Source organism: Ornithodoros turicata, chromosome 3 (genome assembly GCF_037126465.1).
Source record: "Ornithodoros turicata isolate Travis chromosome 3, ASM3712646v1, whole genome shotgun sequence".
Classification (NCBI taxonomy): Eukaryota; Metazoa; Arthropoda; class Arachnida; order Ixodida; family Argasidae; genus Ornithodoros; species Ornithodoros turicata.
In genome coordinates, this window is record NC_088203.1 from 101162052 (window position 1) to 102076685 (window position 914634).

Consider the following 914634-nt stretch of genomic DNA (forward strand, 5'->3'; position numbering starts at 1 on the left):
GGAGAAAGGCCCCTTTGTACCTAACTAGTGCAAAACAAATTGTTAAAAAAAATCGTCTCTTTGCTATATAGATTATTTAATAGGAGCCATCCACAGGCAAAATTATTAAGGCGAGTAAAAACGCCAGGAATGGAACACAGCCGCTGAATAAAGTTTCAGCTCACTCACTGAACTATTACAATTTTAATGAGCTGCGCTAAGCTTCTGGACGAACAGTATACTAAGGGATTGAATTTGTACGTTTCAGCATCTTTCTTTACCGTGTAAACACCAGGAAGCTTAAGTGAGTCTCATTAAAAATACATTTTCTGCGCGCATACGCGATGCGCCCCATATTTTGCCTGTTACGTAGTCGAGTCCTCTGTCATCTTAAATCTGATAATATAAATGTTGGTATAATTTTTTTAATAAGTGCTGGGATGTTGGAAATGTTCTGTGTACTTGGCTCATGCACTCATATATACGACGGAGTGCTAAGTCTTTAGCCTTTACGAGTTCCTCAACCAGTAGAAAAATAAGGCCCATTTCTTATGAAAGCTGGTGCTACTTATTATATCGTAAGAAATTTTCAGCGATGCAGTTCATATTCTGCTTTTTTTTATCCAGGACTGAAGACAAGGTGGTGACCTCCCCTGTTTACTTCACAATGAAAAAGAGCAGAGCAGTGATGAAGTTCTTGTTTCTCCAGCGCAAGACAGCCAAAGTAATATATTCTACCATGGAGCAAAGTGTAGGTGGCAATTAAATGCCCCTCCTGTGGCACAGTGAAGAATTACGTCATCGCGTTGTTGCTTCTGAGACCATTCTGCAGAATTTTCGACGAAATTCTGTCGGGGTACAGTATCGACCCTTGCGGTGAAACTCCCCAATCAGGAGCATAAAATAAAGTTGCTGTTGTTGTTGTTCTGTCGCGAATTGTCACCATGAATGAAACAGATTCATTTATATGATCCTGAGCCAAAACAACGATTCAAAAAAAGAAAGCACGCAGGCTGTCCACGTCCGAAGAAGTTTCGGTTGCAGAAGTCAACATGCAAGGTGATTCTGTTTGTTTTCTGGGACAAAGACGGAGTTCTTCTGGCGGATTACCTGGGGAAAGGAGCACCAATCACTACAAGCTACTACGCACGTTACTTTTGGGAAATCGCAAGGACGCCTCAAAGCGGTGCGGGAGCCTTTCGTCGGGACAACGCTTCAGCTCACACCATCGTCATCACGCAGGAGAAGTGCTTTTTTACGCTTCACAGTGCTGAAACATCCGCCATATTCACCAGATTTAGCCCCGACGGACTACCATCTGTTACCAAATTTAAAAAACGGTACGGAATTTTCAACGATCGAAAATCCACATCTGTGGCAAGTGCGTGGTTTGCTGGCCAACCTTCTGGCTTCTTTTTTGCTTAAACAATCTACAGAAGAGATGTCCGAACAACAACAACAACAAATAAATTAATAATAATAATTTTTATTTTCTCACTCTATATACAATTGCAGACTACTGCAGGCCCGTCTAAGCCGAAAGGCTTGTGACACTGGGCCTGAGGCAGTCTAGCGACATTCACAGAATAATTCATGGACAGTTTAAACAGGCAGTAAAGAAAGCAATTCTGTTCATACACTACTGGCAATAATACAGCTTACGTAATTGCTTTTTCAGCCTGAACCTTGAATCGATTAGCAAAAATACTGGAGTGAGTTGGTTAAACAGACGTGGAACATAACACATTCTTCGGCAAAATCCGTATTTCGTAAAGGAAAAAGGTACAGTAAATTTAAAAGGTTGATTTCGTGTAGGGCGGGTAACCTCCGCTGAGAATTTGAAACGTGACAGCCAAAAGTGCTTAAGGACAGTGCAATATTTAAAAAGGTTAGCAAAAGAAGGGAACTGAATGGTAATGAATGGGGAAATTCCCCACATAAGGTGCTGCCCACTACCCCAAGGCACAATGGGCAGGATGAAATGTGTCCTGATGATGAGGCGATTAACGATGCTAAATGTCCGATGTCCGAAGTGTATCGAACTCTGCGGAGAACTTGAATACATTGTTTATCACAGCCTTGTCACTCTTTGCAGTCAATATAGAAAGCTAAAGACATATCAGCATCATGTCGTGGTAGCAATACGGAGTGCTTTCTGTAGTCGTTTTCTGTGCACGCGTCTGCGTGCACGTTTTTCCTTCTTATTTACGACTTGCGACTATAAATGTTGCGCTCTGACCACGCTACTTTCTAAAAGTATTTAACAGTATTGCGAGTTATTTTAAGACAGTAATTACTATAGGTTTTAGACTGCGATTATTACTTCGCTGGTTCATCCTTTCCATTCTGGCACAAAACGTTCATCACACGAGAGAAGTCCTGACGGCATAACGTCATTGTGAGCATTTCAAGAAAACGTAAAGATCGTTTCACCACACGGCAATAGTACTGTAGGCAGGCAGAACCCCCTTTACAAGTAACTTGGTCGCAACGCTTTGGATCGAGCTCTGATAGGTGAGCTTTCCCGAAACCTTTAAAAATGCATCAGTGCAAACATTAGTGACAGAGAATAGGACTGAAGTAACGATAAAACGATAACACCGCAATATGGCGCGCTGTCTGCGCTTATCGGTTACTTATAAATGTTACACAAAAACTTATCGACCGCACGATCAACGCGCTCATACGACATACATATTTGAAGCACATCTCCGTTTTCAGTTCCGGCTGCATCACTTACGTAGTAGATATTAGCGTTAAAGGAGTACAGAGGGCCATCCAAAAAAATGTCAGATTAAGACATCTGATGAAAGTGTGTGTGTCATTATACCGAATAGCGCGAAAGGTTTTGATGTGTGCAATTTGTTTCCCAGAAAAAAACTCACATAAACATAGCTCCGCGCCTTTACCCTTAACTCCAGCTATAACGAGGATGAGGAGGTATGATGGCACGTCACCGATGACGGCATAAGGAGACTCGTTCTGGTTTCCCGGTGAGTGGGGGTCAGCGCATTGTCCCTTTGCCGCCGTAAACCTGTTTTGCCTGTTTTCCCGGAGAATTGGGGATACCAAGAGCGGCCAAAGCATTACCGAGCAAGGTGAAAGGCTTTATCAGAACCCCGAACAGCCGAGTAGCAGACGACAGCGGAGTAGCAGACAACATTTCTCTAGGCCAATCAGCGAGCGTTCTCCTTATAGCGTCAGCGCGAGGTTCCAGGCAGATCACAGGCTGGTACTGCTCTTCACCACCGTTGCGCACGGTCGCTTTTTGCGGCGTATTTTAAATTCAATTTCTGCGATAATTATGACTCTGTGGTGTAAATTGCTTCGCATGGTGCATCTTACTGGCAAACTTAACAGTTTTATAGGAAGAAAACTGGGTGTTAAAAATGACTTCTGTGCTACTTTAAGCTAAGCCAACTCAACGCACAGCTGCACTGCGCCATTGTGGGTCGCGTGTACCCACCATACACGTACGCGCCTCACGTGCGCTGGCCATTCGTCCGATCGCTCGCTGAGATTAACGACATCCTCTGTTCAAGCTGACAGTTGTACTTTTTAATAATGGGAGCTCCGATGTTTTGTTGGTCTTTAGGTTAGCGCTTGGAGTGAGCTTTTAGTGTTGATGAAATGAGGGATATCGATTCGTATATATACTATATTGCGAAAGATGTAGCTGATGCGTTCAAAGAACTTCCCAGATCTTCCGTCCGGTTTGAACTATGTACTCTTGCCAATGTTTGTGGGGTTTTTTTTAAATTCGGCAATCAATTAATAAGTATTAATTATTGAATATGCGAGGCAGCGTTCGTTGCCCTGTGCTTCGAAACGAGGGAACACAAACTGCATTGTAAGATATTAGAATTCCTGACAAAAGTGCCCTTTAAGTTTCCATATTAGTGAAAATCTTCCACCATCTTCATCTCATTTTTCGTACACCTTATCTAAAGTCTGACGTCTCAAGTCGGTACAACAACAACAACAATAGATGATGACGATGAGATTGGGTCAAGCCATTACAGAATGAAGCATCTTGCATCAAGGATGTACTAACATTAACCCATGATCGTCACATGAGGTATATGACCCGCAAGAAGAAACTCTTCGATGAAAAACAAAAGCCTGAGCATGGAGAACGCAGAATTTCCGAGAGCACTTCACTCTTAGAAATGAACTTCACCGCATAGCACGCTCCTAGCCAACCATCATCTCGAATGATATCGTTATCTGCCGTGATTTGTTGCAAACGGGAGGCGTACGCCTTTTTGTGGCACTTATGCTGTTCATAATTGTCACAAAAAAGGCGTACGCCTCCCGTTTTCAACAAATCGCGGCAGATAACGATATCATTCGAGATGATGGTTGGCTAGGAGCGTGCTATGCGGTGAAGTTCGTTTCTAAGAGTGTTGTTCGAAGCGTAATAAAATACCCATGGCTGGGCCTATACATTTAAGAAACACTCTCGACTCGGGTTATCAATAACGGACGACACGAAACATTGTCGCATTCCGACAGCTCGAGCCAGAACAACAGCGATGTCGCCTAGGACACGTATACTCTCTGCCATTCCAGTATATGTGCAGGAAGCCTGCACGCGCAATTCCCCTGCGAGACATCCACGAGGCCTCACGTGCATCCCCAGCAGCCCATGATTGGTGGAGACTGCGTGATTTCGACACAGCCTCCGACACGAGAATGCTTTCCGTTAATTAGGCCCATAATTGCTCTTGCGGAGGACATCTTGGGAGAATGTCGTCTGCTTTCCTCTCTCCCGCCTTTTGTCGGTTAAGCGTATCTGCTTCGCCCGATGGCTGATGGCAGTTAAGCCTTAATCAGCCGCATTTATGCGCAACGAATAGGTGGGTTTACGTAATTCGCGGCACTGTAGGGTCACATTACGGACGGACATTTAAGCGGCGACTACTTCAGCAGGTCGACTGAGGAGAAATTAATTGGGAGTGTGCGATGACAGTAACATTCAACAAAATTTACCGGGGAACTTGGGTGAACAATAATTGATAGCGAATCAGCACATATCTTGTGCACCTGGGCGCCTGAACATTGGCAAGTGCGTTAAACACTTTTGTACGCGTCCGTGTGAGTGTCTTTGTCAGTGTTACGCAATCCGGGAAATGACAACCGTGTTTGAACGAAGGACGTGATACATTAAAGGACGTAATAGTGAGTTCTAGCATATACCGTACGTTATCGCCTTTGCGTACGCAAGGAATAGCGTTGGCGGTTCTGCGTATGCGCAACACTTAAACAGAGCTTTGCGCATTGCGCAGAACCACCACGCTAACCCTTCCGTATACGCAAAGGCGACAGTGTACGATATACTAAAATTGACTATTGTCTCGTACTGCAGCCGTTATCAGAGGCATGCTGAAGACTGGGAGGTGGTGGGTTCGGATCCTACCACCGGCTGTGCTCTCTGAGATTTTCCCTGGGTTTTCCGGAGACTTTCCAGACGAATGTCGGCACAGTTCCCCCTGAAGTCGGTTCAGGGCGCATACTAATTCCCCTGTCCCCCCACTCCTTCCTGCTGTCCTCTCTCCATCTGTCGACATCTGTACGCCGCTCATAACCACAGTTGCTTCGCGGCGATAACATAGAACAAAAAAAAGGAAAAACTGCAGCCGTTTCATAACGGTGAAAGATGAACGTACGTGCAAGCAGACCTAACAATCGCCCGCCTTAGCATGGACGCCATCAATTGAACCTCACAAGGGGTACACTTAATAAGATGCACTGTATGTCTGCACGCCTATATAACGCAACGCTTTACATTTTACCATTTACAAGAAGGACAAGCGTATACCTCTTAAATATTACATCGCAGCTAGCACATGTACCTGGAATCCGTAATACGACTCGCATAATAAACCCATCCACGCATATTTGAGTTTGCGCACAGAAATTTCCATAATGAACTTCTCATGCTATTTGTATCGTCATAATTTGCCATTCTTCCGTCGTTACAAGGCACCACCTTTTGTATTTCTTCTAGAGTGGACCGTGGGTCCACATATACTAAGCACCCCAATTTGCATAACGGTATTTTGCCTCAGGCCACACGGAGAAGGAACGCGACGTCTCGAGAAATTTTGCCTTTTTATCACCAGTGGTTGTATTTTGCGATGACGGCGATTATTAAGGTCTTACTGCGCTGCATAAAATTGTGGTTTGTTCTCATTTTGCGAGGGTGAATATGAATGTGTTGTATGTGAATAAGAATCCCAGGGTGATCTACTATATTAAAGCTGTGTCGTATTCCTTCGTTGAAAAAATGGTACCTGTTCCTGGATCATAATATTATGCTTGATGTGAAGGTCGATCTCGTTTTCTGAGCAGCTCCTAGTTTACTAATACCCTAGTCAGACAGCATTTCAAATGTCAATTGCGAGAAATGGCCTTCGGCCTCTCAAATGACCTTTGTTCGGGGGCAGGCGGGAAAGGAGTGCTCCTCAACTGACTGCCCTCACCGGCTCCCTTTTTCGGTTTCGTTTTCCCTGTCTGCTGTGGAAATTTGAAGTTGGTCTGTGCGCCACAAAGCAAGATGCAGAAGCCATATGCACTTCTCTAAATAGGATCTAAATACGTTCACACAGTTTCACTCCATTTTATAGGTTCTCCTACATTCAGCTGCGAAGGTAGCGAGGGTACAATGGCATAACACTGTTGTCGAGATTGCTCCTTTCTGTTCCTCAAATGTCGTTGGGGGCCTCCTTTCGCGTTGATGGTCATTTCTTAGAAAGGTCATTTGAGCTGCCGTCTGACACGGCTGTCAGAGGTCATTTTTTGCTAATGAAAATTCTCCGAAGTCCTTCGAGCATCCCGTCTGACAGGGGTATTAGAAGGTGCACTGATAAGAATGTCATTCTGACCGGTAGTCCTTATCATCAGCACAGATCACACGCAGAGCGAGCTATCAGAGCACAGATGTGCGTATAGTCTTGGTCTTCATAGTTAGGGACACCCACGGCACGTAACGATACAAACAATGCGTTCCCTTCATGTACTGCTTGCGACATACTTGTCTGGCGTACATACTTGTCTGGAATATCCAGACAGTGGCGGAGCTGTCCCCTATCGGCGGGCTGTGTCGCGCGCGACGGGACCGTACCAGGGCGTTGTTGTGCGAAACACAGCCTCCCCTCGGAGGCGATAATGGTATATAGGTCCTTCGCGCGCGACACCGCCGATAGGAGACCGCTCCACGGGCTGGATTGCAGACAAGTACGTCGCAAGCAGTACTTTATGCGTGTCCAGTGCCTCATGCTTCCAAGGGCTCGGGTATTCGCACCTCTTATTGTCCGAGGCTGCCCAGCATATATAGAGCTGGACACCCGGCACAAATCCGGAGTCTAATCACACCTCTCTTACAAGTCCGCTCAGTGACTTTAGGGCGGTAGCAATGTGGGGGTGGCAAACGTTGTTTCCAGCACCGTCTGTCGGAGATTTCCGTCAAAAGTCGTCAGTCCGTCGGAGATTTCCGCCCATTACGTCAAAAGAAACCCAGGTGGTCCAAATTATCCGCAGTCCTACCATGCGGCACGTGCAACATGTCGCCGCGCTGCACGGACAAACCTTACGTGTAACCATCTCAGTACCATTACCATTTTTATTCACTGGCTTTGAAACGAAATAATCCAGTCTTTGAAGACTGGCACTGCACCAAGGACCGAATGGGTTTCTCCTGGAATTTTATAAGTCCTTTTGGCCCATTTTAGGGAGGATTTTTGGCCCATTTGGTGACTCTCTGAATGAAATTGTAGAATCTAGTATCATGCCGGCTTCGTTAAAGCGTGGTCGCGTCGTCCTGCGAACTGAGGCAGGGAAAAATGGTCCTTCATATCCTGGACCATGAAGATGAGGCTATCTCTCGTTTGTGTTTTCTTCATTAGTTTTCACCTTCGTAGCGTCCCAGTGCCCTTCTTCTGTTTCTGTTACTGTCTTTTTTATTGTTTTCATATCGCATTAAACCCATTTCTCACTACATCACTCATCCTTCATATCAGTCATAAAAGTTTGCCCGTTACATAACGCTATTAAAGCAACTTGTTTTGTTCGGACTTGCTCGACGGATCGTTACAATTAAACTGTATGGGCGGCTTTACCGCTAGTCATTGCACAGAGCATTTGTTTTGTTTATTCCCAAGGTGATGACAGGTAATGGCGATGGTCTAAACCATAATTAATCATATCGTTGTTGTCGTTACTGCTAATCTCGTTCAATGCGTTCCACCCTTCTGGCAATAAATCAAATTGTTTTTGTTAAAAATATGCGCCGATCATTCAAACTTAGTGATAAACGAGGGGCAACTGCTCGAACTTTCTTTTCAGAAAGTACTGCAGTCGTTCCGTCATGTTTGTTTACTTTGTCGTTGTTGGAAGATTGTATGTAGTTAGTATGCCGTAAGCGGATATTCTCTTTCTCTTTACTTTTTCATTTTTGCGAAGGCTGACTAATAAAGTGATGCAAAGTTAGGGGTATTATACGGGGAGGCTTACACACCGATTACGCGGCTCCACTGCGCTTCTACTCGGTGCACGTGTTCACTGCAGTCTGCACCGTTCGAAATGTTGTCTCCGTTTGGCCAGAACCAAAGGGATGCATGCAAGACATGGGCTTCGCAGCCTGTGGACGTTTGTACACGGTTTTCCTTTGCAGACGTTCTGCTTGGCCGCTGTCAGGTCCCTGATGACATCTGGGGGCGTAATCGCTTCATCGTCGTTACGGTCGTTATACAAGCTAACGAGTGGCGGGAAATTCAAAAAGGTGGGCACGTGACACATTGTGCGTGACATGTACCACGGCCTTCACGTATCGTGCGAAGAGCGCCGTGCACGTGTTTTATCACGTGCCCACCTTTTAAATTTCCCGGGAGCCTTTCTGAATTTCCTGCCACTCGTTAGCTTGTAAGGACCGTAACGACGATGAAGCGATTAAGCCCCCAGCTCTGCTCGTCCTGTCCCACGCGGCGTTCAGTCCAAGAGTTCGGCCCTCCCGTAATATAGTTACTACACTCTAAGAAAAAAAGGGTGTGAACAGGTTTCATTAGGTTTCACAGGTGTGAACAGGTTTCATCAGACTCTATGTAGACCTACATGGAGTCTGATAAAGGGTGTAAAAGGGTATTAAAAGCAATTATCATATATATCAAAATTGCTACAAAAAGGCGTACGCCCCCCTCGCTCACCAAATCAGAAGCGGTAACCCTATCAATCGCAGGTAGCCGGTAGAACTTTGCAACCTTTTAGGCACAACAACTATTACCTCCTAAAAGGTGTAACTACTCCACCCTTTTTTTTTTTTTTTGAGAGTGTAGGGGACGTTCATATCTACAACGTCGACGGACGTTCTCTTCCTCTTAAAGGAACAGTGAGGTGACATTTATTGTTCATTGGTTGTTTATCGAAATTACTATATACCAAATCTTAAGGATGGAATTTTGGGTGTCATTAGCACATGCTATAGTATTGCCTCCCACAGCTCATAACGTTAGTTAGGGTTATTGAAGGTAGGGTTAGATAGGGTTAGTGAATAACGTTAATGACAATTTTAAAATCGCTCGAAATCCTGGCTGCCTCGTCTGTCAAGCTGTTCCCCAGGAGTCACCATGCAAATAAAAATATTTTTGCTCTACCGTGCGTTATAGCTATCTTATCTTATCTAATCTAATCTATCTAATCTAATTTAAAATAAACTGCGGGAGAAAGCAGCCGCTGACGGCCGGCACGATCCTCGCGTGACGGGGAGAATTCCCCCGATCTTTTTTCCTTGTTCTTTTGTTCCTTGTCTTTTTCGTCCGCGCTCACGTGCCGCTTATTTCTGCTTGAGCTGCGTCGCCATACGTCACTGGTCACGTGAGGGGAGTAGCCTACGTCACGATGTTCTCTCGTTCTGCGATGCGCTCTTTTCACGAGGAGGAGGATTTTTCAAAGGTGTGCAGAGTAGAGTCCTCGCGCTCGCTTTGTAAGTCAGCTACGCTCAGTGTACGTAGTGTACGTAGTGTTTCGCAGGAACACGTTTTATTCGTTGGAGAACACTCTGCACCGAAAACAAAGGAAAAAAAAATCTTTGGGATCAACATAGTGCTCCTTTAAGAATGGCTCCGCAGCTTGCAGACCACGCAAGCCGCAATGTTCAGCGCCAGCGACACTCCTGTTGTGATCGGCGTGCCTCGCTTAACGTTACCCCTTACGCCATCGCGATGGAGACGTGGCTTGTGTAGTATTAATTTTGAAACAAAATTCAACTATGTTACGTATACTATACACGTAATTATCACTCAGCTTGTGACGCATCTGTGTGACTTTAGAATACTCCTCTGCTCCTGCTGTTCATTTCCTGCGCGTACACTTCGTAATCAACTTCAAACTCTCTCAAGTATCTCTCAAGCATCGACGCATCTCTCGATCACGACTAACTAAATTATAGCGACCATGTGGTATGGATCCCTTCCCAGCCCCGCATTTGGAGGCAAGCGGTGGCGCTACCCATCGGCCCGGTTATTGTTTCCTCAATTTCTGCAGTACTCTCTACTCTAGGCTTACTTTAGTATTTTTGAACAAGCGGTGGATGTCCCACAAGAGATGTTTCCTTCTAGAGTTGATTATCATCATCATTTTACGCGTTTTCGTAGGAACTGTTGCTGTCGTTTGCTACGGTAATTATGCGTCCACTTCAGCGCGTTCAAAATTCAAATTTCCATCGTCCAATCATGATGCAGATCTCGCGGGCCGATGAGTAGTGCCCCTACCGGATCGTGCGGACGGGCTCCTCATTTGGGTTTGCCGATTATGACATGGTCGCTATAATCTAGTAGGTCGTGCTTTCGATTATCGGTCGAGCGCCTTGACCAATTCGAGACTTTCGAGCATTTGAGACGGTTTATGTCCCTAGGGCATCTTTACGTTTCTGTTGTGTTTGTCTCTTTGTTGCTTCCAGCCTTAGAACAACTAGTTTCCACCATGGTCATTTCATACATGCATCGCTTTCCACGCCGAACTTCACCGCATAAAACGCTCCTAGTCAACCATAATCTCGACTGATATCATTATCAGCCCTGATTTGTAGAAAACGGGAGGCGTACGCCTTTTTTGTGACAATTATGAACAGCATAAGTGTCACAAAAACGGGCGTACGCCCCCCTTTTTCAACAACGATATCATTCCAGATTATGGTTGGCTAAGAGCGTGCTATGTGGTGAAGTTCATTTTTAAGAGTGTTGGGAGGTGACGCGGGTTCGAATCCCCGCACCAGCTGTGCCGTCCGAGGTTTTCCATGGGTTTTCCGACAGACCTTCCAGACGAATGTCGGCACAGTTCCCCTTGAAGTCGGTCCAGGATGCACACTAACTCCCTTGTACCCACACTCCTTCCCGTTGTCCCCTTCCTATCTGTCCACGTCTGCACTAAGTTCATAGCCACAGTTGCTTCGCGGCGCTAAGACGGCAACTCTTTTTTTTCCTCATACATGGACTCCCAACAGTGGCAAACAACATTCGTGTCAAAGATGCTGTAAACTCGACTGGTATGTCCAACGTGCCAGCGACAAGCCTTGCGCGTCGTGCAGCGCGATTTCGTTGCCTACTGTTTGTCTAGACAGTCACGAGCCACTGATTTCCTTCAACGTCCTTTTGAAAGAGAGAGCTAATGCGAAGTGAAAATGCATGAATCGAAACCTTTCCCATCTCCCTATATGTGCTCCGAGCCTTTAAATGCAAGGTTGCTGCATTTGAATGGTTCCTTCGCACCCGATTCATCGGCCTTCCCACTTGCGACAGGCGGGAGACCCTCTTGTCTGAAAGCATTCCACGTGACGAGCTCTGTTTGTCGGAGTCTCCTGCTGAACTTTGGAGGGTTTTATTGGGGACGCTTGACTGAGTAGGAGGGATTGGCTGTGGATCTGATTGTGGCTACTATTGTGGTTGGTGCTGTTGGTATATGGCCAACTGGAATCGAGCCCGTTTTAATTGTGATTCTGGCTATTGGGAGTGGAATTGTATCGCATACTCTGTTGTAAACCGGCTACCAGTTCACAAAAGTTTGCAACTGGCCACCTATTCCCGGTGCATGCTCCAGAAGATAAGAGTTCAATGAAACATGTGTTGGTGAAATTTTGAAAAGACGAAGTGATGCTCCGATGTTTCTGTGTGCAACAAAGTTTTAATGCCATATAGAATAGAATGCGGAGTCACATAATTACAAAATGAGGATTTCTGAAACGCGTCAGTTCGTCTCTACAGACATGACACGCCGCAAAGTCCGTAAAGCGTTAATGAAAACCATTAGCTAACGAGGCCTCTTCACGGTTGATCTTGATAACGAGAACTACTGTTGTCAGGTGTTGAATTCAGATATGTCGCACAGATCATATTTATTGAATGTCGAAGCAAGGGTACATGACGCCGCACCACAGTGAAATTCCCAATCCAATCCATTTCACTCCGGGAGGCCTCTTCAGTTCTGGCCCAAGTAACTGGTTGCAAAGAACTGCTATCATCCAGAGTTGTACACGTTACTCGAAAAAAGTAATTGATTACAATTACTGTTACTACTGCGCGAAAAGTAATTCTTTACCGTTACAAATTACTTCATCAAAAATGTAATACGTTACCGATTAATAATGTAACGCGTTACTTTTCCCGTTACTTTTAAATTGTGGGCCATTGCAAAGCCAACAAGCTTGCAGTGAACGCAACCATGCAGCTCTTGTTGCAACTTCTAATATGAGACACCAACATACATGATAAGTGAAATTCACAAATACATTTGAAATCAACATACAAAACACATACACGCGTTTATTACAGATTTATATACAAATTTAAAACAACATCGAAACATTCGCTTCGTCTTGTTACTAATTGGGTATGTTCAGCCCGCACAATTTATCAATACAGTCACCTATTTTACCGTTGCCCCAGTAGGTCGCAGTTGTAAGGGATTATCATATTACTGTGTCGTGCATGGAACACGTGTGGCCTATATAGAGACGGCCGTAACAGTGACCTCTGCGTCATTACTTCAGTCGAACTCGTGGCAGAACAGAAGAACAGATTGGCTTGCTGAAAAGGGTTGCCATTGTTGACAGAAAGTTAAAAAAGTAATCGACTACTCTGTAATCGATTACCGAAAATTGGAATCAGATTACTTGGAAAATTACTTGCTCACAAAACTAATTGATTACGTTAAAAAATTACTGAAAAAAGTAATTGATTACAAGTAACGTGTTACGTACAACTCTGCTATCATCCCCCCGGTCGACGCGCATGCAAGCGAGCCGCACGTCGCGGTGACAGCGTCATTACGTTTGAACAACACCAGGGAGCCAGCTCTAGGGTAATCGTACAGCGATGGTGCAGCTGCACCAAGTAACGTGCTTTCAACCGCGACCGGCGTAACGAAGGCGCAGATTAGAAGCAGTGCCTGCGTCTCTATAGCCGCGTCCTCATACCAGACACACCCAAGATGATTGCCACGAGGGATTGGCCCACGAGCGCTGGCCAAGAATGTTGGCCCTGATAGGCACCAGCAACGAAACCTTCCACTGCCATGAATGTCCCAGCTGTGAGGACCAGTTCGACGTAGGAGACAACGGCAATAGGCCTAACACGGTACAGACTCGTTCCAAGGAACGCGGCGTTCCACAACTGGTTTGGAGACCGGTCTTCGCTGTCCGTGGGCCCGTGCACATAGGAAGGGGACGGTGTCCAATGGAAATGTCTGGGGGAAATACGTGTCTATAAGGAGCACTGCCAAAACTGCGGTGGGGCACATGACGTTCGTGGCGTCTCGCGGGTATCTTACTACATCGGTGAGGGATTGCACGAAGGGCATCGTGCGGAGCGTCCAGTGGGCTAGCGCCATTCCGACGCCGACGCTGATGAATCTGTCCAGTGTCGCAGACCTCTTCTTGGAGCCTTTCCTCTCGATTAAGTTCTCCATGATAACTGAGGGGGCGAAAAAGGACGCGAACATCTGAAGGGTGGCCCATATCGAATTTGGTAACTGCGAAAGGAAATCGTTCTGCATGACACTGGTTCTAGTATGGCGAAGTATGGTTCTACTATGGTAGGCATAGGTCTACGCCCTTGTTCTTCTTCTTCTTCGTCCTCTCAAAGGATGGCCGTGAAGTACATGAACGAACAAAATGAATGCAGGTGTCAACCGTCGTATGTATATGACGTATGTGCGTGCACACATCAGTATGTATGTATTTGGGAATGTGTGTTCGTCACCGAAAAGCGCCTCGGAAGAAGAATTCAGTGCAAATCACTCAGCAGAAGAGTGACTCAGGTGGTGGTGAAGGTGAAAGGGCTTGCCGTTGTCGACCTCACGTATGTGGGCAACGTCACGACTGACGCCCTGGGGGAATGTGCGTCCTGGGCCGACTTCTAAGGGAACTGTGCCGACATATGACTCAATCCAAATTCAAGCCCAAACCCTGACCATTAACTGGCCCTCAATCAAATTCAAATCAAACACACATCCAATTCGTGCGGATTTAAATCCGGGTTGGAATCAAATGCAGTCTTCCAAATTCGCAACAGTGCTTGTAAACACCCATGTAAACCGTTTAATTATAGAGATTCAATAAGACTTGCAGATGGAAGCGAAGGAATTCGTTAGCCGTGGTCCTGCCGTGTCACATGGTTAGCACGTGTCATATGGAGTAAATATTAAATAACAATGAAGTTTCTTAAGAAATCCAATCAGTATTCTCTTCCCACTGGTAAATAGTGGGGCAGGCCTTATTCTTAAATATTTTATGCTGCCGCTTGAACACGCAAACACCTCATTAGGTCCACGCAAAACACACGTGTCCAAAACATCAGTACTACTTATAGTGGCTTTGGTCCGTGTAATACTTTTGAAACCAGCGGCATGGCCGAGTGGGCTAAGGCGTCCGCTCGTTGGTGGTAACCAAGGTCGTGCTGAAGACTGGGAGGTGGCGGGTTCGAATCCTACCGCCGGCTGTGCTGTCTGAGGTTTTCCCTGGGTTTTCCGAAGACTTTCCAGACGAAGTCGGCACAGTTCCCCCTGAAGTCGGCCCAGGACGCATACTAACCCCCCTGTCCCCCACTCCTTCCTGCTATCCTCTCTCCGTCTGTCCACATCTGTACGTCGCTCATAGCCACAGTTGCTTCGCGGCGCTAACACCCAATCAAAAAAAAAAAAAACTTTTGAAACGTGGTCGACGAGCTCATCCTGCGTGTTTTCTTCGTTTTGAGAGCGCTTGCAGGGTGTGGACGCGTGTCCCGACTGGCTGTCAGGCTCTTTCGACAATCAACCTTACGACCACAAATGGCACTCCTTCGTGTATTCTCGTATCTCGTGTTCCTAAATTTCCTAAATTGTAAGGTGAAGCTGAAATGAAGCACCTTGTATGCGAATGCCGTGACTTATTCTAATCTTATTCTCATTAGCGTGGCGCGAGGGGCAGCTTTCACGCCACACCCTCAGGACTCATCGATATGGGCGGACGGGTAACACCCTTTGACGCATTTAATATCTCTATTCACGGGGAAGTCCCGGCACTTTATCTTAATACCACCTTTCTCCCATTACGGTGAATGCTGTACGCTGTAAAACAAAGAAGATTATGCGTGTATCTCTCGGGGGAGTAAAGAGATCACTTACACCCAATGCCCGTTAAATGGTGTTTCGACGTTCTGAATTATACGCGAAACATTATACACTGGATGAGATATGGAATTCAGTCAATATAGTCGTAAAGGGACCGAAGTTGCATGTCACGGTAAGTTACCCTCTAAAAGGAGAACCCCACAAACGTCATTTTCAAATCAATTTATTTATTTATTTTTATCTCAAGAACGTGAATATGAACAAAAGAAGAGATAACATGCATGCGCTTCTCTTTCTCGACTCAACTCTGTTAGAGACAATCCTATCATTTCACTCTAAAAACTGAGGTGGTGGTGGTGGTGGTGATGGCGATAGGGCTTGCCGTTGTCGGCCTCACGTATGTGGGCAACGTCACGACTGACGCCCTGGGGGAATGTGCGTCCTGGGCCGACTTCTAAGGGAACTGTGCCGACATATGTCTGAAAGCGTCTGAGGAAAACCCAGGAAAAACTGAACTTCACCGCATGGCACGCTCTGCGCCAACCATTGCCACGAATGATTGGGTTATCGCTTCTGATTCGAGGAGAGGTGGAGCCGTACGCCTTTTTGTGTGAATTATCATGTATCCCATTTTGACACAAGAAGACGTACGCCCCCCCCCCCCCCCTCTATCTTCGAATCAGAAGCAATTACCCTATCATTCGTGTCAATGGTTGGCGCAGAGCTTTCTATGCGATGGTTTGTGTGCTATACGTCAAGTTCTGTTTCTAGAGCGCAGCTGTATAAGTGTCACAAAAGACGTACACCTCTCGTTTTAACAAATTAGGGTAGGGAACGATGCCATTGAGGATGGTGGTTGGGTACACTGTTAAAACAGACCTTCACCACATAGCATGCTCCTGACCAACCATCATACCGAATGATATCATTCTGCGTCATGATTTGTTCAAAACAGGGGGGAGGCGCCTATCTGGGACAAGATAATCTGTCCCAGATAGGCGCCTCCAAGGCGCCAAATCAAGGGAGAGAACGTTGTCACTCGCGATGGTTGGCTAGGACCGTGCTATGCGGTGAAGTTCATTTCTAGGACGCACATTCCTCCAGGGCGTCAGTCGTGACGTTGCCCACCTCTGTGAGGCCGACCAAGGCGAGCCCTTTCTTCACCACCGTGACCACCATCATTCCTAGTAGTGCACAGAGTCCAGGCCAAACACAGCAAAGGACTTCCCACACTCTTAAAAATGAACTTCAACGCGTAGCGCCCTCACGCCACGTACGCCTTTTTGTGTCAGTTTGGATACATGATAATTAGGGCCCGGGTTTTTAGGCACTAACAGATAGCACTCTTCGTTGGATAAATCATTCGAGGCCAAGCAACCTTCAGAACCATATTGTTTTATCTCCCGATTGGAAGGAAGGTTGATACATAAAACGGTGCGCACCCCCTTTCTTAGCTTATCGGTAGACAGAGCGATATCATCCGCGATGATGATGGGCATACTGCGTGCTATGCGGTCAAGAGCGCCCCCTGTTAGTGCCTAAAAATCTGGGCCCTAATGATAATTGACACGAAAAAGGCGTAGGCCTCCCTCTCTCCTCGAATCAGAAGCGATAACACTATCATTCGTGGCACCTCAGAGCGTGCTATGCGGTGAAGTTCAGTTTTTAGAATGTAGACAACCATCATCTCGAATGATATCGTTGCTTGACCTGATTTGTTGAAAATGAGAGGCGTACTCCTTTTTGTGAAAATTATGAACAGTTACAGACAATTATGATTATGATGATGGTTGGCTAGACGCGTGTTATGCGGTGAAGTCCATTTCTAAGAGTGCACCCCCGACCTAAGAAGCGCGCTTACGCTTTCTACTGACCTTTTTACACTCTCAGAACAGAAAATGGGGGGAAATTTAAAAAGATGGGCACGGTGATAAAACACGTGTACGGCGCTCTTCGCGCGATACGTGAAGGCTGTGGTACACGTCACGCGCAATGTGTCACGTGCCCACCTTTTTGAATTTCCCGCTACTCGTTAGCTTGTAACGACGATGAAGCGATTAAGCCCCCAGGGCAGATAACGATATCATTCGAGATGATGGTTGGCTAGGAGCGTGTTATGCGGTGAAGTTCATTTTTAAGAGTCTAGCCACGAATGAAAGGATTGTCGCTTCTTATTCGACGAGAGAGGACACGTTCGACGACCTTATCGCGACAATTAACATAACTGCATGAGTGTCCCAAAAAGGCGTGCGCCTCCCATTTTTAACCAATCAGGGGGCAGAACGATATCATTCACGATGGTGGTTGGCTAAGAGCGCACTATGTGGTGAAGCTCTGTGTTTAGAGTGTAGGAGGACTTCCTATGGAGGTAACAATGTCAGCCTGAATGGCTGTTGGCGGCGGGTGGTGTTACGTAGCGAAGTTCTGTTTTAATAGTGTAGAGTCTAGCGATCAGTACGGTCGCCTGGCAACAGTCTCCACGATGATCGCCTGTCGTACGTGCTTATCACAACAGATAGATAGCGATAGCGATCACACAAAGATAGCGAAATTCACTTCAGCCACTTCACTTCAGCCTTCACTTGAGTTCGGAGTGTTGGACGGACTAGAGTCACTAAATAAGCTACGCCTAAATACGCCTAATACGCGTATACGCGTAGCTTATTTAGTGACTCTAGGACGGACAAACGAACATTTCCTTCCTTCCTTCTGTTTTCATGCACCTCGTGTACCAAGTACTGGCTTTGACTTTAAGCCTTCTTCTGAGCTTAATCGTTGCAGAAGGCTTCCTTTTATCTAAAATAGCACAGAGTTTCGTTACCGTTCGAACTCTGTATGGAGCTACGGCAACAACGAAGACTGTGAAGCACCGCATATTCGATACAGGCAAAAAGAAGGTCATCAGGATTTCCACACTTCACCTCTATAACTAAGTGTGCGTGATACCTGATAACACATTAAACCGTATACCCGGTATCGTGCTCTACTCAGTATCATGAAATAGTCGCTGTTGTGCCATAACACTCCACTCATAGTCATCATTATCATCACCACCAGCATCACCATCGCTGTCGTCACCACCACCGTGCCATGCAACCTGTAAATTGAGATGTCACATCTCACCGTACCAAGCGATCAACAAAAATAACGTATCCTCCTTCACACGCAATAATATAGCATACAATATATTCGTTATTTGCCATTCTCGGCTTTTTGCCTCACGTCTACCCCTCAGTTATGGTGGAAATAAAATTGCGTAAGTATAATTACATGTGGTCGAGCTTTCTTTTCGGAAACGACAACCACCTATACGTGCAAAAACAAAAAACAAAAAAAAAAGAGTACAAAATCACCCTCCGTCTACGTGTAGATATAAATCTCTCTCGTTCCAACCTTGTTTCAATCAGTGCAAAGCCACCCACCAACCAATCCTGGCTGCAGCATTGCTATACCCATTTGAAACCGCTAACTAATCCCAAGAGCCGTCCGTCAGGATAGCTTGAAGAAACGCAGAAGGGCCACTGGAGAAGAACAGGACACGGAACTCGTTTCTTATTACTATCATTGCCCTCCATGCCGAACTTAACTGCCTAACTGCCCAAGTTAGTGACGGAGCACAAGAAACAAAATGTCTCTGTTAGACTCGCAGTTCTCTTTCGTTCTGCCCATTTGGGGAAAAAGCTAGAAAATCTTCACAGACGCTGGGATTCCTTGTTGGCTGTGGTTGATACCAAGCTGACACGCAGGAAGTGCTGTCCAAGTATCGGAAATTGAACCGAGTTTGGTAAAAAAAACGTGATATGTTAGGAACTGTTTGGCAAAAAAAGTCAACGTCAACCTCCTGTGAGTGAATTTCTTCTTCTGAATGTGGGGAGGATTTGATTGGCTGCTGCGTGAGAGAGCGTAATTGGCGACGAAGTCAGAACAACGATAAAGTGGACACGCTGCGAGTTCATTCGTCACGACGTATAAAGACACAGCTTCTTGTAAAAATTGAAAGGCAGCTATTCTTTTTTTTTTCCTTTTTACCGTTTCTTTCTTTACGAGAGAAAAAGGCGTAAAAATAAATAAAATCACCGTTTCTTCTGCGGGGATTTAATCGTACGTAATTTCGGAGCACGTTGTTTGCGCGTTGATTCTGTTGATTTATGTCGCATCTCATTTCCTAGGCATGTCCCGCACAAAATCATCTCATGTTGCCGCCAGGGAGATGTCGAGGCGTGTTATTACGTTTTGTGGTACCCTCGTTACCGGGGTAATGATACTCGTCAATTAGGGTTTCATTATTCAATTAGGGAACCGCGCGATGAGGGTTCAGTAATTGAGCTCGTTAATAACTCTGCGATGAAACATGACTGGTAAGAGCTTGTCTCTCACACAAGCTTCATTTGTTTATGAGTCCTGCGAACAAGAACCACATGTACGCATGTTGTAATTGGATCAACTAGGTGTACTGATTATGAACAGTCAGGGATGGGCATAAATACATTTTTTGAGTATTTAAATATAAATACAAAATAATTTGTTGAAAGAGCTATTTAAATACTCTTCGTAGCTACCTTTCAATATGAATATTTAAATACCTTAACTGCTACCATAAATACTGTGAGGAGGATGTCATCTGGACTTCCAGAAATAACGATGATCATAACAAGGAATCAGCAAGGGACAATAGCATTTATTTGTTAGATTATCATGGCAACTTTAGTATTAGAAGTTTCTCGAAGACTGCATCTTTTAGACATATTCTGTTCTGCCGTACAATCAGATTCGCAAAGGAGAACAGCATCTCCACAGGTGCCGATGAACAAAGGCTTGTATTAAATTTGAAGAAGATGCTTCGTGCAACAAGGTAATCGGTTGCGACCATTGTACACAACATCAGCGAAAAACTCGCTTGTCTAAAATGGTTTGTCGCATGCATGCTAGCACAAACACCGCGCCCGGAACTCGCTCTACTTCCCGAAAGGTCAAATGCGTGGCAACTTTAGGACAAAGCTTTTATACAGAAGTATTTACAAGAATAAATACCCCAAAATTGATATTTAAATATAATTATAAATATATTTTTCGAGTCTGTATTTAAATACAAGATATAAATACATGTATTTATATTTTAAATAGCATTTTAATTACAATCTGTTTAGGTGACTTGGTGCACTGCTGCATACACTCTTAAAAATGAGGGGGGGGGGGGGTGTCGAGGTAGCTTGCCGTTGTTGGCCGCACTCAAGTGGGCATCGTCACGACTATAGCTCTTAAAAATGAACTTCACCGCATAGCACGCTCCTAGCCAATCATAAAGTCGAATGATATCGTTATCTGCCCTGATTTGTTGAAAACGGGAGGTGTACGCCTTTTTTGTGACAATTATGAACAGCATAAGTGTCACAAAAAAGGCGTACGCCTCCCGTTTTCGACAAATCAGGGCAGATAACGATATCATTCGAGTTTATGATTGGCTAGGAGCGTGCTATGCGGTGAAGTTCATTTTTAAGAGTGTAGGCGGCGCTGTTGTTTGCAGGCACCTTATTCAATAAAGTATTATTATTATTATTATTATTATGCCTCCCATCCCTGGACGTACATAATAGGATCCGCCTCCCGTTAACAACAAATCATGGAGCGAGAACGTTGTGATTGGGGATGATGATTGGCTAGTAGCGTGCTATATGTGGTGAAGATACGGACCTATCAGATACATCTATACAAAAGGTGTCACAGCCAACAAGTTAAAATCGCCGTTTGGAGCCGACACAGTCGGCGGGCTAGCTTGGTAGAGTTCATAGCTATGCCATACGACACACTGTTAAAACAGAACTTCACCACATAGCACGCACCCAGCCAACCATCATTCCGAGTAATATCATTCTGTGTCCTAATTTGTTCAAAACAGGGGGGAGGCGCTTATCTGGGACAAGATAATGTGTCCCAGATAGGCGCCTCCTCCCATTTTCAGCAAATCAATACGCAGAACGATATCATTCGGAATGATGGTTGGCTCTTAGCGTGCTATGTGGTGAAGTTCTGTTTTAACAGTGCAGTTAGCAGCTCACCTGCGAATCCTATTCAGCTGTCTAGAATTATTGAGCTGTAAACGGAATGAGCGCATGTCCTCCATACATGCTATAGATGAAAGCACATCGGATCATGTATATATAAAAAGCAAAGGGTGTCACCTGGAACACCTTCAACGAAACTACCGCATTCAGCTCTCTTCCCCGTAACATGTGTTGACCCCCGCCTCTCCATAATGCCTGGCCCCTATTCAAAGATCTAATACTGAGCCATCCTTTACTGCATTAACGGCCCCGTAAACGACTCAGGTAATAAACAATCACGGAGTGACGGCGGCTCGTAAACCAGGGAACAGCTCGTAAAATTTCGCCATCAATCCCCGGCTGTCGTTCCTAATGTCAACGGCGTTGAGGACCGTCAATACCCTTCCATGTGTAACGGCCTAAAACAAAATCCCGTCTTGATGTCCACGTTTGCGCCCAAAAAGCCTTGGGGGGGATACATAGTTAGAATAAAGGGGGCTGCTTTGTTACGAGGACGATAGAGATCGTATATGGCGCTCTCGTTTTCTGGGTGACGCAGATTCTTATATATGGACTTTTGTCCAGACGTAGCGGACGTAAATGTGTGTTATACTTCTGCATTGATACATTGGCAATAGTTGCGGAATGGGTCAAGGTTTTATGCCAAGGGAGCCCAGGAAGAGATTGGAAGAGGCAGGGCGAAAGCCATATTTGCGCATTGAGAAGCGTAGATATTGTTCCCCTTTAATGGTACTCAATCTAATTTAATAGTACACTCTAAGGGGAAAAGGAGTAAAACGGGGAGTAATTGCAGCTTCTACTCCCCTAGTCTGCCCCCCCCCCCAATTACTCCCCATTTTAGTCCCCTAACCCGACATTTAGTCCCGACATTTACTCCCCAGGACTGCAAATTGTCACTAAACTTCGCGAATGGTCTCCTGAATGCAACAGTCTACGTAAATATGTGCCCTTGGTCAATTTGAACGACATAAGGCTGTATAACTCAGACATCGCAGCAATTTTCCAGCCACACAGAGTAAGAAACAGCTAGCGCATCTTTCTTCGCAAATTGTGCCCTATGTATGGCGCAAGATTTTATATCACTCGATATATCACGGTTGACGGTTTGCTTCAAAGTATTTTCATGCATGCACACGAATTATGTACCTGGGACTCTTACAACAGCGCGTGAACTGCAGTCTCCACTCTGTGACATTCATTTACTCCCGTGCATTTACTCCCGAAAGGGACTATTTTTTGCGGCAATGCATTTAGTCCCCAAAAGGAGTAAAAGTATCCCTTTTTTTCTTAGCGTGTACATATCAGCGTAGCATTAATAAGGTTTCTTTGAGAGGCAGTTTTATGGAGTGAAACTCTCATATTGGAGAAAATTATGTTGGCCATAGTCACCTATCCGCCACTGCACCTCGACTAATCGTCGTCATCATGAATAAAATATTTAATATTTTTATGCAGTTTTAGTTCACTTAAAAGTATTTACTGATCAGGGGTATACGGTATATCCAATCACGTGTACCACTAACATAAAGGTAACGAAAAGAGAACTTTTCTCGTTACCATTTTATTCCACGTGTTATTTTTTTAAACTTTGTCACCTGACTAGTAAAAAGTTTAAAAAGAATCATTTTCAGCTAAATTCGCTTCCTGCCTGCGGTTCGACGTGCGCCCGCAGAAAAAAATTTAGGCCCTCACTTGACAACAAAAAAAAAGGACAAAAACTGGTTCAGTGGCTCTCAGTATTTTTGAGCGTGTCCTTGAATGCTCCTTTCCACGAAGGCTCTCAATCACACACAACTTTCAACGACCCGCTTTTCGATACAAATTTATCCCAGCAGTCACATCGCCACGTGTGACATTTCCGCGCCAATACAAAACACACATTGAATGACAGATGCAAATATGCGTAAGAGAGAGGCGTAAACAAATAAAATAGAACGACGGCAATAGCATTGCAATGGCGAGGACGTCAGCCATGTAAGCAATGGCAAAGCAAAGTGGCACGATTGAGTAGTATCTGCGCCCCGAGAGTGCAACTGGGTCATTTATATCGCCATGAGAGATTGCACATCAAATTGGATCAGAAGTAGGCCAATAAGTCAATCTCAGGCGGCTACATTATTGCGATGATGGATGGCTCAGCACCGAGATACGGGAATCGACGATTCATTTGAAATTCAGCTTCCAAGTTCTTATACTATGTGGAAACTATAGTGAACTAGACCGAGGGAATTCTTATTCTAGTGCACTGTGGTTTAAACTTAAGTGGGAAACATGCCGCCAACAAAATAAGGAAAGGCTGCTAATGGCGAAACCATATGACATCAAAACACATACTTGCATGTTTGACATTGGCAACATGTCCCCTATACGCTCATGAATGGTTGTGAAAAAAAATATGTATATATATATACAGGGTGTTTCAAAAAAACGTGTCATTCGGACTTGATAAAAAAACGGGGCGACGGAAAAATACGGGGTAAACGGCACTTGTGCGGCAACTGAATTTGCCATCTTGCAAAAATATTTTCATTTGATTTTAATTAACAGAAATAGAATTTCTTTAATTGAACTTCAAAATTTCCCAAGTCAACTTCACGTTTTTTTTTTTCGTTTTTTTTTTTACAGAATTAGAGAGCCCGTAGCGAACTTAGTCAGAACCACCAAGAAATCCGCTCGATATTGCATAGGGAACTGCCCCAAAAAAGTCCCGAAGTTGAGGCTTCAGAGTTTCGGGTATTCAACAGCGCACCAAATCAGTCGCAAAGATGCGCGGAGGGCAGGGCATGCTCCTGCCCCCATGAAGCTAGAACAGTTTATCGCCGGACCGGCGTGCAGCACAAGACGCGACGATAACAAGGCGGGTGACATTCCACCATACGTTGATAAGCGGCAAACAAAAATGAGTCAGCCTTTTTTTTTTCCCGCCCTGTTTTTTTCTTTTTTTTCGACCTTCTATCTTTCATTGGGGCAGGAGCATGTCGTCCTCTCCACGAATCTTTGCGTCTGATTTGATGCGCCGTTGAACACCCGAAACTTTGAAGCCTCAATTTCGGGACTTTTTTGGGGCAGTTCCATTTGCAATATCGAGCGGATTTCTTGGTGGACCTGACTAAGTTCGCTACGGGCTCTCTAATTCTGTAAAAAAAAGTTGGTTTTTTATAGCGAATAGCGATAAATATTTTATAAAATATATTTGAATAACATAAAGTTAATAAAAAATAAAAAAATATTTTATAAAAATAGCGAAAGTTGTTGTTGTTTGATGTTAATATTAGTTGAGAACAACAATAAACTACGCGGAACACATTTGACGTATACAACATGTGGTGTTTGTGACTATATGATTCGCGAGTAATGCACGTTTGATCAATATATGCACCTTTAAATGCCAGCCACTTGGTGAACAGAAAGAAGATATAACCCGATAACACTCGAGCGTATCAATAGCACTCCATTTCGCCACGAATTACAAATCCAAAAAAGTAGCACCCGCTTTTTTATTATTATTATTATTATTATCCTCCTAGCAAAGGCACTTAACCCAAAAAAGTCAGACCCACACTCTTAGAAAAAAGGATAGGGCAGTTACACTTTTTAGGAGGTAACAGTTGTCGCATATGTTGTGCCTGAAAGGTTGCAAAGTTTTACCTGCTACCTCACTCTAAAAACAGAACTTCACCGCATAGCACGTTGTCCGCCAACCATTTTCACGAATAATAGGGTTACCGCTTCTGATCCGGTGAGCGAGGGGGGGCGTCCGCCTTTTTGTAGCAATTTGGATATATGATAATTTCTTTTACCACCCTTTTACCACTCTTTTACACTTTTTATCAGACGCTATGTTGGCTTACACTCTAAAAACTGAACTTCACCGCATAGCACGCTCTGTGCCAACCATTGCCACGAATGATATGGTTATCATTTCTGATTCGAAGAGAGAGGGAGTTGTACGCCTTTTTGTGTCAATTTGGATATATGATAATTGACACAAAAAGGCGTACGCCTCACTCTCTCCTCGAATCAGAAACGATAACCCTATCATTCGTGGCAATGGTTGGCGCAGAGCGTGCTATGCGGTGAAGTTCAGTTTTTAGAGTGTACACTCTAAAAACAGCACTTCACCGCATAGCACGCTGTGCGCCAACCATTGCCACGAATGATAGGGTTATCATTTCTGATTCGAAGAGAGAGGTGGGCGCACGCCTTTTTGTGGCAATTTGGACATATGAAAATTGCCACAAAAAGGCGTACGCACCCTCTCTCTTCGAATCAGAAGCGATAACCCTATCATTCTTGGCAACGGTTGGCACACAACGTGTTATGCGGTGAAGTGCTGTTTTTAGAGTGCAGGTGGTAACTATAAAAGTTACCACCTACTCACGCCCTTTGTTTTTCCTTAGAGTGTAAGTGCATTGGGCAACGAGCGCATGTATGTTGCGGTCTATTGGACCACGTTGCATTTTAGTTCCTTTCAAATGCCGCAACCTAGCGGGGATCAAGCCTTTCGAAACTGTCAGTGTCACGTAGTCCCTTTAGAGTGCATGAGCACAGACACTTGATGTTTCTCTCAAAAACATGATATAGTCAACCGACACGATGAAACCTCGCTAGCGGTTTGTCCGATCCAACGTCAAACAGCACTCGATGAGGACCTTTGACGCTCGACTTGCACGCGCACTCTGCATACCACTACGAGAGCTTCGTTTTTGGGAAAAAGATGCTCGAAAGGCACTACTTGAGAGGACTTTGTTAACAACGGCCGCTTTTGCTAATGAGGATCGATGCGAATTCATGAATAGAAAAGGCGGTGCAGGATACAGGCCTGGGAGGCCCTTGGAGTTGAAGTGAGCATCTCTGCGGAGTTGAAAGGCATGGCTCATTAAGGTTCGTTTATGCGCAAGTTCGGTAAAAAAAAAACATTGGAGCGCTCGTGGTGAGGTATTGGAACCCGGTTGTTCGTCGCATAATCCATTCTGGATTGTGACTTTCATGCCTTGCTAAGGACACTATCGGGTCATGACTGGTTCATGATATGCTTGACAGGAGTAGAAGGGTGCTGTGCTGACTACACTCTAAAGACAGAACTTCACCGCATAGCACGCTGTGCGCCAACCATTGCCGCCAATGATACACTCTTAAAAATGAATTTCACCGCATAGCACGCTCTTAGCCAACCATTATCTCGAATGATATCGCTATGTGCCCTGATTTGTTCAAAGTGGTAGGCGTACGCCTTTTCTGTGACACTTATGTGGTTCATAATTGTCACAAAAATGGCGTACGCCTTCCGTTTTTAACAAATCAGGGCAGATAACGATATCATTCGAGATGATGGTTGGCTAGGAGCGTGCTATGCGGTGAAGTTCATTTTTAAGAGTGTAGGGTTGTCGCTTCGGATTCGAAGAGAGAGGTGGGCGTACGCCTTTTTGTGGCAATTTGGATATATGAAAATTGCCACAAAAGGGCGTACGCCCACCTCTCTCTTTCTCTTCGAATCAGAAGCGACAACCCTATCATTCGCGGCAGTGGTTGGCGCACAGCGTGCTATGCGGTGAAGTTCTGTTTTTAGAGTGTAGCTGGTGTATATATAGAGAGAGAGAGATACATGATGACGATGATGTGGGGATGACCTTCGCTCATTGAGCAGAATGTTACCCCATTGCTATTGGGAGAAAATGAGACGATGATGATGATGATGATGATGACGACGCTGCCGGGTTCTTAGAGGGAGTCGATCAGGCCGGTATAGTTTCAACGAATATGATAAAGGGTCGCAAGACGGACATCTGCTTTCGTCTGTCCCATGGTCTCAAAATGAGTCTGAGGTCAAGGGCTCGGCTGTTAATTCGCGCAAAGGGTGCGTAACTGCGAAGGACGATACCCGAAACAAGGAAGTTGTGTGTGTGTACTACTGTCACGTGGCATTACGTAAGTTTGGGAATGGCATGCATAGAGAAGCGTCATAACGGGGACTTGGATCAACAACAAGAGATAAATTAACGCTGATAAACGGGGACTTGGATTACTCATTCATTCGTTCGTTCATTCATTTCATATACTGATCAGTGTACTGTGAGGTAGTGAATCGCAAATGAAATGACAAACGTCCTCATTCATCGTCACTTCTTCTATTTTGTTGTTGCTGTAGTTCATTCGGCACTTACGACAGTCGGATGATGCGGTTGTTTATAGAAGAAATAGTTTAGATAATAAATCAATAATAAATGTTAAACAATAAGAAATAAAAGTCCCGGGGCACTTCCCTTAACATTTCCTCACCGGCTCGCGGTATTTTCTACCCTTCTAAGAAATAATAGTTTTTTTTTACTTTTTATTTTTTTTTAAGTTGATATGTTGCCGCCTTGCACCTCGAGGATTAGAAAGAATCACTTATATACAAGCTGTGCCGCAAACGCGATGGATGTTAAATATTGTACCGCGTGATATTCTTTTCTCGTGTGCCTCCAGCGGATGAAAATCGTACTAACAACTTAGCTGGCATCCCTGCTAGTGTCCTCTGTGAAATCCTCCTGGATACTTTGGTACTTGAACGAGTTCAAGTTGAAGTTCAAGAGCAAAGAGGCATACTTTTTTGACAAAGTACGATATTGTGGTTCTATGTGTCCATTCGGTCTTTATTTTTACGTGTACACGAGCAGCCTAGACCTTGGAAATGATGCACATGCAAGTCTTGAGATAGAAACCGAACAGAGAGTTATACACTACGATGGTAGAAAAGAATAATATTTAAGTAAGGAAAGGTTTAGAAGGATAAAGGATGTATGGATACGAGGGTTGACATCAAATGCTCCGCAAAGACTTTTAAAAAAAATCACATTATGATATTGGGATTCAAGAACTTTTAATAGCCTGTCAGATCCTAATGTGCTCCACGTCCAATGCTCCCAGCATGAAAATAAAATGCAGCGTTTCTTATTAAAGTCCACTTTCCCTTTTTGTACTGTTAGTTCTCGGAATGGCATTCTAATTAAAATGAATCAAACGCAAGCTTCGTTCCTGCCAAGGTGGAATAAAAATGTAAAGCAGTGAGGATTCCTAAAACTCCCAATGCATTGTGCACAATAGCTTCCATAATTCACATGTTGTTCAACATGTTAGCAAAGAATTTTAGCAAAGAATCTACGAACTGATCTACGATGTAGGAAAAACAATTAGGAACAGTGGAAGCAAAGTCTGTACACCTTTCAACTAATCAATTCCCTGTTTGCCATACTATCTCACATGGCCAGTGCGCAAGCTACCCGAACTGCTCTTTAAAAAATAATAATGAAAAAACGAAACTTTTTCCTTTGATATGGAAATGCTTATGTTGCTATCATATCCCCATATCCCACAAAGGAATTACACGAAACAAACACTTCATTTCTCTCCTAAGTGCAGCGCAGGATATTTGCGTAGCACTCTAATCAATCCGCCCAGTAATTTGTATCTTTTGAGCCGCCATCGAAATCTGCTGACTCGAAATTTCTCTCTCTTGCAAAGTACAAAAATTATAATTAGAATTACTCCGCTTTCGAAGGAAAGAAATCACGTACCTTCCACAACACGAAATTGTTAATCGCGTATTATGCGAGTTCTCCGCATATTTTAACACAAATATCCTTTCGTTTTTTGTGTGTGTTTTTTTATCTCTTTAAAACGTTCGCTCATGCGGGATTGCAGTGAATAAATTACCCTCTTATAAATATGCCTAACTTACTAGCGTAATTATTCTCTTTTCACTGCATTGCGTTTCTCCGCAGTATTTTGTATTAGTAATCGTTAAAACACTGTCATTACTCATCTTTTCGACGCCTTCGAGCAGTGGGAAACAAAACAAGAAAGCCACATAGCCACGAAAGTATGTAAAAAACAAATCCCGTTATGGCAGCCTGCATCTAATTGCACAGGATGAACCGTTAATTAGCTGAATTGTTCCGTTTGTAACCCTTATGCCCCCTCGACCTTATGTAGTGTGGTGCCCTCTGTGTTTGGGTGTTCATGGTTCAGATGACATAATGAAAGGAACCCTTTGGAAAACTCCATGTCACAGGCAAGGATGCATCCCCTCTTACGGACCAGAATTTGGGACAATCATCAATTAGTGCCACATGAGGTGTGTGCAACACGCGTTCCGGATTGCATTTTTTTTTTCTCTTTGGCATACATGGGCAGCAGATACAGATCGTTGTACAGAGGATAACAGAAAGGATTGTGGGGCAGGGGGTTAGTATGCGTCCAAGGCAGACTTCAGGGGGAACGGTGCCGACATTCGATTGGAAAGTCTTAGGAAAACCCAGGGAAAACCTCAGACTGCGCAGCCGGTGGTAGGATTCGAACCCACCACCTGCCAGTCTTCAGCACGACCTTGGCTACCACCAACGACCGGGACGCCTTTACCTCTCAACCATGTCGGTGGTGCCATATGTATGGGGCACATATACAACAACAACAACAACAACAAGAAATTATGACGATGAGATGAGTTGTGGGCAGATATTTGTGCTTCATAAGTATCAATGGACGTGCCTCTCGAGAGGGAGTTCACATTAAGCCTGTTGTGGCGTAAATATTGGCTTCATGTGCGTTTTGTGGAACAAAACGCACGTATCTAGTTTTTGTATACTAACTTGTTTTGTATTTAAGCCTGTACAGCAAGTAAACTTGTGTTAGTTGAGAGGCAGCAGTTCGTTTGTGCGCTTCCTTGTCCCTGTTCCTGGCTATTTAGTGATTCTATCCCTGCACTCTTAAAAATGAACTTCACCGCATAGCACGCTCCTAGCCAACCATTATCTCGAATGATATCGTTATCTTCTCTGATTTGTTGAAAACGGGAGGCGTACGCCTTTTTTGCGACAATTATGAACAGCATAAGTGTCACAAAAAAGGCGTACGCCCCCGTTCTCAACAAATCAGGGCAGATAACGATATCATTCGAGAAAATGGTTGGCTAGGAGCGTGCTCTGCGGTGAAGTTCATTTTTAAGAGTGTGGCTGCTAGTCCTTTTATCATTATGTTGTGAAACAAAGACAGAAGAGGGCTTCATCGCTGAACACGCTTATTGATAACTGCTATTCCCTACTGATACAAGGTATCGGTATACACCACGGTATCGAGGTACCTACAAGGAAGGAGGGGAGATATCGTTGAGGGAAGCGGGAGGGGCTCTACACTCTTAGAAATGAACTTCACCGCATAGCACGCTCCTAACCAACCATAATCTCGAATGATATCGTTATCTTCCCTGATTTGCTGAAAACGGGAGGCGTACGCCTTTTTTGTGACAATTATGAACAGCATAAGTGTCACAAAATAGGCTCCGCCCCACGTTTTCAACAAATCAGGGACGAGAACGTTGTCATTCGGAATGATGGTTGGCTAGGAGCGTGCTATGTGGTGAAACTCATTTTTAAGAGTGTACTCATATTGGCTAAAAAGTGGGTTGTGTCTGTTGTGATCTAGCCACACTCTAGAAACAGAACTTCACCGCAAAACACGCTACTGAGCAACCAGGGCAGTATTTAAATACATCGTAATTAAAATAGTGTTGAAAATATAAATACATATATTTATATTTTCTATTTAAATACAGACTCGAAAAATGTATTTATAATTATATTTAAAAACCAATTTCTTGGTATTTAATTTTGTAAATACTTTATAAATACTCCTAAATACGCAGGATACTGACTCATATCCTTACCCTACATTTGATCTGTCGGTAAGAAGGGCAAAGCAGAGTTTGGACAGCCGCGCATTATGCTGTGTTTTCGCAAGAACGCACATGCCAAAAAACATTTTATATGGAGAGTTTTTCACTGTTGTTGCGGAGAACAGTCGGGACTACCCGACTATACCTTGTTGTGCGAAGCATATTCCTCAAATTGAATACGAGCCTTTCTTCATCGGCACCTGTGGAGAGGTGTTTTAGTTCGCGAATCTGACTCGCCGAACAGAAGATACCTTGATGATACAGTCTTCGAGAAACTTGTAATATAAATCGCCATGATAATGTAACAAATAAATGCTAAGGCTCCTTGCTGATTTGCTGTTATGGTCATTATTTCTGTAATTCCAGATGACATTTTCGCGACAGTATTTATGGTAGTAGTGATGGTGTTTAAATACTGTATTTATATTTTGTGTTTAACTGCTGAAAATTATTTATGCTGAGTATTTAAATACATGTTTTGACGAAGTATTTTGTATTTATATTTAAATACGCGAAAAATGTATTTATGCCCATCCCTGAGCGATATCACTCTTTACTTTACTTTTTGCAGTTTACTTTTAGCAAGTTATGCGGAGAAGTTCGGTTTTGCTGCGGTAAGCAGCTCCATCATCACCACCCACCTCTGTTCTGTTGTTCTGCTCTGTTATATGTTTAGTTCTGTTCTGCTTTCTGTGTGTTTAGAGTGTATAGTGTGCCCGTGGTGAGCTTCATCATCATACTCTGCTACAGGGATGGGCATAAATACATTTTTTGAGTATTTAAATATAAATACAAAATACTTTGTTGACCGGGGTATTTAAATACTCTTCATAAATAGTTTTCAACATGAGTATTTAAATACAATATATAAATACTGTATTTAAATACCGTAACAACTACCATAAATACTGTGAGGAAGATGTCATCTGGAATTACAGAAGGAATTATGATCATAAGGACAAATCAGCAAGAAAGAATAGCATTTATTTGTTAGATTATCATGGCGATTTTAATATTAGAAATTTCTCGAAGACTGCTTCTTTTAGGCATCTTCTGTTCGGCCGTACAATCAGATTCGCAAAGGGGAACAGCATCTCCACAGGTGCCGATGAGCAAATGCTTGTATTAAATTTGACGAAGATGCTTCGTACAACAATGTAATCGGGTAGTCACGACCGTTGTCCGCAGCAACAGTGAAAAACTCGCCATCTAAAATGGTTTGTCGCATGCGCATGCTAGCGCAAACCCGGCATAATTGCGCCCCAAACTCGCCCTTCTTCCCGAAAGGTCAAATGCAGGGCAACTTTAAGATATGTGTCAGTATATTCTGTATTTAAGAGTATTTATAAAGTATTTACAAGAATAAATACCCGAAAATTGGTATTTAAATATAATTATAAATACATTTTTCAAGTCTGTATTTAAATACAAAATATAAATACATGTATTTATATTTTAAATAGTATTTTAATTACAATGTATTTAAATACTGCCCATCCCTGCTCTGCTAGCGCTATTGCTTCAAAAGCCGGTCAGCAAAGCTGCGTAACGAACCACACCGAAAAGCACCAGTGTTCTTTCTACGGAGCGCCGCTACTTTTTCCTTCTTCTTCTTCTTTTCTTAAAACGAAAGGTTATCTATTTCACTTTTGTCGTCTGCTACGTTGCAATCTGCTACGATTGCACGCGTCCGTCGATTTGTCAGACGCGTTTTCCATAAGGTGCAATAATGAAAACTCGACGCTTCTGAAATCATGGTTTTGGATCCCACAAAGTCGGTTTGAAAAACAACGAGTATAGTACCAGGGCACGTAATCTGAGACGCGCACGGAAAATATCTTCCGTGAGAATGCAGCCATACGGGCACCATTAACAACGCGCTGAGAAAGTTTATGAAAACACTCGTGCTCTTTGATCAAAACGCTAGCAGCGTACACTTTCTCTCCGCCTAATGAACGTAAACCAACCTCGACATGTTTGCTGAAGCAGGAACATGCGCGCAGAAAATTGTCTTCCAACGTTCAATTCCGAGGGGAAGGAAAAGTTAGTCGCGCTCTGTCGCGAATAGACGCAAGTTTTCTGCTCGGCTGACGCAAGCCCCCTCCCTCCCTCCCTCCCTCCCTCCTTCCCTTTCTGTCTCACTGCCCATCCTTTCTTTTCTTTCTTTTCACCTCCCACGCCATCCCACGCCTGCCCCAAATACGAAAGGTCGCCGTCTGTGTCTCAATGCTTTCTAAATGCTTATCGACTGCGTGGCTGCATGGACTGCACCAGCTCCGGTGGCGCAGCGGTAACGCGTGCGCTTGGAGACTGGGAGGTCCGCGGTTCGAATCCGCGGGCCGGCTGTGCCGTCTGGGGTTTTTCCTGGGTTTCCCTCAGATGTGTAATAGGCGTATGCCGGCACGAAGTCGGGCCATGGACGCAACTATCCTCCCCCCGAGCGGATTCCGCTCGGTCTTCCACTTCACCCTTTCCTCTCCTCCTCTCCACCACCTTTCCCTTCCCGAGAAACATGCCGCCTAATCAGGCAGGCAGACCTCTCGGGTTCCTCCCAACGACACTCCTCCTCCTCCTCTGCATGGACTGCATGGACATGTAGCCTAAAGATTGGGGTACAGTAATAATTAAGGCATCTGGAAAGATAGCTGCACCTTTGGGCAACACTTGGGACCGCACTTCTTCCCATGTGACAATTGTGAACAGCATAATTGCCAGAAAAAAAGGTGTACGCCTCCCGTTTTCAACGAATCAGAGCAGATAACGATATCATTCGAGATGATGGTTGGCGAGGAGTATGCTATGTGGTGAAGTTGATTTTTAATAGTGAACACATAAACACTTGCATACAGCGCGTTCTTAGAGGTACACTTTTAAAAACGAACTTCACCGCATAGCACGCTCCTAGCGAACCATCATCTCCAATCATATCGTTATCTGCACTGATTTGTTGAAAATTGTAGGTGTATACGCCTTTTTTGTGACAATTATGAACAGCATAAGCGTCACAAAAAGGCGTATACGCCTCCCGTTTTCAACAAATCAGGGCAGATGACGATGTCATTCGAGATGACAGTTGGCTAGGAGCGTGCTAAGCGGTCAAGTTCATTTCTAATAGTGTAGCCTTCGAAAAAAAAAATGCTTCCATTGTCTCAAGTATTCCCGAAAGGCCATGCTTTTCTTCCTTTTCTTTTTCTTCTTCCTCTTCTCTTTCTTCTTTTTTTTTTTTTTTGCGTCGCATTTGAGAGCATATTCCTAAACATGTAAGCCGATAATGTATGAACGGAACACAAACGGAAATCAGCAAGAAATAACATAATAAACTAAAACTAAAAGAAAAATATTAAGAACAACGAAAGAACATCGTAAACGGATGTCTTATTCCTAACCGTAGAATGATAGCTATACTGCTGTTCGACTATTCAAACTCACACGTCGTTGAACGAAAATCTCAACCAGTGAGAACGAAGGAAGGGCAGAATCAGTATTCGAACACGCATAACAATCTCTCCTGCTTGTTGTCCTACCTTTTCTCACAGGTTCACATCCTACGTGCAGCACCCTTGATTTTGTGTCATCTTAAGAATCCTTACCGAACCACCGAATGGCCAGAAAAGAAGGACATGGAGGAACGGAATGACATGGACTTCATGGAAAAATCGCCAATCAGCAAAGTGACCATTCATGGCTCCATGAGCAAGGCGTCAAAGAGAGCGAAGAAAAATAATATGCGGCCCGTCACACTTCTTCCTAAGAGCATGTTATACGGCAGCACCCATTCTCGAACTGCTAGCTGGACGGAGCCACATAACGTCCTGGAAGTATGACTGAGTAGCCGGCGTCAATGACAATTATATCTCTCGGCCGACACCCAGAAAGGCATGATTGATCGAATACTTGGCTAACTTCCGAGAAAAGATATCTGCATACAGCTTCACCGTAGTAATGGAATCTGCCTGCAATGGAAAGAGCTGGTTTCGGAGCGCCAACCTCGTCCTCTCATCTCATGGTGTATCCAGCTCATGTCACGTCGCCTACATGCGCCCTCTTTGAAATGAATTTAAAGCGGAATTCAGCCTCTAATTCCTGCAACACCGGTTGTTTGTACACTCTTAAAAATGAACTTCACCACATAGCACGCTCCTAGCCAACCATCACCCCGAATGACAACGTTCTCGCCCCTGATTTGTCGAAAACGGGAGGAGGAGCCTATTTTGTGCCGTGCATAATGGAACAAAATAGGCTCCTCCTCCCGTTTTCAACACATTAGGGGCGAGAACGTTGTCATTCGTGGTGATGGTTGGCTAGGAGCGTGCTATGTGGTGAAGTTCATTTCTAAGAGTGTAGAAGTCTCGTACAGTGTTATCGACCTATTGATCAGGTTAAACCCGGAGGGGGCGTTATCTTGATGGCGGAATGTCGAGCAAATCCACCTGAGAAAGGCTCACTTACTATGCAAAACAGGGAAGTTCTGTGGGAACCTGACCTGCAACGTGAGGCTTTTTCGTTCCAGCCACACTGGTGACGTCACCAGGACCCAGATCTTGAGCTCCCCTATATTCTGTAAGGCGCGTTATGACACTCTAAAAACATAGCTTCACCGCATAATCGTAATCGTAATCTTTATTTAGTCAGTATTGTAAAATGTACAGAAAGCGGGACTGTGAGGGCAAGCCCTGGCATAGCACGCTCCTAGCCAACGATCATCCCGAATGACAACGTTCTCTCCCTTGATTTGATGAAAACGGGGGGCGTACGCCATTTTTTGTGGCAATTATGAACTGCATAATGCCGCAATGGCGTACGTCCCTCGTTTTCAGCAATTCGGGAGAAAAACGATGTCACTCGAGATGATGGTTGGCTGGGAGCGTGCTAAGTGGTGAAGTTCATTTTTAATAGTGTATGTGTACCAGTGATTCGACATAAGCTTGCGCGTGAAGATCAGTCGCGACGTTTGTTTGAAATCGCGGCCACTAGACGAGTTCAGAAAATCCCAGAGTGCTTAGCGTCTGCTTTGAACTGTGGGAGTTTACTAATACGAAAGAAACGGGTGGCCTCCAAACTGTTCCGATTTCTTCCCTACCGGTCCATTGTCCACGACGTGTCAAGGAAAGCGAAAGCGAAATGTAAAGGATTATTATTCACGATTATTAGCAAACGCCCAGGATGCAATGCGTGCGCAGAGAGCACTGGGATTTTCTGAACTCTTCTATTACAACGCTTTTGACGTGTCTTCGTGTGACTGCGAGTTTGGAGCCTGCCAAATAACGAACGAAAGATAACGATTGCAGTGTGTGTTCAAAAGTGGGGCCCAGCGACGTCCATGGACTCGAGCACAGTGAAGAGGGAGACGATGTGCTCCTTCTCCTCCTCTCTTTGTAGCCGTCCGTATGGGGCTGCCGCTAAGATTTCCGTTCCGGACTACAGACGACTTTCAGATTACAAACATGTGACGTCACGAGAAGACCGGTTCGAGGTTATACTTTGCTGTGGTGGGCAAGAAGCGTGAAAATCGTGACGGCTGATAGGCTGATAAGGCTGATAGCGCCCACCAGCATGCTTTGTGCGGCGGCGTTACGTAATCAATGACGTAGGGGCGCAGGTCGTCTATATTGTTTTCTGTATAGTCGTTTCAATGATAGTTTCGGAGCTCTCGCATATTGTCACGGATGAAAACAGACGAGCGAGACGGCGAATAATCGGCGAACGCTTTATTCTAGCTGCTTAGCTGATTAATACTAGAGGAATAGCTCTTACACATAACTAAGGTAAAAGAATGCTCCGGCTGGGAGCTTACAAGCTTTTATACACAGCAGTGAACATTGTAGAAAGCGCGCGTCGGTGGAGAGGAGGAAATACAGAAGCCTCTCCAAGGTAGGTCGTCGGTCCGTCCTTGAGATTGATGCGAGCGAAGGAGCCCAAGCAGCACAATGTACTGAAAGTCGAGTGCAATAGGGGTGGACGGGTAGGTGGAAGGCCTTGAACAGGCTTGCGAAACCGAAGAACATTGATAAGACACATACCGTCCACCCCTATTGCACTCGACTTTCAGTACATTGTGCTGCTTGGGAGCGGATGCTTCCAGAAGGATCGCTTGCCATGTAGCGCGACGTGTCGCGGGCCACAGCCCGTCGTTTGACGCCTCGTTGCCTGTTGTTGTTGTTGCGTGGGTCGCCCCAAAGACGATACGTGGCAATAGCTATGGTCCTAGCGTATCATAACAGTTCGATATTGGCAAAGCTCCTTCTTTTTTTCTTTTTTGCACGTTACATGGCACCTACATCACTTCTGTAAAGCAGAACTCGTCCCTTTTTATAGGTCACTTGAGCGTTTCTCTCCACTTGAATACCTTTTCGTACGCATCTTACTATTCGTTCCTCTCTCTTCCTCGTTTCTCTACGTCACTCGTACTGACTGTCCTCAAAGACTGACTGACTGTCGTCTAGTGGCCCCCCTGGCTTCCCGCCAATTGACAACTGACATTCTCCCCCCATCTCTGCTTGCAAGAGTTGATCCAACGCTCGCTTTTCCAGATACCAGGAAACACCTCTCGTCAAGACGCTGCACTAATTCATCGGATGCGACTCGATGTGGCTTTTAGAGCTCAATGGAGTTACAGTTTGAGACAAGTTGACTCTCCCAGATGCGGTCACTGCGGTGATCTGGAAGATTTAGAGCACATCCTTCTCTATTGCCCGCACTACTAACCTTTACCTTTCAAAACCACACTTTGGGTATCTCTAAATCAGCTGGACTCTCGCCCTCTCACTATATTCATGGCCAAATCCAGTCCACCAATGCTCTGCCCTAAAGGCACTTTTAATGTTTTTAGTCACCATATGGGACTGCGGTCCTCACTGTGAGACTAGAGTCACTGCATAGGGGAGTAGGGTAGCGACACTGAGCCACGCCGGCGAGAGAATCCGCCATCTTGGGTCCGTCGCGGCTGCGTCGCCTAGCAACGGGACGCAAATCTCCCCCTTCTCCGCCGGAGAACAGCGCGCAGTCGAGCCAGCTCGCAACGCCCAACATGGACGGCGCCAGTGATTTCCCCAGAAATTCATTGCTGGAGGGGTGCCGAGCTTTCAAGGGGGGGGGGGGGGGGGGTTATGCTTGGTGAAGGTTCCGCTTACAGAATTTTTCTTCGACACGGAAACAATCGTGGCACAATGGTGACATATCTGCACAGCTTTCCCGTTTTATTTGTACATGTTAGAACACAGTACATTACAATACAGATTCATTATGAACGGCATTTCAACATTAAGATGCATAATGACATGACCGACAAAGAAAAAAGACTAGCACCTTGTCTCACGAAGCTCAATGAATATCTAGCAACCAACGGTGAAAACGTTAGACTAAAAAAGCAGAATGCCTCGCTTGATTGAGTTGGGCGCAAATGGTTCTTCATGATCCACTTTGAATTTGGGTGCGCGCATGCATTTTTGCTCGTACACGCGCGCAATATATGCATATGAAACAGCACTTTCAAATGATGTTAGAGAAATGCATGCTACGATCATCTGCATGGCTGTGGTCCTACAGCCCAAGTTTGACAGTAAATGATGTAATTCGCTGCGGCGGACTCACTACCAGCTAGAACGTGCTGGTGGCCGAGTTGGTTGGGGTCACCTGAGAAATTTCAGGGGGGGTGTTGCAAAACTGCAGGGAGGGTGTACACCCCCCCCCCCTGAGGGGGTTGTAGGGAAATCTCTGGACGGCGCGTTCTTGGAAGGAGAAATCACGTGACACGATCGGTCCAATCGCGGACACCGAACGACGGCTCCCGCGCGGAATACGAATGCGATACTCTGCACCCCTATTTAGTGACTCTATGTGAGTCGACTCATTATTCAATTTGACCACATTGTTGCCAGCAATGGGGTAGCGTGTTGCCCCGGGCGATGAAGCTCCCCCCGCATCATCATTGAAATAAAGTTGTTGTTTTTGTCCTCGAAGAAGTTCCACTCATAGGCTAACAAACAAAATCCGCTTTTAAAATCGTACGGTGCCTATTCTGGTGGCAAAAAAATATTTCAATGCGTTCCATGCTATAAACACATTTCGCAAGGGATGTATCCGACCCTTTGCGTGACCACCAAGAATAAGCGGACATCCCCTCTAGTGAAGAGGATGCATGACGTTCACAAAAATGCCAAGCTGTTTTGCTAGTGTCCAGTTCCCATTTGTGAGGCACACGTTACGGATCCGATAACAATCAGCTCGCAAACTGCGTTGGCCTTCAAAAACATGCGCAAGAGTGACAGGGGCAGAGCGTTCCTTTGAATGCGCTCAGGTAAAGTGAATACCTTGAACACTTGGAAGTTCATACAATGCACTTTTTACGTTGGGTGCATGCGGTCGCAGTGCCCGAAAGTAACATACTTCTAAGAAACAGAGAAAATGACAAATCAATTACCCTGGAAACCTTTTCAGTAACTTCACGCTACGTCCTTGTGCTGGGGTCCTAAAATGCTGGCTATCGCTGACTTTTCATGGACCACCGTTTCTCAGGTCCCAAAAATACCTGATAACGGTATGTGAATTAGAGCACTGCACGGGCCCGGGCCCCCGACCCGGCCCGGGCCCGACCCGGCCCGCGGGCCGGGCTGGGCTTGTTATTGGCTGTGTGCTCCGGGCCGGGCCGAGCCCGGGCCGACAAAATACGCCAGCACCACGGGCCGGGCCGGGCCCGGGCCGTTAAAATACGCCACCACCGCGGGCCGGGCCGGGCCCGGGCCGACAAATATGTTCCCGAGAGTCAGGCCCGGCCGGGCCACGCAGCTAATTCCACACATTGGAGATGCATTAGTTCATATCATCATGCGCTTGCGTCATTCCTGTGCATATTTTGCAAAGACAAGCAAAGGGTACTGCATTATGCATATGATTCGACCCTCTAGAACATTCTCCAAGCCACTTTACATTGTTCCTCACTCCTCACATATTTCACAATCACTTTGGCAAAGCTTGGTGAGAGGGATAGGGACTGGGAGAAGCAGTTTGTCGACAGCATGCTCTATCTCCGCAAAATCTTGACAGTGTAACGATAACGCCCCGTGCGTTCTGGATTTAATTTGGTCTCGTGCGGTTACGGTGTTAAACCGCCATCACTTGTATGTTTGTCTTCTCTCCTTATAAATTTGCTTATAAATTTGTTTGATAATCGCCAGAAACGCGTACGTCGCGGCCGGAAATACTAGGCCGGGATCTACTCGCCGGGTCACCGGGCCGGGCCGGGCCGGGCTCTATTTGCTTAGACGCCGGGCCGGGCCGGGCTCTAGTCACTGGGTCACCGGGCCGGGCCGGGCCGGGCCGCATAAAAATATGAAGGTCCGGGCCCGGGTCGGGCCGGGCCATTTTTCGATGCGCCCGGGCCGGGTCGGGCCCGGAAAAGTCGGCCCGTGCAGTGCTCTAATGTGAATCATAAATGAGATAAGTGGGCATGCTGTTCCCCGGCGTGATTTTGTTGTTTACACTTAACGGGGCTTACGACGTTCGTTGTAATGCGTTATTAAAAAAAAAAGAAGAAGAAACTTTAACCGGAACAGGAATTCCTAAACACGGTTCAAATCGAGAGCAACGGCGAAAGCAATGTAATTAAGTGTGTAGTAGTGTTTCTCATGACCACTAATGCACAACCTGTTTCCTTTCTTTCGCCCTGTCCACTTGTCACACAAGCACATACCCGTCACATGGCACACTTAGGAAAGGTCACGTGAAAATTTACTCCCAGGAAAAATGTTGGTTCGACAACGTGGCCAGAGCACCAGCCAATCAGAAACGACAAAGGGCATGTGGCGATGAGAAATCTTCGACACAGATTGCTGTCGAGTGACCCAAACAACGACGGCCGTTTGGTGGCGACACGTTGCGGAAATAGCTGCAGTTACCAGAATGCCACAAAGCGAACGCACCAAGATGAAGAGAGTGAGAAAGTAAGTGGTATTGTCCGAGGGTGGAAAATGCCCTTACAACGACACGTGTGCTGTTCATGGCAAGAAATACGGCTATTGGTGACGGGAAGCGGATGGCTATCGTTATTGTAAGACGTCGCCAACATTGGGAGGGCGGGTAAATATACTATACGTCTAAGTGACGTCAAGAAAGGGATCGACGTTAATGCGAGACCAGATTTCTCGGTCATTGGCAATTGATCTCGTTTATGGTGCTGTGTACGTTGACAAATACGAAGCAAATGTTTTGTAAACATACCACATTGCACTTTAACAGTGTGTTCTTCTTCGTCCTCTAGCTTCGGGTAATTTTGGAATTTAAATTTCATAATCCCTTCAACTACTCTGTTCTTCTTCTTCATTTCTCTTTCCACAGTCGACACTTTATTTAAATTTTTTCCGCTTAAAAAATTCATTCTGCAGGCATTTGAAATTAGTGTCAGCAGGCAACGCACATGTGCTAGGTACGTCCCATTGAAGGCTGTGGGAATGGGTCCAATGTCTAAATTGAACAGAATTTTTATTGGTCTCTCATCACAAATCGACCACATTTAGGTACCGTCTGTTGATCTCCCACTGTAGACTGGAGGATTGGCCAATATCGGTTGTGACTGCGTACTGAACCAAATATTCACCCAGTGAACCGCCAAAACGTATGATGATGTTTTCAGCTTTTGCTTTCGATGATTTGAAGAGTAGCACAGAGCCTGTTTCCATGTTCCTATGCCACTACTACATGTTTAACGAAACGAACCTTCAACAATAACGTCCCTCGAGCCTGCTTACTTCCACAAGAACGTTGAGTTTGAACGTCACAGACCTGTGTATTAATGTAGCTCTACATTTTAGATCCTCGAAATCTTGTAGATAAATTGGATCTGTCTGTCGGATATTATGTGTGTGTATTGTGGATGGCTTTCCAAGTTTCCGAAGAAAAACGCCCCAATTAGATTCGGCAATAAATTTTTCGCCTGTTCTTACATAAAGAGAACATCGTCTGTATATTTCTTGTGGTTCATAAGACACGATATACATCGAACAAGACGTCATTGCAATGCCTTTACGAGAGGAATCTGAGACGCGTGACGTTTACAGGTGGCTGCCCTGTTGATTCATTTCTCGTCGTATAACTGAACGCTATTTTATGTCGTCGTAAGTGGGCTTCACCTATCGCCGCTGAGATACTTGTAAAGCACGCTTTACAGGAAACGTACACGTCACACTCGTCTTTTGATAAACGCATTCCCCGCATGTTACTGAGCGCCTCTAATTAAAATACGCGACAGAAAAATAACGCATACAAATAACTAGAGGCGGGACGAATAAAAAAAAATTTCGAATCCTACACTCTTAAAAATGAACTTCACCGCATAGCGATCTCCTAGCCAACCATCATCGCGAATGATATCGTTATCTGCCCTGATTTGTTGAAAATGGGAGGCGTACGCCTTTTCTGTGACAATTATGAACAGCATAACTGTCACAAAAAAAGGCAAAAGGATATCATTCGAGAGGATGGTTGGCTATGAGCGTGCTATGCAGTGAAGTTCATTTTTAAGCGTGTAGTCCGAATCCGAATCAAAGGAAAGTTCTGCGAATCCACGAATCTTACGAATCTCGAATCTTTCGAATCCTTTCTTTAAAATGAGTTTAAAAAGCTAGGAGAAAAAAAATACTTCTAGTGAAAAGTGTTTTGATTTATTTAACGTTTACGTTGATTTATGACTGTATTTGATGAAAAACAAATTAAATAATGCCTCAGTTTCAGGAGAAAATATACCCCATATAGTCCTTCTTAAGCGTAATTTATTTAACATGTTGTTCATCGACTACACGAAATGCATACATTCTCGAATCTGAATTATTTCCATAAAACTAAGCAACAATCAAAAGCAAAACCCTACTTTTAAACCTGTAATGTAACAGTTCTTTCCTGAACTCTTTCAGTCGAGAGCAATGTAAACAAACAGAAAAACACCGGTCGGCCAATGAGGCTTTCGGCGGACTCCGAAGCCGCCAATTTGAAAAAGAAACAAACAAACGTGGTTGGTGGATTCGAAAGATTCGATTCGCCGTTTGGGGCACTGGGATTCGGATTCGCGAATCTCGAATCGCTGCCTATGATTCGTGGATTCGCGGATTCGGTTGGCACATCTCTAAATAACCCGATGACGTATGCTCTGTACCCGAAAGTCGAATTCAGACGTGGGAAACATCCGTTTATTATTGCAACCGTAACGTTAGAGAACGCACCACCCTCCATTTCCACTACCTAAAGGACCGTGCAGACGTTCGTGTTGCGATCTGTAAGCTCTATACTAGACGTTCCCACTGGAATTACTCCGTATGATTTATAATACATTCCGAGCGCCCGCCTGGTTTGCCTCGGTTCAATGCGGTTTGAAAATTCCGAATGGAACTCAATTTGATAGATAAGCTTTCATACAGGCGAGCGAGAACTGCAGACACGTAATCCAATTACCTTCCGTGCACTAAACCTTCTCCGCGACATCTCTTGATTTTCTTTTCATCCTGCCTCAATGTTTCACTTCTTTTCAACTTAAAGGGGCTATGCACTCTACCAAGCTAGCCCGCCGACTGTGTCGGCTCCAAATTTAACTTGTTGGCTGTGACACCTTTTGTATACACTCTTAAAAAATGAACTTCACCGCATAGCACGCTCCTAGCCAACCATCGTCTCGAATGATATCGTCATCTGCCCTGGTTTGTAGAAAACGGGAGGCGTACGCCTTTTTTGTGACACTTATGCTGTTCATAATTGTCACAAAAATGGCGTACGCCTCCTGTTTTCTACAAATCAGGGCAGGTAACGATATCATTCGAGACGATGGTTGGCTAGGAGCGTTCTATGCGGTGAAGTTCATTTCTAAGAGTGTAGATGAATCTGATAGGCCCGTATCTTCACCACATAATACACGCTCCTAGCCAACCATCATCCCGAATGACGACGTTCTCGCCCCTGATTTGTTGATAACGGGAGGCGGAGCCTGTTATATAGCCATTATGTACGGCATAATTGATACAAAATAGGCTCCGTCTCCCATTTTCAACAAATCAGGGGCGAGGACGTTGTCATTCGGGATGATGATTGGCTAGGAGCGTGCTGTGCGGTGAAGTTCTTTTTCCCCTAGAAGTCTGCCCAGGACGCACATTTCCCCAGGGCGTCAGTCGTGACGTTGCCCACATACGTGAGGCCGACAACGGCAAGCCCTTTCACCATCACCACCACCACCACCATCTTTTTGAAGAGTTTAGAACAGAACGTTATGTGTACCTCCGCGTTGGCGTCTGATTGGGTGCTACAGTTCTTGGAATGATGTAACAATGGATAGCGGTATCTGGATGGCGATATGTCTACTCGCCCGTATCCGAAAAAAGTGTTTGTATTAACGCTGCACACGTTATGAAGGAGAAGTATTGAACAATACATTTAAATAGAATTATAACAATATTACACCTATTGCATCCGTAACTAAATACTAAATAAATAGATAGGAGTTCTTACCCCCTGAGCGGACTGAGCCAAATGAAACTATAACCGTAGAAAAGTAATGCTAGTTATGAGCGGGTACACAGACATGGGCACGTGGAAATCAGACAATGACATCGTCGGTCGGCTTCAGAGAAACTGTGCAAACAAGACCTAGAGTACACAAAGCCTGGAGGTTAAAAGTCGTGAGTCGCCGTATATGTGTTATCAGGGGCGGATCCAGGATTTTTCTGAGAGGGGGTCCAGCCTTGGCCAGCATTGTAGACACACGATCTAGGCCAATTAAACACTATCACTCTTAAAAATGAACTTCGCCACATAGCCCGCTCCTCGCCAACCACCATCTCGAACGATATCGTTATCTGCTCTGATACGTTGAAAACGGGAGGCGTACACCTTTTTTGTGACAATTATGCTGTTCATAATTGTTACAAAAAAGGCGTACGACCCCCATTTTCAACAAGTCAGGGCAGATAATGATATCATTCGAGATTATGGTTGGCTAGGAAAGTGTTATGCGGTGAAGTTCATTTTTAGGAGTGTATGTGAAGACAGAAATTGAGGAGGGGGGCAGGACATCCTAACCCCCCTCTAGATCCGCCCCCTGTTTGTTATTTTGTGTGTGCGTGCTCCACAAGCCAGCTCAGAAGAACAGCGCGAAGACGACAAGGACAACAGTAAGAGACAACCCAGGTCAGTCTTGTTGGAATCCTAGGCATTCCCTTCTGTAAAATGCATGAACTCGGTTGCCTCTCTACCTGAAACAGATTTGGAGAAACTATACTTCTATTTTTTAATGCATTTGATAATACCAGTACTAATTACAGTTTCGTGATGTAATGCATTAGTCATTTCTTTTTCGTGCTTAGTAATGCATTACTAACGTTATTACTTTCACGAAGTAATTACATTACTTTGACATTAATTTTCCCCAGAAGTCCCTAACACACACTTAATGTGGTGTTTGAATCGTGTACGGTAAAGGGGTGTGGTTAGTGTTTAGTGGATCGTTGATAGTAATTAGAGTTCCTGCACAATCGAATGATTGATTGATTGATGAATGATTTCATCGATAGATGAGAAAAGTGTGCATAGTCTAAATGAGCAACCATAGATAAGATATATTGCAACGTACAAAGAGTCGGTGTTCAAACTTCAAAGACTCCATTTGGGCTTTGTCCTCCGTCTTGGTGACCTAGTTGCTGAAAAAGGTGACTGGGAAACCACCAAAGCCACCAAAGCCGACACAGCCACCAAAGAACGAACACAAACCACTGGGAAAAACCAGCTTGGGGATTTTCCTTATCTGTACCAGGCACAATTCGTAACTGTTGGCTTTAGAGAATGCTTGAATTTTCAGCCCCGTGAGCAATTAATGTGATTGTGCTTTACCCAGGCGAAATGCAAAGACGTTGAATTACTCATTGCTCCCCCGCAAGATGCAGTGCGTCACTCCCCATTTCGGACCCGAAAGCGGCACCGTTGTCATGACGACCACGAAAATCGGAGCTTTCGTGCAGGCGCGGTCTACCCCTCAAACTCGGCGCCTTGCACTGCCCTCCACCTCACCGGGATTTAGGCTGTATTACGTCCTGTCTGACAGGTGCGCTTTCCGTTTGCCAAGGCGGGTATGAAGTGGCAGCTCTTTGCCCGGAGGAAATATTTCAGTCGCTTACTGTATCTAGACGTTAGATAGTAAAAAAGCACAAACACGAAAGACGCTACCCTGATACGACACAATAGACCTCTACCTGTTTGTAAACAAATGACGTCATAGTGTTCGACAGCGCCACGAATTTGGTACAGTTGAACTACGTTCAAAGCTAGTGGCGAACAAGGTCGCGCCCGAAAGCCACGGTCGTGAGGGGATTACGATGGTCTCTGAAAGGGAGCGACCTTCGGTCCCAGTTTTCTTTCAATAGGAGGCAGCGAACAAATGCCCATTCGTGGGACCCAGCTCTCCCCTTCCGATCTGTTTCGGTGTCAGTCTGTCCACCAACGTCATGATAACGTTTCTCGTGTAGAGGTTCCGCAATTTCATTTTGGGTTTCACAGTTTAGAGGTCATGCTTGTTGATTTCTTCGGGCGGGTTAGTTGCTCATCGGAGTATTTGAATTCAGTAAGTTCTAGTTGAGGTGGGGGGAGGGGGGGGGGGCTTTCGGAAGGACGGTTTTACCAGTTCAATTTTTTTGAAGTTCATTATGCAAATATTGAGAATATGTTCCATACCTAGCCGTCTGATCAGAACTTATCGACAGACAACTCAGCTTCAATGCAGGCAAGCTACTGCTAAACTCTATGATAAAATGGCATCCGTGGAAGGCTCCGGCGATTGGATACCAGCCTTTGCACGACGCCCCCGCTTCGCGATGTAGTGCCTGCTCCCTCTCCCCCCAGTCCCCACTAGGGCGCGCCGCACTACATTCGCGCGCGCGGAGCGATTCTTGTGTGGGAGAGGGGTCAAGTGTATGACTTATGTTGTCACTGACTATAGAGACCTGGACGACTGGCATTCGCCAATGTGAGAGCCGGGTCATGTAGTTACGTTGGTTGCCGCTGCAAGCGTCACACAGCATTATTGGGGAGAGGGAATGACACTATCATCCTTACCACCTTCGTTCGTCTGCTACACAGGGTTACACAGGCTGTTGCTAAGCACGCGCTACCCTAGGAGAGTTGTATCAGCGCCTCTCCTTTCCGTAAGTTCGAGTCCCTAAAGAATTCACTCAGGGATTTTATTTCCAGAAACCCGCAGTACAGACGCAACATGATTCCGAAACTGATCGGTTTGCGCGGGTAATGGGACGCGACCGAGTTGCGCGCTTTCGGCCATATGTGGCGCTGAAGGACATGGTTCGGAGGCGCTCCGGAACGTCGTGATAGGCCCCTAGCGCAGAATACCTCACGCTTGGTGCTGCTCCGGTTGAAAAAAAAACAGTGGATCGACCTGTTACGGTTTCTAACTGCTGGCTTTAGACAGTGCCACAATATTCATTCCAAGTAATGAATAACTCGGTCAAAATGGAATGCATTACCATTACCGAAATGCAATGCGTTACGTTCCCAAACTGTGGGCCCCGAAGCGGCCCGCAAATTTTTGAAAAAAAGAAAAAGAGGTCAGACCGTCCGCGCTATTCTGCGTTACCAGGAAAACCCTGGCAGCAAATCCAGAAGTTTCTCATAAATGCGCTTGCATGTGGGGTACGCGACCTTTTCGATGCATCACCCAGCCTCGCTGTCACGCCTGCTTTCACTTGTGCACGATGGCCAAAATCTATGTCGTAAGGTCCAATCGCTCCCGTAAAAGGCCACAGCGTCTGCGTCTATCGGGGCATACATGGACGTCCCGCCTTCAGGGTGCACCACGCAGTGACGTCTTCTCGAACTAGAGCGGACGCCAAAAACATAAGAAAACCGTTTCGCGTGCGTTGTCGATGAGCGAAGCATGCAGTAGATAGCAGATCACGGCGCCGTATTTGCCCAGGATTAGACGTCCGTTCGTGCTTGTGATTTCAGAGCTTTCCGTCCAGCATCCAGCTGTTTAATAATGGAACGATTTCTGATCGTTGGAGTCAGAAAGCACAAGCGCAGCGTCAGGGACTGCGCTCCTGCCGGAAAACCAATGAGCGGCCTTGGAAACTTCGCCTGGGAGCGTATCGCGCTCGTGGCTCTGAAAGACCGTCCAACCGTCTACTAGACGCGCCGGAGTTCGAGGGACAGAGCACACTGAGCGCGTCCCAGAGGACTCTCTTTGAATATTACCGCCCTGCCTTTCAGGAAGCCATATTGCCTCGTTTTTGACGAATACAGTTCCTTTGCCCGTTCGACGCAATTTCGTGAAGGCATGCAGGAATACGTCCGAATAATAACATTGTAACCGCATCCGGCGCAGAACGATATGGGAGTTCAACCACATTGGGCGGATTATCAATACAAGCCTACAGTCAAGCCTATCCAATCCAAGTGTTTTGTTCGGCGCTTGTTTGCAGCCATGGCGCCCGTGGTTGCAGCCGAAACAGTTTGTACCACTGTGGCTTGTTCCAGTGTCTGTACACATGTTTTTGGTGACTTTGCTTTGACATCATAATCATTATTACCCCCCGTACACCGAGCACACTACGAAGTCCAGTCTCCTTTTCTGGTAAGTTCATAAACGCATTTCTGTGGTGTTTGTTGAAGACCTTGATGTGAATTCCAAAATCCCAACACGTGTTGTTTCATCGGGAATACAGCTGAAAGACAAGTATCATAGTTGCTATGTTATTTTTACTACACTTCGGGAAAAGGGCGCGCTCCAGACATATGCGTATTTAATGCAAATAATGTGAAAACGTCAAGATGACTAAGTATGTACGTAATATATATAAGCCCCGCAATTAGCATCAGTCCTCGCGATCTGTGTAGTACAAAAGCTATGTAACTAATTATATCTCATACTTCTGTTGATAAAACCTAATCACGGGCATGTTGGTACATACTTGCGAATAAGAGCGCAAAAAACACAAGACTGGGGGCGCAGAACAACACACATACAATGTCCGAATTCAGACAACTCAGGGTCACGTTGTTTAGGCCGTTCACATACTATGTGCACCTACAATAGTTTAATAAAGACTACAGGAAAAACTTATTTATACATGGTTTAGGTACGAGTATCCTATATCTCTTAGATACTTATGTTGACAACGAAGAATTAACTGTTTATAGTTGTGTACGTAGACAGCGCTGTCAATCCTTTGTCGTCGCATGTGCATCCATGCCGCATGCTGTCTGCTATTCTAATAAAAACTTGCATGTTATAGATCATAATGCCAGGACATAACCGAAATAAAGATGACGGCAACGTCGGTGGTGAGTCCATACTCGGTCCTGACCTTTGCAAACGAGGTGTGTTCATTTGTATTTCAAGATCAACGGCATATCTTACCGCAGGGTGGCAGAAAGAAGACATTACCAGTATCAACAAACGGAAGGTGTACGTGGGAAGAATTCCTCAAGGCACTCGCGAGGTAAATTTTATAGCGCATGTATATCTGCTTCTGCTCATTGGGCACGCATATTCTCTCCCCCTTTGTGTATATATATATATATATATATTTGTTATACCTCTGTGAAATAAACTGTTCTTTGCTGGTTGTGAGTCTTCTCCTTCGTCCCTGTGTACTCCCTCAATCTCAAGGAATGTCATCGTCTTGATACTAGATATCTCCGTAGCGCTCCGCAGTGTCCATCAATCCAGCCACTCCGTGCTTCCAACGCATGTTTTGCTTCCCTCCCTCTTTTCCTTCTCCTCTTGCAATCCCGCGCCCGCGTCAGTTAAAAATGTTACGCAGAGGTGCACGTGGACTTTGATGTGCGTCTGGTTTCCTTTCTAGGATGACATTCTGCAAGCATTTGAGAACTTCACTGTTGAGAAAGTGTACCTGCGTCCATTCACAACGCCGTTTGGGTAGGTTCTGTTAACTTACGCCCAGCTTTGCGTTTTGGTTTTCCGCGAATTTATTGCCTGAACGCTTGCAAAGCTTGACCGTTTGACATAACCGAAAGCCAATGACCGCATGTATTAGGCCTATGTGCTTTGCAATGTTTGCATGTAAAATTGAGGGGGAAGAACATTTTGAAAATTGTGAGAACTGGGGCCACTGTTTTTGCAGAGGAACGCAAGACGTAACTGCGTTTGCGTTGAGCATAGAAGGTCGCAGTCGACATTTTTCTTTCGTTTGCTCATAAAACCTGTTACCCTATTTTAGTCGTTGCAGGTACGATTTATTTTCCAAGCGAAACCGCAATGTTTTAAACATGTTACCGCGATACCGAACTGCCTACTTTTCAGTATCGAAATCTATGACGCTCCAGGGGAATGATATTAGTGGATGCTTGATTGTTGGCTGGATGCAGTGAGGGCTTTTGCGAACTCCTGTGTTGTCCTCATTGATCTGCAACTGCACCTGTAACCCAATCGACAATCACAAGCTGAAACCGTTTGGAAACTCAAGTGGTTGCATCTAAGCTGGCTTATCGCACAAATCCGAACCTAGACCAGCTCAGATGGACCCACCTGAAACCAGCTTTCATGAATCCAGCTGGAACCCTTTCAACTGGATATTATTCAGCTTAAACGAATTGTATGTACATGGAATCCTGTTCTGCTGGAACCCTTGCAACTGGATATTATCCAGCTTAAATAAAGTGCACATGGACTCCAGTTCTGCTGCTGGAACTATCTCAGCTGGTCACATTTCCTGCTTAGACCACCTCAGTTGGTCTCCCATGTTAAGCTGGAACCATTTGAAACCCACAAGAACCATTCAGAACCAGCACGATACCTAACTGGTCCCAGCTTGTGACTTTCAACTGGGAACCGTATCTCGGCAAAACTCACCCATGCCCAATGTGGCAAATGAGCCGAGCACAGAGTGAGTGAACATGGGTGAGCAAATGGAGATATGAGCATGAGTGAACAAACAGAGCTGCCGTGAGCGGTAACGAAAGGCTCCGAATTATTGCTGAAACTATGCAGATCAGTTTTGATGAGTACCACTAAGTGGATCCCCCTCTGGGAGGTGGAGTGAGTGAGCAAAAACCAGGAGCTGAGCTGAAGATAAGTCAGCAAGAGTGAGTAGGCATCGCAAGTGCTGGCCTCTGCTCGTAACAGCAAAGTAACCTTGAATTTCCAAGTTAATCGTCAATACGAGTATGCGAGTAAATAATATTAAGTCATCAGCTTGCATTACGTCACTGTGAAGAAAGACTGCGGGTGTGTGCACGAGTTTTTTTTCTTACGAGATGGTTAACTTTATGGTAGCGCAAGAGGCAAATTGATTACATTTTTGTTTGCTCTGTTACCTACATTTTAGGTTTGCTCACTTAATTTCAGGTACGCCTTTGTAGTGCTGGACAGTCTCGAAGCAGCCAGCCAGGCGGAACAAGAAGTCAACGGGGCTTCTATAAACGGATCGAGCGTTGTAGTTCGACCTGCTGCTGTCCGTACAGAAACGCGGTCGCCATCAGTAGCATCAGCAAGCGAAGGAGGCTGGGGTGAATCGATGCCGGAAGGAGGTACGCTGCAATCGGGTGCTGTGTAATCAGTACCATTATAAGCTTAATTTAATTTAATTTGACTTAATCTAACATCGGAGTGTCCCAACACCTCGTGACCGGTTTCAAACGAGTTGTCACGTGCATCTTGCTCATTGTTCAGTGATTATGAGGACATAAGCATATGTAATGAATACGCACTTTGAAGACAATTTTTCGTAAGCTTTTTTACTCACTCACAACAAGAGGGTCGAACCGAAACGTGTTTCGGTTTGGTTCGGGTTCGGGTTTGGTCATCATGCTCCGGTTCCGGTTCAGCTCCGGAGTTAACATATATCGGTTCGATTAACCAGGGGCTGCAAACAGATTCGGAACCAGTTCGAGCCTCTAATATGCTACAAGATTATGGATAGCTACTAAAAATGATACAAGATCTCTTAGTTACATTGTTTGTGCATTTATTTCTGTTTTTCGACCAACAGGACCCCCTTTCACCCCTTCCCCGAGCAATGTGCCGTCAATGTAGGCCGGGAAACCGCTTGAATCCCCCTCTCCCAGGATATGATTTAAATTGCCAAGAACAAAAAAATAGAATGATGTGCCTAGATTGTAACTGTTAACACGTCATCTGGAAGTGGAACATATTATTTTTTATGTAGCATCTTCACATGGCAAATGAACTAACCACTATTGCTGAAATGAACTTCCGACGCCCCATCGAAGTCTCAAGGCTTGCCTTCTTGGGCGTCACTAGGTTGATGTACTAATGTATCTATAGTTGGAGGGACTTCACTCACCGAAACTTGCATTCACCTCCGTGCGCTTCCTTTCGCCTTCTTTACGTCTGCGTTCCAACAGACTGGCACAACTTCGGGGCCAGTGTGTACACCTCTAAAATCGAAACTATAGAAGTATGCCACGCTGCAGCCGCCACTGCCTGTACCAGCTACGTTTTTAATGTTCCACATGATGTTGTTACAATGCACTGCTGCTGCAAACTTTCGATGGTAGGAATGACAAAACATCTTTCTTCTATAAGCGGCGGCGAGAGCACAACTTCCTTCACCCTTGGCCTTGTATGTCCTGCGGTACTGAATGGACCGCCAGGTCTCGAGTATTATGTCACATAAAATAGATGGCGCCACCAGACGATGGGATAGATAACGGGCGGCACACACCAACCCGAACTGGTAACCGAAGTTTTTGAATCAGTTCGGTTGCAGTTCAGCTCCAAGATGGCGATAGTAATTTCGGTTCAGTTTCAGCTAAAAATAACGGCTAATTCCTGTTTTCGGTTCTGGTTCGGTTCGACACTCTGCTCACAACAGAGCATTTAAAGCGCCGTAATTTCAGGCTACCAAAGTAACCGTTTGTGACGTCTGCTTTACAATGAATATGGGGGTTGTGTTGTCGTTTTCAGGGGACAGAAGTGGTGGAGGAAGCGGCAAAGAGCGGGAACTTTTTGTTGGCAATCTTCCAAGCAACGTCGAAGAGGTACGTCCGTGCTCTTAATTGCTTTGCTAAGTCGACAGTTTGCTTCTCCACAGCTAAACAGAACATGTTTACCTTGTTTGTCTCAGTAGTTCTTTCCGTCAGATGGACATACCATAGCATATTTTCATCCTCCAAGAGCCAAACAAGGTGCCTGTAAAGTATTCCAAGAGTGTGTAGGAGCAGTATTTTTCACCAGGTGTGGGCAGTCACATCTGCTGTGTCCTGTAAAAATGCTGAAAACACTGTTGCGAGTATGTGCAAAATATACAGAAAATGAATGTAGTATTCCATGCATGGTGTTTCGCCTAACGTGAAAACAAAAAAGGTCGTATTAAACAATCGACTTGTCTGAAGACTATGTGGTGAATGCCGTTTATCTCGGGAGAGATTTCACCGTGACTTCTGAGCACTTCTATCGAATTTAATTCTCAAGAAATTGAATTTTCTCAATTGATGTCCACGATTTGCAAAGTCAACCTCACGTTTTCATTTTTATGGAAACCAAAAGCGCACGTCAGATTTACCCCGTTGCATCGTAAAATACATTCCCTACTGCTTTGGTAATAGCTGGGGGGAAAAAAGAGTGAGAGAGAAACTTCGTTTCGAGGCGGACAATTTCGTGGCGGAGCTCAGTTCTCCATCAAATTAATGCGAGATGTGGACAAAGGAAAACAATCACCCGCCTCCTTCCTGTTTCCTTCTCGCTCTTTTTTCAGATAACGTTGCAACCATGCGGCTGTTATCAGTAAAAACTTGGAAATGGAAAAATGAAAGGGTAGGTACATGGCCTCCTCACATCGCTTCTTTCAGATATCTGAGCGCGGCCCGCAATTTGCGCATTTCACAATTTTTTTCTGGCTATTGCCGTTGTAGTAATGAATGTATTTTGCAACAAAATGTGGTAAATCCAGCATGCGCTTCCTTTTTCCGTAAAAAAAACAACAACAAAAACGCTGAGGTTGGTTTGTCAAATTTAGGAATTCAAGTGGGAAAATTCAATTTCTCGTGAATTTGATAAAAGTGCTCCGAAGTCGTGGCAAAATTTCTTCCCCGAGACAAATAGCGTTTAACCCGTAGTGTTCAGACAAGTAGATTATTTCAATGATTTTTTTTTTCTTTCACATTACATTGGGTGAAACTCCCTGTATGTAGCACTAATTATGCATGCACAATATGTAGTTATGCTATAATGTCAACATCTACAGTGAGAAACCAGTCGGTATTATCTCGAATGATAAGGCAACATGGACTATAATAATTTTTCGAACCCTCTTTCTCGAATATAATTTGGCACTCAGTCTCCCTCTTCACTGCTATAAGGGGAGGGGAAGGGGGGAATGATGTTCGGGTGAAGGAGTGGTTAGCCTGCTCTGGGTTGGCTGCCGGGTGCAGCAAGAGAGAGGGAAAAGGGAGAGGAGATGGAGGGGGGGTGCAATCCCTCTTGCTCTGGCATTGAGGTAGTCCAAGAGAACTATCCGCCCACAGAAAACGTGAGCATCCCTCACTGGCCTTCATTGTAATGCTCCCTGTACCACAGTAACCGCCAGGATGACTGGCAAAGTTACCCCCATTATCTTCACTATTATAAATTAACGTGGCGTTACAGTGATTTCTAAAGGAGACACGTTAAGGGTAAAGGTACAGTTGGGCTGATTGATATAGATCCATCAGGAAGATGACAGCCAGCGACTGTTTCATGTAGCAAATGTTTGAAAGTGTGACTGGTCCTGTGTTTTCTCATGTCCTGTGTCTTTGCTGCCTTCTCGAGATGGACCTTGAGGATAGATAGAGCCTGAAGTTTAGGGTTTTACCCGATTGTTCCCCGAATTTGCACCCCCTGAATGGAAGGTTGCCTCTTCAGGGTGAAACCAGATTTTTACCCGGCAAATTGCCCTCACTGGGACGTCTGTAGGAATGCACTAACTTACTTGTTTGGCAAAAAATTCAGTTACATCACCATTTGTACCAAACCTGTACAGTCAGTTTGAGTAACTGAGCCCGATTTCTCCCTGAATTTAGCGTGCTGGAAGTTTTTTCGCCCGAATCTGCATGAATTTAGTGCACATGTTTATTTACCCGATTTTTACTCCCCCGAATTTAGAAAAAAAATATTACCCGAAAACTTCAGGCTCTAAGGATAGACCCTTCAGTCTGTATCTAGACATGATGTTGCGGTCATGCAGGTCTTGTGTGTGCTTCTACTTCCATGATGGTGCTCACTCAAGCAAAATCCTCAGGTTTCGTAGCTACTGATATTTAGAACAGAGTCTGTTCTTCCCAATAGAGGGACAACACAGGACAGGTAAACAACGAGAATTGGCCGAGGCAGACCACAACTAGGGACAACTCAAAAGCCTCAAAGGCCTCAAATGCCTCAAAGTTTGTAACGAAGTTAACCTCAACTCGTTAAATAGAACAGAGTCTGTACAAACTATTGGTGGCTCCCAAAGCGGTGCTGCTGCTTCGATCTACCTTCAGCGGATAGTTAATTTTCAATTTTTTGACAGTGCAATGTAAAGGTGATGTTATTTAGCGTGATGGGGGCTAAATAACTGTCACATGGAAAAGGGACTTGCTTGAAGGTCGCTTTTGCTTTTTCTATTGTTCTGACAGGTTTCCTGAGGTAAGTATTTTGCCTTGCACTGTCCCTTTTGTATTCCCCACCCAGGTAGCTGTGTAGCTGTGTAAGAAGAGTGGCAAGTCTCGTTTCAGCAAGTTTGTGTATACAGTTTCGGAATACAACATTAATGTAAAAGGAAAGTCTAATATGAACTTGAAGATATGAAGATTGGAACGCAAAACGAGGAAAGATGTATCACGTGGATAACAGCAAAATGAGAGAAGGTACTGGAAGCGGCACTCTGTAAAGCCTAGTTAAAACGTACGTCAATGTAAGCCGTAGTTCCGCTTTAAAAGTACTCAGGCTGAGTCACATATGGGGGTGCCATTAAACCTAATGTATTCAATAACTGCTTTATGCGACAGTGCTTTTTTGCGTACTTGTTGGTTAACCTACTGTCTTTGCGTCCTGTCATATCTGCTACCATTTCGGTTGCGCACGGGTTGAGACTGTTAACCATGGGGTCAAGCACAAGGCTGGTTATCACCTTATCACATATCCCTTCAGTACAGCCGATCATTTCGCCTTTGAAAATGCGAGGTCACGGGAGAAGGGCAAGGTAGGTTGAGGTTCAGCAGGAACGCAAGGTCTGCCTTGAATTTCTTCCTCCCCGCAAAGAGCAGCCGATGAGGGCATAGCCTTCATAAACTGGGAAAAGGAGGAAGTCACAGGAAAGCATGTGGTGAAAGCACGTGATGCCAGCTTGTCGGCAAGCGAAAATAACCGGTTTCTGCCGTCAGTATGAAATAAAGGGCTAGGACTGTGCAGCTTTTGTAAGTTGCCTCTCGAGTAGTGCTTCTCATCCATCGGCTGGCAGGTGGGTGCGTATGTGCGATTTTCGGTTATGCTGTAGCGCCGCTTTGTACGTTCATCTTTTGCTTAGCTGCCAGGTAAGCTTTAATGGAGTTTTACTGTACTGCTCAACGTGACAAGCTCAACTTGAGTCTGCTGTGTGTGTGTGTCTCTGTCTGTGCCTGTGCCTGTGCCCACACTCAAGCTCGAGCTTGCACAAATATCAGTTTATCAGTTTTCTGCACTGTTCAGAGGAAGCTGTCGCTCAACTCCTAATCTGTTACACACAGTCTTTGTTGTCCTCAGGGTTGTAAACAAACTTTTTTTTTATTCTCCCCCTTTGCATGCTCAGCAAGACTTGGTCAGCCTGTTTGAAACGTTTGGTATCGAAAAGGTTGTGCTGAAGAAGGGTAACAAGTCAGGGAAAAGAAAGTAAGCATGACTTACTGCGTGCTTGTCACTGACATACGACGAGTAAGAAGCTGATTTGTTCCTTCTGCAGCTTCGCGTTTGTTACGATGAACGAAAAAAGTGGGGCGGTGGCTGCACTGGAACGATTAAAGAACGCGCAGCTTCGTGGTAGCAAAATCTCTCTCTCCTTCTGCAAAGAGCGATCAAGCAATGCTCCATCTGAAAACCACATGAATGAGTCTCTGAGTAAGTATGTTTTCCGTGTATTTTTTCCGTTGTCGCAAACTGTTGGATGTAACGATTAATAGCAGAGGCCAATGAGTCGCAGCACACAGTTGCATATTTGGAATGGCAGTTATTGAAAACTAACAAGTAGTGGCACATGAACCCTCTACTTCTGATTTCGGGTCAACGATGCCTCCTTTGCATTGCTCTTAGGACAGGAGTATAACATAGCGTACCGAAGGTGAATCTCTGTACGATGCGATACCTTTATCGCTCTTCAGTGCCCCCCTTACTTTACGCTCCACTCTTTGTGGAAAGTGTGGTGCGTGCGCCTTTTCGTGACAATTAACATAACTACACAAGTGTCACAAAAAGGTGTACACTTCCCATTTTCAACAAAACGGCAGAGAGAGCGCTGTCGTTCAGGATGATGGTTGGCTAGCCGCGTACTATACGGTGAAGTTCTGTTTGAAGAGTGTTGGCTTTTCACCAACACTCATTGAATGTGCTACTTCGGTGCTCCTTACAGTTCACATAGAAATGTGAATGGGAAACCATTGAGGTGGCGGCTAAACTTGCTGCTGTGAAATAGTTGCGTTGGTCCTCCAAACCTATGGTGGAGTTAGTCTTTTACTCGACGTAATCGAAATGCTGTAACGAGACTCAGTGTTACACTGTGAAGAGATTCATGCTCTTTTTTTTTTTTTTTTTTTGCAGTGTCAGAGGAAACGTCAGCCTCGTCGGATTCATCCTCTGCTGTTGAGTTCTATGTAGGCAACCTCCCTGATGATGTCACTGAGGTGGGTATTTATCAGAGTTGTACACGTTACTCATAAAAAGTAATTGATTACAATTACTGTTACTACTGCGCGAAAAGTAATTCTTTACCGTTACAAATTACTTCATCAAAAATGTAATACGTTACCGATTAAAAACGTAACGCGTTACCTTTTCCGTTACTTTTAAATTGTGGGCCATAGCTAAAGCCAACAAGCCTGCAGTGAATGCAACTATGCAGCTCTTGTTGCGAATTCTAAAATGACACACCAACATATATGGTAAGTGAAATTCACGAATACATTAGAAAGCAACATACAAAACACATACACACGTTACAGATTTGTTTGCTGAAAAGGGTTGCCATTGTTGAAAGAAGGTTAAAAAAGTAATTGAGAGTAATTAACTCAGTAATTGATTACCGAGAATTGTAATCAGATTACTTGGAAAATTACTTGCTCACAAAATTAATTGGTTGCGTTAAAAATTACTGAAAAAAGTAATTGATTACTTGTAACGCAATTACTAGTAATGCGTTACGTACAACTCTGGTATTTATTGATTTAGTTGAGTGTGCACCTCAAGGGTGCGGATGCATTAGACGAGGTGGGCAAGGGGGCACAGACAAAGACTGGTTGGATATTACAAGCAAGTTTAAACAACAAACTTTTTGCACCTCCTAAAGCACCGTGCCTCGTTTTCTACCCAGGAGGACGTTCGTCAACTTTTTGCCGATTTCAACGTGAGCTACGTGCAGATGAAGGCGAAGGTTGGCAGAGCGTGAGTAACTAAGCACAAAGAGTTGCATACGTGTGTAACTGGTATCAGAAGTCAGTTAAGCCGTCAGTGCGGGGACATAGACAAAGTACGAACATTCTCCCTTTGTCTATGTCCTTGCTCTGAGGGTTTTATCGATTTTAAATCAGTGTTAGCAATTTGTCCAAGTTTTAAAGGAGTACAGAAGGCTATAAAAAATTCAGATTAAGGTGCCTGTTGAAAGTTTGTGTGTCGTCTTAACTAATACTGTCGAACCCGTTTATTACGATCTTCGATAGAACGATAATTCCGATATTGCAATCGAATTGTTGGTTCCCGTCAGCTCTCCCGTTGAACTACATGTAAACAATACATCGATATAACGATCGCTGCGAAAGCGCTTGCTCGCATATAGCGATCGGAATTCTCCCGGTGGCCGGTAAAACGCGTGAAAATTGGAAAACAAGACTGCACCATTTCACTGAAAACAAATTACGTTGGCATTTTCAAGAGCCTTCGCCTCCGTGCCCGCTAAAGTGAGAACGCAGTGCGTTTATCCGTGCACGAGGAGGAGAAGGTATGATGCCATGTCACCGATGACGTTACAGGGGCAACTCATTCTGGTTCGGTCAGTGGTCAGGTTTGGGTTTGGTGATCAGTGGGGGTCAGCACCCTGTCCCCTTGCTGCCGTAAACCGGTTTTGCAAGTTCTCCTTGAGAATTGGGGATTGATGGAGTGGCCGAATCATGGCCGAGCCAGGAGCAATGCTTTTTCGGAACCCCGAACAGCCGAGTAGGACGACAGTGGAGTAAGAGACAACATTTCTGTAGACCAATCAGCGAGCGTATCCCCTGTATCGTCAGCACGAGGTCCCACGCAGATCAGCGGCTGGTGCTACTCTCCACCGTCGTTGCGCACGGTCGCTTTCTCAGCGTGCCTTAAATACAGCTTCCGCGATAATGATGACTCTATGGCGTGAACTAATTCTTACGGTGCATCTTACAGGCATGATTAGCAGTTTTAATACAAAGCAAACAGGGTGTTAAAAATGGTTTCAGTGCTGCTTTAACCCCCTTTCACTCGGTTGTATCTTTGGTGTCCACTTCAGTTTGATTGAGGATTCTTGTTTCTGGACCGGGTCTCGTTCGGGATTACGTTTGTCTCTGTTCACAGGTTTAGCTTTGTGGGAATCAAGGGTGTCCAGTCCCCAGAGAGCGTGATTTCAACTGTAGGCGCTCGGAAGGTGAACGGAAAGAAGGTGGTTGTGCGGCTGGCAGGCCCAACATCTGGAGGGGCTGGACATGGCACCAAAGGCAGTGGTGCAACCAGTGGAGGATCACTCGGGGGCGGGGACTCTTGGGATTCCCATCCTGCGACCACGTCGCCCTCTGGTGGCACGGAGAGCAGCCGGGCTGGGGCTTCAAACTCTTGGGGCGACGGCGCAGCCACGGACGGGCACAGTAGATCAGAGGGTGGAGTACGTGCTGCGGACGATGGCCCCCCACCTCTCGAACCCATTCCGGATGACCCCATCAACGAGAATGGTAATGATAGGCCTTCTGCCTACAGTGAACCCTCGTTATTACGACCACGGTCGTTCACGAAAATGTTGGTTGTAATGTTATTGAATTGAATGAATTGTCGTATTAACGGGGGAGATTTGCGGAGGTTTCACTGCGTTGTTCCCCGGGAGTATATGGTCGTAAAGCGCGTATGTCAGATTATCGGAGGTCATATTAATGAGGGTTCACTGTACATGCCTTGCTACTTAGGCAGCATTCTTCACACGGGGCAACTTTTTCAACTATGAGTAGAGCCTGAAGTTTTACGGTTTTACCCGATTCTTCCCCGAATTTGCACCCTGAATTGAAGGTTTCCTATTTAGGATGAAACCCGATTTTTACCTGGCAAACTGCCTTCACTGGGATGTCTGTAGGAAGGCACTAACTTAATTGTTTGGCAGCAAATGCAGTTACCAGCGGCATGGCCGAGTGGGCTAAGGCATCCGCTCGTTGGTGGTAACCAAGGTCGTGCTGAAGACTGGGAGGTGGTGGGTTCGAATCCTACCGCCGGCTGTGCTGTCTGAGGTTTTCCCTGGGTTTTCCAAAGACTTTCCAGACGAATGTCGGCACAGTTCCCCCTGAAGTCGTCCCAGGACGCATACTAACCCCCCTGTCCCCCACTCCTTCCTGCTATCCTCTCTCCGTGTGTCCACATCTGTACGTCGCTCATAGCCACAGTTGCTTCGCGGCGCTAACACCCAATCAAAAAAAAAAAAAAAGCAAATGCAGTTACATCACCGTTTGTACCAAACGACTACAGTTAGTTCGAGTAGCTGAGCCCGATTTCTCCCCGAATTTAGCATGCTGAAAGTTTTTCCACCCGAATTCGCACGAATTTAGTGCACACGTTTATTTACCCAATTTTTACCCCCTGAATTTCGAAAAAAATATTTCCCGAAAACTTCAGGCTCTAACTATAAGCAACTTTGGAGTTGCTGGCAGTCGACCGACACTGGCAACCTCCAGCAACGCGAGTGGCTCGTAATCGCTCCCCGACCGAAAACTTGAGAAGTTTCTCGTTCACCGGCCAGTGAGCGAGGGGTGTATACCATGTGACTCCCGGTGGCATGGCGGATTTCGTTCGTGAATTCACGGGTTCACATCCTGCAGGTCTGCAGCTGAGAAAACTTTTTTTTTTACTAACGTCACGAAAACATGTCAATTGCTGTTTTTGAAGGTACTAATGATCTATTCGCGCAAAAGAACTGACTCCGCCAGTTCGATTGGAACCCACATTCTCCGGTCACCGTAACGTTGCTTGTGGGTGGAGCTACCGAGTTTCTGCATGTGAACGCGGACTCAAAATTGTTCATGAGATGTTGGTTAGAGTTTCTCTTGGAGTTATTGGGAAAAGTTGCCCCGTGCGAACGCCGGCTTAGGAAACTGATGGGACCGCTAAATTCCACTGTCTCTTGCGCGTATATTCCACACTCTGGGAATACTATTACTAACAACTACCCTATACCAGCTTGCTTGCATTTCACTCCTGCGTTCTACGATTGCTTGCTGTAGGAACAGCTTATTAGGAAATAGGGGAACCTTCATTCACAGATGCCAGACTGTAAAGGACTGCCAATTGGATTGTTGTACTAGCTGAGTGGTGGCCAGAAAGCCCTGTACCATGTGCATCTGATAGACGGTTGGCAGTGCTGTTATCGAGGGGTTCTTCACACGCTTTGCTTAGTGGGAGCTGTGCACGCACATTACAGTCGCGGACTGATTTTTCGGACTTCCAGGAGCCACCAAATCAGTCTGAACCTTTAGTGAATGGTATAAATCCACTTTATTTCAAAAGCCTTCACTCAGAAATTTTAAAATGGATTAGAAAAGATATCTATATGTGTCTGCTTCACAGCGTAAACGTGCAGCAACATATCGCAGTAAATATCGACCGGTGGGGTACAATCCTTGTGTGTGTTCATCAGCATAGTCACCACATCAAGGATGACTAGAGCCTGAAGTTTTCGGGAAATATTTTTTTTCTAAATTCGGAGGGTAAAAATCGGGTAAATAAACGTGTGCACTAAATTTGTGCGAATTCGGGTGAAAAAACTTCTAGTACGCTAAATTTCGGGAGAAATCTGGCTCAGTTACTCAAACTAACTGTAGTGGTTTGGTACAAACGGTGATGTAACTGCATTTGCTGCCAAACAAGTAAGTTAGTGCATTCCTGCAGACATCCCAGTGAGGGGAACTTGCGGGGTAAAAATCGGGTTTCGCCCTAAAGAGCGAACCTTCAATGCGGGGTGCAAGTTTGGGGAAGAATTGAGTAAAACCCTAAAACTTCAGGCTCTAAGGATGACCACTGTGAACGGAGCTCCAACAGCAACCTTTGCAGTGCTGCCGGCATTTTTAACCTGCTTCATGCTGCTCTGTGCCAAAGACTACGGCGATGGATTTGGTGCTAATGCTGTGGAAGTGGCAGACGGCGATGTCATAGTAGTCTCGATTGTCAGTTACTTCACAACTTGAATGGTGACTGCATATTGCTGCAGACTAAGGAAAGAAAGTCATGGTGCAGTCTGTCCCGTGCTATCCTGCATCAGCTGACCACAGAGAAAGCATATATAGGGCATGTTGGCTGAAGTGCAACATGTTTTAGGGATGCCACAATGCAAAGGTCAAGGAACTGCGCATTACTCATTTCTTCCTTATGACCCGCTCTAACTGGACCTGGAATAAGGAGCGAGGCAGGTTAAAAGGGACCATGTCCCACTTTCCAAATATGGAAACCGGCAACTGCTGCACCAATAGAGATTGTGCCTGACAAGCAGAATCTCGGCCATACAAATCTCTCGGAACGCCGGGAAACACTTCATGTGGAAAAGAATTGAACCAAATATAAAAATTGAGGCAAGAAAATAGTCTGTGACCACGATGGGAATTGATGTTCTGAGGCAGGAACACATAGGTAAGGACAAATACATACAAAGATTCAAGTGCCTAAGCTGGCTCACAGCTGTCCTATAGTGTCATGCAGCTGGCTAACCTTTTCAGTGACGTCCTTCTTTCGTCAATAGTCTGTGACCGTTCATTTTCCGTTACTCTGGGTGAAGGAGCCGTGTCGTAGTGCTTTTACGTGCAACTGCTGACATTCGGCCCATCGTGCTGTCCACCCACTGGTCTCACGACTGCGCCGTAAAGCGAGCTTCACCTTAGGCACGCAGGCGTTAGGGGAAGCCGACTTGCGGAACGGTGACGCCTATTGTTGCCCGAAGTTGTCCTGACATGTCGTCTCCACGTGTTCGGGATATCGATGACCTGCCGTCTCCCAGCGCATTCGCTAAAGTATGAACTAATGAAGGCGATTGCGGTTCTTTTGTCCGTATATAGTGACGATATAGGGCTTCGGGAAACAGAAGCCGACGTTGCCAGGAGGTTACGGAGGACTGCCCGTCAAGGAGGCATCGACAAATTTTTCTGACCTACTAAGGCTTAATAAAGTTGACTTTCGCAGCAAAATTCGTGTTTTCGGACGGCTCGATTATTTGGACCTTTTCACGATCCCTGCAGAGTCCGAAAAATCTGACAGCGACTGTCTGTGCATCGTATCGCGTTGATAAATATGCTGCGGCATGCCACGTCACATAAGCGAAAGAAAAATTCATGACAGGAAACTTCATACTTTTTTTCTTGCCTCTATCTGCGCCATTTTACCTGTAACATACACTAGCGTTTCCTTTCTCACATTAGGTACTCATTCTGACACTGCAAATGGTGATGTGCAAACGAGGCAGCTATATGTTGACAACTTGAAGCCGGGAATCTGCAAAGTGAGTTTCTGCACCATTTCTTGCATCGCATATCCCATGGCTACCTTACCGGCCTTACTTTGAATTCTCATGTTCCTTGATTTTTCTGAATCCAGAACACCTCTTCCCTTCCCTGTGTCAGGTTTTTAAAATTGATGAACCTGGATTGGTCAGATAGGATTCATGTAGTTGAGTGATGAGATTTGTCATGATTTTTCCATGTAGTATTTTTGCACCATTTTGTTTCGAAACCTAGGCTGCTCTCAAAGCCATCTGTTGTGTGAAGGGCAAAACGACTCCGCTACATGTGAACAGAATGGCTGATGTTGATCAGTCACTCTCCTAGAAGCCTAAGGGCCTGTTTCACCAACACTGGTTAAGAGTTCGTCCGCAATCAAGCGTCCCCTAACTTGAAACTAGATATTCTTTCCCTAACGTTAGCTAGTGTTACTGAAATTTACCTTGTGTCACTAACTAGTGTTATTGAAAAAGATTTGACAGCTAGCTTAAAGTTTAAAGGATGCCTGAACTTGGTTTAAAGTTGATCCACGTTGGTGAAACTGGGCTCTAGTGACAGTGCTATGAAGCAGTGCTTTTTTAGGCATAGGATTCTGGTGCACACAGCATCAACATAGCAAAGCTGAAGACTTATTTGCAGGCTTGGCTCCATTCTGGTACAAAGAAAAGCTAACATTTCCTTCATGAGTATGTGTGCTTCCGTCTAGGAAGAAGTGGTGGACATGTTCAAGAAATTTGGTGTATCTGAGGTTTTCGTGAGGAGCCTAGCCAAGAAATCGTGAGTATAATCACATATACAATGTTGTGGCCTAATGCACGGTTGCCATCAAGTTTTCCTACCTCTACAAATTCATAAAAACCTAACTTCCTGAACGATAACTGTGTCAGTTAGATTACACATACCTCTACACAGCAAAGATTCATGTTATTTCTGTTATTGTTATTGTTTCCTGGTCCAGGTACCTCGTCAGGCTTTATGCCTTTTGTACCTGGCCCACATTTCTGCGGAAATGAAAAATGAAATAAATGAAAAATAAATGAAATGAAAGATGTTTTTGAAGTTAACGACATTGGCTGTAGTAAGTTACAGCATCTGAATGTCTGCAGTAGTCTTACGTGAATTACGCTGTCCTCATGCACTCTGAAATAACCATGTGCTTTATTGACAACGGATGACTCATCTCCTCTCTAGTTTGATTTACGAGGATCCTTCACTATTCGGACATATTTGGCGGGAGCAGCAACGTCGGGGATAAACGGGTTGACTGTAATTAAATTTTAGGTTGCAAAAGAGCAAATACAGTCAAGCCTCGATTTATGAATCCCCTCGTTTTATGAAAACGAGCATGGGGAACCAAATATTTTACATGAATTTTTCTTTCGTTTTATGAACCTCGATATTCGAATAATGAATGGAATTTCTGGGAACCAACTAGGAGTTGCCCAGCGTTTTTGCCCTCAATTTATGGACGGATCGTTCCGAGGTCAACGGAAACCTTCAAAGGGATAATTCCGTGGTCTTATGAATGATGCCTGAACGGACAAAACTTTTTCCAGGTATTGCACCCTCGGTTCTTAACCCCTGAAAACAAACTGGTTTTCCCGGGTCGCACAAGGGGTGACCAAGTGTTCCTGACCTCAATTGATGAATAAGTTGGTCGCTGACACCCAGAGATTAATAAACGGATGTTTAAAATCCCGGAGGAAATCCGAGGCCAGTCGAGTGCGAATGTGATGACATTCCTTCTTTCCAAGATTGACACAGCGGAAAGCATGCTCCAAAGCAAAATTAAACAATTTAGCACTGCATAATAAACAGAGTGTGAATGCGCTAACGTCCGTTCATTGTGAGATTGATACAGCAGAAGGCATGGTCAAAAGCAAAATTACACAATATATTGCATTATAAACATAATCCTAACTCGGAAATACTGTTCCATTTGCCCGATACTACTCACTTAACGAAATTTTCTATTTATGAATCCCTCGATTTATCAAAGATTTTTTGGGGAACTGATGGTTGACTGTATTTGCCTTTAGCTTGGAGCATGAAAGGCACCTCAAAAAAAACTTTTTTTTTTTTTTGTAATGTGTGATGGGATATACATAGAGCCTGAAGTTTTCGGGAAATACTTTATTCTAAATTCGGGGGTAAAAATCAGGTACATAAACACTTGCTTTAAATCAGTGGTTCTCAAACTTTTTTGGCCTGGGGAACCCTTTGGACCTAGCCAGAAGGACGAGGGAACCCCTGTTCCTAAACATGAGCAGTACATCAGATATCACGTACATCAGGCCTCCACGAAGAGGTCACGGAGCTTCTCGCTGGCACGTTCCAGGCCTACTCCTTTGCCTAGTAAGGGGTCTGTCAACGGGTCAAAGCGCCCATAAACAACGGAAAGAGGCCGCGAACGAACTCCGCAGCCGCGGTGTGCGTGCTTCTGGCCTGCCGAGCGAGCTTGGGCGGGGGAATTCAAGTTCTGTGAATGGATAGGGGCCGAGGCGGCAGCCTTCTCGCGGAACCCGGGAAGGCAGTTCGCGGAACCCCTGTGTTCCGCGGAACCCAGTTTGAGAACCACTGCTTTAAATTAATGTGAATTTGTGTGGAAAAACTTGGAGTACGCGATTATCGGGGGAGAAATCGGGCTCAGTTACTTAACCCTGACAGTACAGTAGAACCTCTTTATAGTGAAGTCGGTTGGACCAGTAACTTTGCTATATCAGTATCTTCACTACATCAGTAGTTCATGGCTGGGGTTTCAACAGATTGGGACTGCAGGTTTACTTTGCTATGACCATATCGTCACTGGGTCATTCCACGGGGAATGGTCCAAGGTTGTCAATCGACCATCACCAATATTTTAAAAAAAAATAGGGTGTGTGGGGGACACTGTCAGATTAATCGTACCGAATGTCCCAACTCGAAATATTGATTCCTTGTGTTTTTAGAGCACCTCAGAGTACCTCAGAGTTTGCGCCAGGCGAGAAAACCATACCACAGGTTTTCGTCCTCTTTTCGCGCGTGCTTGCTTTCATATGCGAACCAATGTGGTTTTATGTCATCCGAGGATTATGCAGCATAAGTTAAGCAGGGCATGCAAAATAAGTATCTCCCTCGCCCTCTAAAGTCGGGCCCAAATGTCGCCGTTTGTGCAACTTTTGTGATTTTATTCCGCGTTCCCTGCTTACCTTGTTGAAAAAGTAGGTACGGCTCCCTGTTTACTAGCACATGGGGAACGCTAACAAAAATTTTCGCATGTCTGTGATATACACTTGTTCTGTGAGAACCGTTGGAAGGTGACACACATCAAAACTTTGCATTTTACAGAAGGAGATTTTGTAATGTAGCAGACCACTTAAAAATCGCTGACCTACGTCATTCGATAGCACAATGCTTCAGCTACAACATATCAAAAATCTGGAGAATTACTTTTTGACAAACGCGAGAAATGAATTTTTTTCTCGGCCATGGTTTGCCTGGCATTGGGCGCAGAGAAGGCAACCTTTCAGGCACATTCTGGTCTGACGCGTCGTTAAGCAGAGACCCTTTAACAAGTTCGTTTTATATGCTTGATACTACTGTCTTCCTGGGTTTTTCGGTGGTCTGTCTTTTGCTTACACTTGTGACGTGTATACTTCCGCGTCACACTAAAAGAGGAAAAAAGTAAAACCACAAGGTGTCCTGCCCAAAACATGCCCTGTTGAAAATTAACGCTCAGCACCGCTATTGTTGTTCTTAGGCCCCTTGCATACCGGGAAAGATTTCCTCTCAGAAGAAAACGCGATTCTGCCCTCAGAAATTGGTTCGAAGTGGTGAAGCTTCCTTGTCTCAGGCAATGCAATGCAGCGGCTGTGTCTTTCGGCAAGGATGGTCCTTTCTGCTGCAACTTCGTCCTTTGATACCCACAGGCAATTTATGCTCAGCGCGTCCTTTGCCCACATATACAAGTCCCTTGGTGTTAGGATCTACCCCTCCTGTGGCCGCTGGAGACTGGCTTTGGCAGCGAGCCTTTTAACAGTTCCTCCTACTCCGTCGCATGGCCCCTTGCCGTGTGATGTTGCGCAGAAGTTCCAGCAATCGCTAAGCGAAAGGACCATCCTTGCCGAAAGACACAGCCGCTGCATTGCATTGCCTGGGACAAGGAAGTTTCACCACTTCGAACCAATTTCTGAGGGCAGAATCGCGTTTTCTTCTGAGAGGAAAGCTTTCCCGGTATGCAAGGGGCCTAAGGAGAACAATAGCTGTGCTGAACGTTAATGTTCAACAGGGCGTGTTTTGGGCGCGACACCTTGTGGTTTTACTTTTTTCCTCTTTTAGTGTGACGCGGAAGTATACACGTCACAAGTGTAAGCAAAAGACAGACCACCGAAAAACCCAGGAAGACAGTAGTATCAAGCATATAAAACGAACCTGTTAAAGGGTCTCTGCTTAACGACGCGTCAGACCAGAATGTGCCTGGAAGGGTGCCTTCTCTGCGCCCAATGCCAGGCAAACCATGGCCGAGAAAAAAATTCATTTCTCGCGTTTGTCAAAAAGTAATTCTCCAGATTTTTGATATGTTGTAGCTGAAGCATTGTGCTATCGAATGACGTAGGTCAGCGATTTTTAAGTGGTCTGCCACATTTCGAAATCTTCTTCTGTAAAATGCAAAGTCTTGATGTGTGTCACTTTCCAACGGTTCTCACAGAACAAGTTTATACCCCAGACATGCGAAAATTTTTGTTAGCGTTCCCCATGTGCTAGTAAACAGGGAGCCGTACCTACTTTTTCAACAAGGTAAGCAGGGAACGCGGAATAAAATCACAAAAGTTGCACAAACGGCGACATTCGGGCCCGACTTTAGAGGGCGAGGGAGAGAGTTATTTCGCATGCCTTGCTTAACTTATGCTGCATAATCCTCGGATGACATAAAAACCACATTAGTTCGTATATAGAAGCAAGCACGCGCGAAAAGAGGACAAAAACCTGTGGTATGGTTTTCTCGCCTGGCGCAAACTCTGAGGTGCTCTAAAAACACATGGAATCAATATTTCGAGTTGGGACATTCGGTACGATTAATCTGACAGTGTCCCCCACGCACCCTATTTTTTTAAAACATATCGGTGATGGTCGATTGACAACCTTGGACCATTCCCCGTGGAATGACCCCACTATATTACCTGTATAGAGGTTCCACTGTACTGGTTTGGTACAAACTGTGATGTTCATTGATGATGCTCATTCTCGCTTGTTGTGATATAAGATTATTGAGTATTTTTATTTATTTTTATTAGCTATCTTCAATTCGTGAAAAGATGCAAGGGGCAGCGTAAAGAATAGAAAAAGTATAGAGTAGAAAAGTGTAAGCCTCGGATCGTTTCTCACAGACGTCTGCACTGCAGTTCTGACTCGAAGATTGAAAACAGGCCCATCTTAAGAGAATTGATGACCTGTATACTCCAGATCAATGATAAAACATGGCCGAACACCACGGCTGCCCTATTCATGTCTTCTGCTCCATGGTGCACGAAACGTTGCACGAACGTCTGAGAAGGTGCAGCATTTTCGTGCTGCACCCCTGCAGCACTTTTTCCAACCGAATGATCGAGTGTAGTGCAAAGGATGCACCTCTGCTGAATCGAATGAGGGAACCTGCACTGTTTGCACCAGCTCACAAAGTGCAGCCCAGTTGAAGACAGCTATTGACTGCCAAGAATCATTTCTGGCCTGTGGCAATGAAACTTCCCATTCACCGTCTTAAAAAATAATATTGTAAAAATAACGTTGTAAACCGTAAAAAAAAAACAAATAAAATAACGTTGTAGTTGCTGCTGTTTTTTCCTGTGCATCAGGACTACACACTGCACTCATACTTTCTCTGTGAATACATATGCTAGGGCTTGTAATCCCGACTCCTACTCTTCCTGAGGATTCTTTTTCTTTTTTTTGCTGCTGCTGCTGTTGTTTTGAGCCCTTCTATGCTGCTTTAAAATTTGAACTTGTCTGAAGCAATAGAAATTGATCTGCAGCTGTAATGCTCTTCTTCTTGCTCTGAACTTTTGCCCTGCTTTACATGTGCGTCAGATTTGTACCAGTACTTGTTTATTACTGGCAGCTTTGCATTTGTGACGCTGCACAGTGAAGACCAGGTGCAGGATGCCATCATCGAAATGAATGGCAAGACTGGCTCCAATGGATGCCCAATAACCGTGAAGAGGAAGGTTCCCAAGCCTGCTGCGAAAGTGGTCTCTCTAAATGGTGAGCAATGTCTATCTACGGCATGACTGCTTTGTTTGGCAGAGCTTACTTTATCCGCTAGTTTACTTGAGATGCATGGCTGAATAAAAGTTCAAGGCACTAGCACAGGGTTTGTACAGGTCTTGAAAGTGCAGGTGTGGCTAGTTTAGCTGAAATCGACACCCTGCAAGTGACGCAGAGTTGTGAGGCCTTTTGCACAGAGGAGTGTGTGCTATGTTGGTGTTTGTTGTGATGACGAGACCCTGTTGGACACTTTCCATTCACGAAGGCTTGTGCACGGTGGTTGCGTCTTGCTTCAACTTTCAACGTGCCTTCGCCATTTGAAATTCCGGGGCTGAGGAAATGCTATGCGCAAAATTCCAGACTCCCTGTCTAAAACATAAACAGTACCGCTGTTCAGTCACGCCAGACCTAAGTAGTCCCCATTGAAAAAGGTGCTTGGTACATCAGAAAACGATAAGCAAAAGTGCTTTTTGGCGTACTTGTTTTCACGTTGTGCTGTCGTGCTCTCCATAGGTTTGGTTTGTAGTACTCGCATCATCAATAAAATCTAAAAATTCGCAAGCGGAACCCACATCGAGGACGTCGCCAGTTATCACATTGTAGCTTCGGTACAGCCGAGCATTCCCGCTTTCGAAGTGCAAGTTTTGACGAGGTCATGCTTGATCTGTGTGGCCTTCATAAACTGGGAAAAGGGGGAAGCCACATGAAAGCGCGCCGCACCAGAGGTGGGCGTTTGTCCTCACGAGCCTCGCCCTCACCTCAATTTTCTGGAAGAAAAGTTTTCCTCACCTCACCTCAAAATGTTTTGAAACTTTTTCCTCGCCTCACCTCAAAATATTTTTGAAAATTTTTGTCACTTCACCTCAGAGGAGTTTTTGAGACTTTTCCTCACCTCACCTCAAATATCATGAGGTGAGGGTGAGGAAACCCTCACCCTCGCACGCCCTCGTGAGGGTGCCCACCTCTGCGCTGCACCGACGTGTCGGCATGGGAAACCGTGGAAACGCGTCGCGAAAGGGTGCAGCGTGGGCAAGTGAAAATAGCAAATTCTGGCAATCAACATGAAATAAAGGGTTAGGACTTTGCAGGTTTCGTAAATTGCCTCTCGAAAACGTGTTCCTCATTGATCGGCGGGCAGGTGGGTGCGTACGTGCGATTTTCAGTTATTCTGTAGTACTGCTATGTACATACTTCCTTCACGTCACCGCTAGGTACACTTAAGGTAAAGTTCCCACCTGTTTAATGTGTCGAACATATTGGGATGCCTCCGTCAAAATTAAGTGAGCAGGTATGCCTGACGGTTATGTCATCCCCTGGGTAGTACTTACATTTGCAGAGCATCACTGACTAAGCCAAATTGGGCTTTAAGGCATTATCAAAACATCTTTGTATGTGGCAAGCAGCCAGTCATTATCAAAGTTTTGTCAGCCATGTTCTAAGTAGTTGTAACATTATATTTCTTTGAAAATTGGTAGAGTAACATTACGGTGCTCTCTAAGCTCCAGATGTAAGTTGTGTGGCTACAAGCAGGGTGTCGAACCGCAAAAAATATGGGTTCGGTTGTTTTGATTTCGTTCCGGTTCGGCCAGGCCAGAAATCGAACCGGTTCGCAAACCGGTTCGCAGCCCCGAACCGATTAGCGAACCGGTTCAACGCTTCCGTTATATATGTTCCATAAAACTGCTTTTATCAGGAAATGCGTGGCTAATAGCATACTGCTGTTGTCTGCATTGACGTCTCCAGCGGTGAGGTAGCCCTTTAGTGAGAGAAATGAGAAATGGATGAACACTTATTGCAACTAGAGTTCATGCTGTTGAAGCGGTGTAGTCCTGCTACTTTCTGTTCCCAAAATATCTTTTTTTCACACGCACAGTGCCAGCAAGATACACTTAAAGGAAGCCTAATAAGATGGACAGCGTAACATAGACAACAGTACTTGCCGGCACACTGCCTTCGCAGCGTGAATCGATCTGAAACCGTACTGAAGCATGTCGAAAATAAGCCTGCAAGCCTTACTCTGTCCGAGCTCACAGCAGTGTACTTGTTAATCCACAACACAACGGCAATGTGTCACGACGACACAACTGCGCTACCAATAAGCAGAACCACATTTACTTTTCAAAGCAAGACCAATCAAACAGGCACCGTTCTGCGTACGCTCCTTCTCCAGTTCTCATGTTTCTGACTTGTTTAATTTGTGCTGCTCACGTGTAAAGGGAAATCTTGGGCGCTTATTTGATCACATATTTGTCCTGTAGAGCTATATAACTGGCCTACTCCATTCGTGTTTCATTCGTCCGCGTGGCACCTGAAGAGTAGACGCCGCACCGCGTGCGTGGGGAGCTAGCCGCGGCACTCACAAGGACAACTGCGCTTCAACATGTTAAAAAGACGCTGAAAGTATACTTACTATACGTCGTCGTCTGACTGCTAGGTGAACATTTCTGAAATTTATGATATAGGCGCGTGATGATGATACCAATGTGTCTTCGTTCGGGGATAGAGAGGAACTCTTATGCTGACTTCTTTTATGTCCGAACCGTTTTGTTGCAAACCGGTTACCGCTATTATTTTTTACGGTTCTGCTCCGGTTCGGGTTCAACAGTGTCATGAAAATTTCGGTTCGGGTTCGGTTCCGGTAAAAATAACGGTTCGGGTACGGTTTTTGGTTCGGGTTCGGGTTCGGTTCGACACCCTGGCTACAAGCAAACTTCATTGTGCTGAAGAGTGTTATGAACAGGCACTCAACTATAGTGACTCAAACAGGCACTCAACCTTGAACCTTTCAAGTGTATATGAGTTACTCTCGCTTTCTCCCAGACATACCTCCTCTTCAACGAATTGTTGACAACAAGGAAGTTTTCGTTGCCAACCTCCCTGCTGATGTTGGCGAGGTAAGCTTGATGTGCTCTGTGCTCAGTTGCGGAAAGTTTGTCAGGACAACGTCATTACTCGGTTTCAACTTCCCTTAGGCAAAGTCTTGTTTCAAAATAATAAGAAGTAACCCTGAGAGTCTTACCCTTGTAATGTTCCATGTTACCCCCCCCCCCCCCCTCTTGCCCTTTCCAGGAGGACATGTTGCGACTGTTTGAAAAGTACGGAGTGCAGGAAATCCACCTGACCTCCAGTGGAGCCCAGCCGTAAGTGCAGCGTGACAATGCATCCTTGATCGCGGCCTGTGCATGTGCATAACCTTCTGTTTCAGGGAAGCACATGTGATACTGTCATCTGCAGAAAATGCTCAGAAAGCTGTGCAAGATCTGCACGGTGCATCAATGTGCGGCAAAAAGTTGCGCCTGGAGCTCATAGTAGAACAAAACAGCTGCCCTGCACAGAGGCCAGGTACTGTTTTTGGCGATTTTACACCATTTCCCATGATGCACCTTTCTCACAGGTATATACCGGTTTTTTCTCGAATCTAAGAGGGTCTCGAATATAAGACGACCCCCCCCCCCCCCCCCCGAGTTTTGGGTACACGAATTTGGAAAAAATGTAAACAGGGACTTGGAGGCAGTATAGCAGTTAGAATCAATGCACAATACCGTTTATTTATCGTCACTTTCTACGCTACTGTGTTCTTTGTTGTTAAATGCACACAGCTCATTGTCCTCCGTTTCGTCCAAAAAGTTTGACAAACATCGACAACGTTGTCAGACACGTAGCACCAAGTGTCCAAAATTCACTGCACTGGCACAATTCTTTATCTCTCCCTGTTGTTTTAGCCACCTTATAACACTTATTTCCGATATTTGAAACCGCCTTGCCACCGCTAATTATTGCTGTATTTATGAAAGTGTTAAATTTTTCATCAAAACGCCGGAGATGATTTAGTGTATTTTCTTCTGAAATCACATGCGCTTGTATAGTTAATAAGACCACAGAAATCTACTATCACAGAAGTGGCACATTATGGCCTATGTTGTTCACTTGCTCGTGTGAACATGTAACTGGTTTTCGTGGTCCAAATTTGAAAAAGAGCATTTCTTGAGAAAATCTCAGGACTTCCTCTAGCCCTGGTCTCTTGACCTGGTAGTGAGACTGAATCTGTAAGAGCTTTCTTTCATTTCCTGTTCCTTTTTAGCCCTGCTTCAAACACCGAACAAGCCAGTTGTGCTGTGCATTGCAAATTTTCCCTATAGCAGCAAAGAGGTGGGTTGGTCCTCAGACATCATGTCGTCACGCCTGCAAGGCTCGTTTAAAATTGATGAAATTGAGTTTTGGGCACATCTTTCATAGCACCACCTCTTGGAACTCCTGGAGAATTTTAGTCCTCGAGATATCCTCATCATGAAGGCTACTGCAGCTGATAGTTTGTGAGTACTGAATACTAGCATTGGATTTTGAGTATAATGTTTGTACATTGTCATTGTGTAGTTCAATAATTGCGATCCAATAGTTGTGGCAAGGTGGTGTTTCACATGCACTCATTGTGTACTACCACAAAACCCTCTTCGGATGATGCGTTGGGATTAACGTGTAGAAGCCTTTATTCCAATGGTTGACATGAAACATCATATTGATGGTGCAGCCAGAAGCACTAAGCCTAAATCAATACCAGATTTGGCAAAATTCAAGAGGCAAGATTGATTTCTTTTTAATCTGTGAAAGAACTGGAACACCTTGCTTCAACCAAAATCGTGTCAAGAGCATTAGTCAGATATGCGCACTTGATGCGTTGGGTTGCAATATAGCAACTATAGTGGTACAGCTACAGCGTAATACGTGGTGTAACAAAGCGACTCAAGGTCACCGTGAACTTTGTTATGTCGAGGTCCTAACGTGCAGTTGCGTTATACTGTACCAATTTTGTGCAGCACTCGAGCTTACGTGTCCGTTCCTAGCTGGGAACATGCCGAAGACGCGGTGTTGGAAGCACACAACACTTTTTACTACGGTCGTCTTATTGCTGTGATGCCAATGGGAGAAGGAACGGTACAAGAAATTGCATCTCTTTGTGAACCAGTGATGTCACAAGGTGAGTTACTTTTACAGCTTTTACAATTCCCACACTCAAATTAGGAGCCTTTTTTATTATTATTATTATTATTATTATTGTTCTTGTTGTTATACATAGCTCTATGAAATTGGCCTACACGTGGCCCAGGGGAGGGATTTTTGGTCTTGTATTAGTGGTGGCCATTGTGACATGGTGTACCATACTTAGAGCCTGAAGTTTTCGGGAAATATTTTTTTCAAAATTGGGGGGGTAAAAATTGGGTAAACAAACGTGTGCACTAAATTAATGCGAATTCGGGTGGAAAAACTTCCAGTACGCTAAATTCGGGGAGAAATCGGGCTCAGTTACTCAAACTAACTGTAGTTGTTTGGTACAAACGGTGATGTAACTGCATTTGCTGCCAAACAATTAAGTTAGTGCCTTCCTACAGATGTCCCAGTGAGGGCAGTTTGCCGGGTAAAAATCGGGTTTCACCCTAAATAGGAAACCTTCAATTCGGGATGCAAATTCGGGGAAACCGGAACGAGAAGCGGGTAACACCCTAAAACTTCAGGCTCTAACCATACTTAGTTGTTTGGGATGGCACTTAGCAGTGTGACCCAGTTTAGGAGAAATTCAGGACTGAAGAGACCAAATTTGTCGTTGCACACTGCAGTTGCCTTGAAGAGGAAAATATCATCCCTCTTTCTCCGCTAGATTCATCCCATGCGAAATCTTCATCAGTTCCATTTGTAGTAGTTCCAGCCTTGCTTTGTGGACTTTTGAAAAATTGGCTGACAATGATCTGATCTGTTAACGTCCTGCTGCAAACATTCTTCGAAGCACTCAAGTTTTGATGATTGAGCATGATGATCCCCTTGAAGGGTGCTGTGTACCATGTCTCTTTGCAGCAGTATTGATCACAAAGAAAATACGTGCCCCTACATTTTGTCCTGAAAAACAATGATTTAAGTAAGGAATTTGGTGAAAATGACATGCATGCCGCACATAAGCCACAGCTACGATCCCAGAAAGAATTATGTAACCAGGTGGTGGTACGGTGTCGTTATTAGGGAGTTTTATACACTTACATGATGGGCATTAGCGCAATGCCGCATGCCATGCCAGTCGTGCTACACGTCAGATTGGAATGACATTAAACACGATGATGATGATTTCGGTATGGGCCTCCCACTAGACACGAAAGAGATGGGGTACTTGAAGAGCGCATACATGTTCAAGGAGATCGAAAATACTATGCACAAAATCACACAAAATTGAGCAAACTGTCTTTATTTCGTGATCAGCGGTCTGTACTTTGTCAGAAAACTGTTGTCATCTCTCTTGTCAGGTGGCAGTACACGCAAAAGCAGATATGGCGTCTGTCGAAGTAGCCAGACGTGGTGTGTGCTATTGTGAGCGACGGCTGTTGTCAAATTGGTCTACGCTGGTCGCCCTTGCGTATTGTCAGTACAGAGAGCAAATGCCTCTCTGTTTGGCGTCATCATACACTTATTTGTATTTGACATTAGCAATCGTTATCAACGCAAGGCAAATTTTGCCCTAAATAATGCTTGTTTTTGTGTAATTTATAAAGGAATTGCAGTGTATGCAGTGAAGAGTGGCTTTATGAAAGTTTTAATCGGTCTTGTGTGCGGACAGTGGGAACGAGGGTACGTGTTTCGTGGACGAATGAGTGCTTTACGGCTCTGTGTTGCTTTTGCTGCCGACGAGAAACTGCGCGCGCATTTTGAACATGGGCAGAGATGCAACATACTAATTCACGAGTAATTCCACGTAATTCACAAGGAAACCACGAGTTGTCTTGCGATAGCTGTCTCTGTAACTAACTTCTTCTCTCTCTTTCCATTTCTTTCTCTCCAATCCTAACCTGTCAGGTGGACGTTCCACGGCTTCTGGCACTGGAGCAAAATGGGAAGTGTTTGGCGTTTGTGGTTTCACAATTGGTTCTTTATACTACAGGGCGGGGATCGGAACCATTTTTATTTATTTATTTATTTATTTATATTTTTCAGTTTGGTTTGGGTTCGGGTTCAGCTCCACAGCAGTGCAAAATATCGGTTCGAACCGGTTCTGGAAGGCGAATTTTGAGCAAATTGCCATGGGTTAAAAGCAAGCACGTCCTTACGATTCTCAAACAAAACAAATGTACTTTCGTTGTTGTTGTGGTTGCCGACACAGCAGTGGTTCACAGCAGCACTGCGTGTTACAGATCTGCATTGCAGGGGCAACGTTAAGGAAGCATTCTGAACTCTATATCTCTATGTTCACTCATCGTATACACCCTATTACATCCTGCTCAGGGACTGGCCGTTGTTTTCACAGCCCGAAATGAAGACCTGGGGCTGCTGGACTACAAAAATCGCGTTCAAGGAACCCTACAACTGCCGAGAGGACTACCTCAGAACTAACACAACTGAATTAACGCAATAGCTGCGAGGAGGAAATACCTCGCACATTTAGGTTGCAATTTTGTCTCGGTTCCAAATTTATTTGGCAGCCCGGTTGTGTGTAAATTATGGTTACAATCTCTCACAACTACACATTGCATCTGAACCGTTTTGCAAACCGGTAACCGCCTAAGTTAATTTTGGTCCAGTTCCGGTTCGATTCAACACGAGAAAAAAAAAATATTTTGGCTCGGCTCAGTTCTGGTTCAGCAAAAAAAAAAAAAAAATACTGGTTTTTAGTGGTTTTCAGTTTGGGTTCCGATCCCTGATACAGGGTGCTTTTTCCCCTCTACAGATTTTTTTTATAAAGCTATGAGAGCAGGATAGATCTCATATTTGCAGTTGACCCAAGCAGTACAACATCTTGGCCCAATATTGGCAATAGGGGGCCAATATTGGGTTGCGGGAATCCAATCCGTTGGGAGATCTGCGGATCTTCAATCTGCGGGAATGCCAGGCGACTCTACACGTAGTCATTGTCCCCTTTGCCGGCAAACCGCACCGATTTGGACACTTTGTCTTTCGATCTGATCATTTCGTGCTCTGGCGACGGGTTTCTCAGATCACTCAGTTCAACGTGTCATCTTGGAGTCAACAACAGCGTCTCGGCTGAAGAGACATGAAGTGCAATAGCCATGGACATTAACCTTCATCAACCTTCAAGCCAATTATCGATCAACGTGGAATAAACGTCCCTTGACCAGAAGTACAACATTTCCCAGTCAACAGTTTCAACGATTCTGAAGGCTGAAGTGAAACCGCGAACCTGCCTGTAATGGTACGAGCAAGAGAACCTGGAAGCGCATGTCGTTGATCAAATGTTCATCAACATCCACAGAGCAAGGGGAAAGACGAGGTTGCAAATTTTAAAGCAACACCGCTGCTCTTTAAAGTAACACTGCTCTACAGTTTTTCTAAGCAGCATCGTACATGGTCTGCCCAAGAAAGATGGTACGCTGGATTTCGCAGCAGTGACAGAGCAAGATGACACTGAATTTGCAGCTTAATAAGTAGAGCTTGAAGTTTTCGGGAACTATTTTTGTTCTAAATTTGGGGGTAAAAATCGGGTAAATATGTGCACTAAATTCGTGCGAATTCTTGTGAAAAAACTTCCAGTATGCTAAATTTGGGGAGAAATCTGGCTCAGTTATTCAAACTAATTGTAGTGGTTTGGTACAAACAGTGATGTAACAGCATTTGCTGCCAGACAAGTAAGTTAGTGCATTCCTACAGACATCCCAGTGAGAGGAATTTGCAAAGTAAAAATCTGGTGCCACCCTAAAGAGTCAACCTTCAATTTGGGATGCAAATTCGGGGAAGAATCGGGTAAAACTCTACAACTTCAGGCTCTGTTATAAGCTTATGCAGTAGCAATAGGACACAAGCTCAAACTCACAAGACATTGTTGGATGCTACGTGAGTAAACGGCGACATGTTTGACCGATGACGACCATTGTTCTTGAAGTTCAAATGGGAGAACTTGCTGATAATGACGCATCTGATGAAGATGAGAATGCATTTCGCGCAAATGATGTTTTGAAGGATTTCATAATGGAACAGTGCCTCTCCGCACAGTATATTACACAGCTCTATGCACTTGAGTGTGATACTGTTGTAGCTCAGAGACTATACCAGAAGCAGTCGAAACTCTGTTAAAAATAAAATATTGGTTTTTCCACCTCTTTCGTAGTCTCTCGCTCTCTTGCTCCACTCCGTGGATAATGTACTTAGAGTGACTTCAGTAGCTAAGTGCTCACTTATGTCAGCCCTTCTATAACACTCACGTTCACAATAACTGCAAACATCATTATACACTGGTTTCACCATACAAGATGACTAATAACCTATATATTTCATTTCATAACTTTCTAATTAGAGGAATTCTGGCAAAAGCAAGGGGGCAGAATGGGAGACAATCCTTGTTGAGAACCATTTCACGTTTCAGAAGTCCTGAAACAGCATTTGCATTGAAACGTTCATCGCTGAATTTTGCTACGGACTTGAGCTCAAACCGTGCTAACCATGAGCGATGGAGGTCATTGGAGTACATGGTGATGTGCTGGTCAGATCAACCGCTTTGTGTCCCAGATGAGCATCCCTTGGAAAGGTCATGCGCTCCCAAGGCACATGGTTTTGACTCATTTGCATAGCAAAATTCGGCAGTAGATATTTCACGGGGTGTGGTCGTCTCTGGATTTTTAAAAGATAGAATGGCTTTCAACGAGTAGTGTCTTACATTCTGCTATCTCTCTTTTTCCCAACGTCCCCTAATCAAAAAGTTAATTTATTAACTTTGAGGTGATTAGTCGTCTTGTAGTTACATACTCTCTTAAAGAAGATTTCTGCCTGCCCGTATAACTCTACATTTAAAAAAAAAGCATCTATGCTGCTCTCGTAGTTTAAAAAAAAAGTAATCTGTAAAGAATAAATGAAGCATCCTGAATATTCTGTCATTTGTGGGAATGATATCTCCCGAGCTCTAGTGAAACCCGTACTAATTGTTGTCTTCCTTCCTTCCTCTTTCCATGTAGGAAAGGGAATAGAGTACCCAAGCCAGAAATGAGGAACACAGGTGCGTACCCATGATTGCACGCTAATGAGGATTCACTTTTGTAATGCTTCCGTTGCTGTGGTTTCTGCGTGTACAATACCCGCCAACTCTCCCGTATTATCCGGGAGACTCCCGAGTTCCGTTCAATCTCCCGATTGTACGAACGTGCTCTCCAGTCTTCCGGAAAATTGGGGCTTGTGCTTTTCTTCTCCTATTTTCCTTTAAAAGCTGCGCGAATGCATTCCTGAAGAATTAGAGCGTCTGCACGTATTTAGCGGCATGACCAATCCGTGGCTGAACGTCGCGGCAGATCTCAGTTTCATTGTGTCCGTGTTTCTCGAGAAGACGTGCTATCGTCGGTCCGGTCTCGTACGATAGTTTCGTCTCCTCCGATGGCACTCTGCAAACAGAATACCTGCACGTGCTCCTCATACGTGCCAATTGGCTTTTCACGGGTTTTCTGGTTGAGCACAAACAGGCGCGGAGCATTTGCGACCGCGTGTGACAGCTGTTACGGAAGATGTTACGAAGCGAAGCTCCACTTTCATCATCGGTGAAATGTCTGCGGCCACGCAGAATGCAATATCGGAGAGCCTGATACGCAATTGTGGTTGACGGAAGCAACGATAGTGCGTCGCAGCCCCACCGGATAGTGGCTAGTTATGACGAAGAGGAATCGCAGTAGAGTGGCAACACTATTTCGAGTGCGCAAGATTAATGCCCCTCCCCCGCCCCCTTTCCCCTCTCGCTCGCGCCGTGGGCAATCTCCTGAAATTTGAGTTCGTCAGGTTGGCAGGTATGCATGTAGAGGTTGCAACACTGGAAAAATCTTTATGACCTCTGATGTTGGACGCCGTAAACTGTCTTGCGTTAGCCCCGTTGCCCTTACACCTCCGTTTTGTTGCAAAGGCCGTATGGCTGACCATCTGTAAAGGATTTCATGACCCAGTGCACTTAAGGCCGTAAGTGCACCCGTCTGACAGGGGCATTAGGCCGTATTTCGCTTACACCAATTTCTTAATGTCGTAATCAAAAAGGCTGTATACGTGCCCGTCTGCCAGAGGTATTAAAGGGAAACTTTGTTTACTTTTGTGAGAACGGTGGGTGTATGCTACAACAGAGGACACTTTTGTCAGTGCTTTCTTTCACTAGTGTGTTGTGGTTGCATGTTGCATGATACGAATTTTGTACCAGTATGTAAATTCCACACAGATTTTTGTCAGTTCCGGCAGGCGAATTTGGGGGATCACTTCTTGGCTTTCTCTTCTTTTTTTTTTTTTTTTCCAGATCTTGCATGTTTGCATCAGGAATTTTCTAGCTAGTGCTTTTTTTGGCCTGCTCTTGATACCACCAGACAGCGAGCTGCCCAACTATACATACGGTGGTATCATGACATCTGCACTGCATGGGTGGCGAAGGCCCACACGAAGCTCACATGGGTTAGCAGACGACGAAACTTGAACACGAGCGACCGCGATGCCCCTAGCATGATCCAAACGGCTAAAATCGCTAGATTCTTGGTAGTCATTGTTTCGGTTGCATGTTGTGTTGGTTGACTCTTTTTGCTACATGACTGCGGTGACAGAGCTGCATGCGGAAGGCAACTTAATTGCCTCACAACGGCCTCAGCTTCATGCGTGATACAGTCGGCAAAAACCAGTTCAATTAAAACATGCTCCCTTGTGCAAAATAGTCTGCAAAGAAATAAGATAAATTGGAGCGCTAGTACAGATGCCTAAGCGACAGTACACACACAGAAGGAAACCATAGTCAGTTTTGTCACTGAAATAATGGTCAGTTTGTTTTTCAATGCACACTTTAATTGCCGCTTACTACTGACATTTTTGCGCCATGATTGAAAGATTGATTATTAATGATTGATCATTAAAAAAAAGGAATAGGTACTACAACAGGTGTGGCAACCGCCGTTATTCTTAAAGGCACTGCAGGACGCTCTAGAATCTGTAGTCATAAGGATTCAAAGTTTCAGTTAGATACCAGTTGCTCATAAGACTTCACATCAGTAATCTCCTCACTATAAATTTGCTGAACTAACTGGTGTGCATGCATGTACATTTCTTATGCTTTGTTTTTGTGTGTGAAAGTATACTCACAAAGAGCACTCATTCTTTTAGGTGATGGCCGCTCAACACCAGCTTCCGACGGGGGTATGAGTGGCACGTATTGATAGGCTTATGAACATTGTCATGTATGAATGTTTATGTGGGTCTGCTTTTCTGTTTTCCGAACTTTCAAACTGGTCATGTTGCTGTGACTGGTTTCAAGTGATGTCAGCATACTTTCCACCATAAGTGAAGCCCGCAGATATTGTTAGTTCATTTTTGCATACTTTTTGTATAATCTAAAGCATTTGTTGCTGTCAAAACTTTGTGTACATGTAAGTTTGGAGAACTTGCCATGTTGCAGGAGCAAAGTGCCTGATCGTTTGCGTCTGAATGTATGAGAACATTGTCATTCCTTTTTATTAAGCCATCTGTTTGAAAGTTTTGTTGTGAAGCGGTGCACATAATTATATTGTTGAGGCAGCAGGAGAAAGTGGCATATCCTATTTCTCTCAAGAATGACGGGTGCAAACTTGCACTTCGATCACTTTCTTTCCGTTTTCAAGTGTCTGTGTAATGGGGTTTGAATACATGTGGGATATTCCTTTTTCTGAGAGAGCATTTGGCAGGTAATATCACGCCATTCTGCCCAAGGAATGTTTGGAATCTGTGTTCATGCTTAGAGGCTACCTGCACCAGTTAGTAAACATCAGTGTGTTTGTAATATGCATAAGGACAACAACAACAACAAAAAAAAAAGGAACTCTGCAAGATTAGAGTGAAGAATACACAGCTTTAGTTAATGGTGACACACAATTGAGATAAGGATAAGTTTGAGCAAATAACTTACCCTTTCCGGGTCTTGTGAAGACAATCTGTTATTTCTCGGTCCCTAGTTTGAAGACATTTGCAAAGACTCCTCTTGTTTCTAAACATTTTATTCCGAGATAGTACTGTGATGAGTTTGCTTAGAAAAGAATAAATAACGGTCGTATATGAAGTGCGCACATCTGTTTGTGAGGCACTCTCTTGTTGCCTATCCCACTCTGTAAAATACAAATTAGCCTCTGTGCTCTATGTATCTCTTATCATCACCATAAGAAGACTAGTAGCTGGTACTGCATCTGCAGTAACGTTTACTAGTAGTTGTTGGTCCCTGAAATGTTGCTTGTACCTCGTGGCACTTTTTTGCAGATAACAGCTCTCACGAATCGGTGAATTTGAAATCATTGAATTAGATACACCACTTGAGGAGCAAGTGAAGTGATAAATATCACGTGTCTCATTATATTTTTTGTCATTGATGAATGAATGAAAGTAGAAATTAAATGTTGAATTTTTTCGACAAAATGCTCTGTTATATCTGAAACATCTGGGTGTGTGCTGTTCGCAAACTAAGCTGGATAAACTATGCCTCCAAGTATCCTAGTGAAAACTTGTTGCAACTAACTTATTGCCAGTGGCTAATGACCTGGCCACTTACCATCCAGGGTAGCAAGAGTGCTGACTATGCAAATATAGGCAAATGTATATTATAATTTGTCTTTCCGCATGTGTTCAGCAACTGTAAAATTTACAACTCTATACCCTGACACTAATTTGCTGTACAATGGCTCACATATATAAAAATACAGTTGATATTATGTTTGCACTAGTGAAATATAGCTGTATCTGATGCACAGTGAAGGATTTCTATACACATACAGCTGCTAACAGCATAGCAAGTGGAACATGTTACAAGTATTTATCATTCAACACATAACATTTGACTGTACAAGTTTATCGTGTGCTTGCGCATACTCGGGTTACTACTTCCAGTTCTGACCAGTGTTGGCAGTATTTTTGAGCAGGATATCGGCACTTGTTAAGGCGAAGCTTGCTCAGGACGATGAGTCGCATGGTGGTTCACTGTGAAGTCACCTTCTAGGGTGCAGCACACAGTTTCCATGTTTTCGTTGATGCTGGTGCACATCATGCTTGCTAAGGAGGGCTCCCAGTAGCTTTTATGCTCATGATGCCGATAGATGCCTTTTAGGACCCCATCCTGGTGGTGTTGCTCGGTAATTGAATTGACGGACTGTCTGTCGCTGTTCTGTACTGCCCCGTATTATATTGGAAACTGGGACTGTAATGCCATATTGTTCAGGCAGCATTTTTGCAAGTGCAAGACATTAATTTTGATCCCTGATTTTGATACATGAAATGTGATCGTATCGGGAAGTTTTGTCACATGAAAAGGTGTGAGATATGATTGCTGCAGGTTTGTGTGCATGTAAAATGAAGCCTGCCGTTCACTATGCTGCTTTAATCCTGTTTGGTCCGTAATGTGCCATTTTACTACCATAGTAAGCTAGTGCAGTATCCAGCATCTCGAGCAGTATGTATTCTCTGCTTCATTCTTTGGCTGTTGGAAAGCTGCTTCGTCTGGCCCACTTTCTTGCCGTGCCCGCTGCCCTTCTATGTCGTGTCTGCGGTAACTCTATGCAGGTACGTTTGAGGTGTCGCTCAAGTCGCCTTCGACGGATAGCACAGTCACAATCACTGGTGTCACACGAGCGTCGACAGTTCAAGCGTGTGTGTCAGATCAGGTTGAGGTCCGAGGGCCCTGCTTTCTGCAAGTTCTTTGGTGGCGCGCGTTTTTTCCCACTGCCACAAATATACGTTGTGCACTGACGCCACACCACAGAACACTATTCCCAGTCCAATGACAATGCTGGTGATGATTGCGGGCAACTCGTGGAAGTGGATGAAGGTGAAAAGTATGACACCTGGCATCAGATGGAAGCAAAAGATTATGTTGGTAAGTGTGACTGGGGGTTGTACCGCGTAGGAGAGAGGCGGTATATGTACCTGTGAAAAAGATAGGGATGGAGAGGAAGAAGCCGGCGATGGCCAAGACCCGTGTATGAGAACTCCTTTTGATGAATTTGTTTGTTCTGAAAAGAATTAAAAACTTGAATTTTGTGTTGTCACTTCGAGAATGGGACAAGTCGCATTGCTTGACAGAATGGCGTAAATGCAGGCTAGCTGGTGGATAAATTCCATGATAGGCAAGCCTGAGCGATGGGCAAGACACGTAAACAAACACATTGCTTGATCACAGGTTTATGTTACGCGCGGAGTAAGACTGCGCGCTCCAGTGCGTTTAACGCGGATGAGTTCAGAGCGCTGTGTGCGGTGTTCACGTCCTTTGAAAATACTTGCAGAAATTTAAAACAAATTTCAATTCGCAAAAGTGCATTTCGTGCGGCGTTATTTTAAACTCCATCGTGTTTCGTAAAGTTTCAAGGTCTGTGATGTACCTCACTGTAATGTGGCAATGTTCAGGACCAAAAGTGAAGCAGACGCACGTCTGCTATCCTATCGTGTAACCGCCGCATGACGAAGTTTGGTTTGAACGCGTCCCGCAGGCTCTTCCTCACAACGAAAGGTGAGCCGTGTGAGTATGGTCTAATTTTACCATTACATAATGAAATTTTACGAACTAGCGAATCTAGAAACGTCAGTACACATTCACAATAGTGACGCCAGTTTTACGCTTGTGCTGGTGAAGGAACCGGCGTAATATTTCTGGATTGTAATGGCGGCATTTGTATGTGGAGACCCTTTCATTTGGTCGCTAAGCATTTCTAGATGTGCTCGAATTCTATTTTCGCTTCTCATCTATACACTTATTATCTGAAATCCACCAGTTGTTATCCGCTGTTGGCACGGCTTCGGTGCCTGAACGGTGACCGACGTGTGCAGAACACAACCTTCCCCTGCTTCGAAAATACTTTCTGTAGTCGAAAACAAGTTCGTTTGCAAAAGTGCATTCCGTACTGAGTTAAATTACAGCATGTTTATTCCGGTGATACACCTCAGAGCAATATAGTTAGTGCTAAAAAGTCGAGCAGACGTGCGTGTGTCTGCTACCAGCCGCACGCGAGGAAGTTTGAAGGTTTGAACGCGTCTCGCCAGTTCTTTCTCGCAACGACAGGCGAGTTGTATAACGTTTTGTTTGTTCACTGGAATTTTGCATTGCATAACGAAACTTTATGAACTAATCTATTCCAGCAACATAAGCACACATTTAAAATAGTGGACGACGGGTTGATACTGTCCTTGACGCGGACTTTGCTCGCCGAGACGTCAGTTCTATCTCTCGAACGTGATGGGTGACGCGGACCGAAGGTGACGCGGTTTCTTCTGGCTTTCGCGAGCTTCTGGGGGCAAAAAAAACTGCCCAAGTCGCGGAATCATGATTGATATGATGACTGTTCTCTGGCTATAACACGCAGACATGCACCTGATTTAACGCATAAAAAACGTTTTCGGAGTGGTTCGCCACGGGGTGGAGTGACGACTTTCGGAACAGTACTATATTTTGGTAGCCAGCGCCTAAAAACGTTTAGCTGCTTGCTACAAATGTTGTAACGGAAATCACACAGACGTTTAGTCTGTAGTAGCTAGCCGTATGTATACCTCTGTTCGCCGTTTGGCGTCTTGAGGAGCTTGATGGTGAAAAGAAATTGGATGCAGCAGACAAAAAGGCAGCACAGGTTGAGGGAAATGGTGAGCGTGCTCATGGCCACAGACACCTGGTACACTGTTTGGTACTCGTCCACTGTCACCACTGCCCGTCTTCGATTTTGCTGCTGCTGCTGTTGCTGCCATGACTCCCCACTGTTGCCATTAGCACCAGTGCCAGGTCCCATCTGTATTCAAAGAGCCTTTAATTTAAATAACTCGTGCAACCAAAACACTTTACTATTGCGGCATTCAGCGCGAAATATTGAACTTTGTACGGAGGTATCCAACCATAAAACATTGCGGCCAAAGCATCGCACGTGCGCGTGACGCGCTGATGTATGTGTTTGGCACGCGCATCTTGTTCGCATTGCTAGTGACCTGCTACAAGCTGTACCCAAGAAGGAAAGTGCGGACGGAACATCAGACGTGTCCTCTGCAGTTGAGCTGATGTTCGTGTCTTGTGGTGGTGAACATTGTACCAGAATCGAAAACGTCGTCTTTTGGGGTCGGACATGTGTTCAGCATCATTCTACACTCTAAAAACAGAGCAGAACACCGCATAGCACACTGTGCGCCAACCATTGCCACGAATGATAGGGCTATCACTTCCGATTTGAGGAGAGAAGGGGGTGTACGCCTTTGTGTGGCAATATGGGTATATCGTAATTGCCACCCTCTCTCCTCGAATCAAAAACGATAACCCTATCGTTCGCGGCAATGCTTGGCGCACTAGTGCTATGCGGTGAAGTTCTGTTTTTAGAGAGTACCGCATCAAAGGAGGAAGAAACGTGCTTTGCCCCCTTTTGAATAAGAACTCGTGTTCGAAGACATTGACGCTGACAGCGGCCCTCCTGCATTCCGTCACAGATTTACAATGGCAGATCCCCCACGAAGTCCCAAAACTTACCCACGGTTGAAGAGGGCCGACCCGTTGTAGAAAGAACAGGGCTAAAAATGCCATGAGAAGGGACAGGACACAGAGCAGGGCGAGGGATGCCAGAAGCTGGTAGACGGAAGCCGCTTCCCCGCTTGTGAACGCCTGGACAGTGCTGCTTCGGGAATTGCCCGTGGCGTCTAAGAAGCCCGCTCGACACGGAGAACCCGTCGAGGGTTTGGACAGAGAGCTGACGTTGAGCAAAGGCCTAGCGGATAGGCCCCCGTTCATCTTGTGCACGGGCGGCGTGGCCGATGCGGACGCCTCGAGGCTCACCGACGTCGACATGCTGGACTCATGGCGCGCCCAACACTTGAAAGGAAGTTATCCATTGATATATGAGGACGATGTCTCTTTGACGCGTTTGGATAATATGGCAGTGCCCACGGTGTGACCCCATCTACACTCTTAGAAATGAACTTCACCACAGGGCACGCTCCTAGCCAGCCATAATCTCGAATGATATCGTTATCTACACTCTTTAAAATGAACATTCACCGCATAGCACGCTCTTAGCCAAACATAATCTGGAATGACGTCGTTATCTGCCCTGATTTGTTGAAAACGGGAGGCGTACGCCTTTTCTGTGACAATTATGAACAGCACAAATGTCACAAAAAAGGCGTACGCCTCCCGTGTTCAACAAATCATCATTCAACAACGATATCATTCCAGATAATGGTGGGGTAAGAGCGTGCTATGTGGTGAAGTTCATTTTTAACAGTGTACCCTGATTTGTTGAAAACGGGAGGCGTACGCCTTTTCTGTGACAATTATGCACAGCATAAGTGTCACAAAAAAGGCGTACGCCTCCCGTTTCCAACGAATCAGGATAGATAACGATATCATTCGTAGATGATGGTTAGCTAGGACTGTGCTATGTGGTGAAGTTCATTTTTAAGAGTGTACCCGTGAACAAGAAGGAAATATACGTTTGTACAATCTAAGAGAGGGGAGGAGGAGGGAGATGGTCTGGAAGTTATTTGCAATGCTGGGCAGTATATTTCGAAGTTACAAAATCAAAATGGGGTAATGTCACGGGTACGTGTTTCATGTTGATCGGTTCACAAATAATATCATTCTTCAGTGCATTGCTGGAATGCTTTACAAAAACCTCGCAAGTAATACGTTTGAAGCATCTCTTTTACGTATCAAAAAAGGAAACTTTCACCATTTTTCCAGTCCCAGGCAACTGATTATGCAGAGTTCACAAGATATGCGGCGTTTATACCCTCCGTCTTCATAAATAATTTCTCACGATTAATTTGGAGAACTTACTTAAATGTGGTGCTCTCTTGGAACAACAAGCTGGTAGATGATGCGAGACGTGCGGACGATGGGGCCTCGTGGGTCGGAGATGCAACCGGAGAGACGCGGGCCTAAGGGCCACAGGCGGGCCCGACGGCCCGTCGGACCCCATCACTGGTCCACTTCACCAGCTGCACAAAAATGCTTTCATTGTAGCACACTGTATCTGCACTGAGATCGCATTCGAAATCATATGTGGCGAGTTCATCAATGCCGTGCGAACCTCTGTGTTGAACATGCTTGTACAAAACAGAGAGAGGGGGAAACGAAATTAGTCACTTCCAGTACATAAGTCAAACAATCATATCCATATCACTATACATATAGTTACTCATAGAGATATGCTCGTTTTACTTTTTAAAGTGTAAGTCTTTAATGCTCAGTTTTTTTTCTTTTTTTTTCTTCGTTGTTGTTGTTGTTATTGTGTTGTTTAAAACGATCCTTGTCGCTTTTTTTTTTATTTCCTGTAACCCACTCCTCCCATGTAACGCCCTCCCGAGGGACTCTTGGGAGTAAATAAATTGATTGATTGATTGATAAGTCAATGTCAGATAGTCGCCGTGTTGACCGTTCCCTTGAGAATTTTGCCCGGTACAGTGTCAGTATCTTACTGTCATTCAAGTTGGCTCACACAGCATCCATAGATCACCACGAGAAGTAAAGAAAGATAGCGATAAAAATGACATCTTTATCCAAGAATCAAAATAAATAATCCACGAAATGAAAGGAAAAGCTTATGGGAATGAAGGAAATAAGATGATGTTGATAATTCGTGTTTCTAGGTCGCGACACAATGATGATCATCAGCGACGCGACAACGTGGAAAAGGAAATCAGTCTGAGGAAAAAGGAAGTAAGGTCCAAACGGACGCCTTGGGATATGTCGTAGTCCTTGAACTGACTTCCATTGGCAAGCCGCGGCGTTGCTTTTTTTAGCTTTGTTGGTCTTATCCTGCTATAAGAACACTGCGCTATAATACTTTGCATCAACGTACTCATCTAAGGGGTTCCGGTTCTCCTGACCCTCCCCAATTTCTGTCGTCATTGAGTGCTCCCATGTGTCTGAGACAGTGTGTGTGGTATGCTGACCTATGCCGGATCCACCAACCGTCATAAAAAAATACTGGATCTTCTCTTGCTTGTGCATCGATGCGAATTCATCCATACAAAATACATACACAATACATCCATTTTCAAAACTATTCCACGAAATCGCGGCTGTCATCGGCGGGGTTCGCACCCGCAACGTCGAGACGGGTGAGCCACTGAGGAAAGTGACCCAAGAAAGCCGTAGTCTTTTATCAAAGCTTGCCGATTGCGGCTGACCTAAAATTAGTGTTGTTTTAAGCGTTACAGTTTTTTTTTAATAAAAGAAAGGCATTAGAGCAGCGTAGATGCCATTGTTGCTGGTGAGTTATATCGCCAGGTAGACACTCTGTCCGAAAGAGTATCCAACGACGAGTATCCAAAACTAGATGACTAATTACGTTAAATTCGTTAACTGTTGATCAACTAGTTTCTGGCTAACTAGTTAACTTTTAACTATCTTTTCAATTAGATGTTTTCTGGGACATGTGAGATAGCAGAATAGGAGCCAGTAATTATTTAAAGGCACCCTGTTTTTTTTTTTTAATCCTGAAACGTGCACGCACTTCGAGATATCCATCAAGAAATATTGCTATGCAAATGAACCGAAAAAGCGCGTCCTGAGCACAGGACAACTTCCATTCCATGTCGGAAGGTCACGTGCTTTGAAGCGATTGAGTTGATTGGAGTAGGCGCTTTTCTGCCGTACAAGTAAACCGCTTTTGCGGCCGAGACAAAGACGCCGATGCTGAGGTGCCGATGAAGCGTGTAGTTTCGATTTTATATATATATATATATAATTTTAAAAAAATTAAATATATATATATATATAATGCGACGGCTTTAAATAATGACTGGCTCTAATTCTGCTATCTCACGTTTATCTGAAAACGTTAATTAGAAAGTTAATTAGTGAATTTTAGGCAATTAGTCATCTAGTAGTTGCATATTTTCTCCGACAGAATGTCCGCTTCGCCGTAGAACTCGCCTGCAAAAACGGCATGTGTGCTGCTCTCATAGCTTTCTGTATAAAAAACCTTGTAACTGCTAAAAAAACTCGCACGCCGTGGATAGCACGCTCTGCGCTAACCATTGCCACGAATGATAGGGTTATCGCTTCTGAATCGAAGAGATAGGGGTGCGTACGCCTTTTTGTGCCAATTTGGATATATGATAAGACATGATAAGATAAGATATGATAAGATAATTTGGTGATATGATTGACACAAAAAGGCGGACGCCTCCCTTTCTCCTCGAATCAGAAGCGATAACCCTATCATTCGTGGCAATGGTTGGCGCAGTGCGTGCTATGCGGTGAAGTTCGGTTTTTAGAGTGTAAAATTGCGGTAAAACGGCCATGGGCGACGTCTGGTGGGAAATAACCCCCAATTTGTCGAGCCACAGTGATCTATGTTCCCGACTGGCTTGCTGCTCATGATGACTACGTAGCAGACTTCTTTTGTCTTAGCCCTGTTTTGCCCTGATTTGTTGAAAACGAGAGGCGTATACGCCTTTTTGTGACACTTATGCTGTTCATAATTGTCACAAAAAAGGCGTACGCCTCCCGTTTTCAACAAATCAGGGCAGATAACGATATCATTCGAGATGGTGGTTGGCTAGGAGCGTGCTATGCGGTGAAGTTCATCTCTAAGAGTGTAGGAGCTGGCGGGATCGAATGGCTCCCATCCTTTAGCCCGCGACTATGATGTAACCACCACCACCGAGAGGGTGCTGTCACGCCATTTGGGGTTCCCATCCTCGTGATTTCGTGGCTCGTAAAGAAATGTCGAGCCCATTCGGACGAGAAAGCTGTTTTGCATGTGGCGTTTACGATGCATGTGAAATGTGATGAACGCGCCGTGTATCCCTCCGTTGTGGGTCAACGGCTCAGCAGGAATGCCGACCGTCGTGGTAGAAGCCCGTCGGCCTTGCCTCACACACGCCGGCTGACACCAGGAAGACCTCACTGCGATCAGCGTACTTGTGTTCGACACGCCTTTCCCTCTATGTCTATGGTTACAAGGTGTTTTGTCGGTGGAATGAAAGGACGGGAGAGTCCCTTCGTTGCCTTCTTCTATACATTTTTTTTTCTTCTTCTTTTCGCACCATGTTACCTGGTGCTGCATGCTATAGTACTTCCTTATTTAAGCTTGTAGAGAAAATCGAATGGTAGTTCCTTTCGTCAGCGGAATACATCTGTACTGCTTGTTCGGGTGTTTAACTAGCCGGCTTTTGCTGATGTACCTACCGGGTGTCCCAACTGTAATCGGGAAAATTAAAAGCAAAGATGGAGAGCTCTACGCGAATGAAAACAACTGCACGTTGTCAGCAGCCGTGTGTCATAGACGCGTGTTCTTTTTTTTTTTTTTTTTTTCATTGTGCCTATTTAATAGTATGAGTCTAGTTAGCGAACGAAGTGTGTCCGGCAAGGTGCGCATTGTGGGCCCGTTCCTCTATTTTTTTATGTTTTTGCCTCCAAAAAGCTCGGGAATGACAGAAAAGGAATACCACGTGACAGCGCATGCATGACGTGCATGCGTGACAGCAATCGCACGCGCGGGCGCGTTGTTCCGTGGCACGTGCCCAGGCAGTGGCAAATCTTCCGTCCAAGTGCCCACTACGTCCATTCTCTCTTTTTTTTTTTTTTTTTCGGACGTATTGGGCAATTGGACGTTCTGGGCACCTGGACGAAATGAGGTAGCACAGTTCCCCCACCAGGTCGCCTGGCGTAGCGGTTAGGATGATCGCCTTCCACGCCGAGACTGGGAGGTCACGCGGGTTTCTGATCCCCGCACCGGCTGTGCTGTCTGAGGTTTTCCCTGGGTTTTCCGGCTGACTTCCCAGACGAATCTCGGTACAGTTACCCTGAAGTCGGCCCAGGACACATACTAACCCCACCTGTCCCACACTCCTACCTGCTGTCCTCTCTCCGTCTGCCCTCGTCTGCACACCGCTCATAGCCACAGTTGCTTCGCGGCGCTAACACGGAGCTAAAAAAAAGATAAAAATATGTTCCCCGACTTACATATCAAATTTCTTTATAGGTTTCTCACGAGCAATTAATGAAGGCCAGCTCTCCAAAACTGGCCTAATTACACGGATGTCAGGAAGAAATTAATGTCTCATTACTTATGAATGTTGACTGCGCAGCTCTACGCGATATAGCCGCCGAAGAAAGAGGCATGAACGGCGCAGGCGGAACGATTATCAACGATAATTGAGCACAATGCATGAAAGCGCAAGACGTCATCTTATAGCTGCATGAAACGAGATCACGTGATAATCATATGCTATACGTCGTATAGCAGTTAGCAGCATCCTGCGGTACAGCCTCTGAATTATCATTCGAGGAAATAATGAGAACTCAAAATGGTCGTTTTCAGCGATGAACGGTCTTAATTGTTGCCCTCTTTCACGTCTACCTGCAGGTATACGGCCTACTATCTCGTTTTGGATGAGCGAGGCGTATAAACGGGAAACAGAACGTATCATCCGCCAGAGTGAATCAGCAGTTTAGAAAACAAAAAAAGATTATTGTGTGCCATATAAGAGTCTCGAAGTATGCTTCGAAGTTTGTATATTTGTATACAATGTTTGCATGTAATATATGTTTGTATATGTTGTATACAATAAACAGACATACAAACGTACAATTCGAATGATACCGTTATCTGCCCTGATTTGTTGAAAACGGGAGGCGTCCGCCTTTTCTGTGACACTTATGCTGTTCATAAACGTGTCATAAAAAAAGGCGTACGCTCCCTGTTTTCAACAAATCAGGACGGATAACGATATCATTCGACATGATGGTTTGCTATGAGCGTGCTATGTGGTGAAATTCATTTTTAAGAATGCGGGCCTAAATCTCATAACCTGGTGGACTATCTGGGTTTTCTCTAGACTTCGCAAATTAAAGCCAGCAGAGGCTATACCCATCCAGAGGCCGGCCTATGAGCGCACGCTAATCCTGCCAGTATCAAATTCTTCCTCGCTCTTCTATACTCTTATCAGTTCGCTCCTACACGCATAGCACGCTGCTAGCCAACGATCATCTCGAATTATATCGTTATCTGCCCTGGGGGCTTAATCGCTTCATCGTCGTTACGGTCGTTACAAGCTAACGAGTGGCGGGAAATTCAAAAAGGTGGGCACGTGACACATTGCGCGTGACGTGTACCACGGCCTTCACGTATCGCGCAAACAGCGCCGTGCACGTGTTTTATCACGTGCCCACCTTTTTAAATTTCCCGCCACTCGTTAGCTTGTAACGACGATGAAGCGATTAAGCCCCCTGATTTGGTGTCACAAAAAAGGCGGACGCCTCCCGTTTTCAACAAATCAGGGCAGATAACGATATCATTCGAGATGATCGTTGGCTATAGGATCGTGCTATGTGGTGAAGTTCATTTCTAAGGGTGTATGCCTCGCGCATGACCTCAGTTGCTTCGCGGTGCTAACAGGGAATTAAAATAAGAAAAATGCTTTCCAGGATCAGATAAGATATGTGAACAAACTTCTGTAAAGCGAAGTGTGCTATCGTTTTCTGCGCCTCCACTGGTAATACAGAACGGACGTTGTTGAGCGCCTGCTGTACAACGTAGCGATATAGAGGGTAACGTCCTCGTCGTCAAACAGATTGGGCTACGCGGAACCTGAACATGGCTACCGAGAGGTACGGCGAGCGAACAGGCAGTCCAATTCCCCGGTCGAATGCGTGCGCACCAACCGTCACTTGCCAGAGCGCGTCTATACAAAGTACGGGAAACCGTTCCCGCTGCCTAAACAAGGCACGATTTTCATACAACACCCGTTGTTACGGGCGAGGACGACGACTTGATTGTGCACACTGACCTTTGTCCACGCCGTCCGGCAGGGTGTAAAAATATGTACAAGTAAACGCAGCAGAAAGGACGCAAACACAAGGGAGAAGTGACAGACAACAGAAACTGCGTCTGTTGTCTGCTGTTGTAAAATATGTTTGGTTCGCACACGAAACTTTGAAGCCCCAGTTTGTGTTTACTATACAGTATACGTGCAAGGTAACAATGGAATTGCATGCAGAACTTCATGCACCTTTTTGTTGATAATTTATAACATGTAGTAGGTGACCACGTCGCCATGCCATATCATAAGTTATTATTCGGGTGTTGTTTAATTGGCCCGTGTAAGCAACTAGGGTACTTTATGACACGGGTTCAGTAGGCCGATAATATCTTATGTCCAGCATTTCATTCCTGGAAAAACATGCTCTCAGGGGTGGCACTTTCCTCAGAGGGGTTTTGGGATATTTTCATGTCAGGAAGCCCACCACAAATCCCAATGCCGACAAAGGTAGCATTACAACTCGTACAAAATCACTAAATCTTCCCTGCAGTAACACTTTCTTCCTTTCTTTTGATTTTCATCAATACGTTGAATTTAAAGTGAAAATGTTAAAGTGAAGTGGCAAATCAAAAACATTTTAGAAAAGTACACTCGGCGCTCCAGACCACACTCTTACAAACGAACTTCACCGCAGAGCACGCTCCTAGCTAACAATCATCTCGAATGACATCGTTATCTGCCTTGATTTGCTGAAAAATGGAGGCGTACGCCTTTTTTTGTGACAATTATAAACAGCATAAGTGTCACAAAAAGGTGTACGCCTCCCGTTTTCAACAAATCAGGGCAGCTAATGATATCATTCGAAATGATGGTTGGCTAGGAGCGTGCTATGCGGTGAAGTTCATTTTTAAGAGTGCAGAACACATAGTTACTATAAGGGGGGGGGGGGGAGAGAGAAGAGCAAAACACGTCCAGTATATAGGTAGGAAGGCAGAGACAGTTCCGCAATAATCCCGATCCCGCCCACATTCAGAAATTCGGGGGTTGTCGAAACAGTTAACACAGCCCCCAGTCAAGCCCCAACGTCAGAGCAGCGAAAGCTGTGACCATTCCCATTGGTTCTCACAATCACGTGACCTCTCCCGCGCTGGCTCACTGGAGGAGACGGCCGCGCAGTGACGCAGTGAATCCAGAAGATGTGGGTTCGATCCCTACAGCTGGCTAACCTTTTCAGTGACTTTCATCTTTCGACGCAGTGAAGTCGGAGCCGGATGAGTTTCGGTATTCGCAAATCGCAATGCCCATATTCAACGCGTCTCTTGCTCCCTTTGCTGTAAAACGTATAATGCAAGTCCACATCGACGCAAATGACTGTCTTTTACATTTGGCGTTGCCGTATTGACATTGCTGCGTATAAACGCCCGCTTGCCTCGCTCTCCTCTACGTAGACTGGGTGTACTGCTTCCCCAACGAGCATATACGTCTAAGGCTTGTCCTTCGCTCAACTTCACCATCATTCCTTCAAACCACATATTACTCCACGGTTACTCTACTAGGGAAAACGTGCGGGCATACCTTTAATCGGAACTGGTCCCATACGCGTGCTCTGTATTTTCGCCTTATTAGGTGCTTCCGGGTGCGTGTGTTGTATGTTTTGACTAACCGCAACCGGGGCAACAGCGCCGGTCGATGGGGGCTGTCATCGGAACGGTTATTTTCAGCGATCACTCCTTCTAGGTAAATATTATTCGCGCGTTGTACGTACACAATGACCATATGGCACTAGCTGAAGGGTTTCTCGTTTGGGAAGCTAGTAACCACTGGGGGAGTTGGATGCTTCCATGTCAGATTTTTCTTTTTTAAAACTATGGCTCGCTTTGGCCCTGATAAAGGCCGGAATGCGGCTGGGAAAATAGTAAGCGACAAAGCCGCGAGATTAGAACACGTTTGCACAGAGTTATCGAAAGGAAAGGGTTATCGGTAGAGGTGTGCCCGGGTGCGGTTATCCGCGTTGCATCCTGGTTTGCGGATAGAAATATAATAATGTTTTGAAATCCACGCGGATAAAGTGCGGATAAAACCGCGCACGTCTGCGGTTCGCGCGGATATATCCGCATTTTATTGGCAAATAAGGATTAGTGTCTCCGTTGACCTCCCCCAGATGGAGCCATAATTGTCCCAAAGAATCCAAAATGGTGTCGCAGTGTGTCATCCTCTGCATTGCTGCCTTAAACAGCATTTTATTTTATTTATTTATTTATTTGTGACAATTGTTGATGACGCAATGTTTGTGTGTGGTTCGCATGCTGAAAAGTGAAAAAAATGTTTGCACCATAACATTTTCGTCGTGTGGATTTTATACAAATATAATGACCTCATATACGCGGTAGACTCAATATCCGCGGGGACGCGGTTACACCTATTTCAACTAGCGCGGTTGCGGATCTTTCGCGCGCGTCGATGTTATCCGCGCGGACCTCATAGTTATTATCATCGTTTTACGTATTTAGTTATTACAGTCAAACTCCTTTACAACGAAACTCAGGGGACAACAACAACAACAAAAAAAAAAAAATCGCAGTAAAGGTATTTTCGTTAAAAAGGATGTCCATTATTGGACCAATAGGGCTCCAGTGGGACCGCAAAAAAATTGCTGTAGTGGTATTTTCGTTAAAAAGGTGTTCGCTATAAAGGAGTTTGACTGTACTGAGTTTTAGTGCATCGTACGCTATCGCCTTTGCATACGTAAGTGGTAGCGTTGGTGGTTCTGCGCACGCGCAAAACATAAAAAGTGCTTCGCGCACTGCGCAGAATTACCACGCTATTACGCACGCTATTACGTACGCAAAAGGCGATAGCGTACGATGTTCCAAAACTGTCTATTTTCGAACCGCAAACCGATATGCTCTCGCTTGCTCCATAAATTAGAGAGTTTCGCGAAAGGTGTTCACGATAACGATGCAGAAAACAAGGTAAGCCAATCGGCTTTGTCCTTCAAAGTGACTGACATCACGTTGGTAATCTTTCATTTGACAGCGTCGTTTATCGTATCGTTTTCGTAGAGAGCATCCGATCTAGTAGGTAGTTTTAGTAGATCGGACGGTGTTCACGATAACGATATACCGAAAACATGACGAGCCAATCGCCCAGGTTCTTTGAAGCGGGTGACATTAAGATGGGGTAACCTCGCCAATAATGCTGGTGGTTACCGCGGTAGAGGGAACATCTCAATGAAGACTACTGAAGGATGCTCAGCTGTGGTGGGTAGTCCGCTTTGACTACCCATTCCCAGAGCAAGAGGGTTAGCACACCCCTCCCTCTCCTGTGCCACCATCATCTCTCCCTCTTTCACCCACCCCTCGTCTCCCTCCCCTGGGTGCACCGAGCCGCCACTATATTGCAGGCTGGCCGCACCTTCCCCCTACATCACCCCACCCCACCCCACCCCACCGGGTGACATCACATTGCTAAGCTTGAATTTGATAACTGCCTTTATCGCATCGTTTTCGTCGAGTCCTTTCGATGTACTATAACCCGCTATGAAGTTCCCCGTTTACTCTGCACACTGTGTTCCACGAAGAAAGAACGAAAAAATAAGACGCCGGAAAACCCATTAAGGTTGATAAAATGGAGAGAAAGTATATATGAGATCCAAGCCTGGCGAAAGTCAACCTCCGATGAGGCGAACATCTAGAATATCATAATGTCGTATACCCCATGTTTTTATGTATGTTTCCGCAACAGCACTTCCTCTTTCAGCATGCGGGTAGTACAAAGTTTCGCCATCGCCAGTCTATACTCTCCGAACTCCCCTCTTCGAGAAAAGATACGCTCTTATCGCAGCTCGCACTTCTTCGCGTCTGCCACACTCGTGAATGAAAACCCAGTTCTTGGTTTTTTCTTCATTCCATCTTGACTGCGTGTGCTTGTATTCCGGCTTCTGTCCACTCCCACTGGTGCTCCCCGAAACGTAAGAGTCCGAGGGTGTCGTGATGAAAACCAGGCGTGGGCGTTGACCCCAGCTGGCTTTTAGGCTGTCCCCCCCCCCCGCCATCTTCAGCCCCTCCTTAAATGGGGGTGAACCCCCCACCCTCGGTGCCGCGCTGTATATTATGCCGGCTCGTGCCTCGTCCGTCATCCTGAAATGTGCTCTCGTTCAAAATGTGGTGCGGCAACTGCAAGGTTTGGCTTTCGCGTAGGCGGCCGGCTGCATAGGCGTGGAGGGAGCTGATTGGAAAGCTGTTCTCTTTTATTCTGTTGTTTATGCGTTTGTTTGTATACCTGCGGGGACGGCGGGGCAATATTTCATGCGAGACATTCTGCGAATGGTTGAGCTCTCTTCCAGCTAACTCGTTCGCAATGATATTTTTCCTATTTACTGATTCCAGAGTTTCAGGATTGCACCAGGCTGAGATCGCCAGCCGTTTAGTTTAGTGGCAACAAGGTGACACGTCGTCATCTGCGTGAGACCTTAGTAAACCAGGTCACGTTTAAAAACCTCAGTTGCACAAAAAAAAAAAAAAGTTCATAGAACGATCATATGCTCCGTAGCTCACGATCTTCTGCTTCCTTTAACCAGGGACTGAAACCGAAACCAATATAGTTTCGGTTACGGTTACGGTTCAGAATTCTGAACGCGGTTTCTGTTACGGTTACGGGATTCGTTGTTTCGGGGTTCGGGAGTTTTCGGGAACCGGCGCGGTGCATACGGTCGATCGATCGATCGATCGGTGCGTGGTCCAGTGGCAAGGAACCGACCGGAGGCTCGCAAAAAGGAGTTTTCGGGAACTGACGGGGAAAAACCCCCGCGATACGTGTGGCGCCATCTCTCGTTAAGAATAGAAGGAAAACATTTTTCCGATGCACCGTAAATAAGCGTACTCTCATACGTATATTCGACCGATAAGATACTGTACAGTCTACGAAATGGGAACGTTTGAAAAGTTCTAAGTCACCACAGCTAGCCCGCCATACCACAGCGTCCCCACATGGGACGGCATTCCAAAATGGCGGCAGTGGTCTTTTCCGATATTTTTACGGCGAGTTTCTGACCGTCAATCTGACTAATAATAAACCAGAAATATCAACACACCGCGAGGTTTCCGAGGAACGACACTTTGTGAGGGACCATTATGTCATCCAAGGAATACTTGGCAGCTGCAAAGTAAATGGAATCCATAAGATGGTATGTTGTTACGTAAATTAATTCTGAATGAAAAAACACAGTACTACATCACTAATCCGAGTTGTAGAGCGATTCGCATCGAAAGTGTTCCTCGCGTTCACGCTTGAACCGATTCATATGAATCGGTAACCGAAATCACAGTTTTCGGTTCAGGTTACGGATTCGGTTAATTGCCGATGGTGAATTGCGGTTACGTCCCGGTTACGGGTCTTGAAAAAATTTGGGTTCCAAGCGGTTTTCGGTTCCGTTCCGCTTTCAGTCCCTGCCTGCAACCCTTGTGCAACAACAACAACAAATAAGTAATGATGATGTACTGATGTAGTGTTGTGCAACAGGATCCTTAACCCTCTGCTTTGCAGACGATTCTTAGAAGCATGAATTTACACCACCTGGAGAGACTATTACTTACTTGAAATGATTTATTTCACACGTAATACGAAATTTACTGACGTCGCATTGATTTATTAAAATTATTGAAACAGTTCATATCTGGCGATTTCCTGAATACATCTAGATTGTAGGACGTAGACTGAACATCATTGTGGAAAATGTAGCTTGATCTCCGGAGAATTCCGAAGGATTTCCTGCAAGGTCACTATATAGACAAAACGCCGTGTTGTAGGCTTCCTCGGAGTACAACTTGTAATGTGGCGAAGCCACCCCACTGACGCCGCTCCTATAGTTTAGCGTGATTATTTTTCTCGTAAAACTCGAGAACTCGTTGTGGCAGGTCGTATTTATGCCAATACACCCGCACTTACCTCAGCGTGCTGCGCCGCACGAAGCTTAGATGCGCATAAATATGCACTTACATGGTCTCTGTCCGTTGCGCTTGTGTATGGTATGTGTATACGTGAATATGTGTGGATATTCTGCGCAGTCCGCACAGTGTGCACCCTGACGCACGAGCTTGGTCTTTCTTGCGTTGATGCATTTGCCATTGTCTCTACAGGTGGTGGTGATGGGGCTTGCCGTTGTCGGCCTCACGTAGGTGGGCAACGTCACGACTGACGCCCTGGGGGAATATGCGTCCTGGGCCGACTTCTAAGGGAACTTCGCATATCGAGGTAAGGAAAAAACGTCCTGCCAATCATCATCCGAATCTCTCCAAAAACGAAAATTTCCTCTATTTCTTAAAGCGCACCAACGACACCCATTCCGCTATGCGCAGCATTGCCGACGAACAGATCGTCGAAGCACAAACAAACGAATAAACCGGAGCAACCATTTACCTCCCGGTAGACGTAGATGATGAGGAAGTCGCGAATTTGTTTCAATAATGTTGTCTTTCCACGCCCTCATCGTCCTGTTAAGACCGTGATCACCGGTTGCAAAGACAAAAATATGCTTATAGACAACGATACGGAGAACCATAAGTGAAGTATATATATAATATCTCCGTAATAGAGACTGCATTGTGCCAGGAAGTCGTTTGCGGCGTCCCCACCGTACAGACGTAATGCGGTGAGCCGGTCCGAGTTACTTCGTCGACGATCGAGCGCATTTTTGTTGAGTTCCGTGAATGCCGGCTGAATGGGAGGGAGAGCGTTCGTCCTAGGCACGGCCTTGAACCGTGTATGTTCTCGGAGAGACGTGTCGTGTCTTTCGTTGAGACCTCGCTTAATTCACTCGCTGCCGTAACTTTCCCTTTCCGCGGCACTAATTGCAGGGAAAATGCGCGATGTTCGTTTTTGTTTTCGCCACAATTGTGACCCATTTTGATGCTACTTCGTTGTGGCGCAAGTGGCTGAGTTGATACAGCATTCGTGACTATAACGCACATACAAACACGTCCGGGTTTAGAGAGCCCTTATCCCTTTCGCAACAGGGCAGGCTCCACTTTCAGATGTCATAAGCAGAATTCTTTGCAATTAAAGAACGACGATTTTGCGGTATTTTGACACCAGGGATTGTTCCAGCATTCGCTACACCCTCTAGCAGACCACTGTGGCGTCGCCCATTATCACAGTTGTCTCGCGGCGTAAAGCGAAGAATCATCCGTTAACATAAAGGTACATCCTTTTTGTTTCGTCAGGTGTCAGCATTCACTCTTAAAAAATGAACTTCACCGCATAGCACGCTCCTAGCCAACCATCATCTCAAATGATATCGTTATCTGCCCTGATTTGTTGAAAACGGGAGGCGTACGCCTTTTTGTGACAATTATGAACAGCATAAGTGTCACAAAAAAGGCGTACGCCTCCCGTTTTCGACAAATCAGGGCAGATAACGATATCATTTGAGATGATGATTGGCTAGGAGCGTGCTATGTGGTGAAGTTCATTTTTAAGAGTGTTGGTTCAGTCGTCTCGTTCACGAACGGGGTCTCGATTGCTTGCGCGAACACTGCACGTGACGTATGCGCCCTTCAAGTCTCACGCGAAGACCGCTGAGCACGTGCAGTATCACGTGCCGTTCTTGTCGAGTGATGTGAGCATGGCGTGGGAGCGCTGGAATCTTCGATGCGATTGATGCTTTCGGGTTCTTGTTGTATAGCGACTTTTTCTTCGTTTTTAGTCTTGCTGCTGAAACTGGGTTCTCGCACACATAAGAGAGAGAGAGAGAGAGTGGGTTGCTAATGCCATGGGGCGCACATGCCCTCTTTCTTTCTTGTGTAAAGGGCAACCTCCATGGAGCGAATTTTTGCAACGAAGTTCGCGCGGCAGAATGCCACGCGCGTTCCGCCGCCAGTTGTTCGCCGGCACCAGCTCCATGGAGCGAAAAACCAGCGGACGGCGTCGGGAAGTCATGCTATGATGTCACTGTTGCCAGGGTATAAGGTGAAAGCTTAGTGAAATCAGTTGCTCGAAAAAGTGCATTTAATGTCACAAATTTTGCAACTAAATCCAACAACTGTCTGAAAAGATGCGACCAGTAACGTACCGAAAGTCATATTCACTACTGCGAAAGGAAAACATGTTTCTTGGCAGAGAATGCCTCACGTTCTAACGATGCAGTTGGCGAAACAGCGAGCAGACGACAACATCCAGTTGCAAGAAGAGGACGATGACGATGATTCACGAGAGCAGACGACCACGTGCAGGCGATCTGGCGTAGATTCGTAGCGGAAGAGCACTTTGGTTGGTTCATCTGCAGTTGACGCTTCCGGAATCGCGGACGCTGGGCGAAAATATCTGGCATGGGCAGATCGACGGCGACGCTCACATTTTTGACGCCTCGCGCTGGGCGTCAGACGCTGAGCGAAGTTCGCAGCTTTTTCGCTGTGCATTCGCTCCGTGGAGGTTGCCCTTAACACTGCATTCTGTACGACCCCGCGAGACAAGATGCACATTCCTAGAATTGGTTCCGGTGCGCAAAACAGCTTTGTGACCTCGAACACCTCGATTAGTTTTCGTTACCTTTGATTGCGTGTCGCATAAGCTTTCACTTGCAAGGCCGCCCCATTCATAACAACCGATATGAACAGTGAAAACCTATGCCCTCGCGTACCTTCAATAATGGTCGTTGTAGACAATGCTGAACAACGCGTTTGAACGCGCGCCGTTCGCAGCCTTCGCCGCGCGCGCAGTGATTGCGCAACCTCCGTTCCGCTCCGAGAAGTTTTTGTTCGGCGTAAAAAAAAGTTATAAACGGGATAACAAAAGGCTGCTCTGTTCGCTCAACTAACTTACTTCTCGCGTCAAGGTAACTTGCCGGGCGCTGGCGAAATTATTTGCTTCCCTTCCAAGGTTTCTCACAGTTGTGGTTGTCAAGAAAGCTGTGGCTCGGAAAATGATACATCACGGGAATGCGTTCGAATGCGACGACCGGAGACAGCTCCGCGATGGTTAGCATCGCGCGTTTGCTCTTCCCTGAAATGGGAGAGATATGAACTGTTCGTATGGTTACTTTTTATTTTCTTTTTTTTTTACTCCGTGTTAGCACCGCGAAACAACTGTGGCTACGAGCGGCGTACAGATTTTGGACAGATGGAGAGGGGATACCAGGAAGGAGAGGGGGACACGGTGGTTAGTATGCGTCCTGGGCCGACTTCAGGGGGAACTGTGCGGATATTCGTCTGGAAAGTCTTCCGAAAACCCAGGGAAAACCTCAGACAGCACAGCCAGTGGTGGGATTCGAACCCAACGCCTCCCGTTCTTCAGCACGACCTTGGCTAACTACCACGAACGAACGGGACGTCTTGACCGGCTCAGCCATACTGCTTACTTTTTATTTCCATAATTCTTTATAAGTTTATTTGTCTCGTATTATATTGCGGAGTGACATCTCAGCGCTATAATTTGAAATGATGCAATTTTTCTTGCGAATAACTCGAAGCACAGTGCTCTGCTGTTCCGCTATGATGCCCACAGGCCTCTAAGTTCACTCCCAAGTTATAAAAAAAAAATAGAGGGGGGAAAAGGGATGCTGCTCCGGACAATCCATCTGAGCGCTTTTAATTTTTGATTAATTTATTTATTGCTGAGGCGATATAGACAACGAACGAGCCTTCTGTCCTTTCTCATTACGACGACGGCCCTTTTCTGTTGAAGAGCGCGGACTTCAGTTTCATCATCTAGCTGCAATTTGTGCGAAACAAGACCGCACAAGAAACACTATGTCGCACGTATAGAACTTGCGTAACTTCCCCTCGTACGCACGCGAAACGCAGCGCAGAAATTAAGGCAGGATCTCAAGAAACAATGCACTATACGTTTGCCTAACGGGACCTCCTCAGCAGTTGCAGCACCCGGGGCAAGGAAAGAAAGATGAACATTAGCGCCATCATACCCGGCGACTTGTAAGCACTCTTTTCTCTCTCTCCACTTATTCCTTACTTTATTACTGTTTTTCGGGGAAGGCCTTGAAGAATGGTTTTTCTTTTCTTTTTTTCTTTCCCCTACAACGGCGGGGTGTTCTCACCGGTGTTGCTCCCATCTCCCGTTTCCCGCTCTTTCATCTTCTCTTTTTTTCTTTCTTCGTCCTGTCACTTCCTCGGTGTGTCAACAGCACTGTACCTTTCTGGCGGGAACATCTTGCCGCCGTCTCTCCGCGGCTTTTGTGCGACGAATACCCCGGACGTTGCAGGTCACGCCTCTGTGTCTATGGGAATGTCCCAGGTTGCGGTGAAGTTCACTGTACGTGCCGGAAGCAGACACTGCGTATAGCTCGGAATATGTGGAGGCAATCCAATGAACGGCGAATTTATCGTTAAGCAATAGCTATAGTCTAATTATCAGGCACCCAACAGTTCGAGACGCAGGGTCAAGAATTCTGCGTGGTCTTAGAGTGATAACGCCACACTTTGTCAGTATTGTATTGCAGTGAGCTTGTAATGATATCACGACGCGCTTTGGTGTGAATACACCGTGAAACATCATGACATGGCATGCCCCAGGCAGCGGTTTACCCAGAATTTCGTCCTTGGGGGGGGGGGGGGGGGGGGGGCTCCGAAAGGGGGTGTATTTACGTGCTTTTGACGAAATATTGCGCAATCTCACAAAATTTTAGGGGGTCTTTACCAGATTTGGGGGGGGGGTTAGGGGGTGTAGGGGGAGGGGGCCTGGATGAATGACTGCCCTAGAGTCGACGGTGTACGTTCACTAGACCACGGACCCTAAGGATCCGTGGCTATACACATTATAGAGTATGGTTCCTTGACTCTCACTGTGGCGGACTGGTGCGCTTTAACCTCGGGGAAAGGAGGATGGGTTGTGACATGAAAGGGAAGGTATGGTAATAGAGAACGGCTGACGGGGCGTTATCCATTAGGGGACGACACTTGCCAGTCCTGAGCGTTCCGGATCAGGATACACCCAAGAGGGAGGCTCAAGAGAAGTTTTCGCCGACTGCTTGGGAACACGAGACTCAAGCACGAGAAACTGCCTCAACTGCGCACGTTGTTTCCACGTCCTACAAAGGGAATGCATTCGTGAACGACGAGCCTGACACCATTCTGGAAGAGGCAGATATCGCACGAACTTAACGCCTCTTTCGGCCTCGACCAAGGAGAGAAAGTAGGCTAATGGTCACCACAAGAAGCCAGTGAAATATGAATGTCACATACGTCCTCACGCGATTGTAAAAAAAAAAAAAGAGAAAAGTAACGAAGCACGATTGAATGTCATGTCCACCTGTATCTGTGGCGGTCGCCGCTGCGCCTTCTTTTTATGTAGTCCGTGCAGCATAAAATGGTGATATTTCTCGCGGTTGTGCGTGCGCGCGATCCCGGCATACTAAGTGAGTGGCCATGCTGTGATAATATCGCGTGTTCTTGCCGTGCTGCCGAGCACGTCGTCTGCCCCACAGAGCGCGGATCAGCGGTGGATCCCATGAGAAAGTCGGCCGCCAGAGAAGCCTATCAGGGAGATCTCTCTGTATAGGTTCATCGTGACCTTAAAGACCGCAGCTAACTTCGTATGAATGCGAGATGCTGGGAGCATATAGTGGTATGTCGAAGAACCCATGTGGTGTGAGTGAGGCAGTTTTTCGTCACTGGACGGAACTGCCACGGTATACAGCGCATACCCTCGCTGGTGGTATAGGGTTTATTCACGTGAGGTCGTCCGTAGGAGACCGCCACTGTCGCTAGCAGGCAGATGTGCTGCCATCGGCCGCCATGTTGTACACTCTTAAAAATGAACTTCACTGCATAGCACGCTCCTAGCCAATCATAATCTCGAACGATATGGTTATCTGCCTTGATTTGTTGAAAACCGGAGGCGTACGCCTTTTTTGTGACAATTATGAACAGCATAAGTGTCACAAAAAAAGGCGTACGCCTCCCGTTTTCCACAAATCAGGGCAGATAACGATGTCATTCGAGATGATGGTTGGCTAGGAGCGTGCTATGCGGTGAAGTTCATTTTGAAGAGTGTAGGTCCTATCCACGCCGTCACCCATATCGCACTCACCGCATATTTGGTGTTTCAAAGTTATTGTGCCGTATGATCTGTAGCATATCCAAGTAATTTCAATGTCTTCGGCGTTAATAGTCATCCAAAAAGCATATGGCAGCGAACGAATGCGGGAACATGACTTCGAGGGACCTGCAGTATGGCGGCGAGGTGACGTCAGTGAATAAACCCTATAGCTGTGCTAACAGCCTTGAGGTGCCGTGTTCGAATCCCTTCACCGGCTGAGGATTTGGATTTTGGATACTTTTGGATTTGGAACGCTTCGGCACAGACAGATGTCGGCACAGTACCCGAGCACCGTGTCACCAGCAATCCAGGCTCGCTCACCTCTCGTCTACCCGACGTTTCTCAATCCTTCCTGCTTCCCTCTATCCATCTGATCACGTCTGTATACGCCGCACGTATCCACAGTTGTGTCACTAAATAAAAAATGAAATAAAAGAGCCGAGATGACCAGTTGTGGGGTGTATGTAAACAAGGCCTGCTATACAGCAACGCGCTTTCTTTCATTTGAATTTTGCACCGTGACATTTACAATAGGTGGCGCTCGGCAAAACCTCGAGAAAATGATTTGTCTCCCAACGACAACACCTGTACGTTCCAGTGACTCAGACTGATGCTAATGAACATGCGATAACGTTACGTTTGGAGTGCAATTTGGTTCTTCTTCTTTTAGCGATGCGACTCCTTCCTGATCGTTTGGCCCCGATAAAAGTCAGCATTCGTTTGTTCGAGGTGAGTTGAGCAGCAACTATTACGTGGTCAGCCACTGTAACTTAATAGCTTCAGTCTCACGTGTAATCATGCACGATGGTCATTCGGAACTTAGGCTAAAGAGCGTATGGCAGAAAACAGAAGCACAATGTACGGAAAGAAAGGTCCAGCCCACGTGGGCAGCTCCATATACGCGTCTTATCAATGCACCGCGCAAAGAAGGCGTCAAGAGGTAATTCGTTTTCCATTTTTTAAACGTGGGACGTCATCAGTGAATAAACGTCAATGACGGCTGGGGTATTCGCACAGTTTTGGTCACCTTCAGAGCCGGTGTATAGCTCGAAATAAGGTGATCGAAATCCCCGCTGCAAAATAAACTACTGGAAATAAACGTTATTTGACCATAAAATGCACAGGCGCGCGCGAGAAACTGCCAACAGCGAACTTGAACTAACCTAATAATAAACTGACCAACATGGTGTTCCGTATGTGTCTGCCCTGCTAAGCCTAACGGCCGCTAAAATTTGAATTTCGTTCGCTAAAACGACTTGGACAGACATCGAAACTCCGTGAATTTGGGATGGCTAAATAGTGATACCGTGTTTTTAAGCACGGCCTACCATGTTACGAAGCAATGGAGCATTCTCCTTTATTTTCCTTGTTTCGAGAACGGGTATCTCTAGATCGGGGATTTCACGACCGGGGATTTCGCGACCGGGAATATCGAGGTTCTCCTATGTGGACCCACGATGCACACTATCTCCCTTCCCCGTCTCCCTCTCTCCTTCCTACTGTTCACTCTGTATCCGTCCACATCTTTGCGGCTCTCATAGCGATAGTTGCTTTGCAGCGCTAGCATCGAATCGAAAGAAAAGAAAAAAGTAGTGTGATGAAGGTACCGTGACTGAGACCCTGCCGGGTAAAACCTTTCCTGGCCTAGTCGGACTTTTTAGGTAAGCTTTCCTGAAGCATTACGTGCAGTTAGAACATCTCTTAATTCTATACGCGAGCACCGCGAGGCGACTAATGCCTTCGGGCGGCCGAGGTACACTCTTAAAAATGAACTTCACCGCATAGCACACTCCTAGCCAACCATCTTCTCGAATGATATCGTTATCTGTTGTTGAAAACGGGAGCAGACCGCCTTTTTTGTGACACTTATGCTGTTCGTAATTGTCAGAAAAAAGGCGTACGCCTCCCGTTGTCAACAAATCAGAGCAGATAAAGATATCATGCGACGTGATGGCTGGCTAGGAGCGTGCTATGCGGTGAAGTTCGTTTCTAAGAGTGTAGGGACAAACGGGCAGATGGAACGAAACAATGTGTAAGTCCGCACCTGGGCTTGAATACTCTTTCCCTCAACTTGAATTCACTTTTCATTGAATTCGGCTTGTGTTCAAATTTGCAATTCAACGCATCATTGACGAAGAGCATTACCTATGCTCCCCATATCGTCGAGTAATTAAGCTTTCTCGACATCCACAACGGTCCTGCTATCACAGCTGCACGTACGCGTACAGGTGGTGCCGGGCCAGGCATCTATATGGCATACGGACGTCAAAAGCAGCAGGCGAGCGTTTGTACGTGCGGTTCGTATTTAATCCGAACATGGACGAACGCTACGAAGCGGAAACCTATCGATGAGAATAAACGTGTCTTTCCAGAGAGAGTATTACGAAGGAACGTGCGCCAGCAATCGACCCCGGTTTCCGGCGTCTGGTCGGAAATCTGTCCCGTAACGAAGTATAGGTCGGGAGAGGGTATCGGTCTACCAGACCGTGCGAATGTGGGTTCGTGCAGCCGACTCTTTGTCAGGGACATTTGTTTCGTGGGTGCTTTTTTTTTCTTTCTCTCTCTCTCTCTCTTGCGTCTGCTTTTGTGAACATAATATTTGTGTCGTTGGGTGGGCAGTTTGGCGGTTGAGTGTGAATGTGTCTTTTTCAATATTGCGGGGAGAGCGCAGGAAGGAGGTTGTTATGTGTGAATAGTACCACGTGCTCGAGAGTGTCAGAGAGACTGGGATGAGAACATTATTTTTGAGCAAACCGAAGTCATGTATTTTTTTTTTTTTTCTTTCGAAGCAGAACCGTAAAGCGTGGGCAGTATGTAGCGTTGTCCTTTCTTCAATTATACTTTCTGCTTCTCTTTTAATACACTCTAAAAACTGAACTTGAAAAGCATAGCACGCTGTGCGCCAACCATTGTCACAAATGATAGGGTGGTCGCTTGTGATTCGAAGAGAGAGGGAGGCGTACGCCTTTTTGTGTCAGTTATTATGTATCCACATTGACACAAAAAGGCGTACGCCCCACTTTCTCTTCGAATCAGGAGCGATAACCCTATCATTCGTGGTACAGTCTTAAAAATGAACTTCACCACGTAGCACGCTCCTGGCCAACCATCATCCCGAATGACAACGTTCTCGCCCCCCGATTTGTTGAAAACGAGAGGCGGAGCCTATTTTGTGTCCATTATGTACGGCACAAAATAGGCTCCGCCTCTCGTTTTCAACAAATCAGGAGCGAGAACGTTGTCATTCGGGATGATGGTTGACCAGGAGCGTGCTATGTGGTGAAGTTCATTTTTAAGAGTGTAGTGGTTGGCGCACGGCGTGCTATGCGGTGAAGTTAATCATTTACAGTGTACACGATCTATTACGCCGAACACGAACGAGAAATGTTTCAGTTCCACACTCAACGTGGCCGTGTGGCTACAATATCGGCCTATTAGTGACTCCAAGGTCACGCCAAAGACTGGGACGTCTCGGGACCGCATCCCACCAGAAGGTTTCCCGTGGGTACTATTCCACGCGTGTACGCAGCTCACAGTACAGCCTTCGCCGCGCTAACGTGTTCTGCCCCTTTTCGGGCTTCGAAGAAGTACAAAATCGGCAGAGATGGCCGTCCAACGCCTTCTCCGTATGTGGTCCATTGTCTTTGCCCCGATATGCGCCGGTTCATTGAAGGAATACGCCTCAGCCGTACGCCCCGTCGGATGCAACCGTTCGCTCTATTTGCGGATGGGAGGATGGCATTTTCTTCGTTTGTCTTTGGAGGGAGGAGGCCGTACCTTATCCCGCCGTCTGAATGGAAGGAAGACGGACTGTCTCGTCGCCGGTCTAGACAATTTTTTCCGTCAAGGAAAAGGTCTCGGTGCAGCTGCCGCGCTGTATACGTGATGGAATGCGTACCCAATTCCTTATGCGAGAACTGGCTGCATGGTGAACGTGCGTGCTGGCGTGAAAATGGTTCGCTTTTGTGGGGGCGGAACCTAACTCGTTTAGAGGGCTCTCTTTGTCTTCACTTCGAGGGAACGAAGACAACAAATTTAAGCGGCTTTTGACTGTTAGAGACTTGTAGAGGGATACAAGTCCCCCATAGTAGAAGTACCCCCCTCGTGTGTTACGTGTGCCGGGTATTGGCGGCGAGACCCTCACTAGGGGCGCCACTGTGCCGTCTCTTGTACTCTAGTCTCTTGATGGGGATCCCCGTTTCGGTTTCGTTTCTGTTACTTACAGTAAAAACTGTCATATTGGAATAAAAATGCGATTTACTTGGAACACATATGTCGTTTTCTTCATGAATCACCAGGAAATATTAATGCTGGACAGCTCCTAACACGTGCAATGCCTTTATACGCAATGCAATGCGAGAATACTGCCCGGGGACATCCCCACGACAAGGTTCATTCAGTGAACACCAGGGGGGCGACTCCCAAACTTCTCGGCGCGAATACCGTCCATGTTTGTGGGTATACCGGGTATACCGTCCATACCTGCTGCGACTCATTCTCGTTGTATGATTGTTTTTTGTGTTTTTTTTGTTTTTTTTTTCGGGTGGAGAAGGCATGTCGTTCGTATTTTCGAAGATAATTAATTGCCCTGGCTCTGCTGTTGCCCGACTCTGACTTTTATTTAGTGAAAGTCGAAAAGGGGAAAATCTAGGATGCGGCCCGATGGAGGTAGGTCGAAGCAAACTGAGCCTCCAGTAGGGGGACCGACAATATTTCGAACAGACACTATACACTGCCAACGATAAGGGCAGTGTCTAGTATAAAGAACAGTCTTCGTTCGCAGTATCGGCAGCTCGAGATCTGAGGTGTTTTGTTCAGAGGTGCGCGTTCGACTCAATCTATTAGGACCATGTAATTCACTGTGCGCTACGTTAACGGGTGATTTTGGCTTTTGGCTGATAGTTATCGCGAAAGTGGCGGTGGGGTGGGGGTTCTCTTTCATTTTTTTTTTTTTTTTCATCTTTGAACGGGGGGGAGGGTCTGTTTATGGGAGTAGCCGAATTTGTCCTGTGACGAATCCAACCTTTCCCTAGTATTTTTCTTCATCAACATCAACATCGAGACCTGAGCCTTGTGCTCCAACTTGCCCTGCATTGCTAGGTTTACTCGGGGAGGGGATTCCTTCTCGAACATATATGACTGCTCAACATATATGACTACGCCGATGTATAGGTGACCCGTCCCGCATGCCTCTTGTCCCGCTGAAATCCTGCTCTACGGTTGAGTTGCACGCGTATGACATATACACCCTCCCGAATTTAACGAGTGTAAACGAGCAAAAACGCTGCAGAGCAGCTCTCCGGTCTCCCTGCAAATGGCTGTATACGCGATACACGCATCCCAAGCACGCACTCCGGACGACCAGTTCTTCATACCCCACTTGACCGTCGGGAGGTGCTTTTGCTGCTCAAATTGAGCGAGAGGAAAACTCGCTTTTCGTGCTGGACCACTGCAGTCTTTCGAGGCACTCGAGGGAACCCTCGAGGGCAGGACATTGCCGCCTCCTCTCTTTCTAATCATACCCTACTCATTTTGTTGGCCTTTCAAAAACTCCTTTCGGCGGAGGAAGCATTTCTTCGGGGCCGCTTGTATGATTTACGGAACGGCGGAAGCTGAGCTCGGCTCGGTTGTCAATCACGGGCTATGGCGCGGAAGGTGATTGCTCAATAGAGGGTTTGTTTTGGGAAGTTTGGTCGAGAGCGCATGCGCAAGAAGGCCGTCGTGCGTGCTGGGTTCCGAGTTCTTGGAGGCAGTTTTCTCGTGGTCGGCTTCGGAATCTCCGCGGGTGGTTATGTTTGTGAGGGTCGTTAGTGGTTGCTGTAAGTATAGTCTGACAGACCCTGTAAGTTACTTCCTAGCCCGTCGAAAGGGGGAAAAAAAACGACTTGAATTGAACTGGAGGTACAAAAAAAGAAAGAAAGAAAAGACATGGATTCCGGCTATAGTCCATAGCCCTTGTAGTTGCATTCTGTATGGCCATGAAGTAGAAAAAGAAAAACCAACAGAGTAGCCTTTATTTGTTCATTTACTGCAAAAGTATTTTTATTCGCTATGTATGAATTTTCGCGAATCGCATTTGGGAAGTTATTCGCGAGTATTTAATTTCGCGATTCCAGGTCTGTTTCCTTCCGCGGGATCAATGTCAAGCTGTGTTCGCGAGTGCAATTTTTCGCGATTTTTCAGCGGTCGCGAAATTCGCGAAAATTAATACAGCGCGAATAAAAATACGTTTGCAGTATTTGTATTTATGTTCTGGGCTCACACAGTGCTTGAACCTAAGCGGTCATGCGCATAATCGTACAATTTGTTAATATGAGCACAAATTAACAAATTGTAAAAATTAACACACAAATTGCACAAATTAAGTTAAAATTAACATAAATGGACGAAATCTGAACACACGTCAAGCGTCCTGGAACAGCTGGTCGCACCAGTGCGACCTACGTTTCCATTTTTTTTCTTTCTATTTCTATTCTATTCTATTCTGAACACAGATAGTCTAAAAACAGATCACAAACACATGTCTTAGAAGCTCTAGGAGATGAAGAGCAATGTCAAGCTGTCGACGAAAGCAATTCAAACTAAAGACCAAGACGGTTGAGAGCATTTATTTGATATACAGAAAAACTAGACTTTCGTGCAGTGGAATGCACCTGAAGAAGTGCTGCTACTGCACGAAAGTCTAGTTTTCTTTTATTATTATTAATAATAAATTCTCTCAACCGTCTTGTCTGTTATTTCCAAAACTGGAAAAGGTTGACATATATCAATGTACGGCGAACTGTAATTGTAAGAGGCATATTACTTAGATGTCTCGTATTCTAAATATTGGCATCTCTAACACTGCAAGGAGTCTTATAGTCATAATATAATCCTCGGAAAACTCTGTCGTGTGTTCTTCCTATAAAACGTTTCTCAACATTCTCGAGGATGTCGGTACTCGTCTTCGAAAGGAAATGAAAATTCCGACTTATACTCCTCACTAAGCACTGATAGAGGCGCATAATGAAAACAGGACCTCGGGTCAAGGATGTGACGTCATAGTCAAACGGAGCAGGGCACTTTTTTTTACAGACACTATAGGCTGTGGATGTACTGTGAATGTGACATCACTCTGATAATCATGTGACGTATGTAACGTGCGACTGCTACTTTCTCGCTATTGTCTCTTCGTTTTATTTTCTTAATTTCATTTTATTTATCTGGTATACTGGAGTAGCCGCCTCCCGACATGAGCGCAACATTCTCCGTTTTATTTTTCCTTACACCACTCCAACCAACCAACTAACCAACGAACCGAAAAGTCAGAAATCCAAGGGAAACAAAAAATACGACGTCTTGTGTACTTTATGGTTAACTGATTAGTACTTTGAGCACAAACGGTAATGAATTGATATTAGTGGTGGGACGAGTCCAGAATTAGTATCCGAATCCGAATACAAGGAAGGTTGCTTCGAATCCACGAACCTTCCGAATCCTTTCTTCAAAAAGGAGTTCAAAAGCCATGGAAAAACTCTTGCACTGAAGAGTGTTTTGAAGCAGAATTTGATATCTTTGTTTAATGAAAAACAAATATAAATAATAGCTCACATTCAGGAGAAAACATACACGTATATACTTCTTCCTATTAAGTGTAATTTATTTAACATGTTGTCCGTCGACTACAGGAAATACGTAAACTCTCGAATCTGAATTCCTTCCATAAAACGAAGAAGGAATCAAAGCGAAACCGTGTTACTTTTAAACGTGTCATATCGGACCTTTATGTTGCGGTTTTGGCGCGCCCCGGGGGCCGTCGGTCACACAGGCTTTCGGCGGACTCCGGAGTCCGCAATCAAGCGTGTTGTTTGGCGGAAACTTGTCCGCCATCACTCTTTCTCTCAAAGAGTAGAGCGCTCTAAAGAACACCTAGCTTTTTTTTTTTTTTTTCGAAAGACGGTAGTGAGCCAAGCACAAAACGATTCGCGTTGAATTCCTTCCATTTGTACTGCGATGGCAAGCTGTAGAAAGCTATGATCCGTGTCAACGACATCCTCTTTTAGTCTCTCCCTTCTGTCATCGCTTGCGAGACCCTCATAGATATTTATGCCACTCGGCGTGCGATGCTGAGCATAACGCCTACTTGAGAAGGGAGGATTTATTTGATACGCTCGTCGGGCCTGACATTTTTAGCGTGGTCTCGGTCGTCGAGAAATCGTCGTTGATTTTATTTGTTTGTATTTCGCCGTACGAGAGGTGTTGGGAGATGCGATGGCGGAGAGGCGGGAAGTAAGTGGCGCAGAAAATGTTTGCGTCCAATTTGTCACACCGCGGCGATGGTGGCTACCGCAGCCCAAAAGGGGATATATTACGTAGTATCGTTCCTACGATATAATCGTTCATAATTCGATTGTTGTTGTTGTTGTTGCCCGCGATTGCATATACAGGGTGTCCCAACTGTTATGCATCAGGATTGAAAAAAAAAAAAGAGGCGCACTATGTGAATTTGTAGGGTATCGACCCTGGCGATGAAACTCCCCACACTGTTAAAACAGAACTTCACCACATAGCACGCTCCTAACCAACCATCATACCGAATGATATCATTCTGTGTCATGATTTGTTCGAAACAGGGGGCAGGCGCCTATCTGGGACAAGATAATCTGTCCCAGATAGGCGCCTCCCGCCTGTTTTGAACATATCATGACACAGAATGATATCATTCGGTGTGATGGTTGGTTAGGAGCGTGCTATGTGGTGAAGTTCTGTTTTAACAGTGCAGTCATCATCGTCAAATTAAGTTGTTGAGCAAACTGAATGTTGGTAGCAGTCATGTAGTAAAATATTTTGTTAGGGTATATTGGAATGTGTGCAAGCAGCGAGAATCTGTCGAACAGACGATTTTACAAAGATGCGCGCGCCACCAAGTGCGCGGCGCAAAGCAGCATGGGAACTTTGAGCGACACTGTTCCGTCGTCTGCTTCAGTTATGGTTTAGCCCGGCTGCCGCTGTTGCTGTGTGCGGATGTTGTTGCTCTTCCTCTACCTCCGCCTCTGGCCGTCTCGTAATGCTTGAGGGCGCCATAAGTTCCCATGCGCCCTTGCATGCCACAGGTGGCGCTTGGCTTCCGCCTCGATGCCAAGACACAGAGGTAGCGCTTGCTTTTTCTAAACAGGTCCAATTCATCCACGGATAACACAAACGCACGGTAAACCTAAATAAATGTTGCTTTTCGTGCCGTCGGAACCAACATCAAAAAGATGAAATAGATAGAAAATACGATAAGAAAATGACCTTCTATGATTTTTGTTACTGCTTTCTCTCTCACTCGTAAGCCTGCTGCATTAAGGACCCCTGTCGCGTAACTGGCATCCATTTTCTCCCTCAGCATCATATCTCTGAAGATTACGCTGGGATGAAGTCGCTACAATGTATCAACCTTATCCACACATTTTTTTTTTTTTTTTTACTGAGTGGCGTCTTCCCGCACTATTCTATTGGCCTTCCTTTTTTTTTAATCGCCACCGTGAATAGGGCCACTCTTCATCGGGCCGTCAACTTTTCGGTCGGCGGGTATTCAGAAACTTGAACTGGCAGGCACGTCGTTTTCCGTCTGCTTCTCGTCTCGTTAAAGTTGGTTTGGGGTAGAGATGGGACGAATCCAGAATTTTGCGAATCCGAATCCGAATCCGAATCCAAGGAAGGTTCTGCGAATCCACGAATCTGACGAATCTTTCGAATCCTTTCTTTAAAAACAGTTTAAAAAGCTAAGAAAAAAAAACCTTCTCTGAAAAGTGTGTTGAAACAGAATATGATACATTTGTTTAATAAAAAAAAAAACAAAAAAAAACATAATAGTTCAGTTTCATGAGAAGATATACCCACACAGTTCATTTATTTAACACATTGTTCATCGACTACAAGAAAGGCATAAATTTTCGAGCCTGAATTATATCCGTAAAGCCAAAGCAACAAACAAAGGCAAAACCATAGTACTTTTAAACGTGTAATGTAACAGTTCCTGCCTGAACTATACCTTCAATACAGAGCAATGTAAACAAAGAAACAAGAAAACACCCGTCGGCCAATCAGGCTTTCGGCGGACTCTGGAGGCGCCAATTTTAAAAAAGAAAGGAACAAACGTGGTTGGTGGATTTGAAAGATTCGATTCGCCGTTTTGGGCACTACACTCTTAGAAATGAACTTCACTGCATAGCACGCTCCTAACCAACCATCATCTTGAATGATATCGTTATCTGCCCTGATTTGTTAAAAACGGGAGGCGTACGCCTTTTTTGTGACACTTATTCTGCTCACAATTGTCACAAAAAAGTTTTCAACAAATCCGATAACGATATCATTCGAGATGATAGTTGGCTAGGAGCGTGCTATGCGGTGAAGTTCATTTTTAAGACTGTAGGATTCGGATTCCCTAATCTCGAATCCTTGCCTAGGATTCGCGGATTCGGCTGGCACATTCCTACACTCTTAAAAATGAACTTCACCACATGGCACGCTCAAAGCCAACCATCATCCCGAGTGACATCGTTCTCTCACATGATTTGTGGAAAACGGTAGGCGTACGCGTTTTTGTGACAATTAACATTTCTGCATAAGTGTCACAAAAAGGCGTACGCCTCCCGTTTTCAACAAATCAAGTAAGGGAACGATATCACCCGGGATGATGGTTGGCTAGGAGCGTGCTGTGTGGTGAAGTTCATTTTTAAGAGTGTAGTTTGGTGCATTGGAAAGAGATTTTTTTTATTTATTTTACTTATTTTATTTATTTAAAGTAACCATTCGCGAGCAATGTGGGACTATAGAACACGTCTGTTCCGTGATTCCTCATTATGCTTCAGATCGCCGCGCGAGATACGCTGCCAATTATTTTAATCGGATTTTATGGTCGACTGTCCTTCTCCCGAGATATCTATACCGCCCTCGGCAGATTCCGTTCTTTGCTCCGTGGCACGTAATCTGACGCACAAACCGAAAGCACGTAACCGATGGAGGGCTCCAGTTTGTCCCTCAGTCAAACCGTAATGTGTGCCGCTGTTTCGTTGTTGGTAGGATAATTCTTGGCACATTGCACCGTTGGGCCCAGTCCATATCATGATGGTTTTCTTTCATGAGCTGTGCCAGATGCTTGATGCAAGGCGATCGAGTAAATGGGTTCCTTTTTTTTTTTCTCCCGCCATACGAAACCAAATAGAATGCTGCCTTTTGCTCAACTTACAGGCCACTTACGTCTGATTGAGAACAACGTAACAGCTTTATTTTTCATCTTCCAATTACTTTCAATCGTGTTCAAAACAGCTTGTGTCTGAAACACGACTTAGCTAGTTAAACACACCTGCGTGAGCTGAGTTTGCGCGAGTTTAGCGGGCTAGTCGATTGATTCTGGAAATTACTTGCAGTTTTATGCAACTCAGTTGTCTCGCGACGTAAACACCCAATTATTAAATTAATTAAATTAGTTTTATGCGAATGTAGAGTCACGTGCAGACGCTGAATTCAAAATTTTGGTCCAGCGGAACATCATACAGGGTGTTACCTTATAGATTCCTTTGGGACAAACAGCGAAATCGAATGCCGCTGTATATCCGGGTTCGGTTTCGCAGGTATGCGTGTCATTGCGCTGTGCGACTGAGACAAAGGCGATTGAAGGCTATTTTCAGATACAGTAAAACGTCACCAGCAAGTTTTGCCTCGAATAGGTGGCTCGAGTGCTTGGCAGAGCGGAAGCTGGAAGTTACTATACAGCAGCGTCGACACCACAGTGAAAGCGCTGGCTAAAAAAATCCGATTGTAAGTAATTGACTGCAATTTAATGTCACACCTTTGCATGGTTACTTCGAGCAAAGTAAGAAAGCATGTGAACGCGTTAGTCTAGCGTTGTTTTGACGAATTTCCTCACGGGTACAATAACGTTGGCGGCAGCAGGGTTTGGGAAAGTGCGCACGAAATGCAGCGCCATCATGGTAGCGTATAGTCTTTTAAAATACCAAGTGCAAAGCGATCTATTTGCCTTTCTTTGGGTTTTTCTTGTTTTTTCTTTTGTCTGTTCGGCTTATGCGACTCGTGAGCAAGGTCCCTGCTGAACACGCTCCACTAAGTGCACCCTCATTTAGGCGCAATTACAACAAAAACGCGCAATTTCCTTCTCGCACGCTGCAATTACGAAATGTAGCACGCGTCAGTGATCAACCTATACCTTCGGCTGCTCGTGGAGCCTGCGCTCAAGTCACCTCGAGTTGGCTCAAAAGCACTCACTTCAGACGAGTCTCCGCAGTGTGTGCGCTTTGTAACTCGTGACTACAAAGGTCGACACAATCCTCAGCATGTGTGTGTGTTGTCATGAAGTTAGAGAACTATACCTATATGGTGTCACCGTGCTCGACAAAAGGCCACACACACACAGCTTTGTAGTGCGCGTCGTCGTTAGAGCACCATTAAAAGATAGAGGGGCGCACTACAGTCACTATAAGCTTGGTAGTGAACATGAAAGAACTGATGCTCTGAGGCTTTGTCCCTTCTATGTTGTTCCTGCCTCAGAACATCAGTTCTTTCATGTTCATCAGTTGCCGCCTGCGTCGATCCCGCCGTATGAATGTGTGTATGAGTGAGCAAACAATGTAAGAGTGAAAGGAGGATGAGTGAGAGAGAGTGGCTGGTTTGTCCCTTCAGATGACGCACCCTAAAAGTCGCTGGGAAGGCGTGTTAGCTTAGCTCAATTGGTAGAGCCCTGGACCGGCAATCCTGAAGATGTGGGTTCAAGTCCTACAGCTGGCTAACCTTTTCAGTGACTTTCATCTTTCATCGTCAACTATGAGCATATTTATATGCACTTATATAGTGACTGTAGGGCGCACCAAACGTACGCTTAGATTTGATGAAGGTCATATGTCGTTCGACGAATAACGTTATTTGCCCATGACTGTTCGCTTACCGATATAGCAGAATGCTACTCGGGTGAGCGGTAAAAGGGATGGTGATTGACTGGATATCAGTAGCCATCGAGCAATTTGCTAGCACCGCGGTATAGTCGTGTGCCATTGTATGCGATCAATGTATAGCGTCAAACTTCTGCACAACGAAAAGTCTGGCATTCAACGTCAGGGCACCTGTAGAAGCGACCCTGATCGACGTCACCGATGCGACCGCTGAAGTAGTCGGCTTAGATGAGATGTACATGTGTCAGCACCAAGGCGGAAACCTCTTCCAAGTAACCGTCTTCAAGCCAGCTGCCCTGAGTCAGTCTTTTGCTCGGGGTGTCATTGTTGTTTGCGGCAAAGAGTCACCTCTGGTTGTCTTTAGGTCCCCGTCTCGTTCGGGTAGTTCGCACGCACTTACCAGGGTTCGTCCCGGATGAGTACCTGCTGCGCACCCTTGCTCCGTATGGAGAGGTTGTCAAATTGGAACGTGCATTCACGGTATAGACCAGACCCACTGTCAGAAACGGTAACCGCGTCGTACAAATTCATATGAAAGAAGAGAATCCCGTCCCCAATTTCCTGCGGGTCCTGGATCATCGCGATATGTGCGACTATACGCTGGTGTTCAGCGGGTATGCAGCAGATGCAAGAAATCAGGGAATTTCCGGTCTGACTGCAAAGAGCCTTTCTGTGATAGGCGCTCAGCATTTGGACACGAGACGTCTGAGTGCTAGTCTCGGTGTAAGAAATGCAAGAAGAACCACGCTATACGGCGGACTGCACTCGTCGGAAAACGTTTGCAGAAGCCGTCGTGATGCGGGGAACTTCCTCCAAGAGTCACGAAGACACAGTCACTCCTAAAAACGTGGAACATGCTAGCCAACAAGATGCTCCGGCATCGGACCCGTTTGATGAGACTGATATTGAAACCGAGCTAACCGAGACTCGGGCAATGACTGAGGATGGTTCGGAGTGCCAGTATGCTGACCTGGGTTGCGAGGGCATTCGGTCCGAGGCAGAAGGGTAATGCCGTCAGTACTGTATCTCCTGCGGATGCAGTGGAGCACCTTGAAGATGCCCAAGAGGAAGAATCGGCAACATTGACGGGCGAACGAGAGGGTAGAGAGCTCTTGACGATTCTTCAAAGACCCTCAGACCTGATGAAGACATGAGGAGTCATTCTGTGGTGCAGCAAATGGCGCGGTGTGTGTCGAAGGGGCCGAAACGCCTAGCGCTGCAGCGAAGTGGTGAAAGTACTGACATAAAACGACCTCTATCAACTCTATTGAGTGACAGCGAGTCATCTTTCACCTAGCATACTGGACCAGCGGCCAGTAAAAAAGACAAAAATGGTGACCCTCTCCACAAGCAGTGATGAACATTCAGCTTAAAAGTACAGGTTCCATTTTCTAGGTTCCATTTTCAGGTTTTTAAAACAGGGCTTGGTCCTTGTCTGGTCAGTGTCCAATAAATATCCAAAGTCACTTGCAGATTCATGCTAGTTAGTCGGGTGGTATGTGTGGGCATATTGACATTTCCACTTTATGTTGTATGACCAACTGTATAGGATGGGACAAGCGCAAGCTTGCCCACATGTGTCAAAAATACTACTGCTATGTCGCCCTAAAAATGAAAAGCAGTTTGATTTTTTTGTTCCTTCTTCTTCTTCTTTCCATCGTATCCTATCACACGTTTTCAGTTCCACTCGTTCTACACTCTTAGAAATGAACTTCAATGTATAGCACGCTCCTAGTCGACCATCATCTCGAATGATATCGTTATCTGCCCAGGGGGCTTAATCGCTCCATCGTCGTTACGGTCGTTACAATCTAACGAGTGGCGGAAGATTCAAAAAGGTGGGCACGTGACACATTGCGCGTGACGTGTACCACGGCCTTAACGTATCGCGCGAAGAGCGCCGTCCACGTGTTTTATCACGTGCTCACCTTTTTAAATTTCCCGCACGCCTTTTTGAATTTCCCGCCACCCGTTAGCTTGTAACGACCGTAACGACGATGAAGCGATTAAGCCCCCTGATTTGTTCAAAACGGGAGGCGTACGCCTTTTTTGTGACAATCACGAACATCATAAGTGTCACAAAAAAGGCATACACCTCCCGTTTCCAATAAATCAGGGCAGATAACGACATCATTCGAGACGATGGTTGGGTAGGAGCATGCTTTGCGGTGAAGTTCGGTACGGGGGTCGGTACCCCTCCCCCGCCCCGCCCCCTCATGTGGTGAAGTTCATTTTTAAGAGTGTAGCATATTCAGTGTTCCATATTCAATTTTTTTTTTTTTTTTTTTACAGAAAGTCATTGACCACATTTGTCAATAGAAGATTTCGGGCGAATAGATAACAGGATTCGAGCCCCCCCCCCCCCCCTTTCTTTGTTTGGTGTTTAATCCATATGCAGTCACGTAGTTTGAGATGTCCATCCACGGAGTTTTCCATGCAAATTAGCCGATACCGCAACCCATTTCAGCAAGGCACGCACTGCGATACACCAGTGCTACACCGACTATACTCCCTCACCGAGCTCCCCCAAGCAAAACAGAAACCTCATTTTTTCCAGCACTTTTTCTGGCTCACTTCCGCGTGAACAACGGCGTGGACTTTGACACCCCGTAAACAGCTTTCTTTTTTTTTTTTTTTCCTCGCCAAGAATAACATTCGAAGGAACTAAGACTTGAGATTTTTACACCGATACGAATTCGAGAAAAAGAAAAGGTAAATGAAATGGAAGCACTTTCTGAGGAGCAACCATCAACTATTTCTCCGGGCATGTGAAGAACAACCGGTTGGAACAGCCAACTCGCTGCATTCCAACGCGTACGCCGTTTGGGACGAGTGAAAACAGAGAAAAGAAGTCACGTTGGAATCGGAGCATCTCCTTTCCACCGTATCTCCCCTCCTTTCCTCATCTCCGGTTACTTATCGCAAAGTCCGTGTTGTTTGGTTTCCTCCGCTACATATGCGGCGGTGACAGTTGGACCTTGGTTTTATGCTTTTTTTATTTTTATTTTCAATTTTTAACCGCCTGGTTCTATCAGGTTGGTTTCTCGTCTGCTCGAGTTCGTTGTCTCTCAACTTGGCGTCGGCGCCGTTGTTTGACAGGTTTTGTGAATGATTTTACAACGCTGAGAGAGTCCAGTATGTATAATGTATGTGTGTACGTGGGTCCACGTTATCTAAAAGTCCTGCTGTTGCTGCCTTTTATTTATCTTTGTCAGTAGGGAATGGGAAATGTAGGCGCTCGAATATGCGTGTTCCTTCCTTATCAGTGGTTTGGCTGGCTGGCATGTTTTCTTTCTCTCTCGTTTTTTTTTTTCGTTTTTTTGCGTGCACATACACTTTTTTTTTTCGCTGAACGATGAGAGCCTGGGAAAACTGTGTTATCAGTGTTTTCGGTTTCCAGCGCTGCAAATCTTTATAATTCGTTGCAGACACGATGTTGGAAAAATAGAAGATGCTCGGAAAGAAACGTCGCTTCATTTGAGTGCAGTTGAACGTACAGGCGTTGTTGCTGTGCTTTCATCTTTTCTTTGAATAAACATATATTCCCACCCCGTCCTCCACGAACACAGAAAGAAAGAGAGAGAGAGAAGAAACGAGACGTTTGTTTAATTTGTACAAATCATTTCTGCCGCACGGCGAGACTGGGAGTTGACACGGGTTCGAACCCTGTCACCGGCTGTGCTGTCTGAGGTTTTCCATGGGTTTTCCGAAGGCTTTCCAGACGAATGTCGGCACAGTTCCCCCTGAAGTCGGCCTAGGACGCATACTAACCCCCCCGTCCCCCACTCCTTCCTGCTGTCCTCTCTCCATCTGTTCACGTCTGTACGCCGCTTATAGCCACAGTTGCTTCGCGGTGCTAACACTGAATTAAAAAAAGAAATCTGCCGCTCTAACTAACGTCATTTCATGAAATCACGTTCCAGAACTTTTCAATTCGTAGAGACAGAATGACGAAATGTACGCTTTCTGTGGACAGTGGACAACGTCCCTGGCCATGGGCCGTTAAAGTAGGCTGGCTTTGGCAAAAGCATGGAGATCAAACGGTCATAACTATGCGATAGTTTAATCTAGGAAAGAAACTGCACAAGGACGTCGTCTATGTAGAAGTCTTTCTGTTTAGCGAAGGGAGACATATCACTGAGAATAAAGTGGATTACGATAGAGGTCTGGGGAGCGACTGTCTACCTCTAGTCCGTCTAGAAAGAAATCTAGTCCGTCGTCTACATACGCCGTAGAAGATAAGGAGACACAACAGCGCGCCAGGAGAACTACTACAGCGCCATCATGGGGGGAGGGCTGACGTGGTGGTGGTGGTAATGACGGTGAAAATGCTCACCTTGTCGGCCTCACAGAGGTGGGAAACGTCACGACTAACGCCCCGGTGAATGTGCGTCCTGGGCCGACTTCTAAGGGAACTACGCCCACGTAGTGTCATGCGGCCAGTCTTATCTTAGCGGCCAATACGGAAGCAGAGTGAGTGTGATGGTTGGACTACATTATCTGGCGGAGGAGGGAGAGTGACGTCTTCGTGCCCAGCCATCCTATCTGCGGCGCAGTAATATTTTGAGAGCAGACGGACTAGACTTCTTTTCCTTCTCAAGTTGAACACGACTGTGGTGTCTACCCGCCTCCCCCGTGTGATCGGCGCTGCTTGTGGAGGGCATCACAGCTAGCCTCTAAAGTTATGGTTTCCACAGCCATTAGATGGCGCTACGTTACAAAGGCCACAAACTGTTCCGTGATTTGCAAAGCATAGGCTACGCCGCCGTACTCTGTTTTGAACGACTTAGGCCCGGTTTCACCAGCACCAAGGAATTATAAACCAAGATCAAGCGTCTCCTAAACTTGAAGTTAGCTGTCAATTCTTTCTCGAAAACTTTAGATGACGTAAAGTGAATTCCAGTAACGCTAGCCAACGTTAGAGAAAGAGGGTTGAGTCAAGTTAAGGGACGCTTGATCGCGGATCAACCCTTAACCGGTGTTGGTGAATCTAGCCTTTAGTGCGGCACCGACCCGAGAAGAATTGTCACGTGATGGGCGCGACGAGAAGTGTCATAACCATAACACCTACACAAGACTCAAAGCCGCTTACACAGCCCGTGCCTTTCATTCGTACAGTGAACTCCACGAGCACGCGCTGAAGAAAAAAAGGCGTCAAAAACGCGCAGGTTATTTAAGTTAGAGCCGAATAATAGTGACAAAGTCACGCCTTGTTCATTCTTTAGCAGTAGCCCATGTTGACTGCCGCCTTCTTTACGTCTCGTTCACGATTTCCTCATCTGCCTGTTCGTGCGGTCTCAGTGGCATAGCCTGCTCCATTCGTCCGTGCAGGAGCTATAGCGTGTGCGTATTCGCACGGGCTTCCGACTGCCACTAACAAGACGGAGATATGGGCTGTAGCGCCGACGATGAGACACATATTTTCTTTTAATTTGTACACGAGTCCGTCGACAAGGAAAACCAGAGTTACGATGAACTGATGCACTAATATAGGTAAGGTACGTGAACAGCAGTGAAAATTATGTGGTCTTCGTAAGCCCACACATGGTTGGCTAGCAGCGTGCTATGCGGTGAAGTTCATTTTTAAGAGTGCATATGGAGAGCAGCAGAACTTAGTGTCTGAATGGGGATGTACGCGACACGAGGGAATTTCCTACTGGTCGACTCACAGGACGTTCTCATAGGCGAAGGATGACGGAAAAGCACTTTCACTTGAGTGACTACGAACGACAGCGTTCTTTACGTGTGCATTTGCACTGTGTGGAGACAGTAATGTAAACGGCATCTTTTGAAGTGAAGACGGTCAGAGTAGCAAAAAGCTCTAGTGAAGCAGCCATCTTTATTAATTAAATGAATTAATTAGATCGGGGCCATTTTATAAACAGAACTTCACCGCATAGCACGCGGGGCGTACGCCCTTTTAGGTCAATTTGGATATATGATAAAAAAATGGTAATGGTACCGTGATGTTACACGTGATATATGATAATCGACACAAAATGGCGTACAACCCCTTCCTCTTTCTCTTCGAATCAGGAGCGATAACTCTTATCATTCGTGGCAATGGTTGGCGCAGGGCGTGCTATGCGGTAAAATAAAACATAAACATAGTATAGAACATAGTAAAGGACATAGTATACTAAAAACATAATATAGAACAAGATCCTGCGGCTGTGAAACAGTCTACTCACTATCAGTAGTCCGATGGCAAAACGCTGTGAAACGAATCGAGTGTCGGCTACCCATCGCTATATACGTGCATGCGAACGGCAAAATACGATATGCACGTATCCGAGACGCGCGTAGCTCTTTAAAAAAAAGTAGCAGCTGTAGCTGCTAAATAAAATCCAAATCACAAATCGCATTACCATCACAAACACCTGCACAAGGCAAACGTATGGGTCATACGGGGCACAACCGCGGTGTGACATTCCAGTATATCGAAGTTCCCTTACCAGTAACGGTCGTTTCCATCTTTGGTAACTCTTTTTCCTTCGCTGTCTTTTGCTCGCACGGCCAACCGTTCAACACTTCGTCTGTCCCTCGTTCGCCCATATTTCATGACACTAGTAGTTTATTCGTCTTGGGAGCGCGGCGTTTCAAAACCCCGTTTAACGAACAACCGTCCTTTCTTATTCGCTATACACGTCCTGTCACAAGAATCAATAGTGCACGAACATCAACTGGTACTCCCCTGCAACTTCCGAGCTATTCTCTTTAACTTTGACTGAACCGAATTCAAGCTTTCGTTTATTCGAACTCGCGTGTATGTATTCAAAGCAGACGACACTTGAAACGAACGTACCGGTCGTCCCGCCTCAGCCGTTTCTCAAACGTTCGTCTGCTTTCTTTCTTTTCTTCTTTTCTTTTTTTTTTTTCGCTCCCTTTCGAAATTTCTCCCCTCGCCTGAGGACGGACGGGAGCAAAGTCCCGCCAAAAAACTACGACCTTTGCTTACCTGAACATGAAATTCGAGGAGCCCAGCGCGTCCAAGGCGAGAGTGTATTAATCCAAAGGGGTAAATCCAAGGCTGCTTTTGCACGACCAAGGTGGCACAGACACGTGAGGTATGCACTGCTACACGAAAGCAAAAGGTAACGCGGGGTCAACGCGAGTTACTCCCGAGAGGCCGGCTAACACCTGGCAATGTACGGAGGGCTCGCTCGCCGTGCCTCGTTCTCAACGGCTGCCAACGGCTCCGCGAGTCGACCAGACAACGCATGCGCGCGTACTTTGGTACTGCCCAGTAAGCGTGGCGCCTTCTGTGAACCGGTCTGAAAGTCTCTGGAGGCAGTGCATGTATGGTTCTTTTTACGTTTTTGTGCAATATAGTATAATATTGGTCAATTGCTCCCGACATAGGAGGATTTATTTTTATTTTTTATATTTTTATTTAAAAACAAAACAAAACAATAATTGATCATAATACGTGGAGGAAAATGAACGCTGCTTTCTATTTTTTTTTAGTTTTGGCGCATGTACCGTTCGCTGTGGCCCTGCTGGACAGTGGAGTTTTTTTATTCTTATTTTTTCTAAATTATTTTTTCGTCTTCCTTTCCCCTGAGATACCTTGCGCGGGACGGGGCATGGGCGATGGGTTACTACTTCCTCTCTTTCTTTCCTATCATTCATTTTCTTCTTCAATCTTTAGTTTTTCATTGTAAATAAATAAATAAATAAATTGCTCCCGACAGAATAAAGTTGTAGAAAGGGCTGCGCCGGCATTGTTGTGCGCGTGATAGGAGCTAGGTCATTACCAGTACTTGGCTTTTGATATATGAATCATAATTCGTGGTTTTTCCTCACGAAACAGCTGTGACCACGAGCGACGCCACAGTGACCCTCCTGTGGCCAGGGGCGGATCTAGAGGGGGGTCAGGATGTCCTGACCCCATCCTCAATTTCTGTTTTCACATAGTGTTTAATTGACCTAGATCGTACATCTACCATGCTGGTATATGCTGGACCCCCCTCTCAGAAAAATCCTGGATCCGCCCCTGCCTGTGGCCACTCTCGAGGAAGATGACGTGCCTACACTCTTAAAAATGAAGTTCACCGCATAGCACGCTCCTAGCCAACCATATCTCGAATGATATTGTTATCTCCCTTGATTTGTTGAAAACGGGAGGCGTACGCCTTTATTGTGACACTTATGCTGTTCATAATTGTCACAGAAAAGGCGTACGCCTCCCGTTTTCAGCAAATCAGGGCAGATAACGATATCATTCGCAATGATGGTTGACTAGGAGCGTGCTATGCGGTGAAGTTCATTTTTAAGAGTGTATGTAACGTGCACACTCTAAAAACAGAACTCCACCTCATAGTACGCTGTGCGCCAACCATTGCCACGACTGATAGGGTTATCGCTCCTGACTGGAAGTGAGAGAAGGGGGCGTACGCCTTTTTGTGTCAGATTCGATATGTGATAATGGACACAAAGAGGCGTATACGCCCTTCTCTCTCTTCGAATCAGAAGCGATAATCCTATCATTCGTGCCAATGGTTGGCGCATAGCGTGCTATGCGGTGAAGTTCTGTTTCTAGAGTGCAGGAATCTTTCCAGAACCCCCCCCCCCTCCCCTCCCTCCCTTCCAAACCCGTTAGAAAGGCTGAAAAAGCCCGAAAAGCCAGCAGATACTGACGTCACCCCTGCTGTGGGATACTAACCCCCCCCCCTGTCCCCCACTCCTTCCTGCTGTCCTCTCTCCATATGTCCGCGTCTGTACGCCACTCATATCCACAGGTGCTTCGCGGCGCTAACGCGGAATTAAAAAAAAAAAAAAAATAATAAATAACCCTCCCCTGAGATCACAATCCTGCGCATATCCTTAGCAATATGCACCGTGCCTACCTAATGTGTACGTGCTGTTGCAGGCGTCCTCGGCTCGTTTCGGACGCGCATATTTCGTGTTGTTTATGTCCTTTTTTGTGTTGCTGATGTGAAGGGCGAGTCATTAGCGCCGATTTTAAGCCACGCATCCCAAATATGGCGTGCAGTACATATAGGCAACAGCCTCTTCTCCTTGAGTTTTTCCAGTGCAGTGAATATACAAATATTATATTCACTTCTGCCGTAGGTCAAGGACACGGCTGTAGTACCGTCATTGTGAAACTCCCACAAGAAATTTTGCTCTTCTGTCACATTTCACCAGAAAGCTATCGAACGATAAATTAAACATAACTCTTGTTCCGCTGATACACATTAGACATGTCACGAGTTTCTCATAATAATAATGTTTCAATGACACTACATAGCCACGTGGTATTTCCCCACACTGTATTTGGCTTGACCTGATGCTGAGAAACAAGATTATATCGATGCTGAGGGAAAGATTATATCGATTACATATTATGTCATTGTGCAACTGGAGCATATTGTAGCGAGAGAACACAATTATCATAAACATCGGGCAGTGGGGCCACAATGTTAAAGCTCAAACTGTGAGCTCACCTTTCAAGGAATCCGTCGTTTTCGTTTACCTGGCACCAGAATGGGCGTGGACTCACGCGCTGCAAAGTGCACATATGTTGCGCGTAAACAGGCGCTATCACATGACGGAGGGAACCCAGATGCTTGTTCAGCCGAAACAGTGCAGAGGTTCTCACCTGCACTTGTGGTGTGGATTACGTAACGGGATTCTGCTACATCACTATTCTTTCGGGCAACGTTTACGAGTATTCTCTCCACAGCGTGTATAGCAGTTTCGTAATGACCCGATTATACGCGCGGCTTATAATAATAAATTCACTTTGAGGCGTAAAATAGGCCTCAGACGAGGCTATCAATACAGAACGTACATACGATCGAATTTTGTCGATTATTTTCGGTCTTTTCGAAGTGATTTTCTTCTCGCTTCATTTGTTTTCCTTCGCCTTTCTCTGCCAGTTTCGTCTGTACTCAGAGCAGAGTTGTACGTAACGCGTTACTAGTAATTGCGTTACTAGTAATAAGTTACTTTTTCCAGTAATTTTTAACGTAATTAATTTTGTGAGCAAGTAATTTTTAACGTAATCAATTAATTTTGTGAGCAAGTAATTTTTAACGTAATCAATTAATTTTGTGAGCAAGTAATTTTCCAAGTAACCTGATTACAATTTTCGGTAATCGATTACTGAGTAATCGATTACTTTTTAACCTTCTTTCAACAATGGCAACCCTATTCAGCAAACAAATCTGTAATAAACGCTTGTATGTGTTTTATCTGTTGCTTTCAAATGTATTTGTGAATTTCACTTACCGTATATGTTGGTGTCTCATTTTAGAATTTGCAACAAGAGCTGCATAGTTGCATTCACTGCAGGCTTGTTGGCTTTGCTATGGCCCACAATTTAAAAGTAACGGAAAAAGCAACGCGTTACATTTTTAATCGGTAACGTATTACATTTTTGATGAAGTAATTTATAATGGTAAAGAATTACTTTTCGGGCAGTAGTAACAGTAATTATAATCCATTACTTTTTCCGAGTAACGTGTACAACTCTGACTCAGAGGGACGAGGGAAGGAAGGTCCACATTCTGTGCTGCACCACAACTGCGGTGCTCACCAATCCTTGTTGGTAGCCGTTGATCGAACTGCTATTCAAATAGACATTGTGGCTTTAGCCTTTATTTGCTTTGCACGTTGCTAGTGGGCATATTCCGGTATATCACCCAAAAACAGACTTCTCGTCTACATAGTTTTTGGTCGTATGCATCGTAGGCGCCGACTGCGGGGGGGGGGGGGGGGGGTCCTGAGCCCCCCGGAACTTTCACAGGGGGGAGGGGGCACGCCCCCTCCAGGAAGTCTACCCAGGTGACACTGAAGATGAAAGTTTTGAATGATATATCCTAAGAATCGTGTGTTTCATGCGAGTGATCATGAAAATCCTGTAAAAATTTGCCCCACAACGTCGCAACACGGAATTCCCGGAACCCTACCCGACCTCTGTGCATGAAAGGTTGGGGGACATGGTGCCCCCGCCCCCTCCGGCAGATGGTATGCATTGATTAGATTAGATTTGAAGGGAAAGATAATTGGTCATCAACGCTAGCGCCCTCACTGGTCAAAGCGCGCCGACATTTCAAAGTATAGTGCCTGCATCGCGAGGACGTCGAAAGTCCACATAGCCACGAAGGTGAGGGGCGGCTAACTAGGATTCGAATGCTTCGTTTCGGTATGCACAGTGTTTTTTTGTTTTTTTTTGTGTGTGTTTTTGTTTTTATCCGTCACAGATTAAGAAACATGAAAGCGTCGCGATCTCCGACTCCTTTGCTCCGTTGCGGGATTTTAGTGAAAGAAATGCCAAGTCTTTATCCATTTATTCGTGCCATTCATTAGTCATTTATTAATACCAAGAACTTTTAAGTCTCCGCTCGCCGCCTCCCATCGGCGGGTTTCACTGGCGGGCTCTGGCTCCTCCACGGTGCTGAGCCCCCCTCTTTCTGGATGCACTCCATCTTCTTTGTAGGTCACTTTCACACTCGCACGAGTCGAACTTTTTAATTAGGTGTTTTCGCGAAAATGCGAGACAGCAGAATAGACCAGTCCCTGTTTGTAAACAAATGACATCATAGTGTTCGACAGCGCCACCAATTTGGTAGAGTTGAACTACTCTCGAATCGAATGTAGGAGCGAACAAGGTCGCGCCCGAAAGCCACGACCTTGAGAGGATTACGATGGTCCCTGAAAGGAACGCGACCTGCGGTCCTACTTTTCTTTCAATAGGAGGCAGCGAACAAGTGCCCATTCGTGGCACCCAGTCCTCCCCTTCCGATTTGTTTGGGTTTCAGTCTGTCTACCAACGGCATGATGACGTTTTTCGACTAGAGGTCTATTGGAGACGACCATTATTTGAATCCACATCATTTCTCAAAAATTCTGAAACGAGCACGTACTTTGAGATATAAATCGCCAAACTTTGATATGCAAATGAGGCGCACCCAGAACGACGTACTTCTCGAGCGCAGAAACAACGTCACTTCGGCTCACCTGTGTCGGAACACGGTTTATCTGGCCAACAGATCAGCGTTGATTCTAATCGGCTCATGATCGCTACAAAACACGTGACCCTCGAACTCGAACGCCATTTCCCTCTTTTTGCAGGAGTGCGCAGGTAGGAAACTTTTGACTGGGAGGCGTCAAACGGCCAAGCAGAACGTGATGTCCTCCCGTCAGGGTGGGACCATCACCACTGAATGCCCTGTCTGGCTGAAGGGCTTGTTCTGAATAACATGCCTTTCTTACGAATAACAGATATGGACCGCTTTCGGTTTCGAATCTGTTTTGTAGCAGAAGTAACAGATGGCTGGACGTTGCAGTGCTATTTCGCCCATACAACAGCTATTTCGCCAATAGCTGTTGGATCCACTTGAGACATTACAGTTGCGTGTGCACATGCGCTGTGGATGTGTGGTTGAATACTCCCTTCCCTGGATTGCAGCGCCATAGATAGCGCTAAAGTTAGGTATAAGCGCCATGGGATGCTGCTCTTTTCGCCGCGCACATTATGCGCGGATGCTTTCATGAGACTAGTTCCGTTTCTTTTTCATTTCAGCTTTATGATTATTGTTTTTACGAATGCAATTACGAAATTTGGTCACTTAAGATCACTTTTTTTTTTGTTAGAATAACAATTGTGTTTAAATGAATGTAAAGTAACGGGAGGTACAGGAGGTTGGACAACACCGCCCGGGGTGTAATGTCTCCGCGCGTCTTCCAAAGCGATTCCAGACTAAAAAAGTCCATGCAATGCTCGCGGCGAAGCACAATGCTACCAACACCAGCTCCGGTGGCGCAGCGGTAACGCGTGCGCTTGGAGACTGGGAGGTCCGCGGTTCGAATCCGCGGGCCGGCTGTGCCGTCTGGGGTTTTTCCTGGGTTTCCCTCAGATGTGTAATAGGCGTATGCCGGCACAGTTCCCCTGAAGTCGGCCCATGGACGCAGCTATCCTCCCCCCGAGCGGATTCCGCTCTGTCTTCCACTTCACCCTTTCCTCCTGTCCACCATCTTTCCCTTCCCCCCTGCTACCAACGTACTGTCCTGCAACATGCTATCCCCTCCGAAACGGGCGATAGAACATCGCTACCGTGATAAAACAGAGAGCAGTCAGACTTTCAGGCCCATATGAGATGTCTCACCAGCAGCTGTACACATGCACACACACACATAGAAACAAACTATACTATGTGGAGAGGTTGCAACAGCAGAACGATAAGCAAACACTCTGCGCCACTGATTCTGAACTTGCACCGACAATTTATTTCATAGAGAATATACAGGGTGTTTGCTCTAACCTGCCCAGAAATTATATTTAACGCGAGCGGGAAAAGAAAAGCAAGTGGTACTTTTCTGCTACTTGAGTAAGAAACAGGTATTGCTTCACTAGTACCACCTGTTTCTCAGTCAAGTAGCTGAAAAGTAGCGCTCGTTTCACTTTTATCGCTCGCTTTAAAGTTAAAAGTTCTGGACACGTTAGAGCAAACACCCTGTATACGCATAAAGAGTAAAGAGGATCGGCAGGACGGCACCAGAGTGACTCTAGACAACGCCAGTTCGAGACGCCTTGGGAAGCTTTGGCGTCCTCCGTTGCTAAGTGACGGGAATAAGCATGACGTCAGCCTCGTGGCCAATCAACGGCTGCAGCTATTCCTTCTGGGAGACTGTCGTATTTTCTCCTTTGCATGGGTGCGCCATCTGTGCCTTGAAGCTGCACCGCTGCAGCACCACGCCGAAGTCCCGTGTTTCGTAATTGCTGCTTTAGATGGCAGCACCATTCTTCCATTTGCTCATTTTTTGCTGCATGCTGATCCTGGTGGTTTTGCCGGGTGCTGATCCGAGTCCCGGACTCCCGGGATGTGATTTATCCAGACCACCCCCCTACCCCCCTAACACCTCCCAAATGTTCAGTGACACCCCCTAACTTTTTCACCTGTGTACCTCCTACAGGGTGTGCCCTTGCGAGTTCAGCTTGAGGCCCATGTCGGTAATGATATGTTAAGCTGTAATGACGTAACTATAATAATGACCCCCCCCCCCAATGTTTTCTAACACCCCTCCATGCTTGAGACTCTGGATAAACCACTGCTCCCGGGAGCCAACTCTGACTTCCATCTCAGATTTACTGGTAGTATTGATGGGATAGCGGCATTCATTGTGTCCTTGGGCATTCTGAAAAAAAAAAAAAAATCGATACAGAGAGTCCTTGCAACAAGTAATGCCAGTAATAATGCGAATAACAATGTTTACGAACAGGGAAAGGTCTATTAGACCTCTCCCTGTTTGTAAACAAATGACGCCATTGTGTTCGACAGCACCACCAAATTGCGAAGGAGCAAAGAAGGTCGTGCCCGAAACCCACGGTCTCGAGGGGACTACGATGGTCTCTGTAATGCGTTTCTTACGTAGGGTGGCTCTGCTGGAGATCTTAGCGCACCTTGAAAATCTTATACGAAAGTGACGAAACTACGTTAAACAAGCATAGAAGGCACGTCTAACGTATGGTTTTACCGTGTAATGTGCCAGTGTGTGTTCAGCCTAGATGGGAAGGGGGTAATAGTAATGCTAGAGGGTGCTTGAGTCCGTCAGGGATTGCAACATGCTACAGGGATTGCAACATTGGGCAACACTCGCCTCCTGCAGGAAGAGCGGACCGTTAGGCAGAAGAATCAGCGGGGTAGAGGATGTCCGCTAGCGTGCCAGAGCTGGAGTGAGAGAGGTGGGCTTCGCGAGCAGAATCGTATGCTCGGCGTTCTCGCAGGATGTGTTGGACTGTTTCAGGTTGTTGACAGTGGCCGCAGCCGGCGTTACCCCTAGAGCTGATCTTGAATAGCTGGGAGTTAGTGAACGTATAGATCCAGTGCGTAGCCTATAGAGCATGGTCTGTGTACGCTTCGAGGGAGGTCCTTCATGGGAAAAAGGTTGGAATGATCGAGCATGATGTCTCGTATCCCAGGTTGGCGCAGTTCAACAAGGAGCTGAACGGCCATTTGCCTGTCGGTGACTTCCGGAGATGGTAAACGGACCTACACTCTTAAAAATGAACTTCACCGCATAGCACGCTCCTAGCCAACCATTATCTCGAATGATATCGTTATCTACCCTGATTTGTTGAAAACACAGGGCGTACGCCTTTTCTGTGATAATTATGAACAGCATAAGTGTCACAGAAATGGCGTACGCCCCCCATTTTCAACAAATCAGGGCAGATAACGATATCATTCGAGATAATGGTTGGCTAGGAGCGTGCTATGCGGTGAAGTTCATTTTTAAGAGTGTAGAAAACAACGGAGAGCGAACGGAAGCACCAATGAAACGCGACGCATGTCGGATTGAAGCGGCCGTGTGACATCCACGTTCGAGCCAGTGTAACTTTTTTTTCCTTTTATTATTATTATTTTTTGCAGCACAACAGCCAGAAGAATTCGCGAATACCACGCAAAATATTTCCTTTGGGAAGCGTGTACATTTCCGGAGAAAATTTGTTCACGAGAGCGCGCGCAACAGCGACGGCCTCAGCTCCTCGCGTGCTGTGACGTCAGATCATTGCGCGCTTTTATTGGCTGCCAAGAATGTCTGCTACGGCGAGGGAGCAAGGCGAACAAGCGACACAATAGAACCACAAAAAGAGGGAAAGAGAAAGGCTATTTGGCAGAAGATATGGCGTCGCAGACTGCACCATTGACGTGGTTGTGTGGTGTGGTTGTGCGATAAATGTGGTTCATTACATCATGCATCATTGTACTACACACTAGAGTATTGAGGAAAAAAATAATTATTTCTCTACGTGTCGTACTTACGCACGTATATAGCTCTGACATCAGAACCCCGACAGTTACCATTGGTAGCCGTTATCACGTGACCTCTCTTGCGCTTCGTCACTGGCTGAGGCGTCTGCCGTGATGTCACACGATTTCCGGGGATGGTTGCACAAATCATTTGAGGAGATCAATGAATGAGGAAGAACGCGTCGGATTAATCACGTTCCTTTTGTGTCGTTGTCAAAGTCTCAAAGTAACGTTGTCAAAGTAAAAGTAAAGTATCATTTCGCGAAGAGCAATATTTGCACTTTACTGTCCCTTCAACAATGCGTGACGACAAGAAATGCAACGTTATGCCACGGAATATAACACATGTAGGACGTATTAATCAGTCAAACAATCGAAAAGCCTCGACAACTACAAATTCCAATTTTTCTACGCAACCATGCTTCTCTGTGCACGCGCTGCTTTCGTCACTTTATCCCTCGGGAGGCTGCGTGAAGGTGGCTGTGACCTGAGAGGTGGCTGTGCGAATCTCGTGTACGTGCAACTTCACTGCTGAGCCGTTACGGCTCCCAAAGGAGTCACCGAACGTAAGGAGTTGAAAAATGACCCGAACGGCGACTGATAAGAGATTCGTCGAATGGAAGAGTGCGTTCCTCTTTTGGCCAAAAGAGGCGGAATACAAATGGCTGCTGACAACCGACAAATGGAATCTCACGACGTAGCGTTATATTGCCGTTTTCGCAAACACGGCTATACGCTGATGGATTGGCCGCGCCTTTTGTCGTCTACGGTGTCTTCTGTAGCCAGAAAGAGGCTGAAATTATTGCTTTCGGTTCGAGATTCGGATACGTGTTTCTGCAAAGCAAGTTTGTCTTTTCGATGGGCGCCGTTCTAATACTTCTTCTTCGAATATGAAAACGGTTGTTGAAACGCGTGCCATATGGTTGCCCTCTTTCACCGAACGCTTACGGTGGTTTGCACGAATGCGTTTCTGATGTCTTCTCAAGTTGTATTGCCCTGCGATCGTGGCTGTCTCTTTACAGTGGCCTACGCGTTTTTTTTTTTTTTGTGTGTGTGTGCTGTTATGCTATATTAGTAGAAGTGGTAGAAGCTTACTGTGCTAATTGCAGACAACAGTGTTGTCGGATGATACACGGGCAGTGAATACTTGCGGACATTTCAATAGCGGGTATTCTCGTGTTAATCATCCTCGCGTTTCCATCCAGCTGTCTGCCCATCGCTTTGTCGAAGGCGCTTTCTTTCGCCCCTCTTTCCCTTGTCACTCCGTGAGACAGAGAAAGTAGCGATCGGAATCGGAGCTCAACACGAACCGAAAACCGCTAAAAACCGATTTTTCTTTGTTTTTTGTTGAGCTGCGATTGAACCAAACCGAAATTACTTATTTTTCTACCGCTTATCCGAAGTGGAACCGAATCAAAATAAATCTGAAACCTTTCAGGTGAAATGTTTGCCTCTCGCAAGCCAGACCCCAGTGTTTCCATTGCAAACCTGGTGGCAGAGCTTCAATGATTCCACTAAGTTTTGAAAACCTTATTTCGAGAGAAATCGAGCGCTTTCACAATGTCACGAGCAGATACGCACATGAATGTGGTACTGACTTTCGTACCAGTTTTCTGGGGCATCTGGAACCGGCAGGTTAGAGATGGCAGTTCGTCGTGGTTTTGGTTTTTTTTTTTTTTGGGGGGGGGGGGGGCACCTCGAGTGAAAGGCTTTTGCTCTAATAAGTCATATTTACCGTTCATCAACTGTTGCCGTATAGTACTTCGGGCAATCACAAGATTCGCTTCTGAGCTCGCTTCCAAGTAAAATTGAACGTGCCATTTCCGCCAGGCATTAAAGTCTGCCCTTCACTTTTGTTCTGCAACTTCTATGCATAGGCTATCTACAACGCACTGATCGCTTTGCCGCTTGTCTGCACTCGTCAGCCAAATTTCTTCTCGCGGAGTATTATGAAATCACACTTCAGTAAGAGCAAGTTCTATTTTGTGTACTGGGGCAGCGCCCAGCCTGCTGGCCGGCATCAGCCCAATCTCATCATCGTATCTCTATTTGTGTGTGTGTGTTGTGTACTTAACCTGGCATAAATTACGTTTGCATTGCAATATCAGTAGGGACTATGAAATTTCCCGAACCCCCATACTTTTTTTCGATGGAAACTGTTCTTCCCGCAGAGAAACTAATATGCCACAAATTTTTCCGGACGAAATCGCTCCACTCTGCGAGGAGCGCGCGCTGGAAATGTCTCTTCCGCGTTCCTCCTCTCCCGCGCATATTTCCCTGCCGATGGTGTAACTGTACGGACCGCTCTTGGGTTCCCCGTTACGTCACCGGTGTTGCACAATGGCAAGTAATGCCGCGAGCTCGCGCTGTGGCTGCCGCCACTGCCGAAATCTGCCGATCGCGCGAAAGCTGCTGTCATGGAGATTTCCACTCCCGATGAACGCATACGCGGGATCCTACGGCGCATGCTCCTGGCGGGATTCCTCGGCTCGGCAACATGTCACGATGACGTGTAGCTGAGCCAGCCGTGGTCGCGTCAAGTTACCCGTTGTGTCTCCGCTCGGCAGCTCGTCACGGCGCGGCGCCAGCTGTCCTCCCTTCGCCGCTCCGTTTAAATTCGCTCCCGAGAAATCCGCTCGCGCGACGAAAGTAAAATTTCGGTTCTAGACTCAGAAAAATGTCTTCTTTCGAACGAAACGAAGAAAAAAATCGTTTCATAGTCCCTTTAAAGTTTTCAACTTCGATGAACTGGTTAAAACCTCAATTTTTTGTGCTTCTTGGTGTTCCTTCACGATTTTTTTGCGGACGATCTACCGAACAGATTTTTGTTTTGAAAACGGCTACGATATCAGGTGACCGAAAGGAACAGATGTTCTCATTGAGACAACTTCGTAGCTTTTATAATTAAAAAGTTAATTAACGATTTTTAGGTAATTAGTCATTCGACGGTGGAGCAACAGATGGCCAAGAACGTCCGCCAGCCCGCAGAGATGATAGAAGTGAAAACACGATGTCTATAGCCCTTATAGTTTTTTAAGAAAAATCTTAAATCTTAAGAAAAAAAAAAAGAAAGAAAGACACCCTGTATGATGACCGTAGTGATGGGTGACACTATCGAAACATTCGATACTACCGACAGTTTTTCACTATCGATTGCCCAACTATCGAGTGAACCGGAATTTCGTTAGTATAGCGATAGTTTTTCGGGCTATCGGTAGTATCCTATCGTGACATATAGCCGGTGCACTTCAAAGAGCTTTACGTCGCTTAAGTCAAGCCAATCCAGCACCCCTGAATTCGCGTTTCGCTCCTGCCTGCAAACTATCAATACTTTATTCACTCCGGATTTAAAATTTTAGCGTGTTTCTTCTGAAAACGAAACTTTCTGCGAAATTTGCGTTTCGCTCCCGTAAACTACCAGTAGTTTGCTCAATCCGAAATTAAATTTTAGCTTCGCTCCTACAAACTATCAATAATTTTTTTCACTCCGAATTTAAGATTTGAGCAGGTTTCTTTGAGAACGAAACTTTCTGAATTAACCAGCGGCATGGCCGAGTGGGCTAACGCGTCCGCTCGTTGGTGGTAACCAAGGTCGTGCTGAAGACTGGGAGGTGGTGGGTTCGAATCCTACCGCCGGCTGGGCTGTCTGAGGTTTTCCCTGGGTTTTCCGAAGACTTTCCAGACGAATGTCGGCACAGTTCCCCCTGAAGTCGGCCCAGGACGCATACTAACCCCCCTGTCCCCCACTCCTTCCTACTATCCTCTCTCCGTCTGTTCACATCTGTACGTCGCTCATAGCCATAGTTGCTTCGCGGCGCTAACACCCAATCAAAAAAAAAAAAAAAACTTTCTGAATTCGCGTTTCACTCCTGTAAATTATCCGTGGTTTATTCACCCCTAATTTATAATTTCAGCATGTTTCTCTTGAAAGTGAAACTTTCTGAATTCGCGTTTCGCTCCAGCAAACTATCAATAGTTCGCTCTCTGCGAATTAGAAATTTTGGCATATTTTATTTCAAAAACGAGAATTCGCTTTTGGCGCCTGCACTATCCATTGTTCGTTGAATACGAATTTCAAAATTTACTAATGTTTCCTTTCAAAACGAAACCGTCTGAGCTCGCGTGTCGCTCATGCAAGCTATCGATTAGTCGCTCGCAATTTGAAAGTTCAACATATTTCCATCGGGAACCTTCCCAATTCTCGTTTTTCGCATGCAGTTCGACGATCGCGTTTCGCTCGTAATTAATAATTACCCCTTGGGGAAAAAAAGAAATATGATCATGGAAAATAAAATATAACGTTCGTGAAATGTGAAACATCGTAGTATACATCTACATTACTTTAAAAGTTGGTATTTCTGAGGAGGAATCAATGGTCCTTAAATGTCACAAACCGGTATTACTGTGTGACAGTAACATATAAATACCTATAGTTTGACAGCTTATAATGCTGCTCTGAATATATTAACCACGCGCATAGCACACAACAATTTATGAAATCTCTTTTTCTGCTTGGTTTAAATTGAACAGAGGCTGCCGTCCGTTTTTCGGAACCCCTCTGTTTTATGTAACATATATATATATATATATATATATATATTTTTTTTTTTTACATGTTAACGGTGCGAAGCCATTTCAAAAATATCTACTGTGCAACTATAAATAAAAGTATTTCATTAGATTGATAATAGAACCGGGAGCAGTGGCTGCTACATTTTTGCAGCAAGCGGGTCCGGACTGCGTCCAGCTGACTATCGATAGCTGAAACAATCGATAGTTTTGAACAAGACTATCGATAGTCAAATGAGTAGTCATCTCAACCATCGGTAGTACTATCAATAGTGTTTGGATGACTGTCGCGCAACACGATGACCGTGATCGCTTAGACGCTGAACTTGATGGGAGATATGGCGGAAGGATAATGTCTTTATCGGCTCGCCGTTGTTGGCCACGTCACGACTACGGCCAAACGACTGTAGTGTGACGACTGGGGCGAGCGATCCACGAATCCTTATGTTGGATGTCCTTTGAATCCGAGTAGACGACCCAGATCCGCGGAATCGTCCATACATACAGACGTCTATGGATGTGGCGGAAATCAGGAAAGCTGAGGCTGGCACCAGAAACAGACAAAGACAAAACAAAACCCCCGACGCCTGATTTCAATCTGTCAATGTTCCTAACCGCTGGACGAGTTGAGTTGTGTTCGTCTGACCTCGACCATCCTGCGACCGCGAATCTTGCTTCACCAAGAGCACCTACATCGAAACATGAAATCTGATAAACTATGTTCTATGAAATGAAATTTCTATGCGAGGAAATAAAGTATCCTCACAAGTTTGACTCAATTCGCCATCCCATTCAAGCCGTGTAAATAGTATTTCCTTCGTAGCGTATTTCCTGATCTTTGCATTTGTCACGCTTCGGTGAAGCTACTCAGACGTTCTCCTGCGACCCATACCGAAACATGCGCCTCCGTTTGAAAAAGCATCAGAGAGAGCTCCTCTACACTGCTTGCACACGGGGCGAGCTATTTCGACATATATATATTTTCTGAGTACCGTTTCTCTTTATACGGGTACGGCTAGCCCTGTTTTTATATACACGTGTAACGACTTGAATCTACATGGGACAACTACGAACTATAAAGTAGGGAGTTGCACGACTGCCTACGCGATCGTAAATGCTTTACGATTTTGAATGGGACTTCAAAGGACGCCATTTCAAAGTTTTATTGAGACTGCGTTCCTGATGGGAGACAAGAGAGCAGCATTTTGGACAAGAAGCACACAACTCTCCATCGCCAGTTGTTGAAGGATGTAAAATATATGGAGATATACACGTTGATATGGGCGGTGATAGTGACAACGGTCAGTGTGATGTAGTTACTCACCTCCTAGGAGGACGTGAGTCAGGGTAGCTTGTATTGTATTGTTCAGTGTAGCCTGTGGGGCTGTTGTGCACTGAGATTGAGGTGGGCGGGGATCTTCTTTGAAGATCCTATAAACTAGCGTGACGTTTCGATGAGTTTTGAGTTTGAAGGGTCAACTGGCAATGGAATTCGTAAGAAACCAGTCCATGACGTGGTTCGTGTCTCTCTGTAACGCAGTGATTGCAGGTCTGAGGTGTACGTGGATTGACAACAACAGGCGTGTCATCTGCGTACTGGTAAATTAGTGTACCTTTCATTACCTGTCCTACACTACTCACATAAACATTAAAGTGAAATAATAATAATAATAATAAAAATAATAATAATAATAATAATAATAAAAGCTCATAGTGGACGCACGGGCTTTGGTTGGTGTGTGCACTAGCGGCTGTACAGAGCTTACAGTTGTTCGGTTATTCTTTTCTTTCTTTCTTTTTTTTTTGTCATTTGCATTAACTGTGAAATTATTATATCTTTATCTTCGCCTCCATAGCGCCCGTTAGAAAGAAAATCGGACGTTTTAGCTAAATTTAGGCAGTCCGTGTTATAGTATATATGAATGCGGATTATACACTGGAAATTACGACACGTATAGATGAATTTCTATCACACGTTTACCAACACGTAACCGCCTTCGTTTTCTTTTTATTTCTGCAACACACGATCCTACCTTGGACTCGATTAGCAAACCGCGCTACGTCTACAGACACTGTTGACATTTCTCCTTCCCTCGTTGGACCCTTTTATTCCCCTTTTGTCTTTTCTGAATTCAGTATATTCCCTTCCCGTATCCTTTACTCGGAAGGCACTTTGAACCTATCCCGCTTCCTTTTTCTCTTTCCACGCAGCAGTGTTACGTCGGAAGGCATTAGTAGGAGCATGCACGGAACTTTTACTCCGAGAGTTTCTGAATGACAAAGATAAATACTGTTTATGTGGCGCAGCTACGGAAATACGTTTTAGCGAACGCATACGAGTAGGGAAGGCACAGACAGATAGAAAGCGTTTGTTTTGCGAGCTCGGTTGTTTCGACTGAAAGTGAGCTTTTGATGTTGTTGTTGTTCTTTTTTTTTCTTCTTCTCTCTCTCTCTCTCTCTCTCTCTATTATGCTATATGTTGTGAAAGTGCGTGCGCGTCCGAGGCGGAATGCATAAGAAGGGATTATTTCATTATAAACAGGGGTTGATGGCCTTTCGAGGACGTGCCCAGGCCGGTGAAGACAAGAGTTGCCCGTAAATGAGAAAGTGAAGAGTGGGCAACGGGGGGGTTCAGTGTGAAATTATGTGTTTGCGGTTTACCGGTTGCGTAAGAATGTTATTCGTGAGTTTTAGTATATCGTACGCTGTCGCCTATGCGTACGTAAGGGATAGCGTGGTGGTTCTGCGCAATGCGCAAACCTCAGTTTAGATATTTCGCGTGCTTAGAACCACCAACGCTGTTATTTACGTACGCATAGGCGTTAGCTTGGGTTCCGGGCTTTCGGTTTCTATTTTAGGGTGGGTTTAGCGTATGTTTTTCGGTATTTATTTATTTTTCGTGAAATCGGCGTTTTTCGGTGATTTTTTTGGCGTGTACATGGTTTCCCCTACAGTTATCGGCGAATTGAGATACGCGGCGTAATTTCAAAACTGTGTGTCTCAGTGCAGTCTTAGAACCCATACAAAATCAGCAGAGCGATTGGGAAAGCAATTGGGAAAGCAGAGCTCTTCTTCTTGTTTAGTGTTATGAGAGGTTAGCCAGTACTTGGCTTGCTACTCTTTTAAGCTCATTGTAATAGATGCAGGCGTACTTGCCCAGATTCTTGTCTGCTGCACAAAATTTGACGTGCGCAGCGGTTAATCCCCGTAATCTTTCCCCAGACATTCATTTGTATTCGACGTTTTTCGGTTAAAACCGAATGAAGAAAAAGTTAACGGCGTGTGTTTTTCGGTTAGAACCGAAAACGCTGAACTCTAGCGATAGCGTACGATGCACTAAAAGTCTCTGCTGACTGTAGAAACATTCGCTGAGAAATCTCCCGGCGGTATATCACACTCTAAGAAAACAAGGAGTACTTTTACTCCCTTTGGGGACTAAATACATTGCCACAAAAAATAGTCCCTTTCGGGAGTAAATGCATGGGAGTAAATGATTGTCACAGAGTGGCGACTGCATTTCACCTCGCTGTTGTAAGAGTCCCACACAGTAAATTTTTTACGCCCTTCCCAGTGTGAAAAGGGTGTACTATGAGGACACACCCGAAATACACTTATACTACACTCAACTAAGCACCCGTGATGGCGTAAAAGGGGTGTAATGTACCAATACACCCCGATCACACTTATGTTACACACCATGCTAAATTTTGGAACACTCATATCAGTGCAACAGGGGTGTATGCCGCACAATGCTCAAAGCTCCTGTAGTTTTCTTTTTCATTGTGATAATCTTTGCAATATATATATATATATATATATATATATATAGATAGGGGAGAAAAGACACCAGAGACTGAAGTAGGGAGTAGGGGAAAGTTATTTATTAAGCTGGCATTTAAACTAAGGGTCTGGGGAAGTCTACGTTTCGGCGGAAGCTCCGCCTTCTTCGGGACTGAGAGGAAAATCTATGTACAAGGTCTTTTAAAAGGTTACAAAAGTGTCGTCACAGTTGGTACAATTCCACTGCGAGGCTATCGTCAGTGAGTCATGTTCTGGAAGATTCCGGAAGGTTCCTGGGTCATCGGCCGGGGAGATTACGTGTCAGAGCCTTGGGTCGCGCTCGTTGAAAACCTGTTGTCTGGGGTGTTCTTAGAGTCATTGTGTCCAGCTGTAAAGAAAAGAAGAAAAGAGGCAGCGGGCACTCCGAGGACATACAGAAAAAAAGTTATCCGGATATGCTTCTTACAGTTGATAGCACTCCTTTATCCTCATTTATTAGAGATTGGAATTTGTAGATCAAGTACGATTCGCGTTGCTCTCTGCAGCGATCGGATGTGAAATTTGACTCTAAAATAAAAAGTGCGACGTTATTAATGGAATGACCGGGTCGACTAAAATGGCGAGAAACCGGGAGGCTACCTTTTTTCGAAACATCTGATCGGTGGTTATTGAATCGAATCCTAAATGAATTTTTACTTTGACCTACATATTGCGCGGAGCATGTTGTAGATTGAATGATATAAATAATGTTACTGGAGTTACAGTCAAAGTCGCCATTGATTTTAAGGGAGAAGTCGGAGTTTGTACTCTTGACCGCTGCCGTGCTTTGCATTGATTTGCATATTTGGCATCTTTTACCATTGCATGGATGGCATCCCGCCGTAGGTGTTAATGGTTTGGGAACTTTGGAGTTGACTAGTCTATCTTGGAGGTTGCGGGCACGTCTGTAGGTAACTCGTGGCTTTTCGGCAAATATTTGTCGTGTCCGTTCAGATTGCAGAAGGATGCTATGGTGGCGGTGGAGGATACTGTTAATATTACCCGCGCCTGCACCAAAGGTAAGAACAAGGTTTACGCGGTCGCCCTTGGGTTCGTCGTTGCGTTTACCGAATAAGTTCCTCCGGTCTGTTTGTCGTGCTTTGGACAGGGCGTCTCTTACTAGACTGGGTGGAAAATTACGATTAACGAAGGTCTGCTCTAATTCCGCGAGGTTTTTGTTTAGAACATCGTCGTCCGAGCAGATCCTCCTGTATCGGAGTGCCTGGCTATAAGGAATGGCGAGTTTAGTATGGCGCGGGTGGCAACTGTTAAAGGAAAGGTACTGCTGAGCATGCTCAGCATGCTCAGCATGCTGAGCATGCTCAGCAGTACCTTTCCTTTAACAGTTGCCACCCGCGCCATACTAAACTCGCCATTCCTTATAGCCAGGCACTCCGATACAGGAGGATCTGCTCGGACGACGATGTTCTAAACAAAAACCTCGCGGAATTAGAGCAGACCTTCGTTAATCGTAATTTTCCACCCAGTCTAGTAAGAGACGCCCTGTCCAAAGCACGACAAACAGACCGGAGGAACTTATTCGGTAAACGCAACGACGAACCCAAGGGCGACCGCGTAAACCTTGTTCTTACCTTTGGTGCAGGCGCGGGTAATATTAACAGTATCCTCCACCGCCACCATAGCATCCTTCTGCAATCTGAACGGACACGACAAATATTTGCCGAAAAGCCACGAGTTACCTACAGACGTGCCCGCAACCTCCAAGATAGACTAGTCAACTCCAAAGTTCCCAAACCATTAACACCTACGGCGGGATGCCATCCATGCAATGGTAAAAGATGCCAAATATGCAAATCAATGCAAAGCACGGCAGCGGTCAAGAGTACAAACTCCGACTTCTCCCTTAAAATCAATGGCGACTTTGACTGTAACTCCAGTAACATTATTTATATCATTCAATCTACAACATGCTCCGCGCAATATGTAGGTCAAAGTAAAAATTCATTTAGGATTCGATTCAATAACCACCGATCAGATGTTTCGAAAAAAGGTAGCCTCCCGGTTTCTCGCCATTTTAGTCGACCCGGTCATTCCATTAATAACGTCGCACTTTTTATTTTAGAGTCAAATTTCACATCCGATCGCTGCAGAGAGCAACGCGAATCGTACTTGATCTACAAATTCCAATCTCTAATAAATGAGGATAAAGGAGTGCTATCAACTGTAAGAAGCATATCCGGATAACTTTTTTTCTGTATGTCCTCGGAGTGCCCGCTGCCTCTTTTCTTCTTTTCTTTACAGCTGGACACAATGACTCTAAGAACACCCCGGACAACAGGTTTTCAACGAGCGCGACCCAAGGCTCTGACACGTAATCTCCCCGGCCGATGACCCAGGAACCTTCCGGAATCTTCCAGAACATGACTCACTGACGATAGCCTCGCAGTGGAATTGTACCAACTGTGACGACACTTTTGTAACCTTTTAAAAGACCTTGTACATCGATTTTCCTCTCAGTCCCGAAGAAGGCGGAGCTTCCGCCGAAACGTAGACTTCCCCAGACCCTTAGTTTAAATGCCAGCTTAATAAATAACTTTCCCCTACTCCCTACTTCAGTCTCTGGTGTCTTTTCTCCCCTATCTATATTCAACATCCTGGTCGTTCGAACCTAAATTTTGTAGCGTATATATATATATATATATAACTTATGTGTGTGTATAGATAACTTGGTACATACAGATGGATGCGAGAAGATATAGATCATAAGTAACGGAGAGACTTGGGTAGCCGTTTAAGGATTAACAACAATTGCTACTTTTATTGCATTAACAAAATTAAATGGGAGTTATGGGAATTACTAGAAACACATTTACAGTCGTATTGCCAACTGTAGGACATCTGTAGTCAAAATTAGGGGTCGACGTTTTGGCAGTCAGCGCTGCCTTCAGCAGGACTAAACTTGAAAATTGGTGACAGGGGCTTGAGCCCCTGGCTGGAGGGTTTACTGGCGCGGGTGACACTGCAATTAAAATACATATGTGTATGTAAGTAAAGGGCTAATTACTGTGAGTGATTGTGAAATTAATATACGAAAAGAAAAGGTAGAACCAAAGATTACGAACAGTTAGGAAGAACAAGGGAAGTTCGACAGCAGCAGCAGCAGCAGCAGCAGCAGCAGCCTTCAACTGGGCTTGCAAATATCGAAGGCACGCTACTGTTGAAGTGTCGACTTGATTAAAGCGGAAGCACTTGGCCTAGCTAGCAAAGCCTTTCTAAGCTCTTCGAGTGCACAGCTAGCTAAACTCTAAAAGAGACCAGTTCCCGTGGCATAGGGGTTAAGATCGTCGCTTTCCACGCCGGTGACACGGGTTCGAATCCTGTCACCGTCTGGGTTTTCCGAAGACTTTCCCACCGAATGTTAGTTCCCCCGCAAGTCGGCCCAGGACGCACACTAACCCCCCTGTTCCTCACTCCTTCCTGCTGTCCTCTGTCCACGCCTGTACGCCACTCATGGCCACAGCTGCTTCGCGGCGCCAACACGGAAATAAAAAAGCTCTAAGAGTCATGTTCACACCTGCAAATGCATTCGTGCAACTAGTGTTCCGTGAATTTCGGGAGCAAGCCTTTTTTCGTTTTTGGGGTCAATACACCCAATAAACACCCTTCTTTTGGGTGTAACATGTGACACCCCTGTTACACCCATTATTGAGGTGTAACATTTACACCCATGAGGGTGTGAGTTATCTAACACTCATTTTACACTCATAGGGGCGTAAATAAATTTACTGTGAGGTACATAATTCGTGTGCATGCATGGAAATACTTTGAAGCAATCCGTCAACCGTGATATATCGAGTGATATAAAATCTTGCGCCATACATAGGGCACAATTTGCGAAGAAAGATGCGCTAACTGTTTCTTACTCTGTGTGGCTGGAAAATTGCTACGATGTCTGAGTTATACAGCCTTATGTCGTTCAAATTGACCAAGGGCACATATTTACGTAGACTGTTGCATTCAGGAGACCATTCGCGAAGTTTAGTGACAATTTGCAGTCCTGGGGAGTAAATGTCGGGACTAAATGTCGGGTTAGGGGACTAAAATGGGGAATAATTGCAGTCTAGGGGAGTAGAAGCTGCAATTACTCCCCGTTTTCCTCCTTTTTTTCTTAGAGTGCAGGGATGCGTAAATATATGACGTGCTCGATAGCGGCAGAATATGGGTGTGGATTTTCTCGAAATGGTTGTTGAATTAGATGGTCACAGGTGAATATTAACAGCTATTATTATTGTTATTCGTGGATTTATGTTGGCTGTTATGTTTGTCTGATTTATGTTGGATGGTTGGCTAGGAGCGTGCTATGTGGTGAAGTTCTGTTTTAACAGTGCAGAAACGCACTGACTCAACAGGCACTGACTTCCAACAAGTTTAACTTGACATCCAACACTTATTTATACACTCGATGAAGCTGCCATATCTAGCTTTCCTTCTCTATCAGGTCCACCTCATTTCCCGTCACTGCGATGGATTCCGTGCTTATGCAGCCGCTGTTACTTAATGCGTATGTCCCGTGTCTTTACATTTTTTAATTTGCTTTATGATTGTTACAGCTTATTGTGGCTCTGCCCCTCCCCCCTCTCCCCCGAAAGCCAGGATTATGCAAAGAAGTTAATCTCCAACTTTACCGTTATTCGCGAATGTACCACTGTTGTTATACCGTTAATTCTTCGACGCCACACTTTCTTAGAACTTGTCTTGTGCTCCATTACCCGTATAGTGGTGAAATTCACGTAACGATATTAATACAACTCCACTTACTATAGGCTTACAAGCAAGTAACTTTGCCACATTGTGACCAACATGTGACGCTCAGTGCAGTGACACTCAGTTTCCCAAACTGAAACCAATTGGTATTGTTCGATATTACGTTCGATACCCAATTTTATCTTTTTCATCACCCCTACACTCTTAGAAATGAACTTCACCACATAGCACGCTCCTAGCCAACTATCATCCCGAATGACAACGTTCTCGCCCCTGATTTGTTGAAAACGGGAGGAGGAGCCTATTTTGTGCCATTATGCACGGCACAAAATAGGCTCCTCCTCCCGGTTTCAACAAATCAGGGGCGAGAACGTTGTCATTCGGGATGATGGTTGGCTCGTGCTATGTGGTGAAGTTCATTTTTAAGAGTGTACCCGGGAACACCATTAAAACATTTCGTTGTGCGCGCACTCCTGTTGCTTCTACAGTAAGTCCGAAATGAAGAGAATGCGTTACTTCTATAGTGCGATTTTTGTTGTTGTTATTTTGTGTGTATGTGTACTTGACAAAGTTAATTGCCGCTCCATAGCTTCTAAGCCTATCTATATACCTTCACACGGCTCAGCTCGTAAAAGTAATCCTCATCTATGACGTCACAATGATGCACTGCGCACACATTTCGTATCGGCCCGTACAGTAGGTCCCAGGAATATAACTCGGGGAAGGAACGGGGCTGTTTCGAACCGAGCGCTCTAATTTGTCTCGGCGTTTTACGAGCGCGGACCTCCATGGCCGGGACCGTTCTTTCTCATCGGCGCCAATGTCCTCGCTTGTAAATCTTGTAAATCGGGCCGACTCATGATGGCGGGGGTGTACCGTCTAATGGAGCGTATTCGCCCCTCCGCTTGCTTTTTTTACAACCTCGCTCGCTTTATTCGCCTTCGTCTTTTCGTGCCGGCCTTTTTCTATTAAACCCCGCCAAGATTTGTTGTATAGGAAAAGGCGTTAGGAATTTAAGACGGAATAAAGGCTCTAATGAAAGGTCAGGTGTGAGGGGGCGAAGTTCTAAGAGTGCCGGTTAGGTAGGCGGGGGAAAGTAAATTGCAGAGGCTTAGTGAACAATTAAGACAAAAAAAAAAAAAAGATTGAATAACGGCAGTTTAAGCCTCACTTTGTCGGGTCTCACATCAATATTTTTACTTTTCAGTCGATCGATCAATCAGTCAATCCTCTCAACAGCATTGAAGCCTCATGAAACGTCATGAAAGGCGGCAGTTAAAGAAAAGTTACCCCCCATCTCGGCGGGGGCAGGTATATAATGGTGACGGGGGTGGCACTGAAAGAGCTCGGCGTTGTCGGCCTCACAGAGGCCTCGTGGCGGCATTCGAACCTGTATACCTCTCAGATTGAGGGCCAGGTTCGCGGACAATTACACGATGCCGACATCGCTCGCGTTCTCGTCCGCATACGACAGCCTCGTTAAGGAAGGCTCGGACACACGTACGTTCTGACCACATTCTCCTTCTTTCATGCACTATTATGCATTCACACATAGATGAACGAACTGCATGGCAGGCGTCATTTTTTTATAGTACCGTAAACTGGGTAATATTCGATCCAGTGGAAAATGCAAATACGTTGTTGTTGGAGGAAAATTTAATATAACGTGGTAATGCATACAAGTGTGAATAGGACAATTAGTACAGCAAACGTAGCTTTCTGCTGCCAGGTGAGCGCGAGCTCAAATGTTTAATGATTTTTTGTTGAAAAGTCAATGGCTTTTGGCATCAGAGCCATCAGAATTTCTCATGAATCGTGTGACGAATTTCTGATGAATTTATGTTTAAAATTGGCCGGTCTTTTCTGATGCATACTTGATGAGTGCGTTTCTCATTGGTTTATGATGCCTTACTGGTAAGTTTTCAATGCTTTCCTAATTACGAGCGTTACGTCTTTTCGTGCACTGATAACCGTGCGGAATATCCTGCAGCGCCACCATAAGGTATTCCGTACCAGACGGCAGGAAAAGATTCAGACGGTGTCGTTTGCTAGGTGCGCATTACGCCATTGCCGATGCTCCGCGCTGTAGGCCGCTGCCAATATTGCAGCATCGTATGTGTACTCAACATAACACGGGACGGAACTTGGACTCCGTGAACACTGTTTTCGCCTTTTCTTCCACTAGAATATCCCGTGTGGATGTCGCTCGTGTGAATACACGGATAGGGCAATCTTCCGATCCTTATCTTCCGGCGCTCGCACTCGTTTCATTGTAACTTCTTCCTTCTCGCCCCACAGCTGTGACGAACGTTCTTACGTGACTGTCGACGTTCGTGGACCCCCTAAAAGCTAGACACTTCGAGGTGGTGTCCGCGAGGAATACGGAACTTCAAAAATAATGTGATATCCACTTGGAGATGCCTTCCAAGAAGGAAACACACACACAAAAAAAAGTTTCGCAAAATTCGTTCGTGTTTCTTCATAAAACATCAAAAAGCACCGATTTCGAAATCAACTGCCAGCTTCCGGTTGAAACATCCCTTCCCTGCTTCGCCTCTTCCGGTGACGTAATTGGCATCGCCGGCGAGATTCCCAATCGATCAGCTGACGGCGTCGCCAGGCTAGTTGCGATCCGATACCATCGAAAAACATGAACGTAGATGTTTCCAGCGACTGTTCGGCAGCAGACTGCGAGTCGGAAGACCGCATTTTGTGACGGACAGCCTGCCTTCATAACCGACTCCAGTGACGTCGGTCCGCACATTGGCCGCGTTAAGTAGGCTCCCGGGCGCCCTTTCCTGGGGTTCTCAGGGGAGCGTACTATCGGTGTCTCCACTTAAACGGTGTTTGTGAGGCTCTACGGAAGCCGGGCGTCCCGCACGCGCGCCACTGCTCGAGTTTCGATCTGTCGTCTGCCTTCTGCAAAACAAGCCGGTCAAAGATCCCACCAAACGCCATCTCTATGACCAAACGGCGCATACACCGGAAAATGCGTCACAGGCCGGAAGTCGTACTGCTTTACCCTGGCATGAAACTATAGGGACGCCCAGGGTGCACCCGGGAACGCGCATCGGAAGTTGCTTTGGTGCTGTTAAGTTATCCCGGGAGAGAGGGAACGTTCCCGGAGCACCAACTTAACGTGCCCATTGTTGCCTGAATTCGGCCGGAAGCGCGCAGCTGGCTGCAAAATCCGGTTAAATTCATTTCCTATTGTTTCCGACTGTTCCAAACGAAATATATTTGAGGCACGCTCTATTCGGATCGAATTGGGCCTCTCGAAGATCTACACTTTTCAGAACGAAAACTTCATTTAATGATTGGGGTTATCGTCACCACGGGACACCCCATTGCACGTGCTAATTTGATGCGGATATAATGATGAGTTTCACAGTGAGGACCAAAGCCCAACAGAATCCAGGACGGTGGTCCAGGAGATGGTACAGAAACTTTTCAAATAATTGTGTGGGACCTGTGTACCTAAGTATAGTTGCGAACGCTTTAGCTCAAAATACACGTTCCCCAAGCTTTGTGATATGACCATATAGGCTGTGTGTAGCGAGGAAAGGGCACTCGAGACCTTGTTCGAGGAAAAAGTGCACCTGACTTCTCTTGCACCCCTTTAGACCTCAATCGCGTTACTTTCTTGAGTATTATAAAGCCGACTGTATATACAGGACAGCTTTCAAACATACAAGGATGCATCCTTAGTCACGTGTTATGACCGAAAATGAGTCTCCGAACAGGTTGAAATTGCATATTCGTTTTGCGTAGCGCCATAGTGCTGATACCGACGAGAGTTTCCCCTCCCCTGTGGATAGACCAAGTTCCCATCGGATACAACACTTCAGCGCCGCCGTCATTTTTCTTCCCCAGCAGCTGTTTTGTGGCAGACGGTAGTCGCTCTCGTCGCCCTGTGAATTACGGCAACCATTCCGTTTCTGGAAGACATGCATCCTGCGCATATCCACCGTTTAACAGGGAGAAACCGAGCCGACGAAATATATGGCCATCATCCATCCGATGTAAGAAGTGGCTCCCGGAAATGCAAACAGCCGTGGCCGCGCAGAGGGTGGTACGAACGCAGGAAGTGACGCTCTTTCGAGAAAGCAACTCCACAAATTGAAGCGCATCTTTTATGTTTATCGAAGGCGCAGTTTTGAAGTGGCGTTTTCTCCATTCTTACAACATAGTAGGTACGCAGCAACGAGGAACACTGGACGAAAGAACCTGGCAGGACGCCCTGGTTCCACCATTCCCTACCATTCTTTACTATGACACGAGACAACTTTGAGAAAATTGCACGTCACGGTTAAGCAATAACCGGTTATAGGCGAAAGACCCAAATTTTCTTGACATCTACCGCACATTTTCTTGAAGATATGCAAGTTCTAATGATAAGGGGCTAATGGACGGTGCGCTCACACACGCGTCTGCCCTGAGGAATAATAATAATAATAATAATAATAATTTGTGGTTTTACGTCGCGAGACAACTGTGATTATGAGCGACTCTACGTGGTCGGTCTGTGGATTAATTTTGTCCACCTGAGTGTTCTTTAACGTGAGCCGAAAGCTCAGCAAATTGCACACCGTATTTAACGTCCTTCGCGGGAGACAGCGTATGTCAAAGCAATTTAAGGCGCAACCGCATGAGGCGTTTTCCCAGCAGTGGGACATCGCGGAGACTATATGTACATAGATTGCGGCACGCGGAATTGTTCAGATTGCTCGCGCATTTCTGGTTGGTTTCTGAAACTCGCTCTTATCGCAGTGTTTCTTAACAAGGGAATGTATTTACATTGTTTGCAATGTAAATGAATATGCTAATTGGCCGGCAGGAGTGTTATTTTTCACAGAGAGGGCATGTTCTCTTCACCTATAATGTTCAGACATCTGCCAGTCTGGCCAATATGAATTCCTGCAGCAAGTCAAGGGGATAGAATACATAACATGACTCGCGCAGTCCGAGCATTTTATGTTTGGCTTGGCAGTCCATCTTTGCTTTTAGTCATTCAGTTTTGCGCAAAGAGACATGAGTTTGCATGGGGCACCTATTACCATTTTATTCTACATATTCTCTGTGAAAAATAACGCCCTAACCGGACATTTAGCGGCACATTGCAAACAATGTAAATGCACTTCCTCGTTAAACAACAACAACAAAAATATATAACAGCGAGTTTCAAAATTCAGTGGCAATTTAGCGCTATATGTGAGAGAAATGCTTTAGCATTAAGCGCCATTTCCGGTCCAACTCGACTTCCGGTTGTCCACTTCAGGTCTGACCTAACTTCCGGCTGTCCACCTCCGGTCTGTACTTGACTTCCGGTTGTCCACTTCTGGTCTAAGCCCGACTTCCGGTTGTCCACTTCTGGTCTAAGCCCGACTTCCGGTTGTCCGCTTCTGGTCTAAGCCCGACTTCCGGTTGTCCGCTTCTGGTCTGAGCCCGACTTCCGGTTGGCCACTTCTGGTCTAAGCCCGACTTCCGGTTGTCCGCTTCTGGTCTAAGCCCGACTTCCGGTTGGCCACTTCTGGTCTAAGCCCGACTTCCGGTTGTCCACCTCCGGTCTGTATTTGACTTCCGGTTGTCCACTTCTGGTCTAAGCCCGACTTCCGGTTGTCCACTTCTGGTCTAAGCCCGACTTCCGGTTGTCCACTTTCCGTCTATACTTGACTTCCGGTATCCACTTCCGGTCCAACTCGACTTCCGGCTGTCCACCTCCGGTCTGTACTTGACTTCCGGTTCGATACTTTCAATTACTATATGTAAGTATTTTAATTAGCCTCAATTACTTTCAATTACCTTTTAATTGCCGATGGCAACCGAGGTAATCTTGAGTTACATTCCCTTTTTGATGTCTATGATGCCCTTTTAATTTTAATTCCCTTTAATTACGTAGACTTTCTTTAACTCCTCTCAATTTCGCTTGAACTGACGTTAATTACCCTTAATTACGTTTTGTTACCTCCGGTAAGCTGCGGTGGCTTCGGTAATCTTTAAGTTCATTTAATCTTTCTCTTAATTACATATGTCTTACATTCATTACCTTTCAACTCCACTATTTTGATTTAATTAGCTTTAATTACTCTTACCACTTACTCTTAGTTACCTTCAACTACTTCAATGTCATAGCTTTTACCTTCATTTACATTTACCCTCTCATCTCCCCTTTACATCTCCACTTATACCTCTGCCTCGTGGGGCTTCACCATCCCATACACCACACAAACACACACACACACATACAGCTTTTTCCACTTTGAGACTCCTGATGCTAACGCATTAAAACCAAGAACCTAGGGTAATCTACGAAGCTTTTCCTTATCGTTGAGCAAGAGACGCTGATGATGGGCTAGGTGGTGTATAGCTGAACGTAATGGTAGCGCTACATCAGAGCAACCTCGACGCGAATATCCGCCTGGTACAGGACAAGCGTGGAGCCCCCCTCGCCCCCTTCCCCCTTTCCGGGGCCACGGTCTAAACAACGTTACAACAGTACTCCCGGAAAAGTATCTCTTGAGAGCTCTAAAAATTCCTTGGGACTTGCTTTATTGCCCAACTTACCTCCTGGAATCTGGCGCCCCGTCTGGGGAAGGTTCCAGGGGTGGATGTCTCTCTCCCCTCGTAACAGCTCCGCGCTACATAGACATGGACTCAGATGACTGGACGGGACAAGCACTTGTCCCGTCAAGTCCTCTGTGTTGATGTCTATATGAAGCGCTACCTTTATGTTCAGCTCTTTCTTATCGCTTCCTCTGTGTCTGAGGTCTGTGTGAGTGCACCGGAGCCAGCCTGGGTAGCTCGTACTCGGTAACGTGCTGGCTTGCTGACCTCAAGATCGCGGGTTCGATCCCGGCCGAGGGCGGTAGCAATATGGGGCAGGTAAACATTGCTTCCAGCAGTGGGTGTCGGAGGTTTCCAGCGCATGCCAGAAGAACCCCCAGGTGGTCGAAATTATCCACAGTCCTACCCTGTGGCACGTGCAATATGTCGCCAAACATCGCAGACAATCCTTCCGTGTAACATCACGGCACCATTATTATTATTATTATTATTATTATTATTATTATTATTATTATTATTTTTGAGTGCACCGTCAGGGCCTATTATTATCAGAACTTGCATATCTTGAAGGGAATGTGTGATAGATGTCAAGAAAATTTGGGTCTTTTACCTGTAACTGGTTATTGCTTAACCGTGACGTGGAATCTCCTCAAAGTTGTATTGTGTCATAGTAAAGAGTGGTAGTTATGAGTTAGCAGTTAGTTCTTTCGCCCCGTGTTCCTTGTTTCATATCTACTATGCCGCGCAAGTACCAACTTCCCTACATTTCCACCCAACTACTACTTCTTTTTTTTTTGTAACACCTCACTTTGGGCGCATTGGTACAGATCACGGCTCTCAAGGTCAGGGCACGACTCTCAAGGCTGTGGAGGGCTGAGCTGAAACACCAACCCTGGGTTCTTCAGTGCCGCCTGCACGACTTAGCCTGCGTTTTATGGGGCAAGCGGTATCGCAGTCATCCTACGTACAAGTTTGTCTGGAGTTTGATGCAGAAGACCATGAAAATGACGTGGATTTTGCTGCTTCGTAAGTGCAGACAACAGGTGATGAAACTTAATAGCGAGGAGGCGAGGTGTCCCGTCACGACGGTGGGAGACGTGCGGTTGGAGCGTGAAAAATGTGTGCAGGATCACTGAGACCCTAAATACACTCCGCACATGCGCAACAGTAAGAACCAGCTATTGGGTATTGCACATGAAGTGAGTGGTCGTCTTCCCGAACAGGAGCAACGTCGGTTTGTGTCGGCAGCGGTACACGTACTATTCGGGAGAAGTGAATTGCAGTCAGAGGGGAAGACTGTGACACGGGCCGTTAAAAAGCCTAGACGTAAGAACTTAAAATTACTACACGCATCCAAGCATCCTGAGAAGAGGGCTGTAACACAGGTCATTAAGGAGCTGAGAAGTAAGAACTTGAAATTACTACACGTCGACAAGACGGGCAATTTCTGTGTTTTAGACCAGGATTCCTTCGGGTATCGAGCTTTGGAAGCCGTGACAAAAAAACGGCAGAGAGGCCAGAAACAATAGGAGTGAAGTAATTAGAAAGTCTAGGGCGTGGGACCTGGGGGAAGTTGCGAAGGGTTTGACGAAGGACAGCAAGCTTTATATGGACTTCTCCTTCTCCCCGAAGACACACAAGGATGGCCAGCCATTTCGAGCAATAATTTGGGAAAAAAGAACGTGACAGGGAGAATTAAACAGGACCCTGCAAACCACGCTGTCGCTGCTCACTGTTGTCGACCCCTTGAGAGTTAGTAACTCTCAGGAAGTGGTGACCTTTTTAAAGGACCTGGTTCCGGGAGAGTGAGTTGACAAGCCCCTTAGATATATCGAACACTTCTCTACAGCCTTCCTTCAAAAATGATCTACGAGGTAGTGGACCAGGCCATCGATAACTTTGGGTTGACCAGGTCTCAGAGTGCTGTAGGATTGGAATTGATCAGTTTTTCTGGATGCTGTAAAAGTACTTGACAGCGACTTACATAGAGCACAACGGAAAAGTCTGGACACAGAAGCAGGGTGTCTGTATTGGGTCGATTGCCCCGGCGCTGAGTGCAGGGCCGGCGTCTACTTTTTGGTCGGGAGGGGGGGGGGGGTCACACTCCGAGATTTGCGCCCCCCCCTGCCCGTACCACACAACTTCTTTGACCGTGCGTTCCGTGGGCGCCCCGAAACGAAACACGGCACAACGGTATGAATGAAAAGCGTACCATACGGCATCCATGGGACCTTTTATATATTCTATTCTATTGAAAGGATAGGCTTGTACTCAATGCGTTAATATATGCCTCGCAAACACCACGTGCCAACGTGCAGAAGTAGGAGCAGCAGCACCTGACAGCGACAGGCAGACGCGAATTTGTCGTTGTGCAATGCCAGAGTGAAGAGTGCAGTCGTCCAGGCGCCGCCGAGACGCCTTCTGGTTGCGACGATGGTTGTATTCCGAAATAATAGCGGTGACCGCGGCGCAAGTGGCACGCAATAGCAAAACATTCTGGGAAGGTGGTACACGGGCGAAAACTTCAGGCCGCCATGTGGATGGAGAACGAAAATTTTTACTTCATGTGCCATATACGCACGTTGATTTATAGAACAGCGTGCATTTTATGATCCACTGTCATTGGTTTGTGTGACGCCAAACACCATGAACTCCCAGTCATCTGGCCACCATTTTTGCACCCCCTCGGCGGACGTGGTTTGTTAGCAATTGCCCCCCCCCCCCCGTAGACGCCGGCCCTAGCTAAGTGGCATTGTCTTAGCAAAAGTGGACAATAATCCGTTGACAGGATAGTACGTAACACTGAAGATGTCGTACGTAAGGGAAATATTTAGGTACGTTGATGACTTTTTGGTAGCGCATGACTAAAAGGCGGCAGTGAAATCTCAGCAGTTGATTGACGTCTTGAAAGAAGTGGTGCCTGATCTTCAATTTACTTCTGAAGACATGGAAGGAGCACGTCTGCAGTATCTGGACTTATGTATCGTCAGTAAGCCGAAAGGGAGACATCTCTGTTGGAAGTAAATGCAAAGTAGTGGTGTCCTTATGCTTATAGTAGCTTATGCTTAGTATAGTAGCTTATGTCCTTCAGCTCCAACACGTCCAAGACAGTCAAGAGGGGCATTGCCACCGGGGCGATTAGGTCTGCCCTAGAAAAGTGTTGCTGGCACTGTACGCAGGAGAGTTTTCGCATACAGACAGATAGACTTTTGACAGCCGGATATCACCAGGAGGTGATAAGGAGTGTCTGCGGAAAAGTGCTAAAGGAACTGTATGGCCAAGGGAGGCTCAAGACTGAAGAAGGCTACAAATGCGCCCTCGTAATTCCGTGTGTGCATGCACCATTCAATCGCACCATTTAAGATGACCAGCAAGTTCCACGTGAGGGTGGCGTGTGGAGGCAGAAATAAGTCTCCCGGGCTACCGCCCAAGATGAAACCGGAGCGGCACGTTGAGCAGTGTCTGTAAAATACGTTGACAAGTTTGTTGAGTGGGTTGGGTATACGAGATTCCGTTAACCTCAAGGAACATAAACAAAATTTAACGTGTTTTAATGGCAACAATAGGCCCCATGTAAAAGAATCTCCTCGCATTGCAGGGCTAGAGGGGAGACAGATAAGATTGGGCTCAGGCAAAAGAATTAAAAGAGAGGTGCATGAGTCATTCATGATTCAGCAAAAGGGAGGCTCGTGCGTCAGCATGGCATTTCTAGGCCTGAGCGATAAGGAAACGGATGTCATTTGTCAGCAAAGCTGCTGTCGAAAGTATGCGCTCAGTGTGAGCCGTCCTGGGTCTTCGTCCCTTCGTTAGACGCGCTTCTCTCAGTGCCGTATTCTCACTCAGCCCTGAAGAATCCCTGTGCTTCGAGGGACCCTTCTAGTAGCTTTCGCAATGCATTGGGCACGCGCTCGCTGCGCGTGCAGGAAGATAGTGAAAGAGTCCCTGGAAGACGCAAGGATCCCTCGTGGCTGAGCGAGAATGCAGCGGTCAGTATGGTCCTTCGTTGAGTGCGGTGCTGTTCGGCGTTCGTCATGTTCGGTGTTGAGTCAGGTACACGCGAAGGTGGTTCCAATCTCCAATCATCGTCGCTGGAATAAAGCGTCGTTGTCTTTGTGTGAATGCAACAGTACGTGTGTCAGCCGCAACGCCGCGAAGATAGCGTGGCAACCGACACCATGGGACTGTTCGCAGGAGATGCTCCTTACCAATGAACTTTCATGTACAGAGGAAGTGAGTTCGGTGTAGCCGGAACTTTGTTTTTTCACGGAGGCAACTGTTCTGAGGCTAGATCACTCAATCTGACCAACACAACAGGTAACGTCTAATCTAATCTAGTAAGGGATGCACGTTCGGTTCCTGTCGCCACCTGGCTTTTTCTGGTATATGTCGATCTTTGTTAGGGAGTGACTTTTTCGGGTTAAATCCGATTCCGCACGGTTATTGCCCCCCCCCCGAGCTGACCTCCAACCAACTCGGGTTAAACCCGATTTCTCGCCGAATTCCAGTCACTATGAAATCCTCAGGTGACGTTTCCACTGAAGACGAACAAAGGTCGCCACGTGTGACACGTGTAAGAATGAGTCACTTGCATTCCCAGCAGTACACCCATGTGTGTCAACATTGTCTATGCCTTCGGGGATTACCGCTGGTAGATCACGATCCCGCAAAAGAAAAAAAAACATTAGGAAAGGACTTAATACACAAGAGGAGAAACAAAAACACCCGGAGGCACAATTATCGCCCGACTTCTCCCCGAATTTCAGATTTAAAAATAGCGCCGATTTTTACCCCCCGAATCTCAGAAAGGCATTTAAGCCGCAAAACTCACTCCCTACTAATAATTGATAGAGAAGGCAGAGCAACGATCACCTTCGTTTGCGAGAAATATCGCCACAGGATCTTCCGAATGTGGCTGTTGATAAGTGATGCAGGTAGTTCGGCAACGCACGGGGTGGTCCAGTGTATAGTGGCGTCTTTGAGGCGGAGAAAGCCACACGCAGCTTATTATATTGGGAAGCACTTGAGTCTGCTGTTTCTCGAGGTGCTCTACGACGTTCCACTTGACGACGCTCATTGCCAACTTAAGCCGAACAAGATACAATGATTTGCATCGACGCGAACCTCCATTCAAAGTTTTACAGCAAAGAGAGTAACATAGGCGCCGAAAAGCCGTACACTGCACGCGTCCCCGCAAGTGAGGCAGCGCAGCTGAGGTCACGTGCTTACGACTACCAGTGGGAATGTCCGTAGCTCTCGCTCCTCTGACGTCAGAGCTTGACACGTACTTGTGTTCGAGAGTTTGTATATCTCGCCAAGTTCGGGAGGGGGGGAGGACACGTTGAAAAATAACTATATTTTCTTGAATACTTTGGTGGGCAGCGCATTGCGTACATGATGCAATTAACCACTTCTATCAAAGTGTCACAACCTCTCTAAATCAATATTTTTAAAGTTTGCTAATTAGGTATCTAATTAATTAGGCGCAGCGAAAATTAATAGAAACACCCAGATTGTTTGCGTAGAGCGCCCCGTCGTTATTATTATTATTTTTTATCTTCGTGCTTCAGTTGAGTCCTGTTTATTGTACATAACGGTATATGGAAGACAGAATTTTCCGTTGGCATTGAGAGTGAGACGTGGTTATTCGCTCCGAGATCGAACGGTGTCGGCGCGCTGCGGAGAAACGATGAACTACCGTAGTATGGATTAGAGCCCTGCACCATCCGTGGGTGGAAGCGGTATCCGCAATATACTTGCGGATTCGGATGAAAATTTATCACTTTCTGCGGCGTGCGGATCGGATGCGGATGCGAAGGCAGCGGATCGGTAGCGGATATACCGCATGCTGTAATTTTTCCACTAGCAATTTATTTGTATTGCGCGCCGACAGCGAGCGCATGCTCGGGTTCACCTTTGACCATGCACGGCCAAGACGGGAGAGGAGGTATTCTCGCGTCCACAAGAGCACCGGTGAGGTAGCGTTCCACGCGTTCCAGAAGTCTCTCCATATCGCGTTTGTTGAAAGGTTTACCTTTGCTTGTCGCCGTGAGTCCTTCCGTGACAGCATGGAGGCATCCGCAATTATACCAACATTCTTCCGGCGGTATTTACGCGTCCTTCGAAACTTGCGGATCAGATGCGGATATTGCGTTTTGCCCAGCGGATCGGATTCGGATGTAAACTGTTGTGTATGCAGCGGTGCGGATCGGATGCGGATGTAAACGGTTGTGTATGCAGCGGTGCGGATCGGATGCGGATAACGTGTGCGCGGATGCGGGTCGGATGCGGATGCCAAAAATCTCATCCGCGCAGGGCTGGATAGCTTCCTCGCGTCCTCTGCTTTCACACGTTTATTCCGCGTTCAGTGTGCAGTAAGCGGAGTACTGGGGAACGGAACAGTATCGTACTATCGCGCGCACAAGTGATCTTCCGGTGAATATAAGTACACGAGTTGTTAAGGGAAAATTTATTATGAACGAAATACACAAGCGGTCCTCAGCACACAGTAATTTGATGGCTGCACTAAAGGACTATCGGCACGCAAAACACAGGCACACTATGCAACTATATAACTACTATACAACTATACACACTATATACATCAGAAAAGAACCATCAACAGAACATACATCAGAAAAGAATCATCAACTTCGAACATCGGCCAGCGTGTCATGCACATTAGAAAGGTGACGCTGTCGCCCTCTATAGCTCGATATCGCAGCGAATAGCAACACGCAGTAGTTTAGCCAGTATCGCAAACATGAGGGGATGGGGGGAGGGGGGTCTGGATAATCACTGGAACACGCCACCCGGAAGGGATGAAAGGGCGTAATAACGTTTCTTGTCGAGATACCTCTTCGTGACAATCAAGGTCATTTAATACCAGACACTGTGTGCGGAAAATGACAGCAACAGAAAAGGCGCGCACGTTCATCCGATTAGCCTATACTGTCTTGTTCTTCACGAGAAAGAAATCGGCGTCGAAATAAGGTACACGGCCTCTGTGTTTTTGTTTCGCGTGTGTACGGAACACAATAGAAGGATAATACAAAGACGAAGAAGGAGCGATTGTGTTCGGGTTTGCGCAATCCCAAAACACACCCAAGTCGTTAAGGGCGATTCAACTTCGGGAGAGGTAAATAATGATGACGTAAGCGGGATATCGGAAGCTGTAATTTGGCTGGCTTGGGTTTCCCTTTGAAAGACGCTTCTTCCTCTGTCGGAACAAAAGGAACATGGTTCTTGATTGGGTTCTTTTACGCTATACAAGGTCTCCGTTCAACGAGAGCTCCAGGTACAGGAGGGATCGGGGTATTTCTGATACAGAAGAACCTGGTTGTTTGTCTTTATCGTGTGTGTAATTTCCTCGTGGTAAGCGAGTAAACCGACTGATAGTGTATCGGCTGTCTTATCACAAGGGTACGAACCTGTCGAGGATGCCAGTCACGGGGGGGCACGATACAAGTTGCTCAGATACATCATCGAGGAACTATGGGCTGAAATTTCAGAGAACCATCAAGTGGACAAAGTAAATTCACGGAGTTATCAGTGTGGCTCGTGATCATAGCTGATCATGTTCACGGCTCGCGACGTAAAATCATAAACTTAGGAATTATATATTCTTTTCTCGATCATTTGTTCTGTATTCCGGTTTTGAGTTTTTTTTTTCTCGAGGTTTTCTGTTCGTGTAGTGTTTATCATTGTTTGTTTGTGTCAGGGATGGGCATAAATATATTTTTTTAGTATTTAAGTATAAATACAAAATACTTTATTGAGAGGGGTATTTAAATACACTACATAAATGAGTATTTAAATACGAAATATAAATGCAGTATTTAAATACCGTAACTACTACCATAAATACTTTGAGGAAGATGGCATCCGGAATTACAGAAATAACGATGATCATAACAACAAATCAGCAAGGAACAATATAATTTATTTGTTAGATTACCATGGTGGTTTCAATATTAGAAATTTCTCGAAGACTGCATCTTTAGGCATCTTCTGTTCGGCCGTACAATCAGATTCGCAAACAGAATCTTCACAGGTGCCGATGAACAAATGGTTGTGTTAAATTTGACTAAAATGCTTCGTACAACAAGGTAATCGGGTAGTCGTGACTGTTGTCCGCAACAACAGTGAAAACCTAGGAACCTAAATTACTTGTCGCATGCACATGCTATAGAGCAAACACGGCATAATCGCGCCCCAAACTCACCCTTCTTCCCGAAAGGTCAGATGCAGGGCAACTTCAAGATATCAGTCGGTATACTCTGTATTTAGGAGTATTTATAAAGTATTTACAATAGCCGAAAATTGGTATTTAAATACAAAGTATAAATACGTGTATTTCTATTTTAAATAGTATTTTAATTACAATGTATTTAAATACTGCCCATCCCTGGTTTGTGTTCACGTTTATTTTCCCCAACACGAAGCGTATACATATAAGAATAGCCACTCCTGACCTGCTTCATGTGTTCTCTTCCTCAGTGTTTTTATTTTTAACAGCAGTAGCTGTTAACGGGAAGGTCTAGGGAATCACTGTGGCTGTAACCCCCTCCCCACTACACTTGTTCTCGCATCTTCTCTGTCTCCTTCTGTCTGTTGACTGTCGGTTTCGGTGATGCAAAACAAGTTACTATTAATCTAAAGCTGATAAAAGCAGTTTTAACATACTCAGAGATGGTTACGTTGTCCCGGAAAGTGTCCTGATTTTTCAGCGTTTCCTATCCCGATTTTTTCCCGATTTTAGTAATATTTTTGTCCCGCTAATACCAGCTCTACACGTCACCTCTCACACAGATCTCAAGGCACTCTAAAGGCACTCTAAAGTAGCTGTGCATATATCAGCAATAAAAGTGTCAACATCTATACACATCTACGCCGAAATTCGCGTTACACAAATCGTAACCGTCCTGTATTCTAATTTCCTGTATTCTAGTCTAATCTTTGATGTGAAGTTTCAACAACCAAACAGTCCTCCGGTATGTTCTCACTTTCGCGCGCGCTTCGCTTACAGCTTCCAAATACATGCAACGCAGCACGAGATAGAACTCCTTTAAGGTGAGGGCCTTTACGACTTTGAAGGACTCCCTACTGAAATGAGTTCGTACCGCCGACATACAGCACAGTTTCTCTCAGTAGCAGAGGGCTTAATCGCTTGCTAGCGTTACGAGCTCACGAGGGGCGGGGCACTCGTCGAGAAGGGCACGTGATAAAACACGTGCACGCGGCGCTCTTCGCGCGATACGTGAAGGGCATCACAGGCAGCACAATGTACTGAAGGTCGAGTGCAATAGGGGTGGACGGGTAGGTGGAAGGCCTTTTGAACAGACTGGTGAAACTAAAGAAAGTTGATAAGACACATACCGTCCACCCCCATTGCACTCGACTTTCAGTACATTTTGCTGCTTGGGGTGGTATACGTCACGCGCAATGTGTCAGGTGCCCATCTTTTTGAATTTCGCGCCACTTGTTCGTTCGTAACGACCGTAACGACCATGAAGCGATTAAGTACCCCCAGCGCACGTAAGCTGCCAATCATTGACGGCGTTCGAGGCTACTTCTTTTCGGTCGGAAAGGAGGTGGTCGATTTCGTCTTTCGAAAAGTATTCAAAGGGAGATTATCCGTTGCCGTGTGTCCGCGAGCACGAACTCATTTCGGAGAAGTGTCTTTCTCCCGAAAGGCATTTAGAGTGCCCGTTTGTCAGAGGCACAAGAAGCGTGCACAAACCGCGCGTCCCTTCCGCTCCGAAAGTGAAACCTCGACAAGGCCCACCTAATATCCCGCCCACTTTCTCCCGCTCGTAACAGTCTTCGATCGGTGTGACCTCATGACAGGGTCGCACCTGGCCACATTGGGCGACAGCTGGACTCTGATGACGCCGGTTCGCGACCGCGCCGCTCTTTCCCCGCGTGTCACACGCACTGACCCTAATTTTATAAGGTTTGCTCACCTTCTCCCGTTTGTCACGCGCCACTTTCCGTATGGCGTCATCCCGTTCCGCTATATACGACGGGATAGCACAGGGTTGTTGGAGTAACTTTCCAGGAATCGCTGAGTGTAGCGGTTGAGTCACGAACATGAGTTGGTATTTTAATTACGTAGGTGTGCGGACGTGGTCTTTTTCTTTTTTTTTGTATGCAGAGAGGGCGCGGTTGTTGGTTGTGAGGGATTTTGGCATCCGTTGAACTCTCTTTTGTGTATTGTCGGTTAGTTTTGCGTGTGTCATACGGGACGAGATTTTCAGGTGACTAAGGCAAGAAAGGAAACGTCATAAAATGAGTCAAGGGTGGCTGCTGGTCGACTGAAGTTCGTGTCTAGACTAGTACATAGAGTTCCTTTTGTTGATTTAGCCGCGCGAGTTCCCATGGTTTGATGTCTAATTCAGGGTGAGCCCAAATAATTTCCATTCTACCCGGCTTTTATAGTATGGAGAGCGACGACAACCAAGAACTATAAATGGCCAGTTGCGTTTCGCCAAGTATACTTGTATACGATTGCTAAAGTACAACAACAACAACTTTATTAGGTGATGATGCTAAAGTATGATTGCTAAAGTAAATTACAGTGGCGATTTGGCTTCCTTGGCAACTATAGTTCTAATTTCTAATAATTCCTTGAATATCATGGCTGTCTCGTTTTCCTCTCGTTTTCCTCTCGTCTACTTTTCCTCCAGCGCAGGTCGTTCAAATTCATATCCATAAGAGAAAAGGAAAACCTTCTTCTTGTAAGTGCTGCCACATCATTATAACATACTTTATTAATTGCTGAACAATGGGTGAAGATTTTGGGTCCCAGAGCCCGATCTAAAATTTGTCGCTATCCCCATAACGAACGTTAACCGCATCACTTCGCCCGTGATTCGCCACGATAACAAACAAACAACTTTATTACAAGATGGTGAATGGGGAGTTTCATCGCCAGGGGGCGATACTCTACCCCATTGCTGGTGGTGATGCCGGGAATGAAATAATGAGCCCCTTTACAATAAAGGATCGAAGTCCTATGGCATCCAGAAAGGTCAAGAGAGCTTTGAGGGCATGGCGTTGCTGGGCTGGATGTGGCCAGGGACAAGCAATTTTGAAGCCCCTTGCTCTTGCGCCATCCTACTTAAAACAGCTCTGGAGCGCGTGAGCTTTAAATAGAACAATAACGCTTGCTATGCCAGGAGCCGGGACACTCTTAATACGGAGTTCATATTCACGGAGGATGATACGGAGTTCACGGAGGATGATATTCATCTTGAAGCACGTCAGGAAAATCCCGAGAAACAGATAGTACATGCGGTGACAGGATGTGCTGTCTGAATGTTTTTCTTTGTTCTTTCGTTTCTCGTTTCACGCATGGAACTAGCGCCAAAGGTAACTGAACCTACACACACGGGCATCGCGGATACGAAAGGCATGTACGGAACGCACACTCAAATACACAACAAGACAACCCGAAGTTTCGCACAAGCCTAATCGCAATCTTTATGGTGTCCTGAAGCTCAGAATTGGACATTGGACGTATATACGTACAGGTTGGGACAAAAGTTTACGGAACACGCGAGCGGCGTACTTTTTCTTCGGTGCGACACCCTAGCGGCCGGCGGAAGCGGGCGAGTTCACTGCTTCGGAGGGGTGGAAGCGTGCGCTGTTACCGACACACAGTGGTAACTCCGGTGTCGCTTGGGGGCTTGGGTGTGTCTGGGAAGTGGAAGCTACCGCTGTGTGTCGCTCACAGCGCACCCGTCCACCCCTCCGAAACAGTGAACTCATCCACTTCCGGCGGCCGCTAGGGTGTCGCACCAAAGAAAAAGTACGCCGCTCGCGTGTTCCGTAAACTTTTGTCCCAACCTGTACCACAGCTGATGACGTGTCTGAACAAGAGCGGGTCGCTTCACGTGGGATGTGGAATCGAAGAACGCGATTACTTGAAGCCATTTTAGAACTATAATGGCTTCAGGTAACCAGTTCAACTTTGAACGCTGTGTGGTCTGCCCACCTAGCACACGTGCGCGATGTGGGAAAAGTTTCTTTCATTATAACAATGCGCGAGCGCTTGTCAAGCAGTGCCGTGCACAGAAATGTCAAGAAAAAGTGCATTATACTATTTCTCGATTGGAGTTCTGATACGGGAAACCACGAACGAAACAGCACTTTTCTTCTTTTTTTTTTTTTTAAACCGCAGGCCACTGGAGTGCTCTTAAAGCAGCTTTCGCATTTCCTCCTCCCTCTTTTTCTCTTTCATGTATTTCATTATTTCTTCTAAACGGAAAATTTAATGGACATGAAATACGATCTCGAAATGACACCGCTGCAAGTGACAGGTGGTTCAATGAGGAGAAATGGCCTCTCCCCCTTCGTCATTTTGCTGCGCTGGGTGTGGGGGGAGTCACTCTATGGGGGGTATCTGTGGGGGGTCTAAGGGGGCCAGGTGCTGGCTGGGGCACGCCCGAGTGCCGCTCATACTGATGCAGTCCTATGACGTGATGGTGCCGTTCTGGTAGCTGGGCTTGCGTGTTGATATATGGTTTCCAGATTTCTGATGCCGTTTAGTTTCCTTAGGTGTGGCTTAGTGGGATGGTTCCTGTTCATGTTTCCCGCCATTTTGTTGAGGGTGGGGTGGGGTGGGGGTAATTTGTGCCGGGTTGTGAGAGGTGGGACGGAGAAGAGCAGATGTGTTTGATTGTGATTACCAGAAAGAACGTGGTCGCGGGATATATATGGCGGTCTCCGTTATGTCTTCCTCAGTGGGGTGTGGGGGAGTTAGCGTTTTTTTAAAAGTTTCTGTTGTCTTCATTGTTGTGGCAGATGCTCTGTCTTTGTGCTGCGGGGACGTTTCGGCTGTGCCGGTTCCACCGCGCTCTTTCTGGGAACGGTATCTGGTTTGAGATCTCGCCGTTTTAGAGCGTTGATGCCAGCGAACTAGAGAACCTCTCCGGTCATGTCTTGTAGCGAATTTCATTGCCCGTTGTTTTGCAGAAACACTTACACTAGCTTTAGTGTGCGCAGCAGCAGCGTCAGCCGGGGTAAGCTATAACCGTAGTAGACGAAAAGAGCAGTTTCCCTCAAGTTCCCATGCCGCTTTGCGCAAGTTTCCCATGCATCTTTGTAAAATCGTCTATTTTGCCCAAACATCCATTATTCCCGTTCGTCATTAATATACTCGAGGCGCGTGTCTCTCTTCATCCCTTTTTAGCCTGCTCTCCCTCGTTATACTACCCTTGCAAAGTGCACAAACCTCTACCTGTAGTAGCAAAGCACACACACACACACACACACACAAAAAAAAAAACACGACGCATCTCTTAGCTTTCGACCATATATATGCTTGCTCCGAGAGTGATCTCGCCACCGGCCTCCACTCCGACGTGCCGGCTATATCTATGCGGCTGTCGAACTTCTGTGCATCCAATCTACGACTTCTCCAACCTATGAATATGCAGATTTCTTTCGGATTCTGCACTCCCGTGAATATCTCTCCTCTGGCGATACAAAGGCCGGCTTTCAGTCCCACAGCGCTGTCGGTTTGGAAAGCAGCCACGAGGAAAGGCCGGCAGAGAGGGAAAAGTGCATGCAGTTGTCGCCGTGGGAGCGCGCTGTTCCCGAAAGGCTCCCGAATTGCGTCTCACGTCTGCTGCTCCTCTCGTAGAAGCCATTGGACGAGGCGTGATTAGCATAATGCGAGACGGCTAACTAAGGTGCCGTTTGAAGTCGGGGCACGGTTTAAAAGCACGCTGGGCTCTGCATTTCCGATCATGAATCCATGTGTATTCCGTCTTTGCTTGCGGAGTATTCATATGCGGAAGTGCGCTGCTGGATGGAATGCACTGTAGTTACTGATTGAAGATCCCGAGTGGGTGCTGGATGGGAGGAGTTAGTCCTGGGTGATATTCAGGCGGACTACTCCAGCTCACAAACATAAAATTAAGGCTACGGTTAGGATAAATAACGTAATATAGGAATAAACGAAAAGGAGGAGGGGATATGTTTATTAAGAAAAAAAGAAAAGAAAGGAAAGGTTAGCCAGGCAAAGAGCCGGCTTGCTATTCCAAAAAAAAAAGAAAAAGGAAAGGGGAAAACGAGGGGGGATCTATTTATTTTATTTTTTATATATATGTATATATTTATACACATATATATTTATTTTATAGGTTTGTAAGTCAAACGTCGCCATCAGAGGTGGGCACCCTCGCGAGGGCTTGTGAGGGTGAGGGCTCCCTCACCCTCACCTCACCCTCACCTCACGGAATTTGAGGTGAGGTGAGGTGAGGAGCATCGTTTGGAGCAATGGTTGAGGTGAGGTGAGGTGAGGAAAAATCTTCCTAGAAGACGCTGAGGTGAGGTGAGGTGAGGGACATTTTCCTTGGGAAAGACTGAGGTGAGGTGAGGAAAATTTTCTGAAATAATTTTGAGGTGAGGTGAGGTGAGGGAAATTTTCTGAAAAACTTTTTGAGGTGAGGTGAGGTGAGGAAATTTTTTCTCCAGAAAGCCTGAGGTGAGGTGGGATGAGATACATTTTCTGAAAAATTTTTGAGGTGAGGTGAGGTGAGGGAAATTTTGTTAAAATTTTCTGAGGTGAGGATTCCTTTTTCATGTGAGGTGAGGACTTTTTTTCGTGTGTCGAGAGAAGAAAAGGGAAAATTTGTCCGAAAATTTTTAGGTGATATGAGGCAAGTTGGCAAAAGGTAGTTGTTAGGGCTGTCTTCTTTACTTTATTTGTTTTTTCAGTGACTGTTGTAAACCAAACGACTCGAGCCGTTGCACTTCACTATCAATAATCGCTGCTTATTGGCTGGTCCTGAGTCCTGACGATGGGTCTAGAGACTCTGGCTGCACATCTCACAAAAAGTAGGGGGCACGACATTGGGTGCGCTGATGACGTGACACTCATACGATTATGATTCACAAAGCTGCGCTTCGATTCGACCACCACTGTAGCGCTCAACCTATCGGATGCCATGCGAAGGCGGTGAACGAGACAATTAGCAATGCACCTGCCATCCCACTAGCTGATGGCGAGCGGCCATGATATAATGCGTAGGACATGATCTGTAAATAATTTTAGCTATCATCGCCATTCATCAGGTACTCACCGCAGTCGTGGCGCTTTCTGGCCTTTGTTGCGCTTGCGCCACAAACACGTACAGTCACAATCTACCGCTGAAGCAGAGAGTCGGGACCTGATGCTTTAGTCTCGATACTTGCTTTACGCTGCGTACTTTCGTCATTTAAAAAAGTGAGAAGCGTCGACCTTGAGCAGGGAGGGGCACCCTCCTAACTGCAAGTGAGGTGAGGGCGCCTTGAACCCCCTCACCTCACGGAATTTGAGGTGAGGTGAGGGAAAATTTTTTATGCAAGGCTGAGGTGAGGTGAGGTGAGGGAAATTCTCTGAAAAGGTTTTGAGGTGAGGTGAGGTGAGGAAAGATTGTTTCAGGAAAGGCTGAGGTGAGGTGAGGAAATTTTTCGGATAATGTTTTGAGGTGAGGTGAGGCGAGGAAAATTTTCTGAAAAATTATTTGAGGTGAGGGCAGGCGAGGAAAAATCTCTGAATTTTTTTTTGAGGTGAGGTGAGGGAACTTCTCCGAAAAGTAGTTGAGGTGAGGTGAGGACAAAGCTCCGTCCAGGAAAATTGAGGTGAGGGCAAAGACCGTGAGGAGTTTTGCCCACCTCTGGTCGCCATGCCAGTACTGGACAGCTGTTTCGGCCTTGTTGGGCCATCGTCAGCAGTACGCAGGCAGGCAACGTTTGAGCGGATGGCGTCAGAAGGTCACGTGGCACGTGATGCCTCCTGTCCCGAGATATATATATATATATATACGTGGGGGGAGGGAAGGTAGGGAGATCCAGCGTGACGATCGCGAAAGTTCTTGCTGTTTCTAGCGTCAATCGATCCAAGCAGCATTCTTGAATAGTTTTGAAATTATGAGGTTTTCAAACTACTTCCAATCTCGTGACGCGCGCATCGGCGGCAGTAGTTTGTCCAGAACCGCAAACTCAGGGGTGTTGCAAAAAAAAAAAAAAAAAAATTGGGGTGCAGTTACATTGTAACAATAGTATTGGTGTTGCCAAACATTTGGGGAGGGGGGGGGGGTATGGATAAACCACTGATCGTCGGTCATGACAGCCTATATATACATAATCGCATTTTTAAAATTCAAATATTCTAGAGTTTCAACTCTAATCCTGCTGTGTGCACAGGTATGTGCGTGTTGGCGCAACCGGAATCAACGAGAGGGGCTGTTCTTACCCCCCCCCCTCCCCATCTTGGAGGTCTGGCTACGCCACTGCCAGGGAGCAAGCAATTTTGAGAGAGGGAGAGAGAGAGGAGGTGAGAGTCCAGCTGACTATGAGACCCGGAGAGTGCGGTTCGTGAAGGGTTTCCGCATGCCACGAAACACCTGTCGTCAAGATGCTGCATTGATTCATTAGATGCGACTCGATGTGGCTTTAACAGCTCAGTGGCGTTACCGAAGTTGACTCTCCAAGATGCTGTCACTGCGGCGCCCTTGAAGATCTAGAGCACATTCTTCTCCACACTGTAAACTGGAAAACACCCTTATGGGTGTAAATGGCTTGTCCTATAACTGACACCTCTTTTTACACCGTACATGGTCTGGAACACCCTTTTTAGAGGGTGTATTCCGTGTAAATCACCCCTGGAAAGGGCGCTTTTCTTTGAAAATGCCCTCTTTTGCACCCTTTAAACACCCTTTTAGGAGGGTGTAAGATCGTTAAACACCCTCCTAAAAAGGTGTATAAAGGGTGCAAAAGACGGCATTTTCAAGGAAAAGCACCCTTTCAAAGGGCGTTTTACACGGGATACACCCTCTAAAAAGGGTGTTCCAGACCATACGGTGTAAAAAGAGGAGTCAATTATAGGACACGCGATTTACACCCATAAGGGTGTTTTTCAGTTTACAGTGCATTGCCCACACTACCACGCCCCAGTGTCTGACAGTCACCACCACCTTGAGGATGCTGTATGCACTCGAGGACGTCTACTGGTCACGTGACTGCTTCTCCGTTAACTATTCGTGCTCCTTCGTCGCAGGCAAAATATCCGCCGTGTGATTATACACCGTCGATAAAGAGGAGTCGCAATCGCCCCCGTAAAGCACCGGACATTCCACCCTCCTCCCATCATCCTTTCATTCCGGAACGCACACCAACTTTATACGCATCCGACCGAGTTGTGCTCTTCGCATGGAGAAACTTTCTACTCCACCCAACTCTCCACGAAGGATATTCCATATATAAGCTCGGTCCGGGGTCATGTACCCACAGCACAATTAGCGAGGCTCCCCGTGTCGTCGAGCAGCTCCGCTTTTTTCTCTCGTCCCTGTTAGCTCCGCTGTAGAGATCCTCGCGTTGCCAAGCGACTGGAAAACCGCTCTTCCGCTATGCAGCAATGCCCGGAATTTCTTCCTGGAGATAGCGAACATCGCGGAATCTCTATGTAGCTCCGAAAACACGCATTCGCTATGTGCGCTCCGAAATAGCCACTATACGCTACGCTAAGCTGCGCAGCCCTCGCTGTCTTTTTCATCTTCTTCCTTGGGAGGGACGGGCAGCAGGTCAGATGTTATGCAGTGTCTGCGGCGTTAGTGGACAGTGTTGGTTTGACCTGCAGGGATGACGCTTGTGTGTTCGCAAGTCTTTATAAAATGGAAAGAGTATTCTTGGTGCTGGACAGTGCTTTAAAGTGTGACCAGCGAGGGTTCGAATCCTACCACCGGCTGTGCTTGTCTGAGGTTTAATTTAGCGGAAGCGTGATGGTCATTTCCCGTCGATCAGCTGACTAAATTAAAAATTACCGGACGTTTTGGATGACAGACTCGCCGTTTCCAATGCGGTTGCCGTGCCGTGAAATCCGGAAGGAAAACAACTCCACGACTTCCGTGACGTCGTCGCTGAATGGCCTCCTCATTGGCAAACACGAATGTAGCTCTAATATATATTAGCACATAGCTCGCGTGGCTCAGTGGTTAGCGTGATGGACGGCCATGTCACGCTGATACCGGGAGGTACCCCGATTTTGAATCCCGGTGCCGGTTGTGTTATCGGGGGCTTTTCCTGGGTTTTCCTCGGTTTTCCTCAGACGCTTTCGGACGTATGTCGGCACAGTTCCCTTAGAAGTCGTCCCAGGTCCTACATTCCCCCAGCCCTCTCGCCAGCATCCACCAGCGCTGAAAGAGTTGACACGAGCTCAGCCCTAGTAAACGCAAATTTTTAGCGGTTTGGAGCACTGCGAGGAGGAAAATATTGCGCTGTTTTCTAGCGCTGTAATAGCAAATCGCTATATGTCGCAACAGGCCTTCACAACATGTATTTTCTATGCCACTGCTAGCAACAACAACGTACGGCAATGAAGCTTAGTTCATCAAAATGTTCAACGAACACCTTAGGTATGACACACACCGGGACGTTCCTAGTCGCCTGCAGACGGGGCGCCATTCTATCAAACGTCACGTGACAACCAGTTCGCCGTGGAAATATTATTACATAACATACGTCGCTTCATTACTACGATCACTTCCACTCCCCTTTCTTGAGTTCTCTTTCGATTATCTTTCAGTCGCCTCCAGAGTATCGCTCCAGCCACCCTCACCGATCAAAAATATATCTCTATGCAGTTTGACGCATTGTTAATGCACACACATTCGTCTTCGCTGGAACCGGTTCGACGGCGAGGGAGAAGAGTCTCCAAATTGCTCGCAATACGGCCACCATTGATCCGGTAAAAGGGTAAAGCCTTACTTCGACTGGAGCCTCGCAATACGCTCTTCGATTGAGCTATACAGTTTCTGAAAAGAAAATATAAGAAAGACGCTGCTGGAAACGATAAGAAAGAAGTAAAAATAAAAGTAATAGATTCGCCCTAGAGTAATTTTATTTTTCGCGACGCGCCTTCGCAGCAAATTCAATTTGCTCATAGCCGGCGACGTCTCGTCGCCTGGAGAAGCAACTGCACGTTATTTGCCCTGCTCCTTTTTATATATATGTTTTTTGTCACTACGATTTAACGTTTCATACGATTGTGAGCGGTTCCGTTGCGTCGCTGAAGGAAGGCGTATGAGATCGAGGTTATCTGCTATAGCCGCGCATTGGATGGGGGGGGGGGGGGGGATGTGATGTATTTATGAGATGTGTTGCGGCGATGTTGGTGAAGAATGTGATTTACGACAGGGAAAGATAGTGAGGTCAGATGTTACCCCATTTGAGTTGCCAACAAGCTCACAGTGAATAGCAGCAAAAGAAGGTTGGGGTTGGGAGCCCGAACGGTTGAGAGTTGTGGCGTTGGAGTGCGGTGACGTGCTGGGCCATGGGCTGATAGGTTTAGCTAGAAATGTAAAGACGTGGAAAGAAGACGTAATAAAAAGGAAATAAAAGTCGCTACCTGCCTACAGAAAAAAAAAAGTATCTCAAGTGGAGCCACATGGCTAGTTGTACGTTATTTATACTACGGTGAGGTGAGGTGTAGAATACGGTCTTCCTTCAAAATTTCTTCACAAAAATGTTTCCGGTGTCCAGGACTCTCATATGTTCGCCTTTTTTTTCGTCTAAACCGCCTTGCTCGCAACATGCTATGGACAGAATGAGAGTGATAGAGTGATGAGGTAGATGAGTGCTCTACAAGCATGTAGTCATTTTCGCGGAGAACCAGCTTGTTACACTTGGAAGGAGAGAGTTCCTCTGAAGGTGGTCGACGCGGCACATTAGTGTGTGTCTCCTTGCATTGCCACTAGCTCCGCTGAGTGGCGTTCTCTTGTGAGTTTCTTTGCGAATATTACGCGCGTTTTAGCTTGTCTGAAGCTTGTTTGGATAGTATAGTGTGACTTGTGTAGTGTAAGCATTTTGTGTATTCAATTTGTGCTATATTATACATTGAAATTGTATCAAACTTGTACTCCGCAACTTTACTTGGTCATATTAAATATCCTGAAAATGAAGAAGGGAGGACTGGCGAAGGAGTCGCTTCAAATGCCCCAATAAACGTTCTGTTTAAAAAAACGAAATAGCAACGATTCGTAGAGCGAGCAGTTTCGAAATTTAGAAGTGCTAATACCTTCCTGCGCCGTTAGGTTAGCCGTTACACCACTCCTTATACGTTTGTCCTTTTGAGCTGACTCTTGACTTCATATATCTTACACATTTATCTACTATCCATTTCTATATCTATTTCTTGACGAGCACGACGATAACGAATTTTAACGAACTTGAAGCTCCACGTTAAAAGCAATAGGAGCAGTCCGTTCCTTTGAGAGACATCCTGGCGATTGTGTGGGGGCAAGAATTAATAGAAAGACCAGCTTTATAATTAGTGCGTAAGAAACGTATACCGCCGCGGTCGTCCTGAAAATTAATTACGAACTTCATCGTCGCTTGTAAAGCGAAGTACTCGTGTAACGAACCAAAGCGTACCCAAAGGAAAAACACGGCACGGTTTTGTCGTCATTGTGGTGACCTCCTTTTCTTTGAGACAAAATTGAAATTGAAGTGTAAGTCTTTGTGTCAGTTCTCGCGGTTCCGAGTTCTCAGTTATAATGAGCGATCTGTTACCGCGCATGAACTATTTTCCTTTGTTTCAGGGTGGAATTGAGTTCTTATTTTGCGTCGTCTTAATTACATAATACTTGCTGGCACGGTGCGAGTCCCTCGTAGAAGAACCCAACCGTCGCACGTGCTAGAAGAGCGTGAAATGTCGGGATTGCGCAGGAGAACCGCAACAAAAGCTGTTTTTGCTCCTATATTGACCAGCTCCCGTGGCTCAGTGGTTAGCGTGCTGGCCATGTCACGTCGAGACTGGGAGGTACCCGGGTTCGAATCCCGTTGCCGGCTGTGCTGTCTGGGGTTTTTCCTGGGTTTTCCTCAGACGCTTTCAGACATATGTCGGCACAGTTCCCTTAGAAATCGGCCCAGGACGCACATTCCCCCAGGGCGTCAGTCGTGACGTTGCCCACATACGTGAGGCCGACAACGGCAAGCCCTATCGCCATCACCACCACCACCTGCTCCTATATTGGATTCTGGGATGCCAGCAGAAGGTACAACTGAAACTATCGGCAGTTAATTTGAAGACGTTCTCAGCTAAGGAGATATATATTTCCTTATACAGGGTGTTTTACGAAAAATGAGCGTAAAAAAAAGTTTTATCGCACCCTAAAATGACGGACTGCATAGTATTACCAGTGGATACTTATTACCAGTGGATTACCAGTGTGAGGATACTTTTTGTAATTGTACTTTTTGTAATTAATTAATTAATCAATTAAATAATTAGTTAATTAAGTGAAAATAATTAGTGAGTTTTTTAAATTATAAAGCGTAGAGCCAAAATGTGAATCAAAAAGTTGTAGCCTGCGATACAACGACACGAATCCCGTTGATCGCAACTTTGTATCCCTAACGGATTGCAAAAAACCGACACGGGACCTGTCGCGGACGCGTGAGGAGTCAATGTCAAGCCAAAATGTCAATGAGAACTACTGACTAGCTTTCGTTCGAAAACAGGACGCTCGAGAGCGCTGTGACCCCGCGGTCCTCGCGCGTCCGCGACAGGTCCCGCGTCAGCTTTTAGCAAAACCCGAAACGTAGTAGTCCTTGGAGCCGAAAAAAAAATATAAGAAGAAGAAATAGAAAAAGAATCCGTTAAAGGTACAAAGTTGCAATCAACGGGCTCCGTGTCGTTGTATATGGCCCGCTACAAGTTTGTCATTGACATTTTGCCTATATAATTCCTATAATAATAGTTAAGAAAAAGTGACCAATTAATTTCACTAATCAATTAATCAATTGCGAAACAAAAATAATTTGAGTATCCTCGCACCACTGGTAACACTATGCAGTTCGTCTTTTTGGTGCGCTCTTTATATAAACTTTCTTCTCATTTTTCGTGAAGCACCCTGTATGTGTGTACAGATGAGGGCTGATTGCGCCGTTGGAACTGTCTGCTATAGGGCCATCCGAGGGCTGTGTACACGTAGTACACGCTCAACGCACGATCCCCCCTGCCATAGTCGTGACGTCACCACCACCGCCACCATCACCGCCGCCGCCACACTCAGACGCTGTGAACCGCACGTTTATCTATTTATCTATTCTAGTCATTCTCTCGTGCTCATAACAAATTCTCTCCCGGGCCCAGTGTCACAAGCCACCTTGGCTTAGGCGGGTCTGTTATGTTTTGAGCGTTGATAGTTGCTGTTGTTGTTGTTGTTCTTCTTCTTCTTATTATTATTATTATTCAGACATTTGCGCCCTATTGGAATATGCGCGAAATTCTCACTATTACACTTCATTCTAACCCCATAGCTGAAAAAAAAAAAAGAGAAAAAAGGAACGGTTAAGATTGTGTAACGCGAATTTAAGCGGTAGCTGTTGTGTGTGGATGTTGGCACTTTTATTGCTGATATATGTATGCACAACTACTTGAGAGCGACGAGTGCTGCCTTGTGATCTGTGAAGTGAGTGGTGATGTGTATAGAGCTAGGATTACAGGGAACGCTGAAAAATCGGGACACCTTGCGGGACCTTTTATTAGCTTTAGATTATTTTACCTCGGTTTGCATCACCGACACCAAAACCGAGGTGATTTGGTATATGGATCGGTGATTTGACATATTTGGTAAAAAGTAAAAACGAAGAGAGAGAGAGAGAATAATATTTGCGTTTTCAAACGTAACGCGTTTGATCACTCGATACCGCACGAATGCTTCGAATGGCGAATCCCTTTGAAGTGTCTCTCGTGCGTTTTTCAGTAGTGGCGTTACGTTTACATTTACGTCATAGGAAGTCCGCGTTAAAATTTGTCCACGCGTATTTAGGAGAAGCGAAAGTTATGTCCTCGTTTCGAGCTAATTCGGTGAAATGTATTCCTCCGATATATATACAGGAAGGCTCCGATGTGGCGCCGCTTCCGTGATCTGGGTCGCCCGATTTATACTGTTTATTCAAGCCGAGTCCGAATGCGTCCGGCTCGCTACAGCTCTACGGGGTTACTTCGCGTCCAAAGTGCGGAAGTCATTTAGTATCACGTAATTATTGCGACGGCTGAGAGGGAGCCCCGAAAGCCACTAAAATTGCCGACCAGCGCTCTATGCAGCTCATTCATGTCATTTCAGTTCGACGTGTTCCCTTGGCTACAACTGTTTAAACGGAACTGCTCAAGAGTTACAGTCATTTTTCGAAACAGGTTTAATAGTGATTACTAACCTGCCTCAAATACTTCGCTACATCTTCATTTTTTTCTGCTGCCACCACCACCACCACCACCACCACCACCACCATCATCATCATCGTCGTCGTCGTCGTTATCATCACCATCCTCATCATCATCACCCTCATCATCACCAAATACTTTGCACTGTACTTCACTATCACGTTGTACCTGTCCTTGTCTGTTGTACCTTGTCTGAGCAGGTAGACCTCACTCCTCTTCCTTGTAATATCACACCACCACCACCAATCCGATCCACCAATCCGATCCACCAATCCGATCCACCAATCCGATCCACCAATCCGATCCACCAATCCGATCCACCAATCCGATCCACCAATCCAATCCACCAATCCAATCCACCAATCCAATCTACCAATCCAAGGCGGACTCGCACTGTTTCCCGTGACTGACATCTGTGGACGCTGCCGTGAGGGGGCTATCAAACTTTGAAATTTGTTGAAATTCATTTAAATTCATTAGTATGAAAGGTACGAAGAACTGAGACGGAATGGGTTGTGTGGGTCATGCATCACAAAGCTCAGCTCTACATAGTGGTACATAAAAACAGGGGTTGTATATTTGACTTTGCAGTAGGCCGTAAATTGTGCATGTATTGAAAAAACTCTGTTCAAGCCGGTGTTGGTCCTGGCTTGTTTGTGCGAAACGTGTAAACAAATATCCGGAATATCCCGATATCGTGGACTGTAGATATAAATGGGCTAGGCGTCCAGGAAGATGGGCTTATATCTTTTTGTTACTCACCTAATATAGGTCAACAATACAGATAAGTTGATCTATCCCAACAGTCTTCGCTAATTCAGTGGAGGATATTCCCTCCATATATAAAGGGAGGCTCCCAGGCGTCGGCGGTTCCGTCGTCTTGGTTGCCCAGTTTATGCAATTTACTCAAGTCCGAACGCCTTCTAATGCATCCGGCCCTCTGACTACACGTGGGTATTTTGCATAGCGTCCCAACTAGGGAAGTTATCAGAGGACTCCGAAAGGCAATGTAACTGCAGGCTGACGTCACATGCTGTTGAATTTAAATATTTAAACGGGATATATTCAAAAAGTCATTAGGTTATAATGATAATAATAACGTCAGTGCTCAATACTTCTGTTACACAGGCATCGCGCACTTAGGCATACAGTTACTTATACGAACTCATCTGACAACTGAAGGAGACAGGTTTGTGTGCCCGAGGCAACTTTTTATTGTCGGCGCTCTTTAAAAGTGTTGCAGTCACAATTCAAGAGCTACACTTGAACCATACAGTCCAGGAAGACCACACCTCACTTCCTGTATACGTCGAATAAATACGCAGCAGTCACTTAGCCGAGGAATTTGTGTCCGTAGCCGAGACCATGACCGTAACCGCCAAAGGCTCCATAGGCGCCGTGAGCTCCGTAGCCTCCGTAGCCTCCATAGGCCCCGTAGCCTCCGTAGCCTCCATAGGCTCCGTGGGCTCCGTGTCCGAGACCATAGCCGCCAAGTGCGAGACCGTGCCCGTAGCCGCCGTATCCGTGGCCATAGGCGACTGGGGCAGCGACGGCAACAGGCGCCACAGCAACTGGTGCGGCGACTGCCACCTTAGCGACACGTGGTGCGTACACATCGCTTCTAAAAGACAAAATGGTATAGCAATAGTCAGTGCGACACGAGATATGAGAGGAATACAATAGAGAGTATAATAAAATTTCGCAGGCTTCGAAGAAGGTTGTCCGTTCTGATGGCAGCCCAATAACACTAGCTCAGTGTGGTATATAGTTAGCGTGCTTAGAATACTAGGTAACATTAGAAGAACGATTTCTCGCGTGAAAGTTTCACAACAGGTAAGCTCCTCAATTCGTTCGATGCGTGATACATTGATGCTCAACGCCGAGTAGTATTGGGAATGGAATGAGGTAGTCAAGTGCTGAAGAGCAAAAATAAGCTGTTCTCTGTCGCCGAGGCAACATGACAGACGCAGCGCTCTTGAAATTATTATGAAATTACGTGTTAGCTGTACGACCGAATCAATCATTTTCATGGAATCTGGAGCCTCACACGAGGACAAGCAAGAACAGAAGATCAAGAAGCTCCCTGTTGTTCGCTGTTCTTGTCGTCTTCGTCTGTAGCTCCAGAATCGATGAAAATGACGGATCACCAACAGGTCCGTATGTCTTGCTTAGCAGAATCAATATCCGTTTGTAATGCGAATAATGCAGGTTATTAGTGTCCTAATTTCTCTGGTAGACACGAGCAAGTAAAAGAAAGGAAGAACCAGGCCAGTATGGTTCCTGTTCGGTAAACGCAGCACATAAGTCCTCCATCACCTGAATAATCACACAATTTCGACGGAATCAATGAAAACCTCACCTGTACGTCACAGCACTGGAGACGGTAGCTGGAACGACTGCCTTGGCGACAACTGGAACTGCGACGGCTGCGTGCCCGTAGCCGAGACCATGACCATGACCGTAGCCCAAGCCGTAGCCGGCTCCATAGCCGCGGCCGTAACCACCGTAGCCGAGACCATAGCCACCAGCGTAGCCACCAGCGTAGGCAGTGCAGACAGCGGCCAGAAGGACGGCAGCGGACAACTAGCAGTACGTAAAACATGTAACGATGTCACGCGTACTTTATAGCAAGGGAACGTAACTAAAGTAAGGGAACACGTAAACTCACGGTAAAGTCACGATAATTCGATAAATAGATCACTTACAAATAGCCATCGACTAGGGCGCAGTCCTAAACATCTTCTCTCCAGCGCGTACCCCTTCTTGCGTACTACCATTGTCATAATCACTCCCCCTTTACAAATGCCACGACACTGCCGACTAACGCGAAGCCAACTACGACAAGCGAGAACAACACCACACCACACTATACCGTACCGCCAACAGCGTACAGTTGTAGAGGTCGCATTGTGGCATTGTTCATCCTGTCCTTCATATTGGGCTACAGACATTCTTGTAGCAGAATGTTCAATGAGAATCTTTGTTTACCTATACTGCAGTGGCACGGAAATATGCTCGCCACATTACGCAGCACAGGAAAGATCCTCATCTCTGTACATGAGACGCATTGTAGAATTTATCGTCCAGCCGAACATCTGCAGCTTGGAGTCCAATAGAAAGCTCGAGTTCTCCTGCTGCTCCTGCTGCTGTAGTCTGCCTGTTTCGTCGTATGAAGCTCGGAGGCAGGGTGCTCCAACCACAAGCAGCTGCTTCTGATAACGAAGACACTGTGGTGTCCAGTGCGTCCTTCGGAGACAGGACAAATCGTGGACAAAATGGACCAAATTATCCGATTTGGAAACTGATGATATGTTAGAGGGTGAACCCCTCAGTAGAGCTGTTCTACCTCGTTCTTCCCTGAACATGGCTGCCAAAGTGGAAACTCTGGTCCGTGACGTGATCTCAGACGTCAGCCGTGACGTGAGGGGAGCGAGAACATCGACTATTCCTGTTCTCGAAAGCACGTGACCTGTACTCGCCGTGATGTCGCAGTCTGATGAGACATGGTACTAGCGGTGCCGGCTTTCTACCCGTTTTTACCCGTTTTTTTTTTTTCTTTTTTTTTTTGTAACACATGAAATACAGGGTGACATCTGCGAAAATAACCGTCTTCTACGTTAGAGGCGTCACTTGAGGTTTCCTTTTACTGCTATTGCAACAGGGGTTTCTCGTCCAGCGTGGCAGTCACTCGTACTTGAGCTTTAGTTGCAGGTTTGCCAGTGCGGATTCTTACGTATTTTGTACGAATGAACAGGCTTATTTACTCCAATCCCAATGCATTAACAATAATTTAATTGGTTTCATTCGAATCAATCTGGGCCGGGCAAGATGTTGTCACCTATAGTTTAAACTTGTTTAAACATGGACTATCTTGTGTGAATAGAACTAGTAATAAATAATCATGTCGCATTGCGCTTAAAATGCTACAGGGACCAGGCAGTATCGATACGACTTGCAGAATACCGGTGCATATTAACCACCAATGTCTAGCTCTCAAGATGCGTTGTAACAGAAACCTTGGCACAGACATGTAAAGTGACTAATTACGAGAAATCAACTACTGAAATTAACTACTTCCAGAATCACATTCCATATTATGTAATTGTAACTGTAATTGAACTACTTTTGCGCGTAATTTGTAATGCATTTGGAACTGCTTTGTACGCGACTTGGGATGCAACTTTATTTCGAATGTCCAATCACTTTCACAGTGTCTGCGACTTTTACTTTTTGAAGAAGACATTTCCCGCCATGGATGGCATAACTTAAAAAGGGCCACTTTTTACTATATAATATTCATATGCTTCTCCTGAGTATAATAAGCAGATCTTGCCAGCAATGCTAACATTGTAGAATTGTAAAATTGTAAGCACTGTAGCTGGCCTTTTTTTTTTCTCCTGTCTTTTGTCTACACCACTTGTCGTTTGCCTTTTGAATAAAGGACAATGAAGTTACACCAAAATATGTATTGAAATTAATGTAATTCCGCATCGTAACTGTAATTCCAATTGCGTCACAACTCTTACTTTGTAATTCTAACTTTGATGTAATCACTCTTTTGTGAGCATGGAGTTGTAATCGTAATTCAATTACTTTTGAAAATTAATATTTCCGTGTCTGAGGTGGCATAATATTAGAAGCAGAACAGATCAATATTCATTCGCCCCCAGCAACACAACTGGGAAAAATATAGCTTCGTGAAGGATAATTCAATCAGGTTCAATCGATTTTGTTTACCTCGCAGTGTACGGGAGGAGATAACAAAAATGCTCCCGGAAGTACCTCGACGACGGAAACTGCGCTCCCCTTCCAGCGTTTGCCTCAAAGATTCAGGGATGAGATCCATACTCATCGGCATCGACAACATTACAAGAGGTGAGCGGAACTAGCTTGCCAGTTTCGGTTTTATGGGATATCTGCGCAGTCGCTTGAAAGCCTCGTCGTTAATGCCTTCTCCCATCTAATGTGGCAGATGTACAGCTAAAAGTCACTACCTGTTGAAACACGTCGCCTACCCCCACTCTTTTCTTCCATCTGGATGTTGGGTCTCCCCTTCTTTTGTTTCGTTCGTGATGACAGCCCATTTGCTTCTGTTGGAGTTCATCGTTCATGCGTTATATATGCGACGTCTTCATGTCAACTTACACGGGCTTTTACTGCACAGTCTCTTTCAACGTCGCTGTCGTCAGAAGTTAGATAGAATACTACCTGGTAGTGAATGCCGCGCACTCAAAGCTTAGTCGGAGTGTGCTTTACCACTAACAGAGCTTCATTCAGTCATTCGTGCCACCATATAACGGCGCTCATGTTACTGCTAACATACGACAGGACAAACACAGAATTTAGGTTTAAGTATCTGCACGTGGAAAATGGTTCATGCATAAAATCGCAATCCGTGATAAAAGACTCGCACGCGAAGGAGCGCTAACGTCAAATGCTGCATGGCTTGAAGGATTGAGCTTAAATGGAACCTGCATACTATTGGAGGGAGTCCGTTAATTGCACTCGAACTTACCGTGTAGACGCTTGGGAACAATATAACGCACTTCTCTCCGTGGATCTAAAATATTGCCATTTAACATTTTTGTCAAGAAGTCGTAACCGTAATAAGTATTTCGAAGCATTTGAAATGGTGTTGCAAGACACCGATGCAAGCGGGGGCGGGTCCAGACCCTCGGTTTGCGGGGGGGGGGGGGGGGCGGAGCGCGTAGTGGTGGAGGGGAGAGAGGGGAATCCAATGTATAAACTGACGTTTCGCCCCCCACCCCTCTCTTGAAACTGTGTCCAAGTGAAATCAAGAGGTCTCAAGAATCACAGGTATGGGAGGGTAACTTGCACTGACTACGTTCTAATTTTACCAAATAATCTCGACGGAAACGTGATATACGAAAAGCGGTGGTTCAAGTGCCTTGGAACTAATGCGCGTGAATTTTCTCTTGTGAACGCAGATGAGTGTATACACATTATTTAAAAGCGCTAAAAACGCTTAGAAGACAGGAAAGATGAAAACTGGCACCACTACGAACGTGTTCGACACTGTACCAACAAGCCGAAAGAGGTGTGCTGAGTGTAATAGTTCTTTTCGGAGCAACCTTTTCGCGGGATATCTAAAGAACTTAGACGATACAGTACAGTGGTAAAGTAAAATTCTTGAAGTCAGATGGAACACTAGCTCGTCAAGATCAAGTAATTGACATTTAACTCTGCCAAAGCGTGGCGTCATTGTCGCCCAATTTTAATTGGATGATCTATCCGCTGAACATTTCAAGAAATTTTGTTTTCGAAAATTTCGGGAAATTCGGAAAATGGTTTGGATTCAGACACTGAACCCACACGTTTGGCGCCCAAACATCTCCCCGAAAATTTGCCTTTTAACCACGCTCGCTAACAGACACCCCTACTGTACGGACACCGCCACAAATACAACCACAACAGCCAATCGGACTACTTACAGCGTTCATGTTGTCGGTAGTGTTGCTTTATGGACGAAAATCCAAAGAACTGACAGTCCACCGTCCAGCGGTCAGCTTTTATAGAGGTGTGGCCAAACTTTCTCTCCTCACCGGCCTTCCGGGAAACAAAGGGGTCGTTTCGTGGTCTTCGTAGCGATAGTGTCGCCATTTACTCACTATATTGTTTCCCTTTGTTGCGAGTTGATCGGCCGATCTCCCAATCGACCTCGACGGTGTATATGCTCTTTTTCGGTCAAGAAAGAAAATCGTCGGGCGTTTTTCGCCAACGTCCCGAAGCCGCACGCTTTTCGCGTCACGGGTGTGTCTTTGCACGCATGAATTTTTGCAGTGATTTTTACGACGTGTTTTGAGGTAGTGTATGGCGTGCAGCGGTGGGGAGTACTTCATGTACCAAGTACTCAAGTATGACTTTAAGTGCATCTCTGAGCTTATACCCCTGTCACACGGGCATTTTCGATCCTGCTCGACCGAACCTGCTTGAACCCAATGCAGATCGGATGGTGCTACACGGCCGCTTCCAAGCAGGATCGAACTTTGATCCTGCTTGACTCAAGACAGTTCCCATAATACCCCTGTCACACGGGCATTTTCGATCCTGCTCGACCGAACCTGCTTGAACCCAATGCCGATCGGATGGTGCTACACGGACGCTTCCAAGCAGGATCGAACTTTGATCCTGCTTGACTCAAGACAGTTCCCATAATACCCCTGTCACACGGGCATTTTCGATCCTGCTCGACCGAACCTGCTTGAACCCAATGCCGATCGGATGGTGCTACACGGACGCTTCCAAGCAGGATCGAACTTTGATCCTGCTTGACTCAAGACAGTTCCCATAACAGGATTGAGAATTTCAAGACGGCTCGACGGCCGCCATTTGCATCCTCGACCCCGGTGAACTGTCATAACTTAAGACGGACATGCGCGCGAAGCTACAAATGATGCTTACATCGGTATACGATAAATTACCACTAATCTCGCTGTTATATAGGAAACGCGAAATTAATGAGTCCCGTTTATTCATTTGCACAAGTCAACCATTCAATGCGCATTGAAAGTGGCCGTGTAGCAGCGTCAAAACTCGAGCGTGCTCGGGAAGTTCGATGCAGATCGGATTCGAGAAGGATCGAAATGCCCGTGTGACAGGGGTATTACGTACCAGCTCGGGTGGCTCAGTGGTTAGCGTGCTGGCCATGTCACGTTGAGACTGGGAGGTACCCGGGATCGAATCCCGGTGTCGGCTGTGCCGTCTGGGAGATGTCCCGGGTTTTCCTCGGACGCTTTCGGACGTATGTCGGCATAGTTGCCTTAGAAGTCGGCCCAGGACGCACATTCCCCCAGGGCGTCAGTCGTGACGTTGCCCACCTCTGTGAGGCCGACAACGGCGACCCCTTTCTTTCCCATCCAGTACTTTCCCATCCAGTACTCAAGTACCCAACTTGACATGCAGAAAAAGAAACGGAAAGTATTAGTAAGTTTTGTGTCCAGAAGCAGTATTGTTGAACAATAAAGTGCACTCCTGTCTTTTTCATAATATACCAAGAGATGTACGGACGAATGAATCAGGAAATAATCTTTCCTTCTGCAAGTGCAGCACCCTCAGTTGCTCACCTATAGAAGTAGTAGTCGCCGGCAGTAAGCCTCCCGCTAAACTGTCAGTTGGTATGTCGGTATCCTTCGCGACCGCCAAGTGGGTAAAGTCCAACTTTTAGGGGCCTTATTTGTCTCTCGGATGAGTTTCAGTGAGTCGGTTTTAACTATTTTTTTTTCTCGGAGAACCTTTAAGTTTTACAACTGTAGCGCATTAAAAACGCAGCAGCGTTTTCTGGACATCCGTGCAACTGATTGATCCATCAGCAAACGTAACTATTTTCTCCGAGAACCGGGCTTCGTGCAAAGACCCCTCTAATGCACCTCTCATCCACAGTGCACTTCAGTCTCATCAGTGTCGTTCATCCTGGCCATACCTCACTTTGAACCCTTCAACTTTCTTCTTCCCCTTTGTTTTTTTTTCTATTTTTTATTTTTGGCTATAGTCGTGACGATGCTCACTCGTATGCGGCCAACAACGGCAAGCTATTTCGGCATCACTCCCTCATCTCTCTCTCTCTCTCTCAAGAACATTGGAGTTCGAAAGACTGAACCTGACACTTGAGGCATAGCTGTTTTTCAGGATATGAGAATGGTTCGTGTATTCCAGCGCGATGTTGAACAGAAGCTTCCTTTTACTTTAACTTTCTAACGTCCGGGTACGATTACCCGCGTCTGGTACGTCCCATTTAACCGCTACGCACCTGCACGAAATAGTACGAAACACTCATTGGCGAACGCGCATGTTCTGAGTATTATTTTGAAGAACTTTCGGGTAGCGGTCAGACGGGCGTTGTCCGCGACCCGCTGACTGAGATCTCCGCACCTGCCAATCCTTCCGTGATTAAGCAGAAAAATGACCTCGGCGGCGAACAATATGAGGTTCGTGGCCGTCTCGCACGCCTTCCGACTTTCTTCGCAGTATTGGCACATCGGGACTGAACTTGTTCAACTCATTGTAGAACCGTACTCGTGAAATCGGGGGCAGAGCGTTCAAGTGGTCTGAGTGATGCCACGACATCAAGCACACTCTACTGATCGTAAACACAGCAAAGAGTGTTGCGTAACTTAGAGGAGGACGATGGGCGACCATGCAGGTGCATGGGATTGCGATGAGCGCGCGGCTCCTGGCTCGAGTTGAGATTCTGGGCACTTCTTGATTAAAGCTTGTTGGGGTTAGTCATCTGGAGCCTCGGTCCGTCTGTCTCATTTACGTAACACATTTTGGTGCCGAAACCCGGGATTCGGACCGCGCTCCGGATGTCAAGCGAAGCACTCGACGGCCTACTGCGTACTCGGGCAGGAACCCGCGACGGGGTCACCCATGCCACCGAACATCTCGCCGTACTTCTGTCTCGACCGGTAAAAGTTAAGGCAGCAATTGAAGCACACCTCCGATGCCTGATTGCCGGGAAGGCAGCCCTTGCGAAGCTGGATGCCCAGGTCATGGGTTTGATAAGTGATGAGAGATTCGATGACGAACTGCAAGATATACTGGAGCCTCGGTCCGTCTGTCTCATTTACGTAATAAAGAGGTCTCCAAGGCTGACTCTCTTCTCCAATTTATTACAATCTGCGCTACATTGTGCTGGGCCGCAACAGTAGGTTACCTACCGACGTACCTACACGAACGCTTTCTGTTTAAGACAATTCTGGAAGTTCGAATCTCCATGCTGTCGTCTGTAGCCTTCATATCACGATCCTTTACAGCCAAGGTACGAAGTCATAACAATGATGTGGTGCAGTATATCAACTAAACGGCGCTTCAACCTAACCTTCCATAATTCTACAGTTTTGTTCCGAGAATCAGCCCTCGCTGGGTCAGTCATCAAGGTTGCGGGTTCGAGTCCGGCGGACGACACCAGCAATTTAGTGGCATGGCACAAATTGCCTATAGACACGTTGGCTATAACGGCGGAGAATGACCCACCTCGTCATCATCCCATTTAAGTGTGTGTGATGGTGACGTTCAAGACGGGGTGCTAATTGCAGGGCACATAAAAGGGTCCTCACTACCGTACAAAAAAAAAAGGAATTTTAGGAAAGAAAGCAAAGGGATTAAAGAAGAAAAAAGAACAGAGTAAAATCGCGCAGTACACAAAACACGCCTCTCGAGCCTCTCTCGCCGTAACCTTCCCGCTCAGATATCTTCCCGTCCAAATCCCAGGCTGCTCATCGCGTATAACTTATGCTCTACTCGGCGCTCTTAATTTCAAAGTCGACCACATACATGACGCGGACCCAGTGACACGGGCAGACTTTTCCTCACACTGAGTGAGCTCTCTCAGTCATCGCAGCGATTACCCACGGCTTCCTCCGAGAAAACGGGGCCAAGGCAACGCCGATCCGCCCATAACTTTCGCTCCTCACTGAACGAAGGAAGTCGGAGCGTGCACACACACACACACGCGGACAGTAAGCTCATTAGTACGTGCTCTTTCTCACAGTCCTTTGTTCACCGGAGATACTCAGTAATTGTTCCAACCGTCTCGGGAGCCCCTCATGTATCTACTTCGGCTTGGGGTTATTACTTTTCACGCGTATGCAAATTCTCGCTCTCTCTCTCTCTCTCGCGTTTTGTAGAACAGGGTGCGGCCCGTAAAATCGAGTGTGTGTGTGTGTGTAGGTACGGGTGTTATACATATAGCACGCACGTACTTGAAAACGCCGGAAGCGTTCGAGTGTTCTCGTTTGTCGACGGGCATACCAGATGTGTGGTAGTGGATTTTGGGGTTACTATCGAGCGAAATAAACCAAACAAGGGCCTATTTTGTTGCGAGTGTACGAAGTGGGCAGACGTACAGAGTAAATCATTTATTGCCTTTTTTCAGTAAATTGCTCGTCCTATGGACTTTTTTTTTTACACCACAATGCTGGGTGTCTTCCGAAACACCCTTTACTAATGTGTGTTCTAAAGAAAACTTTCTTGCGACTAAGAAACTCTTGCGATGTGTGTATTCCATTCAAAGCACTCTTGGGATGTAGTGTTTTGTGGAGAATAGTCCCACTGAAATAGTGTAGTGCTAGCTCACGCAGCAGAATGCCGAGCCATGCAGTTCGACGTTTTTGCTTATATGGCAAGCTCAACTCCGAAAAAGGCATGCTGCAGGCGAAGGTGCGATAGTCTCAACACAATGACTAGCTTCACGCACTTGGTTCGGCATTTTGCTAGAAATAGTGCACAAACTATTCCAGTCAATCATGGACGAGCCAGTGAATCACGTCTTTCCTTGAAAACACATGAGGGTTAGAAAGCTTTACGCAGCCTCAGTGCACAGATACGCTCGTCTTATTTGAAGTCTATACTGCACATCGGTTTCAGCTAGGTTAAAATGGTCAATTGTGTCACATTGACGCTACATAAAAGTGTCTACTCTCAATAACTGACGCTTTTTATTTTGTTCACATATCCCAAATTAAAACGCCGTTTTCAACACCCTATTATTTCAAGTTCATATGTGCTGTAAAATGGGTGTATAAGGCGTTCCAACATTACACCTCTAATGATCGACGCTGGAGTAATAGGTGGTGTGTTTTGATATTACACTTTTAGTACAACGCTGTTTTTACACCTTTTAACTTCAAGTTGCGTGATAAGAAAGTGTGTTACTGTAAAACTACATAATTTTTAAGTGGTTAAAGGTGCATAAGAAGTTACTGTGTTTTCAGTTCTGCGTGTTATTCCTGCACTGTGCTGTTTCACTGGGGCGTTTGTGATGACTCACACTTTTGAGTAAAGTGGACGAACGACTGGTACGTACGTGTTCGCGCAACATCCTCTACAGCCCTCCTTCCACCATATATACGTGCTTTCCGAACGATGGAGGGGGAATATGCGTCCTGGGCCGACTTCACACGGAGCTGTGGTGACATTTGCTTTGACATTCCACACTGGCATGACTGTCCCTCCCGTGCATCGCAATCACGCACGATGTCACGATGCCGTCCGCTAGACCGCGCGCTCCGCCGCTTCAATTTTCACGGACGATCACACGGAAGAGCGTAATTCTGAATGCGCTTTTTCTGCTGGCGCGTTTTTTTCGTGTTGTAAATGTTGGTTAGGGTTCGTTGTTCTAGGCGATGTTTTCACCTGGCCTGCCATTGCAGTTCCAGAACAACTATCGTAGCAAAGAATACGGTCGTCCCGAGGCACTGGCTGGACACCTAGTGACGACGTACTGACATTGCGTAAAGTACAGGCAGGTGTACGTAGATGTCCTACGCTATGTTTTGCGGAATGAAACCTTGTAGTGTTCGCGAAATAAAAAAGAAAAAAAAAAAGAAAAGAGCGGTGCGAACTGCATGTCCATATTCAGCATTGCGTTTGCGGTAACGTACGCTTCAAAATGGCCAGTTTTATTGACGTCGAAAAGCCCTCCAACGTCCTTGATGATGATGATGATGATGATGATGATAGGAGAAAAAAAATGAAGATGTGAGCCCGCTCATTGTGGGACAAGCTACAACGTCCTTGTGCTTGCCAGTACCTATGGATTTCCACGCTTCGCAGAACAAAATCTTGCACTTCGTGAGGATCATATCACAGAATCAGTAGCGATGATTTGGAGAACTTTTTTTTTTTTTTTGATTGGATCTTAGCGCCGCGAAGCAACTGTGGCTATGAGCGACGTACAGATGTGGACAGACGGAGAGAGGATAGCAGGAAGGAGTGGGGGACAGGGGGGTTAGTATGCGTCCTGGGCCGACTTCAGAGGGAACTGTGCCGACATTCGTCTGGAAAGTCTTCGGAAAACCCAGGGAAAACCTCAGACAGCACAGCCGGCGGTAGGATTCGAACCCACCACCTCCCAGTCTTCAGCACGACCTTGGTTACCACCAACGAGCGGACGCCTTAGCCCACTCGGCCATGCTGCTGGTATTTGGAGAACGTTGGGTAGACGAGTGGTAGACAGCGGCACAGTAAGTCTGCGTTCACTCGTGCAAACCCTCAGACCGGCTCCTGAGCTAGTGCGAGACGGTCAACCGTATAAATTCACGGCCGATAAGCAGGTAAGCACTGGCTGTGGTACCGTTGACGATAGCAATGATCATGTAATAAATATAAATTTAAATTTTATTTAAATGTGTTTTAAACTGTATATTTGTTAAAATCAGTTTGACTACTATAACGTTTTTATAAATCTATCAAAATTTAGACGGAAGTCTTTATGAAATTAAAGTTAATAGAAATTATTTTCCTTTGTTCTCCCTTGTCTTTCAGTTCAGTAGAAGGCGGGAATTCCGACGTTTAAACACCAATGACAAGAATGTAACATGTGTATACGTCGAACGTGTTCAGGCTGTGTAAACTCCGAATGTGTTTATATTCAGTCATTATTTATTTATTGTGGTACCAACATCGCCACCAGGCATTATGGTAGGTGTGTAGAAAGACAGACCTGGGTATCACAAGCATTCACCAACGAGACATACGACGTAAACGTATATTAGTAATGTTAGATCACTAGCGCACAGTTTAGCATAAAACAAGTATAGCATTTTGCTCAGAAACTACACAGGACTAGACAAGCTATTTCATATAGTCCACGATACGGGATATAGTCTACGAAAAAAGATATTTAAATACGTCGGTAGTTGAACTATGTTCAGAAATTTTCTTCACATGATCTCTCCTAGATGATACGTATGTAGGTGGAAATAAATATTTAGGATGATCTAAGGCAGTTTGAATGTGGTAAATGCTATATACAAATTTAGGTTGCAAGTTTCTTCTGCGTACAGACAACAAATCCCACCGCATGACTTTCATTTCAGAAACACTATCCACAAGCCCATATCGTGAACATACAAACGTAGCTGCATCGTTTTGAAGTTTCTCTATTTTACCAATACAAGTTAAATACTGAGTATCCCATAAAACGCGAGCGTGCTCAACAACAATAACAACAACAACAACAGATAAATTACTGATGGTGAATGGGGAAATTCGCCACATAAATGCGGCCCACTATACCCCTTAGACACAATGAGACGTGACACGATGGTGAGACGACGAACGGCGCTGAAGCGTACTCAACAACAACAACAACAACAATAAATGATGGAAAAGTAATGATGACGTGGGATATTTCCCCGTGGTAGCCACAAGACTCTACTCCACTTCAAAGAGGTTAATATGAGAGGATGAATTCATGGTGAGCGCGAAGCGAAGACACGTAGGAGTTTTGTTCATAGCAGGGATGGGCATAAAAACATTTTTTGAATATTTAAATATAAATACAAAATACTTTGTTGAAACGGGTATTTAAATACTCTTCATAAATACTTTTCAATATGAGTATTTAAATACAAAATATAAATACAGTATTTAAATACCGCAACTACTACCATAAATACTGTGAGGAAAATGTCATCTGGAACTACAGAAATAACGATGATCGTAACAACAAATCAGCAACGAACAATAGCATTTATTTGTTAGATTATCATGGCGATTTTAATATTAGAAGTTTCTCGAAGACTGCATCTTTTAGGCATCTTCTGTTCAGCCGTACAATCGGATTCGCAAAGAACAGCGTCTCCACAGGTGCCGATGCTTTTATTAAATTGCTTACAAATGCTTGTATTAAATGTTATATATTATAATATATTATGTACAAAATGTAAATTTGACGAAGATGCTTTGTACAACAGGGTAATTGGGTAGTCGCGACCGTTGTCCGCAAAGTGAGAAACTTGCCATATAAAATGGTTTGTCGCATGCGCTTGCTAGCGCAAACACGGCATAACTGCGCCCCAAACTCAGTCTCATTCCCGAAAGGTCAAATGCAACGCAACTTTAAGATACGAGTCAGTATATACTGTATTTAGGAGTATTTATAAAGTATTTACAAGAATAAATACCCGAAAATTGGTATTTAAATATAATTATAAATACATTTTTCGAGTCTGAATTTAAATACAAAATATAAATACATGTATTTATATTTGAAATAGTATTTTAATTACAATGTATTTAAATACTGCCCATCCCTGGTTCATAGTCTTTCGTGGAGGCCAGTAGCTTTCTTGTTTTTTAATAAACATATCCCCCCCCCCCCAGTAGCTTCCACGAAAGCGGAAAGGGAGCGAAGAGCCCAGCACTGATGCGCAGAGGAGCTCAGTGGGCCAAGTACTTTGGATAAGCTGAATGGTTTATGGTCAGTAGCTCAAGCTCGGCGTCGAAGCACCCGGCGTTCACACATGTACCGGTCGCAGTTCTCGATGATATTGGGAATAGCGTACTCAAGCATTGAATATACATGTACATACATAAAATACAATGTTTCCTAGACTGTTGAGGGCGGGGGAGTTTTTAAATTATCTAACTAATAACCGTAAAGTACGACTCGCCTATGATGGCCAGGAAAAAGCACTTACGCAAAATGTCGAGGTTCTAATGCGTTACGTGAACAATGGCTGCGCACACTTCATGTGTTTTAATTGGCCACTTTGTACGCAAAATTTATTTATTTATTTCACTATACTGTTTGCTCTGTCGAGCCTCAACAGGAGTGGGGGCAGATGCCCGAGTCAGGAAAAAGCAGAAACATGCACCACAAAAGAGCATTTCAAGTAATAGCAATTAACACGACAAAAAGAAAAAGAAAAGAAAAAGAAAACCAACAACCACGCAACACCAACTCCAACTCGTTTACCTATCATAATCGTCAAGGATATCACAGGGGAGACACCATAGATGATGTACCACGAAAGAGCATTTCAAAAACAGCAACAAAGATAAATAGTAATAAGCAAAGCAACAAAATTTCGTTTAGCATCAAGGTCCACTGGGATACCATCTTCACTTGTAAGGTGGGTGTCAAGCCAACTTGAAAACTCACTGTAGGATTTCAGATGACATATGTCAGCGGGCAATTCATTCCAATTTCAAACTGTTCTAGGTATAAAGGAGAACTTGAAGATATCGGTCCTACACTTTGGTTCCTTAAAGGTCACGGTGACGGTCACGAAGCACTAGATGGTCCTGCAAGTTGACGATGTTTTTCATTCTGCCTTGAATTTGAACATGAAATAATTATGTATTTTACTTCGTACGACGAAACAACGTCTCCCAAAATCTCACTACGCGAATCATAAATGCTACCAGCCAGCCTTATGTATACAATATTGGAAGGTATCAGCAAACGTTTCCCAGTTTCGGTTTAGCGTAAATGTAGGTGATGTCATCACGTGCAACGAGCTCTCGTCTCCTATAGCGACGGCATGGATATTTTCCCCGTCCGTGTGCGCTCTGCGTTGCAGGATCACCATCACTCTTAGAAATTATAGACGACCTTCTATTTAGTATTTACAAATATGTGACGTCACAAGAAGACCGGTTACAGGTTATATTTTACTGTCGTAGGCAAGGAGGCTAATAAGGCTGATAGGTACACACCAGCATGCTTTGCGCGGCGGCGTTACGTAACCGATTACGTAGCGGCTCAGGTCGTCTGTATCACAGGTGGAGCAACATTGTTTGCTAGGCGAGATCTAGATGTCGCCCGTTTTAACGTGATGTTTTTGAAAATTGGTATTACGTAACTTCCACATCACAAATAAAGACAATATTTTACGAAAACATAATGCAAGAGGTGGGGGCTTTATTGGCATTGACTGGATATAGACTCAGGAGTCGCAAGATTTAATCCGGAATGGCTCATGAAGGAAAAGTGTGTGTCGTTTTACGTAAATCTAGTATATGGATGTTCTGTCATCCATACTGCTCCGGCACCCGGCTGCTGCCGGAGCCATATATTCAAGGAAAAAGAGGCCGAGATACATATCTAACCAGCTCCATTCCTCAAGAGGGCGTGGAAACCCTTTGTTTATCTGAAGATACATAAAATTGGTTTCCGAATTTGTTTTCTTTTAAAAGGTTTTGGACGCACAAAAACCAATGAGTTTTCTTATTTTCCTTCGGTGTGACGGCAACGTACACGCATTGCAATTTTGCATATACCTGCATGCTGCGGACCGTTGTAGAAAGAGGACAACCTTTAGTTCACTCGCGTTTACTAGTATACGCAAACGGCGCAGAACGTTAGCTGGGAAGACTCCATAATGATACATATTTATAAATAATTTATTTTCAGTTTGGCACGTGCGCGGAGGCACCTTTGCAAAATCACACCAAAAACAGCATTCTGCTTCTCTTTCCTTCTCCTTGCATGACTCCTGTGAGCATTGGGGGCGTTGACACCGATGAAAGCTCGTGGTGGTAGACGTGAGCTTAGCTCATTAACAGCTGTAAGAGGAAGAAGGGGTCATAACGCGCAACGTTCGTGCTACGTTTTGCCATCTCATTCTGCTTTGAAACGGAACTGATGTTCGCTATGACAGCACCTGCAATTACCTTGAGTGACTGTTTAACCGTAGACCTTGCCGTAGGCACCGTAGCCGTGTCCGTAACCGTATCCAAGACCGTAGCCGAGACCGTAGCTGGCAACAGCTGGGGCAGCGACCTTAGCGACGGCTGGGGCGGCGAAACCGTAGCTGGCGACGGCTGGGGCAGCGTAGCCGTAGCCGGCAACGGCTGGGGCAGCGAAGCCATAGCTGGCGACGGCTGGGGCAGCGTGGACGGCAGCGACAGCTGGAATTATTGGGAAAACGGAAACGATAACGCATCATCATAACATCATAACAAAGACGCTGAAGGTGCTACAACTAGAATATTTGAGAATTTTGTAGAAATAAGTTTCTGAACTTGGAAAGCGGTCCTCAGAAGACGAATTCTGTTGTTAGGAACTGAGCAATTGGGTTTCAATGTCGTCGCGTTACCTATCTACCTGTTACCCGGAGGAGGAGGGGGTGGGGTAACGTTGGGGCGTCGAGCGGTCTGCCTGCCTACTTTGGCGGCACGTTGCTCGAAGAAAGAAGGGATAAAAGAGGGGCTACTGGGGGTGGAGAAGGTTCACACGCCTTGTCCTATAGTTCCCTGAACTACAGCCGCCCGTGAGGGCCCACGGCCTGTTACCGCGCACTAAAAACTATCTCATCAACTAGTAGTACGTGTAGGCGACGCAAGTCATGGACACCGCAACACGACAAACAGTGTTTGCTTTGTGGTCCCGTAATGTCTCTCATGGGCTCTAGAGAAATGCCTCAAGAGAGGCAATATTACCTGGGGCAGCGTGGACTGCAGCAACTGGGGCGGCAACAGCAGCGACTGGAGCGGCGTGAACAGCGGCTACTGGAGCGGCGTGAACAGCAGCGACTGGAGCAGCAACAGCCCTGGTGGCAACGACGGCTGGGCCGAAGCTGTCGCTACGGTAGGTGTAGGAACGGGCCACTGGGACAGCGGCGACCTTAGCGACAGCTGGGGCAGCGTGGAAAGCAGCGACTGGGGCAGCGTGGACGGCAGCGACTGGGGCGGCGTGGTAAGCAGCGACTGGGGCGGCGTGGTAAGCAGCAACTGGGGCAGCATGCACGGCAGCAACAGCTGGAGCAGCTACGGCAGCGTGGCCGTAGGTGACACCGACAGCGCCGGCCTGTGCGCCATAGGCGACGGCGAGGAGGACGAGGGCGGAGATCTGTAATAGGGAGAAAGAAGGATTCAGTTAAGGGATGAAATTGCCGTGTTTGGGAGACTCGATGGGAACGGGAGAAAGGGAGCTCAACGGGGAAGTGGTGTCGATGAACAGGTTTCATCATTGGGGAGTACTCTTTGGGCCAGTCGAACGTGGGTTCATGTATTTGGCAGTAGACAATACATGCGCTTCATGCACGTGGATATCCCAGCTGCCGGCAGTCCTCTCAATTAATAAAGAGATATTATCTGAGACGTTTACCCACACTCCGTTTTTGTGGATGCCTTTGGGGGCACTAGTACGCTCCGCAGCTTTTGCTCGTGTAGTATTGCTCATGTGTGTGTGCAGTGCTCAATATTTACTCGTATCCTCGTACTGAATTTTCCCGTTACAAGGTTCGTCAATGTAGCATAAGCTGAACAACAATTAACGAGCTAAACTATAAACTTTGGTTCTCTGCGTAACGCCCTTAGGTCTGCCAGAAAGCCCTTCACCTATACCCATGCGATGTGACTGCTTCCGTCTTGCCATCGCAAGAAATATACTCGTATAGACCGTGTGTGTGAATAAGGGAAAAATGGATGAACTACAGAAATTTGGAATGGACAAACCAGCCCGAGGAGCTGATGTGTACTCGTAATGGAGGAAAATCCTCGTTTAGCCTATATACGTAGTCTGAAAAAGTCAACCATTGACAAGCTTACTGCAAAACTAACATCAAAGTAGACGAAGTGAAGGGAAGTGTAGGAAAAAAAAAAAAGGAAACGCTAGTTTTCTCCTCCGTCCTGTGTGCACGGTCCCGCAAACCTGGACCACCATCTATCTCGACCACGACCTACTAGATTCATAGGGACACGTCATAATCGGCAAACCCAAATGAGGAGCCCGTCCGCACGATCCGCTAGGGGCGCTACTCATCGGCCCGCGAGATCTGCACCACGATTGGACGATGGAAATTTGAATTTTGAACCCGCAGAAGCGGACGCCCGATTACCGTAGCAGGCGACATCAACAGTTCCTACGAAAACGCCTAGAATGATGATGATAATCAGCTTTAGAAGGGAGCATCTCTCGTGGGACATTCACCGCTTGTACAAAAATAATAAGGTAAGTAAGGTAAAGTACACAGTACTGTAGAAATTGGGGAAGCAATAACCGGGCCGACGAATAGCGCCACCGCTAGCCTCCAAATGCGGCGCTGGGGAGGGGTTCGTATGACATGGTCGTGGTCTCGACCTAGCTTTAGGCCACTAGGCGTAACTTCGGCGCCAGGACACAAGGGCCTGCTCGGGACAGCGAACGTATGTACTAGGTCCATACTCACGGCGAACATTGTCGTTGGTTGAGAGTCTGCTGTGGAAATCCCGAGCAGTGAATGACAGGCCGAACGATGGGACGGCCGTTTTATACGTAGTCGAACGGGGTCAAACGAGGCGGTCGCCCTGGGCGAGGGACGGACAAGAGCGACGCTCTTTCCAGAGCGACCTTGCTTTCGCCTTCGCTATGATCGCCTTTCTATGAAGCTGTCCCTGGGCGAGATGGTCACTCGGTGGCGTTCGATTAACGTGCATTCATTTCCATCGATATTCGTCGCTCCTTGCGGCTCATGCAGACCGCAGTGATTGCTCTCGCTTGAAGCCTTTAATGTTTTCTGTCTCAATTCATAGCGTTTCGCTGTTCGTAGAAGTGTGATTTATATCGCCGGATTTGCTTTTTAGACGCACTGGGCGCCTGATGAGTTATAGAGCTGGGGGAATGTCTTAAGTCGTGGAAAACGACACCAAGAAGTCGCATACATATGGGGGTGACGCACGACTGATGCTTCCGGGGTTTAGGCGGAATCGCGGTAGCAGGAAGATGGAAATGGAGTGCTTCTTGAGTACGAAATAGATTCGCATGACGTGCTTTTTTTTTATTACTCTCGGCGTTTCTTTTTACGTTTATGTTCGATTGCAGTTTAATGGCATGAAAGCGTGTCGTTTTCATTTCGCCATTTCGCGACCGCGTTGAGAAACGAGGCCTTTTCCTCGTAAATGGTAGCATTGAAAATGAGGCACGTCTTGACACATTGATGGTATCGCTCTTGATTGGTTTTGATTATACATTTCTTTTTTTTTTGTAGTTGTTGCCGGGCTTGTCTGGACAGCTAGCCAATGTTGTGGCTTAATACAGTCCAGGGTCACTGCTTTTAACTGTTTGTGGCGATTTGTTCGGAGCATTTTGTTATTCTGGAGTACGTTTTGTCCTTTCACAAAAGTATCATTCGCATCGAACAAGTTGTAGCCTCCCGTTCATGTCAGTTATAATTGGGAGTAGATTTAAATGTAAGGCGAGTCGGGTTTAATTTTGTGGCGGCATACTGGGGTACTGCACGTGCCGCAGGCTAGGACTGGGGATAAACCTGGGGTTCTCCCTATCAAGTCTGATGTACGCAAACGGTTACTTAGGCGAACGTGATACTATACACGGTAGGTGTTCTTTCGAAAAAAAAAAAAAAGGACAAACAACAACAACACAACATCTTTATTTTGAGATAGTGAGTGGGGACTTTCATCGTCAGGGGCGATACCCATTGCTGGTGGCAATGTGGGGAATGAAATAATGAGCTCTTTCACAATAAGTATCGAAGTCATATCGTGTCCAAAAAGGTCACGTGACCTTTGAGGGCAGAGCATTGATGGGCTGGATGTGGCCAGGGTACAAGCAATTTTGATAGACAGATAGAGGCGAGAGCTGATTAAGAGACCCGGAGAATGCGGTTGATAGTACTAATGTACTACCAACGTGATACAAGGTAGTAGTGAGTTCGTTATCTAATGGACAGATGAGTGTTGAGGGGTGAAGACAATAAGATACTTTTTCTAGAATTTATTAAGTAAACTCGCTTACATCTGTTTGACACGCATATATTCATTTACATTATTGAGCTTAGTTGAACAGTGACGTGGCCAATATGTATAGGTCCTGTTATCCGTGCTATATCCGTCAGAGTGCCATATGAGCACGGGGGCGTTGATTGGTTCGCACGAAGGATGAGGGAGTTCGGAACTAAGTATTCGGCGACTGTTTTTATGAAGTTAGGCAACGAAGTATAGCTGCAATGGAAGCATTTTTTTTTTCTCTTCCAGACGGGTTTCTCGAAAATGGCAAGCAGCGGAAAAACAATTCAAGCTGTCTCGTTCAAACAGGCTGAGCTACAGCGACCAGTGGCATTCCTATATAGTCTAGCGTAATGTTTCGCAACACGTCTCTTTGGATCTGGGGTAAGCTGATGGGGCAAGATGAAGCGCGGGGCAAAATGCGACATTTTTTTTTTGCCGGACATTTGCTCTGCATTTTTGATTTTCTTGTTCTGTGTTTATTTTGGAACCGCTTACGTCCGTTCTGATTTACAGGCCAGAAGCTCTCGACCTCTGGGTATGTGCCTATGGGTAGCTTTTTTTCTTTTTTTGAAACGCACGAAAAATTCTATATTCAACTGAAAATTTCTGTCTCATCTTGCCCCACCTCACTATACACCCTGTCCTCATTGTTCTTAAAACTTTCGTTTTCTCGGGTTGTTCCTTGGTTGGCTTACCTGCGAGAAAAACAAAGGTTGTTTCGTCTTCAAAGTTTGTCGGAGGTACCCGGGTTCGAATCCCGGTGCCAGCTGTGCTGTCTGTGGGTTTTCCTCAGACGCTTTCAGACATATGTCGGCACAGTTCTCTTAGAAGTCGGCCCAGGACGCACAGTCCCCAAGGCGTCAGTCGTGGCGTTGCCCACGTATGTGAGGCCGACAACGGCGAGCCCTTTCACCATCATCACCACCACCACCACCACCACCACCACCACCGTTTCGTCTTCTTTTTTCACGTACATCAATCCTGTAATTCCAACGCCATTTCGGCCGTAAACCGCAGCCAGGCCTCGCAGGACGCCTATATGGTATGTCTGGTGGATGAAACACTTTCCATAAGCGATCGGCTGCCGTCAGAAATTTGTTCCCATCTGGTTTCAACAGCGTGGAGATAATACGGGGTCTCTGCAGGCGCACATGTCGTCATTCTGATGTGATCATTAATACGTTATGTTCGACTGAAGGCAGCTTGCACGCGCGAGATCCAGGAGAACCTTTTGCGGACCTAATATGGATCAGTAGTTATTTTATGAGTGGGCGAAAGCCGTAACAACCGCATCGAAATTAGCTCCATATCTAGTTGTGAAAAACGAGCAAGATGTTTGCTCGAAACCGTATAAAACAAAAACTCGTTATTGTAACGATAAAATAGAATACGTTCTACTAATCATCATCATCGCCATCCTCATCTTCATCATCATCATCATTGGCATCATCATTCCAGGAGTTTTCCACCAAAGTAACCGGTGCGAGTGATGTGGAGTTGCGGGCCTCACACTCAAAGTGAAGTCAAAATCTCGATTTTATTTTTTCTCAAAATCAAATCAAATCAATTCGTTCTTACCAGCGGCACGGTCGAGTTGGTAAAAGTGTCGTCCGTTCGTTGGTGTCAGTCAAGATCGTGCTGAAAACTGGAAGGTGGTGGGTTCGAATCTTACCACCAGCTGTGCTGTCTGCGGTTTCCCCACAGGTTTCCCGACAGACTTTCCAGATGAGTGTCGTCGGCACTGTTCCCCTTGAAGTCGGTCCAGGACGCATACTAACCCCCCACTCCTTTCTGCTGTCCTCTCTCCATCTGTCCACGTCTCTACGCCGCCTATAGCCACACTTGCCTCATCTCGGCACGAGAAAAGAATACGCTCTTTGGCTGGTCAGCTGCAGACGCGCCGTATACCATGCTCAAGTCACAGTTCTCTTCCCACATCTCCTCACCTAACAACAACAAAAAAAAAAAAAAAAGAAGAAAAGAAATCGAATATGGAACGCATTATTCCAGATTGTACGAAATTATAATGCACTGGTGTTATGGCTCAGTCGTGTCCGGGCCGTAGTGTTTTACATGAAATCTCTTTGTGTCTAGCCATCGTATTCGCGGCGCAGTAATATTTTGAGAGCTGACGGACTAGCTTTCTTCTCCTTCTTAGGTTGAACGCGACTATAGGCTTGGCACTGCTCGCGTGATTGAACATTAAAATGGTGCACGCGGACCATCAAAAGCTGTTCCAAGTTAAGAATCTTGCTTTGTTCTGTCTTGGTGTTGCTGTTGTTTTGGTATATTTGCAATATCAGTTTAAGTGCAATGCAAGAAGAAACCTTGAACGTTGTAGCTTATGCATTGAAAATACGCATCTTGCAGACAGATTTACAACACACTCATTTAAACCCCCGCACTATTCGCCTCCCAACAATAGTACATTTTCAAAGTGACCTCCGTTCGGCTTCCTGTTCTCAGCTCGACAGTAAGTCCACAAAACGAGGCGTGGAAATGATGAATGGCCTGGGAGGGTCTCACAAAAATTGTACAAGGTAGGCTGTACATATATGTATATGTTCTACACGTATGTCGTGTTGTGCCTTGACGGCCTTATGGTTGGCCAGCCTGTAGTTACATGCAATGTCTGCCGATTTCCGCTTGGTGTAGGCATCTCTCAGTTCAGAGAGCATTGTATGAAGTGGTTAAGAGACGCGTAAACACGCACATTAGAAGTGCGCGCGCACGATGCTAAAAACTATACGTTTTGTATTGCCAACTGTAGGATGGGACAGGATGGGGAACATTTTGTTTTTCGTTGCGTGTGTGATGTGCGTGTATGCCCCATCTTTTTCATTGTCATCCCACTCATATATTATCAAACATGCACTGAGGTACGGTGCCGCAATCGTTGCGGTGAATCACCTCATCCCGTCGTCATTCATGTAGTTCTTGTTGTTCGTTCAACGTGTCAGCATCCTTCTTCTGCTGCTGCTTGTGCTTGGTGTGGCACACAGGCAATAGGCCACGGATCAATGGGTGGATGTAAGACAGGATGAAGAAATGAGATTAAAGATTAAAAACGATGAGATGACGAGATGAACGATACGACAGCATGAACCTGCTGGCCGGCATCACTCCCATCTCATCATAGACTTTTTCTATCTTTTTTTTTTTTGTGTGTGTACATACCACCAGCTCCAGTAGATCATCCTAACATAGGACGATGACGACAACAACAACAACTACATGAATGACGATGTGATAAGATGGGATGAGATGATAACATACGACGCTAGCCGTTGCCATGACACTTACTCGATATACAGGGTTTTCTCTGTTTTATCGGCAACAATTTTTTTTAATACTATGAGAGTAGCATGGATGGCTGTTTTGCACTGAAGTTATACAGCAAGACGAACATCCTTTCGACGAGTGTACGAGATGACTATAATTACTTAACATTCATTAAATAATTTTTTTAGTTAGGGGCTTTCGTGCAAACGTTCGGTAGCAGGTAGACAGTCCTCATTGAGAGCCATTCTACTTTTTTTTTTAATCCTTAAACGAGCACGTCTATGTTGAAACAGCAATCGCCGAATTGTGCTATGCAAACGAGCCAAGCCTGAGACCGAGCAATTCAGGAGCGCATGACCTTCGAAGGTCGAAGGCTTATCTGGGTCGCAAAGAGGTTGATCCTGGCAGCAGATCAGCACCCACTCCAAGTGTATTCATCGCTCCAATCACGTGGCCCTCTGACGTAGAATGAGCGCCGTCCCAATACCACTCAGATACAGAAGGCCTACTTAATGCCACCACATAAAGTCAGAATTCGTCTGCTACAGCGATTCGCCATTCTGCCAATTCGAGAACTCGCAAATGATTGCAGCTATATTTATATCCATACAAAAGAAGTGAAACACACTTTCCGGAATATCAGTCTCGAGAAAAATATGGGACCGTTTTGCGCTCTGTTTCGTTTTCATATTTAGTATGCGGAGAGGTTCATTACTCGCAGACGACAGTGGCTTCCCACGCGGCTGACGGTGGCTCGTCTCCATGGCTACGACCGCTGGAAGCACTTTCGCGATTGGCTACAGCAGTTGAAAACACGATCCTTATTGGCTGACTCTTCGTTGTTACGTCACGGCGACGAGCAAGCAGGCTTTCTCTACCCAGCTGGTGTTGGCTGTCCTCCCTGCGCTCCTTATCCACGCGATATGGTTTTCGGTTCATTTGCATAGCGAAAAACTTTTTTATAGAAGATGTCCGCATGGCCGTATAATTCAACTGCAACGACGGCAACAACAACTACATAACGGCATCCATGCTGCTCTAATAGCTGTAAAAAAATCAGTTGCATAAACACCTTGCATATGCGCATAGAACACGCGTATATTTGAAATATGGCAGTCGTGGAAAATGCCAGACAGGACGATCGCGACGGGATTTGAACCACGCATTTCCTTGATTACCGGTAGAGCGCTTTGACCAACTCGACCACGCTGGCATCCGCTTCCCGGCGACATGGCTGGGAGCCTCATTTATCTGTTCCGGTGATTGCTCGAGCTGAATTGATTGGCTTGGTGGAAGAACTAATAAAATAGTGTAAAATAAATCATAAATTGAACCCTTCAAAATGCGTGTTGTAATCTGCAATGTTGTATAACACTTTGGCCATGCTGTCACATTTCGCACTTTTGTATGTTGACTTTTGCACTTAACGCCGTTCAAGGTCATGCATTCTGGTCGATGGGGCGACCGCTGTTGCCGTACGCGTGTGAAATATGAGCAGCCCAAGCTTGCGATTGTGAAACTTTCCGTAATGGTGTAATGCAGTGAAGACTAGGTATAGTATACTCATTAGTTCTCGGCTGTGGGCTCGAGTCGTACCCGAGCCCATGAGTACTGTACACAAAGCAGATCTTAGTTTACAACCATCAGTTTACAACCATAATGGAAAAAGAAGGACAATGAAGAATACGGTTTCTGCGGCGTTTTGTAGTGAAATCCGTTGCCACAGAACTGTAAACGAACGTGAGCATATTCTACGTATGAACCAATTGGAGGATGTGTGGAACGAAGTCGACCCCTCAGAGGCGAGTTGCTCTCCATGAGCTGCCTCCCTGAATCGCGAGTCAATCACTAAAAAAAAAAAAAAACTAACCAGGGAAACTGTACATCTAGTAGAGTATTTCGCAGCGTACCCAAGGAGCACCCCGACGTGCTCCTGCCGACACCTCTGACATTGGCCCACAACATACACTTTGCAACACCGTCCAGAGTTGGGCCGATGTCGGCTCAGAATATTGGCCCAGTGTCATTTCGACATGCTACCGATTTGTGACCGATGTTGCGCCAACATAATTTTGTATTTTTATTCGTGCGTTAATATATTCATTTGTTACGTGAACAACAAATCCTACTGAAGCTGCGCAGAACTAAGGCCTGCAAAATTGAACTTGTACTCCCCCAACGGGCGCATATACTTTCATTTTCAAGAATATGTGCTGTCAGAGATCAAAGAAAACGTATCGAAGGCTTTTGTTGGGTCCAGCTTCACCGGACTACTGGATTTCCCACTTTTCGATACCCTTATCATAGGCGCGGGGTGGTTCGATATATTGTCGAAAATCGCCTCAACGAATAACTACCGCTCCATAAGACCCCGAATTACAGGTTACAAATAACGCACGATTTTCTCCTGATAAACTCGCTCTTAATCTCACTCGAAAAAGTCGAGCCGAGCACAAAAGCCTATAGGCAACTTTTTATTTATTTATGTATTTGTCTTTTTGTTATTTCTTTTTTCTCTCTTATTTATGTTTTTTTTTGTTTAAGGAATAGCAAGCCGGCGTGCTGCATGGCTGACCTTTCCCCTATCTTTTTCTTTTCTTTCTGCTAATAAATCCCCCCCCCCCCCCTGGGCAACTTGAACTTTCTTGTTTCTTCAGCTTTCTTAGCGGTTAGGAGGACGCGGGTTCGAATCCTGTCACCAGCTGTGCTGTCCGGAGTTTTCCCTTGGTTTTCCGGCAGTCTTTCCAGACGAATGTCGGCGCAGTTCCTCCTGAAGTCGGCCCAGGACGCATACCAACCCCCCATGTCCCCCACTCCTTCCTGCTGTCCTCTCCCCATCTGTCCACGTCTGTACACCGCTCATAGCCACCGTTGCTTCGCCGCGCTAACACGAAATTTAAAAGAAAAAAAAATCTTACTTCGCAATCGAGCGTACTCAGCTTAACATGCACGTCGAACGGCCGAACCACATTTCGCGGCTATGTACGTGATTGTGGACCGCGCTCAAAGCCTGCGCGTTGGCACGCGCAGCCTGGAAAGCTTCCGCCACAACGGCCGTTGAGACATTTAATTTATTCGTTTCCTCCCTCAACAGGCTTGCATTGGGCGAATTCGTCGATACGATCTCGATACAACACGTTTCACACAAAAGGGTTCCTATCTGCAGGAAGTGAGCATCTCGAAAAAGACGCGTAGGAATATTTTGACAGGGTGTCGGCGAAGTGTGTGGGAAGGAGTAGAAGAATCGTAGAAAGAGGGGGGGGGGGGGGGACACAGAGCAAAGATTGACATCTGTGCATTTCTTGTGTGGGAAAGGGAGAAGGATCGTACAATCGAAAGAAAGCAATCGCTTTTGAGAATTAAGCGCAGGACGGACGAACTTGAATAGTTGCCGCATGTGTGTCACAATGTTTTGTACCCCAGTTTCACGGACTAATTTAGTGTCACTTTCAACGACACTTGCACTTAGCGTCATTCGAGAGCTGGCGAGAGCATACGGCAGGCATCGCTGTGGTACAAAAATATTGTGGCATACATTGTGGTAAAAATATTGAGAAAGGGCGAGGGGCCCCGATACCACAATATTTTTAAGTAAGTATTTTCAACAGCGTGTTTATTTGACTTTAGTACAGTGTGACATTGTGCCGAAAACAGGTGTCATTACTCTCGTCAACAGCCTGCGAAAACTTCGCGATCTCGGCGATCTGGCGGCGGCCATTTTTGTTGTGGCACATGTTTGAGGCCAATTTGTTTTATGTTGGAAGAAGATTTGCACAAACTGTTTCTGAATCAAAGAAAAACGTTATCAGGAGGGTATTGTGCCGCACACCTAAAAAAATTGCCGCCGTTTATTCTTGAGTTCAGTTTAGTTGAAAGAGAGAAGAAGAAAAAAAAAGATAAACTGGGAAAGAGACACTCATTACGAGAGCCGGCTACTCCGGATCACATAAAAAACAAAAATGGCTAACTACGATAGAAACAATGAATGACAGAGTGTCACGGAAACCTGGTGCGTTCCCGGGATGCTATACCACTGGGACCTACTCGCGATCGCACCAGGTGAAATATCCTCCGTCCTTAACCTCTGGATAAAGGTGAGACGAATTCACCGGCGAAAGTTTTCCGGCCGCACAGCGGACACTTAGCAACACCGTTCCGGACAAATAAATGAAGAAGAGTGGTCGGGCTGCCCTATGTCAATCGACACACGTCCCCATGCGCCACACAATGAGACAAAGGAGAGATGCTAGTAATGTTAACAGCAACTAATTTAATTAACGCAACAATGTCTATCTAGAATTACTAGAACACTATCAACAGCATGGTTAACATTTGTTCAAAGGGAGAACAGACAACGGTAACATCGAAATCACAGGTCGGTTAGAGTTCTGGTAGGTATAGGGAAGGAAATAGAATCAAAGTCTTAGCTGATTGATGATTGATGCTGGCAGTCTTCAGATGGTCCTCTTGGTGTGGCTGGTAGACAAAGTCCAAATCGATGATCACTGCACACACTTCACTTCACCAAACGATATTGACAAACCATCGCAGAGGGAATAACTGTTTTGAAATTGAATTTTGGGGAGCTGGTGCTGAGACGTCTGACTTCTGGTCACATGTTTACCGACTGCCCCGAAACAGGGGTCCTCAAGAGTTTTATTCGGTGTCGCATGGCTTTGACGTCTTTGTCAGTCACCGACGTCGCATACCTCTGGCGCCTAACACACACTTGCTACAATGCACTTTAATTGATCACAGAAGTGGAGGGACACAACTGGTAAACAACGGAGGAGGAGGAAACCCCTAAGGTCCACCGCAGACATTGACTCTTAACTATTTGCGGGTGTCCAAAGGGACGCCGCTACATGTGTTTTCCATACAGCTACGAGACTTCCGCAATCTCTTGTTACACAGGTAGAGGCCCATCTAAACCCTGTAATAGGTGGCGACGGCATAAGCCGTCAGTAACGGCTGGTACCAATTTACCCCGTCTACGTGCCTGCTTAAGTGCTTGTCCCGTCAAGACTGAGCGTAATACTTCTATTGTACACAACCCTTCACCGAGCAAACGGACCCATGTGTAGGCGACAATTTTAGCCACTTTGGCTCTGGCCACGCGGGACCGGCTCCCCGGGCGTCGTTAGAACATGACAGAAATGCCGCCGAAAAAGGACAAAATTGCCCGATTCCGCAACACCACCCCCTCTTTAAGAATATTGGTAATCTCCAATATTCAAGAACATAGGAAGAAGGGCATGTTTTGTCTGGCGTACGGGATACATTTAACTCTGATAACTCAACTACAGCACACTACAATATGCAGAAACAAAGTGATACACATATGGTTAATATACAGGAATATCGAAAGGTGCGCAGCACTCCACACAGATAACACCAATAGCGTAGGTTACAACATATCGTACCTACACTGTGATGCATTTACATATCATCGTTACATGGGTTATAACAGTACATATAACAGTAACATAACACAACCACCTAACAGGCATACTTTTTTTTTTTTTTTGACCATTTAGTCGAGGGGGGGGGGAATATATATTTATTGAAAGGAAAGGTCTGCCAGACCAAGGTCGGCATGCTATTCCATTAAAAAAAGAAAAAGAAAACGAAGAATAAATAGAAAGGAAAGGACGAAGAGGAAAAGGTGAGTCTCCGTAGTCGAGTCGGCTCATGTAGTCCGCTCCTACATTTTCCTGCCCCCTGATATGCTCGACCCGGAAGTCATACTCTTGAAGGGTCAGGGCCCAACGAAGAACTCTCATGTTGATAAACTTAGCCTCATTTAGGTATCTCAGAGGTTGATGGTCCGTTTGGAGTACAAAGTGAGTACCGTATAGGAACACATGAAATCTTTTTATTGCCCACACAATTGCAAGGCATTCCTTTTCGATAGCGGAATATGCTTGTTCTCGTGGGCATAATTTTCGGCTGGCGTACTCAATGGGGTGCAGTCCAGTTTCCCCTTCTTGCAAAAGCACAGCACCTAGTCCAACATCAGAGGCATCTGTTCTAAGTACGAAGGGCTTAGAGAAGTCGGGAGCCCTCAGGATGGGGGGTTCGGACAATGCGCGCTTAAGAGCGTCGAAGGCCGTTTGATGAGTCTCCGTCCACACGACTACATTAGCTGCTCTCTTCTTGGTAAGGTCGGTCAATGGTGCGGCGACCGCTGCGTAATTGGTAACATCTCATTACGGCCCGAGTCTCATTACGGCCGAAGTCTCATTACGGCCGAAAGTCTCATTACGGCCGAAAATCCTTTAATCCCCAAGTGTCTCGTTACGGCCAAAGTCTCAATACGGCCGAAGGTAGTCTCATTACGGCCGAAGATGTCTCATAACGGCCAAAAAGAAAAAAGAAGCATCCACCATAGTAGCTCTGTATATACTGTGTTTTATGCTTCCCAAAATGTGTCCGAGGCGGTGTGCCCCCACGGCTTGTGTCACACACAATGGTTCATGCACACAATATTGCGACAGTGGTTCATGCATCCCTCGTGAAAAATTTTTTTATTGTCATATGTGTCACACGATATTTGTATGTGTTACGCCATTTTCTCTCAGTATTCAAGCAACATCCTACTCGTTGGTTCTGTGAGCAAACTGTGTGTGTGTGTGTTCTGAAAAGTACTCCACAAGGGAGCCCACTGGGAGCTCCAGGAGTCACATGACCTATAACCATGATCTACTCCCCCACTAGCTGCCTTCTACAATTTACGTCCACCTGAAATTTACAAAAAAGTACATAAGCCACTGAACAAAATGACATATGCTCTTGTTTGATGATGACTATAAGACATATGCTGTCAAGCAGACTTTTTTTTTTCATATGTTCGAAACATATTCAAGAATTATGGACAACAATGACAATTACGTCATAATAATGCAGCTGCATAGCCAGGAAACTATTTCAGGAGGTGTTTTATGAGGCTTGACATGGGGTGGAGGAGTGCCCCTCGTCAGTGCTTTATCCAGACCCCCCCTAACTTTTTTGCCTGTGCACCTCCTACAGGGGGTGCCCTTGCGATTTCAGCTTCAGATACGTCTGTAATGATATGTTAAGCTGTAATGATGTAACTATTCCAACAATTTTTTCCAACACCCTTCTCGTGCTTGGGATTCTGGATAAACCACTACCCCTTGTTCATTTTTGTGGGGCACTACATTAGAGCTTATGCCACTGCACTGATGTCACAATGTTAAAAGTGTGTGCCACTCTGGGCATTCGGAATTCCTCTAAGCTACAATATGTAAATTCAGAATATCCGAAGGGTAAACATCAGATGTTACCTGCAGGCTTCATGCTGAAACGCGTGTACGCAAAACACTTCCGCCGTGGTGGGCGACGCCGTTAGTGTAATCATACACGCAAGACAATTGCGGGCACATGGAGTAGTGGCAGCAACCTGAAAACGATACATTTTCTTGTTACATATGAGCAATCAAAAATATACATTCCCACATGTTTCGTTTTGTCGTTTGTAGGAAGCGCTAGTAAGGGAACAGCACTTGGTTGGTCACATGCAAGCCACAATGCGAGAGGTGCCGATATTTCGATTACGCGATCAAAAATTAAACGTCTAGAACCATGCACACTTCCCCATGCAACTACTTCCCCAGCATCGTGAGACATGGACATGACACCCATGACATGACGCCATGTATTCACGTATAGTGTAATGATATGCAGGAATGAAAAAGATGCCAAAATACCTGTAATCCAGTGTCCCATAAGTTTGATTCGATTTTTTGGCAGCTACCATGAAGAGCAAATGCACGATTCACAAGTTTCGTTTCGCCATTTTCATTGTTGATTTCGCAAGCGTCGAGCAATCCCACGTGACCTCCTTTGGATCAGTGAAAAGTGAAAATTACTCGCGTCATGAACATATATGTTCATCTCAGCGTAAATCACGTTTTGCATGCTATAGAAGGAGGGGGGATCAATACTCTTCCTTTCGTGTTTTGATATCTTGTTGTTTTGCTACTCTCACTTCGGAGTTCGGATGGTGTCTAGCAACGTTGGGTACCTCGTTTCTTGTGTGTGTGAGCGAGTGGTTGCTGTTTACGATGTGTTCATATATCGCTTTGTAGTGCTGTAATGTGCAAATTAGCGGACTTTATAGCGGCTCTCTATTTTCCGTCGTTGTCTTTCGAGCAGCGCCTGTTGTTCCGGTAAAAATCGAGTTGAATGAATCGCCACAGCCCCAACGTAATCGCGCAGTGTTGACCAAGGCCAAGTCAAGCAGGAATTCTGGTGAGTAATGCTTTCGTAAATTGCCTGTCTTAGTAGTGTGCTGTCCACACATAGTTGGATTCTCATAAGAGTAATTTAAATTAATCAAAACAGCTGAAGTGCCTGTAATAGATGTAACTCGGTATCCGTTCGTAGGTTTGCGCCGTTTCTAGTTGGTTGCGCGTTTAGGAACAACAAATTTATTCGAAGACGATAAGATACCGATAATGCATCACCGTACAGCAGCATTTACTCGTATCATTGTGAGCCATATTTCATTTGTTAAAATTTGTCGTCGTATTTCTTCAAAAATAAAAGCGCAAGTCGGCGTACTTGAATTGATCTCCAAGAACTGCTTACGTCGAACGTCTGCAAATGTTGTACTTATGTGCCTTCGCGCACCATAGTAGGCACAAAGCATATCTGATTAGAATAAATACTTCAAGAGGAAGTCATTCAAATACATTGTTATTTATAGCTGGTTTTCCATTCCAGGCATGGTATGTGGCTGCACGAAGGATTCCGAAAAAGAAAAACAACAACATGGCTAATAGGATGTTGCTGCCCAGGGAGTCCTGGCGAAGAGGTGAGCTGTTAAGATCATCATAAGGTTCTGTTGTGAAGTGAGAAATTTTGTAGTAGTGCACGAATGTTAATTCGTGCACTACTTTTATAAAAAAGAAACCAGAAATGGAAAGTTATGCATGCATCATTTCATGAATTGTAATGTATTACTATTTGATATTCACATGTTTCCATTAAGGGAATGAACTACTGAACCTATATTCATATCATGGTCATGCTCTGTGTTTACCTGGAAGTCACATTTTTAAGGCTTGTCATTCTTTTGTCTAAATGAATATTTATGTTAACCTTGCATGAAATAGCAGACACGTATCAACACGTGTGCAGCTTGTGCACATTAAAACGAGCCATGTAGAGACAAATGCTTGTTGTTGTTGTTTTTTTTAATATTCTAGCCTATTCATGGTTGCTCATCGCTTCTTGCAGGTTTACTCATTCCAGAAGCAAGAATTGTATCATTGTAAGGCGAATGGAAATAAACTGACATCGACTGAGATAGGTGCTCTGTCATGGCCAATGACTGTAGGATGGCTCCAAAAGCGTCACAACAAAGCCAATATTCATCTAGCTCTCTACAAGTAGCTAACTCCACATAGTAGCCTGCTTCACAGCCTACACTACCTTGAGGGAGTACACATTACACAATATGTTGCATTGTGCTGTGGTATGATAACATACTGTTTGTCTCGCAATATGTGTATATAAATATGATAAGGGCCCTAAGGGCACAGTGCATGGCTTATACCCTGCTGAATATATATCCATACCTGGCTGCGACATTGCATATCAATGCAGGTTACAATACACATTTTGACATTTGGCCGTTATGAGACATCTTCGGCCGTAATGAGACTGCCTTCGGCCGTATTGAGACTTTGGCCGTAATGAGACACTTGGGGATTAAAGGATTATCGGCCGTATTGAGACTTTCGGCCGTATTGAGACATCGGCCGTAATGAGACTTCGGCCGTAATGAGATACAATCGCGTAATTCGCCATGAAGTCACGGTAGTAACCTGCGAGACCCAAAAAGGAGCGCACCTGCTTTTTAGTTTTTGGTCTCGGCGCGTCCTGGATCCTCTGTAGGATGGAGTGTTGTGGCGTCAGGATTCCTATTCCTATGTTGTGACCCAGGAAAGGAAGCTGGCGAAATCCAATCTCGCATTTTGTGGGTCTTATTGTCAGACCTGCTTTCTCGATTCGATGCAGTACCGTCTGCAAGATGGCAACGTGTTCTTCCCACGTCGTCGTAGCTATGAGCAAATCGTCATAGTAATGGTACACATTCGGGATGTCTTGCAGGATGTGGCGCATCAGCTTCGCAAATACTGCGGGAGCAGTCTTTATCCCGAACGGCATGTTCTTGAAATTATAGTGGCCATTTGCAGTCGAGAATGCGGTGAATTCCTTCGATTCCTCACTCAGAGGCACCTGCCAATAGCCTTTGGTCATGTCCATTTTGGAGAAGTACGTTTGTCTTCCTACTTCCGACAGCAAGGAGTCGGCTCTTGGGATGGGTTCAGCATCGGCTACTAAATGTCGATTAAGTTGTCTGAAGTCGATGCAGAGTCTGTTGGATCCATCCGGTTTCTTGACTATGATGGTAGGGGGGGGGGGAATATATATTTATTGAAAGGAAAGGTCTGCCAGACCAAGGTCGGCATGCTATTCCATTAAAAAAAATCAAAAGAAAACGAAGAATAAATAGAAAGAATATGATGGTAGGGGAGTTGTATGGAGACTTCGATTTTTCGATGATACCGAGTCGTAGCATCTCCTTTACTTCGTCTTCAATGGTCTGACGCACCGCGAATGGCAGGGGGTATTGTCTTACGTTAATAGGCCGGTTCGTGTTCAATTGGAGATGACATTCGATTTCCGTCGTTTTCCCCGGAACATCAGAAAACACCTTTTCATACCTATGTATCACGTCATGCAACGACTTTTTCTGCTCCTGACTTAGGGTCTGTGCAACTTGAATATCCTGGTGGGTTTCCTTGGGCTTGCAGTTGAACTCCGGAATGTCGACGTCGCCGCTGGAATCGTCGAGTTCCAGTACAGTCATGGCTACCGGCGTTGATGTCGATTCGGGAGCCGTCCTTCTCTCTTCGTACTTCTTGAGCAGGTTTATGTGGAAAAGTTTCTTCCTGTGGCCCAAATCGACGAGGTAGTCAACCGCTCCTCGTTTTTCAGCGATGGGAAAAGGCCCTTTCCATTGCATCGTGAGCTTGTTTGCCTCTGTCGGTAGCAAGAGGAGTACCTTATCTCCCTGTTTAAGCTGTCGATTCTGCGACCGTGCATTGAAGTATCGAGAGTATCGCTCGGAGGCTCGCTCGAGTTCTTCGCGCGCAATCTTGCACGTATCTTCTAGGCGGTTTCGCAGATCGAAAACGTACTGATATGTACTCTTTAGTTCAGGCTCAATTTCTTTTTCGACCCATAATTCTCGCAGGATAGCTAGGGGTCCTCTGACGTTGCGTCCATAGAGAAGCTCAAAAGGGGAGAAGCCTAAGCTCTCCTGTGGAACCTCCCTGTATGCAAAAAGTAAAGGGGAAAGATACCGATCCCAATCACGGGGTCTTTCGGCACACATTCTTTTCAGCATCGTTTTTAGTGTCCCGTTGAATTTTTCCACTAATCCGTTTGTCATCGGATGGTACGGTGTCGTCGTTAGCTGCCGTATTGACAATAGCCTGGCTACCTCTTTCATCAAGCCGGAGGTGAAATTAGTTCCGCGGTCGCTGAGGACTTCTTCGGGAATCCCTACTCGACTGAAGATGTTCACCAGCGCTTCGGCGACCCGTTCTGTTTCAATACTCGGCAATGCTACCGCATCAGGGAATCGCGTTGCGTAATCCATGAGGGTTAGGATGAATTTATTCCCACGTGACGACGGTGGTTGCAATGGACCGATTATATCGATGGCTACCCGTTTGAATGGCGTGTCTATCACGGGCATCTTCTGCAGTGGGGCCCTAGCTGTCTTACCCCTTGGAGTAGTGCGCTGACAAATATCACAGCTGGCTACGAAACGCCTGGTGTCGGCTTGAAGTCCTGGCCAGTAGAATTCGCTGAGAATTCGGTCCGCCGTCTTTCCGCTTCCGAGGTGTCCGGCCATCATTCCGCTATGAGCCAGTTCGAGCACTACCTGTCGGTGCTTTTTAGGTACCACGAGCTGCAGGATTTCTTCTCCGCCTTCATTACTCGTACATTTTCGGTAGAGTTTTTCGTCACCCAGCACGTAGCACGTGCTTCCGCTCCCCTTCTTTCTTCCTTTCTTCATTACGCCAACTTCCGCGAAACATTTTTGCAGGGGTTCGTTCTCTTTTTGATCCCGGACAAAATCTTCCGCATTGAATCCCTCTGCTAATTCGGGGACCTTCAGTCTGCGGAAAACCGTGTCCCTTTCCCTCGCTTGTTTTCTTGTGACGACAGCATGAGTTTCAAAACTACCATTTTCTTCGATCGAGCATTGCGAGTCATTTGCGTCGGCCTTTAGATCGGTGCGCTCGTCGTCACTGGTATGGCCAAGTTCGGTGGCAATGGGAGCAGCCCTGGGAATGGTTTCGATTTTCGCTGCCGGCTTCGTCACAACCGTGTCCCAATCGGGATCTGGATTTTCGGCGCTCCGTACCCCTTCAACGTTGCCTAGGACCAGGTCGTACATGGGGTTATCCATGCACCGGGCTTTAATTCGTCCCGTGAAATAGGGAGTTCGCACGAAAATGTCCGCTTCGGGGAGAATTTTCACGGTTTGGTCAATGAGGAATACCGGGTGTACGGCTCCTGTTAGCTCTTCGCTGCTCACCAAATCTTGTCTTACGATCACCGTGTTGCAGCCAGTGTCTCTGAGAACTTGGATAGTTCTTTCGCCGATTTTGCCTTCCGAGACTGGCAACTTGTTTACCCCATATGGGCCCTTACTTCCTGACACGGCCGTCTGTACCACCGGAATCTTCGTGCCGCCTTTTAATTCTACAAAACCTTTTTGTATGCACAAGGATACTGACTCCTGAGACAACCCCTTATCGGCTGATTTTGCCTCTTCATCGGCCCGAGCTCTGCAGTTCCAGGCGCTGTGTCCCATCCTACCGCATCGTTTGCACTTCGGTAATGGTGGTGGTCTCGCCGCGGCGCTTCTGCAATCTTGTGGTCGGTGTCCGATCCTGTTACAAATGTAGCATCGCGGTCGGTCCCTTTCGCTGAGGTCGCCTCGTTTATGACTGGGCTCATTCCTTCTCTCGACATTGTTCCTGCCTTCCTCTTTTCCTCCTCTTGATTTCTTTCCGAAATTCCTTAGGTTGTGAGCTTCTACGTACTGCTCTGCTCGCGTTACGAGTTCCTTCAAATCTTCTCCCTTTCGTTCGCGTATATAGACGGTTAACTTCTCTTCGCTGTGGGCGAGCAACTGCTCCTTTAGAAGTAATCGCTTCACTTCGTTGTAGTCCTTTTTAGTGCCGGAGAGTTCCATCCATCTCTCCCAATAATTTTCTAGGCGGGCGATATATTGGGATACTGTCTCGCCATCTTTCGGCGTAGCGTCACGGAATTTCTCGCGGAATCCGTCTTCGGTTAATCTAAACCGGTGCAGCAGGGCCTGTTTTATTTTGTCGTAGTCAACGCAGTCTGACGGAGACATTCTACCGTAGACCGCCAATGCCTCGCCTGTCAAACAGATACTAAGGGCACTTGCCCACTGGTCTCTGGCCCATTTTTGACCCTCGGCTACCTTTTCAAACCTAACAAGGTAAGCGTCTAAATCGTCTTTACGATCATCGAAGGGTGGCAACAATTTATGGGGACTCAGCCCATGAAACTTTATGGAATCCATGTGGGGGTTTTCCGTTCCTCCCCGATTACCATTTTCTGCCTTTAGTAGGAGTAGCTCCTTTTCCTTCTCAAGCTGCATCATTTTCCTCTCGAAATATTCCTTCGCGGCTTCGAGCTCTAATCGTCTCAACCTCTCTGTGGCTTCGGCTTCCTCCTTTCTTCTTTCGCGCTCGGCAGCTCGGTCCTCACGCGCTCTGTCGCGTTCTACTTTGACCCATTCCTGAAGCTCCTTTCCCTCAAAGCCTAGGTTTTTGCCCATAGCAATTAACTTTTCTGTTAGTTCCGTTTCCATTTTGAAACCTTATTCGTCTCGGACGTCAGCACCAACAAGTATACCAAGCACCTTTCCTCTCCGTCTCAGTATGTGTGTACAGCCCGTCCTGTCGCGGACGCCAGAAATTTTTATATGTCACGGAAACCTGGTGCGTTCCCGGGATGCTATACCACTGGGACCTACTCGCGATCGCACCAGGTGAAATATCCTCCGTCCTTAACCTCTGGATAAAGGGTGAGACGAATTCACCGGCGAAAGTTTTCCGGCCGCACAGCGGACACTTAGCAACACCGTTCCGGACAAATAAATGAAGAAGAGTGGTCGGGCTGCCCTATGTCAATCGACACACGTCCCCATGCGCCACACAATGAGACAAAGGAGAGATGCTAGTAATGTTAACAGCAACTAATTTAATTAACGCAACAATGTCTATCTAGAATTACTAGAACACTATCAACAGCATGGTTAACATTTGTTCAAAGGGTGAACAGACAACGGTAACATCGAAATCACAGGTCGGTTAGAGTTCTGGTAGGTATAGGGAAGGAAATAGAATCAAAGTCTTAGCTGATTGATGATTGATGCTGGCAGTCTTCAGATGGTCCTCTTGGTGTGGCTGGTAGACAAAGTCCAAATCGATGATCACTGCACACACTTCACTTCACCAAACGATATTGACAAACCATCGCAGAGGGAATAACTGTTTTGAAATTGAATTTTGGGGAGCTGGTGCTGAGACGTCTGACTTCTGGTCACATGTTTACCGACTGCCCCGAAACAGGGGTCCTCAAGAGTTTTATTCGGTGTCGCATGGCTTTGATGTCTTTGTCAGTCACCGACGTCCCATACCTCTGGCGCCTAACACACACTTGCTACAATGCACTTTAATTGATCACAGAAGTGGAGGGACACAACTGGTAAACAACGGAGGAGGGGGAAACCCCTAAGGTCCACCGCAGACATTGACTCTTAACTATTTGCGGGTGTCCAAAGGGACGCCGCTACATGTGTTTTCCATACAGCTACGAGACTTCCGCAATCTCTTGTTACACAGGTAGAGGCCCATCTAAACCCTGTAATAGGTGGCGACGGCATAAGCCGTCAGTAACGGCTGGTACCAATTTACCCCGTCTACGTGCCTGCTTAAGTGCTTGTCCCGTCAAGACTGAGCATAATACTTCTATTGTACACAACCCTTCACCGAGCAAACGGACCCATGTGTAGGCGACAATTTTAGCCACTTTGGCTCTGGCCACGCGGGTCCGGCTCCCCGGGCGTCGTTAGAACATGACAGAAATGCCGCCGAAAAAGGACAAAATTGCCCGATTCCGCGACACAGAGACACTCAGTCAGTCACTCACACTGTCAGTCACACTGTGTCCAGTAGCTTGGAGTCTGCGCAAAGTCGCACAAACGCCTGCATGGTGTGGAACTGATGGTCCGGTGACCAAGGGCCCAGAACCTTAACAACATCGGAGGGTCTGCCATCCAGCCGAGCTAAAGGAGCTTGTAGATACAGTACGTGCTGCTGATACCGTGGACAGGATAATAAGATGTGCTCCATGCCCTCAACAGTCCCACAGGTGTCACAGTTAAGTGAATCTGCCTTCCCAAGCTTGTGAAGAAGACGTCGGCTGTAGGGCACATTGAGGCGGAGCCGGTTATAAAGGGACGCAAACAGCCTAGGGAACGATGTCGGGAAAGTAGAGGTAAGCTCCGGGTCAACGTAGTGTAGCAGCGAGGCGCGAGCCCCGCCAGAGAGCCACTGTGCCTCAGCCAGTTGATGGCACAGGGCAGTCAACATGGCCCTAGCGTCGGACGTGCTGTAATAGAAGACCCTCTGTTTACAAACATGTGTGAAGTCACGAGAAGACTGGTTCGGGGTTATATTTTGCTGTGGTGGGCAAGGAGCGGCAAGAAGGCTGATAAAGCTGATAGTGCCCACCAGCAACCCCGGTATGAGTTGGCAGATACGCTACGAACTTGCGACATTAAGAGAGTTTTAGTAGATCGTGCGCTATCGCCTTTGCGTACGTAGGGGATAGCGTAGATGGTTCTGCACGGTACGCGAAGCTCTCTTTCTGTTGTGAGCGTGCGCAGAACCACCGACGCTATCCCTTACGTACGCAAGTGCCATAGCATACGATCCAATAAATCTCTCTACTCGCTGCGAGATCGACCTAGGGGGGGCGACACCGTCATATTTCTAATGTGGATAACACGCCTGCCGATCCGTAATTCCAGTGTATATTCGCCAGAAGATCACTTGTGCCGCGATGGTAAGATACTGTTCGGTTCCCCAATGCTCCACCTACTGCACTGCACGCGGAATAAACGTGGAAAAGCAGACGACGCGAGGAGGCTATCCACACTACGGTAGTTCATCGTTTCTCCGCAGCGCGCCGACACCGTTCGATCTGGGAGCGAATTGGCGAGTGTTAGTAGACCGCTCATGACGTCACCGTTAACTTACCGTGCCTATACCGGAACCAACGACAGAGAGCGTGGCTCAGAATCTTATCTGTTGATAGGGTGCAGTAGACGCGGTAGCCTACCGTGCTACCGGGAGCGATCTACTCATACCCGCTAATAATTCCTAGTTTACGTCGCGAAGTAACTATGTACTACTACTACTAGGCTTCTTTAACACGCTTTGAGTCCACAAGAAACATTGTTTTATGACGACGTGTCCGAGCAGCTTGTACCGCCCTGCCAAGTTTCTGGCGTCCCCAATAAATAGTGCGCTGAAGCTATACGGTCACAACAGTGGATGTGATGGTTCGAACCGGCAGTCTCGGGTTCAGATACCTAAGCAAGCGCTTACTGCGGGTGCTGAAGACTGGGAGGCGGTGGGTTCGAATCCTCCCACCGGCTCTGAGGTTTTCTTCTTTTTTTTTTCGGGATTTTTCGGCAGATTTTGCGAACGAATGTCGGCACAGTTCCCCCTGAAGTCGGCCCAGGACGCGTATAAACCCCGTCCCCCACTCTTTCCTGCTGTACGCCGCTCGTAGCCACAGTTGCTTCGCTGCGCTAATACGGGGGTAATTCCATTTTAAATCGATCAAGGTGCGTCGGTGACATTTTTTGATTTCAGTGAATAAAATACATGTTGGAAACGACCTTAAGTGAAGACGAAAGCAGGTGCTTTGAGCTGCCTACGATCAAGCAGTCCACAGATGGAGAGGGGATAAAGGCTGAGACACATGTACGACGAAATGTGCGACCCGTCGTGCGACGCGTCTCAGCGCAAAGCATCCTGGGACTGATTCTGGAGAAATAAGTCGTCGCAGCAGCGCTCTGCGACAAGTCGCAGCGCGACAAAACTGCTTGGATATCTCCGCTCCCGTCGGTGGGTTGTCGTGCGGATGTAGTGACGTCATGAACCAAGCAGCCAATGATGCTGCCTCTCTGGTAGATGCGATGGGTCCGAGAAAAAATGGCGGACAGTGTGTGTTCCGAATGCAAACAGTGGCTGATTTCGCCGTGTTTCGCCTTAAAAGACACGTGAAATAAGGAATGAATTGTTCTCGTTTACTGTGTTTTACGAGCGAGTGAGCACATTTGGTTATGTTAAATAAAGTGTAAGCGAGTGTATCTCTGGCCGCGCTGCTATAGCAACACGGCGGTCCAGAGCAACATGTCGTCAGGATGTCGCCGCCCATGTGTCTGCTGATGCAACACGCGACAACTCGTGACACGAAACTGTGCGACTCGTCGCACGACGGGTCGTGCATTTTGTTGTACATGTGTTTCGCCCTTAAGGCGGCTGCGTCTTTGCGACGGGATTTTCTTTCTCGCGACTTTGCAGCCTTCCTGACGCCACTTAATTCGCGTCACAACCCTCATAGCTGGTAGACATGAAGTCTGGTCACTCTAGTATACCTGTAGGGAGTGCAAACGATTACACTTTAAAGGGACGCTGAAGAAAAAAGCCAAAGTCAACAGATATGACAAAAATGGCACATTTTTTAGCGCTCCTACCTCCTTGACAGCACGTCGGATATCTCTAAATGAAGTATGTTTTTAATGTGCATTTTTTCCTCTGTCGTTCAATACATACAACATTTTTCTACCACGTTTCGTAGCCGCCGAAAGAGAGCAGAAAATTGCCGATGTTTGGTATGGCATACCGCAGCCGCTGCAATACTTATTCCGATAATTTTGCGGTTACTGAAAGGCCAAAGTACCCTCTAAATGCAGCTGCAAGAATGTGTTGCACTATTTTAGCAGCGAATTTTTCTCTGTTAGTGCCCAGGTCTGACCGTCTAGTGCCCAGGTCTGACCGTTGCGGCGTTGCATTCCGATTCCACTTTCGAGTGGCACGCCATCGCGCGTTTCCTATTTCACAGGGCCTTCGGCCTCCCTGATGCAGCACTGATTTCCGCGGCTGACACTTATTTGTGGACATGTCCACGTCGGCATTCTTATTTACGTACAACCCCTTTGTATGTCGTCGCGAGACCAACAGATGGCGTATGTTTATTATGTCGCAGCGACTGAGGATGGAGTACTGACTGGCGATATGTAGCTGAGTATAGCAATAACTTTTGCAACAGTTTTGTCAATACTGTACAAAGTGTGCATTTTTTTTTTAAACATTGGGAAGCGCTACCAAGTGGCTCATTGCTGGAGGTGCCGTCTTTATTTTGTCCCGGCTGCATTGCGTAGGTAGCATATGCGTCCCATGAGCGCCGGCATTATTTGGTGAATTAGACAGGATTTGGTCAATAAGAGGAAGGTGGCACCACGCCATACCAGGCGAACCCTTGCCGTTAGAATGCCTTCCTCTTTCTTTTTTATTTATTTTTTATTAATATGTGTCACAAATAGAGGTCACGATAATTTCCATCGCAGAAATGCTCAGGGGATGGATATGCTACCTGTGCAATGTAACGGGACTGTTTTATTTGTTACTTCTTTTTGCGGCTGTTATAAAGACAGCACCTCCAAGAATGAGCCATTTGGTAGCGCTTCCCAGCACAGAGTTTCAAAATAATGCACACCTTGTGCAGTACTGCTTTCGGGTACCTGCTTTCGTCTTCACTCAAGGTCGTTTGCAACATCTATTTTTTTCACTGAAATCAAAAGATGTCACCGGCGGATTTAAAATGAAATTACACACGAAATCATGATAAAATATTGCTGTGTCTTGTAGCTAGGTTCGTATAGGTTACATCCACGCAAGGCAAGCCGGGAGTGTTAACACCTATCTTACCCTTACTTGCAGCTAAAACACGAATATGCGTTCAAGCTACACTTTGTACGCTGTATCTTTCTGTTTCATATTATACTTTTTTTTTCGCTTTTGCTGAAATTCTCCAGAGGCGGCATGATATGCCAGTAAAGTAGATCCCCGATGAAGGTTATAAAACTCAAAGGGGCCTTTGGAGTCGTGTCTGTCTGTCCGTGTTCACTTTTTAGCACTCCTGCGTCACGATGCAATACACCAACAAGCCCGAAGACTTGTTGTTATGGTGCGCGCGCGTATTGATTACGAAATGATTGGTGTTCCCGAAGCATTCCTCTTATCCTTTGAACATCCCCTGTTCCCTCTTGTCGGGAAGAAACGCGTTAATTGATTCCGATATAGCAACCCGCAGCCTCGTGACATTTTCCTATTTTCGTACGTGACCTTTCTTAACTCCCACGGCGAATGTTTTCGCCCAGAGGGGTTTCTGCCACGAAATGTCGCGCGCGCTGCTGTTTCGCGGACTTAATTTCATTATCTCGCCTTTTCTTCTTCTTCTTTTCTGCTTTCTCGTTCTAATAATGGGGTAGAGCGGACTAATTGTTTACCGCGTAGCAGATTCCTATTGGAATGTCCCAGGCGGAGGGAAAGGGGTAAAAGGTCCAGCGACCTCAACAACACCGAATATCCTCTGGATGTACGAATGATGTTCTAACGAATTCGTGAGTCCGATGGATATCCGTCAGACATCCATCGGACGTACGAATCCGTTAGGACATTATTTGTACATTCAGAGGATATTTGGTGTTGGTGGGGGGAAAGAGAAAAGACGGGCGCGTCGAACGGAAGGTCGTTCGACTTAGTTGCTCTTCGCCTGCAAGCTTGCATCACGTATTTGCTGGTGGTCACTGCCATTTCAAAAGTCGTGAAGAGAAGAATTAGTTAATGTATGTGTGTGTAGTTCAGCAGTCTACATATCTTGCAAACTTTCAGAGATGAATTACAATACATCCAACAGGCAATGCCGTGCGGGCGGGGCTTCTTTTTTTTTTTCGTTTTGTTTTGTGTGTTTTCCTGGGTTTTCCGAAGACTTTCCAGTCGAAAGTTGGCACAGTTCGCCCTGAAGTCGGCCCAGGACGCATAGTAACCCCCCCCTGTCCTTCCTGCTGTTCTCTCTCCATCTGTCCACATCTGTACGCCGCTCATGGCCACAGTTGCTTCGTAGCGCTAGCAAAAAACAAAAACGAAAAAGTACAACCCCCCGTGGCTGCCCACATAGCGTTTCTGGTACACTCAGGTCCGGTTTCACCAACGCTGGTTAACTTTGAACTGAGATTAAGGGTGGCTAAAACTAACACTAAATTCTTGTTTACGAACGTTAGTTTGTGACTTGATGAATGTTTCAGTGACAATAACTCCCTTTAGTGAATCAGAGTTAAGCATTAAATTCAAGTTCGGGGACCGTTGATCTCGGTTATATGTTAATCGGCGTTGGCAAACCTGGCCTAACTGACTTAGGGAGCATGAATACAAGCTCCCTCTGTTTGTACAGAGGGAACTAGTATTGAGGCACCCAAGACTGACTGCGCTCGCATCACGCTTTTCTTATTTTGTTTTATCTGCTCTCCGATTTGCTGCTGCGCCAGATGCGTCAACCAATGGCGCGCCGAATAAAATGCCAGGAACCACGCAGCGACGTCGATGTCTGTGTAGTCTTGTCCCGTGTGTTGCTTCGTTGGAAACCACGCAGCGGCTTTGACAAAAGTTCCCTCATACAGCTCTCGCTGAAAAAAGGTTGGAAATAAAAAGCTTTGGAAGTCGAATCTTTAGTTTCGTATTCCGTGACAGTATGAAATAAATCGGTAGGCGCTACACTCTTAAAAATGAACTTCACCGCATAGCACGCTCCTAGCCAACCATCATCCCGAATGACAACGTTCTCGCCCCTGATTTGCTGAAAACGGGAGGAGGAGCCTATTTTGTGCCGTGCATAATGGCACAAAATAGGCTCCTCCTCCCGTTTCCAGCAAATCAGGGGCGAGAACGTTGTCATTCGGGATGATGGTTGGCTAGGAGCGTGCTATGCCGTGAAATTCATTTTTAAGAGTGTACGCCTACGCGCCGACAACTCTGAATAAAAACAAGCCTTTTGTTTGAGGCGAACATCACACAGGCCTTATTAGTTTTTGGATAAAACGTGTAGCCTATATTAAAAACGAATGTTTTCATTAACACGCGATGACGGAACGCTGACGAGACAGATACCACAAAACGCTGAATCATTCGAACTACTACACAAAGGTTGTGTATGCGTGCTGTTTCAGCTTTGCATCAACCCCGGAATTCCATCCCGGGATTAGTCGGGAAAAATCCCGAAATCGCGGGACTGTAGAAGTGGCCCGGGATTCCCAACCCTAGTTACGCACGCACGCACACGCCCGCCCGCGCGCACTTACTCACTCAACATACTAGCTTTTTAGGAACAACAACAACAACAACAACAGATAAATTGATGATGAATGGGGAAACATAGGAACATTATGCCATCCATGAGCTAAACGCACAGCAGCCCAGCATATGGCACGATTGCACAGTCACTCGAGCTGGCGGGTTCGATCCCAGCCGAGGATGGTAGCAAATCGCGGAAGGCAAACTAGTAAAAAAAGAAAAAGAAAAAAAAAACGCAAGTGTAAGGTGGACTCACATTAAGAAACGTTACCTAGTGACGCGGTTATCCGCAGTTTATTGGCGCTGGTTTCGAAACCTCGAGTTTCCATCTAAAAAATCAGGTGTCACGCGCTGTTATGTGCTCGGGTTCGTGGATGCAACCGCGCACACCTTTAGTATGGCCGACGATTATGCACTCATACAGGAAGCGGCACTGTGGCATATCAACTACCTAACGATCGAGATGTGGTCGAAAGGATCGGAATAAGTAAGCCACCTTCAATGTGAACCTACAGAATGAGTGAAAGTAACACAAGGTCTCCGGCATCTGTTCTTGTCTTAATATACCATAAGGGAGGGGCGCGTGTGTGACCCACTTCCTCTCTGTTGCCCATAAGTCATTTCACGTTTTTTACGGCAGTGACACGGCCGTGCCTGGAGGATTAGTGCATGGGCGGCCAATTAAGTTACCGTCGGACGATTTCTTGGTCCAAACGGCGCTAACGAAGTGCTCTACCTGCGCGCCGTCCAAGGATTGATCGAAGGACGGAATATTCGGGAGCTTCCGACAGAGCACGACGAGCGCTTAGGAGATGTTCGTGTAAAGAGGGGAATTAGGCTTTCCTCGGAGTTCTGCACTTCAGGCGTCTTTGTGACATCTTTGGATGGGAAAGCTGCCTTTTGAAGTCTGCACAGGCTAGCACGGACGCGTTTGTAGCACTGTTACTCTGGTGCCGGAAGATCTATAACGAATTGCTGCCCGGATTTCTATAAGCTGGCGTTCCGTATTTTGATGGTTTAGATCTTCCGTCAACCCCGCGTGTGAACGAGGCGGATGAACACGTAATTGGCACCCGGACAGCTGAGCGAATGGGCACATTGATACGGGCACAGTACACTGGGATGGAAAACAAAATAATTTATTCTGAGACAGAATATAACAAAGCACATACAGGCCCCAGTAAAGATGGCATGGGGTGCGTACGTGAAGTCTTGCGTTCTTTCGTGAGACTTGAACGATCAGGGCTCACACGCTCATGGCACAAACACTCTTGCGCTGAAAGGAAAGCAAAAATGTGCTTCAGCAACAGCTTGTCTTGTTTTAAAGAAAGATATGTACTGTAGAGGGAAATGTAGGATGACCCACAAGTAACTTTTAATCCTCGCTTTCAGAATCAAAACGAATAATGATAAAATTGGCAGCTGGGGGTTGAAACGTACGCTCTGCCCTAGGTTTCTAAAGAACTGGTTGATGTAATCGAGAGAAAATGGCTTTCAGCACCAAAACATTCAACATTCAAAACAATCCAAATTCAATTTCAACATTCAAAAGAAGATTGATATTATTATCTAGATGATGAATGACCCCCTCACGGCAAAGGCTTTGAGTTCGCCTGGTAAGACTGTGGCTATTAGAAATGTCATAAGTGACCGAAGAGCCCAGCGCCGATGTGCAGGGTTGCGCCAAGCACCAACATCCGATTTTTTGAACGCGTTCCGTCATTCAAATGATGGAACGCTGACGCCATGGAATCCCCTCGCGGAGTCGGGTAACTCATGCTCTACATTTTATATTTCATGGGTTTATCTCGTGGGTTCACCTCACGTGGTTTTGGTGGGCGAGATTATATGAATATACTCACATTTCACTCTGTGCACGCATACTTCTTAACCGTAGACCTTGGCGGCGCCGTAGCCAAGACCGTGGCCGTAGAGGCCGTGGCCGTAGCCGAGACCATAGCCGCCGTAGAGACCGTGGCCATATCCAGCATAGCCAAGTCCGGCAGCATAGCCAAGTCCGGCACCATAGCCATATCCAGCGTAGCCCAGACCATAGGCTGGGGCAGCGACCTTAGCGACAGCTGGGGCAGCCACGGCAACAGCCCTGTGTGCAACAACTGGGGCGCCGAAGGTATCCTGACGGTAGGTGTAGGAACGGGCAACTGGGACGGCAGCGACCTTAGCGACAGCTGGGGCAGCGGCGACGACAGCACCGTGGCCGTAGCCAAGACCGTAGCCATAACCAGCACCGTAACCATAGCCAAGGCCGTGCGCAACACCATAGCCGAGGCCGACACCGTGGGCGACGCCGTAGCCGAGACCACCGTAGCCGTAGCCGAGACCGCCGTAGACGGCTCCGGCGTACGCCGAGTAGGCGGTAGCCAGGAGGGTGACGAGGGTTAGCTGAAAACGGAAAAGTTAGTTCGTTTAAGCTTAATAGTAATGATTGGACAATCATAGATCGAGAAGTTACCCGTCAAAACGAACTCATTACGAGTTAAGTTACCGCGCGAAAAATGTAACTAAGTTAATAACGAAGTTCTTCAGCCTGAAATGTAACTCGCAGTTACGGAGTTACTTAAAAAAAGAACGAGTTACTTCGGACACAAAATGGCACTACACAGCTGCAGCGCGCGTGAGCAGTTCAGTTAGACATCGGCAATCCAGAAGATGTGGGTTCGAGTCCTACAGCTAGCTAACCTTTTCAGTGACTTTCATCTTTCATCGTTAGACATTGAGTTCCCTGCGGAAGAGTAGAACACGCCTAGATCATTTTCATTTATGTCCAACAACTCGAACGTTTTGCATCTTACTCCCTGTGGGCGCACAATGACTCAGCTTCATTTCAATGGCAGCGGTTCTTCCCGAATAGAATACTGTCATTGATTGAATATCACGTTTTATGGCATAGAATGCCATGGAAGAACCGGAGAGAAAGCAACAAAATATGTGGATGTGAGTGAAAAGCAAGGTAAAAATAACTTGGAACTTAAGTTACTTTGGCAAAGTTACCTGAAAAAGGAATGAGTTGCTCTGAAAGTTACCACGGCGGAAAAGTGCCGAGTTAAGTTACAAGTTACCAAAAAAAGGAACTTAGTTACAGTGACGAGTTACCTCGAACTATGTGGACAACATCGCAAGCCGGAACGTATTCACACCATAAAAAAAGCTACTATCGACAGACAGACTCGGTCTTTTTTGCCCTTCGTTATAACTACGGTTTCCCAGCTTATTTTTTGCCACATTCGGAGTGCGTTTTTCGGAGATTATTGTTTTGCTGAGGATTCAGTGTTTCGCCTCGTTTATTTTTCTCAACGGAGTTGACATCTGAAACTCGGAGAAAAAGGTGCGACTACCAAACGACATACTCGCAAAAAGAATGAGAAGCTGTCCAGCAAAAACGTGTCCTGTTATGCGGCAGAACATGCAGGCAACGGCATCTGCACCGCGATACCTGAACACCTCGAAATTTGAATATTATTTAATACAGGGCCGCTCTCGCTTGCGTCCATCTTGCTGTCTGTGTTGCAACACCTAACTGTGCTTTCCGGAAGACAGTTTGTATGTCACCTGTGCTTCCTTGTCCACTTTGAGGAGGAAGGACTCACAGAAAAAAGCGCACCGCTTGACGCTGCATGGTCGTTTTCCAAGTAAACATGTGAAATGGCCAAAATTACCTCAAAATGATCTCATGCACTCTAAATCGTTTCACACCTTTAAAGGTGTAAAATAGGTGTATTAACAAAGATCACACCCCTTTCACGCCCAACAACTTTGTTTTGGAAGTTCCTGAGGGTGTAACGATGGTGTAATACCCCCTCAGGTGAAATATGGTGATCAGTGTATCGCCTGGGTGTAGGAAGGGAGTGTGTTTATTTTCGTTCAGGTGAACAAAAGTAAATGTATACAACAACAAGGTACGGGAAGTTACATTATAAAAGTGCATGACGTGGATTTACAACACGTCTAGCATCTAGTAATGTATGCAGATTTGGAGGATCTATTGATATAGTGCCTAAATTTCTTAAAACACGTTGCTCCTCATTGCAAGACAAAACAAATACATGATAGTGCTCATCATACTCAACTGTCTGTAGTTAATGTTTGTATGAGAAAAATTGTGTCAGAGTTAATAATCGTGTTATCATTGTCAACTGCACTTTTCACATAGACTATAGATTCTGCGTGAATATCACGGTCATGAGTGCAACACTGAATTGCTTCTGGGGCATGTTGAAGTAGTATCTCCTTGGAACCATGAGTAGATGTGGCATTTCTGATGAAGGACTGGGACCACACGTACATTTGATAAAATTGATGTGTTCTTGCTAATGAAAGGGTTATGTTCTTAAAATGTAGAGTTTTTCTAGCAACATCTTCCCTTCGAAACGCATACACCATACAGCTAGGATTGGACCAAACATCCTGATGAGTCGCGGATAATGAATAATGTAATGCATTTTACAGGGGTTAGATATTTGTGGGTACAACACTGCAAAGCCTTGAAGAAACGAATAAATGCAACGTTCTAAGTCATGAACATGCATATCGGGGAGGTACCTGCTGAGGTCTACAATTTCACGAAAAGCTATTTACAGCTACCACGCCATACATGATTTTCTGTATGTCGGCTGTGCATGTTCACACACATATTAAATCACCTTGATGTACATACATATTTGGACCTCAATGTGATTATATGCAATGTGCTGGTAATTGTGAATACACAGTAACCCGCATATTGCCATGAGCCCAGCAGTTTTATTCGGCGTTACACCTGTCATAGTCGTTTGTGCATTAAGAACAAGATATGACGAGTAGTGCAACCTGAACTGGTAGCGCCGAGAACCTGAAAAAAATGTCTTCCGGTCGGGGCCTTCTTTTATTGACTGTGAGGGGAAGCACTGCACATGACGCAACAGCGCCTTTGACAATTATTTTCAGGAACAACATGCGCGCCTAAACAAGATATGAGCAGGTAACAACCCGAGATACAATCATCAGATATGATAACTCCCTTTACACCCCAGTTGCCACGAGGGTGTTGGAATACACCTTAAAAGGTGTGCGCCATGAACATTTTGATTTACACCCTTTAAGGTGTAAAACGGTTTAGAGTGTGTAGACTAGACTCACTGAACAGGGTAGCCCATTCAGTGACTCCAATGTCGAGGTTCCTCTGTTCAAATAGAGGTCCACCCACACTACACCGATGCTTCGTGCAGAGGACTTGGACAAAGAGAGCTTCCTTGTCGCTAGGGCTGGTGCCTCGCGATGCCGGGCATTCTCGATACAAAGGGAAACGGATTCTGCGAACCAGTTTATGCTTTTTTTTTTTTGACACCAGTCATTAAGCCATCTTTTTCTGAACTCTCGGGTATACTGGAACGCCCCTAAACGGAGTTTTTCGAAGACATCTGAACTTCTTTACGTTTTACCGGCGTAATTGCGTCGGATTTTTTCGGATGAATCCGAAAACTCGGAATCCTAGTTATCACCTTCAAGAAAATTGCGTTTACAACTCTCTGGTACGGACTAAAGTTACGTGAAAGCAACCTTGTGGTTTCACACATGGCATATCAATGTCAACAGGCTAAATCTTTTTTGCCGTGTGCGGAGCTCAAGATCGCGGGTTCGATCCCTGCCGAAGACGGTAGGAGTGTGAAGGAAGTAAACAGTGCTTCGAGCACCGTTTGTCGGAGATTTCCGGCGCACGTCCAAAGAACCCCAGGTAGTCCAAATTATCGGCTGTCCTGCCCTGCGGAACGTGTAGCATGTCGCCACACAAATAGTCTGACTCACTTTACGCGTAAATGTACTCGTAATTACTTTTTGCCGTGTTCCAACATTCAAACATTTCGCGCTACTCTAATGGCGTAATTTTTTTATAGCTACAAACCATCGTGAACATAGAAACTGACATGAACATGAACGTGCATGGTGTTAATGAGGCTGTGCGATAAATCCGAGCTAATATATCATTAACCGCTCAGTGTTTGCTTATCAGATCTTCTTAGAGAAAGTCGAATGCACCCAAATGTAGTTATCGAAGCGAAGAAATACACGAGCCTTACACCAGGAAGAAGAAAAAAAAAGTATGACTACACCTCGAAGCCGAAGTCCACACGAAAAGCATGCGCGTTTTATAATCCTTATTCGCAAATCTTATGACAGGAAAAAGCACTCACAGCGTTCATGTTGCCTGTGTAGCTGCTGTTCCGACTGGTAAGCCGATACTGAATTGTCTCCCTTATCTCAGCGTGCTTATATAGCGAAATGTCGGAGAAAGTTCCCTTTTGTTTGCCGCCCCGGCGGACAAAAAAGAAAATGGGTTGGCAACCCTCGCAATTCGTTAAACGGCCAGGGCGTTCCTTCGGTCGCAAGTTCCAGTTTAGGTACGAGTTGCGTCTGGGGCGGTTCCTCCGTAAAATTTGACCTGCATGATCGCGTTATACAGTATAGAAACAATACAGCCCTTGGCCCCCGGGCGTGTGTGAGGCAACTTATTAGATAAATCGCTCCAAATCTAAGGCGGCCTTGTCGGTCCTTTTCTTTTTTAGCCACCAAGGACGGTCGCGAATGCGAAGGACTTTGGGAACGGTTTGTTCTTCGTTAGCTTTCTCTCTACTCGTGGCGTTCCTTTGCGCCGGAAATTAGTCCTTTTGTGTGTGATAATGTCACGTACGATGCTGACGCTTCCGGAAGCGTCCGAAAGGTGGTGTACGGACAAAAATACGTAGTTTACCCGAAGCTGGGATAGGAATAGTACACTCTAAATCTTTTCACACCTTTAAATGTGTAACAACGTGCATGGCGCACGCCTTTTTAGGTGTAATTTTGGAAACATCATAATGGAGCACGGTTTCGCACAAATTGTCTTTACTCGAGTGTTGTCTGTCCTCCAAAAATTCAGTCTTGCAACATCTCAAGATTGTTCAACAGTATTGTAGACACTTGCGCTTGCTTGATTATCGATAGCGATGCATATATGCAATAGCTCGAACCTACGATATCCAAGACATAATGAAAGCAAGATTTGCACTGACACTTGATCTGTAGTAGTGCTTTCCAAATTTTGTAAAATATCATCCTGGAGATGCAATGTTACGCAACCAGGTTGAATGTTCATAGCGCACACCTTTAAAGGTGTGAAAAAGTTTACAGTGTAGGTGCCTGAAATACGCGTAACCGGAATACTTCGTTTTGAAACAGTGGGAAACATTAGAAAATAACTTTAATCGGATGTTGCAGCCGGCTGCGCGTTCTCGGCTGAATTCGGTAAAACAGTGTGCGAACCGGCGTCACTGGAGTCGGTCACGAAGGCAGGCTGTCCGTCACAAAATGCGGTCTTCCTGATTCACGATCTGCTGCCAAACAGTCGTTAGGAACATGTGCGTTCTTCCTTTCGTTGAGATCGGATCGCAACCAGCCTGGCGACGCCGTCAGCTGAGCGATTGGGAGTCTCGCCGGCAATGCCAATTACGTCACCGGAAGAGGCGAAGAAGAGAAGGGCCGTTTCAACCAGAAGCTGGCAGTTGGTTTCGAATTCCATGTTTTTGATGTTTTATGAAAAAAACGCGAACGAATTTTTCGAAACGTTTTGGTGTTTGCTTCTTGGAAGGCATGTCCAAATGGGGTGGGGAATATATATTTATTATAAAAAAGAAAGGAAAGGTGGATATCACGTTCACATTAAGAATTCCGGGTTCCTCGCGCACACCACCTTTAACGTCCTTTTCTTCTTCTTTTTTATTGTTTGGCGGCTTCTTGATAGACTGTGATATTGTCTCGTGTGGAATCGTGTCGATGCTGTAATGACGGAAAATTGCCCAAAGCAGGACCAATTGTATGGAAGTTTAACGGGAGCTCCACTACACTACAGTTCCCCCTGAAGTCGTCCCAGGACGCATACTAACAGCCCCCCGTCACTCACTCCTTCCTGCTGTCATCCCTCCATCTCTCCACGTCTGTTACGCCGCTCATGGCCCCAGTTGCTTCGCGGCGCTCACATGGAATTTCACAAAAAAAAGAGAGAAAAAGATATAGAAAAGAAATGTCGTTCTCGAACTCGAGTCCTGATTGCAAGCCGCATAGCATGCATAGATTGCAAGCATACATTGCTCATGTTGCTGTACAGCGTGTTTTCTTTTATCTGCAACAAATTTTCATAAAAAGGGGAGCTTAGGGCGGTTTTACTGTTGTCATTGGATTTCTCGACGGGGGTACTACTACACTCTTAAAAATGAACTTCACCGCATAGCACGCTCCTAGCCAACCATCATCCCGAATGATAACGTTCTCCTCCCTTATTTGCTGAAAACGGGAGGAGGAGCCTATTTTGTGCCGTGCATAATGGCTCAAAATAGGCTCCTCCTCCCGTTTTCAGCAAATCAGGGGCGAGAACGTTGTCATTCGGGATGATGGTTGGCTAGGAGCGTGCTATGCGGTAAAGTTCATTTTTAAGAGTGTAGGTCACCAATTTTTTTCTCAGTTAAGGGACTAATTAACGGATATATTTTACTTAACTTTTTCATTATTGGCTTCAGGGAGCACGTTGCAATTGCAATGTTAAAGCCTGATCACCACATGATCCGCTTGAACCACTGATGAGGCACTACAGTAATCTGAGCGCGTGCTATAGACCCAAGTATTTCACCTCGGCCGTCCGCTGGAAACAGAAAGTAATCGCCAAGAGAGCGACGGTGACGTCGATATCTCCGCCCTCACTTTAACGTCACAGAAAAACGTCATACGCGATGTTGGCAATCCCTTATCGCGGTATGTTTCACGATCTTTGTTGTCCTTTTTCCTTCCTTCGTTCTTTCATGTGTTCGCAGTCGTTTGCCGTATCAGTCATTTCATCCTGCACTCTTAAAAATGAACTTCACCGCATAGCACGCTCCTAGCCAGCCATCATCTCGAATGATATCGTTATCTGCCCTGATTTGTTGAAAACGGGAGGTGTACGCCTTTTCTGTGACACTTATGCTGTTCATAATTGTCACAGAAAAGGCGTACGCCTCCCGTTTTCAACAAATCAGGGCAGATAACGATATCATTCGAGATGATGGTTGATGGTTGGCTAGGAGCGTGCCATGCGGTGAAGTTCATTTTTAAGAGTGTGCCGAGCACGGCTCTTCCAGGGTACGATAAGCGCTGATATGTAGTGGTGAAGCGCAAAGCTCATGCAAGAAAAAAAGCAAACAAAACAAAGATCGTGAAACATTACGCTTCACTCTAAAAACGTAACATCACCGCATAGCACGCTATGTGCCAACCATTGCCACGAATGATATGGTTATCGCTTCTGATTCGAAGAGAGAGGTGGGCGTACGCCTTTTTGTGGCAATTTGGATAAATGAAAATTGCCACGAAAAGGCGTACGCCCCCCCCCCACTTTCTTCGTATCAGAAGCCACAACCCTATTATTCTTGGCAATGGTTGGAGCACAGCGTGCTATGTGGTGAAGTTACGTTTTTAGAGTGTTCTCTGTGACGCAGTGGGGGCGGAGATATGGACGTCACCGTCGCTCTTTTGGCGATCACGTATGTGGCGCCCGCTGCGATTACTTTCGTGCTTCGTCAGTGGTTCGAGCGCATCGTGTGAAGCTCAGACTTTCATATTACAATTGCAATGTGCTCCCTGAAGTCGATAATTAAATAGTTGAATCAAATATCTCTGTTAATTAGTCCCCTAATTGAGAATAAATGCGGCTTCCTGGTAGCAGCCCCGCGGCGCAGCGCAAAAGGACGCTCTTTCACTCCCTTATCCATCGATAAATTACGTCCTTACATTAATGAATTACACCAATGAAATATGCCCTTTTGCGCTTCGCCTCGACCAGCCGCGACAAAAATACGTAAACCGAAACCAATTAATTACTGCAACAAATGACCCGCTTCGATGGCAGATTTTTCTCTAAAAGGTGTCCACTGAAGGTCCCAAAAGGGGTAGTACACATTTTAATGCCGACAGCGCCCTGCTTTAGAAGATACTCTTTTTGACGAAACTCATTTGCATTTTTATTTTAATAATGAGCGCCTCCCACTCATTCACACGGTGTGCAGCTTGTAGGTGGTATCGGACAGATACTTGTAAAAAAGAAAGTTCGTGGATTGGTGCACCCGTTCGCGAATTATTTAGCCCGGGGATTTAACTGAAACACCCGGTATATTGCTCTCTGTTCATTCCCTTGCTTAGTTATTCACGAACCATGCCGACGTCATAACGTTGTTTTTACGAGAAAGATGACCGCCACAAATGTAGACGAGACGACGAGAAAAGAAAGCAAAATTTGGGGGACGTGGGTCCACGAAAGTCTGGTACGGTTCAGAGACTTCCATCTGTGACGATGCGTGAATGCCGGCATGTTAGCGCCATCTGCGCTGACTAATACAGTATTCCTCTACTGAATACTAATGCGGACTTATTCCGTTATTAGCATGGGGGATCGATGGCAGTGTGCTCGAAGAAACCTGCTTGTTAATTCCGGGGCGTGACACTGCGGGACCGTTACTACTGAAACGGTCCTACAGTAACTTTAATTACAAAAGTATGCAGATTTACAACGTGCCCTTAGATTTCCTTCAGTATACTCATAATTTTCCCGAAATGAATAAACTGCCGTGACTAAGGTGTCGCCTTAAGAAAATAAATCGCAGGTAAATTCTGTCGCCGTCCTCTCATGATAATGATCATTAGAGACTGAAGTTTTAGGGTTTGACCCGATTCTTCCTCGAATTTTCACCCCGAATTGAAAGCCGCCTCTTTAGGGCGAAACCCGGTTTTTACCCGGCAAATTACCCTTACACACTAACTTGTTTGGCAGCAAACCCAGTTACATCACTGTTTGTACCAAACCGGCACAGTTAGTTCGAGTAACTGAGCCCGATTTCTCCCCGAATTTAGCATACTGAAAGTTTTTCCACCCCAGTTCGCATGAATTTAGAGCACATGTTTATTTACCCGATTTTTACCCGCCGAATTTAGAAAAAAAATATTTCCCGAAAACTTGAGGCTCTGACGATCATGTATTTTGTACCCTGTCTACTGGTGTGGATGAAGGAAGACAGTGCAGATATTTGTAAGAAGCATCCTTGCGTCTTCTATTTAATAAGCTGAGTAAAGCATCCACAAGTTTCGTATGCCTCATGTTGATGTTTAAAACAATCATATTACAACTACTTCCGGCGTCTATCTAGCAGCCTGCGGAATATAAGTGAAAGTGAGCGACACTAAAGGTGTGTTGACATATCTAAGATGATTAGGGTTATCGAACATCAACTGCTAATACGATTCCTACTTTATCCATCGTTTGAGGGATCTTTGACGCATGTTTAGCTTTGACATTTTGTGTGGTACCCTGTTGTATCACGACCTATAGTATAGCTCGACAGTATAGGTCGTGTATATAGGTATAGGTCAACAGTATAAGTATAGGTCGTGTGTCGTACGCTTCGTTTCCACAACTGCGCTATAGAAGGCAGCTCTGCAATAGTGAGGAAAAAAAAAAAGGCCTCGTATGAGCTCGTACAACACTGCTTGCAGAAACATATTTACGCGATCGATGCAGACGGTAGAGCGGAACATCGCTACTATCATCTTTCGTGGTGTATTTAAATGCCTCGTTTCGTGCGTGCTCGCAAAAGATAAGTAAGGGCGATGACAGCAAAAATAAACATCGGAATATAGCGCGGAGAGAAACACCACGCTGCTGCGAGGTTTGAAACCGAGTGTCGATGTATCTTTTCTTTTTTCTTTTTTTTATCCTTGCGCAAGTTATTATGTATGTCTAACAATTATTATTAAAGCTTCCCTGCACGGCTTTGACGGTCTCTGTGTGAGTACATACAGGTGCATGGATGCCGAGACTGTGCGGGAGGCTGGTCGACATTGATGGCAGCCTCATTTTGTTTGTTTTTTTCCAAAATATTTTTTCTCTGGTCGCATACGAACGCTGGAAAGCCTCTTTGATGCTAGAGAGAGGACAGAAGCACAGAGCCACGTTACAGGAATGCAACAGAATGATACATAGGGTCTTTCAGTTAAATCCCCGGGTCAATCATCTTTTCTTTTGTCATCTTTTTCTTTAATCTGTCTCATCCTTCTTTCAGCGTTTGTTGGTCAATCCCTTACTTCCCAGTTCTTTTCTTTTTTATTGATTTTATTCTTCTTTCTTCATCTTCATTCTTCTTCTTTTCTTTTTTATTTATTTTATTCTTCTTTCTTCATCTTCATTCTTCTTCTTTTCTTTTTTATTTATTTTATTCTTCTTCCTTCATCTTCATTCTTCTTCTTTTCTTTTTTATTTATTTCATTCTTCTTTCGTCATCTTCATTCATTTTCTTTTTGTTGCGGAATAGCAAGCCGACGTCCCGTTTGGGTGACCTTTCCCCCGTTTTTTTTCCCTTTCGTCTAATAAATATATCCCCCCCGGGTCAACTTCGCGAACGGGTGCGCGAATCGAACAACTTCCCTTTTTTTACAAGCGTCTGTCTGATACTACCTACAAGCTGCGCACCGTGTGAACGAGTGGGAGGCGCTCATTATTTAAATAAAAATTCAAATGAGTTTCGTGAAAGACGTAACTTCTAAAGCAGGGCGCAGTCGGCATTAAAACGGGTGCTGCCCCTTTTGGGACCTTCAGTGGACACCTTTCGGAGAAAAATCGGGTAATTTGTTGCAGTAATTAATTGGTTTAGGTTTTCTTTATTTTGGTCGCTGTGAAGCGCAAAAGGACTCTCTTCCACTCCATCATCCACCGATGAATGACGTGTTCTTGAGCTTATTTGGAAACGGATATTAACGTTTATTAGACATGAAGGTCGGACTGGCGCGACCAGGCTGCTGGACGAATTTGCCATTATTACCCATCAGACGTCACGCGGAGCCGTTTTATCACAATTTCGCTTACATGTTAAAGTTATTAAGTATTCACTGTCACATTTGTAACCTGTTACGCTGGGTTTAAAAACAACAAGCTGTTGTCTACATAAACTGCACTTGTACCTGTACCTTTACGTACTGTACCTTTACGGTACCTTTAATTGTTTTAAGAGGCGATCACAGTCTGGACGGGTACTATGGTTGCTTATGGTACCGAAAATTGCGTGAGGTAGAACGCGTCTCTCTTACTCGCCATCGTGTCGTATATTTTGAAAACTTTCTGCGATACTATTTTTTGTTTGTGTTTTAGTGTTCTTTAAGATGCAGCGCTTCATTTTGTGATACTACATTGGTTTCAGACAGATATTATCCCGTTATTATAGCTTTGTAATATAAAGTAGTCAGCCTATACGGCTGATTACATGACACGTCTAGTACCATATCCCCAAACAGACTATCTAACAGAAATAACACATAGGTCGCCTTGAAAACATAAATAATTTATTTTCACGTTGTGTTCTATTCACGAGCACTTTCTCATGTAGAAAGTAATGGCAGATGATCCTTTGTTGATGCTCTGCTGGCCACAACATCTACACTGTAAAGACAAAATATATATTTGTTACGCCAGATATCAACTTGCAACTACACGTTTTGTGCAGGTGTAGAAAGGCATGGCAAACGTAGCACTTTGCAGATTTTACACCATTACGAATTCGTGGTCTCAACGCCGTGTACTGCACTCAGTAACCCATGTTGAATGGCCACACTAGAAATAAGTCGACGTGGCTATGTGAGTGTCGTTCTGGGACAATGATGGTGCACTGTAAAGGTACAACCATGTCGCCTTTCATGCAATGAAATAATTGGCAGCTGCACGTACCTTCCATTCTATTGACACACATATGCTTAGCCGTAGACCTTAGCGGCTCCATAGCCAAGACCATGGCCGTAGACACCGTGGCCGTAGCCGAGACCTTGACCGTAGCCAGCGTAGCCGAGACCGGCACCATAACCGAGACCGGCACCGTAACCGAGACCACCGTAGCCGAGTCCGACCTTAGCGACAGCTGGGGCAGCTACGACAGCCTTGTGCGCAACGGCAACTGGGGCAGCGGCGACGACGGCTCTGTGGCCATAGCCGAGACCAGCACCGTAGCCATAGCCAAGACCAGCGCCATAACCGTAGCCGAGACCAGCACCATAGCCGAGGCCGACCTTGGCGACAGCTGGGGCGGCAACAACTGGGGCAGCGGCGACGACGGCTCCGTGGCCGTAGCCGAGACCAGCTCCATAACCGTAGCCGAGGCCATAAGCTGGGGCAGCGACCTTAGCGACAGCAGGGGCAGCAACAACGGCCCTGTGGGCAACAGCAACTGGGGCAGCTGCGACGGCGACACCGTGTCCATAGCCGTAGCCGAGGCCAGCTCCGTATCCGTAGCCGGCACCATAGCCGAGACCGCCATAGACGGCGCCAGCGTAGGCGGAGTAGGCAGTAGCCAAAAGAGTGACGAGGGTGAGCTGCAGGGAAAACGTGATTTGGGATAAGCAAACATGAAAGAGTAAATAGGAAACAGTCAAGATGCCCGTCAACATGGCTGCAAATAAATAAACGGCCACTGAACTTCCTCGACATTGGGAGATAGTCTCTATGTTGCTCCTTGCGTACAATATTTTCTTTCTTCCAGCATACCGGAGCGTGGGTGTCGATGTCGAACACAAAAAGCAGTTACGAACCCACTCAGATTCGTCCAGTGACAAACTGACTTACTTAGAAGGAATTTCGTACGCAAAATGAATACCTCAAACTTGGAAAAATTTTGAAAGTGAAACTCATTCGGTCAAATGAAACACAGCGCGCTTTCTTTCAAGAGGCCCTCTATGCCGATAGCTCTTCCTCAACGTTTTCCGAAGGAGCCTAAAAGGGTCGTTCCGGAAAACCGCGGCCGACGAGTATCCATAGTGTCCACCTTTCCTTCTAAGACACACAGAAAACTCACTGCGTTCATGATGGTTGGTGTTCCGACGAAGAAGTCGATACTGGAAACTTCACCCCTCCCATCCAGCTTATATAGTTACGAAAAGCCCCAAGAAAAAGAAAAAAAAAATCCTTTCTTCTTTGTTCGCTCACATCACGAGCAAAAACGGAAAGGGTTTGGCAACTCTTCGGGCCCATTAACCGCTCAAGGCGAGACATTGTGGAGAGATCCAGTTGGGGCAACAGGTCAGCATGGGCGTTCTGTACTGCTTTGGTGTCTAGCCCTGGGCACATATCGTTCACTTGCTATTGCCTGTTATTAAACGCAGTTATGGTATAAGTGATAATAACCAGTATGTCAAGGGCACGTGATGTTTCGTCGCTTTGCATGTCGTTTTGCACGTTTTTGCGAACTAGTTTGGATAGCTAGATAGCAAGATAACTATAAAGAACGCGGATATTATTACTCTACCTCCTGCGCAGTGCGATAATATACTATTGATCTGCCGCCTTGGCTGAGAAATTCAGTGCCATATATTTGCCCACGACACTAATGCAATGGACAAGAATGCTATATGTGACTTGTCATACGCCATATTGGTGCAAAACTAATGTTGTAACTTTTTTGTCGAGGGCAGTGGAAACAAATATTTCGACATCGTTACTCCAAAAACTAAGTTGAATTCACATTCATTCGACCAAAGAAATCAAATAGATTTTCTGCTGCCCTAGAATGTTGTAAGTAGGTGTTGTTTTACTGATCATGTATCAGTCATTTGTTAAGCTAATCTCTCAAGTGCAACGCGGTACACTCTTAAAAATGAACTTCACCGCATAGCACGCTCCTAGCCAACCATAATCTCGAATGATATCGTTATCTGCCCTGATTTGTTGAAAACGGTAGGCGTACGCCTTTTTTGTGACAATTATGAACAGCATAAGTGTCACAAAAAAGGCGTACGCCTCCCGTTTTCAACAAATCAGGGCAGATAACGATATCATTCGAGATTATGGTTGGCTAGGAGCGTGCTATGCGGTGAAGTTCATTTTTAAGAGTGTAGGGTGCCATACTGCAGCAGTTAAACGGGCCCATATCATCATCATAATCGTCATCATCATCATCAACAACATATGCTTGTTATTGCTGTTAAGCTACGGAACAAAGTACGCAGCGTCACCTAATTCACATCTCAGTTGTTGTACATACCCATAGCGGATTTGAAGGGGGACTTCGCAGACCTGTTACAAACACATAAATGAACTTGGTGTATTATCGGAAGTCGACTAGATCGTCACCCTCTGAACATGTATACTTTTCTATCGCTTTAATGAAGTGGCTATCAGGTTTGATGATCAAAACACCTTTCAAGCGTCGTATCTGTCGTTGCGTGGTACTCGTTTTAAACATTGGCTCCGAAAGCGTCAGCACGTCTTGAAACACCTGGGAGATTTTATGAGAACCGGTAGTGTTACTGCCTCTAATGCACTACCTGTTTCTGGCGCATCGTCTACGTCGTAGAGATGCATTATGTACCAAAAAAGAAAGAAAAAAAAAAGAGGTGCAGCTCGCATGAGAGTGAACTTGAACATCATTCCGGCCTGCTGGAGGGTGTATTGATAATCTATTTACAGTTAGAGAGGTAACCCTGGTTATGAAGGCGTTGTTTTCCACTAGTCGCTGCCAGGGTGACTCTCTTCCCGCTTCGCAGACTGAAGCGGTGTTCAAGTTAACATTGACGCGAGCCGTACCATCATTTCTGTCGGCCGCCTGAGCGTTATTTGTTGTAACGAGGAGCATTCATAGCTCACTTGAAGGAGGGCCTCCACTGTTTGCATCTCCTTGTCTGTAAAAAAAAAACGTACGGCTAGCTATCGAAGATCGCTTCTGAAATATCCGATTGTTTCCTGCGAAACTCGGTCGCTGAGGCGACGTGGTGGCGACCTTGTGAGGCTAATAGCATTCCTCCGGATTTGGCTAACACGAAACCGTTTCCTGCACTAGGGGATTTGTTGACTGTCATGCATTCGTTCCGAAACATCTTCAAGCGCTTTTGAAGAAGTCTGCACCCTGTTGCAACCGAAGGTCCAAATGGTAGCGTGCAGGCAGGGAACCAGGCAGAAGAACGTCTCGGGTAACAAAACAACGTTTAATCACATGTTGAGGCAAAGATGACAGCAGAATGTGTCGGGTCCTCTGGATCCCGCGCTTAAATATCTTACAGTCCGGAAACTGATGTCACAGTAGCTGATTGTATACAAGTTTAGACGTCAGCTCCGGTCCAAATAGTGTCTGGGAATGGGGCCAAACTTTCGTTGTTTCGTGGCGTCGTGTCCTGAGTCTGTAGGTCACGATGCTACCCCGTTATTGTTGGAGCCTCCAAGGTCCGGCTGGCCGACGGGATGAATAGGTTGGTTATCCGCTCGTGACCCGCTTTCCCTAAATGTTGCGCTGCAGAATGTGGGAACGGGTTCACGTGGCATGGCGAAATCAAGCGAGTCGTAACAGCATCTCCGCCGCCGGGCTGGTCATCGCTAGAGGTGCAGTTCCTGTCGCTGCTCCGCTGAGTCGATGAGTAAGTTCTCTGGAGTATTCTGTTTCCTGCAGTGGCCTTGTCCAGCAGCTCGCACAAGCTGGCCATCTCCGATGAGTTATCTTTGCTGCGGCTGCCCTTCACTGTCTTTCAAACAAACACGAAGCAAACAAAAGGAAGTACAACGACAAGACAAACATTCATCAAAACATAACCCTAGCACAGACGAGTGCCGGTTCTTCCTGTCGTATACCAGACTTCATTGATATATGGCAGTACTCGCCCTATAAAACCCCGCAAATCCCAGAATCGTTAATGAGTCCCTTCAGTGGGATGTGCAGCCAAACTACAAAATGAAGCATGTTTCTCACACAGTTATTCATGCCATTCTGTCATATGCGAAAATTCATACGATTATATACATTTGCATATTTACAAATTTTGGAAGCATACAAGGACTCATCTGTGAAACTAAAACAGCGACTGAGCCCGTCTGCGTTTCCGTTTTCTCTTAGCTGTCCTATTTACTGGCAAGTGCTACATGACCTGACGTATATGTCAACGTCTTCCAAACATCCTGGCCAGTAATATCCTTGTGTCAGACGTAGCTTTGTCCTACGTACCCCAAGATGCCCTGCGTTAGGGCCACAGTGAGCTAAATGTAGCTGCTCAGCTCGATACTTTTGCGGGACAACCAGCTGGTCAATTGTCTTCCCCTTTCTGCCTTGAAAGCGCCTGTAGAGCAGGCCGGATTTTACGTAAAACGGAATGTTTTCCGCGGCTAACCCGTCGCTAGCGCCATTGCGCCAATTTTTGAGGGAGGGGTCACTCATCTGCTCTGATATCAACGATTCTCTATCTACACTGTGGAGACTAGAGACAACACCTTGATAAGTTGAGGAAGGTACAGTGTTCGCGCTCCGCCTTGCGTGTGTTGCGTCATTTCTTCTTTCACGAAGTAACGTCTGTTCAGTTTTCACCATATCCGTCGTGCCGCCGCTCGCGTCGTTCACGACACCCAACCTTTCTATATTTTGCGATGTCGCCAAGTCGCATGAAGCACGTTGATCATTGCGATATTTCGATATCGTCCTCCGTCGCCTCGGTTTCGAATGTTGTAGCGCCTCGCTCATCGCCTTCGAAAAACACTGCCCTCGTTTCCTTAATATTTGGTCTGACTTGTTAGAAAAGAGGTATCTGTAATGTTGCGGAAGGTTGACTGACACGACCGCTTCAGTGACTAGCTCGCCAAACGGGCCTTCTATCTTTACCTTTGCAAGAGGGAGTCGTACGCTGCGCTTTTCTGCCACTTGCTTTATGTTAGCGCTTCGGCCTGTGTAGTCCGCTGCCTTCACATAATCCGGATGGACCATGTCTACAGTCGCTGCAGAATCACGAAGGATCTCGCATGGCCGGCCGTTCACAATCATTCTTCGCACGTACGGTTCTAATAATTTCCCATCTTGGGCGCTACCACTGACATACGCAAACGCGACTTCGTTTGGACAATTGGCTGCATAATGACCCGGTTCGTTGCAGTCGTAGCACACCCTGGGTTTCCTAGCTTCAAATATCCTGTCACTTTCCGGCTTTGGTTTGTCTACATTTTCCCCTTTTTGGGTCGCTACGTCGAGGATGCTTTCCTCTTTGTTTAGCGTCCCCCGTGTCTCGTCTTTAAGCCGTTCCACTTTCTTGAAGTGTTCCCCTTTGTACTCCCTACCGTTTTTGGGTCGACTGCTTTGGTTCTCTCTTAAACCCCTTCTCGTCGTGTACTCTTCTGCCAGCTCTGCGGCTTTTTGAATATCAAGTTCCTCTAACCTATCCTGAATCCAGAACTTCGCTGGTTCAGAAAGACAACGAAAAAACTGCTCTAGCGCGACGCATTCTATGACCTTTCCGTGGTCCCCATAAGCCTCGGCGCTTTTCAGCCATTCCACTAGATTAGCTTTCATATTGTACGCAAACTCAGGGAAGGATTCGTTTACCTTTTTAGACGCGTTACGGAATCGTTGTCTGAAGGCCTCCGTTGATAACCGGTACTTTTTGAGGAGCGCGGTTTTCACTTTCTCATAGTCTTCCGCGTCCCGTTTGCTTAGTCGAGCAATAACATCGGCTGCCTCACACGGGAGGAGCGTTAACAACTTTTGCGACCAAGACTCGCGTGAAAATCCGACTTTTTCACATGTCCTCTCGAAATTTACGAGGAATAGACCTATATCCTCTCCTAACTTGAAAGGCTGCATGAGGTCTTTCATCTTGAATTTTTCTGCCCCTGTCTCACTAGACGGGGTGTGAACACGACTGGCACTCTCAGCTTCGAGTCTCTTCATTTCTAGCTCAAGCCTCTTTACTTCTAGTTCATGTGCCCTTTGTTTGTCTTCTGCCCTTTGTCTTTCTTCCCGTTCGTTTTTTTCTGCCCTTAGTCTCTCTTCCCGTTCGTTCTGTTCTGCCTCCCGTTCCCGCTCCCGCCTTTCCACAATCAACTCCCAACATTCTAGAAGCTCACTGTCCTCTGCATCTGTCTCACGGATGAGTTCTATAATATGGGGTTTTCTTTTTGCCTTTCCTACGCTTATGCCCATTTCCTCGCACATAGCTAACAGATCTGGCACTCGCAACTTGTTTAGATCCATCACGTTCATTGAGTCGGCTACACTCTGCACTGTATTGTTTTCCTCAAGTATCACTAAGCTTCAAAGGAATCAACAATCTCCAACCGCAGCTAAAATTCCACACAGTCCTATATAGCTAACAGTCTGGCAGACGAATGGAAAGAACCAAACACTCACCCAAACCAGAAGTCATGATCCGACGAAGTCGATCCGACCGCTGCCAACCAGTTGTTGCAACCGAAGGTCCAAATGGTAGCGTGCAGGCAGGGAACCAGGCAGAAGAACGTCTCGGGTAACAAAACAACGTTTAATCACATGTTGAGGCAAAGATGACAGCAGAATGTGTCGGGTCCTCTGGATCCCGCGCTTAAATATCTTACAGTCCGGAAACTGATGTCACAGTAGCTGATTGTATACAAGTTTAGACGTCAGCTCCGGTCCAAATAGTGTCTGGGAATGGGGCCAAACTTTCGTTGTTTCGTGGCGTCGTGTCCTGAGTCTGTAGGTCACGATGCTACCCCGTTATTGTTGGAGCCTCCAAGGTCCGGCTGGCCGACGGGATGAATAGGTTGGTTATCCGCTCGTGACCCGCTTTCCCTAAATGTTGCGCTGCAGAATGTGGGAACGGGTTCACGTGGCATGGCGAAATCAAGCGAGTCGTAACAACCCGCACTGTTCTGCAACAGTTCTCATTCCTGCTTTGCTCTCTTTATACCTTTGTATAAAGAGACCCTTTGTACCTCTACATATATACACTCTAAAAACACAGCTTCACAAAAGCACACAGCTTCAGCATAGCACGCTGTGCGCCAACCATTGCCACGAATGATAGGGTTATCGCTTCTGATTCGAGGAGAGATGGGCGAGTACGCCTTTTTGTGGCAATTTGGATATATGGTAATTGCCACAAAAAGGCGTACGCCTCCCTCTCTCCTTGAATGAAAATCGATAACCGTATCGTTCGCGGCAGTGATTGGCGCACTACGTGCTATGCGGTGAAGTTCTGTTTTTAGAGTGTACCTGTATATCTTTGATACTGCTCATTCGCCGTCGCTAAGGAAACAGCATGAATGTTTCAGCATTAAACTTGTTGCTGTATTACACAGAGAAGTGAACGCGCAAATGCTGGAACGCGTTCAGAAACCGCCGTCCAGGCATACGTATTAAGAAACTTTATTATGGTATATGCAATGAAAAACAGTGAAGAACAGTCAAAGCATGCATCCATTGGGGTGCCTTCAACTACTATAATGATAGCCCTGATGAAGAACGCGAAGATTACTGCTGTTCGTGCTTGTTTCATAATGAAAATCTTGCGGATCTCCGTGCATATGCATCCCAGCTTTAGCACGCCTTTTTGAACCTCTTAAGAACTTTTAAGAACTTAAGAACTTGATTGCGTTGCACTTTGTACTTTAGTGCTTAGTACTTTCTTCCGTCTTGTTGCTAAGTGGATGATGCCTTGCTGCTTCCTCTTCTCGATTAGCTTCCCTCTACCGCATGCCTTCTTACATCTAAGTGAAAACAAAAACTGCCAAAGACAAAGAACGGTAAGACTGTAAGGAAGCACACTACACTGATGTGACAGCAAATGATCGCATTGTCTGCATTGTGTTTAGTGAAGAACACTATCATCAGCAGAGTACTATAGAATCCGTGTACTGTTTAGATGCGACACCAAAATATGGCTGTCAACACGGTGGTATGTCTAGAGCGCCACAACGTAAAGGCCAGGAAATCTCATGACACGACAAGAGTCCATTCCTTGCTGCGTGACACTCGTATGTTGTTGAGTATAGCCGTGCAGAAAATGCTGATTGGAAGAAAATCATTGGAGTGATAATAATGTCGGATAGCTACATAAACTTCCGTCTCATGAACGAGAAAACTGAAAACGCTTATGACGTAAAGGAGAAGGTTCTAGAGTGCTTTTGCGTGGAACAGTTCCGTCCAGGAATACCCGCGAAGGTCAGGCGCTGGGTTCAAGATAGAAGAAACAGAGAAACAGTTGAAAGAGCAGCGGAGCCTGTGTGCAGAGAGGTGCATCGTGAGGGGGGATGGGGGGCGGGTATGTTTATTGAAAAAAAAAAAGCTTCTGGGGAAATCAGCACTGGAGCAGTCAGCACACGGACAATGAGCACATGAATACTGAGCACAACAGCAAGGGAGACTAATACTGAAGCGAATCCAGTCCCCATACTCTTGAATTATTTGCTTTAAGTACTCCAGTTCCTTGTTGGATTGTTCAGTTGATTTGCACGCAGATGCTATTATTTCACTAGACAGACAAGGACATCTCTCTCGGCACGTTAACAGCAAGATTCACTATGCATTGCCGTTCTATGCGTACGGCTTCATCAGGTTAACATAATTGATCTGTACACGTTTTCGTTTCCCCCCCAAATTGAACTGCGTAGTTGGTGTCTGAAATCTTATGTAAAACTTCCACAGAACTACAGGACCCTCCCAGTGATCCTGAAGTTTGTTTTGTCTAACGGTTTTCAAAATTAAAGGAGTTGGGACACTTTCATACATGTGTTTCCTTACATCATGGACGCGTTTTACTGCATGCCAGAATACCGAGGAAAAGCACAAACACAACCCTGGCCGAAGCGCAGACGTCACAGAGCTCGGAGCTGCGTCCATTCCCATTGGTAGCCGTAAGCACGTAACTTCTCGTGCGCTGCCTCACTGGCGGCGGCGAGGGCTGTGATGTCAGAGCCGTATCAGTTTCTGTGTTCGCGGTGCCCATTTTCTCCGCTTCTATTACTCTCTTCGCTGTGAAACTTTCACTGCGGGATCATGTCGGTGCAAAGAACCGCCTTTTACGTTTATCTGAGATAACTTTGTCTCCAGCACTGAATTGACGTTACTTGGTATCTTTGTCGTAACAACGCTTTCACCGTACTTGAGCTGTTTTCATATTCTCTCTGACAACATCTAGCATGAGTTTCATACGTTCAAATAAAACTAGCATGTATTGTATTACTGTCGATGCCTCGTCCGTTTCCTCCAATACCCCTCGTAACACTCTTGTTGGAGAGCGAAGGGCACGACCACACACTAACTCTGCCGCAGTAAAACCGTGTGTATTGTCATCAAGCAAGATAGCTACCTGAAGAAAACCTACACACACTGGCTTGACGTAACAATGAAACAAAATGTAATATGACGTTTCGATGCCTGTTCGGGCCTCATCATCAGAATGAAACAAGAAACGGTACGCCATCCGTGTTCTACTTATCGCTTAGTCATGACCTTGTTTCTGATGGTTCTGATGAGGATGCCCGAACAGGCATCGAAATGTTATATTACATTTTGTTTCATTGTTACGTCAAGCCAGTGTGTGTAAGTTTTCCTCATGATGTCCCCTGGCTTTTGGTGTATCTTCAAGATAGCTACCTTTGGAGGTAGCCTCTCCGCAGTAAAACCGGTGCTTTAGTGATAAGCAGTCCTCTATAAGCGAACAACGCAGCACGTAGGCACTTATCCCAATCCTTTCTGTGTAGGAAACACAAATTCCTCAGTGTGCGCTTTTAGTGTTTAGTGTTTAGCGTTCTTTTTGTTAGAATGGCACCATTCTACGTTATTAGGCTAAGGATGGTGGACAGAACTGTGGATCGCCTTAATACCATTTTTTTTAAAGGTGCCGGTCGACTCACTTGTGAAAACACTCTCTTGCACTTGTTTGATTACGTCTAATGTACTAGTAAATACACACGTGCTGAACAATGGGCCAGATATTGTATACGTAGCATTACATTTTCCCGTTTCTACACTCTTAAAAATGAACTTCACCACATAGCACGCCTTTAGCCAAACGTAATCTCGAATGATATCGTTATCTGCCCTGATTTGTTCAGAACGGGAGGCGTACGCCTTTTTTCTGACACTTATGCTGTTCATAATTGTCACAAAAAAGGCGTACGCCTCCCGTTTTCAACCAATCATATCAGATAACTATATCATTCGAGATTATGGTTGGCTAGGAGCCTGCTATGCGGTGAAGTTCATTTCTGAGAGTGTATATGCTTTTTTTTTGTCGTTTTTTTAGGACACGCTCCATGCCAACCATTTCGCCAGATGGTACAGTTATCGCTTCTGATTTGAGGAGAGAGCGAGCCTTACGCCTGTTTGTGCAAATTTGGAAAAACAATTGCCGCGGATGGGCGTTACTAGCATTTTCAACAAATCAGAAAAGGCACTGGTATCACTCTGAATGACGATTGATTATGAGCATGTTATGTGGTGAAGTTGTGCTTTTATCAGTCTCCTCTCCCTTCGTTATTTTAATACTTGACTTGCTTTCCCAAAGATGCCCAACCAACCAACATGCTCTGCACATTATTCAACCTCTCCTAGTATTTTCCTTCATCAACATCGACGTCTACATATTATTGCGCAAAAATGTAGAATGATTGACAGATAAGATAAGGTAATATGTAGCGGCGGTATATGCTTGACGAGAGAGCTGCCAGCCCCAAATACTGGTCACTTGTGCGACTCCACTCCGCCGCATGTTGAGTCGAAGAGCGAAGGTCATTTGCGAGAGGGAAAGGAGAAGTGGTTCACCAGGTACAATGCTCGCATTGAGTTTACAACTGAGAATTCTTGATTTCACAAGACCGCGTTTGCATGCGAAAGATCCCGTTGGCCCTTTCTCTCGCTGTTGTTGCGCTTTCGCTGCTTCACATGTGCTTGCGCACAAAGCATATACCTCGCGTGGGTGAAATACTAGTGCACTCGAAATTCTCACCCCCATTGTTTTCAACTCAGGAGCTAGCAAAAACCTCGCTTTGTGTATTGGGGGTGGGGGGGACATATGAAGGTTTATTAAAATAAATAGGAAGGGTCAGCCACATGAAAGCCGGCGTGCTATCAAAAAAAAAAAAAAATATATATATATATATAAATCACGGTCAAGTATGTTCATCTTAATCAAAGACTGTATTGGGTTATAGCAGATAATATGTCCCTTTGTGTTTTCATAATCTCATCATCGGTTTGAACTTTCTGTATTAAGTGCACTGGGGTAGCCAGTTTGACCTCGTCGAAACTAACATCCCCATTTTTTTCTTTATTCACATCACATCACATCAGATAATATGTCGAAGCCTGAGAGATATACAGGTCCAGTGGATGAAACAGCGCCAGAACATATCACACACAGACACACACACACACACACACACACACACACAGAGAACACAACAGCTGACTTCCAACTAGTTTAATAACAAGAAACAAGCCTGCTTAAATACTTTGCCCCGTCATGCAATCACAACATGTTTAAACACGAGCTCCCTATCGTTAACAAGACATACTTATCAAAGAAGACATATGCCTCATTTGATTACCACATACTAACGTCCAAATGTTTAATCTCTGAGAGCTACCGAAGCAGAGCTGATACGTTTATCAATGCCAGACTTTACAATCTGATACGCTTCGAAAATTTCCCTTTCATTCTTTTTTCCTGTAACGTCCTTGAATACTTGTCCTATCGGATCATGGTGTGCAACCACACCTAGCAACATGAAAAGCCAGGAGGGCCAGTGAGGGAGGTTGAATGCTCTCGTAACCTATGGTATTAACACATCTTTCCGTTTGCCACATGTATATTTTACCACAACAAAACGGAATTTTATAAACAACCATGACCTGGCAATCGACAAACTTTGTTCTATATGAACTGCCCTGTTCAGCTCGTTCAACAATAGCAATAAATAAGTAATGATGATGTAGTGGGATGTTTCGCCGCTGAGGCGGCACCCTATCCCATTGCTTGAGGGGGGAGAAGATGGTGAATGATGATGAATGTTCAGAGTTCACGCAGGAGCCCTGTTGCTGCTAAAAAAGGTGATGAGGGCTTGAAGAACTCGTAGCTGATGCGCTGGGTTGGCCGGAGGCCCAAGCAGTTGAGGAAGGGAAGCTGGTTCATTTTTCTTGCTAGTTCTAGGACATATCCAAGAAACTTTTATGGGCTGCGGTAACCACATGCGTGCTGAACTTCTTACCGACCTTCTTTATGTTGTGAGTAAGGCCATGCAGATACCGGTATCACAACTATACTTTCCCCTTGTCCTGTACCACTTGAGAGGTCCTACCTCTAACCTCGGACAACAAGGACTCACACGTTCCCCTGGAGTCGGCACAGTTCCCCTAGAAGTCGGCCCAGGACGCACATTTCCCCAGGGCGTCAGTCGTGACGTTGCCCACATACGTGAGGCCGACAACGGCAAGCCCTTTCACCATCACCACCACCACCAACACCGCTCAATCGTCGTCGTTGTGTTCAACATGTGGTGTGCGTGAAGATTCGGAACATATTCTTCTCGAATGTGTGCAGTTTCACACTGCTCGTTTGCAACTTCAGAGATCCCTGGACCGTCTTGCTAGCCGACCCTTTGACGTCGTGAAAGTGCTGGGCGAATGGCCTGCGATTCATCGTCAGGGTCCACGGCGCTCACTCCCACCACCTTCTTTAAGGGCATAGCAGAGCTCTCGTCTTTTTAGACGTCTATTTTCCTTTTTTTTCTCTCTCCTCTGCTAGATATTGTCCCGCGGTGCGCGTACTCACATCTCCATATTTTTCCTTCTACTACCATCATCATAATCGATTTTAGCGCATTTGTAGTTCCGTTTAACGCACGTGCGATGTTCCCATGCTCTATAATGTTTCTTCGAGGCTTGCACGCCTTGAGCAGACGCTCCCGTTTAATTTGAAACATGTATCCGAGCGTTATAAAAATAAATAATTTATTTTTGGATTCATTCGAATATCACACACGCATCATTGCGGCTCGATGAAATGGTGATGGTTCACGTTGCATTCTTCTCTCGATGTTCTGCTAATGAAACCGACAGACACGCGCTTCCACTGCAAAGAAAACACAAAGCGTACGGTATTTCATATTCAAGAACAGCACGTCTCACATTCGTCGTGAGACGAAAAAAACTGACTGCATTCACTTACGTCTCACTCTCGTCAAACGAACTTCTTAGCCGTAAACCTTAGCGCCGCCATAGCCGAGACCGTGGCCGTAGCCCAAACCATATCCGCCGTGGAGTCCGTGGCCGTAACCAGCGTATCCGAGACCGGCACCGTATCCGAGACCAGCGTATCCAACACCGACCTTGGCGACAGCTGGGGCAGCGGCGACGACGGCACCGTGGCCGTAGCCGAGTCCAGCGCCGTAGCCGAGTCCAGCGCCGTAGCCAAGTCCAGCGCCGTAGCCGAGTCCGGCGCCGTAGCCGTAGCCAACACCGTAAGCTGGGGCAGCAACTTTAGCGACAGCTGGGGCGGCTACAACAGCCTTGTGAGCAACTGGGGCGTAGGTGTCGTGGCGGTACGTGACGGCGCTGGAGACGTGGGCGACCTTGGCAACTGCTGGGGCAGCAGCGACAACGGCGCCGTGTCCGTAGCCGAGACCGTGGCCAGCACCATAGCCGAGGCCGACACCGTGAGCTACACCGTAGCCGAGACCAGCTCCATAACCAAGGCCAGCTCCATAGCCGAGACCAGCTCCATAGCCAAGGCCAGCGCCGTAGCCGCCGTAGACAGCGCCAGCGTAGGCAGAGTAGGCTGTAGCCAGAAGGGTGACGAGGGCGAGCTGTGTGTAAAACGTAAACTAAGTTAGTGAAATCTGAAGAAAAAAAAAAGCTTAAAAATTTTCCGTATGTTATGCGTTCTTGTTATTTCTAGTTATAGTTTAGTGTAGTAAGGCGTCCATAAATGTTGTGAAGCCGTATAGTAGCTGTGATAATCAATACTGGTTACAAAAGCATTGGAGCTCGCTCAACTCCCCCCAACTAGGAGGAAAGTCCCGTGGAAAATAAAGAAGGGTTTTTAGGGGGCCTACGAAAAGGATAGGCTAGAGGAAGCTGTCAAATCAGAGATAAGCAACATACGATGTCAACCACTTCAAAGAAATTAGGTTTATCCCGTTTTCGGAACCGTTATCGTAAACACCTTCCAATCTACTGAAACTCGTCGATGCTATACCGCAGAATCGGTGGGATATTTAATCTAATCTTGCTTAGGGGCTACATGCATTAAACGAGTAGAAGATGGAGTTCGCTGGCGTGAAGGCTGTTGTAAATACAACTAGCCAGCGACTAAACCTGCTATCGACTCAGTGATAGACAAATATAAATCTAGTAATCATCAAAAATTTTAAATAACTTGATACTTGAGATACAGGAAAATACATTAACGGGCACCGACGGAAGTAAGTCTTCAAACATCATCTTAAGTACAGTTTGGGAAACAATTGCTGCCGTGAAATCTATACCCTGTGGAGAGTAACCTTTTCTTCGCGCTTTCCATTCGTAACGGCTACGATGTTCCTTCTAGAACCCAGTCTAAGATACAGAGAACACTCACGGTGTTCATGTTGCTTTCCGACGGAGGAGTCGATACTGAATACTTCATCATTCCCGTCCAGCTTATATAGCACGACTAGACAACGAGACGAGAAAAAAAAAGAGAAAATTCCCACTGTCCACGGTGCGATAAACGAAAGGGTTCGGCAACTCTCTCTTTTTTTGGGCCCCCATTAACCTGTTCCAGCGGGTACGTTGTCGCGAAAGAGATCTCGTTACACCAATAGGTCAGTTTGGGCGTTTCGTTCTTGACCTGAGCTTTGTCCCTAAGCCCAGGGGGTGTAGCTTTCACCTGAAATTGGTTATGAGACAGATTCGTTCTGAAAAACGACGATTATGTGCACACGTGCGGTGAGATCGTTTTCCTCCGTTTCTTCTCTCTCTCTCTCTATCTCGAGGACGCTAAGTGCAGTTTGCGGCCTTGTCGGCCATCCGTAAATGCTGTTTTACGTTCAAGGGGTAAGGGGTTACGTAAATGGGGTAAAATACTGGAAATTCAAGAAAGGGCACTAGGAGGTTTGGCACGTGCACCGCAAATTTTAGTATCCTTTGAGTTCAACGGTACGCTCTCAGAAAAACCAGCGGCATTGCGGTAGCCAAGATCGTACTGAACACTGGGAGGTTGTGGGTTCGAATCCTACTACCGGCTGTGCTGTATGAGGTTTTCCGAAGACTTTCCAGACGAATGTCGGCACAGTTCCCCCTGAAGTCGGCCCAGGACGCATACTAACCTCCCTGTCGCCCATTCCTTCCTGCTGTCCTCTCTCCATCTGTCCACGTCTGTACGCCGCTCATAGCCACAGTTGCTTCGCGGCGCTAACACGTAATAATAATAATAATAATAATAATAATAATAAAACCACTCTACGAATAGAAGGGGTAATTTTAGTCCTTTTAAGGAGGAGATCCATTGCCACAATCATTATACGTAATCCCATTGGGGAGTAAATGATGCAAGTTTATGCCAAATTGCAGGAACTTTTTGCTGTGCTGGGAAGTAAAATTTGGGGTCAGGGACTTAAATGGGGCTATTTGCGATCTAAGGGACTAGAAGCTGCAATTACACCCCGATTTACCACTTTTTTTTCCCCTTCGAGTGTATGATTTCACAGAATTTAGAAACATATTCAAGTAAAGATTTCTGTTACATGCAGTCGCGATGTGCGAGTACTATGCTCGCATTTACGCTTTGGAAGCAACATAATACCTTTATTTTCTTGTGCTCACCAACAGGTTTCACATTGCTGATAATGCACACTGGTGAGGTATGAAGAGGTATGAAGCGCATAACACAAATGTTAACACAAGTATCAGGAGAATAGCTCATTACTAACAAGCTCTTTAGCACCGCTAAATGGGAGAAGTATACCAATATGAGATAAATTGCATCCGCGAGATGGAGCCATATCACTGAAAGTAAAAAGACAAACGAACATATTGTTTCTGGCCCTTCTGGGTGGGACACGGAAATTCACAGCAGCCAATAGATGCGGACAATCAATCCAACCACTGTGAAGAAAAACATGTCAGACATGTACCTATGCTATACTTCAATGTTGAAATTCCAAGCACACCAATAATTCAATCAATAACACTGTTAATTACTATGTTCATAGTTTAATCACATCACAAAACATGGTTTATATCAAACGACGTTTTAAAATTGGGCACATTGGTATATTATTCCTTGAAAAGCGATTAAACTGATTAAGCTAAAGTGCTGGGTAAATTGACTAAACAGAACGAAGCAGAAATGTGCTACAGTCAGCACAAGACACGCACCTTAGTGCGCCGGTTGTGTTGTCTTTGTTTTTAGTCCATTTACCCGGCACTGGAAGTATCTTTGTTTTTAAAAGGACTAGTTCACAGGTTACGGCTAATACTATCCACATCAACTGCTGTTACAACACCGTGTGCGCTTTACAAAGCTCCTGTCCACTATGCATAGTTTCAGTGAAGCGTAACAAACTATCCTGATTAGCCGTAACTATACCGGGTGTTTCATGTAAATCCCCGGGCTAAATAATTCGCGAACGGTTGCTCCAATCGACGAACTTCCTTTTTTACAAGTATCTCTCCGCGTGAATGAGTGGGAGACGCTCATTATTTAAATAAATTCAAATGCGTTTCGTAAAAAAATGCTTCGAAAGCAAGGCGCTGTCGGCATTAAAATGGGTATTACCCCTTTTCGCACCTTCAGTGGAGACCCTTTAGAGAAAAATCTGCCACCGAAGCGGGTCATTTGTTGCAGTAATTAATCGGTTTCGGTTTACATATCTTTTCGCGGCTGGTAGCGGTGAAGCGCAAAAGGACGTCATTCATTGGTGTAATTCATTTGTGAGGACATAATTCATTGGTGGATAAGGGAGTGAAAGAGCGTCTTTTTGCGCTTCAGCGCGGCCAGTCGCGACAAAGTTATGTAAGCCGAAACCAATTAATTACTTCAACAAATGACCAGCTTCGGTGGCATATTTTTTTTCTAAAAGGTGTCCCCCGAAGTTCCCAAAAGGGGTACTGCCCATTTTAATGCCGACGGCGCCCTGCTTTAGAAGGTCCGTTCTTTCACGAAACTCATTTGAATTTTTATTTAAATATTGAGCGCCTCCCACTCATTCACACGGTGTGCGGCTTGTAGGTGGTATCGGACAGAAACTTGTAAAAAAGAAAGTTCTTCAATTAGTGCAGCTGTTCGCGAATTAGTTAGCCCGGGAGTTTAACTGAAACACCCTGTATACGTATGTGCATGGGGTATGAGAACGGAGGTGAGAGCGCCTTATCTGATATTCTGAGAATCACGTATAGCTCTAAAAGTTGTTATACTTAATAGAAGGTGGAGCTATCAGAACGACATCATATCCCAGGATGCCGTGCACAGTACACTTTTTTACACTTTTTTGGTGTAAATGGCTTGTCCCATGGCGCACACCTTTTTGGTGTTGCCTTTACACTCAAATGATGGGTGTTTTCTAATGCACCCTTTAGTTAAGTGTATTCCTAATAAAACACTGTTATAATGGGTGTTTAAAAACAAAAACACCCTTAAAATGGGAGTATTCTATTGAAAACACCTTTTATGGTGGAATTATTTGCTAGCAAATATTCCCTCGCAAATAGTGTAATAGGAGCTTCCACGGCAGCATACCGACACCACTGGCCGAGACATACAGTTCGACGTTCTTGCTTCTATGGCAAGCAGCACCGCGAACGCGGTAGACTTCCAGCCGTGGTTCCATCGTTGAACCTAAACCGGAGTGCAATGCGTCGCAGGCATGCCTCGCTTGTTAGCAGCTTGTTAACACTGTGGGACCAACGTGAGTGCAGAGGCATAAAGAGACCTGGGGCACCCTCAGTAGCCTATATTGGCGTGTCGGATGCATCATATACTGAAATAAAATTTGTTGGGGCACGTTCGTTACATGTGTTGGGGCGGGAAACGTTTGTAACGGTGGCGGGAATGTGTTTTTGCAATCAACACCCACGTTTGCAACGAGTCAAAGGTATAAGCTAAATTTCTAACATCCCTCCCTGTCAATTATTGTGTTTTAACTCAGGTTATCGTCTATAATGTGATTACTTGCTGAGCGGAGCTGTGAAACCAGCATAATTTTTCTCTCACGAAATAAAACACCATTTTTAACACCATACTCCCAATTCAAATGGGTGTAAAAAAGGTGCATTCGACGGAAAACACCTGTTTCAACACCCCACTTTACACCCTTAATGATCCACATTGGATAAGACGTGGTGTATGTCGATATTACACCTTTAGCAATGCACTTTTTGCACTCTTTGTGGAATAAAAAAGGGTGTTTTTATAAGAATACACCTTGTTTGAGCAAATAAAGGTGTAAAATGATTTACTGTGTGCGCTGACGTGCCGTAAGAGGCTGTTTGATTATCCACTGTTGCACTGATGACGTTTCTCCACTTCATCCATGCATAAAATTAAACATTATGCGTTGTACGACAAGTAGCTCCCGACACTGGTGGCAGAACAATTTATGGCGTTCTCGTTTTAATTATCTCTATTTGTGTTTGTAGTTTATCTGCCCTATTATTAAGTACCCCATCAGAGAGGCCTTTAGGCTGCTCTTGGGTAATCTGGAAATGAATACGTAATGATATATCGAGGGACATCATGCGCACGCAACACATCGCGCCTGGCATGGTCCGGAAGCCCTTACAAACTGTACCGCAACCGAAACACATAAAGAAAACGTCCGGGAGGGAAGGCGTTAGAGAGTATTTTCGCAAATTCCACAGTGAGTACAACGACATCGACGTGACAATGAAGCCGACTCGTTTGTAACGTTCTTGTTGTGAACAATAGCCCCCAATTGAAAGAACAATATTCACACGGAATGACCGCTCCGAAAGGCAGGAAGTGTCCTTGTTCCTTTTTTTTTTCGTGTTAGCGCCGCGAAGCAACTGTGGCTACGAGCGGCGTACAGATGTGAACGGATGAGGAGAGGACAGCAGGAAGGAGTGGGGGACAGGGGGATTAGTATGCGTCCTGGGCCGACTTCAGGGGAACTGTGCCGACATTCATCTGGAAAGTCTTCGGAGAACCTTAGACAGCACAGCCGGTGGTAGAATTCGAACCCACCACCTCCCAGTCTTCAGCACGACCTTGGCTACCACCAAGGAGCGCTCGGCCATGCCGCTGGTGCTGTCCTTGTTCTGTATTCTGCCCTACTGTGCTGGTGTCCGCGCCCTGATTGGCGTCCCTGCAGGGTACGAGCTGGAGACCTCAACCTTTCGGTGGAGGCGGCACACATTCGTTCTGTCGTCGACGCTCGTACGACGCCGAAGCGTTTTAGTCTTCGGGGCTTCGAGACTTTCTTTTCGTCTCCATCTAGCTAGCTCTTCCTACATCAACAGCACACCCGGTTTCCTATACGTGTAAAGTAGCAATGAGTCCTGAAAGACCTGAAGACGTGGACAACACAGAAATAGAGAAGAGAAGGTTCAAACAGGGCTTGTCCTTTCCACTTCTACGTCCTCTATACGTCTACACCTTCGTGTTCTTGAAACTCGGGAGAATGCTGACCTCAACACCTGCTGACCTGACGGGTAGCAGTCTAGTTGAGCTAATTGAAATATACCTAGATCCTTTTATCGAAAGAGGGAAGAACGGCACAAAGAAATATGACGCCAGGACGGAGAGTCAAAAGGGAACAGACAACAGTGTCGGCTGTAGTCCTCCTTCTTTATACTTGTTATTTGTCTTTGATATGACACTTTACGCATGGAACAGAGCAGCAAAAGGCAAACGAGATGGAGGTGAAGCGGGCAACATTTTCTTGAGTCTGAGGAAAAAAAAAAACACAGGGACAACACAAGTGGTACAGCAACACAAGCTGTCATGAACTATCGTGAGTCTCTGTGTCCACTTCGATACTTGTGTTACTGTGCCACTCGTGCTGCCCCCGTATATTTTGTCCTCAGGCTGGAGGATTGATTGATTGATTGGTAAAAGGGAAAAAAATGGAGGTGTTAGCAAATTTTGCCCGCTTCCAATAACGCATGTGTAACTTTGCGTTCGAGAATAAAGAAGCCCTGTCTTCGAAGTAGTCGCGGTGTGTCATGTCTGAGTATATATTAGATCTCTCTGGCCCTCGCAGTTGCTGCTACTGTAGAGGAGTCGAGGCACCTCTCAAGCTGCGAAGCGTTTAGCCTCATCTCCCATCTTTTGATGGAATCAAGATAGATAGATGTATGTATGTAGGTATGTATGTTGTCTGAAGCCCCTCATTTCCTCCGACTTAACCGACGTTAGATATTTCCATAAATTTCTTGCCAGGCATAATCACAAATATAAATAATTTATTTCTTGAGTTCATTCAAGTGACACACACACACACGCACGCATCATTGAGGTGAAGATGGTTCACGTCGCGTTCTTTTCTTCATGCTGTGTTGATGAAGCCGAAAGATGCGCTCTCACACTGTGAAGGGAATGGAGAACATGTCATGAAAGCCTCTGGATGTTAAGGCTGTTAATGCTGAATGTTAACAATCATTGGTAATATCAAGAACGATTCAGCAAAGTAACTTACATCTCGCAATGTTCCAGCAAGCTTCTTAACCGTAGACCTTAGCGGCGCCGTAGCCGAGGCCGTGGCCGTAGACACCGTGACCGTAGCTAGCACCACCGTAAAGGCCGTGACCGTAACCGGCATAGCCAAGACCGGCGCCATAGCCGAGACCAACCTTAGCGACAGCTGGGGCAGCAGCGACAACGGCACCATGGCCGTAGCCGTAGCCGGCGCCGTAACCAAGACCAGCACCGTATCCGAGACCGTAGGCTGGGGCAGCAACCTTAGCGACAGCTGGGGCAGCAGCGACGACGGCACCGTGGCCGTAGCCGTAGCCGGCGCCGTAACCAAGACCAGCACCGTAAGCAAGACCAGCACCGTATCCAAGACCGTAGGCTGGGGCAGCAACCTTAGCGACAGCTGGGGCAGCTACGGCAACAGCCCTATGGGCAACGACTGGGGCGCCGTAGGAATCCTGACGGTAGGTGTAGGAGCGGGCAGCTGGTACAGCAGCAACCTTGGCAACAGCGGGGGCAGCGGCGACGACGGCACCGTGGCCATAGCCGAGGCCATGGCCAACACCGTAGCCGAGACCAACACCGTGACCTACGCCATAGCCGAGTCCAACAGCGTGGCCGGCTCCATAGCCGACACCGTAACCAACACCGTGGCCGTAGGCGAGACCTGCGCCGTAGCCGCCGTAGACAGCGCCAGCGTAGGCGGAATAGGCCGTTGCCAGGAGAGTGACGAGAGTGAGCTGCAGCAAAACCGAAAGAGGAGTCAAACGAGCAAGGAAAAAGAAAGTCATTACGATGCCGCAGGAATGGGAAACTGGAAGCTTGTAGATATAAAACGTATAATAACAATAAAAGTTGGCAGCCCAGGATTAGAAGATACCAACTATCTAGCAGGGTGTCAACAACACTACGACATCTTTACCAGCCCGTTTTGCTTCTAACTAGACTTATTATCCGTAGTATCCATAGTAGAAAATCCAGGCAAAGACACGCAGGACACTCACAGCGTTCATGGTGATTGCTGTTCCGAGGAAAGAGTCGGTACTGAATTTCTCACGACCCTCGTCCCGCTTATATAGAAAACGTCAAGTATTTTGCTTACACCGAACAAAACAGAAAGGGTTGGACACCCCTCACCTTTGGGCGCATTAACCGGTCAAGGCGTGACAGTCGCTTCGGGTGATCCAGTTTCAACACTAGGTCAACTATAGGGCGGATCACGCTCAAACTGAGATTGGTCTCTAGCCCAGGGCGCATTAATACGTTTCGCTTTCTATACAAGCCAGGGAGGGAAGGGGTGGCATAATCGACGATTACGCGTAGGGGGGTAACTAAAACGTTCTTTCTGTTTTTACGACGAAGGCCGAACGTGTTCCTCCGTGGTCCTTGTTTCTGGAAGTGTTCAAGGTAATTCGTGGAAGGAAATTAATTACAGTGATAGGAAACTCAAAGTAATTCATATGCGTGAGTCAGAGTACCAGATTATCTGCTCCTGCTTACTGAAGCCGCCTGTTGTAAGCGGCTGCAACCAGGTGCAGTTTCTCAGTACCTGGGTTCACTTTCGAGAGGGACGGCGAACAGCATACAGCCATATTCAAGAAAGAACAGAAAATATCGGAGTCGTACGGGTCGTAGTAGCTGGTGTTTCCCGTTTTCTCGTGATCTGTATGTTGCGTTTATTTATTTATTTATTGTTAGAAACCCAAAGGCCAGAAGGCATTACATGGGTGAAGGAAATAGTAAAGAAAATTATTACAACAATCACTGAACAATCAATGTGGCTGGGAGTCCAGACAGTCTAGACAAGCGTTCAAATTGTAAATACAAAATAAGAATATGATTATGTGCGCTGCGAAGTAAGGTGATGCGCAGCTGCCGATTTGAAAGATGAAGGATCATGGATGGATGCGATTCCTTCGGGCAATGAATTCCAAAGTTTGATGGCGCGCGGGTAGAAGGGAGTGAAGGAATGCGTTGGTCTGACAGAAAAATGGTTCGCGCTTGTAAGAATGGTTGACACGCCTGCTCGCGTAATCCGCTTGGAGAATGTAGGAGGTTAGAGGCACAGAAAAATGGAAAAGGTTGTGAAATAAATCTAGAGTTTGAATAGTTCGGCGATGCTCTAAAGGGTCGAGATTGAAAGTGCATTTCACACCGGTGACGCTAGGGGAAGTGGAGTAGTCATTGGCGATGAATCGAACTGCATGATTTTGGATGGATTCGATGGATCGAGACAGGTGAGGATGTCAGATACATGAGGCAAATTCCAGTTTGGGACGGATGAACGTTGTATACGCCAAACTTTTTTTTCCCAACTCCACATCCTAAGGATGAAATAAAATTGAATTGAATTGAAACAAAAAAAAGTTTCACTTGGGGCGGTGCATGACGAAGATTGCGTCTGAGATACCCTAGACATCGGTTCGATTCATTGATAACCTGGTTTATGTGGGCATGCCATTGGAGGGTTGACGGATCGTAATGTGAAGACCAAGGCACTTATGACATGAACTGTTGTGTATGGGTAGACGTCTTGATGTTTCCCAACGTGAAGGTATGTGCATTTAGATAGATTAAGTGGCAATGTGGCATCAGCCATATGGAGCACCAGGACTCTAAAGCTTGAAGGTCGTTCTGGAGAAGTGTTCGAGCAGCTGGATTGTTGATGTATCTGTAAATGACGCAGTCGTCGGCAAAGAGGCGAACAATGGAGCTGAGGCTATGTGAAATGTCATTAATGTATATGAGAAATAATAATAAAGGCCCCAGGATAGAGCCTTGGGGAACACCTGATTTAACGGGAGATAGAGAGGAGGAATAATTGTTAACATGTGTATATTGTATCCGTGACAGGAGATAGTTTGACAGCCACTGCGTTAGATTGTCCGGAAGATTTAGTTGAGATAGTTTAGCGAGCAGTCTGCTGTGAGGAACTTTATCGAATGCTTTTTTAAAGTCGAGAAAGATAACGTCACTGCTTATACCCTCATCAAGATGGAAATGAAGGTCGTGTACGAACGATGCAATCTGAGTGGTACACGAATAGCCGCGACGAAAACCGTGTTGGAAAGGGAAGAAAAAAGAGCGAGATTCTAGGAAATTTGTACGGTAATCCGTTCTAGGAAATCCGCAAATTTCGTTGGGCTCTTGTTTCTTTGCAGTATAAGGATGATCATCTTATAAGCAAGTTAAAGTCTTAAAAGTCTTTGTTTTCCCGCTCTATTGATTATTATTATTATTACTATTATAAAATTAGTCTTAGCGTTACCCTTTACCGAAAGACCCTTTTAGCCGACTTGCTGACCGAATTCCCTCTTACTTTCTACGTCCAAATCTCGTTTCTATTATCGTCTCATCATCTGCTAGCACTCAGAATGATATCGTTCTGTCTTGTTATAGTCTTTATAGTTTTTGTGTTGTTATAGCCTGTATATTCTCGTTATATAGTCTTGTTATAGCTTAAGATATTTCTTTTTTAGAGTGCACATCAATGTTTTGGCCGCGACTATTGTTTCATAGTCTGAGTCACCAGGCGAGGATGGAAAACGAATTTCAATAACATTAACGGTGTGTAATTGTGTATTGCCATCAAGCACGAAAACTGCCTACGAAGGTAGTCCCTTTTGCACACATACAATTAAAAGGCCGTTGTACACTCTCAGAACAGAACTTCACCCCATAGCGCATTGTGCGCCAACCACTGCCACGAATGATAGGGGTTACCGCTTCTGATTCGAAGAGCGAGAGGGCCGTACGCCCTTTTGTAGCAATTTGAATATATAACAATTGAGACAAAAAAGGCGTATGCCCCCCTCTCTCTCTCTTCAAGTCGTGGAACGTGAGGAAAGACAATGTGCAACTTTGCGGCGACGCAGAATCAAAAATAACAAAGACGGTTAAGGGCATCAACTGTTTACTATATATACACATTAAAAAGAAGACTTTCGTGCAGTAGGCTGCACTTCTTCAGGTAAATGAAGAAGTACCAGTATGTGTGAGCCGCATGCCTATTAGCGCAAAAGTGAAAACATTCTTCTTCCGTCTTCACACGGGGACGTTGCCGCTACGTGCATGGCTTCGTGACAGGGGCTTCTGGGTTCCCTGGAACAATTTCAACTGCCGTCTCTGCCCTGAGGAGGAAACAATAGAACATGCTTTTCTCGGCCGTAGGGATGCCATCTTCTTCTGGGATGTCCTCCAGCGCGCATTCAAGGAAGATATTTTCTTGTTTCCCCGTTCAATTCGCTATCTTCCTGTGCGGAGTGGTAGCGCACTGCCGTGGGATATTTTAATCCTATTGGGATTATATGCGTTGTGGGTCGCACGTAGGATATATGACGCCAATGAACCGCCTGTAGGATCGTGGCCAATATTTCGCCGAATGCTGTTTTCGCTGGGAGATTTTTTAATCTGCACGTCTTGTGAGGAGACATTCCAGAAGCGGCTGCACGTGATTGGCCTCCTTCGGGCGGGACCCGTTGACTACTGAGACATTTTTGTGTTCTTTTTCCCTTTGTATTGCTTGTTAGATGCCTGTTCGCAGAGTGTCACTGGAAACTATAGTGCTGTAATGTAGATAGTGTACATATCTATTGTTCTACACCGCATCGTGTATATACCATTGACATATTAAAATCAGTTTGATTGAAAAAAAAAAAAATCAGCTCCCGTGGCGTAGTGGTTAGGATGATCGCTTTCCACGCCGAGACTGGGACGGGTTTGAATCCTGTTACCGGCTGTGCTGTCTAAGGTTTTCTCTGGGTTTTCCGAAGACTTTCCAGACGAATGTCGGCACAGTTCCCCCTGAAGTCGGCCCAAGACGCATACTAATCCCCCTGTCCTTTGCTTTCTTCTTCTCCTTTTCTTCCCGTTTCTTTTTTATTTTTATTTTCTTCCCCTTTTCTCCTTCTTTCTTCCCCTTTTCTTTTCTTATTTTTCTTTCCTTCCCCTTCCCTTTTTGTTTGGAATAGCAAGCCGACCTTCGTCTGGCTGACCTTTCCTTTCTTTTTCTTAATAAACATATCCCCCCCCTGTCCCCCACTCGTTCCTGCTGTCATCTCTCCATCTGTCCGCGTCTGTATGCCGCAGATAGCCACAGTTGCTTCGCGGCGGTAACACAGAACTTTAAAAAAAATTATACCTGAAGAAGTGCAGCCTACTTAAGCTCTTCACCGTCTTTGTTAGTTTTGATTTTCTTCAAGTCAGAAGCGATAGCCCTTATCATTCGTGGGAGTGGTTCGCGCTTAACGTGCTATGCGGTGAAGCATTGTTCCGAGAGTATATTGCGAGCGCAATGCTCGTCCACATATAAAAAACAACAGTACGTTTATTAATGACCCCACAAGGAGCACTCGAAATGCACTTCTGACGTAAGAGCAATCTCGTCGCTTGATTATGACGGTGCGCAGGTACGGCTTTGGACGAAAGTTCACGGCACTGGCGTACTTGCTGGATATCAGAAGAGATCATTATTATTATGTGTAGTGTGTCTTCGGTGGGACAAAAAGCGTGGGCACACGTGGGACAGTCTGTGGAGGCCGATGGTCTGTAGCGATTCACAACACTGTTGGTTAGTAGCACACCCAGGCGAGTTCGGTGGAGGACTGTCTGTAAGCTTCGTGGTACGTTCCGTGGAGGCGTGAAGGCTAGGTCTGCGTCTATGAAGGTTAAGTAGTCTGACGAACGAAGATAGGATTTCCACAGTTTGACTGATAATAATGCAGTGCCCAAAGTACTCTACAGAACGATCAAGGCTTGAAAGCACGCTCGCTAAACTGGATGATCGACCTCTCTCTTTCGTGAAGATCATTGGACCCTGGCAAAATGAAACGGATCAGACGGCCGCATTAACAGCATTCTGCAACTATTTAAAATACTCCCGTATTAACACCCGTTACTAACACTTATGTATATTAAATCACAACAGTACCGGGATGCACCTCGCATCCCAAGTCATGTATATATTAATGTGTGTGTGTGTTGTCGCATGTGTCTTCTGTTCTGTATGTATATTTTATTCATGCGTTATTGAAACGATTTCAAGAAATAGAGCAGCAGACCCCTCATGGGTGTCACTCAGCTCCAATGTTTGTAAATAAACAGGTATTCTCTCTCTCTCTCTCTCTCTCAGGAGAGCTCAAGTAAGAAACGGGTGCTAACGTGGCTCAGAGGTTAGCGTGCTGGCCATCTCACGTCGAGACTGGGATGTACCAGGGTTCGAATCCAGGTACCGGCTGTGCTGTCTGGGGTTTTCCCTGAGTTTTTCCTCGGACGCTTTCAGACATATATGTCGGCACAGTTCCTTTAGAAGTATGCCCAGGGCGTTAGTCACTGACGTTGCCCACCTCTGTGAGGCCGACAATGACGAGCCACCAACAACGTTTGATCGGATATTTTGTTCATCCCCCAGTATACGCATGCCCTCTGCAGTTTGCTGCTAGGGTGTCGCTCGAAGGCTGTTTCCTTTTCTTTTTTCTTTCAGACAATACTTACTTACTTACTTTGTCCCAATCTGTACAATCGGTGCCGAAGAGGCTTATGGTCAATGACGGGGCGCGGGCGGAGGATGCTTGAAAATGGTGGGGCCAAGCCTGCTCTGAACTGGCGGCTCAGTGCGCCAACGGGGAGAGGGAAAGAAAAGGGGGAAATAGGGAGGAAAAAGAGAGGATGGTGCTATACACTCTAAGAAAAAAGGGTATGAAAAGGTGCACTCTTAAAAATGAACTTCACCGCATAGCACGCTCCTAGCCAACCATCATCTCGAATGATATCGTACGCCACCCGTTTTCAACAAATCAGGGCAGATAACGATATCATTTGAGATTATGGTTGGCTAGGAGTGTACTAGCCAGTGTGAACCGTCCGATAAAGGGTTGGTTCGGACATATAGCAGCGCGCTAATATAGCGCTATAATATAGTGGAAGTTCGGTGGTCGTATCCGGTGTCTCCCATCATGGCGCCTCCGTAGTTCGACATCAGCAGCGTATGATGCAGGACTGATGTGGCTAACCGACCTCGGTAGCTCAGTCGGTAACGCGTTGGCGTGAGCTCCAGGTCGGGGGTTCGATCCCGCGGCCGAGGACGGTAGCAATGTGGAGGAGGTAAACATTGCACCTTATCTCGGAGGTACCTATTATTGCTGATGTGACTGATTAGATGAGTATTGAAAACGAATTTCAATAAGATCAAAGGTCTATATTGTCTTAAAGCAGGAACTTATGGAAGTAGCCCCCCCCCCCCCTTTGCACAGATAAAAATATATTTAAAAGGACTGACCTATGAAAAGATCTCCCCGGAACAGCACCGCGAGCGGTACTGCTCCGACGACTTTGTATCGCCAACTGTAGGATGCGACAAGCGTTAGCTTGCCCACATCACGGTTGGACTCATTTGTGTGTTGGCATCGAGGCGGAAGACCAGTCACAGACCTTGGACTGAAAAGGTTTTATTCACAGTGATTACTTAAGTGTCACACATAAAAATCAATCGCCGACTATATACACGAGGGTGGCATGCCTATGCCTTCAAAACGACCTTTCCCCTTGTGTTCCGTTCCCTTTCTCGGTGCACGTTTGCAAGCACTGAAGTTATGCCATTCTTGCTAGAAAGTTGTTAACAGTTTCACCCGGGAGTTAGCAACCTCGACTATGTTGACACAAGTCCACGCAGACGAAAATGCTGTCTCACCCGTCATCAGCAACTGTCTTTCGAGGAACTGTTTCACCTCACTTTCAACACAGTCGACCAACATCATCACGGAGCACCACTGCCTTCCAAAGAGCTTGTTCTGCAATGGCTGTGAACAGAACCCGAAACTTGCCTTCTGTTGCACCGTACGATCTTGTCTGGAGCCCAGCAGGGAGCCGCAAGCGATATTTTCGAGATAGTATTGACCATACTCTGCGGGCCACAGGGCATTCACGGAAAACATGCACTGCGGATTCTTCTTTTCGGCATCGCACGCAGGTGGATGTTCGAGAGACTCCCGAACGGCTCAGCCGATCCCGCGTTGGTAGTGCATCCCAGGCAGTGCGCCATCGCAGATCTTGAACAGAACTTGGTAGCCATAGCGGCGCGACGGCGCCCCAGCGGTATCCGAGACGGGGTTCGTCTTGAATGTGGGCCATAACAAGCATCTCTGATATTTTTGTTGGAGGCGTTTCTTTGGCATCGACGCCTTCTAGTCCTTGTATTGTGGAGTAGTGACCGAGGATAACGGCGTAATGAGCAGCCAGAGTTTCCGCCTTAGAAGACATGTTCAATGAAGACCGAGGTAAGACAGCTCTGTCGAGGGGCCCCATCCAGTATGCCATTAGTCTTCCAGCCGGATGATCAGGTGCATCTGCTATACGCAACACCTGTCGCAGTGCTAGGGTTTTAGCCACTGTACCTATTTCGGGTAAATCCCATCCACCCCGCAAAGTTGGACAATGAAGATATTGGCGTGCGACGTAATGTGTCTTACCACTCCAGAAGAATTTGATGGCTACAGACTCATTGATGACTACAGACTCACGGCTACAGATAATGTTTATTATTAATTATCGTACAAGGAGCACTAAAAATGTGTTAACTGACCCCAGAGGAATGTCGGCGTTTGATTCTGATGGTGCGCAGGTACAATCGGTGCCGAAGACGTTCAGCACGGGGATGAGAGGATGTTTGAGAAAGGCGCAGTCAAGCCCGCTCTCAACTGGCGGCTCGGTGCGCCAAGGGAGAGGGGGAAAGAGATGACGGTGGTACAGGGACGGAGAATTGTGCAGTCCTTCTTGTATGTATGTATGTATGTATGTATGTATGTATGTATGCCTTATTCCATACAGAAAGTGAGGGTCAGGTGCTAAAGGGAAAGCAGACAGAAAGCAGGGGTAGATTGCGTCCCGTAATAGACGACATCAGAAAATGTAGCGCCGCTTTAAACTGTGAGAGCTTACTGATACGAAAGAAACGGGTGGCATCCAAACTGTTTCGATTCCTCCCCTACCGGTCCATTGTCCACGACGTGTCAAGGTCAGCGAAAGCAAAACGTGAACGATCATTTCCTTACCTTCTTTTTATTTCCCTCTATTTTGCATTTTATTTCCCTTATTTCCATTTATTTCCCTTCTTCTCAGCACGATACTCTATAGACCTCTACCCGAGAAACGTCATCATGACGTTGGTAGACAGACTGAAACCGAAACAAATCGGAAGGGGAGGGCTTCTTCCACTTATGAGCACTTGTTCGCTGCCTCCTATTTTGAAAGAAAAGTAGGACCGAAGGTCGCATCCCTTTCATGGACCATCGTTGTTCGCCCCTAGCTTCCAGTGTAGTACAACTCTACCAAATTGGTGGCACTGTAGAATACTATGACGTCATTTGTTCACAAACAGGGAGAGGCCTATCTACGTGACTGCCGTTCAATTTTCAGTTTTCTTTTTTTTTTCTTTTTTCTATATTCTCGTTTCTAGCGTCTAGCAGCTCGCTATAGTGGTACTCTACCGCGTGCAATCTCCCTGTCTTGTGTCCAGTGGGAGGCTAAAAGAAAGACTGGGTGAGAGAATAACAGGGCAAAGGCAAAGGATGGTTCATTCATATACACCGTCACAAGCGCTTCTGACCGTGTACGAATTATTTGGTCCTGAAGAAGGCGGAGCGTCCACCGCAGTTTTGACATGTTATGTATAAATATCGTATCAATTCTTTAATCAGTCTGTTTATTTTTTACTTTTCCTATCCTTACTGTCAGCGGCTCATGTAATATTGCGACAGTCATGTTGGTCCGTCCGTAACAGTTGTGGAGAGAGGAAGAGAAAGGCATCACAGTGGCAACCGTCGTGGCGGCGGTGGTGGTGGAGGCGTGCTATTTCCGAGCGATCTGCCTGCATGCCTGGTGGCATGTTGCTCGGGGGATCGTGCGTCCTGGGTCGACTTCACAGAGAACTCTACCGACATTTGTCTTAGAGTTTTTGAGAAAAATTCAGGGAAAACAGCACGGCCGGCGCCCGGATTCCAAACCGGGGCCACCCTCTCTGTCTCCCTCTTTCAGCTACCACGTTTAACCGCGTTTGGCGGAATGCCCAAAGATGCAGCCAATGAACACCGCACCCTTAGAAATGAGGTGGCGGCGGTGGTGGTGGTGGTGACGAACCGGCTTGCCGTTGTTGGCATCACATATGTGGGCTGCGTCACGACTGTAGCCTGGATGAGATGATATGGTGTGATAACAGATGAAGGAATGATGACGGCCGAAATTTAAGATTTAGGGCTGTCACTGCAAAGTTGCCGAGAAGTCCGAGCGGTACTTACCTTAGAAATGAACTTCACCACATAGCACGCTCCTGGCCAACCATCATCCCGAATGACAACGTTCTCGCCCCTGATTTGTTGAATACGGGAGGCGGAGCCTATTCTGTGCCGTGCATAATGAGCACAAAATAGGCTCCGCCTCCTGTTTTCAACAAATCAGGGGCGAGAACGTTGTCATTCGGGATGATGGTTGGCCAGGAGCGTGCTATGTGGTGAAGTTCATTTTTAAGAGTGCACGTAAAATTCCATTCCTGTCCATGTTCTTTAAAATTTACTCGAATACGAGTCGAAATATACGGAATCTTATACCGCCGCGAACGCCAATTCAAAGCCCATTTCTGCGAGTAGGGTTTGCCGTTCGACCTTAATCTTTCCATCACGCTAATAGAGACATCGACCAAGGCAAGTACCGACAGGCTACACAAAACGGTCGTTTACAGCGAACGGCATTGACCAGATGACTCTGCGTTATTTTTGCGAGATTTACTACTCATCCGACCGTGAGGGCTCCATCCGTCTCGCGCGCACAATCGTTATTAAAAGGTCCTCTATCTGAGGAACGTGCACGTTGCACCCTTCTGTGTGATTGTCCGACGCGTCCTGCCGGTGCATGACGCAAAGAGAGGCTGCATGAAAATATAAAGACGTGACCTCGTGGTCAATCGTAGTGCCCTTCACCTGGCGGTGGGTTCCCGTGGGTCCTTATCGCGGACGTGCTTCACTGTGCAGCGGGGGGTGACCGCCGCTGGCTATTACTGTAGCGGTTGCGCTGCAGTGTTGCAGTGTGTTGCGAGGCTTACGTGTGTTCTTGACGGAGTTGTTTTACTACGTCAGGTTTACGTTATTTCACGCTATGTAAGTTGTTATTTTGGGTTACCATAAGCCTCTTTCGTACCAGTACTTTTCTTTTTCGTTTTCAAAGGGTTCATGCGTGTGTGCACTCTTAAAAAAAATGAGAAAAGGGTGTACTTTAACTCCTTTCCTTGCCACATATGTATATCACTCCCTTTTTGGAGAGTACACTCTTAAAAATGAACTTCACCACATAGCACGCTCCTAGCCAAACATCATCTCAAATGATATCGTTATCTCCCTTGATTTGTTGAAAACGGGGGGCGTACGCCTTTTCTGTGACGCTTATGCTGTTCATAATTGTCACAAAAAAGGCGCACGCCCCCCGTTTTCAGCAAATCAGGGCAGATAACGATATCATTTGAGATGATGGTTGGCTAGGAGCGTGCTATGCGGTGAAGTTCATTTTTAAGAGTGTACGTTTAGTCTCAAAAAGGAGTCCCCTCACTGCCTTCAGACTCTTCAGAGAGTAATATTACTCTCCAGTATAGGGAGTTAAAGGGTCTGAAGGGAGTGAGGAGACTCCTTTTTTAGAGTAAACGTACTCTCCAAAAAGGGAGTGATATGTGGAAAGGAAAGGAGTTAAAGTACACCCATTTTTTTAAGAGTGTGTGGTGAGAGCGTACATAAAAAATAAGGTTTAGCTTGTCTGTGTGATTATGGTCAAGTGCCAGAGACTCATAAGCCTACAGCCAACTTCTTTCTTTTAGCAAAGGTAGTCAACCAAGGTTACGTTCGCGACCACAGGAGTCACAACGTACCGTCATGTCCACCAGCATGAGGCGGCGACCCTTACGAGGATCACCATTTGAGTTTCAGTCTGGGGCACCCGAACACCCTACATACATAGTCGCAGTCACATTGAGAGTTTTTGGTGAACCGTAAACGTTTTGCGTACACTATAAGATGTAGCGTTGTCACAAGGACGCGTTGCGAGAATACGCTGTTTTTCGGGACTCGAGCATCATTTCGACTTGTTTGAAGATAAACGTGGCAGCGTCTTGTCCCATCCTAGAACTGGGAATACAAATACAAAGGACAAACGTAACAGCAGCAGGCACAAAAACGGCTCGACGCGGGCGACGGCGCGAACTACATAATAAGATGAAATATTACTAACATAAATTCATACATCTCGTTTAGTGTTGTGTTGTCAGTTATTACAAGTCGCACTCTAAAAACATAACTTCACCGCATAGTACGCTTTGCACCAACCATTGCCACAAATGATAGCGCTTCTGATTCGAAAGGGAAAGCGGGGCGTACGCCTTTTTGTGTCAATTTGGATATATGATAGCTGACACAAAAAGGCGTACGCCTCCCTGTCTCTTCGAATCAGAAGCGATAACCCTATCATTCGTGCCAATGGTTGGCGCACAGCGTGCTATGCGGTAAAGTTCTGTTTTTAGACAGGTCTTGCTCATCGACCCATCTAGCACTTTGCTCTCCCCGATGAACTCATGCACCCACTTCTGTGTGGCCAACAACGGCGAGTCGATCCTGCCATTACATCCCCCCCCCCCCGTGTTTTTAGTGTGATTGTGACACTGCGACAGGTGACCGCTTGGTGACTCTTTGCGGTGGAAAGAGCTGGCGAACAGGAGCCCGGTACACTGAAATGCTGATCCGCTGACGTTGAATGCGAGGCATATTATCGTAGCACGATGCATTCCGATAGTAAAACCATGTACATTACAAGAACGATGGCGTACGATTAACTAAAACTCCGTATTCTCTCACTATTCACGTGCAGGGAATAATAATTGGGAGTAGAATTTACAATATATAGGTGCAGGGAACATGGTGATTGAATGATTAATTCTCAGCATTGATATTCTCATGAGTGAGCAGAACTACATTATATGTAGTTATAAAGATGGGCCCCTTTTACTACTACGGAGGTACCGTATGCCTTGTCGTGACGTATGGAACGCACCCAAGACGGTCATGACAGGAAGGGAACCTACACATGAAGACGGGACCATTTCCAAGCACTCCAACTCAAATATCCTGAGCACGTCACTACTTACGAACGGTCCACATGTTCTTTGACTGCCCACTTTATCCTAGCACAGTATTTTATTCAACGCATTTGCTTCTGTTTACTCGTCGCAACACACGTCAACGCCAGACTGACAACATGCCAATGCTCTCCGCGAAACCGTACCCACCCTGAGACGCACATAAGCTTCTTTTCGTACCGCACAACCTTCCCTTCTATCTCATTTCAACAGCTATTTCATATACTTGATCCTCTCTCACGGCCAGTTTAAATTCCCAACAAAGTGCCTCCCTTTTGTTCGCAATACTGGCGAGCGCCGATTAATCAAAATGAAGCGCCACGCCCACATTTTATAAAATGGCCGCCCCAACTTACCCTCTTTTTCATTGACTTAGTTTCGGTTTTGAGCGCCGCGCCCCTTCCGGTGACGCTTCCGTATTTGTTCTCCTCTATGCTAGATTAATTTCTTGCCTGTTAATTTTAGGTTGGGTCACGTACGTACATTCCGCACTTCCTCGACCGTGTTGTGTCTGTACGTGTCTTTGACTGATAATATCGTGCGAACCCATAATAATGGGGGCTTAACGGTGTATAGCGTATGATTTGAGCTTTTTTGTAACCTCCGTTGTACGCGTATATATCAGGATACAAATAATGATTTGACGCCGATGTATAGCTTCGGGCCGTTGGTTCTTGTTCGAGCTGGGTGTCATTAGAATACATTAATGAACGTTTCGTGCTGACGAACGTGCTGTTTGGAGGTTCTCTCTGTCCTGGACGTCCCGTTTCTGTCGATATTTTTCCAGCGCCGCCGCCGAGTGAATGCAGTATCTTCTCCTTGGTGGCGTCTCCTCCGGTATGTCAGTGCCAGCTGCTCCTTAGGTTGTGCTGTCTCAGGTTTTCTCTGATTTTTCCAGCTACCTTTCCAGAAAAGGTGTCGGCACAGTTTATTCCAGGACGCATACCATGCCCCCTTCAACTTTGCTCTCTCTCTCTCTTTTACGTAGCCACAATCGCTTCACAGTTGCTAACATGAAAACCTAAATCATAATTCGGGGCTTAACGCCGCGACGCAACAGTGGTCGGATCTGTGGATTTTGCCCACCTCAGAGTTCTTTAACGTGCGGCGAAGTCTGGACACACGGTATACCACATTTAACGTCTCTCGCGGAAGACGGCGTGTCTGAGCAACTTGTACCTTTCCAACAAGTTGCCATCGTCCACAGCCGGGTTTGAACCCGCGATCTGAGGATCAGCACGCCTGAGCCACCAAGGGCGGCTGAAAAAGTGAATAAAAGAAATCACAATGGAACTCCTACGGATGTTTATAAAGAGTATATTTATCGACCATCTTATTTATATTTCGATCATCTATAACTATGTTCATTTATATATAAAAATAACTTTACTTGAGCTTTGCAGGGCCATTTTCTTCCTTTTCCGATTTGGTCTTTGTAGAACTTGTGGTTTGGTATGTTCGTACTTGTAGTTCGCGTTGCTCGTTTCTTCGATTTTGTCTCCATCTCGACTGCTGCAATTCAAAGACACGCTCCGCGTTTATTGATCCTATTTATTTTTACACATATCTCGTTTTTGCCTGCTTTCACTATACGCGTGTTGCGCTTTCCGGTATACAATATAAGTTGTTGTCTAGCTCTTGGGGATAATTATATAGCGACACCACGATATGTTCTAAAGACGTGACTGGTTTTAAAGTAACGAGTGACAAAATTAATAAAAATCAGTGTACGAATCATTGAAAAGCTTAATATGAGCTAGTATATTAAAACTGAGGATGATGATTACAGTTTTCATGACGCATCGACAACTCAGGTCATGATGCGCCATCTGTTTGTATATTAAAACTGCGTGCATGATTGAGTCAGTTTTGGTTAATTTAATATACGTAATTTGTTTCTAGTCATTTTCTGTCACTTTCTTTGATGTTATGCACCCTAAGACGATCATGATTTTCCTTCCACAGGATATTTCGAGACGGGCTTTTTTCCGGTGTTCCAACTTCAGTGAGTACAAAACATATCCCCTTTGTAGATAATTTTAGTGTTATGAGTTCGAAATGAAAATGACCACGAAAATTGCTTCGGTTCTACCAGCTTCTCCATCGGTACGTGGATTAATTTTGCGTAGCTGAGGGTTCTCTAGTTCAGACTGTATAGTCTCAGCACTCTGCATCCCCTCGCGAAGGGCTTGTACCATGCAACCAAATTACCGGCGTTTTCAGCAGGGTTTGAACCCGCAAACTCACGGAAACGACACACTGAGAACTCCCCTAGTAACTTATGCACATAGGGGAGGATATAGGGCTGGTCATAGAGATCATGATGTCCTGTACAGCCTACCTGACAAAGCCAGTGTTACCTCTGTCTCAGGGCCCTTACACGGTACCTTGGTTACTAAGTTCTTGCTTTCTCAACCGGTGACGAGGATGCCCCTACTGTCGAATCCAGGCCCAGTCTAGGAAGGCCAGCTTTACCTCCCTGTCGGTGGCCCTGTACATGAATTCTGTGTCGCGTTCACGAATTCTGACTTGAAAAACAGGCAGAGGCGACGAGCAGGAGTTACAGCTCCCCAGGTTCCTTTCCTGCCTAGACGAACCTAAGCGAATTCGGTTCCCGACAACTCAAATGCATACAGCCGTATACAATGCTATCTTGCTTCGGAGTGAAGGAGACTTCATCTTAAGACTTGACTGGCGATGTATCGTTGAGTACCCTCTCTGAATTAGCCGGTCCCACGCTGAATGGAGATCACATTTCGAAATTTTGTGTTCTATACCGTCATCATCGATCATCATTGACTTCTCCAAGTGGGAGTCAGCGGGATTTTAACGGAGAGAGACTCGGTGCTTCATGACCATCGACTTTGGCCATCGACATTAGCGAACCGACTAATTTGCGGAGCCGCCACACCGGCAGCACTGCAAGCTGCTGTCACCTTCACCTCTCCTCACCTTCTAAAGAAGTAGCGCTGTGTTCGCAACCGTAGTGGGAAGCTACATTGGTGAAGGAAAATGAGGAACTCAATTTCGCTGTCTCGTCGTCACGTTTACTTCCATTCTATTTTTTTTATAAGGACAAGCGTTGCGTCAAACCGGAAGCAATTGGACTCGCGCGGGGTCGCCGCAAAGACAAAGAACGATTAATAGAGCCATTAGCGACGATTACGAGAACGGTGAACGCGGGGACTCCGATCTCATCTGCATCTTGTCAAGAGCTGTCCACCCGTACAACCGCTCTCTGCCGTAATCGCTTCTTAGGTGAGATGGCAAGATTGCGAGTCTCTTTTCTTCTTTGTGCGTGAGATGGTGCGAATGTAGTCGTAGCAAAGGCAAAAGACGGTGGCGATGGGAACGAGAAGGAAATTCTCTCGAGAAAATAATTAAACGTTCTCAGTTTGCATAATCCAACAACATGCACGAGGGCGCTGCGAAGCGAAGCTATCTGCCTGGACTTTCTTCACCTCTCCAAACTGGTTCAAAGGGAGAAGGTGTAATAGATTGAATAAGTGGCAGCACGTTTTTTTCTTTCTTCTTTTTTTAGGCGTGTGTCCATCTGAGGAAGTAGTCTGCCAACGAATGCGTTTATTATTTTTTGCGGGGCAAATTTCGACCCCAAGCATCCCGCTGAACTAAATATGAGAGCAGGAACTGTAATTCTAATGTGTGTTTTAGTTATAAATTTACATGTATACAGGTTTTTTTAATCTTTCATAGAGTTATAGAGTTTTTTTATGTTTCATAGGAGAGCAGCATAGCAGTCGTTTTTGTCAGCTGGGTTATACGACTAGGTGGGCATCCTCTCGAAGAAAGTGTGTAACTACGAAATGACGAATTACCTAAAATGTATTAATTAAGCATTCTGCTATCACGCTTTTGCACGAAATTTGCCAATTAAAGAGTTAATTAATGGAGTTTAGGTAATTAGTCATCTTGTATAGTTACATACACTCTTCGAGAGGATGTCCGCCTGGCCGCGAAAAACTGTAGCGCAAAAACTACACCTATGCCTCTCTCGTAGCTTTTTTAATAAAAATTATATAAAGGATAAAAAAACAAAAAACAAAAATTGCTTCGTATATGTGCTATCCAGTCACACGGAGTGTGTTCCTCTAGCATATGGAACGGCAAACTCCCAAGGAAGCTGGGCATATACCGTTCATTAGTTTATCCATAAACGTTTTTCATCTATAAAATTTACAGTTTTGAGTGTCATGGACTAGCCCACCTTTCTGTGCTGCAACTGTATACTTCCAGTTTTTCCTCCTGTCTTCAGTTAGCACGAATGGCGTTTTAGATGAAAACTCGCATGCCGGCCTCGGTGGATCACTCGGTAACAGTACTGATCCCAAGGTTGCGGGTTCGAACCCGGCCGAAGACAGCAGCAGTGTGGCGGCAAGCGTGCAAGCTAAACGCTTGAACACTTCGTGGGTTCTTAAATAAAGTGTGCTGGATGCTGAGGTTTCCACAGACGTTGAACCCTCAGGTGCGTAAGGCTAATCCAGACACCCCGACCACTGCGGCATCGCTGATGATCCTAGTTGTCTTGCGATGAAGTATCGTTATAACACTTGCTTTAGTGTGTGTTTTTTTGTTTTGTTTTTTCGCCGTTCATGTATTTCTACAATTCCTACGCCTTTTTGAACCAAATACGAGAGCGGCAGCTGACTGAGTGAACGACAACGACAACATATATATTGTGATGATGAAGTGGGGAGGTTTTCCATCCCACCAGTGGGGAGGCTGACTGAGTGAAATTCTTATACGTGTACCCAAGAATAGTAAAAGTACAAAATATTCTGTAGACTGCTATACGATGTGATGTGATGTGAAGATGATGTAAGAAAAAAATGGGGATTTAAGTCACGACAAAGTCAGACTGGCTACCCCAGACCACTTAGCCCCAGTTAGTTGAAATAAATAAAAACAAATAAAGGGAGGAAACCCAGTAGTTGGGGGGGGGGCGGGAGACAAACATCCTGAACTAGTGGGAACACTTGTCACAAACGAGGGACCAGAAAGTGTCACAAAATGTCAATCAGATGCGTTTCTTCAAGGAAACGTAGGAGCGCTTTCAATGCAGCCGCTTGATGCTTGAGTGACTGAAGGCCCAGGAGCTTTACAAGGCCAAACGGCCGGGCGTCCAGGCGAGGCAGACATGCTTCTAGTGCCCTGCGACCGTCGGCATACTTGGAGCACATGAGGAGGATGTGCTCTGTGTCCTCGACAACATCGCACTCACTGCAGTTTGGAGATGGTGGCTTGACCAGTTTGTAGAGCAACCGACCGCTGTACGGGACATTTAGCCGGAGCCTATGCATGAGACACGCTGCTTGTCGAGGAAACCACGGTGGTACTTGGAAGCGTAGCTCGGGGTCGACCCTGTACAACAGCGAAGATCGAGCAGATCCTGTCGGCCAAGAAGAGGTGCACATTTGTTGTCTCAGTTCACGTATCATCCTCTTTGCGTCCCCTATGGTGAAATAAATGGCCTTTATTTGTATGTGACCGCGTTGAAGTGCTCGGCGCGCAGCAGCATCCGCAGCCTCGTTAAAGGCTATGCCGCAGTGACCAGGAATCAATTGTAATATGCTATCATGCCCCTGTCTGACTGCAGCATCATATAGGTGCAGCACATCATGAACAATTAGGGCCAGGGACCTGTGATGAGCATAGAGGCCAATGACTCTAGGCCACATATCTTGAGTCACTGTACACAGACCAGTGAGAGCACGTCGGTTGAGGAATGATGAAGCTTAGATCCCGTGGAGCTCAGCTGCTGAAGCGTAGGTGGAGTGTGACAGCCGTGCTGATCTTTCGACACCCATCTCAGGAACCACGAACGCACACTACGAGCCGGATGTCGTTGTAGATGCATTGGTGAAAAGTTGAATTCTACTCGACGACCTCTCCATGACGTCTAGACTAAGCTGCCGGAGGACTTGAGTCGATACACGTTTCCGGCGTGGTAGACCTGGGATACTGACCCTCACTTCAGGTGGCTGCAGGGCCCACGTTGGAACAGCTGGGTACACGTGCTGCTTGTGCTTACGGAGAATCAACCGTTGTGCCTGGATAGCATGAGTGAACGCAGACCTGGAGCGTCGCAATAAGGCTCGAAGCAGAGGATGCCGATGATGACGCGTTGCCAGTCGAGAGAAGTGGCGAAACGACTTTTGCATCCTGAGAACAGGTACAGGTGGTTCCCGTGCCTCTGCCATGGCTACCGTGTTGGAAGTTGCTCGAGGAACGCCAAGACATAGCTTACTACTCTTTGCAAGAATGGTTTGTAGGGCTTGCTCTGTCGTGAGAGGGACGTTGTGAAGCACCGGTGTGTGGTACGCTAACAACTGGCGTATGAGGGAGCAGTGAACATCAAGAATTGCTTTCGTCGAGCTACCCCATCGGCAGTGGCATACGTTGAGTCTCAGTACGTTGAGTATGCTCTCCACGCTTGCCTTGAGACAATGCACCTCTGCCTCCCACGACAAACTCCGATCCAGAGTAACACCCAGAAATCTAGGATGAGGCACTCGGCGTATCTGGAAGCTGCCAATACGGAGTTGAAATTTCTTTAGATGCCGGCGCGTAAAGGGAAGCATCACAGTCTTCTCTGATGAGACGTCCATGCCCCTCTGCAGGAGGAAGGTTCCAACACAGTCCAGGGCACTCTGAAGGCGACGCTGCAGGGCTGGCCACTGCTTACCGGACGACCATATGCAGATGTCGTCCGACTGATGTCTGATAAAGACTGATGTACACGCCGCGAGGTAACAGGGTGGGCAGAGCAGCCAAAACAACATTAAAAATGGGTGGACTAAGGACGCCTCCCTGGGGCACACCAGCTGTTAGGTTGTGAGAGCTTGTGTCACATTCAGATGTCATCAAGAAAACAGACCTTCCTTTAAGATAATCAGCAATCCAGCGAAGGGCCCGCCCCATGATGCCCAGAATTCATTTGTCATGAAGGACATGGCTGTGGCTTGTTGTATCATAAGCCCTTTTTGTATCCAGAAAGACTGCAACAGCGAGTTCACCATTTGTCCGAGCTTCTTCGATGTGAGTGACCAGGTTTAGAATGCAGTCCATTGAGCAGCGCGCCTTTCTGAAACCTGCCATTTCCCAAGGAAGTAGACGACGAGATTCCACGAACCAGTCCACACGATTCAGAATAAGTCTCTCTGTAGCGGCACCACTACCGCCATCGACAGCGCACACGGAATCGCGGCGCGCGATTAAACGGCAGCTCAAGCAGTTTGGCTCTCGCTACCAACTAGAACGGTTGTTGTCCGTCGTTATTCTAGCTGAGCCAACATCTCCATGGTCTTGCAGAGGCAGCTTGTGCGGCTGATGGGCCGAAATGATGCAAACTTTCGAGGCGGTTTTCCCGGTTTCAGTACTGGTACAACCTGTGACATCTTCCATGATTCAGGGACAACACCGTTTCTCCAAGAACCGTTGATAAGGGCAAGGAGTACACAACGTGACGAGGGACCCAAAGACGCTATAGCCTTGTATGAGACCCCGTCAGGCCCAGGAGCGGATTGTTTCGCGGAAAGGCGGATGGCAGCTTCTAGCTCCTGAACGGTGAAATCTTTGTCCATGTGTGGGTCTTGAGCCCCACTATCAAAGACTATTGCTCCATACATGTCCTCTGCTGAGGATCTGTGGGTGGCAGTGGAGGGCGCCTCCGAGGGCTTCGATAGGAGCCTGCAAAAGTAATCCCCAATCAATATCTCCGATGTGGCTTGATGAACTGCGAGAGCTCGGAAGGGCTTCAGTTGTTCCGCTGGGGAACTTGAACTTTTTAAGAACAAGCCATATACGTCCTGTTGGCGTGTACGGCGATAACGATGAACAGAACGACCTCCATCTCTTCCGCGGCTCAATTGCTGGAGATGTCTCCGGATTAGCGATCGTAGCCTGCAGACTTCGCCATAGTCACCAAGACACGCAAACCTCCGAAATCTTCGCCTTATAGCCCGTACGTAACCTTTCAAACTCTGCATCCACATTAGTGTTCTTGACAAGACACGAGACCCTTTTGCCTGACGCCTGACTAACCTTTCCTTTCCCTTTCTTTTTTCAATAAACATATTCCGCCTCCCTTTTGCTCGCTACAGTCATGCCCGCTGACAGCGCGTTGTTAAATTCTTGTAATGTTGTGGCGTTTTGTACTAGCTGCTTTGTCCTATTCTGGAACACAGCCCAATCCATGACTTTTACTGTGCGAGAACCTGCCGCCGTACCAGTTAAAGAAATTAGCAAAGACACGTGATTACTTCCCATTGGGTCCAGGTCTGTCTTCCAAAGCAAACCGGAAGCAAGGCCCATCGAGCATATTGAAAGATCCAGACAGCTGGAGTATGAATGGCCTCGAAAATATGTTGATGAGCCGTCATTTAGGACCACAGCATTAAAATCCTCAATGCACTGGTAAAGCAAGCGTCCACGGTGATTTGTGTTCTGACTTCCCCAGCTACCACAGTGGGCATTGGAGTCACCGCATAGAATAAAACTTCTAGAAAGGCACTGGAAGAAATCGCTAACCACGTCCTCAGGGATGCGGACCGAGGGGGCGATATAAACACTAGATACAGCGAGCCTGCGTGAGTGCAGGAAGAGGCTACACACAACGTACTCAAAGTCCCCTTCAAGTGCACATGATGCTACTAGGAATGTCCTTTCTGACACACAGCATAGCACGGCTGACTCCTGTTGATCCAGTAAGAGTATATGTAACATAATTTGAAAGCCGGAAGTGACAATCCACACGGGGCTCTCTGAGGGCTAGCGCAGGAAAGTTATGCCGAAATACAAAATTACGGAAGTTCCCTAACTTGTTTCGTAGTTCATTGGTATTCCACTGAAATATGGTAGCGCTCCTGTATCTATCGGTCATTCCCAGACAGCGAAGTTACAACTATACCAAGCAACGGCTCCCATGTGAGGATTGCTTGAACTTCCGGAAGCTTAGCTGCTGCTGGTAATGCTCTCACAATTGACCGCAGAGCTAGAAGGACCAACGGGACGAGTGCCTCAATGCTGGCATTCACTTGCTTTTCAGGTCGTGAGCGAGACGAACTTTGCTTTTCATGTCCCGGCTGAAAATTGTTGCTCAACGTCACTGGCTCCACAAATGCTGGCGTCTCTAGAGGGCATTTGCAAGAAGGGGCATTTCGACCACAACTCTGAATCCCACAATCTCCAACCGGAGTACCGCACTCCCTTCATTTCACGAGAAAACCCCGTGCATATCCTGTATCACAAAATGCGCGATAATCACTTCAATCAAAGCTCCCCACTCTAACCTAATTATACTCGCGCACGTCCGACACAAACATCTATTCGGAACAGCGCTAACTGCTTTTACAACCTATTTCCCTGTCCTTGCGATAAACGGGGGGACGAGGTGTCAACGCAGCCTTCGCTCGGACGTAATACTCTCTGGGACGGACCACACCTTCTCGGTCAGCGAAAGCCGCCCCGACCCCATTCCCCGTGCACGAGAACCTCGTCTGATGCATGCTCCCTCCGATAACGGATCGGACACTTTCCTTTTTTCATTTCCAACTTCTCGGACAAAACCTTGATCCATTTGCGCGGAAGAGAGGTATGCTCCTTCAATTTTTAGTGTAGCCCACAGACATAATTTAGTCGCACGATACTTAGTGTATCGTTCGTCCCGTTATAAAAAGGAGGACAGTTGAGTGTCAAAACGACGACAGATGGTGAGAATTATGGCGGTGGGTTTTTGCCGCTTACGGGGGAATTCTTTGTTGGTTTGCTTCTGATGTCAGATCGGGTGGCACGAGATGCTGGTTGTAAGGTTATGTATCGCTCTTGGTCACCTGTGTTGTGGAATGCTCGTCCTAGATGTGGAAGGAATAAGAGAGAAAGAAGGGTGCGTTTAATAGCATCGCGTTGAGAGGGATAATTTTACAGGCAGAAATGAGCGTGTCCGTTTCTAATTATGACGACTCTTTGTTTGTTTATTTTCCTTGTGAGGCCGGGCTTAATTTTTTTGTGTCGTGTATGAGATATGACATTTCGTTTGAAACTCGCCATTTTGCTCCATATCTAGTACGCATATTCTTTTTTTACTCTTTCTCTTTGGGAGGGAAGACGGTGGGAAGCGTTCGACGTATCTCGCACACTGTTCGGCCAGACATTTATTTGTCAAGGGATGGACAGCATAGTACGAAGAAAATCTAGAAACATAGTAGTGGCAGCAGGCGCAATTTCGTTATGTCATGCCCTATTCATGACGTTTAACGTATTGCCAAATAAAGAAAGGTATTTGAATCATTATTAGAGTACCCCTAGATATTGCAAGGGATATCTGTGCTTTATGCAGATAATACAGAGTCATCATGTCGTTATCTACTCACTACGTATCTTTCGCAATCGAACTGAGTAAGCTTTGTCTTCCAGCATAGCTGATTTCCATTTTAAGTATTATCAAAGTCTGTCTACTTACCAATCATGCGTACACGTATCCCAGAGCAGCACAATGTACTGGAAGTCGAGTGCATTAGGGGTGGACGGTATGTGTCTTATCAATGTTCTCTAGTTTCATGAATCTGTACAAGGCCTTTCATCTACCCGTCCACCCCTATTGCACTCGACTTTCAGTGCATTTTGCTGCTTGGGTCGTGACTTACTGTGCCGACACTTTATGTATTATCACCCCGCAAGTCCAGAAAGCGAAGAGGGGACACGACAAACTGTCCGAAAATTCCTCATCGCTTCACTTGAATACGAGCGCACGAATGAAAAGAACCGAAAGAAAGGTATATGCGCAAAATAAAAGTATACGTTTTCCAAAACGGGGGTTCCTTTCTATAAACGTGTACCTGCTATTCCTTGTCCAATTCTTCGCATATTTCGGGGACAACGGAAACGAAGAGATGAAATAAGAAGTATGAAGGTTTTCCGATGGATTTTTACGCTCGCAAAACAATCTGCAGGATTTTGATGAGCGCATATTTTTGTTGGCCTTCTTTCGATATCAGGACATTCTTTTGGGACTATCATCATTTTCTTATCTCCCGCGTCTTGTGAATGGGATCTCGAGAGACCGGATCGTTAGGGTGGGCTAATGGTGGCGTCTTCTCATACAGGGGAATTCCTCCCTTTTGCAGCAAATTCTATGGCGCTGGATATTGAGCAAGAAATAAAGTCTCTCTGTATTTGAGGAAAGCGAGCAGCTTCTACGAAGTGCTGTGTTCAAACTGCACGTATGAGACGGAATGGGCTTGGAAATTCAGGGAACACGAATGAGAAAGAAGATTTTGTAAGCCCTAGCGAAGCACACGCGAGGAAGACTGGATTTTGTTTTTCGGCCGAGTTTAATTTTCATCCGTATACGCTTTTGTCTCCGTTTCCCGATGGTGGGCGGCGCCACGGAGCGTGGATAATACACAGGGAGTGACTTTTTCGGGTTAAAGCCGTTAATTCCCCCCCCCCCGCCCAACTGACCTCCGACCAATTCGGGTTAAACTCGATTTCTCCCTGAATTCCAGTCACTATGAAATCCTCAAGTGACGTTTCCACTGAAGACGAATAAATGGTCGCCACGTGTAACGCATGTAAGAATGGGTCACTTACGTTCCCCGCAATACACCCATGTGTGTCAACACCGTCTATGCATTCGGGGATTACCGCTGCAAGGTCACGATCCCGCACAAAAAGAAAAAAAAAACAGACTAGGAAATGACTTAATAGACAAGAGGAGAAGCAAAAACACCCGAAGGCACAATTACCGCCCGATTTCTCTCCGAATTACATATCTAAAAATAGCGCCCGGTTTTTGCCATCTCGAATCTGAGAAAGGCATTTAACCCGAAAAAGTCGCTCCATAATAATACAGCGTCGGCTGGTTGCTGGTGGCTCCAGGAACCGAACCTCATCACTAGCTCAGCTCTTTTAATTTTTTTCACGTGCGCACGCATACTTACACATATACAGTTGTATACATGCACGAGATGATGATGATGATGATGTGGCACGTGCCACGTTGATGCGCCTTCTTTTCTAGCATCTGTGGTATACTTTACGGTAATTTTATTCAGGTCTGCATACACATAAGTCTATCTTAGAGTATAGATGTCCGCTCAGATATTTCCCTTCCTTCTGCACATCACAGAATCTTGTACATGTGTGCATGCGTGTTTGTTCCGTTGCGTTTATTTTGAGTCACGGAGTCCCATCAAGAGATGGAGCAGCAGACCCCTGATGGGTGTCACCGAGCTCCAATATCTTCTGTAAATAAACAAGTCCCATTCCTCCCTTTTGATGACAGTACGAATCTTTACTGCTGGGTCATTTAACGAAATACAGGGTGCTCTTTTCCTTATCAGGTATAGATTTGACGTCCTGTGTGGAGAGGGGGATGTTTATTAAGAAAAAAAAAGGTAGGAAAGGTTAACCGGGCAAAGAGCTGGCTTGCTATTCAAAAAGAAAAAGGAAGGGAAAAGAAGAAAAACAAGGAAAGAAAGGAAAAGAATGAAAGAAGGAAGAAAAGAGACACTATAACAATGTCACATACAGTTCGTGAGCCCCGAACCTCTGAGGCTGTCGTCCTGTGGGAAAGAGCATGTAACTACATTACGAGTAATTACCTAAAATTCATCAATTAAATTTTTACTTCGATGTTTACGCGAAAAAGCGAGACAGCAGAATTGGAGGCGACGATTATTTGAATCCACCCTCTTTCTCAAAAGTCTCAAAAGTTTGGCGATTTAAGGTACGTGCTCATTGCAGGATTTTTGAGAAAGGGGATGGATTCAAATATATAATGGTCGCTTCCAAGTCTGCTGTCTCGCAGTTTCGCGAAAACGTCTAATTAAAAAGTTGGTTAATAAGTAATTGGTGGTCCACTACTTACATGCTCTTTCCCGCAGGACGTCCTCCCGGCCGCGTAACCCGCACGCAAAAATGGCATCCGAACTGCTCTCACAGTTTTATTTAAAACTCAGTAACGGATAAAAAATAAGTAAATTAAAATAAAGCTCCCTGTATTATAACCGTCCCCGTTATTTAATTGCCGAAGCAGAATGCCATCCTACTGCGCTCGAACAGGAAACGGCGCAACTGCGTAAAAAGATACAGTAAAAAATAAAAACAAAAACCTTAAACGAAGAAAAACGCCATAAATCTTTGAGCTCCACAACGCAATTAGCAAATGACCTTACTTTCCTCGGTGCTTCCACGACGCAGTTATACGTCGATCCCCGCGAGAGAGTGCCATGAAACAGCATTACATGAACGCAACATCTCCCCGAGTTGCTAATGGTCTTACTTTAGGCCCAGTATGTGTCCAGGCAACCATTCTGAGCGAGACGAGTAGCCTTCTCTCTCTTCTTTTTTTCTTTTGAGAGAATGCTTTCATTCCATAAAGTATCGAACGAGCGTTACGTTCTAATATCGCTGCACATCGACAGGACATCTCTCGAGTGCGTCTCCGCTAATGGCTGGCCGCTCTCCTCGTGGATGGGAGTTTCCTTCGCAGAATGGTCCCTTCCCAAAACTCAAAGCCCCCGTCGTATACAGGATGCTGCTTAAGTACACTTTTCATGGCGCGTATTATGCGACCGACTGCACTTCAAGCTGGATGCGAAAGACCAGTGATAAACGTTGGGACGCGTCCTTGATCGCATCGCGTTGGGAGGAGAGGCTTTAATGGATTTTTCTTTTTTTTTTTTTGAGACACATTACGTGTCTTATTTTATCTTCTACAAGCTTCGATGCGAAGTTTTTTAATTTTATTTTTTGGCTCAGTGTTTACACCGCAACTCTGAGTGTCGGTGGCGTGCAGATGTAAGAAGTACAGTAGAAACTAGTGGGATACGTAATGTTTATTTATTTCATATACTGCAGCCTCTGTGAGGCTATTGCAGGAGCAGGCATGCTTGGTTACAAAAGTTATTCGCAGGTAATTCCCTTATATCACCAGGTAACCTATTCCATTCATGAACCGTATGAGGAAAAAAAAAACTATATTTAAAAACATCTATACGTGAACGCATAGGAACAATGTTCAATGGGTGTGAATTCCGAAGACCAGACGGCCGTGCAAGCGTAAAGTAAAGTTCATGGATGCTATGGTTATGGCTATGGCTAATGTTCATGGATGTTCTATAGTATGCAGTGTTGGTCTGACGTTAGGGGGATCTGTGGTGTGATTTCTCTGAAAAATGGATCTGCGCTATCTGAGGTTTTCCTTGTCTTTCCCAGCACGGTCTCCAAGGAGGGGGGGGGGCATATATCGCCACAGTGCCCCCCCCCCTGAAGTAGGCACAGACCGCACACGTGCTAATGCTCCCCAACAGTGAATTTTCTTGCACTTCTTAGCGTGAACAAGGGACGTTTTTATTTCGTAGATTCAATTGAAAGGTGTGATAACTGTATCGGTATAAAGGCGTTGTAAGAAAACCCATATGAAGCAGCGTTTTAAAGAGAATACACCTCCGCGCAATGATGCTTTATATTTCAGACTCTTCTTTCTGTATGTCGTGAAATAACCTGCACCAAAAAGTTGTGTTCCTTAGGGTAAGAGATGTACACCCGAAATGTGTAAGAAAAGTATGTGCTGCACGTCTGCGAGCCCTTCCTGCTGTGTCCTCTCTCCATCTGTCCGTGTGCATGCACCGCTCATAGCCACACTTGCTTCGCGGTTTTAATACAAAGCAAATAAACAAAAAAATGTGTACTGAAGAAGCACACGGTGGAACCATGTGCCATGAGTTCCGAAGATGGCAAGCGTTGCTTTTGATGTTCAGTCAAAAAAAAGAAAAAAGAAAAAGAGGCAAGCGTTACTACGCTAATGTGCGTCGGCTGTGGATAAAATAGTGTGTTTTAGTATATGGGACGCTATCGCCTTTGCCTATGTAAGGGATAGCGTTGGTGGGTCTGCGCTCACGGAAGATACAAGCAGAGCTTTGCGTATTGCGCTAAACCACCACGATATCCCTTAAGTAACGCAAAGGCGGCAGCGTACGTTATACTAAAGCCTGATTGACACAACTGCGTTTACGGTTGCGTTTGCGTGTTACGTCCGCTGACAGCGAATCATTGCAACGGAACATTCTTCCGGATGGAACGAAGGAACACGCAAGACGCTGTACCCAGCCATAAACGCAATTAACGTTGTGCTAGTGTTTGCTTCTTTCTTTCTTTCCTTCTGTTTGTCTTTGTTTTTTCCTTTTTTTTTCTTTCCTTCATTTTTTTCGATTCCCCTTTCTTCTTTTTCGTTTCCCCGTTTTTTTCTTTTTTCTTTCCTTCCTGTTTTTTTCGATTCCCCCATCTTCTGTTTCCTTTTCCTTCCTTTCCTTTTTCGTTTCCTCCCTTTTTTTTTCGCAATAGCAAGCCGGCTCTTTGCCTGGCTTACCTTCCCTTTCTTTTTTTTCTTAATTAACATATACCCGCCCCCACGTAAACGCAGTAATGGGAATAGTGAGTTTTAGTATAATGTACCCCGTCGCCTTCGCGCGCGTAAAGAATAGCGTATTGGTTCTGCGCAATGCGCAAAGCTCTGCTTGTGTCTTGCGCGAGCGCAGAACCAACACTATCCCATACGTACGCAAAGGCGACACCGTACGATATACTAAAACTCACTAATCAGCTTTAAGATGTATCGACGAAAGTGCATACTCGTTTTTCTGAGTTTGGTGATTATACAGCAACAAACGTACCGGTAAGAAATGCTATATCTTGGAATCATTGCTCCTTAATAGACGTGGAAGATAAAGAAAAAAAAACATGCTGGAGTGGGAAGAGTATTCTTACCACTCTACTTATTAATATTCACTAACCCCCCCCTCCCCCCTAACAAATAAAAAGAAAACCGTACGGAATGACATTCGTTTTAAAACGGAATATACACCCTTCCAAATTACACGTAGAAAATTAAGGACTCGCGACTGGGTGTGATTTTCCATCGTCGCCAGACTCGCGGCTGCGCAGAGGCGTAACATCGACGCCCCGTCTTCCACAAGCGCCCAAATTACTGCGGCAATGCATACAGCAGCTTCCAACGTGGGCTTAATGTGTTACTATATACCAGACATAGATAGCAGCGGTGGCTGTCGCATTCTCGCTCTCCGTGGATACACAGTATACACGCTCCCACACGATAGGTGTGACCGCTAATGCCAACACCATGGCAAGGATGGAATAGCGAGCAGGATTAACGGAAGTCGAGCATGACGTGAATAGCGAAAAATGCCCTTATTTTGTTTGCTGATGGTTGTCCGTCATACGAAGGCACACACACATATAAAGAGACGACGATGAGACGGGGCTGATGCCGGCCGGCCAGCCATGCTGAGCGCTGCCCAGACTTGTACGTATTTGGAGTATTGTATTTAAAATACTGTATTTTAAATACAATTTGCGGTATTTTGGTACTCTACTCAATACTTTTTGTTTTGTGTATTTGTACTCTATTTAGAATACATGTTATGGTATTTTCTACTCAATACTCTAATTACATATTTTGGATCTCCCTCTCAAACTTTCTGTGTCACGTCTTTCCATTATCTTGCGTGTTCAGTGGAAATTTCCTGAGTCCCTCGGACTTGACCTGGACATTGGCCCTTCTTGGAAGTCTCCATATAGAGATCTTGCCCCGTATGTACTAATCCTTTGCGGATGAAGGTTCTATTATGTGTGCCCTCATGTGGTAACGCCGAATTCTGACCTCGCCGAGCAGGGACCTGCTAGAAGTTTGATTTGTTCTGGGTCACATATACTTAGTGGAGTTATATGATATCTCTTTGTCATCTTTTTGGGACTTCTGTTTAGATGACTCCTATCATACAGGGACGGCTTACATAGTACGCGGGTTTTAGGTTATTCATGTCACATAGCGGCGACTCGCTGCATTGGCCAGTGACTGGTGACTTTTTGAGTTCAAGGATAAATAGTATCTTAATTGTACTTCAAATACTTTTTGAAGTATTTCGTACTCTATCTTAATTACTTTAATTTTCATGTATTTATACTCTATCTTAATTACATTCTAACGTCAGTATTTCTTATCTTATCTTAAATACATTTTTGAGTATCTTGTACATGTCTGGCGCTGCCCTAGTGCTAATTGTATAGAGAACAAGAATTACAATTATGAAAGCTTTTCTCATTTTGTTCAAAATCAACGTGAATGACAGATGCGTTAATAGATGAACACTACTCTGTACTATGGAGTACTTAGAGTACATATTTACAGTATATTTAGAGTACATATTATAGAGTAGTGTTTAGATAAATCTAAATAGAAGTAAATTTAAATAGCGTGTAAAATGAAAGTTTGCTCGCACGTATTCAGGATGAAGAAAAAAGTGAGCATTGTGCCGTCATGCAACAAGAACGCAGGGTCTCACGTATGCCGCACGTATGTGGATCAGTGGTACGGTTTCAGAGCCTCTTTAACTTGCGCTAAAATCTAAGCACGGCACATGCCGTGTACGGGACGCGGTATATTTAAACGTGTCTCGTGGAAGGCGGCGTATTCAAAACAAACTTCTGTTCTGCTGTCAAGATTCGGGCGTCGTAGCCCCGGTTTGAACCTACACTCTTAAAAATGAACTTCACCTCATAGCACGCTCCTAGCCAACCATCATCTCGAATGATACCATTATCTGCCCTGATTTGTTGAAAACGGGAGGCGTACGCCTTTTTTGTGACAATTATGAACAGCATAAGTGTCACAAAAATGGCGTACGCCTCCCGTTTTCAACAAATCAGAGCAGATAACGGTGTCATTCGAGATGATGGTTGGCTAGGAGCGTGCTATGAGGTGAAGTTCATTTCTAAGAGTGTACCTCTGTAACAAATAACGTTATTTATAGATATCACATTTCTAAGCACATCTCACGCAACAAATGCAAAAAGGGACGAAATTGGTGACGAGGTATAGAAGGAGTTTTAAGTGGTAAGGAAGCTACGAGTAAAAATAATAATATTCAAACATACCGGACAGGGCTGTCCTCCTTGTAGCTTTTTATATTTGGTATCCTTTTTTTTTTTTATCCTCGCGTTTCTCTTTCTTCACAGCGCTTTCTTTCTTTTATTTTTTAAACAAACTTGTACCAATGTGTAACCAAATACGTGCTGGTAACCAGAACCTTGCCGGTCGTATAATGATAGAACTTAGATGATAAATTATAAAAAGGCGAATGAACATAAAAAAAAAAGGCTCGGGGCTTTATGGCTGTTACGTTTGTTTGTGCAGACGGATGGGCCTGTAAAACACTTCTCCTAGCGAGAGCCATTTTGTTCGACGAGAACAGAGAACAGAGAAAAGGCAAATCGGGGGCAATTTGTTACCGAAAATTCCTAGTGTTGCCCCGGAGTTCTTTATGTTGTAGTATGCCAGGTATGCGCGGTTCTGTATGATTACTTTCCTTGGAGCAGTTTTTTAAAGAGGTATTTTTCTGTTTGTTTTCTAGGGGAGAGTAGCGCGAAGAGAGAAACAGAATTTCTATTATCTTTCCTTATTTATGTATATACAGAGTCGCTGTAATATGTGGAAGTCGTGCTAAAAAAATTAAAAAAAAGATTTTCGCGCCTATTTGGAGCGCAAATAAATGGAACACCATGAATAAACGTTGTTGCAGATGGGGCTACACGTAAAAGCTGTTTTAGGCATTAAAAAAAACATTTTATTTTTATGTCGAAAAATACACGCAATAAAACTGGAGTATAGCTGCAGAATAAACGCGGCGGTGGTTCGGAAACAGCGCGCTTACTGCATTCATTGTAGATACGAGTGAATTTTTTTTCCGGTATCGTACACGGTCGATTGTTAATCTGTTTATATTTGTATATGTCGGTGTTGTATTTGCGTCCGATTTTAAGCATTGCAGCAGCCAACCTTGGGAGGAAGAGAGGGAGAGAGAGGAAAAAAAAAACAAAAAAAACAACGGCATTATGTAAATCGTAAGATGTAATACGTCCAAAAAGAAGTGAAGAAACATTCTTCCACGCATGCGTGATTTGCTATAAACATGTGTTTATTTGGCACTTTTGTACAATGATGACACAGCGAAAAAACTTTGCACATTTTTGTAATAAATATCGCAGATGGTGACGAGCTTTCGTTTCTTCAGCTCCTCGCTTAGTAGTGCTGGAAAGAGAATGTTGTACTCTATATTAAAATGAGAAGTATTTCTTCGTCTCCCGCAAGGTTATACTGCCGTGTCGAGCTGTGTTTCTAAAACAACTTAATGACTGACGGATGCTTCTAAACCTCGTTTTCATTCCGCTTTACTTTGACATGGTTGATAGTTCAAAGTCATCCCGTTCTTTGATACACGTCCCGAAAAGTGTTCAATATTTGTGATTCTTTAATAAGCGATTACCGATTACTTTAGTTCCTGTTCCTCTGTACTGAAGAATTCATAACTGAATAAATAGGTGAATACATTTGGAATTAAACAGAAGTGGCATATACGTTTCTCTAAAACAATTTCTCATGTAACAAAGCGCTAGTTTTCTTGAAAACGTGTCTTTTGTTCCGCTCTCACGTATAAAATCGTTCCAAAATATAGGTGAGGAGGAGGTAGGAATCCACTTGTGACTGTGCTATTAGCTTGTAAACACTTACATGACCAGAGTAGACAGCCTTGGCGACTCCACCATAGTGGGCGCCGTAGCTAGCACCGTAGCCGAGACCGTAACCAGCACCGTAGGCGACGCCGTGTCCGACAGCGACAGCTGGAGCCTGTATTCAGTGAGAGGGAGCGCGAAACCACAGGGAAGGAGAATTAGTTACGTTATTTCGTTCACTTTAATAATGCAAAAGGGGGCACAATTCATAACATGTCACACGAATAACATGCTCTATACTTTTATCGTTTTGAGTGTGCGCTGAGAAAAACATACTTACTTCGGTATATAATTTTATTATCAGTTATATCTCTTGTTATGATTATTGCAAGGAGTACGTTCACGGAGTGATGACCTGGACTTGTAAAAATGCACAGGCGCACACAAAACGCATTGAAGTTATAGATTATGCCGCTAGGCGGTGTCCTGTATTTGGAACTTATTCATAACCCCGCAGTTGATTTTGTATTGCTTTAATACCCGCGACACTTTCTTAATTTCTTTTTGTCTGACGCCACAAAAAGAACAATTTGACAGTTATTTTTATCTGAATTCCAAGTGCAGAGAACTCGACTACCGATAACTTAGGTTAGCTTACGTGAGCGGCAGCGTAGACTGGAGCAACAGAGTGAACAGTCTTAGTAGCACCAACAGCTCTGTAGCCAACACCGTGACCAACTGCAACAGCTGGGGCGGCGACGGCACCGTAGCCTCCGTAGCCATAGCCAAGACCATGACCAACAGCGACGGCTGGAGCGGCAACAGCAGCGCCGTGGCCAGCGAATCCATAACCAAGACCGTGACCGACTGCAACAGCTGGAGCAGCGACGGCACCATAGCCTCCGTAGCCATAGCCAAGACCATGACCGACAGCGAGAGCTGGAGCGGCAACAGCAGCGCCGTGGCCAGCGAAGCCATAGCCAAGACCGTGGCCGACAGCAACAGCTGGAGCAGCAACGGCAACACCACGGTGAGCGAGACCAACACCACCGAAGGCGAGACCACCGGCGGCTACGGCTGGAGCAGCAACGGCAACACCACGGTGAGCGAGACCAACACCACCGAAGGCGAGACCACCGGCGGCTACGGCTGGAGCAGCGGCGACGACGGCACCACCCCTACGGAGGGTTGGGCCGTGCTCAACGGCTGTGCTGTAGGTGGAGGAAGATGGAGCCAGAAGACCTGCGCTGGCGCCGTAGGCGACGGCAAGAAGAATGACGGCACGGAGCTACAAGGGAAAGAATTAACTCAATACCCACTATACATGCCTAGTAAATGCCAGTACAACATTGGAGCTACATTACAGTTAAGAGGAAAAAAAAAAACGACCGCTGAGGAGTATTGTGTTACTGGGACAGGGTGACAACGCTGAGAGTCTGCATGCTTTCTCGTTTGTCCCACGGAAAGATTTTCATTTCATTTCATTTAAGTACTATGCATGAAAAGACTGGAAAGCGTTGCTTAATTTCTGCCAGAGAAAAGTCCAGGAATACAGGAATACCCACGTGCTTCGAACGAATAAGTTCATTATTGTCCTCCACACTTGTCTCCAAACGACACGACGTCCCGCATTAATCTCGCACACGAACGATTCCGTCATCCGACTGAGTAACATTTATCTTGGAACCAATTTCTTTCTCCGCACCTTTTTTATCCCATCTCAAGTCGCGACCACGCTCACGCAAGTTCGTCTCACAACAAAAGCCCATCCTCTTTTCACCTGCCACTCGCTACATTACCCAGCATCGCTTAATCCTGTCCTTCCCGAAAGATAAACCTGACGATTCCGTCGATGCAATCCTTCATCACCATACCATTCCCTCCCTCCCTCCTTATCGTACCATCTTTTCTACATACTCACAGAGTTCATATTTGCTATGTGTGTGTTGAGCTCGCTGCGACTCAAGAAAGTGAAAATGACTATACCAGAGCACGCGACAGCTGTCCGCTTTTATACACGAGATCTGCGTTAGAGCTTGATCCCATTTCGAGGAAAAACTGTCCTCTCAACTCTATCTCATTCGTGTCGCCACTCTGAACGTTCCCTCACCAGCCCTCCCACTCTCCACCCAGCCTGCATTGATCTTGATTCTCAGCGATGTGCTCATTCGTAACGGTATAGTTATATGCCACGTGCAGAAAGTCCCGCGGCAGTGTGTACCTCAACTCTGACCGCACCGGTCATCGATGCAGGGAGCGTAGCACGCTTTTCTGCTTGTTTTAACGACTAAGTTGTTCTACTTCCTTTCCGAGTATGCTTTACGTAACAGGGGAGTGGTGGACGAAGCGAAAAGGAATGTTGGTGTGGGTTATCTACTTTCCCTTTCGTTTAGAGCTGACCTTGTTCAGGTGATTACCTGCGGTTCGTTTTGCGTTTATTATGTACTGGAAGTAGATTTTTTTTTTTTCTTGCGCTCAGGCTAGCCGCGAGGAAACGTGTTGCTGCTTCACTTAGACGCGTACTGCGTGTTTATATGCATTTTGCAAAGCACATTAAGTCGTTAGAAGCGTGCGAATGTTGCAAGGTATACGGCAGTTTTTTTAAGTTGAGGGCTGGTTCTGCGCTGCACGGGTGGGGTAAATAATACCCAACAGACATTCAATATGATTGCAATTCAGAGCCAGCCGCCGAATCGTTAAAACGAACACAGAAAATCGTTCTGGGGTGCATACTGTATTATTCGAGGGAAAGTAACTGTTGTGTGACTGAAACACAACACAAGCCTCAAGGTACCCAAGAACATGAACAATTAAAATATGGCAGCCGTCGAAAAAGCCAGATTCCCGCCTCTGTCTTGCTATTTCGACGACTGCCATATTCCAATACTACTGTTCCCTCACTTGAGGCTTAAAGCTAGTGGCAGAAGTCGGGGCCCGATGCCGTGCTTTCGCAAGGTATATCTGAGTTTTTTTTTAAGTTTTTTTTTTTAGTTTTCTGAAGGAAAGGGAGAGGGAGAAAAAAACGTAAATTCTCTTCGTTCACGTTGTTCGAGCGTTGTCCTGGCGGTTCAGTAGCGCAGCGGTGTAACATCAACTTTGTTGTTATGGGAAAATTTATTACGTACGTAATACACAAGCTGTACTCAACTAAGTCGATGGCAACAGGAAAATTTAAAGGCTATAATGACTATACACTACACGCAAAAAACACAGGCACTATACAGGATACAACTATGTACACTATGTACACTATATACATCTAAAATGCATTAGTCATATAGTCTGTAGGCTATTACCATATGTATATCTACCTAAGTCTGAAAGTATGAAGAAAAATAATTACACGATGTACACCGTGTACAATCGAGGCGGTACTCTCACGATTGATACGAGGCCGTACAATGTGCACAAACTGAGGTATATGCTCCCCATAGCGTATCGAACCGATGACGTCCGAGCACAAATAGCTCCCGCTGCAGGAAGTTCTTGAGGCAGCTTGTTGAAGTACTTCTTCAACCTGTATCATCTCTGAAAGACGGAGGAGGTTATGTAAAGGAAGGATTATGCAAAGATGTCCCTTAGGACAAATTAGGGCCCGGAATTCCGCATCCGCGGGTTGCTACAGCTGTCAGCAAATGGAGCCATGCAGTTGGTACCGATACCAAAGCAGGGGTGTCCAGTTTGTGTGATACACCCAAAACCGCTGCACCGGCATTGATACGGGTTCCACAGTTTATCCTGTCCACAGAACTGCCTGCTACTGCTTTATTTCTCTACTACTCCGTAGTAGGGCATTAGAGTAAGGAATCCCAGTATCACTTACCGAACAAATGACCCTCAACAGATACCGACTCACCGACACAGGGAGATGGCCGACGCAACGCTAATAGACACAAAAGCCGAGCATTCATCGCCCATTACACTATTCTGCATAACATTGAAAGGATCCCTTTCGAAGAAAAAAAAAAACCTTGGTAGAACTGCCTTGGCTTCTTTGTGGCATTCAGCGCGCGGAATCAACGGACACAACTTCTATGGTTGTGGCCATTGTTTCGTTTTGCTCTAAGGTTAAGCTCTCAATCACCGAATGATTCGGAAAAGGCTCCATTGTGTTCGACGGAAGGGACCTTGACGGCTGCATCAGATAGGATGACTCAATTCTCCATCTTTGAATGGCGAAGGACGATTTTGGGAAGGCGCTTGTTTTTTTTTTTTCATACTCTATTACCGACCCACTTGACGTGCAGACAGCTTTATCTTCGTCGATCGCTCTCGATAGGCTCTAAGAAACGTGTAAAGTGTAATTAGGTCAATTACTTGGGTTTTTACGGAAATATGTCAATAAAATATTCCAGAAACGTGTCAGACGGTGAGAGTAGAAGGTGTGTTCGAGATAAAAAACCGTAACGTGACTATACATCTGTGTATATAGCTGTGCCCTGAGTATGAGTACGTGCCCTGAAATTTGTATTACCAGCGGATACAGCAAACGTTCCTTAGTGGTAACAGGAAAGTCGTAGTGAAGACAATGGCTTCGTCCAATCCCTTCGCTAGGTGGGACTTTCCCTCCTGACTCCTCAGTTTTCCCCACAGATCCCAGCGGATACCTGTCTCCGATTCTTTTCTGCCGATCCCAGCATAAACAAAACCTGCTTCCATGTAACGAAGCTCGTAGCCTGGTACCCAGGAGCCTCGAGCGATGGAGCAAGACAAATGACAATTTCATTTGGGGATGTTGAATGGGGAGTTTCATCGCCAGGGTCGATACTCTACCCCATTACTGGTTGGAGCAAAACAGAGAGCAAGTTCACCAGCAAATCTCCCTACCACATGGACGACAGGATGACTGTCTCCCAAGCGAATGTGGCCAAGTGATGAATACAAATCAGTTGTATTCGTTTCGACCACGTGATGATGGTGGTGCCGGTACATTGCTTTCCGTGCTCTAACAGAGGGAGTGGTGTTTAGCGGTGGTACACTCGCAGCTTGCACGCGGTATTTGCCAATGTGGTATGACCTTTTTTGATGACAGTCAGCGGTTCGCTGGAATTACCGCTGCACTTTGGTAGCGTTTAGCAGAGAAAAGGAAAATTCAGGTGCGTACCACTGTAGTATTCGAACACCAATAGAGCTTACAGTTTTAATCGGTAGAATACTGTTGCGAATACAAAGAGGATGTTCTGTTTGTGGATAGAGACTGGCGGGGGGGGGGGGGATATGTTTAATAAGAAAAAAGAAAAGGAACGGTTAGCCAGGCAAAGAGCCTGCTTGCTATTAAAAAAAAAAAAAGAAAGGAAAAATACAAAACGGAAAAAGGAAAGACGAAAGGAAAGAAAGGAAGCAGAAAAGAGACACTATACCACCGTCACAACAGTTTGTGTGTCCTGAGGCTCTGAGAAAACTGAGGAGAGCGGTAGCGACAGCCCACTGGTTGAGGTGCAGGACGGAGCTTTGCATTACTTATTTAATAAGACGTATGCACAAAAAATAAATAAATACATAAACGATAAAGGTGGAATGACAAAAATAAAATAAAAAATACAATGAAAGGGGCAATAGTAAGGAAGAAGAAAGAATCAGGTGCGCCCGACAATAATTGGAGGATATATTTGAAGAAAATTGGTTTCACCACTGGCACACACTCGGTATACAACTGACAGTTATACAAATTCAGCTATGTAACAACCCAGCCTACGCTAACGAGGTGAATACGACAAAACTAAAGTCAGCCGTGCCGAAGTCAGGGGAAGTACGTTCGCGGTGTGTTTACCATTGTGATGTTTGTATTGATACACCCACAAACCAGATGGACGTGAAGAGTGCGCTTCCGCCGAACGGTCGCTATACAACAATCACAACACACATCTCACAGAGTTAAAAACTAAAACACGCAAGGATGGAGCGCAGTTCACAAGAAGCTCACAAAGTGAGATTGTCGAGACTGATCCTGTTTGGAACCCACACTCTACAATCGCTTCCCATCGACGTTCTCTTTGTCTCTCTGCCTTTCGATTACCATAGCGATTCGAGCGAGCACAAACACACCGTTCCATATATCTCTTTTGTTACCGTTTCTCACGCCGCTAACAACGCGAGCATGGAAATCTAACTACAACCGATGCATATCTCTCCCTACACACCAGCCTGCCAGGTGCAGTGATGAAACATCTGCGTAGGATAGCCAGTTCGTTCAATAGGAAACGGTCGGAGAGAACCGCGCCCTATCTGCAGTACGTATACTGACCCACAAAGTGGACGACGGTTTTACGTCCACGCTTTCTGTAGTCGGTGCAAGCATTACACGGCTGAGGTCGTTCTCTCGTCCATCTGGGTCGTCTTATCCACGGAAATCGGTGTGGCGAGCGAACTGGGATCGGCTAGTATAAGGCTTATCATGTCACCATTCCTTCAGATGGCAATGGACAGAGGTCAGCCTACGTGGCGGCTTCTCGGCAGAGCAAGCATCCAAGGGCGAAAACGGTACCCCGTCCAGGGTGACGCTGATATAAACCGGTTAAAAACAAAAGGTTGAAAAATAAATCTCTTAAAAATCCAACTTCCAAAATAAACTACATGTACATATCCGCGGCGTCAAAATAAACTCGGAAAAATACACTTTGCCAAATCAATCCTTTGAAATAAATCTATCGAAATCCACGCGCTCTGATTGGTGGACAGCGGAAACGTGCTACGTTCTCGTCGGAATATAAGTACGCTCTTCAATACTGGTACAGAGCATTCATTTGGGCACGATTATTTTGCTATACCGAAAGCGGGTTGTCTGCAAACCCTCCATGACTGTGCGTACGCATTTCTTTTTTTTTCTTCTCTCTTTGCACGAAATACCGTTGTGTGGTGTCGTCGTCCGGTTCCTCTTTATACTCGTTCGATAATGGATATCAACTCGGTGCCTGCGTAAAATTCACAGCGCAGCGTCTTCCTTTATGATGTGGCTGTGTTTCGGTGACATAACGGTTTATCCGGTGTGCTGTGACTGTGCATATCCATTGACCGCGTCCTTCGTATATTTGTGTTTCTTTTGCGCGGAATGGTTGCTACTCACTACGATCTCAATGAATAGCCTCGTTCACAGCTCAACGTAAGAACGTGTGTGTTATGACCACCGTGGTTTGACTGTATCCATACGCGTCGTCCTCAGCACTTTCAAACTGGATACTTGGATTTCCTCAGCAATTATTGGGAAAAACATGCTTAATTACGCTACATATATGAATAAAAAAACGTTGATATAGGGAGTTTCTCGAACAGAAGATAGTTTCGCCCATAAACTAACGTATACGGCGGAATCACCCTAAGCCTTACAACGATTTATTTTGACAGTGTGGATTTTCAATGCGTGGATTCTTAACTGATTTATTCCAGCGGATGGATGTTGACGCGTGGAATTTTAAGGGTAAATTTTTTAAGAGTTTATTTCAGCAAACACCCCTCCGTTTATCACGACGAATCCCGAGCTTGAACACAACAACGACAGGACCGTATAACGCATCACACGAGCTCAAACCAACAATTCAGCTCGTGCGCGCTACGTTACGTTACGTTCTGTTGTTGTTGTGCTCATGGATCTTGTCCAGCAGCTTACCGGTGTGTATGCTATTTTATCTAACCGCTACGCTGTATTGTCGTCCGAATGAATAAGACATCTTTTATTCGATTGGACAAGAGTATTTCGTAATGTTGCTTTTAACTGGGTGTGATCTATTTTATGTTTTCCCTCTCCTCAAAATCTTGTCACGTAGCGCTAATTTTGCTGCGAAGGACAGATCTTAACACGATGTGGGATAATGTCACAGAAAGCAGCTGGACAGTTTGCTCTAGGGGAATGTTATACGTTCGCAAACGTACTTCATACGACACACACACACACAAAGAAAAGCAGTAACGCCCCTTATGAATTCGAGATAGCTTTATAAACCCCACCACTATAATGATATGCGGGTTTCGAGACGCATGAGAATATCTTCCACATAAACAATGGTATATAAGCGTTACATTTGCTCAGAAAGCTAGGAAATGGCTTACCATGCACCGGGCGATGTATGTGCCATTATGTGCAACCCGTCTAAACTATATCCTTCACGCACATAATTCATAACAATCATTCATGTTGCAGCACGCAACAAAACATGGTACGGATTTGAAGAAATCTTGATACCTGGGTATCACACACATCCATCCACGCCCATATCGAGGCCTTTGCATACAGCCAAGTCTGTCAGCCCTTCTAATCAGACGGAGTTTCGGTCGGAGAGTGTGATGCACAAATCTCGTATCGATGATATATCAGCACGTACATTGTGCGAGGAAGTGATTGATTAGGCAATCTCTCTCTGCGTTCGAACCCAGTATCGATCCCCATTGCGTTCCTCTACAATGAGTGTAGCATGTGTATTAGAGGTGAACGAACTATACTGCAGATATCCAAAGTTTCAGACCGTGCACCAGACTTGTGCCCGTTACTCGAAAAAAGTAATTGATTACCGTTACCGTTACTTCTGTGGAAAAAGTAATTGATTACCATTACCAATTACTCGACTTCAAATGTAATTGAGTAACGAGTAGAAAAGTAACGCGTTACTTCGGTCGTTACTCTGCATTCATGCAAATTATAACCGTCTTCCTGTGCCTCAGAAAAAAAAAAAGGTTCAACAGCGGAACAGCTGAAATAACAAGACAAACAAAAACAAGTAGGACAAGGAGATCTGTACGCCCGGGAAGACGTTGACCCGATTGTGGAAGAACATTGCGTGGTACTTCCCCATGACTCACTAAACCTCCAAAGCTTCAGGTACCATCACACTGGTGTAGGAAGAGATTAGGGAGAGAGAGACTGAAATTCCAGAGCGTTATTACAATGACCTCCGCTTGCTATAGTAGAACGGCCCAACAAAGGCTGATGGCACCAGGGGCTTTTTTGGGGGGAGAACATCTGAAAGATAAGCTAATCTCTGCCGGAAAAGTAATCAATTACTGAGTAATCGATTACTCAGAAAAGTAATTGATTACTCGAAAAATTCCTTTGACAGTAAAGTAACTGATTACTCGCAAAATTACTCAAAAAGGTAATTGATTACAAGTAACGCAATTACTAGTAACGCGTTACGCACAAGTCTGCCGTGCACGCAAGTGTATCTTGGCATCGAATGCTATAGTGTCATGATGCACGGAATTTTGAAGATTCTGTTGGGAGGAAATTACGAAGGAAGAATGGACTTCAGTCGGATGGGTTCTCCGCGTGCATTCCTCTTTCTAAAAATTAAATAGGTGGCGTTTCTTCATGCTAAGCTTCGTTGGTGGGCTCGCTTCAGCCAGGGACCAAGCAATTTTGATAGGGAGAAGGGGCGAGAGTCCAGCTGACTAAGAGACCGGGAGAGTGCGGTTCGGGAAGGTTGGTAATGTGGGCAATGTAGAAGAATGTTCTCGAGATGCTCTAGAGCACCGCCGTCAAGCGGTGACGCCACGGAGCTATAAAAGCCACATCGAGTCGCATTCGGTGAATTAATGCAGCATCTTGACGAGAGGTGTTTCGTGGCGTGCGGAAAGCGAGCGTTGGACCAACTCTGCTCGGCATAGATGGGGGTAGAATGTCGGTTGTTCATTGGCGGGAAGCCAGCTCAAAGCTCTTTTGACCTTTTTGGACACATTAGGACTTCGATCCTCATTATGAAGGGGCTCATTATTTCTTTCCCCACAGCGTCACCAGCAATGGGGTAGAGTATCGCTCCCTTGCGATGAAAGTTGTTGTTGTTATACTAGGCTTCGTGAGTAGCAGTCCAGACGTAGAGTGTAAAATAATCGACGTTGCTTCTTGCGAACGTGCATTTTCACTCTTTCTGTTACGTCGGTTTCAAATTATGGAATCAACTCCCTGTCCATGTAAAAACCATTAAAAGTATCAAAGCGTTTAAAAATAGAGTACGGGAATACTTTACCACTGAGAGCTTGGTCTTTGTGCATGCAGAGTCAAAGGGAGATAGCAGGGTATAAGGATAACGAGATTAAAACTGGTACAATAACGCAGATTCGCAACAACCGCCTTGTAATTTAATGACGCGACGGTCATTATTATGATAGGTCAGTTAGGGTTGCTGTTGATGATACCTTTTGTGTGTATACGTGTTTTCTCTTATGAATATTTCCTTTTTATCCCTTACACAGGATGTTGTATGTTCTATGTGTTCCATGTAAAAATGAATTTTCTTTTTGGGACTGCATCTCGGGCTTGCCTAGCAGTCCCTATTTAACAGTTTATGTATATATTCCATGTAAGAAAAAATACAACAAACTTCCAAACTTCCAATTTTTCTCCGCTGGTAAGGGCTCCGAAAGCAAGCAATGAGTGCAGTATATAGTTCGCTACACTGCTCACAAATGACACAATTGACTGCAATTCTCGGAGATGAATCGTGTCGTTTTTTTACGGGTGTACGCCGAAACTAACTCGCCTTTTTCCTCATCCTTAGGACTGACTAGCGGCATATGCAGGAAGCAGCGCGGCTGAACTACATATTCCTGAGGTATCGTCCCCCCACTTCGATAATTATTTCGACTCTCCTTCGTTTAATTCGCAACATAATTTGCTCAACGGCACTTGCTGTGCCTTCCCTCCCATTTTTGAAATTACTGTGCTTTTCAAACACGCCACGCGGAGGCAGCACGCGCTGTTGTACGCGCGCACGTGTAAGTGGCGTGAGGACGACGGAGAAGGGGACCGAAATCGGTACCACCTGCCGTGAGCAATTTGATGGATGTTGAGGGTAGGGAGCGACGTGTCACTTTGAGCGACCTCACGGTGTGTGCTCAATTTGGACTGAGAAGAGACACTTAATACGGGCAGGCGGCCTGTCATTCACTGCCTGATTAAGTTGTGGGTGAAAGGCCAACAGGTACCGGAAGTGACCTATTGGGTGGTCCGCTGAGCGTCGTTGTGGAGCGTAGGCAACTGCTTTATATTTATGCTGGTAATTTGTCTGCTTGGACGATGTGGTGTGTTTTGAGTTTGTTTCAACTGAAGGGCGGTGCCCGTTGTAGCAGAACAGACATTATGACGCGTCGGAGGTGCTAGAGGTCCAGGTCCCGTTTGCATAAAGATTGAGTACAAGTCTCAGACTCAATCTCAATAGCCTCGGCAGTGCATTGAGCACGCGCTCGCTGCTCGTGCGGGAAGCGCTGCCGAAGCTGTCGCGACCACCGTGGTCGCGACTACGCTCTCCACCCGCACTCTCATTGGGTGGGAGAGGTCACGTGGAACGTCGTCCACCTAGGGAGGCGCTGCAAGCGTTTTCGCTATCTGTTTTCCTCTTCGCGTTTTTCTTCTTTTTGTCTTCTGCTAGGCTTAGAGTGTTGAATATAGGAAAGTTTCATAATACTGTAGGCAAGGAAGTATAAAGCTGGTGGAACTTCATTCAATTTTTAGTAGTTATGACGAGCCTTTTCAGAGCCCCTTTAAAGGAGCAAGGAAAGGACACTTCATTCGGAGCCTTTGAGGAGCTACTGCGCAAAATATTTTCGCTGAACAGTTGTCTTGCCACTGCGCCCCGCAATTTAATCCGCAAAAAGAAAGAAAGAAGAAGAAAAAATATTAAAGCCAATTATAGGCAGTGTGGCGTGAATCCCCGGAGGCCCGATCTGATCTCCTTGCGTAACGTAGTCATACCAGAGTGATACGATATTGATGTATTACCACGTTGTGTAACATTCAGGCTAGACTGAAAACACCCGCTATATCGTCACTTAACCAAAGCAAACAGCAACTTCCTGAGCTCATGATGCGCCTCGGTGTTGCAAGATCAATAAAGAGACAAGGGAAAACACGACTACAACATACACAAACCGAGAGAGCTTTCGATTACTCTCAAACGATTTCCATCGTTCCTTGTGATCAGCGTTTTGCGTTGTAGTCACTCTTCCACAACATACGACATGTAAGTGTCCCGCCTACCCCATTTGTCTACACGATGAACTGGACGCAATCTGGGTAGCTATCTCTTAGACGTTTAGAGTACATGTATATATGATTAGACCACGATCGTATTCGTGTATCAGAGTACATGTACAGAATACATGTCTAAAGCTAGGGTATACACGCTTCGAGAAAAATACACGCGCCGCACGTTTACGTATTTAGAGTGCGGGGCTTTCAACTGCACTATGTACCGGGCTCGAGGTGCAGCGCTGTAGGCATTCTCGCTACCATAAGTTCTTGAACAGGTTTTTGCTTACTCGTCCGTTCTCTCCCTTGTTCTTCTTGTTTTCGTGTTTGTTTGTGTGTATGTGGTTTAAACAGAGTTTTAGGATGGGAAGATGGCCTTTTAAACCTACCGTTAGTTACAGTATGTTCAAGTGCATAATGCGCGCGTAATCCCTTCCTACATCGGCGTACACTTAAACGATTCACACCCTATGTCAAGTAGTCATGGTCCATGGCGAGAGTAGAAAATAAAAGAGATGTTGAATCTTGGTTCGCCAACTGGGATTCCCGGCGATGATGAACTTGGAGAATCGTCGCTGCATATTCTTCGTCGTTCCCAGACCCGGTGGGTACCTACTCCCGTCTTCACTAATCTGGAGCCGAGACTGAAGTTCCCATGATGTACAAGGGATTTATCTACAAACTATGGTACCTGTGAAACTATAATACATAGGGACATGTCGTGACGGACAGACCTGTCCGTCTGTCCACGATGTCTGGGTCGGACCTCACTCTCCGGTCACTGCATTCCCTTAAACGGATGATATCTTGGGCCACAACCCCAATCTGGAATCACCAATCGGGCTGTCCATCAAGTCCAAACAGTTCTAGCCCGTAGTTGGAATGTTTGAGCCTTTGACAGCGGCGGCACCGCCTAATTCCCCGACCTCTGCTCCCGATTTACAACTAACGGTTCCGGCTGCAAAGCCGTGCACGTCCTAACTTTGAGCAGGGTGTCACTTACCTGGTCTATAGGGCAGGGCCCCGAGGGGTGATTGGGTTGTCTTCGAACCCTCTGGCGTCCACCAACGCCCACGCTGCAGTTCTAAACCCAGGGGGAATCGTCTCCACAGTAGCTGTCCAGCGACCTCTATAATCTATAAAGCGATAGTATAGAAATTGCGCGACGTCTTCTTCCGGACAACTTTTCAGGGAAATACCGTAAACACTTTTGGCAGCATGCTGAAAGGTACAGCCAGCATTTTTTTGTGTTACATATCCACCCTCGGGGATATGTATTTCATTTAATTGCCTAACCTATTGCTGTAATAAACATGTATGCGCGAAGCACGGCATAGGGCTCGTATGGCTTCATAAGACGGCAGTTCATGTTCCACAGCTTCTTAGTACTTCCGGAATCCGTATTATTCAAAACTTCGTGCACTTTGCATAAGGCACGCACCACGCAGAACCCTGAAACACTCTTAGGTCTGTCGCAAAATTCCGAAGCCCCCCGATGGAACTGTTTTTTTTTCTCTCTCTCTCTTTCTCAGGTCATACTCTTCCACCTATTCGTGCAATGTGCGCAAAGACATATCCGATATCCAACGCGAATCTTTCGCAACCTTTGATTTGCTCTGGGTTTGCTTGCATTCCGCTGATTGAGTGGTTCGTGTTTTAGCGACGTCAGGCTCATGCGTCTTTGGCGTTGCTTAGCGACCGGGGAAATATAAAGGGAAACGGAAACATCTGACGTAAATCATAAATGACTTTCGCAGCATAATCACATATAAGTTAATCTCATTTCCTTTTTTACAATTTCGAAGAAAAGGTGCGTGGGCCGTATTACTTCAAATCCTACGCTCGAAAGCATTACACGTAGATATTACGGATTACGTTATTCCATAGGATCACACACAAAATACAGGACGTCACAGAAGCCCACACATTTTCATTTACAGTGTGTTGCTAAAAAAACCCTGAAAAAAGGCACACGAAAGTTTCTTTCGCGGGCACATGTACATAATCGAAGTGTATTAACAGATTTCGAAAGCTCGACATCGTATATTCAATTTCATTTGAGACAGCTTTGTGCAGGACATTGAACCATTTGCTTTGTATTATTATGCACGAGTACTCTGGAAAGAAAGAACTTTATTTTGATAATGATCAGGTGTTGCATCGGAAAGGATCATTGTTTGTACCCTGCATCATTTCGACAGTATAACGTGCTTACTTTCGCCGAAGGAGAAAATACTGCTGCATCTGCAGTACAGTGTCCTTTGTGAAGGAATGCATTAGCTTGGCTTATGCTCATGCTTTGTGTGTCGGCCTACGCGGTATTGAGGTTAGCTGTTTCACTGTACATTATGCACCTTAATTCGAACGTCCATACATTAATGAACGCAATTTGTGCCTTTACCAACTTCGAGACCCTAATCAACGAAGTGCCCACATCTTGATCCAGCACGGTATAAAGTATGACTTGCGCTCGTCACCTTAACGACCTCCAACGAAACTATTGAGGCTTTCCACTGATGCGTCATCGTTTTTCCACAAACAAACGCACCTGACACATCATTGTTCGTCAGCACCGTTTCCTCTACCTTCGTGTCCCCTACCTGGTCATCGTTCCTCGCGCTAAGGTACGCCCTCTCTCTTCTTCTTCTTTTTCTCCATTTCTGTGGCGCCCATCAATTCCCCTTCTCTCCCTTTCCTCTTTAATCAGACGGATGGCGGGAGGAGAGATCTTGCTGTGTTTGTTAGTAGTCCCGCTGTGACTCAAATTTCCTGCTACCAGACTAAGTGATTCACAGTCGCCGACGTCCAGCAGACCTGTCCCCACTGATTAGCTTCCTCCTTTTTTTTCCCCCCGGTTGTAGCCCTATGCTCCTTTTCTTTTTCTCGCTCATTGTTCCGTCTGCATCCTGTCTTGGAGCGTGGAGGCTTCATGTGTGCTTGCGTGAGCACCATTTGTACAGTGCTTCGCAGACAAATTGCAGTACCGACTTCGGTTCATTTAGTTCTAACGATTACGAAGTATCGAGAACGTGTAAATTGTCAGCGTTCCATGAAAAACCAGGCAGCGTGATGCGACGGCCCCAGGCTTGTTGTATTCCCGGCAGGACTCTCTACTCACACAGGTTCGCTCACGTGACGACTTGACATATTAGACAAATTGGTGAGGTTTTCATGTGGGCATCGTCTCTTTGACCATACGAAGGCTCTCCATTGTATGCGACAGAGATGTCTCTTTTCACTGATGAGGGCTTGCGGTTTTGCTGCAGCTGTGCAGCACCGAGCTGCTATATTGGGATATCAAGCAGCCGTGTCTCTGTCGCTGACGGCTTATCAAACCTGGTGTCATAAGCCGTCACAGCTGGTGTGGTGTTACAGTATAGTATCCCATGCGCTTTACACGGCACCTTTTACAGCGGCAGTTGTCAGGAGATCGCCGGCCGTGTCTGTGGAACAAAAACCCCCTCGCCTCTCCGCGCCAGAGAGGAGGAATGCAGAGAGTGACACGTGCGCAGGTGTGGAAAGGGAAAACGTCGCCAGAGGGCGGCAGCTGCGTGCGGGGCAGGGGAATCAAAAGGAAGCACATATTAGGAAGTTTTACCATAGTTTTAGCCAATGCCTCCTGCATCTGTAATGCCTAGCAAGACGGTCGCTGCGTACTCCAGCGCCCCTTTCCTGTTCCTCCTCTCCCCCCCCCCCTTTATGCAGCGGTGGCGCTAGTTCCCGAGGGTCGCGAGAACTGTCGTCTGCTATCGGTCCGTCGTTTTTCGAATTGTTTCGAATGTTTTCGAAATTTTTCGAATTGAAGGGCTTCTTCTCGCAATGCGAGGATAAATTCTGCCTGGGAACGGCTGCTGCAGCTACAGCTGCTGCGTTTTTATCACTCGGTGCGTATGCGTATCCTAGGGATTTGGCGCCACCAGACGGAGGCCTTGCGTGCTGATGCGGACATACGCGGAGAACGGGGAGCCCGCTGACTTGACAGGCATAGAGATACAGGAGGCATTGTTTTAGCACATCGGAAGCGTTCCAGAAAAACAAACAAAAATTACATTGAAGCTTTCAAGTCAGAGATGAGCAACGTGGTGCCAGCCACTTCAAAGGCAACAGGTGCTTGGTGTACCTTGTGTTTTCAGAACCGTTATCGTAAAGACCTTCCAATCTGTTAAATCTCTTCCAATCCTTCTAATCATTGTAAACCACCGGCGCCGCAATAAGTAAACAAACGAGGGTGAGCTGTGTGACGCCACAAGGACACCGACGCTCCAAAAGTGCGTTTTTCGCATTGATTCCCTGACGCTTGTATCGTTACGATAATTACAACTTGAACGTGATGATCTGCAGAACTGTCTAAATGAGGGCAAACTACATACGGGAACCACAGAACACACTAAAAGGACAGCAGATCGAAAGAATATCTCCGAAGAGTCCCGTTAACCGCGAGACATAGCGGCAAGCTCTCCGCAGTGAGGACACGAAAAACGTGCTCTCTGCCGACGTCCTTCGAAGTCACCATTCGCGCCGTGACTTCATGTCGGGCGTCGACAAGTACCCGACGGCGACCTGACTACGTTTCGCGTTTGCTTGACGTGTCTACACCGAAATACCGAGACTATGTTATCGAGACGTGAGGTGCGGGCCCGGGCATGACCCGTCCCCGGAGCCCGTAATTTCTCTCGCCGACCCTGCGTGTATGCAGCGTTTGCTCGTGGGCATTCCAGCGGTTTGCATCCCGTGGACCTGCTCATCGCTCAGATGAGTCATCGCTTTCCGAAGTTAGTGACTCACTGCATGGCGATTGTATAATCGTCGTGGCATAACCTACGGGCTGCGGTATTTATGATGTAACAATGGGTTGTATAATGCAAATAGGATCTGTACAACGGACCTGTCATGCACCGGACGTTCGGCACAGTGGTAATCTATTTCTGCGACATGGAAGGTTTCGACGCATTATGCTAGCGAAGCAGTGGGCCATGGAGGTTACACATGGTCTGAACAGTGTTGTACCCGTTACCGAAATATGGCATCGCGGTACCGATACTCGTTACTCGAGTAAAAAGTATCGAAATGCCGAGATCAATACTTCTTTTTTAAGGCAACGGAGTACCGCTACCGTTACTAAAAACAGTAACGAGATACTTTACCCGATACTTTTAATGGAAATACGAAGATGCAACATCGAAATCTCGCTTACGTGAACACCCCATTTGTATAATAGCAAATTAGGAGAAGACAGCTTTGCAGCAAAAAGACAGCACATTTATTATATGGCTCGGACACTTTGCTTGACTTTTATGCTGGTTCTCAAAGCCTCATCCTGTCATACTAGCAGGCCGTAGTCCCTCCGGCAGCTGATGGAGGCCGATATGACAATTACGTTATAGCGTCAGTGTACGTCAGTGTCATATATACCGTGGAGTCCAATGACCGAGGAAACCTATCCGAAGTTAACAATAGCACAGTGTTTGTAAGCGTGATTCAGTGCGACGCAGCAGCTTAGCAGTGGAATGCAGAGCGCACTGTCAAGGACTTAACCTCTGTTCGTTGACCTTAACGTTTTTGTTGAGCCCAGCGTGGTTACGTATTTCCTGCAGGTTCGAAGAAAAAAACTGAACATGCGCTTTCTATAATTATCTTAACTGAGCACGTATGCGTGTCCACAGGCTTCTTGTCGAGTGCTAGGCGGACTAGTGGCAAGAAGAGTAAGAAATATGGTCGGTGAAGAAAGGGTGGGGCACTAAAAAAAGTATGGGTATCGGTGACGATACGGAGACCGCGTTACCATAAATTTGTAACGGAAATACTTTTCCGATAAAAGTATCGCGATCCGCACTTCGATACCGAAAAAAGTATCGATTACGGTGACGGCGTTACGTACAACACTGCCCAACACTGGATGTATTGAGCACCTGGGAGCTACTTTAACTATTTCAGAATCATTTTTCGTTTGTTCATAGTTTCTGCTGTCATCACACCATCACCCTACGATAAATTGACGAACGCTTTACTTAAATGTTAATTATACTGAGCTCCCAGAAGGCATCACCTACATCGACGCACACTCGCCACGCCCAACGCACGGGGACCTTTCTTGAAAATTTCTTGGAACAACACCCAGATAAGTATGCAGAACGGCTCCCATAAACATATCTTTTTCTTCTTCTTCTTTATTTATTTCTCCCGTGTTTTGATATCGGATCGGGCGCTTGGCATGCTAAGCGGAGTCGACGGTCTTGGAGGGCCATCTCGTGTGCCCGTGCATTGTCCCTCCTTGAGATTGATGCGAAAGCTTCAAAATCGGCCTTACAAAGTCAGTGCACGTTGGCCCGTTCGAACGTGATGCGCGTACACAATATCTGCTTATCGTGCCTTCCTGTCTAGTAGCGGGGACAACATTTAATTTTTCGGGATACTGGGATAGAACGCTGTGATTTGGAATTGGCATTTTTTCCGAGTGCTCCGCAGTATGATGGATGTATGCACATTGATACGCCCAAGAGGCACAGGTGTTATATTGGGTCGCCCGTTGAAAGCTACTCCTGAAATGAAAGTGGGGCCAACGAAATTTGCCGCAAACACTTTAGAGACCATTGAGTGTCTAACCTCTATGGTTGAACCATGAAGGGAATTGGACCTCAGGACGAGACCCGCCGATATTTCGAACAGAGGCTGTCACGAACAGAGACCATCACCATGTTTTTTTACTGCCATTTTTACCCGAGTTTTACAGCGGGAACGGTTTCGATTCGTGCTGGACTGTACCCTAGCTTTGACCACACTATGCGTTTATTGAAGACTGGGGGGGGGGGGGGGGACAAGGGACAATACTCGACCACATTAGGTTTCAGAAATATTGCTGCCTCTTGCTTATTTTTTCTTCCTCTTTCTCCATCTGAAACGCTGGCCGTCATCCACCAAGAGACATCTCTATGTTTCTAATTTCTTTTAATTTCTCCCTCTCTCCCTTCCCTCTCTATCCTTCCTCTTTTGCTCTACTTTCCCCTTTCACAAAGGAGTGACACTTGACACCTTGTCTGAGCAGGCAGACCTCACTCCTCTTTGAACATTGTACCACCACCACCACCTCTGAAACGAAGAACAGGGCCGGACCGTTATCTTCCTCATCTTTCGAGGATGACGATGAGTGTTCGCACACCTGACCACCGTCTCTTTAGAATGTTTTATTGACATAATTGCGGTCCAGAATAACTAATTGACATATAATTACACTTGATCCTTTCATAAAAATGTCAATAATACAGCGACAGCGATAATGTTGCTACCGTATGTACAAACTAATGAAGATGTATACAATCTACAATTCATATTTGCACATATCAGAGACAACATTGAAATGTGCTTCGCTCAGTAAAAATTACTTTCAGCCTTTTTTTTTTTCTTTTTTTTTTAATTGGAGACTTGGAGGATGCGACAGTGCACAGTGCTTGAACACATTCCGTTTAAGAAATTGTTCTGGGTATATACCCTACTTTTTTTTGTTGTTGTTGACTGATTAGATGAGCTATACTACTTGTATTATTGACTGAAAATTACTTCTGTGGAAGACTAGCGGATAGAACACTTTAATGTGTAAGACAAGAGAACCTGACATACAACAGAATGTCATTATGCGAGTGATTCACAACGCGTGTGCCTCGCCATTGCAGCAGTCTGGGGTTTTTCCTGGGTTTTCCTTAGACAGGGGGATGTCAGACATATGTCGGCACAGTTCCCTCAGAAGTCGGCCCAGGACGCACATTCCCTCAGGGCGTCAGTTGACGTTGCCCACCTCTGTGAGGCCAACAACGGCAAGCCTTTTCACCACCACCACCAGCAGCAGCTGCCGTGAACGGTGTGCAGGGTTACACGAGGTCTGTACTTGGACTGTACTCGAACAGAAGGCCTGGTCGTTACTCGTCGTGATGTATTCTTAGTAGTCCCTTTAATCACATCCCCGCTTTTATTAGCGATGGGAACGGCGCCTTCATCACCACTTCGGCACCTACTGGTAGCCGCAAGCTTTCTCCGTTTGAATGTTTGAAACCATGTGCGACGATGCGTTGAAGCAAATGACATCGTGACTTTGTGTATCACTGAGTGGTTAGCGTGCTGGCCATGTCAATCAATCAATCAAAATATTTTATTTGATATAACAAACACACAAAGTTAAATGTGGGAGTGCGAGGGCAGGCCTGTGGTCATGTCGCATCGTCATGGTCGTCGTCACGTGGTCATGTCACGTGGAGACTGTGCGGTACCCGGTTCGAATCCCGGTGCCGGCTGTGCTGTCTGGGGTTTTTCCTGGGTTGTCCTCAGACACCGCACGACATATGTTGGCACAGTTCCCTTAGAAGTCGGCCCAGGACGCACATTCCCCCAAAGCGTTAGTCGTGACGTTGCCCACGTGCGAGGCCGACAACGGCGAGCTCTTTCTGCATTATCAGCACCACCACCAGCGTGTATCACGTGATGCCAACAAGGCCACACCGACAGCGTTATCACGACCGCAGGAAAAGGAGGGCATCAACTAGGACTGGCCCTGAAGTGTGGTCCGCGGACCCACGGGGGGTACCCGAGAGTGTTCGTGGGGGTCCGCGACGATAGAGCCCTAAGACCGCCCTGGCGAGTGCGAGTGTTTCATGTGTGACACTGTGGAACTAGAAAAGGTAGAAACATACTGCCTTCTCATTTCCTGCATGGCGGTGTCTTGTTTGTTTGTTTTGCCTTTTCTTTCTTCACGGCCCTTATTTATGTCAACATGAATCGTACTTAACGGGGGTTCCTGGAATGGATTCTCCGTGGTCTTTGGGGGTCCGACACAACGACAAGTTTGGGAAACGCTAACTTAGGTGACGTTGGGTGTATGCTTCCTTTCTCTGCGTAGAATCAGCTGTGTCCATTCGCAGTGTCGTCCACTTTATGCATTCCCTTTGTATATGTGTTCCGATTGGGAAGTTTAAAAGTAAGCAGACTCTTCGGTCACGGCACTTCTGTTTGACAGTATGTCTTAGGGGGGTAAAGGGGTATACCTAAATCTTCATATGTATGCTCCTTACTTCACATGCTATGCTAATGTATGCTAATGTATGACACTTCTGTATGCTAATACACACATGTGTTTGACAACATGCGTAAAGGAACCAGTCCCCTATACACTTGATGACAATACACACTTCCGTATGTCTCCATAGGTGGTTTAACTTGTTGACAATACGCGCTTTTGCATACCCCGCAGAACAGCTCATCACCAAACACACTGCGCAACACATTCTATGATACGCCGCCATGAATTGTGACATTTCACACTGTCTTTTACACCCCCGCAGAAAAGCGCACGACGCAGGCGTTCAAAGCGCAAAAAGTTCAAAGCGGCAGTACCCAGATGTCCAATTTGCATTCATTCCCGAGCCCTACCACGCTCTCACCACCCCCTCTTCAACGCTAATCCACCCCTGACCTACAGTTGAGTAATAGACGGTCCGCTTATCCCTCCTAAACCAGAGCACATTTAGCGCGCTCCGTATCGGGTTACTACATCGTTCAGTGTCCGCTTCTTTTATTTTCATCGTTTGAGGGAACCTTGTGTGAGTGACCTCACGACCTTACAGTACTCTAATGCCTCTATCACACACCAGGGTTTATGAAGGGTAGTGGTGGCTCGGCGTCGCTGCCCTCCGGCGCCAACGCATTAAGCGCGTTTCACTGCGTCCTTTCACACTTAATTACAACGACGCCGATCTCAGTTCTATACAACAGATGCTCTCCAGTTCGGAGCCGATTCCTAAAACGCGGTCCTTTTGTGCCGAGTTGAGCGGTCGGGAAATTAAATTTTGAGGCCAATCCTCGGCTCTGGTGTTTGTTTCAAGCGGACTCCTAAGAGGGTTTCCGAAATTGCTTCCACGTTCGTGTGCACTGTTTCTATTGTTGTAGGGCGTGATCCTGTGTTGACGGAGCATTCGTTCAGTGACTTTAAAGGGTAACGTTGAGGCGGCCATGCTGTTGCTGCCTCTGGGTTTAGCGCTGTTTGTATCGTGACTTTGCTGTCAGGATGGACGTCTATTAGACGGTCATTTGCTTCGTTGGTGGTAGCCAAGGTCGTGCTGTGGACTGTGAGGTGGTGGGTTCGAATACTACCACCGACTGTGCTGTCGAGGTTCTCCCGGGGTTTTCCGAAAACTTTCCAGACGAATGTCGGCACAGTTCCTCCTGAAGTATGCCCAGGACGCATACTGACCCCCCTGTCCCCCGCTCCTTCCTGCTGTCCTCTCTCCATCTGTCCACATCTGTACGCCGCTCATAGCCACAGTTGCTTCGCGGCGCTACCACCGAATAGAATAAAATAATGACAGGGCGTGTAAACTGCTGGCCGTTCTGTCAAGGCCGCTGTGGGCAACCAAGTCTTCAGAGGGCACGTGCGTCTAACAACCAATAGGAATCGTCGATGCTATTGCTCATCTCATGTCGCGTCTGTCGAAGTGGCTGTGTGCTCAGAACTTTTATGCCTTAAACGACGTCACGTGATATGATAATTCATTTCCATTCAGTTACCCTGACAGGTAATTCACCACCTTTACCGAGGTGCCATATCCAAGCCGCTAGATTACACAAGCCCAAACTCAGAAGCCAAGCCAAGATCCAAGGCCCAAAACCGCATTACACATTAGTTTTCCCCCTCTCCAGTTACGCGCTCTGACAAAGACCTCCCCTCTTCCAAGCTGAGGGTCTGGATCCGCCACTGTGTGCCACGTGGCTCTTACCTCATTTGATAATTGAGTATTTCTCAGTGTCGTGATATCGGTGACAGTCCACTGCGTTGAAGCGTTAATTTAGTAATAAACGGTTAATTTTTCAAGATGCGCAGGGTATATAAGTCGGTGGAAAATGTGCATGCGGAGCAATGTGGCCGTCACCCTTAATCTGGAAAACCACATAAGAAATGTCACCCGCCGTAACTCCGTATAATACATAGAAAAAGAAATGACGCGCGCGTGCACACTGCGCGAAGACGCGTGTTAGGTAAATGTGGCTCCTTTCTAGAGCATGCATTTTGCACTCGATCTCCTTCAAGCGACCATCCCGGCAGATTTTTTCGGGTGTTTCATTCATTTCCAGACGTAGAATAAGAAACAACCTTTGTACACCCGCATTGAGTTTCTCAAAATGTGGCTATATTTGTGCGGAGCTGTAACGGGGAAAGTGCCTGAACCAGGCACTTTCCCCGCCAGGCACTTCGGGTAAAAACCGGCTGCTAGACGCAGTATCCCATCACAAAACCCTTCGTAGGAGGCTGAAAACAGTCAAGGCCGGTGCACCGCGTGTTGGGAGGAATCGCGGAATTCCTCCGCATCTATATATACTTACTACGGAACTTCTGGTTTACGTATCAGGACCTTCAGCGAAAAATATTCCAAGAAAAAACCGCGTCGACGTATACTAAGTGATTTTTTCGAGTAATTAATCTGTTTCGGTTTACATATTTCTTGTCTTACTGAAGTCTGCCTAGGATGCATAAAACCCTCCTGTCACCCCCTCTTTCCTGCTGTCCTCCCTCCATCCTTCCACATTTGTACGCTGCTCATAGTCACAGTTGCTTCGCGGTGCTAACACGGAATAATGAAAAAAAAAAACATTTTTTTGCGCGGTGCAGTGCACGAATGCGCTCTTTGGATCAGCTCTCTGGCTGTGAATTTCGTGTTCCTACGCCTAGTTCACGCACGGAAGCGAATATTGATTAGGAATATGAATTAGGAACAGCCGCAAGAGACGCTTTGGTATTTCTTCTCAAGGCGACTAGTAAACAGCACAGACGGTTCTGTCGTTCCGTAGGTGAGATAGCGTGCTCTTATCATGGATGATGACGAATGCGGTTGCTCAGTCGGTAACGTGCTCGCTTGCTGAGCTCAAGATCGCGGGTTCAAACCCTGCCGGGGGCGGTAGCTGCGTGGGGAAGGTAAACATTGCTTCCAGCACGTCGAAACAACCCCAGGTGGCCCAAATTATCCGCAGTCCTACCCTGCGGCACGCGCAACATGTCGCCGTTCTACAGGCAGACAATCCTTACGACGCCACCATTATTTAATGCGCCTCGAGCGCTGGGTACTACTAGTCGGGTAGAGACGGAGAAGGGACACCAAAGCGTCTCTTGCAGTCTAGCGGCTGTTCCTTATCTTCCGTCACCCCGTGTGCCAACCAGGCTGATGAACACGAAATTGGCAGCCGGATAGCTGATCCAAAGAGCGCATTGGTGCACTGCTCCGCGCGAGAAATATGTAAACCGAAACCGATTAATTTCTTTTTTAAAAAAATCACTAATTGTCGTACCGTTTGTCTTTTTTTCTTCGAATTTTTTTGCTGAAGGTCCCGATACGTAAAACAGTGGCTGCGAAAGCGGGCGAAGTCAAATTCAAAAGTTAGGATGTTTATTCAATTAGTGAGCGTATGCAAATGAGCCGCTCAATACTGAGTTGAGACCAAAACCATTACATTTGAGATCAAAAAATAAATAATTCAAATAGTAAGTTGGAAAAAATCACGCGACTGTCCATGGGCGTGTTTTTCTTTTCGACTTCCTAGGGTTCCGTCACAGCGGTGGGGAGTTGTTCGGACTAATAAATCAACTGGCAAGGTCAGCATGCATTCGCTTGTATTATTATTATTAGAAGCGACCTTAGACGGATTGAGTAGGTAGTTTACTGCCTAATTGGGTCGCCCGTTCAAGGTTCGACGTGCAGAAAAGACAAAACATCCTAGCAAATAATACAAAGGGAATGGCCGAATGCAAATTAAGGGTGTGCCAGTCAACGTTCGAGCTTATCGTTATGACTTCGTGCTCTGAGGTTTATAAAGAAGGGTGGGATACATTTTAAGGCACGGAGGGCTACTAAACAATTACGCGCTGCCTTTTAAGAAAGTTTCCTCCGGTGCAAGCCCGAAATGTCCTTGTGGCATAACAATGCCTCTGTCTATTTCCAATCATACGCTGATTGTGCAAACTCGCTCGCGGCCCTAGATAGTCACCTTTTTGGTTTATCTACGGTTTTGGGTACGCGGCACCTGCATCAAAGGCAGTTTGCGCTCCATGCCTTTTTCTAATTTTTCTTCCTGTCTTTCATTCTTTTTTTTTTGTCTGTGTGTGACGCTGTGACTCTGTGTGACTCTTCGTACCTGAGTGTTTGCACTAAAAGTGTCTACGTATGTTTCATGGGTTTTGAGTTGTTCACGTGGTATGGAGTAGCAGGCTTCCACGTCGCTCTTACCAAGTTCTCCGTGTTCTTCGTTTTTTTTTTTTTTTTCATTCACTCTCTCACTTTCTGTATGGTATACGGCATCGCCACCACCCACGCCGCTAATTGTTGTAGCTATCTAGTAATGTTTATTTGATTAGGTTAGGTCAGGCTATTGCAGCAGACGTTAACCTAACTCCACTTTGAGTCGGGTGCTCAAGACATAGGTCATGATCGAGATGCCGCTACTCCATTTCTAGAAATATGAGTTATTCTCGGTAATCTTAAAGGAACGGAAGCGTTGTATCACTTATTCAGACTTTGCGTATACGAAGAGGGGAGTCAAGTCCTGTAGATCACATAAACAAAATACAGAAGCCGACACTGAAGATTTTTGTTTAAGTTTAATTTGTACAAGCTTTCGCGTGGAGGTCCACGCTTCCTCAGGTACAAAGTGAAGTGGTGACACACATAAGTATATATAGTCTATACTATACTATATATACTTATGTGTGTCACCACTTGACTTTGTACCTGAGGAAGCGTGGACCTCCACGCGAAAGCTTGTACAAATTAAACTTAAACAAAAATCTTCAGTGTCGGCTTCTGTATTTTGTTTATTCAGACTTTGTGTCATTGGTTGTAAAGATCGCTTTTCCTCGTGGCTCTCGTGCCGCGCGCAGAGCACCCTTTACAGGACCGCTCTGGTACTGCTTTCTCTCTCGGCCATACTAGAGTCGCTGAATATAAGCTCATTGCGCGACCTTTCTGTACTTCAAATATGTATCGCTTTGTCGGTGTCGTACAGGTGCCGGTCGGGGACTGGGGCACGCTCATGAATATCTGATTCTACCATTTACTTTGAAACATTCGGCCGTAATGGGTGACGGGGCTATAGGATCTTTGTCGTTTGTTGTCAAGTTATTGCTCAACGGGATTACAGAACACGCCATTTGCTGTTTCTTTTTGCAACTAACATGCCTCTGGTGGCGTCAAGGCAAACCACGCCCCTCACACATGTTTCTCGCGTGTGTCGTGTTTGGAACAAACGTCGTCTCGCGAAGATAAACGAAGTCGTTGATTGACGAACGACACTCTCTTAGCAATTATGGTTCCTGTAGGGTGACGCGCAGTACCCTATTTCACGTTCTGGAGAAGGAAGGCGACGATTGTTTCTTGTGAACGCTGTCGAAAACTGTGAAATTCGTTGTGAAAACAGTACTCGATACTCCAAAGTACTCTTCTGAGATCTTGAATCTTTATGACATTCCTGTTCTTCTCGGCGACACTGTAGCTAATTCATTGAACCTGTGTTTAATTATTTATTCGGTTTATCATTACAGTTATGTGTACAGGATGTTTCATCTAAAGTGATAAATTCTAACTGCCGACGTACTCACCGGGACTTTCGACAATTACCTTCTGGAATCTTTTGCTGCCATGGAGGAAGGCTCCAAGGTGTCCAAGCGAACTTCATTGTTTTTTGTTTTTTGTTTTTTTACAGAAATATGAAATCCTCCACGGATAACCACAGTCCCAACAAAAACTGTGCACAGTACCGCAACAGAAATATTTTAAAAAAATTGTAAAAATTATGCTTTAGTCCCGCCTGCTTGATTGTCGCAAAGAAGCGCGCTCGAAACGTGCGTCTTAAGGAGGAAGCGTCCTCGCCTTCGTCTGTTTTGCCTTCTTTGTGATAAGACGGCTGTCACCAGCAGCCAAAGCAGGGGAAAGAAAGGTAAAACAAGAGGCGGTAACACTTCCTTCTCTCCCGGCACCTTCCGTGCGCTCTTCTTTGCGACAATCCAGCAGGCGGGGCTAAAGCGGAAATTTTACTTTTTTTTTCGACTTTTTCGTGTTGCAATACTGTTTATAGCTTTTGTTGGGTCTGGGATTATCCGTGGAGGATTTCATATTGCTGTAAAAAAAAAAGAGTGAGGTTCGCTTGACAATTTTCAAAGTTCAATTGAACAAAATAAATTTCCCTCAATTAAAAAAAATGCCCAAAGCCTTCCTAAATGGCGGCAAAAGTTTCCAGAAGGTAATTGCCGAAAGCCCCACAATCCTCCGGCGAGTACGCCGCCAGTTAGAATTTATCACTTTAGGTGAAACACCCTGTATATACAATATTATGATTGTTTTATGTCCGTGTCCGTCTGTGTCTTCTGTCCGTTCTATCATTTCAAGTGTGAGCCAACCTGCTCTACGTTTTCGAGCGCTTCTGTACGCCATTTCTCGAGAGAGAGAAGAAAAAAAAATCTCTACTTTGCATATATCCATCATCAACGATGCTAATGATCTCATGAACTCTCAACGCACCCATTCGACAGTGACGCTCAAAGCAGGTTTTTGCAAACCTTTTCCAACGACGAACACAGCAGCGTGGCCCACACAGCACACGCACGTCTAAAAATGGCGTCATCACCGCAGACACGACGGCGGAAAGAGTCACTCTGCTCTGACAGCTCCTCGCAGATTAGGTTGCATTCACCGCGACACCACCCCACTCCACTGCGCACGAACACGTAAGCAAATAGCCAAACCGAAACCGACATGCAACCCAGCCGCATCGCCACTGCCATCAGCGTCTTCGCTTCATCGTTAGCAGTGCCCTCTCCCGCCTTGTGCGGAGTCATACCGGAAATTGCGTGTCAGTTCCTGGGTGAGACATCGGTGCTTCCAGTTCCGAAGGAGCGGTAACCCGTTCCCACCGGAAAATAAAATGCAATCCGCGTGTGTTTATTGATTGCGGCGACTCAGTGGTGCCTGTTTCCGCATGCTACCTCCACTCCATTCCATAGACGCACGCCTCATTTGCAGACGACGGAGACAAATTAAACAGCTTCTCGGATTCTCCGTCGTTAGGCGCTACGATCGTCGGCTGTAATCGTCTTTATTCGATTTACGAGCGAGCTCCTCTTTTGTGCTTGAGTAGAGGGGAAACGACTTGGGCGAATTTTTTCTAGGAAAATGAGGGTAGTTTGTCTCCTTAAAAAAAGAAAAAAAAAGAATGCAGAAAAGAGGAACACGAAATGGTGGAGCCGCTGAAGAACTATGTTGAGAAGGCTTAGAACAAGGATTTGGGTGAATTTTGCGGGTTGGGTTGCGATGTGGCAATTTGAGCATGGTCATGCTCCAACCTCGTCATTGTCCTCCATTGGGCCAGCAATAAATCGATCAAGTAAGTGTCTATACTATACTCCGAGTAACTCCAGATTCTGCTATGTTTACTAACTGCTTCACCCTTGCCCTCTCCTCAATCACTCGTCTACTCACCTTCTTTCCTGGTAAGAGATAAGCATGATTAGAACCTATACCAGCATTGGACAAAACCCAGCCAAGCAGCACAATCGAGCATCATTTGATAGGATCGGGTCAGAAATGAACATATTCACAACGTACAAATAATGAAATTTTAATTTTTGTCATTATCCAAGCTAAAGCGCGCATCATAGGACCTCCGTCTGGTTGTTGACATCCATCGTTCTCTATCGAAGCCTATATTCTTATTAATTCACTTTGCAAGCTAATGCTAACGCGTATCAAATTTGTATTAGTAGTGTAGTCGTCTCTGTGCATATTTTATTATTTTTTTATGTACGTCCTCCAGTAGTGCTTATGGGGATTAAAATGGGACAAAATCCATCAATGGCATAATTCGTCAACACTAAGCTTGTTAATGAGAGCGATTAACGGGAGATTTCCTTAACATGAGGTAAACATATTTAAAATTCTGGGCGACCTGATGATAAACTTGGTGCAGGATTATTACGATTGGCAACAAGTGTTCGACGATTCCCTGCGTGCACCTCCAACAGCGGACCGTTTGATACTGCGTCGTATCGGTGGCAGTCTTAGTTCAGATTTGTTTGACAGTCGTCTTCGAAAAGTTCATTCGCTCATTAGAAACGACTATACTGAAAGACAGAATGCGGAGTTCTGGAGACTTTTGACAACAAACCCAGGCTGGATTAGCTTCCTCAACTGCAGTCTCTCATGACACAGATGCAGGTAGACGAAAGAGGTGTACATTTCTTCGACGGATTTGAAATACGTGGTGTGAGCAGGTTTCGTGACGGCCTGTTTAGACTGATAGCGGTTTGATTAACGAATTTCATGTTCGCAGTGAGCTTACACTTACATTTCGTATACAGGGCGTGCCACGTAAGACTGACCAGAATTTTATTAAATTCGCGATTTGATTTTCATGCTGAACAGTCGTTGAATGTAACTATTCCCGATGGGGCCAACTCAAAGGTGGTGGTGTGTCAGTAATTAGTGCAGCCGTTAACTAACTTCATAATTAATCTTCATAATGAGTTGACCGCGCAATTGCAAAGTTGTAGAGCACAGCCCTGAGGAGTCTAGTGTGCCAGAATCGAAACCGAAGCGCTCAATAGTACCTACTTCTCGAATGCAACTTTTGTATAATCAGATAGTGTGCGCGGATCTTGATATTTTCTCTAATTATAGACAATTTAGGTCTGTATGTGTATCGATTATTTGTTAATTCCACACACAGTATTGTATAACTTGCGCGAATTTTGGCCTTTGCCTATGTATCTGTATTTTGTAATTTTGACTGGTGCACTGCCTAGAAGGCCTCTGGCTGTTGGCAGGTACCGAACAAAAAATAAACTCACTTATCACTTTTCTGTGCCTTAGTAAAAAAAGAAAAAAGGAAAGAAAAAAAGAAACTCCAAAATGCACAATTTCCGAGAATTGCGCGAGTTCTGCGGCCGCTTTTTCCTATCGCTCTCTCGCTTTCACCCTTTCTCAACTGACATCAGGCTGTTCCTCAAAGCATCGGGTCAGTCTTACGTGACGCATTCTGCATACTGATTATCATTGTGCAGAATTTAAAAGGTTGTACTAACGACATTTCATAGTTGTTTCTTCTTCTTCCTCTAAGTCTCTCTTTAAATTTCACGTCAGCACCACGCTTGTGAGCGGTCCGTACATCTAAACAGATAAAAAGAAGATGCAGCGAAAAGGCGAGGTAGAAATTGTTCTTGTTGGTTGAAGAACATGTGATCACTTGAACAGCTGTTGATCATGACGCAACTGTGACATGCTCATGTTTTATCATCGGTTGAACGGAGTGGGTACCGCAAGGAGGATGCGCGGAAATCAGTCGGGACCTGCTCCAGCTGGCTGCACGTGGGCTGCAGTGCACGTACGCTTCAGAAGTTTCAATAATAAAATACCATCCATCTTAATCTTTATTTATTTTTAGGGCACCCGTGGACAGTCTGGTCTCAGTGCTACATTTTGCTTGAAGAAACTCAAGCGATAGACACTTTGCGACTTAAGTGCATGCGGTCATTCGTGCAAGTGTCGTGCGTTGCATATGTTTTTCCCTGTGACTCTCCGCGGTTGAGCTTCCTACTTCCTTTCATTCCGATTTTCTTCTTCTCATTGGCTAATCTAGTGTTGGGGGTGCTGTGGTAACCAGTCGGACCGTGTCGCGACCCACGTCCACGTCCCCAGGAAGGGAGTTGCCTCAGGACAGAAGCTGCCGATATTTCGAACAGACATTTCGACATTTCGAACTGTTCGAAATATCGGCGGCTTCTGTCCTGAGGCAACTCCCTTCCTACATTCTACCGGTTCGCTGGATTTCTACCCATCTACGTCCACGTCCCCATGTTTTTCTTGTTCCCACAATCCTCCTCGTCATCATCATCATCATTAGCGCCACGGGCACGACACAATAAAAGTGAATCCACTATCGAAAATGTCAGGAGCTAGTACATGTTGCGGACTAAAGCTGTAATGCTATTCCAACACCTGTTTTTCGGGCTTGGTCGACTACTAAACTTCTTGGATCATTTCATCCCTTCCTCCGGGCGCCACAAGCACCCCCTCTTCTTTTTAACCACCTGTTTATCTCACGCTTCCACTCCCCAACCCTCTTCGACAACAAAAAAAAAAAAGTCCTCGTATTTCCCGCCTTTACGACTAATATAAATAAATCCGCGTCTGTTCCATCTCGCTCCCGAAGCATGTGACCCCTGACCTACATAAATTTAAGAAATCAATCCCGCTCGAAGGCCGTACCAAAAATCAACAACACTCCCCTCGCTCGGAGAAAACATTCTGGGAGGGGGCATGAAGAAGAAGAAGAAGACGCAGCAGACGGGCGCGTCTGAGTGTCTTTCGTAACAGAAACTCGATTTCTGGGTAGCTTTCGAAGACGATCGGTCGAGTAAATGTTGCAGGCGTAGGCAAGCCTCCCTGTTCTGACGATGTTACTCTGTTTGGCAGCACGTGCAGCAGAATTGGGAAGAAGGATACTACGCGAAAGGTCGCAAAGGTGGATTTGGGAGAGCAGCATCGAGGTACGGGAGGAAGGAAGTACTAGAATATTGGCAGGAGAGGTTTCGGAATTGTTTCTGAAAGAGAGAGAGATGTGTCGCTGGCAAGCAGGGCTATAGTGTTCGATGGTTGCTTCCGAATTGTTTGTTTTGGACAGAGTAAGGGAAAGATCGCGTCGATACAGGTGCCCGGTTACTGTGTTCTGGAAAGGCGAAGATAGGTGGGTCGTGCGTTTCCTATAGCACGTATCTTGCGATACGGCTCTTTATCTGTTTGTGATCGCTAGTTCTTTCGAGCAGAGAATGCCTTTCTTTCTTTCTTTCTGTCTTTCTGTCTTTCTGTCTTTCTGTCTGTCTTTCTGTCTGTCTTTCTGTCTGTCTGTCTGTCTGTCTGTCTGTCTGTGTGTGTGTGTGTGTGTGTGTGTGTGTGTGTGTGTGTGTGTGTGTGTGTGTGTGTGTGTGTGTGTGTGTGTGTGTGTGTGTGTGTGTGTGTGTGTGTGTGTGTGTGTGTGTGTGTGTGTGTGTGTGTGTGTGTGTGTGTGTGTGTGTGTGTGTGTGTGTGTGTGTGTGTGTGTGTGTGTGTGTGTGTGTGTGTGTGTGTGTGTGTGTGTGTGTGTGTGTGTGTGTGTGTGTGTGTGTGTGTGTGTGTGTGTGTGTGTGTGTGTGTGTGTGTGTGTGTGTGTGTGTGTGTGTGTGTGTGTGTGTGTGTGTGTGTGTGTGTGTGTGTGTGTGTGTGTGTGTGTGTGTGTGTGTGTGTGTGTGTGTGTGTGTGTGTGTGTGTGTGTGTGTGTGTGTGTGTGTGTGTGTGTGTGTGTGTGTGTGTGTGTGTGTGTGTGTGTGTGTGTGTGTGTGTGTGTGTGTGTGTGTGTGTGTGTGTGTGTGTGTGTGTGTGTGTGTGTGTGTGTGTGTGTGTGTGTGTGTGTGTGTGTGTGTGTGTGTGTGTGTGTGTGTGTGTGTGTGTGTGTGTGTGTGTGTGTGTGTGTGTGTGTGTGTGTGTGTGTGTGTGTGTGTGTGTGTGTGTGTGTGTGTGTGTGTGTGTGTGTGTGTGTGTGTGTGTGTGTGTGTGTGTGTGTGTGTGTGTGTGTGTGTGTGTGTGTGTGTGTGTGTGTGTGTGTGTGTGTGTGTGTGTGTGTGTGTGTGTGTGTGTGTGTGTGTGTGTGTGTGTGTGTGTGTGTGTGTGTGTGTGTGTGTGTGTGTGTGTGTGTGTGTGTGTGTGTGTGTGTGTGTGTGTGTGTGTGTGTGTGTGTGTGTGTGTGTGTGTGTGTGTGTGTGTGTGTGTGTGTGTGTGTGTGTGTGTGTGTGTGTGTGTGTGTGTGTGTGTGTGTGTGTGTGTGTGTGTGTGTGTGTGTGTGTGTGTGTGTGTGTGTGTGTGTGTGTGTTGCTCTCAGTACGGGTAAGAAAAGCGTATGAACCAAACCCAAGTTTTCGTCACCACTTTCTTGTGTAATGGGCATCATGTAGACCGCTTCTCCTCGCAGCGCAGTAACCTTGTTGTGGAGACGCCCACCAGGCAGTACCTGTGTGTGATAGCCATACTCAACTATAGTTTGCACGAGTGTTTCAGTTCGGCCGCCCTGCGATAGCAAAACACAAGTGGGTGAGATGGCAAGCATTACTTGACTATTTAACGTATCCGCTTAACAGCAAAAGGGGAAAGGTGACTCAACAATGAAACCTGAATTCCATCAAGAAATGAACTTGTCGCGTATTTCTCGTGCGCTTTCCTCACCTGTACATTCGCACAAGCGTGATGTCGGGGCTGTCCGGTATTTCTAGAATTTTTGCGCATTTCACTCCTATTTCTTAGGGTTACTTCGACATGCATATCTAATTTCTCCCTTTAGTGAGATAAATTGGTCTCAAGGTAATCTTCTCACAGCTAGGCTATACACCCCTGTCTTCTTCACCAGCTGCCCTCGTGCACTGTAACCTAACAACGCCCGTGCTCCCCCACCTGAACGTAGAGAACTTGGCCTCATTTCCATGTATTAACAATGCAAGACATAGCACATCCTCCCTGCAGGCAAAGCGTGATCCATGTATCTCACTCACGCAACAGCGCACCGAGCTAGGCAGGTTTGCATCCATCCGGGCAAAGCGTCAACGTAAAACAGGCAGCAGGTGTGATTAGCCCGAGAAGAGTGCGGCACCCTAATTGGCGCTAATTAGCAGAAGGAGGCAGCTTTCAGCGCTGTCTCCACGGTGACGAATCGACTGGCTCGCGTGTCCACCGCGCGCCTACGGCTAATGGCAAGGACCATACGTCTCGTCACTCGCCGTTTCACTTTGCTTCCCACGCGCCCTCTGTCTTTTCTTGGCGGCGAAAGGAGACACAGGGTCGCTAAGCCCACTGTGCGGCAGGAACGGGCTGCGTCTGCTTCCAGAGCACCAGGGGGAGGGATAAGCTGTCGTCTGCTGGCTCAGCTGTCCCGTATCCTTCGTGCCGGATGCAGGGCTGGTCACGTGCTGAACGGCGTGGGTGTTAGTAAGGGCGAAAGTGATTGGGCTTAGTAGTCGCTTACTGAAGCGAATTTGCGAATGGCTGGGGTGAAATCATGCGTAACGGTATTTCCTTTCACATTTACAAGGGGAAGAACGGCAACAACGTAAATCGCGCCCTGTGATTGGCTCCATCAAATGAGACAATGCTATACGCTATGCGAGTAGGTCAACTATCTACGCAGCTCCGCAGTTTCCCTATTTCGTCGCGCCTGGGAAGCACGCTCATTGGTCCTGCTCGCGCCCCATTATTGCTGCCGTGCGAGTGGACAAATGCCTCGTCACGTGGTTTCTTCGTCAGTTGACCTCCTTTTCTGCGCAAAAACACCCCGTCATAGCGTATACTGTCTGCTTCGTCCGCGGCCCACTAGATTATAGCAATGCACTCACTCCCCGGCGCCGGTCAAGGACATATTTATTGACTATTTAATCCTCTTAATGCCTTGCGCGGTTACGTTAGAATTTCTATGCATGTTGGGAAGCATCTCAGGGGTTTCTGGCGAAATTTGTAAATTATAGTCATCGCAACGTTATGCCCTGTACGCAGTACCGCTTGCTGCAATATGTTGCGAATGCTTCTGCTCTTCTAAAATTCAAATTTCTATCACCATTCACGATGCGTGGTTTAATGTGTATCGCATCATAAGGACGGAACCCTAGTAGGAGATGTAATTTACCACATGGCTTGTATAATCAAGTAACCTGTTTCTTTGTCGTCTCTACGTCATCTACAACGTTGTACACATGTTGGACAAAAGTTTGCAGTACACGCTCCGGCGCATTCCTTCCTCAGGGGGACACACTCTCAGCGAATGAGGCCGTACGGACTTACAGACCCGTGCCTAGGTAACCCAGTCAATTGTTTGCAAGTCCGTACGGTATCATTCTCTGCTAGCGTGTCAGCCTGGGGAAGGAATGTGCCGGAGCGTGTACCTTTTGTACAGCGCTGTACAACGTAGCAATCTTCAACGTGAGTCACTTTTAGTGCCATGGGTCCTGGCATCGAGGCACAAGGTCCGAAAAGTCTGTATCCTGAAATGCGACTTTGACGAAACTCCACAAAAAACAAGCAGCCGAAGGACGAGGACGGAAGACAAGTAGGCACCACAACTGCTATACTTACTGCTGCCTACTTGTCTTCCGTCCTCGCCCTTTGGCTGCTTGTTTTTTGTGGAACCATGTCCCAACTACCCCGCACCGCCACCCTTTCGACGAAGCAACGCGCGGTATTCTAGACGTAGGATTTGCGTGGTCGACATTTAAGAAATTTAATGTAACGTTTTGCAGTTACGGATCATAGCGCCAAAACATCTGCAGAGCAAGCTTCGACGGCTACGGCTCCTAAACACACGACAACAACTTTAGTTTCTGATAATGATTGGGGAGTTTTAACGCCAGGGGCTATACTCTAAACCATTCCTGGTGGTAATATGGTGTAATTAAGTAACGAGTCGCCTCAAAGTGAGGACCGAAGTCCTACGGCGTCCAAAAAGGTCAGAAGAGCTTTTGATGGCAGAGCGTTGGTGGGCTGGATTTGGCGATGGACCAAGCAGTTTTGAGAGAGAGAGAGAGTCCAGCTGATTAAGAGACCCGGAGAGTGTGGTTCGGGAAGGTTGGGCAATGAAGGAGGATGTGCTTTAGATCTTCCAGATCACCTCAGTGACGGCACCTGCACTCTAAGAAAAAAAGGAGTAAAATGGGGAGTAATTGCAGCTTCTACTCCCCTAGTGTGCAATTACTCCCCATTTTAGTCCCCTGATCCAACATTTAGTCCCGACATTTACTCTCCAGGACTGCAAATTGTCACTAAACTTCGCTAATGGTCTCCTGAATGCGACAGTCTACGTAAATATGTGCCCTTGGTCAATTTGAACGACATAAGGCTGTATTACCCCGAGCAAGTAGCAATTTTTCAGCCACACAGAGTAAGAAACAGTTAGAGCATCTTTCTTCGCAAATTGTGCCCTAGTATGGCGCAAGATTTTATATCACTCGATATATCACGGTTGACGGTTTGCTTCAAAGTATTTTCATGCATGCGCACCAATTATGTACCTGGGACTCTTACAACAGCGCGTGAAATGCGGTCTTCACTCTGTGACATTCATTTACTCCCATGCATTTACTCTCGAAAGGGACTATTTTTTGTGGCAATGCAATTACTCCCCAAAAGGAGTAAAAGTACTCCTTTTTTTCTTAGAGTGTGGGAGAGTCAACTTGTCTCGAGCGGTAACGCCACTGAGCTGTAAAAGCTACATTGAGTCGCGCCCGGTAAATTAATGCAGCATCTTGACGAGAGGTGTTTCGTGGCATTAGGAAAGCGAGCGTTGCTTCAACTCTTCTAAGCAGAGATATGGGGGGGGGGGGGGGGGAGAATGTCATTCGTTCATTGGCGGGAAGACGGGGGTGCCACTAGACGTTGAATAACGGAAGGACGGTCCTCTGCACAGCATCGCAGTACTCGTCCGTCTCCGAGAAGAGAGAGCTGCTTCTGCGGCGCTGTCAGCCTGTTCGGTCCCCACGACACCACAATATAGGCTGGAACCCACAGGAGAACCAGCCTGTGCCCTGCTTCGTACAAAAGCTGGTAAGCCAATTAACACGTAGCCTCGTATGCCTGTGTTTTCAATAGCTTGCCGTGCAGATTTTGAGCCAGTGAATACCATTCTCGCGGGGTAAGATCAACAATGCGCTGCAGAAAGAATAGAATGGCATAAGTTCTGCATCTGTTGATGAGGTTGGATGCGAAAGGCGTCGACTTTGCACTACTCCTTCGGATGGTATTACGAATGCTGTGGCAGACTTACCATCACTCCTGCCTATCATCATCATCATCATCATCACACACGCGCGCACGAACGGACAGACAGAGGGAGGGTGAGAGATAGAGAGAGACAGAATGTTAGGACTAAGGAGAATCGCTGTCCACAGCTATCTCGAGCACATAAGCGTGAATGGCAGGTGCCTGGTCAAAAGTTATACACGTTCAGAGATAGGGATGACGACCATAAAGCCCTGGTCTCCCGCTCGTACACCCCGGACATACAGCCGCGCGGAACTTTCAGTGCCTTATGCTGCTATACAAAGACGCCGTTTTCAACGCATCAGAAACGCTCCTTCACAGCATCGCAGCAGCGCATCAATATCCGAATTAAAGTCAGCGCTCGTACTAAGCCTAATTCACGACGACGCGGCTTATAGGGCTAAAAATACAGCGCAAGGTAATCCGCAAGTTTAGTTCGGGCACTTTCTGGACGGACGGAGAAAGAGGGAAAGCTAAGTGGGCCCAAAACAAGTACCATCGTCGAGTCTGCTCATCCTAATTAATAGACGGCTCCTGGGGAATTAATGAGCGAGGAGCAGTCAATTACGTGTCCAAGATACGTGACGACTCCCACCTACTAAGGCTAAATAGTGGCAGCCTGTACGCTATATAGTTCGGTATAGGTCTGTCGCGTTTATGGTGAACTGTCATGACAGTGATGCGACGACGGAGGGACATGATGATGATGATAAAGCTCGTTATATTTTTCAACTAAAGCGTTATGGAATGCTGGAATTTCACGAATACTAGTTTCAATGATTGATTAATTCATTTGGGATGTCTGTAAAAAATCGTACAAAAGTCTGCATGACGTGAAATTGTTTGATTGAGTTCTATCGATCCAGGACCTCTGTCTAGTCGTGCTGGTTGGCTGGAAGTGCTGTCGATGTGAATAATCTGATATTTCACCCAACAATTAAAACTTCGATCTTTACGGCCGACCCGAACAAGCTATATGCGTGCGTCACGCATCGCAAACTTTGAAGGACTAGGATATATTGGATAGGTGGGCAACGTCCCTGGGGGAATGTGCGTTCTGGGCCCACTTCTCACAACAATACACGACCTGACATATGTCTGAAAGCCCCCGACTGTGGAAAACCCAGGAAAACCCCCAGACAGCACAGCCGGCACCGGGAATCGAACCTGTGTATCCTTCGAGATGGCATGGCCAGCATGCTAACAACTGAGCCACGTGAGCTGGTCAGTTTCTGTGTGATAGTTAGCAAGGCAGTCGAATGACGTTTATTGTTCACATGCAGCGACCGGCCCTTCATATATTAGGGCTACCTCCACAGGTAGTTCTCTTACTTGATGACAATACACGCCTTATCACCTTATGTTATTTTTATGTTGCTAACGTAACAAGCATCGCGCTTGTTCCATCCTACAGTTTGGAACAGAAACATGTGAAAAAGAAACCTTTCATGTGAACCTTTTTGGAATGGGGTAGGGTCCTGCACTCAACGCAGGGAAACATCCCACATCATCATCATCATCCATTTATCTATGTTGTTGTTGTTGTTGTTGGGTCCTTTGTGGACGAGTCTCTTGGAGGAAGGCTTGTCGACAGTCAGGATTGTCGACGAAGAGGGACTCGAGCGGCAGAGTGGTCAGGTGACCGGAATAGAACGGAAAAGGCCGAGACGATAGGCAGCATCGGGCAGTCTGGTGCTTCGCGCCGAGGGATAAGGAGCTGAGGACATTTGGGTCTTCTGGTTACCAACTGTATTCTCTTGAGTGGCGCAGTCGACAGGATGAATTCTGTGGCCTGGCATTCTGAAATCTCCCAAACTCCCTGGTTCCTGACTCCGATCCACGTTGGCATTCTTCGTGGGTGACTAGCCCCCCACACACATACACACCTTTCTTCGACGTTGTCGGCCGAGCCTCATAAGGATTCTCGTCTTCGCCCGGTGTCCCGATCGGGTGGTCTGCAGCGACAACTGTGCACCGACGGTGTGAGTGGTTTTCTCCCGGTTGGCCAGTATAGTTAGGACGCGTGAGATGGAAGAGTAGGACCCTTCGCGTTACGGGTCGGCTTCGATACCCGTTCCCCCTTTACATGCGGGAGGGCTACTTGAAAGCGACCAGGAGAACGTGCTGCCTGGTTTGGCACCACAGAACGACGCAACTAACAGCAGATATTAAGTTGAGAGCTGAAGTGTTGGATTGAGAAATTATGAGGCTGTAAACTGTGAGTTGACTAGGTTGAAATTGGAAGTAGCACGAGCTGGGAAGGTAACACAGAGGACGGGTGAAGAGGAGTGAGGCTCTGTGTCTCAGTGTGATTCGCAGATATGGTGAGGCTCAAGAGAGTTAGCGCCGCGAAGCAACTGTGGCCATGAGCGGCGTACAGACGTGGAGAGATGAACAGAAGACAGCAGGAAGGAGTGGGGGAAAGAGGGGGTTAGTATGCGTCCTGGGCCGACTTCAAGAGGAGTCTGCCGACATTCGCCTGGAAAGTCTTCGGGAAACCCAGGGAAAACCTCAGACAGCACAGCCGGTGACAGGATTCGAACCCACCACCTCCCAGTCTCGACGTGGAAAGCGATCACCCTAACCCACTATGCCACGGGAGCTGTTAGAGAAAGAGGTAGATCAGCGGGAAGTTAAGAGTCGTGCGACTTGGGGCGAGCCGATGCGGTGTCCGTCTAAAGCGACGAGGCGTACTTGGGAGCATCAAGAGAGAAGAGAAACGGAGTATGTAAATCGGGGAGTACAGAGAATTCGGTCGCTGTCGCTCAATTACCCTTGGAGGACGCAGGAACGAAAGCCGCGGGCTATGTCACTGATAGTTTGACATGTAAGGTTGAAGTAGATGAGTATTTCAGGGCAGTTTCTGCAGGCCGCGAGCAGGGACGACGGGCAGTCTCGTGCTGAGCGCCGAAGGACAATGAGCTGGGGACATTTGGGTCCTCTGGTTATTAAAACGGCCTGCTTTCAACCAGAGCTGTATTCTTTGACTTTGTGACTACCGCTCCTTGAGCTCGATGGAAGTTGCAGGTTTAAAGACGTGTACAAAGTGGCTAACAGTGCTGCAACATCAGACTGGTGTTGGGTACGGAGTACGTACATATGCGCAGCTCTCGTAAGCACTTGGGACAGAGGACATGGACGGCAGGGTATACTGCCTCGTTGCGGTTCTTCTGATCACGGACACCAGAAATCTCCACTTTTCATACATACATGAGATACATGACAGCTAATGTGCCTCCCCAGAGGGCGGTATTGGGCATATGTAAAGATTATGCTGAAAGGTTGATTAAAAAAATAAAAGACTACGACCTGTTACTCTGCATGCATGGGTTGTTAACAAATGGAGTCAGGTGCTCTCAAAATGAGACACGCGGTGTCCAGTTTGTGTGATACACTCAAATGCATCGCACCAGCTTTGATATGATATGACATGGCTAAAGATGAGAGGGAAATGCAATGGCATATAGTCATAGGGCTCTGTCGTGTATCCTTAAGGAAATGCACAAATGCTGCAGGGATAACTTAGTCCGCAGGGCTGCAAACCTGCGGGACCTGTGCCATGTGTGGTTCCGCGCATTTTCATTTTCTTATGTTTGTGTGAGTTTTTTGTTTTCTGTCCGGGTGGAGCTCTTTTTTTTCTTTTTTTGACGAGTAGCAAGACAAATATTGGCTGACCTCTCTCAACACCTAAAAAGACGATGATTTGCTCCAAAGCGGATAAAGTTTCCTGGACGCATACAAGATGTTTGAATTAAAATGCCCCCTGGCAGAATCTCGCTCTCGTGCATCCTGGGGAAGACACACACACACACACACTTGTATCACATGATTACCGAAGAACCCATAAAAAAAGCTCATATACACGCAGAAAAAGAAAGAAAAAAAAAAGAACGACAGAAAGTCGTATTCTTTTTCAAACGCATTTAGTTCAGAGGGTGAGTAGTGTATATTCATGAAAGTGGCCATCGCAGCACGATTCATGTATTATTGCGCAGTAAAACAGCGAAGTCGTTTCTCATCCCTACATGCATATGTACGAGCCGTTTAGAGCCCACATAAATCTCGTCAACGCTTCGAGCAAATGTGGAGGGTAGCGTAGAAGCACTCTTCTTCGTTTAGCAAGAAAGGGCTTCTAAGCAACTCTGCATTTCGCACGGTTAGTTTTTTTTCTCTCTTTTCTCCGTTCGTTGTACACGACTCGCCGTCTTTCGTTCGCGTGTAACGGAATTGTATGCACGCCGTAACTCGATGCGACGTTCAATCATCTTAAGAGATCCTCCACAAAAGCGCAGGAAATACGGAAGATACACGTAACGGAAATATCTGGACGTTTCGTGGGAGAAATGCGAGAAGTAGGCCACGGAGTATTATCGTAAGATTGGGACATGCGTCTTCCCAAGCAGCACAATGTACTGAAAGTCGAGTGCAATGGGGGTGGACGGTATGTGTCTTATCAGTGTTACTTAGTTTCGCGAGTCTATTCAAGGCCTTCCACCTACCCGTCCACCCCCATTGCACTCGACTTTTCAGTACACTGTGCTGCTTGGGTTGGATGCCACGTTCGACGACGTTTCCCAAGCAGCACAATGTACTGAAAGTCGAGTGCAATGGGGGTGGACGGTATGTATCTTATCAGGGTTACTTAGTTTCACGAGTCTATTCGAGGCCTTCCACCTACCCGTCCACCCCCATTGCACTCGACTTTTCAGTACACTGTGCTGCTTGGGTTGGATGCCACGTTCGACGACGTTTCCCAAGCAGCACAATGTACTGAAAGTCGAGTGCAATGGGGGTGGACGGTATGTATCTTATCAGGGTTACTTAGTTTCACGAGTCTATTCGAGGCCTGCCACCTACCCGTCCACCCCCATTGCACTCGACTTTTCAGTACACTGTGCTGCTTGGGTTGGATGCCACGTTCGACGACGTTTCCCAAGCAGCACAATGTACTGAAAGTCGAGTGCAATGGGGGTGGACGGGTAGGTGGAAGACCTTGAACAAACTCTTGAAACTAAAGAACATTGATATGACACATACCGTCCACCCCTATTGCACTCGACTTTCAGTACATTTTGCTGCTTGGGGTATTTTTTCCTCGGATGTGACGTCACCCGTGACTTTGCACTGCGGTAGAAAACGGAGCAGTCACTCACGTCAACCACACCTGGAGGTCGTCCTGATTGGTCGTCTTTGTATTTTTACGGTACCTTCACTGAGGTGCCCAAAGGGAAGATTGGCTCCATTTATTTTGTTTCCACACTGTTATAAGTACGCCTACACTGGCGCTATCCTATCGTATCGTACGTCAAGGGTATCAGGGCCCGATCGACGTGCATGTCTAACATAAAGTGACCATGCATATTCCCTCTGGCCCAAAAGGCGGGATATCCGTTGACGTGGTATCGATCAACAAATCAGTCCTCCTGTTTCGCCTACATCCAGCGTTGTTCTTTTATTCCATTATTTTCACTTTCTGATTTCTTACTTATTTCTTTCTTCCTCATTTTACGTGCTTTCATTTTAGTTCTCGTAGTTCTCGCCCCGAACTCGCTGGACTTGCCCTTCCACTTCGTCATTATCGTCAGCGCTGCGATGATGGATCATTTTACCGGTTCCCTGCTCATACCGACGCAGCTTCATGAGTAAAGCGTGCACAAGCCAGCCTTTGCTGACGACGAAGTATTCAGTCTGCGAACGGCTTGTTAGCCAACACGTTACAGAGATCCGTGGCCTAGATTGTGGGAAAACGTGCCGCCGCCATGTGCTAGTTGCAAGCTGTTGAGACACGTCTTTTGTTCCATTCGGGGTTCGTTACAGCCAAAAGCGGCACAAAACACCGTCCCACAAGCAGACTGGTGTGACAGCGGGACTACAGCTATGAAAGTGCGACTTATGCCGCCTAAATCGGAACGTCTCGTCCCTTTAGTAGAGTCACTAAATAAGCTGTTAAGTGACTCTACTTTGAGTTGAGTTGATCCCCAACTCAAAGTAGTGTCACTAAATACTCTACTCTACTGTACTTTAGTCTAACGCCATTTCGTAGAATGCCCTGTAGGTGCCAGTAGCGTCAGGTGGCCAGGGGACAGCGCAGAAGGCAAATGGCGCCGACTGCTTCTCGGTGGACGTCAATGGCAGTACGTACTTCGATGTCCGCGTTGCTTCGTGGCTTCAGTCAAATTGACTTAAATTTATTACTTCCGATTTGCTTAAATTTGTGCGTCGACTCCGGTAACGTAACGCTTACCTTTCCGACTGCGTCAGACGGTCGTATTTTCGCGTTTCTTCATCTTTTTTTATTATTTTAAATTTCCTTAAGCACCTAACATGCCACAGCTATTACGACATGTACATTATTCCCTGTTCAGATGCAGATCCATCACTTACACATGGCTATGTCCGACCCAGGTGTAGTGCTTCGACGAAAAAATCAATGAGGGAAGTGTGAGTGCGAAACAAAACACAAAAAAAAAAGAAAAAGAAAAATCAATAAAACCGCCAACGCGGACCTAATTTCACAGTTGCGGAACGATTGATCCAGGAACTCATAATTCTAGAAAAATACGAAAAACTGTCATTTAACGTGCTGCCGTACACAACAACAACAACAACTTTATTGCGAGATGATGAATGGGGAGTTTCATCGCCAGGGGCAATACTCTACCGCATTGGTGGTTGTGATGCGGGGAATGAAATAATAAGCCCCTTCACAATAAGGATACAGGGAGAGAGAGTTGTGTTTATATTAGGGAGATATCTGTTTATTTATGAACATTGGAGCTGGGTGACACCCATCAGGGGTCTGCTGCTCCATTTCTTGAAAGCGTTTCAGTTACGCACGAATAAAATAATAGACATACAAGACAGAAGACACATGCGACAACACAAACACAAAATACATATGTACATGACTTAGGATGTGAGGTACATCCCAGGGTTGATGTGATGACTTCATTTACATACGTGCTATATAGTAACGGGTGATGATATGGGAGTCTTTTAAATAGCTGCACAATGCTGCTAATGCGGTCGTCTGAATAAGGATCGAAGTCCTATGGCATCCAAGGTGAAGAGAGCTTTCGGGGCAGAGTGTTGGTGTTATGAACGTGGCAAAGGGACAAAGCAGTTTTGTGTGAGAGAGGGGGCGAAAGTCGTTAAGGGATGCGTAGAGTACGGTTCGTGAAGGTGTGGGCAATGGAATAGAATGTGCTCTAGATCTTCTGCAGCACCGCAGTGACAGCAATGGGGCAAGTGGACTTGCCTTAAGCGGTAACGCCACTGCGCTGTAAAAGCCATATCGAGGCGCATTCGATGAACTAATGCGTCATCTTGACGGTTGCCGTACACGGTTATGCGTTAGATACCCAACTTCACTCGCCATTGAGGGTAGTGCGGGGAATCTTTCTAGGATAGAACAGCATGCCTCTTAAATAGCCGCAAAGCTGCACAGAAATGTGCTCAGTGCTGCGTCAACAGTAAATGGTTCGTTATATAAGGCTGTGTCACTTTCATCGCACAGAGAAAAATGCTTACATAACCGGCATCAATCCACTCCTGCAGCCTGATTAGCTCACATCATTTTGTCCTCCAATTTGCCTGACATACAGTCACTACATAAGCCAATATGCATAGTGACTGTAGTCTGGCCAAGTTACGAGAGATAACAAATCGGACAGGGCGTACGGTAGTAGTGGTACAATGATCTACTTTCACGTACTGTGTGGCTTCAATGTCGCCCCATTGAATATGTTGTCCATCCACTGTGGTGTAATGCCTCCTAAAGAAGTACACTGCCCCTCTATTTGTTGCGCTGCTACAGTTTCATACTTGACCCAGCGGCGCAACTGTTCAAATATGTGTCGTCACATTTCGCTTGTCGACTAGAAATTCAGAAAAATTTTCTTGTCTCCCACTCTCTGTTTATCAACGTTTTGTATGCTCCCTATCCCTAGCCACAGTTGCTTCGTGACATCAAACACTAGCTGTGATGCGTTTGTCAGCGATCGAAACATTACGGTATTCGTGTGTTCGCACGAGCGATATTCCCCAGAATGTTCCACCGGAAGGCGAGAAAAGTGTCAAACTTCTGCAGCCACGTAAGCGAGAGGGCCCAACATCAGGGAATATCTTGCGGCGTATATCACCACGGCGTAGCAGACGACGAGTAAAAACGCGCTGTCGTCTGCAAACTGTGCGCTGCACAACTTCCTATATTTCGGCATCGTGCAAATGCTCAACATAACCCCCTGCGGAATTTCCGCCCCATGAACCCCTTTTTTTCTATATATTCAACTAGAGTTGAGTTGAGCTGATAAAAAAAAAAAGAAAAAAAAAGAGAAATAGGCACTCACTACGAGAGCCAGCTACTCCAGATCACTTAGGAAAACACAGATGGCTATCTACAATAAAACCAATGAGTGACAAAGATACTCAGCCAGTCACTCACACACACTGTCCACACACAGTATTCCACTAGAATATTCCAGTGGTTCCCAGCCCTTTGCGGTGTCGCGGTGAAAGAATAGGCTGACAGCGCCACAGAAGCAACTCTCTCATCCAGGAGTCGGACGAGTATTGCAATGCTGCGCAGAAGACCGTCCTTCCATTCTTCGACGTCTAGTGCCACCCCTGGCTTCCCGCCACAGAACAGATGACATTCTCCCACCATCTCTGCTTTTCTTCATTGTCCTTGTTTCCTTCGTCCTTGTCTTTCTTGTGCGCATTCCATAATGTCGCTTTCCCGATGCCACGAAGCACCTCTCGTCAAGACGCTGCATTAATTCATCGAATGCGACTTAATGTTTCTTTTACAGCTCAGCGGCGTTACCGCTTGAGACAAGTTGACTCCTCCCAGATTCTGTCACTGCGGTCACCTTGAAGATCTAAAGCACATCCTCCTTCATTGCCCAACCTTCCCGAACCAAACTTTCCGGGTCTATAAATCAGCTGGACTCTCGCAACCCCCCCCCCTCTCTCTCTCTCTCTCTCTCTCTCTCTCTCTCAAAATTGATCAGTCCCTGGCCACATCCAGCCCACCAACGCTCTGCCCTCAAAGCTCTTTTGACACTTCTGGACAACATAGGACTTCGATCCTTATTGTGAAGGGGCTTATTATTTCGTTCCCCACATCACAGCCAGCAGTGGGGTCCGTAGAGCATCGCTCCCTGGCGACGAAACTCCCCATTCCCTCATCTTAAAAATAAAGTTGTTGTTGTTGTCCAGCCCACCAACGCTCTGCCAGCACTCCTAAACTTTTCGTACACTGTAGGACTTGGGCCCTGACTGTGAGGTGACTGATTGTCATATTTCGCACGACATTACTACCTGCAATGGGGTAGAGCATCGCCCCCTGGCGATCAGACTCCCCTATCATCGTCATTAAAATTAAGTTGTTGTTTTTCCGTGAGGATGTCGTTTGTGTGAATATTCCTTTCTTTTAGAGATGGGACGAATCCAGAATTTTCCGAATCTGAATCCAAGGAAGGTTCTGCGATTCCACGAATCTTACGAATCTCGAATCTTTCGAATCCTTTCTTTGAAAAGAGTTTAAGAAGCCTGAAAAAAAATGGACTGAAAAGTGTTTTGATGCAGAATATGACACCTTTGTTTAATGAAAAACAAATTAAATAATAGTTCCGATTCAGGAGAAAGTATACCCATATAGTTCTTAGACTTAATTTAATTAAGACGTTGTTCATCGAGTACAAAAAATACATAAATTCTCGACTCTGAATTATTTCCATAAAACTAAGCCACAATCAAAAGCAAAAAAAAAGTTACTTTTAAACTTGTAATGTAGCAGTTCCTGTCTGAACTCTTTCAGTCCAGAGCAATGTTAAACAAACAAGCAAGATTAACACTCGTCGGCCAATGAGGCTTTCGGCTCAGACTCCGATGGCGCCAATTTTAAAAAGACACAAACAAACGTGGTTGGTGGATTCGAAAGATTCGATTCGCCATTTTGAGCACTTGGATTCGGATTCCCTAACCTCGAATCCCTGCCTATAGGATTCGTGGATTCGGTTGACACATCCCTAGTTTCTTTCTTTATGCTCGTTCCCATTACCATTAACATAGATTTCTTCCCACGTTATCAGGGCTGTAACATCTCCGCAACAACCAAAAAGACATTGGCACGTGCAAAAAAGGCACTATGGCGCAAACTAATTTTGAGCCGTAACGCGGAATCTGTTACTGCAAAACAAAAGACAAAGCTCGAGGCTTTTGGGTAGTATAGAACAGTGCAACTAGAACATCAGTCGAATTACTTCATCCCTCGAATTATAAGCATTACCGCCGAGTGTCTTAAATGATGTATTGTATCGAACCTAAGTTCTGCAATTCCCCTTTCCGCGCGAGGCATTGTGAGGCCATTAGTGGTTCTTCTAAATGGCAGTATTACCGGCGAAAGGACTTTTCACTATTACAGGAAGCGTTGTTAAACCGACTGGTTATGACGTCTGGTTAATGGTGCTTCAATCCAGCGCAACGTCGTTATTGCAGTTGCGGAACAAAGACACTCCAAGAGAACGAATAATGATGACGCTTTAAGACAGCTGCTCACTTTTTGTGCTTTCTTTCACCGCCAGGTAAGGTAACGAAGGCAGCTTTCTTTGTTTTCCTAGCATCGCGACGACTTTTGTTTTAATTCACCATTAGCGCTGCGAAGCAACTATACAGTCATCGGAGCTGCAGGGATGAAGAGAGGACAAGAGAAGTGAGAGGGAGTTTTGGGTGTGCCTTCCTGTTGATGTCAGAGAGAGCTGTGGCGACATCTGCAAAAAAAAAAAAAGAAAACCACAAGAAAAAAAAAAAAAAACACGAGGCAGGACAGTCGGGATTTCATGTCACTACCTCCTAGTCTTTAGCACGTCCTTTGGGCTACCACTAACAACTGCGCGTTGTTCCAACTCGGCGACTCCTGTAATTGTATCGGAATGCGAGGTGGACTGTCACAAAAAGCGTAGAACATTCCAGCCTCCGTATAGCCTGATAAACAAGATACTGCGTCTGTGCAGTGCTGGAGAAAAGTTTAGGGAACACGCTCCGGCGCATTCCTTCCTCAGAGTGACACGGCTAGCAGCGAATGAGACAGTACGGAGTTACAGACATGTGCCTTGGTAACTCAGTCACCTGTTTACAAGTCGGCACGGTACCATTTGCTAGCGTGTCACTCTGAGGGAGGAATGCGCCGGAGCGTGTTCCATGAACATTTGTCCAGCACTGTACATGTGTTGCCATATTATTACTACGCCTCGTACGGCCGATTATGCCGGCAACTTGGTCGCATGGTAAAAGTAGGACGAACACGTCATCTTCTGCGAGAACGCTCAGGTTGCTGAAAATAATCCGCAGACTGACCACCGTGGCTTATGATAACAGATGTTTTGAGACGTGAGACTGGATACGTGTTGTTCGTCAGCCGACGTGAGTGTCTGGCCCTTTCTTTTCACGACACACACCGGCTGCATTTGCTTCAGACATCCGATCAACTAAGCGGAGTCCCTGTCGAACATAATATGGCTGCGTTATTTCTTCGTGACCGATTTCACGAAATATGCGTGTCATTTTACCAGGGAATAGCTTACTCTCTCTCCATTATGCCGAACACATTTGTCTGTCGAAATGCTGTTGTACGCCAAGGTTTGTGAATTGCAAATTATTGGTTTGGTACACTTGAGTGAGATCAACAACGGCCAAGCCCATCTCGTCACCCCCACCACTACCTGTTGCAGATGGAGATGTGTTCCAACTGCGGATGGTCCCATGAAGCAGCTCACTGTCCTAATTATCAGCCCCTATGTATCATCTGCAAAGGTACGCACACCGCAACCTCCAGGGATTACCCGAAACTCAAAGTGCAAAGGCGCATCGCTAGAGAACGCTCCCGCTCAAACAGCAGCTTTAAGGAGGCCAGGGAAAAGGTCAGGAAAGCGGCGCGTCCCAGGCATCGCGCGAGTAAGTTGAACATAATTCCAAAGTCACCTCAGGCACCCAAAATCAGTGGAGTCCAACAACGGAACTGCGAGAGGCAAGGGAATGTGATTCTTTCGCCCTAACTCCTTTCTTGGACGCGAATAAAGCGTATGATTCTGTGACACACTCAGCATGTCTGCATGCCATCGCAGAGGATCCACGGACGCCGCTTGCGGTACCTCATATAGACTTCCTGTTAAAGAAAGCATTCGACGTCGCTATGGCCGGTCGTATAAGATCCAGGCGACCCTTTCAACGGGGAGTCCATCAAGGCAGTGTGCTCCCTCTAACTCTGTTCAATTTAATCATGGCTGGAATTCACAAAACTCTGCGACCACCTGAGAGTCTACGCGGACGATATCTGTGTCTGCATAATAAGGGGGGAATAAGGAAAGAATCCGTGACTCGACGGCAGTTGCTCTTGCTTCAGTCAGTGCAGCTTTGTCTATGGTTGGAACTAGCACCTGAGGAGTCCCAGTGCCTCGTTTGTATTTCGCGTGGGAACCATGTTGGAAAGGACTTCCCCGGGCTCAGTGTCAATGGCGTCCCTATCCCAAGATGCACAACAGCAACAACAACAACATGAATGACGATGCAAATCGTGTAGATACCTCGGCATAACAATCGACAGTGCATTACACTGGTTGAAGCAAGTCAGCGACATTGTCTCACGCGGAAGGAAAACCCTCAACCTTCTGAGGAGAATCGTTGGTAGGGCACGGGGTTGGAGCTCGCGCTTCATGCTAACAATGCACCGAGCCATTCTATCGTTCCTTTCTATTCCATTCGATATAGAGCCATCCCACTCATTCTATCGAAAATCGTCTATGTGACTCTGTATGTCGACCCGTCACCTACGCAGCAACAGGCTTTGGAGCGTCTCCGTCGAGCAGGTATTAGAACAGCCCTTGGGATCCCGAGCTTCGCTAGCAGAGTCAAGGGAGCAGCCTCTCTTCGTTCATTCGGAACGTACAGTACTGTTGCGGAAATATTTCTTTTCGTAGTTTTTAAAGGAACCGCGAGAAAGAGGAAGAGAACGAAAAAGACGATGACGTTTTGTGACGAACGAACATGGGTTTTGAGTGCCATTCGAGAATAGTTGGGTAGACGACATGTTGAATTAAAGGAGTGTGCTTGGACTTTATCATCCTTGCTTCTGCATATACGAAATACATCGGTGCTCGAGAGTCCACCCACGAGCACCGCAGTTCCGTAAGTCCCACCTCGAGTGACTTTCTATCGATCCACAACAGTACTTCTGCTAATAGATAAGATCGCTCTATCGGAGAACCGGGGTAGCTTCCTGACATATCTACAGGACAGCTTGGTCAACTGGCCGTATTGCACTGTGACCGTATCCTGCTCCACTCCTTACCCGGGTCAGTGTCAGTGGGCGGTGGTGATGGTGTTGTAGCTGCTTGCCGTAGTCGGCCTCGCAAGGCGGGCAACGTCACGGCTAACGCAGGTCCGTGAAAACAGGAGTGTAGGTTCGAATTTGCAGTGCAGTCCAGTCTGGGGTTAAGCGATGAGCGATAGAACACCAGAAAATGAAAGTAAAAATCACTGTGCTTGGCTAAGGTGTTCAAGAATACTCGGCGAAAGGCCCACTTGTGATGCGTCCTTGGAGGCGGTATATCAGCATGGTATCCCTCAGGAAGGAAGCCAGTTTTGACGCGCGATAACGTCCTTCTGCCGGCGTTCAGCCGCCAAAGATGACGTCATGTGCTTGCCAGCCGTCGCGGATGATGGTATCTAGAGGCTTACGTCTTTCCTGACTGATTGTAGAAGGATGTAGTCAATTGTGTCGAGGGATGTCGGACAGAAATGTCACTAAGTCTGGGTCAGTAGGTCCGTAATGACCGCCATGGCGCGAGCCAACCCGCGATCATCCGTCTTCATCCCTGGCCTAAAAAAAAGGCGATATCCAGCCCACTCGGAGACAAAGCTGCTGCGGATGACTCTGTTAGCAGCGTGTAATCCCAGCGCACGCTGATATTCACCGATGGCTCCGTTGATCACCGCTCCAGAAGTGCCACCTCTGCTTACAACGTTCCAAGCCTCAACATATGCTGGCAAGGGAAACCTCTGAGGTACTCCATCTCCTCCACGACTGTAGAATTCCTTGCAATACTGCATGCAGTCGCTGCCGTCCAAGTCAGGGTCATCAACAAAGCAGTCATCCTCACTGATTCTAGCAGGTTACGAACCCTACATGTGACAACATCCTGGCACGCTGCGTCAGAATACTGTGTGCCCAACTATAACCGTGTGGCGGTGAGATTTCACTGCAGTGGATCCCCTGGAATGTTGGGAAAAGCAGTAACGCTGGTGACTGGAGCCCACGTCTGCTGCAACCCATATCTGCCAATACCCGATGACAGTGACCGCCATATGCTCACAGACCTACTCCATGCAGAGCACTCTGCAATCCGTGATATCATGGTAAATCGTCGGTGAGAACTCCCAGTGTCTGGAATCCCACGGAAACTCCAAACAACGATCCACAGGCTCCGAAACGGGTCAGCTGTCACTAACTCGTTGCTCCTCAAAATTGACGCTGTGGATGCAATTGTGGATGCAATAGGAATTGCAAGCACTGTCATGAGCCCGAAACCATCGGGCACATCCTACTAAATTCGTACGACATCCTAAAGAATTGCCGCGCATACGAGGGGGTGGGCAAAAAATTCCTTGCAGACTGCAAGAACGATATTTTACGCCCCGTTTGACACCCCAGCGGCACCCCCTCTGCGAGACGCATGAGGGTCCCCTAAGATCCCATAAGAGGGTCCCCTGTTATAATATAAGACGCTTTATTTGGGTAGCGAGGTTGCCTTGGATGGCCTCTATATTCTATGACTCTAACAAAACTCGGGTTTCTTGTCGGACGACGCACAAAACCGCTGGGCCTGCCTACTTCACTCACCCACCTTCTGGTGATAATCATCTCGTTATCATCTCATCATCATCTTCAGCTACAGTCGTGACGACGTCCACAGCTGTGAGGCCAACAACTACAAGCTGTTACCACCACCACCTATTGGAGATGCATTCGATATAATTGTCCACGGTACTTGATTCGTGCTCGAAAAATCAGCTGTATCTTAAAGAGCGAAAAGAAAGAAAGAAAGAACAAGAACACACACGCACCCTGCCTCTGATGTACTTTTCTTTCCACACTTAAGCACCGAAGTAATACGGAGCACAATTTCTTGAGAAAACGTCTTACGAGAGCGGCGACCTCTCGAAGGCGACTCTCTAGGAAGACAATTCAATTTCTTTTCAAGGCTGTTCCTGCGTTGAAGCGGCCCCTTCAGGCTCTATGCCGTACTTGGGTTTGTGCTGCACTCACTCAGTCATGGAACTTCGCGAGGGACTAACGAGTCTGAAACGTCCTCCTTCTGCGTGTGTTCGGCTCTAAATTTGATTTGCACCCAACAGGAGACGCTCTAGTATCGCGTCGGGGGATGGCGGGGGACGTTCGGGTAAAGTGGGATCCGTGCGAGGGAGACTTCTTGAAGTAGGGGAAAGAGGGTCGGCAAGAAAATGTTGCCGTATGTAAGCACGCAGCGAGTCGCTTTATGTTGTTGGCTTCGGCAATAAAAGAAAGTTTGTGTTTAGAATGTGCAGACCAGTTCAAAACGTCGTTCGGTATGGCCACCACGTGCGCCTGGCTTCTTTGCTCTGTCTCCGCTTCAGATACTGTCATCCTTATGGGAGGAACGTGGCTCTGAAGAATGTTGCTGTATTTAGACGTTCATTCTGGCTCAAAAAGTTCCTGCGACACGAAATTTCAGCCGTACGTGATATCCTTATGACGTCAGTGCTACGTGAGATGACGTAAGAATGCCACGTGTTTCCTTTGTTCTGTGAACTTCCGAATCCGGACCAGCCGCGTGGTCGAGTAGATACAGGATGTGCTCGTTGATGGTTGTTCAAGCTCGTGCTTTCGAAATAGCCGAACCCAATCCCAGCACAGATCGGATCAGGGCTTTTCCTTGGGTTTTCGAGACAGATGTCGGCATAGTTCCTCCTGAAGTTGTCCCAGGACATGTACTGAGCCAGCTATCGCTTCCTCCTACTATTCCCCTCTCTCGGTCTCTTCCCGTCTGTACACCGCTCACAGCTACAGTTTCTTCGCGGTGCTAACATGGAATTTAAACTAGAGATGGGAAGAATCCAGGATTTCTCGAATCCGAAGGAAGGTTCTGCAAATCCACAAATCTTTCGAATCTCAAATCTTTCGAATCCTTTCTTCGAAAAAAAGTTTAATGGGATTCGGATTCACGAATCTCGAATTCGGTTGGCACATCCCTAATTTAAACCCTTTGAATTTTTTAATGTCTTTCAGAGCTCAGTGAAAACATTGCGGTATTACGAAACTCACGCTATATTCTAAGTAACATTTGTTTTAAAAAACACGAAGGTTGCACAAATCAGTAAGGAACCATTCCTTTCTCTTGTCTGCCTTCCGTTTCGGATCTCTTCGAAACTTTTCACGCCACCAAAAAAGAAGTCGTCTTCACTTCCCTCTTCGACCTATCCTTCTTTCTTGTCTCTGAAAATGACGAGGACGCTCCAGGAAGTGTCACAGGAGCAATTTCCCCTCCTGTGCCCCGTGATAGGGGTCGCTGCTCCAACAGCTATCAATTTTTGCCAAAGGTGTTTTCACGCCGTTTTAAAAAGGCTTCCAGACAGAGTGTGATGCATTGCCGTTTTCTCCTGTACGCCACCACGGTGTGAGCAGCGTTAGAGAGGAGCTTTAAGAGGAGCTTGCCACTTAATGGATACTTGACCGTTTGATTGAGCGTGTGAATTTTGATCTCAGTCACATGAAATACGTTTGACGTATTTAAAGAAGCGTGAAATACGGTTAACTCGCGAGTGTTGTTCGGCCGGTTCGGTCTGTACTGTATTGGTCAGAGGGCCGGTTCCAAAACCCAGTTCTCCGAATTTGGCGTTGCGCTATATACAGGGTGTTTCGCATAACGCGGTAAAAAATCGTATTAAAAATCTACTAGTCTGAATATTATGGGGCAACACTATTTATCTCGGGGGAGATTTTGCCATGACTTATGCTCGGCCGACAACTTGCGCTCCTCGAAACAGTGCTTTTCGCATTTTTTTCTCTTTAGCTATTACCAAAGTACTAGTAGGGAATACATTTTGCAATGCAATCCGGTAAATCCGACACGCACTTTCAGTTTTTTGTAATAAAAACAAACAAACAAAAACAAAAAACACACGCTAGGTTGATTTTGCAAACTTTGGAAATCAATTGGAATAAGCCAGTTTCTCGTGAATTAAATTGAATAAAATTGCTCAGAAGTAATGGCAAAATCTCGCCTGAGGTAAATGGCGTTGGCCCCATAATATTCACAAAAGTAGAGTTTTTTAAATGCCATTTTTTATCACGTGAGGTGAAACGCCATATGTAGATGGTTATTTTCTGTTTTCTTCTTTCATTAACGTAGAAAAATCACCTTTTCGGAAAGTCGAAGAAACATCATACTGTGAAACATTTCCCGATACAATGCCACCCACAGAAGATGGGCCAATTCTAAATCTTCTCCTGTAAAACTCCCCGCCTCCCCGTCCACAAATGTCCCACCCCTCGCCCAATTTCGTAACGAGTCTACACAACCCCAGCTACAAATTCGATTTACGCCCCCTCACGCGGCACATCCGGACACGTCAACGACGTTTGTGACCGATCCACTTCCTCCACTTTGTCCTCCCTCCCTTTTGTTTGGAAGTGGAAGATGCCGCGTAAGCTTAAGCAGGTTGAGTGCATTACGACAACCAGTATCCGATCTGTACTGTTGCAATAAGGCACTTTACGAGTAGATTTATCTTGAACGTTTTTCTGGGGTTCGTCAGCTACATGGGCTTTATGTGGCGTTGCTGAGTGCTTTGCAAAAGACCTTTAAGTGAAATGAGGCGAGGGAGTATAAATGGAGTTAATGTTGCGAATCAGTGGGATGGTTGATGGCCGCTGCTGAATGAAGCGGGTATACGTCGTTAAGGGTCTCGATACAGGAGGTCATTGTTCTGGAAGATGCGAGTGGACCAGATTAAATGATTGCAGTTGCGCAGAGTATCATGTCGTTCTTAAAAATGCCAGACGAAGACTAGGGGCCAAAAATTAGAATGTACGAAATGACCAACGTGGGTTTTCGGTAGGACCCCTAAAGTATAGATCGGAAGTTGTTCACGATAATCGTTCCGAAAATACGATAAGTCAATCGCCTTGATCCTGTAAACTGGTTAATGTCACGTTGTTGGTACGGCTTCCCTCGTTGTATCGTTGTCGTAGAATGCTTCCGAGGTCCCAAGACCCCATAATTTTCTGTCGTGCGCTCTATAGGCAGAGCGTCAATGACCTGAATCAAACCACACATCGCAGTGAATGCCGACCTCTCCACACCACACTGGCGTCACCAGTGTGCAGGTGTACAGTGCGCAGTTGGAGAGAACACAGTAGGAGGACTGACAGACACGGGACTTAGTTTGCGTCCTATGCCGGCTTCTGGGGGAAACGTGACATGTCCGTCTAGACAGCCTGCTAGAAAACATCTCGAAATAGCACAGTACGTGAAAGGATTCGAACCCACCCACCCCTAGTCTTTCCACCAACGAGCGGGTGTTGTATCCACTCTATCATGCCGTTGTGATATAACAGCAACAACAACAGCAGCTTTATTTTAGTGGTTACGACTGGGGCGGTGTGATATAGATGTAGGCAGGGTGTGGTGAAGGTTCGTGGTCCTACATCTGGAGTCCCGTTCCCTTTCTCGATTGCAGTTCTTCGATCTTCGTACCTGAGAGTTTTGAGGCCTAAATGGTGTTTACAAATTTATGATACTCGCCACCACGTTTGTTGACTATCACATATTACACATTTACCATCTAAAAAACCAAGTCGAAGAATCCTGCGTAAAAAGCTTACGTGAAAGTACAACAGGATTGACGCCCATAGGGCGTCCTGGTTTACTTCCCATGTCGATTCTTCAACGTTATAGAATAGAATAGAATAGAATACAAGTAGAAAGAAAAATATGGAAGCGTAGGTCGCGCTGCTGTGACCACCTGTTCCATGACGCTTGATGTGTGAAAGCACTGAATGATTGAAAAGATATGTCCTTGAGGTAGTTCGCCAGGGCACACAGCGCAGGTTGTTGGTGCTGCTTTGGCTAGCTCCCCAGTACCTTCTCAACACTAAAAGGTCGGTTGTCAAGTTTAGCAAGGGCGTTCTTCAGTGTTCGCCGACTAGAGTCGAAGCGTCGGCAAGTTACCAGCACGTGTTCCGTGTTCCCCACGGTTCCGCAAGTTGAACACTACGGCAATCCAACGACACCTATCTTATGAAGGAATGCTGCTGCGAACGGGACGTTGTGTTGCAGGCGATGGATGACGGACTCTAACAGCTTTGGCATCTTCTATGAGAGGCAGTAGGTGCAGTTGGGGTCGATTCGCTCTAGAAACGAGTGATGCGTGACGTCGCCTGTCCACATGGTTTTAGAGAGGCGATTACGTAAGGAGGCGAGCAAGTACTTCGCGTCCGATGCGTGAAGTAGATTTTATGAGTGGTTCTGTTACAGTGAGCAATTCGACCAGCCTCGTCCGCCTTCTCATTTCCACTGATATCGCAGTGCCCTGGGATCCACTGGATGATGATGTTGTCATTCTTTGTTTCTGCAGAATTGTATGCTGCGATAACACTGTAGACGACAGGGGCAAGTGGAGATTTCGTCGAACCTTGCATTGCTTAGAAGCCAGATTTTGAGACAGAGAAAATAACTCATGAAGTCGGGGTTTCTTTTGACGCTATGTGTAGAAGAGCTTCCTCGATGGCGTAGATCTCTGCATCAGTTGAGGAAGTCCTGTGAGACAGGTGGATCGCACGGTGCGTTCCCGAGAACGGAATGACGAATGCGCATGTCGACGACTCTTGTGATGTGGACGCAACTGTAAATATGTTCTGCAGTTCGGAGTACTGAGCAACCACATCCCCTGCGAGCTATATTACAACAGGCCCTGGAATGTCCTTCTCTAACTTTAGGCCTGGCACCTCTGGTGATATTGTAGGTAGTTTCAGCTTCCAGAAGGGAATGGGAGCTGTAGGCAGAGGCTTGAACCGGCGTATTTCGTGGAAGCAGGGCGCCTGAGCTTGGTGAATGCTCGACCTCGCTCGCTTACGGATCCAGCGGGTCAAGGGGTGTTCGACATGTCGAGACACCAAACGTGTATAATGCCTGAGCGATTCGGTCACTCGCAAAACAGATATAGATGGCTCTCTAGCTTCAGCAACAGCTGCGCGGTTTGAGGTTGCCCGCGGGACACCTATCGGCAGAGCTTAACACTTTTGGCTAGTCGGCACGTTGTAGGGAAGTCTCCGAAGTTGGACATACGCCATGAAGGACGGGTACGTGGTATGCAAGCATTTGCCGCACGAGAGAGGAATGAAGACCAAACATGGAGTGGCATCTCGTGCCCCATCGGCACCCCGAAAGATACCTTAAAACGTTGGTACGTGCGCCTACCCGTTGTTTTAGCTGTTTCACTTCGGCGTTCTGGGACAGAGAACGGTCGAGTACAACCCCCAGAAACCGGTGGTGGGAAACTCTTGCTAAGGCCTCCCCGTTCAGTTTCAGAGTGAAGCGGGGCAGAAGTTTACGGGTGAAAGGTCGGAAGACAGTCTTTTCTCTTGAGATGTCCATAATTCTTTGCGTTAGGTACATGAAAAGCTTATCGATAGCATCCTGGAGTCTTCGTTGGAGAACAGGCCACTGCTTACCGGAGGACCAAATGCAAATATCGTCGGCGTATATGCTCGATCATACTCCTCTCGGCAAAATGGCAAAGTTACCAGCCATTGCAACGTTGAAAATGAGAGGACTCAGAGCTCCACCCTGGGGGACACCGGCTGTTAAACCGTGACAGTCTGTATTGACGCTAGATGTTCGTGTGAAAACTGTTCTGTCTTGTATGTACTCACAGAGCCAATGCAGGCACCGGCCGCGAATTCCTATTACATACAAGTCATGCAGCAAATACCTGTGGCATACGGTATCACAGGCCCGCTTTATGTCCAGAAATACTGCAGCTGTAAGGTGACCACCTGATTTTTCTTCTTCAGTGAACGACACCAAGTCGATGATGCTGTCCATGTCATTCCGTCCCCTGTGCAGCCTGTGGGAGCAGTTTATGCCTCTCCAGGGACCATTGCAGGCGGTTCAGCACCATCCTTTCAACTATTTTGCACAGACAGCTCCTCAGACGGTCGGAATGATTCCAAATGTGATTCAACGTTATACTCCCAATCGAACTCACTCACGAAGTTGAAATAACATTTCGTTATCACTTTTGATCTTGTTGGTGCGACTTGATGAAGTGCAGCTTTCGCAGATCAGGCAGCGATGAAGACAAGTGGACAACCGTCCACTCTGCTAGGAGCCAGTATCCGCGCGAGGGCGCTAACATCATTTAGCGACGCCAAGAGGGACCCAGTCACTAATTCTCTGATCTTGTTAAGGCACGGGCCGATATTGAGAAGGGGCCCTCCGGCCTATTCGGTATCGTTCCCCTCAGCCCACCCGCACGCGACGACATGCCACGGGGCGTGTAAACATATGGGTCTCAAACCGAGAACGTTTCTATAGAATTCCAACGGCGATATGTTTGGGATGGAAATATTGTCTGCTCAGCGAGCTTCTCACTGCGGTCTACACGGTATTTCCATTATGTGTGTGAAGGAGTGAAAGGACTGGCAGCCACGAAGAGATGCAAGAGCAAAATAAATGAAAATCAAGAATGGTGAATGTAACCAATAAACAAACAGTTTCATAAATGATAACAACAACAACAACAAATAAATCCTAACTATGACATGGGGTGATTCACCATTAGAGAGCAGTACACTACACCATTACACGCAAAACGTTAGATGTGAGATATGAGAACGAAGTTATGTACAAGTACAATAATTGAGCTCTCCTCCGCTACGCCGCAAATGAGAGTTGTCTTTACAAGTACAGCAATATACGACCAGCCACACTTGGACATTCTGTACTTGTGCACGTATAGCCTGTCAATGACTAAACAGGTTTATTTGTTACACTTAGTTATTTTTACTTAACTCCTATAACGTGCGCACATACATAAAGCCAAAGACACTTTTTTTAATAGCAAGCCGGCGTGCTGCAAGGCTGACCCTTCCCCTTTTTCTTTCCTTTTTCTTCTTTCTTTTTGCCAATAAATCCCCCCCCCCGCCCAATCAAAGCTTTCATTTTCGTCCTCATTTAATAAACTACAATGGTCGAGAACTGCGAACGAATTTTTTTAGGTTACATATTTGCATACAAATCGCTAAACAACCTCCTGACCAGAACGCTACTCGTACCAGTCGTGTCTATATTTGTAATAAGGCCCACAATCCGCAGCATCAGAATAGCGATAGTATTTATGAATTGATAATGATAATTTATTACTTGAACAGGAACGCCGACCACCTCCTCACACAAGTGGCTTCCCGTACTGGACCTGGTTTCGGACAGAGTCACATTAGCAAAAAAGAATGAAAGAAAGAAACCGGTTAGTGTAAATATGCTCCCGCCGTCGAAAACTACGAAGAAATGTTCCCTGATGGTACGGTAGCTGGGCCGATGGGTACGTCTCCATCAAAAAGCGACGAGAAAAAGAAACACACACACTTCCTGTTTCGTGCTTCCCTATCTTCTAGTCGCTTTGTAATGGAGATGTCCTACGAGTATGCCGAAGAACTATTCGCATTCGAAGTACGTGATCATAAACCAATCGAATCACCTAATCAAATATCACAACATTCTGTTTATGCAGCTGTGTGTACCTAGTAAGGGGGGATGTATGATAAAGGTTATGCAGAGGTGTCGGTCACATCAAAATAGCGTCTCCTATACTCTGCATTGATGAGGCTTTATGGAATAGTAGTTATACAAATAACCAAGACACGGCGCTGCAAGCAGTGTTCACCTCCCCCTCATCGCTACCGTCCTCGACTCTATGATGCATCTACAGCTGGCATTATATTGTTATCATTAATCAAGCTGTCCTTTCATTGACTCGGTATTGCTTAGCGAAATGTCTGTAACAATTTAATTAATGTTGTAATGTCGTATTAATGTCGCAGTTTCTTAAAGCTTCCTATCGCTATACAACGCCCTAGGAAATGGTGTCCACATTGGGAGGAAACGCTAGAACACACATCCCGACGTTCTCTTAAAGTCGTACGATCTTTCGATTACGCTGTCATTGTTTAGGCAACTGCATGACGTTGTCTGCAATCCAAACCGACCGCACGTTGTCGTTCCAGTCGTGAACAAGTAACGGTGCTAACGAAGCGCAACGCGAAGTCCGATTTCAAACAACCATCACGGCAACACGGATGACGTGACTTTCTCTTCCGGCGGCCACCAGAGGACGCTGCCTCTGACGGGAGGGGCTCACATGACAGCCGCAGTCTTTCCACATCGTGAAAACGGTTCATTTAACGTTTCCCTGACGACGGTCGATAGGTACATAACCCCTTCGGTCGTAGAATGCAATTCGGTTAAATCTAAATCTCAGAAAGAGCTCACCTACACTTTCCGAACGTCACAACCTCATCGGCTCTCTTGCTGCATACTTCACCCCAACGCACAAATATCGTAGGAGAAGACAGCTTTACGTTAGCGCGGTGCTGGTGTTCATGGAGGCAGATGAGTACAAGTCGCCATTTTTCCATATGTTTCATCCTATTCCACATCCCATATCCCATTCTTCCTATCCCGTAAAAATGCCGCACTGAAATCAGGATCGAAGTAGAACTTGTCTGGATACATTGCGCTCCAAGTTTCATAGCGGATAGTGACCTACGAATCACATCCATGTCCGATCTAAACCGTAGTCGCCATAGCCTGAACTGCCGAGAGCGTTTAACGACTGGCTTAAACGGGGTGAGCTATCTACCGGAACAGTAAAAAGCACGCCACGTAAGTCACCGTCTTCTTAAAACAGTTTATTCGCCTTTTTATTCGCGCAGTAGAGAAAAGTTTATTTGCTGTAAACACTGGAAAACTCTGCCGGGAAAACGCCAGGCAACTCTGAGTCACAGTATGACGACTTCAGTCATTGGACGATGGTTCGCGATAAGCTTGGATCACCTGCTCCGAGGATTCGTGGTGGATGGACTATTCCATTTTCATTGAGGGTAGTTCTGCGGTGCGTTGTAATGAAATGTTTTATTGCATCGAGATACAGTTAGTACTCTTTTACACCTTTTCGCCGCTACTAGTTGCGCTGCTCAAGGCACGATAGAGGCCTAATCTATGCTACTAAGCACCCGACGAACTTTCAGAAACGTCTCGTCACTCGTTCGGGAATTCGGGACATTCGTTGAGGTATTTACACTTCTCAGAACCCTCAATTGTAGTGCGCGTGGGCTCACTGATTATAGCGTGCTGGTCGACGTACGTCAATGGCGGTTGTAGAAACGACGTCTGGAGCAGTGTCCTGAGAAGAAAGGCTTAATGGACCTGAGGGTTCGACTGATTTCCCGGGAGACCCGGGCGTCCTTAATTCGACTCTGCCGATCGGGTGCACTACCCTTCCTTAGGTGTGACGGGTGAAACGACGTTAGCTTCCGCACTCGCAGCACGCGCTTACGATTGACTGTGTAAACAAGGTGGAGCGACGTATGCGGTTTGTTCGCTACGTGAGTGTGCTTGTCTCGTGGCCGAAATGCTGTTCGAGAAATGAACGAAGGCAGAGGAAAAGAAAAAGTGATCCGACGTTGGAGAAGTATGAAGAAGTACGAAGCCAGGGAACGTAACGCAAACCGATGTACCATCGCTGATTTTTACTTTTTTTCGCACACGGCGAACATAATTATAGGGGCATTCGTTTTAATATTCGAGCTAACGGTTGACGAGAGAAGCTAATATGAGCGTTATGGACAGAGTTCGAACATGGATGCTGGTTAACCTGCCTTGTCACAAACAGGACATCTGTGTTACGTGATATTTCCAAATTTGCGGTTTCAGCACAAATTGCCCAGGTCTTGATATCGCTTAAAGACTAGAGCGAGCGCTTAATACATAGTTTTGAACGAAGGCCTTAATGGAATAGGTATCTTCTAGAAGCATCCTCAAATGTTATGTAGCGACGAGCTGCATAAATTGCGAAATGTCGCAAGGGGGCCAATTATATTAATCGATGAACCGTTTTGGGGTATCTGCGCGCCAAATTACCCTTAAGATGTTTCGAGCTACGACCGTTGGAACTCCCAAATTACCACCGAAACTGCTAAGACTGTTAAGGCGTGAGATGAATGGTTTTTAATGGCACAGGTGAAGCTATTCAGGTAAACACGCGAACGGGGTTTAAACGGAGCATGAAGCTCACATGAGCAAAGGGCGATGGACCAATAGCACGGCCCAGTGGATGCAGCCATCCGGTCATTCATGATTACTCCGGGGTCGTCATACTAAACACTTAGAGGTGACGGGACAGGATCCCACCATACACTCTTAAAAATGAACTTCACCTCATAGCACGCTCCCAACCAACCATCATCTCGAATGATATCGTTATCTGCCCTGATTTGTTGAAAACGGGAGGCGTACGGCTTTTTGTGACACATATGCTGTTCATAATTGTCACAGAAAAGGCGTATGCCTCAAGTTCATCAAATCAGGGCAGATAACGATATCACTCGAGATGATGGTTGGCTAGGAGCGTGCTATGAGGTGAAGTTCATTTTTAAGAGTGCAGGCTATCAGGGTTGTTTGGATTTAATCCACATGGAGTTTATCCGGTAGATTTTTTTGGATTTTATCCACACAATTTAATCCGGATTTTTTAGAGATTTCGTCCAGATGCGATGTGAAAGACAATCCTAATTGAACGTCACACAGAAAACTACCGCTTTATTTTACTGTAATGTTGGCTGGTTACAAAAGCACAGGTACGCGCAACATTAACTTCTAACTTTTTTAACTTTTTAACTTGACTTTCTGAACTTTTCGGATTTAACTTTTTAATCGCTTTCTTCTACTTCTTCCCATTTAGGGAGAGGCTTCTGCTTCCTGGAGGCATTGTAACTGAAGTACGACAGCTATTTGCGACAGGTGTTTCATGGTCATTCAGTGTTACTGGGACAGGCAGTTTCATAAACCGAAACTATGAGAGGTCACCCGAAATCAAGAAGAACAGCAAAACACATTTGTTTTTACTCTGTGTCACATTTCTAGGCTTGTCTATATTCTCATAAAATATCCGGGTTTTATCCAATGAAGCCCACTTTTTAAAAACATACGGATTTTTTTTTTTTTTCAACACTGCCGGCTATGCTGTATGTCTTAGGTTATCCCAGGAGTTTCTCGTCAGACTATCCAGACCGAGGTCGGCAAAGTTGCGTCTGGAAGTCGGCCCAGAACGCGCACTAACTTCCCCTGTTACCCGCTCTCTCTTCATTTGTTTACGTATTTACACAGTTCGCAGCCACTGCTTCTTCGACCCTGGTGTCACCAATACAGGGAATGACACCAACCTGGAATACCTGGAACACCGGGAACTATCGGAGAATGTCGGTGCAACTGGAAAAGTCAGGGGAGCTGCCGAAAAGCAGCTGAAGTCAGGGAAAATCGCAGACAAGTGCCATGACGATATGCAGCGAACGTAGCAGTTCGTCAGTACGACAAGCCCAGACGCAGAAAAGTAGAGCAGCCTTTTTAATAAGTAACATTTAACACAGAGAAAAGAAAATACGAGGGTTATAAGTGAGGCACAGTACGAGGTCTCTCTACTGCAGGAAAAAAAATGGCGAAAAGTGTATTCTGTTTATTTGAATTAAAAAAATGATCCGTATGATTCCATTATTCAATAAATGATCTGTTTTATGAGTGATCTGTATCAAAACAGAGGAGCAGACGCCAAGTTCCCTTTTGTTTGGGTCAGGGAATTCGCCTGACATAGTCAGTGAAAACTTGGAAGAGTCAGGGAATTTGAAGTCCACAGGTTGATAGACACCCTGCGATTTGAAGTCAGGCTTACTTAGAACCGCAATGGCAGCTGAATTATCATCCGAAGACGTTTCGAACGCACTATTTTTTGCTGCATCAACGTGTCTGTTTTTACATTCCTTCTTTGACTCAGTTTTATGCGCAATCTACACCGGACTCGCTAGAACATGTTCCTCGCAGCCTTCTTCAGACACGCTAAATTTAGCGGTCCAAACTCAGCGTCGTAAGGCAACATTGTGCTCAGACGAAAGCACGATAGCGCTCCGGAAGAATTCCATTTGCAAATGACCTCTCCTTTTTCGCTCCTATAGTATAGTAGAGCGCATCGCATTTTCTTTTACTTCTAGAATGAGAAAAATGAAGCCATTTAATTTCTTTCTCTTTCTCTCCTTGCTGTTATGTATGTATCCTTTCTCATTCATAGTTCATGCAGCATTTTCTTTTCCCATTGTCGCGGCCACGATGCGCGACATTAGCTTCCATATAGAACGAGAGCGAAGGAAAATACGTAAAAGAGAGGGAGTAATAGCTCAACTTAAAAAAGCAAAAGTCATCAAGAGCCAGTCAGATTGTTAAGGGCATGATGAAGGCAAAAAAAAGCTCAAGTAATATTATGTGTACATGGCAATGAATGTGATGTCATGAAAGCTAGGAGGCCTTCCTTCAATTAATGCTTGTAATCTCGCATCGAACCAACCAGTATATGGCTGTACCACCACTGTATATACAGTCAAACTCCTTTACAACGAAGCTCAGGGAACAGCAAAAAAAAAAAAAAAATCGCAGTAAAGGTATTTTTGTTAAAAAGAATGTCATTATTGCACCTATAGGCTCCAGCGGGACCGCAAAAAAAAATTGCTGTAGTGGTATTTTCGTTAAAAAGGTGTTCGCTATAAAGGAGTTTGACTGTAGTAGGTAAATAGCGCGATATTCAGTTCGGGATGTGCTTCGTGAAGCACACAAGCGAGATATCTACATAGTCACAAAACGGGTGCCTCGAAAGCAAAGCACTCGTCTGTCACGCTGCCTGTTGACCTTCATCTCGCCGATGACGTATCACATCCTTCGTCACATCGTGACGTCTGCACTTGTAATCTGTGACGTGAGCAGTAAAAAGGAAAGAAAGGCTTATCGCGGGCGTGGGGTTGGCACGTCCTGATGTGCTCTGCAGAAACGCCGGGCTGCAACGGAACAGTCTGTCCGAAGAAGTCGATGTAATTGAAAATTATTATGTTTCCTGTGGATGGATAGATGAGAATGTCCACCCCTGCTAGGACCCTAATCCGTGCCCGAGTATGAGCGAATAAATAAATAAATAAATAAACATATAGAAACCCGCGGAAGTGACGTCACGCATAGCCAGAACAAGCAAAGTCTGTCAGCAGAAAAGAGAGTTGCCTGCGTTAGTGTCCACCTGATAAGAAAGCGTCTTCGCCTATATTGAGGCAATATGATAAAGAGCAGAAATTACGTCATGAACGCAGAAGAAACACGGAAGGGGGAAAAAGAGGGGAAAAAAAGCAAAATAGAAAAAGGGGGAAGGTAAATTAGGTTTATGCTCAGCGATGCTTGTCACCCCATGCGATGAACAAGGTTATTTTGCAAATGTGTTAGCGCTCTATTGACAGCGATACATGAAAGAAAACGTGATTATGCGCCTGAAAAGAGGAGGGTTTCTTCTTATACGTGTAAGGGAAAGAAGGGAGATGAAGCGTGTTCATTATGGGCGGTTTGCTTCCAGCAAATATTGCGTTTCTTGCCGCTTAATGAACCGGCTGCGAGTGACGCGTGCCCGTCCGTAGCTGCTTTCGCCGCGTTGACGATGATTTTTCTCCGCAATTTGATAGCGGCGATATTTTTATTGGATCGCTAAACGTTGACACAACGGCGCTGAGTCCAATTTCCTGTTTGTATTGACTCGTTGTCGGATTCTGATAATTGAATTTGGGAAATGTGTTTGGACAGAATGAACCTTCCGTCATTTATTCTTCGGCACTGTCTAGGCTTGATTTTTCGGTGCCGATTTCTTGACACTTGTAGACGTCTACGGCAGTGTTTCGCGTAACTCGTAATACATCATTCGGATGAAACTGTTTGGTCATACTTGTTGGGGGAGAGGCACAATATCCACCAACGAGCAATTATCTTGGTGACTGGTGCAATTAGTTTCGCTTAATTTTAATTAGTAAGGATTTGAGACATATACCCAGGCAGACGAGCACGAGGAGGCTGATAACCAAGTGATTAAGTATGTTGCTGGATTCAGATTGAACCAGTTTCTTGCTTGCATCTGCAGATACGGCGTTGGGGCTATAGGATACAGAACCATGGTCGCCGATTAATGCTTGTCTGTAAATATGAAACTTTGAATTAACAATACACTCGCTTAATCTTGTTATGGCAAGCACGACCTCCCATCGGCGCATGCAAATGAATAGATACTTTCCCGTATTCCAAATAACACCCACATACAAGTACGTATATACCTACTTCCGTGCATTGTACATACCGTCATCCTTTCACCCATGCCGGCATAACATGTAAATACATTTTATGTATATATTTGCTTCCGGCAAACTCATTCAGAAAACGCATCATTCCCCGGCAGTATTTTTAGTGTTATTGCGGAGAACGTCCATTACAATCACTACCTCAATGCCATGGCACAGGACGCCGAGTGCAAGGCACGCGGACCGTACAATAAATTCGACTCACAAGCGCGCCAAGTACCCCCGATGTTAAAGCCAACGCCATCTAGCGAGTGCCTATATGACCGTTCGCTAACGATGCTTTCGCCCTAATATAGAGCTCCCTGTTAAACATTCCCAACGCCGTCCTCAAGCAGGAATGCCAATGACTCCATCGCATAGAGGGCCTGGATTTAGTGAAGTCCCGAGGAGCCAGCGACAGTTTTGCGCCTCGCAAACTCGTAAACTTTTCCCGGTACACTGAGCGAAATGAACTTGTTGGTCGTATTGGAAAGCGAACGTTGGTCGGGGGGAAAGAAAGGAAGCTTAATAAGTTTTAATTGAAGCCCCTCTCGGTGATGAAGGGGTAGTTAGGAATGTTTGTTTGATGACGGTGGTGGTGCTCGCTGTGTTAATGAAGTTGGCGATGAGTTGTGACACCTCCTGAAGTGACGTGCAATAAAGGAGTTGCGCTACCTCTTTTTTTTTGGGGGGGGGGAGTAATTTGAAGAGAGGGTAGTATAAGGAAGATGAAAGTGGTGGGTATTTAATTAAAGAAGAAAAAGTGGCATCCTATCCGACGGGGCATTCGAAAACGCATTTTTGACCAGCGGCCAAGTGGACAGCTTCAAGGTAATGCTGAAGGATGGGAGGATGGGAGGGGGTAGGGTCGAATGCCATCGCCGGCTGTACCGTTTGAGGTTTTCTCCTCTGGGTTTTCCGGCACACTATCCAGAAAGTCGTTGCCACAATTTCCCCTGGAGTCGGTTCGGGAAAGCTGAGCCTCTTTCTCCCCGCATTTCCTGCTTACCTGTCTCCATCTGTTCACGTTTGTGCACAGCTCATTAGTCACAGATGCCTCGCGGCGCTAACGCGACAATGGAGACAAAGTATTCGCGGAAATTAGCTTCGTGTTCATAACGTGTTTCCAGTTCACATTTTATAACTTCATAACTTTTTCAACGCTGGGGAGCCCCAGACATTGCTTCCAAGCTCTTGTCACGTGGCGATTACTACACCATACACCCCGTTCGTATTCAATAAGGGCCAGCTACATCTGGCCATAATATACACCAGTTAACAAACAATAGCTTATCGGCGAATCCCTAGCTTTTGCTGAATCAACTCATTGACTACGCAAGCTGTTACGAGAAATGCAATACACGAATACTGTTTTCATATTTGCCCCAGCAAAGGCAATGCACAAATAACCACTGTATTATAATACAGTATAATAATAGTACCGCATATTATTAGTATGGCAACCTTATAAATAACCATAACCCTACGTATTCCAGCGCACTCTGTAATCAACGGACATCACATAACGTTCATTTGTCGATCGATTCTACCTTTTTCTTCTTTTTATTCTTCTTCTTTTTTTTTTCTCACTTCCGAAAAGTGGACCATTTCTCAATGTCGATATCCGGAGGTGGTTTCTGAGAAGACATTCTTTACTCTTTGGTCTCCTGGCTATAGGTTCCCTCCAGGCGACATTTTGACTGTTGTCCTCCTCCCGATGTTTATTTTTCTTCCTTTTTAAGCACCCCTTTCTCTCTTGTTATTTTTCTAGGAGACAAGTGACAGCCACAAATCTATAGTGACCGCAGCCTGTCCAAGTGCGGTCGCTCTGGAGATCAATCTTCGCTGGGATTTCCAGCTCTTCGAATTTCATTTGAGTAACGCGCAGAAAGTCTTTAAAGTAAGTGTGAAACGGTGTAATATGTCACCTTTGCTGTTGTGGGAAGAGGTCAAAATTATTTACTTTTTTACTTTTTAGTGTGTGAACGGGTCATCGAAAGGGAGTGCGATGGATTAGGACGAGGACTTGTGGGTCGAGTTGCCCTCTGATTTTTTTTCTGTTCGTTCAGGTGCAGTCCTTGCAGGTGTAGAAAGCTTTAACTAATGCATATTTGTTTACAAACAAACATGATTGACAAACAAGCTGTGATTAGTTTACAAACGAACATGATTGACAAACAAGCTGTGATTAGTTTACAAACGAACATGATTGACAAACAACATGTGATTCGTTTACAAACAAGCATGATTGGCGAGCAAGCTGTGATTCGTTTACAAACAAGCATGATTGGCGAGCAAGCTGTGATTTGTTTGCAAACAAACATGATTGACAAACAAGCTGTGATTCGTTTACAAACAAGCAAGATTGGCGAGCAAGCTGTGATTTGTTTACAAACAAGCAAGATTGGCGAGCAAGCTGTGATTTGTTTACAACCAAACATGAATTCATACATGCGTTGGTCATTTGTTATCAGAAGTCGGAGACGCCTCATATTTCATAAATGTAATAATACATAGAGACCGTTGTAATCACTCGATACCCGTAGTAGCACCACGATAACATGTGCCTATTTAAAACAAAGTTACACATCCCCGTCGTCAGCGCCTTTTTGTTCAGGCATTGTTTTCTTTGGAAGATGCTGACGAAGAACACAAACTCCGTTGTGCTGTTGCTGCTGCTGCTGCTCGGTCATTGAATATGTTCTCACTTGTTATTCCACTACCGTTTTCGCAATATTTCACTCGATTAAATGAACGAAATAAGTCCGTCTTCATGGCGTACGTGAGCCAATAAAGAGACAATCAGGAAATATATAAACTGAACACAATGAAATTTCGGTCAGATATTCGTGGTTGTAGTGATCTGGTGGTACTCTAGTTTGTGTACCGTATGCGTTGACACAAGTTAGTTGCCGGCTACCCCCGTAAACTGGTAAAGAATGCGATGACTACAACGTTAATCTCCACAGCTATACGACGAATACTTATTTCCACATTCCATCTGTAAGAAAAAAAGAAGAAGAAAAGAAATTATCCATGTCAAACTCATTTTCAACAATCAACATCCATGTTTACTTAAGATCTTAACCACTTCCCTAGCCAGACACAACTTGGAAGCTGCCATTCCGCACAACTGTAAAATCACATCGGCGCAGATATGACAACTCCCAACCCTGTCGATAGATGGCGCGCGCATGGAAACCTCTGCTACCGCGGCGTTCGAAAAGTCGTCTGCGCGCAGGCGGGGGCGCTGCACGCGAACGCGCGCTCAAACTCGCTCGTGAACTCCGGTTCGGAACGGACGTTTTTGGATGCTCAGCTCGCGTGACTTGGGGGCGCGAGCCCCTACAGCAAACCTCGGATAGCAGAGACGACAACGTCGATACGTCGAAGCTGCGTCGGCAGTGCATGTTTGTGGTGTTTTCTCAGTGATAAGTGATTGCATCTTTGTGTGTGTGAGGAAGTGCATTGCGAACAACCAATGGGTGGCAAAGGAGAACGTATCGTCTGCTTCGCAGGACTTGTCGTTGCGATCGTCGCTTCGTGCTCAGGTAAGCGACCTTGAAGAGGCAGACGTCGCATTCACGTGTGGCCTCTATGTTGACGGTGTGCAGTGAAATGTGAAAGCTCTTTTTGGCTGATATTGGATCTGCAGTTTGCGCACTTTGTAAAGCGAAAGCGAAGCAGACGACGCGGTTTACCTCGCAGCGCGCCTTGGGATGCACTGTCCTGTGTTACGCTTTTCTGCACCGCTCTCATTTCCTTCGCTTGCTTGTGACATAAGTAGTGACGCAAGAATTGTCATAAAAAAAGGAGATTGGATTCTCTTTTTCGGCAATGCATAGAAGCATTCCCAGGGGTCGGCGGTTTCAAATTTGAATTCATCTGTCAGGACAGTTCGGATATAGTGCGCGCTGCAGATGTTCCCCCCCCCCCTTTTTTTTGAGTGTTGGAACTTGGCACGTGCGATGTTGTTCTCCACGTCCTCTCTTGAATTGACGTGGCTTTTGAGGGAAACTATTACAAGCAGAGTGGATAATATCCCATCGCCATCTTCAATGGCATTAAAAGGTACTCACTCTGCGCTACAAAGATTCACACACGCATGACCTCTGATGGCGGGGCGACATCACATATTCTTTTTGCTTGCCTGTCTTCACCATGTCATCTTCAAACGCCTTCTGTACATTTTAATGCGCGCGTTTTCTGGTCTGTATATCGGTACTTGCTTCCAAGGTCAGTAATATTAAACCTTATATAGCATGTGTGGTAATTATTTCATGATATGTTATCTTTTCAAAAACGGGCACATTCAGAGGACTATAACGTCAACCTTCGCGTGATAGGTGTCGTATTGTCTCGGAGCGTTGCATAACGCAATGGCCTACGATGCGCTGTATTGAACCTATGATTTCCTGCTGCTCCATAGCTTCGCCGGCAGTGCGCTGACTTTTAGCATTCTTCGCAGCCCGAAGACGCCGTCCAGCTGGTGCGGCTACGTACTCGACTGATTTCGAAGAGCAAAAAAGTTCTCCGCGTTGTCTGGGGGCTCGAATCTTACGTATTTGCGAGGCGTCTCGGTAGAATGCAGCGTGCCGCTTGCAACAATGTGAAGCATACACTCTATTTTGATAACTGCAGCAAAAGCGTTTGCAAATTGAGGACTTGGGGAATGAGACGAAGTAAATTATGCAGCCAGTCCGATTTAGTCGTCACTCATCTGCTCTTTTTTTTTTCTATCCATCATCATCATCATCACGAAATTATGACGATCATAGATATCCACGTGTGATGTGCGAGGAAGAGGGGCTGTAGGCTCAGAAGCGTGTCTCTATTGGTATTGGTGATGCCATTATTTGGGACATGACATGCTGCTTGGGCTGAATTCACGGGAAACTGTACAGACGTTTACATTAGAGCACCCGAGGAAGACCTAGGGAAAAGACTGGACGCACTCTGTGATTCGGACATGGGTCACCTCCCACTCTGAGGTCTACTGAGGTCTGCGCGTTTGAATCCCCGCACCGGCTTTGCTGTCAAATGTGTTCCCTCGATTTTCCGGCAGACTTTCCAGACCAATATCGGCGCAGTTCAGCATGAAGTCCGCCCAGGACGCATACTAAACCCCCTGTTCTCCTCACTCGTTCGTTTACGTGCTCTGAGAAGTTGCACCCGGTGCATTAATTACTCAATTAATCAATGCATTACTCAATTAATTACTCAGTGTATTAATTGCTTGCACTCAATGCATCGTCTTCTTTAGTATTCTGAATCGTGTCGGGTCACGAAATACCATAGATGGGTGATTTAACATCAGGACCATTCCTGCGCGATTTTCCTGAAAACAGCTCACATGCCCCAATACGTACGTAGACTTGGCTGTTTAAAAGATATCCACTTGGTCCCTGTCCGCATGGAGTTTTTTTCATTGCAGGCCTCTCAGTTAATTTTATATAAATTTCATGACATCGGAGAAAGTGCATTTTCCCTTTGAATTCGCTAACTATTTGCTCGGATCGCGGTGGGATTTGGACATCATATTTGATGTCATTTTAGTCAGCACGCGACGAGGCTATTTTAATCGTACAACTTTCGTTGTGGAAGTTGCTCCCCTTAACAGCCCCCACCAATGAGTCTCCTCTTGCCTGCTCTAAGTGCTTAACAGCAGAACGCGAACTTAACGTGTATCACTTTGAAGTATCACTTCTACGCATAAGAACAGAATAAGAAACAAAAAACGGTGATTCGGCACGCGATTTCACTTTGGATATTACCGAAAACGAAACGATATTTCATCTGTCTAAAACGTTTCTCCCTCCAGCAGTCCCGTATTAGATGCTCTAGATCAAAACCCCCTTTGTACCGTTAGTCCACGACGTGGTACATCTTTCATCTTCTAATTTATTAGACGTTCTTCCTCCTGGGAAGCTGAGGGGTATACGGTTCTCCTCATAGGCGATATCTTTCATCGTAGGCAACGTAGGAGGGAAGCATTTGTTAATTGAAATACGGCGATTTCCGCGTCTCTTACGTCATTTGACGAATTTAGAGTTTCGTATACCTATTCTTACGTGTAAGAAAAATTAAAACAACAATAAAGGCGCGAATGAAACTACTGTTTCAGTACGTGGTTTCTTGTCACTGGCGTGTAAGGATAATATATCGAAATTCGAGCGTCGCTGCTATATGATCACTGACGATAATGATTGGTTTTGGTACTAGCATCGTGCCTAATTAATTCGGAGTACATTTCCACGTAAGGTGAGTCAGCCTTATATATGCGTGGCGACACCAAGCAATAATAAGAATCATGAAACTTCGCGTTTGTGTAATTTAGCAATAGCAACGACAATTCGTAATCATTCGAGCGAATAAGTTGTTTTGACCGCCTGAGTGTTCTGTGTGTCCCTAATCAATTTGTACAGTGGCACGTAGCCGTGCCGTTGCTGGCACCCTCGGTTGGGTTCGAACTTGCAACCTTGGGATCAATAAACCGACAGATTAGCGATCCAATGGGCGGTCAGTAATTGCACGCTTGCTCGATCGGCACCTGTGTTATATTTCGTTTAAAAAACCTATACAGAACAGTAACTGTGGCGAGACTAAAAAGGAACAGCATGAAAGAAATGCGAGTTGAGAAGTATGTCGGGAACCGTTCCGGCACTAATACTTTGTGTCTACGCGGACGTCAGCATGCAGAAACGAGCTCTTCACACGCAACCTGTTTAAGAGGGATACGCAGTCAACCAGCACAACTAAGAGCTTTGCACATAAATATACGTGGCTACGGAGCAGTACCACGGCACTTGGCACAACCGTTTTGATTGATGCGTCGATTGCGAAATCCAAGGTCGACTCGGGTACTAATGGCACCGTAGGCTCTCCCGGTGTGTGCTGGAACAGCCATTTCAATTCTTGCAAGGTATTGTCTCTCTACCTTTCTTTTGTCACCTATCGGCGCATGATATGTGTTGTCACGTGGGGCTGTTGGAGACCTGCACTGTGTGGTACCTGTCGGAAACCGGTACTCTTGCCACCTAGAAATACCGGCGCTTAAATCGACCGTGGTTGTGGTGGTGGTGGTGGTTGGGGCTAATGGCAGGATCGGCTCGACGTTGTTGGCCACAAAGAAATGGGCGTCGTCATGACCATAGCAAAAAAGAAAGAAAAAAAAAGGCTGGTGGAGGATTAACGGCGGAGATGCGTAGAGGGTGCGTGAGTTCGTCGGGGAGTGCAAAGTGCAAATAGACCGTGGACCGCATGCATTGCCCCGTTGGGAAGTACTTTCATTGCGGCTACGTAAGAACGCGCCATTCAAGGACGCTTCACAGGCAAAACGTGCATTCCTCCTGATTCTGAAAGCAGCTGTCTGGATCCATGCGAACAAACAGAATAATGCTGTTCAGTGGTTCATGACGTTGCCTAGGAATGAGAAAGCGTGGTAGTTCGACAACTAATTGTTGTAAACCTAGTCACGCGACCTCATAATAATGTTGCCCATTACGAGTGACCAGGAGAATATTGTGATTTTTCCACAAGCGATTCCTTGAGTGTATGGCGGGTGTGTGGCATCCCCGCGGAACACTCTACAACGCAATACAAAACCCGAGTTGGTCGTGTTGTGCCGTATTTTCTGTGAGCCTATAGACTAAGGTTGTATTGGTATGGGATCTGCTTAGTTAAGTTTTGCATACAACATCTACACACCGTGCACAACTGTAATCTCACTGCCGCAGTTCGACTCCCAAATTTTTTCTTCCCAAGCTCGGGCTGTGTTCTCCGCGGACCTCGTTCACCAGCTGGCCTTCGTCTATGCCATCCTCGGCCCTTCTATCCACAGCATTCCCACCTCAAATTACCCGCGTGCCAAGCGCAAGGTCTGATTAATCGCTCGCTGAGGTTCCTGATATTCTCCGAGCTCTTAGCGAAGCTCAGCGTATATAGCACCGGAGAAACAGCTCTTCTGTTCGGGGACCTTCACTTAAGTTATACGTGGGCGGTATTAGAAATACGTCACGACAGAACAGCCTAATTTGCGAGTCAATAACAGAAGCCTTTTCTAATGGGACTGTCTTCGTGCCGACTTTGCCAATAATGGAATAACCGTGCGCATCGTTTCTTGCACGCAAATTACTGACTTCTCGCGGGGACTTTCGAACACTTTCTGCCTTCTTCTGGGAGGAGAGTCTGCAATCAGAAGACGTGTACGTACTTGTTACGAGAAGTATATTGAAATTGAGTTACCGCGAAGGCTCAGGTGTTGTAACAATGCCTTGCTTCGGCGTGTCCCGAGGCGATGCCAGTGAAGTTGGGGATCTTGTTGCATCGAGCGGCAAGATATTTCGCGGCAATACGGCTTGGTTGGATAAGTGACTGTGTAATCAGTGAATGAAATAAACTTTTGGTCGCGCTTTTTTTTTTTTTTTTTTACAAAGGCAAGAGTTAAATCTTGATTAGAGGACGATGAATTTGATGTCAAATTTGTTCTTTTTTCTCTTTTTAAGTTTGAAAATGGCGGCTCTAAACAGGCTGTAACAGAAGAACGAAGTGCTCGCAGAACTTACTCCTGGTTCCAAACTTCTGAGCAGTAATTGGGAGTAAAAACAGGAAAGACAATAACGAGGTGGCGTCATAATGACGTCATACTCTCGTTTATTGTAAAACAAAGTGTCAGGAAGGAAGCATGATTACTGAGGGACATACATTTTTAGATTACTTTTAGATTATCGTTGCATATTGCGGTTGTACTTCGATGCCCATTTTATTACGTTTGTTTCTTTCTGCAGGCACGCACGTGCTGTCGCTTAGTTCAGTCTGTCTGGTTACCACGACCTACTAGATTATAACGACCATGTCACAATCAGCAACCCCTATGAGGAGCCCGTCCGCACGATCCGCTAGGGGCGCTACTCATCGGCACGCCGCGATTGGACGATGGAAATTTGAATTCTGAACGCGCAGAAGCGTATGTACGACTACCGTAGCAGATGACAGCGATAGCTCCTATGAAAACGCGCAGAATGATGATGATAATCAACCTAAGAATGAAACATCTGTGGAACGTCCACCGCTTGTACAGAAATACTAAGGTAAGCTGAAGTATAAAGTGATGTAGAAGTTGACGAAGCAATAATTGGGACGATGACAAGCGCCACCGCTATCTTCCAAAAATGCGGCGCTTGAAAGGGGTGCCTACGACATGGTCGTTATAATCTAGTAGGTCGTGCTGGTTACATTGAAGGTACAGCTCCCGTCAACCTTAATAACAACACTGGAAAAAATTGTATCTCATTTGCGAGCGTGATAACAGCCACCCTGGGGGCACTGGGGGAATGTTAATTGAACAAAATCCTTGCGTTAAACTAACAATAATTTTGTTCAATTAAGATTTCCTCATGGCCACAAGGGTTGCTGTAATCGGTATTGAGACTCTTTTTTTTTTTTCAGTGTTATTATTAAGGTTGACGGGAGCTGTACGTTATAAAAAAAGTAAATCAATAAATGAAATCACGTTGTGAAAAAAATAAAGAAACAGCTAAAAGCAACTTGGCAAGGCTCATGTTTGCCAGACACATGAGACACCCTGTTGACAAAAAATAAACGCCGGACGCAATATGTTGTGTCAAGTTCCATCTCAGTTAATAATCAAGAAAACACGAGTGAATTCATTGAGTTATTGATAAATTCATTGATTTGGATAAATACAGCTAGATACCTTATTGATTTCCTTCGTATGCTCCGTGTATGTGCGTGTGTGTGTTCATCCGTGTTTCTCATCCAGAGTGCGGCATTCTACGTCCGTCGTCGCTGCCCTAGCGCTTTCCAAAATTCCATGTTCCTCGGAACCCCACACTATGTTAGCCACTAAACCAAAGCTACTGGGGAAAATAAATTTCCCGAAACGTCGCGCTCCAACACACCCACTTCCTGATGCGTTTCTCATGTATATACTTGAGAGTAACATGTAATTACCCTTAACTGGCAAGCACTGTAAGCTGTGTACTGAACACGCAACCGATATGTACACTGTATGGAATGAGCGTCGGAAGCTTTTCTTCACATGTGTTCGTCACGCAGCTTTCGGAGAAGGAAATTGCGTCACAAGTGGAAACGTTTTCGGAGGATTCCGTTTCGTGTTTTCTTGTTCCTTTTTTTTTTTTTTTTTCGTGGCCATCCCCGCCTGCTGTACGGAGCTTCCGGAGTTCACTGAAACCAAGTACGCAAGTTCATGAACAGACGCCCATAGAGTGTGCACGTTTTTTTGCAGGGAGTGACATAAGAAGTGTGGAGGGTGACCGGTAGAGGATCATTCACATACACACGTATCAAGTTATGTCCCTTTCTTCTGCGTGGTGTGTCATCGAAGGAGCTGTACGTTCAAATCCATGCATTGGGGAATATTTCGGCGCAACAAAGTGGCTATTTGTCGCTATTTTCCCTTTCTCGCTTTTTATTTTCTTTTGACTAGCCTAGCGTAATTGCTTTCGACGTTTGCGGTCTTTCGAGAATGCAATGCGATATATAAAGTGCATGCGGTATGCTTTACATTAGTAATCCGAGAAGTATGACTGTTGTGAGTCATTTGGGAGATAAAGGGAGACTGAGGCGGGCCCAGTCAGCACGCGTGAACTTCGGACAGCCTTTGCAAAACACTAACGCATTACAACCCTATACCTTCGCGGAATATGAGAATAAGCTTATAAGATGCACCCGTGAACGCTGGACAGCTTTTGCAAAACGCTAACGAAACAACAACTACAATGGCGATGGGACGAGGTGATTCAGACACTAACGAATTGAGAATAAGCTTACAAGATGTACCTTGATTACCATAAAACACTGGTAATTAGAGAACGCAACACACACACACACACACACACACACACACACACACACACACACACACACACACACACACACACACACACACACACACACACACACACACACACGCACACACACGCACACACATAAATGGAGGATTATGATGGGGGACCTATTGGCCGCCATTAAGAAGCGAACCCAACTTAGAAACACGAAGCGGAGCAATAGGCGGAGCTGCTCCTTGTATATCGGCTGCTAGCATCCCCCTTTTCTTGATGTACCCGTTATCGTCTTCGTCCCTTCATTCTTGCACGTGCCGAAACAGTCTTCAAAAGCGGACATCGTATTGCTTTGATAATCCCTCTACTCCACTTTATTTCATATTGCTCCTTTCGTCTGATACGCAGCAATTTTCCCCATTTCAACGAGAGGTTTTTATTTGTCTAGCTTCCAATACTCCACGCCGTCGACAAATAGATTGTATAAATAGATCAGGTTTGTACTGGGAGACTTATCAACTGGGGAACGTTTTCCTAACCTAAACGAAGAACGAAAAGGATTGAGTCTGCGCTGTCGCGTATGTGCTTTGAAAACACCGAGGGCTGTTGTTGTACCGAATGCTGAGATCGAATGTCACACACGCACTCAATATATCAGTCCTATTTTCGTCTCTGCAATACATGTTTGACTCAAACATCCATAGCAACCCTCTGTATACGAACTGTAAAGGAACTCGGATGAATGGCATGTGGAGCCTGCGTGTACTTCCTTTTGGAATCTGTCATCCCACACATACTGGTCACTAGAAAGATTTACCGAAACGTTGGATGTTCTTCAAGGTGCTCTTATGGTGCGTTCCGGGGAATGGATGCTGTAGCTTTTCATTTTATAGCAGGTGGTAACTTGCGCCACCCATAGGAGGTGGTTCGTCCTTCCCGTGTATCTGTAGGAATTATAATTGATTGCCAAATTTATTCTTACACTATACCAGCCTTTGGTGTTCTATATAATTTAGAACCCACTACGACGGAAGTTACTAGTTGGGGCAGCATCTTCACATTTTTCTTTTCAGAAGCAATTGACCGATCGACTCCGTCGTTCCAGAAACCAAGTGTTTCGCATGTAGTCTCTTACGCGATGTCTTTTTTTTTATTATTATTACTATTCCATTTCTGGTGTTACAGTAATGTGGACCAGCTGCTAAAGGCAGAAGCCTGACAAGGCAGCTGGACCGACACAAGCAAAAATGAATAAAACAAGTAACAATCAGTGACTACAGCAATATGCATTGCAGACAAGAGTATTACTGTTTCCTAACGATACATATATACATCACATACATGTTGACGGTTGGATACCCTTACATTTTGAGATGACGTGCTCCACAGTATGCCCACGCCTATCACACACCTTATCTATGACACTCCGTATATTTGTCCAGTTTGCATTCGAGTCGTGCGCATAATGCAGCTGCCGCACCCTTATAGTGACAGCTATAGGAAACTGAACTATAGAGTACGTTCCTCACGCGATTGATGGCGCAAATTCGGTCAGTACCTGGAGACAAGTTCGAAAGGAAGCTTACGTACTATTGTACGTATACTTGATTTATGCGTTTTTGTTTGTTTGTTTTTGTTTGTTTGCTGCAACATATTTGTTTTAAAAATGTATGAGAGCAGCATATATGCCGTCTTTGCACGTGAGTTATATATGGCATGGGGCTTAATTGCTTACACGCGTTACGAGCTAACGAGGGGCGGGGCACTTGTCGAGAAGGGCATGTAATATACGCGTGCACGGCGCTCTTCGCGCGATACGTGAAGGGCGCGGTATACATCACGCGCCATGTGCCACGTGCCCATATTTTTGAATTTCCCGCCCGCCTTTTTGAATTTCCCGTCACTGGTTAGCTTGTAACGACCGTAACGGCGATGAAGCGACTAAGCCCCCGGGTGGTTTCGGTTCCTACTCAGTTGCATAGCAAAATTCGGCAATGTATATGGGAGACGTACGCGCTGCAGTTTCAGCGTTTGTAAAAGCTATAGAATGGCTTTTAACGAGGACTGTCCAACACATTTCACTTTTGCTCGAAGGGGATGCCACGATATTCCACGGTTAAGAATTCCACTGTTTAAAATCCCAGATTTCTAAATTAAAGAATGGCGAAATGATAGTGTTGAATAATGCATATTATATTACTGACAAACCTCGGAGTTTTGCGTGATTTTGATGTCAGTAGAAATCATTGTCACGAATAAAAGCCAGTTTTTGGCGACCGTGTGGGGCTTAGCATGGCGGTCACATCAGAGCAGCAAAAATTATCAGATTTTGGTTAGGTTAGGTTAGTTTTTAGCGGTTAGGTTAGTTTAGGTGTTTTTTGACAGTTCATCACGCCGTTGGGGGGGCTGCCCATAGTAGCTACTCTAGCGCCATCTGGGATTTTGAGCATATGGGATTGTAAACGGTGGATTCTTAACGGTGGCATTTCGGGATACCCCCTGCTCGAAAGCCCCTTGTTAAAGAGTTCATTGATTTTGGGTAATTAGTCTATTTACATGTTCTCTTCGAGAGAATGCCCGTCTGGACGCGTATACGCCACCCGCAAAAACGATATCTATGCTGCTCTTATAGCTTTGATCTTCAGAGAACATGATCGCACCTTCCGGAGTTCCACAAATAAACGCTAATTAGACTGCGGCCCTCGCTACGTCCACGCTGTCTTTATTTTTGGAAGGTTATTCCAAACTCTTTCTTCTTCCTTTCCATAGCGTGCAATATGAGAAGCAAGTGATGAACAGACATAGCCGCTATGCGGTTATGACAACACTGTTGTTCGAGCGTGCGTATTTTAAACTTCCAGAACCTTATACTATAAATATGGAAAAATGGAATATGGAACAGTGTGGGTGGAGTTCAGAGGGGGGGGGGGGGGGAGGGGATATGAAAGTCTATTAAATGAAAACGGAAAGGTCAGCCAGACGAAGGTCGGCTTGCTATTCAAAAATAAGAAGGTAAAGTTTAAAAAGAAACTAAAGTAAAAACAGATAATGCACAGCCAAAGAGTCGGTTCACATGGCATTCAGGTAATCACAGGGTTCACAGGCAATCACAGGGTGTCCATAAGGCAGTAGGGCTAATCTTTCCCACACGGTGCCTAATAACGCACAGTAAGTGCCATGCGCACTTAAATGTTTTCATGAAAAAATAGGGGCGAGGGGGTATATTTGCGCACCAGCCTTGGATTTTTTTTTTCCCGGGCCGGACAATCGCTATGGTTCTGAGTGCTGGTTCCTACAGCGGAATAGTGTTCCTCCTCTCCTGTAATTTGTCATTTTTTTCTCTTTTTCTTTCCCGCGGACGAATTCCGTTGAACAGGATGGTCACCACATCCACGGTCATTAGAGAGATGCCGCGGCAAGTAGACCTTGTTTTCGGCTGAGCCATTAATTCGTTCTCATTATTGTAAAATCTGATAGATGAGACATGGAGAAAAAGAAGATAGATGGGTGTTCGTAACAGTCAGACTGAGGCAGGAAGCGTCCCTAGAATACCTGAATTTCTCAAAAGCCGCCTCAGCATTATAGGAATAAAGTGTTCCTTGTTGGGTTAATCCATCGTACATGCATGGAAGCATCCGGACGCACTGAAGCAGGCTCGTCACGTGCAATCTCATACCTGCTTTCACTCCTTCCTCGGTAAAAGTAAAGGGTTACGTCTGGCTTTGCATTCCAAGAGCAGCCCTCAATCCTTCTCCGTCGCTTCGGGCTTCTTCGCCTTCGTTCTTGTGAAAGTGATGCTTCTCCTTCTCGCTGCGGTTGATTCGATCGAACACGTACCGCGGAATGTATCTCTGTCATTGGTCCCGAGGAACATCTGTTCGGGAAGCCTCATTATACGTGCGAGATGACCGAGGGTTGGAATATTGGGGGCTGGATTGGGAAATAAAAATGGGGGTGATATCGACTCGTCACCGTACGAATTCCGCTACTCCCATCGATCCTTCTCACGTTACTAAAGTTGTACACATTACTCGAAAAAAGTAATTGATTACAATTACTGTTACTACTGCTCGAAAAGTAATTCTTTACCGTTACAAATTACTTCATCGGAAATGGAATACGTTACCGATTAAAAATGTAACGCGTCACTTTTCCCGTTACTTTTAAATTGTGGGCCATAGCAAAGCCAACAAGCCTGCAGTGTGCAAACATGCAGCTCTTGTTGCAAATTCTAATGAGACACCAACATACATGATAGGTGAAATTCACAAATACATTTGAAAACAACGCACAAAACACATACACGAGTTTACTACAGATTTATATACACATTTAAAACAACATCGAAACATCAGCTTCGTTTTGTTACGACTGTTATGTTCAGCCCGCACAATTTATCAATACAGTCACCTATTTTACTGTTGCCCCAGTAGGTCGCGGTTTTAAGGGATTATCATATTACTGTGGCGTGCATGGAACACGTGTGGACTAGAGATGACCATCACAGTGGCCTCTGCGTCATTGCTTCAGTCGAACTCGTGGTGGAACAGAAGAAGAGATTGGCTTGCTGAAAATGGTTGCCATTGTTGACAGAAGGTTAAAAAAGTAATCAATTACTCAGTAATTGATTACTGAAAATTTTAATAAGACTACTTGAAAAATTACTTGCTCACAAAATGAATTGATTACGTTAAAAAATTACTGAGAAGAGTAATTGATTACTAGTAACGCAATTACTAGTAACGCGTTACGTACAACTCTGCTTCAAAGCCACCCCCTCTCCCGTTGAGTATTACGTGTGATGTAACCATAGATTTTATTGAAATGCTTATACCAGTCATGGAGTTCGGGAATATGGGTTGAGTTGAGAGGCCGTAATCTGTAAGCAAGCATGTTTTCGCGACCAGCGATGTTCGAAATGATCCCCGTTCTTTCGTCTCCATTAGCCAACTTGCTATTTTCATTCCAAACTCTCATTTATTTTTAATTTCTCGTCCGCACAGTAGCATCAATTCCTGTCCTGTCGGAAGCGGACGTGTGACACCACCAAGACGTATAACAGACTGCTGTTTCAGAAGTACAAGTCATGGCGCCCCTCAGAAAACAAACAAAGCACACAACATTTCTGCACATTGGAAAGTAGCATTAGTGGCCCATATTCACCCAAGCCTCGCACACCCAATGAACAACAACGCCAAGACACTTCTACAGGTGTTCGCCACGCTGACAGCCCATGTAGCAACTTGAAGCAGGTGTGCGCTGCGAACGATGCATTGTCAAGTGCACGCCACGTTTTGCACTTCTCTCTATCTTTCCTGGCAACAGTGGACAAACGAGGGTGCGGTCACGCTTTCACACGCGTGCGAAGGTAAATACATAAACAGCAAACGGAGTTGACAAAATATGAAGCATATCCCCAGACAACACAGGCAGATGCCGGCATTTGAACCCCGCATCGGCTGCGCATGTGGCTTAATGAGAGACAAATTAAGTGGCAGCCTTCCGCATTCATAATCATTTCATGTATTGCTACTGTTGTATGCTCGCCCCTGGGTTTTCCTTTGACGCTCTAAGGTAATGAAGGTTATGAAGTCGGCGAATAGATATAATGGTCAGAGCAGCATGACGTGAAGTGCATCAAGTGCAGAGAACCATCAAGTGCAAACCATAATGCTCCAAACCATGAAGTGCAGAGACAATTCAATACCACACCGGACGTTGATCGTTTCTTTATGTGCGTGTGCGGAGCCAGAAGCAAATATCGTCCACACTCTCTCATGCACATGCGCCGCTCTAACCGATGTCTCACCACTCATACTTGCTCACATTACGAAAGGTCACGATAATGTGGAAAAGAATCGTTGCAGGCCAAGGTCTAGAACGCAGCTGTATTTCGATTGTTTGCACAACTTTGCTGCTTTGGTGGCGATGACGTCTGCAACCTGATGGAATGCAACGTGTTGAAGCTGCATTGGACGTGTCGATTGCGTAACGTTGTGCGAGCTCTCGCCTCCTTCGCAAAAATATGGTTAAATAGGTGAACGGGAATGCGATGAAACTCCCCATTAATCATCATTAAAATAAAGTTGTTGTTGTTGTTTGAGAATGCAAATGGGTGGGAGAAACGTATTTCAAAGTGTTGCAAGGAAACGTAGAATAATACGTATAATACGCAGAGCACGGAAGAAGTGGATAAACGAGTTTGTTCAACGCCCCCTTCATATATTTATACATGCGTGTGAAATTTATGTGTATACGTGAGATTCATGATCTGGATGAATGAAAGATGATATGTACAATGTTATACTAATGTGAGTTCCACTTAATGCACTGAGCAAAGTATTCTAATGGGCGGCTTTGCCTTACCTCCAAACCAGTTTCGTGGGTGCGTGAAGTCATCGTATAAATTATGCACTTTTAAGGTTGTTATTTGTACTCCTGCTCTGGAATCCGAGGAAGCGGGTTCAATGTACAATGGGCTATCGATTATTATCGTGTGTTGCGTGATGGGTGTGGTCTCTCCGCACCAGTATAGTGGATAGACTCAAAACATGTATTTGTCGTTGTTATTGTGCTTGTTGTTGTAGCCGCAAGCATCGTCCAAGTGCAAGCTGTTGGGATATTGACCGATATATTGACTGATTGGGCCACAACCGGGGCAGTTCAAATAAAAATAGTAATTTGGGATTTTATCATTGTTTGGCATGTGGCGGCTGTATTGTGTGTTGTGTCGTCCCGCGCCGAGTTCATAAGGAACTGTAGGAGCATCTGCCTGAAAGCGTCTGCGAAAATCTCAGGGAAAACATCAAAGGGGCACCAAAATGCAAAAACAACTTGCTCTCGATCAAATGAGAGTCCGTGTTTCAGTTAGTATAATGCAAACAAGATTAGTTCGCACCGCGCTACCGTTTAGTTGAAAAACGCAACGAAAACAGAGCAGTCTTTAACGGCAACGAATGGGATCACCAGGAGGCAAAAATTGGTGGCATGCGATGACAGAGCAGGAGAAGCGCGTACATACCTATTTATTTATTTATTTATTTATATACCTCAAATAGCCAAGAGGCATTACATGAGGGGGGTTAACAGACAAAAGAGGGAACAAATAGTAACAGAAACGAACATGAGACAAATAGCTCGCAAACAGTTAAGAAACAAACCATAACAAATACAACATTTCGCACTGCTTAATAAAATGTTCATGAGATGCTGAAGCTACAACATTCGCAGGGAGGGCATTCCACTCACGAATGGATGTTTGCATTCGGGAGTAATAAAAGTAATTAGTGTAACCAAAAGCTGCTTGCAGTTTACATAAATGATCAACTCGGCTTGAGGAGTGATGAGCCATTTGCAAATAATGAGACCCATGATGGAAAAGTTTATACATGAATGAGAGTCTTCGTATTTTTCTTCGATTTTCTAAGAGAGGGATGAGTTGCATTTTTTAAAATCTGTGATACTCTATCCCTGTCATAATTGTTATATATAAAAGGGACAGCTTTGTTCTGAATGTACTCGAGCTCATCAATGAGGTACTTCTATCGAGGTATCGTGGGCATGTGGATTTGGAATCCACGATCGTATAGTGTTCCGTATATGCGCGGTATCATTGCGCACTGCCGCATTTTTCGATACGGATTCACTGAACTGTAGCCCACAACAGTCCTCGCGAATGTTCCACTGACAACGTTTATCTTTACGTCCTTCGGGCACAGACGCCAGTCCGCTTCGCAATGCGCACAATGTTTTTCACCGGGACTGCTCCATGGCGTGGCACACGCGTGCACGCGCAGCATGGACTAAAAACGCCGATGCACGAGCTTAAGCGACGTTCACTGCTTAGCGCCGAAGCAAGAAAGAGTCCGGTAAAATTTCGATTGTAGCTCCGGAACGGAATCAAAGTTTTGAATTATGATGACAAGTACGAAGTTAACATGGTGTAACGTAATTTAAAATGAACTTGTTTTTGCGTTTTCGTGCCCCTTTAAGCCAGCACTACCGGCGGCGTTTTCCTAGAGCGTTGGATGATGTACACACACAGTCTATGCAAGTTCACGTGCATGCGGATAGAGTTCCCGTTCATAATGAGCAAACTCTGTGCCTGGGTACGCGAGTGCTTTGAATGGGGAGTAACTACGCATTACGAAACGGGTATTTATATATTTCTTTTCTTCGAATCGCTTTCGAAATGTTAGCGAACGTCGATAAATGACTGTGTTTCTTCCTTCCAAACGTGTGCACGGTAAGCCCTTTGAAAGCAATCTCATCGCGTGTGGGGTTCGTACTTCGAACAACACGTTGATCATTCGAACGTACCCTGTATACGAAAGAAAGCCCGTGACACGTTCACATTTATAATATATATATATATAATATATTTATGCATTTGTAGTATGGTGGCGCCCCTGGTGCCTTTGAACATTTGTTGTACGCTTACAAACGTCTAGGACAATATGAGCTTCAGTGCGCTTTGTCGTTTGATAGAGCCAACTTTTCCTTGATTTCGTTTGGTCAAAAAAGAAAAAAAAAAGAGTGTGTGGCGCTAATGAAGAGGGTCGGCTACTCCGGATCTCGTAATTGAAAGAGAAAGAGGAAATACAGGGTAGCTACCTATCAAAGTTTAACCCTGCACGGCGCGCCGTACTCACCAGTATTGCTCAATGCAGGTGGAAAATTCCTGTGTTGGTACGTTCCTCTAATTGGAACGTTTCGTTGTGGCAAATTTCAAACCGATTCCACGTCGCAATCTAAAGTTACAACCAAAAACTTCCAAATCCCTATGGGGAAAACAATCAAGATGGAAGCCATGTTGTACAAACTGTCAGAGGTAGCCACCTCGTATATCTGCATCATTTGGCATCCTGCCAAACGCGTTTAAATGCGCTATCTTAATTGGGTCGTTTTCCGGTCACGATCTTCGGGCACCCACACTCGTTTCAATGGCTTCTTTCAACTTCTCCTTCCTGTTTTCTCTTCTCTCACTCCTTCTACTTCTGTTCTTCTCTCTATGCACAACATCATGGACGGACCTACAAGGCCGACGCTAGTGGGCCCCACAAAGCTATCAAGGTAGCTATGAGATAGAAGTGAAACCGAACAGGAGATAGAAGTAAATGTACTTCTATCTCCAGTTCTCCTGTTCGCGTGGCTCATTGGTTAACGCGCTGGCCATGTCACATCAAGACTGGGAGGTACCCGCGTTCGAATGCCGGTGCCGGCTGTGCTGTCTGTGGTTTTTCCTGGGTTTTCCTCAGACACTTACAGACATATGTCGGCACAGTTCCCCTAGAAGTCGGCCTAGGACGCACATTCCCCGTCAGTCGTGACGTTGCCCACCTCTGTGAGGCCGACAACGGCGAGCCCTTTCACCATCACCATCACCACCACCACCACCAAGTGGATTTAAAGGTAGTCCATTGAATTCATGCCACATGCAGAGAGTGCGTGTTGTCATCAAATCGAACTAAATGCCAGATGTAGAGTAACACCAGTAGAGGTTGTATCCATCTCTCTGCTCAAAGTGTACAGCGATGAGGAGTATAGTCATGGGAGGACTCATTTCGTTGTATGGAGATCCGTGAATAGCCCGTGCCCAGGTTCAGGGCAATGCCTAGCGGTGATTTCGGTTCAAAAGGTGTTTTTTACTACTCATATACTCACACATTTGTTCCTTCTTTTGAAACGCACGTTGGGCATACGGATGACCCTGGGGTTGAGGCCAGGGTTTAAACGAACTCAGTCAGGCTATTATCCGATATCGGCTCGGATCTGTACACGGAATGGTCAGGAATAGGTCACGTTTTGATCAAAAGCTATTCAGGGGACAATACAGAGTTTGATCTGGGTTACGACACATCTAATCCAGATGTGATCAAATTTTGAATGAATCTGTGCCAAAATTTTATTGGGAGCCGATCAGTTTCTGATCAGTGATCTAAATCATGTTTTGATCAAAGGTTAGTCAGGAGGCGGTACAATTTTGATCCGGATTTGATAACATTTTGAATAAAGCTTTATCACAATTTTATCATATGCTGATCAGTGATCCTGCCCAATTTAGGAATCAAACCGGTTCAACCATCCGGGATCAGGACCGGATTCCAATTTGATTCCGGAATTTTCGTACGGGTTAATATGATATGGAGGGAATTTGGACTTTGCATGACGGGAATTTGGAGTTGAAATGAGCGCACTGCTGATGGGTGTGCCGATAATAGAGAGTTTTAGTACATCGTCCGCTATCGCCTTTGCGTACGGAAAGGATGGCGTTTGTGGTTCTGCGCACTGCGCGAAGCTCTCTGGACGTGCGCAGAACAATCAACGCTATCCCTTACGTACGCAAAGGCCATAGAGTACGACCTACTAAAACTCTCTATTGACATACAATAATACAATAGCTATCATGTGCGCGTAGTACAAACATCGCTCCGAAACTGTATAACATTAACTCTATAGTCATTGCAGAACGTTGTCAGGGTGCTCTAAAAGCTCGACAGCCTCGCGGAAGAAGCGTCCATCTTGTAATTACACGGAACGCGAAACACGCGCGTGTTATCTTCTCGCGTATCTCTCGTTTAATTCCAGCGTCGCCTCATATCTCACAGCAGCTGGATCTCTCCATGAGCCTCCCGGCTCCTCCGAAACATCCGCATTAAACTTTTCTCGCTTTTGAAAAGCCCACTTGACCCCTCGACTCATATGTGGCAAAACCACAAGGCGCCTTTTAACCCCAAACATTCGCGTAAAAAGGTGGGAAAATAAAGGAACCGGGATCTAACCGGGTGCGTTCCACGCAAAGCCCCCCCCCCCCCCCCCCGCACTTCTGCACTGATGCAGGGCAATAAGCCATTTGAATATGCAAACGACGGCCCGGGCCAACACTGCTCTTTAGCATATTTAAATTAAACGGCGCTGCCACGTATTCATATATGTATCATTCGAAGGATGACTTTTTTTTTTTTTTTTTTGTCACTGTGTTTATAGGCTACGATATCCGCAGAGAGAGCCACGAAGAAAAAGAAAGGAGAGTGCTTTTCTGTCAGTTATTTACGTTTCTGGAAGTTTCGCCTCCGTAAACACCACGTGCATATTTTTGAGCCAAATCGGGGTCACGATTTGCATAGGAATAGATAGAGGACATTCAGGCACGGTGTTGACACTGCTTCCTCGTTATCCCTCCTGTGGATAGAGGGCGGATGTAGTGTGTGGCCGTCGCAGAGTGTACTACTTCTGAGGGATATATTTGTAAATGGGCGAATCTTACGTTGCGCGTGGTCTTGGGCTTCACCAGGGTACGACTTTTCTTCTTTTGTAGCGCGCGTGCGGCCTTCAGCGTAAGCTTCGAGATGAGTCTCCACTATCATACAAATGCGTATGGCGTGTCGGCCGCGTCGTATAAGTCCCACGTGCCATAAGACTTGTGCAGGCGCACATAACCAACGCCACGTCGATACATAAAGCCTGCTCATTACCTCATCTCCCTTCTTCGCTACGTGGACATTAAGAGTCAGATTTTAGACGAGTTCAGAAAATCCCAGTACTCTTTGCGCGCGCATTGCATCCTGGGCGCTTGCTGAGCGGAGGAACGAAGAATAATCCTTCACATTTTGCTTTCGCTGACCTTGACACGGCGTGGACAATGGACCGGTAGGGGAGAAATCGGAACGGTTTGGAGGCCACCCGTTTCTTTCGTATTAGTAAACTCCCACAGTTCAAAGCGGCGCTAAGCACTGTGGGATTTTCTGAACTCGTCTATTCGGCCGCTACTGCCGATTCACCGTTCTGCGTTAGTATGGGGTTAGTATGCGTCCTGGGCCGACTTCAGGGGGAACTGTGTCGACATTCGTCGAGAAAGTCTTCGGAAAACCTCAGACAGCACAGCCGGTGACAGGATTCGAACCCACCACCTCTGGCTACCACCAACGAGCACGACGCCCTAACTGACTCGGCCATGCCGCTGGTCGGAGCTAACATGGAATATAAACAAATTGCAAAAATATAAAATTGGTATAAATTTCCTCCGAAATCGTTTGCATTTACTCCCGTGCTGTACGCTTACTATAGAAAGGAATATAGTTAAAAGTCGAACGTTGTTACACGTTACTCTTCTGTTACTAAAAGGTCGGATCATTGTATCTCGAAGAAGAAATAATTACCGTGGCACCTCCCCTTCCCGCGAAACGACCTTGACCCGAACCGACATCCCGGAGCACTCCATTCGTCCCAAGGAGGACAAATGTCTGGTCGTACAGAAATTGCACGGATATAAAACTTATAAGCCCCATCTCCAGAGACGAGAAACTGCCTCCAGCGGATCCGACTCATTTTCACGCTAGTTGAAGGTTTCCTTTGTGCGCTTTCTTTCCATCTCTTTCGGTGAAAAATGAGAGGAGATCTGGGCGAAACGTAATGATCTAATCCACGGAAGAAACATGTGGCGTAAGAGCCAAAGAAAAAGGGAAGACGTTATGCGTGAGTAGGGTTACAATGGTAGCGCGCGCGCAGCGATGATGATATTGCCATATCAGAGAGTACCCGCCATAAAGGTGCGATTTCAGTCCGCAAGGGGGCTTCCGTTTTTCTCCTCTCCTTCTCTTTCTCTTTTCTGTCGTTCCTGAGCGTAGTCCATATGGTAAGGTTTTATATAATCTATTTATCGTACGCTATTGCCATTGGGTGCGTAAGTGATAGCGTGAGCGCGCGTAGTTAGCGCGGTGCGCGAAGCTCTCTTTCTGTTATGGGCGTGCGCAGAACCATCAACGCTATCCCTTACGTACGCAAACGGGATAGCGTACGATGTGCTAATACTCTCTATTACTTCTTTGAAGCTATTAATGCTCAACTCAATGTTTTATGGATGATGTTTTCGTACACCTGCTAGCTTCCTCCGTGTCTGCTGATTATTGCTCATCCCAATTGTGGTATTGTTAAACTATCGCTGTTGGGTATAGTAGTTATTGGTTGCTAACATGATGAGATATTCGTACTGATTGCCATGCCCAGACCACGAGCTTATTAGCTTATACGGGCCGGCGTTGATCGGGATTATTGTACTTAATGAAATAAAATTTATAACAACAATAATAATAATAATAATTCGTGGTCTTAAGTCGCAAGACAGCTATGATTATGTGTGTGAAGCCAAGGTGCTGTGTACGTGGATTTTACTATCTGCCAAATTTAGGAATGTGGTTGCGTTGTGCACGTGGGATATGAGAGGAGTAAATGACGTCATTATCAGCGTGGCCACTCGCTAGATGCTGCGAACGAAACCCTGAGGAGGGGGAAGGTGAGAACTTCAATGACGTATGGGTCGTCTATAGCGAGCAAAAAGGCCGATGTAAGAATTTTAACACTTTTAGTATCAAAACAAATTTTTGTATAATTCATTTTACATTCAAGTACATGTCACATGAAGAGAACGCAAGTAACAAGTGTGATTTACATATACTGTATAATAAGTAATCTTCCCCATGACGTAAGTTTCGCGAATTTCGCGAATGCTGTTTTTCTGCGGAAGTAAGTGACAACCCCTAGAACTTCGTGGTGCAGGGTCAGCTTACCGCGAAATTAAGGTCTCGCGAAATCTTCTCCAAACGTGCCTCCACCCAAATTGGCGAATTATTATCACCGCGAAGTTAAGGTCTCGCCAAGTATTCTCCAAACGTGCCTCGACCCAAATTCGCGAATTATTATCACCGCGAAATTAAGGTCTCGCGAAATATTCTCCAAACGTGCCTCCACCCAAATTGGCGAATTATTATCACCGCGAAGTTAAGGTCTCGCGAAATATTCTCCAAACGTGCCTCCACCCAAATTCGCGAATTTTTATCACCGCGAAGTTAACCACTAATACGGTATGCCATTATTCATCACACCGAGATATTACGAAGACGTAGATTTGATTTGCGATTCCTATATATTCGAATCCCTAATGAGATTTTCCTGCGAATTAGGCAGCACATCGGTACGATGGTACTACTCGCGACGCGGTTGTCTGAAATTAGCGACCCGCTGTTTATTTCATCCTAAGTCTCCAGGTGTTGCAAAACCATTCGTTTCGAGTAATAAACATGTGCAGGGTATGTGATCTACCTGTAAACACAATGTTGACAAAACATTTCGGAGGGTAACCAAGGAAGCACGGGCTGCGGATTCGCTGATCGGCGATTTCAGAAAACCGTGTCATCATGTACTACATATTGATGGTGCTGGCCATGTCACGTCGAGACTGGGAGGTACCCGGGTTCGAATCCCGGTGCCGGCTGTGCTGTCTGGGGTTTTTCCTGGGTTTTCCTCAGACGCTTTCAGACATATGTCGGCACAGTTCCCTTAGAAGTCGGCCCAGGACGCACATTCCCCCAGGGCGTGAGTCGTGACGTTGCCCACATACGTGAGGCCGACAACGGCAAGCCCTATCACCATCACCACCACCACCTACATATTGATGACTCCTTTGTCGGGTGAATCGCACACCGATTCCATATTTCGTTATGCATACATGCAAGACCGTGTCGTTAATATCTTACCTGTCAATGTCAGTATTTTACCAGAAGCATCGATGAAACCTCCACTCGTTCCCTGTTACTGCAAGGTCATAGTAAAGCCTATGGCAGGATGCTGCGTCACCACCGTCTGCTACGGAATATCTTGGGGCTGTGTCGCAGGATATTCCCCTCGGTTAGCAGTGTCAACACCACCTAGACACAGAAAGCCCGCGCGCTCGTCGACTTGACGTAACAATTAAGAGTCAGCCAATCAGGATCGTGCTTTCAACTGCCGTAGCCAATCACGAACGTGCTTTCAGCGGTCGTGGCTATGGAGGACGACCACCAGCGTCGTCTGCGAGTTGTGATTGAACTTCCTCGCGTACTAAATGGGAAAACTTGGAAATAAAGCGCAAAACGGTCTCAATCTTTCTCAAAAGTGATTTTCTGGAAAGCGTCTTGCACTTTTTGTCTAAATATTTAGGTCTGCAGTTTCCAGGTGAGCTGCAATCATTTGCGGGTTCTTGAATTCGCAAAACGGCGAATCGCAGTAGCGGACGGATTCTGGCCTTATATGTCCACGTATAGGGAAGGGGGGAGAGGAGGCAGTGCGCAGGCTTTTACTATCTAGGTGGTGTTGGCAATGTACCTGAAGACAGGACGTTCAGCGCTCGTGATCACGTGACAGCAAGAAACTATGACGTTTTTCGCATCTTCTGGAGCATTCTGGAGAATGTTGCTCGGAGTCAAAAGGCGATACATACGTCCATTATGAGGTACAGAAATATAGGTTGTCAAAAGACAGTAACAACGAAACGAAAAATCATCGGGAAGAACTTTGCGCGAGGCAATATCCATTCACGTTCATCTTCTATCGTCGTATGGCACGTGCGAGCCAATTTAGCCGAGGTGTGTCGCTGTTTGGCGAGGACGTGACATGATTGGAGGTTGATGTGCTGCACTTTTTCGTGTCCCCAGCAATATAGCTAGAGAACGGCCTGTCTGCCACTATAGCGCAGAGGTGTCTCTGTTGACAGTAGCGTCCATTAGAGCGTATTGCGAATCTTGGTAAGCTCACCTCCCTCGGGAGTGCGAAATGGCTGGTGAGGGCAGTCACCTAGCATTTTTCGTCAGTCCCATTCACCGTGATCGTTGGAGTATACATATATGGGATTTCCGGTGTTTCTGCAGCAGCGTCTAGTCATATCGAGTGATTGTACATAGGTCAGAAATACTGATTTTTTCTTTAATGCGCTGTCGTTGTAAGGCAGGTTAATATACATCGAGGCGAGTTACTGTAAGCTTTCAAAAATCACGCTGCTAAAATCAATCTGCCATTTTAGTACTCTTGTCAAAAATCCTCGAAACCTTGTTTCTGCATACGCACTCAATGAAAGGATAGTTAAGGAGCAAGCGAATTGGTAATAAGTGCGCATGATGGCGAAGCCCCTAGATGAGGGACAAGGAGGGGCATACACATACACCATGTTTTCCTTCTTTCTTTTTTTTTATTCTGTGTTAAGGCCGCGAAGCAACTGTGACTGTGATCGGCGTACAGATGTGTGGAGAGAGTACAGCAGGAAGGAACGGGGGGCAGAGGGGTTAGTATGCGTACTGGGCCGACTTCAGGGGGAATTGTGCCGACATTCGTCTGGAAGAACCAGGGAAAACCTCAGACAGCACAGCCGGTGGTAGGATTCGAACCTGTCACCTCCCAGTCTTCAGCATGGCCTTGGCTACCAGCAACGCGCGGGATGTACTTGTCGCAGTATGGCCATCGTCGCTGTTGTGTAATAAACAACAACAACAACTCAAATCAGTCAACCAGTTGAAGCGAGATATATCCTCAAGAATGCAAATCAGGCCAAACACGCGAACTCCACCCGGCAACTGATAAAGTACGGAGCAACATCCACCAGTATAAACTCATACTAAATGCATCCCTACAGATTACTAACTCGTGTCGACGAGCTACCTGCACCAATCCTTTGAGTTGTCCATCCAATTTCACGGAGTGAACACTGCACATAATCTAATTTCAACGAGAGCAGCCAGCACGCATGCATCGAACAGTCTCCCGAGCCAATCACTCGCTAATATTCACACAAAGCCATATCACGCGTGGTATTCTCACGGGGTCGTCCGCTGCACACACCTGACCCCCCTGTACCAGATTAGTAACCACACGAGGGGAGAACTGCTAAGTTAATAACCCTGGCTTCGCGGACACCTTCCAGACGCTGCAGATTTACCGTCCATCCCCTGCGCAGTGCAAATACCTGAATGGCGGTGCGAAATTAGCTGAGGAAGCAAACTGGACCACTTACCACTCATATTAACGGGGCAGCCTCGACGAGAGGCACGTTTTAATAGATTCCACGACGTAGACTGTAGACATGTACCACTCGGCCGGCTCGTGGAAATGAAAGTTTGCGTTGGTCGTGTTTCTGGACAGGTGGCGCACGATACAACGTGTGGGTTGCTTTATGAATGAATTAATTGGCGGTTGAGGCGCCAACGGGTAAGTGCGAGTGTAAGTGTGTAAGCAGTAGTATGGCGTGTAATTAGTTTCTGCTCGTGAGTGGCGAGGAGGGCTAGTGTCGTGAATATCTACAGCGTGCACACTACGCGAAATGCCCTTTGCGTTGCACGTAAGCGCCTGTCCAACTCTCTGTAGAATATAAGCATTGTGTGCTTCTGTTCGTCCTCCCGAGGAAGCAGGCAATTAGACCGCTACCCGCAGCGTTACCTCTACCCCTCCACAAATCAACGAAAAACGGAGAAACAAAACATATCTTTGCAAAAACTCACCGAAGAACGCGAAATATGAGGAGTGGGAACAGAGGCATACGTTTTTACTTTTATTTAGTTATTTATTATTTTATTTTTTTGTGTGGGGTTGGGTATTAACGTTGGGTAGACCACCGATCTGCCTGCCCAGACTATATAGCCCAGCGGCACACGTAACTCGGTTGAGAGGTTGGAGGGAAGGGAAGGCTGGTGGAAGGTCGTTGCTGATTATGCTTTGGAGACGTCTGTACAAGACCCGCGCAGTTGAATCATTCTCTTTAGAGCGCGTTCCGAAAACCTCTTTAATGCCACACTTTAGATACCCACACGCTTCTTAGACAGTCATTCAAAGACCCACTTTTCAAGTTGCGTTCCTTTCAAACCCATTTGTACGTCTCCTTCTTGCTAAGTTACTACGCCTCTTATCCTCGCACTCACAAAACAGACACACGGCTCAACAGTTTGCTTTACTTTTATCATGGTTTTGCTAAACTTTTATCACGGTTAGTACGGACCGTGCTTTTATCAATAGCTGGTTCTCGAAGCCGTCTTCAGTGATCCTTACAGGCCATGATCTCTCCGGCAGCTGACAGAGGCCAGTGTGGCAATTACGTTAGTGTCAGGCCCATACATACCGTGGAGTCCGATGCCCAAGGAATCCTATCCGAAGTTAACAATGCCACACCATATGTGAGCGTGACTCAGTGGGACACGGCAGCTTATAGTGGAATCCAGAGCGCACTGTGAAAAACTTAACCTCTGTTCGCTAATCTCAGTTCTTCTCTTTAACACAGCGCGCGGTTATTTCCTCCAGTTTCAAAGAAAAACAGTGAACATGTGTTTCGTATAACTCCATAATTCCGGTTGCGGAGCACGTAGGTGTGTCCACAGGCTTCTTGTCGGTTGTTAGGAAGTCCATTGACAATGAATAAGAGTGAGAAATATGGTCGGTGAAGAAAAGGGGGGAGGCGCTAAAATGTATCGGTAACGATACAGAGATCGCGTTACCATAAATTTGTAACGGAAATACTTTTCTGGTACTGATTTTAAAACGTATCGCCGATACGCACTCCGATACCGAAAAAGTATCGATTACTGTAACGGCGATACGTACAACACTGCTATTGTTACACTGGCTGCCACACTCCGACGTCCTCCGTCGGTAATTCAGCGGCGCGGAAATTCAAACAGCGCATCGAAGGATGTCAACGATCCACGCACACCTGACTCACCACGCCGTTTTACTTGAGTGGTGGGGGTGGGGGTGTTTGCGTGCTATTTCCGAGCCTGCCGGTGTGGCGGACCGGTGTACGTCGAGGAAGATAAGTTCTAAAGCATGTAGGCTCTTTGTGTTTCACAAGGGTATGGACACATAAGAACGCGACGGAATAATAGATTCGATTACTTCACTTATTACTTTATTCTCGGTAATAGAGAGTTTTAGTACATCGTACGCTATCGGCTTTGCGTACGTAGGGGATAGCGTTGAGTGTTCTGCGCATGCCCATAACAGAAATGGAGCTTCGCGCATTGCGCAGAACCACCAACGCTTTCACAATCCCTTACGTACGCAGTGCTGTTAGCGTACGATGTACTAAAACTATCTAATGATATTGGTACTCGGCATTGATATGGGCCACCCCAACTTAGTTGTGGTCGTCAACGCTTGTGTGAACTTTCCGCTCTTTAGGGCGATTGCGAAATCTCAAGCTATAGCCGAGCTATAACCGAGCTATAGCCGACCCATAGCTGAGCAGTCCTTAGCTGGCACCGAACGCGCGTTCGTTTATTTCGAACGCCAATCCGTCGCGTCAGACAATCGATGCCGACGCTCTAGTTTGGATAGAAGAGAATGCACGAGGCAGTGACATGGCAGTCGAAGCTTGACTTGGAAAAACACGTAATCCATTCAGCCATCATCCGTAGAGGCGGGATCTTTTGTCGATCCCTTTTCGGATGGGTGTCAAATATAGATGCGTTCTGGTCGGCTGCACTTTTTCACACGGGCGCCCGGAGGGAACTGGAGCACTTGTCCGTGCGAGCAGCACGCAAAAAGGCATCCGCTTCTCAGTCGAGGAATATATCGAGAAGTACGCGTGGAAGATGGGTGTACAGCCACATGGATGTTGGCTATCCCTGAGCCTCGAAAACGATTTGGAAGGAAAGTTTCGGGTTTCATACCGACATCGGAGAGGAATACCAAGAGTTGTTTTCCTTCGTTTTCTCTGTCTCTCTCTGTCGTTAGGTATGTTTCTTTTTTTCTTTCTTTTGCTCTAATTTAGGGTGTGGAGGAGTGTTTTGTGAAGCTTGTCTAGCTCTGAATGGCGGTGAACTGTTTTCAAATTGTTCTAACGCTAGATCAAAAACCAGGGATCGTTTGCGTAAAAGTTAAGTACGAGTCTCTCATCCTCAGTAGCTTTGGCGTCGCTCCAGCACGAGCAGCGAGCGCGTGGTCAATGTACTACCAAGGCTACTGGTACTTAGCTTTGATGCAAACAGGCCCTGGAGTGTTTCAGTATAAGCATCTGTGGCATAGCAGTATTAGTAGATAAAAAAAGTTTTTCAGGATAATATCAATGTAGTCGCAGCGTTTGTCAGGCATAAACGGGAAGGCAACGTGGTCCCGCCGGGCGTTGACGAGACCGGTAGTGGTGAATGCAGTGGTCCTGCTGGCGTCCCAGTTTAGACAGACGAGATGTTAAGATGAAGGATCGAATCAGCAGGCGAGTTCAAGAAAGGCAAGACAAAGGTTTATTGGGGCTTCGGGTTGGGTAATGGACCGAATTAAGAGATCATGTTGATCCGTCGACGATGCCCAATGAACTCCACAGCATGCGTGGCGCGATGATGATAATGATGGGCCTGCTGAAGTGATGGTGATGACGCTGTCGCTCACACGTTCTGCGGAGGCGCAGGTAATTTTCTATCTGCAAAAATTTTTCGCCGAAAATTTCCGTCAATAATGTCTAATAATTCTTTCTGGATCTCGTTATGTCACCAGTCCAAGGACATGGGCGAAAAAAAAAAAAAAAACCTAATCGAAATACGGTTTAATGTGAGTTTCAATACGTACCCCTTTCTGAGGAACATTCGGACTTCGCAGCACCGTCGACGCAGAATGAGGCAATCATACCTTGTAAGGCCCATCCTCTGTCGTTACCAAGGTTAGGGGATCTTTAACGTGTAATTATAGAAATGTTTCCATCTGTCCTTTATTCATTAAGACGTCGAGGTCTCGTCGAGGCTCATCACGTAGCGACTCCCGTACAGAGGTATAAAGATCGGAGTAAGTCGTAGGGAGCAGATGTTACGTTGTCATAACTGGGACAACGCAGATGTCATCTGGGCTCCCGTGGAGACGAGACTACGGCCTAGGAATACGAAAGACCCGATAAACATCGGTGACTTATCTATATATTTATTTATGTTTTAAATACTTAAACGACTTTGCCGATGTACTGCTCTTCCTTATACCATTGTAAGTTCTCGAGCAAGGAACAAATGACAAGATGGCGTATATGCACTTCAGCTGGTGGATGAACTCCATAATATAAAAGCCTGAGACTGGGCACACAGAGGGACGACACGAACACACGACTCGAACCAGCAAAGTTTACTAATCAGAAGAACACCATGTGTACATATAATGACACAGCAAGGGAAAAAAGGGAAAGGAAGGTACCTTGTGACCTTTTTTTACATTTCTTTCCCTCTTTTCCCTTGCTGTGTCATTATATGTACATGATGTTCTGGGGATGAGTAAACTTTGCTGGTTTCAGTGTGTTGGCGTCGTGGAAGTATGGTAATGCAAGCTGTCGTATTTTCTTTTGGATGGATACCTGCCGGTGTAATCTTTGCGTATAGTAGATGGGCAAGAGTAAATATAGGCTACATGTCACTTCTAACTTTGTCTAGCGCTGTCTATCGTCCTTTACTGTGCATTTTTCTGAAAGCTCGAGTTCCTTGAAACCCGTCAATGAAACGGTATCGGTGGATGTAATGTTCGGTGTATGCTGCCTTTTAAATACGAATTAAATACAGAGAAGGTTGCAGCGTGTTTAGTGTGGCGTTGTAGTGCAATGTCCTCAACAACAACTTTATTTCGAGATGATGATAATAGTGCACGTGTTTTATAGTTCGGCTGTACAGTATAGCCTGCATGCTGGGGCAAGAGCCACTATTTTAAATTGTAAGCGCTTTCTCGTACACTAGTACATGTATTACATGGCATGTGTCCGCCTACCGATCTGGTAGGTACGGGTCCGAACTCGACCGAGGACAGGATCAACTTTGTGGCACGGTACAAGTTGCTTAAACACGAGCACTGTGTACTGTGTGCTGAGAGTCTAGCGCAGGTTAGACAAACTTCACATGCGCAAATGTAGTCCGTGGATGAGCCACTGTGTAGCCACCCATGATCACACCCTGGCAGCACAACGTCTTGGCCCAATATTGGACCGATACTGGCAATACTGGCCCAATATTGGACCGCTACTGGCAATACTGGCGCAATATTGGACCGATATTGGCAATATCTTGGCCCAATACTGGTCCAATATTGGGCCGGCATTGGCAATATTGGTTCAATATTGGGCCAAGATGTTGTGCTGCTTGGGCAGTTGTCATGCAACATACGGCCACGTATTATTATTGTTGTTAGTGTCTTTGAAAGGAACGTGAAACTTGTTTTGCTAAACGTGTCGCTGTCACAATGCATACAAAGGGTTCCACACAGAAGACACAGCTGCTAGAATAATAAAATAGGTAGATCATACAAAATGAAGACATACTACAAGACATACACTGCAAAGGTAGAAATGTTGCTGCTTTTTTCATTTTACTTTGAAGATAGAACAAAACAAAATCTATCTCATACAATTCACCAGGGTTCAAGTACACTTAAACTAGGATCTGTTTCTTTCTCTTTCTCTCTCTCTCTCTTTTTATTTCTTTTTTTTTTCCTTGCTGTGTTCATGACGCAGAAAACATAGCAGAGACTTTCTCTGGGCTCCGCAAACCACGTTCCTGAGCACCGCGAAGGAAAGGTTGTACACGAATGAAAACTTCCAGATCAGCTGAACAAAAAGACGTTCTGCGATCCTTGTTCCACTTTGAAAGCAGCGTCGTTTTTACTTTCTTCTTCTTCTTCTTCTTCCACTCCAAGAGAAACGTAAGTTTGTGGGGTCTATTTCCTGCTGACGATGGAGTTCTGCGATCTTCGTCACGCACAACAGGCCTGCCACAATCCCATGAGGTCACGCACGCTAAATGTGGGTCCCGCACTGATACGGTCAGCGAAGAATGGCAAGCATCGTTGCTATTGTGCTCTACCTCTATCCGTTTCTGTTCGCTTCCGTTGTGGTGGTGGTGATGGTGGTGGTGGTGGTAGTAGAATGTTCAAAGGAAGAGGAGCGACGTTGTGGTCGCTTTCTGCTAAGAAAGAACGGCCATACGTCTTGGATTGGATTGGCAAGGCGTAGCATTTTGTACCCGTGATCGCGAAATTGGTAACCAGCGAAAATGACATCCGCCGTCGAGTGACTGAGTGGAGAAGTAAGCTTCTGTTGCAACAAGATGGGTTGGTTAGCTTGATGAGTAATTCCTAACTAAAATGTTGCCATATGCTTTTCAACCGTAATTAGTTTTGTACGAAAATGTTGATATGGTGCTGTACATCCTCTTGTTCCTTCGTTTCCTTCGCTGTACCTTTGTCTCTTCCAATCCTTGGAATTTACCAGTCTGTAACCTTCCATTATGAACATTCGAAGGACGTGCGTATGAATTTGTTTAGACCTTTGAAAGTATAGATCGTGAAGCAACAGATCTATCTAAAAATTGATATCGACGTCTAGCACGCAACTCAAAACTAAGTGAACGAAGGACAAGCGATACCTTGATCTGCAGGCGCTTGCATCCTGGAACTATCATTTAGTTAGCACTGGCACATTGATCGATGCGCTCTGTCCGGTTCTAAAAGGCATTAAAGTTGTACTGCATGACATGCTCATGATATATTCAGCGAGGGATAAACTTTCCAAACGCTGATAGCGGCGGCCACCATTTGCAGCCATCCTGCCATTTGAAGACTTGATTTCCGGCATTGAATTCCTTATCGACTTGCGCAATCTCTCAAGGGGGATGACGAATAATGAAAGGGCCGTTGAACGTTGATAAAGCAGGCCCCCCCAATGTCATTCCGTGGTCCTTTGTCAAACGCCGCGTCGGAGATTGCCTTTCATGGGACCTGCCGAACGATACGGAAAGTTTGCGCGTATTCCCTTCTTTTCACCAGAGAATCTAGAGAAATTTCTGGTGTGCGCATCGCGGTCATTGCTTGAAAGCGATAACAAGTGCGGAAATAAAGATCTTTGACGGGTGGCCGTCAAGAAAAGGGGCACTTAAAAGGACTATGAAATTTCGCGTACATACTATTTTTTCTTCTTCTTCTTCTTGCCTAGAAACTCGCAGACCACAAATTTTTCCCAACGCGGTTGAAGTCGCCCCCACTCCTCGACGTTCCTGCTCAACTTGTGCTCAACTTCAACTCCTGTTCCTCCTCACACTTCTCGATGCGACACGCATTGTGCCTGGTGCCTCTGACACGCATTGTGCCTGGTGTCTCTTACGCTCAGTTTGTGCGAAGCATCAGGGATGACGCCGAAATAAGTAACTGAAAAATGAAACATTAAAAACAGATGTAAAAATCTACTTTTCAAAATAACTTTTCAAAAATAAACTCTGTCAGTACCTATGGTGGCAAAATATCCACGCGTAGAAATACACTTCATGAAATCAACTGTTCAAAATAAGTCTTTCAAAATAAGTCATCTCTGATTGGTGGACGGCCGAAGCTCCCTACATCCGCCTCGGAAAATGGTACGGCTGTCACACTTGGTGTGGGTCTTGTGGGCATTCGCCTGAGAACGTGACTACTTTGCTGTACCGAATGCGGTCGTCCATTTGTCTGTCGCAGCGAAGTTTGCACAGCGCCATTTCGGGCCCCAGCGGTCGCACGAATCCAAAAGTGGGGAGTTCCATCAGCGGATTCTGCGTGGCGTTTCAAGAGTCATGGCGCCAAAGAAAGCTTTGAAACCTGCAGGAAACCCACAGAAGAAGCGGTGCACCTTGCAAAGTGCGAACGACTCGAGAGCATGTATTTCAAAGTGCCGCGTCGTCTGCTGAAGTCCCGCGTGTTGCATATGTTGGGGCGCTGATGTTGCTGCTGGCTCGCGCCGCCTGACCCGGAGAAATATAGGTCTATAGCCTCCAATGAGAAGCCGCCGAAAGCACGTCTTCAGGTTTAGCCTCGTTCACAGCACAACCAGGCTCAAGGGTGCGTGTACCGTGGACGCTTGTTATTCCTGTATTCATACGCGTGTCATCTTCTGTACTTTTAAGCTGGAAATGTCAAATTTTCCAGCTCTTATTAGAAGGCATATCATTAATAATGGTAGAAATATTCATAAAAAAACGGCCGAATTGTGCGTTGTTTTAAAATAAAACGTTACGTAGTCCTTATGCTGGCACATTCCCTCCCGTGGCTTACCTATAATTTATCTTGGCAGTGTTTATTTTGAGGGCGTGCATTTTTCAGCGATTTATTTCGGAAAGTGGATGTCCACGGATGTATTATCAAGTGAGAATTTTGAACGTTTTATTTTTAAGCATTTATTTCCGCGTACACCCCTTGCAGAAACGAGCGTCGCCCAATCACTGGCGTACTATTTGGTGACGTCGTCATTGACGTAATCGGGCACTAAACTCCAGCCGCCGGTCGCCACGACGCGTCGCCGTGTATATCAGCATACAAAAACTTCGGTGATCCGTTTGAATTAATGTCAGTTTTTTTTCATTCCATCCAAGAGTCAGGAGCAAGAGAGAATTGACTGCTGCGGAGTATCTATGAAGTTGTTTTGTAAGAAAACCCATACATGTAAAAATAATCTAGAGCACTCTAACGCGAACAATGGTACCATTGTTCCCTGCGTCTCATGGTCTCATCCCCTTTAGCACAGAAGGCGTGAAACAGAAACAACGGCTCAAGGGCGAAATCCGGAAGATCAAATACACTGCACAATCAGCAGACGGCGCACAGCATAATTGAGTTCGTTCGTGAAAAATGTGCTGCTCTTTCATGGCATATATTTAAACGTGATTCAGGATCCCTCCGCCTAAAACGAAATAGGAGAAACAGGTGTTCGAGGAAGAAGACAAAGCCAGTCAAAAACTGGTACGAAATTACCTGACGGTTTCCTCGACAGGTGGCATTCTTTTTTTTTTTCTTTTCGTTTGAGGGGATTTATCCAACGTCAATACCATTACGCTATGTAGAATTCATTAGGATGAGAAATTCACGAGCTATATACGGTGTTTCCACATGACGTCAAACGAACGCGTTTGGCCGGCATGGTGGTCACTTTTTCGGCGCAGCTGCCGAGATTATTTAGCATCTGCTCGAAAACGAAGCCTTGAATGGTGTTTTGAAATCCGGTCGCGTCCGTACTTTTCTTTTATCCCAAAGACGCTATGTCAATGTCGTTCTCACATTTTCTTTTACGAAAACTATGGTTGTCGCATTGAAAAATAGCGCAGTTTGTCGTCTTTCAATGACGCTAGCACGAAAAGTGACGGGGGGAGGGGGGATATGTTTATTAGAATAAAAAAAAATAACAAAAAGAAAAGTGACCACCAGTGCGAGGAGCTTACGAGCATGCCACGTCACTGCCACGTCACAATGTGACGTAGATGAAAACTCCCTATAACTATGTGCATACGATTGCACGACTTGGGCTATGCACATATGAAGGGGGGTCCTCTATAGGTTTATGGAGGTGCACCAGCGATACTAACGTAGGCACCCTGAATGTGAATGTAAGTGTGATCGCGCCACGGACGCCGGAGACAATCCCCTCCTATAGTGTGAAGAAGTCTTGCTGCAGGATGGTGGTAACGCTGAGTCGCAATTTCCGTATCAGCAAGAGCACAGGGATGTTGCGCCGACGCTGTGCCACAGCTTTGCGACGTGCTGCCCACAGAACTTGGACCCCCCACACGCCGTTAGGAGTGCACTAATCCGGTGGCACGACTGTCGACGAAGGAAGGGCATCGGGCAAATGATGTTCGGATGCTGCCGGACTAATTTCCAAAAAATTCTTGCAATCCGAGAGTCAAGAAGCACGTGGCGGTTGGTCTCTACGTAATTACATTTTACATTTCACGCACGCGCGCGCGCGAGAGAGAAAAAAAGCGGGAGTGCATCTCTCAAGGACGATGATGAACTAAATCATAATCATCAATATCCAAATCATGACGGTCCACTTGCAGAGGGAGTTTAGCGTCAATAAAGAAAAGTTCAGAGTAGATTAACGTTGAATTGAAATGGCGCTCTGCCTACATGATGTCGGCAAAGTTGCTCGAGAGAAAAGACCGAACAGGACAAAAACTCGCGAACGAAAATCTAAAAAGTGTCTCATGTATGCGTACGTGCCCATCAGTATTCACATACAGAGAGAGAGAGAGAAAGGAACACAGGAAGAGAAGAAGACGTACATCAAAATAGCGCACACAGATCAATCACCAACTTGTGAACCAATATTCCCCCTTCGTCCGACAACGCATGTCTCATCACCAAAAACCCGCAGACAAATAATCTAAATAAATACCCCTTGATCACCAAGGCCATCGTAGCCATCCGTATTGATGCATACGCTGATTAAATGCCACTCAAAGCTTCACTCATACTTTTTTACACTCCACTTTTATGCGTTATATATTTCCATGCACGAATGGGATTCTTTTATATTTATATGCGCCCGCATCTTTCTTTATACGGTGTCATCTACCCAGCTTCGGGTTATCCATCGCGATCATCGCGAAACAAACTCCGTACTCGATGCACTCCATCAAAGATCTGTCTACGCACTGATGAACACACATATAGGGTGGCGAAGCTAGCCTGACGACATTTTGAAGGCAAAATACTACAGTGAATGTGTCAGGATGATGAGAGTCTCTTTTCTTTCTTTTCGTGGTATGGGACAAGTCGGGTGCATTCAGAGAGAACTTTACTCGTTTGTGGTGCGCGCTTGGGGCGCATGCGTGTACGTGATTTTCGTATTCTTTTTCTATTGCTGTCTTACCCCCACCGAAATGTGTGCTCATCTTCCTCTAAAGAGCAGAGAAGTCACAGATAGGAAATAGAAATCCCGCTTCATTCATCAAGCTCTATTCTTTTTGTTTTTCTTCATTAAAATAAACGGCGCTATATTCTAGGCCAATTGGGACACCTTATGAACGCACTAGCGACCTCCTGGGACGTTGCCCTATTTAATTTTGACTAAAAACTTTTTAATTACGAGAATTACTTACTTACTTACTTGATTAATTACTTTGTAATTGCGCACAGGCGCAATGAAAACTCCTATAGTACTTTTTCTGCGCTGACGCAGCCGTCGTTTTCGGAAAAAGGATCGAGCCAATACAACGCGAGGAAATGACCCCGGAAATAAAGAAAGATCTGGTGGTCATTCTTGTCGCCCCGCAGAAGATGGCTCCCTGTGGCGAGGAAAAGGTTGATTTTTTTATTTGCTGGGGACGAGGGGCGTAGGCTATTTTTTGTAACATTTTGAAACATTCTGACAAGGCGTACGCCTCCCGTTTTCGACAACCAGAAGACAGAAAGATAGCACTCTGAGTGCGGGTTGTTCATGTGGGAACTGGCTAACGTCACCATTATTACGTGAACTTATTACGGTGTGCAAAATGGACCAAGTGATTTCATCGCGAACGAATCCCTCGAGGGATCGTGCAGGTTTGAATCACGTTGCTTTATGGTAAAGGTATAGGGAATGCACGGTCACGAGACACGGTCTAAAACACACACAACATGCATAGGGCCAACCATGGATAGTTTATTTATTTCGTTCATACGTAACATGAACGCCGAGTGTCCGGCGAAAAGCAGCCTAGCTACTTGACTAAGGCCGGGCACCCGGTTGCAGTGCAGCAGTTGGAATAAGCTAAGAAAGAAAAACAGACAAACAGAAACAGAATGTTGTACACATCAAGTCATCCATAATACATTGGCGTCAACAACTTGAAAAACAAAAACTAAACGAAACAGGTCATGAAGAGCAACAAGTAACAACCAGTAACGATCGACTTGAGCGTGCTATTGATTTACACAGTGGGTTCAGTAATGACACAATGACATCAGTAATGACATAATGACACCGTGTACCACTTCTCATTTCACGAGAGAGCGAGGCGTACGCCTTTCTGTGACCACTAATACAAATGCAGAGAGTCACAAAAAGTCGTGCTCCTTCCATTTCCAACAGCCGAACGATGATTGGCAAGGAGCCTGTTATGCGGTGAAGTTTTTCTCTTTTTTTTATTCCGTGTTAGCGCCGCGAAGCAACTGTGGCTGTGAGCGCCGTACAGATGTGGACAGATGGAGAGACGACAGCAGGAAAGAGTGGGGGACAATGGGGTTAGTATGCGTCCTGGGCCGACTTCAGGGGGAACTGTGCGGACATTCGTCTGGAAAGTCTTCGGAAAACCCGGGGAAAACATCAGACAGCACAGCCGGTGGTAGGATTCGAACCCACAACCTCCCCGTCTTCAGCACGACCTTGGCTACCGCCCACGAGTGGGACGTCTTAACCCGCTCGGCCATTCTGCTGGTGGTGAAGTTTTGGAGTGCATACCTGTGAGGCTGACAACGGCGAGCCCTTTCACTATCACCACCATCACCATCTTAGAGTGTACATGTCGGTACAGTTCCCTTAGAAGTCGGCCCAGGACGCACATTCCCCAGGGCGTCAGTCGTGACGTTTCCCACACCTGTGAGGCCGTCCACGGCGAGCCTTTTCGCCACCACCACCACCACCACCACCACCTTAGAGTGCATACGGTGACGGCGTTCCACGCCGAGACTGGAGGGTGACCCGGGTTCGAATCCCTGCTCTGGCTGTGCTGTCTGGAGTTTTCCCTGGGTCTTCCTCGGACGCTTTAAGACAAATGTCGGCACCAGTTCCCTGTGAAGTCGACCCAGGACGCACATTCCCCTATTGCGATAGAGGTGACGTTGCCTGCCTCTGCGTGGCCGACTACGGCAAACAGTTCCATCACGACCATCACCACCACCACCACCACCACCACCTTAGAGTACCCCAATGTACGCTCACCATCGGAAGATGGCTCGCATGATGCAGGTCCGATAATCCGGCACATTTCACCCGAGTTGCGTTTATCTTCCACAACACCTGAAATCGTAACGCCACCTTCCAGACAGAAAATCCCTACGGAATCCGATTAAACCTTCTCGGGGATTCTTCCAGAAGCGACCGGTCCGTCGCATTTCTATGCAGGGCCAACATAATACGACACGTCTTTCCGGACAGCAAGGCTTTCACGCGTCTAGACGGGCATCGAATTGAAGTTTTAATTTACTCGAAAAGCCTCAGAAGAACTCGCTCGCACTGTGGCAAACATTGATCTATGCGCTGACCATTGGAGAGACGTGTCTGTGTGCGCTGGACGGGTATTAAAATGCGGCGTCCTATGCAAGCTTCCTGTGTGTTCGATATGATTTAATACGCATGATCGCGAGATGCTCACAGCGGGTTTGAAAGATGCGTGGGAAATTCGGGAAAATCTAACTCGGTCAAGGTTTCAAGATGGCCGCTAGAGGTGTTTGGCAAGTGGTTTCAGTGTTGCCAGAGACCAAAACTTCATCGCCGTTTACGCTGCTGTGTGACGGATGTGTTCCTGAGCTATACTTTCCCCACGTTTCCAGTTTAGTTTCCCCCATTTTTCAGTGGGTATTTCAGTGCATATACCCGAGTTTATTGGCCGTAATGGTTAGCCTCACTCGGAGTAAGTGATTTCGTTCTTTATCATTGTTTTTCCCTCGACATATCGAATACCGTGTGAACTCACTTTTGATTTTTCTACCGAGTGTTTAGCAGCTTAGCGTCTGTTAGTGACTTCAGCAATTCAGCAGGGTCATATCTATGCTAGTTGTATAAGGGCAGAGGGCAGTTGGTATAAGATATTACTTATCTAAAAGGAAGCTAGATATGACTGACGTTTTTTTTTTTTTTCCTTTCCTTGGTATTTAAAGCGGCAATGTTTGTCAATAAACTTCAGTTTCTAGTATCCGTGTTCGTGTGACCTTTCCATCCCTGGTCCTTGTCTGCTCTGTCACATAAACATTTCGACGGGATTAAACACGAAGAAGATCGATTATCCTGAAAATGTATTACGAACCGGTGGGGTTCGGACGTAGTCCAACTCAGCTGGTCCAGAGCTGGTTCACTAGGATGATTACTGAAGGGATTACAAATGTGAAAACTTGCATCTGTCTTTTATTCGGAACTCGTCAGTATAAAATATCGTAGAACGTGAAAAAACAATGTGCAAGTTTCCGGCGATAACAATTCACAAGTAAAGAGGAAACGGTTGAGAGCATTAAACAGTTTAATTTGCGAAAGAACGAGACTTTCGTGCAGCAGGCTGCACTTCTTCAGGTTTGAGGACCTGCTACAAATAGTCAAGAATATATCAAACCCAAGTACGAACGTGCTAGTGTGTGTGTGTTTATTCTCTTCTTTCTTCCTTTCCTTTCGTTTTGTTTCTTTTTGTTTCCTGTTTTCTTTCCCTTTCCTTTTTTTTGTTGCTTTTTGTTTTTCTTTCCTTCCTTTTTTTTAATTCCTCCGTGTTTCTTTTTTCTTTCCTTCCTTTGTTTCGATTCCCCCTTTTTCTTTTTCCTTCCGTTTCTTTTTGATTCCCCTTTTTGTTTTTTTCTTTCTCCTTCCTTTTCTTTTTCGTTTTCCCCTTTTGTCCTTTTTTTTCGGAATAGCAAGCCGGCTCTTTGCCTGGCTAACCTTTTCTTTCTTTTTTTTTCTTAATAAACATATTCCCCCCCCTCCCCCCAAGTCCGAACAAGTTCGGGCAGACATATAGATGACATAGCGCAACATATGAATGGACACCCGAACTTGTCTGCCCGAACTTGTCTAGCCACCTCCCTTGTATAGTACATTTATTTGTATTCTTCTCAACCCTCACCCTGTTCTCTTTTGCGACTTGGGTTTGATATATTCTTGACTATTTGTAGCAGGTCCTCAAACCTGAAGAAGTGCAGCCTATACTGCACGGAAGTCTCGTTTTTCGCAAATTAAACTGTTTAATGCTCTCCACCGTTTTCTCTTTTCTCGTCAGTATAATATAGTAGGTAAAACACATTGCCTTTCGCGCCGTGCAAGTATACCGTGCAATGATTTTTCGAAGCTAACGAACACTAGGATCTGCCTAGCTGGTCGCGTCGAAACCTCTTAAAATTGAAGAGACCTAAACCAGGCGCCGCTTCCTACTTTATGCATGGCCATCTCGGGGGAATACCTGGAAAGCTGGAACAAATGTGCGTCTGGCGGCGGACAAGGTCCTTGTTTTGCCGACGTTCCGGACGGGTTAAGTCACCTTCCACAGCGCTGTAGAAAACTGGTCCCGTTAAATATGCAGGCCTCGTTCGCGAAGACCAAGTCCCATTTAAACAGCTGCCTTTTGTTCTACGGATTGAGTGTATAGTAGGCACTTCTGAGAGAAGACGAAATGAGCTCCAACGTGCGTTCGGAGCTTACCGTATACTGGGCTGGTAGCACGGTTGTCTTCGTGTGCTTATTCGGCAGTGCCAAGGGCAGGTGCTAAGGCCTCGCAACATGTTTGTTAGTAAAGTTTTCCCCAGACGCTGCAAGACAAATGTCTGCATAGGTCCGTGTGAAGTCGGCCCAGGAGTAGCATTCCGCAACACCGGCAGGCAGATCTCTCGGCAATATATCACATTATCAATCTACCAACTAGTAGAGTGTGTGAGTGAGGACGAAGAAAACAATGTGGTTTCACCTTGGTATAGATCCACAAGACCTAATAGCGAGGTTTAGTACGCCGGAAGGTGTTCACGACAACGGTATCACGGTCACGGTAACGGTCTTTCCGTTTATTATTATTAGAGAGTTTTATTGCAGCGTACGCTATCGCCTTTGCGTACGTAAGGGATAGCGTGGTGGTTCTGCGCAATGTGCGAAGCTCTTTATGTTTCGCGAGTGCGCAGAACCACTCACGCTATCCCTTACGTAAGCAAAGGCGATAGCGTACGGTACGCTAAAACTCACTGTTATTACTACTTTTATTGTCGCCAGCCAACATCAACATCAACATCAACGATAAATGTCCCGAAGACAAACATCAATCGCTCTGTTCCATCCCTTTATTTTTTAAGGAAGAAAAACGATATGGTTCTTCGAGTGCACGTTCTATACGATGTGCCTATTCCCTGATGTTATCGTACAACAAACTCTGACACAAAAAAAAGCGAGTTAACGACTAATAATCTTCCAACGGAAAAGTGGAATGCAAGCTAGCTGGTTCAGACCCGTACAAGGTAATATTTTCTTGGGTTTGAGGGGGGAAAAATACATAAGACACGAGACTTCGTTTTCTGTTGTCTTGCGTCCCTCGTTTGCTTCAAGCTCAACGGAATGCTACCTGCTTCTCAAATAAGCTTTCACTGACACGCAACGCACGCAACAACCAAACGCAAAACACGAGCCACAGCCACACCGACAGCGACGACAATAACTCACACCTACTTTAGCGCAAAAATCATTCGCCGGACATGCGATCCACAATCACGTACACACATGTGCTAACTACTCACTGCACACACGTTTTTTTACTGGCGCCACACCCACCTTACAGTTCCCGTTCCGTGTACAGCTTGTTTTGTTTTCTTTCTCCAACTGGCCGATTCCCATCGGTAACGACATTTTTATTGAAACACAGCGTGGCGTGCCAAGCGGTCGTTCTTCGAACCTCGATGTCCTCCGCCGATGTAACAGGATCGTCACGAAATCCCTGCCCGAAAACGCTGCCCCGTATATTGACGCTGTCGACCGCTTTCCTCTCTGCTCCGTGTTTCACCCCTACCACGTCTAATCCTTCGTAATCGCTGTGGCTCGTTCAGCGCAGAAGGCACGCGGGACGCGCTCCGGGATAGGTTAACGCCTTTGCGTCAAGGCCGAAGAACTTTCGTTGTTTTATTTCGTGTATATAAATTGGAGCCTAGGGCACTTGAAAGGAGAGTGTTTGGTCGGAAGTTTCATAATGAAAACAGACGAGACTTGAAAAGACACTGGAAACGCGGGCTCGGGGTGTTTTCGCTAAGGATTTATACCTCAAATCCCTCGCCCTTTTAACCGTCCTTTCAGTATTGTCGCAACTTCCATAATGAAAACAGCCGAGAGCAGAGCCAAAATGAAGCGAAAACAAACGCAGTCTGGGGGTGTCTTCGTCTGGGATCCGTGACGTAGTAACTTCGCCAATCTTCCTGGCGGTTATACAGTATATAGTACAGGGAGAATCCCAATGGAGGCTGCTGAGGGAGGCTTACATGGTTTGTGTGGGGGGCTGCGTACTCCTTCCTCTCCTGTACCGCCATCACCTTTCCCATCCCCTCTCACCCTTCATTTTTCTCCTCTCCCTTGGTGCACCGAGAAGCCAGTTAAGCGCAGCCTGACCCCCACATCCTCCATCTTCTTTTTAACAGTTGAGAGAGGTAAGCCAATACTTGGCTTGCTACTTTTAAAAGAAGAATACTTCACCCCACATCCCTCAAACATCGTCTCTTCCGTTATGGGTACCATGCAACCAGCTCGCTTGCTGTATTTATTTATCTCTTTATTTATTTTATTTTCCTACAGCGTCAGAAGTGCTTGGTTGAGCTAGGTGATACCGCTAGCAATTTTCATTTTTGAGACCTACAGTCCACTGATTACAACCGTTGTTAATGTCTGTCTGTCTGTCTGTCTGTGCGTCTCTCTCTCTCTCTCTCTCTGCCATGGTATCAATGGTTCCCAGTGCTTCAGTGCTCCCTATATCACCTGAATTCTCGCTGTTCTTGATAACTAATAAGCTTTTTGGTGAGCTACTTCATGTCCCCTCTTCAACGTACAACATTCGACGACAACTCAACACGTTCCGTATATTCGACCAGGTGTAGGTACCAGGTGAAAATTCCCATAAAAAGGCAAGGTCCACTCTTCTGAAATACCCTTCCTGTAGCCTTCCGAAGTGTTCAGCTCAGTTTCGACGTTCCACGTTTGAGTCTCCAACAACACATTTTTGTTCGCGGTACACGCACCCGACGTTTAAGCTCCTGGGACATTGCGAGTAAAGTCAATTCAGTTCAACTCAATTTATTAAACGCTTGCCTTAAAACCACGTGACATCGTAATTGACAATCTAGTTATTGTTGCTTTAGCAATAACAAATTATACCGTATGCTATTTTGTTAGGTACTGCCCTTTCACAGCCTCTTATACAGAACGAGTTCACCACGTCGGTACTCGCATTGCAGCTCTCGCTACAGTGACCAGCATACAAGTGACTGCTACAGAAAGTAAGGATACAATGCAACAAATTTAATGGCTCTCTGTAACATTCGACGATCAAACATTGTGGACAACTTACAGACATCGTGGAATACCGCCGGATGAAAGCTAAAGTAACACGAGAACTTTCGCTCGCTTTCCGCATGCCACGAAACACCTCTCGTCAAGATGCTGCTTTAATCCACCGAATGCGCCTCGATGTGGCCTTTACAGCTCAGTGGCGTTACCGCTTGAGACAAGTTGACTCTCCACCTGCTGCCACTGTGGTGCTCTTGAGGATCTGGAGCACATTCTTCTTCATTGCCCTCACTACGAACCTTCCCGAACCACACTCTCCGAGTCTCTTCGTCAGCTGGACTCTCGCCCTTTCTCCCTATCGAAATTGCTTGGTCCCTGGCCCAATCCAGCCCAGCAACGCTCTGCGCTCAAAGCTCTTATGACATTTCTGGACACCATCGGACTTCGATCGTTATTGTGAAGGGGCTCGTTATTTTATTCCCCCCATTCCACCCAGCAATGGGGTAGAGTATCGCCTGTGGCGATGAAACTCCCCACTCTCCAAGGTCGAAAATAAAGTTGTTGTTGTTCGACGATCAAAGTATTTATAGAAAGTGTTTTTTTTTAATTTGGTGTTAGCGCCGCGAAGCGACTGTGGCTATGAGCGGCGTACAGACGTGGACAGATGGAGAGAGGACAGCAGGAAGGAGTGGGGGACAGGGGGGTCTGCAGAAAGTGAATAGCGTCTCTGAGGAACACGTCAAGTGTACCGGAGCACGAACGTCTCCGTTTTTCCTGCCCCCCCCTCTTTTCTCTCTCTCTCTCTCTCTCTTCCTTGACCGCAAATTGGAACAGTTCAAAGTGTCGTCATATCACAGCTATCGGATGTTGTTGTCGGTAACCCTTTTCAATATTGATTAATGATCCGTGTGGGAAAACATGACCCGCGTAACTTTATGAACTCAACATTATTGATCAGACGGCGGGAGAAGTTTCCCGCCATATATCACGCCAGGAAATTCGTGAGAAAAACACATTCTATAGCGTACGCAAGTATGTGTACCCACCTCAGTAACGTAGCTGTCCAGTGTCAAGATGAATTGTAATCCGAGTGAGTGTATGCTTGTAAGCGTAACAGGTTTTTATGCAACAGGTGCTTTTGAAGTTGGGCGACCTTCGAACGTTGAGCCATCAATTTGCAACTGCCGCGACAACGCGTCATATCGGGAACCCATGCGGTGTTGACAAGAAAACGCTAGCAGCCGGTGTATTCTCGAAAACTTCGAACAAGAAACACTGCACGAGTTTGAACTACAGAAACATGTGCAGTATTTAAAATCGATAGAACCCTCAGTGCGGGGACAAGTGCAAGGACGAACACAAAGAAGACGACTAGCACATGTTTCAGACAGAGACGTAACAACAACAGCTTTATTACAAGATGACAGAGACGTGTGCAGTATGTTTCTATATAGTTCTTGATGTTTCCTTAGGGCTGTAACATATAATAATGCGTTAATCTTGTCAATATGTAATCTACAACATCATATAGCTAGCAAAACACATCAGGTTCTATATTGGAATGTCCCAAGGACGCGAACAATATGCGGAGATCAGTCGCTACCCCATAACATCGCGAAGGTGTTGAATTATTATTTAAAGAAGGGAACTGATCTTGAATCCATGTCAGCTGTCGCACTACGGGCCATGTTTATGTTTTATTGGTTAATGATGTCTTTTTTTGTGTGTCTATGATGATGTCTAATTTTCTGTGATGTATATATATATATTCATCTAGTTTCGTTGTTTCATTGTAGTATTTTTCACGCTTAAGATTGATGATCACAATTAGTATAGCCTTGCTTGCTGTTGCTGCACTGAATCAGGGGGATGCGCCCTCGTCAAACAGCATGACGCTGTTTTTTGGCCACCCCTATGTAACTCTTACACTTGCATTGCAATAAAGCTAAATTGAATTGAATTGAAAATGTTCAATAATTTAGTGTGCGATGTGCACACATGGAAAGATGAAGAGAGGACAGTGTAGGAATGAGAGGGAGACAGGGGTACAGTATGCGCCCCCACAGATTTCAGAAGGAATGGTACACGGCATAAGCTGTTGGTGTGCACGAATCAAGATAAAGCTTACAGATTAGCAGCTGGTGACGAGATGCTAATCTACGACCTCCTTAACCCCTTTCTCACGCTCTTGGAGGAACCATCAACGAGGGAGGGGATGGTGTAACGGCTTCGTCACGCCAATAATCACTGACTAATGATAGTGAAGTGGAGCGATAGAGTAAAACAACCGAGTAAGCTCAGTGGTACCAATAAGTACCACCGTGGTGCTAATCACTGTTTGAAACTGAAATTCTTGATACTTTAAAGCTACCCCACTCGAGGTATGCCATCGGCTTTCAGTCAGTTCATTGTGTTGTGATACATTACGAGTGAGACATTCTTGCATACATTACGTGTGAGTGATACATTCTATAGAGCGAATGGCACGACAAAGGATATGATATCATGCGAATCAACGAAAGTGGTAACGGCTAAAACGCTCAGCGAATATTTCTGTCGACGAACAAGATCATGCATTACCATTATCTGATAGCAACTGCAATGTGTGTGATGGCAACTGTGTGTGTGTATGGGTTTTCAAGAAGACGTGCAATACTTGGAGATACAGCAGTGTGTATTCACGAATTAAACAAAGATTGAGAGAGAGAGAGAAAGAGAAAGCTCATTATGAGAATATGAGGATGATTGGGAGGATGATGAGGATTCTGCTCAATGAGTGGAAGTCACCCCCTTATCATCGTCATCATGTATCTAGCTCTCTTTCTTCCTCTTTCCTTCCGTAACGTGGAACCGCCGAGTGTGCAGTAGCGAAGCTAATTCCCCTTCATTACTTTTTTTAACATTCTCCAGCGACAGTTTGTGTCGCAGTATTTCAAGACGCCGAACATGAATTGAGGACACGCTAAAGGAATGTGTGGGATGCGTATGTGCAACTCTCCGTTAAGTAACAAACGTTCCGTTTACGTGTTTTCACACAAAAAAAACATCGTCGCACTACTTCGCACGTGCTACGATCGCGAGCAATGCAGCAATGTTATGGATATGGACACCTACGTGGGGATACCGTAACACGGGTTGAGAACACTGCACCTCGTATTTAACGTCTACCGCGGACGAGAACGTGCCTAAACAACTTGTACCATGCCACCGAGCTGCCCAGGCAACTCGCAATCCGCGTGCGAACCTGCAATCTTCCAATCAGCAAGCAGACAGGTTGCCGACTGAATCGACGAATCCGATACTTGTTATGATGTTTGTTTGTTTGTTCCTTTTTTTGTTTTTTTAGATAGCAAGCCGACCTCCATCTGGCTGACCTTTCCTTTATTTTTTTTTCTTAATAAGCATACCCCCCCCCCCGGAGAAATTGAACTCGTCTTCCGACTTGTTCTGCTACTGCTAACATAAATTCTAACCCCCTTCTCCCAAAAATACTTCGCCAAATTGAGTACACAATTTATCACTCGCCCCTTTTACATCTCGTCCCGCAATGATCATTGTTGCAAAGTTCACATTCTTTCCATGTAACACTAATTCTTACTTTCATTCTTTCTTCCCGCATACGGCAACTGAGTGGAACCACCTTCCACGTAACATAGTTCAGATAACTAACTCAGATTCATTTCGTAAAGCAGTTTTTCAGCTCCTGTTGTTATAACATTTTTCTTTGTTATAGTATTATTATTTCATACTATTTTTATATGTGTAGTTTTGTGTATTGTTTTGCCTCACTCCCCTCTGTAATGCAATTGCTCTTGAGGGTAATAAAAATGAAATGGAATGAATGAATGAAATGTGCTCTACTCGCATGTTCGCTATTCACTATTCACATGTTGACTAGAAGTCCACTCACCACAATTATCCACTATTCACAATTATCCCAACATCACGTACAGAGAACCCTAGAAGGTTGTATCCTTCCCTCAGCTCTGAACAAATTTCACAAGTACCGCCAACGCAGCATCCCTCGTGTCCGGTGCCCAAAGTCCCAACACGTTCACTATAACGAAGACCCTGCTGTCTGGTCGAGTAAGTGTAGCTTTCAGTGTAGCTCTTTGAGACATATGCCTAGTGCAGTGCATTATAATATGCTCACTATCCTCCACAGATGCACAAACAGAACAATTCGATGAGTCGGCTCTTCCAACTTTATGAAGCAAATGACGGCCATAATAAAACAGCTCCCTATAACGAGGTTGAGAAACCATCTCTCTAATCGCGTGTGTTTGCAATAATTCAGTCCAGCTGCTTTCGTAATAACATTTACGAAAAACGTGCTTTTTAAACCTCGATCGACATCGACAACGCCAAGCCGGGAACTTCCCTGCGGAGCAGCACACAATTACCGTGGGAACTGGTGCACTTCGTACATTTCCACGAAGATGAAGGAGCGTGGGTCGGTGGTTTTCTAAGATTGTACGTGTTATGTTTCTGAAGAACTGAAGGAGATGATGAAGGGCACATCTCTCGCAATGCCAGGTTTTCGGTGCGCACCGAAAACCTGAAATGCGCACCGCATTTGCATAAGACTTCGCTTGAGTCCTCAACTCAATCGCATAAGTTATCCGAAAACAGGAGGACCCCTTTAATATGCTAGCAACATGTTTGTGACTCATCTCCTAGGAAAGTTTGTCACAAGAAGTTAAAAAAAATCATGAACGGTACAAAAAACGTAATAAAAGCTGTTTCGGATCATAACGCCAGCACGGAGTGGAGGCCACACAACACGCGTACACCACGTGCGATGTAAGGGGACTTCACTCTACAACACGACCTACTTCTTCCCTTGTTTCTCACCAGGTGGCTCTCTCAATCACCCCGGATTCGCGCCAGGTGGCAGCGACACCTTTTTCTCGCCCCCTCCTCGATGGTGCCCCTCATCTCACGTCACCTAGCAGGCACCACTTGCCAGCGTATTTCAGTTCAAGATGCTTAAAATACCGCGCGCGCTGTTTGCGCACGAGGTCACGCCAACGGAGTGCAAGTATGTTTCGACGTCATCGAGGGGGAGTATGTTTGGAAACAGAAGCTGAAAGTGTACACCGAAAAGAGTGCCCTTCACAGCTTCTGTTTCTGTGCGTTGTATGATACAGTTATTGACAAAATTAAACGATCCACAGCCGACTTGAACTGGAATTTCTAGAGCATAGCTTTGTCTTTTTCACGTGGGCTTTTTTCACATAAGAGAGAGGAAGAAACATGGTTCGAAACAAGTAACTTCCAATTCATTTTCGAGGAATTATGGTTGAGGGTACTGGATACATTCTGCAACGCAGTACCAGCTCAGGCAAAGTAGCTGCAGCAGCGCGAACAGAATTGGATTGGATTGGATTGGATTGGAGAATATCTAATCTCACTGCAGCCTGGTTGCACGCTTTTAGCGTATTCTGATTATTTTTATTTCACTGTCTCTGCCGCGAAGCAACTGTAGCTATGAGTGGCGCACACACGTCGAGAGGGTAGCAGGAAGGAGTGGAGGACGGGGGGGGGGTAGTATGGGTCCTGGGCCGACTTCAGGGGGGAACCGGGCCGACATTCGTCTGCAAAGTCTGCAGGGAAACCCAGGGAGATCCTCAAATAGCACTTTTTTTAAAATCATTTTATTTCATACAGTTACAGTTGAAGACGTAGATGTCATTTACAATGCAAGATACGGTATGTGATTAAGACGATTAAGGATTAAGAGGGAGCTGGTGTGCTGTGAAAAAGGTGGCTAACATGATGCATTAGTAGCATGTGTGAACGAAATTCTACGTTATATGAATAATAAAAAAAAAAGTAGAAAACGAACTGCACGGGCTTAATTGGGTGCCACGCTAATCGAACGGCAGAATGAAACGTTGCATGAAGTCGTTCCGCCGTATCACTCGCATGACAACAAGCAATAAACATGAGATGGGGGTTGACATGGAACGCCGCGGAGTAAAAGCATAAAACTTCGTCGCTAATGACAGATTAACGAGCCCTTTCGACAGCGACCATCCGAGCGGTTCCACCAATTTGCCAAATGCACTTTGTACGAATCATGAAAGTCAGATTGTTACTAATAACTCTTCTCTCCTTTCTCCCGCATATTACCTTACTCTGCTCACATTCAGCATTCCCAACCCCGTGTTATTATCCTGAAACCGTCAGCTGGATGTCGTCATGTCGGAAGTGGCGGAGGCGATGGAAAAACATAAGCATCCCTCGTATTCGGTTAATTGCTTACGAAGACAGCAACATGACAGGTCAACGAGCGTCTCGGTAGTATAAGAGTAAGAGGACGATGTAATGAAAAGATAAGAAACGCAACCGAAGCGGTCTTATCTTCTAATTGTGCCTCGTCACATCACCGAGTGTTCGAGTTAGCGTGGAGCTTTAGTAGATGAAAGGGTGTTGACGGTAACGGTTCCGAAAACACGGTAAGCCAATGGCGCTCCTTCTTTCAACTGGCTGACGTCACGTTGCTGATGTCAGCACATGCTCATTTGATTTTTTCCTTTGTGGTATCGTTTTCGTAGAGTGCTTCTAATCTAGTAAAACTGCCTAGAATTTCGGCGACTTTACAATTCGGTCCGAACAGTCGCGTACAAAATTTCCGAGTAGGTAATTTTACGTACGGAATTAATTCAGAAGATTCAACAGCCGGTAAGAGAAAGATCTAATGCACTCAATTTACCTAACAAGCTATTTCATTTTACTTTTTAGTTCCGTTCAACAACACTCCGCCCTGTCACTTCCCCCATAGTCGTCGTCCTCATTATTATGCGTCATGTAATTAAATGAAAAGAACGAACGTGCCGTGCACTACGCATTTCTACATCCCCAGGGCACCGTAAATCATCCTAGTACATGACGCTTAATACATTCCAGCATGCAATAACATGGCATACAGCTTGTCCCAGAGCTACGAATTATAATCCTCGAGCAACAAGCGAAGAAAACAAAAGAACGCGAGCATCCGCCCAGCTCGCAAACATGTTCATCTCGGTCCCGGTTGGACGCCAATTCCCCAAAACGACGGGATTCATTCAAGTTATGCAGGTGTCTTTGCAAGTACAGTGTCTTTGCTGCTACCGCAAATCTACGCTCAAAAGTAGGCCGAGACAGAGGCTTATCCGGCGCGTGATAAAGTAGCTTTCGTGCTGTTTTTTTGAAGACCACGCTGCGGTTTTCGAAAAGCAGCGTGAAATTTACTACTCCCCCGAGACCAAGACAAGATGCATGGATGGGGGCCGAAATGTGCGCTCGATGGAAACCCAGTTTCAAGAACAGAGGAAGCAGTGTGTATAGCGGGGATCGGTTTATTGTGTGAACGGGTGGGAGCTCGATATTTTTCCATTAAAATAGATTGGTTAGGTGAGAACGAGTGCAGTATGTTTCGTACTTCTCTCTCCTGCGTATAATAGTTTCAGTTGAATGATGAGATTCTGCTGATGAGGCTCAGGTGGGAACAGATGTTCCTTTGTGTGGGATCTCTTATAGATGTGTGGAATCGTAGAATGAGTACCGGTGAGCTGTGTTTCGACGCCTTGTTTCTGGCGGTATCGAGAACAGTGGGGATTTGGGCGATTTGGTGACGCATATTTGAAATAATTATTTAGTGCGCTCGGCTAGTTCAAATCTTGCGAGGTTCATGACTTCCGTCCACTGACGTTCAAGCAGGTTGATGTGACGAGGAGGCAGAAGCTGTTTCCCATTCATCGTCGTCAGTGTATTTGTTGTTGGTGTTGGAAGGTGATGGGGTCGAATCAACCGTGTGGAATATCGTCTGAGGGTTTTCTTCGGGTTTTCCGACATTTTTTCAAGCCAGATGTCAGCAGGGTTCCCTCGGAGTAGACCTAATATACGTACTAGCCAATATGTTTCACACTCCACACTGCTGTGCTCTCTTCATCTGTTCGTGTTTGGACTTCGCTCATAGCCACAGTTGCTTCGCAGTGCTAGCACGGAATAAGAGAAAAAAAAAAAACGGCAAGAATTAAAGGAAAACATGAAAAAAATCCTCCTTATTAAAATAACGGACAGAAACGCTTCTTTGCGAAACTGGTAACCAGCTTTGACGATTTAAGTGTCTATTAGCGCGATTGACTCAGAAAGCAAGAACTGCTTGTTTCTCTATGAATTGAGGCGCACCTCTGTCTCTTACGCAATTCTCTCCAGCTCTCTTAGCACGCAACCACGCGTTTAGGACAATGTAATTCGCGTCCGCATCCTTGTGTGACAAGAAAAACCCTTAATCTCAATTAAGCGTACGCGATACCGCGTTGGATGTCACGCTGCTTCGACAATCTCCAAATCTCAGTCAGTACCCAACTCTAATTAAAGTCATTTTTTCTGCCCTCGAGTCCGAATTAGAGTGATACTACGCCAACTGCGAAGCCATAATTAGATTCGAAAAAGAAAGATAAACTAAGGCGAACTTCCGACTCGCAGCACGCGATCCGCGAACCGCATAAATCATTTCCCAACTACACGAATCCCCCCTTATACTGCCTTCTTCTCACCCAACCACCCCACGGCGTTTCACCTTGATCGAGCTTCCCTCCCTTACGTAATAAGACATTCTGTTGGCACTCTCCGCAAGGAAGGTCCGCAATTGCTAGTCTGTTTCTGTCACTGGCACGAATTATGGGCGCTGCCTTCGGTCCGGGAGACTCGTTTCAAATTTAGCTCGGACAACTTTAAATTCATTTTCCGAGCCCGGCTCTCTTTTTTTTTTTTAGTTCACCTGCTGAGAACCAGTACTCAGTGACATTGCCGCGGGCACCGGCCGCCGCTTTATTCATTCGCTCCGCTTCTTCAGAAGACTCGGCCGCCGCCTTCTCGCGGTCGATTTTCGTGCGATTTTTACTCGGCTGCGTTTGGTGACGTGGTGCGGGCAGCCGGGTTGTTCACACATTTTCTGGATGGCACATATGGCACACATGTCCGACTTAGGCTTCGTGCAAAAACAGAGTTACTGACACACACACACACACACATAAATGGGATGATAATGTGATGGGTCATTTTCCGCCGTTACTGACGCAGGTTATGTTGTCTATGCAAACTGGATTTATTCATTCCTTTCTTCAGCATTTCCAGAGCATTCAGGAAACAGTCCAGCGGAATAAGCTCTTTCAAGGTGATATTTAAGGCTCCAGAAGTTCAACGGTACATTGTAAAAGCATTATTGTGCGTGAACATTACTTGTCCAGTAGCGCTAGCAATAAGTATAATACTATAATATCACGTGATAACATTGAAGACAGTTAAAACTCGGGCAGTTTAGTACGTTATTAAGTATAATTTGACCAACGCAGTCGGAAATATAAACATTGTTTGTCTGTCTGCTACCTGTGTGTGTGTGCGTCGTCCTGTCGTATGTACCCAGCAAGGGGCCTTTATTGCTTTCAAAATAATATAATAAATCGCGAATATAATCGCAGGGCAACCGTTCGAAACAAATATGTCTAGGAGCTGTTTGACTAGCCTTAGCCCGTCAGCATTTGGTCCGATAATTGAACACGCTTATAAAGAATGACTACTTTAGGAAGCAGCCGTGGGAGGGGGGGGGGGGGGTACTTGAAGATGTGGTGTTCTCCTTTAAATGTCGTCTTTGGATATTTATGAATATGTCGGAAATGACAGTTATCGTGAAGAAGTACTTCACATAATCCCCTCCACACTCTAACAAAGCAGCCATTCACTCCGGCCGTAAAAGCCCGTACGGAACCTTTCTTCCCTCCGGGCTGTTGACCCACAATTCGCATGAACCTTTAAACACGTCACACATAACCCTTTAAATACCATGCCAATGATGAGGACGGTGCCCAGAAGAAGAACAGTCTCTGTTCGAAATATCGGCGGCTCCTGTCCTGAGGCAACTCCCTTCCTACATTCTACCGGTTCGCTGGATTTCTACCCATCTCAGAATTCAAGGGTTTTCAAGGGTGGCCCCAAATTCAAGGACTTCCAAGGCCTTGAAATATTAACTTTCATACTGAAGGGTTTTCAAGGGATTGAAGGCAAGGCCCTTTGCGAGCCCTGTGCCCCGGAATTTCAGACCGTGTGGATTCCAGTGATTTAGAACGTTGATTATAAATTACACCGCTCGTCCACTCGGGTAGTGGGCCGCACATCATGGGGGGATTTCCCCATTCACCATCGTAAAATTATCTGCGGTTATACGGCGAAAAAGTAATGCACCGCCTCGGTAAATTAGAGACGGCTGTACCTGCGGAGACAACTGACCACGAAGTGAACATCGGTGAGTGAAGTATCGCTTTAACCGGATCACTGGAAACGTACACAGCGTTAGTACGTACCAGAAATACGTTTGTACTTCAACCGCCTCCTCTACGCTCAAAACAATAGAGCAACACTTTTAATGTACCGCCAAATATTACCCAAAGCGATTCGATATCCTGTTGCATAAAAGGCTTTCACGCGAGCTGCAAAACAATAACGTTCTATTCTTGCCGGGACGCAATCTCTGCGAGGACCGAGACATCGTAAACTCGCTTATTTTATCGGCCCAGGGTTGCTCAAACGCTTAGCTGGGATGAGTTAAATTCAGCGTAGAACAACGCGAAAGAGCCTTATTTGCGCCTAGCAAATACGGAATTCCTTGCACTGACGCTTACTATTCTAACACCGCTCACCGATGACACAATATTGAAATTTCCCTTCTAATTTGGTTTGCAAATCCATGCAGATCCGTTGTTTGCGACGGAAGTAACATGTGTGCGGCATAGCCTGTACTGTACTAAATGAACGGAATACAAAAACAAGGTTGTAGCGACAATGGGGAATAATTGACGAAGTGAAAAAATACTTGGTTCCGTTCTGGTTCGAAGTATGCTATAAGTGGAAACACGCGAAAAGATAATTACCCATTTGTTATACGTACGTTTTTCTTTCTCTGTCCTTACAGTTTTATTAATGTATTACGTATGAGCTGTTCTTTTACGTTGTACCTTGATGTTCCTATACATTCCGTCCTGAAAAACAAAACAAAAAAACTCATAATCGTATAATTTCATTGTTACATTTATCGTCGTCCACTGACTATCTCTATTTAGCATCGTTCATCACCTCATCATCAGGACACATCACATCCTGCCCCATTGTGCCTTGGGGTAGTGGGCCGCACCTTGAGTGGCGAATTTCCCCATTCATTATCATTAACTTATTTGTTGTTGTTGTTTATCGTCGTCACGTAAACATGTGTTCTATACATACGACAAAGTTTGGTTCGCCATTGAAATGCACGCAAGAATTGGTTGCATTATGCAGGCAGGAGTTGCTTTACAGTCAAACTCCTTTATAGCGAACACTTTTTTAACGAAAATACCACTACAGCAAATTTTTTTGCGGTCCCGCTGGAGCCCTATAGGTCCAATAATGGACATCCTTTTTAACGAAAATACCTTTACTGCAATTTTTTTTTTGCTGTCCCCTGAGTTTCGTTGTAAAGGAGTTTGACTGTATATCCAAAGGCACAGTGTGCATCTCATACCTTTGGGCCTTGCCTAAAATGAGCGTATTGAAACACTAATATTTTAGCTACGCTTCGGTGTAAGATACACGATTTATTCTGAGAGCACGACCGGTCTCACTCACAGCCAGGGGCGGCGCGGAGGGGGGGGGGGGTTACTGGGGTTACTGTAGACCTCCTGAATTTGTGAAGGGGGCGCAAAATTCCCATGGAGGTGAAGCGTCATATCTCAGGTGCCGCATGCGAACAAAAATGCCATTCGCAACCCTTGCATGAATTTGGGGTGGCGGTGGGGGGGGGGGGGGCACGGAAGGGGGTACCAGGTGGGATCTGGATTCCCCCTGAACTCAGGACGTTGCGCCGGCCCTGCTCACAGCCTTTGTCCTCTTTCAACGTCACCGTGCACCGCCACAGTGTACATACATATTTAAAGTTCTTTTTCTTTTGTCAGTATGAAAGTTAAAGGGACGATTTGATAGATGTCGTTCATTGCAGAGTGTCATGGAAGTACGCATTATTGTGCCATGGATCGTAGGTGGCGAAGAAGAAACCCTCGAACAAACTGCAGCTCGGAGCTGCGACGTTAGAGAAGCGATAACCTCAGTCATTCTTATTGGCTCTCGTGAGCACGTGACCTTTCCCGCGGCTGCCCAACGCCAACGGGATTTTGTTGTTTCTGCTTAACGGAAGAGATGCTCGTGAATACACAAGTTCGGCAAGCGGGCGTTTTTTTTTTGTCACGATATAATTAAAAGCGACTCAATTACGTACCTGGATCTAAGAGTCGCCCAACATGGAAAAAAAAAAGTCGCTCCAGCACGGGAGCAGCAGTTTCGCTCCTGGTGTTGCCGTCCATATATTTGCCAAGCACTCAGCGAATCATGACAAGCCGGATCACTGAAACACCCCGGAGAGATGCAGAGTGCGATTGGCAGTGGCAGCCGATAAATCTGCCTCCCACGTGCCTCATTGCCTTTTTTTTAATCGTTCCACGTGCCTTTCCTGGGATATATTTTGATCCATCCGAATAAAAACAAGCACAACAAGCTGTTTTTGCCGCTGCCGTCTATGTTTAAGTCGCTCGCTCCGGGATGCGTGCCGGTCATTAATATTAATTGGACTTCAAAAATAGCGCCTGGTTCTTCCGCTAGATGGCCTACGAGTGTGGATTCTCGCAGAGCCGTGTATGCCAAAGGGAGTCTGGCCATTAATGGAACCTGCCTATACCTGGAGCTCTACCCACTTTTTGAGCTCTCTGGCCAATCATGAGGCAGAATACAGTTCGCTATTAAGCCCAGGCTATCCACTGGGTGCCGACATTTTCGGGAAACTGGATTGGATTGGATTGGGTTGAATAGGATATTCCCTGACGACCAAGCAATATAATGGATTTTCCGTCCACTTTTAACGGCGCCATCTGGATGGAGATGGGCATGTCGGGAAGGCGCAGAATAGCAGAAGCAGAAGTGTATGCTAGCAGAACTGATTGGCCGGTAGAACCGCTAGTTGTAACAGACTGCCGGTATTATACGTATTTTAACTATAATACATAACACGATTGAATCAAGATTTGGCAAAGGTGTGTACATGAATAAAGGTATGTCATATAATGCAAATTTTTGGCAATCAGTAGCGTTTTCCTTGCTATTTGCCTGTGGTTGCTGTCGTTACTAGGCCTAGCAAGGACGACGAAACATGTTATTTTCAGGTAAACATCGACACTGGAGCGTAATTTAAAGGTGAGTTGCAAGATAATTGCAACAGAATGTACACTTGCGGAATAAAATTGACGTCATTTGTGAAAAAAAAATGGTCATGAAATCCTCGCTTCGCCGTTCCAAGCTGCGCCGCCATTTTCGGGAAAATTTTGGTGTCATGGCGGGTCGCATAGAAAACAACAGCCAATGAAAAAACGCTCAATTTGATTGACAGGTCGAGCCTCTTTTTTAGGCTCCTCCGAATGGCCAGACTCCCTTTGGCATACACGGCACTGGATTCTCGCTCCATGTTCTCGTTACTTCTTTTACATTCTCCGCGTCATACTGTTTCATATCTCCTTTTGATGTATGCTGGTGTATTGTCACTTAATTTACCTTGGCCGGTAGCACATTCGACGCTTTGTGGCACCGCCCTCCTGCTTTTGTCGTTGCTAGCTTCGTTTCTGATCATGTCATCTCATACTATGGCCTTTGTTGCCTTTGTGCCATTAAACACATAATCAATCAATCAATCATCTCATACTGAGTTTACTTTCGGAGCAATTTTATAAGTTGTCTTTACACAACGCTCTTGCGTTTTCATTTTGCTTCGTCCGTTTTGTCCAACGCGAAAGAGCAGATGTCGTTGCAAAGCTCAGGAGACGGTGCAATGCGACTATATTGTTGAACGTAAAAGCGTCATGTATCTCCTATTCCTTACCCGAGGGATTGAATGAGCTTTTGACAGCGGTACGTGCACTTATCGACGGTTTTGAGGACGCAATGAATTACGTACACGAGAGTGCCCTTCGAAACATGGTTCGCTGCAATACTTATGCATTCCTCTTCTTTTGCGTCTTTTCGTTTTCCCCCTGTTATTTGAAAGGTGATGCACATTGTTGCTCGTATTTTTAACAGAACAGGAATGTTTGCGATTCCTGGGGATATGTTACTAGTTTTGCGGCGAAACCCGCACCGCCATTATTGACCCATAGGAAAGGTAATTAGGAGAGAAAAACACGCACTATATAGTGCAGTGGAGTAAGGAATGATATCAGATTTTACCGGTTGTTTATTGAATTCTAATTAGTTGTCCGAGTGATCCATATCCATATCCTTATCTTTCGCTTTCGTATTATTAATCCGCTTCTGTGTCTGGACCCAAACCAAACTTATAGAAAAACGCTGTCACAAGCTTTGCTACGATGCTCAGTGGCCACGTGCGAAATATTTCAATTAGAAAGCAATTGAACCTTTTTAACCAGCACTTTCGTTGCAGTGACGCTGCTCTCAGTAACTTTTGAGCAATCAAGTCACTGATTCAAGATAAAACATGCTGAGCACATTTTTACTTTTTTGACAGTTCTCAATGATCTTTATCTTGGTCGCATACCCTTATAATGTCTGTCAAGCTGTCATACAACAACAACAACAATAAAGGAAGCAGAAGTGATGATGACACGGGATGTCTACCCGTGGTAGCCACAGGACCCTACCCCACTTCACAGAGGTTAATATGAGAGGACGAATTAATGGTGAGCGCGAAAATGATGACAGGTCGGAGTTCTGTTTAGATCAAACTTTAAACTTTAGCTGTGTTTGAGACTTTGTGTTGTGTCGTCTGTTTTTCGTCTTTTTCCCAGTCTCGGGTTTTCGTCATGGATCTTAGCCACCAGCTCGCTTGCTTTTTAACCATTTTTTCTGTTTAGAGCTCTTCGAGGAGTCCAGTGACTTGCATGAAAGCAAAAAGGGAGCGATGATCCTGGCACTGATGCGCAGGGGAGCTCCATGGGCCAAGTACTTTGGACAAGCTGAATGGTCTATCGTCGAAACACCCGGCGTTCACACGTGTACCTGTCACAGTCCTCGATGATATGGACGATCGTAGCTGTGTGGCAAGCTGAGCACAGCGCCGTGTTACTGTAACCCGCCAGCTTAACTCGGAACACAGGGGTGAAGGCGACGTTTGAGTCGTAGACTCCGCAGAAGTGACGTAAAGCCGCGAGGGAAGCCACCTGGCATCTTAAATGATAATGACGGGCCCACTGCACGGAGGAGTGACCATTGAGTGATGTCATGGCGCCATTGCTGACGGGCCAAGGGTGATACCAACGCAGACAAGTAAGAACGTCTATCTCCGTTGGAGACGTTAATGGGTACGGCTCGTCTGCAGATACGGTGGGCCGCAGCAGTCGCCAAATCTGCCTCCCCGTTGCCCTGAATGCCAGTGTGGCCGGGGACCCACTGTAGGGTCAACCGGTGTCCCTGTTCCCCAAGAACCTTGAGCGCCGTCAGGATATTCACTAGCACCGGGGCCAAGGAGCCGCGGATGCCCATGCTTCCTACACATTGCAGGGCTGACTTTGAGTCAGTGTATACCACACAGGAGCGAGGAGCCACAGCGCACACCGGTAAAGTGACGAATCACATTCCCTCAAAAGCGCTGAGCCTTTGACATGATGAAGTCAATGTGTCTTCTCCACGAGAGGTCGCGGTCGAGGATAACAGCCAGGCTTGTGAAACTAGGCTTGTAGGAGGGGACAGTCGCCAATCCGAAGTTGGAACCTATACGCATCTCTCTTCGAGTGAAAGGAAGGACTGCACTTTTTTCGGTGCAGATGTATATCCCCGCGTTCAACAAGTTGTTGGTGGCGTCCAGTGCTCTTTGCAACCCATTTTGAATTGCCGGGCAGGACTTTCCGACAGTCCAAATGCACGCATGGTCCGCATATATGGAGAGAATTACCCTCCTCGGGAGACATTACTTGAGGCCAACCATGACAATATTATAGAATAAAGGGATACGTATAATGCTGATAGAAAAAATGGAAAACGAAGGGAAAAGGTAGGCACGATGGCTTGCTATTCCCAAAAGCAAACACAAACACCAGGTAGACATCGTGAAAACTTGGCTACGTAGAGAGGGCCAGAGACGAGGCATCCAGCCGGTCTCTTAACCTAAAAGGCTTTCATTGTGGTCTGCAATAGACTGCATGCAAAGAGCACTAGAACTTGTCTGTCGACATTTTGGAGATGCGTAAAGCTGATTTTGGCGAAGTGCCACTGGTCGTTTCCGTTTCGTTGTGATAATATTGTGAACATCATGTTGTACATTATGTGGTACCTTATGGGTGCACTAGCTGTTCTTGTAGCGTGGGTTTGGCCTCTTTTTTGTTCTTCTTTATTTGTTTTAGGGTATTCTATATGTGTGCGTCTATAGTTTTCGTGAAAGTCTCACTGTGAGGTGGTTCATTATTCCACTTCACCTCATTACCGCCAGCAATGGGCTAGAGTATCGCCCCCGGCCATGAAACTCCCCAATCATCATCATTACAATAAAGTTGTTGTTGTTTTTGTTTCCCTGAAAGCTTGTGGCGGCTTTCTGCGCATGTCCGGGGATCTGTTTCCCGCGTGCGCGGCTTCCAAATGAATGAGTAGATACCATAAATCAATCAACTGCTAGAGGGCCTCACGTGAACAGAATTTATATTTCTCAAAAGTAATTAACCTCGTGAGATTCTCGAATGCCTCTTGGCATTTTAAACGGGGTCACAGTGGTTTCTCTATCCCTTCCATACACACAGTCATATACGCATTAATATGTACAGGACGCAAATTGCATGCTCTTCGCTTGTCTAAAGAACCTTCTGAGGTGCATTTTGATGAGGGCTCGGAACCTGTTTCTTGATCTCACAGACGACACGTGTTTGCGTCCACGACGGGGGCTTTATAATTTATGCGGGTCTCAGGTAGAGGATCCGCGATCGAGAAACTCCGTCGCAGTAATAAAATGAATTGCCGATTAGGTGGTGCAAGTTTCATCGGGGCATTCGCGATCGATACGATCTCGTGAGAGCAGTTGCGCAAGTTTCAAAGAAATGACGAAGTTGGAAGTAGCATAGAGTGTAGTTGATACTGAGCGGTGTGCTATGGAGTCGGTGGCAAGTTGCTCAAACGAAAAGAAAAAAAAGAAAAGCGGGTGGGAGGTTTGTTAGATTGCAAAACTTATGTCTCAGTCTCTGGGGGCGCAGAAACAGGGAGTTCGTTACCACGTGGAGTAGAGTTGCGCAGTGGATAGGGAAAAGCCATACCCTTAGTTTGGAAAAGCCCGTCGAAGCGGTAATACGGAGCACACCATATGCGCGTCAAAGTTGTAAAGTACGTAAGTAGGAAGTATAGGTTGGTTTGGTTTGGTTTTAAGAAAAAATAAAACAAAATTGGTAGTAGGTGAGGATGGCGAAGTTTCAGGTGCCGCCGCGAAATCTGGCTTATAGCTTTGCGCGGGCTTGTATGTACGAATGTACCTTTATTTATTTATTTTTTCGCCAACATCAACATTAACATCGACTCATCAGTGATACAACATTAACTGCGTGTATGACTCAGTGCTGTGTGTTGCGCTGTGTCCTTTTCTGTCCCCGCACTGTCAAGGTTTTTACCGCTTTTAATTATCAACATCAACGAGTGTATACGATTCTTTCGTAGCAGTCAGCGACTTGTCTCTTAAACTCTGCGGTGTTAAGTAGATGATGGCGGGATCATTCTGTTCTGTCTCTGCACTATGGCTCCTTTTGCTTTCGGATCGAGTTACAGAGGAGAGAATTAGCCACACTGGCTTAGGCAGAGGGAGGTTTGGGGTGTTCAAACCCCTTTCCCCGGAAACCGTACTTTTGGTACTACTTTTGAGAAAGGGAAACGAGGGTGAAATCCTCTAAAGTTCCCATAGAAACCATCCCAAAATATTTTTTTTCCTTCCGATTACGCTGCTGATTATATAGTTCCTTACGTATGTTCGAATGTTACGTATGTTATGTTCGAATTCCTCGTTAGCACCGCGAAGCAGCTGTGACTATGACTCTCTGTGGTTCACACTTTCTCACTCTAAACTATACCCCGCGCTTTCAACTACACCATCATTCCACCATTCCACGTCTTACGGCCACGACGTCGACACTGGCAACGGAGAGCTTTAGTATAGCTGCTACATGACACACCGCGATACATAGAAATGCCGGTGGCGTCCTCCTACGCGATCGTAATTGTCCTCCTTTCCCGCCCGAGTCCTTGGCTTCGAATTAAGCGCAGGCAGGGAACAGAACGCCCGAGCGCATCATACATGCGTGACCCACCAACTCAGCGTGCTCGGCACGCGCTGCACTGCCAGGTATAAAGTTGGGGAAGAGGCTATAACGACGAGCCTGCTATTTGTGTGCCCCCTCACGGTCACCGTAACAGTTTTTGATGGTGGGGAAAAAGGGGGGAAACTTTGGCGAGTTCCTCGGCTCATTGTAATCAAGCTCATCACGCGCGGTTTTAGCTGCCCTTCTTTTTGCTGGGTCCGTTATTCCTACATGCATCCGATATCCGTAACTGCGTTACGCTCGTGACCTTGTACCTTTATTGTTAGGAACCACTCCCTTTTGTGTGGAAATGTGGTAATGAATGCTATCGTAATGGTCTGCGCAGAATTAGTGCTGGTTGTATTTAATTGCGCACTGACAGGTACGAGTGACTGTACCAGAGGAGGCAGCTTGCTCTGGATGAGGTGTTGTATCTGTACTATATACATTGTTCCCCGACAGCGTGTTAACCAGTCGTATTTTGTGTTTCTATTTTCGAAAGAAATTTGCGCAAACTTACAAAAAAGGCCCCAGTCCAGACAAACTAGGAATCCAGAACACTGGTGTGTTCCGCGCCAAAGAACGAACTATGGCCTACAGACGTTACATTATCAATTGCCTAGCGTACTAAACAAATACAATTTTACTGAAGAACGTGTACGTCGCGCACCTAAACGCGCTATGTTTCAGATGTTCTTATTAAATGAACAAAAATAAGACAAACGTACGTTTTGGTAAATAGCCCTCGATGATACGTAGGGCTGTGTGTATATCATGGTTGGTATATATCATGGTTCGTTCGTCTGTACATATTTTTTGTATAAATGCTATGTATAGTTCAATGTTAATCTATTTTATTTGTACCTTTGTTGTGGTAACTTAATTAATTGATATTTGTTTGATCACATGCAAGCTGTTGTTTTTGCTGCCAGAGTATATTGAAAGGCGAGGCTAGTCAAGCTGTTGCTACCAACAGCTTTTTCCTCGTCATTCATGTATCTGGTAAATAACAATTTCATGAAATAAACTCAAACTCAAACTCAAAAAAGAATTGTACTCGACTTTGCATGACGTTTCTATACGCTGCGTTTTTGTTTTCTTTTTATGCAGAAATTCATCGATTGCTTTATTTCTTTTTAGGTGAGGTCCAAGTTAATCTACTTGTTGATATTGGTTGCATCACGACCTGCACCTCGTATTCAGATTCATGCAACCGTATAATCAGGTATGTAGTAGGGTATTTATTTATGACACAACTTGTATAGAGATTCTAAACTAGTGAAGACTATAAAGGCGAAACAATATTGTTTACGCGACGTTAAATGCCCGCAATGACTATTTTTGTCCCACGTAAACTGAAGTCCACCCATAAATGTAGTAGCCAATAAGTTTTAGGGTGAAACACTAATAGTCGACATTCGAATTAAGCCATTCCTCAGGAACTATGTGGTATTGTGCTAGTTGCTTGCACACTTAGGGACTTTACATAGTCTGGAGGCTGTCAATAGAGCCCCCCTAGCTAAAAGTAGTTCCCGCAGTTAACACTGTGTGCCTTCTTTCATGATCATAGTCTTCGGGCTACAAAGAACTATCAATGTTATTATTGCTACTATACAGTATGAGCAGGAATTCGTTCGAACTGTAAATAGGGTGCGTTGCAGAATGAACGCGAAAGTGTCTCTTTTGCATTTGTTCGTCATGTTTCAAGCGAACCAACATGATCTGCACCTGCTTGCACTTCTGCAGAATAATACTGCACGTTCCACAGTGGTTTTCTTGGACTATCCGGGCATTTCGTCGCATGTTTACAACCTCTGCCCCCGACTATGAAGGTCTGTCTGTCCTTTTGAAACCGTTCACCCAACGTTCCTAGTCATTCGGTTGTCAATACTGTACCGACGCAATATGTCCACGTTTTTCTCTAGGTTTCTTCCTTATGGCAAATATCGGCCAACTCTCCTTTGTCATTTCGGAAGAAGTAGCCCTCTCAACAAACTCCCGACGGATTCCTCCGTTATGACAAATTCGCTCAACAGTTGGTTTTGCTAAGAGCACGGGTTTGCTTGTATTACCAACTTTCTGTTTCGATCAAAGCGCCGTGGTTCGTTCAGCAACAACTTCAAAGTTTACAAAGGATAGTCCACTCAGAGAGGATGTTCGCATTTTTGTTCTTCCCATATCTTTTGTTACTTTGCTTTATTCTTCTTCTTCTTCTTTTTTTTTTTTTCTTGCGTTCGAAGCTTTATTTTGCGGTGGTCGGAGCGTCAATATTTGGTGAGCTCTCCTCGCCGACCGCTCGTTTCCGCCGAATTTCGTTTAGTCCGGTGTGAGCGAACGAGCGCGCACAAAGAGAAAGTTATTTGCTTCGAAACTACATTCCGAAGGCTCGTACCTAAAATATCTCTGCTCTCGGCTTCCAAGTTGGAAGATAAGGGAAGGATTCGGAGAGATCCCATAGTATACAAGAAGAAGGAGGAGAACGGACGAAAGAAACATACTAGTAATTGCGTACCAGAAGGATTCTCTGTCCCAAGGGACATAGCTCTTTTAATGGACTAGAATAGTCTGTGTACTGCCGAAGTCGATTATTGTTTGCGGTTATAGTTATCCCCTTTGTGCGCTTGCGCAGTTTAAATAAAAATGTGTGCTTGAATAGATACTTGTTACGATTATAAGAACGTAAAAAGTTGCGAGGGTAGTACTCTTTTTCTTTCGCTGGTAGCGTAAGCGCAATGATTTTAACCAGAAAATCATAAACTGTGCTTATGACTTCGGTATGACTTCGTTTTTTCTTTGGATGTTCAAATATCTGGCCACCCTCCCATTTATCTCAAAACCACAAAACCTCCATAATAATAATAATAATAATAATAATAATAATAATAATAATAATAATCACATCTGTCTAAAACATTTAGCCTAAACATCCAATCAGTTCGTGCAACTGAGTTGTAAACAAGGAAGCGTGATATAACAACATGAGCGCTGGACACCTATCAGTTTCACAATTCGTTTATGACCAGCTCCCGTGGCGTAGTGGTTAGAGACTGGGAGACGACACGGGTTCGAATCCTGTCACCGGCTGTGCTGTCTGAGGTTTTCCCTGGGTTTTCTGAAGACTTTCCATACGAGTGTCGGCACAGTTTCCCCCGAAGTCTGCCCAGGACGGGTACTAACCCCCCAGTCCCCCACTCCTTCCTGCTGTCCTCTCTCCTTCTGTCCACGTCTGTACGCCTCTCATAGCCACAGTTGCTTCGCGGCGCTAACACGGAATACAAAAAATAATAAAAAACAAACAAAACAATTCGTTTATCTCTTCAGAAGCAAATCTAACACTTACTTCCCTGTTCTGTTTCATCGTCCTGTTATCTAACCCCATAAAAAGCAGCATTCGACGTTCAAAGTATAATATTACAGTGATTCTTCGGCAACCCCACCATTCCAATTAGCACACATTACATAACGTTTTGCTTTAGTATATAGGAGGAAGGCCCAGCTGGCGCATATATACAGCCTTAGCGAGAAAGAACTGAGTCCTTGAGAAAAATGCCTGGAAACAAGAGGATCCCTGGAAACATTCCAAGAGCAAGGTTTAAATTTAACTCCACTGTGGGCCCTGTGGGGAATACCCTTATGCCGTTCACCCGAAAGAATGCAGCTTGAGTTCGCTCAACCGCTTGGCTACGACATCGCACACATTTCACTCACATTCGGTTTTGTTTTCGTTCGTCTTGTTCGCCAGCTATACCAATACAATCAGCGCGAAAAGAGCAGGGCGATTATTAAATTTTGCCGATGCAGGTTGTCGCGCGGAACAAAGCCTTCAACACTTCCGTACGAAACGAACAAGGACATTTTGTTTTTCGTCACCGGTCGATTTCGTGTTGTGCCGTCACTCGGTGTACCATTTTGCGAGACGATGGACTCAATTTTTTAGATTTAAGTATTTACTTTTGTTTGTTTGTTCATTGTTGGAGGCACGTTATTGCCGAGCTATGTTTTCGGACTAGTGTTTTCTTTAAATATTTTTTGGGCAGCTCAAGGAAAGAAGTAGCTTTTAGCACATCGTGATGTCTGCAGAAGTAGTACTTTATTCCTGAGTGCTTCCCCACAAAGTTGTTCGCGACCTCGACAGCGTTCGAAAGTGCAATATTGGGATCAGTCAGCGGACAAACGGACATGCTACCGATTAATTCACCAATGGCCGTGAAAAGTGGGAGCGCCATGTATTATTATTATTATTATTATTATTATTATTATTATTATTATTATTATTATTATTATTATTATTATTATTATCATTATTTTGATTCCGTGTCAACGCCGCGAAGCAACTGTGGCTGAGCGCCTTGCAGCTGGTGGCTTTGTAGCCGGGTCATTCCAGCATCGAAATATGCAGCTGGGCGTTGTGAAACATTTGCTGCGTCTCATTGCTACCATTACGATTCGTTGTAGCTGCGCTTCATACAATAGACATCTCCCTGTTTACGAGCAAATGGCGTCAGATAGTACAACAGCGCCGCCATCTTAAGCAAAAAATCAATAAGACACAAGAAAGCCACGTGTAAATATAGCTTTCGATATGTAATGTTTGTAATGTAATGTAATGATATGTAATTGATATGTATATGTAACGTGACATGGATATGTAATGTAATGTTGTTGTTTATGTAATTCCTTACATATTAGTTGTACGGCCTTGTTCTGCTCCATTCTACCGTGGATCTATCTTTTCGGTAGCCCTTCCTGAAGATGACTACATGGCGCTTCCATCTTCATGAGCCTGAAAGGCAGGGGGGGGGGGGGGTGATGGCAGGATCGGCTCGCCGTTGTTGGCTACACAGAAGTGGGCGTCGTCAGGACTAAAGCCAAAAAAAGAAAACGAAGAAGGACGGACGGATGGAGGATAGAGAATGAAGGGTGGAGATGCGTAGAGGGTGCATGAGTTCGTCGGGGGGAGCAAAGTATTAGATGGGTCGTTGAGCAAGACCTGCCTTCTGCAGAAAGAGAATTAAGCGGAAAGGCAGGAATGGACCTCTCCCTGTTTGTAAACAAATGACGTCATAGTGTTCGACAGCGCCACCAATTTGGTAGACTTGAACTACGCTCGAAGCTAGGGGGCGAACAAGGTCGCGCCCGAAAGCCATAGTCTCGAAGGGATCATGATGGTCCCTAAAAGGGACGCGACCTTAGGTTACACTTTTCTCTAAGTAGGAGGCAGCGAACAAGTGCCCATTCGTGGAACCCATCCCTCCCCCTCCGACTTGCTTCGGTTTCAGTCTGTCTACCTACGTCGTGATGACGTTTCCGGGGTAGAGGTCTATTCTTCTCAAAGTGCACGTGGTGTCTCTATAAAAAGCACGCGCGAACTAAGCCGTACTAACAAACCACATTCCACAGGGGATTACGACATTGACTTTCGAGACGATGCAAGGACCCCTTGTGTGGAGCCGCCCTTTCTGTCCGCGGGGGTCTGGGAATGCGAATGAAAACTCGAAAGTGGCCTAAAAACGTGACTTAATTTGTGTGTGCCATTAATACGAAGAAGCCACCCGTGACCGAAGGAATACGGCTTTGTGAAACGGTGGTGTTCTCTAGAGTCACTAAATAAGGTACGCTTCAGAGTATCGACACTGAGTTCCAAGAGCGAGCCTGCGCCATCTTGTTTCCGCGACGCGCTCCCCACGCGCACGGTAGCGCACGATGCCATCTATCGTGCACGGGTGAAATGTTCCTTTCGTTTGCAAGCAGCAGCTGACGGCCTTGAGCTCACCGTGACATCCTCGGGACGCTCTGATTGGCAATACATGGATTATCGCGCAACAATCATACACACTTCTCTATGCCACAGCGAGCATTACGTTAACTGTCTTTGATCCTCAACTGGGATAATACCGGTGTGGTGCGGAAACAAGATGGCGCTCCTCCTCTCCCTTGGCCCTCAGTGTCGATACTCTGAAGCGAAGCTTATTTAGTGACTCTAGTGTTCTCCGCCCGCGCTGTTTCGGTTTCGCTATATCTGCCAACGTCATCATTACGTCACGGTGACGTTTCTTCGGTAGAGGATCTATTCTACTGGGAGTTACAAAGACCATTCGAGCTAGCTGCTCGAGCTGGAACGAAATGCTGCGGCCCGTTTGCTCCCCTGTGGGAGTAGGTATTCTTCTGCCTGCTTGTTTTATAGCGCAAGACATTCGTTCCTCTACCGCAGCTGCTTTGTATTGCGAGTAAACCACGCTCGTAAAAGCCTCACGAGACGAAATGAGTTAATAAACTCTTTCGCCACTGGTAGGTAGTTCACCTCCCTGCTCCTATAAAAAAACGCTGGCTACGTGCCTGTAATATAAGCAGGCATCAACCGGGCCGCCAGGTGACATTCACACTGTGCGAGGAAAGGAATTCCTCTGTTTATCTTTGTTCCGTGTTTGGGTCTTGTAAAGTCGCATACTAATAGTGCTCCGGAAGACATTGATCGGGTGGTATTGAGAAACCGCTGTTCTTCTTCCTAAATCCCCTGAGGCGGATTAAAACACAGTTGCTCTGTCGTCGCTTTTGTAAAGAATCCGAACAGAAGGGAAGCTGCTAGAACCACCAGCTGAATGTGTCTGAAAAAAGAAAAATCGAGGAAAATAAAACGCATTCGATCGTAAGTTTGCTGCTAACTTTCCGTGATTGACTTGGTTGTTTTTCGAAAATTACTGCGGATTAAAGTCAGTGTTTAAGGAGTTGCTCGATTTCCGGTTCAGATGTTTGGTTTAGAGATTCGATTAAGATGATAGCGATGATATTCGTTTTGTTTCTCTTGTTAAAGTTTGTCAAGATGCCGTTGATTTTAACTTCGAACTATGCTTAGCTTACGTACGATTAACCTAACAAATGCTGCCGACTTGGTAGCAAATTCGAAAACTACAGGTTTTCCCGGCGATTTTAATCCAAGTTCCAGGTAAATTAATCCATGCCCCATAAAGTTTGCATGGCACGTGGATTAATTTCGATGGCGCGTGGATTAAAATCACCAGGAAAACCTGTAGACTTCACCCAAAGTGCTATTGAAAGAAAGAAAACTGCACTTTTCAAATCAGAATGATAAAAATCCTCATCATCCCGCTTCGTGAACAACAAAAGAAGATCCTGCGGACTTTTTCCCATTCATTGCGAGCCACGAAAAACCTTACCTTAATGGCGAGGTCGTTTCGTTATTATTTTTATGTCACGCAGAAGCTACGGGTGAAAAACAGCCTCATATGTTGTATGCAGGAAGAATGAAAAGAAACGGGCGAAAATTGCCTGCGTCTGGCTCAGTAATTAGAAGGCTCTTTGAGTGGCGGGAGAAGAGATGAGGGACAACGAAGAAGGGACAAAAGGCAGGATTATCTTTGTTTCGGAACCGATACCCGTGTTCTGACGCTTTCATTGTGCACGTCACCGAGTGTTGTTTATGCACGTTATTCGTGTTTTCTTTTTAGAATTTGAAAATTTAAAATTAGAAAATGGGTTCGAGGTGACATCCTGGACTAAATCCAGGGTGTCTTCAAAGTCTTCTCTAGTTTACACAAGTGCGTTAACGTATTGTTGCCTGCTTACGAAATATTGTGTATCTATGTGACGGCGGCGTTACATAAAAATGTATTTTCTAATTTTGAGGAATATATCTTTCTGGCAGTGGAGTTTTGGAGGCAGTGGAGTGGAGCGGCTGCTTTGCCGATCTTGTGTAAGACAGGCCACCCTGTGGGACACTAGGTAGAAAGCGATGAAGTAGCGTTTTCATGATTAAACAGGACAAGGCGACGCGAGCACCACGCGACTGGCATGTTTGGATCTATCGCGCAAAGTGACAGAATCCTTATCTTTCCACCATGTGAATGACAGCGCTAGAGACATTAACTATGTCGTTTTGCGCTACGTGTGGCTTTAACACGAGCACATACCCACGAACACATACACGGACGTCCTGAAAGCCTTACATTAAAGCGTAGTAAGTGCCGTCTGCCAAATTACAACTCGACGGAACTACTTCTGTATCTGCCCAACAGCATTGAAGACCTGCCTCGACCACATGGCTTCTGTTAATTAAGTTTCGAGAACACGCATAGAGCGGTGCTCAAAATATGAAGCAAGTATGTGAGCGTGGTCACGTCATGGAACGTCGTACTGGGGAAAGGTTTGGAGTAGTTACATTCTCGTTATACAGTTCGTTACATTTTCTGCAGACGCGCTGCGCTTCGGCTGTTTAGTAATCGAGCGCTTAAATCGGTTATAGTCGTTTAAATTTGCTTGTTCACCGCTTTTACGATGATGGTGACCCACATCCAAATGCCTTGAAGACAAACAAGAAAGACTGATTCATGGATAAAAATACAATTGTGTCGAATGCCCTTTTTGTTTTTCGCCTAGTTGCCATATGAAAATGTTGTCATGGCAAACAACGGAACGTTTTTACACTAGAGGAGGCCTTCTGTTAAACTTTTTATTTCATTTCATTTATTAACTTGTTCAAAAACTTTAGGGAACTTTTTTTCTACCCGCCTCATGCGTGCCTCAGTGTGACGTTTCCTGTTTCACATGTTGAGAAATACATCTAGCCATGCCCGTCTGCGTTCCATTCAAACGTGGTTTTTATTTTATTTTTTTATTCTTCAAAGAATCAATGAAGTATAGAAAGACAACGACACGGACACCGGCCAACACTTTCCCTAAATCCCTCGTGACTAGAATAAAGAAACACACAGCAGTCTCGCACAAATAATGCTTCTAGAAGGTAATGCAATTCACGACTCAAGTTTCGATGTAGCAGATGCACACTCGATATGCTAACATGTAATACTGCATCGATACATGCAAAGTATTTCTTTCCTGGCGATATCCGGACATGTTTTAGCACTACTGCGACCATATCGCGCACCCGCATATGAGGCGCTGTTTGATGCATTCAACATTTTTGCATTCCTTCACCCGCTGAGCGTATACTTTATATGTCTTCTATAATCCTGGGGATGGAGTACGTGCCAAGGGTTATTCAATGGAGGAAGCTTGATCCGAGCGACGAAAGCCCTGCTTGAATGATAAGCGGAGAGCTCGATAATGGATTGCGGGGTGAAAGAGATTTTGCGGGGATAATCTGCTCTTGGAGATTCACGGCATTCGCCATGAAAATCACAGTCAATCTCGCAGAGAAAGCAAAGAAGGGGAATGATGTATTCTCAACTTGCTTCTCCTGCTGGCGTTAATTGTTTTTCGATTGCAGGTGCGCGCCAGGTTTTAGCTTTTTTCCCTCCCCCACTTCCTCTTTTTTAGTGTAATGTATGTTCCGTGGTCGTCACTGAAGTGATACGTACCCTGCATTCAATATTGGCTGAACAGTTTCAAGCTGACGTAGTGTCCTCTTGAACTAGGTTGATCGCAGGTCGACGATCATAACTAGGCGATTTTGCTATTTCCTTTGAACAGAAGCGTTATGGAAATGGTAGGAAGCCACTCTCCATGAAATCTGATGGAGTAAGGAATGAGACCTTGGACATCTTTCTTTACAACGCTTGGCTTTAAATTGTGATTGGAGCGAGTTACATAAAAAAAAAAAGTGCGGTAATACTTATCGTAACTTCTGCGTAGGAAGCTTAATTGATAGCCCCATGAGTCACTGCCGTGTATGTTCATGCGTAGTTCTATGGCTTGCTCTATGGAGCGCTTTCGCTGCACGCAATGTGAACTTATTTCTCAAAGGTCGCCAAACCTGCACTGGACAGCTGTTTCGGCCTTATTGAGCCTCGTCAGCAGTGCGCAGGTGGGTAACTGTTTGAATAGATGACGTCAGAAAGTCACGTGGAACGAGATGTCCTCCCGTAAGGGTGGGAACCTCACCAACTGAAAGCCGCAGTGCACAGTCAGTGAAGTATACAGGGTATTTCACCTCTAAAGTGATAAAAAATTCTAACTGGCGTCGGGGGATTGTGGGACTTTCGGCAATTACCTTCCGGATACTTTTTTTCACCATTGAGGAAGGCCTTGGACAATTTTTAATTGTGGGAAATTTATTTTTGTCAACTGAATTGAAAATTGCCAAGCGAACCTCACTTTTTTTTAAAACAGAAATATGAAGTCTTCCGCGGATAACCGCAGACCCAACAAACACTATGCACAGTATCGCAACAGAAATAGCAGAAAAAAATTTGTGAAAATTTCGCTTTAGCCGCGCCTGCTTGATTTTCCCAAAGAAGGGCGCGCAAAGTGTGCGCCTAGAGGAGGAAGTGTACCCGCCTTCATTTGTTTTGCCTTCTTTGTGATAAGAAGGTTGTTTTGTTTTGTTTGTGATAAGACTGTTGTCACTGGCATCAAGGTCAAAGCGGGAGGTAAAACAAGAGGCGGGAACACTTCCTCCGCTCCCCTCATCTTCCGTGCGCTCTTCTTTGCGACATTTGCGACATCAAGCATGCGGGGCTAAAGCGGAATTTTTACTAATTTTTTCGACTATTTCTGTAGCGATACTGTGCATAATTTTTGTTGGGTGTGTGGTTATCTGTGGAGGACTTCATATTTCTGTAAAAAAAAAAGAAAAAGAAAGTGAGGTTCGCTTGGTAATTTTCAAAGTTCAATTGAAAATAATAAATTTCTCGCAATTAAAAATTGTCCAAAGCCTTCCTAAATTGCTTGCAAAAGTTTCCAGAAGGTAATTGCCGAAAATCCCACAGACCTCCGGCGAGTACGTCGCCAGTTAGAATTTTTTTTACCATTTTAGGTGAAACACCCTGTATAAAGAAAGAACACGGAGCTCATTGGCTGCAACGTTCGCGTCTGTTGTAAGCTTTGCGCAACTGTGATTTCTACTCAGTTAAAGTGGTTCCACGAAAAAACCACGCAAGGCTTATTCTGGAAATCCCGAGCGCAAATCCCGTTCGTCAGTAATCCCGGCTTGGCAATCCTTCAAAGCGTGCTTTGCCTGCGCAGCAGTAGTGCCTCGTGGGGAAGCGTGACACGTGTAGCTTTAATAGGGCAATGGATGTTCTCCTTGGAGACCTTCAAAGTGTCAGCCGCTGTTCATCGCAAGCGACTTCCCTGTTTTCAGATGCTCGCTGAGCACTTGCTTGGCGTGATCTACTTAATGATGTACATGGTGACACGTTGTATTTAGAAGCAGGTTGTTATTTACACAAATAGAGCGGACGTCTTGGCAAATACTCTGCTCTTTTCTCGACTTTCTAAGAAGGCGGAGCCATGGTTGAAACGTCGACTTGATTTCCACAACGTTTTGTGTCTCCATAGCGTTGTCCCGTTAACTACTTCAAATAAATGAATAACTGTTGACTTCCCCGAAAATATCTACCGAGGTCGCAATCTTTGCATTATGGGCGAATGTCTGAATCCTCCCCTTTCTCCGCCTTCTCGATACTATGATATCTGGTAATATCTGGTGATATCTGATAACGACCATTTTCAACTCTTAAGGTTAGCATGCGTAACCGATGACTCAAACGGGTGCGACTCAAAATTGATTATGATAAAATAGATAAAAAGCAGGCGGCATATATTCACTTGTGACATATACTTATACATGTCATGCACTTTTTGTTCCTGAGACTCGGGTGTTTTTGTCATGAATATCAGACTGGTTATTTTCGTGAGCGGTGAAACGGTCAGTGGGCCCAACAACGGCTTGCGAAAATGGTAGGTTCTGATGTCATTCTTCGTGACCTGTGACTCTGCAATTGGGGTCATGTTCATATTGAAATTATCGAGGAATTTAATGAATTACTTATAGCATAATTACAAATGTCATGGCTGCCCGACTGTGACCAGGCTACTAGCCATTTCTGTTTTGTGACAACTAAAAAAAAAAGTTCGCGATTTGTGGGACTCCCTGTGCACGTTACACGTGTGTTTCATTGATGTATCGTACTACAGGGAGAATTTGTACCCACGCAGGTCCAATTTTCATCTGAATTATTCCTGTTGGATAACTGCCAAGAGTCGAGAAGACGCGGCTTCCGTGAACTCAAGTACTCGCGAACTGAAGTACACTTGCGATCCAGCCATGTGACGTCATCTCTAGGCTCTTGGTTCCGGTTTGGAGGTGTCAGCATAGCTGTGTAAAGGTTAATTCTGATATCCCTAGATGGATTTTCTGGTTAAATATAAGATAAGATGTCTGTGTTCAAATTCTCCTCATTGGTCTTCTATACTAAGGTGACACACGATTCAAGGGATGTGAAACTCGCCCTATAGTCGTAGTCATATATTACTTTGCCCGCGTGCTCCTCTCGAATGCCTTTCTCCCCTTCCTTCCGCCATGTCGGCTAGCCCTTGTTCCTTTGTACCTTCCTCCTCTCCTGACACTTCCCGAATTGCATACATTTTGATGCAATGAGGGTGCAACGAAATCGCACGTTTTGAAGCGCGCATTGTTTACGGAGGAACAAGTTTCCTGCTCTCGTACGTATTTACAGATAAGTCAGGACACATCGAAGAAGCATAATCCTCACAACCGGGATAACATATATGCGTAATTGGATTTAGTAGACCTCCCGTCAAAAGAGAGAGTTTACTCAATCCTCGCTTCGAAAACAGCGCAGGAGGTACGGTGCAACTTCGCGGGAGGACACACATTGGGAAATTTAAGGGAAGCAAGCCGTAAGAGGCATATAGCCGTACTTTTGTGCCATAATCCAGCGTGAGTCAGCCCGCCAGAGGGCTTCACTCTGGGGAGCTTTAGCTAGAAACGCACTTCCTCATTGTCTCGCTTTTATTGTGCGCGAAAACGTTTTATTCCTTTCTGTAAGTGGACTTTTGTAACGTGGAGCCGGTATTTTAAGTGGGTGTCTTGGCGAGTACCCTAATCCAAGCGGAACTAGGCTCTGTTTGCGGTGACACAAATTGAAAACAAGCTCCTGCCATAGCTTGATGTGTTTCCTGATTAAAGTGCCTGTGCGACGAAAAAAGAAAAAAATGAAAGGGGAAGCGGAATATAATGCCCATTAGGCTGTACGTGCCTGTCTGGACGAGAAAATGCGTTGGCACGGCAGACTCTTTCATAATGTGGAGTGCGGAGTGCAACAACCATGGATACCAACTATTAATTGCTTCTCGAAGTTAGGAGCCAACTATTACACGAATCTCGTTTTATAAAAAGGCACTTGCAACTACTTGTGGTTATTCCATCCCCAATTATAAACGAGACAGACGCGTTTCTAATGCAGTTTGCGGCGAGCCTGACAGACTCGTTGGACGCCGCTAGGTATCGCTGAAGTTCCTGGAAGGTAGGTAATAATATCTGCTCTTCGTTTCTTTTCTTTGCGTCTTTATCGTGACGTCATTATTCCTCTCACTGACATCACATTCACCATCCTCTTATTCTCCCGTCTCCTCGTCCGTTACACACTGGGTGCCATGTGACGAGATTACAACGTATAGCTTGCTGCAACGTTAACTTTAACGTAGCAACGGATGGCGGAGCAGTTGGAGATCCATCCTATCGGCACTAAGTAGAACGACGCTAAGTAGGGAGAGAGTGTTGTTTGCTATCCCACTCGTGCTTGGGGGTGTTTCTCCAGAAGCCTATTCCTCCCCCTCACGATAACACTCCACCGTGCCATTCGGAGCGGAGCCTCTGCTTTTCGACAAACACTCCCAAGCGCGAGTGGGATAGCCCGTAACGCTCTCTCCTTATAGCTCTACTTAACGCCGACAGGGTGGCTCTCGAACTGCTGCGCCAGCCGTCGCCGCGTTAAAGGTAACGTTGCAGCGAGCTGTACGTGAAAGAACCCTCATTCGAGTACAATTAAAGGGGTTGTGACACTTTGATATTTGTGGTTCATTATGCCATGTACGTACATGCTATTGTACTGCACGTCAGAGCATAGAGGAAATCAGAATTATGTTCCTGCGTGTTGTGCTTAGCGGGATATAAATGAAGGACTGACGTCAGAGGTGCAAGAGCTACGGTCATTTTCATTGGTAGTCGTAAACACGTGACATCTCCCGCGCTGCCTCACTATCGTTGACGCCTGTAGTGATGTCAAAGGCGGATCAATTTCTGTATTTATAGCGCTAGTTTTCTACGTCTCTAATTTTCTTTCACATTTATTTGGATTAACATGGGACGAAGTTTGGCAACCCTTTTAATGTACTGTGGTGTCGACCACATCATAGTCTCCTTGATTGTTACTATTAACTGTCTGAAATTTGTAACCCTGCATTGGAAGGACACTTGCAGTGAGCTCACATCACTGTTCATCATCGTTCGTACGCAACGCAGAAACCGACACCCGTACGTGATAATAACATGCACTTCGCGTCATTGCATTCTGTATCCCCCGTCATTGGAATTCCTCCGACAACCTCACATTCTTCGCTTGCATTACCCTTTCCTGCCCCTTCTCGCAAATGTCACTTTTCCCAGACGTCTTAACACCCTGGAAGTTACTCGAACTGTCACAAAGTATTACAGCTCCGCACCGAACCATTCAGTTGTGGCGTCCTGCATCAATACTTGGTCGTCGGTTCCCAACTGAACGTAAAATTCGTTTGTCAAACTTCGTCTTAGGCATCATTCCATGCGTGAGGAACCACTCATGTGTGTCTCGCTCACTGCGTATCGACCAAGACACAGAGCGTTCTCCAAAAAGCTCTCTCCCTGCTTTTAAGTGAACGTGTTCAGAAAAATGGGGAGGCCGTGCCGTTGGGAACGGGACGGGGGAAGAAAGGAAGAGGAATACCAAAGTTAATTAAACGAGACTCTTGCTAATTAATAGTCCGCCTCACGCCCATTGGCTATGAGGCAACTGTTGTGAAACTGTGTTTCTCACGCGTTGTATTATTTCGTCCTTTTATTTTTAGGGATACGAGATTGGAAAAAAATTCGAAGACTTCGAGAGGGAATTGAAAAGAAGGGGGACGTATTGGGTTGTCCTGCTCATCGATCTCAAAAATTGAAAATTGCCGCATTGATTTTTATTCTCCTTTTGTTTGGTGGTAATCAAAAAGTGTTAAAAAAAACGACGGGGCCGAGGGAAATAAAGCGAGATAAGGGAAAGTGGGAGACGTGAATAGGAAACTGATGCGAAAATAAGACGTATTAAATCACGATGGAAGGCTAGGTATAAAACAAGAAGTTGGGCGGGAAGAAATAGAGCGGATCAAATTAAGGAGAAGTGAGTTTGAAAGAATTTGGGAATGCGGCGTGATGAGCTTTTTTGCTTGTTCGCTCTTTGCTTGTTTACGAATAGTATATCTTGTTTGTACGTAGGGCTGTTTTGTGTCGGGTTCGGATCGAAATTTGATAACCACTGCGAAGAAATACGATGGAAATGAAACGGACACGAACTAGGTAAAAATGGGGAGGAATTTGGGAAATGAAAGTAATTTGGAGGGGATGTCGAAAGGAAAATCGGAAAAAGATGAATGGGGATGTGAAAGGGGAAACGCGGCATGTCGTTTGCTGGTGTGCGATTTTAGATTCCTCTTCTTCAAATTGGGAAGTCAACGAGGGAAAACGAAGGCACAGAAATGGGGAAGATAGCCTGGGTAGGTGGAATGGGTTGAAAGGGAATAATAGGGGAGGGAGATACATGAAACTGATACGGGACGGTTCGGAAGAATGGAAACAGTCAAGTGTGAGGAAAACGAATGAGGAAGTGATGACTGAAGAGGAAAGGAATATAACCGGACCAATATCGGGATAAAATGGGAGTATCTTCGACTTGAGTTTTCTGTCCTGTCGTTTTCATAGGCCCTGTCATGCTGAAGCCTGCTCAGTTTTGGCTGTCAGAGATTGATGATTAGAGAATCGTGCTTTGGCTCATTGAAAATATACCCATGCTCGCACATATCACGCTTTACCAGCTGTATGGCTGAGTGGACGAAAGCATCTGCTCGTTGCTGGTTACTCCAAGGTCGTGCTGTAGACAGAGAGGTGGTGCGTTCGAATCCTACCACCTGTGCTGCTGTGTGAGGTTTTCCCAGGTTTTTGCGTCAGATGGATGTCGACCCAGGACGCTCACTATCCTTTCTTTCTCCTCCCCTCCTTCCTGCTGTCCTCTCTCCATCTGCTCACGTCTGTACGCCGCGGTTGCTTTGCGGAGCTAACGCGGAATAAAAAAGAACATATCACGCTTATCGACTTGAAATAATTCCGCCGTTATAAAGAATGGCATGCAGTAAACGAGAATTTGTCGCAGCTTCTCTGCGCTTGAGCACTTCTTTCTGTGACGTGGGCAGTCACGTGGTTTTGAGAAGTGACGTGGGGAGCGCACATTACCTTGGCTCGTGTCATTGTATGTCCAACATTCTACAACGGCTTAAAGTGGTATGCAATCTGGAATGCATGATTTCTTAGTTATGTAGGGGTCCATCCGTGACCTCGGTTGACGTACATGACACATTTTATAACATAATTTGGCTCTGTAAAGAAAAAAAAAGAGTACTTGCACAACACAACACACGGATTGCTTCGTCACATGAAGCGACGGAAGCAACATACGCCATTTATTCCCACCCGCCATAATAAATGCCTAGAACACACAGCTTTTTCATAAACACCTCTAAACGAGACGGCAATACGAACCACGTAGCGTCGCTTTAACATAGTCGCTGCGCTGTTTGAACATCTTTCTTCCCGATAATTTTATTATTCCCGTGTAAAAAGCGTAGGAAGCTCGAAACTGAATTGGAGCAGTCCTGCTTACCATCTCGTTTTCTGACCAACGATGTCGTTGAACCTCATTTCTGTGTTCGACCTCTTCTCGCTTTGTAAGTTTCATCCGTCCTCGAGCCTTATGTTTGCGATATATTTAAGAGATAGCGGACGAACAGATACGCAAATGACAACAAGACGTGTTTTCGATCGTTAGTTCAATAATCCGATGGGAAGCATCCATAACTATGGCCTTATCAATGCGTAAGTACAAATAAATGGACCTGCACGTCGAATCATTCATTCAGCGAGACCATTTGTCAGTGTACATCCGGGTAGGTGGAACGCGATACTTTTTTTTAAAGGCAAAAGAGCACAGAGCAGCGGGTACATGCTGACATGCTGATCAGAAACTAATCTAAATGGAAGGGGAACAGAAAACGAGTTTTGTCTGTTGTTGGTCTTTTTTCTCCCCCTCTCTCTCTCTCTCACTCTCTTTGTCGAGCTTTTGATTGATTTGATTTCGTTTCATTGTAAGGAAAAATAAGGAAGGAGTTTTCGGCTTCGCTATATAGCGTGAGGTCAGCCTTTTGTGACGTAGCGCAGCGTAGCCAGTGGAGGAGAGCTCAGTTGGTGTACTTGCACATAACTTTGCCGGCGGTGCTGTCTGTGCTTTTTCCTGGGTTTTCCGCAGTCGCTTTCAGACATATGTCGGCACAGTTCCCTTAGAAGTCGGCCCAGGACGCACATTTCCCCAGGGCGTCAGTCGTGACGTTGCCCACCTCTGTGAGGCCGACAACGGCGACCCCTTTCACCACCACCACCCACCACCACCACCACATAACTTCATTCTCATATCTCACATCTAATGTTTCGCGTGTAATGGGGTAGTGTACTGCTCTCCAGTGGTGAATCATCCCCGGTCATACTCATGATTTATTTGGTGTTGTTGTTCTCAGCAACTCCACGTCACTTGCACCTGTTATATTGGTGACAAACTCTTGCAACGATGTTGATGATGATGGTGATGATTGCGACGAAAATGCGTTGTTATGGCGAGCTTACCATAGTGTTGTCACAAAACGCACACATAGTTCACAGAAAAAAAAAACACTAACACCCGAAGATTCAAAACTTTGTGTCTGCACCAATGTCTTAAAAAACATTTCACCACGGCGAAGAACGCCCGATGCACCGGGATTCCGGGGCCCGACTACGTTTGACACACTGGACGGACGGCCGTCCAGTACTGTCAGCTCTGATAGTAGAAGGGCGGCGAGCTTCGGTGTATCATCCAGAACACTACACGTGGGGCCTTTCGAATAGAATAGAACAGAAAGAGAAAGAAAAAATGGAAACATAGGTCGCACTGGTGCTTCCAGGACGCTTGACGTGTGAGAGCACTGAATGACGGGGCCTGTGTTTCTGGCCAAAGCATTTGTTTTTCAGTTACATTGATAAATTCGAACCCATGGTAGCCTATCTTGCGGGCCTAGATCTTGTTTGTTTGTTGTGTGTGCGTGTGTAGGGGGGGGTTCGCTGGGGGGTTGCAGAGTACGAACTCTATACACGGGAATGTTGTGGATTGTGGAGGCAACAAACATTGCATGAACCCGCTGGTCCGGCGACGCAAGCGAGATGGGTCTGCGTGGAAGCACACATCTGAAAATTGCGAAGAGGCGATTGCTTGTATACAGCACCGTCGCTGTGATACCATACCTTTACTCCCACCTCTCCAACACTTCGTATTTTACTCGGAGGGATAAATGCAGGCCTTATGCCAAGATCTCTCTCGCGGCGCTAAAGTCTTTATCAATTTCGCGCAATCCAGCGCTCGAAAACAATGACATTATCTTTCCATCTTTAAAGCCGAGCTCCGCCAAGTATTCATGAAAGCAGCACGTGAGAGAAGGCGCGCGCTCCTCGGAGACACCTTGGATTTATTTTGGAGAAGAGAGTTTACATAATCGGAACTGGATCGAGTGAAGCTCCGGAGCTCTTTGGGAGTCTTTTGAGTCGAGTTTTTCCTAGACAGTTCGTTTGAAATGTTGTCATTTCATGGATGTTATGGATACTGCTTACGCGGTCGCGAGAGTATCTCGACTAAGTGCGAAACCTGTATGATTGTATAAATAAGACCATGGTGCACTCACGTCAGTGGCGTGGTCGTCTTCCCCCTCGAAAAAAGTGACAAGGAAAAGCGTTGATGGAGTCACGCCTCACCTGGTGGCCAACAATGGCGAAAAACGATTATGGCTAATTCCTCCTAAAACAGCGGTACGCCACTGGAAATAGGAGACTCTTTTTTCGAATTATTTTCATTCTTGCCCCGATGATAATTATTCCGAGAATCTTCTACGAATTTTCTGTTTATATCTACGAGTTTCTGTTCATAATTTTTTATTCCGTCGTGGCAGCACCGTCGTCAACGGTGCTAGCGCACAAAGCGCGCGAGTAATGAGATTGATAAGTCCACCGCGAGCTCATTGCTCGATCGCTCATTGTTTGCTGCCGGCGTTGTCCGTGTAGCAAGACAATAGACCACTTCTTTCTCCGCTGTCCCTTTTGTTCGACCATCCGCCTGCAATTTTTAATCATCCACCATTCTGTCTTTTGATCGCACCGTGGATTCGTCTTCTACATCGGTCGTCTTCCACGCAGTCGTACCGTTCCTCTCGTTATCTCATCGTTTTTAATCTTTAATCTCATCCTTTCATCCTCTCTGGCTCACATCGGCTGTGTGCCACACCAAGTAGAAGCAGAAGAAGAGCAAGGAGCTCAGTTGAGCTTGGGCCTTCATCCCGTACGGTTGTCGTTATTGTGCAAGCTTCAGCCTCGCAACAGTGGCGACCCGAACGAGCCTCGCAAGACCGTGTTGGCACCACGAAGCAACAGAGGCTATACGGCACTGTGCGAGCGTGGACGTGGAGAGAGGAGGCGCTCATCAGGCCAGCTCTAGGCTAAGCAGTCTGAGCACATATCTTTGGGGTCTGCCGGAAGATTAAGCAAAAATCTAGCCACATCCCAGTTCTGGCGTGGCCTTTAGCCACCACCAACGCTCGGATGCTGCTTTTAATATTAGGGTGAATGAAGCGGGAGAAAGTGCGTTCCATTATGCCAATGCTGAGCTGAACAGAAACGTAATCGACGGGCAAAATATGAAAAGGCAAGCGAGCCATGGTCTTGGCGTGGACGGTATCATTTTCTCAAGCATGAGGAGCTGGTATAGGGACAGAGACACAAAAAACGGTTGTGTTTTCTGTGTCTAGCGGTCCCTACCACCTTCTCACGCCCAAGGAAACGGTACCGTCCTCTTTAAAGCGAGTTATCCGTCCTTCGCGTACTTCTGCGTACTTGGTAGCACTTCTCTCAGCTCGAAGAGAACTGCCCTCTTCCTCGAGTATCAGACAACGCTATAAACTTTATTTACTCGACAACCCGCTTACATTGTAGTACTATAATGCTTACTGTATTACACCGAGTGACCTATTGCATTTCAGTCCATGTCTGTAAGCGTGACATCTTCGTTACAAGTCCGTAAACATAACGTTTGGCGCGACGTCAGCATGTGTGACGAGAGCTACGTCTTCGTTCATGCGAGGAGGTCCATAAAATGAGCATGACCCCGGGGGTCACTCGCGGCGTTCACCCGTGACGGATCAATCACGCAGCTAATCCGGTCAAACGGTTCGAGAGCACGCACCGCAAATGGGCATGCATGTCGGCGGGGGATTGAAGAATGCCAAGACCGAAAAAAAACGGGCGATTTATAATTAACTTGAAAGCGTCGCTACTATACTGATAGCACAAAATATTCAGTCAGCTAGTGTTTGCGTGGAATATTTTACGTGCCAAAATGAAACTTGGGCGAAAACGAAATTGGTGATAACACTGTTCATTGAACTTTTAGACGAAGTCGTGGATTGATGTGAAGCGGTGTACGCTTATTTGACAGAACGTACCTGACTACTAGAATGTGTACTAGAGTACGCGTACTAAGCTGGAAAGTTCGTTGATTAAATCGCGTGAATGTGGTTACAATTGAAAAATACATGGAGGCGCAGTGAGGCTTGTATTGTGTTCATCTGTATGTGTGTTCCAGCCTCATAACAGTTACTTTCAATCATGTTGGTTAGAATTGGTACGGTGCACAGGACAGGAGTTTGAATACAAGCGTAAATTGACACATCATATCTTTCCCCTTTCCGCAGGAATTGGGAGCCACTGGTGTACATTTTAAAATGGTGTACAACGCAACAACAACAACAATAAATTGATGACGATGAGATGGGGTGTTTCACCACGGTGATGCGGTACCCCAAACCATTGCACGTGGAACATTATGATCTGATGTGTGATTTGAAGGTGATTTTAAGTGGTGTACAATGGTGGGGTGGAGTACATACTTGCCTATAGAAAAAAAATGCGAAATTTCTCTTTACTCTTGTACGCTTTGCACCCTCAATTTCATTGAATTTCACTGCCTAGACTCAGCTTTTGTGGAAATAACTCTGAAGAAATACGAAAGAACTTTTCATGACACCATTAACCCTAACTACACAGTAACTGTAACACAAGGTCTTTGTCAAAATGTAGCAAAGCTAGTGGTAGTTCTCCGTGTTACCGGCACTGGCATATCTCCAACAGTGATTGATAGTAGTCAGTGTTCTCCTCGCCACTTTATTGATCGAACAGCCCTGACACTGGAGTTCATTTATTTGTTCATGCGCCTCGTAATCATGGTCTTGTTTACCTGACAGTGAAGTTCCAAGCATTTGCTTCCCTTTTCCGTTTCTTCTTCTTTTTTTCGCTGTGTTCGTCGATATCTCTTCTGTCTTCGTGGCAACCCCTTCGTTTGCTTGTAGGGTACGAGGACACCAGGGGACGATACGAGGAAGAGCAAGCAAGATCAGCGCTTACCTATATATTTGTTTTCTAACAGCGAGGTTCGCAACTGAATTACGCCGCATAAAAATGTTCATGAGCTTAATTAATAAGACGTGTGTACATGTGAGCGTAGATAACTACAGGGTTCTTTTTTTTCCTGTCCTTTTTATATTTTTAAATACAATTTTATAAGAAATGTATTTTTATTAAGCAATATAAATTATTCATCTATGAAATTAAGGCTTATTATTAAGCTATATAAATGTTATAAAAAGCAATAAAAAAGCGAAGTTTGATATAAAGAAAAAGCTATGAGAGCAGCATAGATGACGTTTTGCAGTTAAGTTATATGGCCAGGCGAATACATTCTATGGGTGAGAGTATACAAGATGACTACATTCCACCTGAAATCCATTAATTAACTGTTTAATTAGGGAGTTCCGGGCAAAAGCGAGATAGCAGAATGGGAGACAGTCCTAGTTGAAAGCCATTCTATGTTTTTAAAATCCTGAAATGCACACGTGCGTTGAAATATCCATCGTCGAACTTCGCTATGCAAATGAGGCGAAACCAAAACCACGCGCCTGAGGAGCCCATGACGTTAGACAATAGGCGATTTCAGATATTGCCCTTGTGCTCCGCACGGGGGCCCTCCGTCGCCCAAGTCACGCGCATCACGCAATGCGTCGTGGGAAATGGTTTACATTCGTGCTTGCCTGCCTATTGCTCGAAGGAAGGAGGGAAAACCGAAACCGTTTGCGCTCTTCTTCTTCTGTCTGACTCATGAAAACTAAATCCCAAGGTGCAGTGGGCCATTCGCAACACGTCGCTCTCTGGCGGGCCATCCATGCAATTTCTGAAATCGTCTATTGAGGCTTATCTGAGTCGCAAAGCGGTTCACCTGGTGAGCAGACCAACACATACTCCAATCATCTGCATCGGTTCAAAGCATGTGGTCTCTTACGTGGAATGAGCGCTCTCCTCCCGGCGCTTCCGATCCGCGTGGTTTTGGTTTCGGTTCATTTGCAAAACAAAATTCGGCGATGGATATTTCAACGCACGTGCGCGTTCCAGAATTTTTTAAAAATGGAATGGCTTTCAACGAAGTGTGTCATACGTTCTGCTATGCCGCTTTTGCTCGAAATCCCCTAATCAAAGAGTTAATAAATGAATTTTAGGTAATTAATCATGTTGTAGTTTCATATTATCTTCGAGAGGATGTCTGCCTGGCCGTATATGGCTCAGCTATACAAAAACAACAGTATGCCGCTGTTATAGCTTTTGTTAAATAAAATATATGTAAAGCATATTTAAAAAAACGCCCTGTATATAACACCTATTTAGCTTGAAGTGATAAAGAACAGCTACAGAGAGCATGTGATTGGTGCATTGATCTTTCCCGACTGTACCAACTTAGGCCGTATGTTTATGTGATGTATCCGGGTGTAACGTACATATAAAATCAAAATGAACTTCACAATCATAGATCTACCAACGCCTGCGAGCAAAGCTTGAAATTGCATGAAAAATCTCATCGGGAAGCTACGCATATTTCACGCACAATTCGGCCACGTAAAGCCGAACTTACCAGCTGTCACGTCGCATACTAAAACCAAACTAAAGCTATTTAACTTTCTTCCATAATGAGACTGTTAAGTCCACTATCTATGCGAACGCACCTGCCTTCAAGGCGGTTACGTCACCGTAACCACCTTGATGTACCAGACCACACACACGCAGATCCTGACATCCTGTTTGTCGTCGAAACGTATAAACTACATTGCAAGCCGTTACAATAAAAACACGCGACGACGTCTTTGAACGTGAATGCAAAGGGGCATCTATTTCCGTCACCGACCCTCGCTCTAACCAGGAGAGGCGCGCAGACACTTCTACAAACCCGATGTCTTTCATAAGCCCCCGTGCGTGCATAGGTACAAAATAAAAAGCTGGAGGGTCAGTCATTTCCGCTCGGGCGCAATCTGCGCCGTATACTACAACTATCACGCTATACGGAAAAGGTGTACCGGGAATGAATCGACATGGCTCGAGGCGAGGATACGGGTCGTCGTCATCTAGGCTCGCTTCCTTCCGCGACGACGAGACGACGTAGAGATATGTATATGCTGGGGAAATGAGAGTTTCATTGCCATTTCATCTGTAACGTCTCGTCAGACTTTTCCAATTCTGGTTCGCCCACATTGTGGACGTTCCCGAGCTTTTAATGGCGGCAGAGAGGATGTCATTTAGGTTGGCGACAGTCGTGAAAGAGAAAGGAATCGGACGAATAATGCCGTGTGTTGTGTAGAGGCGTTGCGCCCAAATTTTGCCGCACCCGGGCCAGGCGCGACAGTAGCTCTCATAAGCTCATAAGCCGCATTGCGGAACAGCCGTTCTAGCACGAAAACCAAGGGGCATAGTATAGTTTGTGCAGGGTATAAGCAATGGGTGAATGCAAAGAATGTAGTTCAACGTACAATTTATTTCGAAAATTACATTAATTATGGGAAGTCGTCCCGTAATAGCGAGACAAGATCTAGTGTATTGAAAAGAACATGTTTATTCGGTGGCTGCCAATGAAGGATGGAGTGCTGCTCAGCATCTGATACGCATAGTGCGTGTCTAGACTTCATCCAGCCCAGTACACTTGGCTTTTCGCAACCACGTTTTCTCTATGGGAGTTCTCCTTAGGCCCATTAAGAAGTCCGCGAGACACGGACACAGAAAGACGATACACACTGTGTCTTTCTGTGTCCGTGTCTCTCGGTCTTCTTGATGGAGCCTGCACCCTATCCCTTGTCTCCTCCTTAGGCTCTTCCCGAACGACTGCTCCACGGAGTTTCAAAACTTGAATTTCACGAAATGTCCTTTCGCATCGCTATCACTACCTGTCGGTTTCTGTTAATCTCGTTGGTGTCGACAAGGAGGTGGCACTTGAGACAGTGTTCCAGGACATTTCCTGGAGAGTCCTTTAATCGAAATCCGTTCGTTGACGCACGTTGAAGTCAGTTTGGTTGCGGTATGTGAAGATACTGCAACAGATTCGTTTCATTCCCCGTAATAACAGTGAAGCCGATCACGCGTCGGACACTGAAGTTTTTTGCTCATTTAAATTGAAGGTGCGTAAGATGTCTCTGTTACTATCAGTATAGGACTCAACCTTTATTTCTCCTTATTTCCCAGAGTTTGTGCATTCGCGTTGCTTATTTAGTGTAAGGCTCTTGTTTTGTGCCTTATCACTTTAACGCACATCAAGATATAGATGTCAGGCAGAAAACCGAGGCAGGTGTAGCCAATGGAGGTAGCGTTTTTAATAGCAGCCGGAAAGGATGGAGGCCGAGACCAGAATGAATTGGGCGCGGTCTCGCGCGATGGTCAGAGCGATTGGGATGATTGCGATCGGTGATCTTCCTCACAATATGTATACATATAATTCCAAGGCTTAGGAGGGCGGTTGACCACGCGAATGAAATAAGCAGGAAAATTCAGAAGACGACAAAGAGCTTACAGGAAAACACAAAGGGGAGTTTATTAACACATATAGGGATAGGGGTCGACGTTTCGGCAGTCCCGTCGAAGGCAGCGCTGACTGCCGAAACGTCGAAATATTATTTATTGCTATTATTCGACTGCTTATCTATATATATATATATATATATATATATACATACATATATACATATACCGGGTGTTTCAGTTAAATCCCCGGGCTAAATAATTCGCGAACCGGTGCACCAAACGAATAACTTTCTTTTTTACAAGTATCTGTCCAATACCGCCTACAAGATGCGCACCGCGTGAATGAGCGGGAGGCGCTCATTATTGAAATAAAAATTCAAATGAGTTTCGTGAAAAAAGCTAACTTCTAAAGCGGGGCGCCGTCGGCATTAAAATGGGTACTACCCCTTTTGGGACCTTCAGTGGACACCTTTTAGAGAAAAATCTGCCACCGAAGCGGGTCATTTGTTGCAGTAATTAATTGGTTTCGGTTTACGTATTTTTGTCGCGGCTGGTCGCGGCGAAGCGCAAAAGGACGTAATTCATTGGTGGACATGGGAGTGAAAGAGAGTCATTTTTGCGCTTCACCGCGACCAGCCGCGACAGTGTCATCTACTTGTTTCTTTAATGGCTTTTTGCCCTGCATATATATATATATATCAACGCAAATATATATTTTTACACGCACGCTGTCATCTCGTATGAGCCATCACTACCAGCCACCTCACCGGACAACACCTCCTGGTTGGCCCACCCAGGCAGCTTCCACGTATAGCCATATTGCCAGACATCTTCCATATACTACACAACACAGCACCCAGAAGGAAAAAAAAAAGAACAAAAAGAGAAAAAGAAAACAGACATCCGTTAAACTGCCCCACTAACACGTGTCCACATTCTCTTCCCTCTCATCCGTTCCAGGATGCATGTACCATCAATCTGAGCCTCCTTCCTTTCCGTTTTTCCAACAGACCACCCTCAATTCTCCCTGGCAGCAGAAGTATTCCCTTCCGTGCGGCCATAAGACATGAAGGGGGAAAACGTTCGCGCCTCGAAATCTCCGGAAACCGATCTCCATAACTCGGCCTAGACTCGGCCGATATAGGATGATGCAGGCCTTCTTCCCTTTCTCTCAGTTTCCTCTCTCTTCCTTTTTCCCGCCCATCTTTCGGCCCCTTTTGTGTCGTCTCGAGGGCCCTTGAAAGCCGGGCCTGTTTCGTCTTGTTCCAGAAACACTCCCCACTCCAAGCGACTGTGTCGTTCGCCGTATTTTCAATCATGCTTCCGCAGCTTCTCAACTCTTTTACTGCGCATGTTGCGAAGTTTTGAAGGGAGAGGAGGAAATAGGAATGTGCGGAGAGAAAGGAGAGGAGTTTCAAGTGGGACGTTGCAGGAAGAATTCAATTCTGGCTCGGCGCTTCGAGTTTCAAGTGTTGTAAAACATTTATTTGCATTTTCTTCCTTCGCGAGCGTACTTGTGTGTTTATTTCTTTTTTTGTGTGTGTTGACTATGGTTTCGCGTTGGTGCCGAAATTCGATCGATATGTTAAGTGTTCCATGGCAACATTGGATGGTAGGGGAAATTGAAACAACGTGGCATAACATCGTCCCGTGAATGTTGGAAGCAAGCAATCTTGGAAGCAGGTCACACGTGCATGATGTAGGACATCGCTTTGTGTGACACCGTACGCTGCGTAACGCTGAACCTTATGCCTTTATACGCTGTGACATAACATATTTGTGTCGCCATTGGTTTATGCGCATCTGACGAACTCTCGAGGGATTGATGTGGCTTATTTTACGGACGGATAACTCAGTATCAGTTTCTTTTCTCGTTTATTCGTTCTGATCCTTCTCTATATGCGTGGCTTCTGTGCACCGTCATCAATGTGAGAAACGAATGTTTAATATTGAAAATCACACCCGAAAGAAAACGCAATTTTTATCTATTCATTTGCCCCCTTTATTTATTCATTTTATTTATTTATTTATTTATTTATTTTTTTAAAGCTGTGATCCACGTGTTGGGGAAGGTACGGTAATCGTGATAAAACCGTGGACCGACCATGTTGTTGGAAACATGGTTAACAGTTCCAAAACCCAATGTGAGCGGCTCAAAGCTACAGAAAACGGAAAAGAAAACCTTCTTTTGTAATTCAGCTCTCGCAAGTACCATTGTCTGTGTCGTTCTAGACGCAGCCAGTCAGAGAAAGACTGCCGCAGCCTGGGCTGTTGTCTGCTACTTTCGGCAGTTTTCGGCTACTTTCGGCAGCTTTCAACGCCCTGTTGCGTGAATAGTGGGACAACCGGCATACATAGTCCATGTGATGCACGGCTAGGTAGTGTTACGCCTTTCGTGGAAGAAACTATCGCTCTTCTGGTCGCGTGTCGCGGGAGCACTGATACCATTGTTTTTTCTTACTTTTTTTTATGTCACCTCTCACTGAACGGAACGCAATCCGTAAGCCTAGGGCCCTTGGGCTTCATTAATAAACACTGCATTGCAGGCGTCGGTGCAGATACGCGTGCGCTGCGAGGTTATTTATTAGTGTTACGTAAATCCTTGCCCGGGGTATTACCACAACAATTCATTACCACCGTGAAGATTAACTGGCACCGCACTCGCTGCAGGTATAGAACAGCAGACGACCTTTTAATCGTTTTGTTGTTGAACGTTGTTCGACAGGCGTGGTATTTAGAATTGCAAATGAAGTTATCTATTTTGTTCTCTTATCCGTACACAGATTAAGTGTACATTCGTCAGCGGCGCGTGCGATTTCTTTGTTTTACAAAGATTTGCATTCAACATTAGACACATTACGTTGTGCGAGGGAAACAGTTAGTTATTATGGCGTGCGTTGCACTTTATTATGTGCCACCGGTTCGGCCGAGACCGCTTTTGGGGAGCCCAACGAACCATGCAGCGAGGACCTTCACAAGACACACAGGACCTTCCACGGAGTATCGGACAAGAGCGGTAGTTCCCATATTCCTTTACTTCTGTGTTCGGTTCTGGCTTCTATATAGGCATAGTCCACGAAGCCCTCCGCAACGATTTAGAATCTCCAGCCGAGCGTTTACTCTGTTTTTTTTTTTTTTTTCGTTATGATCGTATCTGTCGAAAATTTCTTCTCAGGGCTTTGTCACGGAGTACAATTTGAATGAAAAAAATAAAAAATAAATAAAATGTCGCGGACAGACAAGAGAACACACGAGAAAGGAGACCGAGGCGTCACGTCATCAGGCTGTCACCCTCCGATGCTCTGTTTGAACTTCCGCGCTACTGACTCGGACAGACGGAAGACTTCATAGCAGTGTCAATAACAATGGATGCGAGGCGGAAGAAAAACTGTTGGGCGTCGCTTCTGGCTCAGCAGTGCACTCAATACGAAGCACTAGCTGATTCCTCTGGGTGGAAGGATCACGTAGTCTTATCTACTCAGTAAGCAGCAGCCGTTGAATCACGTTTCAATGGTTCTTAGCTTGAAACGCTCCCTGGTGGAGACTTTATAAAAACTGCTTCAGCGGTATCGTTCTTCTCTCGAAAAGACTTAGCTGTCCCGGGCTTTCGGTGGGGCTTTATCTGTTCCGTAGGTGATTTGGTTTTTAGTAAACGTGTTCCGTTGGGTAGGGCTCTGTGAAAGCGTGGATTTCTAGGGTCACGTGATCTGTCACGTGCCTCCGCCACGTGATCGCCAGACTATGTTTGCGGTACACTGAAATGGTGTTACCGCCACAGTAACTTGCTGAGCTCACGATCGCGGGTTCGATCCCGGCCAAGGGCGGTAGCAATCTGGGGGAGGTAAACATTGCTTTCAGCACCTCAAAAGAACCCCGGGTGGTCCAAATTATCCCTGCGTACCCTGTACCCAAAGTACCCTGCGGCACGTGCAAAATGTCGCCACACTGCGCAGACAAACCTTACGTGTAACATCGATTACCATTATTTTACCACAGTAACGATGAACAAAGTTAACAAAAGTTAAGCGGTTTCACAAGACATTAGAATTATGAAAATAAAAATCAATACATTCACTATCAAAAAGAGTTTCGAATAAAATTTATCGCCAGTATTCGCTCCGAGGTCGAACAGTGTCGGCGCGCTGCGGAGAAACGATGAACTACCGTAGTGTGGATAGCTTACTCGCGTCGTCTGCTTTTACGCGTTCGTTCCGCGTTCGGTGCAGTAGATGGAACATTGAGGAACCGAACAATATCGTACCATCACGGCACAAGTGATCTCCCGGTGAATATACACGAGGATTTCGGAAAAGAACCATCAACTCCGAACATCGGCCGGCGTGTTCTCCACACTAGAAAGGGTGACAGCGTCGCCCCCTATAGGTCGATCTCGCAGCGTTTAACCGCGTTTGCACGATTTCCAAAGAAGCATCCAATTTTCACTCTCTCACCCCTCTCATCATCATCCCCTCATCCTTTCCCAACGCGCAATAGGGCAGTGTACCGCCTCAGCGGCGGTGAATCGCCCACCTCATCATCATCCAATGTATGTGTGTGCGTGTGTGTCACCACCTGACCCTTATTTTTCTTTTTATTTGCAGGTAAGCCATGGTCGGGTTCGATGGCAGGTGCCGACGAGTCGTGGCTTCATGATGTCGAGCAGTTTGCGATTCAACGCAATGTTGTTCTAAAATCACCAAGACTGTGAGTACGTTACCATGGTACTGCACTCAGCTAACAGTACCTGAACCATGTTTCCAGTGAGCGCCTTCACCCGCGCGAACTGACCTTGACACTCGAGCATTCTAAACGCCTTTTGGGGAAAATGACTTCTGTCCGAAAGGAGCTTGTGTGCCCTGACACACGGTATCGGAGGAGCTCCTTTTGGATAGCGGTCTTTTGGGAAAAGGGAGATTCTCCATCTCCTATTCAGCCGAAAAAGAAAACGCGGCTTCGAACTCAGCGCCGCCCTGTGATTGGCAGCTTACGACTACTTCAAGCAAAAGCTTCTGGAGAGCTTTATTGTATTAATTGTTAAAACAGTTTCATGATATGACCAAACTAAAAGTCTATATCTAAGGTGCGTCAGTTCCACAACAGCAGCGTTAACCAAGAAATTGGAAGACCTTATCAGTGCTGCCACGTGATTTAGTTAATTGGTAGTGGCGGAGATTAGGTATTGGCACGTCGGAGTCGACAACATCAGGGAATATGTAAGAACTGCCTCGAGCATTTTTGGCATTTTTCGTTTGTTCACATAGCAAACAGTTAAAGGTTGCCACTTGTCCTGTGTTCTTTTGTGTCCCGTGCGTGTCTTCGTGACTCCTAAATCATGAATACGTGACAAGTGGCCCAATTGTCGCTTCATTGACGCAAGAGGTTCGCCGTGACATTGGTCGTCTTACCACATCACTCGGATGTTTCACACCAAACGCTCTGGGTTGCCCCCCTCCAAAAGAGTGCATATCAATCATGGCATTCATATCACATGATGCGTACGCATATCCACGTGGCAGTGGGGCAATAATTCGAAAAGAAGATCTGTCGCGAAAGTCCTTAATACCCCGCATCAACAGCGCATATCAAACAAAGACAACCCCTCCTTCCACCATTCTCCAACTGATACTTGCTTTCCACTCCGTCACATCTTCTTGCTCGATCTACACATTCCACCCTGTTCAAAGGGAAGATTACCTGGCGTTCTTTCACCATTTGTCACTGTAATACGACTGTGAAAGATGCAGCTCAACGCCGTAGGACCTTTCATCCTTCCAAAACAGCTCCGAAATTCATCTCTGACAGCAGCAACACACGACAACCGGTTCGCAAACCCTTGATAAGGGCGGGACACACCAGAAAGAATTTCTCTTCGCAGCCTTCTATTGTTTGAGCGTATACGTTGAGAACGGCGTCCCGCAGCGCGTTGTGTGTTTTACGCTCGGCTGTATCGCTGTGTCTGTGCTGTAGCACGCAGCGGCAACCACAGGAAAAACAAAGTTCGTTAGCGTACAGCTGCTATGCGTTGAGAGCTCGATGTGGCTGTTGTTTGCGGATAGTCTTTTTCGATGTCTCCATAAGGTTTGACATGCATTATGCGATAAGTGTGTTTAGTGCCAGGTGTGGGAGTCTTGGAATGTCTTCGCTGCTGATGTTGATGAGGTTGTGGAGGTTATCTGTTTTGAGGTTTTTTCTCGGTGTTCGGCGGTTCTGTCTGGGCGTGTACACGTTTTTTTTTTCTTCTTCATCTTGTTCTCTCTTTCTCTTAGTATATAACAAAATATCAACTGTTCGGCGAACACGTTGTTGTGAAACTGAACAGTCACATAAAATCGCTAAAATCGCTTCTACACTTTTCCAGCGTTTGGAAGATCATGGTTATTTTTACGCATTTCAACACGGATTTAGGAAGAGGTTGTTTTCGTGCGAGACGCAGCTGTTACGTTTTACCAAGGACCTTCACCTCGCTCACTGCATGCAGGTAGATGCAGTGTTTATCGATTTGTCAAAAGCATTCGACCGTGTTCCTCACAAAACGTTGCTTTATAAGCTATCGTTGTGCAGTGTTCATGCAAATCTTCTAACCTACGAATCCTACTCATTTCACTATACTATTCACTAGTGTGAATGGTTCGAATTCCACTTTATCTGATGTAAGGTCTGGCGTTCCCCAAGGCATATGGGACCTCTTTTGTTTTTAATGTACGTGAATGATTTACATACTGGTATGTTTTTCTCAGTACGATTGTATACGCAGACGCCTGTGTCATCTATCGAACTGTAAACACTCATGCTGATAGAGCAACCCTGAAATCCAGCCTTGACAAACTGCAAGCCTTCTGCGAAACGTGAATGATGACGCTGAACATCTTGAAATGAAAGTAGGTACCCTTTTCTCGGAGCCGCACACCTTATCCTTATTCGTACAAAATTGGCGACACTCCTCTCAGATCCGGCTCTGAGTACAAATACCTCAGGGTTTATCTTTCGCATGATTTGAATTGGGAAAACTCACATTCAAAACATAATATCTGGCGCTAATAAAATTCAAGGTTTTCTGACGCGTAATTTGAAGAGGTGTACACCCGAAGTTAAACACATAGCTTACGAAACCTTTGTTCGCGGTAAACTTGAATACGCCTCCGCGGTATGGAGCCCGTACCAAGTAACATACAATAATGATCTCGTAGCAGTCCAGAATAGGGCCGTAAGGTTCATAATTACTCTAATTACTCTAGAGTTGCTTTAATTACAGCCTTAAAACGGGACGTTGGTATCGCCCCCTCTTGTTAACGATGAAAGATGAAAGTCACTGAAAAGGTTAGCCAGCTGTAGGACTCGAAACCACATCTTGTGGATTACCGGTCCAGGGCTCTACCAATTGAGCTAAGCTAACACACCTCCCCAGCGACTTCCAAGGGTGCGTCATCTGAAGGGACAAACTAGCCACTCTCTCTCTCTCTCTCTCTCTCTCACACTCACTCACTCACTCACTCACTCATCATCCTCCTTTCGCTCTTGCATTTTTGCTCACTCATACACACATTCATACGACGGGATTGACGCAAGCGGCTGGTTTGTCCCTTCAGATGACGCACCTTTGGAAGTCGCTGAGAGAGGTGTGTTAGCTTAGCTCGATTGGTAGTGCCCTGGACCGGGTAATCCAGAAGATGTGGGTTCGAGTCCTACAGCTGGCTAACCTTTTCAGTGACTTTCATCTTTCATCGTTAATTTCTTAGGCAGATTGAGGCTTTGTATGTATTTGTCCTTTCTATGTTGTTCCAGCCTCAGAACGTCAGTTCTCTCATGCCCCTCTTGTTGTTCGCAGAAAAATATCACGGCTGTCTTTATTTCACTGGTTATATTATTCACAGCTTCCTTTCGCCGACTTTGATTTGTCCACTCCTCATCGTCGACTTACTCGCATTCAACAACCTCGTTATATCATCTGCAATAGAGCACGTACGTTGAGTTTTTTTTTTAAAGTGATTCATCCCATCAGCGATCTCCGAACGGAACACCTTACCTTAATCTCTCGTCACTTATCACCGACCTCGCTGAGTTTAAAAGAGGACTGTGCGACATACATTTATGCCACACGTTTGCCACATGTACGTCACGTTCCTGTGTATTTCGATCGTTTACTTTGTGTGCCTTTCATATGCTATCTATTGTTGTTTCAGTGACTGTTGTTATGCTATGATGCTATCATTTAGCCCCCCCCCCCCTTCTTATGTAATGCCCTTATGGGCCCTTAAGGGATAATAAATAAATAAATAAAAGCGCGATGTTGTTTCAGCGTGGGCATATGACGCTTTTTATGGCTAGTACGGAAGCATAAGATCAACAACGATATGAGGCCACGTGGACTCAATAATAAAGGGAAAGACACGTGCCAATCTCTCCATATCTCTTCCTCATCATATCGAGTCAGCTCCCAATTCACCTCAATTTCCAGAACGGCCAGGAAAACAATCACGTCTCATATCCAACACCTGACTTCTCCAGCTCAGCTCATATAATCCCCGTATATCAACACCGGCACCTTTCATTGCCTCTCTCTCCACTTATTACATCACTCCTTTCATCACCCAAAACTTCTTGTTTTCCTCGCACATGCGACGAAAAACAATCGTCAGTAGCAACAAACACTCTGTACGTAACCATGGCAACGAGGCAGCCTCTTCATCTATTCCCCAGAGCACCGCATCAGCGCAGGAGGATCCTTTCTTCCCAACCCAACTTCTCCGTATATCTATAATCCATTCTGAGCAATCGCGCTGCCCTCATCTCAAGTACGGGCATCAACTGGGATATGAGCATAGACGGCACTATAATTATTAGGTTTATGTGTTCCTTTCCTCGGTCCATCCGGCGGTGCTGGAACGAACTTCTTTCTTCCCGTCTTTCTTGCGCCACTTCAGCCGGAGCCCTTGTTAGATCCCGTTTGATTAGATCTTTCCCGACTTCGCCTTTCGTCGCTTTCCTCTTTTAGTTGTGTTTGTCCCCACCCCCACCCCCTCTTCGCCTTCTGTCGTTACTGGAAAATTGCGCTGATGTACGGCCGGGAACGTAGACAAAATGACGTTGCGAAAGGGAAAAGTGACGTGCGAGAAATTGACGGCGTTTACGGTGGTTGGTTCAGTTGGTGGTAAAACGTTTTGTAATTAGTGTTGATTGGTAGCCTGGTTAGCGGGTAAGGTGACGAGATGGTGTAAGAGAGAGTCAATGATGGATTATGGTGTGAACAGCGTTGGTGTTTAGTATTGCTAAACGACTGTCGACTGGTGCAGAGACGTGTAACTAATGGTGTAGGAAGTCGTTGCAAGACCGTGGTGCTCGACTGATCTGTAATGTGGCAGGTTAGTATTAATCTATCTAATCTATGATCTAATCTATCTATCTAATTTAGTAATCTGTACTGCGAGTGCTTCTTGTTTTCTGGTTTGCAAGAAGGAGCACTAAGTACGTAAAACAATGGTTGTGAAATTGATACGAAGTCTACAGCTATGAACAGAAACTATGGAATATTTTGCTCAAACTCATGCCGTTCACGTCGCGACGCTTAGAGTCGTGTGCGGTGGTCATATACAAGCAAGACTGACTTAACAGAAAAAAAACAACAGAAAATTGGATATCTACACCGGTTAATGTCCTCATTCAAATGTGTCGGCCACACAAAAATGGAGATTTAACACAACCGAAAACAGCTTGCACAGAACAATCTCCTATCACCTCTTACGAACACCCTAGAGGAAAAGAAACGCACGATTTAGTCCGCGCGCGCAGTACCGAGCTAAAATACGACACTCAATTCTACGTATCTGTCTTTCCCATGTTCGTATTTTGAACGACGACGCTAGCCGTTTGACAGTCCAAATTACGGGCCCTCTCTCGCTACTCTTAAACTCTGTTCCTTCGGAGAGCATCTATCACCCTAATTTTCCTCCTTCTTCCAACCCTTTCTTCCCTGCCTCGTTTTTCTTCCATTCTTCGATCACCTCTTTCTTTGGCATCTACTTCGTCATCCTTCCTCCTCCTTCTGGCCTGTGATTACTCCGAGCGCACTGAGCCACATGATTGACTTTGCCCCCCCCTACCGTCTTCCGAGCAAATGCGAACGACTTCATTTAATTAGTTTGGAGGATTGGGTCTGATCGGACGTCCGCTTTCCTTTTTGTCCCGTATTTTGATTCCCGATACTACATAGCTAGGACCGGGTCTCGCAATAAACACTCGCTGGAAAGAAATGTTTGTGCAAGCAGAAGTTATATATTCTCCGCTATAGTGGCTTCCTGATTGAGAGGGAAAGACTCTACGGTGTAAGGGTTTATACAGACCCAATTGGTTACCTAGTTGTCGGCTCTGTCTTGTTTCTCTTGGCCTCGACTGAGAGTATGTTTGGGATCTCCGTCCTGTGCGGTGGATCGGCAGCTTATTGGAGTCCACGTGGAGGTCTCCATGTTTTCTGTCCTGCGGGGCTTAATCTCGGCGACTTCGTGGACCCTGTGATAATATGGCGTTTATTTTTTTTAGTTCTTGAAGGGTATTGCGTATCTATACAGAGTGTGTCACCTAAAGTGATAAAAAAATGCTAACTGGCCAAGTACTCGACGGATGTGATGTGATGTGATCAAGAAAAAATGGGGATGTGAGTTTTGACGGAGTCGAACTGGCTACTCCAGTACGCTTACACACAGAAAGTACAGACAGATGATGAGAAAACGAAGAGATGATGAACAGAGATGATGATGATACGATGATGCTGATGCGTCAGTGGCACACCAGGTGTATCACAGCACAGGTTAATCTTTAGCCTGTGGCTTTATACAGAGGCGCGTGTACACTTGGATCCAAGGATTTGCATCTCGGGGGACTGGGAGGAGTTAACACCCATATTCGATAGCTTTCGACGAGTTGTAACATTTCGTGTGTGTGTGTGTGGGGGGGGGGGGTCCCTGTTCGGACCCTACGCGGTATCTGAGAGACTAGCTGGGGTTTATAGGAAGTTTTAGTTGCCTGTAATAAAGTAATAGAATCCTCGCCAGTAATGTTCAGCAGGAAGGGTCTGTCTCGATATCTACAACCAATCTTCATACCTGCACACTTTTAGGAACGTCAGGAAACGGAAGGGGCTATCATGTGTCCTTGTATTACGTCATCTCTTTGTACTCCTCAAAATTCCTTCCTTCCTTCCTTCCTTCATACATCTTTAGTCCTTCATCCTTCAGCCATTTTCAGTCCTTTGCACATCAGCTCGTCCACCGTTCTGGCCCGAACAGACTTCTGATGCCCAAATATATTAAACGACTGGAGAAACGAAACAGAAAAATAAAAACAATATGGTATTGAACTATTCAAGAATCGCAACGATTTGACATAAACCACCTCCTCCTGCCATTTATAGCATAACCTAGTTTTCACTCGATTCATAAATGCTCCCCAAAATCCTAGAATCCGCGCCACGCAGTCATGCTCCATCTCTAAAGAGAGAAAAAGAGAGTGTCAATTGCATGCGATGCTTACATTCGCCTTAATGTACACCCTACTAAAATATCTTTACACCCATAACACCCAGTGCCTCCTCAATTAATAAACTACATATATTTAGCTCTCTCGTTGTTTTCCTCCCTGGCACTCATTGCTCTGCCCGTTAGTTCTTTCTCTCTCTCTCTCTCTTTTAAACGAATCCTAATTTGTTCGCAGCGTCTCCAAGTGAGCGCTGCAGTCGTTAGCACATACGTACTCCACAAAGAAAAAAGGAAGTCCAAGTGAAGCGAGGCGTCTTTTCCCTTCTTCATCAGAGATTATCTTTTGTTTCTTCTTATCCGCTTATCAATCTGTCTTCCTTCAACTTATTTCCCGAACATCACTTATCATCCGCGCTTTAGCTCAAAAATCAAACCGTTGGAAGTCGTGTTTTGAAATTTCTTTTTCATCACCCTCTCCTCCGTCTATTTCTTCCAAGTACTTTTTCGAGCGTTCCAAGCTCAGTTCTAAAATAAAGCGATGCCGAGCGCCAAGGAAAAGCGATTAGGGAGCTTGGTAAGATAAAGCGCACTTCTGCAGAGATGAGAATTTGCAGCGCCGCGCGGTTCTTCGAGATAACAAGAGGAACGGGGGGGAGGGACGTTATGGCGGTCGTATAGTCTTGACGTCACACATTAAGACGCTAGGAGTGGAGCTGAGCAGAGTTTTAATAGTTCCCAGGTAGGTCCTCCAAATAACTGACCCGCTTTAATTTCTCCTCGCGTGCCTTGTATTTGTTCCAAGTGCTGGCGAGGCGGCCGTGCCCTAATGTCGTCGAGCGTCGTTGCAGTGATGCAATCATTAAGCGGGACTGTATTTTGGGACAAGCACTCAGTAGCACTTAGGTTTCGTTTCGTTATCATTTATTATGCATTACGGGATTAACAACAAAAATTTCAGGGTCGACTCTAGCCAGTAAAAAGTGAAGCAGCTCTACGAGTTCACTAATCGCCGCTCGTCCGCTGTGCAGCTTAAGACAAACATCCTGGCTGTATGCAGTGCGCATGCGCAGTCACTGCATCACGGATGACAGGGCGGGTGCTGCATTAGATTGCAGGAGGCGCACCAGCTAACTGTCCGTCACTCTCTCCGGCTCTCTCTCCTCTCTTCACCTGTTCACATCTGTACGCCGCAAACGGTCACAGTTGCTTCGCGGCGCTAGCATTCTTTATCAGTAACGCGTACAAATGCTATTATCTCCTGTCCAGCATCAGCATAATGAAAATGCTAGATGGAAATGCTGGATGCACCCTGTTAGGCTTCCTTGTGCATGCTCTTCGGAAGTGATCTTGGGGATCAGTGGGCTTGTGAGTAGTGGACTTGTTAAGAGTGCACTTGCGAGCAGCGAACTTGAGAAGTGGTCTCTTCACAACTGTTGTCGATCTACACGGCTGTCGATGTTCGTGTTATACGCTATAAAGCTATCGCTTTAAAAGTCAAATTCGCAGTAAAGAAACGCAAGGCGTATTCGCGATGCGAACGCTGGAGGCTTCTCGCATATATTCCAAGACGTACGTTTGCGCATATTGATTCGCAGCTTCGCACATTTTACATTGAACAGCACGTAAGGCATCGATTCCTTTCGACCAATCCAATCTCTACGGCGTGAACTGTGCGCCGAGGCGGCTGTGCAAACAACGCGCCGCTATTTACGCTTTCAATTGACGAACGCTGACAGAGCCCAGCTATGAATATAGACGACAGAAAAATTGCGTTGTGCCGCATGTGACGTCCTCGTGACGCTCCCACGTTCCGTTGGAAGACGACTGCGTTTGACTCACTAGTTGCCAAGCGGGACGGAAATAGATTGTTGTTCTCCCATCATAACTTTCTCTAATAGGCGACTAAATATTTTTAATCTGTCCTTCTTGCTCGAGGACAATGTCTCCGTTTTAATGGACCTGTTTACCTCTACGTGGCTCCTCGGGTTACTGCTTTCGTTGCTGCTTTTTTTTTTTTGTTCGTTCGTTCGTTTGTTGTTGTTGTTGTTCATGACATGCCTGGGCGTTTTAGCCCAACAATTAGGGGCGTTTTCAAGCGGTTTTTTTTTGTATTTCGGGGGCTTTCCTTTAGGCAAAAAATAAAAATAAATAAATATATAAAAGAGAGAGAGAGAGAAAGCAAGAGCTACACAAAGCGTATGTTGTCGAAGACACCTCTGTCATGGGTTCCTAAATTTCTCTGCAACTCTCCAGTTGACACCTTGAAGAAAAAAGATTGAAGTTAGCTACCAGCTCCCGTGGCATATAGTGGTTAGGATGATCGCTTTCTGCGGTGAGTCTGGGAGGTGACACGGGTTCGAATCCTGTCACCGGCTGTGCTGTCTGAGGTTTTCCCTGGGTTTTCCGAAGATTTTCCAGACGAATGTCGGCACAATTCCCCCTGAAGTCGGCCCAGGTCGCATACTAACCCCCCCTGTCCCCCACTCCTTCCTGCTGTCCTCTCTCCATCTGTCCACGTCTGTACGCCGCTCATAGCCACAGTTGCTTCGCGGCGCTAACACGGAGTTAAATAAATAAATAATAGTAAAATTAATTAGTCACAATGAAAAGAATATTTACGACAATGACAGACGACTGCTACCAACCCAAGCAGCAGGACGTCTTGGCCCACTTTGGTACCAATATTCGCACTACTGACCCAATGCCAAGATGTTGTGCTGCTTTGAAACCTCCTGGCTGGTTTCATTTGCCGTGGAGCGCTCCGTTTGTGTGTGTGTGTCTGTGTTCCTCTTTATATTTATAATCTTGGTGTATGTCAGCTGGGACACCTCGCATAGAGCACTACGTCTCGTGCTACAGGCTAGGGCTTGATTTTAGGGGCTAGCACGCCCCTACGGAAACGTGAGAAATTGACCCTGTCTTCAAATCCTGGCATTTATTTGATTCGAACACTTCGTATTGACGTATAATACCGAGATAATACATACATATAAAAACTGGTCCTGTCTCCCAGTTTACGTCATCAAATACTTGCGATGCGATACAAGAAGCAAATTCTAGTTGCGACTGCCTTCAATACCTGACCTGATATTGCTATTACACAATGTCGTGAGGCGTGTAACTAGAGCTATACTTGTCTGGGACAAGAATGGTACTGAACGCTCCATCATTCATCGCAAACACTCCCATTGCAACAGCGAACCCAGACGGACAACAATGAAAAAACTAATGGAAGTCCGTAACACGTGAACGACGTGACCCAATCAGAAGACGATCCGCTGGCAGGGACGAAATTGGAAGGAGTGGTTCTCATCTTTCCATAACTCTTTTCTCTTTGGGGCTCTGTACAGGAAGGAACTGCTGGGCATCGGTCCGTAAGCGCACAGTCTTACTGCCATCAGCGCTCGGAATGGTGGTCGTTGAGCTTTGAGTACGTGCCTTACGTTCGTCTGGTTTCGTTTCTTCTATTATGGCTCCAGAATCTCCGTCTGTTCCTTCATACGACCCTTGCATGCGTTCTGCTTCGGTGCACCGTGCGCGACGTGCGTTCTGGGATAACAGAAAGAAAAAAACATATTTGGTTTCGGTTTCGTTTTGTGCCGAAGAAGCAAAGGGCTTGTGAGGAAAGTACTTGGTATGAGAGTGACTTCTACAAGTTGTGCTCGTTCATATGAATATCGTTGATGTAGAGGGCATATATTCCTGAGTTTATGTCGCGGATTTATTCCTGTTTCATTCAAACGGGCTAAACATTATGGGAATGTTCACAAGTTTCACAAGTATGTAACGTTCACAAGTTTCTGTTAGGTTCCAGAGAACTCTTTCTTGAGGCAAAATGATGTGTATTGGAACGAAAATAAAATACAGCCGTTAAATTGACTCCTGTGGCGCTACTAGAGGATGTAAGATTGATAACTGGCCGAGGAAACAAAACTGTTTGTGTCCTAGTATGCCCAATGAGATATGTGCATGTTTCATGTAGTTATGCTGGACAGTAATATGAACAGTCTGTCAACAAAAACGTGTACAGCTCACATTTATTCCTCGCTGGCAGAGTGTTATACAATGCGTCATGATTTAACCGTGTGCACTTACGTGCAGTATCAACTCCATTTTCAGCAACAACAGTAACACAAATAAAAATTGAAGGACGATTAATGCAACTACTGCGGCGGAAGTGCGTTAGCATTCAGCCGACCCACCCACTTCCACTATCCACCCCTATCCACCCCTAACTATCACTAACTGTTACTAACTACACGGCCACAACAGCGGCGCAAGTTTTCTTCCACACCGGCGTCGTATTTTGAAAAGGTTCTTTCGCTCCTGCTCCGTCTCGTTCGCCCGCTTTCGGCGCCGAGCAGCGAGATCGCTGCCTGAAATTGTTCCTCGGTTTCGGCAGCTCGTCGCCTTCGCTCAGAATCCGTGTTCTTTTGGCGCCTACTGGGCCCGGCACTGGTACTCGGTTCATACTCCGTTGTGTACTTGAATTCAGTCCATACGCACCTTGCAAACCCCCAAGTTCAGACTCGCGCACGTGTCTGGCACGCCGCCAAGACCGCTGCCGCTCCGTGACCTACTTTTCCTTACTCTCAACTCTCCACTACCCTCTTCTCCTCTCTCACGCAGCGTACTTCCCTCTCCACGTTTTGACCACCGATCGACACCGACACTTTTCCTCCAAACGTCGCTTCTTATGCTAACGCATTAAGGCGGACTCACTTCTTACGAAGTCTATGGTAAAGTTTTGTTCGCAGGATTCTCGTAAACCTTGCTAAATTTCTACACGAAACAGGTACAGGCGTGTTCCCCTGGAGCTTATATAGGGAATGACATATTTTTTAAGCCCTGACGCGATCCACTGATTTTTGGCGAATTGGAGTTTGCCTCTATCTTTTTTTTTTTTTTTCAATATGTGGGAGTCTATGGGAGATGCAACAAAATCGCTTCTCTCGGCACGCCCGCCCGCGATATTTGAGCCAAAATGATGTCATTCCCTGCAGTAACAGTCGGGGAATTGATGGCAATCAACAAATCTGACCAGCTTACTGCAGTTTCTCAGGTCCCTGCGAATGAAAATAATGGCTTCGTCGTTTGCTACGATGCTCTGCGCGCTGGCGCCGATGACATTACTTCCTTAGAGCGCGACAGGAAAGAAAAGCGAAGGAAACAATTTTGCGACAATGCAAGCCAATACTCTCCGGAAGCGAACGTTAATTGGACTGTATGAGCCCTCCTTAATGATACAATGAGCGAGGAATAGATATCGGTATCAATTGATGTGCACTGTTTCTCCTTCTTCGCCGAACGTATACCTGAGCGCTTTCAATTACGCGCATGGAATAGTGACATACTAAGTATAGCGGTATTTCGAAACCACTCGCAGACTTCCAATATATGCCGGTGCGGTATGACAGGCAGAAGAAAGAGCCGTGCCGTGCTTCTCATTAGCGTAAAGTGCCATCCAGAAAAACACTACGCTGGAAATTCATAGAGCGCTGTATGGAAGAAAGAGAAACGTGGGTAAAAGCGATGGTGGCAGAGGCGGCGTGCCACACGTCCTGTCCTCTTTGCAGCGACCGCTCTTAATCCGGGGAATAAATCGTCTCCGCGCCTGCCATCTATTTCCTGCGGAACTCCTCACGCTTTCCACGTACTCAGCGAGCTTTTGTTTTGTACTCGTACGCGCCAGACGAGAATCCGCGCTAACACCTCCTGTACAGTCCGTGTGGTTAGCCCGCATAGACGCGCATTTGTCTGCCTTGCATCGTCTCGCTCGGTTGGTTTAGCGTGATTTTTCTCTTTTCCTCTTACGGTCTGGATATTGAGATACTCTCTAGCAAACAGCGCGGGCTATCGGAGAGAATGCTTTCCCCACTCGTTTGCTCGATGTGGAGTAGCTATATTGATAGATATGTTACAGTCAAAATCAGGCATTTCGTTACATGACTGAACGAATTCAGACATTTTATGCAATGCCGGGTTCAGTCATGCATTTAACGAAATGCTTTAAAAAAAGCCAGACATTTCGTTAAACGCCAAGAGAAGCGACCTCGGCATTTCGTCAATGCTTGTTCGCGTCGGGCATTTAGGGAAATACAGGAAGTGGGGGGGTATGTTTATTGAAAAAAGAAAGGGAGCAAAGGTTACTAAACGCGATAAAAACCCCTAGCGCGTGGGGACAACGAAAAGGACAAAGGACGGACAAACAACGCACTGTGCAAAGGTTACTCAGGCGAAGGCCGACGTGCTACCGGAATGTGCCGGTCGTGTTGCCGAACCAAGTAGACGTTTTTTCCCTTCTTTCCTTGTATGAAACGGAAAAGTGCACGCTGCGTGTACAGTATGGTTGGTCTTTATAGCACGAACAGCACTCAGTCCGTTGGCGGTCGTGGGACACTGTGAGGAAAGTGCGCCATCGCCGGCGTCTTAAGTGTACATGTTACAGGCAAAACGCCCCGAAAGCCAGACAGCCACAGTGACCTAACCTAACCTAACCTGTCACTAAACTAATCTAAGCCATCATAAACTAGGTTAGTTTAGAATATATAGGTTAAGTTTGGTTGGTGCGGCTGTGGCAGCTTGTATCGCCCCCAACTTCCTTTTGAAACGGATTTGGGGAGGCGAGGCAAGCTGCCACAGTCGCGCTAACCCAACCTAACCTAACCGATCACTAAACTAACCCATGACATCATAAGATAGGTTAGTTTAGAATTAGGTTAAGTTAGGTTGGTGCGGCTGTGACAGCTTACATCGTCCCCGAACTTCCGTTTGAAACGGATTTCGGGGAGGCGAGGCAAGCTGCCACAGTCGCGCTAACGGCTAACCTAACCGAACCGAACCGAACCTATCACTAAATTAACCTAAGACATCATAAACTTGGTTCGGTTAGTGATAAGTTAGGTTAGTTTGGTGCGGCTTTAACAGCTTGCCTCACCTCCCCACATCCGCTTCTATAATGGAGCAGAGTTGCGGAATAGTGACGCCTACCAAAACAATGCCCAAGCCGGCAATGGATCGGTGGCCATCCCGAAGTGTCATTTCGTTGTTGAACTGGCGATTATCTTGAGATTTGTTGTCTCAAGATATCTCTTGATATCTGATGATCTCTATCTGATTTTTTCTTGAGTTTGAGGGAAGATGCAGGACGAGAAGAACACACGACAGACTGTCACGTTATGTTCATCGAGTAAAAGCGCACACACATAATAATACTTTATTGAATAAGGTGGCTGGAAACAGCAGCGCCTATGCAGCAGTGCACCAAGTCACAATCTGAGGTAACAGAGGACCTCCTGTCTAAAATGACTATAAGATGAGTGAAAGAGGTCAACATGACCTGACGCACAATTATAAGACGTATGGGGTAATGATGAGATGGGCGACTCTACGACCGCTACGACAAGTAGTCTCTTTTATTTCACTCCAATATCACGCACGTCGTAATTATTCCATATGATCACTCTCATACTTTAGTACATTTGATGGCGCCTTCTGTTTCTTTCTCTCTATTCTTCTCTTTTTTCTTTCTTCCTTTCGTTTTGCGCACACCACTCGTTGAAAACAAATCCATATGATCCGTTCCTTTGCGATCCGGCTTCCAGGTTGATGGTGCCAATTACTATATGTTTTTTTTTTTTGTTTTTACTCACTCATTTGCATTCCGTTCCTTGTGTATAGCACTACCGAAGCATTTTGCAAGATGCCCTACGCGAACGCGCATTTAACGAAATGACTTGCCGAAGCCGGCATTTCATAAAATGCCTGCTTTTGCCTGTAACAGATATACAACTAGCGACATGGAGGAGTGTTTCCGATACCGGTACTGGGATCGAATCCCACCACACGCTGTGTGTTGAGGATTTCTCTAGACTTCCGGTGCACTTTCTCGACGAATCTCGACGAATTTCCCCTCGGAAGTTGGTCCATGAGGCATAACAACCCCCGGTGTCTCCAACGCCCTCCTTGCTGTCCCCTCTCCGTTTCTCCACTTCTGTACGCCGCTCACAGTCACAGCTGCTTCGCGGTGCTCAAACAGTATTAAGTTGTTATTTTTGAGAAAGGTTTATCCGCATTTCCTAGGTATATATATAAGACGTACCGCGGTGGCATTACTTTCTGCTCTCTCGCGGCTAACCTTTCCCTCCTTTCTTATAAACATATATTCCCCCTTTCTCTCTCTCGCTTAGAGATACAACATTAATTAAACGGGGAGCAAACGATAACCTCTTTTGACTGATTCCTCCCCTTGTAGATTTTCCAGTCATATCTACTGTGCTCACCGGGCAGAGTCTTGTCATCACTGTAGGGGTACATCCGTATAATTGCGTACATCTGTTTTTCTCCTACGAATGGTTTATAAAGCGAGCGCTATGAGTAGTGTTTTGTCTGCTTTGTGAAACGGAGTCCGTATAATGAGGCTGCTGAAGCGTTTACTTCAGTGCAGTGTGCACCATGATTCGCTTACACAATTGGCTGTCTTAGGAGACCCTTATCGTGTCTTCTATAGCATTGGCCGAGATTTCCCCGGTTTCAGGTAACAATTAGCGGTGAATACCTTGCTCTTAAAGCAGCATCGAAAATGGTGTTTGGTATCTCTTGCTTGAAGGTAAAGTTGAGCGGTTAGTCTGTGGAACGCGCCGCGTCGTACTATACAATGAACTCTATGATGGAATAATGAGGCGGGCTCCCGCTTAGTCTGAAAAAAATATTTACAGGCACAGTAAACGATTGACATGTACTATGCTCTGGACTGATTATTTGTAGGCACTTTTTTTCCATCATCATTACATGCATTATTATTAACACAAACGTTAGCTCTCCAGTTTAATTCAAAGGTATTAAGCTTATACTTTGCACGGCGTTTTGTTTCACTGCAGCAGTCTTTTTCTTTTTTTTTTCTTTTTTTAGAGGAGCTTCCCGTATTTGCAGCACAAACTGCAGTAAACGCTCCTCAGTGAATATCGCATTTTTCGATATTTTTTAGTTCCTGACGTTGGTTCTCCCACTCATCAGAGAAGCTCATCAGAGAAACAGATGCAGCTCCTCAGCACTTGAGAAAACAAGCTGGAAAACTTTCCCGATACCAAGGCTGCAGGTGCGATCCGTTCAGAAAACGCCAGTAATATGGTACCTTGGTACCTGTACAAAATACCTCTCGGTACTTGGTGCAGATTCTCTGTGGCATCTCTTAAATTCGACGTGCAGTGCACTATCCTTGCCCCAGTATCCGCTGCGCTTCTTTCTATCACCATCAATGTCCCCCTGAGTTCCATATGAAGTCGGCCCACGGTGCATAATACCCCCACGAGCAAAATACCGCCATATGGGCAGGCGTATCGCTCAACAATAAAAGGCTCCTAACCGACCAACCTTTGTAAAAGGATGCGTGACCTATCGCATCGTATCCTCAATATCGAGAACAAGATTTCGTAAACAACTCTGCTGAAACGTTGCCTCTCCCATGCAAGTTTAACGAACTTTTGCGAAACTCTCGAATTAGCGCCGCACTTTGTACAAAACACCTGGCAAGTTTGTGTGCAAAGATTACATAAGACATCGCAAAGTTCCTGAGAAAAAAAAAAGTAAAACGAAGTATTCCCGCATATATTTGGATAGTGGGCTGCGAGGCTCGTAAAGGGCTGTGCCTAAATCGTTTACAGCGTCGACGACAACGCTAATACTCATCACATATTAATATGCAACGCGTTGGTCCTAAATCGGTACTGGCACGGGAACCGTGCTCCGAACAAACTTGCTACTACGCTAACAACGTTTAGGACGAGGGAAAATGCTACAATTTGTCCTGGTTCGTAGCGCGTATATACGTCTTCGTTTCATTTTCTCGTTGCTGGTAGTGCGAGAATTATGGGATAAAAGGCTGGCGGGTGGATTAGCTTAGACTTGACCTGCGTTAAAGATGTTACTGCTGTATTCATTGTTCCTTTATTTGCGACACTGTTATCCTATGCAGCAACTGTGGCGTGGCGGTAAGCTGCCTGGGCCGACTTCGTAGGGAATCACGTCTGATATACTCCCACTTTAGCAGACCTTGAAGCTGCCATAACTTGGTGTGGCGGGAGAGGGGTGCTGTGTCCACTCAGTCACGCCAACAGTATAGGGGGAAGTTTAGATTTTTGGTAATGAACTATCATTATACATTGTTATGTGATTTTTGGTAATGAACTATCATTATACATTGTTATGTGACATGCAATCAAGTGCACGAGTTGCGACACATCATCATACGTATAAAGCCTTGTATCTTAGGGTTAAACACCGTAAAAATTCGTTTTTGCGCCTCGATTTGCATTTTCATCGCTTCGTGTAAAACGAGAAAAACCTGGAAAACCAATTTGCGACGGTGTAAATTAAGCAACAAATACTAATACTGGAGAACGCTAAACAGTGCACATTCAGCACAGCTGCTCGGCATCTCATGTTCATGTAGAATGCGAAAAGCGCTCTTTTTATTTTCCTACTGAAAATCTGCTTTTCCAACCGATATCGCCCGATTTGACAGCTCTTGAAACAAGACACGATTTTCGAAAACACAAAAACCCGAAGACACAATGGTCCACTTGCATTCCATATTAAAAGCTAAAAGATAGTTTCTGTTCGCACTTATCAGGAATCAAATTGTAGGATGCACCCAAACATAGTAGCGGAATACTGCTCTTGAATGCATGGCTAAATATACTGGATACTGGCGAAATATGGTTTTATACGGTCGTACAATCGAGAATAGAATATTTATTTCACGTGTTGATCAAATGCGCGTAACATGACCGAACGAGACATAATGTGTGCATAACATAACATAGCAATCGAGTAACCAATCCCCCGCAAAACACAGTTTCCCCCTGCATCTTTCGAAACACCTGCTTTTGGTCTGGCCACCATAGACGTAAACTTCAATCCAATCTCAACACGATTGCCATCGCCATCGCCGCCGCTTTCTGGAGGACAGTTTACTGGGGCGCAGCATCCGCGCGCAGCTTCTATAGGGAGTTTTCACAGGTTATAGGGAGTCACATTGTGACGTGGGGGGCCTCGGTGGCTCAGTCGGTAGCGTGTTCGCCTTCTGATCCCGAGATCGCGGGTTCGAACCCGGCCGAGGACGCCAGCAACTTGGTGGCAGGGTACAAGTTGCTTAGACACGCCGTCTTCCGCGAGGGATGAGCTTTCATCGCACGTTAAAGAACCCTCAGGTGGGCAAAAGCAATCCACAGACCGACCGCTGTGGCGTCGCTCATGATCTCAGTTGTCTCGCGACGTAAACACCCAATTATTAATACATTGTGACGTGGCGGTGACGTGGTATGCTCGTAAGCTCCTCCCACTGGTGGTCACTTTTCGTGCTAGCGGCATTGAAATATGACAAACTCCGCTATTTCTTAATGCGACAACCATAGTTTTCATAAAAGAAAACGTAAGAACGAAAATGACGAAGTGTATTCGGGATAAAAGAAGGGTGCGGACGCGACCGGCTTTCAAAACACCATTCGAGGCTTGGTTTTTGAGCCAATGCTAGATAATCTCGGCAGCTGCGCCGAAAAAGTGACCGCACCACCATGACAGTCAAACGCGTTCGTTTGACGTCATGTGAAAACACCCTATATAGTGCAAAAACCTGTGTCTCCTGGGCACAAGGAGAAGGACGACACTAATACAAGCCTAAAGTTGAGTCTTGTGTTAGTGTCGTCCTTCTGTTTCTGCGCTATGGAGCTTGTCCACCAGCTGGCCTGCACGTACGCCATCCGGGCGACGAATGGCGCAGGCAGTGCTATTTACACGGTAACGGGCCGCAGTGGGCCTTTGGGTTGCTTTTGCCTTATGTATAGTCGGTCATGGCTGTGTGTGAGCGAAAGAAGTATCTGCAAGTGTTACTCTAGCAGGACACAACTGAGTTCGCACTCGGAATCGAGTCCCGGAAAGGTGTTACTGCGACAACACCATTTCGCATGGAGGGAGTACCGACGTCGTTACCCAGCTTACGTCGAGGAAGCACATGAGGCACCTTGAATGCCAGGACAAACAGAAAGGAGCTAGGTCAGTTTCTCCACAAGCAAGACAACGACTGCGGCAACGAGAACGACTGCGGGAGATGGCCCGGTTGAGGGTCAACTGCTTCGTTTAAGTGCTCTGGGAAGTCCGGAGGGGCTTTCAATTTTTGAACTTCAGACGCATTTCCGAGGTAATGATTGGTATTGTACCCATAACGCGCAGTTGTGCTGAGTGCTGATCAGTTCAGGATCGTGAAGAAAACAAGAACACGGTTTCGTACCTCCCAGACTGATACAAGACTCTCGGGTATGCTCGTTTGACAACGTGTCAGGGAAGTGGACCTTATTGTCACAGCAAGACGCACTCAGAGGATTGTTTTGAAGAGAGCAAATTTTGCTGCTACAAAAAACTTTTGCAGTAACAAGTTGTGCCTGATAAACTGCTGTGGTTAAGCCTGCTGTTGTTGTATGTGTAAATACCCCCCCCCCTTTCCCGGTTTTGAAAATTACGTAATTCGGATTTCCACAACATGGCAGGTACGCAATACTGCTTACGCCCACTCTTTTCCATCTTACGAGCAAATTATATATAATGAGCGATACAACAGGATATTTACCTTGAAGACTAATTACACGAGCAATTCCGAGTAGCCTCGTGTCATTAAAGGTTACTTAAAGCCTCATTTTTCATGAGCGCGGTCATTATCGAGGAAAATCTGTCAACAGCACCCCCGATAACAATTAAGTCTCGAACAAATCTTCGTCTGAAAGGGTGTGCATGCCCGAATTAGAGCACTATACATGCAGGGTGATGAAGAAAAATACCTGGCATCATTGGTCGTGGACCCAAAAAGTATAAGGACCGGTTTAACCGAGGCTAGTTAACTATGAACCCAGATCAAGGGTTGCTAAAACTTGAAGTTAAAGGGACCATGAAATGATTTTCATGAATTCCGAGTATTCTGCTGGAAGCGGTTCTCATGATCCCTCACTATCACATACAGATCGACTTTTAACCGTATTTAGTGCACCGGGGGAGCAGTTACTAAACAGAAATAGCGGGGAGCGGCTGCCGGACATACGTCCCTTCGAAGAGGGCTTACGTCATCAACGTCCACTTCTCTCAGCCAGTTATGGACGACCAGGAGCACACACCCCGCGGTGACCTCGTGGGTGCATGGTTTCGGTTAGGACAACAACGACGTCGTATATCTGTCGAAATCAGTAGCAATATCGAAAGAAAGAACGAAAAAGATTGTCAGAGATGGAGGAAGAGATTATGCTACACTTACAGCGTCTAGGTATCGTTCCGTATGCAGCAGCTCTCAAAAGGCCACCGACAGAGACGTTTTCTAACGAATAAGAAGCTCACAGAGGAGAACGCGCTCCGGTAACCATGCTGACGATCAACGGCTATATTACACTTCTGGTAGGATTCTCTGTCAGCGATTAGATACGTTCTTAGCTTCAGGTCAAATTAAAACATATTTCACTGCGAAGTTTACAAGCTTGCTTGCAAATTTTGAAATTTGTTCGAAAAAGACCGTCCGCGAATCGGCAACATCCCCTGTGTATGACGTCACGGCCAGTTGGCTTCGCAGGAGGGTCGTAGCAGCCACCGTTCACGGCCGTGGTTAATATCGAATATTTTCGCTATTTGAACGCTTTTCAACTTCATATTTCACAGGGTGAATGCTTTAGTACAGAGGAACAAATTGAAAATGATCGTAGGCTTGTCAAATATCCTTTCATGGCCCCTTTAAATTTCAATTCTTTTTTTTACAAACGTTAGTTGGTGACGTAACGAATGGTTCAATAACAATAACTCCCTTTAGTGAGGCAGAGTTAAGTGCTAAATTCAAGTTAAGGGTCCGTTGATCTCAGTTCAAACGTTAATCGGTGTTGGTGAAACCTGCCTAAGATTTAATTTATTTGAATTGTAAGAAAAAATGCATCAACTGAAAATCAGTATTGCGTCAACTTACGCGTGCTCCTTCATGACTACAAACGCGCGTGTATCATTTTACAAGCAAGCATCTGAAGCTCTGTGGCGCCGCAGCAGTGCAACCGATAGTTTACCAAGCATTCCGCAAGCGTCCATGCTGTACGAACAGCAAAAATGACTGGCACAGTATTTTTACAAGCACATTTTTACGAGCTTGATAAAATTTAATAATCACTGTACTCCTACCGATGCGCTCGTTTCTCGTTTATCGCCATTTCTTTTTGGTCCCATAAAGTCTTCCGAATAAAATTTCCGCTCGATTTTTCTTCGTTTCCATCTCACTGACCTAGTAAGAAAACACCTCAGGAATGCGGAAGAAATAAAAAAAAACCTTTGTGTACGCAGTTTTTTACGAGCGTAATTTCGCCGAATTAATAGCACGGAACGACGTACGATTAAATACTCTCGGCACAGTAGAGTCCATTAGTTTTAGGAGAACGAGAGTACGTGTACAAATTTTATTTCTTTTCGCCGGAACCTGTCGGGCTTCTATCGGCATTCTAAGAAACCCGCATCAATAAAAGACTGGAAGGCATTATAGACTGTTTATATAAGTTTCCCCCTTTTATTTCTTCCGTTTGGAAATCGGGTCAAACGTTGGATAAGGCAGATCGCTCGGAAATAAAAAGCGGAGGGGATCAAGGGTGGAATATAGCGCTGTTGATCGCATAGGATAAGTTCCGCCGCGTACGTTGGTGGCGCCCGCATCGCTAAACCAGCTATCGGATTGGCTTCCAGGAGGACGTACTAAAAACCTGAGCCAAATTTGATATCCTGTGGGCGTCAGTTACCCCAGCTTACGAGATTTGCTTCTCAATGAGCCTAAATGATTGCAACACCGGCTGCGCGTGGGTCTTTACGCTTCGTCGTATACTGATAGAGTGGCTTCGGTAAAAGCTTGTTTCTAGGCTTTAAAACCAAGGCAGGTTCCTAGCAAGCCCCTCAGGACGATGACTGAAACTAAGCCGACGGAGAAAGGAAACGGCAGGGCAAATTGTGAAAGATGCTACAATTGTGAACCAATCATTTTCGTTCACGCGGCTTTACAGTTCACAACCGGTGCTGCTATTTCACTAAACTTTTTTTTTCGCGCACGACTCTTCGGAAATAAAACGACAACAAAAGCAGGTGGTAAGAAATGAAGTTCTGCATCACTTCATTAAGTAGCACTCGTGCTGCACCTGTAAAGCGTGCTTCCCCTTCCTACTCCCAAGCCTTGTGGATTTAAATGAAGCCCACTTCACAATTCAGATTCTAAACTTTTTTCTTTTCTTTTTTTTTTTATCACGCACATGTCTTGCCGAATCGTAGCGACCTCATTAGTAGGTATGGCATTTGATGCACCACTTCGTATGAACAAAGCTTACCACAGTAATCGCTTTAGAGCCAAAACTCCGCAAACACAGACTGTACTAGGGCACTAAAGTGAAACCACGAAAATAATAATAATAATAATTTTTTAATAATTGGGGGTTTACGTCGCGAGACAACTGAGATCATGAGCGACGCCACAGCGGTCGGTCTGTGGATTGCTTTTGCCCACCTGAGGGTTCTTTAACGTGCGATGAAAGCTCATCACACGGCACCCCTTATTTAACGTCCCTCGCGGAAGACGGCGTGTCTAAGCAACTTGTACCCTGCCACCAAGTTGCTGGCGTCCTCGGCCGGGTTCGAACCCGCGATCTCGGGATCAGAAGGCGAACACGCTACCGACTGAGCCACCGAGGCCGGTAAAAAAAAAAAAAATAATAATAATAATAATTGGGTGTTTACGTCGCGAGACAACTGAGATCATGAGCGACGCCACAGCGGTCGGTCTGTGGATTGCTTTTGCCCACCTGAGGGTTCTTTAACGTGCGATGAAAGCTCATCACACGGCACCCCGTATTTAACGTCCCTCGCGGAAGACGGCGTGTCTAAGCAACTTGTACCCTGCCACCAAGTTGCTGGTGTCCTCGGCCGGGTTCGAACGCGCGATCTCGGGATCAGAAGGCGAACACACTACCAACTGAGCCACCGAGGCCGGTGAAACCACGAAAATAAGCGTCTTTCGTTTCATTTCTATGGCGGGAAAGGGGATGTCATACAACTAGTAGCATCAACATTCACCAACCACTGTTCGCAAAATGTTGCTTTATCCCGAGCTCTGAGCGCATACAACACTGTGCATTGGGGTAAGTTGTGCAACATATAATGGGTCATATCGCGAACTTCATTAGCTGAATAGTAAACGTCACTGCCACGTGACTTCTGTGCGCCAATTAATGTTTTCACTTCTGCCCGACGTGGTGAGTGCACGCTGTTATGGAGTACTCCTATTTCAGTTTATGACTGTTTGTCTCGTACTTGTAGTGAAGTAGCGAGAATCAGTGCCACAATTTGTATTCCTGGGATCACAAACGTCACTGAAAAGGGTGATTGCGGCCGTAAAATTAAAGGACGCTCGCTCAGTTGTTCCGTGTCGTCAACGCTATGCTTTTTTTTTTTTTTTCAGCAGGAGTGTATGACTGTGTAAAGTGAATTACAAAGGAGTGTTAGCGTCAAGAATTGACATTTTAGAGTTGTTTGCACACTACACTATTGGAAATGTTATGAGTCACCCGGGAAACTTAAACCGCTTATCACAATGTTGGTGTATACCCAAGATGTCATTCGCTGCCTGCCACACCGGAAATAGCCTGAAAACGTCCTTCCGTGTCGGAACGTCGTATAGCAGACTCCGACTCGTCGACGCGGGACGTTGGAAACCTTCCGTAGTCGGTCTGCACCGAATATGCCGGACACTCGAAGCGTCAAATCACCGACACGAAAAATCGGCCACACCCGTGCCATCCCATCCGATAGAATACTTTCTTAATCAGGTAGAAACTCAATTAAATAATGAGCCTCCGTTCCGAAAACTGGGTTGAGCCCTCGATAAGATCGATAAGACGAAACCTAATAAGAGTAAGAGAAACAAGAACGGCGATGGTGGCACCGAAATGCACTTCCCCACACTCGGCAATTCGGTTCATATAAAAAAAAAAAAAAGGGAAGAAAAAAAAAAGGCTGTGGTCGGACCATCGCGGGGCTTTTTCTTCCCTGTCAATTATGCAGCGCCTTTCCCCGGGAGTCTATCTGTTATTTGTGGCCAAGTCTGTCAATATTTGAAGGCACGCAACCACGCCCCATGTTCCAGAGGAAACCCGTGGATGTGCGAGGCTCATATTCAACCAGCTCCCTAGTATAACGAAAGTGGAAGGAACACGTGGTTTGACTCCAACGGTGATATGTTCTGAAGGCAACGTGGAGAAGCTCCACGCATAAGCCCAGAAACTGCGCGTAAGTAAGGCCCGTATCTCCTATAGGTTATGCCGACGCTGAAAAGTATTGTTGTATTTTCCAACTGGTCCAGAGTACATAGGATCATAGTTTCCGTTACGGGAGTCTGTGCACGTGTTACACTGTTTTGCGCAATATCCCACAGTTGCCAGGTGCGATCGTTTATCTGCCGATATCAGCCGAACACGACAGGTATAGTGGACGATAAAGTACGACGAGTCCTATCTTGCCGCTCCCGTCAAGGTTAACGTTCAGCACTTTGCAGTTGCACTGTCCACACGTGCGATTTGATGCATTTTGGGTATCCTCATGGAAGGTCATGTCAGTGCGGCGTAATCGTATTCACGCGACAGGGAGCGAAACGCGCTTATCACGTATCATTCGTCAGCACTTCTCAAATCTCTACCTATCGTGACAAACTTCGTGAGCGCATACGTCGCCACGAAAACGAGAAGGCAACATGAAGTTACCGCATATGTAAACGCACTTTGGCAGAATGCCCAAAGATGGCAGCCAAATCTTTTTTTTTTCTTACTTTCTGTCAAAGGCCGATTACAGACTGAGAACCAGAAAAAAGCTCGGGGCTAAAAAAAGAAAGAAAAAAAAAAGAAAAACTGCGAAGCCCACTAACCTCACAAAATCCCTGTCATTACGCCATCATTCAACGCTCGTTAAATTCGACCAAACATTTTCTTCGAAAGGAGGCGGCTGACGTCGAAGCCGCTAAAACGCTTTCTGAGATACGGACGGGCTCGTCCTCAAAATAGAATTCACGCGCAAGAAGGAACCTGCCGTGAATGGAATGCCTCGCGGCGGTATAGCTCTCGTCTGTTTTCGGCTCCGAATCGTACCCGTAGAGTCGGGCAACAATAACAGTTCCTTCCGGCGCGCGATTGTATGTCCTGGCCCACTACCAGCGATATAAACCCAAGTTCAAGAGCCCGCAGTGGGTGGCTACAAGCTCTTTGTGTGCGTGGAGGAGTGCCAAGGAATTTGTAGGGGGCGCACGTGAAGCCGGGGTATCGGGTTTTGGCAAGCTTTGTTGGAGGTGTCAGTGGGATTCGGAGAAAAGGAAGTTGACGTAGTTCGTATCTTATCGTATAGCGGAATATCTGCTTTCGTAGAATAATGAAGTGAGAGCATGGGGAGCTTAAATTAGGTTTCGGAACGGATGAGTCTGTCAGCCGTGAATCACATTGTTGCAACAAATGCTTCTAAGAACGACACGTTCTCCTGGCGCTGTTACAGGAAGCGTTTTTACCCGCAATGAGACATCTTTCACTCATCCCCTGTGCTAATAAATAAGTGTTCCTTACCATGTTGACATTTCTGAAGAGGCGGAGGAAGAACTTCGATTGTTCCACTTAGCGCCGTTACGTTCGACTTGGGGAGGCGCTGTCCTCCAGGTCGTCCTCCAAGGGCCTCTTAACTGCTGTTTAGCGTTGTTTCCCTGACTCTCTAACTTCCTTAACACGCTCAAAATTTCTACTGCCTAAGTGCCCTTCTTCGAGTTGAGGAACGTCCTGAGGCGTCGTCTTAAACTACGCAACGTTATCGCGCTAGCGCAATTTTCCGACAACGCTGCGGAGTTTACTGCGCAGACATAGTAAGGTTGCTAAGAACCCGCATCCCTTTCCTTCTTTTCCTTCTCTCTCTCTCTCTTTCTTTCTTCTTAAATAACAACGTCCACCATGTTTGTCTAGCACCAAAAGCACTACTTCACCTCGACAGAGTTTACTCTTCGACGCTGACGCGTTCAATACGCAAAATGCATTAAACTATGAACCACTCTTGGGTCAGTGAACGCCTATAGCAATCAAGACCTGGCAGCTCTAATGCAATGCTTTCTTCGTCCCATGAAAATTCAACGGAGAAACCCAATCCAGATTGCTACTCGGGATAACTCTCGGGGAGTACTTGCTTTCGTCTTTTTCGTAAACCATGCACTCTGCATGCCCTTCCTCTTAGCGTGCATATTCCGAGTCTACGAGAGTATAGGTATACGTATGTCAGTATCTATCAACTCCGTGCAAATAAAAAGCACTCCGGTGTGGGAGCCGCGTCGAAGCGGTATAGGAGAAAAAAATAAAAATAAAAATAAAAAATACGCGTTCTGCCCCGTAACCTGCACGACCTATACATTATTCAGTCTCGTCTCGAGCAAGCCGCCCTATATGTCCTGCGCGCTGAGAAGATGCGATCCTAGAAATAATAAACAGTAGCAGTTCTGGTTGCATAATGGATCCGTGATATATAACGGCGTTTTTGCTTAGCTCGGCGTTTTCTTTACACTGCGTTCACGGAGACAGCGCCGGGTATATTTTGTGTTTCGTTGCGGTGTCGGATAGTGCAGGATATAAAGATTTCAAAGAAGCTTTAGATACGTAATACATGGATCGTGTATTGATGGCATAGTCGTGCATGCTGCTATTAAATTGACAAACCTCGCTCCTCAGTAGAGATTGACGTTTCGATTCGTACGAGCAAGAAGATGAAGAAAGTGTTTCATCTGCGAAATTCCTCTGCCGCTTATGGAAATACAAAGAAAGTTAATTTCGTCTGCATGGTGCTTGGGACAATGAGCTTACCGTATTTACAGTGCGCGATACGTCAGAGTGTCGAACCGAAACGTTTTTCGGTTTGTTTCGGGTTCGGCCATAAAGGTTCGGTTCGGGTTCAGCTCCGGAGTTCACATATATCGGTTCGATTAACCGGTTCAGAGGCTGTAAACAGGTTCGAACCGGTTCGAGGTTCTAATATGCTACAAAATTATAGGTAGCCACTAAAAATGATACAGAATCTCTTAGTTGCGTTTTTTATTCGTTTATTTCTGTTTTTCGACCAACCGGACCCCCTTTCTTCCCTTCCCCGAGCAACGTGCTGCCAATCTATGCAGGCGGACCGCTCGAATCCCCACATAACCCCCTACCACACACCAACCCCAACTAAACCGGTATCCCGAACCGGTAACCCGAACCGGTAACCCGAACCGGTAACCGAAGTTTTTATATCGGTTCGGTTCCGGTTCAGCTCCAAGATGGCGCTAGTAATTACGGTTCAGTTCCAGCTAAAAATTACGGTTCATTCCGGTTTCGGTTCCGGTTCGGCTCGACGCCCTGCTATACGTTGCCGGAACCTTGTTTCCGCGAGAGGATCGTCTACGTGGAGGTTCCTAATACGTGCAAGTTTGTTGCTGGTGGTTTCCACACGTTTGCTATTGCGCGTACTGATGTGGCACAATATTTTGAACATTGGTTCGCCGTGACTCGACGAGCGACCGAAGCCCCGAAAAAGGCAAAAATAAAAAAAGAGGGTGGAAAGAAAGAATAAGAGAAAGGGGAGATTTAAAAAAGAAAGGTTGAACTCACATGCCAACATTAGAGGCGGCCCAAAGTATCGCCCTCCAGTGTGCCGTGAAGCGTTCTTCGCTGAAGGTTTCAATTTCCATCCCGATTGAGTGCCTCATCCTTCAGCTATTAACCCTTCGCCCCCTTCCGACCGCAACCACTCAATCCACCCTTTCTTTTTCACGCATTCCATCTTACACCAACAATTGCCCTCGTCCATGAATATACAAGCCGGAACTGTCGTCGGTGCAAACATAACCCACTCCATCTTCTCAGCCTTGGATTGTCTTGGATAAGCGCCGATGTACCCTCCCATCACACGCACGCGCGTGTCGCCCAGCACCAGCCCTCACCCTCCTTCAAAGAATGAACGCACTCAATCCCAGCGTCGCCGACGCGTCCTTTCCACTGCTGCGCATCGGATGTGATCAATCACTCCGCATCGGGGCTTCGGATTCAGTCTCGGTGCAGATTTCTCTATAGGCAGCCATTTTTCACTCTCTCTCTCTCTCCGCTTGAAAAAAAGGAAGAAAAATACAGTGCCTGGGGAAACAACCGGAAACGCTCCCTGCCTCCAAGAGCGCGGCCGGAAGTGATATCATCGATTTCTGCGTTTGTTTGTTGCGCCGCGATTGTTTGTCGTCTGCTTGGCATTCCAAACATTGGATTTGCTCAAAGTGAAAGGAATGAAGTCTTTAAACGAGAAGGCCCATGAGTTGAAAAGAAAGTTGCCATATTGATTCGTCTGTCGTGTGTTAGCATCGATTGCGTCTGTTTTACGTTGGACGTGTTTTGTTTGCGCGAGCAACGCTAAAATGGCTGATTAAGTGGTTTGAGCGGGACATGGACCGTGTGTCGATGTGCTGTGAGCTGTTTACAACTTTCTGGTGCGTCGCTAATGTACTAATGGCACGCTAAATGGCACGTCTCACACACGCAACCAACATCCAACATTCTTTCCGACATAGCGCTTGCATATTGCTAACGAACAGTGCATAGTTGCACGTGTTGTCTCCTTCCGTCGTGATTAGCTCGAGCTAGCTGCTGCAGGCGTTCTGCTTTTTTATAACACCGAGTGGTGCGTTCTACTGCCTATTGTCTCGCTGCGTGCGGACTTTTTTTTCAAATTAACGCTTCGTTTGTGAGCACTCGTCGCCCGCAATGTAACAGCCTGAGTCGATGCCGACTGCTCGCCAGCGTGGTTACCAGATGGAGGTAACTCATTCGAAGGTCATCAATGGTACTAGTAGATCCTAGCCTTTACTATACTACTCCACTAATTACTATTCTACTCTTTCACCATATCGTGGCATTATATAGACTGAAGGCGAAGATTAACTGATCATACTTATCTTGGATATACAGGGTAGAGCCCTGCACGAGCCTAATTTTCAGGCCCGTGCCCGGCCCGGGCCCAGCCCGTACCCGACTGTTTCCATGCTCAGGCCCGGTCCCAGCCCGCCTCTGCTCTATGTGTTCTCGAGGCCCGGAGGCATATTTAGATTTACTAAAGAGCACAGCGCAGCGAGGAAAAGGACGCAGCTAATTGGTGGAGAGTGAGGAGGTACGCTCGAACGGAGCGGCTGTGTTACTACTCGTGTTACTGTGTTACTTACTGTGCAGGTAGGCCGCTCTATGCTTGGTGCTTGGGAAGGCAGCGCGCAGCGGAACGTGGGCGATATGTATGTACCCTGCAGTTCAAGAGAGACTCACCTCCGCTCTATTGCGCATGCACCGGTGTTAGTTCTCCTTTCTCGAACTTTCACGCGAACGAAATATGTCAGAACAACTATAACCTAACTGACATCGTGCCGGACTCTCAGCGCGCCCGCCACACCTAACGTCCCTAATGTGTGTGAGTCCACGTGTGAAATCTAGACCCATTACACGAAATAAGCATGATCACATATAAAAAAGGGATAGTTCTCAGATGAGTACCATGATGTCCCATACCCAACGGAACAAAAAAGTGACATGAAAATTCAGCTGTCCAGTCTCGTGAAATAGGTTCGCGCACATGCCCGACCATGGCCGGCGTTGTCAAACCCGTAATCCGGCCCAGGCCCGCGTAAAAAACGTAAAGCTTGGGCTTTCGGGTAAGCCCGGACCCGTGCAGTGCTCTAATACAGGGTCGTCATGTAAGGCTGATCATAATTTTTATACAGAAGCTACGAGAAGAGCATAGATGTTTTTTTTGTTTTTTTTTTTCAGTTGAGTTCTACGGCCAGACGGACATCCTCTCGAAGAAAGTGTTCAACTACAAGATGACTAATTACCTAAAATTCATTAAAGTTTTTAATTAGGGGATTTCGAGCAAAAGCGAGATGGCAGATTGAGAGACTATCCTAGTTGCGAGCCATTTCACGTTTAACAAATCCTGACATCCGCACGTGCGTTAAAATATCCATCCCCGAATTTCGATATGCAAATGAGCCGAAACCGCCGCGACCCAGAACGCGGGGAGTACAGCGCTCATATCACGTCAGAGGGCCACGTGATTTGGAGCGGTGGAGATAATTGGAGTAGGTGCCGCTCAGCTGGCCAGATAAACCGCTTTCCGGCCCAGATAAGCCTCCGTCGGCGCGGGTGACGCGCTCCTCAGGCGCGCCTTTTCGATTTCGGCTCATTTGCGTACAAAAATTCGGGAATGGATATTTTAGCGCGCGTGCGTGTTTCAGGATTTTTTTTAAAACGTGATATGGTGTTCAACGAGGGATAGTCTCTCACTCTGCTATCTCGCTTTTGCCCGAAATTCCCTAATTAAAAATTTAATCAATGAAATTCAGGTAATAAGTCCTCTGGTAGTTACATACCCTCTTCCAGAGGATGTTCGCATGACCGTAGAACTGAACTGCAAAAAAAACAAAACAAAAAAAAACATCTATGCTGCTCTCATAGCTTTTTTTCATAAAAATTCTGGTCCGTCTTACGTGACGCACCCGGTATATCCCAGCTCTCGTTTCTCGAATAGCGCCTCGCATGCGAAATAAAGCTAAGAAAGATGCAGATACGGCCAGAGAGTTTCGCCCATTTCTGCGTCACGCCTGAAAACAAACGCGACAGCGCAAATGCTGGGAGATATGGAGGAGAGGCTCTTTCGCAGCTCAGGCTCTGCATTTGAAATGTGTCGTTGATGTCCTCAAAACCACATCCTGCCAGTGGGAATAGCATTCAAAGAGAAGCGAGGAATTCGCGAAACGAACACCGTCCTGAAATTTTGATGCGGGTCACACCCGGCACTTCCTATTCGGCGATTCTTGCCTTTGGAAATATCGAGACGAGATAGGGAGAGAAACGGAACGCTCTCAACATGTGTGGATCGATGAGGCCGTGTTGTGTGGACTGCGTGCGAAATTCTTATTCACCAAGTAGGGGTGCCCGGAACGAAACGTTGCTTGCTATACGAAGCAATCTTGATGCATTATGGGAACGAAACCACTGCATTTTGATCTACTTACGCGTCTGTCATCGATGACGGGGATAGGATTCAGATGTATTTCCTCCTAAATGCCTTAGACAGAAAAAAAAAGGGGGGGGAAGTCACATTCGACGTCTAAGGTTTACGGACGTATATGAGCTTATCGAAAAAGAAGGTTAGTTGGCTGCATATTCTTACAGACATTGTGCCGAACGCACGGAAATGCTACAGGTGCGTTTATAGGATCATCGTTGAATAATTTTGAGCGTGATCCCATTAAGCCAGGGACGAGCCAATACTGTCTGCTCAGCCCTATTAAAGCTACCCATTCTGAATGGTAAGAGGCAGGTCATTAGGTAAATAGTACACACTGGAGCCCAGTAGTTAGTTAGTTAATAATTTAGTGAAATAAAGTAAACCTTGGAGCCGAGTAATCAATATAATACATGCTGGCATTTATGTACAATAAGGCTCAAGGAGGGGATACGCCGTACGCAAAGTAGTATTTTACGTTGAACTCGTGTTTTTCCTCCCGTATATACTACCCTTTCAATGGCAAAGAGCCTTTTGTACAGATGGAGAGGACCCAGTAGGAAGCAGCGGAAGACGTTAGCAAGCATCCTGGGCCGACTTCAGGGGGAACGGTGCCACTATAAGTCTCGAAAACATCAGACAGCACAGACTGTAATGACCTTTGATACCACCAGTCTTTATAATTACATTAGGACGTACCAGCACCAATTAGAGCATCAGTTCGACCAAGATCAATTCGGTAGGTGTGTTGGTAAGTTCTAAGGTGTCTCAATACTAGCTCCCTCTGCATAGGGTGAAGACAACCGCGGCGTCTGCTACGAATTTCCGCCATCTTTGCGCCCACGCTCAGCTCGCGATTCGCTCACAAAACTGTACCTATATGCTATGTACATTTTGGAATACGTGAGGCCGACAACGGCAAGCCCTTTCAACATCACCACCACCACCACCACCACATTTTGGAATTGAGTAAATACATAGCAAAGAAGGTTTAAAAAAGTGGGTGAAATCGGTACACAGCATTCATGCATGGTAAGCGTGGGAGTCAACATGGCGGCTTTGCGGCGTTCCCTTCTACAAAGGGGGTGACTCCACCCTATACAGAGAGGGAGCTAGTATTCATTCACCCTAGTAAACGGTATTGTACAACGTCCTCCGGTGGATCAGATGGAACTCTCTCTTCGCGGAGCTTTCTACTATATGTAGTACGCGCGTTTACACGGTACTGACTAAAGGAAGTTTCTTCCTCCCACACAAGACGCCACCTAACTCGCGCCGAACGGTATCTAAAAGCAAACCATGGGATCACGGGATTCGCCTGCACGAATTCCATGCAGTGGAGCGTTAAATTGCGATCCAATTCCCAGATTCTCGGAATCCCTCTTGGCACAAAAGCAGGACGGTGGGCATAGCTTTCTGTAATAAAGCTTATGCGGAAGCGCTGCTTTTTCGCTGATGCCTCGAAAGAAGCGATGAGGGAGTACATTACGCGTGTTCGACTGGACGCATTTCTGTGGAATAGGATAGGTGTTATTTCGGGATAATGGTCGAACCCATTTTGTATCGAAAGTAAAACTGCACGGGACAATTTCCCCTAAAATACAGTGCTTCGCAAGAAAATTTATTTCGCTGCCTTTCCGATTTGTGCGACAAGTTCGATTTGTACGAAAAAAAAAAAAAGAAAACAATTTTATTTTTTAAATTTCTACCATCAGCTATTTCAATGCGCGCCCACAACTTTGGAATCAGTCAGCCGTCATGCTACCAATAGATACTCCGACAGTCGTCCGTGCGTGCGGACGATGAGTTCTACGGCCAGACGGACATCCAGTGACGACTCAGACAGTCGTCCGCTTACATTAATAACCATATAATTAATTAAACCGGCAATTAATTAATAACCGCCAAATAACATTACGTTACAATGCTTACAGCATACTTGGGCGTATCCTCAGCACCGTATACTCAAAATACTATACTATACTCAAAAATAGTATGGCTGGACACAGAGAGGTCACGCTCGTTCCTCCGCCGGATAATGTAATGTAACACATCATACTCACTCTGCTTCCGTATTGGCTGTTAAGACAATACGCTGCGTGTTGGCGCTGCGGTGTTTCTCCTGGCACCAGAATGTGACATAGGAAAGAGGTAGCCTTGCTACCTCTTTCCTAATGCATTTTTTTCTTAATAAAGAGAAGGCGGACGGACGCACATTGTGAAATGTACTTCCTACTACCAGCCAATACTATCCATGTTTAAGTCTTTTTGTATCTTTTATCTTCTTCTCTATCTTTGTACCTTCTCTTGTAAGTCTTTTGTTTGTATCTTTTATCTTTTTGTATCTTTTTGATAACCAATGCCCGAGTATCTTAAATTTATCTTAAATACTTTTTGAAGTATTTCCTACTCTACTCTTATTACCTTTTCTTCGAAATTTTCTTGCTCTCGCATAAGTACATTCTTCCTTGAGTACTTAGTATCGTAATTTGAATACATATGTACAGTACATTGCACATGTCTGACCTACACTCAGAACAACACTTCACAAATTGTACGTCAAGTTCTATCCCCGCCATACCGTACCTCGCGGTAGGTGCTTTTTTTTAGTCACTTCGCGCGTCACTGCATCATCATAGAGGATCATTTATGTAAGGGCCTGCATCCTCATACGTGCTGGACATTAATTTAGTTAACAGACGATTTCGGATTCCACGCCGTAAATATGAAATACGAATTTGTCCCAGGCACAAGGACAACTTCCTTTCTGCACGCGGCTGACAAATAGCCGCCTGTGTTACGCTCACGCCCCGAGAGTTTTGTGCTGGAAGGGCCAAGGTCGCCGATTCGACCGGCCGCCATACGTGTAGTGGACGGCGTACCCAAGGGTGTTACGCTCCACCCTGGATACGATGGGGACCGGCAGGGTAGGGTACAGGTACGCTGTCTATATACGGGCGAGACTCCGCGTGGACTCTATGATGTATCTTTTGGTGCACGTGTAAGGTGGACGAGCGTTATCGCGCGTTCTTGGTGATGGATGAGAATAGGAGTTGTGAAATGATCGGATTGTGAATTATGGGATATTTTTTTGGACATGGCTCTGTGCGCGTTGCGGAACGTGACGCTTCTGTGTGATTGGCTACGCCATTCACTTCCCTTCTTTCTTTCTTTCTGTCCTTTGATTCGGTGTTAGCGCCGCGAAGCAACTGTGGCTATGAGCGGCGTACTGATGTGGACAGATGGAGAGAGGACAGCAGCCCAAGCAGCACAACATCCTGACCCAATATTGGACCAATATTGGTCCAATCTAGGGCCGACATTGCCAATATTGGTCCAATATTAAGCCAAGATGTTGTGCTGCTTGGATATGGGATAAGGGGGGGGGGGGTTAGTCTGCGTCCTGGGCCGACTTCAGGGGAAACTGTGCCGACATGCGTCTGGAAAGTCTTCGGAAAACCCAGAGAAAATCACAGACAGCACAGCCGGTGGTAGGATTCGAACCCACCACCTGCCAGTCTTCAGCTCGACCTCGGCTACCACCAACGAGCTGGACGCCTCAACTATGACCTCAACCTGCTCGGCCATGCCGCTGGTCTTCTTTTTTTGTTCGAATCTGGTTTTAGCGACTAAATTACTTTATCGCAGAGCATGTGATTTTGATTGTGATTATCCTCTACGTGAGGACAATGACTACAAACATCCTCTTGTTCTATCAACTCAAAATCTATTTAATGTCAGCGAATAGATATGGAAAGTCACGTTGACTCGCAGACAACAACCAGGAACGTAGTCATAATACATTGGAACTGGCAGTTTCTATTCTATTCTAAGAAGAATTGCTTCCGGTCTTACTTAAGCATCGCTGCCGTGCGTACAGCGATCTTCAGGCACATGGTTTTAAGCGCACGTTTTCTTGTTAAGGGGAAATGTATTTGACATACACGACGAGCACACACAAATTCCACGGTACTGCTTACATATAGACACGATCTACAATTTCTTAACAGTCACATGTAGCCTGCAAGAAATATCTCGACCTATTTTCAAGTGACTTAAAGGGACCGTTTTGAGGACTTAAGTTTGTTTCCTTTCTTGGATGGGAGTCAATGGTCTCAATCATTAAAGGGACAGTAAAGTGAAATAGAACCACCATGTTTCGAGATGCTACCATGTAGAACTTGGCTGTGTGATGACACACACACACAAGTCATCACCTCTCAGTTCTTCCTACTTCTAGAAACTGAAATGTGGTGACCTTCGATGTTCGCCGAGGACAAAGTGGGAGCCGGCCCCGAATTGGTGGACAGATATCACGTGATATTGAAGTACTACGTAACGCATTTGAGACAGGCTACTAATTACCATTAGACCAGTTTTGAAGAACTGCAACTCTTCAGGAGTTCGGTTTAAACCTTTAACGGTTGTAACTTGTGAGAAATATCTATGCGACGTGCGCCATCTGTTGGCCCTTCTCTCTCTGTGTCGTCTGCTCTGTACCGTCTGGAAAACCTCCGGTGTACGTTATAATGTTCCGGGATACACCAAACGTGCACCTCTGACGGCGAGACTGCACGCACACACGCGCACGCAACGACTGCCACGACCTAGCCTACTAGATGGTTCGCCTAGCTGCTCGCGTTTTCAATAGATAGCGCGCGAGCCGCCTCAGGGTTGGCGCCTCTGGAAGTTCGCAACCTCTGCTTGCTGCAGTAGTCTTTGAAATTCGACTGCAAAAAAAAAAAAAAACAAGCTGAATGTACAGCGGAGCTATTACGAAGCATACAAGTTACAAGCTTTCCGAAAAGCATACATTTTCTACAGGTTTGCCATTCGCTTTGCAGTTACTTTAAACACATCTAACACGTTGCCAAAACAGCAGTACCGCGTTATTTTACGCATGGCTGCCACTCAAATATAAAACAGAGCAGGACTCCTCTAAAAAAAAAAAAGAAAGAAAAGAAAGAAAAACCGAGCCTGTTCAATTTCGTCCTCGTATTGCAGATTCACAGTATTTATCCTCGCGTCGCATCTTAAACCCCATGCACACCACTCCCAACTAATTAACCAACACACCCCGCCATCTACAAACACGTATTTAAAAAAAGGGGGGATATCTGGCTCCCCTGCACCAGATTGCTAATTAAAAATTTACATCTCGTCTCGCTCTGCTGTCTCTACGTCACGGAGAATAGCAGCAGCTCCTCCCACCCAAATCAGGACAAAAGCATTGAAAAAAAGAAAAGAAAACGCCAGGTGGCTCTGATTCAGACAGGCCTGCTTGTGTGGCGAAACATGAGCTCATGACTCATATCCGTGGCGCCGAAAACTTTCCGTCCCCCCCCCCCCCCCCAAGACCACCACAAGAGAATTCACCCGTCTAAAAAAGATCCCTAAAGTCACCGCGCAGTGTCCTTCTCTGCGAGATATTTTTAAGTGTTTCTGGAAAGGAATACCTTGCGCAAAAAGGGCATGCACCGACGACGTTTCGAACGGCTGGATGTGTTATTTGACGAGTGAGTGGAGTTCTTCATAGGGCTGCTATGGAAGGGAAACTGTACGACTTCTGGGGTGACGTTTGGCTTCCCGCTTAAGTTTTTGAATTTTTATTTTGTCTTTGTGTTTTGTAGTGAAAAGGTTTCGGGGACCAACGTAGTATTTTTTACGCGAAGGAGTCGTGGATGTCGACAACTTTTTTGGTGTAAAGCCGAAACGTGACATTTACTTGGGAATGCTGGGAACTGTAGGGATTTCCTTCCCTCGTCATCCTTTCATGTGAACGTTTTTGGAATGGGGTAGGGTCCTGCACTCAACGCAGGGAAACATCCCACGTCATCATCATCACCATCCATTCATCTATGTTGTTTTTGTTGCGTGGGAATGCTGGGAAGTGTTACATTGTGAAAACGTGCTGAGTCATCCCTGCGTAACGACATTTAAAGGTCTCGTTCACTCGTAGAGCGTGGGACACGTGGAAGATTGGTTGAGATAGAATAAAAATATTAGGGAATGGTCAACAGAACCCTTAACAGGGATTTGAGATGCGGGAATCCAAATCCAAGTGCTCAAAACGGCGAATCGAGTCTTTCGAATCCACCAACCACGTTTGTTTGTTTCTTTTTAAATATTGGCGCCTCCGGAGTCCGCCGAAAGCCCGATTGGCCGGCGGTGTTTTCTTGTTTGTGTGTTTACATTGCTCTGGATTGAAAGCGTTCAGACAGAAACTCTTACATTACAAGTTTGAAACGTGGTTTTGCTTTCGATGATTTCTTAGTTTTATGGAAATAATTCAGACTCGAGAGTTTATGTATTTCCTGTATAGTCAATGAACCGCGTGTTAAATAAATTACATTTAAGAAGTATATATGGGTATGTTTTGAAAGTGAACTACTTTTTAATTTGTTTGGCATTAAACAAAGATTCGAGATTCGTAAGGTTCGTGAATTTGCAGAACCTTCCTTGGATTCGGGTTCGGATTCGGAAAATTCTGGATTCGTCCCATCTCTAAAAAATATGGAGACGGAACGTGGAAGAAACGTATTGATATCTGCCCTGCTTCATGGTGTTTGAAAGAAGAATTTCAAGCTGCGCCATGTTGAGGATGAAGCGGTTGGAACAGGAGGTCATAGAAATACTCGTTGCGGTATGTGTAAATTAATCCGAGGAATGTAGGAAAAGTAATCTTTCTGAATATTAACGCACGGCACCGAGCGTATAGACACCGCCTAAATTCAGTGTGACAGCTGATAAACTCGACAAAATAATGCTGACAATGCCGTCCCGTAATACCCACATATTGATGAAAGATGAAAGTCACTGAAAAGGTTAGCCAGCTGTAGGGATCGAACCCACATCTTCTGGATTCCGGTAATCCAGAAGATGTGGGTTCGATCCCTACAGCTGGCTAACCTTTTCAGTGACTTTCATCTTTCATCGTTGAATTCTTAGGCAATTTGAGGCTTTGTTTGTATCTGTCCCTTCTATGTGTTCCAGCCTCAGAACTTCAGTTTCTCTCTTGACCCACATATTGTCTCTAAAGCAAAAACCGCTTGCACAAGTTTGTGCGATACTGTATAGCCTACAGCTGGACGATACTGTACTGGTACTTACCCCCCCCCCCCCCCACACACACACATAAATGGGATGATAATGTGGTGGGTCATTCCCCGCCGTTATGGCGGTACACTTCCCCATTGCGCTCGTGGAAGGGATGAGAAAGTGATGATGATGGAAAGGTGTCCTATCAGAGTTCGTTGGTACTTACCAGTCCACAACTATACTTCGCAATAACCTAAATTGTTTCCATCAAAAAAGTGTACTTGCACTTGCATTTTGTGTGATGTGATGCGATGTGATAGAGGAAGAAAAAATTGAGACGTAAGTCATGACGAAAGTGTCTTTTTTTATTTGTCCAAAAGGCGCAAATTTGCCCACAGAACGATCCCATTACAGCACACTTATATAGTCGAAAGAAAGAGTAACATTAGAAGAGTACCGTTTAGGTCATCAGAGTCTTATCAGTTGATTGAGTGCGGTAGATACGATACTTGGCAAGCCACGTTATCAACGGTCTACGAACACTTACTAATAGAGAGTTTTAGCAGACCGTTGATAACGTGGCTTGCGTCGAACCGCATCAACCGGAACCAATCAGATTCTGAGTCACGCACCACTGCGATTGGTTCCGATAGGCACGATAACCTTATCAACGGCATACTAAGATAACCTTATCAACGGTATACTAAGTTTAGTATACCGTTGATAAGGTTATCGTGCCTATAGGAACCAATCGCAGTGGTGCGTGACTCAGAATCACTGATTGGTTGATACGGTTCGACGCAAGCCACGTCATCAACGGTCTGCTAAAACTCTCTATTAGTGAGTGTTAGTAAACTGTTGATAACGTGGCTTGCGAAGTACCGTATCTATTGCACCCAATCAACGGATAAGATTCTGAGTCATGCACGCTGACAATGGTTCCGGTACGTACGATAACTTCACGGTAACGGTGTCAACGGTCTGTGTGGTGTTCACGATAACGGTACAGATATCACCATAGGCCGATTCCTTTGGTGTGACTGACTCTACATTGCTTAGCTTGGACTCGACAGTGTCCTTTATCGTATCGTTTCCATCGAGTGTTCCCGTCGACCAAAATTCGCCGATAAATATGTCGATAAGCTCGCACGTGAATACGATCATTAAGAATCTTAAATTAAGTTAATCTTAAGTTAAGAAGGCTCGTATAGTTCTCTAGGGTTTTAAAGAATAAATTATAGGTGCGGTCCTAGAGGGATTAAGGAGATCGTCTATCAATAATACGTTCGCCCACTTTTAGAGTACTCGGGCGTTGTCTGGGGAAATTGTGGAGATTGTTTTACGGAGCAAATTCAAAAAAGTTCTAAGCAAGATTCGTTATGAACGGCTGTTCAAATATTCGGTCTAATTCATTGAAATCGATGCTGGGATGGGTTCCGTTTGAAAATCGTCGACCGCGAGCTAGTTTGAAATTCTTTTACGATGTTTCCTACGAGGTAAATGGAATCCCTAGAAATGGATACCTTTTAACTCCTATTTTCGTTTCCGATTGCGTTTATCGCGAATGCAAAATTGAGCGCTACCGTTTTCTGCACTGGAGTCTTCAAAAAATGTTTTCTTTCTCTCTCTCTCTCTTTTTCTTTTTTGTCCGATATCTATACCAGAGTGGAACCGTCTTCTTCGAGTGATATTTGTATTTCCGTGATCACTTATTGCCTCTCCTGGCGTGATCGCTGATTAGTTTGTAATCTTCGAGTGGTATTTCCTATTGTGCATATCCTATTTCTCTTATAACATATTTGTACAGTGTCCTATCTCCCCTACGTATAATGCCACTATCCTGGAGCTGTAGGGCTTCCTGAAATAAAACAACAAAAAAAATAAAAGAAAAATGAACCTGAAATCACGTACGTATTATGGAGAAGGAACAAAGGCTACGCCTTGCGCCAAGTCGTTCTTGAACGGCCTTATATCCCAGAAAATGTCCTCGTTAAATTGAATATAACCTTTCTGGTAGCCACGGTGCTCCCTAATTCTCCGCCATTACCTACGCGCAAAAGTTGAAACCTGGTGTTCGGACAAAGGCTAAAAAGAGCTCTCTGACCTAACCAAATTAATTGAGACACGAAACGATACAACTGCGCGAGGGAACGACCTCACCCCACGCGGGGCCATAAAACCCTTACGTGTTAGCCGTTTCAGTTGCATTTGCGCGTTATCTTCTTTGTCTTCTGTCGGAACGTGTGCTCTTAACTACCCGCCCATTAACCGTGCAATGAACGACGGCCGAACGGAACCAGTATCAAAATGCATACGTACGTGTCCCTGCAGAACAAGACATTCGCGCGCGAACACTGGATGGGCAAGAAGTTAGGCAGTTAGGCTTTGAAGAACGAAATGCAGATGGCGCTGGTTATGACCGCCTAAACGACTTAACGCCTTTTTGTGCTAATTCTGCGCAGTAAAGCGAGTGATGAAAAAAAAAAAAAAAAAACTAGTACGAATTAGCGACGATGGTGTTTAGCGATGGTTGCGGTGAGCGACACTCGGATGTCGTTATATTGTGCCCATATTCTGTATAAGAATTGGGTTAGTTGTCGTTCTGTGCATATGGTACCACGTGCACAGTAATTTTGTTATCGGCGCAGTTCGGCAAACGGAAACAACGCCACCGCACGTGAGACGATCAAAGCTCGGCTGGGATACGTTAAAGATTATTCACATGCTAGAGGTGGTACACCTGTTTAAATATCTGAAGGTTGTATCGAGGAAATCGAGGAATGTAGAAACTGATGAAAACTGCAGACAAGGATGAAACTGATGAAAAAAAGTGATAAAATGATAAATACACTAAAACTATAACAACTTTATTGCAATATGATGACTGGGAAGTTTCATCCCCAGGGGCGATGAGCTGAAACTACTGTTTATTAACATACAAGCTTTCTTGCAGTAGCCTGCATTTCATGCAGACTACTGCAAGAAAGCTTGTACGTTAATAAACAGTATAGCTTCAGTGTTTTTGTCATTCTATCATTTCTTCTGTTGTCAGAGCGAGTCGGATATGAGTGTTGTTATTTGTAACGTAATCCTTACACTGGCATGTACACCACAAAGGGTCAGATGTTTGTTCTGGTATTCGTACGCCGACAAATTTATATTCGTAACAGCAAACCGTTGTGTGATGATGTTTCATATACTACTGTCTGAAGAGATCATAGAAAAAAAAGAACTAGTATTATGGGAAAGGAAAGGAACACTACTATCGACTAAGAGAAAGTGTCATGAATAATGATGATGATGATTGCAGAAGAAGGACAAAAAACAGGTTCCCGGAAAGGAATCAGTAGCTAAGTAGTTGTGTGCCGCTGTTAAATTTTCACGATATCCGCTTCGGAGAAAAGGCTTTAGCTCGAGTGTTTCTCTCATGGCTTAACATAAATACAAAAGGAAGTACCACACCCGTTCATTTGTGAGTCGGGGGAACAATCCAGTAAAATACTTAACAGGAAGACAGCCCGGCCTTCAATTAAGAGGCGGTTCGCTTCTTACAATCAAGCGAAACGGAATCCTACAGTTGGCAATACGAAACGGAATCGAATTTGGTTTCATCACGGACAACACAACTTTCAACTGATGCGTTCTCTACGCTGTGAGAGTATCCGATAGTCATCCGTTAGAAGTTTAGAATATCGTCGGGATGGATGGTTGTGGTGAAGATACATCAAGAGTTTCTTTCGTCCAGTATCAGCTGTTGAGAGTGCGGGTTTCGAGATTAAGTAATTTAATTTGAATACATTTTCGTAATTGGAGAGACATTTACTTCTCCAGGCATTTGATTTTGACTTTAATAGCATTTAATATTACGTTTAGATGAATGGCAATTTCAAGAACCCCTCCTTTTTTTTTTCAACCACGGCTGTATAATACGAGTAGGCACATAAATAGCAAAACACGAAGTGTCCTATGTTACAGAAGCTCTTCTGATTAAACCAACAATCTAATGGTGATGTTTTCCTGAATGGAAGACGTAGAGATTTCGGAATCCGAGTGACGACCAAGCAACAACGTAAATATTGCACGGGAGCAACGAAAACGAGAAATCTCAGACTATTTGATTGGACTAAATTAGAAAAATGCAATTCAATTCGGTTGAATCTTTTTACTTCTCTCTCGAGTGGAAGAGTAGCTAAAATTCGAATGGGCTTGACTAGGCCACAAAATATAGGGAGACATGGGAAGGATGATCTCAGACAAAACGTTATCATCGAAGGGCTGTATGGAAAGCCACTATACCAGGCAACGACAAAATGGAGTACCCAAGTGCCTAACTAACGATAACTAAAGTATCAGTGCCTGAGCGCTCAAAGAAATAATGTTAGCGCAGGGGAAGAATAATAGGCTAGCCAGTCCACACGCGCACCTCATGGAAGCTCCGCGAGGTGGCACTAATGCAAGGCAACGCTCAGTCCCGCCACGCCGCGTGGAGGAGTTGCTAGGGTGGAACAGTTTGGATTAGGGAAGTTCCGGGAAATGAAAGTTAACTATAACGCCGATAACAGCCATGCACTGTACGAACAAAGGGAGGCGGGATATGTTTATTAAGAAGAAAGGAAAGCTCGGCCAGACGGAGGTTGGCTTGCTTTAAAAAAAAAGGAAATTGGGGAAGAAAAGAAAAGGAAAGAAAAGGAGAAAATAGGGAAAGAAAAGAAAAGGATCTTGACACATGGTGCTACTCGTAGGGACAATAGTTAGTAAAATAAAGGCAAAATGCAGAGGGGACAAGAAAGCGGGCAACTATGGAGTTCAGCGCCCTCTTTACGAAATTTTGTGAGGTCGAAACTCCATCGTCCTTAGCGGAGAGCTCCGGAGGATTGAAAACTATAAAAACAGACAGAGAACTGTTAGGCTTACTGCGAACGAAAGATATGGTACAGTCTGGTAGGAAGAATAGAATGGAGAGTAAACAGACAAGTGAAGAAAGCGAAACTAAGATAACCATCGGGTTCAACGGCCTTCTACCACATTTTAAGGTCAAAGCAGCATCGGTCTCTGGGGGCGACACTTGAAAACTCATCACGAAATGGAAAAGTGTTCCGCTTGTTCTTTACTTTAGTCTTATGTTGCCGCTTCCTTTTTCACGATCTTCGAAACATTGTTGGTACAAAAGACAAAGAGGTTTTGCACTCCCTTTAAAACTTCATCTACTTTGGGCTACGCGGAAAGTGCTGCAGTGTACCGGTAGTGTTGACGCATGACGCGGCTGCGACAAAAATGAAAGGGTTCAGAGCTGGAAAGTTGGTACCGCTTGGTTTTTTTGCCATAGTTTCTTACACCATGTGTGAAATAAAATTCAGTTCAAAGCTAGAGCCACAAAGTAGGAAAAAAAAAAAGAAAACACTGAGATGATTATTACTTTTTGTGAAAATCATTATCTAGTGACTTTGTGCTTTGTAACCACTTGTTATTTAACTAACATTGTGCTTAGAAACGTAAATGCGAAGTTATTCTGGAGAGGGTGATTGTGATGTGCAAAAGAATAAAATGGGGATATGAACAAGAGATAAACTGATGTTCTGAGGCTGGAACAACACAGAGGGGACAGATACTCCAGAAGAATCTCAATCTCAAGAATCTCAAGAAACTCAATCCAGAAGATGTGGGTTCGATCCCTACAGCTGGCAAACCTTTTCAGTGACTTTCATCTTTCATGGGGATATGAGTCACGACGAAGTCGAACTGGCTACCCCGGGACGCTTACACACAGAAAATACAAACAGATGAACGAGTTAAAGCGATGGAGTTCAACTTGTAGGTGAAAAGTTTCAACCAAGTGAATGTAAAATGTCGGAACCGCTGAGGGCACACAAGCACACATTCAGCAAGTCATACATAGAATGTCAATAAGCCCGGTTGTACGTAGAAAATCCTCAAGTACCCTGAGCGCCTTGTCGGACGACGGAGGACCTAACAGTTTCGCGATGTCGAATGCTCGTTAGTCCCACACGAGACAGGTTCGCCTCTAAAATCCTTCGAATAATTTCCGACACCTGAGAAGGATGTGTTCTACGTCCTCTACAACGCCACACTCACTGCAGTTCGGAGAATCTCGCTTTACCAAGCTTGAAGAGAAGACGTGCGCTGTACGGTATATTGGGCCGTCGCCTATGTAGTTATTCCTGCATCCCTCCACTTGTATTTTGTGGAAAGCATGATCTCTCGGTGTTGCACGACCCTAATTTCTGAGTTTTATTTTTTATTTAAATAATACTGACAGGCCGAAGCAGGGTGGTAACAGATAATAGAGAAAAATAACAGCACCAGGTTGTCTTTGCTTTTTGCGTTTTGCGTTCAGATCACCAGGTTAACGGCACCAGGTTTTCTTTTGCGTTTTGCTAAAAAGCAGTATAGGTCTTAAAGTGCAACATGCTTAACGCGCTCATATCGCTCTGTCAAATGGTGCACGAAGCCGAGAGCATCTCGCGTTCCTCTGACAAGAAGGAAAACGCATCCGATAGCTACAGGTGAGCACGAATAACATGGACTGTATCCGCATCCGCACGGTGCGTGCGTGAGTTTGTAAGATCCGCAACCGCCTCCACAATTGCGGTACTTTGGAATAGTGTATCCGCACATCCGCAAACATTATATTCGTAGGAGTGCTCGTACATGACAAAACGTTATTCGTTGAGTACTCTCACTTGTGGCTCCACCTTGAGGGGTTCGATAAATCCACTAATGCTTTACTTGCGGATAGTGACTGGATATCCGCGCGGATTTCAAACCAATCAATTTCCATCCCTCAAATATGGTCCGCTGATATAACTGCACCCGCCGCGCGTGCCTTTCCGGCATAGCTCACCATACAGTGGGATGAAGCCGGACGGAACAGTCGGCTGTCATGTCGGATGTTCTTCCCAGAACTTCCGGCAGATTCAGCATCGCGCATAGATTTCGACGCAGTTTCACTATTCTGCTGTCCTCTGTCCATCTGTTCTATACCGTTCAGAGCTACGGTTGCATCGTGGCGCCGACGCGGAATTAAATGAAAACACGCTGTCCAGAATCTCCCCGTTCCACTAAAACGCCTTGTTTATTCACGACGGCTGCAATGGGATCCTGTCGCATGTTTGCAAAATCAGAGCTGGCACGCGCGCGCTGTCGGACTCGGATCTCGCGTGCATACGAAATCGGTTTCAAAAGCGGTTCGTCCTTCCTCCAGTCGAGCCCATGCGTCGTGGCATTGATTCCCCCGCTACGTCGGTCAGTCAACACAGCGGTGATTATGGCGGAATTTGTCCATTGTCTGCACCGTGTCACGCGATGGTTGCTATCGATCTATTATAAGGGCATGAAAACTGAGTTGAAGCGCTTTGAAGGGCACGCTAGGGTTGAATTTCTATCAGGGTCAGCTGAATTATGGATGCGAGCCTTGTTTTCGGTGTGAGTTTTAAAGTGCGCTTCGCGTGCGACAGCGATCGTTTCAGGAAGTGTGTAATAATCGCCATTTGCTCTGATTCGAAGTTTATGAGAATAAATCTATTTTTTGGTGCCTCGTTTTTTTTTTCTTCTTCTTCTTTCCTCCTTTTTTTTTTTTTTTTTTCTCGTAGTCGCTGGTAGAGTTAGTGAAAAAATGGGGTAATGGAAAGAAGCGAGAAATAAGTTTCATGTTAGCACTGGATGCAACTATGGCTACGAGCGGTGCGGGGAGGACCGCACGAAAGAGAGCGAGCAAAAAAAAGGGGGGGGGAATTTATTGGTAGAAAAAAAAGTAAAAAAGAAAGTGGAAAGGTCAGCCACGCAGCACGCTGGCTTGCTATTCCCTAAAAAAAGAAAAAGAAAAGGAGACAAGGGAATTAGGATGCCTCCTGGACTGAGTTGAAGAGGAATTGTATTGACCTTTATCTCGACACTCTTGTGATGCGATGTGATGTGATGTGATAGAAGACCAAAAAAGCCATCTTTGGATCGCACAGTTGGTGGCGATATTCGGTATCTGCCAGTGTTCAGCAGGACCTTAGTGTCGCCAGCAACTAGTGAGCAGGGTTTTCACTCAGCCACGTCGCTTCTGATATGAATCCCACCTTGTAAGCGTTAGCCTCTCTTATTTGAATAGACCGCGATGTAAAGGACTCTCGACAGATGTTGGTATTTGCACTTCGTTTTGTAAAAATGAAACTCGAGCATCAATGATCTTATCTTATCGTCATCGGTTCTCGAATCCCTAAGTTTTCATCCACTCTGAGCCTATTTTTGTGACAGAGAACTGGGAAGAGGTCAGGTGAAGTTGGTGCTTCCTTCCTGAGACAGGGGTGACCTTTTTTTCAGTCTAACTTTTCTTTATTGCGGTACAGCTTTCTCGTGTGTTGACCTCAAACACCTCTCTAAAGTGTAATCATTTTCACTCAATTTCCGTCGTCGGCAGAACTGATTTAAACTCCATTAATATTGTAACTTTCGACAAGCCCGGTATTCATATAAATCCGCGCGGTCTGCCACACACATCATTGTGTCCTACTAAATTTGGAGCCCTGTCGTTATTCTGAAGCATATTGTTACAAAACATGTTAGTTTTAAAACTGTGTTACAAAACGTGAAACTCACTTCAGTTACGTTAATTTGATTCGAGAAGTGGGGGAAAGCTGTCAACGTGTGAACAGAGAAATAATGGATGAACTTGTTGTTTGGCGATCAATCGGTAAGTCAACAATATCAGTCAAATCTTGCTGCTATAATACCCTAGCTGTGTTATCCTTACCGTATTATAAACTACGACGAAATACACGGTGGACACGTCTTTAGCCTATATTTTCCGCATATTTTAACGCCCATAAGTTGACTATCATCGACCACCTCAGCTGACGAATGGCTCACTGTACGAACCAAACAATAGTGGCATCGGTCGATCTTCCGCGGTCATCACAGGACCAATAACACGAACATACTGGTCATTTCGCCTGCACAGAACGATCTTAAGATTGTCTCATCATTATTTATTTACGTTCAGTACGAGCGCAGATGTCATCAAATATCGGCTGTGGCGAGTCTCAATCCAGGCCTGCTATACGTGAATTCTTCATTACGAAGGGAAATCGCTCTACCGAGGAGACGTCTTTCCCTTTTTAAAACGCCACAATCTGTGGCTTTATTGGTTTGGGATTTATGGCCGCAAAGCAGCCCAAGTTTATGAGGGGCATCGGCGCTGCAGAGCAGCGACGGTGATTTGTTTTCATTTGAGGCTGTTTAGCGTGCAACTCCGCTGTCGTTCCGGCAAGACATATCCCATTCATTTATTGAGAGAGAAGGAAGGCGGTTTTATTAAAGGAATAAAAAAAATATGAAGACAAAGTAAGCCAGCCATCTGAGCAACATTAATGTTGGTTTTGTAAGATGTTCGCGAGATTTTGTGTCTAGTTTTGAAACATAATGCATAATGTATAAAACCCCGAGACTCGCCTGCTTCCTAGCCATTTTTTCATAGTTTTGAAAGTTCAGTCACCGACGGTTTATAGTCCTTTTTTTTACTTTGGGGTTAGCGCCACGAAGCAACTGTGGCTATGAGCGTGGAATGACTGGACGACAGGGGGATTTAGTATGAGAGAACTGACGTTCTGAGGCTTGAAGTTGTTCTGAGGCGGAGTTAGTATGCCGACGTTCGCCTGGAAAGTCTGCCGGAAAATCCAGGGAAAACCTCAGACAGCCCCGGTCGGTTGTAGGATTCAAACCCACCACCTCACAATCTTCAGCACGACCTTGGCCACCACCAACGAGCGCACGCCTTTACCAGCTCGGCCACGCCCCTGGTGACGGTTTATAACGAAGGTTACTGTAGGTAATGCGTGATCAGTGGCATTGTCGTTGGGCCGAGAGTTTGAAATTTCGATATTGATGATGCTGAATGTAATAGCTATAATAGGACACGTATTACATGTATTATTATGTGAGATCTTGATGTGTTAATTCCTAAGGGGGCTCATTATTTAATTCCCCACATCACCACTAGCAATGGGGTAGAGTATCCTGGCGATGAAACTCCCCATTCTTCGTTTCAATATAAAGTTGTTGTTGCTGCGCCTATATGAATTTCTTTCAGTGAAGAAAATAGAAAAGAACAGAAAAAAAATGTGGAGAAAGTTTGAAACTTGAACTGCCGAATTCACTGTGTCAAGATATCATTTCATCACTTCGTTACTATTTTATTCGTGTTTGCGATCTAGCCCTCTTCAACTCAAAGCATTCATCATTTCCGATGCTCTGCTCATGCGTTTCGCACGGTCCGTTCTTCATACGTCATATGTCCATTCATTGTAGCTTACGTAAACCTCTGCCAATGTACCACACACACAGCTCGTTACAACTTTACCGTCGAGTAATATTATGGATACAGGGTGTAGCCTCATTTGTAGAGCTCAGAGTAATTAAGTTTCGTTGTTATGCCTATTCGGTGGTGATAGGGGTGACTACGTTATTTGCCGAGCCCGGGAGGACGCAAAACTGTTCTCTCTCTGGTCAACTCCAAGTCTTTGCTCGGCAGGCAGTTATCCTACATAACCCTTTTACAAGCGCTGCTAAAAGACACACACTTCGACCTTGGTAACATACCCGCTGTATTGTCACTGCGCCTTTTATATAGAAGTAAAAGTTACACTGTTATCTCAGTTGCAGCGCCTCTAACTTTTTAGACTTACTGTTTTTTTTTAATCTTCAAGTGTTTTGGAGTAGCCGGCTCCTGTGCTTTGTAGGAGCCACAGTCTCCATATTTTTCTTTTTAATTCCTATCGCCAACTCCAACTCCTCAGTTGCTGTAGCCGCACACATAAAAGCAGCTACAGCAGCCACGCGAAAAAAAAAAGGGGGGGGCGTGACGTAAGGATTCGAGCAAAAGACTGGAAAGCGTTACATAATAGGACCCTGTAACATATAAAACCGTACGCAGATAGGAACGGGAAAAAGAGAAGGTGGAGAAGAAAAAAAAATGAGTGAGGGACATTTCTACATATGCTTCACCGTGAAACGAACACAAGTTCAGGCAGCCGAGACATTTAGAACCGTAACAAAACTGCTGCGCGGGGCGTTCGTGTGAGGTTTCCTCTGGAGACCTTATCTTGCTCGGAGCAGTGTCCTCCCGAACTACACGGCCCTGCGATAACTGGCTGACACCAATGGGCTAATTATTTAAGGGACGCTTGCCGTTCTCCGTAACGTATATGACGTTGGTACAGCCTACACCTGGGGGAGCTTGATAAGCGGTGTCGCCCTCTGGTGTATGTACCTGCTGTTCTGTACAACGGTTATGAAACAGTGGTAGATATATCTCTGTGAATGTATCTCGGGATGTTATGTTTGTTTCTAAAGCCCACGTTTTCGTGTTGCTGGTTAAGCGTTCCTTACGATTATATTTTGTGGTGTGTACTTTTTTTTTCTTGTTCTCTATGTACGTATATTCTTCTTCTTTTTTTTTTTTTTTGGTTAGGGATAGGGATACGGGTTGACGCAGACACTATTGTGGAACTAAACGAACGTAGAACGTGAAGTGCTGCTCCACGACGAAACGTGGATGTTTATTGCCGAGCATTTCGACGTACAGGGTGTGCCGCGAGGGGACGTTATTAAATTTCTAAAATAGGTTTTACTCAAAAAAAAATATGAGACAACTGGGAATACACTCATACAGACTTTTGCCACAGTTTGAGGCCGTTTACATTCGTGTCACGCATTAATTAAGCTAATTTGCATAAATAAATCGAAAAAAATTACCAAGCAAAGGCAGCATTTCTCTTCCTCAATTCGGAAGCCTATTGCTATAACACACTATTCCGATCAAAATCACAAGGTTTTTCACAGGATTTGGACAAAAATTTCACAGCCGAAAATCAGTCGCTGGGCGAAGCGCGCTCGCTGATATCAATGTTTGCGGAACCACGAAGAAAAGGTTGATTGATTGATTGATTTTTAAAAAAGAAAAAAAACGCCACAATCATACCTTTCGCCTTTGTCAACGTGTCTGTCATCAGACGCCAGCCACTGATAATGACGGGCTGCGCGACAAGGCTCTCGATCGGAACGAAACTGTGTCGCTCCTTTGTCCTTTCCACTTCGCCTCGATAAAGGCGCGGAGCGGAGAGTTCCGCAAACGCAAATTTCACCGGTCAATGCATCGCCCACAGCGACTGATTTTCGGCTGTCAAATATTTGTAGAAATCTTGCGAAAGAACACGTGATTTTGATTGGAGTGAGTGAGTGAGTGAAAAAGAAAAAAAAATGGAGAAAATTGGCACCACCAACGTGGAAGCCGGCTACTCCATACCACGTAGACAAATCAGAAAATATACCAATAGTCACACAAAGTCAGGGCAGTGAAAAAAAAAAAAAAAAAGGAAAAAGAACAGTTATGGAAACAGAGGCACAGAAGATTGGAGGCATTTTGATTGGAATAGTGCGTTACGGTCATAGGTTTCCCAACTGGGGAAGAAAAATGCTGCCTTTGATTGGCAATTTTTCGAGTTTAATTATGCAAATTAGCTTAATTGATGTTTGACGCGAATGCAAACGGCCTCAATCTGTGGCAAAAGTTTGAGTGTATTCCAAGTGCACTCTTAAAAATGAACTTCACCGCTTAGCACGCTCCTAGCCAACTCGAAGGATATCATTATCTGCCTGGATTTGTTGAAAACGGAAGGCGTGCGCCTTTTTTCTTTTTTTGTTATCACACTTATGCTGTTCATAATTGTCACAAAAAGGCGATAACGATATCAGATAACGATATCATTCAAAATGATGGTTGGCTAGGAGCGTGCTATGCGGTGAAGTTCATTTCTACGAGAGTAGTGTTATATTTTTTAAAAGTAAAACCTATTTTTCGCAATTTAACGACGTCCTCTCGTGGAACACCCTGTACGTACACTCTTTCTTTCTCTTAATAGAGAGTGTACCGTGCCTGCCGCACCGAATTAACGGGTAAGATTCTGAGCCATGCACCCTGCCATTGGTTCCGATAGGTACCATGACTTCACGATGACGTCATCAACGGTCTTCAAACACTCTCTAATATGAAGTTCCTCACATTTCCCGGTTTCATTGTTCTGTAGTCGTCATCTCCACTGTTCTCTATTCCCTTCTGGCGCACTTCTCTTCCTATTGTTCCTCCTTTCTCTCTGCTCTTCTTTCTTTCCTTCTCGCACCTCGCTTCCTTTCCTCTCCATACACTCATCTCTTCTCGCACCTCGCTTCCTTTCCTCTCCATACACTCATCTCTTCTCTTCTCACCCACCTCCCTCGCTTTACTTTCCATTTCCCTCCACTCCTCTCTTCCCTTTCACTCCTACGTGGCTGTCATCTTTCCACCATCCTCTAATCATAGAAGACAACGAAAGTAAAACGCGAGTTTCGAGTACCAAACTTATAATTTTTTCTCAATAGAAAGAAGACCTAGAAGCTATTCCTATACAAGATCATACTCGCGAAAGAAGTTTGGAAAGCGAATATCTTTCCATCGTTATAAGCTGAACACGCGAAAGAAGCAAAAAGGCTATCGGTTGGCGCAAAGATCGGAAAAAGGGTTTGCCGCTAGAAAATAGATGGACAGCAGCATTTACTTTGAGTGGCACATAGGGGAGACTTGAGACGTCGGCTGTAGGATGGGATTAGCTTCACTCAAGACACTCTCCCGTTCGTTTGATTAATCAGCGCGACTCATTTGCTAATTACTCTTCCCCGTACCCGCGCTTCGAGTCTAATTAGAGTAGCGCGCCTTTATGGACTCTTTTGTCTGTCTTAATGAATAGACTCCGTGTTGTGAGAGATGTGGCTTTTATGCGCCTAACTCTTCTCTGTCAATCGCGAGTGAATGTCTTCAGTACGAGGATGGATTATGTGCTTCGTGTTACGTTCCTCTTGAACGAGTTTCTACTGCAGGAGATATCGAGCTAGTGCCTTTTTTTTTCGGGAGCACCTTCGTGTGTACCCTGTCTACTGTCTTTCATGCGTTTTTTTTTTTTTTTTTTTTTTTCTGTCTGGCGTCACTGCATTATATGTGTGTCGAGAGGAAGATAAACAATGTGGGGCAACAGAAAAGTTGTCCAACTTCAGTTTTTCAACAAGTTGTTCAGTTGTTCAAGAAAGTTGTTCAACTTACAGAGAACAGGCGTCGTGTGTGAGTTATATATAGTTTAGTTGGGTTGATTAAGCGAGAAAAACGTTGAGAGCCTTCAGCACCCTTTTTTGTGTCAGGTAAGCAAAGGGTGCTGTCTCACTCTGGCTCTGACTGGTCTCACAGGGCAAGGTGCCATGCATGTCATTGTTCCTGTCTATCTATATGTTGAATGACCTTATTTCCGCAATAATCTGTGGAAGGAGCCGTAAAAACAACTCACCGTATTGACTTGACGGGCTCAAAGCTCTCAGAGCAAAATAATTAGCATTTGTGACAGTATGTACAAAAAACAAGAAAAAAAATCCTATAATGTAAATAGCTTTCCGAAATACAAACAACAGATCAACAGTACAGTTCATGCACATCTCTATGCCTTGCCTGGAACCGATCCAGCGCGCTATTAAATATTTCCATACTATAGATAGTACATACATATAGTCCATACTCCATACATTTCCATATATACTTAAGACTACTGTCCGTACCTAGGAAGAACTGTCATCAATGACTTGTCAGCCACCGCGCACTCAGCTTAAATATTGTCTAGACTAGCTGATAAACGAACATTAATCGCATCAAACCAGCCGCGCCGCATGCGATATAAACGACCATTTATATCGATACGGAACATTAGACGTTGCCCCTTTGCTGTTATAATTTGTTTTCGTCGTTCTTAGTCCTCTTCGTCATTGCCTGCCTCGCTCGCAGAACACAACGTGGCCTTGAACCATTTATACATCACGGAACATCCACACAAACACGCGCACACCAATTACAAGCGGACGATCTTGCGTTGTCCGTCTCATTGCTTACTTCTTGGGCGGATCGTGTTCGAGATATCTATCATGTAAGGGCCTTCATCGGTGGCTCCTACGTTTCATTTGTCACTCTGATGACAGTACGGGCTGATGATTCCATGTCGGGTGCTCTCTTCTCGTGATGCATGGCCATGTTATGGGTCTCCTACAGAAGGAAGGCTGCGTCCGTAGCTCTGCAGGTGAAGAATGGCCTACTTACTTTCGTGACATATTTGGGTCGTTGTATATCGCTTTTCTCTTTGTAGAGAATTATTGTACGTGTTTCCCTTTGCTCTTATATATATATATATATATAGCAAACTAGCTGGTCTCTACATAGCGCGAGACGTTACAAGATCCCCGCACCCCCTGAGGAGGATACACAATCCTAGGGATGTGCCAACCGTATCCGCGAATCATCGAACCCTAGGCCGGCATTCGAGATTCGGGAATCCGAATGCGAGTGCCCAAAAAGGGCGAATGGAATCTTTCGAATCCACCAATCACGTTTGTTTGTTTGTTTCCTTTTAAAATTGGCGGCTGCGGAGCCCTCCGAAAGCCTGATTGGGCGGCGGATGTTTTCTTGTTTATTTGTTTACATCGCTCTGGACTGAAAAAGTTCAGACAGGAACTCTCACATTACAAGTTTAAAAGCGGCATGGTTTGCTTTTGATTTTTTTTTAATCGTTTCTTAGTTTTATGGGAACAATTCAGACACGAGAATTTATGTATTTCCCGTAGTCGAAGAACAATATGTCGAATAAATAACAATTAAAGTAGCACAGAAGTCATTTTTAACACCCAGGTTCCTTCCTATAAAACTGTTAAGTAGGCCAGTAAGATGCACCATGCGAAGTAATTTACACCACAGAGTCATAATTATCGCAAAAATTGAATGTAAAATACGCCGCAAAAAGCGACCGTGCGCAACGGTGGTGAAGAGCAGTACCAGCCTGTGATCTGCCTGGAACCTCGCGCTGACGCTATAAGGAGAACGCTCGCTGATTGGTTAGAGAAATGTTGTCTGCTACTCCGCTGTCGTCTGCTACTCGGCTGTTCGGGGTTCTGATAAAGGCTTTCTCATTGCTCGGTAATGCTTGGGCCGCTCCTTCTATCCTCAAGTCTCCGGGAAAACTGGCAAAACAGGTTTACGGCGGCAAAGGGACAAGGCGCTGACCCCCACTGACCGGCAAACCGGAACGAGTCTCCTTATGCCGTCATCGGTGACGTGCCATCATACCTCCTTATCCTCGTTATAGCTGGAGTGGCGAGTTAAGGGTGAAGGCGCGGAGCTATGTTTATGTGAGTTTTTTTCTGGGAAACAAATTGCACACATCAAAACCTTTTGCGCTATTCGGTATAATGACACACACACTTTCATCAGATGTCTTAATCTGAAAATTTTTTGGATGGCCCTCTGTACTCCTTTAAGAAGAGTATACGCGTATGTTTTCTCCTGAAAGTGAAGTATTAAATTGCATTTGTTTTCATTTAACAAAGATATCGAGATTCTGCTTCAAAACATTTTTCCGTAGTAGTTCAGTAGTTTCAGTTCCCCTAGATTTCTGAACTATTTTTTTAAAGAAAGGATTCGAAAGATTCGAGATTCGTAAGATTCGTGGATTGGCAGAACCTGCCTTGGATTCGGATTCGGATTCGGAAAATGTTGGGTTCGTCCCATGTCTATATTCTTATATATCTTCTCTCTTCTTCTATCTTCTCTCTTCTCTCTATATATCTTCCATTCCATTCTCGGGTGCAAGGACGGATGTTTTGACTTCGAGTGGTGGTATTACAAGTGTTATGCAATATATTTCGAAGAACGTTATGTGTACATATTGACACTTCATCAAATGGATGCTCGAACCATATATCTTTCGAAAACTGTATAGTATAGCCACTAAGATCCGCAGTCATCCCTGATCTTCCTCGCGTACTATAGCTTTTGTGGTCTTGGTGGTCAGCTCTAGTCAGCTGGATAGTAACCATTTGCGAAACTGCGAGGGTACGGCTCGAGGAAAATCAAGGAATAAACAGCAGAACACGTCTATACGTATAACAATTTTGCAAAACGTACTTTTTCGTTATACAAGGAGTTTATGGAGGAGGAGTGATGTATATGGTATCGGCTCGACAACCGATCTGCTTAAGCTCTGTTTAGTACGCAGTGCCGCCTAAATGATGTTGAAGAACTTACAGTACAGTACAGTACAGTACAGAACAAGTGGGCGTATCCAGAGGCGTAATTGTGCAAGAACATACGGAGATACAAGACGTACAATAGCACAAAATGCGAAGCTTGGATTTATGTTATATTCGTAATCGTTATATTCCATACAATCATGGTCAGTATGTAATATACATTGTGTGATAATTTTCAAAACCATGCTGTTTTTTCGAAAGATGAAAAACGGATCGCAGTTAGCTCGCGAGGATAGTAGTAGCGTATGAGGCAATCAAAACATGCCACGAAACACCTCTCGTCAAGATGCTGCGTTAATTCATCGGGTGCGACTCGATGTGGCTTTTATAGCTCAGTGGCGTTACCGCTTTGAGACAAGTTGGCTTTCCTAGCTGCTGCCACTGTGGTGCTCTAGAAGATCTAGAGCACATTCTTCTTCATTGCGCACACTACCAACCTTCCCGAACCACACTCTCCGGGTCTCTTAATCAGCTGGACTCTCGCCCCATCTTTCTCTCTCAAAACTGCTTGGTCCCTGGCCGAATCCAGTCCAGCAACGCTCTGCCCTCAACGTTCTTTGGACCTTTTTGGACGCCATAGGACTTGGATCCTTATTGTGAAGGGGCTCATTATTTCATTCTCCACATCACCACCAGCAATGGTGTATAGAGTATCGTCCCTGGCAATGAAACTCCCAATTCATCATCTGGCAATAAAGTTGTTGTTGTTTCAAATGTAGATGAACGGCCACACTTAAGCCTCGATCGCAACGCTCTACTATATTGTTGAAAAAGCATCAGCAGATGGAGGTTGTTGTGAGTGTATATATATATATACTTGGTGAATGGGGTTCGGACGACCGCGAATATATGTAGCTGAAATGAAAATTGAAATATATATATATAAATATATAGAACAAATAGGTTAATATATCAGACGGCTACGAAGTTGAATAAAAGTGAAATAATAAGACTTGGACTACAGATTACAGGAACGTTAACAAAAACTAATTTATTTAATGGGCATTTTAACACATAGATTAAAAAAAGAATGGTCGACGTTTCGACAGTGGCACTGTCTTCGTCAGGACGAAGACAGTGCCACTGTCGAAACGTCGACCATTCTTTTTTTAATCTATGTGTTAAAATGCCCATTAAATAAATTAGTTTTTGTTAACGTTCCTGTAATCTGTAGTCCAAGTCTTATTATTTCACTTTTATATAAATATATATATATATAGCATGACGTAACTGGCAGGATTTCTAGCTGGATATAGGAGGTTGTTGATGCTTTTTCATAAGCTGTCATTCTTTAATTAGGACTTGCCTGTTGTTAGAACTAGCAAAGGTAGCTGTACATTTTTTTTTTTTTTCGTGTTAGCGCCGCTTAGTAACTGCGGCTGTGATCGGCGTAAAGACGTGGGCAGATGGAGTGCAGCTTATAAATAGTGTGGTATAGATTAACGCTACTGTCACATGCAACTATGAGCTTTCGTAAACATTTCGCTCTTGATCGGGTCTAACACTGCTTAAAATTAGCATCTGCAAAACAAATAAATAAGATAATACTTACTTTAAAGGCATTTTTATACAACTTCGCCGGAGCTAAATTTACTTCACAACTCTATGAAGCTTCTCTCTCTCTCTGTCTCTCTCTCTCTCACTCTCTATTCTGTTCCCGCCACGTCTGCCCAAGAAAGACATCAGCATCCCTTAGAGAAATCGTCCATCTGTTTTCTTCGACTCTCTATGACCATCGAGCGAGTTTGCCCTATTTTGCGTGGGAAATATCCCTGAGCTTTCCATGCGTGGTTGCTGTCAATATTTACGATAGCAGCGCCTTGCCTTTTGCTTTGCAAAGACGACGCTGCGGGAACGGCGGTCTTCCTAAGTGGTTTACCCAGACAGCCCCTGTCCTTATAGCGCGCATAGTCAACAAGAAGTTCCGCGTGCTTTCGCTATCCTATCCTGTTACGTCCTCGCTTGTTGTTTCCTCTTCAATCCTGCCGTCGGACGAGAAGTAGTTGGCATTGTTTTGTTGCAGTTAGCCAAGTTGGGAAGCTCGTTTCGATTTCTTGCTTGCCGTGGAGTTTGTTCTGAGTTGGGGTTTCTGGTTCCTGCTTGCATACACTGTTGTTGCATGGGAAGGAGTCAAAGGTGCAGCCTGCAGATCTGCTTGCGTGCACTGTCGCGTCTCTAGGGGGTCGTGCAGCGTTTTGTGGCGACGAGGGAGTTTTCTATGGGGGGGGGGGGGAATATACATTTATTAGAAGGGAAGGTTTTCTATGGTTAGCTTCAGTCTCGTGTGTAAGTTGGTTACACACAAAAAAACTAAGTTGCAGTTACAGTTAGCCTAAAAAATGGGTAACTAAGTTGCAGTTGCAGTTACTTTTTTAAGGATGTAATTATATACGGTTACCACCCTGAAGTAACCTAGTTACTTTACAGCCACATTTTTTAGGGAAAAGGCCAAAGTAGATGTAACTGTCAATCTTTGTCTTAGCACTTCTATTGTCCAATCATATAGTTATAACGTCACCTTGTGTTACAAATAGAAGATTTCCCTTGAACACGATGGGAGTTATTCTATAAGGCCATATCCTGGCTTCGTGTGAGATGACCATATTCGCGGTCCTCCTGGTTGGTACCCGAAGCCTCGACAAAACGCCGCCAGGGAACTGCCGCGCGAAAAATGCTGCAGTACCTTGTAAAAAAGTAACCATTAGTGTAGCCGGTTACTTCAAAAAGTAACTAGTTACCGTTACAAGTCACTTATAACTTAGTTACCTTAACTAACCCAAGACTCGTTTGCTTGTCTTTGTGGGCTGCATTACCGGGGAGTAGCCGTTGGATGCAGCAAAGCTGATGTGTAATGATGGGACTTGCAAACTTTGTTCCACGTATACCATACATCAATGTGAAAAAAAAAAGAAAGAAAAATAAACAAGCGACGTGATTAAGAGTCCACTTACTGAAACTTGATATATTATCGAAGGTTGGCTTCTCCGAACGCCAAGAACTCTTCGTGATTATTCGGGAACACTACACGCGAGAACACAGAAGCAAGCAAGCAAAGAAAAAAAGTCAAACAAAGAGGCGCCTGCGATTGTTTGAGTGAATCAAAATTGCCGATATCACCGATACTGTATGGTGTGAGCCGAAGGTGACCACCAGATGGCACAGCCCCCGAACTTTGTACTGAACGTATCATCGCCATTGTGTCGTGTGTCTAGTTGTTGTGTCCCGTTTTTTTCTTTTTTCTTGCCTTTTTTTTTCTCTCTCTGTGGCAACTTGCCGCCCGTCTCGGCAGGCAGACCGCCTTCTCTTTCTTATTTTTTTTTATTTCTTTAGATAAACGATACCCCCCACCCGCCATCACGCAGCAGCCAATTCCAACCGATGTAAAGTTACCCAGTAAAGTTACCCAGCCAAAACCAAGGTAAAGTTATGTAACTACTAATTGAATATTCTTATCGTGAATTAGTTTTCTTTTTTTTTCCCTTCTCACTTTTAACTCCTATTGCTCCCTGTCGTGTCCGTTCTGCGAATAGATATGTACCACACGATACCGCTCTACCATGTACCTCCTGACTGGTGCGCCAATACCGAGGTCCTGCAGATGTTCTTAGGCACGAAAAAAAAAATCTAATATTATGACTATTACACTACTACTATTTGTGACCGTGAGTTTACTCGAAACTTACGTAGTATATATATCGCACATTTTGGATTCATCGCACGTTATCTAGCATCAAATCTTTCCCTCTCTCACGTTGTCCACACGTCAATAACTTTACCTCTGTTTTGTTTCAGGTACGTTGGGAATCCTGTATACAAGACACACAGAAACTGGTGAGCGACGCTCCCAACGTTCTATCTTTCGTTTTTGTCACCCGAGCAGTTCTTAAAAACCGTCACATCGTCAACCACGCGTAGCAAAACTCCCCCTGGTGAAAAAAAAAGAAAAAAAGAAAAAAAACGCCACATGATTATCCTCCTGCAACACATTGAAGAAGAGAAGGGCAACGATTAATTTGGTCGGGTGGCTTTTCCACAGATCGCTCCCCATATCAGGCAAACATGGGACAGACAGTGCGGTGGGGGGACTTTTGTTTTATTACTTTCGGAAAGGACGACAGACCCTCGCTGGGGGAGGGGGTGGTACAGTTCATTAATTTTTATTTGTTTTTATTTTATTTTTTCCTACTCTCTGTGCCAGCGCGCACACTTTGCAGAACCCCTGAGGAGTAAGAAGCTAAAGAGTAGTTTGAGGGGTGCGTGGGTGAGGGACGTCATCTGTTCGCTACGTCCCGCGATGTGTGGGTGGACAAATAAGACACTGTGGGAAGGGGAGAGGGTTTTTTTTTTCTTTTGTTCGCGGTCATTTGTTTGGGTGCACGGCTGTTCTCGGTTGTCGGAGGCGCAGAGGGAGTTTGGGTTCAGCTCGAGAAGTGGTACCCCCGTGGAGAGTGTGAATCATATATGGGTAAAGACAAAAAAAGGGTGCATATGAAGAAGAGTGATGCGGGGATATTTTTGAAGCGCGGTCGGGCTAAAAGTGTGTTTGCGTTGGAGGAAGAGAAGAATGGGTGTAGAGTGGCGGGGGAAGGATGGACGTAATTGGCCGTATGTGCCGTGTTTGCTCGATTGAATGAATTGGTCCTCGTGTACTCTAGCGTTAGAGTATGTGTAAAGCACAGGGGTGGCATCCAATGTATTCCTCCGTAGACGAAAGCGTGCTGGGCGAACGCAATGCATCCTGGACAGGTCCTGGTCGCACGTCACAGCAAACGTCAAGGCGCACGTGACCTTAAAGATGGCGGCGCCCGTGATCGGTGGCCAAACCGTTCGTAAACAATGCGGTTGTTGTTTCTGGACGACGTTTTGGATGTTTTTCGATCACGGTAATTATTTTTATCCGATAATCTTGCAGTAAAACGCGCAGTTTTGCACCCAAAGCCTCGTATTGTTGACTTCCAAAGATGTGATGACGACTGCGCGTTAAGACTTACCGAGCCGATGCCAAACTAAGGAGAAATGGGCTACCATGTCGCGGAAGAAGGACCGCATAGTTTACGCTACCAAAATACGGTAATCTCTTGGTGTTATGACGGCGAAAATATGTCGGCAAGCGGCAAAACGACATATAAACAAAGTCACATGACCTGAAAATGACGTTGTCTATGACGTGCGACCAGGACAAGATGGCAGGTTTGCCAAAAGCACCCGCTTGAGGGTAGTTACAACAATGGCGGGTTTGTGTCACCCCTGTGGTGTAAAGGATACCAAATGGACTGATACATAACAGTAGCGTAGTGTAGTGGTTACTGTATGATGCGTGCCCTTTACGTCGCGAGACAACTATGATCATTAGCGACGCCGCACTTGCCCGAGCGTGGATTTATTTTGCCTGCCTGAGGGTGCTTTAGCGTCCGCCGAAATACCGCATCAGAGGGCACACCGTATTTAACGTCCCTCGCGGAAGACAGCGTGTCTCAGCAACTTGTACACTGCCGCCAGGTTGCTGGCGTCCTCTGCGGGGTTTGAGCCCGCAACCTTGGGCATGAGCAAGTATATACACCTCGTGTAACGGCAGAGATCGTACAGGGCCCTCGAAACCCTCGAAAATAATTGAACCTGAAAGTTCATATTTCAAGGCCTTGGAAGGCGTTGAATTTGGAGCCACTCTTGGAAACCCTTGAGTTCTGGGAGTATTTCTTCACAATCTGTGACGGCACAGCTGCAAGCATCCACTCCCTGTGGTTCCTAAACTTGCCGTCTCAAACAAATGTGTCCACCAATCATATATCTGACTGACCAAATGTAGACAGGCGTTGCTCCCCTCTGCTCACGCTAACAAGAACTCAGAGCGCGTCTAGTATACTTCCCAACAGCATTTCTTCTATAGCTGCATGTGTTATTCGTTTCTTTTTTCGTCTAGCAGCAGCTCTGCAGTCATGAATGTTTACCGAGTACCCCAACTTCCTGTGATTCTACAGCATTTCTTCTAGATGTCGTCAGGCAACAATTTGTACAAAAGCACGCACTGCGCTCGTCTGCAGTCGTGCGTCTCCTCATGCGTCCGTGTTCACCATAAGCTTTCTGTCCAATTCTATCTGGCCTTATCAATAGCCACTGACATTGCTGTGAAGTGCGCCCATGAAGTTAAAGTCACCTAATACGCCCAGAGAGCAGCATCATGACATACTCACAAAACCTCTTATTTTTTTATATCCATTGACCATTGGAACACCATTGTCCTCTGGGCAGATGTATGACGCATCGGCTCACGGTTAATGCACAAAAATATCGCCTGTTCACGAATACTCGAAGACCACTCGTTCTGCAGGGGGCTCTTGCGTCTTGCCGGTCAATAACTCACGTCGACCGGAAACTTATTACTCCCTGTTCGTTTCATTTCTTTCATCGATGTCGAATATCACAGTTGTGAAGCTGGGAAACCAACGACACAACTGGGAACGCGCTGGCACTCAATTTATATGTCATGATCCTATATTTGTCCAGACACCATTTCGAAGCCACGCCGTAATATTTCCACCAATATGTTCCTCATAACAGCATCGAGACCCCGTATTATATCCACCAAGGCCACGTTCTACCTTTTACTGCCTTCGTCGTCCTTATATCCCTCGTAAAGAGAACGCTCTCTTTGAACGATGACAAAATGCAAACGGATCAAAAAAGGGAGGCAAAAAATAGAGTACGCGTTAAACGCCCACCTCATTCCAAAGACACGCGAACGACTTCCACAAAGCGATCATCTCTTGTCGTCGGTGATCCCCAGCAAATTTCCCTTCCTCTTTTTCCCTCTTAAGGAGAGTTGGCTATCCCCCATAGGACGGTGATGCGATTTGCACCCAAAAAGTCGTTGGCAGTTGACGATATGGCGGTCTATATATGACGTCCACCGTTCTATGGCGCTGACCGCAGCGGACCGGCTGGACTCAACGACCAATGGGAAGGGCGACAGTGAGGAAAGCGTGTATAGTGAACGGCTTTGCCGAGTGGTGGCGTACCACGCGGTGTCATTTCCGCCGATAAAATGGCGATAGGATTGGCGGAAATGAGGTCTGGTGTTTTCTTCGCTCTAAGGAGGTGGAGAGAGTGAAAGTTGATTTAGAGGAATCAAAGGGATGAGTTTGAAATACTGTGGAATCTCTGTCAACGGAACCTTATTGGGATCACGAATATCTGTTCCATTTATCGGGAGTTCCATTTACTGAGAAAATGTGGTGTAGGATATGAAATGCTGTCGTCGATTGTTTCCCGAAGTACACATACTCTCAACCACCTTTCTGCACATTGACGTAGCAAACATAGTTTACAAAAACAAAGGGAAAATATTGACGAAGAAGAAAAAAGGGAAAGGGAAAATATTGACAAGAACGTGCTTCATGTGCAAACTTCATTATAGACCTGCAAAAGATGCGCCAATCTCTGTTGGTGAGATCTCTTGGATCTGCTTTTTCTGAATGACGCCGTCTATGACTGTGAGGTTATGCAGGAAGAACTCTGAATCTTGTTGTTCAAAAAACGTTGTCAGAAGTATTAAAACTTTTGTTGGGGCAACAGCTATCAAAACCGTTCTTTGCAAGTGTAAGAGCATAGTGTGCATGCTTCTCTGTCGCCATCGGGAGTAGGCCTGACCAAGCCGTCCAGCCAAAGTGCTCATTCACCACCAGGAGCTGAAAAGTGGTGACGTTCGAACTAGGGGGCATAGCGACAGCGGTTGGAGTGCACCTTCAAACCCATAATCGGTCCGGTGAGTTCGGATTTCTATTTCGGTTACCCGGAGGTGCAAAAAGTTAAACTACACTACTCACTACTACACTACTACACTAAAAACGACACTACTCCGTGGCTGTTGTTGAGCAACTTTCATTTAGCGAGATTCTATAGTAGTAGTAGTAGTTCGTGGAATGTAAAATAAGATATGGTCTTTGGTGAATGGTTTACGCCATTGTTTTGCGGCGTGAAAATCGGTGTTCTGAGGTGCTGGGAGCATCACTAACCTAACGACACAAAGAATGTTGTAGTTTTTCACGATTATTATATGAAGTAAAAATTATACTCTCTCCTCTGAGGGTGTCGACGGTGTTCAGTTTGCTAGACCCAATTGCCTGGGGTCAGCGAAACCTAAGAGCGCGTGGCATGCCCGTGTTTGCGTGCCTTGCTTCACGAATAAAAAGCACGAAATTTAATTTCGACGGTCGGCACGTTGTTGAAATACTTCCTTATCGTTCCTAATCGATGCATAGCTACAGATCCGACTATAACTACAACTACTAGCACTACAGAATAACTATAAGTAGTCAGATAGTTGCTCACCGTGCCTCGCGCTCCACTTCAAAGTCTCACGCGTGCCATTCTGGAAAAACAAACTTGACGGCGCACTCTTCAAACAAGGCGAAAATGATAGCGTTCCCATTTCCTATGTCTCGCGAAAACAATCTTTTCCTTCTTCCCCACTTTATTTGCTCCTCAAACTGTCCTTTCCGCCCATAGCAACATGGCAATTTGAGATCCCGTAGTACATGACAGCGAAAGAAACAGTCGACGAAAAAGCCAGAGAGACGGAGGAATTGGAACCAACACAACATAATTCACATTCTGCTAGGTCTGCCTACAGGGGAGAAAACGTTGTCTTTGTTTCGACGTTTATGTGTGCACGGTGCCAACGCTTCAAAACAACAACAACAACAACGAAGGGCGATGCGCGCCACCCGTCGGCCGTTCCTTTTTATCATCCAACAGCGCTCGCGCGGCGAAATTTTCAGCGACATCTTCATAACACACACACGCACACACACAAAGCACGCGCACTCGAAAATTATGGCTCGCAGCGATTCTCCCTGGGAATGAGGAAGTAGTCTTACCTTATTATTCCTTTTCACCCCTTACTTCCTGCTCCCGCGATAGGAGAGGAGCATAAACTGTTCTCACACTTCCACACGATAAAGGAGATAGCGAAAGAAACGCACGTTGGCACGTTTCCATTGTGATTTTGCAGTTTATGGCGCTCCCTATCTTTGTAGAGCATTGTTGCGGCGAGATAGTGGAGCCTTTTTCCTATAGTCGTTGTCGTCTTGGTGAAAATCAAGCTTTCTATCGCATTGATGCGTAAGGAGAAGCTCGTAAAAGGAAGAAGAGATGTTTTTGGTCGTTGGAGGTGTTAGTTCGCAATGGAGCGGAACGGCTTTGAAGGCGTCTGAGTTTAGGGAGACTTTTGACGGTGCTGTTTCTGGGTGGTGTGTTTGGTTGTAACGTTTGGGTGTACAAGAACGCGGTTTTGCTTCTGCTTTGAGTCAATGTGTATGCTCTTGTGATATCTGCTGGTTTAGGGCCACTTGCTGCGTTGTACAAGCTATTTCGCCCCCTTTGAGGTTATAGTAGTAAATAAATAAATATCACATGATGTGGACGTACTGTATTTTCCCGTGTAGAACGCGCGCCACAGATCGGGAGATACCAGCACCAACAATACGAACACGGAAACTATAAAGTTGATAAGTTGATAAGTCGGAGAGAAAATATATGGAGAGATTGAATTCGGCACCCGACCAATCCTGCAACACGCACACACACACACACACACACACACACACACACACACACACACACACACACACACAAATAAACAAAATAGAAACAGGGAACGTAATGTAACGTCGACGTCGCTAACGCAAGCCATATGCACAAACGCACGGGCCCACCAAAATGTAGTCGCGGGGACACAATTATATGCAAAGCAATAACAAGTGTGCGCGAAGATTAACGACATACGCAACAGCAACAGCAAAGATATACGCTATAGCAGTAACAATCGCAACATATATAGGCTCACACGCCGACAAAACCTAAGTGCACACAATGCACAAAACGTAATAAACAAACTCCAAAGAACACTGTGCATTTTCTGGACTCATTCATCATGTAGACCCTACTTGTTCTTTTCTTTTCTTTTTTGTTTGTTTGGTTTGTTCTTTTCTTTCTTTCTTTCTTTTTTTTTTTAAATGATTCTCGGACATCTTGAGGTTGGTTCTTCTACTTTCTTTTCTATTCACGAGTGCTGAAGTAACCTGATCAGACTTTGTCGGCTCTCACATCTCCATATCGCAATCAATCAATCAACACTGTGCAATAAAATTCGCAAGTTTAGCCAGAGCTGTGTCCCTCTTGTCGGAGGGCCAGACATATATCACCTTTACGATGTCAAAAGGCCTACCGTCCAGTCGGTCAAGACTCAAGAGCGGCCTTCAATGATGCACGTTGAGAAGCGCACCTATTACAATGGACAAGGATGTGTTCTGTGTCCTCCGTAACGGCACACATTAAGCAGTTCGCAGAGTTGGCCCTCCCAATTTTGTAAAGAAACTGACGCCCGTACGGCACGTTTAACCGAGATCGATGAAGAAGTCATATATCTTTGTAAGGGGCGAGTAAGGCTTTCTGGGACACTCAACTTCAACTCCGGATCTATTCGGCGAAGAAGACGAGTAGACGAGGAGGAAACAGGTTGAGGTTGACCTCCTAGCCACTGTAGCCGAACGATAGTCCCCGTGCCGGATCTCAACAGGTGTGTCACATCTGCCTCTGAGTAAGTACCATGTCACGAGATATTGCGTTGAGGACAGATGTGCTATGTCCGCTGCCTCGTCTGCAGCTATAAAAACTATAAACACATCGCCGTTACTGTCCACAGTAACCAAAGCACTTATGCATCGATTATCAGTACTTTGTATTCACGGACGCAATACACCTTTTTACAAAAGCAAGCGCCACCTGTGGCACGCAAGGGATCATGGGAACTTGGAGCGCCTTAGAGCATTCGAGACTCCAAGAGGCGGAGGTAGAAGAAGAACGACAACATTCCTGGTGTGCGCAGCAGCAGTGTCAGCCGGGGTAAACCATAACCGAAGCAGACGACGGAGCAGTCTCCCTCAAAGTTCCCATGCTGCTTTGCGCCACGCGCTTGGTGGCGCGCGCATCTTTTTAAAATCGTCTATTCTGTACTCGTAGCCATCGGAATTGGATCCGGCCGTGTCAGCGTCGTAGTATATACTTCCCAAGCAGCACAATGTACTGAAAGTTGAGTGCAATAGGGGTGGACGGTATGTGTCTTATCAATGTTCTTTAGTTTTACGAGTGTGTTCAAGGCCTTCCACCTACCCGTCCACCCCTATCGCACTCGACTTTCAGTACATTGTGCTGCTTGGGTTGGGTCCCCCCCGTCTCACATTCTACAATGCCAGCAGAGAGTGAAGCCCTATCGAGTGCAGCATCGCTGAAACCTGGACGGCGTCCCGTTCTTCTTGGGCCGGCTTCGCTGCCTAGACGTCTCGTGTTTGGTGTCTATACTGTCGAGTTTTCCCTCTTTTCTCGAACGTCCAGGTTAAACGAATGATTCACGCCTATGTCACGGCTGGAGGTTGCACAACAGCTTCTAGGAACGGCTCTCCCGATCAAAAACTCCTACGTATGGCACGCACCGGTGAACAGACCAGAAAATACGGTAACTTCGGTTCGTAGCGCTGGCCGCAAAGAGTAACTCAGCAAATGGAGCTTTGTGTAATTGACACTACATCATGCAGGTGCTTCCAAAGGTACTGCTTAAGGTGCTGAAGTGCTGAACGTCAAGCTTACATCATGGGTGTAAGAGTTGTACATTTTAGAAACCCCGCGAATATTGTGCATTTCCAACTCAGTGTAATAGCCACCCGACAGAGACTCGGGGAAGGCACGTTGGACGGGGGACACTTGACACCTCAGGGGGTCTTCGCGACCAGATGCTCGCTGGCAATAAATCAGTAGAGTGGGCCAAGGAAGATGCACTGTCCAAAGTTGCATGGTGCACGGATTGACAGCTTGGTCCGTTACCCATAAATACCGAGTAGTGGGCGGACAATTAGGAGGTGCCTGGTTGGTTCTAAATTCAAACTAGGCCAACCATGAGTTGGAGACGTTTGAACCGGGCTTCTGGGATTGGTGTTTGCTGGCGGGGGGTTGTGTCTCAAATGTCACCCTTTTAAGCGGAGGACACACGAAAATTCGTGTGTGGAAGCCGCAACGACTTGATGAAGACGAGGCGAAAGCCCCGTGACTTCAGTCGCTATAGTGTTGTCTTGTATATAGTTATGTAAATAACTATGTAAATAAAGCCCAGTTATTGTTCGAAAATACCGCCTGTCGGACGTCTCTTGGGAATATCTCCGATCTGTGAGCTACATCAACGGAAGAAACTTTACTATGGGACTGTAAAAAAAATAAAAAAAATAAAGACAAAGAAACGAGTAACACGTTTACGGTGCTCCAGTCAAATCAATTAGTGCAGTAGCAATGCCGGGCGACGTCATTTAAGTCTTGCTTGGTCAGAAACCAGACAAATCCCAACAAGGATGGAAGTGAGCTAATCACTTGGTGCGGCCCCCGTTGCCTAAGTAACAACGGGAGAATGTCAGCAGAAGAAGACGAAATCGTTGCTGCTATAGCAGCAGCCACCGCCCACAGACTCCAACTTCCTTAATTACAAACAATGTCACCGCGGTGGACAGGTTAGCACTCTTGACCGACAATAAGAAGTATGGGCGTGTGTTCTCCCGCTGGAGCTTTCAGACCTTTCCGTCAATTCTTTTCTTTCGTTGTTGCACACGGGTCGGTGCACCGGTATGCTGTTCTACAGCTCGATGTACCTCGATTCTCCATTAGTTTGACAGATGAACACTACCCATCGCAAACGTCGGAGGCGGTAGGTGATATAATTGCAAACGGACGGCCAATTGTTTATTGCAAACATATGAAGGAACATTTATTCCATTGATTCTCACAAGGATTTTGAAATTTACGGCTCACCTCGGTTTATCACTTGGTAATGCTGTTGATTGCTGATCTCTAGTCTGTGTGTTCGAAGCCGTCCGAGGGCGCCACAGTTTTGCTTATGCACATTGTTTGGGTAATAAATTAGGACATTTACAAAAAGTGAATTAATTTCGGAGGAAAGGACCCGAGGAGATACTTTCAACGGGAATGTCCCAATTGATTTTAACCAAATGATTATGGTGTAGTTCGTCTCGAGGACTGCGCAGCTATACTATTCGAAAGTGACGCGAACTCAGTTTACAAGTTGTATGATGAAACACGTTCATTGCATGTCGGAAGCGGTTCGGTAAAAACGGCTTTCTCATTTCTTTTGATTCCACTTGCCCGATTTGTTTCAAGAAATGTGAATTTCTTGGAAGCTAATTCCTAGTACGTCGATTATCGAGTATTTCGAAATGAAGAATAAGTAGGAAAAGATACAGCTCGTACCTAAAGATATAAAATGCGTTAATCGCGAGTCGTTGGTACAACGGTCTGCACTTTTCCGGCCATAATCATTGCGGGGGGAGCATAGAGGCTCTTGTGCGATGGGGTTGGCAATTAAACCTTACATTTTACTGCGTGTGCTTCGTCTGAATGAAGTCGTCTTGTTTCATTTTGAGTTTAGTGAGTATACCGTAGTTCCACTTTAGAGGCTTTACTGCAGTCCCGATAGTGCCACGCGGAACCTAACCAGAAACACCACCCCTCGGGGACCTCGGGGATGGCATCATCTCTCGCTTCTGGCATCACTGTCGAAATAAGTTGCACGCATAATGCACTTTCAACTTGACTCGGAAATTAAATTTCGCAGTCCCTGTTTAGACTGGGCATGGCGCGCCACGTTGGGCATGATGGGCACAGCTGGACAATACTTTTTTTCTTTCGTGGCGGTTCCTCGAAATAATTTCGCGTTCCGGTCCCTTTCCGTGCAGCATGCATGGACGTGCGTGTGCTTCGCTGCAGCGCTGTTGTGGTAATGTGCATGTGCTAAAGGGACGGTCGCATTCGGAAAAACATCTATGAAGCCTTTACCACTATGTTTACCACTCTACCACACACTTTACCACTATAGTCGACAATTGATATTAAATAAACGAATTTTAAAGATCAGCGCTGCTTCCAAAGCTGCTGATAGGCTCATGCGGCGTGACGTCACCACCTAACCAGAGGAGTGAGAGGGCGGCGCCAACGCCCCCTAGATACGGAAGGCCTGCTTATTACCTCCTCTCCCTCCTTCGCTACGTGGACATATATAGTCAGAATTCGTCTGCTTCTGCAATGTGCCGTTCTGCGAATTCAAGAACCTGCAAGTGATTGCAGCTTACTGGGAACCTGCAGACCTGAATATTTAGACAAAAAGTGCAACACGCTTTCCAGAAAATCAGTTTTAAAAAACCTTGAGGCCGTTTTGCGCTTTATTTCCTAGTTTTCCCCATCTAGTACGCGGGGACGTACAATCACCACTTACGGACGACGGTGGTTCGTCTTCATGGTCACGATCGGTGAAAGCACGTTCGTGATTGGCTGCCGCCGTTGTAAACACGATCCTGATTGGCTGACTATTAGTTGTTACATCACGTCGACGATGAAAACAGGCTTTCTCCATTTAGGTGGTGTTGGCGGCGCTCTAAGGAGGAAAGCGCCGTCCAGGTGGCCGCACGGCCGTGGCATTCCTTTTCTCAAGGCCGTGCTCTGATTGGTGCTGTAGGGAATGACGTTTTCTGGTTTTTCCAGGGAGGGAATTCCGGCATACGCTCAACATCCGGCGTCTGCTCTTGTCATGTATTCCATCGAATAACAGGCTTAAACTGCGCCACTATTTCGCGCGAGATTTTCGATAGCGTGGTCAATACGAGGAATAAAATGACGCAATAGTTTTGAAACCGACTGGAACGGATGTGACCGTCCCTTTAAAGAAACAAAAAGCGATCTCATAGCCCCGTAGTAGGAGTAAAGCATCTGATTTAAAAAAAAAACCGAAGGTCCCTGCATCGAGCCATTCTCACTGCAGCTGGAAGGGTTTTCACGAAACCATAGCGCGTTGAATTCTACATTAAAGACTGTAACGTAGTCCACCATGCTTGAAAGAAAGAGTTGATTGCAGAACCCTCCTGTGACCTTTGAGGCGACTCAAATGTCACCGAACTGCTATACCCTAGGGCAGTGATTTCCCCAGAAATTCACTGCTGAGGGGGTGCCGAGCTTTCAAGGGGGGGGGGGGTATGCTTGGTGAAGGTTCCACTTACGATATTTTTCTTAGACACGGAAAGAATCGTGGCACAATGGTGTCATATCTGCGGAGCTTTCTCGTTTTATTTGTACATGTTAATACGTTACAACACAGTACAGGAGAATACAGATTCATTATGAGCGGCATTTCAACATTAAGATGCATAATCGCACGACCGACAAAGAAGAAAGACTTTCACCTTGGCTCACGAAATTCAATGAATACCTAGCAACCAACGGTGAAGACCTCAGACGAAAAAAGCAGAATACATCGCTTGATTGAGTTGGGCGCAAATGATTCCTTGTGATCCACATTGAGTTTGCATGCCCGAACGCATTTTTTCTCGTATGCGCGTACTATATGAATGGAACAGTGATTTTCAGATGAATTTGGACAAGTGCATGGTAGGATCATCTGCATCACTGTGGTTCTACAGCCCAAGTTTGATAGTACAGGATGTAATTCGCTGCGCCGGACTAACTACTAGAATGTGTTGGTGGCCGAGTTGGGTGGTGTCACCTTGAAATTTCAGGGGGGGGGGTTCCAAAAATGCAGGGAGGGTGTACACCCCCCCCCCCCCCCTGAGGGGGGTGTAGGGAAATCCCTGCCCTAGGGTCTCACACGAAACTAAACATACGTAAACAACACTCTTTTTGTTTATGGGAGCCAACGTGAACATATTTTAACCACATTGTGAATACCGCATTAAAAAATATATCCCTGGATGTTCGAGCGCAGTAAGTCTGTCGTCCGGTGCCATCTGACAAACAAACTGAACTGACATACATATGAATGAGTATTTTACCCGCTAAGTGGTGTACGGAGGCTGCTAGGTTGCTACGATTCCTGGTTTGTTTTGCTGGAGTAACAACCTGGATATCGGCATATGGATGACCTAATGTCTATTGATGCCCTCTTGGTATTTGCGGATTCGATCGAGAAGATAATTTGTTGCACGCGCTCCAAGTAATTCATCCCACCTCAAGGTTGACTTAACGACACGACCGTCTAATTTGAGAATAGTCGAGTCCGTGGTCCACTGACGGCGATATGGTTCTCGTCGAAGAACATGACGTTTGGCAGGGTCGTTGTCAGTTCCGTATTCAGCAAGTTGAAATCATGAATGGTTTGCATGGGTTTCTGTGCTATCAGCAGTGGCAGCAGCACTTTCGCTGCCTTCCAGCGTACACGTGGGATTGGCCTCCTCGCTTAAGACGACCAATGTGGATAAAAAGCCCTCTCAACCTGAGGCTTGATCTGTTGACTTAACTCTGTATTTTCAATGCATATTCTTCGCTCACTCGTCATACATGACTGGCAGCAGAATGAAGGAACATGAATCAATCAAACGCTCACGTCAACTTTGTCACATTTGGCCACACAACACGACGCGCAATTTCACCATTAGTCGGTCATATATTCTTTTCAAACGCAGAGTACAGAGCGTAGAAATCGCTGTTTGGAAAGTGCCTTACACATAGGAGCAAATTCCAGCTTTAAGCTATCTGTGATGTGATTGTGATAGAGAAAGAAAATATGTGGACGTAACATGCTATCTAATTCACCCAGCGTTATTCGCTCGCGTGTTCACTCCGAATATATGTTGTCTGACAGCGCGCAAAAAACACCCAGCAGACTGCAAGCACTGTACCCTGGGGAACATGCCAGAGGTATACTGTAGGGGGCACGGTTGTCTAAAATCAGCACTTCGTAGTTTATCTCATCTCAAATCTCCAGGTATCGCGAGACTATTGCTTTCGAGTAGTAAACACGTGCGGCACATGGTCCATCTTCAGATACAGTATTGGCGCAACACTTTCAAGCGTAACAGGGGTAATATGGGACGGCGAAGTACCGACAGTACTGAAGTACTGACAGTACTGACTGATTTTTGCTAACAGTGTCCCCAACAGTATACGTGTTCTGAGAGGCGCCTCCACGAGATCCCAACATTATTTCGTGAGACGGGGCAAGCTGGGAGATGTCTATGATATTGCTAGGTGAAGTGTTTGGGCCTCTCCCAGCTTCGTTTTTTGAGGTCAACCCCGACCTGTTCTCATCTCATCTTCCAGCTACACTCTAAGAAAAAAACAGGAGTCATTTTACTCCTTTTTGGGAGTAAATGCATTGCCACAAAAAATACTCCATTTCGGGAGTAAATGAATGTCACAGAGTGGAGTCTGCATTTCACGTTCTGTACTAAGAGTCTCAGGAACAAAATTCGTGTGCATGTATGAAAATACTTCGAATCAAACAGCCAACAGTGATATGTCGAGTGATATAAAATCTTACGACTTACATAGGGCACAATTTGCGAAGAAAGAAGCGCTAACTGTTTCTTACTCTGTAGGAGTTGAAAGTTGCTAACTTGGCTGAGTAATACAGCCTTATGCCATCAAATTGACCAAGAACACATATTTCCATATAGACTGTTGCATTCGGAAGACCATTTGTGAAGTTCGGTGACAATTTGCAGTCCTGGGGAGTAAATGTCGGGGTAGGGGACCAAAATGGGGAGTAATTGGCAATCTAGTGGACTAGAAGCTGCAATTACTCCCCATTTTACTCTTTTTTTTTCTTACAGTGTACGGTTCGTGAGCTACTCACACCATCATCACAACCACCACACTCTAAATCTTTTCACACCTTTAAAGGTGTCACAACGTGCATGGCGCACGCCTTTTTAGGTGTAATTTTGGTAACATCATAATGGAACACGGTTTCGCACAAATTTTCTTTACTCGAGTGTTGTCTGTCCTCCAAAAATTCAGTCTTGCAACATCTCAACATTGTTCAACAGTATTGTAGACACTTGCGCGTGCTCGATTATCGATAGCGATGCATATATGCATTAGCTCGTACCTACGATATCCAAGACATAATGAAAGCAAGATTTGCACTCACACTTGATCTTTAGTAATGCTTTTCAAATTTTGTAAAATATCATCCTGGAGATGCAATGTTACGCAACCAGGTTGAATGTTCATAGCGCACACCTTTAAAGGTGTGAAAGAGTTTATAGTGCACCGCTGCAAGCGCGTGTATTTTTTTTCTTTTTTTCAAGCTTGGTTGCTTTTTGTTTCCGGTATTACTCGCATCGTTAACCCTACAAAAATGAAAGCGTACTCTAACAGATCTCATTTCGTGTCCGAGGGCCGCATCAATCTTGCTTATACAAACGGCCTTCGAGGGACAGGTAGGGGATCGCTCATTACGTGGGAACGGCCCTTGCCTAATGATCGGGATTCCTCATTGACCTGTCTCTCTAAGAATCGTTAGGAATATTGGAAAAGGTTAATCCTGCGCAGAGGGCTCGCCGTTCCAAGTAATTTGGCATGCAACTGGCATTTCGAGGACGCGGGCATTTGTCCAGGTGCGGGATGGTCTCGCTGAAATCGGCCCGTGCTGTGGAGAGAAAGCTCCGTATTGTTCGTGCAAAGTATAGTGCTATACACAACGGACTAAATTCCGTGCCTCGAGAATTAATGAACATAATTTATAACGTGTAACGCACTGTATTCTACGAAAATGTTCTTCCTCTATATGTAAGACCGGAGTATCATAACGCGTACTGGAGTAGCCAGTCCCGAGTAGTTTGGGACTATCAGCTCCATTTTTTTTCTTTTATCAATCAAGCAATCAATATTTCTAGTTTTGGGAAGTATGACGTCATGGGGGCGCGAAATCTACCCGCGCTTCTGGCAACATTGCTCCTCCAAGGTCGATTTCCGTCTCCTCACCACAGTCGCTTGCAGTATTCCAACTTGAGGCGGAGGGCAGAGACGCGCGCTGTTGCTGGGACGCGGACGGCAGAGTTCCCGGTGACGTCGCAAACGGCCGTATTCTTAAACCGTCCTCGACCTCAACTCCAGTGAGTGAAAGAATGAAGCGCACCTCCGCTTGAGGAGCCATTGCGTTTCAAGAAAACACCGGCGCTACAGTGTAGTACTCGATGAAACTGCGAAGCATTTCCCCCGTATTTATCTTTTATTTATTTATTTATTTATTTATTTCATGATACTGCGGGCACTGCCCAAGCAGGAGGGGAATAACAAGAATATACAAAACTATCATTGTTAATCACACAACACGGAAACAGCGTCCTCAAATTGGTTAATTGTACAATTGTACAATCTTTTTGTTATTTCCTTTCTCTGTTGTTTATATTTTTCTTTCTTTTTTCTTTTTTTAGGGAATAGCAAGCCGGCGTGCTGCATGGCTGACCTTTTCCCTTTCTTTCTTCTTATTTTTTTCTGCCAATAAATCCCCCCCCCCCGCCCCGATCGGGCGCGTTTCTAGTCAATGTCGATTTTTGAAGCACAGAACCGATATCAAGGAGTAGTGCGAGTGGAGGGTTGAGACGAGGGTCGTCTCAGAATACAGCCCTAACTCCTGGAGAATCCGAAACAATGAAATCTTGCATCTCCTTTCGAAAATTAATGGGAGCGTGTGATTTTCACTAACGGCATTTATATTTTTCTTTCTGAGTCCTTGAAAGAGGTTGACTCATAATCCGAAATAAAATAAAATAGGTATATATTTAGGTCGTAGTGAAACTTTAAGGTATTTGGGGATTACATCTTTCTAAGCGTCCGATTTCGAACAATAATGGTAATAATAATAACGGTTTTCGCTTTTTTTTATTACGTGCCCGAGAACAGCCTCGAGGGCCTTGGTGATGGCGCATGCTCACAAAGTTCTACATAATACAGAAGGCGCTACATACCCAGGAAACTTATACTTAGATACGTTCAGTTGCTTGCCCAGAAAAAACAAAAAAACAAAAAAAAACACACATCAACATAAAGCATACAGGTGGCAGCACCCGTGCGCCCAAACTATAGACTAACTGTCTCTGATGGAGAGACCACGCAAACTTGCTTCACTGATGGTACTGAATGATTCTTGTCTGTCCTTACCTAAACATTCACCCATGGCGCAACGTCCCCACAATGGCATAACGAGGGACTGAGCTGTCACGAGACACACCAACTAGAGCTGTATATAGGCATCGCATGCCCTAGCAGGCTGTCTACCAACCCGGAAAACCTGGAAAAACAGCAAAAAGAAGAAAAAGTCAGGGAACTTTGGGAGAAAGTAGCTGAACTTAGGGAAAATCGCAGACCAGTCCCATGACGATACACAGTGAATCGCAAGTGTCGATCAGTGCGGTTGAGTGGTTATGCCGCGGAAGCACTGCCACGAGTAATAGTTGGCTAAAATACGACAAGCTCAGAGGTAGAAATGTAGGGCAGCCTCCCTATAATAAGTGATCCTTAACAGCAAAAATACAAGGGTCATAAGTGAGGCCTTCCTACTGCAGGAAAAAAAAAAGCTTTCCTTTATGGGTAAGAAGAAGCATGTATTTGTATTCTGTTTGTTTGAATTCAATGAATGACTCCCGTCATTCACTTTTTGAATAAATGATCTGTTTTCTGAGTGTTCTGTATCAAAACGTATAGGACCAGGCACCACATTTCCTTTTGGTTTGGTCTGGGAATAGTCAGTGGAAGCCTGAAATGTCCGGGAACTAGAAGGCTACAATTTGATAGACACCCTGGCTTGGCATTTCGACGAGCGCTGCGAGCTAAACGTTGTTTTAAGTACATCCTACAATTCAACGCGAAATCTGTTTTGAAAAATGCCACTCGCTAAGGAAGCGAGAAACTTGGCTTCACCCGCTATTTTTTCAACAAAGATATTTGCATATTTTCCGCTTCAGATTGCTTTATGTATTCTTAGAATTTCACGAACTCTGCAAACAGCCAACCTTGAGTCACGTAGACAACGACATTAAAAGTCGAATCCGCCTACGCAAAAAAAGGTATCACTTCACAGTTGAGCCATTACAGTCCATGGGGAAGCAGCAAAGGAAAAGGAAAAGCCTTATACTGCATAACATTCTAGCACCGACAAGCCGTCTTACAGAGTCAGCAACACATATGTCTCTGCGGGCCCCGATCGAACCCAATTCCATCGCGTCTACAAGCGTATCAACCCTGGAGAGAGTTGCCCTCACTCATGAGCAACCCAGCCCATAGCTGTACATCTCTCTCGGCAATAGCTTTAGTACAGGATCACCTGGGGATAGCCGAGGATAGGGATTTTTCGCCCCAACAGAGCCGCTTCCTAAGAGGATCAACGCCAGGAGAAAAATGGGCCTTTGTTTTGAGCGGCTAATATCGTTATAGAGTCCCGCTGATCCCCACCATACTTTGGCTCTTGCTGATTGTATGGAAGCTGATCGGTGATAGACAACGAAATCGTCGACACAATCACTGGTGGCAGTTACGGAAGATGTATTTGTTGGACCTTATGGGCAGCTGTGTCTTAACTGGATCTAACTGAACCAGGTATAGGTGATCATGTGGCTTCAGCTTCTGCCAACAGGAGAGCTCGGTTTGAGTTGCACCGGCGACATGGCCGAATGGATCCAGCATTCGTTCGTTGGTGGCGAGTTCAAGGTAGTGCTTGAGAGCGGTAGGAGATTAGGACTGAGGTGGAGGGTTAAACTTCTACCATCTGTTGTACCCTCTGGAGTATACAGGACTTCTCTTGCAGAGTTTCCAGACGGATGTCTTCACAGTTCCCCCTGAAGGCGGCCCAGGACGCATACTAACACCCCCGTCTTCCACTCCTTCCTGCTATCTTACTCCATCTGTTCACTGCTCAAAACCACGGTTGCTTCCTTGCGCTGACGCCATGAATAATAAAAAAAAAAAGACATGTTTGAGTTGCTGGGAGCAATAGAGAGGTCGTGTTTCATACGTTACTCGAGGTGTGCTACATGACGGTATGCTGCTCCGGTGCTGGTGTGCGTCGTGGGTCAACTTCATGGTGGACATTACCGACATTTATCTAGAAGGCTACATAAAACACTCAGTCAGCTAGTTTAAATGGTCTGACCACACAGTCTGCGAGCACGGAACAAAGCTTGCCTATGGCCTCCTCGTGGCACGTCCTCACAGCATATACACGCGAGAGCGATTGAGTTCGTCACCTCGTCATCGTTCCACCTGTACCTCTACATCTTTCCCGTTTGTTTGTTTCTTTATATTTTTTTCTGGCTCTATTTGTTCCAGCCAGAAACGCGTTTTGGTGTAGCCAGTTCTGATTGGGTCGGGACTAACATCTCCATATTTTCCCTTCCTTTCCAATTCTACCTCGTCGTCGTCACGCGAGAGCACTTGTGACAACACTGCAGCCATCAACGACAGCCCCAGCAACTACTTTTTGTTTTAGTGTGCAGCACGTGTTCCTGACATTCCCCTAATCAGCATATGCTCACTTAAGAACACATCATGACTTAGGCCGGACTGCGTTCCATCCGTGATGAGATCTTGGGCCATCAGAATTCAGAAAGACAAAGACAGTTCTGTCGCCCACAACGTACATTAATCGATAGTCCTACATCATTATCCTCCCTCCAAGCCCCACTTTTCTTTTTTTCTTTTTTTTATTCGCACCCGCATCCTCATCACCATCATGATGAGCTTTATTGAAAGATCACTCCAGTCACTGGGGGGCACTTGAACGCATCAGTGCCACTCGCTCTATTAATACCACCACCACCATCACCACTACTAATCAACAACCCTATTAGCAACTCTTGTTCGAGCTTCAAATAACTCCGACAGGGGGTGCAGCCCCACGACTACGCTGTCGACACTAGCGCTCTCACGCGGCAGGAGGGCGAGTCAGCAGACTTCTGTCGTCTCCATGCAGAGAACGCAAGTTAAGTGAAGCCGACATCTCGCGTCGATAACCTCGTCGGTCTGTGAAGATCGGAAAAAAGAAAGGAAATGAGAGCGAGGAAGAGAGTGACGAAGTTTTGGAGCCAGACGCTATTTTGGCGTTAATCTCCAACCAGGGCTCGGCGTCTGACAAGAACGGAGGGCGCCAGACTGAATCATATTAATGACCCTAGTTTGCGTCTTCATTCGCTGTTTCTCTGCAAGGCTCCCCTGTTGTTTTCCTTTCCTTTCCCTAAGATATCGCTTTGAGTCATTCACTTCGCTTTGAAAAGGAGGATCATTTGGGAAATACGACGTAATAGAAGAACATTGCCTTGCTCCATAGATCTGTAAGGACTTGAAGCTGGTGCGTGCAGACAACATTGTGGTGTGGTGCTGGCTTTTTGAGCGGTGTAATGCTGAAGGCGTGCAGTGAAAAGAGCGTGATGTTTAATGGCGTGAAATGGTGATTTCGGTCGAGCGAGCTGCGTTCGCCTGGCGGGGGATTATGAATATATGCTCCTCTGGTTTATACGGGGGTGATTTAGCGTAAAGAGATTGGTCAGGAGGGTGCGCTTTGAAGGGGGCGCGCATGGGTCTGTCGGGAAGGATGTTGGATGCGGAACAAGTCAATGGGCAATCCTTTTCCTCTTTTTATTTGTACTCCTTTATCCAGTCGGGCATAGAAGTTTGGTCTGCCGTATGATTTCATTTGTGGGATTTTCACAGTTGAAAAAAAAAAAAAAGAAGAAAGAAAAGAAAAGTAGAAGGGGCGTTTTCGGAAGAATAGTTGGATTCTGTTCTCTGGTTGGTTGCGGGACAGAGAAGAGGGTGCCGTTGTTTGTGCTGATTGCTGTAATTTCGTTGAGCCTATTGGTGGCTATAGGTTGTTCCTCGTCGATTGCTGCGATAAGAACGCGCTGAACTGTGTTGAAATTAGGACAAGCATGCTTAGCTAGGACCCGTGTAAACTTTTCTATCGTATATTGAGCGATGAAGACATACACAAAATGACTCCATCCCCCGTTTTATTCCGTTATCTATCGTTCAGCCATTATTTTCTGGAATTAATGTGTTGGTGCCACCTGCATGACGCCGTCATTTTCTATCGGGTAGCGATATATGTACCACTACCAGATCAAGGCACACTATAAGGGTCAATTAATCAGTTGAGCCTGCACGGGCCACCTCAAGGTTGGTGGCTAATTACATGTTCTCAGCATTACATCACGTGACCCCCCTAGGCAGCTGCTCCCATGGCGCGGAAACATCAAACTTTTGGAACGCGCCATCGCGAAGACCCTTGCAATATCGTACAGCACGACAGGGTTCCCTAGCACGACATCGTTCCCTAGGCCGTTTGTGTCACTGTACCACCGGCTCTGCCTCAACGTGCCCTATAACCGACGTCTTCTTCGGATTCACCTAACTGTGGCACCTGTGGGACGGTTGAGGACACTGAACATATCTTATTGTCCTGTCCACGGTATCAGCAGCACAGACTATCTCTGCAAGCTTCTTTAGCTCGGCTGGATGGCAGACCATTTGATGATGTTAAGGTTCTGGGCCCTTGGACACTCGACCATCAGTTTCACGCCATGCATGCATTTGTGCGATTTTGCGCAGACTCCAAGTTGGTGGACACAGTGTGTGTGACAGTGTCTGTGGACAGTGCGTGTGAGTGACTGAGTGTTTTTGTCACTCATTGGTTTTATTGTGGTTAGCCATTTTTGTTTTTCTAAGTGATCTGGAGTGGCCGACTCTCGTAATGAGTGCCCATTCCTCCATGTTTTTTTTCTTTTATCAACTCAACTCAACTCAACGACAGGGTATCAAGAAATATTTATTTCTCTGATACTGCAGGGTTCTTTTGGACGGTCACACCCCAATGCCTTGACGTCAGAGTACCAGTTCAGAGCAGTTACCCGGCATGTTGGCTCTCTGAACGTACTCACGTCTCATAAGTGGACCATTTTCGCGTACTCACTTGCTGGCGGCCGCCATGTTAATTGCGGAGGAAAAGTGCGATTCCATGTGCCGGTACGTAATGTCTTTGCGTGTTTCCCTCTTCCTGGACAAATGGGACTTTAGTTTTGTGCCATAAAAAGAGACCACTTTTGCGTCTATTCAGTATAAAAGTGTAGGAATAGCTAAAATGGCTCGAGCGTTCCTTTCCACTTGCTCATTTATGCGCCGCAGACGGACCCTTATATGAAGAGCCTGGCGCCAACCGCGACAGACGCCATCAACCCACTCCTAATGAATTCTCTTCAATCCCAACTACGTATCACCACTCACCGCTTCCTACACAAGCAACACCAAAGCACCCGGAACCACAAACATTGGCGCCGCGTCCCATGCTTACAAAACAGAGCCAACCATCGTCTCGTATCACAGGCAGACGACAACCCATTTGAACGTCGCGCTTCACATACACAGCCCCATACACAGCCTGCAAGGCAACCCAGGGCACGTTTCCTACGAAAGTAACTTCCTTTGCTTCTTCTTCCGCCACTATTGATCGTTTAAGGGGGGGAGTCTTTATCTCATTGCGGATGAGAATGGGCAGCACGGTTGGCGCTCCCCTGAGCAATGGAAGGGCGATTACAGCGTTTTCCTTCTTGACGACCTCCCAATGGATCCTCCGAGCATGCTTGCCTGCCAAGATACTGAGAGTGTCTGTGTCACATAGTCGTTCCGCCTTGCATCGGCGCCGATGTGATGCGGGCTTGACGGAATTATGGCAGCCGGAATACACGCTTTATCTTGCGGAGAAGCGTATATAGGGAAAAGAACATAAAAGGACTATGCAAGCAAACTGGTATAAGCATGACGCAGGCGGCGTATCCTTGCGAAGACAAAGGAGACGAACAAGCCAACGTGTGGCACAGGACAACACTCAGCGCAGCGCAGCTAAAAGTTGGGCTTCTTGCTATACGTGACTAAAACCTGTTAAAGGTACTGTACAGCAGCAGGCATACAATTTTATACGGCTAGCTCACTTACCAGCCTGGGTGCTCAGTATACAAACGCCACGAATTTCGTTTAAATCTGTCTCGTATTTTTTTTTTAATGGAAAAATCTGATTTAATATTACGGGTAACTATGTGTCTAAGACCCGGCACGAACTCCGCATGTAGGGTTATGGTGAGTTAGAATGAATGGTGTGCTGAACGGCGACTGAAACCGGGTCGTGACGACGGGCCTGCCGATAGGTGGCTACCAAGGGCTCGACCCGCTGCCGCTTCTCGCGCCCTCACGGCCATGTGACCCCATGCGCAAAGAGCACCTGGGAGCGCCAGGGAGTTCCCGCGATGGCCGAAATTGAAGCAATCTGGCAGATACAGGGGGAGAAAGAAAAAAATGTGGGCTCTAGCTCACCATAGTAGGGTGGGTTCCTGCCATGTAGGGCGGCGAATATAGACATACCAATAACAATGGGAGCATACAGCGACACCTGCGGACCGCTACCATCACCACGCCGGCTCGTCGGACGTGGTGCATTTTTGCGTAGGTGGCTCTCATAGTGATTCTGCTGACAGTTCTGTTTCTCATTCCCACGATATACCAATGTTCTTGCATTTTGAGAGAATATATGTCAGGAACTACCTCGTTTGAACAAACTTTTCAAAAAGTTCGAGAGGCCGGCTACTTAGCCCATGACTTAGCCGATAGAGGGTTGGGGACATGTAACACTGTTGCTCGACGAATGTTCGATTTGTTTCCTACCAGGCGTCGCCCCGCGTCTTTTCATCGCACTTTCAGTCGTGATGAAAAAATATTTAGAGTTTTCTGTCGCACATAAAATTTGCAGTGCGGGTTTCTTTCGGAATAACCTTTCAAATACCGCTGCCAATATTAAGCAGCTTGCCTGCTGCTTTACAGTGCCTTTAAATATTCCAGTAGGTAAAACGAATCGTATTCCCTTTGCTGCGGATTCTGAAGTGACCCCTAAATCAAAGCTAGAAAACGTTCTCGCGTGCTTTTCAATGATGCTCAGAGTCCAAACCATTTCGATTAAATTCGTGGCTATAAGTACTATTCGTGGCTAAGTAGTATTCATGTGAACGTCCACCCATCTATGTCTGTACGTCGCTTATCGCTACAGTTGCTTCGCGGTGCTACAACGGAACCAAGAAAAACGTTGTCGTGTTCGTTCCAAAGTACATCTCCCATAAGCGAACCAACCAACAGGCGTGTACATTAATCATAACACCACCATTCATCACACCACAGCACGGCTCCACGGCACCTCCTTCCAGTGAAAAATCGACACCCGCTTTTCCTTCAACAAACTGCCCTTTAGTGGACGAAACTCTTCGTCGAAGGAATCGCCTATTTCGACTTAAAACGAATGAAACGGAAACCGGAACCAATACACGTACGACACCCCGTCGATACGATCACACTGCAGTAATCGAATGCAGCATCGACGTATTTGCTTTTGACCGCCAGAGGCGCTGTCGCCTATGATGGGTCGCGTTAGACGTGCAACGCATAGCGGTCACAATCGCAGCGGTATGACCTCTTCGACAAAAGAAAAGAGAAAGAAACTTTTTCCCTGCATTTCTTCTTCTTCTCTTTTTTTTTTTTTTTTTTCTATCGGTTTTTCGTTTCCTTTTTCGGCACTGGAATCCCGTTGCTCCCTTCAAAAGCCCTCGACGTATTGCCTTTGAAGTTTCAGTCCTGTTTGTGTTGTTGCTTGTTGCCTTTCTTTTAACTGCCTCGCGTGAGGAACGAAATACAGAGGGACCGCCGTATTTTTTGCGCGTGCGGCATAGTTCCAATCTTGAGTTTGATACTTTTCGGCGCGCCAGCAAATGTGAACGGGATGCAGCGCGTCCAGAGAGGAAGGATGAATGCGTCGCAGTTTTTTTTTTTTTTTTTGTGGTTGCGGCTCCGCGGCGCGAAATATTCCTAACTCCGTAATGCAATGCAAGGCGGAATGGGCTGAATGTGATGGTGTAGCAAGTTTTTTTTTTTTTCTTTTCTTACTTTCGTTCTTTTCTTCTTTTTCTTTCTTTTTCTTTTTTTTTTTTTTTTTTTTGCGTGCCAGCGGGTACCGCACTTTGTTTTTATTTATGCATATTTCTCAACCTCTTGTGCGGGAGTGGTAGTGAGGTATCTCACGAATGTCGTTGGGACACGTACGTTTCGAGGAAATACTGAAAGCAGTATTGAATGTAGAGTGTATTTGATGCGGGTGTCTATTTGCTTGTGCTTTTAATGCGCGCTTCCATTTTTATTCTTTCTCGTGGCCGTAAAATATGGTACATTATCTGTTCTGTACTCTGGGGCGTATAAGTCCGTGTGTGCAGGACCACGATTCTTCCTTTTGCCGTGGTATTGCGACGTTTATGAAAGGACCAACGCAAGGTGGCGCTACAGAACGGCGGAAAACGTTAAATGCGTCAGAGCTCGGGTTACTTTTCGCTTCGAGACCTGTCTCTGAATAGATTAGAATAATAATTTCCGTGTTTCACATCAAACGCAAATGATATCCTGTGACAGCGGAACATCATTGTTGAGCATTCACCGAAACCATGCTTACCCAGGATATCACACAATATCAGGAACACAGGGACCCACTGAGCCTATCAGGGGTCCTGCAGTTCCTTGAAAGACGGCGTTAACCCAACAGTTCCTCCCCAATTACGAGGAATTACTCCTTGGCGTAAAGCAGGAGCCAGTCCTACATGATTTAAGAGCAGCTTCCGTAACGACCCCCATAATTTGATCGGAACGTGTACGGCTGGTTAGTGTTTCACCCCGTCGTAGATCAGTCTGTGTAGCTCCCCATTAAGCTTGGAGACAGGCGCGCATCCTTTCGTGTTAAACTCGCGAAATTCACGGTCAAATGGTCGGCGGACGTGAATTACGGTGACTTTAAAGGCGTGCACGGTGAGCCATTGATCGCGGCGGCTGACAATTACCGCATTATACGATGGCGCTATTAAAAGCTGTAATTAGTGAACGGACGGGAAATGGTCTTTCTTCGAGTTGGGGGGGATCGAGGTATCGATTGCAAAAGGAATTGGGGCGAGCCGTGTCGACTGCTTTGAATCACGGTGTGTTTGTGTGTGTGTGTGTGTTTAATGTCGGTGTATGGAAGCAGGTTAGATAAATGGCTGGATTTGGTCTTCTTATTTTTCTTTGGGATAACTGGAAAGTTCGGAGAGAGGTCGATGCATTCATAAAAAATCGTAAATTGATGAAAACGGGATTCGCACCGTGATAATAGAGTTTTAGTAGATTGGAATAAGGCGTTGACGATAACCGATAAGTATGATAAGCCGTATCTCCTTATTCCCTTGAAATGGACGACATCACGTTGCCGCATACGGCAGCGAACCCTCGTAAGAGAGAGAGAAGCTTTCTCTTTTGGTTTGCGCGTGCGCAGAACCACTGACGCTGTCCCTTACGTACGCAAAGGCGCTAGGGTTCCGCGGTTTCGGTTTTTACTTTTGGGCAGATTCGGCGTATGTTTTTCGGTGTTTATTGACTGTCACGAAATCGGCGTTTTTCTATGTCCCTCCTGGCGTGTACGTGGCTTACCCGACAGTTATCGGCGAATAGAAATCACAATGTAATTTCAGCACGACGCTTAATCAACATGGCGTGGTTCGCTGAGGTGGCGTTTTACGACTAACGAAAAAGTAAACGGACATTTTTCGCGACCAATTTCTGTATGGTTTTCTGACCTGCATCAACAGGTTGCCGGGCATGTGCAGCAATTTGTCTCTGTCATCGTTCCTGGAATGTCCCTCTGTATTCGGTGTTTCTCGATTGAAACAGAATGAGGGAAAATTTACCCGGCGTACGTTTTTCTGTGTTTTTCGATTCGAACGCGGAACCGCATACGATATACTAAAACTCGCTATTATTGGCATTTCGTTTTACGCGTCTTGCGTAGGCTTCGCGCAAAGAGCGTGCAGCCCAGAATATGACACCACACGTGAAAGGTTTAGTATAAGGTGTAAACGCTCATACTGTGTTCACCCATCTTTCACATCCCGTTGTTCTTCGCTCTTTTGACGATGAAGTTTACTGTAACGTCGTCTACCCCGAAATGCAAGATGGCTGCTGCGCCATCCGGCAGAGTCAACGCGACTGGTATTTCCGCGCTCGAGTAAGCAAAGTTGCTGCTGGAGGCGCCAGCAAACTACGCAAAGCTCATTACGCTGCTCACGCAAACTTTTTTTTCCAAAATGGCGGGCGCACGAAACGCGTAGAGGTGGCTTCTGCGTTCGGCGCGTGCGCAATATGCAACCGCTGTTTCCTTGCGCACGCGGAGTTTCGACTTACGATATGCTAGTATTCTGTAAAGCTGGAACCGCATGGCGCGTATCTCAGTGCGAGAAACGCGCAGACAATCCCATTCTTGTGCCCGGCTTACGTCATTCTGGGTTAGCACCAGAGGGAGTGCGAATCTTTAGAGCTCGCTTGTTTAAAAAAGTAAGCTGTTTTCGGAAGAGAAACTTGGCCTAGTGGACTGTTAAACCATGCCGTACCATGTGGCCGGGCTCGTCCCGCTCGTTGGTTGTAGCCAAGGTCGTGCTGAAGACTGGGAGGTGGTAGGTTCGAATCCTACCACCGGCTGTGTTGTCTGATGTTTTCCTGGGTTTTCCGAACACTTACCAGACGAATGTCGGCACAGTTCCCTCTGAAGTCGGCCCAGGTCGCATACTAACTCCCCTGTCCCCCACTCCTTCTGCTCTCCTCTGTCCATCTGTCCACATCTGTACACCGCTCATAGCCATAGTTGCTTCGCGGCGCTGACGCGGAATAAAAAAAAGACATGCCGAACATTGTCGTGTCGGTTTCATACACACCTTTCCTGATGCGATAGTCCCTGTAAGATGCCAAGAATAGAAATATTCATCAGTCAGCAAGAAAACGGAAAGTAAAAGTACACAGACGAAGCATGGAGATTGGGAAATCCAGTGTAATTGCACTGTTTCATTGTTGAGTGGATTCAGGGATGGGCAGTATTTAAATACATTGTAATTAAACTACTATTTAGAATATAAATACATGTATTTATATTTTGTATTTAAATACAGACTCGAAAAATGTATTTATAATTATATTTAAATACCAGTTTTCGGGTATTTATTCTTGTAAATACTTTATAAATACTCTTAAATACAGAATATACTGACTCACATGTTAAAGTTGCCCTGCATTTGACCTTTCGGGAAGAAGGGCGAGTTCGGGGCGCAATTATGCCGGGTTTGCGCTAGCATGCGCATGCGACAAACCATTTTAGATGGCGAGTTTTTCACTGTTGTTGCGGACAACGGTCGTGACTACCCGATTACATTGTTCTACGAAGCATCTTCGTCAAATTTAATACAAGCATTTGTTCATCGGCACCTGTGGAGGTGCTGTTCTCCTCTGCGAATCTGATTGTACGGCCGAACAGAAGATGCCTAAAAGATGTCTTCGAGAAATTTCTAATATTAAAATCGCCATGATAATCCAACAAATAAATGCTATTCTTTCTCGCTGATTTGTCCTTATGATCATAATTATTTCTATAATTCCAGATGACATCTTCCTCACAGTATTTATGGTAGTAGTTACGGTATTTAAATACAGTATTTATATTTTGTATTTAAATACTCGTGTTGAAAACTATTTATGAAGAGTATTTAAATGCCCCTGTCAACAAAGTATTTTGTATTTATATTTAAATACTCAAAAAATGTATTTATGCCCATCCCTGAGTGGATTGAATTGAACCTTTATTCGACATTGTCACTCACAACAGTATAATGTGGGAGGCCCAGTGTAAAAAGCCGCAAGCGGCAGCTTGCTTCACAAGGCTCTGGGTTGCAGGAGTATTATTCCCAGTATTCCCAGAGCATTAGTAGTTCCGGGTATTATTATTATTATTATTATTTATCTAATAACATCTAATTGACACCTGCACGTTGTACGTTTCTCAGAAGAAAAAGTAAAACGATGGGGGCTGGGAAGGCGGTAACGCCATGTACGCGAATAACGTTGGACCAATAAAATACGCAGAGGGTGTCGACCCCTGTACCACTTGTGCACTGCGCCGACGCGCGTCGCACGTTTCATGATTGCATGCCGCAACACCGTCGTTTGCTGTTGCTTTTTCCACGCCGCAGAAAGTAACTTTTAACAGAGCCGCTTTTGGCGTAGAACTCATTATTCAAGTGACTGTCGAGCTGGTAATGTTAAAGTCCGTATCTCTATTACCTTTGGTGCTTTACCACTGGCGCTTTCGTGTTTGTTCTTTTTTATTCATTTCTTCATCTTCCTTTCGATTGGCGCAGCGTAGCCAGTAGGGGACAGCTCAATTGTTGTGCTTGTACATAACGTTAACTTAATTCTCATATCTCACATCTAATCGCTCGCGTGTAATGAGGTATATATTGCTCTCCAGCGGTGAATCACTCCATGTCATAGTCATTACTTATATGTTGTTGTTGTCGAGCTCCCGACTGGTGAAACGCAGCCTTTGTCTTTTGACAAGAAACGTTTTCTTATCGAAAAAATTACGCACGTGCGGAGACTTTCTTTGTATTAAAAAAAAAATGCGAGGAAGGCTTTCAAGGCCTTTGGTAACGTAACACCTGCGATATCATATATACGAAAGGCTCCCGCATTACTGTTCAACACAATCCTTCGTTTGACATTTCTGGTACATCAGTGATTTCGAAGAGTGGTACCACCATTATGCGATCGTTTCAGGTATCAAAGGACTGTTTGTTGCATGTGCCGTTTCTCGCTCGGGTCCCGCGGCTGTCTTGTAATGGATATGTGTCATTTTTTAAAGCTGAAAGCAGGCTTATCACATCTTTTCGAGACAGGAAATTCCGGTACACGTGCAGTTGTTTGGTGGGCCTCGAAAGGAAAAAAAGGCTTAGGATGCCGCCATACCGACAGGCAGATCCCTCAGGAGGTGCTACGATATTCCACCGTTAAGAATCCACCGTTTAAAATCCCATATGTTCCAAATCCCAGATTTCTAAATGAAAGCTTTAATATGAAGAATGGCGGAATGATTGTGTCGAATAATACATATTACTGGCAAGCATCGCAGTACTGCGTCATTTTGCCGTCAACAGAAGTCATTGTCGTGAATAAAAACCAGGTTTTTGACGACCGTTCGGATTAGCATGGCGGTCACATCAGAGCAGCAAACATTGTTAGAATTTCGTTAGGTTAGGTTAGTTTAGGTGTTTTTTGACAGTTCACCACGCCTTTGGTGGGCTCCCCACAGTTGGGCACGCGCGCAACGCTACGCTAGCGCTGTTTGGGATTTTGAACATATGGGATTATAAACGGTGGATTCTTAACGGCGGCATTTCGGGATACCCCCATCCCTCGGCAGTGATACGCCACCAAGCACCCATGAAGGAGTGATCGCGACGGCTCTCATGTTTCGTGTGCTAGCGGGACATGAGCAGGAATTGCGACACAGCAACAATTCGTAAATGGGTTTAATACCAGTGAGTGGTGAGAAATGAACCTGGGCAAAGCGGATTCCGAGCCTTGCGAAGGTATACACAGAAACCGAGATGGAAACGGACCGGACGGAACCGGACTTGAAACGGTGGAGCTCAGCGGTTGAAACGACGCCCGGAAAATATATTGAAGCAGTCAGGAAACGTCATCTGCAGCGGGTGGTGTTAAAGGTACTATAAAGCAGTCGAGGTGCAACCTCATGTTTCGTGTGCCCTGAATTGTGTACGTCCTCAGGAGTAAAATGCCGCAAAATTTTCTCACATAGACGTTATAGCTCCCGAAAAAATGCAAATTTAAATCTACCGGCAACACTGTGGCGAAGCAGACCGACGAAACGTCAACTCCGCCAAGTACGGCGGCGAAAATGTCTCATGCGCATGACTCTGGGCCAAATAGAGCGACGTACGATAGCAGCGCCACGGTGCTGAAACAAGGCCCAGGTATAGACGTTTAGCTACTGAGTGCAAGATTCGGCTTTTGTTTATTTTCTTTCACACAAATTACATTTTCTCAAAAGGTATAGTATTTGCAAATCCCAACAGGAAAGCCATCTGTTTATCGGTCTCCTTGTTTACAGGGTTGCTTGACAAATTGAGGACTTCTTCCACACCAGGCGTCGCCCCGACATTCTTCACTGCGTTTTTATTTACCAATTAAAAATACTTAAGAGTAAACTCCTGCGCATACTACTTGTTGTGCTGAACCTTTGAGTCTAGCACTCTCACGTCATGCTGACTGCATAGGTTCGACCTCGACTGCTTTATAGTACCTTTAAAGATGTCCTGTGGTAGAGCCCTGTCCGGTCCAAGATCACTCACGTCTGCCGCAGAACGTCTTCACGAGGATCTGTCTATCTGTCCCGTTCTCGGCCGCCTTGATGCCCATATCAATGCCGCTGACTCACGTACCTGCAATGTCTCTTTTCACCAACTCATGACAATATGAATGATGCAGATTCTATAAAAAAAAAATGGCTGCACGCACGTTGTTGGAAGTGCCTTTTTCACGTCTTCATCTCATCTCGCACACAACTCTCTCTCTCTGTCTCTCTGCCATGGACGGACCTACACGGCTACCTATGGTCGTTGGACCTGCAAAGCTACCGGTTTGAATAATGTTTTAGTTCCGGGGCCTGTTGCACAGAACTTTAAGAATATACCTGAATCTTAGGACGTCCTAACGCGGTCATATAGGAGCCTAAGCTGTAGACGTTCCTGATCTTGCACAGATAAAAAGCGAAGCGCCAACAAACAGAAAATTGGATCATATAAATGGAAAACTGCAACATGTCCAAGAAATGCCAGCTCGGAAGAGCGTAATTATTGGGTCTTATCTTTCTCTGCCACCCTTACAAGGGAAACCAACAGCATGGCATGAGAAGAGATTGTAAACGTTACGTTTACGTAAATTACGTATGGAGTGAGTAAATTACGTGAGTATGTCAAAACTGCTTTTATTAGCTTTAGATTATTTCAATTTGTTTTGCATCACCGAAACCGAAACTGAAACCGAGGGTTTGGTGATACAGCCACAGCAATTTCTTGTGAACTTCCCGTGAACAGCTACCGACGTAAAAGTTCCTAGTTTGAGCAGCCATTTTGCACATGTGTGATAGGGTTGTTGTTAGGGCCCTATAAAGGATGTCTTACAAACCATCTTACGCAAAAAGGAGTTTTCCTTGGCTTGGAACGTCCTTAAACCGTTTTATGCAAACGGGCCCGATCTCTGCATAGCGTCCGAGACTTAACGGCATATTAATCATGCGTAAGGTTAATACCCACGAAAGATTTCCGAAAACAGGACAAGTGTGGCCTAACGGGCGCGCGAGACGATCTTGTGTCCGTAGAAGAAGACAAAATCCAGTCTAAGCCACGCGCTAATCCGTAAATGACGATGACAACGTGACTTCCCAAACTATGTACGTACTTTCCTGCGCGAGAGACTTCCACCAACTTCGTCCACCAACTTTCCGAGTTCCTAACTACGAAAATATTCTCTCGGGGAATTTTTGCACGGTCAACTTCCTCTCCTATCCGGCTGTTCCTGCATCGCACTTCTTCAACTGGCCGCCGTGTCTGAATATCTAGCGCCAACACTAAGCCTAACGAAAGTTGCCCGCGCGAAGTAAGAATGGAATCCTGCTTAACAGGATGGCTTCCGTGCGGGAGGGACCATTTAAGCTCATGCATAATGCAGACGACATGGAAGACCTGACTTCGCCCGCGGGTGATGATGTCACGTTAAAAAGTTCGGCACACTTTTCTTGGATGATCGGCGAAGTTCTTCCACATCAACTCTACGTGGTACTACATCATTCAGTTCGCGGGCTTAGCTTTCGAACCTGACATCGTTGGAACGTAAGGAAAACGTCAAAGCGAGCCAGGAATTATATAGTTTGCTCCAGTGGTGCTATAGATGGCATTGGAGAGTGGTTGACCTGGTAAAGGCGGGATGCCAAAACACGTGACAAGCGTAACGCTTTCATGTCTACGAAAGGAAGACCGAAACGGAAGGATTGTTTGAAACTGGGCGGAAGGTTCTCTTTCGGGGCGAAACAGGGATCGGAAAGGAAAGTAGCATTTCAAAATTCGGGCCTAGAAGTCGTTCCGTACGCAGCAGCTCTTAAAAGGCCACCAACATTTTCTGGCAAACAACGTTCTCTGACGAAGAAGAAGCTCAGAGAGGAAAACGTGCTCCGGTAAACGTGCCGACAATCCACGGCTACATTACATTTCCGGTACGCTTCTGTGTCAACGATTAGATACGATTTTAGCTTCAGTTCAAACGAAAAGATATTTCATGACAAGCTTTGTAATCTTGCTCCCAAACTTTGTAATTTGTTCTAAAAAAATACCTTCCGCCAATCGGCAACCTTAATTCCCTGTGCTTAACGTCACGGCCAGTTCGCGTCGCAGGAGGGTCAAAACAGACGCCGTTCACGTCCGTGGTTAATATAGAATATTTTCGCAATTTGAACGATTTTCAACTTCATACTTCACAGGGTGAATGTTTTAGTACACAGGAACAAAGTGAAAATGGTCGTAGGCTTGCCAAATATCCTTTCATTGTGTCTTTAACGCTCAAATAGACAATTTCAGAAAATCCCAGTGCACCTTGCGCACGCGATGCATCCTGGGAGATTACTGGAATGGCGAAGGGAGAACTGTTCTTCACGTTTCGTTTTCGCTAACCATGGCTCCTCGCGGGCAATCGGCAGAGACAGGAGGAACCGAAATATCTTGGAGACCTTCTCCTCCTTTGTTACTAGCAAGTTCCCATAGTTCAAAGCGGGGCTAAGCTCTCTGGGATTTTCTGAACGTCTGCCGCGATTATTGTTTTTGTTGTTTGTTTACATCTCCTTCGATGACTTCGATGAAATAAATAAATCACGCCTATACGCACGCGTACGGTGACAACATTCACGTTCACGCTCCGGGGTTCTGCAAAATCAATGCTGGTTTCAGTTTTCTCGTGTTTTTTTTTCTCTCTCTCTCTCTCGCACTCTTTTCCACGTCATCATAGTGCTTAGCCAAAGCTCATCAATATAACACAAAACCGACACAAATTCCGGAACACGGTCAAGACGGAAAAGTTACCTCGTTCCCAGTTTTCTTTCCTCTATGTCCCTATGGAGGCACCTCTACACTGGTCGCCCCTCAATGGGCCTGATCATCGATCGAATCAGCCGACATGTACGTCGCATGAAGCTGTACCGCCCTCGCGTGCTCTGTACACGCCGTTCCGAATGGGCGCTGTACCGCGACGGCGGCCACCGAAAGTCGCTCCCCCTCGAACAAAAATCCTTCGAAAGACTCCACGGCGGGTCCCGGATGTAGGCCGCATTGCGTAAGGCCGTAAACGAGTGGCCAGTAATCGGATCAATATTAGCTTCCATTATATGATCGTGGTCCTCCTCCGTTCACCAGGGTTGAATGCACTGCTCTAGAGAGGATTGCACCGCTGTTTCGCGGATGCTCCTCTTTTTTCGCTCTTCTTTTTCAGTCTGATAGGATAGTGTAGCTGTAGGGAACCTTTACACGCCACTTGCCTTTGTGCTTTGCTTTTACTCCACGCTGGTTCTTCCTCTTTTTTTATCGGGCGCGGCTGAAAAGCGGGCCTTTGTGCTTATTTCACTAGCGCAGACTTTTTGGACCCACTGAGACAGTCGGCCACTACTACCGTCCCTAGCAGCCCGATGGATATTTAGGGTCGACGCACTTCACCGGGCTCGGATAGAACACGCTATTATTTGAGCTATCGGAAAAACGTCTACCGGCGCCCGGGTTGCTGGCGCTTTACTTGATGGTTGGATTTTGTGTTCAGGAACTTGATTTAATAATCTACAGCAGATGTTGGTGGTCTATGAGAGCGTTCAGCTGCATACTACGCTAAATATGTAATATTCTCCTCGATTCGTGCATATACACCGTACTAAGAGTGCCTACACACCATGTAGATGAACGTTGTAAGCGAATTAATTGAAAAGACGGATGTCTAGACAGCTGCGCTTGATATATGTTAAAGATAGCCTTGTAATTACCTGAATCTTTGTTAAAGGTCCCACAAGATGCATGCTTCTTCCTTTCAAGAGCATGTTCTGACGTTATTATGATGCAACATGAAAATTTACACGCATTTCGTACTGCAAATTGCTCGCATGTACAGTTTCCGTATGCTAATTTTTCTTCTTTCTACCTGCAGGTAAGCTACCACAGTGCTGTTATGTTGTTATCGACGGTTGTACATCATGGGGTTCTTCTCATATTAAGGTACGTTCACCGAGCTCCCAATTTACGATACAGTCGCCGTATTAGCACCCTTGACGTATATGTGCCCCTATACTGGTGTTGCGTTGTCATCTTTTTCACCGTCAGATATGAAAGACAAGGACGCAGGCTCTCTGTTTTAAAATTTAGGTACGCCTAACTCATGTTCGCCTGCAATCGATTAACAGATTAAAATGGTACAAGCGAGCTGAACGAGGTAACTTTTTCCTTGATTTAGAGGAACACACGGGACGATGAGGACGACGCAAACCAATAGTGAGTTTTAGGGCATCGTACGGTATTGCCTCAGCGTACCGTATGTAAGGGATAGCGTTGGCGGTTCGACGCACGCGCAAAACATAAAGAGATCTTCGCGCAGCGCGCGCGCGATGCGCAACATAGCAGCGTACGTAGCGTACGATGCACTGAAGCTCACTAATGTCCGCAGCTATCACGCCAAGCAGGCTCTACACTCTAGGAAAAAAAAAAGAGTAAAATGGGGAGTAATTGCAGCTTCTGGTCCCCTAGACTGCAATTACTCCCCATATTAGTCCCCTAACCCCGACATTTACTCCCCTCAGGAATGCAAATTGTCACTGAACTTCACAAATGGTCTTCCGAATGCAACAGTCTGCATAAATATGTGCTCTTGGTCAATTTGATGGCATAAGGCTGTATAACTCAGTTAACGCTAACGCAGTTAACGCTAACGCACTCGTTAACGCAGTATAAACAGTTAACGCTTCTTTCTTCCCGAATTGTGCCCTATGTATACGTCGCAACATTCTATTTCACTCGATATATCACTGTTGACGGTTTGATTCAAAGTACTTTCATGCATGCACACGAATTATGTACCTGGTACTGTCATAACAGAGCGTAAAGTGCAGCCTCCACTCTGTGACATTCATTTACTCCCGTGCATTTGCTCCCGAAAGGGACTATTTTTGTGGCAATGCATTTAGTGCCCAAAAGGAGCAAAATTACTCCCTTTTTTTCTTAAAGTGTATACTGCTGTCACGCGCGGTTATTCCTTTCAGGAAGGAGATGATGGTGTTCCTGGAGGTGTTAACTGCAGCCCCGGAATACACACGCTTCTCTAAAGGGATTAATTCGATACATAAACATATGCAGAGTTGGATTTCACTGAACAAGATATAGCGATACAGCGAACCCTGTTCAAGCGATACCTGATATAACGGTCCACGGTATATAACGATGTATCCCACGTAACGCATATTTTTGCGATTTTCCCATTTCAGTAAAAATGTACATACTCAAATGAGGGAACGAACGCAACGACTTAACGACAGTTGTATACCATCATGCTAATGAACAACCGAAACATAGTCAGTAGAGCCCGGAATTTTAGGCATTTGCCTATAAATGCCTATAAACGCCGAAATGCGGCATTTTGGGGGTTGCATGCCTCTTTGTCAATTCTATTAAATTGTAGCCTTTTCAAACATTTTTAGATGCCATATAACAGCCTTTTTTAGAGGCGCAAGTACGAGTGCACCTTTCAGTCTCATGCTGAGTTCTGCATTTTGCTCTTCGTTCCTGCGTGTTTCCACCTTTTCTTCTTTTCTTCTTCTTTTTTTTTTTCGTTTGGTTTCCTTCACTACCTTGGGTTGCTAGAAGGGGCTCATGTATATTTGATCAAAACATTTGGCCTTTCTTGGCCTTTCGAGATCTTCGAGGGCGGAGAACTAAAAGTAGTATCCAATATCGCGTGCTTCTATAGGTCGCCTCAGCATTCGTGTACGAGAAGTCAAAGAATGTACAGTACCGTGACCTTTTTTCCTGGCTGAAACATTCTTGAACCATCAACAAAGTCAAAGAGTGCGCCGGGTTAACGTGCCTATTTTTGTATTTTATTGCCTATTTCGCTGTTTTTCAGGGCCTAATTGTCTGCCTATTTCCGTATAGTTTTTAGTGCCTAAATTTTTGGGCCCTAATAATCAGCTAGACAAGACTCAAAGTGCAGGCTCACAGGTGAAACATGACGAGAAGTAACCCCGCGGACCGTGTTGTATTTTGTCTGTGTGTTTCCTCCGTCTCGGGGTTACTTTTCGTAATCTGCTGCTAAGTCACTTTATGTCAGATGGTGGCCAAGACGTTTCACCTTGAATTCATGCACCCACGCTAGCCATTCCACACCAGGGTTACGGAGTTCCCACTCCTGAGTTGGAATGATTCCGGAATCATTCCAGATTTAGCAGAGCCCGGAGTTGAATTGGAATGGAGTGGCGGAAACTGTCCTAGGAATGGAATGGAATGGAATGGAATGGTCTGGGTGCCCCGGTGGCAGTTTTGGTTTCAACGTGCATGGTTTCTGCCCTCGCGCCCCTTGCACAGCACCTACACACGGTCAAGAGTGAAACAACCTTGCCTTTGTGCTTTTTTCCGTGCTTGGTAATCTCAATCTCCTCTAGCACTGATGGACTTGCCAGTACGGTTACCGGTCTTTTTCTTTTCGTGGGGGAATTAACGGAATGGGAATTCGGTTGCCAAGCCATTCGAGGAGTGGGAATTGATCGTACCTTTTCATTACGAGGAATTGAAAGGAATGGAATTACCACAAATCTCCATTCCTCGGAATGGAATTGAAACGGAATGGGAGACCCCATTCCGTAACCCTGTTCCACACTTCCTTCTCTATCGGAGTTAAGTTTGCATTTGCATGTGCAGAGCATAGTGTCCGTATGATCCTGCCATCTTGAACGCCGCGACTCGCACGGGCACTCAATCGTCGTCCATTGCTGCTCTCCTGTTAGATTGCCATATGGACGTACGTTGATTAATATGGATGAGGGGGAGATATAAGCGAGGTGGGAGGTAATCATGTGTGATTCCGTGAATGTGTCAAGTGATGAGCGATTGTGAGGGCTGCCTCATAGGATTTCGAGAATAGTCGAGTCTGCTAATGGTAAGCATGACTGAATGAAAAAAAAAGAAAAAAAAAGAAACAGATTCGTGTATGGAAATCGGTAAGTCCACTGTACTACAATAGCGTGCTGTAAAAGCCTGTGACTTTTCTGGGTAAAAAGAGTTATTCAGCCCTCCTATAGAAAAATGATGCACGTCGATAACACAAGATAGGCTTATGTCTTTAGATTACATTTACGTGTAGAAAGTATAGTATCGTTTGTCTTGTTCAGCTTTCTATTCACTAACATGAACAAGGACACCGCGACATTTCTCCTTCAAACATCAGTATCTGGTGATGTCCTTGCCTAGTACCCTTTACAACGATAATGAAAAGAATGCACTTGAAGAAGCACCTTCCAAATGAACGACCCGGAAACACCATAATCGTCTCCTTCTATTTTTTTATTCTGAATTCTTTATGCTGTTACTGTTTTCCACTGATTCACTGTTATCGCTCGTTTTATGGACTACTGGTCTCCCGCAAGCGTTGCGCAGAACGTTACATCTGCATAAATTCCTCCTTCGTACAGTCTTTATAGACGTTTAAACTTTCCGCTTTGCATACACTTTATGTTTCACTTTTTGATTTTCTATTTCATCCTACCCGTCCTGAAGCATGTCTTTGCTTTTTCCTGCCTCTCGACTATCATCCATCCTGCTGCATATTTTTTTCCTCCTGTACCACGAACAAGATGAACTGCTTTGGGAAAACAAGGCTGTTAATTCTCATCTGAGCGGACGCGTTTCCGGCCGTTTCACACTAAGTGCCCACACGTGCACCTTTTTCGATCCTTCTTATACAACGCAAAATCCCGCCTATAGCGATGGCGGCTGTTGCCAAGAAAGCTACAAGTGTAGAAGACGAATCGCCTTTCTGACCTCCAAGGGTCGCCACTTTTGCTTTGTCTCTCTACGTCCAACTGTCGCCCCATGCCACCCAACGTGTAAGAACATGGGCATTTCTTCGGCTGAGAATGGGGTGTTTGAGCCACGACGTCGCCTCTTTATAAAGATGGAGTGGGTGACGATGTGACCTGCTTTTTGGTGTGGCACTTTCTCATGTAAGTGGCTAGTCTTGGCTTGGCATGTGGCCGAATTATGGGGAGTATTGGCGGTATGTCTTCTGCGGAGGTGTCGTTCCCGTAAGTGCAGCTGAATGGGCCGAATGGCTCTTAGCTAATATTTGAGAACAATTGAGAAAGTATGCCAGTGAGGTTTGTAATGACAACGATGCTGATAACATGGGGCCTTACGTCGCGCGACAACCATTGTCATAAGGGTGAGATTTCTGTTACGGGATTTGAGGGCAGGTGCTCAAGAGAAACGTATTGTACGTAAGGCAGATTTATTTCTGGATTTCGTCTGGATTTCTAAACCATTAGTTGTCCTAATATAACATTTGGAAGTTGCCTGTGTTTTGCATTGCTTTGCTTTTGTTTTATCAGGATGTCCCCTTTGACAGAAATATCTGTACGTACGATTATTTATCACTCCCTTCGTAATAAAATTGCTGTAATTATCACTACGTAGCGGCTACAGTCTAGCAGGTCATCGTTGTACCGAAGCTTATTTGAACGATTAATCAATAGAGGGGAAAAGATGGAAGCTCGTCCGAACAGGCATGTCTTCATAAGCGTACATGTTCGCGAGCAAAATTTTTCCATGCACGTTTTCAGAACCGACTCATTGTAAAATAACTGTACACTCGAACACCACGCCTTTCGAACTGGAAAAGCAGGGTTCATCCGCATCGTCACCGTCACGAGTGCTGTTTCTCCCTTTAGCGCCCTCTGGGGAGAGGACGGAGCGAATCGAAACTAACAACCCTCTCTTCTTTTTCAGCTCACACACAAAGCAAATTTTTGGACATAAAAGAAAACAAAAGGAAGAACACGGCTACCACAAAACAAACAACTGACAGCGACGTTTTCCCCGGTATCGATAAATGCAGCCTTTCTGTGTCGTATATTTTATTTTCTCAACGTATCTCCAGCGATAGAGACGCCTCAAAGCAAATCCTGTAAGAAAGATCGCCAACCTCCTTCGAGATGAAGCAGAGGAAGAAGAAGAAAAAAGGGGCGGGTAAAAAAAAAGAATGCAATCCCCCCCTCTTCCGTATTTCACCCTTTCTTTCTCTCTCTCTCTTTTTTTTTTTCTGTCGTTCCCGATTCTTTTGTGTAAAAACTGGGTGCCGCCGCAACGGTGGCATTGTGAAAAATTACTTCCCTCTTTTCCGTTTTCTAAGCCCAGGTAATATTATTAAAAAGAAAAGGACGGGAAGAAAATGTCCCGGGCAAAGTATAAGGGAACGATAAACTCGATACAGCGATAAGCGCGAGCGCCATTCGCTGTCAGAGCTATACGTAATGCCGATTTTGAGTAAAACACGAAACGGAATGGCCCGGAAGAATTCTTGTGGACGTAAGTGCGCCGAGCAAAACGAAGCGGACAAAGGAAAAAGGGGAGATCTGGTTTTCGTCCGGCCGCTCGAAAGTCCGAAATAGCCGGTTTCATTTCGCTTGCCCTCTTGCACATAGTACTTTAAGGGAAACAGCTCTCGAATGTTTCCCAAAAAGGGCGTCTTATGCTCGTTCTGCAAAGTGTTATTTCGCCTTACTTGCGCCATTTTTCCACTGTCATGTTATGAAACGCTCTTTCGTTTTGCCAGCTGTATATATTACCCTTTGACCGAAGGAGTTCCACATTTTGAGCGCCATTTTGTTTCTCTATATACAGGCTTCGCTTGTATGCTTCTTTTTTTTTCGTTTCTGTCATCTCTTCAGCACAGGATAAGCACAATGTTGCTAGACTTTCTCTTCTTTTCTCTAAGCAAAGTGCATTTAGCTGGTCTTTCGAGAGTGCTGAGCTCAGTTTGGATTTGAGGTTTCGACGTTACGCAGACGATAAGTGGTCCGTTATTGTATGTCTGCTACTATCCAGGGCGCTTTAAAATTTTCTGCTTGGCGAACGAATTGCGGGAATGTGTGCTTTGCACGACTGGTATAATTCGGTTAGCGCAGGATGTGCAAAAGAGAGATGGCGCTGTTGCACAAGGACGTTGAAGGAGAAGCATCACATTTGAGACCAGCGAATATCCTGAAGGCCCCATCATTATCACCGGAAATATTTCTTGGATCTACATCGCATACTGGATAAAGTAATACGTTTAAGTATCTCGATGCATAGTATACTTCCCCCAAATGCGTAACTGCTGTTCGTACATGCAGACATTTTATGTGCAGAAACTTTATTTACATGTGGTTCATCAGGTGAGCAAACAGCTGATATGTACAACAACAACAACATATAAATTAATGATGATGAATGGGGATATTCACCATATGAGGCGCGGCCCACTACCCCAAGGCACAATGGACGGAATGAGATGTGTCCTGGTGATGGGGCGATGAACGACGCTGAAAAGGAGTTGACAGTCAGTGAAGTCAGTGAATCAACAGAACGCTAGGCAAAAACAGAACACGCAAAAACACACCCACACAGGTGCGCAGGCACATCATAGGATGGAGAGGAGACCGGTGTCACGAAAAAAAAAACAAATAAATAAGTCAGGAAATACACCAGCGCTTGACGATGTTCCTTCTAGTTAGACCAAGGCCCGAGTATGGTTGCCAATACGAATGGTGCGACCGCGATCGATTGCGGGCGACACTGCAGGGGAGCTGCTCTTTGGGAGTTGGCAGTTTGGGAGATGGCAGTCGGAAAGCTCATGCTTTGTATCCACCAAAACAGTACAGCGAGAGCATAGCATGGACAAGGCCAATATGCTGTAGACAATGGTTCCCCGAACAAATCATGTTTGAAAGGTATCAAGGAAATCAAGGGATCATGTTTCAAACTGCACTCTTAAAAATGAACTTCACCACATAGCACGCTCCTAGCCAACCATCATCCCGAATGACAACGTTCTCGCCCCTGATTTGTTGAAAACGTTGTCATTCGGGATGATGGTTGGCTAGGAGCGTGCTATGTGGTGAAGTTCATTTTTAAGAGTGTGGGAGGTGACGGGTTCGAATCCCGCCACAGTCTCCCGTCACGCCTGTAGACTAAAACCGTAACTGTGAAATTCCGTGGGCTTGTATGGGAACATTTGTAAATTAATGTAATGTTTTTGAATACTGCTATAAATCCGCTGAGTTCGAGGGTGCCAATGGCGGTCTTCAAGCCGTCTTGAGAATCTCAATCCCCTTTATCGAACTGGATCGGGTTAAGGTGGATTAGAGTTCGATCCTGCTCGAACGTGCCCGTGTAGACGCGCCGGATACGCATTGAGCTCGATGAGCATTGGCTCAATGCGGATCGAAAGTGTCCGCGTGACAAGACACTCGTCGGCACCGTTCCCCTGAAATCAGCCCAGGACGCGTATACTAAAGCCGTTGTATTCCACTCTTTCCTTCTGTCTCCGTTCAATTTGTCCCCTTACGTATTCGTTCATGGCCCCATTGCTTCGCGGTGCTAACACGGTAATAGAAGAAAAAACCATTACAAAACACGCCTACGAACGTTCTGCGCGCTCCCGCAGTGAATGCACCCTCATATTTCATACTCGGTTGTTTTTACGCCGCATCTTCCCGGAGATATTTTTCGTTAAGATTTATTCCCAGTGCATGCACGACGTCTCCCCTCCTTTTCATCCGTAATGGTCCGACCCATTTCCGGAAACTACTGAACTTGGACACAATCTGTCACTCGTCCACTGTATGGCCGTTCCATGCATCTTCTCTCGCCTATCATGGCGGTAGTCTGTAATTAAAGCTTGCGCCTCACTGCTGACAGCCAATAGCCAGCCAGAATTGAATGTATCTCGCACCCTGTCCCTGTTATTAAGGGGAAAACTGGTTGGTTGGATCGCCACTGCTAATTTATTATCAACGTTGGCTCGAATCGAAAGGGCCGGTGTTCTTTATGCATGCATGACTGTGAATTTCGGAACGCGCGAGGAATGAAGGAACGAGTAATCATTATCAGAGAACAAATATAATCTCTTAAAATATGATATCAATATGTCTGAAAGCTGCCATATGTGCATTTGTTAGGCAATGTGTGGTTTATTCAATCAATGGGAAACAACGACTGAGATAGCTGATAGCTGAATGGCACGAGCGTGTTATATATTTCTTATCACTCGCAATATATCTAAAGGGTTCCACGAGCACGTTTCAAATGTTTTAAATGTCATCAGCGGTTCAGCGCAGGCAGTGGCAGAAACTATTTTCCGACGCTTTTTTTATGACAAAAAAACTTCAAGAGTAAAAATACATCCCTTAAATCCCTTAAAATTCCGACGTCGTACTCTCTGTCCACTTCACGCGTGTTCCTGAGTTGAGTTCAATGCCCTGCATCAACATTGCATTCTTGGCCGTTTGCAACCTTCGGTTACGAGGAACAGTACGTATCAACCCTCCTTCAAAAGCACTTAAAAAGCGGACCGTCCAACCCTTATGTGCACAGGCCTCGCCATTGTAAGACCCGAGGACCCACCCGGAGTCTTGACCACCTCACCCATCCTTCCACGTCCCTCATTCAGTGTATAGAGAAGAAGCAGTGATCCCTTTTTCCCCATGTCAGCATCCCCAATTGTGTGCGCCGGCTCCCAAACTCCCGGCAGCAAACAATAGGGATACCACGCACGCCAAAAGGTTCTGCTCTCTTCAATACACTGTCCGCATTACACAAAGGATGTCGCTATAGCATCCTCATAGAGCAGCGACTGCGAGCCGCCGAACGACCGCCAAGTAAGATGACGTCTTAGAGGCTATCTTCCTGGCCGGTCGCAATTTCCGTGGTCAAACAATACGATCCCTCCCCCCTATACCCTCCTCCTACCTCGTGGCTGTGTATATGAAAGGACAGAAGAGAGTTGATCGAAGACTGCGCCGGTCAATCACAAGTATAGAAGAGGGGGAGCTGTTTGTTTTTGTTCACTGCGGTCTGACTGACGATGGTAGCGGCACGCGAGCTGTATACACATAGTGTGTGGAGAGGCGTGGGTTTGCTTGTGGTGACATTGCGGAGGAGGTTATTGGATAGAAAGGGGGAGACTGAAGGTGGGCCTGATATGGAGAGCGTCCTTGTGTGATTGTGTGTTCTGTGGGGATTTGTTCCGGGTGTGGATGGTTGAAGAAGTTGATCACGGAGTAGAAAATGATGAGAGAATCAGAACTTCGCGGATGAAGGAACGGACGTAGGCATGCACTCTTAAAAATGAACTTCACCACATAGCACGCTCCTAGCCAACCACCATCTCGAATGATATCGTTATCTGCTCTGATTTGCTGAAAACGGGAGGCGTACGCCATTTTTGTGACAATTATGAACTGCATAAGTGTCACAAAAAGGCGTACGCCTACCGTTTTGAACAAATCTGGGCACAGAGCGATATCATTCGAGATAATGGTTGGCTAGGAGCATGCTATGCGGTGAAGTTCATTTTTAAGAGTGTAATGTGAAATTTTAACCATCTCAAACAGCTTCGACGAATACATGCGCATGTACGTAAAAAGCAAAGTGACAGGATTATTTACAGTGGCTTAATTCACGTTCTTTTCCTCTATTCAATCTAATCAAATACGCAGTATTCTAATGGCGAGAGCGTTTGTGACATCTGTTTTGTTTTCTTTCTAAGACCACACTCTTAGAAATGAACTTCACCGCATAGCACGCTCTTAGCCAGCCATAATCTCGAATGATATCGTTATCTGCCCCGATTTGTTGAAAACGAGAGGCGTACGCCTTTTTGTGACAATTATGAACAGCATAAGTGTCATAAAAAAGGCGCACGCCTCCCATTTTCAACAAATCGGGGCAGGCAGAGTTGTGCCTAACTCGTTACAAGTAACTCGTTACTTGGTAACGGTTACTTTTTTTGGTAACGAAGTAACGATTCAGTTACTTTTAAAAAAATTGTAATAGTAACGGAATCAGTTACAAAAATTGGTAACTCGTTACTGACGTTACTCGTTCCTTTTCTTGAGCACGGGGAGCACATTTCGGCATTCCGTGCGGCGCAATGCCTGCAGATTTTACCTGCGTGACGTGTGACTCAAAGTATTATTGCAGTCCCTCACTGGATGTGTTGTTGTCCTTTCTCTTGTTTCCGTAATCTCCGACCATCACTCCTTCCCAAGAATGGCCACCAATTGTACTATGGCTAGAAAAAACGCGTTTCGACTTTTGTTATCTTTGCTAAGCTTCTGAGCGCTCTAAATTATGACGCAGCTTCTCGTCTGTTTTGGGGAACCGTTGGTGATCTGTGGCACGAAAACCAGTGTTTTTTTCTTGTGTTTTCGTAATCTCCGATCACCCCCACTTCAGAAACAAGGGAGAAGGTCCAGGCAAACTGATATAGATTAATGGTAACGGCCCGAGAGACACGGAACACGAAGGACGGACACAAATTTCGAGTATCAGCTCCTCCTCAAGTGCAATTCCTCATTAATAAAGAGTTGAAGGAAAGTGACGGCGTGTTTGTTGGCTCCTTTAACTATGCTGCGGTAACGTAAAAGTAACTCGTTACATGTGAGTAACGAGAACTAGTTACTTTTGTATGTTGGTAACGAGTAACGTATTTAGTTACTTTTTTCTGAAGTAACGGGTAACGGTATTTAGTTCCTTTTTTTCGGTAACGGGCACAAGTCTGGGGGCAGGTAACGATATCATTCGAGATTATGGCTGGCTACACTCTTAAAAATGAGTTTCACCGCATAGCACGCTCCTAGCCAACAATCATCTCGAATGATATCGTTATCTGCCCTGATTTGTTGAAAACGGGAGGCGTACGCCTTTTTTGTGACACTTATGCGGTTCATAATTGTCACAAAAAAGGCGTACGCCTCCCGTTTTCAACAAATCAGAGCATATAACGATATCATTCGCGATAATGGTTGGCTAGGAGCGTGCTATGCGGTGAAACTCACTTTTAAGAGTGTAAGAGCGTGCTATGCGGTGAAGTTCATTTCTAAGAGTGTGGTCTTAGAAAGCCACAAAACAGATGACCAAAACCATTACAAGATTAAGCTAAAAATCGTATCGGGTGAGGACTGGGACGTAAACGATTAAGTGCTGATCGCGAAATTCTTATTAGGAAAACGCATAAATATTGATCTAGAGTTTGTGTTTCGCTTACGAGCTGTATATCAATAGATATAACTGCAACTGATGATAAATATTTTTGCTACCCGTTTTCCAGCGGACTCCAACATCACTCTTGCTTCTTTCCCCGTTTATTCCTACGGGTAACCCGGTTCAAACCCTCTCCCATCACACGTTTCGACACAAATGAATGCTCTCATCTCTCTCTTCTTCCACAATTCTGCTCAAAGTACCTTCAATCTTGATTAGCACAAATCCAGCGAGGTACATATTTCACTAGGAAGGGGGTGACGAAATATCGTTCTGATCCCCTTTGATCCCTCTGGGGCTGCAATTCCGTTTTCTGCGCAGCGCCATATGTCGACAAAGGGGACACTCGACGACTAAACTGCTAGACTTTGGAAGTGTTGAAGATTTATGGTAGGCTGTCGCAGTCACCTATATTTTACGTCGCCTTTCTTGTTGTACTTTCTCTTGCCAACGCCTAGCTGCCTTTCATTTTTGCTTCACTCTCATCTCTCTTTCCTTTCACGACTAAGTTACAAGTAAGGCTACATATAATGAGATACCATTTATCAGTATGTATGTCGACTACAGTTGCTGTATCGACTTCTCAATTATTTCTTGGTCTGAATGCTGAATTGCTGATGAGGGTTGCAAGATATGTAATTACTTGTCACAGAGCTCTTGGCGTAAAGTGGTGTTCCCTCTTTGTGCTAGTGGAGGCGACAGTGCTCCATAATATACCGCAAACAATACATGAATGCCAGCTCACGTGGCGTAGTGGTTAAAGTTCCACGCCGAGACTGGGAGGTGATGCGGATTCGAATACCGGCACTGGCTCTGCTGTCTGGGGTTTTCCCTGGGTTTTCCGGCAGACTTTACAGACGAATGCCGGCACTGTTCCCTCTGAATTCGGCCCACTATGCATACTAACCCCCCCCTTCTGTCCCCCACTCCTTCCTGCTGTCCTCTCCTCATCTGTCCTCCTCTCTATACGCCTCTCACAGCCACTGTTGATTCGCGGTGAAACACCTCCTCCAATCTTTATTCATCTAGTAGTTGTTGTTCTTGTTGAATTATGTCGAGAGGTCGGCGTTTTTTTTTTTTTTTTTCATTTTTTTTTTTTTCTGCTAGTCATCGAAGCCAACGATCCAAGACAAGAACTTGCTCGTTACGTTTCATCCTATGCCAAAACTTGAGCTTAGTTTAACTTCCATTGTTTTCTGGCATATCGAAGTTGCCCGCCATGTTTCCTATACACAAAAGCGCCATTGAAGGAATGGGCGCCGCCATTAGTGCTGCCGCCCGGTGGGAGTCACTGGAACTGTGCACGTGTGGTCTGCCGTCTGCCGAGTTCCTTCATTTTCCCCCCGTGTGTGTTCTCGTTCGTTTTCGTGTCCGTTCGTGTTCATTTCGTGCCGGTTCATTCTCTCCCGCTCAGGAACCGGTGTAGAACAGATATCGCATCGGCCAGCACTCCGCACGTGAACAACCATGCATATCGCACGCGGAAGCAAACAATCGTCTTTTTCCATGATCTTTCGAACGTTGATACGCTACTCGGATGTTTATCGGATGACTAGTTATCTGGAGTGTTACGTTATCGTCAGTCACGCTCATTAAAGACGGTGGCCACCAGTACTCATCCCAATGGGAAGAGCGATTTTGGCAGTCCATCCCTGTTGTGTCGTCGCTGTGAGCGAGGCTAAGGAATGCACGCGGAGTAGTGGTTTGATACCTAAGATACACGGCACGCTCTAAGGGCCTTTCTACAAAAGGGATGCTGAAAATCGCACGTGGCTCCAGTTATCGTTTGATAAGCGAACCATGAAAACAGCATTCCATTTTGCCGTTATCAGAAGGTTCGCTTGCCAGACGATAACGGGCGCAACGAGCGATTTTTGGCACTCCTTTTGTGAAAAGGCCTTTGGAGCGGCCGTGTGTCTTAGGTATGAGAGTAACGCGACAAGGTCTACACAACGGGACCCTAAACACAAACCGCATGAGTGGGATTACGCAGCTCTGCGTCAATATCCAGAAAACCTCCTTTTCTTCCCCTGTTCCTAAACTGATCCCTTCGAGAGGGAGCCTCGTGGATGGATTAGGGACCGCCGACAATTTCTCCGAAGCCTCTTTCTTAGCGCACGGGGCAGCAACGTTCAGGTGCGTCTATGACATTGCTCGCAAGTGTCTATATACAGAAGAACAGCACAACACTGATTTTGTGTGGAAAGTATCGGGAGAAATAACGTTGTTCTCTCTTTCTCAAACGAGCGAGGCATGGCCCCGAAAATGAAATCTGTTCCTTGGATTATGGTGTAATGTTCGATCATACCTCATATCGTTTTCACATATAAATGCGAGCGTATAGAAGCACCCGGAGCGGACAGCAGACGTTTGATCTCCAAACACAGAACCACCCTTTCACTTCTTTTTTTTTTCGTGAGGCTCACATCGCAGACCACAAGCGCACACGTCACCGAGATATCCCGTACGTAATTTGTCTTTCGGTGCGCACATTTTGCTCTGAGTCTGTACATCGTCAGAGGTGGTTAAACAAAGAGGTGGCAAGTCGCTTGACTACTCCTTAAACGCGGCTGCACTTGAATTCCTTTCTCTAACCACAATATACTTTGCATGTATTATGCATACTTGCGCATAGTATACTTTATGAACAAGTCTTCATATATATGCATATACCTACATCACCTATGTACATCGAGTATCGCTCAGAACAAAAACAGTCAGGTAATAACTGAGCATAAGATAATAATAATGTACATAAGAACGGAATTAATGGCGTTACCTAATGATAAGTTAGGCTTTTGATCCCCAAAAATCGCGGCGTATCTGTTTACTAATAACTTTTGGGGGATCATGATAAAAAAAGAAGATGAACCTACAAAGTGCAAGGCGAAAGGTGCACGTGCCTTTAAATACACCCTATGATTATGGTGTGCTTTACAGATTATATAAATATCGTAACATTAGTGAGCGGAGATGAGTGAATATCTGGTCATTTAAGAAAATAACGAGAAAAACTACTACAGATTAACAATCTGCCAGAGCTCACACGTAAAGCTGCTGACCCGTCTTTAGCAGATATTCGCAATATATAGCGAATGGTCCAGATGCAATAATAATTGTGACAGCATACTCTTCGAATGCCACGGATCACCACCCCGCTAATTATCGAAGTTTCAACGTACCCCACCGCTTTCTGCTACAGTTGCATGATTATGGAACTCTCGAAAACTATGCGGGTTCGCAGTGCGTTCTGCGTACTCGTTCTCCGATAGAGCTTAAACGCAGGAAACCCCCGGGGCGAAATGTGCATTGGGAGCGACGGCAGTGTGTTGCACTATCAGCGTTGAAACTTCGCTTTGTTAGGATTCCCCTTGGGTGTCTATTAGAGCCCCCATTTAAGGAATATTATAAAGCGGAAGAGATAAAAAAAAAAGATCATAGCAGGCGCTCTGAGAGACTGTTGGGAGGGACTGGAGACGGAGTTGGGAAATTTTCAAATGACGTTTTCTTACTTCGCCAAACTCCGTGAGTGATTTTGAGTTAAAGAGACATTTACTGTGTGGGCGGTTATTTTCTGCGCAGGACTGCATAAAGAAAAGCAGAAAGAAATGAGGTTACGCGGCAATTACCGGGACTGGTAATGGTCTACTTATGTAGAGCGAGGACGCGCTGCTAAGAAGAAATCTTGAAGCAATGCGTCGTACTTGTTGACTGCATTGCACCCATGTGAGTGCTTGGCAAGTTGACGACCTGCTGTAGGGATAGAACATTCGATACCTGGTGGAAGATCTGAGATCATGATAACGAGTCGTGTTTCTGAACCTTTCGATAGCAATGTTGGTGTAGTTCCCCGTGAAGACCACCCAAGATGTCGTGCTAACTCATTCCTTTCTGCTGTCCTCTTTCCGTCTACCCGGGCTTTCCACACCGCAAATAATCACGCTTGTTTCGCGGTGATAACTCGGATTTTAAATGCGGCAGCATTTAGGAGCGAACCCTTGGAGCGTTCTTGAGGCGAGGCATGTCGCAGGGTAAACTCTGCACTGATTGACTGCTGCTTGGCGCCTGCGCGTGGCCGACTACGGCAAGCAGTTCCATGTTCCATCGCCACCGAGAGGGAGGACGAGCTTCAGATGCGTCACACCGTTGTCGGTGGAGGAACCGGTTCAAGTGTAAGCTTGTCCAGGCGCAGTGACATCTGCGTGCGTGCGAGGGATACTTCAGAGCAACGCGGGCTAAGCGGGCGAAGAGCACCAACTTCATCTGCAATGTAAGCAGGAAGCGCACTAGAGGAAATACCACGCCACCACATCACTAGACAATCAAAACGCTGCTACTTTTGAGGTTTCCGAAAATATGGTGCAACGGGCCAGGGAGAACGACAATGATCATAAGGGCCCATAACGTGCATAGTCTCAATGCACATGTTACCGACAAGGTGACTATCTCGGTACTGACCAAGCGGTAACGTCCCCGCCCTCTCGGAGACCTGAACCAACCAACCACGACATATAGAAGGTTTGTGATGCGTTTCTTATGCCAAGAGAGAAGACAACCGAAGTGTCGATGCCGCCATCTAGTCGAAAATTTGATGAAAATATCTCAGCCATCAAGTAGACAAAGTAGACAGAGTAGAGCACGCTTCAGCCTAGCTACCCTAGCCGCTGCAGACGAAGTTGGTGAGGTAGGCGTCGTAGACATCGGGGGTGATGTTTGAGGGAGGTGCGGTCAGTCTGCTCGGAAGTGGTGGCTCGCTGCACCCCGAGGAGAGGGAAGAGAGAAGGGTGAAAAAAGAGGAGAAAGATGATTCTGGTACAGGAGAGGGAAGGGTGTACAGTTCCTCTTGCTTATAGAATCGGGTGGTCGCGAACTACCCACCACAAAAAACACACCAGCATCTCTCGGTATCCTTCACTAGGGGGATGCTCTCTGTACTACTGTAACCGCCACGATTATTGGCGAAGTTACCCCAGCTATGCGTAGTAGAAGTGGACCACAAGGATGCCCCCAACCACATCGTGCTGGTATGCATTAAACCGGGGTAATCTAAAGACAAGGTAAAGCGATTCCTTCTCGCCAACCAGCTCCGGTGGCGCAGCGGTAACGCGTGCGCTTGGAGACTGGGAGGTCCGCGGTTCGAATCCGCGGGCCTGCTGTGCCGTCTGGGGTTTTTCCTGGGTTTCCCTCAGATGTGTAATAGGCGTATGCCGGCACAGTTCCCCTGAAGTCGGCCCATGGACGCAGCTATCCTCCCCCCGAGCGGATTCCGCTCGGTCTTCCACTTCACCCTTTCCTCTCCTCCTGTCCACCACCTTTCCCTTCCCGAGAAACATGCCGCCTAATCAGGCAGGCAACCCTCTCGGGTTCCTCCCAACGACACTCCTCCTCCTCCTCCTTCTCGCTAAACTCTTCAGTTACTCTGCAAGCAACACCTTTATAGAAAACTTGAGGGAACCTCTCGAAGGAACAACACGCCCATGATTGTCATGGGAGACTTCAATACTGACATTAAGAAGCCGTAGAACAACTGGTTCGCGCACTTCATGAAGGAAGTCTTCGATTTGCATATAGCCAGTGACCATAAAATTTCCACAACTCGTACGGGAAGTGTCTGTGTCAGGGGCATAGACAGGCTAGTGGTTCCAAGTACGCTACTTCAGTCTCGACAGGCCTCTACTATCCATCGTTGGAGAATGCCCGCGATGAGCTCATAAATGCTATCGCATTGGCAATCTGCACAGCGATATCTGCCGTATTTTTTAAAAGTGCGTTTTTAATCGCTGCAAGGTTGTGCGTCTTCAGTCTCTTAAGCAAGTCCGGTGATTGGTGCGCAAGAACACATAAGGTATGACATATTCATAAAGTGTGACACGCTGAAGCCGACTCGGTGAGTCGGAGAAACACGAGAAAAACTGTAAAATACTGTAAAATAGAAGGTGTTTATCGTCAGGACCGCCGGCTCCACGAGGATCTGTGTCTAATGGTGTGAGGCATGTCCATGAGCTGTGGCCGACATATGTCTCCAAGCAACAACAATTATATTGTGACAATGAAGTGGGGAGGTTCTCCACTCTAGGAGTGGAATGCTACCCCATAGCTAGGGGGTCTAATGGGAGTGATGACGATTATGATAGGAGTGGCGAATGCTATCCTGGTCGTGATGGTGGGAATGTCCCAGTGCGCTGTCGGGGTCACAACGAGTTCTTTAGGCCTGTCGCCTAAAAAAGAAAAAAAAAACTACAAGACGTAAGACCGCCCTGGAGTGAACCGCGGTGTCCCAAGGGCCGAGGATGCATGATAAGTTGAAAGGTGGCAAGCTGCAATTCCAGTGTACGCCTCTCTCTGATATAAGCCCGACAGCGCAGGAGTATGCGCTCTACGCTGCAAGCAGACCACACTCCACACTCGTTGCAAATACGGCCAGCCTCACAGCTTATAGCTGGTAGCGATAGAACAGCGTGAAGGCCAGTTCAGACGTAGCCTGTGGATGAGCGACTTTAGGGGAAGAGGAAATTTTCCAGGCAGCCGGTAGGACAGCGTTGGGACTACACTTCGCAAAGAGGACCTAGTTGGAATGTCGCGTTGCCATAGGGTAGACCAGAAATCAGAGAAATGCCTGAAGCGGGATCTTCTGTCTCCTCTCGAAAGTATAATGGGCGTAGAAGGTCGTTGTTGATGTGCAGCGGTAGTGTCGGCCTCGTGGTTCCCAGTTATTCCGCAATGCCCTGGAACCCACTGAAAGGCAACGGAGTGAAAGCGTTCTTGTAGAGACTTCAGGGCGCACAGGATATATATCACCACTGAGGATAGGGAACACGGATGCCCACCATGTTTTTAATGCACATGAGAGATGCTTTGGCGTCGGTATAAATTACCCATTGCCGTAGTTCACAGCCTGCCGCATATATCAAGAACAGCAGGATAGCACAAAGCTCAGTGGATGTCGATGAGGTGCAGTAAGACAGACAACATCAACGTGTAACGGACTCTGACGGAATGGCAAAGGCTGAAGATGAAGGGTCCCTGGTCGACGATCCATCCGTGTATACAGCGGTACCGTTGCAGTATTGAGCCTTGATGAAGTCAAGGGTAAGTTGCCTAAGGATAACATCAGGATAGCTCTTTTTGTTGTTCTTGAGGCCGGGTACGGAGACAGTGACAAGTTGAACATGAGAGAACTGATGTTCTGAGGCTGGAACAACATAGAAGGGAGAATCACATACAAGGCCTCAAGTTGCCTAAGAAATTAACGATGAAAGATAAAAGTCACTGGAAAGGTTAGCCAGCTGTAGGACTCGAACCCACATCTTCTGGATCACCGGTCCAGGGCTCTACCAATGATGTGGGTTCGAGTCCTCCAGCTGGCTAACCTTTTCAGTGACTTTAATCTTTCATCGTTAATTTCTTAGGCAACTTGAGGCCTTGTATGTGATTGTCCCTTCTATGTTGTTCCAGCCTCAGAACATCAGTTCTCTCATGTTCAACATTTGCCGCTTGCGTCGATCCCTGTCGTATGAATGTGTGTATGAGTGAAAGGAGGATGAGTGAGAGAGAGTGACTGGTTTGTCCCTTCAGATGACGCACCCCGGAAGTCGCTGAGAAGGCGTGTTAGCTTAGCTCAATTGGTAGAGCCCTGGACCAGTAATCCAGAAGATGTGGGTTCGATTCCTACAGCTGGCTAACCTTTTCAGTGACTTTCATCTTTCAGTGACAAGTTATTTGTCCGAAAGCTTTCGGGCGACTTACGCAAAGTGCGCACTGCCACAGAGTGAGAGTGCACTTCCACGGAGTACATCGAAGCTGCGAAGACACCCCCAGGAGAGTTAGATAATCCTTTTGTCGATGAGCACCTGTGATTGCACGATACAACCTTGTCCCGAACTCGTAGGATCCAAACCCGTCTCCGAAGATGATTGCAATACTCCCGCGAGAGAAGACTAAAAACGAACAACTCTTATAGAAGGACGCGCAAAAGAATGGCCAGGAAAAGGGAGCAAAATAATCTTCCACAGGTTTGACAGATGAATCTCCCGCTTGACAAATGACATCGCAACGGGAAGGTTTTCTTTTCTTTACTTTTCGCCATAAGAAGCATCACTTCAGCCACTTCAGGCGTCCTGGGGCAATCACGTCTGCTGCGTAAGTGTGTTTACGTAGGCACAAAATATGATGTCGTCTGCAATGTGAGCCGTAAATCCGCTTCCAAGTTGGCTCTGATACCCTACGTTTAGTGTCGCCAAATGTGTACAGTCAATTTTTTCGCGACGTATTTTGTAAGGGACACACGTAGCTGTAAAGATGTTTTCATGGTTATTGGTGGCAGCAATGTTATTTATGTTGCTGTGGAAAGTACAAGTGACGTTTAAAAGAGTTTGCAATGAAGCGTGTGTTTTATTGTTGCTCTCATTGTTGTAATTTGTTCCATTTGTATTTTCATCTGTGCTGCAGAAACAGCCTCATTACCGAAAAAAAATTATTTTAAAAAAGCCCGTCTTTAATGGAAATTAGTAGCTTCAACAACAAGCTCCTCACTTGGGTCGTATTTTGATCTTGATCTTTTTAGTTATGGTTCAGTATAGATTGTATATCATTTGAGCAGCTCACGGTTCTAATATCCTTTCGTTACAAGTAATTGCGTACAACAACAATCCTATCATGCCTGCGTCCCTTTAGTAACATAACTATACGTTTCGAGTAACGCAACAATAGAATAATTTATATATAACAGTTTATACAACCACATGGCAGTATGCTATATACGTATGCAATTAAATTTGACTTATACTTATGTTTCGCACATTTTACTTAATTTCGATGACTCTCAGTTGAGCCAACACATCCAAGACCTATAGGAATCTAACTTAAGAGGTATCCCCAGTTTTCTCGGAATATCACTCTTCGCTATACGGTTGACGTCAGAGTCAAACCTTGTTTCGGTACCGTATGTACCCTTACCTATACAGTCAAACTCCTTTATGGCGAACACCTGTTTAACGAAAATACCACTACAACAAATTTTTTTGCGGTCCCGCTGGAGCCCTATTGGCCCAATAATGGACATCCTTTTTAACGAAAATACCTTTACTGCGATTTTTTTTTTTTTTGTTGTTGTCCCCTGACTTTCGTTGTAAAGGAGTTTGACTGTACTGTTTTGTTTTTTTTTTCAGTGGCGAATGCATTTATCTCTATTTTTGTACTTTTCCAGAGAGAGAGAGAGAGAGAGAGAAAAAACAACGTCTTCGAGTATACGACACAAAATGATCTCAGAAAACAAACAGGTCTTTAAAACATGGACTAAGACTCAAGCTCCCCTGCATGAATCACCCAGCACATCCACTTATATCGCACCCACTTACAGAGCTCCGGAAAAGAAACATTCAAGCGACGTCGGTCAATCTCACACCCATAAAATCACTCTGCGTCACTGTCACACCAAATATTTATCTTAATCTCTTTACACCCTGCAGACACGCAAACTTTAACACCGCTCGTGACAAATCTTTATTCAAATCTACACACTCTGCTCCCCGTAAAAAGCGACACGCGCAGCTAAACAAACCATTGAAACCCATCACAATCACGCACCGGATCCCGCTCACTGGAACAAGCGTGGCAGCCCCCCCCGCCTACACACACACACCCTTCAGCAGTGAAATGTCACCAGAAAGATACACGTACAAAAGATAGAGCGCTGTCAATGGACGCGCTTCCGCGATCTTTCTTCCATAACGGGGATCGAACGTGCAGCGCCCTCTACACACACACGCTCTTTGTCTCCACGGTTCCCCATTAATCCTGATTCCCTCTCCCGGGGTCGTATAGCAGCAGTAGTGCGTGTCTGGGTGCTCTAGTGCACTTTGACCTAAGCTTTCCGTGGCGTTACGTGAGTGCAGCTGTCCGTCCGGCTGCGTCGGATGGTCAGACGCTTTTGTTTCGCATAGGGAAAGTCAAAGCAGGGAGGAAGGGGACATTAGGGAACGGTTAATCCCATAGAAAGCTCGAGGGCCAAATGGCGTGAGCACTTTATGCGAGGGTGGGGACCGTCCACTGTGCATGAATGGGGAGCAAGTGCTCGGAATTTGCAGGCTCTTTGTTGGGGAGCCGTATAAGCTTGTAACTTTTTCCCTGCATCTGAACGTCGAATATGCTGTCTACAGTTTTCCTGTGCAATATTTTTTCGGAGAAGTACATAGCATGTCAATGCTTGTGTGAATGTATCACAAATTGAATGTCAGGGGCCCTAGAATAGAGCGACGGTATTTCCTTCGTATTCTTATTATCCCATTTTTATTTTCATTCATCTCATTTTCAGCAGCACGTCTGACAGACAGATCGCTGCAGAAACTCACAAAGGGAGTGATACCGTATTATGTGTGGAAACATCAGTGCCATTGTCCCTTGGGACAATATGCAACGGTCTCCTCTTTAAGCTGATTAGTATTGTTCACTATTCAGTATCTTACTTGTAACTTTCAGTATCTTATCCAATAATATGTATTATCTCGTTTCAAGACATTTTCAAAAGAATTTTGCTCATTGAAAATGCAAGTGTTCCGTTAAAAAGATCCATTAACCATTCCCAAGTTTTTTTAAGGCTTGCTGCCCATCTAATCTCTTCTGCCTTTCACGTTTCACTCTTAAACTCGTATTCACAGCCTCTTGCTCTATTCATAGCAGCTGCCTTCTATTGTGATTTCCTCGTCGGCCGTCCAAGTAGCAGACTAAAGTTAATTTCACTTTCATCGTATAAAAAGGGCGGCTTTGCTTCTTTAACGAGTGACAGCTTCCAACAATTTGATTGGCGGTCCCCTCGCTTTGAATAGTCTTCGTAGAAAATGGCAACTACGGAGAGTTTCGCGCTGACATCACGACAGCGAGACACAATATTAAATTGTTGTCTCGCTGCTTAAGTAGTACCCTATGGTGCAAGGGAAAGGCTTCTAGTGTCCGTACAGAGACGTAACGGCAGAAGGACGTAGCGTCGTCTCCTTCACTAGGAGATTGACGCAGGAGGTCGCCGGTGATGTGATGGTCAAACGATCGTGATGTATGTGCTTTGCATTATGACATATCGGAATGCAAGATGAGCTGTTCAATATTTAGGGCGGCGAAAAACGGAATCGTATGGCTGATCTGATTTCCTTCAAAAGTAATGCAACGCTCGCTACTGTGCAAGCCACAGACTCCTGGGTTATCCTAAGTGACTCTAAAAGTGGCTTAACCGCACTTCGTACAGCGAAAGAAACCAGCAGCCTCTCACTTGTGGGTGGTCCAAGACATCAGCGCCGCGCGCACCGAAGATCTAGACAAAGACCACAACATCCTGCTACAGCGGATACCGGGCCACGTGGGCATCCACGGCAACGAAGCAGCCCACCGTCTGGCACTGAACGCTCACCAGCGAGCGCCCACACAGAAAGTCTATTTCACCGACTCCAACGCGAAACGTTCTCTTGGTGTTCAGCGACCCCGACTGGTAAAACGAGATGAACGTAAGTGTAACGAAGTCACTGCTCCACAGCATTGATCCTCACCTCGCATACCGTATACTGTCAAGGACGCCTAGACCGTGGAATCCTTACACCACCGATTTCGTCGGAACGTTCCCCACGGCCGCGCATTTCTACACCGTATCGAGATAGCTCCGTCACCAGACCGCATCCATTGCTGAGTGCCAGAAGACACTGTACACATACTGCTCAGCTGCGAGCGATTCGCAGCAAGTCGTGAAGTTCTCCGGGATGCCTTAGATCAGACACGACAACGGCCCTCTTGACCTCAAGAAGGTACTGGGTGACTGGCCAGCAGCACACCGACATGTTTCACACTCTGTGATCTCCTTCCTTTAGACTTTTGTGGAAGAAACATCCTTTTGGACTTTTTGGTAGACAGACCTCGCTATAGCATAAGCGTACTGGAGTAGCCGGCCCAATGTAGAGTTTGGACAGCATCTCCATATCTTCCTTTTTTACCAACCAACCAACCAGTAATGCAACATGACGGAACGACACGAGAACAAAAGCTTGATTGGAAGTGCAAGCTGAATCAGGTAACGCAGCAGGACGACATTCAATAGATGCGTTGTCGAAATGTCATACGAGCCCAAAAGGAAATCTTTTGCGTGGGTGGAGTATCCTGTTCAGTTACTCCGCGATCTGCTGCGAGCTTTCTTTCCACTGGCTGCAGTGCCCTCGACAAATGGCACGACTGTGGTGGTGGTATGATGTTCTAAGGAAGAGGGGGAGTGAGGTCTGTCTGCTCAGACAAGGCGGCAAGTTTCACTCCTTTGTGAAAGGGGAAGGGGAGTAAAAGAGAAAGGATAGAGGGTCAGAATTTAAAAGAAATGGGCCATTAGAAATGTTTGAGAAGAATTGAACCGTCTGCACGTGGTCGTCCGCTTCATCTGAGCACCGTCAAGAGAGAGAATCGCGCTAGGTGGCGACACGATCTTTTCGGCTGACATTAAGACTAGGCAGAACGCGGCTATCTGTGAGGTAAAATATCGCTCAAGTCAATCAAAATAAATAGTTATAACCAACTGACGACGTTTAGTCTTCGCAGAATCCGTTATGAGAGCGTACTCATGTTTCTCAGGTCGTCTCCCGTTATGGTTGTTCAGCACGGGAAGTGCGGACGACATACGAGGCTCGCACTGATTTCTTCGCTGAGCTTTCATCGGTGGTACTTATTTTCTAGCGAAATGGAAGCACAGAAAATATAGAGCAAGCTGTCATTTCCAACTGAGAGAAAAAAAAGAAAGAAAAAGGAAGAGAAAGTAAAGTAAAACAGACGACCTGACTAGGATTAACGTTTCTCTATCAGGGTTTCTCGTCGTCGCCTTGCCACGAGTTTCGCCTCTCGGATACTTTGTGGCGAAAATTCTGGGAGCGGTTTCCTGCAAATCGGCTTACAGTTGTTGCGTCAACAGCCAACGTTTCCGGATGTATTTTTTTCTATCTTTTTTATTTTCGATTTATCTCATCCACGAAATACTTCAGGATCGAAGTAGGTCATGAAAAAGTTCTTTATCCCTGTGGCGGAGGTCTAGTAAATTGGACATAGTTTACTCGATTTTGCGATGCTATTTCAAATTGGTTTCACTGTCGGTGTTTGGAGCCAAGGAGCTTGCAAACGTCTGAAGTAGGGTTAGGAACGATGTCGCCTACTGTCGTGGTCGCTTCGAATTTCTCATCTCCGGGTTAAAGCTGTAAGTTGTTTGCGCGACATTTCGTGCGAGAGCTAGTTCTATGTCGAAATCATCACATTGTAGCAGCGTAATTTCTAATACATATGTTTAACACAGCGTTGAGGGACTTCTTCAGTCTTAAAGGGCCTTTGAAGGGACGGTCTCGTGCCCCCTGGCCCTATCATAAAGCGTACCACTCGATTGCTCTTTGTTGTCAGCGCAAGCGTGACGTACTCCCGCACCTGTAGCCCTCGAACTCGCTCTCGAGTTTCTGTACTCCACCTATCAGAACCATCGCTACGTCTACACGGACGGCTCAGTCACGGCAGGCAGCTCGGGCACGGCATTTTATATCCCTGATAGTGACTTTCAGCAAGCCTTTGCCCTCCCTTACCCATTGCCCTCTATGGAAGCAGAACTCCTCGGCATCCTGTCGGCTCTATACAGCACTTGCTCTGCCTGCCGGCTGCACAGTGGGTTTTTTCTGACTGACATCAAGGCTTCACTGGATCTGCTGCTCTCTTTTCGACCCGGCACAATATGCACTTTCCACGCGCTCATACTGCAAGCTCTCACACAACTCGCTGCCACTGGCCACTCTGTGACGCATCGTTTTTTCTTGTTTTTTTTTCTTTTTTTAAAGGAAGAGTAAGTCGGTCTACGCCTGATTAAACTTTCTTTTTTATTGAAAATGAAATACTACGAATTTATCCGACCAAGCATGTCACGGTTACCGAATTAAATTGATAAAGATTGCAGAGGATACCGCGATCTGTGTTGGCAACAATAAGAACGGCTACGTCACCCTGCGGGAAAGTCCGTGATTGGATGCAGAAATCGTCTGCTTTTGCGCCGTGAATCCGTCATTATCTGTGATTCGTGACCTGCCTATGTTCTAATACACAAATATGGTAAATTCGAACTCTAAATAATGCATTCGTTAATGCGCCCATATTACAACATTATCCAAAATAAAACATTGGTGATTGCACTCTTATTTTGAATCTGAGAGCAGAGCACAAAAACCTAAATTGTAGACGCTGGACAACTCATCGAGGTGTGGGTTCGAACCCCACCACCGGTACTCACTGACTCTTCGTCAACCGGCGTCATTCACAGCAGACAAAGCCGACTTATTCCAATTGGGATTACAGAACCAACAGCTAACCCTAATTTCACTTCCAATATCCTCGATACAGGTAGAACGTTGCAAGGAGCGCACAAAATTAGGAAGAAAGAAAGGAAGTATTTTAGATAAGCGCCTCGCAAGCATTTTCCTCACAATGCTCTGCGCACGAAGCCTGGGTTTAGCCGTAATGCAATTTTCCGTATCGCATCTCGAAGCGTCGTATAAGTTAGGGCTAGCTCGCAAATTCCCAGAATTCGCTTCGTCTGCGCTGTTGATCTTCTTCCTTTTTTTTCTTCACGTTTCTTTTCTCTCGCGTTACGCTTTGACGGCTTAATTCGATGTGCTGCTCCGTATCGCTGGCATGCAAATAAAATGCTCGGTAACTCCTAGAGTTCCATATTTTTACCTATCGTCTGCGCGGAATTTGAGATACGCGGGGATTATTAATGGCGGCGATCATGACGTAGCGTTTTGCTTCCGAGCTTACGTAAGTAATTTGGCACCCCACGGCCGCCGTGAATCGAAGGCTCCGGGCTATTATTAGACGCCATTGTTTCTCGCGCACAATTAGTGCAGGTCCAATGGCTTTATTATCCTTCTTATTAAGAAAGTGTATGCAAGCCTTCATGTGATACAACGCGCGATAAACGGCATACTAAAGAAAGCGTAAGTGATGCGGCATCAAACAGCTTGTGAGCGGAAGTATTAAGCTTGTATCTTTTGTAAGTCGGTATTATAATATGTTAACGCATTAACCGGGTACTACGCATGTATATGTACTTGCGTACTACCACTTGCATAGTATCTGCCTACGCACCTATACTTCTCCACTTAGTTAGCAGTTACTTACTTTCGTATTTACTCGTTACCTATACTTGTATCGCTAGTCACTTACGTGCCTGCTTACTTACTTACCTACTTATATGCTTCCCTACTTACACAGTTAATAGTTAATTACGTGCCTGTTAACTTTCCACTTACCTGCTTCCCTAGATACTTACATGCTTACCTACTTACTCTGGTATAAGTCGCTTACGTTCATTTTTACTTTCTGCTCACTTACTTCCCTTGTTCTTTACATGGCTGCCTGCTTACATAAATGTCTAATTACTTACCCCCTTGCCCTTTTTACCTACTGACCTACTCAGTCACTTACATGATGACTTACAGTTTGTATGGTGTGAAACCTATAACACTAATTGAAATAAACCAGCACACTGTACCAGCATTCTACGTTGCAAATATTTGGTTGCAGGTGCAGATTGAACATATTCTATGTTGTTTAAGTTACAGGATATTGCCTACAAGAAGGCACGTGCCATGACACGGGAAGTCAAGCGCCATAACTTCTCTGCGTCACTTCCTTTATAGTGAACTTCTAGTAGCTAACCATACTTCCTCGCAACATCCGTACAAATCTTCTGTGACAATCACTTGGACTTGGAGACTGATAACAGCTGGGGCTTTTCTCATGAAGCTTGCGTGAATTGTGCATCGATTAGCGTGCCGAGATTAATTCCGAGTCGCCTAATGGCTGGCGAACAGCAGCTCCGGGAACAGATTGTCCGCTAACGCACAGGACCAGCGATAAATCCGAATTGTATCGGGTATTTGGCCGGAATGGCTTTGAAGAACGTCGCCAATCCCAGGACGTGAAATGACTTTTGTAGAAATACCGACCGTTTCGTATTGAACGGGTAATTGCTTCGTTCTGAACGGAGTTTTCGAAAGAGTAGATGAGTCTCCCGGCCTCTAAGTGGCTTAAAGATAGGCGGGCAGAAGTGTTCGAGGTTTGCGTTGGGATTTATGTTGCAGGTTAGAAGTGGCTTAGGAGAGATAGTCCCGTAGCTGTGCCATTTGTAACTTTTCAGCGTGTGTGAGTGAAAGGTGTTATTGTCCGTCTCGTTGCCGATTTTTTTCTTTATTTTCACGATTCCATGGGACAACTCATGAAGTTAGAAATTGAACGTTATATGCGCTGCGTTGTGCAATCTACATATATAGGCGACAAAAAAGAAAAATATTTGTAGGAACCGAGGGGATTATGGCAGCCAGCCGGCGAAGGTTCATGCATAAAAACCTTGAGCTTGAGGAAGACACCAGCGGCATGGCCGAGTGGGCTAAGGCGTCCGCTCGTTGGTGGTAACCAAGGTCGTGCTGAAGACTGGGAGGTGGTGGGTTCGAATCCTACCGCCGGCTGTGCTGTCTGAGGTTTTCCCTGGGTTTTCCGAAGACTTTCCAGACGAATGTCGGCACAGTTCCCCCTGAAGTCGGCCCAGGACGCATACTAACCCCACTGTCCCCCACTCCTTCCTGCTATCCTCCCTCCGTCTGTCCACATCTGTACGTCGCTCATAGCCACAGTTGCTTCGCGGCGCTAACACCCAATAAAAAAAAAATTGAGGAAGACACGATACGAAGAAAGATGAAAGACAAAGCTTTTCTTTTCTTTTTCTTCTTTGCTTTTCCGCTCACTTATAAGTGCTGTAAACACGGAAACATTTCCCGTATTTTCCACTGTATAATGCGCGCGTTATACATAGAAAAAAGTGTAGCGAAGAGGCACTGCGCGTTATCTACCAGTGCGCGTTATATACATCGGAGTTTTGTCCCGGATAGTCGACTGTTAGGAGGATGTCGAGCGACATGTAGCCTATAGGAGTAGCCACGCGCACGGTTCAATGCGGCACCTCTTAAGTCGTTATGAGGGGGTAGACCTCCGACAAATAAAGGACACAACTAGGCTTCTTGGGTCCTGGATGGATAGCAGCTTCCCTTTGCAGCGGCATTGCTCCTGACCGAGGGAGACATAGCTCGCACGAGTCAGCTGAGGGCCAGGGACCCCAGATGACTTGGGAACACTAGTGCACCCTGGTGTTTTCACGTGATCTCACATTCTCTAGATGACCACTCGGGTGGCAGACCTGTACCTGTACAAAACAAAAGCCGTTACTTTGTGGGTAAATAAGCGATAATAACAATAAGAAAATAATACTAATAATAATAGGTAATAAACGATACTTGTACACGGCGTGCGTGCTTCTGTTGCTACGTACAATGAGGCTGACAGACAGCCTAGTACCGGCTCAAGAGTAAAGAACCGTGGATTGCATGACTGTGCTGCGCGTTATACACCGAATTTTTTCAGTTTCCGCTAAGTTTAAGGAGCGTGCGTTATACATCACACACACACACACACATAAATGGGATGATGATGTGGTGGGTCATTCTCCGCCGTTATGCATTATACGTCGGTGCGCGTTATACACCGGAAAATACGGTATTCTCTAAGTAAGAAGCTGACTCAACTACTGCTGTTGCAGCTGCAAGTCATTACCCGCAGCTACTGCACGTGAAACGATACTTGTTGACTTCCGTAATCCTATATATCATCGCTCCGAGAACGCACAAGAACCAATGACCCGTGGACAACCTTTGCAGCCTTATTCCCATGCTGGAACAACGGAATTCCAGCCTAAGAATAATGACTGTAAGACAGCCGACATGTCCCGTCACGTAACTATAAATATCCTTTGTTGCCAACACTATCAATCAAATTACGCCTCCAGACAGCCACATACCCTATCACAACACATTCGCATAGCATTGCTTCTGCTATGCAGAAGAAATACACGTCGACAGATTCCGACTTTCTTTCTTGCGAAGCGCTATGGATCACCTAAAATTAGCTGCGTTCTCTTTCGTATTGAGCTGCCGTACGCCGTTTCGAAGCATTAATTTCGCTCACCCTATCGTGTGCACATTCTTCCGTCTTTCCGGTTATTGCAACCTGGCCACAATCCTGCGTGTCCACAGATCATTGTCTGGTTGCGTAACGTCAGACGATGACGTAAGCGCGCATCATGGAAAGAATCGTGATTAGCTCGGATGCCACGGAAGAAAGGGAGCAGAAAAATGGTAGGGTTACATCAAATGGCTGCTGCTGCTGGTGTAATTATGGTGGGCTAGAAGGACTGGTGAGCCATTCGGCGGCTTTCATATGTACCCGCCGATGTTCCTGCCGAGAGATGGCGCCAAGCGTATCTCGGCGCTATGCGATCTAATCGCCTCTCGCGGCTCATTTCAGTGCTACTCGTCACGTGATTACACACCTGCCGTTAACCCATGAGCGTGCCTTTTCTTTGCTCTACATGCAAAATGCCCCTTGAGTGTCACCTGCAGGAGCAAACGAATGGCACACCCAGATATCAGTGCTGACATTCGTCGGCGCGTCCCTATCAGCCCTCGGGTCTGGGACACGTGTACTTTGATAACGATAAAGACGTGTTCGAGCAGCCGGTTCTGCCTTTGGGTAGTGATATTCGTGATATGTGCTCATCGTTCCCTTCATCTGAGCGACCTTTACCTTCCAGGTTGCGAGGACCGGTGACGGGGGATTGTGAAAGAAAAAGCGTGAGATATACGTTAACTGCAGCTAACCAACGGAAGCGATAGAATTGCTGATTACAGTCTGCATATGAGCAGTCAGCAGAGGGAAGGAATCCGGAAGACAAAGGGGACGACCACGAAAATATAACGATTTATACATTTATTTCAGAATACTGGTCCCAGAAGGAACCTGGGAAGGAGTAGGGAACGTACGTTAATTATATAATATATACACATAATACACTCGTATAGTGGCGACAATTCGAAAGAAACCCGCAAAAGAGACGCACCAAAGGGGTCCCAAGTTACCTTCGCGAACGTGACGATCGGTAGCACGAGTGTTCTATATACCGGTAGTTTGACCTAAGCAGTAGCACAATGAAGTGTTCTTCTGAGATAGAAGAGGCTTTCTCTTGACTGTGATGCCTATTAAGCGCACGTGAAAATTCCATCTAAAATCGGACGGGACAGCGACCCCAAGATATTTGTACTAAACTCCCTTGCAAGTATACTATGATGTTGGCAAAGCCTTTGTTCTACATATAACAGCATAGACACAGTTTTGTCGGTGTTCAAATTGATTTGCAATTTGTAACACCACTCGTTGATGTGTTCTAAACTGCTTTGCAAAGGTGCGTAATATAAGGCGAGCAAGGTGAGCCATAAGCAAAGCACACAGAAAAAAAAGAAAGAAAAAGAGAGAGAGAACGATCGGCATATTGAGGACGCACGTTCAGACATCCCTATGTTTTTCGGAATATATCGCGCGATATGTTACGCAGTCATCAGCGAATAAACATGCTTTACAATTAATGTTACTTAACATATCGTGCATATAGACAAGAAACAGCAAAAGTCTCAAGACTGACTCCTGTCGTATACCCCAGGTGTATGGGGTTCAATCAGACAGGGAATCAGTCCCGAAGCCAATCCATGATCTTGGTATTATGTGTCAGCTTTCTATAGGGTACGTACACGGTCAAATGCCTTGGAGAGATGCAAAACCAATATTTCAATTTGTATGTTATTATATAAAGCAAATGCAAAGTCGTGGATGAAATCAAACAGGGCCATGACAGCGGAGTAGCCCTCACGAAAGATATGCTGCAAGGAATGCTGTTACTTGATCATGATGTTAATTGTTTGGAAAAGATGTGCTTTAGCAATTCACAAAAGCTGGAAAGAAGAGAAAATTCGAAACCAAAGTCGGGACTCCTGCCTTACGTATCGGTTTTATACGAGCGCATTTCCATTCGTTCGGGACAGTCCCTTCGTCCAGCGATATCTGGAAAATAATTTTGAGGAATTGCACAGCTTACTCGGCGTACCTTCTAAGAAAACCATTCGGAATATTGTCTTGCCCAGAAGACCACAATATCGCGTCCTGAAGTAATCAGTCCCGAGACTTTTTGGACTAGCATATCCACTTTTTTCCTTTGCCAATCTACCCGCAGAAGACTTCTTCATATTTACCTCCCACAGTGGCATAATAAGAAATAGAGATACAAGTGCTGCTTTAAAGTAATGTCATACTAATAATAATTTGGGAGTTTAAGTTGTGCGACAACGGTGATAGATCTATTAGGAGTTTCCCACATCTTCTATATAATCTGTTCTCTGCTGTGCGTCATTTTGTTCCTCTTTTGCTCGATACTTTGAGTAGTCATATGCCAAATTTGCTGGGAGTACGCAACAAAGACGTAGCTATAATATTACTTTTTAGTCTCACTTAATTTTCTCATTTCCTCCTTCAGTGCCTTCGTCAAACCTGAAACCAGGGTTAGTTTCCATCGCCGTCTAATTTTGTTTATGCGACGTTTAAGATGCTAAGCTTCGCGTGTCAGCCATGGTCTTTGAGTGTAAACCTTGTCTTTTTCGTTTTCCCCGTTTTTTCCTTTATCTTTCCTTCCTTCTCTTTTTCGTTTTTCCTTTTTTTTTTTTTGAATAGCAAGTCGGCTCTTTGCCTGACTAGCCTTTACTTCTGTTTTTTCTTAATAAACATATTACCCCCCTCCCCCTGGGACACGAACTTTCTTGTGGATATGTGTACAGTGGCCTTGAAAAAATTTCAGGCCATATTAACATTTCTCGAGATGCTACAGATCCAGTTAAAATTTGTACAAGGATCTGCCCAAGGAATATCGTGGAATATCTGGATTTTAGGTCTGTTATGCTTAAATTTTATATGGTGCATCTCAAGAACCATCTTGTGATCTGAATGTCAACCAAGTACTTGGCAGTCCCATTTCCAGTGAAGGGTGTTAGGCACCAGGAACAGATCACGTATTGAAGCAGAAGACTCCTGACTTCTAGTGTACCTCATAGCAAAAGGCAATATCAAGTAGTGCATTTTCATTTATGAAGTCTCAAACTCCGGTTGGGGTTTCCTAATTTACACTTCAACATGGGACTATATACTGAACAATCATGACATTATATCCTTAACCGTGTTCAATGTCAATAGGTTTCATTTGTAACTATGTTACACCCTTTTTAATATAACCTGATGATGGCGGTGATGAGGTAACAGAAAAAGATGGGGATATGAGTCGCGACAGAGTCGGGGCCACCCCAGGACGCCTACAAGCGACGAAAATGCAAACAGATGCACATATACGGTGAACGGATCAATTGCAAAATGTAGGACAAAGGTCTGAGAACGAGTGAGGGTAGTACGACACAAGTAATATGGCGGGGGGGGGGGGGGGCACACCAAGCGGGCACTTCGCAAGTCATAGGGCACATGTATATTACGCTTTTCAACTTGAATCTTTATAATCTATAATGACTGTCGGTTGTGGACCACAAACCCGGGTGGCGAATTTCAACATTTATCATCATCAGTGTATTCGTTGTTATTGCATAATGTCACGCTAGCAGCGCTCTTAGGCCGCTCAATCAGTGGATAAAATGAGTTTAACATGATGTTCTAGGAACCCTTTGTATAACATCAATTCCATTCAAGCATTTTCGGTTAATAATACAAGTGTGCATTCTTTTCTTCTCTCTCTCTCTATATATATATATACAAAATAAGGAGCAAGGAAGAAGGAGCAAGGAAGAAGGAGCAAGGAAATAAGGAATATATCTTTCGCGCTATATATATATGACTCGGTCGTTCTACTGGTCAACAGTAAAACCGTGCGTGCAGAGAGAATACTACTGCGGTGCTACAATTTCGTTTTTTATGGCCGATACCACGTTCCTTTATAGTTACATGGGAGCAAAAGAATTACATAACAACTAAGATGTGCGGCGAGGTACACTGTATAGAAAGCGCCATAGTTTAGCTAAATGACAATTTAGTTGAACAATCTACCATCGGCCTATGTTCCGTGACAAAGTGTTCCCAGCTTCCTGTACACAGCAACTCGATAATCTAGGCTGAAAAGAAAGAGTGAAGAGAAAGAAACCATCAAGGAGGCGAGCTCTCGGACGCAGTAGCCGCCCTTTATTTTGTTTTTCGACCCGGCTGTCATCATCCAACGAAGATAAGACATGCGGTCACGTGCTTCGCAACATTCCGATATCTTTCGCTTGCAGGGATCGTCGGCTAGGCAGGCGTGACGGTAGCAAATGTCACGTGGTTTAGTTACAAAGAACTGCGGATGCTAGTAAACAGTCAGTGCGGCAAACCAACGTAGTGCTGGTCCAAATATATTCGCTATAAAAATAGTCAAGCACACATACACCGTCACACACAGCACATGTTGGACTAGTTCAACGAGAATCCGCTTGGTTCGCAGCGAGCGCATAGCGCCGGAGCTCAGGAGCTTGGCTTCAAAACAGGGGCATCGCGCATTCCATGTATTGAATATGGCGGTAAGCACACCAGTCTTTCTAGCCCACCATAGTGTAATCTTAGCGGGATTGCGTTTGGGAGGCACGCGGTCTTCACAAGATGATTGTTCTCGTGAACGTGGAAACGGCTAAAATTTATTGTAGAGTTATTCGGTGTAGCGGAGCTTTGCAAAAGAAAAGTTGAAGTTGTTTGTTTGTTTGTAGGGAAAAAAAAACGAGGAGAAATTGAACTCGTCTCCCGACTTGTTCTGCTACTCCAACCACCCGACCCCACCCCCCACCCTACCCCCAAAAACTACTTCTCAGGTGAAGTTAAAAGGGGGGATATATTTAGTAGACGAAAGGAAAGAAAACGAGGGAAAGGTCAGTTCAAACGGGACGTCGGCTTGCTATTCCGCAAAGAAAGAAAATAGAAGGGGTTGTTAAAGGGGTAAAGTTAAAAGGGGTTGCGACTGTGATGTGTGTGGTACATCTCATCACGCACACTTTCTACTGCTCGCCCGAGCATTGAGGATACGGAATAATTATTTTCCCACGTGTAGCCATTGGCGAGGTAGGAACCATACGCGTGTTCAACGTAAGAAAGAAAAGGAAAAGAAATCTATAGTCCCTCAACTATGTACGCCGTTGGAGATACGGAGACGTGATAGCGCGCCACGAGAAATACTGCAGCGCCACCACGCAGCGTAGTGCCACGTGGCCAGTGTTAACAGCCAATACGGAAGCAGAGCGAGTATGATGGATTACGTTGTCTGGCGGGGGAGCGAGCGTGACCTCTCTGTGTCCAGCCATCCTGTCTGCGGCGCAGTAATATTTTGAGAGCTGACGGACTACATTTCTTGTCCTTCTTAAGTTGAACATGACCATAGTGGGCGAACTTGGCTCTGACGTCAGGATCGCGAGAAGCTCGACCATTTCCACTGGTCCTCCTAAGCATTCCCTCTCTCCCGCGGCCACCTCACTGCCTCGATATCACGCCCTTTGATTGATAATATTAGAATAAACGGCACCTGAAAGCTACAAGGAACACTACTTAATTCTCTTTCACCCCTAATAACCCCCTCCCATTTGATTTCTCGCTGCCCTTCTTGGTCTTTTTCCTTTCTTACTCATTTTGGCTTCATTCAGTGCGAAACACCGTGCCCTCACCATTAACCTTCGTGCAAGAAACGTCTCCTAAACTAGGAACGTAAAAAGAAGAACGAGCAACGTTAAAAAGGAAAGGGGAAGCGGAAAGTATTCCGGCCGCAGACTGCACCTTGGGTGCGGAATGCTGCGCCAGGTTTCGGAATGTAATTACACGTCATGAGGTGCGCAGGAGCTACGCTTTCCCTTGTGTCATATAACTTTTTTTTTTCTCCTCTACGGGGAGAGAAAATACGTGGGCTCGCTCAAATCGGCACCATGCCCTGCCTTAGTACTAAATGGAATTCCGTTCGCGGGTCTTCCGGGAAATCTGACGGTTTCTTTGGAGTAGGTTGAAGTTGTGGGTTTTGTCTCGGGAAGAAAGCGTTGAGTTTCGTCCTCGTTGATGATTTCGTCCTCGCATTTGTAACATTGTAAAAGAATTTAAAAAAAAAAGTCGAATTCAGGTCGGCTGACAGGTCTGACAGGTCAGGTGAAAAAAAACGTGTTTGCGCCGCGAAGCAACTGTTGCTATGAGCGACGTACAGATGTGTACAGGTGGAGAGAGGACAGCAGGAAGGAGTGGGGGACAGTGTGCGTCGTGGGCCTTGTGTCAGGGTGAACTGTGCCGTCTGGAAAGTCGGCCGGAAAACCCGGGGAAAACCTCAGGCGGCACAGCCGATGCCGGGATTCGAAACCCGCGTCACCTCCTTGTCTCTGCGTGGAAGGCGATCATCCTAACCGCTACGCTATACGCGAGCTGGTAACATAGAAATCTTACGGAGAGAGGCTAGAAGGAAAGCTGGGGAGGAGGATCGGAGGAGAGCAAAGCACTTGAACGGGGCTCTTCCCTCTCTCAATGTATGCGCTCGGAGGCAGCCATATTGAATCAGCCGAGGTAACGTCGTGTATTTCCAGCCTGTGAAAGCAGCCACAGTTCCAAAAACTGTTGCAATATACTTGCTCGGTTGCTCCTCTGCTTCCGTCGGCTACATATTGTGTCAGTGTCCGCCCCTATCCAGTCTTGTAGCCAAGGCTGGTTGAGGCAGCGGCGGAGACGGCGTCCCCATGTGGCGTCCGTGTCGTGTCTGTGTGTGTGTGTATGTGTTTTCATATATCTTACGGTTTCATTGGTTCTGGCGGTGTGTTACTGTTCCAAAAACATTTTTGGCGTTATGTTTGCTGTATGCGTACTGGATTCCTTTGTTTGCATGCGCCGCGGCAACAGTAGATGATTCAATATGGCGCTCCCCTCGCCCGCACACTCTTAAAAATGAACTTCACCACATAGCACGCTCCTAGCCAATCATCACCCCGAATGACAACGTTCTCGCTCTAGATTTGTTGAAAACGGGAGGAGGAGCCTATTTTGTGCCGTGCATAATGGGCACAAAATAGGCTCCTCCTCCCGTTTTCAACAAATCAGGGGCGAGAACGTTGTCATTCGGGATGATGGTTGGCTAGGAGCGTGCTATGTGGGGAAGTTCATTTCTAAGAGTGTACGTCCCTGTTTCGGAGGTTTCCTTCTAGCATACTCCTGAAGATTTCTATGGCTGGTAACGAGATTATCGATGCTATAGAATGCGCAAATGTCAATGCGTTACAGCTTTGTACTCTCACATAATGTGATGCATTTTGAACACCGCTAAGATGAAAAATATAGCATATTTTTGTGTCGTTACATTCACATGTAACAAACAACAAACAAATAAATTCATTAGAATGAACGGGGAAATTCGCCTCATGAGGTAACGAATTTCATGTACAACCAATGTTATGTACAGTCGCACTCTGTATTTTACTAGGTAGAGGTCAAGTGGCTTCACAATCACTGAATCCTTCACACCAGCTCCCGTGGCGTAGCGGTTAAGACGACTGCTTTCCACGCCGAGACTGGGAGGTGATACGGGTTCGAATCCTTTCACCGGCTGTGCTGTCTGAGGTTTTCCCTGGGTTTTCCGAAGTCTTTCCAGACGAATGTCGGCACAGTTCCCCCTGAAGTCGGCCCAGGACGCATACTAATCCCCTGTCTTTCCTGCTGTCCTCTCTCCATTTGTCCACGTCTGTACGCCGCTCCTAGCCCCAGTTGCTTCGCAGCGCTAACACAGAATTTAAAAAAATAAATAAAGTGAATCCTTAATTGTCATCTACCTATCGTGGACTCTACTTACAGCATTTCAGTATCCATCCATGATTGCATCCATTAATAAAACAGACGCACTCGCTTCAGTCTCGAACCTACTTCTTCCCCATCATCGACAAATCTCAGCGGAAAACCTCCCGCAAAAGCCCCTAAGTTATCTACGAGACAAATTCCCCACAGAGATACCCACGCCCTGCATCATCGCGAACGGCAACAAGAATTTCCTAAACCACCGATTCATTCCAGCTCGTACACCGTTCGCCCCCATAAAAATGTCGACACCAGGCTGCCCCGGCTGCGGAGCAAGTGTCCCAGATTGCAGGCACTTTGTACAATGAACTCCGTTGTTGTGGCGTGACTTGAAGTCGCATGTCGAAGACAGGTTATAGGAGCTTTCTTTCAATGTTTCTCCGTGGTTCCTCCTCCGAGGATCATCTTCAAAGGGATCCAAACAAGGAGACCGCCAAGGGAGCCGCGCACAAGGGCATACAACATGGGAATATAAGCGCTGTTCTTCATACTGTGTAGGCGAATACACACATATATAAAGGTGGACTGGAACTTGGTCTCTGTGTACAAAGTCGGTGTCTTTTGATGTGGGCCGCAGGGGTTTGTGAAGTGTGTTTGTTCCTCGAACGGGAGTTTTTGATGCTTACGAGTGTATAGGAAAATATGAAAGGAATTCCAGATGTTCAGATGTTTGAGTACTTTCTGGATTTTTCGGATATTGGAGCCATATGGTGTGTGCGTTTCGGAGGGTGACTTGAGAGGACCACGAGAAGCCTGGAGCAAGTCTATTAGTTGTGCACTGCGTAGGAGGTTGCGTATTGCGTGGAAGTGGTCTGCAGGATATATATATGTATATATTTATATTTATATTTCAAACTGATTAAACAAACTGGAGTGGTGGGTGGGAGGGGAGGACGTTTTAAAATGTGATTCATTGTACGAAAACAAAAAGGAAGGAGGCTTTTCCAAACAAACAGGATGTCCTCATTTATTTATTCTTCCACACAAGTGTGTATTAAGAAATCTAGGTGAATTTTGTTTATCCAGACTGTTTTACTTATGGTGGCCCATTAAACACGTTCGTTGTGTACCAGAGTGTACCACATTGACTACAGAACATTGGTTGCAACGTTATAAGGAGCATTACTAGATCACTTTCGTGGTTGTCGGTAAACAGTACCTTTAGTATTTTACGAAACGTATGTTAAGAGTCCCGTACTGGCCGCCACAATGTATATACCACATTCGTTACCACTCACTTTTCGTCCGACTGAACAAATACTCCATTTTGAATTCCTTTGCCCCGGTGTGCCTCGACGAATAGCCCCAACTTCACCCTTACTCGAGCTTCGCCTCGCTTGCTAAACAGCAGCGTTACAAATTTATTTTAATACTTCCCGCATCACGTAAAAGGACATTCGGCAACGCGCTACTTCTACAATTGAAACCAATTGAAACCTTCATCTGTCACTTTTGCATGGAAAACCTCCTTCTCTTCCCCGAATGCCCTAACCACCGCAACATTTGATATTATCTGACCCTTGCGCGACAGTTACGCTGTCGCACTCCCGTCTCGATCTCTTATGTCTTTCTCCTGCCAGCACTTGCGTATATACACTTTGCGTATATACACTTTGCGTATATATAGCGCGTGCGATGAAAGACGACGATGCGAAGCGACAACTGCGTCTTTTGTCTTGATTTTAAAGAGAATTATCAACACTCCAGTTGCGTGGGTAATAAAGAGAATCTGCTAAGAAGTTCTGTAAAGTAGCTCTTGTAGTGAGTTTATGGAGTTTCAGTCAATTCGTGGCAAGCGTACTTCTACACTATAGTCCGATATAAGTGAAAAAGAAAAATCTGGAGTTATTAATCCAGACGGGTTCAGTTCAGGACTGGATGCTCTGATACTTTTTATTTGTATTTATTTATTTTTATTCATTACATTAAATTGTCTGGAAGGGTGGGGGGCAGTAGAGGACTAGAGTGAGGGCATTCCAATAAATTAAATGCAGAACGCAGTTCACAAAATTTCACATTTCTACAATGAATCATTTAACTTATACAAAGGATAGGTTTGTTGAATAAGTTACTTAAATACACAGAAGACAACAAAACTAAAGCAAAATAAAGGATAAAACATTAAATATGTATAGTTTTTATTAGGAATGGTATACATATATGACGCATGTATTACACATGAATGACGTGAAAAGAAAGGCAATGATGCAAACGAAATGAAAATGTGGGACAACAATGATAGAAGGACAACAAGAATGATAGAAGAAAATAATGTGGGTAACACACACACATAAATAGGATGATGATGTGGTGGGTCATCCCCTGCCGTTATGACGGATAAAGGATAACAATTACACAAGTGTTTTTGATTGATTGTGATGTTTTTTTTTGTTTTTTGTTTTTTAGAGTGAGTTCGATGTGACAATTACTGTTTAAATGAATGTCTGCTTGTTATAGTTAGTGTAGACCTTCGGGTGATGAATATTATAATGCGCTGAAAACGTGGCATGTATGACGTAGGGGAAGAAATGTTGTGTTCTGACGACAAAGAAGTCAGTACTGAGACGGCCGTCTTCCTGGGGAGAAGAAGAAGAAGAAGTGAGTAGAATAAAGAGGAAGAAGTCAGTACTTAGCCGAGGAAAATATGCATGGACTGAAAGAAGAAAGAAAAGAAAAGAAAGGCTGCTCGAACAACAAAGCTCACGCAAATCCAGGCAAAACGTAACGTTTTAAACGTAGTTGTAATGAAAACGTTAAGCTGCAATTAAGTATTAACTAGACCTTTATCTCGAGGTACCTCATTGGCTGAAGGTGAATGCATGGTTAAAATAGCGTGGTGAATACTCAGTAGTATACGCGGGAAAGAGAAATGCTGGCAAACTCCGCGACAAATACTTTTGTCCGCGTCAGCCGACAGCTTGTGTTGCTTTACCCGCTTAAGCCACATTTACTGTGCTTCCCTCCGTATCTTGTCAACCAAAGCCGCTACAGAGTCTCGATTTCATAACATTTCGTGGAGGAGGAAACTTCCTGTACGGAATGCCACTTGCCGGCCGCCTCTTCTAATGCGCTTTGTAATTACCGCCCATCTCCATTAGAAACGACACACACGTTTTGTGTGTGTTTGTGTGTATGTGGAGTGCAAAATTCCGTCTACATACGTATTAACAGCGTTAACGGCTTTTATGCAGTCATGTGGCAGTACTGTGGTTTGCAACACATTAACGGCGCAGGCACCTTGTCCGCGAAAATAAGCGTAACGTTCTCACCCTATGAGCGCGCCGTAATTGTCATAGAATTGTAGAAGGTCACTTGTGTCAGTGTTTTCATTGCGCAAGTCTAACGTTATCTGTGGAAATAAGTTGTGCATTCTTTCCAACATTGCGCCTTTGCTATTTTTCGTCAACATTGACATTGCGCGGTTCATTGGCTTACAACTCTGAAATGAAAGGTGGAAGGCAGCATTTGTTTCTACATTTTTAGGAGTTCCAGATCTCCCGGTGGGGGTGAAATCATTTGTTCAAGTATCCTTTCCATGCTTGTTCAGCTCGGCGGTGTTTTTTGGCTCTGTTTCTCCTCTAATGGTGAAGCTGCCTCAAATTCCTTGTCCCGATCTCAATGGTGTAGAACGGATGACTTACAAATTAGGGGTATAAGAAATAAGGAAAAAAAAAAAACAGCAGAAAAACTCACGAACTCCGTTTCACTATCGTCGTAAGCTCAAGTGCCAGAGCATACGTTTCGAGTTTGACTCCACTCAAACCTCTTTTGTTGAGTGGAGCCGACTCCGTTCCGTCATCTATCTTGATCATTGCCTCCGATACCTCGATATCCCCGTGGACGTGTGTGGTTTCTACCCCCCACCACCACGTGTGATCCTTCTGTGGAGATCTTAATTCGGCGCATAAACCTTTATGGACCTCTTATGGGACTGAATGAGGCGGCGGCCGCCGGGATTATGCCTCATTAAAAACGCTGCCGCATGATGGATCGGGGAACGCTGGCTCATGCGATGGGCTTAGTGCCCGTGGATGTGCATCACCAGACGGAGGTGATTTCGCAGAAACGGGGAAACAAAGACATCGTTGGGATTTTGTGACAGTGAAGAACGATTTTAGGGGGTCTCCAAAGGGCATTCTGTCATGCGGTGGGTGCGAAATTACGCGATCGATCTATTGAGGACAGGCTTTTAAAAAAGGCTTTCGACGGTGATCGATTTGGCTACGAAGTGAATTATGAATAGTAGATTTATTCTGTGGTGATTATTGTTTGACTTCGCTTTTGTGAAAGGACAATCGAAGAGGATTTTTCTGTGTTCAAGTTGGGAGTATAATGTACCACCGTAATGTAATGTAATGTAATGTTTGCTGTATCACCTCGTTGGCTGAGTAATTGATGCGATCTATAGTAAACAATAGTCACAGCGCAACCGAGGCAGCTATTACCGTGAGTCCCAAACAACAACAATTACAGGAATAACGATGGGATGAGGTGATTCACCGCAACAATTGCGGTATATACCATACCTCAGTCCCAGTCTCCTAGTCCCAGTCTGCCAGTCCCAGTCTCCGCGAGTCCCAGTGTCTGCTGCACAAAGACAAAAGTAGCATGGTAGCCCATGATGTTGCATAAGAGGAGACGCTATGCAGGTGCGGTACCGCTTGGATACGCAACACTGAGTGGGCGATAAGATAACGTGGGCATACGCCCTGCCACCTTTACGCCGTTGCGCTCGTGGTAAATTAATTGATGCGTAAATTAATTTTTGCCCCAACGTAACGCTGCACCTGTTCAAAGTCCGGCGTTACTATAGCTGTATCGTTATCGTTGCAGCGCGACCTTCACGTGGTCTGCGCAACCCGAAATGAGATCCCTGCCGTACGACGTGGCACGCACGCGCGTCGCATTGGCTTGGGATGGACGACCACTCAGCAAATGCTTTACGCTTGTAAAGGAATGAACCGAGGCCTTCATGGAAGCCATGCAAAGCAATGGTACGCAGCAACGGAAAAACGTAGTGTGGATGCCAATGTTGCTAGTCTTGTGTTGCAGTTTTGAACTAAAAACGAGGTAAATGCGTCCTTTTCCCCGACGTTACCTATCGCGGCGTACACAGGCCTTTTTATCCTATACTTTACTCCTATATTTTCTCCGTCTTCTCCACCTATATTCTGGCTCGCCCCTTTTGTGTTTTATATGCTCTGTGGGAACTACTACAGGGTTAGTCTCGCAAACGTTACACATTTTGATCACATCATAAAAATAGAAGACGGGGTTTGTCCAACACCAAACTTTGCAGACTGGTAGCCATTTGTCTGAAGTTTTGTTGGAATTTTTTGTGAGCATTATGGCCCTGTAGAAGAAAAATTAAAAATCAAGCAAAATTTCACTCTATGCATTTTCTATGGCCTATCTCACTCAAACGCCGCCATTTTCTGCTGTGTGCGCTTCATTTTCATTTCACCACACACAGGTGACATCACAAATACAGAACAAGACTGGAACAAGAGGATTGGTGCATAACGTCAGAATCGGCATGTCACATCGTTGTAGGCAGCGCTACCTGTGTGAAGTGATGTGAACGTGAAGCAGACACAAGAAAAACTGGCGGTGTTTGTGGGGAATAGGCCATTGAAAATGCATGGGGCGAGATTTTGCTTTATTTTTAATTTTCTTCCTACATGACCGAAGCGCTTACAAAAAATTTGAATGAAACTTCAGATAAATGGCTATCAGTCTGCAGAGTTTCGGATGAGTCAAACCTATTCTTCTATTTTTACAGTGCGATCGAAATGTGTAACGTTTGCTAGAATAACCCTGTAATTTTGCTGTTCAGATGTCCTACGTTGCAGCTAGCGAAAAAAAAAATTATATACGAAGCTTTTTTAAAGGTTAGTAAGAAAGTTACGAACTTTGTCAAAAGCTAAAAAGAGAAACTCGAGGCGAAAAGCTGGAACGGAAGTTTTTCGTGCGCTTTCTCGAGCTCTGTGCAGCATGATGTTCCTATAAAAGGAAACCATTTCTTGCGAACGGGGGTCGTTAACGACTTCATGCAAAGACACTTCGCGATAGACGATTCTTATATCATCTGCTGCGCCTTTCCTTCTCGTTTTTTTTTTTTTTTTTTCACTATCCTTCATCTTTGTGTGTCTTTCTTGCGATAGTTTTTTCGTGTGTCAGCTGCGACTGTTCATACAGTCATGAACATGCCCTGCATCAGTGCTCTAACAGTGCTCTCGGAGACGAAGCAAAAGCTCTCGTCGGATGCGGGTGTATGACAGTATCAGAGGGTGCGAAGAAGTTGAGGCGGGGTTGTGCGAAGTGGCCGCTTCTGTCAGCATTCGTTACAGACATTTTCACTTTGAAGTAGCACCCGGAAAATGGCGAATACAGAAGCTTCGCAAAATGCTTCAGAGGATGGCACTCTCGTTTCCCATAGTATCCATTGTAACCGCCTCGAATCCTTTGTTGCATCCTTGAATCCACTCTTTGAATCATCCTTCCCCCTCTCCCTGTTTACTGCCCACCCGTCATTAATTCGCAATTTTTCGCCAGAGCGTCGATATACCGAGTGCAACACAATCTGTCAACCTTGGGCGTATTCATGATACTCCGTGCAGTCGAAAGCCGCAAAGGTGTGTACTTTCCCGTCACGGCCACATGGCGACTGTCGGCTTGCCCGATGTGGAACACGCGAACGCTTTTACCGATCGAGTTTCCGCAATGCTTTGTTTCCCCCACCGCAGGCATGCCGTGGCGCTGCAGGCGCTTCTGCATCCCAGCTTAAAACTTTCCAAAGTTTGCTCGTGATCAACAGAAATTTGCGTCGCGGTTTCGCAGTAGAACTGATGCGGTTTAACGGCGGTAATGGTCCGGAATTCTGTGACAGTGCAGTAGGACTCCCTCGCTGTGTCTGTTTCGTACTGCGTGTTCCGTTGGCTTTTAAAAGTTCGTTGCGAGTTACGAGTTAAAAGGGCATTCGAACTTTCAGTGGAGGTGAGTCGAGCGGGGATTGAGAGGTTGTTGCATTTCGCTTATCAAGTTGGTTCTTTTTCGGCTAGACGTCCTGTGATAATATTACTTTTTTTATTTTACTATTGTTCCTGTAGCTAGTTTTCTTGTAGCCATTACTGGTCTTACGACATTATACGTACACACGAGAGAAGGAAATAACGGTTGTTTTCTCTGGTACAGCAAGAACGAAGAAAGCGAGACAAGCAAGTGTTGAAAGGCAAGACAAGGAAACTTTAGAAGCATCGCCGACGCAGAGGGATTGTTTAACGCACGCCAAAAACAATAAACGCAACAACGGTGAACCGTGTCTGGGATGGAATATTTTGATAACGTTGACTAACGGCTCGGGACAACAAAATAGCGCTTAATTAGTTGAATATTAATTAGTTAATTACTTTGATCGGGGTTGTGTTGTTCATTTGCCGTACTTGGTTACGGGATACGATGGTGAGATAGGGCTGGTGCAGGCCAGCAGGCTGGCACTTGGTTACAGGAACGAAATGTTCACGCTGATATTCAGCTTTAGGATAACGTTTAGCATGTTTCTGTAACTTGTCATTTTGGTGTGACTTAGCGCTGGCACAGCACTTCTCTTACAGTCATTCGTCTACCTCCGAATGTCCCAACAACGCCTTTTATAGCGAAGATCCTCACGTAGACAAAGAAACATAAATGGGGATACAGCTGGGAGACATCGGCCGACGCAAGCGAATCGCTTCAAACACGGGAATCTACCATTTGTTATTTTCATATTTCTCGTTACGCCGGGGTCAATACGAGCGCCATCGCTCGCGGCGGAAATACACGAAGAGCCCAACTATAGCACAATCGACTTTGTACGTTACATGAACTGTTCCTTCTTACAGACGACATAAACACAGCCCTTCCTTGTTCGAGTAAGCAACGTGTAATCAAACCCAAAACCGAAACAAACATCCTTCCTTCCAAGGAACGACCATCGCGCACGACATCAGCCCATACATTCCGACATGACGCGATGTCGATAACGATTATCCTCGCCGCTTCAACTTTGCAGACGTGCACCAACGAACAAAGTCGATTCCATTTAACCCTACAGATTACTAGTGCGACGCCGAAACATCACACTCAACTCCATGTGACAGATACTCTTCGCTGCAGCATCGTGTTCGTTGGTGACGTACTTACGCTCGAGCGAATTAGGATATATGAGCAAATATAAACAGTCGCCAGTTGGAGCAAGCCCCTACTCGTTTCTTGGAGGTGATGGCGGCACTGTGCGGTAATTACAGGGTTGCTTGACTGCCTTCTGTCACGATGCTGTTTCTAGCGCGATGCAGAAGTGCTGGACGTTATGGTTTGTGTGCGCGCGTGATGAACTTGTCGCGTGACGTCAATTGGTGACTTGTTTGTTTCGGCACTATGGGACGGCGGGGTGTATAGTCGTTGTTAGGCTGTTCCGGTGGTGGGGGGAGTCCTTGTCGCGCTTGGAACAACGAGCAGAGGGTCCTCTGCGTGGCCTCGCTTGTCACATTAATCTTAATGTCGCGACTGCACTAATATTAAGATATTAAGCAGGGCGTTTGTAGATTCAGACCGCTTATTATTTTAGCTTTCAGGATGCTCAAGTTGCGGTGTTGTTGACAATTCTGGGCAATTACAGCGTTGCCGGTATAGCTTAAAGCCGTTGTCGCTTAATTCTCACGATTGTGTTCAACTTAATTGTTTTTCTCCAACGTCTGTTTTTCTCTTTTATTTTGTTATCTCGCAGATGGCAGGAAAGTGGCAGCATACAGAAATCAACACGTACTCACATGCTGGTTTACATAGCATCGTTGCATAACACAGTTAACGCTGCCCCACATCACCACCAGCACTGTGGGGTAGTGTCAGACTTGTACACGTTACTAAAAAAAAGTAATTGATTACCGTTACCTTGTACGAAAAAGTAATTTTTTACCGTTACAAATTACTTGCCGGAAAAAGTAATGAAGTAACGCCTTGAAAAGTAACGCGTTACTCTGCCAATTACTTTCGATATCTGAGAAAACGATATAAAAAAGATAGAAAAGATGATATCCACAAAAAAAAAAAAAAAAGGAAACTGAGCGTCGACATCGTTGTGATATCGACAGTATTCCGCACAAGACTGACAGGGGCTCATGGTCACAAGAGTGGCATTAGGTTATCGGGGTCGAGAGTTCTGCGAAAAATGTGTCGAGAGGTTGAGAGTTTTGAGAGTTCTGTGAAAAGAGTCACAACTGGAACTCCCACAAATGACTCATCAGGTTCACGGTACAACCTACAGTCCAACTTACTGCATACAGGCCGGTTACGGATAGATAGTACACATGAATGGGGAGAGGACAGTGGACTCAAAAATACACTACACGTGCGGAACACTGTGGCAATTGACCTCGGGGTCCTCGGGTAAGTAATCGTTGCGGGAAAAGTCCTAGAGATAAGACAGCTGCCTTGCACCGAACTTGCAGAGGGCAGTTGGTTTTGTCTTCTCGCGGCGGTGAATCATCCCATATATGTGTGTGTGCGTCGTCCCGAACAATGTGGATTCTTTAGTTTCCAAGTAATCGATTACTTGGTAATTGATTACTGAAAATTGTAATTGAATTACTCAAAAAATTACTGGGCCCCAAAAGTAATCGATTACGTTACAAATTACTCAAAAAAGTAATTGATTACTAGTAACGCAATTACCCGTTACCCGTTACGTACAAGTCTGGGTAGTGTGTCACCCCTGGCGTTGAAACTCCCTATTCATCATCTCAAAATAAAGTTGTTGTTATTGTTTAAATTTAACGCGTGCTAGAAAACTAACTGCACGATTTTTCTTGTCCTTCCTATATATTCCATCACGTATTAGCGGCCTACGCGGTAGCATGCGCCACGATGCGGCCGAGGAACGCATATCGCAATTAGCCAAGCGGTTTCGGTGTTTTTGGACAAATACACGAATGAACATAATGTGCCTGTCGTGTGTCGCTTGCACTGCATTGTCAAATGAAAACAAGCAGCAGCGCGTGGGAAGGAAACTGCATTTAACACCGGGAGGTTTTGAGATGGAATCACCCTACCAGATTTGCTGTCTCAGGTGTTTTCTGTAAGCGCATTCTTTTCATTTGCACTGGACTGCACTACCTTGGACTCCACGCAAGACGGGTTTTCGGGAGCTGCACTTTCCAGCTAAAAGGAACTTTATTAGTAATGCCTTTCTTTTTATCAGGAAAGTGCAGCACGCAAATAACCCACTTCAGATCTGGTGCAGGAGGTGCAAGCGAAAAGAATGCACGTTGTGTTATCCGAGAGGCTGTCTAGACGTCGGCACTGTTCCTTCTGAAGTAGGCTTAGGACGCATACTAATCCCTATGTGTCCTACGTTTTCATGCTGTCCTCTCTCCGTATCCCACGTCTTTATACACTGACCATAGTCGCAGCTTCAAGTCTTCCCGGCGCAACATTCGCGTTATTGCCGTGAACCTACGTACACGCTTACTTCTCTTTCGCTAACCTTTGCTTTGTGTCGACGTTTGAAAGCTCACAACAAAAACACAAACCCCGAAACACCTCCGCTTTTTCGCACAGACGCACACATAACCGTTTTTCCTGCATACTCTGCATTTCTGTCTCGCTCTTTGCGTAGCATAAAACAAAGAAGAAACTGCTCTGCCTTATTAAAACTCTCGCGCTCCTCCTCTTCTTTTGACGGCGCTCGCTTCCGCTCGAGAACTTCCCTTTAACTTCTCTAAGCGGCCCTCCTTGCTTCCCATCAGGCCATGTGTCTCGCGCCTCAAACCAACAACCGCTTCAAACGCCTTCTTTTTCCATACCTTATCTTCGCAGTGACGTTATCAATACCTTTTATCGCGAGGCGCTTTCGAAGATCCCAGGCTATACGCCCTTTAAATATAAGAAGGGTGCATATGTGTCGCAAAGTGTCAAAGGCTCCCTTAGGTTCAATGCAACGTCAAACGAGAGTCACTGTGGATGACTAGTCGTACCAGGTGACTCTGACGTCCTTCAAACTTGCATCTTAATCATGCTGAAAACTTTTCAATGTCGCCGATGCATGACCTCGCGATGTATCGTGCCAAACTTGTTATAGGCCTTCCCGTGGCACGTATCAAGAAAACGAGAAAGGGGTTTGGTTCAAAGGCGCGGGGATGTATAGGGGTGAAAGAAACTTTGGTGAACTTTGCTGTCGATGTCGCTCGCGTCGTGCTGCATCAGGTCGTTACTCTTTGGTGTTTCCTGGTGCGACTGTATAGAACCGTAAGCAGGGAGTCGCTTTCGTTTCGTCCTTCTTTCGTGCCATGACGTTTCAACCTGGCGTGCCAATCTTGGGCCTATAAATTTGAAACATACTGTCAAATGTACCATAAGAACCCTCAGGTGGGGAAAAGCAATCCACAGACCGACCGCTGTGGTGTCGCTCATGATCTCAGTTGTCTCGCGACGTAACCCCCCCTCCCCCCAAAAAGAAAAAAAAAAGAAAAAAATGTAACGTAATTATAGGAGGTGTACTAGCTTATTTTTTTTCTCAGCGAATGACATTCGTTCCGTGTCACACGTTGAAACCAAATGGCATCACATGCGACTTCGAGGAGCTCATTCGATTTTCCCTCTCGCACCGACCGCGTGCCCTCGTCAATAAAGACTAAAGAAGTAGCAAAAACAACAACGATAACCGGATAGGAGAAAATAATAAACACGAATGAAAAGTTGTACTTCAATATTTTATCACGAATTTAATAAGTTTTGACATGAAAGAAGGAAGGCTTAACACTGTTTCTTAGAGAACTATACCCTCCTTCCCAGTCGCCATGTTGCCAAGTGTGGTCCAGATAGACTCCTTCCTTGTCTTGGCTTGTGATACTTAGCCAACTGGGCGTCGTCCAAAACGCAACGATTTTGTGAAATAATGATGTGAAATCTTGATGTTTCGCTGGTTTCGAGAAAATGAAATAAAAATGTAACGAATGCACCTATATATGGCTTCATATGTTCCGCCCTGGTGTCTTAATCATCGACAGTGACATGATTTGCGAATGACATTCTATTTCCTCGTGTAGCTCCATGTAATGGCAAACGAATGACATTCGACGTGCGAATGTCTTCAATTTGCCGCGTGACAGGGTCATATAACTGTAACCACACTTAGCACTTTTGGTGTAAGTAATTGTAAAATGTAACTGTAATTAGGTTCTAGTTGGCTATAGCGAGATATTTTCGCCAATGTTTGCATGCAACGACCTTCTCGTTGTGAAGATGATGCGGGCATTCTTTGCAGCGCTCCTGTGGAACGACTTTTTTACTGTGGGAAGTGCTGAAGCGTTGAAAGCTTCCTGATGATAACGTTGAAAAAACAAACACTGATTAAATATAACAAGTATGCCATACAACTGCTGTTGGACGGTATAAGCGTTAAAGTTTTTGAGAGTTGTGTCTATACTCACGATTTCGTTTCTTAAACAGTAACTGCAGATAAGTTACTTTAAATTGGTACCCGTTGCTGCAACCAGTTCGGGAACACCAACTGTAACTCAGTTACAATTTTCACGAGCTAACCGTAACTTCCTTTGCCCATGACAGTGCCACAATTCGCAGTTGTGTTATTTTTCAACTAGCGTCTCAGCGGACGTTTTCGCGAAACGTAAAGATTAATAGCATTGCACAGTTCACGATTCCTCACCGGTAAACTCTCACACGCAACATGTACTGCAGTCAGTCTGTTAAGTTCTTGAACTCTCCCGAGGTTTCTGCCAAACGCCTGTTGCCCTTCTCTTTTTTATCCCCCCTCGCGACAAGGCTGAACTCGAGCTTCCCCGCACAGCGACAATAATTCGCAAGGAGAATATTACACGTCTTAGCGAATCGTTTTTTCTCAAACGGTTCGTGGACGGTATCGTGGGGGACCCTTGAGACGGTCAAGTGACTCAGAACGAAATCATCTGGTTCTGCAGCGTCCAAACCGTTCGCGAACCGTGTGAGTGGGAACAGTTCACTGAATCTCCCTGCGGTCTGTCTGTGCTGTCTGGGGTTTTTCCTGGGTTTTCCTCAGACGCTTTCAGACATATGTCGGCACAGTTCCCTTAGAAGTCGGCCCAGGACGCACATTCCCCCAGGGCGTGAGTCGTGACGTTGCCCACATACGTGAGGCCGACAACGGCAAGCCCTATCACCACCACCACCACCACCACCACCACCACCACCACCACGTATGGTTTTGCCGTTCCCCATACCAGAGGGTCACCTCTGAGTGACCGTGATGGCTTTGACACGTTGATTTTTCTGTATTTCTAATGTACAACAAATCGCATCTTCATCTGTACTCCTCCTTCCTGCTTTTCCCCACCACGGGCCTCAGTACCTCACAAACAGTGTTGTACCCGTTACCCAAATATGGTATCGTGATACCGATATCGATACGTCTTTTTTAAAGTGACGGAGTGCCGCCGCTACCGTTACTAAAAAAAAAGGTAACGCGATACTTTGGGCGATACTTTTATCCGAAATACGGAGATGACGCAACATGGAAATAACGCTTACGCGAATAGTTTTGCAGTGAACAGAGAGCATATTTAACATGTAGCTCGGAGACGTTATGCTTAACTTTTATCAATAGCTGGTTCTTGGAATCGTCTTCTGCCATCCTTGCAATTCGTGGTCTCTCCGGCAGCTGACAGAGGCCAGTGTGACATTTACGTTGGTGTCAGGCCCACAAATGCCGTGGAGTCCAGTGACCAAGGAATCCTATCCGAAGTTAACAATGCCACAGTATATGTGAACGTGACTCAGTGCGACACGGCAGCTTAGCAGTGGAATCCAGAGCGCACTGTCAAAGTCTTGACCTGTGTTCGTTGACCTCAACTCTTTTGTTGAACACAGCGTTGTTATTTCCTTTCGTTTCAAAGAAAAACGGTGAACACGTGTTTAGTATAATTCCATAATTCCGGTTACGGAGCACGTTGGCGTGCCCACAAGCTTCTTGTCGAGGGCTAGGTGGACCGTTGACAATGAATAAGAGTGAGAAATATGGTTGGTGAAGAAAGGGTGGGTTACTAAAAAGTATCGGTATCGGTAACGATAAAGAGATCGCGTTACCATAAATTTGTAACGGAAATACTTTTCCGATACCGGCTTAAGAATGTATCGCGATACGCACTCCGATATACCGAAAAAGTATCCATTACTGTAACGGCGATACGTGCAACACTGCTCATAAATTTGACATTCTGTACACTCTGTTTGAAAGCGGCGCGACACACAGCATGGATCGAACGGTAGCCACACAACTGAAGCATTCATCTTTCTTATCTCCCAGCTGTCACGCAGATAGCGCATCCATTTAAACATTATTTTTTTTTAATCGTCAAACACACGTGTTTCACCCGGACATGTGTGGACAACCTTGACCGGCGTGTTGGCGATGACCACAACCCGAATATAGCATGCATGAACTCCACATGCCGTGCTAAGACTCTGCCATATACGCGACCGATACATCATCGCACAGAAAATTAAAATATCGTTGCTTGCGCTTTCGGTAACCAATCGTCTGCCCGCTCCAGCATCGAGCTATCAATCAATGTTGCCATTTTTGGGTAGCGGCTTCAGTAACAGATATATCCGGAGGGATACCATAATGGCATGCCGGGACAAAGAGGGAGCTATCCTTATCAGGAACGTGTATCTCATTTGTTTTATTTCTTGCCTCCCGCGTGTATTTTATGCGTGCCTTCGCTTCGAGGGGGAGTCGGCAGCTCAGCGCATAATCGATGCAAGTGATTAGTCCTCTGAGAATATCCGCGTTGCGGTTGCACGCCGAATAAAAGTTTCATACATTCATTATCTGGCTAGGTTAAGGGGACGATTTTTAATTGTCCCTGGTGCAGTGACCGCTCTCTTTTCATTTTTGGGGATAGAGGTAGAAAACAGACTTATCTTTTCATGTACTTTTTTTTTAAATTTCGTGTTAGCGCCGCGAAGCAAGTGTGGCTATGAGCGGCGTACAGACGTGGACAGATGGAGAGAGGATAGCAGCAACGAGTGGAGGACAGGGGGGATAGTTTTCATGCGTCCTGGGCCGACTTCAGGGAAAACCTCGGATAGCACAGCCGGTGACAGGATTCGAACCCGTGTCACTTCCCAGTCTCGGCGTGGAAAGCGATCATCATAACCACTATGCCACGGGAGCTGTTTATTTTTTGTTTTTTTTTTAGGTACCGGGTATTATGATGTTTATATTGATGTGATAACAATAATGGTCCATTTCAGGCACTTTTCATTGTACCGCTTTCACAACGGCAGCTTCTGACAGGCAGTAGGAAGTGTTAAGACGCGTTCCCAAGCGCGCGATTCGCGAGCGCCGGCGACAGCGACAATTTTTTTTTTTTCTCTTCCGCGCAGGCGGTAGCAATAACAGGTTTCTCGCAACCGTATGGTTTCGTTGTCGACATCGCCTTCAGGTTCCGCTCGCGTATAAATCGTTCAAAGAGAAGCCGAGCCATGGAAAAAATTGTCGCTCTCGCAAATCGCGTGCTTGGGAACGCGGCTTTATAGTGATAGGTGCAGTGAAATTAAGAATGACGCATGACGATATGACGACACGCTACTGCTGGTTATATTGGCCCTTCGTTTCTTTGCAGGTAAGCATCCAGTATTCGTAGATAGCCCACGTGTATAAACTTCGAAAGTAGGTAAGAAATGTCTGCACATGAATATCTGTCTCTGCATGTGTATCTATGTACCTGATTCTCAAACGCTCAAAGTCGACAGAAATTGGTCGAGGAGCATACGAAACATTCTGAGCTGTACGCAGTAGCCTTTTCGGAGAAAACCGTTACAGTTTCTCGGCAAGGCTATGTACTTAACTTAAGGATATTTTTATATAAAAAAGCTTCCTTCACTGCGTCTCATATCGAGGAAGCCATTGGCCCCAAGTCGCGCAGACACACATATAGAAAGGAGACAAATAGTGATGGAAGCACAAAGAATTACTTTACACTGAGAAGCACTGGAGAAGTCGTGTTTATAATCTACACGAAAGAAACAGAAACAAAAATATCACTCTGCATATCAAGGATATGTACTCCACCCGATTTCTTCGCACACCGTGGCATCACAGAAAAGCTACAGAAGCCACAAGTGCTGCTCCTCTCTTTTTCTTTAATCTCATATCCGAAGTCATGATATGTAACATGTCGCGGTTCCTCTCAGTCTGCTGTCTTCCCCAGCGCGTGGGAAAATGCGCAAGACGAGAGCTGACAACTGTTACCGCGGCCCGTTAGAGGGCGATAGCTTGTCCCCGTCCTTTTCTTCTTCTTCTTCTTCTTCTTCTTCTTATATTTCGTTCTCTCTTTCCTTCTAATTCACTCCCTTTTTCTTTGCGAATAAGCTGCATGTGTCAAATTACGGTGACACGAAGACGGGCGCCTCGAAACTGTATACGCTCTCTTGTGGCGGGAGGAGAGGCTGCAGCTTTTTTTTATTTCTTTTATTAAACTTCTTTTTCTTTCCGACACTCGTTTCTTCCCCGCAGATTATGGCCTTTTAAACCAACATTTGTCCAACAGCACTCCGTTTTGTGCTGTTCCTAAGAGTTATGTGTTCTTCGTTGGGGGTCTTATTCTTTCGTCGTGGGAACGTGAGACCTTGCTCTCAGTTTTGTTAAAGTGACCAGCAAGACGGTCGCCTCTGCCTTTTCCGAAGCAAAGAATCTGTATAAATTGAACGTATTAAAAAAGGAAAAGCAGCAAGGCGCGAGGACAGGAACCACACGAACCAACAGCTGGCTCTCTACTAGGAGAATTTTCCTTGACACGCAGGCTTAAGTTAGTAAACAAATAGATAAAAGTAAAGCAAAAAAAAAAAGGAAAAACAACTTCATCATAAAGACAGAGGGCAACAGATTTGATTTAATTTGTAAAAGAAAAAAATTGAGATGTTTGTGCCGAGCCACTCGGGGCTGGCTACTCCAGGACGCGTTATTAAAAAAACAAACAAAGAAAAACAAAAAACAAAAAAAAAACGAAAGGGACACGCTACAAACCAAGACACTTTGAAATGGAATAGATGAAAACATCACAACAAAACTTGGCACCAAAGGCAACAGTGTAGGAGAGAGGGCAAACAGGATCTAGATACTCTCGACAGAATCTGTACAACGCACGTCGGTGAAAGGATACCATATCTTACCATACTCCGCTTTCTTACCGGCGTCGGTGTATCGATAGCGTATCCAGCTATTCATCTGGAGGTTACGGGTTCGATCACAGCCAAGGACGCCAGCAACTTGGTGTCAGGGTTCAGGCTGTTTGGGCGCGCCGTCTTCCGCGAGGGCCGTTCAATACGCTGTGCTACGGTTAGGTTAGGTTAGGTTGGGTTAGGTTAGACCTCGGGTGGGCAAAATAATTAATCCAGACACTTGCCACTGTGGCCTCGCTCATGAGCACAGCTGTCTCGCGACGCAAAGCCACAAATTATGATTGTCACTTCATTCATTGTCCACCTTTTTCTCTGCGTCCTGTCATCAATCCCCTGTTCTACTAAAAACGTTAAAATCCTCAGCGCCGGAATCGCACTTTGAGTACGACACACCAGTCCGTCCAAGTTTTTCTACAAATCACCTATCGCCATGAAAATACTCGATGAACGGGCGATAAAAAACAATCATTTTTGCACTTCATATTTGCACTATACTGTGGGTGTACCAGCACACGTGGCATAGTGATTAGGATGATCGCTTTTTTTTTTTTTTTTGGCCGAGACTGGGAGGTGTCGCGGGTTCGAATACCCGCTCCGGCTGTGCTGTCTGGGGTTTTCCCTGGGGGTTTTCCGGCAGACATTCCAGACGAATGTCGGCACAGTTCCCCCTGAAGTCGGTCCAGGACGCGTACTAACCCCCTCTTCTGTCCCCCACTCCTTCATGCTGTCCTCTCTCCAGCTGTCCACGTCTGTGCGCCGCTCATAGCCACAATTGTTTCGCGGCGCTAACCACGGAACTAAAAAAAAACGTACAAATAAAACTGGCTGTGAGCTGTGTAGAGACGCGGAAAAATTGAGGGAGTAGTGGGAGAGTGAGGAGATAATGGGGCTAGTACACTCTTTAAAAAAAAGGGGTGTACTTTGACACATTTTTCTTGCCACATATATCACTCCTTCCAAGAAGGAGTATCCTTACTCCCTCAAGGGAGTAGCATTACTCCCCCACTCCCTACCGGATAGTAATATTGCCCTCCATGCAGTAGGGAGGTAGAGCGTAACCCTACTCCCTAAAGGGAGTGAGGAGACGCCTTTTTGAGAGTGATTGTACTCTCCGAAAGGGGGTGCTATACAAAGGGGGTGCTAGGGGGTGGCAAGAAAAATTAGTTAAATTACACCTTTTTTTTTAAAGAGTGTACGTGTATCCCGTACCGAGCTCAGGGGAAATCTTCCGGAAAACCTAGGGAGAACGTCATTCAGCACAAGAAGTGGTAGAATTCGAAACCTATAGTCTGTAAGCATGACCTTGGAACCTCCAGCAACGAGTGAATGGTGTATTCACACGGCCTTGCCGCTGGTTGTCCCCATTGTGAATGCTCTTTAATGCTCCTCTGGCAAGCCCGAAGAGCATAAATATTGCGAGTTCATCACATATTCTCCTCCATTCTCTATTGCTTTAACACCCTCCACTCGCTTCAGACGAATCTGGAGGAAACGGGAGTTGAGGGTGGAGGAAGAAAAGAGAGAGAGAGAGAGAGAAAATGAATAAATTTAGAATAGGGAGGGGGAATGTTCCTTAAAATACTCAATTATTCAAATCCTTTTCAGCCCCTGTACATAGCTGAAGCTCTGCGTCGCCTTTCAGAACAATTTCGTCAGGTGTATACGATCGCCGCGACGTTTTCAATTAAGGGGATTATTTGCTGGCGCTTAATCCGGCCGTTTTTTCAATTCCACTGCCGAATATTTAGTACGGTTTGAAAGGCTCTTTAATAATCGTTCGTGATGAAACGATGCAACGTTAACGCAGATTTTCTCTCTCTCTCCTAATACACGGTATCAAACGATTCCGTTTACAATATAACGATTTGGTTTAAATATGATGAAAGTTTAATGTGTTTCGCCAGTCCCTATGCCCAATACTATTTCGAAGCTTACATCACGAGAAGATCAGGGGACCAGGTCGGGTCAGCGGATTTGTTGAAACGAAACGAAAGTAAAGAATAAAGTGTCTGAATACGATTTTAATAAGTGACGAACTTTCTGCACTGATTCGTTAGGCACCTGATGGAATACAAACTTTGCGCGAAAGTTTGTTGCTCAACAACAACAACAGTAACGACAATACGCCCTGCAAGTAGGCCACGCTTCCGCGCAGCTCCTCAGTTCCGCCCTTCCCCATATTCCCCGCCCTTCCCCTATGACGTAACCTAACTCGGCACGTGATTGGCCGCCCCCCAGCACAACAAACTGGACGCAGAGAGCCCACTTGTGTCGGTTCACATGGGAAGGAAGGAACGAAGTAACCGCAACCACAACATCGAGCACGTTGGTTACTCCGCGCCGACCGGTGAGTGGAGGAACGCTGCCCACGTGATTTCTCCGCCCATTTTCACCTCTCCTGCGCACAAGTAACCGGGGTTTACCCATTACACGAGGAATGCTCATTTTGTGGTCGGTGCGTATTTTCTGCGAGAATTTCCTGCAGCGGAACTAATGCATAGCAAGCGGGCCCGTAACAAGACGGTGGTGAGGCGTTCGAGGTTTCTTCCAGTCCCGGTAGGAGTCGCCTGACTTCGCGGTGAGGTGCGAAACGTCCTGACCCGGAGTTTCACCACATGGGCCCCTCTGCCTTCTCAGTGACGTAACTTGCCATGAAATGTTTTCGCCGCGAAAAATTATTAATCATTTTCACGCACCGCTGAGCTGTCTATAGTCATTAGCCAGTGATCCCCCATGCAGAGTTTATAGCTCAGGTGAAACCTGGTCGTTAGCTTTCCTTCAGATCTGTATGTAAAAATGACCGCCTCTGTGTGTGTTAATAGCGTCCGTCCGCGATTTTAGTACTGTACATTTTCCTTCGCTGTTAATTGTACAGCTCTAATAGTTTTACTGGTTTTCTTTGTATGAATGGCACTGTTCTACACTTTTTTTGTTGTAGATGCCATTGTTATTTCCTGTTTTCTATTGTACAAACCACCATATCAATGTAACGAATTTTCTTTATATACATAGCTATGGAAAGAAAAAAACACACCATAAACCATACCATACCATACTCTACCAATACTACCATACCACCATAGTTTACCATAACATACCATTCCATAGTTTGTGGTAAACTCTACCAATAATCTACCAATACTCTACCATAAACCAATGAAGAATTTGTAGGAAAAAAAAGCTGTATACGTTCCATCATGTTTAGCCAGACGCCGCTGCCTCGTACTCGTGTTGTATACATATGTATGTTTGTGTGTGAGAGAGAGGGAGAGAGAAAATAAATGTAGAAGAGCGTGCGAGAGAGAGAGAGAGTGAGTGCGTTTCCCCTTAGTTGAATGAGGCCGCTTGGTAAGTCGTCGGGAACCAGATGCCAGCGTAGCATAATTGGTTACCGCACTCGACAGGTAATTGAGAGACTTTTCCACGACTGCCACATTTCAATTGTGCATCTTCATAGACACCTTGAGGCTTGTGTTTTGTTTGTCTCTTGTGTGTTTCAGCCGCAGGACCAGTTGCAGGCTTTCCATCATGTCCAACAGCGCAGCCCGCAGCCAATACCCTCACTGCAACTGGATCGGGTGCATTCGTCCACAACACCATTGGCTCCCGGTGAAGCGTTTCTGTTAGGGATGGGCCAATCGCATCTTTCGGAATCCACCAACCACGTTTGTTTGTTTCTTTTTAAAATTGTCGCCTCCGGAGTCCGCCGAAAGCCTGATTGGCCTAAAAAGTTCATGCTCACACGGCCACCGGAAGTAATGTCAGAAGGACTCTTCAGCACGTCGGGTGTCATAGCTGATAATAAACGCAGTGGGCTAGACTCTGAGCGGGTGAGAATGCTGGTGTTTTTGAACAAAAATCAGCAGTAATTTAAATGTTTCGGGTGTTGAGTTGAGTTGAGGAGATAAGAAAAAAAAAAAAGAAGGAGAAATAGGCACTCATTACGAGAGCCGGCGACTCCAGATCACTTAGGAAAACACAAATGGCTATCTACTATAAAAGGTCTATGGCAATGGCTATGTTTCGGGTGTTTGTTTTGTTTTGTTTTTTGTTTTGTGTGTGTGTTGGTTTACATTGCTTTGGACTGAAAGGGTTCAGGCAGGTACTCTTGCGTTACAAGTTTAAAAGTAACATGGTTTTGCTTTTGATTATCCCTTAGTTTTATGGAAAGAATGGAGACTCGAGAGTTCGTGTATTCCTTGTAGTCGATGAACAGCATGTTAAATAAATTACATTGAAGAAGACGTATATAAAGCTATGCTTTCTTCTGAATGTGAGCTATTGTCAAATTTGTTTTTGTTTTCATTAAACAAAGATATCGAATTCTGCTTCAAAACACTTTTCATTCGAAGTGTTTTTTCCCCTGGCCTTTTAGACTGATTTTTAAGAAAGGACCCGAAAGATTCGAGATTCATGGATTCGCAGAACCTTCTTTAGATTCGGATTTGGATTCGGAAAATTCTGGATTCGTCTCATCTGTAGTTTCTGTATTAGTGTGTGACCACATGGGGGCAGTTCTGCAACTGCTTCAGAGCACTCTTTAGACTGAAGGTAGCTCAGACGCCGACGACATCATGAGGAAAACTTACACAAACTGGCTTAACGCAACAATGAAACAAAATTTAATTCGAAATTTAAATTCAAATTTAACACACGAGCATAGATGGGAGGTAAGAAAATTTTTGGGATCTTGGCACATTCACCGTAATGATAACGCGTGGAACAGTTACAAGGGGCCACTACCTGATTGCTACGAGGTCATGACTAAGCTATAACTCAGATGGCGTACCGTTCTTGTTTCATTCTGATGATGATGCGCGAACAGGCATCGAAACGTCATATTAAATTTTGTTTCATTGTTTGCGTTAAGCCAGTGTGTGTAAGTTATCCTCACTCTTTAGACTGTATTACTGACATGGATTCCCACACTGGCGACTACCGATCTCCCAGCAGCAGTTTCTGTTGGTCGGACGCGTTTTACTGCACAGCGGTGAACCTCTGTAGAGGGAATCCAAAGCAGAAACCCATATCGTCCCGCCTTGTCCCCCTAAAAGGCCATTACCTCTCCCTCTTATTTGCGGTTCTCCGAGAAAACTTTTCTAGCAGACGATAGCGTGGCTGCGTTATCTTTCCCTTTCGTTTTGTCTCCTCATGGCGGCGCTGTGGTCGGGCATTGCGCGCAGCGGTATGCTCTCCGAACAGGGAAGAGCGGAAGATATCCGGGTACCCGACCAATCCGACGGCCCATTTACCACAGTAGCGCCATTAGTGGCGCAATGTTTACCGCCATTTTCGTGGTTTTTAGTGCTTGTTCGCTTCAGTTTCAGTTTCGTTTCTACGGACGAAACCGCAGCTCTCCTTGTATCGCCATCATTGCGAACAAAAGCGGGGAGATTGTGAATCACGGCAGAAGGCAATTTACGTCTCTGTGTCGTCTGCTTTCCTTTATTTTGTCGTTGTGACCCTATCATTACGGTTGGGAGCATGGCATGTTTCTGTATATTATATGTGGCTTTGATTTTTTTTTTAATCGCGTAGGTCTTCCCTGGCAGCTATATATATTCTTTCTTTTCATTGCCGTGTTTTTTTATCGTCCGGTCTTTTCAGTATTATCAGTTCATTTCTGTGTGGGTAGATCTCTTTGCAGACAGACATAGCCTGCTCTCTTGTAGAAACGCAATCGCACTCTGTTCAGTGCAAACTAGCCGTCACATTCAAGCTGTTACATCACATTTCCATATATATATATATATATATATATATATATATAAAGAAAGGGGAAAAGCCATTAAAAAATAAGTAAATGAGGCTAGACGTGTTTGAAATTCAAACTTACAGATTAAAATGGCTTCTATGGCTGCACGTAGAGAAACAGATATTCATTGAACGATGCGACAGCACCAGAGGACACGTGTTTCGCCGTGTTTGCGGCTCGTCGGCCCTGGGTAGCTGCGCATCGTTCGAGATTTTATATATATATATATATATATATATATATATCTTGAAAAGTTGGATCGGACGACTACGTAATTATAGTTGAAATAAATGGGAGACAGAAGACGAAAGTAGGGGAAGTAACAAAAAAGGGGGTTTATTAAAACTTCAGAATCATAAAAGTTAGGGAGGATGTCTACGTTACGGCGGAAGCTCCGCCTTCTTCGGGACAAAAGAGCTAAATGTGGCCACGAGGCTGATAAGGGGCTTGAGAACGACGTGGTCGGTTGGGGGAAATTCCCGCCACCTGGCGGTTGTCAATTGGGGAAATTCCAGAGCGTTTTCGTGTCAGGTCCAGGAGTGGGTCCTGGACCTGACAGGGACCTGGACCTAACTTTTATGATTCTTAAGTTTTAATAAACCCCCTTTTTTGTTACTTCCCCTACTTTCGTCTTCTGTCTCCCATTTATTTCAACTATATATATATATATATATATATATGTATATTTCAGAGTCATCATATTCGTATGCTGTGCCATAAGCAACAGTCGTTGTTATAATGAGGTAATGAGAAGGTCACGATGATGTAATCAGGAGTACGCGTGTAATAGTATGTGTTTTCATCAGGTCTTTCCCCCCAAGAAACACAAGTACTAATGACAAAATACACGTGAAATAGATGTGTTCTTTTCCTTTTTATCTCCTTGTTTGTTGTTCATCGTCGAACTTCAGAAACTGCACGCTGTTCTCCGTGTGAATCCATCCCTTCTTTGAATACACTACGCAGTTCCTCTTGTACATATTTGTATTCATAGACTCCTCTCATCTTTCTTTTTTACGTTCCCATTCAGCCGGAACTCTCTCTCTCCGCAATTGTTCAAGCACCAGCAATATAGAGAAGGATTGTTTGCTTTTTCTCGGCGGCGTCGGCGGCAGCAGCAACGTCGGCGTCGGCGTCGAAAATTCCGCTCGCAAGTACCGGAGCACAAAGAGCGTCTCGTTTACACCGAGCGCGAACAACGTCTGTTCTTCATAGGGCAACCATTTTTGGAGAGGGCAGTTGCCTGCGCAAGATTTGTGGACCTCAGCTGTCGTTCGCAGCTTGAGCAGCCGGTGCGCAAGAACACGGAGCCTGCAGAGGAAAAAGAGCTGTATAAATATATATGTACAAGGAAAAGTTTTTCGACGTTTTTGGAGCGGAAAGGCTTGGGCGGAAGATGCTTCCCGACGAAGTTTTTCCCAACTTCGTTTTTTTGTTCTCCCTGGCGATCTTGAGAGCAGCGCGTATAACGACGACTGCTTGTCGTCGAACTCGGCTTGATTGGATTTGAAGGTCTCGAAAGGTTAGAAGCTATATATTGGTTTTCTGCCGTTTACGATAAGGCCAGCTGGACGGCACGGAACGTTTTCACGTACTTTTTCCTTCTTCTTCTCATAAGCAAGCATGCTGAACTGGTAATATAAGCAAAGTGAAAAAAAAAAAAAAATAAATAAAGAAAGAGAAAACGAAGAAAGCTTTAAAGGTGGCTTCATGTAGAGGATCCATCGCATGATGTCTTTTTCCGTTTCTTGTCGTTCCCCGGTTATTATTTTCTTTTTGTGTGTGTGGTGCGACAATTTGAACCCAATTATATCCGTACGGTTTCGAACTTCCCGCTTTTGATGGATTGCCGTCCTGAAGCAGACGATACGTCGTCGAAGAGTTCGAGAGCTTTGAAGCGAAAATACCTCCGCAGGCTAATTTTTTCTCTTGTGTCTCTCTCTCCTTGTGTCTCAGAACGAGGACAAGTAGATTCAATTTATTTCGACATTTCAAAGGCATTTGACATGATGGACCATACTATTTTACTTCACAAACTTCATATGACTGGTCTCGGAAACGCCCTCATTGCTTTCTTCCGTTCGTTTCTGAGTAACAGATGCTGTGTCGTAAAGGTGCACGGTGCCTTTTCTTCTCCTTACTTTCCCGCTTCAGGTGTCCCTCAAGGCTCAATTCTGGTGCCGCTCCTTTTCAATGTATTTATTAATGACTTAGCTGGGCATATTCATCATTCTCATGTTCTTCAGTACGCCGATGACGTGAAGATATTTAAAGTTATCCACGACCCAAATGACGTTCATAAGCTACAAACTGACGTTTCTTCTGTAATTGAATGGTGCTCTAAAAATGGGATGACTATTAATCCATTGAAGACGAAACATGTGACTTACTCAAGAAAAACTAACATAATATGCAATACATACATGTGTTCCGATGCCATCAAGCGTGTCGATGTACTGAAGGATTTGGGGTTCATTTTCGACTCCCAGCTGCGTTTTCATGATCATGTCTCTTACGTACGGTCTTCAGCTCTCAAAATTCTTGGCTTGCTCACATATACATGCAAAATCTTTTCCACACACTCTGTATTTCTTCACCTGTATCGTTCCTTAATTTTACCGCGACTGGAATACGCGTCTCCAGTGTGGAACTCCCTTTCCTGCACTGACTCGTCACGGATTGAATCTGTCCAGAAGAAATTTCTACACATTGTACATAGCGTATTCTTAAGAAAAAGCCCTCACTTTAGAATGTATATCTCTAGAGAGATAATGTCATTTCTTAACCTCCAACCACTCTCAACGCGACGCCGTTTTCATGAGATTATGCTCTGTTATAAGATCTTACACAGTTTTCTCGATACACCATCTTTATTACATCTGCTTCATATCGCCGTACCTGTCAATGTAACCCGACACACGAATATATTGTACTTATCCCACCATATGCCTGCAAATCCGATCGTACGTATTCAACAAATGACGAACGCAATTCACCCCACTGTTGATATCTTTACCTCCCATTCGAACGTTTTTAAAACTCTCCTTTTGCGTTCACTCTGTAACACGTGAAGCTGTACAGTTTTTTTTCCCTTTTAGTACTATGTACTGTATATCTCCAAGTCTGTATTGTATGTATCACTGTGAATATCTTCCAGTTACGCTCCTCTTCCTGAATATGTTATGTTATGTTTCGCCTAACCTGTATATGTATGTATGTATATGTATATATATATATATATATATATATATATGTGTGTGTGTGTGTGTATTTGTAAATACTGCATTGTCTGCGTGCGCCAACACCAAGGCTTCGGCTGTTCTTGGGCACATTAATAAAGGTATTATTATTATTATTATTATTATTATTATTATTATTATTATTATTATTATTTTCATCAAAGTCATCCTAAGGACTTAGAGGTGCTGCATCGAATCCCACCTTCAGGGTGGTGGTGGTGGTGGGTGATATGTTTATCCCTACCCCGGCTGCGCTGTTGATGTTATTACGAGTCTTACGTCAGACCTTCGTGGCATATTTCGGCGCAGTTGCCCCCGACAGTCCGTGCAGATACGCGTACTACCATCCGTTTTTCACTCCTTCCCGTTGTCCTCTCTTCATCTAGCCACGTTTGTAAACAGCCACGCTTGCTTCGCGGTGCTCACATAAAAATATAGTAGCGTAGCAGTCTATAACATGCATGTACAGTAACTGCTTTCCTTTTTTTTTTTTTTTTTTTTTGCTGCGCTTTTATAACGGGCCAATAAATCTGTTGGATCACGTGGGGTTGACTCTAAATAATGCAGGAAGAAAGTAGTGTTATCGTAGAACGTGAGGACGGAAAGGACGAAAGCCAAACACACATTACGGGTAGAGTACGGTGTCGCGACACGTTCATTAGTCCACGTACACCTGAAAGGAATGTGTCTCACTTCAGCTCTAAGTGGCCTACCAGGGGTCTCTCAATACACGGACTAAATACATCGTTAATACGTAAAATACTTTCTACCTTCTTAATCGGTATCATGAATTAATTAATCGCCACCTCGTGGACGTATTAAGATTGCCTCGAGGCCTTAATTAGACTCCGAAAAAAAAAAAAAAAAGAGAGAGAGAAAAGTAACCTTGTGTCTGAAAGGATTTGTGAGTGTACTAAAAATAGGTTTCCTCGCAGAGGTTGACTCGACCTCGCAGGTGCATTAACCCGCGAATTCTGTATTCGGCGGAAGAAGATCGCTTCTCATTATCTCACGTTCATTGGGACCAGCGCAGTCAGACGTAGCAATCTGGCACAGTGCTTCGAGGACGTCAGGTGCAGTGCGAGATGGATATCGGGCGTGAGAATGGAAATTGAAATGCTTTCCATCAGCAATCACAAAATGAAGAAAAAAGGAAGTATTTGAACAACTTGTCCAAATATGAGCTCAGATGTAATACTTGATATGACGCTACCTGGCACTTCTTAGGTATTTTAGGTAGTGCGCTACGAAACTTGGCGCGTGAACTGCCGCAGACTGCTCATGTCTCAAGCCGCAAAACCTACAAAACGAAAGTTGAAAACCCTGCACGAACTCTGGCCGACTCCTACGCCGTGCATTCCTCCTTCACCACACGCAACACACACGAAATTAAATTTCTGAGAGAGCGGACACATAACAAAATTCGCATTAATCTTCTCGACCCTCATACGTACCCTTCTTATATCACCCATCATACACATACGAGGAGCAAAAAAAATATCACCCACTCCGTCTTACAACCCTGAACGGGACAAGCCAAGTACATCCACAATCCCTCATACCTTCACGTAATAACCAAGTCACCACCACTCCGAATACCCCATTCCTCTACCTAATAAGAAGCGAAAAAAAAAAAAAAAACTCTACAGCGAATCAAGCATCCCAAGAAAAGGGAAGACAGCTCGACAAAAGGCACGGCAATCCTTCATTCTTTCATCTGCGAAGAGAGGCTCACGAGCTGGCGGCATAGATTAAACTTTTGCCTCTTTCGCGGGGCAAACTTTCAAAAGCGCGCGCGTCCGTAAAACGTGGAGATAGCGGTGCAAAGCACAAAACAGTTTTTCCGTTCTTTTCCCGTGCCTCCTTTTCTTATACTTGCATCATCTTTCTGTACGCATTCTTGGCTGTTCCTTTTGAAATCCGCCATTAATCAGCAAATTTTTTAGTCTCCGTTTGATCGTACGCTCAAAGCCTGTGGAGCAATTGGAAGATGAATCAAATAGGGATCGTGCCGGCTTTTCTCAGCCGTTCTTTGCCGTTGCTCCTTTTCTTTTATGGCGTTCGCTGCAGGGGCGATTCTTTCGGAGCGCCTTTTTATGCCCTGTGGGCGTAATATTGCGCATCAGTGAACGGGTTATTCTTGACGACTTTCAATATATTCGGCTTCCAACTACGCATACGGGGTTTCATCGTCAAACCTCCAAGGTCTACACGTATGTAGGAAAGAGGGATGTAATATTTTGAGTAGGTCGTCGAAATCCGTTCCAAAATTTGATACTCTGAGGATAGCAACACAAGACGTGGATACGTATGTGCCTGCATTAGTTTATCTCCTTTATTTTACGTTATTTATTACGTTATTTATACGTTATTACGTTATTTATATATAGGGAGATTACACGTACGACCACGTTGTGCGCCAAAATTAAACACGACTTTCGTTTCTTCAGATTTTGTGAAACAGGAAAGTTTCGTTAGCAGCAACCATAAGTCCAGCTGCCATTTTGGCACTTTCATCAAGTTAATTTTTTATCATCGGTGTCTTCGACGTTTCGCTGATATTTCAGCAGACATTGTGTATATAAGAGGAAACAGCACTCCCCAGCAATTGGTACGGTGTCGTCCATGACCGGGAATTGAACATGTAACCTTCGCATCAGCTCGTTTGTGCTCCCTGACCGCTGTCTTCCCTGAAAGCACATACGGAAAAGCATTAATTTCTATTTCTAAGCCCTCAAATTACACATGATGAGTAGAACCTGAACTTGGGCAATGAAGGGACACGATACACAGACGGGAGCTGGAACCTGAGTCTGTGTCGAGTTCTTCGTTGCCCAAAGCTCAGGCTATAGGCATCGTGGATATGATCCATCATCCTGCGTCTACGCCATCTGGCCTTCACATTACTTACTGTTGCGTTGCTACACTAAGATTCGAATGCGGCGCGGTTCGTTGCACATGTCGAATTATGTTACCTTTGTGTTCGTATTCCACCTTTGATTGTAGCTTTATTGCAGATCATAAACTCTTCAGTTAGAATAAGAGCGAATTGCACAGGATATGTGGATTGTGGAAAGATCGCAAGGCGAAAAGCCCATAGGATACAAACGACGCTTTTAAAACGGATTTTAGCTCTCCAAAGTCTCTACACCGCATTAAATCAATAAAAGGAAGAAGAAAAAAAGGAAACTGGGGAAGCTTTAAACTGTTCTTATCGAAAAAAAAACCCCATCCCCACTCTTCTTTAAGACCACAATTACAAATCCCACACCTATCTATCCCCGCGTTCGAATCAATTCACTTTCCACCCACCTTATCCCATCACCTCGAATCTCTCACTAATAAAAATCCCCACCACCTTCCCTACCGTTTCCTTCTCCCACTGTATCACTGCCTCCCCTTCCCACTTTTCTCAGCCTTCAGCTTTTCCTCCCCCACCAGTCGCTTTTCACACTCCTCGAACGCGTTCGCACCCCGCGCACGTTTCCCGCGCCACGGCCAACGCGCGCGCGCGCGCGGCTCCGAAAGCCCCTGCCGAAAGAAACAACTTCTGACGCTTCAGCGTTAGCTGACGCTCTTGTTTGTTGTTGTTTTCAGTCGTCTGAGGCTCGTTGTGTGAAAGTCAACAACATTTCTTCTCCCCGCCCTGTATTTTAGCTTCTTGTCTTCGTTTCTTCTCTGTCGCGACGTCTTCGTTCGGCTCCTCAGAGATTCCGCGCACGGCCGCAGCGTGTCGCCACTTTTCTTTTTTTTTTTTTTTTTTTCTGTTTCCCTTGTCTGCCATCATTTTTCTTTTCAATGGAGCATGGTTCTATAGGAAGGGATATCGTACTTCGGCAGTCTATCGAATCATTTCTCAGAATTCGAGGATTGGTTATACACTAGTAGCATTTTGCGGTCATGTATTTACCGCTGGGTTGTTATTTGAGGGTTCATTTTGTGACATTGAATTACGGGAGTTTAGAAGGGTGTGCATTGTATGGGAGGCTTGATGCGTTCGATTGACGTCCTAGTAGAATGAAAACGAGCGATAGCTTTCCGTCGCACGTTCATCCGGGCTGTAAATGTAGTAACGACAATGAAATCGGTTTAGGCATTTACAGCGACCACCACAGAGGCCCCTGGTTAACTCCTTCCAATCGACAGGCACCTCGAAATCGGAATCTGCCAATGATGCTACTCCTCAGCGCAGGGCTCGGTATTGAAAGAGTATACACCGACCGATATTTTTATTGTAGTGAATAAGTCAAACTCGCGACTGTGTCATTCGCTTCATGTGTTGGAGCACCAACTATACTCTCGTATCCAATGAAAAACCCGTTTTGCTGTTACGAGTGCATTTTTATTTTGGCGTCTGTGTATGCTCCACCAGGGGTGCATGTCACCCCCCCCCCCCCAAGCAAGTAAACATTGTCGTTGCACCACAAGAAAAAAATTACGATTCCTTTTGTTTGTTTTTTTGTTTGTTTTCGCTACGTTCCAGAAACGGAGCGTTTCTCAGCCAAGACAAGATAGCTGCGGGCGCAGTCGACGCGCAGAATTAAATGCCGATCCGTATCGTGACCCCCCCCCCCACCCCCCCCCCCACCCCCCCCCGGAAAAAATTCTGCCGGCGCCCAAGTGCCCCACAGCACATAATGAGATCTGGACGTACGAAATATAAATAACAGAGCGACCTACGACAATTAAAGTTAACATCGATCGATCAACTTCTAAGTCGCTCTTGACGACCGATGTTTCCAAGAGCTTGATGACACTAAGACCACGAGCAGGCCACTGGCAAGCAGCCGAATCGGTTAAATGGGTTCGTCGCACATTAATCGAAGGTGCGGGGAAGTACGTCGCCATTACGGAGCGTTTTAATATATAGAGAATGGTGCGGCGTAGGCTACGTATCTTGAAGAATCATTCGTGTCGAAAGTTTCTTTGGGGTTCAGACATATTTAAATGGACGTCTGAGGCTCCTAAGTGGTTTTGTCATTAGAGCCGCGTTCGATTTTGAGTTGCCTGCAGGCACCGTATGCGAAATTTATTTAAACAGAGCCTCGTTTTGAGATAAACGAGAGAAAAAACGAAGTACACGTGCGTATATGCGACTTCGATGTTACGGTGACTTATAAGCGTGCGAGAAGCTGCACCTTTGCCGTCGTGTCCTACAGAGATAAAGGCGACTGTCTTAAAACGGTTTGAATTTGATAACGGAATCAATAAAAAGTTTTCTGTGAAATTGATTAGCTCGGAGCAGTGAAAGAGGGAAGTTCCCGAAAGTGAGGTGAGGTAAACGTTAAAGTATGAAAACAGCGGGCTATAAAATAAACCTTTATGAATATAGTTCGCTTCCAAATTACAAAAAAAGTTTTCGTGTTGGCTCCGAGAATCGTAAGAAATCCTGCGACAGCGCTTTCTTTATTTCTACAGGTTCTTGGAAAATGAATCGGTAACATGTCCGCCAGCTTTCGCTGATAACAAGGTCGCTCAAGGTCGAGCAATGTCGAACTCTCCAGTGGATGTCATCAAATTCGTGAGGGACGTCACTGAGGCGCGCTGTGCAGAGGTTTCACCGGAAAAGCTAATTCAAAGACCGACGGCTGCGGTGTCGCCACTGTTCTAGTCGGTCTCACCACGTAGAACACTATCCGGCTTAGTAGTGTGGCTTTTTTTTGTGACAAAAAATGTTACTGTGTGTGTCTGGAAGCGCCACGACTGCTAATCTAGGATATCACAGTAGTGTTAGTGACACATCACGCCACATTACGTGACGCTTCACGCGGTCTGCAAGACCTGCACTGCTCCTATACACAAAAACGCGATTCAAGGAATGGGCGCCGCCATTAGTGCTGCCAGCCCGTGGTAGTCACGGGAATTGTGCACGTGTGGACTGCCGTTTGCCGAGTTCCTTCATTTTCCCGTGTGCGTTTTCGTTCATTTTCGTGTCGGTTCGTGTTCATTTCGTGCCCGTTCATTTTCTCCCACTCGGGAACCGGTGCAGAAAAGATATCGCATCGGCCAGCACTCCTCACGTGAACAAGTGTACATATCGCACGCGGAAGCGAGCAATCTTCTTTTTTCTTGATCTTTCGAACTTTGATACTCTAGTCAGATGTCTACCGGGTGGCTAGTTATATAGAATGTTACGTTATCGTCAGTCATACCCATTAAAGACGGCGGCAATCAGTATTCATCCCAATGGGAAGAGCGATTTTGGCAGTCCACCCCTGTTGTGTCGTCGCTGGGAACGCGGCTAAGGAGCGCACGGAGACTGGTGGTTTGAGGGTCTATAGAGAGAAGGTCTATACCGTGCACGTGTGGTCATGCGACCCTGCAGGACGCACAGCCGGATGCGCGTCTCTCTTCGCTGTTTCTTAAACTGTCTCGTTTTGTATTTGTGTTTAAGATCAAAAAATAAGGGAACTGTAGTGGTCGACCACGTGAACAGGTGTTTGCAAGGTCTTATCGAAGCTTCAACTTAACTATAACCTAGTTGAGCCGTATAGTTCACACCGCAGTCGAATCCCCTACCACTTGCGTGCTGCCCACATATATGCGCCGCATATACCAACTACACTCTAAATCTTTCCACACCTTTAAAGGTGTAATAGCGTGCATGGCGCACGCCTTTTTAGGTGTAATTTCGGTAACATCATAATGGAGCACGGTTTCGCACAAATTTTCTTTACTCGAGCGTTGTCTGTCCTCCAAAAATTCAGTCTTGCAACATCTCAACATTGTTCAACAGTGTTGTAGACACTTGCGCGTGCTCGATTATCGGTAGCGATGCATATATGCATTAGCTCGTACCTACGATATCCAAGACATAATGAAAGCGAGATTTGCACTGACACTTGATCTTTAGTAATGCTTTCCGAATTTTGTAAAATATCATCCTGGAGACGCAATGTTACGCAACCACAGATTGAATGTGCATAGCGCACACCTTTAAAGGTGTGAAAAAGTTTACGGTGTACCTGGACCTGCAAACTCCACCCTTCGCACCTCTTTGTTTGCGCACGGCGATACCGCTTTCGTCCCCGTCCCCGTGTTTCTCCCGTGTACCGTCCCCGTGTTTCTCGCGCGCACTAACGCGCAGACGTAAATTTTATATCCACGTCCCTCTTGTTTTCGACGCAGTTCCGAAAGAAAGCAAAAAAAATAAATAAAAAATCATAGAAGAAAGGGGACAAAACAGTGGAATGGACATCTGAAAGCACTCGCCGGAAGAAAAATCCAGCTAAAAGCAGCAGCTTCCGTCGCAAGGCATAGAAGCAGCGGTACAAGAGGAAAGACATCCGTTCGGAATCACAGCATTAGCCTCATTAATGCTTCATGGATCCCGCTTGTTTTCGATTTGGCCAGCCTGCTCTCGTTGTTTTCCACAGAATCCCCCTGGGGCCCCTCTTCGGTCCGACGGTGAAAGCGGATGAAGGCTTGTTCTCAAAAGATTCCCCCTCAAATGAATTCCTTTCATTTCTTTACCTTTCTTCGTGTTCGCCGGTGTGTCTTGTAGTGTTTGTGGATTTACAGCCGCATCTGCGCGCTTTGAAAACAGATAATGTCATCACTTTACCTTCCGGAGCGCTTCGGAGGATCTTTCTTGTCGTACGTGTGGCGCGCTTTCTTGAACGGGATTCATTGAATTACTTTCTGGTGGGAGGCTCGATGATTTATCTTTTATTCGGTCGTGGCACGTTGTTTCATTTGGTGACTCTTTGGTGCATGGGTGTTAGTGACGAGTTTTAAATACGATGTCATTTGATATCACATATGCGATATATCATATCATGCGATATTATACAGACGAACTCACATGCGTTTTCTTGAGGCAGGGTATGTCGCAGCGTAAGAGCTGCGCTCATTGGCTGTTGTTTGGAGATTACGAGCGTAGTAATAGAGCCGAAATGTTTCCTCGTTATACACCGGAAAATACGGTAACTTATGTCGGTTCAGTAACCAAACTCGTTTCTGCGTAACTCTAACGAGTTTCTAACTCAAACTCGGTTCAACTCGTTGTGGTCTGCGACTCTTCTGTGAATGTTAGCCGACGTCAACGCGACATTCTTTCATTCGCACAGGACTCACAAAGTAGAACGAGTTGAACCAAGTTCTTTCGTCTTCAGACTGAACCCTGTATTTAGCTTTACCCTCCAAGATGCAAATATCTTAGTTCACATTTTCTGTACATTTCACCATTGCGCGCTAATGTCAGTTTGCCAACTCTCCAGCCACCTCTTGTATAGGTACAGAATACAAACATTCCCGAGCACGAATCCATTTTACATATAAGACCCACACATTCCCAGCCTCACACCCTGCCTTGAGCATTTTCCTCATTACAATCGCTGCCATTTTATTCGAGAACACATATAGCCATATATCATTGGTGCTTTCTCAAGCCGCGATTCCATATGCAGCCTTTTATTTCGTGTCTTTTACCCCGTACCGTTTTTTCCACCGCTATTTTGTATGTCATTGGTTCGCAGTATTTCAAATTCTCAAATAGCAGGAACACGGCGCGTGCTTCTTTTCCGCACGCTTACCCAAAGTGGCGGCCATTAATCTGCGACCGACGCAAACAGGAACCTGACTGGCTGACGCCTAACAAATAGGTCCATTTTGCGTTTTCCGAACAAACACCATCATCCACCTTGCGTTTTTCAAACCCTGCGTCGATGCATCAACGGTGGCTGGTACGACTACGTTAGCTCGTTCACCATTTGGAATGCAAATGCGAGCGTGATGCTTGAGAGGACGCCAGTTATCATTTAGGGTACGCAGTGTGAGACTTAAAGCGCGCGGGAGAGAGGAAGTCGGGTGTTATGCGCGGCATAATGATGGCTATACAGTTTTCCCGTGGTTGTGGCACGCGTTATACGCGGACGTAAATGGTCCTGTGTGTAAATGTGATGACGGTGTGGGCTTAAGTGTCGTATTGGCACGTGCGAGGTATACGGACGGAGGAATGCTGGGAGGGAAGCCAGCACGTGTGCTTCTGTATATAGCGCGCGTGGGCGACTTTGCTCGTTTGGGAAAGGCCGTGTCCAGTAATCACGCTTTGGCGTAAATGTGCTTTGTAGGCCACCACCGCCACTGGCGCTCGCCCACTTTTGATCAACTGCCATTCTTGCAAGTAGTAATTGCCTTGATTGGATGGATTTTATTTAATTTGCCTCGTAATTTGGGCCTTGGTTAGGCTGAAGTGTTGCGTTTGTCCTAATTGCAGACGAAGCCTCTGCAATTCGCGTTAGGCCAAGAATAAACGACATCGTCAATTTCCTTACACGTTTCGGGTGCATACGGGTAAATGGCTTACCGCCGTTCCGTTTTTCTTTTTTTTTTTTTTGCTTTCTCTTCGTTGCTCTACGTAGGCGTACTGGAGTAGCCAGTCCGACTTAGTCGCGACTCACTTCCCCATTTTTTTGTCTTCTACCTGTCATCATCATCATCTTATCCTGCGGCATACACTTTTTTGGTGTAAGCTTCACACCATACAGAGAGGTAAGACATCCTTCTGAGTGATGTAATCTGCAAAAAGTACGATTTCAAACGGCACATATTCTGCCGAAAGCACCACATGAAAAGGGTGCATTGCATTTAAGGCGCTGTTTCAGATGGTTGTTCACCTTTTTCAACATTGGTATTGCACCTTTCAGCACTTTCGTGTATTTTTAGAACTTTCACATTGTTACTACACCTTGAGCCCGCGGAATAAAAACTGCTGTTTATTTACAAAATCGCCCCTTTTACATGCCGTTGAAAGGGAAAAAAAACATAATGAAAAGTATGCAAACATACGGGAACATGGACATTCAGCTTAACCGCTGTTTACATCCGTAAACGCTACGACACGACGACGTGGACATCTCGACTGAAAAGTCCGTGGTACTTCCGTTTACCAGAAGGAACATGCATCCCTCCCCTTCCTCCCTCCCTTCGTTTTTTTAAGGAGTAGCAAGCCGGCAGTTGCCTAGCTGACATCTCCTTTTGTGTGAATAAACATATACCCCCCCCTCCCCTGTTTCAGTTGCTGGTGTACAGTTGAGGAGTGCATCTTTTCATCGTTTCCTCGGTGTCACGGTAGAACCCCAGGCTGTCTTGGGTGAAGCACATAACCAGCTTGGAAGCCAAAGTCCGCTGGTGGATTGCGGTGATCAGGCATCTATCAGGCATGAAGCGAGGCAGTGCCATGGCGTCGCTTTTGGTCATCCACCGGGCTTTGGTTCGCGGGTCACTTGCATACAGCTTGCCTGTATTGAATGGTCTCCCACCTTCTTCGGTCCATAAGTGCCTCGTGGCGGGAAGTCTCCGAGTGTGCCTGGGGAGCCCTTCGTGCGGCAGAGACCCATATGGTTACCGCTGAGGCGAAGGAAGCCCCGCTTGAAGTTCTTCGCTACGGGAAGACTTGTCGGCAGTACCTCCGCCTTCTAGCTCACCGTCGGCTGCACCCGCTAGTTATGAAGCTCCGGAGACGCAAGCACTGCAGCGTACATCCATGTGTCTCTCAACTGAAGTCTAGTATACCTGACTTTGTGGTCACACCCACAGCTCCCAGCACTCCTCCTTGGACTTTTCCGGCACCCGGCATCTCCTCTCGGTGGCTGGGCTAACAAGGAAGAAAGGCGACGTTGTTGCATGCGTGACGAAGCAGCTCACTCTAGATACGATGAGCTCGTGTTATGAGACTTCCACAGTAGTATTCACGGACGTCTCAACGATCTCGAGCGCACCCTCATGCAAACTGCTCTGAAACGCGTCGATCAATGCCAGTTTGACTTGGCCAAAATTCTAGGGCCATGGTTGGAGATGCGAGGCCTACGAGTTGTTGCTGAGTTCCTCTCCAGCATTCGACTAATGGACGAACTCGAACAGAACACCTTTCCATCATCATCACTTTCTCATCCCTTCCACAATCGCGGTGAATGACCCACCACGTCATCATCCCATTTACGTGTGTAGGTGTGTCACGTTTTTCCTTTGCTAGAACTTCGCATAAGAACAACATAAAAACAAACAGCATATTAAACGAGAGTATACATTGAAAGCTTTGGCACGAACTGCCACGTCTGTTTTGACGGAAAACCCTCTCCATTTTTCTTCCGATGTCACAGCCATTCTGGAATGCGTCCTAATCTATTTTTCTGCCTCTTTCTTTTTTCTCGTCCGACCCTTATTGTACTTTGATTACTGTTCTCTGTCTTTCATTACTTTTAACTTGCCCTCGCTTCCTCATCTCATTTTGTGCAGCGACCGACGAGTTCACCGAACGCATTAATTACTCACGGACCCGGCCCTAATTAATGAACGTCCTGACTAATTCCTTCCAAGCTTTTCCCTCTCTTTTATTATTTCTTGGTAATTACCTGTCCCACAGTTGCTGCTCTCTGAAAATATTGACCACTCACCTACACCAATGAATACATCGGGTGGACGCGCGGGCTAATCTACCCGGACCGCGCTGGTTGCAGATTGTTTCTAATTAATGTCGCACCGCACTGTATGTGCCTGAGTTTATGCTGAGGTATCGGAAGAATTGTTGGAACTGCGCGGTCGCCGCGATGGTCTGGTAGTAGGATTGGACTGTGCAGGTGATTCTCGATCTGGGGCACGGGAAAACCTGGGGATAGCGTACTTAACTGTACGAAATTATAGTAGTTCTTGGTTTTTATATGTCAAATTATCTTTCTCGCGAAAAAGCAAATTCTCTTTAGCTATCAGGCCAGTCTATGTATCTTATCATTTCTTCAGTTTATGTAAAGGTACTCGAAGATCGACAAGGAACGTAGATCCAGAATCAGAATCAGTGTCTGAACGTATAGACATATACAGTTATGTGCACTAAACATGCTTGTTCTGTACGGAAAGTATTGACACATGCCGGTGCTGGTAATATCATAGTAATAGCCAGAGCCATAAGAACTTATTCAGTTTGGCATCAGTCCATTTTATTCTCACTGCTATCGACAACGAGTATCATATCCTGCCGCCGGTGCCATAGAATGCTACAAGTCTGCGAAGGGATTCAATATCAATACCGGCAGTGATCTCTAAGGTTTTCCGTTGGTTTCTTCGCACATTTTCCCGGCGATTGTCTTCGCAACTCCTTCTGAATTCGACCTGGAAAGCAAAAAAAAGAAAAAAAAAGAAAAAAAGAAACCCTCCGTGTTCTCACCCCTTCCTGCTCCTATATAGCTGCCTTCACGTCTCCGCGTCTCTATACACACTGTTCGTATAGACGCAGTTGCTTCGCGGCGCAAACGCTAAATAAAACAAATACGCTTCCTCTCTGTATGCTAGCGCCCGACAATCTTTCGATGCCTTCTGTCCGCCTTATTTTCTTCCTTGGTGCTCAGAAATATCTATCTTTCGTTGTCGGCGTTTGCTTTGGCGTCAGCTTCGATGACAGCCATCGCAGTAAAACAGTTCCACACGGCGAATCTTATAGCCCAGTGACCCGTCCGCCAGCGGCGACGCGACATTTGATACAATATTGAGTTTAAGACATCAGCGCGATATCAATGCGGACAGCCTACACAGGACAAATATAAGAGGCGGCTGCCTGGTAAAAATTGGAAACTGAGCTCTCGCTCACTTTTCAGTGTGCAACCAATCGAAGAGATAAAAAAAAAAAGCGAAACTTATGCGAACATTTCCCCTTCTCTATCCTTTTGCCTATATTTTCTTCGTGGCATACGCATAGAACGCCTTCAACAATGTGGCGGGAGGTAGAATTGAACTTGTACTTATTCGGTTGCCGGATGGTTGGGCCGGCTAAACGAATCTAATTAAATTCTTTTACATTCCTAGAAAGGGTATACGCTTGGTGTCTCTCTCATGCCTGCTCAGTATACGTGCAAGTTTTTCGTCGATAATAATTTCGCTGGCCTGCTTGGCCTGCTGGTAACTTGTTTGAAATTTTTCACTTATACCGAGCTGGAAGCTAAAGCGGATACATAAATGGCCGTAACGGGTGTTCTTATTTTGTTTGCGATATTTTCCTGGTCCGATGATGGTTCATTTGTTTCCGTGGGCAACCTGTGTCTTTAGTTTGCTTTAGTTTGGTATGTCTTTAGTTTGTGTGTTTGTATTCTTTTATTCCTTCTTAACGGGTCCGCTTTGGGATTCCAAGCGCGCGGGTTGGAAACTGACTGAGCACGCCGCCAATTTGGTGATTGGTAACGCCCTCATGGGACACTTGGGGCGTGGTGGTCGAATGAATGAACGAATAAAAATATTCGATGAATCGATCACTGCGGCGTCGCTCATCGTCGTGGTTGTGTCGCGGTGCAAGGCGACGAATTATCAAGCACTTGATTTTCCAATGAACAGCTCATCAACAACTCCCCAGTTTCGCAATGCCCCTTGTACGTCTGCATCGTCGCCCCCTCCCTACCTTCCCTCCCATCTTCTCCTTCTCCTTCCTGTTCACTCCAACAGTCCTTCGTAATTCCTGCCAACGTTCCCTTTCCCTTTTCCATGCGTTTACAGTTGCGATATTTGTTTCCTCTCTTTCTGCTTTGCGATCCCTCGCTTAGGTTTCCTAATCTCACAAAAGGCGAAGCCAAAGAGAGACACAATGGTCCAGAATGGAGAATCCTAATTGGTTACTTCCGTGCTCGGCCTCGTCCCAATTACACCGTCTTCCCCGTCCTCCTCTGTTCCTCTGACACCTCGTCCACTCAACCCTCTGTTCCACTTACCATCTGAAATGCTCACAAAAGACACACACAAATGCGGGCGAAGGAAAAGAAAGTGAGACGATTGTGTAGACGTCTTGCTCATCTGCTTCACTACTGTTTTGTCTGTTTTTTTTATCGTGCTTGTAAGGCTAGCGAAACCTAACAAGGAAAGTAGTGCTTCCATTCCATTCGTACGAGGCTAGGCTATTTCAATTTATTTGGCTCACTTCTTTTTCTCGCTGTTTCTAGATAAGAACTCGAGTTGTTCGGTGTTCTTCTTTTATCATATACGGTTATATACCGTATATGCCGAAAAGAGTACCGCAACGCAGCATATACGATACATGCGTACAACAACAATTTAAGCCGATTTAAAATTGTTGAGCCCGGCAAAAGGTTTCTATCTCCCGGTCCATGCCTGTGAGTTGACTTGAATCGCCAGGCTCTTTTTTTTTTTCCATATATGTATCATAAGTAAGCCTGTTTCTTCCAATAGCTGATGCAATGAAATACCCGGTATGGAAGTTCCAGACCTCTGTCGATGAATCTCCTCACTCATCATCATTCAAATAAAGTTGTTGTCTTTCGAGTTTGAAAATGCGGAGGACGACGCACGTATGAATACAGGCATAACGCACACATCCCTGCGTTAGGCTGTGAACGAGGTTATTCGTAGAAAAGAGAAATACCTTCTGAGAATGTAGTCACGGCGTTCGAGTTCGTTCCAAGAGTGAAGAGCGTACTATTTTCCGACGCGGACGTAGATAGCTTCCGCTCAGCACCAGTCACAGAGGGTGCATTTTGAAATATTTATTTCGAAGAGCTGACTCTGCGAAATTTTACTTTTCGGAGTTTGTTGTGGACGCCTTGGATATATACATGATTTATTTATTAAAAGCTTATTTTCGAAGCTGGATGTTTAATTAAAATACTTTTTTTTTCAACGTTTTATTTTTAAATGGTTTATATCAGCGTCACCCCTTGTGTATTCTTATGTGCCATCGGAACAGCACGGACATGAGCATGAACGCAGCTTCCTGCTTCTCACCGCGCATGGTGAAGTATCCATGGCAACGTATTCGTAAGACTTCGAATATCTTGCAAGTAGTAATTTCTTGCAAGTAATGAACGCAGCAATATTGAACCATCTGCGAAAAGACATCGCAGTCGATCTACCCGCTGGAATTGTGAAAGAAGCTGACACAAATTCCCTTTGCCAGTTACACGTACGCGCGGTACCGATATCATTCGAGCATGATTCGTTTTTTCGTCTTCCCCCTTCCCCCTTTTTCCTTTTTTTTTCGGAATAGCAAGCCGGCTCCTTGCCTGGCTAACCTGGATAACCTGGATAAACATACCCCATGGGAGCATAATCATATAACACTAATGGATGTTCCCGGACAAATCCTGATGTACACCTCGTAGAGTGCTCCATAAAAATTCCCGGAATCCTCCGCCGCGTATAATCAGAACCCATATCCATTCCAGCTTATGTTAGCCGGCTGTCTATGCTCGGACTTCGTGCCCGTTCAATGGCGACCTGCCGTTATTTGCATTTCAGAATATGCAGCACACATAGAGCAGCCCTCATTTTGATGCTACATGTCTAGTGTGTTGACTTGCAAGGTTTTGATGTAGGCTATAGACTCGTGGACTTATAGTTTGAGAAGCCGTACTTCTGGGATTGTACGCGGATATTTGAAGGACGCGGATATTAATTATAGACCGGGATTTTTTATTACTACCTTTGCTTTTGATGGAGAAGGTAAGTACGGCATTGGGGCGCTGCGTAAGAAGTGAGATACGCTCTATTGCCCTACTCGGGGATTCTGTGAATTTGCAATGCGAATTTGCTCTAAACAGGCCGTACAGTCTGATTTATTTATTTATCGATTAGAAAAAGAAAAATATGGACATGTGAGTCCCGTCAAAGGCTACTCCAGTACACGTAAGTAGAGGAGAACACGGAAAAAGCAAAATAAATGCAATCCGAAATGTCCAAGAGACATACCAAAAACAAACAGGGGGCCTATTAATGAATCGGCCCAATTAATTGTGAGCGACAAAGTTCAGGCAGGACGAGTGAGCTCAATAAACGTTCATTCTAGGTCTGATCCTCCAAGGAAACTGTTGTCTGGGTCCCTACTGTAATCAGGCACACTACATTTTGGCGCAGCCGACAGGATTGGATACGATGTGGGTTGAATTTTTCACGAAGCCCGCTGGCGACGCGAGCTTCATTCTCGAGACCTACCAAGTTGACGAGGAAGATCCTGCCCCACTACCCGAATCCGTGAGCACACCCGACATAGTGCACTACGTTACAGAGAAGGCCAAGATGTGCGAGAAGGACATTCGCGAGTAAGGAACGGTCCGTATAAACATGAAGGTAACGGACTTCCAGGAGCGAATCTCGGCTAGGATCACCGAAACAGCGGCACAGAGAACGGCTGAGGCGTCGAGACAGGATTCCGTGGAGGGCATGACGTGCTAGTTCATCGCGTTCCAGAAGCAACAGGCCCAACAGCAGCAGGAGTTGCTGCTAGTCATCGCGGACGCTATGACACGGCAGCCAGGGTCCGGGCTCGTGAAACCTGATGTCTTTGATGGCACTAGTGCGAGCCCTCAGGAAGGGCTCAGTTTTTTTTTTAGCACGCCTGCCGGGAGAGCTACTGGGTGACGGACGAGGAAAAAGTCAGAAACCTTAGGCTCTTCCTTGAGAAGATGCGATCGTGGTATGAGCTACGGTTACTGAAACACACGGATGACATCTGGAATGCCTGGAAAGAGAGCTTCCTCACATCTTTTCAGGGAAATGCCATCGGCAGGTGGAAACGTGCGCTATCCTTCAAGTACAGGTCGGGCAGCACCACCGAGTACGTCTTCGAAAAAAGAAGACTTCTGCAGATAACAGACCCGAACCTCCATGATGCATCTGTCGTCCCCTTGGTCGTTCTCGGGATGCCTCCGGATCTGCAACGCCAGGCGCAAGTGAAAAGCCCCACAAATATCGAAGACATCTTCGGATATTGCCAAGAGCTTTATGTCAAGCGACCTCCACGGGCACCGGCACCGGCACATTAATGAAACAATTCTTCCTATTTGTTAGGGTATACGTGTTCAAGAATGGGGTGACCTGGACTAAGAATCCTCATTCACAGATAGACCACCCTGGCGTCGCCCCTGATCACAGTTGTCTCGCGACGTCAAGTCACTGATTATTAATTGTCATTATTACAGGCAACGCATTAGCCTGGTGTGCGCATATCATGAGCTGTACTTTTACGGCTTAGAGTAGACAGGAAAGAGGGAAAGGGAAACGTCGACGTAGTTAAGACTTTCTACTGAAGGTCACCTCAGAAGAAAAAAAAAACTGATTTTTTAAAACCTCTTTCGATATATGATATAGTGAAAAGAATCTCCCTCCCAGAAAAAAAAAAAAAAAAAGAAATGACAGAGTAATTCCTCGTTTCTTCCCTCTAAACCTCGAAACGACGTCAAAGTGGTGGCCACTAACATACGGGCATAGATCAAAATCCGACTTAGAGACACAAACGCTTCCCACAATCCTTTTTCGCTTCCTGTTTCTGAAGAATCCTCCCATAGATGAAGGGGGTCTCTCCGTCTCTATATACCCTTTTTTTTTTAACTCGCTCGCATTTTAACCCGCAACAACCCCATTTCCGCTTTGTTTGCAGATAATCCTATCTACTTCTTCTCTCGGCCTTAAAGTGATCTCTCTAGGCAGGAAGCCAAGCCAAGCCCATTTCCCTCGAGCCGATAGACGGATGCACCAAAAACTCTACTACTCTTTTTACGATGTGAACGTCATTTCGTGCTTCCCTCTCGTTTCTTTTTCTTTTGTCTTTTCTGGCCACTATGAGACTTGACTTCGATCAGTGACCGGTCACTGTGGCCTCCGGGCGATAGTAAACAGACACCGCGCAACGCCGGGTGGCTGTGGACCTCCCGTATCGGTGCGGGTATCTTACTGGGTGTTATTTTTCTTACATGTACGATGTCCCCCCGCCCCCACGGTTACGCTTGATAGGGCAACATTTTGATCAATTGGAGGACGGCGCCGCGGGCGGGTTTTATAAGGCCAGTAAGCTGGGAAGATAAGGTGGTCTCGGGGAATATTGAGTTTGGACTGCAGGCTGGACAGACGGATATGTGTTGTTTAATGAAGCACGAGCAGGGAGGAGGGTGTTTTGGGTTGAAAGGAGGTTGGGTGCGGTCCGGAGCGCTAAGGGCACAGCTTCGACTTATGTAGCATATGCCCTCGTAATAGGTGTTGGTACGACAGAAAGAGTACGACTGATTGGTGGAGGCGCGAAGGGAACAAAGAGGGGGCTAGTCATAAAAGCAGACAAAATGTATAGGGTGTGAGGGAGATGTTTATTGAGAAAAAAAAAAGCAAGGAAAGGTTAGTCAGGCAAAGACCGACTTGCTATTCCTTTCATAAAAAGGAACGAAAAAAAGGAAAGGGAACGAAAAGATAGAAAGAAAACGAAAAAAGGAAAGAAACCAAAAAGAAAGAAAGAAAACAAAAAAAAGAGGAAAGAAAACGAAAACACACACGAAAATGGAGAGCATTGATGGCTTGTAATAGGCCTGATGAGAACAGTTGTCAAACTGTCGTCACATCCTGGTCGCCGTTGTGTTGACGTCACCAGCTTGGCGTATAGACGACCGTCTGTTTACAAACATGTGATGTCACGAAAAGACTGGTTCGAGGTCATATTTTGCTGTGCTGGGCAAGAAGCGGGAAAAACGCGTCGGCTGATAAAGCTGCAAACCAGCATGCGTTGCGCGGTGGCGTTACGTAATCAATGACGTATATGGGCTGCAGGTCGTCTATATAGGAGGCCGTTTGGTGGTGCGTGAAGTTTCGACTTCATTCTTCCGTTTTGCCCTCTTATTTACGTAATAATCTTTGTTCTGAAGATGTACAGCACTGCGGACCACTTTATGTTTGCCAAGATTAATGAATTCTGGAAGTATGAGAAGACTCCCACTTTGGTCCGCCACCATATCTTGCAGCGGCATCGTGTGTCGGGCAGTTTCAATGTCATGCGACATCTTTTCTCTCTCTTTTGGGGTCCGAGAGAAATTACCACGTGCCTATCGTAACAACTGCTGCTCTTATGTCTTTCTTTATACATATTTGTGGCATTTTAACATTTTCCTCTTTATTGCTTATACCTTCTTTCGTTTTATTAATTTCTCGTACTTTGTTGTACGCTGTTGTCTGTGTATGATATTGATGTGTCCGACGTTGTGTGCGCCAATACTAAGGCCTCTGGGGCCGTTCTTGGGCACCAATAAAACACTCTCTTATAAAGGTGGATTTGACTAAAAAGCCTACAGCCCTCATATGGCTCGTGAACGGCCTGTGAAGTCAAGTCCTGCCATTTCATTCTTCAGTGCCCCACTCTCGCCCTCAAAGCATTAAGCTCATCTTTTTCTGTAATCCATCATCGTTTGTTAGTTTATCCTTTATTTCCTAATTATTTTCTTTCATTTTTATTTATTTTATTATTTTTCTTTATTTTTTTAATCTTATACTTTTATTATTATTATTCGTAAATTGCGTTCGTAAATTGTTCGTAAATTGCGGAACCCGTTCAAATTTTAATTAAACACTTACTGATGTGTGATTGTCTCCACTGCTCCGGAATGTGATCTGATAATTTTAGCAATTAATGTGCAAACAAATATCTTGTATAGAATGTGTGACTATATAGACAGCTTTTTAATCTATATCTTTAAAAAATTTTAAGAAAGAGCGTACACTTTTGACTGAAAATTTAAACAAGAATCTTTGGTGTGAAGTTTGCGTTTTGTCTCATTATGAACTAAAAACTTCTAAAATTAAACTATGCCCTTTCCATTTGTAGTACCTCATATGCCATGCCATTATGAATAGGCTGATAGTTTTTCAGTATGGCTAATGTAAACCTTATTATTATTTTTATTATTTCTTATTATTATTCTTTTTTTCTTTGCGGAACAGCAAGCCGACGTCCCGTTTCCTCCCATTTTTTCCCCTTTGTTCTAATAAATATATCCCCCCCCCCCCTACAGCTCTGGAGCAAGGCTCTTCACTCCGAATGCGCTTTTTATGGACGCAGTAGTGTAACGCGAGCAACATTATTTGTCGCTGGACACTGTCCGCATCTATTGAGGCTTGTCTGTAGTGAGGTCGTTCACACGTGTGGCACGCAAGCATCCCAGTGAGGCCTGGATTGGACGTTCCCTTAATATTTCCACGCACGTCCTTCGGCAAATATTTCTGCCTTCGCCCGCAACCATATCTACGTCACTTTCGCTCGGGCACTACTGGGCCCATTTAGTATGAGAGGAAGTCGCCACGTGGCGCTGTCAGCTTTGTCGGCGCCGCGCTTCAGAGTATTCTAGACACGTGTTTCATCCTCAGCATTTGGTGGACGAGAAGGAGAGATGGTTCACGTGGCAGTTATACATTTCGCGAGGATAGCCGAGCTTCTGCAAACTTTTGGAGTGATAATTTGATATTGCCATCTGACTGTTACGACTGCCTTCAGATACATGTTTTGGGTTCATGACGTCATTGATGCCTAAGAGAAAGATATCGTGGTAGCAGAAGAATTCAGGTTTATTGGTGATTTCTTTATGTGGAGCGCAGTGGGGGGCGTGTTAGTCTCCAACCCGTGGTTCTCAACATCTTCGTGCCCCATGCACCCGTTTCGCCGTTCATCAAAACTTTATCCTTCCGCCCCCATGTTAATTTGAGAGCAGTATACGCATAAAAATTTGAGGTATCTTGTTGTTTCTTCCGAGTTCCTTGAAAGCGTCGTGACCTTACCGCTAGAATGCGCTTCCAGTGCTGTGCCCACCCAGGAGCCATCGTGATAATGATATAAGGAGGCCTTTCCTGGCGAGGGAGACGTCCTGTATGCTGTGAATGACATACTACGTAGACTGCGCGCAAGGGTCGGTTGCAGGCAAATGTTACATGGTGTCAGTCCATTTCCAGCTTCAGAAGAAGCTGTGCAAGTCCGTCGAAAAGTATTTCTTCATTGCGATTGGATATTCACTCACTAGATAACGTTTTCTCACATGAAACACGAGCGTTGCTCATCTGCAGGGCGTTACGCCTGATAAGCATGCGCCAAGCATGCGTTTAATATTGCGTTCCGCTGCCGCCTACCCCACAGGTCCCGGACTAACCCCTCCTCTCATTCTTTTTTTTTTCTTTCAATAAACATATTCCCACACACAGGTCACGTTTGTATACGTCACGACACGACGCAAGCGCGCCTACGCAGTACATCACGGGGTTAAGAAGCAAGCTCAGCCGCACAATTGTGGAGTTTGACGGCAACGTTTTAGATAATTACATATCTTATTAGGTTGAGATATTAGACGTAATTAGGTATCTGTTTATTTGTTTGCTCGTTTATTTACGATAAAGGCCCCTGGATGGGGCTGTTAATCGCTCAATGCCCATTTTTACAAAGAATATTTCGTATACTGACCGTCCTCGGTAACTCAGTCGGTAACATGCTGCCTTGCTGAGCTAAAGATCGCGGGTTCGATCCCGACCGAGGGCGGTAGCAACATAGGGGAGGTAAACAGTGCTTCCAGCACTGTGTGACGGAGATTTCCGGCGCACGTCGAAAGAACCACAGGTGGTCTAAATTATCCGCAGTCCTACCCTGCGGCGCGTGCAACATGTCACCATGCCAATGCCATATTTTGTACTGCCTTTCGTAATGACTATGTGCGTGGGTAAATACAGTTTCGGTTGTGTGTTTCCATTCGTATCAACAGACAGCACATTAAGAGTACACACCTCTCGTGCACTTTATCCATGGTCACGAATATAGTCCAATGGCAAACAACTAACACAGTTACTACCCGCACAGTAACGTATAACCTTTAACCGAGCATTTATGTGAGTGAAAATACATTTCCCCGACAAATCACAGTACGTACGCAGCGTCCTTGAGTTCCAGGACGAAATGTCCAATAACACGCGACCCACAATCTGGTCTCCACCCACTCATTCGACTATCCTTGTTCAGCAAGATGGCCGCTGCTCACGCGATAGCCGCCCGTGTCCACCTGGCGGACGGAACATTGGCGAGACCAATTAGGGCGAATCTCGAAATGATGGTTGGCAACAAATGCCCCTAGAGACCGCATCGGCTCATCGCGCCTCTGGTGGCCTGGTGGTGAACCTACTTTTGCACATATGTCGCATACTGATTGGGTTGGTAATATGGACTGGCTATAGAGTGCAAAGAGATGTGGTTCGTATCTTTGGCAGGACAAGAGCTGTGGACTTGGAGCTTTGATCGGAGTATCTTGTTCAGTGAAGGTTTACTCTGTGTTGGTTCCTTTAGCGCCTGTTCTTTAACTAGCGCGGACTATGCCTACCTCAAGCTTAAGCACTTGATTAGCCTGAAGCTGGGATCCACGCTGTGTCGAGGAAGACCTGAATAAGGTTAGGTTAGGGTCGAAGATCAGGAAAACAGCGTTGTACATGCAATATGCACTTAAATATAGCAGCGAGTTGAGTTGAGTTCTTCTTGCAGCGGTCGGACCTTCCTTGCTCTACAGCATACTGGTTCTGTTGTGAATGAAAACTGCTAATGCACCATTATAAGACGATTATTGCCGCCTTTAGGAGAAGATGGCGTCTTGTGGTAAGATATGCCACCTCTTAGCCTTTTCTTGTTCTTTTTTTGTTTATGATGAAGCAGGTGCGTTTAGGAGTTGCGGTTGAGATATGGAGATCAGTTTCCTCGGTCAACAGTGTCGCCGTATACACGTGCTATGTCGCTTACTCTATATATTAGTCTATCTCTCTATCCAATCAAACATATCCGTGGCGTTATATCGGAAAGGTTCGTCGAAGCAATGTTTACAGAACTCACAACTGCACTCAAGAGGCGCGATGGAAACCGTTTGGCTTTTTTTTTTCTCTTTCTCTCTCACCTCGAGTGATATTACGTCAATACTCGCTTCCATATGTGTTCCTGCAAGCACATTTCGCTCAACTCAGCTCTCTGTGTGTTTACTTGTACGCAACACTACGTTTTATTTTTAGAAACCGGAGCAATATACTTCACATAACCCTACATAGTATCATCATTGGTGCCGCGGGATGCAACAGTGGCGTGACATAACTGTCATGTGAAGACGAAGACATGATGAAGAATCGCGCTGTCAGGTGTGAATTATAAATTCGCATCAACGGAGCTTAAATTAACTAACATAAAGAGTGCATACACTGTATAAGAAGAAGAAGAAGAAAAAAAAGCTTGGTCGATATGCACCGTTTACTAGCTGTCTCGACGTCTGGCGTGTTCTTGCCCTTCGTCTCTTTCGTCTGGCGTTCCCCCAGGCCTTCAGTCGTGACGTAGCCCACCTCTGTGAGGCTGACAACGTCGAGCCCTTTCACAACAACCACCACCACCGCATTTCGTCTCGATCCAGTGAAGTAAGCTTCCAATACATTGACGTTTTTTTTTTTATTCCTTTTTAGTATTGTATGCAATTCGTGGTACATAAACTAGACAGCTCATATCTCTTGCTCAGTTGTCTCGCTGTAAATGTTTATCTTTTCTTTTTCTTTTTTTTTTACACAGACGACGTCAAATGCACTTTATATTTATACTTTATGTACCGACTGCGACATAGAAGGCAGGGATACTCAAGCTTGCATGATGCAGCATACAATATATGTGTTGCATGCTCGTGCCTTGAAACAGTCTCCGTACATTACTATGATTTGTCTGGACGACCCAAGGTCAGAGTTGTTTTCAGTTGCTGGTGGGTCGAACAAGAAGTATGTTTTTTTTTGTTTTTTTTTGTCAAAGATGTGTTTGTCTTGATAAAGATAAAGTTGTGTTTCTATTATTTTCTGTAGTTTTTACAATAAATTATTAACCAGAGTTTATTTGAAAGACGCACTGCTAGAGAAACGAGGCGGTGACGTCTTATTTGGTCGAGGCCCTATCTCTGCAAGTACTATTACGCGAATTATATAGGCACGATTGACTCTTTTATTTGTTGATTTGATTTATTAATCTGAACATAATGCGAAATATCAACGAAAGCCCCACGATGTATTCACCTGAACGCATTAACCCGCATTTAGCCTTTTACATAATAACAAAAGGAGGTAATTAATCTCCTACACTCTGTCTGTTCACTTCACTCGAGGGGATCCTCAAACCGCTGAATCTCCGTCTGCATACAATGTGTTCTTTTTCGAGCACTTTGCTTTAAAGTGCCATTGCAACCCCTTCCCATTAAATCCAGATTCGCGCAGAAATATCATACTAAATGCTCTACCAAGCAAAAAGAAGGAGCCATCCTTACATTGCCTCGAAAACTTAATGCTTTTTTTTTCTGTCCCACCTCTGTAAACGCACCCTAAAGATCTCGTTGAGCCCGGTATATCTGATACCTTATACCCCATTTTAACAACCCCAATATACATCTATCTATTCCCCACTTATGTGAGCCGCCCTTAACCCAACGTGGTCCTTAAAAGTGTCTTCGAAATTGCACAGTTTCAAACTTATCCCATTTATATCTCCGCTTATACCTTCAAACGCAGCAGTGGCGTACTTTAATGCGTCCGGAGCCACTTATAGTTTTGCAGGCGCACTTAGAGCTATTCGTCGCAACCGCTCGTTCCAAGGGAGGGCGCATTTGCAAAGAACTTGGCCCGTTTTGTGTCCAGAAAGCCTAATGAAGGGATGTTAGGGGAGCCCTGCGAGTCGCGGGTCGACTGGTAGCTAGGCCTAATGACCTTCCTTCCTTTATAATGGCGGCGATGTGGTGAACGAGCAGACGAACGTTCCGACTACTTTGTCGTCTGCGAGATTGCTGGCTCGCTCGGTTATGGACGTACGTTCTGCAATCACGTTTGACGTCTCAGACGTGCGGAACTTCGCTTCTCAAACCATCAGTCGCTAGGTGGTGTCGTGTTGCGGAGAACTTTGAATTTTTGAAGCAGACGACAGATATAGAGGTGACCGTTAGCAGACGGGATTTTGCTAGATCTGTTGATGGCGTGTACGTGTGCGACTCAGAACTGTCCGCGTGAGTCTGACGCGGTAAATGTGATTGCGGACGGCGTGGTTAAAGAAACACGCTGAAATGGGAGCAGTTTGGGAAATGCAAGGAGAGTGGAAATTTTGAGAAATGCAACTAGTGGAAAGCACAGTAATTTGAAACCCGTGGCTCTTGATATTACCGTGCGTTGCAGGCAGCTACACGTACGACCCTTATGTGTAGATATTGCAATTCCAAGGACTAGTGAAATTACCTGCAAAGAGGGTTTGACAATTTCTTTGTTCCCAGTGTTAAGCGATGAAACTGGTTGAAATATTGGTTTTGCTGAAAGAGCTTTGATCGAAGGTACTTGTAGATTTCAGCTGGTAAATGATCTAGCTCATAAGAAACATCATAGTTAACAATGGCACAGCGAGGGGTGGTGTACGCCGAAATAAATTATTAAAAATAAAACAAAAAACCACGCCCTCAAAATAAACACTGCCAAAATAAATCATACATAAATATATAAATGACATAAAAACATATATAAATAAATCAAATCATAAATTATATTTAGGTGTAGGGAATGTGCCATATGTTACTTTAAAGCCAACACAACGTTGTTTTCAATGTAACGCACAGTTCGAATGTTTTTTGAATATTTCTACCATTATTAATTATGTGTCTTCTAATAAGGGGTGGAAAAATTGGAATATCCAGCTGAAAAGTGGAGAAGACGAAGCGCATATCAATGCAGGAATAACAACGGTACAGTGCCCACGTACACGCACCCTTGAGGCTGGTTGAGCTGTCAACGAGGTCAACGAGGATAAACCTGAAGAGGTACTTCTGGTTCTGGTGGAAGGCAATGAACGACCACATTCGGTACAGCAAGGTAGCCTCCTTTTCAAGCGAATACCCACACGGCCCCCACCAAGTACGACAGCTGTACTATTTTCCGAGGCTTAGGCTCATTCACACATGCGTTTCAAAAAACGGCGCCGCCTCAGCGTTCGCGGCGCCGCCGAGATGGGCCTGTCACACATAGCCGAGCCGCCATCCTGAAAACGCGCTTCGTTGTTGTTGCTCCGTCAAGATCGTACCGACACTTCCAGCTCTCTTCCTCAAAATTTACATTGTGAAGCATGTTCTCCATTTTAAAATTATCGTGAAGCATTTCTGCTGGAATCATCAATCGTTGGAACGACAAACGCGACATAATAGCAAAGAAAGAACGGCAGAAGAAGCGAGACACATGTTTACCTACCGACGACCAACACATGGTTACACACAAGTCGTATTTATTTTCGTCGATTCCGTGGTTTGCGCAAATTCCCAGCTCATTGTTGACAGCTCAGACACCAAACAACTATTGGTGACAAGGAATTTACTCACGCGGAAGCACCAAACACTTACACACGCACAAGTGACAAAAGATCCCAGCGCGGTATTGGCCTATTCGGAGGCCCGCCGGCGCCAAAAGGCAGCCACCTCCACCCCTCCGAGCGCTCCGATTGGCTGGATGAAAAGCGTTCGCGTTCTTCTTCTTCGCGCGAAAAGCGTTCGCGTTCTTCTGCCCTCCGAAGCTGCAGCACAGAGCGGTTCTCGAAAAGCGGCTGGAAACGCTCCGCGGCTCGCGTTTCGCGGCGCCGGGAACGCGAAACGCGTTCAAAAAACGCATGTGTGAATCAAGCTGTAGGGAGGTTAGGCCGTCCACCAGTCAGAGAGGATTTATTTTGAACAGTTGATTTCGTGAAGTGTATTTCTACGAGTAGATTTTGCCACCGTTGATACTAACAGAGTTTACTTTTGAAAAGTTATTTTGAAAAGTGTATTTTTTTACATGATTTATTTTTAAATGTTTTATTTTTAAATGATTCATTTCGGCGTCATTCCCAGCGAGGGCAGTACGTACATACCTCCGAAATGATGCTGCGTTCAACCCAACATTTTCTGACACAGAGTTATGCCGGACAAATGTTTTAAAAAAAATGGTCGTCTGCATTGATATGAACCTGCATGCCAGATTTTAGAGCAAAAGGGGTAATAGACGCCGATAATGAGGGAACACCGCTGGTACCGAAACTAATCCTGCTGTGACATTACCGCAGGCATCCCTTCCAGCAAGGCTTCCACGGGAGAAGTCACATGATTACGAGAGCCAATAGGAATTGCCGAACCTCTCGCTCCTCTGCGTCAGAGCTCGAAGCCAAAGTTTTTTCAAGGTTTCCATCTAGGCAACCACGACGCGTATATAAGAATGAGACTCTGGCGTGTAGTGCAACGTGTAGATGGTGTAATAAGTTATTACACCATCCACGCGTAGCAGTGCACGCCAGAGTCACGCCAGAGTGATGTCACGAATCTTTCGAGGTTTGAGTTAGCGAAATTCGAATTTTTCTTCAGAAAATTCGAAAAAGTTCGCAGAACTTCGACTTTGACTGCGCATGCGCGCCGATCTCCTTCCCGGAAGCGGATGCATGTATGTTTTACGACTCGAAAAGCTGCCAAATGCCCGTGTTATGTTTAGATTATGACATTTTATATTTATCTGTGTGCTATATATTTATTACACTAGCAAGGTAGATTGTAAAGCTGTAAAGGAAAAAGTATAATGCGATCCACCTGCTGGCACGACGGGGAGACGCCACCGGACAAGCAACCGTCTGTCGCTAGTCTTCATAAGATGCGATTTCCAATTATTTCGGAGCAGATGCAGACAGACGACATAAGGGGTAGATTTGATAGATGCGTTATTACAGTCTCGATTGCGCTTCCTGTGGTAGTGGTTATAAAAACTGCCGTTTGCAATAAACTTTCCCTAGTTGCCAGCGAGCACTTGTGTGGCGTCGCGTTCTTTCTCGGTCCCTCTCTGTTTCTTTCGAACCATTATGTCAAATTATGGTTCCACTAGTGGTCTCGGCGTCTTTTTTTTTGTCTTTCTCTCTCGAGTCCCAATGCATCCCGTGTATCTCTGTGTAATGTCGTGTAATGTCCCAATGTATCACTATGTAACTTACCCTATTCTTTCAAGCGTCGTGGCAGCACGTCACTTTGTAAACAACTAAATCGCCCGCCCAACTGCAAACCACTTACAACATTCGCGGTCGGAGTTTTCTAACCTTGCATCAAAGGCAGACAGTGCAATCCAGCACCACTTCAAAAAAAAAAAAGAAAAGAAAAGAATAGGGATAAACAAAAACCTTCCCGCTTTGCATGGTACGCTTCGCTTTTATGTCCGCCTCGCAAAAATACCCTCTTTACCCTGGCGCACAATGTAGCCGAGGAGTTCTAAGAGAAACAGAAAACCGCATTCGCTTCTGCAGGGACGCCTGCAATGCAGGAGGGAAAATAGGAAGCGAGTTCCGACAGTGACTCTGTCTCAATTGCCTTTCGCGGGCCTCCAACGAGGATTTACTGAACTCGTAAATTTCCATTGCACGCCCCTATTCGCTTCTTGCGAACTAAGATTTAGTTCCTTTGGTTTGGGTTCTGTAGAAACTGTCCTTGTGGTTAGTACTGTGGCTTAGCGTCCATTCTTGGTCCGCTGTCTGGGCCGCCACATGATGGTGTGTAGTGTAAGTTCGCGTGGACAATAACACCGAACAAAGACATACTTACTGGTGCCTATAATTAAGTATGCAACGAGTGACGTGGGCAAATGCGACTTAGGTTTTCGCTGCACACACAATGTCACACATATACTTGTCCGTTGTCCGGTACCATATTCCGATCAAGTATCTGGTTCATGCCAGATGATGTGTAGGTTACTGTAAGCAAATACTGCCACCGAATCTCTGCTCGCTCTTCGTTGGCCACGTGTAGATGGTGGTGGTGGTGGTGATGGCGAGAGGGCTTGCCGTTGTCGGCCTCACAGAGGTGGGCAACGTCACGACGGACGCCCTGGGAACGTCCTGGGCCGACTTCTAAAGGAACTGTGCCGACATACGTCTGAAAGCGTCTGAGGAAAACCCAGGAAAAACCCCAGACAGCACAGCCGGCACCGGGATTCGAACCCGGGTACCCAGTCCAGTCCGGGTTCCCAGTCTCGACGTGGCATGGCAAGCACGCTAACCACTGAGCCACGCGAGCTGGCCACGTGTAGATCCACCGGCGTGTGTATCCACGTGTAGATTTCCATTGTCCAATCATGATCTAGATCTCGCGGGCCGATGTGCAGTGCTCCTAGCGGTTCGTGCGGACAGGACGTGGGGCTTTCGAGCGCTCTGCCTGCCTAGATTGGCGGCACGTTGCTTGGGGACAGGATGAAATGGGGTGGGGGAAAGGGGGTAGGCGAAGGGGAAGGCTTACACGTCTCGTTCGGACGGGCTCCTCATAGGTGTTGGCGAATATGACATAGTCTCTATAATCTAGTAGGTCGTGCCCAAGGGCAATATAGTACTAGCGTTCGCCGCCCTGCAAACGATTTGGCGCCATTTTACGTCTATTCGCGTCATCACGCGACTTGCTAACCGAAACCGTAACCATAAAGAAAGTTGCGCGTGCATAGCAAGCAGGATACTATGCCGCAGGCGAAGTACCGTCTATTGTACATACATGTTATTTCCTCTCTCCAATCATGTAAAGTATCGCTCTTAGCTGCCACTGTCGTAACAAACCATTCACATGACACACAAGCAGACAGAAGCATCGAGATTCTATTCAACAGAGTTATGTAGGGCAATGTACTATCCATCAAGGTAAATAATCCATGCGGCACCGCTCCAGTTCGACCGACCCGTATTTGTTCGGACACTCGTGCATTAGGGAAATTGTTATTTTAATTCGCGTCAAGCTTTATCAGACGTCCATGTGGTCCATTACATCTAGCACTCCTGCGTACTATTTATCTTTCGCCGTCGTCCATCAGCGCTCAGAGTGTCAGGTGCCGTTGGCATTAGGATTATTTTTTTCATTGGTTCTGGATATTTCTTCTTGGCTCTTCGTGGTGCGTCGGATATCATAGACGTTTGAATGATGCTGCACCGTTTGGGAGGCATGTTTTCCATGCCAGCGGATGTACTATTAACGTTGTGTTGGGACTCGTCGAACAACAGTTCCACTTAATGCTGTTAAAGCGGCCCACTTTGTGTGCGGACTCTGTAATTTGGATTGGCAATTGAGTGTGCATAAACAACAAGAACTTTATTGTGAGTCGATGAATGGGGAGTTTCATCGTGCATAGAGATTATATTCTAAAATAAATAAAAAATAAATAAGGATAGTGTAAATATGTAATCTTCTCCGAGACTGGCCTTCTGCGATACGCAAAGTGGCAGTTTTGTTTCTGAACAGGGGTCTACCTCCTCAAGTAGTCCTCCTACGTGGTGATCGTACACGCCCATGGGCGCCACCGTCAGGATTTCCATGATAGTTCACCTAGTTGATGACAATTATATAAATTATATACCATGAGTGTTGAACCATGCATAGTTGTAGAACTGACTTTGACTCCAAAAATAAAGAAAATGGCTGAGTGAATGAGTTTAGGCGTTAAGGAAAGTAGGCACATCTTTTCGTGACTCAGCTAACAGGTCAAACTTATTTCCCCGCGCTTAGTCGCAAAATTAACCAAATTGTATGCGCCCCAGCGCTTAATCCTTGTGCCGGCTACCGAGAACGTTGTCTACTATACTTTCCAACATGCGAACACTTCAGCTGACCTTCCCCACTACAACCAGTAATGGAAGGGAGACGGATATCGTGACAACCGACCTCTCTAGCCACAAATAGAAAGGGAGAAAACGCAACTATCACGAAACGCGAGCACAAATACACAGATAAACAAAGAGAAAGGGCTCCCAGAGTGAAGGGTACAGATAAGGAAATAGCAGAAGCGGTGGACGTGAAGGGCGTTGAGATGTAATTAGGTACGGACCGTCGGCGGGTAACAGCTGGCACCAATGGCCATGGCCTGCCCTCATTAAGGCCCTAAGGGCGCGCGACACTCTGTGTGCCCGGATGAAGGTTCAGCCACAACAGCTATTGGTGGCGGATCTTGACCTCAGTGGAGGCTTTATTTTCGTAGCTTACTAATAAGGAAGGGTATTACGGCTCGGAAGCTCGCTTGAATTGCATACGTCTGGCTCTGACCCAAAGCATTAACGCCGCATTGCATATGTCAGCTCCAAGAGATGCAAGCCTTGAGCTGGTCGAATTTTTGCTGCCGAAGATTCGGGAAACGATTGGGTGATGTTACGCGCTGTAGAATTCTTTTTCTTATGAATAGGTTGCAGAGTTCTCGGTGTAATACTTTGGCATCGTTGGCAGACGTGTACACCCGCTGCCTTCGAACCCAGCATCTTCTATTAATCTATTAATGTGCTCCTTAGGTAGGCATAATTAGCCTCCAACCAGACCACAATGCCGGCCTCAACCGTAGGGAAAACCCCAACTTGTCAATGACTGCTTATTCTACTGAACCTGCCTGTGCGATATAGGAATAACTATTGGCAGTGCAGCAGCTTTTAATAATGTGACGGTAAAATATGTGAAATAATGAAAAAATAATGTGACGGCCAGCTAAACCACGTAGCAAACTTACTTGACATAACCTAGTGGTATTTATTTGGGAACCAGTTTTTTTCGTCGTAACCACGTATGCAAAATTGCATGTGAACAGTTGTACTTGCATAATCACGTTAATACGGACATTAATAATTTGTGCGATATTGCGTATATACCGTATTTTCTGGTCTATAACGCGCGCGATCTACAGTAAAGTGTCCCGAAGAGGTATAGGTCCTGCGCCTTATCTAACGGTGCGCGTTATACACGAAAATATTTTCCTGCAGAGTTCTTTTTCATGTCGGTGACGTACAAATTCTAGCCTCTTCCAGAGTGTGCTGTGGTTTTCTCCCATATCTCTTAGGGTCAGTTGACAAAACCGGCGAAAGGGTCACTGAACTTTATAAAAGGTTAATGATGCTGCTTAAGGATGCTATTCAGCAGTCAATAATCTTGCATTCATTTCGCAAGAATGGCGTGATTGAGAAGGGAGAGGAGAGAAAGCAGAGAGGAGACTGAAGTACACCATAAAAGCGACGCTGTTGCATCAGATTTTAACGGACTTGACTAAATGCATATATGATACACCGCTTTGGTTTATTGTGTATACTGGTGACAGTACAGAGGCTTGTAGCACCATTTTGGTGCGCGTTATACATCGAACATTTTTTCAAATTCAGACCGTTATACACCGGAAAATACGGTAGTTATTATTGCGGTATTTTTTTACTTCTGTTTTAAGGTCCTTGTAATATTCTGTTATATTTGTGCTTTGTTTTCCCCCCTTCGTTATGCAGTAGCTTTAGCGTACTAACAATAAATAAAGCTTACTCCTGTAGGATATCATATTTATTTATTTATTTATTTATTTATGATACCCTCAGGGCTTTGAGCATTACAGAGGGGAGGGGCGTATGTAACAATAAGTTCAAATATAAGAGGATGCATACAGAAGACACAAAACAATGAAAAATTAGACAAAAAAAAAGGGAAAAAAAATAATCACTATGTGGCGTTCAGATGATCACAAAGAGCATTCTTAAATAATGAAGGGGCAGTAATGGATGAAATAGAGCCGGGAAGGCGGTTCCACTCGAGGGAGGTTTTGGGCAGAAATGACTGAAAGTATACGTTAGTAGTGCAAAAGGGAATGCCAACCTTCTGTGCATTGTCCAGCCGTGAAGAGATATGTGACGGACAAGAAATTACAGAGTGTCGGAGGATATCGTTATGATAAAAAATTTTGTGAAATAGACAAAGACGAGTAACATTGCGTCGAACTGAGAGATGAGATAGGTTAAGACTAGCTTTCATGGAGGTAACACTGGCTGTCCTGGCATAATTACCGAGAATGAACCGTGCTGCGCGGTTTTGTACACTTTCCACTTGAGCAATGAGTGTCGCCTGTCCCGGGTCCCACACAGAAGCAGCATATTCGAGCTTCGGAAGCACGAGGGTTCGGTATAACATGAGTTTTAGATTTAGTGGACCAAGGCTGTAATTACGGCGGATGTACCCTAGAGTGCGTGTGGCGTTTTTGGTTATATACTCGATGTGTGGTTTCCAGGATAGGTTAGAAGATATGAAAATGCCAAGATATTTATATGTAAAAACACGTTCCAATGCAGTGTTATTAATCATGTATGTATGACAAGGTTCGTTGTTGCGGCATATCTCTGAGATGTTCCCGCGACATTATTCCTGTAGCCTAGCAAAGCATTCAGCTAACCGGTCACAGGAAGTGTCTGCGCGCGATGTGATTTATGGACCTAACGACCAACAGGACTTGAATTAACTAGATGACCCATAGGGCTATTACAAGGATGTTGCCTCACCAGCGCATGATACTGTCTCGCGAACATTTGCACCCACTATCTTGACCATTGAGTAAATTAGCCGAGTGCGATATGCGTGCACTCACAGCGGTGCATTACCATCCGAACGAGTGCTCCGGCTGACTTGACCGAATTTCGTATTCGTGATTCGCAAGTTAGCAGGGCCATTACTGTGTTTAGTGGAGGCACTTTGTAGGAAATGGTATGGGGATTCTCTGCGTCGTTTGGTTATCGGAGTGCCCGTGTGGGGGCGGATCTTGCATGACATTCTGAAACTGTCTGTCGATATGCATGTTCATTTTCCGACAATACGCGCTCCGTTTTTCCCTTTTTGTATGGACTTTGCGTTTACTACAATATTCGTCAGTTGGGCACATCTTAAAGGGGACGTAAACAGGTATACAAGGTGCGCATTTCTCTGATTTATATTATTGCAACTTAGGCAGTGAAAGCTCCTTGCAATTACTGGCGCGCAAGTCCAAAAGACGCTTGCATACGGCTGAAATATTCACTTGCACTCTTTCGCTTTTTAGCTCCGCCCCTGCGCTCCAACTTTACGTCATTTTGACGTGGCGTTTTCCTCACCAATTACGAACAAGGGCTCCACGTATGATTTTATATCAATTGCGGAAATTGACAAGATTAATGTGAGTCGTCTTCGATTTAAAATTTAAACAGTTACAACTATTCCATTCGGACCAGAACTTTCGTGAAAAACGACCCAACGCCGTCCCGAAACCAGCAAACCCAGCCATGAAAAAAGAAGGAAGCTCTCGCACCTGATTGATTGATTTTTAAAAGAAAAAAATTGAGATGTTAGTCTCGAGCCACTCGGGACTGGCTACTCCAGGACGCGGACCTGAAAATATGGCAAAATATGCACTTTTCATTCACTTTCATGCGAAATATGCCACAAGGTGCAAAACATGCGTTTATATGCACCATAGAACCCTTCTGATCGGTCCCCAACCAAGACCAAAAATGTTTTTTCATGGTCCAGATGCGGAACCCTAGCGAGGAAAAAACATGCATTTGCATGAAAATCCGGGCTCTGCTAATCAACATAACATAAGAACAAATTTACTGTGACCTTTCGACGCCCCGTTTTGATATAAAAACAAGCCCCGGATAGCTTATACCCTCTCATGATGATGCCCGCATGGGTGTCGTACCGTCACGGTAAATTTGTTCTTACGTTACGTTAAGCCAGTGTATATCGCAATCCTTCATACTTGTTGCTGCGCACTTTAATGGCTAATGACGAACTAATGCCTCGAGTCTCATATAAAATCTAACATTCTTCTAAGGGAAGAAGCGTAAGTCTAGGGCCAAATAGAAGCTGACAGCTTTCCTTTACGTATCCAGGAACGTACACCTCAACAGAAGACGCAGTGAAATGTTTCCACGTCACAAGGAAAGTCTTTCTGCCAACGACGTAATTTCAAGGAGGCTTCCTAACCATTCCACTATATCCAGATGCTTCTTTCGAAAATCCTCGCTGTAACTCTTCGAGGAGTTTCGCTTCAAACGAAGCCGTGTCACCTCATAAAAGTGCTTTCCGATGCAACTTTCGACGCGGGCACGCTTTCGACTGTTCTTGAAATCCCATTCCTGGCATCTTCCTTTTTTGTTTTCGATCTTTCAACACCGTCTCGGCTCCACCTCGTCTTCCCTCTGCCCCACTTGTGGAGTGCACGGCGACCTCAGCCACGTCATCCTGGCTTGTGGGCAATACCACCACGAGCGTGCCCTAATGGAACTCTCTATGCGACGCATTGACAAGCGGCCGTTCAACCTAGCGAAGATCCTCGGTCCGTGGTCGAACGCTGCCCTCCAGACGCAGGGCCTTCGTCTTCTGGCGGAGTACTTGTGCTCCACCGGTCTGGCGACGGCTCTTTGAAAGCCCCATCATCATCCCTTCATCCTCCCCCAACGCGAAATAGGGCAGTGTACCGCCTCAGCGGCGGTGAATCGCCCACCCCATCACCATCCAATGTATGTGTGTGTGTGTTCGATCTTACTTTCTGGTCATCATCCTCGTTCTACTTTTTCCACGTTATTTTTTTCATGAAATTTGTTTGGGAAACCGGCACGTGGCACGAAATTAACTAATGTTTCGTAAAAACCTGTGAATTCTGGGAAGTACGATGAAACTTGAAGGGGGCAGCAGATAGTATGGGTGCGTTCGAAGTTTTCGATGGGAGTAAACAAACTCTTTTTGTTCAGATCTGTTCGTTTAGTATTAGAGGAGGAGTGAACAGTGCACGTTGTCACACGACAAGCTGGTTTTGACAGTGTCCAAAACTTTACTTCGGACTATTCGTGCGAGGCTTCGAAATTTAACTAAAATATAGGTTTTCAGCTCCACGATGATCATCAAGTCGTTTGCATCTTGTAATGGGTGTAAGTTATGTGTGGTGACTTCGAGAATTCAATTTAGGCAGGTTAGAACATAGTCGTAGACGTTGCTGTAGCGCTGGGTACGGTGCGTTTCAGATATTCGTTACGATATTCATTTGTACGCGGAGCAGGAAGCACAAACCTCAGCCACTGGCCCGTGTGCATAACACAACATCAGCAGACTTTACAAGCTCCTGGAAGCAAACCGATATTAGTATGCAGTCCAGAGCGCTCAGTGCGACAAACTTTGTTGTACATGTCTCATTTCTCATGCAGGTTTATGCGTGGCATTTACACAGTTTTCTTTATACTTTTCTGCCTCGCATAAAGTGATTAACTGCGTGGGGCTTTGCGTGACATTGCGAGAATAATCGCTTCTGTGCACGGAAGCCAAACATGGACAGGGGCGATTTTTCACTTGTGTACAAACAACTTGTGTGTATTCATTTAAAGCCAGAGCACAGTGGGAGCCTGCAGTTTGAGGGCCAATCACATGCCCTGATTCTGAATATCATCACGTGGGTTCGCTCATTTTGTAGTGCGCTGAATAAACTTATTTTGTCTTAGCTGTATACTGACGTTTCTTGACTTTATTTTGTGACGCTAGATTATTTTTTAAATCGCTCACCATTGGTCGAATGATACGCGAGCGTTCTATGCCTGTTATCATAGTTGTCTCGCGACGTAACGCTGCGAATTATCCGCTATCGGTTCTATGCCTGGTAGAGTCCAGACACCGCTAAGGGAAGCGTGTATGGAAAGTGTCTGTGTTATGACTCTGATTGTAAAATTTTCAGACATGCCTGTTTTCTCAAACGCTTTGTTACGTTTCAGAAATTAATTTCATTTTAAACAAAACTTTTTATGGCCTACCGAGCACACTGGGCCGGTTATGTACCGAAGAAGATAAACAAAATAGCGTTCCTAATACCCGATATATTAACTCTTGAACGTAAGGCGGATGTCAACATTGTTTTCGTTACAAGTACGATTAAAATAAAAACGTGCAGAAATTTCTATCGTCTTTATCGGCTAGCCTTCGACAACCACTGAACAAAAGCCCTTTCCCCTTTCTCCAACCGATTTTGCCTCCTTTCCGACTATCCTTATTCCCCTTTCCCGCATTCTTCATTCCCCATTTCCCTGAAACGCGACCTGCAATCTCCCCAATCTCCCTGTACCTCAACCTCCCCTATACTTCTCGCCAAGGTTTCATAACGACAACGTTCTATTACAACAACACACGGCTCCACACACACACTATATGCCTGGAAACCACGGCGCAAATGTTGCCAATTGCAAACGATGAGACAGGGAAACTCATTTCATTTTCCTTTTTCTTCTCCTCGTTTATCCCTTCCTGCAACCGTTGCGCTGCGCAGATGATCTTTTCGTTCGGAAGAATCGAAACAGCCGAGCGGTGTCATTATCACATAAAGCGATGGCCGCATTCGTATGTCCTCCATATGCGATGCGCTTTTAAAGATGGTTGCTCACGATATGAGCGAAAGCGCCTTTCCAAAGCACGTTCACCAGAGCGCTGATACCACCAGGTGTACGCGTATGGGTGGGCATTACGGCCTCATTAACTAGTTGGTTGCTCAGTGCCAGGTGTTTGTGAATGGACGATATATCGCCTTTAATGGTAGCTCCGTTTCCAAATGGGTGGATCAGTACAGGATGGAGGAGGAGAGAGCAGGAAGTATTTAGAGATCAGGGGGAAAGGTGGTTAAGAAACTCCTCGGAGCGTTTTTGAATACGAAATGTTTGAGAGAGATTGCGGTGATATTGGATGATTGCTGTCTCTGGGGCAGGGTTCTTATTTGAGTGTGCTCAATGATATCATTGTTATAATTACACATGTGAACGTTATGAGTTAAGTTTTACATGATAACTACTTTAACAAAAATAGTCATAACCATTATTTATAAGAATGAAGCCAATGACGCTGGCGGGAAGAGGTAGTTATCAAGCTTTCTTAACTCTTGCATGTTTCTGATTAGAAGCGGTGTAACAGCGTATGCATATTACGTATACATACATACATATACAATGCAGCGTTATCCAAAAAGTGTGACGTCTTCCGTGACGTCTAAGAAGCACGGGTGACCTCCAAGATCATTTTGAAGATTAGGTGCTGCTGGTACGAATCTTGCCAGCGGCTGTCCTCTCGAACGCTTTCCCCGGGTTTCCGGGCAGGCCTTGCAAACGTCAGCACAATTGCTAGTTACCTAGCTACCACAATTGCTACCAAAATTGGTACCAATTGCTACCACAATTGCTACCAACCTGTAAACCCGGGAATTGACGCGTGAATTGATGCGACTGGTGTCGCGGTGCGGAATTCTAGAAGGTATCCGGGGTATATTTTTGGTACACTTAAAGCAGAGCTTCACCGCTTTACACATTCTGCGTCAACCATTGCGCCGAATGTTACAATTATGGCTTCTGATTCGGTGCCTACGCCTTTTCGTGACAACTAACGTAACCGCATATGCGTCACAAGGAAGGGGGGGGGGGGTAATGTCAGGGTCGGCCGGCCGTCTCGCAGCACATCTCGAAGGATGTGCTCGATTGTTTCAGGTTGTTGACAGTGACCACAGCAGGCGTCACCCCTAGAGCCGATCTTGGATAGTTGAGAGTTGGTGAACGCAGAACCAGAGCGTAGCTTATGGATCATGGTCTGTATGCCTCGAAGAAGGTTTTTCATGGGAAGAAGGGGGGGATGATGGTCTATGATGCCTTGTATCGCATGGTGGAGCAGGACAACAAGCTGCTGAACGGCAATTTGCCTGTTCGTGTCGTCCGGAGTTGGTAAACAACGGCTGCTGCTCAGGTGTGCCGAGGACGCTAGGCTGATCTGCCCTTGCGTTGCCGCCGATACCGACGTGGGACGTGATGCATTGGAAGACGATATCTCCTCCGGTTTGTTTATGCTGAGCGCACGATCTTCTGATGCTTCGCGCTAAGATGTTGTCACACATGGGGTTCATCACGTCCCATAGGGCGCTTCTCGAGTCTGTGAGTAGGACTGCCCTGGCGAACCCTCACACCAGCTGCGTGCAGGAGAGCCCGGCGCCACAGAAAGACTTATGCCTCCCGTTTTCAACAATGCTTGCACGCGTTACGAGCTAACGAGGAGCGGGGCACTCGTTGAGAAGGGCAGGTGATAAAACACGTGCACAGCACTCTTCGCGCGGTACGTGAAGGGCGTTGTATACGTCACGCGTAACGTGTCACGTGCCCATCTTTTTGAATTTCCAGCTACTCGTTAGCTCGTAACGACCGTAACGACGATGAAGCGATTAAGCGCCAGGGGAGAGAGAATCATTCATCATTCGGGATGATGGTTGGCCAGGAGCGTGCTATGCGGTGAAGTTCGTTTTAGAGCGTATTGCAGTTTCTGTGACAACGCCTCTGTCGTAGCGTTCCTAATATGAGCTGTTGGCCACCCTGTCGGTACCCATCCAGTAGTACTAGGCAGTAATTAAGAACTGAATAGTTAAATTCGGATCTATTCATGTTAATCGCGCGATGTTAATAACCACCCGACGTTCTAGAAGACAATATCACGTGACACAGCGAGAATGATTATCTCACTTAACATACTGTATCAGATAAATACTGTATGACTGTACTCTATCATACTGTATCACTACTATAACGATCCTTTCTCTTTCAGCATGGGCAAAAGGCACAAAACCGCAGTACCCTGCAGCAGTACCTCCACGGTTAGTGCGCACTACGGGTACCCACGCAGCAGGCGCCATCCCCCCTAGCCACCTCGTCCGGGACTTGAGCCCGTCTGAGTATGAGAACCTCATGAAGAGTCCCCACGTCCGAAACGTCACCACCCAGTTGGGTGAGACCATCTACCTACATTGCCTCGTCGATCAAGTTGCCGACCGTATGGTGAGGATTATTTGCCACCTGTGTAAAGCATGCACTGTGTAAACCATGTTCCACGAATGTTCCTTGTCACGTGCTGATATGGCTTGATTGCATGATGTGTGTAACGCTAACCAGTTCGAAAGCACGTTTGAGCAGCACCCGTGTGTTCACCAATCTAGAAACCATGGGATACGTTTTAAAGTATATTCGATTCATGTAAACACGTGGACTGTTCAGAGGGAACGAATAATCCGATACAAAATTTTCTACTTTCCCATTCGGAGAGCTGAGCTTTTAATACGCAGGTACTGACTGAAACAAGAGTCCACGAAAATAATTTAACTTGGAAACGACATCGAACTTTAGAACCTGCACAGTTAACTATAGAGATGCATGTAAATCAATAATAATCATAAGTGTGCACCAAATAATCGGTAAACAAAAACTGAGGCGTTTCGCTTTAATCTTGGACAAGCCTGATAAGAAAATACTTTCGCTCTATAAGATTACGTGATGTATTATACATATATGTATTACGTAGATATGTTATACATAGAGAATGATTATTACACAGCCTTCACAATTTCTGAGTTAAGTGCATCAGCTACGAGCTCTTAAAGCCCTCATCTCCTTCTTAGCAGCGACAGGGCTCCTGCGTGAACTCTGAACATTCACCTTCATCATCTCTCGCCATCTTCTCCCCCTCAAGCAATGGTATAGTGTGGTGCCTCAGCGGCGAAACATCCCACCACATCATCACGACTTATTTGTTGTTGTTGTTGAGTTAAGACAACAGCAACACAAACATACTGATGGTGATAAATGGTGAAATTGCCTATACCTCCATGTATTTGTTCTTCCAACTCAACTCATTTCATTACGTGAATGGCTAATGCTTTCTAAAAATCGTTTTTTTTTTAAATTGCCAGTTCTCAAGCAAACTTAGTAACTCTGTACCAATACACCACCTCGTTCGTGACTCCAAAGCTTCGTCACAGCTTCTGTTGTATCGACACTACACGTATCTGCAACACGAAAAAGTCTCTTGTGGCGGATTTGGAACACGCCTCGGAACGGCGTCGGGCAGCTACTCACACGCAAAGCCCATGCAGGCATGTGTTCAACACATTGCTCAAATACTTGGTTGCTACCGCGTGTATTTTTTTCGGAAAGACGTCTCTCCCCTTTGAGGGTGCCCCCTTTCTCCGGGCGTGCCTTCTTTTTTTTTTTTTGTCTTTCTTTTTTACTTTCTCCTACCATGGCGACCTCTTGGCGACACGGTCAAAGTGCAAGAGATTCTCAACTCATTTAATAGGGGACGTTTAAGGAAAAAAAAAAAAGCTTCCTATATTGCTTAGCTCGCGAATGTAACGAGTTTTTGTAAGGGGAACAAACCGACATCATTAGAAGCATATTTCTGTGTGTGCCGCTGTGATTAGACGGATACGACCCGTTACAAATGCACGTCATATGTCGCTCAGGTTTTACTTTCTTCTTTTTTTTCCTTTTTTTTATTACAGACGTGTAATATGAGGCTTGGGTCTTCTTGACGTCTCTCATATAAGACCGGATTAAGGATTTGAAAGTACGTCGTTTTTTTTTTTTTTTTGTTGTTGTTGTTGTTGTACATTCTGCTCAGTTGTGTTTATTTATTTCAAGTGCCACTAACAGAAATAACCCTCTGGGTGGTGCACTAGTAACATTGGAAACGATAACAGCATTAAACGCACATATTACGGCATAAACATGAACTGAAATGTTATACACACGTTGAGAATCTCGTGCGACACGTCAGGAGCCTGTACATCCAGAGGCCACCGCAAGTTCCACTCAAAATGCAAAGGCTAAAAAGTGTTAACGCTGCTGTCGGAGAAAGTTCCATGAAACACACGCTGTATACGAGTAACATCACTTGAATTGTAACAGACAGGGAGGTAGAAGCGTACGAAAGAACGCGTTAGTCTACGACGTTCATCGAAGCAGAATACTTATTTCAGCACAGTCAATTGTGCCACGAATAGCCTGGTACAAAACTAGGAAATCACGCGTCGCCCTTGCCATTGGTAATGTGGCCGTATTTACCCTGTCAAGCAAGCTAAGGCAGTTATAGAAATAAATGCGACGAAAGTACCTACCATACAAAATGGCAGTGAACCAGCTTCTGCACTCGCTCTGTACGTGAAACCTGAGTTAAAGTCAACGAGTTCCGCAACAACAACAACAACAACAAAAAATAAGTAATGATAATGTAGTGGGATGTTTCGCCGCTGAAGCAGCACCCTGTCCCATTGCTTGAGTTCCGCAACAAAGAAGCGAACTCCAATCTTTTGCGACGTGTACACCCCGATAACTTAGGTGGGGTTGAAAAAAAATCTGAGGTCAAATGAGATATAAAACCGAGAACATGCAGTGCCGCGTGCCGCACTACCGGTAAGGCAGCGTATACCCACATGTGGTGGAGATGTGCGCAACCGCCTGCCGCTTGCCGCGCGTTTGCAATGCCGCCCCAGCTATACTGCCTCCGCCTGCGGCTCTCCACAGCGAGAGCTTCTGAGACCGTGTCCGACAAGATGGCGAACGACAGCGAAGTCGAGCTATTGTTTGTAGTGAACGTTTCCATTCTCACATCTGAGCTTTTGCGAAATCAACGTCGCAGACTCAAGAAACGCAGGCTTTGGGTTCACTCGCTGCGGCGAATGCGCATTCTTTTCTTGTGAACAATGTTTCTTATGTGAACAATGTGTTATGTGAACAATGTTTCTTTCTCAAGCTTTCAACTTCCTGACACTAGTCAATATCTAACATTTTATTTACCTGTACTCCCAAATTTTACTCCAGTGTTGGCCCAAAAAGCATATTTATTTAATGCAACGCTCTGTAATCAGCAATGACATTTTATTTCCTTCATCAGTTCTCCGGTTGAAAAACGTGAGCATCACTGCGACAAACCTTCCAGTCTCAACGAAGCCGTCAATGCTTTCCGTGCGGGAGGCCGGAAGAAAACGAGAACGCACGCTACTTCCGTTTACTTCCTGATTGGCCGAGCATCTGCGGATGCCGCTAAAAATCGTGCACTGCGCGATCCCCAAAAAGCGGAAAGCGGAGGTGGCTTTTCCCGCCCAGCGGCAAGAGTTTACTGCGCCGCGTTCGCGTTTCCGCACAGATTCTTCGCATGTGGGTACGCGGCCTAACGGAAGCATGCTGCAGAAAATGGAACGCGCTGTCGATCATCACACCCGGATCACGAATGACGTCCATCCGTTCAATAACAACATTGTGAAGTAAATAGTTAAAGAGCAGCAGGCCCCGATTCGCCTGTAGGTATAAGTACAGTATACAGTTGTACAGTATACAGTTCGCAGGTATAAGTACAACAATGTTCACTTGTAGAATAGCTCTGACCAGAGTTCCCCAACAGATGCTTTAACGCTGGCAGCAGTTAAAGGGCATCTTATCATGATTCATGCGAGAAGTTTGTGTTGTACTTTAGAACAAATTATGTCTGATCACTGTCGGGCAGATGTCCTTCGAATTTAAATAAAAACAAAGACAAAAAAGCGAAGAAATATCGAGACACATCACTAGAAAACATCCGTGTTGTAGTCATATAACTTATCCAACGTATCAGCGATTTCTGGTCGTTTGAAACTCTCTTTCTTTGCAAGGCCACAGAGCAGCAAAAAGTTGCAGGAAGACCTATATAACGCTAAAAACAAGTAGCCGAAATCTCCATTTTATTTTTCCTTATATAATCAATCAATCAAGAAACCTTGTGCAATTTCTCGCGATAAAAATTCAACAGGAGCGCAAAAGAGGAACAAAAACGGCTTCTTCTTCTTATTTTGTTACAGGGGACAATATGCGGAAAGGCAATACATGCACCTACTAGCAACATCAGGGCACGCGTCAAAAAACTTTTTTGATATAATTCCAGCGAGGTACTATCATATGCACTTATGCACTGCAACAGGGCTCGCGCAGAACCTTCCCGAAAAGGCAATAAGAGGACGAGATGACGGGCGTTCACGAATATTCAGAACTTGCACATATACCTCCGAGCTCCTATACAGCGTGTAGCACGTCTGCCATTTCTTTCCTCGTATTAATGTACTTTAATATATCTATCAGACTTTTTGTACTCAGTCATGCGTCATTTCAAGCTCATCTTATCCCGTCCTCCACTTCCTATATACATACTTCGCTTCTTTTTATTTTTTTTTTATTTCCACGTTTTCATTTATAAGGCCTAAAGTCGTCCGAGGCTACAACGCCAGTTTCAATCCTTGCGAGATTATATGAAATCTATTCGCTGCCAAGAATACTTTTTTATGCGCCTCAGAATGATACTTTCTGCGTTTCTTTCTGTTGGTGTGCGTCCAGCCCGATATTTATATAGGCGCTGGGTGGGGGAAGAATCATATTTATGTTACTCCAGAGATCGTAAAATAGGATTTCCAAGTCGGAGAAAATCTGATCGGCCCGGGTGGCTTCTTACTGTTGTCTTAGCTTCCCGCTTTGAAATATAGGGAAAATAGGAATTGGCAATGATAACATTGGATGGGGGGAGATATTTATTCGGGAGATAGATGTGCACTAGATAGATGTGATTGAGGGACGAAGACAAATGGGTTTGACGTGAGTTTTCGGGAAAGCAGAACGTGGAGAGATGTGCCTGACGGAATTGATGCGTAGCGGTCGTAAATGCTAAGGGGAAAAAAAGGCACGAGAATGGCGCATATTTCTCTTGCGTGGGGACGGATGCATGTGTTATGACATTCGTAGCGGCATGGACGTAAGGAAGTTATGGGAGGAAATTCTTCGCGGCGCGCTCTAAGATGATAACGTTGTGTTCAGGAGCGTAGGTTTTCATGTATGTGATATTGTAAAGCGTCGTAGCATTGCGTGACGTTCAGTTTAACACGCTTTCCCGTCTAACATCTTCACACTATGGGGATGGTAAGGCGCGCTTTCAGAAACCTGTGACAAAATTCGTTATCGTATTCTGCCCTTTGAAACGTATCTTCCAATCTACGATCGACGTTCTCCGGCCCATATAAGTTTATCACTTCGTTCTAATTCCTTCCCTTTCGTCATTTCTGATACACGCTTTTATTTGTCGTACTGTTACGTTTGCCCTTCCTCTTCCCTTCTTTTGTTTCCCTTACATTATTCCCTTCTCTATTCTTATCCTTTTTGTTCGCGCCTCCGTCGTTTCTCCTCGCATCTTTCTTATTAACCCAATTTTCCGCTCACCCTTTATCCCCTCTCCTTCTCCGTCACCTCAGTACACGTTTTTTTTTTTTTTTTTTCACTTCCTCACTTCCAGTTCATCACCGCCGTCGCCTCCCAGTCCCCTCCTTTTACTAACATAACCTCCCTTCATCAAAGACCTTGTCTTCAACTTACCTCCCCACGTTTTTCTTTGTCTTCACGTCGCACCTACTGCACACCACATTACCAGAAACAACGGAGAAACCCACAGAAACAAATAAAAGCAGCGTAGAATACTAAACTTAAACCATCCTCCAACACCATCTCTTCCAAAAAGACAAGACAGGTCGGTTAGAAAATTGGATGTACTCTCCCTCCCCGTTCGCTACCTCCTCTCCTCCTCAATTCCCACAACAGACAAGTCTGCTTCTCTACTTTCCTCGGCAATTTCGCCATTTTTTTCTTTACTCTCTCGTCTCCCTTCTTTTTTGTTCTGATGGCGTCTTCGATAATCGATGGCTAGTGGAGCGTGTCAAAGTTGCTTCTTCTTCCAACTTTCATCATGATCTGACGAGAGTGGAACCGTCGCTGTGTCAGCAGATACGAAACCAGCGAAAGCAGATTGGTTTTTGCCTCATATCTGGCCCGTTATTTCGCTGCAGCCGAGTCGTTTGTCTTCGCCAGTTGACGCGCAACGACGTAAGTAGCTTAGGATAAAAGCTTTGCTGCTCCTGCGGTTTTCTCAAGTCGACGCTCGCGCGACTGGATACCAGTACATCTCTCTGTGCTCCCTTCGCCATTATTCGCAGATCACGTCTGTAGTTTTTAAGTGCCGATCTTGATGGCTTCGAATGAGTTAAAAATAATTGAGAGAACTTTGTTGCGTAGTTGTGTATGATGTACTGGCCTCGCTGATTCAGTTGTTAACGTGGCTGCGTACTGACCCCTTGCAGCCTACGTGACATTGTATAAGTTGCTTTTGCACGTTATCTTGCGGGGGCGGTTTTCATACCGGGTGCTCTAAAGAATCTTTTGGTGGGCAAAATTAATCCTCGGGCCGACTACCGTCGCGTCGCTCATTCTCATTGTCGCCTCACGATAACTCTCACTTATCACGTTTTGTGCGCCAGCCATAGTTACTATGTTTCTTTATTAATGTTAGTCGCTTATTAAATTTATAATAACACGAATTCAATGCAATTTCATGAAATTGTCATTGTCATTGTCGCCTCACCATGACTTTCACTTATCACCTTTTATGCGCCAGCCATGGTTACTATGTTCATTTATTAATGTTAGTAGCGTATTAAAGTTATAACAACACAAATGCAATGTAATTTCATTATAATGTTAATAATGACATTGTCATTGTCATTGTCGCCTCACGATAACTCTCACTTATCAGCTTTTGTGCGCCAGCCATGGTTACTATGTTAATTTATTAATGTTAGTAGCTTATTAAAGTCATAATAACACGAATTCAATGTAATTTCATTATAATGTTAATAATGAAATTGTTATGTTGCAGACAGTATATCAAACATCGTGCACAATTGCGAATGTAGCCTCCGACCGATAATTAGATCGTGTCGATAGTCCAGCCAAGAGAGTCGGGTATGTCTACGTATATTTTATCTCAATCTGTCGACGTCGAAACGCCCCTCTCCACGCGCGCTCTCTAGCGACGAAGAGCCTCATCTTCGGCGCATCGTTTCAGAAGATCCGCTTTTAAGTAACTTTTGAACTTTACATACTTGTTTCCAGTAGCTTACTACACAATGCCGAGACGCAGTCACTGTGTATGGAGTACCTCGAATAAACGCAGCTCTCTTTAACATGTATTCGTAAACCCTATACGGCAAGACTCTTCTCAGATTCCTAGAAATTTGCTTTCATGTTCGACCTTGAACGAGAAAGCACAATACATAGAATCTGTTCTCTTCGCCGAAACATCATCCATTTTAGTCGACTCTGTCAAGTCCACAGCCGAGATACCATCATTCTCAATTTGGATGAGAAATGCACCTCTCCTCTCTGCGCCGGATGTACCGCTCCGAAGCTGCACGAATTTGAAGCTACCCTGCTTAACCTCGCCTCACGCTTTCAGGACTCTGATCCCCAGGGCTGAATTCTTTATTTGGTTATTAACTGACGTTCACGGGCGAGACATCCCACCCTATTCCCAAGCATGACGCACTTGTGTGACGTTTAAATCTGCGAGGATGAGAGTTAGTAGCCGCTCGGGCGCTGAGCATCTTAGTGGATTTTAAATTCGGAGGCTTGTGGAAAAGTAATGATAGTAATTTGGAGTAGATTTGCACGTGCGGCGAAGTAAAAGTAGTGTCTAAGCCGTAGCTTTAGGCGGATTTTTAACGACCAAGCGTCAAGGAGAGGCAACATTTCGAAGTGGAGTTTACTTTAGTTCGTTAGAGACTGCTTCAAACTTTGGGTTGCGTTTCTGTAAGGATTTGAGGTTTTATACACATGGCATAATTCATCCCTTATGGCTCTCAGTCCTCACGGACAGGTGTCTGAACCAGTGCGCAATGAGTTAGCTAGCAGGGCTGCGGGGACTCTCCCTGGAACATTTCATGGAACTAACCTCATCATCATAATCCACCTTCTCTGCTCGTCGAACAACAACAACAACAACAATAACTTGATTTTGAAGGTGAAGTGTGGAGAGTTTCATCGCCAGGGGCAGTATTCGACCCCGTTGCTCGTCGAAACTACTGTTGCTCCTGTAAAGCGTGCTTTGTCTGCAGCACACCAGAGCAGTGTGGCAAAACCGACTTCACAAGTAACATGTGTAGGTGAGCGTGTCTCATGTTCGAGGAAATCTGAATAATTTTTGTTCTTCGTCTCATCAGCTTTAAATAATCGCAAGAAACGCGGCGTCTCAACGTGACATCTCACTCACTGAGTTAGTCCCCGTAAATGAGGTATAAAAAATCACTCCCTTCAGAGACTTCGTTAGCGGCACTATAGCGCTAGTATCGTTAATGTGATTGCCAAATTCCTTCTGGCAATGGTACGGTATACACTTCATTAAACGCGTCGTCAGCCACTGAATAACAGATACGGGCTTTCGATCGCCGCATTACAATGGACAGGAAATGACCTTGGTAGCTCTCCTCATTCATGGGCCCGCGCCCAGAATGTATAATACACGGATGGTCGTTAATCAAGTCCGGATAGTTTGAACGCAACCTCCCTTGTCCAGCAGAATGGCCTTTTGAAGTTTAGGTTAACCCTTTTGGACGACGCTACGGGACACTGATTTAATTTACGGAACCACGGAAGATCCTTGGATCAATGTTTGGGCTAAACATTCAAAACGCGCACGCATTTTAAAGGACGACGAAAATACTCTACCGTCTGTACCGTATATTTGCCTATTAGCTGACAGAAGTGAGGTATGCATGTTGTCAGTTCTTTCTTGTGGTGTGAGACTTTAAGGAATAAGAGTTAGCGAAAAATATGCCCGTACTTATCGTAAACAAGCAACAATAAGGTTTCAGCATAAAGGTCTAGGTGGTGCACTGATGCTCTAGCATTTTGGTTTCTTAGTATACAGTATTGATGAATTGGAAAGGTGAATTCGTTCAATGCCGTTCATGTGACTTAAGAGAAAACATATCTTGCTTTGTTGCTCTCGATACAGTTCACATCAACGTGCTCTTCGTTGCGTCCTGGACCGAGTAGAAGTCTCGTCCATTAGACTTGAGGAGGACTGATGGGCGACTGACCCGTCGAGCTAAGGCGACCAGCGATCGGGGCATTTCTTATGGACATCGCGACATCCCTCTATGTCATTTCAGTGCAACATCGTTCTACAAACATCGCGAAAGCAAACAACAATTGCAAATAACGTAGTAGTAGATGAAGGACAATAACAACAGAAGCCTCACAACGCCGAGTTGCATACTTCAATTGAATAATGGCCATTGAAGAAAGCAGTTGAGGGCAGTTGTCTTCAACTGTCATTATTCAATTGAATCGCAAAGATATTCAATTTACGTCTCGAGCAAATACTGTTCTGTGTCAGATCTTAGACTGCTCCCGTACGCTCTCCTTACATTATTTAACTTGAATACCGGAATATTTCAGTACTTCAATTTCTTGTACTTGCATTACAAGGATGTTCCCTTGCCGCATCTAGTTTAAATCGATGTGAGAGGCGTATTCAGTTCGACAGGTTTCTCTCTCTGACTTCTTTTTGTTTTTATTCTCTCTCTTACTCTCTCTCTTAAAATATGCTAAAAAACGATAAAAACCGGGCTGTTTGGTCGTACATTTTAAACTGGGGTTCTTATCGCCTTTAAAATATGCAATTGATGGCGGGTTCCATGTTAAAAACGTGCACGCAAACAAAGATAGACAAACACGAATAGGCTCGAACTGGCAACTTTGCCAGTTGCCTGTTTGAGCCTGTGAATGTTTGACCGTCTTCGTGTTCGTTTTCTTTTGTGTGTGTTTGTGTGTGTGTGTGTTCGTGTTTAACATGGACTCCGACCAACTTATACAACTTTCTACATTATCATGATGGCGGTTTTACAGCTTTACTGCGTAGAATTTCGGAATAATCAGCATCACCGTCGCAATTCGACAACAAAATCATTTCTATTCCATGTTTTACCTCCGATAGCATCAACTGGCCGCGCACCCATTCAAGCACATTCGTAAGTTGGATATGGAGCCAGTGTATGACGTTCTATTTATTCATATTTTGTTCTTAGATATTCTACGCTAAGCTCTTTTTTTTTCTGTTTTTTACTTCCCCTTTCCACGAAGAAATACATTAACATTCGCAAGATCCCACTTACAGGACCAACGTCTATGTTCCAACGCCGTAGAATCTCAAAGATAATATGAAAACGAAACACTTTTTTTTTTTTTTTTTTTCATTCCCCAGCGGTCTGCTGACGTATCACTTTGCGGTTTCGCAGGCCCTTCAATTATTGGGCTCGATCATGCGGCTGACATTAAACGGAAAAGAAACTATGTATCACCGCGAAAGGGCAAATGTGAATGATAAATTGAAGACGCTCGTAATTAAGACGGCCAAGCATTCTTCGTGTTGATCCAGACGGCAAGTAATGAGTGTGAAAAGGGGGAGGGGGTGGGGTTAATGAACCATACACGTGTCCCGAACCGTGATGAAACCTTCCAGCGCAATTTCGCTGATTGGGTTATGTGGTCGAGAAAAATCTGCTTTCGTATCAGTTATGACTGCGCGGTATTGACGTTTGGAGAATTGTTGCATTCACGTTTTTTTTTTTTTTTAGCCGTTTCGCTTTCACGTCGTTTAGTCGGACAGGAATGAATATTCATTACAGAATATCGTAGCAGTAAAAAGATTAAAAGATACGCAGACGGATGACTGTAATGACGCTCTCGTATCTCTGGCATCTCACTCATGATCCCTGCTACAGGTCAAACAGTCGGCTCTTTTTTGCTGAGTAAATCCGGCTGTTTCGTTTACCACACCAGAGACTGAATTGCTCCCTTTAATCACCGAAGCGAAACTTAGGTATCTCAATGACAAAGCTCTCAACAAAAAAAAGAAGAAGAAGAAGAAGAGAACTGGAAAAGGAAAAACGAAAAGAACGAAGAAGAAGATAAGTAGGCGTATCACGGTGCTTCGAAATGTTGTTGTTGTTGTTGTTCGATGTTGAATATTCGAAATGTTCGAAATGTTGTTGTTGTTGTTCGATGTTGAATGTTCGAAATGTTCGAAATGTCGTCATTCCATTCCCCCGCTCATCTTTTATTCAGTCATTTCATTCATCTCATCCTCTCATCGCTTCACGTAATCGTCATTAACTGGGCCCTCATGTCACGATCCGTGGCCAATTGCCCCGTGCTATGCGCCACTGCGGAGAAAGACGAAGAAGAAGAAATGTTGTTCTTATAAGAGCGGGTGCTTTGTGGTGCATCGGAAGCTTAAGAGCCCATCTGATAGTGGTTACCAAACGAACTCCTAAAGTCTGTGCTGTTTACGGTTGCGCTTGCGTATTACGTCCGCTGATAGCGAATCATTGCATCGGGACCTCCTTCCGAATGGGATGAAGGTACACGTAAGACGCTGTACGCAGCCGTAAACGCAGTAATATGAATCAGCCTTAAGAGGTTCTTAGGTTCAACGTTGTTAACGTTCGTCTAAATACGGCGCTGGGTATTTTCTGGACTTTTTTTTCTTTCTTTTCGCATCCTGCGTTGTGTTAAACTGTATATGGTCTGCACACCTCATTCCTTTGCACTTGTACGGGTCATAAACCAGATTAAAATGAATCTTGAAAAGAAAAATTAAATCAAACAACAACAACAAAAATATATAAATCATGACTGTCAAACAGCTCCCGTGTCTCTGTGGTTACGACAACAAAGTGTCTCTCGCAGATATTGGGGCATAACCCGGTTTCGAATCCGCATCCCCGTCGGTGCTCTCTGTGGACACCTCGTGTGATTTCCTGATTTCCTGATGAGTCGACAGTGTTCCCGATGAAGTTAACGTCCGACACAATATCAACACTGAGCAGCATGGCGCCATATCGGCTGCTAAATAGTTCACTCACTAATCGTCATAATATTAGCACTATTCTTTCGAAGCGATGGCTTTATAGGAGGTTCGTGGTCTAATAGGGCCACCTGACGTGTGACGTGCCACCACCACGTGATCACCAGACTGTTTGCGTTATAGACTGAAACTGGTGTAAACGTAAACGCCACGGTAACAATACAAAAAAGAGAGAAATCAAACGATTTCGCTGGATATTACGAGGCTTTCAATAAAAATCTTAGCAGTTCAAAATTAGCAGCGACATCTACCGCCATTTAAACTCGTTTGGTACAATGCCCAAAGATGCAATGCCGATTTTTTTTTTCTTTACTGCGACCTTAGACCTGTACTTTTGCCTTCATCTTCATTTATATGTACACAAGTTCAATGTTTCACCCGTTATCAGTAACTACAGGCCATCATGAAATCTATTAATAATTAGGTGTAGATTTGCATATCCTCGTGAGATCAGAAATAAACACATGCGGTTTTGGCACATGTACCATGGGGTACTGGACGCCTAACAGCACTTTTACACACCGTGAACCTTATCCCCTCTACAGTACAATTGAAAACTTACGGGCAATAATGGTAAAAGTTGTATTATGGTTACATTGCACTTTTACTAATTGCTGGTCTGTGCGTCGAACGGTTCCAATACAACGAAGGAAAAGCCCACCCATATGATTTTACGCGTGACGTCGAACGAGCAACTGTTCGCGCTTGGCCGAAAGAAATGAGAGTATAATTGCCGGACCCTTTGCCGCATTTGGATCCACCGCAAGAATTACGGCGTTCATCCAACAAATGGGGGATGTGTGTACTTCCTCAACTGTGGCGAAGGTCATAAGGCCAAATATAATTAGTCATAACGCCATGTCCCGTGCAAGCAGAGGGTTGCGACTAGGCGGTTGCTGTTGAAATGGCACCGTTGAAAGCTGGAAACAAATGCGCCAACGTTTCTCGAAGGCTTCTGCTTCCTCTTTCCTTTGTCTTTTTTTCTCGTGGTGCGTCGACAAAGCGTTGTTCTCGCATCCTTGACGGCTAAAATGGCTCTGGAACGCGATGATGTTCTTCGAAGCATATCATAAAGTCTTACTGCTATGTTATTGAATCAATCACGGCACAGAGCTGCCGTCGTTAATGCTTAACGGCGTTGGCAGCGTAGCATCATATTGACCTGTAAGCTGTGGCTTTTAAACATACAGTACAAACTTTCTTCTTTATACATCCGTATTTCATGTTTAGTGAACCTCACGTACCTTTTCAACACAAAGAAATGTCATGGAACAGTCGACTTTATTGTCGCACCGTGGACTTCGGAACGACTTCCCAGGTAAATGTATTCACCGTTGGTACTGAAGTCACGTGAGGACGCCATATTAACTTTCCTGTCGTCCCTCTCAAGCCACTCACGTGTACGTACCTTTCATAGCGACAATTGCCTCGCGGTGTTAACGCTAGTTTTATATAAAACAAGTGAACGCGTCACGAATTTACAACATGAAAATTTTAGTTGGTGCAACGACAATGTCCTCTCGATGTTTAAAATCCTTCTCCGCTTCATCGGACCACTATACCAACAAGAGCGAAATAGCAGGCTTGCAAGTCGAATGTCTTACAACGTAAACGCGAAATCCCAGGCGCATTTTTAGATGGCAGCCTCACGAGCCCCCCCTATACGTCCACCCCTTGCACTGAGGCATGCACCTTTCAATTCTGCTCTTCATATTTCATGATCACATTCGAGAAATATGACCGAGACACGCTATAAATTTTTCCTCCTTTCGCAGAAGCCTGCTCGAACCCCCAAGAGATGTTAGGGCTGAACATCGCGACAAAACAGGCACGGTGTAAATGTAAATAAAACGCCCAACACCACCCTCCAAAAAAGTGGCGTTCTCAAAACGTCACTTTTATACCAGAAGTTTGTTGAAGTTATTGAGTTTCTTTTCGTCATTTTAGCTTTATGGTTGTTCTGTCGTCGAAGCCCGTCGCTTCACTTTGTATTTTGCGTTTGCTCCTCGCGGTCTCTGGAGACAGAGTTATTCAGCGATAAATTCATCGCTTACCTGAAGGGTTCAAGTTTGAAGCTTACTATCCACATTCACGTTGGTTGCTTCGAATTTGTCTCTTGTTCTAAGCTTTTCTCGCGAAATTGGCAGGTGGCTACAGCGAAGGCCATCGCTTTTTCTCTCTCTCTCTCTCTCCTCTTTTTCCTTTTATTCCCTCTATTCCCTTTCTTGTTTCTGCCTCCCGCTCCCCTTTCCTTTTGGGGTTGGTAAATGCGCATCATTTGTGTTCCGTTTCGGCGACCCTTCGGGAATGGCTTCGATTGTGGCCCGGTTTTGCTTTGCTTTAGTCTTTCTACGGATGGAAAAATGCTGCTCATATTGTGTGACGCGAAAATCATGAATAATGGATTTTTATTCCTGGGGACCGGCGAAAATCCGTTCCGTCGGAATTGACACATTGTCGAACCGTCGGTTTTGGGCTGCGGGTGATTGGATTCTTCGCTTGTTTCAGGCTTGGTTGTTCTTCGTTGCCTGTTTTCTTTCTTTTCGTTTTTTTTTTGTTTTTTTGACGCGAATAAATATTTGATTACGCGTTTTGCGCGAAGCTGTGTCCTGTGTGCTTTTGTCTGGCGTGCTGCCTTCACACTATTTAACCGCTGGCGTGCATTCAGATTATGCATGCGTGTATTAACAACAGGAAATTTTCCTGAAAGGCAACGTAGTATTTGATTAGGTGGAGCACGCGGAAGGTGCTACCGGACTTCTGTCTACGTTTGTTCGGGAATTTGCATAGCCCTCTTCATTTTACGTAGTCGCGCAGTGGCGAAACAGTTTTGCGGTGAACTGTGTAATTGCTGTCGGGGACTACGACTGCCCTTTTATCTTTTTTAGGTACGTTTCTACGCGGATTACACGGAAAGGCTTCGAATGCAATTTGGTGCTCGATTCAGCCTATTCGTTCTCGCTTTCTTTGATTTTCGTCGTGGAAGCTGGCCCTTTTGAACGGGGTCTGTTCAGTCAGTAGACGCTGTAATGAAACATTGAATACCATTCCAGCACAGAGCACCATATTTGGTTTTGAAACTATCTTTGGTGACGTGCAAGCTTGATCAATAAAGTTGTCCGATGCTATCGATGCTTATAAGGCAGGCTGCATTATATTAGTTCAGAAGTGGAGATTATCATGATTTGCACGTACTCACTCTTCTTTAGCTGGCTGGTATTATAATATTGGAACGATAGTACGATTACGGGACGCTTGTTATCCACCAGTAGATGCTGACACTAATAGCTTGACGTTCAAGAAGCACAAAGGCAGAATGCCAGTAATAGACCCAGGCGCAGAAGTTTGGAGCGAGATGTTGGGAGGTGCCGATATTACTAACAGAGATTATCCTACTACCAGGTCTACTACTGTCCGTATTGTTGTGCTGGAAATATTACCGTGCTGCGACTACGACTATTAGTGGGGCTGTACTGGAGCTACTACGGTTTGTATTGTTGTACTGGAATTATTACTGCGCTGCCACTACGACTACTACTGAGTCCCTACTGGGACTGCTGCTGTTTTTGTTGTACTATAGAACTATTACTGTACTGGGACTGCGACTACTGCTGGGACTCTACGGGGACTTTTGCTGTTCTTCTACTGTCCCAGCAGAACACCATTATCTGCTGGAAATATCGGCGGCTCTCAATCTGATGCTTTTGCTTCAACATATCTAGACTGGGTCGCTGCATTCTGGGCTTTTCGATAGGCACCGAAGTGTCTTATTTACCGTGTCTCGGCTGCTGCTCGGTATTCTACTTACGTAGACTAACGTGTATGAATAAAGCATCTATTTGTGTTACCTGCAGGTACATGAAAGTTGAGATCCGTTCATCGAACATTCAGTATTCCCAAATCGAAATCAATTTGGGACCTCAGTGGCTCACTGAACGTAATGCTAATTTCGGTGTCTATTTAATCGCATTTACTTCTACGATAGACATTTTTGTCTTTTCTGGTCTATGCCTTCAGCTGCACCGTTTCCTAATCCGCACCCCCAACCAATATAAAGCGCTATTCCTGTTGCGTAATGATTGTTCTTTAGTGCTAAGCCTATCACTTCTCGAAACGATATCCATTATACGACTCACACTAATGGGAAGTCGTTTGCTCAACTTAAGTGCGTTCATAGCTGTACGCGAGGAAAAATAGACGTCGCCATCGTAAGCACTTTTGCTAACGTTCGTTCTTCATTACGCATCCTTCTTTTAGCGGCCAAACGTCCCAGCCCTCAATTAAAGCCGCCCACTTTTCGCCAACATAACCGACCACTGCCCAAAATGTCGCTGCTGTTCAGTCGTAAGTAGCGGGCCGAGGATGAAAATGAGGCGAGTAACTCGACGAATTATTATTCCGAGACTCGAGTTCTTTTGCTGCGATCCTCGGTCGAGGGAAATGAAATCTTCGCCCGAAAGCGCTTTATTCTGGCGAAAATTAATCTGGGAGCTGCAATTTGCTCGGCCAGTCATTAAAGAGAATGCCGAATGGCGACTTTTAAATGCGACTCGTTTTTGTGACACTTTTTTTTTTGCGCATATTTGTGTCTTGCTTAGCGCGCTTCTTGTTACTGGGTCGCGTTCGTGCTTGGAATCTGAGTGGCTCCATTAGTGAGTGGCCAAGTGCAATTTGCGAATCTGTGCTCTCTACTGTGCGAGCGAGCAATTCTCGAAAAGGCGGTAGCCAAATCGAGGTCTCTCTTTCTATTTTTCTTCCTTTTCTTTCTCCTCGTGCAGGTTTCGATTATTTTAATTGCTACTGGTGACGAAATTCTTGTCTGTCTCTTTGCACTCGGTGCACATACGTTGCTTCCCGATGCTCGCTTTAGAAATGTACGTTAGGAAAGGGGGTATATTTACTAGAAGGAAAGGTGGAAAGGTCGGCCAAACGGTATGTCGGATTGCTAATCTGCAAAAAAAAAAAGAAAAAAGAAATAGATAGTAAAGGATAAACTAACAAAAGGCGAAAAAAGGATGAGATAGATTAAAGACAAATAAGATTTGTACAAGAAAGATGAGGGTAATGTGTATGAGGGTGAGAGGTGAGGGTGGGGCACTGACGAATGAGATGACACGACTTGAATTTACAGGTTGGGCATGAAACCTGTATCGCTGAGGAACATCAAAACTGCTCCTGTTACAGACCGCTGTGTGGGATGTCGTACTCGGCCGAGCAGAGTGGCCAGAGATAAGACGGCCAGATGCACTGCAGCTCGAGCAGGCGTCGTCTGAGCGTGGCTCGAGGGGTGTTGAATCTCCGGCAGTCGAGGAGAAGATGCGGAATATCAGCTTTAACAGCGCAAGTAGGGCATTTGGGCGAGTGGAGAAGACTCATTTTATTGAGAATCAGAAGGCTCCTGGCGACATTAAGTCGTAGTCGGTGTAGAAAGTCTGATCAGTGAATGCTGACAAACTCACGCGTAAACTTAGCGCGCGCTACTCTTAAGCTGACGCGAGAAGAACACGTTAATTTTGCTTCCACTTTTTTTTTTTTTTCATTTTCCGTGTCGCGTCGTGTTCAAAGCTTCGACGATACAACAACATCAACTTGATTTCAAGATGATGGATGGGGAGTTTCATCGCCAGGGGGCGATGCTCTACCTCATTGCTGGTGTTGATGCTTCGACGATAAATTGATATGGTGCTATAATATAACGGCAATACGATGCCACTAATAGTATGAAACTCATTTCTTTCTCTATGTTCCAATAGTTTCAGTATTTTGTACATGACCTAGTGGTTTTGATGCCAGAAGATAAAAACGCGCAACCTCTACCATTTCTTCTTGTGACTTCTTTCAGCCGGGTTATGCCAAATGTTATTCTACAATAAAAAGGCTGCCCGACCCGTATGCTCTTCGTAATTTCTTGATACCTCTGGAGAACCTGTGGTGTTCACTTTATACGTTTGCATGCATTGACGCCTCTTTTAATCCCAAACTAACGTGGTGTTTTCTCATTCGGTAGTCGCTAATAAAGAAGGCATCATGTTAACGAGCGTGTCAACGTAAAATTATTAGCCGGAGACAAAGCGCTGCCGTGTATAATGTTCTAGTCCAAATCAGAGATGTTTATGAGCTTTGTTCCACGGTTCCACGAAGAAAGTGCGTTGGTTTCAGACCAAAAAAATTCAAACACCGTTGGCAACATGTGCCTGAGCTTGGGAGAAGGACAAAAGACCAAACACAAAACCCAAGAGCGCAAGCCAAGGCTCAAGCTCAGGCTGTTTTGTCTTTTTTCCTTCCCCCAAGCGCAGGCACATGTTGTCAACGTTAATCATGCACCAGCTCGCTTGCATTTTCCTTCTATGTTTCCTTCAAGCATAGTCCCCTGCGTCACTGAACGAACCCCAAAAAAGCAGGCTCTCTTTACTACTATACATAATTAAATAACACGGGTACGTATGTAGATAATAGATGCTCATAATACAATCACTGAATTGTTCCGGAAGTAGTTCTTCCACGCAAGAAATCACACTCCCTCCTGTCCCCTACTCCTTCCTGCTGTCCTCTCTCCATCTGTCCTCGTCTGTACGCACCTCATAGCCACAGTTGCTTCGCTTTGCTAACACGAAAGCAAAAAAAAAAATGAAGAAATCACACTGGGATAACATGACATCAAGCACTTGATTTCATGTAAGGCAATCGGCGGGGCTGGACAGGGGGGGGGGGGATATGTTTATTAAAGAGAGAGAAAGGGGGAAAGGTCAGACAGGCCAAGGCCGACTTGCTATTCCCAAAATAGAAAAAAAAAAAAAGAAAGAAGGAGAAAAAGAGAAAAAAGAAGTAGAAAAGGAAAAGAGTGCCGGACAGGTGGTCAGCAGTGTCGCCAGGGAAAGTTCCCTGGAAAGTTGGGGGCATCGTTGATATAAGTTTCAGGGCTTCATTGATGGCGGCGAGCTCTGCTTCGGTGGAGGATGTCTCGTGAGGAAGCTTGACCGCTAGTTCGTAATTTACTGAAGGCACAACAACGGCTACAGTTGAGGCGCCCGCGGAGACCGACGCGTCCGTGTAGACCGCTATTCTTCGGGAGTGCACGTTATTAAGGTGTTCCAGCACGAGTTGGAGCAAAGCGACTGGAGGGTGGTCGCCTTTTTTGAGGCTGGGCAGGAATGTGAGAGTAACACTTGTAATATCATTACAAACAATAGGCTTCAGTATCTCCGTGTGAAATAATCTTTCCGATGCGACTTAAAACTGCATATCCCGTTAGCTGCATCGGAGGGATACATATCGCTTCATATAGGTCGCCAAAACGAGCCAACCTGTGGGACAACAGTTTCCTAACAGTATCACCAGGTGGAACCTCCAGAATCACCAGACATGGAACTTCCTTACGAAGATAGAGATCCACCGCACGGAGATGAAGAAATTGTACTTAGCTCCGGTTAGGTGCTCTTTTCTTTTTTCTTCTTTCTTTTTTTTTTTTTTTTTTTAGTGCTGCTCACGAAGTTCAGTGATCCAGAAGTCCCTGAAACGCTGGCATCCAGTCAATGATTTTACTGTCTTCCTTCACCGGCAAGACTGAGTTAGTCACACGTCAAACGACGCAGGAACTAAAGTATAACACATTGCGCCAGCCACCGTTCCATTGATTCATCGTGACTGATCGCAATTAATCTTTGAATTATACACACAGTCGCCAGTGCGATTCAATCATTAATTCGTAATTAGTTCTTAATAACGTCCACACTGCGAAGAATACGTCTGCCTAATCTGCATGCATAGATGACAAAATGTCCGCGGTCTTCACAAAACGAGTTCCGTTTCTTTTTCTTTTCTGCGCAGGAAATTAATATCGGCCATAGACGACTGTATATTATAACCTGCCTTACTTCATTTGCTTTCTCGTGGTTCTTTTTTGCTGAACTCGCTGATAGATTAATTAAGCTTTGACGTAGGTGAGTTTTTACCGCACGATCTACACGGGGGTCGATAATGAAGATAATGGACTTTTGATGAACGTTATTGGTCAGTACGAGAGCATGATGTCAATTAAAGGAAAAAGGAGGTCCCGTCATTTGCAGAATGTCCTCGCCGTCATCTTAGAAATGCTCGTTGCTCGTGCTGTAGTACTACAAACGTCTGCTCGTGCCTGTCGGTCGGTGTGTAGTCCACCGGCAGGGAACCAATCGTCATCTCGCGAGAAATATCTTTTGAGTACGGGAGAGGGGAAACGTTAATATTTAGGCATATCTCACGCCATCTTCCGTCAAAAAAAAAAGAAGAAAGGCCGCGGTCTTCCGAGGGGCTGTGAGGATGCTTCTTAAGTACAGTAATAAACGTACTCTCATAGATATTTCACTGATAAGCATTTTTGATGTCTACACTCTTAAAAATGAACTTCACCGCATAGCACGCTCCTAGCCAACCATTATCTCGAATGATATCGTTATCTGCCCTGATTTGTTGAAAACGGGGGGCGTACGCCATTTCTGTGACACTTATGCTGTTCATAATTGTCACAGAAAAGGCGTACGCCCCCTGTTTTCAACAAATCAGGGTAGATAACGATATCATTCGAGATAATGGTTGGCTAGGAGCGTGCTATGCGGTGAAGTTCATTTTTAAGAGTGTAGATATTGTAGAATTCGTGAGATAAAAGGTATGGACAACAGTATCATCACCATAACATCCTCATCTAAAACAGCGTTCAAAATGGCGACAGAAGTCTTTTCTTGTATTTGTCACGGTCATTTTGTGATCCCAAGTCTGGAAGACTACCAACTGGGAGCGGAAGAAGTCGGTGAAGAATCACCACGGCATACATGGAACACGTGACCCGCTGAGCAGTAGACGGAATCCCGTTGACGTTGGCCATGTGTTAGCTTCGTTCGAGAGACCTCGATGGAGAACGATGGGAAATGAATGTATTGTTGCCCCGAATAGGTCAGAATGACGCCGGCACGTGAAAGATAAGGAAAAAAAAACCCGCAAGATTCCCAGGCGTAAGTTCCCTGTGAAGTCGTCCCACGACGTGTGGTACCCCTATTTCCACTCCTTCCTCCTGCCCTGCCTCCACCTGTTCACTCTGTCCACCGTTCAGTTCAGATTTTTAAAACTGACTCGTAAGTAATCGAAAACAAGGGATTAGATTAGAAGCGTAGGAAAGACATAAGTCTGATCACAGATATATCGACAATTACTTTGCAATTGGACATTTTCTTACGGATAGAGCGGTGGCATCTCACGTTTAACCATGCTATATCGTGTCAACCGTGGCGCGGTGTATTTTTTAAAAGTTATATTCATATTCGTCAAACAAATCATATTCATACATCAGTATCTCCGTGATTAGTACCGGGAAAAGCTGAGTAGATTAGCTTGATACGCCAGTACCACTTTTCCGTAATGCTCGGCTCCTTGCTTGTTTGTTATTTTATCCTTTATTTCCTAGTTCTTTTCCTTTTATTTTATTCTTCTCTTCTTTTTTTTCTTTTTTCTTTGCGGTATAGCAAGCCGACGTCCCGTTTGGCTGACCTTTTTCTCTTTTTTTTTCTTTGTTCATATAACTATATCCCCCCTCGGCTCCTTGTTGACAGTGTCTAACAGCTTACCAACCCACGTATACAGGGTACAGGGTCTTTTTCATGACCAACTTTCCTGCATAACCTGTGTTGCACATCCCCCCTCTCTGCCGGCAACACCTTCTACACCGTTACGCCCTCTGGCGTCGTGTATCTCAACCTGTCTACGGCGCTCTCCCATTGGGTCCCGTTCCTTAGCCTACCCAGTGGGCCGTTACGACCGCCCTCCTCCGCTTTCTCCAATACAGTGACCCCTCGTTAATATGACCCCCGATAATCTGACATAAGCGCTTTACGACCATACTCCTGGGGCACAATGCAGTGAAACCTCTGCAAATCCCACCGTTAATATGACAACTCCACATTCTGACCAAAATTTTCGGGCACCCCCACCCAAAACAGCACCCCCCCCACCCCCCACCCTACCTCGCCCACATCTTTAACTAACAGAAATACCTTATTCGCCAGACATCTCACCGAGCAAGTTTCATCACTCTCGTAACTATATCGAAATATAATCCCAACTTCCCATGTTTTTTTTTTTAACCGAACATTCAATGAAGGAAATTTCGAGCGCCTGCATCCCTGGGATTTGGCACCCTTACCTCGCAATTATGATAAGTAAGCGGAAAAAAGGAAGCCGTCCCACATGAGGATAAACCGTCTTTAATTATTCTCTCCGGGAACCGTCCATTTCAGTTTATCGCAGCAAAAGAAATTCGCATTCATTGTATTCTTCTTTTTGCGCGTAAGCCATTGATTATGGAGGCCCGTAATTCCAAGGTGGCTTCGATCCTCTTCCGAAGTGATTTGAATAAAATATTTCTCGCCTTCAATCCCCAGCAAAGAAGCTTTTTTCCGTCCGAGCGTTCTTTATTGTTTAAGTTTCTTATCGACAACTCAAGCAATGTGATATCGATTTATTTTATCCTTTCCCGCGAATGTTTTTCGCGCTGATGGTGGCCCAGTTTTTACCCGGCTTTTCAATTAAGGCCCCCGGGTTTAGGGCCATACATATGAAAGGCCCCTCGAAAAGGCTTCAAGTGAGATTGAGGTGTGGAGAGAATTAATGGGCAAGCGTCGGTTGGGCTCCACGTGCGGTTCGTTTCAATTCATCGTAGGAGCTGATGTACTACGTATTAGGATCAAACAGTATAAGGCTGATTGATCACGGGTCTGTGCTGGGCCTAACTAGGTGGTGTGTATTCGTGGGGGCTTTTACCAGGCCATTACTAATGGGAAGGTCTGCTTCCTGGCGTGCGCCTTTTGAGAACTTCACAGTGGACAAGGCCACAGCGCTTCGAGAAAATATCCTGGCATTTTAAGCGAGATTCAACCTTGCTAATCGTATCATGTGTCTCGTTCGAGCAAAAGTTTAAATTGGCCACAGTTGACGCGCGTTGCATGGCACCAGTTGCTTTTGCAGTCCTAGCATGGGACTCAAAAGAGTAAAAGTACAGTCAAACTCCTTTACAACGAAACTCAGGGGACAGCGAAAAAAATTCGCAGTAAAGGTATTTTCGTTAAAAAGGATGTCTATTATTGGACCTATAGGGTCCAACGGGACTGTAAAAAAATTCGCTGTAGTGGTATTTTCGTTAAAAAGGTGTTCGCTATAAAGGAGTTTGACTGTAATTTGTTCGTTGTTATTCGTATGCATAGCGTGGTCCCTGGCCAGATCCAGCCCACCAACGCTCTCCCTTCAAACCTCTTTTGACACTTCTGGACACCATAGGACTTCGATCCTTATTGTGAAGGGGCTTTTTTTTTTCATTCCCCACATCACCACCAGCAATGGGGTAGAGTATCACCCCTGGCGATGAAACTCCCCATTCATCACCTTGCAATAAATAGTTGTTTGTTCAATGCATAACGTGTGCTGTTGTACCCAACACACACTTTGGTAGCAGCATTTATCCGCCAATTAGCGCTGGATAGTAGTACCGGATCAAACATCATAGTCAATAGCCAACAACAGCCGGAGCAATGCCGCTGGACGCTTCTCGACGAATTGTCGAATAAAAGCGCGCAACGCTTCTACTTCTGCTCAAATGGGGGGATATGTTTAATGCTGATAGGGGGGGGGGGGGGAAGGGAAAAGAAGGGAATCTGCTCAAATGCATTAGATGACACCGTGTGTCTCTTCTCGCCAGATAATAAAAAAAAAAAAAAAAGAAGATGATGAAAAAAGCCCTGGAAACCTGCCCTGTATTTCACTTCTCTATCATGTTTACACTGCACATACATTTCGTCCTATTCGTTCGGAATCCAGCACCGCGCAGACAGTAGAGTAGTTTGCTCTCTATTACCGCAGTGGACTGTTGTCGAGTTCATAAAACAGAAAAGCCCACTGTGTTTCCTTCTGCAGGCATACAGGAAGACATCTAGATCCCGAACGCTCTGTCTTCGTCTGTTGACTCTGTCTTCCCTGTTGTTCTCTGTTCGTTTCCTGCTATCGGTAGTCCGGCGTTTCCTGTTTTTTGGGGGGACAGAATCTCGTAACAGAGGAAGTGCGCACGGAAAGAGAAAAGCCCCTGCAACTGGATGAGTTCATGTCAGTTGGAAGAAAATGAAGAAACAAGCACTGAAATAAGGAAGATCCTTCCTTTTGTTCGGATTCCTTCTCTTTAGGAGCCCGGCGACCGATCCTTAGAAGAGGAGGGGAAAAAAAAAAGTCCAAGCATTGTCTCTTTCTTGGTCTTACCGTAGGTCCCGTGTTTGTGCTTTGTCTAAGCTTCTGAATAGGGGGAGAATTTGTATTTGCGAGTGGTGGTAGTGTTTGGAGAGCGCTGCATACCGGATATTAGAGATGTTATTGCAGTTGAATGACTGCGTGCACACGGTCTTAAGACGCGCGTTTAAAATGTCCGTTTAGAAGCTAAGCTGATGTTTCGACTTATACAACTTTTCCGTCTCTAAACACAAAGGAGAGTTAGACCACGTTCGCTATACGTGCGCTTGCGTTTCGAGTAACTTCATGTCATATTGTATACACGACACAGCTCTCGGTTAGCCGGTGTTTTAACCTGTTTACGTTTGTCAGTACCATTTTATTCCTCAGATGTCTGCGTGCCGGCTTGGTGTCATGTATTTGCTAGAGAAGATCGTGCGCCCTGCACTCTTAAAAAAAGGGTGTACTTTAACTCCTTTTTTTGCCACATATATCACACCCTTTTGGAGAGTACAATTACGCTCAAAAGGGTGTCTCCTCACTCCCTCAAGGGAGTAGCATAACACCTTTCTCCCTACTGGAGAATAATAGTACTCCCCGGCAGGGAGAAGGTGTTATGCTACTCCCTTGAAGGAGTGAGGAGACACCCTTTGGAGCGTAATTGTACTCTCCAAAAGGGTGTTATATATGTGGCAAGGAAAGGAGTTAAAGTACACTCTTTTTTTTTAAGAGTGTGGGCCGACTTCATAGAGAACTGTGACGACGTTTGCATAACAGGATTCGAACCTGCGTCGCCTCCCGGTCTCGATTGTGGAATACTTCTCGAGGCTTTTCATTCCTCGCAAAGTACCATTGTCGGCCTAGAAAGGCGCACAGAAGTGAAACATTGTTCTCAGCAGTATGTACAGGGTGTTACCCTATAAAAGTCTACCCGCGCCGGCATGCCGTGCTCGCCAATTACTCAATGCAGGCGGTACAATGTGTTGCCTACGTATAAAACTCATAAGGACATTCCATCATGGTAAATATCGAAGTGATTGAGCACCGTAACGCAAGGTTATAGCGCAAAATGTGAGGTTCCCGTAGTCAAAATAGCCAAGATGGCGCCTCTCAGTTAGCAGACGACATCTCTTTTGGGTGTCGTCTGCTGAGTATGCGTTGGCATTTTTCGTTCCTCACGTTGCCTAGTTCTGAGCAAAATACGACAGTTACACGAAAGCGAAATGAAAACTGCAGTTCCATCCGGCTGGCAAGATATGCGACACGTTGTCGTGTGGGGAGCAGCATGTCAAGTGTTCTTCTCAACGCCGCCATCTTGTTTGTTTTGACTATAGGAATTGCACGTTTTGAGTTATAACTTCGTGCTGCGGCACTCAATCACTTTGAAATTTACCAAGATTAATTGTCCTTATGAGCTTTATATAAAGATCGCACAATGTGCCACCTGCATTGAGTAATTGGCGAATACGGCATGGCGGCACGGGTAGACTTTTATATGGTAACACCCTGTATATATTTTCTAGATCCGTTAACCCTGTTTTCAGCTCATTTGAAAAAAAAAAATCTCTACTCTCACATTCCGTGACCTTTGCAACTTCGTTTCGCATATTGCATTTCTAAGTTTACGAGGAGACGCTTCATCGTTTTATACACACACACACACGCATATATATATGTATATATTTCATATACTTTTATCGATATATTTTTGCAGTGGTTCTATAAATAGAAGTGCAGTGCTAAATCATATCCCCCATTACGACATCGATTTCCCGGCATCCTTCTGCTCGCGTTACTTTTCCCAGACGACGCAAGCGGTTTTAACGCGCAGATGCCATCTGCTAATGCAGAAGAAATACCTTAACGTTTTCAGCGATGCGCCTTAACGTAAACCATCAATCCTCTTGTCGGACCACTTTTCCCATTTAAGTGATATATGTACGTCTCAGTGGCTGATATTGAAGCGCGCTTCTTACTTGTTACCGAGTCATGCGAAATGGCATCTCTTGGCCTTATCGATATCGTATCCATTAAGCTACAAAAACGTGCCTTGTTTTGGGTCGCTTTATGAGTGGCCTCGGTAGTTTCGTATAGATGAGCGGTTTAGAAAGGCATTCGATCCTTTTCTTGTAGATTTGCTTATTTTTGTCGTATTGAATGTGCATGTAGTTTATACGAATGGTTGCCAGACGCCCTGCGCAAAATGCGTATATGAATTATCCGCGATTTCAGTCTTGATGCGCGGTATTTATTCCTGAAAAATTCGCTTTTGCTTTTGCTTCAACTTCTTTGTGGTTTCTCCTTCCTGATGGCAATTGATGTTCTACGGCTGGAACACATAGAAAAGACAAATAAGGACAAATAATATTTCATCATTAATTTCTCCTTCCTGTTTTTCTTGATTGCAGCAAACGCTCGTGCAAAACCCGATCGGCTTTTTTTTTTTTTTTTGAAATCTGACATATTAGCACCGCGATTGGAATGCGGCCACAGGGTTGTGAAGCCCTACCCTCCAGTTCACACCTTCTTTGCTTCTTGATCTAATTTCGCTTTTACCATAGCAAGTACTTGGAACGGCGGAAAAAATGTTAACAACTTTAACTGCCGCTTGTGTCAAACCAAAACGTTTCGAAAGCTGCCGTCACACAAACTCGCGAATACACGTAGCTTTTATGGCAAGCAGAACAGTGTGAAAACGGCGCAACCTACACAAGGCTTGAAGCATGACAGCTGCTTCTGAGCTTCTCTAACGCTAGATCATTGCCAACCAGGAGCAGTGACAGCGTCAGCTCGTTGTATTTATGCAGCGCCATCAATTTTTCCTGTGAGCTCAGTATGCCTTCTGTCTAATTGTCTGCATTCATTATCGGTGTACGATGTCCCTCGTTGAGCTCGTACACGCCACCGTAATGTTTCTGCTCGGTGCAGCGTGTCGTGGTTCAATGATGCTGTTTCTGTCAACATTGACCGAACACTGTCGGTCAAGAAGCGCAGCATCGAGCGAAGCCGGTTCAATCGGTTTGTTTGCAACGGCATATTAATGAATCATTGTGACAGTGGCGCCCTATGATGTTAGCTCAACCTTCATGACGGTATTGTTGTTAAACAGGCTAATCGGCCTTGGAATTGATGAATCGTCCTATTGCAATGCCTTGTCGAATGTTATCTGCACTGTTTCCAGTATCCAGCACGGTCTGGTGAAATCGTTGTTTAATGGTTGTGCATATCTTTCGACCATCTCTTAGAACATACCATGTGCTAGAAGATATCACAGCGAACAGTATCGAAGTCGGACGTTTTGTATTGTGGAGTTTTAGTGAATCGTTTTCACTAAGACGGTTCGCGGAGGGTTTTTGCCCCTGTCCAATGAGAAGATTTCATTCTTTGGCAGTCCCTCTTCTCATTGGCCCTCCGTGGAACCGTTCGCGAACCGTTTTACTGTAAACGATTCACTAAGCTAGCTATTATCGCTAGAGCCCTGCCGTGTAACGTGAAGTGCGCATTTTTCATCACTCGGTGAAATCTCTAAAAATCTCCCATCACAAAATAATTTATAAAACTTATATTTATAAAAGTAATTTATAAAGGTAATATAAGTATATTTATAAAATAAATAAATATTCTTAAATGGGCTATGAATTCTACCAAGCTAGCCCGCCGACTATGTCGGCTCCAGGTGGCGATTTTGACGTGTTGGCTGTGACACCTCTTGTATGGGTGAATCTGATAGGTCCGTACCTTCGCGACGTATAGCACGCCTGGTAGCCAGCTACCATCCCCAGTGACAACGTTCTCGCTCCTCATTTTTCGATAACGGGAGGCGGAACCTATTTTGTAACAGACCTGAGAAGTAATTTATTACAAGTAATCCAATTACTGAATTTAATTACATTCTTCGTATTTCATTGCTTCAGGCAATTACATTCAATATTATGTAATTGTTGCTGTAATTGAACTACTCTTGCAAGTAATTTGTAATGCACTCGGAATTACTTTGGAACTACTTTGTACGCGATTTGGGATACAAGCTTATTTCAAATTTTGATTCTCTTTTGCAATATACGCGACTTTTACTCTTTCACGAAAGATTCGAAAGACGAGACTGTCGTGGTTAGAACGCTGTTGGCCAACATAAATACCAACCAAGTGAACAAAAATTTAGACGGAGACCTCATCACAGGTTCTGTTGCACTTCCCAGATTCAAGACCAATGAGAGTCTGCAGTGAGAGATTTTAAAAGTGCAACGAGAGTCAACAAGTCATCTGACGAGGCGGCTTCTGAAAGTTTTACGTTCGGTGTGGCAAAAAATAAAAGCGCTGCACCACGGGATAAATAATTTGAAAGGTACCTGTCAACCCGCTTGAAACCTTCATGGGGTATATGTCGGATTACCAGCAGTGCTCCAATGGCGCATGTTTTCTCTTGGTGGTATATTCATGACCAGAACTCGTGGCAGTATAATGACCAATAACTCGAAGAATACCTTGGTTCTGAAGGCCACCGGACCTTACAAGCTGACGCATGAGCAGCGTTACCTTACTACATGAAGAATAAAGTTTCCTTGTGTTTGGCATGACTCTAAAAAGGTCATTTTCACTTGTCACTAAAGGGGATTGTCTTGTATTCAGATGTTTGCGCTAAGCGATAAGCATATTTTCTCAGCAATTCTAAGACCCTGTAATTCTGAGCATTGTACTCGACTACTACTTATCAGACCTTTTCCTGTCTTTCATCTAGTCCGCTAGTCGTTTGTGTTTATTAAGCGTACAATAAAGTTACACAGCAAACGTATGTAATGAAATGAATGTAAATCGAGCGTAACTCGATTACTTTTTATAGTTAACTGTATTGTAATTGGGTTACAATTGTGAGTTTGTAGCTGAAACTAATTTAATTACTTTTATGAACGTGTACTCGCTGTAATCGTAATTCAATTACTTTTGAATAGTAATTGTTACAGGTCTGCACACAAACACCGTTCCTTCCAATTTTTGTTCCAAAAACGGGAACTTGCGTAAACACCTGATGACACCTTTTTCTTAATGGTAAACACCGGTTCAACACGTAACTCACGCGCACGCAGTCCACCTAAAACATCTGCCTAACTAGAAAACAGCTCCCCTTATTAAATGGAGCGCCAAACCTCGGCACACTTTGCAGGTGTCAACACGAAAAGAAGTTCCCACAAACAACGCGGCAAAACTTGCGTGGAAACAACAGCGACAACCCGCTCTGTATTCGCCTACATTCAGGGACTAGAGCAACAATTTATATGCAGACACGCGTTCTGCCTACCTGTTTTCCCAAGCATCTGCTTCAAAGAAGAAGCAGACGACGCTTTTGCAGAAGAGAGTGTGCCGAATAAACACGCGGTAGCGCTGTCACAGCAAATGGGCTAAAGGCAATTCCGTACCAGCTGTTACCAAAACACTCTTTGTGTCGCCAATCGAATGCGAGAGTCATATTGGGCCCGGCAGACGTGCTATATGCCATGATTTATCCTTCGATTTGTTATTTTTCTCCATAGTCTCCACGCGCTATCGAAATCTGCACCGGTTCTTTCGACGATATCGCTAGTGTCGTCCATATTATGCTAGTCATGCAAGCACGATCTAAGCAACTTAAAGGCTGATCACTACTTATACGCGACGAAATCCTTTGGAGCCTCTCTAATCATAACAACGCAGCGGCCGCAGCCATGGCAACAAGCCTGCATGGGCCGCACAGATAGCCACTTGTAGCCAAAAACATTTCTGCCTTTGAAAACGTATGCGGCTATTGGCTGAAGCGGACAACCCCGTCACCCTGTACGTCCACGCAACCAATGAGATATATTAGGCACTGAGCTGGGTTGTACTTCAGGTGGATTTGGTTATTCGCGCTGTTTTGAGTCGTACTATCTTCCTCTATGCAAAGCTTATAAGGGACACTAGGACAACGCACCCAAAAAGCAGGCCCTGACGTCAGGATGACGTGACACGAGTTGTGAATATAGTATCCCTGAACATCCTTAGCAACGTGCAAGGGTTGCAAGACTAATCTCTTCTTCAATCTCGCTTTAGCTGTCCCTTAATTACTGTTGCTGATCCCACAAGTTTTATATCATCGCATCAACATGTCTCTGTGTTTAGTATACATTTTATAACCGGACTTTGCAGCCACTGTTTTTCCTACTCCATCACATAACGACGTCTCTCAGCCTTGTCCTGCCTTCTAAGTTCTGCATGCGCGCAACACCGCAATCTACATCTACGCGACCTTGACTATAATGTTGACAAAATCTCCTTCGTGTCACAGTTCGCTGTTTCCACATTTATCGCGAAAGCGACAGGACGGGTTCTAGAAGGGTGCAACGGAAAATAGGTCACTACCATGCCCCCCCCCCCCCTCCAGTTTATTAAGTACGGAAGATGGGGATGTATATATCTGGGTAATCGGCGTAGCGCGCTCAAGTTCCAAAGGGGCCAGCTCGTACGCAAAGTGTAGCGACTCCCAGTTTACGAATTTGTAAGTGGATCATTTGTCACACGGATAGAAAGGCACGGCCATTCGTGGCTTCGAATGCGGATTGCAGGGGATGGGAAGATATCATACCACAGTTGGGACAAGTTTAAATTCGGCAGGAGATAGATTGCTCTTCCCCCACCCGGTTCAGACACTGAATGCAGAAGGAGGCTTGGAGTCAATTTGGGAATCGCTTAGAATCTCCGAGGCGAGACGAAGCTTGTCAAGAGCTTGCGATAACTCGGTGTGGGCGGAAGTTATTCTGTTATGTTTTGTGTGTAACTTCGTGGCCAGAGGAGTTGTTTGCTCTTAACAGCCTGTATAGACACACATTTATTTATCTATTTATTCCTTCAGAACCTGTACAACATTAAAGGGCGGAGAGGCAGTAATGATAGATGCAAGCATCAATGGACAGAGAAATACAAAAAAAAAAAGAAAAAAAAGAGAGGGTTATAAAGAAGAAGAAAAAATACGAAGCACCGTGTGCGAATCAGAGCACGTTACAGAACAATACATGTTACAAAGGGTATATTACGTTAAGGTCATCACATAATGTTTTTTTTTTAACCAATTCATCTTGAACCATTTGAACGTGGACATAAAATGGGTAACGGGTTCCTGTTGTACCTTGCGACGACTGAAACATGTTTTGTGAAGTCCCGCAACAGCTGCATAACAAAGCGTAAAATTACGTAACATGTTGCCTGCAGTCCTATGGAATTTCGTCCAATGGAATCCATTGTCGAGAAATATGAGTGTATAGAGCTGACGCAGTTACTCTTATATGCATACACACCAGATAACACCAAAGCAGTCTTCCCTTCCGATAGCATATGACTGATGCACTGACGTGGTTCCTTTTAAAGCATAGTAAAAGTAAAGTAAAGTAAAAACTCAGCAAAACAAACTCTTGCACGAAAGTTCTTGTTCGAATAAATATTAGTTGCTCCTAACCGTTTTTCATGTTACGTGTGTGATTCCCTCTTCGCGGGCTCCTTGACAGTGTTTTATTTTTTCCCCTTTTCAAAATAAATATCGCAACAAAGCTTCTCCGCTGCGAAATTACGCAAACACGCACAGAACTTAACAGGCGGTGTACCTCATTGGAAATGTTTAAAGGGCACAGGTTTTTGTGGAATGAATTTTAATTTTGACGATTAATCAACAAAGAACTGGAGCAAATGACAACTTTCATATTGATTTGTAATGTTATTAGATGTCTTCCGGTGTACAGTGTAGTGCTCAACAGCAAATTCTACTCATCCTCATCACCATCCTCTCATTTTTCCCCGATAGCAATGGGGTAGCTTTCTGCTCATATGAGCGGGAGTCATCCCCATATCATCGTCATCATGTATCTCTCTCTCTCTCACTACTCATTTTTGTTTCGTTTTAAACCCCGTACTCTTTGTGTGCTCTGTACTCCAAAATCTTCAGTGTGTGGCTGACAAATTGCGACACCGCAAACGGCAATGTGACGCAGGTAATTAGCGTTCAGTGAAAGCAGAAATTTTGAGATGGTGGAGAGGTTTATCGTAAATCGACGACCATGGCTTTTCAAATCTATCTACCACGGCTAATTCATGGATAGGCTAATACTCCGAATCACACGGGCTGCGGTGCACGGACTTTTCTCTGGCCACTCTGCTCGGCCCAGTACGAGATCACACACAGCGGTCTGTGACCAAAGCCGTTCTGACTTTCTTGAGAGATTCAGGTCTGATGAACAGCCTGTGAACTCAGTCGTGAAATCTCATTCTTCTTCTGTGATTCATCTCATCATTCCTTCACCGTTTGTTAGTCATCTTTTTTTTGTGTCATCTTTGTCAGTAATCTACCTCATCCTTCTTTGATCATCTGTTAGTTTTTCGTTATTTCCAAATTCTTTTTCTTTATTTCTTATTTCTTAATTTTCTTCCTTTAATTCTTTCTTATTCCTTCCTATTTCTTTCTTTCTTTAATTCTTATCTTTTCTTTTTATTTATTTATTATTATTTCTTATTTCTGGAATAGCAAGCCGACGTCCCGTTTGGCTGTCCTTTCCCCGTTTTTTTTTTCCTTTTCGTCTAATAAATATATCCCCCCCCCCCCCCCGAATCACACAGGGCCAGGATTGGTTCCGGTAAACTTTGACAACGCTGTTATCTGCTGTTTACTGTAGAGCTCTCTATTATTGATGTTGCACAAAGATCCCAAGGTGTGCTTCCCAGTTTATCATGTGAGATTTTCCAATTGTTGATTTACTGCTTACATGAACGGGTGAACTACCACTGAATGATGTGGGCAAAAGAGAACATATTTATGACTAATAATATTTGTTGCTCTGTATACACTAACCGCAAACTAACCTTAAAACACTCCGCTGGCTTCCACACTAATTACGCTCCCAGGAAACTCGTGCCTTTTCAATCATCATCATCATCATCCATTCATCTATGTTGTTGTTGTTGTTGTTGTTGGATTGTGGTGAGCGGCGTCACTCAGCTTGATACTGAATTTTTATAAATAGACTGCATGATCGCCAAGGACAAACAAGTTAATTATGAAGTTGACTAATGCGGCTGCACCAAAAGCTATGATCTGGGTTTTCTCCGTTTTTGTTATTTATTTCAACTAACTGCGGCTAAATGGGCTGGGGTAGCCAGTCTGACTTTGTCGTCACTTAAATCCCCATTGGTTGCGTTATTGAAAGTCGGCATCAATTTAAGTCATATGCCTCGCGTATTTTGGCTCTTCATGTTAAAACAAATAAGCTTTCCTACCCCTAACATAGGAGCAAAGGGAATGAAAAATTTAATTACATATTTATGACAAATACTCGCTGGAAAATTCCGGGCTTCAAAGTTGCCCGCTAATATATGTACGAGCTGATGAGTAGTGTACCTGGTTAAGTATTGACGACACTTGCTATTTTGATGACGAACTATAGCACACACGTTGGCAAGTTGATGCTTGATATTGATTTTGTCTGGCCTTTTCGAGTTACATACTAACTGCGTTACTTCAACTTAAACGAGCAGCGTTACTTCAACGGTTGCGTCCATGAAGCTAAACAGTGATAGTTAGCTCTAAACTTGACGCTTACTCCTATTTAGGGTTTCGCGTTTTCGGCATTTATTCCTGGAGAAATTCGGCGGGTGTTTTTCGGCATTTATATGTTTTTTTATTCCGGTATTTTCGGCATTTAGAACATTTGCGTCTAAAATAGGTGCCGAAAAATCGGCAGCTATAATCACTAGGGACAAGGACTACGAAGGGGGAAAGCAGCTTGGTAGGAGGACATTGAGGACGCGAAGGATTTCCTTTCCTTTGTTGCAGGGTTCTACGTGTGCTTGAACCCATGACGCTTTACGTAATTCGCCACTTCGACTCGAACCCTCTTGACCTACTGATCAAAGTATTACAGAGTAAGGTTTTTCCCTGAACTAGAGGCTAGCAGCTCCGCAGGGCTGTGTTCTCCGAGTTCCACCTGGAAACGAGGTGAAGGAAAAACGAAAATGTGCATTTTCGGCATGTAGCACCATATGCAGGAGTATAATTCAGAGTTTTTCGGAACATGCCGAATTTAAGACAAAAATGTTCGGCGGGTGTTTTTCGGCAATTTTCGGCAGATGCCGGAAACGCGGAACACTACCTACTCATATTTAACCCGTTTTCCAATCGCCACCGAGAATGAACTTCAGTCTATAATTTTAGCTTGTGCATTTGAAACACAGGCGGGTGCGCTTAGTACAAGGACTGATCATTTAATTGTGGGAGTGACCTTTTTTTTTCTTTTCTTTCCGCTAATCTGCAATACGGAATGATGTAGTGCAACGAGGTAGAACAAGTGCGTGAGAGAACTGATGTTCTGAGGCTGGAACAACATAGAAGGGATAATCACATATACAAGTCCTCGTGCACGTGCCGAACAAGTGCACGTGCAGCATCGACAGACCGTGTCTCCTTGCATTCGCAATCTGGAAGCGTCTCAGAAAATATTATACGTACTTATGCACTGCGACTCGGATTTCACGAAAGAGGAGATAATTGACTGCGTGGAGATAGATTTCTGTCTCCATCTCGGGAAAACTTACGCTCAAACGTGCTAGAGTTTCAGATGGTCCTATCTACGCCTATTGAGAACTCTCTTTTGAGTGGCATTCCCGTTTCAAAAGCGGGCGCCGAATCATATGAAGTGGCAAGTGTGTCAGAAATCATACGCGCTGAGCGACGTCTGACTAGTCATAGAGACCGCGGAGGATATTAGGATAGCGTTCGGTGATTTTCAGAATACCCTAACAAAAGGCTACTCGTCCACTCGTAAACAGATCAGTTCAGTAATAATTAAATGATCAGTCCTCGTAAATGATGTAAGTACGATGTTGCTCTATTTTTTTTTTTTTTTTTTCAACGAGGCGAAATCGTGAGGGACCATCACTTCATGCAAGAGCAGTTGCTTTTGTAGTTTCTTTTGGTTTTCATTCTGTTGAAACATGTTCTGTTTGCTTGCTTTCCAGAAACCAAGACTTAATATCGTAAGTTTGTGTTCTTTGCCCTCTTCTATAGTATATCTCCTCTCGCCATAGGCTGAGATGGCAGACCTCTGCTCTTCTTGGAGTAGTGTTGAATATCGAAAGTAAATCAGCGCGCGCATATATCTAACAACTTACTTACCCCCTTTTAACAACGAACGCAATAGCGTACCATGATTACTATTTAAGCAATGAGAACGGTAAGATTTTATCGCATTGCCTCACAGGTCATTCCAGCCATTTCAGTTGCATCCTGAACTATAGGTGTATACTTTAGACAGCAAATATTACCGACTCGTCAAGATGTAGTCGTTCTAGAGCTGCTGACATCACGAGATCCATATTTTTCTCCGCTACCATCATCGTCATCACATATATCGTCAGGATTTCATTATCTATAGGTTGCTGCAAAGCATACCGTCACCGCGGAGAGGGAGTCGCGTGCATCAAATCGATTTTGCTGTCCATGTCTTTCTTCACGGCAAAACATATAGGAGGATCGATGCGTACAACAAAAATATATCAAGCGGCACTAGAAGTCAATTAATAATAAAAAAAAATTCTAGTATTTTGTGTCTTTCCTCGGGCGATGCATTTCCATATTTCGAGACTACGGCGTCCCTGAATTTTATTTTATTTTACTTATTTATTTATTTTTGAGCCGCCGAAACATAGAATTCATTTTCCCAATGCGGCAAAATGTGTTCAACACCATCTTATAACGATGCATGTTTTTGTTCACCACTTACGGGAATTTCATACGACGCACGTAGCTAACTTATCCCAAAACATGCCTTACTCCGTCTCACCTATATGCGGTATAGGCGTCTTCATGTTTCAGCATCCCGTAAACAGCGGTGACGCTCCTGTTTCATACTTGCTGTTTCTCTGTTTTCATTTTACAGGATCCAAGAAAATGCATCGTAAGTTGCGTTCCTTGTGTGTCTGCTTTTACTGGATAATTTCTTCGAAGCGAGCTTCTTTTAACTGGTGCACTTTTTAGGCTGTGATCACTCCTTCTCTATCTCTCTGTTTCTCTCTCTCTCTATCTCGCTCTGTTTGCCGTTGTCATTAATGATGCTTCTTTGGAAGGAGTTTCCGAGAGTGGCATGAAATGTCGTTCGTCTAATGAACTCTCTCTGCTTTGATACGCAAGTTTGACGCCCCCCTCGAGCTGTTCGTCATTAAACGCACCGCTTGGCAATTTTTAAACCTGTTCGCGTAACGTTTGCAGCTTGCAACGTTCATCATCCGCCACCAGTCGGCGCTACTGGAATGAGCGTCTACTAACTCAATTATCTGTGGTGTCATACGTTTCGGATAAAAAGAAGAAGAAGAAGAAGACACAGGGAGATTGATAGCTACTTAGATAACGATTTTGGTCGTGTAATGTCTTTCGTGTTCTTTCACACAGTAACTGTACACTCAAAAAAAGAATGAAGAAAAGCGTATCCGGTTTATTAAGTGGGTGCAACTCCGGACAAACGCAGATCGGTCATTTTGAAAGATGATTGAGTACGTCAACGTTATACAGCGATAAAAAAAGTGATAAAAAATACATCTATGTAAATGAAAAAAAAAAGAAAAAGTTGTTTCGACTGTTTTGTGGGAGGCACTTCCAAAACGTGTCACGGAACGGTCACTGTTATTTTAATTCATCGTAAAATAATTTTATATCTTGTGATTACTTTCAGAAGCTACTTCCTCGTAGTGGTACGTCTTTTCTTTTCTTTCCTCGAAAGGTTTAGCACTAGACTTGAAGAGTGTCCATTCGTAGGTGTCCAGGTGTAATTTGCGTAGGAAAAGACGCTTACATTACAATAAGCGTGTTACGCAGTGGTTCTAAAAACAGTTAGATGTATTGCTTGTTAATTCACTTATTACGTATCCGTAGCATAGGCGCGCGCATTAGTTCGGCCGGAAGAGGTATGCGGTTGCTACTGATACAGCGCGTTAGGTTGCGTACAGTACTTCTGTATTCTTATCGCTTTTATACAGGACTACTAGAACTTAATGATCCTGATACCTTAATGATACCTTAATGATACCTGCAAGTGCCCATTCGACAAGTCTCGAACACATGTGGATGTTAGGGCGCGTGAATTCAGTGAGGTTGCGTAATAACAAAAATGTGCACCGAAAACTATCAGCGCTGGTGCGACTGGCTCATCCCATGACTCCATGTAGCGTAACGAGACAAGGTAATCCGAACTTGATGCGATGGTGTCACGAAAAGCATGACGTTCCCGACAAGGATAAGCCTTATGGGACATCCTGAGCTCGACTGGGAAGAACGTCGTGGCAGGCCGTACATAATGCGCCGAGAACAACTTTCGTGACATGCTGGACACAGTGTAGTCTCCCAGCAGGCTTTGGACATATCGATACGACGTATATTTCAGCAGAAACTCCTCTGTGTTTAGATCTGTACCGTCGAGCACTTTCTGTCTTTCTCTTAAGTACTACGCCTTCTGCAAGTACCCCTAGGCTGCTGGTTGGATTGATTACGATGTCAAGCGTGAAAGCCTGTTGCTGATCAGTAAATGCAGTCTGCAAAATTTTGATTGAATTGGTTGGATATGAAAGAGAAATATGGAGAGGTTAGTCCCGACCCAGTCAGGACTGACTACTCAAAAATGCGTTTGTGGTTGGAACACTAGAGCCAGAAAAAAGAGACAGAAGAAAACAACAAAAAAGAAACAGGTCAAGCAGAAGAAAGCGCGCAGTCAATTGTTATGTCGTAAACTATGTTTTTAGTAAACAGTAAGAACGAACTGGTGGCCTCGTCTTCAAGTGTCGAAAGCGTTAGGACTTCGGAGTCGCCCTTAAGGCACAGTCAGGGATGCGCTAACCAGTATTCTTTGGAAGCTTTATAAAGCGATGTATAAGAAGTATATTGTCTACCAGGTGTCACGGGCGGTGCATGTGACTGGAGCAAAGGGATAAAATTATTAATTGAAGCGAATTTTGAAGAGATACTCCGTAGGATGGCTTTGAGTGTCAGAAAAGGTAGAGGAGGTCGTTCCTTCGGAAGAAACAAAAAATGGTTTTGAGGAAATTTTGGTTAGGATTAAGACGATTGAAAAGAGGAAGAAAATGACATAAGAAGGAGAGCTGTGATTCCATAATATTCAGGACGTGTGTGGAACGTTGATTCTGGGTCTCCTCGGTGGATAACAAATCTGCGTTCTGCAAGACAATGACCGTATAGATTTCTCACTGCGCTGCCTCTCTCGTCAATAATTTTTGCTTGTTTTCCCTGTGCGAACTCCAGAAAACAATACAATGTCACTTAAAACGTCATTGAAATGCAAGGATGGTAATCTACATGAGCAGTAGTAAAATAACCCGTACACAACTAATACCCGTCTCATTCATATCGTAATCACGTCATCTCATCCGAATTGAACTGAATCGAATGATGGAAGGGCTCGGTACTAGCATGGTCATATTTCAGCATTGGTGTAGCAGAGAACAGTTATGCTACAAACAGCAGCTTGAGTTTTGTCCTGCGGCTTCTTGTCGGTGTTGGTGTTTCTCTGCATGAATCTGTTTCTGTATCTCGCCTATCTTTCAAACTGTCCTTTCTATCACTCAGTGGCCACTTTAAGTGGAGACGTCGAAGCTCAACCAGTTGTCTGACCTATACAGGGCGTACCATGCTGACTTTGTGTTGCTGCTAACGGCAAACTGCTCGCAGCGAACTCATCGCTGAGCTGTGGTTTCGCCAGTTGTGGAGTTTCCTCTGTACTTTCCTGACATTGTGGCGAGGCCGAAGTCCGGAACTCTAGCGGTTTTAGAGATAGCAGCGACAACGATAGGCAGTTATATATCTCTCGCCCTGCCTCGTCCACCCTGCTGTCTTTTATGCTGGCTGTATTTTGGTAACTTTATCGTATAAAGTTACCAATAGGCCACCTACGTCACGGAAAAAGAAAAACAAGACAAAGATCGTGAAGCGTACCGCGATAAGGGTTTGCCTACATCGCGTATGACGTTTTTCTGTGACGTTAAGTCAGGGCGGGGATATCGACGTCACTGTCGCTCTTTTGCCGATCACTTGCGGTTTGCAGCAGACGGCGGCGGTGAAATAGTTAGGTCCGCGGGGCGCGCTGCGATTACGTTTGTGCTTCATCAGTGGTTTGAGCTGATCAGGTGGACATCAGGATTTAATATCGCAGGTGCAATGCGCTCCCTAAAGTCAATAATTAAAAAGTTGATGAAATTACCTCTGTTACTTAGTCCCCTAATTGAGAAAAAAATGCTGCTTCCTAGTAGCAGCCCCGTTGAGTAATCCAATGGCAAAACTGAAAGCGTCCTCAGACAACTCCCCTTTTTATGAAAATTTGCTGCAGCCGAAAAGAAACGCCGTTATATCGCACTCCTGGTGTTTCAACTGTTATCCGTCGGCGTAACAATGGAAATTTGGACGAGTTGGTGACAGATAATTGAACAAACGAAGAGTGCATACCATAGACATCTTAAGGAGTATGCTAGAAGGAAACCGCCGAAACTGAGACGTGCGGACGAGGAGAGCGCCCTATTGAATCAGCCTGCGTTGCCGCGGCGCGTGCAAAATAAATAATCCGGTAAGCACGTTCCAAGCGTAACGCAAAAGAGTTTTCTACAGCAGTAGCACCCAGCGCTAATCTATGAAACCCTAAGATTTGAAACGAACAGACGAACGACGGCCACGTGGGGACGCGATCACCGCGCACCACCGCCGCTTCCTCGACCAGCAATGACTACAAGCCTGGATAGGGGCGGATAGTGACAAAATCCGTAGCCAACAGAAGCAGTGGAGCAAGCGTTGCCAACCGTTTTCGGAATTGCGCCCGTATTCACGGGCTAGAAATACGCGACGTTCCCTCGGCTGATTCAATATGGCTGCCTCCGAGCGCATGCATTGAGAGAGGGAAGAGCCCCGTTCAAGTTCTTTGCTCTCCTCCGATCCTCCTCCCCGCCTTTCCTTCTAGCCTCTCTCCGTAAGATTTCTATCGTGCGGACGAGACAGCACTTTTACTACAACTGATCATATTGTACATACGTGAGAAGGGGCCGAACGAAAGAGGAAGACTTGAAGGTCACTATCAAGGTATCATGCTCTCCTTCTAGACAAAGCATGATACCCGATATGATCCCTCCCCCTGACGTATCTATAATATCATCAGTTATAGTAAAAGTGCTACCTCGCCCGTCTCACGTACGCACTCTTCGGTTGTTCACTTCAATAATCGTCCGAGATTCCCGCTTCATTCGCAGACAAGGATGTACTTTACATGGAGTGGCCACTGAGTGTAACGTTTTCCGCGCAAGCCTAACACAGAAGCACGCTTGCCATCTTATGCTTTACCTTTCCTTCTGCCTCCTTTTCCGAAATCAACAGGTGACGTGGATTCGTCTGCGGGATTTTCATATCCTCACTGTTGGTCTGGCAACATACACATCGGACGACAGGTTCCAAACGGTGCACATGCAGTACACCAACAACTGGGCGCTGCAGATACAAGACTCCCAACTCAAGGACGAGGGACTCTACGAGTGCGTCCTCAACACCGATCCGCCTGTGCGACAAATTGTGGCTCTCAAAGTGGTCGGTAAGCGCTCGTCTTATTACTATGTGGACGGTATGCAGTGTCTCTAGAAGTGCAACCCAATGCGGTACTTATGATGAAACACTATGCTTTGTATGTACAGTCGACCCGCGGTTATCCGGACTTCATTTATCCGGATCCTGCGCTATCCGGACAAAAAAGCATGGGGACGGATTTCTCCCCATGTATTTCGCCCTCGTTTATCCGGACTTCAGCTTCCGGACTCGGACGAGAATTCCAGGGAACAGAAGTGACTAATACCCAACAATCGGGTTCAGTTATCCGGTCATTGTCCAGGAATGACAATTGGCCCACACCTACTTAAGCGAGGTCGAGAACCCTGATCGTGGCCTTCTTTTTACTGACACAAAGAAGGTGTTGCTCGGAAGAATTTCCTCCCTTTCCGACTTTGCACGTTACACAAAAGTAATTCACTGAGCAGTCTGGTCATTTCAGACTGAGAAGGTCCGCAACGAGGACCCCTGCGCTGCAATCATAGATGACGACATCGTCAGTGTCGTCGCTTCTGATAGTGTTCAAGAAGAATCTGATGATGGAAGCGTGGATGCACCAGCTGTGACGGCAGAAAATGCGCGGGCGGCACTGAGAACAGCGCTATTATTTTTCGAGCAAGAGAACAATATTTCGCGAGTCAATGCAATTCGCAAAGGTTTGCAAGAACTGGATGCGTATATTAGAATGAAACAGATGATAATGGATAGCTTTCTGCGTAATGGTCAATAAAGATGTCCTTTTAGGATCACTCTGGATTTTCGTGTTTCACTTATCCGGTTCCCCCGCTATCCGGACATTTTCACAGGAAACGAAGCCGTCCGGATAAACGCGGGTCGACTGTATTTGTTCTTTCTATGTGTGCCAGCCTCAGAACATAAATTCCCATCATGTTCTGCGGTGCTTATGTTTGCAGCGGTTCCTATCAAAAACTGTATTGTCATAATAGTGACGTTCCACAGCTGCAGTGTACTGTGCTCCATCACAAGCAGATTTGCCATCTATCGAAATGGTGTCACCCTGGCCTGACACCACCCAGTCGCATCCCGAACGGAGCACCGATAGTTCAAATAGGAAATCATTGAGGCAGTACTGGAGCTCCCTTTATTCTTAGCCATTGCTTTCTTCTCAGCTCACTACGTGAGCCTGTCCGATGTTAGCCCGTTTGTTCGTAGGTGTCCTTGTTAAGGTGCTCTTCGCACGCAATCCAGATTAGATTAATCTTCGACGGCGCATTCCTGTGTCATATAACAAATTAGTATGCATTCTTCCTAAGCGCGTGAGGGATTCGTGTATGTTCCAAACGTCCTTTCCCGGATATAGACACCTGAGACACAATAGTGCTTAGCTGTTATTCAACTTCGCCTTCCGCTATCATTATCTGAGGATGATACTCGCCCGGCGGAACGCGTCCAAGCAACGCGGATCCTCTCGGCACTGATCGCCTCTTCGGCTCACTTACTAAGCCGGGCTTAACGACTGTCTTCCCTGGTGACGGTGTCCGTGCAAAGTGCGACGCGTTTGTTCGCATTTGGATAATTCGGGGACACGCGCTGCAGTCGGACTAGATCGTTCCGTTACCTGAGAGCTCCAAACCTGGTCGAGGGTCCTTCTCAGCGGACGCCTATTATTTCGTGATACCTAAGGAAAGGCTTAAGTAATGCTAGAGAGCGGCGCGACCCTTTTTGGGATGTTCAGAAGGTACCTTCGTCAGCGGCTTTCAAATATGGCATTCTAATTCGGTACGGATGAAGACATTCGATGTTTCCCGAACATTGTTTCAGTATTCCACACTTTTTTTTTCTCTCTCTCTCTCTCTTTGGTTTCCGTTATCCAGCGGCATGGCCGGGTGGATATACGTTCTCTCATTAGTAGTTTTTTTTTTAAAGTTCTATGTTAGGTTAGCTTAGGTTAGGTTAAGTTAGCTTAGGTTAGGTTAGCTTAGATTAGGTTAGGTTAGGTTTGCCGCGAAGCAACTGTGGCTATGAGTGGCGTACAGACGTGTACAGATGGAGAGAGTAAGGCAGGAAGGAGTGAGGAACACGGGGATTAGTATGCGTCCTGGGCCGACTTCAGGAGGAACTGTGCCGACATCCGTCGGGAAAGTCTTGGGAAAACCCTGGGAAAACCTCAGACAGTACAGCCTGTGGTAGGATTCGAGCCCACCACCTCACATTCTCCCACCACGACCTTGGCTGCCGCCAACGAGCTGACATCTTAACCCACCCGGCCATGCGGTTGGTGCACTGAGGCACAACTGACACGCGAAAATAATACCTGAGAACATCTAAGCCGATGGTCATTGGTTACACCGTAGTAACGTAAGTCTAGATAACATTTGAGTTTTAAAAAAAATACACTAATAGTACCGTTACAGCAGAAATTTGAGTGCTGATTAAAAGCGATAACTGTTTGTTCGCGATGCTGGGTAATGTAACTCAAACCTCTAGACTGTAGTAATGCAAGCAAACCGATTGTTCGCTTATATTTTTCGTCATTAATAAATAAGCTCGAAGCTCGATATTATTGTGTAAACAATGACCAGCCATTTCTAATATGTGTCAGGTTTAGAAAAGTTCTCGTTGATCACCCCCAGGTATCACCGTGTTTTATTTCTTGCCTCTCTCTCTCTCTCTCTCGCTCTCTCTCTCTCTCTCTTGTGTTAAGCAGAACGGAAGGCAGCATAGTAGATAGGACTGATTGCATCGCAGGAACGCATTCACACGAAACGTTATGATTCATTTCCGCCAGAGCCCAGTTTTATCAAACACGCCGGCCATCTTTTTATTCAAACAGAGTAACACGCTGTCTTTCTATCTCTGCTTTCTTCTCTTTTTTCCTCCGTTCTATTTCCGAGTCGTCTTCTTCTTTCCGCTTCTCTCCTCTACTTCATTTTCTCCTTCCGCCTATTGCGCCATTGCTGATAGAGAACGAAAATCAGGCAGGACGAAAGACGTCGACCTGACACCGCGCCACGCATAGTAAGAGAGAAAGAGGGTGGGGGGGGGGGGGGGACGAAGGCATTTTTCTCGTTCCTGAAAAGAAGCCTCCTTGTTGGATGTCCGCCGACAAGGACATATTCTCGCGTTCACATTACGATGCGTCGTCACGACTCTCAATCGTGTCCTTAGACGAAGCAAACTGGCGAAAACCTCGGCCGGCGTCGTCCTCTGTTCTGCATATGTTAGCGGGAGAGTGATTCGTACCGTGTACGATGGTCGCAGCATATTCGAGCGCCCCCTTTTGACGATTCAAAAGGACGTCAAGTGAAGCACTTTAAAAGCGAAATGGCTTTAGTTGGCGATGTCGACTTTGTATTTCAATCTTTGTGTATGCGGTTAGATTGCGTTCGTTGGACACGTCAGAGCAGACGTGAGACCGTAGAGCTATAAAACGTAATGTAAGCCATTCAGGATACACTACGCTACGACAAATATCCATATCTGCGCGCCGTATTTTCGTGGATAATGTGTATATAGTTTTACGCAGGAAGTTATAATTCGTCGCCGCGGCGTTAGCGTGCTGGCCATGTCACGTCGAGACTGGGAGGTACCCGGGTTCGAATCCCGGTGCCGGCTGTGCTGTCTGGGGTTCTTCCTCGGTTTTCCTCAGACGCTGTCAGACGTATGTCGGCACGGTTTGCTTAGAAGTCGGCCCAGGACCGCACATTCCCCCAGGGCGTTAGTCGTGACGTTGCCCACCTCTGTGAGGCCGACAACGGTGAGCTCTAGTACCACCACCACCAACACCTCTTGTTCTGTGTACGTTTATTTGCGTGTGATTAAAAATAAATGAATTAACTTCGGGCCCCAAAAATTGGAAAGTGGCCAACTTAACTGTTTAATAATTGGGAAAATTATACGTACACCGGAGATGTCGACCTCTAGGTATAGGTACGTCCTTCGGAAGAAATGGTTCACAAAGGGCACCGTATAATTCACATCAGCAAAATACGCCGATGTGATCGTTTTCTGCTGGCAGGAAAATGTCGGAAGCCGCCAAAACAGGATATAAATAAAGTTACGCGACCTCAGAATGATGTTACGCATGACGTGTGACGAGGACACAATGATGATTTCGCCACAAGTGACCGCTTGAGGGTGGTTTCAAAAATGGAAAGTGCGTGGCATCCCTGTGGTAGTGAGAGTGCTGGTCGTACATATCGAGGCGGTTTACGAACTTGGAGAATGGGCGAGAGCGCCGTTTTCTTACAGCCTCCTCTGCTTTCCCCCATTTTTCTCTCTCCCCCCCCCCCCCCCCCCCCCATTGTTTCTTCTTGACTCTCTTCCACGTCCCGTGGCTGACTGACTGACTGAGGCCCTTGAGGTTTCTATACCTGAAGCACGTTCAACCCGTCTTTTCTTCTCTCCTTTCCGCAGTTCCCAAAGCGAGGATAGTTGGTGCCCCAGATCTGCACGTAGAAGCCGGGTCGGCGCTCAACCTGACGTGCACCATCAGTGAAAGTCCCGAACCTCCTTCTTTCGTTTTCTGGTACCACGAGGATCGGATGGTGAACTTCAACCAGAACCGGATCACGGTAGCGAAGGCCGGCAACGATTCAGCCGTCTCCCGGTTCTTGATCCCTTCCGTGGGGATCCACGATTCCGGAAACTACACCTGCAAACCTTCCAACGCCAATGCCACTTCCATCCTTGTGCACGTCCTGGAGAGTAAGTACCCGCTTTCAGTTCAAAAAACTGATCCTGATACGACTCGTTAAAGAGTTAAAACGGAATCGTATAATCCGAGATCTTGTCAGCAGTGATTCACGCTAATTGCAAGTACCTCTTTATTTTCTTTCTTGTAAAGGTTGCTTTGTCGCATAAGCACGTCTGATGTGGTAAAGCACCCTTTACAGTTTGTATCATCGTGAATCAGCGCGGTCCTGGATCTCTGTTTTAGCAGGGACATGCCAAAAGTGAAGTCAACGTCTTCAATGATACAGGCATAACGGATATAAAACAATGAAGCTTTCTATGTTTGTTCCGAAGAAATGTAGACTGCTACATGAAAATTTGTACAGAATAAACATAGAAAAACTTCAGTATTCGTTTTGTTTAGTAAAGGTTGCTTCGCCACATAAACGCTGTTGATGTGGTAAAGCACCCTTTACAGTTTGTAGCATTTCTGTTTTGCGTTCTGTTCACATTTGTGTGCGATATTCGACAGCGCCCTCATTCTGAGTACCCTCCCAGCTAAGAACTCCGTGTTTCTTTCTCCAGGCCATCGTCGGCTGGCAGCCGTTCAGAACGATGCCGGTCTAGCGGTCCCTTCGGGTGGTGCCTTGCCCTGCCCTGTGCCACAGCTCCTTTGCGTACTCCTCGTAGCGCTGGTGGCCAGGTGTGACAGATGACCATCTTGGGCCCAGCTTCAAGTCCTTCCCTTGTAAGCCTCTCACTCTCCCGCACTTAAGTTTTGACGCGAATTCTTTGCGAATTCTCTCTATTAGCTTGACCTGATGCTAATGGTGTTTGCCTCGTCCAAAACTGTCACGGACCAAAACAGAGTCCGTCCTCTCAAAACACTTGTAAATGCTTCATTAAAGCATTTACTTTTATCATTACAAGCCTTTACAAGTATTAAAACTTGTAAAGGGTTGGCAAGCGAAGCACTACAGCAGTGTAGCTCTAACAATCCCTTTCTTGGGTCTAGTGTCGTCTTACCTTGCTGTCGGTTTTTTCTTTAGGCACTTTAAGATTAAGGTTTAACTTTTTGTGTAGAGAACAAGGATTGCAAGTTGCAGGCACACAAGTTATGTTCATTTTATGCAATTCTCGTAATATATTCGGATTATTCGAGACGCAATTCGTGGACATAGTCTTATTCAAGGAGGGTCAGTGACCGACCCATCTTACTTCCCATAATGCTTCAGCTGTCAAAACAGCATATGCTTCGATTACCACGTCCCTGTTGGGAACAGCTGTGGGAAAGTGGACATGTCTTTCCGAAAACCGCACTTCAAACAATGGCAGCCACACGACGGGCCGTGATGATATTTCACCCGGAATCATCACGCATCTTCTTTCTTTCTCTGTTGTTCAGCGAAATCTGATCGTTTATCGAATTGCTGTACCACAAGAATTGCATTCTAGCAGAAAAGGGCACGAATTGTTCGTTAGGCACATGTCTGCCATTTATTGCTGCATGTGGTTGTTGAAGAGAAGAAAGATGAATTTTATTGCCGCGCCGCTTAGTTTTACTGCGTTATGAGAAGCGTTAAAACTCAGTTAAGAATAATAAACAGATGGAATTTATGGCAGACGTTAAGGAAGGACTGCATAATTTTGTCTTGCATTGATTGTGATGAAAGGGAAATGGCGTGGCATTACATATGCAGAGGCCGTTCGATTTCGTATCTGTGTTAATAGATCCTACGTAATGTGAAAGTTGATGGCACATATTGATTTTTCTCCTGGTAATCTTTTACAGGTACATATGTACCCTTTCATGGTGGATTGTCTGAAAGTGCACGTCATGGCCACTATGACAACACAGCTGTCAGAAGTATGTGTAATTCATAGACACTATGTAAATGGAAATACGCATAACGAAGATGGATTCCAGTTAAATGAAGGTCTCTAACGTCACTATTCAGTGTAAGAAGTGTTGTGTGGGGAAACCTCTCCCATGAGTACTGCGCTGCTGTTAAAGTACTAATGTACGTTCCACAGCAAAAGTAGAGGACTTGTAAGTGAGGGAAATACCAATTTTTCGAAGGTTCATTTACTCAGTCACTACTGTCCGCTTAAAAATCTAATACGTAAACTTCAGCAAAAATCGCCATGCATTTGCACAATTTATTAAGGATCTGTACTGTGGTTCTGTTAACTTTCTTTTTTGAAATAATTATAATATGCAGTAGATATGGGCATATATTTTGTTGCTTTCAAATTAACAGGTTGCCCATCGAACTTTAGAGGTACATTTGTAAAATGACTACCCAAAGGGCCTTACACAGGACAGTGGTTCCCAAGCACGCTTTCTGGCCCGCAGAACATCTGACATGGAGTTACGATGATAAGTTGTGTGAGGGAAATTGGTGTGGTGAAATGTGGTGGTAGAACAGTACAGATTTTCAGGCATCACATCTTATCCTTTTGCCGTAATGGTTGGATGGAGTGGTCGGCAGGTTTCGTCGAATCTTGACATTACAGCGTGTCATATTATGGGACCTAATAATGGCACACATAAAACCTGGGAGCCATGACTGCACAAATGTGTAACGCAGTTCTGTGTCGATACATGTGCTGTTATTGCGTGATGTGATGTGATAGAAAAAGGAAAAAAAAGGGGATTTAAGTCGCGACAAAGTCAGACTGGCTACCCCAGACCACATAGCCGCAGTTAGTCGAAATAAATAAAAAGAAATAAAGAAATAAATAGAACGAGGGAGAAAACCCTGTAGTTGGGATCCGGGAGACAAACATCCTGAACTAGTGGTAACACTCTTCACAAACGAGGGACTAGAAAGTCTCACAAAATGTCAATCAGATGAGCTGTTGCTATTGTTATTGCACCCAATAATATTCTCTTCAGCTTCCACTCAACACATGTTGTAAGAGATTATGACCGCTCAAAAAGTAGCTCACTATAGTTCAAAAATTCAATAAATGGCATGAAGAACCACAGACATTGGTGAGGGATGTGGAGGTTATTGACCCTGTTCAGCGCTCATAGGCCAAGCTTGCATTACAATGCCTGAATATCTCATTCGTATGACGTGGACGACCTGTCTAGCTCGTTGCTATTTGGTCACAGGGCTAGTCTTCACTTTTGTAACAAAGCTGTCCAAATTAAACGTTTGATAACACATATTTTGCATGTCTAATAGCCAGTTAGTGTTTCAAAAACGAAAAATCCTGTCATCTTGGGATTTCTGTAAGCTTCAACCACTGTACTGCGGAGCCTATTGACCACAGAGGGAGGTGTTGTGTTCCATTCACACAGAGTTATGTTTAATTCACTCACTTAAGCATTTCCCTCATAGGCCCTGCTGAAGTGGTGTGAAGAAAAGAAAACTTCTGGAAAAGAAAAAAAAGGCCAAGTTCGTTGAAAGTGAATCTTCAGCCTTACTTATGATTTTGTTGACGAACAAAAGCCAAACACCAATCAAGAGATATATGTGTGCTTGCCGGCTAGATCTACTTCACTACTGAACTCTCACAGTGCAAGAACTGCCTTATGCTCGTAACATCTTCCTTGCCCTGCAGTCTTGCCACGAGAGCCAGCATCGCTTCTCTGCTGCTGATACAGACAGTACATTGTTATACGTTGCTGCTGCTGCTGCTGCTCCAGTGTTTATCTTCTGCAGGCTGTGTTGAAACTCGGACAAACATTTGTACAGCGTTCTGTGAACTACGGCAGATGGCTCGCTGTTATTTTCGTGGTGGTTACCTACATGTGTCGTCTGCATGTTGCAGATCGCATTGTGTTTTTTTTTTCTTTGTTTTTTTTTCTTCTTTCTTTTAGCCCGGAAGACGTCTAGTCGCGTATTTACGTTTGTACAAAGTTTTAACTTTTGTTTCGAGAGAAAAAAAAAAATCAAATACAATTGAAGTTGGAAACGCGACTGTTGCAATGTGTGAAAGATAAGACTTGAGAAGTGTTTACAAGGGTAAGTGGGGTCTTCACTACCATTTTTTAATGGCCTGTTATATGAAGGAGCTCATTGGGATATCACATTTGCCAAGAAATTGGGGGCTCTAGGAAGAATCCTTAATGTCAGCTCTCTTGAAATTGAGCGGATCATCGAGATTTTTTATACTTTCATCGTTAAGGAATCAAAAAGGGGAAAAAAAAATATGCACGGATAAAAATTATCCATACCTACATTAAATAGAGTGCCTTCTGTGCTGCTAATATTTTGTCTAAGAGATTTCTGACTTATTGTGATAGTTCTCTCAGTGTATCGCTCCCTCTGACAATGTCTGCATGTCTAAGTTTTCTTTTAATGAATTTTTCTTCTCAAAGCAACACTTGTTTTTCTTTTATGCCATTCTTCCGGCCTCACCATTTTTTTTAACACCAATGAATCATGTTAAGGGTTCTTCCTGATGCCTCTTTTTGTCATTCGATGCAATGAGTTGAGATTCAAATTTCACAAAAAGTTGTCAGACACCCTCATTTTTTTTGTGTTGCATATATCTCATTGTGCAATGAAATGATGCTATCCTCTCTGAAGCCGTTACTGATTAACTTATTTATTGACTTCACTCATTTCATCATCCTCGTAGAAACACTCTACAGGAAACGTACATTGTAGTTTCAGTATTAGTTTGCTTTGTTTGCACGATGGGATGAGAATTCAGGGTTTGTAAGTCTTGTCAGTTTTGTGTGAACAGCTGTGACTGTACTAACCTTGCTCTTTCGTCATTCTCTTACTCTAACATTGCTGTTGTCTCTTACTAATTATGCAGGGAGTGCTAGAAGGTGTAAAGCATGTTAGTTGAAACTGATGATGGTAGAACGTACTGATGCCCATGTCAGTCCTTGTCTTCAGTGCATTCTGCATTGATTAGATAAGGTATTTTAGTTCTCATACTATGTGATGTCTAATGGGTGCTCTATTTTATTAGCATTTCAATGGGGTGATTTGTAGAAGAAAAGTGGAATAACAGAAAGAACAGTGGTCACTACAAAAGATACTTGAACAGCTCTTGAAGTGCAGTTTCTTGTACTCATACGTTTCAGTATTTCTGTTTCGTATAATATTTTTTAGTGACCACTTCTCTTTCCAAGTTTCTTTTAGCATGTCCAGTCGTCGAGTAACAGGCCTCAGAATGTAGTTATGCTCCGCCACTTCATTCGGAATTTCGAAGTATTTGTTTCGTGACACTTTGCAACCTAAAATATGCACTAATGCAGTTTTGTACTAATGAGAACATCTAGTAACCCCAATATCTTTAGCGTACAAAAAGACATAGAGCTAAGGCGAGCTCTATCTTGGGACGACACCAACGGAGAACTCTGAAATGAAACCAACTAAGCAACAGACAGCAACTTTATTTGAATGATGATGATTGGAGAGTTTCATCGCCAGGGGGCCATACTCTACCCCCATTGCTGGCAGTAATATGGTGAAATGGAATACTGTCCTACTAAGCACGTCAAAGCAGGTGACAGTCTTCTTTCAAAAAGCAGAATAACGATAATACATTTGAGCTGGCACAGCACAGCAGTAGTGCTCATGATAATCTGTTTCGACGATTAGCAGGCATACACCATCCAATACAGCAAACTGGAATACGGAGCACTTCTATTGAGAAAGTTACAGGGAAAGTAGACATACAACTGCCACACTTTATATCGGAAGAGGCCTTCCTTAGATGCATTGATAAACGTGTGGCTACAGTTTGTCCCTTCATATTTTAGTTTAAAGGATGCTTTGGCGATGATGACGAGAGCTGGCTGCTCTTTCTCTAATTTACTAAAAACTTGATAAAATAAACACACGTGTGACACACTTTGAATTGGAACATGATAAGCGTAGTAGCAGCTGAGGAAAATGATACACAGAGGGATGACGACAACAATTCTCATTTGCAATTAAAGAGTACTACTGGATTAAAAATGCACCAACAGTGGGATATGAACCCATGCCCAAGACACAATATGTGGAGAGTCAACTTGTGTATCTGAGCAACGGCTGATGCGTTTATCAGAAAGTTAGTAGTATTGCGAAAGGTAGAATTTCTTACCGGAAGCTAGAGGGTGCGAGTTCGTGACCCACTTTTGGTGCGCTTTCACGAATGAATAGGATAATCAATTAACAGTATAAAGTGCTCTGTCATATCGTGACATAAATGACATTTAGGTAGCTTAAAACGCACACAACGCTGTGCTGCTTGGGAAACATCCCATGTCATTATCACTTCTCCTTCACTTATTGAACTTCACTTCTCCTTCATTATTTATTTATTCTCATTCATTCTTCGTTGTTGTTGTTGTTGTTGTTGTTGTAGATCGCAGACCAATAGCGTATACGTCACATTGAACTGTGCAGAGAGGCTGAGGCTGTGCGACTGCTATCGTATTTCGCGTGACCTTCGTCACTCAGGACTGCGAAGCGCCCTCTCTGCTTATCCCGCTTTGTTACTTTACAAGAATCAAAAATTATGTTACCATTCATTTACGCAAATAAGCAAACATTCTCTTCAATCTGCTACCCTAAAAATCACGTTCTGCCTGAAGTGACGAGTGTACCAATCCCATCCTCGCTAACCTGCCGGTATCGGGGTAGAGTAAAAGGCCTCCCATGATCAATCGACAAACAAATATATCTTAATCGTCTTCACGAGCTTAGAAAATGTTACAGCAACATAGAGCGCCTTAGCCTTTGCTGTGTTCCTGAGCACTGGTACATTTTCCCATAGTTATTGGCTTTGTTTTATCTACGGATTTTCCAATTTATCGATTGCAGACTCTTTCGCCTGTTCCCTCTGTTAGCGGAAACCCATCACTCATTATGAATCTGGTACGCAAAGTTTCCGGACTGGCCGATAAGGGCCACGTAGCATACTGTCGCTATTAGCATAAGCCTCTTGTTGGGTACTTGTTCTAAAGTTAAATTAAAATAGCTTAGCTTTTTTTTTTTCTCGAAGCGTACTACCATTTGTGGGTATTTTGTTTCTGCGTGTCCATAGCAGCAATTGGCACTGTACGGTCTACAGAAGAACAATTAACGATTAATCAGACACATTAGGCATAATTATTGTGAACATAATAGCGAAACTTCGCGAATCTGTTGCGAAAACGATGGTAGAGTTTTCCTCCATCGTCTCAACTACAAAAGCTTTATACTCTTGATGACACTCGTACTGTTCATGATTACAATTACCTCCTGCTATTAATAGCTCTGGTGCTCTTCTAAAGAATATTTTACGCAGCCTGTTTCCTTTCCGCATTAAACGCATCTGCTTCAGGTTCCCGATTGTATTTCAAAGCACGTTTCCCAAACAGAGGCGAATGCAATCTCGAAAACTACATGCTACAGAAACTATACATTTCATTTATCATGATCTGCTTCCGTGCCTTCTTTCTCCAATTCATCTTACACGAGGAATGTAGATCTATCTTGCGATTCAGCTCCTTTCAAAGAAGAAGCAATACATATGAACGGATCTGGACGTCTTTAATGTTATTCGAAGAGATTCCGTGCAAACATGCACTTGCTTCTGAAGAACGTCCTCTCTTCCTTGACATGCTCAGGTTCATTAGAAGCCTCGTTCCCGGTGACGACGACATGACTAGCAATATCTCTAATAGCTTTAACATGAACACTAGTTCAATAATGTCCACGAGCGTTGCATCACTAAATGTTTCATGTTGGACCCTGCAGTCTCAAGCTAAGCAGAGATATAGCGTGCTATTCTTAGTATAATAATCTTAACCATCTAACGGTCTGATGGCCTTTATAATGGATAGGCGCATTGCATGCTGAGAGCCCATTGGAGCGCATAGTTACGTGCACCCTCTTGCGGGCTGCACAAAGATTGTGAAAGTTATTTAATAGTGTGAAGGTTTCGGCACGGCCTTCTCTCGAAATAAAATATGACACCTCTAACTAGCGTCCAGCATGGACGGGTTTACGAAAGAAAATTAATTTCAACTCCACTAAATCCAAATAATTTCCGGACGTTATGAGCTTAAATTGTGTTGTCCTCATTGGTTCATTCTCGTGTAATGAGACGTTGAGAGAAATTGGGGCTATCCCTATAGTGCTATTCGCCGCATCAATAATAATAATATAAGAAATTCGCCTGAATATCGTGTCTACACCTTAATTACTTAATTAACCTATTACTTGTGGGTTTCATTGTACTTAATCCTAGTTACTGTTATGCTAGTTAAAATGGCAGTAATTCCAACTAAAACCACCTCAGCGAATCGCCTGTAGCACTCACGTTGTCCCATCAAAGCAGTCATTAGGTCGTTCTATCGCAATGTATTTTCCTCTTTAGTTTCATTTTTTATTTACCTATGCGGGATACCTTTATTAAGACATTGTAACATCGATTGGCAGCTCGCTTGATCATAGTCTAAATACTAACGCAATAGAGCAATGTTCGGAATGTTCACGTTAAATCAGTGAGAAGAGAAGCTAAATTTGGCCCGAGAGAAAAGAAGATAACCAGGAATGGCACATTGCAAAAAAACATGTAAGTGGAAGCTCGTGATTATGACCACGGCCGTTCCCGCAAATTTTGGTCATAAAGCGAATTGTCATAATGACGAACACCACGTGTTGCGAGTCGTACCGTACCCCTTTAAGTAAGCTTCGAAATTTAGAAAATTACGTAAGCTGGATCGTGGATACCGTAGGTCGTACTATACCCTGGGATAACTCTCTCTCTCACTCTCTCTCTCTTTCTCTCTCTGTGTCCACTGGGCGAGATCCCGCTGGGTGCATGGTCTTGAATCTGACACATGTCCGCTCCTTCATTATTTTTCCCCCTTGGGAATTTATTCTATTCCCCTTGTTTTCAGACATGGTCGATGAATGCCGTATGACTGCAGCAGCTCACTGTGACCCTGTGACCAATGACAGTGCTCCTTTAAGCACGTCACACAGTGGCGTCACGAATCACCACTACAGCGGGCCCGCGTTTTTGCCGTTATAGGTCAGAAGAACCGCAGCGCCGGCTCAGTGACCGAAGGTCATAGTAGCGAGGGTAAAGTGTTCGCTCCTAGTTGTGCTGAAAATACCAGTCACTGTCATATAAACGAGATGTCATATTAACGAACAAGAGTTACATCCGGAGGCCGTCGGGTGGGAACGGTTCCCAAGAGAAATGATCACAAAGCGGGGATGTCCGAAGTATTTAACACAGATACAGCTCAACGTAACCCCAACAACACCGGATATCCTTTAGATGTACGAATAACGTCCAAACGAGTTCGTACGTCCGATGGATATCCCTCAGATATCCATAGGACGTGCGAATCCGTTGGGACATTATTCGTACATGCTGAGGTCGTCCGGTGTTGTTGGGGAAATATCAGTAAGCGATAACGGAGCCAGTGGTGCAAGCATCGGAGAAGTTGTTCTTCAGAGTTGTTCAGAAGAGAAGAACATTGAAGCTAAGGCTACTATCTCACACGCTATTGATCGCGCCTATGATTCGAGTACCCTTCGATTCTTTTTCGGTTGCTATGAGGAGCACTTCAGCGTCTGCAACGAGAGTTGCCAGATTTGCACTTGAGTCCTCAACTTGAAAGATTTGCTCTCTGATACTTTGCACCAGTCTCTAGAGGGCAACACGGGATCTTTTTTCTTTCTTTCACGCTTTCAAGTTTTGTCTACCTGAACGCGTCGATGAAAGCCTACCTGTGCTATCAGACGTGCAGCACTACAACAGGTGTTCCCGTCTCGCTGAATCATCGATAAATCGATCAATTGGGCTTGAGTCAAAGTTGGAGCAAACTGCACCGGTGAAAGCGTTAACGCTGGTGGAATATGTAGGTCATATGTGTTGGTTGTGAGCGTATACCGGTGACGCTAGGATTTATTTATTTATTTATTTTTTTTGTAAGGCCAGGGATAGTACTTGTCTCAGCATTTGACGTAAAAAGACATCCGAACGAAACATCCTAATGATATTACAAAGCATAGTTCAAGGAAACCTTGAGCTTGAGGACACGTAAAAGACGACGCGCACACGAAGGCTCGTGTCCTCAAGCTCAAGATTTTCTTGCACTATATGAATCTTGCCGAGCTAGCCGCCATCCACTCATTTCTCTCAGTATTACATTTCTGTTTCTTGTCCCGAACTTCGAAAGAAGAACGCGACGTTCCCTGCCATCCTAAACCACCGTGTCGGTCACAGCTGTTCACAGCCTTTGCTGGTTACTCGTTGTGTTGTCGGCGTACTTGCAAGCTGGTCATGTGAAATGTTCCTATTGTTATTTTCTGTTCCCCGCTCCCTTTGTCACGAAGGAATGTACAGAAGGTGTGACTGTGTGTGTGCTTTCTAGTCCAGGTTTCAAATGTCATTTATAAAGTTTTTTTTTTGTTCTTCGCCTGTTACAACTGCCATAGACATCTCCCATACTCTGTTTCTTCTTGAAGTGCACGCGTGGAAAAGCGGAGTGCGTTTCAGAAAAGCAATTACGATGGCTGAGGTTTTTGTTTCTTTCTTAAACCAAAACAAACCGACAAGCAAAGCAAATTCGAGCAAACTCACGCTGTGCGAAAGCCGACAATCATCCCGTGCCGTCGGATGTCACAATTTGTCCAATCTTAAACCACATTAAAAAAACATTGGGCTGTAACCTTGCAAGAAACACGTAAATGTGTAGTAATTTAATAACGTTTCCCTCAAACGAAAGGAATTAACACTAAATAAACCAGTCCACACTGAAATGCGTCCATATCTGTAAAGCCATAATTTTATTCCCTGCGTCGTATACGCAGCCAAACGAGCCTGAATTCGACTCTTCATTCAATGAATACGTGCTCACAGTGGTGATGCTTTGCTCAGGCAGCGACAAAAATTCCTTACTTCTTTGCGTCTTGTTCTCCTGTTCACCTACCATGTCTAACAGCGATTCAGCATAAGCAGCGAAACAAAAAGCCGTAAATAAAATGGGCTCGCTAATGAACTTCACTTGTTCAGCGGAGCAAGCACGCTGCTCTGATTAGTCTCTGTATTTTCATTCTTTGGAACCAACCAAGTCGCTTGTGGTAATGAACGCCTATTTTCATGCAACCCATTTTTTTTTTGTCTGGCCTGCTTTGTAAATGGCTTCATATATTTGCATCACACAAGAGAGGACAAGTGCAGCAATCGTCTCGGCGAAAAAAAATAAATAAAAGTATTTACTTCTGGCAACTTAGTGCGCAATACGGGTCACCTTTACATTTTCTTGTTTGCAGACTTTTCTGCGCGTCATCGCATGCGTCCGATTTTAGGAGCTTGCTAATTTAGTGTGTACACTCATCTCGCCGACGCGATTCGTCGGCTCAGAGTCACGTGATGTCACACGTTCGCCCCAAGTTGCCAAAATGAGATGGAAATGTACATATAATGAAGACGACGTTTCGCGACTCTCTGTACATTCTTTGATGTTCAAATAAATTCACGTATTTAATAGGCCATGGCTAATGGATGTATAATGCTGGTGTGACGTGGTCTTATTTATTTTTGCCTTTTTATTTACATGGGAAAACTTTACGATTATGAAACCGGTGCGTGAAGGATCGAGAGTGCCATTTTTGCCATTTTTCGCAATTTTTCATTGAGGTGAGTTGTGGTTACTCCTTCGATGACACCTACCTCATCTCTACACAGCCGGTGTTGACCCATGCGATGTTTCATCGAAGTCTGTTGGATACGGACCCAAAAATGGGCACAGACAACGCCACCTAGATACAAAAGGCCTGCTTATTGCCTCCTTCGCTACGTGGACATATATAGTCAGAATTCGTCTGCTACAGCGATTCGCCGTTCTGCGAATTCAAGAACTCGCAAATGATTGCAGCTAACTTGGAAGCTGTAGACCTGAATCTGTAGAGAAAAAGTGCGACACGCTTTCCAGAAAATCAGCCCTGAGAAAGATATGGGACCGTTTTCAGCTTTGTTTTCAAGTTTTCCAATTCAGTACGCGGGGACGTTCAGTCACTTCTCGCAGACGACGGTGGTTCGTCTCCATGGCTACGACCGCTGAAAGCACGTTCGTGATTGGCTACGGCCGTTGAAAACACGATCCTGATTGGCTTACTCTTAATTGTTACGTCACGTCGACGAGTAAGCAGGCTTTCTCTATCTAGGTAGTGTTGGCACAAAAGCCTGTTTACACAACCACTACTGAATATCGCCTTTACCGTGTGTTCACACGAGGGACACTCCCCCGGAAGTGGAAGATGCAAAAAAAGTCATAGCTATCTGCTGTCACGTAAGCGCGAGCGCTCAACGTCGTCTCTTCACGTACACTGCTAACCTTGGGGAATATCCTGCGACACAGCCACGAGATATTCCGTAGCAGACGACAGGAAAAGACGCTGACGGTGTCGTCTGCTAAGTGTCTTCTGCAAAATGCGCAGTACGCCACTCCCGGTATTCTGCACCGTGTGAATGCTCAACACAACACGGGACGGAACTTTTGCTCTGTTAGCAGTGTTTTCGCTTTTCCTTCCGCTAGAATATTCTGTGAGGATGTCCCTCGTGTGAATAGACAGTTACGTGCGTAAAGAAGTCGCCGCGGTGCACCACTGCGATGTTGTACTGTATGGTTCGAGTTCAACAGCAGCAGCCATTGCCCCAGTGTTCGCCACCGGATAGGTCTCTGATACGAACTGACGCAAATCCTAACCGCCCAGCTTAAGAATACCCTGAACCCACGAATAACTTCCAAGTACTTGCCAAGCGAACCCAGTGAGCAATCCTCTTTCTCAGAGGATTTCCAACGTGAGTCAATTTGGTTCAGTTGATAACAGTCTCGGTCTCCTTTACTTATGGTGCAAACCCCAAAGCTTTGAAATGGCGAGTCCGGAAGACGCCCAAAAAAGAAAGAAAAAAAAAAAGCGTAATCACGCGAAGATAGCAAGTGGCAATCCCCGGTTGATTCACCGTCCTATCTTATCTCGTAGACGACGACGACGACAGAGCATCATTTTTTTTTTTTTACGTTTTATTGCCTACTCTAGAGCGAAGCGAACCGGTTTGCTAGCAACACTGTGCCTCGTGTTATTGTTTGTAAATGGTATCTTGCTTTCTGCGTGTGTTTCTTCGGAGCGTTTTTCGTGCTGCTATGTTGAAATGACTGAAACAACGAACGCGTTAGTGAAAAGTCATTGCTGTGACGGCAAGGGTTATCGGTAAGTTGTTATTATGCGTATCTTTTTGTGCTAGAATCGAATCAGCAGGCTTTCTCCTGCCACACGCGGGAAGCGCAGGGAAGTTTATGTAGACTTTGCATATACGTGTGTTCTTCAGTGTGGTATAGTTGGACTTCTTAGCGTTTCTTCTTACTACGGGCAGTTAGAGCATTACAAGAACGCGTGGCACCGTTTACTTGAGATCTGACATGCTGACATGTTCATGTTGACGCTCGCCGGACCAGTAACGGCTGTATTTGATTAGGCTACTGTGTACAGCTTGCTGCAAGGCTACCTTGAACATGGCGACGGCTAGCAGAGCAGTTTCAGAGCCACCCTGTTCTGCGCTAAGTAGAGCTATAAGGAGAGAGCGTTATGGGCTATACCACTCATACTTGGGGGTGTTTGTTATTGGAGCTTCATGTTTGGGTGAGTAAAGCTTGCATTTGACTGAAATATTATTATCGGCTTCCAAAACATATTCGAAAAACGTCCGAAGGTTTGGCCAGGGGAGTGAACGCGCCTCTTTCGTTGGCTCCATTCTGCGAACTGACAACTCGTGCAGAATGACTTCTTCATGTCCCTAACTACAAAAGTCCCCAACAGGGCCTGCGGCAGTTTCTGACCATACATTACAAAGAGAAAGAGTAGAATCATACTAAGTAGGGGAGTCCTAGAAGCAGTGGCGTAGCCAGACCTCCAAGGTAGGGGGAGCTCGATACGAAGACTCACCCTACTCCCCCCCCCCCCCCCCACGCCGCTGATCCTGGGCGCGACAACATACACATACTCGTGCACGCCGCAAAATGCGGTAAAAAAAAACAGAACGAAAATAATTGACTTGGACGTGCACAATACGATTACATGTATAGGCTGTCATGTCCAATGAGGCGGTGTCACGAGATTGGAAGGATTTTGAAAAGCTCATACTTTGAAAACCATTTAAGAGTGCTGCTTAGACGCCATGAACTGTAAGAACTTTCGCGATCGTCACACTGTCACCGCCCCACCATATATATATTATTTTCTCCTCGGATTTGCACGATTTCCGTGGGTCGGTCCGTGGCCCCCCCTAGCCCCCCCGTGGCTACGCCACTGCCTAGAAGGCTAGAACAGAGCCAGAGGATATATTTAACGGTCAGTAACGGTCATAAGAAAGCGTCTAAAACCTAATTAACGCAAGAGAGCACGTTCTCTCTGACTGCCTATAAGCATGTTGCGTCACGTCACAAATGATGTTGCCCATGACATGTTACAAGGACGCCAATATATACGAGACAGACGCCAATATCTCATGTACAAAGGTACATGCAGTCTGCCTTTGCAATAGGTATTTAAGTGACCTATGACGTAATTCCACAGGCGATTTCCACCTAATCGTAATCCACTTCAATGCACTTCGAGAAATCAAAGTGCATGTAAAGTGTGTCATCCAGTGTAGCTCTTTCTCATTCATTTCATTTTTGAACCATGTTCCACTCTCCGCTTGTACCGGTACGACCAATGCAACATGTCCCATTCCAAATAATGATAGTAGGAACCTCCCGGTGGACACACGGCTGGAAAAGGACCTTTCCTGAAATGAAATGCTTTCAGTCGTTCGAGCACGTCGCTTGCACATTTTTATCTTTCCGGACGAAGAGAAGACTCTGCTCTATCATTCCGCGATAGATTAGCTGGCTATGATAAGCGCGGACGTGGGACCGAAGGCGTGCATGTACAGCGCGCTCATTTTCTTATTATTTTGGTTTTGTCACTGATCATCCTCTCCCATTTCGAAGCCAATCAAATCTTCCTTATCTCCTGAAGAGAAAATCTCTCCTGAGTCTTTAAAGCCCCAAGTCCAATTTTTCTTTCGGTACGTACGGAAGATTTTGGTTGGCTGCGGCAGAGAGGGTCAGTACGACTAAATCAAAATAATACGAAAATGAGAGAGCGCTACGAGCCCGTCTCCTCGGAGAGAACCGAAAGTATATCTAAACAGGTAGCGTAGCTCCCATTAGGAACCTGCGTCTTCAGAATGACGCCATGGTAGAGACGGTGAGCGCCATCCATCCGTTGCGCGGACTACTACGATTGTAAATAAATAAACGTCAGAGGCGACGTCAGCAGTATGAATAATAGGCAGTGCATAATTAGTTTTTCCTACATTGGAATAAGGAATAACCTCTTACTACACACACACGCCATGCCCATGTTGTAAAGTTTCTTTTCCTTTTTTTTTTACGACCGTATCTCTACTACCAACACCCAGGATCGCTCGCGTCTCATGATGATCACCTTGCCGATGGGTCTGATTTGGTATTCTCGCTTGTTTTCGCTACCAGTTTAGATATACCTTGGGAAACCGTTAATATCGCCATGAGCTATCTATCTTTGAATGACACAGCAGCGCGTTCGTCGCCGGCGTCCTGCAGAGACACCGTTCTGGCGAGAACGTTCTGCGCGATTGGAAACTCTTTACACAAAAGCAATTCTGTAGTTTCACGTGCACAATGCAAACAGCTTGAAGAGCAAATGGCGCAAACAATGATGTGTGACTGCATTGTGCACTGCATTGCGACCGCACTGTGGGCATCGTCACATTCCGTCAGTATTTTAACCTTACGTTCTTCAAGTGTCTCCATAGTTGTTCGTTGAGCCGTTGACAACCGTTACACATCGGCATCGATACTCGATCGATTCTCTTCGCACCCACAAGGCCATTCCAACTTTTCGAATCTTTCTCTCAAAAACGATATATCTGAACGCCCAAGACCAATTCATGCATATGTGGGTTAACACCCTATTTACAACGTACACGAGCATTTCGCCAAAGCTGCCATAAAATATCCGGAACAAAAAATGCGGGCCAAATGGGCCAGTATGTGCTGGATCCGAGCGGTCTCCGCTTTGGATTGGATTGCCTTATGGATCCCCGAGGAGTTCTTCGCTCATGGCCTATCTGCTGACGGTCTTCTTCGCTGTCTTTTATTGTCTTTGAGAAAAGAAAACAAAAAGCTTCGTGCGGTTTCGCTTTGTACCAACGAATTGCGTCAGAACAAGCGAAATAAGGCTTTGTTTGGTCAGGGCTGTTAAGTGGTGGTCGTAGGTGTTACATTTTATGGCAGGGGAACCTGTTTTAGGGCGCAGTATTTATTTCACTGCAGCATTATTTTTACCCATATGTGCTCGTTAAATTAAATCGTTGGGCGTGTATCGTTGATGGCGGAAGAAGCACATGATCGCCGCTTATACAGGCAGAGTTTTACAATTTCAGAATGCCCAATAATAATAATAATAACTACCAGTTCCAGTGCTATAGTAGTTAGACTGATCGCTTTCCACGCCTAGACGGGGAGGTGACGCTGGTTCGTATCCCCTCCCGAAGTCGACCCACTACGCGTACTAACCCCACGTCCCCCACTCATTTCTGCTGTGCTCTCTCCATCTGTCCACGTCTGTACACCGCTCATAGCCACAGTTGCTTCGCTGTGCTAACACGGAATTAAAATAATAATAATAATAATAAAACAGTTATATTTCCAGTGTTCGCCAACAGCATACCATGAGATCAATTCAAAACCTGTCGAGCACAGAGTTGAAAGCACTTACAATTAAAGCTAATTAACGTAAAATATCGAACCAAATCACGAAAAAGCACGAAGTCTTATCGGTCTTTAATTCACGCGATTTCTCGAAGTGCTGACTCGAAACTTTCGGCTTGTTATAGTAGTTGGAAACGAATTCCGCTATCAAACAAATGCAGCATCGCTTCCCCTGAATTCGCGTCGCCTTAACAAGCTCACGCGCTGCTGACGCTTACTGGCGCCCTCGGCGATTTCCACCTAATCCAGCACGAGAACCTTCCGGAGACGTGTGAAATATACACTGTTGTAAGCTCTGTAGCAGTGTAACCATATGATTGACTGCGAACCGTCGGTTTACAAAGAGAATGGGGAAAAAAAAGAATGATGAGGAGAAAGTAGCAGGACCGCATCCAGCGCCTAGGAAACTGTCACAGTCTGCAAAGCCTACCACAATCTCATGTAGCTTCTCCCTTGGGAGCTGTCCCCCCCCCCCCCCCCCCCCCTGCCCTTGAGGCTTGGTTCTCCTTAACTTCGGTGACAATAGCCGGAGTGAGGTTAACTGGGACAGCCGCGTTTTCTTTTTCTCTTTGTGTGTGTAGGTGATTAATGCGATCAAAAGTAAAACAGTCTTAGTGTTAGTATATGGTGCGTCTTTGTAGGTTAGTGGAAAACGGGGCCTCACGTTGGGAGGCGAAAGTTTGCTCGCTTTGTCAGGCGGTAGGTAGGATGGTGGCTGCACGACATACGTAATTGGGTTGGGAATTCGGCCTATATATATATATATAAGGTGTGCGCTTGGTTGCTTCTTTATTCTGCCTGTCGGGAAGCCTTGCGAGAAGTTAAAGGAGAAGACTGTAAGGTTAAGTTAAGGCCATTTAGTTGTTTCAGTGAAGATTTCTTTCTATGCTTCTGTGAAGCTCGTTATCGAAATGTTATCATACTGTGTTTGTTTCGAACAATAGTGTGTGCAGTTAGAAAAGTTACAGTGAACCTATAGGAAACATAGTAACAGAAAGGTACTGCATGGACCTTGTGGACCACGAGCGTGACCTAATGGATGAAGCATCCACTCGTGTGTGTTGTAGAGGCATGTTGTAGACTGCAAGGAGGTGGGGTCGAATCTTCTGTTTTCCATTCCTCTTCCACTATACTTTTGTCGGCACAGTTTCTTCCGAAGTCGTCGGCTAAGTACGCATTCTAACCTCACTACCTCCCAGTCACTCTGCTCTCTCCTTGTGCTTATACGTATGTACATTACCCAGAGCCAGAGTTGCGTCGCGGTGCTAACGCGGAATAATAAGAGAACAGAAGTTCATGGAGCCAGCGCAACAGCATTCCTTTATCAGCACGTCTTCCTCAAGTACATTCTTCGAGCGATTCCGCTGCGTACGTGCATCGTGCGTCCACCGTACGTCCTGCGTGCGTCCTGCGATCCACCTTCATTCGTGCGCAATAGAACCTACGTGAGCAAGAAAAGCAAAAAAACGGTAAAAAGGTAAAAGCGTCGGTTTATTCGTGTCAGTTTATTCGGCTTTGTTACTTGTGCATTTCTTAAATTCGCGAAGATTACGTGCTACAGACCAACGACACCAGGGAGATCTCTACGGTAACCATTGCAAATGCACCGTAGATGCACGCAACGTCACACAACTCAACGGCGACCTCTTCGGTTTTCACAGTAACCGAACACTCGACGGTTAGTGTGACTGTGTCTTGACTGAAGAACTCCTGCCCCGCGGATGAAAAAGAAAGTAAGACGGCAGCCAGTAGAGAAGAAGATCCGAGAAGGTGGAACACTTTGATGGCTGTCCAATTCGGCTGCAACGCCTCGGGGATTTCCGAGCTTATCTCACGCGATTTGGCTCAGCTATGCCCATCGATTGGAACGAGCAGAAAGAGAACCGGTATATGGCACTCCCACAAGCTCTCCATATTAAGTATCCGAGTACTTCCGGTAAATTTACACTTTTGTGAGTTGGCTGTGCCTCTTGAGCGGTTTCGGATAATCTAGCGGACATTGTGTGTGGCGTCGTACAGACATAGAAGGAAAATGAGAGTGGAGTAGGGAGGGGCGTTAGGATTAGTTTTGAGATCCCGGGATCCCGGCTACTTTTTCACGTCCCGAAATCCTGGAATTTAAAAAAAAAGAAAAATCCGGGATTTGCGGTGAATACTACAGACCTACTGTTGAAGCAGTCGCGACACGGAACAGTGTAATAGTTTCGAGTTAGTTAATTTAAGTTAGTTAGTTAGTTAATAGCCCTCGTTTTCAATGACAGTTCGTCCTTAGCTGCCTCTTAAACAATCTAAGAGCGTATGCATCTGATTTTGAATTTATACGGCGTGCCGGTAGGCAGGCTTTCATTGTTCACGCCTTAGACACACGCACCCCGGGGGGGGGGGGGGGGGGGCGTCTATTTATTTTGACAGGAAAGGTCAGCCAGAAAGGACGGCTTGCTATTCCTTCGCTGCGTTGCTTTCATCTATCCGTGCGTTGCTTTCATAGTTTGAGAGGTATCGGCTGCGTCGAACCGCCGTTATAGGGGCGCGTGAACAACGGCACAAAAAAGTTCGAAAAAACAAGCGCTTTCGGAAACCAGCCTTTTCGTGAACACTATAAGCAGCCGAGGGTATTCACACACTGTTGCCCGGAAAGTTTTGGTACTCCAGTGATTCAGTTTTGGAAATCGAATCTTTGTTTTGTATTCGGTGACGGCACAAAAAATAAAAAAATAAATAAAAAAGTGTTGGCGTTATGCGTGTCAACTGCGAATAAAAACGACCCTTTCATTTGAGAACACAAAACAGGCCCTATCAGTTTTTGGACAAAAAGCACCCATATTAACAACGAATGTATTTTGATTAACACACAGTGACAGACCGTCGAGGAGGCGCGCACACGAATCACCAGAGTTACTAGGCAGAGGCTGTGCATGCGTGCGTCCAGAAATCCCGTCCCGGGAGTTAGTATGTGTCCTTTGTCCACTTCTTGGGAGAACTGCGCTGACATCTGCCGGGAAAACATGCACTAAAATCCAGGGAAAGATCGGTGAAAAAATCCAGGTCGGAAGCATGTGCGGTTGTATGTTGGACTGCAGATGTTGTAATATTCTTAAAAGTACGAAGCACATGACATGTTCAATGTGGAAAGTGCTGATCCTTGGTGTAGTTTTGTGTGCTTGTAAAGTCCCAACTTAGCAACGTGCTACGACCGTGTGGTATTCTAAATGTCAGAGACACAGAGCACTTATAGCAGCTCGGCGAACAGCAAACAGCAGTATAGTTGTTATGTTCAAGAATGTGTTTAAATACGTTGTGTTCCCGTCACTAAAAGCAGTGTTGTGCCCGCTACTCAATTTAGGTAGCGAAATACAACTACCCCGCTACCGTATTTAAAAGTAGCGCGATACTAGCGGCACACAAATTTACGAATGCAGCGCGATTTACCGGGCTGGTAAACCCGGGCGACACCCAGAAGGACGAGCTCGCACCGGGACTGCCCGTGCGCACCAGTGTTGTGCCCGCTACTCAATTTAGGTGGCGAAATACCGCTACCCGCTACCCTATTTAAAAGTAGCGCGATACTAGCGGCGCTACAAATTTACGAATGTAGCGCGATAGCGCTACCGCCACCAGAAAAATGTAGCGCAATTGCCCTTCCGCTACTTTCTCGCCGATGGCCTATGATTCAGGGTTGAGTAACGCCCGCGGCTCGACTTCTCGAGTCGGGCTTACATGATCTCACCTCAGACATCTCAGAGAGTTCACTGGACGTATACTCTAGCGTCTTATTTATTTTATTTTCTTCCTTAAAAGTAGCGGTAGCGGAGGCGGTTCCGTTACTCAAAATTGTAGCGGAAATTACTTTCCCGCTACAAATAACAAATGTAGCGGAGTTACACCTCCGCTACTGAAAAAAGTAGCGATTACAGTAGTGCCGCCACAAGTAGTGCCGCTACGCACAACACTGACTAAAAGCAAGCGAGGAGTAACGTATCGATCTGCCGAAACTAACAATTGCACAAGACACCCAGGAAGCACCCAAAATTTGTCCCAAAGCTTGTCCCAAAATTCACCCATTAAACAAAATGCACGTTAAACGTAGTTCTTTCACGCTTAAAGGAGCATGGAAGTGACCCTTAACATGACTCGAAATCCTGCTTCATTTGTGAAGCTGTTCACAAGGAGTCACCATGCAAAATATTTCCGATCTGCGGCGTAATGTCGCTGCGCAATACACTTTACAAAAGACAGCTGGAGAACGGCAGCCGCGGGAGAGAGACACGAGCCCCGCGTGACGTAGAAGCTGCTCGGCGCCTTTTTACTTGGTTTTTTCATCTCGGCTCGCGCGCCGCTTATACATGTTTCAGCTGTGCCGTTGGACGTCACTGGCCACGTGCCGTAGCCCGTGGTACGTCACGCCATCTTCGGCTTCGCTCCGGCGCTCTTCGGATGTGGAGAGCGTTCTTTGAAGCTGCGTGGAACGGAGCCTTGTGCGTGCTCTCCGGGTTATGCTTGGTTCACACTGTTGCATTTTCATGCGTTACGGATGCGGCGCGACACGGTTGTCATGACAACGAAGCACGCACTCCGAAAAGCACACGCACCGCAAGAGTTGAGCTCGACCGAACTCCATGCGGTACGGGCTACCTGCGGAGATGCAGCTGACCAATGAGCGAACGCGCTCCGCGCAAGCTCCCCGTGCACGGCACGTTCCTGTAGTATTTGGCGAACCCACTGTCGTCGTCGTTTTTTCCTTCTTTTCAGCAGAAGCGCTGCTGCTGCCATTTGAACAACAAGTGGCCAGTTTACGCGCTCTGTATGACGCAGATACGCTTCAATACACATCAAAGTTTCGCCGACCACATCACGTTGCTCGTTCATGGCTGCCTGTGGAATGGAGACGTGCTGGAGTGGAGACGTGATTGGTCAACCTCAAGCGTTTGACTTATCAAGAACGCATATGTCTGAACAGCGTGTCGTACGACAGCCGCCTCCGCACTGGATCCGCACCGTAACCGCAACGGAGAGAAGTTGTAGTGTGAACCACGCATTACTTGCGCTCATCGTTCTTTCGCAGCAGCTCATTTTATTTGTTGTAGAAGACGTTGCAGCAAAAAACTAAAAATATTTTTGGGGTCACCTCCATGCTCCTTTAAGCTGACGTCCGTCGAAGGCCCTCGACGCATTGTGCCGACAGATGTACGACTTCGCACATATCCTCGTACGTACACCTCTAACATATAAAGCAGCCTTGTGCAGGGCTCCGTGGAAACCTGCCACTATTTCGTGTTTGAACGTGACGCAAACATCTGTGACGATACGTAAACAACTTCGCAAACGAGCCTTTTTCCTTTCAATTAAACTGGCCCGTCTCCTACGAACCCTACGACACTTACGACATTTCTTACGACGCTTACAACATTTCACGTCGAGATGCCCGTCCCAATACTTATCTACACCTACATGCACTCGAGCTCTCACAACGGCAGCAACGCGGTTACTTCCCATTTCTTAGAGAGCGTCTTATACGCGGGACTTAAAAGCACAGGAACAACGACGCTACGCGCCATCAGAGTTCAAAGGCTGGAGCTTTCCCACTTTTTTTACTTTTTCGCTGTGTGACTCGCTAGCTTTACACTTTTGAGAGGATGGTCAGAAACGTTCGATTTCCGCGGCGCCAAGGCGCAAATATTGACCCTGCATCGACCAGTGGCTCGACTTTGAAAAAGTATACGCCATCAAGTCAACTTCAGACTTCAGGTACTCTAACTTCTTTTCTTTTAATTTTTCTTCTTTGTCGTGGCACCTTACACGAGTCCGTATCTCGTGACGTGTTTGCTCAAACTCGCATGTTCAATCGATATATCATCTACACGGGATGTTGAGATGTTTGCCTGTGGGTTGCTGCCGTGAAATACTACTCCATGAACAGATGACGTGTTTACTTTTAAAATGGGGATTTCTTCGCTTTTTCACTCTTTCCTTTGTGTGTGTGTGCGAGGGGGAGGGGAGGTACCGTGCAGGTACCTTGCGTCTTGAACAGAGAATGTTAAAGTACACTAAACAGATGGTCAGAATAGGAGCGTTACGTGTTACGTAACGACCAGTTAGGTTCATTTTAGGCTCACCTTGTACGTGATGGTTGTGTAGTGCCTAAGCTGCGCAAGAACCAATTCCGCGTCTGCGCATCACCTAGAGACACATCTGGCTCGCGATACAAAACATTAAACAATGAAAGTAAAATGTGTCGTTACCCGTCAAATGATGCACCGCAACTTGATGCGATGGTGTCATGAAAGAGAGGGCTTGCGTTATAGCTTCCTCTAAAAATCTAAAATGTGTTGCGTTCACGCACAGTGCTGTGACGTCTTTGTGTCGAATGCCCATAATTGTAGTCACGGATTGTATAGTACAGATTTTTGATAACCCTCGCATTTCTAGGCTATTGCCGCATCAATGAGCCTAGTATCAGTTCGCTGATAAACACGAGCATGTCTGACGTTATCAAAGCGCGGGTTAAAGAGGTAAATACCACATTTACTACGCGGAGAACTGAGTAAAAGGTTTGCTGCTAATTCCCATGGGATTACGACGGTTTAGTTCCAGCGAAGCAGAACGCCACAGCCTAATGCGAAGAGATTGTTCGCGTCGGTTTAAGCTCTAAACAGACTAGCAACAGCAAAAATGGGAGCCGTTCGAAGGATTTGGAACGATGTCCTTTGGGGGGTGAAAGTAACATGTACGGGGATGTGAACACACGTAGTTATGAAAATAATGTCCAACGAGCCCATTCACCCCCTTACACACTCACAAACACAAAGAAAAACAAAGAGATAACATTTTATCCTCAATTCGGTACACGCGTGTTTCAGGTACCTATATCATAGACGACGGCTGCATCCGACTTCTGTGGCGTACACATATCAACGTAACACTTCCCTGCGCCGATATTACTTCGGAACGCTCGTACCAGACATTGTTTCCCTTCCCAGAGACGCAATAAACGCGCTTAACCCGCAGTATTACTGCAGCGCCACCATAAGTCACCGCGTATTTTCCAGCAGACGCACAAAAGTGGCATCGGAGACGTCCGTTTTTTTTTTCTGCATTTTCCCGGCCGCGTCAGATGGGAACTTGACGGTAGCGATTGTGGCCCGCGTCCGCGACTCGTAATTCAGACTGCCCGCGCCAGGGGGCGCTGTCGGATGTCGACGGGAGACGTACGGTCCCCTCCCTTCCCACTTCCGGCGCAACGACAGGGGCCCGGAAGTGCTGGGCCCCGATTCTGGACATCCTTCTTGCGAGCGGAAGACGGGCTTGTGGCAATGGCCAATTCACTTCTTAGTCCGCCCCCGCGCTGAAACATTCTGCCCTAATGGCTTTTGCTATCTTGCTGCGGCGGCCCTGATGAGCTGTATCTGCTTACTGTGACGCTACGAAGGGAGTAGAAAATAGAAAAGACGGATAATGTTGACGTCTATGGCTGCATAGAGTGAGATTAATACCACGAACGAATGTGAACGAATTTCGGGAGAAGAACACCTTTCCGAACAGTGTTTTTCTTGTTTTTTTATATATGTTCAAGGCCCTCACGTTTGTGTTCACCGGTACACTCTAACTGCAAATTCAGTGAGAATTTGCAGTCCTGGGGAGTAAATATCGGGGTTAGGGGACTAAAATGGGGAGTAATTGGGGGGGGGGCAGTCTAGACGACTCGAAGCTGCCAATTACTCCCCATTTTAGTCCCCTAACCATGACATTTACTCCCCAGGACTGCAAATTTTCACTGAACTTCACAAATGATCTTCCGAATACAACAGTCCACGCAAATATGTGCTCTTGGTCAATTTGATGACATAAGACTGTACGTATAACTCAGCCAACTTAGCAATTTTCCACTCACACACAGTAAGAAACAGTTAGCGCGTCTTTCTTCGCAAATTGTGCCCTATGTATGTGTCACAAGATTTTATATCACTCGATAAATCACTGTTGACGGTTTGATTCAAATTAGTTTCATGCATGCACACCATGCGTGCACATGCATGCAATGTCACATTATGTACCTGGGCCTCTTAGAACAGAGCGTGAAGTGCAGTCTCCACTCTGTGACATTCATTTACTCCCGTGCATTTACTCCCGAAAGGGACTATTTTTTTGTGGCAATGCATTTAATTCCCAAAAGGAGTAAAATTACTCTTTTTTTTTTCTTAGAGTGCATGTGGCAACGGATAGTCCCTGTTTGGAAAAGGGGAGGTCGACCACCTCCTTGAACAGCCTATGGATGCCCTCTTACGACTTATATACTTGAGCAAAACTCTCACTAGCCTCCTTCACCTGCATATATCTATACGTGGATACGTAACGCAAACAAACCTGAATTGAATTGAAAATTAAAAAAGTGTATTCTCTTACGACTTACTTTTACGACGATACTTTTAAAAAAACTTATTTATTATTAATCGTTAAACGGTTTTCCAAACTTATAAGAGCCTCATCACACGCAATACCAGCGGTAACTCAATGACTCTCGCACGAAGGTAGCCGGAACCCGCCGCGAGACTGGAAATGCCATTCTAACCAATTTGTTGCTAGCGGATGGGACTTTGAGTTGTGTTTTCTTGCGTGTACTGCAATTTATTGCTCGGAAATTTGTGTTATTGCTCTCTCAGTACTTGTCTGGACAGCTAGCGCCTCATTTCCGGCAGCGTGCGCTGAGAGAAACACTTAAGGGAGATGAGCTGTGCCGTGTGTCGGCGGCAGGGGCTCGCGCCATGCTATAGGGAGTCCTTCGAAGTCGTAAAGTACTCTCGAAGAAGGTCTACCTGTCCCATGTGAAGGGTTATCACGTCAGCCAGAGATCGAGAAGTTACCCTTCGAAAAGAACTCGTTACGAGTGAAGTTACTGTGTGAGAAAGGTGATTTAGTTAATAATGAAGTTCTTCAGCCTGAAATGTAACTCGCAGTTATGGAGTTACTTAAAAAAAAAGAACGAGTTACTTCCAAGTTACCTCGGACACAAAATAGGACTACACAGGTGCAGCGCGCGTGAGCATTTGAGTTACACCTTGAGTTGGCTGCGGAGAGGTGCAACACGCTTAGATCGTTTTCGTTTACGTCCAACAATTCGAACGCTTTGCATCTAACTCCCTGTGGGCGTACAATGGTTCAGCTTCATTTCAATGGCAGCGGTTCTTACTTCCTGAATAGAATACTGTCAGTGATTGAATATCATGTTTTATGGCAATAAATGCCATGAAGGAACCCGAGAGAAAGCTAGAAAATATGTGGACGTGAGTGAAAAGCGAATTAAAAGTAACTTGGAACTTGGCTTAAGTTACTTTGGCAAGTTACCTGAAAAAGAAACGAGTTTCTCTGAAAGTTGCCAGGGCGCAAAAGTACCGAGTTAAGTTACAAGTTACTGAGACAAGGAACTTAGTTACAGTAACGAGTTACCTCGAACTCTGACGTCAGCTATGCTGGAAAGTGCTGTACAGTGCACCGGCCAGGTATTGGAAGAGGCAGAGATATGCGCTAACCAAAATTTGTACCAGTACGATATTACGCCGTGCTAAAGTCAGGCCTTTCGTAGATGTATAAGGATTCACGGGTGCTGATCAGGCCTTCTACACTCTTAGAAATGAACTTCACCGCATAGCACGCTCCTAGCCAACCATAATCTCGAATGATATCGTTATCTGCCCTGATTTGCTGAAAACGGGAGTCGTACGCCTTTTCTGTGACAATTATGAACAGCGTAAGTGTCACAAAAAAGGCGTACGCCTCCCGTTTTCAACAAATCAGGGCTGATATCGATATCATTCGAGATGATAGTTGGCTAGGAGCGTGCTATGTGGTGAAGTTCATTTTTAAGAGTGTATTTGTTTCCCCTGGTTGAGGGGGGGGGGGCGGTCGGCATTCTGTTTGCGTTTTTGTTGCCCAGCGATCTATACCTGCGGATATGGCGCGATGCTGTTCGGGGGATCCATGCGTCCTGGGCAGACTTCACGGGGAGGTGTGCCGACATAGCGCTTACAATGTACGAGGGAAGTCCCGGACAGCAGATCCGGTGCAGAGATTCGTACTGGTATGGTACCGGTGTAGTTTTTTCCGCTTTCAATCTTTCTTTTTCTTCTTCTGCGTAGTTTATGCATTGGGAGTCATATATTGGCGAAGAATTTCAGGAATTTCTAGCCAAAATTTTGCGTTATGAAACGCATTTGCGTCTTCTTGTTTTTGCTCTAAAATTAATTATTAATTAAAATTAATTAAAATTAACCGAAAGGTTAACTCCCACTGTTACACAATGGCTAAATATTAGAGCATGCCGCGTTATTATTATTATTATTATTTTTTCATTTCATTTCATTTCATTTATTCCAATTCAAGTTCCGGTTTTAAATACATGTATTTACATTGCGTTAGACGTGAAGAGGGTGGGAAGAAAGCTGTGCAGAACAGCTTGACAAGCCCCGTGTTCCCCGCAACTGTTGGCAGTATTAGCGGTATACAACTTACATAGAGAGATAAGCAAACTGTAATTGACACACTAAAGAAAATGCATAGGTAAACTAACTTATCAGTAAATACCCGAAAGCACTTTTTATATACATTGATATACAGACGAACAGTATGTATATATAGGAAGGGAGTTGCATCAGGACAGAAGCCGCCGATATTTCGAACAGAGACTGTTCTTCTTCTGGGCACCGTCCTCATCATTGGCATGGTATTTAAAGGGTTAGGTGTGACGTGTTTAAAGGCTCATACGAATTGTGGTGAACAGCCCGGAGGGAAGAAAGGTTCCGTACGGGCTTGTACGGCCGAAGTGAATGGCGGCTTTGTTAGAGTGTGGAGGGGATTATGTGAACGTTGTGATCTAGGCTACAGACCGGTTACAGAAGAAGTGGAAGGTTCACGAACACGTGGACGAAACGGGACAACAGGAAAAGAATTGGCAAGCATAGCGAAAGATAAGGAGGTTAGTGGTTACGTGGGGAAAATGTATGTATATATAAACACACGCACATACATATATGCATGCACGCACATATTCACATCGACACATGGCCATACATACATAGATAGTTTACTTTACCATATCACGTAGCGTCTTTTTGGGTAGTTACGCGAAATTGTTCTGTGGTGAGTTTGAATTTGTTGAGTGCGCTTGGAGGTGTATGTTGCAGCATCTGAAACCCGTGATTTGTTCGAGGGGTGGGGATAAACCAGTGCTCAGTATGGCGCGTTGATCGGAGTGAAGGGTTGGCCTGCAGTGTCGCACCTTCACTCTGCCTTGTCCCGTTCCTACGGATTTCGTATTTGTACGAGACCAATAGTAGATATTCGTAAAGCGAGGTGTATTACATAACATATTTTTTTTTTAAATTCGGAAGTATGAGAATAATACAATAAATTTGCTAACGCGCGCAGAGCATTTTTTTTGCAATTTTACTACTTTTTTACTAGAATTTTTTGTGCCAGTACACTCTTAGAAATGAACTTCACCACATAGCACGCTCCTAGCCAACCATCATCCCGAATGACAACGTTCTCGCCCCTGATTTGTTGAAAACGGGAGGAGGAGCCTATTTTGTGCTCATTATGCACGGCACAAAATAGGCTCCTCCTCCCGTTTTCAACAAATCTAGGGCGAGAACGTTGTCATTCGGGGTGATGGTTGGCTAGGAGCGTGCAATGTGGTGAAGTTCATTTTTAAGAGTGTACCCCGGACTAAGTGACAATACCTCAAGTGTGACCCAAAGAGACTCTTATACAGTGCCAGCTTAAGCACCTTTTTGCTAAGCATGCCGCTTCCTTGCTAAGAAGCCATGTAAAAGAAGATAAGAAGAAAGGGGACTACGTGTTCTGTACACTACAAGGGACGACGTGGAATGTTCCGTAATTATCAGTTTCTTTCAGGAGCGATATCGACCTCGTTTCTGCTGCGTTGGCGGTCATACCAACAGTACCGTTCCATGCAGTTTCCAAGTCGCCCATTTTAATTTTCAGCCGAGAAACATTAGCTGTTCTTTTATTTTTTCCCTGGCATTCTCAGTAATAGTTTTCCCGGGAATAACGTTACGAAATTGGTTTTCTGATTGTTATTTTCAACGATAACTGATTAAATTACACGCAAAAGAAGTGAAAGAAGACGGCATTAGCGAATGAGATGGAATTTTAGTTGCGATGGCAACCTGTTCATTAGTGTCTGCAATGCAGATGGACCTACACTCCCCTGGGGCTCACATGTAATAGATTTAGCTCTCCATAGTAGAGTAGTGTCGATGATTACGATGAAGACACTCTTCCTACGGCGAAAAATGTACGTATGCTGGCTAAATCAACTGAGAAATATGTCGCATATCTTCGTCTGTGTGAATGGGAAAAATGTGAGGGTGGGTTTATTCTGTGTTAGTACGGTGTCTTCTCTGCCTTAAGGGTTAAAAGACCTGTTGAGTTACTGAGAAGGTCGCTAGCCTGTCGTATATGTAGCCACATTTTATGTAGCCTCCAGTAAATGTCGACTCATTTTTGAGACTAAGAGACCCCTACGTTACTTGATTCGTGTTCCTGGTGGACAAAGTGCATGCACCTGCTCCTTTGGCCAGGTTATGCGAACACGTATGCTCAATAACGTCTGCGTGCTTGATCAGAAGCAGAAATGACCAAATACTGATTCTTAGCACTGCTGGTCTTCTTGCTCTTCTCGCCTGATATGTCATACAGATGTCTGTACAGCTTCCATTGAAATCTGACTGCGATTACCACTAGCCTCTCACACACATATTCACACTGCAGTCACATACGTTTGAATTCACATTTGCGCTTTACATATAGTAGTAGTACTTTATTTACCAATCACTTGAAGAGAGACACAGGTAAAAAACTGTCATGCAGGCAGCTTGACTTAAATCGAATATGTCTGTCTGCTGCTCGCGCTGCAGTAAAAGTCTACAACACGGATGCTGCCCTAGCAACTTGCGTCGTGCTGGTGCGCGTCGCGGGGTTCGAACCCGCGGCCTCGAGAAACCGATGCTCAGAAACCGGACGCGTTGCGACCGATCTGCCGAGGTTGGAGTCTCATTATTAGTCATCCTTCTATAACTTTATGTAAGTTACGTCTAAAGAACGTAGAGGGTTGGCTCAAGATCCACTTGGCAAAAGTAACGACAAAAATATGAAACACGGAAGCTTTCCTTTAATGGATACAAGCTTTCATGCCGTGGACTGTATTTCGTCAGGTACAAAAACAAGAGCATTGGAGTTACAAGTATATATACACTTGGATGGCACACACGCGCCAAACCCGCGGGCACAGTGCCCGCGTGTTTGTGCCGACCCTTTTCCAGCCACGTGGTATTTATCATCCCTCTATTAATTTGTATCCTAGACCCTCTTCCTTTTCGTATGTTCACGTGTGTGCCATCCGAGTGTACATATACTTGTAACTCCAATGCTGTTGTTTTTGTAGCTGACGAAATGCAGGCCACTGCATGAAAGCTTGTATCCATTAAAGGAAAGCTTCCGTGTTTTATATTTTTTGTTGTTACTTAAGTTACGTCTACGTAATTTTGTAAAGGAAGACTTACTGACTTGCTCTACACAGGCGCTTCTCGTGGTAAAATAAAATTGTCGTTGTGGTACGATTGGCGTATATTTTCGTGTCGCGCTTAGCCGTTGTGTTGTTCACTTGTCCTTGCGTAGTGCATCAAGGACAAAATTTTGCGTAGTCCGTTGCGTTCCGTTATAAATGGTGGTGCCCATGGCATGTTACAAGGACGCCGATATATGAGATATCTGATACATATACGCCAATATCTGATACATATCGACCTTAAGAAAGTTGCTCATCATAGCCACACAAATGTAATATGGTACGTCCAGTTTTTTAAACATATCTCTATGAGTGCTAAGAACGGCTCAAACTCGCCAAGCTTCAACGGTAGCGTGGGTGCATCAAATGCGCTGCTCGCGCCACCTGGAAGTTTCTGATCGATCTACTCCGTTGAGCATTCATCCCCCATCTGTCGTCTGACAGACACAGCGTTGAGAACTTCGATTTCAGAGCCTTCCGTCAGATGGCGGAGCGTCCCTTGAGGCGTTGGCTTGAAGGAAATCAAGAAAAATGCACGGATATGACCGTCTATACGCTACGCTTAGTTCATGCGTCTTTTCCCGCAATGTGTACTTTTGTGCATGCGTAGTTTGTGTTGTTTCTCATTTACAAGCCTCTTCACTGAATGCACCCGTTCGTGTGCCACGATCTTTACGCATTGCTGGTTCATTGCAAGGCTTCCGTTGCCGTAATGCGGAAATTCGTAATAGAGAATACATTCTTTGAATACATTCGTGACGTGCATGATGCCAGACATACTCAAGGCCATTCAGTTCTGGGCATTGAAACTTGGAAAAACATCGTCGCGAAAAATTCAATAAAGAATGTATTTAAATCGGGTTCCTATCGGAACGGTGCAGTATAAAAGTTCACCTGGGATGGTGGCTTCACCTTCGTTCAACTCCTTCTCAGGTGAAGCACGCTTTACAGGAATTGTCGCATTCCGAAACTCTTTCAGTTCATCATTAGTCCAGGCTGGGCACCGACCATCAAGCGAAAGGCCACTATATCACCATCAGCATGAGGAAAGCGTTCCATAAGCGTACCATCATAAGCGCTGAAGTTTCTCGAAAGCGTGCTCAGGTCTCATGCGTTCAAGCTAATCCTGTGACCATTCAGAAAAGAAGCGATGTACAAGAAAGGCCCTAGGCCCCGACCTTGAGCTTTCACATTGCGATTGTTATCATTATATTTAAAATTTGCGCGCTTCAAAACCGTTTTGATAGGCTCGCGCCAGAGCTCGTGGCGAATCACAGAGCGAAGTGATGCATTTAAAGCGCATTATGGGATAACGCCAAGTTAGCGATCGAGCCCCTTGCGTGAAGCCTCCCCGGTACATTCCATGCTCCGGTACAGCCTCCGGTATTCTCCTGTGCATTCCATCATCGCCGATCACGACTCATGTAGGGGAACGTCATCTCCTCTACATTTGGTGACCCGGACATCGGGCACCACAGTCCGATCGACAGTTCGGCCTTTCGCCCATCCCAGATTTCACAACGACCCCGGTTATCAGGTATCAGGGTCCATGCACTTACTCAGAAAGCAGACGATGGTGCCTCGTGAGCCTACCGAGCACGTCTTTCCACCGGGACTCGTAATGGGAGGTCACGCTCCCTCCTTTCGACCCGGCGTACCGCCCCATACCGGTCGCGGTTCGGCGTGGTCCCGCGCTCTTCTTCTACCGCACTCTACACGTACTTCGTCAGGGCATTCCCCGGCACCGCCAACGACACTACAATAACTGCGTTTACATGAATACGACACAAGCGTCTCGAATCGAGTCGAGACCGGAGAGAAGGCGATACGCCACCGTTTACATGGATGCGCATCGAGTCCAGACCGGAGATATGGCGCCACGCCGTGTCATGTCGGGAAATTAGAGACGCACTTCCGCAAGTACTGCCGTTTCCGGTGTCTCGCTACCTTCGCACCGAACGTCAAAATGTCGAAAACGTAGCGTCTACGCTGACCTACATATCCAAAACGAAGCGCGGCTGGGAACTTCCTAGTATCACCATTTTGTCATCCCGACTAGGAGTAGCGGACGACGCAACTAACCCGCAACCAAACGCCCCTTCCCATAATCCTCTCTTCTTTCCTCGATGCGCATCGTCTGTTTACATGCACAATCTGAATCCACCGTCTCGATCCACATCTGTTTAGCGGATTGAATGCTATATGCTCTCCTAGCGAATTGTCCCGTTTACATGGGTGGATTCGGTTCGACAACTGGATGCGATACGCTAGTGTCGTATTCATGTAAACGCGGCTACTGAGCAGCACGTTCCGCTACCGGTCTCGATGTGTCGCAGGTCTTTACACCCGGACGCCGCACACCTTGGCACGCTTTCTTGGAAACTCACGTGACAATGCCTCTCGTTGCTCCCATCGTTCTGCTACTATCTCATACGCCGGGATATCTCCATTGGCGCAGCAGCACGATGCGCGACACACAACGTCGGCAAACGTAGACACACGCTATCTTGCTGCTGCCGCGCCCACTGCCTCGACCTGAAGTCGTAAGTCCAGTAACCCGTCATCCACGTCTCGTCGTCATTCTTCCCTTCATGGTATCGACGCAGGCCTCAACCGCAAGCACCGCTCCATGTCTGAGGGGGGGGGGTGATGTGGCAGCCCGTGGACGACGACGGTGTGGCTACACGCTACCGACCGCACTGTCTCGTCCGTTCTGAAGAAGCTGTCCAGCACATCCTGCCCTCCCGGACATTTCATCATTGGGACTAATGTAGAGGAACACCATCTCATCTACACGTGTATCTGCCGTTGAAACCGCAATCAACGGCCCCCTAGAGTTCTTGATAACAGCCTACATATCACCGAACCGTAGAATGGACTGTGTCAAGGAAACTACATTGAATAAGGAAACTACCGGGAAAACTAAACTACATGATACATTCCTACGACTAGACGGCCAAGCGCATCCTACGATCCCCATGTTTCGTCAGCGGAATGAGAATTAGACACGTCCAATCCAAGGAACGAGTAGTTCGTTATCTGCAGTTCATTCACTGCAATTGACGTTCGGGAGTTGGTAGGAAGTTTCAAGGAGCCCACTGCAAGCTTTGGGACAAGTTGGAAGCCGTCTTTGTCAGGAACATCGCAAAACATCACTGCAAGAATTTAACACCTACTTGAGTATTCAAAACACCATAGTGTGCATAGCAACTGATGATGATCCTGAAGTCGAGATGTAGTAGCGCATGTGCACTAAGTGATAATGTAGGTGTACTAAAGCGTTTTGCAAGCATGTCATATTATGGAGTTTTATCAAAACGCACAAGCTTCACGATAACGTTTCCGAGAACATGACAAGCCAACCGCCTGATTCCTTTGTAGTGGCTGATATCATGTTGCTCATATCTGATTGACTGACAGCGATACGCAGTCGGAAGCGGATGTCACTTACGATTTTCTAAAACTCCCTATTGTGTCTTGTACTCTTTCGTCCCCTTATTGTAAGTATCCCCTAAAATTCGAGATGTGTCCGTTAAACGAAACTAGACCAGAATATGAACATTTTCCAGGGACACTCGTAGAATGCATTGGAAACATTTGCAGGGAGTTTTTACAAAGGAGCTGCCAATTTTTGTCTCTCTGTTCGAGGTTTAAATTTTAAAAAAGTCTCACGACAGCGGGTCGTACTATTAGAAATTTTTAGAACGTCCATTTTCTCCGAACGAAACGACTGACACGAGTGCCGCGCATTCGTTTTACGAATCAGTGAGCGAGTCGGAGTAAGCACGGTTTCGTTCGAACAACCCACTCGCTTTGAGTCGTTTCGTTGTATTCGCTGAGCACGACAAGATGGCGGCGATCAGCACTGGTGGTGGCGCAGCCGCTTCTACAAAGAAGATGAAAAGATTTTCGGTCGTGTATGATCTAAATCTTCTGCGGGAAGTTATCGGCTGCAATTCCTACCGCGAACTAACTATCAGAGCTATGCTTGTACTCTTTTGGCGGTGCCAGTTAACGTCACTTACACGCCACAAATCATCAAGCCGTCGGCTGTTAATCGCCATAAGGTGTACGTGCGAAGTCGAAATGTGCACATTACGTCACAATAGATCTGCTAGAACAGGTTTCTCTTCACCTCGGACTACGCAGCATACGGCGGCACGTCATATAGGTGGATGAGTGCTAATATCCTATTTAATTACTATTTTAATTTACTATTCGTCTCGTAGATCTGGCACGGAGGAGCAGTACGATCAAATGGAGAAGCTGCTGTGGGGCAAGAGATAACTGACATGGCAACTGGGTTTGGCCATGTTGAACGATCAGTATCAAGGCCACCTGAGCAAGATTTCGGAAGGAACGATTCACACGACTCAATAGAATACACTTCAGTTCGCTTATTCATTACGCTTCGTGTTGGTGAATTCGAACGTTTCGTTCGTGCAAGAACTACCCACTAAAACTCTCTATTGTGGCGGGTGCACGATTCTGTATATACGAGTGATCCGCGCATGTGCGTGTTTAAATTAATTATATTTATATGAATAAATAATACATTTAAATTGCGTGCCTAACGGAATGGCGAAGTGTAAAAGTTCACCCGTCAAGGTGACTTCACCTTTGCTCGACTCCCTCTCAGGCGAAGCACGCTTTACAGAAGAGCGCCCGCACGCCAACAGCCTAGCCGAGAAAGGCACCGGTACAAAAATTCGGTTCCGCAGAAAAAAACCGAATATATATATATAGATACTCATGGAACAATGCGACAGCACCAGGGGACACGTGTTTCGCCGTGTTTGCGGCTCGTCAGCCCTGGGTAGCTGCGCATCGTCCGGGATTGGCAAACCAGGGGTGACTCAGCGAGCGATCATCACCGACGGTGACCCGAGTGACCCCTGATTTGCCAATCCCGGACGATGCGCAGCTACCCAGGGCTGACGAGCCGCAAACACGGCGAAACACGTGTCCCCTGGTGCTGTCGCATCGTTCCATGAGTATTTGTTTCTCTACGTGCAGCCATAGAAGCTATCTTAATCTGTAAGTTTGAATTTCAAACACGTCTAGCGTCATTTACCTATTTCTTTAATGGCTTTTTCCCCCTCTTTATACAGGGTGTTTCAAAAAACGTGTCATTCGGACTTGATAAAAAAACGGGACGACGGAAAAATACGGGGTAAACGGCACTTGTGTGGCAACTGAATTTGCCATCTTGCAAAAATATTTTCATTTGATTTTAATTAAAATAAATTGAATTGAACTCCAAAATTTCCCAAGTCAACCTAACGAGTAGATGACTACAAAGCGGAGGATATCCCGTAGGCCGGACAACGTGTCGTACATGCTTCTACCTGGTACGCTGGACGACTGCGAGGGATGAATGATTGACGGGAGCACGTTCTGGATCTTTTGGCCCAAAGCAGACGTCAGGATTTTGTAGTCGGCGTTCAGAAGGGTGATTGGGCGCCAGTTTTCTCGTTCCGTAGGATCCCCGTTCTTTTTGGGAAGCAGTACGATATGTCCCAGGCCAAACGATTCGGGGAAAGCATTGCCGCTTATATACATGCTTGCAAAACTTGAAAGAATAAACGACGAATGACAGGCCAGAATGTCGAGTAAAATTCGGGAGGAAAACAGTGTGAGCCGGGACTAGTGCCCGAAGCTGCTCTGCGCACAGCGCAGTCAAGCTCACGTATTGTTAACGGCCTGTCGGCTTGCACAGTGTAAGACAAATCGCCTGAACCTGGCGGCGGCTGAAGTGTTTGTTTACGTGCACGCAAGGTTTTGAGCCGCTCCAGGATTTCTCTGCTCTAGAACATGATAGTCGAGTATAACCAGCTAAGAATGTCTGGATTTTGTTTATTTATTCTCGTTTTAATTTTCGAGTATTGTGGTACCCGGCTCAGTTTAATCAAAGAAACGACATATCCAATTCCTGCATAACTTCTGTAACTATCGTATTTGTAACATTATAGATTCTGTGAGTTGCACGGATCCTACTCCTGCACTCGAATGCCTTTTATGCTACTACTTCTTTTAAATACAGTCCTTCACATTCCTGTTTGAGAAATTTCAACACTTTTCGTCGGCTCTCAGCTACAGAATTGTGGGCGTATCTTCTTCTTGTTTTTTCTTTTTCTTTTTGTTCGTATCTTACACGCAATGTTGCGCTATCAAACATATGAGGTGTTTGCAACTTCAACGTATTATAATAAAAACAACACTGTACCATATGCTGTCAGACTTTGCCGAGAAAAATATTCCAGTACCTTGTAGGGGCCTTTCATACCGTGTATTATGGAATGCAAATCTAGGAAAAGGTTTGTGGTAACGGTTTTTTTTATGAACTTTTATTGCGCTTTGCTACTGCTACGCGGTGCGGCGGCTCCTTTGATTCATACCTCCCAGCGAAAGCGGGCGTGAACGCACAACAAACCTTTCTCACGAACACTGTGTAAATCCAGAGCAGGGCGCGATATTCTGTGCACGCACAGTGACAAGGTACGCGCATTACGTTCTCTCGCAAGGTTAAACAGTGAATTATGCGGGCCATAAAATGACGACAAAAAGGAAATGCCACGTGTTGTCCTGGGGGAGGAAGTTATGAGCTTGGCGCATGAATAAAAAGTTTTCTTCCTGCACCATATTTTCCACATGGGAAGAATAAAGAAGCTTGTGTAGTGAAGAGCGGCATTCTTGGGGTGTCTTTGATGGAGGGGAAACAAAAAACAGTAATACACGATAGAGTGTCATGCACCGTTTCGCTTTTTGCGTGATACGTAACCTCTTGAGGTTGTTATAATGTAAAAAGTGAAATTGGGCGATGTAGTTACATTTATTGTATAGCGGATGTGAAGTACGATCGGGGGCATTAGACGAATTCTGTTGTAGTTTCGCTCGAGATGGGGTCTACGTGCGTAATTCAAAACGAGATAAGGTAACACGATGGCCGACCTGATAAGGCGACGCTCGTTAAAAGCTGTACCATGTGCTGAACTTTCGGCGCACTTCAACCAAATATCAGGTGGGCAAAATGAATCGGCGGAACAGCCACTGTGTCGTCGCTGATGATCTCAGCTGTCTCGCGACCTAATACCTTGCATTACTATAGTGTTATCCTACTTGATTACACTCTCAAGGATTACAATACTTCGAAAGCGTTCGCTTCGTGTTTTCGTTTTTAGAAATATAAGGCTGAAACTTGCGATTACTTGGAAATGAGTATGGGGTTAGATGCAGGATGGTTTTCTTTCTCTTTTTTTTTTTTCGTTACAGATTATTATTTTCTTTTCTTTTTTTTTAAGCAGTGAGAGCAGCTGTGATGCCATTTTTGCGGGTGGATACGCGGCCATGCGGACGGAAAGAGCATGTAAGTACTACTGGACAACTAATTACCTAAAATTAACTAATTAACTTTTTAATTAGATATTTTCGCGAAAAGTCCGAGACAGTAGTATTGGAGGCGACCATTATTCGAATCCAGCCTCTTTCTCAAAAGACCTGAAATGAGCACGTACTTTGATACATAAATCGCCAAACTTTGGCGTGCAAATGAGGCGAAACCACAACTACGCACTTCTTTTTTTTTTTACGCACTTCTTCTTTTTACTTTTTACTTTACGAATTTAAAAAAAAACACCCTGTACACAGTATGATAAGTAAGCGCCCGTCGTTACGTGAAAGAAGGACGACGAGAGAGGGAAAACAGATTCGGGAAACTGTCTTGCGTGACACAGCTGGGGTACGACAAATACTTATATTCATTCAATAGGCGGTTTAACGTGTTGTTCTACCGCCTTCGTCCTCGTCTATTCGCACCTACAGCACCTACCCTTACGCAACCTATATCCAGGACCTACCCTTGATTCGCCCCTGAGGCCCCATGGGTACTTCCATTTTTGAAAATCGAACCTCGGCGCCTTCATAGCGTCGTCAATACAGACACTAATGTCTCTTTTACGTGACGCTTTCACCTTTCGAAAAAACTTCCTCTTTATGAATCTCCCAATCTACCCAACTTCCCGTTCCTTATCTCTACCTCACCGCCGTTTCATTCACAAAACCCGGTCACATTGAATCCATTCAGTCGCAGCTTTCTGCATCAAACGGCAACGCGAACGACATCATTAACTTTTTTTTTTTTGTTGCCTCCTTTTCTTCACACCTCGACGCTGCCTACCAAAAACTTTTCTTTGTCTTTTTTTTTTCTGTGTTACAACTAGCGCCGTCATTTATCAGCGGCAGACGCGCGAACCACGCCCAAAAAGTGGGGCAAGGACGCTTTTGAAGCGAGCAGTCGTCGACAGAGGTCGCCTTTGCATGGCCATTGTTCCCCGAACGCTCGGCTTCGAGAATCAATGGGATGGGTTACTATGGTAACAGAGGGAAAGGAGAAGGATGGGAAGGGGATAAGAGGAGCGAGAGTTTGGGCTCCCGTCCGAAGTGCAGTCTCTGTCGAACTATCGTGTGGAGGCTGCCGTCAACAGTTCCGCGCGTGACTGTGAGCTGTGCGCGTGGTGTATCTTGTTTTCGTTCGGGCAGCTTTTGAAAATGATTTGACGGCCTGCGTTCTGCCTCCGTTCTGGCTTGTGGTGCGTACCGTTTAAATTGTGGGGTTTGGAAGAAAACTTCTAGAAAGTTTGTTGCATAGAGTTGCATGCGGCGTAGAACAGAGGGCGAGACCAATAGGAGGGGTTGACAAATCGGGGTTTGAGAGCGCCGGGGAACGGAGATGAGACAGAGTTATTAACTTCATGCTTCACCGGTGTCCTTCTGAGAAGAATGGAGCTGTGATGGTTTGAGTGATGGACAAAGTTTTGGTGTGAGTCAGTTTCTATTGTTGTTTTGATCGTGAAGACCAATAATAACAAATGACTAAAGACAAACTGAACCCTAAACTTTTTATGACATTGACAATGTCTTTTGCTCGTAGTAAAGTGTTGTGGTATTCCGCCTGCTGGGCTGGGTTAATGTGTGCGTTTTTGATGAAATCAAAATTAAAGTAAGCAAACGTTATCTGGCGTCTCCAGGTTCTGTGACGTTAAAGAGGGTGACGACGGTAAAAGGTGGACCTCGAATTATACGATGACAGTATGGCGCACGTGGCATTCTGCTCCTGCTGCTACTATCGGCCTGGTTTTGAGCAGCACACCTTATAACATGCACGAACAGTGCTGTTCACGAACGCGATCTGTCATGCTACCTTCGAAGCGAACCTCTGAGTCTTCGAATTTTCTGAGCAGCATTATGCTTCTGTAAAGCGTGCTTTGCCTGCACACCGCGAGAGTACTGCAGGGAAGTATCTTTGAAGGGGGTATGCGTCAAATCAAAGACGAGTGAACTCATGTCAAAGTCAGCGCCTGCACAACTTTGTGCGTTGCATCGAGTCTTGTTCTTTGGACAGTACCTTTGTGTGTTGTCATCAGCTACGGTTGCTAATGTCACCAACAGAATTAGGGCTCCACGTCTGCGAATGCCGATCGAGGGAGATATATAAAAAAAAAGGCTCGTTTATTGTGAAACCGGGTTAAACAAAGCATGGATACGTCGTCTGTTAGGGCGTGTGCTGTGGCGGGCAAAGGCTTGCACAGTGACTGACAATTGATGCCATGGACACGCTCCTGGGGAGTTCGTTCACAAATCGAGTGATCCGAGGGCCAGATGGTTAACCCGCAAAGCGGAAGGTTATCCACGTCTTACGGAGCGAAGTAACTGTAACAAGGGCAAGAAAGCCACGTACTCCAGAGCATGGTAAGCGCTGAGACCGGGACTCACTGCGTCATGACCGTGTGGTCCTGTGCACTGAAAGTTACCTGTCAGCCACGTATTCAGACTGGTTATTTATTTGTTTCCGGAATTAACAATAAGAGTAGTTTACGCGACAGCGGCGTTGCGGCGTGCTGCGAATCCAGCGGGGAGCTGAAGTTTCTCTGCAATGGACGTCAGTAACCAACTTGGTCGGTCCACTCGACATTTGCGGAACACACGCTGGACGCTTTCTACGCCTTCGTAAAGGGCATGTGAGTAATCCCAAACCGTCAGAGGCCCCGTTCCCGTCTAGGAAAAACATCCCAAGAGATATTCCGTTTGAGCTCTTGCACCTGGCGCATCGTTCTCGCAGCAAGGCAAGCACGGCGGTGAGACCAGCTGTGCCTTCGTCATTCCCCCGCCTCGCGAAACAACCCCTTATCCCAGCCGGACTACTGTCATCCCTATAGAATCGGTGTTCCGACCCAGAGCTCCCATTTTGCTGTAACGCAGACCAGGAATGGTTTAACGCTGGGGCAGTGTTTAGGACTTACTGAACATCACCGACGACCGTACCCAGGGCCGCGACCAGTATCACGAGAAAGCTGCAGGTGGAGATTCTTGTTCGAGGGTTTGGAGCGTAGCTGTCAGCGCCAATGTCCGTGCGTTGATACCTTAGTACGGAAGCTCTTCTCTGCGTGGTGCAGTGCTGGAAACTGCATGTTACTAGCTCCGTCGAGTTACTCCAGTGTATTCCCTCGGAATGATATCTTCTCATCATGTTGTGACGGGTGACACGTACCTATGCTAGGTGCGAGCCTCTTTCAAAATGACCATGTCTTTGAAATTTTTGCGTTGAAAGGGTTGGCAAACCCTGCAGGTTCCTTGGTGCATCATTCATCTTACGTATGTTCTCGCGTCATTCCTTCCGTGTCGAGCCACCTCTACTGCAGATTATATCTACACAGTATTCTTATGGTGTCGCCTGTTGGTGTAGGGTCATCCCTTGTGTCGAAATTTTCTATTGGAAGCAGTTAGTAATTTCCTACCTCAAGCTCACATCCTGAAGAAGTTGCAAGCTGGTCAGAAATTTTAAGAACAGCATCCATGTTGAACATGGCGGTGTAGTCCGCGTATACGCTGATGTATTCCAGTTCATTTACTGGTTACTCACGCCAAACTAACTGGTCAAGGACAATCACAAAAATAAGAGGAGACAAAGAACAGTTCTATCGCACCCAGCCAAGTTCCCTCGTGTCAGAGTTTCCACTCATTCTTAGTTTCGAATAGGACTGTTACTCGCTTCTAAATGTATTCTACAAAAGTTGCGATCGAATGAACACGCCTGCGTTATCAGAGAGCTGATAATGGACAATTCGCAGTTGCGTTCTAGCAATTAATGTTGCCTTCTGTGCAGTTTCATCTGATAGAAACCAGAGAAGGCGCACTTGTTCAGAGTTCCCCATAGCAGCCTTAATGGTCAGGTATTCTGGTATTGGTACGATATTGTGGTTCCGAGAACACACCTCGATATAGATTCCTACTCTAGCGTGTATCTGCGTTTGCACATTTAAATTTATCCTGGCTCTTCTGTTTCATTTTTGGAGGCCTTATTACAGGAAGAAAATGAACAGGGCCAATATCCTAAGGCCTCATGGCCTATACGCAACAGTGTCTGAAAGTTGCAGTTGTGATGCAAAAGCTAGCGCACCCTTTCGGTCGTCAAGAGCTTCTATCGCTTTTTTTTCTCTCTTAACTTTCCTAATGCCGTTATTGATTCATTGAGTAATAAGTGAGAGTTTTTGATCGCTCAGTAACGCTCCCTTATGATTCTGAGCCACGTCTGCCTGCTGTGAGGAGCCTATCGTTTCTCAGACTTACGGGCATGTATTTCAGTATCTCAAATTTTACTCCTCCCGCTCAAAAAAAAAAAAAAAAAAGTAGGCATTGATTTGTATTATCGTGTGGTTTCAACGCGACCGCTGTCTAGCTGTCTTTCCGCTGTTTCTTGCCTGTGCCCATGACCCGAGTAGTGAAATAATTTGGCGCATCAGAACCTATCGGTTTGGTTCCTGTCACTCAGGCACTACAGTTTTTCACTTTGTGGAAACGAGACAGAGTAACCATCACGGAGCATTTTCGTGAAGCCCGTGCACTTCCATGTAATAGACTGGGGTTGTCGGCGAGACCGTAACAACGACCCTGGACCCAGGGGTCAGTCGGCGTTCTGGGAAATACCAGAGTGCTGCTCCCGATGAGTATTCGTCGAATGGCCATCTGTTCCAAGCGATAACAAGAAAGCTTCGCTGAAAACGGCGGCTGTCCTGTCGAACCGCATCTGTAATTCATGAGCTGGGCAGACCCGTCGTCCCCTGCCATTACTGCACCGCATCGGATTCGAACCTTCTGCCGGAAGCGATGTCCGCTATAATCGGATCAGATGATACGGAAGTCGGACGTCTTTGATGATTTGTGCTTTTCATCTGATCGAGGTGTCAAAAGGTTGAATTCGGAAGGAAGAATCCTCAAGGTTCTGTCGAATGTATACAGCGAAAATGTTAAGTGAAAAAAAAAAAAAGACAGAGAGCTATTGCTTGGACTATCTTGAAAGCTAGACCAACTCTGGCTCTCCAAATGCGAGTCGGGAGATTTTGATCGCTCGTATTTTTCCCGGGGTTTCCTCAAAACAATTTCAAACTAAAAGTTTAGGAACGGCTCTCAGTGAAGCCACGTATATCGCGCGAAATTCACATATCAAAGAGTATAGATTTGTGTAGTTTCCCGTTCTTTTCTGAATAACGCGTCCTGGAGTAGCCAGTCCCGAGTGGCTCGGGACTAACATCTCCATTTTTTTTCTTTTACAAATCAATCATTCAATCAATCACATATCGAAGGCTCTACCAATTGAGCTAAGCTAACACGCCTTCTCAGCGACTTCCAGGGTGCGTCATCTGAAGGGACAAACCAGACACTCTCTCTCACTCATCCTCCTTCCACTCTTACATTTTTGCTCACTCATACACACATTCATACGACGGGATCGACGCAGGCGGCACCTTTTCTTGGTTCTGGATAAACCCTACACTCCCACTCGAACTTCTTGCATGTCCATTATCACAATGTCCAAAATGTCCACTAGGAAATGTCCACAATGTCTATGTCCATTGTCCACAATGAGCATGAGTATGTTCATGAGCGAGTTTTGTAGAGGTGTGCTACTCACTCAAAAAAATTGAACAGTAGCCATTCAAGTCATTCGACTTTTCTTTCATTTATTTATTTTTTCTCATAATTCATTTTGCCAAGGAATTGCGATTTTACTATGCCGCATCCGCTCGTCACGGTGATGTAGATTTTTCCGAGACACCCTCTCATGGCTGCTCTCAAGTTGTCCGTGATTGCGCACTCTTCAAAAGCCTCTTGTACATAAAACTGTCATGATACCTAGAAACCAAGGTGACGAATAGGAACATCTCAGCACGGGATCCGCCATGATTAAGTACGGCAATCCTAACGTCTTACCGACAGTATCCCTTACAAGCTCCGTGCGTCATCCTCGCATGCGGTAGTAGACGGTTTGTACGGTACAATATCCTTCGTTGCGGAATAGGAACTAATCGAAGCACATACGATGATAGTGGTCAGGACGAACACACACAGCCCAGAGGCACACGGCTGGGATTGGATTGGAAAACAGGAATGCCGAGGGCAGAGAGGCGTTTACACGTTGCGAGGCAGTGGCCGTATCTATCATGGCAGCTTCTCGACTTGGACGTTGAGAGAGGGCATCGCCTCCTAACAAATCCTTTGCTTCCGCCGTGTCTCTCTCTCCCAGCATTTTTTCTAGCCTTATGATTTCTATGCTCGTGTCGGTGGTGTCTTCCTGTTCACAGCCAGCTTCAGCGCGGGTTTCCTGTCCGTGGCCAGTTTTATATTACCTTCTTCGCCGACAGGCAGAGTTTTTATTAAAATATCGCGAATACTGATCTGCTTCGCCTATTTTTTTTTTTTTTTTTGTAAATCTAGCTTCTTATTCATTTGTACACAGCTTAAAGAGAAATCGAAATGTATCGCTACGGAAGAGCAGGAAGTGAAAACGCAAACAGGCATCAGGTGCTATCACCGTCGGTGATCGGTCCGATGCACAACCTGCTTTGACCAACATGACAGGGTTTGAGTTCGAGACCCACTCTGGAACTGGCCTTGGTCGCTTTTATCGTCTTACTTCCACCGTAAGCTTCCATGAAAGCTATGGCGTATTTCTACTAGTCATAACAAAGCGGCCGGGGAAAAAAGATGGAAACACAAACAGACTGGATTCTCCCTTCAATTTCTCCTGTCCGGTGCTAGTCAGTACGGACAGCAGAAAACGAGAGGAATCGTCTCCTTGAGCTTCTCGGAACTTGTACAAGAGTCTTTCCGTCTCATTTCTTACATGGTTTCTTTTCGCGGAACGATGCTTCAATGGAGAAACTATTGAGTAACATTATCCAACTGGGCAATGAAGTTGACATCCACCCAACCCCACCCCACAACCCGACTGCCCTTTTTCTGTTCCCTTATTTCTTCCGTCCCCCAGAAGAAAAAGATGGTCTGCCGCTTTCGTTTCTTCCTTTTCTTCTTATCCATAACCACAAACAATAATCAATAAAGCTCTATGGAGTAGAGGAAGGAGCAATCTTTCGATACAGAAGTGCAGGATATTTGTCTTTCTCCCCGTGCTCCTTCCCCGTCTCGATGGGAACAAGTCCCAAATGGGCAACTTTTCCTGTTCTTCCTGTCCGGGGAAAAGGGGGTGTCACGCCTCGATTGATGCTTTACATTGACAGAGAAGGTTGAGCGAGACGCGAGGTGATTTTACGTAACCAAAGACTGTCCCAAGGATTGTATTTTGGTTGTCTCAGAGCTCATAGCTCAGATTGAGCTCTTCTCAACTTTGTTTTCTTTTCCTTTTTTTTTATGAGCGCTATTGCACTACAGATGCCATGTGATCCCAGTGGTATTTAACATTAACCTTGAGTGTGGCTTTATCTGAACTAGCACTAACTAACCCTGACCTTAACGTTGTTAACATGCACGGTGTCCTACTAACATACACTAAGATTATTCACACACACACACACACAAAAAAGGACCAAGCGCTCTACGCGGACGAAGCAACCAGGGTGGTGTTAGCAGTATTTTACTCATATGCCTAATTAATGAATAGGTTAAGATTAACTTGCTATGTATTAAAATGGCCCTAAAAGGGCTGTCAGTACGAAAGCAATAGAGCGTCTCGAGAAACACCAGACCGAAGTATTTCCAAGGTACGATTTGTGTGGCTTTCTCTTCGGGCCAGAAAAAGCGATTGCCCATTTTGTGTGTGCGTGCGTCCCTGTTTTTCGTTGTTGCTGTCACGATTTTATTGGCTCTCACAATCACTATGTCTTTCTTCGACACCTCGACCCGGAAAAACACGTCCTTATTATTATTATTATTATTCTTTTTTTTTTTTTTTTTGCGGTCCTAACGTTTATGTCGATGGATTCATAAAACCCGTGACCATCATGTGTAAAAAATTACGGACCGAGAACGACGGCGTTAATCGCTCCTTTGCCCAGAATGCTGATGGTCGGTGGTTTCACGTTTCGTGCGCGAGATAAGCTGTGTCCCGTATTAGTAAAAAAAAAAAAAAAAAAAAACCTAGAAGGCGGTGAAGACAAGCTAAACGATCGGCTTATTTGAGTGTTCCTCCAATGGGAAGCAGGCTTAAGGACGCACAAGAGCCTTCCATTACGTTTTTTTTTTTTTTCTTTATTCCTCGAGACACACGCTCGTCGGGGATTATATGTGAAGAAGAATATTTGCAGACGCGCGGAAGACGCCTGATTCTATGAGGCTTTGCTACATAATCTATAGCCTTGGATGAAGGCGGGTCAACTTTCCCGGAAATTTAGGGGCTTGTTTGGTGACAATCATTTTTAACATCGGCGACGTGCCTAGAAGTGTTTGTTTTGTTCGTCGGAAATTAGGCATATCAACTTTTTTCTTTTTTTTTCCCCTCTCTGCTTCTTTGTTTTTTTATAGATTAAACTCATCATTAGCATGGTGTTCTTCTTTTTTTTCTTTTTTTTAATTCTTTTCGTTTAGGTTCGTCCTCATTAACGAGGCTGTATTTTCTGTTAGCGCATGGATGCTATGAAGGCTTCAGTGTCATGGATTAGGTTGTTTTCGAGGGGCCTTCAGTGTGTCCTCCTTTTACGAAACACGAGCGTTCACTGAATTCTTATTTCTTTTAATTGCTTTAACTGCTTCGCTGATGAACACCAATTTTCGAGAACCCAATGTCTGAACAATTACTTTGATGCATATTCCAGTACACGTACTTCACTTTTTTAATTGCGCGCTAGCGTCACGAAGCAACTGTGGCTATGAATGGCGTACAGATGTGGACAGATGGAGAGAGGACAGCAGGAAAGAGAGTGGGGTGTACGCCGAAATAAATCATTGAAAATAAAACAAAAAATCCACGCTCGAAAATACACTCATGAAAATCCACCTTCTGAAATAAATCGCAGAAAAATCCACGCTCTCCAAATAAACACTGCCAAAATAAATCGAAGAAAGGCTTAGGGAGGGAACGTGCCGAATATCGCTTCGCAAGATGATATGCGTGCATCTGATATCACTAATTAACTGCTCAGCTTCACGAGTTTGGGACGTCTAACCAACGTGCTCTTCCAACGTGTCCGCCCTGCTTAGCTAAGCCTAACCGGACGCAATGTGATTTTCATTCGCTAAAACGACTTCCGCAGACATACAAAACTCGCGAAGCTGAGCGGTTTAAACACGGCATATCATCTTGCGAAGCAGTCGGCGCGTTTTCTCTGTTTCGGGATCGCGAATTTCGACATAGGGAATTTCGGCCCTCCCAACGACAGCCGTACTATTTTTCGAGGCGAACGTATAGGGAGCTTTGGCCGTCCACCAATCACAGAGGATTTATTTTGAAAGATTTATTTTTGAAGAGTTGACTTCGTGAAGTATATTTCTGCGAGTTGATTTTGCCGCCGTGTATATTGACAGAGTTTGTTCTTGAAAACTTATTTTGAAAAGTGGATTTTTACATGATTTATTCTTCATTGGTTTGTTCTTCAATGATTTATTCCGGCGTCATTCCGGGGTGAGGGGGGGGGGACAGAGGAGGGGAATATGTTTATTGAAACAAAAAAGAAAGCGAGGAAAGGTTAGTAGTAGTAGGTTAGTATGCGTCCTACGTCGACTTAGTGGAAACAGTGGAAAAGTACAAATAGAAACAGACTTGTGCGTAATGCGTTACTAGTAATTGCGTTACTTGTAATCAATTACTTTTATGAGTAATTTTTAGAGTAATCAGTTACTTTACTGTCAAAGTAATTTTTCGAATAATCAATTACTTTTCTGAGTAATCGATTACTCAGTAATTGATTACTTTTCCGGTAGAGATTAACTCACCTTTCAGATGTTCTGCCCCAAGTCAAGACCCTCGTACCGTGAGCCTTTTTTGGACCGTTCTACTATACCAAGCGGAGGTCATTGTAATAAGGTTATGGAATTTCAGGGTCTCTCTCCCTAATCTCTTACTACACCAGTGTGGTGGTACCATTGTGGTAGCTTTGGAGGTGGTGTGAGTCATGGGAAGATCCACGCAATGCTCTTCCACAATCGGGTCAACGTCTTCCCAGGCGATAAATACAGTAGACGTACAGATCTACTTGTCCTGCGCGTTTTTGTTTTTCGTTTTATTTCAGTTGTTCCGCTGTTGAACGATTTCTTTCTTTCTTTCCCCCCCTCTGAGGCACACAAAGACGGGTATAATTTGCGTGAATGCAGAGTAACGACCGGAGTAACGCCTTACTTTTCTACTCGTTACTCAATTACATTTGGAGTCCAGTAATTGGTAACAGTAATCAGTTACTTTTTCCGTACAAGTAACGGTAATCAATTACTTTTTTCGAGTAACGGGCACAAGTCTGAATAGAAATCATACGGAAATTTTGAAGATAGAATTGAATTTCTTTCGACGCAACCCTGTTGCGGAATCGGGCACGGTGTTGCCGATCCCGTAACGTGAGAGAACAGAGCTAATTCCGCGAGCAGGACCCCTTTCCACACTGCCATGTGCTCGATGGTGCAAATCCTTGTGGTTAAGTGTCGCCGTGTCTGGTTCCATATCGCGGTATATCGCTGTAAATGTCATTATCATACCAAGAGTGTTATCATTAGGGCAGTCCCTGTTGCACATCGTGGACGGCAGTTGGCTAAACGAGTTGATTTAATTAGCACGAGGGCTGCCCGACACAACAACTTCCCCGGTGGCAGACGTATCAAAAGTGCCTTGAGTAGCGACGCGAATATCTGTAGGAATGTCGCGGGTTTCCTTCACGTCATATGCAATACGGTTGTCACTGCGCGTCTCCTTTGTGTCTCACTGAATGTACGTAACCGACTATCCGTTTTCTTTGCAGTTTGTGTTGTGGGTGCGTGTGTGGCGATGGTGTCGTAGGATCCGTCCGGCGGCGTGTCTTCCGGCGGCGGCGGTGGACTGCAGGTGCCAGGCGGCGGCGTCGTGGTTCCGGCTGATGAAGGTTTACCACCTGGGGCTGCCGGGGCGCTACAGCACCGCCGGGGTACCACCTCCCTCCGTGCCGCCATCGCCAGGCGCCTATCCCGGGTGTCAGCCCACGACTCCGCGTCTCTGCCATCTGACCACTGCGACTGCACAAAGGTATAACATATTCATAGCCGCACTTCAGACACGCCTCGACGTTGCTCTGACGAAGGTAGATATGGTAAACGTAAGACCTCAAATTATTGTAAACTCGTCGAAAGAAAAATCGCCTGAAGTTTTTGTACCTCGCTGCACATCAAAAATTGAAAATGGATGCTCTGGCTTACCTGCGGCCATTTAGTGGGAGAGAAAAACGTCAGTGACATTCGTGGCAGTTCAAACCATTCCTCGTAAGAAACGATTGTTTTGGGTTTTCTTTTTTTTCCTCGGACGGTATCAGAGTGGAATGATCTGCCACAGGCTGTGATTGACTCTCCGTCGGTGCAGACATTTCTCTGTTATGTAATTAACGGGTTGATGCGTCTTTCTTTTTATGTATACCACTCCTGCTTAGGCCTGACTAGGCCAGTAGTATGCCTAAATAAATAAATACGGGGAAAATACGTTGCGAGAATACAATATGAGACACGTGGACCTCAATATCGTATGTAAATTAAGTAGGATTATTTTCACACGAAATTTAGTACGGGTCGGCACATTACAGCGCTGTTTCGTGTCGTCCGTCTTCGCTAGAATAGAAAATCAGTTTTCCGTTATGGTATCATCATCGTCGTCGTCATCCGTTACTGTAACGCTTTGATCATTCGCGTTTGAACAGCAATTCCCGCTTACTTTCTATCTATCAAATTGCTCCTGCACTAAAAATCTCTATTCTTCTTCTTGCTCTATGAGATCTCCCGTGGGAATTCTGCGCTGTTAACGTAAAAAGAATGGAACGTAATTTGCGTTTTCGGCTTCGACTGTAGTATTGTCAAAATTTTATGCCGAGTTTCTTCTGCAAGCCTGCACATTAACGCTATGTGTTCCTATATGAAGAGTCGACTATTTTCCTTTTCTCGAACTCCGATCAAACATGGAAAAGTAAGGGGCAGTGCCACACTTCATCGTCCGTCGTCGATACCTCGATCCTCCCAGAACTATGTAATGCCGCGAGGCCCTTGGAGCACCACAATAAATAAACTATTTTGCTCTTGTAACCCTGTACACACACATCTCCTCCTTGTACTTAGCTGTCTGTCACATAACGCCAATCAGAGTCAGTGCCGTCCCAGTGCCGACTCGTACTTGGTGCAAATTAAAAATGAAGCGTACACACTGAATGTACCTATGCACTCCTCATAATTTAGCTATGCGCACGTAACCTGTAATCCATTAAGCTGTATAAATGTTCTGCCTTTCAGAGCTTTAGAGAAAATTGTAAATGAAATATACATTATAATTCGGCAGCGAAGATTATCTCGCTTTACCGTCCAACCTTATCAACCTTATCTTAGGACCTGCTGTCTGACGCCCCTTCTTCGGAAGGAACCCGGGGCGGCTGCCTCTCCCTCGCCCGTCCCTCGGCTCTGCTCAGACCGGTCAATACAAACGAGACCACTACAAATTTAAAAGGGTTCCGAGACACAATGCAATATTCAACGCGTTACCTGTACTATGTATAGTCTCATCCCGGCAGGCAACCTCAGTTCAGTGCACAGAGCTTCCAAAATTAGCCGAGAAAAAAATCGCTTCTGTTCTGTTACTTAACCATCCCTTGCACTATAGTGTTTCCTAAATTTCGCCCCCCCCCCCCCGCCGGTTTTCCCTCGTCGCGATGCCAGACACCTTCCGATCGCAGCGCATGAACAGTTATCAAACCGATACACTGACATGTTATTGGAGCTACATTCATAGCGAGTTCTCTGGGCAAAAAAGTCTTGCTCAACGGCAGTATAGTACACGGTCATGAAACCATAGTTACCTCTCCGTAGTGGCTGGAGCGAACCTGTTTTTTCGAGCATTAGTTTCTCGAAACGAGGCTCGCTTAAGTATAGGTCGTCGCAAACGGAAGCAATATTTTCGTGACTTTTCTCGTCAATAGCGGGTATTCCGTGGCCAAACCTTCCGAAAAATCCAGTAGTGGTTGTTGCGACAGCTGCAACCTCAACGTGAGCTTCAATCTGAACTCAGGTCCATGAACTGCTCTACGTCTGCTGTATACTGAATACCTCGGGCAGAGAAATCGTGCCAAATGGATTCCTCATCCAGTTATGTCTCTTGTCCTGGCTCTGTGGGAAGAACTTCAGAGCCGAGATATGCCCTATATATAACCGAGGACTTCAGCTGTGTCACACGACTCTACGCCATGCGCCACGACTGCGCGGTACGTCGTGAAGACCGGGCGTCCGTGTATGCCGCGATAGACGCACACGATGTGGCTGGCCTTCAGTGGGAGTGTGTGGACCTCGTGACATATATTTTGGCCCTCATGCACAAGTGAAAGCAGGCCTGAAATTAAGGCTGTGCGATACATCGAAAGCGTCGGGTGCCCCGCATGCAAGCCCATTTATGAGAAACCTCCGGGTCTGCTGCCACGGGCTTCTTAGGAACGCAGGATAGCGGGCAAAGCGTGGCTTTTTACTGGCTTGCTGGACGCATCCAGCTCACCAAAGCTCTGTCCTCAAAGCTCTCTTCGCCTCTTTGGACGCCACAGGACTTCGATCCTCATTGTAACGGGACCCATTCCTTCATTCCCTGCTTCACCTCCAGCAATGGGCTAGAGTATCGTCCCCGGCGATGAAACTCCCCACCCATTACCCTGAAATAAAGTCGTTGTTGTTGTTTTTTGTGGGCCGTTTTGCGTTCTCCGTTGGAACGTGTCACGGTCACGACACCCCTGGGGGTCCCGACCCACAGTTTGGAAACCACTGCCTTATACACTGATAGATGCTGTGGTGCTTTGCGAAGTCCAGGACTTGTCGCACCATTGGCTCGCGCCCCGTGTTTGCGCTGGCTATAAAGATTACGGCTATTGCGTTCTCGGCTGTTTCTGGACTGCGAAGTTGGTCAGGCCACCAACGATGCTTGAATCGATTGCGAGACATTCTTGAGTGACTTGTGCATGTATGCCGGTGCCATGCTGTGCCGGCGGATAAGAGAGTGTGTGTATATATATACAGTATATCAACGATGACGGAGATGTGATTAAATGCCACAGAATCACCAAAGCGACTGTCCGGGACCAAAACAAACCAGAACAAACGCTTGCTTACTCTAATCTCGAATACCGTAGGCGGATCTAGGCTGTCCCTATAATTTTTTTTTCCCGCAATTATGATGACTTTCTACGCTTATACGCTACGTAGCGCGCGGTACTCAACTCCTCCTTGTCCTTTATTCACATTAATGTATTTCACCCCTTTGGCGCAACTTTCACTTTATGGGCTGACAATGGCTTTATGGTTCTCATTGTATGCCACTCAGCATGCCATGCTGTGTAGGTTGTTCTTTTGGAAGATGTATTAATGAGTTCGCTACCGATACGACCACATCGTGTATATCTACGTCATTAGGCTTAGCGTCAGCCCTATCTCTGCCTCAGGGATCGTTCGAACATACGAGCACCATTGAACCAATGGCCTCGAAGCGGAGGCGTGGCTTCGACCGGGGATCGCTATGTTGCAAACCACTATGGAGCGCGGCTGCTGTGTCACTCAGAGAACCATTAAGTTGGGTCAGTGTACAGTTACATTGCGTCATCCCATGCAGCTTTCACGCGGCATAGGAAAGAGAAAATTGCTGTTGTTGCGTCTCAGACCATTAATTACACGAGTTACCTAAAGTGAAGGAAAGTTGCCCGTCATCACTCATGTAAGGAAGGGCCGACAACCGGCGATCATTTCCCTAACGAGGTCTAGGTCATCTTTCAACAAGCCAAATCGTTCAGTCAAAAGAATGCAGACGACAGAGCTGAAGAGGCAGGAAAAAATTAAGGAACACCGAAGCTCTGCGGACGATACTTCAGCGAAGAATCCCAGGGGATAATGAAAGAAAGAAACAAAAAAGTAGGCCGATAAGAAAGAAAGCAAAGAAGAAAAAAAAGTGGGCCCAGTTGGATTCCAAATGAAATGAAGCCCGATGATGGACATTTCCAGAAACTTCGCTATTCTCCGTCTGCTTCTTTCGATCACGATCGGTATTTTACTTTCGGTTTCGAATTGGCGACTTTAACGATTATTGTTTGTAGAGTTAGACAATTGAAATCGAGTGCGTAGCCCTAGAATGGCATCCAAAGGTCTAACGGAGGTTCGGATGAAACTTGAAAATTGAGTTTAGCTCAGACTTCGCTTAAGTGAAATGGACATCTAAAAGCAGGAGAAGAAAAAACAAAAAAAAACGTGTGAAAAAATAAAGGAAAAACAAGTCTGCTTCGAAACGATTTGGTGCCGTGAAACAGTTTTCGTATGTTTTTGTTGTGTTTGCTGAAAGCGGACGTGACTGGAAGGCCAGTTTTCCTATACTGTCCGCTTATGTATTTTTTTGTCTTTAACCCTCCATTTTATATTGTATTTTCTACTTCTCTACGTATGAGCATAGAGAGAGAGAAGGAAAGAGAGCTCGCGAAATATATGTTTACGTATATATTTGTATGCCGAAGCAATAGGACGTTCGCCTTTAAGATTATTTAAGTTCAGGATTGGACATTTGTGTTTCGTTTTCTTTCTTTCTTTTGACGTACAAAAGCAATTCTCTGCAACGTTCCCAGTGCATTCACCGCACACGCATTGATCTGCTTGTACTCGATTTCGGCGTGTCTTGCTGTTTGGCAGGGGCCTCCATAAGTACATCTTCCATTTGGAACGGAACGCGGAACGGAGAGTGGCTGGTTTTAAATAAGATATGAACTGGAACAAGAGTTACAAATGTTCTCAAGGTGGCCAGCTTCTCAAAGAAGGAATTCGCTTGATTCTTGGACTCGGAGGGGGATTTTGTTTCTGTTAGCCGAGTCTTGGCAGGAGCGCGCGCGCTTTAATAATGCATAGAAACGTACGTCGTATAATTTATACGGTTATAGTTTATGCATGGGCTGTACGTATGGGCTTCACGGTAAGGGAGAGCGCGTCGTACATGCGAGGTACGTTTCTTTGTCGGCTTAAGAACAGTTTTGCGATACTTTTCATTTCATTTCATTCGCCCTGAACTGGGCGTTACGTAAGGTGGGAGTTACATAGCAGTATACGACAGAAAAACAACCCGTAATTCAGTGATTGCAGAAAATATCAATGACAAGGGCGACAGTAAGGAACACTAATTAACACTAAGAACTAAACAATCATTACGGTTCAGGAGGTACGTACTTCACATGTTTGAAATAGGTAGTGCACTGCTGAACAGAAAGGTTTGTCTCCCGGATACACGTACACTGTTAAAACAGAACTTCACCACATAGCACGCTCCTAACCAACCATCATACCAAATGACATCATTCTGTGTCATGATTTGTTCAAAACAGGGGGGAGGCGCCTATCTGGGACAAGATAATCTGTCCCAGATAGGCGCCTCCTCTCATTTTCAACAAATCAATGCACAGAATGATATCATTCGGAATGATGGTTGGCTAGGAGCGTGCTATGTGGTGAAGTTCTGTTTTAACAGTGTACTTTCACATGGAAGACAGTTCCACAAGGTGATCGTGTATTGGTGAGGTGAGTGTATAAGTACAGGTACGCACGGGTGAGGCGAGCACTTTGCAAGTGTGAGTACACTCTTAAAAATGAACTTCACCGCATAGCACGCTCCTAACCAACCATAATCTCGAATGATATCGTTATCTGCCCTGATTTGTTGAAAACGGTAGGCGTACGCCTTTTTTTGTGACAATTATGAACAGCATAAGTGTCACAAAAAAGGCGTACGCCTCCCGTTTTCAACAAATGAGGGCAGATAACGATATCATTCGAGATTATGGTTGGCTAGGAGCGTGCTATGCGGTGAAGTTCATTTTTAAGAGTGTATAACGAGAGGTTTGGTTACACTACTTTGGATGTCGGGATGGACGTGAATACGTCAGCCTGTGAAACAAAAAGAAAAGTGAGGCAGGCAGTCTTTCTCCTGTCGTCAAGATTTGCTACGTTAAGGTCCCATTTGATTTGGGATACACCGCAATAAGGGGAGCACTCTCGTGTGATGAAACACGCGACTTTATTCCAGCTTGTCGATTCGGTATCTCTGTTGAAGATTCCAAATGATACTGGCGTACTCTAGTGGTGGTCTGACAAGTGCGGAGTACGCGAGAGATATTTAACTACAGGTGAGGCAAGACGGAGGTGACGGCGCAGAAATCCTAACGACTGTTAGGAATGTAGGGTTATGTTTTCAATATGATCCTTCCAGGATAAGTTGTTCCTTAAAGTGACCCCTATAGGTATTTAAAAGAAAAGACCTTTTCCAATGGGGATTGCCGATATCCGGTAGGCGAACGATATAGGAGATTGTACAGTTGTAAATGACGTTTTCTGATGTTGATCTCCAATCGGTATACCATTTACAAAGAATACGTCGAAAAGGAGAAAAAAAATAAAACACTGTCAAGGAGCCCGCGAAGAGGGAATCACACACGTAACATGAAAAACGGTTAGGAGCAACTAATATTTATTCGAACAAGAACTTTCGTGCAAGAGACTGCACTTCTTCAGGAAGCTGAAGAAGTGCAGTCTCTTGCACGAAAGTTCTTGTTCGAATAAATATTAGTTGCTCCTAACCGTTTTTCATGTTACGTGTGTGATTCCCATTTACAAAGAACTTAGAAGTCTCTCTGCAGGGAGACACAGTCAGATGCGCTTTGAATTGTGCGGTATAGAACGCAGTCGTCGGCGAATAGTCTGACGGAAGACAAAATAGACCTCTGTAGGTCACTGATGTAAATTAAGGAAAGAACTGGGCCCAAGACAGATCCTTAGGAGATGCCAGATTTGACTGGAACGGGAGGGGAGACGGCAGAATCAATAAGGACTGACTAAGTCCGGCCATTTTTAGAAAAGCGCGTGCCCATTTAAGGATTGAGGACTTGTGGTGTCCATTTAAGTGGAGCTGAGCTAATTTGTGCATGAGGCGAACGGTGGGGACCTTGACAATCGCCTTTTCTAAAATCAGTGAACACTGGATCTGTTAGGCCGAGAGAGTCGGTTACGTCATGGAGGTCTGTGAGAAGCTCAAAGAGTTGAGTCTCGCACCGAGGACCGATTTTTTTCTAAAATCGGGCTAGCTGATAAAAAGAACATTGTTATCTTCGATTGTATATCATAACGTGAGAACTGACAATATGCTGTAGTATTTTGCACGATAATTTGGGACGATAATTTTGGAGCTCTCCGGAGTCCTCACCCTTGTGAATAGGGATGGTGCCAATCTTCTGGGAGGACTCTCAATTCTAACTACTCCTGAAATAGGGAACTTAGGAGGACACTTGAATACTTGTTCGTCAATTTCAGTATCATTTTTGTCAATGCCGTCAGCACAAGGGAGCAGGAGTTTCGGGGCGTATCTGAGTGCGCAAAAACACCGTTGAGGTCAACGTAAACCGGAGCCATGCTAACACTGACTTGGTGTGTATTTCGTGTTGTGGGGAGAAGGAAGTGCTCATTTATAAACACGCTGGAAAAGTGAGCGTTAAACAGAGTTGCTGTTTCACGAGTTTTGTATCGGACACCTTGGGGGTTTAGGATGGCAGGTGGACGCTTGAAATCTTTTTTTGATTTATAGTAACCCAAGCCATCCTCGGGTTATTTTGCAGAATAATTACGCAGCCCTTCTTTATGACACGCCTGTTTAGTATTCCTCTTCTTTTTGTTGAATATGGTCTTGAGCTCGCGGTTAAACCAAGGAGTCGACGGGCGATTCCGTATTTGAACGGATGGAACACATATGTTTCTTACAACAAGAAGGGCGTTCTTAATTCGTGCCCAGTTTTCCTCTATACTGAGTAGAGGGCACGAGTTGCTCCAAAGTTCTGGACGAGCTGTTCTAAATATTTTTCAATTTCAGATATATTTGCTTTTTTGTTTTTACTTGAAGTTTTTTTGTTTTTATTTGCTTTACTTGAAGGAGCAGTGATTAAGAAAAGGCGAGTTGGCGAGATACACATTGTCGTTGGATGCAGCTTACTTTCTTTCCCCTTTGCTCCAGTCCGCTTGCTACGGTGGGCTTGACTAAGATGTTTGTCTTTATTATGTGCGATATACACAGTTACGCAGCTCTGGCCATGAGCTCTTTACACATATGTATGCCTCCGGGGCCGGCTTCGTGGGGAACTGCGTCGATATCAGTCAGTACTGTCCACTTCATATCTACCGTTATAATCTACCAGCTCACCTTTGTTAGATTTCTTATCGTGCTACCTAACGAGAACTGTGAAGGACGGGACTCAGGTATATGATGTCACGTGTTGGAACGTCATCGAGGTGCCTCCTCTCTATTTGCCGGTCAGCATGTACAGTACGCCGACATGGCGCTTTGTTAACATGCCAAGGCCTAGTTCAGAAAGACACGGACACAGACTCTGGCAACATTCTCACATTTTCTTCCATGCGCTCTTCCATTGGCAACAGACGTACAATTCCTGTACGTCCTTGAATCATTGCCTTGGCGTTGGTGTGGCTGCAATGTCCTGATTGTTGATTCAGCCCACGCCCAGTTTACGTTATTCTCAACCCTGTCTACACGCATCTCTTTCTCTCTCTCTCTTTCTTATCTATGACAGTATACGTCGATGATTTTAGTACAACAGCAAAAGGCTCAGCCTTCCCCATGTTAATAGGACCTGCCTGCTTCAGTTCTGCAGGATCTCACGTCCGTTTACCTTGCTACGTACAGTTCATACCACGACTGTTCGATCATCTGCAGATCCCTTCCTGGTAGTATATCACGTTTAGGCATCCAGCGTCGAAGGTAAACACTTTCATCGATAAACATATTCCGACCTGTGCGAAGCGGACCTTCCCTTATTAAATGATTCTCCTTCGACTATCAGCCGTTAATCGTACTAACCGAATTATGCCCGTTTCCTATGCACACTAATGCAATCAAAGTAATGTCTCCAATCAACGCTGTTAGCATTCTGCGCTGATAAACCGCTGACAGAGGTAGACAGCGACTGAAAACTGATCAAAAAGAATGGGACCTTCAGCATCGCGACATTGCGCAGATAGAGCCGGAAGTCCCCGAGCGAACTGGAATCAATATACAAAGATATACAGGCAAACACATGCCCACGCCGCGTCTGGAAAAACAAACAAACAAACAAAAAGAAATATGCACCGGGTAGTGCACACCGAAACCTAAACTAAAAGTCAGCTAAAAACATCCGACTGTGTAGAGCAATCGGAAACATGCGGAAAATAGTTGCAGACGACGAGAAGTAGCAGAAACAAAAAAATCGTGTTCGCACTCTTCTGTCTCTTGTGTGCATGTTTGTAAGCCCAATTTCATTTGCTATCCGCGCCAGAGGGCTGCGCTTTTTTGTTTTGTTTTCTGTTTTGTTATTGTGCCTACGCTTGTTTATGCTAGAGAGGGACGGTGTGATCAAAGAGCGGGCCACGGCTTCTCTTCTTTCTTCTCTCTCTCTCTTTCCCTTTCTTTCTTCCGCTTTTGGGAAATGCCCACAGCCGAAAGTGAGATAAAGCACAGTCGTTTGCACCAGGTGGCGCTACGATTTCGTGGAAAGTTACTTTCGGTTTTCTGTTTATTTGCGCTGTATGTTTTTGTTCGAAATGCAGAAGCTGCGGAGTTGTTCGCGTAGCGATGATGATGACACGCAATCCTCTAGAGAGGCAAAATAAATTGGGATTGCATGTGTCCGTTGCTTTGCCGGCTTTACGTGTTGTGATAACGGCATTTCTTGGGCTGATAAATGGTTAATGCCCTTGCGGGACGCTTGTTAATTTTACTTCTCTCGCCTTTCTTACGAATTCCCGTTACTCTTTAAACTTTTCAAGTTTGTTTGCCGAGATAACAAAGAATCACTCGAGCATGAGAAGAGAAGCACACATTGTTTGTGATGACGCAAAAGGTTTCCTTCATCGCATACAGGGCAACTCATGATTCTGAACATGGTTCTTGAAGGCAGGGCACTGTGATGTATTAGTGCTTTCTTAACTTCGTAAGTAAGTTTTATCACTGCGGGATAGCTGGCGCATGTTGCGTTGTATGCACAGCAGCATTCGGTCCTAGTCGCCTCCCAGGTAAGCGCCAACATTAGTGACTTTTAGTATAACGTACGCTGTCGCCTTTGCGTACATAAGGAATAGCGTGGTGCTTGTGCACAGTGCGCAAAGCTCTCGTGCGTGCGCAGAACCCCCGACGCTATTCCTTACATACGCAAAGGCGATAGCGTACGATATACTGAAACTCTCTAATATTAGTGAGTTTTACGCATCGTACCCTATCGGCTTTGTGTACGTAAGGGATAGCGTTGGTGGTTCTCCGCACTGCTCGAAGCTCTCTGTTTTGCGCGTGCGCAGAACCACCAGCGCTATCCCTTACATACGCAAAGGCGATAGCGTACGATGTACTAAAACTCTCTAATATTAATGAGTTTTGCGCATCATACGCTATCGGCTTTGTGTACGTAAGGGATAGCCCCGTGGTGGTTCTGCGCACTGCCCGAAGCTCTCTTTATGTTTTGCGCGTGCGCAGAACCACCAACGCTATCCCTTACATACGCAAAGGCGATAGTGTACGATGTACTAAAACTCTCTAATATTAATGAGTTTTGCGCATCATACGATATCGGCTTTGTGTACGTAAGGGATAGCCCCGTGGTGGTTCTGCGCACTGCCCGAAGCTCTCTTTATGTTTTGCGCGCGCGCAGAACCACCAACGCTATCCCTTACATACGCAAGGGCGATAGCGTACGATGTACTAAAACTCTCTAATATTAGCGAGTTTTGCGCATCGTACGCTATCGGCTTTGTGTACGTAAGGGATAGCCCCGTGGTGGTTCCGCGCACTGCCCGAAGCTCTCTTTATGTTTTGCGCGTGCGCAGAACCACCAACGCTATCCCTTACATACGCAAAGGCGATAGTGTACGATGTACTAAAACTCTCTAATATTAATGAGTTTTGCGCATCATACGCTATCGGCTTTGTGTACGTAAGGGATAGCCCGTGGTGGTTCTGCGCACTGCCCGAAACTCTCTATGTTTTGCGCGCGCGCAGAACCACCAACGCTATCCCTTACATACGCAAGGGCGATAGCGTACGATGTACTAAAACTCTCTAATATTAGCGAGTTTTGCGCATCATACGCTATCGGCTTTGTGTACGTAAGGGATAGCCCCGTGGTGGTTCTGCGCACTGCCCGAAGCTCTCTTTATGTTTTGCGCGCGCGCGGAACCACCAACGCTATCTCTACGCAAAGGCGATAGCGTACGATATACTAAAACTCTCTAATATTAGTGAGTTTTGCGCATCATACGCCATCGGTTTTGTGTACGTAAGGGATAGCCCGTGGTGGTTCTGCGCACTGCCCGAAGCTGTTTTGCGCGCGCGCAGAACCACCACAGCTATCCCTTACATACGCAAAGGCGATAGCGTACGATGTACTAAACTCACTATAGACCCCCTTTGTTTTCAAATATGTGACGTCACAACAAGATCGGTTCGAGGTTATACTTTGCTGTGGTGGGCAAGAAGCGGGAAAAATGCGTCACCTGACAGGCTTGTAAAGCTAATAATGCCTACCAGCATGCTTTGCGCGGGAAAACGTAATCGATAACGTAGGAGCTCAGGCTGTCTGTAGTCTCAGACTACTCTACCGCGACGCTACCCATTGATAACGTGCTTGACTATTCAAGAATAGGGAGTTTTAGGGAATCGTAAGCGCGCTCCCATTCCGACTCCATATCGCTGTTAGTCAAAGCGATATCAGCACGTGATGTCAGCCACCACAAAGGAATGAGGCGATAGTCTTATCATGTTTTCGGATACGTTATCGTGAAACTTTTACGTTTTCCTAAAACTCCCTGATAACGAGTTTTGGATACACCTGAAGAACTCTTACGAAAACGACACGATAAAGGAAGTTATCAAATCCAAGCTTACCATGCTGATGTCATTCGCTTCAAAGAAACAGGGCGATGAGCTTATAATCTTTTCGGAACTGTTATCGTGAACTCTTCACAATGTGCTAAAAATCGCAAAAATGCAATAGCTGTCTCGCTCTTTCTCTTCAATAAAACGCAAGCTGACAACCATAAGCAGTGCCTGGAGAAACAACACGATAAGGCATCACGTGCGCCATTTAAACATTATTGAAATAACTACGAGTGCAGAGCGGCTTTGACGACAGAAACGCTCGGATGTTTGAGGGAAAATATGCCATGTGCTGTTGACGTTTACCGTACCGGCTTGCGCCACCGTGCCGTGAAAAATCTGAAATACGCATTCATGCAAAAGCCTTATTTCAAGAGCGGCCCATATTTCGAGCAGAAAACTGTTCTGTTACTGTTCGATACATCGGGGGCCCCCAGACATGGGGCTTCCGATTATACGTTCGCCTGGTAGCTGGCTTTTCGACTAAAACACGCACGTAACACACCAAAGAAGATACACCAACTTTCTGCTTGCTCTGTTGCAACACGAAACTCGGTGCAAAACGAAGTTTCTTGCGAAGGCCGGTGTCGGAACAGCTCCCAATGAAGCCACTCTCTCACTCCTCTGTAGTCTCCTCTCTCCCCCTTTCCCCAACTCCTTCCCCTGTCCCCTCTCCATCCGTCCCCATCGGTACGCCGCCCATGGCCACGGTTGCTTCGCGGTGCTAACGCGCAATTAAGTAGCGCAGCCGTTCCACTCCCGTTCACCTCGAATGTCGTTATAGCTACAAAGCGAACGAATATTTCGATCAAAGAATCATAATTTGTGCTTCGCCAAGCACGTTTCCTGTTAGCCGCCTTTTGCTATCTCCCTCTCTCTCTTTCTCTGTGTGTTATATGACATCCGTCGGTAATAATTTTTTTTTCTGCACGTGTCTTCCAAAGGGTCACGTAACATGGACCTTCGTCTCCTCAGAAACTATTTCCAAGTTTCGTGTCACGTTTCTGGGACATGCATGGATTTCCCATACGTGTCTCTCAGCATCCAATAGACGGATGCGGTAAATAGCTTGCTTTGCTGTCCCTTCGTGTTACCCGTCGTCGATTGCTTGGTTGCGTACGTGCAATCGAGGTAAAAGGTGTGCGCTAGTTTTACTTCTGTTCCTCTAACTGAACTACTTTTTTTCTTTTATGCAAACTACTGCGACCCACCGCTTTTGGAAGTAAGGTACGGTGTTACAGGGACACAGAGCCGTGGCATGGCGTCTTTATGGCGAATAAAGAAGTTTCGCGAATTGAACGTAAGGTGACTCTGTTGTTTGTCGCAACGGATTCGTTGGCAGTAGCAAATACAGGGTGACCAGTAGGACTGCACTCTATCCGATTGCGTGTTTTGTGTAGCCACGTGTGCTGTGTGTATATGTGATCTATTTTGCTGGGTACAGTTCGGCTTGAATTGACCCCCAACCCTTCCTACGTATTCATCCATATTGTGCTGCCACGCATACTGGATATATCTACGCAGCTCTTCCGTTCTATATGGTTGAATGAGGCGCGGGTATGTCGCAGACCTGTATACTGGAGTGCGCGAGAAGTTTATTGATCAGATGCTGTGCTGTTGGCGTTGAAACGAAACCGGCAAACCGTTTTGGCCGTTCGCCAGCGCGAAAAATTTTGCGCCTCCATTGGAACCTGGCCGTGCGGAACACCTTGTACAACCTTGGGACCCCGCCTGTGCCTATTTTACTATTAAAATGTCAGCTTTAGGATAAATTTCGGGAAGTCTGGCTGTATCATAGGATACGAAATAGAAGATGCATTCTATAGGAGGGCAGTAGCGACGGCTGGGGAGGGGGGGGGGGATTGAACTACCTACGAAATGTACGCTGCCTTGAAAGAGCACTGGACCGGTAATCCAGAAGATGTGGGTTCGAGTCCCCGAGCTGACAAACCTTTTCATTGACTTCCTTCGTTCGTCATTAACTTCTTAGGCACTTGCGGGGCTTTGTATGTATTTGTCTGTTCTATGTGTTTTATCCTCAGAACATCAATATTGGCATCATGTTCAACAGGCCACCTTGCATGCATGGCGCCATTTCTGTCGTTTGTGCACTTCGAAACGCCGGTTTTCGTTTTTTTTTTTTTTAATAGTTAGCATCAAAGTAGAAGGTAATGTATTTTTCTGTGGTATGGGGTAAATCCGCCGTGTGCGTCTGCTCCTACCAAAAAAGAAAAAAGTGAGGTTGACTTGGCGAATTTCGGATATCAATTAGGTACATTCAATTTGATAAATAAGATGTGCTGGCAAACTCCTCCCCGAGATAAAGTGGCGTTGACCTCATAATGCTCAGACAAGTACGTTTTTCATACGATTCTTATCACCTTAGCTAAAACACCCTGCATAATACGTACTATATCATTGAACAGAAAGAGAAAATTACGAGTTAATTAACAGCACACAGAGCGTCACGCACTTTGACAATGGTCAGCCAGGCTATCTCTCTTTCTTTTGTGCCCCCATCCCCCATAGAGATCTCAGCCCCCACGAAAAAAAATTTCTCCCATTTGCACGCCTTTGCCCTGCAGTGTAGGTCCTGGTGTCCCGACATAAATTTACTGGTATCCGATATGTCCGAAAACTATCAGGGTTTACCTGCGGGTGACGCTGCTGCATGTACGTGTTCCAGTTAGCCTCGAATAGTTACGCAGTGGTGTGCCTTCGAGAAATCAACATTTAAAAGCAGATATATTCTTGTTAATAATATCTTCCCTGTACTGGTAGCATAAAGCAGAAAATATGAATTTAGCGCACCGGTGTACTTCTGGGTCGTTTTGCATTTCGTGTACGTACATTCGATGCGCGTATCGTAAATGCCGGTGCACAGTTGCCGTTAATGACCCCCGTCCTCAAAATGCCTATGTTTTGTGTATGGTCCATGTACAAAGGACGTAGTCCCTTCTCTCCGCTGTAGACCCCACGCGTTCTCTCGAAATTCCTCCGCGACTATACCGTGCCCTTTTACTGCGGTCTTCCACCGCATGAGGCTGAACGTTGCATTTACACCCGCCTTTTAACGCCGTCGTCTCGGCTCAACCCCGTCTTCCCTCTGCCCCACTTGTGGAGTGCGTTACGACCTCTGCCATGTCATCCTGGCTTATCGGTAACATCACCAGGAGCGTGCACTCACGGAAGTTGCTACGCAACGTATTGACTAACGGCCGTTCAACCTCGCGAAGATTCTCGGACCGTGGTCGAACGCAGTCCACCAGATGCAAGGCCTTCGTCTTCTTGCGGAAATATTGCGCTCCATCGGTCTGGTGACAGATCTCTGAAAGTCCTCCCCCTCATCATCATCATCCCCTCATCCGTTTCCAATGTGCAATAGGGCAGTGTACCGCCACAGCCGCGGTGCATCGCCCACCTCATCATCATCCGATGTATGTATGTGTGTGTCATGTACAAATCGTTCTACATGAGTTCACAGTGAGGTCACATCCACCAAACTGTGTGTGCACACTATAGTGATGATGATCATGATGATTGTAGGAAAAAAAATATGGAGAAGCTACTCCAGATGAATATAACGGGGGGGAAAAAGGGCGAAAGGAACGTCTAGAAAGACGAGAGCTCTGCTATGCTCTTCAAGAAGGTTATAGTCGTAGCTACCGCAGCGCAAATAAAGCACTAATCATCATCACCATCATCATCGTCATCTTCAAGAAGTTGATGAGTGAGAGCTATGCATGGCATGGATTGGTTTTGTATTGGATTTGGCCTCACCGCGCTGCCAGTCAGTGTATATTCGTTTCTGCTTGAAAAACGAAACGCAGACAACGCAGACTTTCCTTGGCAAATCACGCCATTCTTCGACAACCCGCAGGCAGTGGCGTAGCCAGGGTGTGTATTTCGGGGTTTCAACCCCCCCCCCCCCCCCCCGAAATTGTACGTTTCGTAGTGCATTTGGAAGAAGGAATAACAAGGGTGAAATCCTCCTTCCCCGTGTGAAGCCTTCGTAGAAAATCTCCCGAGATATTTTTCTTGCTACGCTACCGCCTGAGGGGAAAACACTCTCCAGGGAAACAAACTTCCAGAACGCCAGGAGAAGTAATCAATCTCACCAGAGCGGTTGAAGGCTATCGAACGTCAGCGATAACAGAGACCAGTGCGGCTGGAATCTGAGTTGCCTCATCGAACCCTTTACCAGCACAATTTATCGCGGACACAGTTAAACACGAAAGTACACTAAGTGAGCTTTGTGTGCTCCCCCCCCCCCCCCCAGTAATTCATCTTGTTGTTTAGCATTTTACTCTCACTCGTATAAAAAAATTGAACTATATGTTGCACTCCATCGCTTTAACCTCTTCATCTGCTTGTATTCACCGCCTGTAGGTGTTCTTGCGTAGCCAGTACGACTTTATCGCGATTCACATCGTCATTTTGTTTCTTTACACATTACCATCACGAAGGTACACAACTATATAAAAAGAACGATGTTTTGTTGGCATACTGTGTCGCTACCAAAGTCCCCAATGTTGATTGAAACCAGTGACAGACATAAATACTGTACTGGATTGAACGCTGTACTGAAATACTGTCCTGAACACTGTACTGTAACGTCGCTCGTTTCCGAAGGGGACGGAGCGAAGAAAAGGGGACTCACTCAACGTGGGCACCCGCAGAAAGTGCGGAAGTAACGACACCGCACACTTCGTTAACAATATCGAACAAGATTTATTATGAACCCGACCAAACTGCATACGACGAAATGATTCTTTAAGTGAACCATAACGTAAACCGCGCGACATATGCAAATGTGAGACACATGACAATGCTGCAAGAGCGATTGATCCTGGCGCTGCGCCCGCCGACGACACTGCAGGACTTCACCAAGCCGTGAACGACGGCGTGGCAGACGAGCTCTGAAGACGACTCTCACGATGAGCTACGCGACCTGCTCTCCAGGCTCTGGCTTTCGGTTGCTGCTTCCGCCATATTTATGCGCTGTGGTCTCCATTCTTGGTCCACGGCCCGGCTAACAAGAAGGCGACTTGGCGGCAGGCCTACTGCCTTCCACGGCCTTCCAGGCCTGCTGTCACTTGGAGGCCCAGGGGCTCGGCTACCGCCCTCGACGACCCGTCTGGTCGCCCATCTCGTCGTCGGGTGCACCTTCGGTCGGTCGCCGCCAGCTGAGTCTCCGGGTCGTAGCTTCGGTTGCCTAGACGTCAGCGCTGGCGGAAGGAGACCCCAGCGACGAACCCGCCGCAGTCAATCTCCCTCCGTGCATGCGTCCGGGCTCCCGCTCTCGATCGCATGTCGATGACTCCTTGCTCTCTCTCCGACTGCTGACGCAAACTACCATTCACGGACTGGCGGGCTGTCTCCCTCTCTGTGTCTCCTTGTCTTCTTGAGGTCATCCACAGTTTATGCAACCTCCCCCGCGCCATGTCACAGTCTGAGCCGGTCACGTATGAAAAACTAAAAACAAAAAAAAAACACAAAAACCCATGTGCATCAGACACCGCACTACGAGAACACTCTAATTGTCACAGCTTCCGTTTACACAGCCTTCTACAAGATGCCGCTCCTTGGGTGTAATGAAACTGTTAAAGAAGAGCAGATGTCCCCCCCCCCCCTCTCACGGAGAGACACTGCGGACGTGTCAAATAATGTTTTGTGGCTCTCGACTGCAGGGGGGAACGCTAGCAGCAGCGACCGTTTGAAAATAACAGAGCGTGCTGTCTCATTGATGCTAGAAAATTGGAAAAGTTCGTGAAGCCGATTTTATCAAGAAGCTCGGACCGTCACAGTGCCACGACTACGACTGGTATCAAAATCGAGGCCTATATAACATATGCCTGCCCAGCCGGTTCCCTCGACCTCTATGCTATGCCCTACGCCACTCATTAACATAATTCCCTTTTTTCCCCTAGGAGAGAAAAAAGGAGAAAATGCTAATGGAAATGATGCCATCCCACATGCCAAGCATTCTCCCGAGCCCATCACAGAGGAATCCAGGCCGGAGTCATTAATATCAGAGGCTCCGATAAATTTGCGGCAGTTAATCGTGGAGGGGCCCGCCAAGTTAAGTGCACCCCATCGCCTCGCAACGTTTAGGTGCAGGTTGCGATATTTTGCCACAAGGTGTAAATTGGGTCAAACTGCGCCTGCGCAGAGGATTTGTCGTTAAATGAAAGATGGCTCGTGAAGCAAAGAGGAGAGACTTCCTTCAGATATGCGGGAATGACTTTCTTCCCCTTTTTCTTGCGTTCTTGTTCCTCTTCATTGAGGGCAAATTAGTTGAAGGGTAGAAATGATTAATGACTCCAGTGGCGGTTGTGTATGTTTACATTTCCGTTATTTTTTTTTTATATTCGATACGTGGAAGATAAATATATATTTCCTGTCCCGTTGGATGGTTTCGACGAAGTACTTATCTTTAAGTCGGGGCTTACGGCGTTCAAAATGTCGTAGCAGACGACATTGTGAAACGCCTAAGTGGAAGACCGCTCTCTAGACGGAGCCGTCAAAGGGAAAGTGAAGGTAGCAAAGTGGCACTCTCGGACATCGAAAATCTTCTACCCTAATAGCCTTCTGACCTTCTAACGTACATTCTCTACAATTTCCAAGTTGCTGCGTTCCTTTAGAGTACCCTAGAAGATCTACTAAAGGCCTAGCTTTGAGGGGGGGGGGGCACCAGCTTCTTTTTTTTTTCCCTTTGAAACACCCCAAATCCAAATCAAAGGGTAGGCATGATGCAAGCGGTAGCCCGATACGATAAGCCATACCTGTCTTATCTGCTACTGAAGGAAGCAACTAAAAACATGAAAGATGGAAGTCACTGAAAAGGTTAGCCATCTGTAGGACTCGAACCCACATCTTCTGGATTACCGGTCCAGGGCTCTACCAATTCAGCTAAGCTAACACGCCTTCTCAGCGACTTCAAGGGTGCGTCATCTGAAGGGACAAACCAGTCACTCTCTCTCACTGATCCTCCTTTCACTCTTACATTTTTGCACACTCATACGCACATTCATACGACAGGGATCGACGCAAGGGGCAATTGTTGAATAAGAGAGAACTGATGTTCTGAGGCTGGGAACAACATAGGAGGGACAATCACATACAAGGCCTCAAGTTGCCTAAGAAATTAACGGTGAAAGATAGAAGTCACTGAAAAGGTTAGCCTGCTGTAGGACTCGAACCCACATCTTCTGGATTACCGGTCCAGGGCTCTACCACTTTTTCTACTATCCCTGTATGGGCAGGACTTAGCATCCTCCTTTCATGGGACAGAAAGGGAGGGCACACAAAATGTGGTCGAGCACTAAGTTGTGGGCTCTCCGAAACGCATCATACTCGGCTATTTTAAATGCTATCGCATTTGTGACCGAACCGTCCAGGTTTTCTTGAGGCGAGGGGTGTCGCAGCGTAAGCGCTGCATTGATTGGCTGCTGCTTGGAGATCACGTGTTCAAGCGCGGCTACAAAACTGCCCTGAGAGAGGGCCAGCTCTCGTGGCCTACTGGCTACGATGACGGCATTTCATGGAGGTGACCCGGGTTCCGAATCCGAGCGCAGGCTGTGCTGTCTGGGTGTTTTCCCTTGTTTTCCTCAGACGCTTTCGGACAGATATCACTGCTACTCAAATTTTGTGAAGTCGGCCCTGGACGCATGTTCTGCCCCCCGTCGCACCATATGTCGCACCGTGTGGACGCGCCACGCTGTTGCAAGCGGGTCTTTAAGTGTATATAAGCGTTCAAGTGTTCAAGCGTTCAAGTGCTCAAGTGTATATAAGCGCGTCGTATGTGTGTATTTACAGAAGACGTAGCGCTCTTGTGGTGTTGCGCGCAAAAGGAAACTTGGGTGTTGCTGCCGCCGACTCGTCGATCGTATCGCGAACTTCGAACATAATGCAAGCGACGAGGCGGTAAAAAGGATTCGCGGATAAATGCATAGGCAAGAGGGAATAGAAATCGGGAATAATACGTGAACGGCATTCTCCACACAAGAACGATGCCATTGACAGAACAACGCGCTTTGCTAGGAAGTTCCTCTATTGTCAGCTCTCGATAACGGGGAGCCCACGTGTTCTGCATTCACATTTTGCTTCACAGGACTCTTGTGCTCGTAGTATCGAGAAGCTAAGGTAGCGAAAGGGGACGTCACATAAAGAGAACACATTTGCAGCTCGTTGGCTATCTCACTTTTGCCCGAAAGCCCCTAAGCCCCTAATTGATGAATTTTAGGCAATTATCCACACAGTAGTTATATAATCTTTTCGAGAGGATGGCCGCCTGGCCCTGTAACCGACCTGTAAAAACTGCACTTTGTTATAAAAAGTGTGTAAATGACATAAAAAGATCCCTGCATACACATATTCGTGCCTGCAACGTGCTGCTTACTTTTGAGGCAGGTGCCTGTGGTAATTTGTTCGGCGAGTTTCAGCTTTCTATGCAAAAGGAAGTTCCCGAATGCAGGTGAGGATAAAAACGATGCACTGAGGGCGATGGATGTCACGCATGCTGAGTGCGCTTCTGGAAGGTATATAGCCCCGCTTTGAAGAGTCAGGATTCGCAGTTGTACTTTTGCAACGCCAATAATATTCATAAGCGATAGTCATGCTTGGACAGCGACTGACAAATTATGGAAATTGACGTTCTGAAATTGACGCTTGAACACAGAAGAAAGGACAAAGTAACAAAGCCTCAAGTGCCTAAGAACAATGAAAGAAGGAAGTCACCAGAAAGGTTAGCCAGCTGCAGTACTCGAACCTACATCTTCTGGATTGCCGGTCCAGGGCGCTACCAATTAACGGAGCTAAGCTAACACGCCTCTTCAGTGGCTTCAAAGGTTGCGCGACAAACTATGTTTTTCGGGAGCATTTATGGGTATAAACCGTTTCGTTTGGATAAGCAATCAGAAGTAGCGTTCGGGTGACCAAATTCGAACATCACGTGGTAGGTTCAGTTGTACAATTTGATGCTTTCGTGTTGAGAAGTAACTGTCTTGTTACGGGAAGATTTATTATGTTTCTACATACACATTACACAACACGAGACACTACGTGTACAACTAAACGTGACTAAATGTGAGAGCTCGAACGAGCGAGTCTGTGTACAGTACGGTACAGTTCGATGTCTTCGAATACACAAACGGATAAAGTTAAATCTACAATGAAAAGTATGAGTTGCCTATAATCATTGCACATCAAACGGAAGATCTTTACAGCTATAGAATTTTATGTGCGTCTACGTTACCGTCAAGCTAGACAGGTAGGGATGCGGTGACACGACCGCAGCCACTGATTGAAGGTCACGAGACGTGCTACGTTGGTGTACCGCCGAACAATTCCCAAACGATTCTTGAGGTGGGACAATCGTAGGTATATACAGAGAACACATGACTGTTCGTCTCGTCGTTGCCGCAGTATAGGTCTGCATAGTTGAAACCGCGCTTCAGAAAGACATTTAGCATTGTTCTCTAAACTACTCTGACAACATCCAAACTGACCTCCGAAGATGTCGCGCCTAACCATTTGCTCTTAACCAGATCACTAGCAGCAGGACACAAATCCCCAGATTTTTCTTCTCTCCGCAGCAGTGCATGTCACCCGCATTGCTGAAGCATGCGGTGCCCTCCTGATATGCGAAAGAATCCCGTTATCGTCGTTGGAATCAGCCGCACGTGCATTATTAACCAACCCCTAATGAGGCAGCACGCTCTAATGCACTCTTTGCGAGCATATGCCTCGGAGAAACGCTGCAGTCCGGAAGCACTTATCGTCTCTGCCGTGCACCGAACGTCTTGTGCCTGACTTGAACGGCAATTTGTAAAGGACCGCCATTGTGTATACTACGTGAGCCTTTTCACGAACGTTCAGCTTATAAGCATGAGCGCTCATAATGCATGAGGTATAGGAGGAAGACCGGCGTGTAGTCTAAACAGGCATCGTTGGAACACTTGGGAAGAACGCCATGAGTTTTGAGTCATGCGGTATCTGCGCGGAATTTGAGATACAGTGAACCCTCGTTAATATGACTCCCGATAATCTGACATACTCGCTTTATGACCGTTTTTCTTAGGAACCGTTGCGCCGCTATGTAAATCTACCTCGTTAGCATGACAATCCACTTATCCGACACTGACAGAGGTTTTTGTCACAAGTAGTTTTGAAAGCCCCATCATCAACCCTTCATCCTCCCCCAACGCGAAATAGGGCAGTGTACCGCCTCAGCGGCGGTGAATCGCCCACACCATCCAATGTATGTGTGTGTGTGTGTGTGTGTCACAAGTAGGATCAAACACAGGTAGCATCTTCTCGTTATTATGACCGGAAACAACACCCGAGTAGCCGCAGGGTGAGGCTACCACGCATACCTCATGCAGCATGTGACACGTCTTAAAGTAGGGCGCCGATGTTTAGGATGAGTCATGATGATGTTGACCACGGAATTACTCGTAGCGCTTTTCGAAACGCCAAAGCACTTCTGTGCTTAAAAACGCAGTGACCACGGATCACACTGTGCCCCTGCTGTCGTGCACGTGAGAATGGCCTGAACGAAGCTGTCTCGCCGGTCAGCGAAAGGTGCGTTTCTCGCATCCCAGGCAAGGCATCCCAGAGTCTGATAATGAGCCGATAATATTTTAAAATATGACAAACGAGATTAAACAAGCATCCCCCTTCTCCTTCCTACTCTTAGGTCCCCCTCACATGAACATAAAGTAATCAGAGGGGAAGAAACGAACGGCTAAAGGTGGCTACGGGCAGCCTGCGGACAGATGTACATGAAGTGTCCACAAAACCTCCACACTTCTATGGCGTTTTCTTGACGTAAAGACATGATCAATATGATCATGATTGGATGCATTCATCAAACAGAAGTCCACACGCTCCTTCTGTTCCACTTCCTCTTCAGCCGTTTGTTTGTTTGTTTGCAATGTAAAAAAAAAAAGAGGGGAAATTGAACTCGCCTCCCGACTTGTTCTGCAACTCCTCACATAAATTCAGCCTTTTCATTTCCATCATTCGCGTTGAAAGCCCTGAAAAACAAATAGTACGAGAAAAGGGATCTACATACCGCAAGAGTATAGACTCCGCCAATGGAACTCTCAACCAACCCATGCATCCCTCGCAGCATGCACCAATGAAGGAGGTCATTGAATTAAACCTCCCTTACATCGTCGAGCGGCACCGCATTAAATATGGGATCTTCCTCGAGACAAGGAGCAACGAAAGTGCAGCAACATATTTACTTAGTGAACCCGTTCTCCTCGTTCATTCATTGCGGCTCCTTTATTTCTGCAACAACCGTCGGGCAACAAGCAGAGGATTATTCGCGTGTAAGACAGACTTGGCTTTCTCTTGTGCTTCAGCTGTGGGAACGCCGCCAGGAAATTTCGTGCATGGGTTGTTCGGCTGCGTTGCCTGCGTAAAAAAATGAAATGTTGCTGCATAGTGTTCCTCGCGTTGGCGAACGCGTTCGCAGTTTTTCTTCGCTGACGTCGTGTAGGTCGTGAATACTTTGACGTCGAAGCCACCTGTTCACGAAAATGTGTAAACTAACAAATTAAAGGAGCTATGAACTGTACCAAGCGAGCCCGCCGACTGATACGGCTCCAAACGGCGATTTCAACGTGTTGTCTGTGACACCTTTTGTATAAGTGAATTTTATAAGTGCACATAGCTTGCTCTTAGCCAACCATCTTAACGAATGACAACGTTCTCGCCCATGATTTGTTGATAACGAGAGGCCGAGCCTATTATGTATTTACGAGGGGTGTTCAAGTCAAACCGGGACTTTCTGTCTCCTGAGTGTACAAATGGCTCGTGCTACTTCTTTTTCGTCATTTTCACACGCGACAGGCCTCGGCGTTCACCACGTGGTGGTCCAAAGTTTGTGCAGAACAGAAGACACGTGCTGGACAAGATGGTCGAACATCGAACAGCGAATAGTCATGAAGTTTCTCGTGAATGAAGGCGTAAAGTCACCTGAATTCATAGGAGACTTCAGGCTCAGTATGGCCACGATATACTTAGCCGCAGCAAAGCGTTTGAGTGGTGCAAACGGTTCCGACACGGCCGTACATCAGTGCAGGACGATCCCGGCCTGGCGGCCAGGGCGGCTCAGAGCCCAGTGTCAGAGTTCCTGAGAACATCCAACGTTTTTCTACGGTTTTCTGGGACAAGGCTGGCGTTGTTCATGTTGATTTTCTGCCCAGTGGTACCACCATCAGTAGTGCATATTACTGCCAGGTTCTCAGGGACGTGCATAAGGAGTTGAAGCAGAAGCGGCCGGGCCTCATCACCAAAGGAGTCCTCCTCCTACAGGACAATGCACGCCCGCATACCGCGCATCTCACGACACGCACCTTAATGAAACCTTGGCTGGGAGTTGCTGCCACATCCCCCCTACAGTCCAGACCTCGCGCCCAGCGATTTCCATCTCTTCGGGCCACTGAAGACGTTCCTTGAGGCCCTCCACTTCAGCTGCGACGACGAAGTCAAGAATGCGGTCCGATCATGGCTGCTACGCGCCGGTAAGAGTTTCTACACTGCTGGCATCCAAGCCCTCGTGAAACGCTGTGACAAGTGCATTAGTGCAGCTGGAGATTACGTTGAAAAATAAAACAAGTTTCTCGCCTGTAAGTTCATTTTACTTTTGCGAAAAATGAAAAGTCCCGGTTTGACTTGAACGCCCCTCGTATTATGCACGGCTACAAAATGGGCTACGCCTCCCGTTTTCAACAAATCAGAGACGAGAACGTTGTCATTCGGGATGATGGTTGGCTAGGAGCGTGCCATGTAGTGAAGTTCATCTTGAAGAGGGTAAAGCAGAACGTTACGTGTACTTCCGCGTTGGCGTCTGATTGGGTGCTACAGTTCTTCAGATGACGTAACGATGGGTAGAGGTATCTGGATGGCGGTGCGTCTACTCGCAAGAATACGAAAGAGAGTACGTTTTTGTATTAACGCTGCACAAGTTATGAAGGAGAAGAATTGAACAACAAATTTTAAATAGAATCACTAAGCGTAGAAGAACAATATTACGTCTATTAAACCCGTAACTAAATACATGCAGATAGGAGTTCTTACCTCCTTAGGGAGACAGGGAGGTGGTGGGTAGAATGCTACCACCGGCTGTGCTGTCTGAGGACACTGTGATCACGATCCTCAGTTCATACACAAGCACAGACACAATAGCGTAACGCACACTGATCCGAAGCTCTCGTATTGAATATGCGGCTATAGAACGAGAGCAGAGTAACTTTTGAGCAGTACCTTTTATAGAAATTACTTTGCAAAGAAACAAAGAAGGCCAAACTGAGGAAATGCAAACGCGGAATTCGTTTACAAGTTACAGCGTCCCAATAAAGCGTACATTTATAGGTTACGACGACTGGATTTGGGTTGATCTCAGAAATTGAACTTCTATTGCTCCTACAATGTCAGTCGAGTCAGTTACGGGTCGTTTTAACCTCTAAATAGAGTTATCGGGCGTGTAACTTCTACGATATTTTGAAATCTACGTCTGTATAGAGGTTACGCGTCGCTAAAAGTTACAATAAAGGGTATCGAGTTAAGAGTGTAGCGACAAATGCAATGACGAAGTTCACTGCTTCTAAGCCCCACCGCCTGTTAAGTCGCTGCAACGATCTCACTAGAGCTTTGTCATGTATGCGAGAACGGGAAGGTCACAGTCGTCTATATTTTGTTTTCGCGCGTAAAAATGTGCAAACGTCATTTTGAATCGAGTCCCCCCCTCGCGTAAAAAACTATTTTCCTTTCATATCTCAGCCATACCGGCGGTTCCTCTCTATTTAAAAAAGGAAAAAAAAAAAAAACACCCCATGAGACTATCCAAGGATGTACCCATCCAAACTGCCTCCTTCCTTTCACAGCCACCGCAAGCCAGTGACCCGCCCGAACGGCTTTTCCCGCCCAGCCTTCAGATAACAACTCGTTTCAGAAAAGGCGTTCAAGTTTGCCAAGTCGGCTTTGCGAGGCGTCGAACTACAGGGCTGGATAATTTCGCTTATTGGAACAGCCCCGTCGCCTGGCACCCCCGCTTATAGCGCGCACCGCGGATGCAGCAAATGTCGCCGGTTCAATCCGATGAATGGAGTGAGCCGGAATGTTACATTGAACGGAATGAGGGAGGGAGCGTGGAAGTGTATTGAACGAAATTGACGAGTAATTAAGAAGAGGAGGCGGAGTTATTTTTCCGCTTTATTCTCGATGGAGATGTGACAGATTTCTTCTAACAGGGGAAAGTTTTAACGAGCTTCCTAATTAAGGATTGCCTGCAATATAAGACAGGGGTCAAGAAGTTAGTTGCGCATATCGAAAAAAAAAAAAAAAGAAAGAAAGAAAGAAGCTATACGCTATACCCCGTTGGGAGTCGAAATTATCACCAGCGCTACTTTTGCAGAGAAGATAAGACCATAGGCTGTGGTGGACAAGGGGATATATTGCATATTAGCCTCTCCTTTTACGAAAAGCAAGGTTCGTTACCCTCGATAGCAGGGCCTCACACTCAAATCGAGTCGCTTGCGATACTGACCTTAGACTACAGCATGGAGAGGCACACAGAAAAGAAATGAACGCAATTACCATGAGTACCACAAAATAATAACGTATACGAAAGCACAGGAGCGGTGTAGTTATCGTGTAACTGGACGGGTGTGTCTACGAGGGTTGTGCGACACTCTTAGAAATGAACTTCACCGCACAGCATGCTCCTAGCCACAACCATCATCTTGAGTGGTATCGTTATCTGCCCTGATTTGTTGAAAAAGAGAGGCGTACGTCTTTTTTGTGAGAATTATGAAAAGATAATTGAGAGGACAAAGTTCCAATTCTTCTCGGATCAGCAGCATGTGTATAGCAGCGCCAGTTATGGCGGCGAGCAATGTGTCTGTAGCTGTGGAACAGCTATATGCATAATAAAGATTCGTATGAAGGAGAACGTCAGACCAGCTGAGATATAGCAAAGATTGTAGGCGCACAGCAAAAAGACAAAAAAAAGGGACCGATTCGAGAAAAAAAACACAGTTCTTCACAACGATTATGACAACGTTCAGGGACACTGACGTTGCCTTCTAGTTGCGCATTGTACTGTTGCACTTGCAAGCTGGCTTTATTGTCACTCGATGACTCCGGGTTTCCTACCCTAATATGACTCCTAAAAGAGAGAGAGAGAGAAAAGAAAGAAAAATAAACAATGGCTCTTATAGAGATCCCTACAGAAGTTTACGGAACACCAGTGCAACGTATTTCCTGATTGCACACTCTTAGAAACGAACTTCACCGCATAGCACGCTCCTAGCCAACCACACTCTTAAAAATGATGGTGGTGGTGGGTGGTGATATGACTTGCCGTTGTCGGCCTCACGTACGTGGGCAACGTCACGACTGACGCCCTGGGGGAATGTGCGTCCTGGGCCGACTTCTAAGGGAACTGTCATTCGAGATGATGCACTCTTAAAAATGAACTTCACCACATAGCACGCTCCAAGCCAACCATCATCCCGAGTGACATCGTTCTCTCACATGATTTGTGGAAAACGGGAGGCGTACGCCTTTTTGTGACAATTAACATGTCTGCATAAGTGTCACAAAAAGGCGTACGCCTCCCGTTTTCAACAAATCAAGGAAGGGAACGATATCACCCGGGATGATGGTTGGCTAGGATCGTGCTATGTGGTGAAGTTCATTTTTAAGAGTGCATCATCTCGAATGATATCGTTATCTGCCTTGATTTGCTGAAAACGGTAGGCGTACGCCTTTTTTGTGACAATTATGAACAGCATAAGTATCACAAAAAAGGCGTACGCCTCCCGTTTTCACCAAATCAGGGCAGTTAACGATATCATTGGAGATGATGGTTGGCTAGGAACGTGCTATGCGGTGAAGTTCATTTTTTAGAGTGCAGTAACACCCCAGAAGTAAACGAAACGAGAGTGTACACGCTTACTGAGAGGTGCACGAGACATCCAGTCACCTGTCTGTAAGTCTATCGGCTCCCGTTTGCTGAAACTTTATCGCTCCGACAACCATATATACACCATTGCAGTGTTCCGTAAACTTTTGTCGTGACCTGTGCGACATAACTGTCCCGTCTATAGAATTTCCTGCTACACTTCTCCCTCTTCCTGTCTGATTTCCCGCCCATGACATCCGCGAGAGGCTGCTGCTTCTGTAACGTTGATGAATTATTTTATTGCTCGTCTATATGTTGTTAGTCGGTGCGTTACAGGATGACTACTCCCGGCCTCTGGACTATACTCAGATGAATTAAGATGGATATTATCTTATTCCTCACATTTACAGTCACATACAGTTAGTTTACCAACGTGCACGCGAAGGCCAGGTTGCTGTGACCGTAACTTGGTCGTTGTGATTCATGAGCCATCATACGTAATCATAAGGCATAATCATGACATCATAAGACTCACCTTACGTATGTGGTGTCAAACATGGACATGAGCTGCACTACACCAGGCAAGGGCAAAATAAAAACAGTGTCTGAAAAATCTGGTGCCGTTTAACCTGCTCTATAGGGTCGATAATAAAAGTGTCTGTGAAACAACGCCTCGCTGTGACTGTTATCAGGCAGTAGAGACATACGGGGTGTTTTTTTAATATATATATGTATATTTGTTACAGAATTTTTATAAAAAAACAAGCAGAGCAAAATAGGTGGCGTTTTCGCAGTTGAGTTTTATGGCCAGGCGAACAATCTCTCGAAGGAAGTACGGAATTACAAGATCACTAATTACCTAAAATTCATGAATAAACTCTATAATTAGGGGATTGCGCGGAAAAGCGACGTAGCAGAACTGGAGATATTCCCCGTTGAAGGCAATTCCATGATTAAAGAGCCCTTAAACGCGCACGTGTGTTGAAATATGTCCATCGCTCAATTTCGCTTTGCGAATGAACCGAAACAAGAACTATACGCAGTTTTCGAGCGCAGAAATGACGCGACATTCGCCCTACGAATAACAAACGTACGATGTGGGCACAGCTGAAATGAGATTACGATATGCGCCAGTTTTAGCGAGAGACGTTGGAGCCAGATCTTTTTAGCCAGATTACCAGAAAATGGTCGAAATAATGTTTCGAGCATTTCCACCAGGATCCTGCAACTTGAAAATTTTCATCGTACGATGGCATCCCAGCTGAAGCCCAGTCAAAGGTGTGACCAGTGGCGTGGCCGAGCTGGTTAAGGCGTCCCACTCGTTGGTGGTAGTTAGCCAAGGCCGTGCTGACGACTGGGAGGCGGCGGGTTCGAATCATATATACCACCGGCTGTGCCGTCTGAGGTTTTGCCTGGGTTTTCCGAAGACTTTTTCAGACGAATGTCGGCACACTTCTCCCTGAAGTCGGCCCAGGACGCATACTAATCCCCTGTCTTTCCTGCTGTCCTCTCTCCATCTGTCCGCATCTGCACGCCGCTCATATAGCCACAGTTGCTTCGCAGCGCTAACACGGAATCAAAAAGAAAAAGAAAAAAGGAAAGGTCAAAGGTGTCAAACTTGCGGGCACTGAGATCTCTCTTTGGCTTACCTTCGCTCGAGTGACTTCTGAAGTTGTCAGCAGGCGCGAGACACAACAATGGAAAACGAAAACGTGAAACGGGCATGGCCAAAGAAAAGCCACCAGCCTTTTTATTTTCCTTTTTTTGGAATAGCAAGCCCGCTCTTTGCCATCTAACCTTTCCTTTCTTTTTTTCTGAATAAACATATACCCCCCCCCACACACACACACACACCACCACCACCAAAGCCACCAGCCTCCGTAGCGCAGGCTAACCTTTCACTTTAAAAAAAAAAAAAAATCATATCTCCCCCCCCCCCCCCACACACACACCACCACCATCACCGCCACCAGCAGCTGCAAAGCACACTCGTTATATCAGTAATAGCAAAAGGTGATAGCTTCCGTCGTTTGCTCCTTCTGCTATTCTTCGTTATGTATACAGTAAAAAAACGAGGTCGAACTTCATTAACCTATGATGTTATGTCGATGATACCTCTAAGCGGATCCACAAACTAACAGGCTTACATTTTTAAATTTTTCCCTACGGGATATGGATTCACGGAATTCTCTTAATTAGTCTGCGTATACAATTTATAATTCAGCGAAAGACATTCATTTGTCCACTCTGTGTGCACATTTATACGCAGAACGGACTAATTTTGAAAGTGCGTCTTAAAACATTCAAGGGAGCTTTCACTTATGTATTCGGGGCTCTTGAGCTTCGTGTACGCGGCGCATTAAAATTTTATCAAACTATATACGCATTATGTGGCAGAAGCAATTTGCGCGGGGCACGAAGATGAACAATGGAGCTCCCCGGCTCTGTTTGTTCTCCGGGGTTCATTAATTTAATTGCGGATCCACTAAGTGCGGTAAAGCATAATACGATGTTCCTCCCCATTTGCGTGTATCGTTTTACGTGGGATAAAGGGCGCGATGTCTGTTTCCCTGGGGCCTGCGTTTTGTTGCGTAGATTATGCCAGTTCTGCTGCGCGAGAAAAGGATATTATCTGATATATGACACGGCTGCTCGGCCATTGGTAGGCATCGGATTGTTAATTGTGAAGGAACTGTGGTATGATGTGGTAAAAGGACGTAGCACCGGTGTGCACAGCCTTTGCTATTACACAACGTTGAGTTGAGTGGAGTTGAAAAAAAAAATGGAGAAATAGGCACTCATTACGAGAGCCGGCTACTCCAGATCACTTAGGAAAACGCAAATAGCTATCTACAGTAAAACCAATGAGTGACAAAGACTCTCAGTCAGTCACTCTCACACACTGTCCACACACGCTGTCCACACACGCTGTCCACATACACTGTCAGTCACACTGTGTCCACCCACTTGGAGTCTGCGCAAAATCGCACAAACGCCTGCATGGCGTGAAACTGATGGTCGGGTGTCCAAGGGCCCAGAAACTTAACGACATCAAGTGGACTGCTATCCAGCCGAGCTAAGGAAGCTTGGAGAGATGGTCTGTGTTGCTGATAATAATAATAATTTTTATTAGTGCCCAAGAACGGCCGCTAAGGCCATGGTGTTGGCGCACACAATACACATAACTCCCAGTGGATACAATATAGACATAAACGCACAAATAATTATGTACAGACATATATATATATATAATACATATACAGTGGGATACTAACAGAGGTACATTACAAACATAAAAGGCATACGTACTTACATATTTACAGACAAATATACCACGCAGCACACGCGATGAAATATCAGCAACAAAACTACATAACACGCATACGTACTTACATATTTACAGACAAGTATACCACGCAGTACACGCAATGAAATATCAGCAACAAAACTACAATACATAGATTACGCGCAGCACATAAGTTATAAGATGGAATGAGACGATATACTGTACAAAACAAAGGAAAGAATATCACGATTGAAAATTCACTGATGAAGGAAAGAAATAACGTCGCGTTTAAGCGATGCGCTGGGGACGTGGAAAATATCACTTGTGGGGGGAAGCGAGTTCAGAAGAATTTGCCATCAGGTAATTGGATCGCTGGGGCAGAAGTGTTTAACGTAGAAGACTGGTGGATTACGAAAAGCCGCGCGAGGAATACAAAAGTTTAGGAGGCTCAGCAGGAGTGGCGAATCAACACGGGCATGGACACATTTCTACAGAAATAGAGCGTCGGCGATAGAGCGACGTGTGGCCAGTGGGTGAAGGTGAAAATGTTGCAATAGTGTGTCATAGTCATACAATAACTTTTTTCGTAAAAAGCCATTGTGTATGATATAGAGCGCTCGTTTTTGTACAGCCTCGAGACGCTTTGTATCAGTACCTGAAAGTGCGTTCCAAGCAACAGAGGCATATTCAAGCCTGGGAAGAACATAGGACTTGTAAAGTTTAACGAAGACAGCAGGAGTCTGAAACTCCTTGCATGTATATGACAGGAGGCCCAGCTTGCGAAGAGCGGAAGAACGAACCGCTCTGACATGTTCATGGAATAGCAGCTTGGCATAAAAAATAACTCCTAAATCTCGGATACTGTCAACACGACATATTTCAATGTCGGAGAAGTAAACACAGAGATATTTGTCTTGCGTGTGAACGAGACAACCTTCGTCTTTGCGCTGTTAATTTTGAGACCGTTGGCACTGCACCATGACAGTATATTGGATATATCTGCCTGTAGCTGTAAGCAGTCGGAAGCCGAAGAGATCACTTTCATTAATTTGAAATCATCCGCATACTGAAGTAGAGTAGAATGTTTGAGGCAGGATGACATGTCATTCACAAAGATATTAAAAAGCAGGGGACCTAAGTTGGATCCCTGAGGGACCCCAGATGTGGGAACATATGCATCTGGGTACGTGCCCGAAACGAAAACAGAACAGGAACGCTGACTTAGGTATGACTCGAAGAATGCAACAAGCGGGTCAGACACACCGGATGTACGTAGCTTATCTAGTAGGAGGCCGTGACTCATTAAATCGAAAGCTTTGGATACATCGAAGTAGACAACATCCATCTGACCGCGAGCACTGACGACAGGGGCAACGGAAGACATGAAGGATACCAAATTTGTTACCGTAGATCTGCCTGTCATGAAGCCATGTTGAGAGTCAACGAGCTTGCGTTTGAAAAACGACGACAAGTGCGTATATATATATATATATATATATAGTGTGCTCAAACGCCTTAGAAGGCGCGCATAAAATACTGATCTGTCTGTACTTGGTCGCAATGTGCCGGTCTCCTGACTCTTGGACAGGAATCACAACGGATGACTTCCAGTGACTAGGGAAATTATTGCATCTCAGTGACAAGTTATAAATAAACGATAGTACAGGTGTAACAACATCAGAGTAAGCTTTCAGAAAAATAGCTGGAATTCCATCAGGGCCAGTTGTTGTTGTGGGTTTCAACCTGCGGATCGCGTCGCTTACATCATTCTCAATGATAACAAATGTAGGCAAATCATCAGTGTACGGTGCGGTCTTGAAATCAGCGAAAGCAGTAGCGTTACTGGTACCGTCGTACACCGAACTAAACTGCGCAGCAAACATCTTTGCAACGGTTGGCGGGTCAGAGTACAAGGCGTGACCGTCACTGAGAGAAGGCGACATGACCGGACCGCGTTTCTGAAGTTTGTGCCACTTCCAGAAGTTACGAGGATTATCATTTACATTCGCTTCGACAGTGCTCAAGTGCAACCTGCGGTCGTGCACAACGGCTTTTTTGAAACGTGGACATGATGATAAGATATGTTCAGTGTCCTCAACCGTCCCACTGGTGGCACAGTTGGGTGAATCCGCCTTTCCAAGCTTGTGAAGAAGACGTCGGCTGTAGGGCACGTTGAGGCGGAGCCGGTGGTAAAGTGACGCAAACGGCCTAGGAAACGATGTCGGGAAAGTAGAGGCAAGCTCCGCGTCAACGCGGTGTAGCAGCGAGGCGCGAGCCCCGCCGGAGAGCCACTGTGCGTCAGCCAGGTGGCGACACAAAGCAGTCAACATGGCCCTAGCGTCGGACTTTGTGAAATGTATGAGTCGTGACGCACGCTTCTGATGTACAACGTATTTGGTCACTTTCTCAGGCTGCCGAGAAGACGTAAGGAATAAACTTATCACCGGGGGGGGGGGGGGGGGTTATTTGTTGGCAGAAAAAAAAAAGAAAGATAAAAGGGAAAGGTCAGCAAAACCACCAAGGGCTCAAGTGTAGTGTGAAGCAGGAGAAAGCATCTGTTTATTCGTGAGATGAACGAACAAGTGAATGCGAATATGAGCTGATACATAGTACAAACGTCATTCTCGTAACAGTACGAAGTTAACGATGTGCGTCATTTCTGTCTCAGAGTAGTTTTTTTAAAAAAGCTGTGACCTGTTTAAACGAAACACGTACATGTCTGCACATCGTACAAACCGGTTTTACGACAAGGAGCCACACGAATATCGAACACATTCTGCACTATAAAGAAAGAGATCTAGCCGAACCTTTTATTGCAATCCACAATGCGAAACACATTAATTGCTATTTTTGACTCTTCTTTTTTACGTGCCGATAAGGCTTTCGCCGAAAAAGACAGCTAAGACGCGCGAACGGTTGCCTTGACAACGGTTTCAAAGCCTCGATCCTTTCTTCACAAAAGTCAAGTATCCTTCGAAAAACTCTTAACCTGAGCCCAGCACTTGCCTTTGGCAGGAACCACTTCGGCCGGGAGCGTTTTCTGTCAACACCGTGCAATTTGAAATGGAACTTGACTTTGAAGTCGAGCCACTTTTAATGACATGTCCGCTGTACCTCTCAGGAAGGTCCTTTCTTGAGTGAAAGTGCGTTGAAAGAATGAAGCCCCGAGACGTTAAATCAATAAGTCACGTCGGACCTTAGTCGGTTCTTAATGGAAGGACACACTTTCCTTCCCCCCTCTTTGTGCTTCATGCTGTTTGATAAAAGAAACACTGGAGCCCTCACAAACGTCCCGTGGAGCAGGGACGCAAAATCAAGCTGGAAATCGATAACACATACTTGATTGTGGGTACTTTCATTGTAGTACTACTCAGTGTCTTTCCTTACACGCATACTTGTTCCTATCGGCAAACGCCCTTTGTTCAGAATCCTACCACTTGTGGCGTCTTCTTCGTGTACTGGGCGTTGTATTTCGCGCATACCTGCTCTGCTCTTGCTTTGACATCTTTTTTTGTACATTCCTGCAAGCCTTGCAACGGTCATTCCAGGCATACCTCGGAGTCTCGTTGTTTACGGTGTAACGAATGTCAGTACAGTTCCACTTGAAGTCGGCCCAGGACGCATACTAACCCCCCCTGCCCCCACTTCTTCCTGCCGTCCTCTCTCCATCTGTTCACGTCTGCACGCCACTCATGGCCACAGATGCTCCGCGGTGACGACACGGAATAAAAAAAAAAACAAGTCACGATCTGATGCATGGTGACTTCGAGATGCCGATGCCTCCTTGCATCTTCCAGGTGGAGGAACTCTAACTGAACCTTACCCCAAGTGCTAATTATTCCTTTCGTTTCTACACTGTTAAAACAGAACTTCACCACATAGCACGCTCCTAGCCAACCATCATTCCGAATGATATCATTCTGTGTATTGATATGTTGAAAATGAGAGGAGGCGCCTATCTGGGACAGATTATCTTGTCCCAGATAGGCACCTCCCCCCTGTTTTGAACAAATCATGACACAGAATGATATCATTTGGCATGATGGTTGGTTAAGAGCGTGCTATGTGGTGAAGTTCTGTTTTACCAGTGTACATGTTTCAGGCCATGTGACTCCTACACTCTTAAAAATGAACTTCACCGCGTAGCACGCTCTTAGCCAACCATCATCTCAAATGATATCGTTATCTGCCCTGATTTGTTGAAAACGGGGGGCGTACGCCTTTTTTGTGACAATTATGAACAGCATAAGTGCGTGCTATGCTATTTTGCTTAAACACGTTTATTTTTTCCCCTGCCCTCGCGATACTCATGTGTGGTGTCTATCTAAGCTACTCCGTGATTTCGAATTGATTTTTTCTTCAGTGTCCCAGTTTCTAGCTTGTTTCCCAGCACACGCCATTCCCAATTCGCTCCCCAGAATGTCCCACCTTCCTTATTTTCCCTCGACCTATATCTCCTTTACCCCCAAAACGAAACAGAAGGTCGAACGACAAAAACCCACCGCATCGAAGCCGAGACCACAGCACTAACACCACCTGACGTGGTTTCATGGACAGAAATATGGGGATAGAACGGCGGAAGCCATCCCTAATTCGCCTCTATCCCCAGGCGCACCCATTCACTGCGTTGATCCAAACGATACCAGATGGCGTAGCTTACCCGACGGCGGATTAGGTTCTCCTCCCTGTGCACGGCAGGCGGGATGCGAGCACGTCCGGCTCATTTTACGTCCGAAATCCGATCCGCAGCTGGATGTCTGCGCTCCGTTTCTGCTCCCGTGGATTTCTGGAGGTGATTGAGATGGAGTGTAGCGATTTTTGCGCGAACCTGCTGCGGCCGTTTCGTGCTCATTGACCGCGACGTGTCAGGCTTTGGGTTACGTCGTAATGACGTCGTTACGTCGTTTCGGGATGGTCTTGGTTGACTGGCAGACTGATTGGATGGTAATTGTGCCTGCCAAGCATCGATGAGTTTTAGTGGGGTGGACTGAAAAACTTTTTTTCCCCCTGAATGGCACGTAAAGTGTGCAAAATTGTGGCGAAATGTTTTGGGAACTAGTGGACATGTTGGGGGAAATGTGTTAGAAACGGTGAGGACAAGCGCGGATATAGGGGTGATGTCCGTACGTCCTCAAACCCGTCAGTTTCTGTCGTCACCACGTGCTTCAATTGATACTATGCACTGTATGTCCCCTCTCCACTTCCGCAAAAGCCATAGATCCGTGTACTGGCATTTATTTTATATGGGTGTTAGCAACAGCGTAGCACCTGTCGCCTGCGGGGAGCGGGGAGGCATGTTCGGATAGAAAGAGGAGAGGAGGAAGAGGGGGAGACAGAGAGGCTATTACGCGTCCTCGGCCGACATCAGGGGAAACTACTATATGCCGACATCTGTCTTCGAGAAACCTGCTGGAAAACGTGAGACGACACAGCTAGTGGCGGTATTCGAAATGAGAGTCATCACCCTAGCCTTAATGGACATGTTTCGTAATCTTGTCACCCCTTAGCGGCTCTTCAGCCAACTACGGCCATCGCGACCCACTAGATTACAGCGACCATATCGTAATCAGCAACCCCTATGCGGAATCCCGTCCGCAGATCCGCTAGGAGCGCTGTCGGCACGCGAGATGGCGGGATCTTCGTCGTGTTTGGACAGTTGAAATTTGAATTTTAAATGGGCGGCAGCGCCCGCACAGATATAGCAGACGACAGCCAGGCCGCACGTATTTCGAAACTTCGAAACCAATTCAAACGCACGGAATGATGGTGATAATAACCAGTGTACGACTTTGCAAGAACCTATATGACCATGGGACTGATTGTGCCAAAATGGTAACGCAAGTTGGGGATATTGTAACAAGAAGTAATCAACGAAGTCTGTAGCGTACTGGAGGCTTTATCGCTTTGCACGCTTACACTTGGCACACGGGTTAACCGCCATTACCGGACCAAACCGCGCTTATCGTGAACGAATATATACGTTTGTCGTTGTCACACGGAAGTTTGTGACACGCTAGCAGTGACCACGTGATTGTAACACAAGCGCCATGTATATTTTGATTACGCTGTATATCATGAAAATGGCATAATGGTAATTAAAAAAACTGGACAATCATTAAATACACGGTACGCACATGATTATTTGCACGAGTCGGCTCAACGAGTCGTTCAGGCTAACGAAACAAGCAACCTTGTCAACGTTTTGCACTCGCTAGTCGTGTAAAAATAATGGAAAAGTAAGGATGTCGCTGTATGTATGTGTAATGTATGCATAATCGTCCAGCACTACACAAAACTTGTAAATCATATTCCTGCCACGACGATGGTGTCGGGTGAAGCATGGTATGAAGTATGATACAAGAAGTAGCGTGTGCTGAGTTCTAGGGCACATGGAAGTATGGGGCCAGAGGAGGAAGAAGTAGTGGTATCAGAATAAGAATAAGGAGGAGACTGCCATTTCACCTCAGCATAAACTTTTTTTTTTTTCCTCAACGTAAACGTTTCCTTCAAGCATGGACGTACAACGCGCACCTTAGTGTCGGGCTTAATAAATCAGCAAACTTAAAATAAATTTGCAATGCAATGAAACGTTTTCATAGGGTGCTTGAACAGAATGTTGTGGAACTTTTTAAATTCCGTGTAGCGCCGCGAAGGAAGAGAATGTTATGGAACTGTTCAAGATGATCTACCTGAGGAAATATACAGAATGCTTCTCTGTTGACATTCATTACAACATCAGCACTATAACCGCTACATACTGTAAAAGAGAAGAGTTCGAGATCCGCTATGGGCATCTAATTCGGCTTAGTTGTTCATCACAACACCTAGAGGTATGAAGACGGTGCGAGGTACGGTCGCCAGTCTTTACAAACGGTGCGGGCAGTGTTTTTTGACAGACGGGAACAACTTTAGAAAATCTGTCTCGTCCAGGCGAAAGGCATCCTGACGCCATCGGGTTCGTGGCGCACGGTTAGGCCCCTTGTGTAATCGTCCAAGCGAAGAATCCTTCCGCCATATTTCCTTGGCAGCTTGAACGTCGGCGAGTCGTTAGGGAAAACGAAGCGAGGGACCTTATTCGCGCTTTGCTCCGGTCGCAATCTCTGCTCCTCATGAAGCTTCCTCGTTGTGGCTATCGTTCACGCTATACGGAGTCCTCTCGTGTCGTGATGTCACCGCTTTGAACGAACAGCAGGCGGTGGGGTGCTAATGGAACACGACTAACGTTCTGGGGGAATGTGCGTCCTGGGCCGACTTCTAAGGGAACTGTCCCGACATATTTCTGACAGCGTATGAGGAAAGCCAAGGAGAAACCCCAGACAGCGCAGCCGGCACCGGGATTCGAACCCGGGTACCTCCAAGTCTCGACGTGACGAACAGGCGCCTCAAGTAAAAACAAAAAAAGAAAAGAAAAGAAAAACTTGCCTGCATCCGACCTAAATTAGAGTACGGATAAATAATATATGACACCCCTGGCAGAATAGTTTAACTAGAGATATTGAATTAATCCAGTGCCGTGCAGCTAGGTTTATTACGAATGACTATAGCACATGCACTAGCATGACAGAAACAAAGGAAGCGCTTGAACTTAACACATTAAAAAAACTAACTCCTAACCGCAAGCTTATCCTTCATTCACAAACCTTACCACAATCCTCTCGGCTTTGATCACAACCTTTTACCACTCGCTCATCGCGGTTCGTCACGCATCAACAATCAGTCCAAAATACGTCCCATTCATGCATCCACGACTACCTTCCAGAAGTCATTACTACCCCGCTCGATCGAACTTTGGAATAGCCTCCCTGATGCCATCGTTAGCATAGCCACAGGCCTCGGTGGCTCAGTCGATAGCGTGTTCGCCTTCTGATCCCGAGATCACGTTTTCGGGAGATTCGTGGGATCTCCGCTTCAACTTGGTGGCAGGGTACAAGTTGCTTAGACACACCGTCTTTTCCGCGAGGGACGTTAAAGGACGTAAGAACTCCTATCTGCATGTATTTAGTTACGGGTTTAATAGACGTAATATTGTTACGCTTTTTGTTCTACGCTTCGTAATTCTATTTACAATCTATTATTCAATTCTTCTCCTTCATAACTTGTGCAGCGTTAATACAAAAACGCACTTTCTTTCGTATTCGGGCGAGTACACGCACCGCCGTCCAGATACCTCTATCCATCGTTACGTCATCTGAAGAATTGTAGCGCCCAATCCGACGCCAACGCGGAGGTACACGTAACGTTCTGCTTTGCCCTTCTCTCAAGATGAACTTCGCTACATGGCACGCTCCTAGCCAACCATCATCCTGAATGACAACGTTTTCGTCCCTGATTTGCTGAAAACGGGAGGCGTAGCCCATTTTGTAGCCGTGCATAATAGATACATAATAGGCTTCGCCTCTCATTATCAACAAATCATGGGCGAGAACGTTGTCATTCGGGAAGATGGTTGGCTAGGAGCATGCCATGTGCTGAAGATACGCACCTATCACATTCACCTATACAAAAGGTGTCGTAGACAACACGTTGAAATCGCCGTTTGGAGCCGACATTCGGCGGGCTCGGTTGGTACACTTCATAGCTCCTTTAAATACGGGGTGCCGTGTGGCGAGCTTTCATCGCACGTTAAGGAACCCTCAGGCGGGCAAAAGCAATCCACAGACCGACCGCTGTGGCGTCGCGCATGATCTCAGTTGTCTCGCGACGTAAACCCCCAATTATTAATTAATTAATTAATTATTCATTAGCATAGCCAATAATGCACCGTTCCAACGCGCCGTTTCTGAATGTATAAAATCATCCAGTATACCCCTAACTCTAACATTTCCTTCTGTTCTACTCGTTTGTATATCTGTTTTCCTTCATCATCCCAATCACTATCTACTTGATCACTTTTTTTTTGTTTCTTTTTGTAATACCTTTTTGCTTAGCAGTATTTATATTTCACGATCGCTCATTTATCTATGCGTTGAGTTGCTTTCATGGTTTCATTTATTATATGTATTTGCTTCACACTATTTCTTTTCTTTTTTTGTTTACTTATGTGTGTTGTTGTTGTGTTATCTCTGTACCCCTTATGTAACGCCCTCGTGCCATTATTGGTCTTATTAAATGAAATGAAATATTGTGGGCGGACTCACCGAACGAGTAAATTTGCTCCCAATTATTGTTTAGTCGAGCCGATGACCAGCGCCGCTGCCAGCCTTCTAGTTGCGGCGCTGTGGAATGGTGCAAGTGGCTGCTATAATCAACTAGGTCGTGGTCGCGACAACAAACCTACGTGTATAGTACTCAACAACAAAATTCGTGTTCCTACCAAAGGTCGCGCCCCCGAACGTTTACCGGACGGAATGCGTTCCGCGTGAATCGACTACATGATGCGCCACCTGTCGAGTACGCAAGAAACCCTACTCGGCGCCTCCGGGGTTTTGGACGTCCCGTGCATGACTCCGCGCATGCGATACGAGCGGACCATCGGATGACAAAAATATACTCGTCATGGTACTTGGGAAGCACCTTTGTTATCCTTTTTGTTGTTTGTTATCTCGCTCCTCCATGTTGAATTGGACACGAAAGAAAAAAATATGAAGAGGTTAGTCCCGACCCAGTCAGGACTGGCTACTCCTATGTTAATTTGATGTATGTATATTATTGCATCTCTCCTATTTCACGTCATGTCACGCTGTGCTTTTATCTCCTGGAAAGGTGACTTTTCTACGCAGAACACATAGCAGTCGAGTAACTTTAAAGGAAACGCCTTTCCTTATAATTAGATAGTTTTAGTAGACCGTTTTCGCATCACGAACACGTTACCCGGTAGGGCGTTGGTCTCATTGCGCATCTCCATGAGTAATATCGTACCGCGTCTGACTATAGTATATCAGAGGTGTCATGCGGGTTGTCGGGTCCCGCGAGAAGAGGAAGAAGGAGGCTATAGGACAACTACGAGGGGGGGGGGGGGGGGGACAGAAGCAAGGTGGCGGTGCGGACTCAGGTCGCAAAAACGAAATGGATTGCAATAGCAGAACATCCTCCACAGCGCAACATCGAAAGGCTTCACTTCGGGATTTGCGATGCGGAAGCGCTACGTCGTTAACCGTACCGTCTCCTTCCACAGTGTACTAAAACCCCGACCGCGTCAGTCTCGCGTGTCGTGGTATCGTTTCGAATCATCGTACCGTGTACCGCACCGAGACGTTGCAACTGCATCACTAAAGCTCACTATTATACGAGCCTGTAACTCATTAAAAACTATTTTAAAACATTTTCTTCGTCAAATTTTGACGTCATTCATATCATCGTGTCAGTGACGCCGAGGAAAAGTCTTCGAGGGGTGAAAAAAAATTGTGCTTTGAGCGACGCGGCTAATGGTTGGGGACGCAAAGGGGAAAAAAAAAAAAAAAAGAGCCATTCGTGCATGCACAGCCCACGACGCAGGGATGTAGTGACACATTCTAGGTCCTTTATGCTTTGTTTTTCCTTTGAATAATTTATTTTCTATTGTCTTATTTGTTAATGTCAGGTCTGCAGAAAGATGGCTTCACAGAGATAAAGGTAACTGCGCTTGAACTTTTTTTCTATTACACCGAGGTTTGTTGTCATTACTTTTTGCGGCTAAATGATGGGATTCTAATGACTCATTAGCGGTGCATTGGGTATAAAAAGGCTCTCTCTTCAAAATAAAAGAAAACATGTTGATGGAACTGCGGTTGCTGTTGTTGCTTTCATATATGAAAGTGAAGCCGTAAGGCACCAGCTGTGAAAGCTGTCTTCGCTGCGAGACATCGATGGCAGGAACGGAAATTTTGTTCATGTGAACTTCACGCTTATTTCTTGTAGGCGACATAATGGCTGAAAACTTTGATCCCTATCATGATGTAGACGTTGTAGCTTCCCAATTTCTCACGAGATCCGTATTTTACCTCATGATTCTCAAGAACAAATCGATTTTTTTTCTTTTTTTATATGAGGATTCCTGTCTTTCTCTTCTTGTGTCATGTCCTCGCTAGATAAGTAGATGTGACACCTTTCCGGATGACGCCCTTTTCAAAAACTTCATTGCGGTAGAAGGTGACATAAAGAAATCCATACTTTTCAATTTATTACAAGTCGCGCGACAGCACGAAGGGAAGTGGAATTGAAACGAAGCTCAAAACTCGTAAGCAATATGTCACGCCCATACACTCCCAAGGCCAGATGTTTCCAACAAAGTTCCATAAGGGTGATTTGTCACGAAGTATTTTTATTCGTAGAAGGCTACACAGACGAATAATTGAATAGAGCTACGCAGGAGAGCATTAAACGAGTCATTTTTCCTTCTTCTTTTCTTCGTTTTGCAAGATGCAAAGTTTTCAATTCCATTTTCCCCTTTTCCTTTCTTTGTTCCTCACTGCGGGAGCGTTTCCATAATCAAGAACCATTAGTCATAGGCTTAGGCACAAAATGAAAATATTACTTCTGTATTTAGGGATCCTTATTTTTATTTTTATTTTTTTTTCTGACTGATAAGAACGTTTTGTATCAGCACTTGGTCCACGTCGTTATGATACCTTGATTGGGCTACATGTCCGACTTGTTTGTGCGTGTGATCTAGTACCGCGTGGTGTGCGGACGTGGTCAGATTCAGAGAATGCAGCATGGAATGAGTATATAGGAGGAGTGGGTACGCGTCATGTGCGGGCTTCGGGGAAAACTATGCGCATGACATCTGCGTGGGAAGTGCATGGGGAAATTCGGGAAAGACCGGAGACGGTATTGCCGGTATGGTATGGTAGTGTTCGCTCCCAACAGATCTTGGTCTTTAGCAGGAACTTGAAGCTGCTACAAGTCATCGGATGTTGTTTAGCCGCTTAACTACTACAGAACTCGCTGGCCGAAGGACTAAGTAAGGTAACAAAGCGAGCAATGTGAAGCTGGTTTGTTCCGCTTTTTGCGCAAGAACATTAAAGAGATTGTAACACTTCCCCTCAGGTTACATGTGAGGGAAATGCAGAACGATGTTGCATCTGTGTAAAGGCGCCTTTTAAGTGTTACAGCAAAACCTCGTAATATACACGCAGAGGATCGGCTCTCATCCAGTCATTACACCACGGCAAGCATCTCCGCACAGTGAGGCTGTCACGTGCCTTCGAGAAGCAACGGGAATGGTCGAAGCTCTGAACTCCCTCTGGCGTCAGAACTTGACGCGAACGGGTGTTCGAGGGTTTGTATCTCGCAAACTACCACATGTCGGACGGTTACCTTTTTTTTTTTTTTTTTTCTCAGTACCGCGGCGTCGAGTATAGTGCCCACATGATGCAACAAACCACATCAATCAAGGTGTCTCACGGGAAGTAAAGTGCGGGGTTCAATTAATGACTGCTTTCTGTGCAACGTTGCGAGTGCGTGTAAGTCTGTTGGGCTGCGCAGTAGACACGAACGGAGTGCTGCCTCGACGAAAATAATATGACAGATATTGTGTGTATTTATAGCGTGCCACGCGACATCAACGACACGCGACAGTATGGTACATCACGCAGTTCTGCACGACGCTCTATACAACTGCAGATTACGCACAGCGATAAGATAACGGAAAAGGCCAGCGTTGCTTTTTATGTTACTATACAGGGTGTCCCAGAAAACGTGTCATTGAATTTTAATTAAAAAAGCTACGCCACATAGAATCATGCGGTCAACGGCATTTGTTCTTACTAGGTTTTTGCCACCTCCTGATGTGCATGTCATGCAACCTAAGTTTAGTTATGTAATTTTTTTGCGAACTGAACTCGGAAATTTGCCAAGTAAAGGTCACTTTTTTTACCCCACCAATGTGAAGAGCGTGCTGAATTTACTCAAATTAATGACGATTGACAAGAATATTGAGGAGGTAACGTATCGGAAAAAATAGCCGAAAATCATGCTCTACGGAGTTCGCGGAGGATAGCACGGGAGGAATTTTTCGGCGAAATCATTGTCAGTCCGACGAAAGGAGGTTGGAAACCCAGCCCACACCGGCATGGTAGAAAGAATTAACACGTACATAGCTTATCGCGTCCGGCTTCGGGTGGCACCATACTTTCCCTCTCCCAATTTTTCAGGCACTGTCACTTTTTCTACTATAACTCTGTGGGCTGGGTTTCCAACCTCCTTTCGTCGGACTGTCAGCGATTGCGCTCAAAAAGTCTTCGCGCGTTATATTAAAGTGCCCCGAGAGGCATAATGTTCGGCAATTTTTCCCGATCGGATAGATCCTGAATATCACTGTCAATTATCATGAATTTGAGTAAATTCGGCACGCTCTTCATGTTGGTGGGGTAAAAAAGTGAGCTTCACTTGGCAAATTTCCGAGTTCACTTTGCAAAAATGCAAAAATTTACATAATTAAACTTAGGTTAAATGGCATTCACATCAGGAGGTGGCAAAAACCTAGTAAGAACAAATGCCGTTGACGACATGATTTTAGGTGGCTTAGTTTTTGTATTACAATTCCATGACACGTTTTCTGGGACACCCTGTATATTTTTGAGTAACAGAATTGGTCGGGTGCCGAATTCAATCACCCCATATATATTTTTTTTTTTTTCGACTTATCAACGTATCATATTGCTTAACTTGTCTATTCGCTTTTTGGGGAGAGGGAGGAAACCTCCTGATTCCGTTTTCGGCGCACCTGAATGTTTTCGGAGTGAAGACTTTGGAAGAACTTCATATTATTTTATGTGCTTGCAAGTCTGAAGCGCCTGTATTAGAATAATGGTAATAATGGTACCGTGATGTTACAGGTAAGGTTTGCCTGTATTAGAGCACCTGTAAAGATTGCCCATCATAATACGTTTTCGTCCTTGTTTCCTGATCGTTTTATGGTTACTGATATATTAAAATTTTATCACGCACATAAACTGCTCTTGCTTTTTCTATCTTTCTGTTCCTCGCGTGCCTAGGATTTGCATGTTTTGTTCTTCCTTCGTTCAAAATATACCGACGGCGGATATTCGTTAGGGCGAAGAACCTGGAGTACAATAACATCGCAAGCTCGTGGCGTGGAGGCACGTCTGGCATTTCGCTCATCTAGCTACGCGGATTTGCGTTTTTGATTTTTATAATTCAGTGTAGATCTTTTTTTTTTTTTTCATTTTGAAGTGTTCTCGATTTTTGTTTCATTTTAAGTGTTTTTCATGGACAGGGTTCTTCACCAGGCATTCGGGAAATCAGGATCTCCTTGTGCCTTCCAAAACCCTTATCAGTATAGAGAGCTATGAAAGTATAAGCCGTGCTGGTGCAGCCATTTTTTTATTATTTGTTATTCTTTCTTTTCACTTTTTTTTTGTACGGTAGGAACTGGTTGCCTTGCGTACTATCGCTTCTTACCAGGCGGATATACGTTGCATCTTCATTTCTGTGTGTTCTGTGTATCTCAAGAGCTCGGTGTACTAGTTTGCGGTCTGTCCGCTTACTGACTCCAGGGTTTCGAGTTGAAACACGGCTGAGGACGCCTAGCAACGTAATGCCATGGCACAAGTTTCTCAAGCACTTCGTCCTCGACAGGGCTGGCCACTTAGTCGTCGCTTGTAATCCTATAGTTGTGTGGCGGCGTATAACACCGTGAGCTGTCATTAAGGAGTTTTGGAATAGGGGGCGCAGTTTTTAGTGGAGCAAATAAAGGAGACGTACGGCGGACGCAAACGAAAGTAACACCAGAGTTTTATTAAAATTAGATAGGGTTTCCCCGCGCTTGCAGCGCCATCGAAAGGCAGCCACAGTAGTTCACTTCGCGCACGAAATTCGTTGAATTTTTTTTGGCATACAAATTTTGCTGCCAAATACCGTCGTTGCATTTCTCTTACAATAACCAATGTGTGTGTGTCTTTTACTTTTTTTTCGTTACTCTAGCTCTCTCGCAACATTTCGCGCGCGAGGGCGACACAAACACTTTGGTGCGAGCTTGGGCACTCGCGCGATTTTCGAAGAATAGCGTGCGCCCCCCAAAACCCAAAGACACGAATGGGGTTCTGAGCATGCGCTGTAACGACTCCCAGCTTTATTGGGGCCCCAAAAGCGCGTGGGTACCCTATCCTAATACTCCTGCCACACGGGCATGAAAAATGACATTGAGTGCTTAGTGAGTGAATTTGTGATTAGGGTTCGGATCCCGGGATTTCGGCATGATTTAATGTCCCGAAATCCCGGGATTTCGGTATAATACATTTCGCCTTTCTTGACAATGAATACTAGACGGTATGGGCAGTGACTTTCGGTTTCAAGTTTCCCTTCACCTCAAAATATCATTTGCAATCCGAAACCGAACGACATGACAAAGATTTTAGCTGCCGACTCATGGGAACCGCGCAAGCCGTGGCCTCGTACAGCTTTCATGTAGCATTAAAACACCTACGAAATCAGAAGGAGTCTTCCTGTCCATAAGGTTTCACAAAATACTGCGTGATTCTCTCTCTCTCTCTCTGTGTCTCTCTCTCTCTGCAGAATCTCTTATTTTTTAATTCTCACGAATATGTTTCAAAGTGAAAAGAAAAAAATGGAGACAACCTTTTCAGAGGACTAGACTCGGCTGCTCCAGGCGAGAACACGACAATTATACTGTGGTCTAATAAAAGGGGAGAAATGCAAAACGCGCCATTCCATATAGTACTCTCGCAAGCGACATTCCACAGAATACTCCAGCAGAAGACGCGAAAAACGTCACTGATTTTAGCTGCAGCGTAAGTACAAGTACTGAACGTAATGTCGTCCCGTGCATTGCTAACGGCGAGAAGTATCTCGGGCGCAGCCTGAAATATTCCGTAGCAGCTACGGCAAGAAGAGACGCGTTTAAACACGAAGTCGATATAGCGGCACAGTGCGAGTGCTTAACATAATAGGCGGCGAAACTTTTAACCGTTGACAACTCTGTGTGTGTGTGTGTGTTCTTCCACTAGAGTTTTCCGTGGGGATGACAGGACATACCGCGCTGTATCGCAATTTGTGAATGGGTGGATGTGCACGTGGATACAGACCTATATACGGCATCCTGGGGATAGTTGTAAAAAAAATCCCGTCCCGGGATCCACATTTAAAAATCCCGGGATTCCGAACCCTAGTTGTAATGTTGTAGGTTGCCTTAATGTCATTTTCTACTTACTGAGTCCGCCACAACTCATTCGCCCATGAAATGCCTACTCTCGCTCCCATTGTTAGCTGCGCAGAGTGACAATTTTAGTTTGCATAAAACAACCTTCTCTACTGTACAACACAATGTGATTTGATAAATTTGAGCTTTCTCAAACGTCCTCTGACGAAAGAAGCCCCAAGTTGTTAGAAATTTTCATTGGGTGCGCATCGTGGCGTTTAATGTCATTAGAAACTGACGTATGGCACGAGCTTCGTAAACAATGTCATTCGAGACCCGAATACCATTAGACGACAATGTCATTTTCCGTGCCCGTGTGGCTGAGTATAAAACACTTAAATGTTATCATGTATATCCTAAAGAACACCTATTGCACGTGTTGTAACTGAGCGTCGTCTGCGAAACTCTGTCTCTTCGAAACCCCGCGTTATCATTTTCCTGTCACCGTGCAAGTGAAGGCATCGAAAACGGTCCCACTTCCGCCCTTAAAATAGCCCGTTACGATGGAAATGAAAAAGAGGGACGGCTGTGATTGCTTTCAAAGTCTGGGTGAATTCAACGTCGCTTCGAGGGCGACGTGCAATTAGGCATAAATTGTTCGGAAAGCGAGTCTTTTAAAACTAGCTACTGGGAATTTTCCACGAAGGATACTTGAGTGAGGAAGTGAGTATGGTCCGTTATGGGGGATTAAATGTGCAGCAGAATTCGCCGAGCTTCGTATCGATACTGATAACTTATTCGTCATTGCATTAACATGGTAGAGAAACGCATTCTTCCTGCGTATTGGATGCCGCACCTGCTGTTGTGCCTCCGTATTTGCGAATCGGAGTGTGAAACGTGGATGAAAGAACGAGCGAGAGCTGGTGTTCCTTTCTTTCATTCGTTGCGTTGCAGCTTTCTATCTCTCCAGCTGCTGACTACACTGTGCCCTTATAAAAATGGCTGTTGACCTTTTGTTTCCATTCTACAGAACTTAGTCAACAGAGAGCACATACATTCATTAGACTTTCTATTAGCCTTGTGTTTACCTGACATATTGATTTTATGTTGACTTATGGAACTTTAAGTCTTGTTAACAATTATTCACAGGAAGGTAACAGGTCTTTCTGTAGACTCTCCATATACTTTACACAAATTTGGTGTGACCTTCATGTGTAAGTCTTGTTATATGTGATCTCAATTTCTCTGTTGACTTTGTTGTGACTCAGCTATCAATGAGTCGGCGTCACCCACGAAACTACCTTCGTTCTTTTTTAAAAGGCTTGGCGACCGTTACGTGAGGCACTCGGTATATATTCTTCTTAATCGAGGAAGATACATGATTTACTGAAGCCCGATTAACGCCATTCCCGTATGATGTGAAGACTTTTTGTGGACCTGCTGTGACTTGAGGGAAGTTGAATTTCTCCGTTCTATTGTTCACTCAATCGCAACACGCATAAAATACACGAAATGAAGTACTGCAAAACTATATATGTATCTATTTTATTCCGAAAATCAATTGAAAGTGGTATCGAGTGTCGACACAATCATACAAAACTTCCCGCGCACACAGTAGCGAAGTATTCCACACGTACGCATGCTTTATGCCACACAGTGTCGCGTTGCACAATAGACAGTCAATGACGGGTTGCAGTCTCAGTTCTTCTGGTGACCCACGATAACGGTGGACTTCAAAATTCACTGAATTTCGGCGAAAGCGATGTCTCTGAAGCGCTGGAGGGAAATGTGTCTGAATAGGGCGTTCAATCGCAAATTAGTAATCTTCAAACACAAGTGAGTAAAACCGAGTACAATAGTCATAGCAAAAACAAATTTGGTTCACAATCAACACCAGCCACGAACTGATACTTGTACACTTACCTGACGGGGCGCAAAACTGCTGCCGCCGCTCGAAACATACAAAACCCTACAGCACAACAGTCATGGTATGAATACAAGTGAAGCTTGATCACACACTTCTATCACACAGCTTAACCCTTACGACGCAAAATGATATCCTCCTTTGTTCTTTCATGGCCTGAAAAAACGAGAATGAAATTAGCAGAACAAACACCGGCCACGAAATGATATACTTGTACACTTACCTGATGGGACGCAAGACCCCAGCCGCTGCTCGAAACGAACAGCAAAAACCTACAGCACAACAGTCATCGTATGAATATAAGTGAAGCTTGATGACACATGACACTTCTATCACACAGCTTACCTCTTACGACGCAAAATCATATCCTCTTTTGTTCTGTAATTGACGAGCGAATGCTGAAAGCCTGAGACAATTGAAACATGTTGCAACCGGACATTCCAATGATGCTAATGGCGATGACTCCTTCGTGATGAGGCGAGGGCGAGGCACGGAGGCGCAGAATCAAAATGTGCAGCAAACCATGCATGATCCTCATGTGGTCGTATAAGTTGGAAATATATTGTGTACTGAACTGAAGTATAAATAATACCAGGAACCGTCTTTTCAAAGCCATCCAAAATGTATTTAGTGTTTTAATAATGTAGTTAAAAGGTGGCAAAGTTGCGTTCAAGCTGCTACATTTAGTTATAAGGTCAGATCCAAATACCGCTTTGTTTAGAGAGCCGATAGCACGGACCTCTCCACCTCCCAGGAGTGGTGTACACCCCACATGGTTTTTTTACAACACACCCAAAAATTGCGGATATTACCCAGCTTGTCTCCCAATGAATAGAGCAGTATGCCTCTATATACATATACCCCCCCCCCCCCTATGGAATGCTCGGTGCCCCCTTGAGGTCGACCTCTGCGGACATTACTGTCCGATAATGCAGTAATGAATAATACGGAATTCATCTATGTAAAAAAAACGGTTGAAATAAGTACTTGCTACATAGGCGCATAGAAAGTCCACAAACTGTTAACAGCGACATCTATATACCTTGTCCACAGAAGGTACACATAAGGTAGTTCAAGAGATTGTAAAAATGATGTCAATAGCAATTCCTGTTGACTTGATCAACAAGAAGTCGAAGTCAACACACTGTCAAGACAGGAAACAAGAAGTCCACAGGAAGTCTGCAGAAAAGAAAAATCAATTTTCATAAGGGTGAACTAGCACTCCTTTCAACACGCAAGTTCGTACTGACTTCATGCTAGAAAGAAACACGATATAAGGAGCTCAAAATTGCAGGCAACAACGTGATGACAATGTCATGGGATGCCTCACCGCTTGAGCTGTCCCAAGCAGCAAAATGTACTGAAAGTCGAGTGCAATAGGGGTGGACGGGTAGGTGGAAGGCCTTGAACAAACTCGTGAAACTAAAGAACACTCATAAGACACATACCGTCCACCCCTGTTGCACCCGACTTTCAGTACATTGTGCTGCTTGGGGTGGTACCCTGCCCCATTTTTGTCAATTGGTACGAGTGATATGAAGCGGCATGGAATGTAACAACGCGCACGTATTTGACGAGACGGGAACCTGCAGTTCATCCGTGCAGAAGTCCACATGGATGACATCCCGAGTAAAAGTGTGGGTCATGGAGCCTGCGAAACAAACTAGTGAATATGAGATCCAGGGAGTCTTGCACAACTTGGTTTTATTGCCGGCTACTGTCAAGGTCCGTCCGACCTGCTCAATGTCCCAGCACGGACCGTCCTTCCAGAATGCTTCGTGCCCCAGCGCACTTCTCCGCGTGCTGTCCCTCATCTGATGACGATCGGGCTTCCGGGCCACCGTTGAACCCCGCACGTCCCAGAAAATAGTTCCCTCGCCCAAAGACTATGAGTGCCGCTCGGACTTCTCACCAATTCTCGCAGTGACTGCCCTAGATCTTAACTTTCGGCCGTCATCATTCCAACATCTTTTATTCCATCATCTCATCTCGTCCTGGCTAGAGTCGTGACGCTGCCCACATAAGTGAGGCCAACAACGGCAATCCTGTTTTCGCCACCACCGCCATTACCACTAATTTTCGTTAAAAGGCGGCCTACGCATTAGCAGCATTTTAATCGTGACGAGGGCGTATTTTTTGCTCTCAGAAACCGGACACGTATACTTGTAGCGTTCCCTCTAACCTGAGGCGAGCCCCAGATTCAGCAAAACAGCCCAAGAACAGAAAGACATGTTTATGCCTAAAAAGAATGCTCGCAAGACACTAAAGCACGTTGCCACTATTTTGTTATATTTCGCAGCATTTCTTTTGAGGCCGTAAAGAAAGAGAGAGAGATGTGATTTGATGCGATGTGATGTGATAGAGGAAGGAAAAAGTGAGGACGTAAGCCACGACGAAGTCAGACTGGCTACTCCAGACCACTTAGCCACAGTTAGTTGAAAAAAAAAGGAAAAGAACGGGAAAAAACCCAGTACATGGGGGGCAGGAGACAAACATCCCGAACTAGTGGGAACACTTTTCACGAACGAGGGACCAGAAAGTGTCACAAAATGTCAATCAGATGCGTTTCTTCGAGGAAACGTAGGAGCGCTTTCAATGTAGCTGCTTGATGATTGAATGGCTGAGGACCCAGGAGCTTTACAATGTCAAATGGCCGGGCGTCCAAAGGAGCCAGACTTGCTTCTAGTGTCCTACGACTGTCGGCATACTTGGAGCACCTGAGGAGGATGTGCTCTGTGTCCTCGACAACATCGCACTCGCTGCAGTTTGGAGATGGTGACTCGGTCAGTTTGTAGAGCAACCGACCGCTGTAAGGGACATTCAGCCGGAGCCTATGCAGGAGACACGCTTCTTGTCGAGGAAACGACGGAGGTACGTGGAAGCGTAGCTCTCCCGGTCGACCCTGTACAACAGCGAAGGTCGAGCAGTTCCTGTCAGCCAAGAAGAGTTGCACATTTATTGTCTCGGTTCACGTATCATGCTCTTTGCGTCCCTTATGGTTTGTTTATTTCAACGTGAGGGTGTTGAAGCGCGCAGCACGCAGCCTCGTTACCGGCTATGCCGCAGTAACCAAGAATCCGCTGTAATATGATGTCATGCCCCTGTGAGGCTGCGGCATCATATATAGGTGCAGCACATCATGAACAATTAGGGCCAGACACCCTGTGATGAGCATAGAGAAGGAGTTTGTGGAGGCGGGGTAGTTGGTGTAAGAGTTTCATTACAAAACACGACGATGATCAATGCGTAAGCGCTCCGTCACTGAGCCTCTCCCCCGCGGAGATAAGTTATCTCGGGAACACGTTGCAGTGTAATCCGATCGTGTCACGTTACTAGGAACAGTCTCCCCCCTTCCCCCTTCTTTTGTGTATATAAACATGTTTTGTTTAGTAAAAACCGCCAGTTGAGAGTTAGCAGTCGTGCTGTCTTCCTTCTTTGTCCGCCTCCTTGTGCTGCTTAATCACGATGAATGAGCATAGATCACAACGACTCTAGGCCACATCTTGAGTCACTATACACAGTCCACTGAGAGCACGTGGGTTGAGAAATAATGAAGCTTAGAGGCCACTGGGATCAGGTCTGTCTTTCAAAGCAAACCGGAAGCAAGGCCCATCGAGCAAATTGTAAGATCCAGGCAGCTGGAGTTTGACTGGCCTCGAAAATAGGTTGATGAGCCGTCAGTTAGGACCACAGCATTAAAATCCTCAATGCACTGGTAAAGCAAGCATCCACGGTGATCGGTGTTCTGACTTCCCCAGCTACCACAGTGGGCATTGAAGTCACCGCATAGAATAAAACTTCTAGGAAGGCACTGGATGAAATCTCTAACCACGTCCTCAGGGATGCTGACCGAGGGGGCGATATACACACTAGCTACAGCGAGCCTGCATGAGTGCTGGAGGAGGCTACAAACAACGTACTCAAAGTCCTCGTCAATGGATGTACACACGATGCGACTAGGAATGTCCTTTCTGACACACAGCATAGCACGGCTGACTCCTGTTGAACGAGTAGAAGTATATGTAATGTAATTTGAAAGCCGGAAGTGACAATCCACACGGAGCTCTCTGAGGGCTAGCACAGGAAAGTTATGCCGAAACACAAAATTACGGAAATCCCCTAACTTGTTTCGCAGACCATTGGCGTTCCACTGCAATATGGTAGCACTCCTGTACAAGGAAAGCTATGCAGAGCGTACCTTGTCGGAAACACATCGGTCGAGTGTTTCACAAGACGCTGTACAGCTGTCCGGTTGACTCCTCCGGCGCTCAACGCAATATCTCTTAAGTATCTAATTAGTTTTATTTTGTGCACGTTAGTCGCGACACTCTGTACATGACGTGGTCAGCAACCTGCACGCCGCCATTTCTTTATTCTATGCACAGATAAGTTTTCCTGAAACCGATAAAGCTTTTAAAGACCCAGCACATTGTGAGGGAATTTTGGAAATTCTTTCATCTGCACAATAATTTATCCTGTTCTCGTAACCATCATCGTAGCTCCTCATACTACTTTCATAGCTATACTGGAAACAAAGTGACACATATGTGATGGGGTTGCAAAACCCCATTACTTTCACTTTCAGACGTTCCCATTCATTTTCCACACTAACAAAACGGAAAGATACCCGTCCAGACGTTCAGCAACGATAGCTAACCACTTTCGCGAGCAACGTTTTCTTATCCCTTGCGCATGATATACTGGCAACTGTCGACGAAATGGCGCTACAACGGCCTCGGCCGTGTACGTCTGGAAGCCCTGCAAAGCGGTCGGGAGTTTATGTCCCTGAAAGTGTTACCGCTACTCACAATTCGCAGTAGTTTGTAATGTCGTAAAATAGTATTGTGGGAGACATTGGTACTGCAGCTCTGCACAAAAAAAAGAAAAAAAAACAGTAGCAAACGAAAGTTACGGAGAGATGGTGAAAGTGAAAGAACGGCTTGCGAAAGGTTGCACAATGCAATGGTCTTTCGAGCGCAGCAATGTGCGGCAACACTTTCCTGTTCTTGTCGTCTAGCAGGTAGTGATGAGAAGTACTTGAAGTACCAAGTACTCAAGTACGAGTACTACTTTAAGTACAGCTTACGACATACTTGTCTGGAATCGACAGCTCGCGGTTTATCCTGTCTGAAATCTACAGGTGTCGCAGCGGGGGACAGATCGCTGCGACAGCGTTTTTCCTCCTCCGCTTACAGGGGAAAGGAAAACGGGAGCGCTTCTACTTGAGCGTCGAAAAATGACCACCAGATCGACTTATTTCCAGGCCCTTTCCTCGCGCTATAACTGTCTCAATTTTTGTTCTGAAAACGGTAGTGTTACCAGTGACCCCGAGAGATTCGATGTTCTCATTGGGTCAATCTCCTATCTTTTATAATTAAAGAGCTAATTAACGAAAGGTAATTAATGCATCGACACACAAGCTTGCCTGTGCCCTCTTAAGGTGGGCCTTCAGGCGTACACTCTTAAAAATGAACTTCACCACATAGCACGCTCCTAGTCAACTACCATCCCGAATGACAACGTTCTCGCCCCTGATTTGTTGAAAACGGGAGGAGGAGCCTATTTTGTGCCGTGCGTAATGGCACAAAATAGGCTCCTCCTCCCGTTTTCAACAAATCTAGGGCGAGAATGTTGTCATTCGGGGTGATGGTCGGCTAGGAGCGTGCTATGTGGTGAAGTTCATTTTTAAGAGTGTAGAGTACATCGCCATTAGTTAAAACTTTGAAAAAAAAATCATTTTTTTTTTTCATTTTTTAAAACTACTTTTATAGTTACGGTGGACACCCTGTATCTACAAGTACAGCCATGCTAAGCAAGGTGAATAGTGCGAGGGCAAATTTTTCGAAATATGCTTCACCAGCTTTCCTCCGCCCTGAGTTGTGCGGCAAAATAGCACCGTGATTCAACATGGAAAACGTAAGATATAGGGGCCGAAGGAAAAGCACAGTTGTCTTTCTTAATTTTATAGAAGCCCACATTAAAATAGGGCTCGGTAGCTCAATGTTGTTCCGAATTCAGTTATGCGCATCCGGCACGCATACAGCAATAACCATTCAAACTCTTCCTGTTCTTCTTTTTCTTTTTCTTTAAGGAATACCAAGTCGGCCTACGCCGGACTAACCTTTCCTCCCTATCTTTTTTTTTTTCAATAAACATATCCCCCCCATTCGAACTTTACCCGAATCCGCAAGTATTCTGTGGATGTCCGCATACATCACCAGAGAGCTTTACCCCAGTGCACCTAAACTTTCAGTACATTGTGCGCCAGGCGGCCCCAACCCGCGCTCTCTTCTTCTTGTTCTTTTTAAGTGTTGAGAGAGGTCAGCCAATATCAATATCAATATTTGGCTTGCTACTCTACAAAAAAAATTCACACACACACAAAAAAAAGAAAAAAGAAACGCGTTGCTCAACGCATGTCTCTGTCAGCTTCGACAGTTTCTCCTTCATGGCTACCTAAGCTTTTTCGTTTTATAGAGAACGAAAGTTTCTTTTCTTTCTTCTCTTTTTACTTTTTTATCATACTTTCACAATTCTGATGCTTTCGGGATGCTTGTCAAAATTTGACGGTAGACACAGGGTGGCAAGCTTCACTTCAAAACACATTATCACTCAATGTACACACACAGTGCTCGTCACAAAGAAAACAAAGCAAAATGCGTGGCAGTATTAAGCGATACTATCAGAAAATAATTGATTGATCTACTATATTATTACGTTAATACCACGGAGATGTCAGTATCGACAGCTTACTCGCCGAATAGAAGAGAGCACATCCGATTATTTCCTCCGCATCCACTTCGTACGCACTCAGTGCTTCTTCTGCTCTTGCTTTTGTGCTCCAACTCACCGAATAACCGCTATGTGGGTAGAGAGCGCGAGTTGAGTGTCCGGCACGCATGGCACAGATACCACGTGACAGTCGGCGGCCGCGCGCGCATGAAGCTCAGGCGCAGTTGTGCTCTCATTTGCGGAAGGTACGGCGTCGAACAGGTGCTCCCATGGATAACCGCCGACTTCACAGGTGATGGCCTCCGCGTCGAGAGGGGCCACTCATCACGAAGTGCACAAGGTACCCTTTCATTTTGTTGCACCGTCTCCTTTTTTTTATTTTTTATTTTATTTCGCTTTCAGCGAAGATTGATTTTTCTCTTGTTGGTTAAGAAATATTGGCGACGGTAATTTGGGCATCTTGTGTTTGGAAATTAATTAGTTGCTACACTTTTGCAGTCGAGCGAATGGAGTCGAAAGAGCGGTGACAAACGGATGTTAGTGGGTACCCTCACACCTTTTTTTTTTAAATTTATTTGTACCGGTACACAAGTTTCGGAGTGGTGAGAGCGGTAGAAGTTTTTCCTGTGGATAGGAGCTTCCCTCCCGAGGGGGTTCGCACAAATAGCGCTGCATTGAAATCTGAAAGATGCAATTTGTTCCTTAGCGAAACAAAATATATGCGGAATGTTGAACACCAGTTGGAAAGATCACCGGGGAGAGTATGTCGCTCTACACTGTGACTTCCTTCTTTCTCTTATTGCATCACTTCAGCTATAGATCAATGATAGTTAAGTTTAAAATCGGCATCGAGGTAGTATACCATTATTTGTCGCTCCCAAGCGATTGACACAAGCGAAAATTTTGTGCATAATAATTATACGAAGCCACCTTTAAGCATTACCAAACAGTTACCAAACACGATCGCTTCTTTACGTGTATTGCGAATTCCAATGGATGTTGTAGTGCAGAATATCGTACACTGGCTTCAGTGGGCGTGTTACATGGGTCGCCTCAGTGCAACGTGCGCAGTGTTTGATTGGTCCTTCCGTTCGTATCTTCCCTGAATATACGTAAATCTACTCCAATGGCAATTACCACCCTGGCAGCACTGAATCTTGGACCAATATTGGTTGGTCATTGGAGGGATTGGTCCAATATTGGACCATCTTTGCAAATGGCCAGCCAATAATGGATTCACCATGGAAATATTGGTCCAACATTGCCAATTACCCTCCTATGTTGGCAATAAAGGGGCAATAGCTTGCTAATACAGGTAATGTAAGAACATAATATAGATATGCCAATATTGGTCCAATATTGGGCAGGGTCACATTTGGAAAATTGGGCCAATATTGGCATTACTAATTGCCATTATTGGGCCAATCTGGGACACTCTGCTGCACTGAAACCACCTGCGGAATTCGCCATAACATTATCCGGGTATTACGCACCGTACAACACAACACTTGACGGCGAGTTGCACGCGTTGATTGTGACAAACAGCTTGTTAGGCCGCCGTTGAGGTCTTGAATTTGTAACGCACATAAAGTCTCTCGCCCCGGAGTATTCAAGTATTGGCGCTGCGTCTCTAAACACGATTGATGTGCACGGCTCCATACTCATTTCCACCCAATCTAGCGCAACACCTCCTTCCACCTGTTGAATTGGAGCGATATATACGGCGAAAGCCGGGTAAGCCGTCACCTGCGCATGTTAGCGGTTCATGCGAAGATGTTAGAATTACCTTCGCCTGGCGGCACTTTTCTAATCTGTGAAAACAGCATGAGGCAATAACATTATACAGACGTGACTGACGTCCCTGTCAAGTTCCATAACGCTAGGGCCATTATCGTCGATATTTTTCTTTCACTCTCTCTCTCTTTCTCTTTTCTTTTTCCTGCGCTACAGTGATGTGCCCCTTGTTGCAACTTTTTTTTTTCTTCTGGTGTTGATTACACGTCAGTGAAAAGTTTCCTGTGCGCTTCAACCACTTGCTGTGACGGTGTGAAATTTTAACGCTTGTTTTTTTTTACTGGCACCAGAGTTTAAACGACGAGTGTCAAACTTGGCGAATTAAAGGTTCAAAACGTAGGTTAAAACCTTTGTCAGACTCTGCCTCGTGAAACTGAAGCCCCATATCTTGTTATGCGAAACAAGATATCCTTTATCATATGCGGCACATATCCTTAACAACGCAAGCTAGCGCCTTCAGAAAATCCCGAAGTGAGTGTTTCACCTAAAGTGATAAAAAATTCTAACTGACGACGTAATTGCCGGAGGATTGTGGTACTTTCGGCAATTACGTTCTGGAAACTTTTGCCACCATTGAGGAAGGCTTTGGACAATTTTTAATTGCGGGAAATTTATTTTTGTCAATTGAACTTCGAAAATTGCCAAGCGAACCCCACTTCTTTTTTTTTTTACAGAAATATGAAGTTCTCCACGGATAACCGCAGACCCAACAAAAACTATGCGCAGTATCTCAACAGAGATAGTCGAAAAAAATTAATAAAAAATACGCTTTAGCCTCGCCTGCTTGATTTTCGCAAAGAAGCGCGCGCGGAAGATGCAGGGAGAGGAGGAAGTGTCCCCGCTTTCATTTGTTTTGCCTTCTTTGTGATAAGACGGTTGTCACAGCGTCAAGGTGAAAGCAGGAAAAAGAAAGGTAAAACAAGAGACGGGAACGCTCCCTCCTCTCCCCGCTCCTTCCGTGCGCTCTTCTTTGCGACAATCAAGCAGGCGGGGCTAAAGCGGAATTTTTATTAATTTTTTTCGACTATCTCTGTTGCGATACTGTGCATAGTTTTTGTAGGGTCTGTGGTTATCCGTGGTAGACTTCATATTTCTGTAAGGAAAAAGTGGGGTTCCCTTGGCAATTTTCAAAGTTCAATTGAAAAAGATAAATTTCCTTCTATTAAAAATTGTCCAAAGCCTTCCTAAATGACGGCAAAAGTTTTCAGAACGTAACTGCCGGAAATCCCACAATCCTCCGGCGAGTACGTAATAATACGTAGTTATATTAGTTATTAGTACGTATTATTTATTAGTTAATAGTACGTACGTTATAATTTTTTATCACGTTAGGTGAGACACCCTGTATCGCTGCAAAACATTTACAAAACATGTTGCAATGTAGTGTACCTTTAGTACTATTCAGTTCATTTCTTTTATCACATCACCAGCACCCTCTATACAGTTGGTTGGCCCTTCCCTGTTCTATTTCCTTATGTATATATAAAATCATTACACACTACTAGATGTCTCAACTAACTCAAGGACAGGCGCGCGTTACCTAAAGGACGAGAAAAGTAACATTGTCAACCCATGTCACTTTTGTCTGCGACCAATAGGAAACGGAAAGAACGTTTATAGGGCACGGACAAGCAAGACATGCCGCCGGGATCGCTGAGGCGAACGAAGTGCTCAACCAATCACGAAACGTTTCCCAATATCTAAACTGTTATTTGTGCTCATCGTATCCTGTTGCGAAGGCGAAAGCTAAACTGTTAGAAGCGAACACATTTCGTTGAAGCCATATCGCAGAGGTAATGCTTCGTGTTCAACTCTCTGCGCCAAGTCAAGCCAAGCCAAGGTAAATACGAATACGGAAACTGGCTGCCCGTTCAAAAATCTAAAGGAAATAAAGTGGGACCAGTGGAATCTTTCGCGGATTCAGAACAAGCAAAGACAGAAACAATTGAACGCAGCTTTCGCATGAGTATTGAAGAAAAACCGGGCAAAAAACATGTACACTCTTAGAAATGAGGGGGGGGGGGGGGGGGTCGAGGTAGCTTGCCGTTGTTGGCCGCACTCAAGTGGGCATCGTCACGACTATAGCCAAAAAAAAGGAAAAGAAAGTGGGAGAAAGGGGAGTTGAGGACTTCAAAGTGATGTAGAGGCAGGATGACCGGTACTGATGGGACGGAAGCACACTGTAGATGAGAGGTGCACTAGAGTGGTCTCTCCGCTAGGCCCGTTGCTTGAAGAAAGCGCACGAGACCGCGAGTTTTTGAAAATCGTTCCGCACAAGAACCTTCGGGGAAGAGGACGTCCGTCAGTATACCAGGCCTGGCGTGGGGAAGATGGGTTTCCCGCATGGCATGGTATGCACGACATTCTGTCAGGATATGCGCAATTGTCTCCGGATGATTACAGTGTCCGCAACTGGAGTCCTCCCTGGAGCCGATCTTAGAAATGAACTTCACCACATAGCACGCTCCTAGCCAACCATCATCCTGACTGACAACGTTCTCGCCCCTCATTTGTTGAAAACGGGAGGAGGAGCCTATTTTGTGCCATTATGCACGGCACAAAATGCCCAAGCAGCACAATGTACTGGAAGTCGAGTGCATTAGGGGTGGACGGTATGTGTCTTATCAATGTTCTCTAGTTTCATGAATTTGTTCAAGGCCTTTCATATACCCGTCCACTCCTATTGCACTCGACTTTCAGTGCATTTTGCTGCTTGGGTAGGCTCCTCCTCCCGTTTTCGACAAATCTAGGACGATAATGTTGTCATTCGGGGTGATGGTTGGCTAGGAGCGTGCTATGGGGTAAAGTTATTTTTTAAGAGTGTAGGAAAACAGGGGCGAATGCAACGTGACGTTCTCGCCCCCTCCCCCCACAAGGAAAAAAAAAGAAGCCAGTCTGACGGGAACCCAGCATACCTTCAGCAGGCAACCTAAAAGGCCAGGAATGTAAAATAATGGGGCATAATGGCCTCGGCATTAAAGACAAGACAAGACAAAAGCCAAAATCAGTCACTTTCGCCGTCTTTTTAAGCACGGAAGGAAATGTCACCTCGTAGCCAGCAACCGGAATACGTTGCAGTATATAGGCACGTACAAACGTCCTCGCACTCCCACTATTTATACCGCAGTACGTATATGCTTGTCAAACCTGACGCAGCACCTGGTACAACCACAATGTGGACGTCGCACATTCGCTCAAACTGCCACGTCGTCTACAAAAACACTCCATATTAATACGCTCCCTATCCATTCCTGCGAAAGTCGCCGACGTCGGCCGCGTAAACATAACACCTGTACACATGGGATAACTAGTGCGCATAATTACGGAGACAGGGTATATACATATAACGAAAGCAATATATTTCGCGGGCTGATCTAAGCCTTCTACAGTGTGTGCGTTCGAACTCATGCAGAGAGCAAAGTTCGGCTGAAATACGACGTATTTTGGACCGCATAATTGCATATCGATTTTCGCTGTGTAATAGAGGACACCTGAACAGGATGCAAGCTGATCTTCTAGAACTGCCATTCGCTTCCAAGTAATTCAGTCAATCCTCGATGTATGACCGGGTAACATTTCACAGGAATCGTTCATAAATCGAGCTGATGTACAGGATAAGACCCCTCCCCCCCCCTCTGGCGGAGCCCGACCCCCCCCCCCCCCCCCCCCACTCGGGGGGTTGGGGTGGGGGTGGCGAAATTCTGGATAAACCACTGCGCACGTGTTTGAAAATGGATTGTTTGCCTGTGCTCAAAGGGTTATCCGTCCTGACTTGTGTAACTTGTATACGCAAGGTCACTCTAAAGTAACTGTATTGTTAGCTAGTTACTTTCTGAAAGCAGTAACGGTAGCTGTAACTAAGTTATTTATTCATTTCTCCATCTTTTTTTTTTTTTTCGCTTCGTTTCTCTCGTCCAGCTTATCTTCGACGCAATACATCACAGCCCGGATGTGGTTCTGTGGGAATTAAATTTTACAGCAGCATGTTCAACACAGTGGCGCTTCTAGCGCTGTGGTGTCTGTAATTTTGCGGTGTCTGCTGATATCCTGTTTATTCCTCAGTCGCTTTCGCTTTCCTCTTCCCATTTCAAAGCCCAGGTTGTTTATACGTGCTCTTGTCTCAGGAACTTGAATCAATATTCCCATAGTAAGTACCCGCCAGCTTGCCCGCGGTCAATGCGGCCGCATAGTGCTTTTGATGATCTCCGTCCGTCTGACGTAGGTTATTTCCTCCATTATAATCCAGGTCAAATACTAGAGATGGGAAGAATGCAGAATTGAATGCAGAATTTTCAGAATCCGAATCCAGGGAAAGTTCTGCGAATCCCCGAATCTTACGAATCTCGAACCTTTCGAATCCTTTCTTAAGCAAAGAGTTTAAAAATCTAGGGGAACAAACACTTGTACTGAAAAGTGTTTTGAAGCAGAATCTGACATCTTCGTTAAATGAAAAACAAATGAAATAATAGTTCACTTTCAGGAGAAAACATACCAGTATACTCTTCTTAAATGTAATTTATTTAACATGCTGCTCTTGGACTGCAGGAAATACATAAAATCTTGAGTCTGAATTGTTCCCATAAAACTAAGAAACAATAAAAAGACCAAAAGCAAACCATGCTGCTTTTAAACTTCTACAATGTAAGAGTTCTTGCCTGAACTTTTTCAGTCCAAAGCAATGTAAACAAATAAACAAGAAAACATCCGCCGGCCAATCAGGCTTTCGGCCGACCCCGCAGGCGCCAATTTTAAGAGGAAACAAACAAACAAACGTGATTGGTGGATTCGAAAGGTTCCATTCGCCCTTTATGGGCACTGGCATTCGGATTCCCGAATCTCGAATGCAGGCCTAGGATTGGAGGATTCGCGAATACGGTTGGCAGATCCCTATCAAAAACCCTCGGCTCTTCCAGGTCCGTTCTCCAAAAATGCATTCGCTGTTCGGAAATCAAGGGTTTATCATCAAATTTTATAGGATATCTATCAACGTGCGTTCCGCGTCTCCGGCGCTTTACCATGTTTCCTCCCGTTCAGGGGTTTTCCCAGAAATTTAATTTCGGAGGGTGTTGGCGGATTGTAGGAAAGGGGGGGGGGGGAGGGTTACCGCCCTGTCGTCGTTAAATCAGCACCGTACAACATATAGACAGTCGAAGACGGCAATAGACACCCTTCTGAAGGCAGGTGCATAACGATGCTCATCCTATAACCCTCGGTTTAGCGCACCTGGTGGTGTTATGAAACAAAAGAAAGAAGGAAACGGCGCAGCTGTCGGTAACCACTTAACCCAGGTGGGGTAATATAACAAGCCAGCATTAGCCTGGCTGACATTTCCATTCTTTTCTTCTTTTCTTTTTTCATTCTATTAGACATATTCCCCCCTCCCCCTTGGGGTTATGACACGTGCTGAGAGTCATATGCCAGCCAATGACGGCGACCTCATGGTGCATTCTCAACACTTTCCAGAGTTTGATCAAGCATGCAGACATACACTTGCGCAGTGCCATTTGTGTAATACACCAGTCTCTTTTTGTTTGTTCTCTCTCTCCTCCTCCTCCTCCTTCTTTTCTTTTATTTTTTTCATTTTTTGTTGCACCGTGTTACAACAAGCGAAATACAGTTGATTACGCGAAATACAGTCCCTTGTTAACGTCAATCTTTTATTAACAGATTGAGCAACTTGTTGAATTTTGAATATGAGGCTACTGACACAATGACTAAGTTCACTCGTAAGATGCGATAAATATGTCCTAGATGAACTTAAGAAGACAGGTGAAGAAACAAGACTTATAAATTCAAAACGCAAAAGAAGGCGACGTGTGTGCATAATGGTTGGACCAACCACCGGAGAAGACAGGAAGAACGAGCACATTTGGGAGAGTTAAAGGGACATCATTGGGACATCATAGGGACATAAAGGGGCAAGGGGTGTTCGATAAGAAATTTCTGGATGGGGGGTACCGAACAAAATTTGGGGTGGGGGGGGGGGGGGGTGCTGTGAAGTCTCCGCGCCCGTTCACAAAGGGGATGTCTCGTCCCACGAGGTACCGTTCATCAAATTCAAGGAATTCGTAAATCGAAGGTTCACAAGTCGAGGACTGAACTACGAAGAGGATTGGGAGAACAACCGTAAAGGAATCAGATGAGGTGAAATGGGTGGAAGGGCGTTTCTTTTGGTTTCATGTATCGGCACGGCGTCGCAAATCTGCCTGTCGCCTCTGTACAGATCGGTCGGAAAGGGAAGAAAGTAAAGAGAAGGAGTGCGGCACATGGTAGTATATGCGTCCTGGGCCAGCTTCTGGAGGAAATGTGCCGATATCGTTCAGGAACTCGTTGCAAAGCTGCGTACTTGACACGTATTGGACCACCTGTATCGCGACAACAATTAGATCCTTTTGAGACTAAATGAACATAAATTTATGCGAAATTTAGGGACTATTGTCAGCGTTGGGGAGTAAATTTGAGGAACAAGGGTCTAAAATGGGGAGTGATTGCAATATCAGGGACTAGAAGCTGTCATTGTTCCCCAAATTGCTCTTTTTCTAATCTTTGTGTGTGTGTGTGTGCGTGTGCGTGTGTGTGTGTGGCGCATTACCCTGTGATTGAGCCCTGCTTGAGCGCAGGCAGTGTTCATTGGTACACATTCCTGCACTGGCGTGTCAGTATTATCACAGTTACAGTCCCTAACTCCGATTATGGGCCGCCGTAGCAGATAGCTGGGAGCCGTGTGATGACTTACACATTTCCAGCAGTGTACGGCCGCGCAGCTTCATGTTTTTATTAGTAACAATTTCTTTTGATTGATTAATATAAAGAAAAAGTAAAATTGAGATTATTTTGTTTATTCTAGTTTGTATCGTTTTTACTGTCGTCGTTGCACTGCTCCGTAAAAGGTCCCAGGCTACCACATAATGTTGGACACAACTCCCTGTAGAATATTAAAGTCGTGTTAGTTTGCAGCGTTCGCGGAGGTTCACGTATATTTCACACGTATCACTCTTAAAAATGAACTTCACCGCATAGCACGCTCCTAGCCAACCATTATCTCGAATGATATCGTTATCTGCCCTCATTTGTTGAAAACGGGAGGCGTACGCCTTTTTTGGGACACTTATGCTGTTCATAATTGTCACAAAAAAGGCGTACGCCTACCGTTTTCAACAGATCAGGGCAGATAACGATATCATTCGAGATTATGGTTGGCTAGGAGCGTGCTATGCGGTGAAGTTCATTTTTAAGAGTGATACGTGTGAAATATACGTGAACCTCCGCGAAGTCGGCCCAGGACGCACATTTCCCCAGGGCGTCAGTCGTGACGTTGCCCACATACGTGAGGCCGACAACGGCAAGCCCTTTCACCACCACCACCAGCACCACCACCACCATCATTTTTAAGAGTGATGTGCTTTGCAGATGTAACACCATTTCCGGCTGTGCTAGGTAAAGCATACAGCCGTTGGGTATATACATACGAGCACATATATATGTGAGCTGCCGACAAGTAAATATTATTTTAACGTATGGGCTCGATCCAAAACAGGAAGTCTGTGAATGAGCCTCAGGCGGGCTGCGTCGTATATGGCGAAACAAAGGAAGGTTGCGGCTTCCTGTCTTTCTATTATGCTGTCATAAGTTTGATGCGGCAATAACATTTGCATTGCCTTTATAGTGCGAGACGATTGAAAAGTTATCGGGGCTTGAGTGAATCTGCGACCGTCGCCCACTATACAGAATACTCGTGCACAGCTTGGGTCAAAAGTAAATGTAAATGTTTGTAAATCGGTTATGTCACTCTTCTCTAAGTACATTACCATTAAACTCCACCTCCTATTCGCTTAGGACAGATTCGCTTACTATTAAGTTACCTGCTCCAAGAACAAATTTTGGACAGTTCACTTTTGCCTTCGCGGGTGCTAAGGTATGGAATAAATTACCGTTAGACGTGCGACAGGCTAACACGACACATAGTTTCAGGCACAGGGTGACGTGGCACGTACGCTGTTCTAACCACACTCTTAAAAATGAACTTCACCGCATAGCACGCTCCTCGCCAACCATAATCTCGAATGATATCGTTATCTGCCCTGATTTGTTGAAAACGGGAGGCGTACGCCTTTTTTGGGACACTTATGCTGTTCATAATTGTCACAAAAAAGGCGTACGCCTACCGTTTTCAACAAATCAAGGCAGATAACGATATCATTCGAGATTATGGTTGGCTAGGAGCGTGCTATGCGGTGAAGTTCATTTTTAAGAGTGCAGAGCTGATTTTGTATTACCATTTCTTTTTGTCTTGTTTTCCTTTTTTCTCTTTTCTTTTTCCTCTTTTTTTTAAATGTATGTGCCATATGTCTTTGTTCAGATAAACCATAAATTTACATGTGTAAATCGGGACTGTGGTGTTCCCACAAGGAAATATGAGTATGGGTTGGTGTTTCATTATATGGAGGACAGCTTCGCGGGCTTGCCCTGCTGTCACGATTGTAATAATGTAAATTATATTGTGTGTCAATAAAGTGACCTTGACCTTGAAAAGTTTACGGAACTCCGCATTTCCCCGCTAGAGGGACACCCTAGCAGCAAACAAAAAGGGGCACACACACACACACTGAGAGAGGGATAAAATAGCCAGTTACCCGTTTCTTATTAGATCTCTTCCTGATAGCTATCAGGGGGCCGCTCCGGCGAAGAAATATATCAGTGCCTTGTTCCGCGAACTTTTGTCCCAAGCGGTACCACACCGCGTAAAATTCAGGGAACGAGCGCACTCTTAAAAATGAACTTCACCGCATAGCACGTTCCTAGCCAACCATTATCTCGAATGGTGTCGTTTTCTGCAATGATTTGTTGAAAACGGGAGGCGTACGCCTTTTTTGTGACAATTATATGAACAGCATAAGTGTCACAAAAAAGGCGTACGCCTCCCGTTCTCAACAAATCAGGGCAGATAACGATATCATTCGAGATAATGGTTGGCTAGGAGCGTGCTATGTGGTGAAGTTCATTTTTAAGAGTGCAGGCTGATACAGTTCTCTTTTACCCAGCAATGCCAGTAACTGCATTTTTGCACAGCGCAGAACCTCTTCTTAACCAGAAGAATCTATACTCGGTATTTGCCAATGAGACAAAAAAATAAAAATAAAAGAAGACCGTGCTTGCAGAGATAATGGAAGTGGACCATATATCCGATATGGAGCCATCGTAAGATCCGACCAAGATTCATTCTGCAAACATAATGGCGTTTCCTCACTGTCGTCCCTCGAGGACAGGACATCCTCATGAACAATGATGACGGGCCGTTCACTCTCGAAGATACACGACATTGTGCAAACTGTTTATCGCGGCATGGAGCATCGTTGCCCTGGCGTTCCGGAAGCGAGCGCATTCGTTGCGAATATGATCCGTTCCATCAGGCTGCCCTCGTTCGCATATCCTAGAGGTCCCGGCTCAGGTTCCGTTAATGCACGTCGTTGAGCCTTGGGGTGCCGTGTTCGAGCCTGGAGTTTCTATCTGTCACTTTCTTTGTGTTTAAGCTCCTGACGTTCGGTCCATTTGGGAAGCTAAGTCGGCGTCTTTCAAAGGTTGTTTACGAGGAACTGAGCCTGTGTCGTCTAGGAGTTTTCTGGAACAAATCAGGAGTGGTGATGTGTAAGGGGGTAAGTGTTCAAATATGATTTAGGTCATAACTGAAAACGTTGGTTTAGAGATTGTTTGAAACAGGACAAGTCTGCGATGAAAGAAACGATGAAAGATGAAAGTCACTGGAAAGGTTAGCCAGCTGTAGGGATCGAACCCACATCTTCTGGATTACCGGTCCAGGGCTCTACCAATTGAGCTAAACTAACACGCCTCTCCAGCGACTTTCGGGGTGCGTCATCTGAAGGGACGACAAACCAGCCACTCACTCTCATCTCACCCTCCTTTCACTGAGACTGTTTGTGTTTGTATCTGTCCCTTCTATGTTGTTCCAGCCTCAGAACATCAGTTTCTCTCTTGTTCAAGAGGACAAGTCTATCGGCGTACTTCTCTGCCTTCCTCTAGAGCGCACATCATTCCTCAAAAATATGGGGCGTCACGTGACATGTCTTTTTGTGACACCCCTTTGTGTTTCTTTTTATTTCTCCTTTGAACAGTGGAATTATCTAATGCGCGAAGTTCTACCAACTCCACCTATCATTTATGTCTTGTGCGCCCGTCATGGCCTTTATAATTTGACGGCAGTGCAGATGTTTAAACCTCACTTTAGTCACCTCATAATTTCCATTTAAATAATTTTGATGAGATTCGAATAATCCTATCTGCGATAGTCAATGGAGACACAGATGAGAATGAGTCGGGAAGTAATCCTTTAAGCCATTGTGAAAAATCCTGAGCGTGGGCAAAAAACACGGAAACAACACGAACACGGCTGTTGTCTCTGTGTCTTTGCCCAGGCTCGAGATTTTTCACTATGGAGTTCCTCCCCCAGCTTATCTGTACGTACGCGATTTTATCTAACCCTCTGTGAGTTGATTACCGTACCGCTTACGGCTTTCATGAAAAGCGTCGTCGACTACGCGTAAAGTAAGGCGTCGTCCTGCTGTGAGTACCAAAGCTACAATTCACGTACCGTGTGGCCCTTTGTGACATCTGGGAAGTCGACCCAAGCAGGACGTCAATTTGAACTTCGATATCTGGGCATAAAAAAAAATGTAAAGGTTCCATCATGGTGTGGTGGGAGACACGATCGCCTAAAGAAAACGGGCGAATTTTGTATCATGTATTAAACCAACATCGAAATATCAACATCAACATCATGCAGATCGCATTTTTATTCCGTGTCAGCGCCGCGAAGAAACTGTAGATATGAGCAGTGGAAAGATGGGGGAGAGAGGGCAGAAGGAAAGGGGGGGAGGGAAGGGGTGACGTGGGGAGGAAGGAGTGCACGGTAGGGGCGCAAATGGGAGAGAGGACAGAAGGAAAGGGGGGAGGGAAGGGGTCACGTGGGGAGGAAGGAGTGCACGGTAAGGGCGCAAGTGCGTATTCCGCACCAGTTCCGCACTGACTCACGGGGGAACTTGCCGAGTTCTGTCCGAAAACTCTGATGGAAAAGCAAGAGAAAACCTCAGATAATCATCATTATCATTTATCATGGAGCGCAACCATGTAGTAACCTGTTTTGTTCTATGGAAACGTAAACATCACTTTAAAAAAAACACAGTAATAATGTAAGCAGGTGTTGGCAAATGACATTGATGACATTGAAATGACATTGGAGGTAAATAAGTACTATAGAGTACCGATAATGAGTACAGGGTGCTACGATACCGAACTACCGATGCTGAAATATGCGGGGGCTACAAATTGTCCTAAAAGTGATAAAACCCCGGTGCAGGGGACACAGAGAGACAAAACAGACGAAGCACTGATCAGTGTTTCGTCTGTTTTGTCTCTCTGTGTCCCCTGCACCGGGGTTTTATCGCTTTTAGGATGTCCCACCAAACAGCCCGGTTTTTATCGCTTTTTAAGCTACAAATTGCACTTACTTTTGTATGCGGGTATCGCTATCAGGGCCGTTCTAACTCCGGCATGAATTAACGACCTTTGACCTCACAACACCGCGTACGGGGAACTGCCATCGAGCAGCGATTGTTATGATGGATTGTGGCCTCTTCCGCAAGACGAACAATGTGCCCTAACACCCACGATGGCCCAGGAAAACTGTCTCCCGTCGTGATAAAGTACCTTTCCCGTCTTGTGCACGCCCTGGGTACGCCTGGTGTAAGAACACCTTTTCCGTAAACATGCGCGCTCCATTCCTTATGGATGATATGCTGCGCCGGTGTGCTTTATGTGTATCGTGTCAGTAATCAGTATCTATTCGCTGTAGACGGCCCGTCCGCTACATTAAAGGGAAAGGAAGGTTTATGCAGCTCTTAAGTTTTTGTTTTTCGTTTTACTTTGTTTCATGCAATCATACAATATGTACAGTTAGGAAAGGCTTATGACGATATCTGATTAATTGATACTTATAGGTTACTGATTAAGGTGACTGCAGGGAGGGTCCACACAGCTCTGATTACGTTGTCGTTGAAACGATGTTAAAAGCGGGTATAATATGCGATGTATATCCTTTCTTCCCTTTTCCGTCCCTCTCGATCTTTTCTGTTGTCCTCAGCACGAGATAAATAAAGAATCAGGACAGAAATAGCTCCAGAACCCAGTGGAATTTTTAGGTTACGGAATTATGGGTTGGGAAGCTATGCGTTTGCAATCATCAGGATATAAAGCTCTTACTCCAGTGAACGTACGAACAACAGAGCGTCTCAGCTTCATTAAAACGAGGGAAGCGCCTTAGCACAGACCTCATGCGACGTTCCGTAGTATCCAAACTGACGCTAGAAGGGCAAAGCACATTGCACTCGCCTCAGCGACTCTGATCTCTTCAAGCTATGTTTGAGAAGAAATAAAGGAAAGAAGATGCGATAAGAAATACAAGAAAAAGAATGAGAAGACGCTGTGGACCTTACATCCTTAGAATCCCGAGGGAAATTTGAAAGGAACGATTCTGGTGTTTCGAGCGATTCAGTCGTTCTCTTCGGACCCGCCGGCAGTAAAACTTACGGTTTTTTTTATCGATAGCGCGCAGAATGTGAAAGAGAGACGGGTACAAAAAGGAGCCGATACCGTTACAGTGTGCAAATAATGCCTTGTATGGAGAATGGAATGTTCGTATCCCGTGTCGCTTCTCATAAGTGGTGCTTCGTTGGAGAGTTGTTGCGATGTGTTATGGAAGTATGGGAAAGTTATGTGCCGAAACGTTTCGAGATAAACGTGCGTTTACGCTGTAAACCTTGAAAACGGGTAAAAATTTGCGTCGTCTCGCGTAAGCTATACTACGACAGTTCCGACGTAGCGGCAGTAAGCGTAGAGGGGTGGATGTCAAGCGCTTTACCAGTGGTGCGCTAAAGTTCATGGAGCTACACACGAAGGAACAACCCTGAACTACTCGTACACCCTATGCGCTAGGGTAGTAAAGTAAATGCCTTTCTTTCTTCTTTTTTGTAGCTTATACTTTCGCTTTGGCTGTACGCTGAGCATTGTCTCCGCTCTTTTGAGCATCACTGCATTATGCGGTACACAGCTGGGAAAAATGGCGCACTTCAAAATATCATCCCCTATTCATTTTTACAAGAAAGAAGCTGCTTGAACGAATAAAACGGATTTCAGGAATGTGCCCAGCACACGCATTTTAAGTGGGAAAGAACTTGGGTACCCCCATCTACGGTGTCGAATACGAACTACCCGCAACTACGAGCTCATGCGGGTGATTCATACGCGAGACGCGTGAATCACCTCAGACGGGAAGAACTGAAAACACTCTGCTACTTCTTGCGAGAATGTCAGAAATTCCATGTCGATCGCGAATTCCGCGAATGCTACGCATTGCGCTCTCATCTAGTAGAGAACGACACGATGCACGTCTGGAATATGACGTGAATATGACGTGACGTCTGGAATGTGAGCATGCTTTGCCAGCACCTCCTAGATAGCAGAAGGCCCGCGCACTACGTCACACAGGGAGGCCTGCTGTTACAACTATAGATGTTACTGTGACGTCAATGAAAGAGCGAACAAGAGAAAAGCTCGAAGCAGCTCGCAAAGCTCACGCAGGCCCGCGTGGGGTTAGGTAGGGCGCAGACCTTCGGAGGTGTTGGCTTTGCGCAGCGGCGAAGTCGTTATCACTCAGTTTATCACTGCCACACGCCATGATGTCGCAAGCAAGCGTTTAGCTATTGTAACAAGCGCTCTGTGGCAGACACAACCTAATGGCACGTCCTGATCAGCATCGTCATCCGTTGTATATGAGCATCAGCTCGTTGGGCTTGGTGACCGAGGCCCTATTAAAGACTTTGAGGTGGAAGGATCGAATCCCACTAGCACGTTTGCTGTCCGGGGTTTCTCCTGGATTTTCCGGAAGACCTTCCATAAAGATGTCAGCGCAGTTCCCTTGGAAGAGGCGATGGGGCAGGAGCTCCTGTATGGAAGGAGGCGCTGCTGTCAAAAGGCGGGGAATGACGTCAGCAGGAGGAATGACGGTGCGGAAGTGACGTGGACGGAAAGAAACCAACGCACAATACCCCTGTTAGCTCCTCTGACACCAGTGGTTATAGGGATCTTCTATCATCTCTGTAATAGATAACAGCCGCACGTGCCTTCGTTGAAAGAAGCAAAGAAAAAATTGAATTAGATGGGCATGCAGGTTTAAGATAGTGCGGCACAAAAGGCCTTCCAACGTCTTTCACATTCTAAGGCCGAGAACGTACATCTTTCCTTGTCGAGCTCTAACGCTAACAGAATGCCAGACTATGTTCGCGTGACTTGGGAACAAAGACGTTCTTCGCCGTGAAAAACAGGCGTGATTTCAACGTGCGATAAGGAATTCCCGACGAGTTGCCTTTTTCCATTCCGCGTTGGCTGCACTGACAAATTGTGCGTTTCGTTCAATCCAATTTCGTGAACGTTCCGCGTCGGTTTCTCCCAGTGCAACTAAAAGGATTGGTAGAAGGAAGTTTTTTGCATGTATTGCGTTGCGAAGGCGACATGTTCGCTCTACCGGTTTGCGCTTTGCCAGCGCGTACGAGGCAGTTCTCAGCCTCCTGTCTCTTCCTAGAGGAAGTGTTTGCAACAGGTCGTATGGCTTTCGTGTTGTTGATCTGGTGTCGTACATGAAGTTCGGAGCACTGTCGTCTTATTTTTATTTTTTATGTTTTTTTATGTTCCTGCGTTCTATAGAGTCATTCTTCTGTTTCTCCTTGCCTTGTCCGTGTAGTTCTCGTCCGGTGTTGTTATGCTGAACTCCACAATGAAGGTGCCTGAACAATGGGCAGAAGACATCTTCATTATGGAGTTCGTCCACCAGCTGGCCTGTATCTACGCCGTCTGAATGTTATGCTGAAGCACGAATAGTGTGTCACCAGCGGGTACTCAAGAATTGTGACACCAATGACAAAGAAGTTGCGTAGCATTACACCCAAACACGCCTCGACAATCGCCCTTTCTCCGTGGGGAAGGTTGTCGGCTGCTGGCCTGCCCCACACCAGGTGACGGCACTGCGCGCTCTTGTCGACATCCTCACCGCTTCGAACCTGCTTGACACTCTGTGACAACTTCTGTTCGCGCGGTCTCTGACATTATGAACAAGTGAGTGTTTCTCTGTGCCTAACGTCTTCCTCTTTCCTTTCCTCTTTGTTTTTCTTTTTTTCTGGCTCTATTGTTCCACCCACAAACGCGTTTTGGAGTAGCCAGTCCTGACTGGGTCGGGACTAACATATCCGTATTTTTCTTTCATATCCAAGCCAAGCCGTACACACATGTGTTGCTCTATCCGTATCGATGCTGTACTGCAGTTGTGCTGTTACTGAACAGGCTGTGTATTTTGCGGCGTACCTAATAGATAGTAATTGACTAGCAGATTAGTAAAGTGACGAGTCATGATGCACGAAACATTACCAAGTCGTTTTTGTAGCTTTCTAAGAAGGCAAACCCTGATATTTTTCGGATGCCTGAGTGCGAGACATCCCCTCCCCCCACAAACACACTCGGACACAGATTTCATCTAAACTCCACGTCATCTACGGTCTGTTAAAGCCACCACCTATCCATTAACGACGCTCGTTAAAGTGCCCCGTCTGTTTCTAATACTGCCCTCTTACTTACAACCCCCCCCCCCCTCCCGCACACACGCATTACCGTTTTCTCCTCCCATTTCCTGTTGATACCTCCTCTTAACCCTAATCAAGTCCCTCGCCAATTCAGCAGACGAGACACAAATCGACCTTCTGTCGTCTGCGTCCATCAGAACTTCCGCCTCCTAAAGTCAGCCATTAGCCTCACCCTACGTCCCCTTTTACATCCCCACGCGACTTTCCCGATTTCCCTCATCACTCGGGAGGGGATCACGTGTCTGTGATTTGCAACTCGTGTCGAAGGCGGACACTCGTGTACCCCCTATTAGCGAGGGCTTGTGCCGTAGATGGGAAGCGGTGGTCGCAGCCTCACTGAGCCGAATGCCGCTATCTGGGAGTCTTTTCCTGTCCGTGTTCGGCGATGCTGAAGCAAATTGTTGCGCTTGCTTTTTCTGCGAGGGTCGTGCTCGGTCGTGCAATTAGTACAGGCCCTAATCCGCGAGAGACATAAGAAGGACGCACTAATATCCTGTTGCAGTGCAGAGCGTGGGGAAGGGGTTAAGGGTTGAAAGATCGGATTAGTTGTTTGCTCGGCATAAATTGTTTATTTATCTCTGGAAGAAGGATAGGTAGCCGGAAGGCGAGGGGTAGGCGAAAGTTTGAACGCCTCTTCGTCGTCCTCTTGTGGGTTTTTGAATCAAATAGATGCACAACCAACGGTGCAGAAAGTCAGGTCCTCGACGATCAAGACAGCGCTCGAAAGCAGTCGACACTGAAGCTTTCTACCTTTATTGCTTTCCCGTGGTGGATGACGGTTGTTCGGGTACCTGAAGACACGTGGTAGCACTCATGAATTGTTCCGAATGCGAAACGGACTCGTCCACCATAAATCACACATTTCACCAGCAAGTATCACTACGCAACATCCGTTCTATTTTTAAACGGGTTGTGACACTTTGAAGTACTACTCGCATCTGGTTCATCATATCATGTACGCGTTGTACGACATAGTATTGACGAAAAATTACTTGTTTTCTTACGTGTCGTGGCTTGCTATAGGGCGCCGACTTCTCCCGTCAGAGTAGCTTCGGTAATTCTTATTGGTTGTCGTAAGCACGTGACTTCTCCCGCGGCTGCCTCACTGGTAGACACGCCTGTCACAGCCGGATGAATTTCGGTATTTGCGGTGCCGATTTTCTACGCTTCTACTAACCCCTTTTGCTGTTGAATTTGGAATGCAACTTCATATCGATGTTATAGTAGCCGTCTTGTACATTTAACGGATAACTTGGGGAAAATTGTTAAGGTCTCCCGTCCAGCTTTCTTCTTGGTTGTGCCTTCAGTTTGGACTCGCAAATTCTAATTTCGTTTCATCACTCTAGCACGAACCTACGAGTATCCGTGGAAATCTTTACAGGTCTGAAGTCAGTATAGAAGTTATAGCCCAGGAAAATGCACCAGCGGCTCCACTGCACCCGCTACCGCCAACATCGTCTTCTTCGCGCGATCGCGCATCGCTCGCCTCAGGATTTCGGACTTTTCCCTAGCTACGCGCGCTGCTAGGCCCCACACAACATGGTCAGATGACAAAGGCACTTGTTCAGTTCCTGCGGATATGTGGCCTTCTGGGTGACCTGTGATCAGTTTCGTGGTTGTTTTCCTTTGTGTTTGTTTGTTTCCCCCTTTTTTTTTTTTTTTTTGCTGTGAATAGCGAGCCGCCGTAGCGAAGGCTAACCTTTCCCTTCTTTTTTTTAAATACAATAAACATATCACCCCCCCCCCCAGGATGCAATAATAATATTATGGAGTTATTATTTCCGGTGCTGTTTCGAAGGGGTACTCCGCAAGGGTACCCCCTATTGATAGCATTCACTTATCTCCGTGTAATCTTTAATTCAAATCTCATCCAGCCCAGCATCCCCTTTTACAAGCGTCATATACATTGTTGACTAACAATAAAGCAATGTTGTAACTGGTTACATTTACGTTCATTAGTTCCTATAACCTCCAAAAATTTGGGCTAGCGACGAGGTGATCCCGTACCATACCACGCGATATCACGTCATACTTAAGTACAACCCTATACAGAGTGTTTTTTTTAATAATCTTTTACATATTTAAACAAAAAACAAAAGCTGTGTGAGCAGCACTGACGCCATTTTGCGAGAGTTTTATGCGGCAAGGCGGCTATCCTCTGGGTAAGCGCAGGTAGCTAAGAGACGACTAGTTACCTAAAATTAATTAACTTTCTAATTAGATGTTTTAGATGCGACGCAGCAAAATTGGAGGCAATCGTTATTTGAATCCACCTTCCTTTTTTAAAATACTTTAACGAGTACGTACTCAGGGATATAAATCACCAAATTTTGATATGCAAGTGAGCCGAAACCAGAACTACGCACTTCAGGAGCGCAGAAACGGCATGACTTCCGGCGAACCTGGGCGGGAAATCCGTGGTGGTGGTGAAAGGGATCGTCGTCTTTGTCGGCCTCACAGAGGTAGGTAACGTTACGACTGACGCCCTGGGAAAATGTGCGTCCTGGGCCGACTTCTGAGGGAAGTCTGCTGACATATGTCTGAAAGCGTACGACGAAAACCCAGCAAAAAAAAAAAAAAAAACGACAGCACAGCCGGCGCAGGGATTCGAACCCGGGTACCTGCCACTCTCGATGTGACATGGCTAGCACGCTAACCACTGAGCCACGCGAGCTGGTGGTGGCAGAGCTGTCTGTCTGGCCCAACAGATCAGCCTTTATTCCAATCAAGCTCGATCGTTACGGAACACGTGGCCCTCCGACGCGAACGCCCTTTCCCTTTTTCTCTCTTTTCTTTTTTTCTTTTTTTTCCGGTTTCGGCGCATTTGAATAGCGAAACTTGGCTGTTTATATCTCGAAGTGCGTTCTCGTTTCAATATACAAAAAATAATAATAATAAATAAAGAAACGGATGGGGATTTCAATAGTGGCTCGCTTCAATTCTGCTATCTCGCAGTTCCCAGAAGACATCTACCTAATAAGTTAATTAACGAATTTCAAATAACAATACATACGCCTTCCGACGGGATGTCCACCTGTGAAAACAGCATCTAAGGTAGTTCTCGTAGTTTTATTGTAAAAGTTCTGTGAAGGGTAAAAAAAGAAGAAGAAAAAAAGAAGAGCCCTGTATTCTTTGCGCGATAAGGTGCGGCAGAGGAGCTGCTGTAGAGATCTTCACCGTTGATTTGAACTGGCGAAACTCGTCCTTCCCTCCATCGCTGTGCTCCGTTAAAGACACGATGAGGCGATATTGCGCCGCCTCAGAGACTGCATTAAGGGCAGCCATGGCGAAAACAAGGGGCGCCGAGATGAAAAGATGTTGATTCCGTTGATGGTAGGGTTTTTCTCTCTCAGGTAACTGCATAGCGAATGCAGAATAGCACTGTGGGAGCGGTCTGTAAATGGCTTTGGAATTAATCGACAGAAGAAAAGTAGCCGAAGCGCTTTGGCTGCACGTAGAACGTGTGTTTATAAGTCCCACACGTCGCCACACCAGCACTGGACAGCTGTTTGGGCCTTATCGGGCCATCGTCAGCAGTGCGCAGGTGGGCGACGTTTGAGCGAGTGGCGTCGGAAGGTCACGTGGAACGTGATGTCCTCCCGCCAGGGTGAGAGACTCACCTCTGAAAGCCCTGTGCAAAGCCAGTTACGGTTGTGACAGCGTAACAAATTAGTTGAGTAGTGCGATATGGAATGTGGAACCTTTCAGAAAAAGTTCCTTCGTTGCTTTTGTCGAAATGAAGTCGAGGTTTCGGGTTTGCATCCGGCAACCAGTGGCTTCCGAGTTGCTCTGGGGCCCTATTCGCGTCAAAGTAATCGGCCTTGACTACTTTGTGTCTTTGCCTGTCATTGGTCGTTACGCGAAGAAGGCGCGACGACCAATGACAGGCGAGACACGAAGTTATCGAGGAAGATTACTTTGAGAGAATAGGGCCCCTGGTCACTTATGTTGATACATCATGTTCCGCGATGAGCGTTAAATATATCGTGTGTGTATGCGCGTGCGCGTGTGTGTCCGCGTGTGCGTGCGCAAGTGTGTGTGTGTTATTATGGTGAGCTAGAAGCTCACCATAGTGTTATCTTAAGAATGAATGGCGCTAATGACAGTAACAAGCGAAAAAAAAAAAAAAGACAGAGAGAAAGAGAACCTCTCTAATGAAGCGCTGCCTCTGCATTGTTCCAAACATTCCTAGGGTTTTTCCACTAATTTGGCCGCTTTCGAAGGAATCATTTTTTGTTGTACGTTTCAAAGTAATTTTATCTTATAGCTTTTTAAGCGCGGAATGACTTCTGTCGCTTTGAAATGCGCCGAGAAATGCGAAGTAGTCTTATCGACGAGCGACAGCAAATAGGTAATAATAAAAGACCCCTTATATACTATAGAGACCAATCCGCCGTTGTCTTAATTCGCGTACAATAACTCAATGTTGTTTTTACCGTCTCTGTCGCCATCATTATTATCATCGCTATTGCCATTGTCGCCAGCATTCACCGAGACGAGGTCTCAAAAATGGGTTCTTTTTGGCGAAGATGGTCCTTTCAGAAAGGTCGTAAGAGGTTAATTATTCTTGGCTCAAGTCGGGGGATCGAAACCATTTTCGTAAAAGTTTCATTTTAGGCGATGGGTTCGTTTCGCTGAGCTCATGCACATAGCTTTTATACGAGAAACAATGGATCGCTGAGAAGTTCAATGTACGTGCTCTTGGCCTTTTCTACTTTTCAGAAGCTTTGCGTCTTGATATACTCTAATCTCTTCTGGAAAAGTCAAAAGCTGTGGGTAGTTTCTATTTCCTTTCTGCTGATGATTCGTGAAGACATCAAGCATATGCTTCATCCTCTTCTTCACGAATGCGCCTCTTGTAGGGAGCTCCACCCAGTGGCGGATCCAGGGTGAGAACAATCGCACCTCCACACACACACACAAAAAAAGAAAGAGAAAATGAAACGTCTGTTTATATACTGGATTACCCGCTCTCCGCTCCCCCACTACGCGCTTCGACAAAGAAACCGCCCCCTCCCCCGCAGACCGAGGGTTCCACTGGTTCCACCGGTAACACCAAGTTGATCACGTGTAGAGCTTGGGACAAAAGTTTATGGAACACGGCACTGGCATATTACTTCATCGGAGCGGCCTCCTAATAGCTGCTATTACTACTTATTTATGTATTTTTCTTTTTCTTTTTTTTCATCAGGTGGATGGGAACCCAGGCTAAAAGCACAAACGGCGAAGAGATCGAATAAGCAACGCATGATGGCTAGTCCAACTATCGGCATGTGTGTCCGCTCGTATTTGCCGCCGGGGATGTCGCCTCAGTCGAGAAATGCGACACTCCGGTGTTCCGTAAACTTTCGTCCCAAGCTGTACAAGGGCCTATGGAGTACATTTCAGACCAGGAGAGTGTGGCCAAATATCGTCGACCTTGACAGCGGTTAAGTTTCGAACATACCTTAGAAAGACTAAAAATTTCGAATGAAAATCTCGTTGTCCTATAATTTCGGTCAGTTGTCTCTTTTCTAGCTCCATCTTCCCACCTTCTCCTATGTGGTTGCTCATACGTGTACACCAGCGTTGCGGAATGCGGGATCACCCATTCCATTCCAATTTCATTCCGAGGAATGGAGATTTGTGATAATTCCATTCCTTTCAATTCCTCGGAATGAAAAGGTATGGCCAATTCTCACTCCTGGAATGGCTTGGCAACCCCATTCCATTCCTTTAATTCCATCAATAAAAGAAAAGAGATCGGTCAAACCGTGCTGGGTAGCCCAGCAGTGCCATAGAGGACATTGACATTACCCATCACGGAAAAAGCAAAAAGACAAGGTTATTTCGCCCTTGACCGTGCGGCACCCATACCAGTCTATTCCAATTTCATTCCGCCTGCGACAAAAAATGCCTAATTCAATTCAATTCCACTCCATTCCTAGGACAGTTTCCGCCATTCCATTCCAATTCCATTCGTGGCTCTGATAAATCTGGAATGATTCCGGAATCATTCCAACCCTGGTATACACAATAGATTACTTACAAACTCGTCAGATTTCTTTTCCCTCATTCCCCTTTACTACCGTCTTCTTCTCGAGGTCCCTTTCAAAAGTACGAGCTTGCGAGCACTTCTTCACTCGTTTCTCTGCACCTTCGTGTTTTCCGGAAAGGATTCCCTGAAACGCAATATCCCTTCGTAATAACAGACGTAGGAAAGCACGTAGCTTGGTTGATTTTTTTCTTTTTACGGGTACGTTCCTTGTAAGACACTTGAAAGGGACATTCGAAACCACGTGCGACGTTTCCTTCGCTTCAGAAAAAAAAAAAAAAAAAAAAAAAAACGTCGCGGGAACCCATTAAGCAGCTCTCTGTCCCGAGCTCTAATTCACGTTACCATGGATACGCTTTTGTTATATGTGCAGTCACTATACGGGGCTCTCTTCTTACGCAACTCGAGCGGCCAATGCTGGATTTCTTTTTTCCCCCTTCGCGAGCTTGTCAACCTGATGCGCTGGCTTTACAACTCATGTTGGGCTCGTGAATGTTTTTACCTCCCAGCGTAAACTGAGAAGCTGAGAATTCTCAAAGTGCGCTGTCTTTGTGAACCTCTTGTAGCTCTGATGTTACGCACGCCTCAACCATCGCGCCCCTTTCGCTGCGAAGCGATAGAAATAACTTGTTGTTTACGTTCCCGGAGCTGCTTGGGCGAACTGTGCCTTGGCTGTGGAAGCAGTCATTCAATGAGATTAAGATAACTCATGAAAACCCGTGCAGCACAATGTACTGAAAGTCGAGCGCAATAGGGGTGGTCGGTATGTGCCTTATCAATGTTCTTTAGTGTCACGAGTCTGTTCAAGGCCTTCCACCTACACGTCCACCCATATTGCACTCGACTTCCAGTACATTGTGCTGCTTGGGAAGCGACATGGAACAGCTGGTCGCGCGACCAACATTTCCATTTTTTTTCCTACATGTATATATCTATCGGAGCTGTGCATGCACCGTGACTAAAAAACAAACAATTACACCACGTCATCATGTCTCTCTCCTTGCAGTTATAGTGCCTCAAAGCAGAAACGGGACAGACAGACAGAGAGACAAGCGATAAACCCGCCTCTTTCCATAATCTCTTACATCTTTCTCACTGACTCAGACATTCGTACACGGGGCAGGGGCGACGTCTAAGGCAAACAACGAGAATTAGCCGAGGTGAGCTCCGTCAAAGGACTTTGTTATCCTTGCACCAGTAAATTTCGAATCAGTCACTCAAGCCATCCAGGGACATCCACAAACGCATTAGCCTCCAAAGCCCAATAAACAGGAGCTTGCCTCGGTTACCTGTCGTTGCAATGGATGTGCCTTCTTGAAATTCTATAACCGAACTCTCACAACAATCATGGTGACACAAAAATTAGTTCATCTGCTCAAAGTTACCGAGCGTACGGCTGTGATATGCAGGGTGCGTCATCTAAGACTGGCCAGAATTTTATTAAATTCGCGATTTGTTTTTCTTCCGGAAAAGTCGTTGAATATATCTATTCTCGATGGGGCCTACTCAAAGGTGATAGCGTATCTACAATTAATGCAGCCGTTAAGTAACTTTCATCGTTAATCTTCGTAATTAGTGACAATAGGTTGACCGCACTACAACTGCAAAGTTGAGCCTGAGAAGTCATGTCCGCTATAGAATCGAAACCGCAGCGCTTTTCTGTGCCCTAGTAAAAAATATGGGAAAATGCACTATTTTCGAGCGTTGCGCGAGTTCTGCGGCCGCTTTTTCCTATCACTCTCTCGCTGTCACCCTTTGTGAACTGACATCAGGCTGTTCCGTAAAGCATGGGGCACCCCCGCTTCCCAGCGCCCTGGTCGATACCGTTATTTTTGTATTGTTAATACCTGATGGAACTTACGCACTTGGTGATGGTGATATGATAAAAAAAATGGGTATGTGAGTTTCGATGACGTCGAACTGGCTACCCCAGTACACTTACACACTTATCGAGAAGCGGAATCATTGATTTTACTTTTGTTATCCGCGTCGGTTTTGAAAGTTATGCGTTGGCAGTTTTATTGCGTGACGATTATCAGATCAAATCGTTGGGGGGAGTGTTGAGCAGATCGAACTAGATAATGGTGGACACAAAGTCAAAGGTGTCACTTTGGTGACTGATGACGTAGGCTGAGAAACGGCATCACTATTCCCCCTCGCACTCACTCCTAGAGACAAAACGGGGTGCTCCGTGCTTTGCGGAACAGCCTGTTGTCAGTTGGGGAAAGGGCGACATCGAGATGGGGGAGAGAAGAAAGTGGCCGCAAAACCCGCGCAGTGCCCGAATATTTTGCATTTTCGCATATTTATTACTACAGCGCAGAAAAGCACTACGGTTTCGATTCTTGCGGGGTAGACCCCACAGGGTTTCGCTCTACTACTTTGCAATTACGCAGTCCACCTATTTTCATTAATTATGAATATAAATTATGAAAGTTAATTAACGACTGCGCTAAATACGGATACGCCACCACCTTTGAGTAGGCCCCCCAATCGGGAATAGATATACTCAACGACTTTTCCGAAAGAAAAATAAATCTAGCTTACGTGACGCAACCCTACACCAGCAGCGTTGTCAAGTGGGTACAACATGGGACCGTTAAGTGGGGAATCCACGGTCCCGCTAAAGACAGGTAGGGGGGAGGGGGGGGGGGGCAATCTCACTGCCGGATGTATTACATAAGATCCTCCCTGTGTTTTCCGGACGAATATTCAGATAGATGTCTGCAGAGTACCGCAGAGTTGCCCGTGGGTACTGAAACTGTTTTCGTGATATTGGAATCGGCGAGAGAACAAATGGCGGCTGACAAATTCGCGAGGTGATGAGGATTAAGCACCGTGTATTTGCTACTGTCGTTACACAAGCTGCTCTTCAATAAGGGATCGAAACGTGTTATGACGTCCGTTATAAAACCTTTCTTTAGCACCCATCCGAACGTACGTGACACGCCCCAAAAGCGACTTTTACTCAAGCCTCTCTCCACTCCCTCGAATCCCTCTTCGTCGAGCCCCCATTTCCTTCCTGTCCCCGTTCTCCTCTTATTCTACCAGTCAAGAACCCGAAACAAACCTACTACTTATGGACGCAATGTGCCTTTCGCTACACTCGCACTTGTACCCAATAGAGGTGACGTGCTCTTCGAGCCTTTTTACTACGTCGCATTACTAAACAAAGGTTGTAAACGCTCTTCTTTCTTCGGCTCCCCGCGTTAGGCAGCTTATTAGCCGTTAAAGTCGACGGCTTTCCGACCGGCCACTTCACGGACTGCCGATTCCTTCTCTTCCATTCTTTGACGCTCTCGCTCTCTGGCTAGACACACTGTGCGTAACGAGACGGGAGGAGAGACGTACGAGGGAGACGTGTGGCGTGGAGGAGAGTATACGTATAGGGGACGCTGCGATCGATGTGGTACCAGCCAATACGTGGAGGCGATGAAAAGGACAACATTTTTGGCGCGGTGCACATTATTTTCCGCAGTGAACCTTCGAAAGTAGAGCTATGGAAACGGGATTGAGGCAATTTGTGTCGTGTCGCGCGGCGGTGGTTGACGGGCAGTTGTGAGGTTAAGCGGTAATGGTTCGGAGCAGTTAGATGCAGTTCATGCTGTGAAGAGGGTCAGTTCGGTTCAGTTTTATTGTCATTGTGCGATACGACGCATAACGTTGTTGTGGTAATGAGGTGGTGTAAAGATCAGCAGTACCTTTCGTGATTTTTCTACAACCACAAATATCGTTTGTGCGACATACCTAGTATTACTGTGTACGTATTCACACGAGCGCCGTCCCCACGGAATATTCTAGTAGAAGAAGGAAGAAAAAAAAACTGCTGACAGGGCAGAAGTTCCGCCGCGTTTTATGTTGATCATTCGCATGCTGTCGGAACATCCGGACTGGTGTTCTGCAAACTTAGCATACGACATCTTCTTTTCCTGTCGCCTGCTACGGAATATCTTGCATGTCCCATGCAGTTCGCAGTGCCGGCAGAACCTAGAGACAAAGCTTGATCGCTTGAGCGAGGTGGCGTAACAATTAAGAGTCAGCCAATGAGGATCATGTTTTCAACGGCCGTAGCCAATCCCGAACGTGCTTTCAGCAGTCACGGCCATGAAGACGAACCACCGTTGTCTGCGAGCTGTAATTGAACGTCCCGGCGTACTAAATGGGAAAACTTGGAAATAAAGCGCAAAAAGGTCTGAAAACTGATTTTCTCGAAAGCATCATACACTTTTATTCTAAATATTTAGGTTCTGCAGGTTCCGGGTGAGCTGCAATCATTTGCGGGTTCTTGAATTCTCAGAACGGTGAATCGCAGTCGCAGACGAATTCTTACTCTTAATCGAAAGGAGGGAGAGGAGGCAATGAGCAGGCCTTCTGTATCTGCACGCACGGCAGTGCACGGTAAGACATGACGTTCAGCGCTCGTGCTTACGTCACAGCAGAAAGCTATGACGTTTTTCGCATCTTCTGCACTAAGTCTTCCGGGTAATGTCGCTCGTATGTGTACACTTGTAAAGACGCCTTTTCCGGTCAATACTTGACTTCCGGTTGTCCGCTTCTTGTCTAAAACCGACTTCCGATTGTCCACTTCTCGTCTATATTTGACATCCGGTATCCACTTCCGGTCCAACTCGACTTCCGGTTCTCCACTTCCGGTCTAACCTGACTTCCGGTTGTCCACTTCTGGTCTAAACCCGACTTCCGATTGTCCACTTGTCGTCTATATTTGCCATCCGGTATCCACTTCCGGTTCTCCTCTTCCGGTCTAACCTGACTTCCGGTTGTCCAGCTCCGGTCTAACCTGACTTCCGGTTGTCCAGCTCCGTTCTATACTTGACTTCCGGTTCTACATTTTCAATTACCATATGTAAGTCCATTTAATTCACATTTTTAAATTAACCTAAAATATTTTCATCTGGCCTTTACATACCGGAGGTAACTGCTGGTTACCTAGGGTAATCTTAAATTACGTTTAATTCCCTTTAATTATGTTTACACAGACACGCAGACATGGTAGTGTAAGTGGACATGTAAAGGGGATATAAGAGGGAAAATGTAAATGGAGGTAAATCATTTGGTATAGAAGTAGTCGAAGGTAATTAAGAGTAAGAGGTAAGAGAAATGAAAGGTAACTAGGGGTACTTAAAGGTATTAAGGCAAGAAAGTTGAGTTTAAAGATGATGAATGTAAGATATATGTAATTAAGAGAAAGATTAAATGAAATTAAACATACGCACATACATACAGCTTGTTCCATTTTGACACTCCTAAAGCTAGCGCATTACAAATGAAAACGTATGTAGGCCGCACTGGTGCGTCCAGCTGTTCCATGACGCTTGATGTGTGAAAGCACTGAGTGATTTAAAAGATTATTTCGGCACGTATGTCCTTGAGGTAGTTCGCCAGGGCACGCAGCGCAGGTTGTCGGTGCTGTTTTGGCCAGCTCCCCAGTACCTTCTCAACACTAAAAGGTCGGTTGTCAGGTTGAGCAAGGGCGTTCTTCAGTGGTCGCCGACTAGAGTCGAAGCGTCTGCCGGTGATTACTTCTATGCACCTTTAACGGAGGAACGAAATGACGCTGAGCTTTGCTGGAAGCCGTCCCTTATCCATCAAACCGTCCATCATTGTGCCGACGCCATAACAGACGCCATTGCATATGCATGAGCCATTGCTGCTCTTCACTCCATTCACTGCTGAACTGCGTGACCAAAAGGATAGTGCATCCCTAATTAAATGACAGCCTCCTGTACGGCCTACTTTTCCTCATGCGGGGTCTTACCGTGGGGAAACTAGCTTTACAGTTAGGGTACATTCTCTGCGCTGCACGCGGTGTTGTTCTCGCGCTAATGAAGTTAAGTAACAAAAAATACTACTGCCCACTACTCCACTCAAAAAGTAGCACGATAATAGCGTCGTTACAAATTCGAAACTGTAACGCAATACAGCTATATATCATAAAAATAACGCAATAGCTTTCCGCTGTGTTCCCGTTACCTAACCACCTCCTTCATGCATTTTGTTGGCCGGTATAGCTAATTAATTTATTTATTGAAATGCCTTCAATTAGCCAACATGCCGCGTAGAATACACCAGAATTTGCAGCCAAGGGATTAGACGACCTTTCCGGCTTTCGTATTGTGTACATTTACGTCCTTTTGCGCTGCCCAGTAACTTGTCAAACAGAAAACAAAGTAATAATAAAAAGCCCTCACGAAAGCTTTTTTTCTGTGAAACGATCACGGAGACGATTTGCTGTGTTTCTCTTAAATCTCTGTGCTCCTGTTCCGCACGGCACAAGATATTCTTTACCTACTGCGAACAGAAAAATTAAAATAAACAATATATCATCAACGCGCGCACATACCTTTCGAGTTGCTTGTACAGTTAAGTTTTCTGTTACATTACCCGTTGTTCATTTTATTCAGCATCACACGTATTTCGCAAAACCCTGAAAATGACGCGGATGCACCCAAGCAAATACAATTGAATATTGAATATATTCAGAGATACTCGATGAGAATTGCATTACTTTCATCATATTTAGTGTGCCATGAGGGTAGTTAACACAGAAGATAATCGTGATCTTGCTCGTATAGAGTACACTCTTAAAAATGAACTTCACCTCATAGCACGCTCCTAGCCAACCATTATCTCGAATAATATCGTTATCTGCCCTGATTTGTTGAAAACGGGGGGCGTACGCCATTTCTGTGACACTTATGCTGTTCATAATTGTCACAGAAAAGGCGTACGCCCCGTGTTTTCAACAAATCAGGGCAGATAACGATATCATTCGAGATAATGGTTGGCTAGGAGCGTGCTATGCGGTGAAGTTCATTTTTAAGAGTGTACGCCGCCAGTAGGGTGACTGAATAGTAGCTCCCTCTGTGTATGCAGAGGGAGCTAGTGTTGAGACACCCTAGCCGCAAGTAGCAAGTAGCGCCGCGCCGTGTCAGCAGCGGACGAATTGTCTGTGCAAAACGAGTCCCGGTGACTGATCTCTACGCTGATGCCACGTCACACTGATAAAATTACGTATACATTACGCTGCGCCCTTAGAAATGAACTTCACCGTATAGCACGCTCCTAGCCAACCACAATCTCGAATAATATCGTTATCTGTAAAAAAAAAAAAAAAAAAAGAGGCGTACGCCTCGCGTTTTCAACAAATCAGGGCAGATAACGATATCATTCGAGATAATGGTTGGCTAGGAGCGTGCTATGCGGTGAAGTTCATTTTTAAGAGTGTACGCCGCCAGTAGGGTGACTGAATAGTAGCTCCCTCTGTGTATGCAGAGGGAGCTAGTGTTGAGACACCCTAGCCGCAAGTAGCAAGTAGCGCCGCGCCGTGTCAGCAGCGGACGAATTGTCTGTGCAAAACGAGTCCCGGTGACTGATCTCTACGCTGATGCCACGTCACACTGATAAAATTACGTATACATTACGCTGCGCCCTTAGAAATGAACTTCACCGTATAGCACGCTCCTAGCCAACCACAATCTCGAATAATATCGTTATCTGTAAAAAAAAAAAAAAAAAAGAGGCGTACGCCCCGTGTTTTCAACAAATCAGGGCAGATAACGATATCATTCGAGATAATGGTTGGCTAGGAGCGTGCTATGCGGTGAAGTTCATTTTTAAGAATGTACGCCGCCAGTAGGGTGACTGAATAGTAGCTCCCTCTGTGTATGCAGAGGGAGCTAGTGTTGAGACACCCTAGCCGCAAGTAGCAAGTAGCGCCGCGCCGTGTCAGCAGCGGACGAATTGTCTGTGCAAAACGAGTCCCGGTGACTGATCTCTACGCTGATGCCACGTCACACTGATAAAATTACGTATACATTACGCTGCGCCCTTAGAAATGAACTTCACCGTATAGCACGCTCCTAGCCAACCACAATCTCGAATAATATCGTTATCTGTAAAAAAAAAAAAAAAAAAGAGGCGTACGCCTCGCGTTTTCAACAAATCAGGGCAGATAACGATATCATTCGAGATAATGGTTGGCTAGGAGCGTGCTATGCGGTGAAGTTCATTTTTAAGAGTGTACGCCGCCAGTAGGGTGACTGAATAGTAGCTCCCTCTGTGTATGCAGAGGGAGCTAGTGTTGAGACACCCTAGCCGCAAGTAGCAAGTAGCGCCGCGCCGTGTCAGCAGCGGACGAATTGTCTGTGCAAAACGAGTCCCGGTGACTGATCTCTACGCTGATGCCACGTCACACTGATAAAATTACGTATACACTACGCTGCGCTCTTAGAAATGAACTTCACCGTATAGCACGCTCCTAGCCAACCACAATCTCGAATGACATCGTTATCTGTCAAAAAAAAAAAAAAAAAACGCGCCTCGCGTTTTCAACAAATCAGGGCAGACAACGATATCATTCGAGATGATGATTGGCTAGGAGCATGCCATGCGGTGAAGTTCATTTTTCGTGCCGGCTGTGCTGTCTGGGGTTTTTCCTGGGTTTTCCTCAGACGCCTTCAGACATATGTCGGCACAGTTCCCTTAGAAGTCGGCCCAGGACGCACATTCCTCCAGGGCGTCAGTCGTGACATTACCCACGTCTGTGAGGCCGACAACGGCGAGCCCTTTCACCATCACCACCACCACCACCATTTTTAAGAGTGTAAGAAATGGGAAACAGACTAACTTCATCTTACTGAAGCTCGAAGAACTCGGAACCGACAGCAGCATGCCCACGGCGATATTTTGACCGCACTATGGCGCTGTCCAATGAATCCCACCTGCAAACAAATATTTCCACAGTTTTCCTTTCTCCTTTTTCTTGTTCCCTTTCTGTCAACCTAAATCCTAATCGGAGCCGCCAGTGCATTTGGAAAAGCGACGAGAGGTATACTTTCCATTCTGATACGTTCCTTCGACGCCTGTCCGTCTACGCACCGTTCCCTAGACGGCCAATATACGTGTGCCTGTGTGCATACGTCGCTGGTCATGTTCAAAAGATGGGCCAAGCAAAAAAAAAGGGTAAGACGGAAACGAACGCGTCTGATACGCGAGGCCTCTTGGGAGCCATGTCTTCGTCGTCGTCGTCGAGAAGGCCAGCGTTGCTGTCTAGTGGTACCTGTATGTGAAAGGGAAACGTGTGTGCTGGCTGTTGCGTTTTTTCCTTCTTCTTCTTCTTTTCTTTGGCTGAGTTGAAAGCATTGCGTCGATGTGTTTGTACGTTTTCCCAAGTAGGATGTAGGTGCGACGGCGTCTGTGTTTGTGGAAGGTGCTGACAGTGTAAACGTTCGCAGCTTAAACCCCCTGGTGACGCGTTTATTTTAGGGATCGTGAGGATTGGCGAGAAAATAGCGATTTCCTTGTGTTGTTTGTGTACCTTAGCGCATGGCATAATGCATTTCGTTGTGGTTGCGACACACGTCGTTGGGTGACAGTGTTTTTTCATTTTCTCTTGCTTCAGCGTTGTATCGGCTTCACCGTGATTGGACACATTCAGTTGATCTCCTCTTGGATCTATCTTCGTCGCGAAAGAGCCAGGAAGAAGGGTGGAAAGAGATCTACCGGTGTGGCCCGCGCGAAGATAGGAAACATGACATCTCCCAAATGTAGCGAATATAGGGATAGGAGTAACGAGGAATGATTTTTCGCAGGCTAGTAATGGCAGTGCGCTTCAGCCTTTCACTTTCTCTCTCTTTTCCCTGCGAGGCTGTTTGTGTCACTCTGGTTGTGTTCGTTTATTGAATTGGAGCAACTCGTGAGTCGACGGAATCGACTCTTGGTGGGACGTGACGTCACCCTAGTCCCAAACAACGTACCAAATATGGCCCAATGATTGGCCAAAGAGTACGTTTCCGGTACGGGTTTCGGGCAAAGACTGCGGCAACCTTTTCAGTGGCCAACCGCTGCCCAAGCGGGTCAAATAATTAATGGAATCCTGCATGCTCACAGGTAGCGACACACTAAGAACAACAGCTGAAGATTAACTTGATCGCATTATTGGCGTAGTCTGAAGATCGCGGCATAGCAACGCCGCCCCTGCCTGTGAGCGGCGTTACGCAATAGCGATATTCGTGCGATGCCAGCAAGTCGAGCAGCAGATTATGTCCTGTCGCTTATGGGCTGTGTCGTGGAGAATTGCATCACAGCACACTATACGTCGCTTAGAAAAGAAAAAGTCGACTTCAATTATATTGGTTGTGGGAGAAAAATAAATAAGTGCTATAGATCAAAGAAAGGGGGATATCCAAAAGTTTCGTAACGCGCTTACATGAATTATTCCTAAGTAAGATTTCAAAGCGTATGATTGGTAGAAGCTTGTTCAGAGCACTCGTAACAAGTACGGTATCCAAGCTTGTTCCAATCTTTGCGTACCAGCTAGCGTGGCCAGGTGGTTAGCGTGTCACGTCGAGACTGGGAGACACCCGGGTTCGAATCACGGTGCCGACTGTGCTGTCTGGGGTTTCTCCTGGGTTTTCCTCGGACGTTGTCAGACGTATGTCGGCACAGTTCCCTTAGAAGTCGGCCCAGGACGCACATTCCCACAGAACGGCTCCCTTCTCGATGCGCGTCGCTGGAGTCTGCTGACGCAGGATGACTCCTACACGTCGCGACTGCGACTCGCGGGATGCGCGAGTTTAATAATGAATGTCCTCTGGCAAGTCAGTGATATATTTTATGTTACTCATACATTACATATCAGATGGCACCTTCTCTGACCCGTATTTTCTGTTTCGCATCGTTCGTAAGGATTATTGTTGAGCCTCTACCTAAAACAGCACAATTTATGCGAGAAACCTCGTAGCGCGTCATTAGGAATTCCGGTCTGAGTTGCGATTACAGCGCCAAAACTATACAACCAAAGCTTCATTAGCGAGACACGTAAGCCTCATACTCTGCTTGATAAAACGAAAGCACTTCAGCGCACCTGTATGAGACGCAGTCGCTCCCAAAGACTTGCCCATGTTCCAGACGAAGGAGCCTTATTCCCTGCCAACCTGTCTAAACTTCGACTACTTAAGCCTCTTTCCTTTCGCATTCAACCGTTGTTCGTTACAGCACTCTATTCGTTTTTGAAAGGTGCTATCTAATGGCTTGCGAATAGTCTCGGAGAATTCCGAGAGGTTTTAGTGCCGCACGAACGCAAGGGCGTTTTGTTCCTTCTTTAATCCGGGTTGAAACGGAACAGTGCGAGAGCTTCCTTTCACGCACGGGCTGCTTTTGGAGATGTTCTGTATATTTGGTAACCTAACCTAACCCAACCCAACCTAACCCTCTAGGAACTTCATTAAACTTTGGTGTTAGGCTGTGTATGTAATTTGCAGGGGGAGTCTATACAAAGGAGTGGGGGTTGTAGCTATGTGGGTTTATGGCTACGTTCCAATACTTTGCTTTGTGAGAAGCAGTCTGACTGGACATGTACGTAGATGTCACTGGGGATGCGGATATTGAACAGAATTTTCGTCGCCATCCGTCAGTTGACGCAGAAACTTCCCCCTGCACTTCATTCAAAGATTGCAGTTGGTCAGTTAGCGCTGAGATCTCGATATGTGTGACCGATAATTAAACGCCGCAGACTCAACAGCCGTGGAAACCTCGATAGCGTCGACAGGCGTGGAAATTTCCATGAATGCTGTCAAGTTGTCGAGACGGCCAATCTCTATAGGTGCAGACTAACCTCTACTGCATTCTAGGAGATAATTCGAATGAGGCTCAATCTGCATGGTGGCACTTTCGGAGAGACCGCTGAGGAGCTGTGTCAGCAGAATATTGGAACACATCCTAAGATGCACCATGACAACTAAACAGCACGTGTGTTTCATCAGTCGTAGAATCAAAGCGTGGAAGACAGGTACTTGACCACCTTGGAGAGGATAACACAGAATGCAGCACCTGTCCCGTATTCCCATGCGTGTCCTCGCTGCGTCATTTCCTGTGGTACAATATTCAGTGCATCTCGCCGTGTAGATGCGATCACATTTCGAAAATTTCCGGGGAGGAACCTTCAACCTGTCGATATTTCGTAGCAAGAGTTAAATGCATCACCGTACACTCTTAAAAATGAACTTCACCTCATAGCACGCTCTTAGCCAACCATCGTCTCTAATGATATCGTTATCTGCGCTGATTTGTTGAAAGCGGAAGGTGTACGCCTTTTTTGTGACACTTATGCTGTTCATAATTGTCACAAAAAGGCGTACGCCTCCCGTTTTTAACAAATCAGATCAGATAACGATATCATTCGAGATGATGGTTGGCTAAGAGCGTGCTATGAGGTGAAGTTCATTTTTAAGAGTGTAATGCATCACTTGGCCTCAGTGGCGTCACTAGGGGGGTGCGGAGGGTGTGGTCCGCACCGGGTGACGCGCCTCACCAGTGCCTCTCTTTCTCTTTGGCGACATGAGGAGCCCTCTGCGACTACGTGATTCCTTTTGTGCTTGTGATATGATATTACTATTTATCACGTACCGTCTGGTGTGCAAAGGGATGCATTATGGGGGGGGGGGGGCGACGCAAAGAGCTCCCACACCGAGTGACGCGTACCCTAGTGATGCCACTGCTTGGCCCGTGATTCGCCATGAGCTCCCTCACGAAGGCCAATCGCAACGTTTCTTTTCTGTGAGCCTCAATGGCGAGCCCTTTCACCAGCACCACACTCTTAGGAATGAACTTCACCACATAGCACGCTCCTAGCCAACCACCATCCTGAATGACAACGTTCTCGCCCCTGATTTGTTGAAAAGGGGAGGAGGAGCCTATTTTGTGCCATTATGCACGGCACAAAATAGGCTCCTCCTCCTGCCGTTTTCGATAAATCTAGGACGAGAACGTTGTCATTCGGGGTGATGGTTGGCTAGGAGCGTGCTATGCGGTAAAGTTCATTTTTAAGAGTGTAGCCCCTGCTGCTAGCTGGCTCTACACTCTTAAAAATGAACTTCACCACATAGCACGCTTTTAGCCAACCATAATCTCGAATTATATCGTTATCTGCCCTGATTTGTTCAGAACGGGAGGCGTACGCCTTTTTTGTGACACTTATGCTGTTCATAATTGTCACAAAAAAGGCGTACGCCTCCCGTTTTCAACCAATCATGTCAGATAACTATATCATTCGAGATTATGGTTGGCTAGGAGCGTGCTATGCGGTGAAGTTCATTTCTAAGAGTGTAGACTGAACTACGTCTCGCACTGTCGTAACCTAGGCATAATCATTGATAAGGGACTGACATGGTCGCGGCAGATCAAATCTCTCTCTGCTAGCGCCCGCATCTACAGTAATGTGCTCCGGCAGCTCTGCGGATCCACCTGAGGCCCGTCCTGTGCTGAACTCCGTCGTATGCATTGTTCCCTACTGCTTGGCACTATGCGCTATAGCCTACCTGTCCTGTATCGGATCTCCAGTACTCACGAGCGGGAGCTACTACATATTCAAGCCAGATGCCTCCGCCTTTGTTTGGGAGAGCCGAAAACTACGGGAGCCTTCTCTGTTTTGGCGTCGATGCTTATTCTTCGCGATAGTGTTGCCTTACACGCGTTATTTCGCCTGCCATCCGGCTCATTACCTCTTGACATTGCTCAATGCTATCCGCATCTACATTCGGTCAAGCTATTCATCCTTTGCGGTGCAACATTCCCTGAGCTTTGACCCGGACCTCCTATGCGCCACCCATGTGGACACTTCACTACCAAGCTGTGCAAACGTCCATTCCGGGTCTTAGGAAAAAGAATGCTGTGCCAACAGTTGTGGCATGCCTGCTGACCCTGCACCACATCCACAGGTAGCACCGGCATCGATTCCAAGTATACACTGATGCTTCAGTCTGTTTAGTTGGGTCGTCTGCTGCCTTCTGCATCCCAGAGTATGGGATTGAGCACGGATTCAAACTCCCTCTTATGTCATCTGCCTCAATACTCGACTCTTTGAGCCACGTCTCATCGTTGGCGCCCAGGACCTGGACGATCCTGACCGAGAGTAAACTGGCTCTGGAGGCGCTGCCCTCTTACTCTGCTGCAGTCATCACTGACACCTACACCACGATGATCGCCCTGCACTCCGAACTTGTATCCCTGGGACACGGCGTGGTATTCCAGTGGATTCCTAGCCATGTCGGACTTTCTGGGAAAGATCGTGCTGACGCTCTCGCTCGGCATGACCACGACACTGAGCAGCCAACTGTCCTTCCCTTTACGCTCTCTATGTGCCAACTGAAAATTCGCCGCTTTATTACCAACTGCACGCAGCTCTTTCAGCATGCGGCTATACGCACCAATGCCTTCCTTAAATCCATTGACCCGCTAATGACCCATGCTGTACCTGGCCACATCCCGCGCATCGAGGAGTCGTTGCTTCATCGGCTGCGGCTGAATCTGGTACGAACTCCACTCCTCCTGTTTAAAATGAGCCGACTTCCATCACCTCTTTGCCCCACGTGTCATGTAGCAGCTGAAGTGCCACACATACTCCTTGCCTGCCAGCGACACGAAGGTCACCGGTCCAGTCTCCGGTGTCGTCTCGCTCATCTAGGCTACCGAAAGCTTTTCCTGGCGGTGCTACTTGGCCCTACTGAGCACGCTGCGAGGTCACGTCTGCGCTGGCACGATTCCTTCGGGAAGCTAAACACTTGGGCACTCTCTGACACCTCCTATATGACTGGCTGCACCACAATTAGTGAAGGTCTTGTCCTGTATTTCTTCTTAATTTTCTGTGTCTCTGCTTCTGCATCTTTCTTTTTGTTTTGCTTTTGGGAATAGCAAGCCTACATCATGGCTAACCTTTCCCTTCTTTTTTTATCAGCCTTAAACATATCCCCCTCCCCTTTGGTACGTTACTGGATCATAGTTGTCTCGCGACGTAAAGCAACGCATTATTAATAAGCGTTACTAGACACCTTTTTTGCTATGCATGTGATGAGTGACAACGAGCAAGCTGCACACGCGCCGCTCGGGATGTGGGGGGAGGGGGAGGATCTATTTATTTTGACCGGAAAAGTCAGCCAGAAAGGACGGCTTGCTATTCCTTGTTAAATAATTCCTATTCGTATTCCTGGGATGTTGTGTCATTAGCTATTCCTCGGCGTTCTGCTGTCGGCTGCCCGATCTACTGCTCTTATGCACAACACATCGCACAAAGTTTTATCAAAGGCTATTGATGTAACAGTTTTTGTTATATATTTGTCGGATTTAGTTTTAAAATTTGTGACACTAAGTGCATTTTTTTCGAACGACTGATTTCATTACGCTCTAATTTTGCGCCATAACAATGCTGTCGTCGGAGCAAGGCTCTCCGACGACGGCCGCTGGTGTTTCGTCGCATGGAGCTGGTGCCAGCAAACAAATGGCGGTGGAACGCCATCGCAGTATGCCACAACTTCGTCGCAAAAGAAATTCCCTCCATGGAGGTTGGCTACGATGACCTGATAGGTTGGCCTTCATGCTTACCCAAAAAAAAAAAAAAAAAGTGCTTCGAACAGCTCGAAGGTTCGCAATATTATGAAACGGTCACGCAAATATTACTTATTCATTTATTGGCTGGTTAGTCAACAAGCAAAGAATCCTAAAGTATACACACATACACAAATCTCGTTTCCGACGCAGAATGACTAGTCCATAAGCTTCCACTAGCACGTGCTATATAGGACCGGATAAAGCTTTCAGACATGATGGGACGGCCCTTTTTATTTTGTTTCTTCTTGCATCTTTTTTTTTTCTCTTTTCTTTTCTTTTCTTTTCTTTTTGCCCTAGTGGAGAAGCCGTCGCTTGGTCAGTTGATGCGCTTCCGCTTTTTGCTTGCCTTTACTCAGTTTCCGAAAAAAAAGCTAGCTGTGCGTTCGGTATAGGCGGGCTGTGAGACAGGAAGAAGGAAAATCCGGAAATTGCATGTCTGCGCCTGGAAGACGCGGCTTGGAATCGTTTCCGTGTCGTCCGCGTCTTGATCCTGGTTTACTCTGTCGCCAAACTGGGGGGGTAATCAGGTACGCAAATACTAAATATTTAAAGGAGCAGTCTAGAGGCCCACAACTTTGTTTCTCTTTTTGGTCAGTATGGAATGTTAGGCGGCCGAAAACAGTTTTCCCACAATTAGTGCAACCGTAGCGAAATTGGGACGCCTGCAATAGCTCCCCGAACCTCCCGTGCGCGAAACGCCCTCCTTCGCCTTCACGATAGGCACGTGATGAGCGCCACCACGTGCGTCACTATGTGACGCAAGTGGTAAGGACGCTCCTCATTCGACCTGAGATCACGTGATCGAAGTGAGCAACATCGCGCAGGCCGGAGTGTCTGCTACCGCTTCGGAAGACGCCATGCGTTCTCCGGATACGTGATATCCGAAACGGAGGGTTTGAAGGCTGCCCACGAGACAACCACGATTTTTTGCGACCGCAGACACCACGCGAAGAACGAGTGGTGAAGCCCGAAATTAACTGCGCTTGTACAGCGAAAACCCCGTGCTTCCCGACAGTGTGCAGCCTGTCCGACCGTTTTCACCGCGCAGTTGGTTCAGTGGCTAACAGGTGGCGCCACAGTACCGCCGCCATCGCTTGCTTTCTGCTACTGTGAATTCTGAGATTGCACAGAAGCGACGGATATATTAGTCGTATGATAGTAATCTTATTTTCTCAGGCTGCGTATATGCTTTGTTTCTTTTCTTCTTTTTTTTTTTAGAAAACGTGATATAAATCATATAAAGACTAGAAGTCAACAAGAAACGGCTCGCAATGTTCGTAGCAGACGGTTTTTCCTACGAACGAATGAGGGGCTCTCTACCACCAACGTCACATTAGAGTGGGTGTGGTCTGCAGTTGGAGCGCTCCGGCCTGTCACTGCTGCAGCGATTCTCCAAATTAATTGCACCGTGGTGAAACAACTTTGGACAGGAATATTTTGTGGGAATGGTTTTCACGTACTGCTTTACAAGATGACAGCAGTTTTTGGCCATGTTAGATACCACTTTAATGCTCCTTTAACGAGTTTAATGCTACGTGTGCTATGGTCAGCTTATCTTCCGAGTGTAATAGGCTGTCTGGTAAACAAACTGGGTCCTGCGTTCGTGACGCGTCGTCTGCTTTTGAGACACTGGTCGTACTATACTCAGAAAGCCATTTGAGATGCTCCACCAGTAGTTGACACGTTTGTTCTGTTTTTTTTAATGAACATTTTTGTTTATTCAATCCATTGACACGAAGTGTTCAGCATTCCTTTATTTCGTAATGGGTTACATCATGTATAACACCGGTGCCCCTGGTAGGTATGTATATTCCCCAGCAAAAAAAGATTTTCTCGAACTCCCATGTTTACCAGCTCCCGTGGCATAGTGGTTAGGATGATCGCTTTCCAAGCCGAGACTGGGAGGCGACACGGGTTCGAATCCCGTCACCGCCTGTGCTGTTTGAGGTTTTCCCTGGGTTTTCCCGAAGACTTTCCAGACGAATGTCGGCGCAGTTCCCCCCGAAAGTCTGCCCAGGGCGTATACTAACCCCTTTGTCTCCCCACTCCTTCCTGCTGTCCTCTCTCCATCTGTCCACGTCTGTACGCCGCTCATAGCCACAGTTGCTTCGCGGCGCTAACACGGAATTTAAAAAAAAACTCCCACCTTTCTCTGCTTTTCATTCTTTTTCTTTTTTGCGTGGCTAAAGCGGGCCATAGACCCTACACACACAGTGCTCCTCACAAATAATCTCCGCTCTTCAGCACAAACTTTTTTGCTAGTTCCTCTTCCCACCCAACACGAATCAATCAACGAGCCCAAACAGCAGCGCCTGTCACCACACCCTCCTCCTCCTCCTCCTCCTGTCCACCACCACCGGCGGCAAAGCAAACGCGACGCCGGGAAAACCTCATTTTCTAACCGACACATAACGTCTGACACAACTCCCGCATGCCCTCCCTCCTGCTTAATTCGATGGAAATTAAGAACGGCCTAGTCTCGACGGTGTACGATCGCTGCGTAAATAATTCATTAACTGCGGTCTCCTCCGTTTGCACAGCGCATGCGCAGCTCGAGACACTATTAGGTGATTAGGGAGAATTAGTTCTCCCCTCACGGCTGTCGCTACACACACGCGGCTCGCCAATGAAAACAAGGGAAAGTGGGCACCACTAGAAGTAAGGATCGCTGCTCTTCCTTAATTTGTAGTATCAACACACTGTTTCGGGTCTCTCCAGAAGATGGAGGTGTGTGTACGTTGCGAGGAACAGTCCTGTCACGTCGACGGGAAGAAATTTTTTCTCTGTTTTCTGCGCTGCTTAAGTTGGGTTTAGGGAGAGGTTGTGTCAATACCACGTGCTTGCGATAAGAGGCCACGTCTGACTAGCGCTTTTCTTTTTTTTTTTTTTTTCGCCCGATAACTTTCCTCTTCCCCGAAGTTGTCGCGTGTCTCTAATCCTTGCTGATATCCGTAACTTGACTATAGTAGTGTTTATTAATTTTACTTCGCAACTTTCAGAACGGGGGCATGAGGACGGACTAACGCTAGAAAGAATGCACTACTATTAGTCTTAAATCCAAGAACTACTGCGTATTTTACAATTCCTTTGTCCTATTACATCACGTGCACCGTGGATCAGGACAGGAACCGACTTCTGTGCTGTCCGTCCTTGACTTCGCGTTCTCAAATATTAACCATTATCTCCGCCAGCTAGCTTGCGCTCCCTTTCTTCTGGCATGATAGCTGTTACACTTCAAGAAGGGACTTGGGGTGAAGTTTTTCTCCCGTGTCTGTCACAAGCCATAGCATACGCAGAAAGTTAGACATAAAGACTAAAGCTTATCATTATACGAGGACATTATACAGTCAAACAGTCCGTGCGCAGAAGAGCAGATTAACGGAGAGTCCACAATAACTTGTTATCTTGTCCACGGTCACTGTATACATTACGCTAACGCGGTGACCTAATGAACAGCACACTCTACCAGACGCAACGGAAGCATGTTCAGCGTCCGCGAATAACGCAATTAGGACAGTTCGGAACGGCCCCATGTATTATTCAGGCAACGCACACAAATATGTCCATGTGGGCCGTTTGTCAGCTGCGAGCACATATTGCAAGATGTTACGGTCGTGCTAAATTACTGGAACTGGCGATCGGGGATCAATAACTACGGGGCTCACGTGACAACGGCACGGACTGCGTGTAAGTCATAGCGGCATTGTGTGATGCGACCGATGTGACGGTCACTGAGCATAGCAGGCATATGTAGGTTGATTAATTGATTGATTGATTTTTTTTTATTTATTTTTTTATACACACACGGTATACATAAATACATAGGGCGGAGGAGACAGACGGAAACACTCCCTGTTGATGTAAGGAAGAATAAAGAACGTGTTGCAGAGGTACTAGGTTGCCAGAAGCGTTGCGTGGAAAGGATTTGTTATTACAAATATCCGTTGATTGATACTCTCGTGTTGTCTTCCTTCCTGCACGTCGGTTTGATTGTTATATTCCGGTTGGAAATACTGCAGGAGCAGTTTTCGTCTATATAGCTGTATAGTTTTCTGTATTTGCTTTTCTATTTTTTTTAACGTATCCTCCCCTCTGGTGTTTGTGGACCCCCCCCCCCCCCCACACACACACACACTCCGTGACGTCTCCTGTCCTGCACGCTATACAGAGCCTCGCCCCGGCGTTTATTTGAAGCAATACGCACGGGTATGTGTCCTGCCGTGTTCCCTGTGAGGACAGTGGATAAGTGTAATCTGACACCTATATACCCGAAAAATTGCCTCCGTCAAATTAATTAAGGAGAAGTGGTCGCTTTCGACACGTCATGCGTACGTTCTTAGCGCGGTTAAACGTTGAACTCTCACGGGTTTTCAGTCGTAGTTTAACAAGTTTCTCGATATGTGCTCTTCGGGACAGTACTAATTGCTACTGGACAGTACGTCCTCTCCTTATAGCAGAGGAAACAAAATAAGCAAAATGGATACTCCGATGCATAGCCTACTAGGCGATTACTAACTTTAGCAGCTTCGGGCAACTGGCTGACTGATATGCAACGGAGCAAAATTACACCTCCCCTTTCCCAGGCGTCTCCCGCCAGGAAATTCCACATCTATCGATTTGAAGACATCAACTTCGTCCGCGTCCGCCGTCAGTAAATATATTAACGCGCGCTATTACGCTGCTCAATACCACGCTCCGAATTAATAAAAAGAAAAATCAATAAACTTTACGCTCTGGCGGTTGGGACCGTTTAATTAAAGGCTCCCGCCCGTTGGCTTCTGCGTATGATTGGCACCGGAATTGATTGAAAGAACGGAGTCGGGACAACCGACCAAATGATGGAGGACGCTCGCTTCGACCAGCGTTTTTCCTGTAGTGGCGTTCCTAGCCGAGGGTTGATGGGGTTTAAACTAAGGGGGCAATTATTGCTCGGTCGCCTTCGACTTGTGCTTGACTTAGAAGTGTTCACCGATAGTTTCTGACGTTAATTTGAGCTTTGAAAAAAAAAAATGCGGCGTATGCTTGGAAGGCGACGCCCACAACTTAGGGACAGTTCGGAACTAAACCAAATCAAAGATTTAGAGAAAAAAAAAAACGCTTTCACGTGCTCTCTTGTGATGCTCAGAATCGCTGTGCGAAATATTGCAATTGAAATCGCAGAAAATAGTCTAGAATCGAATTTTATAGTCAGCGATTTTCTTGCGTTCCTGTCAGCAGGTTCTGCTTTTTTTTCTGTAACGCAAGCAAGACAACGCTTGGTGGCCGCCGCACAGTGTATAGAAGGCTTTTATGTCGTGTTAGCGCCGCGAAGCAACTGCGGCTATGGCTGTGTACAGACGTGGACAGACGGAAAGAGGACATCAGGAGTGACTGGGGAGACATGGGGATTAGTCCCCGACTTCAGGGTGAACTGTGTCGACATTCATCTGGATAATCTGCCAGAAAACCCAGAGAATACCTTCCGACAGCACAACCGGTGGTAGGATTCTAACCCACCACATCCCAATCTTCAGCACGACCTTCGCTACCACCAAAAGGAGAGGATGTTTATATAAATATTATATATATTTATATTTATATAAGTATATATATCGGGGTGGCTGGCACGTGCCTTAGAAGTGGGGTGCTTCGTTTCACAGAGCTGCCCACGAAGAAATGCACTTGCATCTCACCGTCTGACCCCTATGTACTCGCACTTTCGTTGTTCTTGTTCATCTAAAAAAAAAAAAGAAACTACGACATCTGCTTGATGAGATTTTGCGCATCATATCATCATATTTGCACGTGACTTGTAGTGAAATACGGCTCCAAATCAGTCGACCGCTCCAGACCGTCCCTGTAACGGATTACAGTCGTGCACGTCCTGCGAACAGCCAGCTTTATGGCTTTACCGCGACGCGGCGCAGTAACGCGCAGCGAAAGTTCAACATCGACATACACGTTAGTTGAACTGTCCAAGATTCTGAACGGAACCAGCGCAGAGTACATCACAGAGGCTTTTCCTGCATATGAGGCAAAACGAGATGCTGTCCGACGTTAGCTCACTGTAATTTTCAGAAACACTTGTGTTCCCTTTTTCCCTAATAATCTGCCTCGCGCTAGACTTAAGGCGGACAATCCTCCTGATAAGCCTGATATTAAAGTCCCGTGACACACGAAGCTTGTCACGTGTCCAATTTTCCTCATTTAATCGCGCGCTGAAGGTGATGCCAGTGATCGGTAGGATTTCCTGTCTCCGTCTCGCTAATCTTCTCTGTATTGAAGAGCGTTTGAATTGCTTTGCAATCTCCCTGTAGAGATCCTGTACGCGTATCACGTATAAATTGACTTTCACTTTTACGTCCTAAATGAAGGTTTGTACGAATGATAATTTTGAAACCGAAGCATATGCGTTTTCGAGTGTCTCCCTCCACAGTGACCGACTATACTTTAGCGCTCTGAAGGAAATAGACAAGTGTCGCTACAAGACAAAGTCGTTTTTTTTTTTTACGGTATACAACATAACGACCCCTTTGCACTGCACACAGTAGACTGGACACCCCAACCACAAGACGTGTTGCAGACGACAATCTCTAACATTGTAGTGTATCTAAAATGTGCGCCGACTCAGCTGACTGCGGATACTGTGCAAGCGAACAAGCCACTGGAAGGATACAATTACTTCTCCCCAGGCGAGGTATTTAATTGGGCCGTTTCTGAAAACAGTGCTACTTTGCTACCTCCACCCATTTATGCCAGAGTCGTTTATTCGTACGCAGGTTTCCTGAGGGAATGCCGTGGCAGCGACCTCCACATGGAGCGTGGGTTTGTCTCGACAGTGCTACCGGTTAAGTTCGCACGGGTCATTACACGTGCGGTACAAGACAAGGCTTAGCACGCGCGAACGTTCTGCTCCTCGTGCACTGCTATGAGAGATTACTTGAAACGAAACCTTTGGGGGCACGTGATCGACGTCGAGCCCTCTCTTGGCTAACCTCTGTCATAACCCATATTAAAGAAACAAACAAGTGGATCACTTGACGGACGGCCTAAAATTACGTAGAGTTGCGTTACAATGCGAACACAAAACAATTACGTTTACTAGAACATCTAAATTGTGTCTTCATCTATTAACTGTTCAGTTGACTTCCACATTAACGCTCAAAGCTACCCTTTTGAAAATGTTTGCCGCATACTCGATCGTCTTTCCCAGGCGTCTAATCTTTCCGCTTCACCTGCAGCGATTAAACGATTTCGTCGCTCTGCGTTGCGCGGAAACTGATTAAAAGTGATTTCCCCACCCTTTTTCTATCGGCATGTGCATCCGAAAGATACACAGCTTTGCGAACGTGCCCACTTTGCATGACAACAGCGATCACTCCAGTTGAAAACAGCGCGTACGTGTTTTGTCCACACCAAGTGGACTCAGCGCCACCGCTAGAGTGTGACGTCAGGCGTGCAAACTGTTCTGTACCTGCGGATACATGCACGCGGGGTCTCCGCATGTACCATGACGCAGCAGTCACTTTATTTTACACCCTCTCTCCTCACGTTTGACAGCGACAGCCGTTAAGGCCTGTTCCGACATATAGCGATTTGATATATAGCGCTACAAAATAGGGCGACATTTTCCTCCTCGTAGTGCTCGATAACGCTAAAAATTAGTGCTTGCCGGAGTTGAGCTTCAGTCAACTTTTTCAGCTCTAATATTAGCACTACATTCGTGTTGGCCAATGAGGAGGCCCTTCAGTGGTGACGTCGCGAAAGTCGTGGAGCTGTTTTGCTTCCGCATTTCACGGCATGGTGACCGCATTGGAACCGGCGAGTGTGTCATCCCAAAAGTCTGATAATTTTTCTGATTGTCCTTCTTGATAAGGTGTTCAGTCAGTTGATCGAATTTTTCCGTCGCTGTCGAACTCTGGAGGCGTCATGCTGGGAGAGACCGGAAACGATAACTTCCACTAAATTATAGCGCTTGCGCCGCTTTGCAAGTGTGAACCGTCCGATAACAGTGAACGCTGTTTTTGCGTGCTGTTTTGTAGCGCTATATTAGCGCGCAGCTATATGTCGGAACAGGCCTTTATAGTGGCTCATTTCCCGAGATCGCGACGTCGGCGTCGTCCGCAGAAGGAAAAGCGAACACAGTATTTAGTGACGAAGACAAGGAGGACAATGTTAGCATGGCGCTTGAAAAACACCCTTATTAGGGTCCCTGAATACTAGCTCCCTCTGTGTATGCAGAGGGAGCTATACTCTAAGAAAAAACTGAGTAAAACGGGGAGTAATTGCAGCTTCTATACTCCCCTAGTCTGCAATTACTCCCCATTTTAGTCCCCTAACCTGGCATTTAGTCCCGGCATTTACTCACCAGGACTGCAAATTGCCACTAAACTTCGCGCATGGTCTCCTGAATGAAACAGTCTACGTATATATGTGCCTTTGGTCAATTTGAGCTGCATAAGACTGTATAACGCAGACAACGTAGCAATTTTCCAGCCACACAGAGTAAGAAACAGTTAGAGTATCTTTCTCCGCAAATTGTGCCCTACGTATGGCGCAAGATTTTATATCACGCGATATATCACGGTTGACGGTTTGCTTCAAAGTATTTTCATGCATGCGCACGAATTATGTACTTGGGACGCTTACAACAGCGCGGGAAATGCAGTCTCCACTCTCTAGCATCCATTTACTCCCGAAAGGGACTATTTTTTGTGGCAACGCATTTAGTCCCCAAAAGGAGTAAAAGTAGTCCTTTTTTTCTTAGAGTGTAGTACTGAGGCACCCTAACCCTTACGGCAATTTCAGGTGGTCGTTTCATGGCAACGCGGCTTTGCGCTCGAAATTGCTCCCGCTGGATCACGTGACCGTTACCACCCGAACATGAGCGCGAGGAATCTAATCTAGCGGTTCTAGCCGCTTGGATCACGCTAGGGGCATTGCGGTCGCTCGTCTTCACGTTTCGTCGTCTGCTAACCCACGTGAACTTCGACGTGCGGGCCAATGCGGGCCTTCGCCACCCTCAGGGTAACCCGCTGCCCGGTCGTATCGATGCCGGGCACAAAAAGTGCTATCTAACAAACTCCGTGCGCTCGGAAAGTGCCACGCGAACATGCGAGAGTGCTTTGCTTTGACCAAGCGAACACGACTGCTCGGGATCTGGTCAAAAAATGTTGCTCCGAAATGACCACACGAATTCTCCATTAGTGATTGTGCTCCAGACGCCACGGAGGTACCGGGTCCTGCTGACCCCCAAGCTTTGCGGCAGGCACGACGAAGTGAACGGAAGCGCAGAGAAAGAGTAGCAAGCCATACCGTCTGGCTGACCACTCTAAACCCATAATAAGGAAGGAAGGAAGCGCAGAGCTCGAGAAGACCCAGGTTGTTGTGCAGCCGAGGCCTCAAACAAGACAGTGTTACATCAGAATCCCAACGTGCGTGTTGCCGAGTCGGAGGCAACAACAACAACAACTACAGGAATGACGATATGGGATGAGGTGATTCACCGCAACGACTGCGGTACCATATACCTCAGTGCATCTGGGATAATATATGACCGGAGGCAAAGAGGCGTCAGAGGCAAGCGAAAGCCGAAGGAGCCACGAAGGGTTCTAGGAAATTCAGGGAGAACCCATTTGGGTGCAGCTATGCTCGATGTGCGATCGCTTCTCGTTCAAGAATGATCTCACAGCGCTGCCGTTGACTTGCCATGCGCTGCTTCGACTAGAATTGGACGAATACAAAAACGCCGTCGAGTCCACGAGAAAGGTTGTCAGAATAACATTCAAACTGTTAGGAGCATCTAAGTTTATTGACGAGCTTTCGCGCAGAGTCTGCACTTCATCGGGTCAGGTCATCCGGTCAGCTGATGAAGTGCAGACTCTGCGCGGTTAGACGATTAAGACGACGGCCCATTGCCGACGGTGCTGTCGCTGAAATTCGAGTTACACAACCTGTGATTCTTTCTGCTTATGATTGCAGCTTCCCAACTATTCGAATACGACGAGACATCGCTTATAGTATTCGAAATTTGAATATAGAATTCCACATTCGATTCGGGATTGGAAATTTGGGATCGAGTAATCAGTTTTTCGCTTCACTATTGAGAAAGTTCGAATATTCGCACAACCCTAGTTAAATGCCTTTCACAAAAACGGAGAAAATACGAGTCAGTTGATGTACTTTATTCCGTGAAGAGTATTCTTTATTATTCAGGGTGTAATCGAGCACTACCTAAGTACTCGGCTGTTATAGGGTTAAAATGAAACGAAGCTGTCAATCTCGCGCTACGTCCACAACATGCTGAACGGCGTCCCATGAAGTCTGCAGTAGGTTGACACGAAGAAACGCGCCCGTTTTTTCTGTGCGAGTCCAATTCAACCTTGTTCGAACGGACCAAAATCAATTTGGGTGGTTAAACGTCCAGTGGAATCAGATGATACTGAAAAGACTGAAATTCTACATACATGAAATTCCTGTTATTTTTTTTTTTTTTTAGTCATATCTCGGATGTTTCATCATGATATGGCAGAATCGGGTCGTCTGTCGTAGCACCGAGGTCACGCTCAAGACTCAAGAAGGTCGCTCAAGACGCTAAGGTTGTGCGATCGAACCCAGCCGCCGGCTGTGCGAGGTTTTCCAGATCTTCTCAACATTGGCGGCTTTATATGGCAACTACTAGAATCCAGTTCTTATCAAGTGTGCGGCATTCAGTACCTCACAACTCACATTCTTTGCTCAGTACCCTGTTTTTTTTTTTTTTTTGAAGACACCATGTTATTTCGTACGTTAAATTTAAAATGCAATTATTTCATTTTCGTTTGGATTTTATACAACGACTTTCGAATCCTAATTCCAGTCACAGCAGCTTCAAGTTTCTAACACTGTGTTAGGGCCCCATTCGAGAAAGATCATTTTGTTGTGGACGCGAAGTCATTGCAGTGCAACTTGGGTGTCCGAAGAAGATGTATACCCTGCCGTTGCTGTGTGCGCTGCAACAGAGTTGGACCGCATAAGCACCAAATGCTCAAAACCTTCGAGTGCTCAAAACCTCCAAACGCTCATATGCACCGGAAAAAAAAAATAATAACTGGTTATTTTTTAGCGTTTCGTGCCAATGAGCAGGAAGGGAGAAGCTGTTCATCAGCACCAAATGCCCAGAACCGCGAAATGCTCATATGCACCGAAATGTGGGCAACTGTATATATATACAAAGAACGGCCTTTCCTGTTCCACATTCGGAACTAGGTCAGAGGGGCAAACAACGGAACGAATGGCGGCTACCGAGGCCACTTAATATCTCTGTTTGAAATTTATGCAACAACTTCGTTATCGTGAGTCAACGAGTGTTTTGAACGATCGCTGACAAACACGCGTACGTCGTTCCTTTTATCTTGTCACGGGCTATCGGCAGGCAGCATTTTTCTATTTGGTGTAGAGTGCTATGAATTTCTATGAAATTGGTGACGGCCACCCGCTGGTTTATCACGCAGCAATGTCCAGCTTCGAGATCATCGGTTTCTCTAATACCTCATAAGTCAATTGCGGACGACAAGGGGCAACTGGACTAGTTCAAAAATTGCAGCCCAGAAGATGGGATACATTTTCTTCATACAGCATTCGATAGTTCTGGGCATTTGGTGCTTATGAGCAGCTTCTCCCTTCCTGCTCATTTGCAGCAAGCGCTCAAAAAACACCAAACATTTTTCGGTGCGTTTGAGCGTTTGGAGGTTTTGAGCCCTTGTATAGGTTAGGATCATTTGGTGCTTATGCGCTACTACCCTGCAACAGTGCGTGCCACGTGTATGTCATTAACTTCAGACTTTACCAGATAGCTTCGGTTGTCATGACAACGGGGCACGAAACAAAGCTAACTCGGAGCATGTTTGCGGAAACGTTTGCTTACTTTCTCGAAAGCAGGACTTGATGTTTATGCACAACGCGTGATTGAAGTGCATTAAGTATGCACGAGTTCCGCAAACAAACTAGTAGATCGATATGCAACAGAGACGGCGACGCAATAACGTCTGCTCGGTGAACTTGTTCCGAATGGCTTATTGCGAATGTGCGGATTTGAATATCGGATATGATATCGCGTCCGAAATTGGCTCGAGAGACGACGGTGGTGTTATGTCTGCATTGGGATGTTACCGAGTGACACTCTGTTTGTCAGACAACGATGTTGCTTTTCGAATTGAGCCACATTCTATTCGTCAGAAAAGAAAAGATTGTGTGTGTGGTGCATATCATAGAAGCTCTACTATGTCGGTCCTAAAAGTTTGCAATCCATTCGCATTGCTTGTACAAGTTTATCCGCAAGTCAGAAGTTCAGATGCAGCTTTTTGTCTCGGGCTAAGTATCGATGCTCATAGCCCTGTCACGCACGGGAAATGACATTCAATAGACCTCTACCCGAGAAACGTCATCATGACGTTGGTAGACAGACTGAAACCGAGACAAATTGGAAGGAGTGGGTTGGGGTTTCACGAATGGGCACTTGTTCGCTGGCTCATATTGAAAGAAAAGTAGGACCAAAGGTCGAGTCCCTTTCAGGGATCATCGTAGTCCCCTCAATACCGTGGCTTTCGGACGCGACTTTGTTAGCCCCTAACTTCGAGCGTAGTTCAACTCTACCAAATTGGTGGCGCTGTCGAACACTATCGTCATTTGTTTACAAATAGGAAGAGGTCTATGCCCCTTGTTTAAAAGCATCTATAATTTCAACATCAGTTCATACAACCTGCATCTTACCTGCACCGTTTATGCACACGGTATACAGGATTTTACTGTCTAAACGTCTACGCGGCTTCCGTAACATAATTCTAGGACATCCGCTTTGTCCTTTTTTGTGATCCGTTTTATCCTGATTTGAGGACAATTCGTGCAGATTTTTCCCAAAATATTAATATTGCCGTAAATATTTTTTTTCCTCTTTAAGACCTCGGGGAAGCTGTTTTAGTTCAGGAATTGTATTCCCCGCACGTTCTAAGCACTTTCCATTTGCTGCGCCTCACATCAGTCAGCGACGACTTCACAACTCCATCGCTACCTTTTCATAACCATTCCACAGAGAAACCACATTTTCCTTTTCATTCTCTTTCTCTCTCTCACACACACACACACACATGTGTTTCCCAGGAAAAGATATCGAAAAAAGAAAAAAGACGTTACGCCGAATCCAGAACACGCAGGCTGCTTTTCAGGCATTCCTCATGCGACCTGGCTATGATTGCCGGAGCCTGGCGATGTCGGAGCCAGACGTTTCTTGGAAGCAAACCAGGCAGACACCAAAGCTTACATAAGAAATGGCACGCGATGATGACAACGCATAAAGAGTGGTTTCATTCTTAAAAGGAGAGAAGGAAAAAAGATGAGAAAAAGCCATCATTTCACGCGCGCAGCCCCCCCCCCCCCCCCCCCTGCAGCCCCGCGTGTTCCTTTTTTTTTTTTTTTTTTGTCGCGCAGTGAAGATTGTCGTGCGAATATCCGAAAAGACGGTCCTGCAGCGCGTTGTGATATATGAACTCTTGGCTTGCATGTGTATGTACGTTCTCGGACAAGGGAGACTCTGTGTACGGCTTGAGGCAGCAACGAAGGAAGTGAAACATAAGTAATATTTGCGTTGTAGAGGAAAGTGTGATTTTTTTCTTTTCCGTTGTTTATTTATTTTTAGGTGCAGCCTTCAAAAAGATATTTCGGCTGTGTGTGCAGAATATGGTTCACGTACGATGACACAATGTTGGGTTTGAGCAAGGTGGAACGAGCGCTTCCAAGGGATTCCTTGTCTTCAAGTGTTTGTCTTTAGATGTGCGCTGGGGGCGTTATGTGGTGTTTGATCCGAGCGTCGTACCGGGGAACGCCCCTACGACGAATAGCGCAGATAATGCTAAGGCGAGACAGCTTTGGGCAAAGCTATTCGTCGGCAAACTTTTGACGTCCTGCTGAAGAAGAATCCACGCCTGGGAGGTGGTTATTTTCCACAAAACATCCCAAGCAGCAAAATGTACTGAAAGTCGAGTGCAATAGGGGAGGACGGGTAGGTGGATGGCCTTGAACAGGCTCGTGAAACTGAAGTACTCTGATAAGACGAATACCGACCACCCCTATTGCACTCGACTTTCAGTACATTGTGCTGCTTGGGATCTGAATGAAATCCTATTTTGCCGTAAAGCAGTATTGCAACGACTAAATGGTCAGCGGAGGCCCCAGCTAAATGCGAACCTATTTAAAATATATATATATATATATATATATATATATACAGGGTGTCCCAGAAAACGTGTCATTGAATTATAACAAAAAAAAAAACTACGCCACCTAGAATCATGCGGTGAATGACATTTGTCCTTATTACGTTTTTGCCACCTCCTGAACCCTAGATTTTATTGTATGCAAGGCTCTGTCTTTTTTTTTCTGGACTCCAGGAGGTCCAGGCCTTACACGCTGCTGAAAAGTTTCTGACCGCGAGTCATGGACCATCTGTATAAGCGGGCTACTATCCTCCAGTGGAACGCGCGTGGTCTGCACACGAAGCTATCGGATCTCGCGTTGTTTTTATTGAAGTACCGGCATGTACAACTGTGGTTTCCCGGCAACAATCCGACATATTATAGAAGACTGTAGTCAGGACGTATGCGAGCGACGGGCCTTTAAATGTCAACTGAACATGAACAGCTGGATCAGAGTCCATTCAGCATCTGCACAGTTCTCGGTCCATGGAGTAACCCTGGACATCAATGCCGTGCACTTGGCGCTTTTCTTTCCTTTCTGAGGGCCACCGGCCTCCTTCAAGAACCTATAGGGGTCTCTTTTGTTTTCCTTCCCTCTTCATCCTTTCATGTGAACCTTTTTGGAATTGGGTAGGGTCTTGCGCTCAACGCAGGGAAACATCCCACATCATCATCATCATCATCATCCATTCATCTATGTTGTTGTCGTTGTTGTCGTGGCTGGGTCTCATTCTAGGACAGTCTTGTACTGTAGGTGTGTGACGCGCTCATCGAACAAGAAATCCATTTCAAGCTTCGTGTGGATCTCAACGTGTGCAACACGTATTACACTCGTACGAGGGGCTGGAGAAACTTCCATTGACTTCCATTGTTTCTTGAGATGGAAAAAAAAAAGAGAGAGAAAACGAATCCACAGGTACATTGTAAAGTTATGCTATAGGCTAGTCTTGCGAGGCTAGATTCAAAACGCGAACTGGACGTCTTTCTTCTCGTTCCGGAAGTCTGTTGCTTTGATTATGTGGTTGCTACAAGACTTCTGTATACAGCCCCTTTTCACCTCATGGGACATCGTCGAATGTGCAGGTTTCATCGTTCCAAAATCCGTCATATCCATCGAAAGCATTTAAAACGTCCGGAAGTCGTTGAAAAAAGACACGCACCTCAATGTTGCCTACTCCGAGTCTCTGGTGAAGGCGTATTGACACGCATAATCACGCAATCGATTACTTTGCCACATACCCGCACTTACGTTTTCTTAACCGCGTGTAATATATTTCCCATCAGCGTTGTTGTGGATCCCATCTTCAGATCTCCCCACTAGCTACTTTTCTCAATCACGCTTTTCTCCTCCTGCACGCCATCACGTCTACCGTCGTCACCTATCGGCGCTTGGCGTGGCGCCAACGACGACGGCAGCGACGTGCCGCTATGAGGTCCGCCAACACACTAACGTCGTTTAGTCAGGAAAGTTGCAGCGTGATTCGCCTGCGCCAGCGAGTAATTCCACAGAGTGGACGAAAGCAATGACGTGTGATATGCACTGGACGTGAGCCGGCTCTCAAGGCTTTAAGTTGATGGAGAATGGTGTTTACGTTGCAGGTGGGTGTTGTTGAAAACCTGGCGACGTGAGAGCCGGGGAAATTAGGCCTTTGAAAATAATAAATTTCTTTCTCGAGAAAAAGATTTTCTTATCTTTCTACACTGGGGAGAAGACGAACAAATAGAAATATAGAGTGGCTCCAATTTTCAGACCCCCCCTGGAATGAACAAAGATTTTAAAAGAGACGGGGCCTACACTCTTAAAAATGAACTTCACCACATAGCACTCTCCTAGCCAACCATCATCCCGAATGACAACGTTTTCGCCCCTGATTTGTTGAAAACGGGAGGAGGAGCCTATTTTGTGCCGTGCATAATGGACGCAAAATAGGCTCCTCCTCCCGTTTTCAGTAAATCAGGGGCGAGAACGTTGTCATTCGGGATGATGGTTGACTAGGAGCGTGCTATGTGGTGAAGTTCATTTCTAAGAGTGTACGAGAATGAAAGCTACTGGATGTTGTCAGCAGTCCACTCCCTTATCCACTTGTGTCCTCACACCAATGAATTACGTCATTTTGCGCTTCACCGCGACCAGCCACGACAAATAACGTAAACCAAAACCAATCAATTACTGCAACAAATGACCCGCTTGGGTGGCAGATTTTTCTCTAAAAGGTGTCTACTGAATGTCCCAAAAGGGGTGATACCCATTTCAATGCCGACAGCACCCTGCTTTAGAAGTTGTGTTTTTTTTACGAAACTCATTATAATTTTAATTTAAATAATGAGCGCCTCCCACTCATTCACACGGTGCGCACTTGTAGGTGGTATCGGACAGATACTTGTAGAAAAGAAAATTCGTCGATTAGTGCACCCGTTCGCGAATTATTTAGCAAGGGGATTTAACTGAAACACCTGGTATAGTCGCCAGTACGTTCTCGTTGAGCCTAATTAATTCGCTAATTACGACTGGGTACTTTTAAAATATTGGTTCAAGGGTGTTTGTAAAGTACAACTGTTAAAAAGCTGAAGTGTGCAGTGTCCTATGCGCCGATGCGATACGGCGTTCTCACTGTGATTGCTCCTTCGCAGGAAAAAGTCGCATTTAACGTCCCGCCCCAAGCAGCACAACATCTTGGCCCGTTAGTGGTCCAATTTTGGACCAATATTGGGCCGGTATTGCCAATATTTGGCCAATATTGGGCCAAGATGTTGTGCTGCTTGGTGCTCTCTCGCTATCGAGATTCGGAGGAAAGTGCGGTCTTCGTTAATGTTTTTACAAAAGCAGCGGGACTAGTATGATGTTACGTGTTGAATATATGGGCCACAGCATTACCATGGAGCACGAAAGTAAAGAGTGCGCCACGTACGGGTACACGAGGGAAAAGAAAACCGTGGGGCTAGACACGTATGAACAAGGGGGCGTTTCAGCTTTCTTGGTGCCCTGTAATGGTTAAGTTACCTGAGAGAGCCGATTACGAAGCTCTGCACACTCCGTTTGAGAGGGGGGTGGGGGGGAACGCTTCGCCTCGCCTCGCTACGATAACACCTATGATGACAACGCAGACAACTGCTAAAACGAAAGCGAATAACAAGCGGTGATGTTACGCGGTTGGATCCCAATTCCAGCTTCACTTCTCATTGGAATAGTGGCCCATCCCTCATTCCTTCCTCCAGAACATCGCATTCAATGCATTAAACATGCGGTTAAGTGGTCTGGGGTAGCCAGTCTGCCTTTGTTGGGATTTAAATCCCCCCTTTTATTGTCTTCTTCTTCTTCTGTCACACCACATCACAAGCGGTAAGAAATGGTTTCTCAACAACCTCGTTAAACGTCAGAAAAAAAAAAAAAAGAAAAGGTTCTGTCAGGACGAGTTTTCAGGTACTGTCACAGATATGTCGAGGAAAATATTCCAGCAGGCTCAACGTCGACGAGTGCTGAGTTTTAAGGGTTCCCCCAAGCAGACTTGTACGTTACGCGTTACAAGTAATTGTGTTACTTGTAATCAATTACTTTTTGAGTAATTTTTCGAGTAATCGATTACATTTTTGAACAAGTAATTTTTCAGGTAATTCGATAACAATCTTGAGTAATCAATTACCGAGTAACCAATTACTTTTGATGTAAAGTCTGACTCAAAATAACAATGCTCTGTGACAAATTTTTTGTGTCTTTTCGGCTATTCTACTGTAGTAAGCGGGAGAATATTATTGCAACATCTCATGCACGAGTCTTGCGCGCTATTTCATCTGTCCCAATCACTTAGGGTTTCTTTCTTTTTTTCTTTTTTTGAAGCACACAGGGGCTGAAATGTTATGATGAATTGAAAGTAACGGCCCGAGTAACGCGTTACTGTTATACTCATTACTCAATTACATTTGGAGTCGAGTGATTTCTAACGGTGATCAATTACTTTTGTTAGAAGAGTAACGGTAACGGTAATCAATTACTTTTTTAGAGTAACGGGCACAAGTCTGCCTCAAGTATCGCCGCTTCGGTAGCTGAGTTAGTAACGTTTTGGCTTGCTCAGCTCAAGATCGCAGGTTCAATTCCGGCGCTATTTCATCTGTCCCAATCACTTAGGGTTTCTTTCTTTCTTTCTCTCTCTCTTTTTTTTTTTTTTAAGCACACGGGGGCTGAAATTTTGGGATGAATTGAAAGTAACGGACGAGTAACGCGTTACTTTGATACTCGTTACTCAGTTACATTTTGAGTCGAGTAATTTCTAACGGTAATGTATTACTTTTGTTAGAGCAGTGTTTCCCAAAGTGTGGTCCGCGGACCCCTGGGGGTCCGCGAGAGTGTCCGTGGGGGTCCGCGACCGTCTCTCACATTTCAGTGAGGATTTTCGTCCCCTCAAACACGCGCTCGTACATGCTGCCCGATTTCCAAACACCAAGAAGTTCCAAAATTGCTACAAGCATGCTTCAACGGCTAGCTTCTAATTTCTGATAGAAAAGTCCTGCAATGCACGTTTGTCCACGTCATACACATACAAACAAGAAGAAGAAACCAGTCCGGAATTGTTTCTGAAGCTGTATCGAAAGCACGCAGCAGCTGACAAGGTTGCTGGTTATGCACTGGCTAGCATGGGAAATACAGTGCGCCATATCGTTTCGCTTCGAGTTCGAACTGACTGAGAGTGTTCCTGTGTTTAGAGCATTTATAATTGGCAGTCTGCGGACCTCTTGCAGCGATGGTGGCACTATAGATGATACCTCTGTTTGGTATTATCAATCTTGAGAGTTGTCAGAGACAGTCTGAGACAGTCACTTGACCATGTTTATGTTTGCACAAATGTAATTTCGTTCCTTGTTATACCCTGTCGCGCATATTAAACGCGGTCTGCAGTGCAGTGCACACAGCGTGTATCCCGGTATATTTGTGTGTGTGTGTGTGGGGGGGGGGGGGGGGTCCGTGAATTGGTTCTCATCGCTACCGGGGGTCCGTCACCGCCAAAAGTTTGGGAAACGCTGTGTTAGAGGAGTAACGGTAACGGTATCAATTACTTTTTTGGAGTAACGGGCACAAGTCTGCCCCCAAGTATCGCCGCTTCGGTAGCTCAGTCAGTATAACGTTTTGCCTTGCTCAGCTCAAGATCGCAGGTTCAGTTCCGGCTGGTCACGGTAGCAATGTGTGTGAGGTAAGCATTGCCCCCAGCGCCGTGTGTCGGAGAGTTCCGGCGCACCTTAAAGGAACCGCGGGTGGTCGAAATTATCCACAGTCTTATATACCCTGCGGCACGTGCAACATGTCACCACACGTACGGACAGACAAACCCGACGTGTACTAGACAATAGCATTACCATTATTATTACTACCCCAAGAAACCTCCGGCGGGCGGAATTAATCAACCGACCGACCGCTGTGGCGTCGTTCATGATCGCATGGTTGTTTGGCGACGTGGCACCCCGAATTATTACTAAAGGAACGCACGAAATTAAACGACAATACGACAATAGTTGCCGTTCTTCGCAAATCCGGCCGGGTCCGCGTGATAGGCCTCTGCAGGCTGTCGGTGACGGAAGCTGTTTACGGCTGCTCCTGGCTATGTGTTGGGAACTTGATGAAAGTGGATACAGAATAGATTTTCGAGGAACGCGGACTTTTAGCTGGCTTGTCCGCTTTGGGCTGCATTTGAGTGATGGAAAACGCGGCGGGGTCTATAAAAGGCTGCAGTGGCGCTTGCGGCGAAGGAGATAATTTGCGGACTACTTGAGCGATGAGATGAAATGGGTAGAAAAGTTTGTGAGTTATGGAATCGGGGGTGTGTGAAGGAAACTGACATAGTCTAGAAATATTTTGTTTTTGGGCATGTCTGGATGATAATCGATATAGTAATAAGTATTAAAATGGTCTAAATTGTCTAAAAAAAGTATCACTTTGGATGGACGAAGAAATCACGGTTATCAGCCCCTTACATATGCTTGTAGTCAAGGCACGAGGGAGCACCTTCCTGCAATTCATTGACGCGCTAATGGCCCGTGCTGTGCATGGCCGCATAGCGAGAAGACGTTGTTTTTTTTATTTATTTATTTTTTCAGTTTCGGAATAGCAAGCCCCTCGTATGACTAACCTTTCCCTTTCCTTTTTTCCCGACCATTAAGCATATCCTCCCCCCTCCCCACGAGGGGTGTGGTCAAATGAATATTCGTATACAAAGCCATAAATAAAATGATTCAGAGCACGCTCGATTCAAGAAGACAATTACGCGCAGCATTCTCGTAAACACAACACGAAGAACTGGAAGACAAGCATTTGAACACAGTCGCCATGCTCGCGAAGCAACGTTACTAGTCTCACTCAATGCGTCTCTCATCAATCTGTATATAGCTACGTGAACGGATATACGTGTTGGAGTGACCTAACTCGCAGCTTAAATGTATCTATCTGGGCGATAAAATTATACAGCTTATTAGTTCTTCGCGCTACTCTATTTCTTTCTTCTCTCGCGTATTCTCTTCTCTCCTCTCTTCTTCTCTTCCAGCCAAGCCCAAATCCATCAAGCGTACAACCACTTTGGAAGCTGTTCGGAACAGACGACACTTTTTTTTTCTCTCTCCGCGTTCCCTAGGCGGCGATCACAAAGTCTTTTAATCAAGTTAAGTGTAAAGTAGAACCACGTAAAAGAACGTAAGCGTGCTATAACAGTAATATCATCAGAGAACTAAGGGCTGCTCGTGTAATTGCCTGCTGTCGGCGCTCGGCAGCATAAGGGTACCTGTTCTTCTTAGGTACATGCGTAGCACTTAGGAGCAAGCGACTCCTCCTCAAACAAGGCGTTGCTAGCTGTCAGAAAGCACAGCTTCTATCGGCAGCTTCGACAGTTTTGTTCTCGTTCTTCCTCTCTCATTCCTTTTTCTTGTCTCTTTTTCTTTTCTTTTTTTTATGTGTGTGTGCTTTAAGTCAATTTCCGACAGGTCAAAGGAGATATGTGAGCACGCTTTCTTTATTGTTGCCTCTGTCCGCTGAACAGTATTAATAGCTTGATGCTCGCACACCCTGAAACACATCAAGGATATCGAGGTACATTTTTGTTAAAGAAACCAAGATAAAATGATCGCAATCTTGCAGACGACCGCACCGTTCCATTCCCTATTCCACTCACTACTATGCAACTATGCCACAAACTATACTACATATAGAAGTGTCACTCTAGCTAAGTGTCCCGGTCGCGATGCTCGACCATCTCCGATTTCCGCGAAAAAAAAAAAAACTATGATATTCGCCATAATGGCTACATGCGCTCCTGTTAATAGTTTAGTTTAGCATAGCGCAGAAGGGCCACTAGGCGGCTCCGAATGTCGCCGTCAGACCGAAAAGTGTGGTGCATTTGAGCAGCTGTGGTATGGTTAGAACTAAACGGACAGGAAAATTTTAAGAAGACCTTTCTTGGACAAGGATAAGACTAATTGCAGCCGCACCCATGCCTTGCCTGAGTAACCCGTTGAACGGCTTTTGCTGAGTGAAAGGCTCGCGAAATCTGCGAAGTTTGGCGTTTTTTTCTCGTAGCATGTAAATGCAGAAATCTAGAAACATATTATTTATTTTGTTTGGGAGGACCCATGCACTGCATTAAAAAAGTTTCGAGGTCGAAGCGGCATTTAAGCACCAAAGACCCTAGCACCCAGCACGACAGCATTGCGTCTTCGGCAGCAGGCGGTGCTGGAAAGCTAGTGTGTTGCATGGCGCTCGTTGGGCGAACGTGCAGCCGAACGAGAAATACCTCGATGTCAACCTCTATCTTTCTTCGAAAGTGTCCTGCAGCACAGAAGGAATAAAGAATGCATAGCAGTTGAAGCCACCACACGTATACAATCCCATTCACGGAGAAACGATCTCCGCTTTCGACGGTGAAATGTGCTTAGCATGAGCAGGTCGTCAGTCAACGGAAAGCTACAAAACACCGGAGCGCTTCAGCTCTCTTTGAAAAATCTTCCAAACATCTCGCTTTCACTTTATATCCCAGCTTTGTGATAGAAAAGGATGGATTCCGTGACGTCTCCCTCCTGGGATTTCAATCCTGGCAGTCGAAAAATTGGAAGCATTGAATCGGTTGAAATTTAACCGAGAACAATATACCTGTTAGATACTGGGCTCCGAGACAGAACAGGACAAAAGAGAACGTACAAATGGAAAGATAGCGGGAAAGAGACGAAGACAAAAAAAAAATCTTTATGCCAATAGCACCCTTATATCCGACTGAACGAAGCTCTCTTTCACGCAGTTAGTACGCGAGTCTGCTACTTGTTTTCTGAGCTAAATTTACACGGGAGGACTCATTGATTGATGTACTTTTGGGGGGGGATATGTTTTTTTTTTTTTTTTCGGGTAGGTAATGAACAATGGTGCAATGGAGGGGAAGGCTAGCCATACATTAGTCGGCTTGCTATTCCCATATTTATTTGTGTGTGTTTTTTTTATGTCACCAGCATTGCTAGAGGTAACAACATATAGGAGGGGATAAGGTTCAACATGCAATGATAGGCACCGATTCCCTAACCCAGTGTACACTGACGGATCAGTGCGGCAAGGTTCGTCGACGGCGGCGTGTACTAGCGTCCCTAGCGACGACTCTGAGCGTGCGTCTCTCCTTCCCTATGAAACGTCATTTGTAGAAGCTGAGGTATCTTACTCCGTCAAGAATGTCTGCGACATATATTCCATGATCCTCGTAATACACAATGAGCTCCTGTCCTCAGGCCACACTGTGTGGTTTGAACGGGTTCCGAGCCCTGTCGGCCTCCACGGCAATACTCGCCCTGACGTCACGGCGGAACATGCCCATGCGTTAGAGCCGATTGGTGGAATAAACATCTCGACATCCGCCTGCCAACTGCAGCTACGCCGCTTCCTTACTGTCAGCACGAAGCTGTTTGTCAAGGACGTTGCCAGGACCTACCCATTCTTGGGGTCCATTGACGCAACGATGGAGTACACCATCTGTCCTCGTGTCTCAAGCATGGAAGAATCTGTCATCCATCGGCTCCGCCTCAACGTCGCCCGCACTCCGTCACTGCTGTTCAAAATGAACCAGCAAGCCACACCCCTATGGCAGCGTTCGCACGGGGCAACTTTTTCCAGCAACTATGACCAACTTTGGAGTTGCTGTCAGCCGGCAACCTCCAGCAACTCGAGTTGCTCCAGAGTTGCTGCGAATCGCTCGCCGACCGAAAACATGAGAAGTTGCTCGTGCACCGGCCAATCAGCGAGGGGAGCATTGCCACGTGACTCCCGATTGCGTTGTGGACTTTGTTCGTGGGTTCACGGGTTCAGATCCTGAAGGTGCAGCTGAGAAATAACTTTTTCTTTTTTTACGAACTTCACGTAAACATATCAGTTGCCATTTCTGGAAGGTAATAATGATCTAATGGGGCAATAAAACTGACTGAAATTTGATAAACAGCAGCTAAAGAAAAGATTCCACCAGTTCGATTCGAACCTGCATTCTCCGGTCGCCATAAGGTTGCCTGTGTGTGGAGCTACAGAGTTGCTACGTGTGAACTCGGACTCGAAATTGCTCGAAAGACATTGGTTTCAGCTGCTTCGAGTTGCTGGGAAAAGTTGTCCCGTGTGAACGCCGGCTATGTTATACCTGTAACGTTGAGGCAGACATTCGACACCTTCTTCTCGAATGCCGCCGTTCCAAGTCCTTCCGCGACAAGTTCAAGTCCCGCCTGACTAGCCTCGGATACTTTCCATCTCTCTCGCAACACTACTTGGGACACCGGTCTCCTCAGCAGCCTGTCACATCGTGGGTGGGACGGCGGAAGACCTGTGACCCCACATCGCCTTACTCTTAACTACGCCAGCGTCTTGACTACCCACTATGGAATTATTTAACGAGGAATAGTAAGTCGTCCTTTCTGGCTGGCTTTTCCTGTCAAAATAAATAGATTCCCCCCCCCCCTCCCCTAACCCAGCCTCGCGCAGTGACGCAGGAGCTCTGCAACACGGCTTTTTACAGGTTACTCTGGAGATGCTTCTTTGTGCGTGACAGGGAAGTGGAGTGAAAGATTATCTTTTGTCTCGGCATTGGGCGCTTTGTGCTGTACATATGCTTTAGCGTCAGAGATGTTTGGGACCTCCACGCCACTCTTGGGAAGGGGTAGCGTGCAGCTCCTCGGAACCACACCACATCCCACCGAAACATCGAAAGTATACTATTCTCACCGGGATTCTCACGAAACCTTCCCGAAGTCAGCAAAACCGTAAAGAGAAGAATATGTTGTAAAAAAATTTAATACGACGTGGAACGGTCAGTACATGGACAGCGCCTCAAAACAATATTTACAATTTTATGAGCCATGAGGCTATGAGGGGCGATATACGCACTGCTACGCTTCATGATACAAAAGGGATATGCACTATTTACATTCGATGGAGCATGAGACGAGTGATGGGAGAGATGAGTGATGGAAGGGGTACTGTTCACAGACACCTAACGGAGGGACACCTCGGACAGATACGGAGCCCCCTTGCACCAAAAGCAAAGGGTGGAACCGCCACCGCTGCAGAAACTCGTCGCCGCCGAGTGCAAAGAGTTCTTGTTGCAAGCTATTAGTCACGAGAATATGAAAGCTCTCGCACCTGGTAGCCTGGAAGCATCGCAAAATATGCACCGTGCGTGCGTTTTCATGCGAAATATGCGATAACGCGCAGAACATGTATTTATATGTATACCATAAAACCAGTCAAATCACTTCCAAACCACGCCCAAAGCAGTATTTTCATCGTCCAGATACGAAACCATATCGAGACAAAAAAACAAAAGCAAAAAAAAAAAGCATGCGCTGGCATGAAAATCCGCGTTCTATTAACAACTCTTTATTGAGTTGAAGCAACGGTGAGGAGACAAGCGATCGTAAATTCTGTTGTTTCTGGAAAACATTCGTGCGCACCTGTAGAGCGCATGTTCAGTATTGGGGGTAAGGTGCTTTTAAGAAAAACGGGGCAGGCTACCGGATAGCAATTTTGGAAAACAGTTGTTTGCGCGAGCTGATTAAGCCATACCATTGGTAATATCAATTTCAGATTCACGCTCTCCGTATACTCTTTTCATAGCGAATTCCAACACTTACGTCAAAGTATCTTGAAACATACTCAATCTTACATACTTTTCAAGACGGGGTATTTAGTACCTTGCTCAGGTACTTTTTTTTTTGCCCAGTACTCAGTAACTCAATTTCAATTCTTTTTGTGAATGTCTCGTACAATCCTGCCTCCGGGTTAGTTTCGGTACTGCAAGATTTCGGTTGCGCTAACGCTTGCGTTACACGCTTTGCGGTAAAACATCAGTGCAAGTAGCCGTGCGTTCCATTCGCCCGGGACTTGACTTCGTGCGTCACGACCCCTTAAACCATCAACGCTTATACACAGTCTACGGCAGCAGTACCAGTACAACCGCACCAAATGAACCAGTAATATTGCAACAAAAAAAATATTCCAGTGAATATTCAATACTGCATGCACGCCCGTTTTCGTTCAACTTTCATTCAAACATTGAAGGCGTGCAGTTTATTTTCCGTCCGTCACGCACGCACCTGCGCCGGTTTATTTGCGTTTGCCGGAAGGAGCCGGGCGAGGAGTAATTACCGATCCGGCAGCTAAGTGCTGCTCGGTGCAAATACGTATAATTCCGGGTTTAGGCTTTACGTTCCTTCCTAATTAGAGTTTCTATACTTTGGATATTCTACGTGCCGTCATGATCAACTCTGAAATTCTCCTATCAGCTATTCCTTTCGATTCTTTTGTTTTACTTTTACGCTTTCTCCCGTGATTTGTGTGCGTAATTATGGCCCGAGCTCCCGACTGTCAATATCGGCGGGTCGCTCCTATAGAACGTCCGTGCGTGCCGTATTTGCATTGTGTTTAACCGGTGTCACGCTAACTGCAGTCTTCGTTTGGTTCTGATTACTTTGTCTTCGACTCAACGGGAAATTAGGGACGGGAACGATTAGAAATATTTCCGTGAATTAGTAATCAGGTTGAGCAACTTGTTTTTTTGTTTTTTTTTACTCTTCCGATGCATTGACGATTAGTAGAATCTGCCCGTTGTTTGATTCTCAGGTAGGATTCTTAAGGCCCGTGAATATTTTGGTTTTATTTTATCTGCATGTTAGTTCGTTCTTGTTCAGCATGGAGGCCCGTGGGGTTCAATAAGTTTACCCTTTCCTCTAGTTCTATACCCTCCGTATCACGTGGTTACAGTGCGATGAGCAGACGGCTTTAGTGAATTCCTTAGCTTGCCTGAATTAAAATGATTCCCTCTCTTGTGAGCGACGAGTGTAGCTGAAAGTACGAATACGATTTAGATTCAGGCTTTAAAAAAAAAAGACAGAGGTGTAGTGTTGAATTTCACCCATTTCCGTTGGCCGAAGTTCTGCTCGGTCGGTTTCGTGTACATATAGAACTTAATTAATTTACCCTATCATTATCCAAATTCGCAGGTGCGCTGGAGCTAGAGCACATACAGGAGATTGAAGTATGTAATTTTCTCAACGATAATGACTTTTATAATATCTATGGACAGACGTCCTGGGAGGAAAACAATAGAAGGCAGAGAGAGGTAGGGATAGACTTACACACTGGGACCCGCTAGTGCTACAAAAATACGCACGCGCACACACATGATCAGTAGTGTAGACTGTGATCTTACCTCGTGACCCTGGTGGCGTTTGCTGTAAACGACACCGAAGAGATATTATGAGTTCACGCAGTAAAAACAGCCTCTGTGCACAGGAAGTGTATAGCTGGTTCCTTCACTCTTTTTTTTTTTTCTAGAACAATGTCATAGCCCTACAAAGCAGATCTCAGCTTTCCTTCGTCTTGCAAGAAGCATTGAGCGGTGGTTTTCTTCTCCTTTCAGTTGATCGACGAACTGAACGTTGGGGTTGCGCTGTTCCGTGACGTGCTGCTTAGCGTCAGCAGCGCCCAGGACGGGCCCGAGCTACGGCACCGGATCCGGACGCTGCGACAACGCTGCGTCGAGGCTTGCCTCGCGGCGCACCACGGCCTCATGCCCAACATCCGCAGGTGATGCCTTTTTACCTTATCTTATCTGTTACCTTGCTGATGTGAAAGGTCACGAACGGCAGTTGGGGCAGCCGTGTACCGGAGCTTTACAGATTTCGCGCATACGAACATTCGACATCTGGTGAACATGATGGGAAGTAACGGTTCTGAGGCTGAAACGTTGTTCGTCTGCAAAGATTCTCTGTTGTGTGCGTTGAAAGCTCAGAACCGTTACGTTTTAACTGAAGACATGGTTATCTGTCCCAGGAACGGTTCAGAAACCTTGAAGTTGCTTATCCTTCGACCTTTACTATGTTTCTTTCTTTTTTTTTTCTTTTTTTTTCTGTGTTACTCAACGCGTATGATTACGCTGTACGTGATGCACACTAACATACCAGTCCCAGAAACGCATGTGAGCGTGGGACGACCGTTTTTTCGTTCTCGAATACACACTGCCTCCGTAAAGAGGTTCACCCGCCACTGTATGTATAGATGACGTCATTTCTCTGCGCTCGTTTGCAAATTAGGCATGTGTTACTTCAGTCCCTTTGGTTGTTTCATTGATAAGTCTTCTTTGTATATTACTTTGTCGCCCATAATTTGCAGAACCATGGAATCTCTGTTCGTGACCTCGCAGATCTACATTATTTCTGGTACATGCGTTCCACTATGTTCACCTTCGAGAATATTATAAATAAATGGTGAAGAGAAAAAAAATGAAGCTTATCGTTGTCGTTACTGCACGTACTGCTACATCAGAAGACGTTTTTGGTTGTACAGTGCTGGAGAAAAGTTTACGGAACACGCTCATGCGTATTCCTTGCTCAAGGTGACACACTAGTATAGGGAACGCGACCGTACGGACTAACAGAAATGTGCCTAGGTAGCCCAGTCACCTGCTCGCAAGTCTCTGCCCAGCTCTGTACATACAGTTTCATTGCACTTATTTCATATACAATGAACCGGTTTTTAACCGATCTTTTTTTCCCCCCAAACCTGGGTTAATGCGGTTAATTGGATTGTTACAGTTCGCCCAAAATGGCATTGCATGTATGTGCGCGACGGCACACGCACTGTGAAACTCTAATAATATCATAATAGCGGCACAAAAAGTCCACCTGCAATACCGAAACTGATGCTGCCGTGAATCATCGTATAGCACCAGCGGCATCGCCAGTAACAGCATCTTAATTAAGCAACTCGAGGATAAGGTGCTGCGTCTGCAAAAAAAGCATCTGCTCGTAGGTGGTAACCAAGGTCGTGCTGAGGTACTGGAAGGTAGTGGGTTCGAATCCTGTGCTGTATGAGCTTTTTCCCTGGGTTTTCTGGTAGACTTTCCGGACGAATGTCGTCTCCTGAAGTCGGCCCGTAGCGCATACTGTCCCCCCCCCTCCCCTGTACCCAACTCCTTCTTGCTTTCTTCTCTCCATCTGTCCACGTCTATACGCTGCTCATAGCCACAGTTGCTTCGTGGCGCCAACACGTAATTGAAAGGATCATCGCAGTGGGCCACTCCACGAGTCAAACTGCCATATGGCAAGCGGCCTTCCGAGATATCACGTGCTTCTGCGGATCAATCGGAACGCTCTAGGCTCGTGCACCTCGTGTGCTCAACAAAGGGTCTATATCTCTATTCTCCAACTGAATAATGGCAGTTGAAGAAATGTTGTTTCATTGTATCGTTTAGCCCTGAGTTAGTTTGTATTTCATTAACTAGGTCTCGCGTGCTAATTTGCAGACCCGAAGAACGTAAAATCAGGGTGTCGGAGCGAACCGAAAACCGGAACCGAAAACAGAAAAAAACCGCTATTTTGGTGAGAACCGGAACGGAATCGAAACCGTATACGTTTTTTTCGCTCAGGAGGGAAACCGAAAAATATATTTAAGGGTTTTCGGTCCAAAAAAAAACTTCGCCGGTTTGGACTACGGAAAGGCGAATGAAACAGACGCCGTGTGCTCTGAAGTCATGTCATGGATACTATACGAGGGTTACGGTTACGGTGGAATGTATGTTGGTATACTATGACCCTTAGGCTCCCTTTGTAATGGTTTATCGTTCGCGCACGCACACAGACTTAGAGGTACATGTGACTCTCTAGCAATGTGCCGTAGTGTTCGTTTTAATTTGATCCCCCCAAACTCTCCTCAACTAAACAGCGACCCAAGGGGGCTGCATAACGGCTTCTTTATCGGTAATGTCGCGCAACGCGTCCCTTGTTTGAGAGCAGCTAAGTTGAATACATTTACGTATACGCGAGGGCAAGCCCGTGCGATGTGGCAACTCTTTTGTGGACAGGACACGAAGCAAATATAACGGAGCCATCGAGCGCGTTTGTCAGTGAAGGTGTTCCTCGATTTGCGTCGTACTCGTGCGGTGGTGCTTGCTGGCTAGACAGTAGCAACAGACATTCGGATGGGACGCGATCGCTCCAACCCAGCAAGAAAGTACTTTACGTATGACATCACGACAAACAAGTCCGTTTGTAGCAGGCGCTTCAAGAAAGGAGAAAGCTCATTCAGACAGTAACCTACAGGAACCTGGAGCTACCAATTTCACAGCTGTCTATTAATATTAAATACCATGTATGCGGAATAAACGGGTTTACATTTTGTAACTTTATTTTGTGTGTGGGGATGCATATTCCCAGCAGAAGCGAAACCGGTTAAAAACCGGTATGAACCGTTATTTTTTTGCTCCGGAGCAGAACCGGTACCGGATCGTTTATGATGTAACCGGAACGAAAACCGGAACGAAAAACGTTTCGGTTCGACACCCTGCGTAAAATGTTAATTTTCGGCAATGACACGGGTGTAGCACTAAATCATAAGGTTATTTGCTTATGCACAGCACTCTACTGTAGAACTCGAGCTCTGTACCTCCAGTCATAACGCTGCAATCAAAAATTGCTGGCAATTGAATGAGTTGGTTTTACAACACCCGAGTGGAAAAAGAAAAGTAAGTTAAATTAGGAGTGAGCGTTATAACAGCATAAGGTTCTTCCTCCCGGTTTTTATTACTCGAGAAAAAAAAAAAGAGCGAAAAAACGAAGAAATCGTCGTTAAAATCGCGCAAAGAAAAAATAGGCTAAAAGGTCGTTACGACACACCGGAAGTCGTAAAGACGTTCCGGCTTTGCTTTTTACGTAAAAATGTGCGGCGTAAAATGAAACGCTCGTAGTCGTTATATTGTAACGAGAAAAACGTCATAAACGCACGGAGAAAAGAGAGACCCGGTCCATCAACTCGCATTTCAGCTACGCCGCTATGTTCCTTCTGTTTGTATCTGCTAGTGAGAGATCAGTGACGATAAGAAAACACCGCGACGACGATCAGGAACATTTGAAATGGAATTGCTTTGGAGTGTAGACGTTGGCGCTTATGCCAGATTGTTTGGGAGACCACGACGATAGTAAAGTCCTTCTATTGGATATAGGTCTGAGATACGCTATCGACATTTGCAACAAGAGAGGGCTACGACCCTCTAAAACGTGTCCCGGGCCAGTAAAGACATGAGCCACGTTTACACGAACGTCGAGCTGGTTTATCTCAGCAAATCTTCTTCCATCAGGCCGTGTCAACCAATCATCTAGGGAGGATAGATGTGAGGGGGTGCGATAGGTCAGCTCGACTCGTCTCTGTCGGGTTCTTGTAACCGCGAAGTCCTATGGCTCTTGGTGTCTCTACACAGGTGCTCCGCGGTACTAGCGCAGAACTAAAAAGAGGGAGTGTACCGCCTCGGGACAAAAAAAAAGCTTACGGAATACGGCACAGACGCATGTGTTCGTCGGAGCAGCCCCGTGCTTGCTTTCAGGAAGAAATCGAATAAGAAACGGGTGACCGGCTATTCGATTCGTCTCTCATGGCGATTTCGGTGTGGTGCATAGGCTCAATCGTGCAGCGAGAGCGACCCCCGCTCGGTTCGCTTTCCACAGGAGAGCCGCCCTAGAGCAGCAAGCACCGGAATTCACAAGGGCACCGAGGCCCTGCGTAGTGCGAACTCTTGTTCAGGGACGTTCTCCCTCGGCCTCACCGAGCAGGAGCCAAAAAAACTTCCCTCGAGGAGCGAGAACTGCTCCGTGCCGCATGATCCAAAATTCGCGGCTGAGTGCTCCGTTAGCATCATTCGAATAGACCTCTACCTGAGAAACGTCATCATGACGTTGGTAGACAGACTGAAACCGAGACAAATCCGAAGGAGTGGGCTGGGTTCCACGAATGGGCACTTGTTCGCTGGCTCCTATTGAAAGAAAAGTAAGACCGAAGGTCCAGCCCCTTTCAGGGATCATCGTAGTCCCCTCAATACCGTGGCTCTCTTGCGCGACCTTGTTCGCACCTAGCTTCAAGCGTGGTCCAGGTCTACCAAAGTGGTGGCGCTGTCGAACACTATGACGTCATTTGTTTACAGACAGGGAGTGGTTTATTTGCAGTTCGCCTCGACGGCAGATAAAAGTGCCCCAAACGTATCACCCGAATCTTTATTTATTTTCTTAATTCCGCGTTAGCGCCGCGAAGCAACTGTGTCTGTGAGTGGCGTACAGATGCGGACAGATGGAGAGAGGACAGTAGGAAAGAGTGGAGACCAGGGGGTGGGGGTAGTATGCGTCCATGGCCGACCTTAGGGGAACTGTGCCGACATTCTCCTGGAAAGTCTTCGGAGAACCCAGGAAAAACCTCAGACCGCACAACCGGTGGTTGGGTTCGAACCCGCCACCTCCCATTCGAAATCGCCATCAGTGTGTACGTGTGTACGCTCCTGCTTGCGACTATATAGGGTGCCGCCCCAGTGGAGAAATGCGACCCCGGGGCATCCGTGAACTTTTGTCCTAAGCTGTATATACCTCCCTCGTCAAACTGCGGAAATATACCGCGTCGTTCCAACTATATCTGCAGTGAGCCTTCGGAACGATAGCCGGCGCGCATCCTCTAAAGGTCGCACAGTTGACCCTTAACGATGGAAGCGACCGAAAGGGCAGGCTAATTTGATATCGGGATTTTCCTCCACGATAAGACTGTGCCATTTTTCACGCAACCAGTAGAACAAAAAAAATAAAAATAAATAAAGCTAGAACACGCACGCAAGAGTGGAAAGCCAGAATTTATCCCCTTTTACGATCCAATTTTCCGCAGTCTTGGCTGCACAAAAGAAAAGAAGAAAGGAAAAGAACAGATATAAGAAACAGAGAAAGAAAACGTGTGGTGGAAACCCGCTTTTCTGATCCGGTTTGTTAGGATGTGTCGAACGTTGATGATCCATATCAAAGGGAGGAGAACTTGCTGGTAAAAATACCGGTCCAACGTTTAGCCCCGTAGCTTGTGGGTACTCGTGCATTGATAAGTAGAATAGTTACGCTGTACGTGAACGTGCAACATTGTTACCTGTTGTGCGTACCCAATCGCAATAATGTACACTGAGTGAGCGAAAACACAGGGCTGGAGGTGTTCTTGCTAAAGGGGGCATCTTCTTTTCTTTTTCTTATTGTCTTTTTTTTTTTTTTTTTCGTGTGTAATCCTGTAGCTGAGGCCAATGGAGCAACTTTGAGTGAAGTGAAGTTTCACAACATGTTTATTTACGGGCGATGGGTTGTCTCTGGAGATATAGCAGTTTGTTTAGTCGTTTTTGTGTTGCTGAGCATAAAAGTGTGCGTGTTTGAGTACCGCTTGAGGAGCTTTTAATTTGATAGGACGGAACGAGAACAGGGAGTTTGTTATGATAGCGTAGAATAATGTCGGGGATGATGCCGATAATTAAGACGGAAGGAGGCGCCGCCGTTGACCCACCCAAAATTGCTTCCGGGGACACAGGAGGGTTCGATCATGAGCTGTACTTACGGTATACTTCACCAGGGCACTCAGATTGGCTGATGATGGCCTGGATGATGTACGAACAGCCGCACAGCGACCTGATAGCGCAAAGAGCATGCAAATGGTGAGTGAGTGAGCGAGTGAAAATGAAAAACATGGAGAAATTGGCACCACCAACGTGGAAGCCGGCTGCTCCATACCACCACGGTAACCACGGTTACCACGTAAACAACTCTGAGCGCATGAACGTACATAGACACTTGGACTGCGAACACTCAGATACGATGAGTCACACAAAGTCACAGCAGCATGCAAACGGTGGTATGCATGTTGTCGATTGTTTTCCTTCTTTTAAAGGTGGAATGTATTTTAATGTCTACCGTTGGAGCTACGTCATACTTAACAAAAAACTACGCCAGAACAAGAAACTACACAAAAAACTACGCTATACAATTTGAAACGGAATGGATGAAAAAAATCACCACAAAACTTGGCACCAAAACCAACAGTGCAGAAGAGTACACGTACGAAATCTCAATGCACTAAAAACAAAGAGCGTCACAATGTGGCAAAGAGGTCCGTCGAGACGAGAAATTGCACAAGGGCGCGCATGGCAGGTATGAGCTGATCTGCTGGCCAGCACCCAAGAACCATTTCGGTGGAGTATGGCCGATTATCCAGGCGCGTCAGCGACGACACTAGGGTATAACGGTGTGCACGGTACCTCGGGCAGTCTTGGAGTATATGATCCACGTCCTCAACTACATCACACAGACCGCAGTTGGAGGACGGGACCACGCCGAGCTTAAACAAAAGTCGTCCACTGTATGGCACGTTGAGGCGAAGCCTGTAGATGAGCGACGTGATTGGTCGAGACAGCATATAAAAACGGAGATCTGGGTCCACCTTGCGCAGGAACGACGTAGAAGGGACACTGCTGCGCCAGTGTTCACTGCACAGACGTCTCATAAGGGTACCAATTGTTTGCTTCGCGTCCACTTGGGTGAAATACATAGGGTGTGTCGGCAGGCCTCGTGCCACATGAGCCCGTTTCGCAAGTAGGTCGGCAGCCTCAGTCCCAGGGACGCCACAATGACCTGGGATCCACTGCAAGTGATGTTGTGCGTCTGTGTGACAGCACACGAATACTCCCTGAGAACGTCACACACCAGTGGAGCGAGGGAGCTCGAGCCCATGGTGCACTGCAGAGCTTGGAGGACGGTTTTGGAGCCATTGTATATGGTCCAGTGCATCGGTGGTTGACGGGACACAATGAAAGAAAGCGCCATAAGAATAGAATGTAGCTCGGCCGCAGCCGCCGACGTCGGGTGCCACAGCCTTGCGCTCCTTCCAATCGACAGCTCAGCTCGAGATCATATTAGCTAGGAACGTGGATAGGGCTGTTGCAGCAAAGTTTGCACAGCGCCATTTCGGGCCCGAGCGGTCACGGATCCAAACAGTAGGGAGTTTCATCAGCGGGTTGACGTTGTTGTTGTTGTTGTTGTTTCAAGTGGTATGCGTCAAGGAGAGCTACAAAACCTGTAGGAAATCCACATAAAAAGCGGTGCATCCTGCCAAGTGCGAACAACTCGAGACCACGTATTTGAAAGTGCCACGTCGTCTGCTAAACTACGGCGCGTTGCATATTTTGGGCCGCTTACGTTGCTTCTCACTCGCGCCACACACTTGGCCCACACAGACAGGTCTATAGGTTGAAGCGCGGACGATGCGCAGATTACTTTACCGTACAGAAACCGATCGCCCCCATAATCACAGGCACCGACGCGGCCGCATGTCGTGATATGCTTTCCCAACAAGGAAGTTTGCGATCTCTCCAAACCTGTGCAGAATCTCTTTCCCGAGAGCGTTACCACGGTGTTTATCTTAGCATACGTGGCCAGGTATACACGGGGGCACAAGGGCATTGAAGTGTGTGCGTGACCTTCGCTATAAAAACAAATACTCCGTTCCCAGTGGTGCACAGTACGTGGAATTCTGGTCGACGGGTTCCGGAAATGAAATCACGTATAGACGTCTCTCGTGGGTGCAACGCTTATTAAAGAATAACAAGAACCACTGTTTGGACGGGACGGTCCAGATTGATTGGATCGGTGCAGGAACACGAAATGAGTCTCTTGCGAGGGAAATTTTTCTATTTTGTCAGGGAGCGGTTTTATACGCTCCGAATTTGGGGAAGTTTGTTCAGGTATGTGACGGTCTGCTCAGCTGTCAGGTGCAGGCATGCTGAATGATATGTGCGTGCGTGCGTGTGTGAGAGAAGGATATATATATATTCTCGTAGGAGCATGGGGTTGGATATAGTTTAAATTGTGTTACTGAGCGAACGTCAGTTTCGTGAAAGGACTTTGTGGAGGAGTCACAGACTGTGGGGGACACCTCACGAAGTGGGCGCTCATTTTCACGTTAGACCAGTGCCTCCCAAACTGAGGGTCGCGAAACGGCTCGAGAACTTGAAAAAGGGACAGCGAGCGTTTCCGCTGAAGTCACTTCTCAAATTTTTGGTAGGGTTGGCAGGAAAGTACACACTCTTGAGTACTCAAGCGCCATGAGGATCATTATTGCCTTTGTCACGACATACTTGTGCAAACTTGGCTTACTGCGGTGTTGTCGATGCAAACAAAGTACAAGTCGCAGCTCAACATCGAGTCGTAACTGAGAGTTGCAACTTTACCCTCGTTTTGGCACACTGTACTCTAACAAACAAGCTCACTTTAGCCATGAGGAACAATCATTCCTGTTGGCATGTGCAGGTCAGCACGCACATAGCATGATGCACAAAGGTCTGATGGCGCACGGCCAAGACGCTGCCTTATAACTGCTTTAAATGCAACATTCAGCCGCATGCGGTGAAGAAGGGATGCGTAGTGTCACGGAAGGCGATGAGGAAGCGACAGTGAGAGAGACTACTTATGGACTGCCCTGACCACCAGCGGGAGCGCGAGATCTTGCAGCACGGACTGCATGCAATCGATCACCGCCCATTTACCATAGGCAAGGTGCTGGGCCCATGGTCCAGTACCGTTGATATGCACCAAGGTCTCTGTCACCTTTGGGATTTCCTGTCATCAACAGGCCTCTCGGCCCTGCTTTGATCACAGGAATCCTCATCTCCATCATCATCTCTCATTACCTACAAATGACACTGGGGCAGCGCCCAGCCTGCCTGCCGGCATCAGCCCCATCTCATCATCGTATCTTTATGTGTGTGTGTTGGCATGTGTTTTTTCCCTTGTGTGTGTATTTTTTTTCTGGTTTCTAGCACAGCTGATTCACTCTGACTGAAGTGCCAATTAAAATTTCATTGTCAATTTTGTGTATTACGGTAGGGTGGGGGAAGTCGCTACGCTATCTTTTATTTGACGGGTCGCACGGTAGCAGAGCTTAGGAAGCACGGCAGTAGACGATATTCTTGCTGCTAAACATACATACCGCGTAAAGTTGTTATTCGCAAAGGCATACGTAAGACAGTAATGAACAAAAATATTTCTGTCTTGCTTTCTGAGGCACCGTGTGTCCCCATGGCCTTAGCCTTAAAAAACCGCCGCTTAGTGAAAGCATCTGCCGTAAATTTTTCGTTTTTGGCTTCGGCAGATATTGTGCAACAAGTAACACACGCGCTTTTGCTCAAGAAGAGAATAATCGTGTCTGACCTGCAGCGCGGTCTTTGATCCTCTCCCGTCGCTCGGGGAACCCGTAAGTGAACGAGTAATTGTGACGTCACAATGTGACGTGGATAGCTCCCTGCAAGTAGCGCCGCGCGGTGTCCATAACAGACGAAATTTCTGAGAGAAATGACACCTGGCGAGGCTGCTCGCTACGGTGACGCCACGTCGCACGGGCCTGCTTACGTCACGTGAGGAGATCGGGCCGTGCCTCCAGGAACACGCCACACCACTAACGGTTGTTTCATCAGGGTGTTTTTGTGCATTTAATCACACAGTGCACAAATAATTTGCATGGTGGCTCCTGAGGGACTGCTTGATGAATGAAACAGGGTCTCGAAGGACGTTAAATATCACTCCCTTGCTCCTTCTGCTTTAGCCGCCGGAACTCATTTCCGACCCATTACGCAGGTGAAACGCATAAATCGAAAGTGAAGCCACGGAAGGGATTCGTTATATGAGGCGGATATACAACACATCGACAGTTCCCATGCACCGAAGCGGTCGAAAGATCGGCAAATGCTTTGGGGCGTTTCCACCAGGCCATGAGAAATCCCTTAATGAAGTTTTGATGAGCCTTGTGTGTCCCCTACGGAATTGCTAACGACTCCCTCGCTTCGCGGGCAGCAGATAGCACGCTGTTTGAGCATAAATAGCCGATGTAGATTCATTCATACTGCATTGGCACCCTCGTGCCGTGTCGTGTTGGTTCGCCTGTTTCGAGCGAAGGGCAGGCAGTGACGGATTGAGGCCGGTGCCTTATTTGTGGCGAATCATTTCACCAGTGGCTCTGCCCGGATTGCTGAAATATTCAATACCAAATCTCTGGCGCTGTATTACAGTAGCGTAAAGCGAGGGAAGCTTATTTTCGGTGTAGTACAGCGTTGCACCCGATTTTCTTTTATATATGGGAAGTTGTTAAGCTGATTATGCTGGTTGCGCTGCGTTGATGCCGTGTACCAGGGCGTGCTGAAAAGTTCTCGGCCCGACCGACTTTCACATGTACGAACGCGATGTCGTCATCGTAGACATAAAAGAGCAAGACGAAGAAGAAGAAGAAGTGAAATTGCTACATGCGAAACTGCAGGCGTACTTTGATACCTTGAGTATACATGGATGCCCTCAGTCCACTTCTCATTGAATGAATTGAGTGAAGAAGTCTGCAGGGATTTTATTTCGTGCAACTGCTTCAGCTCTGAATATCGACCTGCATATTGGCATGCTGTCTGTTCGTCAGACTAGACTGCTCAAGTACTTGGGCGTCTGGTATGATGACAGGCTGAGAATGGAGCATCATATTGACTATCTGACCTCAAGAGCTGCTAAGGCTCTCGGCATCATATGTCGCTCTTCCAGCATTCGTCTTGGAATGCGTCGGACTGCCCTACTTTACGTGTATAAATGCTACATCGGACCTGTACTGAAATCTGGTTGTATACCCTGTCTTCACAGCTCCTTGATTACCGCCTCAGTAAGCTGTTCATAATGGAGAGAAAGGCACTCCGTCTCTGCCCAGGCCTTCCCAAGCAACAACAACAACTTTATTGTGAGAAGATGCATGGGAAGTTTCATCGCCAGAGGGCGATACTCTGCCACATTGCTGGTGGTGATGCGGGGAATGAAATAATGAGCCCCTTCACAGTACTTCACAGTACTGCGAATACTTTCATTTGCACGCTGCAAATGATGCGTCATATCTTGAGGTAGGTACGCCCCCGCTTCTAATAGCTCACTGTGAGTACCTCTCTCCCAGTGTCAGAACTGTATTGTCACCAGAAACAGTGCTCCTCTCAGAGATATTTCCGTTTGCCTAGCAGAGTGTTGGCGTAAAACGAACATTCCTCAGTTAGTCTTCGCCCAACGACCACTGACACCCCTGAAAGTGTCACTGGTGTACCTTTCTCCACTTGTATCCAGACTCCCGAGTAATATCAACCACGGTGAACGTCATTGACGTATTTCACTTTAACGTTAAAACTGTTCCGTTGCGGATGCTCCAGGCGATGCTGACGGAACATCTCCATCATTTTCTCAATCACCTTGTCATCGCAACAGACGCTTCTGTCTCAGAGGAGCGGGCTGGTGTCGGTCTTTTCATTCCTCAGTTGGACTACCAGTTTCCTGTTCGCCTTCCAGATTACACACCTCCTTACGAAAGGGAGTTTCTGGGCCCCGGAAAGTCCATGGGACCTTCAGCAGGGTACTCTTACCCTCAGATTCCCTATCAGTTATCTCTGCTCTGGCCACCCCCTCACACTCTTTAATCCGTACCTTTTTGGCCCTCGTATCTAGCCACATATCCGAGATTATACTCACATGGATGTACTCACGTGGGATTGTACTCCTCATGGGTCCGGTCACCGTTGGCTTTCACTCAATGAGACAGCGGACAGCTTGGCCAAGATTTCCCTGTCTAAACAGATCATTGAGGTCTTAAATACACTTGCTGATATCACTCGAGCCAGATATGGACGGTTCCTGGCGTCACCTTGGCATCGTACTCCTCGCCCTGGTTGCGAACATCTGCCTTTTCCCTGGTAGCCGGATTGGAGTGACTCCTGACGTACCGAGGTGTGTCTGACGCGTCTTCGGTGCCTTGCCCCTTCACTCAATTTCTACTTGCATTGTGCAGGAACTTGTCCATTCCCAGCGCGCATGCACTACGGGCACACTGAAACGGGGGAGCATTTCCTCCTATGCTGTTGCACTTTGGATCGCCTCCGTCAAAGCTGTCTAGTCGAACCTCTCTCCAAGATGGGTGTTCCTTTTACACTAACTTCGCTATTATCATTTGGGGCAATTCACACGGGAAGGTGGAGTCGGTCCGTGACATCTCGCATCACATCATCTGTCCATCGCTCTCACCGCTTTTAGTTAGCTAGTCCATATGTTTCTTGTTTATGTTTCTTGTTTTTTTTTAATATTCCATCGCTCTCTCACATACAGACATTGCACTGCATCTGTGTTGACACAAATGCATCATCCTCGTCAATCATAGCTGGTAACTAATAGCTTAGCCCTGGCCAATCTTCCTTGGTGGATAACGGCCAGCGTCTGAGGTGGAAGAAGAAGAAGGACGTTTGTAACGCGAAGCGTTCATTTTTGCTCGGGCTATCAACAGAACCGTGCACCCACCCCACTTCAATCATCATTACTTTCTCCACCAACCTTCCCCACATTCCCCACCCAAATTGTCACGGTCAAGTTATAGTACCGTTGGACGTCCTCATAGCCCTGGCCGATCTCCCTTGGGGCTAATGGCCATTCTCCGTGGGACGAAGAAGAAGAAGAAGAACCGTGTCTACTACAAGCGTGAAATTTTCAAAGGTTGAACTTCGGGCTGTCATGAAGTTTCTGTTCATGCAACAGCTCGCGTGGCTCAGTGGTTAGCTTGCTGGCCATGTCACTTCGAGACTGGAAGGTACCCGGGTTCGAATCCCGCTGTCGGCTGTGCAGTCCTGGGTTTTTCTAAGACGCTGTCAGATATATGTCGGCACAGTTCGACTTAGAAGTCGGCCCAGGACGCACTTTCCCCCACAGCGTTAGTCGTGACGTTGCCCACCTCTGTGAGGCCCACAACGGCGAGACCTTTCAGAAGCACCACCACCACCTGTTCATACAGGAGAAAACTTCCAAGGGAAATATACAAGTGCATGATGCAAACATTAAGTGACGAGTGCCCATCGTACTCAACCGCGAAGAAATGGTGTGCCAACTTTCAGTGTGGGGATCTTGACGTCGAAAGGTAAGGGTAGCCTCCAAAGGAACCCACACCCGAAATTGTTGATTGTGGCGCATTTTGGCATATCGGCGAATCTTCGCTAAAACAACTGCGAAGACGTTAGGGATATCTAGAGAATGCCTTGGGGTTTGTAATTCATGATGAGTTGGGCACGCGGAAGCTGTCATACACGTGGGTGCCGAAATGTTTGAATGCCGGTGAGAAACAACGGCCAATGGATCACCTCCAAATTGATTTTGCGGCACTTTTTTACAATCGATGAAGCATAGTTGCATCACTATGATCCTGAGACGAAACATGGAATGGCGGCACCCGGTGTCTCCGAGACCGAAGACATTCAAGACTCAACGAGTAGCGGCAAAGGTCATCGCCAAGGTTTGCTGGGACAAGGAAGGTGTTTTGATGACTGACTATCTTTTAGAAGTGTGAAATAGTACTGTACAGTACTGTAGCTTGCTCCGACAGCTAGGTGAGCCTTCGAAGTATGACGACGAAAAAAGTAAGTAAGAAGAAGTAAGAGTAAGTAAAGAAGAAGTAAGACGAAGAAAGTAAGACGACGCGGGAAGCTACGGAAAGGCGTTCTCCTGTTGCAGAATGAAGCATCTGCTCACAAAGCAGACAAGACAATGGTTCTGAAAGACTTGCACCGTGACTGCTTTGAACATCCGCCGTACACGCCGGACCTTGCCCCACCAGACTAGTTTTCGTTTCCAAACATAAAAAAAAGAAGAAGAAAGGTAGAAAGGGAGGATATATTCTCGGAGGGCTCTAAGATGATGGGAGCAGCTGAAGCACATTTCGGAGAGCAGACGTCAGATTTCTGTTTCCAGGGGCTAAAAGAGTTTCAGGAACGATGCGCCAACTGCGTCGAACTTCGAGGTGGACATGTGGAATTGCAATAAAGGTTATTTATGGCTGTCTTCCCTGGAGTTATAGGCGTTTTCCTTTGTCATGCCAACAACTTCCCCCACACGCCCTACTTTCCTACGTGCAGGTCGAACAGACAACAACTTTCTTATACTCACTCACTCCCCAAGCAGCCCAATGTACTGAAAGTCGAGTGCAATGGGGGTGGCCGGTATGTCTCTTATCAATGTTCTTTAGTTTCACGAGTCTGTTCAAGGTCTCCCAAGCAGCACAGTGTACCGAAAGCTGAGTGCAATAGGGGTGGCCGGTATGTCTCTTATCAATGTTCTTTAGTTTCACGAGTCTGTTCGAGGTCTTCCACCTACCCGTCCACCCCTATTGCACTCGACTTTCAGTACATTGTGCTGCTTGGGTCATTACATATTGTCGATAATCATAGTGTTTCGTCATGCCGTGTTGCTCACTTTGATCAAACTGTGATGTGACGATGTTTTTAGTAGATAGTCGATTCGAGGGTGTTAACGATAACGGTTCCCGAAACACGATAAGCCAATGGCTCTCTTTCCTTGAAGTGGCTCACATCACATTGCTGAACCTGCATTTAACAGCTTCCTGTATCGTATCGTTTTTCTTGGACGTGTCCGATGTACTAAAACTCGCTATTTCCAGCGGTCAAGCGTTCATCCGAAAGCATTACTGATCGATAAACCGATATCTCCTTCCTGAGCGGCCGCGTTTCTATCACAAAGGTATCGAACACCGTTCAGAAGCCAGAAACCTTCTCTCCGCCTCTTTCCCCGCCGACACGCACGTTCTATTCATAGAAGCATCCGTACATATTATCCCCGGCATATAGAAACAAAAACCGGAACCAAAAATCATAATCGAGTTCCCTAACAAGATCCTAACTCAGACACCGTGCGCGAAGCCGGCTTCGTTACTTTTTCATTTGCTTTAATTCAACTGTCCTCGATTCGTTGCGCTGCGTATTTCTTGGCGGCGGGACAGATGGGAGAGCTGCTAATTCGATGTCGTCCCTCGCCCGAGGCATCTGCATTGCGTGCTTCTTTTGTCAGGTCCGACGCTAATGGAAGTACCCCGTCTGCGTGTCTTCGTCCGTGTAAGATGTGGCCGATGAGCAGGTTTATTCCATTCCCGTGGAAGATCTGCCCTCCCCCTTTTTATTCTCGTATGTTTCTTTTTCTTTTTTCTATTTACTGTTTTACACTTTCCCCAGCCTTTTTCTTTTCTTTTTTTTGCCTTCGGCTTGGCTTCGATAAGGATGGTTTTTGCTGCCCAGGCTCGAAATGTTTTTTTTTTCTTTAATTGCAGTGACGTTGCGGAAGGTATTCCTGTGGATTCCCAGCAGCTAGTAAACCTGGTATGCTGCACACAGATGCTGGTGCGGGAGCTGCACAAATGCAAGGCGCTCGTGCAGGCCAACCAGGTCGACATGACAGATTTTTACGGTATGTTCTGGTGTCATTCTGCACTCTTCCGTGTAGTATCTTTGGAGCATGCGCTAGGGTCCCGAAGTGTGTGCGGAGGTGATTGCTATTGGTATATATTCCAGAAAGTAGCTAAAAGACGCGGACGAGAGAGACGCGGTTTGGAACTGCAGGATTATTCTTCTGAACTTCGTATCGAAACCGGCTTTAATAACGTTGTGTCGTTCTCGAAAATAGTTCGGCGTACGGCTTTCCCCCGGAAAAAGTATGATATTTTGGTATTTTTTCCGCTCTCTAAAAAATAGCGCGAGCACGACAAACGTAGAAATTTTCGACACCGATAGGCAGAGTGCTCAAAAATCGTGTAAAAAAAATTCAACTTCCAGATTTGTTTCAGTACATAATACAAAAATTAAAAAACCGTCTGTCCTATGCTGTGTATAGTACCCTATTCGGTTATATATATATTTTACCTGTTGGGGCGTCGCTGAAGCTTTGAAATGAAATCTGGAAGGCATATTTGCTACAAGCGGAGCAATAAACGTGCACGTTAAGCTTCGAAGTTCAAAAGGCGCAGCAAAATAAGCATCGTAACAAAGTTTCACCGACTACAAAACTACGCAGACACGCATAAACAGGATGCTTGGTGGTGGTGGTGCCACGGCCGTGAAAGGGTAGGCAACGTCACGACTAAGGCCCTGGGGGAATGTGCGTCCTGGGCCGACTTCTAAGGGAACTGTGCAGACATACGTCTGAAAGCTCCCGATGAAAAACCCAGGTGGATGACCCAAGATGGCCGAGGAAAACCCGGGTGGATGCTTAGCACGAGCTTTTTGGATACGTACGCATTGGATACGTAAAGATCTCTTCTTCTTTTTCTTCCTCGTCTTCTTCACGGTTTAGCGACAAAAAAACGAGACCAAATGACAATTAGTACGAATTTTTTGCGTACTCGTTTGTTACGTCCTCCAACTTATAGTGTAACACTCAACAGCTATTTTTATTCATGTTTATCTTATTACAAATCCAGTACTTTTTTGTAGAAGCCCAGCATTATATCGGTGCCATCTATCATCTATCATACTCCATCGTACCCATAGAAATAAATGGAAAAGAATGGGTACAACTTTGAGTCTACCACCAGTTGCTAAGATATTGTTTTCTCTACCTCGGTCTCTAGATATTATGAAAGTTCTGTGGTTGTACCTGTGGTGTAACATCAACTACTCGGAAGTTTAACGTGCTCTTTAGTACCACAGTGCTACAGAATGAACGCCCCCTGGGTATATAGTCACGTGATAAGCGTTAATGGAACGCTGAGATGGCTTCCCGCTCAAACGCACGACAAATAATAGTACACGGCACACGCAACCGAGGTAACACCTCTTTATCATTGCATGCTTCTGCCCGTTCCTTGTCTTTTCTTTTCGATAATGACAAAGCTGCGAGCTCCGTTTAATTCCGCCTCTCTATCCCGTGTAACAGAGTACATAAACAAAATCCCTGCCACACCCTCGACGCGAACACAGTCCCAGTTTTAGGACCGCAGATAGCCTCGGTCCCGTGAACGAACGCAGACGCCCTCTGCAGGCGCCTGTTCTTGGGGCTGCCATTTTCCCGAGCCGGCGTTATTTACACAGTGCGCCGCTTTGGCCCAAGGAAAATAGCCATTCATGTGCTTAGGCAAGCGTTACTAATAGCGTTTGACGGAAAACGCTTTCAGCGTTCGGCAACCGTGTGCACGCCCGATCGAACCCGTTCTGAACATCGTTCCGCCTTCATATAATAATGCCATAATAGAACAGACCCGCTTATGAGGGTCGCTTTTAGCTTACACTGCAATATGCTTATAAGTTTGCACCGGGAGAATGCTGTGCCAGCGGTTGTTGTTAATAAATGAAGCGAGCGCCGCGTTGTTTTCGTGCGGCAACTGGGGCGTTCTCCGAGAACGATGCATGCTCTGCAATGTGTCTGATGTGCGGGGTAAGATGGATGAGGTGGTTTAAATTGAACGACAGCGTACGTACTTCGGTAATATACGTACCTGCTGTAGCGTGCTATACGGAGCCGTATCCTTGAATACTAATTACCCTGGGTGAAATGCCGGATAAAATGGGTACTACGGATGTGCACAGTAGAATGCTTGCCGGAAAGTTTCATGACTTGTTCGAATGGTCATTCGTATCTGCCTCGGTCAGTTATTTATTATTTCATCCATTTATCGCTCGATCTAATTTCGTAAAAACGATACACAGCTGCGTGCACGTAGACTGTTTACAAACATGTGACGTCACGAGAAGACCGGTTGGAGGTTATGTTTTTCTGTGGTGGGCAAGAAGCCGGAAAGAGGCGAAAAAATAAAATAAAATGCTTGGCGGGGCGGCGTTACGTCATCAATGACGTACACTCTTAAAAACGAACTTCATCGCGTAGCACTCTCCTAGCCAACCATAATCTCGAGTGATATCGTTATCTTCCTTGATTTGTTGAGAACGGAGGGCGTACGCCTTTTTTTTTTTTTTTGTCACGATTATGAACAGCATAAGTGTCACAAAAAAGGCGTACGCCTCCCGTTTTCAACAAATCAGTGCAGATAACGATATCATTCGAGATGATGGTTGGCTAGGAGCGTGCTATGCGGTGAAGTTCATTTTTAAGAGTATAGGGGCGCTCAGGTCGTCTCTATTTCTCCAGCCTAAGCCTTCTCTGTACTGTCCTGAAAGTGGGGCAAGAAGTCTGTTGCTCCTGAAAGCAGCACCGCGCAGAACCAACACCTCCTGCTATCTAGTAGGTGTTGGCAGAGCACGGCGCAAGCTCCTGCACAAAAAAAAAAAAAAAAAAGGAGAGTGAAGGAACGCACAATCAAACTCTGGGAAACACTCTGCCAGCTCTACAGCTCAACGCAAACTTCCTACGATTCTGCACGCCGTGGCTTGATTTCAGTATGATGTGATATAACGCAAGTTGTACCGAAAGATTTCAGTGCGTGCCCAACGTACCTCGCGCGCGCTACGATGGCGAACTCGCATTTCCCCGCAGAACAAGTATCTCGTTCTTGTGTGTGTGTGTGTGTTTCTTTTTAGGTTTTTTGTGTATAAACTTGGTTCAGATAACGCCGGCCTATTCCACTACAGAAATCGATGAATACGCCGTGCTCACGTAAATTTCCTAGCTTAGGACCAAATAATGAATGTAATGTTGAAAATAGAAAGCGTTCCCGATATTCGTGCTTCGCTTCGCCGCGAGCGAGCTTTCCAACTGCTGCCATGTTGTCCTTTATTCTTTTTGTGTGTTTGAAAAAGTATCTTTCGGCAGATTAGATCATTTATCCCTCTCGTGTATTTCGCTGAAACGCTCGGAGATTGTGTTTTCTTCTGCTTCGATGTTTCACCGCTGTGGTTGTCTCGTTGCGTTGCTGTTTATGAAGAGTCTGGGGAGTCGTTGTTAGCGCGGATTGTTCGTCGTTGTCGGTCGCGTTTATGGCATCGCTGTTGTAGGCGTAGCGATTTTGCTTCGTTGTTTCTGCATTCTCGCCTTTGTCCCCAAATGTGAACTGAGACAGAATCTCTGCACACGATATACAGTTAAAATCAGATCTGATTTTAACTTTACGTTCAATTGTATTTACGCGTGCCGTCTGGCTAGTTCGTGTGCGTTTCTCTTGTCTCGGGTTTTTTTACGTTATCGATCTACGCTACAACTCGCTCGCTCTTTTAAACTTTCTGTCATGATGCCGTATCAAACGTACGTTATGTTTACGGGTATTCCGACTTCAGCTCACATACTAGAAAAGAGCTCATCGAGCCAGTGGCGTATCTAGGGTGTGGCAGGTGTGGACAGGTGCCATGGGCGCCAGGTGAACAGGGGCGCCATTATGTGGTCGTGTGTGAATGTGCCAGGTCGGGCACTCAACCTGGCACATTCATAAATGATCTAAAGCACCCGCCATTAGAGAGGTTGTAGTGTGAAACCTAGTGCGGACCACACGAAAACGCATCCCCAAGGACATCATGTTAACCATGTTGCCATGGGCGCAGGTAGCTCTAGATACGCCACTGCATCGAGCTCATAGGGGTAACGTTGGGTAGGCGTGCGGTCTGCATGCCCAGTCTGGTGGCACTTTGCTCGGGGGAGAGGGGAGAGAGGGACGGGGGAGGTTCTTTAACTTATTTGCTGGCAAGCAGCGTGGACTGCATGGTCTTATACCCGTCCTTCAGGGTCGACGACCTTGAAAAAAGTTCAGCAGAGTTCTTTGAACGAACTTCCGACGGTGGACGTTGCCACGAGGACTACTATCTCCTCGAGGATAGGCTATCGCCTCGAACTGAGGTTCAGATGTGCCAGTGGTCTGCACAGCTCGCCTGCAGCCTGCAACTAGCATCCGATGTTGCTGGGCAGTCCATTATAACGTACTCAGCCGTTTCTGTTTCCCCACAATGATAACATCTACACTCTAAGAAAAAAAAAAGGAGTAAAACGGGGAGTAATTGCAGCTTCTACTCCCCTAGTCTGCAATTACTCCCCATTTTAGTCCCCTAACCCAACATTTAGTCCCGACATTTACTCCCCAGGACTGCAAATTGTCACTAAACTTCGCGAATGGTCTCCTGAATGCGACAGTTTACGTAAATATGTGCCCTTGGTCAATTTGAACGACATAAGGCTGTATAACTCAGACAACGTAGCAATTTTCCAGCCACACAGAGTAAGAAACAGTTAGCGCATCTTTCTTCGCAAATTGTGCCCTAGTATGGCGCAAGATTTTATATCACTCGATATATCACGGTTGACGGTTTGCTTCAAAGTATTTTCATGCATGCGCACAAATTATGCACCTAGGACTTTTACAACAGCGCGTGAAATGCGGTCTTCACTCTGTCACATTCATATACTCCCGTGCATTTACTCCCCAAAGGGACTATTTTTTGTGGCAATGCAATTACTCCCTAAAAGGAGTAAAAGCACTACCTTTTTTCTTAGAGTGTAGCGCTCGGTGTACGGCCGAGCTTGGAGACGTGTGCGCGTGTGTACACTCTTAAAAATGAACTTCACCGCATAGCACGCTCCTAGCCAACCATAATCGCAAATGATATCGTTATCTGCCCTGGTTCGTTGAAAACGGGAGGCGTACGCCTTTTTTGTGACAATTATGGACCGCATAAGTGTCACAAAAAAGGCGTACGCCTCCCGTTTCTAACAAATCAGGGCAGATAACGATATCATTCGAGATAGTGGTTGGCTAGGAGCGTGCTATGCGGTGAAGTTCATTTCTAAGAGTGTAGGCGCTGCGGAACCTGATGCCGAGGAGAAGGGAAGCCTCGGCCCTGGATAGGCCACCAGTTACACAGATCTCTGGTGCAGATACGTCTCTCGTTTGTTTGTCATGGTGTGGCCTCCACAAACGCCTCCATGATTGAATTCGAGCAGTAGAAATTGCCTGCGGGAGCTTTGACTTTCGGTCTGCATGGTTTTTCGCAGCTGTTCTAGCCAGACCGTCAGCGACGTCATTGCCTACTCTGCCCTTCTGACAAGGTATCCACTGTAGCGACACCGCAGCGACCCTGGGATTCAAGCCGTGCTGTTTGCGGCCGGGCCTTTCCTGGGAAGAATGGGGATTCTTCCCTGCCGTCTCGTAGAGCTGTAGTTGACGAAGATGCACCCGGTTCGAGTTTCAAACGCGACTAGCGCTCTCTCATCGAAGTATGCAATTAGTCATTCGAGGAGACTTGTGTTGTGTTCGACCCCTATAGCGGCTACTAATACGCTCCTTGAGAAACATGCCTCCCGCCTCGATTTACTCATAGCTGCCAATGCAAAAATGTAAGATTTGAGAGAGAAGTTGTATATCTTATATCTGAGCGATGGTTGATAAGTTGATGAGGGAACTAGCTCGGTGTAATGGTAGCACCGGAGACAGAATATCAATAAGTGCGAAACTTCCACTTGTGGTGCCTTCTCATCAACTATCACTCTTTAATTTCTCTGGATGCGTTGGGGACAGAAGTTGGATTTTGAAAATAAGCTTTACTAAGAAAAACGACGCAGGCTACACTCTTAAAAATGAACTTCATCGCATAGCACGCTCCTAGCCAACCATAATCTCAAATGATATCGTTATCTGCCCTGATTTGTCGAAAACGGGAGGCGTACTCCTTTTTGTGACAATTATGAACAGCATAAGTGTCACAAAAAAGGCGTACGCCTCCCGTTTTCGACAAATCAGGGCAGATAACGATATCATTTGAGATGATGGTTGGCTAGGAGCGTGCTATGCGGTGAAGTTCATTTTTAAGAGTGTAGGTCGATCTGTGGCCTCACGGGTTAATACAAAGCTGCTAACGTCCTTCCTCATGTTTCGTTGCTCGTCTCCGCAGTTCACTTAACGTACATATTTATATCACTACGGACCACCCTAAGTTGTCCTCTTTCTTTATGGCAAATAAGCCGCTCTAAACTGCCCCTCTAACTTCCCCGGAAGTCGATGCGTGCCCTGAATTGCGTCGTTTTAGACATCCTTCTTCTTCATAAAACGACACGACAACTCTTCGATGGCATATCTATTATCCCTATGGGTACATCCCTAAATTTTTTTAGCCCCAACATATCTCTCCCATGTACATAACGGTTGCCGCATATCACGCACCATATACCACATAAACGTCGATCCCTTCGCGTTGCGTCTTTCGTTTTCTATATATGCGTGCTTTCCATTCCCTCGAAGGCTAGCGCGGCTTATCTGGCTATGACAGATAGGCGGCCGAAAAATATGACCTGGCATTCGTGGAATTTCTCTACTTGATGGCAGCTGTAGGCATACTCACATTCACGAACGCTGACATCAGCAACTAGCTTTTTTTTTGGGAAATGTTGGAAAGTTTTTGAAATACTTTAATGAAAATTCCAAGCTCTACGTCATACATAAAGTTCTTGCTGCGGGTGGTACTGCGGGCCTTCCGCTTGTGTTTTGCGACCTCCGCGTGGTACGTGCAAGCATGCAACAACAGATTAAAAATGGCTGCCCGGCCTTAGGTTTGCACAAGGTAGAGCAACGATCAGTCATCCATACCCTTATGAGTGAAGATGTGAAACCCACTGACATCCACCACCGGACGAAGGCACAATATTGTACTGCCTGCATATCACTGCAGCAGGTGCATGAATGCACGCGCAAGCTCGCAGGAGGCAACACATATGTGTTGGACTGGCCAGGGCCTAGGTAGCTCGCGCACAGCTGTAGCGGCCGAAACTGTCGAAGTCCCATTTTTGGATGGATCATCAGGGTACAGTCCTTGAACGTTGAATGCCAAGGGGACAACCAGTGAACAACGAAATATACCCTTATCTTCTTGCTGCATATTTGAATCCCACCATCAGAAGAAAAGCTGCTCGAAGTGGGTGCATCTGCGCAGATATTGAGTAAATCTTCATATCCGCGATCAATTTCCACCCGAAAATCAGGATGTCACGCGGATCCGCGGCCGTAACCACATCGGCCAGCATTCGCATGTGAAGCATGCGTATAAATCTACTCCCAATTATATTCCTGTGAAGCGTGCTTTGGCTGTTAAACATGAGAGTACTGCAGTGAAGCGTACGCACTCGGCCTAACTTCATGTTAACAACAACAATAACTTTATTTTCGCTTTGTAGAGCCATGTTATGGCTGTTTGGAGAGTCATGTTAACACTGCCTTGAGTTTGAGGGAAATCGCAGGACGAGAAGAACACACGACGGACTCTGAGTCTGTCGTGTGTTCTTCTCGGCCTGCGTTTTCTCCTCAAACTCTAGGCAACGTTAACATCAAACTTAACATGTAGCTTGCCTACTCCTGTTATGTTGGGCCATACTTCGGATGCGAAATTTTACCCTTCCACTAAATGTACACAGCCAATAAAACGAACACGCACGTGACGTGTCACGTATCACGCACGTCACGCACGGTGTCTACCTGGTAGACAGGCAGGGTAGACGGCAGGTAGACACCATGACACGTGTGGTGCTTTGTATTAGCGTGATAGCGCTTTCGTTTGTCACACATACGAGCTTGTACTCTTTCACAACAAATTTCCATCAGTTGAGAACTAGCAGCTGTGACGTCTACCTGTCTGTACATATCTCTTTTATTGGGTTTTATTGGCATATAAAATCTCATTCATTTCGAAGTCTAGGACTGTAGTACAGTACTTTGGAAGAGTCAATGTAATTTTGACGTTAGACATATCAGCGTAATGAGCAAAGTATGCAGTGTCGCACTCAACACGTCTAATATACTAGGCGCGCGAAAGGTCAGAACACCCATCTTGGAAGTCAGGGTCCGGACTGCGGTACGGCCTTCTCGCGTACTACGCGGGAATAAAAAAAATAACACCCTACTTTAGACGTGTCAGCACTCTCGGTAAATGCTATGTCCTGTACACCACGGAGACACACTATAGACTACATAGTACACGCAGTAAACGTAGGACGAACAGACTGTGATTGATAGATTAGAAACTCCGCGTTTTGCTTCTCATCGAACTGGCCAGGAAAAATGGCTTCTCGCAGTGTTCTTTTCATCGTGATGGAACGGAGCCAACATTTCTCTTTTCTTTGCCAAACTATCACCGATCGGGGGCAATTGATCTGTGGATACGCTCGAATAACACTGCGCGCTTTTCCTCGCCATTTCTTCGTTGTGTTCTCGTTTTCTGGGTCTAAACTCGCGTTGCTTCGGACGTGCTATGATTTATTCTCCTCCTGTCAGACTGATGGAACTGGAAAACACGCCCTCCTGTCGGCGGGAGAAAATAAACGCGCTTCAGAGTTGGGTCAGTGGAAGTTTTTTGCAAAACGCAAACTTAAATTATAAGTAAAGCAGATCTTCCACGGCTGCGATGGAGGATTTGAAAAATGCGGGAGGACCATTTTCTTCTTGTTGCCTCGGAGTCCGAGCGAAATGACACGAACTGGTGATTCTGAGAAATGACCTGGGAAAACGAAATGCGGCAAAACTGGCCCGCTGAAACTAGAACAACGTTTCTGTATCAGTCTTATTGCTTTTGATTTCATTATAGGAGTAGATATCTCTCTGTTGGAACAAGGAGCTCCCATAACGCCTAGAAACCAAGATAGCGATAAACGGCACCCCAGCAGCGATCACCGTGGGTGAGACGGCGGAAGTCCTCTGACGCCACATCGCCTTACTCTAACTACCACAGGAATACCCACTAAGGAATTATTTAACAAGGAAGAGCAAGACGTCCTTTCAAGCTGACTTTTCCTGTCCAAATAAATAGATTCCCCCCCACCATGATAGATGCGGTGTCGATAACGTTATAACGATAAGGCACGTTATTCCACTTGTTCCTACATGCTCGGCGAAGTGTCTCCACCATGGGGAAATATAGTCCTATATTAGAGTCCTATATAGTCCTATTGGACTGGAGTCCTATATAGTCCTATATAGCCCTATATCATTCGGACTGAGCACCGCTCAGTCCTGACTGAGCGGTGCTCAATTGATATCGCGCGTTTGAGAAGGCAGAAGAAGGCCTTTTTGGCGCTTCATTCATCTTCCCTAACGTATTTCGAGAGCTAATTACAATATCCTCCTTTTCGATCATGTAATGTGATGTGACTGAAAGCAAAAAAATGGGGACGTTTCGATGATGTTTCGAAAATTGTCCAGAAACTCCTCTGCGCTTTCACATCTCGAAATATTCTGCGTAGGAGCGTTTCTATTTATGTGCCTCCGATGTACTTCGAACCAAAAAGCTATCCATTACCATTATTCCTGTGTCCGTACTTAAATGTGTGTCTCGTTGGATGATCGTTGGATGAACCGACCAATTCGAATGCCAGGCGTTTTAGCGGCTTCTCACTGACAACGAAGTCTGCAACGAAAATGTCTCTTAATTCCATAACAGCTCTGAGCCGGCTTAATATTCCCTCCATAAAGATTATGGGTAATCTTTAATACGCCCACCAGGAACTTTTCGCACGAGGCTGCGTGTTGCCCTGAATACATCTTTCACTTCTGACAGGATTAGAAGACGACACTTTGATAGTGGTTTTAGATTTCGATATAAAACTATAATAAAAACGCCAGTGTTGAAATAATGACGGTTCTTTCGAAATAATAGTGTTCTAATCAATTGCATTCATACTGCTCGCGGCAGCTTAACGTGTTTACTGCCAGGGAACGACGCGCTGTCAAACTTGATGGGTTTTTATTGGCTTTTGGCAGGGATGAATATGAAAGCGTTAATTTTATCTCATTCTCATTTTGTCCGGCCGGTCTTGTACCAATAGATTAATCGTATACTTGACTGGAATAGATGACCTGGGGTGCGCTGTCTACGCTATGTCGCGCTTTTAATTTGGAAAAATTTATAAAGGACTAACTTCAGGCGCGTTATTAATTTATTGGTTGTAACGAAATACCTTCTAGCTACCTGTAGTCGACTGCTGCGCCTGAAAATGTAAATTAAACTTCTGCATTGCTATCTTAACACTTACGCACATCCACTGTTGCTTCGCGGTGCTACTACAGAGATCTAGCTGTAACAGTACACAAAATGGGGACGGACAGATGCAAGAGGCATGTGATGAAGGCGCTGGCACCATAAGGAAGCTGGCTTACACAAAGTCCACGCACGAATAATGAACTTGTAGCACTCTAACAAATGAATTATAGTGCTAATATTATTTATGTCTATTCTTTGCAGAGCAGAATCCAGTAAGCTCCGGCATGTCTGTGCTCGACAAGTTGGTCCTCTGGAGGCCCCCGCCCAGGGATCACCACCTAGAAGAAATACGAGGCATAGAAAGGTGCGTGGGAATCAAACTGACTCGAGAAATGCTCTAGCTATTCAATAAGGGTGTTGTAGCAAAGTGTACAGTGTGGCATTTTTAAATGATCCAATTGTGAGCGACCGGAAGCGAAGATACACGAATTTACGTGTTTCACTGAAATGGATTCTACGTCCTATACTGTTATTCGATTGACAGAACGTCTAATTTTCTACCCTTTTTTTTTTTTTTTTTCATTCAGGGATTCTGACAGCGTGCAAACTGTGCTACGAGAGATGCAAGAGTTTATGCCCCTCGAAAGCAATTGTAAGTCGTGCTGTTGCAGGAGCTTTTTGCGAAGACTGTGTCTGCCTTTACGTTTAGTGGTTGCTTTTGAACTCCATCCGGAGAAACTTCACTCATGTTGTTCTTTTATTTATTTATTTGTTTGTTTGTTTGTTTGTGTTTCCTAGAAGGAAGTTCGCTCACCCTTGAGTATCAAACAAACTGATGCGAAAATCGTTTGGTATGGTCACAGTGTCTTTGAAAGGCTCTGACGTAGCCAGTTTAGCGGATCGGAACACGTTGCCCGTCAGGTTTCGGTTTCAACTTTGTGTTTCGTTCCACTTTTTGCGTAGTACTTCAGCCGGCATCGGGTGAATTCAGACGACATGCTGAAGATAAACTGCACCGTAAGCGAGAGCTTATCAAGAACAAAAACCTGGATTAGCGGTTGAAGAATAACAGGGAAGAAGATAAGAGTGGATTTACTTTCTTATACTGCAAAATGAATTAACTAAGTTTCTGCGATATGAACGTTATCTGCGAAGCGACACACAAAGCTTTGGAAACACTTCGGTCGTGCGTTTCTGAAGACGCTATACAACTTTCCAGTTGGCACCTTGGCTAATTAATCTGGTTTAATTAATTAATTAACTAGGCACAGTAACAAGCTGGCGACTGTGATATTCGACTCCCCCCCCCCCGCCCCCCCGTACGTATCCTGATCATAATCGTCGCACCAGGTTTTCGGGAAGCGATAGAGCAGAGGTCAGGCTTTTTAGGCTCGTGAAAATCACCAGGCCATCATCGCAATATCTGTGTGTATGCGTGCCCCACGTATTATATGCTTATTTACTCATTTCAACATGTACATGTGTCACGCTCGCTAATACTCGTTCTCATCCTTACCCTCTTCCTTCTTCACCACATTTCCTACCACCCCCTCGGCCTCTCTCTCCCTCTCTGTCTCTTTTCATTTCGTATTTTCTCCGTTGTTACCCTCGTCTTGTTTCCACCCATCCCCACGCCCATCCTGTAGGCAAGACATTAATAGAGGACAACGTCATGAAATGGAGGCGACGAAATCGGAAAGGCTGTGGCCTGTACAGCCAACTGGGGGACCTGTGCTGCCTGTGTCGATCACAACTCAGCTAGCAGGCGCTCCGAAAGATACCACCAACTTTCGCCCAAACGAACTGTTTCTTGCCGATCACGAGGTGTTCAACCGTTTTTTTTTTCGTTTCCGGGACTGACTCCTTCGACTGGACATTTCGCTGGCTCACACTCCAGGCTAAACGTTCAAGCTCTGGGTTCTGCGCTTCAGTGAGGTCGTGCGATTATTGGTGTTTAAAACGTTGATGGGAATCGACTGTGATTTGTTGCGATTTGTGATTTGCGATTTGAATTTGTTGATTCTTGTGTGCAGCTTCGCGTAAGCAAGACGTGAGAATGGGACAGGTAAAACGCAGGCAGAATAAGCGCTGGCAAGCAGATCGGATTTCCTCGTCTCGTCTGGAAGGTCTGGCTGTTTCGTGTAACGAAGTCTTCAACGAATTTTAAGGATGTCACGTTGTCATCAGGAAAGCGTGATATGAGCTACTCATTCTTAAAATAGTTATTGCGACGAGCGCGTTTACTAATATTTGAAATAAAGTAGGAAAAAGTAATTAATCAGGAACACCGTCACAAGAAAGTCGGTTACGAAAAAGTACCCGCGAATCCGATTATAATTACGGTTTCTCGATTTTGGCATTTTATTTTTACGGTAATTCACTAGGTCTTTATCGTCATCTACGAATATTTCGTGCAGAAAAGTCTAATTTTTCCGGCGCTACTTTTTACAAAAGTAAGTTCCCAAATTCGACTCGTTATACTTACTACACTGGTCACCAGATGGCAGTAGCAGGTATACAGTACAACCACAAACATACAAAAAAATCACCTTGTTCATTTACATTGCGGAAAAACTTTCACCGGAAAGGCTTTCATCGTCATCATCATGCTGCCACCCGGCGTGATAGCAGATTCCTTACGGTTCACAACGCGCAGTCTCCAGAGTGCGTGTCCCTACACCTGAGACGACCTGTGCCCCTACGTCGCTGATTACGTAACGCCGGCGCGCAAAGCATGCTGGAGTGCATTATCAGCTTTATCAACCTATCAGCCGAGGCATTCTTCCCGCTTCTTGCCCACCACTGCAAAATATATCCTCGAACCGGTCTTCTCGTGACGTCACATTCGCGACGCAATTAGCAACTTGAAGGGACATATTCGGACTTTTTCGGAAAATATCGAATTTGCGAAAAGACACTTGGCGGTTGTTTTTTCGGCGTACTTCAGCTAATGCTGAAGACGAGCCACCCTAGTTACAAAGCATCGTCGCTAGCGTAACGTACCCAATTTTAAATTATCAGCGAGATTCACTTTCATATAGGTAGAGAAAAAAAGAGAACGACAGTTAGACAATACGTTCCAGAAGCAGGCACAAATTTATCTGACACTTTTCATAAAAATGAAGGTAAAATGCGTTCCCATTTTTTCGGAAACACATCACGCAACGTACAGCTTTGACAAAACAAGAGACGAAAACGGAAACCGATCGTACATGTGCAAGGAAGAAAAAACGAGCTTGAGGGACAGAGAGATAGGCAAAGAGGGATTCTTCTTTCCGAAAAAAAAAAAGAAAGAAAGGAAGAAAAATCTCTTGGAATCCAGTAGTCTCTCCTCCTTTCCCTCGGAACAGACGCTTCCCCTTCTCTAATTTCGAAAAGGTGGAACAGAAAGAGAGGGAAAATACGGAGAACACGCCCTGCAGGATTCCGCAAGCTAAAGGAATGTAGTAGAACAACAACAAGAACTTTATCGTTAGACAATGAATGGGGAGTTTTATAGGAATGTAGTACAGGAAAGATATGTAGCTGGAAAAGTAATGGAAAGACCTCTTGTGAGCGAGGAAATGAAAACAAAACCATTAAGCAGCCATATCGATCTGGTGAGTGGATCAGTGAATTGAACCGCTAGTGGGAACTTAACTGATTTTTGAGTTTCATTAAAGATGTGATTCTCTTTCGTATTCCTCCGGGTTTTTTTTTTTTTTTTCGTTTTTTTTTCTTCCAATTATGATACTTTTCTCTCGCTTATTCTCAATAGTTATCCCTTGGATAGCTATTGCCGACAACACTTCATTATTTCTGCCTCACACACTGTCAGCGTTCTACCACCTTTCTTGCTATTTATGAGAATGAAACATGGCTTGTCGATGATGCAGCATGCTTTATCAGGTTAGCTTATCTGGAGTTACGTAAATATGGAAATATTAATCTGAATACACATAGTGCAATATTTTGGGAGGGTGTTTAGGGTACCCTGACTGGCTGCCGTAAGCTAGACGAAGCACTGTGTCTCCGTTGCGTCGGGATTTTTTTTTTTTTTTTGTTAACTACATCATTTTGATATACAGAGAAAATGTATTTTATCCAGGACCTGACTTGTGGCGTGAAAGTCGGGTGCCGAATTTAATATAATCGGAAAAAGAAAACATCGCGCTATTTTTCCTATTATGATTCATTTAATGTAAGAGGAAGCAGTGAAATACCCATATGTTGATTCTACTATTCTGGATACAGGTTCCCTTCTACAACTTCTAGTGTGTGCAACTTTGGTGTTGGGAAGCTAACATGCCGTTCAGGGGAGAAATTGGGTTGAATTCAGATCAGTCAGTTGAATCAGTCCAAAATTGATGTAGGAATTGATTCAGGGCGGAATAAGGTTTTTCCCAAAAACAAAACGAGAAAACTTTTTTTTTTACATAGCCCTGATGCATTGCCGAAGTCACCGGTGAACAGAGTATACTGCAATATGTCTATGTACGCAGGTGAGAATAATAATAGCACTGGAAATAAGGGGAGAGTTAGTATATACTGTTAGCAAAATGTATATTGTCTGCAGGGGAACGAATGTGCACTGATAAGAGTATGGAGCACTTATTTTGGAGATAAACCTTCTCATATATCATACCATGTAAGCATGTGTACAGGTTCTCACATGACGTGTGATTCAACGTTGTTACAAGTGGTACGTTATCTCAATCACTGCATGACACTTCCGGTGCATTAATGTTTACTACGAAGTATTGGAAGTAGTAATTGGTCATTTCCTGCTGTATGAACGTCAAGACGTTCATAAATTACGATATTGGTTTGGTTTGATGCATAGAAACGAATTTAGGTGTATTTGAAATGCCATTCTTTTGTTGCACATAGTTTACGTGACTTCTTGTACAGTGTTCAGCTTAGAACCTGTGTTCAGTGTACTTAGCATAAACGCTTCGTGTGATTTGTCTTCTAATTGTTTTATTTTTTATTTTTTACAAATATTTCGCGTGAGTACCACATTACAGTACACATTGCGTAAGATGCTATTTATCGCACTCTTGATCGGAAGGATTTGTACATACGAATGAAAGACCACGAAAATTAGTTATTTCGATGCAGAAAGACACGATTTTAAGAACGCATATTTCTCAAATGCTTGCAGGTCTTTCACCCAACCGTGTCTGTGTAATACCTACTAGCTAACTCAATATCAGCTTGGTTCACTTTGATGATATAGCGTTCCCGAATAACATAAACCTACCATACATGGGGTAGCTATTTCTAGCTCTGTGTGCACATTTAACTGCTTATACGAACAACGGTTCTAACGAACACGAAGCTCTAGCTAACACGAAGCTCCATGCGATGCATGTGCGGTCAAGCACACGGATGTGTTTGAAAAGAGCATCCGCATCTTCCTTATCTCGCGTGCTCGATAGTTGCACGTAGTGTCCACCGATAACACGGAGACCATCTGTCATGACCACATTCTGATATTCAGATGATTAACACGCAGCTCTATATTATTCTACTACGAGTATATGATAAATATATATATATATATATATATACATACATGATATTTATATGGCTCCCTTACACAAATAGTTCCTCCGCTGAAGGCAAGATAGTACTGTTATACTGGTGAATATAAAAATACTTCTGCTCTTTTCTTCTTCTGTCTCTGAGTGTATTTTTTCGCGAATTGGAGTGTTTCTTTTTGTTGCGAGCCTACGGTGTACGTATATGTGCGTTTGAAAATAGCGAGTCTGTATTCACTGAACGTTTGCGCGAGTGTTTCAGAACATTCTATAACAGCCTGTGGAATTGAGGTACCCTTGGGAGAAAACTGATAAAATTACCACTTTTTTGGAGAAGCTCCCTCGCCAGGAGCCTCTCCGATAAAAGTAGTAATTTTAGCTGTTTTCTCCCACGCGTACCTCAGTTCCACAGGCTGTTCAACCAATACTCCCTGGCCAACATGCTGCATGCCGTCTGTTGCCTGGGCCTGTTACTGGGAGTAGCCGAATTTTTCGTGTGACCAGTTCAATGTCTCCCCATTATTATTTTTTTTTTCGTCAACATCAACATATTATGAGGGCGAATCATGTTCATCATTATCGTGATCTTCAAGCTCGCGCGCATTCATGCTCCTGAGAACATTGATTTCTCGGGGACGCTTTAGGTCATCAAACATTTCTTGCAACCTACTCTCATTATTTCATACCTTACATTTGGTAGCTGTGCTGCTTCGCATTCTATCCCACCTTTCGGCCAAGATGCAAATACTGACCCTGCTTACGGCTAAGGCAACGGAGACTTTGGGGCTTCACGATGTGCGTAATCGACGCCCTGTACACGGTATTTCTGAGGCAGTGGGCCAGCTTTAGAAACACTAGGCGGATCCTACTGTTAAAACCATGTATCCGTGGAGAGTGGGGACAAAACTTGAAGAGGAGAATTGGCCGAGGCAGACCACAATTAGGGATCACACAGACGCGTAAGCCTCAAACGCCCAGTAATTAACGAATTCGAACAACGCAGAGGTTCGTTGGTTAATGAATGTACCACCGCTGTCTGAAAAAAAAAAAAAACGTGAACTCTGTCCACAAACTTTCAGAGTGAACGCGACAGTGAGGTTCCGCTATATGAAAACGTGCCACTCTGGACTATAGACTGATAGACTACAAAAAGATAGACTGGCAGATAGACTACAAAAGGGGCTCAGACGTCGATTAGAATAGACTTGGGACCGCTCCCGATGGACGCCCAAATTTATGATGCAGCCAAGTAATGGGCATCGCCTTGCTGCAGAGTACCTTCATAATCAGCTCCTCTTGTTCATAAAATGCTTCTTTTTATTTTTATTATTATTATTATTATTATTATTAATATAATTATTATAATTATTAATTATAATAATAATATTATAATATAATTATTATAATTATTAATAATTAACACCGTTTTAAGATATAATGTTTCTCCCCGAAATTATCTCCAACGTTGCAAAACTGTTTAAAGACGCATTCCTTGTGCCGCGGCCTCACGCGCTAACATCATTTCCGTTGCGGATGGTTGGTACGAAAGGGGTGAGAACACAAGTTCAAACTCCAGGGATTTTCGTGTATGCCTCCCGTATCTTTCGCCCGGCCGGTACTTTGTTCCCCCGCAGGAAGGAAATTTTTGCCGATGTGCGCCGTCAGCGAGATCATACGGATAGCATTATTACGCCCCGCAGATTGAGCACTGCAGTACGATCGAGTGAACTAGAAAAATAGCTTCATCCCGAGATCCGTTCCGCCATGCTCGCATGGTGTAGCCAAAATCGATTGCAGCTTTCAAGCAGATTTGCAGACTTTTGCGCTACGTTGCCAAATTGGGCACGTTGCATTCGGAAACAGGTTAAGTCAAGTCTTGCGGACGATTGCAACTGGTTGTAAGGGCTCCGAATATTGGGCGAAGTCTTTGGCTTCAAAGGGAATCATTTAACTCTGTTGCATTTATTTACGTGTTAGCAAACGTGAAGTAGCTACAGCTGTACAGCGATGAGCTACCATTAGCAGTGCATACAGATGTTGACATGAGAACAACAAGTGGGTGGAAAACGTTGGATCGTTGGATTTGACTTGAATGTTGTGGGCTTATTTGTTGTACGAGATCAGCATCTTTGTCCTTCATAATTCGCTTACAACTGTGTATTCTAAAAAATGAAGCGATTGGTAACTCTCTATAGGTGAACACACAGCAGTGATACGTTTTAAATCCGCATGAAAAAATTACGGCAGAAGTCGCTCCGCAGAAACGTTCGACTCCATTTATGATTTCATTGTGGAACCGAAAGCCGTGGCGACGTAACACGCCTCCGATGAGCTCATAAATGCTATCGCATTTCAAAGACAATCTGCGCTGCGATTTCTGCAGTAATTTTTTTTTATAACGACATCAAGACCTATCACCACTCTGCTGTCTGCCTAGAAAGTAATTTTGTTATACGGATATTATACACCGTTTTGTACAACGTGATGTGATATGATGTGATAGAAAAAAGAAAAAAAAAACGTTGAGATTTAGGTCACGACAAAGTCAGACTGGCTACCCCACACCACTTAGCCCCAGTTAGTTGAAATAAATAAATAAAGGGAGAAAACCCAGTAGATGGGGGGCGGGAGACAAACACACCGAACCAGCGGGAACACTTGTCACAAACGAGGGACCAGAAAGTGTCACAAAATGTCAATCAGATGCGTTTCTTCAACGAAATGTAGGAGCGCTTTCAATGCAGCTGCCTGATCATTGAATGTCTGATGACCCAGGAGCTTTACAATGTCAAATGGCCGGGCGTCCATGGGAGCCAGGCTTGCTTCTAGTATCCTGCGACCGTCTGTCGGCATATACTTGGAGCACCTGAGGAGGATGTGCTCTGTGTCCTCGACAACATCGCACTCACCGCTGTTTGGAGATGGTGCAGGCTTGGCCACTTTGTAGATCAACCGACCGCTGTATACGGGACGTTCAGCCCGAGCCTGTTTAGGATTCACGCTGCTTGTCCAGGAAACAACGGAAATACCAGGAAGCGTAGCTGAGGGTCGACTACGTGTTTGTATTAAACTGATCGAAAGTACGTTGAGGCACTTTGTTAACGTCTGTTGGATCTTCGGTGACATGCATGAAGCCTTCCATAGCTGCTTCCGATGGTTTGTTCTCCCACGACTTGTTGTGTGGATGGCACGGATGATTCCATTGGAAATGTTATCGGTTATACCGTTACATTTCCTTTGGAATCTTTCTTTTTTTTCTCTTTTCTTTTAGTTTTCTTCTCTTCTTTTTCTTTCTTCTTTTCCTTTTCTTCTCTTCTTTCTCTTTCTTCTTTTCCTTTTCTTTTCATTTCTTCTCCTTTCCTTTTCCTTTGCTTTCTTCTTCTCCTTCCTTCCTTCTCCTTTTCTTCCCGTTTCTTTTCTTATTTTTCTTTTCTTCGCCTTTTCTCCTTCTTTCTTCCCTTTTCTTTTCTTATTTTTCTTTCCTTCCCCTTCCCTTTTTGTTTGGAATAGCAAGCCGACCTTCGTCTGGCTGACCTCTCCTTTCTTTTTCTTAATAAACATATCCCCCCCCCCTTTGGAATCCTGTGCGGCACAGTGCGGGACTTTTTACCCTTGTACTACCCGTCCCAGAGTTGTCTCCACTGCTGCTACGGAATCGGTTGTCCTGTATGCCTTGCCAGTGACAGTTTCCCAATAACGCTACCTATACCTACTAGCACCCCTACATGATCGCCCGGCAATGTACTTTTTTTCGTCCCCAGGATCCCGCTTGCTCTGGCGGGGACCCTTAGCTTCTCGCATATTTTACTGGTGATGATAATTCGTGGGTTTACGTCGCGAGTCAATGGTGATCACGAGCGACGCCACAATATAGTTGGTCTCTGGATTGATTCTGCTCACCTGAGGGCTCTTTAACATGCGCCGATAGCTCAGCACACGGCACACCGTATTTAACGTTCCACGCGGAAAACGGCGTGTCTATGCAACTCGTACACTGCCACCAACTTGCTGGCGTCCTTAGCAGGGCTTGAACCCGGTTCTTGTATTTTACACAGACTCGCTTCGCGTTCCTCCGAAGTCTGCTTCGTATGCTGTTCTCACTCCGCCTCGACATGGAGAAGTTCCTCCTCCGACAACTGCTCGCGTTCGCTTCACATGGTTGCGACATCTGAAGGAGCATCTTCTCTCACGGCGGTCCTAATGTAAGCGCGATGGAACACGTGATCTCGAAGCAGCGACCAATGGTAGCACCGCATAATGTGGTTACATACCCCGCCTCACACCAAGCCGCCGTGCGGTTCGCTCATAAATGTTGTCGCATAAAAAAAAGGGAGAGAGAGGGAGAGAGAATCCCTATAAAGCAGCCTATAGTCGTGTTCAACTTAAGAAGGAAAATAAATCTAGTTCGTCAACTACATACGCCGTTGGAGAAGCAATAGGGCGCCAGGAGAAATACTGCAGCGCCACCGAGCAATATCAGTAGGAAGGCGCACTATTTGCAGCGGCGTAGTGTCACGCGGCCAGTCTTAGCAGCCAATGCGGAAGCAGAGTGAGTATGAGGGATTAGATTATCTGGCACAAGGAGGGACAGTGGCGTAGCCACGGGGGGGCTAGGGGGGCTCGAGCCCCCCCTACCTGCCACGACTGACCCACGCAAATCGCGCAAATCCGAGGAGAAAATAATATATTGGGGGGGGGGGGGGGGGCAGTGTGACGATCGCGAAAGTTCTTACAGTTCATGGCGTCTATCTAATCGGCACTCTTGAATGGTTTTCAAAGTATAAGCTTTGCAAAATCCTTCCGATTCTCGTGACACCGCCTCATTGGACATCACTGCGTAATCGTATTGTGAACGCCCAAATCAATTACCGCATTTTGCGGTGTGCACAAGTATTTTGTGTTGTCGCACCCAGGATCAGCGGGGGGGGGGGGGGGGGGGGGGTCGAGTTTTCGTATCGAGCCCACCCTACCTTGGCGGTCTGGCTACGCCACTGAGGAGGGAGCGTGTCCAGTCATCCTATCCGCGGCGCAGTGATCTTTTGAGAACTGACGGACTAGATTTCTTTTCCTTCTTAAGTTGAACACGACTATACACACAAGCCGTATTCTTGAATCACGATAGATCTCTCAGCGGCTCGGCCCATCATCGTTTTGCTGCAGAAAATTAAAAAAAACGAGAACAAAAAAGAGATACTAACTGAAGCATCTCGGGGGAAAAAGTACAATCTGCGAACACGCGTGCGATCTTCATATCCCTTGTTCACCTAAATCATCCGAACCGCGCGCGCAAGACAAACGACGAGCGAAAGTGAAATCCACCTTCTAAAATATTCAGATTCTAATATCCGTAAACTCTACACCGACGCAATATCTTTCCTTCGTGCTCTTCAAACATTAAATTACTTTTTATTATCCGACACCGTATTTTTCTTTTCGCTCTACTTTTACTTTTATTCATCTTTTTCTTTTCTTTTTTTTTTTTTACGCTCGCTAACCTCGAACCCATAAACACAGGGTAATACCAACACGCGGAGGTTATATTCATTGTGTACGCGGGTTGATATTACTCTGTGTTAAGTTCATAGAAGCTGCATTCCACCAGCAGTAGAAAGAGGAACATACGCATAGCTTGCACGCCGAGCATAAAAATTTGAGTGCTCTCCTGGGTCGTGCCGCAGAGTCTTGTACCAGGGAAGGTGGGCCCGTTCAAGATAAAGCACACAGTGTTGTCGGCATCAAAAGAGAAAAAGATGTCATAAAGAAACGAAAGGAAGCGAAATAAAGCGCGGTGGATTTTGTGTGAAGCCTGCACGCGTGTTTTTCTTTTTCTTTTTTAATGGGACACCGCATTGTATGGGAGTTGAGCATGTACCGCGCGGGGCTCACGCGGGGCTGCAGAAACGTGGGTGAATGCGGAGGTTTTCGACGGGAGACAGTTTCGAGTTGTTGTTACGACCTGCTTTCACGTGCCGTGTGAGTCTGGGCATGATATTTGGATTACGGGCACGTATATATCGCTAAAGGGAAAGATGCGTTGTAAATGCAACCAGCCAGCATGCACTTTGCAACGAAGTCCTTCAAGTAGCGTAGAGTATATAGATACAGTGCAGTCTTGCCGTATCGCATGAATATATGAAAAAGAAAAAACGTAGGGGCGTTTGCTAGAATGCGAGTACGCGATGCTTCTACAATAGACGATTTGAAAAAGATGCTCGCGCCACCAAGCGCGCGGAGCAAAGCAGCATGGGAACTTTGAGGGACACTGCTCTGTCGTCTGCTACGGTTATGGTGCATCTCGGCTGACGCCGCTGCTGCGCACACCGGGAATGTTGTTGTTCTTCTTCTACCTCCGCCTCTGGCCGTCTCAAAATGCTTGTAGGCGCTCTAAGTTCCCATGAGACCTTGCGTGCCACAGGTGGCGTTTGCTTTTCTAAAAAGATCTATTGCTCGCCGCGAGTCTCTTGGGATGCCAGACACGGGATGCACAACATGCTGCTCTTTTGTAGAACTGGTAGCGCATAGGGGGGAAACACTGACTCAGGCTCAGAATTGTAGCGGGTTAGAATTCCAAGGGGTATAAACTAGGAGTCGTACGAAGTACAAACCAATATAAGATAAGTTTGCGCGCGGCATCAACCCGTTCTCCTTGATATGTGCCTCGTCTTGTAAAATGATAAATCATGTCGACATCGAAAGTAATTTCGCGCTCGTTGGTGAGTACTTGCGGCAGCGCGCCATTTAGCGGCAACAGTTCTGAGGTAGCAACTGAGTGACACGTATCTACTTATAAGTAACTATGAATATACATTTTTTCGGTGATGAGATACTTTTATGGAAAGTAACATGCAACTGTAACTATATAGTTACCACACTTTTGGTGGAAGTAACTGTCAAATGCAACTACAATTAAATCTCTGAGGTAGTGTCATATCTTTGTCATATAAACATATGACAAAAATATGCTTCTAGGAGGCTAAGTTCGTTCAGTGTAGAGAGCGTCGAGATAAGTAATAATATTCTGAGATAATATAATATAAGTAATAATATTCTGAGGTAAGTAATCAGAACGGGCCTATTGGACAGCGGGCAGCACCGTGCGCTGCGAACCATTTAAAATTTTAAAAATCACTGTACCATTTTAAAATTTTATAACGGTACAAGTATAAAATGGGTTCCACGAACACAGAACGATGAGCACACGTGACCTATAGAGCGAGCGCGAGGACTCTGTTACGCGCACCTTTGAAAAATCCTTCTCCTCGTGAAAAGAGCGCATCGCAGAACGAGAGGACGTCGTCGTGACGTATGCTACTCCCCTCACGTGACCAGTGACGTACGGCGACACAGCTCAAGCATGTATAAGCGGCGCGTGAGCTGCGAAGACGAAACAGAGAAAAAAGACACGGAGCCTTCTCGACGTCACGAGAGCACCGTGTCGACCGTCAGCGGCTGCTTTCTCCGACTGTTTATATATATATATATATATATATATATATATATATATAAATTCGATTGCACAGCTATAACGCACAGCAGAGCGAAAATATTTTGCACGGTGTCTCCTGGTGGACAGCTTGACAGACGAGGTAGGATTGTTTCGAGCGATGTTAAATGTCATCTCATTGCTCCTTTAAGTTACTTTTTGAATCATATAACTTACGTATGAGTGGTCGACAGCCACCACGCTGAATCAAGTACGGCCGCCTGTAAGGTCCTTCCCTTCTGCATACAGCTCTTCCCCCATTCGTGGGAGCTCTTCCCCCATTCCGTACTAACGGGCTGTGTAATATACCCCAAGCATCACAGCTTGTTTTATAGCTCACAAGAAAGCACGGCATTTCTTGTCCTTATACACAAACACTTGAAACGACGAGTACGAGAGAGCCGCCTGAAAACAACGTCCACACTGATAGTGGAGGATCGAAGTATAATAAGTGAAGCGAAGAATAATAAGAAGTGCAGTCTCGTGCACGAAAGTCTTGTTTACCATGTGTAAATAAATAAGTTGTTCCTACCGTTTAATATCACTCTTTGATTTACTCACCACCGGCAACTTGACATCGCCTATTTTTTCTGCCTTTATAATCTTCCACTTGATTATGTGCCATGTATTTCAAAGCTCCGTGGCGTTTTAGGAAGAAGGATCACGCGGCTCGGAACTCTTGTAAGTGCCTTGGTGGCACTATCAGTGGGTTCCGTCCGACAAAGCGTCTTCTTCCCATCTCACTTTGGTTCGACGTGGAGGAAGGATATGTCTCGTACCGGGGACATCTCGCATTGTTGGCGCTGTCGACGTGGTGAAGTTGGATAGTCGACAGGTATGTGGAGTTGGTTGATATCCATAATAAGTTTTCTCGGTGATATTCCTTGAAGAGACAGTTATTAGAGAGAGTGAACTCGGATGTCGTTCTAAGTAGCAAGTTTTCTTTAAATATAGTTGTCGATTCCGATCCTCTACCTTTTTAAGGCGATAGCTTTATGGGGCCCACCAACGTCGACAGCCGTGTACGTCCGTCCGTACCCTACCAACAGATAAAGATTCTGAGTCACGCTCTTTATAATTGGTTCCGGTAGGCACGGTAAGTTAGCGGTGATGCTCATGGGGCGGCGCAACGTCCTGAATTCAGGGCGACCCCAGGTCCCATCCGACGGCCCCTTCCATCCCCCACCGCCGCCACCAAGTCATGCCCGGGTCCCAAAAATTGGAGGCAGTCTGAATGACAAAAATTGACAAATGCTTTATTGTTTTCGTCCCGGATTTCGTGTTGGAGACTCCAATGGATTGAATGTATATTGCATGATTTGCATATGAATGTTTCCGTATACAGAATAATAACAAAAACACATCATGCAGGCCTGGCTGTATCACGACATCCCAAAGACTCCCGCTCTAAAACCCTTCCTCGAGACGAATTCCTATATTAGAGCATTGTCGTCGAGCATGTCGAGTTTCGCCGGGTAGGCGTGCAAGATGCACAGATGGTTTAGCCGTCTCTACCCCATGGACGATCTTATAAGAACGTCTTCACTCTCCGCAGTAGCGAGAACGATCTCTCGGCCGTTGCTGAAGTGGCTGGTACACCCAACAAGACACGTACACAACACATCCAATCAACCGAAAAAGCCTTGACTGTGCTGGCAGTATGATCGATTCAGAAAAAGGGTTTATGGCATTTTATCGCATGTGGCACCTGAGATAACACTTTGGCGCCTCACCTCCGTGGGAATTTTGTGAGGGGGTCTACAGTAACCCCTGTAACCCCCCCTTCCGCCGCCCCTAGTTATCAGTTATCAACACTCGCTAATAGCACTTCTTATCAACTATATGCGAATGTCACTTATTATATATATATATATATATATATATATATAGAGAGAGAGAGAGAGAGAGAGAGATAGGGGAGAAAAGACAGACAGAGAAAAGTGTCTTTTCTCCCCTATCTATATACAACATCCTGGTCGTTCGAACCTCCATTTTGTAGCGTATATATATATATAAATGTAAATAAGTGTTGTATATGTGTGGGTGACGTAACGACGAAGAAACCGAACTCACGCGCGTGCATGGGCAGGCATATTCATTAAACTGACATCGCTCGGGACGGATGTTCCTGTGTTCATCACACGAGTCAACAGGATATTAACTGAGTGTGGATCATCATGTCTCCCAAACACCAACCTCTTATCATTCCTAAATATCATGGCGGAGCCGACGACGTACCTGCGCGAAAATGGCTCCGCTTGTTCGAATCCAAGGCCGACACCAACAGCTGGACAGAGCAAGACAGGATCAACAACTTAAGCGAGTACATCGAAGGCGAAGCGTTCCGGTGGTACCTGACCGAAATTTTCGACACCATGAAGACTTGGAAGGATGTCATGGAACGTATGAGTGTCCGCTTCGAAAGCCCAGTTGCAGACCCATTTCGCTCCTTTATTCACTGTCGACAAAGGAAGGACCAATCGGTTAGCTCATACTATGAGGAGAAACGAGGACTGGGCGAGTCGACTGGGCTCAAGGCCAGTCACGTTGACCGATGTTCTCCTCCCAGAGTTGGAACTGGCGCTTGCCGGACTTCGCATTGAATCTCCCACCGAATGGCTCGCCTCAGTTGAGAGAGTGGAGATCGCTATGAGCAGACAAAGACGAAGGACCGCCTTCAAATATCAGCAGCCACGAAGAACCGACCATGGAAACTACATGCCAACCCGTCAGCTGGACGACCTTCCGAGGACTGCGTGTAGACACTGTTCCTCAATCGGTCTGGCGCAGCAGTACCACTGGCATAGCACGTGCCCTAACCGAGTGCCTACCTCCGCCCTCACGGATGAGCAGGGAAACGGGCAGTGCGACCCAAGGCGTCAATAATCCATTTCATGGCTTTCATCAATGAGTCTCCTATTACTGGCTTTCTAGATACAGGATCCACAATTTCATGTATCAGCGAAGACATCTACAGGAGGCTCCAGCTACAACTCATCAATAATTCAGTCATCACGATTCCACAACTTACCTCATCAACTCAAACCTTGGGTCGCGTCTCCATTAACCTGAAAATTGGAGAGACAACGAAGAAGGTGGAAGTTCATGTTCTGCGAGGAATGAAGGCAGAACTTCTGCTTGGCCTTGATTATGCCTCCCATTACAACCTTGCCCTCGATCTCTCAACCCTACAGCTCACAGCGCTACCCCCCCCTCCCCCACACACACACACCTACCAGATCACGTTCCGCCACTCGAAGAAGCGCGGAAACAAGCAGTGCAGAATTCCCTCGCTTACCACCAAAAGAACAAGTTGATCTACGACAAGAACCACCGGAGACGCCGTCCTGTACGGGACCCCATGGCACCCTAACCGATGAAAATTAGCTCCAGCTATGGAAGGACCATACACAGTGCTCAAAAGGGTGTCACCAGTAAACTACGAAATTGACGGTTCAGTTCTTCCGCTCGGAAGGCAGACCGACATTGTCCACATCAGCAAGCTGCACCACTACCATCCACCCATCCGCTTCACTCTTGGAGGGGAGAGGGGGAGTGTGACGTAACGACGGAGTGACCGAACTCACGCTCGTGCATGGGCAGGCATATTCATTAAACTGACATAGCTCGGGACGGATGTTCCTGTGTTATATATCACTTCAGCGAACGCGGGCGCCCGCAGTATGGCGGAATGCCCAAACTGCGGCAAAATGTTTATCTTATAGGATACTTTGCACCTAATCTTATACTAAAACTTCAACACGTGGCAAAAGAAAACACTGTAAACTGCCAAATATATGAGACAGTTACATAAAGCGACGTGGCATTCATTATAACCGGCGGGAGTTTAGCGCCGCTCCAGTATGCGGTGCATAATGCACTGCCTCTATCCATAATGTATCACACGCACTACATTAGGTAGCAGCCGGCTCAGGGCAAGTTCACGCGCTGATATTCATCAAACTAACAGATGGCGAGAAGTAACGTTTTCCAGACCTTTATCGAAGTATAGTCTGGAGCACTAGAGTGGAGAGGGGAGGGTGCAAAAGGCGCCAGATGGGGGACTTTATGGAAATTTACGTTCTCAAGGGAACAGCACCACCAGATTATGTAAGAAGGGACGATGTATTTGCAAAAAGGTTACGTGAAATGTGACGCGAAAACTTTCGCACCCTCGAGTCAGGCGTAATAAACGTGAAGCCGGTCTCTGATGCGATCGTGACGGGATGGATCATATTCTGTAAAGTCGTCTTCTCCCCAGCATTCAAAGTTTTTGCGGTGAAGCGTCCTTTATGCGCACAATGTGCACGTAAATGGCACTGTGCTTCCACATTTTTCTTATTATTCTGTTTGAGCAAATTCACAATAAGTATTTATCGGAGTTTACCTCGGATGCCATCTTCAGAATCATCCGGCTAGCAGGGCGGACTCCAGACGATCTAACTAGATTTTGTCGTTTAAACGTTCAGTAGTTTCCTCGTGCGGAGAACGAAGTCGAGAGAGCCGCCCTTTGCGGTGGTGGCGGTGGTGGCGGTGTTGGGGCTGGTGGAGGTTCCCTTGAGTTGCTGCAGTACAGGAAGGGAGAAAGGTTTCACGTGGCACTTTAGATCACATATCTATAAATGCAACAACAACAACAACTTTATTATTGTTGTGCGATGACGAATAAGGGCGATAAATGCGTGTTACAATAGCCGTAAATACCGTACAATACAAGCCTTTACAATAGCAATAAATGCACGCGAATCAGCTTCGCATAGAAAACCGCGTTCGAAAATATGCGTCTAGAATAGGACTGGCAGAAAAAGAATTGTTCCCAGTTGTTTTAAATTTGCTTAAATGCATAAAATTTATACGGAACGTGTTTATCATATTTTAATGGATAAATCCGCCAACTAGTAATTTCGTGCTTATATCCAACCATCACATCTGATTTGTGTTGTCAGTATTCCCATGCCAACGGTCCTAGTCACCAACGTCGCTTATCACCACGAGGTGTGCTGTCTGAGGTTCTCTTCAGTTTATGTGTTCCTTGAGCTAGTCAAGCTAGAACTAGTTCTCACTCCCATCTCTCCTTCCTGCTGTTCTCTCTCGATCTGCGTATGTCTACGCAAGCTTCTATAGCTACAGTTGTCTCGTGGTTCTAACAGAAAATAAAAGAAGCTTCTGAAATCTAATAAAAATCAAATTGTGGACTGGTCCTATTTCCTAAGCAGATGGAACAAAACAGAATGCGACAAGCTGACAAGGTTTCTTGAGCTTCCGGCTAAAACATCATACGTCATAAGTTATCACCTCTAGCAGCTACCTAAGATATCGCTACACATAAGAGCTGTATATACTGTGTTGCACTATATGAGGCCCCAAGGGCTTACCGATCAAGATGTGCTATTTCTTCGTTCCCTGGAGTCGACCCTTTCTCTTTCCTTCTGCGTGATCGACGAAGTGGTTTCTTGCGTCGCGTGGTATAATGGTCGAATCAACGTCGCTTTCATAGAGTCACGGCTAGGCCGTTACACGTGTTGTTTTCGCCGCGCCACGTTGAAGGCACGTTTCGCAGTCGCGTCTTGACAACCTCTGCTTGCTAGTATTCTTACTACTTTTTTTGCAACGAGTTTCTACGTTACCACAGAGTTCGTAGAGATACCACAGAGTACCACAGGTACCACAGAGTTACCATAGGAGACTCGTACGTGTTGCATTTGATGGTGAAGAAATCCAGTGTCTCGAAAAAAAAAATTTAACGATGTCGCTACATTGGCCCGTTGTATTCCTTTCTTCACATTTTCAAATTTTTTTTCAGTCTTATATTCATGCTCAATCTTCGCTCGATTGTTTTTTTTATGTTTCGAAGAAAATAACGTCTGAAGCATTATTACCACAACGATGTATTCCGTAAAATTTAAAAAGACATAATATGTTTGTGGTAAATCTATACAAGCTGTATATTGTCTACATAAATGAGGCAATTCAACGTAGGACGAACACAACACAAGCCCCAAAACGCCTAGTTGCATGCTTCAATTGAATGATATGGCAGTCGAAGGAAAGGCACGTCCCACTGCTGGTGCCTTTTCTTCCGCTGCTACCAATAGATCAACCAATCAATTAATCAATCATTCAATTGAAGCTGTATATTCTTCTGAGAGCTAGTAACCTGGATGCTTCAGATACCTAATACCTTTGCAGTACATTGAATAGTCTTTTAGCAATCGAATTTGAAAGACTGCCTCGTCAAACAGAAGTTGGGAAGTCGTTCGTCTAGCAACGCTGGCACGCCTCGTGACAAATGGCCCCATCTATTGAGAACGCCACACAACAACGGTAAGCAGGTCGCCCGAAACCATTTTCCCTTTCGCACATTACGATTTCGTGACGTACGGTTCGATTAAAGACGCACGGTTAAAGACGCACGGTTCGTGCATCCAGGAACAATGTAGCGACAGGAAAGTGAGGTTTACTTTCTGATAACGCTCCGGATACAAAGAATGGCTGATTGCTGTCAGGAGCAGACGACACAAAAGAGAGGCAAACGGACGGGTCAAATGTTATTGTAGGGTACAACTACTTAAACCATTCTTCCGAAAAGTTGTCATTCCGAAAAAAAAAAAAAAAAGTTCGATAGTCATTAGTAATTCTCATCAAATGTGTACGTGTAGTACTTCACAATCACGTGGTACCTGTCCGCCAATCAGGGGAGGCCTCGACCTGCTTCTCCTAGCAGACGTCTGTTTGCTCTGTGGCGTCATCGCAAAGGCGAGTTCTATATTGTGGCACATGCAGACGTGGTGGTTGTATTTCACTCTGCAGTCCCTTTAAGTCTTCACGTAACGAAATCGAAAATTTGGATTTTTTGCTTGCGCTGGACTGGCATTGGAGGTTTCGTCCTAGCACCGTTATATTCCTAGCATGCGCGTCAAGTCTCAACATTGAAAACATTTACCGCACTCTTCGATATTATGCGTCATGCGCGAGAGACCCAAACATTGAAGTCCGGTACAGAAAAATGGGGAGAGAAAAAGCTCAGCTCAGACGCGGTCCTCATTCTTCCTTTGTAGAAATGCCTTCTACTGTATCGACTACAGGAGAAAGGGAAGCGCTCTCTGTTCCTGACAACTGAGAAAATGGCACGGAAACTCCACCGCATCGAGTTTCCACAAAGTAGTTAGGATCGATTCTTATTTCACTTTCGTGTCTCGGATTTTTCGGTATTCACTCTCGCCGAAAAGGGAACTGAGTAAGAAACGCAAACCGGCGCTGCCTTCTGCCATCAGCATCTGCCGCTTGAAGGAGTCGTGGGCAGAATGAGTTTCCCTTTTTCCCGTAGTTACCTCTCTGTAACTCATAACATTATTTGTGAGAAAACGAAAAGATCCCTATCTGAAGTGGGCCGTCGTTGAGGAAGCGAACGTGTTTCCAGAGGTGTGGTAACTGGAATTAGAGTCACTAAATAGGGGTACAGAGTACGCGCATTCCCTTACGGCGCCGGAGCCGACGTTCGGTGTCCGCGATTGGGCCGATCGTGTCACGTGGTTTCTCCTTCCAAGAACGCGCCGTCCATGTTGAGTCCCGTCCATCCAAAACCGGTTTCCTCGGTTGCGAGCTGGTTCGACTACGCGCTGTTCTCCGGCGGAGAATGAGGAGATTGGCGTCCCGTTGCTAGGCGACGCAGCCGCGCCGGACTCAAGATGGCGTGCTCTCTCGCCGGCGTGGCTCAGTGTCGTTACTCTGCTCCCTATTTAGCGACTCTTAACTAGACTGAGGACCATTTCTAAGGGCTGATTAGAGACTTCGTACTGCGTACGCAACCGCTTTGCGTGCGCGCAAGCGAAAAGCGGGTACACACTCCGCAGGCGTCGAATACGGCTTTCGATATGTAGCGCGCGCGCGCGCAGTGAACGCGTCATTTGGTTGTTTACGCTACAACTAAAACTCTGTATTCACAGAGAGATTCACATTCACAACAGATTCACATATGTTACCCAATCACGCGAAAGAGGTCACATCCGTGTGTAGTACCGCTTGCGCACTCGCCTGTCTTTTTATCGTGAACAGAGCATGCGCTGAGTTTCTCCGGATAGACACGCGGTGATTGAAAAAAAAAATAAAAAAGAAAGAAAAGAAAGGTGTGTGAGGAGCGCCACAGACTTTAACGGCACCGTTAATAGAGCAGACGACAAGAAAAACATTCCTGCGAATATACTCGGATCCAAATTATAGCGGGCTGTTACTTTCTAAGTGGAGAAGCACTATAAAATAATTGTTTAAGAGGTAAGAGATATTTCGGAAAAACTGAACATTATTTCGTTTTCAGAAACAAGAAATCGATCAGAATTCGATCAGATCGATCAGATCGCTTTCATAAAGCGATCAATTAATTTCGAGCATGAAACAAACACGGGTATGTGTTGCTTATTGCATTACACACTCACATCATAGGTAACGTACAACGTTGGTACTTTCAATAACGGGTGTACTTCTCGCTTTTTAATCCGTTTCAGCCGCAGTGATCAAGCCGTAATTAAGATATCATTCGTCACCTGTGGCTCTGACCGTTGTACAGTCTTCGACAGACGGGGAGAGAACAGCAGAAAGAATTTGGAAACAAGTAGGGGGTGGGGTAGTGCGCGACCTGGGCCGACTTCACGACATCCGTCCCGAAAGCCCAAGGAAAACCTCAAAGAGCACAGCCAGGTGGGGGGGATTCAATCAGTGCACCTCTTCGTGCACGCACGACCTTGGATCCAACATCAACGAAAGGCGTGTGATTATAACGAAGATAGGAGAAGAACTTTTCGAATGGGCATTGAGTAAGTTTGTAACTTCTAGTTGTCTCGCGGAAGCATTTCCAGCAAAAGTCACTTCAACACTTCCATACTTGAAATGGGAATTCTAGTGCCAACAACTTTCTAGGAGAGATTCCCATCTAGCGGGCAAGACGACGCTCATATATCAAATAGATGTGACGCAGGGATATGCAACATTGCAGAATCCACCGGAAAGGATCAGCCTTCGACATTCGCCCCCGACAACAGCTTCCCTCCGCCAACTTAAACAAAACTGTCAATAGCATCGACGAGGGCCTCTTTCAAGACGACAGCCCATTGACAGCGGCTTCTGTAACCGCTGTGCATGTCAGCACTGCGTATACTGACAATACGACTCGGCCGTTGTTATGGCAACGTCACTGCTTGTACGTTCATATGTTCCGTCGCTATGGGAATGCATACATTCCGGTATTAGGTTCGTGGCGCGTATTGTGTTTGTTCTCGTTAGGTTGCTTCCATTGTCCCGTTCAAAGAAGCGCACATATTGCGCCTGTCTTTTGTATAGTCAACACCCAATGGCATGGGGCTCGCTGAAGAGCTGTTATGTCTGTAGTGTTAGTAGTGTCGTGTTTAGTACGGGCGGTGCTCTCATCAGTTTGTCACCTAACTATAGACGTTACTTCTCTTTCATTTGCTCTCTGCTTCAAGGTCAGCACAATCTTAACATAAGATGTCAACGAAAAACAAAACTATTCAGAGAGTATACTACAACTGTAAACTACTATAGATATGTAGTTCATCAATAGCACACAGTAGTTAACGCAGTATTATAGTCCAGAGTATGATCTTAACACAGCCGAAAAAACAAAACTATGCAGAGAGTATACTGCGACTGTAAACTACTGTAGCACACACAATAGCACACAGTATTTAGCGCAGTATTATAGTCCAGAGTATAATCTTAACACAGCCGAATTAACACTCAAGTATCCTAAATTCGGGTAGTTTGCACATGTTGGTTTCACATAAAATTGGTGCTTATAAACGACGACAACAACAAATAAATGAAGTGACAATGAATGAGTGAATTTGTCACTCAAAGAAAATTAGCGCTTAAATACAAACAACAACAACAGATACGTTAATGATGATGAGTTAAATACAAAACTAGACACAGTATAAGGATATTTCTTGGACAGTAGGAATAATTTGTCACTACTATAGATTGCGCGTGTCCTGTTCCCTTCGACTGTGCCTGGTTTTGTAAGCGCTTGTTTTTGTTGTTGTTGTTTTTCTCCATTTTTTTGTTTTTGTTTTTATATATAGTCCCCATAACTTCGTACGGTACTTTGACAGAATGGCGCAACGACACAGTGGTCCAACACTTGATCTCGGCGACTCTGAGCAATAATGTTTTGGAACATTTCAGCAACGTGAACAATAATAGCTAGAGTTGTGAAAATTCCACATGTTCACATGTTCCTCAGTTTCAAATCATGTATAAAAAGCAATTTCACATGTCATTTAGATTTTTAGTGTTTATTTGTGTGGCAATTTTGACTTTCAATCTATTCAACGCTGAATAAAAGGAAAGAACTATACCCGGTAAGGCCATATCCTGAAGCTGTCGTCACACTGCGGTGTTACTTCCATCTAACCAATCTAACCATACTCAAATTCCAGAAGAACATACTTGAAGCAGAACATTTCATAGATTTTGTTTTTATACACTTGACATCCTTAATACCTCCTCAACATGTCTCTTCCCACGACAAACACAAGACACGCAACAAAAAAGGCAACCGAAGTAGTACGGGCTCAATATCCCAAAAAGACGACACATCCCCATTTTTTTTCTTTATTACATCACCATACACCATCACCACACAACAAATACGACTGAGAATGGAACTTCTCAACTTACAATGCTTACACTGACGCCATTTTGTTGTGCTACTGCTCGTACAGACAGCGCGAACCTAGCCACACGATTGCCCAACTGTACCTAACGCACTTCGTAAACATAACAAAGGACGCCAGTTTCCGGAAACTTCTCCGTATTGCACCCTGTGCCTGGTAACACCTGCGTAAGCGTCGGAACCACACTCTCATTGCATCTCTAAGGAACTCGTTGCCAGCAGTGAAGGATGGAACGACATTACGACGCACAATGTTGTTTGCCCACACGGTAGAGTTGCTTGCTAACGACGAAAGGGGGGAAGCGACTGTGCTCGCCGCTAAGCCATTGTCATTCAGCTGAAGAAGCTCTAATGGCTGGAAGTTGGAGATGATCATTTGCACTTCAGGAAACGCGCGTTGCCTAACTAATGTTGGGCAGTTTGGAACGAAGGTGCGTTGTCGTTTCGAAGAGTTATGAAGTGTGCATAAAGAGACAGGAACTTCGGATGGTGCGTGTGGGCAATGCCGTTTGAAGAGCACGGTTTGAATGGAGGGGCGTCGTTGGCGATGGTGCCGCATTCGTGGACATCGTACATGCCGACTTTTTTTTCCTTATGGCGAATTCGCTTGGTCAAAATGTGGCAACACGGCAACACAAATTGCTAGCCGGGCGGTCGCGCCATGTCACGTGACAGTTGTCACCCTAACATGGGTGCTCAGACGGTTTTAGTCGCTTTGGATCACGCTAGGGCAGTCGCAGTCGCTCGTCTTCAGTCTTCTGCTGACCCATGTTAACTTCGGCGTGCGGGCCAATCAAGGTCAATGCGGGCCGTCGCGGTGCGGATGTGACGACACCGGATATAGTTGGGCAACCCGCCGCCCGGCTGTGCCGTGGCCGGGCGAACAAAGTGCTAGCTGGCAAATTCCCGGCGCTCAATCAATCAATCAGTCCTTTATTTCATCTAGAACAGATGAGGAGTTGGGGGAAAAAAAGCTGCACAACAGCTTCAGAGGCTCCCAGCCCCTTTGACACTTG

General features: G+C 45.7%; 9 protein-coding genes and 1 long non-coding RNA gene across 19 annotated transcripts; 3 read left to right on the plus strand and 7 right to left on the minus strand.

Annotated features, from left to right (window-relative positions):
- The first annotated feature begins 48773 nt into the window (after positions 1-48773).
- LOC135389009 (CUGBP Elav-like family member 1-A) lies at positions 48774-83874 on the plus strand. Of its 2 annotated transcripts, XM_064618912.1 has the most exons (23): positions 48774-48958; positions 49620-49668; positions 49750-49826; positions 50193-50266; positions 51695-51876; positions 53276-53349; positions 57114-57193; positions 57264-57418; positions 58115-58197; positions 58884-58954; positions 60104-60474; positions 64186-64265; positions 64970-65040; positions 70358-70500; positions 73324-73397; positions 73573-73643; positions 73709-73845; positions 74585-74652; positions 74740-74816; positions 75318-75478; positions 77338-77373; positions 80441-80482; positions 82597-83874. In XM_064618912.1, exons 2-23 carry the CDS (start codon positions 49626-49628, stop codon positions 82647-82649), a joined length of 2223 nt encoding a protein of 740 aa, XP_064474982.1. In that variant the 5' UTR covers positions 48774-48958; positions 49620-49625; the 3' UTR covers positions 82650-83874. The 2 variants fall into 2 exon arrangements, with proteins under 2 accessions (XP_064474982.1, XP_064474983.1); XM_064618913.1 differs by lacking the exon at positions 77338-77373 and having other exon boundaries at positions 48775-48958; positions 80442-80482.
- Positions 83875-84253: 379 nt separating this feature from the next.
- Positions 84254-129721, minus strand: LOC135389011 (uncharacterized). 3 transcript variants are annotated; one of them, XM_064618923.1, is made up of 7 exons: positions 129617-129673; positions 127126-127244; positions 89249-89409; positions 87944-88282; positions 86989-87221; positions 85375-85460; positions 84254-85292 (listed from the first exon to the last, which is right to left on the minus strand). In XM_064618923.1, exons 4-7 carry the CDS (start codon positions 88256-88258, stop codon positions 85072-85074), a joined length of 855 nt encoding a protein of 284 aa, XP_064474993.1. In that variant the 5' UTR covers positions 88259-88282; positions 89249-89409; positions 127126-127244; positions 129617-129673; the 3' UTR covers positions 84254-85071. The 3 variants fall into 3 exon arrangements, with proteins under 3 accessions (XP_064474993.1, XP_064474994.1, XP_064474992.1); XM_064618924.1 differs by lacking the exon at positions 127126-127244 and having other exon boundaries at positions 129617-129721; XM_064618922.1 differs by lacking the exon at positions 129617-129673 and having other exon boundaries at positions 127126-127360.
- Positions 107904-704551, plus strand: LOC135389010 (cell adhesion molecule 4-like). 7 transcript variants are annotated; one of them, XM_064618918.1, is made up of 14 exons: positions 107904-107964; positions 183565-183695; positions 274731-274770; positions 302798-302851; positions 511065-511103; positions 545295-545362; positions 647593-647822; positions 682837-682854; positions 683757-683774; positions 688238-688448; positions 692837-693127; positions 693680-693842; positions 694887-694961; positions 696445-704551. In XM_064618918.1, exons 7-12 carry the CDS (start codon positions 647733-647735, stop codon positions 693808-693810), a joined length of 759 nt encoding a protein of 252 aa, XP_064474988.1. In that variant the 5' UTR covers positions 107904-107964; positions 183565-183695; positions 274731-274770; positions 302798-302851; positions 511065-511103; positions 545295-545362; positions 647593-647732; the 3' UTR covers positions 693811-693842; positions 694887-694961; positions 696445-704551. The 7 variants fall into 7 exon arrangements, with proteins under 7 accessions (XP_064474988.1, XP_064474990.1, XP_064474989.1 ...); XM_064618919.1 differs by lacking the exon at positions 107904-107964 and adding an exon at positions 159679-159919; XM_064618920.1 differs by lacking the exon at positions 545295-545362.
- Positions 180007-181267, minus strand: LOC135387561 (uncharacterized). The gene is made up of 2 exons (XR_010421196.1): positions 181180-181267; positions 180007-180441 (listed from the first exon to the last, which is right to left on the minus strand). It is a non-coding gene; the product is annotated as an uncharacterized LOC135387561 (long non-coding RNA).
- On the minus strand, positions 196255-198234 carry LOC135389770 (cuticle protein 16.5-like). Its single transcript, XM_064619801.1, has 3 exons — positions 198223-198234; positions 197010-197418; positions 196255-196478 (listed from the first exon to the last, which is right to left on the minus strand). Exons 1-3 carry the CDS (start codon positions 198232-198234, stop codon positions 196255-196257), a joined length of 645 nt encoding a protein of 214 aa, XP_064475871.1.
- LOC135389771 (uncharacterized) lies at positions 213466-217539 on the minus strand. Its single transcript, XM_064619802.1, has 3 exons — positions 214337-217539; positions 213605-213924; positions 213466-213497 (listed from the first exon to the last, which is right to left on the minus strand). The coding sequence occupies exons 1-3, from the start codon at positions 217537-217539 to the stop codon at positions 213466-213468; spliced, it is 3555 nt and encodes a 1184-aa protein (XP_064475872.1).
- Positions 227026-231358, minus strand: LOC135389013 (cuticle protein 64-like). Its single transcript, XM_064618925.1, has 2 exons — positions 231346-231358; positions 227026-227560 (listed from the first exon to the last, which is right to left on the minus strand). Exons 1-2 carry the CDS (start codon positions 231352-231354, stop codon positions 227045-227047), a joined length of 525 nt encoding a protein of 174 aa, XP_064474995.1. The 5' UTR covers positions 231355-231358; the 3' UTR covers positions 227026-227044.
- Positions 251912-253597, minus strand: LOC135389772 (fibroin heavy chain-like). The gene is made up of 3 exons (XM_064619803.1): positions 253550-253597; positions 252140-252776; positions 251912-252043 (listed from the first exon to the last, which is right to left on the minus strand). The coding sequence occupies exons 1-2, from the start codon at positions 253595-253597 to the stop codon at positions 252165-252167; spliced, it is 660 nt and encodes a 219-aa protein (XP_064475873.1). The 3' UTR covers positions 251912-252043; positions 252140-252164.
- On the minus strand, positions 259633-260394 carry LOC135389773 (cuticle protein 64-like). The gene has a single exon (XM_064619804.1). The coding sequence runs from the start codon at positions 260392-260394 to the stop codon at positions 259633-259635; it is 762 nt and encodes a 253-aa protein (XP_064475874.1).
- Positions 704552-737348: 32797 nt separating the features above from the next.
- On the plus strand, positions 737349-895580 carry LOC135389774 (uncharacterized). Its single transcript, XM_064619805.1, has 7 exons — positions 737349-737417; positions 741713-741934; positions 863794-863960; positions 879366-879502; positions 890188-890290; positions 890514-890578; positions 891573-895580. Exons 1-7 carry the CDS (start codon positions 737349-737351, stop codon positions 891686-891688), a joined length of 879 nt encoding a protein of 292 aa, XP_064475875.1. The 3' UTR covers positions 891689-895580.
- Positions 895581-914634: the final 19054 nt, after the last annotated feature.

Bases quoted from the DNA above. Each gene is read 5' to 3' on its own strand.
- LOC135389011 (XM_064618924.1), bottom strand. From the start codon at position 88,258: ATGTCGACGTCGGTGAGCCTCGAGGCGTCCGCATCGGCCACGCCGCCC. The intron at 85,461-86,988 runs GTATACATACGG...AATTCTTTTCAG, and splicing joins ACGCCAAACGGCGAACAGAG to AACAAACAAATTCATCAAAA. The intron at 85,293-85,374 runs GTACATATACCG...ATCTGATGCCAG, and splicing joins CATCCCTATCTTTTTCACAG to GTGTCATACTTTTCACCTTC.
- LOC135389774 (XM_064619805.1), top strand. From the start codon at position 737,349: ATGACAGGGTTTGAGTTCGAGACCCACTCTGGAACTGGCCTTGGTCGC. The intron at 879,503-890,187 runs GTATGTTCTGGT...TATTCTTTGCAG, and splicing joins CGACATGACAGATTTTTACG to AGCAGAATCCAGTAAGCTCC. The intron at 890,579-891,572 runs GTAAGTCGTGCT...CCCATCCTGTAG, and splicing joins TATGCCCCTCGAAAGCAATT to GCAAGACATTAATAGAGGAC.
- LOC135389009 (XM_064618912.1), top strand. From the start codon at position 49,626: ATGCCAGGACATAACCGAAATAAAGATGACGGCAACGTCGGTG. The intron at 49,827-50,192 runs GTAAATTTTATA...TTTCCTTTCTAG, and splicing joins TTCCTCAAGGCACTCGCGAG to GATGACATTCTGCAAGCATT. The intron at 60,475-64,185 runs GTAATGATAGGC...TTCTCACATTAG, and splicing joins TGACCCCATCAACGAGAATG to GTACTCATTCTGACACTGCA.
- LOC135389773 (XM_064619804.1), bottom strand. From the start codon at position 260,394: ATGACTTTCTTTTTCCTTGCTCGTTTGACTCCTCTTTCGGTTTTGCTG.
- LOC135389010 (XM_064618915.1), top strand. From the start codon at position 362,090: ATGGGTGGCAAAGGAGAACGTATCGTCTGCTTCGCAGGACTTGTCGTT. The intron at 362,160-647,592 runs GTAAGCGACCTT...TTTCTCTTTCAG, and splicing joins GATCGTCGCTTCGTGCTCAG to CATGGGCAAAAGGCACAAAA. The intron at 688,449-692,836 runs GTAAGCGCTCGT...TCCTTTCCGCAG, and splicing joins TGTGGCTCTCAAAGTGGTCG to TTCCCAAAGCGAGGATAGTT.
- LOC135389772 (XM_064619803.1), bottom strand. From the start codon at position 253,597: ATGAAGTATTCAGTATCGACTCCTCCGTCGGAAAGCAACATGAACACC. The intron at 252,777-253,549 runs GTGAGTGTTCTC...TTTTACACACAG, and splicing joins CGGAAAGCAACATGAACACC to CTCGCCCTCGTCACCCTTCT.
- LOC135389771 (XM_064619802.1), bottom strand. From the start codon at position 217,539: ATGGAAACGGAACTAACAGAAAAGTTAATTGCTATGGGCAAAAACCTA. The intron at 213,925-214,336 runs GTATGAAAAGGT...ACCCATCCCAAG, and splicing joins TTGCATGACGTGATACATAG to AGCCGACTCCTTGCTGTCGG. The intron at 213,498-213,604 runs GTCTGACAATAA...TCCATCCTACAG, and splicing joins GCATCGAATCGAGAAAGCAG to AGGATCCAGGACGCGCCGAG.
- LOC135389770 (XM_064619801.1), bottom strand. The intron at 196,479-197,009 runs GTAATATTGCCT...CAATAATTCCAG, and splicing joins TGCAGTCCACGCTGCCCCAG to CTGTCGCTGCCGTCCACGCT.